At 43.3% G+C, this 1,053,210-nt stretch overlaps 5 protein-coding genes across 16 annotated transcripts; 3 read left to right on the top strand and 2 right to left on the bottom strand.

The window, feature by feature from the left end:
• The first annotated feature begins 49,150 nt into the window (after positions 1–49,150).
• tek (TEK tyrosine kinase, endothelial) lies at positions 49,151–201,342 on the top strand. 5 transcript variants are annotated; one of them, XM_052020713.1, is made up of 23 exons: positions 49,151–49,404; positions 63,497–63,802; positions 78,634–78,744; positions 81,967–82,119; positions 92,610–92,741; positions 99,090–99,227; positions 102,107–102,217; positions 108,988–109,142; positions 114,320–114,473; positions 121,418–121,579; positions 127,031–127,171; positions 135,580–135,867; positions 143,300–143,602; positions 147,127–147,284; positions 159,927–160,140; positions 174,453–174,563; positions 178,056–178,246; positions 180,568–180,681; positions 181,468–181,538; positions 191,979–192,019; positions 192,446–192,542; positions 193,201–193,300; positions 199,175–201,342. In XM_052020713.1, exons 1-23 carry the CDS (start codon positions 49,353–49,355, stop codon positions 199,247–199,249), a joined length of 3,378 nt encoding a protein of 1,125 aa, XP_051876673.1. In that variant the 5' UTR covers positions 49,151–49,352; the 3' UTR covers positions 199,250–201,342. The 5 variants fall into 5 exon arrangements, with proteins under 5 accessions (XP_051876673.1, XP_051876677.1, XP_051876674.1 ...); XM_052020717.1 differs by lacking the exon at positions 63,497–63,802 and having other exon boundaries at positions 49,167–49,404; XM_052020714.1 differs by lacking the exon at positions 78,634–78,744 and having other exon boundaries at positions 49,167–49,404.
• A 7,748-nt stretch (positions 201,343–209,090) lies between these two features.
• On the bottom strand, positions 209,091–295,193 carry LOC127572977 (RNA exonuclease 1 homolog). Of its 4 annotated transcripts, XM_052020721.1 has the most exons (17): positions 295,108–295,193; positions 294,543–294,622; positions 290,550–292,078; positions 281,476–281,565; positions 277,230–277,449; positions 273,689–273,837; positions 273,500–273,616; positions 270,447–270,570; positions 269,917–269,967; positions 250,439–250,576; positions 238,315–238,428; positions 234,033–234,106; positions 230,630–230,737; positions 229,470–229,585; positions 229,003–229,141; positions 213,076–213,196; positions 209,091–210,295 (listed from the first exon to the last, which is right to left on the bottom strand). In XM_052020721.1, the coding sequence occupies exons 3-17, from the start codon at positions 291,933–291,935 to the stop codon at positions 210,213–210,215; spliced, it is 3,030 nt and encodes a 1,009-aa protein (XP_051876681.1). In that variant the 5' UTR covers positions 291,936–292,078; positions 294,543–294,622; positions 295,108–295,193; the 3' UTR covers positions 209,091–210,212. The 4 variants fall into 4 exon arrangements, with proteins under 4 accessions (XP_051876681.1, XP_051876682.1, XP_051876679.1 ...); XM_052020722.1 differs by lacking the exon at positions 294,543–294,622 and having other exon boundaries at positions 295,108–295,176; XM_052020719.1 differs by lacking the exon at positions 295,108–295,193 and having other exon boundaries at positions 294,543–294,677.
• A 41,311-nt stretch (positions 295,194–336,504) lies between these two features.
• Positions 336,505–405,241, bottom strand: LOC127572979 (MOB kinase activator 3B). Its single transcript, XM_052020725.1, has 5 exons — positions 405,157–405,241; positions 392,514–392,630; positions 367,424–367,993; positions 346,071–346,273; positions 336,505–338,804 (listed from the first exon to the last, which is right to left on the bottom strand). The coding sequence occupies exons 3-5, from the start codon at positions 367,839–367,841 to the stop codon at positions 338,775–338,777; spliced, it is 651 nt and encodes a 216-aa protein (XP_051876685.1). The 5' UTR covers positions 367,842–367,993; positions 392,514–392,630; positions 405,157–405,241; the 3' UTR covers positions 336,505–338,774.
• Positions 405,242–438,378: 33,137 nt separating this feature from the next.
• On the top strand, positions 438,379–516,349 carry c9orf72 (C9orf72-SMCR8 complex subunit). 2 transcript variants are annotated; one of them, XM_052020723.1, is made up of 10 exons: positions 438,379–438,505; positions 439,022–439,507; positions 470,336–470,431; positions 475,215–475,279; positions 484,585–484,657; positions 492,591–492,707; positions 494,000–494,235; positions 499,562–499,619; positions 500,227–500,336; positions 514,709–516,349. In XM_052020723.1, the coding sequence occupies exons 2-10, from the start codon at positions 439,064–439,066 to the stop codon at positions 514,893–514,895; spliced, it is 1,386 nt and encodes a 461-aa protein (XP_051876683.1). In that variant the 5' UTR covers positions 438,379–438,505; positions 439,022–439,063; the 3' UTR covers positions 514,896–516,349. The 2 variants fall into 2 exon arrangements, with proteins under 2 accessions (XP_051876683.1, XP_051876684.1); XM_052020724.1 differs by having other exon boundaries at positions 438,419–438,501.
• Positions 516,350–555,022: 38,673 nt separating this feature from the next.
• LOC127572676 (coiled-coil domain-containing protein 171-like) lies at positions 555,023–1,052,480 on the top strand. 4 transcript variants are annotated; one of them, XM_052020185.1, is made up of 26 exons: positions 555,023–555,152; positions 556,029–556,215; positions 570,107–570,251; positions 573,967–574,141; positions 583,444–583,634; positions 599,364–599,510; positions 645,363–645,455; positions 648,238–648,398; positions 648,569–648,707; positions 650,809–650,911; positions 661,297–661,403; positions 706,613–706,702; positions 707,551–707,751; positions 749,813–749,980; positions 779,560–779,748; positions 784,878–785,376; positions 809,291–809,407; positions 839,673–839,899; positions 840,966–841,154; positions 857,750–857,941; positions 896,154–896,210; positions 905,674–905,819; positions 907,357–907,411; positions 976,035–976,166; positions 1,008,884–1,009,036; positions 1,047,654–1,052,480. In XM_052020185.1, exons 2-26 carry the CDS (start codon positions 556,055–556,057, stop codon positions 1,047,897–1,047,899), a joined length of 4,083 nt encoding a protein of 1,360 aa, XP_051876145.1. In that variant the 5' UTR covers positions 555,023–555,152; positions 556,029–556,054; the 3' UTR covers positions 1,047,900–1,052,480. The 4 variants fall into 4 exon arrangements, with proteins under 4 accessions (XP_051876145.1, XP_051876147.1, XP_051876146.1 ...); XM_052020187.1 differs by having other exon boundaries at positions 1,008,884–1,009,070; positions 1,047,654–1,047,797; XM_052020186.1 differs by lacking the exon at positions 896,154–896,210.
• The last annotated feature ends 730 nt before the right edge of the window (positions 1,052,481–1,053,210 follow it).

Here is a 1,053,210-nt window from a genome sequence, read left to right as displayed (position 1 = left end):
ATTACATCTAATAAATTCTTATCAGGACTCAAAGGAAAAGAATGTAATTGAGATCAAAGAAAATCTCTAATTTGTAAATATCTAAAAAAATGAGTTTTTGGTAAGTTATACTTGGTAGACAATTGTTCAGACAAAGAAAGGTTTCCTCCAACAAACAGATCTTGAAAACAAGTAATAGATAATTTGTCCCATTCTTTAAAAACTACATCAGTCATAGAAGGTTTAAAAAAGTAATTAAAGAAAATGGGACTGGACAAAGAAAAACTCAATAAACCTAAATATTTTCTAAATTGTAACCAAATCCTCAAAACATTGGAGGCTTTGTGGGTTTCACTTCAGAAGACTTCGGAGCAGATAAGTTTTTCTTTTTTATCTTTTTTATCTTTTTTAATAGGGTTTTAATTATAAGGGTTAGTTTTTAATAGGATTGTTATTATTAGGGTTAGATTTTTATAAGGTTCTGTTTTAAGTGTTTTATAAGTTTTAATCGGGAGGAGTGGGGGCTGGACTGCGCAGGCACGGCGCGGGCAGTTTAAAAACAAACCACCATATCCAGCGGGCAGTGTCGGAGCGGGCAGTGGAGTGAGAGGGAGCAGACTATTTTGGGCTTTGGCTCAAGGGGCTTCGGCATAAAGGGGAGAGGAAAGGTAGCTGACTTGAGGAAAGGAAAGGGTATGAGTGTGGTATCTTGGACTCAGTGTCAGATGTGGGAGTTCCCGGAGTCTCCCTGCCTCCGGGAGGGCTACATCTGCACCCGGTGTGTCGAGCTACAGCTCCTGAGGGACCATGTTAGGGAACTGGAGATACAGCTCGATGACCTGCGTCTGGTCAGGGAGAATGAGGAGGTGATTAAAGAAGTTATAAGCAGGTGGTCACACCAGGGCCACGGGAGTCAGGCAAGTGGGTCACAGTCAGGAAGGGAAAGAGTCAGGTACTAGAGAGTATCCCTGTGGCTGTACCCCTTGACAATAAGTACTCCTGCTTGAGTGCTGTTGGGGAAGACAGCCTACCTGGGGGAAGCAAAAGTGGGGATGTCTCTGGTACAGAGTCCGGCCCTGTGGCTCAAGAGGGTAGGGAAGGAGAGAGGAGGGCACTAGTGATGGGGGACTCTATAGTTAGGAGGACAGACAAGTGATTCTGTGGACGCAGGAAAGAAACTCGGAAGGTAGTTTGCCTCCCAGGTGCCAGGGTCCGGGATATTTCAGATCGCGTCCAAGATATCCTGAAGAGGGAGGGAGAAAGCCAGAGGTCGTGGTACATATTGGTACCAATGACATAGGTAGGGAAAGGAATGAGGTCCTGAAAAAAGACTATAGAGAATTAGGAGGGAAGTTGATAAGCAGGACCTCAAAGGTAGTAATTTCCGGGTTACTGCCTGTGCTAAGTGACAGTGGGTATAGGAACAGAATGAGGAGGAGGTTAAATGGGTGGCTGAGGGATTGGAGTAAGGAGCAGGGATTCAGATTTCTGGATCATTGGGGCCTCTTTTGGGGCAGGTATGACCTGTTCAAAGAGGACAGGTTGCACTTGACTCCCAGGGGGATCAATATCCTGGCGGGGAGGGTTTAAACTAGAATTGTTGGGGGGTGGGATCCGAACTGGAGAGACTGGGAAAGAGGTGTTTGGCTCTCAAATAGAGAAAGCTAGTAGTAGGTATGATAGGCAGGTGATAGAGAATGGACGTGCTCAGACAGGTTTGAGATGTGTCTATTTTAACACAAGGAGTATTGTGAACAAGACGGATGAGCTTAGCGCATGGATCAATTCTTGGAGCTATGATGTGGTGGCCACTACGGAGATTTGGATGGCTCAGGGATTGGAATGGTTGCTTCAAGTGCCGGGTTTAGATGTTTCAGAAAGGACAGGGAGGGAGGTAAAACAGGTTGGGGAGTGACACTGTTGATCAGAGATAGTGTCACGGCTGCGGAAAAGGTGGACGTCATGGAGGGACTGTCTACGGAGTCTCTGTGGGTGGAGGTTAGGAACAGGAAGGGGTCAATAACTTTACTGAGTGTTTTTTATAGGCCGCCCAATAGTAACAGGGATATAGAGGAGCAGATAGGGAAGCAGATCCTAGAGACGTGTGAGAATAACAGAGTTGTTGGGGGAGTTTAATTTCCCAAACATCAATTGGCATCTCCAGACAGTGAGGGTTTAGATGGGGAGGAGTTTGTTAAGTGTGTTCAGGGAGGATTCTTGACACAATATGTAGATAGGCCTACAAGAGGGGAGGCTGTGCTTGATTTGGTATTGGGAAATGAACCTGGTCAGGTGTCAGATCTCTCAGTGGGTGAACATTTTGGTGATAGTGAACATAACTGTATCTCCTTTATGTTAGCACTGTAGAGAGATAGGAGCAGACAGACTAGAAAGGTGTTTACTTGGAGTAAAGGGATTTATGAGGCTCTCAGGCAGGAAATTGGAAGATTAGATTGGGAACAGATGTCCTCAGGCAAAAGTATGGAAGAAATGTGGCAAATATTCAGGGGATATTTGTGTGGAGTTCTGCATAGGCATGTTCCAGTGAGACAGGGGAGTCACGAGAGGATACAGGAACCATGGTGTACAAAGGCTATAGTAAATCTAGTCAAAAGGAAAAGAAAAACTTACAAAATGTACAGAGAGCTAGGTAATGTTAGAGATCTGGAAGAGTATAAGGCTAATAGGAAGGAGCTTAAGAAGGAGTTTAGGAGAGCCAGAAAGGGGCATGAGAAGGCCTTGGAGGGCAGGATTAAGGAAAACCCCAAGGCATTCTACAGGTATGTGAAGAGCAAGAGGATAAGATGCGAAAGAATGGCTCCTACCAAGTGCAGCAGTGGGAAAGTGTGCATGGATCCGAAAGAAATGGCTTAGGTACTTAATGAATACTTTACATCAGTATTCACTATGGAAAAAGACCTGTGGGATTGTAGTGGGGACTTGCAGCAGGCTGAAAAGCTTGAGCATGTAGATATTAGGAAAGAGTCCGTGCTAAAACATTTGGAAAGCATCAAGTTGGATAAATCGCCAGGACCGGATGAGATGTACCCCTGGCTGCTGTAGGAGGCGAGGGAAGAGATTGCGGAGCCTCTGACGATGATTTTTGCATCATCGATGGAGATGGGAGAGGTTCCAGAAGGTTGGAGGGTTGCAGATGTTGTTCCCTTATTCAAGAAAGGGAGTAGGGATAGCCCAGGGAATTATAGACCAGTGAGTCTTACCTCAGTGGTTGGTAAGCTAATGGAAAAGATCCTGAGAGGCAGGATTTATGAACATTTGGAAAGGTATAATATGATTAGGAATAGTCAGCATGGCTTTGTCAAGGGCAGGTCCTGCCTTACGAGCCTGATTGAATTTTTTGAGGATGTGACTAAACACATCAATGAAGGGAGAGCAGTAGATGTAGTGTATATGGATTTCAGCAAAGCATTTGATAAGGTACCCCATGCAAGACTTATTGAGAAAGTAAGGAGGCATGGGATCCAAGGGGACATTTCAGTGTGGATTCAGAACTGGCTGGCCCACAGAAGACAAAGAGTGGTTGTTGAAGGGTAGTATTCTGCATGGAGGTCGGTGACCAGTGGTGTACCTCAGGGATCTGTACTGGGACCCTTGCTCTTTGTGATTTTTATAAACAAGCTGGATGAGAAAGTGGAGGGGCGGGTTAGTAAGTTGGCGGATGACACAAAGGTTGGGGGTGTTGTGGATAGTTTGGAGGGCTGTCAAAGGTGTCAGAGGGACATAGATAGGATGCAAAGTTGGGCTGAGAAGTGGCAGATGCAGTTCAACCCAGATAAGTGTGAAGTGGTTCATTTTGGTAGGTCAAATATGATGGCAGAGTATAGTTTTAATGGTAGGACTCTTGGCAGTGTGGAGGATCAGAGAGATCTTGGGGTCCAAGTCCATAGGATGCTCAAAGCAGCTGCGCAGTTTGACTCTGTGGTTAAGGAGGTATATGGTGTATAGTCCTTCATCAATTGGGGAATTGAATTTAGGAGCCAAGAGGTATTGTTGCAGTTATATAGGTCCCTGGTCAGACCCCACTTGGAATACTGTGCTCAGTTCTGGTCGCCTCACTACAGGAATGATGTGCAAGCCATTGAAAGGGTGCAGAGGAGATTTACAAGGATGCTGCCTGGAATGTGGAGCATGCCTTGTGAAAGTAGGTTGAGGGAACTCGGCCTTTTCTCCTTGGAGCGACGGAGGATGAGGAGGGACCTGATAGAGGTGTATAAGATGATGAGAGGCATTGATCGGGTAGATAGTCAGAGGCTTTTCCCCAGGGCTGAAATGGTGGTCACAAGAGGACATAGGTTTAAGGTGCTGGGGAGTAGGTATAGGGGAGATGTCAGAGGTAAGTTTTTTACTCAGAGAGTGGTGAGTGTGTGGAATGGGCTGCCGGCAACGGTGGTGGAGGCAGATACGATAGGGTCTTTTAGGAGACTGTTGGATAGGTACATGGAGCTGAGAAAAATAGAGGGCTATGGGTAAGCCTAGTAATTTCTAGGGTAGGGACATGTTTGGCACAGCTTTGTGGGCTGAAGGGCCTGAATTGTGTTGTAGTTTTTCTATGTTCTATGTACATGTTTAACTACTAAATTATCTGTTAGTTTATTTCGTGATATTGGAAGTGAAGAACCAAGCAAAGAGATAATAGAAAATTTTAAAACAGAATTAATTTCCGAAGAGACCCATACTGGACAAGCCTCTTGATTAATGTAATGTAACCAAAATGTAAGATTTCGTATATTGACTGCCCAGTAATAAAATCTAAAATTAGGTAAGGCTAAACCTCCATTCTTTTTAACCTTCTGAAGGTGAAATTTATTTAGTCTAGGATGTTTATTATTCCATATATAGGAAGAAATAATTGACTCAAGAGAGTCAAGGAAAGATTTAGGAATAAAAACAGGTAAAGCCTGAAATAGATATATAAATTTAATAACATTAATTCGGCTAATCAATGGTATAGAAAGTGGAGACCAACTTGATAAAACCCTTTTCACATAGTGCAGTAAGGTGAAAAAATTTTCTTTAAATAAATGTTTATAATTTTTAGTAATTGACACCCCCAGATAGGTAAAATGATTTCCTACAATTTAAAAAGGAATGTTAATATCAACTGGTACCAAGTTATTCAGAGGAAAAAGTTCACTCTTATATAAGTTCAATTTGTAGCCTGAAAAATGACTAAAGCAAGAAAGTAAAGAAAGCATAGGAGGTAAGGAGGCTTCAACATTAGATATAAAGAGTAATAAATCATCACCAGATAAAGAAACTTTATGGTTAATACCTCTTCTGGAAATACCAAGGATATCTCTAGATTCTCGGAAAGAAATAGCTAAAGGTTCTAAGGCCAAATCAAAGAGCAAAGGGCTCAAAGGACATCCCTGTCTGGTTTCACGTTGAAGTTTAAAAGATTTAGAATTTTGAAAATTAGTGAGAACTCGAGCAGAAGGGGATAAATAAAGTAATTTAATCCATTGGATAAAATCGGGCCCAAAAATAAATTTCTCTAAAGTTTTAAGTCAGTAACTCCATTCAAGGCCTTCTCAGCATCTAGAGATATCACACATTCCGATATTTCCTTAGAGGGAGAATAGATAATATTCAATAAACGATGAATATTAAAATGAGAATATCGATTTTTAATAAAACCAGTCTGATCATCGGATAGAAATTGAAGGTAAAATATTTTCCAATCTGCGAGCTAGAACTTTAGATAAAATTTTAACATCCACATTAAGTAGCGAAATTGGTCTGTACGAAGCACATTCTGTTGGGTTCTTATTTTTATTAAGAATAAGTGAAATAGAGGCTTCATAAAAAGATTGTGGTAATCTACCCAATTTAAAAGAATCCGAAAAGACAGCACATAAATGAGGTATAAGCAAAGAGGAAAAGGCTTTATAGAATTCTCCAGGAAATCCGTCAGGACCCAGAGTCTTTCCAGAATGTAAAGATCACACAACCTCGGTGATTTCCTTGTATGTAATAGATTGATCCAACTGTTTTCGATTTTCAGTAGAAAGTATAGGAACATTTAATTGGTCAAAGAAATTATCCATTACTGTATTATCTTTAGGAAAATTATAACTGTAACGATTAGAATAGAATTCTCTAGAAGTATCATTTATTTCTAAATGATCAGTTGTCCTCTCGCCATTGGCTTTTGAAATTTCTTTAATTCACCGTCTAGCTCTGGAGATTTTTAATTGGTTAGCCAGTAATTTACCTGTTTTATCTCCATGAATATAAAATTGACTTTAACTTTTAAAAGTTGACTTTCAATTGGCTATGTTAAAAGAAGATCATATTTAGTTTTAATTTCAACTTGTAGCGGTTGCTACCGCGGAATAAAACAAGACTCTACTCAGAGGATTGCCAAACAGAACTGGTTTATTTTCCCGCCTTGCGCGGGCCCTTTAAGGGAGAATGTTCCCGCCCAAAACAACCGGTAATGACGTAAGTCCTACGTCATCAGGACTTCCCCGCGCGCGGGTTCTCCCCGTCGCTCGGAAAGACGAGGCCCGCCGCCATCTTGGGCCTCGTCGCTCTGACGCCGCGCGACCCGACTGCCGAGCTGGTTCGCCCGACTAGACGGTGAGTCGCCACACAACCCCCCCCAGAACCGGCGATACAGTCCCCAAGGTCCGTGGGCTGTGCCAGCTGCCGCTTAGGGGGGCGGCCTCTGCATCGCGGCGTGGCAACCTCGACAGGCTGTTGCAGATCCAAATGGGCCGGTTTGAGGCGGTCCGCCGTGAAAACCTGTTCCCTGCCTCCAATGTCCAAAATAAAAGTGGATCCGTTATTGCGTATGACTTGGAACGGTCCCTCATATGGTCGTTGCAATGGCGCCCGAGGTGTGCCCCTGCGAACGAAAACAAACTTACAGTCCCGTAGTTCCTTGGGCTGGCAGGATGGGGCTTGACCGTGCCGTGAGGTGGGAATCGGGGCCAAGTCGCCAAGCTTCTCGCGCAGTCTTTGTAGGACTGCTGGGGGTTGTTCCCCTTGGTCCCGAAGGGCAGGTATGAAATGCCCGGGGACAACTAGTGGCGCCCCGTATACAAGCTCAGCTGACGAAGTGCAGAGGTCTTCTTTGGGGGCAGTGCGTATGCCGAACAGGACCCAAGGCAGCTGGTCAACCCAGTTAGGACCCTTCAGGTAGGCCATCAAGGCTGATTTCAGATGGCGGTGAAAATGTTCCACCAACCCGTTTGATTGAGGATGGTAGGCCGTGGTGGTGTGCAGCTGCATCCCTAGCAGGTTCGCTAATGCAGCCCAGAGACTGGAAGTGAATTGGGTGCCTCTGTCTGAAGTGATGTGGGCCGGAACGCCAAAACGTGAGACCCAAGTTGTGAGCAGCGCCCGGGCGCAGGAATCAGTGGTGATGTCAGTCAGGGGGGTTGCCTCAGGCCACGTCGTGAACTGGTCCACGATGGTAAGGAGGTACCGGGCTCCTCTTGAAACCGGCAGAGGGCCCACGAGGTCGGCGTGTATGTGGTCGAACTTCCTACGGGTAGGTTCGAACTGCTGTGGTGGGACCTTGGTGTGTTGCTGGATTTTTGACGTCTGGCAGTGCGGACAAGTCCTGGCCCACTCACTGACCTGTTTGCGCAGGCCATGCCAGACAAACTTGCTGGCGACCAGTCGGACAGTAGATCTGATGGATGGGTGCGCCAACCCATGTACAGAGTCAAAAACGCATCTCCGCCAGGCTGCAGGGACTATAGGGCGGGGCTGACCAGTCGCAACGTCGCAAAGTAGGGTCCACTGACCTGGACCAACCAAGAAATCTCGGAGCTGCAGACCCGAGACTGCGGTTCTGTAGCTGGGCAGTTCGTCGTCGGCTTGCTGTGCGTCAGCTAGGGCCGTGTAGTCGACACCCAAGGATAGGTTGTGGATGGTTGGTCTGGAAAGTGCATCAGCAACGACATTATCCTTTCCGGAGACATGTTGGATGTCAGTTGTGAACTCGGAAATGTAGGATAAATGTCTCTGCTGACGAGTTGACCAGGGATCGGAGACTTTGGAGAAGGCAAAGGACAGAGGCTTATGATTGGTGAAAGCGGTGAAAGGCCTGCCTTCTAGAAAGTATCGGAAATGCCGGACCGCCAGATACAGCGCTAGAAGTTCCCGATCAAAAGCGCTGTACTTCAGTTTGGGCGGTCTAAGGTACTTGCTGGAAAATGCCAAGGGTTGCCAGCGGCCTTCGAGTAGCTGTTCCAGTACCCCACCCACCGCGGTGTTGGACATGTCTACCGTGAGGGCAGTCGGGACGTCAGTCCTGGGGTTTACCAGCATCGTGGTGTCTGCCAGGGCATCTTTGGCCTTAACGAAAGCAGCCGCAGCCTCGTCAGTCCAGGTGATGTCCTTGCCCTTACCAGCCAGCAGCGAGAACAGAGGGCGCATGATACGGGCTGCTGCAGGGATGAAACGATGGTAAAAGTTGACCATCCCAAGGAATTCCTGTAGGCCTTTGACTGTGTCAGGGCGGGCAAAATGGCAGATAGCATCCACCTTGGTGGGTAGGGGTGTTGTCCCGTCGCTGGTGATTTTGTGGCCGAGGAAATCGATAGAGTCAAGTCCGAATTGGCACTTGGACGGGTTGATCGTGAGGCCAAAATCGCGGAGGCGGGAATACAGCTGGCGGAGGTGGGAAAGGTGTTCCTGGCGGTTACGGCTGGCAATCAGTATGTCATCCAAGTAAATGAACACGAAGTCCAGGTCTCGGCCTACCGCGTCCATCAGCCGCTGGAAGGTCTGCACGGCGTTCTTAAGGCCGAACGGCATCCGAAGGAATTCGAACAGGCCGAATGGGGTGTTAATGGCAATTTTGGGGACGTCATCCGGATGGACCGGGATTTGGTGGTATCCCCTAACGAGGTCCACTTTGGAAAAGATGCGGGCCCCGTGTAAGTTCGCTGCGAAGTCCTGGATGTGAGGGATGGGATAGCGGTCCGGGGTGGTGGCGTCATTCAGCCTGCGGTAGTCGCCACAGGGCTTCCACCCTCCGGTGGCTTTGGGGACCATGTACAGGGGGGAGGCCCAGGGGCTGTCTGACCTGCGAACAATCCCCAGCTCCTCCATGTGACGGAACTCTTCCTTTGCCAGGCGGAGCTTGTCTGGAGGTAATCGTTGTGCTCGGGCATGAAGGGGTGGCCCTGTGGTAATGATGTGGTGTCGTACCCCGTGTGTGGGCCTAGAATTTGTAAACGAAGGTGCCAAAATCGATGGGAATTCGGCTAGGAGCTTGGCGAAATCGTCGCCAGAAAGGGAAATGGAGTCCAGGCGCGAGACTGGTGGGCTGATTTCTCCCAGGGGATAGGTCCGGAGAGTGCTAGAGTGGACTAACTGCTTCCTTCGCAGGTCGACTAACAGGTTGTGGGCCCGAAGGAAATTGGCTCCTAGGAGTGGTCGGGCGATGGTGGCAAGAGTAAAGGTCCAGGTAAAACGGCTGCCGCCAAAGTGTAATTGAAGCGTACGGGTGCCAAAAGACCGTATCGTTGTACCGTTGGCGGCATTGAGTAGAGGACCTGGTGGCCTGTCACGAGTGTCGCGGCCTGTCGGGGGCAAAATACTGACCTCCGCTCCAGTATCAACGAGGAAACGCCGTCCAGATTTCTTGTCCTGAACGAATAGGAGGCTCTGTCGGCGGCCAGCCGCCGTAGCCATCAGCAGCGGCTGGCCCTGGCGTTTCCCTGAAACTTGCAGGGTGGGCGGCATCAACGGGCCTCTGCACCCCACCTCTGATGGTAGAAGCACAGCTGGTCACCTGTGTCGTCGTCTGCGTTCCTGGGGCGTGGTTGCTCGGTTGCTGGGGCCGGGCGAGGCGGGCGTTGGGCTCACAGCCTGGTGATTTGACTGACGGACGAGCCGCTCTCGCGCTTGGCCCTCCACACGACATCTGCCCGGGCGGCCACCTCACGGGGGTTGCTGAAGTCGGCGTCAGCTAACAACAAGTGGATGTCATCGGGGAGCTGTTCGAGGAGGGCCTGTTCGAACATCAGGCATGGCTTGTGTCCCTCGGCCAATGCCAGCATCTCATTCATTAGGGCGGATGGGGATCTGTCCCCCAGGCCGTCCAGATGAAGCAGGCGGGTGGCGCGCTCACGACGGGAGAGGCCGAAGGTCCGAATCAAAAGGTCTTTGAAAGCCGGGTACTTATCTTCCTCCGGAGGCGACTGGATGAAGTCTCCAACCTGGGCGGCTGTCTCCTGGTCCAGAGAGCTAACCACATGGTAGTACTTCGTGGAGTCGGAGGTGATCTGCCGAAGGTGGAATTGCGCTTCGGCCTGGTCAAACCAGACGCTGGGCCAAAGTGTCCAAAAGGTGGGCAGCTTGAGGGCCACTGCGTTGGCTGCTGCGCTGTCGTTCATTTCGCAGGTCCAAAAGCCGTTTGGACCGTCGGGGTCACCAATGTAGCAGTTGCTACCGCGGAATAAAACAAGACTCTACTCGGAGGATTGCCAAACAGAACTGGTTTATTTTCCCGCCTTGCGCGGGCCCTTTAAGGGAGAATGTTCCCACCCAAAACAACCGGTAATGACGTAAGTCCTACGTCATCAGGACTTTCCCGCACGCGGGTTCTCCCCGTCGCTCGGAAAGACGAGGCCCGCCGCCATCTTGGTCCTCGTCGCTCCGATGCCGCGCGACCCGACTGCCAAGCCGGTTCGCCCGACTAGACGGTGAGTCGCCACAAACTCGCCTTTTGTATAAAGCTGGATCTGGATCCAAAGCATATTTTTGATCTACTAGTTTTAGTTGTTCAACTAGATCAGCTCTTTCTCTGTTAGCTTTTATCCTGATGCCGTATAAAAAATAATTTGACCTCTAATAAAGGCTTTGTAAGTATCCCAAACAATACGACTAGAAATCTCTTCCTACGAATTCTCTTTTAAAAAAAGGGTAATTTGTTTCTCCATAAATTTGAAAAAATTTTTATCAGATAACAAGGTTAGGTTAAAACACCAAAATCTATTTATCTGAGGGAGCCCAGGAAAATTTAAAGATAGAAACACAGGAGCATGATCTGAAAGAACAATCTCTTTATAGTCACAGGATTGAACTGATGAAATCATTTTATTGTCAATAAAAAAACATCAATCCTGGAATATGTATGGTGAACATGAGAAAAAAGGGAATATTCCTTATCCTCTGGATGCAAAAAACGCTAGGCATCAATGACCCCAGTTTTTATTAAAAACGATTGAAGAAATAAAGCTGATTTATTATGAGCAGCTAATTTAGTGGATGACCTATCTAATTTGGGATCTAACCAGAGATTAAAATCTCCTCCCAACACCAAAGAGTAAAAGTTCAATTCTGGTAGGAATGACAAAAATCGTTCAAAAAGTCCTGGGTCATCCGTATTTGGAGCATAAATATTAGCCAATACCATTGGTCTATTATTTATTTTCCCTGATATTATAACAAAGTGACCATTATTATCAGTTATGACCTTATGTTGGTCAAATGAAACTGTCTTATCTATAAAAATTGAAACCCCTCTAGATTTGGCTTGAAAGGAAGAATGAAATTGGAGCCCATTCCATCGATTAAAAAAACGTAAAATATCACAGTTGCGAATATGCATTTCTTGTAGAAAGATAATAGAGGCTTTAAGTTTTTTAATATAGTCAAAAATCTTTTTCCGCTTCAACGGATGATTTAAGCCTTTTACATTAAAACTAAGTAAGTTAATAACTCGATCCATTATAGTATTATTTAAATATGGGTAAAAAAAGAATAATGAGCAAACCATTGAAAAGTACCTTTAAAAAGTACTACAGTAGAATTACAGATAAGGTAACTAGTGTAGCGGTTGCTACCGCGGAATAAAACAAGACTCTACTCGGAGGATTGCCAAACAGAACTGGTTTATTTTCCCGCCTTGCGCGGGCCCTTTAAGGGAGAAAACTCCCGCCCAAAACAACCGGCAATGGCGTAAGTCCTACGTCATCAGGACTTCCCCACGCGCGGGTTCTCCCCGTCGCTCGGAAAGACGAGGCCCGCTGCCATCTTGGGCCTTGTCGCTCCGACGCCGCGCGACCCGACTGCCGAGCCGGTTTGCCCGACTAGACGGTGAGTCGCCACACTAGGCAGCAGATTTGGCTGACAGCCCAGAACAGCTTCCCGGGAAAACCCCCACCCCCCTCCCAACACCTAAAGAAAAGAAGCCAACTAAGAAACAGCTGGCAGCTAGCGAGAGACGGGATAACCCCAAATTATCTCTGCTCAATAGCTTCAAGGTTAATAAAATTCCAACCCAGACATAACAATGAGATAAACAAAGAAACCACAGTTAACAATCGTGAAAAAACAAGTGTTCTTAGCAATGCAACTTAGAATGTTGCTTTTTTCCTATTTCAAGCTATATTGAAGAAAAACAATTAAAAAAAAGAACAAAACAAAAAAGAATAAAAAAATAATCATCCCAAATATCAGTAAATGATTACTAGAAAAGAAACTGAAAGAAAAAAGTAGAAAACCGAAAGTGTTCATAACGAGGAATATGAAGTCATTCAGTAGGAGTTTCCAGAAAAATCTGGGCTTCTTCCGGGGATCGAAACCATTTTTGTGATCCTAAGTCTTGCCAGGAATCGAAGTGACGGCTTATACCCTTTCTGATACAGATCCGACAAAACCTTTTTGAATTTAACCCGTTTCTTCATAACCTCTGGTGAGTAATCTTCAACGATTCTAATTTGACAATCTTGGTAATTAAACATGCCTCTACGATGTGCCTCCTGAATTAGAAGCTCCTTAGTTTGAAAGTCATAGAGAGAGATGATAATTGATCTGGGTTTAACTTGCGTAGGAGGTTTGAAAAAAGGTATTCTGTGTGCTCGATCAATCTTAGGCAAAGATTCTAGAATACCAGGGAATAACTGAGCCAGAAACTTTGCAAAGAATTCCATAGGTTGATTACCTTCAGTCTTTTCTGGTAATCCTAGAATACGAAGATTAGATCTTCTGCTCCTGTTTTCTAAGTCAATAATCTTCAGCTTTAATCTTTCATTGTCCTTGGCTTGTTTTTCACAAAAGTTCTATAAGTCATCAATTTTCCCATCCAAAACCAAAAGAGAGGCTTCGTTCACTTCAATTCGTCCTTCATGATCTTCCAGTCTTCTTTGAAAAGAATTGAGTTTGGCATTAATTTGTTGAAGCTGCTCGAAAATAGCTTCCAGGGTTACAGGAGGAACATCTTCCTTAGTGGCTTTCATAGCCTTAGCACCCCTTGTATTCATAGTAAAATAAAATCACGTTTAAATTTACTACCAAGGGAGGATTTCAAGTTGGGTTGAAAAGGTTAGATATAGTGAGAGCAGCAGCAAATAGCTGTTACTCCATCAACGGCCAGCAGAGACTTACCTTCATAGCTTTTAAGATATCCAGCACCTTCTCTACTGCAATGTGGACTATCCCCAAGACATCCCCATTTACTTTTCCTAGTTCCGAAGTCTTCACGTCTTTCTCCACGATGAAAACAGAGGAGAAATATTCATTATGGACCTTGCCCATCTCCTGCAGCTCCACACAAAGGTATCCCACAGATGTTAGACTTACTGGCCTATAGTTCCCAGCTTTTTCTTTGCTGCCTTCTTAAATAAAGGTACAACATTTGATAGCCTCCAGTATACCGGCATCTCACCCATGGATAACAATGATGCAAATATCTCAGCCAGGGTCCCACAACTTTTTTTGCCTTCCACAGTGTCCTTGGATGTATCTAGAAATTTGTCTATCTTCATACCCTTTAAGACATCCAATACCTCCTTCTACTGTAATGCCCAAGACCTCCCTATTTATTTTTCCTAGTTCCAAAGTCTTCATGTCTTTCTCCACGGTAAAAACAAAAGAGAAATATTGTCCATCTCCCGCAGCTCTACACAAAGGTGTCCACTTTGTTCTTTGAGGGGCCCTACTCTCTCTCTAGTTACTCTTTTTCCCTTCATGTACTTACAAATCTCTTTGGATTTTCCTAAATCTTCTCTGCCAAAGCTATCTCATGCCCCCTTTTTGCCTTCCTTATATCTTTCTTGAGTACTTTCCTGCATCCCTTATGCAGGGATTCGCTTGATCCCGGTGGCCTGTACCTGACCCATGCTTCCTTCTTTTTCATGGCCAGGACCTCTATATTCCTCATCATCCACAGTTTCCTACTCATACTGGTCTTGCCCTTCACTCTAACAGGAATATGCAGACCTTGAGCTCTCACTATCTCACTTTTAACAGCCTCATACTTGCCTGTGATCCCTTTGCCTGCAAACAACCTACTCTGATTACCATTTCCAAGCTCCCGTCTCATACTGTCAAAATTCACCTTGCCCCAACTTAGAAGTTGAACCTGTGGACCAGTTCTGTTCCTTTCCATAACTATTTTAAAACTAATAGAACTATGGTCACTGGTCCCAAAGTGCTCCCCCACTGTCACCTCAGTCACTTGCCCCGGCACTATTATCCAAGAGTAGGTCGGGCTTTGCCCTCTCCCTAGTGAGACCCTCTATATATTGCCCAAGGAAAGTTTCCTGAACGCACTTAACAAATTCCACCCTACCAAGGTCCTTAAAAGTATGGCAGTGTAGCGATGGGCTACTCACTGAGCTAGAAGTAACGACACGAGACTGTTTTTTGGCGAACCTTGCCGTGCTGGCTTTTAAACCATTAAGTTCCCGCCCTCTCCAGGTGGTGATGACATCAGAGGTGTGCCACCAGAACCTCTTCCCATGCACGGGCTTTCTCCCCTCGCTAATGGAGAAGAAGGCCCAGTGCTATTTTGTGGTTGGCCTCTCTGCCAACGCACGCGCCGTTTTCTGAGCCAGTTCGCCTGTGCGGAAGGTGGTCGCCACATAACCCCCCCCCCCCCCCAGAACCGGCGATATACCCCACCAAGTCCACAGACTGGATCAATCATTGTTTGGGTGGTCTGCATCGGCGCCACGGGGCCTGAATCTCAACCGGCTGCCCCAAGTCCACGTGGGCCGGTTTGAGCCGGTCCACTGTGAAAACCTCCTCTTTCCCTCCAATGTCTAGAACGAACGTGGACCCGTTGTTCCTGAGCACCTTGAACGGCCCCTCGTACGGCTGCTGTAGCGGTGTCTAGTGTGTGCCCCTCCGTACAAATACAAACTTACAGTTCTGCAGGTCTTTGAGTACGCAGAGCGGGATCTGTCCATGCCGTGAAGTTGGTACGGGGGCCAGGTTGCCGAGCCTCTTGGTAGTCTGTCCAGGACTGCCGCGGGTTCTTCCTCTTGCCCCCTTGGGGCTGGTATGAACTCCCCTGGGACGACCAGGGGTGCTCCGTACACCAGCTCGGCCGACAAGGTGTGCAGATCCTCTTTGGGTGCTGTGCGGATTCCAAGCAGGACCCAGGGGAGCTCGTCCACCCAGTCAGGCCCTTTCAGGCGGGCCATGAGAGCCAACTTCAAGTGACGGTGGAAACGTTCCACTAGTCCATTCGACTGTGGGTGGTAGGCAGTTGTGTGGTGTAACCATGCTCCCAACAGGCTGGTCACAGCCGATCACAGGCTGGAGGTGAACTCTATCGGAAGGAATGTGGGCCGGTACCTCAAAGCGTGCTACCCAGGTTGCAATCAGTGCTCAGGCGCAGGAATCGGCGGTGGTGTCAGTGAGCGGGGCCGCCTCCGGCCATCTTGTGAACCGGTCTACCATAGTTAGGAGGTACTGTGCTCCCCTCGACACTGGCAGGTGCCCCACGATATCCACATGAATGTGGTCGAACCTCCGGCAGGTGCGTTCAAACTGCTGTGGCGGGGCTTTGGTGCGTTGCTGCACCTTGGCCGTTTGACACTGCGTGCACGTTTTGGCCCATTCGCTGACCTGTTTGCGAAGGCCATGCCACAGGAACCTGCTGGAGATTATCTGGACGGTTGTCCTGATGGATGGGTGAGCCAAGCCGTGTATGCAGTTGAAAATTCGCCGCCGCCAGGCTGCCGGGATGATGGGGCGAGGTTGGCCAGTAGCCACATTGCACAGGAGGGTCCTCCCACCTGGGCCTACCAGGAAGTCTTGCAGCTGCAAACCCGAGACTGCAGTCCTGTAGCTGGGCAACTCGTCGTCTGCCTGCTGCGCCTCCGCCAGTGCTACATAGTCCACCCCTGGGACAGGGCCTGGCCTGGCCTGGAGAGTGCGTCTGCCACAACGTTGTCCTTTCCTGAGACATGCTGGATGTCCGTCGTGTACTCGGAGATGTGGGACAGATGTCACTGCTGGCGGGCCGACCAGGGATCGGACAACTTCGTGAACGCGAAGGTCAACAGTTTGTGGTCCGTAAATGCGGTGAAAGGCCTGCCCTCTAGGAAGTACCTGAAATGTCGGATTGCCAGATATAGCGCCAACAGCTCCCGGCCAAAGACGCTGTACTTGAGTTCGAGTTGCTGCAGGTGCCTGCTGAGGAACGCCAGGGGTTGCCAGCTCCCTTCGATGAGTTGCTCCAGCATCCCACCAACTGCCGTGTTTGATGCGTCCACTGTAAGGGCATTTGGAACGTCCGTTCTGGGGTGCACCAGCATTGCGGTGTCTGCCAAGGCTTCCTTGGCTTGAATGAAAGCGGCCGTGGTCTCTTCGTCCCAAGTAATGTCCTTGCCTTTACCTGAATCAGGGTGAACAAAGGGCGCATGACACGGCTGCTGAGGGGAGGAAATGGCAGTAGAAGTTGACCATACCCATGAACTCCTGCAAGCCTTTGACTGTGTTGGGCCGGGCGAAGTGGCAGATTGTGTCTACCTTGGCGGGCAGGGGTGTTGCCCTGTTTTTGGTAATCCTGTGGCCCAGGAAGTCGATGGTGTTGAGTCCGAACTGACATTTGGCCGGGTTGATCGTGAGGCCAAAATCACTCAGGCGGGAGCAGAGCTGGCGGAGGTGGGACAGATGCTCCTGATGATTTCTGCTGGCTATGAGGATGTTGTCCAAATAGATGAATGTAAAGTCCAGGTCATGTCCCACTGCATCCATTAGCCACTGGAACGTCTGTGCAGCATTCTTCAGGCCGAGCGGCATTCGGAGGAACTCGAAGAGTGCTGTCTTGGGGATGTCTTCATGGTGTACCAGGATTTGATGGTATCCCCAGACGAGGTCCACTTTGGAAAAGATGCTTGCCCCGTGCAGGTTTGCTGCAAAGTCGTGTATGTGCGACACCGGCTAGCGGTCTGGGATTGTAGCCTCGTTCAGTCGACAGTAGTCGCCGCATGGTCTCCAGTCCCCGGCTGCTTTGGGCATCATGTGCAGTGGGGAGGCCCATGGGCTGTCTAACCTCTGTACGATCCCCAATTCCTCCATCCTCTTGAACTCCTCCTTCGCCAGGCGGAGCTTGTCTGGGGGAAGCCGTCGTGGAGTGGTGGTCCCTTGGTCGGAATGTGGTGCTGTATTCCGTGTCTAGGGATGGCTGCCGTGAACTGCGGTGCCAGAACCGATGGGAAGTCTGCCAGGATTCTGGTGAATTCGTTGTCCGACAGCATGATGGAGTCCAGGTGTGGGGCCGGCAACTTGGCTTCGCCCAAGGAGAACGTCTGGAAAGTCCTGGCATGGACCAGCCTTTTTCCTTGCAAGTCAATCAGTAGGCTGTGAGTTGCAAAAAGTCCGCCCACAGGAGTGGTTGGGCCACAGCGGCCTGTGTGAAGTCCCACGTGAACCGGCTGGCACCGAACTGCAACTGCACTGTGTGAATGCCATAGGTTCGTATCGTGCTACCGTTTGTGGCCTTCAGGGTGGGTCCTGGCTCCCTGTTGTGGGTGTCGTACCCCGTCTGGGGTAAGATGCTGATTTCCGCTCTGGTGTTGACCAAGAAGCGGCGTCCTAACTGTTTGTCCCAGACATACAAGAGGCTGTCCTGGTGGCCAGCCGCCGTAGCCATTAGCGGCGGCTGACCTTGGCGTTTCCCGGGAACTTGCAGGGCGGGCAACACCAGCTGGCTTCTGTGCCCCACCACTGGTGGTAGAAACACCATTGTGCATTGGCCTCCTCACTCCTGCCTCTGGGTAGTGTGTACTCCGTTGCCGGGCCTGGTCTGTCCTGGCTTGGTAATCTGTCCGACGGATGCCCCGCTTTCCTTCTTGGCTTTCCACAGCACATCTGCCCGGGCCACCACCTTCCGGGGGTCACTGAAATCTGCGTCAGCCAGTAGCAGATGTACGTCCTCGGGCAGTTGCTCTAGGAACGCCTGCTCGAACATGAGGCAGGGCATGTGTCCGTCAGCCAGGGCCAACATCTCATTCATTAATGCCTGTCTCCCAAACTGTCGAGGTGCAGCAAGCGGGCACCTTGCGCCCGCCGTGAGAGGCCGAAGGTCCTTATGAGCAGCGCTTTGAATGCTGCATATTTGCCTTCCTCCGGGGACGACTGTATGAAATCCTCAACCTGGGCGGCTGTCTCCTGGTCAAGGGAGCTCACCAATAATAGTAACGCGTGGAATCAGAAGATATCTGCCGAATCTGGAACTGGGCCTCTGCTTGGTCAAACCACAAGCGTGGTCGCAGCGTCCAGAAGGTTGGCAGTTTTAGCAAAACTGTGTGAACGGATGAAGAGTCGATCATCTTCGGTCCAAATCCTGATTGGACCGTCGGGGTCACCAATGTAGCAATGGGCTACGCACTGAGCTAGAAGTAACGACACGCAGTCGGTAGGTTGCACTCAAGACTGGTTTTTTGCGAACCTCGCCGTGCTGGCTTTTAAACCATTAGGTTCCCGCCCTCTCTGGGCAGCGATGACATCAGAGGTGTGCCACCAGAACCTCTTCCCGTGCGCGGGCTTTCTCCCCTCGCTGGTGGAGAAGAAGGCCTAGCGCCATTTTGTGGCTGGCCTCTTTGCTGACGCGCGTGCCGTTTTCGGAGCCGGTTCGCTTGTGTGGAAGGTGGGTCACCACAGCAGTTCAGTTTATGTTAGGATAGTTAAAATCCCCTGCTATGACAATCCTATTATTCTTACAACTCAGCAAAATCTGCCTGCATATTTGCTTTTCTAATTCCCTCTGACTATTTGGGGCCTATAGTCCAATCCCAACAATGTGATCATTCCTTTCTTATTTCTGAACTCCACCCAAAAAGCCTTACTGGATGATCCTTAAGTAATTTCATCTCTGACTATTGGTGTAACATTCTCCCTAATCAAAAATACAATTCCCCTTTCCTTTCTTTGCTCTGCCTCTATCCCACCTAAAGCACCTGTACCCTAGAATATTAAGTTGCCAGTCCTGTCCCTCAACCACATTTCTGTAATGGCCATAATGTCCCAGTCTTAAGTTCACCTGCCTTACCTGTCAGATGGCAAATTTTGTAGTGGTTGATTGGGAAAGGAGCGTCTATCAAGTGGAAGGCATTTAAATGTGTGATGTCAAAAGTTCAGGGCCTGCATGTTCCTGTTAGGGTGAAGGGCAAGGCTGGCAGGTTTCAGGAACCCTGGTTCACAAGAGTTATTGAGGCCCTGGTTAAGAAAATGATGGAGTCATAAGAAATTGGGAACTAGTGAATCTCTTGATGACTACAAGAAATATAGGAAACCAAAAAGAGGATATGAGAAGGGTCTGGCAGGCAAGGTGGAGAAAAATCACAAGAGATTCAATAGGTATATTAAGAGTAAAAGGATGGCTAGGGAGAGAATAGGTCCCGTTAAAGATCAGTGTGGCCATCTGTGTGTGGAACCAAAGGAAATGGGAGAGGTTTTTAATGAATATTTTCCTTCAGTTTTGACTGTGGAGAAAATGATGGAAGTTAAGGAAATGGGGGAAATGAGTGGTGATGTCTTGGACCACATAGCAGAGGCATTGGAGGCCTTAAGGTGCAATAAGGTGGATAAATCCCTTGGGCCTGACCTGGTGCATTCTCAGACCTTCTGGGAAGTTTGGGAAGAAATTGCAGAGGCTCTTGCGGAGATATTTGCTTCACCTCTGGCCACATGTGATGTTCCAGAGGACTGGGGAGTGGCTAATGTGGTACCATTGTTTAAAGCAGGTAGCAAAAATAAGCCAGGAAACTGCAGGCCAGTGGGTAAATTGTTGGCAGGGATTCTGCGGGACAGGATCTACCACCACTTGAAGAGACAGTCTGATTTGGGACAGCATGGCTTTGTGCATGGGAAGTCATGTCTAACAAATCTCTTAGAGCTCATTGAGGAGTTAACCAAGAGGGTAAATGAGGTTAGGGCAGTAAATGTTGTCTATATGGACTTTAACAAGGACTTTGACAAGGTCCCTCATGGCAGGCTAGCCTGGAAGGTTAGATCGCATGGGATCCAGGAGAAGATTCACAATTAGCCCAGTGGTAGGAACCAGAGGGTGATGGTCAAGGGTTGATTCTCGGACTGGACGCCTGTATCTAGTGGTGTACCACAGGGGTCGGTGCCCATACCCCTATAATTTTTGTAACCTTCTACACTATCTGCAACACCACCTGTTTTAGTATCATCCACAAACTTAATAACCATACCTTGTACATTCACATCCAAATTGCTAATATAAATTGCAAAAAATCAATGGTCCCAATATCAACATCTGTGGCACACCGCTAGGCTTCCAGTCTGAGATACAACCTTCACCATCACCCTTTGCTTCCTACCACTGAGCCAATTATGAATCCAATCTGAGACACAAGAGATTCTGCAGATGCTGGAATTGGGAGCAATACACACAAAATGCTGGAGGCACTGAGCAGGTCAGGCAGCATCTATGGAGGGAAATAAACAGTCGACATTTTGGGTCCTGGTGAAGGGTCTCAACCCGAAACGTCAACTGTTTATCTCTCTCCATAGAGGGTGCCAGACCTGCTGAGTTCCTCCAGCATTTTGTGTGCATTGATATGAATCCAATCTGCTATCTCCCCCTGGATCACATGGGCTATAACATTCCAGACCACCCTGCCATGAGGGACTTTGTCAGAGGCCTTGCTAAAATCCATATAGACAACATCCACTGCCCTACCCTCATCTCTCCTCTTGATCACCTCCTTGAAGAACTACAAGAGATTTCTTTGACATGACTTCCCATTGAATTTTTCCCCTCTCACATCTCCTTTGAACTTCTCCCCTCACTTTAATGCATGCCCTCTGGTATTAGACATTGTGACCCTGTGATAAAAGTACTGGCTGTGTACTCTCTCTATGCCTTTCATAATTTGATAAATTTCTATCAGATTCCCCCTTCAGCCTCCACCACAAATGTTGGCAAATGCATCCTGCCAGTTTCCCAAATGCTTGATCATTTGTACACGCTATTCTAAACCATTGTTATGAAGTAACGGGCCCTTACCCACCTAGTATTACACAGTGACAGGAATGCACCCACCTTTACTGTACCCCAGTGCTATTTGGTGACAGACCCAACCTCAACTATATTTGTACCACAGTTTTATATGGGTCAGACCCTCTGCACCTTCCTGGTACCACAGCATTCCCCACCATCATTTTTCCCCAGTTGTTATACAGCGGCAGATCTGTCCCCTAAGTATTGTACCTCACTATGCTACAGTGACAGATATATCCCAACCTGTTCAATTCCACAGTGCTATTACTGTGACAGGTCATTAGGACATTATGTTGCAATAATGATCTTTCATTCGTAAGGTCAGAGGTTGGGATGTTCACTGATGATTGTACAATGTACAATGTACCATTTGTGACTCCTCAGACAATGAAACAGTTCACATCCAAATGCATCCAGACCTGGACAAAATCCAGGCCTGGCTGATAGATGGAAGGTAATATAAGTGCCAGGCAATAACAATGTCCAACAAAAGCAAATCCAGCTGTCACCCCCTTGACATTCAATGGCACTGCCGTCACTGGAACCCCCACTGTCAATAACCTGGAGGTTACTATTGACCAGAAACTGAACTAGAGTAGCAATATACAGAATGTGGCTAAAAAATCAGGTCAGTGACTAAGAATACTGTGGTGAGTAACTCAGCTCCTAAATCCCCAAAGCCCATCCACCAGTCAGAACGATGATGGAATACTCCCTGCTTGCCTGGATGTTATCATAGATTACAGGGGCAACTTGATCAGTTCGAGAAGTGGGCTGAGGAGTGGCAAATGGATTTTAATACATTTAAGTGTGAAGTGATGCATTTTGGAAAGTTAAATCAGCATAGCACTTATACTATGAATGCTAGGTGACTAGGGAGTGTAATGGAACAGAGGGACCTAAGAGTACAAGTGCATAGTTCGTTGAAAGTAGCGTCACAAGTAGACAGGGTGGTGAGAAAGATGTTTAGCACGCTGGCCTTCATCAAGTGAGGGCACTGAGTATAGGAGTTAGGACATTATGTTGCAGTTGTATAAGTCGTTGGTGAGGCTGCACTTGGAGTACTGTGTACAGTTTTGGTCACCCTGTGATAGGAAAGATGTGGTTAAACTGGAAAGTGTGCAGAAAGGATTTGCAAGGATATTGCCAGGGCTAGAGAGCCAGGTTATAGGGAGAGGTTGGCCAGGCTATGTCTTTATTCCTCGGAGCATAAAAGAATGAGGGGTGACTTTATAGAGGCTTATAAATCATGAAGGGCATTGATAAGGTGGATGGCTGCAGTCTTTTCTCCAGGGTAGGGAAGTCCAACACCAGGGGCCATAGATTTAGGGTGAGAGGGGAAAGATTTAAAAGGGACTTGAGAGGCAAACTTTTTCACGCAGAGGGTGGTGAGTATATGGAACGAGCTGCCAGAGGAAGTGGTTGAGGCAGTTACAATATAATCATTCAAAAAGCACTTGGATAGGTACATGGAGGGGCGGGGCTTAGAGGGATATGGGCCAAATGCAGGAAATTGGGACCAGATGGGTGGGACCAGATGGGACCAGCATGGACTCATTTGGCCAAAGGGCCTGTATCTGTGCTGTATTGCTCTATGACTCTATGGATACAGCTTCAACAACAATCTAAAAGCTTGACAACATGCAGCATGGTGCAGCCCGCTTGAATAGGTATCCCATCCATATTTCCATCAAGTGACACACAGTAGCAGAAGTTTGTACCATCTACAGGGTGTACTGCAGTAACTCACCAAGAGTAATTTGACCGCAACTTCCACTCCCACAACCTCAATCAGCGAGAGCAAGGGCAGCAAAAAACATGGGAACACAACCACCTGGAAGTTGCCCTATAAGCCACTCACCATCCTGACTTGGAAATACATGGTACTTTCACCGTCACTGGTTCAAAGTTCTGAAACTCTTTCGGCAACAGTGTTGTGGGGTAAACCCATACTTTATAAACTGCAGCAGTTCAAGAAGGCAGCTCACCACTATTTTCTCAAGGGCAGTTAGAGATGGGCATCTATTTCAATGCAAGGAGTATTGTAGGTAAGGCAGATGAGCTTAGGCCGTGGATTGGCACGTGGGATTACGACATTATTGCTATTAGTGAGACTTGGATGCAGGAGGGGCAGGACTGGCAGCTTAATGTCCCGGGGTTCCGTTGTTTCAGACGTGATAGAGGGGGAGGGATGAAAGGGGGAGGAGTGGCATTACTGGTCAGGGAAAGTATCACAGCTGTGCGGAGACAGGACAGCCCGGAGGGCTCGTCTACAGAGGCCATATGGGTGGAGCTGAGGAACAGGAAAGGTGTGGCCACACTAATAGGGTTGTATTATAGACCGCCCAATAGTCAGAGAGAATTGGAGGAACAAATCTGTAGTGAGATAGCAGGCAGATGTAAGAAACAGAAAGTTGTAATAGTAGGGGATTTTAACTTTCCACATATTGACTGGGACTCCCACACTGTGAAAGGGCTGGATGGCTTGGAATTTGTCAAATGTGTTCAGGAAAGTTTTCTGAATCAATATATAGAGGTACCAATGAGAGAGAATGCAATACTTGATCTCCTATTAGAGAACCAGACAGGTCAGGTGACAGAAGTATGTGTAGGTGAGCATTTTGGGTCCAGTGACCATAATGTCATTAGTTTCAAGTTACTTATGGATAAGGACAGGTCTGGTCCTCGAGTTGAGGTTCCAAATTGGAGAAAGGCCAATTTTGTGGTAATGAGAAAGGATCTAGGAGGAGTGGATTGGGATGAGTTGTTTTCTGGCAAGGATGTGCTCAGTAAGTGGAAGGCCTTCAAAGGTGAAATTTTGAGAGTGCAGAGTTTGCATGTTCCTGCCAGGATTAAAGGCAAAGTTAAAAAGCATAGGGAACCTTGGTTTTCAAGGGATATTGGCGATCTGGTTAAGAAAAAGAGAGAGGTGTATAGCAGGTATAGGCAACTAGGAACAAATGAGGTACTTGAAGAATATAGATAAAGTAAGAAAATACTAAAAAAGGAAATCAGGAAGGCAAAAAGAAGACATGAGGTTGCTTTGGCAGATAATGTGAAGGTAAATCCGAAGGGTTTCTACAAGTATATGAAGAATAAAAGGATAGTGAGGGACAAAATTGGTCCCCTAGAAGATCAGAGTGGTCGTCCATGTGTGGAGCCTCAGGAGATGGGGGAGATCTTAAACAATTTTTTTGCATCAGTATTTATGCAGGAAACAGGCATAGTGGATATGGAAGGAAGAGAAACAAGCAATAGAGTCATGGAACATATAGAGATTAAAGAGGAGGAGGTGCTTGCTGCCTTACAGTGAATAAAGGTAGATAAATCCCCTGGGCCAGATAAGATATTTCCTTGGACATTGAGGGAGACGTGTAGAAATTGCAGAGGCCCTGGCAGATATATTTAAAATGTCCTTAGCCACTGGTGTGGTGCCGGAGGACTGGAGGGTAGCTCATGTTGTTCCGTTGTTTAAAAAAGGATCTAAAAGTAAGCCAGGTAATTACAGGCCAGTAAGCCTGACATCAGTAGTGGGTAAATTATTAGAAGGTGTTCTGAGAGATCGGATATACAAGTATTTGGACAGCCAAGGGCTGATTAAGGATAGTCAGCATGGCTTTGTGTGTGGTAGATCGTGTTTAACAAATCTTGTAGAGTTTTTCGAGGACGTTACCAAGAAAGTAGATGAAGGAAAGGCTGTGAATGTTGTCTACATGGACTTAAGTAAGGCCTTTGACAAGGTCCCACATGGGAGGTTAGTTCAGAAGATTCAGACACTAGGTATCCATGGAGAGGTTGTAAACTGGATTCGAAATTGGCTGTGTAGGAGAAGACAGAGAGTGGTAGTGGACGATTGTTTCTCGGACTGGAAGCCTGTGACTAGTGGTGTGCCTCAGGGATCTGTGCTGGGGCCATTGTTGTTTGTTGTCTATATCAATGATCTAGATGATAATGTAGTAAATTGGATCAGCAAGTTTGCTGATGACACTAAAATTGGAGGCGTTGTGGACAGCGAGGAAGGCTTTCAAAGCTTGCAGAGGGAGCTGAACCAACTGGAAGAATGGGCCAGAAAATGGCAGATGGAATTTAATGCAGACAAGTGTGAGGTGTTGCATTTTGGAAGGACAAATCAAGGTAGGACATACACAGTAAATGGTAGGGCACTGAGGAGTGCAGAGGAACAAAGGGATCTGGGAGTTCAGATACATAATTCCCTGAAAGTGGCGTCGCAGGTAGACAGGGTTGTAAAAAAGGCTTTTGGCATCCTGCATTCTTAAATCAAAGTATTGAGTACAGGAGTTGGGATGTTATGGTGAGGTTGTATAAGGCATTGGTGAGGCCAAATTTGGAGTATTGCGTGCAGTTCTGGTCACCTACCTACAGGAAGTATATCAGTAAGATTGAAAGAGTGTGGAGCAGATTTACTAGAATGTTGCCGGGTCTTCAGGAGTTGAGTTACAGAGAAAGATTGAACAGGTTAGGACTTTATTCTTTGGAGTGCAGAAGAATGAGGGGAGATTTGATAGAGGTTTACAAAATTATGAGGGGTTTAGGCAGAGTTAATGCGAATAGGCTCTTTCCACCTAGACTAGGAGCGATAAGTATGAGAGGACATGGCTTTAGGGTGAAAGGGGAAACGTTTAGGGGGAACATTAGGGGGAACTTCTTCACTCAAAGAGTGGTAGGAGTATGGAACGGGCTGCCATCTGATGTAGTAAATGCGGGCTCACTCTTGAGTTTTAAGAATAAATTGGATAGATACATGGACGGGAGAGGTCTGGAGGGTTATGGACTAAGTGCAGGTAGATGGGACTAGTGGAATAACGTTTCGGCACAGACTAGAAGGGCCAAATGGCCTGTTTTTCTGTGCTGTTGTGTTCTATGGTTCTATGGTTCTAATTAATTGTTGGCTCAGCTGCGAAGCCCACATCTCTTGAATGAATTAAAAAAACCACCATACACCAGTGGTATACGTTGACTCACTTGTTCCCAGCGGTTAGATGATGACAGGCCTCTGCCTACCACTACTGTGGTGCGTAGTTACAGACCCATTCCCCAAAAGGGTTATAAGAGGACAGACCCTCCCCACCATCACCAATTGTTGTACAGTGACAGACCAGGCCCTGCTAGTGTTCTACTATAGTAATATACAGGGGGAAACCTGTCCCCAAAATATTGTACACTAGTGTTACACAGTGACTGACCTGTGCCCACCAATACGATACCCAAATATTAGGCAGTGCTGGTCCCATGCCCCACTAGTACTGAATCCTAGGGTTGTATAATGACAGTCCTATTCCCCACTAGTACGATACCCACGTGATATCCCGTGACAGATGTCCCCATCAGCACTGTATCTCAGTGGGATAAAGTGACAGTTTTTTCCCTACCAGTAATGTAACCAAGTGATATATAGTGGCAGACCTGTGCCAAGCAGCAGTTCAGAAGAGTGCCTCAGCGATAGGCCTATCTCCACCTTTACTGTACACCAGTATTGTACATGGCAACAAACCCATCCCCACTAGTATTGTACCACAGTGTTATAACGTATATGTCACAACTAATGCTGTAACCATTGTTATGCAGTGGCAGGCCCATTATGAACAGGACTGTAACACAATAACAGAGCAGACCCCACTATTCCTTTATCCTGGTATTGTACAGTGATAGACCAACCCCAACAATAATATATCCCCGTATGATAGTGACACAGGTGGTGATGCGATTAGTCAGAATACTCTTCACTGTATATCTGTAGAAGTTTGCAAGAATCTTTGGTGACATACCAGATCTCCTCAAACTCCTAATGAAGTAGAGCCACTGGCATCAATGTGTTGCACCCAAGATAGATCCTCTGAGATGTTTACGCCCAGGACCTGTTTCCATGCTGTAACACTCCATGACTCTTACGTGTGGGGCAAGTTTTTTTACACAGAGTTGTGGGTGCTTGGAATGCACCACCAGTGGTGGTGGTGGAGGCAGATACAAAAGCAACGTTTAAGTGGCTCTTAGATAGGCACGTGAATATGCAGAGAAGGGAGGGATATAGACTGTGCAGGCAGAAAGGATTAAATTTCATTACCTTAATTAGTTCGGCACAACCTCATGGGCTGAAGGACCTGTTCCTGTCCTGTTCTATGTTTTATACTGGACCCCAGTGTTATAGGCAGACAGTCCCTCCCCACCATCACTGTAACCCAATGTTAGAACTAATTGATAGAACTTTCCCCAGTAGTACTGTACCCAGTGGCCAACGTGCCCTCACTCATAAATAACCCAGTAACATGTTGTGATAGATCTGTGCCCACTCTTACTGTACCCCAGTGTTAAACAGTAATAGGCCTGTGACCACCATAACGTTAAACAGCAACAGGTCTGTCCCCTGGTACTGTACTCCAGTATGATACAGTGATAGACCTGTCCCCACAGCATTGTAACCTTGTGTTTATGCATTTCCCATCTCGCGCACTTTACTCCAGTGTGATACAGTGACAGATCTATCCCACCAACACTGCATTTATGTCCCATCTCCTGCCAGTACGGTACCCCAGTATGATACTATGACAAACTTGTGCAACCAGTACTTTACACTGGTACCATAACAACCCAGTCCTGTACCCCAATGTTACACATTGTAAGACCCAACCCCACAACTTCTGTACCCCACTGTGTACCTACAGTGAAAGGCCTGTCCTACCACCTAAGTACCCCAGTGTTATACAACAATGGACCCGTTCTCTCAGTACTGTACACCATTATGATAAAAATCCCCACCAGTACAGTTCCACAGTGCTATACAAGTGCTATAACACAGTGCTATGACACAGTGCTGTCACAATGAACACTATATCGCATTATTATGACACGAAAGACCCTTACCCATCAGTTCTTTACCCAGGTGTTATGCAGTGACAGATTAATTCCCACCATTGCAATACCCCAGTGCTAAGCAGCGCTAGATCCATGCCCCACCAGTATAATGTTGTACATTAGAGGTCCATCCCCCACCAGTACAGCACCCTGGTGTTATACCAAGACAGACTTGCCCCACCAGTGATACATAAAGTGTATATAACACAAAAAGTGATAGACCTGTCCCCACCAGTACTGTGATCGAGTGACATCCCCCCACCCCACTACCCCAAGGTACTCTTACCCCTTGTGGTACAGACCTGTATTAGAACATAGAACATAGAACAGTACAGCACAATACAGGCCTTTCAGCCCACAATGTTGTGCCCTTCTTTAAACCTTGCCTAAGACTATCTAACCCATTCCTCCCACATATCCCTGTATTTTAAATTCCTCCATATGCTTATCTAGTGATCTCTTGAATTTGACCAACATACCTGCCTCCACCACTGCTCCAGGCAGCATATCCCATGCCCCAACCACTCTCTGGGTAAAAAAACCTTCCTCTGATATCTCCCTTGAACTTCCCACCCATTACTTTAAAGCCATGCCCTCTTGTACTGAGCATTGGTGCTCTAGAAAAGAGGCGTTGGCTGTCCACTCTATCTATTCCTCTTAATATTTTGTATACCTCTATCATGTCTCCAATCATCCTCCTACTCTCCAAAGAGTAAAGCCCTAGTTCCCTTAGTCTCTCCTCATAATGCATACTCTCTAAACCAGGCAGCATCCTGGTAAGTCTCCTCTGTACCCTTTCCAACGCTTCCACATCCTTCCTATAATGAGGTGACCAGAACTGGACACAGTACTCTAAGTGTGGTCTAACCAGAGTTTTATAGAGCTGCATCATTACCTTGCGGCTCTTAAACTCAATCCCTCAACTTATGAAAGCTAACATCCCATTAGCTTTCTTAACTACCCTATCCACCTCTGAGGCAACTTTCAGGGATCTGTGGACATAGGTCCCCAGATACTCTGCTCCTCCACACTACCCAGAATCCTGCCATTAACTTAGTACTCTGCCTTGGAGTTTGTCCTTCCAAAGTGTACCACCTCACACTTCTCCAGATTGAACTCCATCTGCCACTGCTCAGCCCAGATCTGCATCCTATCAATGTCCCTCTGCAACCTTCGACAGTCCTCCACACTATCCACAACACCACCGATCTTTGTGTCATCTGCAAACTTGCCAACCCACCCTCCTACCCCTTCATCCAAGTCATTAATAAAAATCATGAAAAGCAGAGGACCCAGAACCGATCGTTGTGGGACACCGCTAGTCACAGCCCTCCAATCTGAATGCACTCCTTCTACCATAACCCTCTGCTTTTACAGGCAAGCCAATTCTGAATCCACATGGCCAAGCTTCCCTGGATCTGACCTTCTGAAGAAGCCTACCATGTGGAACCTGGTCAAATGCCTTACTAAAATCCATATGGACCACATCTACTGCACTACCCTCATCAACCTGCCTGGTCACCTCCTCAAAGAACCCTATCAGGCTTGTAAGACATGATCTTCCCTTCACAAAGCCATGCTGACTGTCCCGGATCAGACCATGATTCTCGAAATGCCCATAGATTCTACCTATAAGAATCCTTTCCAACAGCTTGCCCACCACAGACGTAAGGCTCACTGGTCTATCATTCCCTGGACTATCCCAACTACCTTTTTTGAATAAAAGAACAACATTTTCCACCCTCCAATACTCCAGTACCATTCCCGTGGATGACGAGGACTCAAAGATCCTAGCCAAAGGCTCAGCAGAGCAGCCTGGGGAATATTCTGTCAGGCCCCGGGGACTTATCTGTCCTAATATTTTCTAACAGCTCCAACATATCCTCTCTCTTGATATCAACATGCTCTAGAACATTAACCTTACCAACACTGTCCTCAGCGTCATTAAGGCCCCCCCTCCTTGCTGGATATTGAAGAGAACTATTCATTGAGGACCTCACCCATTTCCACAGCTTCTAGGCACATCTTCCAACCTTTGTCTCTAATCGGTCCTACCTTCACTCTCATCATCCTTCTGCTCTTCACATAATTGAAAAATACCTTGGGATTTTCCTTAACCCTACTCTCCAAGGCCTTTTCATGTCCCCTTCTTGCTCTTCTCAGCCCCTTCTTAAGTTCCTTCCTTGCTACCCTATGTTCCTCAAGAGACCTATCTGATCCTTGCTTCCTGAACCTTATGTATGCTGCCTTCTTCTTCCTAACTAGTTCCACCTCTCTTGTCACCCATGGTTCCTTCACCCTGCCATTCATTCTCTGCCTCACCAGGACAAATTTATCCCTAACCCCCCTGCAAGAGATCCCTGAACAACGACCACATCTCCATAGTACATTTCCCTTCAAAAATGTCATCCCAATTTACAGTCGCAAGTTTTAGCCTTATAGTCTCATAATTTGCCCTTCCCCAATTAAAAATCTTCCTGTCCTCTTTGCTCCTATCCTTGTCCATGACAATGCTAAAGGTTATGGAGCAGTGGTCACTGTCCCCCAAATGCTCACCCACCGATAGATCTGTCACCTGACCCGGTTCATTACCTAATACTAGATCTAATATGGCATTCCCTCTAGTCGGCCTGTCAACATACTGCGACAGGAATCCATCCCGAACACACTTTACAAACTCTGCCCCGCCTAATCCTTTGGTACTAAGCAGATGCCAATCAATATTTGAGAAGTTGAAGTCTCCCATGATAACAACCCTGTTATTCTTGCACCTTTCCAAAAATCTGCTTCCCAATCTGCTCCTCAGTATCCTTGCTGCTACCAGGGGGCCTATAGAATACTCCCAGTAGAGTAACTGCTCCTTTCTTGTTCCTAACTTCCACCCATACTGACTCTAGAGAGGATCCTTCTACATTATCCACACTTTGTGCAGCTGTAATAGTATCCCTGATGAGTAACGCCACTCTTCCTCCTCTTCTCCCGCCCTCTCTATCCCTTTTAAAACACTGCCCTGGTGACAGCCAAGTTTCTGCAAGAGCCACAATATTGTAGTCCCACATATTTATCCAAGCTCTCAGTTCATCACCCTTATTCTTGATACTTCTTGTATTTAAGTAAATGCATTTTAGCCCATCCACCTTTCTACTTTTATACCCTACACTCTGCTTCCCCTTCCTCAAAGCCTCTTTATATGTTACATCTGACTTTACTTATTCCAATAACCCACCCCTCCGGTTCCCATCCTCCTCGCAACCCTCCCGAACCACCCTAGCAAACCTGCCTGCAAGGATATTGGTCCCCCTCGATTTCAGGTGTAACCCATCCACTCTGTACAGGTCCCACCTTCCCCAGAAGAGGTCCCAATGATCCAAAAATCTAAAACCTTGCCCCCTGCACCAACTCCTCAGCCACGCATTCATCTGCCATCTCCTCCTGTTCTTACCTTCACTATCACATGGCACTGGCAGCAATCCTGAGATTGCTACCATTGAGGTCCTGTTCTTCAGCCTTCTACCTAGCTCCCTAAGCTCTCTCTTCAGGACCTCATCCCTCATTCTACCTATGTTGTTGGTACCAACATGTACCACAACTTTCTGGCTGCTTTCCCTCCCGTTCCAGAATGCTGTGGACCCGATCAGAGACATCCAGGACTTGGCGCCTGGGAGGCAACATACCATCCTGGAATCTTGCTATACGTCCACAGAACCTCCTGTCTGTTCCCCTGACTATCGAGTCCCCTATCACTAATGCCCTCCTCTTCTCCTCCCTTCCTTCTGAGCAGCAGGACCAGTCCCAATGCCACTTGATCCCTGTAGGTCATCCCCCTCAACAGCATCCAAAGTGGAATACCTGTTATTGAGGGGAACAGCCTCTGGGGTCCTCTGCACTGTCTGCCTGTTCCCCTTCTCCTTCTCTCCCCTGGCAGTCACTCATCTCTCTGCCTCCTGGTCCCTAGAAGTACCTGCTCTAAGGGGGTGACTGTCTCTTGATGCACAGCATCTACATAAGTCTCTCCCTCCCTGATGCTCTGCAATGTTTGAAGCTGCAACTCCAGCTCATCAGTTCTGAGCAGAAGTTCCTCCAGCCTCAAGCACTTAATGCAGATGTGGTCACTGTGCACCAAAGCAGGGTCCACTAGCTCCCACATCATTGAGCTGCAGCACACTGTATACCTTATACTCTGCTTCTCCTTCCTCAAAACCTCTCTATATGTTAGATCTGGCTTTACTCCATGCACTTCTTCCACTGACCAATCCCTCCGGTTCCCATCCCTCTTGCAAACTAGTCCCTCTCAAGTTCAGGTATAACCCATCCAGTCCAATTCTACCCTAATTTTTGCTCCAGACTCCAGCATCTGCAGTCTCTTGTATCTCTCCCTGAATTCTACCCCAATATGACAGACCTGTCCCCACAAGTTTTGTATCCTAATGTCACACTCTGGTCAAACTGTTGCTACCTGTACTGTACCCCAGTGTTAATACATTGACACTTGATTCCCCACAGTTACTGCATCCCAGTGTTATACAGTGACAGACCATTCCCAATCTTACCCTAGTCCACTATAGTATGACGGACCTTCCCCACAATTACTGTACCCCTGACATACATTGAAAGACCTGTGTCTGACCAGTACTCTTCCCTAGTGCTATACAATGACAGTCCCATTTCTCAGCAGTGCAGCACGTGATCTTATTCCATGACAAACCTGTCCGTGTTATAGTCAGTGTTATATTTCCATCCCATACCAGTTCTGTAACCCAGTATGACACACTGATGGATCTGTGCCCACCAGTACTCTAGCATAGTGCTGTACATTGAAAACCTTGACCCCACCAGTACTGTATTCAAATGTTACAGTGACAGACCTGTGCCAACCAGAGAACAGTGCGACACATATCTGTGGACATATTTAACCTCTCCCTGCTTCATTCTCAGGTTCCCACCTGTTTTAAGAAGACCACTATCATCCCGGTACCAAAGAAAAGCAAGGTAACATGCCTCAATGACTACCAACCAGTGGCTCTGACATCCACCATCATGAAGTGCCTTGAGAGGTTGGTCATAGCACGCATCAACTCCCACCTACCAGACAACCTGGACCCATTGCAATTCGCCTATCACCGAAAGAGGTCTACAGCAGATGCCATCTCCCTGGCCCTGCACTCAGCTCTGGAGCATCTGGACAGTAAAGACACATACGTTAGACTATTGTTTATTGACTACAGCTCTGCCTTCAATGCAATAATCCCAAGTAAGCTTGTCACCAAACTCCGAGTCCTAGGACTCAACACCTCCCTCTATAACTGGATCCTTGATTTTCTAACAAACAGACCACAATCAGTGAGGATAGTCAGTAATACCTCCGGCACGATTATTCTCAACACTGGTGCCCCACAAGGCTGCGTCCTCAGCCCACAGTCATGAGTGTATAGGGAGTAGAGTACTGTGTGGCCAGATTCTGCTCCAACTCCATCTACAAGTTTGCAGATGATACCACCGTTGTAGGCCGTATCTCAAACAGTGATGAGTCAGAGTACAGGAAGGAGACAGAGAGCTTAGTGGAATGGTGTCTTGACAACAACCTTTCCCTCAATGTCAACAAAACAAAAGAGCTGGTCATTGACTTCAGGAAAGGGGGCGGTGTATGTGCACCTGTCTACATCAGTGGTGCTGAGGTCGAGAGGGTTGAGAACTTCAAGTTCCTGGGAGTGAACATCACCTGTCCTGGTCAAATCACGTAGATGCCACAGCCAAGAAAGCTCACCAGTGCCTCTACTTCTTCAGGAGCCTAAAGAAATTTTGTTTGTCCCCTTTGACTCTCACCAACTTTTAGAGATGCACCATAGAAAGCATCCTATCTAGATGTATCACGGCTTGGTACGGCAACTGCTCTGCTCAGGACTGCAAGAAACTGCAGAGAGTTGTGGACACAGCCCAGCGCATTACGGACACCAACCTCCCCTCCTTGGACTCTGTCTTTACCTCTCATTGTCTTGGTGAAGCAGCCAGCATAGTTAAAGACCCCACCCACCCAGGACATTCTCTCTTCTCTCCTTTTCCATCAGGTAGAAGATACAGGTGTCTGAAGGCACGTACTACCAGACTTAAGGACGGCTTCTACCCCACTGTGATAAGACTATTGAACAGTTCCCTTATACCATGAGATGGACTATGACCTCATGATCTACCTTGTTGTGACCTCGCACCTTATTGCACTGCACTTTCTCTGTAGCTGTGACACTTTATTCTGTACTGTTATTGTTTTTACCTGTACTACATCAATGCACTCTGTACTAACTCAATGTAACTGCACTGTGTAATTAATTGACCTGTACGATCGGTTTGTAAGACAAGCTTTTCACTGTACCTCAGTACAAGTGACAATAATAAACCAATACCAATACCAATACCAATACAGGAACAGGTCTTTCAGCCCACCATATCAGTGCTGAGCACGATGCTAATCTAACTAATTTAGAATCAGAATCAGGTTTATTATCACTGACACATGTCATGAAATTTGTTGTTTTGTGGCAGCAGCACAGTGAAGACGTGAAGACATAAAAATTACGATAAGTTACAAAAATAAGTAAAAAGTGCAAAAGAGGAATAATGCGGCAATATTCATAGGTTCATGGACTGTTTGGAAATCTGATGGCAGAGCGGAAAATTCTGTTCCTGAAACGTTGAGTGTGGGTCTTCAGGTTCCTGTACCTCCTTCCCGATGGTAGTAATGTGAAGAGGGCATGTCCCGGGTAGTGAGGGTCCTTAATAATGGATGTCGCCTTCTACAGGCACTGCCTCTTGAAGATGTCCTCAATGGTGGGGAGGGTTGTGCCCGTGATGGAGCTGGCTGAGTCTATAACCCTCTGCAGCCTCTTTCAATCCTGCACATTGGAGCCTCCATACCGCAGTGATGCAACCAGTCTGCATCTGCCGACATATATGGTCTCTATCCCTCTATTCGCTGCCTGTTCACGTGGCTGTGTCTGTTTGAACGCCTCCTAAACATTGCTCTTATATCTGCTTCTTACACCTCCCTTGGTAGCATGTTCTACTGGTCTCGGTAAAAAAAACTTGCCTTGCACATCTCCTTTAAACTTCCTCCCCTCCCAACTTAAACCTAGCGCCTCCAGTATTTGACATTTTCACCCTGGTAAAAAGACTTGGACTATCTATCCTATCTATGCCTCTCACAATTTTATATACTTCTATCATGTTGCCCCTCAGCCTCCCATGCTCCAAAGAAAACAATCTAAATTTGTCCAACCTCTTCTTACAGCCAATACTCTCCATGCCAAGCAACCCCCTGTGAACCTGGAGAGCCTCTTCTCCACCCTTTCCAAAGCCTCCACATCCTTCCTGTAATGTGGTGACCAGGACTGTACACAATACTTTAATTGTTTTATAAGCTGCAATGTGACTCAATACCCTGACCAATGAAGTGAGAGGGGAAAGATTTAAAAGGAATGATAGGCAACTTTTTCACACAGAGGGTGTTGGGTATGTGAAACAAGCTGCCAGAGGAACCTGTAGAGGCAAATACAATTCCAATGTTCAAAAGATATTTGGACAGGTACGTAAATGGAAATGACCTAGAATAATATGGCCTAACGCAGGCAAATGGAACTAGCTAAGATACACAGCTTGGTTAGCAGGGATGAGCTGGGGGAAGGGCCTGTTTCTATGCTGGCATCTATGGAGCAATGGAGCAACTCTATGAAGGAAAGCATTCTGTATGCCTTCTATACCACTCTATCAACTCGTGTTGCCACTTTCATGGAGCTATGGACTTGCTCCACAAAATAACTCTGTGCACCACTGTTCCTTGTGGTCCTGCCATTTGCTGTATAATTTTCTCTTTGATATGACACATCTCATACTTGTTGAGATTAAACTCCATCTGCCATTTCTCCACCTAAATTTCTAACTTCGTCTACATCATGGTTTGTCCTTTGACAGCCTTCCTCATGATCCACAATTCAACCAATTTTTGTGTAGTCTGCAAACTTACCAATAAGATCACCTATATTTTCAATCTCATCATAGACAACAGAGGTCCCAGAGCCTTGTGGAACATCAGTAATTACAGACATTCAGTCAGAGAAACACTCCTCCACCACTATCCTCTCTCTTACCTATGTCAATTTTGTATCCACCTTACCAACTCACCATGTGACTTAACCTTCAGGACCAGGCTACCATGAGGCAATGTCAAATACCTTCCAACTGTCCATTGTACACAACATCCACTGCCGTTAATAATCTTCAACACCTCATCAAAAACTCAGTTAAGTTGGTGGGACAGGACCTCCCCTGCACAAAGGCATGCTAACTTTCCCTAATTAGTCCATGCTTTTCCAAATGCTGATAAACGCTGTCCCTTCTCCAGTAATTTCCCTACCACTGAAGTAAGGCTCGACTACCTACGTCCCTGGTTTGTGCCTGTTCCTCCTCTTAAACTAACAAACAGTCGTCAGGGGCCTCAAGAGGATATCAAAGTCTCAATCAAAGCCCCAGCGATCTCCTCCCTTGCCTCCCTCAGTATCCTGGGATGGTTTCACAGAGTCATACAGCACAAAAACAGGCCTTTCAGCTCAACTCATTGTCTACCCATTTGCCTGTATTTGACCCATATCTCACTGAACCTTTCCTATCCATGAACCTGTCCAAATGTCTTTTAAAAGTTGTGATTGTGCCTGCCTATATCACTTGAAAATGAAGTTCCAGCCTATCCATCCTCTCCTTATAACTCAAGTCTTCCAGACACAGCAACAGCCTCAGGAATCATTCCAGCACTCTTTCCATCTTAATGACATCCTTTCTATCACTTGACGACCAGAAGTGCACACAATAATCCATGTCTTGCCTCACCAACGACTTGTATATGACATTGCAACTCCTATACTCAATACCTGACCGATGTAGGTAAGCATTCCAAACACCATCTTCATCACCCTGTGTAACTGTGTCTCTACTTTTGGGAACTATTTACATGTACCCTTAGGTTTCTCTGTTCTACAACAGGACCCTACCATTTACTGTGTAAGTTGTGCCCTGGTTTAACTTACCAAAGTGCAGTACCTCACACTTGTCTGAGTTAAATTCCATCTGCAATTCTTTGGCCAACTTCCACAGTTGATCTAGATCTTGTTGTAATCTTAGATAACCCTCTTCACTGACCACTAATCTTGGTGTCATCCACAGACTTACCAACTATGCCAACTACATTCTCATCTAAAGAGCTAATATAGATGACAAACAGCAGTGGATCCAGCACCAATCTTTGCGGCACACCAGTAGTCAAATGCCTCCAATCTGAGAAACAACCTTCCATGACCACCCTCGGAATCCTTCCAAGACAATTTTGTATCCTATTGGCAAGCTCACCCAGGATGCCATGTGATCTAATCTTCCAGACCAGCCTACCATGTGAGTACTTGTCAAAGGCCTGCTAAAATCCATATAAACAACATCCACTCCCCTGCCCTTGTCAATCCTCTTCATCACCTCTTCAAAAAACTCAATCAAATTTCCCACTTGCAAAACCATGCTGACTATTCCTAATCATTCCTTGCCTGTTCCTCAGAATCCACTCCAGTAACTTTGTCAGTAAATGATGTTAGGCTCATCAGCCTATAGTTCCTTGGCTTGTCCTTATAGCTCTTTATAATAATGGCACAACATTAGCCACCCTCCAGTCTTCCAGTATCTTACCCATGGATAAAGATGATAGAAGTATCTCTGCCAGGGTTGCTGCAAGTTCTTCCTTATAGCTTCCCACAAGGTCCTACGATGCAGTTTATTAGGTCCCATGGATTTATCCAACTTAATATGTTTTAAGACCATCAGCACCCCCTCTTTTGTGATGTGGATATGTTTCAAAATGTCACTATTCATTTCTTTTAATTCTTTATCTTCCATGACCTTCCCCATGGTAAATGCAGATGAAAAATATTCATTTAAGACCTCACCCACCTCCTGTGGCTCCACACATAGATGATCACATTGACCCTTAAGGGGACTGATTCCCTCACTAGTTACCCTTTTGCTCTTTATATACCTGTAGAATCTCTTAGGATCCTCCCTTGCCTTATCTTCCAGGCTTATCTCCCTTTTTACCCTCCTGATTTCCCTTGTTCTCCTACACCCCTTATACTTCCCAAGGGATTTGATTGATCCCAGCTGCCAAAATATGTCATAAGCCTCCTTCGTTTTCCTGACCAGTGCCTCAATATCCCTCATCAACCAGGGTTCCCTAATCCTACCACACTTGCCCTTCACTCTAACAGGGACATGCTGTCCCTGAACACTCCCTATCTCACTTTTGAAAGCCTCCCACTTACTAGACATCCCTTTATCTGCAAACAGCCTCACCCAATCAACCTTTGCAATTTCCTGTCTAGTGTCTTCAAGATTTGCCTTGCCCTAATTTAGGACTGTAACTTGTGAACCAGTCCCATAAGAACATAAGAAATAGGAACGGGAGTAGGCCATCTGGCCTGTTGAGCATGCTCCGCTATTCAATAAGATCATGGCTGATCTGGCCGTGGACTCAGATCCACCTACCTGCCTTTTCCCCATTACCCTTAATTCCCCTACTATGCAAAAATCTATCTAACTGTATCTTAGTTATATTTAATGAGGTAGCCTCCACTGCTTCCCTGGGTAGAGAATTCCACAGATTCACTACTCTCCGGAAAAAGCAGTTTCTCCTCATCTCTGTCCCAATTCTATTCCCCCAAATCCTGAGGCTATGGCCTTTAGTTCTAGTCTCACCTACCAATGGAAACAACGTTCCTGCGTCTATCTTATCTTTCCCTTTCATAATTTTCTATGCTTCTATAAGGTCCCCTCTCATTTTTCTGAATTCCTGGAAGTATAGTCCCAGGTGACTCAATCTTTCCTCATAGGCTAACCCCCTCATCTCTGGAATCAACCTGGTGAACCTCCTCTGCACCACCTCCAAAGGCAGTACAGCTTTCTTCAAGCAACAAGACCAGAACTGCATGCAGTACTCCAGCTGCGGCCTCACCAATACCCTATACAGTTGCAGCATAACCTCCCTGCTCTTAAATTCAATCCCTCCAGCAATGAAGGCCTTCTTGATAACCTTTTGCACCTGCAAACCAACCTTTTGCAATTCATGCACAAGCACTCCCAAGTCCCTCTGCACAACAGCATACTGCAATCTGTCACTACTTAAATAATAATCTTATCTTCTATTTTTCCTTCCAAAGTGACCTTGCATTTACCAACATTGTACTCCATTTGCCAGACCCTTGCCCACTCATTTAACCTGTTTATATCTCTCTGCAGACTCTCCACATCCTCTGCATAATTTGCTTTTCTGCTCAATTTACTGTCATTTGCAAACTTAGATACACTATACTCGGTCCCCTCTTCCAAATCGTTAATGTATATAGTGAACAGTTGTGGGCTCAGCACCGACCCCTGCGGCACCCCGCTCACCACTGATTGCCAACCAGAGAAACACCCATTTATCCCAATTCTCTGCCTTTTATTGGTTAACCAATCCTTTATTAATGCTAATAACTTACTCCAACTCCATGCATCCTAAACTTATGGATGAGTCTTTTATGAGCACCTCATCGAACATCTTCTGGAAATCCAAGTATACAACATTCACCGGTTCCCCTCTATCTACTGCACTTCTTCTATCCTCAAAGAACTTCAGTAAGTTTGTCAAACAGTACCTGTACTTCCTGAGGCCATGCTGTGTCTGCCTGATGGAATTACTTCTATCCAGATGTCTCACTATTTCTTTCTTAATGATAGTTTCAAGCATTTTCCCAACTACAGATGTTAAGCTAATTGATCTATAGTTACCTGCCTTTTGCCTACATCCTTTTTTAAACAGTGGTGTGACATTTGCTGTCTTCCAGTCAGCCAGGACTGCCCAGAGTTCAGAGAATATTGGTAAATTATCACAAACACTTCGACGATAACTTCTGCCATTTCTTTCAGTACCCTGGAATGCATCCCATCAGGGCCAGGGGATTTGTTTACCTTTAGACCCACTAGTTTGCTCATTACTACCTCTTTAGTGACAGCGATTGTATCGAGATCCTCAACCCCCATCACATACATAACATCCCTCTTTGATGAAAAACACGATGATGCTGGAGGAACTCAGCAGGCCAGGCAGCATCCGTGGAGAAAAGCAGGCCGTCAACATTTCAGGTCAGGACCCTTCTTCAGGACTGAAGATAGGAAAAGGGGAAGGATCTGCATCTCCCTATTGCCAGTCACTTCAATTCCCCCTCCCACGTTATTACAGATATGTCAGTCTTTGGCCTCCTCCACTGCCAAGAGAATTCCAAGCGCAAACTGGAGGAACAGCACCTAACGGCATGAACATTGAATTCTCCCACTTTAGGTAATCCCCACACCCCCTCCCTACTACACCCCTCCCATCCTGCTTCTTCTTTTCTTCCCTTTCCTAGTCTATCTTTTTACTACTGCTTTTTTCCTTTCTCTACTTACCTTTGACCTTTGACCCATCCCCCAGTGGATCTGCTCTCCCCACCTCCCCCGCACCTGCCTATCAATATTTCTTACTTGCATCTACCTATCACCACCTTGCGCCCACCCTACCTCCCTCTTTTGTCCACCTATCATTGCTCTGCTTTTCCCTCCTATATATTGGGCTTCCTCTTTTTCCTATCTTCAGTCCTGAAGAAGAGTCCTGACCCAAAACATTGACCGCCTGCTTTTCTCCATGGATGCTGCCAGGCCTGCTGAGTTCCTCCAGCATCATAGTGTTTTTCATCTAGATTCCAGCATCTGCAATCCTTTGTTTCTCTCGTATTGCATCTCTCTTTGGCATTTGAGATGTGTCCTCCACCATAAAGAGCAGAACAAAATAGTTGTTCAAAGCCTCAGCCATTTCCACATTACCCAGTATTAATTCCCCCTTCTCATCTTCCAAGGGACCTATGTTCACTTTTCGCCACCTTTTTCTGCTTTATATAATTATAAAAACTTCTACTGTCTGTTTTTATAGTTTGCGCTAGTTTACTTTCATAATCTATCTTCCCTTTCCTTATTGCTTGCTTAGTGGTTTTTTGTTGCTTTTTAAAGTTTTCCCAACCTTCCACTTTCCCAGTACTTCTGGCGACTTTGTATGAATGAGCTTTTAGCTTGATGCCTTTTTTTATTTCCTTAGTTATCCAAGGCTTGCTCTCCCCACCCTCACTGTCCTTGCTTTTAACTGGAATATACTTTTGTTGAGCACCGTGAAAAATTTCCTTGAAAGTCTTCCACTGTTCTTCAACTTTCCCACCATATATCCTGTGTTCCCAGTCTACACTAGCCAACTCCTCTCTCATCCTGTTGTAGTCTTCCTTATTTAGGCATAATACATTGGTTATAGATCAAACCATTTCACCCTCCATTTGTATAAGAAATTCAATCATACTATGATCACTCTTTCCAAGAGGATCTCTAACTACAAGATCATTAATTTTACCTGCCTCATTACACAGGACCAGATCTAAGAGAGCATTTTCCCTTCAGATCCACTAACACGCTTTTCAAGAAAGCTATCATGGATGCATTCTATGAAGTCCTCCTCAAGACTACCTTGATCAACTTGATTCGCCCAATTTATGTGGAAGTTAAAGTCCCCTATGACAACTGCCATTCCATTCTTACATACATCAAATATTTCTTAGTTTATTGTCTGTGCCACTGTAATGTTATTATTCGGTGGCCTATAGACAACTCCGACCAGTGATTTTTTTCCCTTTACTATTCTTAATCTCTACCCAGATGAACTCAACATACTGCTCCCTAGATCTTATATCGTCTCTCATTCTTAATTAAGAGTGCCACCCACCTCCCTTACCTTCCTGCCTATCCTTCCGTATTACCTGATACCCTTGGGATATTTAATTCCCACCCATCTCCACCCTGCAACCACATTTCTGAAATGGCCACTAAATCATACCCTTTTGTACTGATTTGTGCTACAAGTTCACTGACCTTGTTTTGAATTCTATGGGCATTCAGATAAGGTGACCTTACACTCATGGTCCTTTTACAATCTAGTAACCTTTCTGTCCTTTGCATTTGGCTTTTCTGTACTCTACTCTTACTCTTCCCTTTTCTAACTTTTGCTCTGGTCTCTGCTTTGCTTCCCTCTATCTTTCTGCATGGATTCCTATCCCCCTGCCATATTAATTTAAACCCTCCCCAACAGCACTAGCAAATGATCCACCTAGGACATTGATCCCAGTCCTGCCCAGGTGTATACCATCCAGATTGTGCTGGTTCCACCTCCCCCAGAACCGGTTCCAATGCCCCAGGAATCTGAAACCCTTCCTCCTGCACCACTGCTCAAGCCACATATTCATCCTAACTGTGCTGCTATTCCTACTCTGACTAGCATGTGGCATGGGTAGTAATCTTGAGATTATTACCTTTGAGGTCCTACTTTTTAAATCTATCTCCTAGCTCCCTAAATTTGGCTTGTAGGATCCCATCCTACCTTTTTCCTATATCGTTGGTACTTACGTGCACCATGACAACTGGCTGTTCACCCTCTCCTTCCAGAATGCCCTGTAGCCACTCTGAAACATCCCTGACCCTTGCACCTGGGAGATAACACACCAACCGGGAGTCCCATTTGTGGATGCAGAAGCTCCTGTCTATTCCCCTTACCAAGGAATCCCCTACCACTATAGCTCTGCCACTCTTTTTCCCGCCCTTCTATGCAGTAGAGCCACTCACAGTGCCATGATCCTGGCTACTGCTGCCTTCCCCTGATGAGCTATCTCCCCCAACAGTATCCAAAGCAATATATCTGTTTTAAGGGAGATGACTGCAGGGGACTCCTACACTATCTTCCTGCCACTGCTCTTCCTGTTGGTCACCCAGTCTCTATCTTTCCCCTGGCCTTTAAACTGCGGTGTGACCACCTCACTAATTGTGCTGTCTCTTTCCAATAACTATTTTGAAATGAACAGAATTATGGTCACTGGTCCAAAGTGCTGCCCCATTGACACTTCAACCACTTACCGAGCCTCATTTCCCAAGTGTTGCCCCCTCTCTGGTAGGGCCATCTACATATCGTTTGAGAAAACTTTATTGGACACAGTTAACAGATTTTGCCCCATCCAAGCCCTTTGCACAATGGTGGTCCCAGTCAAAATGAGGAAAGTTGAAATCAACCTATTTACTCTTATAGCTATCCACAATTTCCCTACATATTTGCATCTCTAATTCCCGCAGATTGTTGGAGGGCCTATAATACAATCCCATCAGAGTGATCATCCTCTTCTGATTTCTAAGTTCCTCCCATATAGCCTCACCGGGCAATCCCCAGGAATATCCTCCCTAAGTACTGCCATGATGCTCTCCCTAATCAAAAGTGCATCTCCCCTTCCTCTCTTACCTTCACCTTTATCACATGTGTAGCATCTGTATCCTGGAACATTAAGCTGCCAGTCCTGCCCCTCCCTCTAGTTTCTATAATGGCTATAATATCCCAGTCCCATGTACCAATCCATGCCCTGTGTTCTTTGGCTTTTGCTGTCTGGCTTCTTGTACTAAAATAAATGCTGTTTAGCCATTCCTCTGTTTCACACCTGCCTTTTCAATCTACTTAACTTGCTCTCTTTAACACTTATATTAGCCTCAACTCTCCCATCTGCCACTATCCTGCTTTGGATCCCAACCTGCTGCCAGCCTAGTTTAAACCCTCCCAAGTAGCACTAGTTAATCTCCCCACCAAAGTGGTAGTAGTGATAATACAGAGTACTATATTGATTTCCTTCCAGATCAGATGCAACTCATCCCTCTTGTATGGGTCCCACCTGCCCTGGAAGAGAGCCCAATGATCCAAATAACTGAAGCCTTCTGCATCATCCCTTTAGCCACGCATTTAACTGTAATATCTTCCTATTTCTTGCCCCACTCGTTCATGGCATGGGGAGTAATCTTGTTTGTTAACTTACTACCTAACTCCCTAAATTCCATCAGGCCCTGGGGGCTTATCCATCTTAGTGATTTTTCAAAAGCCCCAACACCTCCTCCTTCTTAATATCAGCATGTCCTAGAATATCAACGTACTCCCCCCGATCTCACCATCATCTATGCCCTTCTCCTTAGTGACTACCAATGCAAAGTACTCATTTATCATTTAGATCCTCACCCACTTCCTCTGGCTCCAGGCACAGATTCACTCCTTTGTCCTTGAGTGGACCTACTCCTTCCCTTGCTACTCTCTTACTCTTAATAGAACCATAGAACACTACAGCACAGAAAGCAGGCCATTCGGCCCTTCTAGTCTGTGCCAAAACGGTATTCTGCTAGTCCCAGTTACCTGCACCCAGTCCATAACCCTCCAGGCCTCTCCCGTCCATGTATCTATCCAATTTATTCTTAAAACTCAAGAGTGAGCCCGCATTCACTACATCAGATGGCAGCCCGTTCCATACTCCCACCACTCTTTGAGTGAGGAAGTTCCCCCTAATGTTCCCCCTAAACTTTTCCCCTTTCACCCTAAGGCCATGTCCTCTCATACTTATCTCTCATAATCTAGGTGGAAAGAGCCTACTCGCATTAACTCTGTCTATACCCCTCATAATTTTGTAAACCTCTATCAAATCTCCCTTCATTCTTTATGGTTAGTTCAGAAGGTTCAGAAGACTCTACAAGATTCATTAAACATGATCTACCATGCATAAAGCTCCAAGGAATAAAGTCCTAACCTGTTCAGTCTTTCCCTGTAACTCAACTCCTGAAGACCCGGCAACATTCTAGTAAATCTCCTCTGCACTCTTTTAATCTTACAAATATCCTTCCCATAGTTAGGTGACCAGAACTGCACACAACACTCCAAATTTAGCCTCACCAATGCCTTATACAACCTCACCATAACATCCCAACTCCTGTACTCAATACTTTGATTTAAGAATGCCAGGATGCCAAAAGCCTTTTTGACAACTCTGTCTACCTGCCACGCCACTTTCAGGGAATTATGCATCTGAACTCCCAGGTCCTTTTGTTCCTCCGCACTCCTCAGTGCCCGACCATTTACTGTGCATGTCCTACCTTGATTTGTCCTTCCAAAATGCAATACCTCACACTTGTCTGCATTAAATTCCATCTGCCGTTTTCTGGCCCATTCTTCCAGTCCACGTATCCACCATCCTCATCGTGAAAAACTTTCTCCTCAGGTCCCCTTTAAATCTTTTCCCTCTCACATCTTGTCATCCAAAGTTTCCAAACCTTGCCATCCTTATCTTTCATCCTCACAGGAATGTGCTGATCTTGACTCCCTCATGTTGTATGTGATTTACCGTAGCCACCCCAATCCACTCTCCCCAGTTCCTGCCTCTTGTAGTTAGCCTTCTCTCAATTTTGCACTTTCACCTGTGGACCTGTCTTATCCTTGTCATGCTCTCATATCCTATGCCCTGGCTAATAAAGGCCATCCCATAAGTTGCCTTCACCACCTTATCTAACCCTGCTGCCACATTTAGGAATCTATGGACATACACAAATGTCCCTCCATTTCTTAACACTCCTGGGGCCCTGCCATTCATGGTGTATATCTTATCCTTGTTAGACCTCCTAAAACACATCACATTGCAATTATCAGGTCCAAATTCCATCTGCTATTGCTCTGCCCAATTTACCAGCTGAACAATATCAATATGTAAACTGAAGCTATCCTCCATATTATCAACCAATTTTACAACACTAATTTTTGTATTGGTATTGGTTTATTATTGTCACTTGTACCGAGGTACAGTGAAAATCTTGTCTTACAAACCGATCTTACAGGTCAATTCATTACACAGTGCAGTTGCATCAAGTCAGTACAGAATGCATTGATGTAGTACAGGTGAAAAACAATAACAGTACAGAGTAAAGTGTCACAGCTACAGAGAAAGTGCAGTGCAATAAGGTGCAAGGTCACAACAAGGTAGATCATGAGGTCATGAGGTCATAGGTCATAGTCCATCTCATTGTATAAGGGTCTTATCACTGTGGGGTAGAAGCTGTCCTTAAGTTTGGTGGCACGTGCCCTCAGGCACCTGTATCTTCTACCCGATGGAAGAGGAGAGAAGAGAGAATGTCCCAGGCGGGTGGGGTCTTTGATTATGCTGGTTGCTACACCAAGACAACGAGAGGTAAAGACAGAGTCCAAAGCGTGGAGACTGGTGTCCGTAATGCGCTGGGCTCTGTCCATAACTCTCTGCAGCTTCTTGCGGTCTTGGGCAAAGCAGTTGCCGTACCAAGCCGTGATACATCCTGATAGGATGCTTTCTATGGTGCATCGGTAAAAGTTGGTGAGAGTCAAACGGGACAAACCAAATTTCTTTAGGCTCCTGAGGAAGTAGAGGCGCTGGTGAGCTTTTTTGGCCATGGCATCCACATGGTTTGTCCAGGACAGGTTGTTGGTGATGTTCACTCCCAGGAACTTGAAGCTGTCAACCCTCTCGACCTCAGCACCATTGATGTAGACAGGTGTATGTACACCACCCCCTTTCCTGAAGTCAGTGACCATCTCTTTAGTTTTGTTGACATTGAGGGAAAGGTTGTTGTCATGACATGTCATGTCTTTTATCGTCATATCCAAATCATTGGCATAACTGACTCAATTTTTCCTCATACATCAGTCCTGCCATTCCAGTAATCAGCCAAGTAAATTTTTGTTACATGCTCTCTATGGCAAGAATGTTCTTCCTCTGATAAGGAGACCAAAACTGCAAATAAAACTGTAGATGAGATCTCACCAAGGCCATGTACAGCTGCAACAAACCTCACTTTTATCTATGCTAAATTGTATCTGCCACACGTGCCCCCTCTCCCAACTTGTCTAAATCATATTAGAGTCTCTATGCATCTTCCTCACAGCTCGCATTTCCATCCCACCCCTCACTCCAGCTTTGTCTTGGAGATATTACATTTAGTTCTCTCATCCAAATGATCAATATATATTGTGAATAGCTGGGATCCAAACCCTGATCTTTGTTGCATTTGACACTGCCAGATACTGATCTTTGTTGCATTTGACACTGCCAAAAGACCCACCTATTCCTTACTGTTTCTGGTCTGTCAACCAATTCTCAATCTCCGCTAATATTTTATCCCACAATGATATGCATTTTAATTTTGCACACTAACCTGTGGGACCTTATGAAAAGTACAAATATACCACATCCATTGGTCTTCCTTACCTGTTTTGTGACATCCAGTAGACTTGTAAAGCATTTCCAATAATCCCACTTTGTCTATCCTTTGATGTCTTCCACATGCTCTGTTATAGAGTGAATCAGCACAGGGACACACCTTTCAGCCCAACAAATTTGAACAAACCATTGAGCATCCATTCACACTAATCCAATTTTATTCTTCCCACATTCTCATCAACCTCCCTTAGATTATGCCTGTCACCTACGCACAAAGGTCGATTTACAATGGCTAATTAACCTACCAACTCACACATCTATAGAATGTGGAAGATAACTGGAGCACTCAGAAGAAGCCCACACAGTCACAGAGAACACGAAAACATCATGCAGACAGCACCTGAGGTCAGGATTGAATTTAGGTTGCTGGGGCTATGAGGCAGCAGCCTTGCTAAACTGTACCATTGTGCTTTCTCTTTTTATATCTTTTAGGATAGATTGTAGCATTCTCCCCACTGTCGAAGTCAGGCTCACTGGTCTGTAATTCCTTTTTTCCCGCTCTTCCTTTTTAAATAGTTGGGTGACATTTGCCATCTATTGGAACTACTCCAGAATCAAAAAAGACTTTGAAAGCTGGCCCACTAATGCATCCACTATTTCCAGAGCCACATTCTTTGATACTCTGGGGTGTGGACCAACAAACCCTGGAGATTTGTTGGCTTTTAGCTCCATTAATTTCCTAAATTGTGTTTCTTTGTTGATACTAATTTCCCTCAGCTCCACACACTTTGGAGGCCCTCGATTCCCTAGTAGAGCTGGGACGTTATTTGTGTTCTCCTTTGTGAAGAGGAAACCAAGTACTTGTTTAATTGTTCTACTATTCCTTTGTTTCCAATCATAATTTCTTCCCTTTGTGACCACGAAGAGCCCACATTTGCTTTCACTGATCCTTCTCTTTAAGCATTTACGGAAAGTCAGATTTTATACCCACTGCACCCTTGCTCTCACACTCCACCTTTCTCCTCTTCATCAATCTCAAAAAATTTTCGCTGAATGCTAAAATGCTCCTGCAACTCTTTTGGTAATTTGATATGCCTCTCTTTGTATCTAATACTATCTATAATTTCCTTTGTAAACCGCAGTTGAGTTATCTTTCTTAACTGTGCCAGACAGGAAGGAATAATTGTTATTGTTGAAAGTACATCTGGAAGTCGGTGAGAACATTGAAGACGCTCTGGTAGGTGAAAAGAGAGCACAGGGACTCCTCCCCGGTGAGTGAAAAAGGAGAGCGGGACAGGGGTCCGCGGTCAATACAAGGGGAGTGCGGGAACCGCCGCCTCCTCCCCGTCAGTGGAAAAGGGAACTCGGCAAATATCATCTGGTGAGCCGGGTGCCGAACCATTGGGATTTCCGAATAATCGGATAGCGGATTACAAGAGTTCTGCTGTATTTAATTGTCGTTATTCACAGCATTTCATTCAAACGTCTGATGAAAAGGATGAGCGGGGCGAAGAGCCGCAGCCAGCGACCGTGGAAATCTGCAGGCAACATCAGACGGGACCCCCGGCCCCTCCTTCTGTGCCTCATTTATGGAAGTGGAATCCCACGCCTTTAAGAATTTAGGCTCAGTACACTTTATTCGTCCGTGAACACGTCGAACATTTTTATGTAACATCCCCATAGCTGTAATTTCGATGCTTGCCTTGGTATTGAGAAACTTCAGTTTGATTGAACACTTGGCTGTTTGCAGTCCATTGATCGGTGCTGCTGACATTTTCAGGAATGCCAGATTATTTGGCTGTGCGTCCTGCCGCATCCGATACAGCACTCCTCTGCCGTTCTCACAGGAAACAGGAAAAGGGAACAATCACCCACTCCCTGCGACAGAAGAGCTGGAATCCGCTTTGTACACAACCTAGGGATATTTCAGCCAACCTGCTAATTCTATTTAATTGTACTTCTGGTCTGTGACACGCGCACGGCCAGAAAGAAAATCAGTCACAGTGACTAACAATCTGTGGAATAAAGGCTAAAAAGGAAAAAGCCGGTGATGTGAAATAACGGAATACCGCGCGGGACCAGCAATGGAGTTACTAGGAATCTTGATCATTCATATTACCTTTTTGTTAAATTCAGGTAAGGTGGGTTCACAACTTCTTGGCATAGCGTCCGGTGGCGAAAGTAACGTTAAAACATGAACCAGTGTACTTATTGATTCGGGAAAGGGCGTTTCAGTATTAAAGAACGGACTGTTAAAAAATGTGTTCAAAGAAATACCAACACGGCGTAGCTTAAAGGAGTTAACCTGATGACTGATAGGAAACAAGGAGCGGTGATCTGATTTTGAGTCTTTCTGCACTTTAGATAGTAACTATTATAATTCAGAATGGATTTTCAACTCCATGTCTATGTGTTACATGAGTAATATATATGGTTATGATTTTCAACCAATGTCGCTGTGTCAGCAAATGTCACTGTTGGTCACGGGCAATTCATGGCGGGTTCTAGCCAAGCTTTATTTAATTACTGCGTTTAACTTTCTGAACAAAGTTAACTTTCTGAACCACTTTCTAACTGGCCCAACCATGGTATTCATATCTTGGACAATATTTGAAAAAATGACAGAGGAATTTGCTGTGACGCATAACCTTCCCCGCACAATTGTTTTATTGTAATGCACAAGAGTGCTGCGTGAGCCTTTCCCAGATCGGTTGGTGTGATTGTTATACTTTACACCTGTTTACAATCCAGGCCTTCGGGACGAATCTTTTTCGACGAGACTATTATCACCATAAAACAAACTAAAACAGCGAATGTCAGTTTTGGATTATTTTACAACCGTGAGTGAATACATTTTAAGAGTACTTCCACGTGTATCCCACTGGCGTGAAAGATGCGACAGCCAAAATTTTTGAACTGTGGTCTTTACTTTTCACTTTCCTTTACAACATAGTAAGTATAACAATGAAGCCTCAATGTGAATAGTGCTAATAAAGCTTAATTTTTGTTGCCCTTCCAGTGTACAGAAACCGTTGACCCACCCTTTTCCTGATCCACTGCTTTCCTTTGTGCTCAGAGTAACGTTAGGTGGGGAATTCCTGAACAACACTCTGTCAACAATGAAAGAACACCAAGTAGGCAAGTCAAAGAGGTGTATCATTTGAACGGAGACTTGGAGGTGATGACGTTTATGTTCTTGCTGTTAGTTCCCATGGACTGGGCTGTAGCAAAGCATCCTACAGTTTATGCATAGGGAGTGAGTGGAGGAACATTGAGTCCTGGTCTGCAGTAGATTCCACCCACTGTAATCTTTTTGTAAGGTAATATGACCATCAGTGGCAATCTCCTTTGATGCCAGGTTTGGCTCCATCAAAGCAATATTCAACTACACTGCAGTTGAATATTGCCTTGATGTTGAGAGCTGGTCTGGTGCTGAGTTTTCATGCCACTATATACATTTGACAAAACATAATCTGAATTCAATTTGCCAGTGAGTTGTTATCTCTTTAGGCTACAAGTGCTGTCCTCTTTGAACATATTGATAAAGATAAGACACTGTTCAATCACATTGTCATGCATTTTGTGAATTGCATATGGCTGGATAATCATGTTAACACGTAGATGCTTATTTTGTAGTTACATTGGAATAGTTTGAGTGGGACAATGTGGTTGGTACTGCATTGCATATCTTATTCTCTGTAGCTAGCTTGTTGTTGATTCCATTGTCTTCCCCATATCTAATGGAGATCCCACTTAATGTTATGTAAATTTAACTGAATTGCCTCAGCACTGCTGTCAGTAATGGTGAAGATTGAATGAGATCAACTAGTTGACCTATTAGTCAAGTTAGTTGGTTGGTTTGGTTTAATATTATTGTCACTTGTATCGAGGTACAGTGAAAAGCTTGTCTTACAAACCGATCATACATGTCAATTAATTACAGTGCAGTTACATTGAGTTAGTACAAAGTGCATTGATGCAGTACAGGTAAAAACAGTAACAGTACAAAGTAAAGTGTCACAGCTACAGAGAAAGTGCAGTGCAATAAGGTGCAAGGTCACAACAAGGTATATCGTGAGGTTATACTCCATCTCATTGTATAAGGGAACCGTTCAATAGTCTCATCACAGTGGGGTAGAAGCTGTCCTTAAGTTTGGTGGTACGTGCCCTCAGGAACCTGTATCTTCTACTGGATGGAAGAGGAGAGAAGAGAGAATGTCCCGGGTGAGTGGGGTCTTTGATTATGCTGACTACTACACCAAGACAACAAGAGGTAAAGACAGAGTCCAAGGAGGGGAGGCTGGTGTCAGTGATGCACTGGGCTGTGTCCACAACTCTCTGCAGCTTCTTGTGGTCCTGGGCAGAGCAGTTGCTGTACCAAGCCGTGATACATCCAGATAGGATACTTTCTATGGTGCATCGGTAAAAGTTGGTGAGAGTCAAAGGGGACAAACCAAATTTCTTTAGGCTCCTGAGGAAGTAGAGGCACTGGTGAGCTTTCTTGGCGGTGGCATCTACATGATTTGACCAGGACAGGCTGTTGGTGATGTTCACACCCAGGAACTTGAAGCTCTTAACCCTCTCGACCTCAGCACCATTGATGTAGACAGGTGCATGTACACCGCCCCCTTTCCTGAAGTCAATGACCATCTCTTTAGTTTTGTTGACATTGAGGGAAAGGTTGTTGTCATGACACCATTCCACTAAGCTCTCTATCTCCTTCCTGTACTCTGACTCATGGCTGTTTGAGATGCGGCCTGCAATGGTGGTATCATCTGCAAACTTGTAGATGGAGTTGGAGCAGAATCTGGCCACACAGTCGTGAGTGTATAGGAAGTAGAGTAGGGGGCTGAGGACGCAGCCTTGTGGGGCACCAGTGTTGAGAATAATTCTGCCGGAGGTACTGCTGCCTATCCTCACTGATTGTGGTCTGTTTGTTAAGAAAGTCAAGGGTCCAGTTACAGAGGGAGGTGTTGAGTCCTAGGTCTCGGAGTTTGGTGACAAGCTTGCTTGTAATTATTGTATTGAAGGCAGAGCTGTAGTCAATAGTCTTTACTGTCCAGACGCTCCAGAGCTGAGTGTAGGGCCAGGGAGATGGCATCCGCTGTAGACCTGTTTCGCCGATAGGCAAATTGCAATGGATCCAGGTTGTCTGGTAGGCTGGAGCTGTTGCGTGCCATGACCAACCTCTCAAAGCACTTCATGATGGTGGATATCAGAGCCACTGGTCAGTAGTCATTGATGCATGTTACCTTGCTTTTCTTTGGTACCGGGATGATAATGGTCTTCTTAAAACTGGACGGAACCTGAGATTGAAGCAGGGAGAGGTTGAATATGTCCACAAATACTTCTGCCAGCTGATCAGCACAAGATCTGAGCACACGGTCCAGGATACCATCTGGGCCAGGTGCTTTCCTCGTGTTCACTCTCCGGAAGGCTGATCTTACATCATCCACTGTGATCACAGGTTCAGCTGCGTTGGTGGCTGTCAGGGTGGATGGTGACAATCCACTTCCCTTTTGTTCAAAACGCGCATAGAATGTGTTATGTGAATGTGTTAAATACACCTTCCCCTGTTTAACCTTCCCCTCATTGCTTTGAATCCACTAATTTGCAAGCAGAATGTTCAGGAAGTCAGTTTGCCTGATGATTTGTTAATGTTTGATTCATGACTGGATGTGATATGGTGACATTACGTTAGACTGATCCAGTGAGACCAATGTTTTTCCATGTCTTCTATATTTGTAGTTTCATTTGTAAATAGCCAAATGTAGTTTAGCTAGTTTGGATGCATTATTCTGAATAATTAAAGTAAGGCATCATTAGAATAATACCTTTTACATGTCTTACTAAATGATGGCTAGCCTCCAAGCTTGATTTAACAGAGGAACATGGAAACAAGGTGAAACTATTCAAACCCTCAAGCCTCTTTGGCCATTTAATTAGACCATAGCTGATTTGTACCTGACCTGCAGAGCTTCATTAGATAACCATTAGTACACTAATCAAAATTTATCAAATTCAGTTCTGAATTATTCAATTGACCTCTCTCATTTGGGGGGACAGACTCTTCTGTTTGAAGAAGGGTTTCTTGACATCACCCTTGAACTAACTGGCTCTAATTTTAAGATTGTGCCCTCTTATCTGGACCACCACCCAGAGGAATTAATTTCTCTATCTACCTTTTATAAGATCCCTTAATCCCAATGTCCTTTAAACATTACAATATGGCCAGCACTTACTCTCCTTTCAACTTTTTCATCAATGCTTATGCTAATGTTTATTACAGAAATTATAAATATTTATACACAGAGCCACAGTTTTTTTTTGAATGGCTAGTATTCATTTGAAAGTTATTTCAATCAATCAATTCATCCACTACTACTAACATCCCAAAAATGTGTTATTCTACATTTCCACACATCATGACTGTCACTGAAATCACTGCCTGGGCATTCATAAATGATATTTGCAACTAATTTATATTTTAAAAATATTTTTAAAAGGTTTTCCTCATATCAGGAGGTACAGGATCCTGAAGTCCCACACCACCAGGTTCAAGAACATCTACTTCCCTTCAACCATTCAGTTCTTCAATCAGCCAGAAAAACCCTAGTCACTACAGTTTAGCAAAACTCTAACCAATTTGACCACTTTGCACTAAAATGGACTTTGTTTTTTTTGTTCTATTTGTGTTTTCTTGTGAAAAATCATGCATAGTTTGTTTTTAATTTATGTTTTTCTTGTGAATGCTGCTTATATGATGCTATGTGCCTGTGATGCTGCCGCAGGTAAGTTTTTCATTGCACCTGTGCATACAGGTACTTGTGGATATAACAATAAACTCAACTTTGACTTTGACTTTGACTCATGGGCTCTGAGAAGGTCTGGTAAGAAAGCCTAATTGGAGAGCTTTTTTGAAGAGCTGACACAGGCACAGTAGGCTGAATGACTTCTTTCTGACTTTTATTTTGGGATGGTGATTGGATAATCTGAGTTGTGTGATACAAAGGAGTTGATTACCCTGGATCTCAGCTTCCAGAGTTATTTCCACTGGGTCTTTCCTCACTTTATGCCTTAGTCTGTCATGGTCTAACTGTTGGAATTTTTTTGTTGTGATATCATTAATATAATTTCATTCAGTTTGAAGCATGGAAGGGGCTTATGGTAGATGGCGGAATCAATAAAGGCTCACACAAGATATCTAAATAATAGGAAAAGTTGGAATGATTTCTGCTGTGTAAGTAATTTTACCCAAAACTAATTTCTAAAATGACAATATTCAACGAGGGAAGGAGCATGCTCCAATCCCCATTCAATGCAAGACCACCCCTGGGCCTATATACGTCTTAATAATTTATTGTAGAGCAAGATAGCCTACTTTGAAAGGTTTAATGGTTGACCAAACATATAACTAAGGATCTTTGTGCAAACACATAACTCAGGATCTTGTGTAAAAAAAAACTTGCCCCACACATCTCCTTTGAACACCCCACTCACTTTAAATGCATGCCCTCTACTATTAAGTATTTCAACCATGGGAAAATGATACCTACTGTCTACTCTATCTATGCTCCTCATAATTTTATAAACTTCTATCAGGTTTCCCTTCAGCCTCCGCCACTCCAGAGAAAACAACCCAAGTTTTTCCAACCTCCACTTATATCACATGCTCTCAAATCAAGGCAGCATCCTGGTGAACCTCTGCTTCACCCTCTCCAAAGCCTTCTTCCTATAATGGGGTGACCAGAATTCAATGCAATGCTCCAGACACGGCCTATAAACTTCTTGAACTCAGTGCCTCAACTAATAAAGGCAAGCATGCCACATGACTTCTTTACCACCCTATCAACCTGTGCAGCCACTTTCAGGGAGCTGTGGACCCCATGTACATCAGTACTGTTAATGGTCCTGCCATTAACAGTGTACTGTCCCTTTACATTTGATCTCCCAAAGTGTAACACATCACATTTGGCCAGATTAAACTCCATGTGATGTTTCCCTGCCCATATCTGCAACTGATTTATATCCTGTTGTATTCTTTGGCAATCTTCTACCCGATCCACAGTGCCACCTAACTTTGCATCATCTGCAAATTTACTAATCCATCCAACCATATTTTCATATAAGTCATTTGAAAATTAAAATGTTCAATAGGCAGGAATTTCATGACTTTGGGCTGAGACCAATCTCTGTTCCTTCTCAAGTTGTCTTTTAAGCTCAGACTTTATCAGGCATACCACAAAAATCTCCCACTGACTGCCTGCCCGGAACTGCAAGCATTACTAATATGATTATATCAAAATATCTTAATGACTCCTGCACAGATATCATTCTGTAAAATAAACCTGTGCAGTTTTGAAGAGATTTCGAAGTAATGTTTTATCCACTTTATTTAGTAGTGGGTGGCATGATCGCATAGCAGTTAGCATGGCGCTACTACAGAGCCAGCAATCGGGTTTCAATTCCCGCCACTGTCTGTAAGGAACTTGTACGTTTGCCCAGCATCTGCGTGGGTTTCCTCCAGGTGCTCCGGTTTCCTCCCATATTCTGAAGATGTACAGGTAGGTTAACATGGATTTAAATGGGCAGAGCAGACTCTTTGGGCCGGAAGGGCCTGTTACCATGCTGTAAATAAAGATAATGTGGATACTTTCACTTTATCCACTAAATAAAGTGTGCTCTTCACAAATGTCAGCATGAGGTACAAGAAAGGCCCTGACACTTCGTGTAGCAGTTGGAGAAGAATTATGTCATTAAACTTAACTGAAAGCAAATGAGACATTTTTCTGCAACGGTTCAGATAAATACCTCAGACGGGAAAAAGAAAGGTGTGATGAGACATGGGTGTCCTTGAACACCAGTCACTTAAAGCAAGCATTCAAGTGCAGCAAGCAGTTAGGACAGCCTTGTATGTTGTCACTGTAATGGACTGTTGTTGCAAGTGGATTTGAGTATAGGAGCAAGGATACCTCACCACATCTATGCAAGGCCTTGGTGAGACTCCAATTGGAGTTTTCCATGCAGTTTCCATGCTCCTCATCTGAGGAAGGATATTCTTGCCACAGTAGGAGTGCAACAAAGATTTAGAGTCAGTCAGTGTTATACAGCAGAGAAACAGGCCCTTCAGACCAACTTATCCATGCTGACCAAGGTGTCTTCCTGAGCTAGTCTCATTTGCCCGTATCCCTCTAAACATTTCCTTTCAGCATGCACATTGGACCAAAGAGCCTGATTCCATGCTGTATTACTGTATCCAGGTACCGGTCCAAATCTCTTTTAAATGTTAAATAGTACCCTCCTTTATCACTTTCTCTGACAGCTTGTTCCATATACCCACCATCCCCTGTGTAAAAAAAAACTTACTCCTCAGATCCCATTTAAATCTTTCCTCTCACCTTAGACTTCTGCCCTCTAGTTTTAGAATCTCTTATCCTGGGAAAAAGATTGTGACTATCTACCCGATCTATGCCCCTTGTGATTTTACAAACCTCTATGAGGTCACTATAAAGTTTTAACTGAAAACTCTCATCTTCAGAATCTTTGATGTTCCCTTTCCACCATCTTCACATTTTATTAAACTGTGATCAGGGTTTTATAATTTTTTTGTACTCTATGCACCTACTTAAAAAGCTCAGTATTCCTTGAATATTAGAGAACAAAGTTCCATTGAAATGACCCTGTTCAAGTTCACACATCACTTCACATCCTACAGAGTACACTGTTGTCAGGCAGAAAAATATGATAGCAGTTTACACACAGCAATTTTCAACAAACAATGAAAGCATAATGACAAACCTATCTATTTTGGTAATGCTGGTTGAGAAATATTGCCCAGCAAAAATTGTGTCATAAGATCTATTGTCTTCATTTGGGAGCTGATGGGACCCCTGTTCAATTTCTTATCTGAAAGGCAGCATCTCCATCAGTGCATCATTCCCTCAACATTACACTCAACCATGTGCTTAAGACTCTGGAGTGGGACTCGAGTTCTTAACCTCATGACTCAGAGGTAACATAATGGAGGCCTCATCCACTGAGTCTATATGGGTAGAACTCAAAAAATATAAAAGGTTCAATCACTCTGATGGGAGAAAACTACAGATCCCCAAATAGCCACCCAGATATTGAGGAACAGATTATGCAGACAAATTATGGAAAGGTATAAGAACAGCAAGGTTGCTGTCATGGGTGATTTCAACTTCCCCAATATAGACTGGGACCACCTCAGTGCAACAGGTTTAGATGGGGCAGAATTTGTTAGGTGCATCCAGGAGGGTTTCTTTAATCAGTATGTCAATAATCCAATGAAATAAGGGGCTATACTGGAAATGGTGTTGGGAAATGAGCCTGGCCAAGTGACTGATCCTTCAGAGGGAGAACACTTCAGGAACAGTGATCACAACTCATTAAGTTTTAAGATAGCTATGAATAAGGATAAGTATGGACCTTGCTGTGGAGTATTAAATTGGAGCAGGGTGAACTACAAGAGTATTAGGTAGGAACTAGGAGAGTTAATTGGGAACAGCAGTTTGTGGGCAAGTCCACATCCAATATGTGGAGGGTATTTAAAGACCAACTGCAAAGCATGTTCTAGTAAGAAGGAAAGACAAAGGATGGCAAGGTAAGGGAACCTTGGATGCCAGGAGAGGTGAAGAATTTAGTTAAGAAGAAATAGGAAGTGTATGTGAGGTTTAGGAAGCTAAAATCAAACAGACCTCTTGAGGATTATAAAGAAGCTAGAAAAGGACTCAAGAAGAGAATTAGGAGAGCCAGGAGGGGCCATGAAAGGTTCGTGAAAGGATTAAAGGAGTCTCAAAGTATTCTATACATACATCAGGAGCAAGAGGGTAACAAGGGAGAGGGTAGGATCACTCAAGAATAAAGGAGAGAACATGTGCTTGGAGGCAGAGAATGTGGCCAATTTCCTAACTGAGTATGTTGCGTTGGTATTTACAAAGGAGAAGGATGTGGAGGATAGTGAGATCAGTGTGGAGCATGCTAATATGCTAGGGCATGTTCAGATAAAGAAAGAGGTAGTGTTCGGTCTCTTGAAGAACATTAACATGGATAACTCCCCTAGGTCTGATGGGAAGTACCCCAGCTTAATGAGAGAGGCAAGAGATAAGATTGCTGGGACCTTGACTAAGATCTTCGTGTCCTCCCTAACCACAGGTGAAGTCTCGGAGAACCAGTGAGTAGCTAATGTTGTTCCATTTTCCAACAAGGGAAATAGGGATAATTCTGGAAACTGAGTCTCACATCAATAGTAAGAAAGCTATTGGAGAGGATATGTAGGGATAGGATTTATGAGCATTTGGAAAACAATGACCTAATTAAAGACAGTCAGCATGGCTTTGCGTGGGGCAAGTCATGTCTTACTAACTTAACCCCAATTCTATTGGTGGCGGTAGTCCAAATTAACAAATATATAAACCACTCATGTTTAGACTAAGAATGAACAAGATAACCCAAACAGAGATATTGAATTGTCTTACTAACTTGATTGAGTTTTGTGAGGAGTTGACATAGGTGATCTATGATGGTAGAGCACTGTATGTTTTCTATATGGATTTTAGTAAGGTGTTTGACAAAGTCCCTCATGGGAGGCTCATCCAGAAGATTAAGATGCATGGGATCCGCAGTGACTTGGCCACTTGGATTCAGAATTGGCTTGCCCATAGCAGATAGAGGGTTGTGGTCGATAGGACTTATCCTGGCTGGAAATCTGTGACTCGTGGTGTTCCTCAGGGGTCCGTAACTAGGACCTCTGCTGTTTGTGATAGATATACATGACTTGGATTAAAACATGGATTGGATGGCTTAGTAAATTCACAGATGATAGAAAGATTGGTGGTGTTGTGGATAGTGTAGAAGATTGCCAAAAGATACAGTGGGATATAGATCAGTTGCTGTTATGGGCAGAGAAATGGCAGATGGAGTTTGATCCAGCCAAGTGAGAGGTGTCGTTCCTTGGGAGATCAAATGTAAAGGGACAGTGCACTGTTGTTGGCAGGACCCTTAACAGTGTTGATGTACAGAGGGATCTTGGGGTCCAATTGCATAGCTTCCTGAAAGTTGCTGCACAGGTCGATAGGGCGGTAAAGAAGGTGTATGTCATGCTTGCCTTTTTAGCCAAGACATTGAGTTCAAGAGTCAGGAAGTTATGTTGCAGCTTTATAAAACTCTGTGAAGGCCACATCTGGAGTATTGCATGGAGGCTTTGGAGAGGGTGCAGAGGAGGTTTACTAGGATGCTGCATGTGCTATGAGGAGAGGTTGGACAAACTTGTGTTGTTTTCTCTGGAGCGGTGGAGGCTGAAGGGAGACCTGATAAAAGTTTACAAGATTATCAGAGGCATTGATAGAGTAGACAGCCAGTATCTTTATCCCAGAGTTGAAATATCTAACACCACAGGGGATGCATATAAGGTGAGAGGGGGAAGGTTTAAAGGAAATGTGTGGGGCAAGTTTCATTTTTACACAGAGAGTGGTGGGTGACTGGAATATGCTGCCAGGGGTGGTAGTGGAGGCAAATACGATAGAGGCATTTAAGAGGTTCTTAGATGGGCACATGAATACGCGGAGAATGGAGGGATTTGGACCTTGGTTTGGCAGAAGAGATTAGTTTAGTTAGGCATTTAATTACTAGTTTTAATTAGTTTGGCACAACATTGTGGGCCACAGGGCCTGTTCCTGTGCTGTACTGTTTTATGCTCTATGCTCTATGCTTTATGCCTCACCCATATAGCCTTATTGGATGCTCCCCCAGGAATGTAAGTAATGCTCTGGTGTTGTCCCTAACCAAAAATGGAACTCCCCTCCTTGCTTATCTCTTTCTCTAAGATGCCTCCAGCATCTTCATATATGGTGTATTGTCCTTCATCAATCGGGGAATTGAATTTAGGAGCCGTGAGGTATTGTTGCAGCTATATAGGTCCCTGGTCAGACCCCACTTGGAGTACTGTGCTCAGTTCTGGTCGCCTCACTACAGGAAGGATGTGGAAGCCATAGAAAGGGTGCAGAGGAGATTTACTAGGATGCTGCCTGGAATGTGGAGCATGCCTTATGAAAGTAGATTGAGGGAACTTGGCCTTTTCTCCTTGGAGCGACGGAGGATGAGGGGAGACCTGATAGAGGTATATAAGATGATTAGAGGTATTGATCGGGTAGATAGTCAGAGGCTTTTCCCCAGGTCTGAAATGGTGGCCACAAGAGGACATAGGTTTAAGGTGCTGGGGAGTAGGTATAGGTTTTTTACTCAGAGAGTGGTGAGTGCATGGAATGGGTTGCCAGCAACGGTGGTGGAGGCGGATACGATCGGGTCTTTTAAGAGACTGTTGGATAGGTACATGGAGCTGAGAAAAATAGAGGGCTGTGGGTAAGCCTAGTAAGTTCTAGGGTAGGGACATGTTTGGCACAGCTTTGTAGGCCGAAGGGCCTGATTTGTGCTGTAGTTTTTCTATGTTTCTATCTGTACCCTGGAACATTGAGCTGACAATCCTCTCCCTCCCTCAACCATATTTCCAAAGTAGCTATGATATCACAAACCCATGTGTCCAAGTGATGCTCTCATTAACAAAGTATATAATATATTTTAAAATGAAAGGCTTGTTAGCTTCTCAGTGATCTCAACCTAAACTATGCACTCGGGTCCCAAAATTGCAAAGCCTTTCTGTAGAATCTAATATCATCCCAAATATGACTGAAAATACCTTAAGAAGAACACACTAGTATTAATATTTAGCACTGAATTTGTCTAACAGTGATTATGAAAAGTTAGAATTCTGTTAGTTTTATGAGGGCAGATCAGGGGGAAACAGAGGATGTGGCATATTGGACTTACAGGGGGCCTTCGAAAAGCTGCCATGGAAGAGATTATAACACAAAATTCTAACACATGTGATTGGGTAATATGTACCATGGACTGAGGATTGATTAACAGGCAGAAAACAGGGTAGAATGTGCCACAGGATCAGTGCTCAGTTCCCAGCTGTTTACGGTCCGTATCAGTAAAAGGACAGGCTGAAGGGAACAAGTTTACTGTTGATATAAAGCTGAATGATGGTGAGAATTGTGAGGAGGATTTGAGGGGATGCATGCAAGATAAGTGATTGGGAAAAGACATGGTTGTTGGAATATCTTTTAGAAAAATGTGAAGCAATCCATTGCGATTGAAAAAATAGCATTTTTCAATGGAAACAATATTTTTCAAGTCATTTCAGAGGCACTGTATTGTTTAAAAAATATAAATCTGCAGAGGCAGTGCAAACATGGTTTGCAAGGATGAGGCAAACTGTTCAGAAGTTGTAATTATCAAGATAAACTGATAAAGTCTACAGGAATTTGGAAGAATTTTAATTGGGTAAACATGGAGAAGATATCTCTACATTAGTGTGAGATCAGAACTAGGGACCATAAATTTATGATTGTTACTATTGATTCCAGTAGGGAATAAGGAGAAACTCCTTCACTCAGAGTGAACGTGGAATCCAGAACCATAGAGATGAACCAGATGAGAATGCATAGAAGGATATTTTGACAGGAAAACAAACAAAAGGCAAAAAGTAACTGCAGATGCTGGAAAACTGAAATAAATAGAAAGTGCTGGAAGCATTCAGAAAGTCAGGCAGCATCTGCGGAAAATGTTCAGTCCTGATGGCTATATTATGTCTAGATAGAAGATGAAATGCTGTTGGGCTTCACGTATCAGGCCACCAACAGACAGATGAGAGTGAAGTGTGGTGGAGAATTAAAGCAACGGGCAGCTTCAATGTTCAGTGTCACCTTTGTGGACTGGACTCCAAAATGGTCACCCAATCTATCTTTGGTTTCCCCACTGTAAAGGAGACCACATTGGAAGCATTGATTGTTGTACATGAAGTGAGATCAAAAAGATTCTCAGGTGCTGGAAATCTGATACGAAAACAGAAAATTCTAGAAATACTCAGGAGGTCAGGCAGGATATTTTAGTGGTGAAGGGAAGAGAGATAGGAAGGGACTCAATATGTTTTCATTATTCACCAAATCATAATGATCTTTATTATAATTCATCACCATAGTAATTCTAACATAATAATTCCTTTGCAATAATTGTTGTAATAGTTGAAGTCTCTGATCTAATCTTAGAGTCATAGAGCTATACAACATGGAAACAGGCTCTTTGACCCAACTTGTCCATGCCGACCAACTTGGCTAACTAAGCTAGTCCCCTTTGCCTGCATTTGGCCCATATTCCTCTAAATCTTTCCTATATACATAACTGTCCAAATGCCTTTTAAATGTTGTAATTGTAAATGTTTAATTGTACCTGCCTCTATCACTTCTTCTGACAGCTTGTTCCATATATTCACAACCTTCTGTGTGAAAAAGTTGCCCCTCAGGTCCCTTTTAAATATTTCCCCTCTCACTTTAGACCTATGTCCTCTAGTTTTAGACTCCACTACCCTGGGGAAAAGAATTTGGCTATTCATCTTATCTATGCCCCTATAAACCTCTATAAGGTTGCCTCTCAGCTTCCTATGCTCCAGGGAAAAAAATTCCTAGCCTATTCAGCCTCTCCTTGTAACCCAAGTCCTCCATTCCCAGTAATATCTTCCTAAATCTTTTTTGTACCATCTCCACTTTAATGACATCCTTCTTTTTGCAGAGTGACAAGAACTGTATGCAGTATTCCAAATGTGGCCTTCCTAATGTCTTGTACGGCTGTAACTCTTGTACTCAATATTCTGACTGATGAAGGCAAGCGTGCCAAATGCTTTCTTCAATGTGCCAAATTCAATGTTATCGGTGTGAAATGTTAATTTGATCTTCTCTCCACAGAGATAGTCCAACCAGCTGAGTGGTTCTGGCATTTTCTGTTTTACTCAGGTTTGCAATATCTGCAGTGCTTTGCTTTTGTTTGTAAAATACCACTCGCTTTTATTGTATTTGTGCACCTTCAAAAAAAACCTTGCTGTGGAGACTTCTTTCAGAAATGATGAAAGGTCATCCACCTGAAATATTAACTCTGTTTCTCTCTCCAGAGCTAATATCTTACTGCACTTACTGTTTTTATATTGCCAAACAGGTTTCCTGCTCATATTTACACTGCTGTTTGTGGGATCTAGGTGTGCGCAAATTTGCTGTTGCATTTTCTACGTTACTATATTGCACTTCTGAAACACCTCATTGGCTTTGCTGGTAGATTCCACACTCTTCTAATTTGTATATTTTTTGTTTGGCTGCAGATTTAGTCGAGGCATTGCTAGACTTGACATTAATAAACTCCAGCCCTCTAATCTCAACATCGGAAACCTCGTTAATGTGTGTTCTTCGTGGCTCACCTATGCCTGACCAGATATCAATAGCACGGGATATTGATTCCTACTCCAGTCAGCAACAGAGCCCTCTGGAACAGAGCAAGACTGAAAACTACTCGTCAAGTGTTTTGTGGAGTACAGACAAGAAACATGAAGGCATTGGAGTATTCTTTTGTGAGGGTAGAGTAAAAGATGAAGTCACCAGAATTACTGCAATTAAGATGTCACAAGAAGGTAAATCGTGCGCATAGGTGTGCAGACAGGTACACGAACATATAAATTTGGAAGGTGGCGACAGGTTTAGATTGGTGTGCTGTTTGTGGATTTCTTTGAAACATTACATTGGCAGGATTTGCGCCTGCAGCTTAAGGCTATTGCTGATCATTCTTACAAGTACAATTTTGTTTTTAATACTCTCTGTTTTCTTTTGATAAATGCTCAAAAAGAGACAACTGTTGCTGGGAAAAATCTCCATTTTGTCTTCTTTTGGCAAAATCAGGGCCACACTGATCAAAATAGGCCGGAAAACTGAAATTTAAAGAGAAAATGCTGGAAATACTCAGCAGGTCAGCTACCATCTGTGGAGAGAAACAGAATTAGTGGTTCAGGTTTCTATGTCCAGAGATGTACTTGACCTGCTGAGTACGGGTGAGCCCAACGTTATGGAAAGGTTGTGTTCCTGGAAATACAGAAAGGGAAACATGGCAGATATTGATGATACTGTGATCAAGGGAGTCTCTTGATGAATATAGAGTATAGCAGAGAATTTAAACAAGGAATTAGGAGGTCAAAAAAAGGCCAATGAAGCTTCCTGGCAAGTAAGATTAAGAAGAATCCCAATACATTCTCTAAGCATATCCAGAGCAAGAAAGTAGCTAGGGAAAGAGAAGGTCCCCTTAGGGACCAAAGGGGTAATCTATGCATGGACCCAGACAATGTGGGCAAGGTCCTAAATGAATACTTCTCACCTATATTCAACAAGGAGAAGAACATGGAAGATAATCAGTTCAGCAAGGGGTACACAGATAATCTGGAGCATGTGAATATTAAGAAGGAGAAGGTGTTAAATATCTTGGGACACACAAGGGCTGATAAATCCTCAGGGGCAGATGAGATCTCAGATTACTAGAGGAAGTAAAGGAAGAGATTGCTTGGGCCTGACAGATATTTTTGCATCTTTGTTTGGCACAGGTAAGATGATAGCTAATATTGTTTCTCTGCTTAATGAGGGCAGCAGGGATAAGCAAGGTTACTCTAAGCCAATGAGCCTTATGTCATGGGCAGGGAACCTATTGGAGAATATCTCAAGGGATAAGATTTATGAACATTTGGGAAGATGGGAGCTAATCAAGGATAGTCAGCATGGCTTTGTGCAGGGGAAATCCAGACTAATCTGATTGAGTTTCTTGAGGAGGTTACTAAGAAGACTGCTAGAGGCAAGGCAGTAGACATTGTCCATATGGAAGTCAGTCAGGCATTTGACAAGTTCCTGCATAATAGGCTGGTCCAGAAGGTTAAGGCACATGGGATCCAAAGCAAACTGGCTAATTGGATCCAAAATTGGCTTGGTGATGGGAGGGTAGTGGTGGAAGGCAGAGGGTAGTGGTGGAAGAATATTTTCCTGATTGGAAGTCTGTGATCAGTGGTGTACTGTAGGGACCAGTGCTGGGACCTTTGGTGTTTGAGATGTATGTTAATAAATTAGGTGTGAATAAAGGAGGTATGATCAGTGGATGACATGAAAATTGATGGTGTTGTCGATAGTGAGGAAGCTTATCTAATGCTACAGGTGGATCAGATGGATAGTTAGGTGGAGTGTTGGCAGATGGAATTTAATCCTGTCAAGGATACAGAAGTCATAGAGACATAAAACAAAGAACAGCACAGCACAATAACAGTCCCTTCAGCCAACGATGTTGTGCCAGACTAGTTAAGCTAATTACTCCTCATCCCTCCATTCTCTGCACATTCATGTGCCTATCTAAGAACCTCTTGAAAACCTCTATCGTATCTGCCTCCGCCAGCACCTCTGGCTGCACACTGTCTGTAAAATAAAAATTGCCCTGCACATCTCCTTTGTACTTATCCCCTCTCACCTTAAATACATGCCCTCTAATATTAGACATTTCAACCCTAGGAGAAAGATACCAGCTGTCTATTTATGCCTTTCATAATTTTATAAACTTCTATCAGAATCAGGTTTATTATCACTGACATATGTTGTGAGATGTGTTGTTTGGCAGCAGCAGTGTAGTGCAAGAGATAAAAATTGCTCTAAGTTACAAAAATGAATAAATAAATCGTGCAAAAGAGGAATAACGAGATAGTGTTCATGAGTTCATGGACTGATCAGAAATATGATGGCGGAGGGAAAGAAGTTATTCCTAAATCATTGAGTGTGTGTCTTCAAACTCCTGTACCTCCTCCCCAATGGTAGTAATGAGAAGAGAGCATGTCCCAGATGGTGAGGGTCCTTAATGATAGATGCTACCTTCTTGAGGTACCACCTCTTGAAGATGTTCTTGATGGTGGGGAGGGTTGTGCCTGTGATGGAGCTGGCTGAGTCCACGACCCTCTGCAGCCTCCCTCAGCCTCAGCCACTCCAGAGAATACAACCCTGGTTTGTCCAACTTCTCTTTATTGCACATGCACTCTAATCCAGGCAGCATCCTGGTAAACCTCTTCTGCATCCTTCCTATAATGGGGCACCTAGGATTGAATGCAGTACTCCAGATGCAGCCTAACCAGAGTTTTATAAAGCTGCAAAATAACTTTCTGACTCTGGAACTCAGTGCCTCAACTAATAAAGGCAAGTATACCATACGCCTTCTTTACCACCCTATCGACTTGTGCAACCACTTTCAGAGAGCTATGGACTTGGACCCCAAGATCCCTCTGTATATAAATGTTGTTAAGAGTCCTGCCACTAACTGTATACTTTCCCTTTACATTTGATCTCCCAAAGTGCAACACCTCACACTTGGCCGCATTGAACTCCATGTGGCATTTCTCTGCCCATCTCTGCAATTGATCTATATCCCGCAGTATCCTTTGACAACCTTCTACACCATCCACAATGCCACCAATCTTAGTGTCATCTGCAAACTAACGAAATCACCCATCCATATTTTCATCCAAGTCATTTATATGTATCACAGACAGCAAGGGTCCCTGTACGGATCCTGCAGAACACCACTAGTCATGGATCTCCAGCCAGAATTAGACCCATTGATCACTACCATTTGTCTTCTACGGGCAAGCCAATTCTTAATCCAAATGGCCAAGACACTATGGACATAGTATTCTTAATGTAATCCTCCTCTTCTGTTTCCATTCTCCTCTTCTGCCTCAGGTCATAGTTATAGAGGTATACAGCATGGAAATAGGCCCTATTGCCCAACTCATCCATGCTGACCACCTGAGCTAGTCCCATTTCCCTGTATTTGAACCATATCCCTGTAAACCATTCCTATCTATGTACCTGTCTAAATGTCTTTTAAACACTATAATTTTACCCACCTCTACCACTACCCTGGCAGCTCGTTCCATATACTCTCCACCCTCTGTGGGGGAAAAAGTTGCCCCCTCAGGTCCCTTTTAAAGCTTTACCCTCTCACCTTAAATCTATGCCCTCTAGTTTTAGACTGCCCTACCCTGGGGGAAAAAGACTGATCATTCACCTTATCTCTGCCTCTCATGATTTTATATATACCTTTTATAAGGTCACCCCTTCAGTTTACTAAGTTCCAGGGGAAAAAATCCCAGCCTATCCAGCCCTCCAGTCCTTGTGAATCTTTTCTGCATCCTTTCCATCTTAATGACATCCTTCCTTTTGCTGGCCAACCAGAACTGCACACAATACTACAAGTGTGTCTCACCAACGATTTGTACAGGTGCAAGGTGACATCCTAACTACTGTACTCAGTGCCCTGACCAATGAAGACAAGCATGCCAAACGCATTCTTAACAACCCTGGCTACCTGAGTCTCCACTTTTATGGAGCAATGTACCTGTCCCATTCAATATGTCTGTTCTACAACACTCTACGGAGCTGTTACTGTGTAACTCCTGTCCTCATTTAGCTTCCTAAAGTGCAACACCTCGCACTTATCTGAGTTAAATTCCATCTGCCATTCTATGGGCCACTTCCCCAGTTGATATAAATCCCATTGTAATCTTAGATAATCCTCTTCACTGTCCATTTTACGACCAATTTTGATGTCATCCACAAACTTACTAACCATGCTAATACCATTCTCATCCAAACTGTTAATATAGATGACAAACAACAGTGGACCTAGTACAGATCCCTGCAGCACACCACTGGTCACAGGCCTCCAATCTAAATAACAACCCTCCGCTACCACAATCTGACTCCCTCAACCAAGTCAATCTTGTGTCTAGCTAGTTAGCTCGCCCTGGATCCCATGTGATCTAACCTTCCTGAACAGACTACTACGCAGGACCTTGTCAAAAGCCTTGCTAAAGTCTAAGTTTACAACTTCCACTGCTCTGCCCTAGTCAATCCTCTTTGTTACCACTTCAAAAAATATCAGATTTGTGGGACATAACTTCCTGTGAACAAAGCTATGTTGACTATTGCTAATCATTCCTTGCCTTTCCAGATTCTCTCCCTCAGAATCCCCCAAGTAACTTTTCCACCACTGATAATAGGCTCACCAACCCATAGTTCCTTGGTTTGTCCTTGCAGCCCTTATAAAGCCATAATATTTGCCACCCTCCAGTCTTATGGTACCTCATCTGTGGCTAAAGATGATGTAAGTATCTCCACCAGGGCCCCTGCATTTTTTTCACTTGCTTCCCACGTGGTTCTTGGATGCACTTGGTCATGCCCTGTGGAGGACATAAGCAATACACCTGATGGTCAGGGGTCTCAGGGGCAGAACTGAGTTCAATCAAGATTACTAGAGAGAAGGTGCTAGGGAAGCTAAAGGGAGTAAAGACAGATAAGTCTCCTGGACTGGATGAAGTGCATCCTTAGGTTCTGGAGGAGGCGGCTTTAGAGATCGCGGAGGCATTGGTGATAATTTTCCAAGAATCAATAGACTCCGGCATGGTTCCGGAGGACTGGAGGGTCGCAAATGTAGTTCCACTGTATAAGAAAGGTGGGAGGCAGCATAAAGGAAATGACAGACCTATTAGTCTGACATCGGTGGTGGGAAAGTTATTGGAATCGATCGTCAAGGATGAGGTTATGGAATACCTAGAGGTGCAAGGCAAGATAGGTCCAAGCCAGCATGGTTTCATGAAGGGAAGATCCTGCCTGACCAACCTATTGGAGTTTTTTGAGGAAATCTCAGGTAGGGTGGACAAGGGAGAGGCTGTGGATGTTGTGTATTTAGACTTTCAAAAGGGCTTTGACAAGGTGCTGCACAAGAGGCTGATTAATAAGACGAGAGCTCATGGAATTACAGGTAGGATATTAGAATGGGTGGAGCATTGGCTGATAAGCAGAAAGCAAAGGGTGGGAATAAAGGGATCCTGTTCTGGTTTGTTACCTGTTACTAGTGGTGTTCCGCAGGGTTTGGTGTTGGGGCCGCTTCTTTTTTACTTTGTACATTTATGATTTGGATTATGGAGTAAATGGTTTTGTGGCTAAGTTTGCAGATGGAACCAAGATAGGTGGAGGAGTAAGGAGTATTGAAGAAACAGGAAGGTTGTGGAGAGACTTAGATAGTTTAGGAGAAAGGGCAAAGAAATGGCAGATGAGATTCAATGTTGAGAAATGTGCCATTGTACACTTTGGAAAAAGAAATAAATGGGCAGATTATTATCTAGATGGGGAGAAAATTCAAAGAACAGAAGTACAAAGGGACTTGGGAGTACTCGTGCAGGATACCCTAAAGTTTAACCACCAGGTCGGATCGGCGGTAAAGAAAGCGAATGCTATGTTGACATTCATTTCGAGAGATATAATGCATAAAAGTAAGGAAGTGTTGATGAGGCTCTATGGGGCACTGGTGAGGCCTCATTTGGAATACTGTGTGCAGTTTTGGGCCCCTTATCTTAGGAAGGATTTACTGATGTTGGAGAGGGTTCAGAAAAGATTTACGAGGATGATTCCAGGAATGAAAGGGCTTACTTATGATGAGCGTTTGTCGGCTCTTGGACTATACTCACTGAAGTACAGAAGAATGAGAGGGGACCTCAGAAACATTTAGAATGTTGAAAGGACTGGACAGGGTAGATGTGGCTAAGCTGTTTTCCTTGGTGGGTGAGTCCAAGACTAGAGGGTACAATCTTAGAATTAGAGGGTACTGGTTTAAAACAGAAATGAGGAGAAATTTCTTTAGCCAGAGGCTAGTGAAATTATGGAATTCTTTGCCACGTACAACTGTGGAGGCCCAATCATTGGGGGTGTTTAAGGAGGAGATTGATAGGTATCTAATTAGTCACGGTATCAAGGGATATGGGGATAAGGCTGGAAATTGGGGCTAGATAGGAATAGTTTTAGTTTAGCACATGGAGCAGACTCGATGGGCTGAATGGCCTACTTTTGCTCCTTTGTCTTATGATCTTGTGATTTATCCATCTTAATATGCCTTAAAACTGCCAGTACTTCCTCTTCTGTAATGTGGGTATATTCCAAGACATCACTACTGATTTCCCTTACTTCCTTAGCTTCCATCACCTTCTCCACAGCAAATACAGATGAGAAATATTCATTTAAGACTTCGCCCATCTCCTGTGGCTCCACACATAGATGACCACGTTGATCCTTAAGGGGACTGATTCTCTGCTTAGTTACCCTTTTGCTCTTAATATACTTGTTGAATCTCTAAATATTCCCCTTTACTTTATCTGCCAGAGCTATCTCATGCCCTCTTTTTGCCCTCCTGATTTCCCTCTGACGTGCACTCCTAATCCAAAAAGGTGTATGACAGGTATAGGCAGCTGGGATTCAATTGATCCCAGCTGCCTATACCTGTCATACACCTTTCTCCAGACCAGAGCCTCAATATCCCTCAACAACCAGGGTTCGCTAATCCTGCCAGCCCTGCCCTCCAAGTGTGAGGTGTTATACTTTGGGACATCAAATGTAAAGGGAGAGTACATTGTGAATGGCAAGACCCTTCATAGTGTCAATGTACAGAGGGATCTTGGTATCTAAGTCCATAGCTCCCTGAAAGTGGCTACACAGGTTGATAGAGTGGTAAAGAAGGCATATGGCATGGTTGCCTTTATTAGTCAAGGTATTGAATTCAAAGGTCAGGAAGTTATGTTGCAACTTTATAAAACTCTAGTTAGACCCCATTTGGAGTACTGCATTAATTTCAGTCAACCCATTATAGGAAGGGTGTAGAGGCTTTGGAGAGGGTGCAAAAAAAGGTTTACCAGGATGCTGCCTGGATTAGAGGGTATGTGCAATAAGGAGAGGTTGGAAAAACTTGGGTTATTTTCTCTAGACTGCTGAGGTCCTGTTTTTCATCCTCTTTCCTACCTCCCTATACTCACTGTGCAGGACCTCATTCTTCTTCACAACTCTCATTGGTGCTGATGTGCATCATGACCTCTAGCTTCTCACCCTCCCCCTTGAGGGGCTTCTGCAGCTTCTCTGAGACATCCATAACCCTAGTACCAGGTTGACAACACACCATCCTGGTGTCCCTTCTACAGCTACAGAATCTCCTGTCTATCCCACTAACTATCGAGTCTCCTATCACTGTTGACCTACCTGATTCCTCTCTTCCCCACTGAGCCTCAGAGCAGTCACAGTGCCATTGAAATGGCTGCTGTCGCTGTGCCCTGAAAGGTCATTCCCCCTAGCAATAAACCTGTTGCTGAGGGGAATGACCACAGAGTAACCCTGCACGGTCTGCCTATTCCTTTTGCCTTTCCTCATGGTTACCCAATCAGCTGCTGCCTGCATCTTAGGTGTGACCTCATCTGTGATGCTCTCAGCATCCTGGATGATATCCAATTTCAGCTCCAGTTCCTTTATGCAGCCAATCAGGAGCTGCAACTGGGCGCACTTCCCACAGGTGAAGTCATCAGGCATGATGGAAGTTCCTCTGATCTCCCGCATCCTATAGAAAGAGCATGCCACTGCCCTAACTGCCACCACAGATGCACTAATTGGAAAAGTAATTTTAAGAAAAACCTCACCTGCTCCTCTGCTCAGCCTCCTCGCCAAAGCTCCTTGAGCCAAAGCCTTAGCACTTATACTCAAACACAGCACTTACAGCTCAAACACAGCCACTTCCAAAATGGTAACTCCAAAATGGCCACTCTGATAAATCCTGCCTTCTAATTATTGGCGAGTGTGCCTCATAATGAGCCAATCAGAAACACTGCTGTACTGCTCTGCTCCACCTCCTGGCTTGAAACCACACGAGTCAGTGAGTCAGCTGTACTAATGGCACCACTTTAAACTTTCCCTGAGAATCTTCTCCAATAGCTTCCTTATCATGATGTGAGGCTAAGTGGCCTATAATTTCCTTGATTACCCCTTTTTTCCTTGAATGGAGGAACAACATTGGCTACTTTCCAGTCCTCTGGGACCTGACCTGTTGCTAATGAGAATACAAAGGTCTCTGTCTAAGCCACAGCAATCTCCTCACTTGCCTCTCTCAATAACCTGGGATGTATCCCATTATGGCCTGGGGATTTATCCACCTTGATGCTCTTCAGGAGACCCAACACCATCTCCTTTGTGATCTCAAAATGCCCTCGCACATCAGCGTGCCCCACACTACTCTCACTATCCTCCATGTCCTTCTCCTTGCAAAGTGCTCATTTAGTACATCATCCACAGCCTCTGACTCCAAGCATAAGTTCCCTCCTTTATTCCTTTACCCTTGAGTGGTCCTATCCTCTTCCTAGTTATTTGTTTTCAATGTAAGTATAAAATGCTGTAGGATTCTCTTTAATCCAACTTGCCAAGGACATTTCATGGCCCCTTTTGGCCTTCCTAATCCCCTGCTTGATTTCTTTCCTGCTATCTTTATATTCCCCAAGGGCCTTGTTTTATTCTTAACTTTCTAAACCTTACATTTGCTTCCTTTTTTCTTTTTGACTAAATTCATAACCTCTCTCATCATCCAAGATTCCCGTACCTTGCCATCACTGTCCCTCCTCCTTATTGGAACATGTCAGTCCTGAGCTCTGATCAGCTGGTCTTTAAACAACTCCCACATGTCAGGTGTGGACTTGCCCGATAACAGCTGTTTTGCCCTCCCTTAATTTAGTACTTTCCCACAAGGTCCAGAACTTGCCTTTCTTCGTAATTGTCTTAAAACTTAGAGTTGAGATCACTGTTCCCAAAATGCTGTCCCACTAAAAGACCAGTCTCCCGCTGAAAGACAAATCACCTGGCCAGGCTCACTTCCCACAAAACAAGGTCCAGTATGGTCCTTCCTTCACCCATGCACTATTTCATGAAACCCTCTTGAATGCAATGAAGAAACTCTGCCCCATCTAAGCCTCTTAGAACATAGAACAGTACAAAACAGGAATATGCACTATGGCCCACAATGTTGTGCCAAATTAATTAATCCACTAATTAAATGACAAACTAATCTAATCCCTTTTGCCTACACAATGTCCATATCCCTCCATCCTCTGCTCATTCATGTGCCTATCCGAGAGCCTCTTAAATGCCTCTATGTTAGTGGCCTCCACTACCACTACTGGCAGTGCATTCCAGGCACCTACCATTCTATGCATTTAAAAAATAGCATGCTACCACTTCTCCTTTGTACATACCCCATCTCACCTTAAATGTGTACCCTCCATAGTATTAGACATTTTCGCACTGGGAAGAAGATACTGGCTGGCTACTCTTGAAGCCTTGACCTAGATCTATGTATCCTTTCTAGCCACAGGTGAGGTTTCGGAGGACTGGTGATAGTTAATGTTGTTCCTTTGTTCAAGAAGGGAAATGGGGAAAATCCTGGAAATGATAGACTGCTGAGTTTCGTGTAGTGGTAGGGAAGCTATTGGAGAGGATTCTTAGGGCTAGAATTTATGGAGAACCTTGGCTTAATTAGAGACAAACATTGGTGGTGCTGTGAATAGTGTAGAAGATTGCCAAAGGATAAAGTGGGATATAGGTCAGTTGTAGATATGGGCAGAGAAATGGTAGATGAGTTTAATCCAGGCAAGTGTGAGATGTCACAATTTGGGAGATCAGATGTAAATGGAAAGTACACAGTTAATGGCAGGAACCTTAACAGCTTTCTGAGGTCCAGGTCCATAGCTCCCTGAAAGTGGCACTGCAAGTTGATAGGGTAGTAACGAAGGTGTATGGCATGCTTGTCTTTATTAGTCGATGCATTGAGTTCAAGGGTCAGGAAGTTATGTTGCAGCTTTATAAAACTCTGATTAGGCCACATCTGGAGTATTGCATTCAATTCTGGTCGCCCTATTTTTGGAAGGATGTGGAAGCTTTTGAAGAGGGTGCAGAAGAGGTTTACCAGGATGCTACCTGGATCAGAGGGCATGAACTATGAGGAGAGGTTGGACAAACTTGGGTTATTTTCTCTGGACCTTTGGAGACTGAGGAGAGACCTGATAAATTTATAAAATTATGAGAGGTATAGATAGAGTAGACAGCTGGTATCTTTTTCCCAGGGTCAAAATTGTCAAAGAGGACATGCATTTCAGCTGAGAGGGGGAAAATTCAAAGGAGATGTGCAAGGCAAGTTTTGTACATACAGAGTGGTGGGTGCCTGGAATGTGCTGCCAGGAGTGGTAGCAGAAGCAGATGTGATATGGGGGATTATGAGGCTTTTAGACAGGTGCAAGAATATGCAGAGAATGGAGGGGTATATGGACCCTGTGCAGGCAGAAGGGATTAGTTTAGTTAAGTGTCATTAACTTAGTTAGCATGACACAACATTGTGGGTTGCAGAGTCTGTTCCTGTTCCGTACTGTTCTATGTAATAAAGTCCACCCTCAGTACTGCGGTGATGAAAAACACAACTCCCCCTCTTCTCTTACCTCCACCTCTATCATGTCCGTAGTATCTGTACCCCAGAACATTGAGCTGCCAGTCTTGCCTTTCACTCAACCATGTCTCTGTTATTGTTATAGTATCCCTGTCCCATGTACCAATCTATGCCCTGAGTTCCTCTGCTTTACCTGTTGCACTTCTTGCATTAAAGTAAATGCAGTTTAATCTGTCATACCTTACTTGCTCCCTGTCTAGCCCTTACCTGTCCTGTGTACTGAATTTTCTTGCTTTAATATTTATATTTGCCTAACTTTCCCATCTACCACTCTACTGCTTTGGGTTTCACCCCCTCCTAGATTGGTTTAAACCCTTCCAAGTAGTGCCAGCAAATCTCCCTACCAGTATATGAGTTCCCCTCCAGTTCAGATGTGACCAGTCCCTCTTGTACAGGTCTCACCTGCCCTGGAAGAGATCCTAATGATCCATATACCTGAAGCTCATTTAACTGTAATATTTTCTTATTTCTTGCCTCCTTAGTTTGTGGCATGGGGAGTAATCCTGAGATTACAACCCTGGAGGCCCTATTTTTAAACTTTCCACCTAACTCCCTAACTTCTCTTTGCAGGACATCATGTCTCTTCCTGCCTTTGTTGTTGCTACCAATAGGGACCACAACCTCTGGCTACTCGTCTTCTTCTTTCAGAATGTCCTGTGTCCACTCAGAGACATCCTTGATTCGGGCACCAGGGAGGCAACACATCATCTTGGAGTCTTGCTCGCTATCACAGAAATGCTTGTCTGTGCCCCTGACTAAAGAGTTCCCTATCACTGTTGCTCGTCTAGATTTTGCTCTACCCTGCAGAGACAGTCATGGTGCCACTGTTCTGGCTGCTACTGCTATTCTGCTCAGAGAGGCTCTCCCACCCAACAGTGTCCAAACTGGTATACTTGTTTGAGAGGGGGATATCCAGAGGAAACTACTGCCACACCTGCCTGTCTCTCCTGGTGGTCATGGACTGATTAGGGACAGCCAGCATGGCTTTGTGAAGGGAAGATCTTGCCTCACAAGCCTGATAGAGTTCTTTGAGGAGGTGACCAGGAAGATTGATGAGGGTAGTGCAGTGGATGTGGTCTACATGGATTTTAGTAAGGCGTTTGATAAGGTTCCTCATGGTAGGCTTCTTCAGAAGGTCAGAGGCCAAGGGATCCAAGGAAGCTTGGCTGTGTGGATTAGGAATTGGCTTACATGTAGAAAGCAGAGGGTTGTGGTGGAAGGAGTGCCCTCGGATTGGAAGGCAGTGACGAGTGGTGTCCAGCAGGGATCGGTTCTGGGACCTCTACTTTTTGTGATATTTATAGATGACTTAGATGAGGGGGTGGAGGGCTGGGTTAGTAAGTTTGCAGACGACACTAAGATAGGTGGTGTTGTGGATAGTGTGGAAGGCTGTCGGAGCTTACAGAGGGATATTAATAGGATGCAGATCTGGGCTGACAAGTGGCAGATGGAGTTCAATCCGGAGAAGTGTGAGGTGGTACACTTTGGAAGAACAAACTCCAGGGCAGAGTACTGGGTGACTGGCAAGGTACTTGGCAGTGTGGAGGAGCAGAGGGATCTGGGGGTTCATATTCACAGTTCATTGAAAGTTGCCTCACAGGTGGAAAGAGCAGTTAAGAAGGCCAATGGGATGTTGGCTTTCATAAGTCGCGGGATTGAGTTTAAGAGCCGTGAGGTGATGATGCAGCTTTACAAAACTCTAGTTAGGCCACACTTAGAGTACTGTGTTCAGTTCTGGTTGCCTCATTATAGGAAGGATGTGGAGGCGTTGGAGAGGGTGCAGAGGAGATTTATCAGGATGCTGCCTGGATTAGAGAGTATTGAATATGAGGAGAGGCTTAAGGTGCTAGGGCTTTATTCACTGGAAAGGAGGAGGATGAGAGGAGACATGATAGAGGTATATAAAATACTGAGAGGAATAGATAGAGTAGACAGTGAGTGCCTCCTTCCCAGGGCACCAATGCTCAAGATGAGAGGGCATGGCTTTAAGGTTATGGGTGGGAGGTTCAGGGGAGATGTCAGAGGGAGGTTTTTCACCCAGAGAGTGGTTGGTGCATGGAATGCACTACCTGTGGTGGTGGTGGAGGCAGATACATTGAACAGGTTCAAGAGTTTGTTGGATAGGCATATGGAGGAGTGTGGGATGGGGGGATATGCGGGAGGAAGGGGTTAGGTAGTGTGAGGGTGGTTTGATGGATGGCACAACATGGTGGGCCAAAGGGCCTGTTTTGTGTTGTATGGTTCTATGGTTCACCCATCTACCTGACTGAAACTTTGGTGTGACCACCTCATTGAAACTGCTATGTATAACACTGGGCTCAGTACCTCTTGTACACTCCTCAGTGATTCCAGCTGCCACTCCAACTGATCCATGCAATATGAGAGGAGCTGCAGCTGGACACACTTCCTGCAGACATAGTCATCAGGGACACTAGGCTTTTCCGTGATCTCCCACATCTCACAGGAGGAGAATACCACTCCACTAACTGGCATTACTGCCCCTTTAATAGCTAGTGGATTTAGGGAAAAAGGAAAAAATAAAATCCTAACTTACCCTTATGTTGTTCTGTGTGCCCTCCTCACCAAAGCCCAGTGTTCACCAATGCCCACACTTCAACCACCAGCAGCACTTTGACCTCAGAGCAGCCCTGCTCAGGTGGTTGTTAGTGAAACTATTATATCCTATTCCCCTTCTGTATCCATGCCCCTCTTCTTTGCCCCTTTTGCATTGTCACCCCCTTGTGTATAAGTCTCTGTCTTCTGTGTCTAACCCCCTTTTCTGTACTATTCCCCTCATTTTTATCTAATTTCCCTCTTCTGCACTGATCTCCATCTTCTCTATCCGTTTCCACGGTCATGTATCCATTCTCCTTTTCTGTATGTCTCCCTCTTTTGTATCCAATGTCCCTTATTTTTCCATCATCTATATCCAATTTCTCCATCTGCAGCCATCCTCTCTTTTTATCTGTCCGCTCTTCTGTATTGACCTCCCCCTCTATATTCACGTTCTCTTTTGTATCAAACCCTTCTGTGTACCCCTCATTTTACTTGCCCCCTCTTGTGTATCCATCACACCTAAACCACTTCTTCTTTATCCATGCTTACGTCTGTACCCAGCCCCCAACTCTTCTGTTTTCTACTCTCCTCTTCTATATTCTTTAACCTCTTCTAAATCCTTCCCCCTCCTCTGTTTCCAATTCCCTCTGCTGTATCCCTACTTCACTTTTTATCTGCCCTCTCTTCTCTATCCACTCCCTCTTCGGTATTCACAGCCTCTTGTGTATCCAATCCCCCTTCCTCTTCCTGACCACTCTTTTTGCCTGCCTCTTCTTCTGTCCTCTCTTCTGTGTCCATCCCCTCTCTTCAGTATCTGTCCCCCTCTCCTTATCTGCCCCTCTTTCAGTATCCACCCCCTTCTTTTGAGTACATAACCCTCTGTATCTATTCCCCTCTCTTTGGAATTGTTTCACCTGGAGCAAGGAGCTGTAAGAGTAATACAATGAAGAGATTCATATTTACAGAGATTTTAAAAGAATCATTGAGAAAAAACTATTTGCAATGACAGGAGGTTAATAATATGGCACAGATTTATGACAGATAAAAGTAAGGTTGTGGATCATGGGGATTTGAGTGTTCCTCTAGACGAATTGCTGTCTAGAATTAAATAGGAACTTTCAAAGGGAATTAGAGAAAAAGAAAAATATTATTGTGGCTATAAAGAGAGTAAGACTAATTGGAGACAGTGGGCACAAAGACATTGTTTGTGTTATAGCTCCATGGATGTCGCTGATCTCAGTACATGGTCCTGTAAAATGCATAGAATAGAGGAAGAATTCCATACTATACACCATTTACAATAGGATCTCAAATTATCTGTTTCCTACTCTTTTCCTTGAATATTGAAATGCATTGTTATTTTACGGGTGAGAGTGCCACTGTGTGAACATAATGTTGGCACTGGAAACCATCAGAGTGTGTGCTGCACTAGCACCCAAGTTTCTTTCACATGTTCCTTGTTGTTATTGGGATGTGTAACCTGTTTCAAAAATAATGTAATTTATCTAGTTGGTGAAAGAATTATCTTTTAATTTACAGCTCATTTCTTGCCAAAGATATTAACTATTACTGTGAGCATTGGTGAAAACACCACCATTCAGTTCCAGCGACAGCACCAGACCGAAGCTGATTTAATGATCTTTAAAAATGGTAATAAAACTGTTTACTTATAATCTAGTCTTCTTCAGACAAAAGAAACACTGTTTTTAATTTCTATCTAATCATTTTAATGTTAAATACAAAGAAACAGAATTATTTTCAATTATTTTTAAGATGACATTGCAAATTCAAACATTTCTCTGTGAGTAATAACCATATTATTTTGTGCTGCTCTGATACTGGCTTCTTGCATGTCCGAACTTTAATTATTCCACAAGAACCTAAGATCTCAAAATCCTCTAACTCTTCACCTGTCAACTCTTCTTTCCATCTTTTAAGATTGTCCTTACAATTATCTACTTTGAATTTCTCCCAATACTTTTATGTGTGTAGCTTAGAAGCAGGTTGTGCCTATAATTGCTAAATGTACAAGAGTAAACTATCTGTTGTTTCTGCTACACACTGTTGAAAGCATTAAGAAAGAACATAGAACAGTACAACAGGAACAGGTTCTTCGGCCCACGATGCTGTGCTGAAGTAATTAAACTAGTAATTAAATTACCATGATAGGCCCAAATAGATACTAATCATCATTTTACCCCTCACATTTCTCACTGAGCTTGCTGCCACCAGTGGCATGATCAGATTTAAAGATGATTATTCTCTCAATCCATGAAGATTGATTACTACTGTAAAAATAGTATTCTCACATTTACTGGGGTATCACACATCTAGTGTCAGTTTATGACATGAACTATTTCCTTCACTGTGCCATCTACAGTAGGGACAATTTTTCAAGGACAAAAATATAGTGAAGAATTTGGGAGCATGAGCATGTAATCATTTTCTTGTGCTTTAGGATTCTTACAGCGGAAATTGTCAGGAAGTTTTAATTCAGTTTTTGACATGCTTGCATGCAGATATTCCATTGTAATTGCACTCTAAAGCCATATCTGTTTCCTCTGTCCAGTTCCTCTTTCCCTTTGCTTTTCTTCGTCTCTCTCTCTCTCTCTCTCTCTCTCTCTCCATTTTTATCTCTTACTGCCTCTTTCCTGCTCTGACTCTTTCACTCTCTTTCATGTTCCACTCTCCTTTAAACTCACTTTTACCCCCTCAGTCCTACCACACCCCATACCCAACCCCTGGCCCCACGTCTTACTCCACCACCCCCTGCCTGTTTCCACTTTCTTTTCCCGAAACCAGTAGTGGTTCTGCTTGTAATACCTTAGTGTTCCTCTCCACGATCTGGACAAGATTCTTCTTTGTGATATAGGTGGGTTCTACTAAAACTGATGAATCACTTAGATACACATATTTTCAGTGAATGGAAATATATTTTAGCTGAATCCCAACTGAAGAAAAGGTTGCTGCTCTCTAGTGCCACTTTGCAAGTCTGTACATTCTATTCTGTCACCTCAAGGTAGAGAATGTATGCAGGTATTAAAAAACGCATTCAAAATAAAAGGAAATGCAAAAAAAAACTGCAGATTCTGGTAGTCTGAAACCAAAACAGAAAATGCCCGAAACATTCAGCAGGTCAATCAGCTTTTGTGGAGACAGAGACAAAGTTAACATTTCAGGTCAAACAGTTCTGAGGAAGGGTCTCAACCTGAAACATTAACCCTGTTTCTCTTACCAGAAGAAGCAGTGTGCTGTGGTAAGGGTAAAACTGAGGGAGTGCTGCACTATCAAAGAAGCACTGTTGAGGGACCGCTGTACTAACCAATGAAACCTGAACCTGAAGGCCCATCTACCTTCTTAGAATGTACAAGATCCCATGGTGACATTGCAGAAGTGGACGGCTCTCCACATTAATTTGATTGAGATTTTTGAGGAAGTGACAAAGATAATTGATGAGCGTAGGTCAGTGGATGTTGTCTACATGGACTAAAGCATTTAAGAAGATCCCTCATGTTAGGGAGAAGATTAAGTCACATGGGTAAATGTTGGTAAATTGGATACAAAATTGTTTTAGTCATAGAACACAGAGGATAGTGATAGAGGAGTGTTTCTGTGATTGGACGGCTGTGGCCAGTGGTGTTCTGACAGGATCTGTGCTGGGACCTCAGTTGTTTCTGATATACATAAATGATTTGGATGAAAATGCAGGTGGTCTGATTAGTAAGTCTGCAGATGCCATGGAAATTGGTGGAGTTGTGGATAGTGGGAGGAAGGTTGTCAAATGAAACAGCACGATATAGATCAGTTGGAAACTTGGACAAAGAAATAGCAGATGGAACTTAATCTGGACAAGTGTGAGGTGTTGCATTTTGTGAGGTCAAATGCAAAAGCAAAGTTTACAGTAAATAGCAGATCCCTAGGGATGCAAGTCCATATCTCCCTGAACGTGGCAACATAAGTGGATAGGGTGGTAAAGAAGGCCTATAGCATGTTTGCCTTTATCGCTCAGGGAACTGAGTATAAAAGTCAGGAAGTCCTGTAGCAGCTGTGTAAACCTTTAGTCAGGGCATATTTGGAGTATTGTGTGCAGTTCTGGTCACCACACGATAGGAAGGATGTGAAAGCTTTGGAGAAGGCGCAGAAGAGGTTCACCAAGATATTACCCAAATTGGAGTGTATTAGCTATAAGGAGAGGTTGGACAAACTTGGCCTGTTTTCTCTGGAGCATCAGAGGCTGAGGGGAGACCTGATAGAAATATATAAAATTATGAGAGGCCGAGATGGGATTGATAGAGTCTTTTTCTCAGAGTGGAAATGTCAAATACTGGAGGGTATAGATTTAAGATGAAGGGGAAAGTTTAAAAGATATGTGTGAGTCAAGTTTTTTCACACAATGATTGGTAGGTATCAAGGGAGGTGGTAGAAGCAAATTCAATAGTTATGTTTAAGAGACATACAGATCTTATACAGGCAGATGGGATTAGTTTGGACTGGCATCATGCTCGGCACAGATATGGTGGGCCAATGGGCCTGCTCCCGTACTATACTGTTCTATTTTCCAGATTCTAGCATCCTGGCCAATACTTCTCCCTCCAGCAACTCAGAAACAATGATTTGATTAGTATCACATTGATGTTTGTGGGAGATTTGCAGCAGTGTTTCCTACATTACAACAGTAACCACAATTCAAAGCACTTCATTTGGTTATAAAGCATTTTGGGGTGTCCTGAGATTGTGAAAGGCCTTTTAGAAAAATGTTCCTTCCTTCTTCTTTTCATAAGAATCCAGAGAATTACATCACCATTTAAATTCCAGTTTTTGCTTTACTGAGCACTTATTACACATTTTTAATATCTCTTTTTATTGTTCCAGATATATTTATCTCATCTGTGCCTCAAAATGACGTCTCTAATACTTTTAAGCATGAGATCCGGTCAGTCAGCTTGGAAAATGCAGGTGTCTACGCCGCATTTCTGATTGGACAGGAGATTTCAACTACAGCCTTTACCCGGCTTATAGTCAGAAGTAAGAATCACAAATACGTTTAATTAACTGCTCTATTTTTCACAGAAATACAAACAGAAAGTGCTGGAATCACTCATAGAGTCCATAAGGTTATACAGCATGGAAACAGGCCCTTCGGTCCAACTAGTCCATGCCAACCAAGATGCCCATCCAAGCTAGTCCCATTTGCCAGCATTTGGCCCATAACCTTTCCAATCTATATATTTGTCCAACTGTCTTTTAAAAGTTGTTATTGTACTGCCTCAACCACTTCCTCTGGCAGATCATTCTACATATAAGTTGCCCCTCAACTTCCTATTAAATCTTTCCCCTCTCACCTTAAACCTATGGCCTCTGGTTCTTGATTCCCCAGCCCTGGTAAAAAGACTGAGTGCATTCACCCTATCTATGCCCCTCATGATTTTACATACCTCTATAAGATTACCTCCCAGTCTCCTATGCTCCAAGGAATAAAGTCTGAGCCTGTCCAACCTCTCCCTATAACTCAGTCCCTCAAGTCCTGGCAACATCCTTGTAAATCTTTTCTGCACTATTTCCAGTTTAATAACATCTTTCTGACAGCAGGGCAATCAAAACTGAACACAATAACCCAAGTGTGGCCTCACTAGCTATCAAATCATGACCTCCCAACTTTTATAGCCAATGTCCTTACTGATGAATGCCACCATGCCACCCTGTCTACCTGTGACTCCACTCTCACTGACCCATGTACTTGTACTCCAAGGTCTTTCTGTTCTGCAACTCTCTGCACTCTGCTGTTCACTGTGAAACTCCTACCTGGATTTTACTTTCCAAAATGCAACGCCTCGCACTTATCTGAATTAAACTCCATTTGCCATTCCTCGGCCCACTTATTCAAGATCCCCATGTAATTGATAACCTTCTTCATTGTCCACTATCGCACCTACTTTGGTGTCATCTGTCTCAATAGGTCTGCCAGCATTTGTGAACAAAAAAAGCAGTTCATGTTCAAATTTCATCTTTCATGATGTAACGTCATTGACCTGAAACGTTAACTCCGTTCCTCTCTCCACAGTTGCTGTTTGACCTGCTGAGATTCTCCAGCACTGTTTTTATTTCAGATTTCCAGCATATGCAGCGTTTTGCTTTTAGATTACTTTTATTAGGCTTCTGCTGATATGACTGATGCTAGAGATGAAAGTGTTAAATTGTAAAAGCTGATGGTAGAGCCTCAACTTGTATTTCATTTGGTATGGATCCAAATTCAATGAGTTGATAGAGACAAATCACTTCTACTATGGTGAGTCCACAGCAAGACCTAAAGTCCAGAGGCAGGTGGTAAGAGGTGGCATTAAACAACACTTCCTCACACAACAGGGACTCTTCACCCAAAAACCTATGACTAGGGCTCAATTGAACACTTTAATGCTCAATTTGATAAATTTTATTAGGAAGGGAACCAAGGTAGATGGAGTTAAGATGCAGAATAACAGTGATCTAACTGAAAGTGAATGAATCTGAGAGACTGAATGGCCTCCTTCTGTTCCAGTGCAAAAAAATGAAAAAAAATTCTCTTACTTCTACCCTGACTCTAATCTTTCTGGACCTCTGTGCACATTTTCCAACTTCACTGTGCACATTGAACCTTCAAATTTGACAATTCAAACATTGCTATTCATGTGAGGTTTGGGCTGTGCTATCTGATCTTATAATTTGTAGTTTCAGAAATCTCAACATTCCAGGTTTAATAAGGAGGTATGTTGTTTTCTAATTGTAATGTTTTGCAATACACTACAATTTCTTATTAAACCATTTGAGATTTTCAGTTGAAGAGCAAGCTAAATATGGAAATCAGGGCATGGTTCACTATTCCATGCAACCATTACCTCTGGCAAAAGACAGCAAGCTTGGCTTCTGCATACACAAGATTGCTTGATGAATGGTTGAGAATAACAGGAAAAATCCACAGAAACAGTCCATTCTGCCCACCATGTCCATGCTGTGTACCTATCGACACAAATCTCATTTACCCACATTAGATCCAAAGCCTTCTATGCTTTAGTGATTCAAGTCTTGTCTAGATGCTTCTTTAATGTTGTTAAAGTATCTGCCACCACTATTGTTTCAGGCAGTGCATTCCAAACTCCAACCAGCTTCTGTGTGAAAAGATTCCCCTTCAGGCCCCCTCTGAAGCATCTAATTCCCACTTTGAACTTATGTTCTCTTGTCTTAGACACCCCAAATGTGGGGAAAAATATTTTTGCTATTTATCCTTTCAACCCCCATCACAATTTTCTTAGCTCTATCAAGTCACCTCTCAGCCTTCTCTGCTCTAGGGAGAACAAACCCAGCTTGTCCTGTCTCTCCTAACTGAAATATTCCAATCCAGGCAACATCCTGGATCTTCTCCACACCCCCCAACACCCCCACAACACAATCATATCCTTCCTATTATGTGGTAACAGGAACTGCACATAATATTCCAGGTGTAGCCAAACCAATGTTTTATAACAATTTAACATGACGTTCCAGCTCTTATTTTGCATGTCACAGCCAATGAAGGCAATCATCCCATATGTTTTCTTCACCACCTGTGGCACCACATTAAGGGATTTATGGTCCCTCTGTTCATCAACACTCCCTGAGGCCCAACCATTTACTATATATGTCCTACCGTTGTTTGCCCTTCAAAATGCATCACCTTGCACATGTCAGGATTAAATTATATTTGCCATTGCTCTGCCTAACTTTCCAGCTGATCTATATCATGCTGTAGCCTTAGACAATCTTTCTCTACAACAATGGAAGCAAGTCATGGGATAAAGCAGTAGCCAGTGAGAACAATTTTAGTAATCAGGATAGCCAGGGGCACAGTAAAAGGAGCGAAAAGAATACTCGGCTATACTACGTTTAGTTTAAAGTACGAGATTTAACTGGTAAAGTGGATGAACTAAGGGCATGGATTGGCTCTGGGTACTGGGATGTCATAGCTGTAACAGAAACATGGCTGAGAGAAGGGCAGGACTGGCAGCTCAATGTTCCAGGATACACATACTTCAGGCACAGGAGAGGCATAAGTCAGCGAGGAGGGCGTGTGCATTTTTGATAAGGGGGGGATGTAACAGCAGTACTTAGATGACGTTCTTGGAGGATTGTCCAGTGAGACCATATGAGTAGAACTTAGACACAAGAAAGGGAGGGTACTCTAGTGGAGCTGTATTATAGACCCCCGAGTAGTCAGTGAGAACTTGCAGAGCAGGTGTGCAGAGAATTTGTTCATAGTTGTAAGAATAATAGGGTTGTATTAGTGTGAGATTTCAGTTTCCCTTGTATTGACTGGGCCGCACAGAGTGTTAAGGGCCTGGATGGGGTGGAATGTGTCCAGGAAAGTTTCCTGAGTTAATATATAGAGGGCCCTACACGGGAGGATGCAGTACTGGACCTCTTAGGGAACAAGGCAGGGCAAGTAACTGAAGTGGCAGTCAGGGAGCACTTTAGTGGCCATAATTCTATTAGTTTTAAGATCATGATGGAAAAGGACAAGACAGCCACAGGTCAGGGTCCTAAACTGAAGCGGGGCTAATTTTGGGGGAAACAGGCAGGATCTAGCAGAGGTCAATTGGGAGAGTCTTGTTGAAAGGAAAGGAATGAATGGCAAGTCAGACACTTAAGTGTGTGGTATCAAGAGGCTAGGGACAGCATATTCTTGTTAGGGTGAAAGGTAAACCTGACAAATATAGGGAACCTTGGCTGACAAGAGATATTGAGGCTTTAGTCAGGAAAAAGCATATATTGGGTTGAGGAGGTTGAGGAAGTGTGAATCCCCTTATGACTATGTAAAAAAAAAATTAAGAATACACTTAAGAAGGAAATCATGAGGGAAAGAGAGGGTATGAGATGGATATGGCAGGTAAGATTAAGGAAAATCCCAAGAGTAAAAGGGTGGCTAGGAAGAGAGTAGGTCCCCTTAAAGATTAGTAGGGCTGCCTATGTCTCGAGCCACAGGAGATGGATTGGGATTTTTAAAAAATATTTCTCTTCTGTTTACTGAGGAAAAAAATCATAGTTGCTCAAGAGATAAGGGAAAAAGTGGAGATGTTTTGGAGAACATTTATTTTACCAGGGAGGAGGTATTTGCAGCCTCACAGTGCAGTATGGAGGATAAGTCCCTAGGGCCTGACCAAGTGCATCCTTAGACTTTGTGGGAGGCTAGAGAAGAAATTGCAGAGGCCTTTGCAGAGATATTTGCTTCACCGTGAGCCACAGGTTAAGTTAACGAAGAATGGAAGATGGCTAAAGTCGTCCTGTTGTTTAAAAAGTGTAGCAAGGACAAGCCAGGGAACTACAGGCCGGTCAGCCTGACATCAGTGGTGGGAAAGTTACTGGAAGGAATTCTGAGGGACAGGATCTATCAGCATTTGGAGTCAGCATGGCTTTGTCATGGAAAGTCATGCTTGACGAATCTTTTAGAGTTTTTTGAAGAGGTAACCAAAAGTGCAGACGAGGGTAAGGCAGTGGATGTTGTCTATTTGGACTTAAAATAGACAACTTTTAAATGACACTTGGACAGGTACATGGATTGGAAAGGTCTTAGAAGGTTATGGGCCAAACGCTGGCAAATGGGACTAGCTTGGATGGGGCATCTTGGTCGACATCAACCAGTTGGGCCAAAGGGCCTGTTTCTGTGCTGTATAACTTTGTGACTCTATGACTCTGATATAATGGAGGGTATCCTCAATAAGAAGGTACAATTTTGTCTCCACTAGACCTGCATCTAGTAGATTGGTGAAGACAGGGGCAACCAGATTTATTCCTCATGTTGGTTCACTCACTACCTGCCATAGACCCAGTATGGTAGCTATACTTTCAGCATCCAGCTACTCCTGCTAATGGGCACTGAAGCCATGAGTCTGTGAGTAGGACTCTGCCAGTCTGTTGTTTATCTACTCTGTGGAACAGTTTTCCCAATTGAAATGCCAGTCCACAAGTGTTTGTGAGGAAGACTTTGCAAGATTGAGTGAGCTGGTTTTCCAAATTTGGTGCTAATGTCAATGCCAACTGGTCTGTTCATTTGTATTCCTTCTTTCTTTAAACATAGTAGTACTCCTGAAATAGCTAAGTGGTTTGCTGAGCCACTTGAGAGGGCTGGAATGACAGGTAGGCCAGACCAAGTAAAGCCACCAATTTTCCTTCCTGAAGGACATTAATAAACTTGATTTTTATGTTCATTTTGTAGTTTTTCATGATCATCATTACAAAGACTAGTTGGTGTTCTTTTCCCCCAAATTTCAGATTATTAACTGAATTTAAATTCCACAGCTGCTGTGATGGAATTTGAACACAGGTCTCTGGATTGTTTGTTCTGGTCTCTGGGTTACAAGCCTAGCAACAGTTTGATTAAAATAACACCCAACAAATGTCAACTGGAACTTAGAAATAGTCACTGACAGCATTTAAGATGTGTTTAGATGAGCAATTAAATCACTTAGGTGTAGAGGCTATGGACCAAGTGCTGGAAGATGGGATTAATACTGATGGGTGCCTGCTGGTCGACATGGATGTGGTGGGCCAAATGGCCTGTTTCCATGCTGTATGACTCTCTGACTATAATCAGTAAGGTAAGCTATCCATAAAAAATAGAGATAACTATGCTGGCAAAATTTCAGTGTTTAGTTAGGCCACTCAAATTTTTGATGTTGAATTGATGGTAAACCATTCCTGCAAAGGCTTCCTGCTGCTCCTATATCACACCTTTATCTTCCTGCATTTCTACATTGTGGTAAATGCCAAACAGGGCTATTTTACTTGCTTCTTCCTGTATTTTCAATGCAATTTTTCAAAACCATCAAAAATATATGTGCAGATAATACTTTCTTTTCATAGCATGAATTGGAATGCTTGTTCTGAAATGTCCCTGTCTCAGTTACCTCTTTTACCCTACATTCATTTTCAACTAATTCATGCTCCTTCAGTTTGATTTTATGTGCATTCCTAATTGTCCGTATTGCAAAATTGGCCATAAACTTTTCTGCCCACCCTTCCTTCAAATGTTCCTTATCGCTGAGTGAGCTCCTTCCCTGATGTTGACTTGTGTGGCTGCGTCAGATTTTTTTTTATTGCACAGAAACAGCCTCACCACATTTGAAAAGCAGCTGGATGGCATCTGAAGAGCTGTGGCCTACAAGAGCTGGGAAGTGGAACTGGAAAGTCTGTTCTTGGTCAGCATGAATGGAGTGGGCTGACCCATGGCCTCCTGTGCTGTAAATTTCTGTAATTCCATTCTATAACACCCTTGCAAAGCTTCTGAGAACTGTTGAATGATATTAAATGCTCTGTGACAATTGTTGTGCTATTGAGGGCAGCATTTGTCAGCCACAGGACATCTCATCTGGCCTACAGAGTAGGAAGATTTGCAGTGGGAAGGGAAAGATCCAGTTGTCATGATCCATGTGGGTACCAACAATATAGGTGGAACAAGGAAAAAGAGATTCTGCTGAAGGAATATAAGCAGCTAAGCACTAAATTAAAAAAAAACAGAACCAAAAAAGTAATAATTTCTGGATTACTAATTGGCACAGAGTCAACAAGGATTAAAGAGGTGAATATGTGGTTCAAAGATTGGTGTGGGAGAAGTTTGAGTTCATAGGAGATTAGCACCAGTACTCGGGAAGGAGGGAGCTGTTCCGATGAGACAGGCTCCACCTGAATCATGCTGGGAACAGAATCCTGGCGAATCGCATAACTAAAGTTGTAGATAGGGTTTCAAACTAAACGGTAGGGGTGTGGGTTCAATGGCATGGCAAATTGAGGAAATGATTAAAGGGAAGGAGCGCGCAGGAGAGGTTATTAGTGTCCAGAATAAAAAAAGAACAGAGTTTAGGAAGTGTTTGGAATCTAACTCCAGGCAACACAGGGATGACTTTGAGAGGGGAGACAGTAAATCCAGGACTGGGGGTGTTGTATTTAAATGCACACTGTATATGTAACAAGGTGAATGAGTATAGATAGCAGATCAAAATTGATGGGTACAATGTCATGGGTATTGCAGAGACATGGCTGAAAGAGAATCTGAGCTGGTAGTTAAACATCCAAGAATCCACGTCCTATAGAAAAGACAAGCAACCAGACAGGGGGGAAGGGGTGACCCTGTTGGTAAAATAGGATCAGAAGATGTAGGATCTTTGTGGGTAGAGTTGATGAACCGCAAAGGTAAAAAGACCCTGATGGGAATTATGTACAGGCCCCCGAATAGTAGTTAGGATGTGGGGTACAAAATATACCAGGAGATAGAAAAGGCATGTGAGAAAGCCAATGTTAAAATGATCAGAGAAGACTTCAATATGGGGGTAGACTGGGAAAATTGGATTGGTAATGGACTGCAAGGAGTTTGTGAAATGCCTCTGAGATGGCTTTTCAGAGCAGCTTTTGGTTGAGCCCACCAGGGAACAGGAAATTCTAGGTTTGGTGTTGCGTAATGAGGTAGACTTGATCAGGGAGCTTAAGGTGAAAGAACTCTTAGGAGGCAGTGACCTAATTTGATAGAATTCACCCTGCAGTTTGAGAGAGAGAAGCTGAAATCTGATGTAACGGTATTATAGTTAAGGTAACTACAGAGGCCTGAGGGAGGGGCTGGCCAGAGTTGATTGGATGGGGACCCTAGTAGCGAAGATGGTGGAGCAGCAATGGCAGGAGTTACTGGGAATAATTCGGGAGCCACAGCAGAATTTCATCCTAAGGAAGAAGCAGCACACAAAAGGGAAGATAAGGCAACCATGGCTGACAAGGGAAATCAGGAACAGCATAAAAGCAAAAGAGAAGGCATGCAATATGTGAAGATTAGCAGGAAGCCAAAGGATTGGGAAGCCTTTAAAAGCCAACAAAGGCCAACTAAAAAATCCATAAGAAAGGAGAAGATGAAATACAAGGGTAAACTACCCAATAATATAAAAAGATTCCAAAGTTTTTTCTGATACATAAAGGGTAAGAGAGAGGCAAAAGTGGACGTTGGATGACTTGAAAATTATGCTGGAGAAGTAGTAGTGGGGAGTGGGAAAATAGCGGAGGAGATAAATAGGTACTTTTCTTCAGTCTTCACAGTGGAAGACACCAGTAACATGCCAGAAATTCAAGAGGGTCAGTGGGCAGAGGTGAGTGTAACCAGGTGAAGGTGTTGGGGAAGCTGAAAGGTCTAAATGTGGATAAGTCACCTGGACCAAGTGGACTACACTCCAGGGTTCTGAAAGAGGTAGCTGAAGAGGTAGTGGAGGCATTAGCAATGATCTTTCAAGAATCACTGAAGTCAGGGAGGGTCCCAGAGCACTGGAAAATCACAAATGTGACACTACAGTTTAAGAAGAGAGGGAGGCAAAAGACAGGAAATTATAGCCCGGTTAGTCTGAACTCGGTGGTTGGTAAGATTTCAGAGTCCATTGTTAAGGATGAAATTTCGGAGTACTTGGAAGTAAATGACAAAATAGGGTGAAATCAGCATGGTTTTGTTAAGGGGAGATCTTCCCTGACAAATCTGTTAGAATTCTTTGAGAAGGTAATAAGCAGGTTAGACAAAGAGTCAGTGGATGTTATTTTCATGGATTTTCAGAAGGCCTTTGACAAGATGCTGCACAAGAGGCTGCTAATTAAGATAAGAGTTCATGGTGTTAGAGGCAAGTTACTTGCATGCATAGAAGATTGGCTGATTGGCAGAAGTCAGAGAGTGGGGATAAAGATCTCCTTTTCAGGATGGCTGCTGGAGACCAATGAAGTTCCGCAGGGTTCAGTGTTGGGACTGCAACTTTTCACTTTATACATTAATGATCTGCAGATGATATCAAGGTAGGTGGAGGAGGCAGTGGGTCTGCAAATGGACTTGGACAGGTTGGGAGAATGGGCAAAGTATTGGCAGGTGGAATACAGTGTAGGGAAATGTGGGATTATTCACTTTTGATGCAAAAATAAAGGTGTAGACTATTTTCTAAATGGGGAGAGAATTCAGAATCAGAAGTGCAAAGGGACTTGAGAGTCCAGGTGCAGGATTCCCTAAAGGTTGACTTGTGGGTTGAGTCAGTAGTTCAGAAGGCAAATGCAATGTCAACGTTCATTTCAAGAGGACTAGAATATAAAAGCAAGGATGTACTGCTGAGACTTTATAAAGTGTTGGTCAGACTGCATTTGGAATATTGTGAGCAATTTTGGGCCTCGTATCCAAGGAAGGATGTTCTGGCCCTGGAGAGGTCCAAAGGAGGTTCACAAGTATGATCCCAGGAATGAAAGGCTTAACATTTGAGGAGTATTTGATGTCTCTGGGCCCATACTCATAGGAGTTCAGAAGGATGAGGGGAGATCTCATTGAAGCTTACTGGATACTGAAAGGCCTGGATATCGTGACTGTGGAGAGGATGTTTCCATTAGTAGGAGAGTCTAGGATGTGAGGGTATGCCCTCAGAATTAAGGGTCATCCCTTTAAAACTGAGATGAGGAATTTCTTCAGCTAGAGGGTGGTGAATCTATGGAATTCATTGCTACTGAGGGCTATGGAAGCTGTCATTGGGTGTACTTAAGGCAGACATTGATAAGTTCTTGAATGGTAAGGGGGTTGAGGGTTATGGGGAGAAGGTGGGACTATGAGGTTGCAAAAACTCACAGCTGGGTGGCACGGTAGCGTAGCAGTTAGCGCGACGCTGTTACAGCGCCAGCAATTGGGGTTCGATTCCCGTCACTGTCTGTAAGGAGTTTGTACGTTCTCCCGTGTCTGCATGGGTTTCCTCCGGGTGCTCCAGTTTCCTCCCACATTCTAAAGACATACGGGTAGGTTAATTTGGGTTTAAAAAGGGCAGCGCGGACTCGTTGGGCCGGAAGAGCCTGTTACCATGCTGTAAATAAAATTTTAAAAGACTGCCATGATGAAATGGTGGAGCAGTCTCTATGAGCTGAATGGCCTAATTCTGTTACTGTATCTTAAGATCTTCTGATTTCACATTGCAGGCCGCACTTGGAGTACTGTGTACAGTTTTGGACACTATTATAGGAAAGACGTGGTTTGACTAGAAAGAGCGCAGAAAAGATTTACAAGGATGTTGCCAGGACTAGAGGGCCTGAGATAGGGAGAGGTTGCACAGGCTAGGTCTTTATTCCTTGGAATGTAAGAGAATGAGGTGTGACCTTATAGAAGTGTTTAAAATTATGAGAGGCATAGATAAGGTAACAGTCTTTTCCCTGGGGTAGGGGAATCCAAAACTAAGTGGCATAGGTTGAGGGTGAAAGCAAAGGTTGAGGTTGAGGGTAAAAGGGACCTGAGGGGAAACTTTTTCACACAGAGGGTGGTGAGTATATGGAACGAGCTGCCAGAGGAAGTGGATAGGTACATGGAGGAGCGGGACTTAGAGGGATATGGGCGGAACACAGGAAATTGGGACTAGCTGGGTGGGCACTGTGGTTGGCATGGACTGGTTTGGCTGAAGGGCCTGTATCCGTGCTGTTTTGCTCTATGACTCTATGAATCCTCCACTAATGATGCAGTATTCGTATTACAGAGTGTGAAACTGGGAAGTGGGGAGCTGACTGCACAAAGCACTGTCCATTGTGTTTGAATGGAGGAGTTTGCCACGATGAGATGGGGCATTGCATCTGCCCGCCGGGTTTCATGGGCAAACAATGTGAAACAGGTAAGCAATGTTCCAGTAGGATAATTGTCTTCAAATGCTTCCTACTTGTAAAGCTGTTGTCACTAGGCAAAGATCTAACCAAAAGTTTTTGATTAGTTCAGCAACTACAAACAAACAAATGTCTTTGAAGCATGAGCTCAGCAGGCACCCCCCTGCCAATTCAAGACTCAATTACCTTCTGAAATTGCTTGAGGTATCCAACATGTTTTAGAACATGTTCAGTGACTTTTATTCAGGTTATGCTTAGCTTTTTTCCAACTAGCAAGAAAGGTTTTCGCTGGAATATAATCACATGATATTTAATTAACAGTGGAAGGAGAACGTGATCTTCAGTGACTGGTGTGCTGCTGCTGTTCATGCTGAAAGTGTCAGTTCATTGATTTGGTCATCCGTGTTGTTGCCTCCCCACGTGCTTAAACCTGGCAAAGTTCTATAGTGCAAGAAGTAATCAGGAAGCAAACTATAATGATGGCATTTCATTGGCTGCAAATGTTTTGGCTTTCTCAGAGTTCCCAAAGAGGGCTGTAGCAATTGAAAACACTTGTTTCATTTTAACAACTCATACTTTTAAATACAGGGAATAGCACATTGATATAAACCAGTAACCTGATCCCAGATACCAATTTACAATGAAAGGTCATCAACCTGAATTGTCTCTTTCCACAGATGCTGCCTGCCCTGGTGAATGATTCCATCATTTTATGTTTTTATTTTTGATTACCAATTTGTAATTATTATTTATAGTTCATATACTTGAATTCATTCTAAGATTTTATTGGTAATTCCAGATTCAGGACTATTTATTTAATTCTGGATTCGTTGTTCTAGCTAGATTCCAAAGGATTTTTTTCTCTCAGCTTAAAAAAGAATCTAGCTTTTCCCAGTTCTAATGAAAGTTTATCAGCCTGAAACATTATCTCTGTTTTCTGCTCCAGAGCTGCTGCTTGGCATATTGAGTATTTGCAACATCTTTTACTTTATAGAAGTCCAGGGACCCAAGTTCAAAGCCCACTGTGGCAGCAGTAGAATTTGAATTTGGTTAATAATCTGAAAATTAAAAGAAAAACAATTCATAACCAATGATGATCACAAAATTACTGAATCTTCAGTCCTCCCTCGTGTTGTGTGGCACTACAATTGTGTTTCATGGAATAGACTCAAAACAAATCTGACAGCTCAAAACTGGGCATCCAAGAGGCACTGTGACTATAAACAGCTGCAGAAATGTTCATCACAATTGTAATGTCATGGCCAGGCATATCCCTCTCTCCACCAATGTTTCTGAGCCAGGGGATCAATACTGGTTCAAATGAGGAGAGTAGAAATGCAGGCTGGGAGCAGCACCAAGTGCACATAAAAATGAAGTTTGAGCCCTCAGAAGCTGCAGTACAGGATGATATCTCTACAACAGGAGTTGTAAGAAATCTCTCAACCAATGGATCAAATCAAACCTCTGCAGTCCTGTTACATGCAGTCATGAGTGGTGATGAACAATTAACTGGGAGGGAGAGGCTCCAAGAACATCCCCATCCTCAGCAATGACTGGACCCACCATGTGAGTGTTAAAAATAAAGCTGAAGCAGTCATGTTCAGCATGAACTACCAAATAGATAGTCCATCTTGGCTTCCTCCTGAGATTTCTACCAGTCTTCAGCCAATTCCGTTCACTTCACATGATAACAAAACAAAAGGCTGAGAGCACTGGAGAAAGGAAAGGCTATGGCACTAGACAACATCCCATTTATACTTCTGAAGACCTACACTCCAGAGCTATGCCTTTAGCCAAGCTGCTCCAGTGCAGTTTTAACACTGGAACCTATCCAACAATATAGAAACTGTCCAGGTATGTTCTGTTCACAAAAAAGCAGGACAAATCTAATCTTACTAATTACTGCCCTATCAGTTAACTCTCTATCAGCAGTAGATTGATGGAAGACATCATGAATAGTGCTATCAAACAGCACTTACTTAGTAATAACCCACTCAGTGATGCCCACTATAAGTTTCGCCAAGACAAATCAGCTCCAGACCTCATCACAACCTTTGTTGAAACATAGAATCAAAGAGATGAGTTCTAGAGGTGAGGGGAGAGTGACATTGAGACAGAATTTGACTGACTGACATCAAGGAACCCAAATTAAACTGATGTCAATGGACATCAAAGGGAAAACGCTCCAATGATTGGAGTCCTAGCTTGCACAAAGGAAGATGGTTGTATTTCCTCAAGGTGGTGCCCTGGACCCAACCATCTTTAGCTACCTCATCAATGATTTACCTTCCATAATAAGGTTGGATAGGCTGAGTTTATTCTCACTGGAACATAGGAAGCTGAGGGTTGAACTTGGATAGGAAAGGCATAGAGGGAGATGGGCCTAATGTGGACAAATGAGATTAGCGTAGACAGGTATCATAGTTGGCATGGATTGGGTAGGTCAAAAGGGTCCATTTCTGTGCTGTACGATCCTATAGCAAGTGGGGATATTTGCTGATGATTGCATAATGTTAATTCCATTTGAAAATTTTGTGAAAAAATATCCCATAGTTGCATGTGGCAACAGCTAAACAGCATTTAACCATGAGCTGATTAGTGGCAAGTAATATTTGCATCACAGAGGTGCCAGCCAGTAACCATATCAAATAACAGAGAGTCTGACCATTTATTCTTGATATTCAATGACATTACCATCCCTGAGTTCCCCACCCTCAATATCCTGGGGTCACCATTGACCAGAAAATCAGCTGAACATTAATTCTGTGGCTTCAAACAGTGTCAGGGTGAGTTACACCTCTCCCAAGTCCTTTCCACTATCTACAAGGCATGTCAGGAACATAATGGGATAATCTCCACTTGCTTGGATCAGTGAAGCACAACTATTCTCAAGAACCTCAATGCCATCCTGGACACAGAAGATTGCTTGATTGGTGCCTAATCCACCATTCTCCTCACCAGCGATGCACAGCAGCTGCAGTGTGTACCATCTAAAAATAGCACTGTAGTTACTGGCCCTGTCTGCACCTCCCAAGTGCACAATGTCTTCTACTACGATAGAGGTTTCAGGTGCATGGGAATATCACCACCTGCAAACTCCCCTTCAATTCACACACCATTCTGACTTGGAAATATACTGCTGGTCCTTCATTATCAATGGCTCTAACTCCTAGAACTCCCCGCTCAGTAATACTATGGGAGGATCTTCACTAAATGTTTTGCAGTGATTCAAGAAGGAGGCTCACTTCCTCATACTCAAGGACAATCACAGATGAGCAATAAAGGTTGACCTTACCAATGACTCATGGATCCTGGAAAAATGAAATAAAAAGCAATCCAGTTCACTTCAGTCCATCAAAGGAAAAATTCGCCATCCTTACCCACAAGTGACTCCAGACCCTTAAATCTGTCCTGGGTACTGTTGTAGAACAGAGAAACCTTGGAGTACAGGTGCATAGTTCCCTTAAAGTGGAGTCACAGGTAGAGAGGGCAGTGAAAAAGGTTTTTGGCATGCTGGCTTCTCCAGTCAGGGCATTGAACATAGAAGTTGGGAGGTTATGTTTCGATTATACAAGATGTTGGTGAGGCTACACTTGGAGTATTGTGTTCAGTTTTCATCACCCTGTTACAAGGAAGGATGTGATTAAACTGGAAAAAGTGCAAAAAAGATTTACAAGGATGTTGCCAGGACTCAAGGGACTGAGTTATCGGGAGAGAGTTAGACAGGCTGGGCCTTTACTCCTTGGAGCATTAGGAGACTGAGGAGTGATCCCATAGAAGTATATAAAATCATGAGAGACATAGATAGGGTGAGCAGTCTTTTTTTTCCAGGTTTGGGGAATTGAAAACTAGGGGACATAGTTTTAAGGTTAGAGGTGAAAGGTTTAATAAGAACCTAAGGGGCAACTGTTTTATACAGTGGGTGGTAGATATATTGAACTAACTGCCTGGGGAAATGGTTGAGGTGGGTACATTAGATACATTTAAGGCATATGTGGACAGACTTTAGAGGGATATGGGCCAAGTGCTGGGAAGTAGGATTAACTTGAATATATAGCTTGGTCGGCATGGACGTGTATGGGCCGAAGGGCCTTTTTCCATGCTGTACAATTCTATGAGTCTATGACATTCTAAAATAAGTCAAGAAAGCCACTTAGTTGATAAGCAATGAAGGTTGGCTTTGCCAATGATGCCCTGAAAAAGAAATAAATAACAAGAAGTAGATAGCTATCGTGTACCATCACACCAGCTGATAACAGTTGGGGACCCTGTATGTCAAAGGATATTATAACTCTTGTCAAGAAAAAGAAGGAGGCTTGGGTCAGATAAAGGCAGCTCAGATCAAGTGAATCACTGGAGGTATATAGATGGCAGAGTATAAATCAAGAAGGAAATTAGGAGGGCAAAGAAAGGGCATGAGGTAGCTTTGGCAGACAAAATTAAGGGGAAGGAGAAGTATTTTAAGTACATTAAGGAAGAAAGAGTGACCAGGGAGAGTATAGGGTCCCTCAAAGACTAAGACGGAAATCTATGTGTGGAGCTGTTAGAGATGGGGAGAGTTCTCAATGATTATTTCTCCTGTTTTTACCATGGAGAAAAATGTGAAGACTTAGGAACTTGGCAAAGTTAATGGAGATGTTTTGGAAGCTGTTTATATTATAGTAGAAGAGGTGTTGCATGTGTTAAGATGTATGAAGGTAGACAAATCTCCCTGTCTGGACAAGGTATATCCAAGGACACTCAGGAAAGCTAGAGAAGAAATTGCAGCAGCCCTGGCTGAGATATTTGCAACATTGCTATCTTATGGCGAGGTGCCAAAAGACTGTAATAAATAAAGAAAGGCTGTAAGTATAGACCTGGTAATTATAGACTATTAGCCTAACATCTGTGGTAGGTCAGTTGCTGGAAAGCATTCTGAGGGATAAGATATACTTGCATTTGGAAATGCAGGGGTTGATTATGGGTAGCCAGAAAGGCTTTGTATGTGGCAGATCTTGTCCTATGAATTTGATTGAGTTTTTTGATGAAGTGATGAGGAAGGTTGGTGAGGGGAGAGCGGTAGATGTAGTATATATGGATATCAGTATGGTTTTTGATGAGGTTCTGCATGGTAGGCTGCTCTAAAAGGTTAGATCGCATGGCATCCAAGGAGAACTCGCAAATTGGATATGATATTGGTTGGATGGTAGGAAACAGAGGGTGATGGTGGAAGAATCTTTCTCAGACTGGAGGTCTGTGACAAGTGGTGTGTCCTAGGAGTCAGTGCTGGGCCCATTGTTTTTGTAATCTATATTAAGGATTTGGATGAGAATATACAAGGAATAGTTAGTAAGTTTGAAGATTACACTAAAATAGGTGGTGGCACAGACAGTGAAGAGGCATATTAAGAATTACAGTGGGATCTTGATCGACTGGGTTGGTGGGCTGAGGAATGTAAGTGAATTCAGATAAGTGCAAAATGTTACTTTTGGAAGGACAAATCAAGGTAGGACTTTTACGTTGAATGGAACTGTTGTGGCATAGAGGACCTTGGAGTACAGCTGCATAGTTTCCTTAAAGTGGTGTCACAGATAGATAGGGCAGGGAAGAAGGCTTTTAGCATGCTGGTCTTTATCAGTTAGGGCACTGAATATAGAAGTTGGGAGGTTATATTGTGATTGTACAAAATGTTAGTGAGGCCACACTTGGAGTATTGTGGTCAGTTTTAGTCCCCTGTTGTAGGAAGGATGTGCTTAAACTGGAAAGAGTGCAAAAATAATTTACTGAGGGGTGATCTCATGGAGGTATATAAAATCACGAGGGGCATAGATAGGGTGAGTAGTCTATTTTCCAAGGTTGGGGAATCGAAAACTAGAGGACATAGTTTTAAGGTTAGAGGTGAATTATTTAATAAGAACCTGAGGGGCAACTTTTTTACACAAGAAGTGGTAAATATATGGAACCAGCTACCAGAGGAAGTGGTTGAGGCAGGTCTCTTAGATACATTTAAAAAGTATATGGACAGGTACACGGATGATAAGATTTTAGAGGGATATGGGTCAAGTGCTGGGAAATGGGTTTAACTTAAATATACATCTTGGTTGCCATCTTGGTATGACCCAACGGGCCTTTCTCCATGCTGTACAACTCTATGACTCTATGAGAATAAGGTGAAACTTGTTAGAGCCAAGAACACTTTTATGTGGGGTGTGTGGTTGCTATATCTGTGAAATAATTGATGCTGAGATATATCGAGGCAAGGAGAGAACAGACCAGAAACATTAAGGTTGGAATTTTCCAACAAAGAGCCAGCATGGATGGCTTTCCCTCAATGAATGCCGTGCTGTGATTTTAATTAACGAAAACCCTTTAACTTCCAGCATGTGGGGGGAATACATATGGCCAGAACTGCACAGGAGCATGTAAAGGAGGAAACTGCAGATTCTCCATGTTCTGCCTGCCAGATCCATATGGCTGCTCCTGTGCAACTGGATGGAAAGGACTTCAATGTGATAAAGGTAGTATAAAGGCCAAAAACAACTCTGCTAAACCAACATAACAAATGCACTAGCCCCGACAATCCTCTTCTAATTTCTATTCCTTATTAAACTTTAACCTTTCTCTCCTTTGAGCTCCTACGCTATTTAACCCCTCTTTTTACCCTCTCAACCCATTCAACTGTTCAGCTCCCTCTAGCCCTCAATCAGTACACAATGAATCTTTGAATTTTACATCTGCTAATATTTAGATTATATTCTAGAAAATTCTGCAAATTAATCATGCTTAGTATTAAATGTTCTTTCTGTTATTAAGATGGTATAAGACTTATTCAGTGAAGTCCCATGCTTCTGAGTGGGGCCACTTAAGTGCAATGTGGATCTTGTGGGAAAGTAGTAAATTGGAGGAGGGCAAATTGTGAGAGTATTGGGCAGGAGCTAGGAAGAGTTAATTGGAAAATGTTTGTTTTTGGCCAAGTCCACATCTGATATGTGGAGGTTGTTTAAAGACCAACTGCACAGAATACAGGACAGGTATGTTTCAGTAAGAAGGAAGGACAAGCATGGCAAGGTAAGGGAACCTTGGATGATGAGAGAGGTTGTGAGTTTATTCAAGAAGAAAAAATAAGTTTATAAAAGGTTTAGGAAGGTAAAATCAAACAGGGCTTTTCAGGAATATAAAGAAGCCAGAAACGAACTCAAGAAAGGAATTAGGAGAGCCAGGAGGGGCAATGAAAAGTCTTTGACAAGTAGGATTAAAGAGAATCCCAAGGCATTTCACACATACATCAAGAGCAAGAGGATAACTAGGGAGACCACTAAAGATAAAGGAGGGAACATATGCTTGGAGGCAAAGAATGTGGGTGAGGTCCTAAATGAGTACTTTGTGTCAGTATTCACCAAGGAGAAGGACGTAGAGTACAGTAAGATCTGTGTGGAGCATACTAATATGCTAGGGCATTTTGAGATGAAGAAAGAGGTGGTGTTGGGTCTCTGAAAGAACATTAAGGAAGATAGTCCTAGGGCCTAATGGGACACACCCAAGGTTATTGAGAGAGGCAAGGGATGAGGTTGCTGGGGCCTTGACAAAGATCTCTGGCCACAGGCGAGTTCCTGGGGGATTGGTGAGTAGCTATTGTTGTTCCCTTGTTTGAGAAGGGAAATAGGGATAATCCTGGGAAGTATAGACCAGTAACTCTCACATCAGTGGTAGGGAAGCTGTTGGCAGGATTCTAAGGGATAGGATGTATGAGCATTTGGAAAAGCATGACCTATTTAGGTGCAGTCAGCATGGCTTTGTGTGGGCCAGTTCATGTGTTGCTCACTTGACTGAGATTTTTGAGGAGGTATTGAAGGTGATCAATAAAGGTAGAGCTGTGGATGTTATCTCCATGGATTTTAGCAAGGCATTTGACAAGGTCCATCATGTTAAGCTTATCCAAAAGATTAAGATGCATGAGATCCATGGTGACTTGGCCATTTGGATTCAGAATTGGCTTGCCCTTAGAAGGCAGAGGGTAGTGGTCGAGGGGGTTTATTCTGGCTGGAGGTCCGTGACTAGTGGTGTTCAGCAGGGATCTGTACTGGGACCTCTGCTGTTTGACATATATAAATGACATATATATAAATGATTTGGATGAAATGTGGATGGCTGGATTAGTAAATTTGCAGATGACACAAAGATTGGTGGCATTGTAGAAATTGTCAAAGGTTACAGTGAGATATAGATTAGTTGAAGATATAAGCAGAAAAATGGCAGATAGAGTTTAATCCAAGGCAAGTGTGAGGTGTTGCACTTTGAGAGATCAAATATAAAGGGAAAGCAAACAGTTAATGACAGGACCTTTCACAGCATTGATGCACAGAGGAATCTTGGGGTCCAAGTCCATAGATCCCTGAAAGTAGCCGCACAAGTCGATAGGGTGGTAAAGAAGGTGTATGCCATGTTTGCCTTTATTGGTTGAGGCACTGAGTTCAAGAGTCAGGAAGTAATGATGCAGCTTTTTAAAACTCTGGAGTATTGCATTCGATTCTGGTCACCCATTATATGAAGGATGTGGAGGATTTTGAAAGGATGCAGAAGAGGCTTATGAGGATGCTGCCTGGATTAGAGGACATGTGCTATAAGGAAAGGTTGGACAAACCAGGGTTGTTTTCTCTGGAGTGGCAGAGGCTGAGGGGAGACTTGATAGAATTTTATAAAATTCTGAGAGGCATAGAGTAGACAGCCGGTATCTTTTTCCCAGGGTTGAAATGCACTTAAGGTGAGAGCAGGAAAGTTCAAAGGAGATATTCAGAGCAAGGTGGGTGCCTGGAATGCATTGCCGGAGGTGGTGGTGGAGACAGATATGGTAGAGGCATTTAGACTCTTAGATAGGCACATGGATATGCAGAGAACAGAGGGATATAGATCATATGCAGGCAGAAGGATTTGTTTAATTCGGCATCATTAGCTTAATTAGTTCAGCACAACATCGTGGGCCAAAGGGCTGATTCCTGTGCTGTACTGTTCTGTGTTCAATGTCCTATGTGATTCCTTATGGGTGGCACAATGGTGCAGCAATTAGTGCTGCTGTCTCACAATTGCAGTGACCCGGATTTAACCTGGCCCCTGCTACTGTTGGTTTGTATATTTTCCCCATGTAGGTTTCCCCTGGGTGCCTTAGTTTTCTCTCACATCCCAGATATTTATTGGTAAGTTAATCATCCACTGTAAATTACCCCTTGTTGGATGGGTGGTAAAACAATTGGGGGAAAGTTAGACTTATGTGAGGGATTAAGTTTTAGAAGAGTATGGGGAAATGGGACTGCTCTGAGAGGCAGAATAGATCTGAGTTCTTTCTATGTCATGAGAAAATATGAAAATGAATGCTGTTCTTGTGTGTGATTTTTGTTTGCAGCTTGTGACACTGGGTATTATGGGGCCAACTGTCAGCTAAAGTGTGACTGCATCATTGGACAAGTGTGTGATCCTTTCCGCGGGTGCCTGTGTCTGCACTGTGAGAATGAAGGTACAGCTCAATAATGTCTCAAGTCATAGAGTCATAGCATTATACAACATGGAAACAGGCCTTTTGGCCCTACTCGACCATGCTCTCCAAGTTGCCTACCTGAAGAAGTTCCATTTCCCTGTGTTTAACCGATGTCCCTCTTGACCTTTCCTATCCATGTACCTGTCTAAATGCCTTTTACACATAATTGTACCCACCTCTACCACTTCCTCTAGCAGCTTATTCCACACACCCATCATCCTCTGGCTGAAAAAGTTTCCACTCAGAGCCTCTTTAAATCTCTCCCTCTCACCTTAAACCTATGCCCTCTAGTTTTAGACTCCCCTATCTTGGGAAAAAGACTTTGACCATCCACCTTACCTGTGCCCCTCATTCACTTTATATACCTCTATAAGTTCACCCCTCAGTCTCCTGCACTCCAGGGAATAAAGCCCCAGTTTATCCAGTCTCTTCTTATAATTCAAGCCCTCCAATCCTGGCAACATCCTTTTCTGCACCCTTTCCAGATTATAAACATCCTTTGTTTAGCTGGACAACCAGAGCTGCACACAATACTCCAAGTGTGTTTTCACCAATGTCTGGTACAGTTGTAACATGACGTCCCACCTCTCTTGTACTCTATACCCTGATCAATGAAAGCAAGTGTGCCAAACATTTCTTCACCACCTTATCCCCTCCAGTAACATTCCCACCACTGATGTTAGGCTCACCTGGCTCTAGTTCCCTGGTCTGAGCTGGTCATTGACTTCAGGAAAGGGGGCGGTGTACATGCACCTGTCTACATCAATGGTGCTGAGGTCGAGAGGGTTGAGAGCTTCAAGTTCCTGGGTGTGAACATCACCAACAGCCTGTCCTGGTCAAATCACGTAGATGCCACAGCCAAGAAAGCTCACCAGTGCCTCTACTTCCTCAGGAGGCTAAAGAAATTTGGTTTGTCCCCTTTGACTCTCACCAACTTTTACTGATGCACCATAGAAAGCATCCTATCTGGGTGTATCATGGCTTGGTACAGCAACTGCTCTGCCTAGGACCGCAAGAAGCTGCAGAGAGCTGTGGACACAGCCCAGCGCATCATGGACACCAGCCTCCCCTCCTTGGACTCTGTTCTGCCTTTACCTCTCGTTGTCTTGGTGTAGCAGTCAGCATAATCAAAGACCCCACCCATCCAGGACATTCTCGCTTCTCTCCTCTTCCATCCAGTAGAAGATACAGGAGCCTGAGGGCACGTACCACCAGACTTAAGGACAGCTTCTACCCCACTGTGATAAGACTATTGAATGGTTCCCTTATACAATGAGATGGACTATGACCTCACGATCTACCTTGTTGTGACCTTGCATCTTATTGCACTGCACTTTCTCTGCAGCTCTAACACTTCACTTTGTACCGTTACTGTTTTTACCTGTACTGCATCAATGCACTTTGTACTAACTTAATGTAACTGCAGTATGTAATGAATTGACCTGTACGATTGGTTTGTAAGACAAGCTTTTCACTGTACCTCGGTACAAGTGACAATAATAAACCAATACCAATACCAGTAAAGGCACAACATTTGCCACCCTTCAGTACCTCACCCAAGGCTAATGACAACACAAATATCTCTCCGCTTTCTTCCCTAGCTTCCCACGATGTCCTAGGATACAATTGGTTGGACCCCAGGGATTTATCCACCTTTGTGTGCTTTCACACAGCCAGCACATTTTTTGTAATATGGATTTGTTTTGAGACATCACTATTCCTTTCCCTGAGTTCCCTCTTTTCCATGATCTACTCCTCTGGTAAATACAAGTGAGAAATATTTATTTTAAACCTCACCCATCTCCTATGATGACCAGATTGATCCTATGATCACCCATCTCCTATGATGACCAGATTGATCCTTCTGAGTCCAGATGGAGCGTCTTGACCCAAAACATCGGCTACACATTTCCCTCCACAGATGCTGCTTGACCCGTTGAGTTCCTCTGGCATTTTGTGTATTGCTCCAGATTCCAGCACCTGCAGTCTCTTGCACCTTCACCAGGATTGGAGGACTTTAGTTATGGGGAGATATTGGATTGGCTGGGTTTATTTTCTGTGGAGCAAAAGAGGCAGAGGAGTGACTTAACAGAGGTATATAAGAGGCATAGAGTCTTAAAGTCATAGAGCAATGCAGCACCGATACAGGCCCTTCAGCCCAATAAGTCCATGCTGACCACAGTGCCAATACATCTAGTCCCAGTTTCCTGCATTCCATCCATATCCCTGTTAGCCCTGCCCCTCCATGTACCTATCCAAGTGCTTCTTAAATGATACTACAGTACCTGCCACAACCATTTCTTCTGGCAGCTTGTTCCATATACTCACCACCCTCTGCATGAAACTATTTCCCTTGAGGTCCCTTTTAAATCTTCCCTTTCTCGCCCTGAACCTGTGCCCCCTAGTTTTGGACTCCCCTACCCTGGGGGAAAGACTGTTACCATCCACCTTATCGATGCCTCTCATAATTTTAAACACTTTTAAAAATAATTTTAAGATCAACCCTCATTCTCCTACATTCCAAGGAATAAAGACCTAGCCTGGCCAACCTCTCCCTATAACTCAGGCCCTCTAGTCCTGGCAGCACCCTCGGAAATATTTTCTTCACTCTTTCCAGTTTAACCATGTCTTTCCTATAACAGGGTGACCAAAACTGTCCACAGTACTCCAAGTGCAGCCTCACCAATGACTTATACAACTGCAACATAATGTCCCAACTCCTATACTCAGTGCCCTGACTGATGAAGGCCAGCGTGCTAAATGCCTTTTTCACCACCTGGTCTACCTGTGATGCCGCTTTCAACGAACTATGCACTTGTACTCCTAGGTCCCTCTGTTCCATTATACTCCCTGGTGCCCTACATAGTATAAGTCCTACTCTGGTCTGACTTTCCAAAATGCATCACCTCACACTTATCTGTATTGAAATCCATTGGGCCACTTCCCTAACTGATCATGATAACCTTCTACAATAACCTTCTTCATTATCAACAATACCTCCAAATTTTGTGTCATCTGCAAACTTAATGGTATTGGTATTGGTTTATTATTGTCACTTCTACCGAGGTACAGTGAAAAACTTGTCTTGCATACTGATCATATAGGTACTGTAGTACTGTATTGAAGTAGTACAGCTAAAAACAATAACGATACAGAGTGAAGTGTCACAGATACAGAGGAAGTGCAAATCAAGCCTTGTGTATTATATCCAAATCATTTACATAAATAATGAATAACAAGGGCCCCAATGCTGACCCCTGTGGCACACCACCATCCCAAGAAACAACCTTCCACCACCACCCTCTGCTTCCCACCTCTGAGCCAATTTTAAATCCACCTAATTAGCTCTCCCTGGATTCCATGGGAACTAACCTTCCAGAGCACTACCCATGCAGAAAGCCATGCTGCCTCTTCCTAATTGGACTCTGTCTATCCAAATGCTGGTAGATCCTGTCCCGCAGAATTCCCTCCAGTAACTTCTCCACCGCTGACGTAAGACTGACCAGCCTATAGTTCCACGGCTTGTTCTTGCTACACTTCTTAAACAACAGAATGACATTAGCCACCTTCCAATCTTTGGGATAAGGGAGATAATCCAAACCTTTTCTCCAAGATGGGGATATCAAAAATAAGAGGACATTGATTAAGGTGAGAGGAAGGTATTTTAAAAAGGATTTGAGGGGAATGTTTTTTTTACATGGAGAGTGATTGATATCTGCAGAGTGGCTAGTGGAGTCAGATTGTCATAGATTTAGAATCATAGGGCTATGCAGCACAGAAACAGGCCCTTTCGCCCAACTGGTCCATGCTGGCCAAGGTGACCCATCCAAGCTAGTCCCATTTGCCAGCATTTGGCCCATAACCTTCTAAACCTTTCCTATCCATTTACCAGTCCAACTGTCTTTTAAAAGTTGTTATTGTACCTGCCTCAACCACTTCCTCATACTATTGCACATAGATAGAACATAGAACAATTACAGCACAATTCAGGCCCTTCGGCCCACAAAGCTGTGCCGAACATGTCCCTACCCTAGAAATTACTAGGTTTACCCAGAGCCCTCCATATACCTATCTAACAGTCTCTTGAAAGACCCTATCGTATTAGACTCCACCACCGTTTCCGGCAGCCCATTCCACGCACTCATCACTCTCTGAGTAAAAAACTTACCTGTGACATCTCCTCTATATCTACTCCCCAGCATCTTAAACCTATGTCCTCTTGTGGCCACCAATTCAGACCTGGGGAAAAGCCTCTAACTATCTACCCTATCAATACCTCTCATCATCTTATACACCTCAATCAGGTCCCCCCTCATCCTCCATCTCTCCAAGGAGAAAAGGCCGAGTTCCCGCAATCTGTTTTCACAAGGCATGCTCCGCATTCCGGGCAGCATCCTTGTAAATCTCCTCTGCACCCTCTCTATGGCTTCCACATCTTTCCTGCAGTGAGGCAACCAGAACTGAGCACAATACTCCAAGTGGGGTCTGACCAGGGACCTATATAGCTGCAACAATACCTCACGGCTCCCAAATTCAATTCCCCGATTGATGAAGGACAATACACCATATGCCTTCTTAACCACAGAGTCAACCTGCGCAGCCGCTTTGAGTGTCCTATGGACTCGGACCCCAAGATCTCTCTGATCCTCCACACTGTCAAGAGTCCTACCATTAATACTATATTCCGCCAACATACTTGACCTACCAAAATGAACCACTTCACACTTATCTGGGTTGAACTGCATCTGCCATTTCTCAGCCCAACTCTGCATCCTATCTATGTCCCTCTGTAACCTCTGACAGCCCTCCAAACTATCCACAACACCCCCAACCTTCGTGTCATCCGCAAACTTACTAACCCACCCCTCCACTTCCTCATCCAGGTCGTTTATAAAAATCACAAAGAGTAAGGATCCCAGTACAGATCCCTGAGGTACACCACTGGTCACCGACCTCCACTCAGAATACGACCCTTCAACAACCACTCTTCGCCTTCTGTGGGCCAGCCAGTTCTGGATCCACACTGCGATGTCCCCTTGGATCCCATGTCTCCTCACCTTCTCCATAAGCCTCGCATGGGGTACCTTATCAAACACCTTGCTGAAATCCATATACACTACATCTACTGCTCTCCCTTCATCAATGTGCTTAGTCACATCCTCAAAAAATTCAATCAGGCTCGTAAGGCAGGACCTGCCCTTGACAAAGCCATGCTGACTATTCCTAATCATATTATACATCTCCAAATGTTCATAAATCCTGCCTCTCAGGATCTTCTCCATCAGCTTATCAACCACTGAGGTAAGACTCACCAGTCTATAATTTCCTGGGCTATCCCTACTCCCCTTCTTGAATAAGGGAAGAACATCTGCAACCCTCCAACCTTCTGGAACCTCTCCCGTCTCCATGGACGACACAAAGATCATCATCAGAGGTTCCGCAATCTCCTCCCTTGCCTCCCACAGCAACCTGGGGTACATCTCATCCGGTCCCGGCGACTTATCTAACTTGATGCTTTCCAAAAGTTTCAGCACCACCTCTCTTCTAATGCTCAAGCTTTACAGGCCACTGCAAGTCCCCACTACAATCCCCCAGATCTTTTTCCCTGGTGAATACTGACGTAAAGTATTCATTAAGTACCTCCGCTATTTCTTCTGGATCCATACACACTTTCTCACTGCTGCACTTGATAAGCCCTATCCTATCGCATTTCATCCTCTTACTCTTCACATACTTGTAGAACGCCTTGGGGTTTTCCTTAATCCTGCCGCTCCAAGGCCTTCTCATGTCCCCTTCTGGCTTACCACCCTTTGTGTAAAAAATAGTTACCCCTCAAGTTCCTATTAAATCTCCCCTCTCTCACCTTAAACCTATGCCCTCCAGTTCTTGATTTCCCAACCCTGGGGAAAAAGACTGAGTGCATTCACCCTATCTATGCCCCTCATGGTTTTATACACCTCTATAAGATCTCGGTGTCCTATGGTCCAAGAAATAAAGTCCTAGCCTACCCTATAACTCAGTCCCTTAAGTCTTGGCAACTTGTAAAAGTCATCTGCACTCTTTCCTATAGCATGGTGACCAAAACTGAACACAATACTCCAAGTGCGGCCTCCCCAGCCTCCTATACAACCGCACTATGACCTCGCAACTTTTCTACTCAATGCCCCGACTGATGAAGGCCAGCATGCCAAAAGCCTTCTTCACCACCCTGTCTACTTGTGCCTCCACTTTCAGGTAACCATATACTTGTACTTTGTCTGTTTAACAACACTCCACAGGGCACAACTGTTCACTGTGAAAGTCCTACTTTGATATGACTTTCCAAAATTCAACACCTTGCACTTATCTGAATTTATTGTCCATCCCTATTTGTCCCTGAGAAGGATGGTGGTGACCCTCCTTCTTGAATCACTGCAGTCCTTCTGGTGAAGGTATTCCCAGAGTGCTGTTGTTTTAGGATTCAGACCCAGTGACAATGAAGGTCTGGCAATCAAGCAAAGACTGGCACCTGCAGTTCTAGCACATGCCAGAGGAGCTGGTGAATCCAATTGATAGTGGGCTATGGTGGTAATTGGATAGGTATTACATTGGCAAGGGGATAATATGCACAGGAATAAGGCCACTAGCTCATCTTGGAGGAAAATCTAATCACCTGCTCCATGAACCCTGCTTTCTAACCCCAGTATTTGTTGTAGCTTATTCATTAACAATACCTCTACAGGTTGTAAATGCAGCATTCTTTCTCCCAGGCTTTGGCATTGTGCCTCCTCAGTTGGTGAATTCCAGTGCTAACATTGAGGTTAACACAGGAGTGACTATGCAGATAAATTGTACTGCAACCGGACATCCACTACCAGTGCATGGGAACATACAGCTTATTACACCCCATGGAAGAGAAGTTAATGTAAGTACTTTAAAAGACAGCTGCTTCTCCCAACTTGCAAAATTCAGCACTCCTTCTTACACTGATGTTTTGTCGGGTAGTCAGAGATACTGTGTGCCACCAGGGGAGGGAGTGGGGTGGAGGATTGTGTACATATTCCTGGATAGTGTTGAGCTTCTGGAGGGTTGTCAGAGTTCAACTCATCCAGGCAAGTGCAAGATATTCCATCATGTTCCTGACTTGTATGGTGGAAAGACTTTGCGCTGTCAGGAGGTGAACTCCCCACTGCCAGATACCCAGCCTGTGACCTACTCTTGTTGCTATGAAATTCATAGAGTCATAAAGTTGTAGAGCACAGCAACAGGCCCTTCAGCCCAGTGCATCCATGCTAACCCTCATGCCTATATTTACCCAACTTGCCTACGTTGCATATCCCTGCATCCCTCAAGGACCTGTCCCAATGCTTCTTAAATGTTGTTACTGTTCCTGCCTCCAACACCTCCTCTGGCAGCTCATTTCAAGATACCAGCAACTCTTTGTGTGAAAAATTTACCCCTCTAAACCTCCACCCTCTTACTTTAAACTGATGCCTTCTAGTTTTGAACACCCCTACCATGGGAAACCAACATAGGCTTCTAACCTATTTATGCCTCTTATAATTTTATATACATCATCTCTCAGCCTCCTTTGCTGAAGGGAAAGAAGTCCTAGCCTATCCAATCTCTCCTGTTAAATCAAGCCCTCCAATCCCGGCAACATCCTTATGATCTTTCTTCACCCTCTCCAACATAATCACATCCTCCCTATAGTGTGGTGACCAGAACTGTAAACAATATTCCAAGTGTGACCTAACCAATGTACAACCATAACATGACATCCCAACTCTTCTACTCACTGCCTTGACTGATGAAGGCAAGCGTGCCATATAGCTTCTTCACCATCCTGTCTACCTATGTTCCAGTTTACAGGGAACTATGTAATTGGATCTCTCTGTTCAACCATATTCTGCCATTCATTGTGTATGTGCTGCCCTGGTTTAACATCACAAAATGCCTCACTTTGCACTTGTCCAAGTTAAATTCCATCTGCCTTTCCCCTGCCCACTTCCACTATCCTGGTGTAACCTTAAACAACCTTCTTCACTGTCCACAATACCACCAGTCTTAGTCCATATTTACTCCATAAATAGAGATTACTTGGTTGGTATCACATTGTTGTTTTTGATTGCCCCAGTGTCCTGCAATATTTACACCTGAAGTGGAGATTATCAGATCATGATCACATTGCATTTTTTGTGTTCCCCAAGATCCTGGCCTATATTTACACTTGAAGTAGAAATACTTGGTCATTATCACTTCATTGTTTGTGGGCACTACCTCTGTATAAATCGTTTGCCACATTTCCCCATTGGGTCTAATCTGTTTTGCAACGCTTTGAGAGCAGTCAGTACAGAGAAAACAATGACTTCATTTTTAACCTAATGTTGTAATGTCAGAAAGATGGCATATTGATCAGATTATCCCTGTTTTTCACCCAAATAGTACTGCTTGAACATCACATTAAAAGGTGGCACCCCAACAGCATTCCTACAGCATTGCTCTGGACTTTTATCCTAGATTTTTGTTCATGACTCTTTGTGATTGGACTTGATTGGACTAGAATCTTCTGGCTCAGGTGCAAGTGCTTCCCCATAACTGACTTTGTTAGATTTAGTATCAGAAATGAAACTGCCAATCACAATGAAACTCCAAGATGCAGACAGATACTTCAATGACAACTTGTTGACTCCATGCCTGCTTTGTGTGCCTGAAGTAGGTGATTAAACACTATATATGCAGTGCTACACAAGTCCATACATTCTGCGCAACAAATAAAGACCAATTTTGTGTGAGCTTCTCAGACTCTTGACACAAGTATCCAGTGCACAGTAAATAATCCCTGCCACCACCACCAGCACCACCATTCTCCTGGCTAATGTACAGTATCTGGAAAATAAAATTGAAGACCTCACAACAAGACGGCAGTGCCAGAGGGACATCAGGGACTGTTGCCTACTCTGCTTCACAGAGACATGGCTCACTCGCAGCACTCCAGACACAGTGTTCCAGCCCGAGGACTTCACCATCCACCACATGGACTGGGCAGCAACATCAGGGAGAGGCAGAGGCGACGGTGTTTGCTTCATGATTAACTCATCGTGGTGCACAGATGTGTCACAGTCCTGCTCCCCTGACCTGGAACATCTAGTTGTCAAGTGTCATCTGTTTTATCTGCTGAGGGAGTTCTCCACCGTCATCCTGGTAGCAGTGTACATTCCACCCTGGCAAATGTCAGGATGGCATTGGAGGATCTACAGTCATGAGACAGCGCATCCTGATGCCTTCCCGATCATTATGGGGGACATCAACCATGCCAACTTGAAGCTGACAAACTACAACCAACATTTCACCTGTAGTAGAATTAACCTACTGCTTTGAGCAAGGACCTGGACCCGTTGCAATTTGCCTACCACCACAACAGGTCTATAGCGGACACAATCTCACTGTCTCTCCACTCAGCTTTGGAGCACCTAGACAACAACAAAGCATATGTCAGACTGCTGTTCATCGATCACAGCTCTGTAACTGGATCCTCGACTTACTCATCAGGAGACCACAGTCAGTACGATTGGTAGCAATATCTCCTCCTCGCTGACAATCAACACAGACATACGTCAAGGATGCATGCTTAGCCCACTGCTCTACTCTCTCTACACTCATGACTGTGTGGCTAGGCACAGCTGAAACACCATCTATAAATTCGCCGATGACTCCACTGTTGTTGGCAGAATCTCAGATGGCGAGGAGGAGGCGTACAGGAGTGAGATAGATCAGCTGGTTGAATGGTGTCACAACAAAAGCCTTGCACTCAACATCAGTAAGACCAAGGAATTGATTGTGGACTTCAGGAAGGGTAAATTGGGAGTTCATTGGGGGGTCAGTGGTGGAAAAGGTGAGCAGCTTCAAGTTCCTAAGCATCAACATCTCAGAGGATTTATCTTGGGCCCAGCACATTGATGCAATCATGAAGATGGCATGTGAGCAGTTCTACTTCATTAGGAGTTTGAGGAGATTTGGTATGTCAGCAAGGACTCTTGCCAATTTCTACAGGTATACGGTGGAGAGCATTCTGACTGGTTGGATCACAGTATGGAGGCTCCAATGTGTAGGATAGAAAGAAGCTGAAGAGGGTTATAGACTCAGCCAGCTCCATCATGGGCACAACCCTCCCCACTATCAAGGATATCTTCAAGAGGCAGAGCCTCAAGAAGGCAGCATTGATTATTAAAGGCCCTCACCACCCGGGACATGCCCTCTTCATGTAATTCAATCTGTCATTGTGTTTTTTTAAGGTTGTTTTTCTTATTAGCTATTAAAGTCGGTCTTTTCCCAAGAAACATGTTAAATTTATTGAAGCAACTTCCAAATACTCACCTTCACAAACTTATCCAAAGTTGCAAGGGTACAAGTCACAATCATATGCAATAATTGTCTCTCATGGTAACTCTCCCAAAATTTGCCAAAGAATTAAGAATAAAATTACATTAAGCATTGTGAAACTATATAAAGAATGTACGTTAAATATTTTTCTCAGTATTAAGTAATAACTTTTTTTACTTGTGGGATTGAATAGTTGGAATCCATTCAATAAAAACATTAAATGATAACATGCAAGAGACCATTCCATCCAGCAGACCAGTGCCAGTTCTCCAAGTAATTCCAATTTTGCCACATAACCCTGGAAATTTCTCCTTTGAAATGTAGCTAAATGGGACTAGTATAGATGTGCATGGTGAACTGAAGGGTCTGTTTCTGTGCTGTACAATTCTATAACTCTACGGTACTAATATTAATAATAGAAGCCTTCCACCCCAACGCCCCCCCGCCCCACCCCCCGTGCCTGCTGTACTATTCAATAAGATCATGGCTGATGTTTTACCTCAGCCCTCTTTTCAGCACAAACTCTACATTACTTGATTCCCTTAATATTCAGAAAACTATTAACCTCTGTTAAAGCTGACTGAGCTTCTCGAGAATCTTTGGTAGAGAATGTTGAAGATTCATCACGTACTGAGTGAAGAAGTTTCTCCTTATGAATCTGAGTTGAGACTGTGAACCCTGGTTCTCGATACCCACCCAGGGAAAACATCAACTCTACATCTATCCCATCAAGCCCAACAAGAATTTTGGATGCTTCAGTTGGATCAGCTCTCATTCTTCAAAACTCCAGAGAGTATAAGTGAAGATTCTTAATCTGTCCTCATATGACAAAGCTGCCAACCCCACAATTAATATGGTGAACCTCTGCTGCACTCCCTCCATCACATGTGTGTCTTCTTTAGGTAGGAAGATCAGACCTGTGCACAATATTCCAGGTGCTATCTCACCATGGCCCTATATAATTGGATCAAGATGTTTCTAGTCTTGCGTTCAAATCCTCTTACATTAAAAGCCAACATATGATTTGCCTTCCTAATTGTTTCCTGAACCTGCAGCTTAACATTCAGTGATTCATACTCGAGCCTTGGTATCTTTAACAAATTTGGGTATAATAAACCTGATATCACCATCCAAATTATTAATATAGAGGGTGAACAGCTGTGAACCACCCTTAGTTATAGATTCCAGCATTTATCCTACTATTTATATTAAGCTAATTGGTCTATAATTCCTTGCGTTTCCTTCCTTCCTTTCATCAAAAGTACGGTTGTATTCCCTACTTCTGATCTGTGGCAACCGTTCTAATATGTATAGAATCTTGAAACATGTGCATGTGAACCTGCATTTAGACATTTTGAACATGTGCATCCAGCTGTCTCCATTGCTGCCTCCTTCAAAACCTAGAATACAAGTAATCAGGTCCTGGGATTTTTTGCTTTTCAGTTCCATTAATTTTTGCAATGCTCCCTTTTAACAGATGCTAATTTTTTTCAGGTCTCATTCACTCTAGGCCTGTAGATCTCCACAATTTCCAGAAGGCTCTTAATATATTCAATAGAACTTTATGCTGATAAAAGTTAAAGAAACTGCAGATATTGAACCAGATTATGCCTTGTTTCATTTTGGCTGAAATTTTTGTTCAGTGAATGTACAAGAATGATGTTTTATCTGCCATATTATTCCCTCATGCTGTTTATTCCTTTTTCATTTCCCATCTAGCTGACATCCACAAGGACTGTAAAGCACCCAATCAATCACACCGTAAGCACATTCAAAGTGGCAGAAATGTCCCCATCAGATTCAGGAGAATGGATCTGTCGTGTTAAAACTCCTGCTGGCATTGCTGTGAGGTCATTCAATGTCTCTGTGAAAGGTAAGTTTTTATTATATTAATATTTACAGTCCAGGAACAGGCCATTCATCCTTGCATATCAAAATCTCTGTTTATCCCTTGCATGAACTCTTCCCACCTGACTCACATTGAGCCTATCAGTATATCCTACTATCACTCTGCATCACCATCTAGTTTCTCAAGAATTCCTCAATGGATTTATTAGTCACATTCTAAAATTGGTGGCCTTTCATGTTAATATTCTAGGATATGTTTATTATCTGCAGTAAGTGCTGGAGGCTGGAGGAACTTCGGCTCAGAATTGATGAGCTGGAGTCGCAGCTTCAAACACTGCGAAGCATCAGGGAGGGAAAGAGTTATGTAGATGCTGTAAATTGGGAGACAGTCACCCCCCCCCCCCCCCCCCTTAGAGCAGGTACTTCTAGGATCCAGGAGGCAGATAGAAGGGTGACTGTCAGGGGAGAGAAAAAGGGAACAGGCAGATAGTGCAGAGGACCTCGGAGGCTGTTCCCCTCAGTAACAGGTCTTCCACTTTGGACGCTGTTGAGGGGGATGACCTACAGGGATCAAGCAGCAGTAGCTAGGTCTCTGGCACTGGGACTGGTCCTGCTGCTCAGAAGGGAGGGGAGGAGAAGAGGAGGGCAATAGTGATAGGGGACTCGATAGTCAGGGAAACAGATAGGAGGTTCTGTGGAAGTGAGCATGAATCCTGGATGGTATGTTGCCTCCCAGGTGCCAGAGTCCAGGATGTCTCTGATCGGGTCCACAGCATTCTTGAGTGGGAGGGAGAACAGCCAGAAGTCATGGTACATGTTGGTACCAACGACATAGGTAGGAAGAGGGATGAGGTCCTGAAAAGTGAGTTTAGGGAGCTAGGTAGAAGGCTAAAGAACAGGACCTCAAAGGTAGCAATCTCAGGATTGCTGCCAGTGCCACGTGATAGTGAAGGTAAGAATAGGAGGAGATGGCAGTTGAATGCATGGCTGAGGAGTTGGTGCAGGGGGCAAAGATTTAGATTTTTGGATAATTGGGATGTCTTCTGGGGAAGGTAGGACCTGTACAGAGTGGACGGGTTACACCAGAACCCGAGGGAGACCAATATCCTTGCAGGCAGGTTTGCTAGTGTGGTCAGAGGAAGCAGTGCATGGGGAAAAGTCAGATCTAACATATAGAGAGGCTTTGAGGAAGGAGAAGCAGAGTATAAGGTATAAACGTAGAAAGCTGGATGGGCTAAAATTGCATTTACTTAAATGCAAGAAGTATCAGAAATAAGGGGGATGAACTGAGAGCTTGGATAAGTGCATGGGACTATGATATTGTGGCTCTTGCAGAGACTTGGCTGTCACCAGGGCAGGAATGGATACTGAATATTCCTGGATTTCAATATTTTAAAAGGGATGGGGGGGGGAGGAAGAAGAGGAGGAGGGGTGGCATTACTGGTCAGGGATACTATTACAGCTGCAGAAGGATCCTCTCTAGAGTCAGTATGGGTGGAAGTTAGGAACAAGAAAGGAGCATTTACTCTTCTGGGAGTATTCTATAGGCCCCCAGGTAGCAGCAGGGATACTGAGTAGCAGATTGGGAGGCAGATTTTGGAAGGTGCAAGAATAACAGGGTTGTTATCATGGGAGACTTCAACTTCCCAAATATTGATTGGCACCGGCTTAGTACCAAAGGTTTAGACGGGGTAGAGTTTATTAAGTGTGTTCAGGACGGATTCCTGTCACAGTATGTTGGGAATGCCATATTAGATAAGGTAATGAACTGGGTCAGGTGACAGATCTCTCATTGGGTGAGCATCTGGGGGACAGTGACCACCGCTCAATAACCCTTAGCATTGTCATGGACAAGGATAGGAGCAGAGAGGACAGGAAGATATTTAATTGAGGAAGGACAAATTAGGAGGCTATAAGGCTAGAACTTGCGAGAGTAAATTGGGACGACATTTTTGAAGGGAAATGTACTATGGAGATGTGGTCGTTGTTCAGGGATCTCTTGCAGGATGTTAGGGATAAATTTGTCCTGGTGAGGCAGAGAAAGAATGGCGGGGTGAAGGAACCATGAGTGACAAGAGAGGTGGAACAACTAGTTAGGAAGAAGAAGGCAGCATACTTAAGGTGCAGGCAGCAAGGATCAGATATAGGGCTCATGAGGAATATAGGGTAGCAAGGAAGGAACTTAAGAAGGGGACATGAATAAGGCCTTGGCGAGTAGGGTTAAGGAAAATCCCAAGGCTTTTTTCACTTATGTGAAGAGCAGAAGGATGACGAGAGTAAAGGTAGGACCGATTAAAGACAAAGGTGGGAAGATGTGCCTGGAAGCTGTGGAAGTGGGTGAGGTTCTCAATGAATACTTCTCTTCAGTATTCACCAAGGAGGGGGGCCTTGATGACGCTGAGGATAGTATTGGTCAAGTTAATGTTCTAGAGCATGTAGATATCAAGAGAGAGGATATGTTGGAGCTGTTAGAAAATATTAGGACAGATAAGTCCCCAGGGCCTGACGGAATATTCCCCAGGCTGCTCGCGAGGCGAGGGAGGAGATTGCTGAACAATGAGTCCTCATTGTCCACGGGAATGGTACTGGAGGATTGGAGGGTGGCAAATGTTGTCCCCTTATTCAAGAAAGGTAGTAGGGATAGTCCAGGGAATTACAGACCAGTGAGCTTTACGTCTTTGGTGGGCAAGCTGTTGGAAAGAGTTCTTAGAGATAGGATCCATGAGCATTTAGAGAATCATGGACTGATTAGGGACAGCCAGCATGGCTTTGTGAAGGGAAGATCATGTCTCACAAGCCTGATAGGATTCTTTGAGGAGGTGACCATGCAAATTGATGAGGGTAGTGCAGTAGATGTGGTCTACATGGATTTTAGTAAGGCAGTTGACAAGGTTCCACATGGTAGGCTTCTTCAGAAGGTCAGAGGGCATGGTATCCAGGGAGGCTTGGCTGTGTGGATTCAAAATTGGCTTGCCTGTAGAAAGCAGAGGGTTGTGGTGGAAGGAGTGCATTCAGACTGAAGGGCTGTGACTAGCGATCTCCCACAAGGATCGGTTCTGGGACCTCTACTTTTCGTAATATTTATTAATGACTTGAATGAGGGGGGTAGAAGGGTGGGTTAGGAAGTATGCAGACGACACAAAGGTCGGTGGTGGTGTGGATAGTGTGGAGAACTGTCGAAGATTGCAGAGGAATATTGATAGGATGCAGAGCTGGGCTGAGAAGTGGCAGATGGAGTTCAATCCAGAGAAGTGTGAGGTTGGTACACTTTGGAAGGACAAACTCCAAGGCAGAGTACAAAGTCAATGGCAGGATTCTGGGCAGCGTGGAGGAGCAGAGGGATCTGGGGGTTCATATCCACAGATCCCTGAAAGTTGCCTCACAGGTGGATAGGGTAGTTCAGAAAGCTGTGGGATGTTAGCTTTCATAAGTCATGGGATCGTGGGATCAAGTTTAAGAGCCGCGAGGTAATGATGCAGCTCGACAAAACTCTGGTTAGACCACACTTGGAGTACTGTGCCCAGTTCTGGTTGCCTCATTATAGGAAGGATGTGGAAGCGTTGGAAAGGGTGCAGAGGAGATTTACCAGGATACTGCCTGGATTAGAGAGTATGGATTATGAGGAGAGACTAAGGGAGCTAGGGCTTTACTCTTTGGAGTGATGGAGGATGAGGGGAGACATGATAGAGGTGCACAAAATATTAAGAGGAATAGATAGAGTAGACAGCCAGCGCCTCTTTCCCAGGGCACCAATGCTCAATGTAAGAGAGCATGGCTTTAAAGTAATGGGTGGGAAGTTCAAGGGAGATATCAGAGGGAGGTTTTTTACCCAGAGAGAGGTTGGGGCATGGAATGCGCTGACTGGGGTAGTGGTGGAGGCAGGTATGTTGGTCAAGTTCAAGAGATTGTTAGATAAGCATATGGAGGAATTTAAAATAGAGGGATATGTGGGAGGAAAGGGTTAGATAGACTTAGGCGTGGTTTAAAGGTCGGCACAACATTGTGGGCCGAAGGGCCTGTATTGTGCCGTACTGTTCTATGGTTCTATGGTTCTCTGGTTCAAGAAGGAGGGGGTACTGGGTCTCTTGAACATTAAGTGGGATTAAAGGGGTGGCACGGTAGCGTAGCGGTTAACTTGATGCTATTACAGCACCAGTGATCGGGGTTCGATTCCTGTCGCTGTCTGTAAGGAGTTCGTACGTTCCCCCATGTCTGCGTGGGTTTCCTCCGGGTGCTCTGGTTTCCTCCCACATTCTAAAGACGTACAGGTAGGTTAATATGGGGGTGTAAAATGGGCAGCATGGACTTGTTGGACTGAAAGGGCCTGTTACCAGGCTGAAAATAAAATTTAAATTTAAAGAAGTCTCCAAGGCCTGATGGGATCTATCCCAGGTTATTGAGAGAGACGAGAGGAGATTTCCTTGACAGAGATTACGCATTTGGAAAAGCATGGGTTTATTAGGAATAGTCAGTATAGCTTTGTTTGGGGCAGGTCATATCTTACCAACTTGATTAAGTTTTTGAGGCATTGACAAAGATGATTTATGAGGACCGTGCAGTGGATGTTGTCTACATGGACTTTAGTAAGGCATTTGACAAGGTCCTTCATGGTAGGCTGATCCAGGAGATTAAGACACTTGGGATCCATGGTGGGCTTAATAGATTGGATTCAAAATTGGCTTGGCCATAGAAAACAGAGGGTAGTGGTGGAAGGGTGTTTCTCTGACTGGAGGTCTATGGCCAGTGGTGTTCCATGGGGATCAGTGCTGGGGCCTCAGTTGTTTACAATATATATAAATGACTTGGACAAAAATGTAGGTGGGCTGATTACTAAGTTCATAGACAATGCAAAAATTAGTGGAGTTTTGGATAGTGAAGAAGTGCGTTAAAGGATACACCAGGATGTGGATCAGTTGAAGATATTCATGGAGAAATGGCAGATGGAGTTTAATTCAGACAAATGTGAGGTGTTGCACGTTGGGAGGTCAAATGTAAGAGGGACGTAAATGGCAGGATCCTTTGGAGCATTGATGTACAGAGGAATCTTAGGGTCCAAGTCCATTGCTCCCTGAAAGTGGGAACACAAGTAGATCAGGTGGTGAAGAAGGCTTATGGCATGCTTGTCTGCATCAGTATTAAGCTTAAAAGTCCGGAAGTCATGTTGCAGCTCTATAAAATGTTGACTCAACCACATTTGCAGTATTGTGCACAGGAAGGATATGGAGAGGGTGCAGAAGAGGTTAACCAGGATGTTACCTGGATTAGAAGGCATTAGCTATAAGGAGAGATTGAACAAATTTGGATTGTTTTCTCTGGGGCATCAGAGGCTGAGGGGAGACCTGATAGAAGTTTATAAAATTATGAGAGGGTTGATAGTCAGAGTCTTTTTCCCAGGGTGGAAATTTCAAATAGTAGAAGGCATAGGTTTAAGATGAGAAGGGCAACATTTAAAGCAGGTATGCCAGGCAACATCTTTTACACAAAGAATTGTAGGTACCTGGAACACGCTGCCAGGGAGTGTGGCGGAAGCAGATACAGTAGTGATATTTAAGAAGCATTTAGACAAGCACATGAACAGATAGGGAATGGGGGGATATGGATCGTGTGCAAGCTGATGGGTTCAGTTTAATTTGGCATCATGGTTGTCCCAGACCTCATGGCCTGAAGGGTCTGTTCCTGTTCCATACTGTTCTATGTACATTTCCTACTCTCAAAATTGAAAGCATCTTCATCTCGACTATACCAAACATTTTATAGAATTTTATCAGATCACTAAATAATCTTTTCTAAAGAAAAGACCCCCCCACTCTGTTCAATCTTAGTGATGCTTGAAACCTATTTTTTCTAGTACTATCCTTGTCAATCTTATTTTATCTTCTCCTATGGCCAGAATTGTGCATGATATTCTGAATGTGACTGGGGTCATCAATCAGTCTTGACATACACAGTGGCTGCATTGGATGTAATGAAGTCACGCCGCATGATACTGCTATCATAAAGAGTTCGTTTCAGGGCCAGTGAGGAGGTACTAAATAACTGAATCATCAACTGCTGCATTCACTCTCCCACATTCAAACTTCCTAAAATTAACGTAAAGCCCATGAAAATATTATGGGCAATGGAAGGAAGAGTGGGAATGTGTCTAAATATCTAAAAAATCTTTTAGCAGTGGAAATGATATAACAAATCCTCTGATGCAAATATCCAGTTCTCCCCTTATGATAATGCATTTGCCACACTGTAAGATTCAGTGAGAAACTTCACAAATTTCACTCAGCCACTGCATGTAGAGTGGCACAGTGCATGCACATAAAGGTGAGGAAGTGGAGAGTGAAGAAGTTAAGGAATGCTAAGGGGGGGGGGGGGGGGGTTGTTGCCTAGGAGAGGATGCAGAGGAGATTTGCCAGGATGTTGCTTGGAATAGAGCATTTCAGTTATGAGGTGAGACTGGATAGACTGGTTTGCTTTTCCTTGGAGCAGAGGAAACTGAGGGGGGACCTGATAAAGGTATACAAAACTAAAGGGGGCATAGATAGGGTAGAACGTAAAGAAACTTTTCCCTATAGCAGAGGTGTTTAAAAGCAGTGTGTATAGGTTAGGATAAGAGGTAAAAATTCTAGAGGGGAACTGAGGAAGAAATTTTCATGCAGAGGATGATTTAATCTGGAAAACACTGCCTTAGTGAGTGATGGAGGCAGAGACTCTTGCAGCACTTAAGACTCTCTGACCATTATTGTTCATTAATGGTTTTCTTTGTTCAGTTGCACTTGCTTCTGGCAGTTTGCAAATTTGGATTCTGCTCATTCATTTCAAACAATGCTCCCTGGAATGAGATATCATACCTACTGTAGCTTAATCATCTGAAGCTGTCAAATATTCTGTAGATGACCAGATATTTCTAGTGCATACTGCTGGTCTTCCCACTGACAGGGAGAAGGTGGCCCTAAAAGATGTGCTTCTTTTCAACAGTTCCACCTTCACCGCAGACTCCTCCAACCAAAGCCAAGAGTGGCACACGATATATTATTGTTAATGCTAATGTTAAGCCGCACATTGGAGATGGACCAATCATCCAGACCAAGCTCTTGTATAAACCTACTGGAGCACTACAATCATGGTCAACAGTTGAAGGTGAGGATGCATTTCCACATAATCTCATTTTGTTTGGAAGACTTGCAAGTATTACAATTGTGGCAAAGTAGGCAGTGCATTGCAATGGGAATACATTGAGTTAAGTCAGAGATCTGTCCAGGCTATATCTACTATTTTGATGTTGTGAGAGTGTCAGGACACAGAAGTTCTGACTGAAAAGAAGATTGAGACAAGAAGTTTGAGAGAGCCAGGGTGATAAAACTGGGAACAAGAGAGACTCGGAACACTGAAGTTCAGAGTGGCAGAGAGACAAGGCACTATGATTTATGAATGAATGTCATTTTACTGGGACTGGTTGTGAAGGTGTCTCTGGCACAGAGACTGGCAATGAGATAAGATTCATCAAGGCAGAGAGACTGACTTGAGAGAGAGTCAGGTCACAGAGACTGGGAGTGAGAAAGTGTCATAGACCAGAGATTGTGAGTGAGTGATAGTTAAGACGCTGAGACTGGGAATGTGAGTGAGTCTGGGCCTTGGGCCCAACTCATCCATGCCAACCAAAATTCCCATCTGCCTGCATTTGGCCCATGTCCGTGTAAACTTTTCCTATCCATGTACCTGTCTAAATATCTTTTAAGTGTTATAATTGTACCTAAATCTACCAAATCCTCTGGCAGCTTGTTCCATCTTCCCACCACCCTCTGTATGACAAACTTGCCCTTCAGATCCCCATTAAATCTTTGCACTTTCACCTTAAACCTCTGCCCTCTGGTTTTAAATGCTCTTACCCTGGGAAAAGACTGTGGCTACCTATGCTATGAATATCTCTCATTATTTTATAAACCTCTATATGGTCACCCTTTGGTATCCTTCACTCCAGGGATAAAAGTCCCAGCCTGTCCAATCTCTCCTTATAACTTAGGCCTTCCATTCTAGGAAATATCCTTGTGAATCTTTTCTGCACCTTCTCTGGCTTAATCACATCCTTCCTATAGTTGGGCGGCGAGAACTGCGCATAATACTCCAAGTGTGGTCCTAAACAACGATTTTGCACAACTTAATTGATAGAGTTATACCACAGAGAAACAGACCGGACAGCCCAAATCATCCACGCTGACCAAGGTGCCTTCCTGAGCTAATCCAGACTCCTCTAAACCTTTCCCATCCATGAACCTGTCCAAAAGTCTTTTAAACATTGTAATTGTACTTGTCTCTCCCACTTTCTCTGGCAACTCATTCCATGCGTCCACCCTCTGTGTGAAAAAGTTGCCACTCAGTCCCCTTTTAAATCATTTTCCTCTTACCTCGTTTAAGATTCCCTTACCTTGGGGAAAAAAGACTATGGACCCTTATGATTTTATAAACCTCTATGAGATCACCCCTCAGTCTCATTTACTCAGAAAAAGCATTCCCAGCCTATCCACTCTCTCGTCATAACTCAAGCCCTCCAGCCCCAGCAACTTCCTTGTGAATCTTTTCTGCACCCTCTTTAGCTTCATCACAACTGTAACATAACGACCCAACTTCAATGCTCAATGCCTCAGATCATGAAGGCAAGCACACCATAAGCCATCTTCAACATTCTGTCTAAGTGTGTTGCCACAATCAGGGAACAATGTACTTATACCCCAAGGTCTCTCTGTTCTACAAAACACTCCAGGGCTCTGCCATTCAGTGTGCATGCCCTGACCTGGTTTAACTTTCCCAAATGCATCACCTTGCTCTTGTCTGAGTAAAATTCCATTAGCCATTCCCTTGCCCACTTTCTCAGTTGATCTAGATCCTGTTGTAGCCTTAGACAACCTCCTTCACTGTCCACTGTTCCATTAATTTTGGTGTCATCTGCAAACTTACTGATCATGCCACCTACACTCTCTTCCAAATCATTAATATATATGATGAATAATGAAGGACTCAGCACCAGTCCCTGTGGCATACCACTGATTACAGATCTTCCAATTGAAAAACAATCCTCCACCACCACTCTCTGCCTCCTACCAGGCCAATTTTGTATGCAGTTTGGTTTCTCACCCTGGCTCCCATGTATTCGAACATTCTATAATTTCCTTGCTAAGGTCCATATGGACAATGTCCACTGCTGTGCCCTTGTCAATCCTCTTGGTCATCTCCTCAAAATCTCAATCAAATTTGTGAGACATGATCTCCCATGAAAAAAGCCACGCTGACAATTTCTAATCAGTCCTTGCCTTTCAAAATGCAAGTAAATCTTATCCCTCAGGGTCCTTTCCAGTAACTTTCCCACCACCGATGTGAGGCTCACCAGCCTGTAGTTCCCCGGCTTGTCCTTGCAGCCCTTCTTGAATAAAGGCACATGATTAGCCATCCTCCAGTTTTCAAGTACCTCACCCATGGCTAATGAAGAATACAAAAATCTCTGTGAGGGCCCCAGCAATCTTCTCCCTTGCTTCCCCCAGTGTCTTAGAATACAGAGACACAAGAGACCACAGATGCCATACGCTGGAGCAAAAATAAAACTGCTGGAGGAACTTAGTGTCATAGAGTCATACAGCACAGAAACAGGCCCTTCAGCCCAATGGCTCCATGCCGACCAAGATGCCCATCCAACCTAGTCTCATTTGCTTGCATTTGGCCCATATCCTTCTAAACCTTTCCTACTCCTGTACGTATCCAACTGTTTTTTTAAAAGTTGTTATTGTACCTACCTCAACCACTTCCTCTAGCAGCTCATTGCATATATGCACCACTGTGTAAAAAAGGAAGTTGCCCTTCAAGTTCCTATTAAATCTTTCCCCTCTCACCTTAAACCTATGTCTACTAGTTCTTGATTTCCCAACCCTGGGAAAAAAATTGAGTGTATTCACCCCATCTATGCCCCTCATGATTTTACACACCTCTATAAGATGACCTCTCAGTCTCCTATGCTCCAAGGAATAAAATCCTAACCTGTCCAACGTCTCCCTATAACTCAGCCCCTTGAATCCTGGCATCAGCCTTGTAAATCTTTTCTGCACTCTTTCCAGTTTAATAACATCTTTACTATAGCAGGGTGACCAAAATTGAACACAATACTCCAGTTGCGGCCTCACCAGCATCTTGTACAACTGCACCATTACGTCCCGAGCAAAGGAGGATGAGAGGTGACTTGATAGAGGTGTACAAGACGATAAGAGGCATAGATCAAGTGGACAGTCAGAGACATTTTCCCAGGGCAAAAACGGATCATGAGGGGGCATAATTTTAAGGTGATTGGAGGAAGGTATGGGGGGATGTCAGAGGCATGTTTTTTACACAGGGAAAGGTGGGTGCGTGGAACATACTGCTGGCAGAGGTGGTGGAGGCAGATACATTAAGGACATTTAAGAGACATAGATAGACACATGAATGATAGAAAAATGGAGGGCTATGTGGGAGGGAAGGGCTAGATAGATCTCAGAGCAGGATAAAATGTCAGCACAACATCATGGGCTGAAGGGTCTGTACTGTGCTGTAGTATTCTATGTTCTATGCTGACTAAATTCACCACCTCTCTCATCATCCAAAGTTCCCTTACCTTGCCATCCTTGTCCTTCTTTCTTACTGAAACATACTTGTCCTGTACTCTGTGTAGTTGGTCTTTAAGCACCTTCCACATGTCAGATGTGGATTTGCCCAAAAACCATTGTTCCCAATTAACTTTCCCTAGTTCCTGCCTAATACTCTCGTAATCTGCCCTCCCCCAATTTAATACTATCCTGCAAGATCCGTATTTATCGTCATTCACAGCTATCTTAAAACTTGAGGAGTTGTGATCACTGTCCCCTCAATGTTCCTGCACTGAAAGGTCAGTCACCTGGCCAGACTGATTTCCCAACACAAGGTCCTGTATGGCCTCTCCTCGCATTGAGCTATCGATATACTAATTTAAGAAACCCTCTTGGATGACCTAACAAATTCTACACCACCTAACCCTCTTGCACTAAGGAGGTCCCAGTCTATATTGGGGTAGTTGAAGTCACCCACTATGACAACACTGTTGTTGTTGCATCTTTCCCTAATCTGCCTGCATATCTGTTCTTCAACATCTGGGTGGCTGTTGTGGGGTCTATAGTGTAATCCCATCAGAATGATTGCACCTTTCTTATTTTTGAGTTCTACGCATATCACAAGATCACAAGACAAAGGAGCAGAAGTAGGCCATTCGGCCCATCGAGTCTGCTCCACCACTTCACTATGAGCTAAACTATTCTCCCATCTAGCCCCAATTACCGTCCTTCTCCCCATATCCCTTCATACCCTAACTGATTAGTTACCTGTCAATCTCCGCCTTAAACACCCCCAATGATCGGCCTCCACAGCTGTACTTGGCAACAAATTCCATGAATCCACTCAGTGGATGAGCCCTCCATTATGTTCCCTCTGAGTGCAGCTGTACATATTGCCCCTGATTAATAGTCCAACGTCCCCCTACCAACTCTTACCTCCCCCTCTATCTTTTCTCAAACATCAAAACCCTGAAACATTAAGCATCCAGTCCTGTCCATCTCTGAACCAAGTCTCTGTAATGGCTACAATGTCACAGTTCCATGTATTAAAATATACTTTTAGTTCATCTCCTTTACCATTAATATTCCTTACATTAAAATAAACACATTTCAACCGTTTCATCCCATTTTGTATATTACCTTGCTCCTTCTTCACTGTCCTTCCTTACAGACTTATCGGTCATGACATCTACCTTCCATTCAGTCCCTCTACTTTCTGACCTGGTGCTTTGGTTTCCATTCAACTCTGTATCAACTTCCAGCCTCCCATCTGCCTCAGTCCTGCTTTGGATCCCACCCCCCCGCCAATCTAATTTAAACCCTCCCTTGTAGCGCTGGCAAATCTGCCCACCAGGATGTTGGTTCCCCTCCAGTTCAGGTGCAACCTATCCCTCTTGTACAGGTCAGCTCTGTGCCAGATGAAATCCCAACGATCCAAAAATCTGAATCCTTGCCCCTGCACTGACTCTTCAATTACGCATTAATCTGCCTTATCCTCCTATTCTGACCCTCACTAGCATGTGGCACAGGGAGTAATCCAGAGATTACACTCTCAAAGTCTTGCTTTTTAACCTCCTTCCTAAATTCCTAAATTTAATCCTCAAAATAGCCACTATTGTTATGTAGGAATGGAGACAGCTAATATCTACACAGCAAGCTACCACAGCATCATTGAAATCAAATGAGTGCATCTGGAAAGGTGATGATGAACCAAGAGTCATCAAGAACCATCAAGATGGCTTGGAACTGGGAGGTGCTGGAACTTCTGTGCAATTTCTGCCTTTGAACTTATAATTGGAAGAAATTGTGCATTTAGTGATGAAACAGAACAATGGAAGAAAAGCTTATTGCTGGTTCTGTGAATCTGCTTGGCTGGGCTGTGGTGTTGAGGATGTTTAATGTTGCAGAGATTCAGGTTGCCAACACTGTTGTTTCAGTGAAATGCTGGAAAGACTGAAATTCTTTTCCATGGTCTTTTTCTTTTCAGTAACAGATGCATCAGATGTGGTGAAACTGGATAATTTGCAACCAATGTGCCAGTATAATGTATGCGTACAATTGAGCCGACCAGGAGACAGAGGAGAGGGACACCCTGGCCCGGTGGCAAGTTTCTGGACTGATTGCCCAAGTAAAAGAACACAGCTGTTTGATTGTGAATCATACTGATATGTACTTTGTACAGTTTTATGCAAAAATTTGGACAAACTTAATGGAACTTTATTGCACCAGCTCCTTTGGGTCACCAAACCTCCAGGTGGAATATCTAGGGATCAGAGATGAATTTCCCAGGTGCACTTGAGAGCAACAACAATTATAAATATGACCAGATAGGACAGTTGGGGATAGTTGGCTTGTACATGCTTCTGACCACAGTTGGCAATTCTAGCTGTCCTTTAGGAACTTGGGAACAAGGAGTACAAAAATGAAAATGGCAGTTTTTAAACTGGATTTACATTTTCTATGTTTCTCTTGATTCATCTCTAATTCCCAGAGATTCCAGGTGGAGGAGTGATGACCAAAAGAAGCTGGTGTGATAAAGATCTATTATATTTGTCTAGATGTTTGCATAGAGCTGTACATTTCTCTTGTAAAGGAACAGGTGCTTTTAAAAGAAAAGAAATTCAAATGTCCCTTTTATACTTCTAATAGATCACCAGTAAAATGATTTTGCAAAAGGTTTTGTGATAATTTTGAAGATTAGTCTACTTGAACTAGTTTTGGAGCCTTTGCTTAAAATTTAACTTGGAGTTATAGAGTCTTTCAGCATGGAAACAGGCCCTTTGGCCCAACTTGCCCAGCGAGCCAGTCCCATCTGCCCATGTTTGGTTCATAGCCCACTAAACCTCTCCTATCCATGTACTTATCTAGATGGTTTGTAAATGTTGCTAATATGCCTGCCTCAACCACTATTTCTGTCAGCTCATTCCAAATACACATAATCTGCATGAAGAAGTTGCCCCTGATGCCCTTTTTAAATCTCTTGTCTCTGATCTTAAACCTATGCCCTCTTGTTTTTAGCACCTCCTCTCTGGAAGAAAGACTATGTGCTTTCACCCTGTCTATGCCCCTCATGATCAGGTCACCTCTCAATTTACTTTCTAGGGAATAAAGTCTTAGTCCATGCAACCTCCCCTTGTAACTTAAGCCCCCGAGTCCAGGCAAAATCCTTTCTGCACTCTTTCTCATTTAATGACATCTTTTCAATAACAGGGTGATCAAAACTGTACACAATACTCCAAGTGAGGCCTCACCAACTACTTCCCAGCTTCTGTACTCAATGCCCCATCAGACGAAGTCCAGCATGGCAAAGCCTTCTTCATCACCCTATCTGCCTGAGATGCCACTTTCAGTGAACTATGCATTTGGACTCTCAGATCCCTCTGTTCCCTAATACTTCCCAGGGCCCCACCATTCACTGTATAAGTCCTACACTGGCTTGATCTCCCAAAATGCAACACCTCATATTTGTCTGGGTTGAGAGCTATTTGCCAGTCCTCAGCCTACATACCCAGCTGATCAAGATCCCCGTCGCGTATAGTGATAGGAAACTCAGTAGTTAGGGGGACAGAAAGGAGATTCTGTGGCCACAAAAGAGACTCTAGGATAATGTGTTATGTCCCTGGTGCCAGGGTCAAGGATGCCTCTGAGCAGTTGCAGAACATTCTCAAGGTGAGCAGCTAGAAGTTAAGTTGGTGCAAGGGACACTGATTCAGATTTGTAGACCATTGGAATTTCTCTGGGACAGCGGTGACCCGAGGGACTGGACTGAACTGGAGGGGGACCAATATCCTAGTGGGCAGACTTACTAGTGCTACTACATAGGGTTTAAACTAGTTCAGCAGTGGGGTTGGATCCAAAACAGAATTGAGGCAGATGGGAGGCTGGAAGTTGAGCTAGAATTCAATGACAGTAAGGTCAATATATATGACAGACAGCAGCATGGCAGGGAGCAAGGAAAGACTGCTGGATTAAATTGCATTTATTTCAATATAAGAGACCTGACAGGTAAGGCAGATGAACTCAAGGCATGTATAGCTACATTGGACTGGGATATTATAGCTATTACAGAAACATGGCTAAGGGAGGGACAGGACTGGCAGCTAAATTCTCCAGGGCACAGGTGCTATAGGCAGGGTAGAGGTGGAGGAAAGAGAGGAGGGGAGTTCCATTTCTAATTAAGGAAAACATCGTGGCAGTAGTCCAAGATGAAGTTACTGAGGGATCGTCCAGTGAGGCTTTATGGGTGGAGCTGAGAAATGAGAAGGGGATGATCACCTTGTTGGGATTGTACTGTAGGCCCCCGAAAAGTCAATGGGAATTAGAGGAATAAATATGCAGGGAGATTGCAAAAAGTTGCAAGAATAATAAGGGTGTCATAGTAGGGGATTTTAACTTCCCTAATATAGGCTGGGACTGCCATAGGGCTAAGGGCTTAGATGGGGTGGAATTTATTAAGAGATTTCAGGAAAGAAGGGGACATGAAAAGGCTTTAGCGAGTAGGGTTAAGGAGAATCCCAAGGCATTTTTCTCATACATCAAGGGCAGAAGGGTGATGAGAGTAAAGGTAGGTCCGATTAGAGACAAAGGTGGGAAGATGTGCCTGGAAGCTGTGGAAGTAGGTGAGGTTCTCAATGAATACTTCTCTTCAGTATTCACCAAGGAGAGGGGTCTTGATGACACTGAAGACAGTATTGGTAAGGTTAATGTTCTAGAGCATGTAGATATCAAGAGAGAGGATGTGTTGGCGCTGTTAGAAAATATTAGGACAGATAATTCCCCGGGGCCTGATGGAATATTCCCCAGGCAGCCTTGCGATGCGAGGGAAGAGATTGCTGAAATGTTGGCTAGGATCTTTGAGTCTTCGTTGTCCACGTGAATGGTACCGGAGGATTGGAGGGTGGCAAATGTTGTCCCCTTATTCAAGAAAGGTAGTAGGGATAGTCCAGGGAATTACAGACCACCTTATGTCTGTGGTGGGCAAGCTGTTAGAAAGGATTCTAAGAGATAGGATCTATGAGCATTTAGAGAATCATGGACTAATTAGGGACAACCAGCATGGCTTTGTGAAGGGAAGATCTTGCCTCACAAGCCTGATAGAGTTCTTTGAGGAGGTGACCAGGAAGATTAATGAGGGTAGTGCAGTAGATGTGGTCTACATGGATTTTAGTAAGGCAGTTGACAAGGCTCCACATGGTAGGCTTCTTGTGAAGGTCAGAGGCCAAGGAATCCAGGGAGGCTTGGCCGTGTGGATTCAGAATTGACTTGCCTGTAGAAAGCAGAGGGTTGTAGTGGAGGGAGTGCATTCAGATTGGAGGGCTGTGACTACAGGGATCGGTTCTGGGACCTCTACTTTTCGTGATATTTATAAATCACTTGGATGAGGGGATGGAAGGGTGGTTAGCAAGTTTGCAGATGACACAAAGGTCGGTGGTCCAAGGTGGAGTACAAGGTTAATGGCAGGATTCTGGGAGAGTGGAGGAGCAGAGGGATCTGGGGGTTCATATCCACAGATCACTGAAAGTTGCCTCACAGGTGGGTAGGGTAGTTAAGAAAGCTTGTGGGATGTTTGCTTTCATAAGTCGTGGGACTGAGTTTAAGAGCCGCGAGGTAATGATGCAGCTGTACCAAACTCTGGTTAGACCACACTTAGAGTATTGTGTCCAATTCGGGTTGCCTCATTATAGGAAGGATGTGGAAGCACTGGAAAGGGTGCAGAGGAGGTTTGCCAGGATGCTGCCTGGATTAGAGAGTATGGATTATGAGGAGAGACTAAAGGAGCTAGGGCTTTACTCATTGGAGAAAAGGAGGATGGGGGGAGACATGATAGAGGTGTACAAAATATTAAGAGGAATAGATTGAGTGGACAGCCAGCACCTCTTTTCCAGGGCACCGATGCTCAATACAAGAGGGCATTGTTTTAAGGTAATGGGTGGGAAGTTCAAGGGAGATATCAGAGGAAGGTTTTTTACTCAGAGAGTGGTTGGGGCATGGAATGCGCTGCCTGGGGTGGTGGTGTAGGCTGATACATTGGTCAAGTTCAAGAGATTGTTAGATAAGCATATGGAGGAATTTAAAATAGAGGGATATGTGGGAGGAAGGGGTTAGCTAGTCTTAGGTGTGGTTTAAAGGTCGGCACAACATGGTGGGCCGAAGGGCCTGTATTGTGCTGTATTGTTCTATGGTTCTATGGTTCTATGGAAGGTTTCCTCACACCATATATTGAAATCCCTAACACGGAGAAGGCTAAGCTTGACCTACTCTTAGGAAATGGGGAAGGACAAGTGACTGAAGTGTCAGTGAGGGAGCACTTTGGGACCAGTGACCATAGTTCTATTAATTTTAAATTAGTTATGGAAAGGAACAGATCTGATCCACAAGCTAAAGTTCTAAATTGGGGCAAGACAAATTTTGATGGCATTCAACAGGAACTTGCAAAAGTTGGCTGGAGTAGCTTGTTTGTAGCCAAAGGGATGTCTGGCTAGTGGAATGCTTTTAGAAGTGAGATATCCAGGACTCAAGGTCTGCATGTTCCTGTTTGAGCGAAGGGCAAGGCTGGCAGGGAACCCTGGATGACGAGTTGGGTTGAGTTGGGAAGTCATGTTGTAGCTGTATAAAGCTTTTTTAGGTCACATTTGGAGTACTGTGTACTGTCACCGCATTACAGGAAGGATGTGGAGGCTTTGGAGAGAGTAGAAGAGGTTCACTAGGCTGTTGCCTGGATTAGAGAATAGAGGGTGGACCAACTTAGATTGTTTTCTCTGGAGTGCCAGAGGTTGAGGGGTGATCTGATAGAAGTTTATAACATTTTGAGAGGCATAGATAGGATAGATAATTAGAGTCTTTTCCTTTGGGTGGAAATGCCAAATACTAGAGGGCATAGCTTTAATGTGAGAGGAGGAATGTTTAAAGGAGATTTAGGAGGCAAATTTTTTCCACATGTGCCTTGAACACGCTGCCAGGGGAGCTTGTGGAAGCAACATTTAAGAGGCATTTATACAGACATGTGAACAGGCAGGGAAAAGAAGAATATGGATCTTTGCAGGCAGATGGGTTTAGTTTGACATTTTTGACACAGGAATCGTGGGCTGGAGGGCCTGTTCCTGTGTGTGCCATGTTCTATGAAATATTCTATCCCAGGCAGCATTTTAATGGATCTCCTTTTCACCTTCTCCATTGTAATCACACCCTTTCTATTATGTTGCAACAAGAACTACACGTAGCTGTGGGCTAACCAATGTTTTATAAAGTACTACCATAACTTCTCTGCTCTTATATTCCATGCCACGGCTAATGAAGGCAAGTATCTGAGATGCCATCTTCAACATCCTATCTACCTTTACTGTCATCTTCAAGGATCATTGGATTTGTGCATCATGCTGTTCTTCAATAATCACTGGGACCCCACCATTCATTGTGTATATCCCACCCTTAGTACTCCTTCCAAAATGCATCACCTCTTTCAATATTACGAAAGAGGAGATATTGGCAGTCCTGAGGCGCATAAAGATGAATAAAACCCTGGGGCCTGACCAAGGGTACCCTGGGGCCTGACCAAGGGTACCCTTGGATGTTGTGGGAAGCAATGGAAGAAATTGCTGGGGCGCTAGCATAAATTTTTGCATCTTCCTTAGCTGCAGATGAGGGACCAGAAGACTGGAAGGTGGTGATTGTTGTGCCTTTATTTAAAAAGGGCTGTAAGGACAAGCCAGGGAACTACAGGGTTGTGAGCCTAACATCAGTCGTGGGAAAGTTACTGGAGGGGATTCTGAGAGATATGAGCTATTGACATTTTGGAAAGGCAAGGGTTGATTAGGGATAGTCAATGTGGCTTTGTGCATGGGAAATCATGTCTCACAAATTTGACTGAGCTTTTTGAAGAGGTGACTAAGAGGAGTGATGAAGGCAGGGTGGTAGACATTGTATACATGAACTTTAGCAAGACTTCTGACAAGGTCCCGCATGGTAGACTGGTCCGGAAGGTAAAATTGTGTGGGGTCTCGGGTGAGCTAGTCAATTGGGTACAAAATTAGTTTGGTCAGAGGGGAGTCAGAGGGTGGCAGTGAAGGGTTGTTTCTCAGATTGGAGGCCTGTGACCAGTGATGTGTCACAGGGATTAGTGTTGTTTGTCATATATATTAACTATTTGGAATATAATGTAAGTGTCATGATTACTAAGTTTATGGATGACACCAAAATTGGTGGCGTTGTGGACAGTGAAGAAGGTTTTCTAAGGTTACAAGAGGATCTAGATCAACTGGGAAAATAGACAACAGAATGGCAAATGGAATTACACTCAGATAAGTGATCATTTTGGAAGGTTAAACCAGGGCAGGTCTTGAACAGTACCCTGGGCAGTGTTGTAGAACAGAGAGACTCAGGGGTACCTAGCATAATTCCCTGAAAATGGTGACACAGGTAGACAGTGTGGCGAAGAAGGCGTATAGCATGCTTGCTTTCATCGGAAAGGGTATTAAATCTAAGGCTGATGACATCATGTTACAGCTGTATAGGACATTTGTGAGACTGCACCTGAAATATTGTGTGCAGTTCTGGTCACTGTACTGTAAAAAGGATGTGATTAAGCAAGAGACGGTGCAGAAAAGGTTATAAGGATGCTGCCGGGACTGGGCAGCTTGAGTCAAGAGGAGCAACTGGATAGGCTGGGACTATTTTCTCTGGAGCAAAGGAGGCTGAGGGATGACCTTATAGAGATTTAGAAAATCATAAGGGGCATAGATGCGGTGGATGGTCATCATCTTTTTCCCAGGGTAGGGGAATCTAAAATTAGAGGGCATGGGTTTAAGGTGAGAGGGGAAAGATTTAAAGGGGACCTGAGGAGTAAGTTTCTCACACAGAAGGTAGTGGTTATATGGAACAAGCTACCAGAGGAAGTGGTGGAATTACAATGTTTAAAAGACATTTGGACAAGTTCATGGATAGGAAAGGTTTACAGGGATATGAGCCAAATGCAGACAAATGGGACTAGCTCAGGAAGGCACCTTGGTCAGAATGGACAAGTTGGATGAAGAGCTTGTTTCCTTGGTGTACTACTCTACAACTCTATGTTGTCAGGACTAGACGGCCTGAGTTACAGGGAGAGGTTGGCCCGGCTAGGTCTTTATTCCTTGGAACATAGGACAATGCGGGGTGATGTTATAGAAATATTTAAAATTATGAGAGACATAGATAACAGTCTTTTCCCTGGGCTAGGGGAGTCCAAAACTAGGGGGCATGGATTTGGGATGAGAGGGGAAAGATTTAAAAGGGACCTGAGGGGCAACTTTTTCACGCAGAGGGTGGTGAGTATGTGGAATGAGCTGCCAGAGGAAGTAGTTGAGACAGGTACAATAGTATCATTTAAGAAACATTTGGATAGTTACATGGAGGGGCGGGGCTTAGAGGGATATGGGCCAAATGCAGGAAATTGGGACTAGATGGGTGGGCACCATGGTCAACATGGGTTTGTTGAGGTCTGTATCTGTGCTGTATTGCCCTATGACTCTATTACTCAATCACTCTGACTCAAATTTATTAGCATTGAATTCCACCTGCCATTGCTCTGCCCATCTTACCAACTGATCCTGTATCCAAGGTCCTGCAACCTCATTTTCAATATCACCCCCAATTTCTGTGACATCTGTGCACTTATTAGTCATACTTCCTACATTCATATCTATATTGTTAATGTAATCGATAAGAGGTGGCTGTGGAGAAAGTAGATGCTCCAGTTATCATCTTTCTAGGTTCTGTAGATTCTCGAATGTTCCCATGGATTGGAGACTAGTGAATGTGACCCCACTCCCATAGGTAAAGAGTGAGTGGGAAAATAGAGAATCAATGACCTATGATCCCAACTTCAGTAATAGGAAAATGTTTCAGTCTATAACTGAGAGCTTAATCCAACTGACCAGAAATGAAAAGCGTGTTTGGCTGATCTATTGGAGTTCTTTGAGGATGTGCCCAGTAGAGTTAGGTGAGGTGTATGAAGATTTTCAGAACTCCTTCAATGTAGTCCCATATAGCAGATTGCTGGTTGAGATTAGGGCACATGGAAGTGGGCTAATGTACTTGCATGGATTGGGAACTGGTAATTAGAAAGAAAGCAAAAAGTCGGAATGAACAGATCCTTCTCAGATTGGCAGGCTATGCCCCATGTAGTATGGCAGGGATTGGTCCTTGGCTCCAGCATTTTGCAATCAAAGTCAATCATTTGGCTGAAGGGAATAAATATCACATTTCCAAGTTTGCGCAATGCAGGAAATTAAATGTGAATGTGAGTAATGATATAGATCAAAAGAGGCTTCAAGGAGATGTAAACAAACTGCATGAGGGGTCAACAATACAATGTGAATCAAAATGTGGAAGGAGATTTAACTGTAAATGGGGACACCGAACCTTTACACCAGACTGGATGGGCTATACCAGTGACCTTTCTGTGATTATGTGATTCATTCTTGGTTTAAAGGATACAGTGAGTGTTCTGAGCTGAGCAGTCAATAACGGTATCTATTCTTCTTCAATATGTGTGCAATACAGATCTTCCTGCCCCAATGGGCTTCAAAATTTTGCCCAAAAGTCAAACCTCTCTCAGGTTGACATGGCAGCCGATCTCCACAGTTCTGGAGGAAAGCATCTATCACATCGAGTGCCACAGTACCAATAACAGCCAGGGTCCGCCCACTATCCTGGAGGTCCCCGGCAACCTCTCCAGCCTTGATATTGAAGGTCTACAGCCCAAGCAACAGTACCAGTGTCGTGTATGGGCACAAAGCAAGTTATTCGGGGAATGGTGTAACATGGTGACCTCATGGACATACAGCAATAGTAAGTTCTTCCCTCTTCGTGACAGTTCACATTTATTGATGCAATCTAGTCAAACAAGGCTTGTGGGATTTGATTGATGGATTAGATATGGAAGTGGTGGGAGTGGTAGAACAAGAGGAAGAGGGTAGTGGTGTGGGGTATGAATGGAACCATCTTTATGCCCACTATGAATGCATCCATGGGGAATTCAGAAGAAATCTAATTCTGAGGTTGATGAGAGTGCAGAACTTGCCCTCACATTTGTCAAGAACCTGGAAAAACACAGCAGGCAGAAACAGAACAGCAAGACCTGGTGGTAGGGTCATATGATGAGGAAGGATGGTAGTTATATAAAAAGAAAACACTACTTGAGGCCAATGAAGTCCCCTTACAGATGGACTATAGGGAATGTAGAAATATCAGAGGAATTAAACAATTACTTCACATCTGTCTTCATGGAAGAAGACACAATATTTAAAACATAGAACAGTACAGACCAACAACTGGCCCTTCAGCCAATGATGCCTATGCCAACCATGATGCCATTTGAAACTCCACTCCCTGCCTGTTCATGTACCTATCTAAATGTCTCTTAAACATTGCTGTCATATCTGCTTCTACATCCTCCCCTAGCAGCACATTCCAGCCACCTATTGCTCTCTGTGTAAAAAAAACTTGCCTTTAAACTTTCCCCCCTCACCTTAAAGCTATGCCATCTAGTATTTGACAGTTCCACCATGGAAAAAGACTGTGCCTCTCATTATTTTATATACTTTTATCAGGTTGCCCCTCATCCTCCAATGGCCCAGAGAAAACAATACAAGTTTGTGCAGCCTCTTCTTAGAGCTAAAATTCTCTTATCCAGGCAACATCCTGGTGAACCTTTTCTGCATCCACTCCAGAGCCTCCACATCCTTCCTATATTCCAGTCCTCAGCCCACATACCCAGCTGATCAAGATCCCCCTGTAATTTTTCATAACCTTCTACACTGTCTATAACACCAAATATTTTAGTATCATCTGCAAACTTAATAACCAAACCTTGTGCATTCACATCCAAATCACTTACATAAATTACAAACAACAAAGGTCTCAGCACCAACCCCTGTGCCACTAGACACAGGCCTCCAGTCTGAGAAACAATCCAGAGTTTTGAAAGAAGTGGCATTGGAGATAATGAATGCTTTGCTTATCACCTTTAAAAGTTCTACAGATTCTGGAATTGATCTTATCAATTGGAGGGGAGAAAACGTGACCCACAATTTGAGAAAGGAGAGGATGAGAAAACAGAAAACAACTGACCTGTGACCTTAAGGAATTGCTGAAATCCATAATGGTCCACAAAGTTAGTGTCCATGGAACTGGGGCTGACATATTGCTTATTGGACAGAACGTAAAAAGTGGGAATAAACAAATCTTTCACAAGTTAGTGGGCTATTACTCATGGGGTGCATGGACCACAGCTATTCATAATTTGTACCAATGGTTTTGCTGAGGGGAATAAATGTCATATTTCCAAGTTTGCCTCCAATACTAAACTAAGTGAGATTGTGAGTACAGACAAGTATGTGAAGAGGCTTCAGGATGTGCCTCTGCTAAGAACGTGGCAGATGGAATTTAATGTGAGAAAATGTGAGGTCACCCACTTTAGTTCACCTAACAGAAAATGTTCAAAGAATCAAAAAGCCTTACAGCATGGAAACAGATTCTTTCACCTGCCAGCTCCATGACGACCATGAAGAATGAAACCACTTTCCAACCCTCGGCAAATAGCTTTCTATGCCATGGCATTTCAAGTACTCATCTAAATACTTCTTAATTGTTGTTAGAATCTCTGCCTCCAGCACCCCCTCAGGCAGTGCATTCCAGATTTCAACCATCATCTGGGTGAAAAAATTTCTCCTTGCCTTATCTTAAACCTAGTCATAGACATGCCTGATAAGGGTAAAGGTTTCCACTGCTTACCCTGTCTCTGCCCTCATAATTGTATTTAGATCTCTCAGGTCCTCCTCAGACTTTTCTGCTCCAAGGGAAACAAGATCAGCCTGTTCAGTCCTCCATCCCAGGCAACATCCTGGTGAACCACCTCTGCACCCTCTCCGCAATGCAATCATCTTCTTTCTATGACATGGTGACTTCAGATGAGGCCATATGGGGAGAACTTAGGAACAAAGGGGTAACAGGGGGGAGTGATTTCTGGGGGTGTACAACAGTCATCCTAACAATCAGTGGAAGATAGAGGAGCTGATAAGTAGACAAATTATTTAGAGGTGTGTGAGTAATAGATTTATAGTTTCAACTCACCCAGTCACCTTACTATGAAAGGTTTGGAAAGGTAGAATTTTTAAAGTGCATCTAGGAGAGCTTTTTGAGCCAGTATGTATGACAGAAGGGGAAATTTGTACCCAATCTTTGAAACTATGCAAGTAGTTGTAGTGTCACTGGGAGAGCATTTGGGAGATGGTTAATGGGCATGGGCATAGGCATAAAGGGGCGAGGCGGGTGAGTAGCTGGAAAGTAAAGGTAATGTTTAACTCTTATTGTTATAAATTTTAGGTAGATTAAAGCAAGGTAGGGAAAGAGTAGTTCAGATGGAGGACATGGTGATGTGCAGCAGCTGCTTGATGTGGGAGCAAGTGGACCCTGCTGAGGGGCCACGGTGACCACTTCTGCAGTAAGTGCTGGAGGCTGGAGGAACTTCAGCTCGGAATTGATGAGCTGGAGTCTCAGCTTCAAACACTGCGAAGCATCAGGGAGAGAGAGAGTTATGTAGGTGCTGTGCATCGGGAGAAAGTCACTCCCCTTAGAGCAGGTACTTCTAGGGTCCAGGAAGCAGATAGAAGGGTGACTGTCAGGGGAGAGAAAAAGAAAAAGAAAGGGAACAGGCAGATAGAGCAGAGGACCCCGGAGGCTGTCTCCCTCATAACTGGTTTTCCACTTTGGATGCTATTGAGGGGGATGACCTACAGGGATCAAGCAGCAGTAGCCAGGTCTCTGGTCGCATGATAGTGAAGGTAAGAATAGGAGGAGATGGCAGATGAATGCGTGGCTGAGGAGTTGGTGCAGGAGGGAAGGTTTTAGATTTTTGGATCATTGGGATCTCTTCTGGGGAAAGTGGGACATGTACAGAGAGGACGGGTTACACCTGAACCCGAGGGGGACCAATATCCTTGCAGGCAGGTTTGCTAGGGTTTGCGAGGGGGATGGGAACCAGAGGGGTAGATCAGAGGAAGAAGTGGAAGGGGAAAAGTCAGATCTAACATGTAGAGAGGCTTTGAGGAAGGAGAAGCAGAGTATAGGGTATAAACGTAGAAAGGTGGATGGGCTAAAGTGCATTTACTTAAATGCAAGAAGTATCAGAAATAAGGGTGATGAACTGAGAGCTTGGATAAGTACATGGGACTACGATATTGTGGCTCTTCCAGAGACTTGGTTGTCACCAAGGCAGGAATGGATATTGAATATTCCTGGATTTCAGTGTTTTAAAAGGGATAGGGAGGGGGGAGAAGAGGAGGAGGGGTGGCGTTACTGGTCAGGGATACTATTACAGCTGAAGAAAGGGTGGATAATGCAGAAGGATCCTCTCTAGAGTCAGTATGGGTGGAAGTTAGGAACAAGAAAGGAGCATTTACTCTACTGGGAGTAGCATTGTCATGGAAAAGGATAGGAGCAGAGTGGACGGGAAGATATTTAATTGGGGAAGGGCAAATTATGAAGCTATAAGGATAGGACTTGCAAGAGTAAATTGGGAGGACATTTTTGAAGGGAAATGTACTATGGGGATGTGATCGTTGTTCAGGGATCTCTTGCAGGATGTTAGGGATAAATTTGTCCTGGTGAGGCAGAGAAGGAATGGCAGGGTGAAGGAACCTTAGGTGACAAGAGAGGTGGAACAACTAGTTAGGAGGAAGAAGGCAGCATACATAAGGTGTAGGCAGCAACGATCAGATAGGGCTCATGAGAAATATAGGGTAGCAAGGAAAGAACTTAAGAAGGGGCTGAGGAGAACAAGAAGAGGACATGAAAAAGCCTTGGCGAGTAGGGTTAAGGAAAATCCCAAGGCTTTTTTCACTTGTGTGAAGAGCAGAAGGATGACAAGAGTAAAGGTAGGACCAATTAGAGACAAAGGTGGGAAGATGTGCCTGGAAGCTGTGGAAGTGGGTGAGGTTCTCAATGAATACTTCTCTTCAGTATTCACCAAGGAGAGGGGCCTAGATGATGCTGAAGACAGTGTTGGTGAGGTTACTGTTCTGGAACATGTAGATATCAAGAGAGAGGATGTGTTGGAGCTGTTAAAAAATATTAGGACAGATAAGTCTCCGGGGCCTGACGGAATATTCCCCAGGCAGCTTTGCGATGCGAGGGAGGAGATTGATGAACCGTTGGTTAGGATCTTTGAGTCGTCGTTGTCCACAGGAATGGTACCAGAGGATTGGAGGGTGACAAATGTTGTTCCCTTATTCAAGAAAGGTAGTAGGGATAGTCCAGGGAATTACAGACCAGTGAGCCTTACGTCTGTGGTGGGCAAGCCGTTGGAAATGATTCTTAGAGATAGGATCTATGAGCATTTAGAGAATCGTGAACTGATTAGGGACAGCCAGCATAGCTTTGTGAAGGGAAGATCATGTCTCACAAGCCTGATAGGATTCTTTGAGGAGGTGACTAGGCAGATTGATGAGGGTAGTGCAGTAGATGTGGTCTGCATGGATTTTAGTAAGGCGTTTGACAAGGTTCCACATGGTAGACTTCTTCAGAAGTCAGAGGGCATGGGATCCAGGGAGGATTGGCTGTGTGGATTCAGAATTGGCTTGCCTGTAGAAAGCAGAGGGTTGTGGTGGAGGGAATGCATTCAGATTGGAGGGTTGTGACTAGCGGTGTCCCACAGGGATCAGTTCTGGGACCTCTACTTTTTGTGATATTTATTAATGACTTGGATGTGATGGTAGAAGAGTGGGTTAGTAAGTTTGCAGACAACACAAAGGTCGGTGGTGTTGTGGATAGTGTTGGGGACTGTCGAAGATTGCAGAGGGATATTGATAGGATGCAGAGCTGGGCTGAGAAGTGGCAGATGGAGTTCAATCTGGAGAAGTGTGAGGTGGTACACTTTGGAAGGACAAACTCCAAGGCAGAGTACATGGTTAATGGCAGGATTCTGGGTAGTGTGGAGGAGCAGAGGGATCTGGGGGTTTATATCCACAGATCACTGAAAGTTGCCTCACAGGTGGATAGGGTAGTTAAGAAAGCTTATAGGATGTTAGCTTTCATAAGTCGTGGGATCGAGTTTAAGAGCTGCAAGGTAATGATGCAGCTCTACAAAACTCTGGTTAGACCACACTGAGAGTACTGTGTCCAGTTCTGGTCGCCTCATTGTAGGAAGGATGTGGAAGCGTTGGAAAGGGTGCAGAGGAGATTTACCAGGATGCTGCCTGGTTTGGAGAGTATGGATTATGATGAGAGACTAAAGGAGCTCGGGCTTTACTCTTTGGAGAGAAGGAGGATGAGGGGAGACATGATAGAGGTATACAAGATATTAAGAGGAATAGATAGAGTAGACAGCCAGCACCTCTTTCCCAGGACACCAATGCTCAATACAAGAGTGCATGGCTTTAAAGTAATGGGTGGGAAGTTCAAGGGAGATATCAGAGGGAGGTAGTGGTGGAGGCAGGTATGTTGGTCAAATTCAAGAGATTGTTAGATAAGCATATAGAGGAATTTAAAATAGAGGGATATGTGGGAGGAAGGGGTTAGCTAGTCTTAGGTGTGGTTTAAAGGTCGGCACAACATGGTGGGCTGAAGGGCCTGTATTGTGCTGTATTATTCTATGGTGACCAGAGCTCGGTAGATTTTGAGGTAGTCATGGAAAGGGATAAGGTTGGTCTTGAAATGAAGATGCTGAACTGGGAGCAGCTACTTGAAGGTAAGACTGCATCTAACAACTGACAACACTCAAAAGACTGCAGATGCTGGAATATGGAGCAACAAGCAATCAGTTGGAGGAATTCAGCACGTTGAGCAGCATCTGTAGAGGGAAAGGAGTACTGGCTACCTTCCCTCTCCACTCTCTGTCAATGTATCCAGCTTAAACATCAACAATTCCTTTACATCCGCAGATGTGATACAACTCAATGAGTTCTTCCAGCAGACTGTTCGTTGCTCTAGCAAATGGGAGTCATTCAGACGTGAATGGCAGGCCGTGACTAGTGGGGTGCCACAGGGCTCGGAGCTGGGACCGCAGCTGTTTACGATCTATGTTGATGATTTAGATGAAGGCATTGTGAATAACATTAGCAAGTTTGCTGATGATACAAAGTTGAGTGGCAGTGCGACATGTGTAGAGGAAGTTAGGAGAATTCAAGGTGATTTGGATAGGTTGGGTAAGTGGGCAGATACTTGGCAGATGAAGTTTAATGTGGATAAGTGTGAGGTTATCCACTCTGGGAGCAGGAACAGGAAGACGGATTATTATCTGAATGGTGTGGAGTTAGGTAAGGGGGAAATACAAAGGGATCTAGGAGTCCTTGTTCATCAGTCACTGAAAGTGAATGAGCAAGTGCAGCAGGCAGTGATGAAGGCTAATGGAATGTTGGCCTGTATTACAAGGGGAATTGAGTACAAAAGCAAAGAGATTCTTTTGCATTTGTACAGGGCCCTGGTGAGACCACTCCTGGAGTATTATGTACTGTTTTGGTCTCCAGGGTTAAGGAAGGATATCCTGGCTATAGAGGGCGTGCAGCGTAGGTTTATGAGGTTAATTCCAGGGATGCCGGGACTGTCTTATGCTGAGAGGGTGGAGAGACTGGGATTGTACACGCTGGAATTGAGAAGATTGAGGGGGGATCTGATTGAAACATACAGGATTATTAAGGGATTGGACAAGATAGAGACAGGAAATATGTTCCAGATGTTGGGGAAGTCCAGGACCAGGGGGCATGATTTAAGAATAAGGGCTAGGCCATTTAGGACAGAGGTGAGGTAAAACTTCTTCTCCCAGAGGGTTGTGAATTTGTGGAATGCACTGCCTCAGAGGGCAGTGGAGGCCAATTCTCTGGGCACTTTCAAGAAGGAGCTAGATAGGTTTCTTATAGATAGGGGAATCAAGGGATATGGGGACAAGGCAGGAACAGGATATTGATTGTTGAGAATCAGCCATGATCTCAAAATGGCGGTGCAGACTCAAAGGGCCGAATGGTCTACTTCTGCTCCTATTGTCTATTGTCTATTGAAACGTTGAGAACCAGGACCAACATGTTGCTGTAAGGGTGACAGTCCAAGAAACCATGGCCGTTAAAAGATATTGTGGGTTGGATAAAGAAAAAATAGAAAATATATGACATCTATGTAGAAATAGGAAGCCCATCAGGTCCATCCCAGAACTTCACACTGCTCCCTCAGTCAGGTGGTTAAGAAGCTGACTGCAGTGCAATTAATACTTAGATCCCATTGATTTTGACAGAACGGCCTCCTGCTCCCACCAACATCAAGATTTTTAACATCTCCGACTCCTCAGCTTTCATATCCTGGGCAATTGAAGATGGCAATTCAATATCTTCTGTCATCATACGTTACAAAATCTATGGGGCAGATGATTACACTCAGGAGACAGAAATCAAAATGAAAGATAACATCATTTCACGGTTTCAACTGCGGGGCCTGGAGCCAAATTCACCTTACCTGGTGGAACTCTGTGCGAAGAACAACATTGGGGAGAGTGAACCCAACCCAACAATGGAACTGCACACGCTGCAGGAGTCTACAGGTACAATCTCCTTACCTGAAGTGACTATGACCAAGTAATTGTCATGTGTAATTATATGAGGGATACGTGTATCACAGTTAATCTTCTGTCCATAAAAAAAACCTAAAAGCCTACATAATTCATTTACATAAACTGGTTTTATCTGTTATTACAAATGTTGGTGAGTTCTCACTCTAATTTGAATAACCTCAGTTGAGAGAATTGACTGGACAGTATTCTATGTGTGTTCATCGTTCTCTAATTTCATATGTGTTCTCCCTCCAGTCTATTGACAATGTACAAACTCACCAGATTCCATCAGTGTCTGCTCTCTCATCTACATGGGGACTCCCAGTTAAGAAATACCTCATGTTAAACCTTGTCTTTTTAAATCCTTCCATGATATCAACCTGTTCCTGTTTGCATTATCTCAACTAGCCCTTATAACGCTGCCCATCTCTCTATAACCCCTCCAGCCCCTACACCCATCTCTCTCTGTAACACCCTCCAGCTATAAATCCCCCAATATCAAGCACGGTGGAGAAGGACATTGTTCTTGGTGAAAGGAGATGGTGGAATTTTAGAATAAATTACCTTTGAATAGAGGATATATGAGATGCCCTAGGGGCCTGAATGATGGATAAATCCCTAGAACCTGCTATAGGAGCCAATGGAGAAAATATTTAAATCTTTGCTGGCCACAGAAGAGGTCCTAAACGACTGGAAGACAACAAATGCAGTACCTTCATTCAAGAAGGGCACAGGGAGAATCCAGTTAATTAGAGGTAATGAATCTAACATCCATGCAAATTGGAAGGACAACACCTCATATTCCACTCGGGTGGTTTCTAACCCAATGGTATGAATACTGAATTTTCCATTTTCAGGTAAACCACACCCATGGTGCTCTCCTCCCACACACACACATCTAGCCACTCAATTTTCTTTTCCCTTTGTTCATCCCTCCCATCCCTTATCCCCCCCCCATTCCATTTGTCCATGATCCACTCCCCATCTGGCTCCACCTATCACCCACCAGCCTCTACCCAAACATCCCCCTCTTGTACAGCAATATACTGGCAATCTTTCCTTTTCTCTCTTAGTCCTGATGCAGGGTCTTCACCCAAAACATCAAGTTACACATTTTGCCTCCACAGACCCACTGAGTTCTTCGAGCATTTTTTTTCACACAAGGTAAAGTAACTCATGATTCCAAAAAAATCCTTGATCACCATCACTGTAATGTGCAGATATTGTTTTACCTCTATATGGAATGGCGACAGATGTAAGAGCCACTGTCAGTGGTGATGATGTAGCTTTGATAATTAAACTGATAGTGCTCCTGGTGCTGGTAGGAACTGTGAAACCTTAGGCAGATTCTACCTACTGATCCATCCATTTAAACCTGAACGTCTTCAGTAGAGTTTAGTATTTAAAATTCATAATGTGCTTAGAATCCGCAACAATTAGTTAGCTTGCATTTTTAGTCCATTAGATTAAAAGAAAAAATGCTTTGTCAGATCAATATAGGATGTTACAAACATATGATTGTCCTCTAATTTTGTAGTTTATATAACTGGTGTAAATATTATTAATAATTGGATGCTTGCTGTCTTCAGATTACAAATGTATGATCCCAGTATATCTATTGAATCGTGATGTGCTGTTAGTGTGGAGTTTCTATGTTCTTCTCCTGACCAAGTGGATTTCCCCCCAGTACTCTAGTTTCCTCCCACATCTCCTAGACAGGTTGGAAGATGAATTGACCACTGTAAAGATACCCCCACCCTCATGAAGGTTCATTAAAAAGAGCATCAAAGTGAGGTTGATGGACAATGGGAGAGAATGACCTGCAGGGTTCAGGGAAATAAGGAGGAGAATGGGACTAATGGGATTGTTCTCCTAGTAGTCAGCATGTAGTATAAAATAATAAAATCAAGGAGATCAAGGCCTGAGGAGGGTGCGGAGGAGAGTTCCTGGAATAATATTTAAGCTCTGTGGAGAGCTGAAGAAGTTGAACTGTTCTCCTCACAGAGAAAGATAAGGTAAGTGATCTAGGCATTCAAAGTCATGAAGGGACATTGAATATAATAACTAGGGGGCATTGAATATAAGACTCAGGAAGACGTTGCAGCTGAATAAAACTTTGGTTAGGCCACATTTGGAGTATTGTGTACAATTTGGGTCAGCCCATTACAGGAAAGATGTGAAGGGTATAGGAGGGTACTGTTTGGATTAGAAAGTATTAGCTATAAGCAGAGGTTGACAAACTTGGATAATGTTGTCTGGAGGTTTGGAGGCTGAAGGGAGATGTGATAGAAGTTTATAAAATTATGAGAGTCTTTTTCCCAGTGTGAAAATGCCAAATATTAAAGAACATAGCTTTACAGTGAGAGGGGACTGCTTTCAGGAGATGTGTGGGGTAAGATTTTATACAGAGAGGGGGAGGTGCCTGAAACGAGCTGCCGCGGAGGGGGGGGGGCAGGGGTGATGTGTAGTGGTATTTCACAGGCATTTAGACAGGCACATGAACATGCAGGGAGTGGAGGGATGGGATCACGTGCAGGCAGATGGCCTTAGTTTAATTTGGCATCATGGTCAGCACAGATATCATGGGCCAAAGGTCCTGTTCCTGTGCTGTACTGTTCCATGTTCTACAGTATGTAGTGAAAATGTTTCTAGTGGCAGTGGGTAACCAGATACAGGTTGAAAGTTATTGGTAAGAGAGATACTAGACTTTTGCCCAGCAAATTACTGTGATCTGGAATGTGCTGCCTGAAAGATGAAAGCAGACTCGATAGGAATTTAGAAGGGAATTGAATAAATACTCAGAATCAGATTTATTATCACTGACTTATATGACGTGAAATGTGTTGTTTTGCAGCAGCACAGTGCAAAGACATAAAAATTGCTATATATTACAAAATAAATAAATAGTGCAAAAAAAAAGGAATAATGAGGTAGTGTTCATGGGTTCATGGACCGTTCAGAAATCTGATGGCAGAGGGGAAGAAACTGTTCCTAAATCATTGAGTGTGGGACTTCAGGCTCCTGTACCTCATCCCCAATGAGAAGAGGGCATGTCCCGGATGGTGATGCTCCTTAGTCATGGATGCTGCCTTCTTGAGGCACCACCTCTTGAAGATGTCCTTGATGGTGGGAAGGGTTGTGCCCATGATGGAGCTGGGTGAGTCTACAACCCTCTGCAGCCTCTTGCGATCCTGTGCATTGGAGCCTCCATACCAGCAACCAAGCAGAATGATCTCCACTGTACATCTGTAGAAATTTTTCAGAGGTTTTTGGTGACATACCAAATCTCCTGAAACTCCTAACAAAGTAGAACCTGAAAGTAAATAACTTGCAGAACTTTGGGGAAAGGGGTGTATGTATGGGATGGTCAGTATGGGAAAGTCAGTGAGGAGAAGTGTGACTGGGCAATTGGTTGGTACATGCACAATAGGTAGCATGTCCTCCTGTGTCAATTCTGTCCACAAAGTGTAAAATGGCTGAGATATATCTGAGCACCAGTGCTGTCTCTTTTACAGTTCACATTGCGCAGCACAGTGGGCACCTGCTGCTCTATGCTATCCTGGGATCAGCGGGAATGACCTGCCTGACCATTCTACTGGCCTTTTGCATTGTGCTTCACTTCAAGCGGAGCAACTTCCAACGGAGAATGGTTCAGGCTTTTCAAAACAGCACGGTAAGTTCGGAGGATCAAACTCTGCTCTTTCAACTGTTTATTTTATAGGCATTTTACACATATTATAAACAATAAGGTAACTAGGGAGAGTGTAGGACCACTCAAGGACAAAGGAGGGAATTTATGCCTGGAGCCAAAGGAAGCAAGCAATGTACTAAACAAATACTTCACATCAGTATTCATCAAGGAGAAGGACATGAAGGATAGCAAGATCAGGGACAGTTATGCTGATATTCTAGGGCATGTTGATATCAAGCATGTTAGGGGATTCTATTGATAGGTGGGTATATGGGGATTATTGTGGCTGCAAACAAGACTGCCTCTCCAGTGCTGGGGTCAAAAACGTTTCAAAGTGTCCTTGAAGGGGTGGGTGAACAACTTGGTACTAACAACATGGGTAGAAAGAGTGATGAGGCCCTGCAAAATGAGCTTAGGGAGTTAGATAGCCATTTAAAGAGTGGGACTCAAAGGTTGTAATCTCTGCATTGCTTCTGGTGCACTGAGCTTGCGAGTATTGAATTAGAAGGTGCAGGAAGCTTTAGGTTCCTAGATCATTGGAACTATTTCTGGGGAAGGTGAGACCTGTACAAGAGGGACCTGTATAAGAAGGGACCATCATTCCTGTGGGGAGGTTTGCTGGTACTATTGGGGAAGGTTTAAACTGAGTGGGCAGATAAATGGGGCTCAGGCTAGATGTTCAGATGAGGAGATACCTGGAGGAGAAAAAGTTAGTGAGTCCAGTAGGCAGAACGGGTGAGTAAATGGACATGAGGGAATACAAAGCTAAATTTCATCTATTTTTATGCAAGGAATTTAACTCTTAAAGTAGATGAGCTCAAAGCTTTAATTAACAGGTGGGATTACAATATTGTTGCCATCACTAAGACATGGTTGAAAGACAAGCAGGACTCACAACTCAGTTACCCAAGCAAGACATTAGATATTAAATATTTATTTATTAGTCACATGTACATCAAAACACACAGTGAAATGCAGCAGGTGACATTGTACTGTTAAACAAGGAATGCATTGCTTCAGTATTGTGGCACGAAATCCTAGAAGTCCCCTCAAATGAGGTCATACAGGTAGAGATTAGGAATAAAAAGGGTGTTGTCACTTTGCTGGGGGAGTATTACAGACCACCGAATGGTCAAAGGAGATTGAGTAACAGATATACAGGCAAATATTGGACAGATGTGATAAAAATAGAGTAATAGTTCCAGGAGATTTCCATTTCCCAAGTATTAGCTGGAAATGCATGGAGAATGCCTGCCTGATGGCTACATATGTGGGAAGTGCATCCAGCTGGAGCTCATGACAGACCAGGTGAAGGAACTGGAGCTGGAGTTGGATGTACTCAGGATCCTCTGGGATTCTGAGGATATCATAAATGAGAGTTTCAGTGAGGTGGTCACACCTAACATGCAGGCGACAGATACAGTAGGTGACCACCAGGAGAAGTAAGGTGAGTAAGTAGACAGTGCATTGTTCCCGTGTGCCATTTCCCTCACTAACAGTCGGGGATACTGTCGGGGGGGAAATGACCTTTCAGAGGCCAGCAGCAGTAGCCAGGTTAGTGGCACCATGCCTGGCTCTGAGGCAAAGAAGGGAAGGATGAAGTCAGGCAGAGCGATAGTGATCAGGGACTCGATAGCAAGGGGTGCAGATAGGCGCTTCTGTGGCTGCTATCGAGACTCCAAGATGGTGTGTTGTCTCCCTGATGCCAGGGTCAAGGATGTCTCTCAGTGGGTACAGGACATTCTGAGGGGTGAGGGTGAGCAGCCAGAGGTCATGGTCCATATAGGTACCGATGACATAGGCAGGAGCAGGGATGAGATCATGCAAAGTGATTTTAGGATGCTAGGAAGAAAGTTAAAAAGCAGAACTTCCAGGATTGTGATCTCAGGATTACTACCCATGCCATGTGATAGTGAGGTGAGAAATAGATACGTAGTGCAGTTCAATACGTGGCTAAGGAGCTGGTGCAGGAGGGAAGGCTTCAGATTTATGGATCATTGGGCTCTCTGGTGGGACCTGTACAAACAAGACATCTGAACTGGAAGGGAACCAATATCCTTGCCGGGTAGTTTGCTAATGCTCCTAAACTAGAGTGGCAGGAAGATGGGAACCACAGCAGCAGGGCAACAGGCAGCAGGGTTGAGGGCAGGAAAGATGTTACGACAAATAAGACTGAAAGGAAGGACAGCAAGGGACAGGCTAATGAACATGGTAGGACTAATGAGATGAAGTGTGTTTATTTCAACACGAGGAGCATTTATGGGTAAGGAGGATGAAGTCATTTCAACTTGGATCAGTGCGTGGAATTATGATGCTGTTGCCATTACAGAGACTTGGTTGCATGAGGGACGGACTGGCAGCTCAACGTTCCTGCATTTCATTGATAGAGAGGGGGATAAAAGAGGTGGAGGGGTTGCAGTACTGATAAGGGAGAATGTCACGGCAGTGCTCAGAGGACATACTGGAGAGCTCATCCACAGAGGCAATTTGGGTGGAGCTCAGAATTAGGATGGGTGCAACTACACCTATGGGATTATACCATAGACCTCCCAATAGCCACTGAGAGGTGGAGGAACAGATATGAGGACAGATTATGGAAAGATGCAGAAACGTCTGGGTTGTCATAGTGGGGGACTTTAACTTCCCCAGTATTGATTGGAACTTTCTTAATACAAGAAGCTTAGATGGGGTGGGATTTCTTCAGTGTATCCAAGAGGGGTTCTTGAAACAGTATGTGGAGAGTCCAATTAGAGGAGAGAACATACTGGACCTGGTTCTGGGAAGTGAGCCAGGCCAGGTGACAGACCTGATAGTGGGTGAACATTTTGGGAATAGTGACCACAACTCATTATGTTTTAAGATAGTTATAAGGATAAAATTGGATCTTGCAGGAAGGTACTAAATTGGGGGAGAGCAAATTATGACATAAGACAGGAGCTAAGTGGCATTGATTGGGAGCAGCTGCTGTCAGACAAATCCACGTCTGACATGTGGGAGTTGTTTAAAGACCAGCTGAGCCATGCTCAGGATCGGCATGTTCCAGTAAGGATTAAGGACAAAGATAGAACATAGAACATAACAGCACAGTACAGGCCCTTCAGCCCACATTTTATCCTTCTCTGAGATCTTTCTAATCCTTCCCTCCCACATAGCCCTCCACTTCTCTATCATTCATATGCTTAAGAATTTCTTAAATGTCCCTAACGTATCTGCTTCCACCATCTCTGCCGGCAGTGCATTCCACACACCCACTACTCTCTGTGTAAAATACTTGTCTCGTACATCCCCCCTATACCTTCCTCCAATCACCTTAAAATTATGCCCCCTCATGTGAGCCATTTTTGCCCTGGATAAAAGTCTCTGACTGTCCACTTGATCTGTGCCTCTTATCTTGTATACCTCTATCAAGTCACTTCTCATCCTCCTTTGCTCCAAAGAGAAAAGCCCCAGCTTGCTCAACCTATCCTCATAAGACATGCTCTCCAATCCAGGCAGCATGATGGTAAGGTTGGGGTGCCTTGGATGACCCAAGAGGCCCTAAATTTAGTCAGGAAAGAAAAGGAAGTATATGTAGGGTTTAGGAAGCTAAAATCAGACCGGGCCCTTGTGGATTATAAAGATAGCAGGAAAGTGCTCAAGCAGGCAATTAGGAAAGCCAAAAGGGGCCGTCCTTGGTGAGCAGGATCAAGGATAATCCCAAGGAATTGTGGAACCAGGTAAAGTGTGAAGTGATACACTTTGGAACACTTTGGAAGATTGAATTTGAAGGCAGAATACAAGGTTAATGGCAGGACTCTTAGCAGTGTGGACGAACAGAGGGATCTTGGGGTCCACACCCATAGATCCCTCAAAGTTGCTGTGCAGGTTGATATGGTTGTTAAAAAGGCGTATGGTGTGTTGGCCTTCATTAGCCATGGTATTGAGTTCAAGAGATGCGAGGTAATGTTGCAGCTCTATAGAACTCTGGTCAGACCACACTTTGGTCAGACCAGAGTATTGTGTTCAGTATTGGTCACCTCATTATAGGAAGGATGTGGAAGCTTCAGAGAGGGTGCAGAGGAGATTTACCAGGATGCTCTCTGGATTGGAGAGCATGTCTTATGAGGATAGGTTGAGTGAGCTAGGGCTTTTCTTTTTGGAGAGAAGGAGGATGAGAGGTGACTTGATAGAGGTATACAAGATGATAAGAGGCACAGATTGAGTGGACACTCAGAGACTTTTTCCCAAAGCAAAAATGGCTAACACAAGGGGGCATAATTTTAAGGTGATTGGAGGAAGGTATGGAGGGATGTCAGAGGTAAGTTTTTTTTTAAACACAGAGAATGGTAGGTGTATGGAATGCACTGCCTGCAGAGGTGGTGGAGGCAGATACATTAGGGACATTTAAGAGACTCTTAGATAGGCACGTGAATGGTAGAATAATGGAGGGCTATGTGGGAGGGAAGGGTTAGATTGATCATAGAGCAGGATAAAATGTCGGCACAACATTGTGGGCTGAAGGGCCTGTACTATGCTGTTATGTTCTATGTTCTAATTCTATACTTTTATTAAGAAAAAGAGGATAACTAAGGAGAGGATAGGTCCACTCAAGGATAAAGGAGGGAATTTGTGCTTGGAGTCAGACCACATGGCTGAGGTACTAAATGAGCAATTTGTGTCAGTATTTATGGAGGAGAAGGAATTGGAGGGTAGTTAAAACAGAGAGGGGCAAGCTAATGTGCTGGGATATTTTGAGATTAAAGAGGAGGTAGTGCTGGGTCTTTCAAGGTGGATAAGTCCCCAGGGCCTGATGGCATATATCCCAGAATATTGAAAGAAGCAAGTGAGGAGATTGCTGGGGCTTTGACAAGGATCTTTGTGTCCTCACTAGCAACAGGTGAGGTCCTGGAGGACTGGAGAGTAGCAAATGTCATGCCTTTGTTCAAGAAGGGAAATAGAGATAATCCAGGTAATTATAGGCCAGTGAGTCTCACATCAGTGGTAGGGAAGCTATTGGAGAGGATACCGAGAGATAGGATTTATGCACATTTGGAAAGGCATGACCTGCTTAGGGACAGGTCATGCCTTACAAATTTGATTGAGTTTTTTGAGGAAGTGACAAAGGTGCTTGATGAGGGTAAGGCAGTAGACGTTATCTACATGGACTTTAGTAAGGCATTTGATAAGGTCCTTCATGGGTAGGTTGATTCAGAAGATAAAGATGCATGAGATCCAGGAGAATTGCAAGTTTGGATTCAGAACTGGCTTGCCCATAAAAGACAGAGAATACGTGTGGAAGGCTGTTATTCTGGCTGGAGATCCGTGACCAGTGATGTTCTGCAAGAATCAGTGCTGGGACCGCTGTTGTTTGTGATACAATGTATATCAATGACTTGGATAAAAATGTAGATGAGTGGATTAGCAAGTTTGCAGATGACACCAAGATTGGTGGAGTTGTGGACAGTGTAAAGGACTATCAAAGAATACAGCGGGATACAGCGGAAGTTGCAGATGGAGTTTAATCCGGGCAAGTGTGAGGTGTTGCACTTTGGGAGGTCAAATGAAAGGAGAGAGTATACAGTTAATGGTAGGCCCCTTATTAGCATTGAAGTATGGAGGGATCTTGGGGTCCAGGTCCATAGCTCACTGGATAAGGTGACAAAGAAAGCGTATTGGAATGCTTGCTTCTTTGGTAGGTGTGTTGAGTATAAGAGTAAGGAAGTCTTGCTGCAGCTGTATAAAACTTTAGTCAGACGACACTTGGAGTACATTGTGCAGTTCTGGTTGCCCCATTTTAGGAAGGATGTGGAGGCTGTGGAAAAGGTGCAGAAGAGGTTTACCAGGATGCTGCTTGGATTAGAGGGTATGAGCTATAAGGAAAGGTTGGCTGAAGGGAGACAGAGATTTTTAAAGTTATGAAAGGCATAGATAGGGTAGACAGTCAGAATCTGTTCCCTTGGGTAGCAATGCCAAACACCAGAGGACATGCTTTTAAGGTTAGAGGGGGGCAGGTTTTTACGCAGAGAGTGGTAGGTGCCTGGAATGGGTTACCGGAGTAGTAGTGGAAGCAGGCAGTTTGGTGGAGATTAAGAGGCTTTTAGATAGACACACGAATATGAAGGGAATGGGGGGATATGGATGACACACAGGAGGAGGACATTTAGTATAAATCGACATCAAGATCGGCACAGTTTCGTGGACTAAATGGCCTGTCCAGTGCTGTAATGTACTATTTTCTAAACGCCTTAGTGTAAGTGGTTCAGGGGAGGTAAAATTTTGCTATATCTGCAAGAGCTTTTTGACACAATATATAGACCAATGAGAGAAGGAGTATTACTGGATGTTTTGGGGAATGTAGCTGGTCAGGTGGAGGTAGTGACCATAACTCCTTATATTTCAAAGCGGTTATGGAAAAAGATGAGACAGACCAGGAAAAAGGTCTCGAATTGGGGCAAAGCCAATTTCATTAATATGAGACAGGAGCTGGCAAAGTTACACCTGGAGCACCTACTTGCAGGTAAATCTATATCTGCACAGTGGGAAGCATTCAAAGGAGAAATAGCAAGAATTCAGGGCCAACGTGTTCCTGTTAGGTTGAAATCCAAGGGTAACATGCAGGGAGCCCTGGATGTCGAGGGATATTGAGGATTGGATGAAAAAATGGAAGCATATAGCAGACACAGGGAACTAACCAAGGGGAAGGCCTGTCAAGAGTAGAAAAAGTGCAGGATGATGCTTAACAAGGAAATAAGGAAGCAAAGAGAGATCACAAAATATCACTGGCAGACAGGATTAAGGTAAATCTGAACACGTTTCAGAAGTATTTTAAGGTAACAAGGGAAAGAGTAGGACCCACTGGGGACAAAAATGCCATCTGTGCATGGAGCCAGAAAGTATGGGAGTAGTCCTAAATGAAAATTTTTCATTGGTATTCAAAAAGGAAATGGACTTTATAGTTGGTCCATATAGGTGAAATTTTAGTGCATTAGTCTTTATTTATAAAGTGGAGGTATCAATGCCTTAGTGGGTTTAAAGGTGGATAAATCATGAGGGCTGGATAGAATTTATCACAGGCTTCTGTGGGAGGCAAGGAAAGAGATTTCTGCAGCTCTGGCTGAGATTTTTTAATCGTTTCTGGACAAGATGACTTAAGTTGGGCAACAGGGAGAACCCGGACAGTTACAGACCTGTGAGCCCAACGTCAGTAGTAGGGATGTTATTGGAAAAAAAATATGTGGAAAGGCAGGGACTGATCAGAGATAGCCAGCACAGTTTTGTCAAGGGCTGATCCTGTCTGTCCTATCTGGTGAATTTTTGGAGGAGGTAATGAAGTATGTTGACAAGGACAGTGCAGTAGTTATGGTTTACATGGACTTCAGTGAGGCCTTCAACAAGGTCACACATGGGAGACTGATCCAAAAGGTAAGGGCCTGTGGGATCCATGACAAATTGGCAAATTGGATTGAAAATTGGCTTGGCAATGGGAGGTGGTAGAGGGCTGCTTTTGTAATTGGAAGCCTGTGACCAGTGGTGTCCCACAAGGATTGTTGTTGGGACCCTTGCTGTTTATAATATATATAAATGATTTGGTAAATTGGTTTATTATTGTCAGATGTACCGAGATACAGTTAAAAACTTTGTTTTACATGCCTTCCATACAGATAATTTCATCACAACTGTGCATTGAGGTAGTACAAGGGAAAACAATAACAGAATACAGAATAAAGTGTTATCGTTGCAGAGAAAGTGCAGTGCAGGTAGACAATAAGGGCAAGGCCATAACGAGGTAGATCGTGAGGTCAAGAGTCCATCTTGTTGGTCTACGGGACCATTCAATAGTCTTATAACAGTGGGATACAAACTGTCTTTGAGCCGAGGGAAGGCTGGTTTCCGTGATGGGCTGAGCTGTGCCCACAACTCTCTGCAGTTTCTTGCGGATTCAGGCAGAGCAGTTGCCGTACCAAGCAATAATTCATCTGGATAGCATGCTTTCCATGGTGCATCTGGAGAAGTAATTGAATTGAAATAATTTGCAGGGCTGTGGGGAGAAGGTCAAGGAGGGATTACCTGAATTGTTCTTACTTAGAGTCTATATGAATTTGATGAGCTGAATGTCCTCTTTCTATGCTTTAATTTTTTTTGAGATTCTGTGCTAGGGTACAACTACAAAGGGATATTGATAACATTCTCCCAATAATACTATGATATGTAATAATCATAGGTTCAAGATATCAGTAATAATCCCAAGGTTCAAGAATATAGTACTAGTGTAAAGAGATGTTTTGTTTGTTGATTAAGTATTAAATTTAAATGAAATTAAAATTTTTTTTTAAAGTTTTACTTACAGTGTGGTAACAGGCCCTTCCAGCCCAACGAGTCCGTGCTGCCCATTTTTAAACCCCAAATTAACCTACCCGTACGTCTTTGGAATGTGGGAGGAAACTGGAGCACCCAGTGGAAACCCATGCAGACATGGGGAGAACGTACAAACTCCTTACAGACAGGGACGGGAATCGAACCCCAATCACTGGTGCTGTAATAGCATCACGCTAACCGCTACGCTACCATGCCGCCCCTCTGAAATGAAGTTTGCTATATAGTCATATGACACAGAAGCAAGCCCCATGGACTACTATGACCCTGCCACCCTGAACTACTCTTCCATACCAATCCCATTTTCCAGTGGTGCATAGCTTTCTGTGTTTTGGTGATTCAAGTGCTCGTTTAAATACTTTTTCAATGTTATGAGAGTACCTAGTTCTATCACCCACACAGACAGTGCTTTCTAGATTCCAACTATCCTGTGGGTATAAAACAAGTTCTTCCTTAAATCCCTTCTACTCCTCCTATCCCTTGCCGTAAAGCTATTTAGACATCTACACTGTGAGGAAGAGTTTCTATCTACCCCATCTATGCCCAGCATAATTTTGTATACCTCCATCAGATCACCCCCATCAGCCTCCTTCGTTCCAGGGGAAGCAAACACTATTGGTCCAGTCTCTCCTCATAATTGAAATGTTCCATTCCAGGGAACATCCAGATGAATTTTTTTTCCATACCCTCTCCAGGGCAGTCATGTCCTTCCTACATGTGGTGACCACAACTGCACACATACTCTAGCTGTGACCTAACCAATGTTTCATAAAGTTTTACCATTCATATCCTTTGCCTACACTAATCCATGGAAATAGTGACAGAGGCAGAGGCTAATAGGTTGAGGCAACAAAGATGATAGAATCTGATAGGAAAGAAACATGAAATGAGGAAGGTAGAGTGGGGAAATGAGGAAGGTAGAGTGGGGAAATGAGAACAATAGGGGGAGAGGACCCAGTGGAAGGAATGTGTGGATGATGGCAGATGAAGTGGGTGGAGGAGGGGAGAGGAGGGGAAAGAGACAGAGTGATAAGGAGCTGGGGTGGGTGTAGAGGGAACATGATGGATTAAGAGAAGAGAGAAAAAGGAGAGAGGGGGAGTAGTTTACCCGAAATCAGTGAATGTTCATGCCACCAGCTTGTAGACTATACAGGCGGAATATGAGGTGCTGTTCCTCTAGTTTGTTGGAAGGAAAAAGGACCATATAGTCCCTAGAGCTTTACTATTTATTGGATATAACCTAGACATAAGTCCTCTAAAAATAAATTACCTCTCATTTGTAGGATTAAAATCCATTTGCCAGTGCTCTGTCCATCTTACCAAATCTTACCAACTTATTATTTTCATACTGTAGCCTGATTACTCTCCTCACTATCAACAGCTCCACTATTTTTTTGTCATCTGCTAACTTACTAATTATTTCTCCTACATTTTCATCGGCATCATTAATGTATATAATAAGCAGGAAGTGCCCCAGCACCACTGGTATGCCACTGGTCACAGGCTTGTTTAGGTATCTACCCCTAACAAAGCCAAGCTATTTCTGATTAATCCTCATGTGAATAATATGTCAATTTTCAATTAGGATCAGCAGCTTTTTGGTAGAAAGTTTTCCAGAATTTCACTCCCCTTTGTGTGAAGTGCTCTTGACATCATTGGAAATCTAGGTGGTATCTGGTAGCAAGGAAAGATGGAGGTTTTCCTCCCATTGCTCCATCTTACCACTACCCTCACTATTCCTCTCCACAGCTGTACCAAAGGTTGTATCAGGTTATAACAATACATAGAACATAGAACAACTGTGCAGGAATAGGCCCTTCGGCCCATGATGATGTGCCAAACATGATGCCAAATTAAATTAATCCCTTCTTACACATGATCCATATTCCCTGCATATTCATGTGTCTAACAGCCTCTTAAATGCCACTGTCGTATTTACTTCCACCACTCCCCCTGGCAGCCCGTTCCAGGCACCCACCACTCTGTGAAAAAAAATTGTCCCGCTCATCACCTTTAAACTTTCCCCCTTTCACCTTAAAGCTATGCTCTCTAGTATTCAACATTTCTACCCTAGGGGAAATATTCTAGCTGTCTACCCTATCTATGCCTCTCAAAATTTTATAAACTCCATCAATTTCTGTGTCATCTGCAAACTTGTTAACCAATTCATCTACGTTTTTGTCCAAGTAATTTATATCCATCACAAGCAACGGAGATCAAGAAAGAGATGGTGTTGGATCTCTTGAAGAGTATTAAGGGGAATAAATCCACAGGGCCTACTGGGATCTATCCAAGGTTATTGAGAGAGGCAAAAGAGGAGATTGATGGGGCTTTGATGAGAATTCTATTCTCTCTAGCCACATGTGATGTCCTGGAGGACTGGAGACCAGCCAATGTTGTTCCTTCGTTTAATAAGGGAAATGGGAATAATCCAGGAAATTATCAGCCAGTGAGTCTCAAATCAGTGGTAGGGAAGCTATTGCAGAGAATTCTTAGGGATAGGATTTATTCATGTTTGGAAGAATATGGGCTAGGAAACAACTGATAGGTTTAGGAAGCTAAAATTAAATGGAGGCCTTGAGGATTATAAAAAAGCTAGAAAAGAACTCAAGAAGGGAATTAGGAGAGCCAGGAGGAGCCATGAAAAGAGGCATTCCATACGTACATCAAAAGCAAGAAGATATATTGGGAGAGGGTAGGACCACTCAAGGATAAAGATATGTGCTTGGAGGCGGAGGATGTGGGCGAGGACCTAAATGAGTACTTTTCATCACTATTTACCAAGGAAAGGACGTGGAGGATGGTGACATGGCCGTTTGGATTCAGAATTGGCTTGCCCATAGAAGACAGAGGGTAGTGGTCAATAAGACTTATTCTGGCTGGAGGTCTGTGACTAGTGGTGTTCCGCAGGGATCCATACTGGGATATATGTAAATGACCTGGATGAAAATATAGATGGGTGGGTTAGTAAATTCACAGACGATACAAAGATTGGTGGTGTTGTGGATAGTGTAGACAATTGCCAAAGTATACAGCCAGATATAGATCAGTTGTAGATATGGGTGGAGAAATGGCAGATTGAGGTTAATTTGGCCAAATATGAGCTGTTGCACTTTGGGAGATCAAATGTAAAGGGACAGTACACTGTTAATGGCAGGACCCATAACAGCGTTGATGTACAGAGGGATCTTGGGGTCCAAGGCTATAGCTCCCTGAAAGTGGCTCCACAGGTTGATAGGGTGGTAAAGAAGGCATATAGCGCGCTTGCCTTTATTAGTCGAGGCATTGAGTTCAAGAGTCAGGAAGTTACATTGCAGCTTTATAAAATTTTTGTTATGCTGCATCTGGAGTATTGCATTCAATTTTGGTCATCCCATTATCGGAAGGATGTGGAGGCTTTGGAGAGGGTGCAGAAGAGGTTTTCCAGGATGCTGCCTGGATTAAAGGACCTGTGCTATAAGGAGAGGTTAGACAAACTTGAGTTGTTTTCTCTGGAGCGGCGGAGGCTGAGGGAAGACCTGATAGGGGTTACTAAGATTATGCGTGGCGTAGATAGAGTAGACAGCTGGTATGTTTTCCCCAGGCTCGAAATATCTAATACAAGAGGTCAATGCATTTAAGGTGAGAGCCGGTAAGTTCAGAGGAGATGAGCAGGGCAAGTTTTTTTTTGTTTACGCAGAGAGCGGTGGGTGCCTGAAATATGCTGTCAGGTGTGGTCGTGGAGGCAAATACGATAGAGGCATTTAAGAGGCTCTTTGACAGATACATGTATGTGCAGAGAATAGAGAGATATGGACATTATGTAGACAGAGGGGATTAATTTAGTTAGGCATTTAATTAGTAGTTTAATTAGTTTGGCACAACATTGTGAGCTGAAGGGCCTGTTCCTGTGGTGTACCATTCTTTGTTCTGAGCATGGACAGTCAGAATGTGGGGAAAGTCAAGTCTTACAAACTTGACTGAGTTTTTTTGAGAAGGCAACCAAGGTAATTGATGAGAGGAGATCAGTGGATGTTGTCTACATGGACATTAATAAGACATTTGACAAGGTCCTTCATGGTGGGTTGATCAGGAAGATTATGATGCACGGGATCCACAGATTGAATTCAGAATCGTCCACAGAAGGCAGATAGTAATGGTCGATGGGTTATGGCTGGAGGTCCATGACTAGTGGTGTTTCATAGGGATCTGTACTGGGACCTCAGCTGTTTGGCTTCAAGCTTTGTTTTTCAGCAGGTTGTCCCCTAATCTGCCCTTTCCTTGCCTTTAAAGCGAGAAGAGCCGATTATTCAGTTTAATTCAGGGACCCTCACACTCTCCAGGAAAACGAAACCTCAGCTGAGAATGCCAATCGTCTATCCTGTCCTTCAGTGGGATGACATCAAATTTGAAGACATTATTGGCGAAGGGAATTTTGGACAGGTCTTGAAGGCTCGAATTAAAAAAAATGGGCACAAGATGAATGCTGCCATTAAACGAATGAAAGGTAGGACTTCTTGCTTTTATTGGAGCAGAGGGATAGTAGACTGGGCCCTTTTCTTCATTCAATTAAGCATCTGTGATATGTCACTGGACTCCCAGCCTTGGTTCTGTAACTATTAATAATTTATACATTCATAGAATGCAGCCAATCCTAACATTCCTTCTGATCATGTACTCAGCAGTAGTAACATCTTAGCTCCTGTTTCTCAGTCTTTCACATTATAAACTGTTGGTACTACTCAGAAGACAATTTTAATCCTCTAGTTTAATCTGATTTTAATTTAATTTTAGGACTGCGTCGGTCTTATTCTTTAGAGTCATATGCAGCAAGGAAACGTGCCATGGCAACCAACACAATTTTACACTAACCCATTTTATTCTCTCCACATTCCCAGCAGCTACAACACTCCCCAGATTCTACCACTCACCGGGGGCCATTTACAGAGGCCAATTAAAGTACCAATCCACACCTTTTTGGGATGTAGGAGGAAGCCAGAGCATTCAGAGGAAACCCACGCAGTCACAAGGAGAATGTGCAAACTCCACACAACACTAGAGATCAGAATCCAATCTGGGTTGCTGGAGCTGAGACAACAGCTCTACCAGCTGCGCCAGTGGTCACCACTTGTAGCTAGTCTACCCTCTTTACCTTTATCTCAGTGCAAATTCAGAACCAGTATTGTGAATTTAAACTAAATTATTCCTGGAAGTTTTGTCTCATGATCACTCTACCAATTGATCCAGTGCCTGTATCTGACCCAAGCCTCCTCTTTTCTCTTGACCAGAGTTATAATATCCCTTGACACCCAGGGTACCCAACTCCCAGCTGCTTTGCCTTTTACTTCAAAGGAAACGTGTAGTCCTTGAAACTCTTACTATCTCATTTTTTAAAAAAAAGTTCCCGCAAACAACCTAGCCCAATCAACTTTTGCAGGCTCCTATCTTTATACAGTCAAAATTCACCTTATCCCAATTCAGAACTCAAACCTGCAGACCAGTTCTGTCTCTTCCCATAACTATTTTAAAATTGACAGAACTATGGTCACTGGTCCCAAAGTGCTCCCCTACCTGCCCTTCCTCATTTCCCAGAAGTAGATCAAGCTTTGACCCCTCCCTGGTAGGGCCCTCTATATACTACCCAAGGAAACTTTCCTGAGCACACCGAGTAAATTCCACCCCATCTAGAACCTTAACACTTCCTTTATTAATGCCCTCTCATTGCTGCTCACTACTCCTATCACTGGTCATCCAGTGCCTCCCAATCCTCCATTCACTGCTCCTCACTCTTCCACTCACTAACCATTCAGTCCTCCATTCATTATCTCCTCACTTCTCCACTCACTCCTGCTGCTCCATTCATTACCCCCTCATGAACCAAATTACTACTCTTTACTCACTGCCTTCTGACTCCTGTAATCACTCTCCTCACTGCCCTCTTATTCATCCAGTCACTGCCCATCTCACTGATTCCCCTTACTGTTGCTCTCTCCTCCACCTATTCACCCCTCTAGTACCCTTGTCAGTGTCCCCTCACTAACCCTCACAGTCCCCCTCCACTGATTCCTTTTTATGCCTTCACTCACAGCCCAGCACAATTGTTGAGTGTCATACAATGAAGAAATCATACACACCGCCAGTATACTGCAGTGTCATACAATGACAGACCATACTGTATCTCTGTGTTATATACATAAAAGTTAGAACAGTATAGAACAACAACAGGCCCTTCAGCCCACTATGTCTGCACTGACCATGATGTCAATCCAAACTAATCCTATCTTCCTGCAAACATCCATATCCCTCTATAGGCTGTCTGTTCATGTGTCTGTATAAGTGCTTCTTAAACATTGCTATCATATCTTCCCCTGGCAGTGGGTTCCAGGCACTTACCACTCTGTGTAAAATAAAAACGTGCATCTTGAATCACCTTCAAACTTTCCCCCTCTGACATTTCCATTCTTGGAAAAAGACTCTATCTACCCTACCTATACCTCTCATAATTTTATATACTTCTGTTAGGTCACTCCTCAGCCTCAACATTCCAAGTTTGTCCAACCTCTCCTTACAGCTAGTACTCCAAATATGGCCTAATCAAAGTTTTATACAGCTGCAACATGACTTGCCAACTTTATACTTGCCACATGACTTCTTTACCACCATATCCACCTGTGTTGCCACTTTCAGGGAGCTATAAGCTTGCACCCCTGGATCATTCTGTACATCAATGCTCCTCAGGGATCCTGCCATTTACTGTCTCTTGCATTTGACCTCCCAGAATGCATCACCTCACACTTGTTTGGATTGAATCCATCTGCCATTTCTCTGCCCAAATCTCCAAAGTCCTGCTCTCTTTATGTCCAAATCTCTTTATGTCCTGCTGTATCCTTTGAAAACCTTCCTCACTGTCTGCAATTCCACCAATTCTTGTGTCATCTGCAAATTTACTAATCAGACCACTGACATTTTTGTCCAAATCCTTATATATTACAAGCAATAGAGGTCCCAACACTGATCCACTGCCCTGCCCTCATCAATCTTAGGTACACCCTCAAAAACTCAATCAAGTTTGTAACACATGACCTCCCCAGCAAAGGCATGATGCCTATCCCTAAAAAGTCCATGCTTTTCCAGATGTTCCTGAGAATTTTCTCCAACAACTTCCCTACCACTGGCCAATAATTTGCTGAATTATCCCAATTGTTCTTCTTAAAGGAAAAACATAGGCTATTCTCCAGTCTCTGGGACCATGCCTGTGGCTAACGAGGCTACAAAGATCTCAGCCAAGGCCCCAGCAATCTCCTGCCTTACCTCTGTTTTCTGGGATAGATGCCTTCAAGCATAGCTTGATCTTAATATTTCTGGATCTTAATATTCTTCAAGGTACTCAACACCTCCCCCTTCTTAATATCAAGATGCCCTATAATGTCAATATACCTCTCCCTGATCTCACTATAATGCCCTTCTCTTTGGTGAATATGGATGCAAATTATTCATTTAGTGCCTCACTCATTTCCTCTACCTCCAGGCATTAATTTCCTCCTTTGTCCTTGAATAGATTTACTGTTTCCCTACCTAGCCTCTTGTTTTAATATATGTATAAAATGCCTCAGGATTTTCCTTAAGCCTACTTGCCAAGGATATTTCATGACCCCCTTTAGCCCTCCTTATTCCTTGTTTAAATTCTTTCCTGCTTCCTTCAAATTCCTCAAGTGCCTTGTCTGAACTCCGATTCTAAATCTTACTTTTACTTTTTGATTAAACTTACAGCATATCATGTCATCTAAGGATCCCAAACCTTGCCATCCTTATCTTTCATCTTCACAGGAACATGCTGGTCCTGAAATATAACCAGCTGGCCTTTAAAAGAGTCCCACATTTCAGATGTGGATTTACCCAATAACAGGTGTTTCCAATCCACTCTTCCCCATTCCTGTCTAATACTGTCGTAATTTAGCATTTACCCTGGGGTCTAGAGAGAAAGGGGCAGACCTATCCCCATCAGTAGTTTACCCCATTTTAAATAGTGATAGGCCTGTCCCTAACAGTACTGTATTTCAGTGTTATACAGGAACAGACCTGCCTCCACCAGTATTGTGCCTCTGTGGAATATAGGGACAGACATTTCCTACCAGTACTATACTCCAGTGTTATACAGTGACAGACTTCACAACCAGTATTGTACCCTAGTTTTATGCAGTGACAGCTGTCTTCAGCTGTACTGTATCCAAATATATACTTTAATATATACAGGACGCTGCCTGGATTAGAGACCATTAGTAGTAAGGAGAGGTTGGACAAACTTGGATTGTTTTCTCTGGAGCATTGCAAGCTGAGGGGAGACCTGATATAAGTACATAAAATTATGAGAGGCATTGGTAGGGTGGATAGTCAGAGTCTTTTTCCCAGGGTAGTAATGCCAAAAACTAGAGGATATAGCTTTAAGGTGTGAGGGGGAAAAGGTTAAAGGAGATGTGCAGTGTAAGTTTTTTTTACACAGAGAATAGTGGATGCCTGACACACTGCCAGGGGTGGTGGTGGAAGCAGACAGGATAGTGGCATTTAAAAATCATTTAGACAGGTACATGAACATGAAGGGAAGGGAGGGATATGGATCATGCAAAGGCAGAGAGGTTTAGTTTAACTTGGCATCATGGTTGACAGAGGCATTGTGGGCCAAAAAGCCTATTCTGTGCTGTGCTGTTCTAAGTTTCATGTTGTTATCTCTCCACACAGCTTTAGATCTCTAAAAGGTATCAATATGGGCCAGACCATCCTGTGCTCTGAGCCAGAATTTCCTGTTTCTACAGGTTACAGGAGTGCACCAACTAATCTTGAATTTTAATTCCTTTCCAAAAGCATTGTTTTGGTAACATATTACCCAAACTATTGTCAATTCTGCATGTCAAGTAAAATTGCATCTTTCATTTTACCTTCACTTCCCTATTCATGTCTCTAGATTCCACTAATATATTTATAGAGTCAAGCAGCACAGAAACAGGCCCTTCGGCCGAACTCATCCATGCCGACCAAGTTGTCTGCCTGAGCTTGTTCCATTTCCCTGCCTTTGGTCCCCCCCTATACCAGTCCATGTACCTGTCTAAATGCCTTTTAAATGTTGTAATTGTACCCACCACTACCACTTCCTCTGGGGCAGCTCGTTTCATATACTCACCATCCTGTGTGAAAAAGTTGCCCTTCACCTCCCCTTTAAATTTTTGCCCTACTTCCAGAATTTACTAAGGAGAGATGACATAAAGCCATGTTGTGCTCCCTAGAATTTCAAATATTAGAGAAATTTTCAAGATGTGAAGGGGAATTGTTAGGAAATGTAATTTCCCCAAAGTTGGGTACATTGTCTGAAAAGGAGATCCAAGCTTTTCAGGACTAAAGTTGAGAAGCATTTCTATAAGTATGTGGTGGAAGTACAACAAAACTTCAATGATAAACTATCCACATTTTTGGAAAACTCGATGGTTTGGTATCTAGCTCATCTCATTCTGTTTCCTGGTTCCCTTTCAAACTTACCAGGACCCCATTTCCCATGATTCCCTTAAACTCACCAGGACCATGTTTCCTGCAGTCCCTTTGAACACACTGAGGCCCTGCTTTTCTGACTCCCTTTAAACTCTCCAGGGCACTACTCCCCTCTAACACTGATGTCCATTTCACATGCTCCCTTTAAACTTGCCAGGGCCCCTTTTCCCTCTCTCCCTTGAAACTCACTGGCACTGTTTCCTGTGCTCCCTTACCAAGGTCACTTCTCCTTTATTCCCATGAAACTCACTGGGGCCATTGTTTCCATGATATATTTAAACTAACCAGTGCCCCTTTTCTTGCATTCCCTTCAGAGACGTTGGGGCCCTGTTTCCTGTGCTCCCTTTAATTTCATCTGGTTCACTGAAAAAGTCTTTATACTACCATGTAACATTTAAAAAAGTAAAATAAATATGTGTTGGGATATTAATAGGAATAGCATCCAATAATCCGCTGAACGGATTCCTGACAGTAAGTGGTGTTGGGAAAGGAGAAGGCCATCCTGGGAACTGCTGCATCTTTTGCTGCACCTTTATGGCCAGAGATGAGCATAGTGTGAATGCCCTAAACCACAGGATCCAGGTCAGTAGAATAGTCAGTGTCCACAAAATTGTGACAGATTTTAACAAGATCAAGGCCAAATTCAGCTCATTTTAAAAGCTGCAATTTATAATCACCTGTAGTAATTTCCCAGACACTCTGATCACAAACAACTGATTGCCAAATCAAAGCAAACTAGGAAAATAAAAGCCTGCAGTTGCTGGAAATGTGAAATAAAAACAGGAAATGCTGGAAACATGCAATAGATGGATGACGTACAGCAGAAGTGGCCAAAGACAGACAAAGAAAGTGAGTTACCTTAAAGTTAGATAATTTGCTATTGGGTATATGGCTGCAATGTGCACAGATGGAAAATGAGATGGTCACTCAATCTGCATTTGGTTTCTGCACTGTAGTACACAAGCTGGAAGAAGTGCAAGTAAATCCCTGTTTCGCCTGGAAAGACTGGGTCCCTGGGTGGTGGAAGAGGCAAAAGGACAGGTGTTGCATCTCGTGCAGATACATAGGAAAGTGCCTTAAGACTTGGAGATGGAAGAACAGACCAGAGAGTTGGGAAGGGAAGTCTCCCTTCAAAAAGGGAAGGGAATATGTTGGAACTGGTAGAAATTGTAAAGGATAATCTGCTGAATGCTGAGGCTGGTGAAGTGGGATGCAAGGAACAAGGAAACTGCCCCTGCTCTGTCTAGGAGGAGAGGCATTGAGAGCACAGGCACAGCAAATATGTGGGAAGTTGTCAGATGGAAAGTTGGGCAGTACTTTGGCAAATGGAATTTAATCCTGACAAGTGCATAGAGATGCATTTTGGGAAGTCAAATAGCAGTAGGACATACACAGTAAATGGTAGGGCACAAAGGAATGTTGATGAACAGAGAGACTTATGGGTCTAAATCTATATTCCCCAAAGAACACATGTGGAATGCTTGCCTTCAAAGTTTGAGGCATAGAATAGTTGGGACATTACGTTGCAACTTTACAGAACACCAGTTAGGAATGCACTTTCTGTCCAGTATTCTGTACAATTCTGGTCGATAAACTATAGGAAGAATGTGAAAGTGCTGGAGAGAGTGCAGGGGAGATTCATCGGGATGTTGCCTAGATTGGAGGATTTTAGCCATGGGCAAAGTGGATAGACTGGGCTTGTTTTCCCGCAAGCAAAGGAGTGACCTGATACAAGTATATAAGATTATGAGAAGCACAGATAGGATAGATGGTCAAAATCTTTTCCCTATGGTCAAGATATCATAAACAAGAGGGTATAAGTTTAAGGTGAGAGGAAGGGGATCTGAGGGGTATGTTTTTACATAAAGCATGGTTGACATCTGGTTCCACTATCAGAGAAAATAGTGGAATTAGATACAATTGGTATATTCAAGAGGCATTTATACAGACATTTAAGTAGGCAAGGCATGGAAGGATACAGTCTAATGTGGGGTAAATAGAATTTGATAGGCAAAAAAGTCAGCATGGACACTGTGTTCTGAAGGGCCAGTTTCTGTGCTGTTGCACTCAATGACTCTAATAACAGGAGTAGAGAAAAAACCATGGTTCAGGAAAAAGGAACACATTTCAGTGGTGTTTGTGTGGAAAGACTTATCATCAGAGCCAATACAATGGAGGCAGAGGATATGGGAGAAAGGAATAGAGTCCTTACAAGAGGTTGGCTGGGAAGAAGTATTTTCAAGATAGTTTGGGGAATGTATGGGCTTGTAATGGATGTTTGTTACAAGCCTACCTCCTGAGATGGAGAGATCCAGAAAGGAAAGGAATAGTCAGAAGTATATCATGTGAAGGTGAGAAAAGATTAGAAATTAACAGCAAAAGTAACAACCTTTTCAAGTTCTTTGTGAGTGCAGAAATCAACACCAATGCAGTTGTCCATGTCAAGGGAAAAGAGTTGTGGGAGTGGATTTTAGCAGAACTGTAACAAAGGCTGGCCCACATATCCCACAAGAAAATAAGCATAGTTAGCCCATTGCAAGTGCCCACTGCAACACCTTTGATTTGGAGAAAGTGAGTGGATTTGGAGAAATTGTGCAGTGTGAGGGCAAGTTCAGCCTTGAAAATGAGTTGGTTGGTGGAGGAGAACTGGTTGGTTCTCCATTCAACAGGGTTGTTTTCATGGGTGATTTCAACTTCTGCAATATAGTCTGGGACCTCCATAGTTCAAGGGGTTTAGATCGGACAGAATTTGTTAGGTGCATCAGTATGCAGAGGAGAGGAGTGGAATGAGAGGAGTGGCCATACTGGACCTGGTATTGGGAATGAGGTGACTGGTGTTTCAGTGGGAGAACATTTGGGAAACAATTATCACAACTCCTTCAGCTTTAAGATAGCAATGAATAAGGCTAAGTATGGACCTTGTGGGACAGTATTGGGACAATGCAAGTTATGAGAGTATCAGGCAGGAACTAGGACAGTTAACTGGGAATAGCTTTTTTGGGCAAGTCCACATCTGATATGTGGAGGGTGCTTAAAGACCAACTACACAGAGTACAAGACATACAGAGGCATGCAAAAGTTTGGGCACCCCTGGTCAAAATTTCTGTTGCTGTGAATAGCTAAGCGAGTAAAAGATGACCTGATTTCCAAAAGGCATGAAGTTAAAGATGACACATTTCTTTAATATTTTAAGCAAGATTACTTTTTATTTCCATCTTTAACAGTTTCAAAATAACAGAAAAGGAAAAGGGCCCAAAGCAAAAGTTTATAACACCCCCTTTGGCAAGTATCACAGCTTGTAAACGCTTTCTGTAGCCAGCTAAGAGTCTTTCAATTCTTGTTTGGAGGATTTTCACCCATTCTTCCTTGCAAAAGGCTTCTAGTTCTGTGAGATTCTTGGGCCATCTTGCATGCACTGCTCTTTTGAGATTGATCCACAGATTTTCGATGATGCTTAGGTCAGGGGACTGTGAGGCCATGGCAAAATCTTCAGTTTGTGCCTCTTGATGTGGTCCATTGTGGATTTTGAGGTGTGTTTAGGATCCTTATCCTGTTGTAGAAGCCATCCTCTTTTCACCTTCAGCTTTTTACTTTTACAGACTGTGATGTTTGCTTCCAGAATTTGCTGGTATTTAATTGAATTCAGTCATCCTTCTACCAGTGAAATGTTCCCTGTGCCACTGGCTGCAATACAAGCCCAAAGCATGATTGATCTACCCCCGTGCTTAACAGTTGGCGAGGTGTTCTTTTCATGAAATTCTGCACCTTTTTCCTCCAAACTTACCTTTGCTCATCGCGGCCAATAAGTTCTATTTTAACTTCACCAGTCCACAGGACTTGTTTCCAAAATGCATCAGGCTTGCTTAGATGATCCTTTGCAAACTTCTGACACTGAATTTTGTGGTGAGGACATAGGAAAGCTTGGAGAAAAAAGGGTGCAGAATTTCATGAAAAGAACACCTCGCCAACTGTTAAGCACGGGGGTAGATCAATCATGCTTTGGGCTTGTATTGCAGCCAGTGGCACGGGGAATATTTCACTGGTAGAGGGAAGAATTAATTCAATTAAATACCAGCAAATTCTGGAAGCAAACATCACACCGTCTGTAAAAAAAGCTGAAGACGAAAAGTGGATGGCTTCTACAACAGGATAACAATCCTAAACACCTCAAAATCCACAATGGACTACCTCAAGAGGCACAGGCTGAAGGTTTTGCCATGGTCCTCACAGTCCCCCGACCTAAACATCATCGAAAATCTGTGGATCGACCTCAAAATAGCAGTGCATGCAAGATGGCCCAAGAATCTCACAGAACTAGAAGCCTTTTGCAAGGAATAATGGGTGAAAATCCCCCAAACAAGAATTGAAAGACACTTAGCTGGCTACAGAAAGTGTTTACAAGCTGTGATACTTACCAAAGTACTGACCATGCAGCGTGCCCCAACTTTTGCTTCAGGCCCTTTTCTTTTTTTGTTATTTTGAAACTGTAAAAGATGGAAATAAAAAAGTAATCTTGCTTAAAATACTAAAGAAATGTGTAATCTTTAACTTTATGCCTTTTGGAAAGCAGGTCATCTTTTACTCGCTTAGCTATTCACAGTAACAGAAATTTTGACCAGGGGTGCCCAAACTTTTGCATGCCACTGTATATGTTCCAGTAATTAGGACAAGGATGGCAAGGTAAGGGAACCTTGGATGACAAGACAGATGGTGAATTTAGTCAAGAAGAAAAAGGAAGTATGTACAAGGTTCAGGAAGCCAAAATCAAAAAGAGCCCTTGAGAATTATAAAGAAGCTAGAAAAAAAAAACTGAAGGAGGGAATTAGGAGAGCCAGGAGGGACCATGAAATGTCTTTGATAAGTAAGATTAAAGAGAATTCTAAGTCATTCTATACATTCATCAAGAGCAAAAGGATAACTAGGGAGAGTAGGACCACCCCAGAATAAAGGAGGGAACATGTACTTGGAGGCAGAGGACATGGGCTAAGTGAGTACTTCACATCAATATTTACCAAGAAGGAGGACATGGAGGATAATGAGATCAATGTGGAATGTGCTAAAATGATAAGATACTTTGAAGTAAAGAAAGAGGTCGGGTTGGGTCTCTTAAAGAACGTTAAGGTGGATAAGTCCTCAGAGCCTGATGGGATTTACTCCAGGATATTGAGAGAGACAAGAGATAAGATTGCTGGGACTTTGACCAAGATCTTCATGTCCTCTCAAGCCACAGATGAGGTCCCGGAGGTCTGGTGCATAGCTAATGTTGTTCCAGTGTTCAAAAAGGTAAATAGGGTATTCCTGGAAACTATAGACTGGTGAGTCTCATGTCAGTGATAGGGAAGCTATTGGAGAGGATTCTTAGTGATAGGATTTATGAGTATTTGGGAAGCCATAGCCTAATTAGGGACAGTTAGCATGGCTTTCTATGGGGCAAGTCATGTCTAACTAACTTTATTGAGTTTCTCGACATTGTTTACATGGATTTTAGTAAGGCGTTTGACAAGGTCCCTCATGGTAGGCTCACCCAGAAGGTTAAGATGCTTGGGATCCATAGTGACTTGGCTGTTTGGATTCAAAATTAGCTTGCCCATAGAAGACAGAGGGTAGTGGACAATGGGACTTACCTTGCCTAGAGGTCCATAGCTAGTGGTGTTCCACAAGGATGCGTAACTGGGACCTCTGCTGTTTGTGACATATATTAATGACTTGGATGAAAACTTGGATGAGTGGGTTAGTAAGTTTGCAAACAATACAAAGATTGGTGGCGTTGTGGATCGTGTAGAAGATTGCTAAAGGAAGCAGCAGTTGCAGATATGGGCAGAGAAATGGCAGTGTGGGGTGTTGCACTTTAGAAGGTCAAACGTAAAGAGAAAATACACAGTTAATGGCAGGACTCTTAATATCATAATAGGGTGGTAAAGAAGGCATATGGCATACTTGTCTTTATTAGATGAGGCATTGAGTTCAAGAGTCTGAAAGTTATGTTGTAGCTTTATAAAACTGAAAGCCACATTTGGAGAACTGCATTCAATTCTGATCACCCATTACAGAAAGGAGGTGGAGGCTATGGAGAAGGTTCAGAAGAGGTTTACCAGGATGCTGCTTGGTTAAGGAGATATAAGGAGAGGTTGGACAAACTTGGGTTGTTTTCTCTGGAGCAGCAGAGGCTGAGGGGAGACCTGATAGAAATTTAGAAGGTTATGAGAGGCATAGATAGAATGGATGGCCAGTATCCTTTTCCCAGGGTCAAAATGTCTAAAGATTTACAAGGAAGCTGCCAGGACTCGAGGGCCTGAGTTACAGGGAGAGGTTGGGCAGGCTTGGACGTTATTCCTTGGAGCTTAGGGATTGAAGGGTGACCTTATTGGAGGTGCATAAAATCATGAGGTGTGAAAGCACATGGTCTTTTTCCCCAGGGAAGGGAAACTAAAAGCTAGAGAGCATAGGTTTAAGGTAAGAGGTGAAAGATACAAAAGATAGAGTGGGAACTTCGTCATGTAGAGGATGGTGCCTGTATGGAATGAGCTGCCAGAAGAAATGGTTGAGGCAGGTACAATAACAATATTTAAAAGACAAGTACATAGAAAGGAGGGGTTTATGAGGATATGGGCAAGTGGGACTAGTTTAGTGGGCACTATGGGCGGGATGGGACGACGAACCTGTTTCTATGCTGTATTACTCAATGACTATATGACAAGAGGGCATGCATTTAAAGTGAGAGGTGGTAAATTCAAAGGAAATGTGTGGGGCAAGTCCTTTTACACATCGTGGTGGGTTCCTGGAATGCGCTGCCAGAGGTGGTAATGGTGGCAAATATGATAGAGGCGTTTAAGAGGTTCTTAGATAGGCACATGAATGTGCAGAGAATGCCGGGATATAGACCTGTGTAGGGAGAAGAAATTGGTTCAGTTAGGTGTTTAATTAGTTTGGCAAAAAGTCATAGAGTCTTACAGCATAGAAACAGGCCCTTCAGCCCAACTCGTCCATGCTAACTGTGCTGCCCAGCGAGTTAGTCCTATCTGCCTGCATTTGGCCCATAGTCCTTTAAACTTCACCTATTCATGTACTTGTCTAGGTGGCTCTTAAACGTTGCTAATGTGACTGCCTCAACCACTATTTGTGGTAACATTCCAAATATGCACTACTCCTTGCTTGAAGAAGCTGCCCCTAATGTCCCTTTTAAATCCCTCACCTCTCATCTTAAACCTATGCCCTCTAGTTTTTAGCACACCCTCCCTGGGAAAAAGACTATGTGCTTTCACCCTGTCTATGCCCGTCATGATCTTATATACCTCTATCAAGTCACCCCTCAATCTCCTTCGTTCCAGAGAACAAAGTCCTTATCTATGCAACCTCACCAACGTCGTATATAACTGCAACATAACTTCCCAACTCCTGTACACAATGATCCAATTATGAAGACCGACGTGCCAAACACCTTCTGCACCACCCTATTTACTGAGACGCCACTTTCAGCGAACTGTGCACTTGCACTCCCAGGTCCCTCTGTTGCATAACGCTCCCCAGGGCCCTACCATTCACTCTATAAGTCCTACCCTGGTTTGATCTCCAAAAATGCAATATCTCACATCTATCTAGATTGAAAGCCATTTGCCAGTCCTCAGCCCACATACCTAGCTAATCAAGATCCCCCTGTAATTTTTCACAACCTTCTACACTGTCTACAACACCAGCTATTTTATATATAGCATGCCCACAACTTCCTAATTCATACATCTTTGCAATGTTCTACGTTCTAAGAAGGACCTACCAGACCTTACCTGTTTCCTTCCTCTACCAATCCTCCTCTCGCCGAAGCCTCAACTCCCACTCTTACACTGGCCCATCTCACAATGGCCACTTCAAAAAGGTTGCTCCACTTGACCTCACCTTCCTTTTATTGGTTAAAGTGCCCTCCAATTAGCCAATCAATGAGACTCTTACTGTCAGCTTCTGAATCCTGTAAAGATGAAACTAGCAAGCAATGATACTTGTCTTCATAGGCCAATGGGCCTGTTCCTGTGCTCTACTCTTCTATGTTCTATTCAAGGAAGAAGAAAAGGACCCTCAGACCCTCCTGATATAGGAAGGAAGTGTAGAGGGATTCTACGTCCATGGTAAAGATGAGCAGTTGGAACCAGGACATTAGAAACTCCCAAAGTGGCAGAGGGCATTAGAGTAGTCATGGATGGAAGTGGCAAGGGACTAGACCAGGGGAGAAGGGATGTAATCAATATAGGAAGCAACAACTTTAGTGCAGCAAGAGCAGGCTGAAACAATGCGTCTACCCAGACAGTCCCACTGGTGGATCTTGGGTGGGAGATGGAAGTGGGTTGGAAACTACAAGATTGGCAGTTTTGGTAGGAAGTCTTCAAAGGAAATGAGGTCTATGACTGTCTGGGAGATAATGACAATGTTCCATAGTGGGGTGATAGAGTCATAGAAATTGTACATCACAGAAATGGGCCCATGCCAACCTTTATGTCCATCAACGCTAATCCCACTTACCCATACTAGGTCCATATCCTTAATGTAGTAATGTATCTGACTCCATCACCTCCTCTGGCAGCAAGTTCTAGATATCAACCACTCTCCATGTAAAAATTTCCCCCTTAAGTCCCCTTTAAAACTCTTCCTCTCACCTTAAACCTGTAGATGTCCTACCCCCATTTGACTTCCCAAAATGCATCACCCCATGGATAGGTTCATGGAGGAGGTATGAGTATGTATGTGAGAGCTGACATTTGGCCTCTATGCGATAGAGTTCATTAGACCACAACAGCGCAATCCTTGTGGGCAGGTTTAATAACAATCTCCACATTAGCTCTAAGTGAGGAGAGTGCTGTAAGTTCAGAAGGGGAAAGGTTAGAGCAGATGTTAGACATATGAAATAAAAACAGATTATGCTGGAAATACTCAGCAGGTGAGGCAGCATCTGTGAAAAGGGAAGCAGAGTTTAACTTTGAAATGGGCAATAATTGAAAGTTGATTAACCTGTTTCTCACACTACAGGTGCTGCCTGACCTGCTGAAATTTCCAGGTTTTTTGTTTTTTATTTCTAATATCTCCTTCCAGATTTTGTTTACTATCTCCTCTGCGGAATACTTCACTATTTTATAAGCAGGGTGTAAATGCTGATTGGTGCATGATATGGTGAGGAATTTGTCACATGAAGTTAGTCATTTCCTTTTCCTTTTAGCAATACAATTGAAAGTTTAAAAATTACAGGTAATATTTGGGAGTAATTTTGCCTCAGTCCTAACCATGATTCTCCTCCTATAGAATATGCCTCCAAAGATGATCATCGGGATTTTGCTGGTGAATTGGAAGTTCTCTGCAGACTTGGACATCATCCAAATATCATCAACTTGCTTGGAGCCTGTGAACACCGGGGTATGAACTCCTCTGACAGGATGGGATTACACTGTGTCAACTGGAGATCACTGTACAGTGGATGTTATAATAGTTCTGTGAGGATGTGTGATAATTTTTTTTATAGCCACTGTTTGAGATAGTGTATTTTTACAAGTCCCTAGTTTGTGGTGACAGATTATTATGGCTACTTCTGTGCACAGTGCCAATCAGTTCTGAATTCTAAAGTGGTCAGAAGTCCAAGCACAGCCCAACTTCAAATATCCTCATATCTTTACTGCAGTTTCAGATTTACTGTATCGATAATAGAGCAACTTCAACTGATAACTAAGGAGAAGAAAGAGAAAAGATACAAATGTAACTTGTAAGTGGAGTACAAACAGGCATGTGTTTTGTGCTCTCACGCTACAGGGTTCTGATTACCAGTAGTAATTAAGCCACAGGGAAACTGGGAAATAAGTCTGATATTGGTAGTGGTAGGAAAATGCTAGAATCTATTAATCTTCTCTTTAGGCAGTCCTTGGGGATTGAGGATGACTTACTTCCACTCTGGTTCTGTGGCGGATGAGGTGGGACTTGCAAACTTTACCACAGATTGGACAGAAGGTCCTTGATTAGTCCAGGTGGTTAGTTTGTGAGATGATCTGCTTCTTCCACCATTTACACAGGGTTTCTTGTGTCCCCATTTGAAGGACTCAAAGTTCACAGTGCTATCTTGAATGCTTCTTCAATTTAAGTGAAGTCAGACCAGAGATTCCCAGGAGCTTCAAGAAGGCTTTGTGAACATCCTTGAATCACTTCCACTGCTTATCTATTTTTGTGATGGAGCATAAAGCACCTCCTGTGGCAGAGTCTGCAGCTCCCCACATTGGCTTCATCAGCTACCTCAAAACTGGTGTAGAAGCCAGTCATCCTCAAACCCAAGTGACCAAGATAAAGAAGTTTTCTGGCAGAAGACTTCTCCTCAGAATCTCTGGTTCATGACAACTCAAAGTGAGAAACGTATGAAATCTCTGATTAGCAAAGTGCTTGCACAGTAACTAGCTATTTGCTAAAGATTTTCTAAGTGAAATTCTCCTTCATTAAGAGCATCCTTCTAACTTCAGCTTACTTCATTTCAAAGCTCAAGGTTTAGAGTTACAACTACTTTAGCAAAATAATTGTGTCTGTGGTTTTTCATGAATCCTAGAATCAGAATCAAAGTCAGGTTTATCATCACTGACATATGACATGAATTTTTTTGTTTTACGGTAGCAATACATAAAATTACATATGAATTACAAAATAAATAGTGCAATAAAAAGGAGTGACGAGGTAGTGTTCATGGGTTCATGGACCGTTCAGAAATCTGATGGTGGAGGGGAAGAAGCTGCTCCTGAATTGTTGAGTGTGGGTCTTCAGGCTCCTGTACCTCCTCCCCGATGGTAGTAACAAGAAGAGGGCATGTCCCAGATGGTGAGGGTCCTTAGTGATGGATGCTGCCTTCTTGACTCACTGCCTCTTGAAGATGTCCTCGATGGTTGGAAGGGTTGTGCCTGTGATGGAACTGGCTGAGTCGACAACCCTCTGTAGCCTCTTTTGATTCTGTGCATTGGAGCCTCCATACTAGGCTGTGATGCAACCAGTCAGAGTGCTCTCCACCTTACATCTATAGAAATTTACAGGAGTCTTTGGTGACATACCAAATCTCCTTAAACTACTATCGAAATAGAGCCACTGGTGTGCCTTCTTCATGATTGCATCAATGTGTTGGGCCCAGGATAGATTGTCTGAGATGTTGACACCCAGGAACTTGAAGCTGCTCACCCTTTCCACTGTTGACCCCTCAATGAGGACTGGTGTGTGTTCTCCCGACTTCCCCTTCCTGAAGTCCACAAGCAGTTCCTTGGTCTTGAGATTGTTGTTGCAACACCATTCAACTAGGCAAACTATCTCACTCCTGTATGCCTCCTCATCTCCATCTGAGATTTTACCAGCAACAGTAGTGTCATCTGTGAATTTACAGATGGCATTTGAGCTGTGCTTAGCCACACAGTCATGAGTGCAGGGAGAGTAGAGCAGTGGGCTAAGCATGCATCCTTGAGGTGTGCTTGTGTTGATTGTGTCAGGAGGAGATATTATTACCAATCCACACTGACTGTGGTCTCCCGATAAGAAAGTTGAGGATCCAGTTGCAGCAGGAGGTACAGAGGCTCAGGCTTTGAAGCTTGTTGATTAGTACTGAGAGGATGATGGTGTTGAATGCCAAGCTGTAATCAATAAACAGCAGCCTAACGTATGTTTTGCTGTTTTCTAGGTTGTCCAAAATCCAGTGGACAGCCAGTGAGATTGTGTCCACTGTAGACCTGTTGTGGTGGTAGGCAAACTGCAGTGGGTCCAGGTCCTTGCTCAGGCAGGAGTTACTTCTAGCCATAACCAACATCTCAAAGCAATTCATCACAGTAGGTGTGAGTGCTACCGGGCAATAGTTGTTGAGGCAGCTCACTCTGCTCTTCTTGGGCACAGGAATGATTGATGCCCTTTTGAAGCAGGTAGGAACCTCAGACCGCAGCAGTGAGAGGTTGAAGATGTCCTTGAACACTCCAGCCAGTTGGTCGGCACAGCTTTTCAGTATCCAGCCAGGTACACTGTCGGGGGCCTGATGCCTTGAAGGACGTTCTGACATTGGCCTCTGAGACAGAGATCACAGAGTCGCCAGATGCTGTGGGGATTTGCATGAGTGTAGTGTAATTCTCCCTTTCAAAACATGCATAAAAGGCATTGAGTTCATCGAGGAGTGAAGCATCAGTGCCATTTATGCTGTTAGGTTTCACCTTATAGGAAGTAATGAAAGTAATCACAAAAGATCTTAACTGTTCTCTTTCAGGTCTGAATTCTCACAAAGTAAGCTCTCCAGGTCGATCAATACCTGGGCAATAGAGTTCTAGAGTTTAATCTTTGTATTATCACTCCCAAAACACCAGCAAAATGAACATTCCTATCTTGCCTTACCTCACACCTACTCAGATAACTTTGATAAGGCAATCTGTCCGCTGACAGTCTTTCAAGTGTATTGTGACGGAGCTCAGGTTTGTCTTGCAAATATCCATGAACTTAAAACCTGTAAACAGAAATAATTGGAAATCTGACATAGAAAAGCAATAATGTGAGTTAGCTACCTTAAATTGCTTGCAGGACCTGCTTAACATTTCATTATATTTATATGGGAAGTATTATCTCCAGGTCACAGGGAAATTATTGTTTTGATGGTGTAAGAAAGGAAGATAAGGTAATGGAGGACACCAATTTAAGGCAAGGAGTTTGAAGCAGATGTTTTAAGAGAACGAATGGCTGTGATCTGGAATGCACTGCCTGAAAAGCCACAGGAAGCAGAATTAGCAGGAACATTCAAAGGGAAATTGGATAAATACTTGACCAAAAGAAATCTGTAGGTCTCTGGAGTGAGTGTAGTGACTGAATTGAACAGTTTTTTCATGGAATTGCTCTGAATTTCCTTTGTGACTTTGGCTACAGGATACCTATACGTTGCCATTGAATTTGCACCACATGGAAACTTGTTGGATTTTCTGAGAAACAGCAGAGTGCTGGAGACAGACCCGGCCTATGCCATTGCACACAGCACTGCCTCCACCCTCTCCTCCCAGCAGCTGCTGCAATTTGCTGCCGATGTCAGCAAAGGCATGGATTACCTCAGCCAGAAGCAGGTTTGCTGCATTTTATATTGTCATCTCAGTGTTCTGGGAAAAGGGAAGCTGCAATATGACCTGTGTGTCTTTGTACACTGGTCACTGAAAGCAAGGGTTCAGGTGCAACATCAGTTAGGAAGGCAAATTGTATGCTGGCCTCCACTGCAAAAGGATTTGAGTCAGAAGCAACGATGACTTGCTGCAGCTGTGCACAACCTTGGTGAGATCCCATTTGGAGTTTTGTGTGCAGTTTTGGTCTCCTTTTATAAGGAACCACATTCTTGCCATGGTTGAGAGCACAACAGGGATGGCAGATCTGACAGAGAGACATGACAGATGGTAATGGAGAGATTGGATGGGTTAGGCCTATATCACTCGAGTTTAGACAGAAGAGAAGGAGCTGTCATAGAAAACTATTAAATTCTAACAGGAGTAGACAAACCTGATGCAGGGAAGATTTTTCTGATGGCTGAAAAGTCCAGAACTCATGATACAGGATATGCCATTTGGAACCAAGGTCAGGAGAATTTTTTTCACTGGTCATTCTGTGGAATTTTATATCACAGAAGACAGTGGAGGTTGAGTCATTGCATATTTTCAAGAAGGAGGTAGATATATTTATTACTGCCAAAGGGATCAAGGGATAATGGGAGAAGGCAGGATCAGGGTATTAATTAGATGATCACCACGACTGCATTGAATGATGGACCAGGCCCAAAGAACCGAGTGGTCTACTTCTATTTTCCATGTTTCTGCTGACCTTTTCAGAGTTATGGCCTTTATCTTTTATGTTTCATCCTTCCACCTCCCTTTTAGTTAATTTATTTTCAGTCCTGGCTCAGTGTGGCAGTCACAGCGAGCTGAGATAAGTTAACTCCTGCTGAGACCAGATAAGGTTCAGACTAATTAGACTGACAACGCTTCATAACATAAGGACACTGAAATAGTCTAGGGCTAGGCGTCCAGTCCACCCTACTATTCAGTACTCCACTCTTCCCTACCTTATCCATTTTTCAGTTGGATTTTCTGATTCAAGTCCACAAATCTGTCAATCTATGTCCAGAACATACTCAGTGACTGAGCTCCACAGCCCTCCTATATAGACAATTCCAAAATTTCACCTCCCTCTGGGAAAAGAAACTTTTTCTCCATCTCGGTCCTAATCACTGACACCTTATTTTGAGACTGTGCTCCCATTTCCTTTTGGCTGTGAGGGCCTCATCAAGAATTGTATCTCTGCCTCAGTATCTGCTCTCACATGTCCAGGGAACAAAATTTCTATTTCTCAGGAATAACCGGATGGATATGAGATAATTACACTGTCAGGTGGGCAGTACCAAGGGAGAGCCTCACTGTCAGAGAGTAATAATGAGGGAGCACTACACTGTGGCAAAGGAAGTACTAGCAGAGAGTCACACCTTTAGAAGAACAGTACTGAATCAGTGCCTCACTGTCGAAGAGGCAGTGTTGAGGGAGAACCATACAGTGGAAGGACAGTGCTGAGGGAGAGCCACATATCAGAGAAGTACTGAGGCAGACCTTCTCAGAGAGGCAGTACTGAGGGAATGCTACACTGTCAGAGAGGTAGTACTGAGGAAAAACTCAATGTAAGAGGAGCAACAAACTGTTGGATAGGCAGTACTAAGTGACCTCAATGCCATGGGAGAGGGAATACTGAGAAAGTACTGACCTGTCAAAGGGAGTGTGCTTTCTCAATACTTCCTCTCCCATAGAGAGTGCAGCAAACACTCAGTATTGGCCCTCCCATGTTGGAGCAGTACTGGGAGAATGCTACACAGTTGGATACTCCATGAAACCTAAAAGCTGTACTGCAAGAGTGTCATACAGTGAGAGAGATTGTACTGAGGGAACACAGCACTATCGAAAGGGCAGTACTGAAGGAGAGCCGTGCTGATAGAGGAGAAGTACTGAGGGAGCACTGAACTGTCAGAGGGGTGGTAATGACAGAAGGCTCCACTGTTATGGGGGCAGTACTGATGGAAAGCCACACTGGGCAGCACAGAAGGAGTGCCACACTACTGAGGGAATTCCACACTGTCAGAGTAGCAGTACTAAGGGAGCATCACACTGTTGGAGGGGCAGTATTGAGGGAGTGCCGCACTGTGGGTGGAGCAGTACTGAGGGAGCCATACTTGTCAGAGGGGCAGCACTGAAGGAGTGTTGCACTGTGAGGGGGACAGTACTGAACATGTGTTCACACTTGGAGGGGCAATGATGAGGGAACACTGCACTCTTGGAGGGGCAGTGATAAGGGAACACTGCAGAAGTGAAGTGGCACTACTGAAGGACAGTTTTGTTGAGAACTTCCCATTTTTAAGTTTATTCACAGGGATCTAGCAGCGAGAAATGTTCTTGTAGGAGATGGCTATGTCGCAAAGATTGCTGACTTTGGATTGTCCAGAGGGAAGGAAGTTTATGTAAAAAAAACAATGGTGAGTACAAAACATGAATGGGACATTGTAAAATCAAATCCAGTGATCTCCAAAGGCCACAGATTTCAACAGACCTGAAGTTCTCTCAACCCAGAATCTCCTAAGAACCAAAAAAACTATGAAAGAATTAATCCACTGGACCTGAGCATTCCTGGCAAGATCAGTATTTGTTGCTCATTCCTGATTGCACTTGAACAGTTGGTGGTGAGCCACCTTCTTTAGCCACTGCTTCTGTTGAAGGCAGTCCCACAATGATGTCGGGGCATTCTAGGATTTAGGTTCCATGTGCCTTGTTCTACTTGGTGCTAGAGGTTGCAAGTTTGGGAGATGCTGTTGATATAGCCTTGGTGGGAACAGTAGTGATGACTGGTAGACTTAGGGCCAGTCTTAGGATTGGAAGTTCTTCTCTCTCTGAGGAGTCTTCCTCAATTGGCTGCATTAAGCTGCTCCTGGTCTTTGTGTATCGGAGGCATTCTGAGTCATACTTCTTTCTTCAACCCTCAACAAACAAGATCCACCACTGGGAGAGCAAACATCAAATAAAAACTTGCATCTCATCCTGTATGGAGTACAGGGATGGAATCTTCTGTAGAGCCCTTGCAACAAGAGTATGTAGCCAGCACCAATGAAAGCCATTGGTATTGGAACACAAAATCCTGAGCTTCGCGCTTTATAACTCAATTCACTGATATTGCAGGATCTCAGGGAATATTACTCTTTTCATATAACGTGACATTGTGATTAAAGTAATATGGCATTTTCCACTCCTGTTTTACCATCTAATAGGGAAGACTACCAGTCCGATGGATGGCCATTGAATCTTTAAATTACAGCGTTTACACGACCAACAGTGATGTGTAAGTTCCTTATTGACTTCATAATCTCATTTACCTGGTATGTTGCAACTGGTTAACACTTCATCCCTAATTCTCAAAATACATGAATAACATAAATCCAGCAAAACTGGAAGAAAGATCTCCCAGCAAAATTTGAAGTTGGTGCAAAGTCAATAATATAACGAATGAAAAAAAGGGAAATTATTAAGCTAGAGAGGGTGCAGAAAAGATTTACAAGGATTTACAAGGCTAGAGAAGAAATTGTGGGAGCCCTGCCTGAGATATTTGCATCATCATTAGCCAGGGGTGAGGTGCTGGTAGACTGTTGGGTAGTGAATGTTGTGCCTTTATTTAAGAAGGGCTGCAAAGAACAACCTGGGAACTATAGACCAGTAAGTCTAACATTTGTGGTAGGTAAGTTTCTGGAGAGGATTCTGAGGGATAAGATATATGTACATCTGAAAAGACAGGGGTTGATTAGGGGTAGTCAGTATGCATGGGACATCATGTCTTACGAACTTATAGAATTTTTTTGATAATGTGACCGAGAAAGTTGATAAAGGGCAGGGCAGTAGACGTGGTTTATATGGACTTCAGTAAGGCCTTTGATAAGGTTCCACATGGTAGGCTGTTCTAGAAGGTTGAATCGTATGGAATCCAGGGAGAGCTGGCTACTTGGATACACGTTGGTCTTGCTGGTAGAAAGCAGAGGTGATGGTGGAAGGTAGTTAAAGTAGTTTCACGGAGTGGAGGCTCGTGACTAGTGGTGTGCCTCAGGGGTTGGGGCTAGGCTCACTGTTGTTTGTCATCTATATCAACAATTTGGATAAGAATATACAAGGCATGGTTAGTAAGTTTGCAGATGACACTAAAATAGGTGGTATAATGGACATTCAAGAAGGTTATCAAAAACTGCAGGGGATCTTGATCAGCTGAGTAAGTGGGCTGAGGAATGGCAAACTAAGTTTAATTCAGATAAGTGCCAGGTGTTGCACTTTGGAAAGTTAAATCCAGGTAGGACTTTCACAGAGAATTGGGAAGTGTTGTTGAACAAAGGAACCTTGGAGTACAAGTACAAGCAGAAGTGGTTGAGACAGGTACAATAACAGCTTTTCAAAGACAGTTGGACAGATACATGGATTGGAAAGTTTTTGAAGGTTATGGACCAAACACCGGAAAATGGGACTTGCTTGGATTGGGCATCTTGATTGGCATGGACCAGTTGGGCTGAAGGGCCTGTTTCCATGCTGTATAACTCTATGACTCTTTGATGTTGCTGACTCTACGGGGCCTTGAGTTATCAGGAGAGATTGGATAGTCTGGGACTGTTTTCCCTGGATAGAAGGCAGCTGAGTGGTGACATTATAAAGGGTTATGAAATCATAAGGGGCATGAATATGATGAATTGTCACAGCCTTGTTTCCAGAGCAGGGGAATCTAAAACTAGAGGGCATAGCTTTAAGGTGAGAAGAGAAAGATTTCAAGGGGATCTGAGAGGCTTTTTTTTCCACAGAGAGAATGGTGGATATATGGAAACTCACAGAGGAAGTAGTAAAGGAGGGTACAATCACAACATTTAAAAGATATTTGGACAGGTACATGCATGGGAAAGGTTCAGAGCAATATGGGCCAAATACAGGCAAATAGGACTAACACCTTGGTTGGCATGGATGAACATAGAATGTAGAACATAGAAGAGTACAATAGCACTGGACAGGCCATTCGGCCCACAATGTTGTGCCGATCTTGATGCCAATTTATGCTAAATGTCCTCCTCCTACTTATTATCCATATCGCTCCATTCCCTTCATATTCATGTGTTTATCTAAATGCCTCTTAAACTCTACCAAACTGCTGGCTTCCACTACTTACCCCTGGTAACCCATTCCAGACCCCTACCATTCTCTGTGTAAAAAAAATTGCCCCTCATGTTTCCTTTAAATATTCCCCCTCTAACCTTAAAAGCATGGGCTCTGGTGTTTGACATTTCTACCCAGGGAAACAGATTCTGACTGTCTACCCTAACTATGCCTCTCATAATTTTAAAAACCTCTATCAGGTCTCTCCTCAGCCTCAGACGCTCTAAGGAGAACAACCCAAGTTTGTCCAACCTTTCCTTATAGCTCATACTCTCTAATCCAGGCAACATCCTGGTAAACTTCTTCTGCACCTTTCCCACAATCTCCACATCCTGCCTATAATTGGGCAACCAGAACCGCACACAATACCCCAAGTGGGGTATGACTAAAGTTTTATATAGCTGCAACATGACTCCCTTACTCTTATATTCAACACCCCTACCAATAAAGGCAAGCATTCCATATGCCGCCTTTACCACTTGTGTAGTCACTCTCAGTGAACTATGGACCTGGATCCCAAGATATCTCTGTATCTCAATGTTACTAAGGGACCTACCATTATCGCTATTGGTATTGGTTTATTATTGTCACTTGTACCGAGGTACAGTGAAAAACTTGTCTTACAAACCGATCTTACAGGTCAATTCATTACACAGTGCAGTTACATTAAGTTAGTACAGAGTGCATACTTTCTATTAATTGTATACTTTCTCCTTTCATTTGACCTCCCAAAGTGCAACACCACACAGTTGCCAGAGACAAAAACTCTATCTGCCACTTCTCTGCCCACATCTGTAACTGATCTCTATCCCGCTGTATTTTTTGATAGTTCTTTACACTGTCCACAACTCCACCAATCTTGGTGTCATCTGCAAACTTGCTAATCCACCCATCTACATTTTCATCCAAAACATTGATATACATCACAAACAACAGAGGTCCCAGCACTGATTCTTGCAGAACATCACTGGTCACAGACCTCCAGTCAGAATAACAGCCTTCCACCCCTACTCTCTGTCTCCTAAGGGCAAGCCAGTTCCAAATCCAAACTTGCAATTTACCCTGCATCCCATGCATCCTTATTTTCTGAAACAACCTACCATATGAGGGACTTTGTCAAATGCCTTACTAAAGTCCACGTAGATAACATCTACTGCCTTACCCTCATTGAGCACCTTTGTCACCTCCACAAAAAACTCAATCAAGTTTGTAGGCATGACCTGCCCCGCACAAACAAATGCTGACTGTCCCTAAGCAGGTCATGCCTTTTAAAATGTGCATAAATCCTATCCCTCAGTATCCTTACTGTTGGCATGAGGCTCACTGGCCTATAATTACCTGGATAATCCTTTTTTTCCTTTCTTGAACAAGGTCACAAAATTTGCTACTCTCCAGTCCTCTGGGACCTCGCCTGTTGCTAGTGAGGATACAGAGATCCCTGTCAAAGCCCCAGCAATCTCCTCACTTGCTTCTTTCAATATTCTGGGATATATGCCATCAGGCCCTGGGGACTTATCCACCTTAATGCTTTTCAGAAGATCCAGCACCACCTCTGCCTCAATCTCAAAATGTCCCAGCACATTAGCATGTCTTCACTATCCTCCAACTTCTTCTCCTCGGTAAGTACCAACACAAAGTACTCAGTTAGCACCTCAGCCATTTGCTCTGACTCCAAGCACAAATTCCCTCCTTTATCCTTGAGTGGACCTACCCTCTTAATAGTTATCCTCTTTTTCTTAATGTAAGTATAAAATGCTTTGGGATTCTCCTTGATCCTGCTTGCCAAGAACATTTCAAGGCCACCTTTGCCCTTCCTAATCGCCTGCTTGAGCACTTCCCTGCTATCTTTATATTCTACAAGGGCTAGGTCTGATTTTAGCTTCCTAAACCTTAAGTATTCTTCCTTATCCTTCCTGACTAAATTCAGGACCTCTTGGGTCATCCAAGCTTCCCTTACCTTACCATCCTTGTCCTTACTACCTACCAGAATGTGCCAATCCTGAGCTGTGATCAGCTGGTCTTTAAACAATTCCCACATGTCAGACGGGGACTTGTCCAACAGCAGCTGCTCCCAATCAACACCCCTTAGCTCCTGTCAATCCTGCTGTAATTTGCCATCCCCCAATTCAGTACCTTCCTGTAAAATCCAATTTTATCCTTCCTGATAACTATCTGAAAACATAATGAGTTGTGGTCATTATTCCCAAAATGTTTATCCACTATCAGGTCTGTCACCTGGCCTGGCTCGTTTCCCAAAACTAGGTCCAGTATGTTCTCTCCTCCAGTTGAACTCTACACACACTGTTTCAAGAACCCTTCCAGGATACACTGTAAAATTCCCACCACGTCTAAGCCTCTTGTATTTGGGAAGTTCCAGTTAATACTGGAGAAGTTAAAGTCCCCCACTATGACAACCCTGTTGTTTCTTCACCTTTCCATAATCTGTCTACATACTGTATTTGTTCCTCCATCTCTCGGTGGCTATTGGGAGGTCTATAGTACAATCCCATCAGCAGAATTGCACCTTTCCTATTTCTGAGCTCCACCCAAATTGCCTCTGTGGATGAGCCCTCCAATATGTCCTCTCTGAGTACTGCCGTGACATTCTCCCTTATCAGTACTGCAACCCCTCCACCTCTTTTGAGCCCCCCCATCACACCTAAAACTACAAAACCCAGGAACATTGAACAGCCAGTCCTGTCCTTCACACATCCAGGTCTCTGTAATGGCAACAACATCATAATTCCATGTACTGATCCGGGCTCTAACTTCATCCTCCTTACCCATAATACTCCTAACATTGAAATAAACACATTTCAGCCCATCAGTCCCACTGTGTTTATTAGCCTGCCCCTTGCTGTCCTTCCTTTCAGTCTTACTTGTCATACCATCTTTCTTGTCTTCACCCCTACCACCTGTTGCCCTGCTGCTGTGGTTCCCATCCCCCTGCCACTCAAGTTAAAAGCCTCCTGAGGATATTGGTTCCCGTCCAGTTCAGCTGCAACTTGTCTTCTTTGTACAGGTCCCACCAGAGAGCCCAATGATCCATAAATCTGAAGCCTCCCTCCTGCACCAGCTCCTTAGCCACATATTGAACTGCACTATGTATCTATTTCTCACCTCACTAGTATGTGGCACGGGTAGTAATCCTGAGATTACAATCCTGCAAGTCCTGCTTTTCAACTTTCTACCCAGCTCCCTAAAATCACTTTGCAGGACCTCATCCCTGCTCTTTTCTATGTCATTGGTACAAATATGGACCACAACCTCTGGCTGTTCACCCTCTCCTCTCAGAATGTCCTATACCCGCTGCAAGACATCCTTGACCCTGGCACCAGGGAGGCAACACAGGAAAGCCTATCTGTGCCCCTTACTATTGAGTCTCCTATCACTATCGCTCTGCCTGATTTCACTCTTCCGTTCTTTGCCTCAGAGTTGGGCACGGTGCCACTGACCTGGCTACTGCTGCTGGCCTCTGAAAGGACATCCCCTCAACAGTATCTAAAGAGGTATACCTGTTTGTCAGGGGAATGGCCACAGGGGAACCTTGCACTGTCTGCCTCCTCTCCTTACTTTTCCTGGCAGTCACCTATCTATCTGTAGCCTGCACCTTAGGTGTAACCACCTCACTGAAACTCTCATCTATGATATCCTCACAATCCTGGTGATCCTGAGTACATCCAACTCCAGCTCCAGTTCCTTGTCCTGGTCTGTCAGGAGCTGCAGCTGGGTGCACTTCCCACAGATATAGCCACCAGGAAGACCGTGACGTTCTCTGACTTCCACATCTTGCAGGAGGAACATTCCACTGCCTTGACTGCCATTTTATGTACACTGTCAAAGGTAAAAGATGAGTTGGGCCAAGGCCTGCTTCTGTGATATATAACTCTTATGAAAAAATACCCTTGAAGTAACAAAAAATATCACCACACCCATTATACGGTTATAAAACTAGATTGATGGCAAGTGTCCATATTGGGTCATGAGCTGCAATTTTCCACACCCCAGGCATCTATGTTTTAATTCCTTTAAGACTAGTGTGATTATTTTTTTACCTTTGACAGCTGAAGTGTATTTCCTTCTAAGACCTGTATATTTGAGGAAATTTCAACCCTCTTCTGAATGGGATGAGTTTTCATAATTTGATGGAAAGTTAACAATTACATTGGGAAGAATGAACACAGAATAGAGAATTGAAAGCAGTATTACATGAAGTGCAATAGAGTGAGGAATGGTTTGTGGGAGACATGGGCAGTAAGAAGCGTTGATGAGGTTGGTGGGGTCGAGTTTCAGAAGTCATATCCTGCTGTTGGCTGCATCCCACTTGATGTAGGAGTGTGTGATGCTCATTTAGTGTGACAAAATCAAAAAGAATTTATTCTCCCACCACACCCAACCCCCATCCCATTGCACCCAATTTCCAACATTCAGAAAATAAAGGGTGGTCTGAAAGAACCTATGGAATGTTATCCAAGTGTCCAGGCAATTAATTCAAGAAATAACAAGCTTCACTTTCTGATAACTTATTCACAGCTGCCATCAAATCACATATAAGAAGAGGCCATTTCACCTTTTCCGCCATTCAATGGGATCGTGGCTGATCCTTGACCTGAGTCTACATGTCCACCTTATCCCTCAATTTCTTAATACCTTTGATAACAGAATCATAGAGTTATACCACACAGAAACAGGCTCTTCAGCCCACCTCGTCCACGGTGATCAGGGTGCCTACCTGAGCTCGTCCCATTTGCCTTCATTTGGCCCATATCTCTCTAAACCTCTCCTACCCAAGTACCTGTCCAAATATCTTTTAAACATTGTAAATGTAGCCACCTCTAGAGCATTCTCTGGCAACTCTTTCCACATATCCACCACTCTCTGTGTAAAATTTGCCCCTCAGGTCCCCTTTAAATCTTTCCCCTTTCACCTTAAACCTATGCCCTCTAATTTTTGACTTTCCTACCCTGGGAAAAATACTGTAGCCATCAATGCCTCTCATGATTTTATAAACCTCAACAAGCTCACCCCTCAGTCTCCTTTGCTCCAGAAAAAACAGTCTCTGTTTACAACTCAAGCCGTCCGGTCCCAGCTATATCCTTGTGAATCTTTTCTGCACCCTCTCTGGCTTGGTCACATCCTTCCTATGAAATGCCAACCAGAACTGCACATAAAATTCCAGGTGCAGTCTCACCAACATCTTGTACAGCTGTAACATGACATCCAAACTCTTGTACTCAGTGCCTTGACCGATGAAGGTAAATATGCCATCCACGTTCACCACTTTCAGGGAACTGTGTTCTTATAACCCTCGGTCTCTCTATTCCACAACACTCCCATGAGTCCTGTGTATGTCCTGCCCTGGTTTAACTGGAATACAAGTGAGATAGGGTGATGAAGAAGGCATTCATCAGTCAGGGTATTGAGTATGGGAGTTGGGAAGATATATTGCAGTTATATAAGAAGTTAGTGAGGCTGCACTTGAAGTATTGTGTACACATTTGGTCACTCTGTTGTAGGAAATATGTTATTAAACTAGAAAGAGTGCAGAAAAGATTTACCAGGATGTTGCCTGGACTTGGCGACATGAATTACAAGGAGAGGTTGCGTAGACTAGGGCTTTATTCCCTGGAATGTAGGAGATTGAGGGGTGATCTGCTAGAGGTATATAAGATCATGAGGGGCATAGACAAGGTAAAAGCACATGGTCTTTTTCCCAGGCAGGGGGTGCTAAAAACAAGAGGGCGTAGGTTTAAAATCAGAGGTGAGAGATTTAAAAGGGACATCAGGGGCAGCTTCACACAAAGGGTGGTGCGTATTTGTAGTGAGCAGCCAGAGATAGTGGCTGAGGCAGGCACTTTAGCAACATTTAAAAGCCAATTGGATAAGTGCATGGATAGGAGAGGTTTAGAGGGCTATGGGCCAAACATGGGCAGATGGAACTAGCTCGCTGGGCAATACAGTCGGCATGGATGAGTTGGGCCAAAGGGCCTGTTTCCATGCTGTGTGACTCTCTAACTTCCCAAAATGCATCACTTCGCACTTGACTGACTTTGCACTTCCATCTGCCATTCCTTTGCCCACTTTTGCAGTTTGTAACCTTAAACAATCTTCTTCTTTATCCTCTACACTAATTTTGGTGTCATCCACAACTTAATCATGCCAACTTCATTCTTATGTAAAGCGTTAATATATATGAGAAATAACAGAGAACACTACACCAATCCCTGTGGCACACCACTGGTCAAAGGCCTCAAAATCTGAAAAACAACCCTCCGTTACCAGCCTTTGACTCCTTCCAGCAAGTCAGTTTTGCATACAGTTGGCTATCCTATGTGATCTAATCTTACAGACTAGCCTGCCATGCAGGACCTTGTCCATGTAGATAGCATCTACCACCCTGCCCTCATCAATCCTCTAGATCAAAAAAGTTCAATCAAATTCATGAGATACAATTTCCCACACACACAGCTACACTGACTACCCCTAATCAGTCCATGCCTTTCCAAATGCCGATAGATCCTGTCTCTCAGAATCCCCTCCAGTAATTTTCCAACCACTGATGTTCAGCTCACTGGCCTGTAGTTCCCTGGCTTGTCTTTGCAGACCTTCTCATACAAAGGCACAACATTAGCCACCTTCCAGTCTTCCGGTACCTCACCCGTGGCTAACAAAAATACAAAATCTCTACCAGAGCCCCAGCAATTTCTTCCCTTGCTTTCCACTTGTTCAGACTCCGGGGATTTATCCACCTTTATGCACCTCAATTCTTCCTCTTCCAAATGTTGATATGCTTCAGGACATCACTATTTCCTTTCTTGAACTCACTAGTACAAACTTGTGAACACAAATTGATCCATTAACAATTGACCAGCATCACTTGCAGTTTGCAGAGAACGTTCTAAATTTCTGCCACATTATGCATGTGGAAATATACTGAAAAGGCTCAACAGTTGGAGTTCATTTCAGTAAACCAATTTCTACTCCCAATAAAGCCCGTCTTTCCTTCTCAAGATATGGTCATAGAGTCATAACGTCAAAGACCAATACAGCATGAATACAGGCCCTTCAGCTCAATGAGTCCATGCTGACCACAGTGCCCACCTAGCTGGTCCCAATTTCCTGCATTCAGCCCAAATCCCTCTAAGCTCCACCTCTGTATGTACAGTACCTATCCAAGTGCTTCTTAAATGATACTATCGTACCTGCCTCAACCACTTCCTCTGGCAGCTCATTCCATATACTCACCACCCTCTCCATGAAAAAGTTGCCCCTCATATCCCTCTTAAATCTTTCCCCTCTCACCCTAAGTCTATGCCCCCCAGTTTTGGGCTCCCCTACCCTGTGGAAAAGACTGTTTTCGTCCACCTGATCTATGCCTCTCATAATCTTAAACATTTCTATATGTCGCCCCACGTTCTCCTACATTTCAAGGAATAAAGACCTAGCCTGGCCAACCTCTCCCTATACATCAGGCCGTCTAGTCCTGGCAATATCCTCATAATTCTTTTCTCAACTCTTTACAGGTTAACCACATCTTTCCAGGGTGACCAAAACTGTCCACAGTACTTCAAGTGTGGCCTCACCAATGACTTGTACAATTGCAACATAATGTCACAACTCCTGTACTCAATGTCCTGACTGATGGAGGCCAGCATGCTAAACACCTTTTTCACCACCCTGTCTACCCATGACACCACTTTCAACAAACTATGCACTTGTACTCTCAGGTCCCTCTGTTCCATTTACACTCCCTAGTGCCCTACCATTTATAGTATACGTCCTACGTTGGCTTGGCATTCCAAAATGCTTCTTAGTAATCTGGGTATTAAGAAGACTTTTGATAAGCATTGATGTTTTACTAATGGAATCATAGAGGCATACAGCACAGAAACAGGCCCTTTGCCCACCGTGTCCATGCGAAACACCAAGTACCTATCTGTGCTAATCTAATTTACCAGCACTTGGTCTGTAGCCAAAGAACCCTTGTTGATTGAAGTGCTCATTCAAGTGCTTCTTAAATTTTGAGATTACCTGCCTCCAGCAACCACCCTCTATAAAAACCACACACATTGCAACCACCCTCTATAAATTCTTCCTCAGACCCCTTCTAAAGCTCTGCATTCTCATCTTTAACTACACCCTCTGATCTCTCCCATGGGGAAGAGATTTTTACTCTCCACCCTATCTATACCTTTCATAATTTTGTATACCTCTATCAGGTCCCTCTATCAGCTGTTTTTCACCTTCACTGGGCTATAAACTGGCAGATTGCATTGAGTTTATAGATGTGTCCTAACACTCATTCAATCAGTTCTATAAAGGCTGGATAATCTGCTCCATTAGATTAATGACTAGGGAAATTTAAAAAAAAGACCTTTATGATTAGTGAAAAGTACATATGCTGATCAGACTGGCTGGAGAATGATATTGCATACTCATCATTTGGCACTTTAATACTTTTATATTATCATAACAACTTGAAATGACTTAACTAGATAGCCTCAATATACGGAAATTAATAATGAAAAGGCTTATGAATGTGTTAGAAAGGAAATTTATTAAGCATATTCCCAAAACATTTCTCATTCACTATTTTCTGTAGATGGTCATATGGAGTTCTTTTATGGGAGATTGTTAGTCTGGGTAAGTAACGTTATTAAAATCACTCCTGTAGCTCTAGGGAGCCCAGTGTCTGATCTTTGCAAGTCATTCGTCCTCAGTGATTGGTTTCCAAGCAAGAATTGTGTGTGTGTGTGTATGTATGTATGTATGTATGTATGCGTGTGTGTGTGAGAGAGAAAGAGAGAGACAGAGACAGAGAGATATGGGTGGAGGTCTATGTGTGAGGTTGGTGCAAGGGTAGGTATGTGACTGCTGTGGGGAGGAAGGCTGTGTGATGGGTAGATAATTGTGGGAGGTTGGAGGGAAAGGAGCTGGTGCAACGGGTGAGCTATGTTCAATTCTGCCCAGTTTTGTACTGGCCCCAAATGATGTCATAAAACAATAAGTTTGGGCAAGGATTCCAGTCGGATGATAAAATGATTCTTTGTATTTCATATCTCTGGTCAGGTGGCACTCCCTACTGTGGAATGACCTGTGCTGAACTCTACGAGAAATTGCCCCTTGGATATCGGATGGAGAAACCACCCAACTGTGTTGATGAAGTGTAGGTGCTATTCTTCTCTAGATGGTTGCACCTAGCTACCTCTGCATTCAGCTGGGAGGGTGGTTAAACCTCCAGCTCCATAGAATCATGGGGCAGTTCTGCAGAGGAGCCCATTATAGTGCTGATTCTTTCATGTTTGTTAAGCTCCACACCACAATACATGGCAGCTAAGACAGTGGACCAACCTGCTTCATGCTTGCTGACAATTTAAGCTATTTGCTGTCTCTCATTTCCAAATAGATCATGTGCAAGCTTTAATCAAGTGTTGACCTGATTCCATAGCATTCCATATCCAGAATCAGAACATTCACCCCAGCTGGTACTTACTGGGAGTTTGTGCGGCACTTAAACCTCCTTTCCTATCCCACACCACCTCCTGTCAACCAACAGCAGATCCTTTTCCTCTCTCCCTTATATATTTGTTTAGCTTCCTCTAAAGGCATCTCTGCCCCTCACCATAGACACCTGCTGTTGGAGTTAATCCCAGGTTCTCTGCATAAAGAAATGATTCCTGAATTCTCTCTTGAGTTTATTAATAATTATGCTCTATTGACAAGAGAGGTGATGCTGCTTTAAGGCTCATTTAGTTTTACATTCAACTGATGTAGCATGTGTAATGAGGAAGGTTGTTGTAAATCATTAAATGTAATTCTTTCAGGTATGAATTGATGAGACAGTGTTGGCGGGAAAAGCCTTATGAGAGGCCGACATTTGCTCAGATTCTGGTATCACTGAACAGAATGCTTGAGGAGAGGAAGGTGAGTCTGTGTAACTGCCTTAGATCATCCACGGACCCTCACTCTGCACTCACTGGGAGGGCGGTTAAACCTCCAGCTCGATAGAATCACAGGACAGTTCTGTAGAGGAGCCCACTGTAGTGCTGACTCTTTGAAATGCTGTTCATTCCACTCCTGCTGCTCTTTCTCCATGAATTTGTGTCGAGGGCATGGCATATGTACTTTCTCAACTTCAAATATTTAGCATATTTATAGAACATAGAATATAGAGCAGTACAGAACAGCACTAGAGAAGAAATTGCAGAGGCCCTTGAGATATTTGCTTCATCGTTAGCTTCTGGTGAAAAACATGAAGATGGGAAAGTGGTTAATGTCGTTCCCTTGTTTAAGAAGGATAGCAAGGACAAGCCAGGGAACTACAGGCCGGTCAGCCTGACATCAGTGGTCATAGAGTCATAGAGCAGTACAGCACAGATACAGGCCCTTCAGCCCAATGAGTTCATGCCGACCATGGTGCCCACCCAGCTAGTCCCAATTTCCTGTGTGCAGCCCATATCCCTCCATGTACCTATCCAAGTACTTCTTAAATGATACTATTGTACCTGCGTCAACCACTTCCTCTGGCAGCTTGTTCTATATATTCACCACCCTCTCTGTGAAAAAGTTGCCCCTCAAGTCCCTTTTAAATCTTTCCCTCTCACCCAAAATCTTTGTCCCCTAGTAGAGAAAAGACTATGCCCCTCATGATTTTATAAACCTCTATAAGATCACCCCTCATTCTCTGATACTCCAAGAAATAAAGACCTAGCCTGGCCAACCTCTCCCTATAACTCAGGCCCTCTATTCCTGGCAACATCCTCGTAATTCAGTGGTGGGGGAGTTACTGGAGGGAATTCTGAGGGTACAGGATCTACCATCATTTGGATAGATTAGGAGGAGTCAGCATGGCTTTGTGTGTGAGAAGTCGTGTTTGACGAATATTTTAGAGTTCTTTGAAGAGGTAACCAAAAGGGTAGATGAGGGTATGGCCGTGGAACTATTTGAACTTTAGCAAGCCCGTTGGCAAGGTCCCGCATGGTAGGCTGGGCTGGTCCCATGGAATCCAGGGAGATCTGGTTAGGTGGATTAAAACTGGCTTGGAGGTAGGAAGCAGAGAGTGGTGGTTGAAGGTTGTTTCTCGGAATGGAGACTGGTGACGAGTGGTGTGGCACAGGTATCGGTATTGGGACCCTTGTTATTCATTATTTATATAAATGATTTGGATGTACAAGGCTTGATCAGCAAGTTTTCAGATGACACAAAATTAGGAGGTGGTGTTGACAGTGAAGAAAATTATCGTAGATTACAGGGAGATCTTCAGAATCAGTATTGAATCAGGTCACATGTCATGAAATTGTTGTTTTGCAGCAGCAGTACAGTGCAATACATAAAGACATCAAAATTACTATAAATTACAAAAGTAAATAAATAGTGCAAAAGAGGAAGTGTTCATGGGTTCAGAAATCTTGATCAGTTAGGGAAATGGGCCAATACAAATGGATTTCAATACATGTCAGTGTGAGGTGATGCATTTTGGAAAGTCAAACAATAGTGGGACCTACACTAAGAATGGTAGGACACTAGGGAGTGTAGTGGAACAGAGGGACCTTGGAGTACAAATGCATAGTTTGTTGAAAGCAGTGTCACAGGTAGACAGGGTGGCGAAAAAGCCATTCAGCAGTCAGGGCACTGAGTATAACAGGTTAGCAGGAGCCTGGACTTGGAGTGAGAGGCACAAGAGTTTAAAGGAGGTAGGTCTGGGGACTTAAAACCATAGAACCATAGAACAATACAGCACAATACAGGCCCTTTGGCCCACAATGTTGTGCCAACCTTTAAACCACGCCTAAGACTATCTAACCTGTACCTCCCACATATCCCTCCATTTTAAATTCCTCCATATGCTTATCTAACAATCTTTTGAACTTGACCAATGTATCTGCCTCCACCCATACTGGCTCTAGAGAGGATCCTTATATATTATCCACTCTTTCTGCAGCTGTAATAGTATCCCTGACCAGTAACGCCACCCCTCCTCCTCTTCTCCTCCCCTCCCTATCCCTTTTAAAACACTGAAATCCAGGAATATTCAAAATCCATTCCTGCCCTGATGACAGCCAAGTGTCTGCAAGAGCCACAATATCATAGTCCCATGTATTTATCCAAGCTCTCAGTTCATCACCCTTGTTCCTATACTACTTGCATTTAAGTAAATGCACTTTAGCCTATCCACCTTTCTACTTTTATACCCTGTACTCTGCTTCTTCTTCCTCAAAGCCTCTCTACATGTTAGATCTGACTTTTCCCCATCCACTTCTTCCTCTGACCTACCCCTCTGGTTCCCATCCTCCTCGCAAACTAGTTTAAACCCTCCCAAAACACCCTAGCAAACCTGCCTGCAAGGATATTGGTCTCCCTTGGGTTCTGGTGTAACCCATCCACTCTTCCCCAGAAGACATCCCAATTATCCAAAAATCTAAATCTTTGCCCCCTGCACCAACTCCTCAGCCATGCATTCAACTGCCATCTCCTCCTATTCTTACCTCCACTATCACGTGGCACTGGCAGCAATCCTGAGATTGCTACCTTTGAGGTCCTGTTCTTCAGCCTTCTGCCTAGCTCCCTAAACTCACTTTTCAGGACCTCATCCCTCTTCCTACCTATGTCGTTGGTACCAACATGAACCACGACTTCTGGCTGTTCTCCCTCCCGCTCAAGAATCCTGTGGACCCGATCAGAGACATCCCGGACCCTGGCACCTGGGAGGAAACCTACCATTCGGAATTCATGCTCACTTCCACAGAACCTCCTGTCTGTTTCCCTGACTATCGAGTCCCCTATCACTATTGCCCTCCTCTTCCCCTCCCTTCCCATTTGAGCCGCAGGACCAGTCCCAGTGCCAGAGACCTGCCTACGGCCGCTTGATCCCTGTAGGTCATCCCCCTCAACAGCATCCAAATCGGAAAACCTGTTACTGAGGGGAACAGCCTCTGGGATCCTCTGCACTGTCTGCCTGTTCCCTTTCTTTTTCTTTTTCCTTTTCTCTCCCCTGACAGTCACCCCTCTATCTGCCTCCTGGACCCGAGAAGTACCTGCTCTAAGGGGAGGTGGGGGGGGTGACTGTCTCCCGATGTACAGTATCTACATACCTCTCTCCCTCCCTGATGCTGCGCAGTGTTTGAAGCTGCAGCTCCAGCTCATCAATCCTGAGCCGAACTTCCTCCAGCACTTACTGCAGGGTCCACTAGCTCCCACATCAAGCAGCTGCAGCACATCACCATGTCCTCCATGTGAACTATTCTTTCCCTACCTAGTTTTATTCTACTTAAAATTTATAATAACAGTTAAACCTTACCTTTACTTACCAGCTACTCACCCACCTCGCCCCTTTACACCTAAGCCTGTTGAGCCAAATCCCAATCACTCTGCTCCCTCTCACTCCGCTGCCCGCTGGATATGGCGGTCTTCTTTTTAAACTGTTCGCGTGCTACCGAATGACGTCACGCGCATGCGCAGACTCTCCCTGCTATCCACGAACTGTTAGAAAAAAAAACTTAGCTTCTCGTAAGTCCTCGGCTGATTCTGCTCACTCACCTCTCGCTCCCGATTGAAAACGCCGAAGGTTCTCCCTTCTCTTTTTAAACTGTTCACGCGCTACCGACTGACGTCACGCGCTTGCGCAGTCTCTTCCCACTATCCATGAACCATTAGAAAAAAATTTTAGCTTCTCGTTAAGTCTTTGGCTGATTCTGCTCGCTCGCCTCTCTCTCCCGAACTTACTTGCTGGTGAGTTTCAATTATCAGGACTCTTTTAGAGGCACATTTGCAAATTGTTAGTTAATAGTTGATTGTCTGATTAGCGAATTAACAGCAGGCAATAAGAAGAAGTTGGGGTCAAGCGCAGTGGCCATTTTGGAGCTGCCACTCATAGACTGGGCCAGTGTAAGAGTTGGAGAGCTTTGGCTCAAGAGGCTTCGGTGTGAAGAGGCAGAGTAAGTGGCCCAGATGCTGGGAGTGAGAGCAGATCTTTAAAAAGGCTTCCGTGAGGAGGCACAGGCAAGAACAGGTGAAGTTTTATTTAGTCCTTGATTCAGTGTAGGCAGAATGGGAGTTAGGGCACTGGAATGCTCCTCCTGCAAAATGTGGGAAGTCAGGGAACCTTGCGGTCTCCCTGATGACCACATCTGTGGGAAGTGTACCCAGCTGCAGCTCCTGACAGATGAGGTCAAGGAACTGAAGGTGCAGTTGGATGTACACAGGACCATCTGAGAAACAGAGGGCTTCATAGATGACTGTTTTAGTGAGGTGGTCACACCCAAGGTACAGGTTTCAGATAAATGAGTGACCACCAGAAGTAAGGGGAGTAGGCAGTCAGTGCAGGGTTCCCCTGTGGCCATTCCCCTCACCAACAGGTATACCTCATTGGATACTGTTGAAGGGGATGTTCTTTCAGGGACTAGCAGCAGTAGTCAGGTCTCTGGCACTGCAACTGGCTCTGAGCTCAGAGGGAAAGGGATAGGATACTGGTTAGTGAGGGGGACAGACAGGAGATTCTGTGTCTGCAGGAGAGACACCAGGATAGTGTGTTGCCTCCCAGTTGCCAGGGTCAAGGATGTCTCTGAGTGGCTGCAGAAAATTCTTGAGGGGGAGGGCGAACAGCCAGAGGTCATTGTACGCGTTGGTACTAACAACATAGGCGGAACAAGGTTTGAGGTCCTGCAGAATGCAGGACCTCGAGGGTAGTGATCTCCGGATTACTCCCGGTGCCACGTGCCAGTGAGGTCAGAAATAGAAGGTAGGCTGGATGAATTCATGGCTGAGGAGCTGGTGCAGGGGGCAGGGATTCAGGTTCTTGGATTATTGGGATCTCTTCTCGTGTGGAGGCGACCTGTACAAGAAGGACAGGTTGCACTTGAACCTGAGAGGGACCAACATCCTAGCAGGGAAATTTGCTTTTGGGTTTAATCTAGATTGGCAGGGTGTGGGATTTGAGAGAATGAAGTCAATGAGAAGACAAGGGTAGGTGCAGCAACCAAAGAGTTTGGCCCACTTTATGCAGAACTAATTAAACTAGTAATTAAATGCCTAACTAAACTAATCCTTCCTACCTACACAACATCCATATCTGTCCAAAATCTGCACATTCATGTGCCTATCTAAGAGCCTCTTAAATGCCTCTATCACATTTGTCTCCACCACCACCCATGGCAGCGCATTCTAAGCATCTACCACTCTGTGTTAAACAAACTTGTCCCGCACATCTCCTTTAAACTTACCCCCTCTCACCTTCTCGTATTAGACATTTCGACCCTGGGAACAAGGTACCACTGTCTATCTATGCCTTTCATAATCTTATAAACATCTATCAGGTCTCTCAGTGTCCGCTGCTCCAGGGAAAACAACCCAAGTTTATCCAACATTGCTACTTTGGTTCCCTCCCGCCCTGGTAGACTAGTTTAAATCCAGAGGCAAGGCATGAATTTTACATGTCACATTCTTGCTGCATGCATGCATGGACTGCTTCATTTGCTGATGAGGTGTAAATGGATTTGAATATTGTGCAATCATCACAGGATGACAAAAGGTTCTCATTATCTCCTGCATTTAGATTTGTCCCCTCTGGTCACTAACTGTACTGCTGCTAGAAACTTATTCTTTTTTTCCATCAAAGATTTTCATAATCTTGTATTAAATCTTCCCTTAACCACATCTCAGGAGAAAAACCTTGAGCTCATTAGAACTAGGTTTCCATGTTTACAGCCAGGGATAATTGAGTTACCTTCTTAATATGTGTTCTCATTTGTAAAGTGTCTGTCAGGATCAATGACATTTTGTCGTCTTTCTGCATTTATTTAGACCTACGTGAACACAACACTCTTTGAGAAATTCACCTATGCAGGTATCGACTGCTCCGCTGAAGAAGCTGGATAAACAGCTTGTGAGGAAAAGTATCGTTAAGCCAAATTGCATTTAATAAACTATTGTAAAATACAGATCGCCATTACATATAGTACACTATAGTATATTTCTGACGTGGAAGGAATTGAAAACAAATGCTTGGTTTGGGTTTAACCAATAATTGTAAGTTCATAAATCATGTTACCAACAGACTAGTTTTGAAAATTCGTTTAAAGCCGTAATCAAAAGCCATAATGCTTCTGGAACTTCCACTGAAATTTCTGGGGATGTTCAGAGCAGGTGACTTGGCCAAGCACTATTTTGGGAGGAATTGGTGAGCTTGACTTTTTGAAAGCAATGTTAATAGGTTGACATCAATAATCAAGAGTGCTTCAACTTTCATGCTAGTGAAGATAGTGATAGTTTCCACCTAAACAGAAATATGCCACTCATAATTCCACACACTCACCATGAATTGAAAAAGCTCTCATCTGAAATTCACGCTTTAGCTGAGATGTTAGTTTTATTTTAAGCCATGAGTGAGGGGAACTTAAATGACCCTGCTAAATGTGTGAAATGTCCCACATCATAACTTTAAGGCCTAAGCAAAAAAAACAGGAAAACAGAAATTGGAGATTAAAGTTGATAGTAAATGCTTTCATGGCCTCAGAACATTCCAAATGCTTAATAGCTGATGTATTAACTTTCTGAAGTGAAATCAGTGTTGTAACAGCAGTGTGATAACAAACAGACAATCTATCTTCCATTATGTTGGGAGTGATAAGTTAGCCAAGCATTGGAGAGAATTCTTCTACCTTCATGAAAAATTGTAAAGGGATTTTTTATATCCACTTGAGAGTCTTATTTAATGTTTCATTCGAAGCACAATGCAACGCAATTGTTCGTTTTCAACAGAAGAGACCAAATGGAATCATTTTTGTCATTAAATTTAAGCTTTCTCTTTATGACCAAGATGGCAGGTAGGTAGCAGATAGATTCAAACCTGACAGCTGGAGCTGTATAGTATTTAAACATTGCATCATTTTGAGAAATGTCACTGTGGTTGGCAATTAGCTCTTAGGCTTCTTCATTATTGGAAAGCAGAACAGCTTGCAGTTGGACATGCTACAGTAATAATTTTAATTATAAGGCAAAGCTTTGTTTCGGTATACATTCCAAAATTAAATTCTCAACTCTTCTTTACAGTTTTTAGGGAATATTGTTTCTATTTATTTACATGGTGTCCATGTACAAAGCCCAGACCTGACCTTTACACTAAAATTGGGGATGTGCGACATAACAAACATGGACAACATCAAAATAGGAACCAAAAGGTTAATTTTTTTATACCATTTGATATTTTTTGTACTTCTGAATTTGAACTCAATTGTATTTTTAAATTGATCAAAAACCACACCTTTTTGGATTTCAAAGAACATGCACAAAGCAGTCCCACTATTTTTACACATCTGGGTCAGGACAACAGGACCTATTTGATTGTTGTTACAGCAAGACAGCGCAGCAGTTGCAGCATTTAGTGCTCCTGCCTCATAACTCTACTGATTCGGGTTCAACTCTGATGCTGAGTTTATGTAATCAAGTGGGTTTCCCCTGGGTGCTCCAGTTTCCTCCCACATGTCAAAGATGTGCTGGTTGGCTGGGTAAGTGGGTGGAAGGAAAATCAGGGGCAGTTGATGTGAGAAGAGAAAATGGGAGTAATGTAGATGGATGCTTGATGGTTGACACAGTAAGCTGTAAGGCCTGGTTCCAGGCTGTGTGACGCTAGGTTATTAATAATAGCATTGCCATATGTACTCAAAGGTATTATTTTTAATCTGCTTTCTTGATTATTGCATCAATATTTGTGTGTCTGAGTTCCTGCACATAAGCATCATTTCCCACCAACCTGCAGCATCCTATATATCTAAACTGGCATGCTAATTTTGAAAGGATGCAGTACCTTTGTGAATCAGTTTGCGGTGATCTCTTGCATTGTTTGTTAATCATGGTACCAGCATTCTTAAAACACTACAATATTTGAACAGTCTTTTCCAAGAACAACTAATTTCTGAATAATCTTTTTGAACAGAAAATAAATTTTTCTCCATGTCTACCAAAATACTTAATTTTATCTCTGTGTCTCTCCTTAATTATGCTTGAAAGAATAAAATTGTTTGACAGGTAAGTGTCCTAATTGGATTCAACGTTAAAACAACCTGTGTGACAAAAGTTTTTCAGCATTTTGTGTGCCATCGCTGAAAGTACTGAGTGCTTTCTCCATCCAAGTCCATTTCATGATATATTTGAATTCCTTGTAAAAAGGATCATTTTGTGAAATAATTATGACTTCAAAAGTTAAAGATCTGTTTTCCACTTTGAGCTGGTGAGGAGCAAGCTGAGTGACAGACCATAGAACCATAGAACACTACAGCACGGAAAAAACAGGCCATTCGGCCCTTCTAGTCTGTGCCGAAACAGTATTCCGCTAGTCCCACTTATCTGCACCCAGTCCATAACCCTCCAGACCTCTCCCGTCCATGTATCTATCCAATTTATTCTTAAAACTTAAGAGTGAGCACGCATTTACTACATCAGATGGCAGCCCGTTCCATATTCCCACCACTCTTTGAGTGAAGAAGTTTCCCCCTAAACTTTTCCCCTTAAGCCATGTCCTCTTGTACTTATCTCTCCTAATCTAGGTGGAAAGAACCTACTCTATACCTCTCATAATTTTGTAAACCTCTATTCCTTGGAGAGAAGAAGAATGAGGGGAGATTTGATAAAGTCCTAACCTGTTCAATCTTTCCCTGTAACTCAACTCCTGAAGACCTGGCAATATTCTAGTAAATCTCCTCTGCACTCTTTCAATCTTACAATTATCCTTCCTATAGTTAGGTGACCAGAACTGCACACAATACTCCAAATTTGGCCTCACCAATGTCTCATACAACCTCACCATAACATCCCAACTCCTATACTCAATACTTTGATGCCAGGATGCCAAAAGCCTTCTTTACAACCCTGTCTACCTGCAACGCCACTCTCAGGGAATTATGTATCTGAACTCCCAGATCCCTTTGTTCCTCCACACTCCTCAGTGCCCTACCATTTACTGTGTATGTCCTACCTTGATTTGTCCTTCCAAAATGCAACACCTCACACTTGTCTGCATTAAATTCCATCTGCCATTTTCTGGCCCATTCTTCCAGTTGGTCCAGATCCCTCTGCAAGCTTTGAAAGCCTTTCTCGCTGTCCAATCTTAGTATCATCAGCAAACTTGCTGATCCAATTTACCACATTATCATCTAGATCATTGATATAGACAACAAACAACAATGGCCCCAGCACAGCTCCCTGAGTCACACCACTAGTCACAGGCCTCCAGTCTGAGAAAAAATCATCCACTACCACTCTCTGTCTTCTCTCACACAGCCAATTTCGAACCCAGTTTACAACCTCTCCATGGATACCTAGTGTCTGAACCTTCTGAACTAACCTCCCATGTGGGACCTTGTCAAAGGCCTTACTAAAGTCCATGTAGACAACATCCACAGCCTTTCCTTCATCTACTTTCTTGGTAACCTCCTCGAAAAACTCTACAAGATTCGTTAAACACGATCTACCATGCACAAAGCCATGCTGACTAGCCTTAATCAGCCCTTGGCTGTCCAAATACTTGTATATCTGATCTCTCAGAACACCTTCTGATAATTTACCTACTACTTATGTCAGGCTCACTGGCCTGTAATTACCTGGTTTACTTTTAGATCCTTTTTTAAATAACGGAACTACATGAGCCACCCTCCAGTCCTCCGGCACTGCACCCGTGGCTAAGGACATTTTAAATATATCTGCCAGGGCCCCTGCAATTTCGACACTCGTCTCGCTCAATGTCTGAGGCCCGGGGGATTTATCTACTTTTATTCGCTGTAAAGCAGCAAGCACCTCCTCCTCTTATGTTCCATGACACTATTGCCTGTTTCCCTTCCTTCCATAGCCACTGTGCCAGTTTCCTGAGTAAATACTGATGCAAAAAAACTGTTTAAGGTCTCCCCCATCTCCTGAGGCTCCACACATAGACGACCACTCTGATCTTCTAGGGGACCAATTTTGTCCCTCACTATCCTTTTACTCTTAATGTACTTGTAGAAACCCTTTGGGTTTACCTTCACATTATCTGCCAAAGCAAGCGCATGTCTTCTTTTTGCCTTCCTAGGCAAAATAAATGCACCACCTACAATAATTTAGGTGAAATAAATGCACCAGCCTCGGAAATTAAGAGGAACGATACAGACCAATATTGTAACTGTGAGTCCCAGGGGTTAAATTTGCCCCTTTATCCCTAGCATTAGAAGTTCAATCTGTCAAGGGAAGTGTCAAATGTTACAGAGGTGAGGGTGGGGTTTGTTGGACGTATTTATCACCAATCATAAAATTATGGGCCCTTTCACCCAAGAGGTAGTTCTGGAACAAATTACATCAAAATCATTCAGGTCAGGTCCAGGCCAGAGGCAATCCATGTAATCAGGAAAACAGGTGCTGGTCCACCAATTCCCTTTAAATATGCGACCTTTTTTCACATCTCCCTCTTCTGCTCTCACTCTCTTTTGCTTGCTTGTCACTCCCTTTGATACCCCTACCATGTGAAAAAGATGCAAAGGGATGTAAGAAATTTGTTTTTACACAAAATGCTTGTGTTTGGACCTGGCTGTTTATCAGGCTGATGGAAACAGAATACATCAGAACTTTCAGACTGGAAAGGCGAGCAATTTACTGGTTCATGGAGAAAGCTCAGAAGATAGATAACTCTGCAAAGTACTGGCTCAAATAACCGAAATGATTGAGCAATTCCTTCTTTAGATATTTCCCAAAGCTTTTCAAGCTATCAGCTACCAGCCCATGTACCGCTTTATGTGACCTGTATCCACTTTTGTTGGATAACACTAAGCAGCTCAGGGCAAATTTACCACTCTAAAGGCACTGTATTTGCTGCACAAATACATAATTAGGATTTTGTTATATTGATTAAGAAGTGCACAAAAGGGAGCCATATCAACCATCGTTTAAAGAGAGATGCTTGCCATTTAATCCAGTTGTCAGGAGGAAGGATCCTCTGCAGGACAAGCATGAGGACAAAGGCTACCTTAGCTAAAGCCACAAAGCTAGATCCAATTAGAATGGGAAAGAGTAATGTTTAATACGAGACAATCAAAAATCACAAAAGTTGGACAACAAGTTTACAACAGGATCTACATTAACTGGGAAAGTGGGCAAAGGAGCAGCCAATTTAATTCAGACAAGTACAAAGTGATGCATTTTGGAAGGTTCGCAGTGCAGGTCCTGTCCTGGGTTATGATAAGGCTCTGGAGAGTGTTGTAGAACAGAGACCCCCTAGGGATACAGGTATATAGGTGCCTGAAAATTAGACAAGGTAGTGAAGGAGGAAGATGGCATGCTTGCTTTCATCAGACAGCGCCAGAGTCCAAGAGGTGGGCTGTCATGTTACAGCTATATTGGATGTCGGTGAGAATGCATGTGTGCGGTTCTGGTGATCACACTGTAGAAAGTATGTGAGTAAGCTAGAGAAGATGCAGAAAAGATGTTACCAGTACCGGAGGGCTTGAGTGCTATCAAGAGACTGGATAGGCTGAGTCTGATTTCCCTGGAACAAAGGCATCTGAGGGGGGGGGTGACTGGTTGGAGGTTTATAAAATCAGAGGAGCATAGATGAAGTGGATGGTCAGTCTTTTTCCCCAGGTCAAGGGAGTCGACAACTATAGGGCAGTTTCTTGCGGTCCTGGACAGAGCAGTTGCTATACCAAGCCATGATGCAGCCAGATAGGATGCTTTCTATGGTGCATCTCTAAAAATTGGTGAGGGTCAAAGGCAACATCAAGTTTCTTCAGCCTTCTGAGGAAGTAGAAGCACTGGTGAGCTTTCTCAGCCATGGCATCTACATGGTTGGACCAGGACAGGCTACTGATGATATTCACTCCTGGCAACTTGAAGCTCTCAATCCTCTCAATCTCAGCACCATTGATGTAATGTAAACAGGAGTGTGTGAACCACCCCCACTTCTTCAAGTCAAGGACCAGCTATTTTGTTTTGCTGACATTGAGGGAAAGATTGTTGTCAATGACACCATGTCACTAAGCTATCTCCTTCTTGTCCTTCAACTCACTAATATTTGAGATTCAGCCAATTAGAGTGGTGTCATCTGCAAATTGGTAGATGGAGTGAGAGCAGAATCTGGCCACATAGTCATCAGTGTATAGGGGGTAGAGTAGGGTAGGGTGCTGAGGACACAGCCTTGTGGGGAACCAGTGTTGGGAATAATTATGCCAGAGCTGGTGCTACCTATCCTTACTGATTGCAGTCTGTTGGTCAGGAAGTCAAGGATCCAGTTTCAAAGAGAAGTGTTGAGTCCCAGGCCTAGGAATTTGAAGATGAATTTACTTTGTAGTACTGAAGGCAGAGCTGTAGTCAATAAACAATAGTGTAACATGCCTGTCTTTACTGTCCAGATGCTCCAGAGATAAATGTAGGGGTGGCAGCATCTGCCATAGACCTGTTTCAGCAGTAGGCAAACTGTGGGTTGAGATTGTCTGGGAGGCTGGAATTAATGTTATGCCAATGACCAGCCTCTCAAAGCACTTCATGATGGTGCATCTCAGAGCCACTGGAGAGTAGTCATTAAGGCACATTACCATGTTGGTAGATGTATCGAATGAACCGCTAGAGGAAGTGGTAGAGGCAGGTACAATTATAATGTTTAAAACACATTTGGACAGGTTCATGGATAAGAAAGCTTCAGGCAAATGGGACTAGTTCAGTAAGACACCTTAGTTGGCATAGATGAGTTGGGCAGATGGAGAGGGTGGAGGAAGGCTGATGTCTTTCCCCTCCTCCACCCTCTCCATCTGCCCATCCCGTACTACTCTCACCTGCCCTCCCCACCTCCCTCACTTGATTCCATGCTCCACCTTCCTCTCCTATCAGATTTCATCATCTTCAGCCCTCTGTCACCTCCACCTATCACCTCCCAAGCTTTTGGCACTATTACCCTATTACCCCCTCTCCCATCTTATCAGCCCTCCTCATCTAGATCCACCTATAACCTGTCAGCTCTTGCTTCACAACCCCCCCCCCCCCCCACTGCCCCCCATTTTTTTTTAAACTGGCCATCTCCCATCTATCTTTCAGTTCAAATAAAAGGTCTTGGCCCAAAACAGTGACTGTCTATTTCCTTCCATAGATGCTGCCTGACCCACTGAGTTCTTCCAGCTTTTAGTGTAAAATCAATAAAGTAGCTGAATTCCAAGTTGGGGTAGAAACCTCAGATGAGAGTCAGGAAGGACAGATACAAAGATGGAAATTTGAAATGTAGTCAGCAAAGTAAATAGTAGAAAGGATAGCAGCAAATGGTATTTAGGAGCAATGTTAAAAGGCCAAATTTAAAAGCAAAAATCTAAATACATGCAATATCTGCAACAAAGGTGAATGAATTAAAGAACATTAAAAAAAACATAGGTAGTCTTAGAAACTCTGATACACTAGATCTATTGGTTCCCTTTTATCCACTCCACTCGTGGCATTCTTAAAAGAACTTGACCTAATTTTGTTAAGCTGAATTCCCCCTTCATAAAACAATGTTGACTATACTTGATTGTCTTAAGATTTTTTTTAAAATATCCTGATACTACCTCCTTAATAACCAATTCTAGCTTTTCCTAATGGCAGGTGTTAGGCTAACTGGTCTATTATTTCCTGCTTTCTTTCTCCATCTCCTCTTACATCGTGGTGTTGCATTCTCTCAACCTCTCCAGAATTCAGGCAATTTTAGTAGATTACAACCTAGGATGCAGGCTATCAGGTGCATTAATTTGCTTAGGTATTTTTCCTCACATGATAAAAATTAATTTAAGTTCCTCTCTCCCTATATCTCTTCATTATTTATTATTCTGGGATCTCTCTTTTACAGTGACAGATTCAAATTAACTTTTGTTCTTCAGAAGATGAGACTAGGGAATTGAAGAAAATAAGGTTAAATATTTTTAAAACTTTTTTTAAAGCGTGGTAACAGGCCCTTCCGGCCCGAGTCCGTGCTGCCCATTTTAAACCCCCAAATTGACCTACCCATACGTCTTTAGAATGTGGGAGGAAACCCACACAGACACGGGAGAATGTACAAACTCCTTACAGACAGCGACGGGAATCGAACCCCAATCGCTGGTGCTGTAATAGCATCGCACTAACTGCTATGCTACCATGCTGCCCTTTTATTTTAACTGTCTTCCTTAGAAGCTCTTTTTAAATAAAAGATATAATTGGCTAGTTTGTTCTTGTACTCCAGTTTCTCACTTTATATTTTTAGTCATCTATTGTTGTTTTCTGAAAATTTCTCAACAGCTGACCATCTACTGGTCTTCACATTCTATGCCTTTCCTTTCAGTTTCACATGATCCTCAACTTTCTTGAATCATACAGCACCTGCTCATAGAACCTTTCCTTCTCTCTGCAGAAGTTTATGAATGATCTCCTTAAATGTCTGCACTCAAATCTACCGGCTGACATGTGAATCTATTTTCTCAGTCCACTCTAGCTTCGTGCCCTCATACCATTGTAATTGCCTGAGTTTAGGACACTAGTTTCATACCCAAGTTTCTCATCTTCAAACAGAATTTGAAATTCAACTGTTATGATTACTCTGAGGGGACCCTTTACTATGAAATCATTAATTAAGTCTCTCATGCACAATACCAGATCTAAATTCACCTATTCCTTGGTTGGTTCCTCAATGTATTATCCCAAGAAAGTATTCTATATTCATGCTACAAACTCTTTAAATTGTCCCATCCACATGATGATTAAAATTGCAAGGATTATTGCAGCACATTTCTTGAATCACTCATTTGATATTCTTTTCCCTGTAGTATAGCAATTTTGAGGCTTCTGCCCTACTTCTAGCAGTGATTTCTTACCCTCATTTCCATCCATTGAATTCTACATCTTGAACTTGAGCCAACATCATCAATAGCAAAGTCATAAATGGGTACACTCATTGTCATCATAAACATATGGCTACAGGATGACTGAAGTTGGGAAATAAATATTCCATGGATTCAACATTTAAAACACAATTTATAATTAGAGAAACAAAGGACTGCAGATGTTGGAATCTAGATGAAAAACACGATAATGCTGGAGGAACTCAGCAGGTCAGGCAGCATCCGTGGAGAAAAGCAGGTGGTCAACGTTTTGGGTCAGGACCCTTCTTCAGGATTGAAGATAGGAAAAGGGGAAGCCCAATATATAGGAGGGAAAAGCAGAGCAGTGATAGGTGGACAAAAAGGGGGGGGGGGGGGGGGGGGGGGGGGCACAAGGTGGTGATAGGTAGATGCAGGTAAGAGACAGTGATAGGCAGGTGTAGGGGAGGGGAGAGCAGATCCACTGGGAAATGGGTTGAAGATAAGGAGAGAAAGGGAAAAAAAATGGTAGAAATAAAAGAGGCTATGAATGGGAAGTAAAAGCAGCATGGTGGTGGTGGTGGGGGTTGGGGGGGAAGGGGATGGTTAGTTAATGTGGGAGAATTCAATGTTAATGCCATTAGGCTGCAAGGTTCCAAGACAGAAAATGAAGTGCTATTCCTCCAATTTGAACTTGGAATTCTCCTGGCAGTGGAGGAGGCAGAGCACTGACATATCAGTGATAGTGGGAGATGCAGAGTTGAAGTGACTGGCAACAGGGAGATGCAGATCACTGTTACGGACAGAGCGCAGGTGTTCTGCGAAATGGTCACTTAGTCTGCATTTGGTCTCACCATTACAATTGCTTTAATGAAAAGAAAGTCCATCTCTCAGTCAAAATGTTGCAACACTTGTTTAATGAAACATTGCTCCAATAAATGTTGCAGAATACCAATAAAGCTCTGGCAATCTGGACAACAAATTCAAAATTAACAATCTTTGTTAAATGCACAGAACTTCAATTATACAAATACTTCCTGCACCTTTCACATGTAGGCCAGTGTGGGGTACCCTGCCCTTCCTTACGGATCTGAAAATACAGCAGTAATTTGGTGACATGCTGGATATTTTGGTAACAGTCTGGGAGCATACTTGGGTGTTCACTTTACATTATGTGAAAGAACCCAACAGGCAGTCAGTGGAGACAATTGCTGTCAGAATATAGAACTATTCTGGTTATGTACAGATTTTCTTTAATGGCTGAACACAAATTACAACAGAAGTACTTTTGCATTTTATAACCATGGCTTTACTGCACATTCTATCAGGAACACAAGCAGAACAGTTTTAGTTTCTCAGGATAGCTGTGGATCACAATATGGTTTTATGAAATACCCATCTGAAGTTTTATGATTTGACTGGGAGTGATTGAACATAACGCCTTGCTGTATGTCTACGTAAAGCAGGAAAACCTCTAATCATTTTGAACATTTAAACTAACAGTCATAATACTTTTACTATTGGTTGGTTTCATGTTGCCCACCAAACTATCTCATATATATATATATATATATATATATATAAAATTACAATTACTGGTCTGAACAAGCCGATCATAACCCAACCCCCCTCATGCAGTTAAGGGGAGAAATGTGTCTCAGCTCCTGGTTGTATTTCCCTTCCAACATTTGGCACTGTTGATTCAAATATGCAGTGGCAAATAAAACCAGTGGACACAACAGTTAACTCTAACAACCAAGGTGAACTTCTGTCAGGAATACAAGCAGTGTACACCCCCAAAAAGAGAAAAGTGAGCATTGAAAGGAGTATTTTAACTTAAAGGGAAAAATTCACTAGGGCCTGTCCAGATTAAATGGATCCAGGCTTATTGTTCTATCTAAATACAAACATCTATGTCACACTGCATACAGAACTCAGAACCCTTCTTCAGACTGGAGACATGGGATGAAGTTTTGCAAGCATACAAGCTGGGAGAGTTTGAAGTCTGTGCCCCTTCCTTGAGGGTCTCATCACTTCCTGCCTTTGGCATCCTCCTTCACTTTCCACAGCATGAGCTCCATGCAGGCACGCCCTTTCTCAATAGATCCAGATCCTTGGGCAGGTGTAAGAAACAAGGAAATCGGCTCACATTTATTATTCCCCAATTCACCCCTGTAGCATTCCATTCCCTTAATGTATTAGCAACATTACAGCATGGAAACTGGACCTTTGGCCCACAATATTGTTCCAAACTAATTAAACTAGTAACTATATGCCTAACTAAACTAATCCCTTCTGCCTACACAACTCCATATCCCTCTATTCTCTGCCTATCTAAGAGCTGCTTAAACACCTCTATCATATTTGCCTCCACTGCCACCTCTGGCAGCACATTCCAGACACCTACCTCCTTACGCAAAACAAAACTTGCCCTGCACATCTTCTTTGAACTTTCCCCCTCTCACCTTCAATGCATGCTCTGTATGAGACATTTTGACCCTGGGAAAAAGATACTGGCTGTCTATCTATGCCTCTCATAATCCTATAAACTTCCATCAGGTCTCCCCTTAGACTTCACCACTCCAGTTAAAAAAAACAACCCAAGTTTGTTAAACTTCTCCTGATAGCACATGCCCTCTAATCCAGGCAGCATCCTTGTAAACCTCTTGTGTCCTCACCAAAGCCTCCACAAACTTCTTATAACATAGTGACCAGAACTGAATGCAGTACTCCAGATGCAGCATAACAAGAGTTTTATAAAGCTGCAACATAATTTCCCAACTCTTAAATTCAGTGCCTTTACTAATAAAGGCAATCATGCCATACTCATTCTTTACCACCCTTATCAACCTGTAAAGCCACTTTTAGGGAGCTATGGACTTGGACCCCAGTAACTTGCAATTGCCCCTTTACATTTGATCTCCCAAAGTGCAACACCTCACATTTGGCCAGATTAAACATCATCTGCCATTTTTCTGCCATATCTGCAACTGATCAATATCCCGCTGTATCCTTTGGCAATATTCTACACTATCCACACCACCACCAATTTCCGTATATTCTACAAACCCACCTATCCACATCTTCATCCAGATCACGTATCACAAACAGCGCAGGTCCCAGTACAAATCCAGAAAGAACAAGTCCCATCGACCACTACCCTGTCTTCTATGGGCAAGCCAATTCTAAATCAAATGGCCAAGTCACCATAGATCCCAAGCATCCTAAATCTTCTGGATGAGCCCCCCCATAAGGCACTTATCAAACGCCTTACTAAAATCCATGTAGACAACATCCACAGCTCTACCTTCAATCACCTTGAAAAAAACTCAGTTAGGTTAGTAAGACACTACTTGCCCTGCACTAGTGCTGACTGTCCCTAATTAGGCCATGGTTTTCCAAATGCTTATAAATCCTATCCCCAAGGATCCTCTCCAATAGCATCCCTACCACAGACATGAGACTCACTCCTCTATAGTTTCCAAGAATACCTTATTTACCTTTTTGAACAATAAAACATTAGCTATGCACCAGACGACTGGAACCTCACCTGTGGCTTGGGGGATATGAAGACCTTAGTCAAGGCCCCAGCAATCTCATCTCTTGCCTCTCTCAATAACCTGGGGTATATCCCATCAGGCTCTGGGGACTTATCCAACTTAACATTCTTTAAGTGACCCAAGACTACCTCTATCTCAAAATGCCCTAGCATATTAGCACACTCTACGGTGATCTCACCGTCCTCCACATCCTTCTCCTTGGTAAATACTGATGCAAAGTACCCACATCCTCTGCCTCTAAGCACATGTTCTCTCCTTTATCCTTGAGTGTTCCTACCCTCTCCCTAGTTATCCTCTTGTTCTTCATGTAGGTGCAAAATGCTTTGGGATTCTCTTTAATCCTACTTGCCAAGGACTTTTCATGGCCCTTACTGGCTTTCCCAATTCCCTTCTGAAGTTTTTTTTTTAAAAAGCTTTGTTATAATCCTCAAGGGCTCGATTTGATTTTAGCTTCCTAAACCTTACATACGCTTCCTTAGACCAAATTCACCACCTGTCTCAGGTTCCCCTACCCTGCCATCCTTGTCCTTCCTTCTTACTGAAACATACCTGTCATGTACTGTGCAGTTGGTCTTTAAGTTCTTTCCTGCTTTTACATTTCTCAACAATCCCCTAGCAGGAGGATAACATTTGGCCCAAATCATCTGTGCTAACTCTGAAAAGATATTTTCATCCATCTTTGGCCACAGCTCTGTAAATATTTCCTTTTCCAAATATTTATTGAAATTCTTGTTAAATCTGCTTCCACAACCTTCAGGCAATTGATTCCAGACTACAACTTGATCTGTCAAAAAATTTTTTTGCCAAAATTACTCGTGCCAACTACTGGTAACACTAACGTTGTCAAAACCCTTCTGGGTAACTTATCAACTCAATCTTCTCTGCTTTAAGAACAGCCTTTCCACTTAACCAAAATCTCTTAATTTACCCAAAGGATAATTTGAGTGAACCTGTAAACTCCAACTGCAGTGTATGCAGAACTTCAACTGAGCTCAGATTCCTGCCAAGAGACACCAAGTAGGAAAATTAAGCAATGGAACTGTATACAATCTGCCTTGAACTGTATACATTTTTGTTCCTCTACTACTAGTTTAGATAAAAATGATTAAGCCTAAGACTTTCCTTGCCCTTTAAAGACAGAACTATAGCTCAGGACCATTTATAGCCCAGCAAACTCAACCAAATTTCAAAACCAGTTCCGAACTATTACACAAAACTTTCACTAGGCTGACTTCGCATCATCTACTATCATTATACCAACAATTGGAGTCACTTTTCCATCTGTATTCATCCAACAGAAACATTCCACACTATTTCTAGTCAAATTACTTACCACTACTACTGACAAAACGTTGGAGACATTCTGCCATTAAATTCTTCAGTGGTTGTTTGTGGGGCAGGCCTAGGTGATGTGGAAACACAAACAATGTGTCGATGACGACACTGTGTATAAGCTGCAAATAGAGGAGTTTCATGAGAAAGAATAAATCTGTATTCTGTGTTCTCTGGTTAATGGATAAAGGCATTAACACTTGTTAAAATTAAATTACAAGGAAGAGGAAAATTAATTATATTTAGTGAGTGAGGGGGGGGGTGGGCAGGGTGGAAGATGGTGTTGAGAATCCTTGGGATGCAGGTACTCAGTCACCAGGTTCAATAGATTTTTGGACAAAGGATTCAGATGGGTAAGTGTATGTGGCTCAATCAGCCCCAATTTCCATATGACATTGAAGGGAGTCATTCGGCCCACTCAGTCTCAGACATACCCATTCCTCCACTTATTTTCCCTGTAAACTTTTCTCCCCACAACCCCATCACTTCTACCACCCACTGCACTCCAAGGGCAATTTACAGTGGCTAATTAACCCATCAAGCTGTACATCTTTGGGATATGGCAGGAAACTGGAGCATGCAGGGGAAACCCACACATTCACGAGAGAATGTGCAAACTCCACACAGACAGCAGAGGTCAGGACTAAACTGGAGCTGCAAGCTTTATTAGCTGCATCACTGTGCCTCCCATTACCTTGGTGACTGCAGAGAAAGCTCAAACAGTTTTAGACCCTACTGTGTTAAATTCGTTCAGAACCACTGGACAAAATTAAGAATGAATGGGAAAGTGAACTCCAGTCATCTATACCTACAGAGACTTGGAAGAAAATTCACTTAGTTAATACAGCTTCAATGCGTGCCAGACATTCTTTGATACAGTTTAAGGTAGTTCATAGAACCATACAGCACAAAACAGGCCCTTCGGCCCACCGTGTCGTGCCGTCCATCAGACCACCCTCACACTACCTAACCCCTTCCTCCCGCATATCCCTCCATCTCACGTTCCTCCATATGCCTATCCAACAAGCTCTTGAACCTGTTCAATGTATCTGCCTTCACCACCACCCCAGGAAGTGCATTCCATGCACCAACCACTCTTTGGGTGAAAAACCTCCCTCTGACATCTCCCCTGAACCTCCCACCCATAACCTTAAAGCCATGACCTCTCGTCTTGAGCATTGGTGCCCTGGGAAGGAGGCGCTGACTGTCTACTCTATCTATTCCTCTCAATATTTTATATACCTCTATCATGTCTCCTCTCATCCTCCTCCTTTCCAGTGAATAAAGCCCTAGCACCTTAAGCCTCTCCTCATATTCAATACTCTCTAATCCAGGCAGCATCCTGGTAAATCTCCTCTGCACCCTCTCCAATGCCTCCACATCCTTCCTATAATGAGGCAACCAGAACTGAACACAGTACTCCAAGTGTGGCCTAACTAGAGTTTTGTAAAGCTGCATCATAACCTCGCGGCTCTTAAACTCAATCCCATGATTTATGAAAGCCAACATCCCATTGGCCTTCTTAACTGCTCTTTCCACCTGTGAGGCAACTTCCAATGAACTGTGAATATGAACCCCCAGATCCCTCTGCTCCTCCACACTGCCAAGTACCTTGCCGTTTACCCTGTACTCTGCCCTGGAGTTTGTCCTTCCAAAGTGTACCACCTCACACTTCTCCGGATTGAACTCCATCTGCCACTTGTCAGCCCAGCTCTACATCCTATCAATATTCCTCTGTAAGCTCCGACAGCCCTCCACACTATCCACAACACCACCTATCTTAGTGTCGTCCGCAAACATACTAACCCAGCCCTCCACCCCCTCATCTAAGTCATCTATAAATATCATAAAAAGTAGAGGTCCCAGAACCAATCCCTGCGGGACACCACTAGTCACTTCCTTCCAATCCGAGGGCACTCCTTCCACCACAACCCTCTGCTTTCTACATGCAAGCCAATTCCTAATCCACACAGCCAAGCTTCCTTGGATCCCTTGGCCTCTGACCTTCTGAAGAAGCCTACCATGAGGAACCTTATCAAACGCCTTACTAAAATCCATGTAAACCACATCCACCACACTGCCCTCATCAATCTTCCTGGTCACCTCCTCAAAGAACTCTATCAGGCTTGTGAGGCAAAATCTTCCCTTCACAAAGCCATGCTGGCTGTCCCTAATCAGCCCATATGTCAAAAGATAAGCTAGCTCATTTTTATAAACATATAAATCCTATGTGACAGATGTAAATCGAATGTGGCTTCTTTGACACGTTTTGGTCATGTCCTCTTTTGGAAAAATATTGGAAAGATATTTTTAACATTATTTCAAATGTATTGAAGATTGATTTACAACCTCATCCTATCACTGCAATTTTTGCTTTACCAAGGATAGAATCTGGCCATCTATCTGCCTCCACTAACCATATGCCAAACGATCCATTTTGCTTAAATGGAAGGATCCAATACCCCCTACTACTTTTCAATGGTTCTCTCAAACTATATCATGTTTAAACTTGGAAAAAATTAGGAGTGGTACTGTTGATCCTTCGTTTAAATTTGAGGAAGTTTGGAGTCCATTTATTCAATATTTTCACATGATATAGATCTCCTTATAATAACCTTTCAATTTAGAGGAACGGAGTTGACGACATAATATTGCTCTGTTTCCATTGAGAAATTTTAGTCCAGTTTTTTTTTGTTTTTTCTGAATTTTTCTCCTTTAAGCTTAGTTTGGTTTGATATATTGTTTATAATTCTTCTTATTGTTTTGGGGATTTTTTTTCCTCATATTTTATAATAAATTTTTCTTTTATATTATATTCACTCACTAATAGATCGTTGGATCTACAGTTTTTTTTATACTTGTTCTTTATGATTATCCATGTCATGATTGTTCTCCTGATCTTTTGTATTACATGTATAAACATTAATATATTAATCTGTATTAATTTGAAAACTAATAAAAAGATGGAAGAAAGAAAGAAAAGACCCTACTGTGTTTATCAGGTTTACCTGATAAAAATCCCCCATCTTCATTTGGAGGGATGTACAGAACCTGTAATCCATCCTCTAGGTAAAAACAAAATCTTCAAACCCTTTTAGTCCTTACCCAAAATTTGGCCTGATTTCAGGAATATTGAGAGTTGGATAAAGAGAAAAAAGGAAGCATAATGCAGGTATAGAGAACCAAAGACAGTGGGGGCCTGTCAAAAGTATACACAGTTTAGGGAAATGCTTTAAAAGAACATTAGGAAGACAAAGAGATCACAAGATTTCACTGGAAGACAGGATTAAGGTAAATTTGAAGGCACTCTACAAGTATACTGAGAATAACCAGGGAAAGTGTATGGTTCATTAGGGACAAGGACAATCTGTGTATGGAGCAAGGTATAGCTGGGCTCCAGAATAAATACTTTTCATTGGTATTCACAAAGGAAACTGACTTTGTAGTTTGAGAATTCAGTGAAGAGAAAAAGTGAAATTTTAGTGCGAGTCTCCATGAATAAAGAGGAGGTACTCAATGCCTTAGCAGGCTTAAAGGTGGATAAATAACCAGGGCAGGATGAGATTTTCCCAGGGTGCTGTGGGAGGCAAGGGAAGACATTCTGGGGCTCTGGCAGAGATTTTTACATTTTTGCTGGATACACAAGGTAACAGTTGATTGGAGGATGGAAAATGTGCTCACCCTTTAAGGGCAGCAGGGAAAAGACTTGTGAGCCTAACATCAGGAGTATGGAAGTTATTGGAAAAAATTCTGAGGGTAGGATTAATGATTACTTGGAATGGCAGCAACTGATCAGAGATAGCCAGCGTGGCTTTGTCAAGGGCTGATCTGGTCTGACCAATCTGATTTTTTTTTGAGGAGGTAACCAAGTGTATCAATGAGAGCAGTGCAGTATGTGGTTTACATGGACAAGCCCCACATGGGAGACTAGTCCATAGGTTAGGGACATGTCATCCAGGGCACGTTGGAAAACTGGATTCAAAATTGGCTTGCCAATAGAAGATAGAGTGATCATAGAGGGTTGTTTTCGCGATTGGATGTCTATGACTAGTGGTTTTTCACAGGGATCAATGCTGGAACCCTTAATGTTTGCAATATACATGAATGCTTTGGGATGTGGATATTGGTAGCATAATCAGCAAGTTTGCAGATGACACCAAGCCTGGTGGAGTTGTTAACAGTGTGGAGTTATAGTTTAATCTTGATAAATGTGACGAATTGGCTTGCATGTCGAAAGCAGAGGGTTGTGGTGGAAGGAGTGCCCTCGGATTGGAGGGCAGTGACTAGTGGTGTCCCGCAAGGATCGGTTCTGGGATCTCTACTTTTTGTGATACTTATAGATGACTTAGATGAGGGGGTGGAGGGCTGGGTTAGTAAATTTGCGGACGACACTAAGATCAGCGGTGTTGTGGATAGTGTGGAGGGCTGTCGGAGCTTACAGAGGAATATTGATAGGATGCAGAGCTGGGCTGACAAGTGGCAGATGGAGTTCAATCCGGAGAAGTGTGAGGTGGTACACTTTGGAAGGACAAACTCCAGGGCAGAGTACTGGGTAAATGGCAAGGTACTTGGCAGTGTGGAGGAGCAGAGGGATCTGGGGGTTCATATTCACAGTTCATTGAAAGTTGCCTCACAGGTGGAAAGAGCAGTTAAGAAGGCCAATGGGATGTTGGCTTTCATAAATCGTGGGATTGAGTTTAAGAGCCGCGAGGTGATGATGCAGCTTTACAAAACTCTAGTTAGGCCACACTTAGAGTACTGTGTTCAGTTCTGCTCGCCTCATTATAGGAAGGATGTGGAGGCGTTGGAGAGGGTGCAGAGGAGATTTACCAGGATGCTGCCTGGATTAGAGAGTATTGAATATGAGGAGAGGCTTAAGGTGCTAGGGCTTTATTCACTGGAAAGGAGGAGGATGAGAGGGAACATGATAGAGGTATATAAAATATTGAGAGGAATAGATAGAGTAGACAGTCAGCGCCTCCTTTCCAGGGCACCAATGCTCAAGACGAGAGGGCATGGGAGGTTCAGGGGAGATGTCAGGGGGAGGTTTTTCACTCAGAGAGTGGTTGGTGCATGGAATGCACTGCCTGGGGTGGTGGTGGAGGCAGATACATTGGACAGGTTCAAGAGCTTGTTGGATAGGCATATGGAGGAATGTGAGATGGAGGGATATGCGGGAGGAAGGGGTTAGGTAGTGTGAGGGTGGTTTGATGGACAGCACAACATGGTGGGCCGAAGGGCCTGTTTTGTGCTGTATGGTTCTATGGTAACACATTTTGGGAGTACTAATGAGGCTAATGGCATATACCACAAATGGTAGGGTCCTTGGGAGTATTGAGAAAAAGGGACCTTCATGTTCAAGTGCAAAGATCCTTGAAGGTGGCAGCACAGGTAAAGAACATGGTTAAGAAGGTATATGTGATGTTGGCATATGATTAAATCAGGCAATGAATGCAGCAGCAGAGAGGTCATGATGCAATTTTATAGAATTTGTCAGACCTCAGCTGGAGTACTACATGTAATTCTGGTCACCACACCATAGGAAAGGTATGATAGCACTGGAGATGGTGCAGAGGAGATCCACCAGGAGGTGGAGCATTTCAGTTATGAGGAGCAACTGGAGAACCAGAGTCCATTTTCCATGGAGCAGAGGTGGTTACAAGGGGACAAGATTGAGGTAAATAAAACTGAGGGGTATAGACAGGGTAGACCACTGGAACCTTTCTCCCACCTAGCCCCACCAGAGGTTTATAAAAGAGCATAAATTTAGGGTAAGGGGTAAGAGTTGCAGGGAATCTGAGGGAGATCTTTGTCAACCAGAGAGTGGCAAGTACCTGGAATGCATTAACAGAGAAAATGGTGGAAGCAGAGTTGCTGACAGAATTTAAGAGGTGTGTAGATGAGCACTTGAATCACCCAGGCATTGAATGCCATGAGTCAAGTGTTGGAAGATGGGATTAATACAATTAGTACTCTCGCAACCAAGTCTCTGTAATGGCCACATCATATATCTGGGTACTGATCCAGGCTCAAAGTTCATCTGCTTTACCCATAATACTTCTTGCATTAAAATAAACGCACTTCAATCCATCAGTCCCACTGTGCTGATTAACCTGCCCCTGCCCATCCTTCCGGTCAGACTTACTCGTCATAACATCTACCTTCCCCTCAACCCCTTCACTTGCTGCTCTGGTTCCCACCCCTCCGCCACTCTAGTTTATACCCTCCCAAGCAGGATTTGCGAACCTCCCTGTGAGGATATTGGCTCCCCTCCAGTTCAGGTGCAACCTGTCCTTCTGTGACCACCTCACTAAAACTCATCTATGATGCTCTCAGCATCCTGGATGAACTTCAGTTTGTCCATCTCCTGCTCCTTAATGCAGTCAGCCAGGAGCTGCAGCTGGGCATACTTCCCACAATTAAACATGGACAAAGAAAGTCAAAAATACCTCTAATACAAAGCTGCCTCATGACAAAGTCATCACCCAAAATATGTTGTGCTATCATGGACAAGATGTCAAAGATCAACACTTTAAGGAACCAAGATGATGTTTTGATTGCTAATTGTCACAAGAGAAGAAAAATCTCTTAATGTTTCAGGAGGGACTCAGGGACCAAAGGGCCGAGCTCCAGAGAACCTGCCGTATTTTTGCAGAAACAATGGGTTATTTGGGCCTGAGGGGAGACAGATCAGCAAGAAGAAGTTTGAGACCACAATCAAGATGCAAAAAACCCAAGAACGTCACAGAACTGTAATCTCAAATGTGTCCTGGTATTATGCTGTTATACTGTTTCTTTCAAAAAAAAAAGAGCCCAACACCACTCAATTGTTGAAGGATAGTACTTAAAGAAATTAGGAGGGCAAAAAGTCATGAAATATCCTCGGTGAGTAAGATTAAGGGGAATCCCAAGACATTCTCCAAGTCTATCAGGAGCCACAGGCTGGGAAAAAAGTGCGTGTTCCCTTTGGCACCAAAGGGATAATGTGTGTGTGAAGCCAGGCGATATGGACTAAGTTTAAATGTATACTTCTCGTCAGTATCATGGAGGGATTCATTGATAATGTGTTATGTCATGCCTTTAAGAAGGGCAGCATGGTTGACAGGCAACTACAGGACAGTTAACGATATGTCAATGGTAGGGAAATTGTTAGAAAAAGTGCTAAGGGACAGGATTTATGTACAACTGGAAAGTCTGGGACTGATAAGGGAAAGTCAGCATGGCTTCTTGTGGAGGAAATCCTGTCTCACTAATGTGATCGAGCTTTAGTTTTGAGGAGGTAAGCAAGAAAACTGATAAGGTAAGGCAGTAGACGTTGTATGACTTCAGCAAAAAAAATTGATGATGTCCAGAAAGTTAAGGCACTGAGGATCCAAGCCGAGTTGGCTAATTGGATCCAAATCCGGTTTTGTGATTGGAGGCAGCGAGTAGTGGTGGAAGGATGATTTTTTTTTTATTCATTGGAAGTCTGTGACTTGTGGTGATCAATGCTGGGACCCTTGGTGCTTTTGATGTACAGTAACGACCTGGATGCGAGTGCAGGATGTACGATTACTAAGTTTGCAGATGACATGAACATTATGGTATTGTGGATAGAAAGAAAGGTTGTCTAAGGCAAGATATGAATCAGATGTAAAAGTTGGGCAGAATGTCAGATGGAATTTAATTCTGACAAATGGGAAATGCTTTTTGGGAAGTTAAATAGGGGTAAGACATATACAGTAAATGGTAGGGCATTAAGGAATATTGATGAACAGAGACCTGGGGGTTCAAGTCTATAGATGCCCAGAAGTGGCAACACAGGGTGACAGGTTAATGAATGAGCACCCATTGGCAGGCCACTCACATTGGTCACTGACCAGAATCCTCATTGGCCATTGTTGTACTGAAGTTCCTAGTTCCCACCATAGCAGCTGAAGTGTGCTATCCACCTGTGCTTGTGTGAGAACATTGATATGGAACAAATAGTGTAAAAGCTGACTGCTTCAGAGGATGCAGTATTAAGACTATTACAATAATGCTGATACAATTATGGAAAATGCAGTGTCTACAGACAGAAGCAGGATCTGCTGATAACTGGAGTAGAGAAAGAGATTAGCACTGGGTCTTTGTGTTGCAATGCAAGGACAAGTATACTGATTTAGACATTAGTATGAAGAGACAAAGCCATATCACAGACTTTACAAGTTGTTCTCAAATCTATACTGCAAAGGGAGTCACAGTTGTTCTACCCAAAGAACTACAAAAGGACAATTCAATTAATTAGTATATGAGCATAGTTTACATAAAAGCAGTAACTTGCATCTTTGTCTATTAGTGCAGCATTAGCAAGGATCTAGAAGAGCTAGACAGCGTGTGCAAAATTTGCCTGGACTGCAGATAAGACCAGATATTTGCATAAACCAACGCAAGAATATCCTCATGTTAATGGGTAGCCATTCAAAGTGAATTGAAGTGCAGCATGTGGGGCCATGCATCACCACAAAATGCAATAAGAAAGTCTGGGAAATGCTGGAATCTGCAAGATGCAATACCACAACATTTTGAAGAGAATAATAAGACTGAGAAGATTCAGTTTTATGAAATGAAAATCATGTTTGACTGCTTCAAAGTTCTTTGAAGATGAAACTGGTCATACAGATGAAAGAAAACTGATGGATGTGGTGTACTTGTACATTTGGAATGTTTTCAATCACGTCCCACACAGGTGGTTAATCAATGAGGATAGAGGACTTGGAATTGGGGGATATATACTGACATGAATTGAGAATGATGAGGTTTAAAAGACATTTAGACAGGAAGTTGAATAGGAAAGCAGTTGAGGGATACAGGTCTAATGCAGGCAAATGGAATTAACATTACAGTTGGCATGAACGAATTGGGTCAAAAGGGCCTGTTCTGATGCTGTATTATATTATAATTATAATAAACAAATCCATCTCAGCTTGGCAGGCTGCAACTAGTGAGGTACCACAGGGATCAGTGCTTAGGCCCTAGCCATTCACAATAAATAAATGACGGGACCAAATATCATATTTCCAAGTTTGCTAATGATACGAATCTAGGCAGGATTGAAAGTCTGCAGAAGGACGCAAAAATGAATTCAAGTATAGACAAGCTAAGTGGGTGAGAACATGGCAAATGGAAAATAAAGCAGAAAAATTCAGGGTCATCCACTTTGGTGAACATAGCAAAACAGAATTTACTAAATGAGAGACTGGGTAGTTTTAATGTTCAATACCCTTTGACTTTCTTGCAGAAGTACAAGTCATGGTGGGGGGGGGGGTGGATGGTATGTTAGCCTTTATTATGAGAGGATTTGATTACAGGAGTAAGAAGTCTTAATGCAATTGTATGCAGTCTTGGTCAGATCATATCTGAAGGATTGTGCACAGTTCTGGTCTCCTTAACCAAAGAACAATGCATTTGCTTTTGAGGGAGTGCAAAGATTCCATAGACTGGTTCCACAAATGGTGGCTTTGCCATTTGATTGTGCAAAGGTCCTCCCCAGGTTGCAACAGGGTTCTGTTCTAAAGAACTGTTCATAACCGCAGCAGCCAACAAATACATAGCGCCAGTCTCCCAAATGCTTGACTTTATTGAAACTTACAAACCACTTTAAGACAGCTTGACAGGCCAAAAGGGGGGAGGTGGTTTCCCCTGACTGAGTCATCAAAGACCAGGGGACACAGTTTAAGAACAAGAGATCAGCTATTTGAGTGAGAAGAAATATTCACACAAAGCCTTTGGAATTCTCTACCCCAGAGGGCTCTGGAAGCTCAGTCATCAAGTTTATTTGAAACAGATCAATGAATTATAAAGGACTGGAAGTATTACTGAGGCAGAAATCAACCATTATCTTGACGAATAGTAGAGAAGGCTTGATAGCCATCTTCTGTTCTTATATTAGAGCAAAGAACAGGACAGTACAGGAACAAGCCCTTCAGCCCACAATGTTCTGCTGAATTAAACTAATTAAATGCCTGACTAAACTAACCCCTCCTGCCCATGGTGTCCATATCCCTCCATTCTCTGCACAATCACGTGCCTATTTAAGAGCTTCTTAAATGCCTCTATCGTATTTGCCTCCACTATCACCCGAGTGCGCATTCTAGGCACCCACCAGTGTAAAAAAAAACTTGCCCTGCATATCTCCTTTGAACTTACCCCCTCCAATCTTAAATGCAAGCCCCCAGTACTAGACATTTCAACTGTGGGTGAAAAAGATAGCAGCCGTCTACTCAATCTACGTCTCTCAATCTTATAAACTTCTATCAGGTCTCCCCCCTCAGCTGCTCCAGAGAAAACAACCCAAGTTTAGAACATAGAACAGTACAATGCAGTACAGACCCTTCAGTCCACAATGTTGTGCTGACCTGTATAAACCTTCTCCACAATCAATCTAACCCTTCCCTACTGTACAGCCCATAACTCTCCATTTTTCTTACATCCATGAGACTAAGTCTTTTTAAATATTCCTATTGTATCAGACACTACCACTGGCAGTGCATTCCAGGCACCCACCACTCTATGTAATAAAAACCTACCTCTGATATCGCCTCTAAACTTTCCTCCACTCACCTTAAACAGTTGTCCTCTGGTATTGGCTGTTGCCACCCTGGGAAAAAGGTGCTGGCTGTCCACTCTACCTATGCCCCTCAAATCTTATGCACCTCTATTAAGTCACCTCTCAGCCTGTCACTCTAAAGAGAAAAGCTCTAGCTCACTTAACCTTTCCTCATAAGACATGTTCTCTAATCCTAGTAAATCTCTGCACCCTCTCTAAAGCTTTCACGTCCTTTCTATAAAGAGGTGACCAGAACTGAACACAATATTTTCAGTGTCGTCTAACCAGAGTTTTATATAGCTGCAACGTCACCTCATGGCTCTCAAGCTCAATCCCTCAACTAATGAAGGCCAGCACACCATTCACCTTCTCAACCACCATATAACATGTGTGGCAACTTTGAGGGACCTTGGGGTCCATTGAGGGATCTATGGACTTGGACCCCAAGATCCTTCTGTTCCTCCACACTGCTAAGGATCCTGTCATTAACCTTGTACTCCACCTTCAATTTCGATCTTCCAAAGTGTATCGCTTCACTTTTCCAGACTGAACTCCATCTGCCACTTCTCTGCCCAACTCTGCATCCTGTCTATATTCCATTGTAACCTAGGACATCCTTCTACACTATCCACAACACCTCCAACCTTCGTGTCATCTGCAAACTTACTAACCCACCCCTCCACTTCCTCATGCAAGTCATTTATAAAAATGTCAAAGAGCAGGTGTCCCAGAACAGATCCCTGTGGACACACTAGTCATCAATCTGCAGGCAGAATATTCTCCTTCTACTACCACCCTTGCCTTCTGTGGGCAAGCCAAGTCCAAATCCACGCAGCCAAGTCTCCATGGATCCCATGTCTCAACCTTCTGCCATGGGGAGCCTGGTCAAACACCTTACTAAAATCCATATACACCACATCCACCACTCTACCTTCAAATAGTTTTGCCACCTCCTTGAAAAACTCAATTAGGCTCGTGAGGCATGACCTGCCCCTCACAAAGCCATGTCGACTATCCCTAATAAGATTATGCTTCTCCAAATGCCCGTAAATCCTGTCCCTAAGAATCCTCTCCAACAGTTTGCCCACCACTGATGCAAGACTCACCAGTCTACAATTCCCAGGATTATCCCTTTTACCTTTTTTGAACAACAGAACAATATTTGCCATCCTCCAATCCTCTGGTACCACTCCTGTGGCCAGGGAGGACACAAAGATCATCATCAATACCCCAGCAATCTCTTCCCTCATATATCCCGGAATTATTTATCCTAATGTTTTTTTTTCTAGAAGCTCCAACACTACCTCTTTCTTAACCTCGACATTAGCCGGTTCTATGCTGACCTCATATTCATCAAAGTCCTTCTCCCTGGTGAACACAGAAGCAAAGCATTAAGGACCTCCACTACCTCTAGGCACTTTATCCCTGAGCAGTCCTATCCTCACTGGTCATCCTCCTATTCTTCACGTACGTGTAGAACACATGGTTTTCCATAATCCTACTTGCCAAGGCATTCTCATGTCCCCTTCTAGCTCTCCTAAATTCCTTAAGCTCCTTCCTGGCTACCTTGCCTACTTTGAATCCTAAACCTTCCTTCTAATGCTTCCTTCTTCCTCTTGACTAAATGTTTCACCTCTTGTTAACCATGGTTACTTCACCCTTCCATCCTTTCCAAGTCTCCCTAGGACAAACCTATCCAGAACCCCATGCAAGTGGTCCCAAAACAACCTCCACATTCCTGCTGTGCATTTTCCCAAGAACATCTGTTCCCCACTTATGCTCCCACGTTCCTGCCTAATGCCATCTTAATTGGACCTGCCCAATTAAATACTTTCCCATATTGTCTGCTCCTATCCTTGTCCATGGCTATGCTAAAGGTCAGGGAGTTGTGGCCACCATCTCTGAAATGCTCACCCACAGAGGTCTGTCACCTGACCGGGTTCATTGCCTAGTATTAGATCCAGTATGGCCTCTCTTCTAGTCATCCTGTCCACATACTTTGTCAGGAATCTTTCCTGGACACATCTAATCTTTTGCACTAAGGAGGTGCCAATCAGTAAGAAAATTTAAACTTTATTTATACAGCACAGTAACATGCCCTTCGGGCCCAACGAGCCTATGCTACCCAATTACACCCATGTTAACCTACTGACCCATACATCTTTGGAATGTGGGAGGAAACCAGAGCACCCAGAGGAAACCCACACAGTCATGGCGAGAACATATAAACTCCTTACAGACAGCAGCGAGAATCGAACCCCGATTGCTGGTGCTGTAATAGCGTTGCGCTAACCACTACACTACTGTGCTGCCCTTTATATAAACTGCATTTATGCCCTATTAGGGAAGTTGAAGTCACCCATGACAACAACCCTGTTACTTTTGCACCTTTCCAAAATCTGTCTACTTCTCTGCTCCTCAATCTGGCTATGGGGGGGGGGGGGGGGGGCTATAGAGTGATTGCTCCCTTCCCTTTTCTGACTTCCACCCACACTGACTCAGTAAACAATCCCTGCACGACATCCTCCTTTTCTGCAGCTGTGACGCTATCCCTGATTAGCAATGCTACTCCACCCCCCACCCCTATACCTTTTGAAGCATCTAAACCCCAGAACCTCAAGCAGCCACTCCTGCCCTTGCGACAGCCAAGTCTCTGTAATGGTCACAACATCCTAATTCCATGTACTGATCCATACTCTAAGTTCATCACCCCTATTCTTAATACTTCTCGCATCAAAGTAAACACATTTTAACCCATCCAACTGACTGCATTTATGCCCTATCCACTACCTATCCTTCCTCAGTCTCTCTGCATGTTGCATCTACCTTTACACCAACTGCTCCATCATCTGACCTAACACTCTGGTTCCCATCCCCCTGCCAACCTAGTTTAAAGCCTCCCCAACACCCTAGCAAACCTGCCCACAAGGAAATTGGTCCCTCAAGTTCAGGTGCAACCAGTCCCTTTTGCACAGGTCATACCTTCCCCAAAAGAGATTACAATGATCCACAAATCTAAAAGCCTGCCCCAACTCTCCAGCCACACATTCATCTGCTGTATCATCCTATTCTTACCTTCACTGGCCTGTGGCACAGGCAGCAATCCAGAGATTACTACCCTTGAGCCCTGCTTCTTAGCTTCCTTCCCAGCTCCCTATATTCCCTCTTCAGGAAGTCATCCCCTATCCTACTTAAGTCATTAGTACCAATGCGTACCATGACTTCTGGCTGCTCGCCCTCCTCCTTAATCCGAGACATCTGACCCTGGCACCTGGGAGGCAACATGCCATTGGTGAGTCTCATTCTTGTCCACAGAATTTCTTATCTTTTCTCAGAACCAATGAATCCCCTATCACTATCACTCCCTTTTTCTCCCCCCTTCCTATTTGAGCCACAGAGCCAGGCTCCATGCCAGAGACCTGGCCCTTTGTCTAACCTCTCCTCATAGCACATGCCCTCTAATCCAGACAGCATCCTGGCAAACCTCTTCTGTACCCTCTCCAAAGCCTCCATATCCTTCCTTCAATGGGGAGACCAGAACTGAATGTACAAATCCCTGTGGACCTCCAGAGAGAACAAGTCCCATCAACCACAACCCTATTTTCGATGGACAAGCCAATTCTGAATCCAAACAGCCAAGTCACTCTGGATCACATGCACTTTGACATTCTGGATGAGCCTACATGAGGGACTTGTCAAATGCCTTACTAAAATCCACGTAGACAACATCCACAGCTCTACCTTCATCACTTACCTTTGTCACCTCCTCAAAAACTAAATCAAGTTAGTAAGACACAACTTGCCCTACACAAATATGCGCCCACTGCCCCTAATTAGGCCATAGTTTTCCCAATTGCTCATAAATCTTATCCCTAAGAATCCTCTCCAATAGCTTCCCTACCACTGACGTGAGACTCGCCAGTCTATAGTTTCCAGGATTATCCCTATTTCCTTTCTTCAATACCAGAACTACATTAGCTACTTGCCAGTCCTCGGGGACCAGGATGCTGCCTGGACATCGGGGCCTGAGTTACAAGGAGAGGGTGTGTAGACTAGGACTTCATTCCCTGGAACTGAGGAGATTCAGGGGTTACCTGATAGGAGGTATACAAGATGATGAGGGGCATACACTGGGTAAAAGGACAGTCTTTTTTTCCCCAGGGAGGTAGTGCCAAAACAAAAGAGGGCATAGGTTTAAGATCACAGGTGAGAGATTTAAAAGGGACATCAGGGGCAGCTTCTTCATGCAGAGGGTGGTGCATATTTGGAATGAGCTGCCAGAAATAGTGGTTGAGACAGGCACCGACAACATTTAAAAGCCATCTAGATAAGTACAAGATAGGAGAGGTTTAGAGGGCTATGGGCCAAACATGGACAGATGGGACTAGCTTGCTGGGCAACACAGTCAGCATGGATGAGTTGGGCCTAAGGGCCTGTTTTCATGCTGTGAGACTCTAAGCTAATGGATATTCTTATCCAGTTTTTGAAACACATTGTCTTCACTAAAGGGCTGTATTGCATGTGGGATGAATAGTCAAAATCAGTGGGGAATGAGATTGCTGTGCAAGCCAGTATAGACTTGATGGGCTGAATTACCTCCCATGTCACAATATAGATACTGCCTTGCAAGTTCAATCATTTCTATTTGTGTAGTTTGGGAAATAAAGTGTGATGGAATCAACAATTGTTTCACATCTTCATGCCTCAGTTTCTTAACGAGGCTGAACGGTCAGTACATGAAAGCAGAAGGAAAAAGGCAGAAAGGCATATCAAGTATACATCTAGGTACTCTCAGTATCAGCTCTCAGATGAGCCATTGATCAACACCTCACATGACTACTCTTTCTGGAGATGTGGGTCTGCATCTACTTAAAATCGAAGCTGGAAGAAAAGGCAGTTAAAATGGAGCAAATATCGCAATGTCACAAAAGGGAATCTCTTCCAATTACATGAGGTTTTTGTGTCAACATCACCAGCTTGTCAGAAGAGAGTACTGGACACTATTCCCTTTACTGCCCAAACAAAATTTTAATTTGCTTTCTCTAAAAAAAAAGTTACAATGTGGTATAATAAAATTTTCAGTGAACCTGGTGTGTACAAAGGGAGTGCAGAAACATGGTCCCAGTGAACCAGGTGTTAAACCACCAGGTTTTCAAATACATTTTAAAAAAATACTAGATAGATATTTGAAGTTTTACTGTATTCGCTATATTTAAAGCATCAGATAAACTGAGTAACAGAATTTCAGATAACCATTCAAAGTTAAACAAAAATCTAAAAAGATTGTGAAAGGGCATTGTGTACACAAATTTAGTTCTTTGATTTTGCTCCAGTGGAAGAATTCCCAGGAAGTTGCCTTACCTTGACTGCAAGCAAGTCTTTGTCCAAACTATGACCAATCAAAATAGCATCAGCACTGAGGATTCTCAGTAACGCTGTCTGAACATCACTAAGAGTTGTTTTTGCATTGATTAAGTCCTCTTGGGATACTCCAGAAAACCTATAAATTAAAATTGAGAGAATAATCCACATCTTGGATAGGATAGTAAAAACAGAAATGTTGGAAATACTCAGTAGGACAGGCAGCATCTGTGGAAAGATAAAGAAAATGTTTCACTTCAATGACCTTTCATTAGAAACTGATAAATTCATAAAAGTCATTAACTTGAAGCTGCATCCTCTGCTTCTCCATCCACATATACTGCCTAACCTGCTGAGCGTTTCTAGCACTTTATATTTTTGCAGATTTCCAATACCTGTAGTTCTTTGCTTTTGGATATATATCCCTGTTAAACCAGGGATATAAATAAATGGATAGAAATGCTTACCCGGTATTGTAATCAATTACTTCATTCTCTGGTTTAACAAACTCATCATAAACCACTTCAAGATTGGCATTGACTACACTGACACGAGCCAGCTCAGCCCCTTGTTTTGTGTAGCACTGTAAAAGAAAGTTTCAGTTCTTACATGGCAGAGAACAACCATCCCCAAGCAACCAAAGCAAAGTGTTGCACTGCACAGGAGGAGCCCCAGGTAGTGGATGCAAGCCCCTCATTCCCTCAGAATACAACAGATTTGCAACTGTAGCCCCACTGGTCAGACCAGAAATGGTTACAGTCTGTGACCCAGCAGTAGAATGTTCATGATCCAAGAAATAATTCTTATGTTCAACACAGAGGTTGACAGTATCTTTTTATATATATTATGGGAATCAAGGGACATGTTGATAGTGACAAGGTAAGAGATCAGCTATGATCTTACCTACTAGTAGAGCAAATTCAAGGGGGTCAAATGGTTTACTCCTGTTTCAATTTCTAAAGTTCTTTTTGATGTAAATACTCTATTAGGGCAAAGAGTAAACACATACCTGACCAATCAGGTACTTTTCAAGTAAATGACAGCTGAGGATGTAATTCAGGTACTGGGAGGTCAAGATACATCACTGGAATGGTTTGAGTCCAATCACAAACCTGTGCTGGGGCAAGGTACTATTACACAGAATGCAGAGAGTACAAGCATTCCTTTTAGCACAAATGGTTTATACTAGTGTCTCCTCCCAAACCTCTATGTCAGTATATCCACTCTTCCTTTATTTGATCACCCAAATTTCAGTCAATTAAATTGTTCAACTTTAATTTTTGAATTTAAATTTAAAAAAAACACTTCTTGGATTGGATTTAATTTGTTAAAATGTTGATATTCAATAACTTATTTCTCACCAACAAGTCATGAGAAATAACTGTTTCCAAATCCCATTTATTCCTTTTTGCTGTGTTTTGGGCCTAAAGACATCACAGGTGAAAACTGGAAGATGTGATGGTGGGCAGGACTTGGTACTAGTTGGAACACAGCCAGAACTTGGGATCCAGAGACATGAATGAAAATGGTGGTGGGGAGGGAGGCTGTCGACGGCAAGGTTCAGACTGATGAAACACAAATGATAGAAGTTTTTTTTCCCCCAAGACCTATATTTCTTTTTACTCACTACTTCAGAGTTTATTGCATAGATGCCAGGATTCCCATCAAGAGGCAGTAGTTTAAGATGAGTCTTCACAAACCCATCAAGATTCTCTTTCCGATTGTAGACATGCAACTAAAAGACACAACCAATAATTAAATACCAAACGTTCAGGGTGCATTTCACAAAAACAGCCCATCACATCATCCCAGAATCACAAAAAAGCTGGATCAGAGTGCATGAAGGCCAACCTCTGACTAACCAGCCATCATAGAAACTGCAAGCTTCTGTTGACTCTGTTCATCAGAAATGCACAAGGTATCAGAAGAAATCCTTTCTTAGAGTCAGAGCTGTACAATGCGGATACAGCCCTTTCAGCCCAACTCGTCCATGCTGACCATGATGCCCATCTGTGATAATCCTATTTGACCGCATTAGGCCCACATCTCTCTACCCCTCTCCTTAGTTGTTGTCCAAATGCCTTTTTAACATTGCAATTGCTTGTGTTTCTACCATCTCGTTCCATATAACCACCACCATCTATGGGAAACATTTGCCCTCAAGATCTCCGTTAAATTTCTCCCCCCCCCCCACCTTAAATCTATGGCCTTAGTTTTAGACTCCCCTACCCAAAAAACAAGATTTATTATCTACCCTATGTCCCTCAATCTCATAAACCTCTAAGATTATTACTCCAGCTTTCAACACTCCATTGAGAACAAACCCAGCCCTTCAAATCTCTCTTTGTAACTAAAGTCTCTGTACCAGGCAACATCTTGGTAAATACCTTCTACACTCTCTCCAATTCCACCACAATTTTAATATAGTGTGTGACTAGAACTGTACACAATACTCTGATGTTTTGTACAACCGCAACATGTCCCAACACCTATCCACGATGCCTTGGGCTGTGAAGGTAAGCATGCTAAGTGCTTTCTTCACTACCCTATCCACCTATATCATCATTTTCCAGGAACTGTGAACTTGCAACTCAAGGTTTCTCTGTACATTTACGCATTATGTCCTAAAATGCAATACCTCATAATTATCTGGGTTAAATTTCACCTGCCATCACTCTGCCCAACTTGCCAGCTAATCCATGTCCCTCTATTCTTAGGCAACCTTCCTCACTGTCTTAGACTCTACCAATTTGTCATCAACAAACTTACTAAGCTTGGCCGTGTGGATTCAGAATTGGCTTGCCTGTAGAAAGCAGAGGGTTGTGGTGGAGGGAGTGCATTCAGATTGGAGGGCTGTGACTAGTGGTGTCCCACAGGGATCGGTTCTGGGACCTCTACTTTTCATGATATTTATTAACAACTTAGAGGAGGGGGTGGAAGGGTGGGTTAGCAAGTTTGCAGATGACACAAAGATCGGTGGTGTTGTGGATAGTGTGGAGAACTATCGAAGATTGCAGAGGAATATTGATAGGATGCAGAGCTGGGCTGACAAGTGGCAGATGGAGTTCAATCCAGGAAGTGTGAGGTAGTACACTTTGGAAGGACAAACTCCAAGGCAGAGTACAAGGTAAATGGCAGGATTCTGGGCAGCGTAGAGGAGCAGAGGGATCTGGGGGTTCATATCCACAGATCACTGAAAGTTGCCTCACAGGTGGATAGGGTAGTTAAGAAAGTTTATGGGATGTTAGCTTTCATAAGTCGTGGGATCGAGTTTAAGAGCCGCGAAGTAATGACGCAGCTTTACAAAACTCTGGTTAGACCACACTTAGAGTACTGCGTCCAGTTCCGGTCACCTCATTATAGGAAGGATGTGGAGGTGTTGGAAAGGGTGCAGAGGAGATTTACCAGGATGCTGCCTGGATTAGAGAGTATGGATTATGAGGAGAGACTAAAGGACTGTTCTCATTGGAGAGGAGGAGGAGGAGGGGAGACATGATAGAGGTATACAACATATTAAGAGGAATAGATAGAGTGGACAGCCAGCGCCTCTTTCCCAGGGCACCAATGCTCAAAACAAGAGGACATGGCTTTAAGGTATTGGGTGGGAAGTTCAAGAGTGATATCAGAGGGAGGTTTTTCACCCAGAGTGGTTGGTGCATGAAATGCGCTGCCTGGGGTGGTGGAGGCAGATACATTGGACAAGTTCAAGAGATTGTTAGATGAGCATATGGAGGAATTTAAGATAGAGGGATATGTGGGGGGAAGGGGTTAGATAGTCTTAGGTGTGGTTTGAAGGGCGGCACAACATGGTGGGCCGAAGGGCCTGTATTGTGCCGTATTTTTCTATGGTTAATCAGACAATCTAAATCCTCATTTGAGTTATTTACAGAAATGACAAACAACAAAAAGGTTATAGCACCTCTCTGCAGTATACTGCTGGCTATAGACTTCTAGTCCGAGAAGGAACCTTCTACTGCTACCCTTTGCCTCCTATCACCAAGCCAGTTTTGAATCCAGTTTGCCAACATACTTCAATCTCATGTACATAAACCTTCTCGAACAGCCTACCATGCAGAAGCTTGTCAAAAGCTTACTAAAGTCCATGTACATATAACATGTATACACCCCACCTTCAAATTTTTAGTTACCTCCTCAAAAAGCTCCATTAGATTTGAGACAGGATTTGATCTGCACGAAACTATGCAGACTTCCACTAATCAGTCCCTGCCTTTCCAAGAGAACACAAATTCTGTCCCTTAGTTTTTTTTTCCCCAAAACCTTCCCTATCACTGAAGTAAAGCTTACTGGCTTGTAGTTTCCTGGTTTATCCCTACTGCTTTTTTTGAATAAGGGACAAAATTTGCTTTCTTCCACTCTTCTGGTATATCATCCGAGGCTAATAAAGCAGCAAAAATTGCCAGAGCCCCAGCAGTCTCCTCCCTTGCTCCTCCTCCTGGGATAGGTCCCGTCAGGCCCTGAGGATTTATCCTCCTTAATTCTTCAATAGCAATGACAAATAGATGGCCTTGTCATCAACAGTGGATGGGTCTTGGGAGTGAGGACACTGAATAAAAGGGAAGTAAGGTGGGAGAATCTTGGAACAGCACCATCTGGTGAGAATAAAGCAACAGATAGGTGAGACAGGAAGCAAGTTGGAAGATTTTGCAGAATGAAAGGAGCTGGATCTTGCAATGGGGAGGATACCAAATTGGAAACTTAGTCCTGGGTCAAACCAGCCATAAAAAGTGTTTACCTGAAGACACTGAGCCGTGAGCAGGAGAGAATCAGTGTGATTTTATGGTAGGGACTTGCTTCTGTCCACCCCATGTTTGAACTGTAAGATATTTCAGCTCATCCATGAGTGGTGATGGGAGTAGCTTCCTTCATGTAATCAGACTGCAAGTCTGGGAAGGCATTGTGCAGTCAAGTCTCATCAGCACACATTTCCTCAAGCTTAGAGACAGCAAATTAAGCTTTCAAAATGCTTTCTGGAGCTACCCTATAAAATCCTACCCTGTATGCAATTATACCTTAGCAACTTGACATCCAACAGATTCCAGCAACCCTTCACAGCAATTGTATCGGCATTCCCATGCATCAGACCCTGGAATAAAACATACATTGCAAGTTCAGAATGATTATGCATGAAGAACAACAGCTAGATAAAGCCCTTCTATTCATTCATGGGACACAGACAGCACTGGCATCTATTGCCCGTCTCTTATCCCGCAAATTGCAAAACTGTTTGTGGTCTTCAGAATCAGCGACATTAATGGATCTGCAGCCATTTAGAAGGCAGATCAGGTAAATACAACATTTCTTCTGAAGGTCATCAGAAAGCTGGATGGGTTTTAGGACAGTCTGGTAACTAGTTTTGCCATCACCAAAACCAGCTTTTTACTCCAACTTAAATTCCCCAGTAGGTGGTGGATCCAATTCCTATCTAGGCCCCTAGATACCAGCCTGTCCTGCTGTTACCACAGCAGCATATTGACTAATTAGGAATGCACTGGGGAGCACCAAACCAAAGTAAATTGAAGTTGAGATTTAAAGGGTCAAAAAGGATTGTAAAAATGCAGAACTTTGCCGAAAGACTGCAATAAGGTTAACGTCAAGATGTGAGAACATTTTAAAGGCAGTTCTCAATTTATAAATTGTTTGACCAACTGCAGTTGTAAGAAACTTTGGTTAGGCCACATTTGGAGTATTATGTGGATTTCTAGTTGCCACACTGTAGAAAGGAGGCTTTGTAGAGGGTGCAAAAAAAAAGGTTCACCAGGATGTTGCCTGGATTGGAGTGCATTAGGGCATTTCTCCCTCTCACCTTAAAGCTATACCCTCCAGTATTTGACATTTCCACCATAGGAAAAGATTTGACTGTCTACCCCATCTATGCTTCTCAATTTTAAACATTTCTTTCAGCTCACCTCTCAGCCTCTGATACTCTAGAGAAAACAATCTAAGTTTGTGCAACTTCTCCAAATACTCTAATCCAGGCAACATCCTGGTGAACCTCATCTGCACCCTCCCCAAAATCTCCATTTCCTTCCTGTAATGAGGCAAGCAGAACTGCACACAATATTCCAAAAGAGACCTAACCAAAAAGTTTTATTCAGCTGCATGATGACTTATAAACTGTTACACTCAATGCCCCAACCAATAAAGGCAAGTAACCTTGACTTGCAGGCCATCTGCCCCATTGGAGTATACTATATGCTTTCTTTACTACTTGTGTTGCCACTTTCAGGGAGCTATGGACTTGCATCCAAAAATCCTTCTGTACATGTGGAAATACTGTTCAATTGGATTCAAGTTGGTAAGAACAACAACTTGCCTATGTATAAATGATTGAATGTGAAAATTCAGTAATTGAGCCCAAGATTTACTGAAGTGGAACTACCTAGTCAGGCAGATTGTTAACCCTCATCTTCCAGCTTAAACCACTGCTGCCCAAGTGCAACTTGACAGAGTGTAACTTGATAATAGCAGTCAGAGGAACACTGCTTCTGGGATCTTTGGTTAAAGAGGTGGATTGTTTGTTCCTTTCATGAGATATATTTAAACTGACAAAGAAACAGCAGGTATTAAGAAGAATCTGCTTCAGAAAGAAAAAGAATTTTCCATCAAGATTAAAAGCAGTTTAGTTCAATCTGAAACCAGGGTCTTAAATATAAAAGCAAATAATGAAGACGTGCTGACCACAGGAGGGTGGAACAGAATGTTAAAAATTGTATAACAGTGGACAAATAATGGCTAACATTTACAGTTTGCAGCAAATACACAGGCACAAAAAAAGAAAAAGTGATCCAAATATGGTTACATCAGTTAAAGACAGTACAAGATCAAAAGGAAAAAGTTCATAACATTTATCAAAAACTGCAGTAAGCCTGAGGATTAGGAAAATTTTAGAACTCAAAAGGAGGCCAAGGTATAAGGAGAGGGGAAGTAGAACAGAAGAGTAGGAAAATGAGAAATGTGAACAGATTGCACATAATTTATAGATAAACAATAAAGGACATGCTATTTTGCCAATCATTTGCTTTTTGCATAAGACAGGAGAAATTGCATTGTGAAAAAAAGGGAGAACAAATATTATATATCAGTTTTCATGAAAGGCAAAATTCTGGAAAGAGTGATATCTGGTCTATAGTGAATGAGGAACTGATAGAAATTGCAGTTAAAAATAATATTGGCAAAATTAATGGGACAAATGACCTGCGAGCCAAGGTTAGGTAGTGATTATGAATGCACAGGTTGTCATCTTCCAAAACTCCACAGTCTATAACAATTCCCACAGAATGACAAGTAGCAAGTGTAATTACAGTACCTGAGGGAGAAAGGAGCTACCAACCTGACATCCTAGTAGGGTGGAGTCAACATGAATTATGAAACATGGATAAACAAAGGCCATGACAAGTGGGATACCACAAGGATTGGTGCCGGGGTCCAAGACAATTGGAGTTGTCAGGGGATCAAGTTTGATGATACAAGGATGGGTGCAGCAGAGGATGCAGGAAGACTTCAAGGAGATATGAATAGGCTCAGAGAACAGGCAATGACATAGCAAATGTAATATTTAAAAAAAGTGTTGAGAAAATGCAAAAGCCAAGAGTTTCTTAGATTCAAGAGTGCATGGGTTCAGTTGGACCTGGAAGTCCTTCAGCTTTCAATGATTCATGACATGCAGAACAACAAACAAGTAGGAAGGCAAATGACCGATCAACCTTTAATTGCAAGAGGAACTGAGTACTAGAGATGCCTTGCTCCAATTATACACTACACTTAGAATATTACATTCAGGACTGGTCTCCCTACCAAACTCCCTACTTTTGGTAGAGAGTGCAGCAAAGGTTCATGAGACAGATTCCCAAGATGGCATGTTCCTATATGTGGAAAGATTAAGCCTATACCACAAGACCACAGAAAATAGTAACAGGAATTGACGATTCAGCCACTCAAGTCTGCTCTGCCATTCAACACAATGGTGATTTTTCCAATTATCCTCAATTCCATTTTCCTACCCTCTGCAAATAACTCACGATTTCTTTGATTAAATACACCTTCACCTTGAATACATTCAAGAATTCAGTTTTCTGCAACCTTCTGGGGCAAGAAATTGCAAAGTCCTATAATCCTTTGGTTTAAAATAAAATCTTCCTCATCTCAGCCTTAAGTGAAGTCTCCCTTATTCTGAGACTATGATCTCGGGTACCAGTCTCTCCCATGAGAGATGCACATTTTCCCGCATTTAATTCATCAAGCCCCAAGAAGTTTGTGCTTTAATAAGATTGTTTCTCACCCTTCTAAGCCTTGATGAGTACAGTCACAATCTGTTCAACCTTTCCTCATGACACAATCCCTCCATACTTGGGATCATCCTATTGACCCCTTTCTAAACTGTCTCCAAAGACAAGATAGATGATGAGTTAATTTTCCCCTGGTTGGGGAGTCTAGAACCAGGGCTCAGTCTCAAAATAAGAGGGTCAGCCACTTAGGACAGTTATGAAAATTAATTTCTTCACCCAGAGGGTGGTGAATCTTTAACTGAGCCTTCATAACCCTCTTGGGTAGATAATTTCAAGGGAAAGATTGATAATTTTCAGATAATAAGGGAATAAAGTGTTCAATCAACTTTGAAAGACAAGCACAAAGAGCCAACTGTCACATACCTGCTTCTATTTCTTAAATGCTTATGAGGCAGTTTGAGAAAAGTCAAGAATTGAGTTTTAAAATTTTAAAACAAAATATCATTTTAAAAAAAAATCACTAAATGCAGGAATGAAACTCAATAATCTAAATGCTTCTCAAATTGGAGGAAATGTTAGTTATCAGCAGGAGAGTAAAGAAGCCTCTACAGGACACTGAGCTCCAACTCCAACAGTACAACACAACCAGTGGGGATAGAAGTGGAACCTGAAAGAATAAGTTACCTTACTGAAAGTCTTTGTGCTGTAATATTCCAGCTCTAACTTCCTAAATCTTATGGGGAAGTTGACATCAAACTGCAGCGTACATGAGACTAATGACAGAGTGGAACCAATCACTCAGCAGCTGGTGGCAATTCTCAATGTGCAGGAAGTTGCTTGCTGGTCACAAGATGAATAACTTACTCATGAATAGTAGCAAGTATCAGTAACTTCAGCAATAGTCTAAGCCGAATTTTGGCCAATATAACAGATATACTAGGTCTGAATTATTACGCAGTATTATCTCATATGCCTTAGTGTTTTTCTCCATTCTAGGTAAAGATTTGTGAAATGGATCACTTAGTGTACAGTTCATGTACATTATGGATTTTTATAAAACATTCACCTTGCCGTCTTATTAATCTTCCCCAATGGTGCACACATTCTTCCTTGGAGATGTAATTTCCTTCAGGTGTTACAGAGAATGATAACCCACAACGACAGCAAACCTGGATCAAAGCTTCAAAATGGTACAGAACAAGTTGAATGTTTTATACAAAGTGTTGCTTAATTTAAAGTCACCACTTACAGTGGCAAAGATACTTTTTTTAAAAAAAATCTTTTAGCAAAACTGTATATTACGTCAAGAGTCAAGCATACCAAAAGTAGTCACCAAAATGTGAGGAGACTGAAACAAAAATGAACAAAAAAGGCTTTGCAGAACAAAGTAAAGCAATCATACGTCAGGGCAGCGATGAAATTCCCCAGTTGATCATGTTAGGAACAAGCCTGTCTATTCACATCAACCCATGGAGTACTTGACTGGCATCGTTCCTGGGCTGGAACGTTAATCTTAAACCTCCCTCATTTAAATTTCATCTATTAACATTTAATAGGACTCGAATTTATGGTGGTTAAAGTTGACAAAGCAAAGACCTTTTCAGGAATTCGATAGACATACACACATCAGTACAAAAAAAAAGACCAACAGCAGCACTAAGAAAATTCTTCTAGAAGTCAACACTTATTAACATGACAAACCATTTAACATTAAAAGAATTTGATGCTTTTAAATACAATATTCAGAACTGATAAATTTTTGCCGGTTTACTCTATTACATTATTTGGAATTAGCACTGATCTTAAATTCCTCTAGAAACTAAATAGCTTGAGGCTGAAGCTGGCAGTTTTGAAGCAATACTTAACCAGAATCTCCAACAATACCTCATGGAAAACATGGAGCATTCAAAGCACTAATCATGGTCATCAAATACTGAAGGCTGGTCAAAAGACACCATCTCAAGCTTATTGCCAATGTAGCTTTCTTGAAAAGTTCAGTGATGAATTGAATCACCACCAGATCACCATTGAAGTTCAGTGATTTACCTAGGTAAATCCAAATCACTTACCATGTTACTTGTTATACCACTAAGATTTCATAGAATTTAATATCAGTAGTCATCACTCTGAAGTCAAAATGAAGTTGGTTAAACTCTATAGTTTGATCTCCTGTAGGTGGAAATAATCTGCAAAAACTTGTTACAAGTTTCACTCCATCTGTGTGCAGGGTCAAGTTCAAGGGCAACCCAGCTCCCAGTGAACTTTGTGGGGGAAAAACTGGCAAAATATAATTGTGTAAATTCTATTTGGATGAACATAGTTTTTCAAAATTCTGTGGGCATGGCTGATTTTGCACAAAAGGTGTTGTGAAATCACTGCAATCCAAATGAATAACCCATCCAAAAGATGCTTCAGTTAACATCTGGGAAAGAAACACAATCAGGCACATCTTCCATTGCCCTGAAGTCACTGGCTACCTATCCTGGTCCACACACACTATTCCAGCATAGCCCCAAGATACAGTTGTTCATGGTCAGCCTGGCTCCCAGCACAGCGCAGCCAACCAACTTCCTTCACACAACAGCTTTGACAATCAGGGAGGCATCAGACTCAAATTTACAGCTTAGTTATGTTCTTTGGTTATTTGACATTCACAGTAGCATACGGCACGGTAGCGTAGTGGTTAGCGCAACGCTATTACAGCGCCAGCGATCGGGGTTCGATTCCAGTCACTGTAAGGAGTTTGTACGTTCTCCCGTGTCTGCACGGGTTTCCTCCAGGTACTCCGGTTTCCTCCCACATTCTAAAGATGTACGGGTAGGTTAATTTGGGGGTTTAAAATGGGTGGCGCGGACTCGTTAGGCTGGAAGGGCCTGTGACCACACTGTAAATAAAATTTTTAAAACACTTTTTAAAAAAATCATTCAGCAACACACAGGGCTTGAAAAGAAAAAGTCAAAATCATACAGTCATCGAATCAGCACAGAAACAGATCCTGCAGCCCAATTTGTCCATAAAAACCAAGAGCTAGTCCCATTTGCCTGCATTTGACCATTATCCCTCTAAACCTTTCCTATTCATGTACCTGTCCAAATGTCAGTTAAACGCTGTAATTGTACCCACCTCTACCACTTCCTCTGGTAGCTCATTCCATGTACCCACCATCCTGGGTGGAAAAACTTGCCCCTTAGGTCACCTTTAAATCTTTCCCCTCCCAACTTAAACCTATGCCCCTCTAATTTTAGACATCAACCCCAGAAAAAGATTGACCAGCCACCTTATCTATGCCCCTCATGATTTATAAACCTCAATAAGGTCACCTCTCAGCCTCCTTTGCTCTGGGGAAAAACAGTCCCAGCTTACCCAGTCTCTCCTTATAACTCAAGCCCTCCAGTCCTGGTAACATCCTTGAACTTTTTCTGCACCCTCTAGCTTAATCACATCTTTTCTTTAGTATTTGCAGCCAGAACCTGCTCAGGTGTTAATGAACCTGGTCAGGTGTCAGATCTCAGTGGGTGAACATTTTGGTGATAGTGATCATAATTCTATTTCCTTTACGTTAGCACTGAAGAGGGATAGGAACAGATAGGCTAGAGAGGTGTTTACTTGGAGTAAAGGGAATTATGAGACTCTCAGGCAGGAAATTGGAAGATTAAATTGGGAACAGATGTTGTCTGGGAAAAGTACGGAAGATATGTGGAAAATATTCTGGGGATATTTGTGTGGAGCTCTGCATAGACATGTTCCGATGAGACAGGGGAGTCATGACGGGATAAAGGAACCGTGGTGTACAAAGGCTATAGTAAATCTAGTCAAAAGGAAAAGAAAAGCATATAAAAGGTACAGAGAGCTAGGTAATGTTAGAGATCTGGAGGAGTACAAAGCTAAAAGGAAGGAACTTAAGAAAGAGATTAGGAGAGCCAGAAGGGGACATGAGAAGGCCTTGGCAGGCAGGATTAAGGAAAACCCCAAGGCATTCTACAAGTATGTGAAGAGCAAGAGGATAAGATGCAAAAGAATAGGGCCTATCAAGTGCAGCAGTGGGAAAGTGTGTATGGATCCGGAAGAAATAGCAGAGGTACTTAATGAATAATTTACGTCAGTATTCACCACGGAAAAAGATCTGGGGGATTGTAATGGGGACTTGCAGCGGGCTGAAAAGCTTGAGCATGTAGATATTAGAAAAGAGGTGGTGCTGAAACTTTTGGAAAGCATCAAGTTAGATAAGTCACCGGGACCAGATGAGATGTACCCCAGGTTGCTGTGGGAGGCAAGGGAGGAGATTGCAGAGCCTCTAACGATGATCTTTGTGTCGTTTTTGGAGACTGGAGAGGTTCCGGAAGATTGGAGGGTTGCAGATGTTGTTCCCTTATTCAAAGAAGGGGAGTAGGGATAGCCCAGGAAACTATAGACTGGTGAGTCTTACCTCAGTGGTTGGTAAGCTGATGGAGAAGATCCTGAGAGGCAGGATTTATGAACATTTAGAGAGGTATAATATGATTAGGAATAGTCAGCATGGTTTGTCAAGGGCAGGTCCTGCCTTACGAGCCTGATTGAATTTTTTGAGGATGTGACTAAGCACATCAATGAAGGGAAGCAGTAGATGTAGTGTATATGGATTTCAGCAAGGCATTTGATAAGGTACCCCATGCAAGGCTTATGGAGAAGGTGAGGAGACATGAGATCCAAGGGGACATTGCAGTATGGATCCAGAACTGGCTGGCCCACAGAAGGTAAAAAGAGTAGTTGTTGAAGGGTCATATTCTGAGTGGAGGTTGGTGACCAGTTGGTGTACCTCAGGGATCTGTGCTGGGACCCTTACTAATTGTGATTTTTATAAACAACCTGGATGAGGAAGTGGAAGTGTGGGTTAGTAAGTTTGCAGATGACACGAAGGTTGGGGGTGTTGTGGATAGTTTGGAGGGCTGTCAGAGGTTACAGAGGGACATAGATAGGATGCAGAGTTGGGCTGAGAAGTGGCAGATGCAGTTCAACCCAGATAAGTGTGAAGTGGTTCATTTTGGTAGGTCAAATATGATGGCAGAGTATAGTTTTAATGGTAGGACTCTTGACAGTGTGGAGGATCAGAGGAATCTTGGGGTCCGAGTCCATAGGACGCTCAAAGTGGCTGTGCAGGTTGACTCTGTGGTTAAGGCGGCATATGGTGTATTGTCCTTCATCAATCAGGGAATTGAATTTAGGAGCCGTGAGGTATTGTTGCAGCTATATAGGTCCCTGGTCAGACCCCACTTGGAGTATTGTGCTCAGTTCTGGTTGCCTCACTACAGGAAAGATGTGGAAGCCATAGAGAGGGTGCAGAGGAGATTTACAAGGATGCTGCCTGGAATGCAGAGTATGCCTTATGAAAGCAGGTTGAGGGAACTCGGCCTTTTCTCCTTGGAGAGACGGAGGATGAGGGGGGACCTGATTGAGATGTATAAGATGATGAGAGGTATTGATAGGGTAGATAGTCAGAGGCTTTTCCCCAGGGCTGAATTGGTGGCCACAAGAGTACATAGGTTTAAGCTGCTGGGCAGTAGATATAGAGGAGATGTCAGAAGTAAGTTTTTTTACTCAGAGAGTGGTGAGTGTGTGGAATGGGCTGCCAGAAACGGTGGTGGTGGAGGCTGATACGATAGGGTCTTTCAAGAGACTGTTGGATAGGTACATGGAGCTGAGTAAAATAGAGGGCTATGGGTAAGCCTAGTAATTTCTAGGGTAGGGACATGTTCGGCACAGCTTTGTGGGCTGAACGGCCTGAATTGTGCTGTAATTGTTCTATGTTCTAGAACAGTACATTATATTCCAGATGCTGTCTCGCCAATGTCACAGCTGTCACATCTCAACTCTTGTACCGAATACCCCTTCTGATGAAGGAAAGCATGTCTTCTTCACCACCCTGTCTACTTATGTTGTCATTTTCAGGGAAAATATGCATTTGCACTCCCAGGTCTCTATCTTCTACAACACCCCCTGGTGCCATGTCATTTACTGTGCAAGTCTTCCCCTGGTTTAACTTTAAGATACATCACTTCTCACTTGAGAGAAATTCCACTTGCCATTCCATGGCCCACTTTCCCTGTTGATCTAGATCTTCTTGTAACCTTCGATAATCCTCTTCACTATATCACCAATTTTGGTGTCATCCACAAACTTTCTTATTATGTCATCTACATTCTCATCCAAATCATTGATGTTTTTAAGTGTAATTTTTGTTTTTAAAAAGTGCAGCCACACACTTAAAATGATTCAAAATAATTTAAATAATAAAATCATAACTAATCGCTCCAAGAAGCCAATGCTTATCATTTGTTTGAATGGGACAGGAAAACTACAGAAGCTCATGCCCATCGTCTTCCATGAGAATCCACAGGCAATTGCTGGAAAATCCCATAGCCAATTTAGGCTGACACCAGGGCTGGAAATCAGGATGTCTACAGGGAGATCCAAACAAGTCCTGACCTTAATGCTGATGTGGGGAGAATCTGCTCTTGTACATTTCACATATTGAAATAATAGTTTTCACATATTGAAATAATAGTTTTCACTTGGTTGTAATATAACAGGCAAGAGCAACCTGATGCAGTAATAAGTTCAATGCTTTGGTTTCTCAACTGCAACTCCAACATGTCCTTGTGTAATGTATTGACAGCAACATCTGCTGGGAAAGAAGTTTAACTATATTTGACAAAGAACCAAGGCTGTAAATGTACAAAAGAATTAATTGCAAAGATCAGAAGATTACTAAATATGATAGCTTGTATTCAAGATGGTATCTAACAAAATTGCATTAATACATTTTGGAGACAGAAAAAAAGAAAACAGGCCAAACCTGACACTGAGCAGCAGCAGTTGGGGTAAACAGATGATCAAAGAGCATGGTATAGCAAGAACAGGACCACAAGGAGGCCACTCAGCCCCTCAAAACTATTCTGCCTTCCAATGAGATCAATGTTTTACAGGCCAGCCTTTTTCCCTTTATTCATTAATACCTTCAACACAGCTGTATTAACCAATCACAGATGTAAAAATAGCAATTGATCAGCATCAACTGCTGTTCCAAATTTCTATAATACCATGTAAAAATGTTCTAATTTCACTCTTCAAAGACCTTGCTCTAATTATGTTCCTTTGGCCTATTATATCTTAAAGGGAAGAGGGGGATGTTTAAAAAGATGTGCAGGGCAAGTTTGTTTTTAAAAAAAAAAGTGGTAGATGCCTGGACCGGGCTGCCAGGGGTACTGGTGGAAGTAAATAGGGTAGTGTTTAAGAAGCTGTTGGACACATGAAGGGAACAAAGGGATATGGATCATGTACAGGAAGAAGAGATTTTGTTTAAATCAGCATGTTTGGAGCAGACACCATTGGCCAAAGGATCTGCTCCTGTGCTAAGGCTGATGGAGAACGAGGGGAATTTAAACATAAGAACAGTACAGCACAGGAATAGGCCCTGCAGCCCACAATGTTATACCAAGCTAATTAAACTAGTAATTAAAATGGTTAACTAAACTAATCCCTTCTGCCTAGACAATGTCCACATCCCTCCATTCTTTGCACATTCACATGCCTTCTAAGAGCCTTTTAAACACCTATCATATTTGCCTCCACTACCACCCCTGTCAGTGCATTCCAAGCCCCCACCCTTCTGTGTAAAAAAAAACTTGCCCCCTCTCACCTTAAATGCATGTCCTCTGGCATTAGATATTTCGACCCTGTCTACCAATGCCTCTCATAATTTTATAAACTTCAGTTTGGGAAAGTATTTACCAAGAGGTCTAATTTGCTAAAGGCAGAATCACAAACTATAGGGGCCAAGTGATAGGAAGACATCACCTGGTGTCAGAGCTGGATAATGGGAACAGGAGGGGTGTTGTAGGAGAATCCAGAATCAAAATAAGAGGATGGAGGTATTTAAGGAACAAAGCATTTGGAAAGCAGGGTCAAGAACAGGAGTTAAGAATAAGACAAGCAAGCTGATCTATACAAAAAGAGGAAAATGTAGCCAACTGGGGCAGGAGGAAGGCGACAGGTCTGAAAGCTCAGCTCAGGCACCAAGAAACATTTGTTTATGGGCCTTCCACTATAAAATTATATTGGAGACAAGAGACTGCAGATGCTGAAATCTGGAATTAAAAAAATCAATTGCTGGAAGAACTCTTGCAGGTCAAGCTGCATCTGTGGAGGCAAAGGGAAGGTCAACATTCCAGGTTGAGAACCTGCATCAGGACAGAGTCCAGGGGAAGATGGCCAATATATAGGTAGTGGTATATAGAAGCTTGTAGGTGGTAAGTGAGGTAAAACATATAGGGGAGGAGGGAGTAAGGGTAGAGGCAGAGGCTGGTAAGTCAAACTAGATAAGGGAAGAATGTTGGGCAGAGGACAGCAAAGGTGAACCAAAGGAGAAAGTACCTAGGTGGGTAGGTATGTGGATGATGGGCAGATGGAACCAGGTGGGGAAGAGTAACAAATCCAGGGAGCGAAAAGGAGAGAGAACTTTGGTGGACTGACCGGAATGGGAAAGTAACAATAGGGCCAGGGTACCAGAAAAAAAACAGGCTCCTCAAGTGGAATGAGACATTGTTCTTCTAGTTTGCCTTCTCCCGTCGAGGCCAAATGCAAAGGACAGACAGGTTGGTGTGGGAATAAGGGGAGGTGAAACAACATGTAACTGGAAACTCAAGATGCAGACGGACCTCTGCAAAGCAGTTGCCTGGTCTACGCTTGGTCTCGTCAATATAAAGGAAGCCACATTGCAAGCACCATATGCAATAGCCCAGATTGGAGGAGGCACACGTGAATTTCTGCCTCACCTGGATGAGATTAAAATAACAGAAATTAAATTCCTTGTTTTAACCATAGAACCATACAGCACAAAACAGGCCCTTCGGCCCACCATGTTGTGCCGTCCATCAAACCACCCTCACACTACCTAACCCCTTCCTCCCACATATCCCTCCATCTCACATTCCTCCATATGCCTATCCAACAAGCTCTTGAACCTGTCCAATGTATCTGCCTCCACCACCACCCCAGGCAGTGCATTCCATGCACCAACCACTCTCTGGGTGAAAAACCTCCCCCTGACATCTCTCCTGAACCTCCCACCCATAACCTTAAAGCTATGCCCTCTCATCTTGAGCATTGGTGCCCTGGGAAGGAGGCGCTCACTGTCTACTCTATCTATTCCTCTCAATATTTTATATACCTCTATCATGTTCCCTCTCATCCTCCTCCTTTCCAGTGAATAAAGCCCTAGCACCTTAAGCCTCTCCTCATATTTAATACAGGCAGCATCCTGGTAAATCTCCTCTGCACCCTCTCCAACGCCTCCACATCCTTCCTATAATGAGGCGAGCAGAACTGAACACAGTACTCCAAGTGTGGCCTAACTAGAGTTTTGTAAAGCTGCATCGTCACCTCGCGGCTCTTAAACTCAATCCCGTGACTTATGAAAGCCAACATCCCATTAGCCTTCTTAACTGCTCTTTCCACCTGTGAGGCAACTTTCAATGAACTGTGAATATGAACCCCCAGATCCCTCTGCTCCTCCACACTGCCAAGTACCTTGCCATTTACCCAGTACTCTGCCCTGGAGTTTGTCCTTCCAAAGTGTACCACCTCACACTTCTCCGGATTGAACTCCATCTGCCACTTGTCAGCCCAGCTCTGCGTCCTATCAATATCCCTCTGTAAGCTCCGACAGCCCTCCACACTATCCACAACACCGCCGATCTTAATGTCATCCGCAAACTTACTAACCCAGCCCTCCACCCCCTCATCTAAGTCATCTATAAATATCACAAATTTACTGCTTTACTCATTCAGGCAGTCTACTTTCAACACCCTATGGAGGATATTGCTTTTTATATATATGTGTGTGTGTGAAGTATAGGAATGAGTGTTTTAATTAAGTATTTCAGAACAGAAGAGCACAGGAACGGGCCCTTCAGCACATCTGTGCCAACCATGACACCAAATTAAACTAATCCTGTCTGCCTGCATATGATAATATCCCTCCATTATCTGCATGTTCATGTGCTTATCTAAATGCCTCTGAAACATCACTATTGTGTCTTCCACTACCATCATCCCTTGCAGCACATTCCAGGCACCTACCACTCTAAAAGAAAAAACTTCCTCCTCTCACCTAAAAGCTCGGTCCTCTAGTATTTCAAAGTTCTACCTGGGAAAAAGATACTGGCTGTCTACCCCATCTATGCCTCTCAATTTTATAAACCTCTATCAGGTCTCTCCTCAGCCTCCTATACTCCAAAGAAAACAAATCAAGTTTGTCCAACCACTCCTTATAGCTCATACTCTCTAATCCAGGCAGCATCCTGGTGAACCTCTTCTACCCCATCTCCAAAGCCTCCACAACCTTCCTGTAATGGGGCAACCAGAACTGCTTAGGCCACAGTTGGAGTATTGTGTACAGCGTTTTATACAGCTGCAACATGACCCTAACCGATGTAGGAAAGCATGTCATACACCTTCTTTACCACCTTATCTAATTGTGTTGTCACTTTCAGGGAGTTATGGACCTGGACCTCATGATCCCTCTGTACATTAATGCTCATAAGTATCCTTCCATTAATTGTATTCTTTCCCCTTACATTTGACCTCAAAGTGCAATACCTCATATGCTTGCCTGGATTAAACTCCATCTGCCACTTCTCTGCCCATATCTGCAGCAGATCTGCATCTTTTGAAAACCTTTTACACAACAATTTTTGTTTCATCCACAAAATTAGCAATCAGCCCATCTATATTTTCATACAAGTCTTCACAAACAACAGGTCGCAGCATCAACACCTGTAGAATACCATAGAACACTACAGCATAGAAAACAGGCCATTCGGCCCTTCTAGTCTGTGCTGAAACTTTACTCCGCAAGTCCCATTGACCTGCACCCAGTCCATAACCATCCAGACCTCTCCCAGCCACGTATCTATCCAATTTATTCTTAAAACTTAAGGTGAGCTTGCACTTACCATGTCAGATGGCAGCTCGTTCCATACTCCCACCACTGAGTGAAGAAGTTCCCCCTAAACTTTTCCCCTTTCACCCTAAAGCCATGTCCTCTCGTACTTATCTCTACTAATCTAGGCGGAAAGAGCCTACTCGCATTTACTCTGTCTATACCCCTCAATTTTGTAAACATCTATCAAATCTCCCCTCATTCTTCTACACTCCAAGGAATAAAGTCCTAACCTGTCCAATCTTTCCCTGCAACTCAACTCCTGAAGACCTGGCAACATTCTAGTAAATCTTCTCTGCACTCTTTCAATCTTACTGATATCCTTCCTATAGTTAGGTGACCAGAACTGCACACAATACTCCAAATTTGGCCTCACCAATGTCTTATACAACCTCACCATAACATCCCAACTCCTATACTCAATACTTTGATTTATGAATGCAGGATGCCAAAAGCTTTCTTTACAACCCTGTCTACCTGTGATGTCTCTTTCAGGGAATTATGTATCTGAACTCCCAGATCCCTTTGTTACTCCTACCATTTACTGTGTATGTCCTACCTTGATTTGTCCTTCCAAAATGCAACACCTCACACTTGTCTGCATTAAATTCCATCTGCCATTTTCTGGCCCAATCTTCCAGTTGGTTCAGATCCCTCTGCAAGCTTTGAAAGCCTACCTCACTGTCCACAACGCCTCCAGTCTTAGTGTCGTCAGCAAACTTGCTGATCCAATTTACCACATTATCATCTCGATCATTGATATAGACAACAAACAACAATGGCCCCAGCACAGATCCGAGTCACACCACTAGTCACAGGCCTCCAGTCTGAGAAACAATCATCCACTACCACTCTGTCTTCTCCCACACAGCCAATTTCGAATCCAGTTGACAACCTCTCCATGGATACCTAGTATCTGAACCTTCTGAACTAACCTCCCATGTGGGACCTCGTCAAAGGCCTTACTAAAGTCCATGTAGACGACATCCACAGCCTTTCCTTCATCTACTTTCTTGGTAACCTCCTCGAAAAACTCTACAAGATTCGTTAAACACGATCTATCACGGACAAAGCCATGCTGACTATCCTTAATCAGCCCTTGGCTGTCCAAATACTTGTATATCCGATCTCTCAACACCTTCCATTAACATACCTACTACTGATGTCAGGCTTACCTCCATAGAGACAATACAGCACATAAACAGGCCCTTTGACCAAGCTTGGCCATACTGACCAAGATGCACATCTAAGCTAGTCCGATTTGCCTGCATTTATCCCACATCTAAGCCCTCCCTAGGCACATTATTGTACCTGCCTCAACTACTTCTTCTGACAACTCATGCCATATACTTACCACCCTCTGCGTGAAAGAGTTGCCCCTCAGGTCCCTTTTAAATCTTTCTCCTCTCGCCTGAAAGCTATGCCCTCTAGTTTTTGATTCCCTTTCCCTGGTTCAAAGAATGTGTGCATTCACCCTAACTATGCCCCTCGTGATTTATACACCTCCAAGGCTCCAGTCAGAATGACTCCTTTCCAAGCCAATTTTGAGTCCAATCTACCAAGTAACCATGGATCTCATGCCTCAATCTCCTGGATCAGCCATGAGGGACCTTGTCAAATGCCCGAAAGTCCATGTAGACAACATCCACTGCCCTACCCTCAATCATCTTCTTCACCACCTCAAAGCTCATTCAAGTTTATAAGACTGACCTGTCCCACACAAAGCCATGCTCAAGGTCCCTAGTAAGCCCGTGCTTTTCTAAATGCAAGTAAGTCTTATCCTAACAAATCCTCTCCAATAGCTTCCCTACCACTGTTTTGAGGCTCACCAGCCAACAATTTCCTGGATTATCTCTATTGCCCTTCTTAAACATTGGCTACTCTCCAGTCCTCTGGGACCTTGCCTATGGCTAGAAAGGATAGAAAGATCTCTGTCAAGACCCAAGCAATCTCCTCTGTTGTCCCTCTGAATAACTGGGGATAGATCCCATCAAGCCCTGGGGACTTACCTTGATATGTTCTCCAACAGACCCAACACCACCTTTCTTGATCTCAACAATGTCTTAGATTATTAGCATGCCCCACACTGATCTCACCATCCTCCACATCCTTCATCTTTAAACACTTCATTCAAAGGATGGCAAATACCATTTTATTTATAAAATCAAATTTGTTTTAGACAATGAAGAAACTGGAAAGAATTTTCACTCACAGTTAACAATACATTTCTTTGCTTCACCATTAAACAGCACAGCAGTGCCTGGTTTGTCAGGGCTGGAATGAAGATATCCATCTTTCAGCTGCTCTTCACTTAACACGTAGCCTTTGAGTGCTCTGTAAAGTGCAGCACCTGCAAAATGGAATAGTCCAAACTGGAATTGCAATGCAACTAACTCATAGGAATTATTGCAGCCAAAGGTACTGGTTTTATTTTAGTACTCTTATTTTTAAATCAAACTCTTGTGCCTGGCATTGGGAATGTGAAACACTGAAAGATCCAGTCCAGTAAAGCAGATGCAGAGCAAGTCATTTCTTGTGCTGCTTAACAAAAAAACCATAGGGTAACCATTATTTACTATGCCAATTCCACAAATGAGCATCTTGAGCAGCATGGCCAATTAATCCCACGAGATGTGCCTTCTAAACTAAACAGCCCAGGATTCAAACAGCACATGAATATGAGGTGGTTTCTGTAACAGGCAGCTGCCACAAAATGTACAGTCTAGTCTCTACATCAAGGGCAAGTGAAAATTTATGTTTAAACACAAAACTGGGACATATTTACAAAAAAAAGTACATCAGCCAGAAGACTATAATACATTAAAGTTTAAAGCATTTGATTCCCATTTTAGAAGCTACTACAATTGATAATAAATATTCAAAAATAATCCAATAATTGAATGAATCAGATTTATTATCACCAACTTAAATGATGTGAAATTTGTTGTTTTGCAACAGCAGTACAGTGAATTAGTCAAGACAAAATGGCAGACAGGGCAGTGGAATGCTCTTCCTGCAAATTGTGGGAACATCAGGGAACCTCACTGTCTCCCTGATGACTACATCTATAGGAAGTGCACCCAGCTGCAGCTCCTGACAGACTATCAAGGAACTGGAGGCAGAGCTGGATGTACCCAGGATTATCCAGGAGGCTGAGGACATCATAGGTAAGAGTTTTAGCGAGGTGATCACACTTCAGGAACAGGCGACAGATAGATAGGTGACCATCAGAAGTAAGGCAAATAGGCAGACAGTGCAGGGTTCCCGTGGCCATTCCCCGCCCAAACAGTTATACCCCTTTGGATACTGTTTGGGGGAAAATGACCAGCACCAGTGACTGGGTTAGTGGCACCATGCCTGGCTTGAAGGCAAAGAAAGGCAAGATGAAGTCAGGCAGAGGAATAGTGAAAGGGGACCTGATAGTAAGGGGCACAGATAGGTGCTTCTGTGGTCACAATCAAGACTCCAGGATGGTGTGTTGCCTCCCTGGTACCAGGGTCAAAGATGTCTTGCAGCAGGTACAGGACATTGAGAGGGGAGGGTGAGCAGCCAGAGGTCGTGATCCATATTGGTACCAATGACATAGGCAGGAGCAGGGAAGAGGTCTTGCAAAGGGATTTTAGGGAGCTGGGTAGAAAGTTAAAAAGCAGGACCTCCAGGGTTGTAATCTCAGGATTACTACCTGTGCCACATGCTAGTAAAGTGAGAAATAGATATATAGTGCAGTTCAATACGTGGCTAAGGAGCTGGTGCAGGAGGGCTTCAGATTTATGGATAATTGGGGTCTCTTCCAGGACAGGTGAGACTTGTACAAACAAGACAGTCTGAACTGGAGAGGAACCAATATCTTCGATGGGAGGGTTGCTAGTGCAACTCGGGAGGTTTTAAACTTGAGTGGCATGGGGATTGTAACCACAGCAGCAGAGCAACAGGTGACAGGGTTGAGGGCAAGAAAGATGGTATAAAAAGTAAGACTGAAAGGAAGGACAGCAAGGGACAGGCTAATGAACATGGTGGGATTAATGGGCTGAAATGTGTAAGGAGGATGAAGCTAAAGCCTGGATCAGTACATGGAATTATGATGTTGTTGCCATTACAGAGACCTGGTTGCATGAAGCAGAACATTCCTGGGTTTTGTTGTTTTAGACGTGACAGGGGGGGATAAGAGGCGGAGGGGTTGCACTGCTGATAAGGGAGAATGTCACAGCAGTACAACCCCTCCACCTCTTTTACACCCCTGTCACATCTAAAACTACAAAACCCAGGAACGTTGTCCTTCATACAACTGCTCATCCACAGAGGCAATTTGGGTGTAGCTCAGAAATAGGATAGGTGCAATTACACTGATGGGATTATACTATAGGTCCCCCAATAGCCACCGAGGTGGAGGAACAGATATGTAAACAGATTATGGAAAGGTGCAGAAACAACAGGGTTGTCATAGTGGGGGACTTTACCTTCCCTAGTATTGATTGGAACTTTCTTATTACAAGAGGCTGAGATGGGCAGGATTTCTTTAGTGCATCCAAGAGGGGTTCTTGAAACAGTATGTGTAGAGTCCAACTGGACCAGAGAACATATTTGGCCTAGTTTTGGGAAATGAGCCAGGCCAAGTGACAGACTGGATAGTGGGTAACAGTTTGGGAATAGTGACCACAACTCATTGTGCTTCAAGATAGTCATGGCCAAGGATTAAATTGGATTTTTCAGGAAGGTACTGAATTGGGGGATGGCAAATAAGGGCAGGATAAGATGGGAGCTAAGGGGCATTGATTGGGAGCAGCTGCTGTCAGACAAGTCCACATCTGACATGTGGGAGTTGTTTAAAGACCAGCCGATCAGAGCTCAGAATTGGCATGTTCTGGTAATGAGCAAGGAAAATAATGGTAGGGTAAGGGAACCTTGGATGAGCCAAGAGGTCCTAAATTTAGTCAGGAAGGAAAACAAAGCAAGGGTGATTGAGGAAGCCAAAAATCAGACTGGGCCCTTGTGGGATATAAAGATAGCAGGTAAGTGCTCAAGCAGGTGATTAGAAAGGCCAAAAAGAGGCCATGAAATGTCCTTGGTGAGCAGGGTCAAGGACAATCCCAAGGCATTTTATACTCGTATCAAAAGAGAAAAAAAAGGATAACTGAGGAGAGGGTAGGTCCACTCAAGGATAAAGGAAGGAGTTAATGCTTGAAGTCAGAGCAAGTGGCTGAGGTACTGGAATGAGTACTTTCTGTCGGTATTTACAAAGGAGGATTTGGAGGACAGTGAAAACGGAGTGGGGCATACTAATGTGCTGGGACATTTTGAAATTGAGAAGGTAGTGCTGAGTCTTCTGAAAAGCATAAAGGTGAACAAGTCCCCAGGGTCTGGTGGCAATATATCCCAGAAAATTGAAAGCAGCGAGAAGATTGCTGGAGCTTTGACAAAGATCTTTCTGTCCTCATGAGCAACAGGAGAGGTCCTGGAGGACTAGAGTAGTAAATATTGCATCTTTGTTCAAGTAAGGAAACAGATAATCCAGGTAATTATAGGCCAGTGAGCTTCATGTCAATGGTGGGGAAACTATTGGAGAGGATACTCAGGGAGAGGTTATGCACATTTGGAAAGATATGGCCTACTTAGGGACAGTCAGCATGGCTTTGTGTGGGGCAGGTCATGCCTTTCATTGAGTTTTTAAGAAGAGGTGCAAAGGAGCTTGATGAGGGCAAGGCAGTGGATGTTATCTACATGGACTTTAGTAAGGTATTTTATCATTTCCCTCACAGTAGGTTGATTCAGAAGATGCATGGGATCCAGGGTGAATTGCAAGTTTGGATTCAGAACTGGCTTGCCCAGAGAAGACAGTAGGGTGGAAAGCTGTTATTCTGGATGAAGGTCCATGACCAGTGGTGTTCCACAAGGATCGGTGCTGGGACCTCTGTTGTTTGTGATGTATATCAATGATTTGGATGAAAATGTAGATGGGTGGAATCGCAAGTTTGCAATGACACCAAGATTGGTGGAGTTGTGGACAATGTAAAAGGACTAATCAAAGAATACAGTGGGATATAGATCAGTTACAGATATGGGTAGAGGAGTGGCAGATGGGATTTAATCTGGACAAGTGCGAGGTCTTGCACTTTGGGAAGTCAAACGAAAGAAGAAAGTATACAGTTAATGGTAGGCCTCTTAACAGCATCGAAGTACAGAGGGATCTTGGGGTCCAGGTCCATAGTTCACTGGGTGGCTACACAAGTGCATAAGGTGGTAAAGGCAGCATATGGGATGTTTGCCTTCATTGGTAGGGGTGTTGAATACGAGTGTAAGGAAGTTGTGCTGCAGCTGTATATATAAAAAAAACTTCAGTCAGACCCCACTTGGAGTATTGTGTGCAGTTCTAGTCATCCCATTACAAGGAGGATGTGGAGACCAGAAAGGGTCCAGAAGACGTTTACCAGGATGCTGTCTGGATTAGAGTGCATGAGCTATAAGGTTGGACAATTTTGGGTTGCTCTACCTAGAACATCAGAGGCTGAAGGGAAACCTGATGGAGGCTTTTAAAATTATGAGAGTCACAGACAGGGCAAGTCAGTCAGAATTTTTTTCCCAGGGTACAAATGTCAAACACCAGAAGACATGCTTTTAAGTTTACAGGAGGGTGCCTGGAATAGGTTACCAGGGGTAGTAGTGGAAGCAGACAGTTTGGTAGAGTTTAAGAGGCTTTTAGATAGACACATGAATATGAAGTGAATGGAACAATGTGGATATTACACAGGAGGACATTCGGTAGAAATTGGCATCAAGATCAGCACAACATCATGGGCTAAGTGGCCTGCCCAGTGTTGTACTGTTCTACGTTCAGTACAGTGCAAAGACAAAATTACTATAAATTACAAAAACTACATAAATAGTGCAAAACTAAAGGAATAACAAGGACCATTCAGAAATCTGATGGCAGACAGGAAGAAGTTGTTCCTGAATCGTTGAATGTGGGTCTTTCAATGCTCCCAGAGCTGATGTGGAAGGCAACTCCAGTCATCTTTCCCTGGATTTGTAAAAAAAAATGATCAACCCAGACATAAAATTGCCCAGCAGCACATACTATTCGCAGAAACTATTATAAAAGAGAAAGTAAATAGCAGGAGGCCATTCAATCCCTTAAGCTTTCTCTGCCATTCAGTAAGAACTTGGTTTATTATTTTCAAATTAATTCTCCTGTACAAACCACATCTCAATTCCCAAAGCCAAAGATCCACCTTGTTGTTCTAGCCAGTTCAGAAAACCAGGGAGCATATGATAGTGCAGAGCTGTGCACTGGCCAGCAACTGTGGAGATGGAGCACACACTTCACACAGGGCTGCTTGAAGAGACTGTGCTATCCTGGACACAGGCAAAACAGTGATTGCCCCCACTCCCCAGTCTGATCTGCATGATAACCCTGGCAGTTTAAAGGCCCAGCAGCTGACAGCAGGTGAGCTCTGGGGGCAAAGGGGAGCAGGACGCACACAAAATCTGAATGATGCTTTTCTTCTCACCTTTGCCACAAATACAATAATTGTCCCTTTACATTGATACCAGTATAAGTGCATCATTACAGCATGGGAGACACTTAGCCCATCAGCTCCTTACATTTAAAACAAAGTCCTCAATCCCATTTTTTGTTCTTCCTTTGTAGCCTCTCGTACCCCCTCCATCCCCTTAAGATTGATCATCTGTAAAGGTGATGGAAACTTTAATTTGTTTGGCCAACATGACTCGAAACCCACCCATGTAGTTGACCCTTGAATACCCTCTCAAGTGACTAAGCAAATGGCTTAGTTGCACCTGTACAATTAAGCTCAAACAGTAGTAGTAAAACTGGCCTACCTACCTGGCATTAACCTGGGCATCAAATTCAGGTACGGCCAAGTCAATCTTGACCTATCCAATCTTGCAAAGTCCTCTTCACAAAGAATCAAGGAGCATAGAAACAAGCACTTCAGTTCAGTACATCTGTGCTGACCGCAAGTACCTATCCAGACCCACATCTGAAGACTGGTATCCAAATTAGGAGAACCTAACTAAACAAATCCCTTCTGCCTACACAATGTCCATATCCCTCCATTATCTGAATATTCATGTGTATCTAAGACCCTCTTAAATGCCTCTAATACATTTGCCTCCACAATACCTGACAGCACATGCCAGGCACCCACCACTGTAAAAAAAATCTTACCCCACAACTCATTTGAATTTACCCCCTTTCACCTTAAATGCATGCCCTCTAGTATTAGACATTTCAACCCTGGGGAAAAGATAATGGACATCTACTCCTATCTATGCTTCTCAATCTTATAAACCTCCATCAGGTCTCCCCTCAGCCTCCGCCTCTCTACGAACAGAGGTTGGACAACCCAAGTTCGTCCAACCTCTGTTCATAGCACATGCCCTCTAATCAAAGCAGCACCCTCTCCAAAGCCTCCACATCCTTCCATAATGTGGTGACTAGATCCAGAAGTGGGGGCACAGCACAATACAGGCAAGAGGAAATAGCCCTCAATATTGATTCCAGACCTTGAAATCCCAGAGCATCAGATAAAACATGGACAAGGACACTTCTGCCTGATAACCACCCACCATCCTTCAGAAGATGAATTAATGCTCCTCCATGCTGAACAACACTTGGAAGCAATGAAAACAGCAAAAGTGTTGAATACTTTGGGACATCAACATCCATCACCAAAAGTGGCTTGGTAGTACCACCACAGATCGAGCTGGCTAACTGCTGAAGGAGAGTTGTCAGACTGGGTCAACAGCAGGTAGTGAGTGAAGCAACACACTCACTACCTGCTGTTGACACAATTTATTGTTGTCAATAGGCATACATAGGGTATAATGTTATGGAAATTAGCCTTTTGCAGCAGCAGCAGAGTATAATACAAGATGAAATTAACAAATTATACATAAATAACATCTGCAAAAAAAACAAAACATAACACTAGTACAAGATTGAGAGCAAAGAAATATAGTCTAAGGTAGCGTTAAGGCTTTTCAGGTCAGTTCAAGAAGCTGATGGCAGTGAGTCAAAGAGTCACAGAATCAAAGTTGAGAAGCAGGACCTCAAAGGTAGTAATTTCAGGATTACTGCCTGTGCCAGGTGACAGTGGGTATAGGAATAGAATGAGGTGGAGGTTAAATGTGCGGCTGAGGGATCGGAGTAAGAGGCAGGGATTCAGATTTCCGGATCATTGGGGTCTCTTTTGGGGCAGGTATGACCTGTACAAAGAGGACGGGTTGCACTTGAATCCCAGGGGGACCAACATCCTGGCGGGGAGGTTTGCTAAGGCTACTGGGGGGAACTTAAACGAGATTTGTTGGGGGGTGGGATCCGAACTGGAGAGACTGGGGAAAAGGTGTTTGGCTCTCAAATAGAGAAAGCTAATAGTAGGTACAAGAGGGAGGATAGGCAGGTGACAGAGAAGGGACGTGCTCAGACAGACTGTTTGAGATGTGTCTATTTTAACGCAAGGAGTATTTGTGAACAAGGTGGATGAGCTTAGAGCTTGGATAAATACTTGGAGCTACGATGTGGCGGCCATTACAGAGACTTGGATGGCTCAGGGACTGGAATGGTTGCTTCAAGTGCCGGGTTTTAGATGTTTCAGAAAGGACAGGGGAGGCAGGCAGGCAGGCAAGAGGTGGGGGGGTGGCACTGTTGATCAGAGATAGTGTCACGGCTGCAGAAAAGGTGGACGTCATGGATGGACTGTCTACGGAGTCTCCGTGGGTGGAGGTTAGGAACAGGAAAGGGTCAATAACTTTACTGGGTGTTTTTTTTATATATATATATATAGGCCATCTAATAGTAACAGGGATATTGAGGAGCAGATGGGGAAGCAGATCCTAGAATAACAGTGTGAGAATAACAGTTGTTGTGACGGGAGATTTTAATTTCCCAAACATTGATTGGCATCTCCATACAGTGAGGGGTTTAGATGGGGTGGAGTTTGTTAACTGTTCAGGAAGGATTCTTGACAATATGTAGATAGGCCTACAAGAGGAGAGGCTGTGCATGATTTGGTAATGGGAAATGAACCTGGTCAGGTGTCAGACCTCTCAGTGGGAGAGCAATTTGGAGATAGTGATCATAATTCTATCTCCTTTACGATAGCACTGGAGAGAGATAGGAACAGACAGACTAGAAAGGAGTTTAATTTGGAGTAAAGGGAATTATGAGGCTCTCAGGCAGAAATTGGAAGGTTAAATTGGGAACAGATGTTCTCAGGGAAAAGTACAGAAGAAATGTGGCAAATATTCAGGGGATATTTGTGTGGAGTTCTGCATTGGCATGTTCCAATGACACAGGGGAGTCATGAGAGGATACAGGAACCGTGGTGTACAAAGGCTATAATAAATCTAGTCAAAAGGAAAAGCAAAGCTTACAAAAGGTCCAGAGAGCTAGGTAATGTTAGAGATCTGGAAGAGTATAAGGCTAACAGGAAGGAGCTTAAGGAGGAGATTAGGAGAGCCAGAAGGGGACATGAGAAGGCTTTGGCAGGCAGGATTAAGAAAAGCCCCAAGGCATCCTACAAGTATGTGAAGAGCAAGAGGATAAGATACAAAAGAATAGGGCCTATCAAGTGCAGCAGTGGGAAAGTGTGTATGGATCTGGAAGAAATAGTGGAGGTACTTAATGAATACTTTACATCAGTATTCATTATGGAAAAAGATCTGGGGGGGATTGTAGTGAGGACTTGCAACAGGCTGAAAATCTTGAACATGTAGATATTAGGAAAGAGGTGCTGGAACTTTTGGAAAGCATTAAGTTGGATAAGTTGCTGGGACCGGATGGGATGTACCCCAAGCTGCTGTGGGAGGCGAGGGGGGAGATTGCAGAGCCTCTGACGATGATCTTTACATCATCAATGGAGATAGGAGGTTCCAGAAGATTAGAGGGTTGCGGATGTTGTTCCCTTATTCAGGAAAGGGAGTAGAGATAGCCCAGGAAATTATAGACCAGTGAGTCTTACCTCAGTGGTTGGTAAGCTGATGGAGAAGATCCTGAGAGGCAGGATTTATGAACATTTGGAGATGCATAATGTGATTAGGAATAGTCAGCATGGTTTGTCAAGGGCAGGTCCTGCCTTATGAGCCTGATTGAATTTTTTTTTGAGGATGTGACTAAACACATCGATGAAGGGAGAGCAGTAGATGTAGTGTATATGGATTTCAGCAAGGCATTTGATAAGGTACCACATGCAAGGCTTATTGAGAAAGTAAGGAGGCATGGGATCCAAGGGGACATTGCAATGTGGATCCAGAACTGGCTGGCCCACAGAAGGCAAAGAGCGGCTGCTGAAGGGTCGTATTCTGCATGGAGGTCGGCAACCAATGGGGTACCTCAGGAATCTGTTCTGGGACCCTTACTCTTTGTGATTTTTATAAACGACCTGGATGAGGAAGTGGAGGGATGGGTTAGTAAGTTTGAGGATGACACAAAGGTTGGAGGCATTGTGGATAGTATGGAGGGCTGTCAGAGGTTACAGTGGGACACAGATAGGATGCAGAGTTGGGCTGAGAAGTGGCAGATGCAGTTCAACCCAGATAAGTGTGAAGTGGTTCATTTTGATAGGTCAAATATGATGGCAGAGTATAGTATTAATGGTAGGACTCTTGGCAGTGTGGAGGATCAGAGGGATCTTGGGGTCCGAGTCCATAGGACACTCAAAGCAGCTGCACAGGTCGACTCTGTGGTTAAGGCGGCATATGGTGTATTGTCCTTCATCAATCAGGGAATTGAATTTAGGAGCCGGGAGGTATTGTTGCAGGTATATAGGTCCCTGGTCAGACCCCACTTGCAGTACTGTGCTCAGTTCTGGTCGCCTCACTACAGGAAGGATGTGGAAGCCATATAAAGGGTGCAGAGGAGATTTACAAGGATGCTGCCTGGAATGCAGAGCATGCCTTATGAAAGCAGGTTGTGGGAACTCAGCCTTTTCTGCTTGGAGCTACGGAGGATGAGGGGGGACCTGATGGAGGTATACAAGATGAGAGGCATTGATTGGGTGGATAGTCAGAGGCTTTTCCCCAGGGCTGAAATGATGGCCACAAGAGGACATAGGTTTAAGCTGCTGGGGAGTAGGTATAGAGGAGATGTCAGGGGCAAGTTTTTTTTTACTCAGAGTGGTGAGTGTGTGGAATGGGCTGCCGGGAACGGTGGTGGAGACGGATATGATAGGGTCTTTTAAGAGACTGTTGGATAGGTACATGGTGATGAGAAAAGTAGAAGGCTATCGGTAAGCCTAGTAATTTCTAAGGTAGGAACATGTTCAGCACAGCTTTGTGGGCCGAAGGGCCTGAATTGTGCTGTAGGGGTTTTTCTATGTTTCTGTAATATAGCATGGAAACTGGCCCTTTGGTTTAACTCATCCATGCCAACCATGTTGCCCACCAAACTGGACCCATTTGCCCATATCGCTCAACAAGGCATGGTCAGCAAGTTTGTGGGTGATACTAAAAATAGGTGGTGTTATAGACAGTGTAGAAGGTTATGAAAGAATTACAGGGAGATCTTGATCAGCTAGGTATGTGGGCTGAGGACTGGCAAATGGCTTTCAATCCAGATAACTGGGAGTTATTGTATTTTGGGAGATCAAACTAGGGTGGGACTTGTACAGTGAATGGTAGGGCCCTGGGGAGTGTTATGGAACAGAGGGACCTAGAAGTGCAAGTGCATAGTTTGCTGAAAGTGGCTTCTCAGATAGATAGGGTGGACATTGAATATAGGAGCTGGGACATTATGTTGCAGTTCTACAAGACATTAGTGAGACCACACCTGGAGTATCCTGTACAGTTTTGGTCACACTGTTACAGGAAAGGAATCAGTAAACTGGACAGAGCGCCATACACCTTCTTCACCACCCTGTCTACCTGCGATGCTGCTTTCAGCAAACAATGTACTTGTACTCCAAGGTCCCTCTGTTCCACAACACTCTCCAGAGCCCACTCATTCAACTCCTACCCTGGTTTAACTTCCCACTTATCTGAATTGAAAGCCATTTGGCAATCCTCAGCCCACTTACTTAGCAGATCAAGATAGTCAGAGTCGTAGAGCAATACCTCACAGATACAAATCCCTCAGCCCAACAAGTCCATTGTGCCCACCCAGCTAGTCCCAATTTCCTGTGTTCGGCCCATATCCCTCTGGACCCCTCCCCTCCATGTACCCATCCAAATGCATCTTAAATGATACTATTGTATCTGCCTCAAGTACTTCCTCTGGCAGCTTGTTCTATACACTCACCACTATGTGCAAAAAAGTTGCCCCTCAGGTCCCTTTTAAATCTTTCCCCTCTCACCCTAAATCTATGGCCCCTGGTTTTGGACTCCCCTACCCTGGAGGAAAGACTGTTACATTATCTATGCCTATCATAATTTTAAAGACTGCTATAAGGTCACCCTTCATTCTCCTATGTTCCCAGGAATAAAGACCTAGCCTGGCCAACCTCTCCCAATAATTCAGGCCCTCTAGTTCTGGCAAGATCCTCATAAATCTTTTCTGTTCTCTTTCCTGTTTAACCAAGTCTTTTCTATAACAGGGTGACCAAAACTGTACACAGTACTCCAAGTGCAGCCTCAGCAACTACTTATATAACTGTAACAATGTTCCAACTCTTATACTCAATGCCCTGACTGATAATCACCCACCATCTTCAATGCCTATGTCATAACACTCCCCAGGGCCCTACCATTCACTGTACAAGTCCTACCCTGGGTTGACCTCCCAAAATGCAATATCTCACTTTTATCTGGATTGAAGGCCATTTGCTAATCCTCAGGCCACATACTTATCTGATCAAGATTACCCTGTAATTTTGACAACCTTCCTCACCATCTAGGATACCACCTATTTTAATATCACCCACAAACTTGTTAACTATGCCTTGTACATTCACATCCAAATCATTTTTGTTAAATTACAGAGATCCCAGCACTAACCCTTTTGGCACACCATTAGTTATAGGGCTCCAGTCTGAGAAACAACCTTCATTCTCTGCTTCTTACCATCTAGCCAATTACAAAATCCAATTAGCCAACTCTCCCTGGATCCCATGAAATCTAACCTTCCAGACTAGCTTGCCATGTGGGACCTTGTCGAAGGCCTTGTTAAAGTCCATATAGACAGATCCACTTCCCTACCCACATCTATCTTCTTGGTTACCTCTTTGGAAAAACTCCGATTTGTCAAACATGATTTCCTATGCACAAAGCCATGCTGACCATCCCGAACTAGACCTTGCCTATCCAAATGTTGATCAATCCCGTAGTTGTCTGGCTTGTTTTTGCTGCCATTCCTAAATAATGGTACAACATTAGCCATCCTTCAGTCTTCTGGAACTTTGCCTGTGGCTCAATGCTGGTGAAGAAACTAACAGGGAGGAAGAAGCTGTTGTTGAACCTTGAAGTCCTTTCAGTTCACTTAGTAATAAGAAATTTGCAGCAGCCTCACAGGTTCCTGTACCACCTGCTTGATGACAGCATCAAGATGGTGGGGGTCCCTGATGGATGCCACCTTCCCAAGACATCATTTCTTGTAGATGCCCTCCATGATGGGGAGAGCCCAACCTATGACACAACTGAATTTTCTTGTCCTCATTAATGTACTTGTAGCAGATTTATCAGTCCATGACAGCATTGGTGGAAGTGACGACCACACTGTGTTTGTAGAGACAAAGTCCCATCTACACACCAAGGATATTCTCCATCATGTAATGAGGCACTACAAACATGCAAAATGGGATAAATTAGGAACAGATTTGGCAGCTGAGAACTGAACCATCAACACTTTTTTGCATACATTGAAAACAAGAGGCTGCTTCGAGAGGCTAGGGAGGAGATTGTTGAACTGCTGGTAAGGATCTTTGAGTCCTCGTTGTCCACAGGGATGGTGCCAGAGGATTGGAGGCTTGCAAATGTTGTCCCCTTGTTCAAAAAAGGTAATAGGGATAGACCAGGGAATTATAGACCGGTGAGTCTCACATCTGTGGTGGGTAAGCTGTCAGAAAGGATTCTAAGGGATAGGATTTATGAACACCTAGAGAACCATGGACTGATTAGGGACAGCCAGCATGGCTTTGTGAAGGGAAGATCTTGCCTCACAAGCCTGATAGGGTTCTTTGAGGAGGTGACCAGGAAGATTGATGAGGGCAGTGCGGTGGACGTGGTTTACCTGGATTTTAGTAAGGCGTTTGATAAGGTTCCTCATGGTAGGCTTCTTCAGAAGGTCAGAGGCCAAGGGATCCAAGGAAGCTTGGCTGTGTGGATTAGGAATTAGCTTGCCTGTAGAAAGCAGAGGGTTGTGGTGGAAGGAGTGCCCTCAGATTGGAAGGCAGTGACTAGTGGTGACCCGCAGAGATCAGTTCTGGGACCTCTACTTTTTTGTGATATTTATAGATGACTTAGATGAGGGGGTGGAGGGCTGGGTTAGTAAGTTTGCAGACGACACTAAGATAGGTGGTGTTGTGGATAGTGTGGAAGGCTGTCAGAGCTTACAGAGGGATATTAATAGGATGCAGATCTGGGCTGACAAGTGGCAGATGGAGTTCAATCCGGAGAAGTGTGAGGTGGTACACTTTGGAAGAACAAACTCCAGGGCAGAGTACTGGGTGAATGGCAAGGTACTTGGCAGTGTGGAGGAGCAGAGGGATCTGGGGGTTCACATTCACAGTTCATTGAAAGTTGCCTCACAGGTGGAAAGAGCAGTTAAGAAGGCCAATGGGATGTTGGCTTTCATAAGTCGCGGGATTGAGTTTAAGAGCCGCGAGGTGACGACGCAGCTTTACAAAACTCTAGTTAGGCCACACTTAGAGTACTGTGTTCAGTTCTGCTCGCCTCATTATAGGAAGGATGTGGAGGCATTGGAGGGGGTGCAGAGGAGATTTACCAGGATGCTGCCTGGATTAGAGAGTATTGAATATGAGGAGAGGCTTAAGGTGCTAGGGCTTTATTCACTGGAAAGGAGGAGGATGAGAGGAGACATAATAGAGGTATATAAAATACTGAGAGGAATAGATAGACAGTGAGCACCTCCTTCCCAGGGCACCAATGCTCAAGACGAGAGGGCATGGCTTTAAGGTTATGGGTGGGAGGTTCAGGGGGAGGTTTTTCACCCAGAGAGTGGTTGGTGCATGGAATGCACTGCCTGGGGTGGTGGTGAAGGCAGATACATTGGACAGGTCCAAGAGCTTGTTGGATAGGCATATGGAGGAGTGTGGGATGGGGGGGATATGCGGGAGGAAGGGGTTAGGTAGTTTGAGGGTGGTTTGATGGACAACACAACATGGTGGGCCGAAGGGCCTGTTTTGTGCTGTATGGTTCTATGGTTCTAACTGGGGAGAGGATAGGACCATTCAAGGATAAGGGAGGAAATTTATGGAGGATCAGGGTGCTGCCAGTGGAAGAATACATGATAGTAATATTTAAGAGACATTTAGACAGGCACATGAACAGACAGGAAGGAGGAACATAGCCTCATGTACAGGCAGATGGGACGAATTAGGATTGGCACCATGATTGGCATAGACATAGTGGGGCAAAGGGCCTGTTCCTGTTCTGTATTGTTCCATATTTTCTGTTCCAGTAGAAATGTACACTACCTGTAACATAATGGCCCTGCATATCCCACACTCTACATTACTATCAAGTCAGTGGATCAACCCTGTTCAATGAGTGCAAAGGGGCATGCTCGGAGCAGCACCAGACATTACTAAAGATGAGATGCCAGCCTACTGAAGCAGCAGCACAGGACTACATGTCAAATGGCAAAAAACACTATTATAACTCATGTTCTGTGTTGTCTGAATCTACCTGCCTGTGAGGCTGCTGCAAATTTCTCATTACTAAGTGAACTGAAAGACCATAATCCATGCAAAAGCCCTGTATGTATCACAGAACATAGAACAGTATGCACAGGTCCTTCAGCCCACGATGTTGTGCTGAACTAATTGAATTAGTAATCAAATGCCCAACTAAACTAATCCCTTCCGCCTACACAATGTCCATATCCCTCCATTTCCAGCACATTCATGTATCTAAGAGCCTCTTGAATGCCTCTGTCATATTTGCCTCCACCACCAACCCTGGCAGCACATTCCAGGCACCCACCATGCTGTGTAAAAAAAAACTTACCCCACACATCTCCTTTGAACTTGCCCCCTCTCACCTGAAATGCATACCCTCTGGTATTAAACACTTCAACCCTGGGAAAAAGATACCAGCTACCTATTCTATGCCTCTCATAATCTTATAAACCTCCATCAGATCTCCCCTCAGCCTCTGCCAGTCCAGAGAAAACAACCCAAGTTTGTCCAACCTCTCCTTATAGCACATGCCCTCTAATCCAGACAGCAACCTAGTAAACCTCTTCTGCACCCTCTCCAAAGCCTCCACATCCATCCTATAATGGGGTGACTAGAATTGAATACGATACCCCAGATGCGGCCTAATTGGAGTTTTATAAAACTGCAACATAACTTCCTGCCTCAAACTCAATTCCTCAACTAATAAAGGCAAGCATGTCATATGGCTTCTTTATAACCCTATCAACCTGTGCAGCCACATTCAGGAAACTATGGACTTGGACTCCAAGATCCCTCTGTACATCAACACTTGTTAAGGGTCTTGCCATTAACAGCATACTGTCCCTTTACATTTCATCTCCCAAAGTACAACACCTCTCACTTGGCCAGATTAAACTCCATCTGTCATTTCTCTGCCCATATCTACATCTGATCTATATGCCACTGTATCCTTTGGCAGTCTTCTATGCTATCCACAACACCACCAATCTTTGGTGTATATCCAGACATCCAGCCAGACCAAGTCCCATCGACCACTATCCTCTGTCTTATGGGCAAGCCAATTTTGAATCCAAATGGCCAATTCACTGTGGATCCCATGCATCTTAATCTTCTGGATGAGCTTCCCATGAGGGACCTTGTCAAGTGCCTTACTAAAATCCACATAGACAATATCCATTGCTCTAACTTCATCAATCACCTTCATTACCTCCTCAAAAAAAAAAACTCAATCGAGTTAGTAAGACATAACTTGCCTGCACATCACCATGCTGACTGTCCCTGATTAGGCCATGGTTTTCCAAATGCTCCTGAATCCTATACCCAAGAATCCTCTCCAGCAACTCCCCTACCACTAACATGAGACTCACCAGTCCATAGTTTCAAGGATTATCCCCATTTCCCTTCTTGAATAATGGAACAACATTAGCTACTCACCAGTCAAGGCCCTGACAATCTCATCTCTCACCTTTCTCAATAACATTGTACCTAGACCTCACCATACTTGTGCATACGACAATGAACAACTTGACCTGAAATACATCTCTCACAAATCAACCCATCAGATCCAAGTTCTGCAGTCCTGCCACATCTTGTCGAAAATGTTGATAGACGATTAAACAGCCAATGGGATAAAGTAACTCCAAGAACATCCCCATCAATGGCAGGGCAACAATGCGAATGCTCAAGAGGCTGATACAGTTGCAACCATGTTCAGACAGAAATGCCAAGTAGTTGATGGACCTTGCCTTCCTCCTGAGATTTCCACCAAAAATACCAATGCTTGGATCCAACAGAGTCTAACCACCAAGTCCTCCTCCATCTACATCTTGCAGTCACCATTGGCCAGAAACTCATCGAGACCAGACACACAAATGCCATGGTTACAGGAATTTATCAAAGCCTGAGTATCCTTCACTATGTGACACACAAAGGCCTCCAATTTCTCATTCACCATGACTAATAATTGCTGTCCCCTCCTCCCCCAGCCATACATCTCCCCCACCAACCCCACCCCCCCCCCCCCCACCCAACTCACCACACAGTCCAAACACAGTGACACAGAAGAATTTAAAGGGAGTGTGGGAAAAAGGATCAAGTGAGCTCGATGCCAAATGATTGGGTTTCCAGAGGGAAAACAAAAATCAGGTAGTGGCAGTCATTGAAGATGTACTGCAGCCATACACTGCAGTAAATCTGCTCCATGCATACACCTTGAAATAACTGTTTAATGTCCAGATTTCCCTTCCAACAAGTTGTAGAAGTGTTTCTTAATTTTATTCCTGAAAGGGATGGACCTCATGCCCCCAGCTTAGGGGAAACAGCATCTCTACATTTCCTAACAATTCTTCTTCACATCTTGAGCATTTCTGACATTTTAACTTTTAGAAAGCACATGGGTTTATGCAATCCCTCCTTATACTTTAGCCTTTGGATTGCAAGCCACTTTCTGGGGAGGCACTTTGGCGGTATACAGAGAGGCACATTTCATCAACCTGGCCTTGGGGGCGATGGAAAGCAGATATTGAACATTCAAGATTACATCCACAGAGCAGATTTACTGCAGACTATTGCTCCAGTAAATCAGCTAACTTGGTTATGACATTGGCAATGTTTAGATTCAGCACATAGATGCAATCACAAGGAAGGCACACCAGTGTCTTTTCTTTCTCAGAAGGTTAAGGAGGTTTGGCATGTAACCAAATACTTTAACGAACTCCTACAAATGTACTGTTCAGAGTATTCTGACTGGTTGCATTATGGTCTGGTACAGCAATTCAAAAAGACAGGAACACAAGAAGTTGCAGAGAATAGAGAACTCAGCCCACAATATCACAGGCACATCCCTCCCCACCATCAGTTGTATCTACAAGAGTCATGGCCTCAAGGCAGCAACATCTAAAGATCCCCACCATCCAGGTCATGCCATCTTCTGTACCTCCTGCCTGACGGTAACTGTGAGAAGGCTGAAGTCCCACACTATCAGGTTCAAGAACAGCTACTTCCCTTCAACCATTTGTTTCTTGAACCAACCAGCACAACCCTAATTACTACACTATTGACTTCTGCTTTGTGTTCCTTCTTGTAAAACTTGTGTACAATTTACGTTTAATGTTTTTCTTGTGAATGCTGCTTATATGAAATGTGCCTGTGAAGCTGCTGCAAGTTTTTCATTGCACCTATGCATGCATATGACAATAAACTTGACTTTGAATTTGTACCTCATTCACAGGTCAAGTGAAATCTTGAGTCTTGTGAAAAATTATTGGTTCAATCTACCAACATAATACAGTGCAACCTTGAAATAACTGCAAAATAATGAGGCATATTTAGTATACACAGCAAGTATTATCATGTCTTAAATTGATTTATAATATAGGTTCTGAATTTTCCCCCAACACCCATGTTATTTCAAGGTTCCACTATACTTCAGAAAACACTGGAAACTTGGCATCAGCCAGAAAAATGCCTGGACCAATTCTACATCACATCAAATGGCCAGCACAGCAACAGACTAAATCAGTTCAGCTAGTTTGTGCCAACATAAGCTGCACACAAACATTCTCCCACCTTCTCCTCTCATCATCATTCTTCTAATGCATTGTGCCCTCAACCAGCTTCCCTGCAAATACATTGATTCTTTTGCTTCAGCCTCTCCCTCCAGAAGCCAGTGATAGACTTCCCCATTCACCTGGTAGAAAAGATTTTCTTCAATTTCCTGCAGTAATTTATTAGTAAGCATCCAGTATGTATGGCCTTCATTATCACAAGACAAGGGAGCAGAAGCAGGCCATTCAGCCCATCGAGTCTGCTCCAAGGAAAAGGGAAAAAGAAATGGGGTGGGAAAAAAAAAAGAAAAGAAAAAGAAAAAAAGAAAAGAAAAGAAAAAAAGAGAAAAAAAAAGAAAAAAACTATTCTAATCCCATTTTCCAGCCTTATCCCCATATCCCTTGATACCCTGACTATTTAGATATCTGTCTATCTCCTCCTTGAACACCCCCACTGATCTGGGCCTCCATTGCTGTGCATGGCAAGGAGTTCCACAATTTCACCACCCTCTGGGTAAAGAAATTCCTCCTCATCTCTGTCTTGAAACTGTACCCTCTAATTCTAAGATTGTGCCCTCTGGTCCTGGACTCGCCCACCAAGGGAAACAGCCTAGCCACATCTACTCTATCCTTACCTGTCAACATTTTAAATGTCGCTACGAGGTCCCCTCTCATCCTTCTGTACTCCAGTGAGTACAGTCCAAGAGCCGACAAACGCTTAATAAGCAAGTGAAAATGCAACTCCCTATTAATTTCTTTTATAATCATAACTCTCTATCACATACCTTGGCAAGGTGTTTGAAATACATTTACAATGTCACTGATCAAGTAATGTAGATTCCTTTAACCACATCAACAGGCCGGCTATATGGAACATCTTCATTAAACGGAGGAATTGCTCAGGACGTCACCTGCACTGTCCTCCACCAAACACATCTCCCAAGCTGCAACCATCACCCCACACCACCCCCGCCCCCACACCACTTACGTCCTGCAATGGTCCCTTACCCCCAACCACTGACACCCTACTGCCATCCTTCCTGCCCCTCCTGCAATCACCGAGGCCCTGCGACGATTCCTCACACCCGCACTGAAACCTAACTGCACACTGTCCACGGAGCCAGTAGAACTGCTACAGCTCATGACCAGTCCTCCACAGACCAGCAGGCAAGGAAAAAAAAAATCAGTATTCTCCAGCTCAATTAATCATTTTGGAATGAGTGTCTACTTCAGCCCAATATCAGATCATGTGGAAGTGGACATGAAAAAGGATTTTCACTTCAACAAGAACAAAGCTGGTAATAATCTAATATTTCCCTGCAACAAGGTAGACTCACCTTCTAAAGTTGTTCCTGAAGATGGCCTATTCCTTTTCACAGAATGCTGGCCTTGAAATGAAACCAAATCCAATTAGACAAATATAGACATTGGCAGTGGTTGGCCACTGTAGCAGTTTCTTTTTTGTGAGTAGCTATTTCATGGTGACCCCAAAAATGGAATAAATAAAAATGAAGAGCTTCATGGAACTCAATCGACCAGATTCTCATTCAATAAATTATTACAATTATAATACTTTCTGCATTACAAGCTGAAGAGAGTCAGCTTTCAAATAGAAACTCACAACAAAGGGTCAAGGTTAACCTTTATAATCAATGGGATCGATTGTCAGGAGGCGAACATGTCAGGCAGTGTTTACACCCTGGTGATCAAAAAGGAATTCAAAGGAAAACATGACTATCCAAGGATCACATCACTAACCCATGATCAAAAGCATTGAAGGAAGGAAACAATGAGCACATTCACTTCAATAGTTACCAGTAATCATAAACCCATAATTTTCATTTCCAAGCCCTTGTTGGGGACATACCATTTGAAAGAGGAGGTTCATGATTTGCAGGATTGCGAAGCACCTTTAAAGTGTGTACAGCTACATTCAGGTACATGAACCTACTTGTGCTGTGCTCGAATATGGTCCTTTCCTCAGACGTGGCCTGAAACCAGTAAGCAAAACTTGGTCAAGTTGCTGCAGCATATTGCAACTGATAGCCAAACCAACTGTATTGAGAAGTTCCCAAAGTACCAGCAGTAGCAATAAGATAGTATTGGCCTCAGCAAGAGGAAACAGACCCTTTGACCCACCTCATCTACATTGATCATCAAGCATACATCTACACTAATACCAATTTTCCTCTCACGCTCCATCAATCTCTATCTATACTAAGGGGAAGTTAGTTGTCAATTAACCTATTAGCACATGTTTGGGATGTGGGAGAAAAGTGGAGCATCCAGGAGAAACCCACAGTCATGGGAAGTACATGTAAATTCAATTATAGGCAGCACCCAAGATTAGGATCTCTGGAGCTATGAGGCAGCAGGGCGAGTTACTCCAGTGCCCAACAAATTATTTAGTTAAACAATGTGGACATCACTAGCAATGTCATTAGTATTTATCCTAAATGGTATTTAGACCCGACCAGGGGAGGCAGTTCAAGAACCTGTAATCACAATCCTGTAATTTTCTTCCCTAAAGCACAATAGTGAGCAAGTGGGTTATGATGACAATTCAGTCATTTCTTGGTTACCATTGCAGAGAGCACATCTTTTTATAATTTCTAGATTTACTTGTACCTTAAACTTAAATTTCCCAGCTGCAATGCTGGTATTCAAACTCATCCCCCTGGATCAAATGGTCTATAACTCTGGCATTGGAAAGTCAAATTTATTGTCATATGCACAAATGCAATAATAAAAAATTACGTACAGCAATATCATAGGCATACAAGCACAAAAATAAACTAAACATAAATTATACACAATTTTTGCAAGAAAAAAGGAATTGGAACAAAAAAATAGATTTCAGTGCAAAGTGATGAGAGTGGTCATAGTGTAGTTAAACTGTAGTGATGATTAGGGTTTTGCTGCTTAGGTCAAAAACCAAATGGTTGAAGGGAAGTAGCTGATCTTGAACCTGGTGGTGTAGGACTTCAGACTTCTGTACCCCCTGCTTGATGGTGGCTGCAAAAAGATGGCTTGGATGGTGGGAATCTTTGATGATGGATGTTGCCTTCTTGAGGTAGTGCCTCATGTAGATACTACCAATAGTGGGGAGGGATTTGCCCATATGTATTGGGCAGAGCCCACTAAGCTCTGCAGCTTCTTGCGTTCCTGTGCCATATCAGACAATGATACAACCAGTCAAGATACTTTCAACAGTACATTTGTAAAGTTTGTCAGAGTGTTCGGTGACAAGCCAAACCTCCTAAGTAAAGACACTGGCACACTTTCCTTATGATTGCATCCATGTGCTGGGCCCAGGACAGGTCATCTGTTATGTTAACACCCAGGAACTTAAAAGCTGCTGGCTCTCTCCACCGTGGATCCCCCATTGTAGACTGGTGCACATTCACCCTCCTTCCCCTTCTTGAAGTCAACAATTAGCTCTTCAGTTTCACTGAAATCAAATGAGAGGTTGTTGTTGTGGCACCACTCAACCAGGTGCCTATCTCGCTCCAGTAAGCTGACTCATCACTATCTGTGATTCGTCCAACAATAGTAGTGCCGTCAGCAAATTTGAAGATGGCTTTGGAGCTGCGCTTAGAGTAGAACAGGGGGCTAAGCATGAGGTCTTGAGGTGCACCTGTGTTGATGATCAGTAAGGAGGAGATGTTGTTATCAATCCTCAGTGATTGAGGTCTGCCAATGAGGAAGTTGAGCATCCAGTTGCAAAGGGAGGTACAGAGGCCCAGGTCTTGAAACTCGATGGTGAGTTTGGATAGGATAATGGTTTTGAATGTTGAGCTGTAGTTGATGAACAGCAGCTTGATGTACGAGTTCCTGACCTCCAGATGGTCCAGAGCAGAGTGAAGAGCCAGAGAAATCACATCTGCTGTTGACCTGTTGTGGCAGTAGGCAAATTGGAGTAGATCCAGGTCATTTCTGAGGCAGGAGTTGATTCACGCCATAAACAACCTCTCAAAGCACTTAATTACAGTTGATGCAAGTGCTACCAGACAGTAGTCATTGAGGCAGGTCACCATACTCTTCTTGGGCACTGGTACAATAGATGCCTTTTTGAAGCAGGTGGGAACCTCAGACCAGATTCCAGTAATGCAATCACTATACTAGTGCACTGATGTAGTAAAATCTGGAGGATGTTGTTGGATGTGAAGAGAGCGAGGCAATATGCCAGAAGTAGAAATAGGCAAAAAGGGATATCTGGATGAAAACTCAATTCTGTGCCAAATGCAACACCAAACTTACAACAGAATAAAAACAGAAAATGCCAAAAATATGCAGCAGGTCTAGCAGTATCAGAGAGAGAAACAATTAACAGAACTGACAAAGTCTTCATTATGAAAGGTTGACCTCTCTCCACAGATGTTTGAGTGTTTCCAGCATTTTCTGTTTTATAAGACTTCCAACAATGGCAGTTCTTGCTTTTTATTTGCAGACAGGATTGTGTAGCTTCACTTCAACTTACACAGCAGAGGGGATTCATCACATGTAAAGAGATAACAGGGACACCCAGATTTTGACATTGCACATGTAGTCCACAAATCTACCAGTACTGAGGTAGATAAGTACACCAGAAATAATTTGATCTGCATCTGCAGCTTATAAAATCAAACTAGCCAAAGCCTTTGTGAATAGTCTGAGGGGAAATTGCTCAGCAGATATAAAGTGCAATCTCTCTAAAGATGCCGAGTGACCTGCCAAATTTTTCTGGTATTTGTTTTTATTTCAGATTCCAGAATCTGCAGTTTGTTTTGGGATAAAGGCTCTGTGGTCATTTTAAACACTTTCTTCTAAGCCCCAGCAATTTGTTGAACTGATTGATTCTGGGGGAAGCCATTTTGGGTTAGCCAAAAAGGCAAATTCAATAACAACCTGCATTCTGACAACTCACAATTCAATACTAACCTTATTGACTGCTTCCTGACGAGATGAAGAGGTCTTCAAAAATTCTTCAATAAAGAAGCCAAGGTATTGCTTGCGGATATTGTTAGAGACTTTAGATCTTTGCTTTGAAGGTGTTCTCTATGAAAAGAGAGAATTATCTTGAGCACGGAAATAAATAAATATTCCAGGAAAATAAAGTGGTCAGCATACCTGCATAACAGGAACTGGTGCACCAGGGCCCAACAACGAAGTGTCATGGTTAGCTTTTGATGTACTGCACAAGACCTTTCCTGTCAGTGGCCCAGCACCTCTGGAGCTACGAGAAGCACCTGGGATCTTCTTGAAGGAATCCCTGAAAACTAAAGGACTCACTGAATTAATGATAGATATTAAGAAATACCCATCTTTCATGGCTGATAAATGTTGTGATGATTTAAACTAGAGTGGCAGGGGGGATAGGAACCACAGCAGCAGGGCAACAGGTGGTAGGTTTGAGGGCAAGAAACATGTTATGAAAAGTAAGACTGAGGTAGGAAACATGGTGGGACTGATGGGCTGAAATGTGTTTATTTCATTACTAGGAGTATTATGGGTAAGGAGGATAAAGTTAGAGCCTGGATCAGTACATGGAATTATGATGTTGTTGCCATTACAGAGAACTGGTTGTGTGAGGGACAGGACTGGCAGCTCAATGCTCCTACGGTTTTGTTGTGTTAGACATGGGGGGCAGTCGGGGGGTAAAAGAGGTGTTGGGGTTGCACCACTGATAAAGGAGAATGTCACGGCAGCACTCAGAGGACACAATGGAGGGCTCATCTGCAGAGGCAATTTGGGTGGGGCTCAGAAATCGGATAGGAACAATTACACTATACTATAGGTCCCCCAGCAGCCAAGAGGTGGAGGAACAGATATGTAGACAGATTATGAAAGGTGCAGGAACAACAGGGTTGTCATAGTGGGGGATTTCAACTTCTCCAGTATTGATTAGAATTTCCACAATACAAGAGACTCAGACAGGGCAGCTTTCTTCAGTGCATCCAAGAGGGGCTCTCAAAACACTGTGGAGAGTCCAACTAGAGGAGAGAACATACTGAACCTAGCTTTGGAAAATCAGCCAGGCCAGGTGACAGACCTGATAGTGGGTGAACATTTTGTGAACGGTAACCACAACTCATTGTTATGGGTAAGGGTAAAATTGGATCTTGCGGGAAGGTACTAAATTGGAGGGGGGGGGGGGGGGGGTGCGGTGGTTGGTGAAAAAGGCAAATTACAACAGGAGCTAAGAGGCATTTATTGGGAAGAGCTGCTGTTAAACAAGTCCACGTCTGACATGTGGGAGTTATTTAAAGACCAGCTGATTAGGGGGGAGAAAGAGGGGAGGGGTTACCAAATATACTTTGAGTCAGTATTTACCGAGAAGGAATTGGAGGATAGTGAACACAGAGTGGGGCATGCTAATGTGCTGGGATATTTTGAGATTAATGAGGAGGAAGTGCTCGGTCCTCTGAAAAGCATTAAGGTGGATAAGTCCCCAAGGCCTGATGGCATATATCCCAGAATATTGAAAGCAGCAAGTGAGGAGATTGCTGGGGCTGTCCCCTCACTAGTAACAGTTTAGGTCCTGGAGGACTGGAGAGCAGCAAGTGTTGTACCTTTGTTCAAGAAAGGAAATGGGGATAATCCAGGTAACTATAGGCCAGTGAACCTCATGTCAGTGACAGGGAAGCTACTGGAGAGGATACTGAGGGATAGGATTTGTGCACCTTTGGAAAGGCATGGCATGCTTCGGGACAGTGAGTGTGGCAGGTCATGCCTTACAAACTTCGTTGGGTTTTTTTGAGGAGATGACAAAGGTGCTTGATGAGGGTAAGGCAGTGGACATTATCTACATGGACTTTAGTAAGGCATTTGACAAGGTTCCTCACGGTAGGTTGATAAAGGCAAGAAAGATAAAAGATGCATGGGATCCTGGGTGAATTGCAAGTTTGGATTCAGAACTGGCTTCCCCAGAGAAGACAGTAGGTGTAGAAGGCTGTAATTCTTGCTGGAGATCCGTGACCAGTTGTGTTCCACAAGGATTGGTGCTGGGAACTCTGCCATGTGATACATAATCAATGACTTGAGTAAAAGTTTCAATGGATGGGTTAGCAAGATTGCAGAAGACACCAAGACTAATGGAGTCGTGGACAGTGTGAAGGACTATCAAAGGATACAGCAGGAGATAGATCAGTTACAGATATCAGCAGGGAAGTAGCAGATGGAATTTAATCCAGGCAGGTGTGAGGTGTTGCACTTTGGGAGGTCAAATGAAAGAAGTATACAGTTAATGGTAGGCCTCTTAACAGCATTGAGGTAGAGGGATCTTAGGGCCCAGGTTCATATTTCACTGAAAGTGGCTACTCAGTCAAGTAGGTAAGGTGGTATAAATGGCATATAGAATGCTGGCCTTCATTGGTAGGGGTGTTGAGTATAAGAGTCATGTTATACTCCAAGTCCCGATTGTTAGCTGGTGACTTGGTTATTTGTATCAGGCGAGGTGGGAAAGGGAGTAGTGGAAATCTGTACTTCATTGTTATTGGTTGTTACAGGTCTTGAGAGCAGGCCAAACTACCCTCAGCAACAAGTACTATTGGTAAGCAAGATAGTGGACCAGAACAAGTTACAAACATTTCAGAAGTCTAGGAGAGAGCTAGAGACAGGGAGTATCATTACAAAGTGTTTAAATTTTTTAAAACATTGAGCTGGTATTTACATGGTATTTACACTGTAGCGTAGCGGTTAGCGCGACGCTATTACAGCACCAGCGATCAGGGTTCGATTCCTGTCGCTGACTGTAAGGAGTTTGTATATTCTCCCGTGTCTGCGTGGGTTTCCTCCGGGTGCTCTGGTTTCCTCCCACATTGCAAAGACGTACAGGTAGGTTAATTTGGCTTTAAAATGGGCGGCGTGGACTCGTTGGGCAGGAAGGGCCCGTTACCAGGCTGTAAATAAAATTTTAAAAAAGTCTTCTGTGAGGAAGAATGGAGAAAGGAAAAATGTGAAATGCAATTGGGTTTCAAGTATGGAGCCAATTAGCCAGTCACTGGGCAACCTATATTTATTTTGCCAGCCTTGGAACACTAAATTCCCTTCTCCTCCTCCTCCCCACCAACTCCCCTCCCCCCTCCCCCCCCCCTCCCCCACCACCACCTTGGGAAACCCTGCCTTAATCATTGGCACACACAGATCACCAAGAAAAATGCAAACAAGGATAGTGCAATTACTTTGGGGAAGAATATGGATTCAGTTTTTTGTTATACACCCCTCAATTTTGCTTTCAGTTGGATTCAAACTGGGAAAATACAAGGATACAACAAATGAGCAAATAACAGCAACCTCTGGTTTTGCAATGGATAAAAGAGCAATACAATAGCAAAATACCAGTTAGAGTAACCTAAAATTGCAAGTATCCCAAATACTCTGGGGTAGCATTGCCAGCCAGAGGGTACATGTGGAGAAGAAAAATCAGAAGCCATCAACTTTTCTGAAAATTGAGCCATGAGAATAAAGGGCATGGATGCTCACCCAGCTCTTGGGAAGATAGTATTCAAAATTTAAAGCCAAGGGATTAGAAATAGGTTAACTACATCAACAACGTAGCTTCAGTAAGCAAGCATGAACGTTATTCATGGACATAAATTTTAATTTGAAAGACCTCAGCAAAAACTCCAACCATCCAAATGATCACCCAAAACTAGTCTCAGAGGCTTACCTTTTTTCACAGTGCTGGCAGCCTGAAGCTTTGAACTTTGCACCAACAGCTTCTTCTGAGCCAGACAATCAGACACTGTTGCTTTATAAGCCTGGCCACCTTTAACATTGGCCGTTAACTGTACAGCCTGCTGTTGGACCAGCTTGATTCGACTGTGACACCTCAGCTTTGGTACTGGTGGTGTGTGTGGAATAATCACCCGATTAGAACTGGATGTTCCCTATTAAAATGAAACTGCCATTTAAAAATCTATTTAACATAGACAAGTTATTTTGAATAAAACATACAAATACGATTATCATGTTTCATACAACAGAACTATCAATAACACAAAATATAGTAGGCCATTCATCCCATTAAACCTCATTTGACAATCCTTCAAACAAATCGTCCTTTCTGACAGCTGTGATCGTTTCATAACCAATGTTGTCACTATTGCTTGGTTCATCTGAAACCTCACCACTACCATTTGGTATAACATTACGCACAACTATACTCCTTTTCAGCCCAACTTCTAGTTTTCTCTGCCTTTAACTCTCAATAATTCCCCAAATTCCATTCTTAGATTCTGGATTCTCCCTCCAGAATCTTCACTCAGTTTCCCATCCCAAGTGGCATGCAATTTTAAACCATCCCCAACAGCACAGAACCTGCCGAAAACAAAATACTTTCCAGGCCTATCAAAGTCTCACTGTCTGAGCTGCCCAACTTTCCCCAGAACTAGTCCCAGTGCCCCAGGAATTTAAAGCCCACTTTCCTGTGCCATTTCTCCAGCCACACATTCAACTGCAACTGCCTTCCTATTTCCATGCTCACGAGTACTTGCACTAGGAGTAAATCAGAAGCTTTGCAACCCTTGAGGCAGTGCATCTTAATATCTTCCCAACTTCATTAAAAAAAATCACTTATGCTTTTATTGAATTTCCACAGCACCATTCACATCTTCTTCCATGACAACACAGCTTAATAAAATTTTGTTAAATATGTATCATTTGGGAAGAATAGTTAGTTATACAACCATAGAACACTACAACACAGAAAACAAGCCATTTGGCCCTTCTAGTCTGTGCCAAAACATTATTCCGCTAGTCCCCATTTACCTGCACCCAGTCCATAACCCTCCAAACCTCTCCTGTCCATGTATCTATCCAATTTATTCTTAAAACTCAAGAGTGAGCCCGCATTTACTACATCAGATGGCAGGCCATTCCATACTCCCACCACACTGAGTGAAGAAGTTCCCCCTAAACTTTTCCCCTTTCACCCTAAAGCCATGCCCTCTCATACTTCTCTCTCCTAATCTAGGTGGAAAGAGCCTACTCACATTAACCCTGTCTATACCCCTCATGATTTTGTAAACCTCTATCCCTTGGAGCGCAGAAGAATTTGATAAAGTCCTCACCTGCTCAATCTTTCCCTGTAACTCAACTCCTGAAGACCCAGCAATATTCTAGTAAATCTCCTCTGCACTCTTTCAATCTTACTGATATCCTTCCTATAGTTAGGTGACCAGAACTGCACACAATACTCCAAATTTGGCCTCACCATAACAACCCAACTCCTATACTCAGTACTTTGATTTATGAATGCCAGGATGCCAAAAGCTTTCTTTACAACCCTGTCTACCTGTGACACCACTTTCAGAGAATTATGTATCTGAACTCCCAGATCCCTTTGTTCCTCCACACTCCTCAGTGCCCTACCATTTACTGTGTATGTCCTACCTCGATTTGTCCTTCCAAAATGCAACACCTCACACTTGTCTGCATTAAGTTCCATCTACCATTTTCTGGCCCATTCTTCCAGTTGGTCCAGATCCCTCTGCAAACTTTGAAAGCCTTCCTCACTGTCCACTTTGCCTCCAATCTTACTGTCATCAGCAAACTTGCTGATCCAATTTACCACATTAACATCTAGATCATTGATATAGACAACAAACAACTGTGGCCCCAGCACAGATCCGAGACACACCACTAGTCACGGGCCTCCAGTCTGAGAAACAATCATCCACTACCACTCTGTCTTCTCCCACACAGCCAATTTTGAATCCAGTTTACAACCTCTCTATGGATACCTAGTGTCTGAACCTTCTGAACTAACCTCCCATGTGGGACCTTGTCAAAGGCCTTACTAAAGTCCATGTAGACAACATCCACAGACTGTCCTTCATCTACTTCCTTGGTAACCTCCTCAAAAAACTCCACAAGATTCATTAAACATGATCTACCACGCACAAAGCCATGCTGACTATCCTTAATCAGCCCTTGGTTGTCCAAATATTTGTATATCCGATCTCTCAGAACACCTGATAATTTACCTACTACTGATGTCAGGCTCACTGGCCTGTAATTACCTGGTTTACTTTTAGATCCTTTTTTAAACAACACAACATGAGCTACCCTCCAGTCCTCCAGCACTGCACCCGTGGCTAAGGACATTTTAAATACATCTGCCAGGGCCCCTGCAATTTCTACACTAGTCTCTCTCTCAATGTCCGAGGAAATATCTTATCAGTCCCGGGGGATTTATCTACCTTTATTCGCTGTAAGGCAGCAAGCACCTCCTCCTCTTTAATCTCTATATGTTCCATGACCCTACTGCTTGTTTCCCTTCCTTCCATATCCACTATGCCAGTTTCCTGAGTAAATACCGATGCAAAAAAAACTGTTTAAGGTCTCCCCCATCTCCTGAGGCTCCACACATAGACAACCACTCTGATCTTCTAGGGGACCAATTTTGTCCCTTACTCTTAATATACTTGCAGAAACCCTCAGGTTTACCTTTACATTATCTGCCAAAGCAACCTCACGTCTTCTTTTTGCCTTTCTGATTTCTCTTTTTTTTAGTATTTTCTTACTTTTTCTATACTCTTCAAGTACCTCATTTGTTCCTAGTTGCCTATGCCTGCTAGACACCTCTCTCTTTTTCTTAACCAGATCGCCAAGATCCCTTGAAAACCAAGGTTCCCTATGCTTGTTAACTTTGCCTTTAATCCTGGCAGGAACATGCAAACTCTGCACTCTCAAAATTTCGCCTTTGAAGGCCTTCCACTTACTGAGCACATCCTTGCCAGAAAACAACTTATCCCAATCCACTCCTCCTAGATCCTTTCTCATTTCCGCAAAATTGGCCCTTCTCCAATTCAGAACCTCAACCCGAGGACCAGGCCAGTCCTTATCCATGATTAACTTGAAACTAATGACATTATGGTCACTGGACCCAAAATGCTCACCTACACATACTCCTGTCACCTGACCTGTCTGGTTCCCTAATAGGAGATCAAGTACTGCATTCTCTCTCGTTGGTACCTTTATGTACTGATTTAGAAAACTTTCCTGAACACATTTGACAAACTCCAAGCCATCCAGCCCTTTCACAGTGTGGGTGTCCCAGTCAATATGTGGAAAGTTAAAATCCCCTACTATTACAACTTTCTCTTTCTTACATCGGTCTCCTATCTCACAACAGATTTGTTCCTCCAATTCTCTGACTGTTGGGTGGTCTATAATACAACCTTATTAGTGTGGCCACACCTTTCCTGTTCCTCAGCTCCACCCATATGGCCTCTGTAGATGAGCCCTTCGGGCTGTCCTGGCTACGCACAGCTGTCATATTTTCCCTGACTAGAAATGCCACTCTTCCCCCTTTCATTCCTCCCCCTCTATCACATCTGAAACAACGGAACCCCGGAACATTAAGCTGCCAGTCCTGCCCCTCCTGCATCCAAGTCTCACTAATAGCAATAATGTCGTAATCCCACGTGCCAATCCATGCCCTAAACTCATCTGCCTTACCTACAATACTTCTTGCATTGAAATAGACACACCCGAGAACATTTCTATCAGGTACAAACCTTTGATTTCTGTCGATACCTGCAGTCCTCGCGTGACCTTTTTCCTCCTCCACCTCACTATCTGCTCTAACCTCCCCCTGAAAATCTAGTCCCCTCCCCCTGAAAATCTAGTTTAAACCCCCCCAGAGCAGCACTAGCAAACCTACACACAAGTATGTTAGCCCCCTCCAGTTCAGGTGCAAACCATCCCATGGGAACAGGTCCCACCTTCCCTGGTGGAAAGCCCAATTGTCCAGAAACCCATTTACATGAGATTTTATCTAATTATATGTTCTTTGGCTTACAGAGTACCTTTGGCTAAGAGATTTCCAGGAATGTTCAAAACAGTATTTTATTATTTCTACTAGTTTGTACCAGTAAAATTTCTCAAAATTAGCAATTCTGAAAATCTACCTTAAATTTTGCAACATGTGCAATCCTCTTCTTTTGCCTTGTTTGAGCATTTGCTGCATTCACAGGTTCCTGAATGTTTGTAACAGAATTCTAGAGGAGATAAGCATGACATGAAACAAATATCAAAAATACTGAGCACCCAACATTATCACATCCTTGTTATTGAACACGAGGACAAAGAACATATGAGCAAGGTGGAGTAGAAAGGTATGAGAATTGTAGAAAAAGGCAAGCACAGAGTTAAATAACAGGTTAGTTATGAGTTCATTGAACAAAGTGAATTGAATCATTCATTGGTGAAGTTCCCAAAGACTGGAAGGTGGCTAATGTTGTTCTGTTGTTTAAGAACAAGCCAGAGAACTACAGGCCGGTCAGCCTGACATCGGTAGTGGGAAAGTTACTGGAGGGAATTCCGAGTGAGAGGGTCTACCAACATTTAGAAAGACAAAGACTGATAAGGAGAAGGTGGCATGGCTTTGTATGTGGAAAGTCATGCTTGACAAACCTTTGTTTTTTTTTGAAGAGGTAACCAAAAAGGAAGAAGAGGATAGGGCAGATGTTGTTGATTTGGACTTTGGCAAAGCCTTCAACAAGGTTCACCATGGTAGGCTGGTAGCATATTACTATGAATAATAGGGCACTAGGGAGTGTAATGGAATGGAGGGACCGAGGATTACAAGTGCAGAGTTCATTGAAAGCAGTGTTACAGATAGACAGGGTGGTGAAAAAGGTGCTTAGCTGGCTTTCCTCAGTCAGGGCATTGAGTAGAGGAGTTGGAACATTATGTTGCAGTTGTACAAGTCGTTGGTGAGGCGGCACTTGGAGTACTGTGTACAATTTTGGTCACCCTGTTATAGGAAAGATGTGTTAAACTGGAATGAGTGCGGAAAAGCTTTGAGGACTAGAGGGGCCTGAGTGAGAGGGAGAGGTTAGCCATGTTAGGTCTTTATTCCTTGGAACATAGGACAATGCAGAGTGACCTTATACAAGCATTTAAAATTATGAGAGGCATAGAAAAGGTGGACGGTAACAGTCTCTTTCCCAGGGTAGGGGAGTCCAAAACTAGGGGCATAGGTTTAGGGTGAAAAGGGAAAGATTTAAAAGGGACTTAAGGGACAACTTTTTCCACGTAGAAGGTGGTGAGTATATGGAACGAGCTGCCAGAGAAAGTGGTTGAGGCAGGTACAATAGTATCATTTAAGAAACACTTGGATAGGTACATGGAGGGGCAGGGCTTAGAAGGATATGGGCCGAACACAGGAAATTGGGACGAGATGGGTCTGCACCATGGTCGGCATGGACAAAGGGCCTGTGTCTGTGCTGTATTGGTCTATGAATAGCAGAGTTAGCTAGAGGGCTGGAATGGCCTCCTCCTGATCCATTGCTGATTTATTACATTTTAACTACCCAAGTGACAAAAGACAATTTTCCCCACTATCAATTTAGTGAATTGAAATGTCACAGGTCACTTCATTTCGCTAAGAATCATTATCAAAAAACAGTGCAAGTTTTCACACTGACAATTTTGAGTTGATTCAAAACCTCTGCTGTTTTTAATAGAGTCATAGAATCTTACAGCATGGAAACAGGCCCCTTGGCCCAACTTGTCCATGCCGACTGTGTTGCCCAGTGAGCTAGCCCCAACTGTTCATGTTTGGCCCATAGTCCTCTAAATCTCTCCTATCCATGTACTTATCCAAATATTGCAAATGTGCCCACCTCTACAACTATTTCTGGCAGCTCATTCCAAATACACACAACCTTTTGTATGAAGCTGTCTTGATATCCCTTTTAAATCTCTTACCTCTTATCTTAAATTTCTGCCCTCTTGCTTTTAGCAACCCCTCCCCAGGAAAAAAACTGCTTGCTTTCACCCAACACTTCCTCACCCCCTCACTACCCTGAGTCCAGGCAACATCCTGCTAAACCTTTTCTGCACTCTTTCTAGTTTAATAACATTCTTCCTGTAACAGGGTGACCAAAATAATCCTCAACCATCACCCTCTGCTTCACACCGCTGAGCCAATTATGAACCCAATCAGCTATCTCCCCCTGGATCCCATGCAATCAAACCTTCCAGACTAGCCTGCCATGAGGGACCTTGTCAAAGGCCTTGCTAAGGTCCATATAGACAACATCCACTGCCCTCTTGGTTACCTCCTCAAAGAATGCCAAGAAATTTATCAAGCACAACTTCCCAAAGCACAAAGCCATGTTGACTGTCCCAAATCAGACCCTGTCTCTCTAAATGTTGGTAGATCCTGTCCCTCAGAATCCCCTCCAGCAATTTACCCACCACCGATGCCAGACTCACCAGCCCATAGTCTTCCGGCTTGTTTTTGCTATCCTTTTTGAACAATGGTACATTAGCCACTCTCCAGTCCTCCGGAACCTCACCTGTGGCCAGAGATGAAGCAAAAATCTCTGCATGGGCCTCTGCAATTTCTTCTCTAGCTTCCCACAAGGTCCAAGAATGCACCGTCCGTCTTTGGGGGATTTATCCACCTAAATGCACATGAAGGCCTCCAATACTTCCTCCCTGCTAATTTGTATGTGGTCCAAGACATCACCATTCACTTCTCTCTAGCCTCCATAGTTTTCTCCACAGTAAAAACTGAAGAAAAATATTCATCAAAAATCTCTCCCATTTCCTTTGGTTCCACACACCAAGCTGATCTTTAAAGGGACCTATTCTCTTCCTAGCCACCTTTTTACTCTTAATATACCTCTGGAATCTCTTGGGATTTTGCTTCACCTTACCTGCCAGATCCTTCTAATATCCTCTTTTTGCCCTCCTAATTTCTCTCAAGTCACTTCTACACTTCTTGTAGTTATCAAGAGATTCACTAGCTCCCAATTGCTAATGTGCATTGTACACCTCCCTCTTTTCCTTCACCAGAGCCTCAATATCTCTCATCAACCAGGGTTCCCAAAACCTGGTTGATGAGAGATATTGCCCTTCACCCTCACCCTAACAGAATCATTCAGGCCCTCAAATCTTGATAGCACATTTTTTAAAAGCTTTCCATTTGGCCGGCACCTATTTCCCTGCTAGCAATCTCACCCAATCAACCTCTTAAAAAAAAATCCTGCCTAATTGCACCAAAATTTGCTCTGCCCCAGTTCAGGACGCTAACCTGTGAACCAGCAGCATCTTTCTCCATAACTATTTTAAAACTAATGGAATCATGGTCACTGGACCCAAAGAGCTCACTAACAGACATTTCTGCCACTTGCCCGACTAACTCATTCTACAGGAGGAGATCTAGTGTCACACTCTCTCTCTCGTTATGTTGATAAAGGAAGCTTTCTTGGACATTTCACAAATTCCACTCCATCCAATGGTAGGCCCAATCTATATTAGGGAAGTTAAAATCTCCCACAAATACTACCCTGTTATGTTTACAGCTCACTGTAAACTTTCTGCATAATCTGCTCCTCCAATTCCCACTGTTTATTGGGTGGCCTATAATACAATCCCAGAGTGACCCTCCTCTTCTCGTTTCTAAATTCTACCCATATGGCCTCACTGGATGATTCCCCTAGATTATCCTCCAAGAACAGTCATGTCCTCTTTCACCAAGGCAACTCCCCCTCCTCTCTTACCTGCACCTGTGTCACACATGTAGCATCTGTACCCTGGAACATTGAGCTGCCAGTCCTGCCCTTCCCTCAGCCATGTTTCTGTTATGGCCACAATATCCCAGTCCCCAGAGCTAATCTACAGCCGGAGTTCATCCACCTTCCCTATTAAGCCTCTTGCATTGAAATAAAAAGTTTAAACCAATGGTCTTTCCTCTCCCTTTACTGTGCTCCTGTCTATCCTGATGACTAAGCTTGCTCTCATTGGGTATTGTATTATCCCCTGATCTCTCATCAGCCACTCTACAGCTCAGGGCCACACCCCTCTAGTTTAAACCCTCCCAAATAGCACTAGCAACTCTTCTAGCCAAAATATTGATCCCCCTCCAGTTCAGGTGCAACTCATCTCTCGTGCTGGTCATCCCTACCACAGGAGAGATCCCAATGATCCGAAAACTTGAATCTCTGCCCCATGCACCAGCTCCTCAGCCACACATTCATACAAGCCATCTTTCTATTTCTGTGCTCACCAGCAATGGCACTGGGAGTAATCCAGAGATTACTACCCTTGAGGTCCTGCTTTTTAGGTTCTCCCCTAGATTCACTGTGCAGGACCTCATCCCCTCTTTCTACCGATGTCATTGGTACCAACAGGTACCACAACCTCTGGCTGCTCACCCTTCCCCTTGAGAATGTTTTGCAGCCACTCTGAGACGTCCTTGATCCTGGCACCCAGGAGGCAACACACCATCTTGGTGTCTCTTTTGCAGCCACAGAATCCTGTCTGTCCCCTTAACTATTGGGCCTCTTATCACTCCTGCCCTGCCTGACTTCTCCCTTACCCACTGAGCTTCAGAGCCAGTCATGGTGCCACGGTGCTGCTGCTGTGCCCAGAAAGGTCATTCCCCCCCAGCAGTATCCAAAGTGGTATATGTTGCTGAGGGGAAGGGCCACAGGGGAACCCTGCACTGTCTATTTCCCTTACCTCTCCTATTGGTCACCCAACTACTGTATCTGCAGCCTGCATCTTGGGTGTGACCACCTCATTAAAGCTCTTAATGCTGGAGCTACAACACACACCTTTCAATTACAGAAAAACAAATGGAAGAAAATGAGCTGGGCTTCCTGTTGTGGAACTGTGCACCAATTCAACGTACATGTTTGGTGCCTCTGCCTCTATTTATGGGGTGGGGGGGGAATGGTGTGGAGGGAGGAAGGGGAGTGATCAGGAATATAAATTGAGCTTCCCAACATTTCTAGTCCATGGCTCTCCACCCTCCCTGGAGCCTTTCACTATAGGAGAGAGGACAAACAAAAAATTGAAGCTGCCTTCAAAAGGGATTAATCACAGAAAGTAGAGCACAATACAGGCCCTTCTGCCCACAATGTTGTGCCGACCTTTCAACCTTATTCCTCCATATGCTTATCTAGTAATCTCTTGAATTTGACCAACGTACCTGCCTCCATCACTACCCCAGGCAGTGCATTCCATGCACCAACCACTCTCTGGGTAAAAAACCTTCCTCTGATATCTCCCTTGAACTTTCCCCCCCAATTACTTTAAAGCCATGCCCTCTTGTATTGAGGGCATTGGTACCCTGGGAAAGAGGCACTGGTTGTCTACTCTATCTATTCCTCTTAATATTTTGTGCACCTCTGTCATGTCTCCCCTCATCCTCCTTCTCTCCAAAGAGTAAAGCCCTAGCTCCCTTAGTCTCTCCTCATAATGCATACTCTCTAAACCAGGCAGCATCCTGGTAAATCTCCTCTGCACCCTTTCCAACACTTCCACATCCTTCCTATAATGAGGCAACCAGAACTGGGCACAGTACCAAGTGTGGTCTAACCAGAGTTCTGTAGAGCTGCAACATTACCTCGCGGCTCTTAAACTCGATCCCACGACTTATGAATGCTAACATCCCATAAGCTTTCATAACTACCCTATCCACCTGAGGGGCAACTTTCAGTGATCTGTGGATATGAACCCCCAGATCCCTCTGCTCCTCTGCACTACCCAGAATCCTGCCATTAACTTTGTACTCCGCCTTAGAGTTTGTCCTTCCAAAGTGTACCACCTCACACTTCTCCGGATTGAACTCTAGCTGCCACCTCTCAGCCCAGCTCTGCATCCTATCAATATCCCTCTGCAATCTTCAACAGTCCTCCACACTATCCACAACACCACCAATCTTAGTGTCATCTGCAAACTTGCCGACCCACCCTTCTACCCTGTCACCCAGGTCGTGAATAAAAAAAAAATCACAAAAAGTAGAGGTCCCAGAACTGATCCTTGCAGGACACTGCTAGTCACAGCCCTCCAATCTGAATGCACTTCCTGCACCACAAACCTCTGCTTTCTACAGGCAAGCCAATTCTGAATCCACACGGCCAAGCCTCCCTGGATCCCATGCCCTCTGACCTTCTGAAGAAGCCTACCATGTGGAACCTTGTCAGATGCCTTACTAAAATCCATGTAGACCACATCTAATGCACTACCCCCATCATACTTCCTGGTCACCTCCTCAAAGAACCCTATCAGGCTAGTAAGACATGATCTGCCCTTCACAAAGCCATGTTGGCTGTCCCTGATCAGACCATGATTCTCTATATGTCCATAGATCCTATCTCTAGGAATCTTTTCCAACCGCTTGACCACCACAGACGCAAGGCTCACTTGTCTATAACTCCCTGGACTATCCATACTTCCTTTTTTGAATATGGGGACAACATTTGCCACCCTCCAATCCTCCAGTACCATTCCCGTGGACAACAAGGACTCAAACATCCTAGCCAACGGTTCAGCAATCTCCTCCCTCGCCTGGCGCAGCAGCCTGGGGAATATTCCACCAGGCCCCGGGGACTTATCTGTCCTAAGATTTTCTAATAGCTCCGACACATCCTCTCTCTTGATATCTACATGCTCCAGAACATTAACCTTACCAACACTGTCCTCAGCGTCATCACGGCCCCTCTCCTTGGTGAATACTGAAGAGAAGTATTCATTGAGGACCTCACCCACTTCCACAGCTTCCAGGCACAGCTTCCCACCTTTGTCTCTAATTGGTCCTACCTTTACCCTTGTCATCCTTCTGCTCTTCACATGAGTGAAAAAAAGCCTTGGGATTTTCCTTAACCCTACTCGCCAAGGCTTTTTCATGTCCCCTTCTTGCTCTCCTCAACCTCTTCTTAAGTTCCTTCCTTGCTCCCCTATATTCCTCAAGAGACCTATCTGATCCTTGCTGCCTACACCTTATGTATGCTGCCTTCTTCCTCCTAACCAGTTGTTCCACCTCTCGTCACCCATGGTTCCTTCACCCTGCCATTCTTTCTCTGCCTCACTGGGACAAATTTATCCGCAACCTCCTGCAAGAGATCCCTGAACAACAACCACATCTCCATAGTACATTTCCCTTCAAAAACGTCATCCCAATTCACACTCGCAAGTTCTAGCCTTATAGCCTCATAATTTGCCCTTCCCCAATTAAATATCTTCCTGTCCTCTCTGCTCCTATCCTTGTCCATGACAATGCTCAATCATGGCGACAAAGTGAAACCCCACTTAAATTAAATAGGTGGCAGTCAATTCAGATTCACCAATATTCCATCAACATCCCAGTCTTCAGCAGATAATTGCCTTTCAAACACAGGACATCCCAAAGTGCATAATAGTTAGGCAACATCTATGGAGAGAAACAGAGTTAATGTTTCAGATTGAACCCTTCATCGGGGTCTTCAACCTGAAATACTAACTTTCTCTCCACAGAAGCTGCACAACCTGCTGAGTATTTCCAGGATTCTCTTTTTAATTCCAGATTTCCAACATGCACTGTTTTTTTTAATTTTGTGCTGCTTTATAGTCAATTAGTAGAAGTACAGATATTTCAGTAATACAAAAAAACAATACAATTTTGTTTACACAGAAATATTCCATAAACACCTATATGATAGTGAACAGAATCTGGAGTCATGATGTTGAGTGAAGTACAGGCATTTTCTGGAACACTGGACTTGGGCACACCAAGGAAAGGTAGATAAAGCCATAATTTAATCATCACATCTAAAAGACTGTTCCAGTGGAACTGCACTCCCTCAGTACCACACTGGAACATCAGCCTGAAGTATAGCTCTAGACCACAGATAGTTGACATAAATGCAGAGGGTAATCACTGAGCCACGACTGACAAAGCAGGATGGTACTAATAGAAGATTGGCTGACTGGCAGAAGGCAAAGAGTGGGAATATAGGGGGCCTTTTCTGGTTGGCTGCCAGTGCCAAGTGACGTTCCACAGGGGTCAGTGTTGGGTCCACTACTTTTCACGTTATGTTAATGATCTGGATGACAGAAGTGATAGTTTTGTCACCAATTTTGTGAATGATACAAAAATAGGTGCAGGGGCAGGTAGTGTTGACGAAGCGGGGAGTTTGCAAAAGGACTTGAACAGGTTGGGAGAATGGGCAAAGAACTGGCAGATGGAATACAACGTAGAGAAGTGTACTTTGGTGGAAGGAATAAAGGCATAGACTATTTTCTAAACGAGATGCGAATTCAGAAATCAGAAGTGTTAAGGGACTTGGGAGTCCTAGTGCAGGATCCTCTAAAGGTTAACTTGCAGGTTGAGTTTGTAGTAAAGAAGGCAAATGCAATGTTAGCATTCATTTTGAGAGGACTAGAATACAAAAGCAAGGATGTAATGCTGAGGCTTTATAAGGCATTGGTCAGACCACATTTGGAATATTGAGTAGTTTTGGGCCCCATATCCAAGGAAGGACATGCCGGTGTTGAAGAGGGTCCAGAGGAGGTTTACAAGAATGGTCCCAGGAATTAAAGGGTTAACATATGAGGAGCATTTAATGGCTCTGGGGCTGTACTCACTGGAGTTTAGAAGGACAAGAGGGGGTCTCATTGAAACCTACCAAATATTGAAAGACCTAGATAGAGCAGACATGGAGAGGATGTTTCCAGTAGTGGGAGAGTCGAGGACCAGAGGACACAGCCTCAGAATAGAAGGATGTCTCTTTAGAACAGAGATGAGGCGGTATTTCTTTAGCCAGAGGGTGGTGAATCTGTGGAATTCATTGCCATAGACAGCTGTGGAGGCCAAGTCATAGGTATATTTAAAGTGGAGGTTGATAGGGTCTTTATTGACAAGGGCATCAAAGGTTTCGGGGAGAAGGCTAAGGTTGAGGAGGGAAAATAAATCGGCCACGATTGCATAGCAGAGCAGACTTGATGGGCTGAATAGCCTAATTCTGCTACTACGTCTTATACTGGACTACATCTGCTGAGACTGCAGTGTACCTGTGATGCTACGTTCTTAAGTATTGCTTCAAACCAGTTCTACAATAGTACAGTGACAATCAAGTCTGAAACATTACTGGCAAATAATCAAACAGAAATATACTGGTCTGCATCCTGCTCAAGGTTCGATATTTGGTACATTTAATACCCTGTTCACTCCCAGAAAACACAGTAAATATAAATAAATAAATACCTGTTCAATTACAGTTTCATTTGCTTTAGTTTCTTGCTTTGAGAACTCATTAAAAATCCTCAAGCACTCTTCCATTGGGTCCGAATCAGAGAATTCCAAATCCTCCGAAGCTGTAGAATTCAATTCTTCACCTGAAGATGATGATTCCTCACCTTTATCACTTGCAGTTTGAAGACTTCCATCCCAGTTTCTATTGCCAAAATCACTAACTGGGTTCGGTGTCTTCATACCAGCTTGGCCAACGGTCAGGCTCTCCCCCAACTTACTGGTGCAAGAAGTATTTGTAGTTTCCAATCTATTACACCTCACTGCAGTGGAGGTCATTTGACCAGTTTTCAGTGATGAACTTCCAAACTCAGATAGCTGCCCTGTGCAATTTGATAGTGTTGATGCATTCAAATGGATTGAACTTTGCTCTTTGACTTTTCCACATTTCTGGACATCCAGCTTTTCAGGTCCAAATTCCTGTCCACAATTGTAAGTTGGGCATTTATTAATTGGAGCTACAGCATTTTCCAATTGAACCAGTCCTAAGTTCAGGGCCTCTCCTCTTCTCTTGGCTTTGAAGCCAAGCTTGATATCTTTGTGGTGGCAGCCAGCTTTTCTCATCTGATCACTGGTTAAGGTGGAGGCTTCATTGCATTCGGCTGGATGAGGTATTTGTGTCCTTTGCAAAGCATCCAAGTTCAGCTCTGTTTCCCTGCCATCATTTTCTGATCCAAGATCAGAAAAACTGTTCACAGTTTTTTCCAAAGCCAGAACTACACCGACAGATTCCTCAACATTGGGTTGCTTAACTTTACGAACTAAAGTGAGGTTATCATTTCCCTTTCTCTGAAGCTCCCCATGCGCCCTGGGATGTGGAGCAAGCGGAGGCAAATCTGGTACATCAATAACAAGTTCATCTTCAGAGCTCATCTCAGCTTCAAAAGGTTGAAAGTTCCTCACTGTTTCAGATGCAAAAGAGTGCTTCATTTCCTGGTCAATGGCTCCCTTGGACCCCTGCTTCTCCTCCATACGTTCTTTACTGCAAATTTGTTTCAAGCTGGAAGAGTAGTTTACCAATGGATCATACTCTAAATCAGTGCTGGGTCTGCAGTGCTCAATCATATATTTACTCCAAACTGAACAAGCAGTTTTAATGTTGGAATTAGCCATCGCAATATCCTGGGATGTATCCTCTTCACCTGACGCATTAAATATATGTTTACATGAAGAATAATTAGATCTTGGGGTTGGATTGTACAGAACATAATTGCATTCAGATAAAGAGGAAGATTTGTGTTTTATAGATGTCCTACCAGCACTGGAAAAAGGAGAGCTTGTCTTGCTGTTTATTGGAATTACCGAGCTGTTGTTTTTACAATCACAGGAAGACTGGCACATCAAAAGTTTGTGCTGCTGCTGCTCCACCTCAGTCTTGATTACCTCAATTGCTTTGGTGACCTTTTCCAACTCAAGTACTGTGTAGGCAGCTTCAGGTGACACTGGTCGGTCATGATATTTTCCCAAAATATTGGCAGGTGCACCTGTTGGAACATTAACAAAGCCTTGAAAGCAATATCAAAACTTGTAAAATGAAGAATGCCAAGAGAAATCTTCCCTTACTCAACATCCACCAATAGAAGTATTCAAACTGCAGCAAACAGCTGGAGGAACTCAGCAGGTCAGACAACATCCGTTGAGAGAAATGGACTGTTGACTTCGCAGGTGGAGACTCTTCATCTGGACTGGTTTCAACCCGAAATGTTGACCATTCATTTCCCTCCGTAGATGCTGCCTGATCCACTGAGCTCCTCCAGCAGCTCATTTTTTGCTCTAGATCACAGCATCTGCAGTCTCGTGTCTCCATTCAAACTGCAGTATTGGCTACAAGTACCAAAGATCACTCTTTTGTAGCATTTGTCAAAATGCATCAGACAACGTAAGGAGCCAACATTTTGAACGTTTTTTTTATATTTGTCAGACATTTAATAAGTTCACCACTATTTAAACATTATACAGTTAAATACCATCTCTCTTCTTCTGAGGGTGGCAGATCTCTGAAATTCTCCACCTTGCAGGGCTTTGGGGACTACATCACTGGAGGCATTTGAAGGAATACATAGTACAGTACAGCACAGGAACAGGCCCTTGAGCCCACAATGTCTGGGACAAATACGATGTCAAATTAAACCAAATCTCTTCTGCCTGCACATGATCCATATCCTTCCATTCCCTGCATATTCATGTACCTATCTAAAAGCATCTTGAATACCACTATCATATCTGCTTTCACCAGTACCTAGCAGCTCATTGGAGGCACCCAACACCCTGTGTAAAAGAAAAAAAGAACTTGCTCATACATCCCCCTTAAACTTCCCCCCCCCCCCTCACCTTAAGGTTGTGCCCTCAAGTATTTGACATTCCTACCCTAGGAAGAAGATCCTGACTGTCTACCCTCTCAATACCTGTCATAATTTTATGAACTTCTATCAGGTCTCCCCTCAGCCTCCAATGCTCCAGAGAAAATAACCCAACTTCTCCTTATAGCACATGCCCTCTAACCCTTTCCAAAGCCTCCACATCCTTCTTTCTTTGGGGCAACAAGAAATGCACACAATACTCCAAGTGCAGCACAACCAAAGTTTTATACAAGTGCAACATGACTTCCTGGCTCTTATACTCAATCACCTGATCAATGACGGCAAGCATGTCATACACCTTCTTTACCACCCTATTTACTTGCATGCCACTTCCAGGGAGCTATGGACTTGGACCCCAAGATAACCCTGTATATCAATGCTGTTAAAGGTCCTGCCATAAACTATATACTTTACTCTTACATTTGACCTCCCAAAGTGCAACACCTCACACTTGCATGGATTAAACTCCATCTTCCATTTTTCTGCCCATATCTATAAGTGATCTGTATCCTGCTGCATACTTTGACAACCTCTGCACTGTCCACAACTCCAATCTTTGTGTTGTCTGCAAAGTTACTAGGCAGATAAAAAAAATTGTAAAGTCAGGGAATTTTGGGCAATGGGGAACTGCATAGAAGGGGAATTGAGGACCGGACAGATCAACCATAATTATATGGGAAAGTCTTGCAGAACCAAGTAGCCTACTCCTGCTCCTGCTCCTATTTTCTGGTGTTTTTCCCCCATCTCTGTCTTTCCTCACCTAACATATGCCTCTAAAGTGGAAGACATAATAGTTTGATAAACACTACAAACTACATATTTAAGGAAGAGGCTCAACTAAAGATTCAGCACTTGACACAGCAGCTACAGAAATAGAATTAATATTTCAGGCCAATGACAATGCCAGATTCTCAGATTTCAGTATCAGCATTTGTCAGCAGGTAAACAAAACCTGTGTCCCAAAGCACCCAAATTGCTCCAAGAGGAAAAGCTATGCATTTATAAAGCACATACCAACCCCTCAGGCATCTGGGTTGCTTCTGAAGAATAACAACTATTACAATGTAGGAAATATGGCAATTAATTAGCACACAGGAGTAATGACATTAGCACTTGGGAAAGAAAGCCCCTGCTCTTCAAAATAGTACCATATAACCCCACAGTGCACCTTATCGGAAGGGTTTTGGTTTGTGGTGGGTACTACAGGAGCTTGTTACCCAGAAAGTTGCATCTTGCAGCATGGTTCCTGCTCCGACTCTGGGTGGGACCACCCTGCAAGTCCCGAACTGGAGAGGGCGAGGGCGAGACATCTCATTTACTGCAGAAAGAGAAGGCAAAGGACGGCTGGGTTTGAGGGAACCAGAGTTTCCGGATTATTCAGTCGTTCAGTGAGTCTGGTGCCGGGACCAGGGACACAGGAGCAGGAATCCAGCTAGAGGAAGGCAAGCAAAGAGAGTCGCACTCGGACCCAAACTGCCACTAATTCAAAGACTATTTAATTTCAACCCAGAGGGCAACCGAACAACTCTCAAACGGCGTCAGCATTTAACCTGGCTTCAGCCATTCGATCCCTATCCCTTCTCCTTACCCTGAGGAGTTGAGAGTCTTCCGGCGTGCTTGAAGTGACAGTAAACTCTCTGGCAGCGGCTCAGGAAGGGGCAGGGGAACCTGCGGAAACAACCACTGGAGCTCAGCATCCCCACCCGTTCCAATATCCTACCGAATAGGCGCCACCTGTGTCCGGCCACTTGTTCTTAAAGGGGTGCGACTAACATCGTCACTATATAAAGCGCGACCATGGTAGGAACCACACTGAAGGCGTTCATATTGTGGTAAATATTGGAGCGGAATAGAACACAACAACTCTCCTTCCTTTTTGAGAGCATGCAGCTCGGGATGGGAGAAACGAATTTAAAGGGGGATTAGAGAAGCAGTGAGGACTAAAGTTTTCAGCACGGCGGTGGCGGTAGCAAAGGGTGGTGAAGTCAGATTCATTTGGGATGTTTAGAAGGGACCGGTGAAAAGGATAAATGAGTCGGTTGTACAGGAAGCGGGTGGTGTGAGATTAGTGGATAATTCTTTCAAAGAGCCAAATTACTGACGAGACATGTTATTCCTCTGCACACGCGACGTACAAGGAGCGAAATGAATACCTTAAAGGTTATTATAGGCAGCCATTGCAACTCAAATCTTCCAGCAGCGTTACATCAATCGGGTTCTGCGTGGCAAACTGCAATAGAAGAACTGATTGTGCCGAGGCTGGGGGTGATTGGGCTCCAGCATTGATTAACGTTTCCACGCCTTATTTCTTTGATTGGCCCAAGGATTGTGCCGTATTCGTAAAAAAAATGCTAATTGAAAAACTGAAAATGAAGTGCGCACAGATCAATGGTGCTGTGCAGGCAACTGATGGCTTGTGGAGTGCTGCCTCTATCGTGAAGGCACCTTTCTTATTCCTGGGCTCTACCCATATTATCTCACTGGATGTTCCCTCCAGGATGTCTTCACTAAGTGCCTCTGTGACATTCTTCCTAATCGGTAGTGCAACTCCCTCATCTCTTTCACATCCTTCTGTATCACGACTGAAAAGTCTGAATCCTGGAACATTGAGCTGCAGCTGCAAGTCCTGCCTTCTCTCAACCAAGTCTCTGTAATGCCTACATCATAGTTCCACATACTAATCCAGACACTAAATTCATCTGCCTTTAATATTCCTTGCATTAAAATAAACACATTCCCACATTCTAAAGACGTATGGGTAGGTTAATTTGGGGTTTAAAATGGGCGGTGTGGACTCGTTGGGCCAAAAGAGCCTGTTACCACACTGTAAATAAAATTTTTTTAAAAACACGCTTCAGCCCATCAGCCCCATTGTGCTCATTACCTGGCCTGCCTGTCCTTCCTTTCAGCCTTACTTAACCCAACTTCTACCTTCCCCTCAATCCCTCCATGTACTTATCTACTGCTCTGGTTCCCAACCCTCCACCCCATGTTAGTTTAAACCAGCGAACCTCCCTACAATGATACTGGTGCCTCTCCAGTTCAGGTGGAACCCACCCTTCTTGCAGAGGTCCCACCTGTCCTGAAAGAGAGCCCAATGATCCATGTAGCTGAAGCCCTCCCTCCTGCACCAGCTCCTTAGTCATGCATTTATCTGTGTTATCTTCCAACTTCTTGCCTCACTAGCATGTGGCAGAGGGAGTGATCCTAAGATTACAACCCTCGAAGTCCCGCTTTTTAACTTTCTGCCTAACTCCTAAAGTCATTTTGAAGGATCTTGCCCCTCTTCCTGCCTATGTCATTAGTATCAATATGAACCATGAGCTCTGAGTGCTCACCCTCTCCTTTTAGATTGTCCTGTGTCCACTCCTTAATCCTGGCACAAAGGAGACAACACACCAGAAATGCTTGTCTGTGTCTCTGACTAAAGAGTCCCTGTCAATTTTGCTTGACTAGTCCTTGACCTACCCTGCTGTACAACGGAGTCAGGTGTGGCACCACTGATCTGGCTGCAGCTGTTATTATCACCTGAGAGGCCTTCCCCCATCCCAACCCCCCAACAGTATCCAAAGCCGTATACTTACTTGAGAGGAAAACAATGTCTCACCCACACCACTTGCCTGCTTCTCCTGGTGGTCACCCATCTATCTGCCTGCACCTTTGGTGTGATCACCTCCCAGAAACTTTTCTCTATATCACTCTCTGCCTCTTGTATGCTCCTCAGTGAGTCCAACTGGCTGCAGCTGGACACACTTCCTGTAAACGTAGTCGTCAGGGGCACTTAAACTCTCCCTGATCTCCCACATCTCACAGGAGGAGCATATCACTCCACTGACTACCATTACTGCCCCTTTAGTAAAACTAACAGACTTAAGGAAGAGGAAGATCCTTAGCTTGCCTTACCCTGTTGCTGTTTGCCCAGCGTTCACTGAAGCCTGCACATGGGTCGACCTTGCTGGTTTCTTAGAGATAGGGGAAGGTGAGAATTATAGAAGTTCCCATACAATAGAGAGAATAACAATTGCTAGAATTCATGCACAAGCATGCAGGTATGTCGCCAATTTCAAGGAACTGTGTACCTGCACCCCGAGGTCTCTCTGTTCCACAATGCTCTGCAGAGTCCTGTACTTTACTGTGTAAGTCCTGCCCTGATTTAATTTACCAAAAATGCAACACTTTGAACATGTCATAGGTAAATTCCATCTGCCATTCCTTAGTCAACTTTCCCACTTGTTCCATTTTCAATTTCTTATGTTCATATGTTAGAGTATTTTTTTTCAACATTGAGTCTTGGATAAGCAGAAATTTCCTCCAATTAAATATTTGGAAGAACAGTCTTTAGTCCCATTTCCACAAACTCTGTTCCCTAACTACAGGCTGTAGATCCCCGGCATCTGAAACTGACCATAATATGCTCAGCCTTGGTGTCGGCATAAACCCCAAGTTAGATTTTGGAGCTTATTTCATTGAACAGCACCCAGTTTAGTCCCTGCATCTGTTTGAGTGGTACTGAAGCTCTCATTCATGCTCTTCTTGCCTCTGGCATTGACTACTCCATTCCTATCTCATTAAATCCTGTTCACCTGCTCCTGTTCTCACTGACTTCAACTAGCTCCCAGTTGAGCAACACTGTAACTTTTGCATCTTTGTGTTCAATTCCCTCTGTGGTCCTGCCCCCCTATCTCTGTAAGTTCCTTTGGGGAAGATTTCTCTGCCCTTTCAGTTTTAGCTTCTTATAGCAGGCCTGGATGTCTGAAAGTGTGGCAACCAGAACTATACACAATACTCCAAGTGCAGCCTAACCAATGTTTTATAAAGTTATAACATGACATCCTAGCTAATGAAGGCAAGCTCCCCATATGCCTTGTTCTCCACCATATCCACCTATGTTGCCACTTTCAGGGATCTATGAATGCACCCTGAGGTCACTTTGATCATCAACACTCCCTAACATCCTACCATGTACTATGTATGTCCTACTCTTGTTTCTCCTTCCAAAATGCATTGCCTTGCACTTGCCAGGATTAAACTTCATTTGCTATTGTTCCACCCAACTTTCCAGCTGATCTATATCATGCTGTAGCTTCAGACAACCTTCAGTCTACACCACCACCAATTTTTGTATCATCTGCAATCTTACTTATCATACCTTCCACATGCACATCCAAGTTGTTTATGTATATCACAAACATCAAAGGTCCCAAACCCAATCCATTTGGTACACCACTTGTCACAAACTTCCAATCAGAAAAGCAACTCCTCCACCACCATCCTCTTCCTCCTCTTACCAAAACAATTTTGGATCCAATTTGCCAGCATGCCCTGGATCTCATGGGCTGTAAATTTCTGGACCAACAGGAATTATCTTGCAAAATTGCCAAGTTATATAAGAGGTTGTTGTTATCAGATGGAGGAAGATTTATAGGGTTATAGGGAAACATATCAGAGATAAAATGCCACGAGACATGCCCAAAGCACCAGAAAAGATATGAATTCCCAACATATTGTTGTCTTGAAATTAAGTTTTCACTTCTGTCCGCTGTAAAGTAACACAGTGCCACAAGGTCGCTTCGATAAAACGCGTTTATTAGCAGTGCATCGCTAAGGAGAGGTCTCTTCAGCACTTGTTAAGAGTCGCTTCCCGAGTTCTCCCCGTACAAAGGAGCAGACAGAAATTTATACAGGTATTGTCACGCACACTTAATGCATGAAGCACCGCGAGTTTCGGTCAAGCCACAGAGATCCTGAGACAGACATCGCACCTATTGTCCAGCATAATTAAGTTATAATCAAGAAATTCAAAGACAGGTATCACCCTTCATTGTTTAGGACAAGCTTCCCACTTGTTGTTTATTGCACCCAGTACTCCTATTATCCAGCATAACAGGACAAAGTAATTGAGTCAGCAGTTTGCATGCTGTTGCTTGTGAGGTATTTTTTCTCTATCAGCTATAGGCATGGTTACAGTTTTTAACCCTTTACTTCCTCATTCCCTCCTTTTTATCATTACATGATAACCTAGAGTGGCGCCGAGAACGGGGCCGAGAGTTTATTAATAAGGACCTTGCAACAGGTATTTAGACAGGCCAGCACCACACAGCATACTATTATAATAACAATTAGCCCCACTGCTCCATGCGACAGGTACGATGCCCACGATCCTCCTAGTAGCCACCCCTGGCAGAGTCTGGGGAACTCCGTTAAGGCCTGTGTCTGCCTGTACCTCAAGCTGGTGGGCTAGGAATCCCAGCTCCTTCGGTTTATGACCCTCATTAACTGACAGGGTAATGTGAGGGGACATCAAGCCTGACTGATTCCACAATTCATTAGGCACTTGAACTAAAAGTGCTGCCCCCTCCTTGCCCACTACTTCCCCTAAAATAGTGACAGTCACCATGCTACCCAGGAGGGAGCACACAACCCTTCTAGCTCTCTTGAGACCCCTGTGGGGTCATAAGCTAGTGTCACATGCGGGTCAGGCGTTTTCAAGGGTGGGTCAAAATCTCCGTTCGTGAAGTCCACCATCCACCACTGAGGAAGCTGGTGAATCCAGAGGATCCTATGGGGTTTAGGGCCAGTAATGGTAATTCCTTCAGCCAGGCATTGTATTTTGAGTCGGAGGGAGCAGAGCAGGTCCCTCCCGGCCAAGTTAACCCCTAGGTCTGGGGTTACTGCGAATTGGATCAGACATTCCCAATCTCCAAATTTCACTTGTAAAGGTTCAGTTAAGGGGTAGGATCTTTCCTGTCCCTCCAGCCTGCTCAATGGAACTGAGGCAGTAGACAATTTAAAATCATGCTGGGCGATACAAGGAGCTTCGCGAGGGTCGAGGTACTTGCCCCCGTGTCTATCATAAAGGGGATTGGCTTTCCCTCAACTAAGAAATTGATGATGGGTTCATCGACGGGTTATCGGTGAGGGTAGGGTACATGGAATGGCTACTCCCCACAGCTAGTCAGGCAGAAAACAGGTTGTTAGTTGAAAAAGGTTGTCGTCTACCAGGGGATCTAGTCTGCCGATGGCAGTAGCGGGGGCAGTCCCGCCGCCAATGGTCAGGTGCCCCACAAAAGTAGCATCCTGTCAACCTGATGCTCGCCGGTACGGGTTGTTGAGGTCCCCTGGGTCCTGGGTAATTACGAGAGGGTGGTGGTGGCTCACAAGGGGGCCCGTATGCTGGGGCTCTTGCGTCGTTGGGGTACAGTGGATATCCTTTACCAGGCCAGTCAACCCCTCCTGGAACGCAAAACTGCCGTTCCATTTGATATCCCGTATTATTGGAGTAGGGAAGTCAGGACTGAGGGGGTCTCTGGACCATTTCCTGTTTTACCTTTGTGGCTTTCGAATCGTGACCATTACTCCAGAAGTGGACTAGGGCCCTCCTCATGGCTTGTCATGTATGGTCAGGCCAATTCATGTTATTAGTGTGGATAGTTGATGCCACTCCCTCAGGAATACATTGTAATAGGAGGGCATTAAGCTGGGGGGAGGCATTGCCTCTGTTGTAGGCATCGTCCCCCACTAGGTACCGTAAAGTGAAGAGAAACGGTCCCAAAAATCTGGGCCGTCCTCACCCTGTTTTGGTCGGCATTCTAAAACCTTAGTTATGTCAATAGACTGTTGGAGGGTTTTGCGAAGGGCAGTTCTAATGGTGGTTACCTGGGTCCTGAGGCCGGACGGCCACCTGAAAGGCTGTCCAGTCTGCATAGTTCCCCAGGTGTTCTTTCCACCTTTCCACCTCATTAATTGTAAGGGCCATGCAACAAAGACTGAAAAGGTCTTGGAGGGGGTGGCTTGGTACACCTGAATTGTTCCGATCACATAATCTATGAAATCCTCCGGGTTGGTTTTACAGTTGGGCGCCTGACTCATGATTAGGCACATCTCCTGAGGCTTCCAAGGGGTGTAGATTTGGATCGTAGGATTAGCGCTCGCTTGGGTTGGATCGGGATTAGGAACACTCCTGTTGGGGAATTGTTTTTTAACCTTGGCTCCCTTTGCCTTATTCAACATAGGTGGTGGGCTGGGATCTTTAGGGTCGTCATAATCAGGGGTAGAATCGGAGTCACAATCGGTGTCTGTCTGAGAATCTACTAAAGGTCTGTCCCCTATCAAAAAGTTCCGTCGCTTGTCTGTGGCCTTCGTATGTGGGCTTTCTCTCCGTCTAAGCTGATTCCTGGTTCAGGACGCAATAGGGCCATGGAGTTGTCCTTGAGATGGGACTTGGCGAGTAGTCGTTGGTGGTGAGGGCGGAACGGTTTGCGGACTAGTCGCATTATATGCAGGCGACAGTGAAACGGGGGGTAGGTAGGGGCTGTGGTTTCGTCCATATCATTATTTTGGAACAATAGGGGCACGCCAGACATGTCAGGAGGTACCTCCACTTTATCCTTATTTCTTTTATTTTTATTCCTATGTTTTTGCTTATTCTCCTGATCTACCCCTTCTCTCTCCTTTCTGTTCCTCTCAGCATCGTGGTCTCTGCACTGAGACTTCAGGACTTCCCAACTCTTAGGATTTCCCTTTTCATCACACACACTAATTCCCCTTCTGCGCACATTATGTTCCCAACTATTCTGTTTAGATTTATTTGTTAGGTCTTCGGCCGTTTTTCTCCAAGTGGACATTAATATTTTCCATTTTTCCCACGTATTCCGCTCCCAAATCGCCCTTTCTGCTTTTAGGCACTTATCCACATCCCAAGGTCCCCCCCAATGGCCATATTTCATTTCCCAATTTTTTATTGAGGCATGCCGATAATTTACAGAAGTTACTCTCATTCTTCGGATCGTCTTTACATAACTTAGATAGTGGGGTATTGGACCCAGACTTATCGAGAGTTTGTCCCATTTTGTTTTCTTCCCGATCGTACGGTACAAATAGCTGTGATTATCTATAAGATCGGTCTCTTTCCTTCACTCCCTTCAGGTTCCTAACCTTTTCGTGGGGGATTTCTCCTCTTAAGAACCGGTCTAAGGCAGGGTGGTAGTACCGGATAACTGATTTCAAAACTTAGAGCTCAAAACCTTGAAATTCACAAACTTAAAACCCAAACCTGGGGACTCGAACCCCAAACCCGAAACTGGGGACTTGAACCCCAAATGCGAAACTAACGAAACCGGGGACTCGAACCCTGAACCTGAAATTACCTTAACTGGGGACTGGAACCCCGAACACGAAATTACCTTAACTGGGGACTGGAACCCCGAACATGAAATTACCTTAACTGGGGACTCGAACCCCGAACACGAAATTAACTTAACTGGGGACCTGAACCCCGAACACGAAATTACCTTAACTGGGGACTCGAACCCCGAACACAAAATTAACTTAACTGGGGACTCGAACCCCAAACACAAAATTAACTTAACTGGGGACTTGAACCCCTCTTACCTGTGGCAATCGGACAGGTTCGCGAGGAGTCCGTCAGAGGATATTCGACAAGTGAAGGGATCGATCAGGTGTCCAACTCCCTGAGAGGGATCAAGGTGAATCGTACCTTGTGGGCCCTTCCGTCTCAGGTAGTCGTTATCCCCATCGGTCGCTCACGCCGCTTCCAAAACCTCGTCTTGGACTTCTGGCTGGCTCGCCAAATTGTTGTCTCGAAATTAAGTTCTCACTTCTGTCCGCTGTAAAGTAACACAATGCCACGAGGTCGCTTCGATAAAACGCATTTATTAGCAGTGCACTGCTAAGAAGATGTCTCTTCAGCACTCATTAAGAGTCGCTTCCCAAGTTCTCCCGGTACAAAAGGAGCAGACAGAAATTTATACAGGTATTGTCATGCACACTTAATGCATGCGGCGCCGCGAGTTTCGGTCAAGCCACAGAGATCCTGAGGCAGACATCGCACCTATTGTCCAGCATTATTGAGTTATAATCAAGAAATTCAAAGACAGGTATCACCCCTCCTTGTTTAGGACAAGCTTCCCACTTGTTGTTTATTGCACCCGGTACCCCTATTGTCTTGCATAACGAGACTGACCAAGGTCCCAGACAAAGTAATTAACACCTTATCCATTGAGTCAGCAGCTTGTGTGCTCTTGCTTGCAAGGTATTTTTTTCTATCAGCTATAGGTATGGTGACAGTTTTTAACCCTTTACTTCCTCAATATCATACCAATCCAGGCTTCAGAATTAAAATATGCAGGTCAAGTAGCATCTGTGGAGAGAGAAGCAGAGTTAGTGTTTCAGGACAAGAATCTTCAAAAGCAAAACCTGCAGATTTCCACGGTATGCAATGTTTTGTTTTAGCTTCTGGGCTACAGAATGTTGTACACTTTCTGCATAATGTACCTTTCCAAAACATGGCATGTGGAGTCAAAATTAATCTGCACAGGAGCCTGTACACTCCAATTGTTCTCTTGCTTGTTGCTCTAGTGCTTGGTGAACCAGCTAACTATTGTAAGGAGTTTGTGGGTGGGAATCCTGAGGCAGTCTCCTTCTGTGCAGTCTCCTTCTGTGATGTGAGTGAACAAACTTCATAAATACGGAAGGAGGCAAAAGCTGCTGCCACGATGCAGGAAGCTCCCACAATGTACCACCAACTGAACACAGCTAAAGAAGCTCCTTTCAAAATGCAGTAAAATCCAAATACAATAAGAAGTATCAATGAGAGGACCTGCACACAAACTGGCGGATTATTGACTTTCTTGCTCATATTGTTAGTGAAATATAACCAGTAGAAACATTTGCTTTGGGTTTCAGGCAGCAAATAATTTATGAAAAATGCTCATTGAACAAACAAATCTAAAAGCAAAGGAGATTCCTTACCTCTGGAAGAAATAAAGCATGGGATACTATATATATTGCTGTGCCATTAAAACTGTTTAGACTGAGGGAATCAGATTGCAAACTTTATCTTGGTTGAAGTATTAAGCTCAGCTTAGCCTAGATTTCAGACAATAGAAACATCAGACTAGAAACATTAAATCTATTTGAAAAGTTATGGCCTAGAAACTCTAAAGTACCTGGAAAGATATTTAATGGCACTGGGGAGGATAACAGAGCTGCTTCCTTCTCATCTCTTTAAGTCATAGAGTCACACAGCATATAAACAAGTTCTTCAACCCACCAAGTCATAGAACATTGAATAAAGAACAGGACAGCACAGGAACAGGTCCTTCAGCCCACAATGTCTGAGCTGAACACGATGCCAAATTAAACTAAATGTCTTCTGCCTCAACAGGAACCATATCCTTCCATTCCCTGAAGATTCACGCGTCTATCTAAAACCTTGTTAAATATCACTGTTATGTCTACTTCCACCACAACCTCTGGCAGCCTGTTCCAGGCACCTACTACTCCTTGTGTGAGAAACTTGCACTGAACATTTCCCTTAAAATTTACCCCTCTCACCTTAAATGCATATCCTGATGTCTTCTCTATCTATGCCTCTCATGATTTTATAAACTTTTATCAGGTCGCCCCTCAGTCTCTGACGCTACAGAGAAAACAACCCTAGTTTGGATCATGCGTGAAGGTACTAAATTGGGGGAGGACAAATTACGACAGGATAAGACAGGAGCTAAGGGGTGTTGATTGGGAGCAGCTGCTGTCGGACAAGTCCCCGTCTGACATGTGGGAGATGTTTAAAGACCAGCTGAGTAGAGTTCATGATCAGCACATTCTGGTAAAGAGTAAGGACAAGGATGGTAAGGCAAGGGAACCTTGGATGACCCAAGATGTCCTAAATTTAGTCAGGAAGGAAAAGGCAGCATACGTAAGGTTTAGGAAGCTAAAATCAGACTGGGCCTTGTGGAAGATAAGGATAACAGGGAAGTGCTCAAGCAGGCAATTCGGAATGTCAAAAGGGGCCATGAAATGTCCTTGGTGAGCAGGGTCAAGGATAATCTCAAGGTATTTTATACTTATGTTCAGAAAAAGAGAATAACTAAGGAGAGGGTAGGTCCACTCAAGGATAAAGGAGGGAATTTGTGCTTGGAGTCAGAGCAAGTGGCTGAGGTACTAAATGAGTATGTTGCATTGTTATTTACCGAGGAGAAGAAATTGGAGGACAGTGAAAACAGAGTGGGGCATGCTAATGTGCTGGGACATTTTGAGATTAATGAGGAGGTAGTGCTGCGTCTTCTGAAAAGCATTAAGGTGGATAAGTCCCCAAGGCCTGATGGCGTATATCTCAGAATATTGAAAGAAGCAAGTGAGGAGATTGCTGGGGCTTTGACAAGGATCTTGGTGTCCTCACTAGCAACAGGTGAGGTCCTGGAGGACTGGAGAGTAGCAAATGTTGTGCCTTTGTTCAAGAATCGAAATAGGGATAATCCAGGTAATTATAGGTCAGTGAGCCTCATGTCAGTGGTCGGGAAGCTATTGGAGAGGAGACTCAGGGATAGGATTTATGCACATTTGGAGCCATGTTGACTGTCCCTAAGCTGGTCAGGCCATGTCTTACAAACTTGATTGAGTTTTTTGAGGAGGTGACAAAGGGTAAGGCAGTAGACATTATCTACATGGACTTTAGTAAGGCATTTGATAAGATCCCTCATGGGTAGGTTGATTCAGAAGATAAAGATGCATGGGATCCAGGGTGAAGATTGTAAGTTTGGATGCAGAACTGGCTTGCCCAGAGAAGACAGAGAGTAGGAGTGGAAGGCTGTTGCTCTGGCTGAAGGTCCATGACCAGTGGTGTTCCACAAGGATCGGTGCTGGGACCTCTGTTGTTTGAGATATATATCAATGATTTGGATGAAAATGTAGATGGGTGGATTAGCAAGTTTGCAGATGACACCAAGAATGGTGGGGTTGTGGACAGTGCAAAGGACTATCAAAGGATACGGCGGGATAGAGATCAGTTACAGATATGGGCAGAGAAGTGCCAGATGGAGTTTAATCTGGGCAAGTGTGAGGTCATAGAATCATACAGAATAATTCTATGACTTCACACCTGCCCTTCGGCCTAACTTGTTCATGCCAACTGTGTTGCCCAGCGAGCTAGTCCCATCTGCCTGCATTTGGCCCATAGACCTCTAAACCCCTCCTATCCATTTACTTATCTAGATGGATTTTAAATGTTGCTAATGTGCCCGCCTCAACCACTATTTCTGCCAGCTTATTCCAAATATGCACCACCCTTTGCATGAAGCAGGTGCCCCTGATGTCCCTTTTAAATCTCTCGCCTCTTATCTTAATCCTATGCCCTCTTGGTTTTAGTAACGCCTCCCTGGGAAACAGACTATGTGCTCTCACCCTGTCTGTGCCCCTCATGATCTTATATAACTGCATCCAACTCCTGTACTCAGTGTCCTGACGCCTTCTTCATCATATTATCCACCTGAGACGCCACTTTCAGCGAACTATGTACTTGCATTCCTAGAACCCTCTGTTCCATAACATTCCCAGGGCCCTACCGTTTACTGTATAAGTCCTACCCTGGTTTGATATCCCAAAATGCAATACCTCATATTTATCTGAATTGAAAACCATTTGCCAGTCCTCAACCCACATTTTCCATAATCTTCTACACTATCGATAATACCATCTATTTTAGTATCATTCGCAAACTTACTAACTGTGCCTTGTACACCTACATTCAAATCGTTTATATAAATTACAAACAACAAGGGTCCCAGCCCTGACCCCTGTGGCACACCATTAGACACAGGCCTCCAGTCTGACAAACAACCCTTTGGTTGGTTGCATCACCCTCTGCTTCCTAGCACTGAGCCAATTATGAATTCAATTAAGGGCCTCCGCAGTTTCTTCTCTAGCTTCCCACAAGGTCCGAGAATGCACCAGGTCAGACCCTGGGGATTTATCCACCTTAATGCACTTTAAAACCTCCAATACTTCCTCACTGCTAATTCATATGTGGTCCAAGACATCACCACTCATTTCCTCCATTTCCTTAACTTCCATCGTTTTCTCCACAGTAAAAACAGAAGAGAAATATTCATTAAAAATCTCACCCATTTCCTTTGGTTCCACACGCAGACAGCCATGCTGATCCTTAAGAGGACCTTTTCTCTCCCTAGCCACCCATTTACTCTTAATATAGGTGTTGCACTTTGGGAGGTCAAATGGAAAGAGAAAGTACACAGTTAATGGTAGGCCCCTTAATAGCATTGAGGTACAGAGGGATCTTGAGGTCCAGGTCAATAGTTCACTGACTACACAAGTGGATAAAGTGGTAAAGAAGGCGCATGGAATGCTTGCCTTCATTGGTAGGGGTGTTGAGTATAAGAGTAAGGAAATCATACTGCAGCTATATAAAACTTTAGTCGGACTGCACTTGGAGTATTGTGTGCAGTTCTGGTTACCCCATTATAGGAAGGATGTGGAGACTGTAGAGAGGATGCAGAAGAGGTTTACCAGGATGCTGCCTGGATTAGAGGGTACGAGCCATAAGAACAGGTTGGACAAACTTGGATTGTTCTCCTCTGAGCATTGGAGGCTGAGGATAGATCTGGTAGAGGTTTTTAAAATTATGAAAGGCATAGTTAGGGTAGACAGTCAGAGTCTGTTCCCCAGGCTATTTTCATTTTGTGATAATTTACCAAAACCCTCTGGACTCTGGACAGGTCCCAGCGGATTGGAAGACAGTGACTGTCACACCACTGTTTACAAAAGAATGTAGGCAAAAGGCAGGTAACTATAGGCCAGTTAGCCTAACGTCTGTAGTTGGGAAAATGCTTGAAGCTATCATTAAGGAAGAAATAGCGATTCCATCATGCAGACACAGCATGGATTCAGGAAGAGCAGGTCCTGTTTGACAAACTTACTGGAGTTCTTTGAGGAGATAATGAGTGTAGTGGATAGAGGGGAACAGGTGGATATTGGATTTCCAGAAGGCAATCGATAAAGTGCTACATAAAAGACTTATCCATAAGATAAGGATGCATGGAGTTGGGGGTAATGTATTGGCAGGGATAGAGGATTGGTTGACCAACAGAAGGCAGAGATTTGGGATAAATGGATGTTTCTCTGGTTGGTAATCATTGGTAAGTGGGGTGCCACAGGGATCAGTGCTAGGCCCGCAGCTGTTGATGATATACATTAACAATTTGGAAGAGTGGATTGAGTGTAGAATATCTAAGTTTGCTGATGACACTAAATTGAGCGGAAAAGCATTCCCTTCCTTACTCTTATATTCAATGCCCTCACCAATGAAGGCAAGCATTCCATATGCTTTCTTTACCAGGAAGCCACTGCATGGCCACTTCCAGGGAGCTAAAAACTTGGACCCAAAGATCCCTCTGTACATCAATGCTGTTATAGGTCCTGCCATTAGTTGTAAACATTTGACCTTCCAAAGTGCAACAACTTACATTTGCCTGGATTAAACTCCATCTGGCATTTCTCTGCCTAGATCTGTGACTGATCTATATTCTGCTGTATCCTTTGACAACCTCTGCTCTCTTGGCCCTTTCAGTAACCCAGGATACATCCCATCAGACCCTGGGACGTATCCACCTTAATGCTCTTAAGCACCACCTCCTTCTTGATCTCAAAATGCCCTAGTGCATCAGCGTGACCCACACCACTCTCACTGACCTCCATGTCCCTGTCTTTGGTGAATAAACGAGGCAAAGTACTCATTTAGTACCTCGCCCACATCCTCTGACTCGCCCACATCCTCTGACTCCCTCTTTTATCCTATTCCTACCCTCTCCCCAGTTATCCTTTTGTTTCTCATGTAAATATAAAATGCTTTGGGATTCTCTTTAGTCCTACTTGCCAAGGACATTTCTTGGCTCCTTTTGGACTTCCTTACCCTCTGCTTGAGTTCTTTCCTGCTTTCTTTATATTCCTCAAGGGCCTTGTCTGATTTTAGCTTCCTAAACCTTACATATGCTTCCTTTTCCTTTTTGACTAAACTGACAACCTCTCTTATCATCCAAGGTTCGCTTATCTTGTCATCCTTGTCTTTCTTCAATATGGGAACACATCAGTACTGAGCTCTGATCAGCTGGTCTTAAACAACTCCCACATGTCTGATGTGGCCATGCCCAATAACAGCTGCTCACAATCAACTCCCTTTCCCCCCACCCACAGCTCCTGTCTAATAATGTCGTAATTTGCCCTCTCCCAATTTAATGCTTTCCCACAAGGTCCAGACTTATCCTTATAACTATCTTAAAACTTAAGGACTTGTGATCACTGTTTCCATAATGCTCTCCCACTGAAAGGTCATCTATCCAGGATCATTTCGTAAATCAAGGTCCAGTATGGTCCCTCCTCTAGTTGGACTATCTCCATTTAGGGCCAAGAGGGGGCATGAGATAGCTTTGGCAGAGAAAACTAAGGAGAATCCTAAGAGATTTTTTAAGTATATTAAGGGAAAAAGAGTACCAGGGAGAGTATAGGGTCCCTCAAAGACCAAGATGGAAATCTTGGAGCTGCTGGAGATGGGCAGAGTTTTCAAAAATTATTTCTCCTCTGTTTTTACCATGGAGAAAGATGTGCAGACTTGGGAACTCGGCAAAGTTAATGGAGATATTTTGGGAGCAATCCATATTACAGTAGAAGAGGTGTTGCATGTGTTTAAATGTATGAAGGTGGACAAATCTCCAGGTCTGGACAAGCTATATCCATGAACACTCTGGGAAGCTGGAGAAGAAATTGTGAGAACCCTCGCTGAGATATTTGCAACATCACTGTAAGACTGGACAGCAAATGTCGTGCTTTTATTTAAGAAGGGCCGTAAGGATAGACATGGTAATTATACACCCATTAGCCTAACATCCATGTTGCTGGAAAGCATTCTAAAGGATAAGGAATAGTTACACTTGGAAAGACAGGGGTTGATTAGGGGTAGCCAGCATGGCTTTGTGTGGAGAGATCTTGTCTTACGAATTTGATTGAGTTTTTTGATGAAGTGACGAGGAAGATTGACGAGGGGAGGCGGTAGATGTAGTATATATGGATTTCAGTAAGGGTTTTGATAAGATTCCGCATAGTAAGCTGATCTGGAAGGTTAGATTGCATGGCATCCAAGGAGAGCTAGCAAACTGGATATAAAATTGGTTGGATGGTAGGAAACAGAGGGAGATGGTGGAAGGATATTTCTCAGACTGAAGGTCTGTGACTAGTGGCGTGCCTCAGGGGTCGGCGCTGGGCCTACGTTTATTTGTCATCTATAAACGTATGATTTGGATGAGAATATATGAGGAATAGTTCGTAAGTTTGCAGGTGATCCCAAAACAGGTGGTTTGTAGACAGTGAAGAGGCGTATTAAGAATTTCAGGGAGATCTTGATTGGCTGGATAGGTGGGTTGATGAACAGCAAATTGAATTCAGATGTGTGAAGTGTTATATTTTGGAAGGACAAATCAAGTTAGGACTTTTACATTAAATGGAAGGACTTTTACATTAAATGGAAGTACTCACTGTTGTAGAACAGAGGGATGTTGGAGTACAAGTACATAGTACTTAAAGTGGAGTCACAGGTAGATAGGGTGATGAAGAAGACTTTTGGCATGCTGGCCTTCATCAGTCAGGGCATTGAATATAGAAGTTGGGAGGTTATGTTGTGATTTTACAAGACATTGGTGAGGCCACATTTGGGGTATTGTGTTCAGTTTTGGTCACCCTTTTATAGGAAGGATGTGATAAAACTGGAAAAAGTGCAAAAAAGATTTATAGAATCTTAGGATCGTAGAACAATACAGCACAATACAGACATTTCGGCCCACAATGTTGTGCCAAACTTTAAACCTCGCCTAAGACTATCTAACCTCTACCTCCCTCATATCCCTCTATTTTAAATTCCTCCATATGCTTATCTAGAAATCTCTTGAATTTGACCAATGTACCTGCCTCCACCACCACCCCAGGCAGCGTATTCCATGCCCCAACCAGTCTCTGGGTAAAAAAACTTCCTCTGATATATCCCTTGAAATTCCCACCCATTACTTTACCTCTATCATGTCTCCCCTCATCCTCCTTCTCTCCAAAGAGTAAAGCCCTAGTTCCCTTAGTTTCTCCTCATAACTCATACTCTCCAAACAAGGCAGCATCCTGGTAAATCTCCTCTGCACCCTTTCCAACGCTTCCACGTCCTTCCTATAATAAGGCGACCAGAACCGGACACAGTATTCTAAGTGTGGTCTAACCAGTTTTGTAGAGCTACATCATTACCTTGCGGCTCCTAAACTCGATCCCACGACTTATGAATGCTAACATCCCATACGCTTTCTTAACTACCCAATCCACCTGTGAGGCAACTTTCAGGGATCTATGGATATGAACCCCCAGGTCCCTCTGCTCCTCCACACTACCCAGAATCCTGCCATTAACTTTGTACTCTGCCATGGAGTTTGTCCTTCCAAAGTGTACCATCTCACACTTCTCTGGATTGAACTCCATTTGCCACTTCTCAGCCCAGCTCTGCATCCTATCAATGTCCCCCTGCAATCTTCGACAATCCTCCACACTATCCACAACACCACCAACCTTTGTGTCGTCTGCAAACTTGCCAACCCACCCTTCTACCCCCTCATCCAAGTCATTAATAAAAATCATGAAAAGCAGAGAGCCCAGAACCGATCCCTGTGGGACACCACTAGTCACAGCTCTCCAATCTAAATGCACTCCCTCCACCACAACCCTCTGCTTTCTACAGGCAAGCCAATTCTGAATCCACATGGCCAAGCTTCCCTGGATCCCATGCCCTCTGACCTTCTGAAGAAGCCTACCATGTGGAACCTTGTCAAATGCCTTACTAAAATCCATGTAGACCACATCTATTGCACTACCCTCATCAATCTGCCTGGTCACCTCCTCAAAGAACCCTATCAGGCTTGTGAGACGTGATCTGCCCTTCACAAAGCCATGCTGGCTGTCCTTGATCAGACAATGATTCTCTAAATGCCCATAGATCCTATCTCTAAGAATCCTTTCCAACAGCTTGCTCACCACAGACATAAGGCTCACTGGTCTATAATTCTCCGGACTATCCCTACTACCTTTTTTGAATAAGGGGACAACATTTGCCACCCTCCAATCCTCTGGTACCATTCCCATGGACAACGAGGACTCAAAGATCCTAGCCAATGGTTCAGCAATCTCCTCCCTTGCCTCGCGGAGCAGCCTGGGGAATATACTGTCAGGCCCCGGGGACTTAGCTATCCTAAGATTTTCCAACAGCTCCAACATATCCTCTCTCTTAATATCAACATGCTCCAGAACATTAAACTTACCATCACTGTCCTCAGAATCAATAAGGCCCCTCTCCTTGGTGAATACTGAGGAGAAGTATTCACTGAGGACTTCACCCACTTCCACAACTTCCAGGCACATCTTCCCACCTTTGTCTCTAATCGGTCCTACCTTTACTCTCATCATCCTTCTGCTTTTCACATAAGTGAAAAATGCCTTGGGATTTTCTTTAACCCTACTCACCAAAGCTTTTTCATGTCCCCTTCGTGCTCTCCTCAGCCCCTTCTTAAGTTCCTTCCTTGCTACCCTATATTCCTCATGAGCCCTATCTGATCCTTGCTGCCCACACCTTATGTATGCTGCCTTCTTCCTACTAACTAGATGTTCCACCTCTCATCACCCATGGTTCCTTCACTCTGCCATTCCTTCTCCGCCTCACCGGGACAAATTTATCCCTAACATCCTGCAAGAGATCCATGAACAACGACCACATCTCTACAGTACATTTCCCTTAAAAAATATCATCCCAATTTATAGCTGCAAATTCTAGCCTTATAGCCTCATAATTTGCCCTTCCCCAATTAAATATCTTCCTGTCCTCTTTGCTGCTATCCTTGTCCATAACAATGCTAAAGGTTAGGGAGCGGTGGTCACTGTCCCCCAAATGCTCACCCACTGAGAGATCTGTCACCTGAACCAGTTCATTACCTAATACTAGATCTAATATGGCATTCCCTCTGGTCGGCCTGTCAACGTACTGTGACAGGAATCCATCCTGGACACACTTAACAAGCTCTGCCCAGTCTAAACCTTTGGTACTAAGCAGGTGCCAATCAATATTTGGGAAGTTGAAGTCTCCCACGATAACAACCCTGTTATTCTTGCACCTTCCAAAATCTGCCTCCCAATCTGCTCCTCAGTATCCTTGCTGCTACCTGGGGGCCTATAGAATACTCCCAGTAGAGTAACTGCTCCTTTCTTGTTCCTAACTTCCACCCATACTGACTCTAGAGAGGATCCTTCTACATTATCCACCCTTTCTGCAGCTGTAATAGTATCCCTGACTATCGCCACCCCTCCTCCTCTTCTTCCTCCCCCCCATCCCTTTTAAAACACTGAAATCCAGGAATATTCAGTATCCATTCCTGATCTGGTGACAGCCAAGTCTCTGCAAGAGCCACAATATCGTAGTTCCATATATTTATCCAAGCTCTCAATTCATCCCCCTTATTCCTGATACTTTTTGCATTTAAGTAAGTGCACTTTAGCCCATTCACCTTCCTACTTTTATACCCTATATTCTGCTTCTCCTTCCTCAAAGCCTGTCTATCTGTTAGATCTGACTATACTCCATGCACTTCTTCCACTGACCTATCCCTCCGGTTCCCATCCCCCTTGCAAACTAGTTTAAACCCTCCCCAACCACACTAGCAAACCTGCCTCCAAGGATATTGGTCCCCCTCGAGTTCAGGTCTAAACCATCCACTCTGTACAGGTCCCACCTTCCCCAGAAGAGATCCCACTGAACCAAAAATCTAAAACCTTGCTCCCTGCACCAACTCCTCAGCCACGCATTCAACTGCCATCTCCTCCTATTCTTACCTTCACTACCACGTGGCACTGGCAGCAATCCTGAGATTGCTACCCTTGAGGTCCTGTTCTTCAGCCTTCTGCCTAGCTCCCTAAACTCCCTTTTCAGGACCTCATCCCCCTTCCTACCTATGTCGTAGGTACCAACATGTACCACGACTTCTGGCTGTGTTCCCTCCCGCTCAAGAATGTTGTGGACCCAATCAGAGACATCCCGGACCCTGCCACCTGGGAGGCAACATACCATCTGGGATTCTCACTCACGTCCACAGAACCTCCTGTCTGTTTCCCTGACTATCGAGTCCCCTTTATTGCCCTCCTCTTCTCCTCCCTTCCCTTCTGAGCAGCAGGACCAGTCCCAGTGCCAGAGTCCTGGCTTCTGCCACTTGATCCCTGTAGGTCATCCCCCTCAACAGCATCCAAAGCGGAATAACTGTTACTGAGGGGATCAGCTGCCGGGGTCCTCTGCACTGTCTGCCTGTTCCCTTTCTCTTTCTCTCCCCTGACAGTCACCCTTCTATCTGCCTCCTGGATCCTAGAAGTACCTGCTCTAAGGGGGGTGACTGCCTCCCGATGTAGAGCATCTACATATCTCTCTCCCTCCCCGATGCTTCACAGTGTTTGAAGGTTTTACAAGGATGTTGCCAAGTCTCGAGGGACTGAGTTATAGGGAGAGGTTAGACAGGCTGGGCCTTTACTCCTTGGAGTGTAGGAGACTGAGGAGTGATCTCATTGAGGTATTTAAAATCATGAGGGGCATAGATAGGGTGAGCAGTCTTTTTGCCAGGATGGGGGCATCAAATACTAGAGGACATAGTTTTAAGGTCAGAGGTGAAAGGTTTAATAAGAACCTGAGGGGTAACTTTTTTACACAGTGGGTGATAGATATATGGAACCAGCTGCCAGAGGAAGCAGTTGAGGCAGGTGCATTAGATACATTTAAGAAGTATGTGGACAGGGACCTGGATGTCAAGAGTTTAGAGGGATAATGGCCAAGTGCTGGGAAATGGGATTAGCTTGGATATACATCTTGGTCAGCATGGACAACAATGGGCCATAGGGCCTTTCTGCATGCTGTACAACTCTATGACTCTTTGTACTGTTTCAAGAAACTCCCTTGAATGCACCAAAGAAATTCTGCCCCATGTCAGCCTCTTACGCTAAGGAAGTCTGAGTCAATATAAGGGAAGTTAAAGTCACCCTCTACAACAACCTCTTCTTAAGCAGTCCTTGGGATTGAAGATGAACATAAAACATAAGAAACAAGAGCAGGATTAGGCCATCTGCCCTTTGTACCTGCTCCATGCTTCATCAAGATCACAGTTCATCAACCTCAATATCATTTCTCAGTACTACCCCACATCCACTGATTCCTTTATTATCCAGAATTTACCAATCTGTTTTTGATTAAACTCACCATCCCTTCAGCAGTGTGTTCCAGATTTCAGCCACCCTCTGGATAAAAATTTATTCCTCAAATACCCCCCACCCCACACACTAATTCTCCTACCTCTAACCTTAAATCTATGCCTTCTGCTTATAGACACCTCTGCTATGGGGAAGAAGTTTCTCACTATCCATTCTTATATATGCCTTTCGAATTTGTATACCTCAGTCAGGTCCCCTCTCAGCCTTCTCCACACCAAGAAAAACAAACCCAGCCTGTTAAGTCTCTCCTATGACTAAAACAGTCCATCCCAGACAACATTCTGGTAAATTTCCATTGTACCCTCTCCAGTGTACCCCTTCGTCCCCAACAGTAATAAGGGCCTCAATGCTGGAGACATTGGCCTGGGGGAGGGCACTGACAGTCATTTGCTTATCCTTCTAGTGAACCTGGAGGATATTTCAGAGGAGTGTTGGTGGCATCTTTAGAGTGCCTTGAGGTACCTGTTGTTGATAGTCCAGGTCTCAATCAAACAAAGCTGTGCTGGCACAGTAAAGGCAGTAATAAATTACATCATCAATGTCTGCTTTCATGGAGAGGTGGCTCCTGAGATACTGGTAGTGAACCAGGTTTTCTAGTGTCTTACTGTGGATCTTTAGTATCTAAAAGCAGTGTTATAAGCTGGGAGCTGGTTAGTAGAGGACTTTGATCTTGCGGACAAAAACAGAAATTTCTTTAAGTAATCAGCAGGTCAGGCCACATTTCCCACAGAGACAGTACCAACACTTCAGGTTGTAGACCTTTTGTCAAATGAGTTCTGATGAAGAATCTCCATCCTGAAACATTGACTCTGTTTTTCTTCCCACAGATGCAGCCTGATCTGTTGAGTGTTTCAAGCATTTTCTGATTTATTTCAGATTTCCTGCCCTTGCATTTTTAAAATGTTCTCCACACAGCAGTGCTGGCTGCATTTCAGAAACAATTTTCAGTTTCTAATCATGTGAAAAAACAGCCATTTGATGATTGAGTTTCTATGCAATTATGTTTTTCTAAAACCTAAATAACAACTTTAAGACTGCTGAAGATGTATGCAATGTATTACATCACTTATGCTTTAGCTGATCTGGTCCAGAAAGGAATTTACGCTTTGTTTAAACCTTATTTAACCAGCAGATAAACCTGTTCGCACCATTAGTTGATGAGAGGATTATTCAATTAATCAAAAGACATCAAGCAATCTAAGACTGGATCTTGGCTGTTAAAAGGACAATGTTTCTGAGATGTTTGGCAAAGAAATGAAAGTTAGTCATATTTTTTGAAACCTAACTGAGAACTTCTTTAAGCTCTATACTGCATCTAGTCTCCATATCTAATTGAATAACAAAAACAAAAAGAAAATTGCTTTCATGGCACCTTCAAAGTAGCAAGATGTCAAAATTCTTAGAGGGCTTGACCATGTGGATATGGGCAGGATATTTCCCCTGGCTCAGGAGACTAGAACAGTCTCAGAATAAGAGGTAAACCATTTAGGACTGAAGTTTCTTCACTGAGAGAGGAGTGAATCTTTGTAATTCTCTTAGTTCTCCCTCTCCCCCACTCCTGTCCAAGAGGGACGGGTTGCACCTTAACTGGAGGGAACATCCTGGCTGGAAGGTTCACTCGTGCTACTCAGGAGAGTTTAAACTAGTTTGGCAGGGGGATGGGATCAAGAGCTCCAGGTCAGAAAGTGGAGGGATTGAGAGAAAGGTAGATGTCATGACCAATAAGTATGCAAGGAAGAGCAAACAAGGTAATATACACGGTGGGATGGATGGGTTGAAGTGTGATTATTTTAATGCTAGGAGTATTAAGGGAAAGGAACTTAGAGCATGGATCACTACATGGAACTATGATGTTGTGACCATTACAGAGACTTGGTTGAGAGGGGGACAAGACTGGATGCTTAATGTTCCAGAGTTTCAATGTTTTATAAAAGGTAGAGAGAAAGGTAAAAGGGTGGTGGTGGGGGGGTAGAAATTGGCCTATTAATCAGGAACAATATCACAGCTGCACTCAGAGGGGACATAATGAGTGGTTCCATCCAATGAATCTAAATGGGTAGAACTCAAAAATAAGAAAGGTGCAATTGTTCTGATGGGATTATACTACAGACACCTCAATAGCCACCAGGACATTGAGGAACATATGTGCAGGCAGATTAGGGAAAGGTGTAAAAACAACAGGGTTGTTGTCTTGGGTGACTTCAACTTCCCCAATATAGACTGGGACCTCCTTAGTGCAAGAGGTTCAGATGGGGGAGAATTTGTTAGGTGCATCCAGGAGTGTTTCTTAATGTAGATAGTCCAATGAGAGGAGTGGCCATACTGGACCCGGTGTTGGGAAATGAGCCTGGTCAGTGGGAAAACATTCAGGGAACAGTGACCACAACTAAGTTTTGAGATAGCTATGTATGGACCTTGCAAGAGAGTATTATATTGGAGTATGACAAATTACAAGAGTATTAGGGGGAGTTAGTGACATGTGGAGAGTGTTTAAAGGCCAGATGCATAGAGTACAGGAGAGGTATGTTCCAGCAAGAAGGAAGGACAAGGCTGGCAAGGTATGGGAACCTTGGATGTCGAGAGAGGTGGTGAGTCAAGAAAAAGAAAGCGTAAGGTTTAGGAAGCTAAAAGGAGCCCTTGAGGATTATTAAGAAGCTGGAAAAGAACTCATGAAGGGAATTAGAACATAGAACATAGAACAATTACAGCACAATTCAGGCCCTTCAGCCCACAAAGCTGTGCCGAACATGTCCCTACCCTAGAAATTACTAGGCTTACCCATAGCCCTCTATTTTACTCAGCTCCATGTACCTATCTAACAGTCTCTTAAAAGACCCTATCGTATCTGCCTCCACCACCATTGCCGGCAGCTCATTCCACACATTCACCACTATCTGAGTAAAAAACTTACCCCTGACATCTCCTCTATACCTACTCCCCAGCAGCTTAAACCTATGTCCTCTTGTGGCCACCATTTCAGCCCTGGGGAAAAGCCTCTGACTATCCACCTGATCAATACCTCTCATCATCTTACATACCCTTATCAGGTCCCCCCTCATCCTCCGTCGCTCCAAGGAGAAAAGACCGAGTTCCCTCAACCTACTTTCATAAGGCATGCTCCGCATTCCAGACAGCATCCTAGTAAATCTCCTCTGCACCCTTTCTATGGCTTCCACATCCTTCCTGTAGTGAAACGACCAGAACTGAGCACAGTACTCCAAGTGGGGTCTGACTAGGGTCCTATATAGCTGCAACAATACCTCTCAGCTCCTAAATTCAATTCCCCGATTGATGAAGGACAATACACCATATGCCTTCTTAACCACAGAGTCAACCTGTGCAGCTGCTTTGAGCATCCTATGGACTCGGACCCCAAGATCCCTCTGATCCTCCACACTGCCAAGAGTCCTACCATCAATACTATATTCCGCCAACATATTTGACCTACCAAAATGAACCACTTCACACATATCTGGGTTGAACTGCATCTGCCACTTCTCAACCCACCTCTGCATCCTATCTATGTCCCTCCGTAACCTCTGACGGCCCTTCAAACTATCCACAACACCCCCAAACTTCGTGTCATCCGCAAACTTAACAACCACCCCTCCACTTCCTCATCCAGGTCGTTTATAAAAATCACAAAGAGCAAGGGTCCCAGTACAGATTCCTGAGGTACACCACTGGTCACCAACCCCCACGCAGAATACGACCCTTCAACAACCACTCTTTGCCTTCTGTGGGCCAACCAGTTCTGAATCCACACTGCAATGCCCCCTTGGATGCCATGCCTCCTTACTTTCTCAATAAGCCTTGCATGGGGTACCTTATCAAACGCCTTGCCGAAATCCATATACACTACATCTACTGCTCTCCCTTCATCGATGTGTTTAGTCACATCCTCAAAAAATTCAATCAGGCTCATAAGGCAGGACCTGCTCTTAACAAAGCCATGCTGACTATTCCTAATCATATTATACCTCTCCAAATTTTCATAAATCCTGCCTCTCAGGATCTTTTCCATTAGCCTACCAACCACTGAGGTGAGACTCACCGGTCTATAATACCCTGGGCTATCCCTACTCCCTTTCTTGAATAAGGGAACAACATCTGCAACCCTCCAATCTTCCGGAACCTCTCCCGTCTCCATCAACGATGCAAAGATCATCGTTAGAGGCTCTGCATTCTCTTCCCTCACCTCCCACAGCAGCCTGGGGTACATGTCATCCGGTCCCGGCAACTTATCCAACTTGGTGCTTTCCAAAAGTTTCAGCACCTCCTCTTTCCTAATATCTACATGCTCAAGCTTTTCAGCCCACTGCAAGTCCCCACTACAATCCCCCAGATCATTTTCCATCATGAATACTGACGTATTCATTAAGTACCTCCGCCATTTCTTCTGGATCGATACATACTGTCGCACTACTGCACTTGATAGGTCCTATTCTTTCGCATCTTATCCTCTTACTCTTCACATACCTGTAGAATGCCTTGGGGTTTTCCTTAATCCTGCCCGCCAAGGCCTTCTCATGTCCACTTCTGGCTCTCCTAATCTCCTTCTTAAGCTCCTTCCTATTCGCCTTATACTCTTCCAGATCTCTGTACCTTTTGTAAGCTTTTCTTTTCCTTTTGACTAGATTTATTATAGCCTTTGTACACCATGGTTCCTGTATCGTCTCGTGACTCCCCTGTCTCATCGGAACGTGCCTATGCAGAACTCCACACAAATATCCCCTGAATATTTGCCATATTTCTTCCGTACTTTTCCCTGAGAACATCTGTTCCCAATTTAATCTTCCAATTTCCTGCCTGAGAGCCTCATAATTCCCTTTACTCCAGGTAAACGCCTTTCTAGTCTGTCTGTTCCTATCTCTCCCCAATGCTAATGTAAAGGAGATAGAATTATGATCACTATCACCAAAATGTTCACCCACTGAGAGATCTGACACCTGACCAGGTTCATTTCCCAATACCAAATCAAGCACAGCCTCTCCTCTTGTAGGCCTATCTACATATTGTATCAAGAATCCTTCCTGAACACACTTAACAAACTCCTCCCCATCTAAACCCCTCACTGTCTGGAGATGCCAATTGATGTTTGGGAAATTAAAATCCCCCATCACAACAACTCCGTTATTGTCACACCTTTCTAGGATCTGCTTCCCTATCTGCTCCTCAATAACCCTGTCACTATTAGGCGGCCTATAACAAACACCCAGCACAGTTATTGACCCCTTCCTGTTCCTAACCTCCACCCACAGAGACTCCGTAGACAGTCCCTCCACGATGCCCACCTTTTCTGCAGCCGTGACACTATCTCTGATCAACAGTGCCACTCCCCCACCTCTTTTGCCTCCCTCCCTGTCCTTTCTGAAACATCTAAAACCTGGCACTTGAAGCAACCATTCCAGTCCCTGAGCCATCCAAGTCTTCGTAATGGCCACCACATCATAGCTCCAAGTATTGATCCAAGCTCTAAGCTCATCTGCCTTGTTCACAATACTCCTTGCGTTAAAATACACATCTCAAATCTGTCTGAGCACGTCCCTTCTCTATCACCTGCCTATCATACCTACTACTAGCTTTCTCTATTTGAGAGCCAAACACCTCTTCCCCAGTCTCTCCAGTTCAGATCCCACCCCCCAACAATTCTAGTTTAAACCCTCCCCAGTAGCCTTAGCAAACCTCCCCACCAGGATATTGGTCCCCTGGGAGTCAAGTGCAACCTGTCCTCTCTGAACAGGTCATACCTGCCCCAAAAGAGGCCCCAATGATCCAGGAATCTGAATTAGGAGAGCCAGGAGGGGCTATGAAGAGGCCTTGGCAAGTAGGATTAAAGAGAATCCTGAGGGATTCTATACACATCAAGAGCAAGAGGATAACTAGGGAGCGGGTAGGACAACTCAAGAATAAAGAAGGGAGCACATGCTTGGAGGCAGGGCATGTGGGTAAGGTCCTAAATGAGTACTTGATATTGGTATTTACCAAAGAGAAGGACGTGGAGGATAGTGAGATCAATGTGGAGCGTGCTAATATGCCAGGGCATTTTGAGATAATGAAAGAGGTAGTGTTGAGTCTCTTAAAGAACATTAAGGAGGGTAAGTCCCCAGGGCACGATGGGATATACTGCAGGGTAATGAGACAAGAGATGAAATTGATGGGGCCTTGATCAAGATCTTCATGTCCTCTCTAACCACAGGTGAGGTCCCAGTGGGCTGGCGAGTAGCTAATGTTGTTCCATTATTCAAGAAGGGAAATAGAGATAATCCTGGAAAATGTAGACTGGTGAGTTTCACATCAGTGGTATGGAAGCTATTGGAGAGGATTCTTCAGGATAGGATTTATAAGCATTTGGAAAACCATGGCCTAATTAGGGACAGTCAGCATGGCTTTGTGCGGGGCAAGTAGTGTCTTACTAATTTGATTGAGTTTTTCGAGGAGGTGACAAAGGTGATTGATGAAGGTAGAGCTGTGATGTCAACATAGATTTTATAAAGGCATTTGACAAGGTCCCTCATGGGAGGCTCATCCAGAAGATTATGATGCATGGGATTCATGGTGACTTGGATGTTTGGATTCAGAATTGGCATGCCCATAGAACACATGAGGGTAGTGGTCCATGGGACTTATTCTGGCTGGAGGTCTGTGACTAGTGGTGTTCCACAGGGATCTGTACTGTGACCTCTGCTCTTTGTGATATATGTAAATGAACTGGATGAAAATGTAGATGGATAGGTTAGTAAGTTCGCAGACAATCAAAGATTGGTGGTGTTGTGGTTAGTGTAGAAGATTGGCAAAGTGGGATCGAGATCAATTGCAGATATGGGCAGACTAATGGCAGATGGAGTTTAATCCAGCCAAATGTGAGATATTGCACTTTGGGAGATCACATGTAAAGGGACAGTAAACTGTTCATGGCACGACCCTTAACGGTGTTGATGTATAGAGAGATCTTGGGGTCCAAGGCCATCCTCCCTTAAAGTGGCTACACAGGTTGATAGAGTGTTAAAGAAGGTGTGTGGCAAGGTTGACTTTATTAGAGGAACCAAGGACTGCAGATGCTGGAATCTAGATGAAAAACATGATGATGGTGGAGGAACTCAATAGGCCAGGCAGCATCCATGGAGAAAAACAGGCGGTCAACGTTTCGGGTCAGGACCCTTCTTCAGGATTGAAGATAGGAAAAGGGGAAGCCCAATATTTTAGTGGAGGCATTGAGTTCAAGAGTCAGGAAGTTATGTTGTGGCTTTTTAAAACTCTGGTTCAGCCACATCTGGAGTGTTACATTCATTTCTGTTTGCACCATTATAGGAAGGATGTGGAGGCTTTGGAGAGGGTGCAGAAGAGCTTTACCAGGATGCTGCCTGGATCAGAGGGTATGTGCTATTAGGAGAGGTTGGGCAAACTTGGGTTGTTTTCTCTGGAGCGGCGGAGGCTAAGGTGAGACCTGTTAGAAGTTCATTAGATTATGGAGAGCATGCATTTAAGGTGAGAGGAGGTGGAGGCAAATATGATCATCCAGTGAGGCCATACAGGTAGAACTTAGAAACTAGAAGGAGATGGTCACTTTGATAGGACTGTATTATAGGCATCCCAATAATCAGCAGGAATTAGAGGAGCAGATGTGTAGAGAGACTGCAGATGGTTGTAAGAATAGTAGGACATAGAACATAGAACACAGAACATAGAACATTACAGCACAGTACAGGCCCTTCGGCCCACAATGTTGTGCCGACATTTTATCCTCCTCTAAAATCTGTCTGTCTCTTCCCTTCCATATAGCCCTCCATTTCTCCATCATTCATGTGGCTATCTAAGAGTCTCTTAAAATGTTCCTAATGTATCTGACCCCACGACCTTTCCTGGCAGTGCATTTCATGCACCCACCACTCTCTGCATAAAAAAAAACTTACCTCTGACATCCCTTTTATATCTTCCTCCAATCTCCTTAAAATTATGCCCTCTTGTGTTAGCCATTTTCACCCTAAGAAAAAGTCTTTGACTGTCCACTCGATCTATGCCTCATCATCTTGTACACCTCTGTCAAGTCACCTCTATCAAGTCACCTCTCATCCTCCTTCGCTCCAAAGAGAAAAGCCTTAGCTCAACCTATCCTCATAAGACATGCCCTCCAATCCAGGCAGCATCCTGGTAAATCTCCTCTGCACCCTCTCTAAAACTTCCACATCCTTCCTATAATGAGGTGACCAGAACTGAACGCAATACTCCAAGAGTGGTCTAACCAGAGTCCTGCAGAGCTGCAACATTACCTCGCGGCTCTTGAACTCAATACCCTGACTAATGAAGCCCAACCCACTGTAGGCCTTCTTAACAACCCTATCAACCTGTGCGGTAACCTTGAGGGATCTATGGAATCTAAGACCCCAAGATCCCTCTGTTCCTCCACACTGCTTAAGAGTCCTGCCATTAACCTTGTATTCTGCCTTCAAATTCGATCTCCCAAAGTAGACCACTTCACACTTTTCTGGGTTGAACTCCATCTGCCACTTCTCAGCCCAGCTCTGCATCCTATCAATATCCTGTTGTAATCTACAGCAACTTTCTACACTATCCACAACACCACCAACCTTTGTATCATCAGCAAACTTACTAACCCACCCTTCCACATCCTCATCCAAGTCATTTATAAAAATCATGAAGAGCAAGGGTCCCAGAACAGATCCCTGTGGAACACCACTGGTCACCGACCTCCAGGCAGAATATGCTCCATCTACCACCACCCTGTCTTCTATGGGCAAGCCAATTCTGAATCCACACAGCCAAGTGTTCCTGGATCCCATGCCTCCCGACTTTCTGAATGAGCCTTCCATGAGGAACTTTATCAAAAGCCTGACTAAAATCCATGTACACCAAATCCACTGCTCAACCTTCATCAATGTGCTTTGTCACATCCTCAACGAATTCATTTAGGCTCATGAGGCATGACCTGCCCCTCACAAAGCCATGCTAACTGTCCCTAATCAACCTATGCTTCTCCAAAAGCCTATAAATCCCATCTCTAAGAATCTTCTCCAGTAATTTGCCCATCGCTGAAGTGGTCTGTAATTCCCAGGGTTATCCCTACTCCCTTTCTTAAACAAAGGAACAACACTTGCTACCCTCCGATCATCTGGTACTACTCCTGTGGCCAGCGAGGAAGTAAAGATTATCGCCAAACGCACAGCAATCTCTTCCCTCGCTTTCTGTAATAACTTTGGATATATCCCATCCGGCCCTGGTCACTTATCTATCCTGATGTTTCTCAAAATTTCCAACACATCCTCTTTCCTCACGTCGACACGCCCTAGCATATCAGCCTGTTTTACGCCATCCTCACAAACATCAAGGTCTCTCTCTCTGGTGAATACAGAAGCAAGGTATTCATTAAGGACCTCCCCTACCTCTTCCCACTCCAGGCACACGTTTCCTCTTTTATCCCTGATCAGTCCTACCCTCACTCTAGTCATCCTCCTATTCTTCACGTACGTATAGAACGCCTTGGGGTTTTCCTTAATCCTACTCGCTAAGGTCTTCTCATGCCCCCTTCTAGCTCTCCTAAGTCCATTCTTGAGCTCCCTCCTGGCTTTCTTGTAACTCTCCAGAGCTCTGTCTGATCAATGTTTTCTAAACCTTAAGTAAGCTTCTTTCTTCCTCTTGACAAGATATTCTACATCTCTTGTCAACCACGGTTCCTTCAGTCTACCATCTTACCCTACTTCAATGGGAAAAACCTATGCAGAACCCCATGCAAATAATCCCTAAACAACCTCCACATTTTGGTATTGGTATTGGTTTATTATTGTCACTTGTACGGAGGTACAGTGAAAAACTTGTCTTGCATACCGATTTTACAGGTCAATTCATTACACAGTGCAGTTACATTGAGTTAGTACAGAGTGCATTGATGTAGTACAGGTAAAAACAATAACAGTACAGAGTAAAGCGTCACAGCTACAGAGGAAGTGCAGTGCATTAAGGTGCAAGGTCACAACAAGGTAGATCATGAGGTCAGAGTCCACCTCATCGTATAAGGGACTGTTCAATAGTCCACATTTCCACTGTGCACTTCTCCAAGAACATCTGTTCTCAATTTACACTCCCACGTTCCTGCCTAATAGCATCATAATTCCCCCTCCCCCAATTAAATACTTTCCCATATCGTCTGTTCCAATCCCTCTCCATGGCTATGGTAAAGGTCAAGGAGTTATGGTCACTGTCTCCAAAATGCTCTCCCGCCGAGAGATATGAAAATGATCAGGCTCATTGCCTAGTACCACACCCAGAATGGCCTCTCCTCTAGTCGGCCTGTCCACATACTGTGTCAGGAATCCTTCTTGGACACACCTGACAAACTCTGCCCCATCTATCCCCTTTACACGAAGGAGGTGCTAATCAATATTTGGGAAGTTGAAATCACCCATGACAACAACCCTGTTATTTTTGCACCTCTCCAAAATCTGCCTCCTGATCTGCTGCTCAGTGTCTCTGCTGCTATTGTGGGGTCTGCAGAATACTCCCAGTAGAGTGATCGCTCTCTTCCTGTTACTGACTTTCACCCACACTGACTCAGTAGACAATCCCTCCAGGTCGTCCTCCCTTTCTACAGCTGTGACACTGTCCCTGATCAGTAAAGCCACTCCCCCACCTCTTTTACCTCTGTCCCTGTCCCTTTTGAAACATCTAAACCCCGGAATATCCAGCAGCCATTCCTGCCCTTGCGACAGCCAAATCTCTAAAATGGTCATCACGTCGTAGTTCCATGTATTTACCCATGCTCTAAATTAATCACCCTTGTTCCTGATACTTCTCGCATTAGGCACACTTCAGCCCTTCCAACTAACTGCAATTTTGCCATTTCAAATGCCTATTGTTCCTCACCGTCTTTCTACACTCTACATCTACTTGTACACTGAACGCACCTGCCTCTGACCTATCACTCTGGTTCCCATCCCGCTGCCAAACTAGTTTAAATCCTCCCCAACAGTTCTTGCAAACCTGCCCGCAAGAACAGTGGTCCCTCTCCAGTTCATGTGTAACCCGTTCCTTTTGTACAGGTCTGAAACCCTGCCCCAATTCCTCAGCCACGCATTCATCTGCCAAATCAACCTACTCTTATCCTCACTGGCGCATGGCACAGGCAGCAATCCAGAGATTACTACACTTGAGGTCCTGCTTTTCAGCTTCCTACCTGGCTCCCTGTATTCCTTCTTCAGGACCTCATCACTTTTACTAGCTACGTCATTGGTACCAATATGTACCACGACCTCTGGCTGTTCACCCTCCCCCTTCAGAATATTATGGACCCAATCCAAGACATCCCTGACCCTGGCACCCAGAAGGCAACGTACCATGCAAGAGTCTCTTTCATGTCCACAGCATCTTCTGTCTCCCCCCATTACTATGGAATCCCCTATCACTATCGCTCTCCTCTTCTCCCCACTTCCCTTCTGTGCCACACGACCAGGCTCAGTGCCAGAGACCTGGTCACTGCGGCTTTCTCCTGGTAGGTTCTCCCCCCAACAGTATACAAAGCATTATACCTGTTATTGAGGGGAATGGCTACAGGTGTACTCTGCACTACCTGCCTATTCTCTGTTCTTCCCCTGACAGTCACCCAGCTACCTGCCTCCCTGTAGCTCTTATCTATGAATTCCTCATTATCCCATAGGAGCTGAAGGTCATCCAGCTGCAGCTCCAGTCCCTGACACGGTCTGCAAGGAGCTGCAGCTGGATGCACCTCATGCAGATGCAGTTATCAGGAAGACTGGATGTCTCCCAGAACTCCCACATCTCACAAGATGAACACACCACTCACCCTGGAGGCATTCTAACTACTCTTGCCTGGCACTAAAAGAAACACCAAAGCAAGACAGAAAGAAAGAACCTACCAGAGACTTACCTTCGCCTCTTCTTGTCGAAGCCTCTTGAGCCAAAGCCTCAGTCCCCCACTCTAACACTGGTCCACGCACACAATGGCCGCTCCCAAATGGTCATTGTGTGCGTGGACCAGTGTAGTAGGGTAGTACTAGTACAGTGTAATAGGGTAGTACTAGTGGGAGATTTTATCTTCCCTAACATTGATCTGGACATCTATAGTGCAAAGGGCTTGGGCAGGTGGAGTTTGTTTAATATGTCCGAGAGAGTTTCCTTAGTCAATATACAGAGGGCCCTACTAGAAGAGGGTGCAACACTGGACCTCCTCTTAGAGAAAGAGGTAACTGAAGTGTCAGTTGTGAAGCACTTTGGGTCCAGTGACCATAATTCTATTAGTTTTGAAATGATTATGGAGAAGGATAAGATGGATCCACAGGTTAAGGTCCTAAACTGGGGCAGGGCCAATTTTGGAGCCATTAGGTGGGATTTGCAGAGGTCAATTGGGTGAAACTATTTACTGGTAAAGAGACAACTGGCAAGTGGGAGGCTTTGAAAAGTGTGATATCAAAAGTCCAGGGGCAGCATGTTCCTGCCAGGGTGAAGGGCAAGACTGGCAAGTTTAGGAAACCTTGGCTGACGAGAGATATTGAGACTCTGGACAGAAAAAAGGATGCATACATTAGGTTTAGGCAATTGGGAACAAACAAATTCCTCAATGACATATAAGAAGTGTAGGAGTACACACAAGAGGGAAATCAAGAGGGCATGAGATGGATCTGGCAGGCAGGGTTAAGGAAAATCCCAAGAGATTCCATAGGCATGTTAAGAGTAAAAGGATAGCTAGGGAGACAATATGTCCCCTTACAGATCAGCATGGCCATCTGCGTGTGGAGCCACAGGAGGTGGGCAAGATTTTTAATGGATACTTCTCATCAGTTTTTACTGCTGAGAAAATGAGGGATGCTAGAGAAGTGAGGGAAATAAGTGATGATGTCTTGGACCACATATGAATTACCAAGGATGAGGTATTGGCAGCCTTAAAGCACATTAAGATGGATAAATCCCCAGGACTTGATGTGCATCCTCAGACCTTGTGGGAAGCTAGGGAAGAAATTGTGGAGACCCTTGCAGAGATATTTGTTTTATCTTTAGCCACGGTTAAATTCCAGCGGACTAGAGGGTGGCTAATGTTGTACCATTATTTAAGAAGGGCAGCAAAGACAAGCGAAGTGTAGTGTGAAAGGTCATGGCTGTCATGTGACCGTGACAACACTGACCCCTCTGGCTGGGATGACACCATTGGGCACATGGCCGAAAGTGACACCATTGTCAATCAAGGTCTGGCTCCACCCATCCATTAGTACACACCTTGACCATTGGGCCTATGTAAATACCTGTTGTACCTGGCCATGGCCCATTGGACATTTTTGAATCACCTAGGCTGGCTCCACCCAGCTCTCCAGCACTATAAAAAGTGCTGCATGTGCTGGTTCTTTCTCCCTCTCTCTCTGAGGATGTTAAGGTAAGCTATGCACTACTTCAGGGTACTTAGTTAAAGATCCCAGGGAGTGTTATAGCCAATGTTTGTCCAGATTCAAGGTGGTCAGGCACTGTATTGTTTATTCCTTGATCATTTGTAACCAGTTCATTGTGTGTGTGCGCATCTCACCCCTGTTGCGATTTCCCCCACGTCTCATGATCACCTGTGTGTGTGAGTGTGCATCCGTTCCCATCCATTCTGTCCTCTGTGTTTGTCTTTGTAAATAAATTTTCCCTTTTTAAAATACAAAGACTTGTGTCTGAAGCCCTCTGCCTTTCAGACCAGAAAGAACCTTTCCTCACAACACCAAGGAACTACAGGCTGGAGAATGATGGGTGAGTTACTGTTGGAAATTCTGAGTGCTAGGATCTATCACCATTTGGATAGGCAAGGTCTAATTAGGGATAGTCAGTATGGCTTTGTGCATGGGAAATTGTGCCTGACAAATCTCAAGAGTTTTTCAAAGAGGTAACCAAGAGGATAGGACGGTAGACATTGTCTATATGGACATCAGCAAGGCCTTTCACAAGGTCCTGCATGGCAGGCTAGTCGGGAAGGTTAGATTGCATGGGATCTAGAGAGAGAGCTGGTTGGATTCATAATTAGCTCAATGGTAGGAAGCAGAGAGTGATGGTCAAAGGCTGTTTCTTGGACTGGAGGTCTGGGACAAGTGGTGTGCCACAGGAGTTGGTGCTGGGACCTTTGTTATTTATATCAACAAATTAGATGTGAATGGTTAGTAAGTTTGTGGATGCTAAAATAGGTTGTATCGTAGACAGTGAAGAAGGTTATCAAAAATTACAGGGGAGCTTGATCAGTTAGGTAAGTGGGCAAAGATATGAAATGGCTTTCAATTTGGCTAAGAGTGAGGTGTTGGATTTTGGGAAGTCAAACCAAGGTAGGACTTGTACAGTGAATGCTCGGGCCCTGGGGAGTTATGTTGCTCCAAGTGTTCAGTGTGAAGGTATCTGAACTTCCACTTGGCTACTTCCAATCTATGCTCAATGAAGGAGGGGTGGGTAAGACATTGAACAACTCTGGGGGAAAAAAACCGGAAAGAAGGGCTTGGGACAGTCTGTGGCAGGACAGAAAGGGACAAGGTCTGGCACCAACCAGACCTCTGGTAACTAATGAGGCATTGCACCTATTCAGCAGTAGAACCTGCCACCTGCATCTCTGTTTGGAGCCCAGGACCAGGATGGACGTAGACCTCTCTCCTGCCTTATTGGTGTTAGAAATAAAACTTATTGATTTTAATATGCATCTGTGTTCTTGTCTCTAATGCAACCGGCTTCAACTCAAAATATTTTTGGAGACACTGCATCATTTCTCTGGCGGATGTCGTAAGTTCCTGGAACATTTAGTCCAGGAGTTGTGTTAACAATTAAGATGCTATCAGTTTGTCGTTTTCACTATTGCTGGCTGTAAATATTAAAAATTCACTGTCAGTTGATCAGGAACATTGAAACAGTGTAATTCCCTTTTGAAAGCCTAATTGGCTGATTTTCCAACACACCTGTGAGTAATTTTTCCTCATTCTCCCCCTGCTAATTCTCTCTTCAAATCTGTGCCACTTCAAACCTCCCACTGATGGAATTATCCTCCCTCCATAAGGCCATGAGACATAGGAGCAGAATTAGGCCATTCAGCCCATTGTATCTGCTCTGCCATTCACCATGGCTGATTTATTCTTCCCTCTCAATCCCATCCTCCTGCTTTCTCCCCATAACCTCGGACACCCTTACTGATCAAGAACCTGTCAACCTCTGCTTTCAAATATACCCAATGACTTGGCCTCCACAGCCGCCTATGGCAATAAATTCCACAGATACACCACCCTCTGGCTGAATAAGTTCCTCTTCATCTGTTCTAAAGGGACGTCCTTTTATTCTGAGGCCGTGTCCTCTGGTCCTCAACTCGCCCAGTACTGGGAAACATCCTCTCCACATCCACTCTATTCAGGCCTTTCAATATTCAGTAGGTTAAAATGAGACAATGAGACCACCCCCCACCCTTCTATACTTCAGTGAGTACAGGCCCAAAGCCATCAAATGCTCCTCGTACATTAACCCTTTCATTCCCTGGATCATTCTCAAAAACCTCCTCTGGACCCCCTCCAATGCCAGCACAACCTTCCTTAGATTATGGGGTCTAAAACTGTTCACAATACACCAAATGTGGTCTGACTCACGCTTTATAAAGCCTCAGCATTACATCCTTGCTTTTATATTCTAGTCCTCTCAAAATGAATGCGAACATTGCATTTGACTTCCTTACTACTGACTCAACAAGCAAGTTAACCTTTAGGGAATCCTGCACTAGGACTCCCAAGTCCCTTTGCACCTTCGATTTCTGAATTCTCTCCCCATTTAGAAAAGGGTACATTTTTATTCCTTCCACCAAAGTGCATGACCATACACTTCCCTGTGCTGTATTCCACCTGCCACTTTTTTGCCTGTTCTCCCAACCTGTCCTAGTCCTTCTGCAGACTCCCTGCTTCCTCAACACTACCTGCCCCTATCTTTGTATCATCCACAAACTTGGCCACAAAGCCATCAATTCTGTCATCCAGATCATTCACATATAACATGAAAAGTAGCAACCCAACACCGACTCCTGCGGAACACCACTAGCCACTGGCAGCCAACTAGAAAAGGCCCGCTTTATTCCCACTCTTTGTCTTCCGCCAGTCAAGCAATCTTCTATCCATGCTAGTACCTTCCCCAAAATACCATGGGCTCCCATCTTGTTTAGCAGCTTCATGTGCAGCACCTTGTCAAATGCCTTCTGAAAATCCAAGTAAACAATATCCACTGACTCTCCTTTGTCTATCCTGCCTGTTACTTCTTCAAAGAATTCCAACAGATTTGTCAGGCAAGATCTTCCCTTAAGGAAACCATGCTGACTTTGGCCTATTTTATCATGCATTTCCAAGTACCCTGATACCTCATCCTTAATAATAGACTCCAAAACCTTACCAACCACTGAAGTCAGGCTAACCACCCTATAATTTCCTGTCTTTTGCCTCCCATCCTTCTTAAAGAATGGAGTGACATTAGTGATTTTTCCAGTCGTCTGGAACCGTTCCTGACTCTAGTGATTCTTGAAAGATCACTGCTAATTCCTCCACAATTTCTTCAGCTACGTCTTTCAGAATCCCAAGATCCCTCTGTTCCTCTGCAGTGCTAAGAATCCTACCATTAACCTTGTGCTCCACCTTCATTTCGATCTTCCAAAGTGCATCACTTCACACTTGTCCAGATGGAACTCCATCTGCCACTTCTCTGCCTAACTCTGCACCTGTCTATACCCCGTTGTAATTTACGACAACCTTCTACATTATCCACAACACCTCCAACCTTTATATCATCTGGAAACTTAACAACCCATTCCTCCACTTCATCATCCAAGTCATTTATAAAAATCACAAAGAGCAGAGCTCCCAGAACAGATCCCTCCCTGCGGAACACTAGTCACTGACCTCCAGGTGGAAAACTCTCCACCTACTACCACCCTCTGCCTTCTGTGGGCAAGCCAATTCTGAATCCATGCAGCCAAGACTCCATGGATCCCATATCTCATGACTTTCAGGTAAGCCTATCGTGGGGAACCTTGTCAAACACCTTACTAAAGTCCATTTATGCTGTCTTTGACTTCTCTTGTCAGCCACAGTTGCCTCATCCTCCCTTTAGAATGCTGCTGCTTCTTCTTTGGGATGAATGGATCCTGTGTCTTCTGAATTACTCCCAGAAACTCCTGCCACTGCTGCTCTACAGTCATCCCTGCTGGGGTCCCCTTCCAATCAACCTTGGCCAGCTCCTCTCTCATGCCTCTGTAGTCACCTTTACTCAACTGTAATATCGATACATCTTATTTTGGCTACTCCTTCTCAAACTGCAGGGTGAATTCCATCATACTATGATCACTGTCTCCTAAGGGTTCCTTTACGTTAAGCTCCCTAATTAAATCTGGTTCATTGCACAACACCAAACCCAAAATTGCCTTTTCCCGAGTGGGCTCGACCACAAGCTGCTCTAAAAAGCCACTTTGTTGGCATTCTACAATTACCTTCTCTTGGGATCCAGTGCCAACTGATTTTCCCAGTCTACCTGCATATTGAAGTCCCCCATGACCACCATAACATTGCCTTTCTTACATGCCTTTTCTGTCTCCTGCTGTAATCTGTACCCCATATCCTGGCTACTATTCGGAGGCCTGTATATAACTCCCATCAAGGTCTTTTTACCCTTGCAGTTTCTTAACTCTACCCACAAGAATTCTACATCTTCTGATCCTATGCCACTTCTTGCTAAGGATTTGATTTCATTTTTTTTAAACCAACAGAGCCACCCCACCTGTTCTGCCTATCTGCCTGTCTTTTTGATAGAATGTGTATGCTTGGATGTTTAAGTGCCAGCTGTGATCTTTCAGCCACAACTCTGTGATGCCCACAACATCATAACTGCCAGCTTCTAACCATGCTATAAGCTCATCTACCTTGTTTCATATACTGCAAGCATTCAAACACCTTCAGTCCCGAATTAACCAACCTTCTTCTCAAATTTGTCTCCACGTTGCCTGAAGTTAAATTCTTATTCCTTTCTGAACTTTGTCTTATTTTTTATTCTGGAGAGTTTGGTAACCTCTACTGCGCTCTTCTTCCCTTTATCCATACTTTTCCCAATCTGTTGAACCCACCCCTCTGCTATTTAGTTTAAAGCCCTATCCACAGCCCTAGTTAACCTTGGTTAACTGTGGTTCAGGTGGAGGCCATTCCATTAGAATAGCTCTCTCTTTCCCCAATACTGCTGCCAATGTCCCACGAATTCAAACTCCATAAGTTTTGTGGAACAGAGGAACTTAGGACAAGTACATAGTTCACTGAAAGCAGCATCACACGTAGACAGGGTGGTGAAGAAGGCATTTGGTATGCTGGTCTTCATCAATCAGGGCACTAAGTATAGGAGTTGGAATGTGATGTTGCAGTTGTCCAAGACATTGAGACTGTACTTGGAGTATTGTGTACCGTTTTGGTCACCCTGTTATAGGAAACACAATATTAAACTGGAAAGAATGCTGAGAAGATTTACAAACATGCTGCCAGGACTCAAGGGCCTGAGTTATAGGGAAGAGGTTGGACAGTCTAGGACTTTATTTCTTGGAACATAGGAGATTGAGGAATGACCTTACAAAAATGTACAAAATCATGAGGGATATAGACAGAGTGAATGCCCATTGTTTTTTCCCCAGGGATGGGAACTAAAAATTGGAGGGCATTCATTTAAAGTGAGAGGTGAAAGACTTAAAAGGCACCTGAGGGGTAACTTCTTTACCCAGAGGGTGGGGCATACTATATATGAAATGAGCTGCCAAAGGAAGTGGTTAAGGCAGGTACAACAAGAACACATAAAAAACATTTGGATAAGTACATGGATAGGAGGGGTTTAGAGGGATGTGGGCCAAACATGGGCAAATGGGACTAGATTGGTGAGCAACATGGTCAGCATGGAGGAGTTGGGCCAAAGGGCCTGTTTCCATGCTGTATTAGTCTATCACTCTAAAACTAAAATATAGTTCTGGATTTGGCTTCCTGATCTTTGAACTTTTTTTGTCTGTGTTAGAATCAAAAGATCTGAAAGCACAATGTTCTTCGTCAATCAATGAGAAGCTGTTAAACCTTTGTTAGTTCTTAATGCATCTTTTGAACGAAAAATACTTTTTAAAAGATCACGAAATGTACCACTAGAAATTATGAGCTATTCCATCTTTCTATATGAGAATTCTGCAGCTGTTTGAGAGGTGCCAGCGCTGCTTTTTTAGGTTTTTACAGAGCATTACTTCCCAAACCAAAATAGGGACAACAGATATTAAACTAGCAATGGAATTGTTTAACTTTTGGATTTTTGAGCTTGAAAACAGACTGGTCCACAAATCCATTCTGACCATCAAAACATTCATTTACACTAGTCCTACTTTTATATTTATATTCTTCTCACATTCCCATTGGGTTTTACCTTCAGTCATTTTTCATCTCAAGATACATGCACAGGACCTTTAACTCTGCTGCTTCTTGCAGGACATGTGTCATGGACATAGATGTGCAGTGCACCTACAACCTGACATGATAGATACTTTTTAGATGATTACTGGAGGAATGATGGAGCAGTGATATTTGTAAAATCATGAAGTTCAACTCAAATAGTTCAAGCACAACATTTTTTCTCCTAACCATTGTTTTGCAATAGCTAAAAACAATGATAATAATCATCATAATAATCACTGAGAGGTTGAGGAAATTAACATTCTTTAATGAAGATGTAGCATGAATGCCCCTCTATAATTAACAATTTGCTTATAAATCAAAGGATGCCACAACTTGAACAGAATTCAAAACTATGCAATATGAACAGAAATGCTTAGCAGGTCAGGCATCTTTAGTGGGAGGAAAACAAGCAATAACTTCTCAAAGTGCTGACTGTCTAACTTGCTCAGCATTTCGAGCATTTTCTATTTATTTCAGTTGTTCTGGGATCCATAGCTTTTAAGATTTGTAATACATAGTTCTGATTAAGAAAAGTCTTGCTATTATGAGGGACCTTCCATCGCATCAGGACCACTTTATAGTGAATGAAATACTTTATTAATTGCAGAGACAACTTGCACTCTTTTTGGACTGAGCCCAGTGAATATTTTAAAATAGTTTTTCACTGACCTGTGTAAAGTTAGTGGCCTGTCATTCTCAGGATCCATTCTGGATTGATACAAAGAAATAGGTCTGTTGCAGTGTTTCATTCAATGAATAAGGAACACATTTGCTTCTCAGGTAGAATATCTTAAAGCAGATCTTACTGTTTATAGAAACATAGAAAACCTACAGCACAATTCAGGCCCTTTGGCCCCCAAAGCTGTGCCAAACATGTCCCTCCCTTAGGGGCCCATAGCCCTCTATTTTTCTCATCTCCATGTACCTATCCAAAAGTCTCTTAAAAGACCCTATCGTATCCGCCTCCATCACCATTGCTGGTAGCCCATTCCATGCACTCACCACTCTGAGTAAAAAAAACTTACCCCTAACATCTCCCCTATACCTACTCCCCAGCACCTTAAACGTATGTCCTCTGTGGCAACCACTTCAGCCCTAGGAAAAAGCCTCTGACTATCTACCCAATCAATGCCTCTCATCATCTTACATACCTCTATCAGGTTCCCCCCTCATCCTACATCGCTCCAAGGAGAAAAGGCAGAGTTCACTCAACCTGCTTTCATAAGGCATGCTCCGCAATCCAGGCACCATCTGCACCCTTTCTATGGCTTCCACATCCTTTCTGTAGTGAGGTGACCAGAGCTGAGTACAGTATTCCAAGTGGGGTCTGACCAGGGTCCTATATAGCTGCAGCATTATCTCTCGGCTCCTAAATTCAATTCCACGGTTGAGGAAGGACAATACACCATATGCCTTCTCAACCACAGAGTCAACCTGTGCAGCTGCTTTAAGTGTCCTTTGGACTCAGACCCCAAGATCCCTCTGATCCTCCACATCTGCAATGAAATACTTTCATCTTTAAATGAAGAAGCAGAAGCCTTTGTTCGTGATTAGTAATTGATTCAACATGAATCAAATGCATATAGTGTAGCACCTAGTGTCCTCAAGTGGTCCTGCTCTACATCATGTAATATCCTAACCCTTAGAATCCATTCACCACCAATTTATGGGAACATCAAAGTGATTAAAATATGTCAACAAATGTAATAATCGTCAATTTCTGCTCTTGATTACCGTGAACTAAGATTTGACTATCTAATAAAGACACAAGAGACTGCAGATACTGAAATCTGGAGCAAAAATCAAACTACTGGAGGAATTTGGCTGGTCAAGCAGTGTCGGGTGGGGGTGGGGGGGGGGTGTGGCGGGGTGGTGTGTGAGTGAGGGGGTATTGTAAAACATGAATCTGGTCACGATCCTTTGAAATACTGATTTCTGCCTCATGTTTGGCAGGTGCTGGTATTCACTGAACCAATGTCCACTGTGCCAGTCATTTTGTTTCCTGTTGCAGAAGAATGAGCTGGAAAGGAAGGTAGGCATAGTGGGCCTTACCATATACATTTAGAGAATATTATTAAGAAAAACCAGTTCTCTTCTGAGATGTAGTTTACTGTAAAGCTAAAAATTACTAATGGACCAAACCTCAACTTCTACACCTTGTCTGCACCCTTCAAATGACAGTGAAAAAGTTTTCATTTTTCACATGAAGCACCAGCAACACTAAAAACCTGTTTTGTACAGCTTATGAGATGCATGATTGGTATTTCTCCACAGGTGCTACTGGTTTTGCTGAGTGTTTCCAGCATCTTGTGTATTCATTGGCTTCTAATATGGTGGTATAGAAAGACTTGATTCTGAACTGAGAGAATGAAATCAGGTAACTATTACAGATTAACAGTTTATGGGGAGAAGGGGTTTATTATGAGGGCAAGTCGCATTTACTTTGGTTGTAGTCTCTTGAGTTTAGGATGGGTGGATTATTCAAGGTGCTTACAATGTTAGGATAGGGTAAGATACAGGGAAGTAATTTCTTGTCAAGTTTTCATGAACAAAAGGGGTGTAGTTTTAACTTTATAGCCAGGCCTCAGAGGGGACAAAAAAAGAGTTGAAATCTGTCTCCTGTGTCTGCGTGGGTTTCCTCCCACATTCCAAAGACGTACGGGTAGGTTAATTTGGGTTTAAAATGGGCAGCACGGACTCGTTGGGCCGGAAGGGCCTGTTACCACACTGTAAATAAAATTTTAAAATTTAAAAGGATGTGGATAGCAGGATGCAACTGAAGCCAGTGAAACTGAAATCAGTAGATCTTTTGTTGGGGAAGGGGACTAAAGGAGAACAATAGAGTTCAGATACAGATTGACTCTGAATGGCAGAGTAGGAATGAGAGGCTGAATGGCATCCTTATATTCCTATACCCATAGAAGTATTGCTGGGGAGTACAGAAGAATGGGTTGTAGTTAGGTGAAGGCAAAAGGTGAGACTGAACCACTGAGGTGACAATAGTGTAAGGCAAATATGGAGAAAATCAGAGATCCCAAAGTATCCAAGTCCGAAAGTAGCATGAATGGTTGCAGCAGATCAATTGGGGTTTTGCCTACCTGGGAACACAATGAAGAACAGTAAATCTGGAAAAGCAGAATGGATTCCACTGACTTGAGGGTGTGGTGACATAGAAAGCAGGAGCTGTTCAGGTGTTCCAGTTTCCCAAGCTCTAAGCTTGGGAGTGTTGCAGCTGACCTGAGATGGGGCTGGTTCAGATGCTCCAATAGTCCAGAGAGAAAGAAATCAAATCCAAGCCAAGATTCCTGCTCCCAAATATTACACAATGACCCCTGTTCTCATGTTGTAGGGAATGGAACCATCAGCCATTCTCAGGTTAGGGTGAGAGTGGTTGAGGCTGAATGGGAAAGCAACCTGTCCTGAGGCATGGGAGATTTTAACTCTTCCCCATTTGGCATATGCCTAAGACCTAGTGAGTAGTCCCTTGTTGGATGGCCAAGAGGATGGGGATTTTAAGAATCTCAGATCCAGTTCATGCAAGTGTTTGGTTAGAAGGTCAGGAACCATCAGGTGCACACAATGCTTTCATGAGAAGAGTGAAAGGGTGATATTATGAAGATCTACAAACATTAAACTCACTTCACTATCTGCCTCTTTGCCTGAAATTGCAAAGTATGCTGGAGATACCTTGGAATTAGAAATGCAGCAAATTCATTCCCATCTAATTAAAACTCCCTCCAGCCAATTGGGAAGGGAATGTTAAAACCTAACTGCCAGTTAGATTTACAACCAGGGGATAAAATGAGAGTTTCTGTGCTCAATGCATTACCCAATCCTCTCTCATTGGACATATTCACTAACTTAATGGGAGTGGACCATAAAAACTGATATTAGCTGTTGGCTGATGAGAGTTAACTGAAGAATGGAACTGCAGTGATTGCATGGTTCTGCTTTCAGATGCTTAACCAGTTCAGTGTCAATTCTGGCTCTCTGCAAATTGAAGGGATGGAATTACTTAACATCAGTGGACGCTCACATGAGCATGTGAGACACTGCTATCAGTCTTCAGCTATTCCACCAATCCAAACAGATAGGATTGCTGAGGTTGTTGCTGGGCTGTGATCCACCTTCACACTTGAGTCCACTGCACAGATGCAAACAGAGGTGTGTTGGCAGCATGTGGGAGCCGACTACAGACTGCATCAAACTGGAATCTCTGGCGGCACAGGATTTCAGTGGCAGATCTTTGAGGTCATCTCCTTCTGAGAAGAAAAAGGAACATAAATGCTCATTTTTTTCCTTAATTCTGTTATGGTTATTAGACAGAGTCAGAGTTATACTGCACGGAAACAGGCCCTTTGGCCCTACAAGTCCATGCCAACCAAGTTGCTTACCTGAGCTAGTCTCATTTGCCTACATTTGGCCCATATCCTTCTAAATCTTTTCTATCCATGTACCTGTCTAAATATCTTTTAAATGCTGTAATTGACCCACCTCCACCACTTCCTCTGGCAGCTCATTCCATATAGAACCATAGAAAACTACAGCACAGGAAACAGGCCATTCGGCCCTCCTAGTCTGTGCCAAAACATTATTCTGCTAGTTCCATCTACCTGCCCCCAACCCATGTCCCTCCAGACCTCTCTCGTCCATGTATCTATCCAATTTACTCTTAAAAGTTAAGAGCGAGCCCGCATTTACCACATCAGATGGCAGCCCATTCCACACCATACCTACTGCTCTGAGTGAAAAAGTTTCACCTCATGTCCCCTTTATATATTACCCATCTCACCTTAAACCTATGCCCTCTAGTTTTAGACTCCCCTACCCTGGGATGAACACTGACCATTCACCTTATCTATGCCCCTCATGATTTTATAAACCTCTATTAGGTCACCCCTCAGCCTCCTATGCTCCACATAAAAAAAGCCCCAGCCTATCCAGCCTCTCCTTGGAACTCAAACCTTTCAGTCTCAATTATATCCTTGTGAATCTTTTCTGCACACATCCTTCCTATAGTTCAGTGACCAGAATTGCACACAATACTCCAGGTGTGGTATCAACATCTTATACCAACCCAACACTTGTACTCAATGCCCTGACTGATGAAGGCAAGTGTGCCAAAGGCCTTCTTCATCACCCAACCTGTGTCAACACTTCCAAGAGGCACTAAATGTTACATTGTGTTGAAGTTAATGAGCATAGGGTGGCACAGCTAGTAAAGCCACTGCCTCACAGTGCTGAAAACCCAGGTTCAATCCTGACCTGGGTTGCTGTGACCTCATTGGTTTCCTCGGGTGCTCCGTCCTCTGGTTTCCTCCAGGTACTCCAATGGTTTCCTCCCACATCCCAAAGATGTTGGTAGGTTATTTAGCCGCTATAAATAAACGGTGTAAGTGAGTGGTTGGATCTGGGAAGAGTTATGAGAATTTTGGGAGAATAGAAATTGAGAGGATTAATACAGAATTAGTGTGAATGGATGGTTGAAGGTCAGCATCGACTTGTTGGCCAAATGACCTATTTCCGTGCTGTATTTTTTTTTATGACTCTTTCTCTTGGGAAAGACTGGATTCTAAATGGAAGTCCCTTCCAGATCATTTAAAAAGGAAAGACTTGATTTCTGGAGCACTCAAGTTCCAGAGCACTTCACAAAGAGTGAGGGACCACTAAAGCTCACTTAATCAGACTTTGGAAAACACAGCAGCAAATTCCTACGGATTTTTGACTGACTGTATGTTGATCATCAGTCATGGAATACAACTAAATTGCTTTTCTCTGATATACCACAAGACTTTCACAACCATTTGATAGAACAAATGAGGCTCTGGTTTAACTTCTGATCCAACATGGCAGCTTCTGCCTTCTCCTCCACAGTGCACTACTCCTTCAGCACTGCATTCCCACTGCTCCATCAGTACTGCCCTTCTGACAGTGCAGCACACTCTCAGCTCTGCTCATCCAGCTCTTTCAGTGCTACCCCTCTAGTGCAGCACTCTTAGCAGTGTCCTGCCCACAGAGCAGCATTCCTGCTTCCTTAGCACTGTTTAGAATAAAAAGTTGTTGTAACATGCAAGAAGGTCCTGGAGTTTTACTCTGAACCCACTGCAGGAAAGACCTGTGAACTTCCATTACTACCGCAGGTGGTAGGACCAAAGCCATCTGCAAAGTTGCAAAATGCACACAGCCTTCAATACTCCTTTTGGAGCCAATCCTAGATGAAAATAAACAAGCATTTTTATCTGTGGTGGGGATGGGAATGGCAGGGATGTGTCATTGCCAGCACAAAGTATCGACTAACCACTCTGCCCTGCCTATTGTGTAAATCATTTACAGCATTTACTGGACACAATTACTATTTGTTTTTTATAAATATAAACTAAGCATTTATAGTATTTATTTGTTACACGAGTATTGATGCCACACAAAAGTGTTGTTTAAAACATTTTAGCATTTTACAAGCACAATACAATGACAAAACAGTCAGGCCAGCCAATGAGATTAAGAATCTTTTTCATGATCTGGATGTCACTGAAAAGGCCAGTATTTATTGCCTATCCTTAATTGCTCTGAGAAGATGGTGGTGAGCCACCTACTTCAACCACTGCAAATCTTCAGACATAGGTTCTCCCAGAGGTCATTGAGTTGTAGACCCATACAGCACAGAAACAGGTCCTTCAGCTCACAACATCCATATTGACCATTTTGTCCATCTACAGTAAACCCATTTGCCAGTATTAGGTCTGTAACCTTCTCTGCCTCACCTACCTAAGTGTCTGCCTAAATGCATCTTAAGCACAGCATGCAGAACAGTACAGCACAGGAACAGGCCCTTTGGCCCACGGTGAGCTATAAGCAAACCTGGGTTTAAACATAATTGTATTACACATGCACTGTGCAATCAAAATTTAGAATAGCATCATGAAATCTGTGTGCATGTGTCTGGATCTGGCTAGGAATCCAAGCAGTTTGTAGACTTTGCTTCTTCCTCTCTCCTGACTATTTTTGCCACGAGGGTGGATGATTGGGTCCAGTGACTGATGCTGGAGGTTGCAATCAAGTCCTGGACAGCTGTCTCTTGACACATGTTCCCCACTGTCCCACCTTTTTGGGAAGGTTGTAGCCATACTTAGAACTTTCAGTTCAGCTAATTAAAGCCTTCAGAGTTCAAATTAAAAGTGTGAGTAAGACTGAAAACAGTTTTGTTTGCAGAGTTCCTTTTTATGAAGCAATGTATTAGGATCATTGCCTGTAATTTCTTGAAGTAGTGCAGAAAGTCAATGGGCAGGCAGCACCACTTCTCCTCACAGCACATTCCAGGCACCTACAACTCTTTAAAAAAAAACTTGTCTCATAAATCTCCTTTAAACTTTCCCCCTCTCATCTTAAAGCACTAGAGAGATTTCCATCCTGGGAAAAAGACTATCTACCTGATCTATGCCTCTCATAATTTTATACACTTCTGTCAGGTCACCCTCTCAGCCTCTGACACTCCAGAGAAAAGAATCCAAGTTTGTCCACCCTCTCCTTAGAACATTGAAAAACTACAGCACAATTCAGGCCGTTCGGCCCACAAAGCTGTGCCGAACATGTCCCTACCCTAGAAATTACTAGGCTTACCCGTAACCCTCTATTTTTCTCAGCTCCATGTACCTATTCAACATGTCATAATTGACATGAATCATAATTCCATGTAGTGATTCAGGCTCTAAGTTTATCCTCCTTACCCATAATATTCCTAGCTTTGAAATAAACACCTTTCAGCCCATCAGTCCCACTGTGTTCATTAGCCTGCCCTTGCTGTCCTCCCTTTCAGTCTTACCTGTCATACCATCTTCCTTGCCCTCAAACCTACCACCTGTTGCCCTGATGCAGTGGTTCCTGCAGTGCAGTGGTCCCTGATGAAGATGCACTATAGTTTAAATGCTCCCGAGGAGCACAAGCAAACCTTCTGGCGAGGATATTTGTTCTGCTCCAGTTCAGATGCAAACAGTCTTGTTTGTACAGGTCCCACCAGGTCCCACCATCTATAAATCTAAAGCCCTCCCTCCTGCACCAGCTCCTTAGCCATGTAATTGAACTGCACTCTGTATCTATTTCTCACCTCACTAGCACATGGCATGGGTAGTAATCCTGAGATCACAACCCTGGAAGTCCTGCTTTTTAACTTTCTACCCAGCACCCTAAAATCCTTTGCAGGACCTCTTCCCTGCTCCTGCCTATGTCATTGGTACCAATATGGACCATGACCTCTGGCTGCTCAAACCTCCCCTCACAGAATGTCCTGTACCCGGTGTGAGACATCCTTGACCCTGGCACCAGGGAGGCAACACACAGGAAAATAGAAACCTTACCTGTGCCTCCTTGCCAAAGCCTCCCTAGCCCCTACCTTCTCTTTATTGAAAGCAGATATATCCTAAGGACCTGATCGACATACTAAGAAGGAATTAGCTTTAGAGATAGTGTGTTCTCAGTTTATCATAGTCCAGGGTTTTATAGAAATTTAAATTGTTTATGTGGATTGATGGGGAGAAAATGCAACTGCACTACTTTAGAAAGAAGGAAGTGAATAAACAGGGAACTATCAACATGGGACTAGTTTAGATGGGAGTCTTGGTTGGCATGGACCAGTTGGGCCAAAGGGTCTGTTTCTGTGCTGTATGACTCTATAATATATTAATCTAACATTATGGTCAGGAAAATACTGGAAACTATCATGCAAGATGTAATAATAGAACACCAGGGAAAGAACAACAGGAATAAGCAGAGTCAATGCGGATATATGAAAGGGAGATTTGTTTCACTGATCTACTGCAGTTACTTGAGAACGGGACTAGTAGAATTGTTAAGGGGGATCAACTGGTTTTGGTGTGTCTGGATCTTTGGAAAACTTTCAATCAAGTCCTGTGCAGGAGATTGGTTAACAAACTTGGAACACTTGGAATCAGGGAAAATATACCGACATGGAGAGAGACTGGACAGAAAGCAAAAAGTGGGAATAAACAGATCCTTCCCTCATGCCACTTTCTTGTACAAACCCTATATCCCCAGGTACCTTAATATCCAAAAGTTAATTGATCTCTGTATTGAATATGCTTAGTAACTGAGATTCACAGCTCTCTGGGTGAAGGAGTTGTTTCTCATCTCTCCTGATTAGCCACCCTCTATTTTAAATCTGAGACTCTGCCTAGACACAGCCAGGGGAAACATCATCTTCACATCTACCCTGTCAAGGCCCTTAAAAATGATTCCCCCCCCCCCCCCCCCCATTCATCTGGGGAATCATAGAACCAAGTTGTTTAATCTCTCCTCAAATGACAAGTTCGCCATCCCAGGAATCAATCTGGCAATCTTTCCTTGCTCTCCGTCAATGGCAAGTATGTCCTTCCTGAGATAACGTAACTGGACCTGTACAAAATATTCCAGGTATTGCCCGATATAACTGGAGCAAGGTATCTCAACTCTTCTACTGACATCCTCTTGCAATGAAAAGTAAAAGTTAAGGTGCAAAAATAACAGGGATGTAATCATGGGAGACTTCAACTTCCCAAATATTGATTGGCACCTGCTTAGTCCCAAAGGTTTAGATGGGGCAGAGTTTGTTAAGTGTGTCCAGGACGGATTCCTGTCACAGTATGTTGACAGGCCAACTAGAGGGAATGCCATATTAGATCTACTATTAGGTAATGAACTGGGTCAGGTGACAGATCTCTCAGTGGGTGAGCACTTGGGGGACAGCGACCACGGCTCCCTAACCTTTAGCATTGTCATGGACAAGGATGGGGGCAAAGAGGACAAGAAGATTATTCAAATAAGGTAGTAGGGATAGTCCAGGGAATTATAGACCAGTGAGCCTTACGTCTGTGGTGGCCAAGCTGTTGGAAAGGATTCTTAGAGATAGGATCTATGGGCATTTAGAGAATCGTGGTCTGATCAGGGACAGCCAGCATGGCTTTGTGAAGGGCAGATCATGTCACACAAGCCTGATAGGGTTCTTTGAGGAGGTGACCAGCCAGATTGATGAGGGTAGTGCAGTAGATGTGGGCTACATGGAGTTTAGTAAGGCATTTGACAAGGTTCCACATGGTAGGCTTCTTCAGAAGGTCAGAGGGCATGGGATCCAGGGAGGCTTGGCCATGTGGATTCAGAACTGGCTTGCCTGTAGAAAGCAGAGGTTTGTGGTGGAGGAAGTGCATGCAGATTGGAGGGCTGTGACTAGCGGTGTCCCACAATGATCGGTTCTGGGATCTCTGCTTTTCATGATATTTATTAATGATTTGGATGAGGGGGTAGAAGGGTGGGTTGGCAAGTTTGCAGATGACACAAAGGTTGGTGGTGTTGTGGATAGTGTGGAGGATTGTCCAAGATTGCAGGGGGACGTTGATAGGATGCAGAGCTGGGCTGAGAAGTGGCAGATGGAGTTCAATCCAGAGAAGTATGAGGTGGTACACTTTGGAAGGACAAACTCCAAGGCGGAGTACAAGGTTAATGGCAGGATTCTAGGTAGTGTGGAGGATCAGAGGGATCCGGAGGTTGTTAAGCCCTAGCTCCCTTAGTCTTTCCTCATAATGCATATTCTCTAAACCAGGCAGCATCCTGGTAAATCTCCTCTGCACCCTTTCCAACGCTTCCACATCCTTCCCATAATGAGGCGACCAGAACTGGACACAGTGTTCTAAGTGTGGTCTAACCAATTTACCAGGATGCTGCCTGGTTTAGAGAATATGCATTATGAGGAAAGACTAAGGGAGCTAGGGCTTAACTCTTTGGAAAGAAGGAGGATGAGAGGAGACATGATAGAGGTGTACAAAATATTAAGAGGAATAGATAGAATACACAGCCAGCACCTCTTTCCCAGGGCACCAATGCTCAATACAAGAGGGCATGGCTTTAAAGTAATGGGTGGGAAGTTCAAGGGAGATATCAGAGGAAGGATTTTTACCCAGAGAGTGGTTGGGGCATGGAATATGCTGCCTGGGATGGTGGTGGAGGCAGGTACATTGGTCAAATTCAAGAGATTGTTAGATAAGCATATGGAGGAATTTAAAATAGGGGGATATGTGGGAGGAAGGGGTTAGATAATCTTAGGTGTGGTTTAAAGGTCGGCACAACATGGTGGGCTGAAGGGCCTCTATTGTGCTGTACTGTTCTATGTTCTATGTTAAGTCATTGTACCATTTGATTTCCAAATTGCTTGATCAACCTGAATGTTAACTTACAGTACAAGGACATCCAGGAACTTCCAAGCTCCCAACACCAACTATACATAATACATCATATATTGAGGGATGTTGTACATTTACAGTTTCTATCATCTTTTCCAAATCAGTACTAAAAATATTTTCTTTTACTATGTTTTTTCTCTTTCTGTTACTTGGGGGCTACTTTGAAGAGGATGACACAGACAGGGCAAATTAATAGCATTAAACTCTGCCAACGATCTCTATACATAATTTTAAATTATTCTGAAATTAATGAACAGGGTTATGGCGACAGTGGAGGATGTTAAAGAAGTGTTGTATTGTACATACCAAAGGTTCTAATTCCTTGCGATCTATGAGGTTAAACTCTGCTACAAAGTAATAGAAGTGCTTGTAACATGTATTAACATGTGCCTCTGCACCCATGGTACTGAGCCGATCAAAGTGATGGATGTAAACATGAACAAAGACTCGAAAAAGTCGGCAGAGAATCTTCTTACAGATCTGAAGAAAATTCTTGGGAAAAGCAATTCCTGTAAAACACAAGTGGGAAAAATACAGGAAAAAGTACAGTGAAATCAGAGAGACCTGTTCGATAATTCCCAGCAAATATAGTTACTGAAGTCCACCCTCTAACCCGGTCACTGGGCCCAAAGTGTTCCCAGAAGCAATTGTTTCACTTGCCCCCTGCTTTTCCCATGCCAGTGAACCTGACCCTGGTTGGGAAAATAATAAATTGACAGTATGGCAGTCACTGGCACAAGTGAAGGGAATGCTGGTCAACAAGCTGAAGTGGGTGGGCAATTGGTGAGCGAGGAGGTGTGTCAGGGGATCCTGCTCTCCTGCTCCTCCTGGTTCAGAAGGACATGATCTTTTTAGAGTCAGAGTCATACAGCACAGAAGCAGGCCCTTTGGCCCAACTGGTCCAGCCAGCCAAGATTCCCATTTAAGCTTGTTCCCACTGCCTGTGTTTGGCCTATATCCCTCTATTTTATCTTATCCATGTACCTCTCCAAGTGTGTATTGAATATTGTTAATGTACCTGCCTCAACCACTTCCTCTGGCAGCTCATTCCATATACTCACCATCCTCTGGGTGAAAACGTTGCCCCTCAGGTTCCTAGTTCCTATTAAATCTCTTCCCTCTCATACTAAAGCTATGTCCTCTAGTTCTTGGTTCCCCAACCCTGGGGAAAAGACTGTGTGCATTCCCTATCAGTGCCCCCTCATGATTTTATAGAAGAACATAGAAAACCTACAGCACAATTCAGGCCCTTCAGCCCACAAAGCTGTGCCGAACATGTCCCTACCTTAGAGACCCACAGCCCTCTATTTTTCTCAGCTCCATGTACCTATCCAAAAGTCTCTTAAAAGACCCTATCGTATCCGCCTCCACCACTGTTGCCGGTAGCCCATTCCACGCACTCACCACTCTCTGAGTAAAAAACTTACTCTTGATATCTCCTCTATACCTACTTCCCAGCACCTTAAACCTATGTCCTTGAGGCCACCATTTCAGCCCTAGGAAAAAGCCTCTGAGTATCTACCCAATCAATGCCTCTCATCATCTCCTCTGCATGGACTCCACTTGGAATACTGAGCACAGTATTGCAAGTGGGGTCTGGCCAGGGTCCTATATAGCTGCAGCATTACCTCTCGGCTCCTAAATTCAATTCCACGATTGATGAAGTACAATACACCATATGCCTTCTTAACCACAGAGTCAACCTGTGCAGCTGTTTTGAGTGTCTTGTGGACTCGGACCCCAAGATCCCTCTGATCCTCCACACTGCCAAGAGTCCTACCATTAATACTATATTCTGCCATCATACTTGACCTACCAAAATGAACCATTTCACACTTATCTGGGTTGAACTCCATCTGCCACTTCTCAGCCCAACTTTGCATCCTATCAATGTCCCACTGTAACCTCTGACAGCCCTCTACACTATCCGCAACACCTCCAACCTTTGTGTCATCCACAAACTTACTAACCCATCCCTCCACTTCCTCATCCAGGTAGTTTATAAAAATCACAAAGAGTAAGGTTACAGAACAGATCCCTGAGGTACACCACTGGTCACTGACCTCCATGCAGAATACGACCCTTCAACAACCACTCTTTGTCTTCTGTGGACCAGCCAGTTCTGGATCCACATTGCAATGTCCCCTTGGATCTCATGCCTCCTTACTTTCTCAATAAGCCTTGCATGGGGTACCTTATCAAATGCCTTGCTGAAATCCATATACACTACATCTACTGCTCTCCCTTCATCGATGTATTTAGTCATATCCTCAAAAAAATTCAATCAGGCTCGTAAGGCAGGACCTGTTCTTGACAAAGCCATGCTGACTACTCCTAATCATATTATACCTCTCCAAGTGTTCATAAATCCTGTCTCTCAGGATCTTCTCCATAAGCTTACCAACCACTGAAGTGAGACTCACTGGTCTATAATTTCCTGGGCTATCTCTACTCCCTTTCTTGAATAAGAGAACAACATCTGCTACCCTCCAATCCTCTGGAACCTCTCCCGTCTCCATTGATGATTCAAAGATCATCATCAAGGGCTCCGCAATCTCCTCCCTTGCCTCCCACAGAAGTCTGGGGTACATCTCATCTGGTCCCGGTGACTTATCCAACTTTACTTTCCAAAAGTTCCAGCACCTCCTCTTTCCTAATATCTACATGCTCAAGCTTTTCAGCCTGCTTCAAGTCCTCATGACAATCACCCAGATCTTTTTCCGTAATGAATACCGATGTAAAGTATTCATTAAGTACCTCTGCTATTTCTTCCGGATCCATAAACACTTTCCCACTGTTGCACTTGATAGGCCCTATTCTTTCACATCTTATCCTCTTGCTCTTCACATACTTGTAGAATGCCTTGGGGTTTTCTTTAATCCTGCCTGCCAAGGTCTTCTCATGTCCCCTTCTGGCTCTCCTAATTTCCTCCTTAAGCTCCTTCCTGTTAGCCTTATACTCTTCCAGATCTCTAACATTACCTAGCTCTCTGAACCGTTGGTAAGCTTTTCTTTTCCTTTTGACTAGATTTATTATAGCCTTTGTACACCACGGTTCTAGTATCCTATCGTAACTTCCCTGTCTCATTGGAACATGCCTATGCAAAACTCCACACAAATATCCCCTGAATGTTTGCCACATTTCTTCCATAACTTTCCCTGAGGACATTTGTTCCCAATACACCTCTATAAGATCACCCATCATTGTCCTACGCTCCAATGGAAAAAGTCCCAACTGCTCAACCTCTCTCCATAACTCAGTTCCTCAAGTCTCGGCAACATCCTCATAAATCTCATCTGCCCTCTTTCCAGCTTAATGGCATTGTTCCTATAGCAGGGTGACCAAAACTGAACACAATGTTCCAAATGCAGCCTCATCAACGTCTTATACAACTACAACATAACATCCCAACTTCTGTACTCAATGTCCCCACTGATGAAGGCCAGCATGCCAAAAGCCTTTTTCACCACTGTGTCTACCTGCAATGCCACTTTCAGAGAACTATGTACTTGTACTCCAAGGTCCCTCTGTTTGCCAACACTCCCCAGGGCCCTGCTATTCACTGTCAAAGTCCTACCCTGATTTGTCTTCCTAAAATAGAACACCTCACCACTTTCTGCCAAACTTGGTTTATGGGGAAGCTAGATAACTCCCCAGTATCTTTGGAGGAAGTCGACTATTGTTGTTGGGAAGATTTAACTAGATAGGCAGGGGCATGGGAACTATCATATCGTTATAACATGGAGGAAAAGACAGAGAGAGGAATAGGAATTGGAACAGAGGTGGAAGCAGCATGAGAGGAGACTAAGAGAGGACCATACCTGAAGGATAATTCTGAATACCGCACCTTAGCAAGGATCTATTAGCCTTGCAGAGAGTGTTTCATAGATTTATACCTGCACATACAACATGGATTTTGGTCCTTTGGCCCACTGAGTCTGCACTGACCATTAAGCACCCATTTATATTAATCCTATTTTTCTCCCCACATTCCCCTCAGCTCTCCCCAGATTCTACCTCTCACCTACACACTAGGGGTAATTTACAGAGGCCAATTATCAACACAAATATCTTTGGGATGTAGGAGAAAATCAGAGCACCCAGAGGAAACCCACGTAGTCACGGAGAGGATGTGCAAGCTCCATATAGACAGCAATGGAGGTCAGATTAAACCTGAATTACTGAAGCTATGAGGCAGCAGCTCTACCAGCAGCATCACTGTGCCAGCTCTGCTTCTGCTTATGATTTTAAATTTTGTGCTTTAGAAACAGAGTCACAAACTTTAATCACTATTTCATTAGCCCAAAGTCCACAAGAGCTTTCAAATCCTGAAAAGCAAATTTAAAAATAACAATAACACAAAAAATTGATGACAGAAAATAATGGGACCACTTCTTCCTTCTCCTGTCCTTTTTTCCCCTCTCACTCAGATCCTCCTTCCACCCTTCCCCTCTCCTTCCACCCTTCCCCTCTCCTTCCACCCTTCCCTTTACTTACCCCTCTCTCATGCCTTCATCTTCCCTCTTCCTCACTCTCACCCCCTCCTTCCATGCCTTTCTTTCTCACTCTCCCCTTCCTCACTCTCTACCCTCACCCTCCCTGCTTGCTCTCTCTCCCTTCCTCTCTCTGTCCCATCTCATCCTCCCCTCTGTCTCTCAGCTGATTCTACTCCCCAGCAGCAGGAGCTGCAGTCAGAGCTCAGTAGTGGCAGTTCTGGGTGTAGGCAGCTCAGACTCAAGTAACTTCTCCCTTCCCTTTCGTGCATTTAATGAGATTTCAGTGTCAGACATCCATTGAGTGGCATTATTCCAGCAGAACATAATGCCTGAAGCATTGGCAGAAATATGAATCCCAGGAGAAATCATCAGGATACTCCTGGTATATCTGTGCCTCCCTTGCACAACCTTGTGCTCAAGTCAACCCCTCACACCGACCTCCTCACCCGCAACTCTTCCCCAAACTCTTAAGCAGTGCAAGCCACAACAACTGACTCTCCCATTGCTTTACCAATCTCAATCTATCAGTCTCCCAATAGTCTGACACTCCAAGCCCTCAATTCCCCTACTCACACTTGCTTTCCTTTGTCCAGGTTCTCTTTTTCTAACTGTCCCTATTAACCCATCAACTGGATGACCTCATCTACAATTTATCTGACTTAAAATGTTACTGCAGTTTCTCTTTCCATAGATGCTGCCTGACCTCTTCTGGGTATTTCCAGCATTTATTTTTATTTCAGATTTCCAGCATCTGCAATGCTTCACATAAAATCCATTGCTCTGCTAGTGACATCCTTAAAAACTCCAGTGGATTTGTTAAGCATCATTGTTCTTTTGTCCAATACCATTAATGCCTTTCAAAGTTCCTGTTATTACAGCTTCAGTAATAGATTCTAGAAATTTCCCCACTAATGAAACTAAGTTTACTGATCTGTAACTACCTGCTTTTTCTCTTCCTCCTTTTTCAGATATTGGGGTTATATTTTCCACATTCCAATCTGAAAGAACTGCTCCAGAATCTAATGTATTTTGGAAGATAAGCACCAATGCATCCGCTAATTCTAGGGCCATTTCCTTTAGCATTCTGGGATGGAGATTATCAGGCCCTGGAGATTTAATAGCCTCTAGCCCCATTAATTTCCCTAACACTCCTTCTTTACTTAAGCTGATTTCCTTCAGTTCTTCCCTCTCTCTAGATCTTTGGTTCCCAAGCATAACTGATAGATTATTTATGCCCTCCTTTGTGGAGGTAGGACCAAAGCATGTGTTTAATTGTTTTGCCACTTCTTTGTTCCTAATTATAATTTCTCCCATTTCTGTCTGTAGAGAACCTACATTTGTCTGCTCCCCCCCCACTTCTCTCTTTCACAATTTGTTTTCATGTTCCCTGCAGGCTTGCTCTCATGCTCCATCTTCTTCCCTTAATAACTTTTGTGGCAGACAGGAATGAATAATTGCAATAATTCTGGTACACATTCTTTAAATATCATCCATTGCCTAGTCACCATTATCCCAATTTACAAAGTTCCCCAACTCGCACCTCTTACTCTTGTAGTTTCCTGTGTTCAGATTCAGGACCCTGGTTTCTGATTCAGCTCGTTCACTCTCCATCTAAATGAAGAATTACATCACGTTATGTTTGTTCTCCCTAAGAGAAGACCCACAAGATTATTGATTATTCCTTTCTCATTATACAATACTCAGTCTAGGGTAGACTGTTCTCTGACCAGTTCCTCAATGTATTGGTCTGAAAAAGACATCATCCAGGAACAGCTCATGTAGAGGACTGTTTGGTTTGGCCAATCTAAGTGTCGATTAAAGTTACCCATGATTACAATAGCACTGGTCTTGCATGCATCTTGAATTTTCTGTTTAATTCCGTCCCTGGTCTGGGGACCTGCAGGCAACGCCACCAACATTTTCTCCCCCCTTGGAGTTTCTATCTCCACCCCTGCATATACCACATCATGATTTTCCAAGCTCTTTGATTTCCTTCTTTACTAACAACATCAACCTGTCTCCTTTCCATTGTGCCTGACCTTCCTAAATATCAAATAACCCTGGCTATTCATTTCCCATGGTTAAACCCCCTGCAGCCCTCTGCAAAGTAACAGTATACAGGTGGCCCCTGTGGTAACAGAAATTAGCCTGTACAGAATTCACAAATTACTAGCCAAAAATTTGAGATACTAAATAAAATTCATTCTCATGAAATTTTATTTTAAATGGAAAAAAGTAAATAAATAAATACAATTTTTTTCAACTCGCCTGTAACTGACAACTTGCAACTTACCTTAATAATTACTCGTTGCATTTGCATGTTAAGTTTTTGTGATCCACGTACAAAGATGCCCAGGTCCCTCTGAACACCAACAATTTCTCATCATTTAAAAATTCTCTGGTTTGCTGTATTTTTTCCAAAGTGGACTTTTCCACTTTATATTCCACCTGTCATTTTAGAACATATAACAGTACAGCACAGTATGGGCCCTTCGGCCCATGATATTGTGCTGACCTATATAAACCTTCTCCCCATTCAATCTATCCCCCTCCCTACTTCACCTCCCATAACCCTCTATTTTTCTTTCGTCCATGCCTCTTTAATAGTGTCTTAAATTACCCTATTGTATCGGCCCCTACCACCACCCCTGGCAGTGTGTTTCAGGCACCCACCATTCTCTGTGTAAAAAACCTACCTCTGACATCTCCCCTGAACTTTTCCTCCACACATCTTAAAAGGGTGACCTCTAGTATTGGCCATTCCCACCCTGGGGAAAAGATGCTGGCTGTCCACTCTGTCTATGCCTCTCATAATCTTATTTAGCTCTATCAAGTCTTCTCTCATCCTCTGTCGCCCCAAAGAGAAAAGCCCTAACTCGCTCGACCTCCCCTCATAAGACATGCTCTCCAATCCAGGCAGCATCGTTGTAAATCTCCTCTGCACCCTCTCCAAAGCTTCCACATCCTTCCTGTAATGTGGTGACCAGAACTGAACACAATATTCTGAGTGTGGTCCAATCAGAGTCTTATAGAGCTGCAACATCACCTCTCGGCTCTTGAGGAACTCAATCTTCCGGCTAATGAAGGCCAGCACACCATACACCTTCTTAATCGCCCTATCCACTTGTGCACCAACTTTCTTGACCATTCACTCGGCCTGTCTATATCCTCCTAAAGTCTCTCTGTATCTTTCTCACATGCACAGTGGCACTCAATTTTGTACCTTCAGCAAACTTGGATACAGTATCCTGTCATCCAAACCATTGATATAGATTGTGAACACCTCGAGTCCCAGCACCCCAGTGGGTCACAGTCTCCCAATGGGAAAATGTCCTGTTACTTCTCCACTCTGTTTTCTGTTCATCCTTAATTCACACCAATCAATTGCTTAAATCCCAACTCAGAGTGAAGTACACAAAGTTAAAAAAAGAATGTCCAAAAACATATTTCCAAAAACATGTGTAATTATAAATGATACTCTGAAGCTAAGATAATGAGTTTTCTCTCAGGAAGCCACGGCAGAGATGGTGAATATATTTAGATTGTCTCTTTTCCGACGGTGTCACAGCTCACGAAAAAACCTTTCGCAAACACATGCAAATCTATTCAATCCAGGCCAGATCCCTTGCCAGTTCTTTCCATCTCCCTATCTGGATGTGTGATTATAGATGGGAGGTTATGTCTGGAGCCAAGGGTCAGGGTCTCAATATAATGGGACAGCCAAAGGATAGAGATGAGAAAAAAAATTCTTCACCCGGAAGATAGTGAATCTTTGGAATTCTCTGCCCAGGAGGTCTACAGAGGTTCAGCTACTGAGTATATTCAAGTCAGAAATCAATTCAAGTGCATGGATCATTGGACTCTCTTCCAGGGTAGGTGGGACCTGTACAGGAAGGACAGATTGCACCTAAACTGGAGGGACACCAATATCTGCAGGGAGATTTGCTCATGCTACTCAGGAGGGTTTAAACTGGCAGGGTGGTGGGAACCAGAGCAGTAGGTTGCAAGTAGAGGGATTGAGGGAAAGGTAGCAGTTAGGTCAGGTACATCTAAAAGGAAGGACAGGCAAGTTAATGAACATGGCAGCACTGGTGGGCTGGTGTGTTTATTTTCAATGCAAGGAGTATTACAGGTAAAGCAGATGAACTTAGAATCCGGATTAGTACGTCGAACTGCAATGTTCCAGCCATTATGGAAACTTAGTTGAGAGAAGAGCAGGACTGGCAGCTCAGCCTTCCGGGTTTTATATCTTTCAGATGCAATAGAGAAGGACGGAAAAGAGATAAGAGAATTGCACTACTGATCAGGGAGAATGACACAGCACATCCTGGTTAGAGCTCAGAAATAAGAAAGGAGCAATCACTATGATGGTTTTATACTATAGGTCTCCCAATAGCCAGGCAAGATATAGAGGAACAGATACGTAGTTAGATCATGGAAAGTTGCAAAAGAAAATGTTGTTATAGTGGGTGATTGTAATTTCCCCAGTATTAACTGGAACTTCCTTAATTCCAGAGGCTTAGATGGGGCAGAATTTATTAGGTGCATCCAGGAGAGTTTCTTGAAACAGTATGTATATAGTCCAACCAGGAAAGGGGCCATTATATTGGGAAATGAGCCTGGCCATGTGGTTGGAGCTTCAATGGGCGAGCATTTAAGGAATGGTAATCATAGTGATTTAGATAATTATGGATATGGATAAGACAGGACCTTGGGGGAAAGTGCTAAATTGGGGGAAGGCTAATTACAAAGGTATTAGACAGAAACTGGGGGAGTATATTGGGAAAACCTGTTAATGGTTAAGTCCACATCTGACATGTGAGAGTCGTTTGAAGGCCAGTTGGTCAGAATTCATGACCAACAAATTCCTGTGAGGAAGAGAAACAAGGATGGCAAGGTTGGGGAAACTTGGATGATGAAAGATGTTGTAAATTTAGCCAAAAAGAAAAAGATACCATATGTAAGGCTTAGGAAGCTAAATTTGGACAGGGCCCTTGAGGAATATAAAAGAGGCAGGAAAGAACTTTAACAGGGAATTGGGAGGGTTAAAAGGGGACTTGAAATGTCCTTGGTGAGTAGGATTAAGGAAAATCCATAGATATTTTATACATACATTCATTACAAGAGGGGTAAACTAGGGAAATGGTAGGACCAGTCAAGGACAAAGGAGGGAATTTATGCCTGGAGCCAAAGTAAGTGAGTGAGGTATTAAATGACTACTTTGCAATTGATGAATTAGCGAACACTATTTGCGTTATGTGAGCCAAGTTGTTTATAATGTGATTTCAATCAGGAACTAAAGAACCACTTAAGAGTTATTTTGGAAATTGACAAGCTGGAGAAAAAGCTGTCTTGGGGAAAAAAACTTTACATGTAACCTTCCCACAGTAATCAGACACCATTGTCTCTTAAAAGCACAAGCTAACAATTTCACTGTTGTTGGTCACTGGAAATTTTATTGATACCTGTGCAAGCGTACTCTATTAAACAATGTAACATACAGCCTTTGGTACTTTAGGCTTGCAGTAACAGAATAAATTTTTAGCTATTAATAACACCTTTATTTTTGAAAATCCTGTAGGAAAAATAACTTTGTTATTGCAAGTCCAAAACTTTCTAGCCCCTAACATTTAAGAGACTCTTAGATAGCCACATGAATGATAGAGAAATGGAGGGCTGTGTGGGAGGGAAGGGTTACATAGAACAGTACAGCACAATACAGGCCCTTCGGCCCACGATGTTGTGCCGACCTATAAACCTTTCCTAATACTATCTAACCACTTCCTCCCACATATCCCTCTTTTAAATTCCTCCTTTAGCTTATCTAGTAATCTCTTGAATTTGACCAATGTACCTGCCTCCACCACCGCCCCAGGCAGCGCATTCCATGCCCCAACCACTCTCTGGGTAAAAAAACCTTCCTCTGATATCTCCCTTGAACTTCCACCCATTACTTTAAAGCCATGCCCTCTTGTATTGAGCATTAGTGCCCTGGGAAAGAGGCACTAGCTGTCCACTCTATCTATTCCTCTTAATATTTTGTACACCATTATCATGTCTCCTTTCATCCTCCTTATCTCCAAAGAGTAAAGCCCTAGCTCCTTTAGTCTCTCCTTGTAATGCATACCCTCTAAACCAGGCAGCACCCTTTCCAACGCTTCCACGTCCTTCCTATAATGAGGTGACCAGAACTGGACACAGTACTCCAAGTGTGGTCTAACCAGAGTTTTATAGAGCTGCATTATTACCTCGCGGCTCTTAAACTCAATCCCTCGACTTATGAAAGCTAACACCCAATAAACTTTCTTAACTACCCTATCCACCTGTGAGGCAACTTTCAGGGATCTGTGGATATGGATCCCCTGATCCCTCTGCTCCTCCACGCTACCCAGAATCCTGCCATTAACTTTGTACTCTGCCTTGGAGTTTGTCCTTCCAAAGTGTACAACCTCACATTTCTCTGGATTGAACTCCATCTGCCACTTCCCATGTGACAATATTGAAAGGTACTGGGAGAATTTGACTGCAAGATTGCAAGGAAACTGATGGGAAAGGAAGAACCGACCTAGATAGATATTAGAACAAGATAAAATGTCGGCACAACATCATGGGCCGAAGGGCCTGTACTGTCCTGTAATGTTCTATGTTCTATATGTTCTATGTTCTAACACCCTATTTCCCATTGAAACAATTGTTTTTATAACATAGAAGATCTATCTAACCCTTCCCTCCAAAGAGCCCTCCATTTTTCTAACATTAATGTGGCTATCTAAGAGTCTCTCAATGAGTCTCCTGATGTAACTGCCCCCACAACCTCTCCCGGCAGTGCATTTCATGCACCCACCACTCTGTGACTGTCAGAGGTAAAAAAACTTACCTCTGACATCCCCTTTATATCTTCCTCCAATCACCTTAAAATGATGCCCCCTCATGTTAGCCATTTTCGCCCTGGGAAAAAGTCTCTGACTGTCCACTCGATCTATGCCTCATCATCTTGTACACCTCTATCAAGTCACCTCTCATCTTCCTTCGCTCCAAAGAGAAAAGCCCTAGCTCACTCAACCTATCGTCACAAGACATGCTCTCCAATCCATGCAGCATCCTGGTAAATCTCCTCTGCACTCTCTCTAAAGCTTCCACATCCTTCCTATAATGAGGTGACCAGAAATGAACTCAATACTCCAAGTGTGGTCTAACCAGAGTTCTATAGAGCTGCAATATTACCTCGTGGCTCTTGAATGCAATACCCCAACTAATGAAGGTCAACAGGCCATACGCCTTCTTAACAACCCTATTGACCTGCACGCAACCTTGAGGGATCTATGGACGTGGACCCCAAGATCCCTCTGTTCCTCCACACTGCTAAGAGTCCTGCCATTAACCTTGTATTCCGCCTTCAAATTCGATCTTCCAAAGTGTATCACTTCACACTTTTCCCGGTTGAACTCCATCTGCCACTTCTCAGCTCAGCTCTGCATCATGTCAATGTCCTGTTGTAATCTACGGCAACTTTCTTCACTATCCACACCACAAGCCCTCGTGTCATCAGCAAACTTACTAACCCACCCTTCCATATCCTCATGCAAGTCATTTATAAAAATCACAAAGAGCAGGGGTCCCATAACAGATCCCTGCGGAACACCACTGGTCACCGACCTCCAGGCAGAATATGCTGCATCTACCACCACCTTCTGTCTTCTATGGGTGAGCCAATTCTGAATCCACATGGCCAAGTTTCCCTGGATCCCATGCCTCCTGACTTTCTGAATGAGCCTTCCATGAGGAATCTTATAATCCTTCCATGAGGAACCTTATAAAAATCCATGCACACCACATCCACTGCTCTACCTTCATCAATGTGCTTTGTCACATTTGCAAAGAATTCAATTAGGCTCGTGAGGCATGACCTGCCTCTCACAAAGCCATGCTGACTGCCCTTAATCAGCCTGTGCTTCTCCAAATGCACATAAATCCTGTCTCAAAGAATCTTCTCCAGTAATTTGCCCACCACTGAAATCAGACTCACTGGTCTGTAATTCCCAGGATTATCCCTACACCTTTCTTAAACAAAGGAACAATATTTTCCACCCTCCAGTCATCTGGCACTACTCCTGTGGCTGCGCCTTTGGCGATGCAAAGATCATCACCAAAGGCGCAGCAATCTCTTCCATGCTTCCCGTAATAACCCTGGATATATCCCGTCTGGATCCGGTGACTTATCTATCCTAATGTTTTTCAAAAGTTCCAGCACATCCTCTTTCCTCACGTTGACATGCCCTAGCGTATCAGCCTGTCATACACCATCCTCATAAACGTCAAGGTCTCTCTCACTGGTAAATACTGAAGCAAAGTATTCATTAAGGACCTCACCTACCTCTTCTGACTCCAGGCACATGTTTCCTCTTTTATCCGTGATCGATCCTACTCTCACTCTGTTTATCGTCCTATTCTTCACATACATGTAGAACGCCTTGGGGTTTTCCTTAATCCTACTCACCAAGGCCTTCTTGTACCCACTTCCAGCTCTCCTATGTCCATTCTTGAGCTTCCTCCTGGCTTGTAACTCTTCAGAGTCCTGTCTGAACCATGCTTTCTAAACCTTAGGTAAGCTTCTTCCTTCCTCTTGACAAGATATTCTACGTCTCTTGTCAACCAGTGTTCTAGAACACGATGTTCACAAGATCACAAGACAAGGGAGCAGAAGCAGGCCATTCGGCCCATTGAGTCTGCTCCAAGGAAAAGGGAAAAAGAAATGGGGTGGGAAAAAAAAGAAGAAAAGAAAAGAAAAAGAAAAAAAGAAAAAAAAACTATTCTAATCCCATTTTCCAACCTTATCCCCATATCCCTTGATACCCTGACTATTTAGATATCTGTCTATCTCCTCCTTGAATACCCCCACTGATCTGGCCTCCACTGCTGTGCGTGGCAAGGAGTTCCACAATTTCACCACCCTCTGGGTAAAGAAATTTCTCCTCATCTCTGTCTTGAAACTGTACCCTCTAATTCTAAGATTGTGCCCTCTGGTCCTGGACACGCCCACCAAGGGAAACAGCCTAGCCACATCTATAACATCAGTGAGGATAGGCAGCAATACCTCCGACACGATTATTCTCAACACTGGTGCCCCACAAGGCTGCGTCCTCAGCCCTCTACTCTACTCCCTATACACTCATGACTGTGTGGCCAGATTCTGCTCTAACTCCATCTACAAGTTTGCAGTTGATACCACCGTTGTAGGCCGTATCTCAAACAGCGATGAGGCAGAGTACAGGAAGGAGATAGAGAGCTTAGTGGAATGGTGTCATGACAACAACCTTGCCCTCAATGTCAACAAAACTAAAGAGATGGTCATTGACTTCAGGAAAGGGGGCGGTGTACATGCACCTGTCTACATCAATGGTGCTGAGGTCGAGAGGGTTGATAGCTTCAAGTTCCTGGGAGTGAACATCACCAACAGCCTGTCCTAGTCAAATCACGTAGAAGCCACGGCCAAGAAAGCTCACCAGCGCCTCTACTTCCTCAGGAGCCTAAAGAAATTTTGTTTGTCCCCTTTGACTCTCACCAACTTTTACAGATGCACCATTGAAAGCATCCTATCTGGATGTATCATGGCTTGGAACGGCAACTGTTCTGCCCAGGAACACAAGAAACTGCAGAGAGTTGTGGACACAGCCCAGCGCATTACGGACATCAGCCTCCCCTCCTTGGACACTGTCTTTACCTCTCGCTGTCTTAGTGAAGCAGCCAGCATAATCAAAGACCCCACCCACCCAGGACATTCTCTCTTCTCTCCTCTTCCATCGGGTAGAAGATACAGGAGCCTGAGGGCACGTACCGCCAGACTTAAGGACAGCTTCTACCCCACTGTGATAAGACTATTGAACAGTTCCCTTATATTATGACCTCACAATCTACCTTGTGACCTTGCACCTCATTGCACTGCACTTTCTCTGTAGCTGTGACACGTTACTCTGTACTGTTATTGTTTTTACCTGTACTACATCAATGCACTCTGTACTGACTCAATGTAAATGCACTGTGTAATGAATTGACCTGTACAATCGGTTTGTAAGACAAGCTTTTCACTGTACCTTGGTACAAGTGACAATAATAAACCAATACCAATACCAACATGAGGTTTCTTAGGAACGCAACTGCCGCATTATAGCAGAACTACCTGTAATGGCAATGGCTTAAAAGCAACATGGAGATATACTGAGCCATGTGTACCTCTAATTCCATATTTTTCTCATTTTTCTCCTTTTCTCTCCCACTCCTGCTATATACTACACTCTATCCACAAGTCTGCTGCTGGCGTCCTACCCTTCAGTGAGTTCCATTAAACCATCTCTCCACTTTGTGCAGATCAAATTAGCTTCCAGTTTAAAGTTCCCATGTTTCTGTTTTCTTCCTTCATTAGCCTTTCTGCTGTCACTTTCTTTGTCCTTCCCAGCACCATAAGTCCAGTACCACTCCCCTATCCCCTCGACTGAATTCTAGCCAGACTCTGGTGTCTTCAGCAACTCCTTCTTCCACTTCCTAAGCCTCTACAATGGAACACAGAACACTACAGCGCGGGATAAGGCCCTTCAGGCCACAATGTTGTGCTGAACAAATTAAACTAACCGTTTAATTAACTGCCAAATGGAACTAATCACCTTCTGCCCATACAATGTCCATATCCCTCCATTCTCTACACATCCATGCACCTATTTAAGAGCCTCTTAAATGCCTGTATCACCCCTGGCAGCAGTGCATTCCTGGGGGGGGGTGGAGGGGACAGTATAGGATAGGGAACAAAAATGGGAGGGCCCAGGGTTGGATCGGAGGGAGGAGGGAGAAGGGAGAAACGAAAACAGGAGGTAAAGGTTACCTGAAATTGTAAAATTCAATATTTGGTATTTTTCTTCCAGTTTATGCTAGCAGTGTTTACCTTACCCTGGCAGTGGAGAAGGCCGAGGCTGGACAGGTCTGTGTGGGAATGGGCAGGGAGGTTGAAATGGCATACAACCGGAAGCTCAGGATGGCCATGGTGAACCAGTGCAGGTGTTCTGCAAACCTGTCGCCTAGTCCTCATTTGGTCTCGTTGATATAGAAGAGGCCACATCGGGAGCACCAAATGCAGTAAATAAAGTTGGAGGAGGTGCATGTGAATCTTTGTCTCACCTGGACAGCTGTTTAGGTCCCTGGATGGTAGTGAGGGAGGAGGTGTAGGGACAGGTGTTGCACCTCCTACGGTTGTAGAGAAAGTGCCAGGGGGAGGGAGGACTGGGTAGATGGGGATGAGTGTAGAGAATGGTCCCTGCGGAAGGCAGAAAGGAGAGGGGAGGGGAAGGTGTGACTAGTGGTGGGATCTCATTACAGCTGGTGGAAATGATGAAATATGATGTGCAGGATGTAGAGGCTAGCAGGGTGAAAGGTCAGGACTAAGGGAAATTAGTCTCTCTTCTATTTGGAGGGAGGGGGATGAGAGCAGAAGTCCGGGAAACAGAGGAAATGCAAGAAAGAGCTCCATCAACCACAGTGGAAGGGGAGGCATGTTTCCTGAAAAAGAAGGATGTTTCAGATGTCCTGGAATGGAAGGCCTTATCTTGAGAGCAGATGTGATGAAGATGCCCCAGTATTATCCCAAGCACACTCAAGCAATCTCCAATTTGTCTAAGACCATAGTCATAGAGCAATACAGCACGGATACAGGCCCAACACATTGAGGCAATCACAAAGAAAGCACACCAGGGCTCTACTTCATTAGGAGTTTGAGGAGACTTGGTATGTCACCAAAGACTCTTGCAACTTTCTACTGATGTACAGCGGAGAGCATTCTGACTGGTTGCATCACCGCCTGGTATGGAGGCTCCAATGTGCAGGATCGAAAGAGGCTGCAGAAGGTTGCAGACTCAGCCAGCTCCATAACAGGCACAACCCTCCCCACCATCGAGGACATCTTCAAGAGGCAGTGCCTCAAGAAGGCAGCATCCATCATTAAGGACCCTCACCACCCGGGACATGCCCTCTTCATGTTACTACCATCGGGTAGGAGGTACAGGAGCCTGAAGACTCACACTCAGCATTTCAGGAACAGCTTCTTCCCCTCTGATATCAGATTTCTGAATGGTCCAGGAACCCATGAACAATACCTCATTTTTCCTCTTTTGCACTATTTATTTACTTTTGTAACTTATAGTAATATTTATGTCTTTATGTCTTGCACTGTGCTGCTGCCGCAAAACAACAAATTTCACAACATATGTCAGTGATAATAAACGTGCTTCTGATTCTGACTTCTGCCCAATGAGTCCCTGCCGACCATGCTGCCCACCCACCTAGTCTCAATTTCCTGCATTCGGCCCATATCCCTCTAAACCCCGCCCCTGCATGTACCTATCCAAGTGCTTCTTAAATAATACTATTGTGTCTGCCTCAACCACTTTCTCTGGCAGCTCGTTTCATATACTCACCACGCTCTGTGTGAAAAAGTTGCCCCTCAGATCCCTTTTAAATCTTTCCCCTCTCACCCTAAATCTATGCCCTCTAGTTTTGGACTCCCCTACCATGTAGAAAAGACTGCTACCATCCACCTTATCTATGCCCCTCATGATTTTATAAACCCCTATGAGGTCACCCCTCATTCTATGCTCCACGGAATAAAGACCCAGCTGGGCCAACCTCTCCCTATGACTCAGGCCCTCTAGACCTGGCAACATCGTCGTAAATCCTTTTGTACTCTTTCCAGTTTAACCACATCTTTCCTATAACAGGGTGACCAAAACTTTACATAGTACTCCAAGTGCAGACTCACCAATAACTTATACAACTGCAACATAATGTCCCAGTTCCTATACTCAATGTCCTAACTGATGAAGGCCAGTATGCCAAATGCCTTTTTCACCACCCTGTCTACCTGTGACACCACTTTCAACGAACTGTGCACTTGTACTCCCAGGTCCCTCTGTTCCATTACACTCCCTAGTCCCCTAGCATTCATAGTATATGTTCTACGCTGGTTTGACTTTCAAAAATGGATCACCTCACACTTATCTGTATCGAAATCCATTTGCCACTCTTCGGCCCACTTCCCTGACTGATTGAGATCCCCCTGTAATCTACGATAAACTTCTTCACTATCAACAACACCTCCTAATTTCATGTCATCTGCAAACTTAGTGATCAAGCATTGTGCATTCGCATCCAAATCATTTATATAAGTAACGAATAACAAAGGTTCCAAAACTAACCCCTGCGGCACACTACTAGTCACTTGGCCTCCATTCTGAAAAACAACTTTCAACCACCACCCTCTGCTTCCTACCTCCGAGTCAATTTTGAATCCGCCTAACTAGCTGTCCCTGGATTACATGGGACCTAACCAGACCAGTTTACCATGTGAGACCTTGTCGAAGGCCTTGCCAAAGTCCAAAAAGACAACATCCACTGGCCCACCCTCATCTACCTTTTTGGCTACCTCTTCAAAAAACACATGACTTTCCATGCACAAAGCCATGCTGACTTCTCCTAATCAGACTGTCTATCCAAATGCTGGTAGACCCTGTCCTTCAAACCATATTTCATAAAATTAATTTATTAAAAGAATTCAATTTTTCCCCACAACAAATGGCATACAAATTGGTATAACTTTTTAACACACAGTCAGGAAATTTATCACCTCATTATTAAAAGGCAAACTTTACACCAGAGAAAGCTAACAACTCCGTTCTTCACACAACACAGCAATTTGGCTGTCAAACTCCAAACTATGGCACAATAATGGAAAATGCTGGAAACACTCAATGGTTCAGGCAGCATCTGAGGAAAACAAAACATAGTTAAGGTTTTAGATTGAAGACCCTTTGTCAGAACTGAAAAAGAGAGAAAATAATTTTGTCATAAGGTGTAGAGAGGGTGGGGGAGGGATAGGTAGGAGAAAGGGAATATCTCTGACAAGGTGAGGTGAAGGTTGTCTTGGGGATAACCGACTGAAGAAGTAATCTGGTTGATAGATTAATGGAGTCAGATAGACAGAACATGATCAAAGAAACTTAAAAGCTGTGAGATGAGGGCAGATAGGGAGAGAAAACACAAACGTAAAAGCTGCAAAATGCAGAACTGTAGGCAATGCTCAGTAGGTCAGGCCACATTAATGGAGCCAATATTGCAAAAGGATGACCTACAGCAGAACTAGTCAGTTCTGATACAGATCCGATTCATGCCATGGTTCCTACTCTCTCTACAATTATCCAGGGCTCATTCTTCGACTGGGGGGAGAGTTTAAAAATTGAACAGTGAACTGTCGTGCCATGTTGTTTCAGTGACTCTGCTCCTATCTCTCACACCTAAGACACAGAAATTAAAGTAACAATCAGAATTCAAAGCTGTATGTCAGAAATCTCCCTTTAGTTTTCCAACTAAAAATTCACTTAGTGAATTTCACTCAATGAAAATCCAATCCTCCCACCCCTGTTCTGCACACATTTATTCGAAATTATGTTTTGAATGCCTTTGCTCATCACTTTGTGTTAAAGAGTACAGAGTACTCATTGCTACCTCCAATTGGATGGTTTAGCATGTTCCAGACCCTAGTGGACTGCCGACAAGACAAATAAACTTGACTATCTAGAGGAAGTGAAAGTTGTTATAAGGTGAACCTGTGAAATGATCATTATGAGACTTGTTTCCGCTGAAGCAAAAGAGACTGCGGGTGACCTATATATAAAATTATAAGAGACATTGAGATGGTAGACAGTAAGAATAAAAAGGGCATGGGTTTAAGGCGAGAGGAAGGAGCTTGAAAGAGGATTTGAGGGGGAAGTTTTTGATATATGGAATTCGCTGCCAGAGGAGGTGGTAATATAATCACCTTATTTGAGGGACATTTAGACAGGCATTTGAAGAGGCAAGGCATAGAAGGATATGGGCCTAATGTGGGCATATGGGATTAGTGTAAATGGACAAAATAGTCAGCATGGAGGGCCCGTTTCTGTGTTGTACAACTCTATGACTATGATTTTATTAGAAACTCCCTGCATTTCCTAAATGTAATCAAATGACTATCATGAAAGGTTCAATAATTGGCCAAATGTTCATGAATCATGCTATTTATTCTGAATTGCAGCCTATCGTATTACACAGTCATGCCCTTAACTGCCCAATTCAAAGCCCTTAACTGTCCAATTCAAAGTCCTTAGTTGGTACAGTGGTTAAGTTAATGGACTAGCCTGGCTAATAGTCTGGACCAATAATGCAGAATTATGAGTTCAAATCCTACCACTCTGGCAGCTGGAGATTTAAAGGCAACTAATCTAAGGCAAGGCATGGTAGGCTGCCATAGAAAGTTAGGCTGCATGGGATCCAGGGAGAGATAGCTAATTGGATACACAATTGACATGGTGGTAGGAAGCAAAGGGTGTTTGGTGGAAGTTTGTTTTTCGGACCAGAGACCCGTGACTAGTGGTGTTCCCCTGTGGTCAGTGCTGGGCCCATTGCTATTTGTCCTCCACATCAATGATTTGGATGAGAATGTACAAGGTATGGTTGGTATCTTTGCAGATGACACTAAAATAGGTGGTGTTGTTGACAGTGAAGATGGTTAATCAGGACTTACAGAGGGATCTTGATCAGCTGGGTAAGTGGGCCGAATAACGGCAAATGGAGTTTTATTTGGTTAAGTGCAAGGTGTTGCATTTTGGGAAGACAAATGAGGGTAGGACTTTCATCGTGAATGGTAGGGCCCTGGGGAGTGTTGTAGAAAAAAGGAACACAGGTGTACATTGTTCCCTAAAAGTGGCATTGAAGGTAGACAGGGTGGTGAAGAAGGCTTTTTGGCTCAGTGCTCTGACTGATGGTTGGGTTGTTATGTTGCAGTTGTACAAGACATTGGTGAGGACACATTTGGAATATTCTGTTCAGTTTTGGTCAGTCTGCTGTAGGAAAAATGCTATTAAGCTGGAAAGAGTGCAGAAAAGATTTAAGAGGATATTGCTCGGACTCAAGGGATTGAGTTATGGAGAGAGGTCCAGCAGGTTAGGACTTAATACATTCAAACATAAGAGAATGAGGGGTGATCTTATAGATGTGTATAAAATCATAAGGGGTATAGGGTCAATGTGCAGAGTATTTTTCCCAGGGTTGGGGAATCAAGAACTAGAGGGAAGAGATTTAATAGAAACCTAAGGGGAATGAGCTGCCAGAGGAAGTGGTTGAGGCAGGCATATTAACATTTAAAAGGCACTTGGATAGGTACATGGATAGGAAAGGTTTAGGGGGATATGGGGCAATCACTGGCAAATGAGACTAGTTTAGATGGGAATCTTGGTCGGTATGGACTAGTTTGGCCAAAAGGCCTGTTCCCATGCTCTATGACTCTATGAAAATCTGGTTCATAGAGTTAAACTGAGAGGTGACCTGATAGGTACATAGATTTATGATAGGCATAAAGAGGGCAGAGTCTTTTGCCCAGGGTGAAAATATCAAATACTGGAGTGCATAGCTTTGAGGTGATCGGGGAAAATTTGGAGGAGATCTGAGAGGCAAGTTTTTTTTTACAGAGAGCGGTAGATACCTGGAACGCATTGCGACGAGAGGTGGTGGAAGCAGATACTATAGCAATGTTTAAGAGGGATTTGGATAGGCACACGAACAGGCATGGAATTGAGGGATATAGACCACGTGCAGGCATATGGAATTAGTTTAAATTGGCATTATGGTAAGCACAGACATCAATGACCGAAGTGCCTTTTCCTGTGCTGTACTGTTCTATGTTTTATGAGTGAATAGAGGAAAAAAATTAATTATTGCAATAGAACCAACACATTTTAGAAGCTTGGACTCATTTTAAAAATACATGCAACTACATGGGTACTTCATGATTCATTGCTCACATGCAGCATAAAACTGTGGTATGAATCCTAAATTTTCTCTTCATTTCCTTTGCAATAATGTAACATAAAATGCTATCAAAATTCTATAACCACTGCTTTGAAGGTTAGGCAGCATCTACACAAAGCAAGACAGATATTTTAAGTGCAATGACACCCGAATTACAACAAAGGGTCATTGTGCTGAATTGTTAAATCTGCTTCTCTCTCCACAGACGCTGCCTGACCTGCTGAGTGTTTATAGCATTTTCTGTTTTTATTTCAGATTAGGATGCAGTTTCCTTGAACTCACCAATCCTTGTTGGGAAGATTTCTTCATTGTTGATTTGGATTTCGATCCAATCCATCAATAGGCTCATGTATCGTGGAGCTGGCAGTGGCGTGGGCTTCCTGTACTTGTAATCATCCTGCCAGCGATACTCATATTTCTGACCCCCTGACATGATAGGGCAGCTCCTTTCAGTACAGAACTCACAGATTGTCCCATAGATCAGATTAATGCGATTAAAAAAGTCCACTACATGAACAGCAATCCAATCATTGAGGTCTTCCCCAATGGGCAACTGTACAGCTCTCTTAAGGTCCATCCCTGAGCTCAAAGAGGCTTGTGCTTTTTTGTGGAGTTCAAACCTCTGAGTGCCAGGTTCAAACTTCCTCTTTGGTCGAAAAGTCTTGTCCTTATGGAACACCTGCTTCAAAGCCATCGACATACTTAGATCTCAGTTGGCTCACCTTGTAAGCTCAGAACAGCCACACTTTAATGATTCTGAGCCCTCAATGATATCTTGTTCCAATTCCCAATCAGATCCCAAATCAGTTCAGATTTTTCTTTCCACTAGTTTTGCAGGCAAACTGTCTTTTCCTGTGGAAGGAATGGAGTAGGTGAGAAATATTTAAAACAAAATGTCATTAAAAATAGATCTTATTGTGTTTAGATTTCCATTTACTGTTTTGTGGAATGTGGAGCAAATATGTTCCTTTTAAATTAATAAAACAGGATCATCTTTCAAATCCAGAAAAAGTTACAGTATACAGCAAAAGTATACAGTAAATGGCAGGACCCTTACAGCATTGATGTGCAGAGGGATCTTGGTGTACAAGTCCATAACTCCCTGAAAGTGGCAATATAAGTAGATAGTGGTAAAGAAGGTATCTGGTATGCTTGCCTTCATTGCAACAGGCATAGAGTAAACTGCAAGAGTCAGGAAGTCATGCTGCAGTTGTATAAAATTTTAGTTAGCACCTACTTGGAGTATTTTGTGCTATTCTGGTCGCTCCAGTACAAGAAGGATATGGAGTCTTTGGAGAGGGTTCGGGAGAAGTTCACTAGGAAGCTGCCCGGGTTAGAGGGTATTAGCTATGAGGAGAGATTGGACAAACTTGGATTGCTTTCTCTAGAGCATATAGAGACCTGATAGAGGTTTATAAAATTATGGTAGACAACCAGAATCTTTTGCCCAAGGTAAAAATGCCGAATACTAGAGAGCATAGCTTTAAGATGAGAGGGGGAAAGTTTAAAGGGATGTGCAGTGCAAGTTTTTTGCTCACAGAAAATGGTAGGTGCCTGGAACACGCTCCCGGGGTGGTGATGGAAGTAGATACAATCATGGCATTCAAGAGACTTTTAGATAGGTACATGAAAATGCAGGGAATGGAGGGTTATGGATAATGTGTAGGCAGAAGGGATTAGTATAATTTGGCATCATGCTCGGCACAGATATCGTGAGCCGAAAAGCCTGTTCCTGTGCTGTACTTTTCTATTGTCATAGAGCCTTCCGCCTAATGAGTCCATGCCGACCATAGTGCACACCCAGCTAGTCCCGCTTTCCTGCGTTTGGTGCATATCCAACTTGGAATTGCAACTTTAGCTCAAACTTCAACTTATTCAAATCTTGTGCATCATTTGCTGAGATTCAGTGAGCAACTGAGGCCAGAATATTTTTTAGCATAGAGACAGACAGCACCTGAAACAAAACTGGAACAGATATTAGTCTAAGTTACACATATTCCAGAGAGCATTCATTTTGTGATTCAATCAGCATTTGTTAGATCATTTCTCAAAACTCTTGAAGACTAAACCTATTGGCAGATTATATTTTACAGATCTTTCCCAGCGATTGTATGAGTGTCACTCAGAATTCAATATTGATGGAAGTGGTGAATGTTTTCCATCAGCCATGGTTCAGGTGGCAATGTTCCTTCACCTTGTGGTCAGGAGCAGTGGGTTCATGTCCTTCTTCTGAGACTTAAACACAAAAAAAACATTGAGGTTGGCACTGCCAGTACAGTTATTTAGGGAGTAAGGCAGTGTCACAGATACCGTCTTTTTGATCAAATCAGTTGTCAGTGATCTTGGTCCTCATCATTCAAACTCCCAACAGTCAAAAAGAATTCAACAAATCTAGAAAAACAATTTTAATTGCAATTTCATGGCACAGTTCATCACTGTCATCTGGCCTAATACCATATATTGATAATGCTTTGGTTCAGCTTTCATTGACTTCATATTATCAAATTGTTTGCAAATGATATTCAAGGTAAATTGGATTTTAATGCTGGATATTGCTTAACTACTCCACAAATTCCCCTTCTCTGCTGTTGAAGGCAGCATTGTGTGCTGCAATGTTAGCAACATGTGATGTTTAGGCCAAGAAAGGTGCATTCACTTCACCTTTCCATCCGTTCCAGTGTGAAACTTATCTAATGGAGAATCAAAACTTTGCTTTCGATACAACATATTTTTCTGCATGGTGAAGAGTTTCGACATCATTGAAGCTGACCAAGTCTCTTTTAGATGTTACGGACTCAGTGAAAGTCCCTTTAAGATAGAGAGTGTGTGTGTATGTGTGTGTGGGGCGTGCTTACGTCAATAGAAGATAAAGGACGTAATGACGTTGTTGAAGAAGTTAGAAGAAGAAGAAGAAGAAGGAAAGAGAGGGAGAGAAGGGAGAGAGACACCAGCCTGCTAGTTTTCTCTATCGATGGATGAGAAACTATAACTGTGTCTGCCACTGAAATCCATGTATGGAAGTTGGAAGTAATCCAGTGGAGTTCACTTTGTTGCTGACCTGTAGAAGGAAACAGGTATTTGTGTGTGGACGACCACGATTCGGATGCTTTTCGGGGTGAGGAAGTCACTATCGAGTAAACTGGAGTGTCGTTTGGGTTCCATCGTGGAACATTTGGAGTTCGTATTTACTCTCTCTATGTTTCTCTACGTCTACGTCTTATCTTCAGACAACGGTGGTTGTTGAAGAAGCCCTTGCTCATGTTTCACCTTATGGCTTGCGGAACTGAACTTTAAGAACCATTCCGGAACTGGGAGTTTTGGACTTTGCCACCCACACACACACGACGAGTTTAGTTTTGGGGTTAACGTTCGAGGTGTAACATTTTTGAATTCTAACATACTAACATTTTTACTTTTATTTTACATATTATCATAAGTAGTAATTAATAAAATAGTTTTTAACACTGAATCATGCTCAGTGTGTTTCTTTTGTTGCTGGTTCGTGACATAGACCACACTAATATAACACATTAATAATTAATAATGTAATGTAATGTATGAGGAGGTATCACCTTGTCTATTAGACTACACTATACTTGCAACAGACAGCCTTCCTTGTAACCAACAGTCTGTGTACCACAGTGAAAATGTGAAACCATAGAACATAAAACAGAAAACACTCAAGGTTTGGTTGCCCAACAACGGGAAGGTATGTGAGTCAGAACATGCTCTTTGAACTATTAAAAATTTTCTCACAGTATCAAACAGTTTCCTTCTAACACAAGGGTCAAAACAGAGAACTGGATGAAGTCAATCAAATTTCAATAAATTACTATTTCATAATAGTAATTTATTGTGAAAGAGAAGCTGAGGGAACTTGTTTTTTTTATATACAGATTATTTTGGGGGGATCCTTGTCTTTAACAAGAAGAGGATTGGCGATACAGCTGGTGAGGTTCATTGAGCCAAAACATTAACTGTTTCTATCTCCACAGATGCTGTCACAACTACTGAGTATTTCTAATATTTGGTTCTATCCTCAGATTCACATTAGTTTATTTCATATACACCAGGGTGCAATGAAATTCCTTGCTTGCATGAAGCTCACAGAGTAAACAGTATATAACATGATAAAAAGTGCAAAACAGCAGAATGGTGCATAGCTTGTAGATAGATCTGAATGGTGCATAGATCTGAAGTAGTGCAAAAAGAAATACTTAAGATGACAATAACGGAATAACCAAGAGAGGTAGAATTAAGAGTCCAAGAATGTGGCAGCACCATTGGGAAGGGGACGTGAAAGAGGTAATTGGTTCAGTAGTCTGATAGCAGTGTTCTTATATCTGGATGTCCAGGCTTTCAAGCTTCTGTATCTTCTTCCAGAAGGTAGAAGAGAGAAAAGGGAGAGGCCGGATGGCAAGGATCCTTGACAATAATATTAGCCTTCCTGAAGCAATGCACCATGAAGCTGAACTGGGCTATGTTTACCACTCTCTGCAGGCTCTCTTGGTCCAGAGCAGAGCAGTTGCCATACCAGGCTGAGATGCAATCCATCAGAATACTTTCTGTAGTGCATCTATAAAAATTCAAGAGAATCCTCATGGACATGTTGAACCTTCACAGTGGACGCCGAAGAAAGTAAATATGCTGATGCACTTTTTTGGTCACTGAATCAGTGTGGAGGGACCAGGTGAAGTTGCTGGTGAAATGGATGCCAATGAACTTGAAGGTGTCAACCATCTCTACAGCAGCTCCATTGATGAGACAGGGTTGTGTTCACCACCCGCAACCCACCACACCAAACCACAACCCACCCCCCACCCCCCCCCCCAACCCCCCCAGCTTCCTCAGGTCAACAAACAACTCTTTCATCTTGCTGATGTTAAGGGTTAGGTTGCTGTTCTGACATCATGACACAAGGTTCACAATCTCTTTGCTGTGCTCCATCTCATCATTATTGTTGACCTGGCCGATAACAGCGGTATCATCACAGTTGGTCCTTTACCTGGCCACACAGTGGTGGGTATACAGGGAGTAGAGCAGGGGACCGAACACACAACCCTGGGGAGTACCAGTGTTGAGGGTCAGGGTGGATGAAATGTCATCACCAATTCTAACTGACCGAGGTCTGCTGGTTAAGAAGTCCACAAGCTAGTTGTAGATGGGGGCTCCCCCCAAGGCCAAGGTCCAGGAGTTTAGAGATGAGCTTACTTGATAATCATTTGCTTCAAATCTTGACAACGGCTATTCACATTTCCAAATACCTCTAACCAATGGACCTCCTTACACTTTTCTCCCAAAGTCCTCATGTCTTTAAAACTTAGAAAGTAGTATATTTATTTTATTGAATAAATACAATGGGATGAATGTAAATGGGTGTCTGATGGTTGTAGTGTATGACTCTATGTCTCCATATGTGCAGGACACCTTTAGGAACTGGTTGATTCACACGATATTTCTTGTGTCCATTGTTGTATCAGGCACCATTTTGTTCAGTTGAGAGTTACTGCCTTCAACGCAGGACATTTTGTTTGTAGTTCTACTTCTGTCATTGTCTATGAAAGCAGCAACTCAAAGGAATCTACAGATAATACACTGGTGATGAATGGGGGACCTATGCTGCTTGAGAGATGGCAGGATAGTTATCCAGTGGTAAGGAATAAAGAATGGGGTTCTCTCTGTGGAGTAACAAGGATAGAAGACAGCAGATGCAGAGGATATGTCAGTGAGCTCAAGAGATCTTAGCCATTTGCACTGTGTATAGAATGAGTGGAAATGTTTCAGAGGACAAACTATATTTTTGAACTCTTGACAGGATAGGATGCCATAAGAGGAAGGTGATGTTGCTTTGGTGGTAGGAACCATGAGATGTTGGTGAGCCTGCTGGTGCGCCTACAAGATCATAGCGCCAACCTTGAAAGGGACTTGAGGAGTACGAGTTCAGCACATGCAGCCACTTAGGAGCATTGATGTACAGGGGTGGAAGTCCATAGCTCCCTAAAAGTGGCAACACAAGTAGATAAGGTGGTAATGAAAGCATATGGCATACTTGCCTTCATCAGTCAAGGTATTGAGTACAAAAGTCAGGACGTCACATTGCACAAGTATAAAACTTTGGTTAGGTCACGTTTGGAGTATTGTGTGCATTTCTGGTCACCACAGTAAAGGAAGGATGGGGAGGCTTTGGAAAGGGTGCAGAACAGGTTCACCAGGAAGTTGCCTGGATTAGAGACCATTAGCTATGAGGAGAGGTTGGACAAACTTGGGTTGTTTTCTCTGGAGTGCTGCAGGCCAAGGAGCAACCTGATTAAATTATATAAAATTATGAGAGGCACAGACTATCTACTCTTAGATAGTCAAAGTGTTTTTTCACAGGGTGGAATTGTCAAATAGAAGAGGGCATAGCTTTAAGGAGAGGGGGAAAGTTTAAAGGAGATTTTCATGGCAAGTTTGATTTACACAGAGAGTGGTAGGTGCCTGCAGCACACTGCTAGGGTACATGGTGGAAGACAGATATGACAAAATGTTTAAGAGGCATTTGAACAGTCACATGAACAGGCAGGTAATTGAACGATATAGACTGTGTGAAGGCAGATGGGATGAGTTTAAATTGGAATCATGGTCACCACAGACACAGAGAGTGGTAGGTGCCTGCAGTACACTGCCAGAGGTAGAAACAAAGAAACATATAAAACCTACAGCACAATTCAGGCCCTTCGGCCCACAAAGCTGTGCCAAATGTGTCCCTACCCTAGAAATTACTAGGCTTACCCATAGTCCTCAATTTTACTCAACTCCATGTACCTATCTAACAGCCTCCACCACCATTTCCGGCAGCCCATTCCACGCACTCACCACTCCCTGAGTAAAGAAACTTACCCCTGACATCTCCTCTATATCTACTCCCCAGCACCTTAAACCTATGTCCTCTTGTGGCCACCAATTCAGCCCTGGGGAAAAGCCTCTGACTATCTACCCTATCAATACCTCTCATCATCTTATACACCTCAATCAGGTCCCCCCTCATCCTCCGTCTCTCCAAGGAGAAAAGGCCGAGTTCCCTCAACCTGCTTTCATAAGGCATGCTCCGCATTCCAGGCAGCATCCTAGTAAATCTCCTCTGCACTCTTTCTATGGCTTTCACATCTTTCCTGTAGTGAGGCGACCAGAACTGAGCACAATACTCCAAGTGGGGTCTGACCAGGGACCTATATAGCTGCAACAATACCTCACGGCTCCTAAATTCAATTCCCCGATTGATGAAGGACAATACACCTTATGTTTTCTTAACCACAGAGTCAACCTGCACAGCCGCTTTGAGCGTCCTATGGACTTGGACCCCAAGATCCCTCTGATCCTCCACACTGCCAAGAGTCCTACCATTAATACTATATTCCGCCAACACATTTGACCTACTAAAATGAACCACTTCACACTTATCTGGGTTGAACTGCATCTGCCACTTCTCAGCCCAACTCTGCATCCTATCTATGTCCTTCTGTAACCTCTGACAGCCCTCCAAACTATCCACAACACCCCCAACCTTCGTGTCATCTGCAAACTTACTAACCCACCCTTCCACTTCCTCATCCAGGTCGTTTATAAAAATCACAAATAGTAAGGGTCCCAGTACAGATCCCTGAGGTACACCACTGGTCATCGACCTCCACTCAGAATATGACCCTTCAACAACCACTCTTTGCCTTCTGTGGGCCAGCCAGTTCAGGATCCACACTGCAATGTCCCCTTGGATCCCATGTCTCCTCACCTTCTCCATAAGCCTCGCATGGGGTACCTTATCAAACGCCTTGCTGAAATCCATATACACTACAGCTACTACTCTCCCTTCATGGATGTGCTTAGTCACATCCTCAAAAAATTCAATCAGGCTCGTAAGACAGAACCTGCTCTTGACAAAGCCATGCTGACTATTCCTAATCATATTATACCTCTCCAAATGTTCATAAATCCTGCCTCTCAGGATCTTCTCCATCAGCTTACCAACCACTGAGGTAAGACTCACCAGTCTACAATTTCCTGGGCTATCTCTACTCTCCTTCTTGAATAAGGGAACAACATCCGCAACCCTCCAATCTTCTGGAACCTCTCCCATCTCCATGGATGACGCAAAGATCATTGTCAGAGGCTCCGCAATCTCCTCCCTCGCCTCCCACAGCAACCTGGGGTACATCTCATCCAGTCCCAGCGACTTATCTAACTTGATGCTTTCCAAAAGTTTCAGCACCACCTCTTTTCTAATATCTACATGCTCAAGCTTTTCAGGCCGCTGCAAGTCCCCACTACAATCCCCCAGATCTTTTACCATAATGAATACTGACGTAAAGTATTCATTAAGTACCTCCGTTATTTCTTCTGGATTCATACACACTTTCCCACTGCTGCACTTGATAGGCCGTATCCTTTTACATCTCATCCTCTTGCTCTTCACATACTTGTAGAACGCCTTGGGGTTTTCCTTAATCCTGCCCGCCAAGGCCTTCTCATGTCCCCTTCTGGCTCTCCTAATCTCTTTCTTAAGTTCCTTCCTTTTATCCTTATACTCTTCCAGATCTCTAACATTACCTAGCTCTCTGTACCTTTTGTAAGCCTTTCTTTTCCTTTTGACTAGATTTATTATAGCCTTCGTACACCACAGTTCCTGTATCCTATCATGACTCCCCTGTCTCATCGGAACATGTCTATGCAGAGCTCCACACAAATATCCCCTGAATATTTGCCACGTTTCTTCCGTACTTTTCCCAGAGAACATCTGTTCCCAATTTAATCTTCCAATTTCCTGCCTGAGAGCCTCCTAATTCCCTTTACTCCAAGTAAACACCTTTCTAGCCTGCTGTTCCTATTCCTCTCCAGTGCTAACGTAAAGTAGATAGAATTATGATCACTATCACCAAAATGTTCACCCACTGAGAGATCTGACACCTGACCAGGTTCATTACTCAATATCAAATCAAGCACAGCCTCTCCTCTTGTAGGTCTATCTACATACTGTGTCAAGATGTAGGTGGTGATGGAAAGCAGATATGACAATGGGGATGAGCATTTGGGATGTTAAGAACCTCTAGTCTCAGTCTCTGGAGCACAGAAATGTCCTATGTAAATGGCAAAAAAAGACCACCTCACAAACTACCCATCCACCTGGCTTGTCAGGCAACTCCTGCCACTTCTGTGGAAGAATCTGCATTTCCCACATTAGCCTCATCAGTCACTTCAGAACCAAAGTATAAGCAAGTCACAGAGTCATACAGCATGGAAACAGGCCCTTTGGCTGAAGTCATCCTCAATTCCAAGAGGCAGCCTAAAAAAAAAGACAGCTCTCCACAATATACTCTGTGAAATAACTGCATCAAAAATGGCCATTGCTAAATTTAGGCTTAATGCCAGGGAATGCCATCAACCTTCAAGTAAAACTAGTAAAAGGCACCACATAGTTTTAAACCTTTAGAAGATACCAACTGCAGCTCTCACATTGGAGACACAAGAGACTGCAGATGCTGGAATCTGGAGCAACAAACAATCTAATTGAAGAACTCAGCAGGTCAAGTAGCATCTGTGGGAGGAAAGGAATTGTTGACGTTTCAGGTCGAAACCCTGCATCGACTCAAAAGGTCAACAATTCCTTTCCTCCCACAGATGCTGCTTGACCCACTGAGTTCATCCAGCAGATTGTTTGTTGCAGTTCTCACAAAGTTCACCACGACCTCAGAAAGCGTGTCACTTCTGGGAAAGAAATTTGTTTTTAAAGTTAACTGGAATGCCTAGTTAAAAACAAATTCAAAAAATGCAGTGTGGAATCTGTTTGGATTCTCCATTGCAGAATGGCATTGAAAATACTAAGCAAAAGAACCTTCAAAGAGTCACAAAGAATTTAGCCATAAGTGCCAGAGATATGACATTTTTCACTGTCAGTCTGTGGTTTATGTCCTTTTTAATGAGGTAAGGACATATAGCAGAGAAAAAGCAAATCCAGAATAAAATGTGTAAATAAATCCAAAGGAAGTTAGTTAATTTGAATGATTGCTGACTGTTGCCAGACTCCACGACAGTAGATTCCAATTATAAAGTGTTTTTTCCAGTGGAATGCTGGATATATTTCTTCAACAGGAGTTTTGTTGGAAGTGGCAAGCATACAATAATGTATGATTCAATACAGTGATTCATCTGGAGTGCAGTAAACTACCGCCCAGGGCAGTTCCATTAGTGCACCACAGTTCTAATCATTAATTGAATCAAAGTTTCCCTGCATGTGGCAATGTTTTTAAAGTGGATACTAAATGCCTATGTAGATAACCAGAGGCTTGGAGTGATGCAAATAATCAGTCTCTCCACTTACCATTCTCTAGAAATGTCTGAGGTTGGGCTTTGAGTCCAACCTCAGAATTCAAAAACATACATTTGAATACATATTCCTGGAAGTACAACATAGAACATGCCGAACTAATTAAACTAGTAATTACATGCCTAACTAAACTAATTCCTTTTGCCTACACAATGTCCATATCCTTCCATTCTCTGCACATTCATTTGCCTATCTAACAGTCTCTTAAAAACCTCTATCGTATTTGCCTCCACCACTACTCCTGGCAGCATATTCCGTGCACCCACCACTCTGTGTGTAAAAAACTTGTCCCACACATCTCCTTTCTACCCTCCTACCATAAATGCATGCCCTCTAATTTTAGAATTTTCGACCCTGGGAAAAAGATACCTGCTGTCTACTCTATCTATGCCTCGCATAATCTTATAAACTTCTATCAGGTCTCCATTTGGCCTCTGCCACTCCATAGAAAACAACCCAAGTTTGTCCAACCTCTCCTTATAGCACATGCCCTCTAATCCAGGCAGCCTCCTGGTAAACCCCTTCTGCACCCTCTCCAAAGCCTCCACATCCTTCCTATAATGGGGCAACCAGACTGAATGAAATACTCCAGATGCGGCCTAACTAGAGTTTTATAAAGCTGCAACATAACTTCCTGACTCTTGAACTCAATGCCTCAACTAATAAACGCAAGCATGCCATATGCTTTCTTTACACCTTTTGTGCAGCCACTTTCAGGAAGCTATGGACTTGGACCCCAAGACAACCTCTGTATATCAGCACTGTTAAGGGTCTTGCTTTTAACAGTGTACTGTCCCTATACATTTGATCTCTCATAGTGCAACACCTCACATTTGGCCGAATTCAGCTCCATCTGCCATTTCTCCGCCCATATCTGCAACTGATTCTACATCCCACTGTATCGTTTGGCAATCATCTACACTATCAACAGTATCATCTGCGAACTTACTAACTCACCCATCTACATTTTCATCTAAGTCATTTATATATATCACAAAAACCAGAGGTCCCAGTACAAATCCCTGCAGAACACCACTAGTCACGGACCTCCACCCAGAATAAGTCCCATTGACCACTACCCTCTGTCTTCTGTGAGCAAGCCAATTCTGAATCCAAATGGCCAATTCACCGTGGATCCCACGCATCTTAATCTTCTGGATGAGCCTCCCATGATGCACCTTGTCAAACGCCTCACTAAATCCATGTAGACAACATCCACAGCTCTACCTTCATCAATCACCTTCGTCACCTCCTCAAAAAACTCAATCAAGTGAGTAAGACATGACTTCTCTGCACAACGCCATGGTGACTGCCCCTAATTAGGCCACTGTTTTCCAAATACTCATAAATCCTAACCCTAAAATTAATCTCCAGTAGCTTCCCTACCACTGATGTGGGACTCACTGGTCTACAGTTTCCAGGATTATCCTTATTTCCCTTCTTGAATAATGGAACAAAATTAGCTACTTGCCAGTCCTCTGGGACCTCGCCTGTGGCTATAGAGAATATGAAGATCTTGTTCAAGGCCCCAGAAATCTCACCTCTTGCCTCTCTCAATAACTTGCGGTACATCCGATCAGCCCTGGGGACCTATCCACCTTAATGTTCTTTAACAGACCCAACACTACCTCCTTCTTTATCTCAAAATGCCCTTGCATATTAGTATGCTCCACACTGATCTCCCTATCCTTTACGTCCTTCTCCTTGGTAAATACTGATGCAAAGTACTCATTTAAGACCTCGCCCACATCCTCCGCCTCCAAGCACATATTCCCTCCTTTGTCCTTGAGTGGTTCTACCCTCTCCCTAGTTATCCTCTTGCTCTTGATGTATGTATATAATGCTTTAGAATCCTTCCTTCTTACTGGAACATATCTGTCCTCTGTCCTGTGCACTTGGTCTTTAAACACCCTCCACATATCAGATATGGACTTGCCCAAAAGCAACAATTAACAATTAACCCTCCCTAGTTCCTACATAATACTCTCAGTATTTGCCCTGCTCCAATTTAGTACTTTTCTGCAAGGTCCATACTTATCCTTGTCTATAGCTATCTTAAAACTTAAGGATTTGTGGTCACTGTTCCCTAACTGTTCTCCCACTAAAAGGTCAGTCACGTGGCCAAGGCTCAGTTCCCAACACCAGGTCCAGTATGGCACCCCTTCTTGTTGGACTATCTACATACTGATTTAAGAAAACTTCCTGGATGCACCTAACAAATTCTGCCTCACCTAAACCTCCTGCACTCCCAGTTCCAGGTCCCAATCTATATTAGAGAGGTCACCCACAGCAACAATCCTGTTGTTTTTATACCTTTCCCTAAGCTGCCTGCAAATCTGTTCCTCAGTGTCTGGGGGGTGGGGGGGGCGGCATTGGGGGATCTGTAGTAATAATTCCATCAGAATGATTGCACTTTTCTTATTTTTGAGTTCTACCCATGTAGATTCAGTGGATGAGCCCTCCATTATGTTCCCTCAGAGTGAGCTCTGATGTTGACCCTGATTAATAGTGCAACTCCCACCCCCCACCCTTCACCTCCTTCTCTATCTTTTCTAAAATATCAAAACCCTGGAACATTAAGCATCCATTCTTGTCCCTCTCTCAACCAAGTCTCTGTAATGGCCACAATATCATAGTTCCATGTTCGATCCATGCTCTATGTTCATCACCCTTACCCCTAATATTCATAGCATTAAAATAAACACACATCACCTGGCCTGTCCTATCGCGCCTATTACCTTGCTCCTGCCTGTTGTTCATTACAGACTTAAATGACATCCATCTTCCCCTCAATCCCTCCACATTCTGACCTGGTGCTCTGGTTCCCATCTGCTGCCAAACAAGTTTAAACCTTCCCGAGTAACACTAGTGAACCTCCCAGCCAGGATATTGGTTCCCCTCCAGTTAAGGTGCAACCAGTCCCTCTTGTACAGGTCACCCCTGCCCCAGGAGTGGTTCCAGTGATCCAAGAACCTGAAACCCTGCCCCCTGCCCCAGTTCCTTAGCCACACATTCACCTGTTCTATCTTTCTATTCCTGCTCTGACTAGCACGTGGCAGCAGGAGCAATCCAGGAATTACTACTTTCGAGGTCCTGCTTTTCAGCCTCTTTCTTAACTCCCTATATTCATTGAGCAGACCTCATCCCCCCCTTCTAACTAAATTGTTTGTGCCAATGTGCACCACAACCTCTGGCTGCTCCCCCTCCCTCTTGAGAATGTTCTGCAGCCACTCTAAAATATCCTCAACCCTGGCACCCAGACTGCAACACACTATCCTGGCATCTCCGTCTCTTTGACGGCCACAGAATCTCCGGTCTGCCCCCCTACTATCGAGAGTCCTATCACTATTGCTCTGCCTGACTTTACCCTTCCCTGCTGAGCCCCAGAGCCAGCCACAGTGCCAGTGTCATCCCCCCCCAGCAGTATCCAAAGGGGTATACTTGCTGCTGAGAAGAATGGCCACAGGGGAATCCTGCACTGTCTGCCTGCTCGCTCTACCTTTCCTGGTGGTCACCCAACTATCTGCAGCCTGCAGCTTAAGTGTGACCACCTCACTAAAACTTTTGTCAATGATGCTCTCAGCATCCCAGATGATCCTAAGTACCTCCAAGTCCAGCTGCAGATCCTTCACACGGTCAGTCAGTAGCTACAGCTGGGTGCACTTCCTACAGGTGAAGTCATCAGGGACACTGGCAGTCTCCCTGAGCTCCCACATTCTGCAGGAGGAGCATGCCACTGCCCAACTGCCATTCTAGGTACGCTAAAAGGAAAAGTAATTTTAAGAAGAGCCTCACCTGTACTTACCTGATCCTCTGTTCAGCATCCTTGCCAAAGCCTCTTGAGCCAAAGCTTTAGCACTTATACTCAACTATGGCACTCGCAGCTCAAATACGGCCACTCCCAAAAATGGCCACACCACTTGAGCCTGTTTCCTTTTTATACATGCAAAAAACATCTTTAAAAAGCTGCTGGTTCCTTCCCTCCGCTGCTCTGGTATCTCAGCGTGCTTCACAAATGCATTATCAAAAAAGACAATGGGAGAGGTTCGATATAAGCTTCAAGGATCTGTCTTGGAAAGATGACAGGAAAATGTCAGAAGCTTGTGGTTCAAGCCCTATTCTAGAAACACAAGCACAGGAGTCCTAGTTGCTGGCTGACACTGCAGAGCTGCAATGTTGAAAGTGGCATTGTCAACTATATGCACCATTAAACTTAGGCCCTGACCTGTCTCATGAATATCTCAAAGGCCAAGTGAATTACTCTGGAGCCTCGACCAACATTCATCCTCAATCACATTATTTAGTCATTTAACAAAATGCTGCTCTGGGAGCTTGCTGTACACATATTTGGCCATGGTCCATACTTGAAGAAGTACTTCATTCACCTTGGTGTGTGTGTGAAAAATGCCATATTAATGATGGGCAGATGGCAGGTGGGGCTTACTTTGCCTTATAGGACTGATTTGCCACAACGGGACCCAGATATTGCTGATATGATGAAAAGTCAGTGGTATGTTTCAATTAACTTGGATATCAACAGCAAATCAAAACAGCATATCAAAGGGGCGGCACGGTAGCGTAATGGTTAGCGCAACGCTATTACAGCGCCAGTGATCGGGGTTCGATTCCGTCGCTGTCTGTAAGCAGTTTGTACGTTCTCCCATGTCTGCGTGGGTTTCCTCTGGGTGATCCGGTTTCCTCCCGCATTGCAAAGACATATGGATAGGTTAATTTGGATTTAAAATGGGCAGCGCAGACTCATTGGGCCGGAAGGGCCTGTTACCACGCTGTAAATAAAATTTTAAAATTTAAATTTAATTTAAAATTGGCAGTGCTGCAATTTCACTGTTTCCCATCTGCAGCTGAAATGAAAACAAGGAATGCTACAACTTGCCTCTGCACTGATATGCACAACATTCATTGTCTAAACTCAAAGATGAAGAACAACCATTTGTTGTGGGATAACAGGCTCTTGGTGTCTGTATAACTATAGCTCATCAAATATCTGCAGCTTTAGAAGGGAGGTATAAAGCTTGGCATTGGGACTGTACTCAGGATAGGTGGGAAATCTTTCCCAGATCTTCCCAGCTCTGCATACAGCTCACAGGAAGTATGCAAGTTTAACTATGGGTAACTCATCTTCTGATGTTTCTATTCTAACAGGAAAACATCTTGAAGTTATTCAGTATCTTCCCTGACACAATGGGAGTGGGTGTTGTCTGTGCTGGAGCCCCAACCCATGCCTCTGGCACAGTACAATAATACCATGTAATTACAGTTTCTTTTGAATTCTAAGTATATCATGAATTACATTCAGGGAATTTAACAAGACCATAAAGCATTTCATTCACATTGTTGTCAAATGAAAAGTCATATAAAACAAAACAAAAAAAAATTTTCAGGAGAAAATCCAAATTTGCGCTGAATGAACTGTTACACCAATACTGTGAAAAAAGGGACAGCATGTTCCTGAATTCTGAAATTCAGAAAGCAGGTCCTTCATTTTTCCCTATGAGAAGGACTGTTTGCACTTAAACTTCAGAGTCTTTGTTAATTTAAACCAGACTCTGTTACCAAGCGAGCTGTTGGAAAATAGTCAAAATTTGTATATTGCCACCATACTTTCACATTTTTGGTTAGAGGGCCAGATGTTCTCCATTTGATTGCTTGCTTCACCAATTTCTGCTCTGTAAACAGTGATTAACTGAAAACACTGAACAAGGCCATGGGGTCCCTAAAAGTGTGCATAGAAGTTTTGCTGAAACCAATGTAATCAAAAAATTGTTAAAGGCAAACCACAATTCACTGCAGAAAGTGTGTACTACGGTTTGGCATATTGCGTTCACTTAATTCTTTCAAGATATAAAGCCCATGAAGTATGCAGTAATTGGATGAAAATGCAAAACAAAGTTCGAATGAAAGGATCAGACAGGCAAATGTTTCCTGTTATCACTGCCATTTTCTCCCCATTGTGCTCAGGTGCCAGATTTTGATGTTGGTGGCTATCAATTCCTTTAGCTTATTTCTGAATGACAACTAAAAGTACTCTAAATTTTATTCAACTGGTCACAGGTACACAGGTGTGCAAGACATACTTCTTAGCAAATCATGATGTTGCTAAGTTAATATCTTTTCCTGAGATCACAAAAGCAGTGTTTATTCGGGGAAGGCGGTAGGTATTAGGAGTCAATTACTGCTGATGTTCATAGTTCATCTCTACCAATGAACAATTCCAACATATCTACGGCACACTCATTAGCACATGCTTTCACCCACAATACAGTGAAATTACTCCACTCCGGACAATGCAGAGTCCATTCTTGTGCTCACCTGTAAATGCTGGCTGTAGCACAGCAAAGGTGTGTGTGGCATTGCTTCATGGTATCTCCAAGTTGTGGGAGGTGGGAATTGCTCCCAAAGCACCAAGTATCCTGCAGATGGTCAGCAGGTACCTGGGCATGTAATATCTCCAACTCCCTTTGCCTAAAGACTTGCGTTGTACAGCACCTTTCACCAACCTTTTGGGATATCCCAAAATACCATGTAGCCAATGAAGTATTTTTGATGTGTAGTCATTGTTGTATGGAACATTGTAAGTTCACCCACAGTAAGGCAACAGATGTGTTGATTTAATGTATAACTATCATCCTGAAGGAATCAACTCCCCTACTTTTCATCATTTGACTTATCTTCCTCTTCTTCTCTTCTGAGGTGATCTGTCAGGGTCGAGAATGATTTGTTGGGACTCTGGTTCTGTGCGTTCTGAGGTGACTGATGAAGCCAGTGTGGGACATGAAATTTTGACACATGTGGATCAGGAGGTGCTTGGTGGGGCACGCAGGTGGGATGATTGGGAAGTCTACTTTCAATAGTCATGAGCTCAGGATTCCCTATAGTCAATGGAAACGTTGCACTTTTTCCAAGGAAGTTTTGAGAATATCCTTGAATCATTTTCTCTGTCCACCTGTTTCACTCTTGCTTTGACAGGGCTCAGAACAGAGTGTTTATTTCAGGGATCTGCTGTCAGGCATTTGAATGACAAGCCATATCCATCAAAGCCAACTGAGTGTAACGAGGGCCTTAATACCAAGGATGTTGACCTGAGAGGTCATGGAAATTGGTTCACTTATCCTTCTAGTTGATTTGGAGAATTTTGTGGAGATAGCATCAGTAATATTCATCCAGTGCTGTTGTAAGTTGACTAGGTGTCAGAAACATATTAGGTGCAGGGATCACAACTGTCTAGTAGATCATGAGGATCCTCTTCCTCAATCAATCAAAGGGTGTGCCGGCACTTTGAAGGCAATGGTGAATTTCATTATCGATGTATGCCTTTGCTAAGAGATGACTCTTGATGTATGCGTACAAGAATGCAAGAAAATAGGAGCAGGAGTCGGCCATCTGGCCCCTCAAGCCTGCCCTGCCATTCAATATGAGCTTGGCTAATGTAGTTTAGGCCTCAATTTCTCCTCTGTGCCAGATCCCCTCAACTCCCCGATCTTTCAAAAATTTACCTATCTCCACTTTAAATACTTCTAAGGGTCCAGCCTTCACAGCTCCCTGGGGTACAAATTTTCAGAGATTTACTTCCCTCTGCAGGAAGAAAGTACCTCAGTTTTAAATGATTGGCCCCTTGTTTTGAAACTGTATCACCTCATTCCAGACTTGCCCGCTAGTGAAAACATTTTGACATCTCCCCTTTCATGTCCACTTAGGATCTTAACATGCCTCAATAAGGTTAGTCCTCATTCTTTTACACCCTGAATAATACAAACCCAGGCTGTTTAGCCTTTCTGAGACAATCGTCTCACTCCAGGAATTGGCCTGGTGAATCTCCTTTGGACTTCCTCCAACCTTACTAAAACCTTTCTTAAACAAGGGGACCAAAACTGTATGTGTAGTACTCCACGTATAGCCTCACCAGCTTCCTGTGTACACTTGTAACTGAACTTCCCTATTCCTAAATTCCAAATCCTTTACAATAAAAGCCAGCATGTCATTTGCCTTCTGAACTACTTGCTGCACCAACCTGCTTACCTTTTGTGATTCATGCACAAGAATACCTGGATCCCCCTGTTCTTCATTCATTTGCATTCTCTTTCCATTTAGATAATTATTTGCCTTTTGATTCCTCTAACCGAATTGCATGACTTCACACTATCCCACATTAAACTTCATTTGCCAGGTTTACCTTTTCATTCCATCTATTTATATCCCATTTCAGAGTCACAATATCCTTATTGCAAGTTGCCATCCACCTAATTTTGTGTCATCAGCAAACTCGGATACTTTACATTTTGCCCATTCCTCCATGTCATTAATATAAGAAAATATAGAGGGCTAAGAACCAATCCCTGGGATACTCCACTACCCTACTCACTGTTTTCAGTCCATGCTAAGGCACTTCCTACAATAGTCTTATTTTATGTACCAGCCTCTTTGGCACCTTGTCAAATGTCTTTTGGAAATCAAAATACACTATATCTACAGGTTCCCTTCCATCAACTCTCCCTGTCACATTCTTAAAGAATTCCAGCAAATTTGTCAAACGTGGTTTACCCTTTCATAAAACCTTGTTGACTTGATTTGACTATATTCAGATTTCCTGAACAATTCATTATTTCACCTTTGATTATTGACCAGCATCTTTCCAACTATAGGTGTTAAACTAACTCTCCTATAGTTCCCTATTTTTTCGTCTTCCTCCCTTGGTGTACAAGGGAGAAAACACAGTTTTCAGGTCTGTCTGTTTTTGCAACAGAGAGCAGTATCTATTCTCCTAATTATGCTATCCCCTAAATATATTTCTTCTTCACCCACTTGAATGGCCCACTAAACATTGATGGCAGGGGCAGTTTGCTCAATCTTCCCACCGTCCATACAAGGAGCAAGAATCTCTTACTGTTGAATAAGGGTAAGCCCTGGAGGTCCTCCAAAATTACCCTCTGGATCCCTCTACCTGCCTCTTCTTCAGAGTGCTGTCCATGACCCTGACCATTTGGCAGATTCAAAATAATTAATCTAGAGGGTGTGACTACTTCCCAGGACAGTGTATCCAAGTAATTTCCCCTCTTGAATCTGCCGTAGTTTTTTAAGTTTGCATTCCAGCTCATCAACTCTGAATCAAAACTCAAGCTGCCAACACCTGCTGCATATATGATCATTGTTAATTGTAAAGGGGTCCACGAGTTCCCACATGTTGCAACTTCAACATCTCGCCTGCCCAGCTATCTCTGTTTTAATTAATTAGTTGCATTAATTAGTTAAATTAGTTGTTATTGGATTTCACCACTTAAATGTGATCTCCTTAGCCACACCAATGTGCCCTGCTTTAAATCTCTTGGCCAATCAGAAGAGAATGAGAAAAAAATAAAAGCAGTCACCTCAAGAGCGACTGCAGCTGTTGGAAATCTGGAGTAACACAGAATGCTGGAGGAATTCAGCAGATCAGGCAGCATCCATGGAGGGAAATGGGCAGGTGTCAAGACCCTTCATAAGGACTGGAAAGAAAGAGGGAAGATAGGCAGTATAAAAAGGTGCGGAGAAGGGGTGGAGCAAGAGCTGGCAGGTGATAGATGGATCTGGGGTGGGACGGGGAGCGGGGGTGATAGGCAGGTGGGGGAGGAGAGTGGGAACGATGCAAGAATCTGGGAGGTGATTGGTGGAAGTGGCAAAGCGCTGAAGAAGATAAAATAAAGAGATGGTGTGATGGGGGCGGTGGGATAGGGGAAAAATGGAAGGACATAGGGGAGTGGTTACTGGAAATTAAAGAAATAAATGTTCATGCCGTCAGGTTGGAGACTACCAAGGTGAAATGTGAGGTGCTGTTCCTCTAATCTGGATCTAGCCTCCACATCATTCCCATTCCCACTTCCCCCCCACCCCCCCACCACCACCACCACCACCACCTGGATCCACCTACCAGCTCTTGTTCCATCCCTTCCCCCCCCACCTTTTTATGCTGGCTATCTCTCTCTTTCTTTCCAGTTCCAGTCTCAACCCAAAAAGTCGACTGTCCATTTCCTTCCATAGATGCTGCCTGACCCGCTGAGTTCCTCCAGCTGAGTTCATGCAGCATTTTGTGTGTTACTAAAAGTAGCAGTCCACATTTTACAAAGTCTTGCCATGAACATTTATTATCAGAGGGTGGTGTTGTACAGTGGAGGCAGGGTGGTAGAAGACCTTTTTCTTGCTAATGTAAATGTAAGGCCCATCCCCTTGTATATGTCAGTGACTGAGTCAACAATGACTCCTGTGAACATGAGCATTCATGACCTTCATCTGTACAATGCAGTTCAATAATTGAGGTTGTGCTAACCTGGTTTTGGTGATGTAAATTGAATGCTTTCCCATTAGTCCTGTAGATTATTTCCATTCCAATGGGAAGCTAGTTGGAGGTGAGGTGCAGCATTGCACCACCCTCTAAACAATACTGAAATATTGACCTAGGTGTTTGTGTACATGTCTATGGAGTGGAGATTAAACCACTCATAATCCAACTCAAGGGTAAAAGACTCTGATGCACAGCCAACACTTTTGGGAAAGTGCTGTAGTCTCCAGTTAGTGTGTCTCTGATCAGGAGTGGGCAGTGAATCTGTTCCTTCACGACAGTGTGACTGACAGTGTGTGCCATTTCTGAACAAAATTACATCATTAAACAGAGCACATCAAAGAGTGTGTTTGATCCATACATAAATAGAGTTTCTTTAGCTTATCCATGTTTCCATGTGACTGGAAGCAATCTGGTGATTGACAGTCAGTATATTTCAAGTTCAAGGTCATTTGACAATTGAGAGATGCTAAATGCAAAAGATATGCAGACACTAAAATAAAGATGTGGTTATTCAATAAAGCTAGCTTCTCAAAATCGTGAAACCCATTTGGTCTACCTGTTTAATTGTAAACATGGTGCAAAGACCAGGACTGGGCGTTGATTGGTTGGTCAATGAAAAATAGTGTAACAGTAAGATATCAGTAATATTGTCAGTAAGAATTGTCAGAATCCATAATATTAGATGAAATTTCTGAACTCCTCGCAGAGTCTGAAGCAGACATTCCCAAAGGAAAATTAGGGAGATATAAATATCTTTCTCTACCTGACAGAAAAATAACTAAATACCACAAACTGTAATTGAGAGAGATTTGGTGAAAACTTCTAAAATAGTTTTTTTTTAAGTTCATTTGCAGGAGAAAAATGTTACTGGCAAGTCCAGCACTTACTGCCCATCCCAAAATGCAACTGAGAAGGTTCTTCTCCACCCTATCTCCCTGAGAAGCCGCTTTCAGCGAACTATGCACTTCCACACCCAGCTCCCTGTTTCATAACACTCCCAGGGCCCTACAATTCACTGTACAAGTCCTACCCTGGTTTGATTTCCCAAAATGCAATACCTCACATTTATCTGGATTGAAAGCCATTTGCCAGTCCTCAGCCCATATACCTAGCTGATCAAGATCCCTCTGTAATTTTTCATAACCTTCTACACTATCTATAACACCACCTATTTTAGTTTCATCCACAGACTTACTAATCATGCCTTGTACATTCACATCCAAATCATTTATATAAATTACAAACAAACAAAGGTCCCAGCTCTGACCCCTGTGGCACACCACTAGACACAGGTCTCCAGTCCGAGACCATCACCCTCTGATTCCTAGTAGTGAGCCAATTATGAATCCAATCAGCTGTCTCCTTCTGGATCCCATGCAATCTAGTCTTCCAGACTAGCTTGCCATGAGGAATTTTTCCAAGACCGTGCTAAAGTGCATATAGATAACATCCACTATCCTTCCCTCACCTATCCCCTTTGTTACCTCCTCAAAGAACTACAAGAGGTTCGTCAGACTCGACTTCCCATGCACAAAGCCATGTGGACAATCCCAAATCAAACCCTGTTTCTTCAAATGTTGGTAGATCCTGTCCCTCAGAATCCCCTCCAGCAATTTACCCATCACTAATGTCAGACACACTGGCCTGTGGTTTCCTGGCTTGCTTTTTCCACCCTTTTTAAACAATGGTACCACATAAGCCACTCTGCACTTTCTCTGTAGCTGTTACACTTTATTCTGCATTCTGTTATTGTTTCACCTTGTACTACCTCAATGCACTGTGTACGAAATTAATCTGTACCTGAGACAAGTTTTTCACTGTACCTTAGTACATGTGACAATAATAAACCAATTCCAATTCTCCAGTCATGACTGAAAATGAAGCAAATATCTCTGCCAAGTCCTCCAAAATTTTTTATCTTGTTTCCCACAAGGTTTGAGAATGCACTGGGACAGGCCCTGGGGATTTATCCACCTTAATGCACTTTAAGGCCTCTAATACCTCCTCCCTGCTAATTTGTATGTGGTCCAAGACATCATCACTTATTTCCCTCATTTCCTTAGTCTCCATCATTTTCTTCATAGTAAAAACTGAAGAGAAATATTTATTAAAAAACCTCTCCCATTTCCCTTGGTTCCACACACAGACGGCCGAGCTGATCTTTAAGTGGGCCTATTTTCTCCCTAGCCACCCTTTTACCTCTTGAATCTCTTGGGATTTTGCCTAGCCTTGTCTGCCAGGTCCTTCTCATATCCTCTGTTTGCCCTCCTAACTTCTCTCTTAAGTGCATTCCTACAATTCTTGGAGTCATCAAGAGATTCACTGGTTCCCAATTGCTTATGCACAGTGTATTCCTCCCTCTTTTTCTTAACCAGAGGCTCAATATCTCTCGTCAACCAGGGTTCCCAAAACCTACCAGCCTTGCCCTCCACCCTAACAGTCACATGCAGACCCTGAACTCTTGACATCAGACATTTAGAAGCCTCCCACTTGGAGGGTGCTCCTTTCCCTGCAAACAATCTCACCCAATCAACCTCTGCAAGATCTCACCTAATGGCTCCAAAATTTGCTCTTCCCCAATTCAGGACTCTAACCTGTGAACCGCTCATATCCTTCTCCATAAATATTTTGAAACTAATAGAATTATGGCTCACTGACAGACACTTCTGCCACTTGCCCTACCTCATTCCCCAGGAGGAAGTCCAGTGTCGCACCCTCTCTGGTATGTCCCTCTATGTATTGATAAATATATATTTAACTCATGGGAAACCACAGATTAATCATTCACTTGTGTGAACTATTCGGTAACCATTGGTAGATAGAGGACTGAAGAACAGACATTTCATCCAAATGCTCCAAAACAGCAAACATAAAAGCAAAACCTGACCTGGACACTTGTATCTGATTTCAATGCTGTTGCACATGGAGATTCGGAGTAACCGAGTAAAGCTGGTGGACAGAGGGGAGAAGAGCAGAGATGGGGAAAGTAGGAAGCAATTAATACATCTCAATTTGGAGTGGGGCAGAGGGAACTAGGAGTGGGGTGGAGAGGATGGGGAGTGTGGAAGCGGAGGAGTGGGGGCAGAGGGAACTAGGAGTGGGGTGGAGAGGATGGGGAGTGTGGAAGCGGAGGAGTGGGGGCAGAGGGAACACACAGAAGTGGTGGAGGAAATGCATAGAGGCAAAGAGAATGTGGAGTACGGAGGAGGAAAGAGGGAGGAGGGAGGGAATGTGGAGTGGGGTGGAGGTGGAGGTGGAGTGGAGTATCTGTGGACGCAAAGGGAGAGTCGATGTTTTGGATCATGACACTGCATTTTGAAATGTTGACTGTCCCTTTGTCTCCACAGATGCTACTCAACCTGCTGTGTTCCTCCAGCAGTTTAACTTTTGCTACAGATTCCAGCCTCTGCGCTCTCTTGTGTCTCCATTTTAAGAGAAAAATTGATTATGTCATGACACCAATTTGCGTTTCAAAGTGATGTTCCTGTGGAGTTAACTTCTCGTTTAACTCCTCTTTAAAGTGCAGGGTATAATCCATGGGCAGTTGAAGTTACCAGTTTTCACAAGTGAAGTGCATTCTTTTGAGGATTTCTATTGTCCCACCTGCCTGCAAACCACTGATATATGGGCCAATAAGGTATCCCAATTGCACAGACTCCTGGGCCTCCTTCTAAACCCAACTATAAAAGAAAATCAATGAACTTCAGATGCTGGAAAACTGAAATAAAAACAGAAAATGCTCCAGATAGTCATCAGGTAGACAACATCTGTGGGAAGAAAAACGGAACTAATGTTTCATTTTGAAGACCCTTTGTCAGAACTGAAACAGTAACAGCATGCTCTCACCACAGATGCCTGACCTGCTGAGTGTTTCTAGCATTTTCAGTTTTTATTCTGAAAGTATTAAAACTACATTATGGCTGACGGGGCCAACAAGTTTGGCTCTATTGGGAGCAATCTGATCTAAAATCAAAATTATGGGTATCAAATTCTCTTTGAAAATACACTGTGAGCACTTTGGGGCATTTTACTACATTTAGAATCCTATGTAAGTACAAGTTGTGTCCAAGCCCTGCTGCAGGATTTTAGTTCAGGGTGTTCAATGTAACCTCAATGATGCAACACTGGGAAAAACATCCATGAGATGTTAAATCAAAGGGTCATTTAACTGGGCATAGGAATAGAAAATGTCCCATAGTGCCACTAAAGAATAGCAAAAGAGTTCTGGAAGTATTCCTCCTTTAACCACCATAACTATCACAGACTATCTATATTTCTACTGTGAGTTTCTTGAAGAATGAAAATTAACTGCTGCAGACGCTTCCAGGACAATTTTATATTGGCAAAAAGGTCTTTCGCTGATGCAGAGCTCTCTCACCAGGTCTGCTTCAGCAGCTAGTGGCTGTGGCGATACACAATAAAACTGTTCACATTTTGACACTATGCAATATCTCTCAGAAAGATCATATTGATAGAGCAAGTACCAAAAGCTAATACCCCCCATTTGTCATTTGAAAGAAAACATGTACACAGTAAGAATCAAATAACAGCCTCCACAGCTTAAAGCATAACAGTTTGAAAAAGATATTGCAATTCTGCCATGCTCTTCTAAAATGCCCAAACAGTGCAATGTAGGACTGTATTCACAAGTACCATCTACAAAGCTCACAACAATGACTCACCCAGTCTATTCCAATCACACCTTTCAGATCCACGACATCTACTCGCAAGAAAGTCAAGAGCAGCAGGCACATAGGAGCACAGCTGCTTGCAGGTTCTTCTCCAAGTTGCACACAACCCTGAATTGGAAATAAATCACTGTTCCTTCATCGTCATTGGGTCTAAATCCGGCAACTCCTTAAAAAGCACTGTGGGAGTAACTTCTACAAAAGGAATATACCTGTTCAAGAACCAGCTTCCCAAGGACAATTCTGGATGAGAAATAAATGCTTGCTTTCCAATAATGTCCACACCCCTTGAATAAAAAAAATCTTATAATCAATCTTAAGTTCTTTTGAGCTAGCTCACCTGATCTTAGCTGGAGCAGGAATGGAGCATTCTAACAGTTGGAACCAGCATACTGCCAGCAGAATGGAAAGAATATCAGTAAAGTGCCCATTCCAGAAGGCAGCACTGGGCTTAGCTTTGATGTTTGAGATCAGCTCTCTGGCAACACATGAGGAATGGCAGGTCAGAGTGAAAATGGAGTGCATAATAGATCACCAGGCAATGCCGGCAGCATAACCTGGGATAAAGCATATTTTTTCCACAGTGTCTCCGAGATCACCAGGCCAACACCCACTGAAATTCTGCAGTTTGGCAGTCAACTGAAGCAGCATCTGCCATCACAAAGAACAACTTTACAAAAGGAAATTAATTCCAGCTGACTGCCTTGCTCCACATTTTATGAATAATTATCTGCATCTTTTACAAAACATCATCAGAAGTGACTGCCTCTAACAATTCAAAAAACATTAAATAAACTAAGTTAAGCATACTTTTGATCTAAATGGAATTGAAAGGTAAATGCCACTATTTGAGAAAAGATGAAGGCCAAGTTAAAATCAGCCACTCTGTCCTGAGATGATGGAAATATCCACTGCCTCACGTTTTTCTCTTCCCCTCGTGCAAAGATAAAGCCCTTCTCCTCTCCTTATTGATTTACTTTAGCTCTAAAATCAAGCCTTGCACCACCATGATTGCCTGTTGAACTGTCAAGTATGGTACTGCACCTGCTGAAATGGAAACTCAAAGCAAAGCTGCACAATCTGTATATCTGAAGTTCAATTTAGCTTTCAACGTAGTGGGGTAGGAACTCAAAGCAGCAAACTCCATGGCAGCAAAACACTTGTTCTTGATGAGTGAATGGGGTGTTCCAAATTACAAGGGAATTGATAAGAGAAATTCTAGCCACCTTTTGTGCTTTGGCCAATTAGTCATAAAGTCACAGAGCAATACAGCATGGAAACAGGCTCTTCGGCCCAACTTGTCCATGCCAACCAAGATGCACATCTAAGTTAGTCCCAATTGCCTGCAGTTGGCCCATAAACCTTCCTTATCCATGCACCTGTCCAAGTGTCTTTTAAACACTGTTATTATACCTGCCTCAACCACTTTCTCTGGCAGCTCGTTCCATGTATTCACCACCCTCTATTTGAAGAAGTTGCTCCTCAGGTCCCTTTTAAATCTTTCCCCTCTTACCTTAAACCTGTACCCTTTGGTTTTTGATGCCCTTTTCCTGGGAAAAAGACTATGTGAATTCACTCTATCTATGCCCCTCGTGATTTTATACACCCCTCAGTCTCCTACATGCTCAGGAATAAAATCCAAGGCTGCCCAACCTCACTCTATTACTCAGGCCTTCGAGTCCTGGGAACATTCTCATAAGTCTTCTTTGTAACATATCCAGCTTAATGACATTTCCTATAACAGGGTAACCAAAACTGTAACAATACTCCAAGTGCAGCCTCACCAACGCTTTGTACAACTGCAAAATAACACCCCAACTCCTGTACTCAATGCCAGTATGCCAAACGCCTTCTTCACCACCCTGCCTACCTGTGACACCACTTTCAGGGAACTATGTATGTACCCCTAGGTCCCTGTTCTACAACACTCCCCAGGGCCCTACCATTCACTGTGACAGACTTACCCTGGTTTGACTTGCCAAAATGCAACACCTCACACTTATCTGTACTAAACGCCATTTGCCATTCCTTGGCCCACTTACCTAGCTGATCACAATCCCCCTATAATTTTTGATAACCTCCTTCACTGTCTATGATACCACCTATTTTAGGTGTCATCAGCAGAATTATTAACCACTTACTGTGGCTGCTCCAAAATCTGCTACCAGTTTCCTAGATCATGGGAAATAGATGAATTATATTTCTATTCCAAATAAAATTAAACTGGATTTTGGTTATCCCTCCAAGTGTCCAGACAAAAGATTAAATAGTAGTGGATATGTGGAATCCTCTCACGCAAAAGCCACGTCAGAGCAGCATAGTATTTAAGAGTTAAAAAGTAGCCCTGCAATTCTGTTTAGTTTCTTTAAAGCTGAAACAGTGGAGAAAATCCTTTAACTACAAGCAAGGCCCTGCATAATTCTGGGGCACTGCTTCTTGTGAGGAGATGCTGTCAGAAATCAGCAGCTTCTGAAAATATGAAAATACAACTTTTTCCAGCAGAGTTATTCAGTAATTCTAAACACACCTGTTAGCAAAATCAATTTCATGGTAAAAGGACAATGGCCAATGCAGACAATCACAAAAAAATTAAACTAATACATATGAGAAAATGAAGGGCTATTAAAAGCAAAAGCCTTCCACTTTTGCAGTTATTTCAGGCAATGGCACAACTCTGTCTTGAAAAGTAATGTCATAAATTAACCAGAGAGGTCAAGTTGGAAGCTGGAATTGATGTGCCACCAAGGCAACATATTTACAATTTTTCTGCAGAGTTGACTGTGAAAAATGACCTCTAAACATCCTCAAAAAATCCTGTAGTCTTCCATGTTAAAAAGGGAATTCAGCTTACTCAATATGGATCAGCATTTCTGTTTATCATTATTTAATTATACTTCTGAGCAAAACACAGCACTCTGGTGAAAAATATTTACGTTTATGAAACACATAATCATATCCCCCACAAACTAGGCTGCAGCCATGGCTGGATGAGTAGCACTCTCACTAAGGTTCAGAAGGTTGTTGGTTCAAGTGACATTCCAAAAAAGCAAGTACAAAAGAGCAGATGGATTTCCACTGCACTCAAGAGGGAGCATTACACTGTCAAAAACATCTTCCAGTTCTACAGCACTTTCAACGTAAGTGTCATAGATGATTAAGGAACTAAAAGAAAGTATAAACCACTATTGTGGGTGTTGCCATTTGGATGCTGTGCTAAACTATCTGACCTCTCAGATGGACATGAAAGAACTTGTACATTATCTTGCACAAGAGCAGGGAAGTAATCCCCAGTTTCTTGGGGCAATATTTATATATCACTAAGATTATCTAGTTATTGGTATGTTGCTGTGGTAATATGGGACACTAGTTAGATTGTTACCTAGTGATGACTTTCAATGGAACCAGATGGCAATTTAGTGTGGTTATTTATTTAACTTGGTTGTTGGTTCATGTATAACCTTTAGTTATACATGAAACATTAAAGGATGCATTGTGCTCACTAGAGCCCAAAAGATAAATTGAGATGAAGGAAATTTGGAAAAGACAGGTTTATGGGCAAGCTGAATACTGCCAAATATTCTTCTATGACTTATCCAAGTTAAAGTTTGCCTACAATTTGTGGTTGTAATGAAAGTAAAACTGTGTTTTACGTCATTAATCTGTGAAATTAACAACAATCAGAAACCTGCATATGCACATTAAAATACAGAAATTCAAAAGTGATTCCATTTTCTAAAGATGGTAGAGCAGGCTAATTAGATACACAATTGGCGTGATGGTGGAAGGTTGTTATTCAGACTGGAGGCTCGTGCCTCATGGGTTGGTGCTGGGCCCATTGTTGTTTATCGTCCATATCAACTATTTATTTAAGAATGTACAAGCCATGGTTAGTAAGTTTGCAGATTGACATCAAAATAGGTGGTATAGTGGGCAATGTAGAAAATTATCAAAAATTGCAGGGGAATCTTGATCAGCTGAGTAAGTGGGCTGAGGAATGGCAAATGGAGTTTAATTCGGATAAGTGCCTTCGATGTTGCATTTTGGAAGGAAAAATCAAGGTAGAACTTTTATATTGAATGGAAGGGCCTGGGTACTGTTGAAGAACAGAGGGACCTTGGAATACAGGTGCATACGTCCCTTAAAGTGGAGTAACAAGTAGATAAGGTAGTGAAGAAGGCTTTCGGCACGCTCACCTTCATAAGTCATTTTTGAAGCAGATGGGGAAGCACTTTTAAAGCACTGAGTATTAAAGTTGGGAGGTCATTGTGCAGTTGTACAAGACGCTGGTGAGGCCACACTTGGAGTACTGTGTTCAGTTTTGGTCACCCTGCAATAGGAAAGATGTTATTAAACTGGAAAGAGTGAAGAAAAGATTTACAAGGATGTTGGCAGGACTTGAGGGACTGAGTTATAGGGAGAGGTTGGACAGGCTATGACTTTATTCCTTGGACTGTAGGAGACTGGGAGGTATTGAGGTATATAAAATCATGAGGGACATAGCTAGGGTGACTACATCTAGTCTTTTTCTCAGTCTAGTTCCCAGAACTAGAGGGCAAATCTTTAAGGTGAGAGGGGAAAGACTTAATGAGAACTTGAGGGGCAAATTTTTTTACACAAAGAGTGGTATCGATGTGGAATCAACTGCAGAGGAAGTGGTTGAGGCAGGTACAATAACAACTTTTAAAAGACGGTTGGACAGGTACATGGATTGGAAAGGTTTAGAAAGTTATGGGCCAAACACTGGCAAATGTGTGGCTGAGAAGTTGGTGCAGGAGGGAGGGTTTTAGATTTTTGGATCATTCGGATATCTTCTGGGGAAGGTGGGAACTGTACAGAGAGGACGGGTTACACCCGAACCTGAAGGGGGCAAATATCCTTGCGGCCAGGTTTGCTAGGGTGGTTCAAGAGGGTTTAAACTAGATTGCAAGGGGGAAGGGAACCGGAGGAGTAGATCAGAGGAAGAAGGGGATGGGGAAAAGTCAGATCTGACAGGTAGAGAGGCTTTGAGGAAGGAGAAGCAGAGTACAGGCTATAATAGTAAGGTGAATGGGCTAAAGTGCATTTACTTAAATGCGAGAAGCATCAGGAATGAGGGAGATGAACTGAGAGCTTGGAATAGTACATGGGACTATGATATTGTGGCTATTACAGAGACATGGCTGACATCAAGGCAGGAATGGATATTGAATATTCCTGGTTTTCAGTGTTTTAAAAGGGATGGGGGGTGTGGGGAGAAAAGGAGGAGGGGTGGCGATACTGGTCAGGGACACTGTTACAGCTGCAGAAAGGGTGGATAATGTAGAAGGATCCTCTCTAGAGTCAGTATGGGTGGAAGTTAGGAACAAGAAAGGGGCAGTTACCCTTCTGGTAGCAGTGGGGATACTGAGGAGCAGATTGGGAGGAAGTTTTTGGAAAGATGTGAAAATAACAAGGTTATTATAACGGGAGACTTCAACTTTCCAAATATTGATTGGTACCTACTTAGTGCCAAGGGTTTAGACAGGGCGCAGTCTGTTAGATGTGTCCAGGACGGATTCCTGACACAGTTTGTTGACAGGCTGACTAGAGGGAATGCCATATTAGATCTAGTTTTAGGTAATGAACCGGGACAGGTGACAGATCTATCGGTGGGTGAGCATTTGGGGGACAGTGACCATTGCTCCATAACCTTTAGAATGGTCATGGACAGGGATAGGAGCAAAGAGGACGGGAAGATATTTAATTGGGGAAAGGCAAATTATGAGGTTATAAGGCGAAAACTTGGGAGTGTAAATTGGGGTGACATTTTTGAAGGGAAATGTACTATGGAGATGTGGTCGATGTTCAGGGATCTTTTGCAGGATGTTAGGGATAAATTTGTTCCGGTGAGGCGGAGAAGGAATGGTAGGGTGAAGGAACCGTGGGTGACGGGAGAGGTGGAACAACTAGTTAGGAAGAAGAAGGCAGCATACATAAGGTGTAAGCAGCAAGGATCAGACAGGGCTCGTGAGGAATATAGAGTAGCAAGGAAGGAACTTAAGAGAGGGCTGAGGAGAGCGAGAAAGGGACATGAAAAGGCTTTGGCAAGTAGGGTTAAGGAGAATCCCAAGGCTTTTTTCTCGTACATGAAGAGCAGAAGGATGGCTAGGGTAAAGGTAGGTCCATTAAAGACAAAGGTGGGAAGCTGTGCCTGGAAGCTGTGAAAGTGGGTGAGGTTCTCAATGAACACTTCTCTTCAGTATTCACCAAGGAGAAGGGTCTTGATGATGCTGAGGACAGTGTTGGTAAGGGTAATGTTCTAGAGTATGTAGATATTAAGAGAGAGGATGTGTTGGAGTTGTTAGAAAATATTAGGACAGATAAGTCCCCAGGGCCTGAGGGATTTTCCCCAGGCTGCTTTGTGAGGCGAGGGAGGAGATTGCTGAACCGCTGGTTAGGATCTTTGAGTCTTCGTTGTCCACGGGGATGGTACCGGAGGATTGGAGGGTGGCGAATGTTGTCCTCTTATTCAAGAAAGGTAGTAGGGATAGTCCAGGGAATTACAGACGGTGAGCCTTACATCTTTGGTGGGTAAGCTGTTAGAAAGGATTCTAAGAGATAGGATCTATGAGCATTTAGAGAATCATGGACTGATTAGGGACAGCCAGCATGGCTTTGTGAAGGGAAGATCTTGCCTCACAAGCCTGATAGGGTTCTTTGAGGAGGTGACCAGGAAGATTGATGAGGGTAGTGCAGTGGATGTGCTCTACATGGATTTTAGTAAGGTGTTCAACAAGGTTCCGCATGGTAGGCTTCTTCAGAAGGTCAGAGGCCCAAGGGATCCAGGGAGGCTTGGCCATGTGGATTCAGAATTGGCTTGCCTGTAGAAAGCAGAGGGTTGTGGTGGAGGGAGTGCATTTGGATTGGAGGGCTGTGACTAGTGGTGTCCCACAGGGATCGGTTCTGGGACCTCTGCTTTTTGTGATATTTATTAACGACTTAGATGTGGGGGTGGAAGGCTGGGTTGGCAAGTTTGCAGATGACACAAAGATTAGTGGTGTTGTGGATAGTGTGGAGGGCTGTTGAAGCTTACAGAGGGATATTGATAGGATGCAGAGCTGGGCTGACAAGTGGCAGATGGAGTTCAATTCAGAGAAGTGTGAGGTAGTACACTTTGAAAGGACAAACTCCAAGGCAGAGTACAAGGTAAATGGCAGGCTTCTGGGCAGTGTAGAGGAGCAGAGGGATCTGGGGGTTCATATCCACAGATCACTGAAAGTCGCCTCACAGGTAGATCGGGTATTTAAGAAAGCTTATGGGATGTTAGCTTTCATAAGTCGTGGGATCGAGTTTAAGAGCCGCGAAGTGATGATGCAGCTTTACAAAACTCTGGTTCAGCCACACTTAGAGTACTGTGTCCAGTTCTGGTCGCCTCATTATAGGATGGATGTGGAGGCGTTGGAAAGGGTGCAGAGGAGATTTACCAGGATGCTACCTGGATTAGAGTATGGATTATGAGGAGAGACTAAAGGAGCTAGGGCTGTTCTCATTGGAGAGAAGGAGGATGAGGGGAGACATGATCAAGTTATACAAGATATTGAGAGGAATAGAGTGGACAGCCAGCACCTCTTTCCCAGGGCGCCAATGCTCAATACAAGAGGGCATGGCTTTAAGGTAATGGGTGGGAAGTTCAAGGGAGATGTCAGAGGGAGGTTTTTCACCCAAAGAGTGGTTGGTCCATGGAATGCGCTGCCTGGGGTGGTGGTGGAGGCTGATACGTTGGTCAAGTTCAAGAGATTGTTAGATAAGCATATGGAAGAATTTAAGATAGAGGGATATGTGGGAGGAAGGGGGTTAGATAGTCTTAGGTGTGGTTTGAAGGTCGGCACAACATGGTGGGCCGAAGGGCTTGTATTGTGCTGTATTGTTCTATGGTTCTATGGTTCAAATGGGACTAGCTTGGATGGGGCATTTTGGTCGGCATGGACCAGTTAGGCCGAAGGGCCTGTTTCTGTGCTGTATATCTCTATGACTCTAAAGGTCTATGATATTTCAAGTTATTACCTTAATCCCATCATTACTTCACTCCTCAAAAAATGTTTAAGAGGTTGTAAAAAATGATGCCTTTTTGTTCCTAGATTATTTTCTTATTTTCTGTTTGATTGAGTCTGCCCCAACCAGAAGCCCTGGATGAACCAGGAGATTCATAATCTGCTGAGGTCTAGATCTGTGGCATTCAGAGCTGGCAATCCAGAGTCATATAAGAAGTCCAGGCATGACCTCCAGAAGGCCATTGCAAGCGCAAAGAGGCAATTTAGGACTAAATTGGAATCACAGATGGAATTTCGACAGCTGTGGCAGGGCTTGCACAATATTATGTCCTACAAGGCGAGATCAGTTTTAGCACAAGTGGCAACAATCCATCACTCCTGGATGAGCTCGATGCTTTTTATGCACGCTTTGATAGGAAGAACTATGACACACTCCACACAAGCCCCCACACCTCTGGATGACCCTGTAATCTCCATCTCTAAGGCCGACATCCAGGCATCCTTCAAGAGAGTGAATCCATGACAGGTCCAGACGGTGTACCTGGCCAAGTACTAAAGATCTGTGTGGACCAACTGGCTGGAGCATTTATGGACATATTCGATCTCTCGCTTCTGCAATCTGAGTTTCCCCATCTACTTCAAAAAGGCATCTATTGTACTGGTGCCCAAGAAGATTGTGGTGACCTGCCTCAATGACTATCTTTCGGTTGAGCTTACATCAACCGTAATGAAATGCTTCAAGAGGTTGGTAATGGCGCAAATCAACTCTTGCCTCAGAGATGACCTGGATCCACTTCAATTTGCCTACTGCCATAACAGGTTAACAGCAGGGGCAATTCCTCTGGCTCTTCACTCTGCTGTGGACCATCTGGACAACAGGAACTCACATGTCAGGCCACTGTTTATCAACTACAGCTTGGTGTCAAACAATCATCTCATCTAAATTCATCATCAAGCTTCAAGATCTGGGCCTCTGTACCTCCCTCTGTAACTAGATACTCGACTACCTCATTGGGAGACCTCAATCAATGACAACTGATAACAACATCTCCCCGCTGACTATCAACACAGGTACATCTCAAGGCTGTGTGCTTAGCCCCCTGCTCTAGTTTCTATACACACTTGGTCATGTGGCTATGCACATCTCCAATGCCATATACAAATTTGCTGATGACACCACTGTTGTTGGACGAAATACGGGTGGTGATGAATCAACTTACCGGAGTGAGACAGAACACCTGGTTGAGTGGTGCTGCAACAACAACCTCTCACTCAACGTCAGTAAAACTAAAGAGCTGATTGTTGACTTCAGGAAGGGGAAAGAGGGCGAACATGCACAAGTCTACATTGGGGGATTAGAGGTGGAAATGAGGAAGTAAAGGGTTAAAAAACTGTGACTGACTGTATCTATACATATAGCTGATGGAAAAATAACTTGCAAGCAAGAGCAGGCAAGCTACTGACTCAAGCTAGGTGATAATTGCTGTGTCCGGGACCTTGGTGGCAGGGCCAATATACGAGACGATAAGGGTGGTGGGTGTAATAAACAGACTGGAGGAAGCTTGTTTTAAACAATGAGGGTGAGACCTGTCTTTGAATCTCTTGATTATAACTCAATTATGTTGGACAATAGGTGTGATGTCTGTCTTTGGTTCTCTGAGGCCTGACCGAAACTTGTGGAGCTGAATTCATTAAGTGTGCGTGACAATATCTGTATAAATTACTGCCTGCTGCTTTGGACTGCGGAGACCTCCGATAAAGACTCTACATGAGAGTTTGAGGAGAATTCTCCCGCAGTATACTGCTAATAAACGCGCTTTATCAAATCAACCTTGTGGCATTGTGCTACTTTGCAGCAGACGGAAGTGGGAACTCAAAATCGGGACAACAGAAAGAGTCAGCAGCTTTAAATTCCTGGGTGTTAACATATCAGATGACCTGTCCTGGGCCATGCACATAGATGCAATGACAAGGAAAGCGCACCAGCATCTTTACTTTCTGAAGAGATTAAGGAGGTTCGGCTTGTCACTGAACACTCTACAAACTTCTATATACATACTTTTGAAAGTGCCCTAACTGGTTGCGTCATGGTCTGGTATGGCAATTTCAACGTGCAGGAACGTAAGAAGCTGCAGAGAGTAGTTGTCTCTGCCCAATACATCACAGGCACATCCCTCCCCACCACTGGTAGTATCTACAGGAGGCGCTGACTCAAGAAGTCAACATCCATCATCAAAGAGACCCAGCACCCGGGCCATGTCATCTTCTCACAGCTACAATTGGGCAAGAGGTACAGAAGCCTGAAGTCCCACACCACCAGGTTCAAGAACAGCTACTTCCCTTCAACCATTCGGTTCTTGAACCAACTGGCACCACCTTAATTACTACAGTTTAGCAACATTTGGGTCAGTTTGCATTAAAATGGACTTTGTTTTTTTGTTCTAATTGTGTACTTTCTTGTAAACTTGTGTTTAACATGATTAATTTAAGTTTTTCTTGTGAATGCTGCTTATATGATGCTATGTGCCTGTGATGCTGCTGCAAGCAAGATTTTCATTGCACCTGTGCAATAAACTTGAATTTGACAATCAGATGGATGGCATTACTTTGACTGGAATCATAGCTTCCCCACAAAAATTGGCAGTCTGCAACTCACATTGGAGCGAAAAAATCTACACCATTGAGTCTTTATGCCTAGATTTGTTTGAGGCCAGCTATAAGAATCATATTTTGCCACTGACTGGAATACCTGGATCATTATTTCCAGTTAAGACTAATCTTGACTAAGGCTAAACTTTCCAGCTTGGGACTACCATGAAACTTGGGATAAATAATTCCAGGACTCTTCCACTGCAATTTAAGTGGAAGATCAACAGAAACCTCAGAGAAGTAACATAAGTGGAATTTCTGCTGATCTCCCACCAAAATTGCAATAGTGGATCAGAAGGAATCCCTCAGCGATTCCATCCCAGATACTTATAGTGCAAAACAACTATAGAAAGTATTGTGTGAACCTGTCAGCTGCAAGTGGTGTACTTCACAGGGAACAGGCATGTACCAAAGTCTGAATGTATGCAATCATCACCCCAGTGATCGAACACATCAAAGGTCTGATAACCCTTGGAAATGATCCATCAACACCTTTACTATTCTGCTCACCTTACTCTGAGTGGCTGAGGATGAACTAAAATGAATGAAAAATCAACATAAAAGTTAAGGGATCATTTAAATAATGTGAAAGGGGCATCGACTAGAGGTGACAAGGACCATTTTAAAAAAACAAATTGTGACTGGAATATGTTGCCCAAGAGTGACAGAAACAGATTAAATGGAAACTTTCCAAAGCAACTGTATAAAAATTTGTGGGGGAAATATAATGTGCTACAGTGTAATTCCATTAATCTGCCAGAGTTGGGACTTCTGTGGTGGTGGACTCAGAAACCAGCATGGAGTTTCGGCATGGAAACAGGCCATTTGGCCCATCACGTCCACTGGCAGATTTTCCAGAGTATTGGATGTTATTGAAAAATTAATATCACAACACACTTTTAAATCATATTCAAATTCACATTTTTGAATCACGCAGTAGCATAATAAATTTTCCAGTTAAACCGGTAACTTTAAAGGTAATATGGGAAACAGGGTCTCAGTAAGCCAGATGCTGAACTATCAGGTTTTCTGAATAATCAGACAGCAGATTGTCAAGAGTTTTACTGTCATGGGCAAACAGCACAGGAAGTAGGACTGATTGGATTCTTGTCCCAAAGAACTGCCAGAGACTGACTGGATCAAATGACCTTGTGCACCGTATACTATAAAATCAGTCATTAGGTCTGACTACAGAACATGTGCATTAAAAGGTAGCTTAAATAATGGGTCACATCCACTGTCTGATCCAACAATTCTGGGAGGCAGGGATGGAAATGTTGAAGAAATAATGGAAAAACTCAGTCAATCAGACCCAGGATAATGTGGTTTATTATTATATAAATAGAACGAAGGTTCTAATTGTAATTCTAATTGTAGGATGAGTGGGCCAAAGAATAAATGGATAAAAAGTGCAAATTTAGAACAGAAAGCTATCCACACCACTCACAGCCCACCTGGTTCCATCTGTTGAATACCTGGACTGGTCTGAGTTAGGTGGAAGCAAAACTCTTGATACTATGATAAGGAGAGAGGCAAATCTCAGAAGACAGGGAAGATTAAATGTGCCAAATAGCCAACGTAAGAACAGGAGACCTTCATTCTAAAAGGCTGCTGTCCCAAAAACAATAGAACAGTTTATTTAAAACGCAGATACACACACACACACACACACACACACACACACAAGGATCTTGCTCATTCAACTCGTAACCCCTCCCTTGGCACAGTTCAGGCGAAGTATGCATCTATTCATGAACCCGGCCTTGGTCGTTGATCGGCTGGAACCTGTGCTGTTCCCGCCGGAGATCAACAATCCCCTTACCCCATTTATCAAGAGAGCTAAAGGGAGGGCGATCGCAACAAAGACAGTGAGTGAACACAGCGCGATCTCTGTAACGATTCACTTCAGCCCTTTTAATCTTCTTAAATATCTAAAGTGGTCACTGTCCAGCAGGATTGCACAACTGTTTTACACTTACCATCATCTGAGAAGGGTCAGGGTCCACCATGCAAACTCACAAACACTGAGACACAGATAGACTCAAATTCCCGCTCCAGCTGCTCGTCTTGAAGAGCAGAATGGCTCCGGAAACCTAAAACGAACCGACGAGGAGTATAATGTGACCGTCCGAGCTGCACAACAGACACCTACAGGAAGTGAGGGAGACATCATCTCCCTCCCTGGGAACAATAAAGTCCACCAAAACAGAAATGATAGAAAACATGTGCGGACAGACCCCCACGAAGTAAACAACAGATTTGGCGCGGCCCATGAACTGTCACAGTCAGGTAATTGCGGAGATTAGTAAATAGCATTCAAATATTGTGCTGAACTTCAACTCGCTAAAAGCAAACTTTGGGCAGTCGTATAAGTACGACTTTGTCACAGGTTTTCCAAATAAAAATGCACTAAAAGCATATGCCTATTTGTCTTCTTAGATCGGAATGCTCTAGAAGTTTATTTTTTAACAAAAGTGGCAGCCAATAAGTCGGAAGAACGGGACAAACGGTTGGGCTCACGCCAAACAGTCGAGCTGTCCAGCAAACGAAGTCAGTTTGCTCAGGAAAGAGTGCGTCAAACTAATAATAGAAACTACGGCGTCTACTCCCTACAGGATGCAGTGTGTGGAGGTAAATTGTCCATAAAATGGTTGCAAAATAGATTTATCTCAATCAACTGCAGTGAGCAAACTTGATTGATCAGGGATTGTGCCTATCCCCTTAAGAAACCAGAAATGGATGAAAATTAGCTACCGCGTCCTTGAAACGGCCCGAAGTATTACACAGGAATAAACTAATATCCCAACAAAAATTAGATAAAAGTGAGAGGATCTTGTCAATCACCCTGGCTCTACATAAGCCGTGAAAATCAGGAACTGCAGATGGTGGAAATAAAAAAACCGGTGGAAACTGCAGTCAGGCAGCGCCTGTGCAAAGTTGATGATCCTTTGTCAAGGGGTCTTCAAACTAAAACGTTAACTATGTTTCTCTTTGCACAGCCTCTACGTGTAAGTGTTTCCATCAATCTGCTTTTGCAACATAGGCCATCCACTGGACATCATTATTGCCACTCAGTCCATGCTCACAATCAGAATCAGATTTATTATCACTGTCTTATATGACACATAATTTGTTTTTTACCGCAGCAGTACAGTGCAAAGACATAAAATTACTGTAAATTACAAAACAAATAAACAGTGCAAAAAAATGAACAGGGAGGTAGTGTCCATGGGTTCATGGACTGTTCAGAAACCTGATGGTGTGGGGGAAGAAGCTGTTCCTAAATCATTGAGTGTGTGTCTTCAGGCTCCTGTACCTCTTCCCCTAATGAGAAGAGGGTATGTCCCGGATGGTGAGGGTCCTTAGTGATGGATGCCACCTTCTTGAGACAGTGCCTCTTGAAGATGTCCTCGATGGTGGGGAGAGTTGTGCCCGTGATGGAGCTGGCTGAGTCTACAACCCTCTGCAGCCTCTTCCAATCCTGTACGATCCTGAGCCTCCAGACCAGGCTGTGATGCAATCAGTCAGGATACTCTCCACCGTACACCTATAGAAATTTGCAACAGTCTTTGGTGACATACCCTCAAACTCCCAATGAAGTAGAGCTACTGGCGTGCCTTTTTCGGGATTGCATCAATGTGTTGGGCCCAGGATAGATCCTCTGAGATGTTAGACTCCTTGAAACTGCTCACCCCTTCCACTGCTGACCCCTCAATGAGGACTGGTGCATGTTCTCCCCTTCCTGAAGTCCACAATCAATTCCTTGAACTTGATGACATTGAGTGCGAGGTTGTTGTTGCGACACCTCTCAATCAGCCAATCTATCTCACTCCTGTATTTTGAGATTTTGTATGTGTCATCAGCAAGTTTATAGATGGCACTTGAGCTGTGCTTGCCCACACAGTCATGAGTGTAGAGAGAGTTAAGCACTGGGCTAAGCATGCATCCTCGAGGTGTGCCTATGTTGGTTGTCAGCAAAGAGGAGATATTATTACCGATCCGTACTGACAGTGGTCTCCCAATGAAGAAGTCAAGGATCCAGTTGCAGAAAGTGGTACAGAGGCCCAGGTTTAGAAACTTGGTGATTAATACTGAGGAGATGATGGCATTGAATGCCGAGCTGCAATCGATAAACAGCAGCCTGACATATGTTTTGCTGTTGTGTAGGTGCTCATAAGCAGAGTGGAGAGCCAGTCAGATTACATCCGCATTAGATCTGTTGCGGCAGTAGGTGAATTGCAGCAGGTCCAAGTCCTTGCTCAGGCAGGAGTTAATTCTAGCCCTAACCAACCTCTCAATGTACTTCATTACGGTAGATGTGAGTGCTACCAAGTGACAGTCATTGAGGCAGCTCACTTGGGCACTTTTGAGGCAGGTGGGAACCTCAGACAGCAGCAGTGAGAGGCTAAAGATGTCCTTGAATGCTCCAGCCAGTTGGTCAGCACAGGTTTCAGTACCAGGCCAGGTACACCGTCAGGGATGAAGGATGTTCTGACATCAGCCTCCGAGACAGAGATCACAGGGTTGCTGGATGCTGTGGGGATTCGCACAGGTGTAGTGTTATTCTCCCTTTTAAAGCGTGCATGAAAGGTGTTGAGCTCATCAGGGAGTAAAGCATCTCTGCTATTTATGCTATTAGGTTTTGCCTTATAGGACGTAATGGCATGCAAACCCTGCCACAGCTGTACTGCATCCGATTGTGTCTCTTCACATGGAATTGCCTTTTCACTCTTGTGATGGCCTACCGTGGGTCGTACCTGGACTTCTCGTAGGATTCTGGATCACCAGTCTAGAATGCCACAGATCTAGCCCTCAGCAGACTGCAAATCTCCTGGTTCATCCAGGGTTTCTGGTTTGGTAAGACTCGGTGTGTTCTTGAAGGCACACACTCAACCACACAGGTCTTGGTAACGTCAGTGACAACTGTGGCGTATTCATTCAGATCCAAAGATGAATCCCTGAATGTGGTCCAGTCTACCGACTCAAAGCAGTCCTGTAAACCCTCGTCCACCTTCCGTGACCATACCTTCACGTCTTCACCACAGGTGCTGTGGTCTTCGGTTTCTGCCTGTATGCCGGGAGTTGAAGTACAGCCAGGTGATCGGATTTGCCAAAGTGTGGGCACAGTAAGTGTTCTTGATGGTGGCGTAACAGTGATCAAATGTGTTGGCTCCTCTGGTTCTACAAATGACACATTGGTGGTAGTTTGTCAGAGACTTCTTCAAGCTAGCCTGGTTGAAGTCCTCCGCAATGATCAGGAAGGAATCAGGGTGCGCTGTCTCATGACTGTTGATCACGGTGCTCAGCTCCTCCAGTGCCAGCTTGATGTTTGCCAGGATGACAGTGGAGAATTCCCTCTCATGGACAAGTAGTCTATTATAAACTTGTTCTCATTAATTTCTCAATGTGCTCTTATATCACTGTCACTATATACATGGTAATTTATCTTATTCCCTTTCTCATTTATTAAAAAAAATTGCATTTTCATAGCACCTTTAGTGCTCCTCCAAGTTAACTAATCGAGTATTGTTGACATGTAGTCATTGTGGGTAATATACAGCAGGAAATTCTCTACATCATGTCACCTGGACACCTGTGGTTTACCAGCTTTTTCAAGTGGACCAATCTATCCACAATGTTTATGCTACTCTATCAGCAACAGCACACATCATTTTTTTTAAAGGAGAGTCAGATTTACAATCTAAACCACTTCCAGGAGCAATAAGAAATAGATTTTGTTTTTTCTAAGTCATTTATAAAAATACATAAAGTGTTTTATTCTCTTCACAGCATTCAAGGGCAAACATTTAACACTTTCCTAGGTCAGGCAGTTGGACCTAATTCTTCCGCATTTATCCTCATTATCCACAGAACTTCAAGTTTACATTTCAGTGCATGTATCTAATGAGAGAAAAATCTAGGAGGAAGGGGCGGTATTCCAACAATTTTACAACTCCCTGTGCCCAAATAAGCCTTTTTAAATTGCTCTTTGAAGTTGCATTTAGTGCCAGTGAGAAACCCGTGCCTGTCAATTTCATACCCAGTGTTATATAGTGACAGAGCTGTATGCATCAGGACTGCATCCCAATGTCACACTATGGATCACGCCTATTATTACAGTGACAGGTATGTATCCTTATTCCCAAATGATCTATGCCCACCAAGACTGCACCCCACAGTTACACAACTTGTGCCCACCAGTACTGTATGGACAAACAAGAACACAAAAAAAATAGGAGCAGAAGTAGGTCAACTGGCCTCTCAAGCCTCACCTACTACTCAGTACAATCATGCTGAAATACTTCAGGTCTCAACTCCTTCTCTGTATCAGATCCCCATTGCTCTCAATCCCCCACTCTTTCAAAAACTTATCAACCTCCACTTTAAATACCTCTAATGACCTTGCCTCTGCAACTCACTGGGATAGAGAATTCCAGAGATTCATTACCCTCTGTGAGAAGAAATGTCTATGTATCTCAGTCTTAAATGACTGGCCCTTTATCTTGAAATTATATCCCCTTCATTCATGAAAACATTTTGACATCTATTCTGTCATGCCCCTTAGAATCTTATATGTTTCAATAAGATTACTGCTCATTCTTCCAAACTCCAGAGTACAGACGCAACCCATTTAGCTCCTTTTGAGAGACAATCCTCTCATCCCAGGAATTAGCCTGGTGAATCTCCTTTAGACTGTCTCCAATGCAACTCTATCCGTTCTTAGGTAAGACGACCAAAACTGTGCACAGTCCTCCAGGTGTGGCCTCATCAACATCCTCTGCAATTGTAACAAAACTTCTCTATTTTGAAACTCCAGTGCGTTTACAATAAAGGTCAATGTGCCAACTGCTTTCTTAACTACTTGCTGCAGTGTTAAGCAGTGACCTATTCCCACCAGTACTGCACCCAACTGCTATATGATAACAGACTGGTCTCCATAAGCGCTATACCCCAGTGTTATACATTGACAGACTTGCCCCCATCAGTAGAGTAACAAAAAAACAGAATGCTGGAATAATACAGGTCAAGCAGCATCTGTGGAGGTAAACGGTGCAAGAAGATGTTTCGGGTTGAGGCCTTGTATCAGGCCTCAGAGAGAAGAGGAAAGATTGCCAGTATATAGCAGAAAGTGTGTGTGTGTGTGTGTGTGTGTGTGTGTGTGTGTGTGTGTGTGTGTGTGTGTGTGTGTGTGTGTGTGTGTGTGTGTGTGTGTGTGTGTGTGTGTGTATGTGTATTTGGGGGTGGAGGAAAAAGGGGAAAGATAGTAATGGGTGGAACTAGATGGGGAGGGGGGTGATCGGCAGATGGAACCAGGTGGGCTGGGTAGAAGCTGGTAGGTGATAGGTGGAACTCGAGGGGGAGGGTGTGACGGGCAGATGGAACCTGGTTGGGGGAGAAGTGAACAAAGGGAAAAGAACAACAACATTGACGACTGCATTAACACTGCCTCCTGCACTTGTGCAGAACTTGTCAACTTTATCACCTTTGCTATGAACCCCACACTCAAATTCACTTGGACCATTTCTGACACCTCTCTTCCTTTTCTGGATCTCTCTGTCTCCATCTCAGGAAACAAACTATCTACTGACATTTACTATAAACCCACTGAGTCGCACAGTGACCTGGACTACACCTCCTCCCACTCAATCTCTTGTAACGACTCCATCCCTTTCTCTCAGTTTCTCCACCTCCACCATATCTGTTCTTAAGTTGAGGCTTTCCACTTCAGGACATCTGAAATATCCCCCTTCTCTAGGAAACATGGCTTCCCCTCTACTGTAGTTGATGGAGCCCTGACTCACATTTCCTCCACTTCCTGGACCTTTGCTCTTACCCCCCTCCGCCCAGACAGCACAGCAAGAAGAATTCCCTTGGTCCTCACTTTTCACCCCACCAGCTTTCACATCGAGCACATCATCCTTTGTCATTTCCACCAGCTGCAACAGGATCCTATCACCAGTCATATCTTCCCCACCACAACCCTTTCTTCTTTCTGCAGAGACCACTCTCTCCATGACTCCCTGGTTCATTCATCCCTCATTGACCCTTTTCTGTCCCCTGGCACTTGTCCCTTCAACTATAGGAGGTACACCATTTGTCTCTGCACCTCCTCTCTTACCACCATCCAGGGACCCAAACAGCCCTTCCAGGTCAGACAAAGCTTCACATGCACTTCCTCCAACCATGTCTACTGCATTCGTTGCTCTCAATGCGATCTCCTCTCCAACAGTGAAACCAAGTGTATACTGGGCAACTGTTTTGTGGAACACATACACTGTGTGTGCAATGACCATCCAGACCTCCTAGTTGCATGCCGTTTATACTCCCCTTCCCATTCCTACACTAACCTGTTAGTCCTCAGCCTTCGCCAATGCCAGGGTGAGGCCAAACACAAACTAGAAGAATGACACCTTATATCCCACCTGGATAATAATTAGCAATTGGTTTATTATTGTCACTGAAAAACTTTATTCTTCACACAGTGAAAAACTTTGTTTTGCGTGCCATCCATACAGATCATTTCAGTACATTGAGGTACTGTTATGAGAAAGGTTCTTTTGGTATCTTAAAGAGAATGGTATCTGGACACATAGTCTTTGTGCTTTAAAAGGAGGATTTTATTCACAAAGTCCAACGCGGGAACAGTATGTGAAGGAACAAATGCACCCTCGCACTGGAGTGATCGCGAAACGTGGGGGGAGTCGCAACAGGGGTGAAGTGCGCACATGCTCACACACACACAACGAACTAGTACAAACATCCGGGAACAAATATGTTGTCTGGACCCCCTGAATCAGGACAAACAACGGCTCTACGCTACTAGGAATCTACTCAGGACGCTCCTAGACCCCTGTGGAAGTGCACCCTCTCACCTGTGGCCTCGACTCCAGCGGCAATCAGAAAAGAGAACGAGGGCCCACGTGTACCATCTTTTATAGGGCTGTAGCGGGGTGGAGCCCGCTCAGGTGAAACAAGCCAATGATTCAGGGTCAAGAACAAAGGTGGGTTATGAGCCAATCCTCAGGTGTGCTCTTTAATGGGTGGGGCGGGGCCGGATCCTTGATTGACAGTGGTATAGCTTCCAACCTGAGAGGCAATGCTATCATCCAACCATGGGGGTCAGTAGTGTCGTCACTGTCGTCTGACCCCTGTCCTTTCATACTACAGGTAGTACAAGGGAAAAGCAACAGAATGCAGAATATAGTGTTACAGAGAAAGTACAGTGCAGGCAGACAATAAGGTTCAAGGCCGTGACGAGGTAGATTGTGAGGTCAAGAATCCATCTTATCCTACAAGAATTCCATTCAATAATCTTATAACAGAGGAGTAGAAGCTGTCCTTCATCTTGGTGGTATGTGCTTTCACGGTTTTGTATCTTCTGCCCAATAGGAGGGGAGAAACAATGTAGTCTGGTACATAACCCCACTGTGGACCCAAGGTAATCTATAACCCAATGGTATCTACATTGATTTTTCCATCTTCAGGTAGCCCACATTCCCTGTGCTCCTTTCTCTCTCCTTCTGGCTTAGCCCCACCCCACCACCTTTCCCTGGTCACCCAGTTTCAGTTCCCTCCTCCACATGATTGCATCTGCCTGTAATCCACACACACCTTCTGGTTCCAACTGCCCACCATTCCTCCCTTACCTGGTTCCACATCACCTTCCTTACTTATCAGATACTTGCATCAGCAGCTTTTTGCTCATCTTCCAGCCTCTATCTCTACCTCCATACTTCCCCTCCCCTTATGTGGCTCCATCTGCCCATCATTTCCCTCCGCAGCTGATTCCACCTATCGCCAGCCCCTGCCTCACCCCACCCTTCTCCCTCTCACCTCTTTATACTGGCTATCTCCCCCTACACTCTCAGTCCTGATGCAGGGTCTCAATCTGAAATGCTGACTGTTATTTTGCCTCCAGAGATGCTGCAGAGCCCCTCCAGCAGTTTACTTTTTGCAAAGGGAGAAGAAAACTAGGTGGATGGCTGAGTCTTTGGGGGAAAAGAACACCGGGGAGTGTGGGTTGATTAAAATTAGAAAATGTTCATACCTTGGGTTGTTATTCGTCTAATTTGCATTTGGCCTCTTGTAGCAATGGAGAAGGCTGAGAACAGATAGGTTGGTGTGGGAGTGGGAAGGAGAGTTAAAATGACAGGCAACTGGAAACTCAAGATGGCCACTGTGGACAGAACTCAGGTGTTCCTCAAAACTGCTGCTCAGTCTATGCTTGGTTTCACCAATGTAGAGGAATCCACATTGCAAGCACTAAATGAATAGACCAATTTGGAAGAGGTGCAGGTGAACCTCTGCTGCACCCATAAGGGCTGTTTAGGTCCCTGGATGATGGTGAGGGAGGAGGCAAAGGGACAGGTTTTACGCCTCCTGGGGGAAAAGTGCCAGGGGACGGCGGGCGGGGGGGGGGGGGGGGGGTGGTGGGAAGGGATAAGCAGCCCAGGGAGTCTTGGAGGGCATGGTCCCTGTAGAAAGTAGAAAGGGGGAAGAGGGGAAAATAGGGGAAAATGTGAGTGGTGGTGGGATGATGCTGGAGCTGGCAGAAATGGAGGATGATGTGTTGGATGTGGAGGCTTGTGGGGTGAAAGGTGAGAAACTTCATTGCTATTCTGCCTGGGGCAGAGGAGGGTGAATGCAGACATGGAGGAAAGGTGTGTGAGGGCTCCACCAACTATGAGAGAGCAGAAAAAGGAGGACATTTCAGAAGCCCCAGAGCAGAAGGCGTCACCATGAGAACAGATGCAACAGAGAAGCTGAGAAAAAGGCATCTTTTTGGAAGACAGGGTGGAAGCTGTGCTATAAACTGGGCATCTTTCCTCTCAGTCCTGATGCAGGGTCTCAAACTAAAATGTCGACTTACATCTTTTGCCGCTAGACACGTTATTTGGTCTGCTGAATTCTTTCAGCATTCTGTTTTTTTGTTCCAGATTCCAGCATCTGCGTCTCTTGTCCCCACCCAAATGTTATACAGTGACAAATCCATCCCACCCGTACTCTACCCCAGTGTTGTATGGTGATAGACCTGTATCTGGAGTACTATAATCCAGTGTTATATGGTGACAGACATGACCCCACCAGCACTGTGCCCCAGTGTTATACAGAGGCATAACTGTCCTCACAGTAATGTACCCCAGTCATACAGTGGCAGACCTGTGCCCACAAGAACTGTACCCCAGTGTAATTAAGTGACCAACATGTACCATTAGGACTGGACCCCAGTATTATATCTGGGGAATTATCACTCTTGGCATCCACAGTATTCCTTCCTATAATCCCAACCACATCCCATGGCCTCAAGTCAGTGCTGAGCCCAGTAGTGGAGTAGGAAGCGCACTGCATGAACTCCAGCTCTTTATTGACTTTTATGTTGCAATGGAAGGGCAGAGAATTCAAGATGAAACTGATCTAAGCACTGCAGCTTGCTAGCAACTCTCTACAGACACAGCAGCTGAAGGGCTGCACAACTCACTCCATTGCTATGGTGACATTGACGCATTGAATCTTTCATTGAGTCCAGCAACTCCAACAAGAGAATGTACTAACATCTGGCAAAATTCCAGTCCTTAAAATCCAGTGTCTCAGTTAAGATTCCAGGTGTTGTGGAATTGCATAGAAGATTGCCCAATGATGCAGAGAGATATAGGTCAGCTGCAGATAAGTACATGGATAAGTACATGGGACTACGATATTGTGGCTATTACAGAGACATGGCTAACATCAGGGCAGGAATGGATATTGAATATTCCTGGTTTTCAGTGTTTTAAAAGGGATGGGGGGGGGGGAGAAGAGGAGGAGGGGTGGCGATACTGGTCAGGGACACTGTTACAGCTGCAGAAAGGGTAGATAATGTAGAAGGATCCTCTCTAGAGTCAATGTGGGTGGAAGTTAGGAACAAGAAAGGAGCAGTTTCCCTCCTGGGAGTATTCTATAGGCCCCCCGGTAGCAGGAGGGATACTGAGGAGCAGATTGGGAGGAAGTTTTTGGAAAGATGCGAAAACAACAAGGTTATTATAATGGGAGACTTCAACTTTCCAAATATTGATTGGCACCTACTTAATGCTAAAGGTTTAGACGGGGCAGAGTCTAAGTGTGTCCAGGACGGATTCCTGAAACAGTATGTTGACAGGCCGACTAGAGGGAATGCCATATTAGATCTAGTTTTAGGTAATGAACTGGGACAGGTGACAGATCTATTGGTGGGTGAGCATTTGGGGGACAGTGGCCATTGCTCCATAACCTTTAGAATTGTCATGGACAGGGATAGGAGCAAAGAGGACGGGAAGATATTTAATTGGGAAAAGGTGAATTATGAGGCTATAAGGCGAGAACTTGAGAGTGTAAATTGGGATGACATTTTTGAAGGGAAATGTACTATGGAGATGTGGTCGATGTTCAGGGATCTTTTGCAGGATGTTAGGGATAAGTTTGTTCTGGTGAGGCAGAGAAGGAATGGCAGGGTGAAGGAACCATGGGTGATGAAAGAGGTGGAACAACTAGTTAGTAAGAAGAAGGCAGCATACATAAGGTGTAAGCAGCAAGGATCAGACAGGGCTCGTGAGGAATATAGAGTAGCAAGGAAGGAACTTAAGAAAGGGCTGAGGAGAGTGAGAAGGGGGCATGAAAAGGCTTTGGCGAGTAGAGTTAAGGAGAATCCCAGGGCTTTTTTCTTGTACGTGAAGAGCAGAAGGATGGCTAGGGTAAAGGTAGGTCCGATTAAAGACAAAGGTGGGAGGATGTGCCTGGAAGCTGTGGAAGTGGGTGAGGTTCTCAATGAATACTCCTCTTCAGTATTCAGCAAGGAGAGGGGTCTTGATGATGCTGAGGACAGTGTTGGTAAGGGTAATGTTCTAGAGTATGTAGATATCAAGAGTGAGGATGTGTTGAAGTTGTTAGGAAATATTAGGATAGATAAGTCCCCGGGGCCTGACAGAATATTCCCCAGGCTGCTTCGGGAGGCAAGGGAGGAGATTGCTGAACTGTTGGTTAGGATCTTTGAGTCCTTGTTGTCCATGGGGATGGCACCGGAGGATTGGAGGGTGGCGAATGTTGTCCCCTTATTGAAAAAAGGTAGTAGGGATAGTCCAGGGAATTACAGACTAGTGAGCCTTACGTCTGTGGTGGGTAAGCTGTTAGAAAGGATTCTGAGAGATAGGATCTATGGGCATTTAGAGAATCATGGACTGATTAGGGACAGCCAGCATGGATTTGTGAAGGGAAGATCTTGCCTCACAAGCCTGATAGGGTTCTTTGAGGAGGTGACCAGGAAGATTGATGAGGGTAGTGCAGTGGATGTGCTCTACATGGATTTTGGCAAGGCATTTGATAAGGTTCCGCATGGTAGGCTTCTTCAGAAGGTCAGAGGCCAAGGGATCCAGGGAGGCTTGGCCATGTGGATTCAGAAATAGCTTGCCTGTAGAAAGCAGAGGGTTGTGGTGGAGGGAGTGCATTTGGATTGGAGGGCTGTGACTAGTGGTGTCCCACAGGGATCGGTTCTGGGACCTCTACTTTTTGTGATATTTATTAACGACTTAGATGTGGGGGTGGAAGGCTGGGTTGGCAAGTTTGCAGATGACACAAAGATTAGTGGTGTTGTGGATAGTGTGGAGGGCTGTTGAAGCTTACAGAGGGATATTGATAGGATGCAGAGCTGGGCTGACAAGTGGCAGATGGAGTTCAATTCAGAGAAGTGTGAGGTAGTACACTTTGAAAGGACAAACTCCAAGGCAGAATACAAGGTAAATGGCAGGATTCTGGGCAGTGTAGAGGAGCAGAGGGATCTGGGGGTTCATACCCACAGATCACTGAAAGTTGCCTCACAGGTAGATGGGGTAGTTAAGAGAGCTTATGGGATGTTAGCTTTCATAAGTCGTGGGATCGAGTTTAAGAGCCGCGAAGTAATGATGCAGCTTTACAAAACTCTGGTTCGGCCACACTTAGAGTACTGTGTCCAGTTCTGGTCGCCTCATTATAGGAAGGATGTGGAGGCGATGGAAAGGGTGCAGAGGAGATTTACCAGGATGCTGCCTGGATTAGAGAGTATGGATTATGAGATGAGACTAAAGGAGCTAGGGCTGTTCTCATTGGAGAGAAGGAGGATGAGGGGAGACATGGTAGAGGTATACAAGATATTAAGAGGAATTGATAGAGTGGACAGCCAGTGCCTCTTTCCCAGGGCACCAATGCTCAAAGCAAGAGGACATGGCTTTAAGGTAATGGGTGGGAAATTCAAGGGAGATGTCAGAGGGAGGTTTTTCACCCAGAATGCGCTGCCTGGGGTGGTGGTGGAGGCTGATACGTTGGTCAAGTTAAAGAGATTGTTAGATAAGCATATGGAGGAAGTTAAGATAGAGGGATATGTGGGAGGAAGAGGTTAGATAGTCTTAGGTGTGGTTTGAAGGGCCTGTATTGTGCTGTATTGTTCTATGGTTCTATGGTCATATGGGTGGAAAAGTTCCGGATGAGGTTTGATCCGGGCAAGTGTGAGGTGCTGAAGTTTGGGAGATCCAACATAAACTGAGAGTACACCATTACTGGCAGGATCTTTAACAGCATTGATGAACAGAGGGATCTTGGGGTCCAGGTACATGGCTCCTTAAAAGTGGCCGAACAGGTTGATAGGGTGATAAAGAAGGCGTAGGGCAAGCTTGCCTTCATTAGTCGATGCATTGTGTTCAAGAGCCAGGAAGTTATGTTACAGCTTTATAAGACTCTGGTTAGGCTATATTTAGAGTATTGCATTCATTTCTAGTCATCTCATTATTTGAAGGATTTGGAGGCTTTGGAGAGGGTGTAGAGGAAGGCTTGCAGGATGCTGCCTGGTTTAGAGGACATGTGCTATAAGGAGAGGTTGTACAAGCTGGGCCTTTTCTCTCTGGAGTGGTGGAGGCTGAGGGGAGACTTGATGGAAGTTTATAAAATTATGCGAGGCACGGATGGAGTAGACAGCCGGTATCTTTTTCCCAGGATTGATATGTCTACTAACAGAGGGCATGTATTTAAGATGAGTGGGAGAAAGTACAAAGGAAGTTTTTTTTACACAGAGTGTGGTGGGGGCCTGGAATGCACTGCCAGGGGTGATGGTAGAGGCAGATAGCATAGGAGCATTTAAGAGGCTCTCAGATAGGCACATGAATATGCAGAGAAGGGAGGGATATGGTCAATGTTCAGGAAAGAGGGAATAGGGAAGATGTGCAGGAATAAAAGGGAAGCAGGATCGAGAAGAGTGGACATTTTGGAGCAGCCACTTTTGGGAGTAGCTGCGTTTGAGCTGTGAGTGCTGTGGTTGAGTATAAGTGTGGAAGCTTTACTTCAGGAGGCTTCAGTGAGAGGAAGCTGAGCAGTTAAGTGCAGGTAAGACTTTCCTTAGAATTACTCTTCCTATGAGAATAGCTGGGCTGGCAGTTAGGGCAGTGGTATGCTCCTCCTGCAGGATGTGGGAGATCAGGGAGACTGCCAGTGTCCCTGATGACTTCAGCTGTAGGAAGTGTGTGCAACTGCAGTTCCTGACTCACCGTGTGAAGGAACTGGAGCTGGAGTTGGACGTACTTAGGATCGTCTGGGACGCTGAGAGCATCACTGACAAAAGTTTTAGTGAGGTGGTCACACCTAAGGTGCTGACAGCAGGTAGTTGGGTGACAGGCAATATGGGCAAGCCAGTTTTGGATCCAATCAGCCAAGTCACCGTTGATCCTACGCATCCCAATTTTCTGGATGAGCCTAGCATGTGTGATTTTGTCAAATGCTTTACTAAAATCCATGTGTATTAACAGTATAAATAGTTGGACCATGCTTCTCCAAATGCTCATAAATCCTATTGTTAAGAATCCTCTCCATTGGTTTCCCTGCCACTGACATGAGATTCACCAGTCTGTAGTTTCCAGGATTATCTTTATTTCCCTTCTTGATTAATAGAACATTAACTCCCTGCCAGTCCTCCGGCACCACACCTGTGGCTAGTGAAGATACAAGGATCCTGGTCAAGGCCCCAGCCTCTCTCAGTAACCCGGATATATCCCATCAAACCCTGGGGACTTATCCACCTTAATGTTTTTCTAGAGACCAACCACTACTCTTTCCAATTCTCGAAATGCCCTAACATCTCAGCATGTTCCACTCTGATCTCACTACATCCTTCTCTTCAGTAAATACCAATGCAAAGTACTCATTTCGGATCTTGCCCACATCCTCCGCTGCAAAGCCCAAGTTTCCTCCTTTATCCTTGAGTGGTCCTACCCTCTCCCGAGTTATTCTCTTGCTCTTGATGTATGTGCAGAATGCCTTGGGATTCTCTTTAATCCTACTGGCCAAGGACTTTTCATGACCTCTTCTAGCTCTCCTGAGTCCTTTTTTGAGTTCCCTTCTGGCTTTTTCATAGCCCTCAAACACCCTGTTCGATTCCAGCTTCCTCAGCCTTACATATGCTTTACATATACATAACCACCTTTCTCGTCATCTAAGGTTCCCGTACCTTGCCATCCTTCTCTTTCTCTCATACTAGAACAAACTGGTCGTGAACTCTGTACAGCTGGTCTTTAAACAACCTCCACAAGCCAGATATACATTTGCCTGAAAACAACTCTTCCAAATCAGCTCTCCCAGCTCCTGTCTGATGCCCTCATAATTTGCCCTCCCCTAATTTAATACTTTCCTGCAAGGTCCACTCTTACCCTTATCCATAGCTGCCTTAAAGCCTAAGGAGCTGTGATCACTGTTTCCCAGATGTTCACCCACTGAAAGGTCAGTCACCTGGCCAGGCTCATTCCTCAGTACAAGATCCAGTACAGCCTCCCCTCTAGTTAGACTATCCACATAGTGCTTCAAGAAACCCTCTTGGACGTACCTTCCAAATTCTGCCCCTTCTAAATCTTTTGCACTAAGGAGTTTCCAGTCTATGTTAGGGAAGTTGAAGTCACCCACAATGATAACCCTGTTGCTTTTGTTCCTTTCCTTAATCTGCCTGCGTATCTGCACCTCAGTGTCAGCTATTTGGGGTCTATAGTATAAACCCATCAGAGTGATTGCACCTTTCTTATTTTTGAGTTCTACCCATATTGACTCAGCTGATGGGGCTTCCATTATGTCACCTCTGAGTGCAGCTGTGATATTGTCCCTGACTAGTAATGCAACCCCTCCCCCTCTTTTCCCTCCTTCCCTACCTCTTCTAAAACATCAAAACCCTGGAACATTAAGCAACTAGTCCTGTCCCTCTCTCAACTAGGTCTCTGTAATTGCCACAACATCATAGTTACATGTACTGATCCATGCTCAAAGTTCATAGCCCTTACTCTTAATACTCCTTGCATTGAAATAAACACATCTCAATCCATCTGGCATGTTGTTTATATTCCCTAGCTCCTGCCTATCCTTCCCTATAGTATTGCTGCTCACGACATCTAACTTAGCTTCAATCCCTCCATTCTGTGACCTGGTGCTCCGGTTCCTATTCCCCTGCCCATTTAGTTTAAAACTTCCCAGGTAGCAACAGTAAACTTCTCTGTCAGGATATTGGTTCCCCTCCTGTTAAGGTATAACCCATCCCTCTGGTACAGGTCACCCCTGCCCCAGAAGAGGTCCCAGTGATTCAGAAACCTGAAATCCTGCCCCCTGCACCAGCTCATCAACCACACATTCATCTGCTCTAACTTTCTATTCCTATCCTGACAAGCATGTGGCACTGTGAGTAATCCAGAGATTAATACCCTTGTGGTCCTACTCTTTAATCTCTTTCCTAACTCCCTATACTTACTGCACAGGATCTAATCCCGCTCCCTACCAATGTCATTTAGAGTGAAGTACTGCTAAACGCTTGGAGTGAAGTACTGCTAAATGCTTGGAGTGAAATACTGCTAAATGCCTCTCCTTTCAACAGGCAAATAATTCATGATATGGAAGGGTGGAATCATAAGAGCAGGGGTGTGAATTTTGGGAGTTTTTTTCTGCTTATGGTTATGATGAATAATCAGGAGCATTCTATGTAGGAAGTTGTACTTTAAGCAAACGTTCTTGAGTTTGGCTCATATTTCAATTGGTTATAACTCTCCATTTTAGCAGCAAACAATGGGAATCATTCATTATTACAGTACTTTTCTTTTAATTGGATTGTAGAAGGGGATTGGAATGTCACCACCACCCCAGCAGCCTCCAATGCACCTGAACCCACAGTCGCCGTTGTGGACATAAGATCAGTCTTCCAGAGAGTGAACTTGCGGAAAGCATCTGGCCCAGATGGTGTCCCTGGCTGTGTCCTTAGATCCAGTGCAGATCAGCTGGCAGGGGTTTGAAGACATTTTTAAACTTTCTCTGGTTCAGTCTGAGGTTCCCACCTGCTTTAAGGAGAACACTATCATCCTGGTACCTAAGAAAAACAAGATAACGTGCCTTAATGACTACCACCCAGTGGCTCTGACATCCATCATCATGAAGTGCTTCAAGAGGCACGCATTAACTACAGCCTCCCAGGCAACCTTGACCCGCTGCAATTTGCCTACCACCGAAACAGGTCTATGGCGGACGCCATCTTCCCTGGCCCTGCACTCTAGAGCATCTGGAGAATAATGATACCTACGTAAGATATTGTTTATTGACTACAGCTCCACCTTCAATGCTAACATTCCAAGCAAACTAATCACAAAACTCCAAGGCCTGAGACTCAACACCTCCTTTGCAACTGGATACTTGACTTCTTGGCCAACAGACCGCAATCAGTAAGGATAGGCAGCAGCACTTCCGCCACAATTATTTTCAACACTGGTGCCCCACAAGGCTGTGTCCTCAGCTACTCTACTCCCTATACACTCATGACTGTGTGGCCAGACTCTGCTCTTTCTCCATCTACAAGTTTGCAGGTGGTATCACCGCAATTGGCCATATTTCAAATAACGATGAGTTGGAGTACAGGAAGGAGATAGAGAGCCTAGTGACATGGTGTCATGACAACCTTTCCCTTAATGTCAGCAAAACAAAAGAGCTGGTCATTAACTTCAGGAAGGGGGGCAATGCACATGCTCTTGTCTACATCAACAGTACTGAGGTCAAGAAGATTGAGAGCTTCAGGTTCCTCGGAATTAACATCACCAATAGTCTGTGCTGGTCCAAGCACTTATATACCATGGCCAAGAAAGTGTACCAGTGACTCTACTTCCTCAGGAGGCCAAAGCTATTCGGCACGTCCCCGTTGACCCTCACCAATTTTTATAGATGCACCTTAGAAAGTATCTGATCCGGATGCATAATGGATTAGTATGGCAACTGCTTTGCTCATGACCACAAGAAACTGTAGAGATTTGTGGACACAGCTCAGCATATCACAGAAATCAACCTCCCCTCCATGGACTCTGTCTATACTTCTCGCTGCCAGGTAAAGCAGCTAACATAATCAAAGACCCTACCCACCTCAGACATTCTCTCTTCTTCCCTCTCCCATTGTGCAGAAGACATAAAAGCCTGAAAGCAGGTACTGCCAGGTTCAAGGACAGCTTCTATCCTGCTGTTATAAGACTATTGAACAGTTCCCTAGAACAATAAGATGGGCTCTTGACCTCACAATCTACCTTGTTATGACCTTGCACCTTATCGTCTACCTGCACTGCACTTCCTCCATAACTGTAACACTTTATTCTGCATTCTGTTATTGTTTTACTTTGTACTACCTCAATGAACTGTATGAATGGTATACAAGTTTTTCACTGTACCTCGGTACGTGTGACAATAATAAACCAATTTGTCCAATTAATTTAATTTAGATGTTGAAAAGAGAGCCATTTAGCAGTAATTTACTCTAAACAATATGTAAAGATTGCAAGGCACGACTTGCCCATAACAGATGCAGCGCATCTGGTAATTCACCCTGTAAATACTGAGAGATCAACATGATCTGATAAGCTCTATATTATTACTAAATGTTGGAAAACTACATACTTGCTAGATTGCCAGTAAAAGGTTGTGTGCCGGGCAGTACAAGAATTGGTTGAATCTGTCATTTTACACGACACGTTATGGCTACAATCCCAAAGATTCAAGTCAAGCAAGATTGGAGGGAAAAGGTTCAGGGAATTGGAAGAGAATAACATGGGATGCAAATGGATGCCTGATTGTTGCCATAGACTTGGCAAGATCTGTTTTCATGCTGTATAATTCAATGATCTATAATCTATTAGTTGGATACAAGTAAGCCAGAGAAAGGGTAAGGAGGGAGAAGGGCTGAATGACTGAGTATTTTATTTATGTTCCCATGAGAGCTGTTCACACATCTCTAATTCAGTTAAGTGCAGATATAAATGAAAATCCAAAAACTGCAGATGATGGAAAACTAAAATAAAAACAGAAAATGCTAGAAATACTCATCAGGTCAGGCTGCATCTGGGGGAAGAGAATCAGAGTTAATGCTGCAGATTGAAGCCCCTTTTTCAAAACTGGGAATGAGAGAAAAGAAGCTTGTTAAGCTGTAGGGAGGGGGGATGTCACTGATAGGGTAAAATCAGGGTGACCATGGCGATAAACTGTAGGTAAGGTTATCTGGTCAATGAGTGGATAGGAGAATATATACAAAAGAATGTTGGAATTGTAAAATGCAGAGCATGAAGAGCTGGTCAGCAGGTCAGGATAGGCACAAAGGAAAGAAAATTGGCTATGGAAGCAGCTTTGGTGAACACCTGACCTGCAAAGATGGAGGCCTTGAAAATTTTACTCCTTGAAGAATTTATCTATTTTCCCTTTTGAGACTACAATCAAATCTGCTTTGACAATTGTTTTCAAGAAGGGAATTAGGAAAGCCAGGAGGGGCCATGAAAAGTCCTTGGCAAGTAGGACTGAAAAGGAATCACTGGGCATTCTAAACATACATCAAGAGCAAGAGGATAACTAGGGAGAGAATAGGACCACTCAAGGATAAAGGAGGGAACATGTTCTTGGAAGTGGAGAATCTGGGCAAGGTCCAAAATGAGTACTTTGCATCTGTATTTACCAAGAAGGATGTGGAGGATAGTGAGATCAATGTGGAGCGTGTTAATATGCTAAGGCATTTTGAGATAGAGAAGGAGCTAGAGTTGGATCTCTTAAAGAACATTAACCTGGTTAAGTCCCCAGGACCGAATGGGATATATCCCAGGTTATTGAGAGAGGCAAGGGTTGAGATTGCTGGGGTCTTGATCGAGGTCATCATGTCCTTTCTAGCCACTGGTGAGGTCCCGGAGGACTGGCGAGTAACTAATGTTCTTCCAATATTCAAGAAAAGAAATGGGGATAATCCTGGAAACCATAGACCAGCAAGTCTCACATCAGTGGTAGGGAAGGTGTTGGAGAGGTTTTTGAGGATAAGATTCATGAGCATTTGGAAAACCATGGCCTGATCAGGGACAGTCATTGTGGCTTTGTGTCTCACTAACTTGATGAGTTTTTCAAGGAGGCGATGAAAGTGATTGAAGAAAGTGGAGCTGTGGATATCGTCTGCATGGATTTTAGTAAGGCATTTGACCAGGTCCCTCATGGTCAACTCATCCAGAAGATTAAGATGTATGGGATCCACGGATGACTTGGCCATTTGGATTCAGAACTGGCTTGCCCATAGAAGACAAGAGGGTAGTGGTTGATGGGACTTATTCTGGCTGGAGGTCCATGACTAATTGTGCTCCACAGGAATCCACACTAGGACCACTGCTGTTTGTGATATATTTCAATAACTTGGATGAAAATGTAGTTTGCAGACGATAACAAGATTGGTGGCATTGTGGATAGTGTAGAAGATTGACAAAGGATACAGCGGGATAGAGATCAGTTGCAGATATGGGTGGGAAAATAGCAGATGGAGATTAATCTGGCCAAGTGTGAGGTGTTGCACTTTGGGAGATCCAATGTAAAGTGACAGTACCTTGTTAATGGCAAGACCCTTAACAGTATTGATGTACAGAAAGTGGCTGTACAGGTTGATAGGGTGGTAAAGATGGTGTATGGCATGCTTGCCTTTATTAGTCAAGGCAATGAGTTCGAGAGTCGGGAAGTTATGTTGCAGCTTTATATAACTCTGGTTAGGCTCCATCTGGAGTATTGCATTCAATTATGGTCGTCCCTTTATAGGAACGACGTGGAGGCTTTGGAGAGGGTACAGTAGAGGTTTAACAGGATGCTGCCTGGATTAAAGGGGTATGTGCTATCAGGAGAGGTTGGACAAACTTGGGTTGTTTTCTCCGGAGTGGCGAAGGCTGAGAAGAGACCTGATCGAAGTTTATAATATTATGAGAGGCATCGATAGACAGCGGATATCTTTTTCGCAGGGATGAAATGTCTAATACCAGAGGGCATGCACTTAAGGTAGGAGGGGGTTAGTTCAAAGGAGATGTGTAGTGCAAGTTTTTTTTAACACCCCTGGTGCCAAGGGTGATAGTGGAGGCAAATACAACAGAGCTGTTTAAGAGGCTCTTAGATAGGCACATGAATGTGCAAAAATTGAAGGAATATGGACATTGTGTCGGCAGAAGGGATTAGATTAGTTAGGTATTTTATTACTAGTTTAATTAGTTCAGCACAACATCGTGGGCCAAAGGGCCTGTTCCTGTGCTGTACTGTTCTATGTACCCTATCAGGGAGTGCATTCTAAATTTGGACTACTTTTTCCACTTGCCAGTCATTACTCCTTCAAATCATTAGAATCTTTCTAAACAGTTGATGATTTTACACACCTGTATCAGATTAAGAGGAACAATGCCAAATTCTCCAGTTTCTCCGTGTTACCAAAGTCTCTCATCACAGGAACCATTTAAGTAAAACTCCTCCATCCGCTCTTGAGGATTCACGTCCTTCTGGAATGGGGCCTTGAACTGGGCACAATACAGGCCATATCCAGGTAACAAATGGCTTCCTTTTTAAAGACGTCCATAAGCCAATATTGTCCATAAGTTGGTAAATACACAAAAATCACCTGATATGTTTACCATACCGCCACAGTATTGTATTTAATAGTATTAATAGCACGTAAGACTGATAAGAAAGAACAATCACTATAAGTGGAGAGAGAAAGGAAACTACTTCTGCCATTCGTAGGAACAAACATATATACATACATTGGACTTCTGAATTTAATAATATTACGGGAGCTCGTTCATTGATACTGCTGTCCATAAGTCGGGTGTTCATAACCCAGGAATGGCTTGTACTCCATGGGTTTAACAAAACATCTGTGCCTTTGTACTCTTTTCCTCCATTCGTAAACCTAGAATCCTGTCCGCTGTATACTGCTATTTTCTTACTTCAAGTAGGCCAATTCAGCCCAACGCCAGCTCTCAGATCACTCCCATCAGCCCCATTACCCCACTTCCTTGTAACCTATTCTCTTTCATTTGCCCATCAACTCTCCCAAATTCCCTTGCCACCCACCTGGAGGCATTTTGCAGTAGTCAATTAACCTAACAGCATATCTACATGAATTGCTTTGATAACTTGTACTGTCCATTTACATGTGGGCACAAACACTGCCCCCACCACCCATCCAGACTCCTGCACCCTGTTCTTGCAACCCCTTTAAAACTGTGCTTTATGGCCTCTACTCCATTCTCCCACTAGAAAATATTACCTCACTGCACTAGCATTTGTCTGTCATGCGTCCATCCATTCCTTACACCAGTATCCTGCATCAATCAACCAACACATCCAAGTTTCATTTCATCTGTAGATTTTGAAATTGTGCCCTGAACCCCAAGTCTGAGCTATTATCAAAACTAACAGTGATTCAAGTTCTGAATTCTGGGAATCACCACTATTTAACTTGGCTATGGTCCATAATCTGTAATTTCTATCTTTTAGCTGCTACTTTATCCATAATGCTACTGTCATCTCCTGCCATGGGCTTCAATTTTGCTAACAAAATTAACAAAAAAACAGAAAATGCGAGAAACACTCAGCAGGTTAGGAAGGCATAAGTCAGTCTATTTCTGGTTGGCAAGATGTAATCCCTCAGTATTTAAGTAATATGTTTTCTTAACTTTTCCTACCAACATATGCAATTTCATGTTTTCATTTGCCAGATCTTTGCCCACTCACTTAGCCCATCAATATCTCTTTGTAGCCTCATTAATCTCTTCACAGCTTACTTTCCTACCTCAAACAGAAACATAAAATGTTGAAAAAACTCAGCAAGTCAGGCAGCATCTGTGGAAAGAGAAGCAGTCCTTTCTAGGGTCTTTACATTGTCCTAAAGTGAATGCAATTCCAGTTTATAAATGTTTTACAAAGATTCAACAGAATGTCTTTGCCTTTGTACTTTGTACTCTATTAATGAAGCTCACAATACCATTTGCTTTACTAACTGTTTTGTCAACATCTCCTGCTGCTTTCATCAGCAGTGACTTCCACCTGAATCTTCTTACCAACCCCTATTCTAATCCACTATTCTCTGCCCCATTAGTATTCAGAACCGATGCCCTAGTACTAGACAAGGGATGTCAAACATGCATCTCTAGTCAAATGCAACTGTGTTGTGGGCAGAATCTGGACCACTGGGTGCAAGCTTAATATCCTTGCTCCAGCAACTTAAGTAACTAGACAACTGCCACATGTAAGCCTGGTGAATGAGTGCCAGCAGGCTATGTGATTGAAGGGGCATCTTGGCAATGAAGTCCAAACCCATCTTCTTCTGATAGTTAAAAGGACTTGTGTTTCTGCAGCACCTTTCACTGCCTCAGGATGTACCAAAGTGCTTTACAGTCAACGAAGTTTCATATACACTCAGCCATAGGGAATATGGGGGGGGGGGGGGGGGGGGGTGTTGGAGTTTGCAGTTGCATAAGAATTGCTCAAAAAGTCATTACTGCACATCACACATTTGTATTTTATGCATAAACCTTTAAAATAATTGCTGACCTATATGTGGAGACACAAGAGATTGAAGAAGCTGGAATCCGGAGAAACTGCTGGAGGAACTCAGCAGGTCAGGCAGCATCTGTACAGGGAAATGGATAGTCGACATTTCAGGTTGATACCCTTCATCTGGACTGAAATCTGGACAACATTTAGTTTATTAGTTTCCAGGGATGTTTGTTAAAGTAAGATTAATGCCTCTGCTCTCCTTCAAAACAGTGTCACAGGATCTATTCTGTCCCAGCTGATAGATTAAACAGAACCTTGAGAACTCAGAACCTTGAGTTCACAGAGTAGTACCTCTGACAGTGGAGTGCTTCATTAACACTGCACAGAAGTCAGCCGAGAGTTTTGTTCTCAATTTATTGGAATGGGACAAAAATTCACAATTTTTAACTCAGAAATTTGAGCATAGGTCTTGAGACATCATCCTCCAAGAAATGATGACGGCAGGATTGGTAGGAACAAACAAGTCCAGCTGATTTTTACTTTTGTAATTCAGGAGGAGAATTATAGATATTTGCTTTAAGATGAGGTAACTCAACACACACTAAGAAAGATTGAGACTTATTCTGGCTGGAGGTCCGTGACTAATGGTGTTCTGCAGGGATCCGTATTGGGACCTCTGCTGTTTGTGATAGTATATAAATGACCTGGATGCAAACATGGATGAGTGGGTTAGTAAGTTTGCAGACGATACAAAGATTCGTGGCATTGTGGATAGCAAAGAAGATTGCTGAAGGATACAGCGGGATATAGCTCAATTGCAGATATGGGCAGACAAATGGCAGATGGACCTTAATCTGGACCTAATTAATTGGTCAGTGAGGTGTTGCACTTTGGGAGATCTAATGTGAAGGTACCCTTATGACAAGACCCTTAACAGTGTTGATGTTCAGAGGGACCTTAATAAGGTCTAAGTCTATAGCTCCCTAAAAGTGGCTGCACAAGTTGATATGGTGGTAAAGAAGGCATATGGCATGCATTAGTAGAGGCACTGAATTCAAAAGTCGGGAAGTTATGTGGCAGCTTTATAGAACTCTGGTTAGGCTGCATTTGGAGAGTTGTATTAAATTCTGGTCACCCCATTACAGGAAGGATGAGGAGGCTTTGGAGAGGGTGCAGAAGAGGTTTACCAGAAGCAACGCACACAAAATGCTGAAGAAACTCAGTGGGTCAGGCAGCATTTATGCAGGAAAATGAACAGTTGACACTTCAGGCTGAGACTCTTCAGGACTGGAAAGAATTAGGGCAGAAGCAAGAATAAAAGGGTGGGGAAAGGAGGACCCCTCCCCTTTCCTTCCCCTTCCCCGCCCTCATGACCTGCCTATCACCAATACCTTGCTCCGTCTGGTTCTCCACCTCCTTCCCTTTATTCCATGGTCTACTGTCCTCTCCTATCAGAGTCCATCTTTTTTGGCCCTTTGTCTCTTCCACCTCCCAGCTTCTCACATCATTCCCACTTCCTCCACCCTCTCTCCCCACCTATCTTCCCCTTCTCACCTAGATTCACTTATCATCTGCCAGCTTGTGCTCCACCCCTTACCCTTCTATTCTGGCTTCTGCTCTCTGTTTCCAGTCCTGATGAAGAGTCTCAGCCTGAAATGTTGACTGTTCAGTTCCTTCCATAGATGCTGCCTGATCTACTGAGTTCCTCCCGCGTTTCGTGTGTGTTGCTCCAGGTTTCCAGCACCTCAGTCTCTCTTGTGCCTCAGGTTTACCAGAATGCTGCATGTGCTATGAGGAGAGGTTGGACAAACTTGGGTTGTTTTCTCTGAAGCAGCAGAGGCTGAGGGGAGACCTGATAGAAGTTTATAAGATTATGAGGGACAATAGGTAGACAGTCAGTATCTTTTTCCAGGGTTGAAATGTCTAATACTGGTGGGCATGCATTTAATATGAGAGGAGGCAAGTTCAAAGGAGATGCATGGGCCAAGTTTTATTTTTACACAGAGGGTGGTGGGTGTCTGGAATGCACTGCCAGGGATGGTAGTGGAGGCAAGTACAAAAGAAGCGATTAAGAGGCTCTTACATAGCCACATGAATATGCAGAGAATGGAGGGATATGGGTGTGTAGGCAGAAGAGACTAGTTTAGTAGACTTTTAATTACTAGTTTAATTGGTTCAGCATAACACCATGGGATGAAGTGCCTGTTCCTGTGCTGTACTGTTCTATGTTCTGTTCTAAAGATATTTGCATAGAGCTTGGTCAGCGTGACTCAAGGCATATTAAAGAGTTGTTAGGCCACAGGCTAACCAACACTTGTATGTGGTTCTTTCACTGGGAAGTTCAGTACTTTATGAGTTAAGATGCATCATGTGTCACTTAACAGAGGGAGGGATATAGAGAGAAGAGCCTGCGAGGTGGAGGGATTGGAAGAGAGGGACAAGTCAGGACGAACAATAAATAGTTGGTCTGGCAGCATCTATGTGTGGAAAGACAAAAGAAAGTTAACACTTCTGGTCTAGCATCTTTCACCAGAATATTCTGTTTTTACTTCAGAATTACAGCAACTCCTGTTGTTTGATTTTCAATAAATAGTGGATTAGAATGGGGGTTGGTAAGAAGATTGAGGTGGAAGTCACTGCTGATGAAAACAGCAGGAGATGTTGACAGAACCGTTAGTAAATGAGGTCATGATGCAGCTCTACAAAACTCTGGTTAGACCACACTTGGAGTACTGTGTCCAGTTCTGGTCGCCTCATTATAGGAAAGATGTGGAAGCGTTGGAAAGGGTGCAGAGGAGATGCTGCCTGGCTTGGCGAGTATGGATTATGAGGAGAGACTAAGGGAGCTAGGGCTTTATGATAGAGGTATACAAAATATTAAGCGGAATAGATAGAGTAGACAGCCAGCAACTCTTTCCCAGGGCACCAATGCTCAATACAAGAGGGCATGGCTTTAAAGTAATGGGTGGGAAGTTCAAGGGAGATATCAGAGGAAGGTTTTTTACCCAGAGAGTGGTAGGTGCATGGAATGTGCTGCCTGGGGTAGTGGTGGAGGCAGGTACGTTGGTCAAGTTCAAGATATTGTTAGGTAAGCATATGGAGGAATTTAAAATAGGGGGATATGTGGGAGGAAGGGGTTAGATAGTCTTAGGCGTGGTTTAAAGGTTGGCACACCATGGTGCTATGCTGTATTGTTCTATGGTAAAGCAAATGGTATTGAGCGTTAATAGAGGCATAAAGTACAAAGCAAGGACATTCTGTTGAATCTTTGTAAAACATTTATAAACTGGAATTACATCCACTTTAGGACAATGTGAAGATCCTAGAAAGGATGCAGAAAAGATTTACCAGAATCATCCTAGGGATAAGGAATTTCGGATACTATATTGGAGAAGCTGGGGTTCTTCTTGGAGGAAACAATTGTGAGGATATGTAATAGAATAATGCAAGATCATGACAAGTTTACATAAAAAGAGGCACAAGAGACTGCAGATGATGGAATTTGTAGCAACAAACAAGATGCTGGGGAAAGTCAGCAGGTCAGGTGACATCTGTGGTGGGAAATAGTTGACATTTCAGGTCAAGACGCTTCTCTCAACCCAAATCGTCAACTGTCCATTTCCTTCCACTTCCCTCCTCCAGCATCTTGTTTGTTGAGTGAGAAAAGGCGTATAGCATGCTTGCCTTCATTGGTAGGAGTGTTGAAGAGTATGGAAGTCATGCTGCAGCTATATAAAACTTTAGTCAGACTGCACTTGGAGTATTGTGTGCAGTTCTGGTCGCTCCATTACTGGAAGGAATTGAAGACTGTGGAGAGGGTGCAGAAGAGGTTTACCAAGATGCTGCCTGGATTAGAGGGTACAAGCTAGAAGGACAAACTTGGGTTGTTCTCCATAGAGTGTTGGAAGCTGAGGGGAGACCTGATTGAGATTTTTAAAATTATGAGAGGTGTAGATAAGGTAGACAGTCAGAATCTTTTCCCCAGGGTAAAAATATCAAACACCAGAGGACATGCTTTTAAGGTAAGGGGGGCGGGGGGAGTTTAAAGGCGACATGAGGGGCAAGTTTTTTTTATGCAGAGAGTGGTAGGTGCCTGCAATAGGCTACCAGGGGTGGTAGTGGAAGCAGGCAGTTTGGAGTCGAAGATGTTTTTAGATAGACACATGTATATGAAGGGAATGGAGGGATATGGATGATAAACAGGAGAACGTTTAGTATAAATTGGCATCAAGATCAGCACAACATCATGGGCCAAATGGCCTGTCCACTGCTGTACTGTTCTATGTTCTAAAACAAGTCAGTTTTAAGCTGCATCAAGAACGGGAGAGGGACAGATAAAACAAGTGGAACGTCTCTGATAGGGCGGGCCAGGGTTACCAATCTGATTCTGCTGTATCCAGAGCCACGTGACTGATGGATTAATGAGGATGGTTCGAGAGAGAAAAAAATGAAGGGACATGTTAAAGCTGTGAAAAGCAGGTCAGAGCAGTTGTAGAAACTTACAACCAAAAGGGGTCTGTTGGAAATGCCCAGTTGCATCTGTGGAGAGATGAAAACTGAGTTCAATATGAAATGGACAACTTACAGTAGAACTGGCCAGTTCTGATACAAACAGAAGAAGATACCTGTAATTGTTGATATTGAAACCAGAAGGTTGCAAAGTGCCCAGAAAATGAGATGCTGTTCCTCAAACTTATGCCTAGATGGAGCAATTCAAGAGAACACAAATAGGAGTGGAATGCAGAATTAAAGTGACAGGCAACTGCTGGCTCAGGATTGCTCCTGAAGACTGAATGGAGATGATCTGCGTTTGGTTTCTCCAATGTGAAGGAGACTGTATTGTGAATATCTAATGCAATACATTAGAGTGGAATAAGTGTAAATGAAGAACTGTTTGGGTCTCTAAATGATGGGAAGGACAAGATAAAAAAAGCAGTTGTTACCTCTCCTGCCCTTATATGGGAAAGGGCTACGAGGAAAGTTGAGATGGAAGAGCAAACCGGGGAGCTGTGATGGGAATGGATCCTTTGGAATACTGAAAGGGGAGGTAAGGGGAAGATGTGTCTGGTGATAGGATCTCGTTCAAGCCGGCAGAACTTGAATGGTCCACTAAATGTGGAGGCTGGTGAGATAGAAGGTAAGTACCAGGGGAACTCTATCCTCTTGCCAGGAGGAGAGAGGCCAAGAGCAAAGTGCAGAAAATAGATAAGACATGGTCGAGGTCTTTATTACATTTGGTAGAGGAGAAACCCAAGTAAAAGGGAAGACAATGGAAAGGGTGAAAGGGGCTACAGGATTGTAATGGATGCAAGTGGGAAGAGAGCGGATTGAGGAGAAAGAATGAAGTTGAAGTTGGTAGTTCGGTGGGGCAAGAGCAGGCTGAACCATGGCTCTGTCCAACAGACCTGCTTTGGAACTTGTGCAGGAGGCAGAAACAGATATTGTGGAGTTGAGGGATTTATAGGATTGGAGGCTGTGATGGGAAGATCTCCTAAAAGAATGAGGTCAGTGACCTTCTGGAAGACAATGGTCTGTTGTTCAAAGGTGAGGTAATGGTCCAGCAAGCGGTATAAGATGCTTGACAGCTGACATTTGGTGTCACATGATGGAAGTCAGTTGCTAAACCACAACAGTACTGTCTTTGTTGGCAGGCACTTATTTCAAATTTCCAGCATCAGCAGTTTTTAATTTTCTTCCCCTTTCTCTTTATTGAGTCCGCTGTTTTCAGATTTGGTTTTACAGAGAAGGAGAAAGCAGCCTATTCTGGACTGCCATGTGATGCCCATGTTCAAGTATTACACATAGCACAATAATAATGCCTTTTTGTGGTGTTACTGATGTGGCAAAATTTCCCAAAGCACTTCATGAGAGTGATCAAAAGATGTTGGTCTAAAATCCAACACAAATTTAGACCAAGTGACCAAAAGCTTAGGTTTTAAGGAACTCTTTGGAGGAGCAGAGACAGACAAAGAAGTCTGGGAAGGGAATTTTAGAGTTCTGGGCCTTGAACACTGAACGCATAGCTGCCCAAGGAAATGCAGAAATCTTAAGTAACTGCAAGCTGGAGAAAACTACAAAGAGGCTGATAATATGGATTAAAAAACAGGATGTTCTCAGGTTTAATGCAGATTTTAGGAGGCATTTCTTGTTGTGCGTTGGAACAGCTGACAGGAGTTGGTCAAGCTATCAATGAGGGTTTTAATAGCAGATGAGCTAAGGTAAGGATGAAGTCAGACAATACAACAAAAGTGCAAAGGTCAGACCGAGTAATGGAATGGATACAAGATTGGCATTTATAAAGCAACCTGCACAGCTTTGATGTGCACCTTAAATACAATGAAATACCTTTGTATGGACTGTTGTAATATTAGACATGAGGCAGCCAACTTGTGCACAGCACGGTCCCACAAATAGCAATGCAACATTGGCCTGATAATTTGGTGGTGATAGTAACATGAAATGCTGGAAACACTCAGCAGGTCAGGTCACATCTGTGAATATACTCAACATTCCAGGTCAAAGATCCTTCTTTTTCAGTGATATTGATTGCAGGATAAATATCAACCAGGACATGCTTTGGTGTAATTTATATGGTCTAACCTTACCCTGGCCACTGTTTGGGAGCCCAAAGAGTTGGTTAATCTTCTTTCAGGTGGCTGCCTGTTTACATTTTCATTGTTACTGATTGCTATCTGCTGTGGATATACTGCCCACACAGCTGCCAGTCCTCAGGTTCCCCTCCTGAACATCCGCCTGCCTGACTGGCATCCTCTCCCCTCGGATTATTTCCACATCACAATCCTTTCCCCTCACCTTCCTTGCAGTCCATTCTTCCTCCCCATTTGACCTTCTTACTGTAAACCCTGCACTCTTCCATGCCTGCTGCATTCATCTTCTACACACAAACCCCTTCACCAACCCCGATTCAGTTCACAACTTCTGCAATCTTCAGCAATTCAACTTGATGCCACCACCAGACACATCTTTCCCTCCTTCCAGCATTCTAAAGGAACCATTCCCTCCAAGATACTCTGGTCCATTCTTCCATCTCCATACCTCTTCTTACAATACTTCCCATTCAATCATGGGAAATACAAAACCATCATCAGGGTGTCAAATATTCTTGAGCAACAATGTGTTGGAGGAACTCAGCAGGTTGAGCAGCATCTGTGGGTGGAAAGAAATTGTTGATGTTTCAGGTCGAAAGCCTGCATCAGGACTGAGAATCGAGAGGCAGGAAGTGCTGGTTAGGGGAGGTTAGCAGGGGTGGAGTTGGAAGACTCACCCCCCGGGGTGGAAGACTCCACCCCCGATGAATGATAGATGGAGGCAGACAAAGAGAGAGAGAAAAAAAGCTGATGGAGCAAGGTGGGAGGAAGGGAATGTGAAGATGGGAGACAGCTGCTGGAGGGAGATAAGCAGGAACACAAAGTACTACCAGTGCTGGATTCGGATAAGAAAAGGAGGTGAGAATGGGAACCATTGGGGGGATGTGACTGGCAATTGGAACCAGTTTGGGGGGGTGGGGGGAGGAGAAAAGAGAGAACCCGGGTTTGAAGTTGGTGGATAGAGCCAGGTGGGGGATGGGGACAAAGATGGGTGAAGGGGGACAAAAACAGGAGGAACAAAGGGTCATGGGGTTGGGGGGGGGAGGGGAATGTTACCTAAAATTGGAAAACTCAATATTCATGCCATTGGTCTGTTGACTACCCAGGTGGAATATAGGGTGTTGCTCCTCCAATTTGTGTTGGGCTTCATCCTAGCAGTAGAGAAGTGTGGGAATGGGAAGGGGAGCTGAAATGGTCTCAACTGGGGGCTCAGGGTGACCACTGTGGACTGAAGGTAGCTGTTCTGCAAAATGGTTGCTGAGTCTGTGCTTGGTCTCACCGATATAGAGGAGGCCACATCAGGAGCACCAAATGCAGTAGACAAGGTTGGAGGAAATGCAATGTGAACCTTTGCCTCACCTGAAAGGACTGTTTAGTTTCCTGGATGATGGTGAGGTAGGAGGTGTAAGGTCAACTGTGAGTGCAAGGGAAAGTGCCAGTAGTAAGGGAGGGATGGGTGTGGAGGGATGAGCAGACAGTGGGTCACGGAGGGAGTGGTCCCTGCAGCCGAAAAGGGGTGGGGTGGAGAAGAAGTGGCAGGTAGTGCTAATTAGGGGAGGTGAGTGGGCCTGGAGTTGGAAGACAGTGGCAGGTGAATGATAGATGGAGGCAGACGAAGAGGGAGAGAGAAAAAAAGTAAAAAAAGATGGAGCAAGGTGGGAGGAGGGGAATGTGAAGATGGGAGAGAGCTGCTGGAGGGAGATAAGCAGGAACACAAAAAGTTACCAGAGCTGGATTCAGATAAGTAAAGGAGGTGAGAATGGGAGCCATTAGGGGAGAGGTGAATGACAGTTGGAACCAGTGTGTAAAGTGGATGGATGGGGCCAGGAGGGGGAAGGGGACAAAGATGGGTGAAGGAGGGCTGGCAGTGGGGGGAAGGGGGGCAAAAAGGCAGAGGACTGAAGGATCAGGAGGGGGGGAAACGGGGGCAGGGTGAGTTTACCTAAAATCAGAAAATCAACATTCATGTTGCTGGAGGTATTGCTCCTCCAGTTTGCATTAGGCTTCATCCTGCATCCTGGCAGTAGAGAAGGCCAAGAATGGACAGGTCAGTGTGGGAATGGGAAGGGGAGTTGAAATGGTCTGCAACTGAGAGTTTGGCATAGCCATTGTGGATTGAATATACTGTAGGTGTTCAGTTTTCAGTGACCTGTGTACAAGGATACTGAGGTTCCTTTGAAATCAGTATTATCCAATGTATCATTAAGGTACAATATTCTGTTTTTATTTTTTTCTTTACCAAAGTGAAAATTTCAATCTTTTCCACATTATACAGCACAACTTGGGATAATTGGGCACCTTCAGGACTTTGGGGTGGGTGGAAGACATGTAATTATTTTAAACTATTGGATGTTACTTTTATTAATACATTTTTTAAAATAAAACGTTAGACAGTAATATTAAATATTTTCCAGTAAACCAAGTTTAAAGGATGAATGGAAAATGAGGCCCCGACAAGTTTAAACTGTGTGTGGAAATTACAGAGGGATATTGATAGGAAGCAGAGCTGGGCTGACAAGTGGCAGATGGAGTTCAATCTGGAGAAGTGTGAGGTGGTACACTTTGGAAGGACAAACTCCAGGGCAGAGTACTGGGTGAATGGCAAGGTACTTGGCAGTGTGGAGGAGCAGAGGGATCTGGGGGTTCATATTCACAGTTCATTGAAAGTTGCAATAAAAGGGGCCTATAGAATACTCCTAGTAGAGCAGTTAAGAAGGCCAATGGGATGTTGGCTTTCATAAATCGCGGGATTGAGTTTAAGAGCCGCGAGGTGATGATGCAGCTTTACAGAACTCTAGTTAGGCCACACTTAGAGTACTGTGTTCAGTTCTGGTCGCCTCATTATAGGAAGGATGTGGAGGCGTTGGAGAGGGTGCAGAGGAGATTTACCAGAATGCTGTCTGGACTAGAGAGTATTGAATATGAGGAGAGGCTTAAGGTGCTAGGGCTTTATTCACTGGAAAGGACAAGGATGAGAGGAGACATGATAGAGGTATATAAAATATTGAGAGGAATAGATAGACAGTCAGCGCCTCCTTCCCAGGGCACCAATGCTCAAGACGAGAGGGCATGGCTTTAAGGTTATGGGTGGGAGGTTCAGGGGAGATGTCAGAGGGAGGTTTTTCACCCAGAGAGTGGTTGGTGCATGGAATGCACTGCCTGGGGTGGTGGTGGCGGCAGATACATTGGACAGGTTCAAGAGCTTGTTGGATAGGCATATGGAGGAGTGTGGGATGGGGGGATATGCAGGAGGAAGGGGTTAGGTAGTGTGAGGGTGGTATGATGGACGGCACAACATGGTGGGCCGAAGGGCCTGTTTTGTGCTGTATGGTTCTATGGTTCTATGGAAATGGGATTGTGGCAAATTTAAAGGATGGTCAAATAACAGAAGCCTGTGAGTTTAAATGAAGCACTGAAAACAATGTTCCTGGTTACTCTCTCACTCTTAACATACTTATAAGATGTTTTGGGATTTTCCTTCATCTTACTGGCCAGTGATATATCATGCCCATCTTTTTCCTAATTTCTTAATCACGCCCTTCTCCTACTCCGCTTGCTCTAAACCTGTTCAGCCCCTCCCGTGTGGGACTTTCCAAAAATCCACATCCACGGGTGGTCTTCGTCGACTCAAACGCCCCGCCCAGCCTCCACCGCGGCCACCCCCGCCCAGCCCCCGCCGCCGCCGCCCCGCCTCCGCCGCTGCCGCGCGCGCGCACGTCCCGCCACATGATCCTCGTGCGCGCACACGGCCGTTTCACGCCATCCCCGAGCCGCGGCCACGTCTCACTGTCACCAACCCCCGCAGCCGGAAGTGACGTTGAATTGCGTCTTTCGTTTGACTTCCCGCCGACTTGGAGGATATTAGTGAAGACGTCTCGGGGGCGGGATTGGATTGTAATGTGAAGAAATACAGTGGGTGAGGATGGAGATGTGTGGAGGGGAGAGAGACCGTGGGGTGGGGGAGTGGAAGGGAGGGGCTAGTGTGTGTAAATGATTGCTTGTTTATGTTGGGGGCTGATGGAGGGGGAGCGTCTGTAGCGTAGGGTGATGTTGTGGAGAGGTCAGTGTGTATGTTCGGGGGTGTGTTGGTGAAGGTGAAGTGGGATTGGTGAAGGTGAAGTGGGATTGTTTCAGGTGATGCTTTGCGGTGGTTGAGGTAGTGGTTGTGTGTGCGTGGGGGGAGGGGCGTGAGGGACAGCCTATGTGCGCGGGGGGTTGGTGTGAGGGGAGAGGGGGGTTGGTGAGGGAGTGGGGTCATACAACAGTGTGAGGGGTGGGCTTGTGTCTGGAGGCTTTGAGCACAATTGGGGTAGGAGAGCCTCTCTGGGGGCAAGGGATTGTTATTATGGGAGGGTGGGTTGTGACAAGCAATAATGAAGAATTATGATGAAATTACAATTGTCGTAATCTTACATCTTTTTTTATTCTACAGAAGATGTTGTCTAATGGGATTAATGAGGACTGAGCTGCTGTCATGTGTGCTGCCTGTCCCCCCCAATCTCCAGCAGTGGCTAAGACAGAAATCACGTTGGATGGAGACTCACCATTGCTGGCTGCTACTTTTGCTTACTGGGATAATATTCTTGGTCCGAGAGTCAGACACATTTGGGCCCCAAAATGCGAGCAGCTACTACTGAGTGATGGGGAAATAACTTTTCTAGCCAACCACACATTAAATGGAGAGATCCTGAGGAGTGCCAAAAGTGGTGCTATCGATGTGAAGTTTTTTGTACTCTCGGAGAAAGGAGTAATCATAATCTCATTGATATTTGATGGCAATATGAATGGGGACCGCAGCACTTATGCTCTGTCAGTGATACTGCCTCAAACTGAACTGGGTTTCTACCTACCTCTGCACAGGTTATGTGTAGACCGACTAACACACATCATTAGAAAAGGAAGGATATGGATGTACAAGGTGAGTTCCTTTACAAGTAATAGCAGCAGTTTGTAGCTCACAAGGTGAGTATGAAATCTGTCCAGATAATTAATATTTAAGGAACAGGTGAATGGGCTAATTATCACTTATTTCCTCTCCAAATGCATTGCCAAAATCTTTTGGAAGATGGGTCTAGTCCTGAACGATACATATTTTTGATATGTTGTAGGGAGTGGTGCCCAAAAGCAGGAAGGATGGTAATATCTAATCAGATAATAATGAATTTCTTCTGATTGGGAAATTCTACAAGATGCAGTTCCTGATCTTGTATCTTGTATCTGTCATGCAGATGTGGCAAAACCAGTCTATGCGTGAAACCTAGGGAACAGAACATTGCATCGCTGATCTGTGGCCACTGCTGGATTTGGTCTTTTGGCTCCAATATGAATAATGAGATTGTGAAAGATTGCCAATGTTGTGGAAATCAATTCTGATATTCACTGGAAAGAGAAAGATGGTTTTTAGTTGGTTCTCTGGGTCCAGCTGACGTTGCATTGTTCATTTTGTTTTTACTGACCAACCTGCTTAAGCAAGTTTTGTGCATGATGTCCATGAATGTAGAACGGTATGGCCCATGAACAGCCCCTGCAGCCCACGATGTCTGTGCTGAGCATGATGCCAAGGTAATCTAATCCCTTCTACCTGCACATGTTCCATATCCCTCCATTCCCTGCATATTCATGTGTCTATTTAAAAGCCACTATTGTATTGGCTTCCACTACCACCCCTGGCAGTGCATTCCAGGCACCAACCACTCTGTAAAAACCTCAAAGTGGAGACACACGTAGACAGGGTGGTGAAGAAGGCTCTTGGCACAGTGGCCTTCACCAGTCAGAGCACTGAGTATAGAAGTTTGGAGGTTATGTTACAGTTGCACAGGACGCTGGTGAGGCTGCATTTGGAGTATTGTGTTCAGTTTTGGTCACTGTGTTATTAGAAAGATGTTATTAAATTGGAAAGAGTGCAGAAAAGATATACAAGGCTGTTGCCAGGATTCAAGGGACTGCGTTACAGGGAGAGGTTGGACAGGCGAGGACTTTTTTCCTTGGTGTATAGGGGACTGAAGTGTACAAAATCATGAGGGGCATAGACAGGGTAAATGTGCTCAGTCTTTTTCTCAGTGTTGGGAAATCGATAATTAGAGGCATGGGTTTAAGTTGAGAGGGGAAAGATTTAATAGGAACTGAGGGGCAACTTTTATTATACAGAGGGTGGTCTGTATATGGAATGAGCTACCCAAGGAAGTGGTTAAGGCAGGTACAATAACAATTTTTAAAAGGTAGATGGATAGGAAAGGTTTAGAAGGATGTGGGTCAAATGCAGGCAGATGAGGCTAGCTTAGATAAGCATCTTGGTCGGCATGGACCAGTTACACCAAAGGGCTTGTTTCTGTGCTGTATGACTCTATGACACTCCTTGTAGCTGAGTCCTTCTAATCCAGACAGCATCTTGGTGAACTTCTTCTGTATCCTCCCCACATCCTGTAATGGAGCGACCAGAATTGCACGCGATACTCTAAGTGCGGCCTAAGTATTATACAACCACAACATGACTTCCTGATTCTTATACTCTGTGCCCCTAGTAAAGAAAGCAAACATGCCAGACGCCTTCTTTGCTACTCTCCCTTTGTACATTAATGCTGTTGAGAGTGCTGCAAACAACTGTATACTTTCCCCTTGCATTTGACCTCCAAAGGTGCAACACCTCACTTGCCCATATTAAACTCCATTTGCCATTTCTTTGCCCATAACTGTAACTGATCGATATCCTGCTCTATCCTTTGATTTTCCGCAACTCCACTAATTTTTGTGTCATAGGTTTACAGCAGCATAATCGCATGGAAGCAAGCCCTTCAGCCCAATTGGTCTGTGATTCCCATCTAAGCCAGTCCCATTTGCCTGCATTTGGCCCGTAATGCTCCAAACCTTTACTATCCATGTACCTTTTCAAGTACCTTGCAAATTTTGTTACTGGACCTGGCTCAACCACTTCCTCTGGCAGCTCATTCCATATACTAACTGCTCTCTTGGTGAAAAAGGTGCCCCTCAAGTTCCTATTAAATCTCTTCCCTCTCACCTTAAACCCATGCCCTCTAGTTCTTGATTCCCCAACCCTGGGTAAAAGACTATGTGCATTGACTATCTATGCCCCTCATAATTTTATGCAACTCTGTAAGGTCACCCCTCAGTCTCCGACGCTCCAATGAATAAAGTCCCAACCTGCTTATCATCTCTCCATAACTCAGTCCCTTGAGTCCCAGCAACATCCTCATAAATCTCCTGTGCACTTTTTTCAGCTTAATGGCATCTTTCCTGTAGCAGGGTGACCAAAACTGAACACAAATGTGGCCTCACCAACACCTTGTACAACTGTAACATAACATGCCAATTTCTATTCTCAATGTCCTGTCTGATGAAGGCCAGCGTTCCAGAAGCTGCCTTCACCGCCCTGTCTACCTGTGACATCACATTCAGGGAACCATGTGCTTGTACTCCTCGGTCCCTCTGTTCTTCAACACTCCCCAGGGCCCTAAGGTTCACTATGAAAGTACTACCCTCATTTTTCTTCCAGAAATCAACCCCTCGCACTTATCCCAATTAAGCTCCATTTGCCATTCCTTGGCCCACTTATCCAGCTGATTAAGATCCCCGTTAAATTCTGATAACCATCTGCAAACTTCCCAACCAACCAATCTACATTTTAGAACACAAAATATATGGATATACAGGACAGGAATAGCCCTTCGGCCCACCATGTTGTGCCAAACTAATTAAAGGAGTAATTAAATGCCTAAACTAATCCTTTCTGCCTAGACAATGTCCATATCCCTCCATTCTGTGTGCATCCATGTGCCTATCTAATAACCTCTTAAAAGCCTCTATCGTGATTGTCTGCACTACCACCCCTGGCAGTGCAAACGCCCTACAAATCTCCTTTGAACTTGTCCCCTCTCACCTTAAGTACATACCTCCCAGTATTAGACATTTTGACCCTGGGAAAAAGACGGTGGCTCTCTATTCTGTCAATGCCTCTCATAATCTTATAAATGTCTGTGAGGTCTCCCCATAGCTTCTGTCGCTCCAGAGAAAACAACCCAAGTTTGTCTAACCTCTCCTTGTAGCACATGCCCTCTAATCCAGGCAGCAACCTGGTACACCTCTTCTGCACCCCCTCCAAAGCCTCCACATCCTTCCTATAATGGGCCAACCAGAATCAAATTCAATACTCAAGATGCAGCCTAATTAGAGTTTTATAAAACCTCAACACAACTTCCCCACTCTTGAACTCAGTGTCTCAACTAATAATGGCAAGCATGCTGTATGCCTTCTTTACCACCCTGTCAACCTGTGCAGCCAGTTTCAGGGAGCTATGGACTTGGACCCCAAGTTCCCTCTGTACATTAATACTGTTAAGGGTGTTGCCATTAACAGTATACTGTCCATTTACATTTGATCTCCCAAGCTGCAACACCTCACATTTGGCAAGGTTAAGCTTCATCGGCCATTTCTCCGCCCATTTCTGCAACTGATCTATATCCGGCTGTATTCTTTGGCAATCGTCTACACTATCCACAACAACACCAATCTTTGTATCATCTGTGAACTTGCTAACTCACCCATCCACATTTTCATCCAGGTCATTGAAATCTATCACAAACAGCAGAGTCCCAGTACTGATCCCTGTGGAACACCACTAGTCACAGACCTCCAGCCAGAATAATCTACATTGACCCATACCCTCTGTCTTCTATGGGCAAGCTAATTTTGAATCCAAACAGCCAAATTATCATTGAATCCTGTGCATCTTAATCTGCTGGATGAGCCTATCATGAGGGACCTTGTCAAACACCTTGCTAAAATCCATGCAGACAGCATCCACACCTCTACCTTCATCAATCACCTTAGTCACCTTCTCGAAAAACTCAATCAAATTAGTAAGAGATGACTTACCCTGCACGAAGCCATGCTGACTGTCCTTAATTAGTCCATGGTTTTCCAAATGCTCATAAATCCTATCCCTAAGAATCCTCTCCAACAGCTTCTCTACCACTGACGTGAGGCTCACAGGTCCATTGTTTCCAGTAATATCCCTATTTCCTTTCTTGAATAATGGAACAACGTTAGCTACTCTTCAGTTCTCTGGGACGTGTACTGTGGCTAGAGAGGACATGAAGATCTTGGTAAAAGCCCCAGCAATCTCATCTCGTGCCTCTCTCATTACCCTGGGGTATATCTGATCAGGCCCTGGGGACTTACCCACCTTAATGTTCTTCAAGAGACCCAAAACACCTCTTTCTTTATCTCAAAATGCCCGAGCATATTAGTATGCTCCACAGTGATCTCACTATCCTCCACATCCTTCTCCTTGGTAAATACCAACACAAAGTATTCATTAAGAACTTAGCCCACGTCCTCCACCTCCAAGCACATGTTCCCTTTATCCTTGAGTGGTCCTACCCTCTCCCTAATTATCCTCTTGCTCTTGATGTGAAGTTGTGGTTACTGTTTCCTAATTATTCTCCCACTGAAAGATTAGTCACCTAACCCCAGTATGGCCCCTCCTTGTACTGGGCTATCTGCATATTGATTTAAGAAACCCTCCTGGATGCACCTAACAAATTTTGCCCCGTCTAAACCTCTTGCACTAAGGAGGTGTCAGTCTATGTTGGGGAAGTTAACGTCACCCACAACAACAACCCTGTTGGTTTCACACCTTTTCCTAATCTACCTGCATATCTGTTCCTCAATGTCCCAGTGGCTATTGGGGTCTGTAGTATAATCCCATCAGAATGATGTCACCTTTCTTATTTTTGAATTCTACCCATGTAGACTCAGTGGATGAGCCCTCCATTATGTCCTGTCCGAGTGCAGTTGCTATATTGTTCCTGATTAATAGTCCAAGTCCCTTTCTCCCCCCACCCCCCCCCCCCCCCCCACACATGCAGACACCTTTTACCTTGCTCTATCTTTTCTAAAACATCAAAAACCTGGAACATTAAGCATCCAGTCCTGTCCCTCTCTCATCCAAGTTCCTGTAATGGCCACAGCGTCATCATTCCATGTACTGATCCATGCTCTCATTTCATCACCCTTACCCTTTATACTCCCAGATTAAAATAAACATACTTCAACCCATCCATTCCATCGTGCTTATTAACTTGCTCAAACTAGTTCTTCCTTACAGACCAAGTGGTCATGATATCTACCCTTCTCTCAATCCCGCCACTTTCTGACATGATCCACTGGTTCCGGTCCCTCTGCCAAATTAGTCTAAACCCTCCCGAGTAACTCTACAGAACCTCCCAGCCAGGATATTGGCTCCCCTCCTGTTAAGGTGTAGCCAGTCCCTCTTGTACAAGTCACCCCTGCCCCAGAAGAGGTTCCAAAGATCCAAGAACCTGAAACTCTGCACCTGTTCCTCAGCCACACATTCATCTGTTCTACCTTTAGATTCCTGCCCTGACTCTCACGCGGCATTGGGAGTAATCTAGAAATTACTCCCTTCGAGGTCCTGTTTTTTCAGCCTCTTTCCCAACTTCCTATACTCACTGTGCAGGACCTCATCCCTCTTTTTACCGATGTCATTGATACCAACATGCACCACAACCTCTGACTACTCACCTCTGCCTTGAGAATATCCTGTAGCCACTCCAAGACATCCTCGACCCTGGCACCCAGTAGGCAACACACCATCCAAAGAACCTCCTATCTGTGCCTCTAACAATATCACTGTTGCTCTGCTTGACTTTACCCTTCTCTGCTGAGCCTCAGAGCTGGCCACGGTGCCACTGACCTGGCTGCTGGTGCTGTGCCCTGATAGGTTATACCCCCAGCAATATCCAAACGGGTATACTTGTTGCTGAGAGGAATGACCACAGGGGAGTCCTGCACTGTCTGCTTGCTCACTCTACCTTTTCTTTCTTTTTCAATCTTTTTATTAGTTTTCAAATTAATACAGATTAATATATAACATCAATGTTTGTACATGTAATACAAAGAGATCAGGAGAACAATCATGGCGTAGATAATCATAAAGAACAATAAAATATAAAAAAATCTGTAGATCCCATGATCTCTTAGTAAATGAATATAATATAAAAGAAAGGAAAGAAAAAGATTTATTATTTATTTGTGTGTGTGTGTGTGTGTGTGTGTGTGTGTGTGTAAAAAAAATATGTATGTATATAAATAATATATGAAAAAAATCCCCAAATCAATAAGAAAAATTATAAACAAATATATCTAAACAGAAAAATTACAAAAAAAACAAAAAAAGAAAAAAAAAAGACTGGACTGAAATTTCTCAGTAGAAACAGCAATATTATGTCGTCAACTCCATTCCCCTAAATAGGAAAGTTATTGAAAGGGGATCTATATCATGTGAAAATATTGAATAAATGGACTCCAAATATATTCAAATTTAAGCGAAGGATCAACAGTACCACTCCTAATTTTTTCCAAGTTTAAACATGATGTAGTTTGAGAGAACCATTGAAAAGTAGTAGGGGGTATTGGATCCTTCCACTTAAGCAAAATGGATCATTTGGCCATTAATGTAACAAAGGCAATCATATGGTTAGCGTAAGCAGATAAATGGCCAGACTCTATCCTTGGTAATTCAAAAACTGCAGTGATAGGATGAGGTTGTAAATCAATATTCAATACATCTGAGATAATGTTAAAAATGTCTTTCTGTGGCGACTCACCGTCCATGCAAGCGAACCGGCTCGGCGGTCAGGGCGTGCGTTGTCAGAGTGGTGAGGCCCAAGATGGCGCTGGGCCTTTGTCTTCCCCAAGTGACGGGGGGAGAACCTGTGTGCGCGAAAAGTTTTGATGACGTAGCGTGTACGTCATTTCCTTTTTCGGAGGGCGGGAACCGCGCCGCTTAAAAGGCCCGAGCAAGGTGGGTAAATATATCAGTCTTGTTCCACAGCTTGCAGACTCGTGTCTTTATTCTTGCATCACGGTAGCAGCTGCTACATTGGTGACCCTGACGGTCCAAACGGATTTTGGACCCACACAATGACCGACAACGCAGCAGCCAATGCAGTGGCACTCAAGCTGCCCACCTTTTGGACACTTCGGCCCTGCGTGTGGTTCGACCAGGCCAAAGCCCAGTTCCAACTGTGGCAGATCACCTCCGACTCCACACCGTACTACCACGTGGTCAGCTCCCTGGACCAGGAGACAGCCGCCCAGGTTGGAGACTTCATCCAGACTCCTCTGGAGGAAGGCAAGTACCCAGCTTTCAAGCCCCTTCTCATTCGGATCTTCGGCCTCTCCCATCGTGAACGTGCCACCCGCCTGCTTCATCTCGAAGGCCTGGGGGACAGATCTGTCCTTGGCCTTGGCTGAGGGACACAAGCCCTGCCTGATGTTCGAGCAGGCCTTCCTCAAACAGCTGCCCAACGATATTCACCTGCTGTTGGCCAATGCCGACTTCAGCAACCCACGTGCGGTAGCCGCCCCAGGCAGATGTCCTGTGGAAGGCCAAAAGCGAGAGCGGTTCGTCCGTCGGCCAAATCGCCAGACCACGTGCCCAATGCCTACCTAAACCAGTCCCAGCAGCTGAGTGACCACACCCCAGAAACACAGACGACGACACTGACGACCAGCTGTGTTTCCACCATCAGAGCTGGAGCGTGGAGGCCCATCGATGCCACCCACCTTGCAAGTTTCAGGGAAACACCAGGATCAGCCGCTGCTGATGGCTATGGCAGCTGGCCACTAACACAGCTACCTATTCGTTTGGGACAAGCAGTCCAGGTGTCATTTCCTTGTCAATACTGGAGCAGAGGTCAGTGTTTTACCCCCGACCAGCCATGACATTCGCAGCAGGCAACAGGGACCCGCCCTCAAAGCCGCAAATGGCACAATGATTTGAACTTTCGGTACCTGTACAATCCAATTACCGTTCGACAACAGCATTTTTAACTGAAACTTTACCCTTGCCGCCGTCGCCCAGCCACTCCGGGAGCCAACTTCCTCCGGGCTCACAGCCTGTTGGTCAACCTACGAGGGAAACGGCTAGTGCACTCCAGAACCTTCTAAACTTACTCTCTGGGAGAAGTCAGCCTACCAGCCCTGCGCCTGGACTCCGTTTCCCTGTCTAGCAACGAGTTCACCAAGCTCTTGGCCGAGTTCCCATCGGTTCTGGCACCTCAGTTCATGAATTCGATGTCCAAACACGGGGTGCGGCATCACTACGACAGGGCCACCCCTTCACACCCGAGCACAACGACTACCGCCAGACAAACTCTGCCTGGTGAAGGAGGAGTTCCGCCGCATGGAGGAGCTGGGGATCGTTCGCAGGTCAGACAGCGCCTGGGCCTCCCCCCTGCACGTGGTCCCCAAGGCCACCGGCAGGTGGAGGCCCTGCGGCGACTACCACAGGATGAACGACGCCACCACCCTAGACCGCTATCCCGTCCCTCATATCCAGGACTTTGCGGCAAACCTACACGGGGCCCACATCTTCTCCAAGGTGGACCTCGTCTGAGGATACCACCAAATCCCGGTCCACCCTGACGACGTCCCCAAAACTGTGCTCATCACTCCGTTCGGCCTCTTCAAATTCCTTCGAATGCCGTTTGGCCTTAAGAACGCCGCGCAGACCTTCCAGCGGCTGATGGATACGGTAGGCCGCAACCTGGACTTCGTGTTCATCGCCAACCGTAACTGCCAAGAACACCTTTCCCACCTCCGCCAACTGTACTCCCGCCTCAGTGATTTTGGCCTCACTATCCACCCAGCCAAGTGCCAATTTGGCTTCGACTCTATCGATTTTCTTGGCCACAGAATCACCAGCGAGGGAGCAACACCCCTACCCGCCAAGGTAGACGCTATCCGCCATTTTGCCCGTCCCAACACGGTCAAAGGCCTGCAAGAATTCCTGGGGATGGTCAACTTTTACCATTGGTTCATCCCTGCATGCGCCCTTTGTTCTCACTGATGTCTGGCAAGGACATCGCCTGGAACGATGAGGCCGCGGCTGCCTTTGTTAAGGCCAAAGAAGCCCTAGAAGATGCCGTGATGCTGGTATACCCCAGGTAGACGTCCCAACCGCCCTCAAAGTGGATGCATCCAACATCACGGTCGGTTGGGTACTGGAACAACTAATTGAAGGCCGTTGGCCACCCTTGGCGTTTTTCAGCAGGCACCTTAGGCCACCCGAACTTAAATACAGTGCCTTTGATCAAGAACTACTAGCGCTGTACCTGGCGATCCGGCATTTCCGGTACTTTTTAGAAGGCAGGCCTTTCACCACTTTCACTGACCACAAGCCATTGTCTTTTGCCTTCTCTAAGGTCTCCGATCCCTGGTCAGCCCGCCATCAGCGACATTTGTCCTACGTTTCCAAGTTCACAACGGATATCCAACATGTCTCCGGAAAGGACGATGTTGTTGCTGACGCACTCTCCAGACCGACCATCCACAGCCTGTCCCTGGGTGTAGACTACGCGGCCCTGGCTGACGCACAGCAAGCTGACGGCGAGCTGCTCAGCTACAGAACTGTAGTCTCAGGACTGCAGCTCCAAGATTTCATAGTTGGCCCAGGTCAACGGATCCTCCTGTGCGACGTCGCAACAGGTCAGCCCCGCCCTATAGTTCCAGCAGCCTGGCAGAAACGCATTTTCGACTCAGTACACGGGTTGGCGCACCCGTCCATCAGATCGACTGTCCAACTAGTCGCCAGCAAGTTCGTCTGGCACAGCCTGCGCAAACAGGTCAGTGAGTGGGCCAAGACTAGTCTGCACTGCCAGACATCAAAAATCCAACGACACATCAAGGTCCCGCCACAGCAGTTCGAGCCTACCCGTAGAAGGTTCAACCACATTCACGTTGACCTTGTTGGTCCCCTGCCTGTTTCAAGAGGAGTGCGGTACCTCCTTACTATCGTGGACCGCTTCACGAGGTGGCCAGAGGCAACCCCCCTCTCAGACATCAGTGCCCGGGCGCTGCTCACAACTTGGGTCTCGCGCTTTGGTGTTCTGGCCCACATCACTTCAGACAGAGGCGCCCAGTTTACCTCCAGGCTATGGTCTGCATTAGCGAACGTGCTAGGAACGCAGCTGCACACCACCACGGCCTACCACCCTCAGTCAAACAGGTTGGTAGAACGTTTCCACCGCCATCTGAAATCAGCTTTGATGGCCTGCCTGAAAGGTCCTAACTGGGTTGACGAACTTCCTTGGGTCCTGCTTGGCATGCACATTGCCTCCCAAGGAGGATCTCCACGCTTCATCAGCTGAACTCTGGTACGGTGCGCCCCAGTCATCCCAGGGGAGTTCATACCCGCCCTTAGGGGGCAAGAGGAACAACCTGCGGCAGTCCTAGGAAGACTGCGTGAGGGGCTCGGCAGCTTGGCACCGATTCCCACTTCGCGACATGGTCAGTCTCCATCCTGTGAGCCCAAGGAACTATGAGACTGTAAGTTCGTTTTCATTCGCAGGGGCACACCCTGGACACCGTTGCAACGACCATACAAGGGGCCGTTCCGGGTCATCAGAAATAATGGGTCTGCCTTTATTTTGGACTTTGGGGGCAAGGAAGATGTCTTCATGACGGACCACCTCAAACCGGCCCATTTAGACCTACTTCAACCGGTCGAGGTCTCAACACCGCGACGCAGAGGCCGACCACCCAAGCAATGACTAGCACAGCCCGTGAACTTTGGGGACTGTATTGCCAGTTCTGGGGGGAGGGGGGTTGTGTGGTGACTCACCGTCCGCGCAAGCGAACTGGCTCGGCGGTTGGGGCACACGTCGTTGGAGTGGCAAGGCCCAAGATGGCGCTGGGCCTTCATCTTCCCCAAGCGACGGGGGGGAGAACCCACGTGCGTGAGAAGTTTTGATGATGTAGCGCGTACGTCATTTCCTTTTTCGGAGGATGGGCACCGCGCAGCTTAAAAGGCCTGCGCAAGGCGGGTAAATCAGTCTTGTTCCACAGCTTGCAGACTCGTCTCTTTATTCTCGCATCGCGGTAGCAGCCGCTACATTTCCAATATTTTTCCAAAAGAGGACAAGACCAAAACACATGAGTCAAAGAAGCCACATTTGATTTACATCTGTCACATATAGGATTTATATGGTGATAAAAATGGGCTAGCTTATCTTTTGAGATATGGGTCCTGTGAACTACCTTAAACTGTATCAAAGAGTGTCTGGCACACATTGAAGATTTATTATCTAAATGAAGAATTTTCTTCCATGTCTCTGTAGGTAAAGATGTCTGGAGTTCACTTTCCCATTCATTCTTAATTTTGTCCAGTGATTCTGGATGTATTTTCATAATTAAGTCATAGATTATTGCTATCAAGCCCTTCTGATGAGGGTTAAGACCTAAAATTTCTTCCGTAATTTCAGTTTTGTAAGGTGTCGGAAAAGAGGGTATACTAGCTTTTAAAATATTTCTAATCTGCAAATATCGAAAAAAGTGTGATCTGGACAAATTGTATTTGTTAGGCAGTTGTTCAAAAGATGAAAAATAGTTATCAATGAATAAATCATGAAAACCTACTATTCCTTTCCTTTTCCATATAGAAAAAACTGAGTCAACTCTGGATGGATGAAAGAAAAAATTAGATTGAATGGGACTTGACAAGTTAAATTTATTCAATCCAAAAAATTTATGAAATTGAAACCATATTCGTATTGTATGTTTAACAATCGGGTTAATCATATGTTTACTTAATTTGGGAAGTGCGAAGGGGAGTGAAGCTCCTAAAATAGAAACTAATAAAATCCAAGTACTGATTGGTTCTCAAGGTGTACCCATTTGGGACATTGAATTACGTCTGAATCTTGTATCCAAAAAATTAAATATCTGATATTAATTGCCCAATAATATAATCTAAAGTTAGGCAGGGCCATACCACCATCCTTTTTTAGTTTTTGTAAATATTTCTTACCTAACCTTGGGTTTTTATTCTGCCAAATATGAAAGAATTTTAGAATCAATAGTGTCAAAAAAAGATTTCGGGACAAAAGTTGGAATCGCTTGAAATAAATATAAAAATTTTGATAAAATATTCATCTTAACTGCATTAATTCAGCCTACCAATGATAAAGACAGTGGGGACCATTTAGTAAATAATTGTTTAACATGATCAATTAAAGGCAATAGATTAGCTTTAAATAAATCCTTATGTTTCTTGGTAATTTTAACACCTAAATGCATAAAATAGTCAGTTACCAATCTAAAAAGTAATTGCCTGTAAATTGGGGTTTGCATATTGAATGGAAAAAGTTCGCTCTTATTAAAATTTAATCTATAGCCAGAAAAAACACTAAACTGATCTAGTAGTGATAGTACTGTGGGGATAGATTCCTCCGGATTAGAAATATAAAGTAAAGAGATATCTTATGAATCTTCTGTCCGCGAGTAATGCCACATATATTTGAAGAGTCCTGGAGTGCAATAGCCAAGGGTTCCAAAGCAATATCAAATAATAAAGGGTTTAAAGGGCAACCTTGTCTAGTAAAGCCTAAACAAAGGAGATCTTTGATTATTAGTAAATATTGAAGCCATAGGTGTATAATAAATCAGTTTAATCGCAGATATAAATTTAGGGCTAAAATTAAATTTTTGAAGTGTAATGAATAGATATTCCCATTCGACTCTGTCAAATGCCTTTTCAGCATCTAGTGAGACAACACATTCTAGAATTTGGGATGAGGGGGTATATATAATATTCATTAATCTCCTAATATTAAAGTGTAACTAACGATTCTGAATAAATCCTGTCTGGTCTTCAGAGATAATTTGTGGAAGAACCTTTTCCAATCTAAAGGCCAATATTTTGAAAAATATTTTTGAATCTACATTTAATAAAGAAATAGGTCTATAAGATGCACAATCAGTGGGATCTTTATCCTTTTTAAGAAATAAAGAAATAGTTGCTTCATAGAAAGATTGTGGTAGTTTACCTACTGATAGGGCATCTTTAAAAATTTTTGCTAACCAGGGAACAAGAATATCAGAAAAAGATTTTAAAAATTTGGCTGTATATCCGTCAGGGCCGGGTGCTTTACCCGAGTTCATTGAAAATAGTACTTTCTTTATTTCTTCCTCCGAAATGGGAGCATCTAATGTAGAATGTTCATTTAAAGATAATTAGGGAATCTTCAGATCTCTTAAAAATTCATGCATTAATGTATAATCCTTAAGGAATTCTGATTGGTACAAAGAAGAATAAAATTCTTGAAAGCATTTGTTAATTTGAACATGATCTATCGTGTAGGTACCATCTGGTTTACGAATTTTATTAATCTGACATTTAGATAAAGTAGCTTTCAATTGGTTGGCTAGTAATTTACTAGATTTGTCACCATGTATATAAAATTGACTTTTGTTTTTTAGTAGTAGATTTTCAATTGAAGATGTTAATAATAAACTATGTTGTAATTGGAGTTCTGTTCTCTTTTTATAAGACTCCAGATTAGGAGTATCAGAATATTTTTTATTGATTTCTTTAATCTTGTCAGCTCATATACGTATTTTGTTATTAGTTCGTTTTTTCAATCCAGCTGAGTATGAAATAATTTGACCATGGATATATGCTTTAAGAGTATCCCATATTATCCCACTGGAGATTTCTTCAGTAAAATTGGTTAAAAAGAAAAATGAGATCTGTTCTTTAATAAACTGGACGAAATCTAAGTCTTGTAATAGAGAAGGGTTAAATCGCCATTGTCTGACATCAAAGGATACATCTGCTAATTTAATTGATAATTTCAATGGTGCATGATCAGAAATGGTAATTGCATCGTATTTACAGTCCATAGTAAGTGGAGCTAGTCTAGCATCAATAAAAAAATAATCAATCCTCGAGTAATTAGGGTAGACATGAGAAAAGAATGAGAATTCTTTATCATATGGGTGTAGAAATCTCCAAACATCAAAAATACCGGATTCAACTAAGAAGGAGTTAATAAAGACAGCAGATTTGTTTGGAAGTGCAGGATTTGACACAGATCTATCTATCGAAGGGTTTAAACAGCAGTTGAAATCTCTACCCGTAATCAAAGTGTATTCATTTAAATTAGGAAAAAATGCAAACAAATGTTTAAAAAATTCAGAGTGATCTACATTGGGTGCATAAACATTAATCATAACAACTTTTTTATTATGAAGTAGACCAGTAATTAATAAAAATCTACCATTTGGTCATGATGGACAAACAAGATTGAGGAGTCTGTAAAAATAGAGACTCCTATCACTTTTGCTTGTGAATTTGAATGGAACTGTTGACCCCTCCAAAATCTAAAAAAACGTTGATTATCTTTCTTCCTGATATGAGTCTCCTGAACAAAAATAATCTGAGCATTTAATCTGTGAAAAACTTTAAAGATCTTCTTGCACTTGACCGGATTGTTTAAGCCATTAACATTCCATGAAATAAAATTAATAGTCTTATCCATTTTAACAGATTAAAAAACATATGGTATGTAAAGGGTTAATCTTGCTATACACGAGTCTCACCAGCAGGAAGAAGTTAAAAAAAAGTTGAAAGAGGAAGCGGATATGACGACAATTTAGAAAAATTTGTAGTTTAGTCCAGAAGAGAAAAAACTAAAAACACCCGCCTCCCCCAACAACCCAAAAACTGGCCAATAGGCAGCCAGAAAGCTACCCTCTAATTGAACTAACCCCAGTTCTATTGGTGGCAGTAGTCCAAGTTAAAAAAATATATAAACCACCCATGTTTATTCTCAAAGCTGTCAACATAGTCAAAACAAATAGAACTAACAACCATAGTTGTGAGAATGAAACAGAGCCGAAGGGCGTTAACAGTCAACATTTAAAAGTTAAAATTTAATAGTTATTTTGAAAAAGAAAGCAAAGGATCAGTCATTTTGTTAAATTCTTTATTATTAAAACAAAACATTAAAAATATTAAAAGAAGGAAAAGGAAAGGTTTAAATCTAAAAATTAATTGGATAATAAAGCAAGTAGGTAGTAAATCAAAGGAAAATCATTGTGTCTCTTCCGCATTTCTTCACTTCTAAAATTAAAAGCTAGTTTATAAGAAATTCTTCTGCCTCTTGGAGTGATTTAAACCATTTGCGAGACTTATCAGGTAGTGTAATTCTCAACCTTGCTGGGAATAATAATGCAGGATGATAATTGCTTTGATAGAGACGAGCCATAATTGGTTTGTAGGTCAGCCTTTCTTTCATAACTTCTGGGGTGTAATCTTCAATTATTCGAAACTTCCATTGTTTAAAATTGAATCATTCCACGTCCACGAACAGTACGAATCAAGAGTTCCTTGATATTGACATAATGAAATCTCAATATTACTAGCCGAGGTTTTTGGTCCAGAGCAGGTTTGGATCTTATTGCTCTGTGAGCTCTATCGAGAATGGGCTGAACAGGAAACATTTCAGAACCAAACACATCAACAAGAGGTTTAGAAAAGAAATCCGTAGGGTTACCAGTCTCGGTGTTCTCTGGAAAACTGATGATTCTTAAATTTTTCCTCCTGCTGTGTCCTTCCAGGTCAATGATCCTCTGATGTTGCTTTTCCAGGTTTTGCTTGGTTGTAATTAAGGCTTTTTCAAGTGAGTGGAGTTTGGCATCTCTCTCTTTACCAGCTCGGTTGAGTTCAGCAATTAGTTGCTTTTGTTTGGCGTTTTCCTGGATAAGTGTATTTTGTCTGTCTTCAAAGTTCTTTAAAATGGACTTCAATTCGGCAAAGCTCCAGTTGAACTTTCTATCCAGATTAGAAATAGCTTCCAAAGTAGGTTGGTCTCCATTACCTTTACCATTAGCTGACGCTTTAGATCTGGTGTTCATTTCAACAGTTAAAAATCAAAATTAAACTTGTGCCAGTATTGTAAAAGACTCATTAAAGAGAAGATTAAAAAGTGATTGGAACAAAGCCAAGTTGTGACTTAGTCCATCGAATGCCACCAATAGACTCCCACTCTACCTTTCCTGGTGGCCATCTGACTATTTGCTGCCTTTACCTTAGGTGTGACCACCCCGCTAAAACTCTTGTCAATGATGCTCTGAGCGTCCTAGGCGATCTTAAGTATGTCCAGCTCCAGTTTCTTAATGCCAGGAGCTGCAGCTGGGTGCACTGCCTACAGGTGAAATCATCAGGTACGATCCTGATCTCCCACATCCTGCAGGAGGAGCATGCCACTGCCATCCCAGCTACTTTACTAGGGAGAGCAATTTTACGGAAAACTTTGACTTGCACCTACCTGTTTCTGCTGCTCAGCAGAATTTTGGTTCAAGTCATTTATTCACAAACAAAGGTCCCGGTACTGATCCCTGCAGTGCATCACGGACTTGCCAGAATACCACTATCCTCTGCCTTTTATGGACAAGCCAATTCTGAATCCAAGCAACCAATTCACCATGGATGTGCATCTTAATCCTGATCAACTATCATGAGGGACCTTGTTAAATGCCTTACTAAAGTCCTGCTTGACAGAAGAACGTAAAGTTGGAGCACTGCCCTCAAGGATACTTTGCCATTCAGTAAGATCATGGCTGATTCAATCTCGTTAACCCCACTACCAGCCAGATTCCCAATATCCTTTAATAAAAGCAGACAGTGGTGAAAACACTTGGCACCCTTTTGGAAGAAAAACAGAGTTGAAATTTTGGGTCAAAGATCCTTCATCGTACCTAAAAAGTGAGAAAACAAATTAGTTTTAAGTTGCACAGAGAGTGGGGAAAGAGAAAAAGGCACACATGTACTGCTTGCCTTTCTAATTGTTATCTCTGCAGATTAATATTCTGCATTGCACACTGCCTTATCTCTAAATGACATTTACTAGTTTCTCATTTGTTTCTCTTCTTCCTATCAAAATGACCAACTTTACATGTTACATTTGATCTACCACCTTGGCCAGTTGCTTTGCCTGTCTAGCCATAAAGCAAGAAGCTAGAAATGCACAGCTCATCAGGCAGTATCTGTGGAAGGAGAAACATTTGTTTTTGGTCAAAGGCACTTTGTCTGAACTAGGAAAAAGAGAAAACCAAGTTCGTTTAAGTTGCAGAAAGAACAAGCAAGGGATGGGTAAAACAAGGTGAATATCTCCCATGGTCAGATGGCTTCAATGTAAATAAGGGCAGTTAGAGAGTAAACAAAAAAAAACATGTAGAAGACATGAATTGCTGGTCAGAGCTGCATTAAATGCCCAGCAGATTAAATAGTCCCAATGGAGAGAGGAAAAACTGATATTACGGATGACTAATTTACATCAGAACTAGTCATATTCTATATGAACAATAAATCACTACTTATTAAAATAAATTACTAAAATTGTTGAATTTGACATTGAGTCTGGAAGGCTGCAATGTGCCCAAACAAAAGGTGAGATGCAATTTCTCAAGCTTACAGTGGGCTTCATTCTAACAGTACAGAAAGCTACAAACAGGCTGGAAAGAGAGAATTGAAGTGACAGGCAACACTATTCAGTTCTGCTACTGAAAAGAGGTGGTCCACAAATGGTCACTCATTCTGTGCATGGTGTCCAATTTAGAATAGGCTGCATTTTGAGCACTGAATACAGTATGCTAGATTGTAAGTAACTTAAGTGAATCGCTGCTTCATCTGGAAGGACTGGTTGATTCTGGGTAGTTGGAAGGGAAGAGATAAGACTATAGTTATGCATCTTCTGCATTGTGCTTGGAAAGTGCCATTGCAAGAAGAGTGGGCAGAGAAATGGCAGATGAAGTTCAACCCAGCCAAATGTGACATCAAATGTAAAGAGACAGTACACTGTTAATGTCAAGACCCTTAACAGTGCTGATGAGCAGAGGTATCATGGGGTCCAAGTCCATAGCTCCCTGAAAGTGACTACACAGGTTGTTAGGGTGGTAAAGAAGGCATATGGCATGCTTGCCTTCATTAGTCGAGGCATTGAGTTCAAAAGTCAGGAAGTTATGCTGCAGTTTTATAAAACTTTAGTTAGGCCACATCTGGAGTATTGCAGTCAGTTCTGGTTGTCCCATTATAGGAAGGATTTTGAGGTTTTGGAGAGGGTGCAGAAGTTTACCAAGATGCTGCCTGGATTAAAGGGCATGTGCTATGAGGATAGGTTGGACAAACTTGGATTGTTCTCTTTGGAGTGTTGGAGGCTAAGGGGAGATCTGATAAGAGACTTATAAGACTATGAGAGACATAGATATAGTAGACAGCTGGTATCTTTTCCCCAGGGTTGAAATGTCTAATACCAGAGAGCATGCATTTAAGGTGATGGGGGCAAGTTCAAAGGAGATGGGTGGGGCAAGTTTTGTTTTACACAGAGAGTGATGGGTGCCTGGAATGCACTGCCTGGGGTAGTGGTGGAAGCAACATTGTGGGCCAAAGGGCCTGTTCCTGTGCTATACTGTTCTATGATTCGTGGAGTGGTTGGGGCTTTTCCCAAATGGCAGGCAGTGAGTGCCACATGGATCAGTGCTAGGGTTCCAGCTATTCATAATGATGTGGGTAAGGAAACTAAATGTATTATTTTCAAGTTTGCAGACAGCACAAAGCTGGGGGAATGGGGTTGTGGAATGTGAGATGTCAGAATGCAAGAAGTTCCAATGTAACTTGGATAAATTGAATGGACAAATGCAAGGCAGGTGCAATATCATGTGGGCAAATGTGAGATTCTAAAAAAACAAATGTAATTATCTGGATGGTCATAGATTGGGCACAGGAAAAGCGCATTGAGTTCTGGGTGTCCTGGTACACTGGTCATTGAAAGCAAGAGTTTAAATGCAGCAAATAGTTAGGAAGGCAAATGGTAAGTTGGCCTTAATTGCAAGAGGATTTGAATACAAGAGTGAGGATGTCTTTGTTAGCTATGCAGGACCTTGGTGAGGTGCCGTTATGGTCTCCTTATCTGAGGAAAGATGTTGTTGCCATGGCAGAGGTATAACAAAGGTTTACTAGACTGTTTCCTGGGATGGCAGAAATAAAAACAGAAAATGCTAGAAACACTCAGCAGGTCAGGCAGAATCTGTGGAAAGAGAAACAGTTAACATTTTGGGTCCAAGACTGGGAAAGAAAAAAAACTAGTTTTCAGTAAAAGAGAAGGTGGGATGTGGGTGTGTAAAACAGAGGGATTATTTCTGAAGGGGTGGACTAAATGTGTTAATGTGGCAGTTAGAATGCAGACAAAAACATATTCTGATTCTATGTTGCTAACTGCAAGGCTGTGGGACGTGCCCAATGGGCCATATTATACTAATAGGAAAAAAAAGGAGCCAGAATAACAGCAGGCACAAATGTTCAGGTCTGACACAGAAAGAACAAGAAGCAACATGCTCAGACGGAAGATTAGATTTTGTTCCTCAAGCTTGCGTTAGGCATTGTTGTAACGGTGCAAGAGACCACGGACAGGTTAGAGTGGGATGGAGAGTTAAGGAGGCAGACATCAGGATTACTCCTGCAGACTGAATGCAGGTGCTTCTCCATTGTTGAGGAGACCACACTGTAATCACTGAATGCGGTACAGTAAATTGGAAGGAAAGTGCAAGTGAATCACTGTCTCTGTTTGGGTCCCTGGATGGTGGGAGGGAAGAGGTGAAAGGATGGGTGTTGCATCTCCTCCAGTTACATGGAAAAGTGCCATAAGATTGGGATGGAAGAGTGCACCAAGGAGTCGCAAAGGAACTGATCACTTTGAAAAGGTTGGGAAATGTGTGTTTGGTGGAATTTGTTGGAGTTAACAGAAATTGCAAAGGATTATCTGTTGAAATTGGAGGCTGTTGGGGTGGAAGATGAGAACAAAGGGAATTCTTTTCTTGCTTTTGTCCAGAGGAAGGTATGAGCATGTGTCTTAGAGCTAATGTTTGGCTTCTGTGAGATAGATAGCTTTGCCCTTGACAGCAGGTTTGATGACGATATAAGGATTGGTTCTTAGTAAGTGTAGTTCAGAGGGAGTAGGTTCGAATGAGGGGAGTCATAGAAAAGTCACTTGCCAATCTCCTGCAGGGCAGTGCTGTTGTGACCTTTATCTCTGAAGCCAAACATTGGCCCCCAGACACATGCTTACATCTCCCTCTGCACCATAACCACAAAGTCACAGACCTTATATCCTCAGGAGATGTCAGGAGGCATTTAAACAGACAAATGAACAGGAAATGGAGGGATACAGACCATGTGCAGGAAGATCAGGTTAGTTAGATTGGCATCATTGTTGGCCACGTATAGTGAACCAAAGGGCCTATTCTTGTGCTGTATTGTTCTATGTTCTAACACACCTTGCAGCCTTTTAGTGCCCAAGCTGTTTGTGCACAGACTGCTTCACCCTTTTTACCAAGGTTCACGAGCAGGACTATAGAAGCAGATCCTTTTTTATATATAAAAGTTTTCATCTGTTATTTCAGACTTCCAGTAAATACAATTTTTTAACTCTCATTTCTGGGGATGACAGGATTGTAATAAGAAGGAATTGGGTCAATTATTTAACTATTTGCTGGAATATAGAAGAATGAGAGGGGACCTCATTTAAAAAAGAGTAAAATTCTGACATTGCAAGACAGCCAAGATGCAAGGAGAATGTTCCAGAATCAGGGGCTCCATTTTCTGGATATGGGTTATACCATTTAAGACCTAGATCATTACTTTCTTAACTGGAGAGTGGTGAACCTATGAAATTCTCTAACATAGAAGGCGGTGGAGGCTCAGTCATTAAATATGTTCGAGGTGGAGGTGAATATACTTAATAATATATGAGTTGACGTATGTCTTCAAGTGCAGGGCTTTGCCGCTGTGTCTCTGATTGGCTTTTGTGAGGCACACTAGCCAATAATTAGAAGGCAGGCTGTAATGGAGTGGCCATTTTAGAGAGGGCAGTGTTTGAGCTGTAAATGCTGTATTTGAGTATAAGTGCTGAGGCTTTAACTCAAGAGGCTTTGGCAGGGAGGCTGAGAAGAGGAAGACCATTTAAGGTTGTTCTTAAAATTACTCTTCTGAATAGTGTAGCTGGGATGATGGTTAGGACAGTGGTTTGTTCCTCCTGCAGGATGTGCCAGATCAGGGAGATTTCCAGCGTCCCTGATGAATTCATTTGTGGGAATTGCAACCAGCTACCACTCCTGGCTGGCTGCATTAAGGTACTGGAGCTGGAGATGGACGTACTTAGGACCATCCAAGATGCTGATAGCATCATATTTGAGAGTTTTACCAAGGAAGTCACACCTAAGGTGCAGGCTGAAGGCAGTTGAACGACCACCAGAAAAGGTAGAGGGGGTAGACAGTGCAGGATTTCTCCGCAGCCATTCCCCTCGAAAACAAGTATACAGTTTTGGATACTATTGGGGAATGGGCAGGGGGATGGGATAACTGTTCAGGAGAACTGTTGAGCAGCAGCAGCTAGGTCAGTGGCACTGTGACTGGCTCCAAGGCTCAGCAGGGCAGGGTGAAGGCAGACAGAGCTATAACAATAGGAGACTTGATAAGGGGGTCTGTGGCTGCAAAAGGTACGTTGACACAAATGGCAATTGGTTTATTATTGTCACATGTTCAGAGGTAAAGTGAAAAACTTTGTTTTTCATGCCATCCATACATATCATTTCATCACATCGGTACATCGAGGTAGTAAAAGGGAAAAGCAATAACAGAATGCAGAATAAAGTGTTACAGTTACAGAGAAAGTGCAGTGCAAGTAGACAATAAGGTGCAAGCCCATAACAAGGTAGATTGTGAGGTGAAGAGTCCATCTTATCATACAAGAGCTCCACTCAATAGTCTTATAACAGCGGGATAAAAACTGTCCTTGAGCCTGGTGGCATGTGCTTTCAGCCTTTGTTATCTTCTGCTTGATGGGAGTGGGCAGAAGAGAGAATGTCCAGGGTAGGTCAGGTCTTTGATTATGTTGGCTACTTTATGGGGGCAGCGAGATGTGTGAACAAATTCTGTGGAGGGGAGGCTGGTTTTCGTGATGTACTGAGCTGTGTCCACAACTCTCTGCAGTTTTTTTGTGGTCATGAGCAGAGCAGTTGCCATACTAAGCCGTAATGCATCTGGATCAGATGATTTCTGCGGTGCATCTATAAAAATTGGTGAGGGTCAACGGGGACATGCCAAATATCTTTAGCCTCTTGAGGAAGTAGAGTTGCTGGTACACTTTCTTGGCCATGGCATATAAGTGCTTGGACCAGCACAGAATATTGGTGATGTTAACTCCGAGGAACTTGAAGCTCTCAACCCTCTTGCCCTCAGGACCGTTGATGTAAACAGGAGCATGTGCATCACCCCCCCCCCCCTTCCTGAAGGCAATGACCAGTTCTTTTGTTGACATTGAGGGAATGATTGTTGTCATGACACTATGCCACTCGGACTCTCTTGGTGGCGCTAGATGGAGTAGGTCGCATCTTGGCACTGCTCCACTCACTTTAATTTTTTGTACACCACCCCCTAATAAGACTTTTATAATACTTTTGTAAGATTGATTTTGATTTTTAATTGTCGGAAATGAACACCAGAGCTAAAGGTGCAGCTGAAAGCAAGGGGAATGGAGACCCTCATCTTACCTTGGAAGCTGTTTCTAAACTCCTGGATAAAAAAACTTGATCAGAAATTTTCCACTTTGGAAATGCTGTTAAAGGAGATTGAAGACAGACTAACAACACTTAAACAGGAAAATGTTAAATAACAGTTAAATAAATAAATTCTATGGTGCATTTATAAAAGTTGGTGCGGGTCTAAGGGGACATGCCAAATTTCTTCAGTGTCCTGAGGAAGTAGAGGCGCTATTGTGCTTTCTTAGCTATTGGCTTCCACGTGATTGGACCAGGACAGGCTGTTGGTGATATTCACTCCTCAGAACTTGAAGCTCTTAAACCCTCATAACCTTGGCACCATTGATGTAAACAAGAATGATGTAAACATGCTTGGAATTATAATATTGAAGGCAGAGCCATAGTCAATAAATAATAATCTACTGTAGATGGTTACGATCCAGATGCTCTAGGGAGGAGTGTGGGGCCGGGCAGATGCTGTCTGCTGTGTCATAGGCAAATAGCAGTGGGTTGAGGATGTCTGGAGGACTGTAGTTGATGTATACAATATCCAGCCTCTTGAAGCACTTCATGCTGGTAGATGTCAGCTACTAGGCGGTAGTCAGTCAGGCACGCTACCTTATTTTTCTTCGGGACCAGGATGATAGTGGTCTTCTTAAAGCAGGTGGGACCTCAGATTGAAGTAGGGAGAGGTTAAAAATGTCTTCAAATACCCCCGCCGACTGATCTGCGCAGGATCTAAGGACAGGGCCGGGGACTTCATCTGGGCCAGATGTTTTCTGCGGGTTCACTTTCCGGAAGGCTGATCTGATGTCTTCAGCGGTGGCTGTGGCTACAGGTGTATTGAAGGATTTCAGGATGGGTGGTGATATTCCATTCTTCTTCTGTTCAAAATGTGCATAGAATGTGTTAAGCTCATCAGGAAGGGATGTGCTGCTGCCCGACTGCTTTGTACCCCATTTATAGCATATAAGCCCTGCCACAACTGACAGCTGATCTGGGACTTGATTTTGGACTGGTATTGTCTCTTAGCATCCCTCATAGCTTTACGAAGGTCATACCTCGATTTCTTGCATAGGTCAGGGTCACCCAATTTGAACGCCTGCTGCAGTCCTGGACTTCAGTAGGAACTGGATCTCCCACTACATCCATGGTTTCCAATTTGGGAACACTCAGATTGACCTCCAAGGGTAAAGGAGATGAACTTGGAGCACAGATCAATACATGGAACTATGAAGTTGTGGCCGTGACAGAAACTTGGTTGAGAAGGGGCAGGACTGGCTGCTTAATGTTCCAGGGTTTCGGTGTTTCAGAAGAGAAACCAAAGGAGGTAAAAGAAGGGGAGGAGTTGCATTCCTAATCGGGGACAATATTACAGCTGCGCTCAGAGGGGACATAAAGGAAGACTCATCCACTGAGTCTATATGGGTAGAACTCAAAAATAGGAAAGGTGCAATCGCTCTGATGGGATTATACTACAGACTCCCCAATAGCTACCCGAACATTGAAGAGCAGATTTGTGACAGATTAGGGAAAGGTGTGAAAACAACAGGGTTGTCGTAGTTGAACTGTATGGAGAATGCAACAAATGTGCACCTGTGCATATGCGCATGCCGGTCGGTCTATTGTCCAGCGGATCGATGGTGCGCATGTGGCAGTACGCATGTGCGCACTGGCCAGCCGATTGTTCGGCAGAGCGATGACGCCCTCTGACACGCGCAACTTCACTTTTGGCACGGGACTTCAGGGACTTGCGTGCTTTTAGGTCTCCGCAGACCTTCTCATGGATCTACAATTGTATGTTGCTCAGTTTCTGTATTTTGATTAATATGAATCAATAAAGATGTTTATTCTACCGCACTGTTGTTGTTCTTGCTCTGTGCATGCGTAACAATTGGCAATGAGGATCAAAACAAGAATGGCCTCTCTACTTTGGGCCGCAACTATGGCGAAACCAACACCAGAGAGCTGGCTACAATGGAAGAAAACTTTCTAGGACTACATCGAACTTTACCAGTTTTAACACCAACGGTGGAGCTGGAGGAAGCTAGCAAACTCAAACTTCTTCGCATGCACTTGAGAGAATGCAGGCAAAATACTTCAACACTCTGCACTTACAGAGCAAAACAAGTGCTAGCGCGTTTGAGGCTTTAGACAACATTTGGGGGACGCAGGACAATGTCTTTAAGGCACGCTTCAGGTTCTCATAGCTGCGACGGACTCCCAATGAGAACATAGATGATTTCATCACAAGATTAACTCTGGCTTGCAGGAATGAAAGTACAAAGACATCCAACTGAACAAATTCAAAAAAGTGATGCTTATCCAAGCGTTGATTATTGGAGTCTATGATGAGAAGACACGTGAGAACCTCCTGTCCAAAAAGCATGACTTTCCTGGGACAAAGCATGCTCCACAGCTAGTAGTCACAGGGAGGCAGTCAAGAGAGGTCTTACACGAATTCAACCGACCCCAGCACCACTTATTCAGGCAGTACTGAAGCGAAAGCCCCCTCCCAAAAACATCAATGTTTGCCAACATATGCAGACCTGCAGCTTCCAGTCAAAATCACGTCAGCCTTCACAGAGATGCTATCACTGTAGTGAAAGTTATGTCCAGTGGTCTGACTGCAAGCATCAAAAGACATCAAAAGAAGGTGTGCTTCACAAAGCAACGCGCTGCAGGAAAGCGACAGAATTTGACCACATGATAAAATAGGCCGAAATCAGCATGGTTTCCTTCAGGGGAGATCTTGCCTGACAAATCTGTTGGAATTCTTTAAGGAAGCAACAGGCAGGATAGACAAAGGAGAGTCAAGTGGATGTTGTTTACTTGGATTTTCAGAAAGCCTTTGACAAGATACCACACATGAGGCTGTTAAACAAGATTGGAGCCCATGGTATTACAGGAAAGGTACTCGTATGGATAGAAGATTGGCTGACTGGCAGAAGGCAAAGAGTGGGAATAAAGGGGGCCTTTTTTGGTTGGCTGCTGATGACTAGAGTTCTACAGGGGCCAGTGTTGGGTCTGCTACTTTTCACGTTATATGTTAATGATCTGGATGATGGAATTGGTGGCTTTGTGGCCCAAGTTTGCACATGATACAAAGATAGGTGGAGTTGCAGGTAGTGTTGAGGAAGCAGGGAGTCTGACAGCACAGGTTGGGAGAATGTGCAAAGAAGTGGCAGATGGAATACAGTGTGGGGAAGTGTATGGTCATGTACTTTGGTAGAAGGAATAAAGCTGTAGACTATTTTAAACAGGGAGCAAATTCAGAACTCTGAAGTGCAGAGACTTGGGAGTCCTAGCGCAGGATTCCTTAAAGGTTAACTTGCAGGTTGAATCGGTAGTAAGGAAGGCAAATGCAATGTTTGCATTCATTTCGAGAGGACTAGAATCTAAAAGCAAGGATGTAATACTGAGGCCTTATAAGGTGTTGGTCAGACCACATTTGGAGTAATTTGAGCAGTTTTGGGCCCCGTGTCTAAGGAAGGATGTACTGGCAATGGAGAGGGTCCTGAGGAGGTTTATAAGAATGATCCCGGGAATGAAAAGGTAAATGTATAAGGAGTGTTTGATGGCTCTGTACTTGCTGGAGCTTAGAATGATAAGAGGGCATCTTATTAAACCTACTGAATATTGAAAGGCCTGGATGGAGTGGACGTGAAGATGTTTCCAGTAGTGGGAGTAGGACCAGAGGGCATAACCTCAGAATAGAAAGACATTCCTTTAGCCAGAGGGTGGTGAATCTGTGGAATTCATTGCCACAGTCGGCTGTGAAGGCCAAGTCATTGGGTATATTTAAAGCAGAGGCTGATAGTTTCTTGACTACTAAGGGTTCAAAGTTTATGGGAAGAAGGCAGGAGAATTGGGTTGAGAGGGCAAAATAAATCAGCCATGATTGAATGGCGGAGCAGACTCGATGGGCCAAATGGCCTAATTCTGCTCCTATGTCTTATGGACTTCAACTTCCCCAATATTGACTGGGATCTCCTCAGTGCAAGAGGGTTAGATGGGGTAGAACTTGTTAGGTGCATCCAGGAGGGTTTCTTAGAAACAGTATGTGAATATTCCAACTCGAGGTGAAGCCAAACTGGACCTTGTATTGGGAAATGAGCCTGGCCAGGTGAATGACCTTTATTTAGAGGAACATATAGGAAACAGTGATCACAGATCCTTAGGTTTACAGGTAGCTACAAATAAGAATGGACCTTGTGGGAAATTATTAAATTGGGTGAGGGCAAGTTACAAGAGTATTACAACAGCTGTTTTTAGACAGGTCCACATCTGACATGTTGAGGTTGTTTAAGGGTGAATTGCACAGAGTACAGTAAGAAAGAACGACAAGGATGGGAAGGTAAGGGAACATTGGATGACAAGAGAAGTTGTGAATTTAAGCCAAGGAGCAGTAAGCAGAAATAAGATTCTGGAAGGTAAAATTGAAAAGGCCTTTGAGTAAGTATAAAGAAGCCAAAAAACAACTTAAGAAAGGAATTAGGGGAGCCAGGAGGGGCCACGAAAAGTCTTTGGCAACTAGGATTAAAGAGAATCCCAAGGCATTCTACACATACATTGAGAGCAAGAGGACAGCTAGGGGGAGGGTATGACCACTCAAAGGTGAAGGTGGGAACATGTGTTTGGAGGCAGAGTACATGGGCAAGGTCCTTAATGAGTACTTTGTGTCATTATTCACCAAGGAGAAGGACATGGAGGAGAGTGAGAGCAGTGTTGAGCATGATAGTATTTGAGGGCATTTTGAGATAAAGAAAGAGATAGTATTCAGTCTCTTGGAGAAGCTTCAAGTGGGTAAGTCCCCAGGGCCTGATGTAATCTGCCCTGGGTTATTGAGAGAGGCAAGAGCTGATATTGGTGGTGAAGGCAGATGTGATAGAGGCCTTTGAGAGGCTCTGAGATAAGCACATGAATATGCAGATAACAGAGGGATATGGATCATGTGCAGGCAGAACGGATTAGGCATTATGACCTCAATTAATTTGACACAGCATCATGGGCCGAAGGGCCTGATCCTGTGCTGTATTCTATGTTAGTACTGAGGGAATCAAGAGTAAATTGGTTCATTATTGTCACATGTACAGAGGTTCAGTGAAACACTTGTCTTGCATATTGTTCATGGAGATCAATTCGTTTGAACAGTGCATTGAGTTGCACAAGGTAAAAGCAATAATAGAGTGCAGAATAAAGTGTTACAGTACAGAGAAAGTGCAGTGTAAGTTGACAGTAAGCTGCAAGGTCACAGCTTGGTAGATTGTGAGATCAAGAGTCCATCTTATTGTACTAGGGAACCATTCAATAGTCTTATAACAGCGGGATAGAAACTGTCCTTGAGCTAGGTGGTACGTGCTTTCAGGCTGTTACGTACCAGCAACAAGAGAAACTGAGTCATGTATAAGTGTTAGAAACTATTTTATTAATAACTACTTACGATAATAAGAAAAAATAAAAGTAAAAATGTTAGAATATCAGAATTAAAAATGTTAGATATTAAACATTAACCCCAAAACTAAACCCAAAGTGTGTATGTGGCAAATTCCCAAACTCCAAGTCCAGGAATAGTTCTCAAAGTTCAGTTCAGCAAGCCATAAGGTGAAATGTGAGCAAAGACTTTTGCGAAACCACCATTGTCTGAACAGAAAATGTAGAGAGAGAATAGAGAGAAATTATGAAAGCCAAATGTTCCACGATGGAACCCATACGACACCTCAATCACTGATGATCTCCACTGCTTTGTTCCGAAGTATCTGCCACCCCGAGAGGCATTCAAGACATGGCCGTCCACACAAATACCTGTTTCCTTCTACAGTCAATGACAAAGTGGACTCCACTGGATTATTCCAAAAATCCATACGTGGATTGTAGTGACAGACACAGTTACTGTTTTTCATCCATCGATACAGAGACGAGCAGTCAGTGTGTCTCTCTTCCTTCTCTCTCTCTTCCTGACTGAACTAAAACGTCAGCACGTTGTTATGTTCTGCTGTTGTCGTAATGATGCCTCACACAGTCACACACACGTCTTACTATTGTCTTAAAGGGACATTCACCAAATAGTAACCTAATCCGTAACACCTCCACCCTAAAAAAAATTTTGATCTTTAAGAGCTGTTGGTAAAGAAATTACAGTTGGTAAAGAAATGTGTTAATAATTATCATTCTACACAATTACGGAATATCAGATTAGTAAAGGTACATTTTTCTCATTTAACCAGGAAAGGTCATTGCTGATTGGCTTCCATGTGACCTATCACATGCTCATACTCCATCTTATCCATTATCAAACATGTTTTGAAATTTTAAAATTAATTATTTCACTTGTTTTCCTTGTCGCTATTGGAAATGTTCCAATTTCGTTTCAATGTTTCTCAAAATATTTTTATTTTGCAGCCTTTCTGAGAGCATATTTGGTCTAACACAATCTTCATTAGTCTCAACTTTCCAATTTTCAGTGTCAACATTAACAGTCATTTTCTCAAAACAAAGGCTTTCAATTTGGCAAGCCTTTCCCAGTCAGTTTTTAAATTTCTGAACATAGTCCAATAAATTCAAATGCACCTCCTCATTAACGCATTGTTCCCTTAGCAATTCTAAAGTTCCTCTTTCTTGATGTCCAGACACAAGTTCAAAAGGACTGAATCCTAAGGTTTTCTGCACTAACTCTCTCACTGCAAACAAAAGCAAATGAATTCCTTCATCCCAATCCTTTGGCAATGGGCTAACACATTCCACAACCACCTTCGAAAAGGGTTCACCAAGAACAGGAATAGGCTGCAAAGGAGTCACAGGGGGACTTGGATTAGGTTTACCTACCATGTCATCACTTGAGAGTGCTTTTTCTCTCAATTCAGTAAGCTCAGAGCCTTTAGTCTGCTCCATTATAAATTCTTTCCTGGACAGAGACAAATCTTTATATTTAGACTCAATACAAGGATTTTGATCCTCCAGTGAAGACAGAAAAGTCTCAGACAAGTCTCAGACAAGTCATCATAATTTGCATCCTGTTTAGGGCTGTCACAGGGAACAACATCAGGCTGCACAGAACTATTGGCCTTGGCTAATTCTTTAGCCCTAGCTCTAACAGAACTCCTTTGCTTCATTGCTAACTCATGCTGCCGCTGTTTCTCCTTTTCCTCAAACTCCAGCTCCATCTTCCTCATTTCTATCTGGGCATTTATCTTCCTTTGTTCTGCCTCAGCCTCAAACTTCAGCCGAGTTTGTTCTTGTTCAGCTTCTATCTTTGCCAGCTTGAGCTGTGCCTCAGAAATCACTGGTTCACTCCCAGGAAACTGTTTTAACACCTCTTCCTCAAACACTTTCTCCCCCACATAATGGCCAGCTATCAGTCTCTGAATATCTGCCTTTCTCATAAATTTCATTACTGCTTCAAGATTTAGCTCTGCAGCAATTTTCACCAAATCAGGCTTCCTCATCCCCTGCAATCCCCCAGGAGTTGCCCACTGAGGGGGGGGGGGGGGGGAGAAGAGAGAACTTCTGGGGTGGGTGGGATCTTTGATTATGAAGGGGAAGCTGGTTTCTGTGATGTGCTAAGCTGTGTCCACAACTCTGCGCTGTTTCTTGCGGTCATGTGGAAAGCAGTTGCCATACCAAAGCGTGATACATCTGGATGGGATGGGGGAAAATGGCAGAAACAGGGTAGTAAGGTGGATGATCAATCATGATTGTATTAAATGACAGAGGAGAGCCAAATGGGCTGCTGCTGCTCCTATTTTCTTTGTTTCCATGAGATGGAAAAGTTGACCAGGGAATTGCAGAAAAAATAGTCCTTTTGAAAGGGGAGGGGAGAGGAAGATATTCCTGGTGGTGGAATCTCATTGAAAGTGGAGGTATTTATGAAGGATGATCCACTAAATACGGAAGCTGGCATTGTGGAAAGTGAGGACCAGGGGAACACTGGGCAGTTGAATGAGAGTGAGAGCAGAGGCCTGGGAAATAGCTGAGATCTGATCAGGGTCAAGACTAAAGATGCACCAAATACAACAAAGCCAGATTGTTTTACCAATATCAACTCTGCGACATGAATGCCAATAGTTGCAGCTTGCTGCTGCATTAACTATACTTCCAACTTTTCTCAGCCCATGTAAAAATTATCCTGAACATGACACGACTACTTACAGATCAACTCTGCACAATCATAAAGGGTTATTCATGATCCAACATCGTTGGCGTCATTTGATGACCATTGTTTGTAATTTTGACCAAGTAAATATTGCATTCATATTCTCATTCCCTCATCTTAATGGAAATGGATGTTAGAATATCAAGTGTTAACAATGTGTACTCTTCTTTCTTATAGGGTCAGAGCATTATTTCCTTTTTAACTACAGAAATCACACCCATCATGGAATTATTTTCATCTATGAAAACGCATGGAGTTCTAGAAGAAGTTCAAGTGAGTTTTTCAAAATCAAGTGCATGGAATGAAATTAGATTTGAGAAATTGTCCAAATGTGGTATTCACATTGCAGACAATTGCTAAGGTCTGGCGATATATATCAATGCTAAAATATGCTATCAAACTACTTTCTGGTTCCATTTGTATGCAATTAATTATGCCTCTTTTGTCCTTTGACAATTCTGATAATATAGAGGCTAATGTCTTAATCTGGAGTCACAGGAAAATAGAGTAGTACACAAGGTCCCTCAAGCCTGCCCTGCCATTCAGTATAATGGCTGATCTGTCCCAGGCCTCAACTCTGTCAGTTCTCAATTCCCAGATCTTTCAAATGAACTTTTTACTTCAGAACCTACATACAAATGACATACTTATTCACAGATAGGTGAAAAAAGCAGATAAAATGCACAGTAAAATAAGTTTGTGTTTCTTTACTTGACTTGCCCCCTCCCACAACCATTTATCTTTGTTTGCTATTGAGTTTAAACTCATGTTATTGTTCATAATTATCAGAGATAACTGAATCCAGGAAATATTTGGAGCCTTGGTGATGAGTGAAGTGAGTGGTGTGTGAAAAGATTTGACTAATGTTTTTAATGTAAAAGATTTGAACTGATAAAACTCAGTGCAATAAAAGCAAAGAATGCTACAAAAACTCAGCAAGCCGAACAGCATCAATGGAGAGAGAAAAATAAGGTCAGTGTTTCAGGTTGATGACCTTTCATCATTGGAGTTGTGAAACATTATTGAAAAAGTCAGCTTGAAGAAACACCAAATCAATAAAAATTACTGATGCATGTGGATGAGACTATTTATTTACAAATCCCAAATGTCATGGTGGTATCTCAAGGAAATAGTTAATTGGGGTTTGGGGCTTGCATTGTTAATAGAATTATAACCTGTGCCTGTGATTAGCCAAAAGATGAAAAGGTTATTTGCAAGTGGGGAATTCAGTTTTAAAATAAACTTCAAAAATAAAGATTACAGCTTTTTGTTTACTGTTTGTCTCCAGTGCTATTGTCAGAAATAATATTTTGGCAATTATTACAATGCATTATTGTGATTGGTCATGGCATTGTACAGTATTGGAGTTAACTAGTCAATTAGTAACTGAAGTTCTCTGACTTTGATTAGTGAGCGAAGAAGGACAAAGAAATTGGTGGAAGGATGGCAAGGACAATTAAGCTGATGCTAGAATTTAAATCTCAGCAAAATCAGAAGGATGGAAAAAGAAGAAATGCTTGACCAAGGACCAAGTGCCAGTGAAATGCAAGATAAACCTGAGATGAGAAGCCCAAAGTTTACCAATATTAAAACTGAAAATAGAGGCTTCATTCATTTTCAGTATGAACTGACTTTTTTCAGCCAGTATTAAGAGTTTTTCCCCAGGGTAACGATGTCAAATATTAGAAGGCATAGGTTTAAGGTGAGAGGGGGAAAGTTTAAAGGAGATGTGCAAGGCAAGTTTATTTTTAACAGTGTTGGGTGCCTGGAACCCATTGCTAGGAGAGATGGTAGAAGCAGACACAATATCACCATTTAAGAGGCCTGAACAGGAAGGGAATAGAGGGATTCAGACCATGTGGAGGAAGATGAAATTAGTTAGATTAGCATCATGGTCAGTATAGTTATGGTTGGCTGAAAGGCTTGTTCCTGTCCTGTACTGTTCTATGTATGTAATGTACATTTCCTCATAAAAAGAGCTCTCATTTATAATAGTGACTTTCATAATCTGCAGTTCCGAAATCCATCACAGCCTCTGTACTACTTTTGAAATGTTGCAGTGTGGGGAAATGCTGCAACAAATCTGCTCACAGCAGTGACATAAATGTAAACCTTTGTAGCAGTTGGTGAAGTCATAGAGCATAGAAACAGTCCATGCCAATCTTTTTGCTGATTTACATGAAAACCATTTAGCCACATTAGGACTGTATCCTCTGCCTGTCTCAATACCTCATAAGTGTAATAACTATGAATATGCCATCTCCTCTGGCAGTGCAATGCAGGTATCAACCACCTTGTGTTTTTCCCCACAAACCCCCTTTAAACTCATTCCTCTTACCTTAAACCTATGCCCTCTTGTTTTTGATACCCCTGTTGTGGCAAAAAGATTCTATCTGTGCTTCTCAAAATCCAATGTACATAATCAGGTCACCCCTCACCTTCCTTCACTCCATGGAAAACAAGCCCAACTTATCCATAACTGAAGTCTTCCAATCTCAGCAATTGCATCCTTCCTGTTGTGCAGTGACCAGAATCTTGCATAATTGATGTATGGAGGGATCTTGAGGTCCAAGTCCATAGTTGCCTGGATTATAGGGCATGTGCTATAAGGAGAGGTAGGACAAACTTGGGTTGTTCTCTCTGGAATGGTGGAGGCTGAGGAGAGATCTGCTATAAGCTTTTGAAATTATGAGAGACGTTGATAGGGTAGAGAGCCAATATTCTTTTCCAGTACCTGAAATGCCCTACCAGTTGTGGTGATGGAGGCAGATATGGTGGAGGCTTTTAAGATGCTCTTAGATAGGCACATGAATATACAGAGAATGGAGGAATGTGGACCATGTGCCAACAGAAGGGATTGGTTTAACTAGGCATCATTAGCTTATTTCATTCGGCACATCATAGTGTGCTGAAGAGCCTTTTCCTGTGCTGTGCTGTTCTATGTTCTAATGCTCCAAGTGTGGCCTCACCAGTGTTTTGTAAAGTTGCAACATAAAGTCACAACATGTATTGACCTATGACGGCAAGCATGCTATATTCCTTTTTCACCACCCTATTGACTTATGTTACCACTTTCAGGAAACTATGAATTTGGACCCCTCAGGTCTCTCTGTTCATCAACATTCCTTAGTGCCCTAACAACTACTATACATGTCCTACCCCTATTTCACTTCCTTGGGATTAAATTTCAACAATTTGTCTTCAGTTTAATGTCAGAAGAAGTGCACATGTAGCATCTTTGCCTAAATAACATGCTGAAGTGTTTTGATTTAAACCATAATCTATTGAGTTCCGCATGGGTGCTATCGCTATAGCTAGAATGCAAGCTGTCTGATTCTCAAAGCCGCAGGTTAGGATCTGGGACATGCCGTCAGGAATTACTCTGGATGAAAACAAAACTGAGAGTGTAATTTATTGGAGGTGGAAATTAAGTTTGAAGAAAGTGGTGTCTTCTTGTCAAACAATTTTTGAGATATCTTTGGTCTTTGATGCCTTTGTTCATGTATTTGAGAATGGTCTATTAACAATTTGCCCTAGGATGATACAGTGGTGATGTCACAATTCCAGAGACCTGGGTTCGATCTGTCGTCTGTGTAGAGTTTGCAGATTCTCCTTGTGGCTACATGGATTTCCTCCCCGTACTCCGGTTTCCTCCCATATCCTAAAGATGTGCAGCATTGTAGGCTCATTGGCCATTGTAAATTGCCCCTAGTACGTAGGTGAATGGCAACATCTGGAGTGAGTTAATGGGAATGTGGGAAGAATAAAATGGGGTTATTGTCCGATTAATACAAATGAGTGCTTGATGATCAGCATGGACATGGAGGACTGAAGGGCCTGTTCCATGCTGTATGACTCTTTCAACCAGAGCTGTGACAATTTGCCTGTTGACCTTATTTCACCCAGAATAGCAGTTGTGACTGCCTTCCCTCTGACACTTCTTACCCTGACCAGTAGGTTCGAGGCTCCAGTTGTTCTGTGGGCAAGCACCCAGCTGTGCTACATTAACTCAAAGCTCTACACATGAGTCTCTTCTTTGTTCCCCTTTAAGTTTCTCTTGTTGCAAAATTCTTGAAGTATGCTTTATTCTGATGAGATTGAGTTTCAGTTGCAGCTGTTAAATATAAAAGTAGATCACAGATAATTGTCAGGTTACTTATTTCATTTGTTCCTATAAACTTACAAACACAGCATTTTATTACTAACCACTATTTTCTTTCAAATAAGCTCTGATGCATATTCTACCACTCCAGTTAATGGTAAGGAAATACACCAATGACTTTGCAGTGAAAATATTTTAAAATTGCCATTGCATTGTTTGGTATCTCTTTAATCTCCTGTGAACACAGCCTAACCTTGTATTCCTTTCCATAAAAACATTTTGCAGTTTTGTTGTTTCTCATTTTGCTTTCGATTAACTAGAAATAGATTGCTTTTGTTTTATCCTCCTCCATAATTAAGATTGATACTTTGGTTATCTGTATTTTCTTTGCTGCTTGGATGATTAACTTATTAACAAGGATTCATTTTTGCTAACTTTCTTCCTTATAATTTGTATTCCTGTTGATCTACATTATACATTCGTTATCTTGAAATAACAGCTCAAGCAGTTGCAGTGTTACTTCTGCCCATAATAAAATATCAATCCAATTGACATGGGAGCAGGGGTACTCGGATTATCTGTTTTCACAGTTCCTCTGTTTCACCTGTACAACATGAGTCTCCTCTTTGTTCCCCTTTAAATTGATGAATGAGAGCAAAGAGTTAATTTCCTCATTTAAAAGCTTCCATTTGTCCATCCTACTTCAATATTAATAAATTGTAGGCTTTTTGTTTCACAATATTTCATATTTTTTCCTTTCTGTAACCTTCAGGACGATATTCTTCTCATTAATTTATATTGATTCCCATGGATGACTTACACTGTCCTTTATCTCTTCCCACTTTCCTTTCTGTTGACTGTTCTGCATTTTTGGAGTGATGACATTTGTGTTGCTATTATTTTGAAGTTATGGTGAAAGGACTTAATATTAACTTGGATATTTATTTGATTCAGATTAAGGATACTGTTTTGAATGACGATGACATTGGTGACAGTTGCCATGAAGATTTTCTGCATAAGTAAGTATGTATCTTGACTGATAGAGATTGTATGATTGGGGAAAATGTAAACTGCTGTTATTAGTCTGCAGCTAAAGTTGTTTGGCTTTCAGGATGAGTGTGTAGAGCAGTATTTGTCTTTTTAATAAAAACCTGGTCCAAATGTTGCACAGATAGATTAGTCACAATGACTCTTGTTTTGTTGGGTTATTAATTTTGAGCCTTCTAATTTCCTTTTATTTGAGAGGACCAGCTTCTATCCTGCTTAACACTTTGTGACATGGCGATTGGCAGCCTTATTTCAAGAAGGTTAATCTGAAGCTAATCTTTGCTTTCACGCTATCCAGCTCAACCATTCATTGTGGTAGTTTTTATTGGCTCTTGCTCGGATTCAGATGAGTAAAGATGAGGTTTGAATGGACTGTTTAGGCCCAATGGTCTTTTTCCATGCCATAAATCCTGTATAACTGTTAACATTCCTTTTCCTAGTTCGAAATAATTTATGTTATTCTTCTATGTCCTGCTTGCTAAATTGATTCTGCGTGACTTTGTCCACATTTTTTTGCCATACTAATTGATTAGTTGGCTTTATTTTCACAGCATCTCATGTCCAGATTGAAAAAAATAATTGTCTTTTGATGAATTATGAACTTCTAACTTAATAGCAATACTGGGCCATTTTTCCTCTTTTTTTGGCTGAAAGGGGTTTCAGTTATCTGTAAACTAAGCATTAATTCTTTAAAGGTAACCATTGTCGATTTATTGTTGTACTTTTTTATATGTAGTTCCCAGTCTCCCATTGCCAACTTCTACCTTATCCCTTTCTACTTTGTTTTATTCAGATGATCCCTGGTTTCAGATTGAACAAAATCACTTTCAATTTTTAAACATAAGATTCTGTGATATGATGATCACTGCTTTCTAAAGTGCTCTGAAAACCTGATCATCACTTAACCCTTTCTCAAGATCTGTTCTCTTGTTGGTTTCTCAACATACTAATCAAGAAAATAATTTTTTTTGTACACTTCATGAATTCAGCACTGCTCATTTAGTTTGCATCATTGTGTTCATTGGTGCCATAATGTGTTCATTGGTACCATTGGTATCATTGGTACAAGAGGACCTAGGTTTAAGGTGCTGGGGAGTAGGTATAGAGGAGATGTCAGGGGTAAATTTTTTACTTAGAGAGTGGTGAGTGCGTGCAATGGGCTACCGGCTTCGGTGGTGGAGGCGGATATGATAGGGTCTTTTAGGAGACTTTTGGATAGGTACATGGAGCTGAGAAAAATAGAGAGCTATAGGTCTCTAAGGTAGGGACATGTTCGGCACAGCCTTGTAGGCCGAAGGGCCTGAATTGTGCTGTAGGTTTTCTATGTTTCTATTTGATATTTATTTGTCAGCGATCCCAAGGCTTTCCTTCACCCCTACCTGTCCACCCCTTGTATTTTCCTTTTCCCTTTCCATTAAGTGGTTCTCATATTTCATCAGAGTGGTAATGCTCTCAAATTTCTGCTCCAAAAGCTTCTGTTCCTCTCAGTTGAATTATCTTCACCTTCGTAGTGCGAGTACATTTTCTCATTTTGGTAATATCAGTTGGGTAGATGATGCTGCTTTTTAATTTATTTTTTGCAGTGTGCTTTAATAGCCCTTGAGGGAATGAATGGTTAGTAATGGCAATGGGTTGTTTTCTGGATGACGTCAAGCTTCTTAAATGTTTTTTTGGAGCTACACTCATCAGGCATAAGGAGAGTATTTCATCTTACTCCTGATTTGTGCCTTGTAGATATTAGGAAGGCCTTGGAATGTTAGGAAGTGTGTCACTCACCACCGGATACCTAGTCTCTGCCCTGCTCTTGTATTGAGTTTCTGGTCATAATGATACACAGGATGTTGATGGTGGAAAATCTGTGATGGTAATACCATTGGATGTCAATGGAGGTGGTCGGTCTTGATGGAAGTGGCCATTGTCTGTCACTTTTGTGGCATGCACATTATTTCCTGTTTACCAATACATGCCTGAATGTTGTCCAGGCCTTGCTGTATGCAGGCATGGATGGCTTCATTTGCTGAGGAGCTGTGTAGGAAATTAAACATTGTGCATTCATCAGCAAATGTCCACATGTGATGGAAGGAAAGTCATTGAAGCGTCCAAGCACAATGCCCATAGGGACTCTTGCAGTGATATCCTTGGACTCGAATGACCTCCAACAACCATCTTCCTTTGTGTGAGATATGACCAATCATCGGTGTATTTTCCCCTTGATGCCCATTAACTTCAGTTTTATCTGGATTCCTTGATGCCACACTCTGTCAAATGCTCCCTTGATGTTAATGGCAGTCACCGTGGCATGATTTTTAGAATTCTCTCTTTGGTTAATGTTTGGACCAAGATTTAGATGAGGTATGAATTACGAATAGACTGATTGGGTGGTAATTAGCTGGGCTGCATTTGTCTGTTTCTGTAAGCAAGACGTACTTGAGCAATTTGTCACATTGTAGGATAGATGCCAATGGTGTATCTGTAAAGGCACAGCTAGTTCTTGAGCACAAGAGGTCAGTACTACTGTTGAGATATCGTCCAGTCCCATAGCCTTCACTGTATCCAGTGCTCTCAGCCATTTCTTGATATAATGTGGAATGAATCAAATTGGCGTTAGACAGATTTGATGAAGGGTTGAGGACCTCAGGTGGTAATTTCCCCTTTCCACAGATGCTACCTGACCTGCTGAGTGTTCCTAGCATTTTCTGTTTTTATTTATGGCTGAAGCAGGTTTGTGGGACAGTGGGGATCACAAGAGGAAGCCAAAATGGATCATTTATTTGGCACTTCTGGTTGACTAGTTACAAATGATTTAACCTGACTTAAGCACTCATGCTGGGCACTGCCATATTGAGGAGCAGTCTCCTCCATTAGCTGTTTATTTGTCCTCCACTCTTCATGACTAGATGTGGTGGTAATGCAGAGGATTGATCAGATCCATTGCTTATGGGATTGCTTCACTCTGTCTGTTCTGTGCTGTTTATGCAGATCAGCATGTATGTAGTCCTATGTTGCAGCTTTATGAGGCTGGCACCACATTTTTAGGTGTACCTGGTGCTGTTCCCCACATGCCCTTCTGCACTCCTTGTTGAACCAGGTTGATTCCTGAGGTTCTTAATGGTGGAGTGATGGATATGTTGGGTATGTGGTTTTGTACATTTCTCCTGCTGATGGTCCACACTGCCTCATGTATGCCCTGTATGGAGCCACCACATCTACTTTGAGTATATAACATTCAGCACATTTGTAGTGCTGCACAACATTATGGAGGGTGTGAAGCTGGGACTGTGTGGTGGTCACTTCCACCAGTGTTCTCATGGACACATGCCACAGGTAGATTGTCAAGGATGAGATCAAGTAGGTTTAATCTTTTTGGTGCACACAGTTCCTGCCACAGACCCAATCTATCAGCTATGTCCTTTGAGACTTGGCCAGCTCAATTAGTTGCTACCAAGCAACTCTTGATAATGGACGTTAATGTTTCTCACACAGAGCACATTCTGCATCCCTGCTTTTTTGATTGCTACTTGCAAGTGCTGCTTAACATGCCATATTAGATCTAGTTTTAGGTAATGAACCTTTAGAATTGTCATGGAGCAAAGAGGACGGGAAGATATTTAGTTGGGGAAAGGCGAATTATGAGGCTATAAGGCGAGAACCTGGGAGTGTAAATTGGGATGACATTTTTGAAGGGAAATGTACTATGGAGATGTGGTCGATGTTCAGGGATCTTTTGCAGGATGTTAAGGATAAATTTGTCCTGGTGAGGCAGAGAAGGAATGGCAGGGTGAAGGAACCGTGGGTGACGAGAGAGGTGGAACAACTAGTTAGGAAGAAGAAGGCAGCATACATAAGGTGTAAGCAGCAAGGATCAGACAGGGCTCCTGAGGAATATAGAGTAACAAGGAAGGAACTTAAGAAAGGGCTGAGGAGAGCAAGAAGGGGACATGAAAAGGCTTTGGCAAGTAGGGTTAAGGAGAATCCCAGGGCTTTTTTCTCGTACGTGAAGAGCAGAAGGATGGCTAGAGTAAAGGTAGGTCCGATTAAAGACAAAGGTGGGAGGATGTGCCTGGAATCTGTGGAAGTGGGTGAGGTTCTCAATGAACACTTCTCTTCAGTATTCACCAAGGAGAGGGGTCTTGATGATGCTGAGGACAGTGTTGGTAAGGGTAATGTTCTAGAGTATGTAGATATCAAGAGAGAGGATATGTTGGAGTTGTTAGAAACTATTAGGACAGATAAACCCCCGGGGCCTGACAGAATATTCCCCAGGCTGCTTCGTGAGGTGAGGGAGGAGATTGCTGAACCGTTGGTTAGGATCTTTGAGTCCTTGTTGTCCATGGGGATGCTACTGGAGGATTGGAGGGTGGTGAATGTTGTCCCCTTATTCAAAGAAGGTAGTAGGGATAGTCCAGGGAATTACAGACCAGTGAGCCTTACGTCTGTGGTGGGTAAGCTGTTAGAAAGGGTTCTAAGAGATAGGATCTATGAGCATTTAGAGAATCATGGACTGATTAGGGACAGCCAGCATGGATTTGTGAAGGGAAGATCTTGCCTCACAAGCCTGATAGGGTTCTTTGAGGAGGTGACCAGGAAGATTGATGAGGGTAGTGCAGTGGATGTGGTCTACATGGATTTTAGTAAGGCGTTTCTGCATGGTAGGCTTCTTCAGAAGGTCAGAGGCCAAGGGATCCAGGGAGGCTTGGCAGTGTGGATTCAGAATTGGCTTGCCTGTAGAAAGCAGAGGGTTGTGGTGGAGGGAGTGCATTCGGATTAGAGTGCTGTGACTAGTGGTGTCCCACAGGGATCGGTTCTGGGACCTCTACTTTTTGTGATATTTATTAATAACTTAGATGAGGGGGTGGAAGGGTTGGTTAGCAAGTTTGCAGATGACACAAAGATCGGTGGTGTTGTGGATAATGTGGAGCAATGTCGAAGCTTACAGAGGGATATTGATAGGATGCAGAGCTGGGCTGACAAGTGGCAGATGGAATTCAATCTGGAGAAGTGTGAGGTGGTACACTTTGGAAGGACAAACTCCAAAGCGGAGTACAAGGTAAATGGTAGGATTCTGGGCAATGTAGAGGAGCAGAGGGATCTGGGGGTCATATCCACAAGTCACTGAAAGTTGCTTCACAGGTAGATAGGGTGGTGTCATGGTTCCGAGTACTGGCCTCGATTTGGCTCAATTGATGATGCCTTATTGGGCAGCACATGGATTCCCTGCATGACTAATTGCATAATGACACACACCTGAGCTCCATCAGGGGCCTAGCATAAGTACCCGGGGTTCTCTAGCACTAGTTGCCAGGATGTTGGTCAACCTTTGGGTATACTTTGTCTCCTGGCTGCTTAGAGTTGTCAACTCTAGAGCAGTCCTGGTTTCACTGTTCCTCTTAGGATATCCAGTTTTTGTGTTGGGACTCCACCTCAGATCCCCGAGGCAAGATTCCTTCCACTTGCTGTCTGTGTTTGGTTCTGAGGATGCATCCTGACTCCAGTCTTGTACCAGTGTGCCGCATTTGGGTTCTCTGTGAGCTTGCTCTCTACTCAACATTGTGACAGGTAGTTAAGAAAGCTTATGGGATGTTAGCTTTCATAAGTCATGGGATCCAGTTGAAGAGCCGCGAAGTAATGATGCAGCTTTACAAAACTCTGGTTAGACCACACTTAGAGTACTGTGTCCAGTTCTGGTCGCTTCATTATAGGAAGGATGTGGAGGTGTTGGAAAGGGTGCAGAGGAGATTTACCAGGGTGCTGCCTGGATTAGAGAGTATGGATTATGAGGAGACACTAAAGGACCTTGGGCTTTACTCATTGGAGAGGAGGATGAGGGGAGACATGATAGAGGTATACAGGATGTTAAGAGAAACAGATAGAGTGGGCATTTTGAGCATTGGTGCCTCTTTCCCAGGGCACCAATGCTCAAAACAAGGACATGGCTTTAAAGTAATGGTTGGGAAGTTCAAGGGAGATGTCAGAGGGAGTTTTTTCATCCAGAGAGTGGTTGGTGCATGGAATGTGCTGCCTGGGGTGGTGGTGGAGGCTGATACGTTGGTCAAGTTCAAGAGATTGTTAGATAAGCATATGGAGGAATTTAAGATAGAGGGATATGTGGAAGGGGTTAGATAGTCTAAGGTGTGGTTTGAAGGGTGACACAACATGGTGGGCCAAAGGGCCTGTATTGTTCTATGGTGAAACACTGAATCATCAGCTGAGGGAGGACATAGATGGTTATTAGGGGGAGGTTTCCTTGTGCATGTTTGACTTCATAAAATTGTATACAGAAGCAGCCTGTTTCAGCCCACCTTGTCCTTCCTGACCATGATGCTTATCTATGCTAATCCTACTTGCCTGCATTAGGTCCATATTCTTTTACACCATCCCTATCCAAGTACCTGTCCAAATGCATTTTAAACATGTAATTGTATCTGCCTCCACCACCTCCTCAGGCACCTTGTTCAAGATATTCACCTCCCTCTGTGTGGATAAACTTGCCCTGCAAATGTTCTTTAAATTTCTCCTCTCTCATCTTAAACCTGTGCCATCTAGTCTTTGACTCCCAGCCCTGGGAAAAAGTTTCTGACTATCCATGTCCCTCATAACTTTACAAATCTCTACAAGGTCAGCTTTTACGTTCCCTGTGATAATAAATCCAGCCTATCCAATCTCTCCTTATAACTATAGCCTTCCATTCCAGGCGACGTCCTGGTGAATCTCTTCTGCTACCACATCCATTCTGTTATGTGCCAACCAGAACCATACACAATACTCCAAGTGCGGTGTACCCAGCATTTTATACAGCTGCAATGTGATGTCCCAACTCTTGTACTTATGCCTTGGCCTATAAAGGCAATCATACCCAATGCCTTTTTCACTACACTATCCACCTGTGTCACCTCTTTCAGGGAACTACGGACTTGCACCCCAAGGTCTCTCTGTACATCAATGCTCCCAAGACCCCTGTCATTTACTCATATGTCCTACCCAAATTTGACTTCTAAGTGCATTACCAAACTTGTCTGAATTAAAGTCCATTTGCCACTGTTCTGCTCAATTTTCCAGCTTACCTATGCCCTACTGTATCCTGAGACAATCTCCTTTGCTGAGACTGGATTTGATGTTGACAATGCAATAACTCCTTCCCACCTGTATATCACTGTGCCTCCCCCTTCTGGTGTGCCTGCTGTGTCAATGGGACAAGACATCCATGGATTGTGAAAGAAGAGTCTGACCTATTATTAAGATATGAATCTGAGGAAAAACTGTCAGGCTGTTGCTTGACTAGTCTATGAGATGGCTCTCCAACTTACACACCAGCCACAGACATCTGTGAGGAGGTTGCTGTGCTTGGAGTGACTTTACCATGTCTGAATTTGGTGCCTAGATCATAGAATCATACAGCACAGAAATGGAGCCTTTCAGCCCACTGAATCCATACTGACCCTGTTCCACCACTATCCTCTGCCTCCTATCACCAAAACAATTTTGGATCCATTTAGCCTGCTCGCCTTGGATCCCATGTGCCTTAACCTTCTGAACCAACCTTCTATGTGGAACCTTGTCAAATGCCATACTAAAGTCCGTATTGACAAATTACTGTCCTGCCTTCATTGATCTGATAGAATCATAGAAATGTATTGCACAGAAACAAGCCTTTATGGTCCAGTTATCCTTATCTATGCCAATCACGTTTGTCCACATTAGACCTGTATCCCTCTACTCCTTTGTTATCTCCTCAAAAGTAATCAAATTAGTGAGTCAGGATTTGCCCTATATAAAGCCATGTTGACTATCCCCAATCAGTGTCCACCTTTCCAAATGTACATAAATCCTATCCCTTAGAATCTTCTCTAATTATTTCCCTTCACTGGCCTGAAGTAATCTGTTTTATCCCTGCTGACACTAAATAAAGGAACAAGATTAGTTATCCTCCAGTCTTCTAGCACCTCACCTGTGGCTAATGAGAATGCAAAAGTCTCTGTTGGGGCCCCCGCAGTTTCCTCCCTTGTTTCCCATAGCATTCTGGGATAGATTGCATCTGGCCCTTGGTATTTATTCATCCTTATGCATTCCAAGATATCCAACATCTCCACCTTTTTAATACTGACGTACTCCAGACAATTAACGTATCCCTCCTTGAACTCATTATTCTCCATGTCGTTCTCCTTGGTGAATACAGATGAGGTATTCATTTAGGATCTTGCATTCTCTGGCTCCACACATAGATTATCACTTTGGACCCAAGGGATTTTCCCAACCTCTCCTCTTGCGACTCGAGATTCTCCTTAATCTTGCCAATGATATTTCATGGCCTGTTTTTGCCCTCCTAATTTAAATACTCTCTTACATCCTCTATGTTCTTTAAGGGACTCACTTGACTGGTCATATGCTTCCTTTTTTCTTATCAAACTTTCAATAACCTTTGTCATCCAAGGTTCCCTAATCTCACCATCTTTGCCTTTCATCCTTGCTGTAATATGGTGGCCCTAAACCCTTGCTAACAGTCTTTTAAAAGATTCTCACTTGCCAGGTGGTTTACCTGCATGCATATGCTTCCAATTGACTTTTGCGGCATGGGTGCTGTGGTTCGTGTAAAAAGTAACACTAATAATTGATCTGTACATGAATGTAAAGGTTTGCACTGTTTTATTATTGTTCTATTATGAATAAAGTTTATTTTGGATAAAAAAATCGACTTTTGCTGAAGTCCACTCTTGTGCTATTGAAATTGGCCCTCCCCAATTTAGGACCTTAACTTCATGTGAGGTAATCGATCTAGATTCATGATCGATTCATGGCTACTATTCTTAGTCAAAGATCATGAACATCCAGCTATGCAGACTTGAACAATATTTTGTAGTTAATAATTGTCTTAAATAAAACCAGCAGCTTAAAAAAAATTTACTCACTTTTTCAAAACTAAATATTACTCTGGTGCCCAAAGACTCCAGCGATAGAGCCATGGAATCTCTCATGCCCTAGGATTTAGGGTGCCACAGAAATTGGACTTCTCTGGAATTCCAGGCTGTGATTTCAACAAAAAATGTTGTGTATTGGATTGTTTGTACAGACCACATAAATCATAAATTGTATGCGGTAATATAGTTGCTTAGAAGTTTAGTATTGTTGTGGAAATATTTGCTTTTAAGTTGGGCACAGTTCTCAAAGTACAATTTTTTCCATTTAAAACATTTAAATTGTTAAACACTGCACTAATTTTCATATCAAACTAAGTATTGATCTCATGTATTCCCTTCCAATAACAAAAACTTGTAATTTGCAGAGCGATTAGTTCCCATCTGCAGACATGTGGATGTTCTGTGGTTGTCGGAAGCAATCCAGAAAAAGTAAACAAGGTATTTCTATCAATCCAAAATGGTGGTTCGTAGTATCTGGTCACAATGAATGTGATTTTTGTAAACAGATATCTTTTTACCTCAGTCTGTTAATTTTGTATGCATAAGGATTAATCTATTCTAGCTATCAGTTATCAGAAACCAAAAAAATGTATGTTTTAGATTAATATTACTATAGGTATAAGTTGTCTCCACCATTTCTGACCTAATCAGTTTTCTGGCAAATGAAAGCCAATAGAATGATTATTCTCTCTATATTTTATGCTGTAGTTACCAGCATTCACAATTTCACTAACTATTTAGAGCATTATTGTGTTTGTTTGATTCACAGGAAACGTCAAAGGAAAGATAGTAAAAGAATATTTTTAATACAATGTAACTCTACTAATTAACATTACATAATCAAAATATCAATTGAACTGAATGTTTACACCAACAATGATGGTTCGATAGATAACATTTGATTAAAGTACTGACGAGATTGGTTAAAGATGCATCATGTGAGAAGTATAGTGCACAGTTGGCCTTATTAATGATTTGGCTGGCATTCTTCAGAGAGTGACATTAGTTGGCAACAAAATAGAGATAGCCATGGCATCACAGAGCAGGAGTTATAAAAGAGTTTGCAAGATAAATTTATTGTTTTATAATAAATTTTCAGAGTACATTGAAATCTGTCCTTATTATTCAAGTTCATTAGCTGAAAGTAATTCAATTATTCAATGTGGAGAGGTTAGGTTACAGGGAATGTGAGTGGAAGAAATGGGATTGCTCTGTGAACTGGCATGGACTCAAGCCGGACTGGCCTCCTTCCATGTCCTAAGGAAAGAGGGTAAACTACAAAATTATAATGGCAGGGGAGTTTATGCAGCAGATTATTTAAATTATTTCAAATCTTTTACAAACAAGGAAAGAAGAGAGGCTCTATTTTAATTTCCCTTGTTATACTGTGTGGAGTTTAAGACTATTGAAATAGAGGGTGATGGGGGCCAGTGGGATCAGAAGAAAAAAAAGTGGGGTGGGGGGGGAACAGAGGGCAATTAGAGAATTTGATGTAGACGTCATCAGGTTGGAGGCTACCCAGGCAGATTATGAGCTGCTGTTCCTCTAATCTACGTCTAGCCTCTACCCAGCAGTGGAGGAGGCCATGGACAGACATGCAGGTGTGGGAATGGGAAGTGGAATTAAAATGGCTGGCCACCAAGAGATCCCGGCTGGTACAGCGGACGGAGTGAAGGTCCATGACAGAGTGGTCCCCCAATCTGTGATATAACGGGAGCATCAGATGCAATAAATAACACTGATGGATTCACATGTGAAGGACTGCCTCACCTGAAAGGTCGGTTTAGGGCTTTGGATGGTGGTGGTGGAGGAGGTGCAGGGGCAGGTGTAGCACAGCTGCAGGGGCCTTACCTTCGTTCTCCTGCACCTACACCTCAACAACTTCTGCACCCACCATCACGGTGAGCTCTCCCTCTGTCGCCTCTGCCTCTCCACTTACTTCTTTGGCAAGGATTCCCCACTCTTCCACCCCTGCCACCCCCCCCCCCCCACTGATGACCCCTTCTTTCGCCTTAAGCCTTCTTCCTCTTCTTGGGCACCTCACTCTGGCCTTCTGCCTGCTCTGGATCTTTTCATCTCTAACTGCCGACAGGACATTAACCATCTCAACTTCACCACTCCTGTTACCTACTCCAACCTCACCCCCTCTGCACGCATTGCTATAGAACTATAGAACCATAGAACACTACAGCACAGGAAACAGGCCATTTGGCCCTTCTAGTCTGTGCTGAACCTTTATTCTGCTAGTCCCATTGACCTGCACCCAGTCCATAACCCTCCAGACCTCTCCCGTCCATGTATCTATCCAATTTATTCTTAAAACTTAAGAATGAGCCTGCATTTACTACATCAGATGGCAGCCCATTCCACACTCCCACCAGTCTCTGAGTGAAGAATTTCCCCCTAAACCTTACTCCTTTCACCCTAAAGCCATGTCCTCTCGTACTTACCTCTCCTAATCTAGGTGGAAAGAGCCTACTCGCATTAACTCTGTCTATACCTCTCATCATTTTGTAAACTTCTATCAAATCTCCCCTCATTCTTCTACGCTCCAAGGAATAAAGTCCTAACCTGTTCAGTCTTTCCCTGTAACTCAACTCCTGAAGACCCGGCAATATTCTAGTAAATCTCCTCTGCACTCTTTCAATCTTACTGATATCCTTCCTGTAGTAAGTTGACCAGAACTGCACACAATACTCCAAATTTGGCTTCACCAATGTCTTATACAACCTCACCATAACATCCCAACTCCTGTACTCAATACTTTGATTTATGAATACCAGGATAACAAAAGCTTTTTTTAATCAGCCCTGTCTACCTGTGACACCACTTTCAGGGAATTCCTCCGCACTCCTTAGTGCCCTTACACTTACCGTGTATGTCCTTCCAAAATGCAACACCTCACACTTGTCTGCATTAAATTCCATCTGCCATTTTCTGGCCCATTTTTCCAGTTGGTTCAGATCCCTCTGCAAGCTTTGAAAGCCTTCCTCGCTGTCCGCTTTGCCTCCAATCTTAGTGTCATCAGCAAACTTGCTGATCCAATTTACCACATTATCATCTAGATCATTGATATAGACAACAAACAACTGTGGCCCCAGCACAGATCCCTGAGGCACACCACTAGTCACAGGCCTCCAGTCTGAGAAACAATCATCCACTACCACTCTCTGTCTTCTCCCATACAGCCAATTTCGAATCCAGTTTACAGCCTTTCCATGGATACCTAGTGTCTGATCCTTCTGAACTAACCTCCCATGTGGGACCTTGTCAAAGGCCTTACTAAAGTCCATGTATCCAATATCCACAGCCTTTCCTTCATCTACTTTCTCGGTAACCTCCTCAAAAATCTCTACAAGATTCGTTAAACACGATCTACCACACACAAAGCCATGCTGACTATCCTTAATCAGCCCTTGGCTGTCCAAATACTTGTATATCCGATCTCTCAGAACACCTTCACTGTCCACTTGCTCTCCACTCTCTCCGCACTAATCCCAACCTCACCATCAAACCTGCTGACAAGGACAGTGCCATTGTAGTCTGGTGGACTGACCTCTACCTTGCAGAGGCCAGACAGCAGCTCCTGGACACCTCCTCTTCTCCTCTTACTTACCCTGAACCAGGACTCCACAAAGAGTCATCAGCCCACTGTCTGCTACACCATCACCTCTGGAGATCTACCCTCCTCAGCCTCCAAACCTAACTCCGCTACGCCCGTTTCTACCTCCTATCCAAGATTCACAAACTAAACTGCTGCGGCAGGCCCACTATTTCTGCCTGCTCCTGCCCTACCAAATTCGTATCCTCATAGACTCTTGTGTTCCCCGGTCCAGTCCCTTCCCAGCAACGTCCATTTTCAGGATTTTCAGTTCCCTGGCCCCAACCACCTCATTTTCACCATGGACATTCAGTCCCTGTACACTTCTATCTGTCGTCAGGAAGGCCTCAGGGCTTTCCATTTCTTTCTGGATAAAAGACCCAACCAGTTGCCCTCCACAACCACCGCTCTCCACAACCACCACCCTCCATCTGGCAGAACTGGTGCTTACCCTTAACAACTTCCTTTCGGTTCCTCTCACTTTTTCCAAACCAAAGGTGGGCACTTGCATGGGCACCAGTTATGCCTGCCTTTTCGTTGGCTACATGGAGCAATCCATGCTCCAAACCTACACAGGTAATTCTCCCCAAATCTTTCTCTGCTACAGTGATGCTGCTTCCTGCACCCACGTGGATCGTGTCAATTTCATCAATTTCACTATCAACTTCCACCCTGCCCTCAAATTCACTTGGTCCATCTCCGACACCTTTCTCCCCTTTCTTGATCTCTCTGTCTCCATCTCAGGAGACAGATGATCCACTGACATCTTCTACAAACCTACTGACTCCCACAGTTACCTTGAGTACATCTCTTCCCACCCTGTGGGTTGCAAGAACGCTATTCCCTTTTCTCAGTTCCTCCATCTCCACCACATCTGTTCTAAAGATGAGGCCTTCCACTCCAGAGAACAGGATTTCAGAGAACAGGATTTCTCCCCCCACTGCTATCGATGGAGCCCTCACATGCATCTCCTCTATTTCCCGTATGTCTGCCCTCACCACATCACCCCACAGGCAGAACAGTGATAGAGTTCCGCTACTCCTCCCCTACCACCCCACTAGTGTACACATCCAATATACCATAGTCTGCAATTTCCATCATCTCCAGTAGGATCCTACCACCAAGCACGTCTTCCCCTCTCAGCTTTCCTCAGGGAATTGCTCTCTCCATGATTCCCTTGTCTGCTTGTCTCTCCCCACCAATCCCACTCCCTGCAACCACGCTGTGTTACACCTGCCCCTACACCACCACCCTCACCAGCATTAAGTCCTCAAACAGTCCTTCCAGGTGAGGCAGTCTTTCACATGTGAATCCATCAGTGTTATTTATTGCACTCAGTGCTCCCAGTGCAGCCTCCTCTACATTGGTGAGACCCGACACAGATTGGGGGATCGCTTTGTTGAGCACCTTCACTCCATCAACCATACCAGCCAGAATCTCTTAGTTGGCCAGGCATTTTAATTCCACTTCCCAGTCCCACACTGACATGTCTGTCCACAGCTGCCTCCACTGCTGGGTCAAGGCTAGACGCAGATTAGTGGAACAGCACCTCATGTTCTGCCTTGCTCGTCTCCAACTTGATGGCGTGAACATCAAATTCTCTGACTTCTGGTAACCATTCACCTGACTGTCCCTCTCTTCCCCCCCCCCGCCCTTTTTTTTCTTCTGATCCCACTGGCCCCCATCACCGTCTCTCTTTCCCCTCCCCACCCTCTGCATCCGCCCATCATCACCCACACATTCCTTCTCCATCTCTTTCCCTTTATTCCATGTTCTACTGTCCCATCAGATTCTATCTTTTTCTGTGCTTTATCACTTCCACCTATCACCTCCCAGCTTCTTGTATCATTCCCACTGTCCTCCCTCCCTCTCCTATCACTCCCCTCACCTGGATCTACCTATCACCTGCCAGCTCTTGCTCCACCCCTTCCCCCCACCTTTTTATACTGCCTATCTCCCCTCTTTCTCTCCAATCCTGATGAAGGCTCCTGACCTGAAACATCAATTGCCCATTTCCCTCCATAGATGCTGCCTGACTCGTTTAGGTCCTCCTGCTCCTTTGTGTGTTGCTCCAGATTTCTAGCCCCTGCAGCCTCTTATGTCTCCAGAAAATACTGACTAGTTTTGTTCATTAGGAAGACTGCAGAACAATACACCTGCATGTAAATAGCAAACTAAATCATTATTACAGTGTATGTTGTTGGAATATGTGGGGTGGATTTTGCTCTCAATTGGTATACTTGCTCACAGACTTTGTTTGGGCTAAGTAGAACTTAGTGCAATTATAGACCCACTTTGAGGCATCTTCCACAAGGGATCTGTGACAGTGAGGCAAACAATTGTTTATCTCTTTAATCAGTCAGATTAAAGAATCATTATTTAAATGTGGAGAATCTGAACCTGGAAATATAAATTAAGATGGATAAGTTTGGACGTGGAAAGTGAACGAAAGCAGAAAGGAATATGGGTTTGGGAGAGAAAAGAGACAAAGTAAAATTAAAATTTCCTTTACTGCAGTTTAAAAATTGAAATCTAAATGAATGAATCATCAATCTGGATTGACAATAAAGATGAAGGGCTTTAAGATTCTCAAAAGATATAGAGATGATCTGGGCAGGAAAATGCACAATGGAATCTAATCTATCAAAATGTGAGGTAATGCATTTGAGGAAATGCAACAAGGCAATAAATGAGAGAATATTGAGTGGTATGGAAAAACTAAGGCACCTTGGAGTATATGTGCACAGTTCCTTAATGATAGCAGGACTGGATAAAAAGGTGAGTAAAAAGATGTGGGATCCTTTATCAGCCAAGTTGTGGAATGTAAGAGCATGGAATTTATACTAGAACTGTATGCAGTATGAGTCAGATGGCCTCCTTTGTGTGTAAATTTTCTGTAATCCTAAAACTGGATAAATTCATTTTTGGAGCCAGAGAGGTGGTTTGGCAATATTTAAGAGTTAAAAAGCTCTAATGTTTTCTGGCTAACTTTGGGTTCTGTCTGTGTAGAGTTTTCACGTTCACCCAGTGATTGTGTGGGTTTCCTTCAGGTGCTCTGGTTTCCCATCTCATCCCAAAGATTTCCAGGTTGGTAGGTTAATTGGCCACTGTAAATTGCTCCTAGTGTATAGATGAGTGGTAGAATTTGGGGGGAGTTGAAGGCGATGTAGGGAAAAAAGGAATTAATTTAGGATTCACGTAAAAGGGGCGGTTGATGGTCAGTGCGGACTCAATGTGCCATGGGGTCTGTTTCTGTGCTGTATCTCTGACTCCTGTTATTTCCAGGCATTTGTGATAAACTGCTTTGTGTATAGGCTTTTTGAAAGCTGTTATGGCAGGGCATTTAGAAAAGAAAATCAATATAATCAGACAAAATCAACATGCCTTTGTGAAAGGGCTATCACATTTGACCAATTTATTGGCATTCTTTGACAAAGTAATGTGAATAAAGGGGAGCTAGTAAATGTATCATAATTCAGTTTCAAGAAAGCTTATTGAATAATCAAATGTTATTGCAGGAAATAAAAACTCTTTGTGCATGAAATAATGTTTGGCATGAACAGGAGATTAGCCGGCTTACAGGGAACGGAGTCGGCATAAATAGGTATTTTACTGATTCGTGCTGGGGCCTCAACACTATCTTTTATCTAAATAACTTAGATGACGGTACTGAAGGTATGGTTGCTGAATTTGCTGATGATGCAAAGATAGGGAGGAAAATAAGTTGTGAAAAAGGACATAAGGCTACACATAGATTAAGGGAGTGACCAAAGATCTGGCAAAATAGAGCATAACATGGGAAAATGTAAAATTGGCTATTTTGGCAGGACATTTTTTTTAAAGCAATATATAAATAGTGAGAAATTACAGAATGCAGAGAGATCTGATTCACAAAAGGCAAATATGATGGTACAGCTAGTAATTGGAAAACTAGTAGAATATATTTGTTTATCGTAGGGGAATTTAACTGCAAAATTAGGTTATGCCCAGGTTATGTCAGGTAATTCTGAGACCACATCTGGTGTAACTGTGAATTGTGTTTCTATATTTAAGGTAGGATGTTAACGCATTGGAAGCTATTCAAGAAAAGAGTTATTAGACCAGCTGGAGTGGGTAATTGTCTTTTGAGGAAAGGTTGGACATTCTAGGCCTGTATCCACTGGAACAACACAGAAAAGACTGGAGGAAGTCAACAGGTCAAGCAGCATCAATAGAGTGAAATGGACAGTCAACATTTCGGGTTGACACCCTTCATCTGGGTCCATGAGGTTACTCAAGTTCCTCCAGTTTTTTGTGTGTTACTCCAGATTCCAGCAGCTGCAGAGTTTTGTCTCCACTGTGTCCACTGAAATTGAGTAGAATGAAAGGGGACTTGATTGAAACGCAGAAATTTCTGAGAAATCTTGACAGGGTGATGTGAAGAGGATGGTTCCACTTGTGGGAGATTCCAGAACTCTGGGTCATTGTTCAAAAGTAAGGAATTGCCTTCTAACAACAGAGGAGACAAAATTCTTTTTGAGGATTGTGAATCTTTGGAACCCTCCTCAAAGGACAGGAGAAGCACACTTAGAATAATTTTGAGGCATAGGCAGATTATTGATAAGCAAGGTTCTCATGGATAGAGGCACTCCAGAGATGAAGTTGCAATCAAATCAGCCATGATCTTATTAAACAGCAGAGCAAGCTGGAGGGGCTGAGTGACCTACTCCTGCTAATTCATTTGTTTGTGTGTTAACATATGAGCTTATAAATATCTCTGTACATTGACAGATGGTTCGCACGCTGTGCCTTTTCTTGACTCCAACTGAACGAAAGTGCGCACGACTTGCTAATGCCAGTGGTTCTTTCAAATATAATTCGGGACTCTTTGTTCAGGGCCTTTTGAAGGTACAATCGTATTCATGGAAAATGTGTTTCTTTTCCTCAATTTTATTGATTTCTCTTCCCAAATGCATTGCTGTATCTCCTCTGTTCTATTGTCAGTGACTGTGTTCTGACCTATAAGACAGGCAGGCCTGAACTGCATATTAGTTGATTGCTCCTTTGTATTTCTTCTGGCTTTAGGAGCTGCTCCTGAAATTAGAGAATTGGTCGTTGTTAACTTAATGAGTAGGTGTTACCCCCATATTTCAATGTGTTAATGCACTTTAATTTGCAAGACTTTTAATCTCCAATGAAAATTCATTGTTTAATATTTTTTCCAAACCAATGCCTGATTATAGTAAAAACACCATGCTAATGGGATCAAAAATGGTTGGGGCCGATTTTCTGTTCTTTACTCAATGAAACTTTAAATAATCTGAGTTAAAATCATCTTTACAGGCATTTTATTTTTCTTCTGCTCTGTCCATTGACATGACTATAGCACTAGATGGTTTCTGGGTCCTACTTTTGAGTAGTGTTAAAGAGCAAATCAGGATGGAGATTAAAGAAACAGAAATTTTGCTTTTCTGCAAATAAATGTAGCTTCCTTGATGAACAGTGATCAAGATGGCCTGCACTCTAGAGAGTGTAAAGTTGTGTTTAATGTTTCTCAGAATAGAACCACAGTATCAGTTAATATTTCGCGATCTGTCGATTTACTTATTGTCACTATCAATCATTATGAAATGTAAATGGATTCAATAATCAAGATCACCAAGAACATTGTGCAGATAATGTAAATAAATGTGCATAGTATTTATTTGTGAACATAAATGCATGTCATTTATTTTGTAGAAGAGCCTTTTGCAAGTATTAACTTTTGTCTGGGTGCCTCTTGCCCTAAATCATGAAAGTGTTCCTACCTAAGGAGTAACTGTAATCATTGCAAAGAATATTTAAATGTTATTAGAGTGCAAGAAAGGGAACAAATCTGTTGCAAAGAGCCTAATTATTTTGATAAATTTGAATCAGGGTTTCCAAGTTTGCAGAATTATCGTACATTATTCTTTCAAACCATACTCTTAATCCACAGATTAAAAGTAAGATATTTGTTCAAGTATTCAATAAGAATATAATTATAATAATAGGAGCTGCAAACTTTTGAACCAATAACAATTTTCCAGTTAAATCAAAGCATTGACAATAAGATAATATGAAGGTGAATTGTTAAAAATTCAGTATATCCAATATACCGAGGAATGAAATCACTGAATATTGATGCCTAATACTACAAATGTGAACTTTCACTGTTTCAGGATGCTACTGGTAGCTTTGTGCTGCCTTATCGTCAGATTATGTATGCTCCATACCCAACCACACATATTGATGTTGATGTTAACACAGTGAAGCAGATGGCCCCATGCCATGAACATATCTATAACCAGCAGAATTATATGAGCATGGAACTTGTCATACTTCAGAAGACTGCATCAGAAGAAGTAGTAATTCCTGACACCATAATTCATATGGATGAAAGTTTTACCCCTAACCTGTATGTATTTTAAAACAATTGATTCTTTTTGTTTTACAGAATGTTATTGTATTGTGTTGTATATAATCTTGGAGGGATTAGATGTCTTGACAATCCTTCGTATCATGCCAAATCTAAGGCTTTGTAATAATGCATTTGAAGCAAAATTATGTCACTGTTTTAAGAAGCTTTCAGTGAATTGGAAAATAATAGCTGAATATTTAGTTGCTAATATTTGAATTGCCTGAGTCTTGGTGGCTATCTCTGAGGGGAAAGTAGAGTACCATCAATTACTGGAGCAGTCGAGATCCTGGATCCCTTGACTCAAGGCATGGCAATGATTTTGAAATGTTCATAACCTACACATAACAGTGTTTTAATATTTTTGTGCAAGTACTAAGACTGCCAAATCTATTTTTGTTTAAACTCTGTAAATATTTAGATAACAAACTGTAGCTGATTTCTTTTTATTTCCGTGTGTTTTAATGATCTGTGGAAAGAATATTACTTCCATGATTTATTAAATGAATTTCCAAGTATTGCAAGGCTACTTGTACAATTTTAGTCAAAGTTCCAGTCATTGCGTGTGTCCTGATGACTTGATGCTTGTCAAAGTTAAGGTGGTATGAGATTGATCTTGGTTTGGATTCTGAATTGGCTTGCACATAGAAGACAGAAGGTAGTGGTGGAAGCGTGTTATTCTGGCTGGAGGTCTGTGACCAGTGGTGATCTACAGGGACCAGTGCTGGGGCCTCTGTTGTTTGTGATTATATATAAATGACTTGGATGGAAATGCACATGGGTGGGTTTGTAAGTTTGCAGAGGACACAAAGATTGGTGGAGCTGTGGACAGTGTAGAGGGCTGACAACGGATACAGCAGGATATAGATCAGTTACAGATATGGGGAGAGAAATGGCAGATGGAGCTTAATCCAGACAAGTGTGAGGTGTTGCACTTTGGGAGGTCAAATGTAAAGGAAAAGAATACAGTAAATGGCAGGACCCTTAGGAGTATTGATTACAGAGGGATCTTGGGGTCCAAGTCCATAGCTCACTGAAAGTGGCTGCACAAGTAGATAGTGTGGTAAAGAAGGTGTATGGCATGCTTGCCTTCATTGATTGGGGCACTGAGTTGAAAAGTCAGGAAATCGTGTTGCAGCTATATGAAATTTTGGTTAGGCTGCACTTGGAGTATTGTGTGCAGTTCTAGTTGCTCCATTACCATAGAACAATATAGCACAATACAGGCCCTTCAGCCCACCATGTAGTGCTGATCTTCAAACCACACCTAAGACTATCTAACCCCTTCCTCCCGCATATCCCTTTATCTCAAATTCCTCCATATGCTTATCTAACAATCTCTTGAACTTGACCAATGTATCAGCCTCCACCACCACCCCAGGCAGCGCATTCCATGCACCAACCACTCTCTGGGTGAAAAACCTCACTCTGACATCTCCCTTGAACTTCCCACCCATTACCTTAAAGCCATGCCCTCTTGTATTGAGCATTGGTGCCCTGGGAAAGAGGCGCTGGCTGTCCACTCCATCTATTCCTCTTAATATTTTGTATACCTCTATCATGTCTCCCCTCATCCTCCTCCTCTCCAATGAGTAAAGCCCTAGCTCCTTCAGTCTCTCCTCATAATCCATACTCTCTAATCCAGGCAGCATCCTGGTAAATCTCCTCTGCACCCTTTCCAATGCCTCCACATCCTTCCTATAATGAGGTGACCAGAACTGAACACAGTACTCTAAGTGTGGTCTAACCAGAGTTTTGTAAAGCTGCGTCATTACTTCGCGGCTCTTAAACTCGATCCCACGACTTATGAAAGCTAACATCCCATAAGCTTTCTTAACTACCCTATCCACCTGTGAGGCAACTTGCAGTGATCTGTGGGTATGAACCCCCAGATCCCTCTGCTCCTCTACACTGCCCAGAATCCTGCCATTTACCTTGTATTCCGCCTTGGAGTTTGTCCTTCCAAAGTGTACCACCTCACGCTTCTCCGGATTGAACTCCATCTGCCACTTGTCAGCCCAGCTCTGCATCCTATCAATATCCCTCTGTAAGCTTCGACATTGCTCTACACTATCCACAACACCACCGATCTCTGTGTCATCTGCAAACTTGCTAACTCACTCTTCCACCCCCCTCATCTAAATCATTAATAAATATCACAACAAGTAGAGGTCCCAGAACCGATCCCTGTGGGACACCACAGCCCTCCAATCCGAATGCACTCCCTCCACCACAACCCTCTGCTTTCTACAGGCAAGCCAATTCTGAATCCACACTGCCAAGCCTCCCTGGTTCCCTTGGCCTCTGACCTTCTGAAGAAGGCTACAATACGGAACCTTGTCAAATGCCTTACTAAAATCCATGTAGACCACATCTACTGCACTACCCTCATCAATCTTCCTGGTCACCTCCTCAAAGAACCCTATCAGGCTTGTGAGGCAAGATCTTCCCTTTACAAAGCCATGCTAGCTGTCCCTAATCAGTACATGATTCTCTAAATGATCAAAGATCCTATCTCTTAGAATCCTTTCTAGCAGCTTACCCACCACAGACATAAGGCTCACTGGTCTATAATTCCCTGGACTATCCTTACTTCCTTTTTTGAATAAGGGGACAACATTCGCTACCCTCCAATCCTCCAGTACCATCCCCGTGGACAACGAGGACTCAAAGATCCTAGCCAAGGGTTCAGCAATCTCCTCCCTAGCCTCATGAAGCAGCCTGGGGAATATTCTGTCAGGCCCCGGGGACTTATCTGTCCTAATACTTCCTAACAGCTCCAACACATCCTCTCTCTTGATATCTACATACTCTAGAACATTACCCTTACCAACACTGTCCTCAGCGTTATCAAGACCGCTCTCCTCGCTGAATACTGGAAAGAAGTATTCATTGAGAACCTCACCTACTTCCGCAGCTTCCAGGCACAGCTTCCCACCTTTGTCTTTAATCGGACCTACCTTTACTCTAGCCATCCTTCTGCTCTTCACGTACGAGTAAAAAGCCTTGGGATTCTCCTTAACCCTACTCGCCAAAGCCTTTTCATGTCCCCTTCTCGTTCTCCTCAGCCCCTTCTTAAGTTCCCTCCTTGCTACTCTATATTCCTCACGAGCCCTGTCTGATCCTTGCTGCTTACACATTATGTATGCTGCCGCCTTCTTCCTAACTAGTTTTTCCACCTCTCTTGTCACCCATGGTTCCTTCACCCTGCAATTCCTTCTCTGCCTCACCAGGACAAAGTTATCCCTAATATCCTGCAAGAGATCCCTGAACATCGGCCACATCTCTATAGTACATTTCCCTTCAAAAATGTCATCCCAATTCACACCCTCATAATTCGCCTTCCTGAATATATATAAATATCTTCCCGTCCTCTTTGCTCCTATCCCTGTCCATGATAATTCTAAAGGTTATGGAGCAGTGGTTGCTGTCCCCCAAATGCTAACCCACCGATAGATCTGTCACCTGACCCGGTTCATTACCTAAAACAAGATCTAATATGGCATCCCCTCTAGTCAGCCTATCAACATACTGCAATGGGAATCCGTCCTAGACACACTTAACAAACCCTGCCCTGTCTAAACCTTTGGCACTAAGCAGGTGCCAATCAATATTTGGGAATTTGAAGTCTCCCACGATAATAACCCTGTTATTTTTGCATACTTCCAAAATCTGCCTCCCAATCTGCTCCTCAGTATCCCTACTGCTACCGGGGGCCTGTAGAATATTCCCAGTAGAGTACCTGCTCCTTTCTTGTTCCTAACTTCCACCCACATTGACTCTAGAGAGGATCCTTCTACATTATCCACCCTTTCTGCCGCTGTAATATTGTCCCTGACTAGTATCGCCACCCCCTCCTCCTCTTCTGCCCCGCTCCCTATTCCTTTTAAAACACTGAAAACCAGGAATATTCAATATCCATTCCTGCCCTGATGTCAGCCATGTCTCTGTGATAGCCACAATATCATAGTCCCATGTACTTATCCAAGCTCTCAGTTCATCTCCCTTATTCCTGATGCTTCTTGCATTTAAGTAAATGCACTTTAGCCCATCCACCTTCCTACTTTTATACCTTATACTCTGCTTCTCCTTCCTCAAAGCCTCTCTACCTGTTAGATCTGACCTTTCCCCATCCCCTTCTTCCTCTGACCTACTCCTCCAGTTCCCAACCCCCTCGCAAACTAGTTTAAACTTACAGAAAGGATATGGAGGCTTTGGAAAGGGTGTAGAGAGACTTACCAGGATGCTGCCCAGATTAGAAGGCATGAGCTATAAGTAGAGGTTGGACGAACTTGGATAGTTTTCTCTGGAGTGTTGGACCCTGAGGGGAAACCTGACAGAAGTTTATAAAATTGAGAGGAATGGTTAAGACAGGTCGTAATCTTTTTCCAAGGTTAGAAATGCCAAGTACTAGAGGACATTTAAGGTGAGAGAGGGAAAGTTTAAAGGAGATGTGCAGGGCAAGTTTTTCTTACACAGAGTGGTAGGTGTCTGGAATGGGCTGCCAGGGGTGTGGTGGAAGCAGATACAATAGTGGCGTTTAAGAGGCTGTTAGACGCATGGAAGTGCAGGGAATGGTGGGGATATGGATTATATACAGGCAGAAGGGATTTAGCTTAATTTGGCATTGTGTTCAGCACAGACACTGGTCCTGTGCTGTGCAAGTAGTTTGTAAAAGCAGCACAGCTTTTATATTCTATCTTCTCATTACAGTAAATGCAAATATAAATATTTATTTTCATTCTCCTATCTGGTTATCCCAGATCAAGTCATTGCTTCCCCAACAATCTATTAGGTGCATACTGCTTTACAAATACTGAACAAATAATTGAAAAAGAATTGATTTTTACTTTAATTACTGAAATATTAAAATAGTCACATAGCATTCCATAACATGCTGAGCAGTGAATTCATAAACCTTTATAGTTATCAGACATGCCTACTGTTTAAATGTTCTCCACGGTATGGTCCAAGTTTAAAAGCCCTATGAAATACTGTAGAACAGCCAGCCGCTAGCATGGATTTGCTCTCTGATCATGAGTATCTTTTGGTCTGTAGACTATCACAGAATGTCTTGATTTGATTGTCAACAACCTTTACCTCACTGAGTCAAACATAAACATAATCCTATTAAATTTTGGAGGTTCTTAAAGTGATTTCCTTGTTTGTGCAATAACAGTTTTGTCCCATCTGCTCAAGTTAACTTCAAACTCTTGGAAGTAAAAAAATCACCATGTAATTATACTTACTTTCTCAGTCATTGTAAGTTTAGTTTCTGTAACTTGGTTCTGCATTTTCTAAATTGCATTTCACTAAATTCTCTCAGGAATATTTTCCAGGATGTGATGAATCGAGACACATTAGTGAAGTCATTTTTAGATCAGGTAAGATATATTAGAAGTATGATGCCAGTTGTGTTATCAGAGTTAATTCATGTATGATTATAGATGTTTTGTTTATGGGTTTCATAATGGAAATAATGGCCCAGAATTTGTTGTGAAACTTAAGTGCTCCCTGTTTTGGTGGAGGAAATCTCACAAATTTCAAAATTCCATTCTTTTTAATATTTTAGTTTTTAAAGTTTTGATATGTTAGCTTCTAATGTAGTCTTTTGTATATGTCCCTTTTTTCCACAGATGTTAATTAAAAATTAATCCTTTTTACTTCCTCTAGTCTCATTGTTGCTGGATGTCAGAGATCCCTTTGAACTATATCTGACAGCAGCTTGTGTTAAGGGTAAAACAAACTAAGACTGTGAGATCTTTGAGGGCAGCTTTCTTTCTGGTCATTGAGCATTATTGCTTTGCCACCAACTTAGAAATTTGGCCCATTATTGGTATGGTATTTTTTTTTTGTAAAATCACATTTGTTAGAAACGAATGAACTTTATCAAAAATGGTATTTTCAAACTCTGCTCCTTGCATCTGCTACTTTGTTGTAAATTTTAAAACTTGTTTGGTTAAGATTATGAATAAAAATCTTGTCTTTCAGATTTTTCAGCTCAAGTCTGGTTTGTCCCTCAGAAGCATTTTTCTGGCACAGTTTCTTCTTGTCCTTCACAGAAAAGCCCTGACAGTGATAAAATACATAGAAGATGAAACGTATGTCAGATTCAGCTTCTGTTTTCGATATTATTTTAAAACTTCAGTATACTGCAACATTAGAGAAATAGATTTCCTTGTTTAGATGTCTTTCTTTGTAAGTCCTTGCATGCTGAACTGTTTCGAATGAACATTCTGCCGTTCTCATTTATAATCCTGTACAGTACTTTACCTTTGTCATTAATGATCACATTGATCATTATAAAGACAGTTTGAAATGGAGGAAGCAGGGAGTTCAGATCTGCTTTCCCGATTAAATGCAAAAAGTTTAATACTGTTTCAGGAACTATAACTGATCTATCCTCTACTTTTCTGCATTTTACTTATTTGAAAGCTAGTGTAACATACTGCAGTCACTAATGTATTCACTATTCACTAATATACTGCAGACCTGAGACCTTTAACTGCTTTAAATGAACTGGAATTAATGCTTTTCTTTTAAAAGAACGGCTTCAAAATCCCATCTCTTGGAAAGAAGAGTGTACACAAGATCTGCTGTATCTAAATAACCAAGTCCTTTGGGATTCCCAGCAATATGATTTGTGAAAAAACATGTACTATTTATCTTAATCACAACATTAGCTGCAGAAATGTTTGGATAATTTCAGAAATCAGTCATGAACTTAGAACCTAAAACAAAATTATTATAGTCATGGAGTCTTATAGCATGGAAACAGGCCTTTCACCCCAGAGTTCACACTGGTGATTAAGCAACCATTTGCACTAATCCTGCATTAATCCTGCTTTTGTTCTATCCTTATTCCCATCTACTCCTCACAGAATCTATCACTAGACATTAGGCACAATTTACAGTGGCCAATAATCTACCAACCCACACATCTTTGGGCTGTGGAGGAAACCAGAGGAAACCCACGCAGTCATAGGAAAAATGTGCGTATTCCACACAGACAGCACCAAAGGTTAGGGTTGAACCTTGGTCACTGGAGCTGTGTGGCTACCAGCTGGTGTATATTTTGCACAGTGGCACTGTTGTGACTGTGACTAAGTCACTGGAGAAACTGGAGAATATGAAAATCTTTATTCATCATGACAAGCAGACATTCTCTTGAAGACCCTCTTAGCAGAGTCTCCCAAGATAAGTTTTTCATTTTTATTAGGGTTTTAAGTATAAGGCTTAGTTTTTAATAGGGTTGTAATTTACTAGGGTTAGTTTTTTTATAAGGTACTTTTATAAGGGTTGTAAAAGTTTTAAGTGGTAGAGTCGGGGCTGGACTGCGCAGGCGTGGCACGGGCAGTTTAAAAAGCGATCCACCATATCCAGTGGGCAGCGGAGTGAGAGGGAGCAGAGTGTTCTGGGCTTTGGCTAAAGGGGCGAGGAAAGGTAGGTGACTTGAGTTAAAGAAGGGGTATGAGTGCGGTTTCCTGTACTCAGTGTCAGATCTGGGAGTTCCCGGAGTCTCCCTGCCTCCGGGAGGGCTACATCTGCACCCGGTGTGTCGAGCTGCAGCTCCTGAGGGACCGTGTTAGGGAACTGGAGATGCAGCTCGATGACCTTCGTCTGATCAGGGAGAATGAGGAGGTGATAGAGAGGAGTTATAGGCAGGTGGTCACACCGGGACCATCGGAATCAGGCAATTGGGTCACAGTCAGGAGGGGGAAGGGGAAGAGTCAGGTACTAAAGAGTACCCCTGTGGCTGTACCCCTTGACAATAAGTACTCCTGCTTGAGTACTGTTGGGGGAGACAGCCTACCTGGGGGAAGCAACAGTGGCAGTGTCTCTGGCACAGAGTCCGGCCCTGTGGCTCAGAAGGGTAGTGAAGGAGAGAGGAGGGCACTAGTGATAGGGGACTCTATAGTTAGGTGGGCAGACAAGCGATTCTGCGGACGCAGGAAAGAAACTTGGAAGGTAGTTTGCCTCCCAGGTGCCAGGGTCCAGGATGTTTTGGATCGCGTCCAAGATAGCCTGAAGGGGGAAGGGAGAACAGCCAGAGGTCATGGTACATATTGGTACATATTGGTACCAACGACATAGGTAGGGAAAGGAATGAGGTCCTGAAAAGAGACTATAGAAAATTAGGAAGGAAGTTGAGAAGCAGGACCTCAAAGGTAATAATTTCTGGATTACCGCCTGTGTTAAGCAACAGTGGGTATAGGAACAGAATGAGGAGGAGGTTAAATGCGTGGTTGAGGAATTGGAGTAAGGAGCAGGGATTCAGTTTTCTGGATCATTGGGGCCTCTTTTGGGGCAGGTGTGACCTGTTCAAAGAGAACGGTTTGTACTTGAATCCCAGGGGGACCAACATACTGGCGAGGAGGTTTGCTAAGGCTACTGGGGAGAGTTTAAACTAGGACTGACGGGGGGTGGGATCCGTGCTGGAGAGACTGGGGAAGAGGTGTTTGGCTCTCAAATAGAGGCTAGGAGTAAGTACCATAGGCAGGTGATAGAGAAGGGATGTGTTCAGACAGGCTTGAGATGTGTCTATTTTAACGCAAGGAGTGTTGTGAACAAGGCGGATAAGCTTAGAGCTTGGATCGATACTTGGAGCTATGATGTGGTGGCCATTACGGAGACTTGGATGGCTCCGGGGCTGGAATGGTTGATTCAAGTGCCGGGTTTTAGATGTTTCAGGAAGGACAGGGAGGGAGGCAAAAAAGGTGGGGGAGTGACACTGTTGACCAGAGATAGTGTCACAGCTGCTGAAAAGATGGACGTTGCGGAGGGATTGTCAACGGAGTCTCTTTGGGTGGAGGTTAGGAACAGGAAGGGGTCAATAACTGTGCTGGGTGTTTGTTATAGGCCGCCTAATAGTGACAGGGTTATTGAGGAGCAGATAGGGAAGCAGATCCTAGAAAGGTGTGACAATAACAGAGTTGTTGTGATGGGGGATTTTAATTTCCCAGACATCGATTGGCATCTCCAGACAGTAAGGGGTTTAGATGGGGTGGAGTTTGTTAAGTGTGTTCAGGAAGGGTTCTTGACACAGTATATAGATAGACCTACGAGAGGAGAGACTGTGCTTGATTTGATATTGGGAAATGAACCTGGTCAGGTGTCAGATCTCTCAGTGGGTGAACATTTTGGTGATAGTGATCATAATGATCTCCTTTACATTAGCACTGGAGAGGGATAGGAACAGACAGACTAGAAAGGCGTTTACTTGGAGTAAAGGGAATTATGAGGGTCTCAGGCACGAAATTGGAAGATTAAATTGGGAACAGATGTTCTCTGGGAAAAGTACAGAAGATATTTGGCAAATATTCAGGGGGCATTTGTGTGGAGCTCTGCATAGACATGTTCCGATGAGACAGGGGAGTCATGATAGGATACAGGAACCGTGGTGTACGAAGGCTATAATAAATCTAGTCAAAAGGAAAAGGGAAAGCATACAGAAGGTACAGAGAGCTAGGTAATGTTAGAGATCTGGAGGAGTACAACACTAAAAGGAAGGAACTTAAGAAAGAGATTAGGGGAGCCAGAAGGGGACATGAGAAGGCCTTGGTGGGCAGGATTAAGGAAAACCCCAAGGCGTTCTACAAGTATGTGAAGAGTAAGAGGATGAGATGTGAAAGGATAGGGCCTATCAAGTGCAGCAGTGGGAAAGTGTGTATGGATCCAGAAGAAATAGCAGAGGTATTTAATGAATACTTTACATCTGTATTCACCATGGAAAAAGATCTGGGGGATTGTAGTGGGGACTTGCAGTGGCCTGAAAAGCTTGAGCGTGTAGATATTAGAAAAGAGGTGGTGCTGAAACTTTTGGAAAACATCAAGTTAGATACGTTGCCGGGACCAGATGAGATGTACCCCAGGTTACTGTGGGAGGCAAGGGAGGAGATTGCGGAGCCTCTGACGATGATTTTTGCGTTGTTGATGGAGACGGGAGAGGTTCCAGAAGATTGGAGGGTTGCGGATGTTGTTCCCTTATTCAAGAAAGGGAGTAGGGCTAGCCCAGGGAATGATAGGCCAGTGAATCTTACCTCAGTGGATGGTAAGCTGATGGAGAAGATCCTGAGAGGCAGGATTTATGAACATTTGGAGAGGTATAATATGATTAGGAATAGTCAGCATGGCTTTGTCAAGAGCAGGTTCTGTCTTACGAGCCTGATTGAATTTTTTGAGGATGTGACTAAGCACATCCATGAAGGGAGAGCAGTAGATGTAGTGTATATGGATTTCAGCAAGGCGTTTGATACATACCCCACGCGAGGGTTATGGAGAAGGTGAGGAGACATGGGATCCAAGGGGACATTGCGGTGTGGATCCTGAACTGGCTGGCCCACAGAAGGCAAAGAGTGGTTGTTGAAGGGTCGTATTCTGAGTGGAGGTCAATGACCAGTGGTGTACCTCAGGGATCTGTACTGGGACCCTTACTCTTTGTGATTTTTATAAATGACCTGGATAAGGAAGCGGAGGGGTGGGTTAGTAAGTTTGCGGATGACACGAAGGTTGGGGGTGTTGTGGATAGTTTGGAGGGCTGTCAGAGGTTACAGAAGGACATAGGATGCAGAGTTGGGCTGAGAAGTGGCAGATGCAGTTCAACCCAGATAAGTGTGAAGTGGTTCATTTTGGTGGGTCAAATATGATGGCAGAATATAGTATTAGTGGTAGGACTCTTGGCGGTGTGGAGGATCAGAGGGATCTTGGGGTCCGAGTCCATAGGATGCTCATAGCGGCTGCACAGGTTGACTCTGTGGTTCAGAAGGCGTATGATGTATTGTCCTTCATCAATCGGGGAATTGAATTTAGGAGCTGAGAGGTATTGTTGCAGCTATATACCCCACTTGGAGTATTGTGGTCAGTTCTGGTTGCTTCACTACAGGAAGGATGTGGAAGCCATAGAGAGGGTGCAGAGGAGATTTACAAGGATGCTGCCTGGAATGCGGAGCATACCTTATGAAAGCAGGTTGAGGGAACTCGGCCTTTTCTCCTTGGAGAGACGGAGGATGAGGGGGGACCTGATAGAGGCGTGTAAGATGATGAGAGGTATTGATAGGGTAGATAGTCAGAGGCTTTTCCCCGCGGCTGAATTGGTGGCCACAAGAGGATATAGGTTTAAGGTGCTGGGGAGTAGATATAGAGGAGATGTCAGAGGTAAGTTTTTTACTCAGAGAGTGGTGAGTGCGTGGCATGGGCTGCCGGAAATGGTGGTGGAGGCGGATATGATAGGGTCTTTCAAGAGACTGTTGGATAGGTACATGGAGCTGAGTAAAATAGAGGGCTATGGGTAAGCCTAGTAATTTCTAGGGTAGGGACATGATCGGCACAGCTTTGTGGACCGAAGAGCCTGAATTGTGTATGTTGCCTGACAAATCTGTTGGAATTCTTTGAGGAATTAACAGGCAGGATAGACAAAAGAGAGTCAGTGGATGTTGTTTACTTTGATTTTCAGAAGGCCTTTGACAAGGTGCTGCACATGAGGCTGCTAAACAAGATTGGAGCCCATGGTATTACGGAAAGGTACCAGCATGGATAGAAGATTGGCTGACTGGCAGAAGGCAAAGAGTGGGAATAAAGGGGGCCTTTTCTGGTTGGCTGCTGGTGACTAGTGGTGTTGCACAGGGGTCAATGTTGGGTCCGCTACTTTTCACGTTATATGTTTATGATCTGGATGATGGAATTGATGGCTTTGTGGCCAAGTCTGCGGATGGTACAAAAATAGGTGGAGGGGCAGGTAGTGTTAAGGAAGCAGGGACTTGAACAGGTTTGGAGAATGGGCAAAGAAATGGCAGGTGGAATACATTGTAGGGAAGTGCACTTTGGTAGAAGGAATAAAGGCATAGACTATTTTCTAAACAGGGAGCAAATTCAGAAATTGGAGGTGCAAAGGGATTTGGTAGTGCAATATTCTCTAAAGGTTAACTAGCAGGTTGAGTCAGTACTAAGGAAGGCATATGCAATGTTAGCATTCATTTTGAGAGGACTAGAATATTAAAGCAAGGATGTAATACTGAGGTGTTGGTCAGACTGCATTTGGAATATGTGAGCAGTTTTGGGCCCCGTATCTAAGGAAGGATGTGCAGACATTGGAGAGGGTCCAGAGGAAGTTTACAAGAATCATCCCCTGAATGAAAACGTTAACGTATGAAAAGCGTTTGATGGCTCTGGACCTGTACTCACTGTAGTTTGGAAGGATGGGGGGGCGGAATCTCATTGAAATCTACCGAATATTGAAAGACCTGGATAGAGCAGGTGCAGACATAGAGAGGATATTTCCAGCAGTGGGAGAGTCTAGGACCAGAGGGCATAGCATCACAATAGAAGGACGTCCCTTTCGAACAGAGATGAGGAATTTCTTTACCCAGAGGGTGGTGAATTTTTGGAATTCATTGCCACAGACGGCTATGGAGGCCAAGTCATTGGGTATATTTAAAACAGTTCTTGATTAGTAGGGACATTAAAGGGGAGAAGGCAGGAGAATGGGGTTGAGATGGAAAAATAAATCAGTCATGATTGAATGGTGGAGCAGACTTGATGGGCTAATGACCTAATTCTGCTCCAATATCTTATGGTCTTTTTCTTACATGGCGACTGTATTCTCCATGTAAACATCTACTTTGAGCCCCTTTTCACTGTCCACTTAGTTTAAACCTTCTCCTAATAACACTAGCAAACCTTCCTACTGGGGTATTGATTCATTCCACCTTATGTCCAACCCCAATCCTTCCCTCTTGTATGTGTCCCATTGATCCAGGAACCTAAAACCCATCCCACTGCACAGTACCTTCAGCCATGCATTCACCTGACCTATCCTTCTATTCCAAAACTCACTAGCTTGTGGCATTGGAAACTATCCAGAGATTATAATCTTTGAAATCCTACTCTTTAAATGGCTACATAGCTCCCTAAACTTGTATTGCAGGACCTCATCCCTTCTCCATGTGACCTTATGAAGTTTATAAAATTATGAGGGACATAGATTGGATAAATAGAATCTTTTTCCCAGGCAAGTCTAGAACGAGAGGGGACAGGGTTAAAGTGAAAGGGGAAATCTGAGGGGTAAGTTTTTCACCACAGCGGGTGGTGAATAATTGGAACGAGCTGCCAGAGGAGGTGGTGGAGGCAGATAAAATTAAAATGTTGAACAGGTACTTGGATCACAAAGGCAAAAAGGGAATCGGGCCTAATGCAGGTAAATGGGCCTTTTAAAAGGAGCCCATTTAGAGTTAAATGGAAAAGGTCCCTTCAGGAGGTGTTGCAGGCAACAATCAATTGGAAGTGGAGATATGAGTACAAATCAAGGGTGAGTAAGAACAATGCATTAGAACAAGGTCCTTAATATTTCTCCTCTGTTTTTACCGTGGTGAAAGACATGAAGATTTCAGAATGAGAGAAGGTAAATGGGGAGGACTTGGGGATATTCCTCAGTACAGTAGAGGAGATGCTGGATGTCCTAAAAGGTATGAAGGTAGACAAATCTCCAGGGCCAGACCAGATTTATCCAAGAACACCGGGAAGCAAGAGACAAAATTGCGGGAGCCCTGACTGAGATATTTGCATCATCGTTAGCCGCTGATGAGGTGCCAGTAGATTGGAGGGTACCGAATGTTCTGTCTTTATTTAAGATGGCCGGCAGAGAAAAACTTGGGAACTATAAGCCAATAGGTCTAATATCTGTGGTAGGTAAGTTACTGGGGAGGATTTTGAGGGATAAGGTAAACGTACATCTGGAAAGACGGGTTAACTAGGGGTAGTCAACATGGCTTTATGCATGGGAGGTCACATCTTACGAACTTCACTGAGTTTTTTTGATGAAGTCATCAAGAAAGTTGCTGAGGACAGGGCAGTAGATGTAGTTTATATGGACCAGTAATGCCTTTGATAAAGATCCACATGGTAGGCTGCTCTGGAAGGTTTGATCACATGGAATCCAGGGAGAGCTGGCTAATTGGGTACACAATTGGCTTGATGGTAGGAAGCAGAGGGTGATGACGGTAGGTTGTTTCTCAGTCTGGAGGCCCATGACCAGTGGTGTGCCTCAGGTCAGTGCTGGGCCCATTGTTGCTTCTCATCTATATCAACGATTTGGATAAGAATATACAAGGCACGGTTAGTAAGTCTGCAGATGACACTAAAATAGGTTGTATAGTGGACAATGAAGAAGGTTATCAAAAATTACAGGGGGTTCTTGATCAGCTAAATAAGTGGGCCGGGGAATGGCAAATGCAGTTTAATTCAGATAAGTGCGAGGTGTTGCATTTTGGAAACACAAAATGGATTTTTACAGTGGACAGCAGGGCCCTGGGGAGTGTTGAAGAACAGATGTATCTTGGAGTACAAGTATATGGTTCACTGAAAGTAGAGTCACAGGTAGACAGGGTTGTGAAGAAGGCTTTTGGCACTCTGGCATTCATAAGTCAGAGCATTGAGTATTAAAGGTAGAAGGTCATGGTGCGGTTGTACAGGTCGCTGCTGAGGCCCCACTTGGAGAACTGTGTTCAGCTCTGTTCGCCCTGCTATAGGAAAGATTTTATTAAAGTGGAAAGAATGCAGAAAAGATTTACAAGGCTGCTGCCAGGACTTGAGGGATAGAGGTGTATAAAATCATGAGGGGCATAGATGGGGTTAATGCACTCTTTTTCCCAGGGTTGGGGTATGAAGAACTAGAGGGCATAGGTTGAAGGTAAGAAGGGAAAGATTTACGGGGCAACTTTTTTTACACAAAGGGTGGTATCCATGTGGAATGAGCTGCCAGAGGAAGTGGTTGAAGCAGGTACAATATCAAATTTTAAAAGACAGTTGGACAGATACATGGATGGGAAAGGTTTGGAAAGTTATGGGCCAAATGCTGGCAAATGCGACTATCTTGGATGGGGCATTTTGGTCGGCATGGATCAGTTGGGTCGAAGGGCCTGCTTTCATGCTGTATGACTCTGACTCTATTAATTGGGGATTTCAATTTACCCTTGATTAATTGGAATTACTTTAGTGTGAAAGACTTGGAGGGGCTAAAACTTCCAATGTGAATCCATGAGAACTTTTTGAGCCATTACATAATTAGAGAAGGGGCAGTTTAATTTCCCTATCCTAAGGAATATGGCTGGGCAAGTGGTTAGAGTGACAATGAGAGGGTATTTTAGAGGTCATTACCATAAACTCTCCAAGCTTTAAAGGAAAACAACAGGGATGGATTGGAAGTTGAATTGGGGAAAGGCTGATTGCAATATCCTAAGACAGGGCCTGGCAAAATTAGACTATTGGTATTGATTTATTATTGTCACTTGTCTTGAGATATGGTGAAAAACTTGCTTGCATACCGTTTGTACAGATCCTTACATTACACAGTGCATTGAGGTAGTACAGGGTAAAAACGATAAAGTGTCACAGCTACAGAGGAAGTGCATTGCAGGTAGACAATAAGGTGCAAGGTCATAACAAGCTGGATTGTGAGTTCAAGCGTCCATCTCATCGTACAGGGGAACCATTCAATAGTCTTATAACAGTGGGATAGAAGCTGTCCTTGAGCCTGGTGGTATGTGCCCTCAGGCTCCTGTATCTTCTGCCTGATGGGAGAGGGGAGAAGAGAGAATGTCCCGGGTGGGGTCTTTGATTTTGCTGGCTGCTTCACCAAGGCAGCAAGAGGTATAGGCAAGAGTCCATGAAGGGGAGGCTGGTTTCCGTGATGTGCTTGGCTGTGTCCACAACTCTGCAGTTTCTTGCGGTCCCAGGCAGAGCAGATGCCATACCAAGCCATGATGCATCCAGATAGGATGCTTTCTATGGTGCATCGACAAAAGTTGGTGAGTGTCAAAGGGGATATGCCAAATTTTTTTCTACTCCTGAGGAAGTAGAGGCGCTGGTGAGCTTTCTCGGCTGTGGCATCTACGTGGTTGGACCAGGACTTGCTGTTGGTGATGTTCACTCCAAGGAACTTGAAAGCTCTCAACCCTCTCGGCCTTAGCACCATTGATGTAGACAGGTGCATGTACACTGCCCCCTTTCCTAAAGTCAATGACCAGCTCTTTTGTTTTGCTGACATTGAGGGAAAGGTTGTTGTCGTGACACCATGTCACTAAGCTTTCTATCTCCTTCCTGTACTCCAACTCATCGTTATTTGAGATATTGCCCACTATGGTGCTATCATCTGCAAACTTGTAGTTAGAGCAGAATCTGGCCACGCAGCCATGAGTATATAGGGAGTAGAGTAGGGAGCTGAGGACACAGCCTTGTGGGGCACCAGTGTGGAGAATAATCGTGCTGGAGGTGTTGCTGCCCATCCTCACTAGTTGCGGTCTGTTGGTCAGAAAGTCAAAGATCCAGATGTCAAGGAGGTGTTGAGTACCAGGTCTTGGAGTTTGTTGATGAGCTTACCCCTGCTAGGAGTAGCTGTTTGCAGGTAAATTTGCAACAAAAGTGAAATAGTGGGAATTGTGAAGCCCTTGGTTCCCTGAGGGTGAAAGGTAAGAGATGTCAAAAGATACCGAGGGTTGGGTAAAGAAGAAAAATAAGCTGATGGCTGGTAGAGAGAAATGAAAATGAGGAAGACCCCTCAAGAGTATGGAAAGTGTAGTAGGGTGTTTGAAGGAGAAAGTAGAAGGGCAAAGGGGACAAGAGACATTGCCGGTATACAACATTAAGGAAAATTGCAAATTATGTTAAGTATATTAGGAGCTGGAGGAAAAGAGTGAGATCCAAAGGAGAACTGTATGGGAACTCGAAGGATGCAAGCGTGATCTCATCTGTATTCACTCAGGAGAAGACATTGTAGTTGGAGAATCCAAGGAAGGGGTGGGGGCAATGTAATGGTGGAACAAAGGAGGAGTATATGGATGTATTACTGTACTTTAAGGTAAATAAATCACAGCGGCCTGATGTGATGTATTGGAGGGTGCTATGGGAAGCAAGGGAGGGGATTGCTGCACCCTGACACGAGGACAACAAATATGACACCTTTATTCAAGAAAGACAGCAGGGGTAATTACAGTCAGTTGTTGGGAAGTTATTTGGAAAAAATTGAGGTACAGATGAATCTACACTTGGAAAGACAGGGATTAATCAAAGATAGCCAAGATTGCATTGTTGGGGGAGACCCTGTTTGATCAATTTGATTAACTAAATTTTCAAGATTTGAAATTATTGAGTGTTACATGGACTAAATGATCTGCATAGTCCATGGGAACAGAAGCAGGTTGCCAAAATGGATCCAGAATTGGCTTGGTAATAGGAAACAGGATGACTGAGGGTTGTTTTTGTAAGGAAGCCAGGGACCAGTGGTGTCAGAGGTCACTGATCAGTTCTGAGCCCATGACTCTTTGTGTATATAAACAGTTTGGATGTGAACATAGGAGGCATGTATAGTAAGGCATGAAAATTAGTGTTGTGATAGGAGCATAGTCGTAGGCTGCACAATGATATTGGTCAGTTGGTAAGAAGGGCAGAGCAGTGGCAGGTGTAATTTAATTCTTTTAAGTGTGAGGTGTTGTGCTTTGGGAGGTCTACTAAAGCTAGTACATACACAAAGAATAGTAAGGCCCTAGGAAGTGTTAGTGAATACAGGGATTTTGGTGTACAGATCCAAGGATCATTGAAAGCGGCAGCACAGTAAGATGGTATGAAAAGCATACAGGGTATTTGCCCACGTCACCAGGACGTAGAAAATAAGAACAGAGAGGTTAATGGTACAACTTCATAAACTTGATTCAGTCACAGCTGTGCTGTTCTAGTCACGATAGTATGGAGAACAATATAATTGCACTGAAGAAAGTGCAGAGGAGAAATTTATGGGACATTGACTGAAGAAAGACTCGATCGGCTGGGTTTGTTTTCTTTGAAGCGGAGCAGGCTGAGGGAGACCTGACTGGGGTTTGCTAAATAGAGGCACATTGGCAGGCTAGATAGTGAAAAGCTTTTCCTGATAGCAGAGGTGTCTTAAACTAAAGGACATAGATTTAAGTTCGTGAGATCTGAGGAAGAATTTTTTGGCCCAGATGTGGTTGGAATCTGGAATGTACTCCCAGTGTGGGTGGTAGAGGCAGGTCATTTCACATTTAAAAAGTACTTGAATCACCAAGATGTAGTAGGCCACAGATCGTGCTGGTAAATGGTGTTAGTATAAATGGGTACTTGATGGTCAGCATATCATGGTGGCCTAAAGGGCCTGTTTCTGTGTTGTATGATTCTGACTGCTTTCTGAAATTATCTGCATTACTTGAATGAGGTAAGCAGATAGCATGGGAAGTGCTGATTTTAAAAATATTTAAATTGGCTATTGAGGTGTTTGAACTCCATTGATTATAATGATGGTTGATATTGACTCATCAATGATAATATTTTAAACTGTCCACGGGTAAAGTATTGCCCATGTCTACCATTGTTTAAAATTTTCTTGTACAGCTGTTATCTCCAGCAGGTGTCCCCATTCATCAAGCATTGCTGGAAGGTCCAACTACCAGCAGCAAAAGTGTGTGTTTAAACAGTGTCTATCATTGTAACTATAATTTAAAATCTTTGCTGTGCATCATCCTCAATTGCTGGCGAGTTGGTAGAATTTTCTATATTTGAGGAATGAGATGTTTGAATGTATTTTGTACTTCTTGTCAGGTTGTGAATTTACAAGTTCATTGTTAGTTACCGTTATAATTTCCTTTTGTCTATCAATGTACTGATTGCATACTGACTGAAATATTGTTATATTATTAAGAAAGTCCTCATACTCATGTGTTTTCTCATTTTATTTGATATTGCTGTTTGACTTTGTTTAAAATGATTGGGAGTATTTGGGTATAAACTCAAAAGTTTTGTTGACAGTTAAGACCTTCATACTGTTCTCATCCAACATCCTTCAGAGATATTGCATATTTTACAAAAAGAAAATATACGACAAATAGTAAATCTTGTAAAAGGTAGAGAGATTTCAGAATTCAAACATTCATATCTTTAATATGGAGTAAGTACCAGTGACCATGGGAGCATTGATGCACGGAGAAATCATCCAGAGTCCATAACTCCCTGGAAGTGACTGTGCTAATGAAAAAGCCATTTGGTGTAGAACCATAGAACAATACAGGTCCTTCGGCCCACCATGTTGTGCCGACCTTCAAACCACGCCTAAGACTATCTAACCCCTTCCTCCCACATATCCCTCTATTTTACATTCCTCCATATGCTTATCTAACAATCTCTTGAACTTGACCAACGTATCAGCCTCCACCACCACCCCAGGCAGCGCATTCCATGCACCAACCACTCTCTGGGTGAAAAACCTCACTCTGACATCTCCCTTGAACTTCCCACCCATTACCTTAAAGCCATGCCCTCTTGTATTGAGCATTGGTGCCCTGGGAAAGAGACGCTGGCTGTCCACTCTATCTATTCCTCTTAATAATGCTGAAGCATTAAGTATAAGAGTTGCAGTGGTACAAAACGTTGGCTAAACTGCACCTAAGAGTATTTTGTACAGTTCTGGCCGGCACACTATATGAAGGATGTGGTAGCAATAGAGAAGAGATTCACCAGCATGTTGCCAAGGATGGAGGGCTGTAGGTATAGGGAGAGATTGGATAGACTGGGTTTATTCGCACGTAGGAGGCTGATGGGTGATCTTAGAACATATAAAATAGAACAGTACATACAGCACAGGAACGAGCCCTTTGCCCCAAGATGCCAATCCAAACTAATCCCATCTGCCTGCACATGGTCTGTATCCCTCTTTTTATTCCCCTTATGGAGGTTTAGAAAGTTGTGAAGAGCATAGATAGGAGAGTTAGAATCTTTTTACCATGGTATGGGATTCTAGAGCTAGAGGGCTCAGGTTTAATGTGAGAGGGGAATAAATGAAAAGAGATCTAAGGGGCAAGTTTATCTGACACTCAATGGTAGGTGTTTGGAACAAGCTCCCAGAAGAGGTAGTAGAGGCAGATACAATCAGCATATAAAAAGCATTTGGACAGGTACATAAAGATGAATGGTGTAGAGGGATACAGGCCTAATGCGAACAGATGGGATTGGCGTAGATAGGCATCACGTTAACATGGACAAGGTGGGCCTCAAGGGCCCATTTCTGTGCTGTACGCTTCTGTGATTCTATAATAAAGCACTTGTGTTTTAAACAGATTTTCATAAATGGAAATCTTTAGTATAAAAGAAAAGAGAGAATGCTAAATTTGTGCAATTAATTTGTTTCATCACAACTGGGTTTGTGGGAGTTGAGGTGAGAACTGTAAGAGATGCTCCATAATAAATATGGAAAAACTGCTGGTATAATTTCTTGCTGAAAGCAAATTAAGATTGCTTAGTGAAAGTTTTAGTAGTTTTTTTAATACAACTTGGAAAAGATAGTAAAAATAATTGGTAAAATATATGTTGAAAGTGCATGGCAAAGTAAGCTTTTTGATGGATTGAATAGCCACCTCCTTGGTTATAAAATATTGATCCTGATCATTACAACTAATGTTTTGTTCTGCTTCTTCTTCAGCCAGAGGGGTAAGAAGCCTTTCAAATCCTTGCGCAACCTGAAAATTGACCTTGATCTCACAGTGGAGGGTGACTTAAGTATTATAATGGCCATGGCTGAGAAATTAAAACCAGGCCTTCACTCATTTATCTTCGGGAGATCTTTCCAAACAAGCATACAAGAACGCGATGTACTAATGTCACTTTAGAGAGAAATTATGTAAATTGTATTTTACATTAATGTGAATAATTTGCTTGTTTCTTGAAAATGTCTAATTATGGGCTCTAAATATTAATTTTAAAATCGGTGTCCGACAAGTATAAAGGATATAGAACTTCTATTTCACACAATGACGTTGAAACAAGTCAGGAAATAAATTTGATTGTTTGCAGTGTAACTAAAGTTCTCAGCACTTACCTTTTTGGTGATATATTTGTGCACACGTTACTTTCATTCAAAACATTAGGATTTGCTCAGCATTTTTAAATTAATCTAATGTCAAAATGCATACTTTTTTTATTGCAAATTAAATATTTAATCACAAGAATTCTATCATAACTAAATGATGATTTTTGCTTCAGTCATAACATAGTGTCTCATCCATATCCATGTAGCTTACTGTTTTCTTTGCCATGTAATGAGTCTCAATCTTTTTAGCCTGTTTTGCTATTATATTGGATCATGCCTGATCTAAATCTCATCTCCTTTTACTCAGGTTAAGGGATTGCAACCAAGGCAAGTTTGTTCTCCTTCCCTCCGCCATCCTTAACAAGGAGGCTTGCAAACGTATTTAAGCATTCCCCTTTAAATTGGACCTGCAAGCTACTGCCCTTATTCACCCTCACAATAACTCTGCAACCCTGTTATTAGTTTTGAAGATGCTCCAGGGAAGCCAAAATGTGACACAGTATTTCAGCCTCTTAGCAATTTATGATTATTCAGCCAATAGTATGCCTGCCATGGGCATACTATTTTACTAAACCAAATCGTTATCTTAATTAGGTTTTATGGCTTTTGACATTCATTGCTTGCATGGAAGAAAGCTGCCACAAAGGTCTGGAAATCTCTGGCATGAACAAACTTTTTTTCAACATAGTTTGCTGTTAGAAGCCAGTTGAAAGGGATGCCTGGTGACAGCAGCTTATGATGTCTGCAAGCTGGCTGAATTGCAAATCACTGAGGAAGCACAATATTTAGCTAATGTTCAAAACATTTTATTGGGCACTTGAGGGCGTGTAAGATTAAAGTAAATGCTGAAGTATAAAGTTCTTGAAACAATTTTCACTGTTCAAGATTATTTGTGAAAAAGGTACAGTCCAGTTTTTTTTAGGGTATGGGGTGATCTAAGCAATTACATCTTGACATGTCAATAAAAACTCGCTTAGACCCCACACAATAAATGGAGATATTTACATATTCATGAAATAGTCCTGTCATAAAATATCTGATTTTTTTTTTACATTTCAACTATTTTCCCTTGGTTTCAATGAAGAAGGCTACATATCAAAGCAACTTGTGCAGGTGGATTTGATCACTGAGGCAAAGGAGTCCCAGAGTTGCAGGTCAATTTCACAGACTAATGATCACAAACAATGATAGTTTCATTATACAACTGTAAAATCCAATCTGGGAACATTGTTGAGAAATAAAATGTATTTAAAAAATCTAAAAGGCAGAAATGTAATGTTTTTGCTCAAAAGTAAAGGACTTGATTTGTGTACTCTCAAAGGGTCATATCCCAAAATTGTATGTTTTAGTAAAACAAGTTATAGTGTATGCTGGAAATTGGGTGACTGAGTACTTGGGATCACAGTCAAGCACTGAATGGTATATGTCTTCAATTGCTGTTTGGCTGCCGAGTGTTCTGTCATCTCCAAATAATTTAGTTGTCAGTAACAGTAGTGGAGGTGGAAAGGCTGAGAGCTATTCTCTGGAAAGAGCATAAGAAGAAGGAGTACACAATATGACCTTTATTCCACTTCCCCTATAATTCCTCCTGTAGACCTAAAATCTGTTGATCCCAACCTTGAATATATTCAGTGATTCCACCTCCACAACTCACTGGGATAGAGAATTTCAAGGAGTTGCAAACTTTAGAGAGAAGAAATAATCCCTCATCTGCATCATAAATGGGCAACCCTTTGTTCTGTAGAGCCTGACTAGGGAAGCATCCTCTCAACATCCACTCTTCTCCCTCCATTCTTATGTTTCAATAAGATCACCTCTCATTCTTCTAAATTCCAACAAGCTTCGGCCCAACCTGCTCTACTTTATGATAAAAGACAATGTCTTCTTCCAAGTAATCAGCTTAGTGAACCTTCTCTGAACTGTCTTCAGTCCAACATACCATGCATAAATTAGGTGACCAAAACTGTAAATGACATATTTATGACCTGTACAGTTGTGGCAGGACTTGTGTTCTTTCGCACTCCATCCCTTTTGTTACAAAGACCACACTTCCTGTTTGCTCACAAGCTCAATGACCAGAAACCCCAACTGACCTGGTTACTATTAAGAAATCTCTGGGGCAGGGGAGAAAGAAGCTTCCATCACTTCCAAATCATACACGATGAGGATCCAGGTAGTCATCCCCTTGCAATGTCTTGCACTCACTGTGCCAGCCAGGGTGGAAATCCTGAAACCCTCATCTCAGCATTGAACAACTGCACCACTTGCCTCAGCCCACCCAATACCAATCCTTATAGGCAGCCTCTCCACACCAGTGTGCAGAATGGTTCATTGCTGTGGGGTCTCTGGTGGAGGGCAGGGGTTTGTACCAGCTTCCCGGCACAGCAGCACAAAGCCCAAAAGGATGTCTTTTTTAAGCATGGTGTAGGGGCGACATCCCTATAAATGTTCAGACTGAAAAATTAAGCATGCTATATAATGAATCAGGGCTTCGTGGGTAGCGCTAAGTAGGATATCAATGCAATATTGATTGTAAATATATTTACGCCAGGAATCTATGCAATATTGCATGCTTTTTCTTTCAATTTGATACTGCTCTTGGTGTTTTCGCAGATGGATCAGTCTTTTCAATGTTGAGAATTATAAAATACATCCTTAAGTGAGTGCCTCCCATTGCTATCCATCAAATTGTAATCCATTTTTCCAAATTACTGTATCTTACTCTGCCTTTTTATTTATGTATTTGCCTTTATTTAAGAAGTAGCTTCACTTGGTTTCTCACTTTCAAACTGAATGTTATGGTTCCTCAGAAGATCCTTTACTATGAGATCATTACATATGACCTTGTCTAAAATAGTCTTTTCCATGGTTGGTGCTGCAACATACTGCTCTCAGAAGCTGTCCCAAATACCTTCTGTAAACCTGTCCTCCAACCTACCTTTGCCACTTTGAATTGTCCAGTTTATATCAAATTCACCCATGATTATTGCAGTACCTTTCTTTCAGGCCCCTGAAATGTATTGTTTTGCAGTGTCCTACAGTGTAGTTACTGTTCAGGGAAGGAGGGCTATAGACAACGCCAAGCAGCGACTTCTTTCCCCTGTATTTTTTGTCCCAGCACTCAGCTGGTTGCCTGAATGAAGATAATTTTTCGCCCAGACTGATTGCATCCTTTATTAACACAGCTACCCCAGCTCCTACTTCTTTTTGCCTATCCTTTTGAAATGTTAAGTATCCAGAATATCCTGTTCACAGCATTGGTCAGTTTGCAATCGTATCTTGCAATGACTATCACAACATCCCTATTCATTTCTATTTCAACCAACAAATCATTTGCCTTGTTACAAATGTATGTATTCAGATAAAGGGCTTCTCATTTTGTCTTTTTACCTTTGTTGCATATTCTGACCCTATTTACTGATGCTTTCTAATGTTTGCATACTCTGTCACTTCCTGACAGTCTGGTTTTCATTACCTCTTCTGCTGCCCTGCATTATCACTTTGACCTTTCTCTTTAATTTTCTAAGTTTGCTTCACCAGAGTCCTTCTTCACTACCACACCCTCACCCTGAATGCCCTTCATACTTCACACTGGGCAATGCCTCATAATGCATTCAAACTGCTGGCATTGCTTGATCTGAGTTGCCCAGAATAAATATTATGTGCACGAAAGAGTTTTTATACTCTAATAGCATTGATGCTTTGGTGTACTGCAGTGGACCCTGATTAGGAAAAGTTGCCATGGAGAATTTGCAGAAGGTTTTTTTTATCAACATAAAGACTTCCTGATGTGGGAAATATGTTGATTTATCTAATATACATAAAAGCTGCAAATCCCAATCTCTTAAGAACAACCTATAATTGTCATTTTTTTTGTCAGAATACTGTTTACTTCTTCCCCAAAGCACACTGAGCTCAAAAATGAAAGTAGCTGATTCTTTTTATGCCTATTTAAAAAAAGAGATGAAGCACTAACTGTCCCTCAAAAGAATATTCACATAAAATTATAACTTTTATGGATAGCTTAATACCTCCAGGATTTAGCATATACACTTTGGTTACGACAGTGATAGCAGATATATGTGGAAAAAAACCTCTCTTTTATGTCATAGTCACTTAATTTCTCCACTTTTGACTGCATTGGAAAACTGTGCAGACTTGTTTTAAATTAATTCCTCATTAGTATTCATTTCTGTGACTCACCTGCTGTGAACAGCTCCCTCCCCTGTGAATAACATTCAGGAAATGGTATGAATAATGTGACGTTCATTTGTGATAAACATACAGCAATCAGTATGTGTCTTACAGAACTTTGTTTGATGTGATTATTATCTTCAGTAGCAAAATATATCAATATTTTATGTTAATTATGTAGCCAAACCTACAGGGAAATCAGTTACGCTGTGAGCTGCACAGAAAATAAGCTGCAAATCTGCACTATATGGTACAAGCACAATGTGCAACTGCCCAACAGTTGACCACCTGCTTAATTAGGCTCTGTTGCCTGGTCCCAGTTTTAATTGGAGTTGTGATTATTAATATAATGCAGGCACATGTCTATCCAGGTATACTGCATAACGATACGTTTCATGATTTCTGTTTGTTGGATTTCTGCATATCATCTATGGCTCAGTTACTAGGACTTTCTCTTAGGTCTGAATCAGATGATTGTGAGTTCAAGTCCAGCTTAAAAATCATGTATGTTGGCACTTCCTTGTTGTAGTACAGGAGTAATTTTCTTCTTGGCCTCTCCCTGGGTGGCCCCTTGTTAAGGATGTCTAATACTTCTTTCAGTTGAGTATATGGTATGTACTCAACACCTGGGAGACTAAGCACAGATTGTGTGACTGTTCTGCTGAATATGACTGTCCAGTCTTCAAGATTCCAGTTATCTGTCTCTTTAATTTTCCTTCTTGCTCCCACTCTGACCTTTCCATCCTCAGCACTGCTATTCAAGTAAAGGTCAACCTAAGTCTGAGGAACAGAACCTTCGAGCTGAGCATAATACAGCCTTCCGAACTTAGTTCAATGATTTCAGATAATTAGCGTTTCGAGCAGTTTTATTTTAGATCTACAATTTTGTTATTTTTCCAGTCACCTCAGTTAATGACAGTTCTTCCAGACAAGTTGTGATTTTACCCCCATTTGCCTCTTTACCCCCATGCAATTTCACCTTGCACTATCATCCATCTCCCGTCTTCACCCAGTCACACACCATACCTTTTTCTCCCCTCCCCTTTGACCTTGCTGTGTACCTTAAGATGTGCTTGTCTTTTTTTCCAGTTATATCTTTTATGTCATTGACCTGAAAAACTAACTCTTGTTTCTCTGTCCACAGATACTGCCTGACCTGCTGAGTCTCTTCAGCATTTCATGTCTTCATTTCAGATATCCAGCAGTGTTTTTTTTGTACCAGTAACAATATTGTTCTTCTCATTGGTGTCAAATACTGCTTAGTGATGGTGAAAATTAGTTTCAGGTTCAGTAAGTGGAAGACCTTCAAAGGCAAAATTTTGAGAGTGGAGTTTGCATGTTCCTGCCAGGATTAAAGGCAACGTTAACAGGCATAGGGAACCTTGGTTTTCAAGGGATATTGGCGATCTGGTTAAGAAAAAGAGAGAGGTGTATAGCAGGTATAGGCAACTAGACACAAATGAGGTACTTGAAGACTATAGAAAAAGTAAGAAAATACTAAAAAAGGAAATCAGGAAGGCAAAAAGAAGACATGAGGTTGCTTTGGCAGATAATGTGAAGGTAAACCTGAAGGGTTTCTACAAGTATATTAAGAGTAAAAGGATAGTAAGGGACAAAATTGGTCCCCTAGAAGATCAGAGTGGTCGGCTATGTGTGGAGCCTCAGGAGATGGGGGAGATCTTAAACAGTTTTTTTGCATCAATATTTACTCAGGAAACTGGCATAGTGGATATGGAAGGAAGTAGTGTCATGGAACATATAGAGACTAAAGAGGAGGAGGTGCTTGCTGCTTTACAGTGAATAAAGGTAGATAAATCCCCTGGGCCTGGCAAGGTATTTCCTTGGACCTTGAGAGAGACTAGAAATTGCAAGGGACCTGGCAGATATATTCAAAATGTCCTTAGCCCCAGGTGCGGTGCTGGAGGACTGGAAGGTAGCTCATGTTGTTCCGTTGTTTAAAAAAGGCTCTGAAAGTAAACCAGGTAATTACAGGCCAGTGAGCCTGACATCAGTAGTAGGTAAATTATCAGAAGGTGTCTGAGAGATCGGATATACAACTATTTGGACAGCCAAGGGCTGATTAAGGATAGTCAGCATGGCTTTGTGCTTGGTAGGTCGTGTTTAACAAATCTTGTAGAGTTTTTTTGAGAAGGTTACCAAGAAAGTAAATGAAGGAAAGGCTGTGGATGTTGTCTACATGGACTTTAGTAAGGTCCTTGACATCGTCCCACATGGGAGGTTAGTTCAGAAGGTTCAGACACTAGGTATCCATGGAGAGGTTGTCAACTGGATTCAAAATTGGCTGTGTGGGAGAAGACAGAGTGGTAGTGGATGATTGTTTCTCAGACTGGAGGCCTGTGAATAGAGGTGTGCCTCAGGGATCTGTGCTGGGGCCATTGTTGTTTGTTGTCTATATCAATGATCTAGATGATAATGTGGTAAATTGGATCAGCAAGTTTGCTGATGACAGTAAGATTGGAGGCGTAGTGGACAGCGAGGAAGGCTTTCAAAGCTTGCAGAGGGATCTGGACCAACTGGAAGAATGGGCCAGAAAATGGTAGATGGAACTTAATGCAGACAAGTGTGAGGTGTTGCATTTTGGAAGGACAAATCAAGGTAGGACATACACAGTAAATGGTAGGGCACTGAGGAGTGCGGAGGAACAAAGGGATCTGGGAGTTCAGATACATAATTCCCTGAAAGTGACGTCACAGGTGGACAGGGTTGTAAAGAAAGCTTTTGGCATCCTGCATTCATAAATCAAAGTATTGAGTATAGGAGTTGGGATGTTATGGTGAGGTTGTATAAGACATTGGTGAGCCCTTATTTAGAGTATTGTGTGCAGTTCTGGTCACCTAACTATAGGAAGGATATTTGTAAGATTGAAAGAGTGCAGAGAAGATTTACTAGAATGTTGCTGGGTCTTCAGGAGTTGAGTTACAGGGAAAGATTGAACAGATTAGGACTTTATTCCTTGGAGCGTAGAAGAATGAGGGGAGATTTGATAGAAGTTTACAAAATTATGAGGGGTATAGACAGAGTAAATGGGAATAGGTTCTTTTCACCTAGATTAGTAGAGATAAGTACGAGAGAACATGGCTTTAGGGTGAAAGGGGAAAGGTTTAGGGGGAACATTAGGGGGAACTTCTTCACTCAGAGAGTGGTGGGAGAGTGGAACGAGCTGCCATCTGATGTAGTAAGTGTGGGCTCACTCTCAAGTTTTAAGAATAAATTGGATAGATACATGGATGGGAGCGGTCTGGAGGGTTATGGACTGGGTGCAGGTCAATGGGACTAGCGGAATAAAGTTTCAGCACAGACCAGAAGGGCTGAATGGCCTGTTTTCTGTGCTGTAGTGTTCTGTGGTTCTAAAATATCTGCAATACTGACTGGTGTGTCTGACAATACCATAAACCAGAGATACAGATGAATAGATTTGGGTCCTTGACAATTTAATCTGAACTGGACCTGTTTACTAGTAGGAGGTGCTCACAATGGATTGAGAGTGGTGTTCTCTCAGCCACTTCCCGTATTTCATTATGTAGCTTTGGCAATCCAAGGCAGGATTTCAGAATGTAGAATTTGAATGTTGACAGATTACCCATGAGCACGTTTTACCCAACGGACAGAGCACGCATTGAGCACCATCCAGAGAAACTTTTTAAGTAGTATCAGTAGCTTTCATTGGGAAAGTATGCTTGCATCTGAGATGGAATGTTCTAGGATTAATTACCACTCCAGGGATTTGAATAGAAAAATTTAGGCGGACATTCCATTGAGATACTGAGGTACTGTTGGGGGTATAGTATTTCACAAAGAGACACTAAACGTTTTCTTAGCATGTGGGCTTCAGTGGCAATGAATATCAAGGGTAGATGGCTAGCCTCTCCCTTGTCAGAGATGGGCACAATGTTTGTGAGAATTTGCTCTGGGCAAACAGACTGCACTTTAGCTTACTGTACAGCAGTGACCATCTTTCAAAGGGATTTCCTTGGATGTGAAGCACCTGGGCAACTCCTGAAAGGCAGTATTGGAATATAAGTTTGTTTTTGGGATCTGCAGGTTCAGTATCTTCAATTTAAAGATTCAATTGTGGGTTATTTGGTTTGGTGAGTAGCAACTGCTAAATGTTTTTTTTCAGAATGGCTGACTAATAATAATTGATCTGCTACCAGTATGCTTCCCTTGATCTAGAAGCTCAAAAAGTTATTTGTCATATTCATGAGAAATGCATTAACTTTCCACCTATGTACTGTCTGAAGAAATGTAAGTAGTTTCAAAAATTAGTGCACACAAAAACTTCTATATTCCCATCCCTCAAATTTCCCAGATAATCCACTGCACTTACTAACTGAACAGATCGTTCTTGGCTGAATGATGTAGAATACATTGCAGTTCTCCAGCAGACTTTTTATGTGAAGAAAAGTTAGAATATCTTCCTCTCAGGGTAAGCAACGGTCCTGTATTAAAATCATCTGATTCCTCGGGTGCCATAGGCATATGGCTTGGTTAACCACCAGGAGAGTAATTTTGGGGAGTTTAAATTAATCCACAGATGTTAAAGCCTCTTTAAGTGTTGGGGCTGATGATATTACTAAAGCAGCTGGGGTGATATGAGCATTCAGAACACCACTCTCAGGTGATCTCAAACATTAAATTTATGGCTTAAATGCACATCTTAAAATCTGAAACTATTTCCATATTATGCCAAGTGTGTTACAACAGATGGTTACTAACCAGCCTTTACCTCTGTGCTGAAGTAATGGAATGGTGCCTCAATCGTCTACATTGTGAGTTTATGCTGGTGATTTATTATTTGGAAAGAGACAGCCAAAATCAAATGAAAACGTTGAGATTATGAGTCCTATAAAGCCTACCATTTTTACAGTGCAGAAGTTTGACTTTGTATCAGCATTGAGTGGCAGAACAAGACCTTTAGGTTTATTGATCACCAGGAGTGACCAGACTGATGAAGGAAATAGTTGGATCCAGATTTACTGGCAATTGAATTAAGGGAATGGCATTAGGCAACATGGGAAGTGCAAGCACAATGAAAACATGAAAGCATTCATTGTCCCAGACCAAGTGAATCCCACACATTTCACATTGACTGAATGTTATTTGACACATGGTACATTCCTTAGAATACTGGGCATATAATAGTCAACTGCTAAAGCCAGCCATGATAACATCTGTGATCATAGAAATTTGCAGTCTAGAAGTACCCCTTTGACCCTAAAAAAAAGGTTTAGGCTAACCCACTCCCCATTTCTTGGTCCATAGACATTTAGTTAAAGCAATTCAGGAACCCATCCATGAGTTTGACAGCATATTTTAGATGAATTAAAATGTTGATTCACGGAACTGGTTACTTTTGCTGTTGTAAAAAATAGTTCGAAGAATAGCAGTGATACTTTGGTTTGGGGATGTGTCAGAGAGATGGAGGTAGACAGTTGGAGAAGAGGATGGGGAAATTGAGAAGAAACTGAATAGGAGAGAAATGGGTGAGGAAGATAAAGGGTGGAATGAAGGAGAAAATTGGAAGGGAGAATGGTGAATATTAGAAAAGAAGAACACTAAATGAAGATTTTGTTGACCATCATGAAAATGATGACTGAGACTTCCTGTTAGAATTCCTTTTCAAAACAACTGATCTGTTCTTAAGGTTTTTGGGTGTAATTTCAATGGCCTGACTTATTTTGTCAAAGGAGTCAATGAGCTACTTGACAACACAACTTCCTTCTGTGGTTTCACATGATTGATTCTCAAATTGGTAATTTTACAATTTTTTGTTGATCTATCTGGCCATTTTCAGCTCTCTAATCCTTCCAGGTGAGTAAGCAAGGCATGTTTCTCAAAATTAAAAAGAAGTTCTGATACTGAAGAACTGACATGAAATCAGAGAATGCTGATCAGGCAGTAACTGTGGAAAGATCGTGGAGGTTGAAAAGTAAGCCAGTATGGGCTGGTATGGTGTACCATTTAAGAAAGTGGCCATGCAATCAGTATAATGGGTTAAATTGGCAGTGTTAACGATGCAACCAGACTGATAAAACTTAAGTTACAGGCCATCTCTGGTAACAAAACCAGTTCCATTATTGTAGATGTCCATAAGTCTATTTTGTCCATAGGATGGAAAATATATCATAGAAATAGAAAATAGAACAGAACAGCACAGGAACAGGCCCTTTGGCCAACAGTGTTTGTACTAACCATGCCAATTTTAATATCCCATTTGCCTGCACTTGTGTATATCCTTCCAATCCCTAACTGTTTACGTGTCTGTCTAAATCCCCCTTAAACATTACTTTTATATCTGATTCTATCATTTCCCATGGCAGCACATTCCAGACACCTACCAAAAAAAACTTGCCTTGTAAATCTCCTTTAAATTTTACCCCTCACATTAAAGCTGTGCCCTCTAGTATTTGATAATTCCACCCTATCTATGCCTCTCATAATTTTATATACTTTTATCTGGTTGCCCCTCTGCCTCCGATGCTCCAAGGAAAGTCATCCAAGTGTGTTCAACCTCTCATTATAGCTAATACTCACTAATTCAGGCAACATCCTGGTGAACCTCTTCTGCATCCTCTCCAAAACCTCAACATCCTTTCTGTAACGCGCCAACCAGAACTGCACACAATGCTCCAGAGTGGCCTATCACCATGGGCCCACTCCCGCCACGGGACAGTGTGACCCAATGCAGCATATGCACGTCTCGCACGTGCGCACCACAAAGAAAAGCCTCAGATGCCCCAGGGCCAGGTGGAGTGCCGCCAAGCAGCCCGGCACCATAACTTCTCAACTTATATACTCAACACCGCCACCAATGAAGGCAAGTTTCCATACATCATCTTTACCACTCTATGCATTTGTTTTGCCACTTTCATGGAGCTATGGACTTGAACCCCAGCATTCATCAGTGCCCCAAAGGGACCTGCCACTGTACATTTTCCTCTTGCAATTGACCTCCCAAAGTACAACACTTCACACTTCTCTGGATTAAACTCTGCCATTTCTCTGCCTACATTTCCAACCGGTCTATATCCTACCTCCCCAAAAACTCAATCAAATTTGTAAGGTATGAACTCCCCCGCACAAAGCCTTACTGACTATTCCTAATAAATCTATACTTTTCCAGATGCGAGTAGATCCTATCCCTAAGAATCTTCTCCAATAATTTCCCTCCCATTGGATTCTGGCCTATAATTTCATGCTTTGTCTCTATTGCCCTTCTTAAAGATGCATGCACAAAAATCACTCGATTTGGTACCATACCTCCACAGTATTGTAATGAATATCATCAAAAGAATGTAAGACTGATAAGAAAGGATAATTACTTAAAGTGGAGAGAGACAGAGGAAACTAGTTCTGGCATTCATAGGAATGAACATATGTATGTAGGACTTTTGAATTTAGTAATAATATGAGAGCATAATTGAATGTAGGGGTGTCCATAAGTCAGGCATTAGTAACCCAGGGATGGCTTGTACCTTCATCCCTGAGAGAGAGTAAATATTTCATCAGAAATTTCTCATCCAGTCAACGTATAATTAGGTTCATGTTCAAGTGATTTTACAGTCACATTTTTTGGAGAATCTTGCTTTTATGAAGGAATTTTAATTTATAATTTTAATGTGGGCAGGCACAGTAGTGTAGCGGTTAGCGCAACGCTTTACAGCGCCAGCAACCCAGGTTCAATTCCAGCCACTGTCTGTAAGGAGTTTGTACGTTCTCCCCGTGTCTGCTTGGGTTTCCTCCAGGTGCTCTGGTTTCCTCCCACATTCCAAAGACGTACAGGTTAGGAAGTTGTGGGCATGCTATGTTGGCACCGGAAGCGTGGCGACACTTGCGGGCTGCCCCAAAAACGCTACGCAAAAAAGATGCATTTCACTGTGTGTTTCGATGTACATGTGACTAATAAAGATATCTAATGGTTTCTGGCAATATATTGTTTTCAACCATGTTATTGAGAAGTAAAGAAATTCTTTGAAATTATTTAAAATAGATTTAAACATATTACTGATGTATGATAAGCCTGAGAAGTTAAGATAAGACAGCTGGGTTGTAAAGAAACATGAAGGTAAAACTAACATTTTTGTTTAAGGGGAACATCACGGCTGTAGTCAGAGATAAAATTACTGAATGGTTATCCAGTGAGGCTTTATGGGTGTAGCTGAGAAACAAAAAGGAGATAATGACTTTGTGGGGGTTGTATATTAGGTCCTCAAATAGTCAATGGGAATTAGAGGAACACATATGCAGGGAGATTGTGCTGAGTTGCAAGAATAATAGGGTTGTCTTAGTAGGGGATTTTAACTTTCCTAGATAGACTTGGACTGCCATACTATTAAGGGCTTAAATGGGGTAGAATATCTTAAGTGTGTTCAGGAAAGTTTCCTCAGGCAATTTATTGAGGGCAGTACAAGGAAGGGGGCAAAGCTCGACCTACTCTTGGGTAATAGGGCAGGGCAAGTGACTGAGGTGACAGTGGTGGAGCATTTAATTTTATTAGTTGTAAAGTAGTTATGGAAAGGGACAGAACTGGTTCACAAGTTCAAGTTCTAAATTGGAGCAAGGCAAATGTTGACAGTATGAGACAGGAGTTTGCAAAGGTTGATTGGAGTAGGTTGTTTTCAGGCAATGGGACCTCTGGCAAGTGGGCAGCTTTTAAGGGTGACACAGAGCTCAAGATCTGTAATTCGTGTTAGAGTGAAGGGCAAGGCTATTTGAAGTAGGGGCCCCTGGATGGTGAGGGATATTGTGGCCCAAGCCAGGTAAAAGAAGGAGGCATGTGTCCGGTACAGGCAGCTGGGATCAAGCAAATCTCTGGAGGAGTATAGGAGATGCAGGAGTGCACTCAAAAAGGAAATCAAGAGGGCAAAAAAGGAGCATGAGGTGGCTCTGGCAGAGAAGATTAAGGAGATCCCAAAGAGATTTTATAAGTATATTAAGGGAAAAAGAGTAACTGGAAAGAGAATAGGACCCCTCAAAGACCAAAGAGGACATCTTTAAGTGGGTCCACAGGGGATGGACAAGGTCCTTAAGGAATACTTCTCCTCTGTCTTTATCATGGAGACTTTGGAACTCGGGAAAGTTAATGAGGAGGTCTTAGGGATAGTCCACATCACAGTAGATGATTTGCTGGCTGTCTTAAAATGAACGAAGGTGGACAGTTCTCCAGGGCCTGACCAGGTATATCCAAGAACGCTATGGGAGGCTAGAGAAGAAAATGCAGGAGCCCTGGCTGAGATGTTTGTATCATCGTTAGCCACGGGTGAGGTGCTGGTAGGCTGGAGGGTAGCGAATGTTGTGTCTTTATTTAAGAAGGGTTGCAAAGAAAAAACTGGGAACTATAGACCAGTAAGTCTAACGTATGTGGTAGGTAAGTTACTGGAGAGGATTCTGAGGGATAAGTTATACAGGTGTATGAAAAGACAGGTTGATTAGGGGTATTCAGCAGAGCTTTGTGCGTTGAAAATCATGTCTTACGAGCTTGATTGAGTTTTTTGTTTGATGTAACCAAGAAGGTTGATTAGGGCAGGATGGTAGACATGGTTTATAGGGACTTCAGTAAGGCCTTTGATAAGGTTCCACATGGTAGGCTGCTTTGGAAGGTTGGATCGCATGGACTCCAGTGAGAGCTGGCTAATTGGATACACGATTGGCTTGATGGTGGGAAGCAGAGGGTGATGGTGGAAGGTTGTTTCTCAGACTGGAGGCCCGTGACTAGTGGTGTGCTTCTGGGGTTGGTGCTGGGCCCATTGTTGTTCGGCATCTATATCAACGATTTGAAAAAGAATGTACAAGGCATGGTTAGTAAGTTTGTAGATGACACTAAAATAAGTAGTGCAGTGTACAATGAAGAAAGTTTTCAAAAATTATAAATAGGCTGAGTAAGTGGGCTGAAAAATGGCAAATGGAGTTTAATTCAAATAAGTGCGAGGTGTTACAATTTGGAAAGACAAATGAGGATAGGATGTTCACAGTGAACAGCAGGGCCCTGGGGGGTGTTGTAAAACAGAGGGATCCTGTAGCTTCAGTACATGGTTCCCTGAAAATAGAGTCACAGGTAGATGGGATGGTGAAGACGGCTTTTGGCACGCTGGCCTCCATCAGTCAGGGCATTGAGTATCAAGTTGGGAGGTCATGGTGCAGTTGTACAAGATGCTGGTGAGTCCGCACCTGGAGTATTGTGTGCAGTTTTGGTCACCCTGCGATAGGAAAGATGTTATTAAAATGGAAAGAGTGCAGAAAAAAATTTACAAAGATGTTGCCAGGACTTGACAGATTAAGTTAAAGGGAGAGGTTGGACAGGCTAGGACTTCATTGCTTGGAGCATAGGAGACTGAAAGGTGATCTTGTAGAGGTGTATAAAATCATGAGGGGCATAGATAGGGTGAATGCACTCAGTCTTTTTCCCATGGTTAGGGAATCAAGAACTAGAGGACAGAGGTTTGAAGTGAGGGGAAAGATTTAATAGGAACTTGAGGGGCAGCTTTTTTTTTACACAAAGGGTTGTATGTATGTGGAATAAGCTGCCAGAGGAAGTGGTTGAGGCAGGTACAAAAACAACTTTTTAAAAGACAATTGCACAGGTACATGGATTGGAAAGGCTTAGAAGATTCTGAGCCAGACGCTGGCAAATGGGGCTAGCTTGGATGGGCATCTTGGTCGGCATGGACCAGTTGAACTGAATGGCCTGTTTCCGGGCTGTATGACTCCATGACCATAACATATTCCAGCATTATCAACTAAGGAAAGTGTAATTTCAAATAATTTCCCTTACAAACACAGAAAATAATTTTTGAGAACAAAATGAACGCAAAAGTGCTTTAAATATGTGGTAAGAAGAGAAGAATTGTAGTTAGGCACTTTAGGCAAATATCAGAAGGCACAAAGCATACTTGTCTTCATTGGTGGGAAAGGCGTACTGCATACTTACCTCCATTGGTCAGGGTGTTGATTATGAAAGGTAGAAAGTCATGTTGCAGTTGTATAAGACTTTGGTTCGCCACATTTGAAAAATTATGTGCAGTTCTGGTTGCTGCATTATAGAAGGATGTGGAGTCTTTGGAGAGGCTGCAGAAGATTAGAGAGTATTAGCTAGAATGAGAGTTTTTTTTCTGGAGCAGATTATGAGGGACATAGAGAGGGTAGGATCTTTTTCCCTGGATGGAAATGTCAAGTAGTAGAGGGCATAGCTTTAAGGTGACAGGGGAAAGTTTAAAGGAGATTTACAAGGCAAGTTTTTTTACACAGAGAATGGTAGGTGCCTGAATCACAGATTTAGCAGGCAGATGCAACAAGTAGAATATGGAACAGTCCAGCGCAGGAACAGGCCCTTTGGCTCGCTGTGATGCCAACCCCATCTGCATGGTCCATAGTATTAAAGTAAATAGCTCATTTGTTGCAAAGGGGTTGGGGTTTAGAAATAGGGAAGTTTTGTTATTAATTGTATAGCGTGTTGGTGAGGCCACATCTGGAGTACTGCACACAATTTTGATTCCCTTACCAAAGAAAGAATACAGTAGCATTAGAAGCAGTCCAAAAGACATTGACCAGACTCATTCCTGCAATGGGAGGATTGTCCTCTCAAGAGAGGCTAAATAGGTTTGGTGTACATTCTTTGGAGTTTAGGTAATCTTATTAAAATATATAAGATCCTAATGGGGCATGACATGATAGATGTTGAGTGTTACTCATGGGAGAGTCTTGAATGAAGAGGACATGGTTTCTAGATAAGGGGCTAGTCATTTAAAAGTGAGGTACTATGAAAATTCTTCTCTGGAATTCTACTCTGGAGAAGTGTGGAGGTTAGCTAATTAAAATGGAGATAGATAAACTTTTGAAAGAGCAGAGTATTGAGGGCTATCAGAATCTGCCACAGAGCCTGAGTACATTAGCCATGATCATACTGAATGGTGGAGCAGGCTTGAGGGGCCAGATGGCCTCCTGTTCCTATTGTTTTTGTGTTCTTCTTGTTGGCCACTGTAAATTTCCCTTGGTGTAGTTGGCTGGCAGAAGGGGAGTTGTACTTGATAGGGACGTCAAACAAAAAATCATATCACTTTAGATGGTATGGCTTGAGGGGCCTGTTTCTGAGCACCATGACTATATAATTATAAATAAAAAATGTTGCAGAAACTCAACATATTTCCAGTACTTTCAATTTGTTATTTGTCAATACATATTGTTATATTTTGTTTTGGTAAATGTCACTGTTTTTATTTGAACGTGAATGGAATATATTTTATCATAACATCATGGATATAGTAACTAACTTCCAAAAGCAAATGTTCTGTTTGCTTAAAGCTCCAATTATGTAATATCTGCTCCATGGTTTTAGTAGATTTGAGAACAAAAGCTATGTCCATTTGTCTGCATCCACTTATCTTGCTTTTTCCAGTGCATAGAAACATAAAAAATAGGGGCAAGAGTAGGTCATTTGACCCAATGGACCTGCTCCACAATTCAGTATGAACATGTCTGATCATATGAACAGTGCCTTGTTCCTTCTTTTTCCCCATATAGAGTCACAAAGTCGTAGAATAATACAGCATGGAAACAGTGCCTTTGGCCCAATCATGTGGGCAGACCAGGATGCATCATTTGCTCGCATTTGGCCCGCATCCCTCCAAAGCTTTCCTATTCATGTACCTGTCCAAATGGTTTTTAAATATTATTACATCTGCCTCAACCACTTCCTCTGGTAGCTCGTTCCATATATACACCACACTGCATGAAGAAGTTGCCCCTCAGGTCTCTCTTAAATCTTTCCCTTCTCTTCTTAAACCTATGCGAGTTTATGGTTCCTTTTCCATGGGAAAAAGACTCGATACATTCACCCTATCTATGCCTCTCATGATTTTATACACTTTTATTGGGTCACCCCTCAGTCTCCAATGCTCCAAGGAATAAAGTCCAAGCTTGCCCAATCTCTCCCCAAAACTCAGGCCGTCTAGTCCTGGCAACATCCTTGTAGGTCGTTTCTGCGCTCTTTCCAGTCTAACCACATCTTTCCTGCAACAGGGTGACAAAAACTGTACACAGTACTCCATGTATAGCCTCACCAACGTCTTGTACAACTGCAACATAGCGTCCCAGCTCTTGTACTCATTGCCTTGACTGATGAAGGCCAGTATGGCAAATTCCATTTTCACCACCTTGTCTACCTGTGATGCCACTTTAAGAGAACTATATACTTATACTCCAGGGTCTCTGTTTCACAACACTCCTCAGTGCGCTACCGTTTACTGTGAAAGTCCTACCCTGGTTTGACTTCCCAAGATGCAACACCTCATAGAGTTGAACTGAGTTGAGTGCCATTTGCCATACCTCAGCCCACACCCTTGCAACTGATCAAGATCCCCCTGTAATATTTGATAACCTTCACTGTCTTCTGGAACATCTATTTTAGTGTCACCTGCAAATGTACTAACCATGCCTTGTATCTTCTCATCAATCATTTATATAGATGATGAACAATGGGCCCTGCACCAATCCCTGTGGCATAACTCTAGTTACAGGCCTCCCATCCGAAAAACAACCTTCCACCATCATCCTCTGCTGCCTATCATCAAGCCAATTATGTATTCACTTAAAACATAGAACAGTGCTGCACGGGAACAAGTCTTTCAGCCCATGATGTTGTGTCAAACTAATTAAACAAGTAATTAAATGCCTAGCTAAACTCATATCTTCTGCTACACAATGTCTATGTTCCTCCATTCTCTACACATTCACGTGCCTATCTAAGATCCTCTTAAATGCCTCAGTTGTATTTGCCTGTACCACCACCCCTGGCAGCGCATTCCAGCCACGCACCATTCTCTGTGTAAAAAAAACTTGCCCTGCACATCCCCTTTGAACCTATCCCCTTTGAACTTATCCCCTCTCACCTTAAATGTATGCTGTCTTGTATTAGACATTTTGACCCTGGGGAAAAAGATACATATCTTTGCATTTGCGACAGAATTACAGTACAAAGATTTTAAAAAATACGATAAATTACAAAATAAAGAAATAGTGCAAAACAAAGGAATAATGAAGTAGTGTTCATGGGTTCATGGACAGTTCAGAAATCTAATGGTAGAGGGGAAGAAGCTGTTCCTAAATCATTGAGTGTGGGTCTTCAGGGTCCTGTACCTCCTTGCTGATGGTAGTAATGAGAAGAGGGCATGTCCCGGATGGTGATGGTCCTTAGTGAAGAATACTGCCTTTTTGAGGCACTGCCTGTTGAAGATGTCCTCAAATGTTCTTTTCCTTCGAAGGAAATGAAAAGATACAGAGAGCTAGGTAATGTTAGAGGAGTACAAGGCTAAAAGGAAGGAACTTAAGAAAGAGAATAGGAGAGCCAGAAGGGGACCTGAGAAGGCCTTGGCGGGCAGGATTAAGGAAAACCCCAAGGCGTTCTACAAGTATGTGAAGAGTAAGAGGATGAAATGCGAAAGGATAGGGCCTATCAAGTGCAGCAGTGGGAAAGTGTGTATGGATCCGGAAGAAGTAGTGGAGGTACTTAATGAATTCACCAGGGCAAACGATCTGGGGGATTGTAGTGGGGACTTGCAGTGGCCTGAAAAGCTTGAGCATGTAGATATTAGGAAAGAGGTGGTGCTGAAACTTTTGGAAAGCATCAAGTTAGATAAGTCGCTGGGACCGGATGCTGTGGGAGGCGAGGGAGGAGATTGCGGAGCCTCTGACGATGATCTTTGTGTCATCCATGGAGACGGGAGAGGTTCTGGAAGATTGGAGGGTTGCGGATGTTGTTCCCTTAATCAAGAAGGGGAGTAGGGATAGCCCAGGATATTATAGTCTTACCTCAGTGGTTGGTAAGCTGCTGGAGAAGATCCTGAGAGGCAGGCTTTATGAACATAGGTATAATATGATTAGGAATAGTCAGCATAGCTTTGTTAAGGGCAAGTCCTGCCTTACGAGCCTGATTGAATTTTTTGAGGATGTGACTAAACACATCGATGAAGGGAGGGCAGTAGATGTAGTGTATATGGATTTCAGCAAGGTGTTTGATAAGGTACCCGATGCGAGGCTTATGGAGAAGGTGAGGAGACATGGGATCCAAGGGGACATTGCAGTGTGGATCCAGAACTGGCTGGCCCACAGAAGGCAAAGAGTGGTTGTTGAAGGGTCGTATTCTGAGTGGAGGTTGGTGACCAGTGGTGTACCTCAGGAATCTGTACTGGGACCCTTGCTCTTTGTGATTTTTATAAACGACCTGGATGAGGAAGTGGAGGGATGGGTTAGTAAGTTTGCAGATGACACGAAGGTTGGGGGTGTTGTGGATAGTTTGGAGGGCTGTCAGAGGTTACAGAGGGACAGAGATAGGATGCAGAGTTGGGCTGAGAAGTGGCAGATACAGTTCAACCCAGATAAGTGTGAAGTGGTTCATTTTGGTGGGTCGAATATGTTGGCAGAATATAGTATTAATGGTACGACTCTTGACAGTGTGGAGGATCAGAGGGATCTTGGGGTCCGAGTCCATAGGACGCTCAAAGCGGCTGCGCAGGTTGACTCTGTGGTTAAGAAGGCATATGGTGTATTGTCCTTCATCAATCGGGGAATTGAATTTAGGAGCCGTGAGGTATTGTTGCAGTTATATAGGTCCCTGGTCAGACCCCACCTGGAGTATTGTGCTCAGTTCTGGTCACCTCACTACAGGAAAGATGTGGAAGCCATAGAGAGGGTGCAGAGGAGATTTACAAGGATGCTGCCTGGAGCATGCCTTATGAAAGCAGGTTGAGGGAACTCAGCCTTTTCTCCTTGGAGAGACGGAGGATGAGGGGGGACCTGATTAAGGTGTATAAGATGATGAGAGGTATAGATAGGGTAGATAGTCAGATGCTTTTCCCCAGGGCTGAAATGGTGGCCACGAGAGGACATAGGTTTAAGGTGCTGGGGAATAGATATAGAGGAGATGTCAGGGGTAAGTTTTTTACTCAGAGAGTGGTGAGTGCATGGAATGGGCTGCCGGAAACGGCGGTGGAGGCTGATACGATAGGGTCTTTCAAGAGACTATTAGATAGTTACATGGAGCTGAGTAAAATAGAGGGCTATGGGTAAGCCTAGTAATTTCTAAGGTAGGGACATGTTTGGCACAGCTTTGTGGGCCGAAGGGCCTGAATTGTGCTGTAATTGTTCTATGTTCTATGAATGTGGGGAGAGTTGTACCTTTGATGGAGCTGACTGAGTCTACAACCCTTTGCAGCCCCTTCCGATCCTGTGCATCGGAGCCTACGTACCAGGCTGTGATGCAACCAGTCAAAATGCTCTCCACCATCTATAGAAATTTGCAAGAGTCTTTGGTGACATACCAAATCTCCTCAAACTCCTAATGTAGTAGAGCCACTGTCATGCCTTCTTCGTGATTGCATCAATGTGTTGGGAAAGATCCTCCAAGATGTTGGCACCCAGGAACTTGAAGCTGCTCACCCATTCCACCTCAATGAGGGCTGGTGTGTGTTCTATCAACCTCCACTTCCTGAAGTCCACAATCAATTCCTTGGTCTTGCTGACATTGAGTGTGAGGTTGTTGCTACGCAACCCAGCTAAACTATCTCATCCAGGTCATTTACCATGGAGAAAGATGTGACGACTTGTGAACTTGGAAAAATTAATGCAGATGTTTTGGGAGCAGTCCATGTTACAGTTGAAGAGGTGCTGCATGTGTTAATATGCATGAAGGTAGACAAATCTCCAGGTCTGGATGAGGTTTATCCAAGAACACTCTAGGAAGCTAGAGAAGAAATTGCGGGAGCCCTCACTGAGATATTTGCAACATTGCTGTCCTCTGGCGAGGTGCTGAAAGACTGGAAAACAGCAAATGTTGTGCCTTCGGTTAAGAAGGCTGTAAGGATAGATCTGGTAACTATAAGCCTCTGTTAGCCTAACATCCATGATAGGTACATTACTGGAAAGCATTTTGAGGGTTAAGATATACTTACATTTGGAAAGGCAGGGGTTGATTAGGGGTAGCCAGCATGGCTTTATGTGTGGGAGATCTTGTCTTATGAATTTGCTTGAGTTTTTTGATGAAGTGACGAGGAAGGTTGGAGAGGGGAGTGCTGTAGGTGGAGTATATCTGGATTTCACTCGGGCTTTTGATAAGGTTCTACATGGTACGCTGCTCTGGAAGGTTAGATCACATGGCATCCAAGGTGAGCTAGCAAACTGGGTACAAAATTGACTGGATGTTAGGAAACAGAGGGTGAAGGTGAAAGCATGTTTCCCAGACTGGAGATTTGTGACGAGTGGTTTTCCCCACAGTTCGGTGCTGGGCCCATGTTATTTGGCATCTATATTAATGATCTGGATGAGAATATACGAGTAACAGTCAATAAGTTTGCAGATGCGACTAAGATAGGTGGTGTCATTGACAGTGAAGAGGAGTATCAAGAATTGCATTGGGATCTTGATCGGCTGGGCAAGAGGCTTGAGGAATGGCAAATGGAATTTAATTCAGGTAAGTGCGAAGTGTTACATTTTGGAAGGAGAAATCAAGGCAGGACTTTTACATTGAAATGGAAGGGCCCTGGGTACTGTTGTAGAACAGAGGGACGCTGGAGTACAGGTGCATAGAATAATAGAAAGTACAGCACAATACAGGCCCTTCAGCCCAGAATGTTGTGCCGACCTTTAAACCTTGCCTAAGACAATCTAACCCCTTCCTCCCACATATCCCTCTATTTTAAATTCCTCCATATGCTTATCCAGCAATCTCTTGAATTTTGACCAACGTACCTGCCTCCACCACCGCCCCAGGCAGTGCATTCCATGCCCCAACTACTCTCTAGGTAAAAAACCTCCTTCTGATATCTCCCTTGAACTTCTCACCCATTACTTTAAAGCCATGCCCTCTTGTATTGAGCATTGGTGGCCTGGGAAAGAGGCGCTGGCCGTCTACTCTATCTATTCCTCTTAATATTTTGTACACCTCTATCATGTCTCCTCTCATCCTCCTCCTCTCCAAAGAATAAAGCCCCAGTTCCCTTAGTGTCTCCTCATAATGCATACTCTCTAAACCAGACAGCATCCTGGTAACACTCCTCTGCACCCTTTCCAATGCCTCCACATCCTTCCTATAATGAGGCGACCAGAAATGGACAGAGTACTCCAAGTGTGGTCTAACCAGAGTTTCGTAGAACTGCATCATTAACTTGCGGCTCTTAAGCTCGATCCCACAACTTATGAATGCTAACATCCCATAAGCTTTCTTAACTACCCTATCCACCCCTGAGGCAACTTTCAGGGATCTGTGGATATGAACCCCCAGATCCCTCTGCTCCATCACACTACACAGAATCCTGCCATTAACTTTGTACTCCGCCTTGGAGTTTGTCCTTCCAAAGTGTACCACCTCACACTTCTCCAGATTGAACTCCATCTGCCACTTCTCAGCCCAGCTCTGCATCTTATCAATGTCCCCCTGCAATCTTTGACAGTCCTCCACACTATCCACAACACCACCAACCTTTGTGTCATCTGCAAATTCGCCAACCCACCCTTCTACCCCCTCATCCAAGTCATTAATAAAAATCACAAAAAGTAGAGGTCCCAGAACCGATCCTTGTGGGACACCGCTAGTCACAGCCCCCAAATCTGAATGCACTCCCTCCACCATAACCCTCTGCTTTCTACAGGCAAGCCAATTCTGAATCCACACGGCCAAGCTTCCCTGGATCCCATGCCCTCTGACCTTCTGAAGAAGCCTACCATGTGGAACCTTGTCAAATGCCTTCCTAAAATCCATGTAGACCACATCTACTGCACTACCTTCTTCAATCTTCCTGGTCATGTCCTCAAAGAACCCTATCAGGCTTGTGAGACATGATCTTCCCTTCACAAAGCCATGCTGGCTGTCCCTGATCAGACCATGATTCTCCAAATGCCCATAGATCCTATCTCTAAGAATCTTTTCCAACAGCTTGCCCACCACAAATGTAAGGCTCACTGTTCTATAATTCCCTGGACTATCCCTACTTCCTTTTTTGAATAAGGGGACAACATTTGCCACCCTCCAATCCTCCGGTACCATTCCTGTAGACAACGAGGACTCAAAGATCCTAGCCAATGGTTCAGCAGTCTCCTCCCTCGCCTCGCGGAGCAGCCTGGGGAATATTCTGTCAGGCCCCGGGGACTTATCTGTCCTAATATTTTCTAACAGCTCCAACACATCCTCCCTCTTGCTGCCTTCTTCCTCCTAACTAGTTGTTCCACCTCTCTTGTCACCCATGGTTCCTTCACCCTGCCATTCCTTCTCTGCCTCACTGGGACAAATTTATCCCTAACATCCTACAAGAGATCCTTGAACAACGACCACATCCCCATAGTACATTTCCATTCAAAAATGTCATCCCAATTCACACTCGCAAGTTCTAGCCTAATAGCCTCATAATTTGCCCTTCCCCAATTAAATATCTTCCTGTCCTCTTTGCTCCTGCCCTTGTCCATGGTCATGTAGTGGTGGTCACTGTCCCCCAAATGCTCACCCACTGAGAGATCTGTCACCTGAGCCGGTTCATTACCTAAAACTAGATCTAATATGGCGTTCCCTCCAGTTGGCCTGTCAGCATACTGTGACAGGAGTCCGTCCTGGACACACTTCACAAACTCTGCTCCACCTAAACCTTTGGTACTAAGCAGGTGCCAATCAATATCTGGGAAGTTGAAGTCTCCCATGATAACAACCCTGTTATTCTTGCACCTTTCCAAAATCTGCCTCCCAATTTGCTCCTCAGTATCCTTGCTGCTACCGGGGGGCCTATAGAATACTCCCAGTAGAGTAACTGCTCCTTTCTTGTTCCTAACTTCCACCCATACTGACTCTAGAGAGGATCCTTCTACATTATCCACCCTTTCTGCAGCTGTAATAGTGTCCCTGACCAGTAACGCCACCCCTCCTCCTCTTCTCCCCCCCTCCCTATCCCTTTTAAAACACTGAAATCCAGGAATATTCAATATCCATTCCTGCCCTGGTGACAACCAAGTCTCTGGAAGAGCCACAATATCGTAGTCCCATGTACTTATCCAAGCTCTCAGTTCATCACCCTTATTTCTGATACTTCTTGCATTTAAGTAAATGCACTTTAGCCCATCCACCTTTCTACGTTTATACCCTATACTCTGCTTCTCCTTCCTCAAAGCCTCTCTATATGTTAAATCTGACTTTACTTCTTCCACTGACCTACCCTTCCGGTTCCCATTCCCCTTGCAAACTAGTTTACACCCTCCCGAACCACCCTAGCAGACCTGCCTGCAAAGATATTGGTCCCCCTCGAGTTCAGGTGTAACCCATCCATTGTGTACAGATCCCACTTTCCCCAGAAGAGATCCCAATGATCCAAAAATCTAAAACCTTGCCCCCTGCACCAACTCCTCAGCCACGCATTCATCTGCCATCTCCTCCTATTCTTTCCTTCACTATCTCGTGGCACTGGCAGCAATCCTGAGATTGCTACCCTTGAGGTCCTGTTCCTTCACCTTCTACCTAGTTCCCTAAACTCGCTCTTCAGCACGTCATCCCTCTTTCTACCCATATCGTAGGTACCAACATGTACCACGATTTCTGGCTGCTTTCCCTCCCGCTCAAGAATGCTGTGGACCCGATCAGAGACATCCCGGACTCTGGCACCTGGGAGGCAACATACCATCCTGGATTCTCACTCACGTCCACAGAACCTCCTGTCTGTTCCCCTGACTATCGAGTCCCCTATCACTATTGCTCTCCTCTTCTGCTCCCTTCCCTTCTGAGCAGCAGGAGCAGTCCCAGTGCCAGAGACCTGGCTTCTGCTGCTTGATCCCTGTAGGTCATCCCCCTCAACAGCATCCAAAGCAGAATACCTGTCATTGAGGGGAACAGCCTCCGGGGTCCTCTGCACTGTCTGCCTGTTCCCCTTCTCCCTCTCTCCCCTGACAGTCACCCATCTCTCTGCCTCCTGGACCCTAGAATTACCTGCTCTAAGGGGGGGAGCGGTGACTGCCTCCCGATGCACAGCACCTACATATCTCTCTCCCTCCCTGATGCTCTGCAATGTTTGAAGCTGCAACTCCAGCTCATTAATTCTGAGCCGAAGTTCCTCCAGCCTCAAGCACTTACTGTAGATGTGGTCACCGTGCACCACAGCAGGGTCCACCAGCTCCCACATCATACTGCTGCAGCACATCGCCATGTCCTCTATCTGAACTAGTTTTTTTTCCCTTACCAACCTGTAGTCTACTTAAAAATTTATAATAATAACAGTAAACCTTACCCTTACTTACCAGCTACTCAACAGTGTTGCTGCAGATGGCCTCCTCCTCGTGATGCCAAAGAGAATAATAGCTAAGTGGATCTCGCCTCACCCCATTACCGCCTCAGCCAGTTGAGCCAAAGTCCAATCACTCTGCTCCCTCACACTCTGCTGCCCGCTCTAATGCTGCCCACTGGATATGGCAGACTTTTTAACTGCCTGCGTGCTACCCACTTAGGTCACGCGCCTGTGCAGTCTTGCCTCACTATTCCCAATTAGAGAGAAAAAAACACTTAGCTGCTCCAAAGTCCGAAGTTCGCCGAAACGACCCGAAAATGAAACCACCAAAATTTTTTTTCACTTAAAGTGGAGTCACAGGTAGATAGGGCAGTGAAGAAGGTTTTTGGCATGTTGGCCTTCATCAGTCAAGGCATTGGTTATAGAAGGTGGGAAGTTACGTTTCGATTGTACTACATTGGTGAGGCCACACTTGGAGAACTCTGTTCAGTTTTGGTCACCCTGTTGTAGGGAGGATATGATTAAATTGGAAGGGGTACAAAAAAGATTTACAAGGATGTTGCCAGGACTCGAGGGACTGAGTTATAGGGAGAGGTTAGACAGGCTGGGCCTTTACTCCTTGGAGCGTAGGAGACTGGGGGGGTCATCTCAATAGAGGTATATAAAATCATGAGGGGCATAGATAGGGTGAGCAGTCTTTTTCCAGGGTTGGGGAATCGAAAAGTAGAGGACACTACTTTAAGGTTAGAGGTGAAAGGTTTAATAAGAACCTGAGGGGCAACTTTTTTTTACACAGTGGGGGATAGATATATGGAACCAGCTGCCGGGGAAGTGGTTGAGGCAGGTACATTAGATACATTTAAGAAGTATGTGGGCAGGTATATGGATGACAAGAGTTTAGAGGGATATGGGCCAGGTGCTAGGAAATGTGATTAGCTTGGATATACATCTTGGTCGGCATGGACAAGTATGGGCCAAAGGGCCTTTCTCTGTGCTGTACAATTTTATGACTCTTTGACTCATTGAATATATATATATATGTGTGTGTGTGTGTGTATATATATATATATATATATATATATATATATATATATATATATATATACACACACACATATATATACACACACATACAGTGGCATGCAAAAGTTTGGGCAGCCCTGGTCAAAATTTCTGTTACTGTGAATAGCTAAGCTAAAGATGACCTGATTTCCAAAAGGCATAAAGCTAAAGATGACCTGATTTCCAAAAGGCATAAAGTTAAAGATGACACATTTCTTTAATATTTTAAGCAAGATTACTTTTTTATTTCCATCTTTTACAGTTGCAAAATAACAAAAAACGAAAAGGGCCCGAAGCAAAAGTTTGGGCACCCTGCATGGTCAGTACTTAGTAACACCCACTTTGGCAAATGTCACAGCTTGTAAACGCTTTCTGTCGCCAGCTAAGAATCCTTGTTTGGGGGATTTTCGTCCATTCTTCCTTGCAAAAGGCTTCTAGTTCTGTGAGATTCTTGGGCCGTCTTGCATGCACTGCTCTTTTGAGGTCTATCCACAGATCTTTGATGATGTTTAGGTCGGGGGACTGTGAGGGCCATGGCAAAACCTTCAGCTTGTGCCTCTTGAGGTAGTCCATTGTGGATTTTGAGGTGTGTTTAGGATTATTATCCTGTTGTAGAAGCCATCCTCTTTTCATCTTCAGCTTTTTTACAAACGGTGTGATAGTTGCTTCCAGAATTTGTAGAATTGAATTCATTCTTCTCTCTACCAGTGAAATGTTCCCCATGCCACTGGCTGCAACAAAGCATGATTGATCCACTCCCGTGCTTAACAGTTGGAGAATTTCATGAAATTCTGCACCCTCTTTTCTCCAAACATGCCTTTGCTCATTGCGGGCAAAAAGTTTTATTTTAACTTCATCAGTCCACAGGACTTGTTTCCAAAATGCATCAGGCTTGTTTAGATGTTCCTTTGCAAACTTCTGACACTAAATTTAGCGGTGAGGACGCAGGAAAGGTTTTCTTCTGATGATGGTAGCATAGTGGTTAGCATAATGCTTTACAGCGCCAGAGACATGGGTTCAAATCCAGCCACTGTCTGTAAGGAGTTTGTACATTCCCCCTGTGTCTGTGTGGGTTTCCTCCAGGTGCTCCTGTTTCCTCCCACATTCCAAAGACGTACAGGTTAGGAAGTTATGGGCATGTTATGTTGGCGCCGGAAGCGTGGCGACACTTGCGGGCTGCCCCCCAAAATCACTATGCAAAAGATGTATTTCACTGTGTGTTTTGATGTACATGTGACTAATAAAGATCTTATCTTATCTTCCATGAAGGTCGTATTTGTGCAGGTGTCGCTGCGCAGTAGAACAGTGCACCACCACTCCAGAGTCTGCTAAATCTTCCTGAAGGTATTTTGCAGTCAAACGGGGGTTTTGATTTGCCTTTCTAGCAATCCTACGAGCAGTTCTCTGGGAAAGTTTTCTTGGTCTTCCAGACCTCAACTTGACCTCCATCATTCCTGTTTTTAAGAAACTGCCATTTCTTAATTACATTACAAACTGAGGAAACAGCTACCTGAAAATGCTTTGCTATCTTCTTATAGCCTTCTCCTGCTTTGTGGGCATCATTTATTTTAATTTTCAAAGTGCTGGGCAGCTGCTTAGAGGAGCCCATGGCTGCTGATTGTTGGGACAAGGTTTGAGGAGTCAGGGTATTTATAAAGCTTTGAAATTTGCATCACCTGGCCTTTCCTAACAATGACTGTGAACAAGCCATAGCCCTAACAAGAAAACGAAGGTCTGAGACCTTGGTAAAAGTTATCTGAGATCTCAAATCTCTTGGGGTGCCCAAACTTTTGCATGGTGCTCCTTTCCTTTTTTCACTCTAAAACTGTTCAAAACAAAAATAATACACTAATCTTGCTTAAAATGTTGATAATTCCCATCAACCACTCCTTCTGTCTTTTATGGGCAAGCCAATTCTGAATCCAAACAGCCAAGTCACTGTGGATCCCACACCTCTTCTGGATGAGCCACCCATGAGGGACCTTGTCAAATGCCTGACTAAAATCCATGTAGACAACATCCACAGCTCAACCTTCATCAATCTCCTTCATCAATCACCTTCATCACCTCCTTGAAAAACAGCATCAAGTTGGTAAGACACTACTTGTCCCACACAAAGCCATGCTGACTGCTCCTGATTAGGGAATGGTTTTCCAACTGCTCAGAAATCCTAACCCTAAGAACCTCTCCAATAGCTTCTCTGTCGCTGATGTGAAACTTTCTGGTCTATAGTTTCCAGGATTATCCCTATTTCCCTTCTTGAATAATAGAACAACATCAGCTGCTCGCCAGTCCTCTGGGACCTCACCTGTGGCTACAGAGGATCTTGGTCAAGGCCCCAACAATTTCAACCCTTGCCTCTCTCAATAACCTGGCAACACTACCTCCTTCTTTATCTTAAACTGCCATAGCAGGATCTCCCTATCCTCCACGTCTTTCTCCTTGGTAAATACTGACGCAAAGTACTCATTTAAGGATCTCGCCCACATCCTCTGCCTCCAAGCACGTGCTCTCTCCTTTATCCTTGAGTGGTCCTACCCTTTTTCTAGTTATCCTCTTGCTCTTGATGTTTGTATCGAATGCATACGTGCCTTTAATCCTACTTCCCAAGGACTTTTCATGGCCCTTCCTGGCTCTCCTGATTCCCTCCTTGAGTTCTTTTCTAGCTTCTTTATAATCCTCAAAAGCTCCATTTGATTTTGGCTTCCTAAATGTTGCATGAACTTCCTTTTTCTTATTGACTAAATTCACCACCACTCTCGACATCCAGGGTTCCCTTACCTTGCCATCCTTGTCCTTCCTTCTTACTGGAACATATTTGTCCTGTACTCTGCACATTTGGTCTTTAAACATTCTCTGCATGTCAGATGTGGACTTGTCCAAAAACAGCTGTTACCAATTAACTCTGCCTAGTTCCTGCATAATACTCTTGTATTATGCTCTGCTCCAATTTAATATTCTCCCACAAGTTTCATACTTATCCTTCTCTATAGTTATCTTATAACTTAAGGAGTTGTGGTCACTGTTCCCTAACTGTTCCCCCACTGAGAGGTCAGTCACCTGGCCAGGCTCGTTTCCCAACATCAGGTCCAGTACGGCCACTCCTCTTGTTGGACTATCTACATACTGATTTAAGAAACCCTCCTGGATGCATCTAACAAATTCTGCCCCATCTAAATCTCTTGCTTTAAGGAGCTCCCAGTCTATATTGGGGAAGTTGAAGTCACCCAAGACAACAACCATAGAACCATAGAGCCATAGAACCATACAGCACAAAACAGGCCCTTCGGCCCACCATGTTGTGCCGTCCATCAAACCACCCTCACACTACCTAACCCATTCCTCCCGCATATCCCTCTATCTCACATTCCTCCATATGCCTATCCAACAAGCTCTTGAACCTGTCCAATGTATCTGCCTCCACCACCACCCCAGGCAGTGCATTCCATGCACCAACCACTCTCTGGGTGAAAAATATCCCCCTGACATCTCCCCTGAACCTCCCACCCATAGCCTTAAAGCCATGCCCTCTCGTCTTGAGCATTGGTGCCCTGGGAAGGAGGCGCTCACTGTCTACTCTATCTATTCCTCTCAATATTTTATATACCTCTATCATGTCTCCTCTCATCCTCCTCCTTTCCAGTGAATAAAGCCCTAGCACCTTAAGCCTCTCCTCATATTCAATACTCTCTAATCCAGGCAGCATCCTGGTAAATCTCCTCTGCACCCTCTCCAACGCCTCCACATCCTTCCTATAATGAGGCGACCAGAACTGAACACAGTACTCTAAGTGTGGCCTAACTAGAGTTTTGTAAAGCTGCATCATCACCTCGCGGCTCTTAAACTCAATCCCGCAATTTATGAAAGCCAACATCCCATTGGCCTTCTTAACTGCTCTTTCCACCTGTGAGGCAACTTTCAATGAACTGTGAATATGAACCCCCAGATCCCTCTGCTCCTCCACACTGCCAAGTACCTTGCCATTTACCCTGTACTCTCCCCTGGAGTTTGTCCTTCCAAAGTGTACCACCTCACACTTCTCCGGATTGAACTCCATCTGCCACTTGTCAGCCCAGCTCTGCATCCTATCAATATCCCTCTGTAAGCTCCGACAGCCCTCCACACTATCCACAACACTGCCGATCTTAGTGTCGTCCGCAAACTTACTAACCCAGCCTTCCACCCCCTGATCTAAGTCATCTATAAATATCACAAAAAGTAGAGGTCCCAGAACCGATCCCTGCGGGACACCACTAGTCACTGCCCTCCAATCTGAGGGCACTCCTTCCACCACAACCCTCTGCTTTCTACATGCAAGCCAATTCCTAATCCACACAGCCAAGCTCCCCTGGATCCCTTGGCCTCTGACCTTCTGAAGAAGCCTACCATGAGGAACCTTATCAAACGCCTTACTAAAATCCATGTAGACCACATCCACTGCACTACCCTCATCAATCTTCCTAGTCACCTCCTCAAAGAACTCTATCAGGCTTGTGAGGCAAGATCTTCCCTTCACAAAGCCATGCTGGCTGTCCCTAATCAGTCCATGATTCTCTAGGTGTTCATAAATCCTATCCCTTAGAATCCTTTCTGACAGCTTACCCACCACAGATGTGAGACTCACCGGTCTATAATTCCCTAGCCTATCCCTATTACCTTTTTTGAACAAGGGGACAACATTTGCAACCCTCCAATCCTCTGGGCACCATCCCCGTGGACAACGAGGACTCAAAGATCCTTACCAGCAGTTCAACAATCTCCTCCCTAGCCTCTCGAAGCAGCCTGGGGAAAATCCCGTCAGGCCCTGGAGACTTATCTGTCTTAATATTATTGAACAACTTCAACACATCCTCTCTCTTGATATCTACAACCTCGAGAACATTACCCCTACCAGCACTCCCTTCCGCGTCATCAAGACCCCTCTCCTCGGTGAATACCGAAGAGAAGTACTCATTGAGAACTTCTCCCACTTCCGCCGCCTCCAGGGACATTCTCTCACTTTTGTCTTTAATCGGACCTACCTTTACCCTAGCCATCCTCCTACCCTTCACGTACTTGAAAAAGGCCTTGGGATTTTTCTTAACCCTACTAGCCAACGCCTTTTCATGTCCCCTTCTAGCTCTCCTCAGCCCTTTCTTAAGTTCCTTCCTCGCTACCCTATATTCCTCACGGGCCCTGTCTGAACCTTGCTGCTTATACCTCATGTACGCTACCTTCTTCTCCCTAACAAGTCGTTCCACCTCTCTCGTCACCCATGGTTCCTTCACCCTGCCATTCCTTCTCTGCCTCACCGGGACATATTTATCCCTAACATCCTGCATAAAATCCCTGAACATTGACCACATCTCCATGGTACATTTCCCTTCAAAAAGGACATCCCAATTTACACTCCCAAGTTCTCTCCTTATAGCCTCATAGTTCGCCCTTCCCCAATTAAAAATCCTCTTGTCCTCTCTGCACCTGTCCCTGTCCATGACAATTTTAAAGGTTATGGAGCAACCTGTTGGTTTTACACCTTTCCCTAATCTGCCTGCATATCTGTTCCTCAATGTCCGGATAGCTATTGGGGGGTCTGTAATATCACACCATCAAGAGTGATTGGACCTTTCTTATTTTTGAGTTCTACCCGTATTGACTCAGTGGGTGAGCCCTCCATTATGTCCCCACTGAGTACAGCTACAATATTATTTCTGATTAATAGTGCAACTCCAGCCCCCCATCTTTTACCTCCCTCTGTTTTTTTCTAAAATATCGAAATACTGGAATATTAAACATCCAGTCCTGTCCTTCTCTCAACCAAGTGTCTATAATGCCACAACATAATAGTTCCATGCACTTTCTGATCCATGGTCTAAGTTCATCACCCTGACCCTTAAAACTCTTAGAATTAAAAATAAACACTTCAACTCGTGCATCCCATTGTGTCTATTACCTTGCTCCTGCCTGTCTTTCCTTTCAGACTTCCTTGTCATGACATCTACGTTCCTCTCAATCCCTCCATGTTCTGACCTGGTGCTCTGGTTACCACCCCCCTGCAAAATTAGTTTAAACCTTCTTGAGTTGCATTAGCAAACATCTGGGCCATGATATTGGTTTTCCTCCAGTTAAAGTGCAACCCATCCCCCTTGCACAGGTCGGCCCTGCCCCAGAAGAGAATCCAATGATCCAAGAAGCTGAAACCCTGCCCTATGCACCAGTTCCTCAGCTCTGTATTCATCTGTCCTGCCTTTCTATCCTCCCTGACCAGCATGTGGCACTGGGAGTAAACCAGAAATTACTACCTTGGAAGTCCTGCTTTTTAGCCTCTTTCCTGACTCCCTATACTCACTGCGCAGGACCTCTTCCCCCTTTCTACCTATGTTGTTGGTGTCAATGCACACCATGATCTCTGGCTGCTCACCCCTCCCTCTTGAGAATGTTCTGCAGCTGCTCCAAGACATCCTCAACCCTGGCACCCAGGAGGCAACACATCATTCTGACTTCTGTTTTGCACCACAGAATCTCCTGTCTGTCCCCCTAACTATTGAGTCTCCTATCATTATTGCTCTGTCTGACTTTACCCTTCCCTGCTGAGCCTCAGAGCCAGCTACAGTGCCATCGACCTGGCTGCTGCTGCTGTGCCCTGATAGATCGTCCCCCCCAGAAGTATCCAAAGGGGTATACTTGTTGCTGAGGGGAATGGCCACAGGAGAATCCTGCACTGTCTGTCTGCTCGCTCTACCTTTCCTGGTGATCAACCAACTATCTGCTGCCCGCACCTTAGGTGTAACCACCTCACTACAACTCTTACCTATGATGCTCTCAGCATCCTGGACAATCCTAAGTACATCCCTCAATGCAGTCCGTCAGTAGCTGTAGCTGGGCACACTTCCTACAGGTGAAGTCATTGGGGACACTGGCAGTCTCCCTGATCTCCTATGTCCTGCAGGAGGAGCATGCCACTGCCCCAACTGCCATCCTAGCTACTCAGATAGGGAGAGTAATTCTGAGGAAAACCTCACCTGCTTTAGCCTCCTCTCACTGAAGCTTCTTGAACCAAAGCCTCAGCACTTGTACACAACCATGGCACTCACAGCTCAAACACAGCCATTCCTAAAATGGCCACTCCACTTGGGCCCACTTCCCTTTTCGAATTGAATTACAATTTTTGAAATACTGCTGGCTCCTGCCCTCTGCTGCTCAGGCTGCTGGGATTGGAAACACAAGTTCTTACCTTGTTTTAACTTGTCTAACCTAAGTTCTTACTTAGATTAATTAGCTAAAGGGAGAGGTTGGAGAGGCATAGATACGGTAGATGGTCAGGCTTTTTCCCAGGGTAGAAATGTCAAATACTAGAGGACATAACTTTAAGGTGAGAGGGGGAAATTTTATTGGATGTGTATGGGTAAGTGTTTTTTGCCCACAGAGAGTGGGAGGTGCCTGGAACATGCTGCCAGGGGTGGTGGTGGAAGCACACACAATAGTTGTGTTTTTGAAAGGCATATGAACATTGAGAGAATGGAGGAATATGGATCATGTGCAGGCAGATAGAGTCATAGTCTGACAGCATGGAAACAGGCCCTTTGGCCCAACTCATCCATTCCTACTGTGTTGCCCAGCGAGCTGGTCCTATCTGCCCGCATTTGGCATATAGCCCTCTAAACCTCTCCTATCCATGTACTCAGATAGGTTCTGTTTAACCTGAAGCAAAAAACAAATTGTTGGAGGAGCTCATGGAGTCAGGCAGCATCTGTGAAGGGAAATGAACATCTTTGGGTTAAGACCCTTCATCTAGACTGAAAAAGTAGAGGGGAGATAGCCAGTATAAAGAGGTGAGGGGAAAGGGTGAAGCAAGAGCTGGCAAGTGATAAGTGGAACCAGGTGAGGAGTGATGATAGGCAGATGGATGGGAGAAGGGTGGAAATGGTGATAGAGACCGGGAAGTGATTGTTGGAGGCAACGAAGGGCTGCATATGATGGAATCTGATAGGAAAGGGAAGAGGAGCATACAACCTAACAAGGGAGCGATACCTGCTTTTTCATTGGCTACATTTCATTGTCCACATTTCATTGTCCATGTTCCAAACCTACTCTGGGGCCACTCCCCAAATCTTCTTCCGCTATATTGATGACTGAGTTGGTGCAGCCTCCTGCATCCCAGTGCAGAACTCATCAATTTCATCAACTTTGCTGTTAACTTCCACCCTGCCCTCAAATTCACTTGGACCATTTCCAACACCTCTCTCCCCTACCTTGATACCTCTGTCTCCATCTCAGGAGACACACTATCAACCAACATTTACTATATACCCACTGACTCCCACGGTAGTGTAGAGGGCAGCACAGTAGTGTAGCCGTTAGCATAACGCTATTACTGCGCCAGCGACCCGGGTTCAATTCCCGCCGCTGTCTGTAAGGAGTTTGTATGTTCTCCTTGTGTTTGCGTGGGTTTCCTCCAGGTGCTCCGGTTTCCTTCCACATTCCAAAGATGTATGGGTTAGGAAGTTGTGGGCATGTTATGTTGGCGCTGGGAGCGTGGTGACACTTGCGGGCTGCCCCCAGAACATTCTCAGTAACGCAAAAAGATGCATTTCACTGTGTGTTTCAATGTACCTGTGACTGATAAATAAACGTCATCATCATCAATACAGCTCTGTCTCCTGTAAGGACACCAAATCTTTCTCCTTTTTCTCTGTTTGTCTGCTTCCACTGCATCTGTTCTCAAGATGAGACCTTCCATTCCAGGACATTTGAGATGTCCTCTTTCAGAAAGCAGGGTTCACCCCCTCTGCCCCCAACTGTGGTTGATAGAACCTTCACAAGCACCTGCTTACTGTACTTAGGCTCTTACTGCATCTCCTGCCGGACAGAACAGGGACGGTGTTCCCCTGGTCCTTACCTTTCACCCCACTAGCCTACACATTCAACACATCATTCTTCAACATTTCCGCCAGCTACAATGTGATGCCACCACCAGCCACATCTTCTCTTCACCCCACTCCCCCTCCCCCCCACCCGGCCCCACCACTCTTTTTTGCTTTCTGCAGGGACAACTCTCTCCGTGACTCCCTGGTTCGCTCATCACTACCCAGTTATCCCTCCGCCTCCCTCTCCGTCTCCCCCTCCCCAGGCACCTTCCCCTGCAACCATAGAAGGTGCAACATCAGTCCCTGCACCTCCTCCCTCACCACCATCCATGGACATAAACAGCATTTCAAGGTGAGGCAGACATTCATGTGCACCTCTTCCAACCTTCTTCATTGCATTTGCTGCTCTTGATGTGGCCTCCTCTACATTGATGAGACCAAGTGCAGACAATGTGATCATTTTGCCGAGCACCTGCGCTTCATCACCCATGGCCATCTGGAGCTCCTGGTGGTCAGCCATTTTAATTCCCCTTCCCATTCCCACACCAACCTGTCTGTTCTCTGCCTCCTCCACTACTGGGGTGACGCTAAATGCAAACAAGAGGAACAGTTTGAACAATGCATGAACATTGAATTTTCCAATTTCAGGTTATCTGCTCCCCCTCAGTACATTTTATCTCTCCTCCTGATCTACACACACCCCACTCCCATGATCAGCCAGTTTCTTTTCCTTCTTTCACCCACTCCATATGCCCATCACCCATACATTCCACCTACTGGGTCCCCTTCCCCCACTGCTCCCATCTGCCCATCCCACCTTCTTTGTTTGATTCCATGCTACTATTTCCTCTCCTCTTGGATTCCATCATCTGCAGCCCTTGGTTGCCTCCACCTTTCACCTCCCAGTCTTTGTCACTATTTCCACTCTTCCATCTCCTTATTACGCCCTCCTCACCTGGATCCACCTATTGCTTGCTCTTGCTCTACCCCTTCCCCTCACCTCTGAGATGAAGGGTCTTTACCTGAAACATTGACTGTCTCTTTCCCTCCATAGATGCTGCCTGACCTGCTGATTTCCTCCAACAGTTTATATTTTGCTCCAGATTCCAGAATCTACAGTTTTTGGTGTCTTCAATTTAATTTGTCATCATGGTCAGCCCAGGCATTGTGGGCCGTAGGGCCTATTACTGTGCTGTACTCTTCTATGTTTTGAAGGTGGAGCAATCCCTCAGTGGCTGACAGTAATTCTAGTTGGTGTACAGCATTCACAGAGTAGGGTTGTATTAACAGTGCAGCATTCAATTAGTAGTACAACGGAGACACAAGAGACGGCAGAAGAGACTACCCGAAATGTCAAAAATTCCTTTCTTCCCACAGATGCTGCTTGATCCACTGAGTTCCTCCAGCAGATTGTTTGTTGACTCAATTAGTGGTGATAGTGCAACATTTGCTCAATAATGCACCCCTTTTGCTGAAACACCCCATCTTGAAGTGTGAGTGGTTGAAGTGTGTTTATTTTAATGCTGGGTGTATTAAGGGTAAGGAAGATGAACTTAGAGCATGGATCAGTCTATGGAACTATGATGTTGTGACCATTACAGAGACTTGGTTGAGAGTGGGACAGGACCCAATGTTTAATGTTCCAGAGTTTTGATGTTTTAGAAAAGATAGAGAGAAAGGTAAAAGACAGGGGGAGGGGGGAGTTGCACTATTAATCAGGGACAATATCATAGCTGTATTCAGTGGGCACATAATGGAGGGCTCATTCACTGAGTCTACCTGGGTAGAACTCAAAAATAAAAAAGGTGCAATCACTCTGATGGGTTTATACTATAGACCCCACGCCCCCCCCCCCCCCCCCCCCAATAGCCTCTGGGACATTGAGGAAACAGATATTCAGACACGGAAAGGTGCAAAATCAACAGGGTTGTTGTCATGGCTGACTTCAACTTCCCCAATGTAGACTGGGACCTCCTAAGTGCAAGAGGTTTAGATGGTAAAGTTTGTTAGTTGCATCCAGGAGGGTTTCGTAAAACAGCATGTGGATAGTCCAACTTGAGGAGGGGCCATACTGGACATTGCAGTGGGAAATGAGCCTGATCAGGTGTCTGACCTTTCAGTGAGGGAACATTTAGGAAACAGTGATCAAAACTGAAGTTTTAAGATTGCTATGTTTAAGGATAAGAATGAACCCTGTGGGAAAGTATTAAATTAGGGGAGGGAAAATTGCAAGAGTATAAGGTAGGAACTAGGGAGAGTTTATTGGGAACAGCTGTTTTTGGACGTCCACATCTGATGTGGAGGTTGTTTAAAGACCAACTGCACAAAGTACAGTACCGGTGTGTTCTAGTAAGAAGGATAGCAAGTTAAGGGAGCCTTGGATGACAAGAAAGCTGGTGAATTTAGTCAAGAAGGAAAGGGAAGTATATGTTTAGGAAGCTAAAATTGAACAGGGCCCTTCAGTAATATAAAGGAGCCAGAAAAGGAGATAAGAAAGAAATTAGGAGAGCTAGGAGGGACCATGAAAAGTCCTTGGCAAATAGGATTAAAGAGAATCCCAAGGCATTCTTTACATACATCAAGAGCAGAAGGATAACTAGGGAGAGGATAGGACCACTCAAGGATAAAGGTGGGAACATGTGCTTTGAGGCGGAGTATGTGGGCGAGGTCCTAAATGAGTACTTTGCATTGGTACTCACCAAGGAGAAGGAAGTAGAGGATAGTGAGGTCAGTATGAAGGATGATAATATGCTAGGGCATTTTGAGATAAAGAAAGAGGTGGTTTTGGATTTCTTGAAGAACGCTAAGGTGGATAAATCCCCAGGGCATGATGCAATATATCCCACATATTTGAGAGAAGCAAGAGATGAGATTGCTGGGGCCTTGACCATGATCTTTGTGTCCTCTCTAGCCATAGGTGAGGTCCCAGAGGATTGATGAGCAGCAAATGTTGTTCCTTTGTTCAAGAAGGGAAATAGGGATAATCCTGGAAATTATAGGCCGAATGAGTCTAACGTCAGCAGTAGGGAAGCTATTGGAGAGGATTCTTAGGAATAGGATTTATGAGCATTTGGAAAAGCACTATCTCCTTCGGGACAGTCAGCATAGCTTTGTACAGGGCAGGTCATGTCTTACTAACTTGATTGAGTTTTTTGAGGAGGTGATGAAGGTGATTGATGAGGGTAGAGCAGTGGATGTTGTCTATATGGATGTTGTCTACAAGGCATGTGACAAGGTCCCTCATGGTAGGCTCATCCAGAATATCAAGATGCATGGGATTCACGGTGACTTGGCCATTTGGATTTAGAATTAGCTTGTCAGGGTAGTGGTTGATGGGACTCATTCAATGGGTCTTATTTTGGTTGGAGGTCCATAACTAGTGGTGTTCTGCAGTGATCTGTACTGTGACCTCTTCTGTTTGTGATATATATAAATGAGCTGGATGAAAATGTGGATGGATGGGTTAGCAAGCTCGCAAATGATACAAAGATTGATGTTGTGGATAGTGTAGAAGATTGCCAAAGGATACAGTGGAATATAGATCAGTTGCAGATATGGATGGAGAAATGGTAGATGGAGTTTAATCCGACCAAATGTAATTGAATTCTGGTCGCACCATTATAGGAAGGAGGTGGAGGCTTTGGAGAGAGTGCAGGTTTAGCAGAATGCTGCCTGGATTAGAGGGCATGCGCTATAAGGGGAGGTTGGACAAACTAGGGTTGTTTTCTCTGCAGCGGCAGAAGGCTGAGGGGAGACCTGATGGAAGTTTCTAAAATTATGACATGTACAGCTAGAAAGCTGGTATCTTCTTCCCAGGGTTGAAATGTCTGACACTAGAGGGCATGCATTTAAAGTGAGGGGCCAGTTTTTTTTACACAAGAGTTTAGTTAGGTGTTTAATTGCTAGTTTAATTAGTTTGGCACAACGTGTGGGCCAAAGAGCTTGTTCCTGTGCTGTACTGTTCTATGTCATGAGAAGAACATGCGAACCCCATACAGGTAGCACTAGAGGTCAGGATTGAACCTGGGACACTGTAGCTGTGACACAGCAGCTCTACACTGCTTGTCCATCCTCCCATTTCACCTGTCTCTATCTCTTTGAAACTGTGATTTGGTTTTAAAAAATCTATGCTGAATTTCACTAATCCGAGTGACTATTAATTCTTCCCCTGATTATTGTTTCTGGAACAGAGGTTAAACAGCGGCAAATACCATAGAGGTGTTTAAGAGGCTGTTAGATAGGCCTACTAATATGCAGAGCATGGAGGGATATAGACCATGGGCAGGCAGAAGGGATTAGTTTAGTTAGGTGTCATTAGTTTAATTAGTTCGGCACCACATCGTGTTCCTGTGCTGTACCATTCCTGTTATTCTGCGGGAGACAAACGTTGCACCGCAGCCCCCGGCCCCGGCCCCGGCCCGGCCTTCACAGCACCGTGTGAGGAGTGACGGTTGGTTGTTGTCATCGCGCACGCGGGGCTTCGCTCTCCGGTTACTAGGCGACCAACCATCTTCCAATCGGATGGTGGCATCCTCGCGTCATTCCGGAAGCCGAGGTGCAGAGCGGAAGCGAACGGACCGTCAGTTCTAATTTGAACTCTTGATGTTTCCCGCTCACGGCGTTGGAGTCGGTGCAGCTGCGGGACATTTAAAGAGCCGGTGTGTGTGGGTCTGGCGCCTGCCTAAGCAGCAGGTTCGTTCTCCCGCCTCAAACCCCGCTGATGCTGCAAGTGTACTGCTGCCCACGTCCCGTTGCTGCCGCCCTGGCTTGACCCATGGAGGCCTGTTGACATCGACCCCTTCCCCCTCCCCTGCCTTCCTTCCAGCTCGTCGAGGCCGCCTTCCCCCTCCCCGAGAGAGCCCTTCCCACCTCGGCGGGTCTCTTTTGTTGGCGCCCCTCATTTTGCGGCTGAGGCGGGCTTCCGTGTCCCCGAGTTCCTCGGGACAGCATTGCCCGCCCGGGGTAACACGGCGCTGTTTGTTCACAATGCCCAACTGTGAAACGCAACAGTTATGTACCGGACTGTCCTGCTACGCTTTAATTTCCCCAGTCCGCCGCCCAGTAATAATACAAGGAAACAGCCTTGCCCCTAGCGGTTCAGTTGTCCTATCTCTAGAGTGTGTTTCCTTTCGCGACCCACCATTCATAGCCTGATGCCCCTGGTTACAAACACGACCCTCTCCGTGTTCTCTAGCACGAAGTGGTCGCAGAGTCGGGGCGAATGCAAGAGTGGGCAGGAAGGAGTCAGCAGTAAGTGTTTTCTGAGCTTATGTTCCTGTAATGAAGCTTTCTATCATGAGTTCGATCGTTCACAGTCGTGGTAGAATGACCCTTGCGTGGAGCCAATATTCCCTTAACATATACTGACTTAAACTCCATAGTTGACCTGTGAATCTAATTATTCTGTTTGTAGGTTAACTAACCAGAGTACTTTGTTGTAAATCATTTCCCATAAATTCGAAAGTCCAAGCAATTTACACAAAAATGTTCCCTTTTCGTCATGCAACTTATCCTATAATTATGTGTTTGCTTTTTAATTCTGAAAATTTATTTTCTCCTTTTATTCAGATTTTAAAATATGTAGGGGTGAAGTAATGTCTGCTGCAGATCTTCAAGGTTCATTGCGACGTTCCCTGGAAGGAACAGGTGACAGTTCCCAGATTATTCAACTGAAAACTAGTATGGGATCAAGGAATATTATCATTCCAAAATTGCCTTCTCAGGAAAAGCAAAATCCTCCTAATGAAATTGAGAGGTAATATAAGTTGCAGTGTTAAATATTGCTGACCTCAGAACTTATAATTTATAATATGGTTAAAATATAAATTGTTAATGATCCTTCCTATTTCACATTCTTCTGTATTTTTATTAATGTTTTTATTTTGATATAAATATTCTAGGAATAAAAATAGCCTCTAAATATTGACAGAGTTTGCTTTGCAATTAATGGCAAATAATCTTATTGGACTTTAAATGGCATCCTGCCTGACTTGTAGAGTGGATCCCACTCCAATGTTTGAAGAGGTATATGGGTGAACTCCCAGTATTGTGACTACCATTTTTTCCACAACTTGCCCCACTGCAAACATAGTTGCTCATTGCTTTTTATGGGGTGTTTCTGCGTTACAGTTTCATGAGAGTCATAGTTATGCAGCACAGAAATAGGTTCTTTGGCTCAATTCATCCATGCTGATCAAGGTGTCTTTCTGAACTAGTTCAATTTGCTTGCACTTGACCCATATACTTCCAAATCTTTCCTATCTGTGTACCTGTCCAAATGTCTGTGACACTTAAGACTAGCGATGCAGAATCCTACAAGAAGTCCAGGCCAGACCCATGGAATGCCATCATGAGAACAAAAAGGCAACTGTGTGAACCAGCAGTGCCAAGGTTTGCCTGCCATTACTTCCTATAAAGGTGAAACCTAACAGCATAAATGGTAGTGATGCTTCACTCCCTGATGAGCTCAATGCCTTTTATGCAAGCTTCGAAAGGGAGAATAGCACTACACCTGTGCAAATCCCCACAGCATCTGGTGACCTTGTGATCTTTGTCTTGGAGGCCAATGTCAGAACATTCTTCAAGAGGGTGAACCCTCACAAGGTGTCAGGCCCCATCAGTGTATCTGGCCGGGTACTGAAAACCTGTGCCGACCAACTGGCTGGAGTGTTCAATGACATCTTCAGCCTCTCACTGCTGTGGCCTGAGGTTCCCACCTGCTTCAAAAAGGCAGCAATCATACCGGTGCCCAACAAGAGCGAGATGAGCTGCCTCAATGACTATCGCCTGATAGCACTCACATCTACTGTGATGAAGTACTTTGAGGGTTTGCTTATGGCTGGAATTAACTCCTACCTGAGCAAGGACTTGGACCTGCTGCAATTTGCCTACCGCCACAACAGGTCTATTGCGGATGCAATCTCGCTGGCTCTCCACTCTGCTATGGAGCACCTAGACAACAACAAAACATATGTCAGGCTGCTGTTTATCCATTACAGCTTGGTGTTCAACACCATCATCCTCTCAGTATTAATCATCAAGCTTCAAAACCTGGTCCTCTGTACCTCCCTCTGCAACTGGATCCTCGACTTCCTTATAGGGAGACCACAGTATGAATCGGTAATAACATCTCCTTACTGATAATCAACACAGGCGCACCTCAAGGATGTGTGCTTAGCCTGCTGCTCTACTCTCCCTGCACTCATGACTGTATGGCTAAGCACAGCTCAAACGCCATCTATAAATTTGCTGATGACACCACTGTTGTTAGTAGAATCTCAGATGGCGATGAGGAGGCATACAGGAGTGGGATAGATCAGCTGGTTGAGTGGTGTCGCAACAACAACCTTGCACTCAATGTCAGCAAGACCAAGGAATTGACTGTGGACTTCAGGAAGGGGAAGTCAGGAGAACACACACCAGTCCTCTTTGAGGGGTGAGAAGTGGAAAGTACTGGGCGTCAACATCTCAAAGGATCTATCCTGGACTGAACATGTTAATGCAGTCACGAAGAAGGCATACCAGTGGCTCTACTTCATTAGGAGTTTGAGGAGATTTGGTATGTCACCAAAGACTCCTGCAAATTTCTATTGCCGTACGGTGGAGAGCATTCTGACGGGTTGCATCGGACCCTGGTATGGAGGCTCCAATGCACAGGATATCAAGAGGCTGCTAAGGGTTGTAGACTCAGCCAGCTCCATTGCGGGCACATCTCTCCTCACCATTGAGGATGTCTTCAAGAGGTGGTGCTTCAAGAGGTGGTGCCTCAAGAAGGTGGCATCCATCACTAAGGACCCTCACCACTTGTGACATGCCCTCTTCTCATTACTACCATCAGGGAGGAGGTACAGTAGCCTGAAAACCCACATGCAATGATTTAGGAACAGCTTCTTCCCCTGTACCATCAGATTTCTGAACTGTCCATGAACACTACTTCGTTATTCCTTTTTGTTTGCACTATTTATTCTGTAATTTATAGTAATTTTTAAGTCTTTGCACTGTACTGCTGCCACAAACAACAAATGTCATGGCAAATGTCAGTGATAATAAATATGATTCTGAGCATTGTAATTGTACTCTGCTCCACCACTACCTACAGCAGCTTGTTCCATATCCCCACCAACCTCTGTGTGAAAACTTGCTTCTCAGGGCCCACTTAAATCTATGCCCTCTAGTTTTATACTTGACTACCCTGGTTTCATTAGCTATGAGAAGCTTTTCGGAAAGTTGTGGGTAAGATTTATTCATGTCTTTAAAATACAAACAGGAAGAGATAAAGAGAAAATGATGATACTCAGCAGGTCAGGCAGGGTCTTTGGAGAGAGAAAAACTTCGTTTCTTATGAAAGGTCATCATCCTGAACAAGGAAGTCATTAAATATGATTTGACTTGCACCCATCTTTTCCCTATATTGTTTTAATACCTTTTGGGTTTTAAGAAGAATTCTTGATATCTGTTATGAAGTTAATTAATTTATTATCAATTGCCTTTAGCCAAACTTATTATTCTAAGTTGATGAATGTTTGAAGCTGGGTTGCTAACAGTGTTTAATAAGTGTCTAGATGAACACTTGAATTGCTTGGGCAGAGAGAGCTATGGACTAGGTGCTGGGGGATGGGGTTAATACAGAAGGGTGGCCACTGATCAGCAGGGATGAGTTGGGCCGAATGGGCGATTTTCATGCTGTATAACTCTATAGAATGTTGTCTAAAAAGTACTTGCTAATTTCACTCTTATGGCATGTGGAACTATTCACTGCACTCTAGGTGTGGTCTAACCAGGACTGTATACGGCTGAAAAATAACATTTATTTCTTTGATCTCTCATCCTCAACGTGCAAAAGCCAATATTTCATTAGCCTTTTTGATTACTTGTCTGTGATATTAGAATAATCTCTCTTCATGGACCCTCAAAACACTTCAGAATTCAGTCTAGTTTTTCATCCTTTAGAAAATGTTTTCTTCTACTTTGTTGTCCAAAATTAATGGCTTAAATTTTATACATTTAAATCTTTTAACAATAGATTTCTTCATTTGCATAAACCTTTGGGCTAAAGTATATCTTCCACAGGTTGACGGAATAGCAGAGGTTCTGGCAACGTCCACTTTATGGGTCGGCTTGCCTTTTAACATCTGGGTATATGTTGAATGCCAGCATGTGTGGCTTCCAGTGCATCTTATTTCCTGCTTTATGACATGGGCTCCTCTGCTTTGGGGATTGTTGTAGAACCCAGGCCTCCAGGTGAATTGGCACTGTGAAGCCATGAGAAAGAAATCTGATTATGGGTAAAAGACCAGGGTGCTGGTTTAAATGGGTTCAATAACCAGTGCGGGCAGCAGTCTGGATTGAGAATTGTAATTTAATGCTCCTACTTGTGCTGCTTATAATACCACTTCCTTGTGTCATTTGAAAGCTTGGCTATGTGGCTTTGAGACCAAGCATAGTCAAATTCTGGTAGGACATTTGGAATAAATGACAGGAATATTAGGAGCATTGATATTCAGAGGGACAAGTGCACTTGGGATGCAAGTGCATAGTTCCCTGAAACTTCAGTCTCCCAGACAACCTTGATCCACTGCAATTTGCCTACTGTAAAAAAAAACAAATCTACGGCAGACGCCATCTCTGTGGCCCTACACTTATCTCTGGAGCATTTGGACAGTAAAGACACCTACATTAGACTATTGATTATTGACTACAGCTCCACCTTCAACACTATAATTCCAAGCAAACTGATCACCACCCCCCGAGACCTGGAACTCAACACCTCCCTCAACAATGGGATCCTTGACTTCCTGACCAATAGACCGCAATCAGTAAGGATTGGCAGCAAGACCTCCACCACGATTATTTTCAACGCTGGTGTCCCACAAGGCTGTGTCCTCAGCCCCTACTCTACTCGTATCTGCATGGCCAGATCCTGCCCTAACTCCATCTACAAGTTTGCAGTTGATAACACCGTAGTGGGCTGTATCTCAAATAATGATGAGTCGGAGTACAGAAAGGAGATGGAGAGCTTAGTGACATGGTGTCATGATAGCAACCTTTCCCTCCATGTTAGCAAAACAAAAAAACTGGTCATTGACATTGTGGGGGGTGGGGGGAGGTTTGTTGGTGGTGGACATGCACCTGTCTACATCAGTGCTGCTCAGGTCATGAGGATTGAGAGCTTCAAGTTCTGAGGAGTGAACATCACCAATAGCCTGTCCTGGTCCAACCAGCACCTCTACTTCCTCTGGAGGCTAAAGAAATTTGGCATGTTCCCCTAGACATTCACCAACTTTTATCAATGCACTGTAGAAAGCATCCTATCTGGATGCACCACGGCTTGGTATGGCAACTACTCTGCTTGTGATTGCTAGAAACTGCAGAGAGTTGTGGACACAGCTCTGCATGTCATGGAAACCAGCTTTCCCTCCATGGACTCTGTTTATATTTCTTGCTACCTCGGTAAAGCAGCCAGTGTAATCAAAGACCCCACCCACCTGGGACATTCTCTCTTCTCCCTTCTCCCAGTAGCCAGAAGATACAAAAGCCAGAAAGCAGGTACCTCCAGGCTCAAGGACAGCTATCCCACTATTATAAGACTACTGAACAGTTACCTGGTACAATAAGATGGAATTTTGATCTCAGTCTGCCTTGTTATGACCTTGCACCTTATTGTCTACCTGTACTGCACTTTCTCTGCAGTTGTGACACTTTATTCTGCATTCTGTACTGTTTTACCTTGTGCTACCTCAATACACTGTGTAATGAATTGATCTGTATGTATGGTATGCATGACAAGTTTTTCACAGTACCTTGGTTCAAATGACAATAATAAACCAACTCCAAAGTGGCAATGCAGAGAAGGCATTTAGTAAGCTTACCTTCATAGGCTGAGGCATTGAGTACAAGAGTTGGGGCATCATGTTGCAGCTACACAAAACATTGATTGGACCACTCTTGGAGTATCGTGTGTAATTGTGGTCACCACATGACAGGAAGGATGTGGTAGCAATAGAAAGAATGCAGAAGAGATTCAAGATGTTGGATGGCTGTTATTATTAGGAGAGATTGGGCAAGTTGGATTTATTTTCACAGAACCGTAGGAGGTTGAGGGGTGACCTCAGAGGTTTATAAAATTATGAGGAGCATGGATAGGATAAATGGTCTTTTTCCACAGGCAGGTGAATGTGGAACTAGAAGGCACATTTAAGGTGAGAGGGGAGAAGCTGAAAGAAGATCTGAGGGACAAGCTTTTCCACACAAAAGGGGGTGGTTAATTGGGATGAGCTACCAGAGAAGATGGTAGAGGAAGACAAAATTACAATGTTTAACAGGCATTTGGGCAGTTCTTGGACAGGGAAGGCATAAAGGGATCCAGGCCTAATGCAGGAAAATGGGATTACTGTAGATGGGCATCATTGTTGGCACAGTGAGGTGGGTTGAAAGGTCCTCTTCTGTGCCAACTCAATCCCTACCAATTACAGTACCTGATCGTTTTCCCTACTGTCTCCTGCTGCCTGGCTGACTTCCTAACTAGGTTAATAACTTGCCAGTGGAACTTTTATCAAATATCTTCTGGAAGTGTATAATTTACATCCATGGCTAGAAAACCAACCAAGTACTGCCACCTAGAACATAGAACAGTACTGCACAGGAACTTTGGCCCACAGTCTTCTCCCAAATGAATTAATAATTAAATGCCTAACTAAACTAATCACTTCTGCCTACACAATGTCCATATCCTGCCATTTCTGCACATTCATATGCCTATCTAAGAGCTTCTTGAATGTCTCTATTGTATCTGCCTCCACCACCACCCCTGGCAGCGCATTCCAGGTACCCACCACTCTGTTTTTAAAAAAAAACTTGCCCACACATCTCCTTTGAACTTGCCCTCCTCACCTTAAATGCATGCACTCTGGTATTATGCATTGCCCACCTGCGAAAAAGATATCAGCTATCTACTCCATTTATGCGTCTCATTATCTTATAAACCTCTATCAGAACTCACCTCAGCCTCCACTGCTATAAAGAAAACAACCCAAGTTTGTCCAACTCTCGTTATAGCACATGCCCTCTAATCCAGGCAGCATCCTGGTAAACCTCTCTGCACCCTCTCCAAAGCCTCCACATCCTTCCTGTAATGGGGTGACTAAATGCAATATTTTAGATGTGGCCGAACCAGAGTTTTATAAAGCTGCAACATAACTTCCTGACGCTTGAACTTAATACCTTGACTAATAAGGGCAAACATGCCGCATGCCTCCTTTACCACTCTATCAACGTGTATAGCCACTTTGAGGGAGCTGTGGACTTGAACCCAAAGATGCTGCTGTACATCAACACTGCTAAGGGTCTTGCCATCAACGGTGTACTGTCCCTTTACATTTGATCTCCCAAAGTCCAAAACTTCTCATTTGGCTAGGTTAAACTCCATCTGCCATTTCTCTGCCCATATCTGCAACTGATCTATATCCCGCTGTATCATTTGGCTGCCTTCTACACTATCCACAACACCAATCATCGTATCTTCTGCAAACTTGCTGATGTTTTCATTTATGTTTTCATCCAGGTCATTTATATATATCACAAACAAGCAGAGGTCCCAGTATGGATCCCTGTAGAACACCACTAGTCATGGACCTCCAGCTGGAATAAGTCCCATCAACCACTACCCTCATAAGCTTGTAAGAGTGCAGAAAAAATTTATAAGGATGTTGCCAGGTGGGTGGGTGGGTGGGTGGGGGGTCTATAGTATTATACCACCTTTCTTATTTTTGAGTTCTTCTCATTATAGACTCAGTGGATGAACTCTCCATTATGTCCCCACTGAGTACAGCTATGATATTGTTCCTGATTAATAGTGCAACTTCAGCCCCCCCAACCACCCACCCACCGCTTACTTCCCTCTCTGTATTTCTGAAACATTGAAATACTGGAATATTAAACATCCAGTCTTGTATCTCTCTCAACCGAGTGTCTGTAGTGCCAAAACATAATGATTCCATGTACTTTCTGATCCATGCTCTCAGTTCATCACCCTTACCCTTAAAACTCCTAGAATTAAAATGAACACACTTCAACTTGTCCATCCCATTGTGTCTGTTACCTTGCTCCTGCCTGTCTTTCCTTAGAGTTTCTTGTCATGACATGTACCTTCCTCTCAATCCCTCCACATTCTGACCTGGTGCTCTGGTTCCCATCCCCCTACAAAACTAATTTAAATCATCTCGAGTTGCACTAGTGAACCTCTGGGCCATGATATTGGTTTCTCTCCAGTTAAGGTGCAACCCACCCCCTTTCTTCTGGGGCAGGGGTCAACATGTACAAGGATTCCAATGATCCAAGAAGCTGAAACCCTGCCCTATGCATCACCTCCTCAGCTCTGTATTTATCTGTTCTGTCTTTCTTGCCTGCCTGTAATTCTGTAATCCAGAAGTGACTACCCTTGAAGTCCTGCTTTTTAGCCTCTTTCCTAATTCCCTATACTCATTGCATAGGACCTCTTTCCCCCTTTCTACCTATGTTGTTGGTGCCAATGCACACCATGATCTCTGGCTGCTCACCCTCTCCTCTTGAGGTGTTTTGCAGCCACCAAGGCATCCTCGGCCCTGGCATCTGGGAGGCAACACACCATTCTGGCTTCTGTTTTGCGGCCACAGAATTTCCTGTCTGTCCCCTTAACTACCGAGTCTCCTATCACTATTGCTCTGTCTGACTTTACCCTTCCCCGTTGAGCCACAAAGCTAACTACAGTACCACTGACCTGTCTGACCTGATAGGTCATCCCCTCAGCAGTATCCAAAGGGGTATACTTGTTGCTGAGAGGAATGGCCACATGGGAACCTTGCACTGTCTGTCTGCTCGCTCTACCTTTCCTGGTGGTCACCGAACTATCTGCTGTCTGCACCTTAGGTGTAACCACCTTCCTAAAACTCTTATCTATGATGCTCTCAGCATCCCGGACAATCCTAAGTACATCCAACCCCAACTCTAGTTCCTTAATGTGGTCAGCCAGGAGCTGCAGCCAGGCACACTTCCTACAGGTGAAGTCATTGGGGACACTGGTAGTCTGCCTGCATATCTGTTCCTCAATGTCTCCATGGTTATTTAGGGGTCTGTAGTATAATCCCATCAGAATGATTGCATCTTTCATATTTTTGAGTACTACCCATATAGACTCAGTGGACAAACCCTCCATTATCTCCCCTCTTAGTGCAGCTGTGCTATTGTTCCTGATTAATAGTGCAACTCCCTCCCCCCACCCCTTTTACCTCCTTCTCTATCTTTTATAAAACATCGAAACCCTGCAACATTAAGCATCCATTCCTGTCCCCCTCTCAACCTAGTCTCTGTAATGGCCACAAAATTATAGTTCCATGTACTGATTCATGCTCTAATTTCATCTCCCTTACCCATAAAACTCCTGGCATTAATATACACACACTTCAACCTGTCCATCCTGTCATGTCTATTACCTTGCTCCTGTCTGTTACTGGTCATATCATGGGAAGACATAGAAAAACTACAGCACAATTCAGGCCCTTCAGCCCACAAAGCTGTGCCGAACATGTCTCTACCCTAGAAATTACTAGGCTTACCCATAGCCCTCTATTTTTCTCAGCTCCGTGTACCTATCCAACAGTCTCTTAGAAGACCCTATCGTATCCGCCTCCACCACATGTTGCCGGCAGCCCATTCCACGCACTCACCACTCTCTGTGTAAAGAAAAAACTTACCCCTGACATCTCCCCTATACCTACTCCCCAGCACCTTAAACCTATGTCCTCTTGTGGCCACTATTTCAACCCCGGGGAAAAGCCTCTGACTATCTACCTGATCAATACCTCTCATCATCTTATATCCCTCTGTCAGGTCCCCCCTCATCCTCCGTTGCTCCAAGGAGAAAAGGCCAAATTCCCTTGACCTGCTTTCATAAGGCATGCTCTGCATTCCAGGCAGCTTCCTAGTAAATCTCCTCTGCACCCTTTCTATGGCTTCCACATCCTTCCTGTAGTGAGGTGACCAGAACTGAACACAGTACTCCAAGTGGGGTCTGACCAGGGACCTATATAGCTGCAACAATACCTCTTGGCTCCTAAATTCAATTCCCCGCTTGATGAAGGACAATACACCATATGTTTTCTTAACCATAGAGTCAACCTGCGCAGCTGCTTTGAGCGTCCTATGGACTCTGACCCCAAGATCCCTCTGATCCTCCACACTGCCAAGGGTCCTACCATTAATACTATATTCTGCCATCATATTTGACCTACCAAAATGAACCACTTCACACTTATCTGGGTTGAACTTCATCTGCCACTTCTCAGCCCAGCTTTGCATCCTGTCTATGTCCCTCTGTAAGCTCTGACAGCCCTCCAAACTATCCACAACACCCTCAACCTTAGTGTCATCTGCAAACTTACTAACCAACCCCTCCACTTCCTCATCTAGGTTGTTTAGGAACCTGTACTAGGAACAAGGGTCCCAGTACAGATTCCTGAGGTACACCACTGGTCACTGACCTCCACTCAGAATACGACCCTTCAACAACCACTCTTTGCCTTCTGTGGTCCAGCCAGTTTTGGATTCACATTGCAATATCCCCTTGGATCCCATGCCTCCTTACTTTCTCAATAAGCCTTGCATGGGGTAGCTTATCAAACACCTTGCTACATCTACTGCCCTCCCTTCATCGATGTGTTTTGTCACATCCTCAAAAAATTCAATCAGGCTTGTAAGGCAGGACTTGCCCTTGACAAAGCCATGCTGACTATTCCTAATCATGTTATACCTCTCCAAATGTTCATAAATCCTGCCTCTCAGGATCTTCTCCATTAGCTTACCAACCACTGAGGTAAGACTCACTGGTCTATAATTCCCTGGGCTATCCCGACTCCCTTTCTTGAATAAGGGAACAACATCCGCAACCCTCCAATCTTCCAGAACCTCTCCTGTCTCCATCGACGATGCAAAGATCATCGTCAGAGGCTCCGCAATCTCTTCCCTCGCCTCCCACAGCAGCCTGGGGTACATCTCATCCGGTCCCAGCAACTTATTCAACTTGATGCTTTCCAAAAGTTTCAGCACCTCCTCTTTCCTAATATCTACATGCTCAAGCTTTTCACCTCGCTGCAAGTCCCCACTACAATCCCCCAGATCTTTTTCCATAATGAATACTAACGTAAAGTATTCATTAAGTACCTCTGCTATTTCTTCCAGATCCATACACACTTTCTCACTGCTGCACTTGATAGGCCCTATTCTTTCGCATCTTATCCTCTTGCTCTTCACATACTTGTAGAATGCCTTGGGGTTTTCCTTAATCCTGCCCACCAAGGCCTTCTCAGGTCCCCTTCTGGCTCTCCTAATCTCCTTCTTAAGCTCCTTCCTATTAGCATTATACTCTTCCAGATCTCTAACATTACCTAGCTCTCTGTACCTTTTGTAAGCTTTTCTTTTCCTTTTGACTGGATTTATTATAGCCTTTGTACACCACAGTTCCTGTATCCTCTCGTGACTCCCCTGTCTCATTGGAACATGCCTATGCAGAACTACACACAAATATCCCCTGACTATTTGCCACGTTTCTTCCGTACTTTTCCCTGAGAACATCTGTTCCCAATTTAAGCTTCCAATTTCCTGCCTGAGAGCCTCATAATTCCCTCTACTCCAAGTAAACGCCTTTCTAGTCTGTCTGTTCCTATCTCTCTCCAGTGCTATCGTAAAGGAGATACAATTATGATCCCTATCGCCAAAATGTTCACCCATTGAGAGATCTGACACCTGACCAGGTTCATTTCCCAATACCAAATCAAGCACAGCCTCTCCTCTTGTAGAATCCTTCCTGAACACACTTAACAAACTCCACCCCATCTAAACCCCTCACTGTCTGGAGATGCCAATTGATGTTTGGGAAATTAAAATACCCCATCACAACAACTCTGTTATTGTCATACCTTTCTAGGATCTGCTTCCCTATCTGCTCCTCAATATTCCTGGTACTATTGGGCGGCCGATAACAAACACCCAGTAAAGTTATTGATCCCTTCCTGTTCCTAACCTCCACCCACAGAGACTCCGTAGACAGTCCCTCCATGACGTCCACCTTTTCTGTAGCCGTGACACTATCTCTGGTCAACAGTGTCACTCCCCCACCTCTTTTGCCTCCCTCCCTGTCCTTTCTGAAACATCTAATACCCGGCACTTGAAGCAACCATTCCAGTCCCTGAGCCATCCAAGTCTTCGTAATGGCCACCACATCATAGCTCCAAGTATTGATTCAAGCTCTAAGCTCATCCGCCTTGTTCACAATACTGCTTGTGTTAAAATAGACACATCTCAAACCTGTCTGAGCACGTCCCTTCTCTATCACCTGCCTATCATACCTACTACTAGCTTTCTCTATTTGAGAGCCAAACACCTCTTCCCCAGTCTCTCTAGTTCGGATCCCACCCCCCAAAAATTCTAGTTTAAACTCTCCTCAATAGCCTTAGCAAACCTCCCTGCCAGGATATTGGTCCCCCTGGGATTCAAGTGCAACCTGTCCTCTTTGAACAGGTCATACCTGCCCCAAAAGAGGCCCCAATGATCCAGAAACCTGAATCCCTGCCTCTTACTCCAATTCCTCAACCACGCATTTAACCTCTTCCTCATTCTGTTCCTATACCCACTGTCACTCAGCACAGGCAGTCATCTGGAAATTACTACCTTTGAGGTCCTGCTTCTCAACTTCCTTCCTAATTCTCTATAGTCTTTTTTTCAGGACCTCATTCCTTTCCCTACCTATGTCGTTGGTACCAATATGTACCACGACCTCTGGCTGTTCTCCCTCCCCCTTCAAGATATCTTGGATGCGATCTGAAACATCCTGGACCCTGGCACCTGGGAGGCAAACTGCCTTCTGTGTTTCTTTCCTGTGTCCACAGAATCGCTTGTCTGCCCACCTAACTATAGAGTCCCCTATTACTAGTGTCCTCCTCTCTCCTTCACTACCCTTCTGAGCCACAGGGCCGGACTCTGTGCCAGAGACACTGCCACTGTTGCTTCCCCCAGGTAGGCTGTCTTCCCCCAACAGTACTCAAGCAGGAGTACTTAATTGTCAAGGGGTATAGCCACAGGGGTACTCTCTGGTACTTGACTCTTCCCCTTCCCCTCCTGACTGTGACCCACTTGCGTGACTCCCGTGGTCCCGGTGTGACCACTTGCCTATGACTCCTTTCTATCACCTCCTCATTCTCCCTGACCAGATGAAGGTCATCGAGCTGCATCTTCAGTTCCCTAACACGGTCCCTCAGGAGCTGCAGCTCGACACACCGGGTGCAGATGTAGCTTTCCTGAGGCAGGGAGACTCCGGGAACTCCCACGTCTGACACCGAGAACAGGAAACTGCACTCATACCCCTTCCTTAACTCAAATCACCTACCTTCCCTCGCTCCTTTACGCCGAAGCCCCTTGAGCCAAAGCCCAAAACACTCTGCTCCCTCTCACTCAGCTGCCCGCTGGATATGGCGGTTTGCTTTTTAAACTGCCCGCGCCTTACTTGCTGACGTCACGTGCCTGCGCAGTCCAGTCCCCACTATTCCCGATTAAAACTTATATAAAAACTTATAAAAAAGAACCTTATAAAACTAAACCTTATAATAAAAACTCTATATAAAAAAAAAGAAGAAAAATTTATCTGTCCCAAAGTCCCGATGTCTGCTGAAGCGAAACCCACGAAACCTCCGTTTTTTTTTCTACCCGCTTTTTTAAACTGCCCGTGCCTTACCTGCTAACATCTATCTTCCTCTCAATCCCTTCATTTTCTGCCCTGCTGCTCTGGTTCCCATTCCCCTGCCAAACTAGTTTAAACCCTCCTGAGTAGCACTAGCAAACCTCCTGGCCATGATATTGATTTCCCTCCAAGTTAAGGTGCAACCCGGCCCTCTTGTACAGCTTGGTCCTGCTCCAGAAGAGGTTCCAATGAACCAAGAACCTGAAACCTTGCCCCCCTGCACTTGTTCCTCAGCCACACATTCATCTGTTTTTTATTTCTATTCCTGCTCTGACTAGCACTTGGCACTGGTAGAAATCTAGTAATTACTACCTTTGAGGTCCTACTTTTCAGCCTATTTCCTGACTTCCTATACTCACTGTGCAGGACCTCTTCTCCCTTTCGACCTATATGGTTGGTGTCAGTGTGCACCACGGCTTCTGGCTGCTCATCCTCCCTTGAGAATGTTCTGCAGCCGCTCTGAGACATCCTCAACCTCTTCAAGTCATTCAAGCAGATTCACAAGGCATGACCTTTTTGGTACAGATTCATGCTTTTTCTTTCTTAGAAATTGAATTTACAAACTGTTGGGTCATTCTATCCTAAACTTCTGATTTCCAGACAATAAATATTAGGCTAACTGGCCTGCCATTTCCTGCTTTCCACCTCTCATCTTTCTTAAATGGCAAGGTGACATTCTATTTTTTTAATCTAAGGTTTGTGAATTTAAAGCACCTTGGAAGATTATTGTTTGGGCACTTTCCGTGTTTAAATCTCTGGCATGGAAATTATTTGATCCTGGGGATCTCTCACTCTTGACACAAATTACTTTATCATTGCTGTATTTGAGGTTGCCCTGTTTCTTAGAATGTGTGGCATTCTGTCTTGAAATTTCTTTTCTCAGTTTGCAGAGTACCATTAATCAGCTCCAGAATCAAATCAAATATCTGCAACCTGGGGATGGTAGCCTGAATTCTACAGATTTCAGGTGGAGACTGAATAAAGTGGAAAAAGAAAAATTGGAACTAGCCAGCAAATTTAATGAAGAGGTATGGTTGCGGAATCATTTGTAGGTACATTCAGTTTTGGATGAAATTAATGTCTTTTATAGCATCAATTAGATTGTGATGTGCATTGAGTAAATTGTAATTTTTGTATAATTGTTTCTCTGGATATTTTTATTCTTTATTGTTATCCTGGTGTCTGGCTTGGTAGATCAGTGATCATTGGCATTGCCTCATGGCAGTGATTTAGCAATATCTGTGAAGTATCTAACAAAATAAAACTAAGAACTTTTGAAGAGGATAGATTTCATTGGTTGTAGGGGAGATTAGAGCTGAAATAATTGGGTTAACTGTTGTTGTGTGCTTGTGAATATATGAATAGGAGGATATGTCAGATGAATGCATGGCTAAAGGGAGGGCTTCAGATTTTTGGATCACCAGCTTTTTCTGGTGGGACATATACAAAGTGGACGGGTTGCATATGAACCAGAACGGATCCAACATACTTGTGAGGTGGTTTATTAATGCCGTTAGGTAGGGTTTAACTAATTTAACTGTTGGGGAGGTTTGCTTGGGAGGTATAGTCAAATATAGGACAACTAAGTCAGTCCAGTTTGCAGCGCGGACATGGGTATGATAAGGCATGTGAGAGAATGGAAGGCTAAGTTGCATCCTTTTAATGCAAGGGGTCTGACTAGTAAGACAGATGAACTGAAAGCATTGATCAGCATATGGGAATATGATATTGTTGCTATCACGGAAACATGGTTGGAAGAAGAGCAGGATTGGCAGCTCGGTATTCCGGGGTATAGAATCTTCAGGTGTGTCAGGGGAGATGTAAAAGAGGAGGTGGCTTTGCAATATTGATTAAGGGCTCCATTACTGCTGTAATAAGGGAAGATATTCTAGATGATTCTTTAAATGAGGCTGTATGGGTGGAGTTTAGAAACCAAGGGGCGATTACTTTGTTGGTATACGACAACTCTCCAGTAGTCAACATGAAATGGAGGAATAGATATGTAGACAAATCACGGAGTGGTGTAAGAAATCTATCCCAGGGTGTTATGGGAAGTTTTATAGGAGATTGGGGCTCTGACCAAGATTTTTAGATCATCTTTAGCCGTAGTTGAGGTACCAGAAGACTGGAGGGTAGCTAATGTTGTTCTCTTGTTTAAGAAAGGTCGTAGGGATGAATTAGGAAACTACAGGCCATTGAACCTTATGTTAGTAGTAGGGAAACTATGGGGAAAAATCCTTAGGTATAGGATTTATGATCACTTGGAAAGGCAGAGAGTAGGGGGAATCAGCATGGTTTTATGTATGGGAAATTTTGCCTCAAATCTGATATTGTGTTTTGAGGAGGTTACAAACAACATTGATGAAGGCAAGGAGAATGACCCACTGTACGTGGACATTAGCAAGCTTTTGACAAAGTCCTGCACGATAGACTGGTTCAGAAAGTTCGGGCAGATGGGGTCCAAGGTGCTTAAACAAACCGGATCCAAAATTGGCTTGGTGTTTGGAGGCAGAGGAGATTGGTGGAGGTTTATTTTTCTGATTGGAAGTCTAAACCAGTGGTGTACTGCATGGATCGATGCTGGGACCTCTGTCGTTTGTCATATTTATATAGGTATATGACAAACGACAGAGGTCCCAGCATCGATGGGACCACAGCAATGACCCGGATGAGAATGTCAGTGGTCTGATCAGTGAGTTCGTTGATGGCACAAAGACCATTGGAGTTGTAGATGATGAGGATGGTTCCTAAGGATAGTGGGACATAGAACAGCTGGAAAGTTGGGTGGAGCATTGACAGATGGAATTTAATCCAGATAAGTGTGAGAGAATGCATTTTTGCTTGTCTAATACTGGCCTGACATGGAATAAAAGGCAGGAACCTTAGAAGCATTATTATACAGAAACACCTTGGGGTACAAGTTCTTAGCTCCCTGAAAATGGCGAAACAGTTGAAAAGATAGGATAAGATATCTTTATTAGTCACACGTACATCAAAACACACAGTGAAATACATCTTTTTGCCTAGTGTTCTGGGGGCAGCCCTCAAGTGTCGTCACGTTTCTGTTGCCAACATAGCATGCCCGCAACTTCCTAACCTGTACGTCTTTGGAATGTAGGAGGAAACTGGAGCACCCGGAGGAAACCCACGCAGACACGGGGAGAATGTACAAACTCCTTACAGACAGTGGCCAGATTTGAACCCAGGGCACTGGCGCTATAAAGCGTTAACGCTAACTGCTACACTACCGTGCCGTACAGTTGGATAGGGTAGTGAAGAAGGCATTTAGCTTTCTTGCCTTCATAGGGAGGGGTCTTGAGTATAAGAGTTGAGACATCTTGTTGCAGCTGTACAAGATGTTGGTTAGGTCGTACTTGGAATATTGTGTGCAGTTCTGGCCACCACACTATAGAAAGGATGTGGTAGCACGAGAAAGAATGCAGAAGAGTCACCAGGATGTTGCCTGGAATGGAGAGATTAGATATGCTGGGATTGTTCTCACTGGAGTGCAGGAGGCTGAGGAGTGATCTTGTGGAGGTTTATAAAATTGAGAAAGGTTGCAGCAATAAGCTAGGTAATCATAGGTCTGGGAGTCTAATGTCAACAATAGGGAAGTTTTTAGAAAAAATGAGAGTCTGGATTAATCTACACATGGAAAGGCGGTGATTAATCAAAGACAGCATGCATAGCTTTGTTAGGGAGTAACCAATTTGATTGAATTTTTTGAAGGGGAAACAATGAGGGCAGTGAATTTGATGGAAAACAAAACTGCAGATGCTGGAATGTGAAACAAAAACAGAAAATGCTGGAAGAACTCATCCAGTCAAGCAGCATTCACAGGAAGAAATACTTGTTAATGTTTTGGGTCAGAGACCCTTCTTCTGAACTGGGAGAAGAGTGGAGGGTTTGGAGTGCAGTTGTTGTTATCCACCTGGACACCAGTAAGGCCTTTGATAAGTTCCCAGTTGGGAAGCTGGTCCAGAAGGTTGGAAGGTTTAACATTGAATAATAAAAATATCCTGTGGAGATTTGTCTGGTGCAATGCTGCCAATGAGATTGATATTTTACACACAGATCTCAGTCATACAGCTGGTGGTGTGCCAATTTGGGGTTGCATGATAATCTCGAGGCTATCTCTCTGTGTTTGTTGTGAGTCTTGCGTAGGGTATGCTGTTATAATTGATGTCACTGGGAATCACCTCAGTGTAAATTGAAGTTGAATTTCATTTTTATGATGAGGTACTTGTAAAACTTGTTCAATAAGCTCCCCATTTGAGAAAATAGTAATTATCATCTTGAAGTCTAGTTATCAATCTGGTAACTGCTTATTTTTAATTCTGTAGTCTTAATATTTGATGTTGCAAGATGTCTGTTCTCAAGAAAGGATGAGAAAATCTTTTACATTACATTTTCTGTCTTTGTTTGGTGATTAATATCTATACTTTGATTTGTTCTCCTGGGCATTAAGTTGGAGAAAGTGCAAACTAAATCGTCTGATTAAGTGGAAGAAGGAAAACATGAGGTTTTGTTCTATCAGAACAACAAAATAATTTTAAATTTAATTGGTTAATTTATTCTATGCTTTATGAAAGCATGTTTTTTCTTATGGATGAAGTCCATGCTGTTCTATTGTCCACTGCTTCATATGTCCAGCACTGAAGTTCATCATTGAAGGAAATACTTTGAGAGAAATTGTACTGTATAATTATATTGGTTTAACTTGTTAAAGTTTTATTTCCCTAGCGTTCAGCATTTGAAAGTCATGTTGCTAGGTTGCGAGCACAATTGGAGAAAGGAGAGGCGATGCGGCAGACCTTGGAATATGACCTAGCTGTGGCCAAGAAAGAAGCCAGTGTTGTGCGATCTACTTCAGAAGACAGAATAGAGGCCATACACAAAATACATGCACAATTGAAAGGTACAAGGAAGTTTCCAAAAAGAAAACTTCATTGCCCTCATTTAATTTGTAGTGCATGTTGCACAAACTTTGTAAATTACCTAAATTATTTTTAAAAACATATTTTAAAATTATATCATCTATGCGATTGGATACTACTTAAATGCGACTGCATCAAAAAAAATGGACTCTGAGATCTTTGATTGGTATGCATAAAGGAAAACACTATGCACTCCTTACAGGATAATTTATATTTAGAAATAAGGAAATGGCAAAAGAATTAAACACTTATTTTGCGTCTCTTCATGGAAGCAGATGTGCAAAACCTGTCAAACACATTAGAAAGTAGCGTCTAGTGAAAATGAAGAACAGAAAGAAATAGTAGTGCTGGAGAAGTTGATAAGTTTGAAAGCTGATAAATCCAAAGGATTTGCATCCTAGAGTTTTGGAGTGGGAGTTTTAGAGGGACTGGATGCTCTGGTTGTCATCTTCAATGGTTTTATGAATTCTAGAATTGTTTCTAGTAGATTGGATGGTAGCAAATGTAACCTGGCTACATAAGAAAATAGGAGATGACCCACCCATTCACCTAATAGCAGTGGTAGAGCAAATGCTGGAACCTATAATGAAGAATGTAATAATAGAACACCTTTCAAAGAAAAATAGGATTTAGGTAGAATGGAAATGTCAAATACTGAAGGGCATAGGTTTAAGGTGAGAGGGAGAACATTTAAAGGAGATTTGTGAGGCAAGTTTTACACACAGTAGTAGGTGCCTGGACAATGTTGCCAAGGAAGGTGGTAGAAACAGATCGGTAGCATTGTTTTAAAGGCATTTAGATAGACACATCAACAGGCAGTGAATAGAGGGATATGGGCCATGTGCAGGCAGGTGAGTTTGGTTTAAATTGGCACTGTGGTCAATGCAAGCATGGTGGGCCAAAGGACCTGTTCCTGTGCTGTACCGTTCTGTGTTCGTTTCCCTTCCTCCATGTGGCATCCAATGATTTAAATTGTGCGTCTGATGTTTAAGCATGATTTTAAAACGCTGGTATCTGGAAAATATTCTGACAAACATTCTCTCCAGGGAGATTCGTTAGAATCTTCCCATATTCTGCTGTTGCTATTATATGCCACCATGTATCCACAAAAGGACATTTACCTTCAACAGGATAATTTCTAACACACTTCATAGAGTCATAGAGTACTACAGCACAGAATTAGGCCTTTTGGCCCATCTAGTCCATGCTGACAGCTTCTGCCTAGTCCCATCTATCTGTACCTGACCATATCCCTCCAAACCCCTTCCATCCTATCCAAACCTCTCTTAAATGTTACAATTGAACCTGCATCTACCACTTCTGCTGGTAGCTCATTCCACACTTGCACCACCCTCCGAATGAAGAAGTTTCCCCTCAGATTCCTCTTATATATTTCACCTTTCACCCTAAACCTATGTCCTGTAGTTCTAGTCTCACCCAACCTTAGAGGAAAAAAAAAACATGCATACATTCACCCTATCTATACCCCTCATAATTTTGTATACCTCTATAAGATCTCCCTTCATTCTTCTGCGCTCCAGGGAATAAAGTCCTAACCTATTCAGCCTTTCTCTATAATTCAGGTCCCCAAGTCCCAGCAACATCCTTGTAAATTTTCTCTGTACTCTTTCAAGCTTCTTGATATCTTTCCTGTAGGTAGGTGACCAGAACTGCACACAATACTCAAAATTCGGCCTCATCAACTTTTTGTACAACTTCATCATAACATCCCAACTCCTGTACTCAGTGTCCTGATTTATGAAGCCCAAAGTGCCAAAAGCTCTCTTTACAGCCCTATCTAGCTGCGACGCCACTTTTGAGGAATTATAGATCAGTATTCCCAAGCCCCTCTGTTCTACTGCACACTTCAGAGCCCTGCCATTCACTGTGTAAGTCTTACCCTGGTTTGTCCTCCCAAAGTGCAACACCTCACATTTGACTGCATTAAATTCCATCTGCCATTTTTCAGTCAATTTTTCAAGCTGGTCAAGGTCACGCTGCATGCTTTGATAGCCTTCCTTGCTGTACACTATGCTCCCAATCTTCGTGTCATTGCAAATTTGCTGATCCAGTTTACCACATTATCATCTAGATCATTAATATAGATGATAAACAACAACGGATTCAGCACTGATCTCTGCGGCACACCACCAATCACAGGCCTCCAGTCAGAGAGAGAACCATCCACTACCACTCTCTGGCTTCTCCTGCTTAGCCAATGTCGAATCCTATTGCCAACTTCATCCTGAATACCAAGTGGCTTAACCTTCTGGAGCATTCTCCCTTGCAGGACTTTGTCAAAGGCCTTGCTGAAGTCCATATAGACAACATCCATCGCCTTTCCCTCATCAACCTTCTTGGTAACCTCCTTGAAGAACTCTATATCATTGGTTAAACATGACCTACCACGCACAAAGCCATATTGACTGTCCCTAATCAGGCCCTGTCTATCCAAATACTTATGTATCCTGTCCTTTAAGAATACCTTCCAATGATTTACCCTCGACTGACGTCAGGCTTATTGGCCTATAATTTCCTGGCCTTATTCTTAGCCTTTCTTGAACAGCGGAACAACATTAGCTATCCTCTAGTCCTCTGGCACCTCACCCATGGCTAAGAATGTTTTAAATACCTCTGCGAAGGCCCCTGCAATTTCTGCACTAGCCTCCCACAAGGTCTGAGGGGACATCTTGTCTGGCCCTGGGGATTTATCTACCTTCATTCGCCTCAAGACAGCCAGCCACCTCCTCTTCTGTAATCTGGATATGGTCCACGACCTCACTATTTTTATTGTCCCTGTATATGTCTCCAGAGAAAATATGCCTGCAAAAATTCATTTAAGATCTCCCCTATCTCTTTCGGCTCCATGCATAGATGACCATGCTGATGTTCAAGAGGACCAATTTTGTCCCTTGCTTACCCTTGTGCTCTTAATATAGCGATAGAAATCCTTGGGATTCTCTTTCACCTGTCTGCCAGAGCAACCTCATGTTCTCTTTTTGCCCTCCTGATTTCTCTCTTAAGGGATCTCTTGCATTTCTTGTACTTCTCAAGTGCCTCATTTGATCCTAACTGCCTATTCCTGAAATGAGCCACCTTTTATGAGGGCTTCAATATCCCTCGATAATAAAGGTTCCCTAAACCAGTTAGCTTTGTCTTTTATTCTAACCGGAACATACAAATTCTGTACTCTTAATATTTCACTTCTGAAAGCCTCCCACTTACCAAGCATCTCTTTGACGGAAAACAGCTTATCCCAATCTATGCCTGCCAGATCCCTTCTGATGCCATCAAAATTGACCTTACTCCAATTTAGAATCTCAACCCTAGGACCAGTCCTATCCTTCTCCACAATTATCTTGAAACTAATGGAATATGATCACTAGATCCAAAATGTTCCCTTACACACACTCCTGTCACCTGCTCCCTCTCGTTCCCTAAGAGGAGATAGAGTATTGTGCTCTCTCTCATTGGGACCACTACATATTGATTGAGGAAACTTTCCTGAACACTTTTGACAAACTCTATTCTATCCAATCCCTTTACAGTATGGGATTCCAATCAATATGTGGAAAGTTAAAATCACCTACTATCACAACCTTATTTTTCTTGCAACTTTAAAACTTCCAGTCCAACGAGCCCACGCTGCCCAATTACACCCATGTTAACCTACTAACCCGTACGTTTTTGGAAAGTGGGAGGAAACTGGAGCACCTGGAGGAAACCCATGCAGTCACGGGGAGAACATACAAACTCCTTACAGACAGCGGTGGGAATTGAACACCGATCGTTGGCGCTGTAATAGTGTTACACTATCATCTGCGCTACTGGGCCACCCTGTCTCCTATCTTGCTACAAATTTGTTCCCCGAAATCCAGCTGACTTTTGGGAGGTCTATAATACAGTCCCATTAATGTGGTCAACCCTTTCTTATTCCTCAGTTCCACCTATATTGCCTCAGTAGACGAGCCCTCCAGTGTGTCCTCTTTGAGCACTGCCGTGACATTTTCCCTAATGAGTAATGCCACCCCTCCCCCTTTAATACCTCCCTCTGTATCATGTCTAAAATGTCGGAATCCTGGAACACTGAGCAGCCAGTCCTGCAACCAAGTCTCACTAATGGCTACAACATCATAATTCCACATGCTGATCCATGCTGTAAGTTCATCTGCCTTACCTACAATACTCCTTGCATTGAAATAGACACCTCTCAGGACACTAGTCCCACCATGCTCATCAACCTGATGAGTTCTGTCTATACTTATAGGCTTAGCATCTACTTTCCCCACTGTCCCCGCAGGCCTGCCACTCTGGTTCCCACCTCTCTGCAACTCTAGTTTAAACCCCCACCAAGCTGCACGACCAAATCTTCCCACAAGGATATTGGTGCCCCTCCAGTTCAGGTGCAAACAGTCCTGTTTGTACAGGTCCCACCTACCCTGGAAGAGAGCCCAATGATCCAAAAATCTGAGGCCCTCCCTCCTGCACCATTTCATTAGCCATGAGTTAAACTCAACTATCTTCCTATTTCTTGCCTCACTAGCACATGTCATGGATAGCAATCCTGTGGGCCATGACTTCTGGCTGCTCACCCTCCCCCTTAAGAATGCTGTGGACTCGATCTGAGACGTCTCCGACCCTGGCACCTGGGAGGCAACATAACATCCGGGAGTCACATTCTCGTCCACAGAATCTCCTATCTGTTCCCCGAGCCAATGAATCCCTTATCACTACTGCATTTCTCTTTCCCACCGCCCCCCCCCCCCCCCACCTTTCCTTCTGAGCCACAGAGCCAGACTCAGTGCCAGAGACCTGGCTGCTGTGGCTTTCCTCTGGTAGATATTGTTGTAATACCAGATATTATTATAATATCTTTAATATTATTATTAATGTTATTGTTCTGAAAAATAGTTGTAGGGGCTCCCCAGGTTATGGGAAGACCTGACTTGTGGAAATCTGACTTTACACAAATTCTCCAATAATTTTTTAGAGAATTTTTCAAGATAGTAGTAATAATTAAATATTTTGTGGCATTTATTAATTACAGGATATAGGATATAGAACATAGAACAGTACAGCACAATACAGGCCCTTCAGCCCACAATGTTGTGCTGACATTCAAACCTCACCTAAGACTATCTAACCCCTTCCTCCCACATATCCCTCTATTTTAAATCCCTCCATATGCTTATCTAGTAATCTCTTGAATTTGACCAATGTACCTGCCTCCACCACCGCCCCAGGCAGAGCATTCCATGCCCCAACCACTCTCTGGGTAAAAAACCTTCATCTGATATCTCCCTTGAACTTCCCACCCATTACTTTAAAGCCATGCCATCTTGTGTTGAGCATTGGTGTCCTGGGAAAGAGACGCTGCCTGTCCTCTCTATCTATTCCTCTTAATATTTTGTACACCTCTATCATGTCTCCTCTCATCCTTCTTCTCTCCAAAGAGTAAAGCCCTAGCTCCCTTAGTGTCTCCTCATAAAGCATACTCTCTAAACCAGGCAGCATCCTGGTAAATCTCCTCTGCACCCTTTCCAACGCTTCCACGTCCTTCCTATAATGTGGCGACCAGAACTGGACCCAGTACTCAAAGTATGGTCTAACCAGAGTTTTATAGAGCTGCATCATTACCTCGCGGCTCTTAAACTCGATCCCGTGACTTATGAAAGATAACATCCCATAAGCTTTCTTAACTACCCTATCCACCTGTAAGGCAACTTTTAGGGATCTGTGGATATAGATCCCCCGATCCCTCTGCTCCCCCATACTACCCAGAATTCTGCCATTAACTTTATACTCCGCCTTGGAGTTTGTCCTTCCAAAGTGTACCACCTCACACTTCTCCGGATTGAACTTTATCTGCCACTTCTCAGCCCAGCTCTGCATCCTATCAATGTCCCTCTGCAACCATCAACAATCCTCTACACTGTCCACAACACCACCAACCTTTGTGTCGTCTGCAAACTTGCCAACCCACCCTTCTACCCCCTCATCCAAGTCATGAGTAAAAATCACGAAAAGCAGAAGTACCAGAACCGATCCTTGTGGGACACACCACACACTAGTTACAGCCCTCCAATCTGAATGCATTCCCTCCACCACAACCCTCTGCTTTCTACAGGCAAGCCAATTCTGAATCCACGTGGCCAAGCTTCCCTGGATCCCATGCACTTTGACCTTCTGAAGAAGCCTACGATGCGGAACCTTGTGAAATGCCTTCCTAAAATCCATGTAGCCCACATCTACTGCACTACCCTCATCAACCTGTCTCATCACCTCTTCGAAGAACACTATCAGGCTTGTGAGACATGATCTACCCTTCAACAAAGCCATGCTGGCTGTCCCTGGTCAGACCATGATTCTCCAAATGCCCATAGATCCCATCTCTAAGAATCCTTTCCAACAGCTTGCCCACCACAGATGTAAGGCTCACTGGTCTATAATTCTCTGGACTCTCCCTACTACCTTTCCTGAATAAGAGGACAACATTTGCCACCCTCCAATCCTTTGGTACCATTCCCATGGACAATAATCATAGCCAAAGGCTCAGCAATCTCCTCCCTCACCTTGTGGAGCAGCCTGGGGGATATTCCGTCAGGCCCTGGGGACTTACCTGTCCTAATATTTTCTAACAGCTCCAACGCATCCTCTCTCTTGCTATCAACATCACCCTTACCAGCACTGTCCTCAGCGTCATCAAGGCCCCTCTCCTTGGTGAATACTGAAGAGAAGTATTCATTGAGGACCTCACCCACTTCCACAGCTTCCAGGCACATCTTCCCACCTTTATCCCTAATCGGTCCTACCTTTACTCCCGTCATCCTTCTGCTCTTCACATAAGTGAAAAGTGCCTTGGGGTTTTCCTTAACCCTACTCGCCAAGGCCTTTTCATGTCCCCTTCTTGCTCTCCTTAGCCCCTTCTTAAGTTCCTTCCTTGCTACCCTATATTCCTCAAGAGACCTATCTGATCCTTGCTGCCTAAACCTTATGTATTGCGCCTTCTTCCTCCTAACTAGATGTTCTAGCCTTATAGCCTCATAATTTGCCCTTCCCCAATTAAGTATCTTCCTGCCCTCTTTGCCCCTATCCTTGTCCATGACAATGCTAGAGGTTAGGGAGCAGTGGTCACTGTCCCCCAAATGGTCACCCACTGAGAGATCTGTCACCTGACCCAGTTCATTACCTAATACTAGATCTAATATGGCATTCCCTCTAGTCGGCCTGTCAGCATACTGTGACAGGAATCCGTCCTGTACACACTTAACAAGCTCTGCCCCATCTAAACCTTTGGTACTAAGCAGGTGCCAGTCAATATTTGGGAAGTTGAAGTCTCCCTGTTATTTTTGCACCTTACCAAAATCTGCCTCCTGATCTGCTCCTCAGTATCCTTACTGCTACCAGGGGGCCTATAGAATACTCCCAACAGAGTAACTGCTACTTTCTTGTTCCTAACTTCCACCCATACTGACTCTCAAGAGGATCCTGCTAATTATCCACCCTTTCTGCAGCTGTAGTAGTATCCCTGACCAGTAATGCCACCCCTTCTCTTCTCCACCCCCCCCCCCCCCCCATCCCTTTTAAAACACTGAAATCTGGGAGTATTCACTGTCCATTCTTGCCCTGGTGACAGCCAAATCTCTGCAAGAGCCACAATATCATAGTTCCATGTATTTATCCAAGCTCTCAGTTCATCACCCTTGTTCCTGATGCTTATTGCATTTAAATAAATGCACTTTAGCCGTTCCACCCTACTACTTTTATACCCCATACTCTGCTTCCTCAAAGCCTCTCTATATGTTAGATCTGGCTTTACTCCATGCACTTCTTCCACTGACCAATCCCTCCGGTTCCTATCCCCCTTGCAAACTAGTTTAAACCCTCCTGAACCACACTAGCAAACCTGCCTGCAAGGATATTGGTCCCCGTTGAGTTCAGGTGTAACCCATCCAATCTGTACAGGTCCCACCTTCCCCAGAAGAGATCCCAATGATCCAAAAATCTAAAACCTTGCTCCCTGCATTAACTCCTACGCCATGCATTCATCTGCCATCTCCTCCTATTCTTACCTTCACAATCACGTGGCACTGGCAGCAATCCTGAGATTGCTACCCTTGTTCTTCATCCTTCTGCCTAGCTCCCTAAACTCATCCCTAAACTCAGGACTTCATCCCTTTTCCTACCTATGTTGTTGGTACCAACATGTACCACGACTTCTGGCTGCTTTCCTTCCCGCACAAGAATGCTGTGGACCTGATCAGAGACATCCTGGACTCAAGCACCTGGGAGGCAACATACCATCCGGGATTCTAGCTCATGTCCACAGAACCTCCTATCTGTTCCCCTGACTATTGAGTCCCTGACTATCAAGTTGGATATATTCCAATAGTTTAATTATGTTAAGGTGGACATTGAAGATATTCAATGAAATAAAATTATTGAAAATGTAAGTGGAGTGAGATGTTTTTTCTAGGTAGCTATAGAAAAGTGTTTCTGACTTTGTGGAAAAATCAGCTTATGGATAGTTCTCAGGATCAGAACTGTTGTGTAACCTGGGGACTGCCTGTAACTCCAACCTTTTTCTTAAAGGAAAAAAAGCACTTTTAGCATCTTCCACCCCAACAACAATTGTATTTAACTTTGGGCTTTAACCATTTTTGGCTGTTGCAGACAAATTTTTGAGATGCATTTCCTGTGAAGTTGTATCCCGTTTCGGTGTCAGTCATGTTTACCTGTGGCAGTAATGTCTGTCACATTACTTCACTGAACTCATTGCTTTAGAAATAGGTGGTTCATTATTGTTTGATATCTGTTAATAAAAGGAACTGTCCAGCAATTGTAAGGAAGTCTTGAAGGATCATAAATTCCGGATTAATCATGAAATGAGAACAATTTGTGTTTGAATACCTGTGAGAAAGTGAAGTTAACCCTAATATCATTTCTTTGTGTGGTCAAGCTGACAGTATCAATTTTATTATTTTTCTGCTTCATTATTAAGTTATGGAATGACATTGATAGCACAGCTATGCAGTTGATGGCAAGGAGATTTCAGTGTAGCATGCGCAGAATAGGAAACAGACTTGGTGAAATTTAGATAAATCAACAGAATGAGGTTCCAGTTCTTTTAATTGCAACTTTGCATTCACCTGGTGCAGTTTTTATTAAGCAATCTCAGTATGATTATGATGGATTTGTGTTTTGAAGTTTGCAAGTCTGTGAATTAGTATCACAAAACTGTTTTGGTCGATGAGTAAATTGCCTTTTTTTAAAAAATTGATAGTACAAAATTCAGAACTTCAGCAGAAAGTGGAGAATTTGGAAAAGACTTTACAAATTTTGCAACGAGCAAGGGAGGATGATCAGCAGAGATTCCAAAGTGAACAAGAGGACCGAGAGAAGATAATTCAAAACTCTAATACAGAAAATGAATTCCTGATTGCTGAAAGGAATCGAATTGATGCCATCTTGCAGGTACTCTGATATGCAATATTTTTTCCAATATTCTGTGCATGTATGTTTCTTAGCCTTTTTATCAAATTGTTTTATTCACTTTATGGTTTAGTGTATACATTGACTGAAAAATCTTATCATCTAGCTGTTGGCGTGATGCACTTTTTAAAAACATAACGTGAGCTGATGACTACATTTTTGATGCGTTGTCCTTCAGTATTCTGGAATAGTTTTTACAGAATCTCAATAGGCGTGCCATTGGTCTCTTCTGAGTACACACACGTAATTAAGCATGTACTTTGCACCAGTCTTCATTATGGTAAGATGCATTCCAGAAATGGCTGTAGAAAGTGGATTGTTGGGGAGGGGGAAGGAATTACTCCCCAGGGCAATGGTACTAAGTAAATTGTTGAAGAGCTGTAAGTTGACAAACACACAAAAAGCTGGAGAAACTCAGCAGGTCAGGCAGATTCAATGGAGTGAAATGGACAGTTGACTTTTCAGGTTGAGACTCTTCATCTGGACTGAAAGGTTGAGGGGGAGTTAGCCAGCATAAAAAGGTGGAGGGAAGGAGTGGAACAAGAGCTATTAGGTGATAGGTGATCCAGGTGAAGAACAAAAAGCTGGAAGAACTCAGAGGGTCAGGCAGCACCTATGGAGGGAAATGGACAGTTGATGTTTCGGGTCGAGACCCTTCGTCTGGACTGAAAAGTAGAGGGGAGATGGCCACTATAAAATGGTGGAGGGAAACACAACCATTTGCAGTCTCTTGTGTGTCTGCAATTTGACTAATCTCTGGATTCAGATGGATTTCATCCAAGGGTCTCAGAGGAAGTGGCTGGTGAGGTAGTTGATGAGTTGATTTAAATTTTCCAAAACTTCTGTGGTTCTAGAAAGGTTCCATTTGATTGGAAGATAATGAATGTAAGTTGTTTGTTCAAGAGGGAGAGAAACAGAAAACAGGAAACTAAAGGCCAGTTATCTTAATATCTATCATAGGGAAGATGTTGGAAGCTGCATCAATATTAGGGAAAATATTGGAAAAATTCTGAGGGACAGGATTGATGTTCACTTGGAAAGTCTGGGACATTAAGAGGAGTCAATATGGTTTTGTGCAGGGTAATTAAATCTGGGTCCTTTGAGGAGTTGACTAAGAAAATTGACAAAGGCAACTTGGTAGATGTTATTTGCATGGTGATTGGTAAGGCTTTAGACAAAGACCTACAAGGAAGGCTATTGCAGAAGGTTAGGGCATATGGGATCTGAGTTGTGTTAGCTAAATGGATCCAAAATTAGCTTGATGATAGGAGGCAGAGGACAATGTTCCAGGGATGTTTTTCTGACTGGAAGTCTGTAACCAGTGGCATACTGCAGGGATCAGTGCTGAGTCTGTTGTTGCTTATCATGTGTATAAATGATTTGGATGAAAATGTAGGTGGACTGATTGGTAAGTTTGTTGACAACAAAGAAATTCATGGAGTAGAGGATAGCAAAGAAGGTTGTGAAAGAGGGATTTAAATTAGTTGGAAAATTGGGCGGACCGGTGGCAGATGGAATTTAATCCAGTTAAGTGTAAGCTAATGCATTTTGGAACATCAAATACTTAACAGGACAAATGCAGTAAAATGGCAGGGACCTCAGGAATGTTGATGTGCAGAGGGACTTGGGTGTAAATTCATAGCTCCCTGAAAATGGTGATTAAGGTGGTGCAGAAGGCAGAATCTCTCATAGGAGGAACTGGTTAATATACTAAGATTTTCAGAAGCATTTGATAAAATGCTAGTGCAAGAGATAAAAGCAAATGGTGTTGGAGGTAAAGTATCAGTGTGAGAGAAGATGGGCAGGTGAATGGGAACAACAGCTGGTTTACATAAGTTGTCTTCTGCTTGTCTTCTGATGTAACATAGCAACACAGAAAATAGGTGCAGGTGTAGGCCATTCAGCACTTTGCCCCTGCTACACTATTTAAGTGCTACCCTGTTTAAGTTGAGAGGGGGAAAATTATTTTCCACCGAGAGTGGTATGTATCTGGAATGTGCTGCAGATATGGTGGCAATGTTTAAGAGGCATTTAGACAGAGATATCAACAAGCAGGCAGGTGGGATCAGTTTAGATTGGCATCATGGTCAGCACAGGCATATTGGGCCAAAGAGCTTGTTCCTTTGCCGTACTGTTCTGTGTTCATCTAAGGAAGGATGTTGTTGCATTAGAAGCAATTGAAAGAAGATTTGCTCGACTACACCTGAGATGGACGGGTTGTCTTGAGGAAAGGTTGGACAGACGTGGCTTGCATCCACTGTAGTTTAGAATTGAAACACAACCCGAGGGCTCTTGACTGGGTAGATGAGAGGAAGGGTTATACTGGACCTGATGTTGGGAAATGAGCCTGGCCTGATGATTTAAGATAGACCTTGAGGGAGAGTATTAAATTGGAGTAGGGCAAATAACAAGACTATTAGGCAGGAATTAGGAAGAGTTAAGTGGTAACAGCTGTTTTAGGGCAAGTCCACATCTGATAGGTAGAGGGTGTTTAAACTCCAACTGCACAGAGTACAGGACAAGTATGTTCCAGTAAGAAGGAAGGACAAGATGTTAAGGTAAAGGAACCTTGGATGTTGAGAGAGGTGGTGAATTTTGTCAACAAGAAAAAAGAAGCATGTGTAAGGTTGAGGAAGCTAAACTCAAATGGAGGCCTTGAGGATTATAAAGAAGCTAGAAAAGAATTCAAGGAATTAGAGCCAGGAGAGGCCATGAAAACTCTTTGGCAAGTAGGATTAAAGAGAATCGCAAGGCATTCGACACCTACATCAAGAGGGTAGGACCACTCAAGGATAAAGGAGGGAACATATGCTTGGAGGCGGAGGGTGTGGGTGAGGTCCTGAATGAGTACTTTGCATCAGTATTTACCCAGGAGAAGGTAGAGGATAGTAAGATCAGTGTGGAGCGTGGTAGAGGTAGTGTTGGGTCCTTTAAAGAACATAAAGGTGGATAAGTCCCCAGGGCCTGATGGGATATACCCCAGGTTATTGTGAGAGGCTGAGGTTGCTGGGGCCTTGACCAAGATCTTTGTATCTTCACTAACCAAAGGTGTAGTGCCAAGGACTGGCAGGTAGCTAATTTTGTTCCTTTGTTCAAGAAGGGAAATAAGAGAATCCTGGAAACTATAGACTGGTGAGCTTGGGTCAGTGATAGGGAAGCTATTGGAGAGGATTCTGAAGGATAGGATTTATGTGCATTTGGAGAAGAATAGCCTATTTAGGGACAATCAGCGTGGCTTTGCGCAGGGCAAGTTGTGTCTTGCTAACTTCATTGAGCCTTTTGAGGAGATGATGAAGGTGATTAATGAAGGGAGAGCTGTGGATGTTGACATGGATTTTGTAAGGCGTTTGATGAGGTCCCTCATGGTAGGCTCATCCAGAAGGTTAAGATGCATGGGATCCCCAGTGACTTGGCCATTTGGATTCAGAGTTGGATTGCCCAGAGAAGACAAAGGGTAGTAGTCAATGGGACTTATTCTGGAGGTCCATGATGAGTGGTGTTCGACAGTCATCTGTACTGGGACCTCTGCTGTTTGTGATACATGTAAATGATCTGGATGAAAATGTGGATAGGTGGATTCGTAAGTTTGCTGATGATACAAAGATTGGTGGTGTTGTGGATAACGTAGACGATTGCTAAAGGATACAGTGTGATAAAGATCAGTTGCAGATATGGGTGGGGAAATGGCAGATGGAGTTTAGTCCAACTGAATGTGAGGTGTTGCACTTTGAGAGATCAAGTGTAAAGGGACAGTGTCAAGACCCTTAATAGTGTTTATGTACAGAGGGATCTTGGGGTCCAAGCCCATAACTCCCTGAAAGTGGCTGCAGAAGGTGATATGGTGGTAAAAGTGGCATACAGCATACTTGCCTTTATTAGTTGAGGCAAAGTGGTCAAGAATTGAAGTCATGTTGCAGCTTTATAAAACTCTGGCTAGGCTGCATCTGGAGTATTGCATTCATTTTTGGTTGCCTTATTACAGTAAGGATGTGGAGGCTTTGGGGAGGGTGCAGAAGAGGTTTACCAGGATGCTACCTGGATTAGAAGGCATGCGGTATAAGGAGAGGTTGGACAAACTTGGGTTGTTTCCTCCTGAGGTGGTGGAGGCTGACGGGAGATGTTATTTAAATGTATACAATTATGAGAGACATAGATAGGATAGAGAGCTGGTATCTTTTTCCCAGGGTCGAAATATCTAATACTAGAGCGCATGCATTTAACGTGAGAGGGGGTAAGTTCAAATGAGATGTGTGGGCAAGTTTTTTTTTTAGAGTGGTGGGTGCTTGGAATGTCACGAACCAGCAACAAAAGAAACACACTGAGCATGATTCAGTGTTAAAAACTATTTTATTAATTACTACTTATGATAATACGTAAAATAAAAGTAAAAATGTTAGTATGTTAGAATTCAAAAATGTTAAACCTCGAATGTTAACCCCAAAACTAAACTCTTTGTGTGTGTGTGTGTGTGTGTGTGTGTGTGTGTGTGTGACAAAGTCCAAAACTCCAAGTTCCGAAATGGTTCTTAAAGTTTAGTTCCGCAAGCCATAAGGTGAAACATGAGCAAGGGCTTCTTCAACAACCACCGTTGTCAGAAGATAAGACGTAGATGTAGAAAAACATAGGGAGAGTAAATACGAAATCCAAATGTTCCACGATGGAACCCCAAACGACACTTCAGCGTTTACTTGGTAGTGACTTCCTCACCCCGAAAAGCATCCGAATCGTGGTCGTCCACACACAAATACCTGTTTCCCTCTACAGGTCAGCAACAAAGTGAACTCCACCGGATTACTTCCAACTTCCATACATGGATTTCTGTGGCAAACACAGTTATTGTTTCTCATCCATCGATAGAGAAAACTAGCAGGCTGGTGTCTCTCTCCCTTCTCTCTCTCTCTCTCTCTCTCTCTCTCCTTCAACAACGTCATTACGTCCTTTATCTTCTATTGACGTAAGCGCGCCCCACACACACATACACACACTCTCTCTATCTTAAAGGGACTTTCACTGAGTCCGTAACAGGAATGTGTTGCCGGGGTGGTAGTGGAGGCAAATAAGATGGAGGCGTTTAAGAGGCTCTTCTATAGGCACGTGAATGTGCAGAGAATGGAGGGATATGGACATTGTGTAGGCAGAAGTGGTCAGTTTCATTGGGCATTTAATTGTTAGTTTGATTAATCCAGCACAACATCGTGGGCTGAAGGGCCTGTTCCTGTGCTGTAATGTTCTACGTTCTCCATGTATTTTGCTGCTGCCTAGACTAACTAACTTTCCTCTTTCTTAGGTCTGTTGCAGGGTTCCTCATCTGAAATATCAACTGTTTCTCTTTCCACAGATGCTGCCTGCCCAGTATTTTCCATTTCCTTTTTTCATGTTGGCCCAGTTTTTTTTTATCCTCCATGAAGAAATCCTGCCTGCTGGGTAGGTCCCACCACTTTATCAGCAACAACTCATTGCACAGGCCAAGAAGCTTAATGTGCTGGTAACTACCATCATTAAGCCACTTTGACTCATCCTGTCACAGATATTCCCTTTGTTTTACACATCCATACTTCACCTTTTCTATTGAAAACTAACTTATATTTCTCAGTTCTGACAAAATGTCACAGACCTGAAACATTGTCTATTTCTCTTTTTACAGATGCTGCCTGACCTGAATTTTCCAGCATTTTCTGTTTTTGATCCAGATTCCTTTAAACTGTTTAGTAAAAACATTTTCAGGTAGTGAATGGGCTGCTTTTTACTCTCCCATTTAAAGTTTAGAAGGTTTTTTGTTTATTCTGTGGAGAGAGACTCTATTATCTTGATATAAACTTGTTATAATTCAACAATATGATCTATCTTTAAAATAGTCTCCTGGGGCAGACATTCTGTCTGTAGTTCGCATGCTTCACTGGTATGATCTTATTTCTTGATTATAAGATGAAATTCCGTGGCCAGAAATGTGTTCATTAAAATATTCCAAGTCTGGTTTGAAAGGTTTTGGAAAGATTTTTGTTTTTATTACTTTGAGCCAAATCCATGTAAATCCATGGAAATGAGATTAACAAAAGTAGGACTGGCAAAAGGAATGTAGATTAACCAATGCAACTTTCATGTATCTTGGAGGGCAAGAACCTTTTGGAAATGGATTTTGGCCTCTTCTAGGTTTCCTTCATCTTTTTGGATGAAAAATGTATTAATTTCTAACTCACCTACACCCTTACTTTGATTCCATAAATTAACTGAAACACTTGGAAATAGTTTTGTATAAGGAGGATACAGAGATATTGTGGATACACTGAATGGAAAAATGGACAGTTCCTCCAAATTGGAATGAAAGTGGCTTTTTACAAAGAGCTTGCAATATTGGTAATGGCTTGGAAAGACTTCTGCATCACAGGATGGATTGAAAAGAAGCAAGGCTGAACTGCCCTCATGAGTGGCTACTGTGCAATTGATCCGGGAAATCGTTCCTACTGAAATTTTCACAAGATTCCTTGTGGGAAGGGTGAAGTTGTAAAATGGCTGGCAGTTGGACCACAGATATGCTCTTTTGCAGCACTGCTAAGCACTCTGAATACCTACTAGCTGGCTGTGTGTGACTTGAGTTGGCCTCTGGATTTAATTTATTGTTTTCTTTTCAAACTTCAAAATATTTTCTATTTTCTTTTGCATGGTGCAACTTCTCAGTACCTAGATCCATCAGAAGTACAATTTTTATTGCAATTCCATTGTTTAACCTGGCGATTGTGAGAGTGGAAATCATGTTTCTGCAAATTTTTATCTGTCTATATGTCTGGCTTTCTCTCTTTCTGGCCATCTAGACGGCTAGGTATCTTGAATAATGGTGCTATGTTTGACCTTAAAAGTATGCCTATTGTTAGAATACTATCTGTATCGTGATTATAACATTTTAGTTGTTGCAACACGTTGTTCTAAACCTCCCACCTGCACTGTTTCATCCTATTTAACCTGGTGGTTGATAATTGAATGATTATTAACTGGTACTAAGGTGCTAATCTTATTTGAAAATTTTATGCTACTTGCTTTGAATAAAATTTGATTTTGTATATATTAATGATAAGATTAGTATTTTTTAAATTGACAAGAATGCTAAACTTTCAGCAAGTTAACTTGACTTGTCCTGGCACTGCTTGTGTTATTTTATTCAATGAATTATGCTGAGTGGAACTAAACACGGGATTTTGTTTTAATTGATATTTACCAGGAACATCTTCCATTTTGTCTTGTATTGTTTTTGTTGTAAAACTTTTGAGAACTGGTACAAATGGCAATAACACATCATTGAGAAGGGAAAAATAGAGGAAATTACTTTTAAGTGGGACGGGAAGGTGTTATTTGCAGTTGTCTGCAAAACATTGCCAAAAGTAGAATGACCTCTCCTGGTCATTTCCTGAAATGCAGTCTAAAGCACAGATTGAGTGAACAGAATTGGACAGGAAAATCATATTTTCTGTGTTATGAATTGTATGGTATTAAGGGATGACTAAATTAGCGCACATGTTCTGTAAAGGTTCTGACCAAAGATCCAATAATCTAACAATACAAGGACTTTAAACTGGGCATTGATAAATTATTTGAATCCACAAAAGAAAAGTTGGCTTCAAGCAGATGGTTATTTGAGATGTATGGCATTTGGAAATCTCTTGTTTTTAATTTTTTTTCCATTTGGCTCTCCACCCCATATTTATTTTTATCTTAAATTCTTTGGTATCACTTTTCAGTGTTCTCTAACTTGTAAAGAGAAAACTAATTCCAGAGTAACAAAGGACTGCAGATGCTGGAATCTAGATAAAAAAACACGATGATGCTGGAGGAACGCAGCAGGCCAGGCAGCATCCATGGAGAAAAGCAGGTGGTCAACATTTTGGGTCAGGACCCTTCTTCAGGACTAAAAATAGGAAAAGGGGAAGCCCAATATATAGGACAGAAAAGCAGAGCAATGATAGGTGGACAAAAGAGGGGAGGCGGGGTGGGCAGAATTCTCTGCCACTTCTGCCATCTCCCATAGGACCCCACCACCAAGCATATCTTCCCCTCCACCACTTTCTGCCTTTCGCAGGGACTGCTCTCTCCATGACTCCCTAGTTCACTCCTCCCCCCCACCCATCCTGCTCCCACCTCGTGAACTTTCTACTGCCCCTGCCACAGATGCAACACCTGCCCCTACACCACCTCCATCCAGGGACCCAAACATTCCTTTCAGGTGAGACAGAGATTCAACTGCACCTCCCTTGACATCATCTAATGCATTTGGTGCTCCAAGTGTGGCCTCCTCTACATTGGTGAGACCAAACACAGACTAGGTGATTGTTTCGCAGAACACCTGTGCTCTGTCCATAACCACGATTTGCATCTCCCCGTTGCCAGTCTCTTCAACTTCCCCCATAGAAAACCATAGAACCATTGAACAATACAGCACAATACAGGCTCTTCGGCCCACCATGTTGTGCCGACCTTCAAACCACGCCTAAGACTATCTAACCCCTTCCTCCCATATATCCCTCCCATACTATCACTGATATGTCAGTCCTCGGCCTCCTTCACTGCCAGGAGAATTGCAAGCGCAAACTAGAGGAACAGCACCTCATTTTCCATCGCGGAACCTTGAAGCCTAATGGCATTAACATTGAATTCCTCCACTTTAGGTAATCCCCACCCCCACTTCCCCACACCCCCCCCCCCCACACCACGCTTCTTTTCTCCCATTCCTAGCCTTTTTTTTCCTACCATTTTTTTCCCTCTCCTTACCTTTGATCCATCGCCCGGTGGATCTGCTCTCCCCTCCTCCCCCTCAACTGCCTCTCTTACCTGCATCTACCTATTAGCACCTTGTGCCCACTCCACATCTCTTTTGTCCACCTATCTCTGCTCTGCTTTTCCCTCCTATATATTGGGCTTCCCCTTTTCCTATCTTCAGTCCTGAAGAAGGGTCCTGACCCGAAATGTTGACTGCCTGCATTTCTCCACGGATGCTGCCTGGTCTGCTGAGTTCCTCCAGCCTCATCATGTTTTTCAACTAATTCCAGAGTGGGAATTTTTTCCAGTATATATTAAAAAAAAAATGAAAGTACTGAAGACTTTTTGAGTCTGATGTTCCTTTAGCTTAGCCTTTGATGAAATGTTAACATATTCCTGAAAGAGCCTCCGTCAAAAAATGGAAGCACTAAAAACAATGGCAGGAAGTTATATCCTACATGAACAGTAAGGGAAATATCCAGTTAATATGTTTTGATGGTCGTCTTGAAAGATGCATAATTCCCTGAAAGTGACACTGCAGGTAGACAAGGTTGTAAAGAAGGCTTTTGGCATCCTGGCATTCTTAAATCAAAGTATTGAGTATAGGAGTTGGGATGTTATGGTGAGGTTGTATGAGACATTGAGGCCAAATTTGGAGTATTGTGTGCAGTTCTGGTCACCTAACTATAGGAAGGATATCAGTAAGATTGAAAGAGTGCAGAGGAGATTTACTAGAATGTTGCCCAGTCTTCGGGAGTTGAGTTACAGGGAAAGATTGAACAGGTTAGGACTTTATTCCTTGGAGTGCAGAAGAATGAGGGGAGATTTGATAGAGGCTTACAAAATTATGAGGGGTATAGACAGATTTAATGTGAGTAGGCTCTTTCCACTTAGATTAGGAGAGATAAGTATGAGAGGACATGGCTTTAGGGCAAAAAGGGAAAAGTTTAGGGGGAACTTCTTCACTCAGAGTGGTGGGAGTATGGGACGGGCTGCCATCTGATGTAGTAAATGCGGGCTCACTCTTGAGTTTTAAGAATAAATTGGATAGATACATGGATGGGAGAGGTCTGGAGGGTTATGGACTGGGTGCAGGTAAATGGCAGTAGTGGAATACCATTTTGGCACAGACTAGAAGGGCCAAATGGCCTGTATTCTATGCTGTAGTGTTCTATGGTAAGCTTACCATCCCCAATTAGTTCCTCGAGTTTGGAATGTACCTAGACAGACATGGGTAAGATTTATTATTTTCTGAAAGATCACACCACTGAAGACACAGCAGTCCCTTGGCTGGTAGAGACTCTCACAACATTGAAGTATCCAGAGAGCATTTGAACGTGGATGCTATTCTACAATCATCAACCTGTAACATCATTGCTTTACCTATTAAGTATTTACAGCAATTTTTGTTCTTGTTTTAGATTTCCAGCATCTCAGTCTTTCAGCTTTTGATAAATTTGCAGTCATCTTGTATTTTACTACTCTGCTTGACTATTTATTGCATTATGCGGTCACCAGTAGCTGTTCTTTTTTTCCAAATAAAGTACTCATCACATTCTGTGGGATCTTAATGAATCAGTCCGTACAAGCACAGAAACAGGACTTGCCCATGCCAACCAAGTGTTCATCCATACTGAGCCGTTTTACACCACCTTGATCCTTGGTGATTGAAGTGCTTGCCAAGGTACTTTAATGTTGTGAGAGTCTCCGTCTCCACCACCCCCTCGGGCAGTGCATTCCAACCATCCTCTGGGTGAACGTACTTCTGATTCCTTCTAAACCTTTTGCCCCTTAACCTAAACCTGTGTCCTTTAGACACCTCTGCTACAGGGGATAAACTTCCAACTATCTACCCTATCTGTCGATGCCCTTCATAATTTTGTATATCTTTATCAGTTCCTACCCTGCTACTGCCCTCCCTCTCAGCCACTTCCACTCAAAGCAAAACAAGCAATCTTCCTCATAATTGAAATGTACTATCCCAAACAATATTTTGGTGAATCTCCTCTGTGTCCTTCCCACTGCAGTCATGTCCTCCCTATAGTGCGGTAGCCAGAACAACATATGGTACTTCATCTGCGACTTAATGGCTCTTTTGCACCATAATTTCCTTGCTCTTGCTTTCTTCACCCTAGTGATAGAATACAAGTATCCCATAAGCCTTCACCAACTTATTTACTTGTGCTGCCCACCTAGAGGGATCCTTGGACTTGTGCCCTGAGGTCTCTCAGTTCTTCAGTACTCTCTAGGGCCCCTGGTGTATGTCTTATCCTTTCAGTTCTCTCCAAGTACATGAACTTGTATGTTATATGATAATTAATTTCTGCCAACTATTCAGAGGTGTCCAATGAGGTTCTTCTCCATCTAGGTCAAGCTCTCTGACCCCAAATGCTTGATTTTTTTTTAGTTATTTTGTCATAAGATGGCACTGAATGGTCCAATATTTCTTACAACACACACAAAATGCTGGAGGAACTCAGGAGGTCAGGCAGCATCTATATAGGGAAATAAATGGTCAATGTTTCGGTTTGCGACCAGAACAGAAGAGGACAGAAGCCAGAATAACGAGATCAGGAGAGGGGGAGGAGCACAGGCTGGCAGGCGATAGCTGAGTCCAGATGAGAGGGCAAAGGTAGGTGGGTGTGGGAGGAGGGATGAAAGGGAGTGATGTAAGAAGCTGGGAGGTGATAGGTAGAAAAGGCAAAGGGCTGAAGAAGGAGGAATGCGTAGGAGAGGACAATAGACCATGGAATAAGTGGAAGGAGGTGGGGAATAGATGGACAGGTTATGAGGGTGGGGTGGGGAGGGGAAAGAGGAGGGGTGAGGGGGGCCACAAGAATGAGGGAAAACAAAAGAGCATCTGCAAAATTTCTTGTCTTCATTTTGCTGCTCCACTGCGAGGTCTCTTTGAGGTATGCCTACCCTGAAGAAGTTTTCCTCTGCTCTTTAATGGAGTTCAGTGAGGCCCTCTCTCACTGCTCTCCCTCTGTGATCTCTTCTGCTCTTCGGTTCTTTGACCATCTGCTCACCCAGACTCACGACTATAGCCACATGGCCTTCCTGGGCACTTGTCTTCGCTGCCATCTTGTGTGACATGGCTTTCGGCTCTGTTTCCAGGCCTCCCAGTTTGGCCCCAATAAGAATCCTATACTTGTGTTCCATTGACTGCTACTCCCTTGGCTTCTCCCGCTAGACTCTACATGCCACCCTCGCTGCCATGCACAGATCGCTGCGGGCCCTGTCTTGGGGTCTCTGCCACAGCTCTGGGCCTCACTCTCCACGACCTGCCACGGACCTCTCTGACACTTCGTCCTCTGCCGGATCCATGCCTTCAATTGCCGGTTCTTCTCCTTCCTCACGTCCAGGAAGGATTGGACACCTGCCTGCCTCCAGGCCATGACCACCCCCACGCCCCGTCTTCGGCTGCCTCCAGGCCGAGAACTCTCACACCGCTGCTGGGTCCTACTGCGCCTCTGCTTCCACCACTACTCTCCACCCAACCCTGGTCTCTCAAGCCTCCCCTTGCCCCTTGTCTCCCCTTCACTCCTCTGAGCACCCATCTTCCTCCCACCCCACTTTCCCTGACCCCACCAACTCTCCTCTGTCCTCTGACCCCTCCAATCCTTTACCCTCCCCCGACCCCAGCCCCTGCCGTGTCTTTACTATCCCCTGACCTTCCCCTCTCTGAGGCGGAACCTTGCCTATGCAGGAGCCTTTGCCCCCCTGCACCCACACCTCAATGAGTTCTTAGCCCGCCATGACACTGAGCTCTTCTTCCATCGCCTCCATCTCTGCGCCTACTTCTTCGGCAAGGAATCTCCACGTCCCCACTGTTGACCCTTTCTCCTACCTTAAGTCCTTCCTTTTGTTCACCTCATCCTGGCCTTTTTGCCTGCTTTAGATCTTTTTCATCTCTAATTGCTGATGGGACATTAACCATCTCAACTTCACCTCTCCTGTTATCTATTCCAACCTTGCCCCCTCTGAATGCACTGCCCTCCACTCTCTCCATATTAACTCTAACCTTGCCATCAAACCCGCAGACAAGGTCTGGCAGACAGACCTTTACCTTGCTGAGGCCAGATGTCAACTCTTGGACACCTCCTCTTACTTCCCTCTCAACCAGGACCCCACAAAGGAGCATCAGGTCATTGTCTCCCACACCATCACCGACCTCATCACCTCTGGAGGTCTCCAACATCATAGTTCCCCTACCCCACACATACCCAAGATCCACAAACCTAACTGCCCCAGTAGGCCCCTTGTTTCTGCCTGCTCCTGCTCTACTGAACTCATGTCCTTGTATTGTGACACCAATTTGTCTTCCTTGGTCCAGTCCAGTCCCTTCCCACCTACATCCGTGACACTTCGCATGCTCTCCATCACTTCAACAACTTTCAGTTTCCTGGCCCTGATGGCCTCATTTTCACAATGGACTTTTAAGTCCCTGTACATTTCCATCCCCCATTAGGAAGGCGTTAAGGTTTTCCATTTCTTTCTGGACAACACCCAACCAGTTCCCCTCTGCTGCCACCCTCCTCTGTCTGGCAGAACTGGTGCTCACCCTCAACAACTTCTCTTTCAGCTCCTCTCACTTTCTCCAAACCAAAGGTGTAGCCATGGGCATTTGCATGGGCTTTAGCTATGCCTGCCTTTTCGTCGGCAAAGTGGAACAGTCCGTGTTCCAAGCCTACATCAGCGCTCCCCAACTCCTTCACTACACTGACAACTGCATGGGGGTGCTGCTTCCTGCACCCATGCTGAGCTTGTCAATTTCATCAACTTTGCCTCCAACTTCCACCCTGCCCTCAAATTTACTTGGTCCAACTCTGACACCTCTCTCCCTTTCTTGATCTCTCTGTTTCCATCTCCGGAGACAGATTAACCACACATCTTTTCCAAATCCACTGACTCCCACAGTTACCTTGATCACACTTCTTCCCACCCTGTCACTTGCAAGGATGCTATCCCCTTCTCTCAGTTCCTCCGCATCTGTTCCCATGATGAGGCTTTCCATTCCAAGACATCAGAGGTGTCCTTTTTCTTCAGTAAATGGCATGTACACCACCATCAATGCAGCCCTCACTTGCATCTCAGGCGGTGTACATGCACCTGTCTACATCAATGGTGCTGAGGTCGAGAGGGTTGAGAGCTTCAAGTTCCTGGGAGTGAACATCACCAACAGCCTGTCAAATCACGTAGATGCCACGGCCAAGAAAGCTCACCAGCGCCTCTACTTCCTCAGGAGGCTAAAGAAATTTGGTTTGTCCCCTTTGACTCTCACCAACTTTTACCGATGCACCATAGAAAGCATCCTATCTGGACGTATCAGGGCTTGGTACGGCAACTGCTCTGCCCAGGAACGCAAGAAACTGCAGAGAGTTGTGGACACAGCCCAGCGCATGACGGACAACAGCTTCCCCTCCTTGGACTCTGTCCTTACCTCTCGTTGTCTTGGTGAATCAGCCAGCATAATCAAAGACCCCACCCACCCGGGACATTCTCTCTTCTCTCCTCTTCCATCGGGTAGAAGATACAGGAGCCTGAGGGTACTTACCTCCAGACTTAAGGACAACTTCTGCCCCACTGTGATAAGACTATTGAACTTATAACTTATTGAACTTATCTCATTGTATCTCAATGGCCTTTGCTCCATTTGGACTCAGCATCAGGTGTCAGCCTCAGGTGCTCTGGTGGGGTCTGGGAGTAGAAGGGACCCAAAATATATCTCATTTTGTGTGATGTCAGCAATCTCTCCCAAATGTAATGAGCACATGCACTCTGGTATTTCTCCTCATAAATTTTGTCTCCACAAGTCTTTATCCCCTTAAAAGCAATTGCTCAAGTATGGGGAAAGGTTCTGTGAGAATCACTGCTTTTGGTCATCCTCGGTTATTCTTCACTGAAACTTCTTGGAGGATGCTGGTTACTCTCATCTAGCTTACTGGTATTTTATGTTTAGTTTTCCATTTCCACATCTGCAAATTCAGTAGCTACTGCTTGAGTGTAGAACTTGAATCTGGAGTTACCTGTACTGTCAGCCAATTCTCTAGATCAGTATAAGCAAGGATCAGTATACAGTTCTCCAAGTACAAAAAACTCTGTGCTGCTTTTTTTTCATTGAATTCTCGTACAATGATTTTTTTTCATCGAGCTTCCTTGCAGTCTTTTTAGGATCTTGTACCACTGTCTACCTGGGATTGTATCATTCTTCCATTGTCACAAAAATGCATTGGGTACTTGGCCTCTTCTATTCTGTTTGCCTGCTCCATTTCCTTTCTGTTTGAGGTTACAGATTGTGGTAGAGTGCATTTTTGTTGCTGCAAATAGTGCACAGCACCTTGTGTATGCCCAATTTTGAGCTGAAAATTCCATTTCTATACTATTTAGTAAAATTGTAATGCCACACAACACCATGGAGGATATCCTTGGTGTGAAAATGCCCTGTGGAAACAAAGGCAGTGCAATGGTCCCTTCTACTTGTGCTGTCATGGGCAGTTGCATCAGCCATAGATAATGTATAATAATATGCATAGACAGTATTCGCATAGATAATGTCAAGTTGGTTTTTCCTTCATGTTAGTTTGCACATCACCTGGTTTGGACCCAATTTAGCAGCTGCATTCTTTGGGACTGTCTGTGGTTATGTTACCACGCTATGTGATGAAGGTTGAAGACCCTCCTAAACTACCTTATGTACCCTGCTACTTCCCTCTACTCCTTTCCTTTTCAAATGCCATAATTGTATCAGATAAATCTAAGATCTTTTTTAAATGTTCAAAATAATGTAAGCTGCACTGCACTTGTCAGGAACACTTCTCATAGTCTTGTAAATGTGAAGAGCAGTCTAAAGTTAAAAAAAGAAATCTTTTATCTAAAAGTTGGGCAACATTTTTGAAAAGCTTACAGTTTTTGGAAGAAAAACACTTAAAATCAATTAAATTGATGAATTGATTGTACTTTAAGGACCAGGAACAAACATTTGTTGAGCTGCAAAAGCGATTAAAAGAACTAGAAGTTGAGCGCAACAGTCTTGCTGAAGCATTGCGAAGACAGGCGAAAGAACTTGAGTACAGCATTGATCGAGAGGAGCGTCTGAAAAAAGAGCTGGAGGTAAGCAATTTCTTGGTCTTGGTTTGTCTTCAATGTTGTACTCCAGTCATATCTCTGCTCAAAATGATAAGTGAATCCAAAAGCTTAATTATCTTCGTGGTATTTTTCATTTGAAAGTTACTTATTCAGCCAAGGGATTAAAAAAAAGCCATGCATGCCCACTTGAGGCTTAAAATGAAGCAGCATAGCTTCTTTCTCTGCCACAATTAAGGGTATCTTTCTGCATATATCAAATATAATTTCTCTTGGGAGAAAGTGACAGAACAGTTAACTGCTGCTCTCCTTGTTTTGTTACTGAGGCTCAGCGAGGAGCAGGTTTGCTAAGCCTTAGTTACAACACAAGGAGAGCAGCAGCAGAGATACTTTCAAAAAGTGTGTATCAGGTGAGGAGCTGTCTGTTTTCTTACTGTGAGGCCTAGCAGTGAATTATAGGAAGGCAAGATCTGGAGGAGCAGCCATTTTGAGAAGAACAGTGTTGAGGATTGAAAGTGCCGGGGTTGGGGGGGAGTCTGTGCGGAACCTGTAGATGAACTGTGTATGTGTAATGGGTGGATGGAACCAGGAGGGGGATGGGGACAAAGATTGGTGAAGGGGACCTGGGGGGGATGGGGGGTGGAGTATGAGGTGAAGGGGACAACAAAAGGGGGGATTGGAAGAGGAAGGGGGGCTGTGTTGCCAATTAAATACAGCATGCTATAAACCACACCAGATAATAACTTTGCCTAACAACTGTACTTTATTAATCACGATTGATTCAAATAACTCAAAGATTCACCGCATAGTTTCAAATAATCACTTAACTCTTTGGACCAAGAGATTCTGCAGATGCTGGAATCTGGGGCAATATACACAAAATTCTGGAGGAACTCAGCAGGTCAGGCAGCATCTATGGAGGGAAATGGACAATCGATGTTTCGGGTGGAAACCAATCATCAGGACACGAAACGTCAACTGTTTATTTCCCTCCATAGATGCTGCCTGACCTGTTGAGTTCCTCCAACATTTTGTGTATATTACTTAACTCTTTATTTTCAGAACTCTTTTACTTATTTGCACAACTTTTCAGTTTACTTTCACAGCTTCCAAAACCCACTCACTACCTGTATTCAGATATTACCTACTCTTGATGAACCTGGCCGGGGTTCAACCTTGGCGAGTTCTTCCCTGAGTCCCTCACTCGGGGTCGTCGTCTTCAGTGGTTTGTCTCAAGAGTCACTGCTGCTGGTCATCTTATAAGGCAACTTTTTATACATTTCTTCACGTACCTCCCAAACATTGCCTTTACACGGCTTTAATTCCAATCCTTATCCATGTGAGCATGTGTTTCCTTCTTCAAATTGCTGCTGGCAATCCTACAACTATTTTAACTCCTGGGTTCCTAAATTACCAGAGTGTTTTTGTGAGATTTGTAATCTGTCAGATAGTACTTTTCCGCAAGATGTGAAGCCCCAAACACCCCTATCTGCTTGTTCTGTCTTCAGAATAGTTCACAGTAGGATGTTTACAATGTCTACAGGGTTGTAGAGCTGTCTTGGCTATGTTCTCAATTGAGACTGACCAGGTGTTGATTACGTGAAATTCCTTCACTATGCCCCTTTGTTCTGTGGTTTCCAATATTTCTTCCATGGCAACAGAGTATCCTCCCAAAGCCTGATGGGATACTTGACATAGCTCTGGCTGCAATGGAGGGAGGTGGGGGGGTGCATGGGAAGGGAATAAAAAGCAAAAAAAAACAACCCACTGGAGGAAAGGATTACCTAAAATTGGGAAAACTCAATGTTTATGCAATTGGGTTGTAGACTACCCAGATGTAATATGAGTGTTGTTTCTCCACTTTACGTTGGGCCTCATTGTAGTAGTAGAGAAGGCTGAGGATGGACAGGTCAGTGTGGGAATGGGTAGGGGAATTGAAATTGAAATGGCGTGCAACTGGGAGCTTGGGATGGTCATTGTGGGATGAGCATAGATGCTTTGTGAAACTGGTCACCCAGTCTGCACTTAGATTCCTAAACCTTAATAAATCAAACAGGGCCTTTGAGGGATATGAAAGAAGCAGGAATCAGGACGGCTGAATGAGGCCTTGGAATATCCTTGGCGAGTCAGTTTGAAGAGAATCCCATGGCATTTTATACATTAAAAACAAGGGTAACTAGGAAGAAGGTAGGACCAGTCAAGGACAAAGAGAATTTATGCCATGAGCTATTTTCCTAGAGGACCGGAAAATAGCTATTGCTGTTCTGTTTAAGAAGGGCTGTTGAGACAAACCAGGAACTGATAGGCTGGTGAGTTGGGAAATTATTGAAGATTCTTGGGGAAAGATCTACTTGCTTGTGGAAAAGCATAGACTTCCTAGGGATTGTCGGTATGGCATGTGCGACAGCGGTCATGCGGACTTGATTGATTTTGTTTTGAAGTGACAGATGATTGAGGGTAGGGCAGTGGATTATGTATATATGGTTATTATTAAGGCACTTGACAAGATCCATCACAGTAGACTAATTCAGAGGATTAAGGCGCATGGGATCCACAGAGACTTGATAGATTGGATTCAAAATTGGCTTGGCTACAGAAGACAGACAGTAGAGGTAGATGGGCGTAATTCTGCCTCGCAAGGATGAGCGCTGAAGTCTATGATCAGTGTTGTTCCACAAGGATCAGTACTGGACCCTCTGTTTGTGATGTATATATATGATTTGGACAAAAATGTAGCTGGGCTGAATAGTAAGTTTGCAGATGAACCAAAAATTGGTGGAGTTGCGGATAGTGAGGTTGTCAAATGATTCAGCGGGATGTCGTCCAGTTGGAACTGTGGGCAGAGAAATGGCAGATGGAGTTTAATCTGGCCAAATGTGAGGTGATCCTTTGGGAGGTCAAATGCAAAAAGAAAGTATACAGTAAATGGCAGGGTCTTTAGCATTGATGTACAAAGGAATCTTGTGGTGCAAGTCCATAGCTCCCTGAAACGCAAGTAGATAGGCTGGTAAGGGTGGTGTATGATATACTTGCCTTCATCAGTTGGGATGTTGCGTTTAATGTTCAGGGGTCATGTTGTGGTTGTATAAAACTTTGGTTTGGACACATTTGGTGTATTGTGTGCAGTTTTGGTTGCCACATTACAGGAAGGATGTGCTGGCTTTGCAGTGGGTGCAGAAGAGGTTCATCAGGATGTTTCCTGGATTAGAGAGTATTAGCTTTAAGGAGAAGTTGGACAAACTTGAACTGTTTGCTCTGGAGCATCGGTTGCTGAGGGGGACTTGAGAGAAGTGTTTAAAATTGTGGAAGTCATAGGGTAAATAGTAAGAGTCTTTTCCCCAAGGTGGAAATGTTAAATATGAGGACATAGCTTCAAGGTGAGAGGAGGCAAGTTTTTTTTCCCCACAGAGTGTGGAATTCATTGCTGGGAAAGTGGTGGATGCACATACGATAGCAACAGGTGGGGAATTGAAGGAAAAAGACCATGTGTAGCCAGATGTGCAGTTTAAATTGGTATCATGGTCAGCAGAAATATCTTGGGCCGAAGGGCTTGTTCCTGTGCTCCACTCTATGTTAACCAGTATCTCCAATCTTTAGCATGTGGATTCCATATTTTCACTCCCCTTCTGCATCAGAAAAATGCTTTGTGACATCGCTTTTAACTGGCCTAGGTCTAATTTTAAGCTTGTGCTCCCTTTATTATGGATCTTTCCACAATTAATAATAATTTCTACTGAATAGGATTCTTTAATAATTTTAACTACCTTGAGTGGATGCACTTCATGTAAGATATTCGAATCAAAAGTGTGCCTGCAAAGCAGTTTTGAAATTTGGCATCTGGAATGTCTTTCCCTTTACATATTCAGCCCTAGAAATAAAGCATTTCAGACCTTTCGTACCTACATACCTGCTTCTGGTGATTTGTGTACTGGACGCGCAAATCCCTTTACTCAGTTCCTGGTCCCTCACAATTGAAGAAATATCTCTTACTGCCTTTTTTGGATTCCCAGTGAATAATCTTGCTCTAATGTTGTACTCATTCCACCACAGTTCTGCCTTGTGGATGAATCTGTCCAGGTCCTCTTTTTTTTTAAACCACTACTTCCCAACTACACTAATCCCTTGCAGAGGGAAGTTGAAATCACCCATGAAAACAACCCTCTCCAAAGTCAGATTTTGCAGAGTACATTGGTGTCCGTTCCCCTCAATAACAGGTATACCACTTTGGATACTGCTGGGGGGCGGTGGGGGTGCGGTGGTGGTGGGGGGAATGACCTACCAGAGGAAAGCTGTAGTGCCCAAGTCTCTGGCACTGAGCCTGGTTGGGTGGTGCCAAAAGGAAGGGTGAGAAGAGGAGAACAGTAGCGATAACGGATTCTATAGTAGGAGGGCAGAAAGGAAATTCTGTGGACATGAAAGAGACTTCTGGATGGCATGTTGCCTCCCGGGTGCCAGGGTCAGAGATGTCTTGGATCAGGTCCACAGCATTCTGAAGGGGGAGGGCGAACAGCCAGAGGTCATGGTACATATCGGTACCAACGATATAGATAGGAAAAGAGATGAGATCCTGAAGAGGGAATATAGGATGCTAGGTTGGAAGCTGAAGCTGTAAAGCAGAACCTCAAGGGTAGTAATCTCTGGATTGCTGCCTGTGCCACATGCCAGTGAGGGTAAGAATAGGTTGATTTGACTGATGGATGTGTGGCTGAGGTGTTGGTGCAGGGGCCAGGGTTTCAGATTTGTTGATCATTGGGATCTCTTCTGGGGAAGGTATGATCTGTACAAAAGGGACAGGTTACACCTGAACTGGATGGGGACCGATACTCTCGCAGGCAGGTTTGCTAGGGCTGTTGGGGAGGATTTAAATTAGTTTGGCAGGAGGATGGGAACCAGAGTGACAGGTCAGAGGTTTGTGCATTTAGTGTACAAGTAGATGCAGTGTGTAGAAAGACTGTGAGGAAGGATAGGCAGTTGAAAGGGGAAAATTGCAGTCAGTTGGATGGGCTGAAGTGTGTCTACTTCAGTATGAGGAGTATCAGGGATGAGGGTGATGAACTTAGAGCATGGGTAGGTATATGGAACTATGACGTGGTGGCCATTACAGAGACTTGGCTGTCACAAGGGCTGCATATTCTGGGGTTTAGATGTTTCAAAAGGGACAGGGATGGAGGTAAAAGAGATGGGGAGTGGCTTTGCTGATCAGGGACAGTGTCACGGCTGTAGAAAGGGAGGACGACCTGGAGGGATTGTCTACTGAGTCAGTGTGGGTGGAAGTCAGAAACAGGAAGGGAGCAGTCACTCTATTGGGAGTATTCTACAGAAGCCCCAATTGCAATAGAGACACTAAAGAGCAGATCGGGAGGCAGATTTTGGAGAGGGTTGTTGTCATGGGTGATTTCAACTTCCCTAATATTGATTGTCACCTTCTTAGTGTAAAGCGGATAGATGGGGCGGAATTTGTTAGGTGTGTCCAGGAAGGATTCCTGACACAGTGTGTGGACAGGCAACGAGAGGAGAGGCCATACTGGACCTGGTACTAGGCAATGAGCCTGATCATGTTTCAGACCTCTCGGTGGGAGAGCATTTTAGAGACAGTGACCATAACTCCTTGACCTTTACCATAGCCTTGGAGAGGATAGGAGCAGACGATATGGGAAAGTATTTAATTGGGGGAGGGGGAATTATGATGCTATTAGGCAGGAACTTTGGAGCGTAAATTGAGAACAGATGTTCTTGGGGAAGTCCACAATGGAAATGTGGAGGTTGTTTTGGGAGTACTTGCATGGGGTTCTGGATAGGTTTGTCCTATTGAGGCAAGGTAAGGATATTAGAGTGAAAGAACCATGGTTGACAAGAGATGTAGAATATCTTGTCAAGAGGAAGAAAGAAGCTTACCTGAGGTTTAGAAAGCAAGGATCAGACAGGGCTCTGGAGAGTTACAAGGTAGCCAGGGGGAAGCTTAAGAGTAGATTTAAGAGAGCTAGAAGGGGGCATGAGAAGGCCTTAGTGAGTAGGATTAAAGAAAACCCCAAGGCGTTCTATATGTATGTGAAGACTAGAGTGAGAGTAGGACCGATCAGGGATAAAAGAGGAAACATGTGCCTGGAGTTGGAAGGGGTAGGGGAGGTCCTTAATGAATACCTTGCTTCAGTATTCACCAGAGAGAGAGACCTTGATGTTTGTGAGGATGATGTACAACAGGCTGATATGCTTGGGCATGTCGACGTGAGGAAAGAGGATGTGCTGGAACTTTTGAAAAACATTAGGATAGATAAGTCACTGGAGCCGGACAGGATACATCCAGGGTTATTACGGGAAGCAAGGGAAGAGATGGCTGTGCCTTTGGCGATGATCTTTGTGTCCTCACTGGTGACAGGAGTAGTGCCAGATGATTGGAGGGTGGCAAATGTCCTTCCTTTATTTAAGGAAGGGAGTAGGGATAACCCTGAGGTTTAGAATTACAGACCAGTGAGTCTTAATTCAGTGGTGGGCAAATTACTGGAGAAGATTCTTAGAGACAGGATTTATGGGCATTTGAAGAAGCATAGGCTGATTATGGACAGTCAGCATGACTTTGTGACGGGCAGGTTGTGACAATGTAAAAGTCAACCCGCGCTCTGTAATAAATCAGACAACAACAGAATCAAAGAACTTACGATCAATGCTTTATTAGTTTAACGTTGGCGGGAGTGGGGGATACAGAGAAAGAGTAAACAGTGTAACCCGAGCTCTGTTCTGATCCCACTCGAAGATGTCTAGGTTAGTGTGTATCTTTTATACCCACTTTGTGAGAAACCTTCGTGGGAAGTTGCACTTACTACAGTAATTACTTACAGCAAGCTTTAGTGAAACAAGGTATGTCTAAAGGCAGGCATGGTAGTATAGCGGTTAGCGTAACGCTATTACAGCGCCAGTGACCTGTGTTCAATTCCGGCCGCTGTCTGTAAGGAGTTTGTACGTTCTCCCCGTGTCTGCGTGGGTTTCCTCTGGGTGCTCCGGTTTCCTTCCACATTCCAAAGACGTACAGGTTCAGAAGTTGTGGGCATGCTACGTTGGTGCCGGAAGCGTGGCGACAATTGCGGACTGCTCTGAGAATACTCTGCGCAAAAGATGTATTTCACTGTGTGTTTTGATGTACATGTGACTAATAAAGATATCTTATAACTACGTCTTTCTTACCCGCACCTGGCCTCAAATCCAGCCATAACTATAGTCACCCCATGGCTGAGGTATTTCTTCACCATGGGAAGAAGCTGACAATGAGAAGCAGATCATTAACCCTTACATTGTCAGTCCTTAACCCTTGCATTCCCAGCTATCTTTTACATTCTCACCTTTTATCATTCCATGATAATAGGCAATTTTACAAAGTAAGAGACTGAGTACAGCATTGTGCTATTGGTGGAAAAAAATAACTTACTACAATGATTCTAACAATAGTAAGTATTACTATTAGACCATAATGCAATATCACACCCCACATGCTACCAAACAGGCTTCCTAGTGGCCATTGCCATTCAGATCCTTTGGTGAACCCATGTAAGTCCTGCCCTACTTTTCTAATGTTGTTAATTTCTTTAACAATGTGCTCAGAGAGGGACGTAATATTAGTGGACTTGTCTGGGATATAAGTACAACTTTTGCTCCCTATGATAGCACACGTTGGGGAGAATTTAAACTAGAGTTGTTGGGGGGTGGGATCCAAACTGGAGAGACTGGGGAAGAGGTGTTTGGCTCTCAAATAGAGAAAGCTTGTAGTCGGTACGAGAGGAAGGATAGGCAGGTGATAGAGGAGGGACGTGCTCAGACAGACGGTTTGAGATGTGTCTATTTTAACGCAAGGAGTATAGTGAACAAGGCAGATGAGCTTAGAGCTTGGATAAGTACTTGGAGCAATGATGTGGTGGCCATTACAGAGACTTGGATGGCTCAGGGACAGGAATGGTTACTTCAAGTGCTGGGTTTTAGATGTTTCAGAAAGGACAGAGAGGGAGGCAAAAGAGGTGGGGGAGTGGCACTGTTGATCAGAGATAGTGTCACGGCTACAGAAAAGGTGGATGCCATGGAGGGACTGTCTACGGAATCTCTGTGGGTGGAGGTTAGAAACAGGAAGGGGTCAATAACTTTACTGGGTGTTTTTTATAGGCCGCCCGATAGTAACAGGGATATTGAGGAGCAGATAGGGAAGCAGATCCTAGAAAGGTGTGACAATAACAGAGTTGTTGTGATGGGAGATTTTAATTTCCCAAATATCGATTGGCATCTCCATACAGTGAGGGGTTTAGATGGGGTGGAGTTTACGTGTGTTCAGGAAGGATTCTTGATGCAATATGTAGATAGGCCTACAAGAGGAGAGGCTGTGCTTGATTTGGTATTGGGAAATGAACCTGGTCAGGTGTCAGATCTCTCAGTGGGAGAGCATTTTGGAGTTAGTGATCATAATTCTATTTCCTTTACGATAGCTTTGGAGAGAGATAGGAACAGACAGACTAGAAAGGCGTTTACTTGGAGTAAAGGGAATTATGAGGCTCTCAGGCAGGAAATTGGAAGCTTAAATTGAGAAGAAATGTTCTCAGGGAAAAGTACGGAAGAAACGTGGCAAATATTCAGGGAATATTCGTGTGGAGTTCTGCATAGGCATGTTCCAATGAGACAGGGAAGTTAGGATAGGATACAAGAACCGTGGTGTACAAAGGCTATAATAAATCTAGTCAAAAGAAAAAGAAAAGCTTACAAAAGGTACAAAGAGCTAGGTAATGTTAGAGATCTGGAAGAGTATAAGGCTAACAGGAAGGAGCTTAAGGAGGAAATTAGGAGAGCCAGAAGGGGCTATGAGAAGGCCTTGGCGGGCAGGATTACAGAAAACCCCAAGGCATTCTACAAGTATGTGAAGAGTAAGAGGATAAGACGTGAAAGAATAGGACCTATCAAGTGTAACAGTGGGAAAGTGTGTATGGATCTGGCGGAAATAGCAGAGGTACTTAATGAATACTTCAGTATTCACTATGGAAAAGGATCTTAGTGATGGTAGTGATGACTTGCAGCAGACTGAAAAGCTTGAGCATGTAGATATTAAGAAAGAGGAGGTGCTGGAGCTTTTGGAGAGCACCAAATTGGATAAGTCGCTGGGAATGGATGAGATGTACCCCAGGCTGCTGTGGGAGGCAAGGGAGGAGATTGTGGAGCCTCTGGCGATGATCTTTGCATCATCAATGGAGACAGTGTCGTCTCGGAATTAAGTTCTCACTTCTGTCCGCTGTAAAGTAACACAGTGCCATGAGGTCGATTCAATAAAACGTGCTTATTAGCAGTGCACTGCTGAGGAGAGGTCTCTTCAGCACTCTTTCAGAGTCGGTCCCGAGGTCTCCCTGTACAAAGGAGCAGACAGAGATTTATATAGATATTGTCATGCACGCTTAATGCATGTGGCGCCACGAGTTTTGGTCAAGCCACAGAGATCCAGAGACAGACATCGCACCTATTGTCCAGCATTATTGAGTTATAATCAAGAAATTCAAAGACAGGTTGTTTAGGACAAGCTTCCCACTCGTTGTTTATTGCACCCAGTACTCCTATTGCCTAGCATAATGGGACTGAAAGCAAGGTTCCGGACAAAGTAATTAACACCTTATCCATTGAGCCAGCAGCTTGTGTGCTCTTGCTTGCGAGGTATTTTTTCTATCAGCTATATGTATGGTGACAGTTTTTAACCCTTTGCTTCCTCATTCCCTCCTTTTTATCATTACACGATAACCTAGAGTGGTGCTGAGAACGGCACTGAGAGTTTATTAATCAGGACCTTGCAACAGGTATTTAGACAGGCCAGCACCACACAGCATACTATTATAATAACGATTAGCCCCACTGCTCCATGCAGCAGGGATGATGTCCACGATCCTCCTAGTAGCCACCCCAACCAATCCGTCCCTCCTGTAAGTCCCTGCTAAAACTATCTACTTGCTTCTGAATGGCATGGGAAATGTTGTAGGACTTAGCTCTCACATTGGTGACACATTTGTCCCCTACTATGGCACATACTCCTCCTTGTTGACCCAACTGGTAGTCTACAGCATATGGGGTCTGCTGGGCATAAAGTCGAAGCTCCGCCAGTTCCCGGTTCACTGCCTCCAGGCCCTTCATAGTACTGTTTCCCAGCACGGCCAGTTCATAAATAAGGTAGTTCTGGTTCTTTTGAGTCTATAGTTCCTGCCGAACCCCCCAGAGAGAGAGTACTCAGAAACCCATAGCCTAACGACGATAAGGGAGATCCTAATGTAATAGGATCCATCCAGTCCTCAATAACTGACTGTACCACAAGTCTTCGTCGGACATGAGCCTTCTGGGGGCAGGGGACCATGACCGGCCCGATCGTTCCCATTGCAAACCAGGCTGGCAGAGTGGGGGTGGCTGTAGTGTAAGTACCATTAAAGAGGAACACATACCCTTCCTTAGCCCGGTAACAGGTTACATTAGCCGATTGCTGTGGACTGGGCATCTGAGAATACCAAGAGATTCCAACAACATTTCTCCCATGCTCTCTTAGGTAATTCTCCCTGGTTAGCCATTCTAAAGAAATATTAGACAATGTCACGTGGGTCCTGTTCCCTTCCCCACAAACCGATCGCTCCCCTGCAAGTAATGTAACACACCTAGTGGCAGCGCACTCGCACCTAAACCATCCCCCCTTAAATCCACACTTTCTCTCTGTACAAGTAGTGGTGGCACATGATAACGTATGTTGTACGATCGCTATCCCACAACCCCATCCTTTACCGGTGAAGCAGCGGGAGAAGGACTGGTGGTTGGTTGTGCTTCTAGGGCCTGTTACTATTCTTTGCAAGCATTTACCCGGCAGCACCCTCGTATAAGTTCCCGTCTGCCCAATACACTTTATTTTTGAGTGTTCGTACTTTAAGAGGGCCCTGGGGCTCCAGCTTGGTGTGGCTACAAAAAGGCCTTCCACTGATTCTGCCAAGGGGTAGCAAATGGTGTGATTCCCATGTAGCTGCATATGTACTTTGTAAAACAAATTATCCTCTAATGCCCACGCAGGAGTACTAGTAATGGTAAGGAGTCTGAATCTAAGAAATATCATTTCTTCCGGCGGCCATCGTTTACAGTCACTCAGATGAATCCAGCGTTCCTGGCCCTGTACTTTCATGGCTGTAGGAGTTTGGAGTAGTATCTGGAAGGGGCCCTTCCACCGAGGTCTGAGTTTAGGGCGCTCCCAATCTCGTATCAGTACCGAATCTCCAATAACCAGGTCAGACAGTTCCGCATTCTGTCCTTCTAGTGGTTTAAAGGCACTCTTCAGCTGTGAATGAAGAAACTTTAGAGAGGACGTAAGTTGTCTGAAGTACCTTTGTAGTGGATGGTGCCGGAGGATTGGAGGGTGGCGAATGTTGTCCCCTTGTTCAAAAAAGGTAGTAGGGATAGTCCAGGGAATTACAGACCGGTGAGCCTTACGTCTGTGGTGGGTAAGCTGTTAGAAAGGATTCTAAGGGATAGGATCTATGAACACCTGGAAAATAATGGACTGGTTAGGGACAGCCAGCATGGATTTGTGAAGGGAAGATCTTGCCTCACAAGCCTGATAGAGTTCTTTGAGGAGGTGATGAGGAAGATTGATGAGGGTAGTGCAGTGGATGTGGTCTATATGGATTTTAGTTAGGTGTTTGATAAGGTACCTCATGGTAGGCTTCTTCAGAAGGTCAGAGGCCAAGGGATCCAGGGAAGCTTGGCTGTGTGGATTAGGAATTGGCTTGCCTGTAGAAAGCAGAGGGTTGTGGTGGAAGGAGTGCCCTCGGATTGGAGGGCAGTGAATAGTGGTGTCCCGCAGGGATCGGTTCTGGGACCTCTACTTTTTGTGATATTTATAGATGACTTAGATGAGGGGGTGGAAGGCTGGGTTAGTAAGTTTGCGGACGACACTAAGATCGGTGGTGTTGTGGATAGTGTGGAGGGCTGTCAGAACTTACAGAGGGATATTGAGAGGATGCAGAGCTGGGCTGACAAGTGGCAGATGGAGTTCAATCCGGAGAAGTGTGAGGTGGTGCACTTTGGAAGGACAAACTCCAGGGCAGAGTACAGGGTAAATGGCAAGGTACTTGGCAGTGTAGAGGAGCAGAGGGATCTGGGGGTTCATATTCACAGTTCACTGAAAGTTGCCTCATTGGTGGATAGAGCAGTTAAGAAGGCCTATGGGATGTTAGCTTTCATAAGTCGTGGGATTGAGTTTAAGAGCTGCAAAGTGATGATGCAGCTTTACAAAACTCTAGTTAGACCACACTTAGAGTACTGTGTTCAGTTTTGGTCGCCGCATTATAGGAAGGATGTGGAGGCATTGGAGAGGGTGCAGAGGAGATTTACCAGGATGCTGCCTGGATTAGAGTGTATGGAATATGAGGAGAGGCTTAAGGTGCTAGGGCTTTATTCACTGGAAAGGAGGAGGATGAGGGGAGACATGATAGAGGTATATAAAATATTGAGAGGAATAGATAGAGTAGACAGTGAGTGCCTCCTTCCCAGGGCACCAATGCTCAAGACGAGAGGGCATGGCTTTAAGGTTATGGGTGGGAGGTTCAGGGGAGATGTCGGGGAGGTTTTTCACCCAGAGAGTGGTTGGTGCATGGAATGCACTACCTGGGGTGGTGGTGGAGGCAGATACATTGGACAGGTTCAAGAGTTTGTTGGATAGGCACATGGAGGAATGTGAGATAGAGGGATATGCGGGAGGAAAGGTTTAGATAGTGTGAGGGTGGTTTGATGGATGGCACAACATGGTGGGCCGAAGGGCCTGTTTTGTGCTTTATGGTTCTATGGTTCATCCCCCATGATATTAAGGTCAACCTGGGTGGGGGGGGGCTGGGTGTCAGCGACCCATAGCGTTCTTCCCAGACGTCCATAGACGATTTCGGCAGCCGACACCTTGGTAGCCAAGTGGGGGGTAATTCTCGTGGTATAATGCTTAGGGGAGAACCTTCAGCCAAGTTAGACCTGTCTCTGATACTAATTTAGTTAGTTTATTCTTCAGGGTGCCGTTAGCTTGTTCTACTATATCCGCTGCCTGAGGGTGGTAGGTGCAGTGGAACTGCTGTTCAATATGCAGTGCCTCGCACGATTCCTTATTTATTTTCCCTATGAAGTGGGGACCATTGTCTGAACTTATCTGTTGGGGTACCCCAAACCTTGGTATAACCTCTGTAAGCAATAACTTCACCACCGTTGAGGCCTTATTGGTGGTCGGAAAAGCTTCAATCCATCTACTAACTACATCAACGATAACGAGACAGTACTTGTAACAATGTACACACGGTATTTCAATAAAGTCGAGTTGTATACATACAAAAGGACTACCTGGCAAGGGGGTTTTGCCTGGGGTGCACCTCACCCCTTTCCCAGCATTGGTTTGTTGGCATATCAAACATGATCCTATTTTGCCTTGTGCTGCTTCCTCCAATCTGGGGTGCCACCAGATACGTTAGTAAAATGTTACTCATTCCTTCCTTGCCAATGTGGGTGTCAGAATGTAGGCAGTCAATAAGCATTGGTAACAAAGAATCAGGTATACATACTTGACTGATTGGAGTAATCCAGAGGCCATGTGGCGCAGAGTGCGTACACCCGTGCGCCTTCCACATTTGTTTTTCTGAGTCAGGGGCGTCCCCCTGTAAGTGCTGCACAGTGACCATGTCTGGGGTGCCCTGCGTTGTTATCTTTGGCTTACAAGCAACTGCATATTTTTCTGCAGTCGAAACGATTTTAGACCTCTGGTGTGCTGCCAATTTAGCCTCTGCATCTGCCCTGTTATTGCCCTGTGTTACTAGGGAGGCTTCTGAAAGGTGAGCCGAGCATTTACTGATGGCCAATTTGTTAGGGAGGAGGATGGCCTGGAGGAGGTTCTTTGCATAAGCCGCATTCTGTATGGGGCTACCTGCAGAGGTCAAAAATCCCCTGTGCACCCAGAGTTGGCCAAAATCACGGGCAACTCCAAAAGCATAATGGGAATCAGTGAAGATGTTAACTACTTTGTCCTTGGCTAAAATACAAGCTTTGGTCAGGGCAAAGAGTTCTGCTTTTTGGGCAGAGACTGGGGGCTGCAAAGATGCAGACTCCACAACATGGGAGTCGTTTACTATGGCATAGCCGCAAAGGCGGGTTCCCTGTTCGGAAACGAAGGAACTACTGTCGACATACAGGTTTAAGTCTGCTGACTGGAAGGCCTCATCCAAAAGGTCCGGATGGGGTGCAGTCAAAAAGTGGTTACGCATCAAACAGTCATGTGGTGGATCTGCAAGATCCTCTGGTGGGGCCTCAAGAAAGGTGGCAGGGTTAATGGTGGTGCAGTAGGCAAAAGTGAGGAGTGGGTTATTCAGGAGCGCTACCTCAAATCTGTTTAAGCGGGCCTGGGTAAGGTGTTGCGTCTGATGAGAAGTTAGGAGTGCCGTTACGGTATGGGAGGAATAAACAACTACTGACTGTTGCAGGGTTATATTGGAAGCTGCTGTTACTAGGGAATAGATGGCTGGAAGCATCTGTGAGCATGGCGGGAGCCCCCTGGCAACTGGGTCCAGCCGAGTGGAGTAATATGCCACCGGTCTTTTTCTATCCCCATGGGTTTGAGTAAGGATGGCTGTAGCGCAGTCCTCCAGAACATTCACAAAAAGCTGAAATGGGTGATCATATAGAGGGCATCCCAGGGCCGGGGCACTGGCAAGGGCCTATTTGAGCTTATCAAAGGCCTCTTTTTGTTCCTCTGTAAGTTCAAAAGGTCCCACGGACTGGCTTGAAGCCATGGGTGTGAGGTGCTTAGTAAGGAGGGCCACGTTAGGTAGCCACTGCCTGCAGAAATTTACTAAACGTAAGAAGGCGCACATAGCCTTCGGGGTAGCGGGCGGTGGGATAGCAATGATGGGTGCAATACGTTCAGGAGTGAGCCGGCGCTCAGTAGCACTTAAGAGGGTGCCCAGAAATTTCACCTGACACTGGGTTCGTTTTACTTTCTGTGGAGGTATTACGTATCCCCAAGAGTGGAGTGTGTTAAGTAGTCTATTGGTGTCCGCGATGTTGGCGGGCTCCGAGGGGCTTGCCAATAAAAGGTCATCGACATACTGGACAACGGAAGATTTGTCAGAAAGTTGCAACCCTTGGAGTTGTTTATGCAAAACTTGGGAGAAAATAGTTGGAGAGTGTATAAAAGCTTGCGGGAGACGCGTCCAGGTGTATTGCTGACCTTGGAAGGTGAAAGCAAACGGGTACTGCAAGTCAGGAGATAGGGGAATTGTAAAAAATGCATGCTGGAGGTCCACAATAGTAAAAATACAGGAGTTGGCAGGGATGCTGCTGAGAATGGTGGCTGGGTTCGGGACCACGGGATGTGGTGGCTCCACTATCTCATTGACCTTACGCAGATCTTGTACAAGGCGCCATTCAGTCCGTCTGGGTTTGGGGACGGGTAAAATGGGAGTGTTGCAGGGTGATTGGCAAGGAATCAGAATGCCCTGTTTGCAGAATGAATCTATTAAATGGGTTATTCCGTCAACTGCCTCTCTCCGAAGGGGGTACTGTGGGACGGAAGGCAGTTGTGCTCCCGGTCTTACACGCATTTGGACTGGGGTGAATCCTACCTCAGCTTTCGATGCGGCCCATAAATCGGGGGTTGGCTCGTCCGAAGGGAGTCGGTGGGGCTAATGGTGGCGTAAACAGCCTGTCATCGAGTAAGGGGTGAGGTAATAAGTCAGGGTCATTTCTGGCAGTATCTGGGGAATCCCGTAAAGGCCTTTGTCTGCCTGTACCTCAAGCCAGTGGGCTAGGAATCCCAGCTCCTTCGGTTTATGACCCTCATTAACTGACAGGGTAATGTGAGGGGACATCAAGCTTGACTGATTCCACAATTCATTAGGCACTTGAACTAAAAGTGCTGCCCCCTCCTTCCCCACTACTTCCCCTAAAATAGTGACAATCACCATGCAACCCAGGAAGGGAGCATACAACTCTTCTAGCTCTCTTGAGACCCCTGTGGGGTCATAAGCTAGCATCACATGCGGGTCAGGGGTTTTCAAGGGTGGGTCAAAATCTCCATTCGTGAAGTCCACTGAGGAGGCTGGTGAATCCAGAGGATCCTATGGGGTTTAGGGCCAGTAATGGTAATTCCTTCAGCCAGGCATTGTATTTTGAGTCGGAGGGAGCAGAGTAGGTCCCTCCCGGCCAAGTTAACCCCTAGGTCTGGGGTTACTGCGAATTGGATCAGACATTCCCGATCTCCAAATTTCACTTGTAAAGGTTCAGTTAAGGGGTAGGATCTTTCCTGTCCCTCCAGCCCGCTCAATGGAACTGAGGCAGTGGACAGTTTAAAATCATGCTGGGCGATACAAGGAGCTTCGAGAGTCGAGGTATTTGCCCCCGTGTCTATCATAAAGGGGATTGGCTTTCCCTCAACTAAGAAATTGACGATGGGTTCATCGACGGGTTATCAGTGAGGGTAGGTTACATGGAATGGCTACTCCCCACAGCTAGTCAGGCAGAAAACGGGTTGTTAGTTGAAAAAGGTTGTCTTTACGGGGGATCTAGTCTGCCGCTGGCAGTAGCGGGGGCAGTCCCGCCGCCAATGGTCAGGTGCCCCTCAAAGGTAGCATCCTGTTGACCTGACGCTCGCTGGTGCGGGTTGTTGGGGACCCTGGGTCCTGGGTAATTATGAGGGGGTGGTGGTGGCTGATGAGGGGGTGGTGGTGGCTGACAAGGGGGCATGTACGCTGGGGCTCTTGCATCGTTGGGGTACAGTGGATATCCTTTACCAGGCCAGTCAACCCCTCCTGGAACGCAAAACTGCCGTTCCATTTGATATCTTGTATTATTGGAGTAGGGAGGTCGGGGCCGAGGGGGTCTCTGGACCATTTCCTGTTTTCCCTTGTGGCTTTTGAATCGCGCCCGTTACTCCAGAAGTGGACTAGGGCCCTCTTCATGGCTTGTCATGTATGGTCAGGCCAATTCATGTTATTAGTGCAGATAGCTGATGCCACTCCCTCAGGAATACATTGTAATAGGAGGGTGTTAAACTGGGGCATTGCCTCTGTTGTAGGCATCGTCCCCCGCATAGGTACCGTAAAGTGAACAGAAACGGTTCCAAAAATCTGGGCTGTCCTCAGACCGTTTTGGTCGGCATTCTAAAACCTTAGTTATGTCAATAGGCTGTTGGAGGGTTTTGCGAAGGGCAGTTCTAATGGTGGTTACCTGGTCCTGAGGCCGGACGGCCACCTGAATGGCTGTCCAGTCTGCATAGTTTCCCAGGTGTTCTTTCCACCTTTCTGCCTCATTAGTTGTAAGGACCATGCAACAAAGACTGAAAAGGTCTTTGGGGGGGTGGCCTGGTACATCTGAGTTGTTCCGATCACATAATCTATGAAATCCTCCGGGTTAGTTTTATGGTTGGGCGCCTGACTCATGATTAGGCACATCTCTTGAGGCTTCCAAGGGGTGTAGATTTGGATCGTAGGATTAGCACTCACTTGGGTTGGATCGCGGTTGGGAACACTCCTGTTGGGGAATTGTTTTTTAACCTTGGCTCCCTTTGCCTTATTCAACATAGGTGGTGGGCCGGGATCTTTAGGGTCGTCGTAATCAGGGGTAGAATCGGAGTCATAATCAGTGTCTGTCTGAGTATCTACTAAAGGTCTGTCCCCTATCAAAAAGTTCCGTTGCTTGTCTGTGTCCTTAGAGCCGCTTGTATGCGGGCTTTCTCTCCGTCTAAGCTAATTCCTGGTTCAGGATGCAATAGGGCCATGGAATTGTCCTTGGGGCAGGACTTGGCTAGCAGTCGTTGCTGGTGAGAGCGGAACGGTTTGCGGACTAGTCGCATTATATGGGGGTGGCAGTGAAACGGTGGGGTGGGGGGGGTGGGGTGGTGGGGGAGGTAGGTAGGGGCTGTGGGTCAGACCATCCAATCCTCCTCATTTTAATCTGTATCATTACTTTGGAACAACAGGGGCACGCCAGGCATGTCAGGAGGTACCTCCACTTATCCTTGTTTCTTTTATTTTTATTCCTACGTTTTTCCTTATTCTCCTGATCTACCCCTTCTCTCTCCCTTCTCTCTCCCTTCTGTTCCTCTCAGCATCGTGGTCTCCGCACTGAGACTTCAGGACTTCCCAACTCTTAGGATTTCCCAACTCTTAGGATTTCCCTTTTCATCACACACACTAATTCCCCTTCCGTGCACATTATGTTTCCAACTATTCTGTTTAGATTTATTTCTTAGGTCTTCGGCCGTTTTTCTCCAAGTAGACATTAATATTTTCCATTTTTCTCCTGTATTGCGCTCCCCAATCGCCCTTTCTGCTTTTAGGCACTTGTCCACATCCCAAGTTCCCCCCAATGGCCATATTTCATTTCCCAAATTTTTATTGAGCCATGCCGATAATTTACGGAAGTTACTCTCATTCTTCGGATTGTCTTTACATAACTTAGATAGTGGGGTATAGAACCCAGACTTATCGAGAGTTTGTCCCATTTTGTTTTCTTCCCGATCGTATGGTCCAAATCGCTGTGATTATCTATAAGATCGGTCTCTTTCCTTCACCCACTTCAGGTTCCTAACCTTCCCATGGGGGATTTCCCCTCTTAAGAACTGGTCCAAGGCAGGGTGGTAGTACCGGAGAACCGATCTCAAAACTTAGAGCTCAAAACCTTGAAATTCACAAACTTAAAACCCAAACCTGGGGACTCGAACCCCAAACCCGAAACTGGGGACTCGAACCTCAAACACGAAACTAATGAAACTGGGGACTCGAACCCCAAACCTGAAATTACCTTAACTGGGGACTCGAACCCCGAAAACGAAATTAACTTAACTGGGGACTCGAACCCCTCTTAACTTGGCACTCAGACAGGTTTGCAAGGAGTCTGTCAGAGGATATTCAACAAGCGAAGGGATCGATCAGGTGTCCGACTCCCTGAGGGATCAAGGTGAATCGTACCTTGTGGGCCCTTTCGTCTCAGGTAGTCGTTATCCCCGTTGATCGCTCATGCTGCTTCCGAAACCTTGTCTTGGACTCCTGACTGGCTCACCAAATTGTTGTCTCGGAATTAAGTTCTCACTTCTGTCTGCTGTAAAATAACACAGTGCCATGAGGTCAATTCGATAAAAACGCATTTGTTAGCAGTGCACCGCTAAGGAGAGGTCTCTTCAGCACTCGTTAAGAGTCACTTCCCGAGGTTTCCCCATACAAAGGAGCAGACAGAAATTTATACAGATATTGTCACGCACACTTAATGCATGCGACACCACGAGATTCGGTCAAACCAGAGATCCCGAGACAGATATCGCACCTATTGTCCAGCATTATTGAGTTATAATCAAGAAATTCAAAGACAGGTATCACCCCTCATTGTTTAGGACAAGCTTCCCACTCGTTGTTTATTGCACCCAGTACTCCTACTGTCTAGCATAACGGGACTGAAACCAAGGTTCTGGACAAAGTAATTAACACCTTATCCATTGAGTCAGCAGTTTGCGTGCTCTTGCTTGCGAGGTACTTTTTCTGTCAGCTATATGTATGGTGACAGTTTTTAACCCTTTATTTCCTCAACGGGAGAGGTTGCAGAAGATTGGAGGGTTATGGATGTTGTTCCCTTGTTCAAGAAAGGGAGTAGAGATAGCCCAGGAAATTATAAACCAGTGAGTCTTATTTCAGTGGTAGGTAAGCTGATGGAGAAGATCCTGAGAGGCAGGATTTATGAACATTTGGAGAGGTGTAATATGATTAGGAATAGTCAGCATGGCTTTGTCAAGAGCAGGTCCTGCCTTACGAGCCTGATTGAATTTTTTGAGGATGTGACTAAACACATCGAAGAAGGGAGAGCAGTAGATGTAGTGTATATGGATTTCAGCAAGGTGTAGTGGTCGCTACCGCGGAATGAACACGACACTAGTCGTAGAGTTTCAGAACAGAACTGTTTATTTTCCCGCCTTGCGCGGGCCTTTTAAGAGAGCCTGTTCCCGCCCACTCAAAACGGCAATGACGTATACGCCACGTCATCAAACCTTTCCCTCGCGTGGGTTCTTCCTGTCGCTCGGGGAAGACGAAGGCCCACCGCCATCTTGGGCCTCGCTGCTTCAATGACGCGCGACCCGACCGCTGAGCCAGTTCGCTTGCTCGGACGGTGAGTTGCTACAAAGGCATTTGATAAGGTACCCCATGCAAGGCTTATTGAGAAAGTAAGGAGGCATGGGATCCAAGGGGACATTGCAGTGTGGATCCAGAACTGACTGGCCCACAGAAGGCAAAGAGTGGTTGTTGAAGGGTTGTATTCAGCATGTAGGTCAGTGACCAGTAGTGTACCTCAGCGATCTGTACTGGGACCCTTACTCTTTTGTGATTTTTATAAACGACCTGTGTGAGGAAGTGGAGGGATGGGTTAGTAAGTTTGTGGATGACACAAAGGTTGGAGGTGTTGTGGATAGTATGGAGGGCTGTCAGAGGTTACAGTGGGACATAGATGGGATGCAAAGCTGGGCTGAGAAGTGGCAGATGGAGTTCAACCCAGATAAGTGTGAAGTGGTTCATTTTGGTAGGTAAAATATGAAGGCAGAGTATAGTATTAATGGTAAGACTCCTGGCAGTGTGGAGGATCAGAGGGATCTTGGGGTCCGAGTCCATAGGACGCTCAAAGTGGCTGCACAGGTTGACTCCGTGGTTAAGAAGGCATATGGTGTATTGTCCTTCATCAATCATGGAATTGAATTTAGGAGCCGAGAGGTAATGCTGCAGCTATATAGGACCCTGGTCAGACCTCACCTGGAATACTGTGCTCAGTTCTAGAAGGATGTGGAAGCCATAGAGAGGGTGCAGAGGAGATTTACAAGGATGTTGCTTGGATTGGGGAGCATGCCTTATGAAAGCAGGTTGAGGGAACTCGGCTTTTTCTCCTTGGAGCGACAGAGGGTGAGGGGGTACCTGATAGAGGTATATAAGATGATGAGAGGCATTGATCGGGTAGATAGTCAGAGGCTTTTCCCCAGGGCTGAAATGGTTGCCACAAGAGGACATAGGTTTAAGGTGCTGGGGAGTAGGTATAGGGGAGATGTCAGGGGTAAGTCTTTTACTCAGAGAGTGGTGAGTGCGTGGAATGGGCTACCAGCAACGGTGGTGGAGGCTGATATGATAGGGTCTTTTCAGAGACTTTTGGATAGGTGCATGAAGCTGAGAAAAATAGAGGGCTGTTGGTCTCTAAGGTAGGGACATGTTTGGCACAGCTTTGTGGGCCGAAGGGCCTGAGTTGTGCTGTAGGTTTTCTATGTTTCTATCTTCCTCCTTTTTCTGCTAGAATAAAATCAAGGGCCATACAATTCTGCAGGACTGTTTGCCGGATCGCCATAATCTCAGTGGATATCTCTATTACTTGGGCCTGTGTTTGTGTCAGGGTTTTGGCAGTATTGTTAGCCAATTTCTCAAGTGCTGCAGCTAGATTTATTATTTCCCTCGAGTTTCTAGTTGTCCCATTGAAAGGGAAAGCGATCATCTAAAATCCACTTAGCTGCCTGGTCCAATGGGAGTGATTCTGCAGCTGGGTCATAGCTCTCAAATGGGGTATTATATACCCCATATAACAACAGCCAATCCACTTTTTGTATGATTTTTCTAAATCCTGTGTACTCCACCTATCACCAGTTTCCCTTGGGAACCACATATATGCCCGATCCCCGCATTTCCACTGGGTACCATTTACTGGTGCGGGAGGGGATGCTCGTAGAAGATGAGAACCTGGTTCCCCAACTTTCATAGTGGTACATGTACTATTCCCCAGGAAAACTGTATCTCTGTCTCCCTCGAAATTACAATAACATGTGGCCTTTACCACTTTATCATCTTTAGGCACCTGTAAATATGGCCATGGGCCAGTTTTGATTAATGGAGGCCTGATATACCAGCCATCAAATCACTTACAGCCACAATTGCTAATATCGTCTGATTTTCTTGTTTCCAAGCCACAAGGTATTGGGTCATGCTGTTGAGTTGCATTCGAGAATGTTCGAACAGAGAGTTCTTCACTCTCATTGCGGGGGATTACTGACATCGGGAACATGGTATGACTATGTCGCGGGATTTCGGCACAGACCCAACAGGCTTCTAATCCCATCTGTGTTGCATAGGTGTGACAGAGAGACAAAAAGGCATTATCAGGGTGGCTCTAGTTACTACGAGACTGCCCAAAATAAATCCCAGAATACTTATAAATGCATTAATTGTCCATTTTTTCCCCATCATGTTGTCTCCTTCCACGACTGATCTTTTTACAGTCGGAATGATGTATCCACTGAGGTTGCCCTTCGACCTTTACCGCCGTGGGTGTAGTGAGTAATACTTGAAAGGGGCCTTTCCACCTTGGTGCCAACTTTTTCCGCTTCTAGTTTCTTATCAGGACGTAATCTCCGGGCTGGACTCTTGATCCTGCTGTGTTGTCCTCCTCTTTTCTCTGAGCATTACAAACCTGTGAATGTAGAATCTCAAGGACATCAGTTAATTTCTGTACATAATTAATCATTCTCACTAAGGGCCAGAAGGTCAAGACACACATCTATGTTTTTATCTGCTTTTAGCCCAAGGTGTGTGCAACAGTTTTCCAAATAGTACTTCCACTGGAGTTAGTCCTGTACTAGTGTGTGGTGTAATTCTTATTTCAAAGAGGGCCAAAGAGAGTACCTTCAGCCAATAGAATCCTGTCTCCTCAGTTAATTTGGCCAATTTATTCTTTAATGTACCATTTACCCTCTCCACAATCCCAGCTGCCTGTGGATGATGGGTGCAGTGAAATTGTTGCTTTATTCTGAAATGTTGGCATAACTCCTCATTTACCTTAGCAGTAAAATCTGGTGCATTGTCTGAACTAATAATGGTTGGGAGCCAGAACCGAGGTATTATTTCCTGCAGTATAATTCCTACCGTCACTTCTGCTGTGGCGTTTACTGTTGATATTGCCTCTATCCATCTACTAAAAAGAGCAATAATAATAAGACTACTTGTAACCCTGCACTCTAGGCAATTCTATAAAATCAATCTGTATGCATTCAAACTGGCCTGTAGGCATTTTTGTCCTACCCAGAGGACACTTAACTGCTTTACCAGGATTATTTTTCAGGCAAATATTACATTCTTGTGCCTTTCTTTGTGCCTCCTTCCTCAGATTGGGGTGCCACCAGGTTTGTAGTGCCACTCCCACCATTCTCTCCTTGCCTAGATGAGTCATTGCATGTATATAATTCAGTAACATAGGTAAAACTGCATCTGGTACACAAACTTGTCCAGCAGTGGTGATCCATAACCGTGTGTCAGGATCTCTGGTGCACCCCTGCTGTTTCCACAATTCAATTCGATCTGCAGGGACGTCCCCCTGAAGTTTAACTAAGCTACCCATGTCAGGCAGGGCCATTTTATTCAAGAGTTGATTGTCGCTGTCTGAATAGTCAGTAAGGGGTCCCTGGATATCAGCAGCCTTCGCGATTGCATCCACGTAGGGAAATGGGGTCTTGGACTTTAGTGTGTGCATCACACATAATTATTGCTGGATGGGAGGGTTGGGACAGAGACGCTCTGAGATTAGAAACAAACAGAGCATTCTTTATAGGGGTGCCTGAGGAAGTCAGAAATCCATGATGCTGCCACAATGCACCAAAGTCATGGGCAACCCCAAACGCATATCGTGAGTTTGTGTAAATGTTAAGGGGAGTACCCTTTCCTTTGGTACAGGCACGTGTTAAAGCAAAAAGTTCAGCTTGTTGTGTGGAGAGAGGATGATGAAAGGCTGAAGCCTCTATCACTGTATCAGTACCCTGTACAATTGAATAACCAGATAGTCGCTGGCTTTGGTCATCTACAAAGGCTGAGCCATCCACAAACCAGGTTACGGCTCTATTAATCGGACAGTCCTTTAAATCCTCACGAGCCGAAGTTAGGAAATGATTTCTCTGCAGACGGTCATGATCAGGCTCCGAAATCTCTGAAGGTGGCTGTGTCAGAAAAGAGGCTGGATTGACAGTTGTACAATTGTGGAAGGTCAGGTATGGATTGGCCAACAGGGAGACCTCGTATCTACCCAGTTGTGCTTGAGTGATGCGGTGGGTTTGTTCTGATGTCAACAGGACAGCAACTGAATGTTGCTTATAAACCTTAACCGGCTGGTGCAGGGTAGTATTAGCGGTTGCAGAAACAATATCATGTAAAGCCGGCAAAATTTATGTACACGGTGGCATTCCCTGTGCTACAGGATCTACTTTAACAGAAAAATAGGCAACAGGTCTCCGAATATCACCATGATATTGGGTAAGTACAGCTGTAGCGCACCCTTGCATAACTGTAACATAAAGTTGGAATGGGCGGTCATAGAGAGGTCGTCCAAGCGCAGGAGCAGAACGCAATGTTCCTTTTAACTCTTCAAACACTGTGAGCTGTTGAGTAGAAAGAGTAAAGCACTGTGGCACATTAACGGATGCCAGAGGGGAAAGTTCCTTAGTCGGTGTCGCTACATTAGGAATCCATTGTCGACAGAAGCTTACCAATCCCAAAAAGGCCCACATTTGTTTCGGTGTTTGAGGGGCAGGGTAATTAGTGATGGGAGTAGTATGAGCTGGAGTGAGTTTTCTTTCTGTGGCGCTCAACATGATTCCCAAGAATTTTACTTCTTCTTTACCCTGGATTACCTTCTGTCGGGGAATGATATATCCCCATGCGTGCAGTGGCTTCGCAAGCGACTCAGTATCCTTGTTATTTGTCTCTTTGTCTGGGCTGGCCAGCAACAGGTCATCCACGTATTGAATGACGGTGGAACCACGGGGAAGAGTTAATGATGCCAGGTGTCCCTGAATAGTCTGCGAGAATAATGTAGGTGAATGAATAAAGCCTTGCGGCAGTCGCGTCCATGTACACTGCTGTCCCTCATGAGTGAAATCAAAAAAATATTGGCTGTCTGGGTGCAGAGAAACTGCAAAGAAGGCATGCTATAAATCGATTACTGTAAACACCGTAGATGCTGTAGGAATGAGGCTCAGTATAGTGGCTGGATTTGGCACAATAGGATGCATCGGCATCACAATGTCATTGATAGCACGTAAATCCTGTACTAGGCGCCACTCAGAGCATCCAGGTTTTGGGACTGGGAAAATCAGTGTGTTGCAGGGGGAGCGACAGGGTACGAGAATACCTTGACGTACCAATGAGTCCACCAGCTCCCTTATGTCTTCACATGCTTCCAGCTTTAAAGGGTACTGTGGTATAGACAGTAGCTGGACGTTGGGTTTTACCGATATGTGTACCGGTGCACAGGAGGTTTTTCATACCTCGGATGGAGATGCAGACCAGACCTCATTGGGAATTTCCATCTTATCTTGTGGCCGATGATGTTTCAATATGCCGAAAACTTCCTGAGCTGTCGCCCAATACGTCAACACACCTTGAGGGAACTCCTGCTCAGTAGTCAAATTAGGATCAGCAAGATTCACCAAGGATTGTGTCAAAACACCAAGTTCCTTCACCATATGTCCCTTATTAACAGTAAGTGTAACATGTGGATGGATTAATCCTGTTTGCTTCCACATAATATCTGGCACTTCTGCAATCAGGGCTGTTCCTTGCCGTCCCTCAACTTTCCCTGTCAAGCGTACATTAACCGTGTGTCCTTCATACAGCTCATAGAAGTGCTCTTTCTCCCAATCGTGACTGGTGGGATCGTAACACAGGGTGACATGAGGGTTAGGCAGGTCAGAAAAGAATGGTGCCGGGGAAGATCTGCTGACCACCATTGGTGAGGGCTGACTGCCACTAGGACTCGTGGCTGTACAGAGGGTGAACTCACATAGAGCCCCCTATCGGTACACAATATTTCCATTCCAAGTCCTTTAAGTAAATCCCTTCCAGCCAAATTGCAACCCAGATTTGATGTAATGGTGAAAGGTAATGTATGAGTAGCATAATCATAAATCACTTGCAAGGGTGCTGTGGTCGGATAGTCTCTGAGATTACCTTCCAGTCCAGACATCCGAGCAGTACGAGTGGCTACGGGGAATCCATATTCTTCCATGAGTTCCTGATCCAGGATGGATAAGGTTGCCCCTGTATCAATCAAAAATGGAAGAGAGACTCCCTGCATGCTCATCATCACAATGGGCTCTTCACTCCTCCCTCTTGCTATGAGTGGCAGAGCCCTTCCTGCGACTTCGGGTCATTGTCTAAAGGGGTTGTTAGTGGTGAAGTGTGTCCTTCTCCTCTCATATCTGCCATCTGTATTCTCCTGGCAATTAGTGGGACAGTCCCGTCGCCAGTGTCCCTCTCAACCACACTTAAAGCAGACATACCTGTGTGGTGGTGGCGGTCTATTAAAAACATTAGGGCGACCCTGAGATCCCTGACCCTGCCCCCATGGCCTTCTCCTCCCTTTCTGATAGGATCTTTGGAGGAGAATCTGTGTTGGTCCTCCCAGAGGACCACCACTGCTGGGGTATGGCCAATCATCCCAGTTATCATCTCCCATTGGTGCGCGCAAGGGAAACTCATACTTCACACGGGGCTTGGTTTTCTCTAGGAGACACTGCATCAGAATGGCATTAAATTGGGCGGATGGCTGTCCATTATTGTATGCCTGATCTCTAGCATATGTCTGATATGCTGTAGTGAAGCGTTCCCAAAATTCCTGGGCTGTCTCCTTAAAAGTAGGTTTACATTCCAGAACCTTACTCATGTCAATTGGTCTTTTCAGACTCTCCAGGAGAGCTGTCAACATAATATTAACTTGTTGATTTGGATTATCATTTTTCTGATTTAAATCTTCATATGTATCAATAGGATTTCCCCCTCCTGCGGGAAGCAGCATTGCTGTCTTCCACATAATATTCTCTTCAGGATTCAATATGGCATGACAGAGGGAAAAGAGATCTCGGGGTTGTGCCCCGTACATGGTCTGGATAGATCTTATATAATTTACGAATCTGACTGGATCTTTGTTTCTATCTTGGGCATGATGGGCTATTAGTAATATTTCTTGGGGTTTCCACGGTGTATAAATCTGCATGGTGTCTTCTTGGCTGTGAGCACCCGCTCGGGGATTGGGGAGTACTCGAACAGGGTGCATTATTGACTCAGGGCCTTTTTTCCTCATTGCTCTGTGGTCTGTTTTCACACTATCAGCTATCGTTTTCATTGCTTGCTCATCCCTGACGGGAGCCTGGGCTTGAGGCAGTTTCTCCACCTGTGCCAGCAGTGCTGCAGCTTGGTGATCTGGGGTCCCTGAGGGGCATACAGGGGTGGTCTCGCCCACAAGGAATCTTCCAATTCCTCATCCTCATCATCCTGCAAGGATAGGGTCGCCATGCCTGACAGTGGGTCCCTGGGGTCATTATCAGTCTTATTTCACCCTCCTTAGTACATAACTCAATCCCTCTTCGACATACATTATCCCTCCAGCTACTCTCTTTTGTCTTCTGCCACTCTTTTAAACCTTGTTCTTTCCATTCCCTAAGTTGTTTTATCCACTTTTCCCTTACATTGCTTTCCCATAATGATTGTTGTGTTCTCTCTAAAGCTTTTATTGACCATGTACCACCGATTGGCCATTCCTCATTTCCTAATTTCTCATTTAAAGCTGTGGACAATTGTTGGTACTGTTTTTGATGTTCTGGGTGCAAGTAACACATCTGTTGCACCAGGACGTTCCCATCACTTTTATCTAGGTTCTGTCCCATTCTGATTTACGTCTCATGTCCGAATCACAACTTATCCTGGCCTCACTGCCTCAGATCGAATTACAATTTGTCCCAGACTGTGTTTCCAAACGAACACTATTTCAAAACGAACTCTATTTCCCAAGCGAACTCTGTAGTACTACTTTAGTTTTCCAAATGAACTTATCCCAAATGAACTTATTTATTCCATACGAACTTTAATACCAAATGAACTTTAATTCTGAACGAACTTGCACCACACAAACTTTAAATACTTATTTTTACCAAGCGAATTTATTCCATACGACCTTATTTATACCAAACAAACTCAAAATGTTTTCTGTTCTTTATACCAAACGAAGTTACTTTTTTATATCATACAACTATGTCTTAAAGATAACACACTCCTACCTGTGAATCTCTTTGTTTTCTGCTGGTTCTTTTCGGATCTCAGCAGGGAACCAGATCTACCTCAGATGAGGGACCACAGTGTTCCCGGAGGTCAATGTAGGAGTCAGACACAAGGGGTCTGAAGGTGCCTTATTTCTCCCGTTGACCTTCCGAACGTCGTCTGCCACTTACTCAGTCCGGAGGTGTCCAGATATCCTTGCGAGATCCTGCCGACTAACGCCAATGTAAAAGTCGACCCACGCTCTGTAATAAATCAGACAACAACAGAACCAAAGAACTTACGATTAATGCTTTATTAGTTTAATGCTAGCGGGAGTGGGGGATACAGAGAAAGAGTAAACACTGTAACCCGAGCTCTGTTCTGATCCCACTCGAAGATGCCTCGGTTAGTGTGTATCTTTTATACCTACTTTGTGAGAAACCTTCGTGGGAAGTTGCACTTACTACAATAATTGCTTACAGCTAGCTTTAGCAAAACAAGTTATGTCTAAAATAACTATGTCTTTCTTACCCACATCTGGTCTCAAATCCAGCCATAATATAGTCACCCCATGGCTGAGGTAATTTTTTACCATGGGAAGAAGCTGACAATGAGAAGCACCCCATTAACCCTTACCTTGCCTGTCATTAACCCTTACATTCCCAGCTATCTTTTACAACAAAGGGTTGATGTGACAAAGCACATTAATGAAGCTCGAGTAGTGGATGTGGTGTACATGGATTTTAGTAAGGCGTTTGATAAATTCCTCATGGAAGGCTCATTCAGAAAGTCAGGAGGCATGGGATCCAGGGAAACTTGCCTGTGTGGTTTCAGAATTGGCTCGCCCATAAAAGACAGGGTGGTGGTAGATGGAGTGTATTCTGCCTGGAGGTCAGTGATCAGTGGTGTTCCGCAGGGATCTGTTCTGGGACCCCTGCTCTTTGTGTGACTTTTATAAATGACTTGGATGAGGATGTTGAAGGGTGGGTTCGTAAGTTTGCTGATGACACGAAGGTTGGTGGTGTTGTGGATAGCTGTAGATTATAACAGGAGATTGATGGGATGCAGAGCTGGGCTGAGAAGTGGCAGGTGGAGTTCAACCCAGAAAAGTGTGAAGTGATACACTTTGGAAGATTGAATTTGAAGGTGGAATACAAGGTTAATGGCAGGACTTTTAGCAGTGTGGAGGAACAGAGGGATCTTGGGATCCATGTCCATAGATCCCTCAAGGTTGCTGCGCAGGTTGATAGGGTTGTTAAGAAGGTGTATGGTGTACGTATGTATGGTGTATTAGTTGGGGTATTGAGTTCAAGAGCCAAGAGGTAATGTTGCAGCTCCATAGAACTCTGGTTAGACCACACTTGGAGTATTGTGTTCAGTTCTGATCACCTCATTATAGGAAGGCTGTGGAAGCTTTAGAGAGAGTGCAGAGGAGATTTACCAGGATGCTGCCTGGATTGGAGAGCATGTTTTATGAGGATCGGTTGAGTGAGCTTGGGCTTTTCTCTTTGGAGAGAAGGAGGATGAGAGGTGACTTGATAGAGGTGTACAGATGATAAGAGGCATGGATCGAGTGGACAAACAGAGACTTTTTCCCAGGGCGTAAATGGCTAATACCAGGGGGTATAATTTTAAGGTGATTGGAGGAAGTTATAAGGGGGATGTCTGAGGCAAGTTGTTTTACACAGACAGTGGTGGGTGTGTGGAACGCACTGCTGGCAGAGGTTGTGGGGGCAGGTAAATTAGGGACATTTAAGAGGCTCTTAGATAGCCACATGAATGATAGAAAAATGGAAGGCTATGTGGGAGGAAAGGGTTACATAGATATTAGAGCAGGATAAAATATCGGCACAACATTGTGGGCCGAAGGGCCTGTACTGTGATGTAATGTTCTATGTTCTACATTACACCAAATAGAAAACAGTTTTTCCTAGAAATTGGATTGCATCGTACTGGTTCGAATTACAGCAACTGCAAAATTGTATTTGATACTTCCAAATGTCATTTTACCAGTGAGCATTGTGTTCAGTTCTGATCACCTCATTATAGGAAGGGTGTGGAAGCTTTAGGGAGGGCGTAGAGGAGATTTACCAGGATGCTGCCTGGATTGGAGAGCATGTTTTATGAGGATCGGTGGAGTGGTATGCACTAATTATAACATTAGTTTTGCAATGAATTTTTTTTCAGATTTCCTAACAAGTTGGATATCCTAAAACCAGAAAAACACTCTTATTTGACAGTTAGATAAAAACGAGGAGCATAATCTGCTGTTTCTCATTCAAACACAATTTAAATGGTCACTCTAGCAATGTTAGTCTTCATAAGGCAGACTGCTTGTACATCTCCCAAAGTGCTAAGACATTGTTCAATGTTTTTTTTGGAGGAGTTAGGTACTGAGGAAATAATTTAATGACCACCCAAGTGGTTATACTGCCGTCTGCACTTTTTGAGTGGGAGCCATAATCTGGACAATGTAGAGGTTTGGAGGTCCTAGAGCAGGAGGCACAGAAATTAACGCATATGTAGTTCATATTGAGAGTTTTCAGAGACAAATCCTACTTGATGGCTTTCAACAATGTCTATACAGGCTCAAGTTTTAAAATACTTGTTATTAAGATATGTGACATTTTGTTGCATGTGCTCCAACTGTGAACTCTGGTCTGGACTTATTTCTCTGAGGAGGTCAAAGCCGTAGTCGTTCAACTTGTTAGCCAATGGATCATTCCTTGTGGCCACCATTGATCTCAGCCACACATCAATTTGCTGCTTGCCACACATAAATTTGCTGCTTACCACAGCATTCCGATGTTATCTAAGTGACTTTGTAATACGTTATTTCTGTGAAGAGGGCGTGACACTGTGTGCACAGACATTTATTAGCTTGGACTTGGTCCTTTCTTTATTTGGTGTTCTCCACTGAGTTAGCCATCTGTATAATCAGAACAGGACTCTGCTCATGATGAGGTGGTTTTCCAAAGTGGCATGCAATTGCTTCTGCTGAAGATGTATCTATTCACGCATGGCACCTCTCTACCAATATTGGTGCTCAGTCTCCTCACGTACAGCATCACCTGTTCATGGAGACCCATGGAGAGTGGCAGTCTTCTCATGAGTGGTATCATTCAGCTGCAAAAAGACAGCACCCTGCTCCCTGATAGTATCTCACTGTTCATGAAGACCACCTGTCTGTTCTCGTGTGGCAGAGACCAGAGATCTGCTAGGATCAGCATGCAGACCCGTTGAGGCAGTGAAATGTCAAGGGGCTTCCGGATTGGACGAAATGCCATTCTGGTTCCACACAAGTCTCCTGATAGAGAATGCAGATGGATCTCTCCATTCTCCTTGTTATTCCCTGCACTTTTTTAAGCAGGTCTGAGAAAATTCTAACCACCTGTGTGCATCAGCCTTCTCATGAAAGTCTCTGGATAGTCCCCATTTGATTCCTCCATGGCAGATGCTTCTGATCACCACACCTGACTATAGCCCACTTGTTCTATGTGTCTTTCTAACCAAGATTGCTTATCCCTGGTGATTTTATCAAAGAACATGAGCAGTGATGCGTTGTGCACTTCTTCCTCATTATCATCATCATCATATTTTCTTCACTTACTGCTCCATCTCCATGTGCTGGTCTTCCTTGCTGCTGTTATTCTTGGGAGAAAAACTGGAGACTCTTCTTGTATCCTGCAACCCGAAGTGAAGAGGGGTACATATGCAAATTGCATCCAAGAGTCTGTGATTGGATTGCAATGTATAATTTTGATCAATATGAAGGGGGTGAGTTAAATGAAACATTGTTTATGAGCATACCTTTCTTGTAACCTTGCTATTCCAGAGTAGCAGAATGAGTTTGTGCCTCTGTCTCCAGTGCCCATGAAGAGGATTCCCTGTGACAGCTCTGGTACAGCAGAGCACTTGAGCATACACCCTCCAGTAAATTCCAATCCAAGTAACCTCCCTCTGATTCTTTGCAAACTTTGTCTAAAAGGGAAAAGCAGCAACTTAGATTCACTGACTTTATTATCCTGGTTCTATAGACTTGAAATAGGCTTTGGGGGATGAGCGACTAAGGAAATGTGTATGGGGAGTGTGGGACAGTGTGAATAAGCACAAATATTTAATAGGGTCCACCTGAGCATGAGTACAGTCATAATTTTTGTGGCCTTCCTTCATTGGATGGGGAGTTTCACTCACCAGAAGACGAGCCGCTGTCTGTAAGGCGTTTGTACGTTCTCCCTGTGACTGCGTGGGTTTCCTCTGGGTGCTCTGGTTTCCCCCCACGTTCCAAAGACATATGGGTTAGGAGTTGTGGGCATGCTATGTTGGCGTCAGAAGCATGGCGACACTTGCGGGCTGCCCCTAAAACATTCTACGCAAAGATGCATTTCACTGTGTGTTTTGATGTACATTTGACTAATAAAGATCTTAAAAATCTATTTTGATGGTGGCGCTGATACTGTGATTTGGACTCCAAATCACAGTCTCTTTATATGCATGGATCTCTTCAATGAGAACTTAAGCATCTCTCAGAAAATTTTGGTGCTGACTTCCCCTCCCCTAATAACCTCTCTCTCTTCTATTACAAATCAAAAAAAAATGCAAGTGTTGGAAAACTGAGAAATAAAGAATATAGTCAACGTATTGGGCAGCATCATTGGAAAGAGAGCTAATGTATCAGGTTGAAGATCCTTCTTCTCTTGCGATAAAGGGTCTTTAATCTGCATTGTTAACTGTTTCATTTTCCAGAAGTGCTGCCCTTCTGAGTGTTTCCAGCACTTTCTGTTTTTCTCCCTCTCCTCCATGCTGGTCAGTGTGCATGTTCCCACTGTTTGGCTGCCGTGGGCAGTGTTCCTTTGAGTTAATTGATTTTTGCACATCAAATTGACAGCAACTGAATAAAATTTAATGGTGTGGTTGGAACCCCTCCAGATAATGTTTTCAAAGCAGATTTTCAAGCCTCTCTTGCTGCTAGCGCTCCACCACCTTTCACAACTAGACATGGTGGGGCTGAAGAGTTGGTTGTTGGATCAGTTAATTTCTGTCTCCTGCAGCCAACAGCATTGTGGGAGTACATTCACCGGAGGTTTGCAGTGATTCGAGAACAGTAAGTCTGCAGACAACGTGAAATTGATGCAGTTCTGGATAGTGTCTTTTAAATGTTTTTATTGTACCTGCCTCAACCACTTTCTCTGGCAGCTCTTTCCATGTACAGTATGCACCACCCTCTGCGTGAAGAAGTTGCCCCTCGGGTTCCTTTCAAATCTTTCACCTTAAACCTCTGCCCTCTAGTTTTTAGTTGCCCTTCCCTGAGAAAAAAGACAATGTACATTCACCCTACCTATACTCCTCTAAGGTCACCCCTCAATCTCCTACATTCCAAAGAATAAAGTCCTAGCCTGCCCAACCTCCCCCTAGAACTCAGGCCCTTGAGTCTTAGCAGCATTCTCTTAAATCTTCTCTTCACTCTTTCTAGTTTAATGATGTCCTTCCTATAAAAGGGTGACCAATACTCAGGTGTGATCTCACCAGCGTCTTGTACAATAACGTTCAAACTCTTATACTTAATGCCCTGACTAATGAAGGCCAATGTGCCGAGTGCCACCTTCACCACCCCGTCTACCTGTGACGCTGCTTTCGGTGAACGATGTACTCTTACACTTAGGTCCCTCTGTTCCACAACACTTCCCAGAGTCCAACCATTCACTGTATAAGTTCTATCCTGGTTTGATTTTCCAAAATGCAACACTCTGAATTGAAAGCCATTTGCCAAGTCTCAGCCCACTTACCTAGCTGATCAAGACCCCCCTGTAATTTCTGATAACCTTCTTCACTATCTACAATATCACCTATTTCAGTATCATCCGCAGACTTACTAACCATGCCTTGTACATTCACATTCAAATTGATTATATAAATAAGGAACAATAAAGGTCCCAGCACTGAGCCCTGCAGCACATCACTGGTCACAGGCCTCCAGTCCAAGAAACAACCTTCGACCGTCACTTTCTACTTCCTACCATTGAGCCAATGATGAATCCGATTAGTTGTGTCTCCCTGGATCCCATGCAATTTAACATTCTGGACTAGCCTGCCATGAGGTACCTCATCAAAGGCCTTGCTAAAGTCCATAAAGACAATGTTCACTGCCCTACCTCTTGGTTACCTCTTTGGAAAAACTCAAACAGATTTGTCAGACTCTATTTTCCTGCACAAAGCTGTGCTGATTATCCCTAATTCAACTTTGCTTATCCAAATGTTGATAGATCCCATCCCTCAGAATCCCTTCCAGTAACTTACCCACCACTGATGTCAGACTCATCGGCCTGTATTTCCCTGGCTTGTCTTTGCAGCCCTTCTTAAATAATGGTACAACATTAGCTACCCTCTAATCTTCAGGGACTATACCTGTGGCTAAAGATGAAGCAAATATCTCCTCAAGGGACTGCAATTTTTTCTCAAGCTTCCTGCAGGATCTGATGATGCACTTGGTCAGGCTCTGGGGATTTATCCATATTAATGTGCTTTAAGGCCACCAATACCTGTCCCTGGTAATTCATATGTGGTCCAAGGCATCACTCATTTCCCTCGTCTCTTCAGCATCGATCATTTTCTCCACGGTAAAAACTGATGAGAAATATTCATTAAAAATATCACTCATCTCCTGTGGCTCCACACCTAGATGGCCATGCTGATCTTTAAGGGGACCTATTCTCTCCTTTGCCACCCTTTTAATACACCCATTGAATTATTTGGGATTTTCCTTACCCTGCCTGCCAGATCCATCTATAACCCTCTTTTTGCCCTCCTGATTTCCCTCTGAAGGGTACTTCTACACTTCTTATAGTCAGAGGGATTCACTTGTTCCTGATTGCCTCCTTTTTCCTGACCAGAGCCTCTTTTTTTATTATCCCGAATTCCCTGAACTTCCGAGCCTTGCTTTTCAACCTAACAGGAACATACAGATGCTGGTGTTGTGGATAGTGTGGAAGGTTGTCGAAGGTTACAACTGGACATTAATAGGATGCAAAGCTGAGCTGAGAAGTGGCAGATGGAGTTCAACCCAGAAAAATGTGAAGTGATTAATTTTGGAAGGTCGAACTTGAAGGCAGAATATAGGGTTAATAGCAGGATTCATAGCAGTGTGGAGGAACAGAGGGATCTTGGGGTCCAAGTCCATAGATCCCTCATTAAAGTTGCCACGCAAGTTGATAGGGTTGTTAAGAATGCATATGGTGTGTTGGCCTTCATTAGTTGGGGGATTGAGTTCAAGAGCTGTGAGGTAATGTTGCAGCTCTATAAAACCCTGGTTAGACCACACTTAGAATATTGTGTTCATTTCTGGTCGCCTCATTATAGGAAGGATGTGGAAGCTTTAGAAAGGGTGCAGAGGAGATTAACCAGGATGCTACCTGGATTGGAGAGCATGCCTTATGAGGATAGGTTGAGTGAGCTAGGGCTTTTCTCTTCGGAGTGAAGGAGAATGAGAGGTGACCTGATAAAGGTGTACAAGATGATAAGAAGCATAGATCGAGTGGAAATGGCTAACACCAAGGGGCATAATTTTAAGGTGATTGGAGAAAGGTATGGGGGGGGATATCAGAGGTAAGTTTTTCACAGAGTGGTAGGTGCGTGGAATGCACTGTTAGGGGTGCTGGTAGAGGCAGATTCATTTAAGAGACTCCTAGACAGGCACACGGATGGGTATATGGGAGGGAATGGATAGATTGATCTTAGAGTAGGTTAAAAGGTCAGCACAACATCGTGGGCCGAAGGGCCTGTACTGTGTTGTAATGCTCTATATTCCATATACTACCCCTGGGCTCTTGATATCACATTTTTAAAAGCTTTCCACTTGCCTGTTGTCCCTTTACAAGCAAACAACCTCGCCCAGTTGACCTCTGCAAGATCCTGCCTAATGCTTCCAAAATTGGCCCTGCCCTAGTTTACAACCTTAACCTGTGGACCTGTCCAGTCTTTCCTCCATAACTATTTTAAAACTAATGGTCATTGGAACCAAAATGCTCCCCAAATGACACTCAGTCACTTGCCGCACCTTGTTTTCTAAGAGGAGATTGAGTGTTGCGCACGGTAGTGTAGTGGTTAGCGTAACACTATTTCAGTGCCAGTGACCCAGGTTCAATTCCTGCCGCTGCCTGTAAGGAGTTTCTACGTTCTCCCTGTGCCTGCACGTGTTTCCTCTGGGTGCTCTGGTTTCCTCCCACATTCCATAGACATACAGGTTAGGAGTTGGGGGCATGCTATGTTGGCGCTGGAAGAGTGGCGATGCTTGCGGGCTGTCCCCAGCACATTCTCAGTAACGCAAAAAGACGCATTTTACTGTGTGTTTCGATGTACATGTGACTAATAAATAAGTATCTTATCTCTAGTAGGACCCTCTATATATTGATTAAGGAAACTTTCCTGGACACATTTAACAAATTCCATGCTGTCCAAGCCCTTTGCTCTCTGGGTGAGGGAAGTTAAAATCTCCCACTAACTCCCTATTATTCTTACAACCATATGAAATCTCTCTACACATCTGCTCCTTTAAATCCCACTGACTACTGGGGGGCTATAATACAATCCCATCAAAGTGACCATCCCATTCTTGTCTCTAAGTTCTACCCATATGGCCTCACTAGATGATCTCCCAGGAATATCCTCTAAGCTCTGTTGTTATGTCACCCCTCATCAAAAAGGCAACTCAGCCTTCTCTCTTCCTGCTCTTGTCTGCAGCCTCCTCTACATTGTTGAACTGGACACAGATTGGGTGATCACTTTGCCGAGCACCTTTGCTTTGGCTGGCTAGATCTCCCAGTGGCTAGCCACTTTAATTCTATTTCCCATTCCCATGTCAACATGTCTGTCCTCGGCCTCCTCTACTGCCGAGTTGAGGCAAAACACAAATTAGAGGAACAGCCCCTCTTATTCTGCCTGGGTAGTCCTCAACCCTGCGGCATGAACATTGAATTCTCAAACTTCTGGTAACCACTCCCCCTCTGTCCCTTTTCCTTTTCCTCCTGATCAACCTGGTTGCTATCACCCTATCTCTTTTCCTTCCCCCACCCTCTGCATCTGCACATCGCCTACTGGTTGCCCTCTCTACCTCCCTCCCTTTATTCCATGCTCCACCTGCCTCTCCTATCAGATTCCATCATCTTCAGCCCTTTGTCACTTCTACCTATCACCTCCTCCCTCATCTGTCTATCACCCCCCTCACCTGGATCTACCTATCATCTGGCAGCTCTTGCACCACCACTTCCATCCACCTTTTTATACTGGCTATCTCCTGTCTTTCTTTAGTCCAGATGAAGGGTCTTGACCCAAAACATTGACTGTCCATTTCCCTCCACAGATGATACCTGATCTACTGAGTTCCTCCAATGCTTTCAGTGTTGCTCCAGATTCCAGAATCTACAATCTCTTGTGTCACCCTCCCCTCTTACCTGTACCACTGTTACACTTATAGCATCTGTACCCTGGAACACTGAGCTGTCCCAGCTGAAGCAACAACATAATTAAATTGGGAAGTAATCAAAGGAATGATGGGCTCTTATGTGTTCCCCTTCTCTCAACCATGTTTCTGTTCTGACAATAATATCCCAGTTCCCAGAGCTGATCCATGCTCTGAATTCATCTGCCTTACCTGTTAAGTCTCTTGCATTGAAATAATTGCAGTTTAAACCAGTGTTCTTTCCTCTTCCTTTACTGTGCTTCTGGCTATCCTGCCTATTAAACCTGCTCTCATTGGCAATAGTGTTTTCACCCCGACTTCTTATTGTCCTCTCTACTGCTCAGGATCTCCCCCCAACCCCTGCCAATCTAGTAAACCCTCCCAAGTAACACTAGCAATTCTCCCTGCCAGGATATTGGTCCCCCTCCAGTTCAGGTGCAATCTGTCCCTCTTGTACAGATCACTTCTGCCCAAGAAGAGATCCCAGTGATCCAAGAACCTGAATCTCTGCCCCCTGTACCAGCTCCTCAGCCATGCAATCATCTGAGCTATCTTTCTATTCCTGCCCTCACTAGCTCGTGGCACTGGAAGTACCTTTTTTTTCAACCTACGTCGTTTGTACGAATGTGTACAACGATTCTGGTTGTTCGCTGCTCCCCACCCCCACCGGCAGAGAAAGTTCTGTAACCACTCAAACATCCTTGATCCAGGCACCCAGGAGGCATCTTGGCGTCTCTTCTGCAGTCACAGCATCTCCTGTCTGTTCCCCAAACTAGAGAGTCTCCTATCAATTTTGCTCTGCCTGACTTCACCCCTTCCTGCTGAGCCTCACAGCCAGTCACAGTGTCAGAGACCTTACTGCTGCTGCTATCCCAGATAGGTCATTTACTCTGCCAAACCCCCCCCCCCGCCACCCACCAACGGTATTCAAAGAGGTATTTTTAGTGAGGGGAATGGCCACAGGGGAACCCTGCACTGTCTGCCTACTCCCCTTGCCTTTCCTGGTGGCCACCCAGCTACCTGCTGCCTGTACCATGGGTATGACCACCTCACTAACTCTCTTAATCTATGATGCACTCAGCATCCCAGATGAATCTGAGTGTATCCAGCTCCAGTTCCTCAACACAGTCAGCCAGGTGCTCCACCGGGGTGCTTTTCCCATAGGTGTAGTCATCAGGGACACTGGAAGTTTTCTGATTTCCCACATCCTGCAGGAGGAGCATGCCACTGCCTTAACTGCCATCTGAACTGCGTTATGTGAAAAATAAACTTAGAAATATTATCGACCTTACCTGTACCTCTGCTCAGCCTCCTCTCACCAAAGCCTCAGCACTTCCACTCAAACACTGGCCACTATCACAATGCCCACTCCGTTATACCTTACCTTTTTATTGGTTGATGTGCCTCAGCACTTTTCAATCCTTTTATAAATCTCTAACTCCTCCTCCTTGTTTACTTGCTCAAAATGGACACTGTATCTATAAGCAGTTGGACAAACTTGGGTTGTTTCTTTCGGGTGTTGGAAGCTGAGAAGCAACCTTATTGGCGACTCCCATGTTACAGGGAGACTGGCTCCCAGAAAATGGCTTGTATGCCTGTATTTTGCTGTAATGCAAAGCCATATCGTGGTATATTTATGATAGTGAATTTAACTCAGTATTTCAAATTTTTGGCTATTGATTTGTGATTCTGTAAGGATGAATTTCCATAACCTTAACCACCATAATGCAGGGTTTGCCATAGATAGGGCAGTCAGAATCTTTTTCCCGGGGGTGAAACTGTGAAATACTAGAGGATATAGCTTTTAGGTGAGAGGGGGAAAGTTTAAAGCGAGCTTTTTCTTTGTACAGTGAGTGGTAGGTGCCTGGAATGTGCTGCCATGGGAGGTGATGGAAGCAGATAGAATGGCAATGTTTAAGAGGCATTTAGGTAGACATGTAACCAGGCAGTGAGTATACAGATGTGTGGGCAGATGGGATTAGCTAGTTTGGCATCATGGTTGGTACAGACTTGGTGGGCCGAAGGGCCCGTTTCAATGCTACACTGTTCTATGTTACTCTGAAGAGCAATTAAGGATGGAGAATAAATCCAGGCATTGACCAGAATGCCTACATCCTAAATGAAGAAATGAACAAGAATGAATGAAAAAAAATCAAAAAGAATATAGAATTTTTTACACCTACCTGAATTAGAGGAAGAAATAAGTAGTGATAAGTCTTTTGGTAATCAAGGACTGTTCTTGAGTGTCTGTTTATATTAGCATGTTTAATGAGTGAATTTGCTCAGATGACATGTTTTGCTTGAAGCAATTGGTTATCTGGAAATGTACTTTATCACGGCAGTCTTTTATGGTAGTGGTGAGTCACCTTCTTGAATGGTTATGTGATGAAGGCATGTTCACAATGCTATTTCTGCTTGTCAGACAGGCATACATTCCAGTGTAGTATGTAACTGTTTTTTGTCAAAAGCACGATGCCTAATGGAATGGAACAATCCAATAAAAGCTCTGACTCAAAATGCATGTTGAAATTTACTTGTGTTTATGTCACTTTATGAATTAAATGATGACTGTTGATATAATTCTTGGATTTTCTACATTTCCTTTGGGTTTTCTTAGAGTTATAGAATCACAGAGTCATAGTTATACAGCATGGAAACAGGCCCTTCAGCCCAATTGATCCATGCTGACCAAGTTCCCACATTCCTCTAAACTGTTTCTGTCCATGTACCTGTCCAAATGTCTTTTAAACGTTGTTATTGTACCTGCCTCAACCACTTCCTCTGGCAACTCATTCCATATATGCACCACGTGAAGAAGTTGCCACTCAGGTCCCTTTTAAATCTTTTCCCTTCTCACCTTAAACCTATACCCTCTATAGTTTTTGATTCCCTTACCCTGGGGAAAAGACTGTTTTCACCCTATCTACGCCCCTCATGATTTCATACACCTCAACAAGGTCATCCTTGGTCTCCTATGCTCAAGGAATAAAGTCCTAGCTGCCCAACCTCTCCCTATAACTCAGGCCCTCAAGTCCTGGCAACATTCTCATTAATCTTTGCACTCTTTTCACATTGCAGGGCTACAAAGCTGTACACAATACTCCAAGTGCGGCCTCACCAATGTCTTATACAACCACAACGTAACATCCCAACTCCTTTACTCAATGCCCTGACTGATGAAGATCAGTGTGCCAAACACCTTCATCATCATCCTGTCAACATGTGATGCCACTTTCAGTGAACTATATACTTGTGCTCGAAGTCACTCTGTTCTGCAATGCTCCCCAGGGCCCTTCTGTTCACTGTGCAACTCCTACATTGGTTTGACTTCCCAAAATGCAACACTTCACATTTGAATTGAATGCTATTTGCTATTCCTCGGCCCACTTACCCAGCTGATCAAGATTCCTCTGTAATTTTTGATAACCTCTTCTCTGTCTATGATACCACCTATTTTAGTGTCATCAGTAAACTTAGTAACCATGCCTTGGATATTCTCATCCAACTCATTTATATGGGCCCAGCAATGATCCTTATGGCACACCACTTTTCATAGGCCTCCATTCTGAAAAACAACCTTCCACCATCACCCTCTGTTTCCTACCATCAAGCCAATTATGTATCCATTTAGCTGGCTCTCACTGGATCCCATATGATCCAGTCTTCCAGACCAGCGTTCCATGCGGGACCTTGTTGAAGGACTGCTCAAGTTCATATAGATAATGTCTGCTGCCCTGCCTCATTAATCCTCTTGGTTACTTCTTCAAAAAAAAGTTTCACAGATTTGTGAGACACAATTTCCCATGGACAAAGCGACGCTGGCTATCCCTATTCAGTCCTTGTCTATCCAAATGCTGGTTGTTTCTAGCCCTCGGAATCCCTTCCTGTAACTTACCCACCACTGATGTCAGGCTAACTGGCCTGTAGTTCCCTGGTTTGTCTTTGCTGCCCCTCTTAAATAGCGGTACAACATTAACTACCCTCCAGTACTCCGGAACTTCATCTGTGGCTAAAAATCATGCCAATATCTCTGCAAGGGCTTCCACAATTTCTTCACTGGCTTTCCTAAAGGTCTGAGGATGCACTTGGTCAGGCCCTGGGGACTTATCCATCTTAATGTGCTTAAAGCCTGCCAATACCACTTTGGTAATGGTCCAAGACATCTCAACTCATTTGCCTCAATTCCTGAGCTTCTTTTATCTTCTCTACAGTAAAAACCTCACTCATCTCTTGTGGCTCTACATGTAGACAGCCATGCTGGTCTTTAAGGCGACAATCTCTCCCAAGCCACCCTTTTACTCATAATATACCTGTAGAACCTCTTAGGATTTTTCTTGCCAGATCCATCTCATGCCTTCCTTTTGTCCTCTTGATTTCCCTCTTGTGTACTCCTACATTACTTGTACTCGTTGAGGGATTTGCTTGATTCTGACAACCTAAACCTAATGTATGCAAATTCACTGGGGGCTTTTAAGAGGGGCTTGGATGGGTACATGAATACATAGAACATAGAACAGTACAGCACAATACAGGCCCTTCAGCCCACCATGTTTTGCCGACCTTTAAACCACGCCTAATACTACCTAACCCCTTCCTCCCACATATCCCCCTATTTTAAATTCCTCCATATGCTTATCTAACAATCTCTTGAATTTGACCAACGTACCTACCTCCACCACTACCCCAGGCAGCGCATTCCATGCCCCAACCACTCTCTGGGTAAAAAACCTCCCTCTGATATCTCCCTTGAACTTCCCACCCATTATTTTAAAGCCATGCCCTCTTGTATTGAGCATTGGTGTCCTGGGAAAGAGGCACTGGCTGTCTACTCCATCTATTCCTCTTAATATTTTGTATACCTCTGTCATGTCTCCCCTCATCCTCCTCCTCTCCAAAGAGTAAAGCCCTAGCTCCCTTAGTCTCTCCTCATAATGCATAGTCTCCAAACCAGGCAGCATCCTGGTAAATCTCCTCTGCACCCTTTCCAATGCTTCCACATCCTTCCTATAATGAGGTGACCAGAACTGGGCACAGTACTCTAAGTGTGGTCTAACCAGAGTTTTGTAGAGCTACATTGTTACCTCGTGGCTCTTAAACTCGATTCCACGATCCCATGACTTATGAAAGCTAACATCCCATAAGCTTTCTTAACTACCCTAACCACCTGTGAGGCAACTTTCAGTGATCTGTGGATATGAACCCCCAGATCCCTCTGCTCCTCCCCACTACCCAGAATCCTGCCATTAACCTTGTACTCCGCCTTGGAGTTTGTCCTTCCAAAGTGTACCACCTCACACTTCTCCAGATTGAACTTCATCAGCCACTTGTCAACCCAGCTCTGCATCCTATCAATACCCCTCTGCAATCTTTGACAGTCCTCCACACTATCCAATGATAGGAAAATAGAAGGATATGGGCATTCTGTAGGTCGGAGGGATTAGTTATGTCGGCACAACATTGTGGGCCGAAGGGTCTGTTCTGTGCTGTACTGTTCTATGTTCTATGCCTCCTTTTTTTTCTGACCAGAGCCTCAATATCTCTTGTCAACCAAGGTTTCCTAAACTTGCCAGCCTTGCTCTTCACCCTAACAGGTACATGTTATTGCAGATTTCTTGACAGTGAACTTTTAAAAGCCTTTACTTGCTAGATGTCCCTTTCCCCACAAGTGGTCTCACACAATTGACATCTGCAAAATTGAACCTTGCCCCAATTTATGACCTTAACTTGTGGACCAGTCTACAAAAAGCTAATAGAATTATGGTCACTGATCTCAAAGTACTCCCCCACTAACACTTCAGTTGCTTGCTTTATCTCATTCCTTGAGAGGAAGTCCAATGTTGCACCCCATCTGGTAGGTCCCTCTAAATATTGATTAAGGAAGGTTTCTTGGACACATTTAATAAATTCCACCCCATCCAAACCCTTTGCATTATGGGTGACCCAGTCAATATTAGGGAAGTTAAAATTTCCAACTATTAATACTCTGTTATTTTTACAACTATCTGGCATCTCCTGACATCTGCTGCTCTAATTCCTATTGACTATTTTTTGGGTGGGGGGTGTGGCATGGTGAGAACATATAATACACTTCCATCAAAGTGATCATCCCCTTCTTGTTTCTAAGTTCTATCTATAAAACCTCACTGGAAAACCCCCAAGAATAGCCTCTCTAAGCACTTTTATGTCCTCCCTCTTCAGAAAGGCATCCCCCACCCCCTCTCTTTCAGCTGTACTTCTATCATGTCTGTGGCATCTGTACCCTGGAACATTGAGCTGTTTGTCGTGCCCTTCTTTCAGACATGTTTCCGTTATGACTATGATATCCTAGCCCCCTGAGTCAATCCACGCCCTGTGTTTGTCCACCGCACCTATTCAGCCTGTTGCATTGAAATAAATGCAATTTAAACCACCAGTCTTTTTTCTCTCTTTGCTGTGCTCCTTGCTGTCCTGTGTACTAAACTTGCTCTCATTGACAACAACATTTGCCCCCAACTTTTCAACTGCTTCATTTCTGCTCAGAGATCCACACCTCCCCCCTCCTCCCCCCCCGCCAATCTAGTTTAAACCCTCCCTAGTGGCACTGATCATTTAGAGAATCATGGACTGATTAGGGACAGCCAGCATGGATTTGTGAAGGGAAGATCTTGCCTCACTAGCCTGATAGGGTTCTTTGAGGAGGTGACCAGGAAGATTGATGAGGGTAGGGCAGTGGATGCGGTCTACATGGATTTTAGTAAGGCGTTTGATAAGGTTCCGCATAGTAGGCTTCTTCAGAAGGTCAGAGGCCAAGGGATCCAGGGAAGCTTGGCCCAGTGGATTCAGAATTGGCTTGCCTGTAGAAAGCAGAGGGTTGTGATAGAGGGAGTGCATTCAGATTGGAGGGCTATGACTGGTGGTGTCCCACAGGGATCAGTTCTGGGACCTCTACTTTTTGTGATATTTATTCATGACTTGGATGAGGGAGTGGAAGGGTGGGTTAGCAAGTTTGCAGATGACACAAAGATCAGTGGTGTTATGGATGGCGTGGAGGGCTGTCGAAGCTTACTGAGGGATATTGATAGGATGCAAAGCTGGGCTGACAAGTGGCAGATGGAGTTCAATCAGGAGAAGTGTGAAGTTGTACACTTTGGAAGGACAAACTCCAAAGCGTAATACAAGGTAAATGGCAGGATTCTGGGCAGTGTAGAGGAGCAGAGGGATCTGGGGGTTCGTATCCACAGATCACTGCAAGTTGCCACACAGGTGGATAGGGTAGTTAAGAAAGCTTATGGGACATTAGCTTTCATAAGTCGTGGGATCGAGTTTAAGAGCCGTGAAGTAATGATGCAGCTTTACAAAACTCTGGTTAGACCACACTTGGAGTACTGTGTCCAGTTCTGGTTGCCTCATTATAGGAAGGATGTGGAGGCGTTGGAGAGGGTGCAGAGGAGATTTACCAGGATGCTGCCTGGATTAGAGAGTATGGATTATGAGGAGAGACTAAAGGAGCTAGGGCTTTACTCATTGGAGAGAAGGAGGATGAGGGGAGACATGATAGAGGTGTACAAAATATTGAGAGGAATAGATAGAGAGGACAGCCAGTGCCTCTTTCCCAGGGCACCAATGCTTAATACAAGAGGGCATGGCTTTAAGGTAATGGGTGGGAAGTTCAAGGGAGACGTCAGAGGAAGGTTTTTCACCCAGAGAGTGGTTGGTGCATGGAATGCGCTGCATGGGGTGGTGGTGGAGGCTGATACATTGGTCAAGTTCAAGAGATTGTTAGATAAGCATATAGAGGAATTTAAGATAGAGGGATATGTGGGAGGAAGGGGTTAGCTAGTCTTAGGAGTGGTTGGAAGGTTGGCACAACATGGTGGGCCGAAGGGCCTGTATTGTGCTGTATTGTTCTATGGTAACTCCCAGGACATTGGTCCCCCTCCAGTTCAGGTGCAGGTTGTACAGGTACCTCTTGTAAAAGTCACTTCTGTCCCAGAACAGATCCCAATGATCCAAGAACCTGAATTCCTTGGATACAATTGCAAGGCATTATTAATTAAAATTATTTGTTTGTTCTGTTCAAGTTTGGGCTTTAATTAGTAGTACTTTCTGTGTTTCAAAAGTTGTGAAGGTAAGTGTTTCTCTCGTATTTGTTTTCTGTGCGATCTGAATCCCCACAAGATTTCAGACTGTCTGATACAAGCAGAAAAATAATATGCATCGATAGTGGGCTGATCCAATTCAACACACCAGTCCAATTTTACCGTTAGAGAAGTTTTATTTTTAAAACTACAGGAATATCTGTGCTTACCTGTTACCCTGAGCTAATGAATCTAACGATTGCCTGACTTACAGGTTGGACAACAAAGAGTGAAAACATTGGAAGAAAATATTGAGGCAGAAAGAGCTGCCCATCTAGAATCAAAGTTTAACTCTGAAATTATTCAGGTAAATTTCAATGATCCTTATTTAAATTGCTAGAGGAAATAGCAAATTGCGTATAGCTGGGTACATAAATCTTACTTTTTATCTGTTCTAATCTTATAGTCTCATCAAAGCAATAAAGATCTTTTAAGGCAAAAAACACACTTTTGATTAGTTTGTAGTACATAAATTTTGAAGGTAGAAGTTAATACTACTGAATTGTGGCTGTTCTGATGAAGGGTCTCTGATCTGAAATGTTAACTGTTTCTCTTTCCACACATGCTGCCTAACATGAGTGTTTCCAGCATTTTCTGGTTTTATTTGAATCCACCTAACTAGCTGTCCCTGGATTCCATTGGATCTCACCTTCCAGACCAGCCTACCATGTGGGACCTTGTCAAAGGCCTTCCTGAAGTCCAAATAGGCAACTACCCTCATCTACCATTTTGGTTACCTCTTAAAAGAACACTAAAAGGTTCGTCAAGCACAACTTTCCACGCACAAAGCTATGCTGACTCCTACTCAGACTGTCTATCCAAATGCTGGTAGATTCTGTCCCTCAGAATTCCCTCCAGTAACTTCCTCACTACCGATATCAGGCTGACCGGTCTGTAGTTCCCTAGCTTGTCCTTGCTACCTTTCTTAAACAATGGAATAACGTTAGCCACCTTCCAGTATTTGGGAACTTCATCAGTGGCTAACAATGAAGCAAAAATCTCTGCGTGGACCTCTGCAATTTCTTCTCTTGCCTCCCACAAAGTCCTAGGATGCACACGGTCAGGCCCTGGGGATTTATCCACTTTAATGTGCTGTAAGGCTGCAAATACCTCCTCCCTGGTTACATGAATGCTCTCCAAAACGTCTCCACTAGTTTCCTTCAGTAAGTGCTCTGAGTTCATCTGCCTACCTGTTAAACCTCGTACATTGAAGTAAATGCAGTTTAACTGGGTATTCCTTTCCCTGCTTTTACTGTGCCCCTGGCTATCCTGATTATTAAACTTGCTCTCGCTGGCTACTGCTTTATCTCATGATTTGCTCCTGCTCAGAGCCCCACCCTCCTGCCAATCTAGTTTAAACCCTCCCGTTTGGCACTAGCAAATTTCCATGTAAGGATATTGGTCCCTCTCTGTTTGAAGTGCCACCTGTCCCTCTTGTCCCTCTACCCCAGAAGAGATCCCAATGGTCCAAGAACTCGAATCTCTGCTCCCTGCACCAAGTTCATCAGCCACGAATTCATCTGGCCTATCTTCTATTTCTGACCTCACTGGCACGTGGCACCGGGAGTAATCTGGAGATCACTACCCTTGAGATTCTGCTTCGCAACTTCTTACCTAACTCCCAATACTCATTCTGAAGAACCTCATTCTTTCATCATCCCTCATCATACCTCCCTCATCATTCTGAAGAACCTCAACCTCACCCATGACATTTGTACCAATGTGTAGAATGACCTCTGGCTGTTCGCCCTCTTGCTTGAGAATTTTCTGAAGCCACTCAGAAACATCCTTGACCCTAGCACCCGGGAGGCAACACACCATCCTGGCATCTCTTCTGCAGACACAGAATCACTTGTCTGTCCCCCTCACTATCGAGTCTCCAATCGCTATCACCTAGTCTGACTGCACCCTTTCCTTCTGAGCCTCAGAGCTGGTCACATAGGCCAGATGAATTTGTGGCTGAGGAGCCGGTGCAGGGAGCAGGGATTGAGGTTCTTGGACCATTGGGATCTCTTCTGGAATAGAGGTGACCTGTACAAGAGGGACCGGTTGCACTTCAGAGAGGGACTACTGCTGCTAGCCTCTGAAAGAACAACCCCTTCAACAGTATCCAAAGAGGTATACCTGTTAGTGAGGGGAATGGCCAAAGGGGAACCCTGTACTGTCTGCCTACTGCCCTTAGTTTTTTTGGTGGTCAGCCATCTATCTGAAGCCTCTACCTTGGGTGTGACCATCTCAGTAAGACTCTCATCTATGAAGCCCTCTGCTTCCTGGATGGCCCTGAGTACATCCAGCTCCACCTCCAGTTCCTTGACCCAGTCTGTCAGGAGCTGCAGCTGGGTACACTTCCCACAGATGTAGTCATCAGGGAGACCGTGAGGTTCCCTGACTTCCCACATCTTGTAGGAGGAGCATTCCACTGCCCTAACTACCATCCTGCCTATGCTGAATGAAGCATGAAGGATCAACAACAAAATAAAATGTTCTCACCTGTGCCTCCTCACTGAAACCTATATAAAGATCCAGTCTCACTCCCAGCACCTGGGCCACTTACTCAGCTTCTTCATGCTGAAGCCTCTTGGGCCAAATCCTCAGCTCACCACTCCTAATTGGGTCTTGTACTCTTGTACGCCTACACTTGACTCTTGACCTGTATTAAGACAGAGAAAAAAATAAGTCCAATCACTTTTGATCAGCGTTAAACCAATTCATATTCAGATTTTCTGAATTCAAAGCTGAAAAGCTATCTCTTGCACCATGAACATTTTTTTTTAATTAATCTGCATAATTTAATGCTGGTAACAGTAGCCTGTTCTCACAGGCTGTCAGTTGATGACTCTTGTCCAATAAATTGTTTGGTAATAAAAAAATTAACTGGACAAACTTGGAATCTTTGCAATTAAAACATTTATTCAAGTTTAGATTTATGCTACAGTATATGACTTCACACTGATACATTGATACTTAACACACTGATACTTAATGTTAATCTCATAAGTGATTCAAAACCTGTGCTATTTTTAGATGTAATTATCATATTTTCCCCTATTATAATTGGGCCTATTTTTGAACTAATTATTTTTAAATAGTTACGGATCCGTGACCTTGAGAATGCATTGGAAGTGGAAAAGTCAAGCCATGTAAATGCAGTGTCAACTTTGGAATTGATCAAGCAACAACTCAGGGATGTTGAATTCTCATATGAAAAAGAGAAAACAAAAGTTGTAGAATCAACAAATCAACTACAAAAGTAAGAATTTATATAGAGCATTTTGCACATTATGGGATATGATCTAATGAATTATGTTTTGAGGGCAATAACTCAAAATATTGAACAACCTCAAGATAACCTATTGAAGTAATATTTTGATTTGTTAGTTTTATTTATATTTAAAAACGTTAACTTAATCTGTTTTTAAGATTACAGAAGGAATGTACAGTTACAAAAACTCAATTGACAGTTGAGTTGGAAGAGAAGAATGATGTGATTGCCAATCTTTCAAAACAACTTCAAAGGCAAGAGGAAAGTTTTGAAAATCTTCGAGATGAACTAACAAAAGTAAGAAAGTATTATTTGGAGAACATTGAGTTGTACTACCTCCATGGTTATGACCAATTAAGCTTGTATCATTGCAAGATGAAAATGACTGTATTTTCAAGTACTCAAACTAAATGCTCTAGGAAGTGGTTGTCTCATTCTCTCTGTAAACTTGTTCCTATTTCTTAATATACAGATAGTAAATGAACTGAAATATATGCAAATTTGAAATGGCTCTTATTGGATTGTAATTACATTTATATATGGTATTTGAGTGTTATTTGAGATTTTTAAATGGTTACTAACCGTTGTTCAAATTTTCACATTTTCTGTGATAATGAATATAATCAGCGCTTTTAATTCTCTTTTCACTGGAAATATTTTAAGTTGTAATGAAGAAAAGCCAAAAGATAATTGAAATTTAGCAGGTCTCTAAGCACCTATGGAGAGAAGACATTCACAGATTTGGTTTGTTTTTTTTTTGGGAAGTGACAATGAGGTGAATACATATGTCATCACAATTAGAAAAAGGAGAGGGGGCAATTTATAGAATGCAAATTTGAGTCACTCAACATGGCAGAAAGGGACCAAGCTGAGAACAGCATGGCTAGTGTGAAGATCAAACTAGCAACAGCATTGAACTTGCTGTTGATTTTAGAAGACTGTAGTTCTTGAGTGAAATTGGGGTGATCACATTGACCAACCTTAAAATAATTTGGGGGCAGACCATCTTCTTTCCACTTGCTACCTCCCATACCTGTCAATGGTAGATGTGCAAGAGGACAGAGTTTATGGAATGCAGTTACTTCTGTTACGTCTCTTCTCAGCCTCCAATGCTCCAGAGAAAACAACCCAAGTCTGTCCAACCTCTCCTTATAGCTCATACCTTTTAATCCAGGCAGAACCTCTTCTGCATCCTCAAGTCTCCACGTCTTTCCTTTAATGGGGCACATAATACTCCAAGTGCAGCCTAACCAAAGTCTTATGGAGCTGCAACATGACTTGCTCTTACACTCAATGCTGCGACCAATGAAGGCAGGCATGCCATATCTTTACCACTCAATCTACTTACGTGACCACCTTCAGTGAGGTATGGACTTGGACCCCAAAAATCACTCTATACATCAAAGGTTATTATATTTCCCATAAACCTGACAAATGTAATTAAACAAAATGTATTTTATTGCCACAGTTTTATCTAGTTACTGGATGTGAATGTCTCTGTGAAGACCAGCATTTTGCTATTTAGTTCATTTTTGCTGGACCGTATCAAAATTGACCACTCTGATGGGCAGGATTAGCTAAGGATGGCGGGTATGTCCTTAAGGGATGGATTAATGAACCAGGTAGTCCAGTAGTTTCATGGTCAATATTGCTGGCAGCAGTTACTAATTTCAAATTTATATTTTTAAATTTAAATTCCCCTGATGCCACAGCAGATTAGCAATATTGTTTCTGGATTCACAATCTACCTTGTTATGACCTTGCTCCTTATTGTCTACGTGCAATGCACTTTCCTGTAGCTGTGACACTTCACTCTGTACTCTGTTATTGTTTTTACCTGTACTACCTCAATGTAGTCTGTACTAACTTAATGTATCTGCACTGTGTAAAGAATTTATCTGTACGAATGGTATGCAAGACAAGTTTTTCACTGTACCTCGGTACAAGTGACAATAATAAACCAGTACCAGTACCAAATCCAGGGCCTTGGCTAGTGGTCCTATACCACTCAACTCTGTGTAATTCTGGTCCATGTTCATTTTGTTTTGAATATCCTTTCAAGACGGGAGAATCTGTGCCAGTAAAAAAAACAGAGAAATAATTGAAGTTGAATTTAAATGTTCTTGCTGCTTTCCTTGGTGTAACTAAAGTTACATGATTGGTTCGATATTATATTCATCATCATGAAAGATTTCAATGGTCCCATTGTTCAGATTTTTCATTATAAAATTTACATGTACCCACTTCTGTTGGCTTGGAAGAGGACGAGATGTAATTGCATAATTTATTTACTTTTGTAATGTGCTTCTAAGTGCGAAGATTTCTAATTTGTAAATGGTTTTAGTTTCTTTTTCTGGAATTATGTTTATTGAAACAAGATTTTATTTTATCTTATAAGGTAAAGAAGCATCATGCTTTCCTGGAAGAGACGTATGGGGGCAGCATGAGAGAGCTGGAACTCCTTTTGGCCAATTTTGCTGTGTCAGGTCCACGGACATCAGGTTAGTTGATGGTGTGAAATGACAGATGCAGCTGTCAGTGTTCTAAGCGCCACTGCATTGTGGGAGTTCTGCAGCTGCCTCTTAATCCCTTTTCTCAACATGCCATGATCTGATGACAAGGTACGAGTGGTCTTCACAGCAGTACAGTGGCCAAGCAGGCTGAGAGAAGGTGACAGAATGCTGTTGAACCAGTGTTTGATTTACAAGTGCCAGGGTCAGCCTGACAGGCAGTAAAGAGTGAGCTTACTGTCTCTAATTTCTGCAGGGAAAGAGGCCCTTATGGATTTCTAAGTAAAATACCTGGAAAGGAACCAGATGTTTTTTTTTCTGTTACCTGAGCCAAAATACTGCAGCTTCTTGAGTAACTTGGTTGTTGCCAACTCAGGGAGGTTATTTAGGACAACAATTGAATTGTGCTATCTCAGAAAATAATAGAAGTGCTTGTTATATGTACAATATTGAAAAACATGTTACAAAATATAATAACTGGTGTTGCTTAGTACAGTTTAGCATTTTTTGTGTTTGTATTTAATTGAAAATGACATGCAATGTATCTTGCAAATATTTTATAAGTGCTTTCTACAGGTAAAGAAGATATAGAAAAGATGAACAAGGATGTTGCTGGGACTGGAGGGCTTGAGTTACAAGAAGAGACTGCTTCGGCTGAGATGGTTTTCCCTGGAGCAAAGGAGGCTGAGGGGTGACCTTGTAGAGGTTTATAAAATCATGAGAGCTATACATAAGGCATACATTTTCCCATGTACTCCAGACCCATCATTCTCTAATTCAGGGAGATTTTCATTGTCAATGAGGGCAAGCAAAATGTGTTTAATATCTGTGCCATTTCCCTATCTGCAATAAAATGTCTTCATCTTGATCTATAGGGGAACCACAATGGCCTAAGCTAATGTTTTCCTCCTTGCTCACTGAAAGAAGCTCCTGCAGACTGCTTTGATGTTTTTTTGCTGGCCTACTTTGGTGTTCAACTTCGTCTTTTCTTGTGAATTGTCTGTATCCTCCTTTACTGAATTCTGAAATGTCCTCAACCTCTGCTGCTTTTTGTCAACCTTAAGTCTTTTCCTTCAATCTAATACCATCTTTAATTTCCCTTGATATCTACAGATGGACCACTTTTTTTCTGTTTTTTTTGCCTTAGTAGGATATATATTATTTGTAAACCATGTATTAATTCTTTAGAAGTATTTAACTATTGCTCAAATATTGTTAGCATTTTCATGTAGTTTCCCAATCCACCAGAGCCAACTCATGCTTCGTCTCTTTGTAGTTTTCCTTTTCCCTTTTTAAGATGTGAAAGAAATAATTTTTTTGTCTATAGTCATTGTGTTGAATTGTGATCCATCTTCTCTAAAGTCCCTCTACTAGAGTACAAATTAGCCCTTTCTCATTGCATTATAAAGATCCAAAATATACTTTTCCCCTTATTGGGACTGCAGCATACTGATCTAGAAAACCATATCTTCTGAACTCCATGAATGAATCATGGATGAAAATGTAGATGACTGGGTTAGTAAGTTCGCAGATGATATAAGTAGTTGTGGGGGTTGTGGATAGTGTAGAAGATTGCCAAATGATGCAGCAGGATATAGGTCAGTTGCAGATATAAGTGAGGAAATGGCACATGGTGCTTAATCCAGCAAGCCCCTTAACAGTGTTGATGTACAGAGGGATCTTGGGGTCCAAGTCTATAGCTCCCTGAAAGTGGCTGCACAGGTTGATAGGGTGGTAAAGCATATGGCATGCTTAACCTTTATAAATCAGGGCATTGAGTTCAAGAGTCAGGAAGTTATGTTGCAGCTTTATAAAGCTCTAGTTAGACTGCATCTGGAGTATTGCATTCAATTCTGGTTGCCCTATTACAGGAAGGATCACTCTACACACCCTCCAATAGCTACTGAGACATTGAGGAACAGATATGCAGGCAGATTAGGGAAAGGTGCAAAAGCAACAGGGTTGTTGTTGTGGGTGACTTCAACTTCCCCAATATAGACTGGGACCTCTTCTTTACAAGACGTTTACAGGAGGCAGAGTTCATTAGATGCATCCAGGAGGGTTTCTTAAATTGGTATGTAGATGGTACAAGAGGCCATACTGGACCTGGTATTGGGAAATGAGCCTAGCCAGGTGACTGACCCTTGAGTGGGATAACATTTAAGGAACAACGATCACAACTCCACAAGTTTTAAGATAGCTTTGAATAAGGATTAGTATGGACCTTGTGGGAGAGTACTACTTCGGGGCGGGTAAACTATTAAAGTATTAGGCAGGAGCTAGGGAGAGTTAATTGGGAACAGCTGTTTTTGGGCAAGTCTACATTTGACATGTGGATGGTGTTTACAGAGCAACTGCACGGAGTACAGGACATATATATTGCAGTAAGAAGGAAGGACAAGGATGGTAAGGTAAGGGATCCTTGGATTAGGAGAGAGATGGTGAATTTAGTCAATAAGGAAAAGGAGGTGCATGTAAGGTTTAGGAAGCTAAAATCAAGCAGAGCCCTTGAGGCTAAAACAGAACTCAAGAAGGGAATTAGGAGAACCAGGAGAGGCCATGAAAAGTTCTTGGCAAGTAGGATTAAACAGAATCCCAAGACATTCTACAGCTACATTAAGAACAATAGGATAACTAGGGAGAGAGTAGGACCACTCAGGGATAAAGGAGGGAACATGTGCTTGGAAGCAGAGGATGTGGACAAGGTCCTAAATGAGTACTTTGCGTTGGAATTTACTAAGGAGAAGGACATGGAGGATAGAGAGATCAGTGTGGAGACTGCTAATATGCTAGGGCATTTTGAGACGAAGCAAGAGGTAGCGTTGGGTTTCTTGAAGAATGTTAAAGTGGATGTCCACTGGGCCTTATGTGATATACCTCAGGTTATTGAGAGAGGCAAGAGATGAGATTTCTGGGGTCTTGACCAAGATCTCCGTGTGCTCTCTAACCACAGGAGAGGTCCTGGAGGATTGCTGAGTAGCTAATGTTGTTCTATTTTTTAAAGAAGGGAAATAATAATAATCCTGGAAACTATAGACCAGTGAGTCTCACGTCAGTGGTAGGGAAGCAGTTGGAGAGGATCCTTAGGGATGGGATACATGTGCATTTGGAGACCCATGGCTTAACTTGGGGCAGTCAGCATGGCTTTGTGTGGGGAAAGTCATGTCTTACTAACTTGATTGGGTTTTTTGAGGAGGTGACGAAGGTGATTTATGAGGGTAGAGCTGTGGATGTTGACTACGTGTATTTTAGTAAGGTGTTTGACAAGGTCCCTCATGGTAGGCTCATTCAGAAGATTGAAATGCATGGGATCCATGGTGATTTGGCCATTTGGAATGAGAATTGGCTTGCCCATAGAAGACAGAGGGTAGTAGTCGATGGGGCTTATTCTGGCTGGAGGTCTGTGACTTGTGGTGTTCCACAGGGATCTGTACTGGGACTCTGCTGTTTGTGATAGATATAAATGACATGGATAAAAATGTGGATTGGGAGGTTAGTAAATTTGTGAATGATATAAAGATTGGTGGTGTTGTGGATAGTGTAGAAGATTGCCAAAGGGTACAGTGGGAAATAGATCATTTGCAAATATGGGCGGAGAAATGGCAGATGGAGTTTTATCTGGCCAAGTGTGAAGTCTTGCACTTTGGGAAATCAAATGTGAAGGGACAGTGCACAGTTAATGGCAGGTTCCTTAACAGTGTTGATGTACAGAGGGATCTTTGGGTCCAAGTCCCATAGCCCTATGAAAGTGACTGTATAAGTTGATATGATGAGAAAGCGTATGACATGCTTGCCTTTATTAGTCGAGGCACTGATTTCAAGAGTCAGGAAGTTAGGTTGCATCTGGAGTATTGCATTCAATTCTGGTCAGCCCATTATAGGAAAGATGTGATGGCTTTGGAAATGGCGCAGAAGAGGTTGACCAGGAGGCTGCCTGGATTTTAGGGCATCTGCTATAAGGAGAGTTTGCACAAACTTGGGTTGTTTTCTCTGGAGTGGTGGAGGCTGAGGGGAGACCTGATAGAAGTTGATAAGATTAAGGGGCATAAATAGAGTAGACAGCCAGTATCTTTTTCCCAAGGTTGAAATGTCTAATACTGGAGGGCATGCATTTAATGTGAGAAGGGGTAAGTTCAAAGGAGATGTATGGGGCAATTTTTTTTTACACTGTGGTGGGTGCCTGGAATACCCCTGGTGCTGCTACAGGTATTAGTGGAGGTAAATATGATAGAGGTGTTTAAGAGGCTCTTAGGCACATGAATATGCAAAGAAGAGAGGGATATGAACTTGTGTAGGCAGAAGGGAGTAGCTTAGTTTGGCTTTTAATTACTAGTTTAATTAGTTCGGCACAACAGCATAGGCTGAGAGGCCTGTTTCTGTGCTTTACTGTTCTATGCTCTATGAGACAGCTGGGGCAAAAAACAAAGTGCTGCAGGAACTCAGTGGGCCAGGCAACATCTGTGGAGGGAAATGGATAATGGACATTTCAGGTTGAGATCTTTCACCTGATCTGAAAGAGTAGAGGGGAGCTGGTCAGTATAAAGAAGGGTAGGATGAGAGTTGGCATGTGATCCAGGTGAGAAGGGGTGATTCGCAGATGGAGTCAGGTGGGGGAGGGAAGGGTGGAAGTAGCGATGGAGGCTGGGACGTGATAGCTGGAAGCAGCAAAGGTTTGCAGATGATGGAATCCGAAGGGAAAGTGCAACGTTGAACCAAATAATACAGGTGGGGTGGGCAGATGGAAACAGTGTGGGCAGGAACCTAGTGGGAGGCGTGTGTGGGTGGGACAGATGGAGTAGGTGGGGGCGGGAAAGGCTACAATAGGATATAGATCAGATGGAATGTTGGGCAGAGTGTTGGCAGATGGAATTTAATCCTGGCAAGTGCAAGGTAATGCATTTGGGAAAGTCAAGAAGACATAAGGTATTTACAGTAAATGATAGGACCCTAAGGCCTCAGTGCTGGCCAGGGTGAAGCACTGAGCCCACATTTCAGGGCTAACTAGCTGTACCACTTGTTGCAGCCCATGCAGACACCCTCTCCAAGTTGCACAGTGATTCATTGCTTGGCTCTGTGGGAGTGGGGGAATTGCAGTTTCGCCATCAGTGGGCAGGTTCCAGCATCCATCACTCCACCTGGGTCCACTGATCATCTTCTGACCCCTGCCTTGCCCCTCCATCTTTATCTTTTATACTGGCTATCTTCTCTCTATGCTATCAGTCCTAATGCAGGGTCTCAACTAGAAATGTCAAGCATTGCTTTCCCTCCACAGATGCTGTGTGACTCGCTGAGTTCCTCCAGCAGTTTTATGTTTTAGATTCCAGCATCTGCGGTCTCTTGTGTCTCCTTGATTTTGTATGATGCGCCTCTTGATTTTCATTGTTTAAATTTTGATATATCTATGTGTGCATATATACTGGAATCTGTTGAGTTTAGAAATTATTCTTTGCAATATTTTGTTATTGCTTATTTAACAGTCAGATATGTGTTCTTCATCACTTATAAATGCAGATACACAAAGCTAAATGCCAGGTCTCCAAACAATAAGGTTATGAAGTTTTAATTGAAGCATGCATCAGCTTTGTCAATTGATGTCCAGCCTTTTGAGGCAAATCTTTTTTAGCTAGACCTTGAAATTCATTTGCCCAATTCCAAAAAAACCCATTATGATGCATTGAATATTAGATTAACCCAAAGCAATTAAACATACGTTTCTGGATGGTCATCAGGTTGTGCTTTATCAGTGGGATTCTTGTTTGTTCAAGTACCTTATTGAGACATGCATAAAACTCCTCTAAACAACACTGGGGTGAAAATTGACAATTATCATTTGCTCACAAAAGGACCAGTTTTTACTTATCCTACTTCCCCTGAACCTATGCCATATAAGAGGCCGAGTTGCATTATAGGCTGCATAAAACGTGAGCTGCATTCATTGTCCTTTCTGAGATTGTCCAGCCTTCATGTGACAGGCTTGCTTTGCTCTTGGGGGTTGGGGTCACAGTCACTCTCACCTTTCTTGACTTGGGATCATTCTGGGCTGCTGCTGCATTTTGAGGAGGTCACCCAAATTCCATATTGAATGAGAGAAGATCTCTTTCACTTCAGCCTTAAAGAACTGGCTGATGATAGAGGTCAACAGCTTCGGAGCTAGTCAGAGTCAATAGGCATCGCATGGGAACATCAACATCTGCAGATTTCCTTTCGAGTTGCATGCCATACTGACTTGCTGTGGGGATGGTTTGAACTCAATTTGGCAAGGGGATGGAATGCATTAGTAATGCAGTATGTGAGGAGGTGATGTCAAATATAAAAGACAAACTAAGCAAATCCCATCCCACCAGCTGAGAGTAGAGGTCAAGGGCTTCAGTGATGTTCTTAGTGCAGTCGAGGGGCATAACTGCATTACATTTTGTGAATGGTGCACATGGCAGCCTTCGTACACCTTGTTGTTGAAGAAATGAAACTTTCCAGTGGTGCTTGTGTGCCAAAGAAGCGTGCTCCTTCGTCCGAGATGGTACCAGGATTTGAGTGATTTTGGAGCTACACTTGAAGCAGACAGGTTCATGAAGTGGCACTTGAGAGGACTGGTAGGCTATTCTGCATATATTTTAATGCAAGGAGCCTGACAGGCAAGACTGAGCTTTACAGCATTGGTCAGCATGTAATAAAAGTATGGTTAAAAGAAAGGTAGGACTGGCAGCTCAATATTCCAGGGTATAGAAATTTCAGGGTAGTATAGGTGGAATTAAAAGGGGAGGGGCCATCGCAGTATTGATCACAGAGAACATAAATGGGGGTGGATGTCCTGGAAGGCCCTTCAAGATGGACCATAAGGGTACAACTTAAAAATAAGGGGCAATCACTTTGTTCAGGTTGTACTACAGGCCCACCAACAGTCGGCAGGAGATAGAAGAGTAGATATATCGACAAATCACAATGGTGTAAGAGCAATAGGGTTGGTATAGTGAGGGATTTTAACTCCCCAATATTGACTGTGATTGCCTTATTGTGAGGCGCTTGAATGGGGAGGAATTTGTGACAAGCATTCAGGAAAAATTTTTTGGAGCCATTACGTATGTTGCCCTACTATTAGAGACTGGAAATGAGGCCAGGTGAGTGGTGGAATTTTCAGTGAAGGATCATTTTGGAGATTATCAGAAGCCGACAAAATTACAATGGCAAGGATGGTCTGGAAGATAGGGTCTTAAATTGGGAGAAGGCTGATTTCAATATCATCAGATAGGACCTAGTTAAAGTAATTTGGGAGTTTCTGATTGCAGGTAGAACATCATCCAACTAATTGGATTCTTTTATAAAGGTGAGGTAGTTGAAGACCATTATGTTCCTGTTAGAGTAGAAGGTAAGGATGGCAAAATTAGAGAAACTGGGATGGTGAGGGATATTGAGGGTTTGATGAAAACAAAAAGAAAGCACATGGCAGGTAAAGATGACTGAAAATAGGAGAGGTCCTTGAGAAGCACAGATGCAAGAGGGTACTTAAAAAGGAATTATGATGGCAAAGACGACCCATAAAAATCACTGGCAGAGAAGTTTAAGAAGAACCTCATGGCATTTCATAAGTATATGAGAAGCAAGAAGATAACCAGGGAAAGAGTAGTTTCCTTTTGGGATCAAAGGGCAATCTGTGCATGGAGCCAGAGAATATGGGTCAGTCTTAATGATACTTGTATGAAATAGAGTCATAGAGCTAAACAGCACAGATACAGGCCCTTTAGCCCAACCAGTCCATTCAGGGTGACCAAAACTATACATAGTATTCCAGGTGTTACCTCACCAATGACTAGTACAACTGCAGCATAATGTCTCAATTCCTATGCTCAATGCCCTGACGGATGAAGGCCAGCGTGCTAAGCACCTTTTGCATCACTCTGTCCACCTGTGACTCCGCTTTCAATGAACTGTGCACTTATAATCCTCGGTCCCTCTGTTCCATTACACTCCTTAGTGCCCTACCATTCATAGTTTTAGTCCTACACTGGTTTGACTTTCCAAAATGCATCACCTCACATTTATCTGTTTTGAAATTCATTTGCCATTCCTCAGCCCACTTCCCTAACTGATCAAAATCCCCCTGTGATCTATTATAACCTTTTCCACTCTCAACAATACCTCCTAATTTTGTGTCATCCACAAATTTAGTGATCAAATCTCGTGCATTTGCATCCAATCCATTTATATAAATGACGAATAACAAAGGTCCCAACACTGACACCTGTGGCACACCACTAGTCACTGGCCTCCATTCCAAGAAACAACTTTCAGCCATGACCCTCTGCTTCCAACCTCTGAGCCAATTTTGAATCCACCTAACTAGCTCTCCCTGGATTCCATTGGACCTAACCTTCCAGACCAGCCTTCCATGCGGGACCTCGTCGAAGGCCTTGCTAAAGTCCAAAAAGACAACATCCACTGCCTTACCCATGTCAACCCTTTTGGTTACCTCTTCAAAAAACTTTAAAAGATTCATCAAGCATGACTTCCCACACACAAAGCCATGCTGACACCTGCAAATCAGACTTTGTCTATCCAAATGCTGGTAGATCTTGTCCCTCAGAATTCCCTCCAGTAGCTTCCCCACCACTGATATTAGGCTGACTGGCCTGTAGTTCCCTGGCTTGTCCTTGCTACCCTTCTTAAACAATGGAATGATATTAGCCACTAAGACATTATTCACTAAGGAGAAAGGCATGACAGTTGAAGAGTTGAGGGAAAGAGATGGTGATATTCTAGACTACATTAGAATTAAGAAGGACGAGGTATTGGATATCTTGGGGCAGTGAAGGTGGACTAATCCTCAAAGCATAATGAGATGTATCCCAAGCTGCTGTGGAAGATGAGGAAGGAAATTGCTGGGGCCAGATAGATTCTTACATCTTTACATCTTACAGCTAGCCACAGGTGCTGTACCAGCGAGCTGAAGGATAGCAAGTGTGGTTGCTCCCTTCGAGAAGGGCAACAAGAATAAGTCAGGTAACAACAGGGCAGGGAAATTACTGAAAAAGAAAAATTCAAAGGGACAAGATTGGAAAGGCAGGGTTGATTAAAGATGGCCATCATGGCTTTGCTCATTGGTAATCCTGTCCCTGAATTTTCCTGAGAGGTAATTAAGTATAGTGTACTCCCACATTATGGCATTTCAGGTAATGGACATTCACCCTTACAGAATTCACAAATCACTACCAAAAATATTTGAGATATAGAATAAAAATTCGGTCTTACAGAATTTTCTGAGAAGAAATTACTGAACCACAATGTAAAAGAAACAACAAATTTTGTCAATTTTTGTCAAGGGTTCATGTTATGGAAAATTGTGATAGGGACAGTTTTCTAGGAACGTAACCCCTCCATAACACGGGTGTACTGCAAATTGATGAGGTTCCTGTGGTAGATGTTGTCTACGTATACTCTAGTAAGTCCTTTTACAAGGTCCTGTGTGCTAAGCTGGTCTAAAGTGTTAGAACCCATGGGATCCAAGGCACACAAGCTAATTGGATCCAAAATTGGCAGTGGGAGACAGAGTGATGGTGGCTTTTCTGATTGGTAGTCTGTGACCAGCTGTGTACCACAAATATTGGTGCTGGGACCCTTGATGTTTGTGATATACATTAATGACTTAGATCTGAATGTAAGAGATATGATTAATAAGTTTGCAGATGACTCAAACATTGGTGGTGTTGACATAGCAAGAAAAATTGTCTAAGGCTACCGCTTGATATTGATCAGCTGAAAAGTTGAGAAAGGGGAGCAATGGAATATGGAATTTAAACCTGATAGGTGCCAATTGATGCACTTTGGGAAGTCAAATAAGGGTTGGACATGCACTGTAAATAATAGGGTTCTAAGGAGTGTTGATGAACTGAGGGACCTTGGCTACAAGTTCATAAATCCCTGAAAATGGCAGCGCAGGTAGATAGGGTGATGAACGCACCACATGGGATGCTTGTCTTCATTGGCCTTGGCATAGAATATGAGAGAATCAGGAAATTAATTTTATTTGATATGTCATATTACAATAAAGATTGCATTTTGATGACTGGCTGAACAGAGAGAATGGGAACAGTTGATGGTTTACATTATTATGGAAACTCCAATAATTTAAGTATTAGCCTTGTTGTAGGTAATACTTGTCCAAATATTGTACGACAAACACTGAATAATTTGACTCCACAAAGTATGTAATATTTGCCCATTGTGTAAACCTATAAATGCACCATAGAGCATTTATTGATTCATTCTGTAAATTGTTGAAATTTTGTGGACTTGGCTCGATTATCTACTCTCTGGCTGAGTTTTATTTAACTGTGTTGTGATAAGATTTAAAAGCTTTATTTATTTTCTTTTCCCTCCTTTAGTCAATCAAAAGGACAAAGAGAAACCATTAAGCCCCTGTGTCGTCCTTGAGAATTTGAGAGAAACTTTGACAGATTACCAGAGCAGATTGGAAGACACGTCTAATGAGGTAACACTTGCACTGTTTGGTGCCTATGATACAGCCCTTGGCCTGCAGCACCACTTATTACAAAGGTCATGGAAAATGTAGTCCAGCATTGACAGCTTTGCAGATACCTCTGGTATTTGAGGAAACAGTATTAAGTGTAACCAGAATGCAATGCAAGAAAGGCATACCATATTACAGTACCACACCATCATTTCAGACAGCCTTTTATGAACTTGTTATACGTTGTACTGGATTCTCATGCTGTTTTTGCATAACAAGGAGCAAAAAAGATTTTGGGATGCCTTCTTGCATATTTACTGCAGACCACCAGAGAAGTTGCATTCTCTCAAAATGGCGCTCATTACTAAATTAGCATGTAACCTGTTCATTTCTGCAGACACTGTGGATCAAACATCTCAATGTAGTGTTTTCTATGTCTGCACCTTTGTTTTGCAAAGTAGAATTAACATGATTTGCTTGCATTTCAAAGGGCATTGAATATGATGGAAATATATTTTGAGCAGCTATTTAAAAACTTTTTTGATGCCTCTGCATCAGGAATATGCAGTTGTATGGTAAATATTTTATAAAAGTCTGCGGAGGCTGAACTAAGGAAGTGAAAAAGTAACGAGGAACATGATGAATTGTTACTAAGATAAATGTCACATGATCCCCAGCAGTGCAGAGGGATTGATGTAGCAAGCTCTGGCTCCAAATGGTTCTTAGTTGTGAAACTGTGCCAGATAAAACAGAGTGGAGCCAAGGAGGGTGGCTCTAGTGAAAGCAAAAGGGAATAGTTCGACAGAAAGAAGAATTAACTGTCAAGGAAAATAAATCACGAGCTGTGGAGTCTAACTGATAACCTGCCTTGAGACACACAAGTACAGTGACATGTGACTGACCCTACAGTTGTCACAGTGTGCCAAAGGCTGATTCACAATCACACTAAGGAATGAAAGGATACTGCCTGTCAGCTACTATTGTGATAGATATTTCAAATTTTTGATTGGTCTTTGCACTCCCACCAGGGCTTATTTTAGCTTTAAATGATTGTATGAAATTAAAGATATTGGATTTGCGTGCACTGTACACCCTGATATTCTTTCCAATTGAAGTCAATGTCCCTCCGTCACTTAGTCAGCTGCTCTGATTGACTTTTCTTTTAAGTTCAGCCATATTTCCTAACTCCTATAGAATTTTCAAAAATAATTTCTAAGAGTGGTTAGTTTATTGTCAATATCATATTGAGGACATGCTTTCGATATAGCACAATTCCAGCCATATTTTATTTCCTTAAATATAATGAAATGTCTATCAGCCAAAGCCTTGTATTCTTTTTCACAAATGCATTGGTGGAGGACACCAGAAGGATAACAGTTTCTTTTTGTGCAATAACAGCAGATTGAGCGATTTATGGCCATTGTTGCTCTGCTTGTTGACAGCATTCCAATGTAATCTGCAGGACAGCAAACTCACAGGCGGGAATAATACTTACTCTGAAGCTCGTTAAAGAGGAAGAAGCAAGGGATTGTAGAAATATAGGCAGGCAATCAGAGTATTCGTAACCCCTAAAACAAGTGGCTCTGCCATGGAAGGTTCTAGGCTTTATAAAGCAGTAGACTTCTTTCTGATTCTATGCATGAACATGGCACATTAACAGGTTGTGGTGTTCTGCACCTTTGGTTAATTTGACAGACATGTTGTCAGATAATCTCCACTTTTTGATGCTCAAAACAATGGGCTGGGTTATCTGACCTGTGGACTGGCAGGTTAGTATTTATTCCCATTTCCAAATTAAAGATAGTGGATTGGTGGACTCCATTGCAAATCAGCAAACCGTCCACCATCTGATGGCTGATAGACAGACATATGAATATGCAGGGAATGGGGGAATGTGGATCATGTATAGGCAGAAGAGATTTAGTTTAATTTAGCATCTTTTTCGTGGGGCGAAGAACCTGTTCCTGTGCTGTACTATTCTGTGTTCCATATCAACACACAAAATGCTGGAGGAACTCAGGCAGCATCTATGGAGGGAAATAGACAGTCAACGTTTCGGATCAAGACCCTTCATCAGGAGTGGAAAGAAAGAGAGGAGATAACCAGTATAAAAGGGTGCGATGGAGCAAGAGCTTGGCGGGTGATCGGTGAATCCAGGTGAGGGGCGGAAGATAGACAGGTGATGGAGGGGGAGAGTGGGAATGATGTAATAAGCTGAGAGGTGATAAGTGGAAGTGACAAAGGGCTGAAGAAGATGGAATCTGATAGGAGAGGACAGTGGACTATGGAATAAAGGGGAGGAGGGGAACTGGAGGGAGGAATGTGTGGGTGATGGGCAGATTGAGAGGACGAAGGAGGGGAAAGAGAAGGGGTGATGGGGCTAGTGGGATAAGGGAAAACAAAGGGGGGACAGAGGGGAGTGGTTACTGAAAGTTTAAGAAATCGATGTTGATGCTGTCAAGTTGGAGGCTACCAATGCGAAATATGAGGTGCTGTTCCTCTAATTTGTGATTAGCCTCAACTTGGTAGTAGAGGAGGCTGTGGACGGACATGTTGGTGTGAGAACGGGAAGTGGAATTAAAATGGCTGGCCACTGGGAGATCCTGGCTGTTATGCAGATGGAGCGAAGGTGCTTGTGACATAGTGATTCCCCCAATCTGCATCGGGTCTCACCGATGTAGAGGAGGCCACATCGGGAGCACCGGATGCAATAAATGACACCGATGAATTCAGATGTGAAGAACTGCCTCATCTGGAAGGACTCTTTAGGGCCCTGAATGGTGGTAAGGCAGGAGGTGTAGGGGCAGGTGTAACACTTAGTGCAGTTGCAAGGATACATGCCTGAAGGGGATCAGTGGGGAGGGACAAGGGAGTCAAGGAGAGAGTGATCCCTGCGGAGAGTGGAAGATGTGCCTGGTGGTGGAATCCCGTTGGAAATGGTGGAAGTTGTGAAGAATGATCAACTTTGTTATGTCCTTGAAAAACTCTTATCAAGTTAGTAAGACATGACCTGCCCTGCAGAAAGCCATGCTGACTATCCCCAATTAGGCCATGCTTTTCCAAATGCTTATAAATTCTTTCCCTGAGAATCCTCTCCAATAGCTTCTCTGCCGTTAACACAAAACTCACTCGCCCATCATTTCCAGGATTATCGATGTTTCCCTTCATGAACAAAGGAACAATATTAGTGACTCACCATTCTTCTGGGACTTTGCCTAGGGCTAGGGAGGACACAAAGGTCTTAGTCAAGGCACTAGCAATCTCATCTCTTGCCTCTTTCAATGACCTGTGGCATATCCCATCAGGCCCTGGGGACTTAGCTACATTAACGTTTTTCAAGAGATCCAACACTATCTCTTTCTTTATCTCAAAATGAGAGTATTAGTATGCCCTACACTGCTCTCACTGTCCTCCATGTCCTTTTCCTTGGTGAATACCAATGCAAAGTACTCATTTAGGATCTTGCTACATCCTCTTGTCTCCAAGCACATGTCCCCTTCTTTATCCTTGAGTGGTCCTACGCGCTCCCTAGTTATGTTCTTGCTCTTGATGCATGTATTATTTTAATGCTACTTGCCGAGGACTTTTCATGGCCCCTCCCCTAGATGGAATATCAACATACTAAGAAACTCTCCTGGATGCACCTAAAAATTCTAATGTGTCTAACCCTCTTGCACTAAGGACGTCCCAGTCTATACTGGGGAAGTTGAAGTTGCCCATTGCGACAACCCTGTTGTTTCTGCTCCTTTTCCTAATCTGCCTGCATATCTGTTCCTCAATGGGCATTTTATAGTATGATCCCATCAGACTGATTGCACCTTACTTAATTTTGAGTTCTACCCATATTGAATCCTGACTGGTTGCATCACAGCCTGGCATGGAGCCTCCAATACACAGGATTGCAAGAGGCTGCAGAGGATATAGACTCGGCCAGCTCCATCACGGACACAACCCTCCCCAGCATCGAGGATCTTGAAGAGGCGGTGCCTCAAGAATGCAGCATCTATCATGAAGGACCCTCACCATCCGGGACATGCCCTCTTCTTGTTACTATCATTGGGGAGGAGGTAAAGGGGCCTGAAGATCCAAACTCAACGAATCAGTATCAGCTTCTTCTCCTCTGCTATCAGATTTCCGAACGATCCATGAACCCATGAACCTCATTATTCCTTTTTTTTGCACTATTTATTTAATTTTGTAATTTATAGATTTTTATATCTTTATGCTGTATGGCTGCCACAAAACAAGAAATTTGTCAGTGATAATAAATCTGATTCTGTCCCCTCTGAGTGCGGCAGATGTGATGTTGTCCCTAATTAGTAGTGCACTTCTTCCCTTCTTTTACCTTTCTCTCCATCTCTTCTAAAACATCAAAACCCTTGAACATTAGGCAGCCAGTCCTGTCCCTCTCTCAACCATGTCTTTGTAAGGGCCACAACATCAAACTTCCATGTATTGATTGATGTATTGATGTTCTATATTCATCTCCCTTGCCATTAATACTCTTTGCATTACAATAAACACACTTCATCCCATCCGTCCCATTGTCTATATTATCTTCCTCCTTCCTGTCCTTCCTTACAGAGTTACTGGTCAATTCCTTTCTTTCAATCTCTCCACTTTCTGACCTGGTGTTCTGGTTCCCATCCTCCTGCCAAACTGGCATAAATCTTCCTGAGTAGCATCAGGAATGTTGTGGATGAAAATCAAAAACTGCAGATACAATTGTTCGACCTCAGATGGTAACTGTTTCTCTTTCCACAGATGCTATCTGGTTTTATTTATGAATATTGTGGAAGTAGATGAGGGAAGGGCAGTGGATGCTGTCTGTTTGGACTTTAGCAAGACCTTTGACAGGGTCCCGCATGGCAGGCTGGTCTGGAAGGTTAGGACCCATGGAATCCAGGGAGAGCAAGTTAGGTAGATTCAAAATTGGCTCAGAGGTAGGAAGCAGAGGGTGGTGGTTGAAGGCTGTTTCTTGGAATGGAGACTGGTGATTAGTGGTGTGCTGCAAGGGTTGGTGTTGGGACCCTTGTTATTCATTATTTATTTAAATGACTTAGATGCAATACACAAGGTTTGATCAGTAAATTTGCAGATGACACAAAATTAGGAGGTGTGGTTGATATCGAAGAAGGTTATCATAGATTACAGGAGACACTTGATCAGTTAGGGAAGTGGGTTGAGGAGTGGCAAATAGATTTCAATACAGATAAGTGTGAGGTGATGCATTTTGGAAAGTCAAACCAGCGTAGGACTTATACTATGATTGGTAGGGCACTAGGGAGTGTAGTGGAACAGAGGGACCTGGGAGTACGAGTGCATAATTTGTTGAAAGTGGCATCACAGGGAGACAGGGTGGTGAAAATGGCGTTTAGTACGCTGGCCTTCATCAGTCAGAACGTTGCGTTCAGTTGTATAAGTTGTTGGTGAGGCCACACTTGGAGTACTGTGTACAGTTTTGGTCACCCTGTTATAGGAAAGACATGGTTAAACTGGAAAGTGTACAGAAAAGACTTGAAGATATTGCCAGGACTGGAGGGCCTGAGTTATAGGGAGAGGTTGGCTTGGCTGGGTCTTTATGCCTTGGAGCATAGGAGAAAAAGAGCAACCTTAAAGAAATGTTTAAAATTATGAGAGGCATAGGTAAGGTGGATGGTAACAGTCTCTTCCCCAGGGTAGGGGAGTCCAAAACTAGGGTGCATAGACTTAGGGTAAGAGGGGAAAGATTTAAAAGAGACCTGAGGGGGCAGCTTTTTCACACAGAAGGTGGTGAGTATATGGAACGAGCTACAAGAGGAAGGGGTTGAGGCAGATACAATATTACCATTTACAAAGCACTTGGAGGGGTGGGGCTTAGAGGGATATGGGCTGAATGCAGGAAATTGGGACTAGCTGGGTGGGCGCCATGGTCGGCATGGACTTGTTGGGCCAAAGGACCTGTATCCATGCTGTATTGCTCTATGACTCTAAATAGAGGGTTATAGTGAGGTGGATTCAAAAATTCATAAAACATTTACAGGACAGAAGGTAGCCATTTGGCCTATTTGTGTTTAGGCAGGCTCTCAATCCGATCAACTTCCTTCTTCCATCCTGCAGGCACTTCTCCATAGCCTTTAAAATTTTTTCTCTCCCCATATTTATTCAGTTCCCTGTTGAACTCGCTGGGGGTTCCCTTTTCTACCCTTCCTTTGAACTCCCTGAAGGAACCCTTTTCCTTCCTCCCATTGAACTCTCCAGGGTGTAGTGTTGGGGCTTTTCCCACCCTCCCTTTCCACTCTGAGTTGACTGGAAAGCTTACTATACTAATGTGTAACATTTGTTTCAAGTGAATTCAAAGCATTTTGAGGCATTAATTGGAATAGCATTCAACAGTCCAGAAATCTGTCAGTCCACACCACCAAAGTCCTGAATGTGCCAAATTATCAGCTTTATTGCAATTTCTCAGAACATCAGGTTCTGGAGCCAACCAAAGAGTCGGCATTGTGTAAAACGATAGGATTAATTAATGATGAAAATGATCCCAGAGATTGAGTTTTACATTCAGGGAGAAAAAATATGGTCAAGAATGGTATTCTGAACAAGGACTATTATGAGGGTGTGAAAGCAGAGCTAGCTGGAGGGAACTGGAAAACTAGGTTAAGAGATCAGTCAATCGTGATGTCGTGGCAGTCATTTAAGCGGATCTTTCAGAATACACAGAAGAGAAAGAAAAATTCCAAGGGAAAGACCCATAATCTGTGGTTAACAAAAAAACATTACTTAAATTTGATGTTATCTTTAAGAAAATATATCCTTGAACAAATCCAGATGGGAGATCATCAGGTTAAGCAAAAGATAAACACAGTAATGAATCAATGAAAGACCAATAGGAAGGAACAATTGGACTACAAGATAAAGGTATCCTGAAGTATAAATATTGATAGAGTTTTATCGATATTTTAAAGAAGGTGATTCTGGGAAATTAATAATGGAAAACAAGGAGATGGCAGATGAACTAAACAGGTGCTTTGCATTATTCTTCGCTATAAGTAACAAGTAACGTCCCAGAAAGAGCTGCAAATTCTGGAACTGGAAGGGAGGAAGGAACTCATGGAAAATTATAATCACCAGGACAGGGTACTGAGGAAGTTATTGGAACTGCAGGCTGACAAATCTTCGGGTCCTGATGGACCTCACCCAAGTAAGAAATGGCTGGTGAGGTAGTCGGTCTGTTACTTCATAATTTCTCAAACTTTCCTAGATTTGGGTAACATTCCATTAGATTGAAAAATAGCAGATGTCATTCCTTTATTCAAAAGGAGAGGGAGATGGAAAACAAAAAAAACTACATGTCCGTCAAAGGGAAAATGTTATTTATTTTTAAACGTTTCCTGTTAACCAGCTAATCTCCTATCCTTACCAATATGTTACCACTTCCATCATGAAACTTTACTCTCTGCAATAACCTTTGACAAAGCACTTTTATCAAATGCCTTCTGGAAATCTTTGTACATCCACCATTCCACTTTATCTATGGCACATTACTTATTAAAAAAAACTCAAGTAGATTTCCCTTTCACGAAAACAGGTTGACTTTGCCCAATTACCTTGAATTTTTCAAATTGTTCTGCTAATTGCATTAATCCCATCCTCTAGCGTCTGGCTCACAGCTTTCCGTGCTGATGCAATTCAAGTGCCGTTCTAGGCACTGTAACTCTGGTTACTCAGTTCCATTTTAGTCAAATGGGACTAGCTTGGATGTGCATCTTGGTCAGCATGGACTAGTTGGGCTGAAGGGCCCGTTTCTGTGCTTCTTGACTTCACTTCCATCACTCTCACAGGCATTGTATTCCAGGACTTGTCACTCTAGGTGCATAAGGTCCTTTCAGAACCTCTCTAATTCTCTTCCCCTTTACCCCACACCTATGTCCTCTAGTTTTATCTATCTGTGACATGAGGAAAAGTTTCCTGCCATCTACCCTATCTATGCCCATCATAATTTTATACACTTCTATCATGTCCCCTCATAACCACCTCTGTTTCAGGAAAACAGACTCGGTCTCTCCACATAACTGAAATGCTCCATCCATCCAATATTCCTCCAACTCAGTTTAAGTATAAGGGGTTGCCTGTTTAAGATATATGAGGCAAAATTCTTTCGCTGAGGATCATGAGTCTTTGTAGTTCTCTTCCTCATAGAGTGATGGAAGCAAAGTTTTTGAATATTTTAACACAGAGGTCGATAGATTCTTGTTGATCAAGGGGATGAATGATTAACTTGGGTAGACAGGAATGTGGAATTAAGGTTGGGTTAGTTGTGATCATATTTTATGGTAGAGCTGGCGGGAAGTGCCGAGTGGTCTACTCATGCACCTAATTCATTTGCACTTACCTAAAAGCATCCTTCATTTGAGAGCTATTTAATCTCTCCATTCTTGTCACGAGCAGTACCAGTTACTATAAGAAATCCAAGCTGGGTTATACTATTTGGTTACTCAAGCATGCTGTGACATTCAACAAGATTATGGCTGATTTTCTACTACAACAACATTTTTCTAATCTGTCATTATCGTTTGATTTCCTTAATATCCAGAGATCTTTCAACCTCTGCTTTGAATATGATCAGTAACTGAACCTCCAAACCCCTCTGGGATGTGTGAAGAAAATTTTCCTTGTTTCAGTCCTAAATAACCTCACCCTTATTTTGATGCTGTGATCCCGAGTCTAGATTCCTTGTCTAGGGAAAGCATCTTCTCTGTAGCTAACCTACCAAATTCTCCAACAATTTTGTGGGTTTTAATGAAGTTAGCTCTCATTCTTTGAAAATCTAAAAAACTGCAGCTGAGCCTATTCACTAGGACAGATCCACCATCCCAGGAACCAGTTTATTGTGCTTTTTTGACACAGTATGTAGATGGACCAATGAGGAAAGGAGCATTGCTTGTCAATTTTGGCAAGAGAGGAGGCCAAAGTTGGACATGCTCCAGGTATAATTTCATTAAGACCTGACACAATTGTCTTAACCTCAAATCTTCATGTGATAAAGACCATTAGCCTTTTTAATTGCCTACTGTACCTGCTGACAATGACAAGTGTATATGGACCTCCAGGTCTATTAGGAGCAGGTCTATGTCACTTGCCCCCTCAAGCCTGTGCCATATTCAACAAAACTGTGGGTGATCTGATTATAATACCTACCTGTAACCTCTCATTCCCTTACTTATCATTAAACTATCTACCTCTGCCTTAAAATTTTAAGGGCTCTGCTTCTGCCACCCTTTGAGGAAGAGTATTCCAAAGATTTATGACTATATGAAAGAAAAGATTTTGCCTCATTGTTTTAAACAGTGATTCCTAATTCTAGATTCTCCCACAGAGGAAATATCCTCTCCACATCATTCCTGTCAAGGGCTCTTGTATTAAATCTCTCATATTAAAAACAATACTTGCATTTGTTTTTCTACTGATGTGAATGACCTCACCACATTGTCTCACATACTCCACGTTGAATAGGCAAGTGCTGTGTATGATGTTGCATGTTTCTCCATCTGTATGAGGAATGTTTGATGGAAACATTGATATGTGATGTGTGCAGTGTTTCTGCTATGCCACACTACAAGAATGCTGTGCCTTTTTTAGGTGGAAAATATTGTGGCCCTGAGATTTTGCTCTGAGTTTTTCCACTGCATGCAAGTTGCTTTTAGGAGTTCTTTTATGTCTGAACTGCTGCACACTTTGTGTGATATGTCTGTTGCATCGTGACAAGTCAGTAAGTGCAACAATCGCAGACAGGTAGTGTATTTGCCAAGTTCGGTTCCATGCTTTTTTGATTTTTTTTTAATACTGGGATAATAAAGTCTGGTGGGCTATCTCCCAGTGTTTGAAATTAGGATGTTTGTTTGCGGTTTTTCTGGAGATTTATAGGAGACGTTTATAGGAGAAACAACCTTGCTGGTTTGTCATTGGCCTATTTTACTCATGTTTCAGTTTTGATAGCTGGGATTGGTGCTGGTGCATTTTTAAACCTTGATCATTTGTGTGTGTGCAAGGGCTGGTCACATGACTCGTGCAGATGATCACTGAATGGTGTGAAAGCCACTACAAGGTCAACCAGCCAATTGAGTCAGGAATTAGGTAGACTTGCTGCTGATTGCTGTGGTGCATGTTTCAGCTGCAATTAAACGGTGGGCGAGTTGACAACAGTTTGAACAGTCCTGTGTTGAAGAACTCTATCCTTGACCTAAGCATTGGTGCAAGTTGGTTCTCCTACATGTATCAGATTTTTCTTTCTGCTTTGCACATGACCAACTCCACTCTTCTTGACCATGCTCTAGAAATTTCTTCAATGTATTAGTTGCAACTTGGAGTTGGACATGAGATGAGAGATGCAAAGTTCCTGTAAATATTGTAGGTACTGTATTTATGGTGGGCAAGTCTTCATGCCACTCATGTTTACTGCAATGTTAGACCAACGTTTCTACCTCAGCATATCTCTTGAGCATGACACATTTTGTGGCACTGGAGCCACATGCACTGAACATTCTATTAGATTTACTTATGGGGTACCTCTTGCAAGTTGCCCTTGTTTGTTTGTCTGGTCATTTGGCCTGATGGGAAATAACCCAGGTTATTGAGAGACGCAAGAGATGAGATTGCTGGGGCCTTCACCAAGACCTTTTTATCTTCGCTAACCACAGGTGTGGTCCCAGAGGACTGGTGGGTAGCAAATGTTGTTCCTTTGTGCAGGAGGGAAATAAGGATAATCCTGGAAATTATAAACCAGTGAATCTTGGTGGTAGGGAAACTAATGGAGAGGATTCTTAACGATAGGATTTATGAGCATTTATAGAAACATGGTCTAACTAGGGACAGTTAGCATGGCTTTGTGTGGGGTAGGTCATGTCTGATTAATCTGCTTGATTTTTTCGAGGAGGTGATGAAGATGATTGATGAAGGTATAGCAGTAGATGTCGTATACATGGATTTTAGTAAGGCATTCCACATCGCCTGGCATAGTAGGCTCATCCAGAAAATTAGGCTGCATGGAATCCATGGTGACTTTGCTGATTGAATCCAAAATTGGCTTGGGCAAGAGGGAAGGTAGTGCTGGATGGGTCTTATTATGGGTGGAGGTCAGTGACTGCACTGGGACCTCTGTTTGTCATATATGTAAATGATTTGGATGAAAGTGTGGTAGGATGGGTAAGTTTGCAGACGACACAAAGATTGGTGGCGTTTTGGATTACATAGAAGATTGCCAAAGGATGCAGTGGAATATAGATCAGTTTCATATATGGATGGAGAAGTGGCAGATGGAGTTTAATCCGGGCAAATGTGAGGTTCTGCATTTTGGGAGATCCAACATAAGGGAGAGTATCAAGTTAATGGCAGGATCCTTAACAGCGTTGATGAACAGAGATCTTGGGGTCCAGGTACATGGCTCCCTAAAAGTGGCTGCACAGGTTGATAGGATGATAAAGAAGATGTATGGTATCCTTGCCTTTATTAGTCAAGGCAGAGAGTTCAAGAGCCAGGAAGTTATGTTACAGCTTTGTGGTTGTTCGGCCACATTTAGAGTATTACGTTCAATTCTGGTCACATTATAAAAAGGATGTGGAGGCTTTGAAGAAGGTGCAGAGGAGGTTTATCAGGATGCAACCTGGTTTGGAGGACATCTGCTATAAGGAGAGGCTGGACAAGCTGGGGCTGTTTTCTCTAGAGCGGCAGATGCTAAGGGGAGATTTGATGGAAGTTTTTATAATGTGAGGCATAGATAGATAGCCGGTTTCTTTTTCCTAAGATTGAAATGTCCAGAACTAGAGGCTATGTATTTAAGGTGAGGGAGGGAAAGTACAAAGGAGATGTGTGAGGCAAGTTTTTTTTTACACAGAGTGGTGGGTACCAGGAATGCACTGCCGGGGTGGTGGTAGAAGCAGATAGCATTGGAGCATTTAAGAGACTCATAGACAGGCACATGAATATGCAGCGACGGGTGGGATATGGTCAATGTGTGGGGAAGAGTCATAGAGTTAAACAGCACAGAAACAGGCCCTTTGGCCCAACTGGTCCATGCTGACCAAGATGCCTCATCCAAGCTAGCCCCATTTGCCAGTGCTTGGTCCATAAACTTCTAAACCTTTCCAGTCCATGTACCTGTCCAACTGTTACGATACCTGCCTCAATCAGTTCCTCAGGCAGCTCATTGCACATGGATACCACCCTTTGAATTAAAAAAAAAGTCCCCCCTCAAGTTCCTATTAAATCTTTCCTCTCACCTTAAACCTATGCCCTCAAGTTCTTGATTCCCCAACCCTGGGAAAAAGACTGAGCACATTCACTCTATATATGTCCATCATGGTTTTATATGCCTGTACAAGATCACATCTCAGTTTCCTACACTCTAAGGAATAAAGTCCTAGCCTGTCCAACCTCTCCCTATAACTCAGTCCCTGAAGTCTTGGCAACATCCTTGTAAATCTTTTATGCACTCTTTCCAGTTTAATAACATCTTTCTTACAGCAGGACAACCAAAACTGAACACAATACTCCAAGTGCGACCTCACCAGCGTCCCGTACAACTGCACCCGCACCATGACCTCCCAACTTTTACATTCAGTGCCAGGACTTATGAAGTCCAGTGTGCCAAAAGCCTTCTTCACAACCCTGTCTATCTGTGACTCCACTTTCAGTGAAGCATGTACTTGTACTCCAAGGTCCCTCTGTTCTACAACACTTCCCAAAGTCCTGCCATTCATTGTGAAAGTCCTACCTGGATTTGACTTTCTAAAATGCAAAACCTCGCACTTATATTGTTGTCCCGATTTTGAGTTCCCACTCCTGTCCGCTGCAAAGTAACACAGTGCCACAAGGTTGATTCGATAAAGCGTGTTTATTAGCAGTATACTGCGGGAGAATTCTCCTCAAACCTTCATACAGAGTCTTTATCGGAGCTCTCCACAGTCCAAAGCTGCAGACAGTCATTTATACAGATATTGTCACACACACTTAATGAATTTGACTCCACGAGTTTCGTTTAGACCTCAGAAAACCAAAGACAGACATCGCATCTATTGTCCAATATAATTGAGTTATAATCAAGAGATTCAAAGACAGGTCTCACCCTCATTGTTTAAAACAAGCTTCCTCCAGTCTGTTTATTACACCCACCACCCTTATTGTCTAGTATATTGGCCTGCCACCAAGGTCCCGGACACAGCAATTAACACTTTATCCATTGAGTCAGCAGCTTGCGTGCTCTTGCTTGCGAGGTATTTTTTCTATCAGCTATAGGTATGGTTACAGTTTTTAACCCTTTACTTCCTCAATATGAATTAAACTCCATTTGCCATTCCTCGGCCCATTTATTCAGCTGATCAAGATTCCCCTGTAATTTTTGATAACCACCTTCATTGACCACTATACCACTTATTTAGTGTCATCTGCAAACTTACTAACTATGCCTTGTACATTCTTATCTAAATCATTTGATAAAGATGACAAGCAACAGTGGGCCCAGCGCTGACCCCTAAGGCACACCATGAGTCATGGGCAAACAGTCTGCAAAACAACCTTCCACCATCTCTTTCTGCTTTCCACCATCAAGCCAGCTTCCAATTAGCCAGCTCTCCTTGGATTCCATGTGATCTAACCTTCCATAGCAGCCTACCGTGTGGAACCTTATCAAAGGCCTAACTGAAGTCCATATAAAACACGTCTACTGCATTGCCCTCATTAACTTTCTTGGTCACATCATCAAAAAAACTCAATCAAGTTTGTAAGACATGACCTTCAATGCACAAAGCCATGCTCCCAGGTTTTTCTTTGCTACCCTTCTTAAATAAAGGCACACTATTTGCTACCCTCCAGTCTACCTCACCTGTGGCTAACGATGATGTAAATATCTCAGCCAGGGTTTCCAGAATTTCTTCTCTAGCCTCCCACAGTGTTCTTGGATATACATGGTCAGACTCTGGAGATTTGTCTACCTTCATACCTTTTAAGACATCCAGCACCTCCCCTACTTTCTTTCTTTCTACTCAGACTTTCCCCAAGACCTCCCTATTTTTCCTAGTTCCGAAGTCTTCACGTCTTTCTCCACACTAAAAAGAGGAGAAATATTCATTAAGGACCTTGTCTTTCTCCACACGAAGATGTCCCTTTTGATCTTTGAGCGGCCCTACTCTCTCTCTCTCTGGTTACTCTTTTTCCCTTAATAAAGCAAAATCCAAAGAGATTTTTTAAAATTTTTTCTGCTAAAGATGTCTCTTGCCCCCTTTTTGCCCTCCTGATTTCTTTCTTGAATACTCTCCTTCATCCCCTATACTCCTCCAGGGATTCGCTTGATCCTAGCTGCCCGTATCTCTCATGCCTCCTTTTTCTTGGCCCCAATGTCTCTCATCATCCTGTGTTTCCTACTCCTAACGGCTTTGCCCTTCATTCTAACAGGAACATACAGACCTTGAGCTCTCACTATCTCACCTTTAAAAGCCTCTCACTTGCCTATGGTCTCTTTGCCTTCAAACAACCCACTCCAATCAACCTTTGCAAGCTCCTGTCTCATACCATCAAAATTTGCCTTGCCCCAATTTTGAACTTGAACCTGTGGACCAGTTCTGTCCCTTTCCATAACTGATGGAATTAAATGCTCCACCACCGTCACCTCAGTCACTCGCCTTGCCCTATTACCCAAGAGTAGGTTGACCTTTGCCCTCTCCCTAGTTGGGCCCTCTATATATTGCCCAAAGAAATTTTCCTGAATGTGCTTAACAAATTCCACCTCATCTAAGCCCTTAACAGAATGGCAGACCCAATCAATATTTGGAAAGTTAAAATCCCCTACTATGACAACCCTATTATTCTTGCAGTTCTCTACAATCTCCCTGCATATTTGTTCTTCTAATTCCCTTGACTATTTGGAGACCTATAGTACAATCCCAACAAGCTGATCACCCTGTTCTTATTTCTCGGCTCCACCTATAAAGCCTCACTGGATGATCCTTCAGTAATTTCAGGACTCAACACCTCCCTCTGTAACTGGATCCTTGACTTTCTAACAAACAGACCGCAATCAGTGAGGATAGGCAGCAATACCTCTGGCACGATTATTCTCAACACTGGTGCCCCACAAGGCTGCATCCTCAGCCCTCTACTCTACTCCCTATACACTCACAACTGTGTGGCCAGATTCTGCTCTAACTCCATCTACAAGTTTGCAGATGATACCACCGTTGTAGGCCGTATCTCCAACAACGATGAGTCGGAGTACAGGAAAGAGATAGAGAGCTTAGTGGAATGGTGTCATTACAACAACCTTTCCCTCAATGTCAACAAAACAAAAGAACTGGTCATTGACTTTAGGAAAGGGGGCGGTGTACATGCACCTGTATACATCAATGGTGCTGAGGTCGAGAGGGTTGAGAGCTTCAAGTTCCTGGGAGTGAACATCACCAACAGCCTGTCCTGGTCAAATCACGTAGATGCCACAGCCAAAAAAGCTCACCAGCGCCTCTACTTCCTCAGGAGGCTAAAGAAATTCGGTTTGTCCCCTTTGACTCTCACCAACTTTTACCGATGCACCATTGAAAGCATCCTATCTGGATGTATCACGGCTTGGTACGGCAACTGCTCTGCCCAGGACCGCAAGAAACTGTGGAGAGTTGTGGACACAGCCCAGTGCATCACGGACACCAGCCTTCCCTCCTTGGACTCTGTCTTTACCTCTCGTTGTCTTGGTGAAGCAGCCAGCATAATCAAAGACCCCACCCACCCAGAACATTCTCTCTTCTCTCCTCTTCCATCGGGCATGTACCACCAGACTTAAGGACAGCTTCTACCCCACTGTGATAAGACTATTGAACGGTTCCCTTATACAATGAGGTGGACTATGACCTCATGATATACCTTGTTGTGACCTTGCACCTTATTGCATGGCACTTTCTCTGTAGCTGTGACACTTTACTCTGTACTGTTACTGTTTTTACCTGTACTGCATCAATGCACTTTGTACTAACTCAATGCAACTGCACTGTGTAATGAATTGACCTGTACGATCCGTTTGTAAGACAAGCTTTTCACTGTACCTCGGTACAAGTGACAATAATAAACCAATACCAATACCAATCTCTGACTACTGCTGTGACATTCCCCTTAATCAAAAATGCAACTGTCCACCCCCCTCTTTCCTCTGCCTCCATCCCACCTAAAGCAGCTGTACCCTGGAATATTAAACTGCCAGTCCTGTCCCTCCTTTAGCCATGCTTCTGTAATGGCGATAGTATCCCAGTCCCACATAGCTATCCAAGCCCTAAATTCATCCGCCTTACCGGTCAGACCTCTTGCATTGAAATAAATGCAATTTAATGCAATAGTCTTTCCTTGTTCCTTGTAATTCTCTTGCCTGTCCTGCCTATTCAACTTGCTGTCACTGACTTCTGCATCACTTTCCAGCCTCTCATTTGCCTCCCTGATGCTTGGGATCCCACCCCCCTACTAATCTAATTTGAACCCACCCTAGCAGCACAAGCAAATCTGCCTGCGAGGATATTGGTCCCTCTCCAGTTCAGGTGCAACCCGTCCCCCTTGTACAAGTCACCTCTGCCCAGAAGAGACCCCAGTGGTCCAAAAATCTGAATCCCTGCCCATTATACCAATTTTTCAGCCACACATTCATTTGCCTTATTCTCCTATTCTTACCCTCACTAGAGGGATTGGTTTAATTAATTCAGCACAAGATTGTGGGCCGAAGAACCTGTCCTGTGCTGTTTTGTTCTATGTTCTATATACGTATATGTGGTGGCCCTGATACTGTAAAGAGCATATGCTTCCTTGATACTCTTAATTAATATTTCCATTGTGTGATCAAATAATTTGACTGGTAAACAGTACGTTCATATTCCTTTAGCAGAGGTCAGTAACTAGATTGATTATAGGGGATTTGAGGAAATGTTCCTTGATGTCTCGAAAAAACGTAACTTGCAGGAAGGAGTGAAAACCAAGAACTGAGAGGGGAAGAATCAACCAGTCCATTTTGACTCGCTTGGACATGATAGACTGAATGGTCTCCTCTCCCATCTCATTGAAGCTGCTTTGCCATTTTATGGAATCATAGCTAATCTCTAATTTCCTTTGAAAATCAAAATAAATTGCGGATACTAGAAATCAGAAATAGAATATGCTGGAAGTGCTCAGCAAATGAGGCAGCATCTGTGGAAGGAGAAAGAATTTATGTTCTGGGTGTGAGACTCTTCATCAGAACTGGGAAAAAGAAAAACATATGGTTTTCAGTAGCAGAAAAAGTGGGGGAGGGATGGGTAGAACACAGTGAATTTCTGATGTAGTGATTCCAAATGACTTAATGTAGCAGTTAGAACTGGATCACGCTTCTTTGTCTGTGTTGTGTTGCTAATAGCATGGCTGTTGAACATGCCCAGCAGGCCAAACTATACCAGCAGAAAGAGAAAAACTGAGCCAAAATCATAGATGAATGATTGGCAGAAATGGCTAGTTCTGTTAAAGACAGAGAGAAAGAACAGTTTACTTAAAGTTGGCAAATTTGATATCAAGTCTGGAAGGCTGTAACGTGCCCAGATGAAAGATGAGTTGTTCCTCAACTTTGCATTGGGCCTCATTGTACAATGATCAGAGTGGGATGGAGAATTAAAATAGCAAGGAACAAGAAGCTCAAGTTTGCTGCTGTCAACTTGATACAAGGGCTCTAAACCGATCACCTAATCTGTTTACAGAATGCAATACAGAATACAATGTACAAGAATGAAAGAAGTGTGAGTGAATTACCACTTCAGAATCAGAATCACAATCAGGTTTATTATCACTGATATATGTTGTGAATTTTGTTGTTTTGCAGCAGCAGTACAGTGCAAGACATAAAGACATAAAAATTACTATAAGTTACAAAAATAAATAAATAGTGCAAACAAGGAATAACAAAATAGTGTTCATGGACCATTCAGAAATCTGATGGCGGAGGGGAAGAAGCTGTTTCTGAAATGTTGAATGGGGGTCTTCAGGCTCCTGTACCTGCTCCCCGATGGTAGTAATGTGAAGATGGTCCTCAATCATGGATGCTGCCTTTTTGAGGCACCACCTCTTGAAGATGTCCTCGATGGTGGGGAGGGTTGTGCCTGTGATAGAGCTGGCTGAGTCTACAACACTCTGAAGCCTCTTTCGATTCTGCTCATTGGAGCCTCCATACCAGGTGGTGATGCAAGCTGTCAGAATACTCTCCACCTTACATCTGTAGAAATTTGCAAGAGTCTTTGGTGTCTTACCAAATCTCCTCAAACTCCTAATGAAGTACAGCTGCTGGCGTGCCTTCTTCATGATTGCATCAATGTGTTGCACCCAGGATAGATCCTCTGAGATGTTGACACTCAGGAACTTGAAGCTGCTGACCCTTTCCACTGCTGACCGCTCAATGAAGACTGGTGTGTTTTCTCCCAACTTCTCCTTCTTGAAGTCCGCAATCAATTTCTTGGTCTTGCTGACATTGAATGTGAGGTTGTTGTGTGACATCACTCAATCAGCCCATCTATCTCACTTGGAAAGATTGTTTGAGTCCATGGATGGTGGGAATGGTGGAGCTGAAAGAATGGGTGTTGCTTGGGAATGTGCCATAAAATGATGAATGGTTGGTCAGGATAGTCATGGCACATTCCCATGCAACCTTCCATGAAGTTCTGCTTTTCTAATGTCTAAATTCTGACTAACACCACCTAGCATTTATTGATATATATATCTTCCAGGTGAAAATTCTGCCAGATATTGCATTTCTTGAAAGGATATTTTTGGTAAAGGTATTTTTGCTTTTGTCCTATGTGTAGGACTTGGTCTCATGGGACAGAAAGATTAGCCTGATCTTAGTTATTTTTAATTGGTTCTCTATGATTTTTTGTCACCAATGGAGATAGCAGCATGCAACCTGTCCAGTTAAAGAAGTTTCAATTATATTTTCAAAATCATCTGATTACAGAGCAAATACCTCAAGCTATATTTAAAAATTTAGGGCTTTGTGAGAGAATGGCAAATATTGTTACCTTGACCTTCATTGAAATGCTCATTTAAACATTTAGTGGGTGGCTATTGGAAAGGAGGTATGGGGATTAGGGGATATTTGGCACTAATGGAGCTGTTAAATTGCTCCCCACTTGAAATTAGTCCACTGTTGTTTACAATTAACATGTTTAAGTATGCCTTGGGAGAAATGAGCTGGCAAACATCGTTTTTATCTTGGAGTATTAGTTTTATTTGATTGACTACCAGTGAATTTCTTCATTAATCTTGCTACGTACTCGGTGAATGTCCCTTTAAGATAGAGTACTACTACTAGTAGTAGTAGTAGTAGTAGTAGTAGTAGTGTGTGTGTGTGTGTGTGTGTGTGTGTGTGTGTGTGTGTGTGCGCGCGCGTGTGTGGCGTGCTTACGTCAACAGAAGATAAAGGACGTAATGACGTTGTTGGAGAAGTCAGTCAGTCGAAGAGGGAGAGAGAGAGAGAAAAGGGAGAGAGACACCAGCCTGCTAGTTTCTCTATCGATGGATGAGAAACAATAACTGTGTCTGTTACTGCAAATCCACAAATGAAAATTGGATGTAATCCGGTGGAGTTCACTTTGTTGCTGACCTGTAGAAGGAAACAGGTATTTGTGTGGACGACCACGATTCGGATGCTTTTCAGGGTGAGGAAGTCACTACTGAGTAAACACTGAAGTGTCGTTTGGGTTCCATCGTGGAACATTTGGATTTCGTAATTACTCTCTCTATGTTCTCTACATCCAAGTCTTATCTTCAGTCAACGGTGGTGGATGAAGAAGCCTTTGCTCATGTTTCACCTTATGGCTTGTGGAACTGAACTTTAAGAACCATTCCTGGACTTGGAGGTTGGGACTTTGCCACACACACACACAAAGAGTTTAGTTTTTGGGGTTAATGTTCAAGGTTTAACATCTTTGAATTTCTAACATACTAACATTTTTACTTCTATTTTTCGTATTATTATAAGTAGTGATTAATAAAATAGTTTTTAACACTGAATCATGACTTAGTGTGTCTCTTTTGTTGCTGGTTCGTAACAATCTGAATAAAATACTTGCATTTAATTAATAAAGCGTATTTCTATCACTGACCCTAGATTGGGTCATTAATCCCATCATTTGATTGATGACAGTGATGAATGTTTAGTGAATTTATCCTACGTCTAAGCCTACAAATCTAAAATTTAATTGGTGAAGCTTTACTTGTGAGCATTGAAATGGCTTTCTTGAAAGCAGTACCTTAGGATAGATCTTTTCTATAAGACTGAACAGTTTTGTATTTAAGTGGATGTATGAAGACATCATTCAGAACTGGGCAGATAAAACAATGGTAACAGTTTGGATAGGTGCATATTTGGCATGTTACTGTGTTTTCTTCTTTGAACTTTTGAAGATTTGAGGGATAGGTTTATGGAATGGAATATATATATTATTTTATATTTCCTGACAACGTAGGCAGTTTCCCATAGAATCTATGCCAGTTGTCAAAGTAATCCCATCAATCCCATTCTCCCTCTTATTTCTCTGTAATAATCCTCAAATGTCCATAAACTTGTATGCTTCCCCTCCCAATTGTCTCTTCAGCCATCTACACTATGGATAATTTTTAGTACCATTTAATTTAACAACCACAAGCCTCAACCTATCTCTTTCTCCTCTCCACCTTCTCTACAACTTAAAACTTTTTTTTTTGTTTTTCCCAATCCCTATGAAGGGTCCTTTTCCTTGAAACATTAGCTCTGTTTCTCCTTCCACAGACACGGCCTAACCTGCTGACTGTTTCCAGCAATTTTTATTCTTGTTTCAGATTTCTAGTATTGGCAGTTTTTTGGATTTTCATTTACTGTTGTATTCTCCACCAGTTGTCTTCCAGCCATGCCAACCTTGAAGTTCTCCTATACCCTCTCTGGTATGATTTTTGTCTGTCGCTTTTGCCATGTTTATAAGATAAGATCTTTATTAGTCACATGTACATCGAAGCACACAGTGAAATTTATTTTTTGCGTAGTGTTCTGAGGGGCAGCCCTCAAGTGTCGCCACGCTTCCGGCACCAACATAGCATGCCCACAACTTCCTAACCTGTACGTCTTTGGAATGTGGGAGGAAACCGGAGCACCCGGAGGAAACCCACGTAGACACGGGGAGAACGCTCAGTAGTTTTTGTTTCTCTTCTTGTCTTTGACAAGGTTCTTACTAAAACTAGTCTTTATAGTGACATCCTTCTTGGGAAATGACTTTGGCTCCAATTCATTCCCATGTAGATTCCAACTGAAACTCCACTCTTCACAATTAGGACACACCTAGGATCAAACACATACGTCCAATCTATCCGGCATTTTTCATCACATTGTGAAATCTACACTTATGCAATGCATGTATACCCTTGACCACTCTCTGCAACAATGCTGACGCGCTGTCTCAAAGCTGCTGTGGACTGTTTCAGTTTATTAATTGCCTCTCTCCACATTCCCAGTCTTGTAGTGCCGTAGCTCTGCATTGGCCACTTGTACTTCCTGCCCAAAATCCACAAGTTGAACTATTGCTTCTTTCTGCTCTTGTGTCACCAAATTTAGTTCTTTCTATATTGGCTCCATCTTTATGCTGCTGGTCCAATCCCTTCTCATGTACATCTGTGACACTTATGATGCACTCTGCCATTTTGACAGTTCCCAAGTCCCTAGTCCCAACCTGCTCATTCTTATTGGATGTACAACTGTTCTACACCACCATCCCACATTGGAAGGGTCTGAGGGCTTCCATGAACGGAGGCCCAATCAGTTCCCCTCCACCAACATGGTAATTTGCTTGGCTGAACTTGTCTTCTTAATTAAACTAGTTGTTCATTGCACTCACTGTTGCATGGGGCCCACTATGTCCCACAAAAAAGTCGGTCTTTGTTTCAGTCCTACTTCCAGTACATTGATGACTTACTTGGTGCTACTTCCTGCGCTCATACTGAACTTGAAAATTTCATTACATTTGCTGCCAATTTCTACCTGACTCTCACCTTTTTTCTGGTTCACCTTTCACACTTCACCTTCAGGATTTTTCCACCATTCCATGGCCACACAAGTTGATAGGCTGGTAAAGAAGGCATGCTTGCCTTTGTTAGTCGAGGCATTGAGTTCAAAAGTCAGGAAGTTATGTTGCCGCTTTATGAAACTCTAGTAAGGCCGCATCTGAAGTATTGCATTCATTTCTGGTCACCCCATTATAAGAAGGATGTAGAGGTTTTGGAGAGGGTACAGAAGAGGTTTACTAGGATGCTGCTTGAATTAGAAGGCATTAGCATTCAGGAGAGGTTGAACAAACTTGGGTTGTTTTCTCTGTAGCCGCAGAGGCTCTGGGGAGACCTGATAGAAGTTTACAAAATTATAAAAGGCGAAGACAGGAGGTATCTTTGTCTCAGGTTTGAAATGTCTAATATTAGAGCGTATGCATTTAAGTTGAGAGGGTGAAAGATCAAAGGAGATTTGCGGGGCAAGTTTTTTTTTATGCAGAGAGTGGAAGGGTGCCTGGAGTTTACTGCCAAGGTGGTAGTGGAAGCAGATACAGCTTGGCCAGGCCCTTTGGCCCAACAAGTCCCTGCCTGAACATATTGTACACCTAGCTAGTCCCAATTTCCTGCATTTGGCCCATGTCTCTCCAGGCCCCTCCCCTTCATGTACCAATCCAAGTCCTTCTAAAATGATACCTGCCTCAACTAGTTCCTCTGGCAGCTCATTCCGTACACTCACCACCCTCTGTATGGAAAGGTTGCCCCTCAGGTCCGTTGTAAATCTTTCCCCTCTCACCCTAAATCTGTGCCCCCTAGTTTTAGACTCCCCTATCCTGGGGAAAAGACTCTTACCATCCACTTTATCTATGCCTGTCACAATTTTAAACACTTCCATAAGGTTGCCCCTTATTCTCCTTTGTTCCAAGGAATAAAAACCTAGCTTGGCCAACGTCTCCCAATAACTCAGGCCCTCTAGTTCTGGCAATATCTTTGTAAATCTTCTCTGCATTCTTTCCAGTTTAACCACATCTTTCCTGTAACAGGGTGACCAAAACTGTACACAGTACTCCAAATGCACCCTCACCAATGACATATATAACTGCAATATAATGTCCCAACTCCTATACTCAATGCCCTGATTGATAAAGGCCAGCTAAACACCTTTTTCATCGCCCTGTCTACGTGTGACACTGATTTTCAATGAACTATGCACTTGTACTCCTAAGTCCCTCTGTCCCATTACACTCCCTAGTGCCCTACCGTTCCTAATATAAGTCCTACTCTGGTTTGACTTTCCAAAATGCATCACCTCACACTTACATGTTTTGAAATATATTTGCCACTCTTCGGCCCACTTCCCTGGCTGATCAAGATCCCCTTGTAATGTACAATAACCTTCTTCACTATCAAAACACCTCCTAATTTCGTGTCATCTGCAGACCTGCTGATCAAGCCTCGTGTGTTCACATCCAAATCATTTTTATAAATAACGAATAACAAGGGTCCCAACACTGACCTAGGTGGCACACCACTCATCACCAGTCTCCATTCTGAGCAACAACCTTCAACCACCATCCTCTGCTTCCTAGAGGCGATTAAGAGGCACTTAGATAGGCACACAAATATGCATAGCATGGAGGGATATGGACCATATGCAGGCAGAAGGGATTAGTTTAGTTAGCTGTCATTAGTTGAATTAGCTTGGCACAACATTGTGGGTTGAAGGGCCTGTTCCTATGCTGTACTGTTCTGTGTTTATATCTGGAGAAAGGCTTTCCACAAACATCCATCAAAATGCAACAGACTCCCATAACTATCTTGACTATACTTCCTCTTACCTGCCTTCTATAAGGACAAAATTCCATTTTTCAAGTTCCTCTATCGTTGTTGTATTTGCTGTGATGATGAGGCTTTCCACATGGGAGTCTCTAAAAAGGTCTTCACTTCCTGAACTGTGGCTTCTCCCTGCCATTGACAACATCTCACCTATTTCCACACTTCTGCTCTTGCTTCTCTTTCCTTGGACAGGGCAAAGAAGGTGTTACCCTGATCCTCGCCTTCCATTTCACAGCCACCATGTTCTAGGCATTGTTCTTTGCAATTTCTGCCAACTCCAACAAGATTTTGTCACTAGGTGCACCTTCTCTTTTCCCCTTTCAGCATTTCAAAAGCACTTCACGACAACCTGGTCTGCACTTTTGTCCCCATCAAATACTCTCCATCCTATAATACTTTGCACTGCAACTGCTTAGATGCAACATCTGCTCTTAGACCTCTTCCCTTCCCACCATCCAGGTACCCAAGAGGCAGCAATTCAGTTGCACTTCTTCCATTCTTGTGTACTGCATTTGTTCACAATGTGGTCTCCTCTACATTGGAGAAACCAAATGCAGATTGCATGATTGCTTTGCAAACTGGCTGTATGTCATCTGTTTTTTACTACTTCTTCATTAGCATACCTAGACCTGATATTTGCAACAAGTAACATACCCCTAACTGTCCCCATCAAAAACTCAACTCCATAGCAACACTGGCCTCAACTTCTCACAGGCACTCCCTTTGTCATAGAGCAATACAACAAGAAAACAAGCCCTTCAGCCCAACTCGTCTGTGCTGACCAAAATGTCCATCTAAGCTAATCCCATTTGCCTGTGTTTGACCCGTATCCCCCTAAATCTTTCCTATCTATGTACTTATTCCAAATGCCTTTAAAGACAAAAGTTCTTATTGTACCTGCCTCGGCCACTTCCCCCGGGATCTCATTCCATATATGTACCACCCTCTGCATGAAGAGGTTGTCCCTCAGATCTTAAATCTTTCTCCTCTCACCTTAAATCTATACCCTCTAGGTACTGATTCCCTTTTCCTGAAAAAAAGACTGTGTGCATTCACCCTATCTATGCCCCTCATGACTTTATACACCTTTATAAGGTCACCCCTCAGTCTCCTACACTCCAATGAATGAAGTCCTAGTCCATCCAACCTCTCCCTGTAACTCAGGCCCTCAGTCATAGAACATAGAACAATTACAGCACAATTCAGGCCCTTCGACCCACAAAGCTCTGCCGAACATGTCCCTACCCTAGAAATTACAAGGCTTACCCATAGCCTACTATTTTACTCAGCTCCGTATACCTATGTAACAGTCTCTTGAAAGACCCTATCGTATCCGCCTCCACCACCGTTTCCAGCAGCCCATTTCATGCACTCACCACTTTCTGAGTAAAAAAGTATATCTACTCCCCAGCACCTTAAAGCTATGTCCTCTTGTGGCCACTAATTCAGCCCTGGGGAAAAGCCTCTGACTATCTACCCTATCGATACCTCTCATCATCTTATACACCTCGATCAGGTCCCCCCTCATCCTCCGTCTCTCCAAGGAGAAAAGGCTGAGTTCCCTCAACCTGCTTTCATAAGGCATGCTCTGCATTCCAGCCAGCATCCTTGTAACACAGACACCATGTTCTGGCAACATTCTCGTAGATCTTCTTTGCACTCTTCCCATCTTAGTTATGTCTTTCGTATAACAGGGTTACCAAAACTGTACACAGTATTCCAGGTGTGGCCTCACCAACATCTTGTTCATAATGTCCTAACTCCTATACTCAATGCCCTGACTGATGACGGCCAGCAAACCAAACGCCTTCTTCACCACCCTGTCTACCTGTGATGTCATTTTCAGGTAACTGTATGTACTTGTACTCCAAGATCCCTCTGTTCTATGAGACTCCCCAGGGCCCTAGTAGGGCCACTGTACTCTGGTTTGTCTTCCCAAACTGCAACACCTTGTGCTCATCTAGATTAAACACTGTTTGCGCTTCCTCAGCCCACTTGTGAGCTGATCAAGATCCCCTTGTAATTTTGATATTCTTCTTCATTGTCTATGATACCACCTATTTTGGTGTCATCTGCAAATGTACCGACCATACCTTGTGCATTCTCATCCGAAATGTTTATGTAAATGACAAACAACAATGGGCCCAACACTGATCCCTGTGGTACAACATTAGTCACAGGCTTCTAGTCCGAAAAATAACCTTTTACCATCACTCTTTGCTTCCTATCATCAAGCCAATAATGTATCCACTTGATCTACCCCTGAGTCCCATGTGATCTAACCATTCTTAACTGTTTCTCTCCTATCTATTCCAACCCCATCATCTGTGCAATTTTAGACTCTTTTTAAAAAAAAGTCTCATTTCCAGTTCTGATAAAAGGTCTTTAACCTGAAATACTAACTGTTAATTATTTATTGGTGAACTGATCAGATAGGGATGTTGAAAAGTGAGATTAGGAATTACATAACCATTTCTAAAATAAAAGGGAAAAATATTAAATACATCAAATTTGGAATGAGCCTGTTAGTCTGGATAAATTATTGCAAATGTAATGAAATTATAAAAGGATATAGTTTGGACATGACAGGTCGTCTCTTGTGCTGGAACCATTTTATGATTGTGTGACTATGCTGAGGACTGGCAGACAGCTAATGTTATACTGATATTTAAGAAGGAAGAGAGGACTCACCTGGGAAAAGTTGACCAGTTATTTCATCGTTGGTAGTGGAGAAAAATGTGATCTCTACTGAAGGAGACATTTTTAAATGGATCTGATGTATTTAGCAAGAATATCTTCTCTTGACAGTATTTATTTCATATGAAATAATCCCTTGTGTATAGAGTTGCTGGAAGGTACTTAAGGGAATTAAGAGGCCAAACATAGAGGTCATGAAATATCCTTGGCAGGTAAGATTAAGGAGTAAGCAGATAGCTAGGGAAAGAGAGGATTCCCTTATGAACCAAAGGGTAATCTATGTGTGGAACCAGGGCATGTGGGCGAGGTCCAAAATGACTACCTTTCATTTGTATTCACCAAGGAGAAGGACGTGGAGGATAGTGAGTTGTGGAAGGGATAAAAACATAGTACTGGAAGAGGTCAGCAGGTTAAGCAGCATCTGTGGAGGCAGAGGGACGGTTGCTGTTTTGGGTCGGGACCCTGCATCAGGACTGAGAGTGTATAGGGAAGATAGTGAGTACCCAGAAGTCAGAGACAGGCTGGTAGGGTGATAGATGGCATCAGATAAGGGAGGGATAATGGGCAGATGGAGCCATGTAGAGGATTTAGAGGGGATAGCAAAGGTGAATCAAAGGAAAAGAAACCCAGGTAGGTAGGTATGTGAATGATGGGCAGATGGAACCAGGTGGGGGCGGATAACGAGTTCAGGTAAAGAAGGAGGAGAGTGATGAGTCTAGGTAAAGAAGAGGGAAGGGATGGACAAGGTGAACAAAGGGAGCTAGAACTTGGGTGGACTGGCAGGAGTGGGAGAGGAACATGGGGGTCCAGGTTACCTGAAATAGGAAAATACAATGTTCATACAATTCTTGAGTCATAGGCTTCTCAAGTGAACTTGAAGATTTTGTTCTAGTTGGTGTTTAGCCTCACCAAGGCAGTGGAGAAGGAAGAGAACAGACAAGTTGGTGTGGGAATGGAGAGGGGAGTTGAAGTGACATGCAACTGGAAGCTCATGATAACTGTTACGGCCAGAGCTTGGGTTGAGCTGTTGACAGTGCAGAAGAGTGCCAGAATGTTGCCTGGATTGGAGGACTTTACTTCTGGGGAGAGATTGGATCGGCTGGTCTTGTTTCCCCTGCAGTGAAGGAGGCTGAGTGATGACCTGATAGAGGTATAAGATTAACAGGTATAGGAGATGGTAAACAGTCAAAATCTTTTTCCCATGGTAGGGGCATCAAAAACAAGAGGGCATCGGTTTAAGATGAGAGTTTTAGAGGGTATCTGAAGGGAACCATTTTTACACAGAGTGGTTGATATCTGAAATATGGTGCCAGAGGAGGTGGTGGAATCATTTACAATCACTGTGTTGGAGATGTTTAGACAAGACATAGACATATACAGACCTAAAGTGGGCAAATGGAATTAGTGTAGATGGCATAAAGGTTGACATGGATGTAGTGGGTTGAAAGACCTCTTTCTTGCTGTGCAACTCTGACTCCAAAGTTTTTTCATCCAATTCTAATTCTATGGAATGACGTTTAAACAATTCAGAAAGCTACATGCCAGCCAACAGAATAGATTGCTGAACAGGGGAAACATTTATTACTTGTAAAAAGGGCTAGGTGCGTAAAAAAAAACTGGATCCAATTTCCCAACTTGACCTGGATCCCATGAACTCTTATCTTTTGGACTATTCTCCCATGTGCGACTGTGTCAAAAGCTCATTGTGCCCTCACAATGAGGGACTGTGCCCTCATTTTGTCACCTATTCAGAAAAATTTAGTCAACTTGGTCAGACACGTCCCACTACAAAATCATGCTTTGATTAATCCCTGCCTTTCTATGTGCAGATTAATCCTGTCCCTTAAAATTTTTTTCCATTAACTTCCTAGCCCTGGAATTAGACTCACAGGCCATTTTTTTTTTACCTGGTTTATCCATACTGTTCTCCTTGAATAAGGGTACCACACTTGCTGTCCCGTAATCATCTTGTACTTCATCCGCAGAAAGTGAGATTTAAAAGTCCGTCAGTGCCTCAGGAATCAACTCCCCTGCCTCCCTTAGCAGCATTTGATATATTTCATCAGGTTATGAGGATTTATCTAACTTTAAGCCCACTAAAACATTTAATATCACCTTTCTTAACAATAAAATGTTCTGGAATTTAATCATCCCCTTCCCTAATTTCCTTAATACAGATTTTCCTTAATACAGATAAGAAGTAGCCTCACCAAGGCAGTGGAGAAGGAAGAGAACAGACAAGTCGGTGTGGGAATGGAGAGGGGAGTTGAAGTGACATGCAACTGGAAGCTCATGATAACTGTTATGACCAGAGCTTGGGTTGAGCTGTCGACAGTGCGAAAGAAGTATTCACTTAAATCCTCACCCACATCCTCTGCCTCCATGCAGAGATTGTCAGATTGGTTCTCTTTACCTGGTTACTGTCTTGCCCTTCATATATACATTAAATACTTTGGGATTTTCCCTAATAGTGTCATTCAGCGTAGAAACAGGCCATTTGGTCCATCATGTCCATGCCAACTAGTGGGCATGCATCCATATTAATTTCATCTCCCATCACATTGCCCATAGCATTCAGTGCCTTGGTGATTCACGTGTTGGTTTAGGCACATCTTAAATGTTGTCAGTAACTCTGCTTCCACCACTCTGACTGAAAGTGCATTCCAGATATTCACTACTCTCTGGGTGCAAAATATCCTCCTCAGATCCTCTCTAAATTTCTTACCCTTTATCTATGCCCTCTGGTTTTATTCAGCTCTGATAAGGGGAAAGTTTCCTTCCATTTACCCTGTCTGTACCCCTCATAATCTTATATACCTCAACCTCCTCAACTCCAGGAAAACAGACTTGGCCTCTCCAGTCTCTCCTCATAACTGAAACACTTCATCCAGGCAACATCCCAGTGAATCTCCTCTGCATCCTCTTTAGCGCTATATCTTTCCTGTAGTGTCGTGACCAGAACTGCGTGCAGTACTCCAGCTGAACTGTGACCCATGTTTTATAAAGTTCGAGCATAATCTCCTGGCTGTTGTATCCATTGCCCTGACTAATGAAGGTCAGCATCCCATATGCCTTCTTAACAATGTTATCTACCTGTGCTGCCACCTTGAAGGATCTTTGGACTTGTGCTCTAGGGTTCATCTATTCCATAATACTCCCTACTTCATGGTGTATGTCCTAGCCTCATTTATACTCCTAAAATGCATCATCTCGTATTTGTCTGGATTAAACTACATCTGCCATTTCTCAGCCCACATCACTAATGCATCAACATTACCCTGTAGCATACTGTCAACAATTCTACTAATCTTTGTGTCATCTGTGAAGTTTCTGATCCACATCCAAATCATTCATGTATATAACAAACAGCAAGGGTTCAAGCACCAGTCCCTGTGGAACACCATTAATCACAGGCATTCGATCACAAAAACAGCCCTCTACTATCACCTTTTGTCTCGTATTTTCTACCCAATTTTGGATCCAATTTTCAATCGTGTGGGTTCTAACATTTTCAACAAGTCTCCTATTTTGGATCTTGTCAAAGGCCTTACTGTCAACCACTTCTACTGCACTGCCCTTGTCAATACACTTTGTTATCTCCTCAAAAAATTGGTCAGAGTAATCTTGTCTGCAATTGATATATTGTACCTCCTCTTTGCCCTCTTAATTTCTAAATGTGGGGGAATAGTATGAAAACAGTGAGACTCTGTGGTGTCTATATCTGTTTTCACAGCAGCTGTTACAGGTGCTATGTGATGGTAGCATTGCTGATATTCAGCAAACAAATATGCATGTTATTCAGAGTAAATGTCGAAGTCTCTGGACATCCTCCTGCAAGAGCCTGGAGGTGGACACCTCTGTGCTTCTTGTCATCGCCTGCTTTTGGCCAAGCAAACTTGACAGCTTGCAAACCATTTTGCTTTTCATGAAAGCATCCAAGTCATGGTTCTTACCTGGGTTCTTGGGTCAGTATGGATATGTTAATCATTCCTCCTGTGAACTCTCACACCTCATTCCCCATGACTCATGCCAGTTTACTGCCCATTAGTGTCCAATGTACCTCCCTATGTCATAAGTCCCTCTTACGTTATCTGCCATTTTCTGTGCATTATCAGGTGCACTGTGGTCATCGTTGTCGTCATCATTGTCATCATCATCATTATCACTGCATTTCACTTGCATTTCATTATCTCGTTCCATTCTTCCTCTTTTGTAGATGTTCTGTCTTGAAACACTGCAAACAAAAAAAAACAGAAAAGAGTTGATAGGTTAATTAGCTGCTGTAAATCATTCCCAGTGTGTATCTGGGTGGGTAGTAAATCTAGGGAGAGTTGTGTGTGGGGGGAGGGGGGTGGAGAGAGAATAAACATGGGTTAGTGTTAACGGGTGATTGATGGTTGATGTGGACTCCATGCGCCAAAGGGCCAACTCCAAACATCTAGTACTGGTATTGGTTTATTATTGTCACTTGTGTCAAGGTACAGTGAAAAACTTGTCTTACAAACGGATCGTACAGGTCAATTCATTACACAGTGCAGTTACATTGAGTTAGTACAGAGTGCATTGATGTAGTACAGGTAAAAACAATAACAGTACAGAGTAAAGTGTCACAGCTACAGAGAAAGTGCAGTGCAATAAGGTGCAAGGTCACAACAAGGTAGATCGTGAGGTCATAGTCCATCTCATGGTATGAGGGAACCGTTCAATAGTCTTATCACAGTGGGGTAGAAGCTGTCCTTAAGTCTGGTGGTACGTGCCCTCAGGCTTCTGTATCTCCTTACCGATGGAAGAGGAGAGAAGAGAGAATGTCCCAGGTGGGTGGGGTCTTTGATTATGCTGGCTGCTACACCAAGACAACGAGAGGTAAAGACAGAGTCCAAGGAGGGAAGGCTGGTGTCCGTGATGCACTGGGCTGTGTCCACAACTCTCTGCAGCTTCTTGCGGTCTTGGGCAGAGCAGTTGCCGTACCAAGCCGTGATACATCCAGATAGGATACTTTCTATGGTGCATCAGTAAAAGTTGGTGAGTCAAAGGGGACAAACCAAATTTCTTAGAATGTTGAACAGCATAGATGGTAATGAGGGTGATAACTGAATAAAAGGGAGCACAGTGATCAAAATGAAGCATTTCTGGTGAACATTCCTGGTAGATTGTGTATCACTCTGTGGAGAAGGTAGTTTGTGCTCAATGGCCCTTCTTCCCAGGAGGTGGAGCCTGGTCTCGAACATGTGGGTCAGTTGCTGTGCATGAGAAGCTCCCATCCTTTCCCTAAATGGAGCAGATGGTTTTGTGTGTGTCTGTGTATGTGTGTGTGTAGAGCTCATGTTAGCATTTTAGAATCATAGAGTCATACAGCATGGAAACGTGCCCAACTGATCCATGCCGACCAAGATTTCCATCTAAGCTAGTCCCACTTGCCCACGTTTGGCCAATATCCCTCTAAACCTTTCCTATCCATGTACCTGTCCAAGTGCCTTTTAAATGTTGCTAATGTACCTGCCTCAACCTCTTCCTCTGGTAGCTCACTCCATATTCTGGCCACTCTCTGAGTGAAAAGTTGCCTTTCATGTTCCTATTAAATCTCTCCCCTTTCTCAAACCTATGTCCTCTAGTTCTTGATTCCTCAATCCAGGGAAAAAGACTGTGCACGTTCGCCCTATCTATGCCCCTCATAATGTTATACACCTCTATAAGGTCATTCCCCATTCTCCTACACTCCAATGAATAAAGTCCCAACCTGCTCAACCTCTCTCCATAACTCAGTCCCTTGAGCATTTCCTCTGCATACTTTCCAGCTCCATGGCTTCTTTCCTTTAGCAGGATGACCAAAATTGAACACAGTATTCCAAATGCAGCCTCAGCAATGTCTTGTGTAACTGCAACTTAGCATACCAACTTTTATAATCAATGCCCTGGCTGATAAAGGCCAGCGTGCCAAAGGCCACCTTCACCACCTTGTCTACCTGTGATGACACTTTCAGGGAACCATGTACTTGTACTCCAAGGTCCCTCAGTTCTATAATGCTCACTAGGGCCCTACTGTTCACTGTTGAAGTCCTACCCTGATTTGTCTTCCCAAAAATGCAACAGCTCATACTTTTCCGAATTAACCTCCATTTGCCATTCCTCGGCCCACATACCCAGCTGATCAAGATCCCTCTGTAAGTCCTGATAATCATCTTCATTGTCAATGACACCACCTATTTTAGTGTCATCTGTAAGCTTACTTACCATGCCTTGTACATTCTCATCCAAATCATTGATATAGGTGACAAATAGCAATGGGCCTAGCACTGTCGCTAGGGAGCACCACTAGTCACGGGACTCCAGTCTGAAAAACAACCTTCCATGATCACCCTCTCCTTCCTATCGTCAAGCCAATTGTGTATCCAATTAGCTAGCTCTCCATGGATCCCATGTGATCTAACTTTCCATAGCAGCCTACCATGCGGAACCTTATCAAATGCCTTACTGAAGTCCATATAGACCATGTCTACTGCCCTGCCCTCATTGATATTCTTGCTTACTTCTTCAAAAAATTGAAATTTGGGAGACATGATCTCCCATGCACAAAGTCATGCTGACTATCCCTAATCAATCCCTGTCTTTCCAAATGCTTGTGTATGTTATCCCTCAGAATCCCCTCCAGTAACTTACCTACCACAGATGTTAGGCTTACTGGTCTGTTGTTCCCACGATTTTCCTTGCAGACCTTCTTAAATAAAGGCACAACATTAGCCACCCTCCAGTTCTTCCAGCACTTCAACAGTCGCTAATGATGATGTATATACAGTAACTCACAGATATTTGAGCTGAATACTTTGAGCTGGAAAGTATTCCCACAGATATTCCAGATCAGGCCCTGGAGATTTATCTACCTTCATATGTTTTAAGCCATCCAATACCTACTCTGCCGTAATGCCAAGATCTCCCCATTGACTATCTCAAGGTCTGAAGTCTTCATGTCTTTGTTCATGGTAAAAACAGAGGAGATATACTCATTGAGAATGTTACCCATCTCCTGTGGGTCCACAGAAAGATGTCCACTTTGGTCTTTGAGGGGCCCTACTCTCTCTCTAGTTACTCTTTTTCCCTTAATGTTCGTAAAATCTCTTTGAATTCTCCTTAATCTTCTCTGTCAAAGTTCTCTCATGCCCCATTTTTGCCTTTCTTGATTTCCTTCTTGAGTATACTCCTGCAATCTCTATACTCCTTCTGGGATTCACTTAATCCCAGCTGCCTGTAACTGATCCATACCTCCTCTTTTACCTGACCAGAGCTTCAGTATCCCTTGTCATCCAGGATTCCCTACTCCTGCCAGCCTTGCCCTTCACTCAAACAGGAACATGCAGACCTTGAACTTTGGATATCTCACTTTTAAAAGCCTCCCACTTGACAGACGTCTTGTTGCCGGCAAACAGCCTAGTCCAATCAACTTTTGCAAGTTCCTGATTAATACGGTAAAATTTGCCTTGCCCCAGTTTAGAACTTTAACTTGTGGACCAATTCTGTCCCTTTCCATAAATAATTTAAAACTAATAGAACCATGGTCATTCGTCCCAAAGTGCTCCCTCACTGACACTTCAGTCACTTGTCCTACCCCATTTCCCAAGAGTAGGTCAAACTTTGTCCTTTCCCTAGTACGGCCTTCAATAGATTGTGTGAGGAAACTTTCCTGAATAATCTTAACAAATTCCACCCCATCTAAGCCCTTAGCCCTATGGCAGTCCCAGTCTATATTAGGAAAGTTAAATTTCCTCTTAATAACAACCTTAATAATATTCTTGCAACTCTCTGCAATCTCTCTGCATATTTGTTCCTCTAATTCCCATTGACTATTATGGGGCCTATAGCACAATTCCAACAAGGTGATCATCCCTTTCACGTTTCTCAGCTCCATCCATAAAGCATCACTGGACGATCCCTCAGTAAATTTATCTTGGACTACTGCCATGATGTTTTCCTTGATCAGAAATGCAATTCCTCTTTCCTCTACCTCTACCCTGCCTATAGCATCTATACCCTGCCAGTCCTGTCCCTCTCTTAGCTATGTTTCTGTAATGGCTGTAACATCCCAGTCCAACATAGCTAATCATGACCTGAGTTCATCCGCCTTATCTGTCAGGCCTTTTGCATTGAAGTAAATGCAATTTAATCCAACAGTCTTTCCTCGCTCCCTGCCATGCTGCTGTCCGTCTTGTCTACTGACTTTACTGTCATTGAATTTTGTCTCAACCTCCAGCCTCCCATCTGTCTCAATTCTGCTTTGGATCCCACCTTCCTGCCAATCTAGTTTAAACCCTCCTTAGTAGCACTAGCAATAATCTGCCTGTTAGGATATCGGTCCACCTTCAGTTCAGGTGCAACCAGTCCCTCTTGTACAGGTCACCTCTGTCCCAGGTTAGATCCCAATGGTCCACAAATCTGAATCCCTGCCCCTGCACCAACTCTTCAGCCACAGATTCACCTGCAGTATCCTCCTATGGGGAGATTACTACCCTCGAGGTTCTGCTTTTTAATGTCTTTCCTAGTTCCCTATGTTCACTCTGCAGGACCTCGTCCCTTTTTCTACCTATGTCATTTGTGCCACTGTGCACAACGACTTCTGGCTGCTCTCCCTCCCCCATGAGAATGTTCTGCAACTGCTCGGAGATACTCTTGATCCTGGCACCAGTGAAGCAACGCACCATTTTGGAGTTCCTTTTGCAGCAACAGAATCTCCTGTCTGTCCTCCTAATTCTTAAGTCCCCTATCACTATAGCCCTTTCTACCTTCACCCTTCCCTACTGAGTCTCAGAGCCAGTCTGAGCGCCACAGACCTGGCTGCTGGTGCTGGTTTCTCCTGAATGATCATTCCTCCCAATAGTATCCAAAACAGTATACTTGTTTTCAATGGGAATGGCCACAGGGGAATCCTGCACTGTCTGTCTACCCCCTCTATTGGTATTGGTTTATTATTGTTACTTGTACCGAGGTACAGTGAAAAACTTGTCTTGTATACCGATCATACAGGTCAATTCATTACACAGTGCAGTTACATTGGGTCAATACAGAGTGCATTGACGTAGGACAGGTAAAAACAATAATGGTACAGAGTAGAGTGTCACAGCTACAGAGAAAGTGTAGTGCAATAAGGTGCAAGGTCATAACAAGGTAGATCGTGAGGTTATAGTCCATCTCATTATATAAGGGAACCATTCAATAGTCTTATCACAGAAGGGTAGAAGCTGTTCTTAAGTCTGGTGGTACATGCCCTCAGGCTCCTGTATCTTCTACCTGATGGAAGAGGAGAGAAGAGAGAATGATTCAGGTGGGTGGGCTCTACCTTTCCTGGTGGTTATTCAACTGTTGTGACTGACTAAACTGAGCCACACAGAAGCTGTAACTGGTAGATTTAAAAGTATTTATTCACACAGCAGATTCCAGCTCACTTCTCCCGACACAATGTTTTATATTTTTTAAACACAAAGATAACAATAAACAATTATCTACAGTTTCAATGGCTATAATCACCAAGTCATCTTCAACATTTTTAATGCAGATAGGCAACTTCGCAGAATTACGTGTTTACAATGGTAGTACATCCCAACTAGCAGAACTTCTTCTGAATATTCAATACTGGTAGCTAGTCTGAAAGCTTCTCAGCACAAACTCCCCACACTTTTGTGACAGTGTTGAGGGATGGTCCCTGAATATACAACTAACCAGAATATTAAGTGACAAAGTCCTGAACTGTGCATTGAGTGGCAGGGATAAGCCTTTAACAATGTGTTAATGCAGGAGATGGCTGCTTAACTTCTTCCCTGATCTCATCCTGAAGTTTTCCATGAGCACCAATTAACATGAACATTCATCTATTGTCTTCCCCTGCATAGTTTCAATGGCACAGAATCAGCGAATGTCTCACACCTGATGATCAGTTTCAATCGCCTTGAAGTATCGGTTCTGAATGGTTTTATTTCCTGAAGACTCGTTCTGCAATCTCTTCTGTCTTCATTTTAATTGATATCTGTTATCCATACTTTCATAACTCCAGAATAATCCCTAACACTAACTACCTGTAGCCTGCACCCTAGGTGTGACCACCTCACTGAAATTCTCATCTGTGATAGAAACATGGAAAAACTACAGCACAATTCAGGGCCTTTGACCCACAAAGGTATGCCGAACATGCCCCTACCCTAGAAATTACTAGACTTACCCATAGCCCTCTATTTTACTCAACTCCATATATCTATCCAACAGTCTCTGGAAAGACCCAATCGTATCCACCTCCACCACCGTTGCCAGCAGCCCATTCCACGCACTCGCCACTCTGAGTAAAAAAACTTACCCCTGACATCTCTGCTATATCTACTCCCCAGCACCTTAAACCTATGTCCTCTTGTGGGCACCATTTCTGCCCTAGGGAAAAGCCTCTGACTATCTACCCGATCAATACCTCTTATCATCTTATATACCTCTATCAGGTCCCCCCTCATCCTCCGTCTCTCCAAGGAGAAAAGGCCGAGTTCCCTCAACCTGCTTTCATAAGGCATGCTCCGCCTTCCAGTCAGCATCCTTGTAAATCTCCTTTGCACCCTCTCTATGGCTTCCACATCTTTCCTGTAGTGAGGTGACCAGAACTGAGCACAATACTCCAAGTAGGGTCTGACCAGGGACCTATATAGCTGCAACATACCTCTCGGCTCCTAAATTCAATTCCCCGATTGATGAAGGATAGTACACCATATGCCTTCTTAACCACAGAGTCTACCTGTGTAGCCACTTTGAGCGTCCTATGGACTCAGACCCCAAGATCCCTCTGATCCTCCACTCTGCCAAGAGTTCTACCATTAATACTATATTCCGCCATCATATTTGACCTACCAAAATGAACCACTTCACACATATCTGGGTTGAACTGCATCTGCCACTTCTCAGCCCAACTTTGCATCCTATCTATGTCCCTCTGTAACATCTGACAGCCCTCCAAACTATCCACAACACCCTCAACCTTAGTGTCATCCGCAAACTTACTACCCCCCCCCCCACCCCCACTTCCTCATCCAGGTTATTTATAAAAATCACAAAGAGTAAGGGTCCCAGTACAGATCCTTGAGGTACACCACTGGTCACCTACTTCCACTCAGAATACGACCCTTCAACAACTACTCTTTGCCTCCTGTGGGCCAGCCAGTTCTGGATCCACTCTGCAATGCCCCCTTGGATCCCATGCCTCCTCACTTTCTTCATGCATGGGCTACCTTATCAAACGCCTTGCTGAAATCCATATACACTACATCTGCTCTCCCTTCATTGATGTGTTTAGTCACATCCTCAAAAAATTCAATCAGGCTCGTAAGGCAGGACCTGCCCTTGACAAAGCCATGCTGACTGTTCCTAATCATATTATACCTCTCCAAATGTTCATAAATCCTGCCTCTCAGGATCTTCTCCATCAGCTTACCAACCACTGAGGTAAGACTCACTGGTCTGTAATTCGCTGGGCTATCCCTACTCCCCTTCTTGAATAAGGGAACAACATCCGCAACCTTCCAATCTTCCGGAACCTCTCCCATCTCCATAGACGACGCAAAGATCATCGTCAGAGTCTCTGCCGTCTCCTCCCTCGCCTCCCACAGCAGCCTGGGGTACAGCTCATCCGGTCCTGGAGACTTATCTAACTTGATGCTTCCAAAAGTTTCAGCGCCTCCTCTTTCCTAATATCTACATGCTAAAGCTTTTCAGGCCACTGCAACTCCCCACTACAATCCCTCAGATCTTTTTCCGTAGTGAATACTGACGTAAAGTATTCATTAAGCACCTCCGCTATTTCTTCCGGATCCTCTCAGAGTTCTGGGTGATCTTAAGTGTGTCCAGCTCCAGCTCCTTAACATGTTCAGCTAGGAGCTGCAGTTGGACATGATTCCCACACGTCTCATCCTTCCAGCTTCCCTGATCTCCCACTTCCTGTAGGACGAGCGTACCGCTGCCCTAACTGCCATCTTAATGCACTAAGTGTGAAAAGTAGAGTTGAATCAATAGAATCATAGGAAGTACAGCACAATACAGGCCCTTTGGCCCACAATGTTGTGCCGACCTTTAAAACCTTGACTAAAAACTATCTAACCCCTTCCCCCCACATATCCCTCTATTTTAAATTCCTCCATCTGTTTATCTAGCAATCTCTTGAACTTGACCAATGTACCTGCCTCCACCACCGCCCCAGGCAGCGCATTCTAAAATTTAAATTTAAATTTTAAATTTTTAAATTTTATTTACAGCGTGGTAACAGGCCCTTCCGGCCCAACGAGTCCGCGCCACCCATTTAAACCCAAATTAACCTACCTATACGTCTTTGCAATGTAGGAGGAAACCGGAGCACCTGGAGGAAACCCACGCAGACACGGGAGAATGTACAAACTCCTTACAGACAGTGACGGGAATCGAACCCCGATCGCTGGCGCTGTAACAGCATCACGCTAACCGCTACGCTACTGTGCCGCCCCATGCCCCAACCACTCTCTGGGTAAAAAACCTTCCTCTGATATCTCCCTTGAACTTCCCACCCATTACTTTAAAGCCATGCCCTCTTGTATTGAGCATTGGTGCCCTGGGAAAGAGGTGCTGGCTGTCTACTCTTATCTATTCCTCTTAATATTTTGTATACCTCTATCATGTCTCCTCTCATCCTCCTTCTCTCCAAAGAGTAAAGCCCTAGCTCCCTTAGTCTCTCCTCATAATGCATACTCTCTAAACCAGGCAGCATCCTGGTAAGTCTCCTCTGCACCCTTTCCAACGCTTCCACATCCTTCCTATAATGAGGCGACCAGAACTGGACACAGTAAGTGTGGTCTAACCACACTTAGACCTTAGTTGTGCTTATCTTGACTCTTTCCTCTGCTCAGTCTCTTCACCAAAGCTTCACAGCCAATGCCTCAGCACTTTGGTCTCAAACTAGGCCACTCGCAAAATGGCTGCTCTGCTAGAGCCTGACTTCCTTTTATACCTGCAAAACAAGCTTTAAACTCTGCAGTCTCCTCCCTTCTGCTGCTAAGTCTGCTGGGCCTCAAAAAACAATGAGAAATACAAATTTATGAGATTGTGAGAGTCCTTCTGATAGGGTGCAGGTATCCTCTTTCTACTTCTCACCTCCTTCCTGATCTCTGCCTTGGCCAACAGGATTTGATATTTCTTTGAATGAAATGTGGAGCTGTCTTCCCAGTGGTAGCCATTATGCACAGTTCTGCCGTCTGGCTGCCATGGGTGTTTTAAGGGCTGATTCCCTTCTATGATTGCTGCTTTAATCTGGTCCAGATCTTTACCTGGAGCCATGCAGGTTCCATTTTGTGCTGTTTCTATTTTAAGCAAGTTTCATGTCGGGTATCTTTCTTTGAAGCAGCCCCTATGAAGAGATGACTTGCCTCTTTTCAGGTTCTCTCACTGCAGTCTGCCCCACAGATGGAGTGGAGGTGCCTGACAGGGCTGATGGGTGGGTAGTTTGTGAAACGGTGCACTCCTTTCTCCACTTGCATGAGGCTTCTGCATGCCCCTAACTCACAAGCTTGAGAAGGGCAAGACTGGCAGCTCAATGACAGATAGAAGGGCAAGACTGGCAGCTCAATGTTCCAGTATTTGGATTTTCAGGTGCAATAGAGAGGTAAGGGAGTTGCACTACTGATCAGGAAGAATGTCACAGTGGCACTTTGAGAGGACATCCTGGGGAGCTCATCCAGTGAAGCAATATGGTAGAGCTCAGGCATAAGAGAGGTACAATCACTATGATGGGGTTATACCTTCCAACAGCAGGAAATAGAGGATTAGATTATGTTGGCAGACTATGGAAAGACGTAAAAACGACAGGGTTAGTTGTAGTGAGTGACTTTAATTTACCCAGCATGGAGTGAGTTTCCCTTAGTGCCAGAGGCTTAGATGGGGCAGAATTTGTTACGTGTGTCCAAGAGTGTTTCTTGACAGGGTATGTAGATAATCCAAGTAGGGGACGGGCCATACTAGACCTTGTATTAGGAAATGAGTCTGGCCAGGTGATCATAATTTCAGTGGGAGAGCATTTTGGGAACAGTGATCATAACTTCATTAGTTTTCAGTTAATTATGGACTGGACCTCGGGGCAAGTGCTAAATTGGGGATAGGCTAATTTTGATAGTATTGGACAGGAGCTGGAGGTGGTAGATTGGGAGAAGCTGTTGTTATGTAGGTCCACATAGAACATAGAATATTACAGCACAATACAAGCCCTTTGGCCCACGATGTTGTGCCGACACTTTATCCTGCTCTAATATCTATCTAACGCTTCCCTCCCACATAAGCCCTCCATTTCTCTATAATTCATGTGGCTAAGAGTCTCTTCCACATCTGACATGTGGACGTCATTCAAAGCACAACTGGTCAGAATTCAGGACCAACATGTTCATGTGAGGAAGAAAGACCAGAATGGCAGGGTTTGGGGTTCTAGGACAATGAGAGACGTTGCAAATTTGACAAAAAGGGAAAAGGAAGCATTTGTGAGGTTTAAGAAGCTGAAATTGGTCAGGGTCTTTGAGGAACAGAAAGGAAGCAGAAGTGCTAAAAAGGGGCACAAAATGTCCTTGGCCAGTTGAATCCCAAGGTATTTTGTACATACATTAAAAACAAAAGAGTAACTAGGGAGAGGGTAGGACCAGTCAAGGAAGAAGAAGGGAATTTATGTCTAAAGCCAGAGGGCATGGGCGAGCTACTAAACAAGTTCTTTGCATTATTATTTACCAAGGAGAAGGACATGATGGGTAATGAGATCAGGGAGGGGTATGACGATATTCTTGGGCATCTTGATATCAAGAAGAAGGAAGAGGTGTTGGGTCTTTTGAAGACCATTAAGGTGGATAAGTTTCCAGGGCCTGATCTATCCCAGGTAATTGAGAGAGACAGGAGGAGGTGGTGGTAGAAAATGTGACAGCAATGTTTAAGAAGCATTAAGACAGGCATGTGAACAGGCAGGAAATTGAGGGACATAAATCTGCAGTTTAAATTGACATCATGGTTGACACGAGCATCATGGGCTGAAGGGCCTGTTCCTGTCTGTACTGTTCTGTGCTCTCTAGGTGGTTGGGTCTCAAGAGCATCTGGCGGTTAGGGATCATTGCTGCCCAGTAGACCATGAGTTTTGTGCCAGATTTAAGGTATTTATTTGAAATGCCCTTTTCCTTAACCGACAGTGCTGATGCCTTGAAGGCAATAATAAATCTCATCGATATTGTTTGTCTTCACTGAGAGTTAGCTCTTGAGATATTGGAAGAGATTCTATAGCTATATAAAGTGTAAAAGTGAAATGAGAGAAATGATTGATGATGTCTTGGACTGCATACAGATTACCGGGAGGAGGTATTGGTGGCCTTGTCATATTAAGGTAGATATATCCCCAGGGCTTTACTGAATGCATCCTTGGACCTTGTGGGAAGCTAGGGAAGAAATTGCAGAGAACCCTGCAGAGATATTTGCTTCATCTTTGGCCACAGGTGAAGTTCCTGAATGAAGACTGGAGGGTGGTTAATGTTGGACCATTATTTAAGCGGGGCAGCAAAGACAAGCTTGCGAACTACAGGCCAGTGAGTCTGACATCAGTGGTGTGTATTGGAGTGTCACAGGGGTTCGTTCTGGGACCTTCGTTGTTCGTTATTTATATAAATAATTTGGATGTGAATGTACAAGGCATGGTTAGTAAGTTTGCGACTGTTACTAAAATAGGTGGCATTGTAGACAGTGAAGAAGGTTATCAGAAATTATAGTGGAATCTTGATCTGCTAGGTATGTGGGCCAAGGACTGGCAAATAGCTTTCAATTCAGAAAAGTGCAAAGTGTTGCATTTTGGGAAGTCACACCAGGGTAGGACCACTATAGTGTATGGTCAGGTCCAGAGGGACCTGGACGTACAAGTACATAGTTTGTTGGAAACAACATCATAGGTAGATGGTGGTGAAGAAGGCATTTGGCACATTAGCCTTCATCAGTCAGAGCATTGAGTATAGGAGTTGGCATGTTGTGTTGCAGTTGTACAAGATTTTGGTGAGACCGCACTTAGAGTATTGTATACAGTTTTGCTTGCCCAGTTACAGGAAATACATTATTTAACTGTAAAGAGTGCAGAGATTTATGAGGGTGCTGCCAGGATGCGAGGGACTCTGTTATAGGGAGAGGCTGGATAGGCTTGGTCTTTAATCCTTGGAACATAGGAGATTGAGGGGTGACCTTTTAGAGGTGTATAAATTCATGAGGTATATGTATAGGGTGAACACACATGATCTTTTTCCCAGGAAAGGGGAAATGAAAACTAAAGTGCATAGATTTAAGGTGAGAGGTGAAAGATTTAAAAGAGACCTTAAGGGCAACTTCTTCACACCTTGGGTGATGCTTATCTGGAATGAGCTGCCAGCGAAAATGGTTGAGGAAGATACAATAATAGCATTTAAAAGACATTTGGATGGCTTTTGGAGAAGGTTGTTGGAAGTGAGGTGCAGCTTTGCAATGAGAAAGATTGAAAAATGTGTTGGGGCAATGGCATGGCCATGCTTGACATTGATAGGCTGTTATGAGCCCTTGATAAGGATCATGGCACGTATGGCAGCATGAGGCAAACATAAGATGGAGATGCATTTCTCTGGGCAACAAAATTGGAGTAGAGTGTTCCACAATCCCTCCTGATTGATGGAGTGAAATGTTTTAGAAAAGTCAAGAATGGCCATGGACAGTAGTTGTCGCTGTTTCTTGTATTTCTCTTGAAGTTGTTACGTAGTGAAGGTCATGTCCACTGTGTTTCTAGACTGATGGAATCCACACTGCTTTTCAGCTCCTTGACCACTGGATGGAGGTAGACCCAGGTTGGAATGGATGCTGGTGATGACTTTCCTCAGTTTTAGAAGTTCAGCAAGATACTGTCAACTTTGGAGGCCTTGTTGCTTCTTGGTTGTTTGCTTGTTGAGGCTGGACTGAATACACTGCCCTGGGATTGAGTCAAGGACATTCTTGTCCTTGACTCAATTCCAGGGCAGAGTGATACTAAGATTTCCTTCTAGCAGGTGTTATCCATCTCTCTGTCCTTGATAAGTTCACCTTTGTTCTTGACTCTTAGGTGGGTGAGGCTCAGGGTGTTTAGGTTGTAGAGAGTCTTGACAGTGCTGAAGGACCAGTGCATATCATGGATATCAGTGAGTTACTCGACCATCTGTGCTCTTTTTACCCACAATATTTTTATAAGGTCACAAGGTTTTCTGTTGAACCTCTGCCTTCAGTTGTCCATGGAGGTGTTTCTTTGGAAGATGGTGGAGCTTCCAGGAACACTTTTTTGTGGTTAATTAGCTCATGGATCTCCTGGTCATTCTGATCAAACCAGTCCTGGTTGTTCTTGATAGAAAAGGCAAGAACCTCTGTGGGTCTGAACGATATGTATTCATGGCTGTCCAAATGCTATGGACACTAGTGGCTCTAATTGACTGGAAGTTGATGGTTGTCTGTGAGGTAGTCTGAGAAGAGTTTCCTTTGTGGAGTGCTTGAGAGGTTTGACTTTGATTTTCTTGCATATGCATACAATTGTTTCAATAAGGAATTGGGAACCAAACTTGGTAACAGATACCATCTTTCTGACTTTGCTTTTTTGGGCAATGTGTAATTGTGTGGTGCTGGGTGTAAATGCAATCTTAATTTTTTTTGTCTGGGTTTAAATTATTTAAGCACTTGATCTTTTGTGCTGATAATTTGTGGAGCTGCTTTAATTGATAGGAACTTGGAAGGATGATTTGAAATATTTGGACTAGCAGGTACTTATTTATCTTTTCCAGTATTTGTCTTTCCTTTAAATATGAACTATACTACACGTCAGGCACTATCACCAGCAGGAGAAAAAAAACTGTGGAAGACCAGAGACTTTTTTCAGTGTAGTTTTGTATTTTAAATGAGATTTGAATTTGCCTTGGCATGAAGAAAACCACTATAGAGACAATAAAGACTGTACTGGGACCAATTTGAAGGCTCAGAAGTGCAAACAGCAGATTTACTACTGCATTGGTTTTGTTCAGTTTACTACAGGAGCTTGCACTCTGTTCAAAAGGGGGTGGGGAAGATGAAGTCAAAATTTATTTGCCTAACATTGCTGAGAGTCAGAAATGTAAACTGACAAATGTAATCAACAGTGTAAATTTAACATTGGAGCTTGGTATTAGATACTGAGGTTCAATAAAAACTTTGTATAAATACAATAATGGATTTAGTGTTTAAATTGGATCCATGCAGTGTAATCCAGTTGCCAGTAACAATATGGGAAATTTTGGTCTTCGGGTTAATATTAGTATGAAGATGGTATCATGGCAGAACCAGTTTGAAAAGATAACAGAACAAGAAGTTTTGTAAACAGGACCAGTTAATTTGTTCTGACAGTGTTCATGTAGTTTGACTTCAATCCTTCCTGGATTTGCTGTCAGATTAGACAACTATGTAAACCAGAAACTAAAAATATTTGGAAGAGCACATTATGTGCAAAACATAAGTATTTTGTGAGCATGACCAATGATCTCATATGGATAAATATAAAAATATTAATTTTGCATACTTCTATACAAACAAGCTGATGCATCTCAAAATTGAATTATGGTGAACTTAAGCTTTGTATTCTTGTCTTCTTATTTTTATTCTTCTTCCAGCTAAACAGAGTGAAGGATTTATATGACAAGATAAATGAGCAGTGTGAGGCTTACAAAGAATTGATTTGGTCACGAAATGAAAATTGTGAGGTAGGAACTTCTTTGATCATTTAAGTAGCTGTTCAGGTTGTATAAATATTTTAACTGTACTTCTTTTGCTCTCTCACTCATTCTCTGCATTTCTTTCTTGTCGTATTTTTCTATCTTTGTCTTTTGTTCTTTTATACATGTACTCTTCCTCACTTTTCTGTGCTCTTATGTTTTTGTATGTTCTTTGCTTTGTGTGCTTTCTCCCACTTTTGCTGCTGTGCACTCTTTTGCTCTTGCAGTCATACTTGTGTTTTTATTTGTCCTATCTCTTTTTCATTCTCATACTTTTCCATTCTTTCTCTCTCCTTCAAGCACTTTAATTCCCTGAGACACTCTTCCTCTTGCTGTCCCTATTACTGTATTTCCCATGCTCTATCTTTCTATCTCATGCCCTTGTATGCTATCTTTTATTCTTGTTCCCCCTCTTTCCAGGTCTCATGCTGTCTCCCAAGTTGTCTTTTACTCTTGTGCTCTTGCTCCTGCATCTCTTTCCTTGCTCTATGCCGATGAAGGGCCGCGACCGAAACATCAACTGTTTCTTTCCCTCCATAGATGCTGTCTGACCTGCTGAGTTCCTCCAGCATTTTGTGTGCGTCGCTTCAGATTCCAGCATCTGCAGAATCTTTCTCTTAGCTATTTCCTTTGTGCTCTCTCTGTCTCACTCTCTCTCTCTCTCTCCTGTGCATGAGTGCACACTCTCCTGTCCATTTGCACTTTCTTTTTCTCTTTATCTCACTCTTCAGTATGCTCATGATTGTTATTTAGAAATTTTGATTTTCTATGGTTTGTGTGCCAAACAAGAAGTGGAGAATATCTGACTTTAATAAACACCAATTCTTGTTCCTCAGAAAGTTCAGGAAGAATTGGCAGCAGCAAATAAAAAATTAAACCACTGGCGAAGTGAATGTGCAGAAAAAGATGCACTTATTGATGCTATGAGCATGGACCTACAAAATGTGAAACGTTGTTTTGAGAGGGAGAAAAATTCCATTGTTGAAGCTAAAAATGAAATCCAAAAGCTTACATCGGCTCATCAAGTGGATGTAGAGGTATTGTGATATTAAGATAAATTATTAATGGATATTTGCATTAATATGTGAAATTCCTTTGTATGTGGCTCATCTTATTGTTTACTTGCTGCATATGATAAAACTCACTTTACAGTGTAGTTTAACTTCCGTAATAAGTACATGTTACATTCTTTTCCTTTTATAATGAAAATTATTTTTTTTCTCCCAGTTAACACTTGAATTTAATATTTTTTATTGTCATAAAATATTCAACGTCCGCAGAATAATTTAGTGTGAATTTAAATATTATGATAGTGCTTGCTTTGTTTTCCAATGATACACTGTTCATTATTACTTCAAAAACATGCTTAGTAATTGTATTACAGTCATTAATAATTCCTTGTGGGTCCTATCATGTATGTCTCCTAGTACTTAACGAGCAAAAGGAACAGGGCAATATTGCCCTTATCCAGTTGAGCAAAGGTTAGTTACAAGGCAACCATTATTTTGTAACATCGATAGAAAATGCTGGAAACACTCAGCAGGTCAGTGAGCGTCTGTGGACTGGGAAAATGAGCAAACAAGTTTGTTTTAAGTTGCAGAGAGAGTAGAGAAGGATAGATTTGAAAAGGGGATGATATCAGAATAAGAGGAGCCAGGGTTGCTGAGGTGATTCTACTATTTACAAAACTGCTAGTTGATAAGTTTAGTTAGAAAGTGAGAAATTAAAGACATGTAAGAGCTGTGAAATGCAGGTTAGAGCTGTGAAATGCAGGTTAGAGCTGTTCCCTGAGACTGAAACGTACAGGAAAACCTTTGTACTAAGGTGACATTAAACATCTTAGCCTCAATGTTCTTTCCTGCTTTTTATTGGCCCCAAAACAATGAATGTAACATATCAGGTGTAGGTGTCTACCCTACTCAGTCCCTCAAGCCTGTACCACCAATCAATAACATCATGACCAATCAGATTGTAACCTCCGTTTCATTCTTGCCTATTTCCGGTAACTTTCACATCCTTGCTTATCAAGAACATATCTATTTCTGCCTTGAAAATATTTCAAAGGCTGTTCTATTGCCCTTTAGAACTCTCTTCCACAAAGACCCTTATCCTGTTTACCAACCAGCATGTCTTTGTGATGTAAGCAGACGTAGGGAGAATGTGCAAACTCCACATACTCAAATCAGAGGTCTGGGTCAGAGCTAGGTCTCTGGAATTGTAAGGCCGCAGCACCAACTGCTGTGTCACTGTGCCACACATAAACTTTTATATTCTGTAATAACTTTTAATGCGGCATCTTACCATCAGCAGTCTTGTGAAGATCATAATCTTCTAATGCAAGATGGGCAGAACAGTGTTATCAAGACATCCTTTGAATAAAAATATACTGACAGGTTCAGCTTGCACTATTATGTCAATATGTATTGTCCTTGCAGCTGTGGCCTCATAAGGCAATCCTTAATGTGACAAACGCACAGTATAATCAGGTCTCTTGCAGCAGCTGCTTCAGGAAAGGTTTGTACAATGAATCAGTGCATTCCCAGGGGCCTAGAGGGATCTGGACGGGTTGGTGGAGAACGTTAATCACTGAAGGCATGTTCTTTGTATAATGAGGTCACACAGACCCTTAAGTTCAAGTTCATTGTCATGGGCATATATGCCACGAAAACTGGCTTTTTGCAGCAGCACCATAGTACACAGACCTAATAACATGATAAACAGAAATTAGCATAAATTATACATAACTTACATGCCACAAACAAAAAATTGCATAATGACATTAGTGCAAATTGAGGGAAATACAGTTCAAGGTCGAATTAGGGTTTTTCAGGTTGGTTCAAGAACCTGATGGCAGTGGGGAAGAAGCTGTTGTTGAACCTTGAGATGTGGGTCTTCAGGCTCCTGTATCTCCAGCTGATGGCAGCAATGAGAAGAGGGCATGGCCCGGATGGTGCGGGTCCCTGATGATGGATGCAGTCTTCCTAAGACATAGCCTCTTGTAGATGTCCTCAGTGGTGGGGAGAACTGTACCCATGATGGAATTGGCTGAATCCACCAATCTCTGTAGCCGCTTGCGTCCCTGTGCATTGGAGTTTCCATACCAGGCCGTGACACAACCAGTCAGAATGCTTTCCACTGTACATGTGTAGAAGTTTGTCAGAATCTTCGATGATGTGCCGAATCTCCTCAAACTTCTAAGAAAGTAGAGACCAGGATAGATCCTTTTCCTAAAGTCCACAATTAGTTTCTTGGTTTTGCTGATGTTGAGTCAGACTACAAACCAGTGTTCTGAGCCAGAGCTTTTCAAAGTAGACAAAAGTGCAGTCTATAACTGCTTGCACTTGGGGAGGACTGCAATGGTAGCGGATCCCCTTGCCAGATCTGCCTGCTCCTCCTTGCTGAAGGAGCTGGGGTAATTTCCTAAAATAATAACTGAAAATGCTGGAAGCAGTCAGCAGGTCAGGCAGCATCTGTGGAAAGAGAAACAGTTAATATTTCAGGATGAATGCCCTCTGTCAGAAATGGGCAGGAGAGAGCAAAGTTAGTTTTAAGTTGCAGAGGAAATGGGGGAAGGGAAGGATAGGAGAAGAAAAAACCTGTGATGGGTTGATATGGAGTTGAACTGTTAAGGAGACAGTTAGAGGGTGACAAAGTGATGTGTTGCAAACGGTAGGTCAGGGTGTGCAATTGGCGAGAGAGAAGTACTGAGCTCATATCACAGACAGATGGATGACTTCGAGCAAGTATGGCCAATTCCGATGTAAATAGAGGAAGTGTGTTATTGAGGATGGAGAATTTGATTTTGTCCAGAAGTTTGCAATGTAAGGTATTGTTCCTCCAGCTTATGTAGCAACTCATTTAATGGCACTGGAGGCCACAGGCAGAAAGGTCACAGTGGAAGAGGGATGAAGTGTTAAAGTGGAAGGGAGCAAGAAGCTTGATGTCACACTTGCAGTCTAAACAGACTCCTCAAAGCCAATGCAGAGGAGATCATATTGTGAACACCAACTGCAGTACACTAATTGAGAGAAGTGCAAGTGATTTGCAGCTTCACCTAGAAAGACTGTTAATGTCTCTGGATGATGGGAGGGCAAGAGTTAAAAGGACAGATGTTGCATCTGCTGTGGTTGCACAGGAAAGTTCCATTAGACAGCATGTTGTTGGTGGGATGGAAGAGCTGACCAAGATGTTTTGAATAAACGTTAAACAGAAAGGGGAGGATGATCTATTGAATGCAGAGGCTCATGAAGTTGCAGGTGAGGACCACTGTTCTTGCTTAGTCCAGGAGGAGATGGGATGGAGGAAATAAGAAGAGGTATTTATTACTGTAAATATATTTTTTTACTATGAATGTGATAATTATAAATATTTAGGAAGTCTGGGAATTCCCTTTTTGTTCAAATAAATTGTGTGGCAAAAGTAATGTCATGGAGACTTGTAGGATAATTCAAGTTGTCTATTAAGATCTACTTGTTCATTACACCTGACTATTGTGAGCAAATTGCCTACAAACTACATTTGAAAGCAGAATTGGCGTGACTGTCCAGATCTTTTCCTGTTTAAAACTGCACTACCAATAGTATTGCCTCGGATTTGGTATTTAGATTTTCTCCTCAATGAATTAAACAATTAGTTCATTTACATTTTAAACAATTTTACTGATGCAGCCAACTAATGGAAGAAAAGCTTAGCTCAAAATAATCTCCCCGTCCCACGAAATACTGTTCTCTTTGAGTTCTCAGTGTTTGATTACTCTTGGGTATTCACGTGGTTAATATCTTGTTGCTTTGCTGTTAAAGTATTTACGTAAAATTTGGAAAAATGTTTGTTGTAGTGAAGATGGCATGTTTTGACCAATAAAGGAATTAATCTTTACCGTTTACCACTTTGCATTTGCATATCCAGGTGCTAAAAGTGAAAATAGGAAGTTAATAAAATCAGTATTTGGATATGGAATTTGATGCTCTCCATAAATCCTAAAAAAGACTGCAGCAGGCTTTTTTGAAAGCATAACTTTGTTATGAAATGCAACAAAAGTAATGTCCACAATTAATATTTTGATGATTTCATTATTTTTAATTATAGTTGAATGTAGTCTAGATAACAAGAAATGTACTCCAGTCTTTTTTAAAATGCAAGTGATTTTTGCAGTTATTTAAAATCATTTTTTGACCTGTGCCCTGCAATGGAAGCATAGGAAAAAGCAGGAGTTAGGCCATTCAAACTTTCAAATCTGCTCCTCCATTCACTAGGATCATGGCCAGTCATCCAAATTCAATGCCCTCTTCCAGCTTTCTGCTTGTATCTCATGATTCCTCTAGCCCTAAGAAGATAATACATTTAATGTTTTACCTTCAGTTATTTTCTGTGCTAGAGAATTCCATAGGCTCACCACTCTCTGGGATAAGAAATTTCTCCTTGTTTCAGTCCTTCATGGCTCATATCCCATACCTCTAGACTGTGATCCCTGGTTCTGGACTTCCCGGCCATGAGGAGCATCCTTTCTGAATCTAATCTTCAAAACTCTAGTGAATACAAGTCTAATTGATCCAATCTCTCTCCATCTCTTTCAGAGGAGAGCAGCAGCCAAGTCTGTGGCACCCTGACTGGCTCTGATGCACAACAGGGGAGGGTGGAGACAGAGAAAGCTATATTTGGAGAAAACCTGATAGTTAGGGAGAAAGACAGGAGATGCTGTGATTGCAAATGAGATACCAAGATGGTATGTTGCCTCCCAGGTGCTGGGGTCAAGGATGTCTCTGAGCAGTTGCAAAGGGTGAGCAGCCAGAGGTTATTGTACATATTGGTATAAATGACGTAGGCAGAAAAGGGGATAAGGTCCTGCAGAGTGAATCTAGGGAATAATGCAGGGGGTTAAAATGCAGGACCTCAAGGTTGGTAATCTCTGGATTACTCCCCGTGCTACATGCTAGTGAGAGTAGGAATAGGAAATTAGGGCAGATGAATGCATGGCTGAGGAGATGGTGAAGGGGACAGAGATTAAGATTTTAGGACCATTGGGATCTCTTCTGGGGCAGAGGTGACCTGTACTAGAAGGACAGGCTGCACCTTAACTGAAGAGGGACCAGTTTCCTGGTGGGAAGATGTGCTTGAACTACTTGGGAGGGTTTAAACTAGTCTGGCAGTGGGGTGAGACCAAAAACAGTAGTTAATGAGAGCAAGTTTGAAAGACAGGACAGGCAGGAGCATGGCAGAGAGTAAGGGAAGACTGATAGATTAAACTTAATTTATTTCAATGCAAGAGGCCTAATATGGAAAGGCAGATGGGCATGGCTGGGTACATGGGACTGGGATATTATAGTTATTACAGAAATATAGCAAAGGGCTGGCAGGGGTTTTTAACTTTCCAAATTTCGACTGGGACTGCCTTAGTGTTAAGGGCTTGAAAGGGGAGAAATTTGTGAATTGTGTTCAGGAAAAATTTCTCAATCAAAATGTCGATAGCCCAATTAGAGAAGGGGCAAAACTCCACCTCCTCTGGGAAACAAGGCAGGGCAAGTGACTGATATGTTAGTGGAGGAAGCATTTTGACCATAATTCTATTAGTTTCAGAATAGTTTTGGAAAAGGATAGGACTGATCCACAAGTTAAAATTAATAAACTGAGGAAGGCTAATTTTGATGGTATTAGACAGGAACTTGCAAAGTTGATTGGGAGAAGCAGGTAAAGGGACGTCTGGCAAGTGGGAGGCTTTAAAAAGTGAGATAGGGAGAGTTCAGGGACAGCATGTTCCTATTAGAGTGAAGGGTGAAGTTGGCAGGAATAGGGACCCCTGGATGACAAGAGATATTGAGGCCCTGGTCAAGAAAAAAGGAGCATATGTCAGCTCTAGGCAGCTGGGATGAAGTGAATCCCTTGATGAGTATGGAGGGTGCAGGAATACAATCAAGAGGGCAAAAGGGGACATAAGATAGCTTTGGCAGATAAGGTAAAGGCAAATCCAGAGAGATTCTACAAGTATATTAGGGCAAAAGAGTAACTAGGGAGAGATTAGGGCCCTTTGAAGATCAATGAGGTCATCTATGTGTGGAGCCACGAATATTTCTCGTCTGTCTTTACAGTGAAGAAAGACATGGATGCTAGCAAACTCGGGGACATTAATAATGATGTCTTGAAGAGAGTCCACATTACAGAAGAGAATGTGCTGGAGGTCTTAAATGCATTAAGGTACATAAATCCCTGGGACCTGATCAATTATATCCTGGGACATTTTGGGAAACTAGGGAAGAAATTGTGGGGCTCCTAGCAGAACAACAGAAAAGGCGCTGAAGAAACTCAGTGGGTCAGACAGCACCTATGGAGGGAAATGGACTGTCAGTGTTTCAGGTCGAGACCCTTCATTTGGGCTGGAAAGAAAAGGGGACATAGGCAGTATAAAAAGGTGGAAGGAAGGGGTGGAACAAGAGCATGCATGTTATAGGTGGATCCAGGTGAAAGGGTTGATAGGCAGATGAGCACAGGAATGATTTCAGAAGCTGGGAGGTGATAGGTGGAAGGCCCGAAATGTTGACTGTCCATTTTTCTCAATAGGTGCTGCCTGACACATAGAGTTCCCCCAGCACCTTGTGTGTTGCTCCAGATTCCAGCATCTGCAGTCTCCTATGTCTTCATTTTAGGGTCCCTAATGGAGATATTTGTATCATTGATAGCCACAGGTGAGGTACTGGAGGGTGGCTTATGTTGTAGAAAGGCTGCAAGGAAAACCCGGGAACTGAGATCGGTGAGCCAAATCTCAGTGGTGGGTAGGTTATTGATGGGGATCTGAGAGACAGGATCTACATGCATTTGGGAAGACAGGGTCTTATTTGGGATAGTCAGCATGGCTTTGTACATGGGAAATCTTGTCTCATCTGTTTGAGTTTTTTGAAGAGGCAACCAAGAAGATAGATGAGGTAGACATTGTCTACATGGACTTTAGCAAGGCCTTTGATACAGTACCACATGGTAGGCTGGTCTGAAAGGTTACATCACATGGGATCCAGGGCGAGTTAGCAAAATTTGCTTGATGGTAGGAGATAGAGGGTGGTGGTAGAGGGTTGTTTTTCACACTGGAAGCCTGTGACCAGCAATGTGCCACAGGGATCTGTGCTGGGTCCACTGTTGTTCATCATTTATATGAACAATTTAGATAAGAATGTAGGCAGCATGGTTAGTAGGTTTGTAGATAATACTAGAATTGGTGGTATAGTGTGCAGTGAAGATGGTTATCTAAGATTACAATGGGATCTTATTCATTTGGGCCAGTAGGCTGAGGAATGGCAGATGGAGTTTAATTCAGATAAATGCGAGGTGCTGCAATTTGGTAATCACCAGTTTCAATTCAGGCTGCACTTTAGATCAGGAACTTTGAATATCACACACTTTATCAACAAACTACAGGGTTACTTCATTTCTGCTCCATATATGGACTTTATGCTATACTGGACTTCTAAAGTGAGAAGAATTATATGTGATTAGGTTTTTACACCTTTTTGTAAATGTAAACATGAGAAATTTCACACTTTTGAAGTTTTCCCCCTGTGAAGAATAACACCTGTTGTCTTTCAGTCCTTTTAGTCACTCATGGTCTCCAGTATTAGTTGTGTACACTGACACCCATATATGGAGCAGAAATGAAGTAACCCTGTAGTTTGTTGATAAAGTGTGTGATATTCAAAGTTCCTGATCTAAAGTGCAGCCTGAATTGAAACTGGTGATTAACAATTCTGATTACTATGCCAATGTTGCCTTTGATCTCTCAGTGGGAAGTAGAAATTAATATTTAATTATGTAATACCTGTGCGTGGGTCAATAACCCAATGTTAGAGCTCTAGCAAGAGATAGGATGCTGGTAAGAAAAAGGAATAAAGTTGATGCTGATCATAAATTGTATTTGTAGTATAATGAGATAAGCATAACTTTTAAAGAAAAATGTAAATAAAAACAGATTTATTCATGGATTTGTATCCTCTTACAAAAATAACAATTAGGCCCCATTACAGCGTCTTACATGTAAATATTCAGTCTTGTGGTGCTGGAAAAAATCATTTTGCACTTGGAAACAGATTGTGCTCTGAGTGAAGCAATAAATGCGCATGTTTCCACGCTGTGAGCTCATCCCATGACTGCTGTGTTTTTCGTTAAAGCTGGTGACAGATTTCCCACATGAAATGTAACACCAATGATATCAATAATAGTGCATTGTTGGTTTCCAGTATTGTAGTGCAACTTTACTCACCTACTTTACTCAAAAAGTTACTCACCAACCAGTTTGTAAATTAATGCTGTTTTCTCTGTATTTCTGCTGTTTAAAGGGCTACTACATACTAGATGTGACGGCTTATTCTACAGACTGCTTACAGGACAGTACAGTAGTACAACTAGTAGAGACTCTGCCTTATAGCGCTAGTGACCCTGGTTCAATCCTGTCGTCGGGTGCTATCTGTACGGAGCTTGCATGTTTTCCTCTTAATTGGATGGGTTTTCTCTGGGTTCTCCAGTCTCCTGCCACATCCCAAAGATGTGTGGGTTAATCAGTTAATTGGTACTGTAGGTTGCCCCTAGTGTGTAGGTGAGCAGTAGAATCTGGGCAATGTTGATGGGAATGTGGGAAAAATAAAATGAAATCCGAAATCTATGTCCTCTAGTTTTATCTACCTATTTGATAAGGAGAAAAGTTTTCTACAGTCTACCCTATCTGTACCTCTCATAATTTTACATATCTCAGTCATGTCCCCTCTTAATCTTCACTCCAGGAAAAACAGACTTTGCCTCCCAAGTGTCTCCTCACAATTGAAATGTTTCATCCCAAGCAACATCCTGGTGAATCTCCTTTGCACCCTCTCCAGTGCTGTACAACTACAACTCTATTTGCAAGATGATGTGAGAAGGGAAGCTAGAGATCAAGCCACAATAGGTAGACATAGGGACCAAATGTGGAGACAAAGAAGGCCTCGTCATTGAAGAATCCAGAGTGTAGTGAGACCCATGCTCATTTCTTTGAGCAATGTACATGCAGGTTAGGCTTAACAGAATCATAGAAAGTATAGCACAATACAGGCCCTTCGGCCCACAATGTTGTGCCGACCATTAAAACCTTGCCTAAAAACTATCTAACCCCTTCCATCCACATATCCCTCTATTTTAAATTCCTCCATATGCTTATCTAGCAATCTCTTGAATTTGACCAATGTACCTGCCTCCACCACTGCCCCAGGCAGCACATTCCATGCCCCAACCACTCTCTGGGTGAAAAACCTTCCTCTGATATCTCCCTTGAACTTCTGCCACTTTACCTTAAAGCCATGCCTCTTATATTGAGCATTGGGAAAGAGGCGCTGGCTGTCTACTCTATCCATTCCTCTCAATATTTTGTATACCTCTATCATGTCTCCTCTCATCCTCCTTCTCTCCAAAGAGTAAAGCCCTAGCTCCTTTAGTCTCTCCTCATAATGCATACTCTTTAAACCAGGCAGCATCCTGGTAAATCTCCTCTGCACCCTTTCCAACACTTCCATATCCTTCTGATAATGAGGCAACCAGAACTGGACACAGTACTCCATGTGTGGTCTACCCAGAGTTTTGTAGAGCTGCATCATTACCTCGTGGCTCTTAAACTTGATCCCACGACTTGTGAAAGCTAACATCTCATAAGCTTTCTTAACTACCCTATCCACCTGTGAGGCAACTTTCAGGGATCTGTGGATATGAACTCCCAGATCCCTCTGCTCCTCCACACTACCCAGAATCCTGCCATTAAATTTGTACTCCGCCTTGGAGTTTGTCCTTCCAAAGTGTACCACCTCCTCACACTTCTCTGGATTAAACTCCATCTGCCACTTCTCAGCCCAGCTTGGCATCCTATCAATATCCCTCTGTAATCTTCGACAGTCCTCCATACTATCCACAATACCACCGACCTTTGTGTGGTCTGCAAACTTGCCAACCCACACTTCTACCCTCTCATCCAGGTCAATAATAAAAATCACGAAAAGTAAAGGTCCCAAAGCCAATCCTTGTGGGACACCGCTAGTCACAGCCCTCCAATCTGAATGCACTCCCTCCACCACAACCCTCTGCTTTCTACAGGCAAGCCAATTCTGAATCCACATGGCCAAGCCTCCCTGGATTCTGACCTTCTGACCTTCTGAAGAAGCCTACCATGTGGAACCTTGTCAAATGCCTTACTAAAATCCATGTAGCCCACATCTACTGCACTACCCTCATCAATCTTCCTGGTCACCTCCTCAAAGAACCCTATCAGGCTTGTGAGACATGATCTGCCCTTCACAAAGCCATGCTGGCTGTCCCTGATCAGACCATGATTCTCTAAATGCCCATAGATCCTATCTCTAAGAATCTTTTCCAACAGCTTGTCCACCACAGACATAAGGCTTACTGGTCTATAATTCCCTGGACTATCCTTTCTTGAATAAGGGGACAATACTTGCCACTCTCCAGTCCTCCGGTACCATTCCCGTGGACAACGAGGACTCAAAGATCCTAGCCAATGGTTCAGCAATCTCCTCCCTCACCTCGCAGAGCAGCCTGCGGAATATTCTGTCAGGCCCCGGGGACTTATCTGTCCTAATATTTTCTAACAGCTCCAAAACATCCTCCCTCTTGATATCTACATGCTCCAGAACATTAACCTCACCAACACTGTCCTCAGCGTCATCAAGGCCGCTCTCCTTGGTGAATACTGAAGAGAAGTATTCATTGAGGACCCCACCCATTTCCACAGCTTCCAGGCACATCTTTCCACCTTTGTCTCTAATCGATCCTACCCTCACTCTTGTCATCTTTCTGCTCTTCACATAAGTGAAAAAAAGCTTTGGGATTTACTTTAACCCTGCTCGCCAAAGCCTTTTCATGTCCCCTTCTTGCTCTCCTCAGCCCCTTCTTAAGTTCCTTCCTTGCTACCCCATATTCCTCAAGAGACCTATCTGACCTTCCTAAACCTTATGTATGCTGCCTTCTTCTTCCTTACTAGTTGTTCCACCTCTCTTGTCACCCATGGTTCCTTCACCCTGCCATTCCTTCTCTGCCTCACCGGGACAAATTTATCCCTAACCTCCTGCAAGAGATCCCTGAACAATGACCACATGTCGATAGTACATTTCCCTTCAAAAATGTCATCCTAATTCACACTCGCAAGTTCTAGCCTTATCGCCTCACAATTTGCCCTTCCCCAATTAAATATCTTCCTGTCCTCTTTGCTCGTATCCTTGTCCATGACAATGCTAAAGGTTATGGAGGGGTGGTCACTGTCCCCCAAATGCTCACCCACTGAGCGATGTGTCACCTGACCCGGTTCATTACCTAATACTAGATCTAATATGGCATTCCCTCTAGTCCTGAACACAGTTAACAAACTCCCTGTCCTGAACACAGTTAACAAACTCCACCCCATCTAAACCTTTGGCACTAAGCAGGTGCCTATCAATATTTGGGAAGTTGAAGTCTCCCATGATAACAACCCTGTTATTTTTGCACCTTTCCAAAATCTGCCTCCCAATCTGCTCCTCAGTATCCTTGCTGCTACCTGGGGGCCTATGGAATACTCCCAGAAGAGTAACTACTCCTTTCTTGTTCCTAGCTTCCATCCATACTGACTCTAGAGAGGATCCTTCTACATTATCCACCCTTTCTGCAGCTGCAATAGTATCCCTGACCAGTAACGCCACCCCTCCGCCTCTTCTTCCCCCTTCCCTATCCCTTTTAAAACACTGAAATCCAGGAATATTCAGTATCCATTCCTGCTCTGGTGACACACTGCAAGAGCCACAATATCATAGTTTGTTAAGTGTGTCCAGGACGGATTCCTTCACAGTATGTTGACAGGATGACTAGAGGGAATGCCATATTAGATCTAGTATTAGGTAATGAACCGGGTCGGGTGACACATTTTGGGGACAGTGACCACCGCTCATTAACCTTTAGCATTGTCATGGACAAGGATAGAAGCAAAGAGGACGGGAAGATATTTGATTGGGGAAGGGCAAATTATGAGGCTATAAGGCTAGAACTTGAGAGTTTAAATTGGGATGATATTTTTGAAGGGAAATGTATTATGGAGATGTGGTTGTTGTTCCGGGATCTCTTGCAGGATGTCTGGGATAAATTTGTCCCGGTGAGGCAGAGAAAGAATGGCAGGGTGAAGGAACCATGGGTGACAAGAGAGGTGGAATGGCTAGTTAGGAAGAAGAAGGCAGCATACATAAGGTGTAAGCAGCAAGGATCAGACAGGGCTCGTGAGGAATATAGAGTAGCAAGGAAGGAACTTAAGAAAGGGCTGAGGAGAGCATTCATATTGGAGGGCTGTGAATAGTGGTGTCCCACAAGGATCGGTTCTAGGACCTTTACTTTTCGTGATATTTATTAATGACTTGGATGAGGGGGTAGAAGGGTGGGTTAGCAAGTTTGCAGACGACACAAAGGTCGGTGGTGTTGCAGATAGTGTGGAGGATGTCGAAGCTTGCAGAGGGAAATTGAGGGGATGCAGAGCTGGGTTGAGAAGTGGCAGATGGAGTTTAATCTGGAGAAGTGTGAGGAGGTGGTACACTTTGGAAGGACAAACTCCAAGGTGGAGTACAAGGTTACTGGCAGGATTCTGGGTAGTGTGGAGGAGCAGAGGGATCTGGGGGTTCATATCCACAGATCACTGAAAGTTGCCTCACAGGTGGATAGGGTAGTTAAGAATGTTTATGGGATGTTAGCTTTCATAAATCGTGGGATTGAGTTTAAGAGCCGCGAGGTAATGATGCAGCTCTACAAAATTCTGGTCAGACCACACTTGGAGTACTGTGTCCAGTTCTGGTCGCCTCATTATAGGAAGGATGTGGAAGCGTTGGAAAGGGTGCAGAGGAGATTCACCAGGATGCTTCCTGGATTGGAGAGTATGCATTATGAGGAGAAACTAAGGGAGCTGGGCTTTACTCTTTGGAGAGAAGGATGATGAGAGGAGACATGATAGAGGTATACAAAATATTAAGAGGAATAGATAGAGTAGACAGCCAGTGCCTCTTTCCCAGGGCACCAATGATCAATACAAGAGGGCATGGCTTTAAGGTAATGGGTGGGAGGTTCAGGGGAGATATCAGCGGAAGGTTTTTTACCCAGAGAGTGGTTGGTGCATGGAATGCACTGCCTGGGGTGGTAGTGGAGGCAGATCCGTTGGTCAAGTTCAAGAGATTGTTAGATCAGCATATGGAGGAATTTAAAATAGAGGGATATGTGGGAGAAAGGGGTTAGATAGTCTAAGGTATGGTTTAAAGGTCAGCACAACATGGTGGGCCAAAGGGCCTGTATTGTGCAGTATTGTTCTATGGTTCTATGGTTTAGTTCCACATATTTATCCAGGCTCTTAGTTCATCACCCTTATTCCTGATACTTTTTGCATTTAAGTAAATGCACTTTAGCCCATCCACCTTTCTACTTTCATGCCCTATACGCTGCTTCTCCTTCGTCAAAGCCTCTCTATATGTTAGATGTGACTTTACTCCATGCACTTCTTCCACTGACCTAACCCTGTGGTTCCCATCCCCCTCGCAAACTAGTTTGAACCCTCCCAAACCACACTAGCAAACCTGCCTGCAAACATATTGGTCCCCCCTCGAGTTCAGTTGTAACCCATCCACTCTGTACAGGTCCCACCTTTCCCTAAAGCGATCCCAATGATCCAATAATCTAAACTTTTGTCCCCTGCACCAACTCCTCAGCCACGCATTCAACTGCCATCTCCTCCTATTCTTACCTTCACTATCACGTGGCACTGGCAGCAATCCTGAGATTGCTACCCTTGAGGTCCTGTTCTTTAGCTTCTGCCAAGCTCCCTAAACTCCCTTTTCAGGACCTCATCCCCCTTCCTACCTATGTCGTTGGTACCAACATGTACCATGACTTCTGGCTGCGTTCCCTCCCGCTCAAGAATGCTGTGGATCTGATCAGAGACATCCTGGACCCTGGCACCTGGGAGGCAACATACCATCATGGATTCTCGCTCATGTCCACAGAACCTCCTGACTGTTTCCCTGACTATCGAGTCCCCTATCACTATTGCCCTCCTCTTCTCCTCCCTTCCCTTTTGAGCAGCAGGACCAGTCCCAGTGCCAAAGACCTGGCTACTGCTGCTTGATCCCTGTAGGTTATCCCTCTCAACAGCATCCAAAGCGGAAAACCTGTTACTGAGGGGAACAGCCTCCGGGGTCCTCTGCACTGTCTGCCTGTTCCCTTTTTCTCTTCCCTGATAGTCTTTGATGAAATCTGTGACCTTGTGAGATATTAAATACAGGCTCATATGTATTCCTGGATTGATTTCACAATTGGAGTCAAAGTCACTGTCATACTCAGCTTCCTGATCTTGAAGTTGTTCTATGCTGCTGCTGATCTATGACACATTTCATTCTTTGCACCGCAGTGCTGCATTAGGGATGTCACTAATGTCCTGTATGTCTTGTGATATCACTGATGTCTTGTGATATCAAGAGACCAGGAACAGCATATTGCTGTCAGGGTGAAGGGTAAACCTGGCATGTTTAGGGAACATTGGTTGATGAGGGATGCTGAGGCTCTGGTCAAGCAAAAGAAGGAAGCATACATTGGGTTTAGGAGGTTGCGGATGAGTGAATCCCTTGATGAATATAAAAAGATTAAGAATGCACTTGAGAGGAAAATCACATGGGCAAAGAGAGGGTATGAGATGGACCTGGTAGGTAAGGTTAAGGAAAATCCCAAGAGGTTAAGTAAGAAATATTTACAAAAACTAAAAAAGGATGGTGGTATGGCCCTGCCTAACTTTAGATTATATTATTGGGCAATTAGTATCAGATATTTAGTTTTTTGGATACAAGATTCAGATGTAATTCAATGCCCCAAATGGGTACACCTTGAGAACCAATCAGTACTTGAATTTTCATTAGTTTCTATTTTAGGAGCTTCACTCCCTTTTGCACTTACCAAATTAAGTAAACATATGATTAACCCAATTATTAAATATACAATATGAATATGGCTTCAATTTCGTAAATTTTTTGGATTGAATAAATTTAACTTGTCAAGTCCCATTCAATCTAATTTTTTCTTTCATCCATCCAGAGTTGACTCAGCTTTCTCCATATGGAAAAGGAAGGGAATAGTATGTTTTCGTGATTTATTCATTGATAACTGTTTTTCATCTTTTGAACAATTGTCTAACAAATACAATTTGTCTAGATCACACTTTTTTCGATATTTGCAGATTAGAAATTTTTTTAAAAGCGACTATACCCTCTTTTCTGACACCTTACAAAACTGAAATTACAGAAAAAATTTTAGGTCTTAATCCTTATCAGAAGGGCTTGATAGCAATAATCTATGATTTAATTATGAAAATACATCCAGAATCACTGGACAAAATTAAGAATGAATGGGAAAGTGAACTCCAGACATCTCTACCTACAGAGACTTGGAAGAAAATTCTTCATTTAGTTAATACATCTTCAATGTGTGCCAGACACTCTTTGATACAGTTTAAGGTAGTTCACAGGACCCATATGTCAAAAGATAAGCTAGCTCATTTTTATCACCATATAAATCCTATATGTGACAGATGTAAATTGAATGTGGCTTCTTTGACACATATGTTTTGGTCCTGTCCTCTTTTGGAAATATATTGGAAAGACATTTTTAACATTATTTCAAATGTATTGAAGATTGATTTACAACCTCACCATATCACTGCAATTTTTGGATTACCAAGGATAGAGTCTGGCCATTTATCTGCTTCCGCTAATTGTATGATTGCTTTTGTTAAATTAATGGCCAAACGATCCATTTTGTTTAAATGGAAGGATCCAATACCCCCTACTACTTTTCAATGGTTCTCTCAAACTACATCATGTTTAAACTTGGAAAAAATTAGGAGTGCTACTGTTGATCCTTTGCTTAAATTTGAAGATATTTGGAGTCCACTTTTTCAATATTTTCACATGATATAGATCCCCTTTCAATAATTTTCCAACTTAGAGGAACGGAGTTAACGACATAATGTTGCTCTGTTTCTACTGAGAAATTTTAGTCCAGTCTTTTATTACTTATTTTTTTGAAATTTTTCTGTTTAGTTTGGTTTGATATATTGTTCATAATTTTTCTTATTGATTTGGGGATTTTTTTTTTCTTTCTTTTCTTTTATATGTATAATAAATCTTTTTCTTTCCTTTCTTTTATATTATATTCATTTACTAAGAGATCGTTGGATCTACAGATTTTTTTAGATTTTATTGTTCTTTATGATTATCTATGCCATGATTGTTCTCCTGTTCTCTTTGTATTACATGTACAAACGTTGATGTTATATATTAATCTGTATTAATTTGAAAACTAATAAAAAGATTGAAAAAGAAAGAATGCACTTGAGAGGAAAATCACAAGGGCAAAGAGAGGGTATGAGATGGACCTGGTAGGTAAGGTTAAGGAAAATCCCAAGAGGTTCTATTGCTGTAGAAAGAGTAAAAGGGTAGCTCAGGAGAGAGTTGGTCCCCTGAGAGATCAGCAGGACCACCGATGTCTTGAGCCACTGGAGATGGACAGGATTTTTAAAGAATATTTGTCCTTGGTGTTTACTGAGGAGAAAATCATGGTTGCTCAAGAGATAAGCGAAGCTAGTGGAGATGTTTTGGAGCAGATTCATATTACCAGGGAGGAGGTACTTGCAGCCTTACAGTGCATTAAGGTGGATAATCCTCAGGGCCTGACCAAATGAATCCTCGGACTATGTGGGAGGCTAGAGGAGAAATTGCAGAGGCCCTTGTGGAGATACTTGCTTCATCGTTAGCCACTGGTGAAGGTCTGGAGGACTGGAAGGACAGGCCAAGGAATTACAGGCTGGTCAGCCTGACATCAGTAGAGGGAAAGTTACTGGAGGAAATTCTGAGGGACAGGACCTACCAGCATTTGAATAGACAGTCTCTGATTAGGAAGGGTCAACATGGCTTTGTGCGTGGAAAGTCGTGCTTGACGAATCTTGTAGTGTTTTTTGAAAAGGTAACCAAGCAGGTGGATGAGGGTAGGGCAGTGGATGGTGTCTGTTTGGTCTTTAGCAAGGCCTTCGACAGGGTCCCACGTGGTAGGCTGGTCTGGAAGGTTAGGTCCCATGGAATCCAGATAGAGTTAGTCAGTTGGATTCAAAATGAGCTCAGAGGTAGGAAGCAGAGGGTGGTGGTTGAAGTCTGTTTCTCGGAATGGAGACCGGTGATGAGTGGTGTGGCACAGGGGTTGGTGTTGGGACCCTTTTTTGATATTTATATAAATCATTTGCACAAGGCTTGATCGGCAGGTTTACAGATGGCATGAAGTTAGGAGGTGTTATTGATCGTGAAGAAAGTTATTGTAGATTACAGGGGGATCTTGATCATTCTGGGAAGCGGGTGGAGGAGTGGCAAACAGATTTCAATACAGATAAGTGGGAGGTGATGCATTTTGGAAAGTCAAACAAGTGTAGGACTTATGAATAGTAGGGCACTAGGGAGTGTAATGGAACAGAGGGACCTGGGAGTACAAGTTCATAGTTCGTTGAAAGCGGCATTGCAGGTAGACAGGGTGGTGAAGAAGGTATTTAGCATGCTGGCCTTCATCAGTTAGGGCACTGAGTATAGGAGTTGGGACATTATGTTGCAGTTGTATAAGTTGTTGGTGAGGCCGCACTTGGAGTAGTGTGTACAGTTTTGGTCACCCTGTTATAGGAAGGATGTGGTTAAACAGGAAAGAGTGCAGAAAAGATTTACGAGCATGTTGCCAGGACTGGAGGGCCCGAGTTATCAGGAGAGGTTGGCCAGGCTAGGTCTTTATGGGTTGGTTGGAATCTGCATTGTACTGCCTGAATTTATGAAGTATCTAACAGTGCACTTGGATTGGCAAGACATAGAAATTTGCAGGTCAAATGCTGGTAGTATAGGGTTAGTATAGATAGGGTACCTGATGGTCGGCATGGAGATGGTGAGCCTACTTGTGTGCTATATGACTCTCTGACTAACTATTAGCAAAGTCATTTACTTGAGGTATACAGTAAAGGGGGGGGGTGGGCATGGTTGAGGGGGGGTGCTGGTGGGAAGAAAGGAGGTGCATCAGAGTGAGAAGATCATGAAGAGCAAGAAGCAGAGAGGGACATGGCAATTCTGTGTTAGGGTGGCGAGAGGAGACCCAACGCCAGCTCAGGAATGTCACCTCATCTTCTGTCTTCTGACCAAGGGTTGTAGAGGCAAAACAATGATTGTTGTTTTTCCACAGTTGTTGCCTGATCTGCTGAATTTTTCCAGCATTTTCTGATTTGGTTTCAGATTTGCCAGCATCTGGAATTGTACGTGCTTAGGATCATCTGGGATGCTGAGAGCATCATTGACAAGAGATTTAGCGAGGTGGTCACACCTAAGGTGCAGACATTTCTATGTCTTGCCAATCCAAGTGCACTTTTAGATACTTCATAAATTCAGGCAGTAGCTGGGTGACCACCAGGAGGGGTAGAGTGAGCAGGCAGACCAACTTCAGGCAGGAGGTATGGAAGCCTGAAGTCCTACACCACCAGGTTCAAGAACAGTTACTTCCCTTCAACCATTAGATTCTTGAACCAACCGGCAAAACCCTAATCACCACTACAGCTTAACAACACTATGACCACTCTAATCACTTCGCATTAAAATGGACTTTTTTTTGTTCCAATTGTGTTTTTTTTCTTGTGTATAATTTAGTTTTTCTTGTGACTGCTGCTTATATGATGCTATGTACTTGTGATGCTGCCGCAAGTAAGTTTTTCATTGCACCTGTGCAGACAATAAACTTGACTTCGACAGTGCAGGATTCCCCTGTGGCCATTCCTCTCAGCAACAAGTATACCCCTTTGGATATTGCTGGGGGGATGACCTATCAGGACACATCAGCAGCAGCCTGGTCAGTGGCACTTTGACTGGCTGTGAGGCTCAGCAGGGAAGGGTAAAGTCAGATAGAGTAATAGTGATAGAAAACTCAACAGCTAGAGGGACAGACAGGAGGTTCTGTGGCCCCAAAATGGATGCATGCATTGTGTTTTGCCTCCCAGGTGCCAGGGTCAAGGCTGTCCCAAAGTGGCTAGGAACCCTGTGTGGGGTGAGCAGCCAGAGGCTGTGGTGCACATTGGCACCAACAAAATAGGTAGAAAGGAGGAAGAGGTCCTGCGCAGTTAGGAAAGAAGCTGAAAAACAGGACTTTGAAGGTAGTAATTTCTGGATTACTCTCGGTGTCACATCAGGGCAGAAATATAGAACAGATGAATAAGTGGCTGAGGAACTGTATGTAGATAGTCCAACAAGAGGAGGGGCCAGACTGAATCTGGTGTTGGGAAATGAGCCTGGCCGAGTGTCTGACCTTTCAGTGGGATAACATTTTGGGCACAGTGATGACAACTCCTTAAGTTTTAAGATGGCTATAGATAAGGACAAGTTTGGACCTTGCTAAAGAGTATTAAATTGGAGCAGGGCAAATTAAAGAGAATTAGGCAGGAACTAGGGAGAATTAATTGGGAATAGCTGTTTTTGGGCAAGTCCACATTTGACATGCAGAGGCTGCTTTAGACCAATTGTACAGAGCACATGACAGGTATGTTCCAGTAAGAAGGAAAGATAAGGAGAGCAAGATAAGGTATTTGGAGAGAGCTTGTGAATATAGTCAAGAAGAAAAAGGAAGCGTATCTAAGATTTAGGAAGTTTAAAATCAAATTGAGCCTTGAGGATTATAAAATAGTTAGAAAATAACTCAAGAAGGGAATTAGAAGAGCCAAGAGGGGCCATGAAAAATCCTCAGCAAATAGGATTAAAGGGAATCCCAAGGCATTCTATACATAAATCAAGAACAAGAGCAACCAAAGGTAAAGGAAGGAACATGTGGTTGGAGGCAGAGGATGTGGGCGAGGTCCTGAATGAGTACGTTGCATTGCTATTTACCAAGGAGAAGGACATGGAAGACAGTGAGATCTGTATGGAGCATGCTAATATGCTGGGACATTTTGGGATAAAGAAAGAGGTAGTGTTGTGTCCCTTAAAGAACATTAAGGTGGGTAAGTCCCCAGGGCCTGATTGGATATACGCCAGGTCATTGAGAGAGGCAAGAGATGAGATTGGTGGGGTCTTGACCAAGATCTTCATGTCCTCCCTCATCACAGGCGAGGTCCCAGAGGACTGGTGAGTAGCTAATGTTCCGTTATTCAAGGAAGGAAATAGGAATAATCCTGGAAACTATAGACTGGTGTCTCACGTCACTGGTAGGGAAGCATTTGGAGAGAATTCTTAGGGATAGGATTTATGAGCATTTGGGAAACCATGGCCAAATTAGGGACAGTCAGCATGGCTTTGTGTGGGGCAGGTCATGTCTTACTAACAACTGAGTTTTTTTGAGGAGGTGATGAAGGTGATTGATAATGGTAGAGCTGTTGATGTTGTCTACATGGATTTTAGCAAGTCTTTTGACAAGTTCCCTCATCCAGAAGATTAAGATGCATGGGATCCATGATAACTTGGCCACTTGGATTCAGAATTGGCTTACCCATAGAAGACAAGAGGGTAGTGGTTGATGGGACTTAGGCTGGCTGAAGGTCTGTGACAAGTGGTATTCCACATGGATATGTCCTGGGACCTCTGCTGTTGTGATATAGATAAATGACCTGGATGAAAATGTGGATGGCTGGTTTAGTAAGTTCTCAGATGATACAAAGATTGGTGGTGTTGTGGTTAGAGTAGAAGATTGCCAAAGTCTACAGCAGGATATAGATCAGTTGCAGATATGGGCAGAGAAATGGCAGATGGAGTTTAATCTAGTCAAATGTGAGGTGTTGCACTTTGGGAGATCAAATGTAAAGGGGCAGTACACTATTAATGGCAACACCGTTAACAGTGTTGATGTAAAGAGGGATCTTGGGGTCTAAGCCCATAGCTCCCTGAAAGTGGCTGCACAGGTTGATAGAGTGGTAAAGAAGATGTATGGCATACTTGCCTTTATTCGTCAATGCATTGAGTTCAAGAGTCAGGAAGTTATGTTGCAGCTTTCTAAAACTCTGGTTAGGCTGCATCTGGAGTATTGCATTTAATTCTGGTCACCCATTATAGGAAGGATGCAGAGGCTTTGGAAAGGTTGTGGAAGTGGTTTACCAGGATGCTGCCTGGATTGGGGGGCATGTGCTGTGAGGAGAGGTTAGATAAACTCGGGTTGTTTTCTCTGGAGCGATGGACCTGAGGTGAGACCTGATAGAAGTTTATAAGATTATAAAAGGCACAGATAGAGTAGACAGCCTGTAGATTTTTCCCAGGGTTGAATTGTCTAATACTAGAGGGCATGCAATTAGTGTGAGAGGCGGTAAGTTCAAAGGAGATGTGTGGGGAAAGTTTTTTTTGCACAGAGTGGTGAGTGCTTAGAATGCGCTGCCGGAGATGGTGGTGGAAGCAAATTATAATATTTAGGAGGCATTTAAGAGGCTCTTAGCTAGGCGCATGGATGTGCAGAGAATGGAGGGATATGGACATTGTGTATGCAGAAGGGATTAATTTAATTCGTCATTTAATTATTAGTTTAATTAGTTTGGCACAATATCGTGGGCTGAAGGCCTGATCCTGTGTTGTACTGTTCTACGTTCTATCTGCAGTTTTTTTTAACTTGCAACTACTGGGTAAATTGTAGAAAGTTTAAAGAATGTATTTGATTCGTATGCTTCTAGGAATGTTTTGCCATGCATGACCAACACCCCACAAGTGATGCGATATTAAGGATGGCATTCTCTTGTGATGTTTGGCACACCACAGTATCACAAATATTTTCACTGGCCTTTCTAAGTTCCAAAGTCATCTTAATTTAGTGGTTAGAGATCTTCCTAAAGGGATCTGATTCTTCACATCTTGATCCAAGATGACCTTAGGCTTTATGATCTCACAAAACTGTACAAAGCTTTGTACAAGACAAAGCTTTTTATTAAGGGCTAAAATCATCCATAACAGGTCAAGTGAACGACCATGCATGACTTTTAACTTTTCAACACATATCCCAATGGTTTGATGAATTGAATGAGAATCCCTGCTTGTTGTTATCCAGACTGTAGGCTGCTATACTATACTTCTGATTGGTATCGTGACAAAGTAGAGAAATTATATTACCCGTATTCTCACTCTAAATTGGATAAACAACTTTGTAAAAATCAGAACAAATTTCTTAGCATGGTAACGCACAGGTCTTGTTGCTAGAGAAGAGAGTGGGTTCAGTTATAGTGTAGTTGAGATGTGAACAATACAGCTGCTGAAATTTTAATATTTTTTCAAACATAATTCCTATTATATTAAGTTAGCCATTTAATCATTTAAGAATACAAATTTGTATACATTTGTAAATAGGGCTCAAAAGTTTAAATCATAAGTTTAAAATATACAGTAAATTAGGAGCAGGTGTCTGCGACTCAGCACCTTGAGCCTGCTTCACCTTTTAAAGAGTTGATGGTTGATCTGACTGTAACTCCACATTCCAGTGTACCCTCAGTGACCTTTCACCCCCTTCTTTATCAAGAATCTATTTAACTCTGCTGGAAAAATACTAACACTCTGATTCCACTGCCCTTCGAGGAGGAGAGTTCCAAGACTCTCAGCCCTCAGAGATAAGAATTGGATGGCCCCCTTTGTTTAAACAGTGACTGTTATTTGTTAAATATCAGTTAATTGTAAATAGAACAATAAGAATAGAGAATACATATCCAAAATAAATGTGATACTTCAGGATAACCTGCTGAAAATAACATTTATACCCTCCTAAATTATGACCCACAGAATAAAAATAATGATCGATTACACTTGATGCTGCACTCTGTTTTTGTGACTCCAGCATTTAATTATTGATATAAGTTTTCATGTTTGGCTTTAAAACAAACCTTTTATTATAAACGCTGAAGTTGCATAGGCTGTCTGTATGCTTCCATACTTAAAGGGAATCCACTTGGAGATGTAATTTAGTTTTTGCTGTGCAGAAATTGCTGGGTCCAAAATAAATTCTGAACCCTTGATTTAGAGTCACAGAGAGAGATGTAGCATGGAAATGGGCCCTTCAGCCCTCCAAGACTGTACCACCCATCAACCACCCATTTGGTAATTGGTTTATTATTGTCACATGTGCCAAGATACAGTGAAAAGCTTTTGTTTGCCTGCCATCCTTACAGATTATTCCATGCATAAGTACATTGAGGTAGTATAAAAATAAAACAATAACAGAATAAGAATATAATGTTACAGTTACAGAGAAAGTGCAGTGCAGGTCAACAAATAAAGTGCAAGGGCCATGATGAGGTAGATTGAGAGATCAAGAGTTCATCTTTAGTGTATAATAAGTCCATTCAATAGTCTTATAACAGTGTGCTAGAATCCTTGAGGCTGGTGGTACATGTTCTCAAGCTTTTATATCTTCTGCCCAATGGAAGGGGGGAGAAACGAGTATTACCAGGGTAGGGAAGGAGTCCTTGATTATGTTGGCTGCTTTCCCGAGGCAGTGGCAAGAGTAGACAGAGTCAATGGAGGGGAGGCTGGTTTTCATGATAGACTGGGCTGCGTTCACAACTCTCTGCAATTTCTTGTGGTTTTGGACAGAGCAGTTGCCATTACCAAGCTGTCATATATCCGGATAGGATGCCTACTACAGTACATCTTTAAAAACTGGTGAAGGTCATCTGGGACATGCTGAGGAAGTAGAAGTATTGGTGTGCTTTCTTGGCCATAGAGTTTACATGGTTGGACCAGGACAAGTTGTTGGTGATATTTACATCTAGGAATTTGAAGCACCATTGATACAGACAGGAGCATGTACTCTGCCCTGCTTCCTGAAGTGAATGACCAGCTCTTTTGTTTTGTTGACATCATTGTTGTTTTGACACCATGTCACTTGGCTCCCTGTACTCTGTCGCGTCATTGTTTGAGATTAGATCCAGAATGATGGTGTCATCTGCAGGCTTGTAAATGGAGTTAGAGCAGAATCTGGCCACACAATTGTGAGTGTCTAGGGAGTAAAGTAAGGGGCTGAGGACACAGCCTTGCAGACTATGAGTACCGAGCATACCTGACTACCAACACTACATCTGCGGCCTATAAGTGACCGACCGGCCTTTTGAAGACCTAACCCTCGACTCGACCCCGGGGCCTGACAGTACAAAGGGCCCGACAGTACAACGGGCTCGACTCATGGAGGCCCGACTGGATCGAAGGCTCAACCTTCTGGAGTACCCAGTCGAGGATCAGGCCTCACTGCAAACCCCGCACCAACCTTCTGCAATAGCTGACTACACCTTAGGACTCCTGGGCCCAACCTGAAGCAGCCACTCATTCAGGAAACGTGGAAGAGCTGGTCTGCAGGTGCGACTGAAACAACTGCTTCAAGTCCCCCTCCTCAGCATACGTCCAAGCCATTGAAAGTAAAGCAGATGAACTTAAAGCTAGACTCACAGATCAAAAGGAACTGAGAGACTGCTGTGTGCTTTGTCTTACAGAGATATGGCTCACACCTGCTTCACCTGACTGTGCCATACAATCTGAGGGCTTCTCAATTCACTGGTTGGGCCATACAGCAAGCTCGGAAATGATAGTCATGATGAGTTCCTGCTCACCAAACTTATAATATCTAACAGTGAAGTGCCGCTCATACTGCATAGGATGGGAATCCTAACAGCAGTCTACATCCCACCCCAGGCAGATGTGAAGCAGAGTTGTTTTGGTCCTTGGCATCAGGTGTGCTGGAGGTTCGGACCTCCGATCTGGTCAGGCCTCCAGGTGGTCGGACCCCTTGTACTGTTGGGCCTCGGGGTTGAGTTGAGGATCAGGCCGTTGAACCATTGGGTTGCTTATGGGCCATGGATCTGACATTGGTAGTCAGGTCTGTTCAGTACTTGTCGTCGGACACTCCAGGAGGTTGGGGCCATCCTAGGCCTCGCTGGTCAGGTCCATTCGTGTCCAGAAGTCAGGTCAGGAGATTGGTTGGTTTCAGTGGTCGGAAGAGTTCCAGTGGTTGGAGGATCCTCAGGCCTGTAAGCAGTTTTAAGAGAACATTGTTAATAATTCTTAAACTCATAGAATTGAGATTTAAAACAGTGGAACAATTCTGATAAATGTAACGAAGAGATCTGTTGAAGCCATCTTGCAAAGAGTTGCCATGCTCTGGCACCATCTTTGCACCAATTCAACTCTACCCTATTTTATTCTCCCCACATTCCCATCAACCCCCCCCCCCCATGAATCTACTACTCACCATCATGGCAGACACATTTTACAGTGGCCTATCAACCCCCAAGGATGTGAAAGTATCCTTTGACTGGGGCACCCATAGGAAACCCACGTGGTCACGCAATGGTGCTAGAGGTCGGGATGGAACCTGAGTCGCTAGAGCTGTGAGGCAGCTGTTCTACTAGCCACTTCACAGTGCTGATTTGATGTATTTTAAGTTTGGATTGCCCTTCATAAGGAATAGTGGGTGTTTGTCAGGATAAACTTGAAATGAACTTTCCAAATTTAGGGTGAAGCTAAGACAGACAAGCGTTAGTACATAAAACAAAATTAATAAACTGCAAATGCTCAAGAGAGTGCTAGAAAAGTCAGCATCGGTAAAAAGGAAAGATGGTTTTGACATGTTTGTTGCTTATCTTTCATCAGAATAAAATAGAAAAGTGAACACTTCACTTTTGCTATTCACTTTTCACAGTTGCACTCAGGGCTCATCCACTGAATCTCAATGGGTAGAACTCAAAAATAAGAAAGGTGCAATCACTCTGATAGGATTATACTATGGCACCCCAAGAGCCAGTGGGACATTGAGGAACAGATATGCAGGCAGATTAGGGAAAGGTGTAAAACCAACAGGGTTGTTGTTGTGGGTGACTTCAACTTCCCCAATATAGACTGGGATCTCCTTAGAGCAAGAGGTTTCGATGTGACAGAATTTGTTAGTGTATCCAGGAGGGTATCTTAATTCAGTATGTAGATAGTCCAATGAGATGGAGGGATTGGGGGGGGCCCATACTGGACCTGATGTTATGAAATAAGCCTGGTCAGGTAACTGACGTTTCTATGGGAGAATATTTCAGGATTAGTGATCACAACTCCTTAAGTTCTAAGATAGCTATGAATAAGGATAAAGTTGCAGGAGAATATTAAATTTGAGCAGGGCAAATTATGAGAGTATTTGGCAGGAACTAGGGAAAGTTAATTGGGAACAGCTGTTTTTGGGCAAGTCCATATCTGACATGCAGAGAGTGTTTAAAGACCAACTGCACAGAGTACAGGACAGGTATGTTCTATTAAGAAGGAAGGACAAGGATGGCAAGGTAAGGGAACCCTGGATGACAAGAGAGAGCGATGAATTTAGTCAAGAAGGAAAAGAAAGCGTATGTAAGGTTTAGGAAGCTAAAATCAAATGGAGCCCTTGAGGATTATAAAGAAGCTAGAAAATAACTCAAGAAAGGAATTAGGAGAGCCAGGAGGGGCCAAGAAACGTCCTTGGCAAGTCGGATTAAAGAGAATCCCAAGGCATTATATACATATATCAAGAGCAAGAGGATAACTAGGGAGAGGATAGAACCACTCAAGGAAAAAGGAGGGAACTTGTGCTTGGAGGTGGAGGATGTGGGCGAGGTCCTAAGTGAGTACTTTGTGTTGGTACTTACTAAGGAGAAGGATGTGGAGGATGGGGAGATCTTTGTGGAGTATGCTAGTATGTTAGGTCATTTTGAGATAAAGAAAGAGGTAGTGTTGTGTGTCTTAAAGAACATTAAGGTGGGTAAGTCCTCAGGGCCTGAAGGGATATAACCTAGGTTATTGAGAGAGGCAAGAGATGAGATTGCTAGGGCATTGACCAAGATCTTCATGTCCTCTCCAGCCACAGGCAAAGTCCCGGAGGACTGGAGAGTAGCTAATGTTGTTACATTATTCAAGAAGGGAAATAGGCATAATCCAGGAAACTATGGACCAATGAGTCACAGGCAGTGGTAGGTAAACTGTTGGAGAGAAGGATTGGATTTCTGAGCATTTAGGAAACTATGGCCTAATTAGGGACAGTCAGCATGGCTTTGTGCAGTGCAAATTGTGTCTGAGTACTTGACTTGGATGAAACATGGATGAGTGGGTTAGTTTGCGTATGATACAAAGATTGGTGGTGTTGCAGATAGTGTAGAACATTGCCAAAGGATATAGTAGGATATAGATCAGTTGAGATATGGGTGCAGAAATTGTAGATGGACTTTAATCCGGCCAAGTGTGAGATGTTGCATTTAGGGAGATCAAATATAAAGGGACAGTACATTGCCAATGGCAAACAGAGGGATCTTGGGGTCCAAGTGCATAGCTCCCTGAAAGTGACTGCATAGGTTGATGGAATGGTAGTGAAGGCATGTGGCAAGCTTGTCTTTATTAATCGAGGCATTGAGTTTGAGAGTCAGGAAGTTATGTTGCAATATTATGTTGCAATTCTGGACCTTCTCTTAGGGAACGAACCAGGGCAGGTAACTGAAGTGGCAGTCAGGGAGCACTTTGGCTCTCGTGACCATTATTCTATTAGCTTTAAGATAGTGATGGAAAAGGACAGGACAGGTTTGGGTAATAAACTAGAGCAGGGCTAATTTTGGGGGAATTAGACAGGATTGAGTGGAGATCGATTGGGTGAGCCTGTTTGAAGGGAAAAGAATGAATAGCAAGTGGGGGGCTTTGAAGTGTGTGATATCAAGAGTCCAGGAGCAGCATGTTCCTGTTAGGGTGAAGAGTAAACCTGGCAAGTTTAGGGAACTTCGGCTGACAGTGAGGTAAGGTAAGGTCCCACAGAATCCAGGGAGAGCTGGTTAGGTGAATTCAAAATTAGCTCGGAGATAGGAAACAGAGAGTGGTGGTTGAAGGTTTTTTCTTGGAATGGAGGCTGGTGACTAGTGGTTTGCCACAGGAATTGGTGTTGTAACTCTTGTTGTTCGTTATTTACATAAATGGTTTGGATGTGAATGCACAAGGCTTGATCAGCAAGTTTGCGGGTGACACGAAATTAGGAGGTGTTTTTGGATAGTGAAGAAGGTTATCATAGATTAAAAGGGGATTTTGATCAGTTAGAGTAGTGGGCCAAGGAGTGGCAAGTGGATTTCGATACAGATAAGTGTGAGGTGATGCATTTTGGAATGTCAAACAAGTGTAGGACTTGTACTATGAATAGTAGGGCACGAGGGAGTGTAACGGAACAAGGGAACCTAGGAGTACAAGTGCATAGTTTGGTGAAAGCAGTGTTACAGTTAGATCGGGTGGTGAAAAAGGCCTTCAGTCAGGTCACTGCGTATAGGAGTTGTGACATTATGTTACAGTTGTATAAGTAGTTGGTGAGGCTGCACTTGCAGTATTGTAGACAGTTTTGGTCACCCTGTTGTAGGAAAGATGTGATTAAACTGGAAAGAGTGCAGAAAAAGGATGTTGCCAGGACCAGAGGCCCTGAGCTATGGGGAGAGGTTGGCCAGGCTAGGTCTTTATTCCTTGGAACGGAGGAGAATGAGGGGTGATCTTATAGGGGTTTATAAAATCATGAGGGGCATAGACAGGGTGGATGGTAGCAGTCTTTTCCACATGGTAGGGGACTCCAAAACTAGAGGGCATTGATTTAAGGTGAGAGGGGAAAGATTTAAAAGGGACTTGAGGGGCAACTCTTTCACACAGAGGGTGGTAAGTATATGGAACGAGCTGCCAGAGGAAGTGGTTGAGGCGGGTCCACTAGTGTCATTTAAAAAGCACTTGGATAGGTACATGGAGGGGTGGGGCTTAGAGGGATATGGGCCAAACATGGGAAATTGGAACCAGATGGGTGGGCACCATGGTCGGCATGGACTTGTGGGCCAAAGGGCCTGTCTTCATGCTGTATTGCTCTATGACTCTATAACTCTGGTTAGGCTGCATCTGGAGTATTGGATTCAATCCTGGTTACCAGGATGTGGAGGCTTTGGAAAGGGTGCAGAAGAGGTTTACTAGCATGCTGCCTGGATTAGAGAGCACGTTATATCAGGAGAGATTGGACAAACTTGGGTTGTTTTCTCTGGAGTGGTGGAGGCGGATGGGAGACCTGATAGAGGTGTGTAAGATTATGAGAAGCATAGATGGAGTAGATAGGCAGTATCTTTTTCCCAGGGTTGAAATGTCTAATACTGGAGGGTGTGCATTTAAGGTGAGAGGGGTTAAGTTCAAAGGATATGTGTGGGCATGTTTTATACACAGAGAGTGATGGGTGCCTGGAATGTGATGCCAGAGGTAGTCGTGGAACAAATACAATAGAGGCGTTTAAGAGGCTCTTAGATTGGTACATGAATATGCGAGAGTGAAGGGATATGGACAATGTGTAGGCAGAAGGGAATAGTTTAGTTAGGCATTTAATTATTAGCTTAATTAGTTTTGCACCACATCATGGGCTGAAGGGCCTGTTCCTGTGCTGTATTGCTCTATGTTCTAGTTGCACAAGGGAGAATAAGGGACTGTGCCAGTAGTTTGGATGGCCCCCTTTGCAGCATTGAATTGGGACACTTTGTTCATCATGTGTTATGTATGGAGAGCTGAATGAAACTGAATGGGAGAGAAGGCACTGAGAATGTGACCAACCTGAATGTGAGAATCTGACATCAGTGGTGGGTAATTTGACATCAGTGCTCGGTAAATTACTGGAGGGGATTTTGATGGACAGGATTTACCAGCATTTGGATAGACAAGGTCTGATTGTGAATACTCAGCACGGCTTTGTGTGTTGGAAGTAGTGTCCGACAAATCTCATGGAATTTTTCGAAGAGTTAACTTGAAGGAATAATGAGCATCGGGTGGTGGACACCGTCTAACTGGACTTTAGCAAGGCCACATGGCAGGCTAATCTGGAAGATTAGATTGCAGGGGATCCAGGGAGAGCTAGCTAACATAATTGGCTTGATGGTAGGAAGCAGAGGGTGATGGTGAAAGGTTGCTTCTTGAACTGGTGGCCTATGACCAGTAGTGTGCCTCAGGGATTGATGCTGGGACCTTTGTTATTTGTTATTTATATAAATGATTTGGATTAGAATGTGCAAAGCATGGTTAGTAAGTTTGTGGATGACCCTAAAATAAGTAATGCCGTAGACAGTGAAGAAAGTTATCAAAACTTACAGAGGGATCTTGGTCAGCTAGGTAAGTGGCCTGAGGATTGGCAAGTGGCATTCAATTCAGTTAAGTGTGGGGCATTGCTTAGAGTCAGAGAATCATACAGCATGGAAATACGCCCTTCGGTCCAACTGGTCCATGCTGACCAAGATTCCCCTCTAAGCTAGTCCCATTTGCCCACGTTTGGCCTATATACCTCTAAACCTTTCCTATCCATGTGCCTATCCAAGCACCTTTTAAATGTGACTCATGTATGTGACTCACGTACCTGCCTCACCTATTTTCTCTGGCAGCTCATTCCATATACTGACCACTCTCTGGGTGAATATGTTGCCCCCCTCAGGTTCCTGTTAAATTTCTCCCTCTCACCTTAAACCCATGCCCTCGAGTTCTTGACTCCCCAACCCTGGGGAGAAAAAACTGTATGCATTTACTCTATATATGCCCCTCATGATTTTATACACCTCAATAAGGTCAGCCCTCATTCTCCTACAATTCAATGAATAAAGTGCTAGGCTGCTCAACCTCTCTCTATAACTCAGTCCACCAAGCATTTTAAATTAAATTTAAATTTTAAATTTTATTTACAGCGTGGTAACAGGCCCTTCCAGCCCAACTAGTCCGCGCCGCCCATTTTAAACCCAAATTAACCTACCCGTACGTCTTTTGGAATGTGGGAGGAAACCGGAGCACCCGGAGGAAACCCACGCAGACACGGGAGAACGTACAAACTCCTTACAGACAGCGACAGGAATCGAACCCCGATCGCTGGCGCTGTAGTAGCGTCGTGCTAACTGCTACGCTACCGTGCTGCTTTTACTTTTAGGAAGTCAAACCAGGGTAGGTCTTATGCAGTGAATGGTAGGTCCCTGGGGAGTGTTGTGGATCAGAGGGACCAAGGAGTACAGGTACATAGTTCACTGAAGGTGGTGTCACAGGTAGATAGGATGGCAAAGAAGACATTTGGCACACTGGCCTTCATCAGTCAAGGTATTGAGTATAAGAGTTACGAAGTTATGTTGTTGTTGTAAAAGACATTACTTAGGCTGCCCTTGTAGTATTGTGTACAGTTTTGGTCACCCCGTTATAGGAAACATCATTATACTGGAAAGAGTGCGAAGAAGATTTACAAGAATGTTGTCAGGTCTTGAGGGCCTGAATTATTGGGAGCAGTTGGGCAAGCTTGGAGTTTATCCCTTGGAATTTAGGAAACTGAGGGGTGAGCTTTATAGAGTTGTAGAAAATCATGAGTGGCATAGATAGGGTGAATGCACACAGCAGTTGAGGCGGGTACAATAATGACATTTCTTAGACATACTGTTTGGATAAATATATGCATAACAAAGGTTTTCAAGGGATACAGGCCAAATGCAGACAAGCGGGCCCAGCTTATGTAGACACCTTGGTCAGCATGGACGAGTTGGGCTGAAGGGCCTGTTGCCGTGTTGTATTAATCTATGACTCTAATGATGCATCTAACAACTTAGCTTTTAAAGGCAATTGTGGGTGGTTGTTGGTTACTCAGAAGTATTTTGTTGTTCCTTTTCCCATTATTCAGGAGATCAATTAGATTTTCTGTAGCTGAATGTTCCATTTTCTCTTTGATCTCAAAACCCACATTTATTGGTACATGACGGTGGTCACACCGGGACCACAGGAGTCAGGCAAGTGGGTCACAGTCAGGACGGGGAAGGGGAAGAGTCAGTCTCCAGAGGGTACCCCTGTGGCTGTACCCCTTGACAATAAGTACTCCTGCTTGAGTACTGTTGGGGGAGACAGCTTACCTGGGGGAAGCAACAGTGGCAGTGTCTCTGGCACAGAGTCCGGCCCTGTGGCTCAGAATGGTAGGGAAGGAGAGAGGAGGGCACTAGTGATAGGGGACTCTATAGTTAGGTGGGCAGACAAGCGATTCTGTGGACGCAGCAAAGAAACTCAGAAGGTAGTTTGCCTCCCAGGTACCAGGGTCCGGGATGTTTCTGATCACGTCCAAGATATCTTGAAGGGGGAGGGAGAACAGCCAGAGGTCGTGGTACATATCGGTACCAATGACATAGGTAGGGAAAGGAATGAGGTCCTGAAAAAAGACTAGAGAATTAGGAAGGAAGTTGAGAAGCAGGACCTCAAAGGTAATGATTTCCGGATTACTGCCTGTGCTAAGTGACAATGGGTATAGGAACAGAATGAAGAGGAGGTTAAATGCGTGGCTGAGGGATTGGAGTAAGGAGCAAGGATTCAGACTTCTGGATCATTGGGGCCTCTTTTGGGGCAGGTATGACCTGTTCAAAGAGGACAGGTTGCACTTGAATCCCAGGGGAACCAATATCCTGGTGGGGAGGTTTGCTAAGGCTAGTGGGGAGAGTTTAAACTAGAATTGTTGGGGGGTGGGATCCGAACTGGAGAGACTGGGGAAAAGGTGTTTGGCTCTCAAATAGAGAAAGCTAGTAGTAGGTATGATAGGCAGGTGATAGAGAAGGGACGTGCTCAGACAGGTTTGAGATGTGTCTATTTTAACGCAAGGAGTATTGTGAACAAGGCGGATGAGCTTAGAGCTTGGATCAATACTTGGAGCTATGATGTGGTAGCCATTACGGAGACTTGGATGGCTCAGGGACTGGAATGGTTGCTTCAAGTGCCGGGTATTAGATGTTTCAGAAAGGACAGAGAGGGAGGCAAAAGAGGTGGGGGAGTGGCACTGTTGATCAGAGATAGTGTCACGGCTGCGGAAAAGGTGGACGTCATGGAGGGACTGTCTACGGAGTCTCTGTGGGTGGAGGTTAGGAAAAGGAAGGGATCAATAACTTTACTGGGTGTTTTTTATAGGCTGCCCAATAGTACCAGGGATATTGAGGAGCAGATAGGGAAGCAGATCCTAGAAAGGTGTGAGAATAACAGAGCTGTTGTGATGGGGGATTTTAATTTCCCAAACATCGATTGGCATCTCCAGACAGTGAGGGGTTTAGATGGGGTGGAGTTTGTTAAGTGTGTTCAGGAAGGATTCTTGACACAATATGTAGATAAGCCTACAAGAGGAGAGGCTGTGCTTGATTTGGTATTGGGAAATGAACCTGGTCAGGTGTCAGATCTCTCAGTGGGTGAACATTTTGGTGATAGTGATCATAATTCTATCTCCTTTACAATAGCACTGGAGAGAGATAGGAACAGACAGACTAGAAAGGCGTTTAGTTGGAGTAAAGGGAATTATGACGCTCTCAGGCAGGAAATTGGAAGATTAAATTGGGAACAAATGTTCTCTGGGAAAAGTACGGAAGAAATGTGGCAAATATTCAGGGGATATTTGTGTGGAGTTCTGCATAGGCATGTTCCAATGAGACGGGGAGTCACGAGAGGATACAGGAACCGTGGTGTACAAAGGCTATAATAAATCTAGTCAAAAGGAAAAGGAAAGCTTACAAAAGGTACAAAGAGCTAGGTAATGTTAGTGATCTGGAAGAGTATAAGGCTAATAGGAAGGAGCTTAAGAGGGAGATTAGGAGAGCCAGAAGGGGACATGAGAAGGCCTTGGCGGGCAGGATTAAGGAAAACCCCAAGGCATTCAACAAGTACGTGAAGGGCAAGAGGATAAGATGCGAAAGAATAGGGCCTATCAAGTGCAGCAGTGGGAAAGTGTGTATGGATCCAGAAGAAATAGTGGAGGTACTTAATGAATACTTTACGTCAGTATTCACTATGGAAAAAGATCTGGGGGATTGTAGTGGAAACTTGCAGTGGGCTGAAAAGCTTGAGCACGTAGATATTAGGAAAGAGGAGGTGCTGAAACTTTTGGAAAGCATCGAGTTGGATAAGTCACCAGGACCGGATGAGATGTACCCCAGGCTGCTGTGGGACGTGCAGGAAGAGATTGTGGAGCCTCTAACGATGATGTTTGCATTGTCGATGGAGACGGGAGAGGTTCCAGAAGATTGGAGGGTTGCAGATGTTGTTCCCTTATTCAAGAAAGGGAGTAGGGATAGCCCAGGGAATTATAGACCAGTGAGTCTTACCTCAGTAGTTGGTAAGCTGATGGAGAAGATCCTGAGAGGCAGGATTTATGAACATTTGGAGAGGTATAATATGATTAGGAACAGTCAGCATGGTTTTGTCAAGGGCAGGTCCTGCCTTATGAGCCTGATTGAATTTTTTGAGTATGTGACCAAACACATCGATGAAGGGAGAGCAGTAGATGTAGTGTATATGGATTTCAGCAAGGCATTTGATACGGTACCCCATGCAAGGCTTATTGAGAAAGTAAGGAGGCATGGGATCTAAGGGGACATTGCAGTGTGGATCCAGAACTGGCTGGCCCACAGAAGGCAAAGAGTGGTTGTTGAAGGGTCGTATTCTGCGTGGAGGTCGGTGACCAGTGGTGTACCTCAGGGATCTGTACTCTTTGTGATTTTTATAAATGACCCGGATGAGGAAGTGGAGGGGTGGGTTAGTAAGTTTGTGGATGACGCAAAGGTTGGGGGTGTTGTGGATAGTTTGGAGGGCTGTCAGAGGTTACAGAGGGACATAGATAGGATGCAGAGTTGGGCTGAGAAGTGGTAGATGCAGTTCAACCCAGATAAGTGTGAAATGGTTCATTTTGGTAGGTCAAATAGGATGGCAGAATATACTATTAATGGTAGGACTCTTGGCAGTGTGGAGGATCAGGGGGATCTTGGGGACGCACAAAAAGGCTGCAGGTTGACTTTGTGGTTAAGAAGGCATATGGTGTATTGTCCTTCATCAATCGGGGAATTGAATTTAGGAGCCGAGAGGTACTGTTGCAGCTATGTAGGTCCCTGGTCAGACCCCACTTGGAGTACTGTGCTTAGTTCTGGTCACCTCACTACAGGAAGGATGTGGAAGCCATAGAAAGGGTATAGAGGAAATTTACAAGGATGCTGCCTGGTCTTTTCTCCTTAGTGCGCTGGAGGATGAGAGGGGACCTGATAGAGGTATATAAGATGATGTGAGGTATTGATAGGGTAGATAGAGGCTTTTCCCCAGGGCTGAAATGGTGGCCACAAGAGGACATAGGTTTAAGTTGCTGGGGTGTAGGTGTTAGAGGAGATGTCAGGGGTAATTTTTTTTATTCAGAGAGTGGTGAGTGCGTGGAATGGGCTGCCGGCAACGGTGGTGGAGGCGGATATGATAGGGTCTTTTAAGAGACTGTTGGAGCTGAGAAAAATAGAGGGCTATGGGCAAGCCTAGTAACTTCTAGGGTAGGGACATGTTCGGCACAGCTTTGTGGGCTGAAGGGCCTGAATTGTGCTGTAATTGTTCTATGTTCTATGTTCTATGATGTCACTTGGTTTCTTTTTGATTGAATTTGTGGACAAAAAGAAAATCACAAAAATTGCTGATGCTGGAAATCTAAAGTAAAATCAGAAAATGTGGAAAATATATTCAGCATATCAGATATTCTGCATCTTTTGGATGAGAAACACAGTTAGCATTTCAGGTCAAATGCCCTTGATTGGGTTCACCATGAGAAAGATCTATGTGTAATTAAAATAGTGATGTGACTGCAATTCTGTAGAGAGATAACGTAAGTTTAAAAGAGGTTGAATTTTGTCATTGTTCTGATTGCAATGCAGAAGTTTAAATAAAAGTCATGGGTTACTGTTAAAAACTAGTGGATTTTGTTATCTTAGATGCAAGGAGTCCTATCAATTTAATTGGTCATCTACAAAGTAGATTTGTAAAAAATATTACAAGATGCTAAAAGAATAATGAAGAAGGGAGAAACGTTTGTGAAATAGTTCCAATCAGAATATCATTTCATATGACAAAGAATTTAAAGTGGTTTGGGATTTTATTACAAATCTCCTGATGATAAATTCACGGTTGAATTTGGAAGTTTATGAATGTCTTCTGAAATTCGGGGCTACACTTGAGGGCTGACTTTACCTTAGGCAAGTGATTGAAGTATCATTGAAGGAATCCTTTGGGAACAGTGACCATAGTTCAGTAAGCTTCAAGGTAGGTATAGAAAAAGGTGAAGTTGGTCCACAAGTTAGGGCCTGAAACTGGGGGAAGGTGGATTTTGGTAGTGTAAGAGAAGACCTGGGAGAGAGATATTGGGAGCAGCTGTTAGAGGGGAAAGCAGCATTTGATAAGTGGGAGGTGCTTAAAAGCAAGGTAGTAAGAGTTCAGAGTCGGCATGTTCCTGTAAGGATAAGAAACCAAGATGGTAAGTTTGGGGAACCTTAGTTAGTGAAGGACATCAAAATCTCAGGTAAAAGAAGGAAGTGTATATCAGGTATAGAAAATTGGATCTAATGAATCATTTGAGGTTAGTAGGAGATATAGGATAAAACTTAAGAAAGAAATTAGTAGGGCAAAAAGGCCCATGAAATGACCTTGGCAAGTAGTATTAAAGAAAATTCCAAATCCTTATTGGATTCCAACAGTGGTATCATCTGCAAACTTGTAGATGGAGTTAGAGTAGAATCTGGCCACACCGCCCTCTCTCCTGAAGTCAATGACCAGCTCTTTCGTTTTGTTGACATTGAGGGCAAGGTTGTTTTCATGACACCATTCCACTAAGCTCTCTATCTCCTTCCTGGACTCCGATCATCACTGTTTGAGATACGACCTACAACAGTGGTATCATCTGCAAACTTGTAGATGGAGTTAGAGTAGAATCTGGCCACACAGTCATGTGTATAGGGAGTAGAGTAGAGGGCTGAGGACACAGCCTTGTGGGGCACCAGTGTTGAAAATAATCGTGCCAGAGGTATTTCTGCCTATCCTCACTGATGGTGGTCTGTTTGTTAGAAAGTCAAGGATCCAGTTACAGATGGAGGTGTTGAGTCCTAGTTCTTGGAGTTTGGTGACAAGCTTGCTTGGAATTATTGTATTAAAGGCAGAGCTGTAGTCAATAAACAATAGTTTAACGTAGGTGTCTTTACTGTCCAGATGCTCCAGAGCTGAGTGTGGGGCCAAGGAGATGGCATCTGCTATAGACCTGTTCCGATGATAGGGGAATTGCAATGGGTCCAGGTTGTCTGGGAGGCTGGAGTTGATGCGTGCCATGACCAACCTCTCAAAGCACTTCATGTTGGTGGATGTCAGAACCACTGGTCGGTAGTCATTGAGGCATGTTACCTTGCTTTTCTTCGGTACTGAGATGATAGTGGTCTTCTTAAAACGGGTGGGAACCTGAGATTGAAGCAGGGAGAGGTTAAATATGTCCGCAAATACTTCTGCCAGCTGATCAGCACAAGATCTGAGCACATGGCCAGGGACAGTTGCCCCTCAGGTCCCTATTAAATCTCTCCCCTCTCAGTTCCAACCTATGTCCTCTAGTTCTTGATTGCCCAACCCTGGGAAAAAGAGGATAAGATGCTTTCTATGGTGCTTTCTAGGATGCTTTCTATCACCCAATCTATGCCCCTCATGATTTTATACACATCTATAAGACCACCTCTCAGGCTCCTACGCTCCGAGGAATAAAGTCCTAGCCTGTCCAACCTCTCCCTATAACTCAGTCCCTCAAGTCCTCACCACATCCTCAAATTTTTTCTGTACTCTTTCCAGCTTAATGGCATCTTTCCTATACCAAGGTGACCAAAACTGAATACAAAACTCCAAGTGTGGCCTCACCAACATCCTGTATAACTGCAACATAACATCCCAACTTTTGTACTCAATGTTCTGACTGATGAAGGCCAGTGTGCCAAAAGCCACCTTCACCACTTTGTCTATCTGTGATGCCACTTTCAGGGAACAATGTACTTGTACTCCTTTGTCCCTCTGTTTTACAACACTCCCCAGGGCCCTACCATTCACTGTGAAAGTCCTACCCTGGTTTGATTTCCCAAAATGCAACACCTTGCACTTGCCTGAATTGAATGCCATTTGCCATTCCAAAGTTGGCCACTTACCCAGCTGATCAAAATCTCGCTGTTACTCTTGAAAACCTTTACTGTCTATGATAACATCTATTTTGGTGTCATCTGTAAACTTACTAACCATGTCCTGTACGTTCTCATCCAAATCATTGATATTGATGACAAACAACAATGGGCCCAGCATTGACCCCTGAAGCACACCCCCAGTCATGGGCCTTCAGTGTGATAAACAACTTTCCGCCATCACCCTTTGCTTCCTACCAACAAGCCAATTCTGTATTCAGTTAGATTGTGTGGGATTCACTGGATCTCATGCAGTCTAACCTCCCATGTGGAACCCATTAAATGCCTTTGCTGAAGTCCATATAGACTATGTCTACCTCCCTGCTCTCATTGACCTTCTTGGTTACTCCTGTTTAAAAACTCAGTCACATTTGTGACATGATCTCCCAACAACAAAACTATGCTGACTAGCCCTCATCAACCACTGTCTGCGTGTATATCTTATCCTTCAGAATCCCCTCCAATAACTTTTCCACCACAGATGTTAGGCTTACTGGTTCACAGGTTTTTCTTTGCAGCCTTTCTTAAATAAAGGCACAACATTAGCCACCTTCCTGCACTTCACCCCTCACTAATGATGATGCATATATCTCGGCCAGGGCTTCTGCAATTTCTTCTCTAGCTTCCCACAGTTTTCTTGATATAACTGATCAGACCCTGGAGATTTATCTATCTTCATACGTTTTAAGACATCCAGCACCTCCTCTACTACAATGTGGACTATCCTCAAAACATCTGCATTAACTTTCCAGAGTTCCCTAGTCTTCATGTCTTTCTCCACAGTAAAAACAGAAGAAATATTCATTGCGGACCTCACCCATTTCCTGCGCTCCACACATAGATGTCCACTTTGGTCATTGTTCCCTAGATCTTTGCTCTCCCTAGTTACTCTTTTCCCCTTAATATACTTATAAAATCTGTTTAGATTCTCCTTAATCTTCTCTGCCAAAGCTTTCTCATGCCCCCTTTTTGCCCTCCTGATTTCCTTTGAACATAGAACAGTATTGCACAGGAACAGGCCTTGCGACCCACGATGTTGTGCCAAACTAATTAAGCTTATGACACCTAATTAAACTAATCCCTCCTACCTGCACATGGGCATATGGTCCATATCCCTCCATTCTTAGCACATTCACATGCCTATCTAAGAACCTCTTAAATGCAATCTTTCTTATTATTTGCCTCCACCACTATCCCTGGCAGTGCATTCCAGGCACCCACCACTCTCTGTGTAAAAACAGAACTTGCCCCGCTCATCTGCTTTGAATTTTCCCCTCTCACCTTAAATGCATGCCCTCTAGTATCAGACATTTCAACCCTGGGGAAAAAGATACTGGCTATTTATCTATGCCTCGCATAATTTTATAAACTTCTATCAGGTCACCCCTCAACCTTCACTGCAGAGAAAATAACCCTAGTTTGTCCAACCTCTCCTCAAAGTACATGGCAACATTCTGGTAAACCTCTTCCGCACCCTCTCCAAAGCAGTCACATCCTTCTTGAACTCACTGACTCTTGATGCCTCGACTAATAAAAGCAAGCTTGACATACGCCCAATCAACTTGTGTGGCCACTTTCAGGGAGCTGTGGATTTGAACCTCAAAATCCCTCTGTACATCCTTAAGTATACTCCAGCATCCCCTATACTCTTCCCGGGATTCACCTGCCTGTATCTGATCCTTGCCTCCTTTTTGTTTTCCTGACCAGAGCCTTAATATTTCTTGTCATCCAGGATTCCCTACTCCTGCCAGCCTTGCCCTTTACTCACGAACTTCAGGAATGCACAGACCTTGAACCTTCACTATCTCACTTTTAAAAGTGCTGGATGTCACTTTGCCCACAAACAACCTATTCCAATTAACTTTTGCAAGTTCCTGTCCAATTCTGTTAAGATTTGCCCCATCTTAGAACTTCATCTGTCGTTTTTAATAACTATTATAAAACTAATAGAACTGTGGTCACTGATCCCAAAGTGCTCCCCCACTGTCACCTCTCCCTAATAGGGCCTTCTCTATATTGCATGTGGGAACTTCCCTAACAAATTCCACCCCGTCTAAGCCCTTAGCACTATGGCAGTCACAGTCTATATTATGAAAGTTTAAAATCTCCTATGACAACCCTGTTATACTTGCAACTCTCCACATTCTCCCTACATATTTGTTCCTCTAATTCCCATTGACTCAGTTGGGGGCCCATAGTATAATCCCAACAAGGTGATCATCGTCTTCTTATTTCTCAGCTCCACCCATAAAGTCTCACTGGATGATCCCTCAGTAATTTCATCTCAGACTACTGCTGTGATGTTCTCCTTAATTAAAAATGCAACTTTCCCTCCTCTCTTCCTCCACCTCTGTCTCACCTGTAGCACCTATACCCTGGAACATTAAGCTGCCTGTCCTGTCCCTTCCTTCAACATGTTTCTGTAATGGCTATAATATCCCAGTCCCACGTATTTATGCTTGCCCTAGTTATCTATCAGGCCTCTTGCATTGAAATAAATGCAATTTAATCCAACAGATTTTCCTCATTCCATGCCATGCTCTGCCTTTCTTGTCTATTGAACTTGCTGTTGTTGACTTCTGCATCAACTTCCAGCTTCACATCTGCCTCACTATTGCCTTGGATACCACCCCCCTGCCGATCGAGTTTAAACCCAAGTAGCACTAGCAAATCTGTACACCAGGATGTTGGTTCCCCCTCCAGTTCAGAGATCCCAATGGTCCTAAAGTCTGAACCGCTACCCCCTGCACCGACTCTGCAACCACACATTCATCTGCCAATCCTTCTATTTCTACCCTTGCTAGTGCATGCCACTGGGAGTAAACCAGAGATTATTACCCTTGAGGTCTTGCTTTTTATCCTTTTCCCTAACTCCTTATACTCTTTCTGCAGGATCTCATTGCTTTTTCTACCTCTGTCATTTATGTCCGTGTGCACATGACTTCTGGCTGCTCAGCCAGCCCCGAGAATGTTCTGCAACCGTTCAGACACATCCTTGATTCTGGCATCTGGGAGGCAACACACCATCCCGGAACCTCGTCTGCAGCCAGAGAGCCTCCTGTCTGTCCCCCTAACTATTGAGTATCCTATCACTATAGTCCTGTTTGACCTCACCCTTTGCCACTGTGCCTCAAAGCCAGCCTTGGTGCCATGGACCTGGCTGCTGCTGCGGCTTTCTCCTGAACGGTCATCTCCCAAACCCCTCCTGCTGCCTACTTCTCTTTACCTTTCCTGGTGGACACCCAGCTAATTTTCTGTCTGCACCTGAGGTGTGAATACCTCACTAAAACTTGACACTCTCAGGATCCTGGATGGTCCTCAGTGTGTCTAGCTCCTAGATGCAGTTAGTCAGGAGCTGCAACTGGACACACTTCCCACAGCTATAGTCATCGGACACTGGAAGATTCCCTAATCTCCCACATCCTGCAAGAGGAGCAGACCGTAACCCTTACTGCCATCCCGACTGCACTAAAATGTTATGTAGACCTTAAAGTGCTATAACAAACTGTAATATCTATTTTAAAAAAATCAGAAAATGCTGGAAATAGGTGCAAGTCAGGCAGCACCTGTAAAGGGAGAAAAAGAGTCAAAGTTTCAGGTTGATGATTTCATCATAATACTAGTTTATTTTTTAGCAGCAAATTGAAGGATAATCAACTTATCTGTATTAGTTTTTCAACATGTTTTCTATATTATCTGAGTACTGCTTGTTGATTTATCCAATTACATTGCCGAAGACAACTAATCGATGTGGTTAATTGTCTTTGGATGGCTATATGCATGAGTATGGTTCCAGAATTGGATTCTTTAAAAGAGGTAACATTGCACGCACAGTTACAATGAGATGTTGAAAAATCCCACTGCTAAGCTTTTTTATACGTACAGAGTTGTTTATTGGGCTATATCCATGTCAGATCATCAGTTTCTGTTCTCGATTGTTAATTGTAGCTGTACCTAATTTGAAATTTTAATTTGATGTTTTATGTTTTGTTTTTGCTGTTTGCATTACTTTTGGACCACTACTGTAATAAAATTGGTATGCTTTCTCACAGGAGAAACTGACCTTCCTTCACAGCTTGTATCAGCGTCTAACGGCAGGCTGTGTAGTCATGAAACAACCAGATGGCATGCTGGCGAAATTCTCCTGGCCAGAACTGTGCTCTATTCTGCAAGAAAATGTCGATGCCCTCATTTCAGATCTTAACAAGGCCAATGAAAAGGTAACTTTGAGATTTCAAGTTATTGAGCCAAATCTAGTGACATTTGTCTGTATTGCAGCATGATTTGAACAAAAAACTTGCTGGTTAATTTATTTCAAAAAGAAATTCCTATTTAATAATTCACAAACATTAATTATAATTTGTCTCAGATGCAGTTTGATCCTTTTTCTGAAGGCATGCAAATGCAACTGAAGTATAAGTGAATTCTCCAAGCACCATTCATCTTGCAAACAAATCTGAATGTTGTTATGTACTTTAACTTAGATTTGCTAATTTTATGACTGAATGTTAGCCATAGGGACCTAATTAAGAAAAAAAATCTAAATTTTACCAAGGAGAAAATTCAAAGCATTTGCTTTTTTTTCCAGCAATAAAACAAAACCTTATTCAAAACACAACATGACAACATACACCTGCTCAATAATTTACATAAAATCAGGTCCTCGCTGTCCTTCACTGTGTTTAATTTGAGGAATATTTGTATGTCCCACAACATATTTGATGTTTACTTTTCAATCACAAATTGCTATCATTTACAGTCATGCTGAAGAATAAGAATAAGGTAAGGCTATGGAAGGTAAGAGTTTGTGAATGATTCACAATATTAGCATGGATTATTGGAGTCATCTGTGGAGGCTGGCATGTAGGACTGTATAGTCATACCATAGGAAGGATGTGATGCTCTAGAAAGGTGCAGAGGAGATTCACCTGTATGTTGCCTGGGATGGAACATTTCTGTTTGGAGGAGAGACTGTTTGTTTTCCTTGGAGGGAAGGAAGCTGAGGTATACTAGATTATGAGGGACATAGAAAGGGCAATTAGTAAACAACCTTTCAGTATAATGTATCCCCATAAAACCTTTAAGGTAAAGGTGTGGAGATTTAGAAGGTATTGGGGAATTTTTTTTATAACCCAGAGGATAGTTGTAATCTGGATTGCACTGCCTGAAGAGGCGGTGGAGACAGAGACTCTCATAAAACTTGACATATCTAGATGAGGCTTCATTCACCATATGCTGGAAGATGGTCATGCTATAGATATAGGGTATAGAGTCATATAGCATGGAAACAGGCCCTTTGGCCCAACTTGTCTATGCTGATGGTGTTGCCCAGCAAGCTATATAGTCCCATCTGCCCGCGTTTTGCCCATAGCCCTCTAAACCTCTCCTATCCGTGTACTTATCTAGATGGCTTTTAAATGTTGCTAATGTGCCTGCCTCAACCACTGTTTCTGGCAGCTCATTCCAAATATGCACCACCCTCTGTGTGAAGAAGCTTCTCCAGCTGTGCCTTTTAAATCTCCCGCCTCTGATCTTAAACCTATATCATCTTGTTTTTAGCACCCCTCCCTGGGAAAATGACTAACTGCTTTCACAGTGTCTGTGCCCCTCATGATCTTATGTACCTCTATCAGGGATAAAGTCCACTCTTTGTAACTCAGGCCCCCAAGTCCAGGCAACATCCTGGTGTTGTGTGAAATGGTTCTTTTCAGTCTTAAGGATCAAGGACTCTGGACACGAGCTTTGGATATCAAAACTAGTTTAATCACAAAGACAAACGCAGGGACAGAATGGATGGGAACAGACATACACTCACGTACACGCAGGAGACCGTGAGCTTGCGGGGGGGGCATTGCAACTAGGATAAGATACAGTCACACACACCTACTGATACACACAAGCGCAATAACAGTATACAACTTCAGGATATAATACTTCAATGCTTGACCCACACTAGCATTGGCTCTAAGACTGCCTGGAATCTGAGTGAAACGCTCCCAAACCACATGGTAATGCACTCTTACCAGTGATCTCTTCAGCATTGTCTCACTACTCCTGGGGTCGTCAAAAGAGAAAGGGCTAGGGGATTGCAGCCCTTTTTATGGTGCTAGGAGGCAGGGTGGAGCCTCACTGTTGTGATTTAAACGAGCCAATGGTCAGGCAAGTTCAGAGACAAAAGGTACTCTCACACCTGAGGGATGGGTGGAGCCGCACCTTGATTGACAGTAGTATCACTTCCGATCAGAGGAGCAATGCTGTCCTCTGGTCAGCGGGGATCAGTGTCATTACTGTCACGTGACAGCCATGTGCTGTCTCACTACACCTGGTAAATCTTCTCTGCACTCTTTCTAGTTTAGTAACATCTTTCCTATAACAGTGTGACCAAAACTATACACAATACTTCTCACCAATGTCTTATTTAACTGCAACATTACTTCCCAGCTCCTATACTCAATTCCCTGACTGATGAAGGCCATCATGCCAAATGCCTCATCACTACCCTATCTACCCATGATGCTGCTTTCAGCAAACTATGCACTTGCACTCCTGAGTCTCTCTGTTCCACAACACTCCCCAGGGCCCTACCATTCACTGTAAAAATCCTATCTACGTTTGATCTCCCAAAATGCAATACCTCACTATCTGGATTGCAATATCTGGATTGAAAGCCAATTGCCAGTCCTCAACCCACATAACCAGCTGATCAAGAGCCCCCTGTATTTTTTCATAACTTTCTACACTATCCTCAACACCAGTTATTTTAGTATCATCCACAAACTTACTAACCACACCTTGTACATTCACATTCAAATTGTTTATACAAATCACAAACAACAAAGTTCCCAGCACCAACACCTGCGGCATATCACTAGCCACAGGATTCTAGTCTGAGAAACAACCCTTGACCTCTGCTTCCTACCACTGAGCCAATTATCAATCCTATCTGCTATCTCCCCCATATCCCATGCAATCTAACCTTCCAGACTAACCTGCCATGACAGACCTTGTCAAAGGCCTTGCTAAAGTCCATATAGACAACATCCACTGCCCTACCCTCATCTACCCTTTCGGTTACCTCCTCGAAGAACTCCAAGAGATTTGTTAGACATGACCTCCCACGCACAAAGCCGTGTTGACTGTCTTGAATCAGACCCTGACTCTGCAAATGTTGGTAGATTCTGTCCCTCAGAATCCTCTCCAGCAATTTACCCACCACGGCTATCAGACTCACTGGGCTGTAGTTTCCTGGCTTGTTTTTGCTACCCTTTTTAAACAATGGTACCACATTAGCCACTCTGCAGTCCTCCAGAACCTCACCCGTGGCTAAAGATGAAGCAAATATATCTGCAAGGGCCTCCACAATTTCTTCTTTCGCTTCCCACAAGGTCTGAGAATGCACTAGGTCAGGCCCTGGGGATTTATCAAACTTAATGCACTTTAAGGCCTTTAATACCCATCTCCCTGCTAAATCGTATGGGTACTCAATATTCAGCCTTGATATGACTGATTGAATGCCCTGTTTCTGTGCTGTTTGGCATGGGCTGCTGTTTAGTTACATAAATTAATGGATTGAGATAACCTGGTGATGTTTGTGACTTAAACACTGAAGTTAGATATGAAATAAATTGAGCAGTTGCAATTCTGCTTTTAGTAGATATAGATCCACAAAGAATTGTTCGAGTAATTGGATGCAATTAATCTCAAATGATGTTTATTGGAGGGCAAGGAATAGCATAACAGTCGAATTAGAGAACTTCCCTGTGGTTGCATTTGAGACCTATTATAGAAAACATAGAATAGTAGAGCACAGGGACAGGCCCTTCAATGCCTGCCTGCCTATGGTCTATATCCCTCCATCCCCTGCCTGTTCATGTGCAATTCCAAATGCTTCTTAAATATTGCTATCATTTCTGCTTCCACCACCTCCCCTGCCAATGTGTTCCAGGCACCTACCACTCTGTGCAAAAACAAACTTGTCTTGCAATCTCCTTTACAAGTTCTCCCTCTCATTTCAAAACGATATCTTCAAGTATTTGACATTTCCACCCTGGGAAAAAGACTTTGGTTATCTACCCTCTCTATGCCTCTCATAATTTTATATTCTTCTATCAGGTCACCCCTTAGTCTCTGGTGTTCCAGAGAGAACAATCCTAATAATGCTAATATGTTGGGCATTTTGAGATAACGAAGGACGTAGTGTTGAGTCTCTAACATTAAGGTGGATAAATCCCCAGGGCAGGATGGAATATACCCCAGCTTATTGAGAGAGGCAAAAGATGAGGTTGCTAGGGCCTTGACCAAGATCTTTGTGTCCTCTCTAGCCACAGGCGAGGTCCTGGAGGACTGGCAAGTAGCTAATGTTGTTTTGTTGTTTAAGAAGGGAAATGGGGATATTCCTAGAAACTATAGACCAGTGAGTCTCATGTCAGTGGTAGGGAAGCTCTTGGAGAGGATCCTTAGGGATAGGATTTATGAGCATTTGGAAAGCCATTGCCTAATTATGCATGGCTTTGTGCGGGACCAGTCATGTCTTACTAACTTGATTGAGTTTTTTGAGGAGGTGATGAAGGTGATTGATGAGGATAGAGCTGTAGATGTTGTTTACATAGATTTCAGTAAGGTGTTTGACAAGGTCCCTCATGGTAACTGGGCCGTTTGGATTCAGAATTGGCTTGCCCACAGGAGACAGAGGGTAGTGGTCGATGGGACTTATTCTGGCTGGAGATCAGAATCAGAATTATTATCACTGACATTTGATGTGAAATGTATTGTTTTGTGGCAACACTACAGTGTAAGACATAAAAATCTATAAATTACAAAATTAAATAGTGCAAAAAAAAAGAATAATGAGGTGGTGTTCATGGATCATTCAGAAATCTGATGGCGGAGGGGAAGAAACTGTTCCTGAATCACTGAGTTTGGGTCTTCAGGCTCCTGTATTTCCTCCCTGATGGTAGTAACGAGAAGAGAGCATGTCCCAGGTGGTGAGAGTCCTTAATGATGGATGCCGCCTTCTTGAGGCGCTGCCTCTTGAAGCTGTCCTTGATGGTGGGGAGGGTTGTGGAGGTGGCTGAGTCTATGACTCTCTGCAGCCTCTTGTGATCCTGTGCATTGGAGCTTCCATACCAGGCTGTGATGCAACCAGTCAGAATGCTCTCCACCATACATCTATAGAAATTTGCATGAGTCTTTGGTGACATGCTAAATCTCCTCAAACTCCAAATGAAGCAGCGCTGCTGGCGTGCTTTCTTCATGATTGCATCAATGTATTGGGCTTAGGATAGATCCTCTGAGATGTTGATGCCCAGGAACTTGAAGCTGCTCACCCTTTCTACTGCTGACCCCTCAATGAGGATTGGTGTGTGTTTTCCTGACTTCCCCTTCCTAAGGTCCACATTGTGTTCCGTGGTCTTGCTGACGTTGAGTGCAAGGTTGTTGTTGCAATGCCACTCAACCAACTGATCTACCTCACTCCTGTACACCTCGTCAGCATCTGAGATTCTGCCAACAACAGTGGTGTCATCTGCGAATTTATAGATGGTGTCTGAGCTGTGCATACCCACACAGTTACAAGCGTAGAGGGAGTGGAAGTGTGCCTGTGTTGATAGTGGGGAGGAGCTGTTAATGCCAATCCACATTGTCTTGGGTCTCATTAGGAGGTCCATGACTGGTGGTGTTCCGCAGGGATCCGTACTGGGACCTCTGCTGTTTGTGATGTATATAAATGACTTGGATGAAAACATGGATGGGTGAGTTAGCAAATTTGCAGGCGATACAAAGATTGATGGTGTTGTGGATAGTGTAGAAGATTGCCAAAGGATACATCAGGATATTTTTCAGTTGCAGATATGGATGGAGAAATGACAGATGGAGTTTAATTCAGCCAAATGTAAGGTGTTGCATTTCGGGAGATCAAATGTAAAGACAAGATATTTATTAGTCACATGTACATCGGAACACACAGTGAGATACGTCTTTTTGCGTTACTTGAGAATGTGCTGGGGACAGCCCACAAGTGTCGCCACTCTTCTGGTGCCAGTGTAGCATGCCCACAACTCCTAACCTTATGTTTTTGGAATATAGGAGAAAACCGGAGCACTCAGAGGAACCCCACGCAGACATGGGGAGAATGTACAAACTCCTTATAGACAGCAATAGGAATTGAACCCGGATCACTGGCGCTGTTATAGAGTTATGCTAACCGCTACACTAACATGTCGCAAGGAACAGTACACAGTTAATGGCAGGACTCTAACAGTGTTGATGTACTGAGGGATCTTGGAGTCAAAGTCCATAGATTTCTGAAAGTGGCTGCACAAGTTGATAGGGTAGTAAAAAAAGACATATGGCAAGCTTGCCTTTATTGGTTGAGGCACTGAGTTCAAGAGCTGTGAAGTTATGTTGCAGCTTTCTAAAACTCTGGTTAGGCCACATCTGGAGTATTGCATTCAATTCTGGTCACCCCATTATAGGAAGGATGTGGAGGCTTTGGAGAGGATGCAGCAGAGGTTTATCAGGATGCTGCCTGGATTAGAAGGCATGTGCTATGAGGAGGGGTTGGACAACCTTGGGTTGTTTTCTCTGGAGTGGCGGAGGCTGAGGTGAGACCTGATAGAAGTCTAGAAGGTAATGAGGGGCATATGTTTTTCCCAGGGTCAAAATGTCTTAAGACTCGAGGGCATGCATTTAAAGTGAGAGGAGTAAGTTCAAAGGAGATGCGTGGGGCAAATTTTTTTACACAGAGGGTGATGGGTGCCTGGAATGTGCTGCCAGGGGTGGTAGTGGAAGCAAATATGATAGAGGTGTTTAAGAGGCTCTTAGATCAGTTGAATATGAATATATGTGAATACGCAGAGAATAAAGGTAAATGGACATGAGATTTGTGGTGGAGGAGTGGTTTCTTCTGCTGGCTGCATGTATTCATGTAATTTAATTAGTTTGGCACAACATAATGGGCCAATGGGCCTGTTCCTGTGTTGTACCATTCTATGTTAATCCAAATTTGTCCAACCTCTCTTTATAGTTAATACTCTCTAATCCAGGCAACATCCTGGTGAAACTCTGTCTCTTTCACCCTCTCCAAAGCCCTCCCACCCCTCCTGTAATGCGGTAACAAGAACTGCACACAATAATCCAAAGGTGGCGTAATCAAAGTTTTATACATCTGCAACATGACTTGCCAACTTTTATACTGAATGCCCCGACTGATAAAAGCACGTATGCCTTACACCTTCTTTATTAACATGTGTTGCCACTTTCAGGAAGCTATGGATTTGCACCCTGACATCCCTCTGTGCTTCAATGCTCTGAAAGGTCCTGTTATTTACTGTATACTTTCCTCTTACATATGACCTCCCATGGCGCAACACCTCACACGTGTCCAGATTAAGCTCCATCCGCTTTTTCTCTGCCCACATTTCCAACTGGTCTATTATCCTGCTGTATGCTTTGACAACCTTCCTTGTGATCCACAACTCTGCCAATTTTCGTGTCATATGCAAACTTACTAATCGGACCACCTACATTTTTGACCATGTCATTTACACATCTATAAAACAGAGGTATTAGCACTGATCTCTGTGGAACACCACTGGTCACAGACCTCCAGTCAGAATAGCACCCTTCCACCACTACCCTCTTTTCTGAATCCAATCTACCAAGTCTCCGTGGATCCCGTGTACCTTAATTTTCTGGATCAGCCTACCATAAGAGACCTTGTTGAATATTTTACTAACGTCCTTATAGACAACATCATCAAGTTTGTCAGCATAAAGCCATGCTGACTATCCCTAATAAGTCCATGCTTTTCCAGATGTGAGTAAATCCTATCCCAAAGGATCTTAAATAATTTCTCAGACACTGATTTGCTGGTTTGCCCCTAACCCTGATTTGATTGGTTTCTTCTTATTGCCCTTCTTAAACAAAGGAATAACATTGGTTATTCTTCTGTCTTCTGGGGCTTTGCATGTGGCTAAGGAGTCTACAAAGACCTCCTTGCAACCTCGTCTCTTGCCTCTTCAATAATTTGGAATAGATCCCATGAGACCCTGGAGACCTATCCACCTAATGTTCTTCAAAAGACCAAACACCGCCACCTCCTTGATATCAACATGCTAATAGCTGAAAAATTGTGAATCCCAACTTTCACCCTAGAGATCTGAGATGAGCTGTTTCCAACTAAAAATCAAAGATACTCAAAACATCAAAGGTACTCAATGACACAAAATGTTGAGTTTTAAAAATATTTTTGTTGTGCTAAAAGCTTTATTTTGAGTTGGAATTGTTGAAACTGAACCCAGAGTTAGAGTCATAGAGTTATACAGCACGTAAACAGGCCTTTTGGCCCAACTCATCTATGCCGACTAAGATGCCTATCTGAGTTAGTCCCATTTGTCTGTGTTTGGCCCATATCCCTCTAAACCTTTCCAGTCCATGTACCTATCTAATGTCTTTTAAAAGTTGTAATTGTACTGTATCCTCTGAAAGTCCATTCCACATATTCACCACCCTCTGAGCATAAGTTTTTCCCTCTCACTTAAATCTATGCCCTCCAGTTTTAGACTCCCCTATCCTGGGAAAAAGACCGTGGCCATTCACCCAATCTATGCCCCTCATGATTTTATAAACCTCTGTCAGGTCAGCCCTCAGCCTCCGATGTTCCAAGGAAAAAATCCCTAGCCCACCTCATCTCTCCTTTTAACTCAAGCCCTCCAGTCCCGGTAACATCCTTATGAATCTTTTCTGCAGCCTTTCCAGCTTAATAGCAATCTTCCTGTAACGAGGCGACCAGAACTGCACACAAGTTTGCAGCAGTGTGATGCTTTATAAATCACCAAAACTGGTGAAATGTTGATAGTGAATTACAATGCAGTAGGAAGAATTGGCTTTGTATCTGATTCACGCTGCACCTAATTATGGTGCCAAGATTGATTATTTTTGAATTCTGACATTCTTAACGGACAAATTGAAACCTTCCAAAACAAAGCCTACAGATATTATAAAATACAAGAGTTCATTGTTTCTTGTTATCCTTGTTTCAGTTCTGATGTGCAATTCTTAGTATGTTGTACTGAATAATACAGAGTTTGGGGCAGAGGAGTGGTTTCTTCTGCTGGTTGTATGTAATTTTTTGACAAGCCATGGAAGACCTCTCAAGGAATTTGTCTGGCAGTGGTAAATGAGACTTTGTTGTATGTACAGATAGTAACTGATGGGATCAAATTACTTTTCTTCCTCAAGCTGTTGATGTTCTTTTTCCAGAAATGATAACCAATCTAATAGCTGAAACTGAATCATAGAATCATAGAAACTTGCAGCACAGAAACAGGCCCTTTTGGTTCCCCTCATCTATGCTGACCACATTTGCCCACAGTAGGCTCGCATCCCTCTATACCTTTCCTATCCAAGTACCTGTCCAAATCCTTCAGAATGTTGTAATTGTATCTACTTCCACTACCTCCTCTGACAGCTTGTTCCAGATATTCACCATCCTCTGTGTGGAAAAACCTTCCCTCAGACCTCCTTTAAATTTCTCCCCTTTCACCTATGCCCTCTAGTTCTAGAATCCTCTACTCTGGGGAAAAAGGTTCTGACCATCTTATTTATTCCCCTCACAATTTTATAAACTGCTGGAAGGTCACCCTCCATTTCCTACGTTCCATCGAGAATAAACCCAGCCTATCCATTGTCTCTTTATAATACAGACCTCCATTTCAGGCAACATCCTCTTTTGTTACAACATCGTTCCTATAGTGTGGCGATCAGAACTGTACACAGTACTTCAAATGCAGTCTAATCAAAATTTTGTACAACTTCAACATGACATCACAATTCTTTTACTCAATGCCACAGCCTATGAATGCAGTATACCAGATGTGTTTCTCACTACCCTATCCTGTGTTGCCACTTTCAAGGAGCTATGGACTTGCGCCACATGGTCCCTCCGTACATCAACACTCCCAAGTTCCCTGTGATTGTCCTACCATAATTTGACCTCCCAAAATGCATTAGTTGACACTTGTCTGCATTAAATTCCAGCTGCCACCACTACCAAACTTTCCAACTGACCTATGCCCCGCTGTATCCTTGGACAATCTTCTTTGCTGTCTAGGACTCTAGCAGTTCTCATCATTTTTAAAGCATCATACATCTGTAAAGCATTTTAAAAGTATCATACATCTGCATTCTGTGTCTGAGTATCTTTGATATTTTTGAGTATCAAATATCTTTGGTATTTTCTTTGGAAATTTTAGCTCATCTCATTTCTCTAGGGTGAGAGTTGGTATTCGCAATTTTTCAGCGATTGCCGCCAACTATTACATTTGTAGCTGAAGTTCTTTGATGTAAAGCCTCAATTGTTGTGCTCAGAAATGGGAGTGCTGCAGAGATATTGCTTGGTGTACCCAGAACTGTTTTAATGATGGGCCCAGCGCTGAAAACTATACACCTCAGGCATGACTGGATGGCTTCCATGTTTTCCTTTGTGCTCCACAGCACTTAAAGAAAAATATGGCATCTAGGACTAGGGTGGATCAAGGAGTGGTAGAGAGTAAGAAGGCCAACAGTCAGGGCTTTATCAGGGCCTTGGGGTGAGATGTGCCTGGTCAGAAACTAGCATGTTATTGGAGAGTGAGGGGAAACTAGATCACAATTTTGTTAATGCAATTGGGTGGGTGGTGGAGGCATTCATTGATAGGTCAATTGGACCAATCAGAAAGGTCAATGGTGAAATCAGGGGGTGTGGGGAGTTGCGATTTTGCATTGTGAAGATGAGGAGTTAAGTAAAGACATTATGAAAACATGGTTGTCCAGGAAGTGTCCAACAACGGCTCTCCTAGGATAATGTGAATGATGTAGACTATCAGGTCTCCCCTCAGCTTCCGATGTTCCAGAGAAAACAACCCAAGTTTATCCAAACTCTCCTCATAGCTCATACCCTCTAATAATGTGGACAGCTTTCTTCCAAAAAGAGTACTGTGTGGAGAATCGAATTGCTTGATCTGTATCTGACATTGAAATCACATCAGATATGCAAGGAAGATTCTCACCCACAGTGTTGCGATTCGACCTAGAAAGGGTCAGTGCTGTGTTTCACGCCTGAGAAATATCAATCTTTAGGTAGAAAGCATGGAAAAAAAGAAGCACCAGATAACTGAAATTTTAGACTCCCAGGTGTGAAAATTTTCACAAGATGCTTCAGATTTCGCAAATAATTTAAAAAGGACTAATCAGGTGAATTGTAAGTAAGCATGAATTCACTTGTGTAACATAATATTGAAACCATTGTTTAAATCTACAAGCATTACATCTTCAGAATTTCCACTTTCAGTAAGTTTTCTCATTTTGTCAAAAACCAATATGTTTATCTTGTTGGTACCTTATGATGTTCATTAGGACCAGATTGTGCTTAATCCAGCCTGCCACCTGCTTTTCCTGCATCCATGCTTCCCTTTTGGGGCTCAGTGATACTAGTTGACGTGGAGGTCTCGATGCCAAGTGGAGCAGGTCACAAGTGATGACAAGGCTTGTAAGTGGTGGATCCTGAGGCCCTGTATCTGGAAAGCCCTGGCGGCCTTCTTTTATGCTGTCAAAGGTCTTCCAACTGTTTTAAAATGTCTTTGATAATCAAACTTCAAATAAATTTAAATAATTTAGCAAAAATATGTTGTGACAACATATATAAAACAACCAGTTTACTTAAGGTTACTTGTATATATAGAAGATAGAACAGGCAAGTCCAGTGAGAAGAGAAGACAGAGACTTCCATCAGGTTTCCCCTCAGCTTCCAGTATTCCAGAGAAAACAATCTAAGTTTGTCCAACCTCTCCTTATAGCTCATACCGTCTAATCCAGGTAGCATTCTGATAAACCTCTTCTGCACCCTTTCCAAAGCCTCCACATCCTTCCTGTAATGGGCTGACCAGAATTGCACACAATACTCCAAGTGCAGCCTAACCAAAGTTTTATATAGCTGCAATGTGACGTCTTTACTTTTATACTCATTGCCCTGACCAAAGAAGGCAAGCATGCCGTGCGCCTTCTTTACGACCCTATCTACTTGCGTGGCCGCTTTCAGGGAGCTATGGACTTGGACCCCGTGATCCCTCTGTACATCAATGCCATTAACTGTAAAAAGAGGATAACTAAGGAGAGGGTAGGTCCACTCAAGGATAAAGGAGGGAATTTGTGCTTGGAGTCAGAGCACACGGCTGAGGTACTAATTGAGTACTTTGCATCGGTATTTACCGAGGAGAAGGAATTGGAGGATAGTGAAGACAGAGTGGGGCAAGCTAATGTGCTGGGATGTTTTGAGATTAAGGAGGAGGTAGTGCTGGGTCTTTTGGAAAGCATTAACGTGGATAAGTCCCCAGAGCCTGATGGCATATATCCCAGAATACTGAAAGAAGCAAGTGAGGACATTGCTGGGGCTTTGACAAAGGCCTTTGCATCTTCACTAGCAACAGGTGAGGTCTTAAGAGGACTGGAAAGCAGCAAATGTTGTGCCTTTGTTCAAGAAGGGGAATAGGGATAATCCAGGTAACTAAAGGCCAGTGAGTCTGATGTCAGTGGCAGGGAAGCTGTTGGAGAGGATACTGAGGGATAGGATTTATGCACATTTGGAAAGGCATGGCCTGCTTAGGGACAGTCAGCGTGGCTTTGTTTTGGGCAGGTCATGCCTTACAATCTTGATCAAGTTTTTTGAGGAGGTGACAAGGAGTGATGAGGGTAAGGCAGTAGACATTATCTACATGGACTTTAGTGAGGCATTTGATAAGATCCCTCATGGTACGTTGATTCAGAAGATGCCTGAGATCCAGGGTGAATTGCAAGTTTGGATTTAGAACTGGCTTTCCCATAGAAGACAGAGAGTAGGGGTGGAATGCTGTTATTCTGGCTGAAGGTCCGTGACCACTGGTGTTCCGCAAGGATCGGTGCTGGGACCTCTGTTGTTTGTGATTTATATCAATGACTTGGATGAAAATGTAGATGGGTGGATTAGCAGGTTTTGCAGATGACACCAAGATTGGTGGAGCTGTGGACAGTGTAAAGGACTATCAAAGAATACAGCGGGATATAGATCAGTTACAGATATCAGCAGAGAAGTTGCAGATGGAGTTTAATCCAGGCAAGTGTGAGGTGTTGTACTTTGGGAGGTGAAATGAAAGGAGAAAGTATACAGTTAATGGTAGGCCCCTTAATAGCATTGAGGTACAGAGGGTTCTTGGGATCCATAGTTCACTGAAAGTGGCTACACAAGTAGATAGGGTGGTAAATAAGGCATATAGTATGCTTGCCTTCACTGGTGGGGGTGTTGTGTTTAAGAGTAAGGAAGTCATGCTGCAGCTGTATAAAACTTTAGTCAGACCGCACTTGGAGTATTGTGTGCAGTTCTGGTTGCCCCATTACAGGAAGGATGTGGAGACTGTGGAGAGGGTGCAGAAGAGGTTTACCAGGATGCTGCCTGGATTAGAGAGTATGAGCTATAAGGACAGGTTGGACAAACTTGGGTTGTTCTCCCGAGAGCATCGGAGGCTGAAGGGAGACCTGATAGAGGTTTTTAAAATTATGAGAGGAATAGACAGGGTAGACAGTCAGAATCTTTTCCCCGGGGTAGAAATGTCAAACACAAGAGGATGTGCCTTTAAGGTTATTGAGGGGAAATTTAAAGACGACATGAGGGGCAAGCTTTTTACACAAGAGAGTGGTAGGTGCTTGGAATGGGTTACGAGGGGTAGTAGTGGAAGCAGGCAGTTTGGTAGAGATTAAGATGCTTTTGGATAGACACGTCAATATGAAGGGAATGGAGGGTTATGGATGATGCACAGGAGAAGGACATTTTGTATAAATTGGCATCAAGATTGACACAACATTGGAGGCCTAATGGCCTAACCAGTGCTGTTCTCTTCTATGTCTTATGTATACTTTTCCCTTAGATTTACCTCCCAAAGTGCAGCACCACACATGTGCTCGGATTAAATGCCATCTGTCATTTCTATACCCATATCTGTAACTGATCTATATTCTGCTGTATCCTTTGACAATCTTCACTGTCCACAACTCCATCAATCTTTGTGTCATCTACAAACTTACCAACCCATCCTTCTACATTTTCATCCAAGTAATTTATATATGATCACAAGCAACAGAGGTCCCAGCACTGATTCCCACAGAACACCACTGGTCACAGTCTCCAGTAAGAATAGCACCCTTCCACCACTGCCCTCTGTCTTCTTTGGGCAAGCCAATTCTGAATCCAAACTACCAAGTCACTGTAGATCCATGTATCTTAATCTTCTTGATCCTAAGGAGAATCCTAAAAACTTTCATAAGAATACTAGAAGCCAGGAGGTAGCAAAGGAAGAACAGGTACCCTCAGGGATCAGAGGGGGAATCTATTTATGGAGCTGGAGGATACGAACAAGATCCTAAAAGAATACATCTCCTTGGTATTCAGCAGGGAGAAGTATGTGGAGGGTGGAGAGTTAAGGGAGGGGTTTGCTTACAATCTGGGTCCATGTCTGTATCAGGAAAGGGGAAGTGTTAGTAATATTGAAGCACATTAGGATTGGTAAATCCTCAGGGTTAGATGGGATTCATTCCAGGATGCTAAGGGAAGCAAAGGAGAGAAGATTGGGGCTCTGACAGAGATTTTTGCATCTTCATTAGCCATGGGCAAGGTGCCAGAAGACTGCTAATGATTCCCTTATGCAAAAAAGCAGTAAGGATAAGCTGGGAAACTGTAGGCCAGTGAGCCTTTCATCAGTGGTAGGGAAGTTGTTGGAGAAGATTCTGAGGGACAGGATTTATATTCACTTGGAATGGCAGGATTGATTGGGAGGAAACAGCATGGTTTTGTGTAGGGGAGATCATGTCTCACAAACCTGACTGAATTTTTTGAGGAGGTAACTAAGAAAAGCGATGAAAAGCATTGTAGATGTAGTTTACATAGTAGACTTGTCCAAAAGGTTTAGGCACAAGGGATATGAGGCATGTAGGCAAACTGGCTTGGTGATAGGAGGCAGAGCATAGTAGTGGATGGGTGTTTTTCTGACTGGAAGTCTGCAAGAAGCAGTGTATATCCAGGGATCTCTGCTGGGACCTTTGTTTGTAATATATATAAATGACTTGGATAAGAATGTAGGTAGTCTGATTAGTAAATTTGCAGATGACACTACAAAATTAGTGGAGTCATAGATAGCAAAGAAGGTTATCTAAGAATGCAGTGGGACGTAAATCCCCTGGAAAGTTGGGCAGTGTGGTGTTGTTGCAGATGGAATTTAATCCAGATGTGTGAGGTAATGTACTTCGGGAAGTCAAATCTGGACATATAGAGTAAATGGAGGGGACCTTAGGAATGTTAATGTATAGAGGGACCTTGGGATGCAAATCCATAGCTCCCTGAAAGTGGCAAGGGTAGAGAATAGGGTTGAGAAGGAAGGTATTTGGCCTGCTTGCATTCATAGGCTGGGGCATTCAGTATAAGAGTTGGGACATCATGTTGTAGCTGTATGAATCATTGGTTAGACCACATTTGGAGTATTGTGTACAATTTTCGTTGCCACACTACAGGAAGGATGTGGTAGCAATAGAGCGAGTGCAGAAGAAATTCACCAGGATGTTGCCTGGAGAGGAGAGTTGTAATTAAGAGGAGAGTTTGGATAGGCTGGGTTCATTTTCACTGGTATGTGGGAAGCTGAGGGTGACCTTATAGAGATTTATAAAATTATGAGTTGGATAGATAGGCAGTATCTTTTTCCCTCAGCAGGAGAATCCAGACTAGAGGGTGCGGGTTTAAGATGAGAGGGGAGAAGCTTAAAGGAGATCTGAGGTGTAAGTTTTTCACACAGGGTGGTGGTTTTCTGAAATGAGCTGTCAGAGGAGGGAGTGGAAGCAGATACAATTACAATGTTTTAAAGGCATTGTGACAGGTATTTGGATAGCAAAGGCATTAGAGGGATCTGGGCCTAATGCAGGCAAATGGAATGAGTGTAGAAAGCATGGATGAGGTGGGCTGAAGTGGTCCATTTCTGTGCAAAACGATTCTATGATCCTTTAATACCTTAAACTGCTAGAAATTAATTAAAACATATAGATAAAACAAAATAAGTTAACCGCTTGCTTGAACTTGTCATTTTAATCAAGATTCAAAGTCAAATTTGAGTTTATTGTTGTATACACAACTACATGTATGCACAGGTACAATGAAAAACTTACTTGCAGCAGTGTCACAGGCACATAGCATTAAAAACACAACATGCACAAGAAAAATATAAGTTAAAACAAAATTATACAAGAATGAACACAATTGGAACAAAAAAAAATCAAAGTCCATTGTAGTGCAAGGTGGTCATAGTGTTGCTATACTGAGGTAGTGATTGTGTCAGTTGGTACAAGAACTGAATGATTGAAGGGAAGTAACTGTTCTTGAACCTGGTGGTGTGGGACTTCAGGCTTCTGTACCTCCTGTGAGAAGATGGCATGGCTCGGATGGTGGGATCTTTGGTGGTAGATGTTGCCTTCTTGTGGTAACGCCTCCTGTAGGTACTTCTAATGGTGGGGAGGGATGTGCCTGTGATGTATTGGGCTGAGTCCACCACTCTCTGAAGCTCCTTGCATTCTTGCGTATTCAAATTGCCATACCAAACCATGATGCAACCAGTCAGGATACTTTTAAGAGTGCATCTGTAGAAGTTTATTGGTGTTCAGTGACAAGCTGAACCTCCTTAATCTTCTAAGAAAAGAAAGACACTGGAGTACTTTCCTTGTATTCCTTGATTGACCACATTCACATGAATGAGGTTGCCGTACTTGGGTCAACGATGGCTGACATCGGGTTGTGGAGTTATCTTCTCTCTCCACTCTCAGTCCTGATGCCTTTTATCGATTCCTATATTGATTTTTGTTATTATCGAATATCGATTCCTTTCCCTCCACATATGCTGCTTGACCCACTGAGTTCCTCCAGCACATTGTTTCTTGCTCCAGATTCTAGCATCTTCAGTCTATTGTGTCTCTGTGTTTCCATTAATTTGAGTTGGGCCTGGTACTTGTGTTATTTTAATGTCCTCTATAATCATGGAAAGATACAGCATGGAAACAGGACTTTTTGCCCATCAAGTCTACACTGACCATCAACCACTCATTTTAAACTAATCCTACATCCATCCTATTTTCTATTCTCCCTACATTCTCCACAACTCCCTCCAGATTTTACCACTCACCTACTCTATAGGTAACCAGCTTGTCTGAATAGTCTCCTTTTCAATAATTTCCCACTCCACAAAATTCAATTTCTGTGTTTGAAAAACTTTGAATGAACAAAATATTTTTCATCTTTTGGTCATTCTTCCCACTTTCAATTAAAGTGCACCTGTCCAAAGTTTTGTTAATGTGAAATGGGGTAGATAGTCAAAATCGTATTCCCATGGTAAGGGTATCAAAAACAAGAGGGCATAGATTTAAGGTGAAAGGAAGGAATTTTAAAAGGGATTTGAGTGAAAGGTTTTTTTACACAGAGAGCAGTTGATATTTGGAACTTGCTACCAGAAGAGGTCATGGAATCAGACACAATCACTGCATTTAAGAGACATTTAGACAGGCACTTGAAAAGCCAAGGTAAAGCAGCTTTACAAAACTCTGGTTAGACCACACTTGGAGTACTGTGTCCAGTTCTGGTTGCCTCATTATAGAAAGGATGTGGGGGCATTGGAAAGGGTGCAGAGGAGATGTACCAGGATGCTGCCTGGATTAGAGAGTATGGATTATGAGGAGGGACTAAAGGAGCTAGGGCCTTACTCATTGGAGAGAAGGAGGATGAGGGGAGACATGATAGAGGTATACAAAATATTAAGAGGAATAGATAGAGTGGACAGCCAGCGCCTCTTTCCCAGGGCACCAATGCTCAATACAAGGGGGCATGGCTTTAAGGTAATGGGTAGGAAGTTTTTCACCCAGAGAGTGGTTGGTGCTTGGAATGCGCTGCCTGGGGTGGTGGTGGAGGCTGATACGTTGGTCAAGTTCAAGAGATTGTTAGATAAACATATGGAGGAATTTAAGAGAGAGGGATATGTAGGAGGAAGGGGTTAGATATTCTTAGGTGTGGTTTGAAGGTCGGCACAACATGGTGGGCTGAAGGGCCTGTATTGTTCTTTGGTTCTATGGTAGAGAAGGATACAGACCTAATGCAGGCAAATAGGATTAGTGTAGATTGGCAAAATGGTTGGCATGGATGTCATGGAATGAAGGGCCTGTTTCTGTGTTGTATGATTCCATGCTATAAGATTGGAGTTTTCATTGTGTTAGGAGAAACATTTGGACAATCTTTTTTCTCAATTCTATGTTGTGGTTACTTTTATACTTGCTAATATCATTAATATCATTCTTGAAATTCAGATTGACTCATTAAATGTAATTTCAATTTATTCAGAGTTTACATGAATTTCTTACATTTGACTGGCTGGATATCAGAATTATAAAATTACCATGGGACAGAAAGTAGCCCATTATGTGTGTGTCAGATCCTCGGAGAGCAATCCTCTCTGTCCCACTCCCCTCTTTCACCATGGTCCTACATAGTATTCTCTTGCAGGGCTCAGCCAGTTCCCCTTTCAAAGTCCTGATTAATTCATTTTCCATTAGCTCTTTAGCCAGTGAGTTTCGGATCATAACCAATTTCTGCCTGAAAATGTATATTTCCTCAAATCCTTTTGTCTTTTCACTAAAATTTTAAATCAGTGCCCTTAATCCTTGAACCATACACCACTGGGAACAAATTCTCTCTTTTTAAAGTTTCTAAACCTGGCATGATCTTTTACACCTCTACCAAATCTCTTTTCAACTTACGTTGCTTGAAGGTGAACCACCCAAGCTTCTCCTGTGTAACCGAAATGTCTCTTTCCTGAAGTAGTTCGTGCAACCTCTTTGGACCTTCGCAACTTTAGCAAAATGTGTTGACCAGAACTGGATGCAATATTCCACTTGTAACGTAACCAGTACTTTATACAATGTAACTTACTTGTTTCTTTTTACTCTGTGCCTCTGTTTGTCAATCTCAGCCTTGCCACTTTCACAAATGAATACACACATTTGGTAAATTGTTAAACTGGTTTATTATATCCACATGTACTGAGGTACAGTGAAAAACTTTGTTTTGAATGTCATCCATACAGATCATTTCATCACGTCAGTACATCGAGGTAGTACAAAGGAAAAGCAACAACAGAATGCAGAATGTAGTATTACAGTTACAGGAAAAGTGCAGTGCAAGGTCACGACGAGGTAGATTGTGAGATCAAGAGTCCATCTTATCATACAAGGCCCACATATACATGTCCCTCTGTTTCTGTACACTGTTTAGAACCTTATCTAGTTTCTATTGTCTCTTCTCACTCTTTCCACTGAAGTTTATAACTTCACACTTCTCTGTATTCAATTTCATCGCCTCCTAATGCCAGGATGATACTGAATGGCTACGGAACATGTAGGAGGGAAGAGGATAAATAGCCGTAGCTTGTGGCCCTTATTCCCCTCTGGGACCAATGACAAAGAAGGATGAGGTCCACAGGAGCAAGGAAAGAGGTGAAGAAGCAGGACCTTGAAGCTAGTAATATCTGGATTACTATGAATGAGTACAGAAGTAGGAATAGAAAAAGGATGAATAAGTGGCTGGAGAGAAGGTATATGAAGGAGGGTTTCAGTTTATTGAGGAACTGGGACCATCTCTTAGAGGGATGGGACCTTTACAAGCCAGATTGGGACCAATGTCCTCACAGGGATGTTTGCTTGTGCTGTTGGGGAGGTTTAAACTGGTTTGGCAAGGGGTTGGGAGTCTTGTGGTAGAATTGGATGGGAGAAAAGCTAAGCTTGACAAAAAGATATGACGTTCAAGTAGGGAGGGTATTCAGGAAGGAAAAGACAATAGTCCAAGGCAATATCAGCAGAAGTGTATTGGAAATGGGCAGAGTGTATAAGCATAAGAGAGCGGCAGAAAATAGAGTCAGATAGCCATGTGGAAATATGATGTGGTGGTGATAGCAGAAATTGGGCATTAAGTATTCCTGGATACAAAGTGTTTGGGAATAATAGGAAAGGAAAGAAAGGAGGAGCAGTAGCACTAATGAAAACCAAGAATAATTCTGGTAGGATATACAGAGGAAATAGCAGCATTGATGTACAGAGACATCTTGGGGTACAAGTCCATAGCTCACTGAAAATGGAGACTAAGGTGGATTGGCTAGTGAAAAAAGTATGTTTTTATGCTTACCTTCAAAGGCCAAGTCATTAAGTCTAAGAGTTGGAGCATTATGTTGCAGCTGTACAAAATATTGGTTAGACCATTCTTGAGCATTGTGTATAGTCTTGGTCACCACTCTACAGGAAGGATGTGGCAGCAATAGGGAGAATGTAGAAGAGATTCACCTTTTCTTTTACAGAAGGAGCCCGGGAGCCGTTGGAGCACCGGGTCCCTTTCAGGTACGGTGAGTGTCTTTTAAAAGCTTAATAAGTGGAGGGCAACTGAAGGGTTAAACAGAGTGTTGAGTGGTTGATTAGAGAGAGCGGTACTTGAGGTAATTGGCAGGGACAAATATAAGGAGGGGTATCTGAAGAGAAGTGGCCGGTGTGTCAGTGGCTCAGGGTTAGGAGTGGAGGCTTTGGCGAGCAGAGGGTGAGGACGAGCTTGCCCCCAGAGAGGTAAGGCCGGTAAGTTCCTTTAACTTAAATAACTTATGAATAGGTAGTGATGGCAGCAGTTAGGGCAGTCGTGTGCTCCGTATGCAGTATGTGGGAAGTCAGGGACAGCACACTTGTCCCTGATGACCACACCTGTAAAAGGTGCATCCAGGTGCAGCTCCTGACTAACCGAGTTAGGGAACTGGAGCTGGAGCTCGATGAACTCCGGATCATTCGTGAGGCAGAGGTAGAAATAGATAGGAGTTTCAGGGAGATAGTCACCCCTAAAAGTCAGGAAACAGGTAACTGGGTGACTGTCAGGAAAGGGGAGGGGTATAGACAGACAGGTCCGAGCACCCCTGTGGCCGTTCCCATCAACAATAAGTATACTGTTTTGGATAGTGCTGGTGGGGATGACCTACCAGGGACGAGTGGCAGTCGTCCTGTCTCTGGCACTGAGACGGGACCCTCAGCTCAGAAAGGAAGGAGGCAGAGAGCAGTAGTGATAGGGGATTCGATAGTTAGGGGGACAGATAGGAGGTTCTGTGAGAGAGATTGAGAATCCTGCATGGTCTGTTGCCTCCCTGGTTCCAGGGTCCACGATATCTTGGATCGAGTTATCGATATTCTCAGGAGGGAGGGTAAGCAGCCAAATGTTATGGTCCACGTAGGGACCAATGACGTGGATAGGAAAAGGGAGGAGGTCCTGCAAAGAGTTTAGAGAATTAGGTGCAAAGTTGAAGGACAGGACCTCCAAGGTTGCAATCTCAGGATTGCTACCCGTGCCATGAGCTAGTGAGGCTAGAAATAGGAGGATTATGCAGCTACACATGTGGCTAAGGAAATGGTGCAGGAGGGAGGGCTTCATGTTTCTAGACAATTGGGCTTTGTTCCAGGGAAGGTGGGACCTGTTCCGATGGGACTGTTTGCACCTGAACTGGAGGGGGACAAACATTCTTGCGGGTAGCTTTGCTAGTGCTGCTCCGGGGGGTTTAAACTAGATTTGCAGGGGGAGAGGAACCAGAGTGTTAGAGCAGACAATGAGGTGGAGGAGGAAAAAGGTCATGTGAGGACTGCAAGTATAAACAAAAATCAAAGGTTGTACGTGATAAAAATGTTCTCAGGTGCATCTATTTCAATGCAAGGAACATTGTAGGTAAGGCAGATGAGTTTAGGGCGTGGATTGACACGTGGGATTATGACATTATTGCTATTAGTGAGACTTGGATGCAGGAGGGGCAGGACTGGCAGCTTAATGTCCCAGGGTTCCGTTGTTTCAGACGTGATAGAGGGGGAGGGATGAAAGGCGGAGGAATGGCATTACTAGTTAGGGAAAGTATCACAGCTGTGCGGAGACAGGACAGCCCGGAGGGCTTGTCTACAGAGGCCATATGGGTGGAGCTGAGGAACAGGAAAGGTGTGACCACACTAATAGGGTTGTATTATAGACCGCCCAACAGTCAGAGAGAATTGGAGGAACAAATCTGTAGTGAGATAGCAGACAGATGTAAGAAACAGAAAGTTGTAATAGTAGGGGATTTTAACTTTCCACATATTGACTGGGACTCCCACACTGTGAAAGGGCTGGATGGCTTGGAATTTGTCAAATGTGTTCAGGAAAGTTTTCTAAATCAATATATAGAGGTACCAACGAGAGAGAATGCAATACTTGATCTCCTATTAGGGAACCAGACAGGTCAGGTGACAGAAGTATGTGTAGGTGAGCATTTTGGGTCCAGTGACCATAATGTCATTAGTTTCAAGTTACTTATGGATAAGGACAGGTCTGGTCTTCGAGTTGAGGTTCCAAATTGGAGAAAGGCCAATTTTGTGGAAATGAGAAAGGATCTAGGAAGAGTGGATTGGGATGAGTTGTTTTCTGGCAAGGATGTGCTCAGCAAGTGGAAGGTCTTCAAAGGCGAAATTTTGAGAGTACAGAGTTTGCATGTTCCTGCCAGGATTAAAGGCAAAGTTAAAAAGCATAGGGAACCTTGGTTTTCAAGGGATATTGGCGATCTGCTAAAGAAAAAGAGAGAGATGTATAGCAGGTATAGGCAACTAGGAACAAATGAGGTACTTGAAGAGTATAGAAAAAGTAAGAAAATACTAAAAAAGGAAATCAGGAAGGCAAAAAGAAGACATGAGGTTGCTTTGGCAGATAATGTGAAGGTAAATCTGAATGGTTTCTGCAAGTATACGAAGAATAAAAGGATAGTCGGACAAAATTGGTCCCCTAGAAGATCAGAGTGGTCGTCTATGTGTGGAGCCTCAGGAGATGGGGGAGATCTTAAACAGTTTTTTTGCATCAGTATTTACTCAGGAAACTGGCAAAGTGGATATGGAAGGAAGGGAAATAGGCAATAGTGTCATGGAACATATAGAGATTAAAGAGGAGGAGGTGCTTGCTGCTTTACGGCGAATAAAGGTAGATAAATCCCCTGGGCCTGGTAAGATATTTCCTCGAACATTGAGAGAGACTAGTGTAGAAATTGCAGGGGCCCTGGCAGATATATTTAAAATGTCCTTAGCCACGGGTGCGGTGCCAAAGGACTGGAGGGTAGCTCGTAGTTCCGTTGTTTAAAAAAAGATCTAAAAGTAAACCAGGTAATTACAGGCCAGTGAGCCTGACATCAGTAGTGGGTAAATTATTAGAAGGTGTTCTGAGAGATCGGATATACAAGTATTTGGATAGCCAAGGTCTGATTAGGGATAGTCAGCATGGCTTTATGTGTGGTAGATCGTGTTTAATGAATCTTGTAGAGTTTTTCAAGGAGGTTACCAAGAAAGTAGATGAAGGAAAGGCTGTGGATGTTGTCTACATGGACTTTAGTAAGGCCTTTGACAAGGTTCCACATGGGAGGTTAGTTCAGAAGGTTCAGACACTAGGTATCCATGGAGAGGTTGTAAACTGGATCTGAAATTGGCTGTGTGGGAGAAGACAGAGTGGTAGTGGATGATTGTTTCTCAGACTGGAGGCCTGTGACTAGTGGTGTGCCTCAGGGATCTGTGCTGGGGCCATTGTTGTTTGTTGTCTATATCAATGATCTAGATGATAATGTGGTAAATTGGATCAGCAAGTTTGCTGATGATACTAAGATTGGAGGCGTAGTGGACAGCGAGGAAGGCTTTCAAAGATTGCAGAGGGATCTGAACCAACTGGAAGAATGGGCCAGAAAATGGCAGATGGAATTTAATGCAGACAAGTGTGAGGTGTTGCATTTTGGAAGGACAAATCAAGGTAGGACATACACAGTAAATGGTAGGGTACTGAGGAGTGTGGAGGAACAAAGGGATCTGGGAGTTCGGATACATAATTCGCTGAAAGTGGCATCACAGGTAGACAGGGTTGTGACGAAGGCTTTTGGCATCCTGGCATTCATAAATCAAAGTATTGTGTACAGGAGTTGGGATGTTATGGTGAGGTTGTATAAGACATTGGTGAGGCCAAATTTGGAGTATTGTGTACATTTTTGGTCACCTAACTATAGGAAGGATATTTGTAAGATTGAAAGAGTGCAGAGGAGATTTACTAGAATGTTGCTGGGTCTTCAGGAGTTGAGTTACAGGGAAAGACTGAACAGGTTATGACTTTATTCTTTGGAGCGCAGAAGAATGAGGGGAGATTTGATAGAAGTTTACAAAATTATGAGGGGTATAGACAGAGTTAATGCGAATAGGCTTTTTCCACCAAGATTAGGATAGATAAGTAGAAGAGGACATGGCTTTAGGGTGAAAGGGGAAAGGTTTAGAGGGAACATTAGGGGGAAGTTCTGCACTCAAAGAGTGGTGGGAGTATGGAACGGGCTGCCATCTGATGTAGTAAATGCGGGCTCACTCTTGAGTTTTAAGAATAAATTGGATAGATACATGGACGGGAGAGGTCTGGAGGGTTATGGACTGGGTGCAGGTCAATGGGACTAGCGGAATAACGTTTCGGCACAGACTAGAAGGGCTGAATGGCCTGTCTTCTGTGCTGTAGTGTTCTATGGTTCTAGGATATTACCTGGAATGGACGGTTGTAGTTATAAGGAGAGACTGAATAGATTAGTTTTATTCTCACTGAAACAGAAGGCTAAGGGATGACTTTGTAGAAATTTAAAAGAAATGAGGGGCATAGATAGGAATAGTCAGGGTCTTTTTCCCAGGGCAGGAGAATTTAGAAATAGAAAGCTATTATTCTCTGATTACATAGCTGGAAAGAGAGGATAGCACAGAAGGGTCAAAGACAGAATCAGTTTGGTTAAAGCTAAGTAACAGTAGGGGAAAATTACATTGCTTGGTGTATTCTGTTGGTCATGAATGAGTGGGAGAAATAGAGGAGCAAATAAAGGAGGTTATAGTGAATTGCAAACACTGTAGGATAGTTGTAATGGGGGACTTTATCCTAGTGTAAACCAGAGTACTAATAGTGTTATGAACCGAGAGGGTTTCTAAAATGTGTCTAGTATAATTTTCAGAGCAGTAGGTTTCTGGTCCAACAAGGAAGGAGACATTGTTGATCTGGTCCCAGGGAATGAGGTGGATAAGAGGAACTAAGTTTTGGTAAATTTAGGAGAAAGTTATAATATTTTAAGATTTGAGTTACTCTTGGAAAAGGAAAAGAAGCAATCCAAAGTAAACATAATTACTTGATGGAAGCCCAGTTTCAATGTGATGAGCATGGATCTAGCCCAGGTAAGCAGGAGCCAAACGTTGGCAGGCCATATTATAGAGAGACAAGACTGCAGATGCTGGAATCTGGAACAACAAGGAATCTGCTGGAAGAACTCAGTGGGTCAAGCTGCAATAGGAACCACTAGGGGAGAAGTGAACGACAGTTGGAACCAGAGATTTGGGAGGAGGGGGAAAAATGTGTGTGAAGGTCCCCCCCCCAATCTGGTTCCAACTGTCGTTCACCTCTCCCCAATGGTTCCCATTCTAACCTTCTTATCAGAATCTAACATTCTGGTAGCGGTTTGCGTTCCAACTTATCTCCCTCCAGCAGCTGTCTTCTATCTTAACACCCCCCTCCCCCCACCTTGCTCCAAATGTTTTTTTTCCCCCTTTCTCCCCCCTCTCTGTCTCCATCTATCATTCACCTGCCACTGTCTTCCAACTCCACCCCACTCACCTCCCCTACCTGGCACTACCTGCTGGTCATCTCACACCCCTCCTTAGTCCACCAGTCGCTTCAGAATCCTTTCTCACCACTCACCTTCTCTCTATACCGGCCATTTCGCCTCTCCACTCTCAGTCCTGATGCAGGGTTTCAACCTGAAACGTCAACAATTTCTTTCCTCCCACACATGCTGCTTGACCCGTTGAGTTCTTCCAGCAGATTGTTTTATAGCCTAACAATCGGCAGGCTTTTTGGAAGAAATGGTTCAGGTACAGTTGAGAAGCATTCCCATGAAGAAGAACAAATAAATCCAGGGCTTTCGGAATGATGAAGGCAATATAGAGGAAAATAAAGTTTAAAAAAAAGCTTATGGCATGACAAGTGTCAGAATGTAAATACCATTGAGAACCAGGCTAACTGTAAATGAATCAGAGGGGAAATGAAATAGTAGAAAGGTGGACTGGGGCCCATTGAGAAGAAAAATGAGATTTTGCAGTGTTAAGCTACTAGTGAGTACTTTGCGTCTGTCTTTACCAGAGAAGAGGATGCTTCCAAAATAACAATGAAGGAAGAGATAATTGAGACACTAGATACATTAAAAATTGATAGCATGGATGTATTGGAAAAAATGGCTGAACTTAAGTCACAAATTGCCCAAGGTTCTGAGAGAAATATAGGAACAAGTTAAGGGAGTACTGATCATAATTTTTTTTTGGTTATGGTGGTGGTGCCAGAGGACTGGGGAGAGGCACATGTTATTCTCTTGTTCCAAAAATGGAGTAAGGATAAGACCAGGAATTTAATCTTGGTGGTGGAAAAGCTTACAGAAACATTGGCGTGGGTCAAGATTAAAAGTCACCTGGAAGAAAATGGATTAATTAAGGCAAGCCAGCATACATTTGCTTAAGGCAAATCATATTTAACTACTTTGATAGAATTTTTTGAGCTATTGGAGAGAGTGAGGTAATGTAGTTGACTGAATCACAGAATCATAAAACAGCACAGCACAATACAGGCCCTTCGGTCCACAATGTTGTGCCAACCTTTAAACCTTGCCTAAGACTATCTAACCCCTTCCTCCCACATATCCCTCTATTTCAAATTCCTTCATATGCTTATCTAACAATATCTTGAATTTGTCCAATGTACCTGCCTCCACCACCGCCCCAGGCAGCACATTCCATGCCCCAACCACTCTCTGGGTAAAAAAACCTCCCTCTGATATCTCCCTTGAACTTCCCACCCATTACTTTAAAGCCATGCCCTCTTGTATTGAGGCTGCTCTACATAGATTTCTAGAAGGCCATTGACAACGTGCCATAAAACAGGCTTATCAGCAAAGTTGAAGCATAAGGCATAAAATGGGCATTGATAGCATGATATGAACTTTAGGGGTGAGTAATGGACAACAGAGGATTGTACTGCATGGTTATTTTTCAGACTGGAGGAAGGTGAATAATGGCTTTCCCCTGGGATTGGTATTATGGCTATTGCTTTTTTGATCAACATTAATGATTTAGGATTGGGGGATGCAAATCTCAACTTCTAAATTTGTGGATGAACCAATATGCTCCGGTATTATGAACTGATATAAATTGCCAAAGGATATAAACAGGTTGGTGGAATGGGAACAGATGGACCTGTGGGTATAGATGTCCAAGTCATTGAAAGTGGTAGGGGCAGGTTGAGAAAGCAATTAGTAATGCATACACAATTCTAGATTTCATCAGTAAATGCATATAGAATGAATCTTTGTAAAACACTGGATGTGGCCACAGCTAGAGTATTGGGTTCAGTTATCGTTACCTCTTTATGGATAGGACTTGAAGTATTAGAGAGGGCCCAGAAAGGATTTATGAGAATGACTCCTGGGATAAAGACTATGGTAACAAGGATCGATTAGAGAGGCATGTACTGTTTCTTTGAGGGGAGATTTTACAGAAGCATATAAAATGAATGGAGGTCTGGACAGAGTGAAGAGTGAGTGATAAAGAGTTGATTTAGAGTGACATGATTTTATGACTTAACTTGTATGTCTACTCTGCCAGATTACCTATCTATAAGAAATAGGAGCAGTTGCAGCTAAAGCTACAGCATTTTGTGAACATTTTGCAACAAGGAAACTGCTATTTCAAATTTATTATTCCTATAATAAATTTGGAATTGGCCCCAGAACGCGCTGCCCCAGAACACTCTATGCAAAAGATGCATTTCACTGTGTGTTTCGATATACATGTGACTAATAAAGTTATCTTACTATATATTCTTTTATTTTTATTAAGCTGGTTAGTGTAGTTAACTTACAAAATGGAACTCAGTTATTTCTCCTGATTGTGAAAGAGGCTCATAAATATTAATGAGTTAAATTGAAATATATAGTTAGACTAGTGGTTGTCAAGTGCAGAGACTGTTAAGCTCACAAGAAGAATGCCAAAAGAAGGCAAGTAAAATCATTGCAACAGTCTGAGGTAGGTTTATTTACCTTCCTTTTTGTGCAGCATTAACTTCAATGGTGCAGTTAGCTAAAAATCCACATGTAATCAAATTGATTTCTAGTTCACAGTTTTAACTGACAGCTATTCCAAAGAGTGTTTTCAGGGCATGTGTAAATGTCCTCAGTTTTGGTAATTAATACATGTAGCAATTTAGTCAAAAAACAACTTTTCATTAGTAGTTTAGCAGGCATTTTCTTGTAATTTCTGGTGCAACTAATGTCGCTTTGTTCAAGGCTTGTTCGCTCATTTAAATGGAATGAAAGAAGAATCCAGTCAATAATTTTTTTTAAAAAAAGTTTAAAAGCATAGAGCCATGTGCCAAAAATAGTGTGATATATTCCAAACAGTGTGATTATCCTGCCAAGTTACCTTCCTGCTCTTTAATGGTAATCTGGCAGGGTTATGTAAATTGATACTGTTTTATAATTGACAAGCAGGATTGTTGAGCTAACAATGGTTTACATTGTCAATAAGCAGTAAGGCATTGCCATTCTCAATCCCATGTCTTGCCACAGTCCACTATATGACTATTGCAAACTTGGCCCAATACTAGAAGGCACAGTATATTTTAAAAAACCTCATCAGGGCACAGTTCAATGTCAAGAATAGGTTGCTCCCTTGCAATTATAATCTAGGTAAACCATTTTATGATATTATATATTTGCCTATAAACATTAGTATTCCATACACTCTCTATGCAGTAACAGACAGTGGCATAGTCTAACAGCTTGATGTAATGCAGTCAATCTGATGAGATGTAGGTGGAGCTTCCTTTGGTCCCAACAAGGTACCTGGATTCAGTTATTTTTATATGGACTGTTTTTTTTGTATAATTCTGTAACTTAGTTGCAAAATCACATTCCCACATATTGTACATCTGTATGTTTCTGCAGATTTTTGTCAGTTGCATTTTCTTTAAAAGAATTTAACCATCTTGGCAGTCATACTTAAACGAGTGTGCCATTGGTTGAGGTTCTGAACATATCTAGTTTTGTGCTTTTTGTATAGTATACGTAATTGTAATGGTTCTCTGCAAATGTATTGCTTTTTTAAACTTGTTTTAACTGTAAGCACTAAACTATGTAGAGAAATTACTTCATAACTTGTTTGTAAATGTCTCACTCATTGAATTAGCTGGTGTCTTGCATTATTTAACTGTTCTGCATTATATATCCTATAAATTGTAATGATTAGAATATTACAGTGCACACAAGGATTTTTTAAAGTATTCTTTAACCTGTTAATCTTGACAGCAAATATAGGGTAAATGTATTTTGATTATTTGCCTCCATAGAAACCTTTGAGTTTATATCAAAACTAGCTAGAATATTTATTCCTAATGGTTACCACATGTTGCAAAATGATAGTTTGGGGAATTTAATTACCCTACATGAAATTAGTCAATCAACTCAATGTGTAATGTATATTTCGTCCAAGTAAGTCTGTGGATTGGAATCATAATACCATACTTTTGCACTCTACATATTTCTAACCCAATCCTATCATGATACCACAGTCCTAATTCTGGAATTTTCAGGAATCATATTTGGAGCGCATTCTTCAGAATAAGGAAGAAACTATACAGCAGCTGCAGCAAAGCCAAGAAACTACCTTCAATAAACTAAGTGAACAGATGAAGGAACGAGAGGCTAGCTGGCAAAAACAGAAAAATGAAATGGAGCAGCATTATTCTGGACTCCTTGGGGAGGTTCATTCAAGGGCACAGGTACCACAATGTAACCGAATTGACAATGGCTGTGCAGCTGAGTAACAGCTGCTTTAGTTCTCCTCAATTTCTTCCCCAGCATCATAATTATATGTTTACATACCAGGTCAACATTAACTAAAAATTTTGCAGATAACCAAGTTATTCTCAATTCTCCATAAAACAAAGCATGTTTATCCCATTCTCTGTTATTTTTTTCTGCAAAGGAGCTTATCTCCACTTCCAGCAAAATGATTCTGGTGCAGGTAGAAATCACTGTTAAAGGACAACCAGCAGAAAGTTTCATTCAGTCAACTTTCCATCTTGATTGACAAACTAGGGAAGGGTGATTTGGAGTCCATAAGGGCTCATCCAGTTTCTTCCAGCTCAAGTCACAAATTAGATCATGACAGTAGGGAATAATAGCTGCAATTCTGCTACTGGACTAGTAAACTGCACACAAGAACATAAGAGAGAGGAGCAGGAAAAGACCATTTGGCTCCTCAGCCAGCTCTGTCTGTTAGCAAGATCACAGCTGATGTTCTATCTCAACACCATTTTCCTACACCATATCCAGAAATTATTGATACCTGTTTTGAATGAACTCCATGGCTGAGTCTCAACAGTTCTTCAGGTGCACAATTCCAAAGAATCGTCACCCTCTGAGTGAAGAAATGTCATAGTCATAGAGAGATACAATATGGAAACAGGCCCTTCAGCCCATTGAGTCCGCACTATCAACCACCCATTTTACGCTAATCTTACATTAATCCCATTTTTTATTCTCCCCACTTTCTCTCCAACTTCCCACTGATGCTACCACTCACCACAATGCTACACTGCACAGTAGGAGCAACTTATGGTGGCCAATTAACCTACCAACAAGCAGGTCTATGGGATGTGGGAAGAAACTGGAGTACCCAGAGGAAACCCACGTGGTCACAGGGCAAACGTAAATTCCACGCAGACAGCACTCAAGGTCAGGATCGAACTCAGGTCCCTGAAATTGTGAAGCAGCGGCTCTACTTAGCTGCACTACTGTGCTCCCCTTTCATCATAATACTGTCTCAAATTTCATCTCGATACTGTCCTAATTGGCCCACCTCTTATTTTGGGATTGTGACCCCTTAGCTCTAGAACCCCTGGCCAGGGGGAATATCCTCCACACAGTCATATTGCATAGAAACAGGCCCTTTGCCCCACTATGCCCATGCTGACTTCGTTATCTTTGCTTTCCTAATTGCCTGCAGCACCTGTATACTGGGTTATGAGCGCCAGACTTACAAATGAGTGAGCTCCCATGGTATAATTAACTTCAAAAGTCTGACATGCATATGTACATTTGTTCCTATGAACACCAGAACTAGTTTTCACTCTCTTTCCACTTATAATAATTCTTTCTTATCAGTCTTATCTGTTTTTGATGCCATTCATTACAATATAGTGGAAGTAAGGTTCCCATATTGTGTGATTTTTGTGCATTTTCCAACTTATGGACAAAATTGATTTAAGGATGTCTAAAGATGGAACCACTTTGTTACCCAGAGATGGCCTACATTAGTTTTCAGTCTCTTTTGTACAAAGACACCTTGGTCCCTTTGAACATTTCCCATTCTCTCACCACTCAGTATTTCTTTTTTTTCTATGAAAGAGGATAATCTGACAGTTCTCTACATTATGTGCCATCTGTCATGTTGTTTCCCTGTTTGCTTAGCTTGTCTCTATCCTTTTTGTATCCTCATCACAACTCAGATTCCCACTTCGTTTTGTGACATCAGCAAACATGGAAGACTATATTCAGTCATTGATGTAGATTATGAATAGTAGGGGTCCAATCATTGATCTCTTTTATATCCAGTTTATCATAACCAAAACCAGGAGGGTTTAAACTAATCTGGCAGGGGGTTGGGACCCAGAGTACTACTGTGGCAGATGAGGAAGCTGAGGCAAATATAGAAGTTAAAGTAAGGAAGTCCAGTCAGCAGGACAGAGATCTGATAGGCTAAACTGAATTTATTTTAATGTATTTTATTTTAATTTTTAATTTATTTTAAACCTTTCTCGGTGATCTTTTGCTGAATTCCAATTCTCACGTCTACTGCCTTTTCTGGCAACTTTCTACATCTTTTCCTTAGATTTACTATGTCTAAAATTTCTCCTGTAATCCATTCTTGGGCTACTTATTGATTTGTTGCATTTCAATATTTTTTGTTAAATTCTAACTTTTTTCTATCTGTTGTCATACCCTTTAATGTAGTTTTCCAATCTATCACAGCCAAACCGTCCCTCATATCTTCAGAATTTTCCACATTTACATTTAAAATCCTAGTTTCAGGTTGAATCACTTTAATATAAAATGTTTTCATTATTTTGGTCACTCTTTCCAAGGGATCTGTTTACCACTCGATTATTACACTTGTTGCACAGTACTTGTTCTCCAATAATTTGTTCCCCAGTCGGCTCCTTAACATAGGTCTAGAAATCCATTTTGTGTGCTTTTCAGGAATTCATTCTCCACATTTTTAGCAATAATTTGAGTTTCCCAGTTTGTGTATAGGTTAAAGTCCTGCATGATCACTATATTAGCTTTGTTACATTTACTTCTAATTTCCCCAGTTTTACTATGTCCTACATCAAAACTACCAGACAGGAATTTCGCTTAGTGAAAAACAAACTGCTGACGGAGCTCAGTGGATCATGTAGAGGCAAGGGGAGAGTCGATGTTTTGGGTCAAGACCCTGCATCAGGTCTGAGAGTGTAGAGTGGAGATAACCAGTACAAAGAGATGAGAGAAAGGGACGAGGGAGGGGCTGTCAGGCAAAAGGTGGAATCTGGTGAGTGGGTGGGGGGTGATGGGCAAATGGAGCCAGATGGGAGAGGGAAAGGAGTGGAGTTGGGAGACAGCAGCTGGTATGTGATAGGTAGAGAAAGATAGAAAGGAGAAAAAGCAGATGGAGCCAGGTGAGAGGAGGGGAGAACCAGGGTGGGTCGGAAGAAGAGAGAAAGGAGCACAGGGAGTGTGGGTTCCCTGAAGTTGGAAAATTCAGTGTTCGTACCATTGGATTATAGACTACCCAGGCAGAATATGAGATGTTGTTCTTCTAGTTTGTGTTTGGCCTCACCCTGTCAGTGGAGCTCCTTATGTGATGAAGCAGTCCATGGCTGCATGCAGCAAGAGCTGGATAATTTTCAATGGTGGGCCTAAAAGTCACAGGTGTCACCTTGTGTCACTTCCAAAAGATGGTGATTCCAACCACTTCCCTATCTCCAAGTGATTTTCACCATCTTAAAGTTAAGAGTGTGATGGAATAATCTTCAGATGTCTGGATATATGCAGCATTTAAAAACCTGAGCATCATGGAGGCCAAAACAGCTCACTTGTTTCTACATAGCATAGGAATGGGCTCTTCGGCCCACCATGTCTGCGCAAGGCCAGTATAACCAATCCCATTTGTTTGCACGTGCTCTGCATCCTTATCTTCCCTATCTGTTCATTTGTCTGTCTAAATGCTTGTTAAATGTTGCTGCCGTATCTTCTACCACCTCCCCTGGCAGTAAGTTCCAGATATCTACCATTTTCTTTAAAAAGAACACTTGCCTTGCACATCTCATAAGGTCATGGAGTAATACAGCATGGAAACAGGCACTTTGACCCAACTTGTATCTGCTAAAAAGATGCCTACCTAAGCTAGTCCCATTTGTTTGGTCCATATCCCGCTAAACATTTCCTATCCACGCACCTGCCCAAATGTCTACTACATCTTAATTAACCCCCTCTGGTATTTGACATTTCCACCTTGGAAAAAAGACTATATCTACCATATCTATGCCTCACATAATTTTAAATACTTTTTCTGTGGGTCATCCCCTAGCCTACGACAGAACAATCCAAGTTTGTCCAATCTCTCCTTATAGTTAATACACTCCAGTCAAGTAACATCCTGGTGAACCTCTTCTGCACCCTCTCCAAAGCCTCGACGTCCTTCCTGTAGTGCACACAATCTCCTTCCAGAACTGCACATAATACTCCAAACCTAGCCTAACCAAAGTTTTATGCAGCTGTATCATGACTTGTCTACTTTTATACTCAATGTCCCAACTGGTGAAGTCAAGTAAGCTTTCTTTACCACCCTATCCACTTGTGTTGCCACTTTTAGGCAGCTGTGGTCTTGCAACCCAAGACCTCCCTGCACATCAATGCTCCTAAGGATCCTGTCATTTACTGTAGACAATGTTTGTATACAATGTGTGCTGTAAACAATATTTGGCATCCAATTCCTTACCCTAACCATTAATAGCGTTCCACTGGTGCATCATGCACCATCCAGTAAATGCCTTAGAACAATACGTTGAAGCTTCTTTGAAAAAAAACCTCCCAAACTTGTGACCTCTACTGCCTGGAAAGACAAGGGCATCAGGTATAGCAGATAGCTGTTAATTTTCTCCTTCCAGGCCTCCAGAACCCTGTCACTACCTCCAATTTGCTCCACATCTTGACTGGGAAATGTAATTTCTCAGTTGTCAATGGGTCAAAAATTCTCAATTCCCTACTCAACAGTAGTGTGTGATTCCCCCTTACCGCAAGAACTGCAATGAGTCAAGAAGGTCACTTAGCACTACTTTCTTGGGGACAATAAGGGATGAATATTAAACACTGGCCTGATTAGTAATACTCAAATCCTATGGAGAAGTAACAAAAGGTCAAACAAGCATTGAAGGTAGTACTGATACAATTATCCTGAACAATTAAACAATTCTTCTGGACTCCAAGGCAAAAATACAAGATCAAAGGAGTTCTTATCACTGGTTGTCAATCAGTTTCACCTTTTCAATATATAGGACATGAATAACATTTTCCTGGTTTTGGGGGGCGTTTGGCAACTGTACTGTACATCAATTAAACTGCTTGCTTCTATATTGTGTGTTTTGCTCCATTATGAATCTTCAAGCTCACTTGCTTGTGAAACTTCTTTCTTCACGGTTGTTACCTAACTTGCTGAGTATCTCCACTACTTTCTGTTTTCATGTACTATAATATAGAAATTGTACATTGGCCACTTCTGTTACAATTACAATCCCCCTTAACTTTGTAATTAAAATATACAGAATAAAAATCACTACTGACGTAATTTCATAATTTTTTTTTACAGTCATGTCATCTTGGAGCAGAAGAAGCCAAAGAAAAAGTTTCCAGTCTGGCAAAAGTCAATGACCAGTTAACACTTGAACTGTCGCTTACAAAGAAACTATTGTCTCAGAAACAGAAGGAGCATGTTGCTTTGCTGGCGGCTTGTGCTCTGATGGCAGGTGCATTGTACCCATTATACAATAGATCCTGTGAATTGTCTGTGCAGAAAGACTTCCTTAAAGAACAAGTGAACACGTGTGAATATTTCAAAAATGAAATCAGGACTGTTGTTCAGGTTCTTTCTCTGGAAGGGAATCCTGGCAAATCAAAGAAAAGGAAGAAACCTCAAAGAGGATTGGTTCAGGTTTTCAGAAAAACTGTTATTGCTATCATAGCAGCCAACAGACTTCGAGCCTTTGGCCGGGGATGTAGGCCACTATTTATTTGGAGTGAGGGAATAAAGAACAAACCAAGACTTGCAGTTTGCTCCGGCAGCACAAAATCCTGTGTCACTGGTTCAAGTAAGTACTGGCCTGGCCAACATTTTCAAGATTGTAACCAACATTATAGCTGTAAATCTCCATTTCTTCTCTGCATGGGTTGTGCTATTCCCACATCAGACATATTCACTAATAATTAGGCAGTTCCTGAAGGAACAGGAGAATCAGGTATCAACTGATGTGACAAAACCACAAATGCTATTCCTCATAGAATCATAGAAATATACAGCACAGGAATGTGCCCTTACGGCCCACCTTGTCCATGCAGACCATGATGTCTATCTATGCTAATCTCCTTTGCCTCTATTAGGCCCATATCCCTCTCTGCCATTCCTACCTAAGTACCTGTCCAAATGCCTTTTAAATGTTGTAAGTGTCTCTGCCTCTACCACCTCTGGCAGCTCATTGTAGATATTCACCAACCTCTGCATGAAAAATGTACCTCAGATCTCCTTTGAACCTCAGGTCTCTCACCTTAAGCCTGTTTCCTCTAGCTCTAGTCTCCTCTGCCCTGGACATAATTTTGTAAACCTCTATAAGGTCACCCCTCAGCCTCCTTTGCTCCAGTTGAATTTGTGAGAACAAACTCAATTTATCCAATCTTCCCTTATAATTACAGTCCTCCATTCCCGGCAACATCCTAGTGAATCTCTTCTGCATTCTCTCTATTGCCTCCACATCCTTTCTTTAGTGTGGTAACCAGAACTGTACACAGTACTCAAACATTTTTGTCTAACCAACATTTTTTACAGCTGTAACATGACGTCCCAACTCTTACGCTCAATGCCTTGGCCTAAAGTCCAATGAACATTGATGTGCTATTGAGTCAATAGGCTTTGGTCCACTCTGGGATTGTTTGATCCTGATTTGCAGTTTTGGTCTGATGTATAAACAGAAAACACTGTAACACTCAACAGGGCAGGCAGCATCTGTGAAAAGAGAAACATTGAGCGTTTCCAGTCCTGGACCATTTGTCAGAACTGAGAGAGAAAACAAGTTAGTTTTCAGCAGTAGAAAAAGTAAGGGAAGGATGGGTAGAATAAAGGGAATATCTCTAAAGTGAAACTAAATGAGTAAATGTAGCAGTAGGAGTGGCAGTTAGGACAAGATTTTGCTTCATTGTCTGCGTAATGTGTTGCTAATAGTAAGGCTGTGGAAAAAGAAAAAAATGAGCTAAAATGACGATAGGCAGAAATCGCCAGGTCTGATGCAGGCAGAAAGAAAGTGTTACCTAAAGTTGGGGAACTTGAGATTAAGTTCAGAGGATAACCAAGTGCCCAGATGGAAGATAAGGTGTTGTTCCCCAAGCTTGCATTGGGCCTCATTGTGCTGGAGGCCACCGACAGAAAGGTCGGAGTGGGATGTTGAATTGGCAGGATACTGGAAGCTCAGGGCCACTCCTGTGACCACAGGTGCTCTGAAAAGCAGTCATCCACTCAGCACTACACAGGAGACCACACTGTGAACACCAGACACCGTAAACTGGACTGGAAGAAGTGCAGGGAAACTGTGATGAAACATTATAAGATACTAAGGTAAAAATATCCCTTCCCCATCTTCACTGCAACTGAAAGTAACTTGTTTTCTCTCTTTGCCAGTTCAGAACAAGGGCCTTGGATTTGGAACATTAGCTCTGTCTCTCTTTCCATGAGTGCTACCTGACTAGATGAGTGTTTCCAGCATTTTCTGTTCTTATTTCAAACTTCTAGCATTCGCAGATTTTTTTTGATCTTCATTTATAAAGTATTGGTTAGACTGCAGCTCGAATACTGTGTGCAGTTCTGGTCGCTACTCTATAGGAAGGATGTAATTGCACTGAGAGGGTTCAAAGGAGATTCAACAGGCTGTTGCCTGGGATAGAACATTTCATTTATGAGGAGAGACTGGATAGGCTTGGTTTGTTTTTCTTGGAGCTGAGGAGGGACCAGAAAAAGCTGTATGAACAATTGAGGGAATATTTTAGGAAACATTTTTCTATAGCAGAGGTGTCTAAAATTGGAGGCTTCTATCTATTGCCTCTTGTCATTTTATATACCTCTGTCACCCTCACCTCCTTTCCTCCAGGAAAAATAAGCCCAGCCTATCCAATCCCAACCCATAACTAAAGTCCTCAATCCAGGCAACACCCTGGTGTATTTTCTCTGCACTCTTTAGTGCAACCACGGCCTTCCCCTACCGTGGTGACCAGAATTGCACATGATACTCCAAATGTGATCTAACAAGTGTTCTATTAAGTTGCAACACAACATCACAGATTTTATATTCTATGCCCTAAATTATGAAGGCAAGCATACCATATTCCTTCTTCACCACCCTATCTACATGTGTTGCCACTTTCAGAGACTATGGACTTAAACTTCCCGGGTCCCTCTGTTCATGAAAATTCTTTGGTGCCCTACAATTTACTGTGAGTGCTCCAAAATTCATCACCCTGCACTGCTTGGGACTAAATTTCCATCTTCCAACTTTCACCTAACTTTCCATCTGATCTATATCACACCGTAGCTGTATCAATCTTCTTCGCTATCCACAACACCACTAATTTTTGTGTTATCCAGAAATATACTAATTATCCCTCCTATATTCACATCCAAGTCAGTAATATATATCACAAATAACGAAGGTTCTACCACTGATTCCTGCAGTACACCACTAGTCACAGACTTCCAATGAGAGATAAACAACCTTCCATCACCAACCACTGTCTCCTATCATCAAGCCAACTTTGGATCCTTGGATCTTATGTGCCTTAACCTTCTGGACCAACCTACCATATGGAATCCTGTCAATTGCCTTACTAAAGTCCATATGGACAACGTCTATGCCTTTGTCAATCTACTTCGTTATTTCCTCAAAAAATTCAATCAAATTAGTGAGACTGGATTTGCCTTGCACAAAGTCATAAAACCATGCTGACTATCCCTACATCACCCCCTGCCTTGCCAAATGTACATAAATCCTGTCCCTTGGAATTTTCTACAACATTTTGTCACAAACCAGCAACAAAAGAAACACACTGAGCATGATTCAGTGTTAAAAACTATTTTATTAATCACTACTTATGATAATACGTAAAATAAAAGTAAAAAAAAAATGTTAGTATGTTAGAATTCAAGAATGTTAAACCTCGAACGTTAACCCCAAAACTAAACTCTTCGTGTGTGTGTGTGACAAAGTCCAAAACTCCCAGTTCCGGAATGGTTCTTAAAGTTCAGTTCCGCAAGCCATAAGGTGAAACATGAGCAAGGGCTTCTTCAACAACCACCGTTGTCTGAAGATAAGATGTAGATGTAGAAAAACATAGAGAGAGTACATACGAAATCCAAATGTTCCACGATGGAACCCAAACGACACTCCAGTGTTTACTCGGTAGTGACTTCCTCACCCCGAAAAGCGTCCGAACCGTGGTCGTCCACACACAAATACCTGTTTCCTTCTACAGGTCAGCAACAAAGTGAACTCCACCGGATTACTTCCAACTTCCATACATGGATTTCAGTGGCAAACACAGTTATTGTTTCTCATCCATCGATAGAGAAAACAAGCAGGCTGGTGTCTCTCTCCCTTCTCTCTCTCTCTCCTTCTTCTTCTTCTTACTTCTTCAACAACGTCATTACGTCCTTTATCTTCTATTGACGTAAGCACGCCCCACACACACATACACACACACTCTCTATCTTAAAGGGACTTTCACTGAGTCCGTAACAAATTTCCCTACCACAGATGTAAGGCTCACTGGCTTATACTTTCCTTTTTTTTTATCCCTGCTGCCCTTAAATAAAGGTATGAATGTGCATGAGAGCCTCTGCTGTCTCCTCCCTTGCTTTCCATAGCATCCTGGGATAGATCTCATTTGACATGGAAGGGGACATTCAGCCCATTGAGTCTATGCCACCTCTCAAAACAATCCCATTGATCCCACTTCCTCACTTATTTTTAGAAAATTCATGGTGGTGTGGATGGTGACGAGTGAATTCTTAGGCTGCAGAAAGATATTGATCAGCTGATAAATTGGGCAGAACAGTGGCGGATGGAATTTAATCCTGATAAATGTGATGCATTTTTGGAGGTTAAGGAAGGGTAGGGCATTAATAATGGGGGCCTTGAGAGAACTGAGGAACAGAAAGATCTTGGTGCACAAGTTGAAGGATTCCTGAAGGTGGCAGCATAGTTAGATAAGCTGGTGATAAGGTAGCCGAACAGTCTATTTCTGTGCTATATGGCTGTATGACCATGCAGACAGCATCTGAGTCACAATGGAATCTTGGTCACTGAAGCTGTGACACTTCTTAAACAGGTGATTCCCCAAGACACTGGAGAAGGTGCAGAGGAGATTGCCTGGGATGGAACATCTTGGTGACTAGAAGAGACTGGATAGGCTGGTTTGTATTTCTTGGATAGAGGAGGCTGAGTGAGGACCTAATGTAAAATAATGGGAGCCATAGATTAGATAGTGGGAAACTTTTCCTCATAGAAGTGCTTAAAACTAGAGGGTGTAGGTTTAGAATAAGGAGTAAGAGATTTAGAGGGGTTAACTGTTGCACCACCATGCTACTCAGATGTTCGCTCCATTCCAGTGGGAAATGTTGTAGGTATAGTGCAATTTTACTTTGAGAAACATTGAGAAAAAGGTTGCAGCATTAACACAGCCTTGGTTAATTGGAGTCTGCACTGTCGTGGATCTCTTGGTAGAATTATGGCTTGCATGCCAACATGAACCAGACATAAGAAGATAAATTTCTGTGGGCAGCTGAATTTGAGGGTGGTCCTTGCCAGTCCCTCCTAGTTGATAGGCTCTAGTGAAATCAACAAAGGCTATGCATAGTGAATACTCCATGCCTCTCTCTTGGAGTTGTTGCATAGTGAAGATAATGTTCACTGTGCCTCCTGATGGACAGCATCCACACTGTATTGGGGAGCAGCACTTTGGCCAGTAGGAAGAGGTGGTTTAGGAGGACCCTGGCATTGACCTTCCCAAAGCAGACAGCAGGGAGTCCCCTCTATAGTTACCATAATGTAGTTTGTCTTTATTCTTGAAGAATGTGTAGATAGTAGTGCCTCTGAGGTTTCCTTGCATATTTCTCTCTTTGTGTGGCATTGTTTCCGTTGCCACCATTGTTTTGGGGCAAGGCTGATGGGAGATTTCAGAGCAGATTAGGTGGTGGTCACTTTAGCACATTTTGGCATCTAAGTGAGATACACCCTGAAGGCAACTGTACTTCTTGCCTCTTACTTCTCTTTCAGATGGTCACTTGGTTTATCATCCTGAACTCTCTCTAGTTGCTGGGAATGCATGATCCAGGAAACATAACTGTTCCTTATGTCAGGGAAACCCTGTTTGAGCTCAAGCAACTTGAGATGCTTCTTAAACATGAGACACTTCTTAAGCAGGTGATTCCCCAAGGCACTGGAGAAGGTGCAGAGGAGATTGCCTGGGATGGAACATCTTGGTGACTAGAAGAGACTGGATAGGCTGGTTTGTATTTCTTGGATAGAGGAGGCTGAGTGAGGACCTAATGTAAAATAATGGGAGCCATAGATTAGATAGTGGGAAACTTTTCCTCATAGAAGTGCTTAAAACTAGAGGGTATAGGTTTAGAATAAGGAGTAAGAGATTTAGAGGGGTTCTGAATTTTTCACCCAGAGAGTTGTTGGAACCCATGAGCAGTTGGTGGAGGTAGATACACTCACATTTGAGAAGTACCCAGGTGAGCAGCAGCATCACCAATGCATAGAAGGCCAAGTCCATAGGGAGAACATCACAGCAGTGCTCAGGGAGGCTGTCTTAAAGGTTCTTCCAATGAACTTTAGAAGTAAGAATGTGGTATAACTTTGTTGGGGTTACACTACCGGCTCCTCCAACAGCCAGCAGGGGACAGAGGAATAGTGGGGTTATAGTTGTGGAGGATTTTAACCTCACCAATATGGACTGGGATCGGCTTGATGCGAGGGGCTTGGATGGAGAGGAATTTATATAATGCATCCAGGAGAGTTTTTGAGTTGATGAATATGTAGTCCGACTAGAGAAGGGGCTGTACTGGACTTAATCTTTGGAAAGGAAGCTGGGCAAGTGGTGGAAGTGTCATTGGGCAGGGATTTTGGAAATACAACAGTATGGCACAGAAACAGACCCTTTGTCCCATCATGTCTGCATTAACAATATGCCAATTAAGTAATCCCATCTGCCTGCATCCCTCTATTCCCTACCTGTTAATGTGTCTGTCTAAAAGCCTCCTGAATGTTGCTATCATAGCTGTTTCTACTAGCTCCCCGGCAGTGCCTTCTAGGCACCTATCACTGTCTGTAGGGGGATAAAAAAACTATGTATCTGCCACACTCTGTGTGGAAAACTTGACCCTCAGATCTCTCTTAAAATTTCCCCCTCTCACTTTAAACTGACTCCCTCTAGTATTGGCATTTCCACCCTGGGAAACAGACTCTATCCTACTCGATCTATGCTTCTCAAAATTTTATATACTTCTTTCAGATCACCCCTCATCCTTTGATGCTGCAGAGAAGACAATTCATGTTTGCCCAGTTTCTCTTTGTAGCTAAAACACTGCAGTCCAGGCAACAACCTCTTCTGCACCCTCTCCAAAACCTCCACATCCTTCCTATAATGGGGTGACCAGAAATGAATGCAGTACTCCAGATGCAGCCTAACCAGAGTTTTATAAAGCTGCAATATAACTTCCTGACTCTTGAACTCAGTGCTTTGACTAATCAAGGCAAGCGTGCCATATGCCACCTTTACGACCCTATCAATTTGTGCAGCCACTTGCTGGGAGCTATGGACTTGGACCCCAAAATCCCTCTGTACATCAATGCTGTTAAGGATCCTACCATTAACTGTGTACTGTCCCTTCACATTTGATCTCCCGAAGTGCAATACCCCTCATTTGGCTGGATTAAACTCCATCTGCCATTTAAGATATCTTTATTAGTCACAAGTACATCAAAACACAGTGAAATGCATCTTTTGCATAGTGTTCTGGGATCTGCAACCAATCTATATCCCGTTGTGTGCTTTGGCAATCTTCTGCACTATCCACAATGCCACCAATCTTTATGTCATCTGCAAATTTACTTATCCACCCATCCACGTTTTCCCAAGGTATTTTGTAAGCATATAGGAAGCAAAAGGTAAAGCAGTGAAAGAGTCAGTCCCTTTTGAGACCAAAGGAGCAATCTGTGTGTGAAGCCAGGAGATGTGTGTGCAGACCTAAATGAATACTTCTCATCTGTATTAACTAAGATGAAAAATGGAGAGCTCGGGAAGAATGATGATAATCTGGAGCATTTAGTATTAAATCAAAGGTGTTAGATGTTTAGCGTGTATAAAGTTAGATAAATCCCCAGGGCCTGATGAGCTGTATCCCGGGCTGCTACAGGAGACAAGGGAGGGGATTGCTGAACTTCTGACAGAAATTTCTAAATCTTCTCTGGCCACAGGTGAGGTACCAAATAACTGGAAGTGAGCAAATGTGGTTACCCATTTGTATGACTGCAACTTTAAATCTTTCTGCACCTTCCTAGGGCAGTGACCAGAATGGATGTAATATTAATCCATCCACTTCTGGGTTTGCCTCATTGAAAACTTTCTAACTTAGAAGCTCAAACACTAATAGTTTAGCCGGTGTTTTATACAGAAGCAATACAAGCTCCTTGCTTTTGCATTCTGCTCCTGTGCTAATGAAACGCTGGATATCATATGCTTTAGTAACTGCATTCTTAAATCTGTTCTGCTACCTTCAAAGAATTATGCATAATTATATCCAAGCTTCTCTTTACCTGCCTCTTTTTTAGAATTTTGAGAATTAATTTTTTGTATTTTCTTATGATAGGATATGAGGCCATTTGGCCCATCAATTACATCCTGGCTCCCAGCTTAGACAAGGTGCCAGTAATCTTAAAACTGCCTCATTGAAAATGTTCTAACGTAAAGGATTGAACAATAAGCTCTGGCAACTTTTTTTTTATTACAGATAAGCATGATTCAGTCATCCATTAATAATTGTAAGTGGAAATGTGGTCAACCTTTCCCCTCCATTACCTCAGGGCATTTGTTGCATAAGTTGAGATATAATTAACAATGGAAATCTTAGAAATATTTCTAAATGGTTTTGGTTACAATAAAAATATGCAGCATTTGCAATTACTTCAATATCATTTTACCCCCAATGTACCTGGTCCAGGTTCAATTACACACTATCCACTGTTGTTGTATGCTTGATCCTTCCATTTTCAGAAGTTTATCCAGGCACCATTTGAAATTGTTGAACATTTTATATGTATATATGGATACTATCAACTGCCACTGGATGTGAAGCAGTCATTAAAACCTTCTTTGGAACCTTAATGGAAAATTTGATTACTATTCAATGGTGATTATCGAGTACCCATTCTGTTTGGTTCTTAACAAATCATGGTTGAAGGTTCTGCAGCAGACATGCTCCCCCCCAAAGGAAGTAATGCTTATTGTTTAGTCTCAATTCTCAGTGGTACTACTTGGAACTAACAGTGAAGCTTTTAGCACTGATAACTGAAAGTGTTTGATTTCATGCTCCTATGAGATCCCACATTGACTCACTGTGATTATGGAGTCCAAGGAAGAGGATTTCTCTTCACTTACAATGTTTTCTAGACTCTCTTGCCCTTAATAGTAAGGCCCGTTCTATGAAGACAGTATTTCTCTTTTCATCGTCCCTCCGGAAGGTGTATCCAATGCTTTGTTCTTTGAGCTGGCCATCTCCTGCCCATCATGTCTCACTCAGGATCACGATACCAAAACATCAGACATTTGAGCTATAGAGTCAAGAGTAATACAGCATGGAAACAGGCCATTCAGCCCAACTTGTCCACACTGACCATGGTGCCCACCAAACTAGTCCCACTTGCTCATGTTTGGCCCATATCCCTCTAAACCGCTCACAGCCATGTACTTATTCAACCATCTTAAATTGTACCTGCCTCAACTACATCCTCAGTTGCCCTCAGGTCCCTTTTAAATCTTTCACCTTTCATCTTAAAAATATGCACTCTAGTCTTTCGTTCCCCTTCCTTGGAGAAAAAGTCTGTGCATTCACTCATTCTATACCCCTCATGCTTTTATACACCTCCACAGGTCACCCCTCAATCTCCTGTGCTCCAAGGAGCAAAGTTCTAACCTGCCCAGCCTCTTCCTATAACTCAGGCCCTTGGGTCCAGGCAGCATCCTTGTAAATCTTCTGTACTCTTTCCAGTTTAACGATGTCTTTCACAGAACAGGGTAACCAAAACGGTACATAATACACCAGGTGCAGCCTCACCAACCTTTTGTACAACTGCAACATAACCTCTCAGTGTCACAATGTCACATGAAGAGTGAGTTCACAGAGAACCCAAATGCAGAACACCAGTCCAAGACTGGAGTCAGGATGCTTCCTCAGAACCAAACGCAGAACAGCAAACAGAAGGAATCTTGCCTCAGGGCTCTGAGACAGAGTCTCAACGTGGAAACAGGATCTTCTAGGAGAAACAGCAAAACCGGGACTGCTCTAGAGTTGCCAGCTCTAAGCAGCCAGAAGACAAAGTATACCCAGAGATAGACCAATAATCTCCCAATCAACCAGATATTGCAGACCCTTGCCCCGGCGGCGCACATCCAGTAAACGCCGGACAGTGTATGCTGGATGGTCGTCAATGATCCAGGGGGTTGGAGGGGGCTCGGCCGGAGGGCACAACGGACCGCTAACCACCGGCTTCACCTGGGACACATGGAAAGTGGGACGTATCCTCAGAGCTGTAGGCAATTTGAGCCGGGCCACCGTGGGTTTGACAATCCGCTCAATCTCAAAAGGTCCTAAGAAGTGAGGGGTGAGTTTCTTGGACTCGTCTTTGAGGGGGATGTCCTTAGCCGAGAGCCAAACCTTCTGCCCAGGCTGGTATTCCGGTGCAGGAACCTGATGGCGATCAGCAGTTCCCCGGTTACGGTCAGTGGATCGGAGCAGGGCCGCGCGTGTGTCCTCTTAGACCTTGCAGCAATGGCAGAGATGGTCCTGAACTGAGGGCACGGCGATATCCTCTTCATGGATGGAGAACAGAGGGGGTTGGTACCCAAGTGAGCATTCGAAGGGGGATCTTCTGGTGACAGTGCAGACCAGAGAGTTGTGGGTGTACTCAACCCAGGCGAGGTGGGTGCTCCATGTAGACGGGTTGTTCACTGTTTTGCAGCACAGTGCTGCTTCTAAATCTTGATTTGCCCGTTCCGTTTGGCCGTTTGTCTGTGGATGGAAACCGGACAATAGGCTTACAGGCATTCCGAGGGCCTGACAAAAAGACCTCCATACTGCAGAGACGAACTGGGGACCCCGGTCGGAAATAATGTCTGCAGGGATTCTGTGGAGGCGGAAGACATGTTGGACAACCAGGTCGGCTGACTCCCGAGCTGTAGGGAGTTTGGGAAGGGCCACAAAATGCACTGCTTTGGAGAATCGGTCCACTATGGTGAGGACAGCTGTGCTCCTGTGAGAAGGGGGCAGTCCCGTGACAAAATCCAGGGCGATATGGGACCACGGACGGCTAGGTATGGGTAAGGGACGAAGCAGTCCAGCGGGTGGTCGGTGGGAGGCTTTTCCACAGGCGCAGACAGAACAGGCAGAAACAAAGGAATGGGTATCAGCGTCCATGGAGGGCCACCAGAAGTGTTTCTTCAAAAGGAAAAGCGTCCTATCAATCCCTGGACGGCAGGCGAAACAAGAAGAATGTCCCCACTGAAGAACCTGAGACCGCACGGACTTGGGTACAAAAAGGCAGTTGGGTCGTCTGTTACCTGGGTCAGGTTGGGTCTGTTGGGCTTGCTTGATTACGGCCTCGATTTCCCAGGTGAGGGCTGCCACCACACAGGACTGGGGAAGAATGGTCTCGGGCTGGGTGAGGCTGGGAAGGTGACCCGTGGGGTGAACAGGGGTGTTGGATGAACTGTCCTCTCTCTCTGCCATTCCCGGAGTTGGTTGTCCAGTCTGGTGGCTAGGGAGATCAACGCATCCTGGCTGGTTGTCTCATCCCTTGCCACCAACTCGTCCTTTATCCTGTCGCCAAGGCCTTGCCAAAAAACCCCCCTGGAGATCCTCCTCATTCCACCCCGAGTCAGCCGCTAACATCCGGAACTCCACAGAGTATTCCGCGACACTGCAGGAGCCCTGACGGAGGGTGAGTAGTCGCTTGGCTGCCTCTTTACCCTTGACGGAATGGTCGAAGACCTTTCTCGTTTCTGCAATAAATGTGTGAAATGAAGAGCAGGTCTCTGGCCGATTGTCCCAGATGGCAGTGGCCCATTCTAATGCACTTCCTCGCAACAGCCCCACGATAAATGCTATCTTGGATCTATCAGTGGTGTACGTTGAGGGCTGCTGCTCAAACACTAATGAGCATTGTAGCAGGAAGGACCGGCACTTCCCCAGATCCCCAGTGTAGGGTTCTGGGTCAGGTACGTGCTGTTCCTTTGGTGGTCGGGTCGTCGAACTGTAGGGTGATGCTATTACAACTTGTCCGGGCTGGTCAGACGGAGTTCTCGGAGCAGAAGAGGTAAGAAGAGCAGAGACTCGGCTGACCTGTTCACTGTCCTGCCCAACCTTCACTGCTAGGGTACGGAAGTTTTCCATAACCTCCCAGAGCTGCTGGTCATGCTGGCCCAGAAGTGAGCCCTGGTAGGTGAGGGCGACTTGCAAGGGATTCATGCCCGCTGGGTTCGTGGGGGCCAGATTATTCTGTCATAATGTCACATGAAGAGCGAGATCGTGGAGAACCCAAATGCAGAACACCGGTCCAAGACTGGAGTCGGGATGCTTCCTTGGAACCGAACGTAGAACAGCGAACAGAAAGAATCTTGCCTCAGGGCTTTTAGATGGAGTCCCGACACGGAAACGGGGTTTTCTAGGAGAAACAGCGAAACTGGGACTGCTCTAGAGTTGACGGCTCTAAGCAGCCGGGAGACAAAGTATTGGTATTGGTTTATTATTGTCACTTGTACTGAGATACAGTGGAAAAACTTGTCTTGCAAACCAATCGTCAGTTCATTACACAGTGCAGTTACATTGAGTTGGTACGGAGTGCATTGATGTAGTAAAGGTAAATACAATTATAGTACAGAGTAAAAGTGTCACAGCTACAGAGAAAGTACAGTGCAATAAGATGCGAGGTCACAACAAGGTAGATCATGAGGTCATAGTCCATTCATTGTATAAGGGAACCATTCAATCGTCCTATCACAGTGGGGTAGAAGCTATCCTTAAGTCTGGTGGTACGTGCCCTCAGGCTCCTGTATCTTCTACCCGATGGAAGAGGAGAGAAGAGAGAATGTCCCAGGTGGGAGGGGTCTTTGATTATGCTGGCTGCTTCACCAAGACAACGAGAGGTAAAGACAGAGTCCAAGGAGGGGAGGCTGGTGTCCGTGATGCGCTGGATTGTGTACACAACTCTCTGTATACCCAGAGATAGACCAATAATCCAGCAACCAGTGTTTGTGAAACCAGGGTTCTTATACTAGTCTCCTGATGGAACTCAGGTGTGTGTCATTAGGCAAATAGTAGTGCATGGAAACTATGTGCTGCACAACAAGGCACTATCAATGGGGATAAGGGGCAGAATCGAGAACCAACACTTGGAACCATGACACTCAGCTCCTATACTCATTGCCCTGGCTGATGGCCAGTGTGCCAAATGCCTTCTTCAACACCCTGTCTACCTGTGATAGCATTTTCAACGAACTATGTACTTGTACTCCTTGGTCCCTCTGTCCCACAAATCTCTCCAGTGCCCTACCATGCACAGTATAAGTAAGTCCTACCCTGATGTGACTTGCCAAAATGCAACACTCCACACTTCTCCAAACTGAAAGCCATTTACCAATGTTTGGTCCAATTATCTAGCTGATCAAAATCCCCCTGTAACGTTTAATAATCTTTTTCATTGTCTACGATACCAGCTATTTTAGTATTATACACAAACTTATTAACCGTGCTTTGTACATTCACATCCAAATCCTTCATAAAAATCACAAACAACAAAGATCCCAGCACCAACCCCTGTGGCACACCACTAGTCACGGACCTCCAGTCTGAGAAAACAACCTTTGACCATCACCTTCTTCTTCCTACTGTTGAGGCAATTTTCAATCCAACTACAACACACAAGGGAGTGCAGATGCTGGAATCTGGAGCAACAATCTGCTGGAGGAACTCAGTGGGTTGAGCAACATCTGTGGGAGGAAAGGAATTGTCGATGATTTGGGTCAAGACCCTGCAGATTGTATGTTGTTACAAATCCAGTTAGCTATCCCTCCCTGGATCCCATACGATCTAACCTTCCAGACTAACCTGCCATGTGAAACCTTGTCGAGGGCCTTGCTAAAGTCCATATATACAATGTCCAGTGTCCTACCCTCATCTATCCTTTTGATTACCTCTTTGAAAAACTCCAAGAGATTTATCAGACACAATTTCCCAGCAACAAAGCCGTGCTGACTATCCCAAATTAGACCTTGATCATTCAAATGTTGATAGATCCTGTCCCTTAGAATGATAGCAGATGATCAGTTGCAGTTGACACAATCCAGGAGAGCTCTGATATTCCAAGTCCTGACCTTCATAATGTGGAGCACGAGTTGTCTGTGCATGGTTCCTTTAACATGGCCTTTGCAGAGCAGCTGCCACACAGACTTCACAGAGCAGATCTAGACCCAGCACCAAGGGGAACCAAGGTGACTGGAGAGCAGCTCTACTCCAAGGAGTTAATGTTCACATCTTAGTACATATGCTTGAAGGCGCCTGTCAGTACACACCCACTCGCTTTCTCACACACTGTCTTATACTCAGAGACACGACTCGTACAAGCATACAACCATAGTCATAGAGACACATGTTCGCTCTCTCACTTGCTCACCCTCTCTCACTCGCTGTCTCCCTCATTCATTCCCTCTCTCACTCACCCTCTCTCTCACTCACCCTCTCTTTCACACCTTCTCTCTCACTCACCCCTCTCTCACTCACCCTCTCTCTCACTCACCCCTTTCTCTCTCTCACTCACTCTCTTTCATTCACCCTCTCTCACACCCCCTTATTCTCTCTCAACCTCTCTCTCAAACCCTCTCTCTCTTTCTCACCATTGCTCACCCTCTCTTTGTCTGTCTCTCTCTTTCACTCGTACACGCACCATGCACACACCACAACACACACACACACACACACACACACACACACACACACACACACACACACACACACACACACACACACACAGATTTAAGTACTTCCAACACCCACTGCTTCCTCTTGCCCATCCTTTCTCTTGATCCCTGTCCCTGTCCCTGAATCTCCTTGCTTTGTGTAACTTTCACTCCTTCCATTTTTTTGATTTCTTCCTGCAAAGTCATCCTATCAGCCCCTTATTTGACATTCTCTGGGCACACCTCCCTCCCTCCTGGCCACTTTTTGGTCCTTGGCTCATGTCTAAATACCTGGCCCCATTCCCGGCAGTGCCCAAGCTGTACATCTGGCCTCACTCCCAGCTTTTGGCCATGTTCCCCCTACTGGAGATGTTGTGGGGCTGATCCCATCTATATTCTGAGGACAAATTGCTTAGGCAGAAAAGAGTAACTTACTTGTGGTAGGGTCGTCTTGATTTTGCTGAATAAAGTAACAATTAGTTTGAGTCACTGTTTTGTTCTGGTTCTATATTTTTATATGTTACCTCAATCTTACTAGAAAAGCACATGTAACTTGCCTTTTACTTTTATACTGCCTTCAGATGGTTGGGCTGCAAAGACAATTAAAGGAGTTTAGTATCTACATTTCAATAATGTACATAAATTGTTTGGATTGTTTGGAAAACCATCTGTTTAGAGACATTCTGGAGCATGGAATAAGCCATCTGCTGTACTTGGGTAACCGGTGGGACACATCTGGCTTTCAGGAAGCTTGCAAGTAAAATCTAGTGCTAAATGGAAGAAACGTCCTACGGCATTTTCTAACAGTGTTTCCAGTGAGACTCACCGGAAATTATAGTCCAGTAAGTCTCACGTCAGTGGTAGAGATAAAGGGGGTGAGGGAGAAGGTGAGCGAGAGAATTCTTAGGGATGGGATTTATGAGTATTTGGAAAAGCATGGCCTAATTAGGAACAGTCAGCATAGCTTTGTGCAGGGCAAGTCATGTATTAACTTGATTGAGATTTCTGAGGAGGTGAAAGATGATCAATAAAGGTAGAGCAGTATTGACAAAGGATATAGTCGGATATAGATTAGTTGCAGGTATGGATGGAGAAATAGCATATAGAGTTTAATCCAGCCAAGTGTGAGGTGTTGTACTTTGGGAGATCAAATGTAAGGGGAAAGTACACAGTTAATGGCTTGACCCTTAACAGTGTTGATGTACAGAGGGATCTCGGGGTCTAAGTCCATAGTTCCCGAAGGGCCTGTTCCTGTTCAATGTTCTCTATTCTAATCTTTAATATTTATTCAGAAAATAATAGATTACAGAATAAGGCTAGGCAACTCATACCACTTACATTTTTCTTAAAAACTTAAATGATTTTCCCTTTTCAGGAAAGTTTTCAGTTTCATCTGCGTTCACTCCTTCATGCAGTGCATTTCATTGTTATGTGAAATATCAAATGTAGGGCAAGATCAGACACGTGGGGATTTGTCCACAAAATCTTTGGCGGCAAGTTAATTTGATTATAGCACAGATAAAAGCATGCAGCCATGAATCATTGGCTTTATAAATAGAGGCATACAGTGCAAAATCATAAAAGCTTCACCAATTACTCCACAGGTGGGGTGTCCTGTTGAATTCTGGACACTACATTATGCCCCTGTGAAGATACAGAGGAGATTGTTATGTGAAGTGACTGGAGAAACAGAGGTAATAGAAATCAAAGACAGATTGGGTGACCAAATGCAGAGCACCTTCCTTCAGTCCACACAACCAACCTTGAACTTCCAATTGCCTGTCACTTTAATTCTCCATCCTACTCCCACACTAACCTGTGCCTGTGGCTTTCTGCACCATTCTATAGGGCCCAACACAAGCTTGACAGATCAACTTTCCCTGTTTCATCCTCAAAGAATTCAAGCAAATTTGTTTCCTGGAAGCCAACCCAGGAATAGGCTATTTTAGATTTGGTCTTATGTAATGAGGAAGGATTAATAAAACATCTTGTGGTTAAGGATCCCCTAGGAGGTAGTGACCATAAAATGCTAGAATTCTAAATGAACACCATAGATCCATAGCCAGTGTCTTCAATTTAAATGAGGGAAATTATAATAGTATAAGGGAGGTGTTGTCTAAGGTGAATTGGATAGACAAGCTGAGAGACAGGTTAGTAGATGAACAGTGGCAGACATTCAAACAGCTGTCTAAGGCTCAGCAAGAGTTTATTCCAATCAAAAAGAGGCACAGTATGTGATTAACAAATTAAAGGATAATGTTAAATTGAAAAGTAGGGTATACAAAGTGGCAAGGGCTAGTGGTAAACCAGAAGACTGGGAAGTTTTTAGGATCCAGCAGCAGAAAACTAATACGCTCATAAGAAGGGAGAAAAATAATTTTGAGATAAAATTTACATGTAGTGTAAAAACAAACAGTAAAAGTTTCTGTGGATATATAGATAGGAATAGGGTGGCTTAGGTAAATGTGGGGCTCTAGAGAAAGATGCCATTGAATTAATAACAGCAAACAAAGAAATGGCAGATATGTTGAATAATTTTTTTCCATCAATCTTCACAGTGAAAGATATTGCTAATACCTTTAAGATATCATTTAGGCTAATTTCAAATGACATTGTAGAACTTACAAAAGGGATAAAGTATTATAGAAACTCAGGGGACTAAAGGCAGAAGAGTTGCCAGAACTTGATGGACTGCACACTAGCATTTTAAAGGAAATGGCTGCAGAGGTGGTGGAACCGTTGGTTGAAATTATGCACAAGTTGCTAAACTCCAGGAGGGTGAAAGAAGATTGGAAAACAGGCAATGTGAGCCCCTTGTCCAAAAAAGGAGAAAAGCAGAAGACAAGGAACTATTGGACAGTTAGTCCAACAGCTATTATTGGAAACAATAACAGCTATTATTGCAAGACTCAATAATTAATGAGGAAAAAGCTAATAATGTAAGAAAGAATCAGAATCAGGTGAAATTTGCTGTTTTACAACAGCAATACAATGCAAAGATATAAAATTACTATAAATTTCAAAATAAATAGCACAAAAAAAAGAATAACAAAGAGTGTTCGTGGACCGTTCAACATGGTTTTGTGAAACCTAAATCATGTTTGATAAATTTGCGTGAATTCTTTGAGCAGGTAACAGGGAGAGTTGATAGAGGGGAACCTGTAGATGTAGTGTATTTAGATTTCCAAAAGGCATTTGACAAGGCCACGTAAGAGTTTGGTGAATAAATTAAAACCCCTTGGTATCGGAGGAAGTGTGTTAGAATGGATCGCAAACTGGCTGACTCACAGAAAACAGGGTTAGAAAAAAATGCATTCTCTTCAGACTGCATGGGGGCAACTCATGCAGTACAGCAGAGATCAGTTCTTAACACACAATTGTTCATTATTTACATTAATGACAGGGAGGACGGAACATCATGAAGGGTTTCCACATTTGCTGATGATATGAATATATGGGCAGGCACTGTAGTGTAGCGGTTAGCATAACACTATTACAGCACCAGCAATCTGGGTTCAATTCCGGCTGCTGTCTGTAAGGAGTTTGTACGTTCTCCCTGTGTCTGTGTGGGTTTCCTCTGGGTGCTCCGGTTTCCTCCCACATTCCAAAAGACGTACAGGTTAGGAAGCTGTGGGCATACTATGTTGGCGCCAGTAGCATGGTGACACTTGCGGGCTGCCCCCAGAACACTCTACACAAAAGATGAATTTCACTGTGTGTTTTGATGTACATGTGACTAATAAAGAAATCTTAAATACAGGTGGAAGGGCATGTTGCAAATCAGATACTCTGATTCTCCAATGGGATATAGATAAACTAAGTGAGTGGGCAAAGGACTATAAAGTGGAGTTTAATGTGGGGAAGTGTGAGGTCAAGCACTTCAGTAAGAGAAAACAAAAGGCAGATTATTATCTAAACTGAGAGAGACTGCAAATGAGTGAGGTATAGCATGATCTAGGTGCTCTTGTGCATAAATGACAATGTGAACTGGCAGGCCCAATAAGAAGCTAAGAAGGCAAATGACATTTTAGCCTTCGTTGCAAAGGTGTTGGATTTTAAAATAGTGAGATTATGTTGCAATTGCACAAGGTGCTGGTGAGGCCTCACCTGGAATGCTGCATACAGTATTGATCCCCTTACCTTAAAAAAAGATATATCGTAGCGGCCCGTACACACGGGACTTGAACCGCCATCGGCGGATGCACGGGAGCACGTTGTGAACGAACCACGGGGCAGGCCTTCCATCAGGAGCTTTATGTCACGTCCGCCCCACATGGGCCTGGAGAGGCTATTGGGTACTTTGGCGCGTGCATGTTTTGTCTGAGTGAGGAAAGTGTGTTTTGAACTCAACCTCCTCGTCTCCGAGTTTTTCTTCGGAAACGCGCCGCGTCCGGCTACATTCGGACTCTCCCATCGCGAGCGAGCTGCGCGACTCCTGCACATGGACGGCCTGGGCGACCGCAAGCCATCCAAGTTGATGAACGATATGCTGGTGCTCATGGACGGCCATAAGCCGTGCCTTCTATTCGAACAGTTGTTCCTCGAGCGACTGCCAGAGGACATTCGCCTCCTCCTTGCTGCTGAAGATTTCAGCAACCCACGCAGGCTCGTGGCCAGGGCGGACATCCTGTGGCAGAGTAAACAGTGGGGAGCGGCCTCCATCTGCCTAACCACGACTGCACAGCCCAAGGCCAAGACCCCACAACCAAAGCCGCTGGGGACAAGGACGAGAGTTTGGACCACTGCTGTTTTTATCACCAGAGATGGGGTTCGAACGTGCGCTGCTGCTGCCCACCATGTGCCTTCCTGGGAAACGCCGGGGCCGGCCGTCGCTAGTGGCTTCGACGGCTGGCCATTGTGACAGCCTCCTATTCCTCTGGGACCAACACTCTGGGTGACGTTTCCTGGTAGACACCGGGGCCGAAATCAGCGTTCTTCCCCCCTCCAACATGGACACCCGTAACGCCGCCCCAGGTCCCGAGCTCACTGCTGCAAATGGCACCACTATCCGAATGTACAGCTCGTGAACCATCCCGCTGCATTTTGGGCCCAGCCGTTTCACTTGGACCTTCACGGTGGCAGCGGTATCACGGCCGTTACTGGGGGCGGATTTCCTATGGGCTAACCGTCCTGGTCGACCTGAAGGGCTGGCGTTTGGTCCACGCTGAGATGTTCCAGACCTTCCAGCTCGTGGAAGCCCAGCTACCGGCCCTCCACCTGGACTCCGTCACACTCTCGGGTGACGAGTTCACCAGGGTGCTGGCAGATTTCCCCTCCACCATCACCCTGCAGTTCTCCACAACTGATCCCAAGCATGGCATGCAGCACCACATTCCCACATAAGGACCACCGCTGCACGCCCGAGCCCGTAGGCTCCCTCCCGACAAGCTCCACCTTGCCAAGGAGGAGTTCCGGAAGATGGAGGAGATGGGGATTATCCGTTGCTCGGACAGCCCGTGGGCATCCCCACTGCACATGGTGCCCAAGTCCGCAGGAGGTTGGAGGCCCTGCGGGGACTACAGAAGTCTCAATGACGCCATGACCGCCAACTGACACCCGGTGCCTCACATCCAGGATTTCACAGTGAACCTACACGGGGCGACCATCTTTTCAAAAATCGATCTGGTCTGGGGGTACCATCAGATCCCCATGCACCCCGATGATGTGCCCGAGATAGCCCTCATCACCCCCTTCGGGTTGGTCGAATTCCTGAGGATGCCTTTCGGCCTCAAGAACGCCGCCCAGACTTTCCAGAGGCTCATGGACTCGGTGGGGCGAGGCCTGGATTTCGTCTTCATCCTCTTAGACGATATCCTGGTGGCCAGCAAGTCACACCAAGAGCACGTGGCACATTTGTGCCAACTCTGCCAGTACCTGAGTGACCACAGACCGGCAATCAACCCGGCGAAGTGCCAGATCGGGCAGATGGAGATCGACTTCTTGGGCCACAGAGTCAATCAGCATGGCGCCGCCCCTCTACCGGACAAGATCCAGGCCATCCGCCAGTTTCCCAAACCCAGCACGGTCAAGGGCCTGCAGGAATTCGTGGGGATGGTAAACTTCTACCATTGTTTCGTGCCAGCGGCAGCACGCATCATGAGGCCCTTGTTCAGTCTAATGGCTGGCAAGGCCAAAGATGTGGCATGGGACGCAGAGTCCACGGAGGCTTTTGAGTAGGCCAAAGAGGCATTGGCGCAGGCAACCCTCCTGGTACACCCGAGAGTCGATGTATCCACGGCGCTCACAGTCAACGCTTCCGACACGGCGGTCGGCGGAGTCCTGGAGCAGCTCGTCGAGGGCCAGTGGCGACCGCTCGCCTTTTTCAGCCGACACCTGCGACCACCAGAGGTTAAGTACAGTGCTTTCGACAGGGAGTTGTTAGCACTCTACCTGGCTATCCGGCGTTTCCGGTATTTCCTCAAAGGAAGGGATTTCACCGTGTATACAGACCACAAGCCTCTCACCTTCGCCCTTGCAAAGTTATCGGACCCATGGTCGGCTCGGCAGCAGAGGCACCTCTCCTTTATTTTGGAGTTCACCACAGATGTCCACCACATCGCAGGGAAGAACAACGTGGTCGCCGACACGCTGTCCCGCCCCCACATTCACTCAGCGACCATCTCGTCCCCAGGGATCAACTACACGGCGCTGGTGGAGGTGCAACAGGCGGACACCGAGATCCCGGCTTACTGCACCGCCGTTTCGGGACTCCAGTTGGAGGATGTCCCCGTCGGCCCGACAGTGGCTCGGCTCCTGTGCGACACGTCTACCGGCAAACCCCAGCCCATGGTACCAGCAGCATGGAGGTGCCGGGTGTTTGACATGCTACATGGCCTGGCCCACCCGTCCATCCAGGCGTCCATCAAATTGGTAGCGGACAAATTCGTCTGGCACAGTTTGCGCAAGCAGGTCGGGCACTGGGCCAGGACCTGCGTACACTGCCAGACCGCCAAAGTCCAGCGGCATGTGAAGGCCCCCCTCCAGCAGTTCCAGCCGATGCTTGGGAGGTTTCAGCACATCCACGTGGACATCGTCGGCCCCCTGCCTGTCTCCCGGGGTGCCAGGTATATCTTTACCATGGTCGACAGGTTCACCAGATGGCCGGAGGCCGTGCCACTAGCAGACACATCCACCGAATCCTGCACCAGGACGCTCATCGCAAACTGGATCGCCAGGTTCGGACTCCCAGCGGACATCACCTCTGACAGAGGAGCACAGTTCACGTCAGGTTTGTGGACAGCGCTGGCGCAGCTCCTGGGCACCCAGCTATATCACACCACGGCGTACCATCCCCAGTCTAATGGTTTGGTCGAGCGGTTCCACAGGCACCTCAAGTCGGCCCTGACGGCACACCTCAGGGGCCCCAACTGGACAGATGAGTTCCCCTGGGTCTTACTGGGCGTCCGTACGGCCCCCAAGGAGGACCTGGGCACCTCCTCGGTGGAGTTAGTCTACGGCACCCCCCTGACGGTCCCGGGCGAGTTCATACCAGAGGCCCGAGGTCCAGCAGGGATGCTGGCAGAGGTGCTGATGAGGCTGCGGGACAAGGTAGGGACCCTGGCACCAGTTCCAACCTCCAGGCGTGGCACGACACCGTCGTTTATCCCTAAGGACCTATGGGATTGCGAGTACGTTTTCATTTGCAGGGGCATGCACAAGTCACCCCTACAGCGGCTGTAAGAAGAACCCTTCAAAGTGATCCAGTACAACGGGTCTATGTGTGTCGTGGAGGTGGGTGGCAGTGAGGAGACTTTTACAGTGGACCGCCTCAAACCGGCGCATTTGGACATTGAGCAACCGGTGAGGGTACCCGCACCACGCTGGCGAGGCTGGCCACCCAAGCGGGACACACAGACTGGGGGCCCCACGCCCCTGATGGACGTTTCTGGGGGGTTGGTGTAGCGGCCCGTACACAAGGGACTCAAACCACCATTGGCGGCTGCGGGCGGATGTGCGGGAGCGCGTCGTGAACGAACCGCGGGGCGGGCCTTCCGGCGGGAACTTTACATCACGTCTGCCCCACGTGGGCCCGGAGAGGCTCTCGGGTACTTTGGCGTGCGCGTGTTTTGTCTGAGTGAGTAAAGTGTGTTTTGAATTCAACCTCCTCATCTCCAAGTTTTTCTTCGGAAACGCGCCACGTCTGGATACAATAGTAACGTTGGAGGCAGTGCAAATTGGAGTCACCTAGTTAATTCGGATGAGAGGATTGTCCTACCAAGAGAGAGAGTTTAGTCCAATATTCCTCAAAGTTTGGAAGAATGGGGGTGACCTTATTCAAATATCTAAGATCTTAAGGGGGCTTGACAGGGTAGATGTTGGGATGTTTTTTCTTTGGAGCGTAGGAGACTGAGGAATGATCTTATAGAGGGGTATAAAATCATGAGGCGCATAGATAGGGTGAATGCACTCAATCTTTTTTCCCAGGGTTGGGGAATCAAGAACTAGAGGGGCATAGGTTTAAGGTGAGAGGGGAATCAAGAACTAGAGGGGCATAGGTTTAAGGTGAGGGGCAACTTTTTTACACAAAGGGAGGTGTGTACATAGAACGAACTGCCAGAGAAAGTGGTTGAGGCAGATACAATAACAACTTTTAAAAGCTGAACAGGTACGTGACCAGGAAAGGTTTAGAAGGTTATGGGCCAAATGTTGGCACATGGGACTAGCTTGGATGGGGTATTTTTTTTGGCGTGGGCTAGTTGGGCCAAAGGGCCTGTTTCCATGCTGTATGACTCTATGACTCTCTATTGACCCTATCTCTGCCCCTCTATTTTATACACCTCTAGGTCACTCCTCATTCTCCTATGCTCCAATGAAAAAAGTCCCAACCTGCTCAACCTCTCTTCATAACTCAGTCCCTGGCAACTTCCTCATAAATCTTCTCTGCACACTTTCCAGTTTAATGGCATCTTTCCGATAGCAGGGTGACCAAAACTGAACACAGTATTCCAAAAGTGACCTCACCAATGTCTTGTACAACTGCAACATAATATCCCAACTTCTGTACTCAATGTCCTGACTGATGAAGGCCAGCGTGCCTAAAGCCTTCTTCACCACTCTGTCTACCTGTGACGCCACTTTCAGGGAACCATGTACTTGTACTCCTAAGTCCCTCTGTTTTGCAATACTCCCATGGGCCCTACCATTGACTGTGAATGTCCTACCCTGATGTGTCTTTCCAAAATGCCACATGTGCAATAGAAGCTTCTCAGAACAATATGACCCAATTTCTTGGGCAAGAGTGGAGGGTTGAATGGGAAATGATGCCATTCTGAAAATGAGATCTCATACTAACACAGTGTCATAGTTCATTTTCCCCAATTAAAAATAACTGTTTTTCATTTGTATGGCACTGAGGAAAAACAGTGCTATTCTTACAAGCTTTTAAGCCACTTTTTTATAGAAATCTATTCTAATGACATTGAATTTTGAAACTTAATTTTGAACAGGTTGCGCAGAAAACACAGGTTATACAAGATGACGAAAGCAGCATTCAGCAGTATGTCCAAGAAAATAATTCCTCTTTTTCAATTTGTGCAAAAACACTGCAGTCTTTGCCAGAGGATGTAACTCACTGAAATTAAACATTTTATATAAATTGAGTTCACACACACATCTTCAATAAATTTTATGTAGTGTTCTACCATAGCTGTTTTATATTTTTCTATCATAGTCTGTACTTTCACTGGCTGGTGCAACATGTTACTGTCATGTTATTTTGTTCACTTTTGTTAGGACAAGAACAGGAGCAGAACCACTTTATGAAGGCTGTTGGATGGTTTTCAAGTTCTGACCTATTGACTGCAATTGTTGATTCTATGTCTGAATTACAGGATGTTATCACTAAAGCACGTGAGTAGAAAACACAGCTCATCTTGAGGAAAAGTTAAATATTTTATCATTTTACTAGTGTATTTAACATTAAAAAAGGCTATTCCAGTTTTAGTAAATTTAACAGCATGTTCATGTATTTTATGCTTGGGGAAGAATGATGCCATGCATTGCAAACTTTATTGTAGAACAAAATAAAGAATGGGTGATGAATATTTGATAAGGTGCAAACATTTACTGCTGCTAAAATAAAAACACAAAATGCTGGAAACACTAAGCAGGTCAGACAGCATTATTGGAAAGAGAATTTTCAGGTCAGAGACCCTTCACCAGAACTGATTGTTTCCAGTATTTCTGTCTTTATTTCAGATTTTTAGCCTCTCAGTTTTTTTATTTTCATTTGTTGCTGTTGGAGATGTTTCTCATTTAGAGTGATAGAATCAATGAGTTGTACAACACCTTTGGCCCAGTTAGCCCACACTAACGATCAAGCACCTATTTGTACTAATATCACTTTATTCTCCTTATATTCCTATTTACTCCCCCCAGATTCACCAGCCACCTACATGCTAGGGACAATTTATAGTTGCCAATTAACCTATCGGCCTGCACAACCTTTTCTTGGGATGATGGAGGAAATTGGAGCTCCTGGAGGAAACCTATGTAGTCACAATGAGAATGTGCAAACTCTACACAGAGAGTAGTGGAAATCAGGATCGAATGCAGATCACTCAAGTTGTGAGGCAGCAGTTCTATTAGCTGTGCTACTATACTGTGCTACAATATAGAAACTTTAATGTCGAAAATTTGTTCTGTGACTGATTATTTGATGTTACCAGAGTCTAAGAATGCAGTAACTAAATAGTACACAGTCACGGTATACCAACATGATATTGTTAATCTCATGCATAAAACTTCCTTGACAGAAGGTAACATTGAATGTACTTCATGCAGCACTGAGTTATGTTTTCGAGTTCTGAAACAAGCCACTTTTACATGTTCCATCCTGTCCTTTTATCATTTAATCAGCCCAAGAATCATTAACAAAGATGTATTAATTACATTTTAGAATTTAGTATTATCAGCATTAATATTATCAGTGATACAAATACTAGAGCCATACATCACAGTGCCAGAGATTCTGGTTCAATCCTGATCTCGGGTGCTGCCTGTGTAGCGCTTGTATCTGACCGTGTGGGTTACCTCCAGGTGCTCTGGTTTCTCCTCACATCCCAAAGGTGTGCAGGTTGGTATGGTAATAGGCTGCTCTAAATTGCCCCTAATGTTTGGTGAGTGGTAATATCTGGAGAAAGTTCATGAGAATGTAGGGAGAAAAGAAAAAGCGGGAGGAATGTAGGGTTAGTATAAATGGGTGGTTCATGGTTGAAAGGGACTTGTTGGACTGAAAGGCCTATTTCTGCACTGTATGATGCTACAAACTTTATATCCATTTAAAAAAAAATGACTTGTTTGGAAACAGACATTCCAGGGCTTCTAAAAGTCAACTGGAGGTTCATAGTCATTAAGAGATGCAGCAGAGAAAAAGACCCTTCGGCTCACCTAGTCTGTGCTGACCATCAAGCATCCACTTTTGCCAGAATCCTATCCAAATCCATTTTATCTTCCCCACATTTCCTCCTCAGATTCTACCACTCATCTACACAGGAGGGGCAATTTACAGTAGACAATTAACTTACCTAACCATGCTGTTGGGTCTGGAGTAATGTATATACCCAACTGGATAAGACTGACAGCTTTCCTGTCCTGAAGTGCATTGGTGAACTGGATGGATCTTTATGATAACCTGTGGTAATTTATTAATTATTAGTTTTTTTAAAATTCCAGAATGTTAGCTGAATGCCAAAGTGCAATGATGAGCTTTGAACTTGAGTCTCTGGATAGTATGAAACTTATTTCTATATGAAAATATTACTGTGAGCAGTATGGTGGCACAGCAGTAAGCACTGCTGCTACACAGCTCCAGTTCATTCCTGACCTTGTGTGCATGTTCTCCCTATGGTTGGGTAGGTTTCCCTAAATGCTCCAGTTTACTCCCACATGCTAAAAAATGTGCTGATTGTGGGTTAATTGGCTGCTGTAAGTTACTTCTAGTGTAGGTGGGTAGCAGGAAAATCATTGGGGGGGAGTTAACGGGGATACGAGGGGAAAAATGGGATTAGTGTTGATGGGTGCTTGATGGTCAATATAGACATGGGCTGATGGGCTTGTTTCAATGAAATATGACTCTATGGTTCTGAAATCTTTCCTTGTTTCACAATTTAGTTTTCAATTTTCAAAGAAACAATGTCTGTGTTGAACTTTAAAAATACTTAAATATCTACACAGTTGTAACATGTATGGTATTTGAATCAGTACCCAGATGTTTTTCTTTCCCGAAAGTATTGGAACCACAAAGCATTAAAGTGTCATTTGATATTCACTCATGGACCCGCTGGTAAAAATGCAACCTAGATTTCTAGGAGCAATGGATGAAAAAGAGAAGAAATTTTGTCATGCAGAGGGACTTGAACCTTTGGCATTCTGTACCTTGGAATTTGTGGAGAAGTAGCAATTCAGTTCATTCAAAACAGATTTATAGACTTCTGAATATTGAGGAAATCAAGGGATATTGGAATAATGATGGAAAATGGTGTTAAGGTAGAAGATCAGCCATGACCTTGATAAGTGGTGGAGCTGACTCAGAGGGTTTGATGATCTACTCCTTCTATTTGTTATATTATGGTCTAACATGAAGGAGAATCACCTAAACAATCATGTGCAGATGAACCAATGAGGCATCGACAACCTGCTTGGTTGTGGAGAAAGGGAATCTGTCAGGTATTCTCAGTAACACAATTTCATAACGATCACATCGCCTTACATCACATCAGTTGTACGCACCACTATTATTACTTGTCTTATTGAATAACTGTCAATGATGCAGGATAAAACTTCTACTTGTGTCTTTCTCAGCAAAGGCTACCCAGTTTTCCTCCCCTGGAGGAGCTGCTAATGACAGTGGAGGGAGAAGAGTATCAGAGAGAGTTCTTTGAGGAAGAAAAGGGACGGGAGGGGATCTGAAAGAAGGCCAGGAGGAGCAAGGGGAGAAAAACTTATGTTGAGCACAATGCATCATTGCTCTGTCACTTCACAGGATCAGTTCAGAGAATGGCACGCCACGGGATGAACATAAAATACAGAACTGTACAGCATAGGAACAGGCCCTTCAGCCTAAAGTGTTGTGCCAAACTAATAAAATGAGTAATTAAACGCCAAACTAAACTAATCCCTTCTGCCTACACAATGTCCATATTCCTCCATTCTCTGCACATTCACGTGCCTATCTTAGAACCTCTTAAACACCTCTGTCGTATTTGCCTCCACTACCACCCCTGGCACCCACCACTCTCTGTGTGAAAAAAAACTTGCCCCGCACATCTCCTTTGAACTTACCCCCCGCCCCCCCCCCCCCCACTTTAAATGCATGCCCTCCAGTATTAGACATTTCGACCCTGGAAGAGGGATACTGGCTGTTTGTCTATGCCCCTCATAAGCTTGTAAACCTCTATCAGGTCTTCCCTCAGCCTCTGCAGCTCCAGAAAAAAAACAAGCCAAGTTTCCTTATAGAACCTGTCCTGTAATCCAGGCAGCATCCCGGTAAACCTCTTCTGCACCCTCTCCAAATCCTTCCTATAATAGGGCAAACAAAATTGAATGCAATGCTCCAGATGCAGCCTAACCAGAATTTAATAAAGCTGCAGCATAACTTCCTGACTCTTGAGCTCAGTGCCTCGACTAATGAAGGCAAGGATGCCATATGCCTTCTTTACCACCCTATCCACATGTGCAGTCACTTCCAGGGAGCTATAGACAAGGACCTCAAGATCCCTCTGTTAAGGGTCTTGCCATTAACTATATCCTATCCCTTTACATTTGATCTCCCAAAGTGCAACACCTCACTTGGCTGGATTAAACTCCATCTGCCATGTCTCTGCCCATATCTGAAATTGATTTATATCCTGCTGTATCCTTTGGCAATCTTCTACACTATCCACAAAATCACCAATCTTTGTATCAGCTGCGAACCTACTAACCTACCAATCCATGTATATATATAAACACATACACACACACACAAACAGCAGAGGTCCAGCATGGATTCCTGCGGAACACCACTAGTCACCACTAGTCACAGACCTGCAGCCAGAATGAGTCCCATCGACCACTTCTGTCTTCTATGGGCAAGCCAATTCTGAATCCAAATAGCCAAGTCACCATGCATCCCATGAATCTTAATCTGAAGAGGAAAGATTAGTGGGACATGTGTCACAGAGATATTCTGCAGACTGCATTCTGGCCCAGGGCATCTGTTCCTCCTCCCGGAGGAGGGGTCCACCTATCTATAATGTTGCAGAGCACTCAGATGCTTTCATGGCAAGTTGGTGTGCATGGATGAATACTGACATGGTGGGCTTGCTATGCAGCCTGCCAGATTAATTGCAGGAAATGGTAAGATTCTTCCAGAAGGTTGTGTGAGTTAGGACTCAAGTCAGTCCTACCAGTTTAAATTGTCATCATAGTTGCTACAGACATTGTGGGCTAAAGGGCCAGTTCCTTTGCTATATTGTTCTATGTTCTATGTAACTGGAAGAACAGATCAGGGAAAACCAGGAGATATGGTGTGTTTGGATTTTCGGGAGGCCATTGTTTGCTAATTAAGTGCAGCACACAATAAAATACACCACAGAATGACTTTGCCCAATAACTGTATTTTATTAATTGCATTAGTTCAAACAACTCAAAGATTCACAATGTAGTTCAATCAATTACTCTTTCGTTTCAAAACCTTAAAATCCATTAACTCTTTTGTTATTACCCTCTCCAGATGAACCTGGTCAGGGTTCCACTTGACGAGTTCTTTTCTGAGTCCCTGAATCGGGCTCTTCTTTTGTGGTTGCTCTCTGGAGTTACTGCTGCTGGTTATTTTTATACATTTCTTTGCATTCCTTCCAGGCATTGCTTAATTCTTTATAGTCAACCAAGTCAAACCCCTATCCATAGGTTTGTGTTTCTTTAACCTCTTCAAATCCCTGCTGGTGCCATTCCACAATTACCTCAACCCTCATTTCCTTAATTAACTTGACGTCTGCTTATTTCTTTACAATTTATCAGACTGGCTCTCCAACAAGATGTCGGTTCCCAAAACATCCTTATTTATTTGTTCTGTGCCCAAGGTCAGCTCTGCATTGGCACAACTGTATTCTCCCTCCCTCCCTCCCTCATCAACAGTCTGTTGGGATACTTAACATCTCTCCAGCTGACATTCCTCCCTTTGATCCATGATCAGCATCATTAATGGATATCCACCACAAGTTATCCAAGCAGATAAACAATTGGAAGTTATAGTACAAAGAAATGATGTATGTTCAGTGTATAGATTTAGTCAATAGGTTTAAGTTACTTAAGTGCCACACGAGTGCCGAATAATTTCTTATCTCCCATGTAACTAATAATTAACCAAATAAATACAACAGTAGTAGTAACTGCGATATGTGAAATAAGGCTTATTCTAGAGGCAAAACTGGTAAAGAGAGGAAAGGTGTAGTTTCTCCAATGATAGGACATAGAACATAGAAAATGTACAGCATACTTCAGACCCTTCGGTCCACAAAGCTGTGCCGAACATATCCCTACCTTAGACATTACTAGACTTACCCATAGCCCTCTATTTTTCTCAGCTCAATGTACCTATCCAAAAGTCTCTTAAAAGACCCTATCGTATCCGCCTCCACCACCATTGCCGGCAGCCCATTCCATGCACTCACCACTCCCTGAGTAAAAAAACTTACCCCTGACATCTCCTCTATACCTGCTCCCCGGCATCTTAAGCCTACGTCCTCTTGTGGCATCCATTTCAGCCCTGGGTAAGAGGCTCTGACTATCTACCTGATCAATGCCTCTCATCATCTTATATACCTCTATCAGGTCCTGCCTCATCCTCCGTCGCTCCAAGGAGAAAAGGCCGAGTTCCCTCAACCTGCTTTCATAGGGCATGCTCCGCAATCCAGTCAGCATCCTTGTAAATCTCCTCTGCACCCTTTCTGTGGCTTCCACATCCTTCCTGTAGTGAGGTGACCAGAACTGAGCACAGTATTCCAAGTGGGGTCTGACCAGGGTCCTATATAGCTGCAGCATTACCTCTTGGCTCCTAAATTCAATTCCCCGATTGATGAAGGTCAATACACCATATGCCTTCTTAACCACAGAGTCAACCTGTGCAGCTACTTTGAGCGTCCTATGGACTCGGACCCCAAGATCCCTCTGATCTTACACACTGCCAAGAGTCCTACCATTAATACTATATTCTGCCATCATATTTGACCTACCAAAATGAACCACTTCACACTTATCTGGGTTGAACTCCATCTGCCACTTCTCAGCCCAGCTTTGCATCCTATCTATGTCCCACTGTAACCTCTGACAGCCCTCCATACTATCCACAACTCCACAACACCTCCAACCTTTGTATCATCCACAAACTTACTAACCCATCTGTTCACTTCCTCATCCAGGTCGTTTATAAAAATCACAAAGAGTAAGGGTCCCAGAACAGATCCCTGAGGTACGCCACTGGTCACCGACCTCCATGCAGAATATGACCCTTCAACAACCACTCTTTGCCTTCTGTGGGCCAGCCAGTTCTGGATCCACAATTGAATGTCCCCTTGGATCCCATGCCTCCTTACTTTCTCAACAAGCCTTGCATGTGGTACCTTATTCAATGCCTTGCTGAAATCCATATACACTATATCTACTGCTCTCCCTTCATCGATGTGTTTAGTCACATCCTCAAAAAATTCAGTCAGGCTCGTAAGGCAGGCCCTGCCCTAGACAAAGCCATGCTGACTATTCCTAATCATATTGTACCTCTCCAAGTGTTCATAAATCCTGCCTCTCAGAATCTTCTCCATCAGTTTACCAACCACTGAAGTAAGACTCACTGGTCTATAATTTCCTGGGCTATCTCTACTTGCTTTCTTGAATAAGGGAACAACATCTGCAACCCTCCAATCCTCTGGAACCTCTCCTGTCTCCATTGATGATGCAAAGATCATTGTCAGAAGCTCTGCAATCTCCTCCCTCGCCTCCCACAACAGCCTGGGGTACATCTCATCTGGTCCCGGCGACTTATCCAACTTGATGCTTTCCAAAAGTTCCAGCACCTCCTCCTTCTTAATATCTACATGCTCAAGCTTTTCAGCCTGTTGCAAGTCCTCACCAGAATCACCCAGATCTTTTTCCATAGTGAATACTGATGTAAAGTATTCATTAAGTACCTCCGCTATTTCTTCCAGATCCATACACACTTCCTCACTGCTGCACTTGATAGGCCCTATTCTTTCTCATCTTATCCTCTTGTTCTTCACATACTTGTAGAATGCCTTGCGGTTTTCCTTAATCCTGCCCGCCAAGGCCTTCTCATGTCCCCTTCTGGCTCTCCTAATTTCTTTCTTAAGCTCCTTCCTGTTAGCCTTATACTCCTCCAGATCTCTAACATTACCTAGCTCTCTGAACCTTTTGTAAGCTTTTCTTTTCCTTTTGACTAGATTTATTAAAGCTTTTGTACTCCACGGTTCTTGTATTGTATCGTAACTTCCCTGTTTCATTGGAACATGCCTATGCAGAATTCCACACTTTTCCTTGAGAACATTTGTTCCCAATTTAAGCTTCCAATTTCTGCCTGAGAGCCTCATAATTCCCTTTACTCCAACTAAACGCCTTTCTAATCTGTCTGTTCCTATCTCTCTCCAACGCTATCATAAAGGTGATAGAATTATGATCACTATGCTCTCCCACTGAGAGATCTGACACCTGACCAGGTTCATTTCCCAATACCAAATCAAGCATAGCCTCTCCTCTTGTAGGCTTATCTACATACTGTGTCAAGAATCCTTCCTGAACACACTTAACAAACTCTACCCCATCTAAACCCTTCCCTGTATGGAGATGCCAGTCGATATTTGGGAAATTAAAATCTCCCATCACAACAACTCTGTTATTATCACACCTTTGTAGGATCTGCTTCCCTATTTGCTCCTCGATATCCCTGTTACTATTGGGCAGCCTATAAAAAACACCCAGTAAAGTTATTGACCCCTTCCTGTTCCTAACCTCCACCCACAGAGACTCCATAGACAGTCCCTCCATGACGTCCACCTTTTCTGCAGCCGCGATCTAGAATTAATCACTCCAGTAAAGGAAATTATAGGGTGGTGAGCTTCACATCAGTGGTAGGGAAGCTATTGGAGAGGATTCTTAGGGATAGGATTTCCACTCATTTGGGAAAACATGGCCTGATTTGAGTTTTTCAAAGAAATAACCAAGAAGGTCAATGAGGGCAGGATGGTACACTGGTCTACATGGACTTCAGTAAGGCCTTTGGTAAGATGCTGCAATGGAAAGTTAGATTGCATGGGATCCAGGGAGAGCCAGCTAATTGGATACATAGACACAAGAAATTCTGCAGATGCTGGAATCTGGAGCAATACACAAAGAGTGCTGGAGGAACTCAGGTCAGGCAGCATCCAAAGAGGGAAATAAACAGTCGACGTTTCAGGCCGGGATCCTTCATCAGGACTGGAAAGGAAGAGGGCAGAAGCCAGAATAAGAAGGTGGGGGGAGGGGGAGGAGTACATGCAGGCAGGGGATAGGTGAGGTCAGGTGATAGGCGAGTCCAGGTGAGGGGGGAAGGTAGGAGGTGCGGGAGGGGGAGAAGATGTAATAAGCTGACAGGTGACAGGTAGAAGAGGCAAAGCGCTGAAGAAGAAGGAATCCAGTAGGAGAGGGCAGTGGACCATGGAATGAAGGATGGGGGAGGAGAGGAGAGGAGATGGGCAGGTCATCAAGGTGGGGGAAGGGAGCCATAGGAATAAGGGAAGACAAAGGAGTTGGAGGGGAAAAGAAAAAGAAGGGGTGGGGTTACCAGAAGTTAGAGAAATTGATGTTAAGGCCATCAGGTTGGAGACTCCCAAGGCAGAATATGAGGTGTTGTTCCTCCAACCTGCGCTTAATTATGGATACATAATTTGCTTGATGACAGGAAGCAAAGGGTGGTGATGAAAGGTTGTTTTTTGGACCGGAGGCCCGTGACTGGTGGTGTTCCCCAGAGGTTGGTGCTAGGCCCATTGCTGTTTGTCATCTATAGCAATAATTTGGATGAGAATGTACAAGGTATGGTTGGTACGTTTGCAGATGACACTAAAATAGATGGTGTCATTGACACTGAAGATGGTTATCAGGATTTACAGTGAGATCTTGATCAGCTGGGTAACTGGGCTGAGGAACGGCAAATAGAGTTTAATTTGGATAAGTGCGTGGTGTTGCATTTTGGGAAGACAGATCAGGGTAGGACTTGCATCGTGAATGGTAGGGCTCTGGGGAGCATTGTAGAACAGAAGGACCCAGGAGTACAAGTACATTATTCCCTGACAGTGGCGTCGCAGGTAGACAGGGTGGTGAAAGTGGATTTTGGCATACTGGCCTTCATCAGTTAGGGCATTGAGTACAGAAGTTGAGACATTATGTTGCAGTTGTGTGAGACATTGGAGAGGATGCACTTGGAATATTGTTTTCAGTTTTGATCATCCTGCGATAGGAAGGATACCATTAAGTTGGAAAAAGTGCACAGGAGATTTGTGAGGATGTTGCCGGGATTCAGGGGACTAAGTTATGGAGAGAGGGACTTTTTTCATGGAGTGTAGAAAAATGAGGGGTGATCTTATAGAGCTGTATAAAATTATGCGGGGCATAGAAAGGGTGAATGTGCACAGTCTTTTTCCCTGGGTTGGGGAATCAAGAGCTAGAGGACATAGGTTTAAGGTGAAAGGGGAGAGATTTAATATGAACCTGAGAGACAACTTTTTTACCCAGAGAGTGGTCATGATATGGAAAGAGCTGCCAGAGGAAGTGGTTCAGGCAGGTACATTAACAACATTTAAAGCTACTTGGACAGGTGCATGGATAGGAAATGTTTAGAGGGATATGGGCCAACACGGGCAAGTGGGACTAGCTTAGATGAGAATGTTGGTTAGCATGGATCAGTTGGGGGTGAAGGGCCTGTTTCCATGCTGTATGACTCTATTAGGGACAGTCAGCACGGCTTTGTACAGGGCAGGGCATATCTTACAAACCTGATTGAGTTTTTTGAGGAGGTGACAAAGGTGATCAATGAGGGTAGGGCATTGCATGTTGTCTCCATTGCATTTAGTAAGGCATTTGACAAGGTCCCTTTTGGTGGGCTGATCCAGAAGATTAAGATGCATGGGATCCAGGGTAGCTTGGTAGTTTGGATTCAGGATTGGTTTGTCCATAGAAGACAGAGGGTAGTGGTAGAAAGCTGTTATTCTGGCTGGAGGTTTGTGACCAGTGGTGTTCCGCAGAGGTCAGTGCTGGGATGAAAATGACTTGGATGAAAATGTAGATGGGTGGGTTAGTAAGTTTGCAGACAACACAGAGGTTGGTGGAGTTGTGGATAGTGAAAAAGGTTGTCAAAGGATATAGCAGAATATAGATCAGCTGCTGATGTGGCCAGAGAAATGGCAGATCTGGTTTAATCCGAGCAAGTGTGATTTGTTGCACTTTGGGAGGTCTAATGTAATGGAAAAGTATAGAGTTAAAGGCAGGATCCCTAACAGCATTGATGTACAGAGGGATCTTGGGGTCTCACTGAAAGTGGCCACACTAGTGGATAGGGTGGAAGAGAAAGCATATGGCATGTTTGCCTTCATTGGTCAGGGCATTGAATTTAAGAGTAAGGAAATCATGTGGGAGCTTTATAAAACTTTGGTTAAGCTGCACCTGGAGTATTGCGTGCAATTCTGCTTCACCCCATTATAGGAAGGATGTGGAGGCTTTGGAGAAGGTGCTGAAGAGGTTTACCAGGATATTGCCTCGATTAGAGGGCATGTGCTATAAGGAGAGATCGGACGGACTTGGGTTGTTTTCTCTGGAGCATTGGGGGCTGAGGGGAGACCGAATAGAAGTTTATAAAATTATGAGAGGCTTGGTGGACAGTCAGAATCTCTTTCCCAGGGTAGAAATGTTAAGTACTCAAGGACATGCGTTTAAGACGAGAGGGGAAAAGTTTAAAGGAGATGTTCAGGGCAAATTTTTACATAGAGAGTGGTAGGTGCCAGAGGTAGTGGTGGAAGCAGGTACGATAGTGATGTTTAAGAGGCTGTGGTTAGGCACATGAATATACAGGGAATGGTGGGATGTGCATCATGTGCAGGCAGAACAGATTTAGTTTAACTTGGCATGCTGTTCAGTGCAAACATTGTGGGCTGAAGGGCCTGTTCCTGTGCTATAGCTGTTTTATGTTCTAAAGGGTGAGATGGGATAAAGCATCTATCAGTTCTGAAACTGTGGGAATATGGGACAATTGGTCACCTGGTCTGTGACCACACCAATGGTAATATTGCCAGTATCTACGTTGGAGTTGATGACCACGGCTCAGATACTCAGGCTCCGAATTAAGCTCAGGCTCTGTCAGGGCATCCAGAAGGACATGCTGCTGGACAATCTGTTGAGAACTGAGAGCTTTTAGTGGTTAACGTGATACCAACTAGTTTGTCCATCATCCAGACTGAATCGGTGTGGTATATCCTGTAGAAATAGAGACAGTACTGCAAATAGTCGTTAACATGATGAGCAACATGGCTGCCCACTGGAACTGTGCTGATGAACTGTCTTGTGCAGTAAAATTTTAAAGTGCAATTCTTACATTGAACAACACTGCTAGTCCGAGGAAATTTCTGGGTGATACCAAACAAAGCCATCGTGTCTTGAATAACCTTGCCTGCAATATAGATACCATGGTCAGAATCAATAGTGTGGGGTAAACCCCAATGAGTAAAAATCTGAGTCACCAAAATTTGTATTATAATTTTAGCTGTGTTAATTCTTGTGGGAAAAACGTCAGCCCATATAGTGAAGGTATTCACAACAATTAGAATATATTTGTATCCCCCTTTGGAAGGCAGGGTCCAACATAATCAATTCCTTGGAACCTCATTAGCATTTTATCAGACACAAGCTGAACTTAAAGCACATTACACATTTGCATTCTAGGAGACAGGAACCTTGGCTGCTCATTTGCATTTTACAGGACAAACATTATGATTATATTTAAAAGAACTCTAAAACTCAAAATCAGTACATCAAAAATTTTGAGCAACATCTTTTAAAGCCAACCCCAATTGTTCCAATCTCCCAAGATACCAATTTCAAATTCCCAATTTAAGTGTACATTAATCACCAATTTCCCCAATGCCAATTTCTGTCTGAAATGTGGAAATCTGGTGTCCTATAGACACTCCTATTTCTAACAGCTTAACCTGAATTCCACATGGCCAGTGTGATATCTGAGCCTTTCCCTCGCTCCCATATCAATTCAAAGGAAACAGATTCGAAACAAAAGAAAACAGAACACAACCTTAAAGCATAGGTAAGATAAAACAAAATACCATGCTTGCACTTTTCTTCCTTCAGACCCTTGACAAATAACTGAAAAACTAATAAATGGTTAATTTCCATAGTGAAAACTTTCAACACAATCCAATCAATAAAGGAAAAGAAAAGTTGAGTGGGTGGAGCCCCCACATACTCATACATTCACACAGCTTTTTAAAGAAACACTGCCTCTTCAAATACAAAAGGTCCTGCAAATTTATTTCACATACAGTAGCAGAATCTTTCAGTTAGTCACATCTTATTTTGTCTGGAGCATAGGATTAATGCAACATTCTCCCAATACAGATTTAACAAACATGTAACAGCCTTTGGATGGAGTCACTCACTTCATGTCTTCTCTCTCTCTCTCATGCAAGTCAAAGGTAGCTCACAAATTGCCACACCTCATACAACATTTTAAAACTCTTAGATCATTCACATTTTAAACCAGTACATGCCTTGCTGCTCATGGGTTAACAGTTAGCAAAACATCTTTTGTTAAGCATCTTAACAAAATTTTAAGGAAACATTTAAACTTTGAGACTTTACAACAAAGGAATCCGGGAAGTTATTAATCATGCACAAGTAAACATTCAAGCATCCTCACATAACCAAGATTTCTCACATTCCAAACTCTGATCTATAATAGGTCTTGGATGATATGACCTGCTTGTTGTACAGTTGTGGGCAATGTGTCCCACTTTACAACAATCAAAACATCTCCTTCAGGACCATCCTTTATTTCAGATCCTTGCACTGATAATTTTCTCTCGAGATTCTTTCTCTGTGTGAGCCTGGAATTGACTCATATATGGTATATTAATTTATCCTTCTCTTTTCTCTTGCTCCCACCAGGGTTTACACTTTAAACTCTCGTCCTGACTTTTCCTAATTTTCCTTAGTTTTCTGTTCTCCTTTAATTTCTAATTCTTGTAACATACTTGCAACTGTAATTGATTTATTTAATTCTTAGGGCTTTTTTCCCTCATTGGCCTGAACCTCCTCCGAGACAATATCCCCCAGGGATCCCGCCCCTGTTGGGACTTCCTTAACTAAGGTTTTCTACCCATATGGAACACTTTTTATTCAAATAATCTCACAGTTCTATCTACCACCCCTTGGCTTCAGTCATTATCGATGTGTATGGCCGTAGCACGACCACCAAGCTGTAACACGACTTGACTATTTGATGTAAGTGGCTGAAACATGACAATTGGGCGGGTAGCAGTTGTATGACTAACACAGCATTTAATACAAAATTTATACTGGTGGTTCAACTTGGGTTGATTTAGAATCGCCTCTTATCAAGCCCATTTAATGTAGCACACAATAAAACACACCGAACAATGACTTTGCCTAATAACTATATTAATCGCAATTATTTAAAACAACTCAAAGATTCACGATGTAGTTCAAGCACTTGCTTAACTCTTTAGTTTCACAACCTTAATACTCATTAACTCCTCAGTTCCAAAACTCTTTAGTGATTTTGGAGACATGAGAGACTGCAGATGCTGGAATCTTGGAGCAACACACAAAGCGCTGGAGGAACTCTGGGTCAGGCAGCATTTATGGAGGGAAATGGACAGTCAATGTTTCGGATCGAGACTGCTGAGTTCCTCCAGCACCTTTGTGTTTTGTCTTTAGTAACTTTCACAACTTTTAAAATCTACTACTTGTCATTACCTGCTCTAGAGGAACCTGACCAGGGTTTGATTTGGTGAGTTCTTCTCTGAGACTCTGACTCGGGGTTTTTTTCAGTGGTTGGTTGGTCTCTGGAGTCACATTCCTTGCTTAATTCTTTATGGCCAACCATGTGGATACAGGTCCAATCCTTATCCAGACATTCATGTTTCTTTAACACTTTTAGTCTGATAAGATCAGAAGCTGGGAGACTCCTCCCACTGGTTCCCCTCCCCACCTCCCTCCCTTTACTCCATGCTCCACTTTCCTATCGGATTCCATCATCTTCAGCCCTCTGTCACCTCCACCTATCACCTTCCAGCTTCTGTCACTATGTCGAAGGCATGGTAGTGTAGTGGTTAGTGTAACGCTTTACAGCACCAGCAACCCGGGTTCAAATCCAGCTACTGTATGTAAGGAGTTAGTACGTTCTCCCCATATCTGCGTGGGTTTCCTCCGGGTGCTCCAGTTTCCTCCCACATTCCAAAGACATATGGGTTAGGAAGTTGCGGGCATGCAATGCTGGCGCCGGAAGCGTGGTGACACTTGCGGGCTGCCCTCAGAACACTACGCAAAAAGATGTATTTCACTGTGTGTTTTGATGTACATGTGACAGAAGATATCTTATTTCCACTCTACCTTCTTCCATCTGCCTATCATCCCTCCTCACCTGGATCCACCTATCACTTGCCAGCTCTTGCTTCACCCTTCTCTCCACCTTTTTATACTGGTTTTCTCCCCTCTTTCAGTACAGATGAAGGGTCTTGACCCGAAACGTCGACTGTCCATTTCCCTCCATAGATGCTGCCTGACCCACTGAGTTCCTCCAATACTTTGTGTGTTGCAATATTTCCAAGTTTGCTAACAATACAAAACTAGGTAGGATTCTGAGTGGTGAAGGAGATAAAAAGATGCTTCAAAGTGGTTTAGTCAAATGAATAAATGTGAAGTTATCTACTCTGATAAGAAAATAGATGCTGAAGTTAGACAGACAGGTGCAGCAAACTGTTATGAAGACAAATGGCATGTTGGCCTTCATTATAAGAAGTCTTGATTACATGAGGAAAGATGTTTTAATACATTTACACAGGGTCTTGCAATATCATCAAATTGAAATGTACACAATTCTTACAGGGCTCAATATGCTAGATTTCCCCTATTTCTATCACAGAGGAAAGTGGGATCTAAGTCACTGAATATGTTTAAGAAAGAGGTAGATTTTTCAAGAGCACTAACATCACTGGCTATGGGGAGAGAGGAGGAATGTAAGAGAGATCTGCCCTGAGTTTATTGAATGACAGAGTCTGTTGCAAGGGCCAAATGGTTTACCCTTGCTATTTTCTGTCTTCTATAGTTTCTATAAAAGCTTAATGTGTTTCTTGCTATGGTTTTGGCTACCCCATATGTTATTTATCTTGGAATGGAAGTAAGACTAAGTGGGTCTTCTGTTACCCATATCTGTTTTGTCACTGTTTTTGAGTATGGATATGACAGTAGCCTGCTTGAAATCTACTGGTCCTGCTGAGTGTGCATTGAGTGTGTTATGCTGAGTATACATAATGATTGCCAATAAATTGCAAATCTTAGAATCATAGAAAGTACAGCACAATACAGGTCCTTCAGCCCACAATGTTGTGCCGACCTTTAAACCTCGCCTAAGACGATCTAACCCCTTCCCCCACATATCCCTCTATTTTAAATTCCTCCATATGCTTATCTAGCAATCTCTTGAATTTGACCAATGTACCTGCCTCCACCACCGTCCCAGGCAGCGCATTCCATGCCCCAACCATCCTCTGGGTAAAAAACCTCCCTCTGATATCTCCCTTGAATTTCTCACCCATTACCTTAAAGCCATGCCCTCTTGTATTGAGCATTGGTGCCCTGGGAAAGAGACGCTGGCTGTCTACTCTATCTATTCCTCTTAATATTTTGTATACCTCTATCATGTCTCCTCTCATCCTCCTTCTCTCCAAAGAGTAAAGCCCTAGCTCCCTTACTCTCTCCTCATAATGCATACTCTCTAAACCAGGCAGCAACCTGGTAAATCTCCTTTGCACTCTTTCCAATGCTTCCATATCCTTCCTATAATGATGTAGAGCTGCATCATTACCTCGTGACTCTTAAACTCGATCCCACAACTTATGAAAGATAACATCCCATAAGCTTTCTTAACTACCTTATCCACCTGTGAAGCAACTTTCAGTGATCTGTGGATATGAACCCCCAGATCCCTCTGCTCCTCCACACTACCCAGAATCCTCCCATTAACTTTGTACTCCGCCTTGGAGCTTGTCCTTCCAAAGTATACCACCTCACACTTCTCCTGATTGAACTCCATCTGCCACTTGTCAGCCCAGCTCTGCATCCTATCAATGTCCCTCTGCAATCTTCGACAGTCCTCCACACTATCCACAACACCACCAACCTTTGTGTCATCTGCAAACTTGCCAACCCACCCTTCTACACCCTCTTCCAAGTCATTAATAAAAATCACGAAAAGTAGATGTCCCAGAACCGATCCTTGTGGGACACCGCTAGTCACAGCCCTCCAATCTGAATGCACTCCCTCTACCACAACCCTCTGCTTTCTACAGGCAAGCCAATTCTGAATCCACGTGGCCAAGCTTCCCTAGATCCCATGCCCTCTGACCTTCTGAAGAAGCCTACCATGTGGAACCTTGTCAAGCGCCTTACTAAAATCCATGTAGACCACATCTACTGCACTACCCTCAACAATCTTCCTGGTCACCTCCTCAAAAAGCCCTATCAGGCTTGTGAGACATGATCTGCCCTTCACAAGGCCATGCTGGCTGTCCCTGATCAGACCATGATCCTATCTCTAAGAAGCTTTTCCAACAGCTTGCCCACCACAGACGTAGAGCTCACTGGTCTATAATTCCCTGGACCATCTCTACTTCCTTTTTTGATATTTGCCACCCTCCAATCCCCCAGTACCATTCCCGTGGACAACGAGGACTCAAAGATCCTAGCCAAGGGTTCAGCAATCTCCTCCCTCGCCTCACGGAGCAGCCTGGGGAATATTCCGTCAGGCCCCGGGGACCTATCTGTCCTAATATTTTCTAACAGCTCCAACACATCCTCCCTCTTGAGATCTACATGCTCCAGAACATTAACCTTACCAACACTGTCCTCAGCGTCATCAAGGCCCCTCTCCTTGGTGAATACTGAAGAGAAGTATTCATTGAAGACCCTACCCACTTCCACAGCTTCCAGGCACATCTTCCCACCTTTGTCTCTAATCGGTCCTACCTTCACTCTCGTCATCCTTCTGCTCTTCACATAAGTGAAAAAAGCCTTGGTATTTTCCTTAACCCTACTCACCAAGGCCTTTCCATGTCCCCTTCTTGCTCTCCTCAGCCCCTTCTTAAGTTCCTTCCTTGCTACCCTATATTCCTCAAAAGACCTATCTGATCCTTGCTTCCTAAACCTTATGTATACTGCCTTCTTCTTCCTAACTAATTGTTCCACCTCTCTTGTCACCCATGGTTCCTTCACCCTGCCATTCTTTTCCTACCTCACCAGGACAAATTTATCCCTAACCTCCTGCAAGAGATCCCTGAACATCTCCATATTACATTTCCCTTCAAAAATGTCATCCCAATTCACGCTCACAAGTTCTAGCTTAATAGCCTCATAATTTGTCCTTCCCCAATTAAATATCTTCCTGTTCTCTTTGCTCCTATCCTTGTCCATGACTGCGCAGGCGCGTGACTTAAGTGAGTAGCGTGCGAGCAGTTTAAAAAGTGCAAAAAACAACTTCGGCGGTTTCATTTTCGGGTCGTTTCAGCGAACTTCGGACTTCGGAGCAGCTAAGTGTTTTTTTTCTCTAATTGGGAATAGTGGGGCAAGACTGTGCAGGCGTGTGATGTAAGCGGGTAGCGCGTGAGCAGTTTAAAAAGAAGACCGCTATATCCAGCGGGCAGCGTCAGAGTGGGCAGCGTCAGAGCAGGCAGCAGAGTGAGAGGGAGCAGAGTGATTGGGCTCAACAGGCTTAGGCGGAAACGGGTCAAGGTAGGATCCACTTATTTATCATTCTCTTCGACATCAAGAGGCGGAGGCCATCTGAAACAACACTGGTGAGTAGCTGGTAAGGGTAAGGTTTACTGTTATTATTATAAATTTTTAAGTAGACTGCAGCTAGATAGGGAAAAAAACTGGTTTAGATGGAGGGCATGGCGATGTGCTGCAGCTGCATGATGTGGGAGCTAGTGGACCCTGCTGTGGTGTACAGTGACATCTGCAGTAAGTGCATGAGGCTGGAGGAACTTCGGCTCAGGATTGAGGAGCTGGAGTCGCAGCTTCAAACACTGCAGAACATCAGGGAGGGAGAGAGATATGTAGATGCTGTGCATCGGGAGGCAGTCACCCCCCCTTAGAGCAGGTTCTTCTTAGGGTCCAGGAGGCAGAGAGATGGGTGACTGTCAGGGGACAGAAGGAGAAGGGGGACAGGCAGACAGTGCAGAGGACCCCGGAGGCTGTTCCCCTCAATAACAGGTATTCTGCTTTGGATGCTGTTGAGGGGGATGACCTACAGGGATCAAGCAGCAGAAGCCAGGTCTCTGGCACTGGGACTGCTCTTGCTGCTCAGAAGGGAAGGGAGGAGAAGAGGAGGGCATTAGAGATAGGGGACTCGATAGTCCGGGAAACAGACAGGAGGTTCTGTGGACGTGAGCGAGAATCCATGATGGTATGTTGCCTCCCAGGTGCCAGGGTCCAGGATGTCTCTGATCGGGTCCACAGCATTCTTGAGCGGGAGGATAAACAGCCAGAAGTTGTGGTACATGTTGGTACCAATGACATAGGTAGAAAGAGGGATGAGGTCCTGCAGAGCGAGTTTAGGGAGCTAGGCAGAAGGCTGAAGAACAGGACCTCAAAGGTAGCAATCTCAGGATTGCTGCCAGTGCCACATGATAATGAAGGTAAGAATGGGAGGAGATGGCAGATGAATGCGTGGCTGAGGAGTTGGTGCAGGGGGCAAGGTTTTAGATTTTTGGATCATTGGGCTCTTCTGGGGAAGGTGGGACCTCTACAGAATGGATGGGTTACACCTGAACTCGAGGGGGACCAATATCCTTACAGGCAGGTTTGCTAGTGTGGTTCGGGAGGGTTTAAACTAGTTTGCAAGGGGGATGGGAACCAGAGGGGTAGGTCGGTGGAAGATCTAACATATAGAGAGGCTTTGAGGAAGGAGAAGCAGAGAATAGTGTATAAAAGTAGAAAGGTGGATGGGCTAAAGTGCATTTACTTAAATGCAAGAAGTATCAGGAATAAGGGTGATGAACTAAAAGCTTGGATAAATACGTGGAACTACGATATTGTGGCTCTTGCAGAGACTTGGCTTTCACCAGAGGAACAAGAAAGCAGCAGTTACTCTACTGGGAGTATTCTATAGGCCCCCTGGAAGCAGCAAGGATACTGAGGAGCAGATTGGGAGGCATATTTTGGAAAGGTGCAAGAATAACAGGGTTGTTATCATGGGGGGTCTTCAACTTCCCAAATATTGATTGGCACCTGCTTCGTACGAAAGGTTTAGACGGGGCAGAGTTTGTCAAGTGTGTCCAGGATGGATTCCTGTCACAGTATGTTGACAGGCCGACTAGAGGGAATGCAATATTAGATCTAGTATTAGGTAATGAACCGGGTCAGGTGACAGATCTCTCAGTGGGTGAGCATTTGGGGGACAGTGACCACCGCTCCCTAACCTTTAAATCTTACTCCTCATCTTTTTCAAAGATTCGAATAAATACTAAATCTTTCTTTGGATTGATTTGATTTGAGCCTGTTTATCCTGATTAGAATTTGCATTTCATTAATGTAGTATAAATCAAAAACAAACAGCTCACTCAAATTAAGTGGCAGCACAGATAAGAAATTAGCTTGCGGAGGGAAAGAACAAAATGGAGTGAATGTTGTTTCTCAGACCAGAAGGTGGTAGACTGTGATGGTCCCAAGGAATTTTTTGCTGGGCCCATTTTATATATATATATATATATATATGTGTGTGTGTGTGTGTGTGTGTGTGTGTGTGTGTGTGTGTGAAGGACTTGGATATGAGTGTGCATGGTAAAATTTCAAAATTTGCAGATGACACAAAACTTGGAATGGTGGCCAGCAGTGCGAAGTGGAATATTGGAATGCAAGAGGACAAAGGTTGAATGGCAGATGACATATAATACAAGAAAGTGAGAAGTTATATCTTTTGGGAGAAAGAACAAAGTGAGGCAATAAAAAAAATAAATGCACATTTTTATAGGATGTGCAACAATAGAGCAACACACACAAAATGCTGGAAGAACTCAGCAAGTCAGGCAGCATCTGTGGAGGGAAATAGTTGACGTTTCGGGCCGAGACCCTTCATCAAGACTGGAAAGGAAGAGGGCAGAAGCCAGAATAAGAAGGTCGGGGAGGGGGAGGAGTACTGTAGGCAGGTGATAGGTGAGTCCAGTTGAGAGGGTGAAGGTAGGTGTGTGTGCGGGGTGGGGGGTAATGAAAGGGAGTGATATAGGAAGCTGAGAGTTGATAGGTAGAAGAGGCAAAGGGCTGAAGAAAAAGGAGTCCGGTAGGAGTGGACAGTTAGAGCATGGAATAAAGAGAAGTGGAGAATGGAAGGGCAGGTCATGAGGGCAGAAGAGGGGAAAAAAAGGGGTGAGTGGGCCACAGGAATGGGGAGGAGGGAAACAAAAGAAAAGGGGGAGGAGAAAGAGGGGAGGGGTGACTGCAAATTAGAGAAATCGACATTCAGGCCGTCAAGTTGGAGACTACAAAGGTGGAATATGAGGTGTTGTTCCTCCAACCTCAATGTGCCAGTGGACGAGGCCGTGGATAGACATGTGGATAGACATGTGGGAGTGGGATGTGGAATTGAAGTGGCTGGCCACCGGGAGATCCTTGCTTTAGTGGCAGACAGAGTAAAGGTGCTTGACAAAGTGATCCCCTAATCTGCGTCGGGTCTTACCAATGTAGAGGAGGCCGCACTTGGAGCATCAGGTGCAATAAATGACACCCTCAGATTCACCAGTGAGGCAGTGCCTCACCAGGAAGGGCTGTCAGGGACCCTGAATGGTGGTGAGGGTGGAGGTGTAGGGACAGGTGTAGCATTTTGTACGTTTGCAGAGATAAGTGCTGGGCGGTTCATCAGTGGGAAGGGACGAGTGGACAAAGGAGTTGTGGAGAGAGCAATCACTGTGGAAATTGGGGGGGGGGGGGTGTGGGGAAGGGGAAGATGTGCCTGGTGGTGGGATCCCATTGGAGCTGGCAGAAGTAGTGGAGAATGATGTGTTGGATGTGGGATCTGCATTGCAATCCATTTGCCACTCCTCGGCCCACTTTACTAACTGATCAAGATCCCCCTGTAATCTACGATAACCTTCTTTACTATCAACAACACCTCCTAATTTTGTGTCATCCGCAAACTTACTGATCAAGCCTGTGCATTCGCATCCAAATCATTTATATAAATAACAAATAACAAGGATCCTAACATCAACCTCTGTGGCACCCCACTAGCCAGCGACCTCCATTCTGAGAAACAACCTTCAACTACCACCCTCTGCTTCCTTCCTCTGAGCCAATTTTGAATCCACCTAACTAGCTCTCCCTGGATTCCATGGGACCTAACCTTCCAGACCAGCTTGCCGTGTTGGACCTTGTCAAAGGCCTTGCTAAAACCATAAAGACAAACAACATCCACTGCCCTACACTCATCTACCTTTTCGGTTACCTCTTCGAAAAACTCTAACAGATTCATCATACATGACTTTGCACGCACAAAGCCATGCTGACTCCTCCTAATCAGACTTTCTCTATTCGAATTGCAGTAGATCCTGTCCCTCAGGATTTCATGCAGTAACTTCCCCACCACTAATATCAGGCAGACTGGCCTGTAGTTCCCTGCTTTGTCTTTGCTACCCTTCTTAAACAATGGAATGACATTAACCACCTTCCAGTCTTCAGGAACTTCATCTGTGGTTAACAATAAAAGACGTATCTCTGCAAGTGCCTCCGCAATTTCTTCTTCAGCCTCTTACAAAGTCCGTGATGCACTCAGTCAAGCCCTGGAGATTTATCCACCTTAATGTCCTGTAAGGCTGCAAATACCTCCTCCCTGGTAATATGAATGTTCTCCAAAACATCTCCCTTATCTCCCTTGTTTCCCTTATCTCTTGAGCAACCATGATGTCCTCCTCAGTAAACACCTAGGATAAGTATTTGTCAAAAATGCCACCCATCTCTGTGGTTCAAGACATAGGCAGCCCTGCTGCTCTCTAAGGGGACCTACTCTCTCCCTAGCCATCCTTTTAATATATCTGTAGAACCTCTTGGGATTCTCCTGAACCTTACCTGCCAGATCCATCTCATACTCTCTTTTTGCCCCCTTGATTTCCCTCTTAAGTGTATTCTTAATGTTCTTATGATCATTAAGGGATTCACTCTTCCCTGAACTCCTAAACCCAATGTACGCTTCCTTTTTCTTGACCAGAGCCTAATATCTCTCGTCAGCCAGGGTTCCCTAAATTTGCCAGGTTTACCCTTCACCCTAACAGGGACATGCTGCTCCTGGACTCCTGATATCTCTAGTATATATGGAATGCCTTGGGATTCCATTTAATCCTACTTGCCAAGGACTTTTCATGGCCCCTGCTGTCTCTCCTAATTCCCTTCTTGAGTTCTTTTCTAGCTTCTTTATGATCCTCAAGGGCTCTGTTTGACTTTAACTTCCTAAAGCCTACTTTTTCTTCCTTCTTCTTCTTGAATAAATTCACTAGCTCTCTCAACATCCAAGGTTCTCTTACTTTCCCATCCTTGTCCTTCCTTCTTACAGTACCTGTCCTGTACTCTGTGCAGTTGGTCTTTAAACACTCTCTGCATCTCAGATGTGGACTTGTCCAAAAACAGCTGTCCTCAGTTAACTCTCCCTAGTTCCTGCCTAATACTTTTGTAATTTGCCCTGCTCCAATTCTGCAAGATTCATACTTACCCTTATTTATAGCCATCTTAAAACTTAAGTTGTGGTCACTAAATGTACTCCCACTGAAAGGTCAGTCAGCTGACCAAGCTCATTTCACAATTCCAGGTCCATTATGGCCCCTCCTCTCATTGAACTGCCTACAAACTGATTTAAGAAACCCTCCTGGACGTACCTAACAAATTCTGCCCTGTCTCCACCTCTTGCGCTAAGGAGGCCCCATTCTTTATTGGGGAAGTTGAAGTCACCCATGACAATAACCCTGTTGTTTTTATATCTGTTCCTCAATGTCCTGGTGACTTTTGGGGGGGGTCTGTAGTTTAATTCCATCAGAGTGATTGCACCTTTCTTATTTTTGAGTTCTACCCATATAGATTCGAGTGAAATGAGTGCAGCTGTGATATTGTCCCTGATTAATAGTGGAACCCGCACCCCTCTTTTACCTCCCTCTCTATCTTTTCTAAAGCATCAAAATCCTGGAACATTCAGCACCCAGTCCTGTCCCTCTCCCAACCAAGTGTCTGTAATGGCCACAACATCATAGTTCCATGTACTGATCCATGCTCTAAGTTCATCACTCTTACCCTTGATAGTCCTAGCACTAAAATAAACACTCTTCAACCCATCTGTCCCAGCATTCTATTATCTTGCTCCTTTCTGTCCTTCCTTAGGGACTTACTGGTCATAACATCTACCTTCCTTTCAATCCCTTCACTTTCTGATCTGGTGCTTTGATTCCCATTCCCCTGCCAAACTAGTTTAAACCTTCCCAAGTAGCATTAGTGAGCCACCTGGCCAGGATACTGGTTCCCCTCCCTCTTGTACAGATCACCCCTGCCCCAGAAGAGGTTCCATTGATCTAAGAACCTGAAACCCTGTCCCTTGCATCCTTAGCCACGTGTTCATCCGTTCTATCTTTCTATTACTACCTTGACCAGCACGTGGCACCAGGAGTAATTCAGAAATTACTACTGCCGAGGTCCTGCTTTTCAGCCTCATTTCTAACTCCCTATACTCAGTACGCAGGACCTCTTCCCTCTTTCTAGCTATTACGTTGATGCAAGGACGTATATAGAAAGTGGGAAGAGGCCCTGCGTACTTGCTAAGACAATAAAGCATACCACACAAATCCTGAAAGTTCACTGGCAGAATAAGTGGACCAGTGTCAGCATCCTCTCAACTCCCACCTCTAAGGACCTGATTGTAATCAATCAGCTCCAATGGCTCAAAGATCAGAAGGTATACATTTAAATTACAGTGTGGATGTGATGCAGAAATTACAACGTGGATGTGAGAAAAAACTTTTTAGGGAGTGCTTGTCCTCTGAAGCCCATTGCCTGTGAAACTGGTGGGAACAGAGTCAATGAAAGTTTTCAAAAGAAAATTGGATAGGTACTCGATGAAAAATAATTTTCAGGGCTATGGGGAATGGGATTTATAGGACTGCTGTACAAGGAGGGGGTGCCACAATGATTCTCTAATTCACAGCTTCTCTAAGACTTGTTCATAAACAGTAAAGTCATTGCACAGAATGGCCCCTTTTGCCCAACTTGTCCATACTGACTGTGAAGCCTATTTATGCTAATCCCATTTGCTTGCATTATGCCTGTATCTCTGTTTCTGTTCCGATCTAAATGCCTGAACAAACGCCTTTAAACTTTGTAATTGTATCAGCCTCTACCACTTCCTCCTGCAGCTCATTCCACATATCCACCACCCCCGTGTGAAAAAACTTGTCTCTCAGATCTTTAGATTTTTTCCCTCTCACCTTAAACCCATGCTCTCTACTTTTAGACTTACCCACCCTTGGAAAAAGACTCTGATTATCCACTCCGTCTTTGTCCCTCATAATTTTATAAACTTCTATAAGGTCACCCCCTCAGTCTCCTACATATAATAAATAAATAGCCTTCTTCCAATTAATTTCTAGAACTGGCAAAATATGAATGGAGTCCTAAAGGTACTTGGTGCAACCCTGATTAAGCCCCAGCAGCTGCTTTAAAAACTGAAAAATCAGTTTTGCGCCTAACACAAATGCACATACATAAGTCATAAAGTTGTTCTCTGATGTTTTGAAACTTTATAATATTGATGTTATTGAGAAGATGAGTAACTTCAGCTGTGGGATGGAAGTTTGTATCTAAAAAATAAGCATAGATGTTTCAGTGAATCCATTTGAATATTGAAATGTACTTGTTTCTGCATTGCTGATATCATTAATATGTCTTTTAACTGAGATAGATGTCTTTATATTCATAAGCCCTTTAGTTTACTTTTCCAATATTTGTGATTATACAAGCTCTGAATTAACTATTAGATTGTTGTTTGAATTTAAAGAAGAATATAGCTGGTTGCTGGGTTTAAAATAGTTACAAGTTTTTTTTATCTGCTGTGCAAAAAATGCTCGAATTGTATCATAAAATCTAGAAATGATCATTACACAGTAACCAATTAAATGAAAGAAATGTAGAAACATACAGCACAGAAACAGGCCCTTCAGCCCCACCTTGTCCATGCTGATGCCTATCTTTACTAATCCCATCTGCCGCACAGGACTCTTATCCTTCTATGCCTTTCCTCTCCAAATACCTATCCAAACCCTTTTAAACATTGTAATTGTATCTGCCTACACCACATCCTCTGGCAATTCATTCTAGATATTCACCACCCTCTCTGTGGAAAAACTTACCCCTCAGACTTCCTTCAAATTCCTCCCCTCTCACCTCAAACCTGTGTCCTCTAGTTCTAGATTCACCCAGCCAGGGGAGAAAGATTCTATCTATCCTATCTATGCCCCTTATAGTTTTATAAATCCCAATAAGGTCACCCCTCAGCCTCCTACATTCCAGTGAGAATAAACCCAGCCTTTCCAATTTCTCCTTATAACTACAACCTTCCATCCAGGCAACATCTTGGAAGATGGCTTTAAACTTTCTCCATTGCTGCCACCTCCTTCCTGTAGTGCAGCAACTGGAACTCAACAGAGTACTGTTAAGTGTAGTCTAACCAATGTTTTATACATTTGCAACATCTTATACTCAATGCTTTGGTCGATGAAGGCTAGCATACTAATTGCCTTTCTCACTGCCTTTAAGGAAGCTATGCACTCTCATTCCACGGTCTCCCTATACATCAATGCTGTTAAGTTCCCTACCATTTACTCTATACGTCCCACTGGAATTTGACTTTCTAATGTGCATTATCTCATACTTACCTGGATTAGGTTCTATCTGCCACCACTCTGCCCGATTTTCCAACTGACCTGTCCTGCTGTATCCTTAGACAACATTCTTTGCTATCTATGACTCCACTAATTTTTGCGCTGTCTGCAAACTTACTAATCAGACCACCTACCCTCTCATCCAATTAATATATTACAAACAATAAAGCCCTCAGCACCAATCCATGTGGGATATCACTTGTTACAGATTTTCATTCAGAAAATCACTCATCACCGTTGCCAGTGCCAATTTGGAATCCAGTTTGCCAACACAATCCCTTGTACAATCTTCTGGACTAGTGTACCATTGTCAAAAGCCTTGCTGAAGTCCATGTAAACCTTCTCTACTTCTTTGCCTTCAGCAATTCTCTTATTTACCTCCTCAAAAGATTCAATTAGATTTGTGAGACATGATCTCTGCTGCACAAAACTATGGTGACTCCTCATAATGAGTCCCTGACTTTCAAAGTGAACATAAATCCTGTCGCTCAGAATCTTCTGCAACAACTTTCCTGCCACTGACGTATGGCTCGCTGGCCTATAATTTCCAGGCTTATCCCGAATGCACTTTTTGAACCAGGGGATTGCATTAGCTGTCCTCCAATCTTGTGGCAAAATATCTCAAGCCAAAATATCCGTCAGAGCCCAAGCAATCTCCTCCTATTCTTCCCTTAGCATCCTAGGAAAGGTCCTGTCAGGCTCTGGGGATTTTTCCAACCTAATGTGCTCTAATATTTCTAGCACTTCCTCCTTCCTGATACAGATATGGTCTAGAATTTCAGTGAACCCCTCCCTTAACTCTCCAGCCTCCATGCCTTTCTCCCTGGTGAATACTGATGAGAATTATTAATTTAGGATCTTGGTCATATCCCCGGTTCCATGCATTACCCCTTTGGTCACTGAGGAGACCCATGCCTTCCTTAGCCACCCTCTTATTTCTAATATACTTATAGAACGTTTTAAGATTCTTCTTAATCTTAGTCGCCGAAGTCTTTTCATGGCCCCTTTTATACCTCCTGATTTCTTTCTTGAGTTTTCTCCTTTAGCCTCTTAAACCTCGTGACTCTTTCGATACCAATTTCCTGTATCTTACATATGCTTTATTTTCCCTGATCATCCTAACGGGGATTATCCTAACAGGGACAAGAATAGTGCTGAAGTATATTGTGGGAATCTGGAAAATCTATTTTAGTGCAATCTATTTCCTGCCAGAGTAATGGTGTTGTTCTGATGTTGGCTCAAGAGAGGAAAAAAGTATCAGTCTAGCTGTAGTAAAGTCATCAACCAGTAGGTGGGAGCTAGTGTATCACAAATACCTGGCTACTTTCTGTGATTGTGTACTCTGCTGGAAATCACCAGTACATTCAAGAAAATAGAACTAACTTTGTTTCCCTGTGAATGTAAATGCAAACAAGGAACAGTGAGATCAGGAACACATTTTAAAATGCCGATCAATTGACTTTGTCTCTCGTAGGATATATCACTGTCACCACTTGATGCCTGTTGAGAGTCATAGACAGCCCTATTTTTGAATGACCTCAATATACTATTTCATATAATTTCAGTGAAAGCATCTTCTTTTTCTGCTATTATTTATACGATTAGAACAAGCGTTACTCTTCACAGATGGTGTACTTTTTAAAAGTAGCGTTCAACAATTCATTATCGTGAACTAGATGAGAAATTGGTAATTAGCAGAACATATTAACCGACTGAAAGTTTATGGTTATTTATTTAAATTGTTATGTAACCATATCATGGTCATTGACATTTTATCAATAAATCATAAGACATTTTACCAGCTGTATGAATGTGAATAATTAGTATACTTGATGATTCTGCTTCTGTTTATTATTTGTGTTTGGTATTGGTATTGGTTTACTATTGTCACTTGTACCGAGGTTGTCTTATAAACCGATCGTACAGGTCAATTCATTACACAGTGCAGTTACATTGAGTTAGTACATAGTGCATTGATGTAGTACAGGTAAAAGCAGTAACAGTACAGAGTAAAGTCTCACAGCTACAGAGAAAGTGCAGTGCAATAAGGTGCAAGTCACAACAAGGTAGATCGTGAGGTCATAGTCCATCTCATTGTATAAAGGAACCGTTCAATAGTCTTATCACAGTGGGGTAGAAGCTGTCCTTAAGTCTGGTGGTATGTGCCCTCAGGCACCTGTATCTTGTACCCGATGGAAGAGGAGAGAAGAGAGAATGTCCCGGGTGGGTGGGGTCTTTGATTATGCTGGCTACTTCACCAAGACAACGAGAGGTAAAGACAGAGTCCAAGGAGGGGAGGCTGGTGCCTGTAATGCGCTGGGCTGTGTCCACAACTCTCTGCAGTTTCTTGCAGTCCTGGGCAGAGCAGTTGCCGTACCAAGCCGAGATACATCCAGACAGGATGCTTTCTATGGTGCATCGGTAAAAGTTGGTGAGAGTCAAAGGGGACAAACCAAATTTCTTTAGCCTCCTGAGGAAGTAGAGGTGCTGCTGAGCTTTCTTGGCCATGGCATCTACGTGATTTGACCAGGACAGGCTGTTGGTGATGTTCACTCCCAGGAACTTGAAGCTCTCAACCCTCTTGACCTCAGCACCATTGATGTAGACAGGTGCATGTACACCGCCCCCTTTCCTGAAGTCAATGACCAGCTCTTCTGTTTTGTTGACATTGAGGGAAAGGTTGTTGTCATGACACCATTCCACTAAGCTCTGTATCTCCTTCCTGTACTCCAATTCATCACCCTTTGAGACACAGCCTACAACGGTGGTATCATCTGCAAACTTGTAGATGGAGTTAGAGTAGAATCTGGCCACACAGTCATGAGTGTATAGGGAGTAGAGTAGAGGGCCGAGGATGCAGCCTTGTGGGGCACCAGTATTGAGAATAATCGTGCTGGAGGTATTGCTGCCTATCCTCACAGATTGCGGTCTGTTTGTTAGAAAGTCAAGGATCCAGTTACAGAGGGAGGTGTTGAGTCCTAGGCCTCGGAGTTTGGTGACAAGCTTGCTTGGGATTATTGTATTGAAGGCAGAGCTGTAGTCAATAAACAATAGTCTAATGTAGGTGCCTTTACTGTCCAGATGCTCCAGAGCTGAGTGTACGGCCAAGGAGATGGCATCTGCTATAGACCTGTTTTGGCGATAGGCGAATTACAATGGGTCTAGGTTGTCTGGGAGGCTGGAGTTGATGCGAGCCATGACCATCCTCTCAAAGCACTTCATGATGGTGGATGTCAGAGATAGTGCCAAATATACTGGTGCAAATGTTTACAAATTCTATATTGCAAGGAACACCATATTCACTGTGTTTCTGCAAAAAATATTTTTCTGAACTTCATCAGTGCTGTGGAAGATATAAGTCTTCATTCAATTATCTCTGTATTTTAATGTATGGCAGTAATAGATTTGAGTCAGGCTTATCTATATAGATCTGAGTAAGCCAGAAGATATTTCTTAAACATCAAAACCACCTAGAAATTCAGTTTATATGGGATATATGAACAAGTGATAATTTTATTTATTTCCATAAAATACATTTAATATAAGTTAGTCAAAACTAGCATTGAGCAGAACACATTTATTGTAGTGAGGCCATAAAGCCATCATATGAGAAAGATAATTACCGACCTCCACCAGGGAAAGAAGTAATTGCACTAAGTAGTAAAATTTTAATTGCATCAGAGTGAAAAGGTAAATTACAGCTTAACTCCAGATGTGATATCAGAGTTTGTGAGATTCAATGTAGTTGCAAAGCTCCGTGTAAAATAGAATATTTATCTTTTACCCTCACTAAGTGATTGAACTATCGGAGTGAATATTTTAATAACATAATTAGATGAAAGAACAGTCACTTACAAGATTTTTTTTCATTTTTCTCCTTTTAGACCCAAATCACCTTCTTTCAAACTGGCCAATGGAAAATGCAGCCAAGAGTTCTTTTTCAAAATTCATGGACAGATTAATTGTGGAGATGGAAAATGTTTCTCTGTCGTGCAGCAGACACATTGGATATGGGCATAAAAGATCACTGGTACAATTATTGAGCTCTGGTCTATGTAAAGTCAATGCCAAGGCAGGAAAAGAAGGATGTCAGGTCACCATGCCAATAAAGGTAATGAAAATGCAGCAACCTCTTGATTAACTCTTTTACCCATCAATGTGAGCTTCCAGGTCTTTTCTGTTTTACTTTTATCACAGCATGATGTTAGATTTGAATAACACAGGTTTGTCCTTGATGTGAAGAAGTGAGTTGACTTCCAAATGAACCATGAGATGATTGTTAGAGCAGCACAGTTGTGCAGCAGTTAGTGTTGCTGCTTTATAGCTCCAGCGACCCAAGTTTGATCCTGATCTCTGGTGCTGTCTGTGTGGAATTCGCAAGTTCTCCCTGTGACCTCGCGGGTTTCCCCTGAATGTACTGCTTTCCTTGCACGTCCCAAAGACAAGCTATTTTGTTAATTGGTTGCTGTAAATTACCTCTTAGTGTAAATTCGTGGCAAAAGAATCAAAGGGGAATTGATGGGCATTCTGATGATCAGAAGCACTGCGACAAACAGATTGGTGAGGATGAGGTTAACAGGGTTTTTCGTCATTCTGTTATCTCAGCATCCATTAGCATGCCATGCAGTTATGTCCTTCAGGACTCAGCCAGCACTGCCAGTAGTGGTATTAAATATACGTTCTGATTATATTAATAATTTATGTCACAGATTGCTGATTTAAGGAAATTCCAGTAAAGAAAAGGTGGCAAATTGGCCCTTTGTATCCACTGGGGTGATTCACTTTAATTCCAACTCCCTCACGATAGAATTATAAAAATGTGGAATTTGAAGCATATGCTTTTGTTCCAATTTATATGTTGATTTACCCTACAAGACTTTACTTTGCAATGCAATCTCTATATTACAAATAGAAATGTTTATTCAGGAAATTGAATTTCATTTATCCAAGAGTAATTTTTTTATATGTTATAGCATAGCTAGTCACAGAAAAAATTGTTATTGTCAAGGTAGAATGCCGACTCATCTGTGACAAGGTTGCATAATATCTGTTGAGGAGATTGCTTTGATTTATTTCAATCATGTATTTCTTTTAGGCATTTTATATGATTTTAATAGTTAAAACTAAATTATTGCAAATTGACATTTGTTGTTTTTAACTTTTTCCTTCTTTGCCAGCAATGCGTGGAAGTTTTGAAGAAGCAGATCCTTGAGTTCACTCAGAGGTTGCATGCAGCAGAAGTAGAACGACGTTCATTGCGCTTGGAACTCACACAACTCAAAAATTACGTGAGTGACTTGCAAAGAGAAACAGGGAAAGCTCAGAACGTTGAACAGCAGCTGAATGACCTCAAGCAGTCTCTGAAGGTGAACATTTCCTATTTTTTTGGATTATTCTATTTCCTTTTAATTTCAATGTTAAGTATAAACTTTTCTTTTGTGGGCATTTGTTCAAAGTTCCATTTTTGAACTCTCAAAATTATTTACATGATATAAAAATGTCCTTTTGATGGCATGGAGCTCTTTTTACCACCGATGTTACCCCACTCATTGGTACAAACAAATTGATAGTTCTTTTAACAGGAGGGTTTATTCTGAAGCCAAAGAAGAAATAGATTGGATAGAATATTAACAGATTACGATGAGATTTTAAGAGTCTGTTTTTAAAAAAAAAGCATCAGTGACATATAGTGTCACTTAGTGAATTCATAAAAGTTTTCTGCACAAATTCAAGGAAGGCACATTGGTCTGTGCAACAAGGATTCTTAATAAAAATGAACTATTTGGACTTCCCTGTGGTTAATATTGGAGGTTAACTATCTCAGCTCCAGCTTATCATTACAGGTTTTCCTCAGGGCAGTGTCCCAGAACCAACCATCTTCAGTTGCTTCATCAGTGACATCCCCTCCATTATTAGATCAGAACCAGGACTTTTGTACAATTCTGATGATGAGTCTTTGACCTGAAACATTAACTATTTTACTTTCCACAGATGCTGCCTGACCTCCTGAGTGTTTGCGGCCTTTTCTGTTACTTTTTGCAGTTCCTCAGAAAATGAAGTAGTCTTTGTTTTCATGCAGCAAGACCTGGACGACATTAAGACTTGGTCTAATAAGGGGCAGGTGACATTTGTGCCACACGTGTGCCAGGCAACAAAAGAAAGTCTTACCTCCTACTCTTCACATTCATTGGTCTTACCATTACTCATTCCCCAATCATCAGTGTCCTTATGATTACCATTAACTAGTGAATTCCTGTAAATCAGACACAAATATATGGACAAATGTGTCTGGTATAGATGAGTGGACAATGGTATGCTATAAAATTCTATGAGTCTATGACTGTGTCTATATATCTGTTAGTGACTGTGATGATAAACTTACTTCCTGATTCACAAATGTGATTCTGTCATTTATAAAACAAAAGTCAGGAGTGGGATGAAAAGTTCTCCACGTTGAATAAATTCAACTCCAACAACACTTAAGAAGCCTGACAAACCAGGCCTCTTGATTGGCATATTAAACCCTTCATCACTGGAATTATATGGCTATATCATGGGATGGGCAGTATTTTATTAAGTGAAAATTCCATTTGATTGAGCATAACTATTTCCTTGATAAGCTTTAAAATGATACTACGAATTTGAATGCATCAGAGCACAAGTTAATTAATGCTGATACCTTCACTGTTATTAGTTTCTGATGACTCTGTTTTAGGAGTGTGTATAAAAATAATAACCAAGTGTCAATGGTGGAAATTCCCTTCCTTAATGGACATTAGTGAACTTGGTAGGTTTTTAATAAGTATCATACAGTTAAGTTCAAGTTTGCTAATACCATTCTTTTTTTTAATTTCCTGTTTTTTTTAAATGGACTTGAGCTCTCAAGCTGCCATTTAGGGAACTGATTCTACATTCTGCATTATTAATCTCACTCTCTGGAATACAGTAACATAACCATCTTGCTCTTGCTTTTGCAGGATTCTTTGTCTTGTTTAGGGGCATTATCTTTATTTACATTTTACATAATCTATATTTTGAAAATGAGGAAGGATAAAATCAAACTTTGTCCTTGAAACTGCACAAATAGATACCAATAAAAATGTAATCTTGCAGCAATAATCATTACTTCATTTCAGTTTCATATGTGCAAGGTCTTGGGTTTGTCTACTGGCTATGAGTTGCCAGACTTTGCTGTAGAAATGATTTCACTGTTTTCTGTACCCACAGTGTAGAGAAGGAGAAAACATAAGAACGCAAGAAGCAGGAACACGTAGGCCATTCAGCTCTTCATGCCTGCTTTGGCATTCAGAAAGATCATGTCTTGAACTCTAATCTCAACATCACTTTCCTGTACCAACCTCATATCCCTTGGTTCCAAAAATCATGATCCGCTCTCTTCCTTGAATGTGCAAATTGTTGAGGCCCCACAGCTCTCCTGAGCAGATAATGGGTGAAGAAGCTCATTCCTATCTCCTTGAATGGCTGACATCCTTATTTTGAGACTATGAGCCCTAGACAACCCAGCCAGGGGAAACATCAACTCCGCATCTACCCTTTCAAGCCACATACGAATTTTGTACATTTTCAAGAAGTCACCTCTCATTCTTCTAAACTCCAGGGAATATAAACCCATTCTGCTTACTCTCTCCTCGTATAACAAACCATACATCCCAGTAATCAATCTGTTGAATCTACATTGTACTCCCTCTATTGTATTCTTCATTAGGTAGGGAGAGCTGTACACAATATTTTCCAATGTGATCTCACCAGGCCAGCATGCCGTTTGCCTTCCCATTTACTTGCTGGAACAGATGTTAATGTTCAGTGAATAGTGTACAGGGAAACACATGTCTCTAAACACCAAGAACTTTGAGTCTCTCATCATTTACAAAATCATTTTTTTCTCAACATTATATTCCAGCTGCTGTGGTGGAGTTGTTGACAGTTTGGAGGGTAGTCTTAGGGCACAGGATTATATCAATGTCTTGATGAAATAGGCTGAGAAATGGTGGATGAAGTTTAATCCTGAAAAATGTGAGCTGATGCACTTTGGGAATATGAATAAGGCTTGAACATAAAGCAGCTCAGGATCAGGCCCTTTGGCCCACCATGTCTGCTCCAACCTTGATGCTAATCTAATCCCATTTGTCTGCACATTGCATTTCTCTATTCCCTGCCTCTTCATGTGCCTGATTAAATGCCTCTTAAATGTTGCTGTCATATCTGCTTCTACCACCTCCCCTGGCAGCACATTGCAGGCACCCATCACTCTCTGTGTAAAAAAAAACTTGTCTTCCAAAGCTCTTTTAAACTTTCCCCCTCTCACCTTAAACCTATGGGATAATCCAGCAAGTTATAAACTGGTGAGCCTTATATCAGTGGAAGGGGAATTATTGGAGATGTTTCTTAGCGATAGGATTTACTCACATCCGGAAAGGCATGGATTTACTTGGGATAGTCAGCATAGCGTTGAACAGTGGAGTTCATGCCGTACAAACTTGATAGAGATATTGGGGAGGTGACAAAGATGAGGGTCGGGCAGTTGTACATGTGGACCTTGTATAAGTACAGCTTTCGATAAAGTCCCTCTGCTAGGCTTATCCAGAAGATTCAGGCGTACAGGATCCACAGTGACTCAGTATACTAGATTCAAAATTGGCTGTAACAGGTAGCGGTTTAGGTGTGTTATTCTGACTAGAGGTCTGTGACCAGTGGTGTTCCACAAGGATCATTGCTAGGATCTATGTTGTTTGTGGTATATATAAGTGATTTGAACAAAAATGTAGGTGGGCTGATATGCAGACAACACAAATATTGACAAAGTTGTGAACAATGAGGAAGATTATCAAAGGATACAACAGGATGTAAATCAGTTAGAAATATGGACGGAGAAATGGCAGATGGCATTTAATCCAGACAAGTGTGAGGTATTGCACTTTGGGAGGTCAAATGTAAGAGGAGAATATACAGTAAATGGCAGGACATTTAGGAGCATTGATGTACAGAGGGATATTGGGGTGCAAGTCCCTGGCTCCCTGAAAGTGCTATCACAAACAGATGAGGTGGTAAAGAAGATGTATGCTTGCCTTCATTGGTTGGGGCATTGAACATAACAGTCATATAAAACTTTGGTTAGGCCATATTTGGAGTATTGTGTGCATCTCTGGTCGCCCCATTACAGGGCTTGGAATCTTTGGAAGAAGTTTGCCAGGATGTTTCCTGGATTGGAGAGCATTAGTTATAAGGAGAGGTTGAACAATTGTGGATTGTTTTCTCTGGAGCATCAGAAGCTGAAGGATAACCTGATAGAATATAAAATTATGAAGGCATGGATAGGTAGATAGTCTTTTTGCTCGGGTGCGAATGTCAAACACAACAGGACATAGGTTTATATGAGAAGGAGAAAGTTTATAGGAGATCTGCAAGGGAAATTTTTTCACACAGAAATCGGTAGGTGCCTGGAACGTGCTGCCAGGGGAGGTTGTAAAAGCAGATATGATAACTATGTTTAAGAGGCATTTAGATAGTCACATGAACAGGCAGTGAACAGAGGGATATGGACCATGTGCAGGCAGATGGGATTAGTTTAATTTGGCATCTTGGTTGGCACAGACATCGTGGGCCAAAGGATCTGTTCTTATGTTGTATTGTTCTACGTCCTGTGCTCTCTGGTATTTGACATTTCCACCCTGGGAAAAAGACTCTACTCTGTCTATGTCTCTCATGATTTTATATACTTTCATGTTTCCCCTTGGCCTCCGATGCTCCAGAGAAAACAATTTAACTCAGATAAGTGCAGACTGATGCATTTTGGGAAGTTAAACCAGGGCAGGACTTGTACAGCAAATGACAAGGCCCTGGGAAGAAACTTAGGGATACAAGTACATAGTTCCCTAAAAGTGACGACACATGCGGACAAAGTGGGAATCAGCAAGGTGATATGTTAGTAGTCACAGAATCAGAATCAAAATCAGATTTATTATCACTGACTTATACATCAGACACGGATTAAGTACAGGAGCTGGGACATCATGTTTCAGCTGTATGGGATGTTAGTGAGTCCACACCTGGAATAGTTTGTGCTATTCTGGTTGCCACTCCATAGGAAGGATATGATTATGCTAGAGAGGGTGCAGAAAAAATTCAGAAAGATATTGCTAGAACTGGAGGGCTTGAGTTATGAGGAGGGCTGAGAAGGAATGGTGTGACTGACTGAACTGAGCCACATGGAAGCTGTAGCTGAGAGATATGAAAGGTCCTTATTTAACACAGCAGATCTTCTAAAGAGAATCTGGTTCTCCTCTCTTGACACAATGTTTCCCAATATCTTTCTGTTCTGATCTATGTAACTGAACATCTACCTCCCAGAACCAGTCTTCATTACAAAATACAATTACCACTACAATTTAATGCTTTAATCATGGCTTGCTGACACACATTCTCCAAGTCTTCTGCATTCGCATTTCTGTTCCCATTTCCTTGCGTTTATCAGTCTGCTTCCTTCAGGAGCGGTCAGATGTGAAGCAACAGGCTGGTGTTCATCATTTAAATTCTCTGTAATGACATTGTTAGTGGGTGGACTTGGTCTTTTGGTCTGACTGTGTGGGCGAGAAGATGGTGAGCCATACCATTTAACCTGAGTCCAGTATTTCCACTAGCTGCCTCATCAGGTCTGCATGCAGACATAGGTGTCTTTTGTCAGTTGGACTACCTGAAGTCCTATCCGCCTGGGAGTGAACCCTGCCTTTTCAGGCAGCTCCCCTGCGCTGACTTGGTCATCTGGCTGCAGAAGGATTAGCCCCTCTCCTGGCTCTTTCTGATCAGCAATGCATTGCTGCTATTTTGCTCAGTCCCTCAATATTTTAACCTGGTTGCAAAGGTCCTTCATATCTCCATATAATCTCACTAAATTGGCTTCATTAGTTTCTTTCTCTGCACTTGCAAGTTTCTCTGGTCTCCTGTTCTTCGGCCGCCCTTTTTGCCCTGAGATCTGTCCACTCATTCCCTTCATGTTCTTTACTTTCTGCTTTCTGGAGTGCCTTTACTTTAATTCCTGCTACCTCTGCAGGCAGCCTCACCACTTCTAACAATTCTTGTTTGTGTTTGGCCCCTACCCTTGGGACTTCCTCTTTACAATATTTTTATTGAATCCATGAAAAAAAATACAAAGTATATGCATCAAGAAAGAGAATAAAAAAACTACTGAATACATTGTATTAAATCGTACTTAGATTACAATACTCTAAATTAATAATCACATATAGTAGTTAGTTAATAAAGGAAGAAAAAATTGAAATATTTTATTATTAAAAAAAATCTACTCCCACTACCAAAACCCGAAGCTGTTAGATGGAAAAAACAACAAGGAAAAACTTTTAAAAATGTAACCATGTCAGCCAATATCTGCATTTTAGTCCCCAAATCAGAGATTTTGAAAATAATTCAAAAAAGGTCCCCACAGGGTTTGAAAGTCTAGGTTAGGTTCAAAAACTAAACAGCGAATCTTCTCTAGATTCAAGTATGACATAACATCCCATAACCATTGAGCATGAGTAGGCGGAGTAACTTCCTTCCATTTAAGCAATACAGCTCTCCTGGCTATAAGAGAAATAAAAGCCAGAATATGTAAATCAGAAGCCTTCAAAGTTATATCTTTTTCTCCAACAATCCCAAATAGTGCAGTCAAAGGATTAAGTTTAAAATTTATTTTGAAAAGTACAGAAAAAGTATGAAAGACCTCTGTCCAATATTTTTTAAGACTCTGACATGTCCAAAACATGTGAATTAAGGAAGCCACTCCGTTATTGCATTTGTCACAGTAAGGAGATATGTCAGAATACAAACAGGATAATTTATCTTTAGACAAGTGAACTCTCTGGACCACTTTAAATTGAAGGAGAGAATGACGAGCACATAATGACGAAGTATTAACCAACTTGAAAATTTCATTCCAAGTTTCCTCAGAAATTGACATCTGCAAATCTTGTTCCCAAGCATTTTTAGTTTTATCTAGTGACACCTTACTCATTCCTAGTAATCTGTCATAAATATTAGATATTGAGCCATCCTGAAAAGGTTCCAAATTAAAAATTACATCTAATAAATTCTTAACAGGACTCAAAGGAAAAGATTGTAATTGAGATCAAAGAAAATCTCTAATTTGTAAATATCTAAAAAAATGAGTTTTTGGTAAATTATACTTGGTAGACAATTGTTCAAATGAAGAAAGATTTCCTCCAACAAACAGATCTTGAAAACAAGTAATACCTAATTTATCCCACTCTTTAAAAACTACATCAGTCATAGAAGATTTAAAAAAATAATTAAAGAAAATGGGACTGGACAAAGAAAAACTCAATAAACCAAAATATTTTCTAAATTGTAACCAAATCCTCAAAACATGTTTAACTACTAAATTATCTGTTAGTTTATTTAATGATATTGGAAGTGAAGAACCAAGCAAAGAGATAATAGAAAATATTTTAACAGAATTAATTTCCGAAGAGACCCATACTGGACGAGCCTCTTGATTAATGTAATGTAACCAAAATGTAAGATTGCGCATATTGACTGCCCAGTAATAAAATCTAAAATTAGGTAAGGCTAAACCTCCATTCTTTTTAACCTTCTGAAGGTGAACTTTATTTAGTCTAGGGTGTTTATTACTCCATATATAGGAAGAAATAGTTGACTCAAGAGAGTCAAAGAAAGATTTAGGAATAAAAACAGGTAAAGCCTGAAATAGATAAATACATTTAGGTAAAATATTCATTTTAATAACATTAATTCGGCCAATCAATGATATAGAAAGGGGAGACCAACCCTTTTCACATAGTGCAGTAAGGTGAAAAAATTTTCTTTAAATAAGTGCTTATAGTTTTTAGTAATTGACACTCCCAGATAGGTAAAATAATTTCTTACAATTTTAAAAGGAATGTTAATATCAACTGGTACCAAGTTATTCAGAGGAAAAAGTTCACTCTTGTATAAGTTCAGTTTGTAGCCTGAAAAATGACTAAAGCGGGAAAGTAAAGAAAGTTAAGAAGGCTTCAACATTAGATATAAAGAGTAATAAATCATCAGCATATAAAGAAACTTTATGGTTAATACCTCTCCTGGAAATACCAAGGATATCTCTAGATTCTCAGAGAGAAATAGCTGAAGGTTCTAAGGCCAAATCAAAGAGCAAAGGGCTCAAAGGACATCCCTGTCTGGTTCCATGTTGAAGTTTAAAAGATCTAGAATTTTGAAAATTAGTGAGAACTGGAGCAGAAGGGGATAAGTAAAGTAATTTAATCCATTGGATAAAATCGGGCCCAAAATTAAATTTCTCTAAGGTTTTAAATAAGTAATTCCATTCAATCCGATCAAAGGCCTTCTCAGCATCTAGAGATATCACACATTCCGATATTTCCTTAGAGGAAGAATAGATATTATTCAATAAACGATGAATATTAAAATGAGAATATCGATCATCGGATATAATTGAAGGTAAAATATTTTCCAATCTACGAGCTAGAATTTTAGATAAAATTTTAACATCCACATTAAGTAGTAAAATTGGTCTGTACGAAGCACATTCTGTTGGGTCCTTATTTTTCTTAAGAATAAGTGAAATAGAGGCTTCATAAAAAGATTGTGGTTTAAAAGAATTAAAACCCGATTTAAAAGAATCCGAAAAGACAGCACATAAGTGAGGTATAAGCAAAGAGGAAAAGGCCTTATAGAATTCTCCAGGAAATCCGTCAGGACCCAGAGTCTTTCCAGAATGTAAAAATTGCACAACCTCGGCGATTTCCTCATATGTAATAGATTGATCCAACTGTTTTTGATTTTCAGTGGAAAGTATAGGAACGTTTAATTGGTCAAAGAAATTATCCATTACTGTATTATCTTTAGGAAAATTAGAACTGTAAAGAGTAGAATAGAATTCTCGAAAAGTATCATTTATTTCTAAAAGATCAGTTGTCCTCTCGCCATTGGCTTTCGAAATTTCTTTATTTTGCCATCTAGCTCTGGGGACTTCCTGACATGATTCACGCACGTTGTCCTGTCACCTGACCCTGCTTGGCGCAGCTGTTTCTCTGTGGGCCATGTTGACTGCTCTGTACATGTTTGCTGACCATGACTCATCCATGTAATCTGTCCCTTCCCTGAGTCTATGATAGCACCTGCCTTACTCAGTGTGTCTATCCCCAGGACAGTACCTTCATTGTTTGGGCATACTCAGAAATCCACTGGAAGTTGCATTCCTTCTATCTCAATTACCTGAGGCTCACTTCTCTCTGACCTCATTGTTTCCTCCCCCCCGCCCCCCTCCCCACAGCACTAATATAAATAACCTTTCCAGTCATGGGCAAGGGTCGGTCAGTTATCGATTCTGATGCCTGTGTTACTACCACCAGGGAGGTACCTCCATCATCAGATTTCTGAATGGTCCATGAATCCTGGAACATTACCTTGTTATTCCTTTTTTTTCTTGCACTATTTATTTATTTTTGTAATTTATAGCATTTTTATGTCTTTGCACTGTACTGCTGCTGCAAAACAACAAATTGCACGTCATATAAGTCGGTGATAATAAATCTGATTTTGATTCTGATTCTGTGACTACTAACATATCACCTTGCTGATTCCCTAATAAACCTCTTGCATACATTCGCGGGTGACCAGTACTGGCAATGGGGCTGCTGCCAGCTGTTTGTTTGACCTGGATGCTGTCTTTATCAGCTCTATGATCTGGTCGGCAGTCAGATCGGACAGAGGCGGCACTGCTGTGGTTTCTGCCTGTTTTGTTGGGGAACTCTCACACCTTCCTCCCTTATTAGAACACCTCCTCCAACCATAGCCCAAGAGGCCACGGCTGTAATATTACCCTTCTATGTCTACTGTGGCTGTCTCTCACTATGTGCCCCAGTCACTGGCACACAAAGCATGTCTTTTGTGTCTTCGCAACAGCTACATTCACTACAACAACCTTGCAACTTCCCTTCTCTGGTCCATCTATCTGGCCCATGAAACTTATTGCTGGGTAGGTGAATCCCATAGCTACTCCCAAGTCTAAAACCTGGTCGATTGAGCTCCATCATTTTCAGGAAGACTGGATCATCCCTCCCTGAATTATCCAGCCCTGAGTATTCCTCATAAACCCAAAATTGATGGTCTGCATAATCCATTGCAGGCTTATCAGCTTTCTGAGCCACTGACATTATCATTCCCCAGTTACTCTCACCTGCCCCTGGTCACTGCCACACTTCCCCCTTAAAGTTGCGATATATGTCCTTGTTACTGGCACTCCCACGAGTTGCCCATGTACCATCCTACACTCCCTGGGCCATACTGTCCCACATATTCCTTGGGCATTTAGTTTAAACCAACACATATACTGTATATCTTTTGGGTGCATCAGGTGAATTTCAATCATTTCTTCTAGCTTACGCCAAAATTGTGCATTCCCGCAGACAGCTCAGACAAAATGCTTTGCTTCTCCCAGGAGGTGAAGGGTCTATGGGATTTATGGATTGTGGTAATCGGTATCAAGGGCTGGCTGGGGTCATCAGGATTCTGGGCCTGCCGTTGTCTGATCTCAATAGGTGCCATTCCAATGGGCATTTCTGGGTGTAACCTCTTCTATTTGTTGGCATGCTCCTACTTGTCAACTTTGCAGAATTACATCTATACAATGGGAACACATCCCAACTCACAGAACTTCAAGTGCTGGTGGCTGGTCCGAAAGCTTCTGAGCACAAACTCCAGACACCCAAAATACACTTCTGTTAGAGTGTTGACGGATGGCACCCTGAATATACAAACAGCCAGAATGTTAAGTGACAAAACAGACCTGTCCTGAACTGTGCATTAGGTGGCAGGGATATGCCTTTAACAATGCATTAAAACAGGAGATGGCCACTTAACAGCTTCCCTGATCTCATCATGAAGGTTTCACTGAGTGCTATTAGCATGAACATTCATCTATTGTCTTCCCCTGTGTAGTTTCAATGGGACAGAATCAGAAAGTTTTGATGGCCTTAAAGTATCGGTTAAAGTTGAATTGTGAACAGGTTTTATTTCCTGAAGATTGGTTCTCATTTTAATTAATATCTGCAATCCATAATTTCATAACTCCAGAATATTCCCTAACAATGGGCTGGGTCTGTTTTCCGTGAAGTGAAGGAGGCTGAGGGGCGAGTTTATTGAAGTTTATAAAATCATGAGGGGCAGAGATAAGGTGCATGGTTAGAGTCTTTTCTCCGGGGTTGTGGAAGTCTAAAACTAGAGGGCATAGGGTTAAGGTGAGAGGGAAAGGATTGGAAGGGGACTTGAGAGGCAAATTCTTCCAACAAATTCTTCCACACGCTTATGGAACAAGCTGCCAGGCAAAGTGGTAGAGGCAGGTACAGTTACAATGTTTAAAAGACATCTGGATAGTTACATGGATAGGAAAGGTGTAGACAGATATTGGCCAAATGCAGGTCAATAGGACTTGCTCAGGAATCACCTTGGTCAGCATGGCCAGGTTGGGCCAAAGGGCCTATGCCTGTGCTGTATAACTCTGCAACTTATAATTTTAAATGCTTCTGTCAGGTTGCTCTTCAGCCTCTGAAGCTCCAGAGAAAACAATCCAAGTTTGTCCATTCTCTCCTTATAGCTAATACACTCCAATCCAGGCAAAATTCTGGTGAATCTTTTCTGCAACCTCTCCAAAGTCTTCACGTCCTTCCTGTAGTGTGGCAACCAGTACTGCATACAATACTCCAAATATGGCCTAACTAAAGATTTATAGAGCTGCAACATGACTTCCTGACTTTCATACTCAATGCCCCAGCTGATGAAGGCAAACATGCCATATGCCTTTTCTACTACCCTATCCACGTGTTGCCACATTCAGGGAACTATGGACTTGCACCTCATGATCCCTCTGTACATCTGGGCTCCTAACAGTCCTGCCATTTACTGTCTACTTTCCTCTTGCATTTGACCCCCCCCCCCCCCAAAATGCATCACCTCACTTATCCATATTAAACTCCATCTGCCATTTCTCTGCCCATTTCTGCAACTGATCTTCAATTTGCTGTAACAGCGTATCCACAACCACACCAATTTTCATGTCGTCTACAAATTTACTAATCAGACCACCTGTATACATATACAAACGACAGAGGTCCCAGACTGATCCTTGTGGAAAATCATGAGTCACAGACCTCCAGTCAAAGAAACACCCCCATGCTACTACCCTCTGACTTCTATGACTAAGCCAATTTTGTATTGAACTCACCATGAATCCCATGTGACCTTATCCACTGGACTAGCCTGCAATGAGGGACCTTGTCAAATGCTTTACTAATGTCCACTTATACAACATCCACTGCCCTACCCTCCTCAATCACCTTTGTCACGTTCTCAAAAAAACTCAATCAAATTTGTGAGACAGGACTTCCCCCACACAGAGCCATGCTAACTAACCCTACTTGTTGGACTTACTCTTTCCCTAGCTACCCTATTGTTTTCAATATATGTATAAAATTCTTTGGGATTGTCCTTAAACCTACCTGCCAAAGACATTTCATGGTCCCTTCTGGCCCTCCTAATTTCTTGTTTCTTTCCTACTTTCTTTACATTCCTCAAGGACCTTGTCCGGGTTCAGCTCCCTAAACCTTGCATATGCTTCCTTTTCCTTTTTCACTAAACTTATAATATCTCTTGTCATCCAAGGTTCCTGAACCTTGCCATCCTTATCTTTCATCCTCACAGTGACATGCTGGTCCTAAACTCTGATCAACTGGCCTTTAAAGGACTCCAATGAATCGGATGTGAATTTACGCTCAAACAGCTGCTCCCAATCTACCCTCCCCAGTTCTTGCCTAATACCATGGTAATTATTCCTCCCCTAATTTAGTACTTTCACCCAAAGACCAGTCTTATCCTTATATCTATCTTAAAAGTTGCATCATTATGACCACTGATCCCAAGATGCTGTCCAAAATGAATGGTAAATTCCTCAGGAGTATTGAGGAACGGGGGACCTTGGAGTACAAGTCCAAAGAACTTTGAAGGTGGCAGTGCAGGCAGATAATGTTTTTAAGAAGGCATATGTGATACTGGCATTCACTAACCCAGGTACTGAATACAAGACACTTAACAAATTTGTCAAATATGATTTCCCTCTCAAAAACCCATGTTGACTATGCTCAGTCCTACTATAATGTTCTGTGCCCTGTTACCACTTAATAGATTCCAGCATTTGTAGCTGTTTTGATCTTAAGTCTGTAAGGGACTTGACAGATTTAACCCACATTAGCTTTAGCTAATCTTTTTCCTTTTTACATATCTATAGAAGATTTTGCAATCTGATTTTGCCAATTCACGTCTACTTCAATATAACTCAAGAGCCATATTTGTAATGACATCAAATCATTATGGGTAGAGGATTTTGGGTAATAAACACAGCATATTTAAGTTGAATCCAGGACAAAGAAGTAATAGTTAATTAAAATGATAGTCACACTATGTTCCTTGAAACCTCAGCGAATCACTCTCTGAGTAACTGGCACAAGTCTTTTTGCTCCTTGCTGTATCACAATTGGACATTAATTATTAGTGGAAGCTGTTTGTCACATAGTTCAAATATTAAACTATCTCTTGATTTTGGAGGAATAAGCAGTGATCTCATTGAAATGTGCAAACTCCTATGGAACTTGACAGGATAGATTCAGAAATGATGACTAGAGAGTCCAGAATAAGAGGTTTCAGTCTCAAAGTTAGGGGTCACTATTCAGGATAGAGATAAGTAGAAATTCCTTCACCCAGAGAGTAGAGAATCTTCAGAATTTTCCACCCAAGAGGGCTGTGAAGGCTCAGTTTCTGAATAGATTCAAGACAGTGATTGACAGATTTTCAGATATTAAGGTATTGATGCAGGAAAGTGGCACTGAGATAAAGCATCAGCCATGATCTTGTTGAATGATGTAGTAATCTGGAGAAGTTGAATCGCCTACTCCTGCTTCTATTTCCTATGTTGTTTGAATATAGGCCTTGGATAAATACGTGGAACTATGCAAGCTCTTGCAGAGACTTGGCTGTCACCAGAGCAGGAATGGATACTGAATATTCCTGCATTTCAGTGTTTTAAAAGGGATGGGGGGGGGGTGGGAAGAGGAGGAGGGATGGTGTTACTGGTCAGGGATACTATTACAGCTGCAGAAAGGGTGGATAATGTAGAAAGGGTGGATAATTTAGAAGGATCCTCTCTAGAGTCAGTATGGGTGGAAGTTAGGAACAAGAAAGGAGTAGTTACTCTACTGGGAGTATTCTATAGGCCCCCAGGTAGCAGCAGGGATACTGAGGAGCAGATTGGGAGGCAGATTTTGGAAAGGTGCAAGAATAACAGGGTTGTTATCATGGGAGACTTCAACTTCCCAAATATTGATTGGCACCTGCTTAGTACCAAAGGTACTAAGGGCACTAAGGTACAAAGGTACCTTAGGTACAAAGGGTACTAAGGTACTCTACCAAAGGGCAGAGTTTGTAAAATATGTTCAGGACGGATTTCTGTCACAGTATGTTGACAGGCTGACTAGAGGGAATGCCATATCAGATCTAGTATTAGGTAATGAACCGGGTCAGGTGACAGATCTCTCAGTGGGTGAGCATTTGGGGAACAGTGACCACCACTCCCTAACCTTCAGCATTGTCATGGACAAGGATAGGAGCAAAGAGGAGAGGAAGATATTTAATTGGGGGAAGGGCAAATTATGAGGCTATTAGGCTAGAACTTGCAAGTGTGAATTGGGATGACATTTTTGAAGGGAAATGTACTATGGAGATGTGGTCGTTGTTCAGGGATCTCTTGCAGGAGGTTAGGGACAAATTTGTCCCGGTGAGGTAGAAAAAGAATGGCAGGGTGAAGGAACCATGGGTGACAAGAGAGGTGGAACAACTAGTTAAGAAGAAGAAGGTAGCATACATAAGGTTTAGGAAGCAAGGATCAGATAGGTCTCTTGAGGAATATAAGGCAGCAAGGAAGGAACTTAAGAAGGGGCTGAGGAGAGCAAGAAGGGGACATGAAAAGGCCTTGGCGAGTAGGGTTAAGGAAAATACCAAGGCTTTTTTCACTTATGTGAAGAGCAGAAGGGTGACGAGAGTGAAGGTAGGACCGATTAGAGACAAAGGTGGGAAGATGTGCCTGGAAGCTGTGGAAGTGGGTGAGGTCTTCAATGAATACTTCTCTTCAGTATTCACCAAGGAGAAGGCCTTTGATGATGCTGAGGACAGTGTTGGTAAGGTTAATATTCTGGAGCATGTAGATCTCAAGAGGGAGGATGTGTTGGAGCTGTTAGAAAATATTAGGACAGATAAGTCCCCTGGGCCTGACGGAATATTCCCCAGGCTGCTCCGCGAGGTGAGGGAGGAGATTGCTGAACTGTTGACGAGGATCTTTGAGTCCTCGTTGTCCACGGGAATGGTACCGGAGGATTGGAGGATGGCAAATGTTGTCCCCTTATTCAAAAAAGGAAGTAGGGATGGTCCAGGGAATTATAGACCAGTGAGCCTTGCGTCTGTAGTGGGCAAGCTGTTGGAAAAGATTCTTAGAGATAGGATCTATGAGCATTTAGAGAATCATGGTCTGATCAGGGACAGCCAGCATGGCTTTGTGAAGGGCAGGTCATGTCTCACAAGCCTGATAGGGTTCTTTGAGGAGGTGACCAGGAAGATTGATGAGGGTAGTGCAGTAGATGCGGTCTACATGGATTTTAGTAAGGCATTTGACAAGATTCCACATGGTAGGCTTCTTCAGAAGGTAGCATGGGATCCAGGGGGGCTTGGCCGTGTGGATTCAGAATTGGCTTGCCTGTAGAAAGCAGAGGGTTGTGGTTGAGGGAGTGCATTCAGATTGGAGGGCTGTGACTAGCGGTGTCCCACAAGGATCGTTTCTGGGACCTCTAATTTTCGTGATTTTATTAATGACCTGTATGAGGGGGTAGAGGGGTGGCTTGGCAAGTCTGTAGACGACACAAAGGTTGGTGGTGGTGTGGATAGTGTGGAGGACTGTCAAAGATTGCAGAGGGCCATTGTTAGGATGCAGAGCTGGACTGAGAAGTGGCGGATGGAGTTCAATCCAGAGAAGTGTGAGGTGGTATACTTTGGAAGGACAAACTCCAAGGCGGAGTACAAAGTGAATGGCAGGATCCTGGGTAGTGTGGAGGAGCAGAGGGGTCAGGGGGTTCATATCCACAGATCCCTGAAAGCTGCCTCACAGGTGGATAGGGCAGTTTTGAAAGCTTATGGGATGTTAGCTTTCATAAGTTGTGGGATCGAGTTTAAGAGCCGCGAGGTAATGATGCAGCTCTATAAAACTTTGGTTAGACCACACTTGGAGTACTGTGTCCAGTTCTGGTCGCCGCATTATAGGAAGGATGTGGAAGTGTTGGAAAGGGTGCAGAGGAGATTTATCAGAACACTGCCTGGTTTCGAGAGTATGCATTATGAGGGGAGACTAAGGGAGCTAGGGCTTTACTCTTTGGAGAGAAGGAGGATGAGAGGAGAAATGATAGGGGTATACAAAATATTAAGAGGAATAGATAGAGTAGACATCCAGCGCCTCTTTCCCAGGGCACCAGTGCTCAATACAAGAGGGCATAGCTTTAAGGTAATGAGTGGGAAGTTCAAGGGAGATATCAGAGGGAGGTTTTTCACCCAGAGAGTGGTTAGTGCATGGAATGCGCTGCCTGGGGCAGAGGTGGAGGCAGGTACATTGGTCAAGTTCAAGAGGTTGCTAGATAAACATATTGAAGAATTTAAAATAGAGGGATACGTGGGGGGAAGGGGTTAGATAGTTCTTATGCGAGGTTTCAAGGTCGGCACAACATTGTGGGCTGAAGAGCCTGTATTGTGTTGTACTTCCTATGATTCTATGATAGGCCTAATAAATTGATCCTATTTTTCATGAAACTTATTTCTGTAGATCCAGAAGATGGTTCCATTTGAGAGATTTGGCAATATTTGTGAAGAGCTGAATAATGCCTTGCATAGGGAGCAGCAAGCCCAGCTTCTGTTAAATGAACAAGCCCATCAGATGCAGGAGTTAAATCTGCGACTGGAGCAATATTCAAGTGAAGAAGCTGAGAAGAATCAAATGCTCTCTGAGGCTGTAACGGTAAGCACTTATTTCCTTTTATACAGCAATCATTTTAGTCTCATCCACATTACAGACTTCATTTACAACTGTTACCTATCCAATAGTTAATCCCTCCAGCATCAAGTTTCATAGAAATGAAGATTCTTAATCTTAAAGCTGGAAGTTGTTCTTTGCTTATGTTTCCCTTTGTATAATAATTTGAAAATGAACAAAGGCAATTAAAATATGAATATGAAGGAAAAAGGCAATTGAAAAATATAAAATGTGGGCTCAAGAGCTGAGAGGTTAAGAAGGAAGAAGATCGACTGAAGAAGAAAAGTGATGAGTGTAAAGAGAAATGTGCATGTGATGGAAATGAGAAAGCAATGGTGGGAAGGACTGGTGGCCTTATAGCTGATATTATGTGAGAAGAACATAACAAGAAATAAGTACTCTTCGTTCAGGTTGCAGAATGGTCCTGCAATTGTAAATGGGGAAGGGGCAGAAAATGGGAGATAGGAAAGTATGATCAGGGTAGCAAGGTAGTGTTGAGAGAAGTTAACACAGGTTTGCTTAAAAACTGCAGGCCCTGAAGGTGATAGTTAATGCCATTGTCCATGTGTTTTTTGTTCAGTTATAGAACATAGAACAGTTCAGGAACATGTCCTTTGGCCCACAATGTCTGTGCCAACTGTGATGCCAATGTAACTAATCCCATCTGCCTGCTCATGGTCTGTATCCCTCCATTCCCTGTCTGTCTGTCTAAATGTCTCTTAAACATTGCTATCGTATCTGCTTCTAAACCCATTGCCATTGTATATGCTTTGAAACTTATTGGTATTGGTTTATTATTGTCACTTGTACTGGGGTACAGTGAAAAACTTGTCTTGCATAGCGATCGTACAGATCAATTAATTACACAGTGCAGTTATATTGGGTTAGTACAGAGTGTATTGAGTTATTACAGGTAAAAACAATAACAGTACAGAGTAACGTGTCACAGCTACAAAGAAAGTGCAGTGCAATAAGGTGCAAGGTCACAACAAGGTAGATCATGAGGTCACAGTCCATCTCATCGTATAAGGGAACTGTTCAATAGTCTTATCACAGTGGGATAGAAGCTGTCCTTAAGTCTGGTGGTATGTGCCCTCAGGCTCCTGTATCTTGTACCCGATGGAAGAGGAGAGAAGAGAGAATGACCCGGACGGGTGGGGTCTTTGATTATGCTGGCTGATTCACCAAGACAGCGAGAGGTAAAGACAGAGCGCAAGGAGGGGAGGCTGGTGTCCGTGATGCTCTGGGCTGTGTCCACAACTCTCTGCAGTTTCTTGCGGTCCTGGGCAGAGCAGTTGCCGTACCAAGCCATGATGCATCCAGACAGGATGCTTTCTATGGTGCATCGATAAGAGTTGGTGAGAGTCAAAGGGGACAAACCGAATTTCTTTAGGCTCCTGAGGAAGTAGAGGCACTGGTGAGCTTTCTTGGCTGTGGCATCTACGTGATTTGACCAGGACAGGCTGTTGGTGATGTTCACTCCCAGGAACTTGAAGCTCTCAACCCTCTCGACTTCAGCACCGTTGATGTAGACATGTGCATGTACACCGCCCCCTTACCTGAAGTCAATGACCATCTCTTTTGTTTTGTTGACATTGAGGGAAAGGTTGTTGTCATGACTCCATTCCACTAAGCTCTCTATCTCCTTCCTGGACTCTGACTCATCGCCATTTGAGATACGGCCTACAATGGTGGTATCATCTGCAAACTTGTAGATGGAGTTAGAGCATAATCTGGCCACACAGTCATGAGTGTATAGGGAGTAGAGTAGAGGGCTGAGGACACAGCCTTGTGGGGCACCAGTGTTGAGAATAATCGTGCCGTAGTATTGCTGCCTATCCTCACTGATTGCAGTCTGTTTGTTAGAAAGTCAAGGATCCAGTTACAGAGGGAGGTGTTGAGTCCTAGGTCTCGGAGTTTGGTGACAAGTTTGCTTGGATTATTGTATTGAAGGCAGAGCTGTAGTCAATGAATAGTTTAACGTAGGTGTCTTTACTGTCCAGATGCTCCAGAGCTGAGTGTAGGGCCAGGGAGATGGCGTCCGCTGTGGACCTGTTTCGGCGATAGGTGAATTGCAGTGGGTCAAGATTGTCTGGGAGGCTGGAGTTGATGCGTGCCATGACCAGCCTCTCAAAGCACTTCATAATGGTGGATGTCAGAGCCACTGGTCGGTAGTCATTGAGGCATGTTACCTTGCTTTACTTCGGTACCGGGATGATAGTGGTCTTCTTAAAACAGGTGGGAACCTTGGACTGAAGCAGGGAGAGGTTAGATATGTCTGCAAATACTTCTGCCAGCTGATCAGCACAAGATCTGAGCACACGGCCAGGGACACCATCTGGGCCAGATGCTTTCCTCGTGTTCACTCTCCGGAAGACTGGTCTTACGTTCTCAACGGTGACCACAGGTTCTTTTGCATTGGAGGCTGTCAGGGTCGGTGGTGACAATCCACTTCCCTTCTGTTCAGAATGCGCATAGAATGTGTTAAGTTCATTAGGAAGGGATGCGCTGTTGTAAGCTATGCAGCCCATCTTCGTCTTGCAGCCTGTTATGGCATGTAATCCCTGCCATAGCTGACAGCTGGTCTGAGACTCTATTTTGAATCGGTATTGCCTCTTGGCATCCCTGATAGCTTTCTGAAGGTCATATCTGGATTTCTTGTACAGATCAGGATCACCAGATTTGTGTGCAGCAGTCCTCAACTTCAATAGGGAGTGGATCTCCCAGTTCGTCCATGGTTTCCTGTTTGGGATTACCCGTATTGTCCTCCCTGGTACACAGTCCTCCACACACTTGCTGATAAAGTCTGTGATGGTGGTGGCATACTCGTCAAGGCTGGCAGCTCAGTCTTTGAACATGGACCAGTCCACTGACAAATCAGTTGCGTAGAAGCTCATCTGTTTCCTCAGACCAGCACTGCACGACTCTCTGTACCAGATCCTCCCGTTTCAGTTTCTATTTGCATGCAGGGAGAAGGAGCACAACCTGGTGGTCTGATTTCCCAAATTGAGGATGAGGGGTGGCTCGGAAGGCATCGTTGATGGTTGTCTAGCAGTGGTCAAGGGTGTTGGCGCCCCTGGTGGAGCAGGAGATGTGCTGAAAGTATTTTGCTAACATACTCTTGAGGTTTGCCTGATTGAAGTCACCTGTGATAATGAAGAGGGCCTCAGGGTATCCTGTCTCAAGGTTGTTGACCACGGAGTATAGCTCATTGAGTGCGGGCTTCATGTCCGTCTGTGGTGGGATATAGACTGCCATCAAGATAGCTGAAGTGAACTCCCTTGGTAGATAGAATGGTCGACACTTCACTGTTAGATATTCCAGGCTGGGTGAGCAGGAGCTCGTCAGGACCGTCACATCCGAGCACCACATGTTATTGATTAAGAAGCAGACCCCTCTGCCTTTAACTTTGCCTGAGGACGCTGTATGGTCCATTCAATGAATTGAGAAGCCCTCAGGTTGAATAGCACAGTCAGGTGAGGCAGGTGTAAGCCACGTTTCAGTGAGACATAGTACACAACAGTCCCTCAGTTCTCTTTGGTAGGTCAGTCTTGCCCTTAGTTCATCAACTTTGTTCTCAATGGACTGGATGTTAGCTAGTACTATGCTGGGGAGGGGGGCCTTGTATCCACGTTTTCAAGATATGCGGTGGCGAATCTTCAGTCGTGAAGTGGAGCCACCAGGTAAGTTATTGTTCAGGGTCAGACCTGTAGGTCCTGGAGTGGATTCCCCTGAACTGGATGGTAAGTATCTTCTCCTTGCTAGACTTTGAAGACCTGGAGCAGATTCACCTGGACTGGAAGGTAAGTGACTGCCAGTGGACAGTCTTGGAAGTCCTGGAGTTGATCCACCTGGACTGGGAGGTAAGCTTGGAAGACCTGGAGTGGATTCTGCTGTCTTGTGAGGTAAGTTGTTGTTTCCATACAGGTTTAAGTGTCCTGAAGAGGAGTGAGCTGCCTCAGCAGGTAAGTGGGGTTGTCTAGGGTAGCCTTGGCATCGGGACTCAGCCCCGGCTGCTCCGTAGAGTTGGGCTTCCGATCCAGAGGGCCCTGGTGTCGTGCCCCAGCTGGTTGGGCCTCGCGTTGGACCGGGCCTCGGGACTCAGCCTTGCATCGGGCCGGGCCCCCGACCACTTCCTTGTGTCAGGTTGGGCCTCGGCCTCGCATCAGTTTGGGTCTCGGGCCTCAGGAGACGATCTCGTTGGGTTGGGTCATGGCGTCGGGTGCTCCGGTAAGTTGGATCTCGGCGCCGGCGCTCCGGTAGGGTCCGGGAGTCGGGTCTCGGCAATGGGGATTCCGTGGGGATGTCTCCTTGCCCTGCGGAGGCGATGTTACTCTACTTAACTCAACGCCAACTTATAATAAAACTGCTGTAAACAGTTAGCAGGTGAGACAGCAACTATGGAAAGAAAAACTGATCTGGGAAAGAGAGAAAACAACTTAGTTTTAAGTGATAAATCCAGGAACACAGTTTCCTCATGTCTGCTGTTGATATCCAGCTAAACACCACCACTATTTTTTGTTCCCGCCACTGTCTCTAAATTGGCAGACTGCAAATTCCTGTTCTCGTTGGATAGAAATTTTCTCCATTTGAGTATTGACAAAATTGAAGCCATCACTAGCAGCTCCCTTTTTCTGGCAACTGCTGAAACTGAAGGCAAAAGAGAAGGGAGATGCTGGAATCTAGAACAAAAACAGAACGCTGGAAGAAGCAAGTGCGTCAGGCAGCATTTGTGAGGCAAAAAGTGTCAGCTGGCATTTTGGGTTGAGATCCTGCAACCTTTTGTTGCTTCTGAAATGTTGTCCCTCAGAAATGCAGCTTCCCCTCTGCTGTAATTGATGTAGCCCTCACATGTATTTCCTGCTCTGACACCCCTCTTCCCAGGCAGAACAGCATTAGAGTTCTCTTGGTCCTCACCTTTCATCCCACTGTCTTCCGCATCCAACCTGTCATTTCTGCCAGCTACGATACGATCCCACCACCAATAGCATCTTCACCTCTCCAACCCCACCCACTTTTCTGCTTTCTTCATGAGCTTCAAATCACACTTCTGTACCTTCACAATGATTGCCTATTTCCATCGCTATAACATTATTCAACTCCATGGGTAAACCTAGTAATTTCTAGGGCAGGGACATGTTTGGCACAGCTTTGTGGGCCGAAGGGCCTGAATTGTGATGTAGGTTTTTCTATGTTTCTATGTTTCCATTTCTACCTCGGCTCACCTACTGTTTAAACCCTCTCGCCTACTGTTGGTACCTCTGTACTTCAATTCCATAAGGCACTCCTGCCCAGTTTCCTTCATTTTTGATGTAAGATCTTCAAAATCTCTGTTGCTCTGGTCCTAGATTGCATGAAGTTTTGTTCATCCCTCACGCTGGGAACACCTTGACTTTTAATATTTTTATTCGTGTTTTCAGGTTCCTCCTTGGCCTCTAGCTGGTAATCTCTTTTAGCCCCTCTGACTCTCTGAGATTTCTGCATTCCTCAATTCTGGTCTCTTGCATTCCTATTGACCTATTGACAATAAAGGAATTGTGATGTATTTCCAAGTCTTGATGACCTGTAACTTGGAAATGAACCTGCAGGTGGTAACGTACCCATGCATCTGCTGCCTTTAATGCTTCATGATGGCAGAGGTTGCAGGTGAGTAACCTTGGTGAGTAACTACAGTGCATATTATAATATATACACTGCAGTTGCAGAAACACTGCTCTGGGCATGTTTTAACATGAGAACAAACATTTCCAGTGGAAGTACCAGGAAATTAGACTGGACAGTTCTCGGCTAGCTAGGTGTTACTGTTATTGACTGTGGATTGCTGTTTCAGAATGTTTGCTTTATTTGCGTTCTGTTAATCATGGCTCAGTGGATAGCTTTATCAGCTAAGTCTGAAGGCAAGTTCCATTCTAGGAGCTTGAGAATAAAATCCAGGCTAATGCTTCTGTACAGAACTGAGGGAGCACTGTACTGTTGGAAGCTGGAGCTTTCAGTACTACTTCAGAGGTGGGAACACAAGTACTTAGACTGACACTACATTCAAGTTGCCTTTTCAAAGCTGTCATTTTGAAAAGCCATCATTTTTTAATGAAACATTATGATAAGTCCCTGTTTATGATCTCTATGGTCAATGTAAAAGATCCCATTGCATTAATTATAAAGCAAAGCAAGGGAGTCATCCCTAGTATCTGCACCAATACTCTTTCCTTAATCAATTGAAGTGTTTTTGAATCTGTTTATTGTCACATTTCTATTTGGGAGCTTGCTATGCATTACTGACTACTCTGCTTTCTGCAACCGTGGCAATTTTATTTTGAGGAGTCCTTCATAAGGCTCTCTGGAACACCAAAAATGAAATGGAAAATCAATTCTTTGTTTCTTTTTTATGTTAAATTAAAATGTGAATTTCTAATCAACTTTAATTGACTTGAAATTTGGTGGAAGGGGAGAAAGATCTAGGACATCCCACAGAACAATGAGAAACAGAAAGATTGTCGATTGAAGAAGAGCTACATAGATGTATTTTCTCTGGAGATAGTCTTGTGATTTAACAGTGCCCTGCAGGATATCCACTTCGATTTTTCCAGTTGCAAGTATTACCTTGTCAATCTCTTTCAGTAGTAGAACTCTGGGTCATTTTCAAACGTAGGACACTGTTTTTAAAAAAACTAATCTATTTGTTGGTTCTCAGGATCATATATTTTGAGATTCTTTTTAGTGATTTCACTGTGCCAATCACTCTCTACCCATCCTCACACTTCATTTCTCTCTCCCAGCTCATCAACTCTCACTCTCCCTCTTTCCCCTTCCTCAGTGCCGACTCCTTCCTGCTTGCTCCACCTCCCTCTTCCCACACCTCACATCTCCCTTTCTCCATTTTCCTTTTCTCCCTTCTTTTTTTCTACCGTCAACCATCTCCACCTACCTCTCACCTCCTGTTCATTTTCCATGCCTCCCCACTCCATTTCTTCCTGTTTCCTCTCTCCTCTGCTCTCCCCTCTCCTCCACTTGTTCTCCATTCCATTTTGCCTCCATTATCCTCCAGTGTGCCTCACCTGACTTGCAGTAGAGGTTTTCTCCTCCTTCACTCAACCATCTGCTCTTAATGTGTGCACTTGGACAGCAGCTATCTGATAACCATTCTGCTGTTGATAGAATATTGTCCAGCACAGGAACAGGCTCTTCAGCCCATGAGGTTGTGCTGAACTAACTAATGTAGTACTTAAGTGCCTAGCTAAAATAATCCCTTTGGCTTTTCATAGAAACATAGAAAAACTACAGCACAATTCAGGCCCTTCGGCCCACAAAGTTGTGCCAAACATGTCCCTACCCAAGAAATTACTAGGCTTACCCATAGCCCTCTATTTTACTCAGCTCCATGTACCTATCTAACAGTCTCTTGAAAGACCCTATCGTATCCGCCTCCACCACCGTTTTCAGCAGCCCATTCCATGCACTCACCACTCTCTGAGTAAAAAACTTACCCCTGACATCTCCTCTGTATCTACTCCCCAGCACCTTAAACCTATGTCCTCTTGTGGCCACCATTTCAGCCCTGGGGAAAAGCCTCTGACTATCTACCCGATCAATACCTCTCATCATCTTATACACCTCGATCAGGTCCCCCCTCATCCTCCGTCTCTCCAAGGAGAAAAGGCCGAGTTCCCTCAACCTGCTTTCATAAGGCATGCTCTGCATTCCAGGCAGCATCCTTGTAAATCTCCCCTGCACCCTCTCTATGGTTTCCACATCTTTCCTGTAGTGAGGCGACCAGAACTGAGCACAATACTCCAAGTGGGGTCTGACCATGGACCTATATAGCTGCAACAATACCTCACGGCTCCTAAATTCAATTCCCTGATTGATGAAGGACAATTCACCGTATGCCTTCTTAACCACAGAGTCAACCTGCACAGCCTGCTTTGAGCATCCTATGGACTCAGACCCCAAGATCCCTCTGATCCTCCACGCTGCCAAGAGTCTTACCATTAATATTATATTCTGCCAACATATTTGACCTACCAAAATGAACCACTTCACACTTATCTGGGTTGAATTGCATCTGCCACTTCTCAACCCAACTCTGCATCCTATCTATGTCCTGCTGTAACCTCTGACAGTCCTCCAAACTATCCACAACCTTCGTGTCATCCGCAAACTTATTAACCCACCCCTCCACTTCCTCATCCAGGTCATTTATAAAAATCACAAATAGTAAGGGTCCCAGTACAGATCCCTGAGGTACACCACTGGTCACCGACCTCCACTCAGAATACGACCCTCCAAAAACCACTCTTTGCCTTCTGTGGGCCAGCCAGTTCTGGATCCACACTGCAATGTCCCCTTGGATCCCCTGTCTCGTCACCTTCTCCACAGACCTTGCATGGGGTACCTGATCAAACGCCTTGCTGAAATCCATATACACTACATCTATTGCTCTCCCTTCATCGATGTGCTTAATCACATCCTCAAAAAATTCAATCAGGCTCGTAAGGCAGGACCTGCCCTTGACAAAGCCATGCTGACTGTTCCTAATCACATTATACCTCTCCAAATGTTCATAAATCCTGCCTCTCAGGATCTTCTCCATCAGCTTACCAACCATTGAGGTAAGATTCACAGGTCTATAATTTCCTGGGCTATCCCTACTCCCCTTCTTGAATAAGGGAATAACATCTGCAACCCTCCAATCTTCCAGAACCTCTCCCATCTCCATCGATGATGCAAAGATCATCGTCAGAGGCTCCACAATCTCCTCCCTCACCTCCCACAGCAACCTGGGATATATCTCATCCGGTCCTGGCGACTTATCAAACTTGATGCTTTCCAAAAGTTTCAGCACAATCTCTTTTCTAATATCTACATGCTCAAGCTTTTCAGGCCGCTGCAAGTCCTCACCACAATCCCCCAGATCTTTCTCCGTGGTGAGTACTGACGTAAAGTATTCATTAAGTACCTCCGCCATTTCTTCTGGACCCATACACACTTTCCCACTGCTGCAATTAATAGGCCCTATCCTTTTGCATCTCATCCTCTTACTCTTCACATACTTGTAGAACGCCTTGGGGTTTTCCTTCATCCTGCCTGCCAAGGCCTTCTCACGTCCCCTTCTGGCTCTCCTAATTTCTTTCTTAAGTTCCTTCCTTTTAGCCTTGTACTCTTCCAGATCTCTAACATTATCTAGCTCTCTGTACCTTCTCGATGCTTTTCTTTTTCTTTTGACTAAATTTATTAGAGCCTTTGTACACCACAGTTCCTGTATCCTCTCGTGACTCCCCTGTCTGATCGGAACATGTCTATGCAGAACTCCACACAAATACCCCCTGAATATTTGCCACATATCTTCCGTACTTTTCCCGGAGAACATCTGTTCCCAATTTAATCTTCCAATTTCCTGCCTGAGAGCCTCATAATTCCCTTTACTCCAAGTAAACACCTTTCTAGTCTGTCTGTTCCTATCTCTCTCGAGTGCTATTGTAAAGGAGATAGAATTATGATCACTATCACCAAAATGTTCACCCACTGAGAGATCTGACACCTGACCAGGTTCATTTCCCAATATCAAATCAAGCACAGCCTCTCCTCTTGTAGGTCTATCTACATATTGTGTCAAGAACCCTTCCTGAACACACTTAACAAACTCCACCCCATGTAAACCCCTCACTGTCTGGAGATGCCAGTCAATGTTTGGGAAATTAAAATCCCCCGTCACAACAACTCTGTTATTCTCACACCTTTCTAGGATCTGCTTCCCTATCTGCTCCTCAATAACCCTGTCACAATTGGGCGGCCTATAAAAAACACCCAGTAAAGTTATCGACCCCTTCCTGTTCCTAACCTCCACCCACAGAGACTCTGTAGACAATCCCTCCACAACGTCCACCTTTTCCGCAGCCGTGACACTATCTCTGATCAACAGGGCCACTCCCCCACCTCTTTTGCCTCCCTCTCTGTCCTTCCTGAGACATCTAAAACCCGACACTTGAATCAACCATTCCAGCCCCAGAGGCATCCAAGTCTCTGTAATGGCCACCACATCATAGCTCCAAGTATTTATCCAAGCTCTAAGCTCATCTGCCTTGTTCACTATACTCCTTGCGTTAAAATAGACACATCTCAAACCTGTCTGAGCACGTCCCTTCTCTATCACCTGCTTATCATACCTACTACTAGCTTTCTCTATTTGAGAGCCAAACACCTCTTCCCCAGTATCTCCAGTATGGATCCCATCCTCCAACAATTCTAGTTTAAACTCTCCCCACTAGCCTTAGCAAACCTCCTCACCAGTATGTTGGTCCCCCTGGGATTCAAGTGCAACCCGTCCACTTTGAACAGGTCATACCTGCCCCAAAAGAGGCCCCAATGATCCAGAAGACTGAATCCCTGCTCCTTACTCCAATTCCTCAACCACGCATTTAACCTCCTCCTCATTCTGTTCCTATACCCACTGTCGCTCAGCACAGGCAGTAATCTGGAAATTACTCCCTTTGAGGTCCTGCTTCTCAACTTCCTTCCTAATTCTCTATAGTCTCTTTTCAGGACCTCATTCCTTTCCCTACCTATGTCGTTGGTACCACGACCTCTGGCTGTTCTCCCTCCCCCTTCAGGATATCTTGGACGCGATCAGAAACATCCCGGACCCTGGCACCTGGGAGGCAAACTACCTTCCGAGTTTCTTTCCTGCGTCCACAGAATCGCTTGTCTGCCCACCTAACTATAGAGTCCCCTATTACTGGTGCCCTCCTCACTCCTTCCCTACCCATCTGAGCCACAGGGCCGGACTCTGTGCCAGAGACACTGCCACTGTTGCTTCCCCCAGGTAGGCTGTCTCCCCCAACAGTACTCAAACAGGAGTACTTATTGTCAAGGGGTACAGCCACAGGGGTACTCTCTAGTACCTGACTCTTCCCCTTCCCCTTCCCCCTCATGACAGTGACCCAATTGCCTGATTCTGATGGTCCTGGTGTGACCACCTGCCTATAACTCCTCTCTATCACCTCCTCACTCTCCCTGACCAGATGAAGGTCATCGAGCTGCATCTCCAGTTCCCTAACACGGTCCCTCAGGAGCTGCAGCTCGACACACCGAGTGCAGACGTAGCCTTCCCAGAGGTAGGGAGACTCCAGGAACTCCCACATCTGACACTGAGTACAGGAAACTGCACTGATACTCCTCCCTTAACTCAAGTCACCTACCTTTCCTCGCCCCCTTACGCCGAAGCCCCTTGAGCCAAAGCCCAGAACACTCTGCTCCCTCTCATTCCGCTGCCCGCTCCGACGCTGCCCGCTGTATAGGCTGTTTGCTTTTTAAACTGCCCGCGCCACGCCTGTGCAGTCCAGCCCTCACTCCTCCTGATTAAAACTTATAAAACACTTAAAACAGAACCTTATAAAAATCTAACCCTAATAATAACAACCCTATTAAAAACTAACCCTTATAGTTAAAACCCTGTTTAAAAAAAAGATAAAAAGAAAAACTTATCTGCTCCAAAGTCTTCCGAAGTAAAACCCACGAAGCCTCTGAAGATTTTTTTCTCTCTCCCCGTTTCAAGTTTTCTTTTCCCTTCTAATGTCCATATCCCTCGATTCTCTGCACATTCATGTGCCTGTCTAAGAGCCTCTTGAACACCCCTATCATATTTGCCTCCACTACCACCCCTGGCAATGCATTCCAGGCACCCACCACTCTCTGTGTACAAAAAACTTTCCCCACACATCTCCTTTGAACACCCTTTCTCACCTTAAATGCATGTCCTCTAGCATTTCGACCCTGGAAAAAAGATACCTGCTGTCTTTCTATGCATCTCATAATCTCATAAACTTCTGTCCAGTCTCCCCTCAGCCTCTGCCGCACCAGAGAAAACAACCCAAGTTTGTCTAACATTTCCTCACAGCACATGCCCTCAAATCTAGGCAGCATCCTGGTAAGCCTTCACCCTCTCCAAAGCCTCAACATCCTTCCTATAATGGGGTGACCAGAATTGAATGGAATCCTCCAAATGTGGCTTAACCAGAACTTTATTAAGCTGCAACATAACTTCCCGACTTTTGAACTCAGTGCCTTGACTAATAAAGGCAAGCATACCATATGCCTTCTTTACCACCCTATCAACCTGTGCAGTCACTTTCAGGGAGCAATGGGCTTGGACCCAAGATCCTTCTATACATCAACACTGTTAAGGGTCTTGCTTTTATATTTAATCTCCCAAAGTGCAACACCTCACACTTGGCTGAATTAAACTCCATGTGCCATTTCCTTGCCCATATCTGCAACTGAGCTATATCCCGCTGTATCCTTTGGCAATCTTCTACACTATCCACAACACCACCAATGTCTGTCCCATCTGCGAACTTATTAACCCATGCATCTGCATTTTCATTCAGATCATTTAAATATATCACAAACAGCAGAGCTCCCTGTACAGATCACTGTGGAATATCACTAGTCACAGACCTCCAGCCAGAATAGGTCCCATCGACCACTACCCACTGTCTTCTTTGGGCAAGCCAATTCTGAATCCAAATGGCCAAGTGACTATGGATCGCATGCATCTTAATCTTCTGGATGTGCCTACCATTAGGGTTCTTGTCAAATGCCTTTTAAAATCCATGTAGGCAACATCTACAGCTCTACCTTCATCAATCACCTTCATCACCTCCTCGAAGAGTATCAATCAAGTTATTAAGACGCGACTTGCCCCACGCAAAGCTGTGCTGACTGTCCCTAATTAGGCCATGGTTTTCTAAATGCTCATAAATCCTATCCCTAAAGATGTTCACCAATAACATGCCTACCACTGATGTGAGACTCGCCAGTCTATAGTTTCCAGGATTATCCCTGTTTCCTTCTTGAATAACGGAACATTATCCACTCACCAGACCTCTGGAACCTCTCGAAAGGGCAGAAAGATCTTAGTCAAGGCCCCAGCATTCTCATCTCTCTCAGTAACCTGGGGTATATCCCACTAGGTCCTGGGGACTTATCCACCTTAATGTTCTCTGAGAGACCCAGCACTGCCTCTTTCTTTACCACAAAATGCCGTAACAAATTAGGACACTCCACACTGATCTCACTATCCTCCATGTCCTTCTCCTTGGTAAATACCGACACAAAGTACACATTTAGGACCTCACCTACCTCCTCCGCCTCCAAGCATATGTTCCTTCCTTTATCCTTCCTACACTCTCCCTAGTTATCCTTTTGCTCTTGATGTATGTATAGAATGCCTTGGGATTCTCTTTAATCCTACTTGCCAAAGACTTCTCATGGCCCCTCCTGGCTCACCTAATGCCCTTCTTGAGTTCTTTTCTAGCTTCTTTATAATCCTCAATGGCTCTGTTTGATTTTAGCTTCCTGAACCTTACACACACTTCCTTTTTCTTCTTGACTAAATTCATCACCTCTCTCAATGTTCCTTTACTTTGCCATCCTTGTCCTTCCTACTTACTGGAACATATCGGTCCTGTAGTCTGCCTGCATATCTGTTCCTTAATGTTCCGACTGGTGATTGAGGGGGAGTGGTGGGAGTGTCTGTGAAATATAATCCCATCAGAGTGATTGCACCTTTCTTATTTTTGAGTACCACCCATACATACTCGGTAGATGAGCCTTTCACTATGTCCCCTCTGAGTGCAACTGATATATTGTTCCTGATTAAGAGTGCAACCCCCCCCCCCCCCCCCCACCACTTTGATGGCAAAGTTAAGTCCAAATTTGTGCTCAATTGGCTGTTACTATTCTGCACGCTCTAGGCAGCGCTGCTGTATCATGAACAAAGGGAACCTTCTCTGATTTCTGTCTGCCCAGGGTCACACAGGCCGTCTATAATGGCCAACTACTGTCTGATTAATATTGACTTATACAGCAAAGATGCTCCTTCTGCATCTGACTCAGTGGCATGCACCCAGTGCAGTTAGCTGATGATACATAAGGTGGAGCTTTCGCTTTGTCAACCATATTAATTGCTTTAAAATATATTTATTCAACCAAGTTTTCTACTCAATGCAAATAAATGCTAAGCATTGCCCAGGAAAATAATTCAAAAGGTCTAAAAGCAACGTAGAATACTGACCAGTTACTAATTTGCAAATTTAATAATTTTATGTTTGTTTGCTCGGCATTCTATGGTTTAGTTGAACATGAATGGCAATCCAGCAAAAGATTCTGAATTAGCACAGTATTTTGAATATATATTACTTTTGCTATTGCTTACCATTTCTAAAGCTCTGAATGCACATCAAATTAGTGTGCAAAATATCCTGTAGGCAAATATTTGAGGATCAACATGGTAGAGTTTCTCCTCTGGGTGCAGTTCAATTTGGATTCAAAATTATGCTGACTTTTTGATTTGATTATTCTTCACAAGTTTCTATTCAAAATATGTGTAATCATTTTTTAGTGAGGATCTGCTGCAGTTCTATATCTATAGCTGAAAATGTGTTTAGGACCAAAAATAAGGGATCTTTTCAATTCTAGTCACTCAGCTTTGAGTAATTTGGCTAGAACTAATTGAGAATAACTTTAACAATGCTGAACAGTTTTCATTAGTTTTACTGGTGTATTGTTTCCTAGTATTGAAATATTTTTAATATTTAAAAGATTTTAAAAAGTGCCTAAAATATTTAGCTTAATTTTCGAGCTGCCTTGCAGGCCAACAAATGCTTATGCATTTTCATGTGACATTTCATGGTCCTTGTAGACCATCCCGCAGACAGCAGTAAATATGACTGCAAATGTTTAGAATGGAAACTTGTGAAAAAATAATCAAATCAAAAAGTCAGCATTATTTTCAGTGCAAGTTGAACTCAGTTTGGCAATTGCATCCAAGATAGAAGGCAGAGATTTAAGGTGAGAGGGGACCTGAGGGGCAACTTTTCACACACAGGATGGTGGGTAAATGGAACGAGCTGCCTGAAGAAATGGTAGATGTGGGCACAATTTATCATGTTTTAAAAGCATTTGTACAGCTACATGGATAAGAAAGGTTTAGAAGGTTCTGGGCCAAATGCGGGCAAATGTGACTACCTCAGGTAGGCATCTTGGTTGGCATGAAGAAGTTGGGCTGAGGGGCCTGTTTCAGTGCTATATAACTCTATGATTCTCTTGGTGTAGATAAGCATGATGTAGGCATAGAAGCAATGGGCTGAAGAGCCTGTTTCTATGTGGTACAATTCTATGACTCTATCGTGAATTATCTTTTTAATGGTTGTAAGCTATATTCTGTCATTCAAAGCTGATTTCTCTATGAAGGGGCTACTGGAGGTTATTTTTACCATAAACATTTAAATTTTTCATGCAACTTTACACCAGTCAGTTTTATATTGGAGCTGATGCACATTATCACAGATATAGGAAAGCTTCTTTCATGTAGTCTACCAGTGTATTTAGATTGCTACTTTGATATCTGGTTGATGCTCAAGAGGATGTTGAATCCACAGTAAAAGTGCATTTTGAAAACAGCATGAGAGAGAATGCTAGTTTCTGCTCTCATCTTATGTTTTTGCCCCACACCAGGAACTTGGTTGAGACTGCCCAAACTCATTTCTCATTGGAGCCTCGCAGCTGAGGCAAAGACTTTCATCTCGTCTTTGTGAACAGGTCCCAGACATTGAAGGCCAGCCTGTTAAATCATTGCGCTATTCAGCCTTTAGTAACTAAACTTTGTACACTAGATGTAATACAGCTCTTTGTCAAAGTAGTAACTTTTGCCCTGTCTCATTACTCTGGCATTATACTTCTGAGTAATCCAGTCATTTTTGCAGGAAGTTGGTCTTCGATGTGCCTTTGGGCTACTCATTTCAGCTTAAAATTCTCTGTAAAAGGTTCAAAGCAAAATAAATCTATCCATGTACTAATATTTAGTGTGATTTAAAAATAGATGCCCCCTCTATTTAGATAGACTCTTTTGTATTTTGATAAGTCTAGGAATCAAGATGGGAAGTACTTATTTTAACATGACTAAAATTATGTTTCAGATAACCAGCTTTTTCAATTAAAAAAATGATGTTATGTTGAATTATAGGTACTAAAGTAAACCTTTCTCTCCATCTTCTGTTATGATGAACATTATTTTCAGTTATAGGTACAATACTGCATATAAGAAAAAATGTAATATTCCCCACTTATATGATTAGCTTGTATGAAATGTTTATGATTCTTGGTGCAGCATTTGTGCTGTCTTGAATCAAGCTGTGATGTTCTAATACTGTGTGCACTTCAGATAAGTGTAGCCATATTGACCTCTCTCAGACACACAATTACCAAGCAGTACGTTTTTTGTTTAATTTCATCAGGGTTTAATTAGTATACAAATAAAATTTTCCTTATCTTTTTCTCCACCTAATTGGCCTGTCTTTGCTAATGTGTGAAATATGTGAAAGTGGGCTGTAATTAGCATGACCGTGTTCACCTTTTTCTTTCTCGCTTGCAATTGCTTGAAGGTCTCAGAACCTTAAAACAGTGCTTTGGATTATTGCTTTGCAATCATTCTGGCTATCCCACAGGCTTTATCATGAACAGAAGGGCTTTGGGTGCTGTAAGTTCCCACTGTATAGTAGGATCTTCATCCCTTTGCCCACTAAATGTTTATTGATTATCTCACAGTTCTGTGCTCAGCTTCCAACAACTTAATATCGGGTGACAGTCGAGAGAGTTCTCTGAGTAATTAGAGTTGAGCATTGGGGGAACAATTAGGAGCAGAGTTATTAAAGTTGATTTATCCTATTCTCACCTGCACGGCTTGCAGATATCAAGCCATCACATACTCAATAAGAACCATGAACTCGAGCTTGTTAGAAATTAGTGGGTATCCAATAACTTATTATTTTGTGTTACATGAAGGTAGGCAGCAACTTCCAGTTAAAAGTTAAAAATTTCAGAATCTATAGTTTGTCAAGGGGTTTAATTAGGCCAGTATAAAGCATATGATGTGGCTTAGTCAATAGAGGAAGTCTTTAAACGTTGCTGTCAGTTTTACACAGGCATGTTATCAGTCACAATGAAAAGTTTTGGTGCACAAAAATAACAACTGAAATGGTCAGAAAAAGTGTATATGATTAATGAGCATGTTCAAAATGCCTTATTCATTTTGAGAAATAGAATTCAATTCTTCACAAGCAATCATAATAATTCATTCATGATTTTTTATCCTTCATGAAAATTTTTGTTGCCGCTTTATCCAGGAGGAGGAATATCATGGGGGCAGTCTCAACTAGAGACCCAATGCACCGTTGAAATGTGCTGAACTCTTGGTTCCAGACATATGTATTTTCCAAGCCTGACACATGCAATATCAGTCCAGTAGCACTTTCATTGTATAGTTTCAGTGTTATTTCAGGTGTAGAGAAAACATAAATATACTCAGAATGGGCAATGTTTATCAAGGCATAGCTTTGTAAACAAAGAGTAGATAAATGAAAAGCAAAAATCTACAGATGCTGGACATCTGAAATAAAAACGGAAAATGTTAGAAATCCTCAGCAAGTCAGGCAGCATCTGTGATGAGAGGGAAAAAAGGATGATGCGAGAAGTTTTCTAGGTTTAAAATAAAGCAGGACTTTAGAATAACATGTTTGAGAGGCCATGTGCAGACTGAACTAATAAATGTCATGGTGTGTCAGGTGATGGGTTAGAGCCCTAGAGTCATACAGTGCGGAAACAGGCCCTTCGGCCTAACCGATCCATGCTGACCAAAATATCCATCCAACCTAGTTCCATTTGCTGGTGTTTGGCCTATAACCTTCTAAACCATTACAATCCATGTACCTGTCCAACTGTCTCTTAAAAGTTGTTATTGTACCTGCCTCAACCAGTTCCTCTGCCAGCTCATTTCACATAATACCACCCTTTGTGTAAAATAAATTACCCTTCAAATTCTTATTAAGTCTTTCCCCAGTCACCTTAAACCTATGCCTTCTAGTTCTTGATTCCCCAACCCTGGGAAAAAGACTTGAGTGCATTCACCCTATCTATGCCCCTAGTGATTTTATACACCCCTATATGATCACCCTTCAATGTTGTACGTCCAAGGAATAAAGTCCTAACCTGTCTATCCTCTCCCTATAACTCAGTCCTTCAAGTCCTGGCAACATATTTGTAAATCTTTTCTGCACTCTTTCCAGTTTAATAACATCTTTCCCATAGCAGGGTGGCCAAAACTGAACACAATGCTCCAAGTGCAGCCTCACCAGTATCTTGTCTAACGGCACCATGACCTCCCATCTTTTATACTCAATGCCCTGACTGATAAAGGCCAGCATGCCGAAAGCCTTCTTTACCACCTTGTGACTCCAATTTCAGTGAACCATGTACTCCAAGGTCCCTCTGTTCTACAACACTCCCCAGGGCCCTGCCATTCACTATGAAAATCCTACTTTCCAAAATGCAATGCCTCGCACTTATCCAAATTAAACTCTACTTGTCATTCCTCGGCCCACTTACTCAGCTGATCAAGATCCCCCTGTAATTTTTGATAACCTTCTTTACTGTCCACTATACCACCTATTTTAGTGTCATCTGCAAACTTGTACATTCTTATCCAAGTCGTTAATATTGATGACAAACAACAATGGGCCCAGCACTGACCCTGGGGAACACCACTAGTCACAGGCCTCCAGTCTGAAAAACAACCTTCTCCCCCTCACCTTCTCCTTCCTACCATCAAGCCAATTGTGTATCCAATTAGCCAGCTCTCCTGGGTCTCCCTGGCTCTCATGTGATCTAACCATCCAGAGCAGACTACCATGTGGAACCTTACCAAAGGCCTCACTGAAGTCCATATGGACCACTTCTACCACCCTGCCCTTATCAACCTTCTTGGTCACATCATCAAAAAAACTCAATCAAGCTCGAAAGACATGATCTCCCACACACAAACCTGTGCTGACTACTCCTAATCAATCCCTGGCTTTTTAGATGCATGTATAGCTTATCCCTCAGAATCCTCTCCGGTAACTTAGCTACCATAGATGTTAGACTTACTGGTCTATTGTTCCTAAGCTTTTCTTTGCAACCCTTCTTAAGTAAAGGCACAACATTCGCTACCCTCCAATATACTGGCACCTCACCTGTGGCTAACAATGATGCAAATATCTCAGCCAGGGCTCCCACAATTTCTTCTCAAGCCTCCCACAGTGTCCTTGAATATACCTCATCAGGCCCTGGAGATTTGTCTAACTTCATACATTTTAAGACGTCCAGCACCACCTGTACTGTAATGCAGACTATCCCCAAGACTTCCCCATTAACTTTCTCAAGTTCCGAAGTCTTCATGTCTTTCTCCACAGTAAAAACAGAGGAGAAATATTAATTAAGGGCCTTGCCTATCTTCCGTGGCAGGGGCCTAATTCTCTCTCTAGTTACTTTTTTTCCCTCAATATACTCATAAAATCTTTTTGGGCTCTCCTTAGTCTTCTCTGCCAAAGCTATCTCATGCCCCCATTTTGCCCTCCTGATTTCTTTCTTGAGTGCACTCCTGCATTCCTTGTATTCCTCCAGGGATTCACTTGATCCCACCTGCCTGTACCTGACCAATGCCTCCTTTTTCCTGGCCAGATCCTCAATATCTCTCATCATCCAGGGAACTATGTCCCTTTGCCTGCAAAAAACCTACTCCAATCAGTCTTTGCAAGCTGCCTACATATATCAGTCCCTTGCTGTCAAAATTTGCCTTGCCCCAATTCAGAACTTGAACCTATGTTCCAGTTCTGTCCCTTTACATAACTATTTTTTTCAGTCAGCAATATGTAACCAGTGTTGTACCACAAGGGATTGGGTCTGGGCTCTCAACTTCTTACAATTTATATAAATGCTTGGATGAAGGCTCCAAACGTGGTGTTGTTAAACTTGCTGAAAACAGGTAGATAAGGAAGTTGTGAAGAAGACATAAGGGGATGACAAAGGAATGTAGAGAGGATATTTCTTCTAGTGGCAGGATCTAGAACTATGGTCCCTGTTTACAAGCAAGGGATCCCTAGTTTTAGATTCTCCCATATACATTAGAAAGACAGATGAGAAAAAGTTCTTTCTCTTAGTAGGTTGTAAGTCTTTAGAACTCTCTTTCTCAAAGGGTCTTTGAATGATTTTAAAGCAGAACTAAACTCATTCTTGAAAAACAAAAGGCATGATTGATTACAATCTGCAGACAGGAATGCAGAGTTAAGATATCTTTATTAGTCACATGTACATCGAAACACACAGTGAAATTCATCTTTTGCATAGAGTGTTCTGGGGGCAGCCCACAAATGTCGCCATGCTTCCAGTGCCAACATAGCATGCCCACAACTTCCTAACCTGTATGTCTTTTGGAATATGGGAGGAAACCCACGCAGACACGGGGAGAATGTACAAACTCCTTATAGACAGTGGCTGGATTTGAACCCGGGTCGCTGGCGCTGTGGAGCGTTGCGCTAACCACTACACTACTGTGCCTGCCCTACTGTCTGAGGCTACTGTTAGACCAGCCATGATTTTATTATGGTGGGTAGGCATAAGGGGGTGAGCGGCCTTTTCCTGGTCCTGATTTGTATGCTCATATGTCACTTATGATTGTCTCACTTATTACCACTTTTCCTAATTCTCACTGAAGGCCAATAAACACAAAAGCCCTGTGATGAAGGAAATTATGTTTTCCTGCCACTGCATAAACATTATGATAATCTCCAAAGTACTGTGAGAAACCTTGGAAGTGAGTTATGAAATCAGATGCTTTCTCAGGAAATTATGTAGTCAGCATACATTGCAAGTAAACAGTCCTAAAACATGGAGGACAAGTCAGTCATCTTTATTGCCATAGAGTCAGACAGCACAGAAACAGACCCTTCAGCCACCATACCCATGCTGACTATCAGGTACATATCTATACTAATTCCATTTTCCAGCACCTGGTCTGTAGCCTTCTATGCACTGGCATATGAAATAGTCATCTGTATAATTAAATGTTAACTTAATGTTAACCTGCCAACACTGCTTACTTTGGCAGTGCATTCCAGATTCCAACCATTCTCTGCATAAAAAGATTCTTCCTCACATCCCCTCTAAATCTCTTGCCACACTGCAGGAATGTCCAGTGAGGCTATATGGGTAGAACTTAGAAATGAGAAGGTGGCGATCATTTTGATGTGATTATACTATAGGCCCCAAAATAGTCAGTGGAATTTAGAAGAGCAAATATGTAGGGAGATCGCTGATAGCTGTAGGAGTAATAGGAGTTGTAATAGTAGGTGATCTTAGCTTCTCTAATATTGACTGGGACAGACATAGTGCTAAGGGATTAGATTGGACAGAATTTGTTAATTGTGTCCAGGAAAGCTTCTTCTTTCTTTTTCAAGCTTTTTATTGAATTTCAAATTAATTTCAAATTAATATACATAACATTAGTGATTATACATATGGTGTGAAGAGATCAGGATAACAATAATAACAGTTAATATATACCCTCACAGGGAGTAAAATATATAATCTGGACCTCCCAATCTCTTACGAAGTGAACATGATACAAAAAAAAATTTGAAAAGAAATTTAATTATATGAAAAGAGAACCCCCAAATCAAAAAAAAATAATAAACAAAAGCAAACCAAAAGCTTCAAAAAAAAACTGGACTGATATTTCTTTGGTTAAAAAAGACATTATTATGTCGTTAGCTCCACTCCTCTATATTCAAAGGTTATTGAAAGGGATTCAAAAAAGGTCTGCTTATGTGGAAATACCGAATAAATGGACTCCAAACTTCCTCAAATTTAAGCGAAGGATCAACGGTACCACTCCTAATTTTTTCTAAGTTTAAACATGTTATAGTCTGAGAAAACCATTGAAATGTGGTAGGAGGTATAGGATCCTTCCATTTAAATAGAATGGATCTCTTGGCCATTAATGTAACAAAAGCAATCATACGACAAGCAGAAGTGGATAAGTGGCCAGAATCCATCATTGGTAACCCAAAAATTGCAGTACTAGTTTGGGGTTGTAAATCAATATTCAATACAGTTGAAATAATATTAAGAATGCCTTTCTAAAATTTTTCCAAAAGAGGGCAGGACTAAAACATATGTGTCAAGGAGGCCACCTTCAAATTTTTTTTTAACAAAATAAACTTTATTCACAATAAAAGAAACTATATACAATAATAAAAACAGTGCAGACCTTTACATTTGTGTACAGATCAATTCTTAGTGTTACTTTTTTTTTATAAAAAACACAGCTCCGATGCCACTCGTGTGGCTCCCTGGAGTGATACCCCAATCCCATATTTACAATATTTGAGGGGCTTCCTCGCCTGACAGGCCACCTCCGAATTACATCTGTCACATATAGGATTTATGTGGTGATAAAAACGGGCGAGCTTGTGCTTAGACATATGGGTCCTGTGAACCACCTTAAACTGTATAGGAGGAAAGCTTCTTGAGCAATATATAGATGGCCCTACTAGAGAGAGCACCACATTCAACCTTTGCTAAGGAAATGAGGCTGCACAAGTAGCTGAAGTGTCACTGGGAGAGCATTTTGGGATCAGTGACCATAATTCCATTCGTTTTTAAATAGTTGTGGAAAAAGATAGGACTGGTCTGCAAGTTAAAATCCTATACTGGGGCCAGGCTAATTTTGATGGCATTAGATGGGAACTTGTAAAGTTTGATTGGGAGAGGCTGTTAATAGGTAAAGGGATGTCTGGCAAGTGGGAGGCTTTTAAAACTGAGATAGGGAGAGTTCAGGGCCAACGTACTCTTGTTAGGGTGAAGGGCAAGACTGGCAGTATTGGGTAACCCTGGCTGATGAGGGATATTAAGGCTCTGGTGAAGAAAAGTAGGAGGCACATGTCAGGTATGGGCAGCTGGGATCTAGCAAATTCCTTGAGGAGTATAAGGCATGTAGGAGTACACTTAAGAGGGAAATCAGGAGGGCTAAAAGTGGACATGAGATCCTTGGCAGATAAGGTAAAGGAGAATCCCAGGAGATATATTAAAAGTAAATGGGAAATCAGGGAGAAAATAGGTTTCCTTGAGGATCAGTGTCTATGTGTGGAGCCACGGGAGATGAATGAGGTCTCAAATTAATACTTCTCATCTGTATTTACCATGGAGAAAGTCATGGAAGCTAGGGAATTGGGGAAGAGAATAATGATGTCCTGAAACACATCAATATTACTAAAGAGGAGGTGTTGGCAGTCTTGAGGTGCATAAAGGTGGATAAGTCACCAGGGCATGACTAAGTGTATCTTAGGACATTGTGGGAAACAAGGGAATAAATTACTGGGGCATTGCCAGAGATTTTTATATCTTTGTTATCCATGGGTGAGGTACCGGAAGACTGGAGGGTGGCTGCACGGTAGTGTAGCAGTTAGCGTGACACTATTACAGCGCCAGTGACCCGGGTTCAATTCCAGCCGCTGTCTGTATAGAGTGTGTACGTTCTCCCAGTGACTGTGTGGGTTTCCTCCCACATTCCAAAGATGTATGGGTTAGGAAGTTGTGGGCATGCTATGTTGGCGCCGGAAGCACGGCAACACTTGCAGGCTGCCCCCAGAACACTCTACGCAAAAAGATGCATTTCACTGTGTGTTTCGATGTACATGTGACTAATAAAGAGATCTTGTATCTTATTTAAGAAGAACTGCGAGTGCAAGCCAGGTAACTACAGGCCAGTGAGCCTAATATCATTGGTGGGAATATTACTGGAGGGGATTCTGAGAGACAGGATCTATCTGCATTTGGAAAGGCAAGGACTGATTGGTGAAAATCAGCTTGGCTTTGTGTGTGGGAAATGGTGGAGCACAAATTTGAATGATATTTTGAAGATGTGACCATGAGGATTGACGAGAGCAGGGCAGTAGATGTTATCTCCATGGACTTTAGCAAGGCTTTTGACTAGGTCCTGCATGTTAGACTGGTTCAGAAGGTGAGACCGCATAGGATCCAGGGAGAGGTGGCTAATTAGATACACAGTTGGCTTGATGGGAAGCAGAGGGTGATGGCAGAAGGTTGTTTCTCGGACTGGAGGCCTGTGACTAGTGCTGTTCCCCGGGGGTCAGTGCTGGGTCCCCTGTTGCTTGTCATACATGTTAACAATTTAGATCATAAGACAATAAGACGTAGGAGCAGAATTAGGCCATTCGGCCCATTGAGTCTGCTCTGCCATTCGATCATGGCTGATTTATTATTGCCTCCCAGCCCCATTCTCCTGCCTTCTCCCTGTAACTTTTGATGCCCTTACTAATCAAGAACCTATCAACCTCTGCTTTAAATATACCCAATGACTTGGCCTCCACAGCCGTCTGTGGCAATGAATTTCACAGATTCACCACCCTCTGGCTAAAGAAATGTTTGATCTGTTCTAAAGGGACGTTCTTCTATTCTGAGGCTGTGCCCTCTGGTCCTAGGCTCTCCCAGTGCTGGAAACATCCTCTCCACGTCCACCCTATCCAGGCCTCTCAATATTCAGTAGGTTTCAATGAGATCCCCCCCTCATCCTTATAAGCTCCAGCAAGTACAGGCCTGGAGCCATCAAACGCTCCTCTTATGTTAACCCCTTCATCGCTGGGAACATTCTCTTAAACCTCCTCTGGAGCCTCTCCAATACCAGCACATCCTTCCTTAGATATGGGGCCCAAAACTGTTCACAATACTCCAAATGTGGTCTGACAAACATTTTATAAAACCTCAGCATTACATCCTTGCTTTTATCATTCTGGATCAGAACGTAGGTGGCATGATTAGTAAGTTTACAGATGACACCAAAATTAGTGTTGGGGTGGACAGTGAAGAAGGTTGTCTAAGCTTCCAAAAGGATCTAGATCAACTGGGAAAGTGGAAAGGGAATAGCAGAGGGAAATCAACTCAGGCAAATTAAGCTGGAAAGAGTGCAGAGGAAATTTACCAGGATGTTGCCAGGACTCAAGCGACTGAGTTATGGAGAGACGTTGAATAGCATAGGAGAATGAGAGGTGATCTTATCGAGGTGTACAAAATCATGAGGGACATAAATAGGGTGAATGCACATAGTCTTTTCCCCAGGAAAGGGAATCAAAACCTAGAGGGTATAGATTTAAGTTGAGAGGGGAAAGATTTAAAACAGACCCGAGGGGCAACTTCTTCATGCAGAGGGTGGTCGGTATATGGAATGAGCTGCCAGAGGAAGTGGTTGAGACAGGTATATCAACAACATTTAAAAGGCACTTGGACAGGTACATGACAGGAAATATTTAGAGAGATATAGGTCAAACATGGACAGATGGGATGGGAATCTTGGTTGGCATGGACCAGTTGGGCCAAAGGGTCTGTTTCTGTGCCGTATGATGTATGACTCTAAATGTAAAGTGATGCATCTTGAGAAGTTAAACCAGGGCAGGGCACATAGAGTGAGTGACAGGGCCCTGAAGAATGTTGTAGAACAGAGGCACCTGTGGGTACAAGTACATCGTTCCCTTAAAGTGGCAACACAGAGCAAGTTCAAGTTTATTGTCATGGGCATATATACCCAGGGTTATTAGCTTTTAGCAGCAGCAGCTCAGTACATTACAAACAATGACAAACATAAATTACATAAACTTAAATTAACATAACAAATAGACAAGGTAGTGAAAAAGGTGTATAGCACACTTGCCTTCATTGGACAGTACAAGAGTTGGAACATCACGTTACACCGGTGAAAGACCTTGGTATATCCTAAACTTCTGCCCTCTAGTTGTGTAGGTACAATTGTCGTCATAGGTGGGGAAAGGTTTCCAATGATCTACCCTATTCATGCCCCTCAATTTTGTATTGCTCTACCGGGTCTGCCCTCAGCCTGCTCCACTCCAAGGAAAGCAATTCCAGCCCATGTAGTCTCTTACAAATGAAATGTTCCATTCTAAGCAACATCATGCTGAATCCCCTTTGTACCCTCTCCAATGCAATCACATATTTCCTTATAGTGTGCTGATCAAAACTATACACAGTACCCCAGATGTGATCTAACCAATATTGCACCATAATCTCCCTGCTCTTATATTCTCTGCCACAACTAAAGGCAGCAAGTATCTCATGCCTACTTCACCATCTTACCTTCCTGCACAGCTGCCCTCAGGGATTCTTGGATTTGTATACTTAATATATTAAAACCGATAATTTGAAATCCAGAAATCCTGATGGCTCAGCATCTGGCTCCCTTTGTCAAGCAGCTTTTCCACTCAGGGGGACCCTGGTTCCCATACTCCCTTTCCACTCACCTGGTTCACTGGAAAATTCATTATTATACTATATAATATCTGAAAAACTAAATCAAATGTCTATTAGGTTATTAATTGAAATAACACCCAAAAATACCTAGTATTCTAATCTGGCATCAAAGTCTCAAATTTGCCAGATTGTTAGAGATTATTAGAGATGGTAGGGCCTCGGGCCCTACCATCCATTGTGTATGTCCCACCATTTTCAGTCCTGTCAATTTGCATCACCTCCTACTTACGAATAAATTCCATCTGTCATGTCTCTGCCCATCATACCAACTCATCGATATCATCCTATAGCCTTTGACTATCCTCCTTGCTATCAACACCACCATCAAATTTTGTGTAAACTACAAATGTATCCATAATACCGGCTGCATTCATATCCTATTTATTGTATGTAAAAGATGTGCATGAAGATCTCAGACTGAAACCTGTGGTACACTATTGGTCACAGGCTTCCACTCACAAAAACAACCCTCCACCCTCAACCTCTCCCTCATATTACTGCCAATTTCATATCCAAATTGCAGTGGATTCCAGTTACTGTAAACTTTTGAACTAGTCTTCCGTGTGGGACCTCATCAAAGGCCTTACTGAAGTCCACGTCCAGTACATCAACTGCAGTGCCCTGCCCTTATTACATTTTGTTACCTCTTTCAAAAATTCAAGTTGGTTGGACAGAATATTCCAACCCACCTAACAAAACTATGCTGACTTTGATTAAGTGCAGGTCAATACTGTACCTCAATTTTTTCTAAAATAGGAGCTAATTGACCACAATTGTAAAAGATTCTCTGATTGGAAGTTTCACCAGGCCTCAATGGAAATGTACCTGCTCCATAGGCACTCTAAGGCAGAGGTCCAACAAAAAAAACAATTTAGAGAACAGATGGGTGGAAAGAACACCAAATGTTCAGCAACTCACTAAAATCTATGACATGTACAGGTTCTTTGCTGTGGCAAATTGCTGTGAAACAGATTCAAGGTCTTGACAGACAAGGACTCTGAACACAGTCTTAGAGATAAATGATTTATTTACAAAGACAAACACTGGGAAAAGGTAACGGGAGCAACACACACATGCGCACCAGTGATAGCAAGCGTGGGAAAATCACAAGGGTAAGATGCACACAGGCACACACAATGAACTGGGTACAGACAATCAAGGAAAAGCAATACAATACCCGCCACCACTTGACTCAGTGCAGGCACGGCTCTACAGTACCGGGAATACCAACTAGAACGCTCCCAACCCTATTGAAGTGCACACTTTATCAACGATCTCTCTAGCGTCATTCCACGGTTCCTCGGAGCAATCAAAGAGGCCAAGCCAAGCACATGTGGCACTCTTTATAGTGCTGGAGGGCTGGGGGGTCCAGCCCAGGTAATTTAAAAAGGCCAATGGCCTGGTGCCAGCAAGGACTAATCGATCACGAAGGCCAACGGTCAGGTGTGCACTGATGGGTAGGGCGGGGCCAAACCTTGATTGGCAGTGGTGTGTCTTCCAACCAGGTAGGGGCAGTGCTGTCACGTGATAACCAACTTCCTGGGTCTGTTGGTGATTCTCATCAAACCTGTCATAGTGTTTTCTGAAAGAAATGCAGGATGTAGCATCAACTACTATACCATCTTAAATCTTACAAAACTTTTTGATTCCATGAATGTAGAGGGATGTGGAGCATCCTTCAGAGTTTGCCTGCAGAAAGTGATCCGTATCTTGCGTCTGCCATGTAAAGGCATGCAAGCTGGAGTGCAGAAAGTCTCCAAGATAAATAGGGGGAACTGTCCAACTTACATCATCTCCACTCCAAAACCAAGATTACCCAAGGGACGCAGTACATTTTCGGAGGCTGAGCTCCAAATCTTCATCGACACGTCTTCTGAAGAATTGGTTTTGCACTCAATATCCAAACATCAATGGTTTTTGAGTGACATGTTAAACACAGCATCAGCCTCCCATAATAATGGACTAAGTTTTTCACTGTACCTCGGTACAAGTGACAATAATAAACCAATACCAATGTCAGGTTGGTTGCTCTCTCAGTGTTTCCCTGAGGTCAGCCTGGACGCTCCCACATTGCTGATCAGATCTTGGCCCAGGAGCATCATCTGTGCTGCCCAAAGTCGGTCTGGGCACCCCACAGTGCTGCCCTGGTGTCAGTCCAGAACCTCCTTCAGTGCTGCACTAATGTTTCCAGAGAGTGATTAATAATCTTCTGCTGTAATGCTAATTTCAAAAAAGAAATACATTTTTATGAATGACTTTATCCTCTACATTATGTTGTGCTTTTCTCCTTCTTATTGTTTCTGACTTTTAATTGGAGTCTGTCCTGACAAATATTGAAATGATGAGGAAAACTGATGAAGGTGATGAAGATGATTGATGAAGTCAGGGCAGTGGATGTTCTATACATGCATTTAAGTAATGTATTTGTCAAGGTCATTCATGGCAGGCTGATACACAAGATTAAAAAGGCATGGGATCCATAGTGACTTGGTAGTTTGGATCCAGAATTGGTTTGGCCATAGAAGTCAGAGGGTAGTGGTGGAGGGATGTGATTCTGGCTGGAGGTCCATGACCAGTGGTGTTACACAGGGATCAGTACTGGGGCCTCTGTTGTTTGTGATTATATATAAATGACTTGAATGAAAATGTAGATGTTTGGGATAGTAAGTTTGCAGAGGACACAAAGATTGATGGAGCTGTGGACAGTGTAAAAGGCTATCAAAAGATACAGCAGAATATAGATCAGTTACAGATATGGGTAGAGAAGTGGCAGACGGAGTTTACCCTGGACAAGTGTGAGTTGTTGCACTTTGGGAGATCCAATGTAAGGGAAAAGAATACAGTAAATGGCAGGACCCTTAGGAGTATTGATGTACAAAGGGATCTTTTGGTCAAAGTCCAGAGTTCCCTGAAAATGACAACACAAGTAGATAGGATGGTAAAGAAGACTTATGGTATGCTTGCCTTCAGGTCAGGGCATTATAGAACCATAGAAGCATAGAACAATACAGCAGAATATAGGCCCCACCATGTTGTGCCAACCTTCAAACCACTCCTAAGACTATCTACCCCATCCTCCCACATATCCCTCTATCTTAAATTCCTCCATATGCTTATCCAACAATCTCTTGAACTTGACCAACGTATCAGCCTCCACCATCATCCCAGGCAGCGCATTCCATGCACCAACCACTCTCTGGGTGAAAAACGTCCCTCTGATATCTCCCTTGAACTTCCCACCCATTACCTTAAAGCCATGCCCTCTTGTATTGAGCATTGGTGCCCTGGGAAAGAGGCGCTGGCTGTCCATACTATTCCTCTTAATATGTTGTATACCTCTATGATGTCTCCCCTCATCCTCCTCTCCAATGAGTAAAGCCCTAGCTCCTTTAGTCTCTCCTCATAATCCATATTCTCTAATCCAGGCAGCATCCTGGTAAATCTCCTCTGCACCCTTTCCAGCGCCACCACATCCTTCCTATAATGAGGCAACCAGAACTTCACGGCTCTTAAACTCTATCCCACGACTTATGAAAGCTAACATCCCATAAGCTTTCTTAACTACCCTATCCACCTGTGTGGCAACTTTCAGTGATCTGTGGATATGAACCCCCAGATCCCTCTGCTCCTCCACACTGCCCAGAATCCTGCCATTTACCTTGTATTCCGCCTTGGAGTTTGTCCTTCCAAAGTGTACCTCCTCACACTTCTCCGGATTGAACTCCATCTGCCACTTCTAAGCCCAACTCTGCATCCTATCAATATCCCACTGTAGGCTTCGACAACACCACCGATCTTTGTGTCATCTGCAAACTTGCTAACCCACCCTTCCACCCCCCTCATCTAAGTCATTAATAAATATCACAAAAATTAGAGGTTCCAGAACCGATCCCTGTGGGACACCACTAGTCACAGCCCTCCAATCTGAATGCACTCCCTCCACCACAACCCTCTGCTTTCTACAGGCAACCCAATTCAGAATCCACATGGCCAAGCCTCCCTGGATCCCTTGGCCTCCGACCTTCTGAAGAAGCCTACCATGCGGAACCTTGTGAAACACCTTACCAAAATCCATGTAGACCACATCTACTGCACTACCCTCATCAATCTTCCTGGTCACCTCCTCAAAGAACCCTATCAGGCTAGTGAGGCAGGATCTTCCCTTCACAAATTCATGCTGGCTGTCCCTAATCAGTCCATAATTCTCTAAATGATCATAGATCCTATCTCTTAGAATCCTTTCTAACAGCTTACCCACCACAGACGTAAGGCTCACTGGTCTGTAATTCCTTGGACTATCCCTACTACCTTTCTTGAATAAAGGGACAACATTCGCCACCCTCCAGTCCTCCGGTACCATCCAGGTGGACAACGAGGACTCAAAGATCCGAACCAGCGGTTCAGCAATCTCCTCCCTCGCCTCACGAAGCAGCCTGGGGAATATTCCGTCAGGCCCCGGGGACTTATTAAAATTAAATTAAATTTTATTTACAGCGTGGTAACAGGCCCTTTCGGCCCAACGAGTCCGCGCCGCACATTTTAAAACCCAAATTAACCTACCTGTACGTCTTTAGAATGTGGGAGGAAACCAGAGCACCCAGAGGAAACCCACGCAGACATGGGAGAACGTACAAACTCCTTACAGACAGGGACGGGAATCGAACCCCGATCGCTGGTGCTGTAATAGCATCGTGCTAACCGCTACGTATCTGTCCTAATATTTTCTAACAGCTCCAACACATCCTCTCTCTTGATACCTACATACTCTAGAACATTACCCAAACCAACACTGTCCTCAGCGTCATCAAGACCCCTCTCCTTGGTGAATACTGAAGAGAAGTATTCGTTGAGAACCTCACCCACTACCACAGCTTCCAGGCACACCTTCCCATTTTTGTCTTTAATCGGACCTACCTTTACTCCAGCCATCCTTCTGCTCTTCACGTATGAGTAAAAAGCCTTGGGATTCTCCTCAATTCTACTTGCTAAAGCCTTTTCATGTCCCCTACTTGTTCTCCTCAGCCCCTTCTTAACTTCCTTCCTTGCCACTCTATATTCCTCTCGAGCCCTATCTGATCCTTGCTGCTTACACCTTATGTATGCTGCCTTCTTCTTCCTTACTAGTTGTTCCACCTCTCCTGTCACCCATGGTTCCTTCACCCTGCCATTGCTTCTCTGCCTCTCTGGGACAAATTTATCCCTAACATCCTGCAAGAGATCCCTGAACAACGACCACATCTCCACAGTACATTTCCCTTCAAAAATGTCATCCCAATTCACACTCACAAGTTCTAGCCTTATAGCCTCATAATTTGCCCTTCCCCAATTAAATACCTTCCCGTCCTCTTTGGTCCTATCCCTGTCCATGACAATGGTAAAGGTTATTGAGCAGTGGTTGCTATCCCCCAGATGCTCACCCACCGAGAGATCTGTCACCTGAACCGGTTCATGACCTAAAACTAGATCTAGTATGGCATCCCCTCTAGTCGGCCTGTCAACATACTGTGACAGGAATCCATCCTGGACATACTTAACAAACTCCGCCCCATCTAAACCTTTGGCACTAAGCAGGTGCCAATCAATATTTGGGAAGTTGAAGTCTCCCACGATAATAACCCTGTTATTTTTGCGTCTTTCCAAAATCTGCCTCCCAATCCGCTCCTCAGTATCCCTACTGCTGCCGGGGGGCCTATAGAATATTCCCAGTAGAGTAACTGCTCCTTTCTTGTTCCTAACTTCCACCCATATTGACTCTAGAGAGGATCCTTCAACATTATCCACCCTTTATGCAGCTGTAATAGTGTCGCTGATCAGTATCGCCACCCCTCCTCCTCTTCTCCCCCCCCCCCCCATCCTTTTTCAAACACTGAAAACCAGGAATATTTAATATCCATTCCTGCCCTGGTGTCAGCCATGTCTCTGTAATAGCCACAATGTCGTAGTCCCATGTACTTATCCAAGCTCTCAGTTCATCTCCCTTATTCCTGATGCTTCTTGCATTTAAGTAAATGCTCTTTAGCCCATCCACTTTACTACTTTTATAGCCTGTAATCTGCTTCTCTTTCCTCAAAGCCTCTCTACCTGTTAGATCTGACTTTTCCCCATCCCCTTCTTCCTCTGACCTACTCCTCCGGTTCCCACCCCCCTTGCAAACTAGTTTAAACCCTCCCAAACTACCCTAGCAAGCCTGGCTGCAAGGATATTGGCCCCCCTCGGGTTCGGGTGTAACCCGTCCTCTCTGTACAGGTCCCACCTTCCCCAGAAGAGATCCCAATGATCCAAAAATCTAAAACCTTCCCTACTGCACCAACTTCTCAGCCACGCATTTATTTGCCATCTCCTCCTGTTCCTACCTTCACTATCGCATGGCACTGGCAGCAATCCTGAGATTGCTACACTTAAGGTCCTGTTCTTCAGCCTTCTGCCTAGCTCCCTAAGCTCACTTTTCAGGACCTCATCCCTCTTCCTACCTATGTCGTTGGTACCAACATGAACCACGACTTCTGGCTGTTCTCCTTCCCGCTCAAGAATCCTGTGGATCCGATCAGTGACATCCCGGACCCTGGCACCTGGCAGGCAACACACTATCCAGGATTCATGCTCATTGCCACAGAATATCTGTTTCTCTGACTATCGAGTCCCCTATCACTATTGCCTTCCTCTTCTCCTCCCTTTCCTTCTGAGCAGCAGGACTGGTCCCAGTGCCAGGGACCTGGCTACTGCTGCTTGATCCCTGCAGGTCATCCCCCTCAACAGCCTCCAAAGCAGAAAACCTGTTATTGAGGGGAACAGCCTCCGGAGTCCTCTGCACTATCTGCCTGTTTGTTTTCTTTTTCCTTTTCTCTCCCCTGACAGTCACCCTTCTATCAGAGCATCGGTCAGGGCATTAAGTCAGGGCATCGGTCAGGGCATTAAGTAGAAGAGTCAGGAAGTCATGTTGCAGCTGTATAAATCTTTGGTTGGGCAGCATTTGGAGCACTGTATACAGTTCTGGTTGCCCCATTACAGGAAGGAGGCTTTGGAGAGGGTACAGAAGATGTTGCCTGGACTTGAGAGTAGTAGCTATGTGGAGAAATGGATAAACTTGGATTGTTTTCTCTGGAGCATCAGAGACTGAGAGGAGACCTGATAGAAGTTTATAAAATTATAAGAGGCAATAATAGGGGAGATAGTCAGAATCTTTTTCCCAGGACAGAAATATTAAATACTAGAGGACGTGCATTTAAGGTGAGAGGGGGAAAGTTTAAAGGAGATGTGCGGAGTAAGTATTTTTACACAGAGAGTGGTAGGTGCTTGGAACGCGCTGCCAAAGGTGGTGATAGGATTATGTGTAGGCTGGTAGGATTAGTTTAATTTGGCATCATGGTTGGTACAGACATCGTGGGCCAGAAGGCCTGTTCCTGCGTTCTAAATTTGTGGAGATTACAGTGGCATGCAAAAGTTTGGGCACCCCTGGTCAAAATTTCTGTTACCGTTGTTATGGACTCAGTGAAAGTCCCTTTAAGATAGAGAGTGTGTGTGTATGTGTGTGTGGGGCGTGCTTACGTCAATAGAAGATAAAAGACGTAATGACGTGGTTGAAGAAGGCAGAAGAAGAAGGAGAGAGAGAGAGAAGGGAGAGAGACACCAGCCTGCTTGTTTTCTCTATCGATGGATGAGAAACAATAACTGTGTTTGCCACTGAAATCCATGTATGGAAGTTGGAAGTAATCCGGTGGAGTTCACTTTGTTGCTGACCTGTAGAAGGAAACAGGTATTTGTATGTGGACGACCACGGTTCGGATGCTTTTCGGGGTGAGGAAGTCACTACCGAGTAAACACTGAAGTGTCGTTTGGGTTCCATCGTGGAACATTTGGATTTCGTATGTACTCTCTCTATGTTTTTCTACATCTACATCTTATCTTCAGACAACGGTGGTTGTTGAAGAAGCCCTTGCTCATGTTTCACCTTATGGCTTGCGGAACTGAACTTTAAGAACCATTCAGGAACTGGGAGTTTTGGACTTTGTCACACACACACACGAAGAGTTTAGTTTTTGGGGTTAACGTTCAAGGTTTAACATTTTTGAATTCTAACATACTAACATTTTTTTTTTAACTTTTATTTTACGTATTATCATAAGTAGTGATTAATAAAATAGTTTTTAACACTGAGCATTTTGTCACAAACCAGCAACAAAAGAAACACACTGAGCATGATTCAGTGTTAAAAACTATTTTATTAATCACTACTTATGATAATACGTAAAATAAAAGTAAAAAAAAAATGTTAGTATGTTAGAATTCAAGAATGTTAAACCTCGAACGTTAACCCCAAAACTAAACTCTTCGTGTGTGTGTGTGACAAAGTCCAAAACTCCCAGTTCCGGAATGGTTCTTAAAGTTCAGTTCCGCAAGCCATAAGGTGAAACATGAGCAAGGGCTTCTTCAACAACCACCGTTGTCTGAAGATAAGATGTAGATGTAGAAAAACATAGAGAGAGTACATACGAAATCCAAATGTTCCACGATGGAACCCAAACGACACTCCAGTGTTTACTCGGTAGTGACTTCCTCACCCCGAAAAGCGTCCGAACCGTGGTCGTCCACACACAAATACCTGTTTCCTTCTACAGGTCAGCAACAAAGTGAACTCCACCGGATTACTTCCAACTTCCATACATGGATTTCAGTGGCAAACACAGTTATTGTTTCTCATCCATCGATAGAGAAAACAAGCAGGCTGGTGTCTCTCTCCCTTCTCTCTCTCTCTCCTTCTTCTTCTTCTTACTTCTTCAACAACGTCATTACGTCCTTTATCTTCTATTGACGTAAGCACGCCCCACACACACATACACACACACTCTCTATCTTAAAGGGACTTTCACTGAGTCCATAACACCGTGAATAGCTAAGTGAATAAAAGATTACCTGATTTCCAAAAGGCATAAAGTTAAAGATGACACATTTCTTTAATATTTTAAGCAAGATTACTTTTTATTTCCATCTTTTACAGTTGCAAAATAACAAAAAAGGAAAAGGGCCCGAAACAAAAGTTTGGGCACCCTGCATGGTCAGTACTTAGTAACACCCCCTTTGGCAAGTATCACAGCTTGTAAATGCTTTCTGTAGCCAGCTAAGAGTCTTTCAATTCTTGTTTGGGGGATTTTCACCCATTCTTCCTTGCAAAAGGCTTCTAGTTCTGTGAGATTCTTGGGCCGTCTTGCATGAAATTCTGCACCCTTTTTTCTCCAAACTTTCTGGCATCCTCACCACAAAATTCAGCATCAGAAGTTTGCAAAGGAACATCTAAACAAGCCTGATGTATTTTCGAAACAAGTCCTGTGGACTGATGAAGTTAAAATAGAACTTTTTGGCCGCAATGAGCAAAGAAAGGTATGTTTGGAGAAAAAGAGGTGCAGAATTTCATGAAAAGAACACCTCTCCAACTGTAAAGCACGGGGTAGATCGATTATGCTTTGGGCTTGTGTTACAGCCAGTGGCACAGGGAACATTTCACTGGTAGAGGGAAGAATTAATTCAATTAAATACCAGCAAAATCTGGAAGCAAACGTCACACTGTCTGTAAAAATAGCTGAAGATGAAAAGAGGATGGCTTCTACAACAGGATAACAATCCTAAACACACCTCAAAATCCACAATGGACTACCTCAAGAGGCACAAGCTGAAGGTTTTGCCATGGCCCTCACAGTCCCCCAAACTAAACATCATCGAAAATCTGTGGGTCGACCTCAAAAGAACAGTGCATGCAAGATGGCCCAGGAATCTCACAGAACTAGAAGCCTTTTGCAAGGTAGAATTGGTGAAAATCCCCCAAACAAGAATTGAAAGACTCTTAGCTGGCTACAAGCTGTGATACTTGCCAAAGGGGGTGTTACTAAGTACTGACCATGCAGGGTGCCCAAACTTTTGCTTCGGGCCCTTTTCCTTTTTTGTTATTTTGCAACTTTAAAAGATGGAAGTAAAAAAGTAATCTTGCTTAAAATATTAAAGAAATGTGTCATCTTTAACTTTATGCCTTTTGGAAATCAGGTAATCTTTTACTCGCTTAGCTATTCACGGTAACAGAAATTTTGACTGGGGTGCCCAAACTTTTGCATGCCACTGTATGCTGTAATCTAAGGACTTGGAAGAACATAATAAATATTTCTTTTCATGGTTGGACAATGACAAGATTTGAGATTTGGCTAGAGAGGGAAATAACTTCTGTATCTCTGCATCTGTTTTTCCTGATTATTTTCATAATTATTGCAGGGCGGCATTTTCAAGGTATGTTATTTCTGAAATTGGTGAGTTGAGTTCTGGTTTACAGGAACTGCATTTTTTTCCTTCATTTTGCTGGATACCTTTAAATTATCAAAGGTCAATGTAAAATTATTTGCCAAAATATTGTTGAAGGATGCCTGAGTTGAGGAAAAGTTGTGCTTTTTAAAAAAAATATAAATTGGCATCCTGCAGCATTGTTCATTGACAATAACTAGATTTTTTTTTATTTTCCACTGCTACATATCTTTTCAGTTTCTCCTTAATGTTTGTGAGGAAGCTTAACTGCAGGTAGTAGAGATAACTGCCTACATCATTTGAAGTACATCATTTCTGCACCGAGTTGAGTCATTAATAAAGAAGTCTAGACTCTTGCTTCCCTAACCAATTGTGGAGTATTCACTTGGCATCATCAGGCCACTCCTGCTACACATTAGATGTAGCTAGACTGCTGTTGGGGAGGCACCATGTTTCCCCTGTGATCCCTGACCCCAGCAGCAGCCATTTAGACAGCTTCATCAACTTATATGTCAGTTGTGTCTACGTCACCAGTTATAAGCACACATATCTATCATCTCTCAGCACATCCACTTCACGGTTCTTGTTAAGAACTAATTTTATTTTTTCATGTTTCATGTTAGCCAGCAATAAAATTGGCAATAGATTTGGAATGAATTTGAACACGAAGAAATTAAACCAGCAGTGGTTTTGACAAAGTTGAAGTATATATGGAAAATATTTCCAGAAAATATGACTGCTACCTAATTATTGTACCAAAAGCAGAAAATGCTGGAAACACAGTGGGTCAAGATGCATCTGTGGAAGGAGAAACAGGGTTAACTTTTCAGGTCAAAGACTCTTTGTCAGAATCCAAACTTAGCATCAGTGATTATGTTATTGGCCAGCCAGCAGTGCTGTTGACAACTCCGTTCAGCATTTCACTCATTATTGGGGTAGCCTGGTGGTGTTGGAATTGGCCAGGTTGGAATTTTGATATGACCTAAGATATGATAATTCATATTTACTATACCAATAACAGTAAGGCTGTTGGCATTCACCATTATCACTGAGTACAACTTCGGGTTTTCACTGCTTTTGTTTTAAAGACAGATGAAAAAATTAGAGTTTGAAGAATCAGGTGTAACTGAGTTTTTAAGCAAACAATTTCTCTGTCCCTGCGAGTTTAATGTTGCCTGAGGTTTCAGTCTTGTTGAAGGTTGCAGCTTTTTAAAAAAAGAATATTGTCATATTTTTGTGTTCTTTTACTTGATGCTTCTGTGGCGACTCACCTTCAAGACAAGCGACACGGCTCTGAAATCGGAGCGCGCGTCGGCAGGAAGGCCGGCTGCAAAATGGCACCAGGCCTTCTTCTCCAACAGCAAGGGGAGAAAGCCCGCGTGCGGGAATAGTTCGGTGACGCACTGTGGGCGTCACTTCCGCCCAGAGGTTTAAAAAGCTAGCGCGGGAAGTTGAAATAAATCAGTCTCCAGTTCAACCCTTCGACTGTGTACTTTAATTCTTCGCTCAGTGTGTAGCACTTCGCTTCACGTCTCTCTTAATTCTACAGTGGCATGCAAAAGTTTGGGCACCCCTGGTCAAAATTTCTGTTACTGTGAATAGCTAAGCGAGTAAAAGACGACCTGATTTCCAAAAGGCATAAAGTTAAAGATGACACATTTCTTTAATATTTTAAGCAAGATTACTTTTTTATTTCCATCTTTTACAGTTTCAAAATAACAAAAAAGGAAAAGAGCCCGAAGCAAAAGTTTGGGCACCCTGCATGGTCAGTACTTAGTAACACCTCCTTTGGCAAGTATCACAGTTTGTAGCCAGCTAAGAGTCTTTCAATTCTTGTTTGGGGGATTTTCACCAATTCTTCCTTGCAAAAGGCTTCTAGTTCTGTGAGATTCTTGGGCCGTCTTGCATGCACTGTTCTTTTGAGGTCGACCCACAGATTTTCGATGATGTTTAGTTTGGGGGACTGTGAGGGCCATGGCAAAACCTTCAGCTTGTGCCTCTTGAGGTAGTCCATTGTGGATTTTGAGGTGTGTTTAGGATTGTTATCCTGTTGTAGAAGCCATCCTCTTTTCATCTTCAGCTTTTTTTTACAGACAGTGTGATGTTTGCTTCCAGAATTTGCTGGTATTTAATTGAATTAATTCTTCCCTCTACCAGTGAAATGTTCCCTGTGCCACTGGCTGCAACACAAGCCCAAAGCACGATCGATCCACCCCCGTGCTTAACAGTTGGAGAGGTGTTCTTTTCATGAAATTCTGCACGCTTTTTTCTCCAAACTTTCCTCCGTCCTCACCACAAAAATCAGCGTCAGAAGTTTGCAAAGGAACATCTAAACAAGCCTGATGCATTTTGGAAATAAGTCCTGTGGACTGATGAAGTTAAAATAGAACTTTTTGGCCGCAATGAGCAAAGCTATGTTTGGAGAAAAACTTTTGCATGCCACTGTATATGAATGACCCTATCTCTCTTTTACTTAATATACAATGATGTAAATTTATATTTCCTGTTTCTTTTTTCTTGCTTTGTTGCTGTACAGTTTGGTGAGAATTCTTCAGTCTGATTGGGTGAACAGCCTCTTTGTAGAAGCAGGCAAATTTAAAACAGACATTAGATAGGTGTAATTCTCTGTTTTTGGGCTTGCTAATGTCTGTGGGAAACTGCATGATGATTGGATAAAACGGTTCTTTTCCCACTTCACAATGAAATCCAGACAAACAAATTCCTGATCAATCCAAATGCTTATGCTCAATCTTCAGTTTAACTCTTTTTAGCAATATCTTCACCATTTTTTGTAATTGTAGTGAGTATTGAATTCTTTTGCTTCAAATGATCATTATATTTTTAACTTCCCTATGTTTAACATTTTCTCCCAGCTTTGCAGATGTGGCAGTTGAATAGAAAATGTATTTGGTAATTTATTGCAAATTTTAAACAATTTCATATTTAATTGCAGCATAATAAGTTGCAATTTATTTCACCTATGATGATTGTGAATTTTCTGGATTATCTGTGCCCTTGTAGGTTTTCTGTCCTGAAAATTATTTTGCATGATTTTCAGCAGATTCATAGATGATATAAACTGTTGCCTCACACTGAAAGCTCACTGAGCTTATAGACTGCTAGGCTCTTAAGCTACAAATAAATTGAACTCAAGGGGCAGTCTTTTGTCTTTGCTGCCTGGGCGTTAACTCACCGAGGCAGACATCAAAGCAAGGTTCGACTGGGACCAACAGATGCAGGCAACAGAATGAACCCGCCCAATTTTCCTTCCTTTTAACTTGGAAGCATGCATGCAATTATTCTTGCCCAATTTTCTTCTCTGTATCCTGCAACAGTGCTCTGTGCCATCTCAGAATTAAATGGTGCACTGGATTAATAAAGTGAAAAAATAATTTGTGACATTGAACAGTACTGATATGCTACATAAACATGAAAGCCATTTATGGCTGATGGGCAATTTTGAAAAGTAACAGTATCGTGCTGAAAACCTGGTACCTCGGCACTCAGGAAATAAATATGTCCAGGTACAATACTACAATATTTAATCAATTCCAAAATAAGCATAGTCTTTGATAGAACGAGTAACAATACAATGGATTCCGCTTTTCCATAGCTCATAAAATTTCTCACTACTTTAATGAAATAGCTTGTTTTTCCCTGTTTAATTTTTAGAAGCTTTCATAAATATTTACAAACTCTTTCATTGTTTTACTTTGTAGCATAGTAGTAACAGACAGTTGCTTACTGCTGGTTCCTGCTTTCTGCAAGCAGCATTGAGACAGCTCTGCTAAATTTTGAATAGCATTCTTTTGGCAGCAATGCCATATGATAAAATTCAGGACAGAGTAAATTTTGTGTTGTAATTGGGACCATGCATCTGGCATAATTCCAGATCACTCTAGTTCCCCGAAATAAAAATTCATGTGTTAAGTTCCTTGGTATAATTTTTTGTGTGGGCCCCCCTTGTATGTTACTAGTTTACACATGTTGACATTAACCAAATTAGAAAGGTCATTTAGTACAGAATAAAAAAGGGAGGACTTTAGTAAAATATGACAAAATAAATCCAGGTGCATTACTAACCCTCCTTCACAATATCTTATGCACCACACTTACTCTGTTATTGGATTTTGCAGCAGTAGTTGCTTTGAATAGAAAGGGATTGTACAAAAAATAAGTGAATTTAGGTATGTGGAGAGTAGACAAAAGGCACAATTGTGGTTTTACCATTTTACAACTTGTGCATCTAGCAACTAAGCAGAATGTTTGCTGGATCCAATAGGATCAGATTTTAATTCCACAATTAATTATTCCACCAGATTGGAATCATTCACATGTACCATTAGATTCCACTATGTATTTAATTGTTGGTCATCATTTCTGGCTGTGGAATTAGTTAACACTGCAGTATAATCGATTTGTTCATCCTAACTACTACAACACTTCCTGAGCTCATGTACCTTAAAAGAAAGGCAGAATTTTTAATTCAGTCTGTGAAGGCATTATGAGGCGAGATGTTAGGCTCCAGGTTTTGTAAGTTTGACTGATTTGGAGCCAACTTAATACCATAATTTTTGTTTTCAAAAACCACTCTGACAATTTATGCACAGTTTGGTTGGTTGTAAGCATGGAATGGTCATTTAACATTGTGTTTAAATTACTGGGTTAGTAACCTTGTGGTCTGGATTAATAATCCATGCACATAACACCAAATCCCATCATGATGGTTGGGGAATTTAAATTTGGATAAATTCAGTAGATTTGAATTTCAAAAGTGCAACTCGCAAACACTGTTATATTGCATTTTTAGTGCATGCAGCCAAGGACAATTCCATTTCCTCCTTAAAATTAAAACCAGATGGACCACCAGATTCTGATAAGGGAATGGCATTGGAAATTCTCACTAACATCTAGGGACTTGTCCAAATTTGGAGAGTCGCTCACAGACTAGTCAACCAATAGTCTGTCATAGTCATACTCACAGTAGGACTGCTACTAACTAAGCTGATTGAGACTTTAAGAATATGAGAGCATGTCTTATGCGGATAGGTTGAGCGAGTTAGAGCTTTTCTCTTTGGAGAGAAGGCGAATGAGAGGTGACTTGATAGGCATAGTTCGAGTGGACATTCAGAGACTTTTTCCCAGGGCGAAAATGGCTAACATGAAGGGGCATAATTTTAAGGTGATTGGAGGAAGGATGTCAGAGGCAAGTTTTTTACCGAGGGTGACTGGTGCGCAGAACGCACTGCTGGCAGAGGTTGTGGGGGCAGATACATTAGGGTCTTTTAAGAGATTCTTATATAGCCACATGAATGATAGAAAAATGGAGGGCTATCTGGAAGGGAAGGGTTAGATAGATAGAACATAGAGAAACTACAGCACAATTCAGGTCCTTCAGCCCACAAAGCTGTGCTGAACATGTCCCTACCCTAGAAATTACTAGGCTTACCCATAGCCCTCTATTTTATTCAGCTCCATGTACCTATCTAACAGTCTCTTGAAAGACCCTATCGTATCAGCCTCCACCACCGTTTCCGGCAGCCCATTCCATGCACTCACCACTCTCTGAGTAAAAAACTTACCCCCTGACATCTCCTCTATATCTGCTCCCCAGCACCTTTAACCCATGTCCTCTTGTGGCCACCATTTCAGCCCTGGGGAAAAGCCTCTGACTATCTACCCAATCAATACCTCTCATCATCTTATACACCTCGATCAGGTCCCCCCTCATCTTCCATCTCTCCAAGGAGAAAAGGCCAAGTTCCCTCAACCTGCTTTCATAAGGCATGCTCCGCATTCCAGGCAGCATCCTTGTAAATCTCCTCTGCACCCTCTCTATGGCTTCCACATCTTTCCTGTAGTGAGGCAAGCAGAACTGAGCACAATACTCCAAGTGGAGTCTGACCAGGGACCTATATAGCTGCAACAATACCTCATGGCTCCTAAATTCAATTCCCCAATTGATGAAGGACAATACACCATATGCCTTCTTAACCACAGAGTCAACCTGCGCAGCCGCTTTGAGCGTCCTATGGACTCAGACCCCAAGATCCCTCTGATCCTCTGATCTTAGAGCAGGATAAAATGTCAGCACAACATCGTGTGGCGAAGGGCCTGTGCTGTGCTGCGCTGCAATGTTCTATATTCTATCCCCATCCTCAATGTCTGTGGACACAGCACAAGATCAAAATACAAGGCTGATACATTTGCAAGTCTCTTCAGCCAGGCACTGAGTTGATGAGTCACCTTGGCCTCTTCCTGAGGTACCTGCCAACACAGAAGGCAGCCTTCATCCAATTCAGTTCACTATACAGGATATCAAAAAAAAACTTGAATGTCTAGCAGAATATAGAACTCCTTATAGTACTGAAGACTTCTGTTCTAGAACTAGTAGTTTTGGTGCTGGGGAAACACTGGCAAATACCCAAGAGCAGAGAAAATTGCAAAGGTATGTCCTGTCTATAAAAAGCAGGACAAATCCTAACAATCTAATTAGAGACACAAGAGGCTGCAGATGTTGGAATCTGGAACAATAAACAAGATGCTGGAGGAACTTGGCAGGTCAGGCACCATCTGTGGATAGTTGACGATTTAGGTTGCGACCCTTCATCTGGACTGAAAGATAAAGGGGAAATAGTATAAAAAGGTGAAGGGAAGGGTGGAGCAAGAGCTAGCAAGCGACAGGTGAATCCAGGTGAGGGCAGGGTGATAGGCAAATTGAGGAAGGGAGAGTGGAAATAGCGCCAGAAACTAGGAGGTGATAGGTGGAGGTGACAGAGGGCTGAAGATGATGGAATCTGATAGGAGGGGAATGTGGAGCATGGAATCGAGTAAAGGAGGAAAGTGGGGAGGGCAGGTGGGAGTAGTGGGGGAGGGGAACCAGTGGGAGGAGTGTGTGGGTGATGGGCAGGTGGAGGCGGTGGAGGAGGGGAAAGAAATATGGTGATAGGGTCTGGGGTGAGTGTAGGAAGTACTGGATAGATCCGGAGGAGAGAGAAAAGGGGCAGGGAAGGAGCGGTTTACCTGAAATTGGAGAAGCCAAAGTTCATGCTGTCAGGTTGTAGACTAGCCAAGTGGAATATGAGGGGCTGTTCCTCCAGTTTGCATTTAGCCTTATCCTAGCTGTGGAGGAGTTCAAGGTCAGACATGTCAGTATGAGAATGGGGAGGAGAATTCAAATGTTAGTAACCAGGAGCTTTAGACGGCCATGGGGGAGATGCATGTCAATGTCTACTTCACCTGAAAGAGCTGTTTAGGGCCCTAGATAGTGGTGAGGGAAGAGGTGTAGGGGCAGGTTTTACACCTCCTACGGTTACAGGGGAAAGTGCTTGTGGAGGGAGAGGGATGGGTGGGGTGGGATGAGCAGACTAGGGAGTCAGAGAGAGTGACCCCGATCCTTAAACAGCTCTTCCAGGTGAGGCAGACATTCACATGCATCTCATCTGATCTTGTTTATTGCATCCTGTGCTCCCAATGTGGCCTCCTCTACATTGGTGAGACCAGGTGCAGACTGGGCAACCACTATGCCAAGCACCTGCGCTCCATCTGCCATGGCCATCTGGAGCTCCCGGTCACTAGTCATTTTAATTCTCCTCCCCATTCCCACACCAACATTTTTATCCTCGGCCTCAACCACTGCCAGGATGAGGTTAAGCGCCAACCAATGGTGCCTGACCCACTGAGTTCCTCCAGCATCTTTTTTGTTGCTCCAATCAATCTAATTGCTGCCCATCTGTGCATGGTCATTCATCAACAAGGTGCTGTTGACTGTGCTATAAAGCAGCACTCACTCAACAAAATCTGCTCACTGATCCTTAGTTTAGTTTTTTCCCAGGACTAGATTTCATTTGTCCAGGCATGACTGAAGAGCTGAATTCTGTGATTGTGACTAACTTTGACTTCATGGCAACGTCTCAACTAATGAAGTATCAAGGGAGCCCTGATAAAACTTGAAGGCAGTGGGTAACAACAGGTTATTGTCTAGCACAATGGAAGGTGATCATGATTCTCAGGTCTGAGATCAGTTATCTCAGCTCCAGGATCCAAATGCAAGAAACTGCAGGTTCTGGAAATCTGAAATAAAAACAGAAAATGCTGGAAATATTCATCAGGTCAAATAACATCTTTGGAAAGAGAAACAAAGTTAACTTCTTAGGTCAATGACCTTTCCAAGTTGAGGTCATCATCCTAATAAGTTAACACTGTTTCTCTATACACAGATGCTGCTTGACCTGTTGAGTATCTCAGGTATTTTTAGTTTTATGTTATATTTCTACAGGAGTTCCTTAGAGCAGTGTCTTAGGCACAACCACCTTTAGCTGCTTCACAATGATCTTCCTTCCATTAAGATCAGAATGGATGCTTGCTGATGGTGTTTGCACATTATTATAATTCAGATAATTTGTGGTCAGATCCCATAAGGCTTGGACAGCATTAGTGGCATGAGTGGCAACAAACACTCATGCAGTACAGATTCTAGGCAATGGCATTTGCAGTAAGAAGTATCTTTTTGACATTCAACATCATAACATCCTCAGCATCATTACTTGGATCAGCCATATCAGGATATGCTTATTAGGTTAGAGGGGGGAAGTTTAAAGGTGACATAAGAACATAGAACAATTATAGCACAATTCAGGCCCCTCGGCCCACAAAGCTGTGCCAATCATGTCCCTACCCTAGAAATTACTAGGCTTACCCATAGCCTTCTATTTTACTCAGCTCCATGTACCTATCTAACAGTCTCTTGAAAGACCTCTTGAAATAAGGGGCAAGTTTTTTTACACAGAAAGTGGTAGGGGCCTAGAATGGGTTACCAGGGGTAGTAGTGGAATCAGGCGGTCTGGTGGAGTTTAAGAGGCTTTCAGATGGACACATGAATATGAAGGAAATGGAGGGATATGGATGATACACAGGAGGAGGACATTTAGTATATATTGGCATCAAGATCGGCACAACATTGCGGGACAAGTGACCTGTCCAGTTCTGTACTGTTCCATGTTCTATATTCTACATGGATATTATGGCTGTAAAAGTAAGTCAAAGGCTGAATGTTCTACATTGGGCAGAATGTTCTACATTGGGCATCTCCTGGTTTAACAAAGTATTTCCAGCATCAATAATGCACAGGTCAGGAGACGGATGGAGTACTCAGTAGCCTGATTGAGTTCATCTTGGACAACACTCAAGAAACTAGGACAAAACAATTTGCTTGATTGGCACCCTATCCGCCAATCTGAACACTCACTCCCTTCACTAATGGCACAAAAATTTCTATAACGTGGTACTGCAGCATCTTGCAAAGCTTCTTCAACAGCACCAAACCTACAACCTCTATCATCTCGTAGGGCAGACTTGTAAGATGATGTGCAGTGGAGAGACACATCACATCTTGCCACATTTTTACTTACCTGCTATGTGGCAATTGCTCCAGGTGTAGTATTGGACGCTATGTGTCTGTGATGCTGCTGCAAGTAAGCTTTTCGTTGCACCTATGCATACATATACATATAACCCTCGACTTTGACTTTACATAGAATGGTACAGCACAGGATCAGGCCCTTCGGCCCACGATATTGTGCCAAGCTAATTAAACTAATAGTTAAATGCCTAAACAAACTAATTCCTTCTGCCAGCACAATGTCCATATCCCTCCATTCTCTGCACATTCATCTGTATCTGAACTTTATTACCTTTATTTTGATGAAGTGACATATGGAGTTGAGTGCTGGGATTCATACCCATATCCTGAGTCTACAATCTGTGCCAAAGTTTGGAAAGTTCTTTAATGTAGAAATATTTGCATACATTTATGTTGCCTCTCATAATTAGCCCTGAAGTGAAACCAGAGTCAGTTCCACCAATATGTTTTGTTACTTATGGTTGCACTGCATTGCTGTACCTTACTTTGATGATGTGCCAATTATGTTCTTGGTGCTCCAAAGAGATCCTTAACTTCTATACTGTGTATAATTATTTTTCGTAAATCAACAGATCAAGTTTAAATAAACCAATTTTTAGTGGTTTGTATGTAATCTCTGAATGCTTATTCCATACTATTAAAGAACCATGTGTGCTGTAGGAAGTAGTGGTGACTCCTGTACCAACGTCCTTGTGGGGGGTAAAACTCAATTTACCACCGCATATATGCCTTCCCAGTCAAGGACTTAAAATCTTTTAAGGCCTTGACTAGGAAGGCATATAGGTATGCAGTGGTAAAATATTTCCCCTATCTTTTGGATTAGTGTTACAAAGTATATGCTTTTAAGAGTACTTTTTTTTGGTTATTGTATAGAAGCACTTTAAATTTGAAATAGTTGAGCAGCTTTATTATATTGTCACATTAATGTTTTATGATTTCAGGAATTTTTATAACCTGCATTTAATAGAAGAATGTTCTCCCGTGTTTGAAATTAAAACCTTGATTCCAGGGCATTTGGGTTTGTCCCACTGTAATATAGAATAATTCCAGCACAGAGCAAGGCTTTTCAACTCATCGAGTCTGTACTGGCTTTTTGTGGAACAACTCCTTCAGTCCCATTCTTCTGTCCTTTCACTGTAGTCTCTTGTGATTATCCAGTTCTCTTTCTCTAATTGACTCTGTTTCCCCACTTTGTAACCTTCTTTGCATGAAGAAAAGTTTTTCTTTACATACCTCCTGTATTTTTGACCTTTGCTTTATATCTTTTTTCCCAGGTTCTTGAACTAATCTGCTTCTTGTTTTTATTGAAGGTAAACCCCTTAGTACACACCCGGACATCTCCATAAAATCTTCTCTCAACCTTCTTTACTTAAAGGGGAACAATCTAGTTTCTCCATTCTAACCTAGCAGCTGAAATTACTCAACCTTGAACCATTCTAATGTATCTTTTCTGCACCTGTCAAGTGTGGTAATCAGAAATGAATGTAATGCTGTAGTTGTAGCTGAACAGATTCAATGTAAACTTCCTGGTTCTGCACTCTATTGCCTCTGCTTATGCCTTATTTACCACTCTCTCACCTGCCCTGGCACTTTCACATGCATCAAAGCCCTATTCTTGCACAGACTTTAGAACTGCTTTTAATTCTGCTTTTTGACCAATTACCTATTAGGCAGCAGTCTCTGACTTTAAGTGTTGATACATACAGCTGTAAATTTCTGTTCTAGTTAATAGTTGAAATTAGCTGTTATACTTTGGCCAGTGGTACATTCTGAAGTCATATAAACAAGATTATTCTGCCTGTTTCAGAGTCTCTCCGAAGCAAAGATGGAACTGAGGAGAAAAGATCAATCTTTGCGTCAGCTAAACAAAAACCTGGCACAGCTGGAGCAAGACAAGCGCCAACTTGAGGAGAGTATCCAAGATGCAGAAAACGCCCTGTGCAAGGCAGCAAAGTGAGCATGGGGCTTTAGGGGCTGGACTTAAAACAAGCTCAGATCAATTCAAGCATTCAGAAGGAGTTTTATTAGAAAATAATTGGGGAAAAGTTCAAAAAGAAATAGTAGAATCTACCTTTGAGTAAGTATTAGGTCAATGATTCACACATCTGAAGGGATTCCTTAAAGTGCAAACTTCAAAAAATACAACCATTGAAAACAAATTTATTTGTTGAGGCAAAAACTGATAATTTAGTGATAGCAGTATGTATTGATATATCATCGGTAATAATGTCTGGTCATGTGTTAAATAAAAATAATGGAGTTGATTTTCATCCCCTTCTTTTAGCATTAACAAGTTGGTTCTAGACTCACAACTTGGTCAGTTATCTTAAACCCACCCACAATTCCTTCCATCACCTAATCGCACTTACACCAGTAATGGGGCTGGCTTCCACTGCCTGTTAGAAGTGCTTGTATTGTGTCACGTAGTCAGACAGCATTGAAGCAGACCCCTTAGGTCACCTGACTTCAAGTACCTAACTATTACTCGTCCCTTTTTCCAGCATTCAACCTGTAGCCTTCTATGCCATGATGTTTCAAGTGTTTCAATGTGAAATGCCTTCACCAACTTTCTCCAATGCAAGGAAAACAAACCCAGCCAAAACATCTCCCCTTATAGTTGAAACACTATATCCCAGGCAACATCCTAGTGTATTGGGCGGCACAGTAGCGTAGCGGTTAGCGCAACGCTATCACGGCGCCAGTGATCGGGGTTCGATTCCCGTCGCTGTCTGTAAGGAGTTTGTATGTTCTCCCGTGTCTGCGTGGGTTTCCTCCGGGTGCTCTGGTTTCCTCCCACATTCCAAAAACGTATGGGTAGGCTAATTTGGGTTTAAAATGGACAGCGCGGACTCAGGCTGGAAGGGCCTGTTACCATGCTGTAGATAAAATTATAAAAATTTAAATCTAAAAATTTAAAAATTTAATTCTCCTCTGCAGCTTCTCCAGAAGATTTGGAAATTTTAGTCAGAGCCCCAGCAATGTCCCTCCTTACATACCATAGCATAGGTCTTGGGGATTTATCTACCTTTAAGCCCACGAAGAAATCTATTATCCCCTCCTTTTCAATGATAAATTGTTCTCAAATTCCATTGCCCCCTCCCCGAGTTCTTACATTTTTTATAATACAAATCAGGCTTCTGAGGAGTAAATCAAATCTCAATTGTCTCTTGAAATCTGAACCTACACTGTATGGACTCCAAAAAGTTCCAAGGATGATGGATTGATGAGGTCCCAAAGCTGAGTGTGAAATTATGAGTACAGTTGGAGTGACCAGGTTTACAAATATAATATGAGCGATTGTCATCTTGTAACTGTTGTGTTGTTTATTTTTAAATATTCCTTTGAGTAAATCTGAATAAATTTAGAGAATTTTTTAGAAGTAGTTAGAATTGAAGTTTTATGATGTCTGTACTATGAACTGTTTATTATTCAGAAGGAAGAATTCTTTTCTCTCTTCCTATTTATACCACCTGCTCCTTTCCCCTTGCAGAGGCAGAGAACACTTGATTAGTTACCTGAGAGCTTTGGATGTCACCTTTCAACAGGTACTGTGAATGCATTTTAAAAATTTTAACGTTAGTCTACAAAGTGCAGTTATGTGGAGAGAAACTACTTCATAAAGGTTATTTATAAAGATCATGAGATAAATCTTATTTCTCAGGATGTTTCTTGAGATTTTTAAAACATTTATTTTATATATTGGCCTTTATGACTTTAACGATGACCCTTAGACTTTCCCCAAAAGAAAGCACCCAAGCTTTTCTAGTGTGTTTGTGTTTCGTGTCCTTATTGCTTTTCTGAAGCCAGTTAAAATTAAAATTAAGATCTCTTCTCACTTCACTTTTAGACATACATGAGGAAACAATTTTGGCTCAGCTGCTCATGGATGTGAATCATTCTCTTGAAACTTCCCATAATTTGGAATAATTGGCCTCAGAATAGCTCTAAGAGTAAATGGTGTTGGAAATGGAAATGTCCCATCAGTACAATAAGGGGTACTCTGAGGAATTTGGGTTAAGCCTGTTACAGGGACTGTAAATGTCTGCAAAATCTGAATTATTTGATATTGCTGCAGGGTATAATATGTGAAAAAGTTCCATGTGTAATATTGCTGGCCTGGCACTTGATGTTGGAAAGTTCATAAAACAGGATAAAAGCCTGTTTTTAAATACATACCTGTTTTTAACATTTGAATGTATTAGAGAGTTTACCTTTAAAGCATATGATTAACCTTGACTTTTCCAGCTACAAAGCACACAGCAAATGACACCAAGAAAGATGGGCATTGCATTTGTGAAGGATTTGCAGTATCCAGCACTGAAGATCATTTGTCTTGAATTTTTAATGAGCCAATAGACATTCACAACACACTGGAAAATTCCGGTGATGCATATAAAGAAACTCCATGGAAATTCAGGGGCATTGTTTAGCAATCTTTGCTTAAGGTTTAGATATGTTACAAGCTCTAAATTACAGTTGAATGGCACTTGTATACTTTCCACAAAAAGGTTCTACCCTCAGGGTAGTTCTTGTAGTGCTGCCTTAATGTAGAAATTACATAGGGTGAAGTAACAGCAGGACTTCTGGTTGAACTTGAATGAAGTGAATGACAAATATGGGAACCTTCCCTGTGCTATTGGAAGAGGCATTAGTTTTTTCAAATGTTTTCTTCCTTCATTTCACCTAGATCCACGATAAAGTCTACATTAATGCTGGAATATAAATCAGTGAATAATTGTAGGATTTCTTATCTATTGATCTATGATTGTCAAACACATTTGTAGAACTTGAGCATCTGTTAAAGAATGAGCTAATGCTTTGGGGAAATATTTTCATTCCATTTATTCTATTATTTTTGAATTCATAATATTCAGTGTACATTAAAATGGACACCATTAAGTAGGCTTGGGTAATGGGCCCTGTATGCAGAGCAAACTCAACCTCCCTCTAGGAAAAAGGAGTGATGTTAAGTTCGCTGTGGTGAGTGCCTCATGGGTTTGGTTGCAATAAGTTATTGAGTTGAAAATTAATTTCTTAAAGTATTCACTAAACCAAGGGAAATTGTAACAGAAACATGCCTTTGAGCATGACTATCAGATGCCAGTTATATTGCTTCCATATACTTAACTACCATTGACTTCAATGGACCAGAATACAGCAGGGAGCTGATATTGATACATGTTTTTAGAAATGGTAATGAAAGTCATACTTTTCCACCGTGGTTTCAGATAAAAATTCTGGCAAATTGTAGAGTATCATCCATTCCTGACATTATAAGACTAATGAAAAATAATAACAGGAATTTACATGCAGCCTTTTCAATGACATTTTTGCAAATCAGGCTGCGCAAGTCATTTTGTAAGACACAAGAAAATGTTTTCCTCTAAAAAAGAGAGCTCAGCAGCCACTTCTTATCTTTGCTTTCTCTCTTCTTCTTGCCTTTGCTCCATATTATATTAAATGGATGAGATTATTCTATATGATGTTAGCTACCATCTCCTGGGAGCCCTAAGGCAGAAATTATGCTGTGTAGATCTGCTTCATGTTCTTCATGTGAGGCAAAATCAAGTACTTGTTCCGAGAATCCATACAATCACCCATCACAATGTGCAGAAGATGCCGCTGGTTGGTATTTGAATTTGTTTCAGTTTAGAAATTCAGCCATGTAATTCTGACTTTTTGTCAGCACTAAAAACATGAAAATCAATTTTTTATCCATGCTTGTGGCATGCAGGCTGTAGAATTGCAGTACCTGATTGTCCAAATGAACTTTAAAACTATAAAACCAGAGAACCATAGAACAGTACAGCATGTGACGTCAGCTGGTAGAGCGGGAACAGTTTAAAAATAGAAGGGAGAATCTTCGGCGTTTTCGATCAGGAGCGAGAGGTGAGCGAGCAGAATCAGCTGAGGACTTCTGAAAAGATAAGTTTTTTTTCTAATGGTTCGTGGATAGCGGGGAGAGACTGCACAGGTGTGTGACATCAGTCGGTAGAGCGGGAACAGTTGAACAGTTTAAAAAGAAGGCTGCCATATCCAGTGGGCAGCGTCGGATCGGGCAGCGGAGTGAGAGGGAGCAGAGTGATTGCGCTTTGGCTCAACAGGCTTAGGCGATAACAGCGCGAGGCGGGTGAGTAGCTGGTAAGTAAAGGTAAGGTTTAACTGTTATTGTTATAAATTTTAAGTAGAATAAAACTAGGTAGGGAAGGAATAGTTCACATGGAGGACATGGTGATGTGCTGCAGCTGCATGATGTGGGAGCTAGTGGACCCTGCTGGGGTGCACGGTGACAACTTCTGCAGTAAGCGCTGGAGGCTGGAGGAACTTCGGCTCAGAATTGATGAGCTGGAGTCACAGCTTCAAACACTGCAAAGCATCAGGGAGGGAGAGAGTTATATAGATGCTGTGCATCGGGAGACAGTCACTCCCCTTAGAGCAGGTACTTCTAGGGTCTAGGAGGCAGATAGAAGGGTGACTGTCAGGGGAGAGAAAAAGAAAAAGAAAGGGAACAGGCAGACAGTGCAGAGGACTATTCCCTGCTGTTCCCCTCAGTAACAGGTTTTCCACTTTGGATGCTGTTGAGGGGGATGACCTACAGGGACCAAGCAGCAGTAGCCAGATCTCTGGCACTCGGATTGGTCCTGCTGCTTAGAAGGGAAGGGAGGAGAAGAGGAGGGCAATAGTGATAGGGGACTCGATAGAGAAACAGATAGGAGGTTCTGTGGAAGTGAGCATGAATCCCAGATGGTATGTTGCCTCCCAGGTGCCAGGGTCCGGGATGTCTCTGATTGGGTCCACAGCATTCTTGAACGGGAGGGAGAACAACCAGAAGTTGTGGTACATGTTGGTACCAACGACATAGGTAGGAAGAGGGATGAGGTCCCATAAAGTGAGTTTAGGGAGCTAGGTAGAAGGCTAAAGAACAGGACCTCAAGGGTAGCAATCTCAGGATTGGTGCAGGTGCCACGTGATAGTGAAGGTAAGAATAGGAAGAGATGGCAGAAGAATCCACGGCTGAGGAGTTGGTGCAGGGGGCAAAGATTTAGATTTTTGGATCATTGGGATCTCTTCTGGGGAAGGTGGGACCTGTACAGAGTGGGCGGGTTACACCTGAACCTGAGGGGGACCAATATGCTTGCAGGCAGGTTTGCTAGTGTGGTTCGGGAGGGTTTAAACTAGTTTGCGAGAGGGATGGGAACCAAAGGGGTAGGTCAGAGGAAGAAGTGGATGGGGAAAAGTCAGATCTAACATACAGAGAGGCTTTCAGGAAGGAGAAGAACAGTATAGGGTATAAAAGTAGAAAGGTGGATGGGCTAAAGTGCATTTACTTAAATGCAAGAAGTATCAGGAACCATAGAACCATAGAACAATACAGCACAATACAGGACCTTCGGTCCACCATGTTGTGCCGACCTTTAAACCACGCCTAAGACGATCTAACCCCTTCCTCCCACATATCCCCCTATTTTCAATTCCTCCATATCCTTATCTAACAATCTCCTGAATTTGACCAACGTACCTGCCTCCACCACTACCCCCGGCAGTGCATTCCATGCACCAACCACCCTCTGGGTGAAAAACATTCCTCTGATATCTCCCTTGAACTTCCCACCCATTACTTTAAAGCCATGCCCTCTTGTATTGAGCATTGGTGCCCTGGGAAAGAGGTGCTGGCTGTCCATCCTATACCTCTTAATATTTTGTATACCTCTATCATGTCTCCCCTCATCCTCCTTCTCTCCGAAGAGTAAAGCCCCAGCTCCCTTAGTCTCTCCTCATAATCCATACTCTCCAAACCAGGCAGCATCCTGGTAAATCTCCTCTGCACCCTTTCCAACACTTCCGCATCCTTCCTATAATGAGGCGACCAGAACAGGACACAGTACTCCAAGTGAGGTCTAACCAGAGTTTTGTAAAGCTGCATCATTACCTCGCTGCTCTTAAACTCGATCCCACGACTTATGAAAGCTGACATCCCATAAGCTTTCTTAACTACCCTATCCACCTGTGAGGCAACTTTCAGTGATCTGTGGATATGAACCCCCAGATCCCTCTGCTCCTCCACGCTAGCCAGAATCCTGCCATTAACCTTGTACTCTACCTTAGAGTTTGTCCTTCCAAATTGTACCACCTCACACTTCTCTGGATTGAACTCCATCTGCCACTTCTCAGCCCAGCTCTGCATCCTATCAATATCTCTCTGCAATCTTCGACAGTCCTCCACACTATCCACAACACCACTGACCTTTGTGTCGTATAAAAACTTGCTAACCCACCTTTCTACCCCCTCATCCAAGTCATTAATAAATATCAAGAAAAGTAGAGGTCCCAGCACCAATCCTTGTGGGACACTACTAGACGCAGCCCTCCAATCTAAATGCACTCCCTCCACCACAAACCTCTGCTTTCTACAGGCAAGCCAATTTTGAATCCACATGGCCAAGCTTCCCTGGATCCCATGCCATCTGACCTTCTGAAGAAGCCTACCATGTGGAACCTTGTCAAACGACTTACTAAAATCCATGTAGACCACATCTACTACACTACCCTCATCAATCTTCCTGGTCATCTCCTCAAAGAACCCTATCAGGCTTGTGAGACATGATCCTCACAAAGCCATGCTCCTAATCAGTCCATGATTCTCTAAATGCTGATAGATCCTATCTCTAAGAAATCTTTCCAACAGCTTGCCCATCACAGACGTATGACTCTGGTCTGTAATTCCCTGGACTATCCCTACTAGCTTTTTTGAATAAGGGAGCAACATTTGCTACCTTCCAATCCTCTGGTACCATTCCCGTGGACAACGAGGACTCAAAGATCCTAGCCAACAGTTCAGCAGTCTCCTCCCTCACCTCGCGGAGCAGCCTGGGGAATATTCCATCAGGCCCTGGGGACTTATCTGTCCTAATTTTTTCTAACAGCTCCAACACATCCTCTCTTTTCATATCTACGTGCTCTGGAACATTATCCATACCAACATTGTCCTCAGCGTCATCAAGACCCCTCTCTTTGGTGAATACTGAAGAGAAGTATTCACTGAGAGCCTCACCCACTCCCACAGCTGCCAGGCACATCTTCCCGCCTATGTCTTTAATTGGTCCTACCTTTACTCTCGTCATCGTTCTGTTCTTCACGTACATGAAAAAAGCCTTGGGATTCTCCTTAACCCTACTTGCCGAGGCATTTTCATGTCCCCTTCTTGCTCTCCTCATCCCCTTCTTAAGTTCCTTCCTTGCTACCCTATATTCCTCATGAGCCCTATCTGATCCTTGCTGCCTACATCTTATGTATGCTGCCTTCGTCCTCCTAACTGCTTGTTCCACCTCTCTAGGCATTCCCTCTAGTCGGCCTGTCAACATACTGTGACCAGAATTCATCCTGGACACACTTAACAAACTCTGTCCCGTCTAAACCTTTGGTACTATGCAGGAATAGGAGTGATGAACTGAGAGCTTGGATAAGTACTTGGGACTATGATATTGTGGCTCTTGCAGAGACTTGGATGTCACTAGGGCAGGAATGGATATTGAATATTCCTGGATTTCAGTGTTTTAAAAGGGATAGAGGGGGTTGGAGAAGAGGAGGAGGGGTGGCACTACTGGTCAGGGATACTATTACAGCTGCAGAAAGGGTGGATAATGGAGAAGGATCCTCTCTAGAGTCAGTATGGGTGCAAGTTAGGAACAAGAAAGGAGCAGTTACTCTACTGGGAGTATTCTATAGGCCCCCCAGGTAGCAGCAGGCTGGGAGGCAGATTTTGGAAAGCTGCAGGAAAAGCAGAGTTGTTAAAATGGGAGACTTCAACTGCCCAAATATTGATTGGCACCTCCTTAGTACCAAAGGTTTAGACAGGGCAGACTTTGTTAAGTGTCTCCAGGACGGATTCCTGTCACAGTATGTTGACAGGCCGACTAGAGGGAATGCCATATTAGATCTAGTATTAGGTAATGAACCGGGTCAGGTGACAGATCTCTCAGTGGGTGAGCATTTAGGGGACAGCGACCACCACTCCCTAACCTTTAGCATTGTCATGGATAAGGATAGGAGCAAAGAGAACAGGAAGATATTTAATTGTGGAAAGCAAATTAGGATGCTATAAGGCTAGAACTTGCGAGAGTAAATTGGGATGACATTTTTGAAGGGAAATGTACTATGGAGATGGGGTCGTTGTTCAGGGATCTCTTGCAGGATGTTAGGGATAAATTTGTCCCAGTGATGCAGAGAAAGAATGGCAGGGTGAAGGAACCATGAGTGACAAGAGAGGTGGAACAACTCGTTGGGAAGAAGAAGGCAGCATACATAAGGTGTAAGCAGCAAGGATCAGATAGGGCTCGTGAGGAATATAGAGTAGCAAGGAAGAACTTAAGAAGGGGCTGAGGAGAGCAAGAAGGGGATATGAAAAGGCTTTGGCGAGTAGGGTTAAGGAGAATCCCAAGGCTTTTTTCGTGTACGTGAAGAACAGAAGGATGACGAGAGTAAAGGTAGGACCAATTAAAGACAAAGGTGGGAAGATGTGCCTGGAAGCTGTGGAAGTGGGTGAGGTTCTTAATGAATACTTCACTTCAGTATTCACCAAGGAGAGGGGCCTTGATAACGCTGAGGACAGTGTTGGTAAGGTTAATATTCTAGAGCATGTAGATATCAAGAGAGAGGATGTATTGGCGCTGTTAGAAAATATTAGGACAGTTAAGTCCCCAGGGCCTGACGGAATATTCCCCAGGCTGCTCCACGAGGTGAGGTAGGAGATTGCTGAACCATTGGCTAGGATCATTGAGTCCTCATTGTCCACGCGAATGGTACCGGAGGATTGGAGGGTGGCAGATGTTGTCCCCTTATTCAAAAGAGGTAGTAGGGATAGTCCAGGGAATTACAGACCAGTGAGCCTTATGTCTGTCGTGGGCAAGCTGTTGGAAAGGATTCTTAGAGATAGGATCTATCAGCATTTAGAGAATCATGGACTGATTAGGGACAGCCATCATGGCTTTGTGAAGGGAAGATCATGTCTCACAAGCCTGATAGGATTCTTTGAGGAGGTGACCAGGCAGATTGACAAGGGTAATGCAGTGGGTGTGGTCTACATGGATTTTAGTAAGGCATTTGACAAGATTCCACATGGTAGGCTTCTTCAGAAGGTCAGATGGCATGGGATCCAGGGAAGCTTGGCCATGTGGATTCAAAATTGGCTTGCCTGTAGAATGCAGAGGGTTGTGGTGGAGGGCATGCATTCAGATTGGAGGGCTGTGACAAGCGGTGTCCCACAAGGATCTGTTCTGGGACCTCTACTCTTCGTAATATTTATTAATGACTTGGATGAGAGGGTAGAAGGGTGGGTTAGCAAGTTTGCAGATGACACAAAGGTCAGTGGTGTTGTTGATAGTATGGAAGACTGTCAAAGATTGATAGGATGCAGAGCTGGGCTGAGAAGTGGCAGATGGAGTTCAATCCAGAGAAGTGTGAGGTGGTACACTTTGGAAGAACAAACTCCAAGGCGGAGTACAAGGTTAATGGCAGGATTCTGGGTAGTGTGGAGGTGTAGAGGGCTCTGAGGGTTCATATCCACAGATAACTGAAAGTTGCCTCACAGGTGGATAGGGTAGTTAAGAAAGCTTATGGGATGTTAGCTTTCATAAGTCGTGGGATCGAGTTTGGGAGCCACGAAGTAATGATGCAGCTCTACAAAACTCTGGTTAGACCACACTTGGAGTACTGGTCGCCTCATTATTGGAAGGATGTGGAAGCGTTGGAAAGGGTGCAGAGGAGATTTACCAGGATGTTGCCTGGTTTGGAGAGTATGGATTATGTGGGGGGGGGGGGGTTAGATAGACTTACGCTTGGTTTAATGGTCAGCACAATATGGTCAGCACAATAAAGGTCAGCACATATACAGGCACTAAGTCCTCCATTCTGTTGTTGTTTCTAATTATCACTGAAATTGCTTTGGTTGCTTGTCATTTCCTTGTATCAGCAAGCTATCAAAATGGCTGTTCTTAACAAGCAAGACTAAGGTGAATGATGGCCACTGCATTGATAGCAATTTACTGACTGATCTCACGAGTATACTTGAGACTTCGTTTCATAGAGGGTAAAGTGCGGGCTGTTTAAAAAGCACACCGCCATATCCAGCGGGCAGGGTCGGAGTGGGCAGTGGAGTGAGAGGGCGCAATGTGATTGGGCTTTGTCTCAAGGGGCTTAGGCGTAATGGGGCGACGAAAGGTAGGTGACTTGAGGAAATGAAGTAGTATGAGTGCAGTTTCCTGTACTCGGTGTCAGATGTGGGAGTTCCCAGAGTCTTCCTGCCTTTGGGAAGGCTACATCTGCACCAGGGATGTCGAGCTGCAGCTCCTGAGGGACCATGTTAGGGAACTGGAGATGCAGCTCAATGACCTTCGTCTGATCAGGGAGAATGAAGAGGTGATAGAAAGGAGTCATAGGCAGGTGGTCACACTGGGGCCACGGGAGTCAGGCAAGTGGGTCACAGTCAGGAGGGGGAAGGGGAAGAGTCAGGTACTAGAGCTGTACCCCTTGACAATAAGTACTCCTGTTTGAGTGCTGTTGGGGGAGATAGCCTACCTGGGGAAAGCAACAGTGGCAGTGTCTCTGGCACAGAGTCTGGCCCTGTGGCTCAGAAGGGTAGGGAAGGAGAGAGGAGGGCAGTAGTGATAGGGGACTCTCTAGTTAGGTGGGTCGACAAGCGATTCCGTGGACGCAGGAAAGAAACTCAGAAGGTAGTTTGCCTCCCAGGTGCCAGGGTTCGGGATGTTTCAGATCGCGTCTAAGATATCCTACAGAGAGAGGGAGAACAGCCAGAGGTCATAGTACATATTGGTACCAATGACATAGGCAGGAAAAGGGATGAAGTCCTGAAAAAAGACTATAAGGAGTTAGGAAGGAAGTTGAGAAGCAGGACCTCAAAGGTAGTAATTTCAGGATTACTGCCTGTGCCAAGTGACAGTGGGTATAGGAATAGAATGAGGAGGAGGTTAAATGCGTGGCTGAAGGATTGGAGTAAGGAGCAGGGATTCAGATTTCTGGATCATTGGGGCCTCTTTCAGGGCAGGTATAACCTTTACAAAGAGGACGGGTTGCACTTGAATCCCAGGGGGACCAATATCCTGGTGGTGAGGTTTGCTAAGGCTACTCGGTTGAGTTTAATCTAGATTTGTTGGGGGGGTGGGATCCGAACTGGAGAGACTGGGGAAAAGGTGTATGGCTCTCAAATAGAGAAAGCTAATAGTAGGTACGAGAGGGAGGTTAGGCAGATGATAGAGAAGGGACGTGCTCAGACTAGTTTGAGATGTGTCTGTTTTAATGCAAGGAGTATTGTGAGCAAGGTGGATGAGCTTAGAGCTTGGATAAATACTTGGAGCTATGATGTAGTGGCCATTACAGAGACTTGGATGGCTCAGGGACTGGAATGGTTGCTTCAAGTGCCGGGTTTTAGATGTTTCAGAAAGGACAGGGAGGGAGGCAAAAGAAGTGAGAGAGTGGCACTGTTGATCAGAGATAGTGTCACGGCTGCAGAAAAGTTGGACGTCATGGAGGGACTGTCTACGGAGTCTCTGTGGGTGGAGGTTAGGAACAGGAAATGGTCAATAACTCTACTGGGTGTTTTTTAGAGGCCACCCAATAGTAACAGGGATATTGAGAAGCATAAAGGGAAGCAGATCCTAGAAAGGTGTGATAATAACAGAGTTGTTGTGATGGGAGATTTAAATTTCCCAAACATCAATTGGCATCTCCAGACAGTGAGGGGTTTGGATGGGGTGGAGTTTGTTAAGTGTCTTCAGGAAGGATTCTTGACACAATATGTAGATAGGCCTACAAGAGGAGAGGCTGTGCTTGATTTGGTATTGGGAAATTAACCTGGTCAGGTGTCAGACCTCTCAGTGGGGGAGCATTTTGGAGATAGTGATCATAATTCTATCTCCCTTACGATAACACTGGAGAGAGAGAGGAACAGACAGACTAGAAAGGTGTTTACTTGGAGTAAAGGGAATTATGAGGCTCTCAGGCAGGAAATTGGAAGCTTAAATTGGGAACAGATGTTCTCAGGGAAAAGTAAGGAAGATATGTGGCAAATATTCAGGGGATATTTGTGTGGAGTTCTGCATTGGCATGTTCCAATGAGACAGGGGAGTCAAGGGAGGATACAGGAACCGTGGTGTACAAAGGCTATAATAAATCTAGTCAAAAGGAACAGAGAAGCTTACAAAAGGTACAGAGAGCTAGGTAATGTTAGAGATCTGGAAGAGTATAAGGCTAATAGGAAGGAGCTTAAGAAGGAGATTAGGAGAGCCAAAAGGGGACATGAGAAGGCCTTGGCGGACAGGATTAAGGAAAACCCCAAGGCATTCTACAAGTATGTGAAGAGCAAGATGCAAAAGAATAGGGCCTATCAAGTGCAGCAGTGGGAAAGTGTGTATAGATCCAGAAGAAATGGCGGAGGTATTCAATGAATACTTTACATCAGTATTCACTATGGAAAAAGATCTGGGGGATTGTAGTGAGGACTTGCAGCAGTCTGAAGAGCTTGAGCATGTAGATATTAGGAAAGAGGAGGTGCTAGAACTTTTGGAAAGCATCAAGTTGGATAAATCGCCAGGATCGGATGAGATGTACCCCAGGCTGCTGTGGGAAGCGAGGGAGGAGAATGCGGAGCCTCTGACGATGATCTTTGCATCGTCAATGGAGATGGGAGATGTTCCAGAAGATTGGAGGGTTGCAGATGTTGTTCCCTTATTCAAGAAAGGGAGTAGAGATAGCACAGGAAATTATTGACTGCTGAGTCTTACCTCAGTGGTTGGTAAACTGATGGAGAAGATCCTGAGAGGCAGGATTTATGAACATTTGGAGAGGTATAATATGATCAGGAATAGTCAGCATGGCTTTGTCAAGGGCAGGTCCTGCCTCACGAACCTGATGGAATTTTTTGAGGATGTGACTAAACACATCGATGAAGGGAGAGCAGTAGATGTAGTGTATATGGATTTCAGCAAGGCATTTGATAAGGTACCACATGCAAGGCTTATTGAGAAAGTAAGGAGGCATGGGATCCAAGGGGACATTGCAATGTGGATCCAGAACTGGCTGGCTCACAGAAGGCAAAGAGTGGTTGTTGAAGGGTCGTATTCTGCATGGAAGTCGGTGACCAATGGTGCACCTCAGGGATCTGCTCTGGGACCCTTACACTTTGTGATTTTTATAAACGACCTGGATGAGGAAGTGGAGGGATGGGTTAGTAAGTTTGCGGATGACACAAAGGTTGGATGTGTTGTGGATAGTGTAGAGGGCTGTCAGAGGTTACAGCGGGCCATAGGTAGGATGCAAATTTGGGCTGAGAAGTGGTAGATGGAGTTCAACCCAGATAAGTGTGAAGTGGTTCATTTTGGTTTGTCAAGTATGATGGCAGAATATAGTATTAATGGTAGGACTCTTGGCAGCATGGAGGATCAGAGGGATCTTGGGGTCTGAGTCCATAGGACACTCAAAGTGGCTGCGCAGGTTGTCTCTATGGTTAAGAAGGCATATGGTGTATTGTCCTTCATCATTCGTGGAATTGAATTTAGGAGGTATTGTTGCAGCTGTATAGGACCCTGGTCAGACCCCAATTGGAATACTGTGCTAAGTTCTGGTTGCTTCACTACAGGAAGGATGTGGAAGCCATAGAAGGGGTGCAGAGGAGATTTACAAGGATGCTGTCTGGAATGCGGAGCATGCCTTATGAAAGCAGGTTGAGGGAACTTGGCCTTTTCTCCTTGGAGCTAAGAAGGATGAGGGGGGACCTGATAGAGGTATATAAGATGATGAGAGGCATTGATCAGTTGGATAGTCAGAGGCTTTTCCCCAGGGCTGAAATGTGGGCCACAAGAGGACATAGGTTTAGGGTGCTGCGGAGTTGGTATAGAGGAGATGTCAGGGGTAAGTTTTTTACTCAGAGAGTGGTGAGTGCGTGCAATGGGCTGCCGGCAACGGTGGTGGAGGCAGATACGATAGGGTCTTTTAAGACACTGTTGGATAGGTACATGGAGATGAGAAAGATAGAGGGCTATGGGTAAGCCTAGTAATTTCTAGGGTAGGGACATGTTCGGCACAGCTTTGTGGGCTGAAGGGCCTGAATTGTGCTGTAGGTTTTTCTATGTTCCTATGTTCTATAGCCTTGTACTTTGCTATGGTTTCTTGGCTATGGATTGCAGCAATACCAGTCACTTGTTGTGGATGAAATTCTCTAGCACTCAAAGAAAGTGAAAAGCTGCAGATGCTGAAAATTTGAAGTAACAACAGAAAATGCTGGAAATAGTCAACATGTCGAGCAGCTTCCGTGGAGAGAGAAAAACAGATTCATCATATCTGATTTAACCTTTCTGATTAAAACAGGAACTAGAAGATTGGACAACGATGAATGGTTTCATATAGCAAGATTTTATTTCTAAATTTGTCCTGTAATGTTTGTTTTGTACTAGATTTTATTTCTGCATTATTGCTAAATGGATGGGAAGATAAGGCATGGAAATGTTGCTGAATGGGTAATTGGGATCTAGGTAACCAGTACCATGTTTGAATCATTTATTGCTGGTATGGTCTGAAACAGGCTACCTAGGTTGCCTCCTCCTTTTTCTTTTCTCTTCTCCAACTCCTGCACTCATGCTCTCATTTCACAGTTGTTGCCTTGTAGCTAGTGGCAACTGCTGAGCTCTAAAGTAGTGAAGTTGTTCAGCTTGCAACAAGCCTTGAGATCAGCTCTCTTGAGAAGGCAATGGGGTTGCCTTGCCTTGAACTGAGCAAAGATACTTCAGCACACAACAATTAGCTCTCCAGAAAGTACTTGGACCCTGTATGATTATATCAACATGTAGAAGTCAACCAGCAACTCACCTGCAAGTGGTTACTGATACCTTTAAAAAGTGCTTGAGTTATAGGGAGAGGTTGACCAGGCTGGGTGTTTACTCCTTGGAACATAGGAGAATGAGGTGCAACATAATGGAAACGTTTAAAACTATGAGAGGCATAGATAAGGTGGTTGGTAATAGTCTCTTCTCCAGGGTAGGGGAGTCCAAAACTAGGGGGCTTAGATTTAGGTTGAGAGTGAAAAGATTTAAAAGGGACCTGAGGGGCAACTTTTTCATACGGAGGGTGGTGAGTATATGGGACGAGCTGCCAGACAAAGTGGTTGAGGTGGGTACAATAGTATCATTTAAGAAGCACTTGGATACGTTCATGGAGGGGTAGGCAAACACAAGAAATTGGGACTAGGTGGTCGGCATGGACTCGTTGGGCTGAAGGGCCTGTATCTGTGCTGTCTTGCTCAATGACTTTGTCTAAATTGTTTATGGTAAACTGACTAAAGACATTAAAAAGTATGAAAATAAACATGCCAGAGCTAACAATAAAAGTCAAATATGTATCTATTTAAGGTGCATAAGTCCAACAGTAAACTTGATCTAAAGATGGCACACAAGAAAAGTTAAAAGTAGCATTAGCTGAAAGGAAAAGGCTTATAACGTTGCCAAAAAGATCAAAAGTCTGAACATTGTGGACATTTCAGCATTGAGCAAAGGAGACTCACACTTACAAGGAAAACCTATGAACATAACAAAAAGGAGCAGATGTTGCCCATTTAACCTTTTGAGCCTGCTCTGCCATTGATCACAATTTCCTACATTCTCCCCATATTCCTTGACTCCTTTAATATCCAGAAATCTATCAATCTCTTTGAATGAACTCTATGACTGGGCTTCCACAGTTCTCTGGGATTTCCCACCCTCTATGTGAAGAAATTTCTCCTCATCTTAGTCCTAAATGGCCTACCCCTTATTCTGAGGGAAAGTAGATGACATGAGTAATCTGGTGGGAAACAAAAACAGATTGTAAGAACTTGTATGGATATGTCAAAAATGAAGATTAAATAAAGTTAACTGGGTCCATTACATGCTAAGAAAGGAGGAATTATTTTGGGGAATAAGGAAATGCTGGGTAAATGGAAATAATATTTTGTGTCGATTTTCATGAAAGAAGGCACAAGAAATCTGGAAATAGTGAAGAACAACAGGTCTTGATTGAATGAGAAACTGAAGATGAAGATTAATGTGATGCAATGAGAGGTGATGTATTTTGACAGGAAGAATGAGGAGAAGCAATGTGGAATAAAGGATGCTATTCTAAAAGAGACGTGGAAGTGGAGAGATGTGGGGAAATGAGTCACAAATCCTTGAAAATGGCTGAGCATGTTTAAAAAGTAGTTAATGAGGCATACATATTTCTGGGCTTTATCAATAAAATAAAATAAAAATAGCAGGGAAGACATGCTGAAACACTGAAACATAGTAAATAAAAATCAGCCTGCTCCACCATTCTGTAAGATTATGGCTGATCATTGAGTTTAGTAACCGGTTCCTTTGGTATTAAGAACTATATCAAACTCCTTCCTAGATATATTTCCTGACTTGGTCTTCATTGCCTTCTGTGGCAGAGAATTCCACAGTTTCACCACACTGGGTAAAGAAAGTTTAAACTGCATTAACCATATCCTGAGGCTATGACTCCTGGTTCTTGACTCTCCAGCTATCAGGAACATTCTGCCTGCAACTAGTCAGTCTAGGTCTGCTGAATTTTTTTCAGATTTCTTTGTGATCTCTCTCATTCTTCTATATCCCAGTGAATATGGTCCTAAGCAAGCCAATCTTTCTTGATACATCTGTCCTGCCATTCCAGGAATCAGTCAAGTAAACCTTTATTGCACTCCATGAAAAACATCCTTAGAGTCATGGAGTTATACAGCACAGAAACAGGCCGTTCAGCCCAACTGGTCCATGCTGATCAAGATGTCCCATCCAAGCTAGTCCCATTTGCCAGTATTTGGCCCATAACCTTCTAAACCTTTCTGATCCATGTACCTGCCCAACTGTCTTTTGAAAGTTGTTATTGTATCCGCCTCAAATACTTCCTCTGATAGCTCATTCCACATACATACCACCCTTTGTGTAAAAAAAACTTGCCCCTCAATTTCCTATTAAATCTTTCCCCACTTACCTTAAACCTATGCCCTCTAATTCTTGATTCTCCAACCCTGGGAAAAAGACTGAGTGCATTCTCCCTATCTATGCCTCTCATGGTTTTATACACCTCTATGTGATCAACTCTAAGTCTCCTGCATTCAAAGGAATAAAGTCCTAGTCTGTCCAACCTCTCACTATAATTTACTCCCTCAAGTCCTGGCAACATCCTTGTGAATCTTTCCTGCATACTTTCCAGTTTAATAACATCTTTCCTACAGCAGGGTGACCAAACCTGAACACAATACTCCAAATGTGGCTTCACCACTGTCCTGTACAACCACACCATGATGTCCCATCTTTTATACTCAATGCCCTGACCAATGAAGACCAGTGTGCCAAGAGCCTTCTTTACTACCCTGTGACTCCACTTTCAGGGAACCATGTACATCTGTTCTACAACACAGGGCCCCAGGGCTCTGCTGTTCACTGTGAATTGATTTCAATAATGCAACACCTCGCACTTATCCGAATTAAACTGCATTTGCCATTCCTTAGTCCACTTAATCAACTGATCAAGACCCTCTGTAATTTTTGATGACCTTCTTCATTGTCCACTACACCACCTATTTTAGTGTCATCAGCAGACTTACTAACCATGACTTGTACATTGTGATCCAAATCTTCCATAAAGATGAAAAACAACAATGGGCCCAGCACAGACTGCTGAGGGACACCACTAGTCATGGGCTTCCAGTCCAAGAAACAACCTACCACCATCACCCTCTGCTTCCTACCGCCAAACCAATTATGTATCCAATTAGCCAGCTCCCCCAGATTCCATGTGATCTAACCGCAGTCTACCATATGGAACCTTATCAAAGGACTTACTGAAGGCCATATAAACCATGTCTCTCCTCAGATAAAAATACCCAAATGCCTTTACTCAAATCCTCTTACAATGAATACCAACACGCCATTTGCCTTCCTCACTGTTTGCTGCACCTGAACACTTGCTTTCAATGACTGGTGTACAAGCACTCCTAGGTCTTGTTTTACCTCCCCTTTTCCCAATTTATCACCATTAAGGTAATTTTGAACAAAAGTGAATAACCTCTCATTTATCCATATTAAACTGCACCTGCTATGCATTTGCCCACTCACCCAAATTTTGTAATTCACATTGGAATCCCTTTGCATTCTCCTCACACCTCATGCTCCTCCTCTCCCAACCACCTCCTAACACAGCTCCACCTTTGTGTTATCAGCAAACTTAAAGAGGTTACATTTAGTTTGCTCATCAAAGTAATTGTCACTAGTTGGCAGCCCAAGCTCTAATCCTATGACATCCCTCCAGTTGCAGCAGCCACAACAGCAGAGGGGAGGAGCTAGCAGCTTTTTAAAGTTGTGTCTAATTGGCTAAGTGTGTGGCAACCCAGCCAATAAAAGGAAGGTAGGGTAAAGTAGAGCAACTATTGTGAGAGTAGATTAGTGTAGGAGTGGGGGAGCTGAGGCTTTGGTGAGGGGGGCACAGGTGAGGAACAGGTAAGATTTTTTATCATAGTTAAATAAAAATACAGCAAATTACAGCTAATTAAATAAAGTAGGGATGCAAGATCAAGTGATGTGTTTTAGCTGTATGATGTTGGAGCTGGTGACCACATCTGCAGCAAGTGCTGGTTGATCGAGGAACTCATGCTCAAAGTTGATGACCAGGAATCTGACCTTCAGACACTGTGAGACATCAGGGAGGGAGAGAGTTACCCGGGTGCTGTATTTTAGGAGGCAGTCACATGCATTAGAATAACTGCTTCAAATTCATCCTGTGGTCAGGGACGAGGGTGTGATGTAAGTGAGGCAGGTAGGGGATCCAAGATGTAGTGCTGGAGGAGCATCAGCCCTTGAGCTTGTCTAGCAGGCCTGAGATTCTTGCTCCCTGTGTGGATGAGAGTGGAGGCTATAGGAAGGATGAGCAATCAAACTGTGGCTCAGGGAGTGATTCAAGAAGGGGGAGAGAAGAGAAATAGTAAAGCTAGGGGAACAGACACAATTCTCTGTTGCAAGGATCGAGAGTCCCAGAGGGTTCAGGACATCTTGTCTGACTTCCACAGGAATTTGGAGTGGGAGGGGAAAGATCCAGTTGTCATATTCCATGTGGGTACCAACAACATAGGTAGAACAAGGAAAGGGGTTCTGCTGAGGGAATTTGAGCAGCTAGGGACTAAATTAAAAAGCAGAACCAAAAAGGTAATAACTTCTGGATTGCCACCTGAGCCATGTGCAAATTGGCACAGGGTCAGTAAGATCAGGGAGTTAAATGTGTGGCTCAGTGATTGGTGTGGGAGAACTGGGTTTGAATTTGCTGGACATTGGCACCAGCACTGAGGAAGGATGGAGCTGTCCCGCTGGGGCGAAGGTCCATGCTGGGACCAAGGTCCTAGCGAATCGCATAACTAGGGCTGTGGATAGGATGGATTCAACAGATTGGAAAAAGTATGGATAAAGTAAAAAGGAAGGGGAGAGCTGGAGAGGTTACTGAAGTCTCCAGAATAAAAAAAGACAAAGTTTAGAAAGGGAGAAGAATTTAACTTCAGGCAACATGGAGACAAATTTGAGAAGTGTGGTGAATACAGGACTGAAGGTGTTAGATTTGCATGCAGTATGTGAAGCAAGGTAGATGAGCTTATAGTGCAGTTAGAAATTGGCAGATATGAAGTTGTAGCATTACAGAATCGTGATTGAAAGAAGATCACAGCTGGGAGCTAAACATCCAAGGATACATATCCTATCGAAAAGACAGGCAGGTGTTTAGTGAGCTAGGCAGAAGGTGAAGGACAGGACCTCGGGTAGCAATCTTGGGATTGCTGCCAGTGCCACTTGATAGTGAAGGTAGGAATAGGAGGAGATGGCAGATAAATGCATGGCTGAGAAGTTGGTGCAGGAGGGAGGGTTTTAGATTTTTGGATCATTGCGATCTCTTCTGGGGAAGGTGGGACCTGTACAGAGAGGACAGGTTACACCCGAACTTGAGGGGGGGCCAATATCCTTGCGGCCAGGGTGGTTCAGGATGGTTTAAACTAGATTGCGAGGGGGATGGGAACCGGAGGAGTAGGTCAGAGGAAGAAGGGGATGGGGGGAAAAGTCAGATCTGACAAGCAGAGAGGCTTTGAGGAAGGAGAAGCAGAGTACAGGCTACAAGAGTAGTAAGGTGGATGGCCTGAAGTGCATTTACTTGAATGTGAGAAGCATCAGGAATAAGGGAGATGAACTGAGAGCTTGGATAAGTACGTGGGACTATGATATTGTGGCTATTACAGAGACGTGGCTGACATCGGGGCAGGAATGGATATTAAATATTCCTGGTTTTCAGTGTTTTAAAAGGGATGGGGGGGCAGAAGAGGAGGAGGGGTGGCGATACTGGTCAGGGACACTGTTACAGCTGCAGAAAGGGTAGATAATGTAGAAGGATCCTCTCTAGAGTCAATATGGGTGGAAGTTAGGAACAAGAGGCAGTTACTCTACTGGGAGTATTCTATAGGCCCCCTGGTAGCAGTAGGGATACTGAGGAGCATATTGGGAGGCAGTTTTTGGAGAGATGCGAAAATAACAGGTTATTATAATGAGAGACTTCAACTATCCAAATATTGATTGACACCTACTTAGTGCCAAAGGTTTAGACGGGGTGCAGTTTAAGTGTGTCCAGGACGGATTCCTGACGCAGTATGTTGACAGGCCGACTAGAGGGAATGCCATATTAGATCTAGTTTTAGGTAATGAACCGGGACAGGTGGTGGGTGAACATTTGGGGGACAGTGACCATTGCTCCACAACTTTTAGAATTGTCATGGACAGGGATAGGAGCAAAGAGGACGGGAAGATATTTAATTGGGGGAAGGTGAATTATGAGGCTATAAGGTGAGAACTTGAGTGTAAATTGGGGTGACATTTTTGAAGGGAAATGTACTATGGAGATGTGGTTGATGTTCAAGGACCTTTTGCAGGATGTTGGGGATAAATTTGTCCTGTTGAGGCAGAGAAGGAATGGTAGGGTGAAGGAACTGTGGGTGACGAGAGAGATGGAACAACTAGTTAGGAAGAAGAGGGCAGCATACGTAAGGTGTAAGCAGCAAGGATCAGACAGGGCTCGTGAGGAATATAGAGTAGCAAGGAAGGAGCTTAAAGGGCTGAGGAAAGTGAGAAGGGGACATGAAAAGGCTTTGGCGAGTAGGGTTAAGGAGAATCCCAAGGCTTTTTTCTCATACGTAAAGAGCAGAAGGGTGATGAGAGTAAAGGTAGGACCAATTAGAGACAAAGGTGGGAAGATGTACCTGGGAGCTGTGGAAGTGGGTGAGGTTCTCAATGAATACTTCTCTTCAGTATTCACCAAGGAGAGGGGTCTTGATGATGCTGAGAACAGTGTAGGTGAGAGTAATGTTCTAGAGTATGTAAATATTGAGAGAATGTGTTGGAGTTGTTAGAAAATATTAGGACAGATAAATCCCTGAGGCCTGACAGAATATTCCCCAGGCTGCTTCGTGACGTGAGGGAGGAAATTGCTGAACCGTTGGCTAGGATCTTTGAGTCTTCGTTGTCAACGGGGATGGTACCGGAGGATTGGAGGGTGGCGAATCTTGTCCCGTTATTCAAAAAAGGTGGTAGGGATAGTCCAGGGAATTACAGACCAGTGAGCCTTACGTCCGTGGTGGGTAAGCTGTTAGAAAGGATTCTAAGAGGATCTGAGCATTTGGAGAAGCATGGACTGGTTAGGGACAGCCAGCATGGCTTTGTGAAGGGAAGATCTTGCGCCTCAAGCCTAATAGGGTTCTTTGAGGAGGTGACCAGGAAGATTGAGGGTAGTGCAGTGGATGTGGTCTACATGGATTTTAGTAAGGCGTTTGACATGGTTCTCGCATGGTAGGCATCTTCAGAAGGTCAGAGGTCAAGGGATCCAGGGAAGCTTGGCTGTGTGGATTCAAAATTGGCTTGCTTGTAGAAGGCAGAGGGTTGTGGTGGAGGGAGTGCATTCGTATTGGAGGGCTGTGACTCGTGGTGTCCTGCAAGGATCAGTTCTGGGACCTCTACTTTTTCATGATATTTATTAATGACTTAGAGGAGGGGGTGGAAGGCTGGGTTAGCAAGTTTGCAGATGACACAAAGATCGGTGGTGTTGTGGATAGTGTGGAGGGCTATAGAATCTTACAGAGGGATATTGATAGGATGCAGAGCTGGGCTGAGAAGTGGCAGATGGAGTTCAATCCAGAGAAGTGTGAGGTAGTACACTTTGGAAGGACGAACTCCAAGGCAGAGTACAAGGTAAATGGCAGGATTCTGGGTGGTGTAGAGGAGCAGAGGGATCTGGGGGTTCATATCCATAGATCCCTGAATGTTGCCTCTCAGGTGGATAGGGTAGTTAGGAAAGCTTATGGGATGTTAGCTTTCATAAATTGTGGGATTGAGTTTAAGAGCCACAAAGTGATGATGCAACTTTACAAAACTCTAATTAGACCACACTTGGAGTACTGTGTCCAATTCTGGTCACCTCATTATAGGAAGGATGTAGAGGCTTTGGAAAGGGTGCAGAGGAGATTTACCAGGATGCTGCCTGGATTAGAGTTTATGGATTGAGGAAAGACTAAAGGAGCTGGGGCTGTTCTCATTGGAGAGGAGGATGAGGGGAGACATGATAGAGGTATACAAGATATTTAGAGGAATAGATAGTGGACAGCCACCACCTCTTTCCCAGGGCGCCATTGCTTAAAACAAGAGGACATAGCTTTAAGGTATTGGGTGGGAAGCTCAAGAGTGATGTCAGAGGGAGTTTTTTCACCCAGAGTGGTTGGTGTATAGAATGCACTGCCTGGTGTGGTGGTGGAGGCTGATACATTGGACAAGTTCAAGAGATTGTTAGATAAGCATATGGAGGAATTTAAGATAGAGGGATATGTGGGAGGAAGGGGTTAGATAGTCTTAGGTGTGGTTTGAAGGGTGGCACAACACGGTGGGCCGAATGGCCTGTATTGTGCTGTATTGACCTATGGTTCTATAGGTGGGTAGAGGGGGTGTTTTGGCTCTGTTGGTTTTAAAAAAAAATGAAATCAAATCCTTAACAAGAAGTGACATAGGATCAGAAGATGTAGAATCCTTGTGGGTAGAGTTAAGAAACTGCAAGTGTAAAAAGACCTTGATGGAAGTTGTATACAGGCCTCTGAATAGTAGCCAGGATGTGGGGTACAAATTACAGCAAGAGATAGAAAAGGCATGTAAGAAGGTCAATGTCAGTGGTCATGAGGGACTTAAATATACAGGTAGACTAGGAAAATCAGGTGTGTACTGGATCCCAAGAGAAGGAATTTGTAGAATGCCTACAAGATGGCTTTTTAGAGTAGCTTGTGGTCAAGCCCACTTGGGAAAAGGCAATTCTGGATTTGATATTGCACAATGAACCAGGTTTGATTAGGGAGCTTAAGGTAAAGGATCCCTTAGGAGGCACCCTGCAATTTGAGGAGAAGAAGCTAAAATCAGATATATTGGTATTGCAGTTGAGTAAACAGGTGTGAGAAAGGAACTGGCCAAAGTTGATTGGAAGGGGACCCAGCAGGGATGATAGTGGAGCAGCAATGGCAGGAGTTTCTGGGAGTAATTCAGAAGACACAGGATCAGTTTATCCTGAAGAAGCATTCTGAAGGGAGGATGAGGCAACCATGGCTGGCAAGGGAAGTCAAAGACAACATAAAAGCAAAAGAGGGCATATTGCAATAATGCAAAAATTAGTGGGAAGCTGGAGGACTGGGAGCTTTTAAAATCCAAAAGAAGGCAACTAAAAAAAGAAATAAGGGGAGAAAAGATGAAATATGAAGTTGGCCAATAATAGGATACCAGAAGTTTTTTAGATATATAAAGAATAAAAGAGGCATGAGTGGATATCAGATTACTGGAAAATGACACTAGAGAAGCAGTAATGGAGAACAAAGAAATGGCAGACAAACTAAACAAGTATTTTGCATCAGTCTTCACTGTTGGGGGGGGGGGGGGGTGGTAAAAAACAGCAGCATGCCAGAAATTTGAGAGAATCAGGGGGCAGAAGTGAGTGTGGTCGCTATTACTAAGGATAATGTGCTTGGGAAGATGAAAGGCTTGAAGATGGATAAGTCCCCTGGACCAGATGGACTATACCCCAAGGTTCTGAAAGAGGTAGCTGAAGAGATTGTAGAGGCATTAGTACTGATCTTCCAAGAATCACTAGAATTGGAAATGGTTCCAGAGGGCTGGAAAATTGCAAATGTCACTCACTCTTTAAGAAGGGAGGTAGGCAAAAGACAGGAAATTATAAGCTGGTTAGCCTGACTTCAGTGGTTGGTAAGATTTTGGAGTCCATTATTAAGGATGTCATTTCAGGGTACTTGGAAGCACATGATAAAATAGGCTGAAGTCAGCATGGTTTCCTTAAGGGGAGATCTTGCCTCTGACAAATCTGTTGGAATTCTTTGAGGAAGTAACAGGCAGGATAGACAAAGGAGAGTCAGTGGATATTGTTTACTTGGATTTTCAGAAGGCATTTGACAAGGTGCTGCACATGAGGCTGCTGAACAAGATATTCCAGGAAAGATGCAGGCATGGATAGAAGATTGGCTGACTGGCAGAAGGGAAAGTGGGAATAAAGGGGGGGCCTTTTGTGTTTGGCTGCCAGTGACTAGTGGTGTTCTGCAGGGGTCAGTGTTGGATCTGCTACTTTTCACATTATACGTTAATGATCTGAATGATGAATTGATGGTGATGTGGCCAAGTTTGCAGATGGTACATAGATTGGTGTAGGGGCAGGTAGCATTGAGGAAGCAGGGAGTCTGCAGAAGGATTTGGACAGGTTGGGAGAATGAGCAAAGAAGTGGCAGATGGAATACAGTGTGGGAAGTGTATGGTCATGCACTTTGGCAGAAGGAATAAAGGTATAGACTGTTTTCTAAATGGGGAGAGAATTCAGAACTCAGTGTAAAGGGATTTGGGAGTCTGAGTGCAGGATTCTCTGAAAGTTAATTTGCAGGTTGAGTTGGTAGTAAGGAAGGCAAATGCAATGTTAGCATTCATTTCAAGGGGACTAGAATATAAAAGCAAGGATGTAATGCTGAGGATTTATAAGACATTGGTCAGACCACATTTGGAGTATTGTGAGCAGTTTTGGGCCCCATATCTAAGGAAAGATGTGCTGGGTCCAGAATGGTTTTATGAGAATGATCCCAGGGATGAAAGGGTTAACGTATGAGGAGCATTTGATGGCTCTGGGCCTGTACTCACTGAAGTATAGAAGGATAAGGGGGATCTCATTGAAACCTACTCAATATCAAAAGGCCTGGATAGTGTGGACGTGGAGAGAATGTTTCCAGTAGAGCGAAAGTCTAGGTCTAGAGAGCACAGCCTCAGAATCTAAGGATGTCCCCTTAGAACTGAGATGGGGAGGAATTTCTTGAGCCAGAGGGTGGTGAATGTATGGAATTCATTGACACAGATGGCTGTGGAGGCCAAGTCATTGGGTATATTTGAAGTGGAGGTTGATAGTTTCTTGATTAGTAAGGGTGTCAAAGGTTACGTGGAGACGACAGGAGAATGGGGCTGAGAGGGAAAAATAAATAAACCATGATTGAATGGCAGAGCAGACTTGATCAGCCAAATGGCCTAATTCTGCTCCTATGTCTTATGGTCCCTCTAGTCACCTTCTGCCAACTGGAAAAAGGCCACTTATTCACACTGTTTCCTGTCTGTCAATGAATCCATGGCACTATATTTCTTCTAATATTCATTGTGCTTTAATTCTGCATATAAATCTGTTTTTTGGGAGCTCACCAAAAGCTTTCTGAAAGTCATAATATGTAACATATATCAGTTCTCCCTTACCTATTCTGATTGCATCCTCAAACTCCAGTAGTTTTAAGCATGAATTTTTTTCATAAATGAAATGCTGACTTTGTACACTCCCATTACAACTTTCCAAGTTGTCTACTATTGCATCCTTTATAGTATATTACAGAATTTTCCCCACAATTTATGTCAGACGCACTGATCTGTAATATTCTGTATTTTCCCTTTCTCTTCTTTTAAATACAGGTCTCTCTCAGTTAGCAAATGTTTACCTTGCAAATCTTTGCTACAGTAAAGAGCTTAAATTAATTTTGTCACTGAAAAAAGGTTTCGTTTCACTACAACAAAGGGTAGAGAACACATTTTGAAACTGTCTTTCAAACATTGCTACATGAAAGCCAGTAACATTTAACTGGTCTTTTTGATTAGATTAATGGGAAGTGGTCTGTCAAATATACAAGCTATTTAAAATGGAAAAATAAAACTCCCCTGGGCACCTATCCATTTGGCAACAATGGCCATTGAATGAATAGTTTGTAAGTTTCAGCTTGTATGCTTGAACTGGCCAAAACACATGGTTTACTTTTGATTTACGGCACCCCTATTGGAAAGAGAATTATTAGTTTCTGTCTTCTTTTCTTACCATCCACAGCAACTAGTATTCCATGAAAGTTAAGGGGTTGCTATACATCCTGCTATTTGAATTTTTACATAAGGAAGTACTTTTTAGGAACCACTCTCCTTTATTAACTACATTAGCAAATGTAGTTACATTTGCTACCATCAAATCTGTAGGATCTGCTCCAGACGCTAAAAGAATTTTGGAAGATGACTGCCACTATCCACTATTTCCAGGGCCACTTCCTTTAGTACTATGGAATGTAGATTTGTACTATTTCTTTACTGATACTGATTTCCTTCATCCCTCTGTCTGGACCCTTGGTTCCCAAACCAGAGAGTATGTGCTGTTATTACTATTGAGCATATTTAGTGCTGCCAGTCAGTGATGTATTTCCAGGCAATATTTTCATAAAGTATGGGCCTGCAAATGATTTTTAGCCCTCAATTTAACCCCCCCCCCCATCTCAGTGTTTACCACTGATTGCAGTATCAAGAACACTTTAATGAATTTCTATTCCCTTTTTTCATGAAAGGAGCTTTACAAATATAATTGTTTTATTTCATTATCTGTTTGGAATTCAATTAAAGCTGCCAAAAGCAAAGCTATAGTGAAAAGCTGTTCATTATTACTGTGAGTTAATATTTAGAAGCACTACACAGCTGACAAAGCATGGTTTGAGAAATTTAATATGATACAAATGACTGATAGAAATGTAGATGAAAATAGATGATAGGATTCAAGTTCTCATGCATTCTGCATTGTCAATGACATACAGTGGCATGCAAAAGTTTGGGCACCCCTGGTCAAAATTTCTGTTACTGTGAATAGCTAAGTGAGTAAAAGATGACCTGATTTCCAAAAGGCATAAAGTTAAAGATGACATATTTCTTTAATATTTTAAGCAAGATTACTTTTTTTATTTCCATCTTTTACAGTTTCAAAATAACAAAAAAGGAAAAGGGCCGGGAGCAAAAGTTTGGGCACCCTGCATGGTCAGTACTTAGTAACACCCCCTTTGGCAAGTATCATAGCTTGTAAACGCTTTCTGTAGCCAGCTAAGATTCTTTCAATTCTTGTTTGAGGGATTTTCACCCATTCTTCCTTGCAAAAGGCTTCTAGTTCTGTGAGATTTTTGGGCCGTCTTGCATGCACTGCTCTTTTGAGGTCTATCCACAGATTTTCGATGATGTTTAGTTTGGGGGACTGTGAGGGCCATGGCAAAACCTTCAGCTTGTGCCTCTTGCGGTAGTCCATTGTAGATTTTGAGGTGTTTTTAGGATCGTTATCCTGTTGTAGAAGCCATCCTCTTTTCATCTTCAGCTTTTTTACAGACAGTGTGATGTTTGCTTCCAGAATTTGCTGGTATTTAATTGAATTAATTCTTCCCTCTACCAGTGAAATGTTCCCCGTGCCACTGGCTGCAACACAAGCCCAAAGCATGATCGATCCACCCCCGTGCTTAACAGTTGGAGAAGTGTCCTTTTCATGAAATCCTGCACCTTTTTTTCTCCAAACTTTCCTGCGTCCTCACCACAAAATTCAGCGTCAGAAGTTTGCAAAGGAACATCTAAACAAGCCTGATGCATTTTGGAAACAAGTCCTGTGGACTGATGAAGTTAAAATAGAACTTTTTGGCTGCAATGAGCAAAGGTATGTTTGGAGGGAAAAGGGTGCAGAATTTCATGAATAGAACACCTCTCCAACTGTTAAGCATGGGGGTGGATCAATCATGCTTTGGGCTTGTGTTGCAGCCAGTGGCACGGGGAACATTTCACTGGTAGAGGGAAGAATGAATTCAATTAAATACCAGCAAATTCTGGAAACAAACATCACACCGTCTGTAAAATAGCTGAAGATGAAAAGAGGATGGCTTCTACAACAGGATAACGATCCTAAACACATCTCAAAATCCACAATGGACTACCTCAAGAGGCACAAGCTGAAGGTTTTGCCATGGCCCTCACAGTCCCCCGACCTAAACATCATTGAAAATCTGTGGATAGACCTCAAAAGAGCAGTGCATGCTAGACGGTCCAAGAATCTCAGAACTAGAAGCCTTTTGCAAGGAAGAATGGGTGAAAATCCCTCAAACGAGAATTGAAAGACTCTTAGCTGGCTGCAGAAAGCATTTACAAGCTGTGATACTTGCCAAAATGGGTGTTACTAAGTACTGACCATGCAGGGTGCCCAAACTTTTGCTCCTGGCCCTTTTCCTTTTTTGTTATTTTGAAACTAAAAGATGGAAATAAAAAAGTAATCTTGCTTAAAAATATTAAAGAAATGTGTCATCTTTAACTTTATGCCTTTTGGAAATCAGGTCATGTTTTACTCACTTAGCTATTCACAGTAACAGAAATTTTGACCAGGGGTGTCCAAACTTTTGCATGCCACTGTATGCATGGTATTTAACATCTTTACTTTTGAGTGCCATGTTAATGGTATCAATACAGTTTGTTGCCATATAATTGTACTTTTGTGTCTGAAGCCTTCATAAAAGTCTGGTTATTAATCATGTGTTTGGGAGTGAACAACCTCACAATGTACAAAAAGGCATTCTTGTCATTCTCTCTTTCCTCAGACCTGCAAGTCACTAGGGAGAGAGAAGGTCAGGGTGAACTTTATTGCATCTACTGTGCCTATAGCAATATTGATACTTTGATCCTCAAGGTTATCTGAGGTCATCCACTAGAAAAAAAAGCAGTGTGTGAGGAGCTAACACCATATGCTGAATGTAAAATCCTGAGAGTTTGGCCATTGAACATGGTGAATTATTTTAGAGCCCAAATACATATATATTTGAAGCTCATAAAGACTGCTTTTAAAACTTCAATCCAAAGATTTAAACAATGCCATTAAGCATTTTGTTAGTGAACGAATTGATGAGTATTGAGCTAGAACAGGAACAGGCCCTCCAGCCCACGATGTCTCTGCCGACATGATACCAAATTAAACTAATCTCATTTGTTAGCACATGGTCCATATCCCTCCATTCCCTGTCTGTTCATGTGCCTGTTTAAATGCCTCTTAAACATTGCCATCATATGTGCTTCCACCACCTCCCCCTGACAGCACATAGCAGGCGCCTACTATTCTCTGTGTAAATAAAAACTTGCCTCATAAATCTCCTTTAAACTTTCCTCCTTTTGCCCTAAAGCTATGCCCTCTAGTATTTGACATTTTCACCCTAGAAAAAAGACTCTGATTATCTATCCTGTCTATGCCTCTCATAATTTTATATTCTTCGATCAGGTCATCCCCATCCTCCAACATTCCGGAGAAAACAGTTCAAGTTTGTTCACCCTCACCTTATAGCTAATACTCTCTAATCCCGGCAACTTCCTCTTGAACCTCTTCTGCACCCTCTTGAAAACATCCATGATCTTTCCAGTGCAACCAGAATTGCACGTAATACTCCAAATGTGGCCTAACCAAAGTTTTATACAGCTGCAACTTGACTTGGCCAACTTTATACTCAATGCACCGACCAATGATGGCAAATGTGCCGTATGCCTTCTTTACCACCCTATCCACTTGTGTTGCCACTTTCAGGGAGCTATGGACTTGCACCCCAAGATCCCTCTTTACATCAGTGCTCCTAAGGGTCCTGCCATTTACCCTATACTTTTCTTTTACGTTTGACCTCCAAAGTGCAACACCTCACATTTGTCAGGATTAAAATCTATCCTCTAATGACATTCTCTTTAGATCTGTGCTGAACAAACAAGGCAATTCTGTAAGAGTGAGTCATTATATCCAGCTGGGCATTATCACAGATTCATAGAGTCACACAGCGCAGAAACAGGCCCTCCATATCCATATTGACTGTAAAGTACTTATCAATACTAATCTTATTTACCAGCACGTGGTCTGTAGCCTCTCTCTTGAGAATTAAAGTGTTCATCAATATGCTTTAAATTTTGTGGAAAACTCTGCCTCCACCAAACACTCAGGCAGTATGTTCCAGATTCCAACCTCCTCTGGGTTCTTTCTCATGACCTAAACTTCCTATTGCTTGCCTTAAACTTATGCCCTCTGGTTTAAGACATCACTGCAGTGGAGAAGTGTTTCTTGAAATCTACGCTATCTGTACCTCTCAAGATACCTCAATCAGGCCTTCTCTGCTCCAGGGCCTATAGGTCTATCCAGGCTCATAACTGAAATGTTCCATCCCAAGCAATATCCTAGTGACTCTTCTTTGCACTCTGTCCACTGTAATCACCTCCTTCCTGTAGTGTGGTAACCAGAACTATACACAGTACTCCAGTTGTGGCCCAAACAATGTTTTATAAAGTTGTACTAAAACCTCCCTGCTCTTATACGCCACAGCTAATGAAGGGAAATATCCCGCACTGTGCACTTCAGGGATTCTTGCACTTTTACACCAAGGCTTCTCTGTACCTCAGTACTCCCTAAGATCCATCTTCCATTACATTTCCCATTTTACCAACTCATCAATATTGTCCTTTTGCCTAAGATTATCCACTTCACTTTCAAGAACATTGCCAATTTTCACATCATCTATAAACTTACTAATCATACCTCTTCCATCCACAGCCAAATTGTTAATGTATATAACCTATTGTGAGGGTCCCAGCATGAATCCCAGTGGTAACCACTAGTCACAAGTTTCCAATTAGGAAAATAAAAATCACCATCAACTTCTACCTCCTATTACCAAGCCAATTTTGGAGTCGATTTGCCGAGTTGCCCTGGATCCTATAGGCTATAACCTTTTGGACCAGTCTCCCTTGTGGGGTCTTGTCAAAGGGATCACTGAAGTTCATGTAGACTACATCAATTGCACAGTCCTCATCAATACCATTTGTCACCTCATTGAAAATTCAATGAAATTGTTCAGGCAAGATCTCCCCATAACAAAACTATAATGACTACCTTTGATTAATTCCTGCCTTTCCAAATGTAGATTAATCCAGCCCCCCCCCCCCCCCCAATTTATTCCAATAACTCCTCTTCCACTGATGTTAGACTCTCTAGCCTATGATTACCAGAGGCTTATCTTTGCTGCCCTTCTTGAATATAGGTACCACATTTGTTGTCCTCTAGTCATCTGACACCTTACCTGTGGCCAGCAAACTTAAAAATCTCTGGAGAGCTCCATCAAACTCCTTCCTTAGCTCCCTTTGGATACATCAGGCCCTGGGGATTTCCCACCTGTAAGCCCCCAAGACATCCTAATATTTCCTTCTTAATGGTAATTTATTCTGGAATTTCACCATTCCGCTTGAATTCTCCATCCAGGATATCCTCATGCTCAGTGAATACAGATGAGAAGTATTCATTTAAGACCTCAGCTATATTCTCTGGCTCCAGACACAAATTGCTCCTTTAGTCTCAAGTAGGCCCTACTCTTTCTTTGGTTGTCATCCTTCCTTTAACATACCTACAAAATGCTTTGGGAATTTCCTTAATCTTGTCCACACCTTGCCCTCCTAATTTCCTTTTAAGTATTCTGGCCTTTAGTTCTCTATACTTGCCATGTACTTCCTATTTTTTTTTCTTTTTCCAACCTTCAATATCTTTTGACATCCAGAATTCTTTGAACGTTGTCCTTGCCTTTCACTCTTATGATAATACTTCGGCCTTGAACTCTCATTATTTCACTTTTGAATGACTGCCAAATGTTGGATGTAAACCTACCTGCAAGTGGTTGCTCACAGTCTAATTTTGCTAGGCCCTGTCTTATAGTTTTGAAATTAGCTATTCCCCAGATCAGGACTTCAGTTTCTGGTTCATCATTTACCTTTTCCATAACCCCAGCTATGCTTGGAAGTTTGGTTGTGCCAGACTAGCAGATTTTCTGGACAATTAATACTCCACCATTCTTTTAATTCATTTTTGTTTTAAATATTACACGTAGAATACAGGCGGCATGGTAGTGTAGCGGTTAGCGCGATGCTATTACAGCGCCAGCGACCAGGGTTCGATTCCCGTTGCTGTCTGTAAGGAGTTTGTACTTTCTCCTGTGTCTGCGTGGGTTTCCTCCGGGTGCTCTGGTTTCCTCCCACATTGCAAAGACGTATGGGTAGGTTAATTTGGGTTTAAAATGGGCGGCGTGGACTCATTGGGCCAGAAGGGCCTGTTGCCACACTGTAAATAAAATTAAAAAAAAAATTTAAAATACATTTTCCAGTGAACCAAGTAACTTTAAAGGGAGCATGGGAAACATGGCAAATTTCAAGGGAATGCAAGAAGCCGGTGAGTTTCAAGAGAATGTGGGAACCAGGGCCCCAATGTGTTTAAGGAGAGAGCAGGAACCAGGGCCCTGACGATTTTAAAAGGAGCACAGAACTGCAGTGTTGGTGTGTGAAAGTGAGGGCAGCAACCAGAGCCTTGGGTGTGAAGCACAGGAAGCATTGACCCAGTGTTAACATCAGTACTAAGCCCTTGTGTCTTCAAGGAGGTGTGGGAACCGGGGCCTCAGTATGTCAAAGAGAGCACAAGAATTAGCACCCGGTGAGCCATATGCCAAATCATTGGGATTTCTGAATAGATGGATAGTGGATTATCAGAGTTTTACTGTGGTCTGAAACTTAGAGTTATGATCTCTATCTCTAAATTCTTTCCCTTTGCAACAATTTGCCCAGCTTAAGACTTGGTCCAGTACTGCCATTTCTTCAGTAGGACTGTCTACTTGCTGGGTCAAAAATCTCTCCTGGACACACTTTAAAAAGTTCACCCTTTCTAAGCCTTTCAGACTATGGCAATCACAGTTAATATCCGAGAAGCTGAAATCCCCTAGTACTATAACCCTCTTATTCTTATACTTCTCTGTGATTTGCCTCCAAAACTGTTCCTCTATCTCCTGCTGATGGCAGGAGTACACCCCAACAAAGTGATCACCCCTTTTTTGTTCTTAAGCTCTACCCATTTGGCCTCATTTGAAGAGCCTTCTCAGACAGTGGACTCCTTAATTAATATTGCAAACTTCTCTTTTACATTCCCCCTTTCATCTCTGAAGATTCTATATCTTGGTTTAGAATAGGTGTGAATTCCTCATTTCTGGGGGGAGGATGAGAAAGATGACAGTTGTTAATTTGCAATTTTTGCCTCTGTAACATTTTATTGTTTCCCTTTTTGATTAAATAATCAAAGCATTTTAAGATCCTCGATTATGTTGACTTTCTGGCTTTGTGCACAAAAATAGGAAGCAAATGCTTCCTAACTCTGAACAAGCGACTTTTGAGGTTCTACGTCAATGGCTTGTAAATTGAAAAAAAATCAAAGATATTATTTTCACGTAGGATCATATGAATCTTATTTATTAGAATATTTGGGTGTGCAGGACTGGAAATCGTTATAGTGTGTTTACCTGAAAAGAAAGTTAAGAGAGAACTCTTGTGCCTTGCAGGTGGTTGATTGTTATTAATTTCCTATATTAAGGAAAAATGAATCATAATTGTGAACAGGACAATACAAAAATGATATGAGAAGACAAAATCAAAATCCTATTCTGGAGCACAATATGTTGCAATATAGTTTAAATTACAAACTTCATCAGAAAACCCATTGTAAAATGCAATCAAGGCATTTTTGTATTGAACTTTATATTTTTGCTGACACGAGACTGAAGATGCTGGAATCTAGAGCAAAAAATGAGCTGCTGGAGGAACTCAGCGGGTCAGGCAGCATCAGTAGAAGGAAATGGACAGTTGACTTTTCGGCTTGAGATCCTTCATCTGGACTGAATGGGGTGGGGGGGGGGAGATAGCCAATATAAAGAAGAGAGGGTGAGGCAAGAGCTGGCAAAGCAGAAGGTGGATCCAGGTGATGAGGAGTTGATTGGCAGATGGAGTCAGGTGATGGAAGAGAAGGGTGGAGATAGCCATAAAGGCTGTGATAGATGAAGGCAGCAAAGGGCTGCAGATCATGGAATCTGTTAAGAAAGGAAAGTGAAGAGGAAATAAAGGGAGGTAGGGTGGGCAGATGGAAACAGTTGTGAGGGAAAGGACCCAGTGAAAGGAGTGTGAGGGTGATGGGCAGATGGGGGAGGGGAAATAAACTGGGAGATGTGAGGATGGGGATGTGGTAGCTTGGAAAGAGGGGTGTGTGTGAGAGGGCCTGGGTAGATCAGGAGAGAGAAAGGAACAGAGGGAGAAAGGGTTACCTGAAATTGAAGAATTCAGTGTTCATGCCATGGTATTCATGTGGCATGGTAGTGTAACGGTTAGTGTAACGCTATTACAGCACCAGCAACCCGGGTTCAATTCCAGCTGCTCTCTGTAGGGAGTTTGTACGTTCTCCCGTGTCTGCATGGGTTTCCTCCAGGTGCTCCGGTTTCCTCCCACATTCCAAAGACATATGAGTTAGGAGTTGTGGGCATGCTATGTTGGCACCGGAAGCCAGACAATGATATGCAAAAGATGCATTTCACTGTGTGTTTCGATGTACATGTGACTAATAAAGAAATCTTATCTTGTCGGGTTGTGGACTACCCAGGCAGAACATGAGGTGCAGCTTCTACTCTTGCAGTCCGGATGAAGGGTCTTGACGGAAATGTCGATGTCCATTACCTTATACAGATGCTGCCTGACCCACTGAGTTCCTTTAGCAGTTACTTTTTTGCTTAATCTTTTTGCTCCTTGGTGCAGGTGATGCATAGAGGAATCCATGTAATGACATATCTGCAAAATTCATTCATGTGTTTGGCTGGCCAGGCCTTTTCAGTGCCAAAACATTTCTAGTTCTTCTGTTCCAAAAATAATTCTTTCAGAGGGATGTTAACTGATGCATTCTTTAAAATTTTGTTGTTCAGTATTAAATTTTGCTTCATATTGCACTGCATATTTCTTTTGAATTGTAAATAAATTTATTTTTCATTCTTTATCCTTAAAAATCTGAACTGAGATTAACATGTTGCCATTTGCAAATGAGCACAAGGATCCAGGTTTAATTCTACTCTTCTGACAGAGAGCCACACTCACGTGGGCCAGTGCCGATGCAACTCTAACTTGTATGACCTTTATTAATCTTTACATTTATGCCAGTAAGAAGTAGGGTTATTATTAATTCCTCATTGCAAAACTGACTTGGGATTTTACACAATGAGTTGGCTTCAGGATTATAGGGAGGTTTGCCAATGAGAATTAGCATTGAGTCATTTAAAGAGAAAGCCGTTCTATATTATGTAAAAAAAAAGTTGTACTCCATATTTATCAAAAAGTGATCAACAGCTAAGCCAAAATGACTTGTTTGAGCATAACCCTCTAATCTTCATCAAAACAATTGATGGCTAGGTTCTCAAATGTCAAGATATATTTTGGTGTTTATCATTTGCCAAAAGTAAACCGTTTATCTTGCATTTTGTAAAGCTTTAGCAAACAAAGTAAAACCAGCACTGAACAGTGTAAATGTTAATTAGGAGGAAATCCCACGTGGCACCTTAAGCATGGCCTTGGGCTGTTCCACACAAATTTTTACAGGACAAATGTGCAGCTACTCCCATTTGTTATATAAACTTAAAGGCTAAAGCTATGTGGAGCAAGAGGATTGTGGCACTGCTAGTTGTGTAATTTACTTTTTTACCTCTCTTTAGTAATGGAAAAGCCACTATCATGGCTGGGTAAATTCAAATTTTGATGAGATGAATACCTCATTGGAGCTCCTTAAAGGACCTCATAAATTTGTACCAATAATTGATTATAAAACTATTAGTCAAGTCATGTAATATTTAAAAATTGGAATTAATTGAGAGGTTGCCTGGCAGCTATAGCCCTCGAATTTAAATCCCAACTCATATTTGACTCATATTAACCCACTAGCTTTCCCTGGAATGCAAGCTTTGCCAGGCTTCATTCAGAAGTTCTGCACAGAAAAGTTAGATAATCAGAGGATTTCACAGTACTTCTGTAACAAGCTCAAGGTGATAGCAATGATAGTGATTTTTATTTCTAAGCTGTACAACTGAATTACAAAATCTGCACATTGGTTGGAGTAGGCAGGTTTGTGGTGTGTTCCTGTTCCTGTTCCAGTAAAGGTCTACCTGTGATGGACATAGTGGTACAAAGACATTAAACCAGTGAGTTAGTATAGTCCACCAGTATATCTTGGCAGTCAGGAAAGAGGTGATCATGACATGCAGCACTCAGTGATGGAAGTGGGAATGAGGATGGGTAGCAGCAATCTTGACAGGAAGGGAGGAATTGGTATAAGAGCCATGGTTTAACTGTGGAACTTTGTTACATTTGTATCTTCTGGTTCAGTATTCAGGAAAGTATTAACTGATTTTTCCACGTGGATACTTGGTTTATAGGCAAACCAGTTTGGTAAATAGACCATTAAAGGGTATTAAGTTCTTTATTTAAATACTCAAAATGTCCTATATACAGCTTTTGATGCTTAAACTACAAATCAACCTTTTCCAGCATCTCTCTGCACCATGATTTCTACAGCCAAGAAAGACAAGATCATGGCTTATGGCATGCATTCATGACAAGTCATGCACAATCCTGGTTAGGCCATATTTCACAGGCTCAAATTCTGGAGGAGTCTCTACCACACTATTCTTGCAACACTTTCTGCACATAGCTGCAACAGTTCAAGCAGTTAAAAGCTGCGTAAAATTAGGCTTTTCTATAGTAGAAAATGAAAGAGCGTGGAAATAGGCCCTTTGGCCAACTGTGTCTGTGCCAGACACAATTACCCATCTATATTGATCCCGTTTTCCAACGCTCAACCTTTTTTAAGATGTGACATTTCAAGTGTTATAGAGTCATAGAGTAATACAGGCCCTTCAGCTCAGCGAGTCCATGCTGTCCACAATGGCACACTGCCTAGTCCCAATTTCCTGCATTCGGCACATATCCCTCTAAGTCGCACCCCTCCATGTACCTATCCAAGTGCTTCTTAAATGATACTATTGTACCTGTCTCAACCACTTCCTCTGGTAGTTCGTTCCATATACTCACCACCCTCTGTGTGAAAAAGTTGCCCCTCAAGTCCCTGTAAAATCTTTCCCCTCTCACCCTATATCTATGCACCCCAGTTTTGGACTCCCCTACCCTGGGGAAAAGACTGTTACCATCCACCTTATCTATGCCTCTCATGATTTTATAAACCTCTATAAAGTCATCCCTCATTCTCCTACACTCCAAGGAATAAAGACCTAGCCTGGCCAACCTCTCCCTATAACTCAGGCCCCTCTAGTCCTGGCAACATCCTCATAAATCTTTTCCGCACTCTTTCCAGCTTAAGCACGTCTTTCCTAAAACAGAGTGACCAAAACTGTACACAGTACTCCAAGTGCGGCCTCCCCAGCGACTTGTACAACTGCAACATAATGTCCCAACTCCTTTACTCAGTGCCCTGACTGATGAAGGCTAGCGTGCTAAATGCCTTTTTTCACTACCCTATCTACCTGTGATGCCACATTCAATGAACTATGCACTTGTACTCCTAGGTCCCTCTGTTCCATTACACTCCCTGGTGCCCTACCATTCATTGTATATGTCCTACTTTGGATTGACTTTGCAAAATACATTGCCTGACACTTATTTGTATGGATATCCATTTGCCACTCCTCGGCCCATTTCCCTAGCTGATGAAGATCCCCCCGTAATCTACGATAACTTTCTTCACTATCAACAACACCTCCTAATTTTGTGTCAACCAAATCATTTATATAAATCACAAATAACAAAGGTCCCAACACCGACCCCTGCGGCACACCTCTAGTCACTGGCCTCCATTCCAAGAAACAACCTTCCACCACCACCCTCTGCTCCCTAACTCTGAGCCAATTTTGGTATTGGTATTGGTTTATTATTGTCACCTGTACCAAGGTACAATGAAAAGCTTGTCTTACAAACCGATTGTACAGGTCAATTCATTACACAGTGCAGTTACAATGAGTTAGTACAAAGTGCATTGATGCAGTACAGGTAAAAACAGTAACAGTACAAAGTAAAGTGTCACAGCTACAGAGACAGTGCAGTGCAATAAGGTGCAAGGTGCCATGCGGAACCTTGTCAAAACCTTGCTAAAGTCCAAAAAAGCAACATCCACTGCTCTACCCTCATCTACCTTTTTGGTTACCTCTTCAAAAAACTATAAAAGGTTCATGAAGCATGATTTTCCACCCACAAAGCCATGCTGACTTCTCCGAATCAGACTCTGTCTATCCAAATGCTGATAGATCCTGTCCCTTGGAATCCCCTCCAATAACTTCCCCACTACTGACGTCAGGCTGCCCAGCCTGTAGTTCCCTGCCCTGTCCTTGCTGCCCTTCTTAAACAATGGAACAATATTAGCCACCTTCCAGTCTTCAGGAACTTCACCAGTGGCTAACGATGAAGCAAAAATCTCCACAAGGCCCTCCGTAATTTCTCCTCCAGCCTCCCACAAAGTCCAAAGATGCACTCAGGCAGGCCCTGGGATTTATCCACCTTAATGTGCTGTAAGGCTGCAAATACCTTCTCCCTGGTAATATGAACGTCCTCCAAAACATCTCCACTTGTTTCCCTTCTCTCTTGAGCAACCATGATTTTCTCCTCAGTAAACAATGAAGAGAAATATTCATTAAAAATCTCACCCATCTCCTGCAGCTCGAGACACATGCAGCCCTGCTGATCTCTAAGGGGACCACTCTCTCCCTGGCCACCCATTTCCTCTTTCTATAGAACCTCTTGGGACTTTTCTTAACCTTACCTACCAGATACCCTCTCTTTACCCTCCTGATTTCCCTCTTAAGAGTATTCTTAATCTTTCTATAGTCACCAAGGGATTCACTCCTCCCCAACCTCCTAAACACAACGTATGCTTCCTTCTTTTTCTTGACCGGAGCCTCAATATCTCTCGACAGCCAAGGTTCCTAAACTTGCCAGGTTTACCCTTCACCCTAACAGGAATATGCTGCTCCTGGACTCCTGATATCACACTCTTAAAAGCCTCCCACTGCCATCTGTTCCTTTCTGTTTAAACAGGCTCAGCCAATCAACCTCTGTTAGATCCTGCCTAATTCCCTCGAAGTTAGTAGCCTTGCTCCAACTTCGGACCCTAACCTGTGGACCTGTCCTATCCTTTTCCATCGTTATCTTAAAATTAATAGAATTATAGTCACTGGAGCCGAAATGCTCCCTGACTGCCACTTCCGTTACTTGCCCTGCCTCATTCCCTGAGAGAAGGTCCAGTATTGCACCTCCTGTGCAGGGTCCTCTACATATTGACTCAGGAAACTTTCCTGGACACATTTCACCAATTCCACCCCGTCCAGGCCTGTAATACTCAATAGTGGGGAAATTAGAATCTCCCACTAATACAACTCTATTATTCTTACAACTATGAGCAATTTCTCTACACATCTGCTCTACAAGTTCCCACTGACTACTGGGGAGGTCTATAATACAGCCCCACCAGCGTGACCCTCCCCTTCCGGTTTCTAAGTTCTACCCATATGGCTTCACTGGACAATCCCCCAAGAATGTCATCTCTAAGTACTGCTGTTACGTCCACCCTTATCAAAAAGGCAACACCCCCTCCTCACTCACCTGTACCTTGGTCACGCCTGTACCATCTGTATCCTGGAATATTGAGCTGCCAGTCCTGCCCTTCTCTCAGCCAAGTTTCTGTTATGGCTACAACATCCCAGTCTTCAGAGCTAATCCACACGCTAAATTCATCTGCTTTACCTGTTAAACCTCATGCATTGATGTAAATGCATTTTAACTGGGTATTCCTTTCCCCTCTTTTGCTGTGCCCCTGACTATCCTGATTACTAAACTTGCTCTCGCTGGCGGCTGGTCTATCCCATGACTTGTCCCACGCCCTGCCAATCTAGTCTAAACCCTCCCGTGTAGTGCAAGTGTTCTAAATACTTCTTAAATTTGTGAGAATACCTGATTCTACCACCCTTTCAGTCAGCGCATAGCAGATACCAAGCACCCTGTGGGTGAAAACAAAATATTCCTCAAAGCCCAACAAGTCTCCTTCCCCTTACTCAAAACATCTTTGCTAGGGAGAACTGTTTCTCACTATCTATGTCCCTCATAATTTTTTATACTTCAGTCAGGTCCCTCTCATCCTTCTCCACATGTTGGAAAATAAACCTAGCCCATCCAGGCACTCCTCATAACTAAAACACCCCATTGGAGAAAATATACTGGTGAACTTCTCTGTATCTTCTACAGAGCATTCACATCCTTCTGATCAGTAATGTACATGGTAGTCCAGCTATAGCCTAATTAACGTTTTAAATAGTTTTATGATTTGAACATATCCTCCCAGCTCTTGTAATTTGTACCCCAGCTAATGAAGGCAAGTATCCTGTATGGCTTCCTAACTGCCTTTCCAAATGATATTGTTGTCTTTAGTGACTTTCCAACATGTACACCAATTCCTTAGTGGTTCCTAAGGTCCTTTCATTTGTTGTGTATATCCTAGCTTTGTGGTCATCCCAAAGTGCATCACCTCATGTATTTCAGGATTAAGTTGGTGAAGAAGGCTTTTGACATGCTGGCCTTCATCAGTCAGAGCACTGAGTATAGAAGTTGGGATGTTATGTTGCAGTCGTACAAGATGTTGGTGAAGTCGCATTTGGAATAGTGTTCAGTTTTTCACCCTGCTAAAGGAAAGATATTATTAAGCTGGAAAGACTGCAGAGATTTATGAGGATGCTGCCAGGACTTGAGGGCCTGAGTTATGGAGAGAGGTGAGCAGGTTGGGACTGTTTTCATTGGAGCATAGGAGAATGAGGGGTGATCTTATAGAGGTGTATAAAATCATGAGGGGCATAGGTGGGGTGAATACACTCAATCTTTTTCCCAAGGTTGGGGAATCAAGAATTAGGGGGCATAGGTTTAAGGTGAGAGAGGAGAGATTTAATAGGAACCTGCGGGGGGCAACGTTTTCACCGAGAGGGTGGTCAGTATATGAAATGAGCTGCCAGAGGAAATAGTTGAGGCAGGTATATTAACAACATTTAAAAGGCCCTTGGACAGGTGCATAGATAGGTAAGGTTGAGAGGCATATGGGCCAAATGCTGGGAAATGGGACTGGCTTAGATGAGGATCTTGGTTGGCATGGACGAGTTAGGCCAAAGGAGCCATTTCTGTGCTGTATGACTCCATGACTCTAAATTTTATCTGCTATTGCTCAATCCATCTTACCAAACCATCAGTATTGTTCTGTAGCTGAACACTACCCTCCTCAATATCCACAACACTAACAATCTCTCTGTCATCTGTGAACTTATTAATCATATATACTACATTTCCAGATCGTTAGTATTTATAATAAACAGCAAGTGTCCAAGCACAAATTCCCATGGTACACCACTGGTCACAAGCTTCTAAATGGATAAACAACTCTTGATTATCACCCTCTGCCTCCTATCACCAATGCAAGTTTGGATCCAAATTGCCCTGGATTTCAGAGATTCTAACGATTTGGACCAATCTCACATATGGAACCTTATTAAAGGCCTTACTGAAATCCATATCAACCATATCATCGGCACTACCATATTAACACATTTTGTCAGCTCCTTGAAAAATTTACTCAAATTAGTCATACAGGACCACCCAATAACAAAGTCACGCTGACTATCTCTGATATAATCACTGCTTCGCCAAATGCAGATTAATCCTTCAGAATGTTTTTTTCCATTAATTTCCCTCCTACTGATGTTAGACTTACAGACCTGTAATTACCTGGTGTACCCCTGCTACCGTTCTTCAATGAAGATGCCACATTTTGTGTCATCCAGCACCACTCTGTGGTCAGTGACATATTAAAGTTCCTGAAAACTATAATGAAATTTATCTGTTACAAATTTTGCTAGTTTTATTTTTAATCCATGGAAGTTTCTTTGAGAGGATGGTGCTCTGGATGAGTCAGTAAGGTAAAATCACAGAATCATAGAAAATACAACACAATACAGGCCCTTCGGCCCACAATGTTGTGCCAACCTTTAAACCTCGCCTAAGGCTATCTAACCCCTTCCCCTCAGATTGCTCTATTTTAAATTTCTCCATGTGCTTATCTAGCAATCTCTTGAAATTGACCAATGTACCTGCCTCTACCACTGCCCCAGGCAGCGCATTCCATGCCCCAACCACTCTGTGGGTAAAAAACCTCCTTCTGATATCTCCCTTGAACTTCCCACCCATTACTTTAAAGCCATGCCCTCTTGTATTGAGCATTAGTGCCCTGGGAAAGAGGCGCTGGCTGTCTACTCTATCTATTCCTCTTAATATTTTGTATATCTCTATCATGTCTCCTCTCATCCTCCTTCTCTCCAAAGAGTAAAGCCCTAGCTCGCTTAGTCCCTCCTCATAATGCATACTCTCTAAACCAGGCAGAATCATGGTAAATCTCCTCTGCACACTTTCCAACACTTCCACATCCTTCCTATAATGAGGCGACCAGAACTGGACACAGTACTCCAAGTGTGGTCTAACCAGAGTTTTGTAGAGTTGCATCATTACCTCGTGGTTCTTAAACATGATTCCATGACTTATGAATGCTAACAACCCATAAGCTTTCTTAACTACCCTATCCACCTGTGAGGCAACTTTTAGTGATCTGTGGATATGAATCCCCAGATCTTCTGCTCCTCCACGCTAGCCAGAATCCTGCCATTAACTTTGTACTCCGCCTTGGAGTTTGTCCTTCCAAAGTGTACCACCTCACACTTCTCCAAATTGAACTCCATCTGCCACTTCTCAGCCCAGCTCTGCATCCTATCAATGTCCCTCTGCAATCTTCGACAATCCTCCACACTATCCACAACACCACTAACCTTTGTGTCATCTCCAAACTTGCCAACCCACCCTTCTACCTTGTCATCCAGGTCATTAATAAAAATCACAAAAAGTAGAGGTCCCAGAACTGATCCCTGTGGGACACCACTAGTCGCAGTCCTGCAATCTGAATGCACTCCCTCCACCACAACCCTCTGCTTTCTACAGGCAAGCCAATTCTGAATCCACACGGCCAAGCCTCCCTGGATCCCATGCCCTCTGACCTTCTGAAGAAGCCTACCATGTGAAACCTTGTCAAATGCCTTACTAAAATCCATGTAGACCACATCTACTGCACTACCCTCATCAATCTTCCTGGTCACCTCCTCAAAGAACCCTATTAGAGTTGTGAGACATGATCTTCCCTTCACAAAGCTATGCTGGCTGTCCCTGATCAGACCATGATTCTCTAACTGCCAATAAATCCTATCTCTAAGAATCTTTTCCAACAGCTTGCCCACCACAGACGTAAGGCTCACTGGTCTATAATTCCCTGGACTATCCGTACTTCCTTTTTTGAATAAGGGGACAACATTTGTCACCCTCCAATCCTCCGGTACCATTCCCGTGGACAATGAGAACTCAAAGATCCTAGCCAATGGTTCTGCAGTCTCCTCCCTCACCTCGCGGAGCAGCCTGGGGAATATACCGTCAGGCCCCGGGGACTTATCTGTCCTAATATTTTCTAACAGCTCCAACACATCCTCCCTCTTGATATCTACATGCTCCAGAACATTAACCTCACCAACACTGTCCTCAGCGTCATCAAGGCCCCTCTCCTTGGTGAATACTGAAGGGCAGTATTCATTTGAGGACCTCACCCACTTCCACAGCTTCCAGGCACATCTCCCCACCTTTATCTCTAATTGGTCCCACCTTTACTCTTGTCATCCTTCTGCTCTTCACATAAGTGAAAAAAGCCTTGGGATTTTCCTTAACCCTACTTGCCAAGGCCTTTTCATGTCCCCTTCTCGCTCTCCTCAGCCCCTTCTTAAGTTCCTTCCTTGCTACCCCATATTCTTCAAGAGACCTATCTGATCCTTGCCTCCTAAACCTTATGTATGCTGCCTTCTTCTTCCTAACTAGTTGTTCCACCTCTCTTGTCACCTATAGTTCCTTCACCCTGCTATTCCTTCTCTGCCTCCCTGGGACAAATTTATCTCTAACATCCTGCAAGAGATCCCTGAACATCGACCACATCTCCATAGTACATTTCCCTTCAAAAATGTCATCCCAATTTACACTCTCAAGTTCTAGCCTTATAGCCTCATAATTTGCCCTTCCCCAATTAAATATCTTCCTCTCCTCTTTGCTCCTATCCTTGTCCATGACAATGCTAGAGCTTAGGGAGTGGTGGTCACTGTCCCCCAAATGCTCACCCACCGACAGATCTGTCACCTGATCTGGTTCATTATCTAATACTAGATCTAATATGGCATTCCCTCTAGTCGGCCTGTCAACATACTGTGACAGAAATCTGTCCTGAACATACTTTACAAACTCTGCCCCGTCTAAACCTTTGGTACTAAGCAGGTGCCAATCAATATTTGGGAAGTTGAAGACCCCCATGATAACAACCCTGTTATTCTTGCACCTTTCCAAAATCTGCCTCCCAATCTGCTCCTCAATATCCTTGCTGCTACCGGGGGCCTATAGAATACTCCCAGTAGAGTAACTGCTCCTTTCTTGTTCCAAACTTCCACCCATACTGACTCTAGAGAGGATCCTTCTACATTATCCACCCTTTCTGCAGCTGTAATAGTATCCCTGACCAGTATCGCCACCCCTCCTCCTCTTCTACCCACCTCCCTATCCCTTTTAAAACACTGAAATCCAAGAATATTCAGTATCTATTCCTGCACTGGTGACATCCAAGAGCCACAATATCGTAGTTCCACATATTTATCCAAGCTCTTAGTTCATCACCCTTATTCCTGATACTTCTTGCATTTAAGTAAATGCACTTTAGCCCATCCACCTTTCTACTTGTATACCCTACACTCTGCTCCTCCTTCCTCAAAGCCTCTCTATATGTTAGATCTGACTTTACTCCATGAACTTCTTTCACTGACCTATCCCTCCGGTTCCCATCCCCCTCGCAAACTAGTTTAAACTCTCCCGAACCACACTAGCAAACCTGCCTGCAAGGATATTGGTCCCCCTCGATTTCAGGTGTAACCCATCCATTCTATACAGGTCTCACCTTCCCCAGCAGAGATCCCAATGATCCAAAAATCTAAAACCTTGCCCCCTGCACCAACTCCTCCTATTCTTACCTTCACTATTATGTGGCACTGGCAGCAATCCTGAGATTGCTACCCTTGAGGTCCTGTTCTTCAGCCTTCTGCCTAGCTCCCTAAACTCGCTCTGCAGGACCTCATCCCCCTTCCTACCTACGTACCACGACTTCTGGCTGCTTTCCGTCCTGCTCAAGAATGCTTTGGATCCGAGCAGAGACATCCCGGACTCTAGCACCTGGGAGGCAACATACCATGGATATTCAGTCACGTCCACAGAACCTCCTGTCTGTTCCCCTATCGAGTCCCCTATCACTAATGCCCTCCTCTTCTCCTCCCTTCCCTTCTGAGCTGCAGAACCAGTCCTAGTGCCAGAGACCTGGCTTCTTCTGCTTGATCCCTGTGGGTCATCCCCCTCAACAGCATCCAAAGTGGAATACCTGTCATTGAGGGGAACAGCCTCCGGGGTCCTCTGCACTGTCTGCCTGTTCTCCCCTGACAGTCACCCATTTCTCTGCCTCCTGGACCCTAGAAGTTCATGCTCTAAGGGGGGAGGGTGACTGCCTCCCGATGCACAGCATCTACATATCTCTCTCCCTCCGTGATGCTCCGTAGTGTTTGAAGCTGCGACTCCAGCTCATCAATTCTGAGCTGACGTTCCTCCAGCCTCATGCACTTACTGCAGATGTGGTCACTGTGCACCACAGCAGGGTCCACTAGCTCCCACATCATGCAGCTGCAGCACATCGCCATGATCTCCACCTGAACTAGTTTTTTTTCCCCTACCTAGCTGCAGTCTACTTAAAACTTTATGATAATAACAGTAAACCTTCCCCTTACTTACCAGCTACTCACCAGTGTTGTTGCAGGTGGCCTCCGCCTCTTGATGCCGAAGAGAATGATAAATACGTGGATCCTGCCTTGACCCATTTCCACCTAAGCCCATTGAGCCAAAGCCCAATCACTCTGCTCCCTCTCAATTTATAAGTCCCCTAAAACCTTAAGGACTTAAGCACCTCTTCTTTGCTGGAATAGAATCAGTAATTCTGATATGTAATTAGATATGTAAAACTTTTATACGGTCAGGGAATATTATAATTTGAGAAATGGCTCAATGGTTTGCCAGTTTTTTTTTCTATTATTCATTATTGTTATTGCAAATTGTCAAGGATTTTTTGTCCTATAATGAAATAAGTATGCATCTCAAAAGTTGCCAAGATTCTTGTGACTTTCTTTGTGAATGGTTAAGGAAGCACTCGGGTAAATGTAAAGTACAATTGCAAAAGATATGAGATATTTTTCAGATGAGTTATGAATTTGTGCTCTGTGCTAGGGGTATGATATCTACTGTGTGGTACATTTATAAATGTAGTTTTAAAGACAAGGAAATCTTAGCCATCTAGGTTATAAGCACCGTGTGTCATAACATCATAGGTTCATACAGCCCAGGAACAGGTACCTTGTGCCACTACGTCCATGCGGCCCATCAAGTACCCATAACCAGCACTTGGTCCATAACCTTCAATGCCTTCACAATTCAGTTTGCTCATCCAGATACTTTCAAATATTGTAATAGTACCACTTTCTCAGGCAGTATGTTCCAGATTGCAACCACCCTTTGGGTGAAAGTACTTATCCCCAGATCTCTTCTAACCTTCCTTCTCTACCAACTCCTCACCTTAAACCTATGCCCTTTTAAGACTTTAGTTCTAGGCTTCTCTGTTTATGGGGAAAAGTTTTTCACTTATCCACATTATGTATGCATCTCATAATTTTGTTATACCTCGATCATGCCTCTCCTCACTGTTCTCCTCTCCAAGGAGAACAAACCTGGCCTACCTGGTCTCTCCTCAGTACTGAAACATTCCAGGTGGATCTCCTCTGCACCCTCTTTAATGCATTCACATCTTTCCTATAGTGTGGTGAACGGAACTGCACACAGTATACTGGCCGAGGCCTAACCAAAGCTTGATAAAGTTATACCTTTCTGCTCTTATATACTGTGCCCCAGCTAATGAAGAGAAGTATCCTGTATGTCTTCCTTACCACATTATCTGCCTGTTCTGCCACCTTTTAGGGATCTATGGGCTTGTACATCAATGTCCCTCTGCGTGTTTTAATACAGACTGATCTTCTGGAACTTAAAAAAAGAATAATAGGATTGGGCAAAATCAGCATGGACTTTACTAAAAGGAAGTCATGATTGACAAATCTGAGTATTTTGAGGTTGTAACTGGGAGAATAAATAAGGGGGAACCAGTGGATTTGTCATACTTGGGCTTTCAGAAGGCCTTCGATAAGGTGCAATGCAAAAGATTATTGAAGAAATAAGAGAATATGGGATCAACCTGGCTCCTGTTCCAGGCCCTCTTCCCTCTGTGGGATCCTCCCCGATCCTCTCCTGCCAGGCCCCTTGTCTAGATGCCTAACATTTCATAGGGACCTCCCCACTCCTGCCCTGCCCAGCCCCCAGTCCAGGTCCCTGACTGCTCTTGCCCAACAGAACTTATCAGTTCATACCTTGACAATCTCTTCCTACCTACATACAGGACACTTCTCATTCCCTCCACCATTTTGACAGCTTCCAATTCCCTGATCCCAAATGCTTCATCTTTACCATGGATGTTGAGGCTCTATGCACTAGGAAGGATTTAGGACCCTCCACTTCTTTCTGGAACAAAGAACCGACCAGTTCCCCTCCACTAACACCCTCATCCACCCGGTATGAACTTGTTCTTAGCCTGAACAAATTTTCCTTTGATTCCTCCCACTTTCTACAAATCAAACGAGCACTCGCGTGAGCCCCAGCTACACCTGTCTTTTCATCAAATACATGGAATGGTCCTTGTTCCAAGCCTACTCTGGCACCTCTCCATAACTCTTTCTCTGCTACATCAGCGACTGTATTGGTGCTGCTTCCTGCACTCATGCAGAAATCATCAATTTTATCACCTTTGCCACCAAGTTCCACTCTGCCCTCAAATTCACTTGGACAGTTTCTGACTTTTCTCTCCCTTTTCTGGATCTCTCTGATGCTATCTCAGGAAACGAACTATTCACCGATATCTACTATAAACTCACTGACACCCATAGCTAATTTGACCACACCTCCTCCCACCCTGTCTCCTTTAAGGACGCAATCCCTTTCTTTCAGTTTCTCCATCTCCACCACATCTGTTCTCAAGATGAAGCTTTCCATTCCATGGCCTCTGAAATGTCTTCTTTCTTCTATAAATGTGGCTTCCATAGTTGACAGAGCCCTCATTCGCAATTCCTCCATTTCCAGGACATCTGTTCTCACTACACCTCCCCACTACCAGCAATAGAGTTCATTTGGTCCACACCTTCAACCCCACTGGTCTCCACAGCCAGCAAATCTCCTTTGCCATTTCAGGCAGCTACAACCACATCCCACCAGCAGTCACGTTCCCCTGTCCACCCCTTTCTGCTTTCCGCAGGGACCACTCTCTCCATGACTCCCTGGTCCACTCATCCCTCCTTATTCACCCCTGGCACTTGTTCCTGCAACCATAGGAGGTGTAACACCTGCTCCTACACCACCTCCCTCATCACCATCCAGTGACCTCATCTGCTCTTCTAGATGAACAGAGATTCACGTGCACATCAACCAGCCTTGTCTATTGCATTTGATGCTCTTGATGTAGCCTTCTCTACATCACCAAGACCAAGCGTAGACTAGGTGACTACTTTGCAGAGCACCTACGCTCTATCCTCAGCAGCCATCTTGAGCTTCCGGTTCCATGGCACTTCAACAGCTTGGCCTACCCTGTCTATCACCTCCCTCATCTGGTACCATCTGCCCATCATCCCTCCGCTCCCCCCCTCCCCTCACTGCATATGGTTCCACATCACTCTTTTCCAGCCTCTGTCTCTACCTTCCCCCTCCCCTCTCCCCACCTTGCTCCATCTAAATAGAACATAGAACAGTACAGCACAGGAACAGGCCCTTTGGCCCACTATGTGCCGAACTAATTAAACTAGTAATTAAGTGCCTAACTAAATGAATCCCTTCTGCCTATACAATATCCATATCCCTCCAGTCTCCTCACATCCATGTGCCTATCTAAGAGTCTCTTAAATGCCGCTATCACATTTGCCTCCACTACCACCCCTGGCTCCGCATTTCAGGCACCCACCACTCTCTGTGTAAGACAAAAACTTGCCCCAGGCATCTCCTTTGAACTTACCCCCTCTCTCCTTAAATGCATGCCTTCTAGTATTAAACATTTCGACCCTGGGAAAAAGATACCAGCCGTCTGCTCTATCCATGCCTCGCATAATCTTATAAACCTTTATCAGATCTCCCCTCAGCCTCCACAGCTCCAGAGAAAACAACATTTCCTTATAGAACCTGCCCTCTAATCCAGGCAGCATCCTGGTAAACCTCTTCTGCACCCTCTCCAAAGCCACCATATCCTTCTTATAATGGGGCGACCAGAACTGAATGCAATACTTCAGATGTCGCCTAACCAGAGTTTTATATAGCTGCAACATAACTTCCTGACTCTTGAACTCAATCTCTCGACTAATAAAGGCAAACATACCAAATGCTTTCTTTACCACCCTATCAACCTGTGCAGTCACTTTCAGGGAGCTATGGACTTGGACCCCAAGATCCTTCTGTACATCAACACTGTTAAGGCTCCTGCCATTAATTGTGCACTGTCCCTTTACATTTGATCTCCCAATGTGCAATACCTCAGACTTGGTCAGATTAAACTCCATCTGCCATTTCTCTGTCCATATCTGCAACTAATCTATATCTTGCTGTATCCTTTGGCAATCTTGTACATAACACCACCAATATTTGTATTGTCTGTGAACTTACTAACCCATGCATCCATGTTTTCATCCAAGTTGTTTATATGTCTTCTGTGGGCAAGGCAATTCTGAATCCAAATGGCCAAGTGACTGTGGATCCCATGCATTTCAGTCTTCTGGATGAGCCTCCCATGAGGGAACTTGTCAAATGCCTTACTAAAATCCATGGAGACAACATCCACAGCTCTACCTTCATCAATCACCTTCGGCACCACTTCAAGAAACTCAATCAAGTCATTAAGACATGACCTGCCCTGCACGAAGCCATGCTGACTGTCTCTAATTAATCCATGGTTTCCCAAATGCTCATAAGAATCCTTTAAGAATCCCCTCCAATAGTTTCCCTACCACTAACGTGAGACTCATTGCATTATCCCTATTTCCCTTGAACAAAGGAACAACATTACCTACCCGCCAGTTCTCTGGGACCTCACCTGTGGCTAGAGAGGACACGAAGCTCTTGGTCAAGGCCCCAGCAATCTCATCATATGCCTCTCTGAATAACCTGGGGTATATCCCATCAGGCTCTGGGGACATCTACCTTAATGTTCTTCAAGAGACCCAACACTACCTCTTTCTTTATCACAAAATGCCCTAGCATATTAGCACAATCCAAACTGACTTCACTATTCTCCAGATCCTTCTCCGTGGTAAATACTGACGCAAAGTACTCATTTAAGTCCTCGCCTACATCCTCTGCCTCCGAGCACATGTTTCCTCCTTTATCCTTTACCCTCTCCCTAGTTATCCTCTTGCTCTTGATGTATGTATTCAACGCCTTGGGATTCCCTTTAATCCTACTTGCCAAGGACGTTTCATGACCCGTCCTGGCTCTCCTAATTCCTCTTCCAGCTTCTTTATAATCCTCATGGGCTCTGTTTGATTTTAGCTTCCTAAACCTTACATACGCTTCCTTTTTCTTCAAGATGAAATTTACCACCTCTCTCGACATCCAAGGTTCCCCTACCTTGCCATCCTTATCCTTCCTTCTTAATGGAACATATGTGTCTTTTTCACCATGCAGTTGGTCTTTTAACACCCTCCACGTGTCAGATGTGGATGTGCCCATGAACAGCTGTTACTAATTAGAAGAGAAAAAGGAAACGAACAGGCAGACAGTGCAGAGGACCCCGGAGGCTGTTCCTCTCAATAACAGGTTTTCCGCTTTGGAGCTGTTGAGGGGGATGACTTGCAGGGATCAAGCAGCAGTAGCCAGGTCTCTAGCACTGGGACCGGTCCTGCTGCTCAGAAGGGAAGGGAGGAGAAGAGGAGGGCAATACTGATAGGGGACTCGATAGTCGGGGAAACAGATAGGAGGTTTTGTGGCAGTGAGCATGAATCCCGGATAGTGTGTTGCCTCCCAGGTGCCAGGGTCCGGGATGTCACTGATCGGATCCACAGGATTCTTGAGCGGGAAGGAGAACAGCCAGAAGTCGTGGTTCATGTTGGTACCAATGACATAGGTAGGAAGAGGGATGAGGTCCTGAAAAGTGAGTTTAAGGAGCTAGGCAGAAGGCTGAAGAACAGGACCTCAAGGGTAGCAATCTCGAGATTGCTGCCAGTACATGTGATAATGAAGGTAGGAATGGGAGGAGATGGCAAATAAATGTGTGGCTGAGAAGTTGGTGCAGTAGGGAAGGTTTTAGATTTTTGGATCATTGGGATCTCTTCTGGGGAAGGTGGGACCTGTACAGAGAGGACGGGTTACACCCGAACCCGAGGGGGGCCAATATCCTTGCAGCCAGGTTTGCTAGGGTGGTTCAGGAGGGTTTAAACTAGTTTGCGAGGGGGATGGGAACTGGGGGAGTAGGTCAGAGGAAGAAGGGGATGGGGGAAAAGTCAGATCTAACAGGTAGAGAGGCTTTGAGGAAGGAGAAGCAGACTACAGGCTATAAAAGTAGTAAGGTGGATGGGCTAAAGTGCATTTACTTAAATGCAAGAAGCATCAGGAATAAGGGTGATGAACTGAGAGCTTGGATAAGTACATGGGACTACGATATTGTGGCTATTACAGAGACATGGCTGACACCAGGGCAGGAACGGATATTGAATATTCCTGGTTTTCAGTGTTTTAAAAGGGATGGGGGGGGGGAGAAGAGGAGGAGGGGTGGCGATACTGGTCAGGGATACTATTACAGCTGCAGAAAGGGTGGATAATGTAGAAGGATCCTCTCTAGAGTCGGTATGAGTGGAAGTTCAGAACAAGAAAAGAGCAGTTACTCTACTGGGAGTATTCTATAGGCCGCCGGTAGCAGCAAGGATACTGAGGAGCAGATTGGGAGGCAGATTTTGGAAAGGTGCAAGAATAACAGGGTTGTTATCATGGGGGGTCTTCAACTTCCCAAATATTGATTGGCACCTGCTTAGTACCAAAGGTTTAGACGGGGCAGAGTTTGTGAAGTGTATTCAGGACGGATTCCTGTCACAGTATGTTGACAGGCCGACTAGAGGGAATGCCATATTAGATCTAGTATTGGGTAATGAACCAGATCAGGTGACAGATCTGTCGGTGGGTGAGCATTTGGGGGACAGTGACCACCGCTCCCTAACCTTTAGCATTGTCATGGACAAGGATAGGAGTAAAGAGGAGAGGAAGATATTTAATTGGGGAAGGGCAAATTATGAGGCTATAAGGCGAGAACTTGAGAGTGTAAATTGGGATGACATTTTTGAAGGGAAATGTACTATGGAGATGTGGTCGATGTTCAGGGATCTCTTGCAGGATGTTAGGGATAAATTTGTCCCAGTGAGGCAGAGAAGGAATGGCAGGGTGAAGGAACAATAGGTGATAAGAGAGGTGGAACAACTAGTTAGAAGAAGAAGGCAGCATACATAAGATGTAAGCAGCAAGGATCAGATAGGGCTCGTGAGGAATATAGAGTAGCAAGGAAGAACTTAAGAAGGGGCTGAGGAGAGCAAGAAGGGGACTTGAAAAGGCTTTGGCGAGTAGGATTAAGGAAAATCCCAAGGCTTTTTTCTCGTACGTGAAGAGCAGAAGGATGACGAGAGTAAAGGTAGGTCCGATTAAAGACAAAGGTGGGAAGATGTGCCTGGAAGCTGTGGAAGTGGGTGAGGTTTTATTCAGTATTCACCAAGGAGAGGGGTCTTGATGATGCTGAAGACTGTTGGTAAGAGTAATGTTCTAGAGTATGTAGATATCAAGAGAGAGGATGTGTTGGAGCTGTTAGAAAATCTTAGGACAGATAAGTCCCTGGGGCCTGACGTAATATTCCCCAGGCTGCTTCCTGAGGTGAGGGAGGAGTTTGCTGAACCATTGGCTTGGATGTTTGAGTCCTCGTTGGCCATGGGAATGGTACCGAAGGATTGGAGGGTGGCGAATGTTGTCCCCTGATTCAAAAAAGGTAGTAGGGATAGTCCAGGAAATTACAGACCAGTGAGCCTTACATCTGTGGTGGGTAAGCTGTTTTAAAGGATTCTAAGAGATAGGATCTATGAGCATTTAGAGAATCATGGACTGATTAGGGACAGCCAGCATGGCTTTGTGAAGGGAAGATCTTGCCTCACAAGCCTGATAGGGTTCTTTGAGGAGGTGACCAGGAAGATTGAAGGTAGTGCAGTGGATGTGGTCTACATGGATTTTAGTAAGGCGTTTGACATGGTTCTCGCATGGTAGGCTTCTTCAGAAGGTCAGAGGGCATGGGATCCAGGGGGGCTTGGCCGTGTGGATTCAGAATTGGCTTGCCTGTAGAAAGCAGAGGATTGTGGTGGAGGGAGTGCATTCGGATTGGAGGGCTGCGACTAGTGGTGTCCCACAAGGATCGGTTCTGGGACCTCTACTTTTCATGAAATTTATTAATGACTTGGATGAGGGGGTAGAAGTGGGTAGACGACACAAAGGTCGGTGGTGTTGTGGATAGTGTGGAGGACTGTCGATGATTGCAGAGGGATGCTTACAGAGGGATATTGATAAGATGCAGAGCTGGGCTGAGAAGTGGCAGATGGAGTTCAATCCGGAGAAGTGTGAGGTGGTACACTTTGGAAGGACAAACTCCAAGGCAGAGTACAAGGTTAATGGCAGGATTCTGGGCAGTGTGGAGGAGCAGAGAGATCTGGGGGTTCATATACCCAGATCACTGAAAGTTACCTCACAGATGGGTAGGGTAGTTAAGAAAGCTTATGGGATGTTAGCTTTCATAAATCGGGGATTGAGTTGAAGAGCCGCAAAGTAATGATGCAGCTTTACAAAACTCTGGTTAGACCACACTTAGAGTACTGTGTCCAGTTCTGGTCGCCTCATTATAGGAGGGATGTGGAGGCATTGGAAAGGGTGCAGAGGAGATTTACCAGGATGCTGTCTGGATTAGAGTGTATGGACTATGAGGAGAGACTAAAGGAGCTGGGGCTGTTCTCATTGGAGAGAAGGAGGATGAGGGGAGACATGATAGAGGTATAAAAAATATTAAGAGGAATAGATAGAGTGGACAGCCAGTGCCTCTTTCCCAGGGCACCAATGCTGAATACAAGAGGGCATGGCTTTAAGGTAATGGGTGGGAAGTTCAAGGGAGATGTTAGAGGGAGGTTTTTCACCCAGAGAGTGGCTGGTGCATGGAATGCGTTGCCTGGGGTGGTGATGGAGGCTGATACGTTGGTCAAGTTCAAGAGAATGTTAGACAAGCATATGGAGGAATTTAAAATAGAGGGATATGTGGGATTAAGGGGTTAGATAGTCTTAGGTGTGGTTTGAAGGTTGGCACAACATGGTGGGCTGAAGGGCCTGTATTATGCTGTATTGTTCTATGGTTCTAATTAACAGAGACACAAGAGGCTGCATATACTGGAATCTGGAGCAACACCAAAAATGCTGGCGGACTTCAGCTGTCAAATGAAGAGTCCAGATGAATGGTCTCGACCCGAAATGTTAACCGTCCATTTCCCTCCATAGAAGCTGCTTGACCCACTGAGTTCCTCCAGTGTTTTGTGTGTTGTTCCCAATTAACTCTCCCTAGTTCCTGCCTAATTCTCTTGTAATTTGCTCTCCCCAAGTTTAATACTTTCCCACAAGGTCCGTTCTTATTCATAGCTATCCTAAAACTCAAGGATTTGTGATCACTCTTTCCCAAATGTTCTCCCACTGAAAGGTCAGTCATTCCTCCTTTCTACCTATGTCATTTGTGCCAATGTGCACCACAACTTCTGGCTGCTCACCCTCCCCACTGAGAATGAGAAAGACATTCTTGACCCTGGCGCCTGGGGGGCAGCATACCATCCTGGTGTCTCTTTTGCGTTCACAGTATCTCCTTTCTGTCTCCCTATCCATTGAGTCTCCTATCACCATTGCTCTGCCTGACTTTATCCTTCCCTGCTGAGCCTCAGAGCCAGTCACATTGCCACCAACCTGGACTACCTCGCTAAAACTCTTATCTGTGATGCTCTCAGCATCCCGGACAATCCTAAGTACATCCAACTCCAGCACCAGTTCCATAATGCAGTCAGTCAGTAGCTGCAGCTGGGCACACTTCCTACAGGTGAATTCATCATGGACACTGGCAGTCTCCCTGATCTTCTATATCCTGCAGGAGGAACAAGCCACTGCACTAACTGCCTTATAGGAAGAGTAATTCTAAGGAAAACCATACCTGCTTTTACCTGTTCTGCTGTTCACTGAAGCCTGATGAACCAAAACCTCAGCACTTGTACTCAAACACAGCCACTCCTAAAAATGGCTGCTGTGCTAGAGCCTGCCTCCCTTTTATACCTGCAAAACATCTTTTAAATGCTGCCGGCTGCTCCCCTCTGCTGCTAAAGTTGCTGGGTTTGGAAAACACAAGTCCTATCTGCCCATTGTTTTCTTCTCTGTCACCTACCCCAGCCTCTGTCTCTTAACTCCCCCCTCCCCCCTCCCTCTCCCCAACCTAGCTCCATCTACCATTATCCCCTACCCTAACTAACAGCCCCTGTCTTACCCCTCTCTCTCTCACAATTCTTTATACAGGCTATCTTCCCTCCTTACACTCAGTTGAGGAGGGAAATGTTGACCTTCCCTTTGCCTCCACAGATACTGTTCAATTTGCTGTTCCTTCAGCAGTTTGGTTTTCATTCCAAATTCAAGCATCTGCAGTCTCGTGTCACCAGAGAACATGGGATGGTGTATGGGAATGTGGGACTGTTAAGACTGGGGACAGAGTTGGATTGGGGGACTGTGACATACAGTGCCAAAGGGACTGATGCTAGATTTCCAACTTTTAATAAACTACAACAATGATTTGGATGAGAGGACCAAGTGTAATATATCCAAATCCAAGTATGCTCGTGTGTATATGAGAAGGATGTAGAATGGGTGAAAACATGGCAAACAGAATTTAATTCAGTAAAAAATGAGGTTGTTCACTTGGGTAGAAGCTAATAGAAAGTGGAGTGTTTTTTTTAAATAGTGAGCAATGGAAAAGTGTGTTCAGAGGGACCTGAGTGTCCTTGCACATGAATCACTGTAAATGAACGTGCACGTACAAGAAGTTATTGTCAAGGTACTTGATATGTTGGCCTTTACTACAGGAGGATTGGAGTACAAGCATAGAGAATTCCTCCTGCAATTATGTCAGGCCCTGGTGAGAGCACTCAGAATATTCTGTGCCAAACTAAGGAAAGGTATGCTTGCGATATATTGAGGGCAATGAAGGTTCATCAGATTGATTCCTGGGATGGATAGATTCTCCTTTGAGGAGTGATTAAGCAGACTGAGCCTCTTGTTCAATATGAGAAGTGACCTAAATGAAAAGTTCAGAATTCTTACAAGGCTTCAAATGTTAGATGCAGAGATAATGTTTCCTCTGACTGTGGTGCCTCAGACCAGGCACAAGGTAGGGGGTCAGGGATTCAGTACAGATACATGAAGACATTTCTTAACCCAGAGGGTAATGAATCTTTGGAATTTTCTCCCAAGAGGGTTGTGGAGCTCAGTCAAAACAAAGTATATTCAAGACAATTTTGTAGATGTTAAGGGATATGAGGTTGTTGCAGGGAAGTGGTGCTGAGATAAAAGATCAGCCATAATTATTTTGAGTGGCAGAAAAGGCACAAGGGGCTGAATAGCCTTTCTTGCTTCTATTTCCTATACTCGTATGTTCATCTGCAATCAGAAACAATCCTTCATGAAGTATTATAGGTGTCATTTCAGTAAAATTGTACACTCCCAAAGATGAGGTTTAGTTTTGACAAGAAATAATTAAATCAGAAAAGATACTTTAGCAAAATCACTGTAAAATATTTTAAAAATGCAACAAAAACCAAAGTATAAAATGCAGCTGTGGTAAATTCTATTAAAAGGTGTACCTATTATTCTGTATTGATGTAAATAGTAATTTAGTACAATACAGAATCCACCCCAAATAGTATTATTACTGAAAGATGCAGATACGTATACTTATTTATTTATACCATGCTTGTACTATAACAGCTTACCCAAATCAGTTGTTCATATGAAGTCTTAAGTCAGTTTAGCAAATGTTTTCTTTCCAACAAAGCTTATCCAGTAAATGCCTGTTCATGCAAAATCTGTTCAAGTATATGCCCTTTAATGTAGAAAAAAGAAAAGCAAATCACAAGGATATCATCTATTTTGCTTGAAGGAGGTCAGCAATGGGAGAGAGCTGAGTAATAAGTCAGATATTATTGACTGGAAGGAATGTGTAAAATACCACACTGTTTGGTCTTTGGTGTCATATGTACATTGTTCCCTGCTGTTATTGGCAATCTTCCTTTGTATTCTGACACCAAACATTTCCCTGGTGGCTGTTGTCACAGAAAAAAGAGAATTATCAATATTGCAGTTAAACTCAACTTTCAAAGATGATAGCAACTCATTGGAGGGCTCAGATTTAATGAATTTTCTTTGATTTTTGGTGAGATTTTAAACATCAAACAATAAATTGGCCTGGGTGCAGTAAAATATTTAGATCTATTGACTGTAGCTGTGAGATGGAGACAGCAAAAAAAATCACTTGTGGTTTGAGATTTTCCTTTTATCAGCCTGAATTTCTGTAAAAAGGCTAAAGAAAGATTTTTCAGAAGTATTTTAATATTTAATTATACATTTACTATAGAACTAGAGATGAGTACACCCTTGCTGAACACATTCATTTTTGTGATAATTGTTACCAGCTAAAATTTTGTATGCACATAGGTCCAATTGTCTCCTAGGGGATGTGCTCTCCTTCATCCAGTATGCCTTGTGCCCAGCCCAGAGCATGAAAATTTAGCTCACTCAAGACCCAGTTTTTCCATAAAAATTGCATCACAGTGTTTCTATCTGGTAGGTATTTGCTAGGCCAAGATATTGTTTGTACTTGTGCAATGTAACAGGGGAAATGTGAAATCCCAACTTCTCAAGCCAAAGGCCTGGAATAAAAAGAAAGCTCAATAAAAGAGAAAGGAAAACCTATTATTTTGTATTATTTTTTCACAAAATAAATTAGTTTTTATACAAGAAATGCCTTTAGTTTTCAAAATTGGATTCGAGAGTTACACTCTTAAGCAATGTTCAGCTCTTCTTAGATCATTGGTTTTCTCTTCCCCCCACCCCACCTGGCCTCACAGCCTGGGTTTTGCTTCAGGAGATTATGTACCATTGAAATGATCAATATGTTGTTACTGGCAATACATTTCATAAAGGCAAAAAATAACATTTAAAAGGGGCCAATAGCAAATATGTAGTACTCTAGCATCAAACCAAATGCTTATATTATCTGCCTGGGTTAGAAAAATAAAATGCCATGACAAAAACCTATCTGCATGGCTCTTACGGATATGAGCCTCAAAATTAGTTTCTTAAGTGTAAGGCATACCAGTTTTGGAAGTGGAAAGGTCACATTCTGAGAGATCACTTGATAAGGAAGAAAATACTTCCTTTCCTCTGAAAGGAAGTACTTTCTAACGTAGCCTCCTTTATTATTATAGTCAAAAATTGCTCTACAAAACATCCTGCAAGCCATGTCTAGCTTTTGGTGCCAGTCTTTTAAACTATCTTCCTCAAAGGACAGTGGAAACAAAGTCTTTCAATATTTTTAAGGTGGAAATAGATAAATACGTAATAAGCAAGGGGGTGAAAGGCAGTGACTAATCAGAGACAGCTTTCATGGCTTTGTCTAGGGCAGTTCTTGTCTGACCAATTTGATTGAAATCTTTGAAGAGGTAATAAAGTGCATCAGTGAGGGCAGGACAGTTGATGTGATTTATAGGGATTATTGTCCAACATGGGTGACTGGTTCAAAGGATTAGGGTCTATGGGATCTAAGGCAAGTTGGCAAACTGTACCCAAAATTGGCTTGGCAGTAGGACATAGAGCACAATGGTTGAGGGTTGTTTTAGCAAATGCATGCCTATGACCACCAATATTCCACAAGGATCGGTGCTGGGACCCTTGTTGTTTGTAATATATGGGAATGACTTAGATGTTGATTTGGGAGGCAAGTAAGTTCACATGAAGATTGAAGCGCAAGATGACATGAAGATTGGCAGAGTTGTTGATAGTGTGGAAGGTAGTCTTGGTCTTGGAAATATAAATGTTTTGGTGAAATGGGCTGAAAAATGGAAGATGGAATTTAATTCAGACAAATGTGAGGTGATGCATTTTGGGAGCACTCATGAGGCTCCCATGCACCATGAACGGTAAGGTCCTAGGGAGTGCTGAGGAAGAGAGTGCCCTCAGAGTACAAGTCCATAGATCCTTGAAAATGGCAAAGCAGGTAGACCACATGTTTAGGAAGGCATATGGGATACAGGCAACCCCTGTGTTATGGCCATTCAGGTAATGGAAATTTGCCCTTACAGAGTTCACAAGTCACTATCCAAAAATTTGAGGTATGGAATAAAATTCACTCTAATGGAAATTTTGTGAAAAAAAATAAATAAATAAAGACTTTTTTTTTCAACTCACGATTGTTGACACATGTACACATGACAGCGCATTGGGCTACGAAAAATCGCAATAAGAACCATTTTCTAGGAACGCAAACCACTCCCCTGTAACAGGGAGATTGCCTGTACTGGCCTTCGTTAGTTGGGGCACTGAATACAGAAGTAGGGAGGTTAGGCTCCAACTTTATTAGCCTTGGTCAGACCTCAGCTGGAGAACTGCATAGTGTTCTGGTCACTAATATATAGGAAGGATGTGATAGCGCTGGAGAAGGTGCAAAGGTGATTCACCAGGATGTTACCTGGGATGAAATATTTCAGTTGGAGGAGAGACTGGAGAAGCTAGGTCTGTATTTCCTGGAGCAGAGGAAGTTAAAAGAGATTCTGAGTGAGGTATATAAAATTATGTGGGCATAGGTAGGGTAGATTGCAGAAAACTCTTCCCCATATCATACATAGATAAAACTAGAGGGTAAGGGGTAAGAGATTCAGAGGGGATATGAGGGGGACCTTCTTCACCCAGAGAGTGGTGAGTACCTGGAATGCACTGCCTGAGAGAGTGGTTGAAGCTGGGTTGCTCACAGCATTTAAGTAGTTTCTAGATGCACACTTGAATTGCTTGGCATAGAGGGCTATGGACCAAGTGCTGAGTGAAAGGGTTAATACAGAACGGTGCGCACTGGTCAGCGATGGATATTTTGGGCCAAATGGAATGCTTCCATGCTGTACGGTTCTATGAAAGGTTACTGCTGGTAGATATGAATGCAGAGTTAAGGTTACAATCAAATCAACCATGTGGCAGAGCAGGTTTGTGGAACCAAGTGGCTAATTCATATCTTTGTAACCTGCTCCTAATTCAAATGTTTGTAGGTTCAATTTGACTGAGAATCTGGATTAGTCAAAGTGAAACAGGCATCCTCTGTATCAGAAAAGAGGCAAGATATTGTAATCTAGAGTGGAAGTAGTAGTATAGCTTCCATGAAAAAATGTAACTTCTTCACTGACTGAAGCAAAGAGGACATAAAAAGACCGTTGTATGCAAAGATCTGGCAAAAATCTTTTGGGTATCAAGTGGGAAAATGTGAAATTGAACATTTTAGTGGGAAAAATTAAAAAAGCCAATTATTGAAATTGGGAAAGATTGCAGAGCTCTGGGATGCAGAGGGGTATGGATGTCCTGGTGCATGATTTGCAAAAGGTTGATTTATAAATACAGCAAATAATTGGGAAAGCAAATATTTATTGTTTTGAGAATTGACTACAAATGTAGGGAGGTTGTACTTCAATTAAACAGGGCACTGGTGAGACCACATTGGGAATACTGTGTATAACAATTGGTCTCTTTATTTAAGAAGGATGCTAATGCTTTGAAAGCAATTTTAGACTAAGACCTGGAATGGACAATTTGTCTTATGAGGAAACGAGCTAGACTTGTATCCACTGGAGTCTAAGGTGAGTGGTAACTTGTTGAAACATAAGGTCCTGAGCGGTCTTGACAGTTCTGAGGGGTCTTGAGGGTGTCCTGATGCATGATTCACAAAAGTCAAGTATAGAGTATAGCAAGTGATTAGGAAAACTAATAGAATATCGTTGCTCACTGTTCGAGGATTTGGAAGCTCAAAAACATTCAAGATGGCATTGAGAACCTCAAGTCCATTACTTGGGAGCACAGAGAAGCCCAAATGGCAGAAGGAGTACACCATGTTCCAAACTATCCACCTGTCCACTGCAGCAAACACCACCGGCCTAACCTGTATCATTAGCCTCAATAGTCACCTCAGAACCCACAAGAACTGGAGTGGAAGATAAATAGAAGCAAGACAGGACTTCTCAGTCCTGTAGAATGATTGTCCCTTGTGGGAAATCCGAAATCTTTCTCACATGCTGGACAACCACATGTGTGATTGGAAAGAGCTCAAAATTGGATTTTGGATCTTGAGTAATCACTGTTATCACTGGAATGAATTTGTAAGACTGAATGTTATGGGCAGCATGTTCCAGAAAACAGTCACCTCACTGCTTAAGCTGAACAGAGACTAGCCAGATCTGGAAGACTAAGCAAGGGGTACATCACTCTCTCAAACCCATATTCACTCTGACACTAGAGAAAGCAATGATTCCTCTTAGGAATGCAGTCAGAATGAAGTCTGTAGGACCATGGTGCATGGTCATCTCAGGACTACAGGAAAAATACAGTGCCAGGGCATTTGATAGTTAGGGGAGGTAAGGGGTATACTCAGACATTTTTTATGGCCACAAACATGCTTCTCAGCATCTGTGGAGGAAAAGGATGGTCAGTGTTTCGAGTCAAATTTAGAGGGAAGGTAGCCAGTATAAAGATGTGAGTGGGAGGGGTGAGACAGGAGCTGGTAGGAAATAAATGGAATCAGGTGAGGTGGGGGATGATGGGCAGATGAAGTCAAGTGTGGGGAAGGGAGAGGGCAGTTTAGAGACAGAGGCTGGTGGGTGATGTGCAAACAGATAAGGGCAAAAATAGGAGGAAAACAGGTTAGGCCAGAAGAACGGCACCTCATATTCCACTTGAGTAAGCAACAACCCAATAGTATGAATATTGAATTTTCCAATTTCAGGTAACCCACTCCCCATGTGTTCCTTTCCCACTCCTACCAATCCACCACCTCTCTCCCTTTATTCACCTTTTCCATTTCCCCACCATTGGTTACCAAGATTTGTTACCCTCACCCACCTGGTTCTATCTGCCCATCATCCACACACCTATCCACCTAGGTTTCGTCTCCCTTGGTCTAACCTTTCCTATCCCCTTCCCCTTCTAATTCCACCCCCATCATCCCTCCCTTATCTGGTTCCATTTACCACCTTCCAGCCTCTTTCTCTATCTTCCCTCTCCCCATCCCCTCCTGGCTCCATCTGGCCTTCACCCCTTCCTGAACAATACTGAACACTACATCTTATAGAGTTCACAGGCAGAGTAGCGATAGTGTAACTGTAGCAAGAGCAGTAGGAATATTGGTTAAGATGGGATGAACATTGGAGTGATCAACAAATGAGAATGTTTGGGTTGAATTGAGGGGAAAAGTGGGCAGTCACATTGATGGGAAACTAATACAGATGGCCCAAAAGTCAAAGGTAGAAAGAAGAGTAACTGTTTGGCAAATTTCAGAGAAATGCAAATGCAGTGATAAATGAAGGTTTTCAACAAACCTAGCAATAACAGGGACTGTACCAGAGGAGAGAACATATAGAAGGAGCAGAATCCCTGAAATGCATTCAAGGGACTGCTTGTAATTAGTGTGGAGCAAGTAGAGCCAGAGAGGTGGCAGCACTAGACTTAGTTTTAGGGAATTAACCGCAACAACTGGAAAAGATGGCAGTGTGAGTGTAAACTGGGGCTGGTAATCAGAGCAATACTCAAAAAGTGCTGGAGGAACTCAGCAGGTCAGGCAGCATCCACGGAGGGAAATAAACAGTCAACATTTTGGGCCGAGACCCTTCATCAGGACTGAATTCAGTTAGAAATAGCATTGTAAAAGAAAAGAGTAAACACAGACTGAAGGTGAATATTCTAAATTGGGACAAGACCAGTTTTATTGATATGATTTGAGAAGTGAATTAGATACAGCCGCTTGAAGGTACATCAGTCATGATGTCTGTACAACCATGATGCCAAATTAAACTAAACCTATGATTACACATGATCCATATGCCTCCATGACATTCCAGGCACCTACAACTCACTATAAAAAACGTAACCCTGCACATTCCTTTAAACTTTTCCCCCTCACGTTAAGGCTATATCCTTTAGTATTTGACATTTCTACCCTGCCTCTCAATTTTATAAAACTCTATCAGGTCTCTTCATCAGCTTCTGACACTCCAGAGAAAACAATTCAAGTTTGTCCAACCTCTCCTTGTAGGTAATACTTTCTAATCCAGTCAACCACAAATGGCAGGGCACGTAGTGCTACGGTCTCACAGACCCTGGAACCCACGTTCACTCCTGGTTGTCTGTGTGGAGTTTTGCACTTTTTCTCTGTGACTGTGTGAGTTTTCTCTGTGGTTTACTTCCACATCTCAAAGATGTGTTGGTAAGTTAATTAGCTGCTGTAAATTACCTCAACTGTGAGTGGGTGGCTGGAGCATCAGGAGGGAATTAATGGCACGATGAGAGAGAATGTAGGGAGATGAGGTGGAATTGGGAATGGGAAAGCTGGCATAGACTCGATGGGCTAAATAGCCTCCTGTTTGATAAGGAAATATAATATAAATATAAAACTATGATATGAGAAAACATTGCTGTCAGTACGATGTTACATATAGGCCGGACTGGTAAAGGTGGGATTAGTAAACCAGATGGTTGAGATTACTTTTTAAATATTGGTTTATCAGCTGAATTAAATTTCATGACTGCTGTGTAGGAGTTGAACTTGGGTCTCTGGTAGTCCAGGCCTCTGGATTAGAAGTTTGGTAATTTAACCACTGCACCACCACACCACACACATTTAGAGGATCAAGCATCTTTAAAAATGAATGAATCTCCAGGGCAAAACAAAATGTATCCCTCTGAAAAAAAAGCAAAGGAAGAAATAACACAAACTCTGCCTATCATTTACTAATGCTCTTAGGCTACAGACCTGGTCAGAACTGGAAGGTTGCTAATGTGGTACTCTTTTTATGAAGGGAGAAGGCAACAGACTGAGTAACTACAGATCCATCCGTCTGATAGCAGTGGTGGGTAAATTGTTGGAAAAAATTCTGAGGGACCTTATAAATCACCTCAGGTTATCTAAGGATTGCCAGCATGAGTTTGTTAAGAGAGCATCATATCTAATTAACATTTTAATTTTTTGAGGGTAGCTTATTTGCTATCGCCAATACTGTCTCCTCAAATTCCTCCAAGTCCATTGGCAGGATAAGCAGAAGAATATAATCATGCTTCCCAAACCAAAGACCTCAGAACCTAAGATCTAATTACATCATTCAGCCAGTTCTGATGGGTGAGCCATGTCATTTACTTGCCTGGCACCTTACTCCTGAAACAGATTCTCTACACTGAGTTCAGTCATACCAGAAGGACAGATGAAATGGTATTCTCAAAGTCTCTTTGAAAAAATGTGACAACAAATCATGAGAATCCTGGCCCAAGACCAATCAAAACAGAGAAGGAATATCCACAAAGCCACTGAGAATCTTGGGTTCTTTCATTCGGAGCTTGCGGAAGCATAGTGTAAACAGCAGAGGAGTACATCACCTCCCAAACTACCCACCTGCCTGCTTCATCAAGTTCCCCCTACCTCACCTGTGGCAGAGTCTGTGAGTTCCACACTGGTTTCATCAGTCACCTGAGAACCCACATAACTGGAATAGATGCAAAACCACCTTTGATCACAAGCATCTGCCTAAGGAGAGGAAATATTTGATGCAGAGTACATAGATTTTAACAAAGTATTTAACAAATCCTACATGACAGACTGACCAATAAAGTAAAAGCCAATGGGAACCAAGAAAGTGGAATTAGAAACCAACATGATAGGAAAAAGCAAAGTATGGAAATATTAGTGACGAGTCCACTGTCGGGTTTTGCAGAGCTCAGTATTCAGTCCCCTTTTGTGATAAATGTAAATAATTTGGACCTCAACATGGGGCCTACACTTTATAAGTTTGCCAATGATACCAAAGCTGGCAGTGTGACTGATAGTGAGGAAGTTGAAGAATGGGAAGATATCAGGGACTGGTTAGGTGGTCTCAAAACTGGCAAATAGAGTTCTATCCAGAGAAGTGAGGGGGAATAAATCTAGTGAGGACAAATGAGACAAGGGAACACATCATTAGTGAAAGGATATTAAGAAGAGGGATCTTAGAGTACACATACACAGATTCCTGAGGGTAACAGAACAGGTAGGAAAGGTGGTTAGGAAGGTATACAGGATATTCGTCTTTCTTTGTCAAGGGATGGAATATACAAGCAAGGAGGTGAAACTGGAACTGTAAAACAATTAAGTGGGGTCATAGCTAGAGTATTGTGTACAGTTCTGATCACCACATTGCAGGAAGGATGTGATAGTACTGGAGAGGGTGTAGAGGGATTGACAGGTTTGTTGAAAACTAGTTAGCAAGAGAAACTGTTCAGTCTGAGGCTATTTTCTTCAAAACAAAATAGACTGAAGGGATCTTTAATTGAGGTGTGTAAAATCAAAGGGAACAGACAGGGTAAAAAAGAGAAAAGCAAAAAAATTATTTTAGCACAAACTAGAGGCATGAATTTATTAACTGGTGGAAGGATTGGAGGGGACTTGAAAAAATATTATTTAATTTAACAGGCAGAGAGGATCTTGAACTCACTGCCAGAAAAGATATTGGAGGCAGAAATCCTCATCACAGTTAAAATGTAGCTGAATGAGCACTTGAAGAGCCATAACCCACAAAGTCATGGACCAAGAGCTGAGAAGTGGAATTTTCCTAAAGTACATTTACAGCCAACTTGGACATATGAGCCAAAATGTTTCCTTCCATGCCATTTTTTTTATGATTGAAATACGTGAAGTGCTACTCAAGTTGGATAAAGTGGGGTAGTGGCTCTGTTGGTGGACTAATATTGCAGAGGCTTGGCTAATAATCCAAAGAACAAAGCTGAGAAAAGTCATTTTGTTCAGTCAGGAATCAAAACCTGTTGTACTATTGTTTGTATTAATCTGTATGTGTAACAACAATAGCAGTGAGAAAGCTAACATTGAAAATTAAAACTTGAGGCTATTCATCAGAATGCAATTTCTCTTTCTGGCTCTTGAGATTTCACTGGTTTATCACAGCTAATGTACCTTTAAAGTCTTACTAAAATATTAATTTCCAAGTTATTGGGCAATGAATGCTAGCCTTGCTAGTGCCACCTACATTCAACGGACTCAGGGCACTTAACCCAAAATGCAATAAAATCACCTCTATTCAAATTGGACTAGTTTAATCCAGTTTAGACATCTTTTTTTTATGGTTCACAGCTGCACTTCAGACTTCTGTCCCACTACATTAGGCAACAGTCAGGGTATGTGGAGTGGCCTGGAAGGAGAGCCAAGTCCAACTATGCACACTTTCTCTCATTTGAAGAAAATCAAATGCTTGTTCAACAAGTTGGACAACGCTTTGGCAAATGCTGTCTCTGTATATGTAATTGGGAGGTACTTGTGATTAAAAAGTACAAACCTTAGATGTGCCTTTTATTTGTAATTATTTACTCAATTGCTTGATTTATGTATTTATTTCTAGACATTTCATTATTACATAGAACAGTACAGCACAGGAACACAACCTTTGGCCCACGATGTCGGTGCCGAACACAATGCCAAATTAAACTAAATCTCTTATGCCTGCACATGATTCATATCCCTCCATTCCCTGCATATTCATGTGTCTTTCTAAAAGCCTCCTAAACACCGCTTTCATATCTGCTTGAACAACTACCCCGGCAGCCTGTTCCAGACACCTACCACTCTGTGTAAAAAACTTGCCTTGCACAGCTCCTTTGAACTTTCCCCCCTCATGTTAAATGCATTTCCTTATTAAAGAAATCAAAATAACTAGGTGTAATATGAATCAATAATATGATTTGAGCACATCTTTTTTATTGCTGCCTAACCCGCTGAGTTCCTCCAGCAGTTTGTTTTTTGCTCCAGATTACAGCATCTACAATCTCCTGTGTCTCTATTTTATTGTTATTCCCTATATGGAAGGCATTTTATCTTCAACTATACCATTAACCATTGTACTATTAATAGCTGAGAACCAAATGATAATTAGACTTTGAACAAATAATTATGTGCTAAGATTTTTATGGCTATTTTAAAATTGGAATAAAGGGAGAAATTACTAACATGTCAGAATATTCCTAAATACTCATTTTCATAATTTTCACAGATCAAGGAAAAGATTTGATCCCTTTTGTGTTAACTTATAGAAAATCCAGAGTATTTGGGGCAAATATTTTATTTGTATATTTTTGTTACAATGCAAATTGTAACTAATTTGCCTTGTTGCATCAGTGTAATATTTAGACTAAAAATATTTCAGAAAGCAGGGAACATCAGTGAAATAGATTCTTAATATTCACGGACTTAAAATCAGCAGTTGGACAGAGAAATTAATTACGGCTGCAATCTGGTCAAGCAGTATATCAAATATCAGCCTGACAAGGTTCATGTAATGCTTTAGAAATGATTGTTCCTATTTACTGCACACTATTGCCCACTTTCATGTCCAGAGTGAGTTTCAATCTTTTTATGTAAATGTCTCATTGTCCCTGTTTACTTTGGTAAATCTTAATGATGCGAATGAGAAATGCAGGACAGGCCAGGCTGCCCAAATCCACTCAAATTTTATTCTATCAGGTCACTGACTTGGATTCTGTATTTAGAAATGTTTGAAACATGATCAATAAGCAGCAAGAAACAATTTTATACCGCTTCAAGATACTGAAGGGAAGTTGTGCAGAATAAAGTAGTAATAGGTTTTACTGCCTGTCCACCAAATATGCCATACATTGTGAATTTGTTGACTTAATTTATGTTCATCCAGAATTCCTGATATTCTAACACAACATTTATATTTATATAAATCTGAATTGCTAATCAAGCAGCTTTTTTTGTCTGGCAGATTGCTTAGGCGCCATTGAATTTCATATGCATAGTTTACTTTGTGCATTTTTACAAATTATGAGGTTTTGATATTTGTAATATATAATGACGTTCACTTTCTCAAAAAATTGCTATGTAATTTTGATCAACTTCTCTGAAGCATAGAACTATTTCAATTTATCACAGTTTTTCTGCTTTGCTATGTATTTTTGTCAAGATTTAACAATAAAATTAATACCCACATATCTGTGCAGTAAGATGGTAATTCTTTTGAAAGCATCTTATTAGCTTGAATGTACTTAAAGCTTTTAGTGTAGAAGAAAAGCATTTTTTAAGAAGTGAAGCATTAAAAATTTTCATGAAGAGCTCCTGATGAATGTTGTTTATATTTATGTTGAATTATAGACACTAGAATTAACTTTGATGTGAGGTAAAGCCAAGTATTGAAATAACTGTGAATATTAACAGATCACTAATTCATGCCAACTTATTTATTGGCCACAAGGTAAGCTTCTCATTGATGATTTCTCACTTGTATTTTAGAAATAACTCCAATTTCTGTAAAATATATGCATTGAAAGAAAAATATATTCTTCAGTCACTCTTCCCAAAATAAATAATTTCCATCTCTGCATTGGTACATTTCCATTCATGTTGGATAGATTCTCAGCTGCAATGATATTTTTCAGTGTTTTACTTAAATCAATCTGCATTTACATTTTATTAGATCCTTTTATTTTCAAACTTAGCCAAAGTTTTTTTCAGTCTGCCCCTCTGTGTTGAAGTAGGAAAGGAAGAAAATTTACTATTTCAATAGGTTTGTAATTGTCTCTTTGCAAAATCCTGCTAATCTTAAAGAATCAAGCACCTACTGCATTGTGAAAGTATTTGTCAAAGAAAAAAATAGTGTCTTTTACCACAGGGTGGCAGTATGATACTAACAGCTTGCTTATTTAATCCTACATGATCAAACACAGTTACTGCATGTGTAGAACTTGTGCTTGTCTTTAATGTTTTACTGTGCAAGAATTTTAAATGCAAGGACATGGCCTAGAGACTGCTTAAACATAGTGCTTTGTAATGCTTGTAGACTTGGTTATAAGAATTTAACTGCTCAAAGGTTTAAGGAAAGTATTCTAGTGACTTGAGAAAGACTCTTGGCAACTTTAACAAAAATTCAATCAAATAATGCTATACTATCTTTTTAAAATTCTCAGTGGCTGTTCTGAATTACTGATTTATTTGCAACAAAAAAAAATCAATTAGTCTTAAATTTATTCATGGATTTCAGTCCTACCGATCAATGCAAGTCCACTCAGTGGACTCGAGGGGACCCAGTTCATCCTAGTTAATGTGTCTGAAGGGGAATTGCCATTGATGCTGTTTTCTCTTTCTCAGGTCAGAGATCAGATCTCACTGTCATGGTCTGTGACAGCAAGAAACGACTTTACCCTGCAGCTCCCTAAACTGCAACTGGAGACCTTGGTAGCGAAGGGGCCAAAGGATGGGATGGAGGTTACATCATTGCAGGTTAGGATCTGATACAATACGTAGAGTTAATCTCAAACTTGGGAGCTGATTGTTTATTATGGCTTAGTGATTCACTGATTGATTTCATTTGCTGTCAGTTAAAGCTCCCTTAATGTCAGTTTTCTTTGCATAATGCCTTGAAACAAAGGCTGGTGAAGTTCCCCAGATTGAAGTAGCTGACATAAACTGACCCTGATTTGCCCTATTCTGCATGGTAATTTAAGCAAAGCAGTTACTGGAAATGCTGTGATGAATATGAAAATACCACTGTTAGCAAGCTGTGATACAATATCTCAGAATACAGAAAAAGGAGCAGGAGCTTATATGTAAATGTGTCTTTACATAGTGTGTGCCACACTATTTTACTATGCAGGGTGTGGCACACGATTTTACTGTTATTGTATAGTATTGTACATAGTCTGTGTTCCCCAACACTATTTTATTCCACGTACATAGTGCATGTCATGCTATGTTGAAAGAAAGAATATAATGCATTGTTATTCTTGTACGGCACATTTAAATAAATAATGAACAGGTTATTTACCATGGAGACTTCTGGTGAATCTAGGTTTATGGATTATGAGTGTGAGCATAAAGAGTGAAAAAGTCATAAGCACAGAAACAGAACCATAGATCCACTATATCTACGCTGATTACCATCAATTACCATTTGACATTAATCCCATTTACCAGAACTTGACCCATAGCCTTCTATTCCTTGGCATTCAAGTGCTCGTCTGCTTCCAGGGAGTGCATTCCAGGTTCCAAACATCCTCTAGTTATAGAGTCATTGAGCAATAAAGCACGGATACAGGCCCTTCAGCCCAATGAGTCCATGCTGTCTGCGATGCCCACCCACCTAGTCCCAGTTTCCTGCATTCGGCCCATATCCCTGTAAGCCCCACCCCTCCATGTACCTATCCAAGTGCTTCTTAAATGATGCTATTGCACCTGCCTCAACCACTTCCTCTGGCAGCTCGTTCCATATCCTGAACACCCTCTTTGTGAAAAAGTTGCCCTCAGGTCCCTTTTAAATATTTGCCCTCTCACCCTGAATCTATGCCCCCTGGCTTTGGACTCCCCTACACTGGGGAAAAGACTGTTACTGTCCACCTTATCTATGCCTCTCATAATTTTAAACATTTCTATAAGGTCGCCCTTCATTCTCCTATATTCCAAGGAATAAAGCCCTAGCCTGGCCAACCTCTCCCTATGAGTCAACCCCTCCAGTCCGGGTAATCTCCTCGTAAATCTTTTCTGCACTCTTTCCAGTTTAACCCCGTATTTCCTATAACACGGTGACCAAAACTACACAGAGCCTACCTCAGGGCCAATTTTGAATCCTCTCAATTAGCTCTCCCTGGATTCCATGGGACCTAACCTTCCAGACCAGACAACCATGTGGGACCTTGTTGAAGGCCTTGCTAAAATCCAAAGAGACAACATCCAGTGCTCTACCCTCATTTATCTTTCTGATATACCTCTTCAAAAGACTCTTAGGTTCATCAGTCATGACTTTCCACGCACAAAGCCATGCTGAAGCTAACTCCTCCTAATCAGACTCTCTCTATCCAAATGCTGATAGATACTGTCCCTCAGAATTCCTTCCATTAACTTTCCCACCACTGATGTTAGGCTGACCATCTTGTAGTTCCCTGGCTTGACCTCGCTACCCTTCCTAAACAACGGAACAACATTAGTCACCTTACAGCCTTCAGAAACTTCACTAGCAGCTAACGATGAATCAAATATCTCTGCAAGGGCCTCCGCAATTTCTTCTCTGGCCTCCCACAAAGCCCAAGGATGCACTCAGTCAGGCCCTGGGGACTTATCCACCTTAATGTGCTGTAAGGCTGCAGATACCTTCTCTCTGGTAATATGGATTTCCTCCAAAACATCTCCACCAGTTTCCCTTATCTCTTGAGCAACCATGATTTTCTCCTCAATAAACACCGTGGAGAAATATTCATTAAAATCTGAGGCTCGGGACACAGGCAGACCTACTCTTTCCCTAGACACCGTTTTACCCTTTGTATAGCTATAGAACCTCTTGGGATTTTCCTTAACCTTACCTATGCTCTATGAGTCTATGACCTGCCAGATCCATCTCACACCCTCTATTTGCCCTCCTGATTTCCCTCTTAAGAGTATTCTTAATCTTTTTATAGTCATCAAGGGATTCAAGTTGAAGAAGTTCACCTTCAGATCCCCTCTAAACCTCTCCACCCTTACTCTAAACCTATCTCCTCTGGTCTTTGAGACCTCTGTTTCCTTCTATTTACCCTGTCTATGTCCCTCATTATTTTTTTTACCTCAGTGTGGTCTTCTCTCAGTCTCATCCACTGAAGGAAAACAAATCCAGCTTCTCTAGTCTCTCTTCATAACTGAAACATTCCATCTCAGGCAACATCCAGGTTGATCTCCTCTATAGCCTCTCCCGTGCAATCACATCCTTCTTAAAGTGTGATGGTGAGAAATGCAAACAAGTCACATGGAATTCATGGTAAATTGGATCCAAACTTGGCTTGCTCATAAAGGCAGAGGGTAGTTGTAGAGTTTTTCTGATTTGAGGTCTGTGACCAGTGGCATTCCGTAAGGATCAATGCTGGGACCTCTTTTGTTTGTAATATACAGGATATTAATGATTTGAATGAAAATGTACATGGTCTGGATTAGTAAGTTTCCAGATGACACAAAAATTGGGTGGGTTGTGGAAAGCAAGGAAGGTTGTCAAAGGATATAACAAAGTATAGATTTAATCCCCACAAGTGATGCATGTTGGGAGATCAAAAGCAAGAGGAAAGTATACATAAATGGCAGGACCCTTAGGAACATAGGTGTACAGGGGGATCTTGGGATAGATGTCCATAGGTCCCTGCAGGAGACATTTGGACAGGTTCATCAACAGGAAAGGTTGGGAGGGATATGGAACAAATGCAGGCAAATGGGACTAGTTAGAGCATGGAACAGTACAGCACAGGAATGGGCCCTTCAGCCCATGATGCCGTGCTGAACTAACTAAACTAGTAATCCAATGCATAACTAAACTAATTCCTTCTGCCTCCACAATACCCATATCCATCCATTCCTTGCACATTCATGTGCCTATCTAAGAGCATCTTCAATGCCTCTATCGTACTTGCCTCCATTATCACCCGTGGCAGCACTTCCAGGAACCCACCACTCTCTGTGTAAAAATGTGCCCCATACGTCTCCTTTGAAGTTACCCCCCTCTAACCTTAAATGCATCCTCTATAGTATTAGCCATTTCAATCCTGGGAAAGATACCAGCTGTCTACACTATCTGTGCCTCTCATTATCTTATAAACTTATATCAGGTCTCCCTTCAGCCCCTGCTGCTCCAGAGAAAACAACCAAAGTTTGTCCAACCTCTCCTTATAGCACATGCCCTGTAATTCAGGCAGCCTCCTGGTAAACCTCTTCCACAAATTTCCAATAATGGGGCAACCAGAGCTTCCACAAATTTCCAATAATGGGGCAACCAGAACTGAATGCAAACATTGGTGGTGTTATTGTGGAAGATTGCCAAAGGATACAACAGGATATAGATAAGTTGCAAATATAGATGGAGAAATGGCAGATGGAATTTAATCCGGCCAAATATGAGGTGTTGCACTTTGCGGCCTAACCAGAGTTTTATAAAACTGCGACATAACTTCCTGACTCAATGCCTCGACTAATAAAAGCAAGCATGCCATATGCTTTCTTTACCACCTGTACAGCCACTTTCAGGGAGTTGTGGACTTGGACCCCAAGATCCCTTTGTACATCAACACTTTTAAGGTTCCTGCCATTAAACCTCTTCTGCACCCTCTCCAAAGCTTCCACAAATTTCCAATAATGGGGCAACCAGAACTGAATGCAAACATTGGTGGTGGTGTTGTGGAAGATTGCCAAAGGATACAACAGGATATAGATAAGTTGCAGATATAGATGGAGAAATGGCAGATGGAATTTAATCCGGCCAAGTATGAGGTGTTGCACTTTGCGGCCTAACCAGAGTTTTATAAAGCTGCGACATAACTTCCTGACTCAATGCCTCGACTAATAAAAGCAAGCATGCCATATGCTTTCTTTACCACCTGTACAGCCACTTTAAGGGAGTTGTGGACTTGGACCCCAAGATCCCTCTGTACATCAACACTTTTAAGGTTCCTGCCATTAACAGTGTACTGTCCCTTTACATTTGATCTCCCAAAGTGCAACACCTCATACTTGGTCGGATTAATAACCTGGAGTATATCCCAACAGGCCCTGGGGACTTATCCACCTTAATGTTCATTAAGAGACCCAACACTACCTCTTCCTTTATCTCAAAATGCCCTAGCGTATTAGCACACTCCACACTGATCCTTGCACACATTCTCCACCTCCAAGCATATGTTCCCTCCTTTATCCTTGAGGGGTCCTACCTTCTCCCTATTTATCCTCTTGCCCTTAATGTATGTGTAGAAAACCTTGGGATTCTCTTTAATCCTACTTGCCAAGGACTTTTTATGGCCCCTCCTAGCTCTCCTAAAACCCTTCTTGAGTTCTTTTCTAGCTTCTTTATAATGCTTAAGTTATCTGTTTGGTTTTAGCTTCCTAAATCTTACATACGCTTCCTTTTCCTTCTTGACTAAATTCACCATCTTTCTCATTATCCAAGGATCCCTTATCCTTGTCCTTCCTTCTTACTGGAACATTCCTGTCCTGTGCTCTGTGCAGTTGGTCTTTAAGCACCCTCTGCATGTGGACTTGCCCAAAAGCAGCTGTTCCCAATTACTCTTGTAATTTTCCCTGCTCCAATTTAATACTCTCCCGCAAGGTCCATTCTTATCCTTATCTATAGCTATCTTAAAACTTAAGGAGTTGTGGTCACTGTTCCGTAACTGTTTTCCCACACCAGGTCCCGTTACCCAACACCAGGTCCAGTATGGCCCCTCCTCTCGACTATCTACATTCTGATTTAAGAAACCCTCCTGGATGCACCTAACAAATTCTACCCTTTCTAAACCTCTTGCACTAAGGAAGTCCCAGTCTATATTGGGGAAATTGAAGTCACTCGTGACAACAAACTTATTTTTTTACACACTTTTCCCTAGTCTGCCTGCATATCAGTTCCTCAAAGTCCTGATGGCTATTGAGGGGTCTGTAGTATAATCCCAACAGAATGATTGTATCTTTTTTTATTTTTGAGTTCCATCCATATAGACTCAGTTGATGAGCCTTCCATTACATCCCCTCTGAGTGCAGCTATGATATTGTCCCTGATTAATAGTGCAACTTCCCATGTCCCCTTTTATCTCCCTTTCTATCTTCTAAACCTGAGGGGGGCCAATATCCTTGCAGCCAGGTTTGCTAGGGTGGTTCGGGAGGGTTTAAAATAGTTTGCGAGGGGGATGGGAACCAGAGGAGTAGGTCAGAGGAAGAAGGGGATGGGGAAAAGACAGATCTAACAGGTAGAGAGGCTTTGAGGAAGGAGAAGCAGAGCACGGGCTATAAAAGTAGTAAGGCGAATGGGCTAAAGTGCATTTACTTAAATGCAAGAAGCATCAGGAATAAGGGAGATGAACTGAGAGCTTGGATAAGTACATGAGACTACGATATTGTGGCTATCACAGAGACATGGCTGACATCAGGGCAGGAATGGATGTTGAATATTCCTGGTTTTCCGTTTAAAAGGGATAGGGAGGGGTAGAAGAGGAGGAGGGGTGGCGATACTGGTCAGGGACACTATTACAGCTGCAGAAAGGGTAGATAATGTAGAAGGATCCTCTCTGGAGTCAATTTGGTGGAAGTTAGGAACAAGAAAGGAGCAGTTACTCTACTGGGAGTATTCTATAGGCCCCCCGGTAGCAGTAGGGATACTGAGGAGCAGATTGGGAGGCAGGTTTTGGAAAGATGCAAAAATAACAGGGTTATTATAGTGGGAGATTTCAACTTCCCAAATATTGATTGGCACCTGCTTAGTGCCAAAGGTTTAGACAGGGCAGAGTTTGTTAAGTGTGTCCAGGACGGATTCCTGTCACAGTATGTTGACAGGCCGACTAGAGGGTATGCCATATTAGATCTAGTTTTAGGTAATGAATCGGGTCAGGTGACAGATCTATCGGTGGGTGAGCATTTAGGGGACAGCGACCACTGCTCCATAACCTTTAGAATTGTCATGGACGGGGATAGGAGCAAAGAGGAAGGGAAGATATTTAATTGGGGAAAGGCAAATTATGAGGCTATAAGGCGAGAACTTGAGAGTGTAAATTGGGATGACATTTTTGAAGAGAAATGTACTATGGAGATGTGGTCGATATTCAGGGATCTCTTGCAGGATGTTAGGGATAAATTTGTCCTGGTGAGGCAGAGAAGGAATGGCAGGGTGAAGGAACCATGGGTGACAAGAGAGGTGGAAAAACTAGTTAGGAAGAAGAAGGCAGCATAAATAAGGTGTAAGCAGCAAGGATCAGATAGGTCTTGTGAGGAATATAGAGTAGCAAGGAGGGAACTTAAGAAGGGGCTGAGGAGAGTGAGAAGGGGACATGAAAAGGCTTTGGCGAGTAGGGTTAAGGAGAATCCCAAGGCATTTTACTCGTACGTGAAGAGCAGAAGGATGGCTAGAGTAAAGGTAGGTCCGATTAAAGAAGCTGTGCCTGGAATCTGTGGAAGTGGGTGAGGTTCTCAATGAACACTTCTCTTCAGTATTCACCAAGGAGAGGGGTCTTGATGACGCTGAGGACAGTGTTGGCAAGGGTAATGTTCTAGAATATGTAGATATCAGGAGAGAGGATGTGTTGGAGCTGTTAGAAAACCTTAGGACAGATAAGTCCCCGGGGCCCGACAGAATATTCCCCAGGCTGCTTCCTGAGGCGAGGGAGGAGATTGCTGAACCATTGGCTAGGATCTTTGAGTCCTCATTGTCAACGGGGATGGTACCGAAGGATTGGAGGGTGGCGAATAGAACCATAGAACACTACAACACAGAAGACAGGCCATTCGGCTATTCTAGTCTGTGCTGAAACAGTATTCCGCTTGTCCCATTTACCTGCACCCAGTCCATAACCCTCCAGACCTCTCCTGTCCATGTATCTATCCAATTTATTCTTAAAACTCAAGTGAGCCCACATTTACTACATCAGATGGCAGCCCGTTCCATACTCCCACCACTCTTTGAGTGAAGAACTTCCCCCTAATGTTCCCCTAAACTTTTCACCTTTCACCCTAAAGCCATGTCCTCTCGTACTTATCTCTCCTAATCTAAGTGGAAAGAGCCTACTCGCATTAACTCTGTCTATACCCCTCATAATTTTGTAAACCTCTATCAAATCTCCCCTCATTCTTCTGCGCTCCTAGGAATAAAGTCCTAACCTGTTCAGTCTTTCCCTGTAACTCAACTCCTGAAGACCCGGCAACATTCTAGTAAATCTCCTCTGCACTCTTTCAATCTTACAAATATCCTTCCTATTAGTTAGGTGACCAGAACTGCACACAATACTCCAAATTTGGCCTCACCAACGTCTTATACAACCTCACCATAACATCCCAACTCCTATACTCAATACTTTGATTTAAGAATGCCAGGATGCCAACTGCCTTCGTTACAACCCTGTCTACCTGCGATGCCACTCTCAGGGAATTATGTTTCTGAACTCCCAGATCCCTTTGTTCTTCTGCACTCTTCAGTGCCCTACCATTTACTGTGTATGCCCTACTTTGATTTGTCCTTCCAAAATGCAACACCTCACACTTGTCTGCATTAAATTCCATCTGCCGTTTTCTGGCCCATTCTTCCAGTTGGTTCAGATCCCTCTGCAAGCTTTGAAAGCCTTCCTCGCTGTGCACTACACCTCCAATCTTAGTATCCTGAGCAAACTTGCTGATCCAATGTTGAATGTTGTCCTGTTATTCAAAAAAGGTAGTAGGCATAGTCCAGGGAATTACAGACCAGTGAGCCTTACGTCTGTGGTGAGTAAGCTGCTAGAAAGGATTCTAAGAGATAGGATCTATGATCATTTGGAGAATCATGGACTGATTAGGGACAGCCAGCATGGATTTGTGAAGGGAAGATCCTGCCTCACTAGCCTGATAGGGTTCTTTGAGGAGGTGACCAGGAAGATTGATGAAGGTAGTGCAGTAGATGTGGTCTACATGGATTTTATTAAGGAGTTTGATAAGGTTCCACATGGTAGGCTTCTTCAGAAGGTCAGAGGCCAAGGGATCCAGGGAGGCTTGGCCGTGTGGATCCTGAATTGGCTTGCCTGTAGAAAGCAGAGGGTTGTGGTGGAGGGAGTGCATTCGGATTGGAGGGCTGTGACTAGTGGTGTCCCGCAGGGATCGGTTCTGGGACCTCTACTTATTGTGATATTTATTAATGACTTAGATGAGGGGGTGGAAGGGTGGGTTAGCAAGTTTGCAGATGACACAAAGATTGGTGGTGTTGTGGATAGTGTGGAGGGCTGTCGAAGCTTACAGAGGGATATTGATAGGATGCAGAGCTGGGCTGACAAGTGGCAGATGGAGTTCAATCTGGAGAAGTGTGAGGTGGTACACTTTGGAAGGACAAACACCAAGGCAGAGTACAAGGTAAATGGCAGGATTCTGGGCAGTGTAGAGGAGCAGAGGGATCTGGGGGTTCATATCCACGGATCACTGAAAGTTGCCATACAGGTGGATAGGGTAGTTAAGAAAGCTTATGGGCTGTTAGCTTTCATAAGTCATGGGATCGAGTTTAAGAGCCGCGAAATAATGATGCAGCTTTACAAAACTCTGGTTAGACCACACTTGGAGTACTGTGTCCAGTTCTGGTCGCCTCATTATAGGAAGGATGTGGAGGCTTTGGAAAGAGTGCAGAGGAGATTTACCAGGATGCTGCCTGGATTAGAGAGTATGGATTATGAGGAGAGACTAAAGGATCTAGGACTTTACTCATTGGAGAGAAGGAGGATGAGGGGAGACATGATAGAGGTATACAAAATATTAAGAGGAATAGATAGAGTGGACATTCAGCGCCTCTTTCCCAGGGCACCAATGCTCAGTACGGTAATTTAGGGGGGAAGTTCAAGGGAGACATCAGAGAGAGGTTTTTCACCTAGAGAGTGGTTGGTGCATGTAATGTGCTACCTGGGGTGGTGGTGGAGGCTGATACGTTGGTCAAGTTCAAGAGATTGTTGGATAATCATATGGAGGAATTTAAGATAGAGGGATATGTAGGAGGAAGTGGTAGATAGTCTTAGGAGTGGTTTGAAGGTCGGCACAACTTGGTGGGCCAAAGGGCCTGTATTGTGCTGTATTGTTCTATGGTTCTAAAACGTAAAAACCCTGGAACATTAACCATCCAGTCTTGTCCTTCTCTCAACCAAGAGATATCTTTATTAGTCACAGGTACATAGAAATGCATCTTTGCTTAGCGTGTTCTGGGGGCAACCCGCAAGTGTCACCACGCTTCCAGTGCCAAATTAGCATGCCCACAGCTTCCTAACCTGTACGTCTTTGGATTGTTGGAGGAAACCGGAGGAAACTCACACAGACACGGGGAGAATGTAACAAGGTCCTTACAGACAGTGGCTGGAATTGAAGCCAGGTCGCTGGCGCTGTAATAGCATTACACTAACCGCTATACTGCCATGCTTGTCAAGTCTCTGTAATGGCCAAAACATCATAGTTCCATGCTCTATGTTCATCATCATTACCTTTAATACACCTAGCATTAAAATAAACACACCAACCCATCCATCCCTTCGTGTCTATTAACGTGTTAACCTGTTCTTCCTTACAGACTTACTGGTCATGACATCGACCTTCCTCTCAATCCCTCCACTTTGTGATATGGTGCTCTGCTTCCCATCCCCCTGCCAAACTAGTTTAAGTTAGATTCTTTCTTGTGTACATGGAATTGCTTCTTGTGAACAGGATTCTAGCATCTTGTGCCCAGGAGGTTTGCTTCTGGTGTATACAGTCATTGCTTCTTGTGTACATGGTTTTCTTTCTTGTGCACTGCTGGATTTGCTTTCTGTGGTACACGAGGACTGCTTCTTGTGTTGAGGGAGTCTGTTTCTTATGTCCAGAGAAATTATCTCTCCTGCATGGTGTGATTGTTTCTTGGGTACAGGTAGTTTGCATCCTGTGTACAGGGAGTTTGCTTCTTTTTTTCTGTGGCTTTTCTTCTTAAGAATGAGTGGCTTGCTTCCAGTGGTACCCGGTGATTGTTTCTTTGTGCAGTAGGTCTTCTTCTATACACGAGAATTGCTTCTTGTGTAGAGGATGTCTGTGTCTTGTGTACAGAGGGATTGCTTCTTGTGTTTTGGGTGATTGTGTCCTGTGTCTAGGGTGCTTTGCATGTTGTGTTCATGTGGATAGCTGCTTGTATGCAGGGGTTTGCTTCTTGTGCACATGAAGTTTGCTTATTGTGTACATGGGGTTTCCTTCTTAACGAAACTCGATCCAACTGGATTGGAGGGTTTAAGTTATATGGAGAGATTGGATAGGCTGGGTCTGTTTTCCTTGGAGCAAAGGAAATTGAGAGGTGACATGATAGAGGATTATAAAATTATGAGAGGCATAGACAGGGTAGATAGCCAGAGTCTGTTTCCCATGGTAAGGGTTTCGAAAACCAGAGGTTTAGGTGAGGGGAGGAGGTTTAAAGGGGATCTGAGGGGTAAATTTTTCAGACAAAGAATAGTTGGTCTGGAGAATGAGCTGCCAGTGGAGGTGGTGGAGGCAGGAACAGTAACAACATTTAAGAGACATCTGGACATGCACTTAAATAAGCGAGGCATAGAGGGATATAGAATTAATGCAGGCAAGTGGAATTAGTATAGATGGTTGGCATTGACGCAGTGGGATGAAGGGCCTGTTTGTGTGCTGCACAACCCCACGACTGACTCATGGCAGGTTTGCACCTCATGTGCAGCAGGATTACAGTTTGTGTACAAGAAGACTACTACTCGTGTACAGGCATTTTGTTTCTTATGTACAGCGGGTTTTGCTTCTTTGTGCAGGGTGCTTGATTCCTATTTCTTGGATACAGCAAGTATGCTTCTTTTGTTCATGAAGAATGCTCCTTTTTATCAGGAATCTGATACTTACGTAAAGAGGAATACTTCATGCAATTGGTGATTGTTTCTACAGGAGGTCAGCTTCTTCTGTACACAAGGATTGCTGCTTACATAGAGGAAATGTATGCCTTGTGTACAGAGGGATTGCTTCTTCTGTACAGGGGTTTAGTATCTTGTACACAGGGAGTTTGCATCTTGTGAGGATGGTGATTGCCTCTTGTTTCCAGGACTATTCCTTCTTGATCTCAGAGGCTTTGCTTCCAAAATAGGCCTTGGAAGAATCTTGTGAACATTGACGAAAATATGCTTGGAAATAATAATGATGAAAAGAAATGTTTGCCAAAAGATTTACCACTTGTCTGATTTTGCTCAGATTACAATATTTTTGAAAATCCAAATTACCTACTTGGAATGTGATCTCTCATGTGATAAAAATGGAATGACCATCTCCAACAAGAAGAGAGTCAAACCAATTACCCTTGACATTTAATGACATTATTATCACTGAGTTTCCCACCATCAATTTCTAGGGGTTACCATTGACCAGAAACTCAACTGGACCAGCCACACAAATACTGTGGCTACAAGAACACTCAGAGGCTGGACAAGCTGTGGCAAGTGACTTGGCTCCTGACCACCCAAGTCTTTTCCACAAGGCAGGATCACAAAGGAATATTCTTCAATTACTTGGCTGAGCACAAGAAGCTCAGCACCGTTGAGGACAAAGAAGGCTGTTTGATTACCGTCCCATTCCACCACCCAAAGCATTCATTTCCTCCATTAACAGCACGCAGTGCTATTGGGTAGGGAGTTCCAGGATTTGCATCCAATGGCAGTGAGGGGCTTGGTAATGTGCTTCCAAATCAGAATTGTGTACAGTTAGGAGCAGTGCAGTGTGTACTATATAAATTATATTGCAGCTTTATAAAACTCCAGTTTGGCTGCATCTGGCATATCACATTCAATTCTGGTCGCTCCATTATAGGAAGGATGCCGAGGCTTTGGAGAGGTCACAGAAGAGGTTTACCAAAATGCTGCCTGGATTAGAGGGCATGAGCTCTAAGGAGAAGTTGGACAAACTTGGGTTGTTTTCTCTGGAGCGGCAAAACCGAGAGGAGACCTGATAGAAATTTATAAGATTATGAGGGACATAGATAGAGTAGACAGCCAGTATCTTCCTCCCAGGGTCGAAATGTCAAATACTAGAGGGCATGCATTTAAGGTGAGAGGGGGTAAGTTCAAAGGAGATGTGCAGGGCAAGTTTTTTTACACAGCGTGGTTGGTGCCTGGAATGCACTGCTGGGGGTGGTGGTGGAGGCAAATATGATAGAGGCATTTAAGAAGCTCTTAGATGGGCACATGAATGTGCAGAGAATGGAGGGATATGGACATTGTGCAGGCAGAAGGGATTAGTTTAGTTAGGCATTTGATTACTAGTTGAGTTAGTTTGGCACAACATCGTGGGCCAAAGGGACTGTTCCTGTGCCGTACACTTCTATGTTCTATGGGTTTGCATCTTGTGATCAGGGTGATTGTTTCTTGTGTATGGGAGGTTTGATTCTCATGCACACAGGATTTACTTTTAGTTTCTAGGAATTTCCTTCTTGTGCATGGGTGTGTTTGCTTCCTATAGCACACAGGGATTGCTTCTTGTGTACAGAGGGATTGCTTGTGTACAGGAAGATTGCTTCTTCTGTACAATGATTTAGTTCCTGTGTACAGATGGTTTGTTTCTTGTGTCCAGGGTTATGCATCTTGAGTATAGGTTTGCTTCTGTGGGCTTGGTTTATACATACATGGGGATTGCATCTTTTTTTCGGATGATCTTAGAGTCATAGAGTTGTCCAGCACAGAAATGGGCATGGTTTTTGTTTCTTCTGTATAGGAGACTCCTTGTCTATAGGGGACTGCTTCATTTGTATTGGGGAATCCTTGTGTCCAGAGTATAAATTGGGATGACATTTTTGAAGGGAAATGTGCTATGCAGATGTGGTCATTGTTCAAGGACCTCTTGCAGGATGTTAGAGATAAATTTGTCCCGGTGAGGTGGAGAAGGAATGGCAGGGTGAAGGAACCATGGGTGACGAGAGGTGGAACATCTAGTTAGTAGGAAGAAGGCAGCATACATAAGGTGTGGGCAGCAAGGATCAGACAGGGCTCATGAGGAATATAGGGTAACAAGGAAGGAACTTAAGAAGGGGCTGAGGAGAGCAAGAGGGTGACATGAAAAGGCTTTGGCGAGTAGGGTTAAGGAAAATCCCAAGGGTTTTTTTACTTATGTGAAGAGCAGGAGGATGATGAGAGTAAAGGTGTGACGCTGAGACTGTTGGTAAGGTTAATGTTCTAGAGCATGCTGATATCAAGAGAGACGATGTGTTGGAGCTGTTAGAAAATATTAGGACAGGTAAGTCCCCGGAGCCTGACGGAATATTCCCCAGGCTGCTCCGCGAGGTGAGGGAGGAGATTGCTGAACCATTGGCTAGGAGTCCTCGTTGTCCACGGGAATCGTACCGGAGGATTGGAGGGTGGCAAACGTTGTCCCCTTATTCAAAAAAGGTAGTAGGGATAGTCCAGGGAATTATAGACCAATGAGCCTTACGTCCATGGTGGGCAAGCTGTTGGAAAGGATTCTTAGAGATAGGATCTATGGGTATGTAGAGAATCATGGTCTGATCAGGGACAGCCAGCATGGCTTTGTGAAGGGCAGATCATGTCTCACAAGCCTGATAGGGTTCTTTGAGGAGGTGACCAGGAATATTGATGAGGGTAGTGCAGTAGATGTGGTCTACATAGATTTTAGTAAGGCATTTGACAACGTTCCATATGGTAGGCTTCTTCAGAAGATCAGAGGGCATGGGATCCAGGGAATCTTGGCCCTGTGGATTCAGAATTGGCTTGCCTGTAGAAAGCAGAGGGTTGTGGTGGAGGGAGTGCATTCAGATTGGAGGGCTGTGACTAGCGGTGTCCTGCAAGGATCGGTTCTGGGACCTCTGCTTTTCGTGATTTTTATTAATGACTTGGATGAGTGGGTAGAAGGATGGGTTGGCAAGTTTGCAGATGACACAAAGGTTGGTGGTGTTGTGGATAGTGTGGAGGATTGTCGAAGATTGCAGAGGGACATTAATAGGATGCAGAGCTGGGCTGACAAGTGGGTTGAATCCGGAGAAGTGTGAGGTGGTACACTTTGGAAGGACAAACTCCAAGGTAGAGTACAAAGTGAATGGCAGGATTCTGGGTAGTGTGGAGGAGCAGAGGGATCTGGGGGTTCATGTCCACAGATCCCTGGAAGTTGCCTCTCAGGTAGATAGGGTAGTTAAGAAAACGTATGGAATGTTAGCATTCATAAGTCATGGGATCGAGTTTAGGAGTCACGAGGTAATGATGCAGCTCTACAAAACTCTGGTTAGACCACACTTAGAGTACTGTGTCCAGTTCTGGTCGCCTCAATATAGGAAGGACGTGGAAGTGTTGGAAAGAGTGCAGAGGAGATTTACCAAGATGCTGCCTGGTTTGGAGAGTATGGATTATGAGGAGAGACTAAGGGAGCTAGGGCTTTACTCTTTGGAGAGAAGGAGGATGAGGGGAGACATGATAGAGGTGTACAAAATATTAAGAGGAATAGATAGAGTAGACAGCCAGCGCCTCCTTCCCAGGGCACTCATGCTCAATACAAGAGGGCATAGCTTTAAAGTAATGGGTGAGAAGTTCAAAGGAGATATCAGAGGAAGGTTTTTTACCCAGAGAATGGTTGGTGCATGAAATGCGCTGCCTAGGGTGGTGGTGGAGGCAGGTACATTGGTGAAATTCAAGAGATTGCTAGATAAGCATATGGAGGAATTTAAAATAGAGGGATATGGGGGAGGTAGAGGTTAGATAGTCTTAGACGAGGTTTCAAGGTCGGCACAACATTGTGGGCCGAAGGGCCTGTATTGTGCTGTACAGTTCTATGATTCTATGATTCAGAGTGATTGCTTCTTCAGATACAGGGGACTTGCTTCTTGTGTACAGGGAGGTTGCTTGTCATGTACACAGGGTCTTCCATTGTTGGTTTGATTCATCTGTACAGGGGCTTTCCTCCTTGCGCAGAGGTATTTGGCTTCTTGCACCAAGGGAATTTTTGCTTCTTGTGCATCCCCCTGTAAATATCCAGTCCCCCCGATTGTTTCCTGTGTATTGGATCATTGTTGCTTCTATACAGTGTGTCTGGACCTTGTGTTCAGGAGGTTTGCATCTTGTGTCCAGAGGTTTTCCTTCTTGTATATTGGACATTTGCTACAGGGGATTGCTTCCTGGGTATAGGGCTTTTGGTATTGCATACTGGTTGTTTGTGTCCTGTGTAAAAGGACTTTGTTTCTTGCATATAGGCGATTTGCTTGCTGTCTCCAGGTGGCCTGCTTCTTGTGTACAACAGATTTGCCACTTGTTTACAGGGGGATTGATTCTTGTGCACAGGGGCTTTTCTTCTTGGGGTACAGGGTGATAGTTTACAAGATAAATGAATTCCAACCCCAATCCCAATCCCAACTCTGGCTACGCATTCCAGATATCAACCACTCTCTGTGTGAAGCAAAATACCTCTCGGATCCCCTTTAAAGCTTCTTCGTCTCACCTTAAACCTTTGCCTCTTATTTTTGACACCACTGCCATGGGAAAAAAATGTTGATTACCTGCCCTACCTCTGCCTCTCATAATCTTATATATTTCTTTCAGGTCACCCCTCAGCTCCTTCGCTCCAGGGAAGTTTCTTGTGTACAGTGGAACGACTTCTTGTGTACAGGGGGTTGGTATCTTGTGCACAGACATTTTGTATGCAGGGGACTGTTTCCAATGGAGAATGATTTTCTTGTGTAAAGAAAATGTGTTTCTTGTTTACAGGGGCATTATCTATTATGCACAGTGGATGGCGCAGCTCGTAGAGCCGCTGCCTCAGTGCCAGAGACCCAGGTTCAATCCTGACCTTAGGTGCTGCCTATGTGGAGCTTGTATGTTTAGGGGCGGCGTGGTAGTGTAGTGGTTAGCATAACGCTATTACAGTGCCAGCAACGTGGGTTCAATTCCAACTGCTGTCTGTAAGGAGTTTGTACGTTCTCCCCGTGTGTCTGCGTGGGTTTCCTCTGGGTGCTCTGGTTTCCTCCCACATTCCAAAAAAAAGACGTACAGGTTGGGAGTTGTGGGTATGCTATGTTGGCGCTGGAAGAGTGGGAACACTTGCGGGCTGCCCCCAGCACATCCTCAGTAATGCAAAAAGACGCATTTCACTGTGTGTTTCAATGTACATGTGACTAATAAATAAATATCTATCTATCTGCTTCTTGAGTATAAGGTGTCTTCTATTGTATGGGATTATAGCTTCTTGTGTACATGGGTATTGCTTCTCGCTTACAGGGTTTGTATTTTGTGTACGGTGGTCTGCTGTGTATTATTTTATTGCTTCGATGAATAACAATGCCCTTTTGTTTTCTTTTAAGTTTACCGATGCTTTCAGTTTGCTGTAAAGGTTATGTATAAAAGTTTATAAACTTTCTTCTCTGGTTGTTCACATAGGTCATAGAGTCATAGATCATGGAAACAGGCCCTTCGGCCCAACTGGTCCATGCCAACCAAGATTCTCATCTAAGCTAGTTCCATTTCCCTGCATTTGGCCCATATCCCTCTTTACCTTTCCTATCCATAGCTGATTAAGATCCCCTTGTAATTTTTGATAACCTTCTTCACTATCTATGATACCATCTGTTTTAGTATTATCCACAAACTTACCATGCCTTGTACATTCACATCCAAATCATTTATATAAATAATGAACAACAAATGTCCCAGCACCGATCCCTGTGGCACACCACTAGTCACAGGCCTCCGGTCCGAGAAACAACCTTCAACTATCACTCTCTACTTCCTACTATCAGGCCAAATATGAATCCAATTAGCTAGCTCTCCCTGGATTCCATGCAATCTAACCTTCCAGACAGCACAGTAGTGTAGCAGTTAGTCTAATGCTATTACAGTGCCAGCGACCCGGGTTCAATTCCAGCCACTGTCTATAAGGAGTTTGTACATTCTCCCTGTGACTGCATGGGTTTCCTCCAGGTGCTCCGGTTTCCTTCCACATTCCAAAGACGTATGGGTTAAGAAGTTGTGGGCATGCTATGTTGGCGCCGGAAGTGTGTTGACACTTGCAAGCTGTCCCCAGAACACTCAATGCAAAAGACACATTTCACTGTGTGTTTCGATGTGACTAATAAAGATATCTTATCAGACCAGCCTGTCATGCGGGACCTTATCAAAGACCTTGCTAAAGTCCATACAGACAACGTCCACTGCCCTACCCTTATCTATCCTCTTGATTACCTTTTTAAAAAACTCCAGAAGATTTGTCAGACAACTCTAAGAGATTTGTCAGATATCTGTGTACAGAGTCTCTAACTCTGTCGTTGAATAGAGCAAACAAGTGTTAACATCCACTAGTGTCCTCAAGTTGAATGATTAGAATTAAGTGTGAAATTTATTCTACTGAATTAAGAAATATCTCCAAATATTTCAAAGGACAATGCATTATCCATGCTGATATGCATCAGCTGGTCTGTTGAAATGCAGTTTGGAGAGGACATCAGGAAAATGAAGATACTTGAGCAAACATTTAAAACATAATAATAAATTGGAAAGAAGTCCCGCCCACTTCCTTAAACAGGTTATTTTTACCATGGTTTTTTTAAATTTTTTTAATATTTTATTTACAATGTGGTAACCGGCCCTTCCGGCCCAACAAGTCTGCGCCACCCATTTTAAACCCAAATTAACCTACCCGTACGTCTTTGCAATGTGGGAGGAAACTGGAGTACCCGGAGGAAACCCACGCAGACATGGGAGAATGTACAAACTCCTTACAGACAGCGGCGGGAATCGAATCCACCTTTTGATGAAACTCTTTTTCCTTAGAAATTCACTCACATAATGCTGTTTCTTTCTTCAGTTTTACATGACTGAAAATTGATTTTGTTTTTCAAGAGTGAAACTCAATAGTGACATTTTCCAGAACTTTCCTGTCAGTCCAGAACTTCAGCTGGGCACTTCTGTGTAAGGGTCATCAGTGAATGTGCATCTGGAGAATGTGTATCTCTTCATTTGGAGTATTGCAAGGTATGGGTAGGGCAGGTGACGGTGCTTGGGCCACTTATCCTAGATGTGACCATCATTGGACAATACAGGGATAACCTGCTTTTCCCACTGCAGCCTTGGAGTGGGACCTCAATCAGCAAAGTCCCTTCTTTACCTTAAATCTTTTGGACAATACATCCCAGCTGCCCCAGCACATTCCACCAGACCTCCAACCAGCCTCTGATCTCATTTCCAGGGTCCCAGTCCCCGAACCATTCTCAATTTTAACATGCAGGCCCCTGATGCCTCGAGAGAATCAGAATCAGAATCTGGTTCATTATCACTGACATACGTCATGAAATTTGTTGTTTTACGGCAGCAGTACAGTGCAAGACATAAAGACATAAATAAATAAATAGTGCAAAAGAGAAATAACGAGGCAGTATTCATGGGCCATTCAGAAATCTGATGGTGGAGGGAAAAAAAAAGAAGCTGTTCCTGAAGCGTTGAGTGTAGGTCTTCAGGCTCCTGTACCTCCTCCCTGAAGGTAGTAATCTGCAGAGGGCGTGTCCCGGGTGGTGAGGGTCCTTAAAGATGGAGGCTGCCCTCTTGAAGCACCTTCTCTTGACAATGTCCTCGATGGCGGAGAGGGTTGTGCCCATGATGGGACTGGCTGAGTCTCCTCTGCAGCATCTTTCGATCCTGCACATTGGAGCCTCCATACCAGGCAGTGATGCAACCAGTCAGAATGCTCTCCACCGTACACCTGTAGAAATTTGCAAGGATCTTTGGTGACATACCAAGTCTCCTCAAATTCCTATTGAAGTAGAGCCGTTGGTGTGCCTTCTTTGTGATTGCATCAATGTTTTGGGCCCAAGATAGATCCTCTGAGATGTTTATGCCCAGGAACTTGAAGCTGCTCACCCTTTCCACTTCTGACCCCTCAATGAAGACTGGTGTGTGTTCTCCTGACTTCCCCTTCCTGAAGTCCACAATCAATTCCTTGGTCTTGCTGACGTTGAGTGCAACATTGTTGTTGTAACACCACTCAACCAGCTGATCTGCCTCACTCCTGCAAGCTTCCTCATCACCATCTGAGATTCTACCAACAACAGTGGTATCATCAGTGTTATAGATGGCGTTTAAGCTATGCCTAGCCATACAGTCATGAGTGTAGAGAGAGTAGAGCAGTGGGCTAAGCATGCATCCTTGAGGTGCGCCTGTAATGATTGTCAGCAAGGAGGAGATGTTACTACCGATCTGCACTGACTGTGGTCTCCAGATGAGTAAGGCAAGGATCCAGTTGTAGAGGGAGGTACAGAGGCCCAGGTTTTGAAGCTTGTTGATTAGTACTGAGGGGATGATGATGTTGAACACCGAGCTGTAATCGATAAACAGCAGCCTGACGTATGTTTTGTGGTTGTCTAGGTGCTCCAAAGCAGAGTGGAGAGCGAGTGAGATTGCGTCTGCTGTAGACCTGTTGTGGTGGTAGGCAAATTGCATCAGGTCCAGGTCCTTGCTTAGGCAAGAGTTAATTCTAGCCATGACCAACCTCTCAAAGCACTTCATCACAGTAGATGTGAGTGCTACCGAACGATAGTCGTTGAGGCAGCTCATCCTGCTCTTCTTGGGTACCAGCATGATTGATGCCCTTTTGAAGCAGTGGGAACTGCAGCAGTGAAAGGTACCCATCTTTTGTTGTCTCTCTTCACACCCTAACCCAGCCACAGCACAACATAAAGCTCCAGTGTACTTGCTCCTCAATTCTCTTGAGGCTGCTCTCAGGTCAAACTATCTTGGGCTTCAAGTGTGACTAAAATTTACATCGAGCTCCAGTGACCGAATTGATCATTAGTCTAATGCACTCTCTTGGGTGGCCTGGAATTTCTCAGCCTTCTCTTTCAATAGCAACGATCAACCAACAGATGAAAGTTTTAAATTTTTAGTATTTTTAAACAATTGATTAATTCAGATTGTTGAAGCCCCACAATTATAGTGGATTAAAACCAAGATTATTTTGAGATCTTTGTACCTTTTTGACCAGAAATGCTGCCTTCCGTATTTTTAGCAAGTGGAATCACTAATTCCTTTGATCATCTTTGTTTGATTGCTCCTCTTTCTCCAAAAATGAATTAAGCAGAGAAACCAAAGAGGACAATTTATCTTATTAACTTCTTATTAAAGGTCAATCATACAAAAAAAGATGGAAAATTCATTCATTTGGGAGTGACAATTAAAATGTGGGTATATATTTTTGATTATGAAGAAGTTCTTCTAATAGGAAGAAGCATAGTTCTTTTAGTATGTAGAAGCACCACTTTACCAGAGTTCACTGTTCGAAAGTGAAAATTAATGGATGCTTGAGCTTTTTACATTACAGGGGGAAGTACCTGCGGTGAAGTACGTAGTTTATAGGGGGTATCCTATATGTATAATAGAAATAATTATTTTCAGCAGAAGTCTGAGAGTACACACAAAAAACTGATTATTACATCTACTGTATTACATTTTATAATATATTGTTCAATGTGTACTTAAGATTCTATATATATTCAGCTTTATAATGTGCAAAAGCATGCCATAAAAGGAGGAAGAGAGTTGTCACAAAAAATTCTGCAGATGCTGGAATCTGGAACAACACACACATAATGCTGGAGGGACTCAGCAGGCCAGACAGCATCTATGGAGGGAAATAAGCAGTCGATGTTTCGGGTCGAGACCCTTCAACAGTTCAGATGGGGTGAGGTTGGGGCAGTGCGTTCAGAGGGGCTGAGGTTGGACTCTCCCTTTACTAATCCTAATCTTACTATCAAACCCACAGACAAGGGTGGTGCTGTTGTAGTCTGGCAGACTGACCTTCACCTTGCTGAGGTCAGACACTAACTCTTGGACACCTCCTCTAACTTACCCCTCAACCTGGACCCCACCAAGGAATATCAGGCCATTGTGTCCTGCACTATCACTGACCTCATCACCTCTGAAGATCTACCCTCTACAGCCTCCAACCTCATAGTTCCTAGCCGTACTGCCTGTTTCTACTCCCTACCCAACATCCACAAATCTAACTCCCCTGGTAGGCCCATTGTTTCTCTCCGCTCCTGCCCCACTGAACTCGCGTCTCTTATCTTGACTCTATTTTGTCCCCCTTGGTCCAGTCCCTTCTCACCTACGTCCGTGACATTTTGCATGCTCTCCATCACTTCAACAACTTTCAGTTCCTCGGCCCAGATTGCCCCATTTTCACGATGGATGTTGAGCCCCTGTACACTTCCATCCCCCATCAGGAATGCCTCAGAGATCTCCAGTTCTTTCTTGACAACAGACCCAACCAGTTCCCCTCCGCTGCCACCCTCCTCTGTCTGGCAGAACTGGTGCTTACCCTCAACAACTTTTCTTTCGGCTCCTCCCACTTCCTCCAGACCAAAGGTGTAGCCATGGGTGCTCGCATGGGCTCTAGCTATGCCTGCCTTTTCATCGGTTACATGGAACAGTCCATGTTCCAAGCCTACACTGGTAACGCTCCCCAACTCTATCTCTACTACACTGATAACTGCATTGGTGCTGCTTCCTGCACCCATGCTGAGCTCATCAATTTCATCAACTTTGCCTCCAACTTCAGATTTCCTCAGATTTACGTACTTGGTCCATCTCCGACACCTCTCTTCCCTTTCTGGATCTCTCTGTCTCCTTCTCTGGAGACAGATTAACCACAGAAGGTTTGTAAAAGATGTTCTACTCCCACAGTTACCTTGACTACACCTCTTCTCACCCTGTCACTTGTAAGGATGCTATTCCCTTGTCCCAGTTTCTCTGCCTCCGCCGCACCTGTTCCCATGATGAGGCTTTCCATTCCAGGACATCTGAGATATCCTTCTTTTTCAGTAAACGGGATTTCCCTTCCACCACCATCAATGCAGCCCTCACCTGCATCTCCTCCATTTCCCGTACGTTTGCCCTCACCCCGTCCCCCCCAACATAACAGGGACAGGATTGCCCTTGTCCTCACCTACCACTCCACGAGCCTCCACATCCAAAACGTCATTCTCCGCAACTTCTGCCACTCCTAACGGCATCCCACCACCAGGCACATCTTCCCCTCCCTCCCCTCTCTGCTTTCTGCAGGGATCGCTCTCTTTGTGACTCCCTTGTCCACGCGTCCCTCCCCACTGATGACCTTCCCGGCAGTTATCCCTGCAACTACACAAAGTCCTGATAACAAAGTAACAATGCAAACTACCTGCCCCTACACCTCCTCTCTCACCACCATTCAGGGCCATAGACAGTCCTTCCAGGTGAGGCAGCACTTCACCTGTGAATCTGAGGGTGTCATTTGTTGCATCTGGTGCTCCCGGTGTGGCCTCCTCTACTTTGGTGACATCCGGCGCAGATTGGGTGACAACTTTGTCAGGCACCTTCGGTCAGTCTGCCACAAAAGCGAGGATCTCCCAGTGGCCAGCCACTTCAATTCCACATCCCACTCCCATATTGACATGTCTATCTACAACCTCCTCTACTGCCAGATGCAAGTTGGAGGAATAGCACCTCATATCCCGCCTTGGTAGTCTCCAACCTGACTTCCTCATTGATTTCTCTAACTTCCAGTAACTCCTCCCCTCTTCCTCCCCCTTTTTTTCTCCCCCCCCTTGTTTTCCTTCATTCCTGTGGCCACCTCACCCCTTCTCTTTCCCCTCCCCCCAGCCTCATGACATGCCCTATTCCCCACCTCCTTCCATGGTCTACTGCCCTCTCCAGCAGGATTCTTCATCCCTTTGCCTCTTCTACCTATCACCTCTCAGCTTCTTACATTACTCCCTTTCATCCCCCCTCCTCCACCCACCTACCTTCCCCCCTCATCTGGACTCACCTATCACCTGCCAGCCTGTGCTCCTCCCCGTCCCCGACCTCCTAACTCTGGCTTCTGCCCTCTTCCTTTCCAGTCCTGATGAAGGGTCTCGACCTGAAATGTCAACTGTTTATTTCCCTCCATAGATGCTGCCTGATCTGCTGAGTTCCACCAGCATTGTTTGTTAGAAGAGAGTTGTATTGCCATTGGAAGTCTGTGACTAGAAACATATGGCAGGTATCAGTGCTGGGCCCTTCGCTGTTTGTTATCTGCATTAACATCTGGATTTATTTGGTAAATTGATAGATAACACAAACATTGGTGGTGGTTTTAATTGTGAAGAGGGTGATCTTAGGGTACAGGTCAATATTGATGACTTGGTAAGAAACAAAGAGCAATGGCAGATGAAATTTATTCCAGAAAAATGTGAAGTGATGCCCTTTGAGAGGACTAATATAGCTAGGATATTCGTAATGAATGGTATGACCCTGAGAAATACCGAGGAACAGAGAGACCATGGTGTACATGTCCAAGTATCATGAAAGCAGCAGCACAGGTAGACAAGGTGGTTAAGGAGCCTTGCCTGGATATTAGCCTACATTAGCTGGGATGTAGAAAGTAAGAGCAGATAAGTTATGGTCATCTATATAAAACATTAGTAAGGCCAAAGCTGGAGTAATGACTGTAGTTCTGGCCGATTCACTACAGGGAGGATATGATTGCACTGGAAAGATGCAGAGACGCTTCACCAGCATATTGCCTATTGCCTAGGATGGAGCGTTTTAGCTGTGAGTGGAGTTTGAATAATTGGTTTGTTTTTCTTTGAGTGGAAGAGGCTAAGGAGGGACCTGACAGAGGTATACAAAATAATGAGGGGCATAGATAGGGTAGACAGTGAGAAGGTTTCCCTCTTAGCAGAGCTATGTAACCAGGGGCATGGGTTTAAGATAAAGGGCAGTAGATTTAGAAGGGATCTGAGAAAAAATCGAAATGGTGCTGGTTGAAACCTGGAGTATAGTGCCTTGGAAGTTGCTGGAGGTAGGTATTCTCACAGCATTGACTTGCTGAGTTTCTCCAGCATTTGCTGTTTTATTTTTGACCTTTTTATTTTGGTCAATCGCCAGAAGCACCCAGTTAGCTCATCCTTGAGCATCAATAACAAGTCACACTTAGCATCTAACCACCATGTCTTTGATCGCCATTAGTCAATGACCCGGCTAACTATCCCTCTGCTTTCAGTAGCCGGTCATTCCTAGCTGTGCTTCGGACATCATTAGCCAGTTACTCTTTGCACCCAACAGCTCTGCCTTTGCCATTGATAACCAGCCCTCTGACCGTCATCCTCAGCCATCATATGTGAAACCTCAGTCTTATTTTCATTTTACACTAAATGCTGACCGTGTGTCTTGTGCATGTCTGGAAGGTGCCAGTGTGGGTCTCCCATTGATCCGATTAGTCAGACTTCACTGTCATCGTCTCTTTAACTTTACTGTGCCCTTGGGGAGGAATCCCTTCAAACAGGCAATTGAGCAAAATGTGGGTTGCATTTACACAGCCAAAATACAAAGATATGCTTGTCAGCCAAATGTTTGAAGTGGGCATATGACATATCCTGCCATATTTCCTGATCTATACCCTTGAGCACAGTGTTCTCAGGATGTACAAAGAGCTTTGAAAACCTATGAACACCGTCCCAGACAATGATTCCATTTCGACATAAGCATTTACACAGGCAGTGGTTATGGCTGAGACGTATGATATAGTCTATAAAGGGCTGCAAGGATAGGTGACTATCAGATTTTTGCTACCAGAGGCATTCACTTCTCTTTTTCTTTCATGCCCTCGACCTGGGTATACATAACATCATTCCAAAGGTTGCTGATGATGTAAAACTGCAAACTGCAGTAAGCAATAAGGATGACAGTACTAGATCTCTAAGGTCTGATGAACTGGGCACACATGTGTTAGATGAATTTTAACAGATACCTGAAGTTCTTTTTTGATAGAAAGAATTTGGAGAAGCTACTTAAACTAAATAGTGAAATTTTAAAGGACGTACGGGAGCCAAAAGATCTAGGGATGTATAAAAACAAAATGTTGAAGTTGGAGCAAGCTGTTAAAAAAAATGTAGAAGCAAACAGCCCAAAAGCAAGTGCCTTATGCTAAATATTGCAGATGCAGGAAATCTAAATAAAAACAGAAAAATCTTGGAGGTACTCAGCAGGTCAGGTAACATCTGTGGAGAGAAAAACTGTATTAATGTTTGAGGCAATGGTCTTTCATCAGAAGTGTTGTTAAAATACTGGCTGATTCTCAGCTGAAGTATTGTGTCCAGTCCTGGGCGACACACTTTAGGAAGAAAGTCGAGAGTTCAGTAAACTGCAGAAGACATTACTGAAATGGGATCAGGTATGAGGGGCCTCTGTAATTTAGAGGGACTGGAGAAAATGGAATTGTCTTCCATAAGCAATTGATGGAGTAAGTAAATAAAAACTGTTGGTAGTAGCATATAGATCAGTAACTGGGGGATACAGATTTAAGGTAACTAGCAAAGGAAAGAGAGGCAGTAAAAGACAATTTTCCCCAGTGTTGTTGTGACCTTGAATGTGCTGCAAGAAAGGATGATGAAAGCAGATTTATTGGGAACTTTCAAAAGTGGAATGGATAAATACTTAAGAGGAAAAAATGAAAGCTATGGAGAAAAAGCAAGGTGATGGGATCCATTGAATAGCTCCACAAAATCAATCGCACAGGCACAGTGGGCTGAATGGCTGGTTGTGTTGTATCATGTATGCTTTTATGTTAGAGTGGTGTCTGGACTTCTTGCAGCAGTCTTCCTGCAGAGTATGCCAGTGGGCCAAGTATTTGCTTGGATTTGAATAGGGTGCAAGCCATAGAAGCCCATGGCTAACATTAGACCAGATCTTGCACCCAGAGTGTAGTGGGTAGTTTACACATGTGTGCAGGATCTCATTACCTAGCTCATTTAGTAAGAAATGCATTTGAAAACTATTATTATCAAATGCATGCATTTGAAACAGAATACTCTGAGGCCCTCTTCGTCATTGCCGGTGACTTCAACCAGGCCAACTTCAAGAGTGTGTTACCAAAATACTATCAACACATCTCCCGTCCCACTAGCGGCCCAAACACCCTTGACCATTGCTATACATCCATCAAAGATGCCTACCAAGCCATGACCCACCCTCATTTTGGTACATAAGCCCACCAGGCTGTGCTCCTTCTCCCTGTGTGCAAACAGAAGCTGAAACGTGAGGATCTAGTGCAGAAAGTTGGACAGTGCTGGTCTGAGGAAATAGATGAGCTTCTACGCGACTGCTTTGAGTCAGTAGACTGGTCCATGTTCAAAGATTCAGCTGCCAGCCTAGATGAGTATGTCACCACCATCACAGATTTTATCAGCGAGTGTGTTGGGGACTGTGTACCAAAAAGGACAATCCAGGTGTTGCGAAACTGGAAACCATGGATGAACCGGGAGATCCACTCCCTACTGAAATCTAGGATTGCAACATTCAAATCAGGTGACCCTAACCTTTACAAGAAATTGAGATACGACCTCCGTAAAGCTATCAGAGATGCCAAGAGACATTACCAGTCCAAAATCGAATCCCAGACCTGACGTCAGTTTGGCAGGGCTTACATGCTATAACGGGCTACAAAACGAAGTCAGGCAGCATCTTTGACAACAGCACATCCCTTCCCAATGAGCTTAACGTATTCTATGCATGTTTTGAACAGAAAGGGATTGGTATGCCACCACCCACCCCAACAGCCTCCAATGTACCTGAACCCAAAGTCATCACTGCAGACATAAGATCAGTCTTCCAGAGAGTGAACCCACGGAGAGCATCTGGCCCGCATGGTGTCCCTGGCTGTGTCCTTGGATCCTGTGCAGATCAGTCGGCTGGGGTATTTGCAGACATTTTTAACCTCTCCCTGCTTCAATCTGGGGTTCCAACCTGCTTTAAGAAGACCACTATCATTCCAGTACCTAAGAGACAAAAGGTAACGTGCCTTAATGCCTACCGCTTAGAGGCTCTGACATCCACCATCAGAGAGGCTGGTCATGCACCCATTAACTCCAGCCTCCCAGACAACTTCGACCCACTGCAATTCGCTTACTGCTGAAACAAGTCCATTGTGGAAGCCATCTCCCTAACCCTACACTCATCTCTGGAGCATCTGGACAGTAAAGACACCAACATTAGACTATTGTTTATTGACTACAGTTCTGCCTCCAATACTACAATTCCAAGTAAACTCATCACCAAACTCACAGAGACCTGGGACTCAACATCTCCCTTTGCAACTGGATCCTTGACTTTCTGAGCAACAGACCACAATCTGTAAGGATAGGCAGCAACACCTCTGGCATGATTAACCTCAACACTGGTGCCCCACAAGGCTGCGTCCTCAGCCACCTACTCCACTCCCTTTACACTCATGACTGCGTGGCCAGATTCTGCTCTAACTACATCTACAAGTTTGCAGATGATACCACTGTACTGGGCTGTATCTCAAATAGAAACATAGAAAAACCTACAGCACAATTCAGCCCTTCGGCCCACAAAGCTGTGCCGAATATGTCCCTACCCTAGAAATTACTAGGCTTACCCATAGCCCTCTATTTTTCTCATCTCCATGTACCTATCCAACAGTCTCATAAAAGACCCTATCGTATCCGCCAGCACCACCGTTGCCGGCAGCCCATTCCACACATTCACCACTCTCTCAGTAAAAAACTTACCCCTGACGTCTCCTCTATACCTACTCCCCAGCACCTTAACCCTATGTCCTCTTGTGGCCACCATTTCAGCCCTGGGGAAAAGCCTCTGACTATCCATCCGATCAATGCCTCTCATCAACTTATATACCTCTATCAGGTCCCCCCTCATCCTCCGTCACTCCAAGGAGAAAAGGCTGAGTTCCCTCAACCTGCTTTCATAAGGCATGCTCGCATTTCAGACAACATCCTTGTAAATCTCCTCTGCATCCTTTCTATGGCTTCTATATCCTTCCTGTAGTGAGGTGACCAGAACTGAGCACAGTACTCCAAGTGGGGTCTGACCAGGGTCCCATATATGTGCAACAATACCTCTTGGCTCCTAAATTCAATTCCACGATTGATGAAGGGCAATACACCATATGCCTTCTTAACCACAGAGTCAACCTGCACAGCCGCTTTGAGCGTCCTATGAACTCGAACCCCAAGATCCCTCTGATCCTCCACACTGCCAAGAGTCCTACCATTAATACTATATTCTGCCATCATATTTGACCTACCAAAATGAACCACTTCACACTTATCTGGGTTGAACTGCATCTGCCACTTCTCAGCCCAACTTTGCATCCTATCTATGTCCCACTGTAACCTCTGACAGCCCTCCATACTATCCACAACACCTCCAACCTTTGTGTCATCCGCAGACTTACTAACCCATCCCTCCACTTCCTCATCCAGGTCGTTTATAAAAATCACAAAGAGTAAGGGTCCCAGAACAGATCCCTGAGGTACACCACTGGTCACCGACCTCCATGCAGAATATGACCCTTCAACAACCACTCTTTACCTTCTGTGCGCCAGCCAGTTCTGGATCCACAATGCAATGTCCGCTTGGATCCCATGCCTCCTTACTTTGTCAATAAGCCTTGCATGGGGTACCTTATCAAACGCCTTGCTGAAATCCATATACACTACATCTACTGCTCTCCCTTCATCGATGCGTTTAGTCACATCCTCAAAAAATTCAATCAGGCTCGTAAGGCAGGACCCGCCCTTGACAAAGCCATGCTGACTATTCCTAATCATATTATACCTCTCCAAATGTTCATAAATCCTGCCTCTCAGGATCTTCTCCATCAGCTTACTAACCACTGAAGTAAGACTCACTGGTCTATAGTATCCTGGGCTATCTCTACTCCCTTTCTTGAATAAGGGAACAACATCCGCAACCCTCCAATCTTCTGGAACCTCTCCCGTCTCCATCGATGATGCAAAGATCATCGTCAGAGGCTCCACAATTTCCTCCCTCGCCTCCCAAAGCAGCCTGGGGTACATCCCATCTGGTCCCAGCAACTTATCCGACTTGAGGCTTTCCAAAAGTTCCAGCACCTCCTCTTTCCTAATATCTACATGCTCAAGCTTTTCAGCCTGCTGCAAGTCCTCACCACAATCCCCCAGATCTTTTTCCGTAGTGAATACTGATGTAAAGTATTCATTAAGTACCTCTGCTATTTCTTCCGAATCCATACACATGTTCCCACTGCTGCACTTGATAGGTCCTATTCTTTCGCATCTGATCCCCTTGCTCTTCCTTAATACTGCCCACCAAGGCCTTCTCATGTCCCCTTCTGGCTCTCCTAATTTCCTTCTTAAGCTCCTTCCTGTTAGCCTTATACTCTTCCAGATCTCTAACATTACCTAGCTCTCTGTACCTTTTGTAAGCTTCTCTGTTCCTTTTGACTAGATTTATTATAGCCTTTGTACGCCACGGTTCCTGTATCCTCCCTTGACTCCCCTGTCTCATTGGAACATGCCAATGCAGAACTCCACACAAATATCCCCTGAATATTTGCCACATATCTTCCTTACTTTTCCCTGAGAACATCTGTTCCCAATTTAAGCTTCCAATTTCCTGCCTGAGAGCCTCATAATTCCCTTTACTCCAAGTAAACACCTTTCTAGTCTGTCTGTTCCTCTCTCTCTCCAGTGTTATCGTAAAAGAGATAGAATTATGATCACTATCTCCAAAATGCTCCCCCGCTGAGAGGTCTGACACCAGACCAGGTTAATTTCCCAATACCAAATCAAGCACAGCCTCTCCTCTTGTAGGCCTATCTACATATTGTGTCAAGAATCCTTCCTGAACACACTTAACAAATTCCACCCCATCCAAACCCCTCACTGTCTGGAGATACTAATTGATGTTTGGGAAATTAAAATCTCCCATCACAACAACTCTGTTATTATCACACCTTTCTAGGATCTGCTTCCCTATCTGCTCCTCAATATCCCTGTTACTATTGGGCAGCCTATAAAAAACACCCAGTAAAGTTATTGACCCTTTCCTGTACCTAACCTCCACCCATGGAGACTCCGTAGACAGTCCCTCCATGACGTCCACCTTTTCTGCAGCCATGACACTATCTCTGATCAACAGTGCCACTCCCTCACCTCTTTTGCCTCCCTCCCTGTCCTTTCTGAAACATCTAAAACCCGGCACTTGATGTGCATTCCTGTCCCTGAGACATCCAAGTCTCTGTAACGGCCACCACATTGTAGCTCCAAGTATTTATCTAAGCTCTGAGCTCATCCGCCTTGTTCACAATACATCTAAAACCCGGCACTTGATGTGCATTCCTGTCCCTGAGCCATCCAAGTCTCTGTAACGGCCACCACATTGTAGCTCCAAGTATTTATCTAAGCTCTGAGCTCATCCGCCTTGTTCACAATATTCCTTGCGTTAAAATAGACACATCTCAAACCGTCGGTCTGAGCACGTCCCTTCTCTATCACCTGCCTATCCCCCCTCTCATACCTACCATTAGCTTTCTCTATTTGAGAGCCAAATTTCCCAGTCTCTCCAGTTCAGCTCCCACCCCCCAACAAATCTAGTTTAAACTCACCCCAGTAGCCTTAACAAACCTCCCCGCCAGGAAATAACGATGAGTTGGAGTACAGGAAGGAGATAGAGAGCTTAGTAACATGATATCATGACAACAACCTTTCCCTCAATGTCAGCAACTCAAAAGAGCTGGTCATTGACTTCAGGAAGGCAGGCAGTGCACATGCTCCTGTCTACATCAATGGTGCTGATGTCAAGAGGCTTGAGACTTCCTCGGAGCGACCATCACCAATAGCCTGTCCTGGTCCAACCATGTAGACACTACAGCCAAGAAAGCTCACCAGTGCCTCTACTTCCTCAGGAAGCTAAAGAATTTTGGCAAGTCCCCGTCGACACCTACCAATTTTTATTGATGCACCATAGAAAGCATCCTATCCGGATGCATCACAGCTTGGTATGGCAACTACTCTGCACGTGACTGCAAGAAACTGCAGAAAGTTGTGGACACAGCTCAGCATTTGTCAGAAACCAGCCTCCCCTCTAGTGACTCTGTCTATACTTCTCGCTGCCTCAGTAAAGCAGCCAGCGTAATCAAAGACCCCACCCATCCTGGACATTCTCTCTTCTCCCCTCTCCTATCAGGCAGAAGAGAGAAAAGCCTGAAAGCAAATACCACCAGGCTCAAGGACAGCGTCTACGTCACTGTTATAAGACTATTGAATAATTTCCTAGTATGATAAAATGAACTCTTGACCTCACAATCTACTTCGTTATGACCTTGCACCTTATTGTCTACCTGCACTGTAGCTGTTACACTTTATTCTGCATTGTTATTGTTTTACCTTGCACTACCTCCATGCACTGTGTAATGAATTGATCTGTATGAACGGTATGCAAGACAAGGTTTTCACTGTACCTTGGTATATGTGACAATAGTAAACCAATTCAGATTTCTAAATGCCAATATTCTGTTTGGCTGCTAATGTAACTGATGAAAATCATTATCTGTTAAATCATATTTTAAGATGCTTCAGCTACTTATTAGCTTTTCCATATTGTCTTTGGAGCCTTATTTTCCTGCTTTCGTGGTGTGAAATTGTGCAATGATAGTGACAAAAAGTGTTCCACAAAAAGGGAATTCCTGTTTCCAAGTATATCAGCTTGTGTTCCCAGGTTAATTTGAATTACCATCCCCTCCTTTAATTATTCCAAGCTGCATACTATGTCAACTGTGTAACTGCATAGTATGCAGCTAAACAAATAGTATGCATCTAAACAAATTTTACCATGATGGTGCATGACTTCAAATGCAGAAGCATTAATGATGGAGCACCTCTAATTAAGCACAGTTGGGGAGGACAGGGTACAGAACGTTAAAATCTCTTCTGTACAAAGCAAGACTCAGAAAGTTACATTTTGCTGTAAACATATTGGGAACTGGGTAACCTCTAATAGGAATGCAATTCTTTGGAGAGGGAAGTGTGGTTTACCTGTTATAAAGAACTCCATTGTATGTTAGCAATCTGAGTGAATATAAAATTACCAATGCTACAGCACCATTTTGACTCACTTCTGCAGTTAACTTTATTAGCTTGTCTGATTAATGTTTCACAATTGAGACTGCAGTACTCCATTTTACACATAAATAGACTTATATTTCCAGTTGTATTCTAGTACATAGTTAGGCTATTCTCAGACCTGGATGCTACTGTGAAGGTAATAATTTACTGAGCCCCATAAGTGACACTGAAAAAAATATTCTGAGATGTGCTTTGCAGAGAATGTAAGATAAGATGTTAAAATATTTAGACATACTTCACTATCATATAAAATTGTTGGTTGAAACAGTTTCTTTATCAAAATGTTATAGAATCTTGACTCCTGACAAATCCACACTTTATATTACATTATACCTTGAATACCAGAAGTACACTTTAAAATACAGGGTGCATTGTTCATAAGAACAGTGATATGATAAATATAACAGAGATTAGTAAAGCAGTGTTATTTAACATTTCTATCTCAGGGTGGAATTGTTTTCCAAAACCTGTCATTTCAATGTGGTGTACCAGATGCTCTGTGAAGTATTTCTATACAATCTTAATCATAGTTGATAATTACCTTTGCCTTATTTTTCTGTTTTGCTAGAACTTAACCCAGACTTTTATGGACATTTACCAGCTGGCTAGCTCCAGGGTGACTGCTCTGGAAGCAGAAATCACTTCACATCAAAAACATATTGGGGCTCTTAAATCAGAACTTCAGACTGCATGCCTGCGTGAAAATAATGCCTTAGTTCCAGTAAGTTCCTGTTTTCACACATAACAGTTTACAGGTAGGTCACCGGTAAATTGTCAGCAGCAGATGTATGATGACCATTGCTCATTATAATCTAACTAAATACTTATATATGACAGTTGTCATCGTCAAAAGTATTATAGGAAGATGTGTTTTTATTTGCCACTTGATATATATGCAATGAAAGAAAAAATGTATAAATATTAATTGTATGGATCACAGTAGTAACTGTTGTAAAAGTGACCATTTTACCTGCTGCCAAGAAGTGCCTCAAAGTATATTAAATGTTGTGTTAATAAATATATCAAGTTCCTGTTTCCCAGCTGCTAAATGGGCAACTAAGCTTTCATTGTGGCAGATCGCAAGTGCACAGTGAGCTGTAATATTAAGCTCAAAAGTAGATCTTTAGTGAAATAGTGTGATGGCCCTTTAATGGTCTAATGCTCCTCTGAGGCACTCACTATCGCACTGGTTTGCTGTCGTCTGTCTGATCATTAATGAGCACCAGCTACTCTCTGAAGCTCATCAACACAATGAAAATGATGCTGAAGACTTAGAAATGGGGTCTCCCATTCCGGTGACAAAAAATGACCAGCTCCACATTTCTAGGCCATAGTTTAAAGATCAAGTGAAACGCTAGGCAACTGTCTAATTTCTATCTTTACTGCTCCTAATCTGGAGCTTTATAAAAATAGAATTGAACTTCAATTGCAAGACAGTTTGTTATTAACATCCCCAATTGAAAATCAATTACTCAAAACTAAGAGTCAGTTTTACATACATGGTGATAAATCTGGTAAATTACTGGCCAATCAACTGAAAGCTGCTTCGGCTAAACGTCAGATTACTAAAGTTCGTAAACGAGATGGTAATTTGATAGTTGATCATGACCAAATTAATAAATCTTTTCAAGAATTTTATATCTCTTTATAGCAATCAGAATTTCCTGATGATTCCACTTTAATCCACGAATTTTTAAGGAAATTGAATATTCCGAAATTACCACTTAATGAACGTTTAACATTAGATGCACCCATTTCGGAGGAAGGAATAAAGAAAGCAATTTCTTCGATGAATTCTGGTAAAGCACCTGGTCTCGATGGGTATACAGTAGAATTTTAAAAATCTTTTTCTGATCTTCTTTCTCCTTAATTATGTAAAATTTTTAAAGATGTCTTATCTGTAGGTAAATTACCACAATCCTTTTATGAAGCATCTATTTCTTTAATTCTTAAAAAAGATAAAAGACCCTACTGAATGTGCATCATACAGACCTATCTCCTTATTGAATGTGGACTCCAAAATTTTTTCCAAAATATTGGCTACTAGACTGGAAAATGTACTTCCACAAATTATTTCTGATGACCAGACAGGATTTATTAAAAATCGTTACTCGCATTTTAATATTAGGAGGTTAATGAATTTCTATCTTTACCAGATGAATTGTTTCAGTTATTTGTGGCCTCCTTATGTCCTGGTTCTCACCTTGCAATGGGTTTAAAAATGTTAGAAACAAAACTATAGACCCTTAGCAATTTTTTCAACAATTAATACAATATTTTAACGTATTTCTCAGTTAAATGAAGAGTCAACAATCAATACTAAATCAGAATATGGCCATTGCATTGCTCACACTTGTTATATTCTGATGTTATGATAGCCTATAATTTTTATGACAGTTGCCAGAAGCTCAGTCCCTGGGGCTGCATAGTGGCACAGTGTAGCTGCCTCATAGCTCCGGCGACCTGGGTTCAATCATGACCTCTGGTACTGTCTGAGTGAAGTTTGCTTGTTTTCCCTGTGTGAGCTTCCTCTGCTTTCCTCCCACATTCCAAAGGTTGTGCTGGCTGCAAATTCCATTCTAGAGTAGGATGGTAGGTAGGGTGGTAGGAGAATTAAGGGTAGATATTGGGCATGTGAGAGGAATCAGGTGATAGGGAAATAAGTGGGGAATGGGATTGTTGAGATTACTCTGAGAACTGTCATAGACTTTATGGATTGAATGGTTTCCAATGTCATAAACAAATAAAGAGATAAATGCACTCTGTAGTAATGTCAGCACATTGCACCCCTTTGTGGGATGAACTTCAGAGGCAGAATACAACATGCTGTCGCTACTGTTGCGTGCTTATTGCTACCACCTAGAGATAAATTTCTAGGCAAGTGTAGTTACAGATGAGGAGCTTTTGATTTTTAGCCTTCAGTTTTGGAAATAATGACAAATTATGCATTTTAGACCTCAGAAAATAAGAATGATGTAGAATTCTTTGCTGATTAAGCTTTAAAACCCTTTTTGATGAAGGAAGACAATGATTTGATCACAATGGATATAAGTGTGAATTCATTTAAATGGCTCAGTTAGATCTCCTGTTCACTGTTGGCACTGTGGTAGCTCAGGGAGTTATTTAGGGCATGATTTACTGTGTTTTAGAAATAAAAGTTAGGGTTTGAGCAAGAATTGGGAGTATTCATAAAAAATGTGCTTTGTGAGACACCTTCAGCATAACCTTAGGTAATGAAAATGCTATTAGCTTGTAAACTAAAAAAATAATTTCATGCTGTGAAATTAATGTCAATTATCTAGCACTTCCAAAACGAATGTGCAGTGCATTGCATTATTAATTGTAATATAGACCTGGATTTAAGTGTCCACGTTCCATGCTGACCTACATCAATATCATGCACGTACTTCTTCTGCATCTGGAAAAGTAACTTTGTTACTGTGACTGTCTGTGAGCTGAATGGTGAGACTGTTTGGTATCAGGGCCTAGAACAAGACCTGCCACCCTGGGGAACTTTGACCAATAAAAAAATCCCCCAATTTTGCTATTTCTCAAAGCTGTCAAGTTTTTCCAAATGCTTATTTTAATGCAAGGCATTCCAAAATATTTAAAACTATTAAGAGTGAAATAAGCATTAAAATAGTTTATAAAATATCAATAAATAAAATCATTCAAAATACTGTGAAACAATTTAAAACATTACCACAGACACAAATAGTGAAAAAAAATACAATTTAGATTGTTACTTCTCTTCCTCATAGCCATGAAATCGCCATTGAAATGAATGGGCTTGCAGGTCCTGATTCAGGATCAGAGAGCAGACTCCTAGGGCTAACAGCTAGGAAATTCCGGCAAGCTCCTGCTCCACAGTTCTCCTCCATACAGAGTCTAGCAGTGGGGTGCAGCCAAGAAATTGCCATCAAGCTTAGCCAGCAAGTTCAGGACATCCAGATTCACATGGGAGTTCCAAACTTGTCTGCACTTATGAGATCAAATACCAGCAATTCTGCCTCACAAAATTGAAGCCACAGTTTTTATACCATTGCAGATTAATCTTAATTTTGTTTCTTGATGAAAGAAAGGAGGAAGATATTTCAAGAGTAGAAAGATTTAAACTATTGAAATCCAAATTCAGGGTTGGCTTCAGGAAATACATTGTGCACAAAATGGTAAATAGATGAAATTAACTTCTAAATAAAGTAGAGCAACAACTTATAATTAAATTAAAAATTTAACACATTAAAACACCTTAAGGTGCTACTCAATTATGTTATCAATTTAAATTAAACCACTTGAGGCAAAATTAGAGCAACTGACCAAAAACTTTGACAGGGAGATAGGTCTTAAGACTTCAAGAGGAAGGAGAAGCAAATAGGGGAACAATTTTGGAGGGCATTGCACAGCTTTAGACCTTATCAAGTAAGGGCATGGTCGTTAATGGTAGAGCACTTAAAACCAGAAATGATCATAAGGCCAGGGTTGAAGAAGCATAAGTGTTACCATCAGTTGTGGTTCAGTGGATTGCACTTTCACTTCTGAACCTTGAACACAGGTTGTTTCCAGTCTAATCTTTCGATATACTGCACTGGACAGATCTCTTTGCTTTCATTGTAATGTTTCAGGGCATCTCAGTAGGTTATCTGTGGTGGTGAAGATGTTATGCCACTTTAGTTTATTCAACCATAAAGATCTTAGAAGATATAGTAACGGATGTTAGCAATAATGTCAAGGTCTGCACCTGCATCATAATTTTAAAATTTTCATCCTTGCTTTCAAACCTTTCCATGGTCTCAACCCGTCCCGTCTCTATCATCTTCTCCAGCCTATAATTCAATGAGAGAAACTTGTGTTCTATTGGCCTTCACAATGTCAAGATGCTTTACAGCCAGAGGTACATCTTTTGAAGTGTCATCAATGTTATAATTTAGGAAACATGGCAGCTGATAATTGTTGTGTAGAGGTCCCATGATCTCACGACAAAGCTGCATATGCAGAATCACACTTTCAATCTTATTCTGGCTCGGGAGTCCAGCTGTGAGGGGCAAAGCTCTACAGGTTCGCAGCAAATATGCTGGGAGCTCTTCTCATTGTACTCATGGCAGGTATGTCTATATGAGATACTTGCTTTTATTAGCTGAGATATAGAATATAAGAGCAGGGAGGTTACGGTACATAGGAGAGATTGGTGTTTTCCTTGGGGTGGAGAAGGCTGAGAGTGGGCCTGATTGAAGTATATGAAATTATGAGGTGCATAGATAGGTTGGATTGTAAGAAGCTTTATCCCCATTATTATGTTAGCAGAGGTATCCAGAACCTGGGGGCATGGGTTTAACATCAGAAGTAGGATGTTTAGAGGGAATCCGAGGAAGATGAGTTTAGAATTTGAAACACACAACGGTGGTAGAGGCAGAGACCCTCACAATGTTTAAGAAGTAACTAGTTGGGCACTTGAATTGTCAAGGGATGGAAGGCTACAGACCAAGTGCTGGTAAGCTTTGCAGATGTAACCAAGATTGGAGGTGTAGTGGACAGCGAGAAAGGCTGGCAGCGTGATCTTGACCAGCTTGAAAAATGGACTGGAAAATGGCAGATGGAATTTAATGTAGACAAGTGTGAGGTGTTGCACTTTGGGAGGACAAACCAGGGTAAGACTTATACAGTGACTGGTAGGGCTCTGAGGTGTGCGGTGGAACAAAGGGACGGCACACCTCAGAGCCCTACCGGTCACTATATCCATAGTTTCTTGAAAATGGTGTCACAGGTAGATAGGGTTGTAAAGAGAGCTTTTGACACTTTGGCCTTCATAAATCAGGGCACTGAGTACAGGAGTTGGGATGTTTTGTTGAAGTTGTACAAGTCATTGGTGAGGCCGAATTTAGAGTATTGTGTGCAGCTCTGGTCACCTACCTGTGGGAAAGATATCAATAAGCTTGAAAGAGTGCAGAGAAAATTTACAAGGATCTTGCCGGAGCTTGAGGACATGAATTATAGGGAAAGGTTGAATAGGCTAGGACTTTATTCGCTGGAGCGCAGGAGAATGAGGGGAGATCTGAAAGGGGTATACAAAATTATGAGGGATACAGAGAAGGTGAATTCATGCAGGCTTCTTCCCCTAAGGTTGGGTGAAATTAGAACTAGAGGACATAGGTTTAAGGTGAAAGGTGAAATATATAAGGGGAATCTGAGTGGGAAATACTTCATTCAGAAGGTGGTGCGAGTGTGGAATGAGCTGTCAGCAGAACTGGTAGATGAGGGTTCAATTGTAACATTTAAGAGAAGTTTAGATAGGTACGTAGATAGGAGGGGTTTGGAGGGATATGGTCTGGGTGCAGATAGATGGGACTAAACAGAAGATCAGGTCGGCATGGACTAGATAGGCTGAAGGGCCTGGTTCTGTGCTGTAGTACTCTATAACTAAATAGGGTTAGTATAGTTGGATACTTAATAGTAGGAATGGAATGGTAGGTTGAATGGCTTGTTTCTGTGCTCTATGACTCAATGATTCTGTTCATTTCAATGAAGAGGACAGTTAGAACATAGAACATGGAAAGCCTACAGCACAATTCAGGCCTTTCGGCCCACAAAGCTGTGCCGAATATGTCCCTACCTTAGAAATTACTAGGCTTACCCATAGTCCTCTATTTTTCTCAGCTCCATGTACCTATCCAAAAGTCTTTTAAAAGACCCTATCGTATCCGCCTCCACCACCATTGCCGGCAGCCCATTCCACGCACTTACCACTCTCTGAGTAAAATACTTACCCCCCCTGACATCGCCTCTAAACCTGCTCCCCGGCACCTTAAACCTATGTCCTCTTGTGGCAACCATTTCAGCCCTGGGGAAAAGCCTCTGACTATCTACCCGATCAATGCCTCTCATCATCTTATATACCTCTATCAGGTCCCCCCTCATCCTTCTTAGCTCCAAGGAGAAAAGGCCAAGTTCCCTCAACCTGCTTTCATAAGGCATGCTCTGCAATCCAGGCAGCATCCTTGTAAATCTCCTCTGCACCCTTTCTATGGCTTCCACATCCTTCCTGTAGTGAGGTGACCAGAACTGAGCACAGTACTCCAAATGGGGTCTAACCAGGGTCCTATGTAGCTGCAACGATACCTCCCAGCTCCCAAATTCAGTTCCACGATTGATGAAGGACAATACACCATATGCCTTCTTAACCACAGAGTCAACCTGTGCAGCTGCTTTGAGCGTCCTATGCACTCAAACCACAAGATCCCTCTGATCCTCCACACTGCCAAGAGTCTTACCATTAATACCATACTCTGCCATCATATTTGACCTACCAAAATGAACCACTTCACACTTATCTGGGTTGAACTCCATCTGCCACTTCTCAGCCCAGCTTTGCATCCCATCTATGTCCCGCTGTAACCTCTGACAGCCCTCCATACTATCCACAACACTTCCAACCTTTGTGTCATCCGCAAACTTACTAACCCATCCCTCCACTTCCTCATCCAGGTCGTTTATAAAAATCACAAAGAGTAAGGGTCCCAGAACAGATCCCTGAGGTACACCACTGGTCACCGACCTCCATGCAGAATATGACCCTTCAACAACCACTCTTTACCTTCTGTGCGCCAGCCAGTTCTGGATCCACAATACAATGTCCCCTTGGATCCCATGCCTCCTCACTTTCTCAATAAGCCTTGCATGGGGTACCTTATCAAACGCCTTGCTGAAATCCATATACACTACATCTACTGCTCTCCCTTCATCGATGCGTTTAGTCACATCCTCAAAAAATTCAATCAGGCTCGTAAGGCAGGACCCGCCCTTGACAAAGCCATGCTGACTATTCCTAATCATATTATACCTCTCCAAATGTTCATAAATCCTGCCTCTCAGGATCTTCTCCATCAGCTTACTAACCACTGAAGTAAGACTCACTGGTCTATAGTATCCTGGGCTATCTCTACTCCCTTTCTTGAATAAGGGAACAACATCCGCAACCCTCCAATCTTCTGGAACCTCTCCCGTCTCCATCGATGATGCAAAGATCATCGTCAGAGGCTCCACAATTTCCTCCCTCGCCTCCCAAAGCAGCCTGGGGTACATCCCATCTGGTCCCAGCAACTTATCCGACTTGAGGCTTTCCAAAAGTTCCAGCACCTCCTCTTTCCTAATATCTACATGCTCAAGCTTTTCAGCCTGCTGCAAGTCCTCACCACAATCCCCCAGATCTTTTTCCGTAGTGAATACTGATGTAAAGTATTCATTAAGTACCTCTGCTATTTCTTCCGAATCCATACACATGTTCCCACTGCTGCACTTGATAGGTCCTATTCTTTCGCATCTGATCCCCTTGCTCTTCCTTAATACTGCCCACCAAGGCCTTCTCATGTCCCCTTCTGGCTCTCCTAATTTCCTTCTTAAGCTCCTTCCTGTTAGCCTTATACTCTTCCAGATCTCTAACATTACCTAGCTCTCTGTACCTTTTGTAAGCTTCTCTGTTCCTTTTGACTAGATTTATTATAGCCTTTGTACGCCACGGTTCCTGTATCCTCCCTTGACTCCCCTGTCTCATTGGAACATGCCAATGCAGAACTCCACACAAATATCCCCTGAACATTTGCCACATTTCTTCTGTAATTCTTCCTGAGAACATTTGTTTCCAATTTAAGCTTCCAATTTCCTGCCTGAGAGCCTCATAATTCCCTTTACTCTAACTAAACGCCTTTCTGTTCTTCTGTCTGTTCCTCTCTCTCTCCAATGCTATCGTAAAGGAGATAGAATTATGATCACTATCTCCAAAATGCTCTCCTATTGAAAGATCTGACACCTGACCAGGTTGATTTCCCAATACCAAATCAAGCACAGCCTCTCCTCTTGTAGCCTTATCTATATATTGTGTCAAGAATCCTTCCTTAACAAACTCCACCCTATCTAAATCCCTCGCTGTATGAAGATGCCAATCAATATTTGGGAAATTAAAATCTCCCATCACAACAACTTTGTTATTATCTCACCTTTCTAAGGTCTGCTTCCTTATCTGCTCCTCGATATCCCTGTTACTATTGGGCAACCTATAAAAAACACCCAGTAAAGTTATTGACCCCTTCCTGCTCCTAACCTCTACCCACAGAGACTCCGTAGACAGTCCCTCCATGACGTCCACCTTTTCTGCAGCCGTGACACTATCTCTGATCAACAGTGCCACTCCCCCACCTCTTTTGCCTCCCTCCCTGTCCTTTCTGAAACATCTAAAACCCAGCACTTGAAGTAACCATTCCTGTCCCTGAGCCACCCAAGCCTCTGTGACGGCCACCACATCATAGCTCCAAGTATTTATCCGAGCTCTATGCTCATCCGCCTTGTTCACAATACTCCTTGCGTTAAAGTAGACACATCTCAAACCGTCGGTCTGAGCACATCCCTTCTCTATCACCTGCCTATCCTCCCTCTCGTACCGACTACAAGTTTCTCTATTTTAGAGCCAAACACCTGTTTCCCAGTATCTCCAGTTCGGATCCCACCCCCCAACAATTCTAGTTTAAACTTTCCCCAGTAGCCTTAGCAAACCTCCCCGCCAGGATATTGGTCCCCCTGGGATTCAAGTGCAACCCGTCCTTTTTGTACAGGTCATACCTGTCCCAAATGAGGTCCCAGTGATCCAGAAATCTGAATCCCTGCCCCTCACTCCAATCCTTCAGCCACTCATTTAATCGCCACCTCATTCTATTCCTATACTCACTGTCGCGTGGCACAGGCAGTAATCCTGAAATTACTACCTTTGCAGTCCTGCTTCTCAACTTCCTTCCTAACTCACTATAGTCTTTTTTCAGGACCTCATCCCTTTTCCTACCTATGTCGTTGGTACCAATGTGTACCACGACCTCTGGCTGTTTTCCCCCCCTCTGCAGGATATCTTGGACGCGATCTGAAACATCCCGGACCCTGGCACCTGGGAGGCAAGCTACCATCCAAGTTTCCTTCCAGCGTCCACAGGATCGCCTGTCTGACCCCCTAACTATAGAGTCCCCTATCACTACTGCCCTCCTCTCTCCTTCCCTACCCTTCTGAGCCACAGGGCCATTGGAAGTTGTGAGGAATAGAGGTTGGTTGCAGGTAATTTACCTTTTTTATTTAAATTATTTAATGTAAATGTAGTTAGTTTTTTAAAACAATGTTCTTCTGTTTTTAGATTTTTTTTAGAAGTTTAATTATCTGTTTATGTTTTTTGTAGCTCTTAAATGTTTTTGAATGTCAGAGATGTCATTTTGTTTGACAGCTTTAACTATTCTGCATTGTGGTCTTCTTCTGCTTAGTCAGCCCCTTGGAATCATGAACGATTTACTTCCATTCCAGCCTGTGGGTTCTGAAGTAAGGGAAGCATAGACTCTACCACAGATGAGACAGGCAGTGCTTGATGGGGATGAGGGGGTGAGATGGATAGTTTGTGAGGTGGTCTTCTCTTTCCTTCACTTGTGCAGAACTTCTGTGTGTTCCTGATACATGGTCTTGATATTCTCAATACCTTTTCTCCACTTTGAATGTTCATGGGTCAGGGATTCCCAAGAGTCAGTGGGGATATTGTACTTCTTCAAGGAGGCTTTGAGCATATCCATGAATCTTTTCTTTTGTCTGCCTGCTATTGTTCAAGTGAATGATGTGGTTTGTTCAATGAAGCAACTGACTGCAACTCGAGTCTCAGTAGTAAGGATATTGGCCTGGGAGAGGACACTAACTTTTGTTCACTTTTCCTTCCTGTGAACTTGGAGGATTTTAGGAGAATGTATTGGTATTTGTTCCAGTGCCATGAGGTGCCTGCTGTAGGTAATTCAGGTCTTAGAAGCACATAGGAAGGTAGAATTCATTATTGGGGGTGCTATTTAGCTAATTGTTATGGCATTTCTGGAGGATTTTTATTTGGAAGAGCCTTCACTATTGAGAGCTTTGACAATAATGGAGCCAGTTGCAATGTGGAAACCTGAGCTGGGGTACTTTGTTAAGTATGTGGACCTAAGTATGTGACAGCAGACAGTGAGCCACTTCAAAGAAATTTTAGATCAATAAACAAACAAAGTGTTGAGGCTTTATCTCGAGATTCTTCAGTGTAGAAGCTGAGATAAGGTAAGATCTTTAACCTTCCTCTGTAGTCTTAGTGGTTTAGAGATGGCAGTCAGGGCAGTCATATACTCCTGCAGAATGTGGGAGATCAGGGAAACTCCCAATATCCCTGGTTCCTAGACTTGCTGGAACTGTGTCCAGCTGCAGCTCCTGACTGACTGCATCGAGCGGCTGGAGGTACAGTTGGGCCTGCTCAGGAGCATCTGTGACTCTGAGAACATCAGAGACAGGTGCTTTAGTGAAGTGTTTACTTTTACAGAAGGAGCCCGGGAGCTGTTGGAGCAGAAAGTCCCTTTCAGGTACGGTGAGTGCATTTAAAAAGCTTGTGTGTTTCGCGGGCTTTTCTTTTACAGAAGGAGCCCGGCAGCTGTTGGAGCAGCAGTTCCCTTTCAGGTATGGTGAGTGTATTTAAAAAGCTTAACAAGTGGAGGGCAACTGAAGGGTTAAACAGAGTGTTGCGTGCTTGATTAGAGGGAGTGTGTACTTGAGGTAATTGGCAGTGACAAATATAAGGAGGAGTAACTGAAGAGGAGTGGCCTAGGGTAAGAGTGGAGCTTTGAGGCTTTGGTGAGCAGAGGCTGAGGAAGAGCTTGCTCCCAGAGAGGTAAGGCTGGTAAGTTCCTATAATTTAATTAACTTAGGAGTAGGTAGTGATGGCAGCAGCTAGGACAGTCATGTGCTCTGCATGCAGTATGTGGGAAGTCAGGGACAACACACTTGTCCCTGATGACCACACCTGTATAAGGTGCATCCAGCTGCAGCTCCTGACAAACTGAGTTAGGGAACTGGAGCTGGATGAACTCTGGATCATTTGTGAGGCAGAAATAGACAGGAGTTTCAGGGAGATAGTTACCCCTAAAAGTCAGGTAGCTGGGTGACTGTCAGAAAAGGGAAGGGGTATAGACTGAAAGAGCAGAGCAGCCCTGTGGCTGTTCCCATCAACAATAAGTATACTGTTTTGGATACTGCTGGTGGGGACAACCTACCAGGGACAAGTTGCAGTGGTCACGTCTCTGGCACTGAGACAGGACCCTCGGCTCAGAAAGGAAGGAAGGAAAAGAAGAGAGCAGTAGTGATAGGGGATTTGATAGTAAAGGAGGTTCTGTGGGAGAGATCAAGAATCCTGGATGGTCTGTTGCCTCCCTGGTGCCAGGGTCCATAATATCTCGGATCGTGTTCTCAATCTTCTCAGGAGGGAGGGTGAGCAGCCAGATACCATGGTCCATGTAGGGACCAATGACGTGGATAGGAAAGAGGAGGAGGTCCTGCAAAGAGAGTTTAAAGAATTAGGTGCAAAGTTGAAGGACAGGACCTCAAAGGTTGCAATCTCAGGATTGCTGCCTGTGCCATGAGCTAGTGAGGCTAGAAATAGGAGGATCATGCAGCTAAATACATGGCTAAGGAATTGGTGCAGGAGGGAGGGCTTCATATTTCTAGACAATTGGGATTTGTCCTAGGGAAGGTGGGACCTGTTCCGACGGGATGGTTTGCACCTGAACTGGAGGGGGACTAACATTCTTGCGGGTAGGTTTGCTAGTCCTGCTCTGGGGGGTTTAAACTAGATTTGCAGGGGGAGGAGAACCAGAGTGTTAGAGCAGAGAGTGAGGTGGAGGAGGAAAAAGGTCATGCAAGGACTGCAGGTATTGACAAATCAAAGGTTTGTACAAGATAGAAATGTTTTCAGGTGCATCTATTTCAATGCAAGAAGCAATGTAGGTAAGGCAGATGAGTTTAGGGCATGGATTGACATGTGGGATTATGACATTATTGCTATTAGTGAGACTTGGATGCAGGAAGGGCAGGACTCGCAGCTTAATGTCCTGGGGCTCTGTTGTTTCAGATGTGATAGAGGGGGAGGGATGAAAGGGGGAGGAGTGGCATTACTGGTCAGGGAAAATATCACAGCTGTGCATAGACAGGACAGCCCGGAGGGCTCGTCTACTGACTCCATATGGGTGGAGCTGAGGAATAGGAAGGGTGTGGCCACAGCCACACCCTTAATAATAGGGTTGTATTATAGACTGCCCAATAGTCAAAGCGAATTGGAGTAACACATCTGTAGTGAAATAGCAGACCGATGTAAGAAACAGAAAGTTGTAATAGTAGGGGATTTTAACTTTCCACATATTGACTGGGACTCCCACACTGTGAAAGGGCTGGATGGCTTGGAATTTGTCAAATGTGTTCAGGAAAGTTTTTAAAATCAATATATAAAGGTACCAACGAGAGAGAATGCAATACTTGATCTCCTATTAGGGAACCAGACAGGTCAGGTGACAGGAATATGTGTAGGTGAGCATTTTGGGTCCAGTGACCATAATGTCATTTCAAGTTCCTTATGGATAAGGACTGGCCTGGTCCTCGGGTTGAGGTTCTAAATTGGAGCAAGGCCAATTTTGTGGAAATGAGAAAGGATCTAGGAAGAGTGGATTGGGATAAGTTGTTTTCTGGCAAGGATGTGCTCAGTAAGTGGAAGGCCTTCAATTTTGAGAGTGCAGAGTTTTCATGTTCCTGCCAGGATTAAAGGCAAAGTTAACAAGCATAGGGAACCTTGGTTTTCAAGGGATATTGGCGATCTGGTTAAGAAAGAAGTGTACAGCAGGTATAGGCAACTAGGAACAAATGAGGTACTTGAAGAGTATAGAAAAAGTAAGAAAATACTAAAGAAGGAAATCAGGAAGGCAAAAAGAAACCACGAGGTTGCTTTCACAGATAATGTGAAGGTAAACCCGAAGGGTTTCTACAAGTAGAAAGAGTAAAAGGATAGTAAGGGACAAAATTGGTCCCCTAGAAGATCAGTATGGTTGTCTGTGTGGAGCCTCGGGAGATGGGAGAGATCTTAAACAGTTTTTTTGCATCAGTATTTACTCAGGAAACTGGCATAGAGGATATGGAAGGAAGGGAAACGGGCAATAGTGTCATGGAACATGTAGAGATTAAAGAGGAGGAGGTGCTTGCTGCTTTACAGCGAATAAAGGTAGATAAATCCCCCGGGCCTGATAAGATATTTCCTCGGACATTGAGAGAGACTAGTGTAGAAATTGCAGGGGCCCTGGCAGATATATTCAAAATGTCCTTGGCCACGGGTGCAGTGCTGGAGGACTGGAGGGTAGCTCATGTAGTTCTGTTCCTTAAAAAAGGACCTAAAAGTAAACTAAGTAATTACAGGCCGGTGAGCCTGACATCAGTAGTGGGTAAATTATTGGAAGGTGTTCTGAGAGATCGGATATACAATTATTTGGATAGCCAAGGGCTGATTAAGGATAGTCAGCATAGCTTTGTGCGTGGTAGATCATGTTTAACAAATCTTGTAGAGATTTTTGAGGAGGCTACCAAGAAAGTAGATGAAGGAAAGGCTGTGGATGTTGTCTACATTGGACTTCAGTAAAGCCTTTGACATGGTCCCACATGGGAGTTTAGTTCAGACATTAGGTATCCATGGAAGGGTTGTAAACTGGATTTGAAATTGACTGTGTGGGAGAAGACAGTGGTAGTGGATGATTGTTTCTCAGACTGGAGGCCTGTGACTAGTGGTGTGCCTCAGGGATCTGTGCTGGGGCCATTGTTGTTTGTTGTCTATATCAATGATCTAGATGTGGTAAATTGGATCAGCAAGTTTGCTGATGATACCAAGATTGGAGGTGTAGTGGACAGCAAGGAAGGCTTTCAAAGCTTGCCGAGGGATCTGGGCCAACTGGAAGAATGGGCCAGAAAATGGCAGATGGAATTTAATGCAGACAAGTGTGAGGTGTTGCATTTTGGAAGGACAAATCAAGGTAGGACATACACAGTAAATGGTAGGGCACTGAAGAGTGCAGAGGAACAAAGGGATCTGGGAGTTCAGATACATAATTCCCTGAGAGTGGCGTCGCAGGTAGACAGGGTTGTAAAGAAGGCTTTTGGCATCCTGGCATTCTTAAATCAAAGTATTCAGTATAAGAGTTGGGATGTTGTGGTGAGGTTGTATGAGACATTGGTGAGGCCAAATTTGGAGTATTGTGTGCCGTTCTGGTCACCTAACTAATAGGAAGGATATTTGTAAGATTGAGAGTGCAGAGAAGATTTACTAGAATGTTGCTGGGTCTTCAGGAGTTGAGTTACAGGGAAAGATTGAACAGCTTAGGACTTTATTCCTTGGAGTGCAGAAGAATGAGGGAGATTTGAGAGGTTTACAAAATTGAGGGGTATGGACATAGTTAATGTGAGTAGGTTCTTTTCACCTAGATTAGTAGAGATAAGTACAAGAGGACATGGCTTTAGGGTGAAAGGGGAAAAGTTTAGGGGGAAGTCCTTCACTCAGAGTGGTGGGAGTATGGAACAGGCTGCCATCTGATGTAGTAAATGCGGGCTTACTCTTGAGTTGAGAATAAATTGGATAGATACATGGACGGGAGAGGTCTGGAAAGTTATGGACTGGGTGCAGGTAAGTGGGGCTAGTGGAATACTGTTTTGGCACAGACTAGAAGGGCCAAATGGCCTGTTTTCTGTGCTGTAGTGTTCTATGTTTCTATGGTTACGACAAAGGTACAGGCAACAGGTAGTTTGGAGGGGGTAAACAAGGAGTGCAGAATTCTCCTGTGGTCATTCCCCTCAGGAACAAGTATATTGTCATGGATACTGCTGAGAGGATGCCCTTTCAGAGGAGAGCAATGGCCAGGTCTGTGGCACAACAATTGGCTCTAATGCCAGTAGGGGAGGATGGAGTCGAGGAGAGCTCTAGCGATAGGACTCTCAATAGTTAGAGGGACAAAGTAGATTCTGTGACTGCAAATGAGACTCCAGGATGATATGTGGCCTCCCAGGTGCCATGGTCAAGGATGCATCAAGCTGCTGAAGAATAGAATCAATCAGGTTTATTCTCTCTGACATATGTCATGAAATTTGTTGTTTTGTGGCAGCAGTACAGTGCAAGACATAACAATTACTATGAGTTACAAAAATAAACACCACCATGAGGTGTTCATAGGTTCATGGACCATTCAGAGATCTGATGGTGGAGAGGAAGAAGCTGTTCCTGAAACGTTGAGTGTGGTCTTCAGGCTCCTGTACCTCCTCCCTAATGGTAGTAACATGAAGAGGGCATGCCCTGGGTGGTAAGGGTCCTTAAAGATGGATGCTGCTTTCTTGAGGCACCGCCTCTTGAAGACATCCTCGATGGATTCTCCTTATGGGAGAATGTGCCTGGAGGCAGCGGAAGTGGGAGAAGTTCTCAATGAATACTTCTCTTCGGTATTCACCAAGGAGAGGAGTCTTGATGATGCAGAAGGGAGTGCTGGTAAGGGTAATGTTCTCAAGATTGTAGATATCAAGAGAGGATGTGTTGAAGTTGTTACATAATATCAAGACAGATAAATCTCCGGGGCCTGACAGGATTTTCCCCAGGCTGCTTCGAGAGGCGTGGGAGGAGATTATTGAACTGCTGGTAAGGGTCTTTGAGTCCTTGTTGTCCATGGGCATGGTGTTGGAGGATTGGAGGGTGGCGAATGTTGTCCCCTTGTTCAAAAAAGGTAGTAGGGATAGTCCAGGGAATTACAGACCAGTGAGTCTCACATCCTGTTAGCTGTTAGAAAGGATTCTAAGAGATAGGATCTATGAACACCTAGAGAATCATGGACTGATTAGGGACAGCCAGCATGGCTTTGTGAAGGGAAGATCTTGCCTTACAAGCCTGAGTTCTTTGAGGAGGTGACCAGGAAGATTGATGAGGGTAGTGTGGTGGATGTGGTCTATATGGATTTTAGTAAGGCATTTGATAAGGTTCCTCGTGGTAGGCTTCTTCAGAAGGTCAGAGGCCGAGGGATCCAGGGAAGCTTGGCTGTGTGGATTAGGAATTGGCTTGCCTGTAGAAAGCAGAGGGTTGTAGTGGAGGGAGTGCCCTTGGATTGGAGGGCAGTGACTAGTGGTGTCCTGCAGGGGTCAGTTCTGGGACCTCTACTTTTCGTGATATTTATTAACGACTTAGATGAGGGGGTGGAAGGCTGGGTTAGTAAGTTTGCGGACGACACTAAGATTGGTGTTGTGGATAGTGGGGAGGGCTGTCGGAACTTAGAGGGATATTGATAGGATGCAGAGCTGGGCTGACAAGTGGCAGATGGCGTTCAATCCAGAGGAGTGTGAGGTGGTACACTTTGGAAGGGCAGAGTACAGGGTAAATGGCAAGGTACTTGGCAGTGTAGAGGAGCAGAGGGATCTGGGGGCTCATATTCACAGTTCACTGAAAGTTGCCTCGCAGGTGGATAGAGCAGTTAAGAAGGCCTATGGGATATTAGCTTTCATAAGTCGTGGGATTGAGTTTAAGAGCTGCGAAGTGATGATGCAGCTTTACAAAACTCTAGTTAGGCCACACTTAGAGTACTGTGTTCAGTTCTGGTTGCTGCATTATAGGAAGGATGTGGAGGCATTGGAGAGGGTGCAGAGGAGATTTACCAGGATGCTGCCTGGATTGGAGAATATGGATTATGAGGAGAGGCTTAGGGTGCTAGGGCTCTATTCACTGGAAAAGAGGAGGATGAGAGGAGATGTGATAGAGGTATATAAAATATTGAGAGGAATAGATAGACAGCCAGTGCCTCCTTCCCAGGGCACCAATGCTCAAGACGAGAGGGCATGGCTTTAAGGTTATGGGTGGGAGGTTCAGGGGAGATGTCAGGGGGAGGTTTTTCACCCAGAGAGTGGTTGGTGCATGGAATGCACTGCCTGGGGTGGTAGTGGAGGCAGATACATTGGACGGAGTTTGTTGGATAGGCACATGGAGGAATGTGAGGGATATGTGGGAGGAAAGGATTAGATAGTGTGAGGGTGGTTTGATGGACAGCACAACATGGTGGGCTGAAGGGCCTGTTTTGTGCTGTGTGGTTCTATGGTGGGGAGGGTTGTGCCCTTGATGGAGCTGGCTGAGTCTACAACCCTCTGCAGCCTCTTTCAATCCTCCACATTGGAGCCTCTATACCAGGCGATGATGCAACCAGTCAGAATGCTCTTCACCATACATCTGTAGAAATATGCAAGAGTCTTTGGTGACATACCAAATCTCCTCAAACTCCTAATGAAGTAGAGCTGTTGGCTTGCCGCCTTTGTGATTGCATCAATGTGTTGGGCCCAAGATCTCTCCTCGGAGAGGTTGACACCCAGAACCTTGAGGCTGCTCACCCATCCACCGCTGACCCCTTAATGAGGACTGGTGTGTGTTCTCCCGACTTCCCCTTCCTGAAGTCCACAATCAGTTCCTTGGTCTTGCTGACATTGAGTGTGAGGTTGTTGTTGCAACACCATTCAACCTGCCAATCTATCTCACTCCTGTACAACTCCTCGTTGCCATCTGATTCTACCAACAACATCAGTGTCATCAGTGAATTTATAGATGGCATTTGAATGCTGAGCCACACTCTCAAGTGTAGAGAGTAGAGCAGTGGGCTAAGCATGCATCCTTGAGGTGCGCCTATGTTGATTGTCAGCGAGGAGGAGATGTTATCACTGATCCGCACTGACTGATCTCCCCAAAAAAGAAGTCAAGGATCCAGTTGCAGAGGGAGGTACAGAAGCCCAGGTTTTTGAATTTTGAATGTGCAAAGGTTGATTGGGAGAGGCTGCTGGCAGGTAGAGGAACATTTGGCAAGTGGGAGGTGTTTAAAAGAAAGATAGGGAGAGTGTTCCTGTTAGTGAAGGGCAAGGCTAGCAGGATTAGGGAACTCTGGTTGACAAGGAATATTGGTGCTCTGGTCAGGAAAAAGGATGCATATGTCAGGTATAGGCAACTGGGATCAAGTGAATCCCTTGAGTAGTATAAGGATTGCAATAGTACACTTAAGAAGGAAGCCAGGAGGGCAAAAAGGGGACATGAGATACTTGGATTCTACAAGTATATTAAGAGCAAAGGGGTAACTAGGGAGTGAATAGGTCTAATTAAGGGGATCAATGTGTTTATCTGTGTGGAGGCACAGAAGATGGGCAAGGTCTTCAATGAACACTTCTCACCTGCATTTACCATGCAGAAGGTCGTAGAAGCTAATGAGTTCAGGAAAGAGAAGTGATATCCTGAAAAAATCAATATTTTGAAAGAGGTTGTTGGTCTTGAAGTGCATGAAGATGGATAAATCTCTGGGGCTTGATCAAACATATCCTTGTACTTGCTGGGAGCCTGACAGATATTTGTATCATTGACAGCCACGGGTGAGGTCTGGAAGACTGGAGGATGACTAATGTTCTGGCTTTATTTATGAAGGACTGCAAGGACAAGCCAGGGAACTACAGGCTGGTGAGCCTAACATTGATGATGGGAAAGTTACTGGAGGGGATTCTGAGATACAAGATTTATCTGCATTTGGAAAGGCAAGGACTGATTAGGGATCATCAGCATAGCTTTGTGCATAGGAAATTGTCTCATGAATTTGATAGTTTTTTTTGAAGAGGTGACCAAGAGGATTGATGAGGGCTCTGTGGTGGGCATGGTTTATATGGACATTAGCAAGGCCTTTGGAAAGGTCCTGCAAGGGAAGCTGGTCTGGAATATAAGATCACATGGGATCTAGAGTGAGCTAGCCAAGTTGATACAACATTGGCTTGATGGAAGGAGTGATATTGGAGAATTGTTTCAGATTGGAGGCCCATGCCCAGTTGTGTACTGCAGGGATCAGTGCTGGACACCATTTGTCACATGTATTAATGATTTGGTTGGAAATGTTGGAGGCATGATTAGTAAGTTTGCAGATGGCACTAAAATTGGTGGTGTGGCAGACAGTGAAGAAGATTGTCCAAGGTTACAACAGGATCTAGATCAACTGGGAAAGTGGGCAAAGGAATGGCAGATGGCATTTAACTCAGACAACTGCAAGTGATGCTTTTTGGGAAGCTAAACTGGACATACACAGTGAATTGCAGAGTACTGGGAAATATTGTAGAACAGAGGCCCAGGGGTACAAGTACACAGTTCCCAGAAAGTGGTGACACAGTTAGACAAGGTGGTGAAGAAGGCGCATGGGATGTTTGCCTTCATTGGTTTGGGCACTGAGTACGAGAGTTGGGATGTCATGTTACAGCTGTACAATTCACTTGTGAGTCCACACTTGGTCTGGTCACCTAGCTAGAGGAAGGATGTGACTAAGCTGGAGAGGATACAGGAATGATTCACATGGATATTGCTGAGACTGGAGGGGTTGACTTTAAGGAGAGACTTGATGGCTGGGACTGTTTTCCCTAGAGTGAAGGAGGCTGAGGGGTGACCTCAGATGTTTATAGAATCGTGAGAGGCATAGATAAGGTGGATGGTCAGTCTTTTTCTCAAGGTAGGGGAGTCTAACACTAGGTGGCATAGGTTTAAGGTGAGAGGGCAAAGATTTAAGGGGGACTTGAGAGGCAACTTCTTAACACAGGATGCTGGGAATATGGAACGAGCTGCCAGAGAAAGTTGTAGAGGCAGGTACAATTTAGAGGGATATGAACCAAATGCAGGCAAATGGGACCAGCTCAGGCAGCAGCCTTGTTCTTCATGGACAAGTTGGGCCAAAGGGTCTGCTTCCATGTTTAAGCCAACATGTGGGCACTAAAATATGGCAGGATATCATCAAAATGAAACCATAATTAGCTCTCTTCGAAACAGAATTGAAGTGCACTTAGGCAGTTTAAACTGAACTTGAAGAACTCTTATGTGGAACTTTTCAACATTCTCACTGGCCCAGCACTTCTGTGTCAGAAAACCCAATAATGGACAAAGAAACAACAAGCATCATTGAGTTAAATAACACATTGACAACAAAAGCCTTGACCCTACATATAACATAGAACTGTAACAGCACAGGAACAGCCCCTTCAGCCCGTGATGTCTGCACTGACTGTGATGCCAAATTGAACTAAACCTATCTGCCTGCACATGATCCATGTCTCTTTATTCCCTGTATGTTCTTGTGTCTGTCTAAATGCCTTTTAAATGCTGCTATTGTCTCTGCTTCCATCACTATTTCTGGCAGCATGTTCCAGGCACATAACATTCTTTATGTAAAAAAAATACCCTGCACACCAAACTTCCCCCCCCCCCCTCGCCTTAAAGCTACATCCTAGAGTATTGGTTTATTATTGTCGCTTATAACAAGGTTCAGTGAAAAAATTGTCTTGCATACCATTCATACCAATTCATTACATAGTGCATTGAGGTAGTACAGGGTAAAAACAATAGCAGAATACAGAGTAAAGTGTCACAGCTACAAGGAAGTACAAGGGAACCATTCAATAGTCTTATCACAGTGGGATAGAAACTGTCCTTGACTCTGGTGGTGTGTGCCCTCAGGCTCTTGTATCTTCTGCCTGATGGGAGAGAAGAGAATGACCTGGGTGGGTGGGGTCTTTGATTATGCTAGCTGCTTCACCAAGGCAGCGAGAGGATTTGACATTCCTACCCTGGAAAAATGGCTCTATCAACCCTATCTATGCCTCTCATAATTTTATAAACCTCTATCAGGTCTCCCTTCAGCTGCCTACTCTCCAGAGTAAACAGTCCAAGTTTGTCCAACCTCTCCTTATAGCTAACACTCTAATCCAGGCAGCATCCTGGTGAGCCTCTTCTGCCACCCTCTCCAAGTCTCCACACCCTTCCTGTAATGGGGTGACCAGAACTACACACTAATACTCCGAACGCAGCCTAACCAAAGGTTTATACAGCTGCAACATGACTTCCTAACTTTTATACTCAACATCCTGACTGAAGGTAAGTGTGCCATATGCCTTCATTACCACTGTCTACTTGTTTTGCCACTTTCAGGGAGCTGTGGACTTGGACCCCAAGATCCCTCTGGGTATCAATGCTCTTAAGGGTTCTGCCATTCACTGTGTACTTCCCCTTACATTTGACCTCTCAAAGTGCAAAATCTCACACTTGCCCAGATTGAACTCCATCTGGTATTTCTCTGCCCATATCTGTAATTTATCTCTGTAGAACAATACAGTCCCATTCCTTTGCTCTGTCATCATAGCCTGCAGGTTTCCCCTCAAGTGCCAAATGTCTCCACTTGCCCATTCTCACAGCCAGCAAGTTTCAGGTCATCACTACTTGTTGCATAAAGTTTGTTTCTCACATCTCTCCATATCTCAAATCTTTGTACCATAATCTTGTAGCATTAGCTAATGGGAACAGCTTTTCTTATCTAAGACATTACTAGGTATTCACCTTGTATACCTCTGTCAAACCTCCCCTTAACTTTCTTTGCTCCAGTGAGAACAATCCCAGCATAACCTGCCTGCTTTTGTATTCAAGACTTCTACTTGTGTTGCTAACAGCTCTCTCAGTGGGTCGTCACCTTTGCATGTGAACCCTTACGTCCTGCTGTTCCTGCACACTCTATAGAACTGCACCATTAAGTCTATTGCCTCTCCCCAAGCCTTCTGCCAAGAAGTTCAAAGCTCAAAGACCATTTTAATTTTAAGATTCGTTTTCCATCATTTGCCCTGCACTTTCTGATGTTTCTGCCTTCACCTTTGGGTGCTTCCTTTAACTGAATCACTACTCCTTTTCTTGTTTGAATTTTGATGGAAAATAGTTTGATAAAGATGATATTGCAGTTGCTGGATCACTGGCATGATGGACAAAATTACCTCTGACACCCTCCATTCCATGACTTCTCTATCCACTTTGCTAGTCATTCTGGTCTTATCTAAAGCACAGCTCTTGCTTCTGTCTTTCATCTGTTCTCCATGGTATATGACACATTTGAAATTATATTTTGGCATGCATAGTTACATGAGCTGATCCTGTACTTTATACTATGGTCAAAATCACCACCACTGCATGGAAGTCACAACCTGATGCAGTTAAGGTGGTGCATTATACCTTCAGGGTTTTGGATACTGTATTCCTTTTCATAACATGTGGGAGTCATTATGGAAACTAATTTTTGAAATTTCATTCACCTGAGTTAGATGAGAATGTGGAAATTGGTCATTGTGGAACATGTGCTGCAAAATTCCATGAAAAAATTTTAATGGAATTAATTATAAGGAACATTAAGCAGGCCCTATGGCCCACAATGTCCATGCCAACAAAGTAGGAATCTTCTGCTTGTTGGATAAGTATGTACAATAGAACTTATAAACAGTACCCTTTATAAAATATGCCATTTGCATGTATTATCCACAATCCACAAACTCATCAGCATAGTAAAAATCTGGAAGTTATTCTCTGAGTAGGATTAAGCATCAATTGATGGTTGCTGAAAAGGATTGGATAGATGTAGATGGTTTCTGAGTAGACCAACTACTTCTGTTCCACAACTATGAATTGTCACTAAAACGAACAACTTTTCTTTGACTCAGAAACTGCACTAAAATAACTTGCTCCATTCTGGTTAATGGCTTAAGGTTAATTTGGTAAGGAGGATGGCATGGGACTAGAGAGTGCTGAAAATGATCAGGCTGGTATTAAAGGTGACATTGAGATAGATAGTAAAGAACTTAGATTCTAGAATTCTCAACCTTCTCAGTACTGCTGATGAATTGTTTAATAAATTGGCCATCTATGAATTGCAGTCAGTTACACCAATCCCATGGATAGCCATTATGTACAGGTTGCACTGTATCACCAACCAGTAAAGGCATGGCCTTGTCCTCAGAATAAAGTTAGGATATACAGTTTCAAAGCCACTTTGTTAAAAAGACATTTAAGTTCATCTTGAGCAAAATAGTGCTGCTTGTACTTGCCAAGAAGTCATCCTGGGTGTTATTAATAGATAAATAACTTTTTAATCATGTGCCAATATTTTATATTTGCACCCAACAGAAGAATGTTTCCAACTCAAAGACTAATTTGAAATAAATGGAAGGATATCCCTGGACTTGTAATTGAATTAATTTATGAAAATGCAATATTTCCTTCAATGTTGATTCCTGTATAATATTTGTGAACACTGCTCAGTTTCATATTTTAACTAGCAACATAGCATTTTCCCAAGCCCTTGGGGTGTAAACCTTGCTTTAGTACACATTTGTAAATTTCTTGCAAGTATAGTTAAGTAGAAACAATGACCTGAACAAACATAACATTGAATGTGACAAAATGCAAATACATTCCCTCAGGAGCTTGTCATCAAGAATTAAATGCAGGCTTTAAAGCTTGAATAGCACAGCAGGGGACTAAGGAGGGAGGAAATATTCTCTTCTGTAATGGATGCTCTTTTATTATCTGCATTTTTGTACATGTTAAAGGTACTCAATATGTTGACGTAGTTCTGATGCATTCTGCTGTTTCTTTTTCTGTTCATGTTCTTGGTTCTGTGGCATTCACAGGGTTGAACCTGTCCCAGCATTTGTTACTTAGTCTCTAGCCCATTTTTGATTAATTAAATCAAGCTGAAAATTCCTGTGAAAGCTGGAGGAAGAGATGGGCTGCCTGCCAAAGCTGAAGTGGTGACACTCTGTTCCAGACAGGTCACCAAACCTCTTCCCCACAAGAAACAGCATTCTCTTCATATGCCTCAGCATGATAAACTACCTATTCATCAAAATGAGGACAATAGAGCCATTTGCATCTCCTGATATTAATCAGATTCAATAGCAATACTTGAGGAACTTCTTAGCATTGCATAAAAAACAGGTGTAAACATAAAGTTGCAATTTTGAACTCACTGCAGTTTGGGCATCAATGCTGTGCAGTACATTTTCAGATGTCTGAGTGAAATTGGAACATTTTTGTTTTCAAATTGCAATCATCTTCAGTTTTTAGTATCCTGGTTGCAAAAAGCTCTTTGTGGTTTAATTACGCCAAACAAAAATGAAGAAAAGCATTAAAATATTACTTGGTGTCCACATCCTGTGATTATTTTTTTTAAATTTCACTTCTCATTCACATAGTTTACAACTGGAACACAAGTCAGTTCATCTATTGACTTTGGCCCATCCCCATCTCCCCAGATAGTGGGAAATGGTGACTCTGTGGAATGAACACTGGGGAAATGGTGACTCGGCAACAAGACAGGAAATGAGACTGCTAGTTCTTGATGCTAGAATATGGAAAGGGAGAAATGCTTAATTCCAACTTATTTCCGAACTCCCCCTCTCATACACCTGGATGATCTTTCGCAAGGCTCAGTTTTCTGGACAAGAAGTGATCGTAGTGTGATTAGTTTACAAATGTGCATTTGATTTGGTGACTTAATTACAACTGTACAAACAATGTTGATTTAAGCTTCTTGAATCAAGTGCATGTCAGCTACAAAATACAAATTTTGAAACAATGTCCACTATTTAAGGTCTGAAACTTCTGAGCTGAGTGTTTTTGTACTGGCTTTCCAGCACATCTACTTAAAGTCATTAATTCTTAAGTTATCTTCACTTAAATAATAATAAGCAAGTTATTTCCATGCATATTTATTTGCAGAAAATGGGGTTGCAACTTCAGGTGTTCTATGCTTATTGGTTGTAATTTCTTCATAGGGAGCTTTATTGAGTAGTCAGAAGTTCATGCAATTAACAAAAACAACCCCAGTGCTTATAAAACATTGCTTTCCTGGCCAGGGTGGCAAGCTCAAAGTGTATCAAACCAGTATATCTGCCAGGGCAGACAATTTTCAGTATATTTTTAATATTTTATACTAGTTTTATTAAAACCAATATGAAAAATCATCTTGAGATAAAAATGGTTGCAAGGCTTAAACACAAGATAACTTTGAACAACTGTAGAAAGTGCATAAAGGCCTTGGAGAGGGTACAGAGGAGATCTGCTAGGAAGGTTACTGGTATGTGATGTTTGCCTTTCACAGAATAGTCTGGTGACCTGAGCCATATCCAATGGGATCTGACTATATATTCAGCTTCATTTTGGGTCATACAGCAAATAAATTATATACTTAAGCAGACCCCTACTGTGGAGAGACTGGAAAAGCTGGGATTGTTTTCCATTGAGCAAAGAAGGTTAAGGAACTAATAAAGGTGTTCAGAATTTTAAAGTTCTTTGAGAGCATATATCAAAGTGTTTCCAGAGGCAGAAGAATTGGAACCAGAGGACAGAATTAAGGTTATTGGAGATGTGGAGAACCAGATAAATGGGAAAAAAATAGTGAGTTCATGGGAATAACAGCTGTCACAGATGTGATAGGCTGAATGGCTTCCTTTTGGGCTGCATCATTCTAATAATTCTTTGGTTTTAACTTCTACCAAGTTCCAGATGAGCAAGTTATCCTACTTAGAGAGACAGTGAGGGAAGCTGGTGCATGAAACAAAAATCCATATTATCATTTCTGTGTTTTAGTTTAAGCAAATTTCCAGTAAAAGCTTTAAACTTTACCCAACCTATGACTTATGAATGCTTAATATTGACATTGAATGTCCAAAATAGAAATGATTCTTTCTCTAATAATTAAATTCCTCTTTATCACAGCAGAAGATCACAAAGTATAAAAATGATAACATTAAATTGTAAATGTGATCAATAATTATTTGTCTTGATCCTCAAGGCAGAGTTTCCACTGGAAATTCCTTTGAGGCAGCTATTCTACTGTACAAGGTCCAAGGTGGCACACGTAGTAGGAGACTAACCAGAGGACATGGATTTAAGATAATTGCAGATATTTCCATAGGTAACTTCCCTTTGCAAGCTCCTACCACAGTGGAGAGTGAGAATATGGAGAAAGTTAAGTCCATGAGTGAAGGAGGCTGGGGTAATGAAGGATTGTGTAAAGAGGTAAGGAAAAACATGGGAGGTCATTGGGATGGGTGGTTGGCAAGAAGATCAGGAAACAAATCTGTCTGGAAGATGATTAGCAAGGTGGTCAGCTGGGGAGTTGGCAGGAGAAATGGGAGTAGGAGAGAAGAATCAGAACAGTTACCAGGTGGGAAGAATGATAATGGGGTGGGATGTTGAGGAGAAGACAAAGGGGACTAGAGGGCTTCTGCAACTGGGAGAAGAACAATCATTAAGAGCAAAAACTTAAAAGAAGGACCAACTTGAAAGAAGATGGCTATCTCAGACTCACTAGCAGTTACCCACATAAGGTCAGGCTGAGATAATACTGAGGCAGATCTCACCTCTCCAGTTCATGCCCACTTCAGCTTGTATGTCACGAGTGGTACAACTTTGCACAAATGCTGTCATATCAAACTTTGAACGCTGTTTCACTGCTAAACTCTGACATCCACTCGCTCAATCATCTTCACGGCCATCTCCTCTTTGATTGCCTCTTCATTCATGTCAATGATTTTCTCTTCCTTCCCACCTCCATCCACTCACTGACTTATCTTCAGTGATCTCAACTATTGGCAGTGATGAGGAAAGACCTGAGTTTTGTTGTGTGAAGTCTATTTTACTGCATACAACACCTTGGCCCCAGGATCCACACATTTACAGTAGCATGCTACTGGTACACAAGCTTGTGTTTTGGAAGAAATTCAATCATGTAGCACACAAAAAAAGTGTGCTATTTCAGGCTACATTTGAACTGCTATTCATATTTTGACCTCTTCAAAGGGGTGTATGAAAAGACTCTTAGCAAAATATTCTCTGCTTTCCCCAGGAAACTTTAACTATGAATTAAAAGAAAGTAAACAAAAATATAAGTCTGCTTCAGGAAAAAGTGTCAGATGATCCTCTTGTATATCTTCATCTGGATGCCGTGCAGTGCTTTTTCTTATTTTACCTCCTGATCTCAATGCCATAGTGTAAATTCTTAAGCGAGGAGAGGGATGAAACAAACTGAGATGCATAAAGGTGGAGAAAGTGTCAGAGGAGAAGGGTGATAGACAAAGGTGGGGATCTGCTGGTGAGAGCCACACAACTGCTGTGCCAGTCTGAGTGTGACTAATAGTGGGAGGTTTATGAAGGTTTCATTATGGGGGCAAAGTGTCATTCCTCTCAACCATAAGTGATTATGATGTCAAAGCAATAATGCATAATCCAAAGGGTTGCAAGGAGCTTGTTCACAAGAGAATGGAATTTCTGGAGAGAGAGATGCAGAATTTTGAGAGATTGCTGATACATTGATAGTCTTTGGGGGCAGTACTGGGTGGGAAGAGTTGAAAGGGAAGGAGATTGGCAGTGAGGAGAAAATAAGATAAGGCAGATGGAGTTGCTGCTGGAAAGGATACAACAATGTGTGCCTTATTTGGCAGGAAAGTCAGAGGGAAGCTGAAGGTCAATTTGAGAGAGAAGCAAACAGATTTAACAAATGGGATGTGGATGCCCTTGACCAGAAAATTCATTCTTATAGATTGTGCAGAGAGGCCATGGTGATAGGAAAGGGGTCCAGGGAGAATGAAGAGAAAAGTACAAATGAGGATGAAAAGTATGGGAATGGAACTGGCAGGTTTTGCTCAGCAGTCGAAATGGATGGGCACTAATATACACAGAGAAAAGTTTGGTTGTGTATAATTTATTAGGAAAAGTGTAACCTGGAGAAAATAGGAGGGAGTTCAAGGTTCAAGTCAGAGATCCTGCACAGTCTCCCAGAGAACCACATGTGCAAGCTTTTCAGCAACAGCTAAAAGCCTATACTGCACATGAAAATTAGAAAGAGTAAGATCGGTAACATCTGTTTCAATATCGATGTTTATGTTCAAAACTATATCAACAGGTAGTCAGAAATATAAAGTAATTGAATATAAGATAATGTTGTAATGACCAGAGCTGGAGCTGAAGTTCTCTGGAGACATGTTTTGTTTCTCAGCACAAACCCTCAAATTAGCCAAACCAGCCCAAAAGATAAAGGGATTTTGAGCACAAATTGCTAATTGAGATTTCCTGATTCTTTTGCATTGGTTTTTAAAATGTTGACTTTGAATCAGCCCCTTGCTCAGATTGAGTGAATTGTCATGGGTCCTTTTGTGAGCCTTTCAGGAGGCTGTTAAAATTAATGTTTCTTTTAGGTGCAAGGGACTAAAAGATACTTTCAAATAGCTTTTAAATATTTAATTCACTAAGAAACTGAAGACTATGCACCAATGTAACTATTAAATGGTTGTATAGTTTTTCAGAAAGTCACTTTCAGTTATTTAAACTCAGGTTATTAATGTATTAATTTTTCAGGATGTGGGTGTTACTGGCAAGGCCAGACTTTATAGCTCATCCATAATTGTCCTTGAGAAGATGATGATGATCTGGCATCTTGAATGACTAGAGTCCTTCTGCTAAAGATCCTCCCATGATGCAGTTGGGGAGGGCTGTTCCTGGATTTAGGCTCAGCAATGATGATATTTCCAAGTCAGGGCAGTGTGCTACTTGAAAGCAAACCTGCAGGTGGTGGTCTTCCCCTGCATCTACTGCTCTCATTCTTTTTGGTGGAGTTCATGAGTTTGGGAAGTACTGTTGGAGTTATTTGGGTGTGAAATGCAGTACAGTTTATGGATGGAAAAAAGTGTAGCCACCGTGCACTAGTGGTAGACAATATCAATATTTAGGGTGGTTGATGGTGTGTCAATCAAGTGGACTGCTTTCATAGTCATACAGCACACAACAGGCCCTTCAGCCCACTGCATCTGTGCCGACCAACAACCACCTAATTACACTAATCCTATATTAATCACTCATTTTGTTCTCCCTATATTCTCATCAACTCCCTGGATTCTATCACTCGTGTATACACTTGGGGCAATTTACAGTAGCCAATTCACCTATCAACTCATGTCTTTGGAATGTCATAGGAAACCGGAGCAGCGGGAGAAAACTCGTGGTCATAGGGAAAATATGCAAATTCCATATAGACGGCACCTTGGAAGGTGATGAGATTCTTGAGAGTTGGAGATTGGTATTGTTTTTTTTTATTGTCACTTGTACCAAGGTACAGTGAAAAACTTGTCTTGCATACCGTTTGTACAGATCAATTCATTACACAGTGCATTGAGGTAGTGCAGGTTAAAAATAATAACAGGATACAGAGTAAAGTGTCACAGCTACAGGGAAATGCATTGCAGGTAGACAATAAGGTGCAAGGTGATAAGGTAGATTGTGAGGTCAAGAGTCCATCTTATCATATAAGGGAACCATTCAATAGTCTTATCACAGTGGGATAGAAGCTGTCCTTGAGCCTGGTGGTATGTGCCCTCAGGCTCCTGTATCTTCTGCCTGATGGGAGAGGAGAGAAGAGAGAATGACCAGGGGGGTGCGGTCTTTGATTATAGTGGCTGCTTCACCAAGGCAGTGAGAGGTATAGACAGAGTCCATGGAGGGGAGGCTGATTTCCATGATGTGTTGGGCTGTGTCCATAACTCTTTGCAGTTTTTTACGGTGTTGGGCAGAGCAGTTGCCATATCAAGCCGTGATGCATCCAGATAGGATGCTTTCTATGGTGCGTCGATAAAAGTTGGTGAGTGTCAAAGGGGACGTGCCAAATTTCTTTAGCCTCCTGAGGAAGTAGAGGTGCTGGTGAGCTTTTTTGGCCATGGCATCTAAGTGGTTAGACCAGGGCAGGCTGTTCATGATGTTGGTCCATCCATGATTTTGGTTAATGTTGACACCCATGAAAGTAATGATTGGGGAATTGATGATGTCATTGAATATCAAGGGTAGGTGGTTAGAATCTCTCTTTTTGGAGAAGGCCTTTGCCTGGGCCTTTTGTGGCAGATGTACTACATTCTGATGCCTGGATGTTGTCAAGGTCTTGCTGCATGCAAGGATGGACTGTTTTATTTGCTGAGGAGTTGAAAATGGAACTGAACCTTGTGCAATCATTAGTGACCATCCCCAGTTCTGACCTTATGAAGGAATGAAGTATTTGAAGAAGAAGCTGAAGATGGTTGGGCCCTGGATCACTATCCCAAGGAATTCCTGCAGTGATGGAAAAACAGAAAATGCTGAAAACACTCAATGGGTCAGACAACATCTGTGGAAAGAGAAACAGAATCAAGGATCCTTGCATGCATGGGCTGCACATCACAGCCTTGGGCAATCAAAGGGAGGATGTTCTTGTCGCCCAATAGCCATATGCGTTTGTTGCTATCATAGATATTTTCTCATTGTGTATTTTCATTTATACGGAGAAGTGATTTAACAAAGAGATTAACTATATATGAATTTATGTTGAACACAATACAAAAGCCATGATGATAAAACCCTTGTTAATTAATTAATGGCATTACTTGTAGTATGGATATATTAAATAATTGTCTTTACTAGTTAATTGCTCACCTAGATATTTAAAAATGGCTTGATCACCTTGAATTTCACACTTCAATACGATAGTGTATTAAATTAGAATAACATTTGTTGCCAAGGTCTATGTATGGAGAAAAATTAGGTGATTTGTACATGATATATCTTTTTCTGTTCACCACTAGCAGGCAGAAGTAAGGTAGTTAAACTGCTTGCTCTGCGTGAACAGTCCAAGGGCAGACAGGCGCCTTGCACCTTGACCACCTATTATGAAGCTCTTTGCTGCAATGTCATGTGAAAGCGAGTTAATTGGGTGAAGCTGTAGAGCATGTTAGGGGCATGGTAAAGGGTTGCTCACTGACAGTTGAGTGTCAGTGAGAGCCATTCAAGTGTGGCTGAGGAGACAGAGGCCTGTCACAAACTTCATGTGGACTACAACGCTGTTAGAGAGCTGAAATGTGGTTTTGTGTCAGAATTTAGCCTTATTGCATGCAGACACCTCAGCTTTCACACTGTATGTGTCAACTCTTGTTACCTTATTTCTTTTGCTCAGTGTTCCTGCATTTAAATTATTGGACAAAGCATTTCAATGTTAGGTATAAAGCAAGGTATGAGATCACAAGTGGATTATGGATGTACTTATATGTGGAAAATAAACAATTTCTCCACTTTTATTTGTTACTTTTAAAAGTTGGAAATTAGTCATCAATTCATAACATGAGACAATGAATAAATTCTTAAAATTATGTCAATCAGAGTAGAATACAGTTAAGCATTTCCCTTGAATTCAGTTATTTAATTGAACTATTCCATTGTTAAGTTTGAAGAGATCAGTGGCTATTCTTTACTTTTCTGCCACAGCTATCTTTATTGGTATATATTTTCTGTCTGGAAATATATCGTGATATTTTAGATAAACATATTGAAGAGAAGGAGAACCAAGCCTCATTCTTAAGTATCAAAAAGTTTGATACAGACCAAAAAAACTCAACAAATTGTGGGGTTATGTGACTTACAATACTAATATCGCTTGTTTCATTATTTAAACTGATCTGAAGTGGCAATTTCTATCTGTTAAGACTGCTAACTCCTGACAATATAAGAATCTAGAAATAAAACAATTTCTAATGGCACCAAATTAATTCACAAGGCAGAACTTAAAATATTTCAGTGGAGGAAGTGCTGACAATCTGAGTGCCAGACAGTGAAATCTTCCAGCAAATGTAGCTCAGCATTCCTGCAGGCAATGGAAATCTTCAGTAATAGTTTTTATTTTATTCAACATTTGAATAATTTTACAAAACTCTCTTTAAGGGAAAAGATTGTGGTGAGGAAACAAATGTTTTTGATCAGGGAATTCCAGAACCCCGTAGTCGGGTGATTGACACCACTGAATTAGTGAAAACTGTAGACACCTTCCTCTTACTATTTTCCATTTCGAGATAGAAGAAATATTTCACAATTCCACAATTCGTTATTAGGTATCCCATTGTTGGTAAAGTAGGAAATAAGTATGAGCTTTTGGAAAAAAAAACTCTTTGAATTTTGTTCAGTTAAGTAACTACAAAAAAGCTGTAAAAACCAAATTAAATACCTACATGAAAAAGACTTAAAAGAATCATATATCTAATAACAATTTAATGAACTAGGAAGTAATACACCAATTCAGTGTTTACTAAGTCTAACAATATAAAAGGACTGTTGAACAAAGCAGCATTTGAAACTGAAGCACAGGCAGCTAATTGTAAGATAAGATAGCTGGAAGACTCGCCATCATTGAAGATGGAGAAACCTTACAATTCAATTTGCAGTGAAGTTTGACACATTCTAAGTTCAGGCACACTTGCATTAGTCTACAGACAACTCCAACTGAACATGTTTTAATTATGTTTGTGGTGATAAACATTTTGTCTGAATATAATCCACCCTTTGTTGTTTTGGAAACATTACAGAGAGTTCTCATCTGGTAAAGGAAGATTTGTTGGGAAACAAATCTATTCCAGTCAGATTGGAAGACCTAGACATTCTGTCTTGTAATGCAATGGTTTCATGTAACAAGTATTCATTTCTGGATATTGGATCCAGATCCACCCTATTTATATGAACACAGACATGAACACTGTACTTAATATGTGCAAAATACCGCAGCACACATGAGGCCCAAGAATGATATCAAAATATGTCACAAGTAGAGGCATTTACCCTAAAGATGGGTAGACTCCCCATGCAGACCAGGTTTACAACATACTGACATGGTGCACTGCTGGTAGTGCAACTGTTGCACAGCTCCAGCAACCTAGATTCAATTCTAATCTCTAATGCTGTCTACATGGTGTTTGCATGTTCAGCCTGTGTCTGCATAGGTGCTCTGGATTCCTCTCATGTCCTAAAAATGTGCTGATTAGTATGTTAAATGACTGCTGTAAATTCATGCTAGTATAAGAGTCTGGTGGTAGAATCAGGGGTTGTTAATGGGCATATGCAAGTGAAGAACTTACAAGAAAATGAATGGGGGAAGGGGATTGATGGGATTGTTCTAAGAGCCGACATAGACTCGATGGGTCAAATGGACTTCTATATCACAAAGGAAGTTTATTTCAGTTCCTAAATAGCGTATCCTTATGTATTTAGTATTCATACTTGGTAATTGAGAGAGAAATCTTACAGTGAAGCATTTAGTGAAAGCTTTATTTTAATAGATTGAATCAGGTTCAGTTCAGGATTCATCTGGCTAGCAGATGATAGTGATCCTCCCTGTAATATGTAAACCAATAAATTTATTTCTGCCATTGTGTAACAAATAATCATATCTCAAATATATTAACTCTTATTTGAAGTTATGTTTTGCTTTCCATTGAAAAATGTAGGCCATAGAAACAGAAGATTTAGAACATAAATGGAGGCCATTCAGCTCATCATATCTGCTCTGGTTGAAAAATGCTGCCCAATCTAATACCACCTTCTAACATTCAATTTGCAGGTCTGTGGGTCACGATTTTTCAAATGCATGCCCAAATGCTGTTTAAATGTGATGAGGTATCTGTTCCTTTCAAACAGTAATTTCCAGACCCAACAATCCTTTTTCCCATCTCCCCACTAATCTTTCTATTAGTTGCTTCATTCTCCCTAGATTTTGGCCCCATTGTTAAGCAAAACAGGTCCTTTTAGACTGGAAAAGAAATAAAACTACAGATGTTTTCTTTCACTATCTGGGTAGCTCATAATTTTATACATCTCGGTTAAAGTATTTCCTTTCGTCCATCTCTGAAAGCACCCCAGCATGTCCAATCTTTCATGTAATGTGGTGACCAAAGCTATATTCAACTGTTGCCTTACTTACTGTTGCATACAGTTGTAGCATAACTCCCTGCTCTTCTGTTCTTTACCGCAGCTAATAAAAGAAGCCATCTGTATGGCTTTTCAACTACCTTATTGACTTGACCTAACTTTAAGGATCTGTGAACAGACACCTTAAGAAACCTTTGTTTCTCCACATCACTCAATTAGTGTCATTTCCTTGCCTAATTGCACCTTCCTAAATGTACATTTCTGGATTAAATTCCATGTGCCATTTTTCTGCCCAACTGACCAGACCATCTATATCTTCCTGCAGTCTAAAGCATTTCTCCTCACTGTCAACCACAAAGCCAATTTTTGTATCGGTATCTTTCAAATAATTAATAGTGAATTATATGTCATAACACTTAAATTAGTTTAATGTGTTTATTAAAGTCTGATATCTATGTTCTTTGTATTATAATTTCATTTATTGCTGAATCATTTATGTGCAAGCTTTATAAAATGATTATCAGTAAGAACTTTTGTTTGGAATCATTTTCAAATGTCAGATTGATTTATGTGTTAATTATATGGTCAATATTTAATTTATTAATTGTATTGTTAAGTTATAAGTTCCTTTCTTAAAAGTGAAGATCAATTTCTGTTGAATTTAACATAATTTCATACTTGTAACATACTATTAAAATATCTCCATTAATAATAACCCTGTAACAGAAATAAGTAGTATCTTTGTTCATGTTGTCTATCACTGTTGTGTGTAGAGAATATTAAATTACACCTAGAATCAGCTGAAGTAAAGATAATTCTTAATGACAAAATTCTTCAAAATTAAAGTATAATTAACATTGTTTCTAAATTACATAGTGATGCCATGATTTATGATATTAAAAAAAATCCAGAGTTTTCCTAAAACAGGCCAATTGCCAGAGATTTCATAGTTGTTACCACTTGTGTAACAGTATAAATATTTCAGCATTCAACAATTCACAACACAGATTGATTTTCTCGCTGTATGGAACATGTCTTGCAGTCACTCTTTAAGCCAGGACCATATTTATTCAATTTACACATCACCTACAGGTGACCCCCATGTTACGGCCGTTTGGGTTACAGAATTCACAAATCACTACCCAGAAGTTTGAGATACCAAATAAAGTTTACTCTCGTGGAATTTATGTGAGAAAAAGTAAATATATCAACACAAATTTCTTTTTCAACTCGCATTTCTAGACAAATGCACAGATGAAGCAGCTTTACGTTACGGAAAATCATGATACAGACCATTTTCTAGGAAGGCAACTCCTCCTCAGAACAATGGGGTCACCTGTGCAGTCATTTAAACTATTTCCAGTGGGGAACAGGAAATTCAGGCAGAACCTGTGATCAGTTCTAGTGCTCAGAATGACTTTATTTATTTTCAGCAACTGGGCATTACTGGTAAGGCCAGCATTTATTCCCCACACCTAGTTGCCCTTGTGAAGGTATGTTAAGTTGCTTTCTTAAACCACTGCAGGTCTTTTGGTAGAAGTGCTACCACTGTGCTGTTAGGGAGTTCCTGGATTTAGACCCACCAATGATGAGGGAATCGGAATGTCAGGATGGTGTGTACCTTTGAAAATCAAAAAAAGTGTAGATGCTGGAAATCTGAAACAAAAACAGAAAATGCTGGAAAAACGCAGCATGTCCAAGGCAGCATCTGTGGAAAGAGAAACAATCAACGGCTTGTTCTGTGACCCTTCATCAGAACTGGGAAAGATGAACCTGCATGTGGTGGTCTTCCCATGTGCCTGAAACCCTTGTTCTTCTGAGTGAAAGAGGTTGCAGTTTTGGGAGGTCATGTCGGAACGGCCTAGGCCAGTAATTACAGTGTGAATTGTAGACTATACACACTGCAGCTACTATGGATTTGTGGTGGAGAGAATGAATGATTAGGGTGGATGGGGTACTGATCAAGCAAGCTGCTTTGTTCAAGATGGTGCCCGAAACATTGAGTTGTTGGAACTGTAGTTATCCATGTAAATCTTGGGTATGATATGTAGGAATTGTAGAAAATTCAACATTTTAAAATTTGAAATCTTACATGGTCTATTTAAAGTTCTACAAATTAATGGTATTTTGTTGAATGCAAAAAATAGTGAAATATTTACAAAGTTTTGGCATTGAGTTGAATAGAGCACAGAAATAAGCCCTTAAGCCCACAGGATCTGTACTGATCAGTAAGCACCCAATTATACTGATCTCATTTTTTCCCCTCACATCTCCAAGACCCTGCCCGATTCTCCTGCCACCCATTTACACTATAGCAATTTACAATAATGAGTTAACCTATCAACCAGCACATCTTTGGGAAGTGGGAGGAAACCTGAGCACCTGGGGAAACCCAGGTGAGTGTGAAAATTCCACATTGGATACCAGGGTTCAGCATCAAACCAGGGTCGCTGGATATTTGAGACAATAGCTCTAACCACTGCACTGCTGTGCTGCCCTGGGCAAAGGATATTAACATTGTTTTCCACTTCTGAATGAGGAGACTGATTAGTAGTACACTGAAATCTTAATCATTTTGATTATAATTGTTGACTGAAATTCTTGAACATTTTTGTACTTGATAGCAAAGTTTATGTAAATAATGGATGGGTGATCAGAATAATTACTACCAACAAATATAGTCAATATGGTCTGTAGAAGTCCTTTACACCCTCTTCACTTCCCATGTCTCAGTCTCAGAGACACAGAAAGTGAAGAGGACAAAAAAAATTCCAGGTTTGAATTATCAAATGATTTAGGTTTATCATTCAGTGATTCAGACTCAAACTACCTTCTATAGCACATAAATATCTATGACATGCTTTTTATCAGAGTTTGTATTATTGTGCTTGTCAACAAAAGATACTGGCACAAAATTGACAACATTTTATCAGGAGATATGGTGTACAATTTCAGAGATGATGTAAAGTCTGATTTCCATTCTTTTGTAACTTGCTACAACAAAATAAGTTCAAAAAAGTGGCAAGTACAATTTTTAAAGGTGCTTACTTTTGTTTCTTAAACTTTAAAGTGCATGGAACTTTCAGCAATGCAATAAGAAGGAAAAGAATTATTTGAAGTGATTTTCCCACTCAAGTTATTTCAGAAAACAACTCCAAAAAATAAGTAACCCAAAGCCAAACCCAAATTATTTTTATTAATTATTTGCTCTAAAACTACTTGTGATACTTTTCTCTAGTTTAAATCTGGTTAATTCTCAGTACACATAATAATGTCAACTGGAAGCTCATTGATTTTATTGTGATGCAAAATCTCGTCAGGAAGACTTAAAGATATAATGTGAGTGTAAGCGCAGCAACAGTAGACAGAGATCTGAAAATGTGCTCTCAAGTTAGCAGTTCTTTTATTCAGTCTACTATCTTTCATTTAGCATGGTTTGAGCAAACATAGTTTTCCAGAGCCCACTAAAAATGGTTTTAGACACCAAATTGCACCATGTGGAAAATTACTATGGAATATTTTTGTAATCTAATTACTGAAAAAATATATGGCAATAATACGATATTCAAAAAGAATAATGATTTTTTTTGGTATGGAAATACATAGCTTGCAGAATTTTTGGTATAATTTTACAGGTGTTGAGAGATAACGCTGAAGATATTATAAAGCTTTTTTGTTCAGGCCAGATCCAGCATTTTGGAGGCAAACTTCCTGTACAAAGATTATGTAGATTGAAATTTAGTGCAGGCATGGTAGTGTAGCAGTTAGTATAATGCTATTACAACGCCAGTGACCCAGGTTCAATTCCGGCTGCCGTCTGTAAGGAGTTTATACATTCTCCCCATGACTGCGTGGGTTTCCTCCCACATTCCAAAGACGTACGTGTTAGGAAGTTGCAGGCATGCTACGTTGGCGCCCAAAGCGTGGTGACCCTTGCGGGCTGCACCTAGAACATTCTACGCAAAAGATGCATTTCACTGTGTGTTTCGATATACATGTGACTAATAAAGATATCTTATCTCACCTCGATGCAAAGTTTACAGAAGTTGTATTCTCTGGTAAAATCCTTGCCAGCGGACTAAAAACTTTCCTCCTTTACTCTGGGTAACACCTCCCACCTTTTTACATTGATACTTCCTGTTGTGGGAGGTTTCATTTTTCTATTAAAGAACCTCTAAAACTATTTTTAAATGATCTATTGATGACTAAAACACATCTTTTTCCCTATCCACAGATAATGCATTTTATTCAGTAACTCAAATCAGGATTGATTTTGTCTACACAGACATATTGAGAAGTCATTCCATAACTTATTTACATTAAACAATATTTCAGTTCTAAAAATTAGACCGAGAAACGGTTATTTTTCTCAGTACTTTTCCCAAGGGCCAATGTAACTTTGACAAAAGTTTAGCAGAAACTGAGTTTACATCAAAGTTTACAGCAGTGCAGACAGAGAAACTGTGTGGTAATTTACCCCTCATGCTTACTGTTTTTGGAGACTTTACTGAATTCATTGCAATGAAAATCCGTTGATATATTTCACCTCTTTCCTTCCCACCTTAAAATGTGATCCAATATGAACACGATTGTAATTTTTGCTGTAGTATATGGAATGTAAATTAAGAACTTTGATTGTCATGCACTGTTTATCGAATTATTAGTTTGTTTAGGATTCTGCAAATCTACTTTCTTTGCGATTTCTATTAACTTTATAGAAGTTCATCTAATAACAGTCCAATGCACAAAGATTTTTGGATACCCCTTTTACACCATCTATGTTCTTTTCCTTCAGTAGGGTGGTCAGATATATCAAGTCATCCTTATCACAATATTGCTGTAGTTTATTACTTGTTTCTCTAATCTTTTGTATGTTCCCCTCCCTGCACCCCACCCTTTCATGCAGTTAATGAGGACCCAGCTGAATCAACCATTTGCCTCCCATTCTGAAATGGTGTTGCCACACGAGAAGAATATCAGCCAGGACTTTGCACCCTTACAGGCCGAAATGGACACTTCATACAGCGTTCTGAGAGAGAGGTCAGGGAACAGCCGACCACAATCACATTCCTCAACCTACTCTCTTCGTGTTAGTTCAACCACTGGATCCTTGAGACCAGTGCAGAATGGCTTCTACAGTACATTTAGATAACAATTTGAAAATCTATTTTAATGCATGCCTGTATGCCTGAAGTAAACAACTCTTTTTCAATGGCAATCATAAGCAATCCTGTACTTATGTGTTAAAATAAGCTTCATTATTATTTGTTTGGTTTTAATTTTTTATTGAATAACTGTATTTTGAAATGCAAAAAAAAACACTTAAAGTAATTTTGCATAGGTTTAAAATCAATAAGCCATTTTAGTCTCTATCTATCAAAGTTTTTATACATGTCTGTTTTAAAGTGGGATACAGCACTTTAATAGGATCGCTAAAGCTATTTGAAGTGTATACCAATGATTCCTGTCATTTCATGGCAGCGCTGCCATGGTTCACTGAGCCCCCTCTTCGTTCTTGTCAACCAAACTGAAGACAAGCATTTAGTTGCAAACTTTAAGCAGGTTGTGCAGAGCCGAGAGGATGTGACTGGTTCTTCTCGACACAATAATGTCATTCCTGGTCAGTGTGAGAAGGTCAGATTGCCTTTCTCTGAGTTACATGATGATAGCATTGCCCAGCTGAATATACTGAGTTAACAGTTGGATCTAGTCCCTGCAGGCCTCCAACCTCAACCTTTTACCGGTCTGATGAAGAAAGGTGAAACAAATGTGCCTGGAGGACTGGAGATGACGTGTATGTGGTGCACAAGGTCAATGCCTGAATCAATGTCGTTATTGCAACTAATCCAATTAACATGTTTTCAAAGACTCTTTAAAGTAATTCCTTTAGCCTTAGTGGCAAAAGTGAAACAGGTTTATTAAACTGGAGCACTGTGGTTAAGATAATCTCACGGACCGTAAGTCCTGCTGCAGATGCTATGTAGCACTCCCAGATTTCACTGGCAGTCTGTTACCAAGTGTGATGTTTCACAGCAGAACAACCTGGTGTCATTCTCTCCATCCTGTATTACAGCATGCCCATATAGATTACTGTTCCTTTTTACTCAAGCAATGGAGTATGCCTCCTATTCCCTCTCGCCTGAGAGAAATGTACTGGAACACAAAGTTATACATGGGAGCAAACAAAAAAGGTGCATGGAGTAAATCAAGTAAGAAGAATGTAATATTTTTGTAATCCCTAGGTTGATTAACCTTCTTTCCATCAAACTATACCACCTGCAAAAAAAAAGGTCCAGTGTTAGAACAGGAGCAATTGCCCTGCATTTTCTGCTTTGTAGCACACAGAAGGAAAAAGCGCACGTCAGGCCAAGATGTCAGTGTGTTGACAGCAAGCCCCTGTGACATTTCAGCTCGAAAGAGCAAATGTCTTGCAACCAACTGGTCAAATATCAAATAATAGGTCAGGCAGGAAGAAGCTGAGTGGTAACCACGAGGCGATTTCTGGTAACATCTTTGACAAGCTTTTAGGTGCCTGTAATTTATGAAGTGATATTCAGTTGGTCACCAATATATTGTACCTTGTCTAATGTTTTCAATAAGTAAGTTTTTTAGTACTAGATAAAGCCTTTTTTCACTCAGATGTAAGCACTATTGTTACCAAATGTTTGATGAGGAATTTGCTTCAGTGAAAATAGAATTTTGGGCCAAGTTTTTTTTAAACTTGTTTATAAACTCTTTAAGTAGGTGTGGAGTAAGAATGTTTTTGCACAATCAGTACAGTAATTGATAGCAAAAATAAATTCGATTTGCATTTAGGACTATTTTTATCTTTACTCCCCTTAATATCTAGCCTATTACAATATTCATTAAAGTTATTGAAATAATGTGAAATTTATTTATGCAAAATATTTAAACCACCAAAAAATACCATCCTGTCTTGTGTTGCTGGAGCTCCCAAATAAATTATAGCTATTCTCTAAGTAATTCTGTGAATTCCTAGGTGGGGAGGGTGAGCTGTTTTGAAATGGGTGCTCAACATTTGGGATATCAGCAGCTTACTCAGCAAAGCCACTTTTCGGTTTGAAGCTTTGTTAATACTGAGCTGCAGGCAATAAATAGGGAAACCCTCTGCAATCCATTTCTTACTTGCAATGGAAAACTGGGCAGATGTAGCCACAGAAGGTTAACAGGAAAAGCTGGGGACAGGGTTGTGAAGGTGTGTGATGAGAATAGGCTGGCAGTAGGCCAGAAGATTGTTGGGAATGGAGGGTAACCCTGAAGTTCCTATGCTTTTAAAGCAAAAGGAATAGTGTATTTTTCAGACTTGTTGAACCTCACTTGATCACGGGTTTAGGCCATATTGATGGTCTGAGATCTGGCTACTTACAGGAGGCATCTCAAGGTACTGGAAAGGCACCACCAACAACTGTTTGTGCAAAATCCTCCAAAGCCACTGGCAAGATAATAGAACCAACATCAGTATTCTCTCCCAAGCCGACATCCCCAGCATTGGGGCCTAATTACACTTAGCCAGTTCTAACGGGCTGGCCACATCACTCACATGCACAACACCAGCCTCCTGAAACAGACACTCTTTCATGGCAAATAATTACCAGGTAGACAAAAGAAATGATTTGAGCCTGCTCTCAAAGTCTCCCTAAAAAGATGTAATATTACCACTGAATCATCGGAATACATGGCCTGTGATCACTGAAAGTGGGGAAGGAACAACTGAGATGGTACTTAGAACCCCAAGACTATTTATCGGGAGTGCAATGGAGGAAGGATCACACCATCACTGCCCACACACCCACCCCATCAAACATATCCTGCACTACCTGTGGCAGAATCTGCAAGTCCTACATTGACCTCATCAGCCAGCTCAAAACCCACAAAACTGGAGAGTTTGCAAGACATTCTTTACCCCAAGAGATAATAAAGACCAGACTTCACATTCCTGAGAACCAGTGATAGCTAAACTAGTTAAACTCTAGTAAACTTTGCAAACCCACCCCAATCCAATAGTATAATGCTCTTTAACAGTGAGGTAGCTTAAATCTTAAATCATAATCTAAATCATCTTTCACCAGGAGGATTGGTGGGAGTATTTTCCTGTCTTTGGTTGTAAGTAAGTTCAAAATCAGTTTACATCTGAATCTCCTATACAAAATGCTCACAGTTTTTCACTTTTCTTTGGCAAAGATCTTCCCAGCTGCAGGCACAAACTCATTGGTCCTGGAGATTTCAGCATTCAGAAGAGGAAATAAAAATGGAAGTCAAACTTTAATTAAAAATTTAGGAAGTTTCTGGCAAGCATGAAAAAGACATTTAAACTCATTAGCAACGTGTTACAAAGAGCAGAAGCATGGGACTAAGAGGTGGTGGGTCAGCTTGTACAATATGTGAGAACATAGCCATTTCCCCTCCTTCTCTCCGGTGCCTACATGATAGAGAAACTGTTCCAAAGCCCTTGAGCTTTGACAGGGCTGGCAAAGGACCTGGATGGATGCCTTTTGGCACTTCAGTCTGTATGTCTCAGATGTATAGGATCTGTGTATACATTTCCAAAAATGTAATGATACTGAGTTTATTATCAAACATTCAGATTTTAATCAGATGCTAAAGTTGAATCTATTGTACTGTTTTGTAAGCACCAAGGTTGTAAAATATAAAAAAGTTAGTCATTCCAACATTGGCTGTTAATCTTGATTCAAGATATATCCGGCGTTCTATCCATTCTAAGTAAAACACTTAGTAAAATTGATGTCTTATATGCGAGATCAGCAAACCTTCAGGAAAATAAAAGCCCAGTGCTAAGTCAATTGGAAAGTGCTGACAAATTGAAGGCTTTGTCAAAAGAATCTCATAATTGGATGAAGGTTATTTTGCACATCTCAATATGTACTCTCGATATGATTTTCATATCATAGTATTTTTGAATCTTCCCAAACTGGCAAATCTCCCATGGTATCATTAGAGGTGCTTATCTGATATTATACCATGGGATATTTGCTGTGTTTTTTGCTGTGTAATGAACAATAAGTTATTGGTATCATCAATTACTGTTGATTGAATGAATATATTAAGTTGTGCTTTGAGTACCACTGGAGCTTTAGTCATTAAGGATTGACTATTTGTGTGGAAACTACTATCAAATGTTTAATTAACAACCTTTTAATGTATTTGTGAAACTCTTCTAATTGTCCAGATTTCTTTAATTTTGAATTTCAAATGATTTTTCTGTTGCACTATTAATGTGCATTTTTAGTTCCATCAGAGATTATGAGCTATTGGAGATTTGGTGTAAGCAGTGAATTTCCCTATCTGTCCATCTGAAAAATGCCTGTGGTTCTTTTGGTATAAATAATAACAGAAGGAAATTCTTTTATCTTCTCCAAGGCCGTGCACTGTTTTGTGTGTTCATTGGATCATTGGTCTCTACACTAAGCCTGCACTAATGTTACTTTGATGAAATGCCAATATTCTTGCATTTGGGGATGCAGCACACCCATTGGATATCGAGATTGGGAACTTGCTGTGTGGGCACCCTATATCATCTTGCATTTTTGGCTAGGTGCAACTATGAAACAATATGTCAGCCTTTGAGATTTGTATCACTTTTATTCCCTAAAGTGGCAAACCAGTTTAACCTGTGTATATGTTGATAACCTATGCATGCACACCACTTCATCCAGTGTTGGTCATATAATCCCCTAATTGTATGAATCATCTAAAATTCTCCTCCCTCCCTCTGATGCAATAAAACTTGTGCGACAAACCCTTGCAAACTTTTGTTGGGAGCCATCTTTTTCACCATAATTAGTTGAAAGAAATTAGTTTTATTTGTAACTAGCATTTTAATCTTAAACTGCAGACTTAAATTAACTACATATTAATCCAAATCAAGTTCATTAAATTAAAACACTAGAAACTATCAAATTGTCATAAACAATAAGAATAAAACTGGATGAACCTGCTGGTTTTGACCTTTGGATTTCATTCACCATGACTCTGCAAATGGTGCTGAATGGGATAGATTGAGAATAGATCTAGCAACTCAAAACTGGACATCCACGAGGCACTGCAGTGATCAATGACAGCGGAACTGTATTCCACCACAATCTGTAACCTTGTGGCCTGGAATAGATCTCACTCTGCCATTACTATCAAGCTAGAGGTAAGAACCTAGTTCAGTGAGGGCAGGGCAAGCCAAGAGTAGCACTAGGCCTACCTAAAAAGTGAAATGGCAGCCTAGTGAAGCCACAACACAACATGGGCCTAAGAGGTACAAACAATCCAGTTATGAATGGTGGTGGTTAACTGAATAGTTAATAGGAGGAGATAGTTCCATGAAGATTCCAAAGCTTAACAATGCTGGAGCCCAGCTTACGAGTACAAAAGATAAACCAGTAGAATTTGGAACTACCTTTAGCCAGAACTACTAGTGGATGATCCATTTCAGC

The sequence above is a fragment of the Pristis pectinata genome, chromosome 7 (genome assembly GCF_009764475.1).
Source record: "Pristis pectinata isolate sPriPec2 chromosome 7, sPriPec2.1.pri, whole genome shotgun sequence".
NCBI lineage: Eukaryota > Metazoa > Chordata > Chondrichthyes > Rhinopristiformes > Pristidae > Pristis > Pristis pectinata.
This window is presented reverse-complemented; position numbering and strand designations above follow the sequence as displayed.

What these genes read in the sequence shown, in the direction of transcription:
- tek (XM_052020713.1), top strand. Translation starts at nt 49,353, where the DNA reads ATGGAGTTACTAGGAATCTTGATCATTCATATTACCTTTTTGTTAAAT. An exon ending in TACCCGGCTTATAGTCAGAA is followed by an intron (nt 82,120 to 92,609) that starts GTAAGAATCACA and finishes TTCGTATTACAG; the next exon opens with AGTGTGAAACTGGGAAGTGG. An exon ending in TGGAGCCTGTGAACACCGGG is followed by an intron (nt 174,564 to 178,055) that starts GTATGAACTCCT and finishes CTTTGGCTACAG; the next exon opens with GATACCTATACGTTGCCATT.
- LOC127572676 (XM_052020185.1), top strand. Translation starts at nt 556,055, where the DNA reads ATGTCTGCTGCAGATCTTCAAGGTTCATTGCGACGTTCCCTGGAAGGA. An exon ending in CACGAAATGAAAATTGTGAG is followed by an intron (nt 706,703 to 707,550) that starts GTAGGAACTTCT and finishes CTTGTTCCTCAG; the next exon opens with AAAGTTCAGGAAGAATTGGC. An exon ending in TTAACAAGGCCAATGAAAAG is followed by an intron (nt 749,981 to 779,559) that starts GTAACTTTGAGA and finishes TGGAATTTTCAG; the next exon opens with GAATCATATTTGGAGCGCAT.
- c9orf72 (XM_052020723.1), top strand. Translation starts at nt 439,064, where the DNA reads ATGTGTGCTGCCTGTCCCCCCCAATCTCCAGCAGTGGCTAAGACAGAA. An exon ending in GAAGGATATGGATGTACAAG is followed by an intron (nt 439,508 to 470,335) that starts GTGAGTTCCTTT and finishes TCTTTCTTATAG; the next exon opens with GGTCAGAGCATTATTTCCTT. An exon ending in ATCCAGAAAAAGTAAACAAG is followed by an intron (nt 484,658 to 492,590) that starts GTATTTCTATCA and finishes GTACATTGACAG; the next exon opens with ATGGTTCGCACGCTGTGCCT.
- LOC127572979 (XM_052020725.1), bottom strand. Translation starts at nt 367,841, where the DNA reads ATGTCGATGGCTTTGAAGCAGGTGTTCCATAAGGACAAGACTTTTCGA. An exon ending in AATCTTCCCAACAAGGATTG is followed by an intron (nt 346,274 to 367,423) that starts GTGAGTTCAAGG and finishes TGTGTTTTACAG; the next exon opens with GAATTGCTTTTCCCAAGAAT. An exon ending in GCAAGGAATTAGAACCTTTG is followed by an intron (nt 338,805 to 346,070) that starts GTATGTACAATA and finishes TTTTCTTCTCAG; the next exon opens with AAGGAGATGACCTCAAAGAT.
- LOC127572977 (XM_052020719.1), bottom strand. Translation starts at nt 294,651, where the DNA reads ATGCTGAGCTCCAGTGGTTGTTTCCGCAGGTTCCCCTGCCCCTTCCTG. An exon ending in CACATGTTGCAAAATTTAAG is followed by an intron (nt 277,450 to 281,475) that starts GTAGATTTTCAG and finishes TCATTTTAATAG; the next exon opens with GGAACATCCAGTTCTAATCG. An exon ending in AAGACTTGCTTGCAGTCAAG is followed by an intron (nt 213,197 to 229,002) that starts GTAAGGCAACTT and finishes CTCTATTTGCAG; the next exon opens with CTTATACACAGTGTCGTCAT.